The following is a 1,153,433-nucleotide window of genomic DNA, read 5'->3' on the forward strand; positions in this document are numbered from 1 at the left end:
GGAGTTGGAAAAAGATGCACATAATTAGCTGCCGGGCACCGTTACCATCAGGCTCCAGCACAACAGTGCTGCTGAGAGAGAGCGTGAGATGAAGACAGGAAAATGTGCATTGAATCTGACAACACGCAGGTCATTAGTGACATTAATCAGGGTCATGTTTGGACTACGGGAGCAGAAGCCAAATTGAAGTGGACAGAGTAGTGCAATAAATGTCAGAAAGGAAAGACAATATACAACTTTCCTGAAGAAATAGATTGTAGCTGGAGGGAGAAGAGGAGTCAAGATTAAAAAAAAAAAAATTAAAACTTAATGAAATTAAGATTTTTGCCCTAAGATACATTAAATAAGTATAAATGGCATGGATAGGATTTGAACCCAGGTTAGTTTGACCCAAATGCTTATGCTTTATTCAGAGCTTCCTGGACCATAGAGAAAAAAAATTTTATAAGCAATCTAAACACAGAATTATAGATGATTTTTCTTTTTATACTTTTTATATTTTTCTGGATTTTTCCATTAGAAGAATTTTAAAAAGAGAATAAATTACTTTCATAATCATAAAAATACTTATAAATATATAATAGATTTTATATTTCCCAAGTACCTACTGGGATACAGCAAAGTATATGAAAATCATTAACTAGTCTAGTTCAACATAAGTAGCATATTAGCAAACAGTGCCACCTAGTGCAAAGTTTATTTTGAGATAAATATTTAAACTTCCATTCTATTTTATAGCTTATAAATCAACACACATTTAAATACCTGTGAACTAAAATACCTAAAGGTGCTATCTTCAAAACTCATGATTTCATAGATTGTAACTCTTAGGTGGTTTCGCAACATTAGATACAGGAAGGGACCATGTCCTGTTTTGTGTGGTGCTAAGTACACTGTCACAGCTCAAAAGATAATAAATAGTTTTAGGAAACAGATAGTGGTGTAACTTTTCTATAAAAAAATCATTGGCTCTTGTATTGAAATTTAAATAAATTAGGGACTTAATTGGAGTTCATGAGGATGTTTTCCTTTGGCTTTGTAAGAAGACAGATCTCTGTGATAAGAATAAGCATTCTTAGTAGAATGGGTGGAGGTATGGGTGTAGATACAATAGATAATTGAGGTTCCATTTTTACATAATTCTATATTATATCATTTATGTGTAAATTCAATTTTAAGGTTATGGCTGTATCTTTGGATTGCAGTAATTAAACTATTATAATGATAATAGTTTTGTGTGAATACAAAATCTCATGCTCATGGAAATAGATTTTTTAAGAGCACAATACAATTAATATATTTTTCTTCTGCCTACGTTTAATAGAATTATATTTAGTTTTTTTAAGTATAAAAGAGAGATTCATCGCTGTTTTGAAAGAGAGAAAAGTACATTATTTGCAGATAGTTTAATTGTATACTAGAAAATTCAAGAATATTCATATTAACACTACTTGAACTGTAGAGTATGGTCTAAAACAAAAATAAACATACAAAAATCAATCTTACACATCAGAAGTAGTCTGTTAGAAAATATAGGGGAAAAATTCTACTTACATTATCATGAAAAGCTACAAAATTCTCAAAATAGCCCTAGAAGTATGAAGGCACCGTAGTCTACTAGAACTGGACCACATATGGGTTTCAATCCCTTTGATGATGAGTGTGGGAAAGATGAGGACTGAATTATATTTATTTTTGAGTACCTTAAAAACTATATTTTTGAGAACTTCATTTATCTATTTTTTTTAAAAAAGTCTTTTTAATAGACAGATAAATAATAAAGTATTAAACTTGGATTTGCCAAGCAGCTCCCATAAAATTACTTGATCACACTGCCACCTACAGGTGGTAAAAAAAAAAAGCGGGGTGGCACTAAAATGTATTTATCACCTACCATGTATCAGGCATTGTATTAAGAAAAATGCTAGGGTTGCCAGATAAAATACAAGATGCTCACTTAAATCTGATTTCAATTAACAACCAATACTTTTGTAGTATAAGTATGTCCAAAATATTGCATATGACATACCTATGCTAAAAAATGCTTTATTATTTATCTGAAATGCAAATTTAATCAGGTATCCTGCAGTTAAATTTGCTAAATCTGGCAACCCTTAAAAATGCAGATAATCATGTTGACCATACTCTGCTGCTTAAAACCTTTCAATGGTCTCTCACTGGCTTCAGGAGAACGTAGCAGCACCTTAACATGGCATCATAAGAACAATCACGTCTCTACTCCTGTCTTGCTCCTCCCTGCCTTAGCACCAGCTTCCCATCAATATCAGAATCTTCCCTTTGCTTAGACAGCTCGCTTGGCCTAGGATACAGAGGTTCCTGGTTTGTGTGTCTTTTAATATTGTTTATGATAATTTTATTATGTAGTTACATCTTACCTCTGGACTTAAGTGGAGGTAAAAATTATAATCGCAAATTATAATTAAATAATACATTACCTCAAGGAGAAAAGATGAGTGAGAACATTACTGTTGAAAGGCACATTGGAAAATACTTTATTTCCAGCAAATTTTGTGTTCTTATTTAAATGAAAGAAAAATTCTACTGAACTTAAATTGTATGTTTGTGTGTGCGTGTGTGTGTGTGTATCTGGCTATATCATTTGCAGGGCAGCGTGCATTACGAAAACGTGGAACTTCTTATTAAAAAAATTATTAAGAATTTCAAGATGGTAACAGCACAGCATTAACTCAAGCATGGGAAACTCTTAAGAACAGGGCACTGACTGCACAGATCACATGCCCTGTATATATGGTTTTTGTTTTTTGGCTTTTTCACCGACTGAATTGACTTAGAATTTAAATTTCTCTGAGGGGAGGTCCTTTTTGTTAAAAATAGGAGTAGGGGCTTCCCTGGTGGCGCAGTGGTTAAGAATCTGCCTGCCAATGCAGGGGACACGGGTTCGAGCCCTGGTCTGGGAAGATCCCACATGCCGCGGAGCAACTAAGCCCGTGAGCCACAACTACTGAGCCTGCGCGTCTGGAGCCTGTGCTCCGCAACAAGAGAGGCCGCGATAGTGAGAGGCCCGCGCACCGCGATGAAGAGTGGCCCCTGCTCGCCGCAGCTAGAGAAAGCCCTCGCACAGAAACGAAGACCCAACACAGCCATAAATAAATAAATAAATAAATAAATAAATTTTAAAAAAGAAAGGGTCCTACTTAGTGGACCCTAAACAATCAAGAAGGGAATCAAGCTTATAAGCATATGGACTTTGCAGCCAATTCAAGACCCGGCTTCATGGCTGCCTAAAGGGTTAATGGGTTGGCTTTAGGAATCCACAAACTCGCTCAAATTATAATCAAAATTGTGTGTGTGTGTGTGTGTGTGTGTGTGTGTGTGTATCTGAGTATGCATTTTTCAGAGGAGAGCTTTCACCTTATTCTCAGAGGGATCAATAACCCCAAAGGGCTTAAAACTACCATTCTATGTAACTATTTCTCCTTATTTTGACTTTATTTCTCTGTCCAGCCACGCTGTACTTAAAGAAGCCTCTGCTGGCAACTGGTTTAAAACTTTAAATACAAGGAGTTGTGAAGATTTTAAAAACAGTTTTATTTCAAAATATAGAAGAGAAAAGAAATAAGAAAAGAAATATGAGGAGAAAACAAGTACATAAGGATCCCAGTCAGAGAAATGAAATCTGAAAGGATCTACGTTAAACCCTAAAATCCTAGCTGCTACCATCAGAAAACTTGAGAGAGAGTAAAAGCTATTGTTAATGGCAATATTTCTTATGCAATGATATATAACATTTATTGAATACTTATCGTGTGTCAGGCGCTGTCCCAATAATCATTTACAACTATTACCTCACTCGATCCTCTTAACAACCCTATAATCCCCAGTGTAGAAATGAGAAATCAGAAGCAAGACTGAGAATCTTGCCCAAGGACACACAGGAATAGCAGAGACAGGTTTTGAATTGGCCACAAAGCCAAAATTCTTATAAGCTTTATTTTCTTCTTTTATTTAGTAGGTCCACTTAGTAAGATATTAATACTTCATAGAACTTTCATTTAACAGATATCAAGATTAAAGAAGTAGAAAACTGAAATTTTATCCCTCCAGAATATTTTCTCACTTGGCTCCCTGGACACCACCCTTTTGTGCGTCTCCTCCTACCTGCTACAGCTGCTCCTTCTGCCTTTTTCTGGGATTGTCCTCTTCTCCCTGTTAGGCCTTGAACCTCTTCTTCTCTCCATCTATATATATTACTTAGGTAAACCAATCTGGTCTCACGCTTTTAACTGCTATCCATACATTGATGACTTTCAAAGTTACATTTCCGGTTTGGAACGCTCCTTGGAAATCTAGATTCATCTATTCAGCTGCCTTTTCAACATCTCCATTTGGGGGTCAATTCAACATCTCAAACTACATGGCCAAAATGAACTCCTGATCCCCCTGCTTCAAGACTCCCTCAGTCTTCCCCATCTCAGTAAATGGCAACCCCCTTCTCCTGATACTCAGAACAAAAAACCTTGGAGGCATCTTTGTCTCTTCTCCCTCCCTCACACTCCATATCAAATCTACTGGCAAAAGAGGTCAACCTAACCTTCAGATATGTCCAGATGAATAGACAGCCTAAATCCATCTACTTCCTGAACCCAAGCCACCATGATCTCTCATACCTAGATTATGGCAAAAGTCTCCGTGATGGCCATCTGAGACCTCCCAGTCTGACTGATGGCCCCAGCTGCTGCACTCTGAAATCCATCAGTGTTCACCCTGAGGCCATGTTTCCCAAGGACTGCTTCTAGCTAATGACAGCATGGCAGAAACACAGGGGCAGCCCCACTCCTGGGAGATGAGGGACTTCTACGATGGGTGACTTTGACTCAAGGGCTCCTTATTGGCCTTGCCAAACTTTCACAGACCTGCACTGCAGTTTCAGACTCTTCCATCTAAACTTCCTGCCTCCTTGACCTGGGTCAGAACTGCATTGCATTCTGAAGGTTCTCAAAGCCTGTTCTGACACCCCCTCCCATTTCCCTTCACAGGTGTTCCCTTAATAAATCTCCTACACATCTAATCCCAACTCGGCTTCTCAGGGGACCTACACTAACAGAGTCTCCTAATTGGTCTTCCTGTTTCCACAATTACAATGATAATTCATACTATAGTCTCTTGACACAGCAGCCAGAAGTGATTACATTAAAAATCAAACTCTTCACTTTGGCCTGTGGACTTCACAAGTTCTGGCCCTTGCTTCCCCACGGATCTCATCTCCTCTTTGCTGACTCTGCTACGGCCAAACATGTCTCCTGGCCATTTCTTGACCCATTAGGTATGGTTTGCTTGCCTTTGCACCTGTGTTCGCCTCTGGAATGCTTTTGTCCCTAACAAATACATATCTTGATCCCTGTCCTCATCTAGGTCTATCACTTTCTATCCTCTTATCTTGCTTTATTTTTTCTTCATAGCATTTAATCACCATTTGACATATATCTATTTTGCTTATTTGCTCATTAGCTCTTCCCCCACTACAAAAACAAACATTCATATGTTTCAGTCACTCCCATATCCCCAACACAAATAAAAGTACCTGGCACATAATAGGTACTCAATAAATTTTGTTGAATGAGTTCTTACTAAAAACCGTGTATAAGATCATAAAAATCAAAGGAATTTACAAACATAAGTTTGATTAGGAACATCTGAGTTTTCTGAAGAACAAGAACACAACTAGAAAAATTAGTACCATCAGTGATTAAGGACACATATTTCTGTTTTCTTATTTTTGCTTATTATAAAAACAATGCTAAATTTTTACAAAATTCAAACTACACATTAATCACTAACCTATTTACTATAAAATATGAAATAGTATTTTTGCCCAAGCAAGCTGAAGCCACACTTAATTACCTGAATTGTAACCGGGAAAGTGCTAAAATGTCAAGGGAGTGAAAATTGTCTTTCTGTGACTCCCAAGAGAATAAGTGATTCTAGGAAATATTTGGCAAATCTATTTTTTTCAAGCACAGTAGAAAAAAACACAGGAAAACATTCAAGAATCTCCATAATGCTGAGAATATATGACAGCAAATTAACTTGCTGACTGTAATGAGGAGTAATTGGAAATACATCTGAATTTTTGTGAGATTTAATGAAATTGGAGCCTTGAACACACTTGAGATTATTTTGTTTTAAATCCATGTTCTAGTGAAACTCAAATCTAATTTTCTACTCTGTCCCCTTCTTTCCTAGCTATATTCTTAAGGAAGGAAAACATAAAGTAATTATATAATCATATTTTTGAAAACTGTCCCAAACTGTAAGTCAAATGGTCACACAAAATTTCTCTGACATAACAGTCCTGTGCATACAAATGGCAGACTCTATGGCATGGAAGTAGAAGCCACAAAGTGCCTTTTTGGCAATATGCCCTTCTATGAATATTACATTTAGAGACAACAAAGAAAAATGCAGACACTAGACCCTGTCACTGATTCACTGCACAGGAAGGGCAGAATTATTGAAGTATTTAAATGATATAACTAATACCGGTTACTCTATGTCATTCCTATCAAGTGGTTAAAAGAAGCCAAGGAGAAATTACATTTCTGGTTTTACCACTAAGCTATTGCACAAACTTTAATTAGTCCTTTCAATCTTTCCATGAATTATGGCAAAAAGATATAAGCATGCTTTGGAAATGCTTATGTGTTATACTCTATGTTGATGACAAAGAAAAATTTGCCTTACTGAATCTTATTCTGCATTCCATGAGTTTTTATTTTATTTTGCCTAAGAAGCAGCAGAACTATGATCCATTAAACATTTTTAGATAGGTATTAACCCCTCCCAAGTACATGTGTTTCAGTACAAAAAAAGCACAAGATACACCAGAATACAGCATGACCTAAAAGAACAATGAATTGAGAGTGAGAAGCCCTGTGTTCTCACTTTAAATTGGCCACTACCTAGCTTTGTGCCTTTGGGTAAGTTACCCAAATTCTCAGTATTATTTATCTCTCGCTGCTTGACAAATTATCCCAAACTTAGTGGCTTAAAACAACCAACATGTATTATCTCCCAGTTTCTGTAGGTTAGGGATTCAGGAGTGACTTAACTGGTTCTGGCTCAGGGATTTTTCATGAGGTCGTAATCAAGATGTCAGCTAGAGCTGCAGTCATCTAAGGCTTGATGGGGGCTAGAGGATTTGCTTCTAAGCTTGCTCACGTGGCTACCGGCAAGAGGTTTTGGTCCTCACCATATGGGTGTCTCCATAGGGTTGCTCATGATAGGGCAACTGGCTTCCCCCAAAGTGAGTGATCCAAGAGTGAGAGAGTAGTTAGACAGGGGCTGCAATATCCTTTCTAACCTAACCTCAGAAGCAATAAACCATCCCTTCTGCTGTATTGTACTGTTCATGTGCACTAACCTTGGTGCTCTGTGGGAAAGGACAACAGAAGGGTGTGAATACCAAAAGGTGGGGCTCATTGGGGAACATCTTGGAGGCTGACTACCACACACTCTGGCCTCAGTTTCCTTATCTATGGAATGAGATCTTTTAACTAGATGAGCTTTAAAGTCGATGACCTCCTCTTTCCTCAGTGCCTCCCAAGTGTCACCTCCAGACCTTGCTTTTCACTCTCATGTAGAAATGCCTACTCCTTTTAGCCTTAAGCCATATGGCTATACCAAGCTCCATCCCTCCACGTTGCTGTCATTTATAGACTTCCTGGTCACTGCCCCACCCCCCATCACTGTGACTTGGCACCCGGCTTACGGTTGTCCTTCTCACTCCAAGTCCTGCCATCATCACAAGATATCCATATCCTCATGGGTGACCCATCTGTCACCATGGCCTTCAGTTCCTTAACCTCCTCATCTCCAGTGTCCTTCCCATCCACCCCGATTCAGACCACACTCCACACCAACACCCCGGATTTGTCAACACCAAAACTGTTCAACTTTGTAAACAATAAATTCAATCATCTCCCTGTCTCACTGTAACTTTCTATTTTTCCAGTTCGTTAATCCGCGAGTCCTGAGATGGGTCCCCAGACCTGATTGGAACTTCCAGGAAACTGTCACATCTACTTTCTCTGTATCAGATCTCTCTTGTCTTCATTTCCACTTCAAATTAGATTTTAAAGTCCATCACTTGAACCCCTCTCTGCATAGATTCCTCACCTCCTTTGTCTCATAGGCTCTCATTCACATCTACCTGGAAGCGCCTTAGTTTTGACTGATTTCAACTGACAATCTTACACCTTTTCTACTACCTACGACAAGGTTAATGAAGGCTGCTGGAGAAAATCACACAACAGTATAGACCGGATACATGGTCATCACATTCACACTGGCTTCCAAAGTTGTTCAACAGTTCCACCATCAGTGTTTCCTTAGCCAGCTCTCTCTCTTCCCAGTCCCCACAGAGGCTATTTCAAATATTCTCCACTTTCCTCAAAACTTCAAATCCACCACCACTGCCGCCCTCCACCTCTCCCGTCATTCTCATTTGCTTTTTTAGTTCCCAAACGAAATAGAATCTATTAGCTGGGGACTCTTTGTGTCTGGACCCATACTCTCCTCCTTTCCTCTTGTTACGACGAAAGAGTTTTGCCTCTGATCTGAAGTCAGTCCCTCCACCTGTGCTTAAAATTTCATTCCCTCTCAACTTCTCAGCAACCCTGATATTTTTTAACCAGGTGCAATCTCACTCCCACCTTCCTGTCTTCCCTGAAGTAGTCACTTTCTTACTTTATTTTGTTAGCTTCTTCCTTTGTCTAAAACTGTGCTGCCGAACATGGTAGCCATTGGCCACATGTGGCTATTGAGCACTTGACATATATAGTCCCAACTGATAAATCTAGGTCTCAAAGACTTAGTATTTTTAAAAATGAAAATAAATTATCTAATTGATTACATGTTGAATGTATGACTTTCTTGGGGGAGGGATGTTGGAACAGGGTAATTAGATTGGCCTCTAATTCCTAAATATTCTGTCATCTGCCATTATGAAGTTATCTGGTCTACTTTATCTGAATGATACACACATTTCCCTCTGTATATATTCAAGGTTAAATTTCTCACATAGTTAAACCCATTATAAAAAATGCTATCTTTGGGACTTCCCTGGCGGTCCAGTGGTTAAGACTCCATGCTTCCACTGCAGGGGGCAGGGGTTTGATCCCTGGTTGGGGAACTAAGATCCCACATGCTGCATGGAGCGGCCAAAAAAAAAATTCCATCTTTATTTGTGAATAAAAGAAATGATTATCTTCTATTTCAATATTAACTGTGGTCATAAAGTAGGTAATTGTGTAATTACTATTGTTTAATCTGGGGAAATTAAATGTGACTATTTTCTCTTTTATACAATAATATACTCTCATATACTATACACTATAAATAATATGTATCATTAACAAATATCATAGTATGTATAGTATTTATAAATGAGATTAATAGTGCTGATGCTATTATTAACAATGTTATTCATATTTAAATATAGGGCTTTTTTAGATTTTAGCACAGTGAAACTCATTCCAGACCTCTGACCTTCAGTACTATAGGATAATCCATTTTTGTTGTTTTAAGCCACTAAATTTGTGGTACTTGTTACAGCAGCAATAGGAAACTTATATACCAGTTTTAGACTCTGAAGTCTTTTGACTCTTGCTGTTAGCTTGTACATGATATCTATTGCTGAACAGACATAGTTAATTTTGATATGATAACATCTCTCAATCTTTCCCTTTATAGTTTTCTTTTTGTGGTCTTATTTAAGAAAATCTTCCTACTCTATATTCTCCTACATTTTCTTTGATTATTGAAACTACAGATTTACCTTTCATGTTTATGACTTTAAACCATTTGTTGTTTGTTTTTATATAAATATGTTGTGATGGACAGATCTAGCATACTTTTTTTTTATAGCAATAGAGTTTTCCAAGAGCAGTCTGCATTGTTACATTGGTTTATTAGTCTCTCCCTCTATTATAACTGTGCTATTTTATTGCCCTGGCTTTACAACTGAGTTTTTTAAATTGAGGTGAAATTCACATAATATAAAATTAACCATTTTAAAGTGAATGATTCAGTAGCATTTAGTACATTCACAGTCTTATGCAAGCACTTCCTTTATCAAGTTTTATAACTGTACAGTTGGTTTTAATACTGAGTAGGATGTATTCCACTCTGCCTGAGTTTCCTCATCATTAAATAAAGACAACAACATAACCTACCTCATAGATTGGTTGTTTATTAAATTTTTTTTTTTTGGCCGTACCACATGGCTTGCAGGATCTCAGTTCCCCAGCTAGGGATTGAACCCAGGCCATGTCAGTGAAAGCCCAGAATCCTAGCCACTAGGCCAACAGGGAACTCCCAATATTTTTTTAAAGTAGTACATCTTAAGGGCTTAGAATAGTGCTTGGCACTAGCCATTATAATATTATTATACCATATTATTGCGTTATGGTCAAAAAACACAGTCCAGGATGATGTTAATTCCTTCACTGGCACCTCTGCCTCTTCCCAGACTCTGGAGCCTGGAGTAGCTCCGGCTCATGCCTTAAACCTCTTCTCTCCCCTACCTACATTCATCCCCTTGGTAACTGCATCTAGGTTCATGTATTTAAATTTTCATGTAAGCTCTGACTACTCCCTAATTTATACTTCTAGCCCTGATCTTCCCGCTGAGCTCTAGAGTGGTATATGCAACTGCCTATTCAGTGTCTCCACTTGGATGTCTTACAGACTGAAAACAGAACACTTGATTCCCCCCTCTGAAAAATCCACCCCTCCCCCCAAATTCTCCATATTTTAAAATGGCACATGGGCTTCCCTGGTGGCGCAGTGGTTGATAGTCTGCCTGCCAATGCAGGGGACACGGGTTCGAGCCCTGGTCTGGGAAGATCCCACATGCCGTGGAGCAACTGGGCCCGTGAGCCACAATTACTGAGCCTGCGCGTCTGGAGCCTGTGCTCTGCAACAAGAGAGGCCGGGATAGTGAGAGGCCTGTGCACTGCAATGAAGAGTGGCCCCCACTTGCCACAACTGGAGAAAGCCCTCGCACAGAAATGAAGACCCAACACAGCCATAAATAAATAAATAAATAAATAAATTTATTAAAAAAAAAAAAAAAAAGGCACAGCCATGCACAGTCAACTGGGCCCAAACCTTGGCATCATCCTTGGTCCTGCTCTTTCCCTCATTCATATCTAATTTTAAAGAAAATCCCATCTGCTATACCTTTGAAATATGTCCAGAATCCAACTACTTCTCACTGCTTTCTCCTTCTACTGGAATAATGTGAGCCTCCCACTGGACTCCTTGCTTCTATTCTTGCCTTCCTCACAGACTATTTTTCACATAGCAGCGGCCAGAGTGATCTTTTTAAAAATGTACATCAAATGTTTCCGTTCAAAACCCTCAAGAGGCTTCCAGGTTGACTCAGAATAAAATCCTGAATCCCTAAGCCCTAGCCCTATGGTAAGATCCCATGGCAGTCGGTCTTAATGGAGACAGTACTAGCATATCCTAGCAGATGTTTTGGAAATTAGTGGAGGACTGTGGAATTCAAGGAACGGTTCTAGACATCCTGCAATATACAGGCTATTCCCATAAAAGAAGGACTTTTGAATTTCTGGCTGGATATTCATGTAGATGAAAAACCTATTTACCGTTAGTTGAATATTTAGTATAAAATAAAATTTCCAGGAATGCACTAATTTGTAAATCAAGGGAGAGTGGTGCATTATTTTTTTTGGAACGTTACCAAAAGTTGCTCACCACGTTGAAGAATCACATTATTCTTGGCAACACCATTTGTTATTTGCATCACTAGTGTAACATGCCCGAATAGATTTAGAGCTGTCACCTTCGTGCTGATCCCGCATATGGATATAAACATCTATTTTATCATGTCCTCTCTGGAATTGAGTCTCTGCATTTATGTGTTAAAACACACATAATCCTATTAAATCAGGTCCAAATCCACCCTCCTAAACTCTGCTTTGTGGTCTGGGTCTAGGTCTGCAAACTAGTTTCTCTTTTGCCGGGTAACTGTTCAGTTCTGCCAGCAGGGGGTGCTGGAGGGAGAGTATGAGGTGGAAGAAAAGCAGCAGAACTGCCTCTTCCGGTTGTGTGCAGTTCCTGACATCGTTGCCTCCGCAGCAGCATTTCCCTCTGGCACCAGCAGTTACTTCCAGTCTTTAGCTTCTTTTGACACTTCCAAAATTAGCTTTATGGTGCCCCCTGTGAGGTACTGGTGCCAGCAGGGCAGCACCTCCTTCTCAGGGGTCTAAGTCCTAGCTCTGTGGGGCTCCTCTTCCAAGCCTCTGGTTTTTGAAAATACCAACTTTTTTCTTTTTAGTTAGTTATTTATGGCTGTGTTGGGTCTTCGTTGCGGTGCGCAGGCTTCTCATTGCGGTGGCTTCTCTTGCTGTGGAGCACAGGCTCTAGGCGCGCAGGCTACAGTAGTTGCAGTACGCAGGCTCAGTAGTTGTGGCGCATGGGCTTGGTTGCTCCACAGCATGTGGGATCTTCCCGGACCAGGGCTTGAACACGTGTCTCCTGCATTGGCAGGCGGATTCTTAACCACTGTGCCACCAGGGAAGCCCTGAAAATACCAGCTTCTTCCCTTTGTTCCAGTAGCAGGTCATTATCTCTGGGCCTCAATGTTTGCCCCATGTAACACATTTCTTACATTAAATTCTCTCTGCTGAAATGACTGGTGTGGTCTCTGTCTTCCTGACGGTACCCTAACAGGTACAGTACTCAGTGCCAGAGTGGTTCTGGGAAACAGACCCTCAAAGATGGGATTTGGGATTGTTTGGTTATGTGCTTAACTTTGAAAGCAGTGCTGAGATCTTTTGCTAATAGAAAATAGGAATCTAGTTGTACTGAAACAAGTGGCCTGGAGGACCAAGTGGCTGATGCACTGGGTTGCTATGATAATACTGAAGAGTATGAGAACTAGGGGGTCATTGGCTGCTTCTGACTGCACTGGAGAGCTTACAGAAAGAAAACGACAAGATCAAGGCTTTAAACTGTGATTTTAAACTTTGAGACATTTCAAGTCACAAAGAACTAGAGAGAGTCTATGGTGACCCTAAGATAGTTTGCAATTTCTTATAGCTGCAGGGTCAAACTCACTGAAAATCATACCCCAAATTTAGTTGCTTGGGTTGCAAAAAAACAACTTGAGTTGAATTCATAGACTTGGCCATGTCTCTTATGTTAAAGTTATGGCATTGAGAGGGAGTGAACCTGAGGCTTGGAATGGGGACCTCTGGTGGAATTGAACAAAGATGAGAACTTAACTCCAAGTCTCTCTGAGCCTCTCCTGCCAACACAGACAGCCTGTCCTCCTGTGTCCAAGAAGACTAGATTAAAGATCCTGTGTAAGATCACCTAGGGAAGTTGCCTTGCATATCTTTCTCGAGACCCATCCTGACCACCCGTAATGACTCTAGACTCAGATCTCAGCATACTCCTGAGAGAACAGTGTTTTCCTGAAGACTCAGTTACAACACCAGTTTGAATACAACATCCTGTCAAAAGAAAACTCAAAGACAAAAGCACTCAGAAAAGAAAAATAGCTTGCAAAGGAGATTTTTAGAAATAACATTAACAAAAAAATACAATAAGTTTTTTTAATCCCACAAAGTTACCAATGTTACTGAGTTTATATTTCATTTGTACATGATGGAAAATAGCAATTTTCTCATATTATTATCATATCCACAAAGACCATGACATTTTTTTCAGGCATCAGCACTACAAAAATCAAGGATGAAATTGGTTGTTTTTGTTAGGGAGCGAGAAATTTCCAGAAAAAAAACCACTTAAGGTTTCATTTATTTGGGGGACCAGAATTATATGGGGAGATTTTTTGTTTGCTTATTTATCTCAGACAACAAAGCATGTTCCCCTATATTATCGTAGCTTCTAACAGCCATTCTCCAATAAAAGGAACCAGGGTGAAATATTTGATTCCACGGCTAAGACAACGAAAGTACAAGACGAGCTAGGAACATCTTGTAGCAGAAAGCAAGAAAATGCTCAAAGAATGATGGTGACAAGTTAAAAAGACACAGAAACCAGCTTGGAGGGGCTCCTTCTGGCCAAAAACTAAGCATCAGATAATAATTTTTTAAAAGGAAAAGAATAAAATAGCAATGGAGTATAACCCATTGATTGAAATAGTCAACTGTGAGTCCATAGTGATATAATTAAATGGAAAGTTTGATGAAGAACAGGATCTCTACATACATGAGAAGAGTAATTTAACAGTAAAGTTTGGCATCACCACCTTAACCAAGAGGTCAAAGTAACATTGCTTGGTAATGGCATAAATTGAAAATATGTGCCACCTAATGGGATGTATGGGAAGAAAACATCACTCTGTGATGTTCCTTCGAAAAATGCATACCTAAATATAATCATGAGCAAACATCAGAAACCCAAATTGAGGGCCTGAATCTTCAAAATTGTCAAGTCATGAAAGTCAATGAAAGACCAAGGAACTCTTCCAGACTGAAGGAGGATAAAGAGGCAAGTAAATATACCACATGATTCTGAACTGGATTCTTTTACCATAAAGGACAGACAGACAGAGAAAGACAAATATCATATGATGTTGCTTATATGCAGAATCTAGAAAAAAAAAAAAGATACAAATGAACTCATTTACAAAACAGAAACAGACTCACAGACTTAGAAAACAAAGTTATGGTTACCAGGGGGGAAGGATGGGGAGAAGGGATAGATTGGGAATTTGGGATTGACATGTACACACTGCTATATTTAAAATAGATAACCAACAAGGACCTACTGTATAGCACAGGGAACTCTGCTCAATATTCTGTAATAACCTAAATGGGAAAAGAATTTGAAAAGAATAGATACATGTATATGTAAAACTGAATCACTTTGCTGTACACCTGAAACTAACACAACATTGTTAATCAACTATGCTCCAATATAAAATAAAGAGTTTTTAAAATAAATAAATAAATAGTTTAAAAAAAAAAACGACATGATTGAGACAACTGGTCAAATTTGGAATGGGGTCTGTGGATTAGATGATAGTAATGTGTTAGTTTCAATATCTAGATTTCTGGTCATTGTAGTGAGTTGAATGGTGGCTCCCCAAAAGATACACCCAGGCCCTAATTCCTGAAATCTGTGAACGTGACCTCATTTGAAAAAAGAGTCTTTGCAAATATAATTAAGTTAAGGATCTCAAGATAAGATCATCCAGATTAACTGGATGGGTCCTAAATCACATGTCCTTAGATAAGACGAACAGAGAAGAGAAGACACAAAGAGAAGAAGTTCATGTGAATATGGAAGCAGAAATTGGAGTGATGCAGCCACAAAACCAAGGAACTCCTGGAGCCACCAGAAGCTGTAAACGGCAATGGAGGATTCTCCCCTGGAGGCTCCAGAGGAAGCGCAGCTCTGCTGACACCTTGATTTCAGACTTTCGGCCTCCAGACTATGAGAAAATCAATTTCTGTTGTTTTAAGCCATCAAGTTTGTGGTAATTTGTTATGACAGGCCTAGGAAACGAATGCACTGTGTTGTGGTTATGCTGAAGAATGTTCTTGTTTGTAGGAAATACACACTAAAGTATTCGGCAGTGATGGGAATCATGTCAGCAACCTACCTCATATTTGAAAACCCTCAGGTTTTTTGGGACTGTACTTGAATCTTTACTGTAATTTTGAGATTGTTTCAAAATTTTTTGATTGTTAAAGTAAAAAATTTTCTAGAGCAGTTGACAGATCAGGGAGGCTAGCAGGATGGCAACTCCCAAGAAAAATTCAAGATGCCTTGGAGATGGCACAGATTCTGAAAGATATGGGAATTCAGAGTACTAATAATAAAGAGGCATAAATCAAATGTTGGAGTGTGCCTTCCAATATGTGCCTATAATTCTGGATGAAGCAAAATTTTATTCAAGCCATCCTAAGAAACCTACTCTTGAGGCAGATGTTATGACACTAGAAATCCAATGTTGTGAAGACTGGTCTCTTCCACAAGGTATTCTTCACTAGGTATTTCTTGTGGTAGGCAGTTCTCCATGGAGTTTCAACATACCTAGGGCTATCTGTTTGCATAGCATGGTGTCTCTCTCTCTCTAGGTCAGAGGGCAGATTTGTTTCCTCACCAGGAAAGCAGAGATAGAAAACCCCCAGAGACATTCCAGGACAGAAAAGTTCCCCCTCCCAGGAAAGATTTGTCTATATTCCAGGATAATAAAGATAGAGTCTCTTTCCAGAAAGGAGGATGGGCAGGTTTGCTGGCAGTCACCTTATGAGACTGAGGACTTAGCATTTCTCAGCTGTGACACAGACTTGTGTGTATGGTGTCTACCTGGGCCTGCTCCACATTGCCTCCCCGGGGGCTCAGGTGGCAAGGGGAGCCGAGGTAAACATGAAGCTTATGTTCCTGATGGGAACTCAGTAATAAGCTTTCTAAATCCAACTGGACTTGCTTCCTTCTCAGCCAAATCTATGGAAGCAAAACTATCAGCTTCCCACCACGCTGCTGCTTAGGAAATGCTTGACTGCTTGACAATATAGACTTTGAAATAAAGACTATTACAAGAGAAAAAGAAGGACACTACATAATGATCAAGGGATCAATCCAAGAAGAAGCTATAACAATGGTAAATATTTATGCACCCAACATAGGAGCACCTCTATACATAAGGCAAATGCTAACAGCAATAAAAGGGGAAATTGACAGTAACACAATCATAGTAGGGGACTTTAACACCCCACTTTCACCAATGGACAGATCAACCAAAATGAAAATAAATAAGGAAACACAAGCTTTAAATGATACATTAAACAAGATGGACTTAATTGATATTTATAGGACATTCCATCTAAAAACAACAGAATACACTTTCTTCCCAAGTGCTCATGGAACATTCTCCAGGATAGATCATATTTTGGGTCACAAATCAAGCCTTGGTAAATTTAAGAAAATTGAAATTGTATCAAGTATCTTTTCTGACCACAACACTATGAGACTAGATATCAATTACAAGAAAAAATCTGCAAGAAATACAAATACATGGAGGCTAAACAATATGCTACTAAATAACCAAGAGATCACTGAAGAAATCAAAGAGGAAATCAACAAATACCTAGAAGCAAATGACAGTGAAAACACGATGACCCAAAACCTATGGGATGCAGCAAAAGCAGTTATAAGAGGGAAGTTTATAGCAATACAATCCCACATCAAGAAACAAGAAACATCTCCAATAAACAACCTAACCTTACACCTAAAGCAATTAGAGAAAGAAGAACAAAAATACCCCAAAGTTAGCAGAAGGAAAGAAATATAAAGATCAGATCAGGAATAAATGAAAAAGAAAAGAAGAATACAATAGCAAATATCAATAAAACTAAAAGCTGGTTCTTTGAGAAAATAAAAAAAATTGATAACCATTAGCCAGACTCAACAAGAAAAAAAGGGAGAAGACTCAAATCAATAGAATTAGAAATGAAAAAGGAGAAGTAATAACTGACAGTGCAGAAATACAAAGGATCATGAGAGATTACTACAAGCAACTATATGCCAATAAAATGGACAACCTGGAAGAAATGGACAATTTCTTAGAAAAGCACAACCTCTCGAGACTGAACCAGGAAATAGAAAATATTAACAGACCAATCACAACCACTGAAATTGAAACTGTGACTAAAATCTTCCAACAAACGAAAGCCCAGGACCAGATGGATTCACAGGCAAATTCTGTCAAACATTTAGAGAAGAGCTAACACCTATCCTTCTCAAACTCTTCCAAAATATAGCAGAGGGAGGAACACTCCCAAACTCATCCTATGAGGCCACCGTCACCCTGATACCAAAACCAGACAAAGATGTTACAAAAAGAGAAAACTACAGGCCAATATCACTGATGAACATAGATGCAAAAATCCTCAACAAAATACTAGCAAACAGAATCCAGCAGCACATTAAAAGGATCATACACCATGATCAAGTTGGGTTTATCCCAGGAGTACAAGGATTCTTCAGTTTACAAAATCAATCAATGTGATACACCATATTAACAAATTGAAGGATAAAAACCATATGATAATCTCAACAGATGCAGAAAAACCTTTCAACAAAATTCAACACCCATTTATGATAAAAACTTTCCAGAAAGTAGGCATAGAGGGAACTTACCTCAACATAATAAAGGCCATATATGACAAACCCACAGCCAACATCATTATCAATGGTGAAAAACTGAAACCATGTCCACTAAGATCAGGAACAAGATAAGGTTTCCGACTTTCACCACTATTATTCAACATAGTTTTGGAACTCCTAGCCACGGCAATCAGAGATGAAAAAGACATAAAAGGAAACCAAATTGGAAAAGAAGAAGTAAAACTGTCAGTGCTTGCAGATGACATGATACAATACATAGAGAATCTTAAAGATGCTACCAGAAAACTACTAGAGCTAATCAATGAATTTGGTAATGTAGCAGGATACAAAATTAATGCACAGAAATCTTTTGCATTCCTATACACTAATGATGAAAAATCTGAAAGAAATGAAGGAAACTCTCCCATTTACCATTGCAACAAAAAGAATAAAATACCTAGGAATAAACCTACCTAAGGAGACAAAAGACCTGTATGCAGAAAACTATAAGTCACTGATAAAAGAAATCAAAGATGATACAAACAGGTGGAGAGATATACCATGTTCTTGGATTAGAAGAATCAACATTGTGAAAATGACTATACTACCCAAAGCAATCTACAGATTCAGTGCAATCCCTATCAAACTACCAATGGCATTTTTCACAGAACTAGAACAAAAATTTTCACAATTTGTATGGAAACACAAAAGACCCCGAATAGCCAAAGCAATCTTGAGAAAGAAAGAAAAACAGAGCTGGAGGAATCAGGCTCCCGGACTTCAGACTATACTACAAAGCTACAGTAATCAAGACAGTATGGTACTGGCACAAAAACAGAAGCATAGATCAATGGAACAGGATAGAAAGCCCAGAGATAAACCTATGCACATATGGTCACCTTATCTTTGATAAAGGAGGCAAGAATATACAGTGGAGAAGACAGCCTCTTCAATAAGTGGTGCTGGGAAAACTGGACAGCTACATATAAAAGAATGAAATTAGAACGCTCCCTAACATCATACACAAAAATAAACTCCAAATGGATTAAAGATCTAAATGTAAGGCCAGACACTATAAAACTCTTAGAGGAAAACACAGGCAGAACATTCTATGACATAAGCACAGCAAGATCCTTTTTGACCCACCTCCAAGAGAAATGGAAATTAAAAAAAAGTAAACAAATGAGACCTAATGAAACTTAAAAGCTTTTGCACAGCAAAGGAAACCATAAACAAGACAAAAAGACAACCCTCAGAATGGGAGAAAATATTTGCAAATGAAGCAACTGACAAAGGATTAATCTCCAAAATATACAAGCAGCTCATGCAGCTCAGTATTACAAAAGCAAACAACCCAATCCAAAAATGGGCAGAAGACCTAAACAGACATTTCTCCAAAGAAGATATATAGATTGCCAACAAACACATGAAAGGATGCTCAACATCACTAATCGTTAGAGAAATGCAAATCAAAACTACAATGAGGTATCACCTCACACCAGTCAATGTCCATCATCAAAAAATCTACAAACAATAAATGCTGGAGAGGGTGTGGAGAAAAGGGAACCCTCTTGCACTGTTGGTGGGAATGTAAATTGATACAGCCACTATGGAGAACAGTATAGAAGTTCCTCAAAAAACTAAAAATAGAACTACCATACGACCCAGCAATCCCACTACTGGGCATATACCCTGAGAAAACCATAATTCAAAAAGAGTTATATACCACAATGTTCATTGCAGCTCTATTTACAATAGCCAGGACATGGAAGCAACCTAAGTGTCCACTGACAGATGAATGGATAAAGAAGATGTGGCACATATATACAATGGAATATTACTCAGCCATAAAAAGAAACGAAAGTGAGTTATTTGTAGTGAGGGGGATGGACCTAGAGTCTGTCATACAGAGTGAAGTAAGTCAGAAAGAGAAAAACAAATACCATATGCTAACACATATATATGGAATCTAAGAGAAAAAAAATAAATGGTTCTGAAGAACCTAGAGGCAGGACAGGAATAAAGAATGGACTTGAGGACACGGGGAGGGGGAAGTGTAAGCTGGGACGAAGTGAGAGAGTCGCATTGACATATATACACTACCAAATGTAAAATAGATGGCTAGTGGGAAACAGCCACATAGCACAGGGAGATCAGCTTGATGCTTTGTGACCACCTAGAGTGGTGGGATAGGGAGGGCAGAAGGGAGGCTCAAGAGGAGGGGATATGGGGATATATGTATAGGCATAGCTGATTCACTTTGTTACACAGCAGAAACTAACACACCATTGTAAAGCAATTATACATCAATAAAGATGTTAAATAAATAAATAAATAAAAGTAATGCAGATGAAAAGCAAATTTTGGTAGTGAGAGGAGCCACTCCCATTTCCACCCTTAATTCCCAGACCCATGAAGTATGGCTACAGGAAAAACAGCAGCAAACATCGGTTGCTGATTTAGAGCATATACTGCCTCCTGGAACACATTGCTTCAGCATTGCAAGATGCTGCCACTTCACTGGCACTGTAACTGAGTTTCTAAAATGCCATACCACTGTTCTATCAAGTCAGCTGCTTCAGCATGATGGGAAACATGGTAAGCCCAGGAAATTCCACTAGCATGGACCCATTGCCACATTACGTTTGCTGTAACATAAGTTCCTTGATTAGAAGCAATACTATATGGAATTCAATGACAGCAAATGGATTTTTAAATTCATAAATGGTGGTTTCGGCTGAAGCATTGAGAGAAGAAAGGCAAATCCATATCCAGAGGAAGTGTCCCTTCTGATGAGAACAAAGTGCTGCCCCTTCCATGATGAAAGTAGTTCACTGGAATCAAGCTGCCACCAGAAGAGAGCTAATGCCCCTAGGAAATGATTCTGTATTGAGTGTGCAGTGTTCATCTCTGCTATTGGCTGGTTCGACCCTCAGCAGTGGTTTTGCCATATTGGTCTTGGTTAATGGAAATCCATGTTCCTTATCCATGCTCAACCTCCCATCCCTGCTGAGTTGGCTACTTTGGGAGCCCATTGGTCAGTGACAGGAGTGGATGGGGAAGTAGGCTGACTGACAGCCAAAAAATGGGTCACCCTGGGCTTCCCTGGTGGCGCAGTGGTTAAGAATCCACCTGCTAATGCAGGGGACATGGGTTCGAGCCCTGGTCCGGGAAGATCCCAGATTAAAAAAAAAAAAAAAAATGGGTCACCCATTTTACAGCTGATTAAAATTCTCCTCTACAGGGGTTGCCCTCTGAAGAGCATTCACATGGGATACAATTATCTTGAACCTCTGTTCCCATTCAGAGAGCTCTATCCACATATTTCTTCCCCCTACCTCCTGGTCACCAATCTTCCAACCATGTTCTTTCCAAGGTCCTGACCATCCCACCAAACAGCTAACCATGTCAGGAATCCGTATGGATCCACATCTCTGGACATCTCTACTTTCAGGAAAAATAAACAACCAGGTGCACTGTTCTGGGTTCTGCCCTCAGGAGGTTCTCCCTTCTCCACGGTTTTTCAGGGCCATCTTGGAGTGGGGCTGCAGTGCTCTAGCTCTCTACTTCTTTAATGCAGCCCCATTGGTAAACCAAACCAGAATTTTTTTCTTCCTTAGCCCACTGGTCAAAGACAACTCCTCATGAGGCCTTAAGTGATAACTGGGAGAAAAAAATAATGTTGTAGGAGTAGGGCTACTTATGCAACTCGCTTGTGTCTTCGGGATCTTCTTGAACCCCGTCTTGTATATGCCACTTGTATTTGCTAATGGAGTACTGCTGTGCATGCCCAACTTCACGGCTGACATTATGGGTCACATAACACCTAGTTCATGAAGGACAGCTCAGGTCTCACAGTAATTTTATGGTCCATTGTCAAGCATTCATTCTCTACCAAGGCCTCATAGCAAGCAAGCAACTGTTTTTGTTTGTTTTTTAAAGCATAGTTATACATAGAGTTTGACATGGCTTTGCTTCAATATCCTGAGAGTCTGTACTGTGATTCACATATAGCAGCCTGCCAAATGCTCCATACAGCATCCCTATCTGCCACTGACATTTCAGGCACCATTGGATCTGCTGGGTCATATGGCCAAGAGACAGAGCAGCTTAAGCTGCAGACCAGTCTTGTTCTGGGTCCCACTCAAAACTGGCAGCTTTGGAGGTCACTTCTTATATGGGACAGAGCAGCATGCAAAAATGAGGTATATATTGCCTCCAAATTCCAAAGAGGTTTACTAGGTATTGTACCTCTTTCTTAGTGGTAGTGGGGGCCAGATGGAGCCAATTATCCTTCACACAGGAGACATATCTTGACATGCCCCAGACCACTGAACTCCCTAGAAGTGTCACCAAAATGGCAAGCCTCTAAATTTTTGTGGGATTTATTTTGTACCTTCTGGCACATGTGCAGCAGGAAGAGTTATTACTTCCTGCTCAGCAATCAGCATAATGTCATCAATGTATCAGACTAGCATGATGTCATGTGGAATGGAAGGGTGATCGGTCTCTGCACACTGGATTATGGAATAGGGGTGAAGAGTTGATATGTCTCTCAGCTAGGACATTGAAGGTGTATTGTTGGCCTTGCCTGCTGAAAGAAGACTCCATGTGATGATATTTAATGATGCAAAAGGTCAGCAAACCATGGCCCGAAGGCCAATCTGGCCTCCCAGCTGTTTTTGTACATAAAGTTTTACTGGATCACAACCATGTCCGTTAATTTATGTATTGTCTATGGATGCTTTTGCACTACAATGTCAGAGTTGAGTAGTTGTGACAGGGACCTATGGCCCATAAATCCTAAAATATTTTCCATCCGGTCACTGACAAAAAAGTTTGCTGATCTCTGGTCTTTACTAACAGGTATAGAGGGGAAAAAAATCTCAAAATAGCTGCGAGCCAGTTGCAAGAGGATGTGTTGATTTGCTCCAGCAATGAAAGCACATCTGGAACAACAGCTGCAATAGGAGTCACCACCTGATTAAGTTTACAATAAACCAGTGTGGTTATGCAAGACACATCTGTCTTCTGCAAGGCTACATAGGCAAGTTGAATAGAGATGTGGTAGGAATCACCATCCCTGCATCTTTTCAATCCTTGATGGTGGTATTTATCTCTGCAATCCATCCATAAATATATTGTCTTACTATTTTCATAAACAGAGGCAATTCTAGTGGCTCCCACTTAGCCTTTCCTGACATAACAGTACTCACTCCATGAGTCAGGGAATCAATGTGGAGATTCTGCCAGTTGCTGAATATGTCTATTCCAGTTATGTATTACAGAACTGGGCAAATAACCGCAAGGTAGATTCAGATACCCCCTGGGACCACTATATAGGAACCTGTGACAAAACTTCATTGACCACCCGACTTTAATTTCCTAAGGCCCTACCCTCACTGTTGGACTACAGCAATATTTGGGGTCTCTAAGAATTAGTGTCAGAGCTAGTATTTAGTAATTCCTAAAATAGTCTGACTCTTTCTCTTTCCTCAGTACACAGTCACATTGGTAAATGATTACATGTCCTTGGGAGATGGCTAGAAAGAAGATTAACACTGTAAATATTTGGCAGTATGGCATGGTCCTTTCTCAAGGGGACCTGGTTTTCCTTCCATTCAAGGAACTCCAGGTTTGTGACATGACTCAAGCCTGGGAAATGATAGAGTAGCTGCTGAGGCTCTCTGTTTTGGTGATACAAGCCAGACTTCTGTTCATTAGAACTAGAGTAAGAGATTAAGTAAGACTTTAATAAGGATGCCCCATCTATTTCAATTCTAGGGATACCATAATCAATTAGCCAATGCCAAAGACCTCTGCAGGTTAGGCTATTCTAATTATCGCTTTGGCTCTGTTGTCCATTACAGTCATTATGTCCACCTTGACTTTGGTAATTAAGTGCTGCCACTTGGCCCCTGCTATCCTATAATCCCCATTTAATTTAGGGGTCCCAGTTCAATGGTAGCAGTTCCCAACTTCAATTACTTACTTAAAGAAGAGTCAGCACAGAACTCTTCAAGGATTCTGGGGATTCCCTCATCAATCTATTTCTCACTACTTTGATGAAAAGCGTATCCTGAGAACCCTCTTGGGGGATGTGGTGGGAGGGTGGATGAGCAGGTCTTACATGATAAATCCACTAATATTCCAGTTTCCTTAAACTTTACAATTTCCTAAATACCTTTCTCTACAACATGTGAAAGAAGTTCTGGCATTTCGACTTCATTTAATGGAAGCCACTTTTGGGTCCAGAATTTGGGTCAACCAAACAAGAAAACTATCAGATCTATTTCCATGCTCGTGGGCTAACATGCTGAATCTAGACTCTCTGATTAGTGAGCCATCATTGGCCTGATCGAACTTTATATTCCTTCCATCCCTAAGATTTGTTCCCACGCCTATTCTCTAGGTTTCTATCTATATAAATTGGGAAAATCATGATACATTACCCTCAAAAACACGATAAGACTGATAGATGACTTCTTTAAAAAAGTAATGGAAGCCAGAAAAATGGAATGATACCTTTAGGGTGCTAAAAGAAAAATAAGTTCCAACCAACAGTAAGAATATCTTTCAACACTGAGAGTGAAATAAGTGAATAAACTGATAAAGATGAAATAAAGATATTTTTAGGCAAACCCTCACTGCAAAACTAAAAGAAAAAACACAAAAACAAAAACCAATGATGAGAGTTCTTCAGGGCAGAAAGAAAGTAACCCTAGAGGGAAACCAGAGGGAATTGAAAGAAGAAATAAAGAACAGAACAAGTAAATATATGGTAAATACAAGTGGATATATACTGTTCAAATAATAATAGTAATGTTTTATGGAATAAAACAACCCAAAAGGGCAAAAGTTAATAAATAGAAATAAAGTATTTTAAGGTCCTAGCATTATTATGGAAGTTATGAAGGTAATAATTTGTGTTAAAATAGAATATGTCAAGGATATATGTTATAATTTCTAATCTATCAATATTAAAAGAAAAATAATGTCTAATAACAAATTTTGTTAAATTGTTATATAAATGTAACAATATTAAAATATTAATATTAATGGAAATAAAAAATCTTGATTAATTCAAGGAAGGTAAGATATGAATGAAAAGGAAACAAAAAACTGGTAAAATAGAAAATAAATAGTGAGATGGTAGACATAAACCCAAATTGTCAGCAACTATATTAAACAGAATAAAATTCCAAGTAAAGGACTAAGACTGTCTCAGTAGATGAAAGAAAAACCTATGTTGTCAACAGACAGATCTTATTTTTTAAGCACACAGAAAGTTTGAAAGTAAAAAGATGGAACTATATACTCAGTATGCAAACATTAACCAGCTATACTTATAATCAATCATAGTAGACTTTAAGGCAAGAAGCATTATTATCATAAAAGGGACTTGCATCAGGACAAAGAGGTCAATCCATCAGGAAGTGACTAAAAGTCAAAATCTGAATATACATATAACACAGCTTCAAAATATATAAAGCAAAATTGGCATAACTAAAAGTAGAAGAAGCCACAATCATAGTGGGAGACTTACATCTCTCAGAAGCTGACAGAACAAAGCAAATAATCACTATGGATATAGAAGATCAGAACCACAATATTAACAAGTTTGGCTTTTACAACACTGCACCCAACAGTGACAGAATACATGTTATATGATTCCACTTTATATATAGTTCAGAATGAGGCAAAACTAGTCCACGGTGTTAGAAGTCATAATAGTGGTAGCTCATGGCAAGGGTTAATGACTGGATGGGCATTCAGAGGCTTTGGAAGTAGTGGTAATGCTCACTTTCTTGATCTGCATACTGATTGCCCAGGTGGTTCACTATGTGAAAATTCATTAAGGTGTACACATATGACTTTTCCGTATTTGTAATACTTTCATTAACATTTTTCCATTAAGAAAAGGGGCCCTTTGAATTTGACAGCACTGAGAATTACTGCTTTCTGTGATCTGACTCCTGGCCACCTCCCTAATTGCATATTCAACTTTTTCTTTTTTTCTCCTCCAACACCTACCTATTCCAGCCACACTGGCCTTCCTCAGAGATGCCAAACTCTTTCTCATATCATAAGACATTTGCACATGATGTTTTCTCTGCCAGAACCACTCTTCTATTTGCATACCTAATTCCCTTGCTTCGTTCATATGACACCTCCACAGAAAAGACTTCCTGGGCCACTTTATTTAAAATAAGACTTCACCAAATCATCTTCTCTCCCCTTATTCCAGTATATTCTCTTCAAAGCTTTTACCACTACCTGAAATTTTATTATATATTTGTTTGTTATTAGTCTTTCCCATTAGGATATAACCTCTGTGTGTGTGTGTGTGTGTTGCTCAATAAATATTTGGTTAAAGAATGAATATTGAGTCTTTGGAATTTCCTTATGCTTCTTTTGTGGCTTGGTATGTAATCAAATTTTGTGGATGTTCCAGGTATGCTTGAAAGTATGATTTCTTTCATGGGTATACATTTCTATATAACTTTTAGCTTGAGCTTACTAATCATGTTATTCAAATACCCTATATCTTTGCTTATTTTCAGAGCTTGATCTATCTGCGTATGTGAGAGGTGAATTAAAACCTCTAAGTACAATAGTTTATCTCTTTCTGTAGTGCTGTGAGTTATTGTTTATATATTTTGTGTCTATACCATATTTTTTGTGTCAATATCAGGTATATTTATATTATTGGTCTATTATTATTTTACCAATATTGTTATATGTTTTAGCTCTTGTGACATTTTTCAACTTCAATTCTCTTGTCTGATACAATTGCTACTCTGTTTTTTTCTTTGATTCATATTTCCCTGGTATATCTTTTCTATTCCTTTATTTCAGCCTTTCTCTTCCCTTTTGTTTTAAATGTGCCTCTCCTAGAAAGTATGGTACTACAGTTGACCCTTTGACAATGTGGCGGTTTAGGGGTGCTAACCCTCTGAGCAGTGGAACATCTGTGTATAACTCTACAGTCATCCCTCTGTGTCTGCATTTCTGTACCCGTGAAGTCAACCAACTGTGGATCATGTAGTACTGTAGTGCATATTTATTGAAAAAAATCTGTGTATAAGTGGATCCTTGAAGTTCAAACCCATGTTGTTCAAGAGTCAATTATAAATATTTTTAAAAATCCAGTGTATGACTCTCTGGCTTTCAATTGGTGGGTTTAGCCCATTTACATTTATTATAATTAATAGACCTATTTTCAGTTTTCTATTTTTCATGCTTCTTTTTTTTAATTTTTTCTTTCCCACGTTTCATTGGATTGAGCAAACTTTTTGTACTGAATTTGAAAGTTATACTTTTTATTTTTCTGCTGGTTACTCTGAATTAAACACTACATTTCCCAACTTTCTTTCCCCAAAACTAGGTGTGGTTATGTAAGTTCTGGCCAATGAAATGTAAGAAGTGTGGAACTTTCAGAAAGAATTTGTTAAAAGGGAGGAGGTAATTGCTTTTCTCCTTGCTTCTTCCTCCTACTGCCCTCAAAAGGGTAACTGGAGCTCCAGCATCACTATAAGACCATGAATTGATCTTGAGTATGGCAGCACTGGATGGAGTGCGGAAAGTTAAGAGTCCTGACAGCCTACCAGGCAAACTTTTACTTGAGAGAAAGAAACTTTTTTAAGGAACTATTATTTGAAAAAAAAAAAATTTTTTTTTTTTTTTTTTGGTCATATGCAGCTGGACCTAATAGGCACTGATCATTTCTAGGAATTGCTTCCTTTGTTGTAATTCCCTAGCCTATGGGGTAAAGGTATATTTCCCTTAGTCTGGACCCAATCTGTGGCACTTGGTCTTCCCCTCCAGGCTTCTTCCACGCTAACTCCCACACACAGTGGGTTTCCTCAAAAGTAGACCCTGAGACAAAGACTTGACTGTAATTTACTTCAGATCACAGGAAATGAGGAAGTGGGGAGGATAAGAATGAAGAAGGAAAAGCATAAGAGGGCTACTGAGGTCACCACTCTGGTCAGTGGGTACTTGATCCCACCAGGACATCCTGAGAAGTGTGCAGAATACTTCCTAGAATTGCTTCCCAGAATCAGACCGGACACTGGAGTCTTTATCCACCAGTTTCCATCCCCCATTGGCTAAGAGTTGTCCCCACGGGTTCTAACTCCATCGCACATTTGGAAGGAGCAGGCTCTCCCACACAGAGATTTCAGGGGCAGAAGTTCTGAAGAGGGTTGAATGAGACTGAGGTGAGATGCTGTCACCATGAGGTGAGTCTGAGCTTGCACAGAACTGCAATCAGCTGCAGCTGCGATCAGAAGTGGACCAAAGGAACATGACACTGGACACTAGAGGTACCTGCTATACTTGCTAAGGAGTTTTCACAGTTTCTATATAAGTTTCTGGGATCTATCAGCTTCTCTCTTGTTTCTGTGGCAGCTGTAGGGTTGCGTCCAGGAGATGAAGCCTATGCTACTTTTATCTTGAACCAGCTTCCTAATTTCGAAACTCACTTCTTCCTGAACTTCATAATGTATTTTCCTATCCCTTTAACTGCTTTTTTCAGTGAATTCCTCTTCCATCTCCCAATCCTTAAATTCAGTGACTCCTGAAGTTTACACACATTCTGTCTTTTTTTTGTTCACTATACCATCTCACTGAACTACCGCATTTATTCTAGCATCTCATCTCTAAGAGATGACTCTCAGATCTTTACTTCCAGCCCAGATCTCTCTCTTGACTTTCTAATCCAAATTTATCATCCCGTAATCAACATCCTCACACAGATGTCATCATACAAGCAATCAAACTTAACATGTTAAAAAAAAAATCTATCTTTCTACATTCCCGTAGTCCCTATCTCAATTAATGGCATCTTCACCTAACTTCATCCAAGCTAGAAACTCTAGCAACATCTTTGACTACTTTTTCTTCCTCACTTTTTGTATTTAATCACTTGCACAATCTGGTTGATCTTACCTCATCTTTCAAGTCTACCATCTCCTTCCTATTTTCCACATATTAACCCTTATAATCTCTTGTCTGCACCAAAAATGGTTTCTTGCCTTTAGTTTCTCCCTTTGCCAAACAAACTTTGGTCATATCGGTTATACTAGCATACAGTTTGTCAAGAGGTTTTACAAAGTTTGTTATGAAAGCCCCTGTCCTTCCTCCAAAACTCCCCAATTTCCTGCTTCACAAAGGCAACCTCTTTCAATGCTTTGGGTGGGCTCTTTTGTTAACTACTTCCTTTCCTTAAATAATATGCTTATAGTGTTACTTCTTGATATTTTGGTTTTAAACAATACCTAATGTTTCCTGATGACAGATGATAAAGATTTAGCTTTCTTTCACACTCACACACACACACACAACCACCCCCACCCATCACACATCCATTCTTTCATCTTCCCTAAGTACAGCAGCAATACCATAATTTTAAATTAGATCAGTATTTACATTATTATGGTTATGTAAGCACTATTTACAGTTGAGCCATGTGTATACTATGATTACACATTTCTACACAATATTTTTCCTGGTGTTAACAATGATCTAGCTTTTTTTTTTTTTTTTCCCTTTGCTTAGTTTTCTTTGTATTTATCACTAATTCAATATCACTCTCCTCCTATCTGATAAATCTGCTCAAACACATAGATAGGCCATCCACCAGTTTCATCTTCTTGAGGAAATCTCTTCTTTTTTTTTTTAATTGAAGTATAGTTGATTCACAATATTTTATTAGTTTTTCATGTACAGTATAGTGATTCAGTATTTTTACAGATTATACTCCAATAAAAGTTATTATAAGATAATGGCTATAATTTCCTATGTCATACAATATACCTTTGTTGCTTATTTATTTTAGACATAGTAGTTTGTACCTCAATCCCACACTCCTACTTTGCCCCTTCCCCCTTCCCTCTCCCCTTTGGTAACCACTAGTTTGTCTTTTATATCAGCAAGTCTGTTTCTGTAGGGACTCTCTTCTGACTTGCTCCAATTTGGACTGGTTGTTTACTATCCCATCTTGATGCATAGCTGTCTTCCTGGGATTCTGCTTTACTATCATCCTAGGAATTTCCTTTACCTCCTTCTTATGGTGGATTCTGTTAGCTGATTCCTTTATCTTTTTTCCTTTGGTTTACTCCCTGAGTTGTGTTTTTTGTTTTTTGTTTTTTTTAATTTATTTATTTTTGGCTGCATTGGGTCTTTGTTGCTGTGCGTGGGCTTTCTCTAGTTGCGGCGAGCGGGGGCTACTCTTCGTTGCGGTGCGCAGGCTTCTCATTGCGGTGGCTTCTCTTGTTGTGGAGCACAGGCTCTAGGCACACGGGCTCAGTAGTTGTGGTGCACGGGCTTAGTTGCTCCGCAGCATGTAGGATCTTCCCAGACTAGGGCTCGAACCCGTATCCCCTGCATTGGCAGGCGGATTCCTAACCACTGCGGCACCAGGGAAGTCCCACTCCCTGAGTTTTGATGGAGCACATCTTCTGACAGCTTCCTGAGAAAGACTGCAAGTTAGGAAAAATTTTCAACACCTTGCACATCTGAAATGACTTATTTTACCCTTACACTTGATTGATAGTTTCTTAGTATAGAATTCTAGATTGAAATTATTTTACCTCAGAATTTTGAAGGCATTGCCCCAAAGCCTTCTGACATCCCATTTTGTTGTTGAAAAGTATGATGCCATTGTAATTTTTGATTCTTTGCATAAACTTGTTTTCTTTTTTTCCCTCATTGGAAGTTTTGTAGAGCTTTCTTTGAACCCACTGTTCTGAAATTTCACAATAATGCCCTCTAGAGTGAGTCTATTTTCATTCATTGTTCTGGTGTTTAATGAACCCTCTCAATTTGGAAACTCATGTCTTTCAGATCTATAAAATTATATCAAATTATTAATTAATGTATTCAATTATTTCCTCCCTCTATTCTCTCCAATTATTCAGATATTGGATCCATTGGACTGGCCTTCTAATTTAAAATAAATTTCCCTGCCATTTTCCATTCTTTTTTGCTCTAGTCTAAGCTTGCTAAATATTTTCAAGCTTATTTTCCACCCTTCTTATTTTTTAAAAAAATTTGTTATCATATCCTTGATTTCTAAGAGTCTCTTTTTTGTTTCCAAAATGCTGCTTTTTAAAAATACCATACCGGGCTTCCCTGGTGGCACAGTGGTTGAGAATCTGCCTGCCAATGCAGGGGACACGGGTTCGAGCCCTAGTCTGGGAGGATCCCACATGCCGCGGAGCAACTAGGCCCGTGAGCCACAATTACTGAGCCTGCGTGTCTGGAGCCTGTGCTCCGCAACAAGAGAGGCCGGGATAATGAGAGGCCCGTGCACCGTGATGAAGAGTGGCCCCCCACTTGCCACAACTAGAGAAAGCCCTCGCACAGAAACGAAGACCCAGCACAGCCATAAATAAATAAATAAATAAATAAACCCAAAAGTTAAAAAAAATAAAATAAAAATACCATACCATTCTTATTTTACAGATGCAACATCTTCTATCTCTCTGAGGATATTAATGAGGATATTAAAATAGCTGTTTTTTTAAGTTTTCTTCCCATCTTTCCCTATCTGTTCAATGTAAGCAACTCTGTTTCTTCCCAGTTTCTTTTTTGTCCTGTTTTTCCTTTGGGTTCTATCTTTAATGTAAGCTTTCCTCAAGTTGTTGATGACCCCGGGCTGTGTGATCCTATTTAAAAGAGGTGCATGAAGAAACTGAAGCTCTGAGCATGTGGACAGAGCTTGTCAACTGGGGGCTGCACTGAAGACTTGTCTGGGTTCCCTCTGCAGGACCTTTGGGTCTTTTCTCTTGGACTAAACGGATTCTCCAGAGAGGACCCTTCCTGTCTTCTACCTGGAAGGATCAGCCTGATGATTACATTTTGAGCCAAGTGCAGGATGAGGGTTGGGGACGTGTGTCTTCAACATTCACAAGGTTTATTTTCACTTTATCTTCTTCTCCTTCTCCTTCTTCTTTTTATCTTCTCTCAGTATGGAACCCCTCCCTTTCTGGGAAAAAGTCTCTAATGTTATTCCAGGGTGGGAAAGGGGAAGTCAGCCAATCTTGTGGAGTGGGGGGGATGCATCTATCCAGTTCTAAACAAACTTTCAATCCATCCTGCTATTTTCAGTCCCACTTTTACCTCCACTTCCAGAGGTACTTAATGCTACCAATTCCTGAGCCATTGAGAGGTTGTGAATGTACTGACATATCACTTTTGTTCTTGGTTTCCTTAACTGTTACCTTGGGATTCAGCTTTCTTATGTCAGTCATATCAGTTACCTCCTTTACAGTTACTTTCCAATTCTCAAAATTTTATTGCTATCTCTTAATTTATTTGTACTTTTTGGGTGTGTACTTTGAAAAATCTCTTTACTGTAATTTTTAGTGACATTTGGAAAGGGAATGTTGCTGAATTCTACATATAGAGGGAATATATATAGAAAATCTCCAGAAGTCTGCCAAATTTTGAAAGTGGGTATCCTCTAACTCTATTTCTTCTTCAACTCCATCCCAACTGAGCTTCAGTTTCATAGATTTTTCTGTGTCCTTGCCGATTAAACTTTATTCAGAAAAGAACTTAACAAATTCATTCACCCTCAGGTGTAATGAATGATAAGAGTTTAATGTGTTATCTCTTCCCAAAGTCTTTTAATTTAAGCAGGGACTAAATTTCTTATTCGCCTTAAGCCAAAGGAATGAAGGAATAAAGTTCTAATTGAGGAATTTCAGGCACCTATATCTAAGTGTTTTCGAGACCCAGGAAAGCCTTTGTTATGCTTTCTTAAGTCATAAGCTACTTTGTTGAGGTAGGTTCAACTCTGCCCATGCATAAGGCTGGTGATAATGTTAGTGTCATTCTAGGATGAGAATAAGTAAGAGTATCTGCTCTATTATAATTCTAGTCCAACTTGCATGTCTTAGAACCTACATATCGAATAGATGAATCATCATCCTAAATACTGATATTAATCTAGAGCAAAACATATATCTTATTGTGCTTATATTAAGTATACAAAAGACAGGCATTGTCAAATACAAACAACTCTAAGTAAGCCTGCTTTAAACAGACCTCCTCATACAATTAGTGGTTGTAAGGTATTATGAAAATACAAAACACCATATAAATGTATGACAATTAGGTCAGGAAAATAATTAGTTAATAATATGACTAACCATCTTAAACTGTTGAATAATAATAATGATAATAAACAGTATGTACTCTTGGTTGAAGCAGACACAGTTAGCTACAGTTTGATAAGGAGCACATTTCGATCTTTAGCAAATGACAGAATTTGCCTCCAGCATTCTGGGGGCTCCTATACAGGGAATTAAGGTCAAATTTACCTGCTATCCAAGGACAGAGGCAGCAAAAACAGGAGAGGAAAGAACACAAGACTAGTTAAAGTCTCCTCCTTAAATCTTGATTTCTGGCCCTATTATTTTGTTAAATACTACTATTACTAACAATAACAACAACAATAATAATAACAATTGTCCATGCATCGCTTACTATGGACTGGGCATGTTAAAGTATTTTACGTATATTAAGGAATTTACATACAACTTCATGAGGTAGGTGCTACCCCCATTTTACAGATGAAGAAACTAAAGCACAAAGAGGTTAAACAACTTGCTACAGTGAGTGGCAGAACTGGGATTTAAATCTAGGCTAACCGGCTCCAGAGACTGGCCCTAAACACCACTCTGCACTGATGCTACTTTTTCTGCCTTTTTCCTCTGTTCAACTAATTCAGTTACAAATACATATTTTCATCACCGGTTGTGCAACACTTACTCCACCCTCATCTTATCAAGAATTTAGTGGTTCTTTTGATAAAATGCCAATACAAGCAAAAACAAAGTTCTCCAGGATATGAACATTTTCATAATCTGTATCAACCCAACCTAAACTTTACCAGCCCGAATCTTGTTTCTTCAAGGCTTGACAAATATACTGTTGCACCGTATTTTAAGAAGCCTCCATCCGAGCGCTTACATTGTAGCTCCACTTATCTGTCCTATGCATTTTCTAGAACCCCTTCTGATTCTTTTCCCTCACTGATGTTTCCCAGTATCAACTGATAAGCTGAATAGAAAATGCTATACTGAATACATTTTCTAACTATCAAACATGTTACAAATTAATAACTGAATCATCTTACCATTTGTCCATCTGGGGCTTCCTGTTTTAATGTTGAATAAATAAATAACTAAATAAAATGATAATAACAACGACAACAACAATAAAAATAATAATGAAGTTTTACACTTAGCAAAGCCATTTCATCTGCATTAGTTGATTTGTTCTAATTCTTAGCACTTAAACCCAAGGTTCCTGTTTGCCTTGGGAATACTGTGCTTTTTCTTACCGGTCTTGCAAATCTGCCCTTAAAAGACGAACCTCTGAATTTTGTATACATACATGTCTACGTTTTCATACAAAATCGGCATGTTACTTCCATCGGAGAAACAAAGTGAGTGAGAACGGCTGAATTTTTAAAACGTAAGAATGACCGTGTCGCCGGAAGAGGGGGGCGGCTGCGCCCAGGCCCGACTCCCGCCCCAGGCAGGCCGCGGCCTCTCGGTGCCTCTCCCGCCCCCGCGGCGTGTGGCCCCCGCGGCGCAGGGCCGGCCTGGCCTGGCTGGACCCCACCCCCGGGCCGCGGCGGCGCCCCCTGCAGGCCGCGGCGGGCAGAGCGGGCGGAAGGAACCCGAGCCGAGCTGCCACCGTGTCCGAGCCGGAGGCACCGCCGCCGCCGCCGCCGCCGGAGTGTCGCGGGCCCTGAGTCCGCCTGGAACACCCTCCTCGCCGCCAGCCACGTTGCAGCGCCCGCCGGAGCCGCCTCGCCGCCCGCGCACACCCGAAGCGGCCGGGCCGGGCCCGCCTCGGCCCTCTGCTCGTCCTCCCCGCCCCGCACCGGCCTTCACTCTGGAGCGGCCCCGGCAGCCGCAGCAGGGGCGGCGGCGGCGGATCGAGGAGCTCTCCAGGTCGTCCCGGGAGAGGCTGCTGCAGTCCCGGGACAGGATGTTTTCCAAGTTCACCTCCATCCTGCAGCACGCCGTGGAGGCGGTAAGGCCTCGGGCTGCGGGCGCACGCCAGGTCGGGGATGGCGGCCGGCCTACGCTCCCGCGCCGGCCCCGGGAGAGCCCGGCGGCCTCGGCCCGGCCCTCGGCGTCCCCGGCCCCGCGGAGGGGCGAGGCCCGGGGCGGGCGCCGCGGGGTCGTGCGGGCGCCGGGGCCGCGGGCCTGGCTCCGAGTGGACCCCCTGCTCTCCTTCCTGCTCCGGGCCGGCGTGGAGCCCTTTCCTTCGCTCACGAGGGTGGGCGGGGGTCCCCGGCAGGACCGGCCCCCCGGCCCGGGTCGGGGGTCGCCCGATTCCTCCGGTGGGGACAGGGGAGTCGGGGAGCACCTGGCAGGGCCACTGGGCTCTCGCCCGGACTCCCTGGCCGTTACCTCAAGTGGTCAGCGTTGACCAAGACAAAAGAAACGGCCTAACACCGCTTGGGTTTGTTTTGTTTTGGGGGGTGGGGAGGCAGGAAGGGGTGCTCTTGGCCGGGGGCGCGGCTCTGGCGAGGAAGCAGCCCACCCGACCCGGTTTCGTAGTCTGGCCAGCTCTTGCTTTCACAGGCCTTGCGGCCGAACTCATTACTGATTGATGCGAAATAGGCGTTTGGAGGGTCTCGTCGAGGGCGCTCTAGACAGCTTCCAAGCCCTCACACAGCACCGGGACCATCTGTTTCCTTTCTTCTCTTCCTTTCCTGGACGCTCGTCGTTTTTCCTGCCATTGTACCCTCCTTTGAGGATTTTAGACACAAGCATAGGGAGACATTACTCAAATATCCGAACACTAATAAAAGAGAAGTAACTAACAGGAAAATGTCTTCCTGCTGTTTCAGTGAAAGGGGTCGAGTTGCTTTACTCCGGTTGTTTTGCTTTACGCTGGCAGAATTGCCCAAATTGAAAAATGCACCCTGTGAAGTTCATAACAAGTGCAGTTTTGCTAGACGTGTTACTTTGCTAGTTTTAAAAATGTCATTCTCTATGTTCAGTTTGAGTGATACAGCACATTCAAATCTACACAACTTTAAGGAAAAAAAAAACAACAAAACCCAATTGCAATAGAACAGTTTTTATGGCCAGATAAAAATAAAATGGATTTTTAAAACTCAGTAATGGAAACAAAACTTCAATACAATTTTTAAGTGCTGTGTGGGAAATGTTTAAGAGTCATTTTAGCTCTACTACAAGTTCTTGAGAAAATGAGTGTATCAAATCAAGCAAGACAGGGTTTTTCATAGATGAAGAGCAGTATTACTCATGAGGGAGACGACAGTTTTAGACTTTAAGGCAACTTTTAATTTTCCTTTCTTGGCTTATACACAATCAATCTACAGCACCTTATTTTAAGAATTTAACTGAAATTTATAAAAAACAGTGATATTTACATTTTATATTATTCCTTAACTTAAAGTACCAAGAATCATTTAATTTTTAACACTCAATACAGCTAAATACTGAGATAATTGGGAATAAAAATTTATTACATTATCTATATTCTTTACTAATTCAGGCTGATATTTACAGAAATAAGTAGTTAGAAAAAGAAAGATGGCTTTCATCCTCTCCCAGTAAAGACTCATTTTTGTCCAGAGACCTGTGTTCTCTGTCTGCGTTATCTTTTTATAATTGTATATGTTAGCATCTACCAGATTATCCATGTAAATTGTCTGACTCTGGCTCTGTAATATCCAGGTTCTCTACTTTGCTGAGGTTAGTGAGAAAAAGTTAAGAGTGGATTATATTCACCTGGTCCTAGGAGTTAATGCACTGCATTTAGAAAAGTAATGTTTTTATTTGCTTAGCATTAATGTTTTCAGCTGTGATACTTCCCAGTTTACCTTGATAAGAGGTTCAATCTTGTGAAAAATTTTTGGCATACTTTTTTTTTTTTCCTCTTTTAACATTCTCTTGGGAATAAACTCATACGTAATGCTGAATAAGCCATCTTTGTGGTATTTGAAGAATATTTTTTTTTCCTAGCCCAAGATTGGTTTACATTTATTCAGTTCTGTTTCTTTATTTCCTTGACATTTTTTTCTGTGTACTAATCTTACCATTCCTCAGTTTATTTCATTAGCTTTTCTCTGTACTCCTTTTAATTTGTATGCCCAATTAGCATTTTCTGATACAGTATTGCAATTATCAGAATTATCAGGATTCTACAGAGATGGGAGATAATCCTATAAGCAGATTCTGACATGACCTTTTTTCAGTTGTGTCATTGTGTGAATCTCTAATGTTTTCTCAACGGTTTTGGTATGATTATTTCCTAGGTTTCTTTCTTTTTTTTTTTTAATTAATTTATTTTTGGTTGCCGTGGGTCTTCGTTGCTGTGCATGGGCTTTCTCTAGTTGCAGCGAGCAGGGGCTACTCTTTGTTGTGGTTCTTGGGCTTCTCATTGCCGTGGCTTCTCTTGTTGCGGAGCACGGGCTCTAGGCACGCGGGCTTCAGTAGCTGTGGCACGCGGGCTTCAGTGGTTGTGGCTCGTGGGCTCTAGAGCGCGCAGCCTCAGTAGCTGTGGCACACGGGCTTAGTTGCTCCGAGGCATGTGGGGTCTTCCTGGACCAGGGATCGAACCCGTGTCTCCTGCATTGGCAGGAGGGTTCTTACCCACTGTGTCACCAGGGAAGTCCCTTCCTAGGTTTCTTGATTCAATCGGATCAGCCTTCAAATGGTTTTTTAGGGTCAACCAGATACATATTCATTTAAATGGGGTTTAAGTGTAGAGTTTTCCTTATTGTTTAATTAATGGTTTCTTCACATTTCCTGTTAACTACTTAACAAGGATGAAATACAACTAAGATGTTTTCAAAGATCAGTATTTGAAGATGTGTTATTAAGCTGATAGACTGCATTTTGAATTTAGGGGAGAAATTCACACCTTGATCAAAAACAAAAACTGTAACGTAACTCTTGCCTCCTGTTTCAGAAATGACAGTTTTCCCTCAGCATACAAATGATTGGCCGGTAAGAGTTATGAAATGAATCTATTCTTTTAGCCAGTTGCCACAAGTCACACGTCTGAAATCAGGCCTCCCATGTAGTTCTGAGGTGGATCATTTTAGTACAGCTTCTCCAAAGGATAAATAAAACACCTTCCATTTAGTACAATTCAACATTTGTTGAGGGCCTTTGTCTATGTGAGGTTATCTGCCAGGGACTAATATCTTTTAAATTCCGGTCAGTTCCATCCTTGAGGGCAGATTTATTCCAAGAGGATAAAGGGCAGTGTCAGGAAAGAAAGTTTCATCTACCTTAACTAATTAATTCAATGGATGTCATCTTTCAGAATTTGAATGCAACATTTTCTTTTTAAATTATAGTTGAGTTAATGATGATTGTTGGGACCAGCAATTCCTTAAAAATCTACTCTGCACTAGGAATTAAAACATCAGATGAAATATATGTAGTGTTTTCTTAAGTGTATTCTTTTCCAACAAGTGATCTTTAACTTTAGTCCTTTAGTCATTCAGTAAATATTTTATGAGCCCACCAAGAAAGCATGGCACAGTGGGAGTTCACAGTGAGAATGCATTGGGAGACAAAACAAAACACTGGTTGAAGTACAAGCAGTGCACAAGAGTGTGGCCTAGCCCCTAGAGCCCGTCAGAGCAGGGTTCCAGGCTTGCCTCTGCCCCTTGCTTTTTCACTAGACAAGTTACTTAGTCTTTGTACATTTCAATTCCTCATTGTAAAATGGAAATAATTGTACCTATCTGATAGAATTGTTGTGAAAATTAAGATGAGATTGTGTATATGAAGTGCTTAATGCAGTGCCTGGCACATAGTAAGTGCTTAATAAATGTTAATCATTATTATTATTATCTGGATGATTGTTCAGCCAGTGAGTTCTATAGGAGGAGGGGAGTAAACGCTTAGGGTTGGAGTAGTTGCAGAAGGCTCCCTGGAGGAAGTGAGACTTGAGCTGGACTTTGGAGAGGCAGAGAAGATAGGATGGGCGTCTGGAAAGTTGCAGCGGGGAAGAAGCATTTTAAAAGATCTGGGCATGGAATGTTCATGATACATGTGAGACTGCAGATGTGGCTTTGACAGCACTAGTTCTCATCTGAGTTATCAATGTAGGTAGGTCCTTTTGTGTGGTAGGCATTTTGGAGAAAGAGAGTCCGGGTTTCTAATTACAAGTAGTGTTTCCTTGGGCAGGTCAGTTAATGACTCAGGTGGTCTTAGAGTTTATTGTGAGAATTTAAGACCACATGGTAAGTGTAAACTTTGTAGCGCTGTGCCTGGCACATTACTACTCATTAAATGGTAGCAACTGCTGTTTATTCACTCAATAAACGTTACTGAATGCTTACTATTTGCCATCATTGACTTGGAAACTGGGGATTCAGTGATGAACAAGATGATATAATCTTTGTAAACTCATGGAGTTTACAATCTAGTGGAGAAGATGGATAACTCAACAATTACAGACATGGGATAAGGGCTGGGAGGGAGTGAGCAGTCAGGCAGGGAGCGGGTGCCGCAAATGTGTTTGGAAACGACTATAACCTCGGCAGGAAGTCTGGCAAGACTTCTCAGAGAAAGTGATATCCACGTTAGATATTCAGGTCAGTTTTTGGTTGAGATAGTGATCGATCGCATGAATTTTCAAAAATTTAATCTCTGTATTGTAAGAAGTTAACTCAAATTAGAATCTCCTCATGCTGATTCACACATCTTTTTTTTTTTTAACCCAGAGCGTAAATGTTTTTATGTAATGATAAAACATATGTCTGGCATGTTATAATTTGAAATGAAAGAGGCAAGTTTACTAGGAAGTTTTACCTAAATAAGAAAATTTATCCATGTTTGAACAAGATTGTTACTAAATTATTAGCAACTTAGAACTGTTTCACTGTCTCCGTAAATAGGTTTCTTATTTAAAGCAAATTTCTGCAAGAGATTCACAAGTAAGCAACACCATCCTGCTTTGAATTTGACTGTAACAGCAAAGGCCCCGACACAAATCATTTAAGACCTCTGATTTAGTAACTTTCCTTGTAAATAGAGTTAAATCCCGTGGGTGAAATAATCTGGAACAAGGATGCTGTAATTCCATATATGCCCTGGAAATTCCCTTGGAAAAATTTAACAAGTCATAATGTTTACACATAAGAAACTAGGTACATTTTTTGAAACACCAAATTTCATTTGGGTTTGTCCTAATTGTTAATACATAATTAATTAATAATAATTGTTAACACTACATAAAGTTGGTGTGTAAAAAACCAGGCCCAAAAAACAAGAGAAATTTTATGTGTTTTGAGGAAGATTCTAAAAATAAGTAGCTGATTAAAACAGAATTTTAATCTAAAAATTTCAGGAAGATTATTTTCCCAAGTTAATTCTTTCTTTCCTATTTTTCTTTTTAATTGTTTTCTCAATATCCTACAAGTTATTTCTTTCCCCATGTTCTTGAAGTATATAATCCCAAAGGTTTTAACTCCTTTGTTAAAGATATTAAAGTCTTTTAAAATTTTTCATAGCATTCTATTTGGAAATGAGATGAATATTTATATTTTCTTAATTCAGTACTATTCAGAGTGGTACGAATACGCACATATGAAAAAGCTAGCATTAAGATGTTGATGATTGCTGAAAATTTTGCAGGTCCATTTTTTTCCTAAGCACAGTTCATCTTCTGGATTGAAACACTTAAGATGTCATGACCAATGTTTATAATTTGCTCAAGAGTTTGGAAATTGTTTTGACAGGGTTTCGAACTTTGAGGTCCCTGCAGGAGACTCCAAGAAATCAAAATGGAACAAGTAGAAGTATAGGAGTAACATGACCTCTTAGGTCATCTGTTTAGATGAATATATGAAAATGGACGATTATGCTGCCATAGTTTAGGTTCCCAAAATAGAAACCTATTTGTTTTTTTTGTTTTTTTTATAAACTTATTTATTTTATTTATTTTATTTTTGGCTGTGTTGGGTCTTCTTTGCTGCACGTGGGCTTTCTCTAATTGCGGCAGGCGGGGGCTAATCTTCATTGCATTGCGCAGGCTTCTCGTTGTGGTGGCTTCTCTTGTTGCGGAGCACAGGCCCTAGACGCGTGGGCTTCAGTAGTTGTGGCACGCCGGCTTCAGTAGTTGTGGCTCGCAGGCTCTAGAGTGCAGGCTCAGTAGTTGTGGCTCCAGGGCTTAATTGCTCTGTGGCATGTGGGATCTTCCCGGACCAGGGCTCGAACCCGTGTCCCCTGCATTGGCAGGCGGATTCTTAACCACTGCGCCACCAGGAAAGCCCGAAACCTATTTGTTCTTAAGTAAACTGGGTCAACTCTGTACTTTCTGACCAAAATGTATTGATGCTACTAGGACGGAGAGAGAGTTCTCTCTCTCTTTCTCTCACTCTTTTTAAGGACAAGAAAATGTTTTAGAAGGTACATCCAAATCTTTTTCTATCCGTTTAACACCCATTTGAAATACTTGTAAATTTCCTATGAGATGGCTGAAGGGATATAATTTTGGGCTTAAAACTCCTGAAGTAAATTTCAAAATTAAAATGTAAAACATTTTTGACTTCGTGGAATTTAAATTGGTAGTGTCTTGTTCATGTAGTTATTTTGCTAAAAATATGCACTGTCTAATCTAGGCTTAAAAAGAAAAGATTCACTTCTGTATGTCATTGAAAATACGGAACAGTTTTAATCTGATTACAGGGTTGACTTTGGTGATGTGTAACTAATTACATAGCAGCCTTTTTACTGTCTTGCATTTCAAAGTCCTAGGTACAAAGATCCCTGGTTATCGATAATTCCACTTTACTGATACTTTAGTAATAGAATATTGTGTTTTCATGTAACGCTGTTACTTTTGAAGCCATATATATAGTAACTAGTGTCGGGGAGGGGAAAAAAACCCCAATACTATAATATAATAATAATGCTGATAAATGTGTTTGTCTTCTTTCTTAATAAATCATTTTTACTTTCTTGGATTTGACTCATTTTGTTTCTCTTTGATATTGACATAAAGAATCAAATTAAAGCTCACCCCTTATTCTTATGCTGCTTTTGCATCATTAGTAGACAAATACAGAGTTATACTTAATGGGAAACTCCTAATGCCATTTTCTTAATTGCTGTGGTCTTTTTGTTTGTGTTTGTGTAGCTTGCACCTTCTCTTCCTTTACAAGAAGATTTTGTTTATCACTGGAAGGCAATTACCCATTACTACATAGAGACTTCGGGTAAGAAACAATGCTAATATTAATTAAACAGAAAATTTGTGAAATGCTAAAGTACATTTCAAACTAGTTTTCAAAGTTATTTTACATTAAACTTATAAACAATTTATTTTACTTCTAATTCCTCTCGTAGATTCATTCAAGAGTATATCTGTTGAACACCTACCATGTGTAAGCGTTGTTCTAGGCACTGGGAAATATAACAATCAAACAGACAAAAATCTCTGTCCTAACAGAGTTTATGTATTGATTGGGAGGAAGCGAACAATAAATAGACAGGTATACATAGTGTGTCAGATGATAAGTGCTAAGGAGAAGATGAAGCAGGCTAAAAGGGATAGAGGTGTGTGTTGGGGAGTGGGGGTCAGGGGCAGATGGCTATTTAAGATTAGAGAAAGCCTTGTTGCCCCAGGTGACTTCTGAGCTGAAGTCTGAAGGAGGAGGAAGCAAGCCTGGGGGCACCTGGGGGAGAAGTTCCAGGAGAGCACCCAGCGCACAATCCCTGAGGCTGGAGCGTGCAGCACTTGGCTTATACTAGGAACCACAAAGAAGTGTGGCTAGAGCAAGTGAACAAGGAGGGAAATGGGAGGAGGTGACAAAAGACAGGTGAGGGTGCAGATTCACACAAGGCCTTGTAAGCCATTGTAAGGGTTTTGGCTTTTACTCTAAGATGGGAAGCCGTTAGAGGGTTTTGAGCAGAGGTGTAACATAATCTGTTTTAAAGGAATCACTTTGGCTTCTGTGAGAAAATGGGATTGAAAGTATGCAGAGGTGAAGCTGGCAGCACAGTTAGGGGACTATTGCAATGGTCTGAGAGATGACGGTGGCTCAGACTAGGGTGGAGGTGTAAGAAATGATTGTCCTCTGGGTATACTTTGAAGAAAGCTTTGTTGGTGGATTGAATATTGGATATGAGAGTAAGAGTCATGGATAACTCCAAATGTTGGGGCTTAGGCGGTTGGAAGAATAGAAGGGCCACTCACTGAGAATGGGGAGACTGCAGGAGAAGCAGGTTTGTGAGAGCATTGTGGACATGTTTAGTTTGAGACGCCCATTATATATGCAATTGGATATGTCAAGTAGACAGTAGGAAATAGGAATCTGGAATTTAGGGTAGAGGCCTAAACTAGACATATGGAATTGAGACTCATCAGCGTGTAAGTAGGATTTAAAGCCTTGAGACTGGGTGAGGTTATCTAGGGATAGCTAAGGATAGATGGAAGGGGGAAAGTGTTCAGGAACTAAGCCCCTGCACTCAATGTTTAGAGATTGGGAAAATGAGAAGGACAGCAAAGGAGATTTGGGCTTTTTTGCCAGTTCGGTAGCAGACAGCCAAGAGAGAATGGTGTCCTAGAAGCTGGAGGAGGAGAGAAGGATCCAAGTGTCAAATGATGTCAAAGCTGATGAAGGCTAGGAACCGATCATTGGATTCAGCCATGAGGAGCTCGTTAGTGGTCTTGATAAGAGCCCTTTTAATAGCAAGGAAGAGAGAGGAGACCTGATTGGAGGGAGTTTCAGAGCAAATGGACAGAGAGCGTATATAGACAGTGTGTGAAGACTGCTCTCTTGAGGAGTGTTAGTGGAAAGGGGGGCTGAGAAATGGAGCAACAGCCACAGGGGAGATGTGGCACTGAGGGGGTTTTACATTTTTTGTAAAGATGGAACATACTGCCATTTGTACTTCGGTGAGAATGATCGAGTGGGGAAGGAAAGGTGGGTACGAGAGTCACATGAGATCATTTCTGAGCCATATCCTTAAGTTGGCAAGTGGGGCATGGGATCCTAGTGCATTAGTGGAGGCTTAGCCTTCATAGACTTGTGGACAGTTCAGCCATAAAATTAAGGCAGAAAGAAGAACATATGGGTGTAGATTCAGGAGAAGGGGTAGACATGGTATAGGGAGTCTTTGGAAGTTATTTTCTGGTTGCTTCAGTTTTTCTTAGTGAGTAGGCTGAAGAGTGAATATGGGGAAATGTGAATAAATTAGGTCAAAGGTTGGCAAAATTTTTCTGCAAAGTGTCAAGATAGTAAATATTTTAGGCTTTGTAGGCCATACAGTCTCTGTTGCAGCTCTTCAATTCTGTTGTTATCGTGCAAAAGCAGCCATCAACAATAAGTAAAAGAATAGCATTCTTTTGTTCCAGTACAACTTTATTAAAACAGATGGCAAGCCTGGGTCTGTCCCATGAGCTGAAGTTTGGCAACCTCTGAAGTAAGGAAATAGAGTAGCCTTGCTACATAGCGCTATGGGCTCCCTTGAGGAATGTATAGGTAAACGCTAGTGGATGTGCAGATTGGGCACATGTTTTTTAACTGAAAGGAAACATGAAAAAAAAACAGGTGATCTGATAAGCTGATGGGGTCATAGATAATTCTTTAAAAGAAAGAAATTCTTCATATTTGTATAGTAAGTGAAAATCAGACTATCTATATCTGTGTATACACCTTTAGGTGTAAAATATAATTTCTACCTTAATTTGGATGTTTAGACAGCAGATCTACAGAAGACTTTTTTGAGAGGAGCTGCCTTTTCAAATGACTGTTCTTAGCCCTTGTGAATTTTTCACCCCTCCATGGTCTTAAGGAAATGCTTTACAGGAAAGCCTATGAGTTCTTGCTTTAAATGATTTTTTTGCAGTCTCGTAGCAGAAACAAGTGTGTACATTACAGTAAAGTATGGGACAAAAAGGTGCATCAGGCACAGAGAGAGAAGGAAGAAGGGAGAGATAGGAGGCAGTGTCTGACCTGGGCTTTAAAGGATGAGCAGTAGGTTTTGAGGTAGGTAAGGAGGGCAGAGGCATTTCAGATAGAAGGAATAGCTTATGCAAAGGCACAGGGATCTATAAACATGGTTTGAGATGAGAGTGGACGGCAGAAACTACATCTTCGTGAGAGCTAGGATTTTAATCCCGTCAAGTCGAATTTACAGTTCATTTATTTCTCAAAAAAAAAAGTCATTTTGATTATTTTTCTCCATAAATAAGTGTAATCAGACCATGCTTAAATATTCATTCTTTCCTGGAATGTTGATATAAAGTCTGCAGTAAAACGGGTGAAAAAACATTTTTAAAAAGCAAATTTCAAATAAAATTACACACTATTTTTTATTAGCCCTAGGCTACTCATTTTAGAAGAATATGAAGTAAGACATCATAAGTTAACATTTCTTGAATTCTTACAGTGTGCTAAGGCACTGGGCTTTACACAGAGTATTTCGTTGAAATCATACGATAGCACTTACTGGTGTTGATTAACTCCATTTTACAGATGTTGGTGCTGAGGCTTAAACAGTTTGCCCAGGTCATCCAGCTAAAAGTGACAGAGCCAAGATTTGAATTCAAGTTGCCCAACTCCAGGTCTCATGCTCTTAACAACTGTCCCATACTATATCAAATTTGATACATATATGTCCTCCTGGGAAACAAGAGTGACCCTTCTCTTTCCATTGTTTTCTCCATAAGGCTTTAGTATTATGGTTTAGTCTGTGTGTGTGTATATATAATACATACATGTGCATATGTACAGACAAAGCTTTAAATCATCAGATACATAGTATACCAGGATTGTGTAGTATAAACTGTAGCAGTGCTAAGTAAAGGAGAATAGAGACGTAAATAGAGACGTAAAAAAGAACTTGTCATTCCCTAATATATTTTGTATTTAGACATTCTATAAAACTTCACATTTTATTGAGAGTAATTTAACCCTTATGTAATAAAGATAGGTTAATAAAACCATGTGTTTTTGATATGTAAAAAGTATCCATGAATTTTTATTTTGAAAAATCAATATTTTATAAGAATTCTCCTGAGAAGCAGCTTTTACTTTGGGAGTAGGTATCTGCTAATGAGAGGAGAGGTCAGAAATTTTTAATAGAGGGATTTTCTTTGGGCTCCTCATGTTTTCAAATCTGGAGATGAACTGGGGACAGTAAGTGCATTGTTACAAAGCAGTGCAGCAGTGAGCAAAAACAGAACCTGTCCTCTCCTCATATCCTACGTTATTCAGGTTAACATTCACGGCCAACCTGTTTCTATATAAAGAGACCTAAAGTTTAGATCTTCTGAACTGGCTAATTGAAAAAAATTTTTTTTAATTATAAGTGGGTACAAAATTCTGATGTTACTTTTATTTTTTCTGATCGTGTTCCCATTCCCCATATAAATGGCTCCTTTTCTGAATTACTTTGCGTGAATATTAGCTTATAGACTATCTTTCAGAATATAGATTGTTTTTGAATAAGATATAAACCTCACTTAAGTGTGTGTGGTTCAGATTTTTCTGTTTGAATAGGAACAGGGAAATATAAAGAGTATTTTAGGTGCAAATGTGCAGATAAAAATGTTTGAAAATTTGATGAATGTTTTTATTGTTTAGATGATAAAGCCCCAGTGACAGATACAAATATTCCATCTCATCTGGAACAGATGTTGGTTATCTTGATACAAGAAGAAAGTGAACGGGAATTTGGAGAGACGGGGCCATGTATGGAGTATTTACTTCATCACAAGATCTTGGAAACATTATATACCTTAGGGAAAGCTGATGTAAGTTCCTAATCCACGTGACGTTCTTGGGCATGTAATATATGTATTCATGTCTTAGAGATAAAGAAGCTGCCAAGCACTAAATTTAATTGTAGAGTTGTGTATTAAGTATGGCAGGATTCAAGTCAGTATGTGGAAAAAAAAGAAAATGGTATGGCCTCTGTGAACGTGACTTTCGAAGCTCCCAAATGCTCTAGACAACAACTGGTACTTAGGCTGCTTAGAATTACAGTGTCAACATTTGTGAAAATAAACTCAAGTGCAGACGCTCAGAATCAAAGGAAATGAGTAGGAACCCAGTGAAAATTGGGTTACAAAAATAGGAAGTATTTTTCATAATCCTGAAAGAAAATATCACTGATTATTCTGACATTAACTCTACTGATGAGTGGAGCCAGTTTCAAGTAAGTCTCTTTGGTTAATCTTCCTCCTCTTTAAAAACTAGGAAGTGATCACCAAGGGGCCTCCCCCAGCTCTAAAAATCTGTGGTTCTGTTTTGTGAATTTCTATAATATATGATGTGAAAATCAAACTAGAAAAACCCCAAGCTAATAGACGTGTTTAGACACCAAATAGAATTATGAAGTAGTATTGAAGACAATTTCCTTTTAACTAAATCTGTAATACTCCATTTCATTTCTAGGTTAAATTCATTCTGTTTATATTTTCTAGGCAACATGTTTGCTCCCTAACACCCTCCGATTCATTCCCCTCCTCCCTTCTGTTTCCTGTTCCGTGGAGAGAGGGGTTATGCAACATTATATTAAACAAATATTAATTGACTTTTGAGCAAATATTAGTAATTATACTACTAGGAAATTTAGTTTGATATTGGTGATTATAAGTATTGTGTTTTACCTGAATAATTGAAGGTATTTGCTATCTTAAAATATTATTGTGCTTAAGATTATAGCTTATGCTATTTCCAGGTAACGTGTCTATGATGATGTTTTGGAAATACTTCTTTTGTGTCTATATTTTAAATCTGAGGCAGAATAAGCAGGTTAACTATAGAACATATAACCTTGTTAACTCATACTCTCTTAATCTACAACATGAGGAATCATCAGGTATACCTACTTTTCAGCAAATATTTAAAACAATTGGCATGTTATCAAAACTTATTTATTAAATATTCATTGCCTATAGTAATCATAATGTAAGTAATTTTGCAACTAATTTAGAACAGCATTGTTAGAATAAATCACAGCAGTTTATACATAGGATTCCTTTATTTACATAATATGTGTTAGAAGGCTTCATTTCTCCTACACGTGTATGATGGAAGGTTATTGATTACCTGTCAGTAGCGTAAGCGATAAGATTCTGCCTTTGCTTTGGCTGGGGAGTTTCCTGTTACCCTAGCATTTAGAATATAAACAGGTTGGCATTGCCTGAGCCAAACTCCAGTCTCCATGGCACATTATCACCAGGCTATTTGTAATTACATCAGCCTGTGGTCTCATACACTATATTATAGTCCCAGATGTAATTTTATTTATACAATACCAGTCAGTAATAATTTCATGGAGAATTTTATTCTGATAAAGTCATTAACTGGCTAATTGCATTGATTTTTGAAGGTGGAATATATTCACGTACATTGCCTCTCCTATTTTTTAAGCTTTTAAGTAAGTATGTTTGCGTTGTCTGTTTTTTTCTTGTTTGCTTTTCTTTTCTCCTACCCCTAGTGCCCTCCGGGGATGAAACAGCAGGTTTTGGTGTTCTATACCAAACTTCTGGGGAAAGTCCGGCAGCCACTACTTCCACATATTAACGTGCATAGGCCAGTGCAGGTATTTTGTTCCCTTTACACAAAACTTTTCAGTTTGCTTCTTTTCGTATAGAAATAATTTTATATGATTTTTCTAAAATAACATGCAAATTAGCAAATACTTGAGCTTTCTTTATGCATGACGATGTATTAAATGCATTTCATGTCTTTATATTTCTCTTTTAAAATTTTATACATTAATTTTACCATTTACTTATTTCCATGACATCTCAAGGAGAGTTTATTATATAACTCATTAATTTTTTAGAGTAACATATTTGAAAAACTTACTGCTAGCAAATTTATTTTGATATAGGTGATTGTAAATAGTGTTCTTTCTGAAAAATGCAAGGTATTTGCATTATTTGAAAATTTTAAATATCCTGAAGGTAAATGAATGGCTGTTTACATGTTTATAAAAAGTAACCTAAGTTTAAACATTTGTTTTAAATTTTTTGACAGAAATTAATTCGACTGTGTGGTGAAGTCCTTGCAACGCCAACAGAAAATGAAGAAATTCAGTTTCTCTGCATTGTGTGTGCAAAGCTGAAACAAGATCCCTACTTGGTTAATTTTTTTCTGGAGGTATGGTATACTTCCTGTCAACCTTCAAAGTATGTGTGTATTAAAATTATTATGAGAATTGAATTCTGTGAATAATATTAGAAGGAATTACTTCTTTGGGAATCAGATAGCTTGTTTTACTTCCCAGAATTTTCATTTAAGAGCACTGTTTTATTTTAACCTGAAATCTCCTGAGAAAAACGACTCTCAAAGAATGTGATTGAGCCAGATGTATGGGGCAGTATAGGGGCTGGACAAATACAAAGCCAAGGCTTAGAAGGAGTACAGCTTGAAGGGCAAATCAGGGAGAGAGAAGTCACGGGAATTTATAAGCTATCATATTTTCAGCCAGGCTTGCTCAAGTGCAGAGTGTGGGTAACTTGACCTGGGGTAAGGATGGTGTGTGCAGATTTGGACAAGATGCGAAGCATCATGAGTTACCTCCCCACCCTGGTGTAACAGTTGGAATTGCTCTGTTATCTTGTACTATCTTTTCATAGCTGTAGTCACCGAATCATAGTTTACTTAATTGATATTTGGATTTTATTTCCAGTTTTAAATTAGAAAATAACTTTTATGTATTTCCTGCTTTCATTTACTTTTTTTCAGCAGTGAAGTCATTTAGGAATATATTAGAAAAAATGTTGTTTTTTTTGTTAAAAAATGTTTTTTCTTCTTTTTTTTTTTTTTCAGATTGAGGTATAAGTTAGAGTACAACTCAGTCTTTCCGATCCACCATTCTATGAGTTTGACAAACACAGTCGTGTAACCACCAACACAATCAAGATATGCAGTAGCTCCATCACCTTACCATATGTCCTTTCCTGGTCATCCTGTTTCCACCTCTGCCCCAAGCAATCATTGATCTGTTTTCTGTCCCAAGTTTTCTCTTTTCCAGAAAGTCATAAAAATATAATCAGCCTTTTGAATCTGGCTTTTTTTTACTTCATATAATGCATTTGAGAGTCATCCATGAGTTTGGTCCTTTACATTGCTGAGTAGTATTCCACTGTATAGATGTACCACAGTTGTTTATCCATTCACCAGTTGAGGGACTTATGGGTTGTTTCCAGTTTGGGGCAATTATGGATGAGGCCACTGTAAACATTCACAGATTTTTGTATGGATTTAGATTTTCATTTCACTTGGGTAAATACCTCAGAGTAGGATTTCCGTATCATGTAGTAAGTGTATATTTGCAAAACTCTTCCCGAGTGGGTTTTTCATTTTGCATCCCATGGACACTGTATGAGAGTTCTGTTGTTCCATGTTCTTGTCAGAGTGGGTGTTGTCAAGTTTTTTTGTTTGGTTTTTAAAACTTTTAGCCGTTCTAATAGATGGGCTCATTTTTTATTCACTTTATTTAATAAGTAATTCAGGATCTTATTCTGCACTCTTACTGGAGGTAGGTAAACAATGAAGCTGCAAAATTGCATGAATTTAAATTTCTAGGTTAGTGTTAAGGGCTATGAATGCCTGATTTTCATGGTATGCATCATATTTTGAAAGTTTGCTTCAACATGGCTGGAATAGCCTTATGATATAAATGTATCAAATATCTCGATTTGACTAAGTATGAGATTTTTCTTCTCAAAGTTTTTTACTAAAGTTTTCTTAGATACCTAAGTTACTTTTTTTTTTTTTAATTTTTATTTATTTATACTTTGGCTGCATTGGGTCTTCATCACTGCACGCGGTCTTTCTCTAGTTGTGGCGAGCGGGGGCTACTCTTCGTTGTGGTGCGCAGGCTTCTCATCACGGTGGCTTCTCTTGTTGCGGAGCACAGGCTCTAGGCGTGCAGGTTTCAGTAGTTATGGCACGCGGGCCGTAGAGCACAGGCTCAATAGTTGTGGTGCACAGGCTTAGTTGCTCCCGCGGCATGTGGGATCTTCCCGGACCAGGGCTTAAACCCGTGTCCCCTGCATTGGCAGGCGGATTCTTAACCACTGAGCCACCAGGGAAGTCCCGATACCTAAGTTACTTTAGATGCAGTAGATTTTCTTCCAACCTTAAGCTTTAAGGAGTTTTTCTCAGAATCTCCGAAACTTGTTTCAGAAGTACACAGCCATAGATCAGAAGCAGAGAAAATTTGCAAGCATATGTATGCCTGCCTGTTTTCAGAGAAACATTTACATTTCGACCTCAATACCAAGAACACCTTTCTGAATTAGTGTCATGACTGCTGTAATGCAGCATGTTTATAGCACATACTTCTCCAAAGCCTGAGGTGCTAGGTATCTCCATTTTCTGAACTGATCGGACTACTTATACGCTTTTAATGTCAGTTATTACAAGCTCCCTAGCATTAGAGTTATTTATATGCATTTTATTTTTTCTTCCTGGTCAGTAAGCTCCTTGAGGACAAGGACTCTATCTCATTAATCTTTAGGTCCCCACAGCTTCTCTGGTATCTAGCACAATGCAGAGTAACTTTAATTAACTCTTATTGAATGAATGAATCTTTAGAGAAATGCAGCTTTATTACTGGTAAGTAACAGATAGTAATAGAAGTACTTTGCAGTTCTTGAGCATGTATCCCCTGAAATCTAATTTCTCTGTTCATTTATATCAGCTAATAGATACATCTGCTGTGAATTAAGTGCAGATAGTAGATGAGTTAGAAACATTTTTGCCCTAAAGGAGTTCGTAGTCTGGTGATGAGGGTAAGACTAATGTTCAGATACTGTAATCTAAGGTAGAGTAAGGTGAGTATCATAAGAAAGATACCCCCTAATGCCCCCTAAATGTTCATAGGATGAAGAGATTACATCGGCCCTGGTCATTAGGAAAGGCGGCATGGAAGAGGTTGTCTTTGAAATGAGCCTTGACAGATGTTTAGATAAGAAGGGGTGAGCATAAGTAAAGGAGTGAAGATATGAAAGTTTGTGGTGTGTTCACATAGTTTAACTAGGCCATGTGGTAAGAAAAGGGCCTAGACAGATAGGTTGGAATTGTCAAAGGCTTTGAATGGCAGGATGAAGAGTTTGTACTTGCTTGCAGAGCTTTTTCAAAATGCAGATTCCTTGGTTCCACCTCCAAATATTCTCATTCTGGAGGTCTAGGTGAGACCCAGGAATCTGCATTTTTATCAGGCCCCACAGAAGACCACAAGGCCAACAGTCCTGAGTCACACTTTGAGGAACACTAGTTTAGGGAGTGAGTGCTGTTCTAGGATTACTCTTCCTCTTGCCATTCTTATCCCAGGTGCCACGCCCAACAATAGTGTTAACATTTTAGATGGAATAAAATGTTCTACATTCATAAAGACTATGATATGCAATTGACTTTATAGGAAATAGGGAAGTTGTTTGGGATATTCATGTAGTTCCTCAGAATTGTTTTCTTTTAATATATGTGCTCTGAGCTCAATTTCTCAAGAAGATTGGTCTAAACTCTACTTTTAATAGTAATAAAGTGATTTCTAATAACTATCATATAACTTTGGAAGTAGAACTTTGAGTTCATTCAGCATTTAATGCACTTCTGTGATGGGTGAAACACTCTGATAGGCCCTGCAGAGAAGCGGGTTTATGATGAATTCTAACTTGTGTGAGTGATTTGACTTTTGCTCTTGTGTTTAAATGGAAAGCAAGATACTTTTACCTGGGAACTAAAGAGTTGCTTCAGTTTAGATTCTTTTTGTGTTTGGGTGTATGTGGTGGGGGGAAGGGTCACAATATTTCAAGCAAATCTTAGTTTTATCCTCAGAAACACAAGTAAGAATGCCCTCAGGATGTTGGTTTATATTTACAGAGCAGAAGTATAAGGAAAAAACAGAAAAATCATCTTAGAAAACTGGTTTTAGAAGAGTCAACATTGGGGCAATGTATTTTTAGTAGCCTAGTGATTAGAAAACAATTAACTGCAATTGAAACTTCCTGAATCTTTTTTTTCCTCACTAACATCAGTTGTTTTCAGTAGTAGTCAAATAGTTATCGCTAGTATTGTTCATTGTTTATAGTTGGTGTAAAACAGTTTGTAGATCGTGTTCTGGAGAGTATCATAAACGCCTATGTAATTTTTTTTTAACATCTTTATTGGGGTGTAATTGCTTTACACTGGTGTGTTAGTTTCTGCTGTACAACAAAGTGAGTCAGCTGTACATATACATATATCCCCATATCTCCTCCCTCTTGCATCTCCCTCCCACCCTCCCTATCCCACCCCTCTAGGTGGTCACAAAGCACCGAGCTGATCTCCCTGTGCTATGCGGCTGCTTCCCACTAGCTATCTATTTTACATTTGGTAGTGTATATATGTCCATGCCAGTCTCTCACTTCGTCCCAGTCTCACCTTCCCCCTCCCCACGTCCTCAAGTCCCTTCTCTACCTCCGAAACACCTGTGTAATTTTAAAATATCTAAAACACAGTTTGTTTAAGTCTGGGTATTTTCATTTGTCACAACATGTATCCATTGCTACAGTGGCTAGATATTGAATGTTAATTTTGGAAAAACCCAGTAAAATATGATTTCTATTACATAAGGATTTTGACGTGAATCTTACAAAACATGTATTCCTTTTCAGAACAAGTTTAAATCTCTGGCTTCTAAAGGAGCACCAAATGCAACTTCAGAAGATGTATTAAAAGGTCAAGATTCCTTGTCAACAGATACAGGACAGTCCTGTCGGCCAGAGGAACCGTCTGGTGCTTCTGGAATGGAGCACACCGAGTTAGAGGATGCGCCGCCTCCTCAGCCGGATGATCTGTCCACAGGCTTGGACAACCTCAGCATCGCTGCACTGCCAGAGGCCACAGTTGTTCGTCCAAACCAGGATTACAACTTAGTGAATTCTTTGTTAAATCTTACTAGAAGTCCTGTGAGTCATCTTCTTTACCTTTTTTTCCCTCTAACATAATCTCAGTTATTTGCACAGGGAAAAAAAATCTATTTTTACTTTGGTGTAAAACTTTAAATCCGTTTAAGTTGAATTTTTCCAAACAACCTGAGGTATGTCTAATTCCAGCATTGAAGAGGTTATGTGTCTCTCCCCTCAGGATGGCCGAATAGCTGTGAAAGCCTGCGAGGGCTTGATGCTGCTAGTGAGTCTGCCAGAGCCAGCGGCCGCCAAGTGCCTCACGCAGAGCACCTGCTTGTGCGAACTGCTCACAGACAGGCTCACCTCCCTGTACAAGGCCCTACCTCAGTCAGTGGACCCCTTAGATATTGAAACAGTGGAAGCAATTAACTGGGGGTAAGAGCTGCTATTTCTGTTTTCCCATAAGAGTGACTTCTTAAACCTACGCTTTTAAATCCATTTCCATTTTGCAATGATAGAAATCTTTAGTTTTGAAAAATATAACATTGCTAGTGATCATTAAACAGGATTGTGTTTTGAGGCTTGTTTTATAATTTGTTATCAGGAATGAATTGGCGTGGGAACGGTCCATCTGTTACATAGTTAAGCTATTTTCCCTCTGTCTGTTAATAGTGATCAATTACGACCTTAACTGTGTTAAGATCCATAACTTTATCTGACTATATTTTTTAAAAAACAAAAAACCCTGAGAGGAGGAATCTTCTCTTTTATAAATCAGCTCCACTGCCCCTGGGGCAGTCTAACAGTTCATGGCCTGCCTGTGTGGAACCTCGCCTCCTACCTCTTTGTTTCACCCCTTTCCCCCAGCTTTTAGGGCTCACCCCTTGATTCTCATATGAAAATACGATTATTGAGGAACATTTATAAGTTATTAAAAACTGTAAAGCAGCATAAGTAAAATTACCCATAATCCCACCACCTGTAAGCAGTCTAACATTTTGACATAATAACCTGTTATTGTTTCTCAGTGCATTTTTAACCCTGCTTTGGTTCTTACTTGTTTTTTTCCACCCTATATTGTCAACATCTGCCAGACCCACTTGTTAACTTTACTACTGGGTGGTGTTTTAAGGCAGGAAGAGAAGCAAACCAGTTATTTCCTCTTGCAGTCCCTTCTTTATGTTTCTTTCCTTCCATCCTAGTTGCTGAGAACCTCTGACTTTTCATTTCTGTCACTTGGTCAAATTTATGGTGGAAATATGAGGACCTATCTCAATGGTTTTTCTGCTGCAGCTCCATTCTGCTTCAGTCGCTCTCCACTTAATGAGTGAAAATTATTCACAACTTTCATTTAAAAGGTTTTCTCTTATCTTTGGCTTTTATTTATAAAACCCTCTTCTGATTGTCATCCAGCATCGCCTGTGTAAACGTATCATACTGTGTGTTCATTCACGTGCCTTCATCTCCCCTTTTGTACTGAATTGGATTAATGCTTTCGGATAACTTTGGACTTCAAATTTCTTCTGTGTCCTATAGCTTGGACTCATATAGTCATAAAGAAGATGCTTCTGCATTTCCAGGAAAACGAGCCTTAATTTCATTTCTCTCCTGGTTTGATTATTGTGATCAACTCATAAAGGAAGCACAAAAGGTTTGAATATTTCGTTGTTTTTTACTGATAACTTAAAACTGTAAATATCAACTAAGTAAAATTTGAATCCTCAATTTATATTTTTAAATATGTCTTAATTGTCTTAGGATAGCACAGTTAGTAGTTTATATCCCTAAGTATATCTTAATTGTCTTAGGATAGCACAGTTAAATAAATAAAATGAAATAAACCAAAAAAAAGTGTATATATACGTGGGTGTGTGCATGTGTGTGTGTATTACAGCTCTGGAATAAATCGAAGTTCAAGTTCTGCCCATATGTGTCTTTAAGTATTATAGCATAACCCTTCGCAAGGTAACATTGGCCTCCCTCCATTTCTCCTCTTTGGGGAGATGTTAATACAATAAGTGACTGGAATAATATTTTTATCCTGTTTGTCTTTGTTCTTGGAAATTTAGATAACATGTAAAGGACCCAATAGCTAATGTCTAATCTAGGTTTATATGCCATCAACAAGATGGTCAGTAGGCAAGTTTGTTTTTTCACATTAATTCAGATGGAGAGTGCAAACTGACTTACGGATGTTATAAATTAATCTCTTTCCCATTTTAAAAAAAGATAATGATACTTATACTATGTTCTAGACTGCTGCTGTTGCCCTTGCCAAAGCTGTTCATGAAAGATTTTTTATTGGTGTTATGGAACCTCAATTAATGCAAACGTGAGTGGCCTCTCTACTTAAAAAAAAAAAAAAAAATCACTGTGTTCATGTTATTTTTGCCCACTAATTACTTGTTTGTTTTGCCAGTTCTGAGATGGGTATCCTGACATCAACTGCTCTGCTTCATCGCATTGTTCGGCAAGTAACCTCTGACATTTTGCTTCAAGAAATGGTGTTCTTCATCCTTGGAGAACAGAGGGAACCAGAAACTCTGGCAGAAATCAGCAGACATCCTTTAAGACATAGGTTAATTGAACATTGTGATCACATATCTGATGAGGTAAGCTATGTAAGGATTTAGAATTGGACTTAGATTCTTTGACATACTGACTTTGATGTACTTGTGATGTTTTGAATATAGCCTCTTTTTTTATGTGGCTTTTTATTTTGAAAATTGAAAGCGTGAGGAATCGTTTATTTAAACTATTTTTCAGTTACCCTTTATCATTTTTGGTTTCAGATAAGCATAATGACATTAAGAATGTTTGAACATCTTTTGCAAAAACCGAATGAGCACATTCTTTACAACTTGGTCCTAAGAAATCTTGAAGAAAGAAACTATACAGAATATAAACCTGTGTGCCCAGAAGATAAAGACGTAGTGGAGAATGGATTAATAGCAGGAGCAGTGTAAGTTTCTATCCAACTCTGTGAGTTTAGCATTTCATATAGAATCATAATTTTCTCTCCTCTTATTTCCCTTCCTTATTCTTAAAAGAAATACCTCTAACAGTTTAAAAGTTTTTTAAAAATAAAATTTAGATGTCCTGATCTTATTGTCCCTTTAAATTACAAGTGGCAGTATATAGTCATTAAACGTAACAAAATCATTATAGCCTTGAGTTTGATGTTAGTATAAAATGTTAATTTCTCTAAAAAATATAAATACATTCATTATTCCTTAATTCTTTTATTAGCAAAATTATGTAATGTTTTCTAAGAACATAGCAGAGAATCTTTTGGTTTAGAAACTATAATAAAATTTTTTTTTATACATCATTGAATTAAACTTAGAGATCTGGAAGAAGATCCTTTGTTTACTGACATTTCACCAGATAACACTTTGTCAAACCAAGAGTGGCTTAGTTCTTCACCTCCTGCTTCTCCAGACCACCCCAAAAATGATGGGAAAACTGAAGTCCATAAAATTGTAAATAGGTGAGTTGCTATATTAATTTGACTTACATCTCTTTTACTTATTTTTTTTATTATTATTTATTTATTTTCATTTATTTATTTATGGCTGTGCTGGGTCTTCGTTTCTGTGCGTGGGCTTTCTCTAGTTGCGGCAAGCGGGGGCCACTCTTCATCGCGGTGTGCGGGCCTCTCACTATCGCGGCCTCTCTTGTTGCGGAGCACAGGCTCCAGACGCGCAGGCTCAGTAGTTGTGGCTCACGGGCCTAGTTGCTCCGCGGCATGTGGGATCTTCCCAGACCAGGGCTTGAACCCGTGTCCCCTGCATTGGCAGGCAGACTCTCAACCACTGCGCCACCAGGAAAGCCCTACTTATTTTTATAACATGTCATAGCTCTGCTCTTTGGTCATTATAGAGATATGTTATGAATTCAGTCTTCCCTTCTTTAGAGATTATGTCAGCTTTTTGAAATGCTTATGTAGCTAGTGACAGCCGAGGGGCAACGATCTGCACAAAAGAGGACAGCTCTGGAGTAGTAGTGGTTAAATAAATCTTCAAGGTCCTCTGCTTATTTTTAATGTAAAATGTTTTAAGTAATTCCCAGTTGGAACAACATTGAGAATTTCCAGTTTGACAAATTGAACTTATTGGCCGTGTACTCACATGTGTTAATAAGCAGAGGGCTATTCCTTTTTTTTTTCTTTTTTAGCGTTTTTATGTTGTTTTTTTTTTAAGTGCCCTTTCCCGGCAATTTTCTTCTTTTCCTTCCTTTGCAATCCTGTCGCTGATATGCCTGGTGCTGGGAGGTGACTTTAGAGAAGACTGCATGTGGTGTAAGATGCACAGTTAGGGTGCATGAAAATCGAAGGTTCAGTTACTTAAAAGCCAGGTTCCTGAGACTTAACAAATTTCACGGCAGTCGATCATTGTCCTGTAATGTAAAAAGAGTAGAGTCTTCTTCTGCTTGAGTCTACTTTAAGTGGAATGAGTAATTTTTAAGTAAAACTTTTAAAATAATGACAGAGTATTTAATCAGTGAATTGTAGTACTGATTCAAGATTAAGTACTTACGAATATACAATTTTACTTTTCAAGTTTCCATTTGCATTAATACTTGGCTAAACTGAAGATATTGCTAGGTATTTTAACACATATAGAGATGTTGAATTGTGAGAGTATTTGTATTATTGATTATGGCATTTTTTCATTTAAGTTTTCTCTGTCTGGTACCGGATGAAGCAAAATCATCCTACCATGTGGAGGGCACGGGATATGACACCTACCTCCGAGATGCTCATAGGCAGGTAAGAGAAGTAACTAGTTTTTGACACGCAATCTAATAAGAATGCACACACGTTGTCACATTGCCCACAGTCGTTTCTCCAAAGGTTTCCCTTTCTCTGCAAGACCTGAACTCCACTCTCACCACTTGAACTTTCTGCCAGTGACCTGACTTTGCATTTCACTAACTGTGTGTCTCTATCTCAAGATTTCTTTATGCTCCCTTCCCCACCCCCCACCTCCTTTTCTTCCCTTTCTTCCTGCCCTTGAAATTATATGTCCCCCCAAATCCTTTCCCCTGCTGATCTAAAACATGATTTTTAAATAATTCTACCCACCGCCCACCATTGCCCCCAGCCCACAGGCTATACCCTTTCCTCTTCACTGTTCTTACTCATCAGTAATTCACAAGTGCTGGCTCTTCATCCCCTGCATCCCAGCTTTCCACCTTACTGAAAGTACTTTCCCAAAGGTCTCCTCTTAGTTATTAAATTAAATGGTCTTCTCTCAGTCATCTTTCCCCTCTGTAACATTTTACATTTTTACCAAATTCCAAATTTTGAAATGTCTCAAGTCAGAAAAATATACATTTAATTTTCATTTAAATCCTTTGGGTTAAAGTGTGCTCTTATTGATAATTAACTTGCATGCGCTTATAGTTAATTCATGATGCTTTAAGCCTGAATTCAAGTCCGCATTACTATGTGAATAACTAGAGTAATGCAAATACATTCATGTAACAAGAAAATAGAGGCAATAAAAGTAGTACCAACCTCAGTAGTACTGACTGGATTTTTAAACTGCTTTGATTCTTTCTGTAAAGTTTCATTTCCATATTCTGATTACAGTTATGATTGTTTCAGAAATATTTGACAAGACACAAAAAGAATAGAAAAAATTTACACTATTACTTTCTAGCTCAGAATTTCAGAAGTGTTAATATAAAAATGCTTTATTACTGGACAGGTACATGTAAAAGTATGAAATTAGAACACTCCCTAACACCATACACAAAAATAAACTCAAAATGGATTAAAGACCTAAATGTAAGGCCAGACACCATCAAACTCTTAGAGGAAAACATAGGCAGAACACTCTATGACATAAATCACAGCAAGATCCTTTTTGACCCACCTCCTAGAGAAATGGAAATAAAAACAAAAATAAACAAATGGGACCTAATGAAACTTAAAAAGCTTTTGTACAGCAAAGGAAACCATAAACAAGACCAAAAGACAACCCTCAGAATGGGAGAAAATATTTGCAAATGAAGCAACTGACAGAGGATTAATCTCCAAAATTTACAAGCAGCTCATGCAGCTCAATAACAAAAAACAAACAACCCAATCCAAAAATGGGCAGAAGACCTAAATAGACATTTCTCCAAAGAAGATACACAGATGGCCAACAGACACATGAAAGAATGCTCAACATCATTAATCATTAGAGAAATGCAAATCAAAACTACAATGAGATATCATCTCACACTGGTCAGAATGGCCGTCATCAAAAAATCTAGAAACAGTAAATGCTGGAGAGGGTGTGGAGAAAAGTGAACACTTTTGCACTGTTGGTGGGAATGTAAATTGATACAGCCACTATGGAGAACAGTATGGAGGTTCCTTAAAAAACTAAAAGTAGAACTACCATACAACCCAGCAATCCCACTACTGGGCATATACCCTGAGAAAACCATAATTCAAAAAGAGTCATGTACCAAAATGTTCATTGCAGGTCTATTTACAATAGCCAGGACATGGAAGCAACCTAAGTGTCCATCGACAGATGAATGGATAAAGAAGATGTGGCACATATATGCAATGGAATATTACTCAGCCATAAAAAGAAACGAAATTGAGTTATTGTAGTGAGGTGGATGGACCTAGAGTCTGTCATACAGAGTGAAGTAAGTCAGAAAGAGAAAAACAGATACCGTATGTTAACATATATATGGAATCTAAGAAAAAAAAAAAAAAAGGTCATGAAGAACCTAGGGACAAGACAGGAATAAAGACACAGACCTACTAGAGAATGGACTTGAGGATATGGGGAGGGGGAAGGGTAAGCTGTGACAAAGTGAGAAAGTGGCATGGACATATATACACTACCAAACGTAAAATAGATAGCTAGTGGGAAGCAGCCGCATAGCACAGGGAGATCAGCTCAGTGCTTTGTGACCACCTACAGGGGTGGGATAGGGAGGGTGGGAGGGAGGGAGACACAAGAGGGAAGAGATATGGGAACATATATATATGTATAACTGATTCACTTTGTTATAAAGCAGAAACTAACCATTGTAAAGCAATTATGCTCCAATTAAGATGTTAAAAAAAATGCTTTATTAAATATTGGGGTGTGGTTTTATAAAGAAAATTTTCTATTGAAAGACAAATAGTTTAAAACTCACAAGATATTGAAGAAGTTGGTTTTTTAATCATTTTAAATGTTTTTCTTTTAAAAGTTGAAGTTAGTGCTTTGTGTAAGAATATGTTTTAATCTCAGTTAATTTGTAAACTAGAGATGATAAAGTAATTTTGCTCTATTGAATAAGGACAATCTGAAAAGGGAGAAAGAATATGGAAGAAAACTATGCTCTAAATTTCTTTTCTTTAAATTCAAGTAAATTACATATCCGGGAAGACTTTAAAATTTTCTTTTTATTATAAGAGATATTCTTGTGCTTATAAAAATCCATATTGTGTATCCTGCTGATAAACTGTGTAGTGAGGACCAGTTTCCACTTATTTCCAATCTGTCACTGACCAATGCTTTTGTAAAATATAAAAAAATGAAAAGAAAAAACACAAAATACAAGCCCTGATTATAGATTGAACAGATGTAAAATTTACTCAGTGAAATTGCAAGAGAAGTTTCTAAACTTGCTCTCAGGTTTTGTACTCGTCTCAGTGCAGTGGTAGTGAACAGTTTTCGGACCACACTTAGAGCAGCCCTGTTTCCTCCTGACAGTCATAGCAACGTGCCTGGGTAAACACATCGTAGGAAAGTCAAGTTTGCCTTCTCAGGTGCTGTGTATCTGTTCACCTATTTTATATATTGTATATATTTTAAAATAGATTTGAAAATGTGGCTAAGACTTGCTTTGCTTTTTAAATACTCGCTAAATCTGTGATGAGAATAAGTAAAAGGTTGAATTCCTCTAAAGGAAAGAGCATAAGCTCAGCAGTGAAAGGGGTACTTTGGTAAAGTTAAAATCTGCCTGCTTTCGCATCAACGTGCTGGGACTGGTGGTCGTGACCTGACCTTGTGCCTCTCTCCAGTCAGCGTGTTATCCGGCTCATCCCTCTCCCCTCTTACATGGCACCTCACAATTAGCAGACACTTAGCAGTCAAGTGGATTTCTATGCCTATTGGGGAAAATTATTTCTATTTAATCTCCATTTGTTTTTGTTCAGTTCTTCTTTAATGATCCAAATACTTTCTCCCTAGTTCCGGGACTACTGTGCTATCTGCTTAAGATGGGAGTGGCCTGGGTCTCCAAAAGCATTGGAAAAGTGCAATTTAGAAGCAGCTTTCTTTGAAGGTCATTTTTTGAAAGTTTTATTTGACAGAATGGGAAGAATTCTTGATCAGGTAACAAGTTTTAAAATATTAATTTCCATATTATTTTGTTGCCATTCACCATGAGTTCTACTCATATCTTAGTTTACATCTTCAGTAAAGTAGTTTTATTGTTTTCTTTTTCCACTAGATGACTTTTTCATAAAGCTAGATTGCCAACAACTGGTGGGTTTCTGATGCATTCATTATGTTAAAGCTTTTATTTGGCCTGACAGCTGTTACAGAGTTGTATGTTTACGTCTCATTGTAGGTTATTGTCTTAATAACCTTAACACCTTTCGGCAGTGCCTAGAGCGCTTTCTTCGAAAGCCTTTTAGTTAGTACAGTTAGTACAGATACAGGTAGAGTGAAACTTGTTAGGTTTAATTCAGAAGACCTTAAATGTCATTTCAAATCGAATCTTGAGAGCTCTGGTCTCGCTAAAATTAGGGAACAGTATCAGATGAACCTGCTTCTTCAGACAAAGAACTTGTGAATGATACTCATTTTCATATGGGGAGATGCAGTTTAAAAAAGGTTAATTTACTTATTCCAAGGTAGCTAAAAATCACCATCCGCCAGTATGTTTCTATGTCTCTCTCATTGATTGTCAGGAGAACTGAATTTGGGATTATATCAGTAGAATCCCTCTCTCCATCTCTCCTTGACATACAAAGTGACGATAGAGCTTTGAAATGTTTTACTCACTGGGATGGACACTTGAAATAAAACAATCTGGCATTAAACTTGCCTCAGCATGGAAACTGAGTTCGCCAATTTAGAATTAATTTAAAACTGTATATTGAAGTACTTGTTCATTTTAGCATTTTAGTTAAATATTTGTGTGACCATAGGGAGTTATAAAAGAAATTTACTCCACAAGCAGGCTGTCTTCAATAACCAGAAAGCCAAATAAAGAAATGATAATTAAGAAGTATTTCACTGGGTTGGACTTCAGTCAGCACTGTTTCTGATAGTAATCAATAAAGACACAGAGTAAAGTCCTTTTTTTTCTTTTAACCTCCTAACAACATGTGCTGAATTTCTAGTGTTTCATTGTTTGCTGATTTGTTGGTTGGTTTTTTTTCTAAATAAATAAATTTATTTATTTATTTATTTATTTATTTATTTATTTTTGGCTTTGTTGGGTCTTCGTTTCTGTGCGAGGGCTTTCTCTAGTTGCGGCGAGCGGGGGCCACTCTTCATCGCGGTGCGCGGGCCTCTCACTGTCGCGGCCTCTCTTGTTGCGGAGCACAGGCTCAGTAGTTGTGACTCACGGGCCCAGTTGCTCCGCGGCATGTGGGATCTTCCCAGACCAGGGCTTGAACCCGTGTCCCCTGCATTGGCAGGCAGATTCTCAACCACTGTGCCACCAGGAAAGCCCTGTTGGTTGGTTTTTAATACTTAACAACCAAAGTATTTAAATCCAGCTACTGAAGGTATTATGCTGTAATACATCATGGCTGTGTAAACCTCCCAGGTAGTGGGGCTCATCAGTATATTGTGTTTTTGTGCTGGTTCTCTTGGCTTAGTTTGGATCTGATTCAACTAACACAGAAGAGACGTTAACAATCAGTATTAAGTCAGTAATCTTTAGAAATTTTGACCAAAAGCACTCACAAGGAATCTAAATTTTAAAAAGTAGTTTCTGAATTGAGTGGAAAGATCCTCTCTGAATCCTCACCACACCTGAGCATTTTTCCCTTCAGTCTGTAGAGTGCTGACACAAAAGGATACCCTGGAGACAGAATATCCCGGAATGCTTACAGTTCTTTTCCGTTCACCAGATAGCTCTTCACAGTGCAGAAGCGATCATACACAGTGTCTAACTTACTCTTCCTGGAATCCTGAATGATAGGCAAGACAGTTCCTTGTATTATTGTATAAATGAGGAATCCTTAGTTTCAGTTCATGTGACTTAGTGAGCTGTGGCGCCTAGCCTCAACCCTTCTGTCTTTAAAACGCTTGATTTTCCAAGCCTTTTTGGAGAAGGACATTATAATCAGATCTCAAAGATAATCATGAGTCCTGGTGTGCCTAGCGTGCTTGGTTTAATTTCATTTTCTTTCTCTTCTAAATGTTTTTGCTGAAGGTGATGTTTGCTTGTATTTTCTTAGTACATATATACCCCTAATAGGATCAGGGTAACCAGGCTGGGATTAAACATTACTATGGATAATTAATAAAGTAGCTAATTTCTGCATGTATAATTGAGAAGTTATGGCATCAGGTATTCATGACACTATTGTGTTGTCACAATGTTAATTTTTGAAAAATATAGTGTGTTTAGTATTGTTTTTAACCGTTGTGATTTTAAAAAGATAGTAAAAATGAAAGTCCATAGCAGAATGTAAAGAATACCAGGAAAAATATAGGGAAGCCCAAGTTCTTGTCCCTGCTCTGACGGTGAAAAATCTGAACTTGGGCAACTAAACTTAGCTGTTTGTCACATTTTCTTATTGTTAAAGTGAAGTTGATATTACTTGATTTGCTTGTAAGAATTATATGAAAAAAGCAATTTAAAATACTTTAAAAAATATAAAATCTTGTTAAATGCAGGTGTTATAAGAAATTTCAGAGACTATCAAGTTGTTGAGATTTTTAAAAACTTGACTTATTTCTTATTATTTTGACCATCTACATACTTGGCCTTTAATAAAAGGGTTGCGACTGAGTTTGCACGTGACATCAGTATGCTTGCTTTTTTGGCTGCATTGGGTCTTCATTGCTGCGCGTGGGCTTTCTCTAGTTGTGGTGAGCGGGGGCTTCTCTTGTTGCGGAACACGGGCTCTAGGCACAGCCTCAGCAGTTGTGGCGCACGGGCTTAGTTGCTCCGTGGCATGTGGGATCTTCCCGGACCAGGGCTCGAACCCGTGTCCCCTGCGTTGGCAGGCGGATTCTTAACGACTGCGCCACCAGGGAAGTCCGACATCAATATGCTTTTAACTCAAAGTTTATTGTTCCAAAATTCAGACCTTGTATTTAGGGTGAGTTCAATCAAAAATGGGCCCAGTGCACTTAACGTGTCAGAAAAATCTGGTTAACTTTTATTTCAGGTGAATACTGTATAAAGTACAAATGGGAGGGATTCAAAATAATAGATACAAACAGTTGCTGTTAACTACCCTCTAAAAGGCCAGCTTGTTTTAAAGTTACTACTTTAAAGTAGAAGAAAGAGACCAGTGAAGCAGAGACCAGTTCAGAGTATGGTGGAACAGTTTCTATCTAGCTGAAATTTATCTTCATTTTCACAACATAAAAATATAATCTGGGACTTCCCTGGTGGTCCAGTGGTTAAGACTTTGCCTTCCAGCGCAGGGGGTGCTGGTTTGATCCCTGGTCAGGGAGCTAAGATCCCACATGCCTCCGTGCCAAAAAAACAAAACATAAAACAGAAGCAATATTGTAACAAATTCAATAAAGACTTTAAAAAAATTTTTTTAAATATAATCTGAGTCAGCCTTAAGTTTCTTAAACAGCCAAAGATATAGATTCTTGTTCAAAAAAAGCTTAAAACCAGACTAACACCATATAGAGAAAATACAGAGTTTAAGTGGCAATATATAGTTGTTTGAAGCCAAATTTTCTCAATTTATTTAAGTACCTGTAAATGGCAGAATTTAGTGACCTAAAACTCTGAACCACCTGAAATGAAGTCATGTACAATACTGTACTTAAGTTGTATTTTAAATGATTTTGTCCACATTTTACCAAATGCATTCTTCTTAAAGATTTTTTTAAATGTTTCCTTTGTGCCTAAAATACAATTTAATGTGAATTCATTGTTTGTTTTGAACTGAGTCTTGGAGAAGGCTATTCTGTTGCAAATATTATCTAGTAGGAAAAGATGCCCTTCAAACTATCTTTTAATGGGAATCGTATCTCCTTTCATTTATCTTGCTTAAGGCTAGATTTTGAATAAGAGTGACTTAGGGGTAGTTTTTCTTCTTTCAGAAAATCTGTGTTCATGTATCTAGTAGTAAGCAAAAAAGACTAAAATTGGACTTTAGCACAGGCCTTGAGTTTTTGTTCAAATAACAGTATCTTTGATATCTTCTGGCACATGCTCAAGCATTTGCTGTCCTTTAAATGTCAAATATTCACTTCTGGATTGGTATTCATTATGATCAAGGGCTTAAAAGCTGCTCAGTGAATGAGGGTAAAAGATTCAGATTCCGTTGTTATTATCAACTTGGTCCTGAATCACTTTTCCCTTGCTCCTGCTGCAACATCTGTTTCTCACTCATCCGGTCACCTAGGTTCTTTCCAACCTTCTCACTGAAGTCAGTTTTGTTTCAGCCACTCAGTTGCCTTTGGCTGCTTAGAAGAAGAAAACTGGAAGGGATGAGAGATTTCTGTTGAAAGTTCTAGGCACAATAATAGCAACTCTTTTTGTACATTATGCATTTCGCTTGGATTTTGACACATACTCTGTAAAGCACCTCCAAGCTGCTTCCTACGAAGAATAAACAGATTAAATATTAAAAAAAACAGAATTCAAGTAAAATTGTGACACTACATACAGAAAAGTATATGAGGAACTACACACAGATGTACACAGACATTGTTTTGGAAGAGTTAATGCTCTTGCACAGTAAAGGAGCCTGTCTTTAATCATGATTTTGAATCTTCTTGTTCACTTTTGAGGCATATGGTAGTTATTTCTACCCCCAAGTACCTTCATTCTGTTGACAAGGTTCTGTGATGTATATGACTTTGTTGTATACATGCTTTTGGTAATTGGCAGTAGTTGAATAAGAGACGAGGATTATCATTTCTAAAATTAGACTACTACAAAAGATTTTAATACCTTCCCTTCTATCTTTGGTCTTATATTTAATGTCTTCCACTGTTTGTAGTTAATATTACATATGACCCTTTGGTGGGTTTTGATGACCTCTTGAACTATTTTACTACATAAAACAACCTGCATAAAACAGAGACATTCTGACTTTGTTATATATTTATTTTTTTCTATATGTTTATGTGCATACCTTTTATTTTAAGTTTTAGGACTGTGATATATGCACTTTGACTAAGGTGGTGCAAGCTAGAGCTAATTTAGTTATAGATATTTTCATTGTAGAAGAGCATGTAGTGGGAGGAATGAGATGGTAGATTTTCCTTTTTCTTAAGAAGACAAATGGAAATGGTAAATTAAGTTGTCAGGTATATACATTATACATAATGTCAAATATCTTTTTGGTTTTTCCCTCTCCGTAGCCATATGATGTCAATTTACAAGTAACATCAGTGTTATCTAGACTTTCTCTCTTCCCTCATCCACACATACACGAGTACCTTTTGGACCCTTATGTGAACCTTGCTTCTGGCTGTAGATCTCTCTTCTCTGTAATCGTCAGGGTGAGTTATTAGTTTTGTTATGTTCTCTAGGATTGATAAACCCGACCAATTAACATCTTAATATCATTGTGTGTAATTAGTGTCACATAATAAAAAATATTATATATTTACTGTTTAGAAATAATTATTTTACTACAGAATGTGGAGAATAAAGATTCATTCTTTTAAGTGTTATGTATAACTTCTGTATTTTAAGGGATAGCTATGAGTCCTTTGTCGAAGATTGTTATGTGAATAGTGAAAAGTGACAGTCTTCATTTAGTAATAGGAAATGGAGTATTTTTTTATCCTGAAAATCCCCATGGAGGTGTTCAGGAACTGAGCTCCTTTTGTGCCTGTGACACAGGTTGTTGGAGACCTCATGGTTCGAATCCAGCGTATTCAAGATTTTACTCCCAAGCTTCTATTAGTCAGAAAACGATTACTTGGTCTGGAACCTGAAGGCCCTATGTAAGTCAGCATTTTACATGTTGTTTATCTAAAACTTTTGCCAAAACTTGATGATTTGCTAATACCAGCCTGCATCGATTGATTGATTGCCTGCTTTCCCTTCCCAGTATCGAGCACATCACGTTGCTGGAGGGTGTGATTGTGCTGGAAGAGTTCTGTAAGGAGCTGGCGGCCATCGCCTTTGTGAAATACCATGCTGCCTCCACACCATAAACAGCATCTTGCAAGTAACCAAGGGAACAGAACTGTTGTATGCATTTCATCAAAAAAGCCTCAGTTCCACCCAGCCACGAGAGGATAAAAAGCCTTTTTAAATGAAGCATTGCTGTAAACTGGACAGAACCATTCAGAACCCACTGAGTGGACACTCAGTACAATGTTGTGTGATGTTGACTTTATCATAATGGTTCTAGATATAAAGTTGCGCATCCTTGAGTCCAGGATACAATCAAAGGAACTTCAGGAAATAAGCATTTCTAATGCCTGTGTGAAAAGCTGCAAAATTTCTGATGTCATGACTTTGATGATATTTCTGTTAATTTAATATCCTTTTAGGTAGCAAGGCATTTTGACATTCTCTGGGACTCAAGTGCTTATATTCTTTTGGATTAATAAGTAGCAGAAAAAAAAACACCTAATTTTATAACTTTTTAAGGTCAGAGTTCTTATCAAACAAAATATTGAAAAAAACTGTAAGTGAGAAAAAAGTACAATTTAGGAACCATCAAATGAATTAATAATAGAAGATAAAAATGTGTAGAGCACCATTAACTTTCTTCAGCTTTTCTAAGAATAACAATTTAATATGATAAAGAAATTCTTGATTAATATATATATTTTTTAGAGAAACCTTCTTTTACTCTCTTGTGCACATAGCCACGTTAGTGATTGATTTTCATGTATGGGTCCCAGTTTATTTAAACTTTGTCATTTTTGCAACAATGTTGAATTTGTGCTCACTGTTGGTAGTGTTTACTAAAATAGTATTTTTTAAGCCAATTAACATGTATTGGGTTGAGACCCTTTTTTTTCTCTCTCTCCCTCCCTCTCTGAAAATTGCTTTATAATTTGATTTTCTTATTGAAATGCATGGTAGCGTGTAGGTGGCAGCAATCAAAATGCCAATGGCCTCCTGAATGTTTACATTTTTTTTTTTCCATTTTGTTCAGTCTTTTGTTTTAAATCGTTCTAAAGAGATTTTAAAACAAACCAGCAAGTTTGACCTGTTTACATATGAAAGAACTTGGGTAAATTGGTATATGTGTGAATGGGTACGTGTGTAGGAACATGTGGTGTGGGTAGTTGGCAAAGCTGCGCTGTGCACAGCATGCTGGTACTTGATTTACAAAATGGCGTTTGCTAATCCACTTTCTATCCTTCCTTTAAGTGATACTTATCACTCAAATATTGCTTTTAAGCTTCCTTGGCTTTTTGTTTTATTTTTTCAGTTGAAATGTTAAGCAGCAGCACTTTCCTCTTTACCTTTTCATTTACTGATATTTGGGGGAGCAGACTAGGCAAACCTTCCAGCCTGAAAGGAACTGTAGCTGCCCGTTCTAAGAAGTTGTTTTGTGTAGCATGTTTGTATCTATACATGGTGTAGCATGTGTATAGAAGCCTGTTTTACACCTACTGCTAATTTTGTTGTATTCGTTTTCTGATTTATTTTATAGTTAGTTTTTGCTATTTATTAACAACCAAATGTCAAAAATTATGAATATTCTTGGCTCTAGAATGCTTACCACTGTTAAAACAAACAAAAAAAAAAACTAAATTTCTAATTTAATGCAAATCTCTGTTAGCTCACTCTAGGAAATTTATTGAGCGAAACAATGAGAAAACAGGTGGGAGATAGTTACTTTGTGCATGATTTTCTTTAAATGATTTTTAACAATGGGAAAGCATTATTCTGTTTGCTGTATTTATTGATGAAGGAACGCTGCAACATCTTCATTTTTAGATGTAGTTGTAGTCTACTTTGATGTAGGTGTACTTAAAATAGAACATTAAGAGATATTAGATATTTCTTAATGTTTTTGTAGCATTCGATAGGTGTAATGGCAATGATGTTACCTCTCAAACCAAATACGATTTTTTCCTTGATTTCACAGTAGGACCTTTTGGCTAATCCATGAAACCAAGCTCAGAGAAGCTTTAATTCATATTTGTGTGTGTGTATGCTGCTTCTTAAAAGATAATTATTTTCCTAAGTTATTGTAATGAACTTTGATTTGTAATCAGCTAAAGCTTAAGGTATAATTTGTTTCTCTTCTAAGTTTGCTGCTGTCTTTCCTTCCTTTCTTCTTCGTGTTTAGTTCAGACCTAGAGCCAGCACAAGTTCTCACAGTGAGTTGGATTTGTTGGTGAAACATTGTCCTCCATGACTAGCCATTTGTGTACTGTCTTTCAGAAGCTGAGTATTTCTGTTCTTCAGTATTTGCAAAACAGTGACTGATATGCACTGTGTTGAGTGGGCAGTACCACCCTAGCAATCGATTGCCATGACAGATTCCAAACTGTACTTTAGCCTTGCTTCACATTGGTGTAAATGGGTATGCACATTCTTTTTTTTTAACTTTCTGTCTAACAGTATAGTCTTTGGGTTTATTTTTTTTAGTAATGAGCCACGTTCTTTACGTGATAGAACTCAAAATGTGTCCTTAGCCAGCCAATTATCACTGTAGTACTCACGTTGACTATGTAAGGTTCTCATAATGTATCTGTCTGTGCAATATATAAGCTATGAGTACATAGCTTTTTGGTTTAATTGTACATTATTGTGTGTGTATATGTGTGTATATATATGTGTATATATCTATAAGGACCAAAATCCTTAGCTTGCTTACACTGTTGCTAGTGTAAAGATTATTACACTTAATTTTACGGGGCACAAATTATGGAATTACTTCATAATTCATGGTAACATATTTCCATAAATTATTGCATTAATATACAATTACCATTTAATTATGAAGTTTATAGGTATTGACAGAAGTTACAGTGAAGTGCTAAAATCACAATTTATATGGTAATTATATTTTGGGTTGTACAATTAATCAAAATATGCATGTCATTGTGACATATGATGTGTTAAAACATGATAGATAATCATATTTCTGGGCCCTGTAAAATAGTGTTACTATAATACTCTGTTTTGCCTCCTGCCTTGTTTACATTAAACAAAGGATATTTGGTAAATTTTTCTATTGTACATTGTATAGGTTACTGACAGTGTTACCAAGGCCTGGAAATCTTGGGCCATCTATGAAGAAACTCTTCAGATGGTGGTTATGTACCTAATATCTCTTCAAAGGAGGTTGTGATCAAGTTCAACTTTTTGTGCTAACAATGCATGCAGGACTAAGAGGGATGATCTAAAAATAAATAACGTAATTTAAACAAAATGTTGTCTTATATTTTTGTAGAATTCGAATTGGAAACATTTCATTCCCTGATAAATCTAAAATAATAATTCACAACATACAAAAGGATATGACACACAGCAGTCAATGGTTCATTATAGCATTGATTCCAGAGAGAGAACAAAAAGGAATATATCAGAATATTTGTGGAGGGGGAATGTATAGCTTGAAAAATCTCTCTGGGTGAGCCTTATATATATATTGATATTTTCCACCCCACTCCTTAATAACCATTTCCCTAAAGGAAGGAATGGTTATATAAGTCTTAGAAATATAATTCACTGTAAGCATTATTTCTTTTTTTTAATATAAGTTTATTTATTTTATTTATTTATTTTTGGCTGCATTGGGTCTTCGTTGCTGTGCACGGGCTTTCTCTAGTTGCGGCGAGCGGGGGCTACTCTTCGTTGCGGTGCGCGGGCTTCTCATTGTGGTGGCTTCTCTTGTTGCAGAGCACGGGCTGTAGGCGTGCGCGCTTCAGTAGTTGTGGTTCACGGACTCTAGAGCGCAGGCTCAGTAGTTGTGGCACACGGACTTTGTTGCTTCGCGGTATGTGGGATCTTCCCAGACCAGGGCTCGAACCCATGTCCCCCGCATCGGCAGGCGTATTCCCAACCACTGCACCACCAGGGAAGCCCTAAGCATTATTTCTTAATAGATTTATAACATATAAAAACTTTTCTCTTTAACTGACATTTAAAACAATTTGACTCTAGGCTTATTCCATTCACTTGAGTATTTGCCAAAGTCCCTTAGTTGGAAACTGAAAGGAACATGTAATACATGGCACAACGAGAAAGAGAAAAATCTAGTTATTAATCCCTCCTACCCATGATTCTTTTCAGCCAGTGTTCCTCAAAATAGTTTTAGAAGGAAATAAAGAAGGTAACAGGTTTAAGGATGCAGGGGAGGTAAGGTTTAGGCATTGAAGAGTTAAAATTACCTCATCTTGAGCTCCTTCGAAAGAAAACTGCATTTTAGGAATGCATAATCAGATCCCCAGTCCAAAAACCTGGTTCAGAATTTTGCAGTGTTCCATCTAGAAAACTAGTTATCTCAAGGGAATTTAAAGAATAAACATAAAATTGTTAAGGTTGAAATTTTGTTAGAGTAAAATCTTTCAAGTAAAAGCTGTACCTCTTTATCAAAAAAAAGGCAAAAACACTGTGTGACAGCTTGATGCTGAAGTTTCCATGGAAGAAATAGAATAGGTTTTAGTTGGTCTAAAGCCAGTTAGGAAAGTTATTACCTATGGGTCTCGCCTCATAGGAGACTGGTTTTTAAATTTACTTGATCTACACCCTACTACCCACATTAGAGAGATTTCATCTAAGCCTGTTTCACACACTCTTATGGTTTGACTGTTGTGCGCATTAGGGGTTTTATTTGTGTTATAATAGCATTTCTAAAAATGTATCAGAAATAGGATACTAACATGTCATCTAAAACCAAACCAAAACAATAATTTGGTTTACTCAACAAATATTGGGAACTTCTTATGAACCAAGTTTTAAGATGCTAGGAAAACAAATAAGAAGAAGCTTTTCTGCCCTCACCAAGTCACAGTCTCGGTTCAGTGTGCTTACAAAAATAAGGTACACTACACACCGGAATACTGTTAGAGAAACAGCACCCAAGCGTTGTGAGAGCACAGGGAGAGGAAGTAGTATTGCAGATCATCAAAAGAGAAAATCTAAAACTCAGGTCTTGACTGAATTATATCCTTACTTGTGAGTGCAGATAGACCAGGTATTCTGAGAAGTCGTAATGATAAAGTCAACTCAGCAATAAATAGACAACGGTTCTGTATCCTGTTATATTTACCATGATTAACCGTTTCCTTTCACCTTCTTCATTCTGAGATTGGTATAAAGCACCAGCCTAAATAATTGTGCCTTTGGGCCCACATTTTCTCAATTGCTGAGAATAATTAGCTGTTGTGATGTAAATGATCTCTTTCTAGAACTATTATATAGAGAGAAGGCAAAAAGTCAATTGAAATATTAAAACCAAAAGATTTAACAAGGCTTAAAAAAATGATAGGAACATTAGGGTAAGATTTGGTTTAGTAAATTTGTAGAACCAAACCTTTCTCCCGGCTTGAACTCAATGCTCCTTTGACCACATTCTTTATTCTCTGCCGGATTGGGGCACAGGTCGCTGCATATCCAATTAAGAGAGAACGAAATGGGCTGATGGAGACAGAAAAGGTGAATTCGGAAGCCACATGCTGGATGTGTGTGAAGATGGAATGTGTAAACTTCCACTGTTTCTCATAACTCCAGCCGTTCCTGAAATTGAAGGCAGGGGTCAGGCTAGAAGGCAGGTAGACAGGCTGGGGGTCACACCTGCCAGGACAAGATGAGGAAACCTGACTTCTGTTTCCCTTCCTAACCTCAGCCTTCTTGAGGTAACCTCAAGGAATTACCTGATCTCCCAGGAGTGAGTCTGAGGAATTAAAGGAAATTCAGCATGCCTTATAATTTTATATTACCTTACTCTTCCCTCTAGATAGACTAGTCAGTATATGAAGGAATTAACGGAGATTCTCTTATAAAGGGCATTAAGGTATTGATTCTCTTAACTAAGTAGCCAAATCCTGACACGAATGTAGGACCCAGTAGGAGCGTCAGGAATTCAAATACTACCATGGGTTACTTTGCTCTCATTGCAAAGGTAAGGAGAAAAGACATCCTTTGAGTTTTGTAGCTTAGTTTCATAATGGTACCCATGTTATATACATTCATTTGCATGGTGATCATTCTATTAATTCTTAACAAAATATTTAATACCAATGATGTGCTAAAGTTTTCAGGGGAAATATTCAGGTTGGAAGATCTAAGTAAGCCAAGAACACATTCTGGGTCTAACAGATCAGTCTTTTTCAAAACACATTTTTTGGTTGAGTACTATAACCAGAATTGCAAGCTTGAGGAGCTATCTGTGGCTCAGAAAAAAAAAAAAAAGAAGAAAAAAAGAGCAAGTGACATGCGCAGCCTCTGAGACTAGAGGAGACAAAGCAAAAGCATCTCCAAGTCTGTTACTGCCTCAGTCCTGTAATTTATGAGTAAGGAATCATAAAATCAATTTCACTGTCATGCAGAAAGATGAGATGGCACCCAAATTCGCTATAGTCTGGGTAAAGTTATATTTCAAAGCCCTGAAGATGAGATTCATTTATGTAATAACATGAGAAATGTATTCCTCATTCCACTCATAAATAGAATAGCACGTAGGGTTTTAATTGATTAGACTTCCCAAGAGAACCATGTACAAGGAGATTTCTAGAGGGAAACAAATTGGCCATTCCTTAAACATTATTCTTCCATGTTTAAAATATGCTTTCCTTCTTAAATCTCTTTATCTTGTTGCTATTATCAACAGTGTAGCAAGTCACAGAGCATTTCATGGTTCTGTAATCTTTGTTGGCCGCTTCAATTATTTGGGTGTCCTGCGATCATTATTTCAGTTCCATTTTAGAAATGATTAGGAATGGAACATCTTTTTCTTAAGTTGAATTGCTGTTGGGCTCCAACAGAAATGGAAGTCGGGAAGGTAACGTCTACTATTAGGATATAAATATTATCCCAATAGTCTGTATACCTTGGACTCCTTGACAATAAATAGGTTCTATTTTACAAAGACCTGCATTTTCCTTAAAATGAGCCAGCGTGATGCAGCTTCAGGAAAGCCTTTCCCTGAAAATACTGTCGGCAAGAGCACATGACTCATTGGAGTCTGGGTTCAAAACCACATCCTAAAAAGAAAAGCTGTAAGTGAAAATGTGCATAGCAATTTCTGGGTGTTTTTCTTTGGAATTTGACATTGAAATAAAATTTGCACAGTTCTTAATGGTTGGAATCTTTGTATGCATAGCTCATAATATAATTGATATTCATTGAGTTCTGAGACTTTCAAAGAAAAAGCTGATATATATCTTGCCAAGTAGTGTTTTGCTCATTTATTATCATTTTTATTTCAAGAGAAAGAAAAAGACTAGGGAAGTGTAATTAATTTGACATAGATAATTCTGGGCTGAACATTTCAATATCAACACAATTTTAAGACCATGATGAAAAGTTCTTTGTCCTCATGATGCAGCTTGCCATTGCTATACTTTCTTTTTTTTTTAAATTTTTTTATTTTTTTATATTTATTTTTGGCTATGTTGGGTCTTCGTTTCTGTGCGAGGGCTTTCTCTAGTTGCGGCAAGCGGGGGCCACTCTTCATCGTGGTGCGCGGGCCTCTCAACTGTTGCGGCCTCTCCCGTTGCGGAGCACAGGCTCCAGACGCGCAGGCTCAGTAGTTGTGGCTCACGGGCCTAGTTGCTCCACGGCATGTGGGATCCTCCCAGACCAGGGCTCGAACCCGTGTCCCCTGCATTGGCAGGCAGATTCTCAACCACTGCGCCACCAGGGAAGCCCTTTTGCTATACTTTCTGATACAAGACTATTGTATTTTGGCCCTTCCTCCATTGAGCTGTGTGATCAATCACTCAACTGATGCCATAACGCCTTAAAACAGAAATCCTCACTATCAGCCTTTTTTGGATAAGAAAGATGTTGGGTAGATGTAAATGCAGAGTTTTTCTGCTGGTTCTAGGATTATATTTAGAAAGACCTTACAAGTTTCTCAGACCCTGCCTTACATTTTTTTAAATCTGCAAACTCTTCAGAAATCCCCACATCACCATGGAAGCTGAGCTGATCCCTGTCTCTTACAATGATTTAAAAAAAAAGAAAAAGGTATTTTACAGGAGTAGTTAAACTACTTTCAGCATCTCTGTGCATAAAGACCACTGACATCAAGAGGCTATGCCACTTATAAAAAAGGCAGGGCTCTGCTCTCCTGATGTGACTTTCCAAAATGATCCTGAATAGAGTGGATAAAAACTTTCTAGCTAAATACATAAAACACTATAATTGAGTTCTGTGTTCATAAATATTGAGATCCGAGATCCAAAATGGATTGTGCTGTGTCGCAGGATTATAGTAATATCATCCGTGATGCTCAACCCATATTTACTAAAACCCTGTCTGGCTATGGCAAGGGGAGGGGAGTCCAAGAAAGTGTGTGTCTTTGAGAGGTTTGCTTTTTAAAGTAGAGGGGATGAGGGGAGTTCCTTGCAGGTTATGAAGTTCTTGCCCTTCTGTTCCAAATCCACTCTTCTCTATTCTTTATGATGTGGGGCTGGGATTCCACACATTAGATTTCTCCTTTACTAGCTAGCTTTCTAGCTTTTGTCAATAAGGGGTTCCACAGGAGAAAAGGAACTTCTCTGAGTTTACTTGCTGTTCCTGACATACCAGCTCAGCAACGGGTTCTCAGCAGTTGGTTTTGGCCTCTGTATTACTTAAGCTCTCCCAGAAACAGCGTCAGGCCTTCCAGAGGCAGCAACAGCAGCATGCAGCACCCCCTGTCAGAGGCCTGAGCCCCAGCTTCCCAGGGCCCATCCTGGGTTATTACTTCTGGATGACCACAGAGAATGGTCCTCTTCCTCGCTCAGCCCTCCAACTAATTCCCACATTAAATTCCCTCTGCTGAAATCTCTACGATGCGGTTTCTATCGTCCTGACAGGACCCATCTCAATGGCAGCATCTTCCCCCATGAACCTCAGCCTAGGGAGCATAGCCCCACGGAACTTTCCGAGGATACTGATATATTTCTTCATACCTTGGTGAGGACATTGCCAAACAGATTCCACCCGGAGATACGGTTGGGTATTCATGGCCTACGTAAATCTACATTCCTGTCTCCCTAAGTCTTTGGATGAGTTTTCTGCATCACACTAGGAAGTTCTAGCATCTCACCTCATCGGATGTAGGCACCAATGAGTACACACATCATTAAATCAACCACGAAAACTGCTAGAGCCACGTCCAGCTGGGTGAGCTGACACATTAAATCTAGACTCAGATAAACACAGCCAAGTCCATACATTTGGCCCGGTTTAATATTATATTTTATCTTCCCTTGACTCCATTCCCACAATGAAGTTACTCCCCACCTCCTTCCACACTGCCCTCTTTGGAACCAAGTTGCAATGCATAGCCCACACTTAAGACCTGGGAGTTACATGCTATCTTGTTGAAGGTGGAGTATCTACATAAATTATTTGCAATTCTCCAAGGAAAATGTATGTCCCCCTCCCCCTTTATTTATTCAATCATTTGTATCAATATAGACTCATGGATATTTATTTTCTACTTTGGGTTATAAGCCAGTACTGCTTCCTTGATTTTACTGCTCAAATTACTCCAGCTTTGGCCACTGGGAGCTCTTTCAGTTGGTTCCTATGTCCTGTTGACAGTCCCATCAATGTAGGGGTTTCTTTTGGTTGGTTTTTGATCATTTCCTTACTTTCTGGCACTGCAAGATGCTCCAGGCTCATCTCCTGTATTTCCTACCCTAATCCTAGAATCAGCAGTTTCATCAAGGAGCACCAGGGCCATTTAAAACAAAACAAAAAAAAAAAGAGTTCTGCAGCAATGCATTGAGTTGGCATGCTGCTTTGGATTCAAATAGGCTAAGAAAGGCTGTTGGACTAAATATATGGTATTTATAAAGCCCTTCCAACTTGAGCATTCTTAAGACAGGCTAGAGGACGCTAATATATTAACAGAACGATTCAGAATGGGTGACAGGGTAGGAAGAGCGGTAGGACTTACTCAAAGACAAGAGTGTCCGTGTTAACAGAAGGGAAACCTCCACGGTCACCGATATCGTTAGCTTGAACATGGCCACGCAAAAGTTTTCAATTTTAGACTTTTTATGTTATTTCCAAAGGAATCATATACTGACAGGATTGAAAGAAGTTTTTCAACATACAGCTTTACCCCATGTCCTGTTACCTAAGGTGCACTATGAATTATTACTTTATACAGATCCAGTAATTAGCTTGTAACTAGAACAATTACACTGCATTATATCTTTTGTGTCAAAAATATTAACTTGCTAATGAAGCATTTACAATCCACTGCAATTTTTAAAACCCAATTTTGGCATTTTAAAAGTACTTGGGAGACTCAAAAAGTGGAGGGGACCTAGGCCTCTCTGGCCCACAGAGGCCCTTGGGCATATTGATTTTCCTTTCTTCTGACAGAACTGGTTTGCTTAAATCTGTACGGATGAGAACACAATTATTCTAAAATAGGAAAACCCACATTGGTTGTGTATACTTCTGTTTGCTCTGTAAAGGGCAGCATTTAGGTACCTTAAGCTGTATCTTGAAAGCTTTCCTGTCTCAGAAGCTCACTTGCATTAAACATGAGATGCTGCTGAGTGCCGTTGCCACAGGGAACTGCAGGCAGCTCTTCTCAGCCCCAGATGATCTCAGCTCTGTGGGAAGGCGCCACCGAGGAGGGCTTTGGGCCAGCTGAGGATGTACGCGCTGTGGGAAGAAGACGGGTGGGGATTTTGATTGCAAAGGGATCGGATTTTGATGTTTTCCTTTACTTAAGCAATTGATTGTTCTCTTTGACATCCTGTGAGAAGCATGTGACATGCTGGGAGGACACGCCTTGGATCTCTGAGGGAAGCTAAAAACCTTCCTCTAACGGGGAAGACAAGAAACAGGAAGAAAGGAGAAGTAAGAAAGGAACATGAAAAGATCCAGAGGAAGAAAGAAGCTCAAGGAGAAAGGACTGCAGGAGGGCAGGGGTGCAGAGGGGTCCCCAGCCCCCTCCTCAAGCGGACCAGTACTTGGTCTCCATCACACCACCTCCCCCTGTGCTTTCTGCAGCCTCTGGTCTGGCTGGTTTCTGGGCCCGGCCTCCTCTTCCTCTCTCTACCTTTTGTTCCTCCCTCCCTACATCCCTACCTCACCCCAAGATTTCCTTCACCACCGAGCATAGGTTTGGCACCATCCCAGCTCTGGGACCACACCTGTGGTCTGTCATATCTCTGGTCCCTGCTCTGACATTTGGCACCAGGCCTAGTAATGAAGGATTTGACTTGTTCTCGTGACTTGTTCCTGTGAGCAGCTCCCTGCCACCAACTCCCAGCTACCTGCCATTGCCATCCAGGCCCCATCACTGCCCAGCTGTGAGGCTTCAGGCACCTATCGCCACCTCCCTGAGCCTCAGTTTCCTCATCTGTAAAATGGGAAGAGTACCATCTACCTCAGAGAGTTGTTGTAAGGACTCGATAAGGAAATAATGCGGTCATGCTGTGCCTGGGACCAAGTAGGCACCAGACAAATGGTGGGCCCCTGCACTGCTTCTCAAGAGAGTTGTTGTAAGGACTCGATAAGGAAATAATGCGGTCATGCTGTGCCTGGGACCAAGTAGGCACCAGACAAATGGTGGGCCCCTGCACTGCTTCTCAAGAGAGTTGTTGTAAGGACTCGATAAGGAAATAATGCGGTCATGCTGTGCCTGGGACCAAGTAGGCACCAGACAAATGGTGGGCCCCTGCACTGCTTCTCAATCCCCTCAGATTCCTAGACCGATTGAATCAAACTGGTGGAAAAGGCCTTCACAGAAGCTTGCTGGACAAGCTTCCCACGCGGTTTTGATGTGCGATAAAGTTTTCTTCACCGGGATTAATCTTTCCCCCCAGGCCCGCTCCAGGACCTAGGTCGGCACTATGGCCCGTTGTCCCTGTTCACCCTGGTGACACTTCCTCTCCTCAACTGTCCCCCCAACCTGCCAGTGTACCCCACTGCCTTGGACTTCTGTCCCCCACACAAGGGACAGTGTTAAACTGAACCTTCTAAAGAGTTTGTTTTGCTAAACATTTACACTTTCCCTCTTTCCCAGACCCTATAACTGTTGATGTGATATTTTTTTTTCCCCCCAGTAAACTTACAGGAACAATTCTGGCTCAGTTTAGCATTCCCGGTGTCAATAAGCAACTCTGCAGCTCTTATTAGCAACTGTTACTCCTGACAATTAAGAACCAGTCTGGAAACTTTGTCCCAGGTTTATGGCTCCAAGTCTGCTGCTGACATGTCAGGAAAGGGAAAACATATTACTAATTCAAGGGAGCTTTCAAAGGGCAGGCCCACGCCCAGCCGGTCAGTGGCTGAAATGGAGGCAGACTCCATGGGAGGCTCTGTCAGACAAGGTTCAGAGCCCGCTTGGGACCGTTTCCAGAGAAACAAGGGGAAGAGTGAACCCAGGCCTGGCCAAACAGTTACCAAGTGTCGCCACAGGAGGGCGATGTCTCCAAACAGTCTCTCTGGCCACCCGGCATGGCAGTGCCTGGGGATGAGTTCCAGCCTGAATTTCCAATTCCCTCAATCAATAGGGCGTTTGGAAATTGTGAAGCTCTTTCTGAAATCCTAACAAATATGTATATATATAGCTTCAGACAACGAAATAAACGAATGTAGAATTTTGCATTCAACCAGATAGACTAGGTCAGTGGTTCTCAATTCTGCCTGAAGATTAGAATCACTTAAAGAGATTTAAAAACTATAGCTGTCTGGACCCCAGAAAAGACCAATTAAGTCAAAGTTTCTGGAAGATGGAGCAGTGGTATTTGCATATTTTTAAAGCTCCCCAGTGATTCTAATGTTCACTCTGTAAGATTCTAGTTGGAACATCAGTGGCAGGCATCAAAGGAAAATTTACGGGAGAGAATTTTAATTTTGGAAAATTCTATCATGTTTTCTCCTACAAACTGGGAAATCACTATTGATATTTGCTTTTAGAGGTAGAACTGCTTACCTCTCACAGAAGGGATCCTCTGGAAGGGATCCGTGGTTGAGAACTTCTGCATCCTGCCTATGGAAGTCCATTTTCAATAGCACCTTTCCAGAGCTAACACCTAGGTGCAAATGATTTCCTCCGAGATCAAAATATCTAGGATTCTGACAAAACTGAGGCCAGAGGAGCTTAATTTTTTAAAGAGAAGGGGGAAGAAAACTTACACTGGCTTTTCTTACCCCTGTATATAGACTTTTCTTGAAAAGTCAGAAAGTATTAAAAAATAAAATCATCTACAACCTCTCTATTGCTATTGATATTTTTATAATTTCCAGTATTTTATGAATATATGTATATTTTTTAATCTGTGAGGTCTACATAATTTTGTTTCATCCTTTTTACCTCAACATTATAATATGTACATTTCCCATGCTTTGAAACATTCTTTAGAAGCCTTATGAATAGCTGCCTAGAACAAACCTTATGAATATACTTCAAATCACGCAGTGACGGTGGAACGTGAGAGCATCTGTTTTATGCCCACACCCCACTGTAGGCCTTGGTATTATGCTTCTAGTAGAAAATAGCTGCTGCATATTGTTGTTGGTTTACATAGTCTGTTTCAAAGAGGCCTGGAGACACCTGCTGGAATCTCTTGGACCCAATTACAAATTCCCAGGAAAGAGACTCATTGGCCAAGCTTGGGTTGGGAGTCCTCACCTAATCCAATCAGTTGTGGCATAGGAGGAGTGGGGGTGAGTTCACACTGTTACAGAAGCTGCTGGGAGCTCACGGCTATAACCTTGTGGGTGGCGGGGTCAGGATAACCCTAGGAGAGTGGAGCCTGGGCTGGTAGCCCATGGGTGTTTTCCACAACCTGTGCTTCCTTAACCCTCTCTTGGCTTTTGCATATGAGACACTACAATAGGAGTTGTGTGGGAATCAAAGGACTGTCCTCAAAGGAGCTTAGAATCCAAATGAGGAAACACAGGAAGCATGAAATGAGAAATAACATAACAGTAATATTTGCTAGTTTTTACTGAGCAGATATTTTGTGCCATCTTGTATATGTTTATTATGTCATTTACTCTTCAGAATCATTCTGTGAGCAAGGTACCAATAGTCCAAATCTACAGGCTGAAAGGGATAAAGTAACAGTTATTAAAGGTAGACCGGGGCAGCCAAAGCCCTCACTATTTCCACAATGCCAGGCAATCTCGGGTAGCCCATAATTATGTAGTGACCTGATCTTAATGTAGGCTCAGACTACTGAAGGACTCTTATAAAGTTGGATATTGTTTTAAAATGTCTCAAAAAACCCTCCAGCAAGCCCTTTAATCCCCATTTTACCTCCTTCCCTTGGGACTTGGCTTAGGCAAGCCCCAAAATTGGATTAGAGAAAGGAACTGATCTCATATATAAAATGCAGAGTTATACCAGAGCCAGACTAAAGCACATGTGAATAAATCCATATGGAATGCTAACACACACACACACACACACACACACACACACGCACACACTGGGGCACTTTTTTTCAAGAAAGTCAGTGATACAGGAAAAATTGTCTCTGCAATAGAGCCTTTTAGAGCAGTTGCCAAATACCTGTGTGTATTCTCGCTATATCAGAATCACCAGAGGCACTCGTTTAAAATATAGGTATTTGAGCCCCGCATAAGATTTACTGAATCTCTGGGAAGGGGCCTTTCTTCTCCCCCAAATATCAGCAGATGGTTACTCAACTACCTTATAAGGAGAGGTGGGCATGGTTCACTGCAGGATTCTGGTTTTTCCTAGTAAACTTTTGTTTGTTTTTAAACAGTTTTCTTAAGATGTAATTCACATACCATACAATTTACTCATTTAAAGCGTACAGTTCAGCAGCTTTCAGTATGTTCACAGAGCTGTGCTTCCACCTCCCCAGTCAATTTTAGAACATTTTTGTTGACCCCCCAAAGAAACCCTCCTTCCCTTAGCCATCACCCCAACTCCCAGCCCTAGACAGCCACAAATCTGCTTCCTGGCTCTATGGATTTGTCTATTCTGGACATTTCGTGTAAGTGGAATCATATGGCATGTGGTTTCTGAGCAAAGTTGGCAAGTTTGCGGCAAGAGCAGATTCGCGGCAGGCAGCAGAGGATTCGTCCCCACTTAACACCAGGTGTCCCTCCTCTAAATAGGTGTCTCTCCTCTAAATAGGTGTCAAGTACACATTTAAAGAACATTGGCAGACTCCCCTGGTGGTGCAGTGGTTAAGAATCCACCTGCCAATGCAGGGGACACGGGTTCGAGCCCTGGTCCGGGAAGATCCCACATGCCGTGGGAGCAACTAAGCCCGTACGCCACAACTACTGAGCCTGCGCTCTAGAGCCCACGTGCCACAACTACTGAAGCCCACGCCTCTGCAACAAGAGAAGCCACCTCAATGAGAAGCCCAGGCACTGCAACAAAGAGCAGCCCCTGCCCGCCACAACTAGAGAAAGCCTGTGCGCAGCAACGAAGACCCAACGCAGCCAAAAATAAATAAATAAATAAATGTATTAAGAAAGAAAGAACGAACATTGGCTTGAAGGAGGTCAAAGAGTCAGTCTTCCCAGGACCTGTGCAGGGTCAGCCCTGAATCACAGCAAGCAGTCACCAGGGCCGTCCGTGCACTGAACGTGGAGGGAAAGCTTCTGCCCACTGTTTCTCGGGCCCAGCTGGGCAACTGAATCCCCTAAAGGGCTTGTTTAAAACACAGAATCCAGGACCCCTTCTCCGGAATTAGTGTGTTTTGCGTGAGGCCCAGGTACCTGTATTTTAAGGAAGTGCTCTGGTGATTCTGTATGGAGGGCATCAGACAGGCATTCAGGAATCACTCTAAAAGGCCCTGCTTCCTCTGCAGACAAAAGCTTCCTCTGCTCATACACCTCCTCTTTATCCATCTTCCTTTCTTTGCAGTAGCTGCAACAGGGACTTTGCTTCTGCACAAGGCCAGTTCAGTTATTATACGGAAATTCCATTCTTCCAGAGACCAGGGGAAATTTTCAAGTATAAAACTTTCAAGTATAAAAATAACTTCCAAGTAGAATTGTTTGCCTGGAGACAATTGCACACTGCTGACCTGCTGGACATTGCTGATCTGGAGGAGGATGGCTCCGGGACTTTAGACAATCACTGTGCCTGAACCAACGTGGGTGTTTAGTGAGGTAAACACGCCTGAAATCTCTCCTCAGCCTCCCAGTTCCCCTTCCTGGGCCTGAAACTCATTTTCTCAGTGAGCGGAAATACTGCCTTATCTGAGTCCCTCTTTGTAACTTTGATTTACAGAAGCTTCCCAGCAAATAAATACGAGTTGATTCCTAGGTCACAACCTCTGGAGAGCTTTCCAAAAGCCTTCCAAGGTAAGGCAGAGAAACTGGAACAATATTTGAAAAGGAATCCCTGTTGTTCGTTTATCATTTTACTAGGGGCTGAGACACTGCTTATGTCGTGCCTCCTAACCATCACCCTATGGGGTAGACAGGGATTTTGAAGCTTCTTTTTGCAGGTAAAGAGAGAAGATTCAGAGAAGTTAAGAGATTTGCCCAAGATTATCCAGCTGGCTTCCTTCTGGGCCTTCGTTGTAGATTTCCAAACCTCGGGGCTTACCATGTTGCCTCCCTGCCATAAATATTTTAGAGAAGACTGCCAGGATGTAAGAGACTTCAGAGATTTTTGTCCCAGCTGTTTAGCCACAGAGACTGGGTTTACAGAGCCGCTAATTCAGCCTGACAGTTCCTTGTTGTCTGCAAAGCCTCAGAAGAATGAGGAAGATCTGCACATTTCAAGGATGGCTAGCCCAGTACCCATTCTAGGGTATCTCAGAGCTCTGCTAGACACACACACACACACACACACACACACACACACACACACACACACACACACACACACACACACACACAGTGTCTATTTCTCTCCCTCCCTCCTGGAAAAACCGAACATGACCTGGTTTATTTGTAGCTTTACTTAGCCCAGGTGGCCAATCTATTTCAAAGACAGTCAAGACCTAGTCATTAAATCATATTTTTGAGCACAGGCATGTGCATGTGTGTGTGTCTGCATATGTAATTTGCTTATTTGTCATGTCTCTCCTTTAATGAGGCCGCGTACGGTTCTTCCTGTTTGGCCTGACGTGAGTGGTGGGCTCGGGCTTGCTGACCCGCACCAGCACTGTGTGCGGCCACGTGTACATGTCTGATCGCCAGGGAACAGGACAGATGCTCATGGGCTTTTTCTGAGCAGCCTCAGCCAGGCGGCAACTGCTCTTCACCTTCCAAGAGCCTGCAAACCTCCAGCAGGAACCTCAGGCAGGCACCTCTAAGTGAAGGATGAAGCAGAACCTGGCCCCTGGCATTTTGGTTTCTTTCACATGACAGGAAGAGCTCTAGTGGTTGAAGAACCTAGTCTGTGCCATGGGCTTTGCTGGCGTTAGCTCCATCCTCCTGACGGCCCCACATGGTGCATACCCCATCATGCAGATGAGGACACAGGCTCAGAGAGAGCAGACAGACATTAAATAAACTCCTACGAATACAGTAAGGACTACAAAGGACATCCCAGGAGAAGCTGTGGTGGTGTCAGGGTGTAGAAGGAAGATTTGGTCTGCAGGTCAGGAGACGCCTCCAAAGTCGTATTTAAGCTGGGTCCTGAAGGATAAAGGGGTGGTGAAGGTGTGAGGTGGGGATAAGATGAAAGAGCAGTCCAGGAGGGCTAGGTAGTGGGAAAGGCTCGTGACACAGTGGAGCATTGGAGGCACTTAAAGAAAGCCAGTGTCACACAGTTAGTGGACAAAGTAAGGAGAAGAGTTGAGAGACTGGGAAGGAGAGCAGGAGCCAGACTGGGAAAGGCCTTGGAGGCGAAGGATTTGGGGTCATTTTGTGATAGTACAGGGTTAAATAGTTTTTACAGATGACCCCTGGAATTGCAGGACCTTATATCACATTCTTCCTATGGGGAAATATTCCAGGTTTCACAAGTCAATTTTCCAAGGGACTTTAGGAACACATCCAACTAACTGATAAGATATGGTGGGGCTCTACTGATTGTTTTAATTCTCATTTTTTTCATATCTATGTATCTTCTTATCTACATCGTAAATTCCTTGAATTCAAAGATATCATGCTTTTTAGAACACCCGCACCCCAACACATACCCCTACAACCCTAATTATTTGCTGTTAGAAGAAACAACTTTTGATCCTGCCTTTATTTGAGAGTAAAAACAATTAAGAATCCGACTGGTTTGTACTGGAAGAACATAAATGCAATATTCCATCCCAGCTTAACATAGTACACAATAGATTTTCTTTTTTTTTTAATGTTTATTTTTTGTTATTTTGGGTAAACTTTTTTTTTTATTTTTATTTTTTTTCACACGCACACACTGTATTTTATTTTTACAAGATAGAAATAAGCTGACACCAAGCATTGTAAATGGATGACCACAACAAAAGCAACAATGATTGCAATTACCAAACACGAAACACACTCATACTATGTCATAATATTGACATTCAGTCCAGTAATCCTCCACTGTAACAGCTCCTTTACTTTGCAGTGCACAATAGATTTTCTTATACTACAGACCAAATCATGCTTCCCTCAGAAAAGGTGTGACTAGATAGTAAAGAGTCTGGTTGCCATCCTTCACACGCAAAGATCCATTTGATTTCAGTTACAACATGTACAGAGTAATACGTCCATCTCACTATGTAATCTGCCAAAAATGAATTAATGCCCTGCCATATCATTAAAATTGCAGTGGTGATTGAATTGGATACATTGGGTTGCGAGTGTCAGGCACTCAACTTGAATTAGCTTACAAAAGAAGCCGATTTATGGGAAGGGTCATGATACAATGAAGAGAGCCAAGTGAGTAGGATCTGAATAAAGATGGTACCTCCCACGCAAGTAGTATGATCCCTTCCCAGGAGAAAGTAGATATTTCCTGGACAAAAAGTTAATGTTAACAAAAGACATCTACTGTTTGAACTTTGAAACTTGTTCTATAATGTTATAAGAATACAGTTATTGTGGTAAAAACAAACAAAAAAAGAGCATGACTTTTTGGGGTCAGGAAAAACTGAATTGAACCACTAATCTGCAACTTATTAGTGCTGAGACGTTAGCAGATAACATAAACTCTCTGAACTTGTTTTTCTTCAGCTGAAAAAAATGACCATTTAAGGATTTAATGAGAATGTGTATAAAAGAACATAGCACAGTGCCAGACACTTAACGAAGCACTTAACAGATGGTAGACCTGTTCTCTCTCCATTCATTAGGGAATGAGGATTAACCACCTGCATTAAATGACCCAGTATGTGTAAAGTACTAGGACAGCACCTGATGCATAGCAAGAGCTCAGTAAATGTAGCTGCGATTATCATCATTTTGGTTATTGTTTCCATTTCCCTATAAGAATATCCCTAAATGAATCCAGTGGCTTCCCATACTGCTTACCTTCCTGGGGGAAATAAACATGAAAAGATAGTTACTTTTTTCTCTATGCTCTTTTTATCTTAATGCTAGCGATTGTTCTTGCTCTGCAGTACCCAACAGACTTTGGACACTTAGTCAATATTAATTCATGATGTTGGTGTTTGGTGTGCCAGCTCGTTGACACTAAAAATTTTTGTGCCAACAAAGCTAAGGTAGAATTAAGCAGCTGTGCTGCAAGCTTGTCTCAGATGTAATCACCATTTGCTTTGTTCATATTTCCCATGCTGTTTATGCCACTTAATTAGTCCAGTTTTGTTGGCTTTACTGATTGTATTGACGTAGCTTCAGAAGCCCCTTCAGGAATAATCCTCCTTCATTTTTCTCTTCTGTAGCTGTGGGTACTACAAGACCAGTCTCTCTCTCAGCTGGGGCCAGAATATAACCTGTGGCAGAGGGTATAGAGGAAGCACCAGGTTTTGCTATCATGCTGCATTAGGCATCTCAGAGTTTCGTCTGTCCTGATAGTTTACCTGTCATTATTTGTTGTTGAAGGAAGCCTTCCTAGCAACATAAAAGGATGGCATGGACATGGTTCCATGAAAGAGGCTTCTCGGGTTGAAGACCAGAGTCTTCTTGACGGCAGTGGCATTGTGTAAAGCTTCTTAGTATCTCTTCTAATGATCAAATAATAACAACAACGATAACAGAAGGAACAGCCAACACTTAGTAAGTGCTTATGGATGAGAGGCATTATTCTAAGCACTTCACACATTATCAGTTATTTAATTTTCAAAACGACTCAGAGGGATGGTTATTATTATTCTTCTCACTTTACAGATGAGGAAACTGAAACACAAAGAGGTTAAGTAACTCACTGATGGTAACCCAGCTATTACAGGGTGGTACTGGTTCTCAAACATCAGCAGAACACTTTAGAGTTTGTGATGGTAAATGCTCAGTAAACACTTACTGACTAATTACTTTTATTTTTTATTTTGTTTTTATCAGTAAAGTGTCCTTTAAAGTTTTCTCAGAAAGAAAAGAAACATTTATTGAATGTCTACAGTGTGCCAAATACAGCATTAGGTGCTATCACATGTATTATCTAATTCAATTTTCGAATAAACTTGCAAAGTAGATGCTATTTTCTCTGTTTTTACACGTGGGAACTCCAAGCATGAGAAAAGTAAAGAATTGTCTTAAGATTATACAGTTAGTAAGTGGGGAAGATGGGACTTGAGTCCTCATAAATCTGTCTGACCCAAAGGCCATAATTCCATGCATTTCCTATAGCTGCCAGCTTTGCACCACAGATGGAAACCATGGAGGCATTTTCTGTACATTTTCCCACTGCACTGTCCTTTTGAGGTATATTTAACAGATTAAGTAGAAACTTTTATATATGTGCACATTTGCCACGATTACTCTATTGTATGAATATTGTCCAAAAGACCCAGAGGTACCACAATACTAGAAAAGCAGCTCCTTTGCAAGAGGGACCACAACTGTAGCCGTAAATAACAAGACCAATAATTGCAATATTTTACACTTTTACATTAAAATTTCATTAATAATACGCACCTTACAATTTTATGATGCTTACTATGCATCTGATATTATTCTAAGCATTTCACATGTATAAAATTGTTTAATCCTCACCAAAACCCTATGAAGTAGGTCTGCTATTACTTCTGTTTTATAATGGGAAACTGAGGCACAGAAGGTCAAACCACTTGCCGAAAGTCACCCAGTTAGGAAGTGATGGAACCGGACCTAGACCTCGGTAGTGGGGCTTCGAAGTCTGGGCCCTCCCTCTCGTTAATTAATTATTTCAGAAATGGTAGTTCCATTCCTCTCTTCATACTTTAAGCAATGGGGTTAATAGGAGAATTAATCATGTGTATTGCATGACCTAATATGTGTGTTGAATTTGCTAAATATTTATTTATTGAGCATTTACATATATGAGCCATAGTACTAGGCCCTGAGAATGTAGCACCTGCCTCCAAGGAGTTGAAATAAACAAATCAGCAAATATACACTATGTGTTAAAGGACTACAATAGGACTATAGTAGCTGTTGTCCCATTTTCCATCTATTCTCTACACGACTCTGTCAAACCTGATGCCCAGGAGACTGATCCAGGCTTTCTTGCCCTTTGACTTCCGGTTAGGTAACGCCTCTGGGCAGACATTGGAATGAGGGAGGAAGGAGAGAGAAGTCAGGGTATTATTCGCCAGCCCCCCAGCCTTGCCTAGTCTCGGTTCTAGCAGAGGTTATGATTCTTCTATGGCTATAATTTCTGTCAGGTGACTCCTGTTCTGTTGCCGCAGCTCTTGCAAGGGTGTCTTAAACACCATTCCCTCCCTTTGTTTCTTTAGGTTTAGGAGCCGGAGTGGTCCCCAGATGCTTCCTCATCCCTTGTGGGTTCTCTTGACTCTTGAGTGTATGTTCGTTTCCTGCAGGGAGGCTGACTGATATAAGGTGTAAGCAGAGGAGGTTGTGAGAGGAGCGTCAGGAACGGTGTCTCACCTAGACTTGCAGGGACAGGGGAGGCTCCTCAAAGGAAGTGAAATCTAAGATGACTTCCAAAGGACGAGTAGGAATTATCCAGATTGGGAAAGGGGATATCGGGAGAATATTCTAGAAAGAAAAAATAGCAAGTGACAAGATAAGAAATCTAGAGCATAGAAACTTCTAAGAACCGCAAGTGCTACCAGATGCTGTTCAAGGTGGAGAGTAGTGAAGAGAGAGCCCAAGAAAGCAGATTCCAGAAGGCGGGGATTCTGATAAAGCTTTGCTGTGTAGTTTGTCATGTAACTTCCTTTCCATTTCCTTATGAAGCATTCAGCAAAATCTATGTGACTTACTAAAAGTTCTGAAAATGGGCTTTGGGGGAGCTGAGTGAGATGAAGTGCTGAGTCTGGTTTCAAGGAGAGCATGGGAGTGATCTGGCAGTAGAGTTTAGATTGCTCTGTCAGGTTTTGAAATTGATGAGGCCACACATACCATTGCTAATATGCAGCTGTGGTGGGGGGAGAATAGATGAGGCCAGCAAGGTTCGTTTAGGACAAGTAATTTGGTGGTGGAGAATCGGCAAGGGAAAGCTCAAAGGAAAACAGAGCAGCTAGTGCGAACATGCTATAAAAGAAAGCTTGCTCTCTGCCTCTGCTTGCATACTTCTTAGTAAAATACACCTGAATTAGTGGCAAATACTATTTTAAAAATTATGTACAAAACAAAAACAGACTCACAGACTTAGAGAACAAACTTATGGTCACCAGGGGGGAAGGGGGAAGAGGGATATTTAGGGAGTTTGGGATTGACATGTACTCGCTGCTATATTTAAAATGGATAGCTGATGTGATGAAAGCCAAAACTCTGTCTTCATATCCCCTGGATAGAGATACAAAACTTATGTTTCAATTTCAAAAAAATAAAATAAAATGTAAAATGGATAACGAACAAGGACCTACTGTATAGCACAGGGAACTCTGCTCAATATTCTGCAACAACCTAATTGGGAAAAGAATTTGAAAAAGAATAGATACATGTATATGTATAACTGAATCACTTTGTTGTACACCAGAAACTAATACAACATTGTTAATCAACTATACTCCAACATAAAATAAAAAGTTAAAAAAAATAAAATAAAATGCATAAAAAATAACACTCAATACTGATGAGCAGGGCTTCACTGGTGGCGCACTGGTTAAGAATCCGCCTGCCAATGCAGGGGACAAGGGTTCGAGCCCTGATCCGGGAAGATCCCACATGCCACGGAGCAACCAAGCCCATGTGCCACAACTACTGAGCCTGCACTCTAGAGCCCGCGAGCCACAACTACTGAGCCTGCGTGCCTAGAGCCCGTGCTCCGCAACAAGAGAAGCCACCGCAATGAGAAGCCCTCACACTGCAATGAAAGAGTAGCCCCCGCTCACCGCAACTAGAGAAAGCCCGCGCACAGCAACGAAGACCCAATGCAGCCATAAATAAATTTATAAAAAAAAAAAAAATACTGATGAGCAGCCATGAGACAGGCACTTTCTTATACTGTGTCTCTATTCCTGCCCCTTTTGTGGTTACAGATGTTAAGCACCACCCTTGCTGGCTTCCTGTCTATTTTGTACCAAGAGATGCCATTCTCTGTCTGTGATCTCCATATCTCCTTGTGGGTCAAGCCCCCTTTGCTGCCCCTTCTATAGTGCTAGTCATTACAGTAATTATGGCCTGGCTTCTTTGAGGACCCATCATCCCTATAGATATTAACGAGCCCCACTTTGAGACCATCTTTCGACCATCAGAGAAGGACCATCCCTGAACTTGCTAGCAATGCTGGCATCCTCTCACCAGCACATTCCTAAAGGCCTCGGTAAATGGCATGTCATTGGGCTCTCTGAGGACCAGAAAGTTCTGACAGGTCTTCCAACCTTATATGAAATATCCATTCCAGCATGCCTACTCCCCTTAGCCTCTGCCCCTTAGCAGTCCTTCCTCCAGCATCTGTCAGGGCCCCTCAGGCATTTCCACTTTCCTGAGAGTTGGCTGTTGCTTTTGCCAGGCTTCTGAGAGCCACCCTGGCAGTGATTTTGTTCTACTCCCTAAGGTTCTTGCTAGGTATTGCGGTCTTTGACTCTGGTTCTGGATATAGAGCTCTTAAATCTCTTGGAATTTCTGGGGTGATAGGAGCATCTTCTGTTCTAATGAGGTGATGCTTGGTGGGCCCCTGGATGGCTTCAGGTGGGTCCTGGTCATCAGAAAGATCAAGCCATGATTAGAAGCTTAGAACTTTCAGCCCTACCCCAATCTTCCAGGGAGGGCAGAAAGGCTGGAGATTGAGTTAATGATTGATCATGCCTACATGATGAAGCTTCCATAAAATCCCAAAAGCACTGGGTTCAAAGATCTTCCAGGTTGGTGAACACTTCTATGTTCCTGAAAGTTGGCATACCCCAACTCCACAGGGACAGAAGCTCCTACGCTCGGGATCCTTCCAGACCTAACGCTATGCATCTCTTCATCTGTCTGTTCATCTATATCCTTATCATCCTTTATTACATAATAAGCCAATAAATGTAAGTAAGTGTTTCCCTGAGTTCTGTGAGCCATTCTAGAAAATTACCAAACCCAAGGAGGGGATCCAGGGAACCTCAGTTTTTGCTCCATTGGGCAGAAGTACATGTGACAATCTGAGACTTGGTGATTGGTATCAGAAGAGAAGCAATTCTGAGGGACTGAGCCCTTAACTTGTGAGATCTGATGTTAACTCCAGCTAGATAGTGTTATAACTGAATTGAATCGTAGGACACCCAGTGGGTGTCACAGAATTGCTTTGTGTGGAAAACATACATATCTGGTGTCAAAAGTGTTGTGAGCATGTAATAGTATGAAAGGAAAGGAAAACAGAGTGGTTTCCTAGTAGAGGTGTTAAATCCTACCTCCTGAGAAAATGCCCCTAAACCAATGAATTCTTGTTTTTTCAGTCAAATATTTCTGTCCCTTTCATCAATCACCCTCAAAATTCATTTCTTTTACCAGGACATTTTTCCAAGTGAAATCTTTAGTAACTGAGCTGCCACCTGTGCAATAGACTGTCCATGCCCCACTTACCAGTGAGGATGACATTTTCTTTGCCTCCTGGGTGACTGTTTTCTCAGATCACTTCCATTAGCACTTGTGTTAGTACAGGTCCTCCAAGAAGTATATGCCAAAATGGGATTAGATATGCGAGTATTTATTAGGGGAAATGCCTATGAAGGAAAATGAGGAGAGAGCCAAGGGAAGCTGGAAGAGACATCAGGCCATGATGCAGGTCTCACGCTGGTGGAAGGAGAGCAGAAAGGAAGGAGGTTGGGTGAAAGAGCCTAAGACTGCAGTGCAGTTCTAAGGAAGTTTGACACGCCCAATGTAGTATCCAAAGTTGCCCATCAGAGGAGCCCCATGACTCTTAGGAACAGGCCTGCCTTTGGTATTCCTGCTGTACTCAATCATTGGCTGGAAGTAGACAGCCTATGGGGAAGGTGGCCTTGGCATGAACACACTGAAGACTGAGCAATCACACTTCCCACAGTCAAAGATGAGAAAGGCACATTTTCATGGCTGCATAACCACCTATGAAATATTATTGGCAAAGTAAAATTAAAATGGAATCCATTTTAGCCTTTAGACATAACTACAAATGTGTATGAAATATAGGGGACAGAAGAACATGTTAAAAGACACCACTGGGATGCGATCAGCAAACTTCTGATTGTAGGAAAATCTATAGGACAAATGACTCGACTTCTTGATTCTAATTATTTTGGTCACATAAAAAAAATCATCACAAAACTTGTTGCCATAAAATAACAATTTATAGTTGTCTCTCATGGTTCTGTAGGTTCACAGATCTCTTTGGGTACTTCTAAAGTGGGGTCTCTCCTGAATTTGCAGATGATGTGGCTGGGGATAGAATCATCTGAAATTTCAACTAGACTAGACAGTAAACCTTACACAGCTGGCAATTAATGCTGGCTTTGGCCTGGGAGCTTAGCTAGGCCTGCTGGCCAGAGTTCTTCCACACGGCTCGTCTATGTGGCTTGGGCTTCTCATAGCATCTAGTGTTTGGGTTTCAGGGGGAAGGTGTAAGGTTTAGGATGTAGCTTCAAAAGTCCTAGAATGGATGACACGTATGCCACATTCTCTTGGTCAAACTAGTCACTTAAGTCAGCCAAGACTCCGTCTCTTAATATAAGGAATAGCACAAAGAGGGAGGAAAGAAATTGATGGTGACTACCTCTGGAGACTCTTTGCCACATTCTTCTCCCAAAAAAATTGCAAGGAAAAGTGAGACAGAGGAGGAATATATAAATTAGAAGAGACTAGAGAGATGTATTAATCAATTGCAATGCATACATCTCTTTTGGATTCCAATTAAAACCAAAGAACTTGTAAAGCAACTACTTTGTGATCCATGCACTTTCTTTACCTGGGAGACTCTCAGGGAAAAAGAAAAGAATCAGGTTATTCAGTCTAATGTCCTTATCAACATGGCAACCAGACCTCCGGATGAAGAGACCAATGATATACACTAGGGGGAGGGTCTTTATCTATGGAATGTTCTTAACTCTCCCTAGTTAAGTATTGCTTATAGTAAATAAACCTAGAATCCGTGGATTTATGAGGTATGGCTTCCTGGACAATGTCATGTAAACTGAAAACGGATGTTTCATATTCTAAACACTCCCTGGAGTGCAAATCTTTATGCTTAGCTTTGAGACTTTGTTCTCTCTAGGCCAGAGATTGTGTCTATTCTAGGAGTGAAGGACCTAAGGAAGCTTCCGCTGCTGTCCCAGAGCTCTTCATATTTGTCTGAGTCTCTTGTAATTATTTGTGGAGTTTGAATACTGGGTAAGACCTTTGATTGTGTGAGTCTAACTTGACAATCCAAAGCTTTGTGGTGTTTCATATGCATACGTACATACATTCATATATATATATAGTGTTATTCATGTAAAATATGAATACTGACTGGATATTTTAAAATATTAAGGAAACACTGTAGTACTTTTTGATGTGATAGTGGTTTTGTTATGCTTTAAAATAAATAACACATACAGAAATATTTACAGATGAAATCATTTGATGTCTGGGATTCACTTTAAAATAATCAAGAGTTTGAGAGGGGGAATGGGGAGTATAGAAAACATAAAATGGACCATGACAATCATTGAAACTGAGTAGTGAGTTCATAGAAGTTCCTTATACTATTCTGTCTAGCGTTGAATACAGAATATGATAAATTTGAAATTTTCCATAATGAAGAGATTTTTAAAACACTAAAAACAAAATTTAAAGCAAATCATAAGACAGCTGAAATGCCACAAGGGTGGATATATTTTATATAAAGTATTCTATTGCTTATAATAGCATTTAAAATAATAAAATAATAATTATAATAAAATAATAAAAGGAAAAAGAAAGCAGGAAGCTAGGCGGGCAGGCAGGCAGGCATGAACAAAAAGAAGGAGGAAAGGAGACTTGAAGATCCAACAATAGAAAAAAGCTAAATAAATTGTATTATATGCAGATATAGACACACACATTATTATTCAGCCCTTAAATGACACTATATGATGACAGGGAAAGATATCCATAACAATTCATTAGGTGAAGAAAGCAAACTGAAAAAAAGTACTATCGATATTTCTTATTTGTGTTTATTTGTGTAGATCTAAACAAACACAGAAAATGGATGACAAAGATGAAGATTAAACAGTGATTATATGGTGGGGAGGACGGTGGCTTATAGATGATTTTAATTTTCTTCCTTTTATGCATCTATATTTCCTAAATGTTCTATAATGAACCTGTATTACTATTATAAGATTTTTTTGAATCCTCTGTTGAATCAACAATCCATTCTAGGAATCTTTTTTAAGTAAATAACCGGATATATGCTCAAAGACTGCTTAGGACAGTCACTGCAGCATTATTTATAATAGTAGGAAAATTGTAAATAATCCAATTATCCCACAGTAAGAGAATGATTAAATAAATTATGGTATTGAGATGACAAAAATTTCTCATATTCCTAGGAAAATGCTGATTGTTCTGTAATCATGGTAACAAGTACCACTATAACCTGGTTTTAAACCCTTTCTACCCATCAATGCAACTTGCTTTGGTGAACATGCTTTGGCAAACCAACCAGTAAGTGACAGTCTCTTACATCCCAAAGTCAGCCAATCAGGAACGAAGTTAGTCCAATAAATATGCTTCTCAATGCCAACCAATCAACAGAAGTCTCACTAGAATAACCACATTTCTAGAGTTGCTATCAACCTACTTTTGCCCTTGAAAGTCTGCCAATCCCTGAACTCCACACTCTCCCAAACTGTGCGTGCAATGATCAGTCTGTTCTGCTTGGTGAGATTGGTTGACCAGCATTCTGCTCCCTTACTACAATCACCAATACATTCAGCTTTGCTGTGAGCAGTATTTGTGTGTGTGTGTGTGTGTGTATCTGTGTACACACTGAGGGAGCACACATAAACACATATGTACAAACCTATTATGAAATATCATGCATTTATTAAAATTTTTATTTTCAAAGACTATATAATGGCAAGTAAGATGTTCAAAATACATAATGTGAGAAAGCTGAATACTGAACTGTGTATTATATAATCCTAATCAGAGAGACAGAAAGATAGAGAGAGGAAGGGGGGCCAAGAAAGACAGAGAAACTGGAAAGAAAATACACCAAAATGTTGAAAGTAGTTCCATCTGGATTTTGAGACGATGGGTGATTTTTATCTTCTTTATTTTGTTATTTTATTTTCAAAAAAACCTACAATGACCAGTTACCACTTTAATAATGATGGGGGAAGACTGTTTCTAAAAACAATCTTGATTTAGCATTATAGAACTAAACCAGTTAATTTTAAATGCTATCTGAGACCTCCTATGAATCTCATAAGATTCTTTCATTGATGAAGTAGGCCATGATATGAATCCAAAGGCCTACATTCAACACATATTTATTGTGTGCTTCTATGAACCAGACACCAAATTAGGTTCTCAGACAGGTATAAGAGAGTGGTCCCACTTTACTGATGTAACAATTCCCTGAAAACCAGGTGGAAAAGGACATTTTCATAAATTGCACTGAGCTTCTGAAGTTGTGCTTTTCCCTTCAAACACATTCACGTTCTTACGATTAGTGGGGACCATCAATATAGGAAGTAAAGGCAAGAAGCAAAGTATAGGTGTTCGTGGCAGGACTGTGAATAATGATCTATGAAATGCGGGACAATTAAAAAATAGAAGCAGCCAGGACTGGGTATTAGAGAGCGGAAAATAAATTTTACGTCTCCTACTATCTTTTTCTTTATTTTGGAGGGAGAGAAGCTTTAGCTTCTTCTTTTCTTAATAAAAGTTGTGTCATGTTCTAATTGCATTTAATTAAGCTGTATTTCTAGTGCTGAAAATATGGAAAGAAGCACTGGAGCCTGCTGGGTCTCCACTTCCTAATTCATGCAAGCAGCTCTTAAATGGGTAAGAAATGATGATTGAATATTGTGAACCGGCACAATAGTTAATCTTGTATGAATAGGCAGTAGGAGGGGAATGTGTTTGTCTTGGGTTTGTTAGGAAGGTTTTCATGATCAAACACTGAATGAGGATTTTCCCCATTTTCTGCCTGCTGACGGTGCATCGCTGATAGTTTGACTGAATGAGGTTCTTAGATTTAATAAAATAGAAAAAGGCAGTGAGGCATTTCCCAAAATGACTTGCAAGAAATATTTGGCAAAAATAATGGAGATTCAGAGATTACTGGTACAAAGAGCTCTATCAATTTCTTCCACCAGACTGTGCTCACTTGCTCTGTGTTTCCTGCTGATTTTAGAATTTACTCCATTTGCTGCCCAGATAGCAGCAACTCCCCTTAATAGAGACCTTTCTTCATAAACTATGAGGTGCTAAGGAATTAATCAAAATTTTCAGTGGGTAAGCAGTAAATGGAGAGTCTGTACAATCCTTAATAATGATACCTTCATGAAGTCTTCTGAGTTTACATAGTGCTTTCACAGACTGTGAACTCATTCAATTCTCGTTCTAATCCTGTGATTTGGGGACTATTATCCCAGCTTTACAGCTGAGAAAACTGAGGCTTAGAATAGTTAAGTGAGTTGCCCAAGGTCTCTCAGTGAGTAAATGCTAGAGTTCAGACCCAGGTCTGGGACTTGATCCAGTCTACCTGAACCACCACGTTTAAAAGAGCAGAAAGGAACATTCAGATCTGAGGTCTGAGTATCTGGGACACTGCCTCTTGTTAATAGGTGACATGAGGCACACCAATCAACCTCTCTGAACCATAGTTTTCTCATTGGAAAAGCAGAGATAATTATGCCAGTTATCAATTTATTATTATCTCTCAGCTTCAAATCCGCCCTTCACTGCCGTGATTTGTGATCCTGCAGCTTACTGGAAGATGAGACTGCCATCTGGCCATTTTGGGCTTCTTATGCCACTGAGTCAATAAGCAGATAAAGATGTTACACTAATGGCTAGGATGACTGATCCCAATCACCCAGGGGAAATTAAGTTCCTGCTACACATTAGAGGTAGGAAAGACTATGTCTGGAACACAGAGGATTCTCCAGAGTTCCTCTTAGTACTTTCCTGCCAATAGTAAAGGTTAATAGAAAACTATAGAAGCAAAAACACGAAAAGCAGGATGATGGAGGACTCAGAACCTTGGGGAATGAAAGTTTGGGTCATCTCACCAATGGTCAGCAGGGCAGCATTCCTTCTGGAGGCTCTAGGGGAGAATCTGCTTCCTTGTCTTTTCCAATTACTAAAAACTATGGGTATTCGTTGACTCATGGCCGCCTTCCAGAAATGTCATCGCTCCAACCTCTGCTTTCATCATCTATCATCTTTTTAGACACTGACTTTCCTCTTACAAGGACCTTTGTAATAACATTGTTCCCACCCAGATAATCCAAAATAATCTCCTCATCTCAAACTCCTTAGCTTAGTCACATCTGCAAAATCCCTTTCCCACATAAGGCAGCAAATTCACAGATTCCAGAGTTTAGGACATAGGCATCTTTAGGGAGGCCATTATTTAGCCTACAGTTGAACCAATGTATTCATTCATTAAAACAAAAAAACAAAAAAACCCAACCTGTGTTGCCCAAATAATATTGTAATAACAATAATGAGAATTTTGAAGTCACCCATTTAAAGGAAATGTTTGTCTTCTACGCAAAAGTATCTGTAATTCAGATGTTTGTCATCTGCTTTACCTTGGGTGAAGAACAGTGGGGTTTCAAGAACTCTTGCTTCCTCTGCAGAAATGATACTGCTCATAGTTTTCTTAAAATATACTCATTTTAATTTTTAAATGAGTATAATTTTAAATGAGTATAATTTTTAAATGAGAAAAATAAAGATGAGGAAAAGAAAAGAAAAAAAGGTTTGAGCAAGATGCAGAGTAGAAGGGAGACAAAAATTCAGAAGCAGCTTCTTAGCACCACTTCAGAAAGGGAGAAAAATAAAAGAAAGAAAAAAGCAAAGCATACCAGAAATATTTGCCATTCTCAGGAAATGGAACTCAAGTGAGAGGAAGTATAAACTCTGACTTGGAGGACGCTGAAGGCCGGGGGGAAATCTTCTTTCATTTGACCATACTTCAAAACAATACAGAGCAAGTGAGTGTCTCTTAGAGTAAATGGCAGAAGGGATTGATTTTTAAATTACTTTTAAATCATAAAATCCCACGATTGTAAAGCATTTTGGGTAGTCATCCGGCAGTATACCAGGAACTTTGTTGGAGAAGAAAATCGAGGAAGACATTTAATGAGAAGCACTAATAAATGCATGTCTCTGTTTTACTGAAGTTGTCTATTCTTCTTAGCAGTTGAGTTTTCATCCTAGAGAAGAATTATTTATGAAAGGTGAGCATTGGAACAGTCTGTCCTGAAAGTCTAGCAGAAAATATGACATTTTATAAGTTTCATAAAAATCGTATGTAAAGAGATGCCTGGCTGAGAGTGGGTTAAAATATTTTCTGCAACTTTGATGTTTGTAATCTTTAAAAAGTACCAATTCATTTCTCTAAGCAGGTTGTGTTTCTCTCAAAAGGTAGAGGCTTGAATTCAACATACATTTTCCACAGTTATGTCAGTGTTCTTTATTCTCTAATGGAAATTGAATCCCTTCTGGGTGAATTATCTGAAAATCAATTTGCCTAATGCCAGTTTACAGAAATTCAATTCATCCAGTGACAGTTTACCAAATGAACAAGTCTCCAAATTTATTGAATGTACTGATTTATTAAAAAAACTTTAAAAAATTTATTTTAATATTATTTCTGACTTTTCAAACATTAAAGAGTATCCCAAACAGATGAGAAGTACATTATACAATCCTGTCATGTATTAAACACTAAAAAATTTATTTCTAACCGGGAGAAATTCTATACATAGACTGTAGCAGTTTGCAGAAAGACTTAACGTGAAAAAGGGAAATTATTTCACTGAGTGGAAAGAATGCCTGGGAGGGGTTAGCATAATGTACTATAGGATTAATACTTCAAACTTAGGTTACCTTAACAATAAACATGAAATTGTAAAGGAAGAATTTTTTTAAAGTTTTAAAAATCCTTAAAAGTTTAAGTCAAGAAATGAACCAGAAAGTGACAAGGACGATCACATCACATAATAAATTCAAACTACAAATAGCTAAAAGTAACAAACATTGATTTGTTACTTGGAAAAATAAAGTGTCTTAAAAGTGCTAAAATATTAGAAAAACACAGGTAATTCCCTGGCCGTCCAGTGGTTAGGACTCTGAGATTTCACTGCTGAGGTCCGAGGTCGGGGAACTAGGATCCCACAAGCCGCAAGGCAGGCCAAAAAATAAAAAATAAAAATAAAATATTAGAAAAACAGAAAATAATACTTTTAAAATGACATTTAAAGAATTAGAAATCAATGTAAACATAAAAATTCCTAACTGAAATGTTAAGGTGTCAGTTACAGTTGAATTTTGATATAAAATATATACTTAGAAGACTAAACCACTTTATAATCCGGAGTGGTTGGCTACCTGATTGTCCCTTAAAGTGCTGTTATGGAGACAAAAGAGAACCAGTCAACTAAAACGTCACAGGAATATTCAAATGCTGTTAAAACTGTTGCATTCAATTCTAAGTAATCATAATGATTATATTCAATTTGAGGTGCTACAAAAATGGGCTGGTAAAATCCACTATGCATTGCTCTAAATAATCATAATGATTATAAATGATTATAAAAGCACGGTTTTTGTCAATGGGTAAATTTATTGAACAGGTCACCTTTCAGTTGGACCATGTGACACATAATTGAAATCCCAGATGGCTCCTCACTGTCTTACAAAAACCCAAACTCTTGACCTTAATGTACCAGGTCTCTCACAGTAAAGCTCCTGCCTACTTTTCTATTCTCATCTAACTTCAATTAGTCATGCTGGCTGCTTCTTGTTCTAAAATTCTACTTCTGCTCTTTCTGGCTTCGTGACCTTTGCTCTCAATAGTCTCTCTGCTTGGAAGACTCTTCTCATGACTGTCTCCTTCTCTTGTCTTTGCATGCTTATTATCTATCTTCCTCTCTAGCATGTAAACTCTATGAGAATTAAAGTTATACTTTAAACCAAGCATCTTTTCCTGACACACAGAGTAGGCACAATGTAAATGTTTGTTGAATAAATCAGAGGATAGATAAATTTATCTTTGAGAACACACCTCTTTTTTATTAAAAAAAGAAATCACTTGACTGGGTCTTTTAGCAATGTGAAAATAGAGCAAAGAACTTCTTTTGGAATGGAGACTTTTGAGACAATGAATCCTCTGCCAGTTATCCTTACCCCACGTCCACATAAATGGAAGCCTCCCTTTCCACTTGAGGACCATTTCCCCACCTAATGGGAAAGTGCTTGACTCCAGAATGTACTGACTTCAGGGATTTGGAAGGATCTAAAACTGTCTATGAAGAGTCCATGTAAGAATGACTCATCTTGTAAGAGCTGTCATTGAATATGATTCTGTGAAAGTGTAGGTGCATGGATCAGCCGAAGTCAACCAATGGCCCATGTGGGAATTGTATCTGCTTGTATATATTAATACCTTCTTTGGGAGGCTTGGTTCCAAAGCATGCTTTAAAGACAACAGTGTTAATTCCTGAAATTGCTTCAGAGGAAGAGATGAAAGAGTTGCATTACTTTTGTAACCTGTGGCCCCAGTCAACCTCTGTGATTTTTCACTTCCCACTGAACTCTTGTTATTGAAAAAAAGCTAATTAGAAGTCAGAGGAGGTTAAAGTTCCCCCAAAGACAGACTTTCAAAGAGAAAATTGGGGAAAGTTTTCCAAGCTTGATAATAAGAAGAGTTTTGATAGCTATTAAGGTGACCTCAAGTTCACCTTCAAGCAAAATTTTGAGGAAACTGGTATAAGCCTCAATCTATATTTACTCAGTGAACTGAAAGAAAAAGGGAAAGAATCTAGACATTGTCTTGCCTGTCCTAGGTAAATCAATAAGGAGGCTGCTCTTTTTTGAAGGCTTGTGTGGACTTAATGATCCTCAAATCCTGAGTTCAGAATTCAAAATTTATATGTATGTAATTATTGCAAATCTCACTCAGAAGCACAAGTTCAAAATAAAAGACTCAATGAAAATGCATGTGGAATGCTGACTACAAATTATCATACATATTGTCATCCTCTATTCAAATATTTATCTTTTCTGGGGACTCTATGCTCATGGGGATTGGTAATGAGATATTGAGCCTTTTGCTGTTAATATTCTGTTTCAAATTGAGCCCAGCTTTACAAGGGAAAAAACACTGTTGTCATCTTCGTTTTCACTGGCTGCTTTCTGTAAAGACATAGGAGGATACTGTCAGAACTGGCTCTGGGGGAAAATTGCAAAGTTGAGGTTGGCTTTCACTCTCATTTCCTCAGAGTCTTCCGTTTATTTCCTCCCCCCCACCCCCCATTCCTGAGAGTTTGCAGTGTATTGCCCTAACAAGGGAGCCCCTTTGCTGGGACCTCTATCTTCCTTCTCTCCCTCCTTCCATCAGAATATGCTCTCTCTGATTTTTTTTTTTTTTTTTTCTTAAATTGCTTATGGTCAACAGGAGAAACCAAGGCTTCGCAATGGGTGCCAGGCCACCTCTTAGCAACAAGAAGACATCTCGTAATACCAGGCCACCTGGATGTCAGGAGCTCCTAGCTAGCTAGCTATCATCTATTTGTCTATGGTCCTATCTACATCTGTCTATATATAATCGTAATTTGCATATATATAACATCTTAGATATATATGTATATAATCTTACACATATACATGTATGTGTGTTTTTTGGTATCTATGTTTTTATGATATATGATGTAGATATATGATATAGGTATAAATATGATATGGATATATGATTGATAGATAGATAGATAGATACAAAGTACCAGTGATTCCTAACTGGGGGTGATTCTGCCCCCACTCTCCCATTGGCCAGGGATGTTGCTAAATATCCTATAAGGCACATAATAAATCTATACAAAAAAAATTATCTGGTCCAAAAATGTCAAGCTCTGTTCTTTTTGAGAAAAGCAGAGAAACTGAAGAAAAACAAAATCTCTTCAATGTGGCTGTCACTGTGTTCCTCAAAACCTTGGATATGAAGCTGCCGTCTCAGAGTTAAACTAAATATGAATTCCTAATGGATGGGAGCAGAGATTACTAAGTACCTTAGTGGGACCAAATGGTTCCCAAGGCAGTAAGAATGGACATTAATCAGATTGAAACCAGTAATACACATCTAAATAATGAGGACAGGGGAGGGTTTGACCAGCCAAGGAGGTAGAAATCACTTGTCAGAGACAAGGCTAGCAGCGCCCATCTAAGCACTGGTAGCAGATGGGGGGCGCTTCCAGTTGTCTTCTTCCGGTGTTCCTGTGTGGATGCCATCAGATGTCCAAATTGCAAAACTCCTGCCTCCCACTCCTACACCTCCAGCTTATTCCATCCTTTCCAAACAAGTGTCTGATAAATTATTTCCCCACGTGGCTTGCCTACATGGAGAAAAAGCATTGATCTGGCTTACACAAATATTCAGCATGTCTAATGATTATTTTTCATATTAAAAATTATAAGCAGGGACCCTGATTATATGACAGTGCAGGGTGAGCTATCCAGGCGCATCACCTTGCGAACCCCATGAAGTTTCTGACGCTACCAGGCTAATATGGAAGGGATGCCCCAATGGGAACAGTCCACATGGTCACATGGTCTGGAGTTAAAAGAAATCCAGATTGCACACTGTTATGGGTTGAATTGTGTCCCCAAAAAAGATATGTTGAAGGCCTAGCCCCCCAGTACCTCAAAATGTGATCTTATTTGAAAGAGGGTCATTGCAGATGGAATTAAGTTAAAATGAGGACATTTAGGAATAGGGCTGGCCTTTAATCCAACATGACTGGAGGTAAGATTGGAGAGATGTTAACATAAGCCAATAAAACACCTGGGGCTCTCGGAAGCTGAAGAAGCAAGCAAGGATTCTCCCCCGGAGACTTTGGAGGGAACATGGCCCTTGATTTCAGATGTCTAGACTTCAGAACTGTGAGAGAATAAGTTTCTTTGTATGTAAAGCCACCCAGTTTGTGGTCACTTGTTATGGCAGCCCTAGGAAATAATACACCTGTTGAAGAGGGGAGGACACCTGATGGTCTCACAAGCCCGCGGTGCCAGAAGTAATGTGTTCAAGGAGGAAAGAGTCTATGAGACCTAGAGCTGGGTCCAAGAGGAAGTTTGAGAACAAGAGTGTTTGAGATAGAGAAGTGGGTGAAGTCCCCTCTTAGAAGTATAATCTCAAAGCATGGAATTCATCTGGGCTTCCATTTACCATGACTGAATACAAGAAGGGAACCAGGAATGGAAACTTTAGAAGTCCTTAATATCTGTCTATTTTCCCTATATGATTATCAGTAAAATCCTTAAGGGCTACAGAAGTAGCAAGAAAAGTAGAAGGAGGGGCTGTGGTCTTGAGAGTTAGGTAACTGGAAAGACGATTGCACCCTGTAGCCTGGTGTGGGGAGAAGAATTCCAAACGAAAGAGATCATGGAAATAGGAACAGAAAATCGGGTGTCGGTTTCACAGTCTCCCCCTTGACCAGCTTCCTTAGAGGGGGATCCTGGAAAACCACTCAGGAATCACCACTTCATTTGCCTCATAGGCAATCTTTCCTTTACTTCACAGATCTTACCCAGGCCTGTAAATTATGTAACTATTCCCTCCATTGCTCAGAAATCTAGGAGTCATCCTTGATTCTTCCCTTTTCTTCCCTCTCTCATCCCCATTTATCAGGAAATCCCAGAGAGTTTACCTCCAAACGTGTTTCCTTTACTTATCATCTGTCCTTTAATCACCATCTCCATAACCCCACCTTAGTCTAATTTTGTAACATCATTTGCCTGGACACCACGATGACCTTCTCCCCGTTTCTAGTCTTCCTCCTCTAATTCCTTCTGCACTCAGCAGCAAAAGCGATCTGCTTAAAACAAAAATCTGGTTATATAACTCCCCTGCTTAAAACCATCCATTTCACTGAGAATAAAATCCCACCTTTTTACAATGGATTACAAAGCATTTTACTATTGACTCCTGCCTCTCTATCCACTGTTCCCTTGGTTCTAGCTTACTGTTCTTTCTTCAGTTTCTCTGCCTGAAACTCTTTTCCACCCCAGGGCCTTTGCACACACAATTTCCTTTAGCTGGAATGTTCTACCACAGCAGCATGGCTAGCTACTCCCTATCCTCAGTTTTAGCTTAAATGTCTCCTTGGAGAGGCCTTCCTTGGTGATCACCCATGTCTATTGATCTTTATCTGTCTCAGCATCCCCTTTGTTCCTTCACAGTAGGTGTTATAACTTGTAATTACTTTCTCTCTCTCTCTCCTTCTCTCTCTCTTCTTTGTCTCTCTCAAAAAATGTAAACTCCATAAAATTAGGGCTTATGATTTTTTTTTTGTCCACCACTGTATTCCCATTGCCTAGCACAGAGCTATAGTAGGTGCTCAAGAACTGGAGGGTGAAAGTGAGGTGGGAGGGAGATGGTTAGAACCATTTGCTGGGAAGAGGATGTTTTTACAATGTGCATGTGATAATTAATTTTATGTGTCAATTTGACTGGATCAGAGAATGCCCAGATATCTGGTTAAATATTATTTCTGGGTGTGTTTATGAGGGTGTTTCTGGATGAGATTGGCATTTGAATCAGTAGACTGAGTCAAGCAGATGACCCTCCCCTGTGTGGCTGAGCGTCACCCATCCAATCTGTGGAAGACCTGAATAGAATAAAAGTTGAAGGAAAGAAGAATTTGTCCCTTTTTTCTGCCTCATTGCTTGAGCTAGAATCTCCTACCCTCAGACTGCAATTTACGTCACCAGCTCCCCTAGTTCTCAAGCCTTCAGACTCAGATTGAATTACTCCACTGGCTTTCCTGGGTCCAGCTTGCAGACGGCAGATCTTGGGACTTTTCAGCCTCCATTATTGCATGAGCCAATTCCTCTTAATAAATCTCCTTTACATTCTATCGGTTCTGTTCCTCTGGAGAACCCAGGCTAATAAAGTGCATGAAGTGTAATTTCACTCAATATGACAATAACTATATTTGCAGTCCAAAATTCTGGAAAAAAAATATTATACCTAAATATATTCATTGAGGCATTATTTATTATAGCAAAAAGTTAAATAGTCTCTTGGCTACATTGTAGAAAAGGGCATATTTACTAATAGTCACCATATGGAACTTTTAAAACTATCAAAGAAGATATATAGAAGCAAATCTCAGTGTGATCTTTATTTATGATATTAATTTGTCAAATAAAAGGTCAAGTTTTGTGGGGTTTTTAAAATATTTATAGCTTAATAGAATATAACAAATTTGCTGTTGGTTAACAACAATATTGTACATTAATCCTGATGAAACCTAAAGAGTGGACATGTCTCTCACAAAAAATACAAGTGCGTTCAGAAGTTTTCAAATGATACGGAGGCACAAAGTCATTACAACTGGTTTATAAGAGGGAGAGCCTCGTGGTTCTTTCTAAGATGGCCTAAAGCAGAGATTCTCAGAGTGGTCCCCAGACCAGCAGAAAGAGTAAATTGCCAGGCCCCCTTTCACACCAAAAACTCTAGGGGGCAGAGGCCAGAATTCTGGGTTTTAACATTCCCTCCAAGTCATTCTGATGCCTGCTAAAATGTGAGAACCACTGGTTAAGCATCAGTCTAATTACCAGTTCTCTGTTTACTGAGGTCTGACAAAGGAGTGAAGTTCTGTTCTTGAGCAAAGAACAGGCCAGTTTCCCTGTGGACCCTGGATGAGTAGAACAGCCCCAAGAGCCCTTCACCTTGGGCATGTCCCAAGTCCACCAAGAGTGGGAGGATTCTGTACCCCTTAAACCCCCTCTTTAGCCAGGGATCCACTTCTTTCATCCCCCCCTGGGTCTTAGGAGGATGAGACTTAGCAATAAAGCTAGCTTTGCTTTATCCTTGTTCTGCAAATCTGTGTCTCTGAGTAAAAGGCCACTTACTAAGGGGGAAAGTCTACTTTTAGCACCTCTTCTGGAATTAGAAAACAAGTTCTTAAGCTAACACATACCCTACACATGTACTTGGATTAAATTGAACAAAACCAGCTCTAGAGCTCCCCAGAGCTGAAACAGAGACTCAACACGCTCCCATTATGCTTCTTCTTTTTTTTTTTTTAATTAATTAATTAATTTATTTATTTTTGGCTGTGTTGGGTCTTCGTTTCTGTGCGAGGGCTTTCTCTAGTTGTGGCAAGCGGGGGCCACTCTTCATCGCGGTGCGCGGGCCTCTCACTATCGCGGCCTCTCTTGTTGCGGAGCACAGGCTCCAGACGCGCAGGCTCAGTAATTGTGGCTCACGGGCCCAGTTGCTCCGTGGCATGTGGGATCTTCCCAGACCAGGACTCGAACCCGTGTCCCCTGCATTGGCAGGCAGATTCTCAACCACTGCGCCACCAGGGAAGCCCCATTATGCTTCTTAACAAAGGAGGACGTGGAGACTCAGAGAGCCCAAGTTTCTGAGATCACACAGCTTCTAAGTGACAGACCTCAGACTAGCCCCTGGGGCTGCTGCTTCTAATTCAGTACCTTCATAGCTCTACTCAATCCAGTTCCCCTTCTATTTCCAGACTTGACACCTCAGGGCTTACTTTCTATGTCTGGGGAGCAGGGCCACTGTGAACATGCATACAGCTCTGTACTGATCCAGAAAGGCCCTGCAAAGGCCCTGGGAGCACAGCACAACCTGAGCCGAGCCCTGACCCCTGGCTTGAGGCTGCATCTGCCAGAAGGAAAGACCCTTTTACACATTTGGAGGCCTTGCTGGTGCCTCTTCACATACTGATGTCTGAGCCGCACCTTAGACCAGTTAGATCAAAACCTCTGGAAATGGAGACCACCAGTCACATATGTATTATTTAGAGCTCATCAGGTGATTCTAATGTGCAGCCAGAGTTGAGAACCACTGTCCAAAATGATTTCCAACTTCCTTTACCACACTATTGTTTAAGTGTCTAATCTTGACCTTGTCATCAAAGGCAAGAGACATTGGAGATTTACTCAATAAGTCAAGTTAGTATAATCTGGTCATGGCCACAAAAAAAGCACTGGTTGATGAAGTTAAATATTTCATGCAATCCTGTCTGAGCCATCACATCAATAGTGTATTTGCAAGGATCTTAAAAGTAAGGTCTGTTTTAAGCATAAGGACGGTGTCTATTTTTATACCTAAAGACTGACTACTGAATACTGAAAAATTAAGTCCCTTGTTTTGCAAAGCAATGAGACTTTTGGGTACGTGGGCTCATGTTCTCCTTCTCCCAGCTTCCCAGCCTTGACTGACAAAGTGGGAACTTCCAGGTTCTTGGAGTATTAGATAGAAGCTTCTGCCTTCCTTCTTTTGCTGGCTCCTTCCCACGGTGGGATTTCTAGAAGAGTACTGAGCTGTTGGCATCCATCTTTTCTCAATGAGCCTGTCTGCTGGACACACATGTTCTTCACTTCATATGGCAAGCATAAGGGCAAGCCCTACCCTGCAGAGAGCATCGGTTTGCATCTCAGGAAGGAAGACCAGGAAGTCTGGTTTTGTCATAGGTTCAAGCAGCTTATTCTAGTCCAGCTTTACTAGCAATAAATTTCATATTTTGATCTTCATTTGACTTCTGGGTCTACTGCTGAACTAACTCAGCAAAAGGATGTGACTAATTAGCTCCCTTGAATCCTAACAGTTTCATCTACATGACCAAAATGACCCGTTTGACAGCCTTATTTGTTGTGTTTCCACGAAAGCCATGCTGTGAAGTGGCACTGCAAAGCACTTGCTGCAACTTTATTACTCCAGCTTGCAGTCAAACCAGCTGGTTTTGGCTGAGAGAAATGATGGCTGGATTAGTAGAGGCTGGGAAGTATTGGTCACCCGCATTGTACTCCTGTGTTGATGACCTGAGGTTGATTAATTCAGTGGAATGTTTCTTTTGTAATGTTTTGTAATGATTCTAGACTGAATACATGAACACAGCCTGAATTGATTTATAGCTCCCACGAATTGACAGAATAGTTTGCTGTTGATTTTTTGGCATGGGGTAGTTAGGACTGGTAGAGTGAGGCTTATATGGGAGTCTTCATAACTTTTATGGTCTGACTTTCATTATTATTCTTGCTCTATTGGAAAGAAATAGCTGCTACCATTCTTAGAAAAGGGCTGGGATACAGAAATTTTAGGTTGACTGACTAGAACAACTAATTTAACCTTTTTTGTACTGAGATGTTTGCAACCGTAGAATAAACTTTTACTGGCCAAGTAATCTTATAATCATTGCTACCATGGGACTTACATTGCTCATAGCTGCAAAACTAGTAGGATATTAATAAAACTTTGTGCCCCAAATCCATAAGATGAGAATTTTAAAACAATATATAATAAACTTAGATGCTCTAGGTATAGAAACATATTGAATTGAAATTACTACCTGGATTCTAGAAGCCACAGATTGATATTTAAAATAACAATTCCCTTTCCTTTTTAAGAAACTGATGTGATTACAATGTTTCTTAATGGTAGGCTCAAGTTTGAATCTAACATTGAAGCTCAATTTCTCAGATTTTGAATTCTGAGGATTTCACTCTGGAGAAAATTGTATGTTTTCAGCCACAATAACTGATCAAAAGAAATTTCTGGGAAGAGAATATATTATAGAAATTATGTAGCCAAATATTTAGGTAAATTAATTGGCAAAAGACTCTTTAATGTCCCCAGCCTACATGATTAATAATTTAGAGCCAAATTTAGGGGCACTCCACCGGAAAGAATTACATTATCCAATATCTGTTATGTTACCCTGAAGTGTAAGCAGCAAGCTCATTAAAAATTAATGAAGTAATCAGACAAATTCTATGACTATGCGTGAGCTTCTCATTAATGTTTCACTAGACAGCATTAAGAAAGACTAAATAGACTGCACTAGATTTAGAAATAATAAATGAACTTCAAAAGCAAAGCAACTTAATGACCTTCCAGTAAACACAAAGACTTGAAACAGAAAGGATGAAGGATTTTAGAAACCTATCCACTATGCTTTCTGGCTGAATCTACAATGGAAAAAGGGAAATAGAGCGTGATCAATTACCTGCTTAATTTGATGAATCAAGAGGCCAGGTTTAAATATTATTTTGGAGCCTGAAATAACTGACTGGACTGTCATTAACAGTTTAAAGTGCCCAATTCTCCCTTCACTAAGTACTGTTTGACTAGAGCATGGTTCCTCAACAGCAACACAACTGACGTTTGGTCTGGATAATTCTTTGCCGTGAAGAGCTGTCCTGTGCATTGCAGGATGTTTAGCAGCGTCCTGGCTTCTATCCACTAGATGCCAATAACAACACCCGGATGTGATAACCAAAAATGTCTCCAGAGATTGCCAAATGTCCCCTGACATTTGTATTCCAGGCTGGTAAAGGGAGTACCTGTTAGAGGCTGAGAACTCTAAGAATACAAATACCACATTCCCAATCAGAGTGGGAGGACCTATACAGCATTAAATGAAAGGATTAACTTGCAATTATTTGGTCAATTTGGATTTCGCAGACAATTAAACTAGTTAATTCAGATCAAAATTTCTTCTTCCGGATCTGACTTATCAGGATTGGCATCTACATTAATTCAATTAGCGGACTAATGGCCAGGCATATTTTTTATTTGGGCTTCAGGTTTCAAGCTCAGTAATACTTCAAGTGCAACGATCAGGGCTAAAAAGCAAACAGAGCAGTACTCATCAGCATGATACTATTTCCTGGGCCTTGTAACTGCACACACATACACACATACCCCTCCAAGGGTTCCTCCCCCTGGCTTCTGGTCACCTGGTTCTTGCTCTGGTATTTGTACGGTCCCTCCCCAAACCCCACTCCTTCCTAACCTTGTCTATCCCAGCTTGATTTACCAAATAGCATGAAAATTGAAAGTATGTGCTTTAGAGCCAGACAAAACCGTGTTTGAATTCTGACTCCATGATTTATCAGTCCCTCATCAAGTAAAAACTGGGATCAGTCATAATAATACTTCCAAGGTTGTTGTGACAGTTACATAAATTGATTAGGAGGTCAATGCTTCTGCCAATAAGAGACCCGACTACAGTGTTAAAGCAGATAAGGGTTGTCATGCAGAATTCTGATGGAGGCAGCCTGAGATGGTATGGGTGCTCCAGGAAGTTACCAGGAACCAAGCTGCTTCCTGTATTTCTGCGCTGCAATCTTTAGTAACCTTCTGGGTTAAAAGATGGCTGTTGGATTTCCAGACATGATTTCTTCATTCCCGGAAGGAAGAAAGAAAACTCCAAAGAGCAAAGGAACTTCTTCAGAAGTGCTTCTCAACTTCTTTTTATTTTCATCAGCCACATACGAGTGAGAAAGACTAGGTAATGTATTTTTTTAAGGCAGGTACAGTTGCCTCCAATAACTTAGCAGTTTTGCTAGTGAGAAAGAATGCGTATTGGGTAGATGTGATCATACTGTGTCACTCAGAGACTCTCTCCCTCTCTCCACTGGATCATAAGAATCCAAGAACTTATTTGACTCTGGGAACACAAGCAGGGCCCTGATTTTATGATAATTGCCATCTTTCCTGATGCTTCTTTAACTACATTCTCTGCTACCAAGCACCAGTGTTTTGGGTGGAATCCAAGAATGCTGTCACAGAAATCCATTGGCCATAGGTTGTCCCCTAGACCACAGTACTAGACGTTCAGTCTCCATAGGGGCATCCATCAGATGACCAGTCACCCTCAGAGTGCTGGGTAGGAGTGGATGTCATACTTGTAGAGCTTGCCAAATGTCCTACCACCCTACTCAGTCTGACGGAATTTAACGCTCCCATGTAGGTTCACGTGTCTCTCCCTGAACCCCCAGAAACCCCTCTTTCCCCAATCCGGGATAATCTGTCTGAAACCCCTATCAGCTTAGGTTTTGAGAATTCAGCTTAGATTTTGAGAATCCAGGTCAAATATTTCTTCTTGAAGCTAAGGAAATTCAAATCTTCAACACAGAAGGCTTAATTGCTTTATTTGGGGCAAGAGAGGGAGGATTTTTACAATAGGGCATACAGATTTTATGATTGGGGGAAAAATAAAGGATAATTTTACATTGCCCCATTAATGTCCTTAGCAGTTTAAATGGAACATCCAATAAAAATGTATTTTCATCTATGTGGGAGAAATGCAAATCATTTTATGATTATTTGAATTTTAGAATAACTGGGATTTTTGGTCCTTTGTAATGTACGCCAATTGTAATGCTAAAAGTCTAACACTTAAAGAGTACTGATACTATTCATCAAAAGGTAACTATCCTTGGGCTTCCCCGCTGGCTCAGCGGTTAAGAATCCGCCTGCCAATGCAGGGGAAATGGGTTCGAGCCCTGGTCCAGGAAGATCCCACATGCCACGGAGCAACTAAGCCCGTGTACCCCAACTACTGAGCCTGTGCCCTAGAGCCCGTGAGCCACAACTTCTGAGCCCACATGCCACAACTACTGAAGCCCACGCACCTAGAGGCCGTGCTCTGCAACAAGAGAAGTCACCGCAATGAGAAGCCTGCGCACCGCAACAAAGAGCAGCCCCCACTCTCTTCAACTAGAGAAAGCCCATGCACAGCAACGAAGACCCAACGCAGCCAAAAAAGAAAAAAAGGTATCTATCCTTTAATTTTTCTACAGCTGTAGAAATAGAAATCTGTGTCTGTGTGTTAATGCTTGATGATTCAATGTCTGATCTCAGGCTTGTCTTTTGCCCTTTAGAAAGAAAATGCTATTTAAGTAATGAGTGAGGTATCATGGAATTTCCTAAGTGTTCACTACTCAGGAGAACAGTTGTAAATCACTGTGTTTTGTAAAACAGAAAAAAACCTTTATCTATCCAATAGCCGTTTTCCCCACTGCCTACCTCCTTTCTTCCTTGGTAGGGGAGCCCTGATCTTGTTCAGGTAAATACCTTCCCACACACTCAGCCCCAGGAGGGAATTGCTGATTCATCACTTTAAACCAACTGTTGTAATTCCATTACTCTTGCTAATGATTGGTTTAAGCATGGACACATGACAACCCATGAGTCAGTTGGGCGGTTTCTATCCTGAAGGGACACAAATGTGAATTTACCCTTCCAATGTTTGGATGTTGTAATGTGAAGGCATGATGCAGCCATCTTTTGAAGAAAAAGAAAGATACTGTTGATATATTATGAATGGCATAGCAGAAAGATGGAAGGTACCTGGGCCTTGACAACATCCTTGAGCTTCTCAACCACCCTGACTTAGTTTGTAGGATAAAATTTACTGTTTAAGCCACTTATTGTTAGATATTTTGTTATTTGTAGCCGCAAGCATAACTGTTAAATGACATAAGAGGCTATGCTGTGGAAGAGAGACTGCTAGCTGCCTGTATGGTATCTGGTGTCCATTTTTTTTCTTATTAAGAGACCCCTGATTATATTCTTAGTAACAACTGCACACATTTTCCAGCTTCTCTTGAGGGCTTAACTGAGAAGTCAACAAAAATTGATGGGTGTGTCTTTTGGGCTTGCTCCCTAAAGGGCACTAATTTGGCTAAGATGCTCTCTCTTTTCCCTTCTCTCTTTCTTCTCGTTACTTGCCTGGAATATAGATGTAAATCGTGGTACTCCAACAGCCATATTTGACTGTGGGTAGACTTTAAGGATGGAAGCCACTCACGAAGATGGTAGAGCAGAAGGAAAGAAGGAGCTTCAGTCTCTGATTGACCATGGAACCACCATGCCAGCACTGCACTATCTATCCCTTGACTTTCTCTTGTTTAAACCATCATTATTTGGCATTACTGATGCATGCAACCAAACCTAATTCTGACTGTTGCAGCTGCTGAATGGCATTAAAAGTGATACTTTTTGGAAGAAATAAAGTTAGGAGCAGAAGCCTTATTTCTTAGGAGACAGATTCTTTTAAAATTTAAATATTGTCATTGAGTTATTTTGAAAGAGCAAGGAGCTACTCAAATTCTATTTAATAATTCTATTTTGTATATTTTACACAATCATCTTAAAAAATTATCTTTTGAAGCTGATTGAGAAAGCAAGGAATAGAAATCATTATAATTTGTTACTATCTTTCCGTGAATGCCAAGAAAGGAGTCCAAAACTGGGTCTCTGAATTCATTCAGTCTGCACATATTTATTGAGAACATAAGATATTAGAGGCAGTATATGTTAGGCACCGTGCGTGTGTGCGTGTGTGTGTGTGAGAGAGAGAGAGAGGGAATATCAGATATAGATCCTACATTCATCAAACAAAATGACTGTTTCCTGGCAGGAAACAATATGAAAAAGATAAAGCCAATTTCATAGAAAGCAAAAATAGAAAAATACAAATAATTGCCTAAAGAATAGAAGGAAATAAGCTAAAATATTAAGTTTATATCTTATGAATATAGCTTTTTCTCCTTTATATATTTTTCATGTTTCCTGTAAAGAATATGCAGCTTTTAGTGAGAAAAAAAACTTTATTAAAAAATTTTATTGTTAAAAAAAGATGTAGTTGTTACAGGCAAGGAACTTGGAGGCAAAGCCCTCCACTCATTATGTCCTGGGAATTCTTGGCTTTCTGCAGTTCACTTCCACAGCTGCTTAAAATTCTTCAGCTGATCATAGTGACTTTAGCTGCAGGTTTTGAACCTATTAAAGGGAAGGTCCAATGGAAGGCCTGTTTTTCTTAATCAGGAATGCTTATGAGCTTTTACAAAATAAAAATTCCTGGTTCCCATTCCTAGTGATTCTGATTCACTAAGCCTGGAGTAGAACCAAACCACGTGAAACTTTACTTCCCATGTGATTCTGATGGGCACTCTGGGTTGAGAACCACTGCTTTAGGTTGTTATCTGTTATTTGAACCTTAGTATAAACGAGAATCCAAAGAAAAGTTTGATAGGGAATGAGGGGGCATAAAAGGATAGTAGCGCCTAAAACTGAGCGGATGTGAGGCAGTCAGCGTTGGGGAGAGCGCAAAAGCCTGCAACCTCACCATTCTCCCAGGACCCTGCATGCAGAGATTATAAAGGAACAAAATGTATGAAAATCTACCCTCTATGGTATTTCAGCTTATTGGAACAATGAAACTGCCAGGCTCAGAGAGGTAGGATGCAATAAAGAGAAAGAGGGAAACAGTTTGGATCTTCTGATGAACAATATGAAATCATCTCGACTGTGTCTCAGTTTTGAAAGCTTAAATCAGGACCAAAGGTCAGGAGAGGGTCACTGGAGACACATCGAGAGGGAGGGTGTGATCTGGGTATCTCCAGATATCACTAAAAATTGGGAGCTGATGTTTAACATAGGACACTGCTTCCTTAGGCTATTTAGGGGACCCAGCTGGGGTTCACCACAGTTTCAATACAGAGCGACATTCTGCTCCAAGGTTTTCGTAAATGACTCTTGCCATGACTGGTGTGTGTGCATGCCAGGATGGGTCCTAATCTTCATCTTTATTTATCACTGACAAAGGATGAAAACTATATAAATAATTTTTCTCTCATATCTTGCCAGAACAAAAGAAGATCCGTCATCGGCCCTAAATAACCAGTTGTTTATATTGATAATTTTTTGAAAGCTCTTAAAGCTCTATATTCCATTGTGTTACAGTAATTTCTTCCTCAACTCTTAATTAAAGTATTACTACTTGAAAAATGAGCATATCTTTATTGCAAGTAGAATGATCATAAATCTTATAAATTTAAACCAGGAATGAATGCCCCCCCTGAGTTAGGAGGAAATCAAAGGACTGTAAAATGTATTTCATTCATTTTTCCCTGAGTGGTCTGATTCTTCCAATGTCAGGATCTGCCTGCTATCTTTTCATAATAGGCTGAACTATGCAGATATTCAAGATGAGATATTACATTGTACATTACTAATTATACACATAGACCCTGACGCTCACAAATGTTTAATGCATTGAAAGGAAAAAGGCCTTTATTAAAGACTTTGCTGTTTATCAGCTTCTAGAGCTTATCATTTTGGATTTAGTTTGGAAGGATTTATCCAAGTGAAGAATTATTTTTTTAAAAATAAATTTAAAGGAAATTAAGAACTTTGTAAACTCAGTATGATGAAACTTAGAATTCCTTGTAGGAATGGAGACTGATTCCTTAGTGCCCTGGAAGGCCTACATATTTTCCTTTACTCATCCCTAGAAATAAAAGAGAATTATTTCAGAAAAAAGCAGCCATTATCAATTCTATCAGAGAAGTAATTACCATACTAAATATTCTCACAGCATAGAGCATTGCAGTATTACTGATAGGTGAATATTTTACTTTAGCCTCAGTAAAAACTAAAATCTTTCTCTTACCAGAAGTACCAAGTTAAGTACTGAATCACAGAAAAGCTTGTCTTGTATGTACAAGAAAAAGAACATTGTGTTATAGACTTCTAGGGAAATATTGAAAATGGTGACTCTTTCTTTGGAGGAACAAAATGTAGTTTCTCCAAAGGCAACTCTTCCCTACAAAAGAAGAAAGAAGAAAAGGCTGTGGTCTTAAAAGGAATCATTGAACACTAATACCCAGTTGCAGGTTTTATTACTGTAATCGCGGAAGGCCAAAGACCAATATCATTCCTATCACAGCTGAGGCCAGTTACAACATTTTAGAAAAGACCACGCTCCAAGAACACACACCAAAATAATTGACGTCATCTGCAAAAAGAAATAGTACTCTGCAGCTTCCATCAGCAGTGCTGAAACGGCGGCAGGTTATAAATAACCTCAGCCTACACTGCCACTTCTGTCTGTGAAGCAAACTCTGCTCCACTAGATAAACCTTCTGAATAATGATACCCAATTTCACTTACACATTAAAAACCACTGAGACACTTTATTTGTTCATAAAAAACTGCTAAATATGTCTCTTTTTGGAGCTATGGACAATTTCTAATTTTCAAGAAGCTATCAAGTTATGTAATCGTCCCCCCACCCCCAATTAAATAGGTGTGTCCCAAGGTCATCCAACCTCATGCTCTGTACGCCTAGCAGAATGCTGGGTACCTTGCTCAATAAATACCACTGACTGATGGATTGTTCCATGACTGCATGTGGATTAGCCCAAGTGGGTGTCCAATGCCAGATTAAAAATAGTGACCCTACTCTGAACCCTCATTGGCAGCTAACCAAGGAATTTATGTCTCATCCATTCCAATTTCTGCAAATTATAAGGGAACACTTTCTGAAACTCATTAAAGGAAGAAAATCTTTGATTTACCACTACTAGCATTCCCTTCCTCCTTTGCTTTCTTGTTTCTTCCCTTCCTTCTTTCCCTTGAGCTCACTTTCCTTTCCTTTCCCTTTCTATTCACACCCAGAAGCATTTATTGCTGGCTACCGAGCTAGGAGCTGTGCTTTTTCCTCCAACCTGCTTCAAAGGAGCTCCCAGTTTAGTGAGCAACCATTTATAATAATGATAGCTTCGTTTATTGCACATTTGCTTCCTTCCAGATGCATTTTATCCATTGTTTTATTTAATCTTTACAACGATCTCGAGAGGAAGTCATTTGCCCACCCCGTTTTACAGATAGAAAGGAAGCTTACAACGGTTAATTAATTTGCCAAAGCTCACACAGTTAGTAGATGATAGATTTGGGATTCAAACCCAGACCTATTTGGATCCAAAACCAATCTTTATTCCACAATAATATTCTGTTCCTAGAAAGGAAAAGATAAGCTCCACGTTGGAAGATATTTACCACTGCACTGAAGAGCGATTTCTACTCTTCTGAGGTTTCTCTGAAAACGCTTATGTCTCATTTGATTATAATTCATAAAGGCTCACACTTAAAACACATAAGGATATTTAAAGCACAAAGGCTATGATTTAGGTCAGTGATACTTCAAGCCTGATTTACAGACCGGTGCAAGCAGGTGATGTAAATATTATCAGTCTGTGATGAGCTAAATACAGAAATTGAAACTAAGCATTTAGGAACTTTTATAGCAATTTGACAGAGTAATTATATAATATAATAATACACAATAACATAATTATTATAATAAAAAATAATAGACCACATGGCATTATATTCTGGGGATTTTTTAAATTTAATTTTTCTAGTAGTTCATTTTTATTATATTTTACAAAAATATCAGTCCACATGGATTGGGCATTTAAAAAAAACTAGTCCACAAATAGTTTGAGAAGCACCGGTTTAGGTCATTCTGAATATGTAAAATTTAAGTCATGTTAGCTGGCTATCAATATGATTTTTCTGGAAACACCAGTAGGACACCCAGAAATAGATTTTTTCTCCTTCCTGCACTGATAGACTGACTGCTAACTGATTACTGGGTCTGTTTCTGGGGGATACGGGAGCACCGGGCCGCTTGAGGGAGCACATCTGCTCCGAACTTCTCTGGCTGGGTACCTGGAACAAAGGGAGTTTCGGGAGGTGCTTGATGCATGTTAAATGGAACAATCAGTGACCAGCGACCCATGAGGTAAAGTTTCGTCTGAGTTTGAATTCATAGTGCTTGGTGAAAAAAAGAATTAAGTTTGGATATGTCAGTGAACCTTCCAGTAATTTTGATCACAGGACTTAGGGACAGATGTGGACGATGCTTTTAAATGGTGCGATTTACAGACTGTGTTGATTGAGAGCAGTGCTCTTTACCCTACCTCGCTGGAGCATTTCAGTGAACAATACAAGGCTGTAAGATAAGCTCGGGGCTCTTCCGTGGGCAGAAGATAGACATATCATTTGGTACTTGGAAGAAACATCCTGGACAATTTATGTACCCAGGAATCAGAATTGGCTTATGTGTGACTTCCAAGGGAAGAGATGCATTTAAGGAACTGGTTATTGCAACTGGTGATAAAATGCTGCTGCTGGCGGAAAGTGTTATTTTATGAAAGCTTTTAAAAGGTATCTTCCCCACACCCTGAATGATCATATATTTAAGATTTCAATTGCATGTGTCGTTTCCTTATCTGCAGAGCTGTGTCCTGGCCATGAAAACATCTTCTGCTTACAGCGACACCTTAACTGAAGTTGATAGGGTTGATTTTTTGCTGGTTGGTGACAAGCATGAATCCTTCATGGAAAAATCTAAGGAATCGAGCTCTGTGGCTGGCTGTGCCCCCAGAGACCTGCTGTGAGAGCACAAGACTGCTCTTTTATCTGTGGCTGCAGAAGCTAACGGGATGACTGCGAGGCCAGGGGAAAACATGCTCTAGGGATTTCTCCTTTCAGACCCTAAAACGGGAGGAAGATTAATGGCTGGCAAAGTCACACTGCAGATTATAATTCTCTTCAGGCAGGTTATAAAGGTGCACCGACAAACTCTGTGAGGTGGGGGAGATGAGGGAAGGGGGAGGCTCACAGCTGCTTTCAAAGCCATTTATCAGGAAGGAAAGTATCTCTCAATAAAATGACACCATGTCTAAAACTTCTTGCCTGGCATCCCTATCTGTTATATGTTGCAGTGTGAACGAAATATGCCTTCATAGGGACTTCCCTGGTGGTCCAGTGGTTAAGGCTCCGCACTACCAAAGCAGGGGGTCCAGGTTCGATCCCTGGTGAGGGAACTAGATCCCACATGCATGCCGCAACTAAGAGTTTGCATGCCACAACAAAGGAGCCTGCGAGCCGCAACTAAGGAGCCTGCCTGCCGCAACTAAGATGCAGCGCAACCAAATAAATAAGTAAACTAAAAACAAAGTCTTTAAAAAAATATATTCCTTCATAGTAATAAGAAAATAGAATTTATGCACATGAAATACATAAATATTAGATACATATGTTTAATAAAACAAGCTGGCTTGTTCTAAACTCTGAAATGAATCAAGATTAAAATTTCATATATGGGTTTGCTCATCTATTTGATGAATTACACAGACTGGCAGCTTTATGAATACCGTAAGTGCCCCAGCTTTCTGATATAATATGGAATATTTATTTTGTAAGATAGATAGCAGGATCTCAATATTATTCTAAAAACTATATATATTAGAGAGAGAGAAAGAGAAAGATAGAGTGCTCACCTGGAAGAGTTATTTATTATCAAAGATAAATTTGTTGGGTGTAATGGGATTCAGGACATGCTACTCCAAAATATGCCCCCTTGGCATATTGAATATCTTAAGCTGAAGGAATTTGAGAAAACAGCAGAAGCAGGAAGGTCACTCTGACCTTCCTGCCTTGTTTTTCTTCCCTGAAAGCAGGAGATAAAATCTCCCAGGTGAAAAGTACCCTCCCTGTACCAGGAGGAAGGAAGACTTTCTTATCGCTAGAGCCTAGAATTTGGGGCCTAGAAATCTGTACAAAACAAACCTGGTTAAACTAACCCTTACTAGTTACCTCTTCACCATTTGCCACCCCAAGCCCAAATCCCTTTGTCTTGTCAATTCTTCATAAATTCATTGCTTCTTTGTCTGAAATGTATAAAAGCTTCCTGCTCTGGTCACTTCTTCAGGTCTTCACTCTCTTGTGAAGGTTCCCACATACATGTTAAAATTTAATAAAATTTGTACGCTTTTCTCCTGTTAATCTGTCTTTGTCAGTTGAATTTCCAGACCCAGCCAGGGAACCTAAGAAAGTGAAGAAAAACTTTTTCCTCCCCTACAGGTGAGATATAACCTTTAGCAAAATAGGCTAAAATAAGTCAGTTCGACCATTACCTGAGATGTCAGGGTTAATTGACAAACCATATATAAACTTGAAGTTCCCATCCTATAGTTTAAGAGACAGATCAAGGCCCAGCAACACTGAGTTTGAGTATGATCTTAACTAAACGGAGAGAAAATTCTTTTCTCCCCTTTTGTTACTGACCCTCCAGAGTCAGCCTCCAGCGACGGTCCTGCTGCCCGGTGTCGTTCAGCTCAGAACAAGACCAAGTAGTATCAGAAGCAAAGGAAAGTTTTATTCTTTGATCAAAAAATGGAGAGGTGCAAGCCCTAGTTGCAGAGCACACCCTCTCCCGGACAGGCCGTGGGTGGGGCTGCTTTATGGGGATCTCACCTGTGGAGTAAGGGACAGGGCACTTGTTGGTAGGTGCAGGTGTGTTGCTTAGGGCTCCAGATTGCAGCGCCAGGGGCAGCATGTCTGCACACCGCATGCTGTTGTCATGGTGAATTGAGGTGTCGGGTGCACCGCTTCTGCACACCAAGTCACGTGCCAGGTGCAGCGGTTCTGTGCTGAGAACGCTGATTCCACGTGTTAGGTGCAAGGCCTCTGCACATGCCCCCTGGAGGCAAGTGAAACTAGACTAAGCACAAAAGAAGAGGTTAGACCTTATCTTATAACCTAGATTCCATCTTATTCTCCACCCCAGTGGGCTTTGCCAGTGACACTTTCAGAAACTCTGTGAAGTAGACATTAATTTTATTTCTGGGGAAAATGACCAGAGTATTCATGGTGAATTAATGCTTATTCAAAGTGGGAGAGTAGAATAGAAAATAGAGAAAAGAAAAAAAAATTGTGTTCATTATGGATTTAGATGTGGGGCATGTCAGAACTTATTTTTGAGATCCCTATTATAAAGTCTGTAGGGTAATGTCAATGAAAAATTAATCAGTCGATCTTAGAAAGAAATGGAAAAAAATTTTTAGAAGTGCAAATTTTTCCAGTTTTATTGAGAAATAGTCGACTTACATCACTGTATAAGTTAAAGGCATACAGCATGATGGTTTGATTTATACATACTGTGAAATGATTACCACAATAGTTTCAGCTGGCATATATCTTCTCATATAGATACAATAAAAAAAAGAAGAAAAGAATAAAGAAAAGAATTTTCTCCTTGTGATAAGAGCTCTTAGAGTTTACTCTCTTTTATTTATTTTTATTGAAGTATAGTTGATTTACAATGTTGTGTTAGTTTCAGATGTACAGCAAAGTGATTCATATATATATATATATATATACATATATATATATATATATGAATATGTATATACTTTTTCAGATTCTTTTCCCATATAGGTTATTACAAAATATTAAGTATATTTCCCTGTGTTTCGCAGTAGGTCCTTGTTGGTTGTCTATTTTATATGCAATAGTGTATATATGTTACTCCCAAATTCCTAATTTATCCCTCCCCCCCCACCTTTTCCCTTTGGTAACCCTAAGTTTGTTTTCTATGTCTGTGAGTCTGTTTCTGTTTTGAAAATAAGTTCATGAAATGGAATATTTTATTTGAGCCAAATTGAGGATTATAACCCGGGAACAGCCTCTCAGAAAGTTCTGAGAACATTTCCACCGGTTAGGGGCCAAGGCACAGTTATATAAGTTTTTGAGACAGAGGGCTGTACATTAAATGACGTATTATTGACTGTTTACACAATCTAGTGAGTAGTGGGTCATGGGTCATCGTGGCCCCTTACGAGATCAAGAAGGAATGTTATCTTTTAAGGAGTTGCCTTGTTGATGCTAGGAAAATATTTCTCTTTATGGTTGAGCAGGTATTTTTGCTGATTGGAAGGTTTGGTCAATACATAATGCAGATACACAATGTACAATAGTGGGAAAAGAGGTCAAAAGGAAGAGAAAATTTTTTCATATTTAAATTTTTCTTGTCATAAAATATGAATTTTATTTCACAATAATAAACGTATAATATAATATATGTTATCCAACGTTAAGTAGTAAAAAGTAATTTTGGAATTTCATACTCAAGCTTTGCTTTTTCCAAAATAGCTTTTCATACTTAAGGCTAACCACAGAATCAGAAAGTTTTGGAGCCAAGGTATATCTACATAATCAAGAAACTAATGCAGATGTGCCTTGGCTCCAAAATATGAGAACATACTTTTATTTTCTAACTTAGCCAAAACATTCAGATGTTTTTTAGATTGTGGAATAGATAGCAAATCACAGATTAGAAGGAACACATCCAAACATTCTCCAGGCCAAAAAAAAAAAAATCAATCGTACATTTAAAAACCTGTAAAATATTCAAAAGGAAGATCATAATTTTCTAAATTCAATTAAGTAGTAATAGAAAAGGTTGAAGTCTTCAGGAGTTCTGAGATAACTAATGACCGGGCAAAGCTTTCTTCTTCTGCTAGCCTCTAGGCGTGGTCCATGCTAAGTAAGAAGCTTTTCATTCAACCTGGTAATGGGAAACATCCATCACCTCTGTCTCTGAGTCCTTCCTCAAGTGGAGAACATTATTAAACGTTTAAAGAAAACTGAAGTCACAGAACGACATTTCCCCAGCTTATGATAGCATAGATTAATCAATGAAGACAATTTGTACATTATCTTTGGGATGTGAATATAGAACGGTTTTAAATATTCCAAATCCTCAGAGCCTACTTAAAAACAGATACTGATAACACTTTCTCCAGGCTGTTTATAAATGACTTTATTTGCAGCAGTAGTCAATATGAAAGTTATTTCACGTGCCTATCACAGAGCATGTGCATAATAAATATTTGTTATACAAATGAATGCTAAATAAAATAAAAACAATCAGATCTACTGTGTCGCTTTGGCAGCATTAAAGACAACATTTGACCAATCACGGAGTAATCTGCTCTTTTGTACTTGTAATTTACCTAATATATATAATCACGTATATTTAGTTTATATTAAACTATCAATATTTATATTATTCATGCCATTTAATACAAATTTAATATTTATAATTGTGTATATTGATTTAATTTGAGAGTTTATTAAATGTCCTTAATGTATCTTGATAACATTGTGTACATTGTAGGGAATCAACTGTGCTCTTTGAATAAGCATTCTGAGAGCTCAGGAGTAATTACAGTCATCTCTTTATAGACCTAAAAACACAAAATGTCAAGCACTCTTATTTTATACATTGTAAAACGTCTGTATCGTTCCAGGTCTTTCTGCATTGTATCTCCTCTTTTCCATCTCTTTGCCCCTTAAAACTTTTCACATTTGTTTAACCTGAGCTACTACATTGGGCAAGGGAGGGCATACTGCTCCTTTTTGCTTATTACTGTGAAAATGTGCTTTTTTTAATAGAGAGGTCATGTGAGCCAGCTAATGCATTGGCATGTGAACTAGCTTTTACTGCCAAATGAGTCAGCTGAGATGGGAACATTAATTTATTTGAATGGGTATGAGTTGACAATGCCATAAAGAGATATTGGTACAACTTAATTGAACAAACTGTCAAGAAAGTGTAGGTTGGGTATGGTGTAATTTGGCAAGCATCTGAATGTTTCCGTGTTCGCAAGTATCTGCCTTTCCTGATCTGAAATGTTGTCTCTTGTCTCTTGGATTCCTCCACTAAAATGGAAATACCCTTAGAGAAATGACACGTAAAATTATTATCAGGTGTTAATATTAGATTGAAATTGCTGATATGCAAACATTTGGACCTACACAAGTAGTAGTTTTATTTGATTCAACATCATACCTTCATAGGGATAGTTTATCAGATTGCCTTGTTATTTTTTTTAAATTTATTTATTTATTTTTGGCTGCAATGGGTCTTCGTTGTTGCGCGCAGGCCTTCTCTAGTTGCGGCGAGTGGGGGCTACTCTTGGTTGCGGTGCGCGGGCTTCTCATTGCGGCGGCTTCTCTTGTTGCGGAGCACGGGCTCTAGGCGCGTGGGCTTCAGTAGTTGTGGCGCACAGGCTTAGTTGCGCCGTGTCAGATTGCCTTGTTATTGAACTGAGGGAAGAGAGGGCAAGAGATCTTTGCAATAGGGAAAGATTTGGAGTATGAAGTACTACCTAGAGTCAGCCATGTTATCAGGACCCAATAACACCTCCCTCATTCCAGACATAATACTTCTGTTATTGCTTCCAAGATTATATTAGTTGTTCTGGTGGCCATTTACTATTCATATAAAGTTTATAATGCACTCACGTAAGGCTAGATATAGACTGAAATCCCTCCAATTTTTTCATTTAGGTTGATTCTAAATCATGTTTTCTATGACTTGTCCTTGAAAATTGGTTTTTAGCATCTATATTCTAGGACTTAATGTTCATCTCTATAAAAGTTCATTTGGGGCTTCCCTGGTGGTGCAGTGGTTGAGAATCTGCCTGCCAATGCAGGGAACACAGGTTCGAGCCCTGGTCTGGGAAGATCCCACATGCCACGGAGCAACTAGGCCTGTGAGCCACAATTACTGAGCCTGCGCGTCTGGAGCCTGTGCTCCGCAACAAGAGAGGCCGCGATAGTGAGAGGCCCGCGCACCGCGATGAAGAGTGGCCCCCACTTGCCGCAACTAGAGAAAGCCCTCGCACAGAAATGAAGACCCCACACAGCCAAAAATAAATAAATAAACAAAGTAAACAATGCGTTTAAAAAAAAAAAAAAGATTTCTTAAAAAAACTCACAACTTCTTTCTAGTCACTGCCCTGACTCCTTAAGTAAGAATAGCTTGAAGAGACTGACATACAGCCATAACATTAGAAAAAAAAAAAAAAAAAAGTTCATTTGAATTCAGCTTATCTCTCTAGTCTGTCCATTCTGATTAGTAGTCACTGAGAAGTGGTTACGTTATGGATTTTGGAGTCAGGCAAAACTAAATTCTACTAAATCTAACTGCCACTTATTAGTTGTTGGACCTTCAGCAATCTGCTTGATCTTTTTGAGCCTCAATTTCCTCATCTTTACATGCAATAATACTTCTCAGGGTTGTCTGATGAGTTACATGTGGGTCAGTTATTGTGTCAATTCTGCACATTCCAAAGTAAAGACTAGTCTTTGACTGGCTACTGGGAGGTAACCTCTGAGCCCCTGGTATATCCTGCCTGATAAGGATGCTTCAGTGTGCCTGAGGCCTCGGGCTACACTCAATTAGCCTGACCTCTGGAAGGCTGGAGACTGAGTAGCTAAGGGTCAGTCATACAGGCACTGTATGTCTGCATAGTTGATCCCCAATAAAAACCCTGGAACCAAGGCTCAGGTGAGCTTCCCTGATGGGCAACACTTGACACAGTTTGTCACATTTCATTGATGGGAGAATTAAGAGCTGTCCTTGAGACTGCACTAAGAGAGGATAGCTGAAAACTTGCACCTGGTTTCTCCTGGGGCCTTCATCGCATGGGCCTTTTCCTTTTGCTTATTTTAACTGTATCCTTTTGCTATAATAAACCATAACCATGAGTTATTATAGCTGTTCTGAATTCTGTTAGTCCTTCTAGCAAGTCCAGTCTAAGTTTGGTCTTGGGGACCCCTGACACACCCACTTTATGTGAGCTATATACCCTCAATGAAATTATCTAACCTCACTTAGTTTCATTTTCCTCATCTGTAAAATAATAATAATAATAATACCTACCTCGTAGTGAAGTTCTGGCACCCAGCCTACACTTTATTTTCTCCACAAGCATAACTTGAGAGTTACTATAGAAATTCCAGGAAAATATAAAGTGCCAGAACATAACATATATATTCAACAAAAGTTGGTTCCCTTGAGTAATCTTGTTTGCAAGTTCTCATATCTTCCCTCTCCCCCCACCCCTAGATGTAACTTCTGGACTAGGAGATCTAACTTCAATTAGTGCAGAGATGTCCTTTTCCAATCTTTTTGCCCCTCATGGACATCCTCCTCCTCCTATCAACTGTTTACTCTTTTCATTTTCATCCAAAAATCATTCTCCTTGATGGAGAAGACAGGTAAAGTGGAAGCTTGGCTTGACCTGTATCAGTTATTTGCCTCAAGCAGTAAATATATCTCTTTCTTGATCTTCTTTAAAAGTTCCATTTTATTTTCTTGTCTCTGGTATTTTTTTCCTGTTCCCAATAAGACTTTTCTGGCCTTACTCTTACATATTTGTGATACTTTTTAGTATTTATCTTTTATTATCTGCCCTTTCTCTAAAAAAAATTCTTTGCCTAATTAAAAAAAATATTTTATTGCTACCTGTTTTTCCTAATTACAAAAGAAATGTATGGTCAAAATTAAAACTTTAAAATATTTATTTCTTACAAAGTAAAACTTTCTAGACATTCACCTCTAAAGAAACCACAATATATTTCCTTTATATACTTCAGCTCAGAGTGCCTTGTGCAACCAACTACTGGTTTCTTTAATTATCTTACCATTTTCCTCCCTATTAGGATAATTCTCAATGGCATAAACAGAAGACTTTTTTTTTGAGGGTTTTCCAGCTGTTTCAAATTTCATACAATGAAACATACCCATCTTTTCTCTAAACTTTAAAAATCTATGCTTTTATCAAGTCCATGGTATAGATTTGGGCTTTCTCTTCTTGGGTATCAGGAGCACATTTTAAAATGAGAGTCTCGGGCTATATGGTCTATAAGTCCTCATCAAGCACTATTTTTTAAAATAAATTTATTAATTTACTTTTTACTTTTGGCTGCGTTGGGTCTTTGTTGCTGTGCGCAGGCTTCTCATTGTGGTGGCTTCTCTTGTTGCGGAGCACGAGCTCTAGGTGCCTGGACTTCAGTAGTTGTGGCTCGCGGGCTCTAGAGCGCAGGCTCAGTAGTTGTGGCTTGCGGGCTCTAGAGCGCAGGCTCAATGGTTGTGGTGCACGGGCTTAGTTCCTCCGAGGCATGTGGGATCTTCCCAGACCAGCGCTTGAACCCGTGTTCCCTGCATTGGCAGGCAGATTCTTAACTACTGCGCCACCAGGGAAGTCCCCATCAAGCACTATTTTCTATGATTCTGTCACCTATAGAAAGTTGCACAGAGGAGCAACAGTTGGAGAAGCCTTTGTAAAGAGCAGCTCTCCCAGGCACACATCCCTATAGCAAGGACCAGAGAAGTGCCCCAGTGATACAACCATGGGGGAGCCAGTGACAGATTTGGAATAAAAGCTGAAAGTCTTATTAATTTTTGATTCCCATTAATTAACAATCCTTGGAGGCACATGGGTAGTTGAGGACAGCATGGAAGCTAGTCTAGAAAGCTGAAGTTTTACATAGCAGTAGGTAGTCTTATTTTTTCTTTGCTTCAGTTCCATACATATAAAATGGAGATAAAAACATCTGAGGCCACATGAGATAAGCTACACTGGGAATATACATATTTTACGTGTCCAGCACTCTACTTTTCCGGGAACTGGCGCTAATTCCCCTCTATCTACATGGTTTCTGCTGGAGCTGCCATGTTTATTCATTCCTTTATTCAACTACTATTTATTGAGTGCTATATCTGACACTATTCCAGGTCCTGGAGATATAGCAGCGACTAAAACACACAAAAGTTCCTCACAGAGCTTACATTCTGATGGAGGAAATAAGACATTAAGCAAAATAAATAAATATTTGGTATGTCAGATGAAACACGCTATGGAGAAAAATCAAGCAGGAAAATAATCAAGGAAAGTGCTGTGATTGAGGAATGAAATTAGTGAAGTGCTATGTTCAGTAGGTGGCCAGGAGTGGCTTCATCCAGGGTATTTTTGGAATTCGATCAAAACAGGATGGTCTAAACCAAGAATGTGGAGTAAGGAGTAGAAAAAAAGCCTGTTAGAAGCAAAAGAGAAGAACGAAAAAGACACAAGAGAGTAGCATGAAAGGAGGATGTGGGGAGAGAGGGAGAAAAAGAGAGAACTTCCCAGGTTCTGCAAAATATTCCAGTACACTTCTGATAAACCCTTTTTAAAAAGAATCCTTCTGATAAATTCTAAGCTGATATGAATCAGTTTCGGTCACTCCCAACCAAAGAACCCTAACTCACACATATATTAAGATAACTTATAAATGCAAGGCTTGCCCAATGTGGGAGATGTTGGTTACCTCAGAAAATTAGAACTTGATGCTTCTGATGCCAATAATACAGATTTGATAGCAGAGTTGAATTAATTTTGCTGTTCCCTAGCATCCAGGAAATAAAATGTACAAGAAATACTTATTTCTTTGTTTTCTATTAATCAAATGAGCTCTGATTCTGCACTGGGACTGTGGAAAATTCAAATGAAAGCGTTATTTTTTCACCCCTAGTTATGCCCTCCCTCCACTCCCCCCATCCGAGTCACAGCAGAATTAGGGAAGCTTACTGATGTCTAGACAACTGGGAAAAGGCTCTCTAATTTCCAAGTCATCACTGTTCAAGCCTGCTTTAAACTTTCTCTTAAAGTCCCTGGTTGTCTGCTTATATGCCAAGAGGAGAGCACAGAAATCTTACCGAGGTTAAAGGACGCTTTGCTCCCTAGGGTGTAGCCATCCCCTCTGAAGCTGAGCCACCTTCCTGGAGAAGGGAAAATCCTGAAGCAGCTTCAGGTATTCACTAATCATGGGACCTGTCAATCTTTCAGTTTCTCTCTCCTGATTCTCAAAACAATTCTCTTCTCTTCTGGCCTCCAAGGCATCCTGTGCATAATGTTTTCAGTTAGCTTGGGTTTTTATAATAGACCACAAGAGTAAGTAAACTGCTTCTAGGAATTTCAGCTGTCCACCCTACAAAAACTCTCCCTCCCTTTCCCACTCCTCCACAGATGCTGGGTTTTTTGTCTTTTGGGTTTTTTTTTTCTTTCTTTTTGTGGTATATTATACGTCACATAAAATTTCCCATTTTAACCATTTTAAAGTGTACAGTTCTGTGGCATTAAGTACATTTACATTGTTGTGCACCCCAAAGATTTAATAAGAGTCCGGTGATCTGACTGAGGCAGGGAAGGGTGGAAATATAGGAAGAAATAATTATTGTATTTAAAACGTTTTTTCGTTCTTCTTGAATGAATGGGGCAAGTTCAAATGGGATCCCATAATTGGCAATTCTGAGTAGCTAAGAGGCATCATTAGGATAATAGATATTAATGTGAAAAAGGATGATGAGGAGAAAGGGTGGTTGTAATGAAATTTGTAGGAACAATGAAGACAAACTTTATCCGTCTCACAACACTTGTTAATACCATTTAATATATCTGAAGCAGAAGTAAAATGCAGAATTTTTCTCCACTTTGCCTTCTGCCAGGATCAGAAGAGTGTTCCTGAATTTTGTTGGGGAGTGAATAACTTCTAGAGAGGTCTCAAATCTAAAGTAAAGTTTAATTTTATGAACTGCAATAATGCCTAAGCAATGTGTTACTAAAGGATGCAATCCACAGAAGAGTTAGTATTAAATATCTTAGAATTCTTAAGAATTACATGTGAGTTGTGGGGTTTGGGGGGTGGAAAGGAGTGCATGAAGGGCATCAAAATAAGCCCACGTGATTTAGCACTGGCTTGGCCTAGAGGTTTCTTTCAGGAATTTGAAGAACTCGTATCCATTTATCTGTTCCCAAATATTTAAGTGCCTACTATGTGTGAGGCACTGGAATACAGCAGTGAACAAGGTAAACATGTTCTTTGCTCTAAAAGAGATTACATTCAGGTGTATTTTAATTCTGAACCATGAATCCAAGAGCACAATAAATTGAATAAAGCAGTGAACCACGGGAGCCGTGGTTCTTCACAAGCTGCAGCAGAAGTCAGCATTTTTTTTTTTTTTTAGAAGTCAGCATTTTAAGTTTTCTATTCTTGGTTGCTGACTTCTGCTTAATTCTTGAAGGGGGCGGGGGGAGAGATGTGAAGAGATTTCTCGCCGAAAATATACACAGACTTGGTGTTTGGGTTCGGCAACCCCAAATTACACCTGCGGCACCGAACTAACCCCACCTAAGAAGCAGGCAGTATTATACGAGAAAAACTACTCCATCACAGCCCTCGGAAGACTCAGCGACTCTCGGCCAGCACGGGAAAGCCACGGACTACAATTCCCAGAAGCCCTTGCGATCCCACCCCGCCCGGGCAGCTTCGAAGCAAGGGGAAAGACTGGGGGTTGTCGGGCGCACTCCTTGTTGCGTCATTAGCGTGCGACTCCACGATACAAAAGAGGTCTGGGCTACAAAAGTATGGCAGCTGCTGAGGCGGCGGTGGTATCGTCGTCATCCTTGAAACCAGCCACAGCCCCAGTCCCCGAAAGTGCAGGAGTGGCTGCAGTCACGGCCGCCACATCCTCAGCGATGGCTGCAGCCGCGGCGGTTGCGTCCAGGACCGGATCCGAAGCCAGGGTCTCCAAGCCCGCGTTGGCAACTAAGCTGCTGTCCCTGAGCGGTGTGTTCGCCGTGCACAAGCCCAAAGGGCCCACTTCAGCCGAGCTGCTGAATCGGCTGAAGGAGAAGCTGCTGGCAGGTACTGCAGCCGGGTGGGGACCAGGCCGAGGCGAGGCGGTCGCCGTGAGAGCGGAAGCCGCACAGAGCACCCTGGGCTTTTCGCGCTCTCGTGGCTCAAGTGATAAGAGGAAGGGAAAGGGAGAACGGCCACAGTGTAAGCTCTGGACAGAAATCTGGGGCATCTCCGGCTTGGACTTGTCCTGACGAACTCCTGTAGCCTAGTTGGCAGTTGTCGTTCTCAAGGGAAAAAAAACAAAAACAAAAAGCAAAACCCACGCATCCACAAACAAACCTCTACTCTTGGGCCTGCAGACGAGTTTTCTACAATCTGATCCCTCAGAAGCCTTTTGTTTGGCTCAAGTAGATGAACTCTACACAACGGAATCACTGGCTCTTTACACCCCAAAGTTGCATTCTTAAAAATATGTTGGAAATGCGGATGTTACTTAGTTAACCAAGACTCAGCACAGTGGTTTTCATATAGTGGGCATAAGAATTATTTAGAGTCCCTTGTACAAATGCAGATTCCTAATCCTTGCCCCCCTCAGAGACTGTGATTCTGAGGATATGGGGTATTTTTAGGAAACTGCATTTTTAAACTGTTGCTCCGGGTAATTCTGGTGTAAGCAGTCAATGGACCACATTTTGACGAACACTAAATATAACTTGGTCACTTATAAGAGCATTCTTTTTGTTTGTTTGTTTGTTTCCTCATATACACTGGGAGAATATTAGAAAAGCCTGAAGGATCTCTCAGTTCATGAGTCCAGTAGATCATTTCAGACAATGGAATCAAGGAACCTTAGATTTTTTTGGACTCTTGCAATAAGCCAGACCTGTACTAGCCTATGGAGAGGTGAGGGTGAAAGACACTGTGTCTTGCTAAGCTCATAGCAGTAATTTCTGCAAACTTTGGTGATAAAACTATTTAACTGGGTTTTCAAGGCCCTCCAGAGTTTGGCCCTGGCTTATTTTTCTATGAAATCAGTACAGGAAATTTCTTCTTTGTTTAGTGTCCCCTGGCAAATGTTACCGCCTCCCCCGCCCTTTTTACTGCAAAAGCAAAATATTCTGGTAGGAATTTGTTAATTAAAACTGACACAGTACAGATTCAAATGTTTATTGGCAAAGGTACATTCCTGAAGATGTTTAATACCTGTGTTATATCTGCTTATTCTTTTGTTATACTTTCATTATACTTTTTTACCTGTAAGGATGGGTCATATACGGGATGCTGAAGGAAGGAATTACATCAAGGGCAAGCTTTGTGGTGTCATCATGGAGTTGTTTCCTTCATAGAATTGCTTTCATTTGGCCTGATTTGTTAGCTAAGCTAAGGCTTTTTTGATCCTCATGGTAATGATTATCATTCTTTCTTTCAGACAGGTTTCTGATAGGATTAAAGCCATACCCTGGCCTTCTGGTTAATCTGCCTATCAAGAACTGAAATTCCTCTTGAAACTTAGTTAAAATTGATTGTTTCAAGGCTGTTGCTGGACCATCTTCTGGAAGCCACTCACTCAGAAGTAGACATTCTCATTACTCTCCATTTCTATATTGCTTGTGATTGGCCTATTCTATATTTATGTTAGCCAGACCAGGGCTTCCCAAATGCCATTCTAACTGGCTGTCAGAATTGTCTGGGAAAGTTCTCTTAAAGATACACATTCCAGGGCAAGACATTCTAATGCCAGCCAGGTTTGACAACCGCTGATTTAGGCCACAGGCAATTGTCATGCTCTCCACTAACATTCCTTGCCTTTCCTTACATTGATTCATGTCGTACTAAAATCTCTGCTCTTCCGTCTTTTTGAATCCTTCAAGGACTAAAACATATCAGAATTTTATAGCTAGAAAAGATCTTAATAAATATTCATCCATGAATGGTACCAGTGGGGTGAACCAAATTCCAATATAGTAGAGACCGTGTGTCTTCAAACTTGAAAGAGGTAAATTTGGACACAAAGGGAAGACAGTAAATTTTAGGGCCTCCACACTCCAAGGACTGTCAAGTTAAAAATACAAAGAGTTCCCCAAAATATTTCGATGAATACAGTACAAGAGATCCATAATGGGTTGCAAGTGAAAGTGAAGGGTTTGAAGCCTAGGCCTGGCCTTACAGATTTATGTTAAAGCATATGGTCATGTCCTTCCAAGCAAGGTGATGTTGTAATCAGAGAGTGACAATAGGACTGAGTTCTGACTCAATAAGGTGGTAATTACAACCCAACTTATCCTTTGGGCCATTTAACCTGGCTTCTTCACTGTTACTCTGCCTTCCCTCCTTTCCCGTTTCTGTCCTCTTTTTTCATTTTCTTTTACTCTATTTTCCATCTTCTCTGTGTCAGTGGTAATAAGGAAGGTTTGATGGGTTTGGAGGGGTACAGATCAATAGAGCTCTTCCTGCTGTTCTCTCCTTTCTCATTTGAAGCCTAGTAGCCAATATTCTCTCAATATAATGTTATATGCCATGATGATGAGGATGATGATAATAGCATATTGTTATAGTGCTTTCAGTTTCCAAAGCACATTCAGATAGCATCATTTCATTTTAATTTTTACAATAGGAATATGAGATAGGCCAGGTTGGCATCTTTTTTTTTTTCTTTCTTTTTTTATATCTAAATGCTTTGGAGTATAAGTGGCAACTTAAACTGTTACCCTCTTCCCACATAACCTTTTGTTGAGATTAGTTTCTTTAAGGAATTGAGAGTTTTGATTAGGAGAGGAGGACAGACATACAGATAGTTTGGGGACTTAGTGTTCTCAGAAGTAACCCTGTATGAGATGTACTCCCAACATTTAGGTAGCTGGAGAGACCAGCAAAGAACACCAGGGAACAAAAGAGATTTTAGAAATGAAATTGAGGACTTTAAAAACTAGCTGCCTATGTAAAAACTAACTTCTTTTCATCATTCTCTATCTACCAGCCCACTACTACCAGGAATTTACTAGATCTTTGTGGGTTCGTGTGGATATTTACCCACTTAAAAAAAAATTTTTTTTTTCCTTGGAAAATGAATTCTAGTTTCTAGACAACTAATTTGGGAATACTATTTCTTTGTAATTTAGGGAGCGTCTTGCACATTTTAAAGTCTGTTCTTTGTTAGTAATATCGTCATAATCTTAATATATTAAGTTTGTACAGTACTTTTTGTTTTGAGTACTCCCTCCACACTGCCTCATCCCGTATTTATGGAGATTCTACTTCATTTGTCTCAGTAATTACCTTTTTTCGTCCCAATTACTCTTATAGAAGCTGGAATGCCTTCTCCAGAATGGACCAAGAGGAAAAAGCAGACTTTGAAAATCGGGCATGGAGGGACTCTAGACAGTGCAGCCCGAGGAGTCCTGGGTAAGAGATATGAATGGAAGTTTGATGTAACTGCCACTTACATCAGAAAGAAATATTGATTAAGAACAGATAAAATTAACTAAGGCCATGCCATTTTCAGTCCACTTTGGAAGATTTCAGATCTACTGGATTTATAGTGCCATCTTCTCAAGAAGCCCTTGTATCATTTGGCACAAGGTATAGAAGGCTGTTAGAAATAGCCCCTTTTATGTCTGGATGGACTTTGAGAAAGAGTTTGTATCTATGCAGAAAAGAGTTAACACAGCAGGCCTGAAATCACTATCTTCAGAAAGGCCTGCTTGCATCTGGGGACTTGGATTTGGCTGTGTTCCCACCCTTCTCCATCCGATAAGGATGGGTTTACTGTGCCTTGACTGTTGGTGTGAACAGTGTGGTTTATGCTAAACGCCTGCTTTCTGTCTTGGAATCTGGGATTTTGTCCCACCATGCAGGCAGACGGTGTCTGGGTGACCATTCCTCTCATCCCCTCCAATAAAAACTTTGAGTGCTGAGTTTCTAATGGGCTCCCTTGAGCAGGAACATTGTACACATGTTATTCCTTGTTGGATTGTTGGAGGAAGGAATGTGCTCAAGTGTCCCCCCTCATAAGAGGGTGAGAGAATAAAGAACCTGAGCATGGATTTTCTCCAGTGTCTTTACCCTTAGGATACAGCTGTGTAACCTTAGGATGTCACTGTAGGTAAATCTTAGCCATGGATGAATCTTCCAGGGTGGGATAGTCCTGGGGACTCCTGACAAGGTATATGGCTCTTTGTTCTGCTTATATCAAATCTAACTCTGACATTAGCTCTCTTGAGAAGGCGAACCTTATAGTTCTTCAGAGGAAGTCACTTTGTCTTGGGGACATTAGTTCAGTGTCTTATTGCATGTGGAGGAAAATTGATAGAATTGATTGAGGGGAGAAGAGTCATTTATCCTTTTTTCTTCCATCCTTTTTTTTTTTTTTTTTGCATCTAGTAGAGGTTCTAAAGTCTATCTTTATAGACTGCTAAAGTGTGTATCCACAGGACAGAGTATGTTCTTAGAAACTTTTTTGTAACTGTATCCACAATCGCAGAAATACATATGTTGGGATTCTCCCTATCTCCCCCTTCCCCACATACTAGAAAAAAACTTTTATGGAACAATACTTACCTTTTTACATGCCCTGGTGTTTTATATTTTATTGTATTCCAGTTTTTTTAAATGTTGGTCATAATCCAGTAAATTGATTTCATGCTGCCCTAATGGATTGTGACTCATGCTTTGAAAAATACTGTGCTACATGATCCAATCCATTTTATTAGAGCTAAAATTAGATACAAATAAAAACAAACCTGATCTAAGCTAGCCAAAGGAAATGAATGCTTACTTAGAAGAAAAGGATAAAATTGGTGAATAAAATTGTATTTTTCAAGAAAATTAGAAGCAGTTTATGATTTTGCATTTTCTGAAATTACAGATTTTATTTGATGCATGTTGACAAAAACATCTTTACCTGAGGTAAAATAGAAAAAAAACACATGGAAATTCATTTTCCTGAATTAGAGAACTTGAATGGGCAAATTCTGACACCTTAATTACCGTTTCTTACCATAACTAATAATAATCATTTATATTGAGCACTTATTGTATGTGAGGTCCGTCCCATAGTTAGTGGCAAGGTCAGGAGCTGAACCTGGACCTGCTCAGTTTTAAAGTCTCTGTCCTAACCTGGGATGGCAAATACCTGGCACTCCTGCCTTTGTTCCCTGCTCCCCATGTCCATAGCAGAAATTACCAATCAATCACAGCATTCTCTGCCATTGGTTCTAGAAGTGGCTTCAGGATTCTTATCAGTTCAGCTCTTGTAGAGTTGAAGCCTATTTGTTATAACCGTCTGTTTTCTAAGGCACAGCACCATAAATCCAAGAAGAAAGAGGATAAAATGTGCTGCTGTGATCGGCAGAATAATGGCCCCCCTAAAGATGTCCATGTCCTAATCTCCAGAACCTATGAATATGTTAGGTTATGTAACGAGGGGGCATTAAAGTTGCACATGGAATTAATGTTGTTCAGTAGTTGACTTTAAGAGATATGCTGGAATATCCTGGTGGATCCAGTGTAATCAGAAGGGTCTTTAAAAGTGGAAGAGGAGGCAGAGGAGTGTCAAAAAGATGTGGCAATGGAAGCAGAGTTTGTAGTGATGAGATTGCTGGCCTTGATGAAGAAGGGGGTTATGAACCAAGGAACATGAACAGCTTCTAGAAGCTGGAAAAGGCAAGAAAACTCCTCTAAGAAGGCTCCAGAGAAAGATTCTCCCCTAGGGCCTCCAGAAAAGAATGCATTTGTGCTGATACCTTGATTTTTACCATAGTAAAACCCACCTCAGACTTCTGACCTCTAGAACTGTAGGATAATAAGTTTGTTTTGTTTTAAACCACTATGTTGGTAATTTATTACAACAGCAATAGGAAACTAATATACCCATCTATTATAAATTGCTTAAAGTGGAAACTAAGTTTTTATACACCGTTTTAGAAGTTATTTTTTAACTTTAGAGGTTAGAAAATTACAGTGAAAAAATTTAGAAAATACAAAAAAAATAAAGTTGAAAATAAAACTTACACATTTTCTACCTTCCAGCAATAATCACTGTTAACATTTTTGTTATATTTCTTCCTAGCTTTTTGTCTATGCAGAATTTTTTAAGTTGAGCTGTTTTACTGTATATATGTACATTGTATCCTTTTTTTACTTAACATCATAACGTAGCATTTTTTCATGTTAATTAAAAATATTTGTAAACATGATTTTTTCTTTTTTTAGACTTTATTGAGGAATAATTGACCAATATAATTGTGTATGTTTAAAGTGTTGAAATCATATCAAGTATCTTCTCCTACCACAGTGGTATGAAACTAGAAATCTATTACAGGAGGAAAACGATATTAAATAACACACTTCTGAATAATCAGTGGGTCAAGGAAGAAATCAAAAGGGAAATCAAAAAGTATCTTGAGACAAATGAAATGCAAATACAACATATTAAAACTTATGGGATACGGCAAAAGCAGTTCTAAGAGGAAAATAAACATTATTTTTAATGGCAACATCATGTGATGTCATATTGATTTAACCATTTCCTTATTTGAGGTCATTGGAGGTTATTACCAGTTTTGTTAGTAGGACTGATTTTGTAAGGATCATCTTTATGAATAAAACTTCCTCTTTGTTTTGGATTATTAAGATAGATTCCTGGAAGTGGAAAGATACTGGTCTTTTAAGGTGGTTGCAAGGGTCTTGGAGAGTTAGATAAATGGCAGTAGAAACTTCCAACTGCAAAATGCTTTGGAATTACATGTGTAATAGACTTGCCGGCCCTAAAGTGACTCTCATCATAAATAAATTCAATGATTTGAGAATAGAGTATTAGGACATTTGTATAGGTTTGCAGATAGTGGCTTTTTTTTTTTAATAGAGAAACATCTGCGCACAGAAAATTTGGGAGATAGAGTAGTAATTGTGAGACAGTACTTGGAAAATCCTGGTTTTCATTCATTCTTCTAATTCTGCACACTTTTTCAAACTGTTGTGTATTTGCTTATGCTTTTCCTCTCAGATAAACTGCTCACCTCTGTCTTCTTTAGTTGTAGAAATCCTACTAACCTTTCCTGATTTGGTTAAAATGCTGTCTCCTACATGTGAAGCCTGCCCACTTGCTTTTTTGTATTGCTAATGTAAAACTTCACTGTATTCTTTGTTTTTGTTAACTCCCTGAGGGCTAAAACCAGGTCTTATTTATTTCTGTACCTATACAATAAAATTTTGAATGGTTGAGTGGGAAAAAGCTGAATACAAATTCTGTCCCATAAACTGTCCCTTGAATGAAAAGCTGCTGGTTGGCTAGGTCTCAACTCCAGTTAATTTTTCTGTATACCACTTCTGTATTAGACTTCCTAAAATTCCGCTTTCACTAATCACCTAACTTCGATGGGCCTTGGTCTTCTTGGATATAAAATGAGAGGGTTAAGCAGGGTAACTCTAAGATGCCATCTTGTTTCGTTCTGGATCACTGAACTAGCAGAGAAAGCATCGTCAGTCCAGCATTTAAACCATGACAGAATCAAACACATCAGCCAGCTCTTAAGACACCCTGCACTCTGGTTGAGAAACCCACTGTGCTCATCCTTGCATCTGAGAATTTGTCAGTTTGTTCCTTCTTTAGAACATGCTTCTCTCTTATCTGCATCTTCAAATCCTGTACATCCTTTAAGCGCTAACTCACGCTAAATGCTTGAATGAAGCATTCTGGCCTCTGGCCTCTGTAGCCATTTAGAGTGCTCCCTCCTTTGACCTCCTACAGCAGTTATTCTCTCTGTGTTCATTTTGACACAATCATATACTGTTGTATTGTTATTTAGAGTTATTCGCTCATTAATTCAGGCAACATTTTTTTGAGCACTTGCAGTTTCCCTTATCTGTATTGTATTTTTCCCACAAGATTATAAGCTCTTTCAAAGTCAGGAAATGTGCTGTTCCATTAAAAGTGTTCTTCTTGGGATTGAGTGCATGGGAGCTCCTTGCAAAATATTGATTGGGGATTCTTGAATGGAATAAAATTGAATTGAATCTTTTATTATTGTACAAAGTTTTTGCCTCAGCAGCAGCTGCTGTTATTTGAAGAGTGCTGTGCTCAACAGAGGATCCTGAAGGCAGACAGTTTTTATGTTGGTCCTTGAACCAATATGCCTGTCAGAGAAGCCGAGAGGGGTGGGGGTTTGGGATGGACTTTATGAAGGAGGTGGGATGTGAGCTGTGTTTCAAAGGATGGACTTTGAATACTTTACTAAGGAGTTGGTACTGTAGGCATTGGGACCCTATTGAGGATTGTTTGGGGGCTTTGTGCAGTATAGGTTTTCAGAAATGGTATGAATTGGAAGAGGAAGGGATAAGATGTAGAATAGCTAGGTTTACAGTATATAGGCTGATTTAGGCTGGTGGCAGTGGGAAGAATGCCTAGATGAGTAAGGTGGCAGGGGGGATGAGAGGAAGGGGGTCTGCTGTCAGTCTGGTTTGAACTTTAACTCCACCATTTACTAGTAGTGAGATGCTGGGCAAAGTTCTTAGTCTCTCCATGCCTCATTTTCCTCACCTATCAAATAGGGATAATTGTATTATCTTTCAGGGTTGTTATAAGGATTAAATGAGCTAATGAATGGAAAACATCTAGAGTAGAATTTGATTCATAGTAAAGTCAGTGAATCTGCTATAAATATTCATGATAATTCTTTTAGCTTGCCAGTCGTTTCTCCTTGTTGCTTATAATTCTGAATTGTGGTGGTTATATTGTGTTCTTTTACAAAATTGTATCCATTAATGAGAAATACTTCAATTCTTACAAAAATTTGCTTGCTATTAGGTGAAGAAATGATTATGTCCTCTCATCCTCGGCTGGTGAAATGTGTTGTCATAAGGATAATGTCTGAAATTGAGGAGACACGTGAGCCATTGTACTTTGTGTATGGCCTACGCGAACATACACTCTCCAGGCTCTCATTTTACCCTGTATTCTTTTTTGTGTTGGGTTGATTTGTTGTTTCTATTTTCTTGATTGTATAGTGCTGGGCACTAATCATCTTTAAATGGTTCATTAGTTATGATGATGGCTTTTGCTTTGTTTAATAATGAACTCTGTCAAATATTTTATCATACCAAGATTAATTGTACCATGTATTTTCACTGATGCCCATATAAAATTCCAGTGAGTCCTTTGAGGTTTTTCCAAAACTTTTTGTTATCTAATTGTCTGGATTGAGGTTTCTATTATGTTTCACACTTCGGAAAAGGAAAAAAAGTCTCCCACCCCCACTTCAGAATTTCTTACTTGCAGGACAAGTTCAACCGATTGGAGTAATAGGAACCCTCACATTATGCTAAATAAATGGTTTTCCAACTGTACATTACATATGCCAGGAAATTATGACCAGTGTATGTCATAAAACATTTTTAAAACCTAGTTTTCACAGTAGAGTGTCATGATATTTCTTTCTTTGATTTGTAGTGGTTGGAATTGGAAGGGGAACAAAACTGTTGACCAGTATGTTGTCAGGGTCCAAGGTAAGAATACTGGAATGGTTCTGTTTTTCTTCAGTGTTTCTTAATGACCTATGTGTTGGATTTTATCAGTTAAAAAATAAGCTGTATAAATTGCATGAATGAGTGTCAACACTGAGTATTAATCACAATGTCTATAATCATGATATCTGAGATTCAAAATATTGAGACTATAAATTCATGATTGAAAAACAAATTTGACTCATAGAAGCAAAACTTTTGTGATGCCCATAATTTAAACATACGTATTTAGGTTTTTTTGGTTTTGTATAATCGTGTTTCTTAAATGAAAGGGAACTTACAGATCATAAATTCTACCAGAAGATTTTTTTAAACCTTGGAATTTTTGTAGAAGCAATACCATTTTGTAAACCATGCAGTTTCCAGCAAAAGATATGCTTTGTTCAATGGCTATAAAATGTTTACTAAATAAAAGAATGGGGCCTCTTTAAGATGATGTTACATCATTCCTAGACTAAATCCGAAAGCATCTTTCGAGGCATTTGCTAGGAGAGGGAGGAGGGGTTAGGCAGAGGCAGGAGAGGCTCTAAACCTGTTGAGTGAGAACCCTCATCGAAATAGCAGGGGAGCCCTAAAACAAGTCTAGATGTCAGTGTTTGACCTCTCCGGGCCTCTCAATTTTTCCTTAGGAAAAATGGTTTTGATTCTCTCAAGGGTCTCTTCTAGCTTTAAAAGAGATAATAATATCTGTATTCTAATTAGCAACTAGGTGCTGGTTATGATAGCTGGGGCTAGGGGCCAGTGAAAATGCCTGTGGAAGGAAGATTAATATGCCACTAGTTAGGGAAGAATTTCAGCAATTTCCTGGACTAAACTTTTTATTTGTTTTAAAACCCTTGCTCCAAGCAGGATATAAATAGTTTGGATAAAGTGGTTTTGTCTAAAGTGTTTCTTTAAAAAAAAAAAAAAAATGTGGTCAAAGACCATTTAAAAAACTTCCCGTTTCATTGCAGACTGATTGATGACTTTTATAAAATACAATTAAAATGTTATGGCAATGTCAAATTGCTAAAGAAGTTTCTAAGCACCTTCATTTTCTGAACTTATCTCATGGTGGATACTGGCCCTTGGGCCGTACTCTGAGTGCCAGGGGTCTAAGTAAGCTTTTCTTAAAATAAAAAGCCCTGGAGAGCCTGTTGCCTTTGATATCCCATTTTAGTTATTAACTGGCATAAAAACCTGTGTCTTTCAGTTGGGGAGGATCTTAATACCTTAGATAAATGGAAAAATTTCCAGGCAGCTTGCTCTGCAGTCTTCAAAATATTGGTGTTGAAAAATCACAGAATATAAAAACTGTGTTAGAGTGGAGGAGTTTGACAGTTTTACAGTAAATTTGAACATTGTACTTAAATACTGACACATGGAGTTTAGAATCTGTTTCTGTTACAGGATTTGCCAGTTGCTTGATATATGTTTCTTAATTCTAAAATATAAACAACGGTTACCTTGATACAGGATTATGGATGATTTTATTTTCTTTTTTCACATTATTTGGTATTCTCCAAAATCTTTACAATGAAAAGTCACTTTTATAATAGCAAAAAGATATATTTATATTAAGGAATGTGTTTGTTTTCTTTTTCCCCCCAAGATAAAATACATGAAGTTCACTGGAATATTCATTATCCAGCCCTCCCCTCCAAAACCACAAGTACATGTAACACACTATGTGTTGTTGAAAGGTTTTACACTGTAAATTCCAGGCATATTTCCAGAAATATGATGACTGGAAATATAAATACATCATTGGCTCTGGCTTAAGTTTATTTATCACAAACCATTTTGGTATTCAGCTAGGAAAGCTGAATGTCATACAGTGAAATCACCGATCCTCAGATGACTGTAAAGTAAATAGAAAATCCCAGGTGCATCTTATTATAGAGACCTAGTTCTTGGGTGTTTCATGTTTCAAAAATAAGCGTTATTATCTTGTTAGCTATTTGTGTTTCTTATACTTTTAATTTTAGATTATGTACTTGTTGAAAAAATTAAATCTTTTAAATTTTACCTTTAAGTATGTTGGACATTACACTTTTATCAAAAGTAGTTAAAAGCTGTTAATGAATTTTTTAAAAATTTATTTATTTTATTTATTTATTTTTGGCTGTGTTGGGTTTTCGTTGCTGTGCGCGGGCTTTCTCTAGTTGTGGCACGCGGGGGCTACTCGTCGTTGCGGTGCACGGGCTTCTCACTGCGGTGGCCTCTCTTGTTGCGGAGCACGGGCTCTGGGCCTGCGGGCTTCAGTAGTTACAGCACATGGACTCAGTAGTTGTGGCTCACGAACTCTAGAGTGCAGGCTCAGTAGTTGTGGCACATGGGCTGAGTTGCTCCGCATGTGGGATTTCCTGGACCAGGGATCGAACCCGTGTCCCCTGCATTGGCTGGCAGATTCCCAACCACTGCGCCACCAGGGAAGCCCTGTTAATGAATTTTTAAAAATAGATTTTGTTTTTAGCACTGGCTGGAATCTTGGAGATCTTCTTATGCAGTGACTTCCAAAAATTTTTTGACGAAGACCCACAATAAGGATTTCATTTTAGACCATGACTCTATATTTCCATTCATGTATAAGAACCAAAAATTTTATCAAACAACTTTAACCCTATGTACAGTGTACTCTTGATATCTTTCTTTCATTTAAAAAATTGTCTGCAGCCTTCTAATGGGGCACAGACCTGCTGTTTGACCTAATGTTTCCTTTTTCCACTTTTACAGATGAATTTTTATTTGCATCACAGTGCTACTAGAAAAATTAGACTTTTAGTATGTGTAGAGTGGGGTTACCTCAAGAGTAGAAATATTTAGTTCTAGGATGGCAGGTATTCGCTGTTCATGTTATAGCCGTATCGTAGTACACCGTTGCCTCATTATCCAGTCCTAAGGAGAGACATTGCTGATTGAATGTGGCCTAACACTCTTTCCTGCTGAACCAAGAAATATCCTTAGAATCCTGTTAAGTGTAATAAATACCAGTTCATACAACACTATCAAGTAATGGGTGGAGTGCTGACCTTTACCTAAAATCTTTAGGCCATCAGATTAATTTGCCTCCATTTTGTGAAGACCACAGATTATTTAGACCACCCCACTCCTTTCATGCATTCCTTCCCAATCAGATTGGAGTAAGATTTAAGAAAAGAGCCCTTCCTTGTCTTCGTCATTAGCTTTCTCTCTTGTCGTATGGTAAGCCTTGCTCTGCCAACGATCAACTTTCTCTTGAGTCATTTTTTTTCTCACTGCATTCTCTTTTGGGATTATGAGTATAATGTGTACATAAAGCATATAGGTTTTCTGTACAGTGCTGGTTATACAAAAGTTGCTCAATAAATACTGTTATTACTATTCTCAAGTGTTTCACTATCCCCAAGTCTCTCTCTCCTGAGTTTCAGGCCTCTTGGGTCTCTCTGGCTACATGTTCCATAGACGTTAATTTTTTTCAAGCAATTTCTATTGGAAATCTTGAATACAGTTAATTTCGTTGCTTTTATTTCTATCTGTGATTTTTGGTGGCCTAGGCAAAAATACGACATTCATTAGAAAGAGAAAGCATGCCAGTTTTTTAAGGAAGAGACTTTACTCTGGGCATTATAGTCAGAAAGAAATTTCTTACAGTAGGGGATATTGAGTGACAGATAGTGGTTCTCAAAATAGTTTGCAACAGGTGAAGAAGTGGATCTGCATGAAATATAACTTTGGTAAAAGAATTCTAAGGGGGTTAGGCTGATACATCCCTTTGACCTAACTTGATCTAATTGTGGAATATAGATTACCTAGAAGAAGGCAATAGATGCATAGTCCCTTTACTCTCTTCCCTAAATTATAGTTTCTTTGAGCCAGTCATTCAGCAGACTCTGGATGGCAGATGTACTTTGAAGTAACAGACTTTGATGAGGTTTTGGAGTATTATCTTTATTAGCTTTCTATATTGCTAATTAAAAGTTGGTTACTTATATGTGCTTTTGAAACCAGTGAGCGATGGAAGGGTTGATGTTCTATTAGGAAATCACTGATGCCATATAAAGACTCTTAACTAGCATTTTCCAGGTATATAAGGTATATATATATATATGCAGAGATAAACCATAATAGTACCTGTAAGCAAAGCCAGCATTTCATTAGAAAGCAGCTTTGTATCCCCCCCCAACCCTTGAACAAGTGTTATCATTGGGATATACAAACTTTTCCCCCGGGATATGTTCAGAGGGCAGTAATTTCCCCCAGGTATACAGTAGCATTAACTGGTTAACATAGGTTAACCAGTCAATGTCAACTCTGAAGTGTGACTTGAATAATGTTCCTCTGAAACTTAGCAACTCTCGGAGATTAGAGCATCTCTAATCTACTTTCTCCAGAGGTAGTCTAATTTGTACCTTTTCTTTACACTCTATTAATATTCATACATGTCATAAGTACTATATTGAAAATTTTGAAGGACTTACATTTATGAACTGTATAGAGCTATTGCTTTTTAATGAAGATATTCAAAACCACATGTTTTCGGTGTGGTAGCATAATAAGCTTATCATTAATAAACATATTTCTGCAAAGTTCTCCAGCTTAAATTGCTCAGCGTAACTACAGATTCTTTTCAGTGGGAATTATATTCCTTGCATTTTTCTCACTACTTCATGTGAACCTCCAAATAAAATTTGAATTTGATCAAAAGAGAGGAATACAAAGAATATGTAGTATAAGTGTGGCCTGAGATGGGAAGCAGAACAATCCTCAGTTAACTCAGTGATCTACTTCTTCACTTGTGAATAATGAGCAGTTCTGAGAAGTGACTTTTATCCTTTCAGAGAGCTTAAGAAGTAGCAATTTCTCTTTATTAAGAAACACATATGTACATTACTTATGCTATACTAGTTTTGCCTTATTTTCCACATATTTAGCTTTTGTTTAAATGCATAAACAACTTACTAAGATTACTCTTGGTATTTCATGTAAGAAGTAATAAATTGATTAAAAATTAATTTTACTTTTAAGTATGGTAAAATCGTTGAATCTTGAGATGACTAGGTAGGGGATTATTGTACCGTTCTCTCTACTCATAGGTATATTTGAAAATTTTCCTTCAAAGTCAAAACTGCCCAGTAGAAAACTGGTTTAAAAAAATTTTTTTTTACAGTAACAGTATATATATAAGCCATGATTATCAATAAAATCAGGCTTTTCCTTGTCATGTTGGCTGGTATGGGAAGTTTGTGAATGTTCCTCAATCTATACAATACTTCCCACATATCAAAAACTAACAAAGCGGGGCTTCCCTGGTGGCGCAGTGGTTAAGAACCCACCTGCCAATGCAGGAGACACTGGTTTGACCCCTGGTCCGGGAAGATCCCACATGCCGCGGAGCCACTAAGCCCGTGCGCCACAACTACTGAGTCTGCGCTCTAGAGCCCGCGAGCCACAACTACTGAGCCCGTGTGCCACAACTACTGAAGCCCACCCTCCTAGAGCCCGTGCTCCCAACAAAAGAATCCACCACAATAAGCCCACGCACTGCAACTAGAGAAAAAAGCATGTACGAAGACCCAATGCAGCCAAAAATAAATAGATAAATAAATAAATTTATAAAAAAACTAACAAAGCAATTACAGTCTATTGATTTTTGTATCAGGTAGTATTAGTAAGGTTCTGTATAAACTTTAAGACATGCATAACAGTTCTTCTTTACCTTATGGCCTATATCTCTCCCTTGTTTCTCTTCCTCTAGAGGTATATTGCCACTGGCGAACTGGGGAAAGCTACTGACACGCTAGATTCTACAGGGAAAGTAACAGAAGAAAAACCTTACGGTATGAAGTTCATCTTAAGTAGTCCTTGTTTTTAATATTTAGAGAAAGTTTCTCTGAATTCAGAATTTAAAATAAATCTCATATTCCCAGTGATTTTAATTGTCAGTACATTTCTTTGGGTTAAGAAGGTTGGAAATGGTTTATCACATATTTGCTTATTTGGTATGTCTGTTAATAAAGATTTATAATAATTGCTTCTTTTCCTATAATCAGTTTTTCTTTAATGTGCAGAATTCTTCCAAATAACTCCCTTGCCAAAAACCATTTATAGCTAGGATTTAGGACATTTTTCCTAGTGAATGTGAAACAAAGCAGAGAAACTCTCTTGCTAGATTTTACCTGCATCTTGCCATTGTTGTTGTTTTGGTCTTGTTTTTTATAATTATCTCTTAGCTGTTGAAATAAATGTACTAGGTTTAGTACTTTAAAATTGATCATATTCCTGTGCTTTTGGAGTATGTAAAAAGCTAAGACAAAAGGAAAGCTGTTTCTCTAGCAATAAAGCAGAACTCATTGGGGCCCACCTTAATTTTTCTACCATTCCTTCTTGCACTACTTTAAGAAAGGATAGATAAATGAAATGGTTTCCTAGCAATTCTCATAGTGCTTATGCTATTTATAATGCAGCAGTTGTGGTTTTTGTACAGTCAGTTCACCTACATTATTGTGTCATCAGTTGTGAATTATTTGTACGCTTCCTGGGTTTCTTTTCTGCCTGGGCTTAATGTTATCTTTTTTTAATGTACCTATAGGCAGTCTAGCATCTGCTTCCCTATGTTTTTGTGTTGAGTGGTCTTAATATATATTACATATTACCCTAGTAGTTAGACCAACCTTCTTGTTCATAATAGCTTCACTTGTCCTGTTAACATTTATATGTGGCTTAGTATCTTGCATGATTAATCAAGCACCAAAATGAAAAGAAAAATCACGGATTTATTTTGAGTCCTTTAAAAAATAGATGTTGAATTAGCCTTGAAATGATTATTATTATGGAATAATAGCAGATGCTCACTTAATGGAAACCCAACTGTAATCTTCAGCCAGAATGCTTTTAAGATTAAAGCGGCCTGGGAGGATGTCAGCGATTTCCAGAGTATCCTACCGTATACGTCAGTACACATATAATTAGAAGAATGGTGAAAGTAAAGTTGGTGAGACTTGGTTGGATGGGGTAATGACAGAGACGAGGTTGTTAACCACGACCTAGGTTTCTGGGTTGTAAAACTGGTTACATGATGGTGCAGTTGGTTGAGTAGGTGATGTTAGAAGAGGACCAGGGTGATGGAACTACTTAGACATACTCTTCCTTCCTGCCCTTAAGCATTTTGGAATTTTTAAAAACTCCACTTTGTATTGTATCATTTATAACCTTATTTACTTACCTTAAAGAAAGCATATTAGTTTGTTAAAATCGTCTCATTGTAATCTTGAAAAGCAACTTTCTTTAGGCCCTGAAAAGGAGAGCTCTCTATAGTTTATTGAATAGTATTTGTAGTCCCAGAAAATGAGAGCTCAGAGAATTTTGCTGATTGACATGATTTTTCTGTATGATTTCTGTAAATCAGTAAATGTTTGTCATCTGTTTAAGCTGTACAGCAGGGTACCAGGGGGAAGATAAATATAAGACCTACCCTGTTTCCTTAAGGAACTTCTGTCATATAGAGAACTAGGACCTATGTTATCGGCCCTCTGTGAACTAATACTAAGACCTCTAACCTATATTTTCTAATGGCTTCTTTATTATCCTGAAATAAAAGTTAGAGGTATTCTCCGCTACCTACACGTTAAAAAAAAAAATCAATGTAATACAGTAAATGGACTATAAAGAAGAAATAAAGGTAATTTATAGTAAAATAGACACATCATTATGTAAATACACAGATATTACTACATGGAAAGTCTTCATGAAGTAGTCATATATATATTATATATAACAGATACTTATACATAAATCACTGTGAATGCCACAAGTCAAATGCGGACTGACAGGAATGTTGTGTTGATAACTCAGTACTGGAAAGTTCAGTATATGTAAGACTGTACAAAAAATTCTGCGTTTAAATGGGAAATGGAGTTATGTTCTAGCCTAAGGTAATTATAAACAGACTTTCACCCACATGAACATCTGGCAGACCTCCAGAAGTCATGCAAGGGCATAGGACAGTTCTTCACTGTGCTGTACCACTGCACATTGCAGGAAATCTAGCATCCCTGGTCCTCGCCTATTAAGTGCTGCTGATGTCGCCACCCTACCCAATCATTATAACAATCAAAAATACGGTTCTTAATTAACCTGTTGAGAACAACTGACATCTGTATAAAGTAAGGCAGTATGCAGTAAATGGCAAGTGAATGATCTTAGGTCATTTTATCCTATCTAGACAAATACTGTTTTTAGCCATAGAAAATGAGTCTGTAGCTCAGTAGACGCAACGTTCAAACCATATTAATAGGGCCCTTTCTTTTATTCTCTATCCTGACACCTTCTGTTATTTCTAAGTAGTGTTTTTCACCATTTATTAAGTATATATTTACATGTTAATTCCTAAACTGGGGCTGAGACCATGTCTCTTTTGGTTCTTGGTGTTTAGAACAATGTGTGGCATATAGAATAAACCATTTAGTGTATGAATAAACAAGGCTGGTGATAGAGGCGTTTGCAAAGATGACTGCAGGGAAGTCACAGGAAAAGCAAAGCATCTTCCTACCTTCTGCTGCTCTTTTCTCATCCACACCGAGGTATTAAGTCTCAGGTACAGTTGCTGGTGTCTCTGAGGACATGTGGCTTCAATGTGCTCATCTGCTCTTCAGGGAGCTCAGGACACTAAGGTTGTGGCTTCCCAGGCTGTCTTGGACACAGGCCAAGCTTCTGGAAAGCCCTAACTGCTCCTGTGATGGGAATAATTTTTTCTATACCTCCTGTGGCTTTTCTTTTGGGAGGCAAGAAATGTAAAATGAAAGTGGTATCTCTTGCTAATCCTCTGTTCTAAGCACGACCACCTCTTAGTCCCAAAATAGAAAGTGGCCAAGTCTTCTGGAATGGATGCAGCTAATGTTGTATCTAATGGGAGTGGCTCCTCTTGGATTGTGGTTCGGCTGCCCACGTTTCCTAGAGGAAGCTAAAAAGTTAAATTGGGTCTCAAATTGTCATTTAAACAAATAAGACACACACTATAGTAGGGCTAGTGAGTAACTGGGTATCAGTCATCCCATGGTGCCTTTTGTTTGTATTTAAACTTTTTTTATTATAAAGTATTTTTACAAATAAAGGAAAGTGGAGAAAATATAAATTTACAGCTTAATGAACTATCACAAAGCAAATATCCATGCAGCTACCAATCTAGTCAAGAAATAGAAAATTCCTAGAAACCCCCCTCATGCCCCATCCCGGTCACTATAACATCTCTCTTTTCCAAAGATAACTATTATTCTAACATCCAACACTATGCTGATAATTCTAGAACTATAGTATAGTTTTGCCCGTTTTGGACTTTTTTATTGCTGTGTAGTATGCCACTATGTGAAAAAAAATGTAGAGAGATGTGTGTGTATATGTATACATACACACACACTCTTCTGTCGTTAGATATTTGTGTTGACTCCAGTTTGGGGCTTTATGAATAAAGCTGCTCTGTGTATTTTATACTTGTCTTTTGGTAGACATGTGCAATAATTTCTCTTGAATATATACCCAAGTGGAATTGCTGGGTCGTAGGGTAAGTGAATATTTTACTGTACTAGAAATTGTCAGACAGTTTAAAGTGGTTGTATAACTTTGCATTTCTACCAGCAACGTGCAAGAGTTCCACTTGCTCCACATCCTTGGCAACACGTGGCAATTAGTAATGTTTTTAATTTTGGCCATTCTGGTAAGTGTGTCGTGGTATTTTATCGTGGTTTTGACTTCATTCCGAATGAGATTCAGCACTTTATCATATGTTTTTTGGCTACCAAGCCATCTTTGTGTATTGTCCAGATCTCTTGCCCAGTGCTTTGTTTTGTTTGTTCTTCCCCTATTGAGTCACCTTTTTTTTCTTTTTAAAGATTGATTTGTACGAGTTTTTCATATGCTGCGGATATGTGCTCTTCTTTTTGGTTGTACGTGTTTACAGATATTGTCTCCTTCTCTGTGGCTTGTCTTTTACCTCTCTTTGTTGTGTCTTTTGGAAAACAGAAGTTCTTGTTTTTAGTCTAATTTATCAAGTCTTTTCCTTCATGGTTAATTTTTTAGTGTCCTGTTTAAGAAAACTTTTCCTACTCCAAAAGCACTAAGATATTTTTCTATATTCTAGCAGCTTTATTGCTTTGCCTTTCACATTACATCTACAGTGCACCATTTTTTTCTATATGGATATCCAGTTGGCCCAGCACTTTTCCCCACTACCTTGTTTCCTGGATTACAAATCAAACATCTTATAAGCATGGGTTTGTTTGGAATCCATTTTGTTGCATTGGTCTGTTTGTCCTTGTGCTAATACCAAACTATCTTAATTGCTATCATTTTAGAATAAGTCTTGTTATCTGAAAGAGCAAGTTTTCCTACCTTTTCTATTTATTTATTTATGTATTTTTGGCTGCGTTGGGTCTTCATTGCTGCTCGCGGGCTTTCTCTAGTTGCGGCGAGTGGGCTCCTCATTGTGGTGGCTTCTCTTGTAACGGAGCACGGGCTCTAGGTGCTTGGGCTTCAGTAGTTGTGGGACACGGGCTCAGTAGCTGTGGCTCACGGGCTCTAGAGTGCAGGCTCAATAGTTGTGGCGTATGGGCTTAGTTGCTCTGCAGCATGTGGTATCTTCCCGGACCAAGGCTCTAACCCGTGTCCCCTGCATTGGCAGGTGGATTCTTAACCACTGTGCCCCAGGGAGGCCCTGCTACCTTACTTTTTTTTTTTTATAAATTTATTTATTTTTATTTTTGGCTGTGTTGGGTCTTCGTTGCTGCGCACAGGCTTTCTCTAGTTGTGGCGAGCAGGGGCTACTGTTCGTTGCGGTGCATGGGCTTCTCATTGCGGTGGCTTCTCTTGTTGTGGAGCACAGGCTCCAGGCACACGGGCTTCAGTAGTTGTGGCATGTGGGCTCAGTAGTTGTGGCACACGGGCTTAGTTGCTCCACGGCATGTGGGATCTTCCCAGACCAGGGCTTGAACCCGTGTCCCCTGCATTGGCAGGCGGATTCTTAACCACTGCACCACCAGGGAAGCCCCTACCTTACTTTTATAGATTTTCTTTTATAGGTTTTTTTATAGCTTTCTTATCAAAGTAAGGAAATTGTTTTCTCTTCCTAATTTGCCATTTGTTTGTTTTTTTAATCATGAGCAGCCATTGAATTTTATCAAATGTTTTTTGTATCTGTTGATTTTCCTCCTTAGTCAAATATTAAACTAACTTTACATTTCCAGAATAATCCCAACCTGATCATAATATGCTATCCTTTACATAAATTGTTGGATTTAGTTTGCTAATATTTAGTTTAGAATTTTTGCATTTTTGTCTATGAGTGAGATTACCCTGTATTTTTCCTTTCTCTTAATGTCCTTGACTGGTTTTGATATCAAGGTTATACCAACCTCATACAATGGCATGGGGAGTATTCTTTCTCTCTTTTTTTTATTCTCTGGAAGAATTTATGTGAGATTGGCATTATTTCTCTTTCTACTGTTTGGTAGAATTTACTGGTAGACATCTGATTCTGGAGTTTTCTTTATTAGGAAGCCTTTTAATCATGGATTAGATTCCTTTACTAGCTATCAGACTTAATATTTTTTATTTCTTGTGTCACTCTAGATAATTTTTCCCCTAGGAATTTGTCCATTGCATCTCAAATTTCCAAGTTATTGGTATAAAGTTGTTCATAGTATTCCTTTAAGATTTTTCTTTTTATTTTGAAATAATATCAAACTTAGAGAAAAGTTGCAAAAATAAAGCCATATTTTTATAGATTTCAATGTACAGATCTTTCACTTCTTTTGTATATGAAATCTCTAAGTTGTTTTTTTAACGCTATTATAAATTGGATTTTTAAAATATCAATTTCTGATAGTTCATTGCTAGATATACATAGATGGAGATGACTTTTGTGTATTAATCTTATGCCTTTCAGCCTTGCTAAACTCACTTATTAATTCTAGTCGCTTTTGTATAGATTCCTTGTTAGGATGGGTCTAAAGTAGACTTTTTTTTCAGGTCTGCATTAGCCCTACTCCAAAGGCATGGCTTTTCTTGGGTGTCTATCGAGTGCTGGGGTATTCAGCAAAGTTTCTTCATTCTGAGGGGTTGGAATTTGGACATCTTCCAGCCTTGTAAGAGGTTTGGTAGTAGCTCTTTTTTTAACTTTGTGAAGACTCACTATATATATGCGCAGCTTGGAATTTAGCCAGTTTCAAGTGGACCTCTATAGACATCACTTTCTCTGTGTAATGCTCTCAAATTCTAGCTGCCGCCGCCAAATTCTGATCTTTGCTCAGTGCTTTGTTTGTTATTCCCCTCCCTGCAGTACAGTTCAGAAAGCACCCCCAAGCAAAAGCAAGTGATTGTGGGCCTTACCTTGTTTTTTTTCCCTTATCTCAGGGATGATAGTCCTTGCTATGTGTTGTCTAATGTTTGAAAACAGTTGTTTGTTGTATTTTTTCCAGTTTAACAGCTGCTTTTGGTGACAAGGCTTGTCCAGTAACCATTTAACTCTATCCTGGTTGAATTTTTTTTTTTTTAAGTCTTTATTGAATTTGTTTACAGTATTGCTTCTGTTGTTTATGTTCTGGTGTTTTGGTCATGAGGCATGTGGGATCTCAGTTCCTCGACCAGGGATCGAACCCACACCCCCTGCATTGGGAGGCAAAGTCTCAACCACTGGACTGCCAGGGGAGTCTCTGAATATTGTTTTAAAATCCATCATCCTGCTTTTAACTCCATATTCAGTTAAGTACCAACTTTCATGTTGGAAGTTCACTGGAAGAGCCAATAAATTTTAAACAAATAATAACATGTAACATGGTCTTGTATATATTAATTTTATGGGAGTGACTTTTTAAAAAATTAATTTCAAATGAATACTATCACATTGATGATTTATTAATTTGCTAAACAAAGAATAATTACTCAAGTTCTATGGTACTTCTATCGTACCTATCATCTTCTACCAAAGGTCCTTCTTTTGGCCAGTTATTGGATGTACTTGCTTTAGAGATTTTATTCTTGATTTCTTTTTAAATCCTTTGGAGGTAGAGTCTTTATTCTTATAGGGACAATTATTATTTGGATCAGACTAGTATCATGTTTCAGATATAGCCAGCATGCTTCACTACATATTAAAAATATCTAAAATATTATATTTGCTTTTATTGTAAAATAACTTGCTGCATAGGCTTTCTGTCTGGTGATTCGAACATCAAATGAATGATTCCTTGGTGACTTTTAAATGCTCTTTTAACCTTGAGATTCTATTATTCATCAGCAAATTAAATTCAACAAGAATGTCTTTAGTACCATCTTAATTGTGTGCATTATGTAAGAGGAAAAGCTATCTTTGCCTTTAAGGAGATAAGAATTCCATTGGTGAGGTAATACCTACATATATATAGTAGGTAACAGTTAAAAATTGTGAATGATTAATTTCAGAATGAACAGCAAAACCATAAATGCCTAGGATGCATGGCAGAAGTAGAATGAGAAAGAGTACATCTTGTCACCTTGTGTGAGGGAATAATTAGTAAAAGAGAGCCACTGAAGCAGGACAAAGGAGCACGCATTGGCAGGAATGTCAGTAAAGAGACCAATTTGGTGGAAGTAGAAAGCTGTTTGGTCTTATTTTTAAAATGTGTGGCAGACTAGATTGTGAACTATAGCAATTTTATCAACAGTGGCATTTCTTTCAGCAATTGCCAGCATGGTGGTAATGTTGGCTGTCTAGATTTGGAAGTTTTGCATAACTAAGGTGCCACCAGTAATTATGTTTTAATGTTTCAGTAGAGTAAAAAATTTTCATGGAAAAATCCATTCATATCATGAGATACATCTGTTTGAAAAGCAGTTTGAACAGAATAGGCTTTTCAGATCTGCCTTTTTGGAGCTAGGTGTTAGAGAAATTCTTTTGAGTTCTGTAGCTCTCCTCTGAGTCTAGTAGATTCTGGTCTTTTGTTCATGTTTAGCTTGTAAGGATCAAGGTCACACTGAGGTTAAGACTCTCTTGCTGCATTGATATTGAAATCTGGACATGTTCCATGCTGTCTTTTAATTTTTATTCTGGTGTTCGAACAGTAATTCAGAGCACATTAGTTAGTTTTTGCTTAATATTGTTCAAATAAAATCAAATGTAACATGTATACACCAGAATAAAAAGTTTAAATAAATTTCCTGCAAAGTGAAAAAGAAGACTGTAATTTCTTTCCATTGCTATAACCTAAACAAGTTATAGAATATTTCTGTAACTTAGTTTATTACTGAATATGAAATATGGATAGTCATCTATCTATATGTGAAAATCCCAAATATTGAATTTCAGTGTGTTATAGTTTTCAGTTGTTAAAATTATAGAACAGTACTTTAATATTGCATCATTTTGTTTGAAAGAGTATCAAATAAAAGCTGAAAAGCTTTATCTGAGTAAGACAGATAAAATCTTTGCTATGTATATTCTCTTTTTGCACTGGCTTATTTTTGAGGCAAAAGTCAGACTCCTGACTGCAATTCCAAGAGCAGTGAAGGGAGGGAAGGAGACATAAATACAACTTTACTTGGGGACAAAGTTAATGTGAGTGTGGAAAATGTATACCATATACCATACAACAGTTTTGAAATCTATCAGGTAAAATTTTAAATGTGGTTAGTACTTGATAATCTTCAATAACTTATTCAGTTATTTATAATATTTGATGCCTGGAAAACCTTAGAAATGAACTTTACGGGTATTTTTCTACTTACTTTCTGATCACCACATTTTTGTTTTTGGTCACTGCAGGACCATTCCTATAGCTTTATGCAACATTTTTCTCAGGTCTTCTGAAGGCCATAGTAAGTATGTAGTAAATGCATATACGATGATTGGATCATTTTTAATGGAGAAAAAAATGAAGCAAACGAAATTAAATTTAGTCTTAATATTGGGCAATATAAGACTTTCCCCCTTTTATCTCATTAGCATGTATTTTATCCATCTCAACAAGGTAGAATTTGACCTGCAAAACGTACATTGTAATAAATGCTTTGTTGGAAATTTTTTTTTAATTTTCAGAGTTGTCAGTGCTGTAAAAATAGCACATGTACTTCTGTGGTTGTTTTAGTGTCACTTTTTGGTTCATTTTTGGCAGATAAAATAACACAGGAAGATATTGAAGGCATTCTACAGAAATTTACTGGGAATATAATGCAGGTACCTCCCCTGTAAGTTCAATTAATGAATTTGAATAAATGTTTAATTTTATCTTCCAGTGGCTAACATCACTTTAATGAAAAAAAAAAAGAAGAGGGGCTTCCTTTTACTATATGGTGAGGCAGGTTTTAAATCTGACAAATGATCAAGCAAGGTGAACAGACAGGATGCAGAGCTTCTGACACTCTCTAAGAGGTACTGGGATGTAGTCTCCTCTGTCTCTGGATATTGCCACAGCCTGACATCTGTGCTCTTCCAGGATTTATTGGTTCTTCTGATTCCATCTGTAGACATCAGGGCAGTTCTGGAGAGCAGAGATGTCACTTTTCCCAGAATTGCTGTCAAGGAACCAGTCCAGTTTGGTACAGGCATCAGAGCTGTGATTCAGCGTCCAATGGGCACTTCCTGTCAGGTGTTGGGACCATTCCTTTCGGGCCCAGAATCTTATACTTCACAATTCTCTGCAATAAATGAAACAGATGAGAATTATAACTTATTAAAAGTATAATGATATTGATTTACCATTTAGCCATATTTTTGTGCATGTTACCATTTCAAGCAAATTGCTGCTTCTTTTTTTTTTTTAATGGCTTATAGGATGTGTCAGGATATGTTACTAACAGTTCTTTTAGAATTTAGAATATATTTTGTGTTTTTGAAAAATCTTAAGTTTTTTCAAGAACACGGAAATATCTATGGAGAAATGTTTCTTCATAATTTTGCCTCAAATGTGAAGACTTAAAAATTGTACCAGGATCTGAATAAACATTATTTTGGATCATTATTGTTAAGATGTAGTAAACATTTATATTTATAAGAATCGTTTTAGAATTTTCTTCTCTGTGATTGTTCCAAGGATTTTGTGGTCTAGTAAAATTTAATCACACAAAGATAAGGTCTGTTATTTGCTCTTTGGAAACATTTTGGTAACTTATATGTGAAAATGAATATTATTATAATGGAAATATATTGTTTCAAGGAAATATAGCTGAGATCATTGTGACCGGAGACCCTTAACCCAGAATGAGGACTAGTGAAGACATGAATAGACCACCTCCAGGAAGATGGTTAAAGAGAAATATTGACAACATTGCTCACTGAGTGCCAGAATGAGCTGTATTAGCCTCAAAGATATTTAGGAACTCTATCTGTGACACCATTGTGAAGTAGATTAGAAGAAAAAATTAGTTCATTCTTAGAAGGATTTTCAGTTTAATCATCCTTTCTTTCCATGCTGTAATCTGGAGTTATTCTCTCTTTCTTTCTCAATCTCTCTCTACCTCCCTCCTTCTCTTCCTGTCTCCCTCTTGTACCTTGCAAGCTATTCTGCATTAAAGAAAGATGGACAGAGACTTTCAACTTTGATGAAGAGAGGTGAAGTAGTAGAAGCAAAACCTGCCAGGCCAGTTACCGTGTACAGTCTTTCCCTTCAAAAATTCCAGCCACCATTTTTCACATTAGGTAAGATGGAGAAATTTGAAAACATTTGTATTTACATGTGCCTTTATTTTATATTTGGCTACTTTTGTGTAATTTTAACGGATCCCTAGGATACTGGAGATTTTTAAAAATTTGAATTTAAAGAAGGTTAGAATTTGTTAATACCTTTTTGACAACACAAATAATGAGAATGCCTCTAGCTATATGAAGGTTCAGAAATGTCCTAAATAGTCTGAGTTTTTCATATATTATATTATCTTACTATAAAGTTGGAAGTAACATACTTTGGATCTCTATGGGGAAGAATAGGTGAGGAGTACATATTTTCAAAATTTTATATTTTGTATTTTATTATCTTATGGATACTTGTTCCCCATTTTGGCTACTACCTGATAGTTTACACTCAGTTTTTTATTGACGTTAATTTGTCCTTTGAAAACAATGCATTTTCAGTTTTTGGACAAGAAATTCTAAGGGTGGAGCGACCCCCCCCCCCCGCCCCCCCCCGCCCCCCCCCGCCCCGCTTTGTCACCAATAAATTACTGCTAAAGATCATGAAAATATAGGAGTAATGGGTAAGGCAGAAGTGTATTCCTAGACATGTGGTAAATTTTAACTCAAGTTATCAATTTGAATTTATCTAGAATCCATACTTGAAATAAATTTAAAACCCAAAAAGTTTTTTTCTATTGTTTGGAGATTTTATGATCTCCTAGCTAAAGCCCTGAACCTATAAGAGCTCTGGAGACTCAAAAGCTGTAGTTCTTATTAATCCTCAGGCTCCCTGAAATTGATCCTGCTCCTAATTTCGTGGTGCATACTGAATGGGATTCCTTTTAGACATAATTTCCCAAAACCTTTTCCCCTAAACGTCATTGCTTTTTTTCCCATTGACATTATTATTTAGTGTGTATTAAGTTCCTGTAGATGGTGGGTTTTTGTACAGTTTTCTTAAAAAGTCACTCCTTAAGTTTCCTGATTCTAAAATATTAGACAAACAATGAAACAAACATACTAAAAAATGTTTCACTCCATTCCATGAAAATGCGGCCGCTGTGTTGGCACAATAGATACTATCTATGAAAGTAAAAAAAAAAACCTCAAATTTTTCCAATTGCATTTGTTCACTGGAATTTGTAGTAGGCCAAATTTGACTCTTTTCACCAAAGTCAAATATAGTGCAAGAATGTAGAACACCTACATTTGTGTAGTGCTCATTTTTTTTATCTCAGCAGTGGCTCCCAACCTTGAGCTGATGGGGAAAAAAAGAAATTAAAATCCCCAGGTGGGGAGTTTTGATCAATTCCCTCAAATAGCTTTATTTGTATGCTAAGCTAGAAACAGAAAGTAGTCCTTTTGTGTGAAAATACAGTTCTTTTCAGGATGTCTTGTGGATGAATAAAAATAATCCAGAGCCCTGCTCTTAACCAATAAACTTGCATTATACTGCGTTAAGAAGATGTTTAGTTATGCATTCAATTCTGGTACATTGTGTAATTTTAAGTTATTTCATGATTTTTTCAGGAATATTTCCAAGAGAACATTTAAATATGCTGAGTTCTCCATGCAGTATATTACCCCAAACATAATTCCTGTCACTGAAAAGGGTTTTTTTGTTTGTTGTATTTTTTGAGTGTACAAATCTGAAAATATTTTAAAAATCTACAGCTCATGATAGCAACGCTGAGATATCTAACCATTTAAAGCCTATTAAATGAAAAAGATGTACAAATCTGAAAATAGTTTTTTAAATCTGCAGCTCATAATAGCAAAACTGAGATTTCTAACTATTTAAAATCTATTAAATGAACAAGGCTGAAGTATTGAAGTGGTATGACTTGCCATGTAATTGAAAATGTGTTCAAGAGTTTCTGCTGTTTGCTTTCTCCACACTCTGACTTTTCAGTCTCACAAACACATATGCTACTGGATGAATAATTTATATTTTAGCGCACAAATGTTTTATCACTCGATTGTTTGCATAGTGCATTTTTACATTTGTTTAGGGGCATCATTTCTATGTAAAGTGGATTTCATAGGCGGTTAGCAATTTACCATGTCACTGTTAACATTCCAGATGTTGAATGTGGAGGAGGTTTTTATATCAGAAGCTTGGTCAGTGACATTGGCAAAGGTAAGCATAAAGATGAATTATGAATTATCATTTAGAGAGTAATATTCCTTTTTGATGGGAAGAAGGAATTTTCCATTTTCCATGTCTCTGAGTACTGGCCTCAGGAACTGGATTCTTCCTGCCCTTCTGCCTTCGAAGCGTTATAGGTTTATGGAAGACAGTTAATCAGCATAAGCAGCTGCAGTGAAATGCTTGTAATGGGAGAGAGGAGAAAAAGAGGAATAAAAAATGGAGATGTGAATAATGAATCTAAGGACCAACATTTTTTTCAAGTATAAAATATTTTAACTCAAAGTAGGGATAAGAAGAAAAGATTAACCCTTCTAAAAGTTATTTTTATCGCTCCAAGTCAAATTTTTTAAAAAAACTGGAAGCCATAGTCTTACAAACAGCCAGGAAGTTGCAGTTCTGGCCCTGCCATTTTCTGGCAGTTGTGACACTGGACAGGTCACATTACCTCATCTGCCAAGTGAGACTAATAGTTACCTCATGGGGTTGTTTCATGGGTTAAATAAGAAAAGTGTGTGCAACTTCCTTGTAGACTTTAAAGCAGTTTATTAGGTGAGTTATTAAATGTTATTTTGCTCCTTAACCATTTCTTAATCTCAAGGCTCTTGGTTATTATATTGGATAATTACAGTTTTACATTTGAGGTGGTTTTGATAGGTTTGAATCAAGTTCTGTCATTTGAAAAATTAAAGACTATGAAATACTGAATTACTGAATCATTTATGTTGATTCAGTATTTGAATGAAATACTGAATCATTTATCTTGTGGTTTCTTTTCACCTTTTGTTGCCATAGAACTGTCTTCCTGTGCCAATGTGCTGGAGCTGACCCGAACCAAACAGGGACCCTTTACCCTGGAGGAGCATGCCCTTCCCGAAGACAGATGGACAATTGATGACATTGCACAGTCTCTCGAGCAGTGCTCATCCCTTCTCCCAGCAGAGATGGCACTTAAAAAGTCAAAACCTGAGGAGTCTAGTGAGCAAGTTTTGAGCTGTGAGTACATAACTCTAAGTGAGATAAAGGGAGAAGATGATGTAATTAAGACATTTTAAGTTTGGCTTGGGATTGTCTTCATTTCCTGGTTGACATTTGAATCCTGTGTGCAGAATGACAAGCTGTGTGCCAAGACAAACGATTCTTTTTTTTTTGCATGAAGAAAAATGTCCATCATTTATGGTTTCTACGGTGCACAATTTATGTGCTGTACATTATAAATAGCCTTGCAGTTGTTCAGTTCTTGCTGTACTATAGAATGTTCTTCTAGGATGTTATGTTGTTGTTAGATTGGATTCAGGAAAATCAACTTTCTGATTTCGATCTCTCATCAAAGTCTTTTCCTGTGAAAAAGTTGACCACATTTTCTAATCAGAGGAAAAAAAAATGAGCTAAATGTTTCTTTGGTGTGACAAAGTGGATGTATATTAGTTTCTTTGGCTTTATTTTGGCTTCCTCGTGACTCTGGTTATTGAAATTCCTTAACTATGTTGGAAAAAGCCATTATTTAACTCATGTTTTAGAGAGTTTATGATTATTAAGAACATTTCTTTGATAAGGCTGCACTCATCTTGGTAATAGCTGTGTTTGTTTAGATCTTAGAAGCTAATAAACTTCTATCGTAAATATTTGTAGATGAACCAAATTATTGCTGCTACCCACTAATGGAATGTAAATAGAAGACTAAATGTTTAATTAAATTCACCTCTACTCTCCCATTAGCAGGACAGCTCCTATGGCTTACGTTTTGGCAGCTATGAGATAGTTTCCTGGTAATTTAATCAATACAGTCGACCACCCTGTACCAATTTACTAAATAACCTAATTAAAAAAAATTAAGCTGAAGAATGCCTTCAATGAAAAACTTCTTTTCTTTATTCTTTAGTACTTATTTATACATCTTTATAGGGTATTAATCCCATGATATTTTGCTTTCAATTTGCTCTCTCAAGTGATGTTTATAGATGCTGAGATTGCTGCCCTGCATTTCCAGTTAATCCCTTCTGCTCTAAATGTTTAAAAACAGTTACTCTCAAACGTTTTCATTCAGGTAGCCTACTGAAAGTTCCCTGTCCCTCTTTACCATAGTTTTGAAAACAGTCACGTTCTGAAATAATAAATTTCATATGTAATGAGTGCTTCATATTTTTGTTATAGGAAAGCAATATATAATGCAGCATCTGTAGAAATTTTCAAATCCCACTGCATTTATCCAAATAAATAGTTTCAAAAGGAAGACTTGTTAAATTTTTCATCATATAAGAGTTTTTACATTTTTATGGATTGTCTTTCTTTTAAAGGTGGTTGCTTTGCAACCTCTAACTTATAAATTTTAAATATGTAAACAAACGTGATCTTATTTGTAGTTAACCTAATATAAACTCAGTATAAAAAGTTATATGCTTCAATAGAGCACTTTCAGCGTATTGGCAACATTTTTCAAGTGGAAATGGAAATATTAAAACATTCTTAGTATGACACAGAAAATTATAAAGAAGAGTTAATTATCATAATGCCTTAAATAAAACACCAAACACACAAAGTTGTAAATTGAAGCCTTTACAGTTTTATATATTCATATCTAGTGCCCTGCAGTTTGTGTAACCAAAGGTGGCAGTGGCTGCCTCTTTCTGTTGGAATGGCACAGGTTGCAGTATATCTTCATACACTGCCAGCTAAGGTCCAAGTAGAGGAATATAAAACAACTAGGGCCTCTCTGCTCTATTTCTTAACTTAAAATTTAACATGTATAATTTACTAATGGAGAAGAGTATAAATTTTTTGAAAAGACAAGTGACTTTTTAAAATGGTACCCAATCTTTTTCTTTTATTGAAAACATTGAAGAAAATGTTGCCAAATGAAAAAATTACCAAATCCTCACCATCCTGATACAGTGACTTCAGAACTTTAATTTCGTATTTTTCTTTTCCCTTCTTTTGTTCACATAATTACAGTCTGAAGACACCTATACTTTTTTATTGACTATTTTTTTAATTTCATCTTCTTTTACTATTTGTATTTAGTTTTGACAATGATTATTTTAATCATATTACTTCAGTTTGTTTAAACCATTTCTCTATTGCTGAATACTTAGGTTATTTTCAATTTTATTAGGGTAAGTTCCTGGGAGCAGGATTATTAAATGGAATAATATGAACAATTTAATTTTCCTTAATGAGTTTGCCTTATTGCTTTCCCAAAGAGTTGTAACATTTTACAGTGTCATCATTTGAGTATGTCAGTTCACTAAAAGTCTACAGCTTTGGGTGGGGGATTTATATGTCGTTGCTCATTTAGTAAGTTATACAGGTTCAGAGTTGCTCTGATTTGCCTTTGTGTGACTTTTTCACATACTTTGTTCACTTATGTAAATAAATGTCTTAATGGTTTCTTTATACATTTGTGTGAGTTATTTGTGCAGTAAATACTTGTAGAAGCATTTTCATGGGCTGTTTTTTTAATTTTAGTTTCATTTTCCATTTTTACTAACCACATTTGCTAACTAATATTAAGAATTCTTCCCCTTTTAGAGTCACCAGATATATGAGTATGAATAGTTAATATTTATTGAAAACTAAAGATATTATTCTTAACTTTCATAAGCAGCTGTAACTGATCAAGATTCTCTAAAAAGTTTAAGACTCATCCATAAACAAATTAGTTTTCTCTTGAGTCTGGTATTTGAATACCAACTGCTTTGTTTTTTTCATTTTAATCAAAATATTAAAGAAATATCTGTGCCTTATGTATTTCTAGGCCTAATTCTTCATGTAATAATAAAGTTGTTTTACTTGTAAGAAAAGATGTGTTAGAAATTTCTGAAAATGTTTCAACCTGGAACATACAAATGACTTCATTTTGACACTTAGTTTTTTATATTTCTGGAAAATATTGTTTTAAAAGTCATCAAAAGTGGTCATAGAATTATTTACAGTTTTAAGATCCATGAGCATTAAAATAATATAATTTTTTTCTTTGATAATTCAAAATTATAAAATTTGAATAAGGGCTAAACTCACATTTTCCTATACTGACTAGATCTTTTCTTCTTAAATACTTGAATTAATACAAGCTACTGATCCGTCATCAGAAATGATTCATTGTACTATATAAGAAAAGAATGCTTCAGTACGTTAAAAGGTCTTCAGTACATTTTATGCCTCTCTGATCAGTTTGAAATTTGTATCAGACTTACAATGAACATTTAGAGGTTTAATTAGTTGTATTTCAAAAGAAGAAAGTAATTTACCTCATATCATGATGTATATAATAGAAAAATTATAATTCAAAAAGCACTCTAAAATATTGGAACATTTAAATAGAGGAATATGATAAATATAAGCTTTATGGCTTGAAATGATTGTAATGGTCTTGTAATTAAATTGAAATAGACGACCTGTCTTGAAACTATTTCTTTAAGGTGTGTGTGGGCAGCTGTAGCCTGGCCTAATCATTTATTAAATGCCACTTGTTAAACACTTATTACATGGCACTTGAATCAGTAGTGCCTTCATAGTTTCAACTTGAGTTAAAATTCTCTCTTTGAACAGGAATATTGCTGTTCATATTGCTGTTCATATTCATATTGCTGTTTTACATAATCATACCAGTAGGAAAGTTGAAGTCAGAAACTATATTTTGCTCCTCTTATTCGTAACTCTTAAAATATGACATATTAAGATTATTTCCATCTCTACTAACAGTCAGCTTTTTGATCCAGGCAAATCACTTAATCTTTTCAGGCCTCAGCGTTCTTATCTTTAAAACAAAGGAGACAGACTAGTCTATCTCTAAGAACTTTTGCAGAACTAAAATAGGCTGGTGAGTGTAGGCAATTCGTATTTATTCTGTTCAGAGCTCGTTCTTTCTGAGCCTGAATTTTCATGTTGTTCATCAGTTTTGGAAAATTCTCATCCCTTATCTCTTTGAATATCACATCTTTTACATCTAGTACTCCTGTTAGATTTATGTCTTCTCCTTTTATTGTGTCTAATTACTCTTTCATATTTTCCAGTGCTTTATCTCAGTGCTTCTTCTTGGGGAATTTCTTTGAACCTTTTTCCCAGATATGAATTCATTCTTCTGCTATTTTAATTTACTGTTTACACATGTATTTGTTTCAGTGATTACTGTGGTTTTTAAAAGTTTATAGAACATCAACTTTTTTTTTCAAAATCCTTCTTTTTGTGTGTGTTGTCTTTCATCAGGGCTTTAGTTTAAATATATATCATATATTTATATAAGTATCAGTAAAAGTTTTATATGTGTGTGTATATAATTTTTACTGATATTTAATATCTATACAGAAAATTGCACATATCGTAAATGTATCACCTGATAAATTTTTACAAAGCAAACATGTGCAACCAACAACCAAATAAAAAAAAAATACAGAACATTACTAGTCCACTAGAGGCCCTCTAGAGGCTCCCCTCCAGTCACTAGCTCCCAACCCCACCCCACTGCCAAGGGTAACCATATCTAACATTATAGATTGTTAATTTTGTCTGGTTTTGTGCTTTATATAAATAAAGCATACAGTATACACTCTTTCATGTGTGGCTTCTTTTGCTCAAAATTATGTTAGTGAGGTTCTTCCATGTTGTTGCACACATTCACAGGCCATTCATTCTCATTATTGTTTAGTATTCCATTGTGTGAATATACCTACATTTATCCATTTTACTGAATGATGGGCACTTGATTAGCTTTCAGTTTTGAGTATTTTTGGCATTGTGTTACATCTTACTCATTATTTCTCACTATTGGCTTGTTAATGTTACCTCTTTAAAATTCTTTCTTACTGTTTTCTGTAGAATTTATGATACATGTCTTTAACTTATCACAGATTACCTTCAAATAGTACTGTACCACCTCATGTATATTGTAGAACTCTTACAAGAGTATATTTCCATATCTTCTATCGTTTGTGCTGTTTTCATACTTTTTACTTTTACATATATTATAAACTCTGTAATATATTGGGTTTTTTCTGTTGTTGATGATCTTTATTTTTACTTTATTGCTTTAGACCAGGGGTCAGCAAACTTTTTCATTGTTTCGTGAAAGTAGCCCTTGACAATACACATAAATGAGTGGATGTGGTTATGTTCCAATAAAACTGTATTTACCTTCATGTTGTAGCTTGCTGACCCCTGACTGTCAGTTATCTTCTAAAAAGATTTCTGAAACTTTTATATTTATGTATATTCTGCTGTTCTTCATTTTTTAATGTAGATCCAAACTTCTATCTGGTATCATACTCCTTTCTGAATAATGTCCTTTAACATTTCTTATAACACAAGTCTGAGAGCAATGAATTTTCTCAGCTTTTGTTTTTTGTTTGTCTGAAAAGTGTTTTTTTTTTTTAACCTTCGGTTTTTGAAAGATATTTTTGCTGGATATATAAATCTGGATTGGTTAACTTTTTTTTTTTTTCTTTCCATTCAGCACTTTAATGTTGTTAATTATCTTCTGGCTTGTTTAGTTTCTCTAGCTACCTTCAGGGTTTTATCTTTTGGTTCAAGGTTTTTATCTGTGGTTTTTGGCTGTTTGACTCTGATGTGTCTAGGTGTGTTTTCCTTTGTATTTATCCTTGTGAGGTCTTCTCAGTTTCTTGCATTTTCAGTTTATTTTCATCAATTTTGAAAAATTCTCAGCCGTTATCTTTTCAAATATTTATTCTACTCCTTGCTCTCTCTTTTCTCCTGAGACTCAAATTATTATGTTCAACCTTTCGATATTGGTGCATACCTCTTGGATGCGCTGCTCCTTTTTAAAAAACTCGTATTTCAGTTTGGACAATTTCTGTTGACCTGTCTTCAAGTTCACTGATTCTTTTCTCAGCCACATCTAGTGCGCTGATACACTGGCTAAAAAATTTCTTCATCTCTGATATCACGTTTTTTAATTCAGTGTTTTTTTCTGGTTTCCATCTCTCTACTGAAATTCCCTATTTCTTCTTGCATGTTGTCTACCTTTTCCACTATATAGGTCCATTATATTAATCGAAGTTATTTTAAAGTCTTTGATATTTCTGATACCTGGGTCATGCCTATTTCTGTTGATTGCTTTGTCACATACAGTCTTTTTTATTACTTATGTGTATGTTTCATATTTCTTGATTGAATGCCAAATATTGTATATAAATATACATTGAAATAAATTCAGAAATGGGCACACATCTTCTGTCGGGCCATTAGTGTAGGGATTGGGGCAGTCTAGTCAGTAGTTGAAAAAGGGTTGGGTTTATTGTTGTTATATTTACTGTCAGTGTACCAGACTTCCAATCACTGTAGGAGTAGTCTGCTGCTACTTTGTGTTTAGTGGGAGTCTGGATTGTGGAAGGATTTTTCTCAGTGTTCCTCTCCATGCTCAGATTTCAGCAAGTCCATCATACCTATGGAATGGAAGGAATCTGACCCATGCTTTTTCACCTCTCCCGGTGGTAAACTGCTATTGCTTGTTACATAGTGAGGTTCAAGGGGGTGTTTCTCAGTTCTCTCACTCCAGCCTCAGTCTTAGGCCCTGCAGCCCTGGACTTCAGGGGTGGAGTCTCTGAGCAATTCTGCCCCTTCCCCAGTGGTAGCAGATCACTGCTTTGTATCAGTGCAGGATCCTGAGCTGATCTTATTTTCTCCCCTTCCTCCAGTAGTGGGCAGTTTTTGCTTCTACCCTTTCACCAGAGGCAGTGCGTCTTTGCTTGGATCTCTCCTCTCCCCCAGCACTTATAGCTTTTGCTTCATATAAGAGAAAGGTTCATGTAGCAGGTGGGTTTCATGACTTGGTGCCACCTACAGGGTCTTTCTCAGGTCTCCTGTCCTGCCCCTAATCTTTCTTACGAGCAACTAGTGGAAACCCTTGGAAGAGAACTAGGAAGTGACTTCTTTTATGTGTGGGGCTCCCAAAGTTTCTAAACTGTCACTCTTGGCCTTTAAGAATTCATTTCAAATTTCAGCTGTTCTCGTCTTGCCTGCTTTTATGATGACTTGCTCTTCCTTCTGTACTATGCCCCAAGTGAAACAATTCATTTCCCATCTCTCCTCTGAGGAGTGTATCACCCGTTTGAACTCGTTTTACCTCCCAACCTTAGCTCCCTGGTGGGCTCAAGAAGTTAACGCAGTTTTTTCTTGCTGTCAGGGTGTGATTGACATTCTCTTAAAGCTTTTTATGTCTAAGTGAAAGCAGAACCTTAAAAATTGCTTATATATAATTTCCCCAGGATTTATAGTTGTGAGGATTTTGAGGTTATTTTATCTATTGTTTTTGCTAGAAATGAAACTCTCCATATCCAAAGAGCAATTAAGACAGATAAAGTTAATGACTTGCAACACCATTACATTGTAGTTAATTTTATATCCTTAGAAAATAATCTGTCAAGCCCTTGACTAATGGAAAAGCATTTAATAAGTTAGCATTCATCTATTCAGGGTGCTTTGAAATTATTTGACTTTTAGTTCTTCTATTATAGGTGAGAAAATTAGCACATAGAAAAGTAACTTTTCCCAACTCCAGATTAATGCATTAGTAAGGATAGGACTTAGAGGCCAGATATCTTGAGTCATGACTATTCTTTTGGCTTGCAGAATTGACTATATTATCTAAAGGTGTTGACTAGGTGATTTTATTCCATATTATTTAAATATATCAATAGTCAAACATTCACCAGTGCCTTTGCATGGGGAAACAATGTATAGCATACAAAAGAAGTCTTGAAGACATGGTTCAGGCCTTTAAGAAGGTTTCACTTTACTTCAAATAGGAACTCAAGAAATGTTCATATAAAAATGTAAGTAGCACCATAAGACAATGCATAAGTATCAGTGAGTGATATTGCCAAAAAATGCTATTGATGTTTAATGGAGCAATAATTTCTGCAAACATTTGTTGAGCTCCTACTGAGAACAGAGGCAGGAGAACATGGATGTTCAGTGATGAGTACAGCTCCATTGAGAAGGAGGACCTGAGCTGAGCCTTGAGCAATAGATACTATTGAAGGAGGAGAAAAGCCAGACAGAGGGGAGAACAGTTCCAGCAGAGACGGCAGTGTACAAGGCATATTCAGTCAGGAAAGAGGAGAATGGTCTGGGTGGAGAGGAGGATTTATGTTGATATGTGGTTGGAAAAGCAGATTGGCATTACATCGTTCGGAGCCTTGAAAGGCAGAATTGAGTAAAGCTTCAGAGGAGGGACTAGTTCATATGGAAGCTTTGTTTTATTTAAGGAGGTTAATCTGGCAGTGATGCATGGCAAGAACTAAAGAGGTGGGAACAGGAGGCAGAAAGTCCGGTTGGAACTGAGTCTGGTACAGTAATCCAGGACTGAGGTAATAAAAAAAACTCTGAACTAGAGTATTCTCAGATAATAGATCTTTGAATGGACAGTTTAAAGGAAAATAGATGCTATTCAGTGATTTATTAGTTAATTGACAGCCAGGGAATTGGAGGAAAAATGATTAGCAATAGTCATCCAATAGTTTTTCTTAAAAGAAACAAATCTGAGTTTTTGCATAGGAGTAAGCATTTTCTTAGGCATTGGATAGTTGGTACAGCTGCCTATGATAACGATGACCACTTGCTTATTCCTTTTTTAATAGCCATGTGTTCCGTGACCAAACAGTGAGCCTCCTGAAAAGAACTACGCCTTTTCACTTCTCCTCTAAGTGTCTGGCTTATAGTAGGTTTGTTGAATTTAATCTGTAATTAGGGGTTCCTAATTATTATGTGAAATATTATATAAATCATGCCCGTGGTTGAAAGCATGGGCTCTGGAATTGTTAGGTTTTCCAAGTTCTACTGCTTACGCAGCTATTAACCTTAAGAAAGTTAATTAACTTTCTTGAGCCCCAGTTTCCTCATATGTAAATTGGGGATATTAATAGCGACTACTTCATGAAATTATGAAGTCTAAATTAGGTCATTCAGGTAAAGTGGTTAGCATACTTCTTAGACCTCAGTAAATAGTAAACAGAAGCAAATGCCATATACCTGATTTACATTTAAGTGAAGGATAAATCTGAAATTCTCATGGCTTATGGATTCCAGGTATATATGTCTAAGAGGCTTTATAAGATATTGTTTTGGTGGGAAGAACTGAGCTGAAATAAAGAATTTCCTGACAGCAAAGATTATTAAATGGTACAATAGGCTATTGATGCAAGTAGAAAAATCTTTAGAGAACGTAGATGTTCACCTTTTGTATATTTAGTGTACTAATGTAGATATATACACACACACATATAAACATACATGCCATTAAAGTTAGTGAACCTTTTTCATTTACAGCACCTCGTTTGACCCTCCAACAATCCTGTGAGGTAGGAAGAATTAGTCTTTATCTGTTATTTAGGTGAAGGACTGAAAGTGGTTCTGAGTACTAGGTGACTTGCAGGGTCACATCGCCAGAGTGGCAGAGCTGGGTGTCTGTACTCTTTTGATTCCCAAATGCTGTCATATTACATCTGGAGAAAAGTGATCTGAAGCACAGATATTTAGTGGGAAGAATGAGACACATGCTGTAATGCCAAAAAATAACTGGGAATAAAAGCAGAAAACAAGACATTTGTTTCTGTTATAATGTGACAGAAAGCAAGGCTCTTGTGGTTTGGGATTGAGCATTCAGAGGAGAAATGGGGAACAGTTGAATTTGGGTGCGACTACTCTTGGAACACTGCATCTGGTTCTGGCCTACTCATCGCTGGGCTTTTGGAAACCAGCTGGACAAGGTTCAAAGCAAAGCACCAAAATGATTAGGAGCTGAGGGCACTGATGAGTAAGGGAAGATTAAAAGAATTAAATATGGGGGCTTCCCTGGTGGTGCAGTGGTTGAGAATCTGCCTGCCAATGCAGGGGACACGGGTTCGAGCCCTGGTCTGGGAAGATCCCACATGCCGCGGAGCGACTGGGCCCGTGGGCCACAACTACTGAGCCTGCGCGTCTGGAGCCTGTGCTCCGCAACAAGAGAGGCCGCGATAGTGAGAGGCCCGCACACCGCGATGAAGAGTGGCCCCCACTTGCCGCAACTAGAGAAAGCCCTGGCACAGAAGCGAAGACCCAACACAGCCAAAAATAAATAAATAAATAAAATTTTAAAAAAAGCATTAAATATGTATAGTTCAGGTAGGTACAGACTACGGAAAGAGAAGCTAACTATGTACAAATATCTGAAATGTGTAGACATTAAAAAGGTAGATTAATTATTTAGCGTGATACATGGGGGGTGTAATATGCAGTAATAGGATGTAAATTTAAGCTGAACGTAAGGAGAAATTTCCTGATAATCTAGGAAAGCGCTCCGTGGCATAGTCTTTCCCTAGAGAAGCAATAGAGCTTGCAAGCCTTCTGACTTCTAAAACTTTCCTGTGAACTAGGTATTAGACGATGTTAGAGACTTATTATTAACATGGTCAGGTGTGATAGTGATACTGTGTTTATATAAGAAAATGTCATGTTTTAGTGTTACTCTGAAATCTAGGGGTAGAACAACATGATGTAAAAGATTTGCTTAAAAATACTACTACACAAAAGAAAGGAGGGAGGAAGGAAGGAGAGAAAGAAAGGAAGGGAGGGAAAGAAAGAAAAAAGGAAGGGTAAAGAAGGAAGAGAGGGAGGGAGAAAGAAAAAAGGGACAGATGAAGCAAGAGTGATAGAATGTTGATAATGTTGAATCTGAAGGAAGGTCATATGTAAGTTCGTTTTACTCTTCTCTTACTTTTATGTCTATTTGAAAACTTTCATAATAAAAGATCTAAATTTTCCTGAACAAAACTCAGTAGTGTCTTATTACTCGCTGGCCTCCCTGAATAGAAAAGCCTTACGGCCCCACACACAGACTTCTGGTTGACCCAGGCCTCTGCTCACCGCCTTACTCTGGGAGATAGATGGGGCTGGGCTGAAGGACTCTTTTCTAAAACTGTAGAGGGAGATCCGAGGAAATTCTTAGAATTGTAGGCCTCTAGTGGTAGCTTCAGGAGGTTGAATTTCTAGTGAAAGAGCAGAGAGCAGGGTTGTTGAACCATTAACTGACCTCTCCTGCTCTCCTGTCCCTTGTTCATGGAAAGTACTGGCCATTAAGCAGAGAACCAGGTGCCTTCAGAGTGGCCATATCCTATTCTCTTGAATGAAGAAACATTGCCCCCTTGTTTGTAGAGTTTGTAAAGCAAGAAGCGGGGTAACTCACGAAGTGAATGATTTCAAAACCCAGCAAACGTCTATGAAGCTGAAGCTTTTAAAAACTTCTTAAAAAACCATCATCCCTCCTTTAGCCTCTCAGGGCAGATCTCACCTTACCTTGCAGGTGAATGTTTAGGGCAAGAGATTTAGGGAACATTTGAAATGTGTATCCCGACTCTGCTCTTTTGTTTGTTAGAGGAATATAAATATTTTGTCTGAATTTCACTAATGGCAATCAAGCATGAATACAGACCCAGCATTTGAGGACCTGTCATGTCTGAATTTCTCCAGAGTGCACCACTAGGCCAGCAAATGTGAGGCGGATTCCAGCTCAGTGTAAGAATGGATCCGGTAGCCACTGGAGCTGTCTGGAAATGTCGCAGATGCTGAATGGTGGACAAGTTTGTCTGAGTCTCTCTCGTGTCCAGACGTCCTTCCTCCAGCCCCAGCATCACTCGATTAGCTCAGGCCCTTATCATCTCTCACGTGGGCTATTGCAGTCGCCGTAATTAGACTTCCTCACCGCTAGCCCTTCCCTCTGCCGTCATCCTCCACTTTGCCTCCAGCGTGGCTGTTCTGCAACACAGCTGATCATGTCATGCCTCTGTTTAAACTCTTAGCACCTATACCCAGCGATTTTTCAAGACTCCCAAGTGTATAGTAATGAAATCTTTCATCATGGCTCAGTCAGAATCAATCCATCCTCATCTCAGTTGCCATGGTACCTCGTATACACGTTCATTACCATACTTAGCACCCCATTTTAAGCATATCTTTACTTGTCTTCCCCACCAGACTGAGAGCTCTTTGAGGGCAATTACTATGTTTTCATCTTATTTCCCCAGTGCCTGGCACGTTCTAGGCACTCCGTATCATCAGATAAGCCTTAGGAGCCATAGTATGCCAAGTATAGGAAGACAGTGGACACTCAACAATTTTAAGGGCGTGAATAAAGTATAAAATAAATACTTATTTATCTTATAAATAAAATACATTTTATTTTTTATATTTTAAAATAAATATAAAATATATTTAATTTTTTATATTTAATAAAATAAATATTAAAAAAATACATTTTTATAAATAAAAATGTCCTGAATAAAGGACATTCATTCAGCCCTTATTTATTGACCAGAGATCTAGCTGATCTCTCAGTTAACCTTTAGCCTATCAGTGGTCCTTGAAGGAGGAAGCATTTCCCCCCATTTCCGGTGTAGTTGGGACAGGAATATGAGTAATGCAGTGAATGATACAGTCTAGAAATATTTATTCCTCTACACTAAGCTGTCTTTCAACTTTCAGATTCTATGAAAGAAACAAGATGATACATAGCTTATTCTGATTTGTGGTAGCATTGTTTATTTGTTTCCTTTTTTAAAAAATTTATTTATTTATTTTTGGCTGCGTCGGGTCTTTGTTGCTCCGTGCGGGCTTTCTCTAGTTGCGGCGAGCGGGGGCTACTCTTGGTTGAGGTGTGTGGGCTTCTCATTGCGGTGGCTTCTCTTGTTGCAGAGCACGGGCTCTAGGCGCGTGGGCTTCAGTAGTTAAGTGCATGGGCTCAGTAGTTGTGGCTCGCGGGCTCTAGAGCGCAGACTCAGTAGTTGTGACGCACGGGCTTAGTTGCTCTGCAGCATGTGGGATCTTCCCGGATCAAGGCTCGAACCTGTGTCCCCTGCACTGGCAGGTGGATTCTTAACCACTGTGCCACCAGCAAAGTCCCTATTTGTTTCCTTTTTAAGGAGGAGGTGGAATTGGATTGTTTGTTTGGTTTCTTCTTCAGTAAGAAGCATCTTAATATAACTAGTCTGGACATCTGTACCATTTTCAAAAATTACAAGTTTCGATCATTGCTGAACTGTACAGATCCCAATCTGTCTGCTCTGCATATATTTGCATTTATAAAAACAGAAGCAGCCTAAAAGTTTTTCTAATGCAATCCCCTAAATGCATGAAGTATTAGATTGCTTTCCCCCATTGGTTCATGCATTGCTAAGGGCTTAAAAGGATCATTGATTTGAATTATTTAATGTGTACAGCAGGTTGAGTTTCTTTTTTTTTTTTTTTTTTTAAGGACCTTTGGGACATTACCTTAGTTTTTTTGTTTTTAAGTTAAATCTCATTTTTCTCTGAAAATAAGAAGTTAAAGCTGTATTCACATAAGCTCCCAAAGTGCCAGATTTTCATTGTGTTTTTAAACCATATAGGAAATGTTTGATTCTAACGTAACATTGCTGCTGAAAATTGGGCTGAAATTTCTAGGCTGAAAATATAGTTATAACTACATGTTATTCTAGTGTTGTTGTATTTTTCCTTTTTTTAAAAATTTATTTATTTATTTATGGCTGTGTCGGGTCTTCATTGCTGCATGCGGGTTTTCTCTAGTTGCAGCGAGTGGGGGCTACTCTTCGTTGCCGTGGGCGGGCTTCTCATTTTCTCATTGCGGTGGTTTCTCTTGTGGAGCACCAGCTCTAGGAGCACGGGCTTCAGTAGTTGTGGCTCGAGGGCTCTAGAGTGCAGCCTCAGTAGTTGTGGTGCACGGGCTTCATCGCTCCGCGGCATGTGGGATCTTGCCGGTCCAGGGCTCGAACCCGAGTCCCCTACATTGGCAGGCGGGTTCTTAACCGCTGCGCCATCAGGGTAGCCCTATTTTTCCTTTCTTGAAGTTGATGCAGAAGAAATAAAAGAGAGAGGGAGAGATCCTATCTATAATAAAAAGCCATCCTCGATTTTTGTTGTCTTGAAATTTAAGCTCGTTTTGACTTAAATTCAGTAAACATAGTCCTAGACTTTAGATGTTGAACATTTTTATTGTGTAATTTAAGTTTTAGTTCCTATTGTTTTTTGATGGTTTACTCTTTCCCTGTGGAAAGGCAGTTGTGCCGTGTCAGCACAATTTGTGATGGTAACATCTGGGTGAATGGATTTATTTCAGTTTGTGTTCTGTTCAGAAAGCTTGCCAAAAACAGAGACTTGTTTGTGATGTCTAGTGTGGCTTCCTAAAACAAAGCAAAGAGTCTTACTTAATTCATTTGTCAGGACACTACACAAATAAAAAAATGGAAGTCTCATTCGCATAAGGCAGTCATGTGATGTAAAAAGCTTAGGTAAGGGGATTGATAGGGTGACCATCTAATTTAGTATCTCAACCCCGATGCTTGTGAGAGTGAAATGGGAGTCCTAAAATAATTGAGACATTGTTGATCTACAGCAGGTCTAAACTGGGGTTATCCAGGACAACCAGATGCCATTGTCACCCTAACTACTTGCAACTACTATTTAAAGTCTCATTTACCACGGTATATAGCAAGTTCTTCTGGGAATTCTCGTAGGTCATTGATGTAGCTGTGTCAAGGAGTGATATGGTAGGAATTCTAATATATCAGGCAGTATAACACTTTCCTGGATTTCTAGTAGGTAAAAGGCGTGTTAGGGCAGAAGACAGAGCAACTGGGACTTGACAAAGGCTTTAACACGGCCTAATGATAAACCTGCTATAGCTGATGGTTAATTGTTATTGGCCAAACATCTTTCTTAGTAAATCAAATATATTTAGCATTTGTAGGAGGGCACAGAAATTGATAGCCTACAGGGGAAAGTTGAGATTTGGGTTGCCTGTGGCTTTGATTCCAGAATCAGAAACATTAGCCAAGGATGTCAGCAAATGAAATACGTTTTCCTTGTTACATGTCATGAGATGCAGCTACTGCCCTATTTTCACTTACAGTCTTCCTTCTGAATTAATATACCTTAAAAATAGCTACGGATTCTCAAATCTGTAAGAATAGTGTATGTTGCTTGCCACAAATTCTTTTTTCCTGAAGATCTCTTCAAGGTCTTTCAAGAATGCAGTTTAACTTAGCAAATATTAGGGGACCTACTCTGTGTGTTAGATACCTCTGAGATACAAAGAGAAGGGTGAGTCCCTGCCCTCAAGGCATTTTCTATAATACAAAAAAATAAAGTGAATGCATAGCAATACAATACTACAGAGGCACGTGCCATTAAAAAGCTACGTACGTTACAGCGGGGTGGTGGGTATAAGGATATTTATAACACAAGCCTATAATTTTCTGCATGTTTGAAATATCATTTAAAAACATTTTAAAGCTGTATATCGCTATATCTATATAGTACCAGGAGAATTCAGGGAACTGGGCAATTACATCCGGTTATGAGGATCTGTGTTGGGTTTATCTACCCTTTTCTGCAACATTCCATTTCCTTTAATTGTCACTTAGCTTCCCTAAAAACTCTCTCATGAAAAGAGTCTTCTTTCTCTCACACCTACTCAGTGGTAGGCAGCACAACACACATTTTTTCGGGTGCCCGGAACATCCCCCATGGTTTGCCGCTAAGAGTCCTTGATGTGAGGGTCACTCTGTCTTTCTCTTTTAACCTTGCCCATCTCACATACACTGCGTGTTGGCACCTGCCCCCAAGGCTGCCTCTCTCCTCATCCCATCCCTTGCCAAGGCAATCTGGTATATGCCCACTACTCACCTTCCCCAGAGCACAACTCCAATCCAAGCCACACACAGCTCTTGACAGGACTCTGCAGTGGGTTCCTTTCTCTCCCCGCACAGGTCTTGTTCTCTGAGCACCTGAAGGAGGTGAGACTGGGGGAGAAGCAGGTGTGGAAATCCAGAGGATATTGAGACGTGCCTGTGCTGGTTTGAGAAGTGTTATATTCAGGAGTTGCAGTTGGGTTGGTCTCAAAGGAGAGATGGAGGCTGAAGAGCTGAGATTCTTCAATGTGTGACGGATGTTCGTGGGCTAGGATCAGGTCATCCTTCTAGGGAGAGTGTAGATGGAGTCTGAAGAGCTGAGATTCTTCAATGTGTGACGGATGTTCGTGGGCTAGGATCAGGTCATCCTTCTAGGGAGAGTGTAGATGGAGAAGCTGAATGACTTCTGAGTCCTTAGTCATCCCAAATCAGGCCGATGTGGTAGGAGGAAGCCCGGGGAGAATGAAGGGGGTACTGGTCCGTGCTAATGAGGGAACTGGTCAGGTCAGAACCAGTGATCACCAAACCTGGAGAACTTGAGTTTGTCGGTAATCTTGAAAAGAGTAGGTTCAGAGACCATTTGAAATTATTTGTAATTGCATTATTCTGGGCCAAATGACCAGAAAAACAACCAATACTTACTGAGCAGTTACTGCATGCCCCACTCTGTATTATCCCCACTGAGGTCTCCCAGCAGCCCTCTAAGATAAGTACCATATCCCCATCTTACAGATGACAACACTGAGGCACAGAGAAATTAAGTAGTTTGCCTAAGGTTACACCAGCTGATTAGTGCAGAGCGAAGATTTGAACCCAGGCACTGTGACCCCAGAGCCCAAGCTCTTAATTACTAGGCTGATGCTCATAGAAGATTGTGGGGGGGGGGTAGGGGGAGAAGGGGAGAAGAGGGGAGGGGCGGGGAGAGGCGGGGAGTGGAGGGAGAAGAGGGGAGGGAAGGGGAGGGAGCACCTCTGGACTAGAGAATTAGGAGTTGTTTACACAGAAGTAAAAATTAAAGCTGTAGTTGTGAATGAGATCAGCGAGGAGAGTGAAATTAAGTGTGTGGAAGAGAGAGAGACCCAACAATCCCAGGGACAGTGAGCTGATCACCGGCTGAGGATTAGACCCTTGAAAATATCTACCGATAGACCCAGGTTTCTTAGACTCTGAAAAACTCACATCGCCTCTGATGAACACAAGAGCTTCATATCCTCCTGTAATGTTATTTATAATGCAAGTCACATTAAATATTGTGAAGGAAATCAAAGCAATGGACAAAATGCCACTTTGTTTTTGAACTCAACCCTTAATCCCAGATTCTGATATGTGTCTATACAGGGGCTGACAACGCACACACACACACACACAGGAGCAGCCCTGACTTGGCAGGTGGGAGGAGAAAGTGGAACAGAATGAGCCATTTGAGAGAGGGTCAGTCAGAGGCCAAGAGAGGAGACTGGGACAGGTTTTCGTAGTGAAGCCCAGGGGATGAGACCTCTCGTCTAAGAAGAGAATGGAGCGCTGCTGGATGCGCAGGACAGAGTTCCTTCGGGGGCTGCTGAGATCTGTTTACCTTGGTAATAACACTGGTGCATATGCAGTAGTGTAAGGAAATGGATATCGTGTTTACAAGCAGACAATGTGGTGGGAAAACATATTTTCAGACCTATGATGGATAATAGAACAACAAGCTGAAACCCCCCAATCCATTTTCTTGCTTTCCTGAGAGAACTGATCATTAGAATTGTGGGTAACCTTGAGGAAGGAAGAAAAAAAGCTCCACTGAAGCTGGGCTCCTTTTCAGCCGTCAGCGGAAAAATACAATCCCGTACCAGCCTCCAGCAAAGCTCTCAGTCTTGGCCGGCCAGTAGTTGTTTTCCAACTTCTCTCTGTTACCTTTAAAATCCAAACATTTTTCCATCCGTTCTTTTCTGCTGTGCCAGCACTGATCAAGCTAAGTGCGAGTGTTTGCAACATCAAGACACCAAGATTACTCACTATGTCACTGGACATGCAGATGGGGACGGCCCAGCTCCTGCAGCCGCTGGATCAGGCTGTGCTTTTTTTTTTTTTTGGTAGAAGTTCTTTACATATTTGCATTGTTAACCCCTTGTCAAATATATGGTTTGCAATTATTTTCTCCCATTCCATAGGCTGTCTTTTCTTTTATAAAAAAAATTGTTTTATTGAATTAATTCAACATGTAACATTGTGTAAGCTTAAGGTATACGGTATGTTACTTTGATACATTTATGTATTGTAATATTGTAGTATGATGTTTTAGCGATATTTATCACATTACATAATTATAGTACGATATTATTGTCTGTATTCATTATACTGTGCATTAGATCTCTATGGCTTATTTACTACTTGTTACAAATTTGTACCCTTAAACACCATAAATCTTATCCACACCCCATCTCCCTAGTCACCAGCATTTTTACTCTCTACTTTTTACAGGTTTGACTTTTTTAGATTCCATGTATAAGTGATATACAGTACTTGTCTTTGTCTGACTTATCTTGCTTAGCATAATATACTCAAAGACCATCCATGTTGTCACAAATGGCAGGATATCCTCCTTTCTCATGACTAAATAATATTCTGTTATGTATATGTACCATGTGTTTTTTTTTCCATTCATCTGTTGATGGGCATTTGAGTCGTTTCCATATTTTGGCTAATGTGAATATGCACTCCCATATTTACTGAAGCATTATTCACAGGCTGTGCTTTTGAAGGGATGTGGTAACAGCCACGTTCAGTCAATCTTGCCTTGAACTGATGGACGAAAAGAGGCAGCTGACCCTCCACTGTAAGGGATAGCAACACTATAAGAAATCTTTTTTTTTTTTCTGTGTCAGTTTCCTACCTTTCCCTAATTTCATAGATGAAATCACATGTGTAGAACCAACTTTGCAATTTAGCTCTGAAGTCCAGAATGGCTACATGGGAGTGCTGTGCCTTTTCAGATACTTATTCCCTGATGTGTTAAATCACCCAGAAAGCTGGAGGAAGATGCTTGAGCAGGTGCAAGAAGGATGCTATCTGAAGGATATTCCGACATTTTACAGTTGAAAGGATGTGGAAGGTCTGGGAGTATTAATAATAACTATTGTCTTTTTATTTTTTTTAATAAATTTATTTTTATTTGACTCAATTAAAAACTGACAGGAAGGAAAAAAGAAAAGAGAGAAGAGAGGACCAAAATAATAACCGGAATGACATATTTGTTAGAAAAATAACATCAGAGAAAGTAGATATTGTTTATACTCATGTGTATTTCTATAGAGTAAAATTTATAGAGATCATATCTGATCCTTTCTGAGTAAAGAGAGCTGCAGGTAGAATTAAGAAGAGATTCGAAGAAATGTAAAACCCTAGCACGTGCTGTGTCTACCTGGAATGGTTACTCACCTGCTCTAAACTATGAAGTGTTTAAGACTCAGCTTTAATGTAATTAAGATACATAAACTGTATTTACATGTAAGTTTGTACACTACGTAAATTGTAAAATGTAAATTGGTACAGCCTCTATGGAAAACAGTAGGGAGGTTCCTCAAAAAGTTAAAAATAGAACTGCCATATGATCCAGCAATCCCACTTTGGTGTGTATACCCAAAGGAAATTAAATCGCTATCTCAAAGAGATATCTGCACCCCTATGTTTACTGCAGCATTATTTACAATATTCAAGCCATGGAAACAACCCAAGTGTCCATCGATGGATGAATGGACACAGAAGATGTGGCATGTATACAAAGAAGTATTATTCAGCCATAAAAAGAAGGCAATCCTGTCATTTACAACAACATGGATGGGCTGTGAGAGCATTAGGCTAAGTGAAATAAGTCAGACCGAGAAAGACAAATACTGTATGACCTCACATATATGTGGAACCTGAAAAAACCGAATTCATACAAACAGAGAAAGGATTACTGGTTGCCAGAAGCAGGCGTGAAAGGCAGAAGAAATGGGTGAAGGTAATGAAAAGGTACGAAGTTCTAGTTAGAAGATAAATGAGTTCTGGGGATGTAATGTACAGCATGGTGACTGTAGTTAACAATACTGTACTGTATATTTGAATGTCACTGAGTAAATCTTAAAAGTTCTCATCACAAGAAGAAACATTTGTAACTGTGGGAGGCGATGGGTGTTAACTTACTGTTGTAATCATCTTGCAAAATACACAAATATCGAATCGTTCTGTTGTACACCTTAAATGAATACAATGTTAAATGTCGATTATATCTCCATAAAACGGAAAAAAAAGGAGACTATAAAGAGAGAGTGAGAGAACAAGGCAGCAGGCAGTTCACTGGGAGAACACTCAGGGTTTCTTACTACTCAGTCTCCAAAATCACAAGTGTCTTAGATGGAAAAGGAAAAAAGCGACTCTGTGAAAGAACAGCTTGGTGCTGTAAGAGGTTTAAAATGTACTCCTGACCCAAATCCACCATTGAAATCCTCCCCAGTGTTGCACAGCAAAGGATCCCAATCCTGGGAAGTGTTAAATTGCATTTCTGTAACATAAAATACAAAATATCAAAAAGTGCTGTGAAGCAACAGTTATTAAATCTGAACTGGTGCAGGAATAAATCAACAGATCAATGAGGCAGGTCAATCAACAGATCAATGAGGCAGAAATCAAGTCCGGGAATAGATTCAAATGCATAAAGTAATTTAATATAAAATAAAGGTAACATGGTGAACCAGTGGAAGAAAATTGATCACGCAATAATTGATATTGAGGTAATTGGCTTGTCACTGGGAGAGAAGTAAGCTTATTCCCTACTTCATTCCTTATACTAAATGAATTGGAGATGGATACAAGACATCTGTGTATGCTAAATACATTGAAATTATTTTTTTTAGAATATCTGCTGGAACCAACCATGCCACTGATCAAATAAAGATGCAGAACTGTAAAACAGACCCAGTTTATCAAAGCATTTTATTTTAAAAAATTTTTTACTTTTTAAAAAATGTATTGAGGTATAGTTGATTTACAATATTATATAGGTTTCAGGTATACAACATAGTAATTCACAATTTTTAAAGCTTATACTCCATTTATAGTTATTATAAAATATTAGCTATATTTTCTGTGCTGTACAATATATCCTTGTAGCTTATTTGTCTTATACATAGTAGATGTATCTCTTAATCCCCTACCCCTATCTTGCCTTTCCTCCCTTCCCTCTCCCTAAAAAGAATTTTATTTTTAACATTCTGCACTGACTCGCTGAATGAACATTAATATGGAAGTTGCCTTCTCAAATGATGAACTCAATCTTCCCATTCAATGTAGGAACCTCTCATATTTAAAAAATAAGTGGACCAGTTTTTTTAGGCCCAGTTAGAGCTAAACGTTATACCTGAAGGACCAGGAGATTAGTAGTTCTTTGCATAGGGGGTCAGAGTTCAAGTTGAGCTAATTCTGACATCTATTAACACCAAGCAAAATTAGTAGAGTATACCTGCTTGGACACTTTTATGGTTAAATTTGTTTATTGAACCAACAGATGCAGCTTATATTGGGAATTTTTAACATATCAAAATGATCTTGGCTTAGCCTAGCAAAATAATACATTTTGTTTATGTTAACTATTTTCCTCAACAGGCTGATTTTAGCTGCTTGAAAAAAAGACATACACACAAATACACACATTTAGAAATTATATAATATCAAAATTCAGTCCTAAATGTCAGGACACAGAACTTTATCCTAACAACAGAGATGCATATAAAATGTGTATTTTTGTGTTTCAAAAATTACTCATAGGAATTTGATAATGATTTCTTGGATATGATACCAAAGGCACAGGCAACAGAAGAAATAAGAAGGCAAGTAGGACTTCATAAAAATTTTTAAATTTTATGCAACAAGACACTTTCAACAGAATAAAAAGTCATCCCACAGAATGGGAAAGAATATTTGAAAATCATACACTTGATAGGGAATTAATATCCAGAATATATAAAGAACTCCTAAAACTCAACAACAACAAAAACAAATAACCCAATTCAAAAATGGGCAAAGGACTTGAATAGACATTTCTCCAAAGAAGACACACAAATGACCAATAAGTGCATGAAAAAGATGCTCAGCATCACTAATCATAAGGGAGATGCAAATCAGAACTACAATGAAATGCCATCTCATGCCCATTAGGATAGACACAATTAAAAAAAGCAAACAAACAAACAGAAAACAGCAAGTGTTGGCCAGGATATGGGGACATTGGATCCCTTGTGCACTGCTGGATGGGAATGTAAAATGTAAAATAGTACAGCTGCTGTGGAAAACACTGTGGTGATTCCTCAAAAGATTGAAAATAGAGCTACCATATGATCCAGCAATGCCACATCTAGGTATATACTCAAAAGAATTGAAAACAGAGTCTTGAAGAGATATCTGTATACCCATGTTCATAACAGCATTATTCACAATCATAGCTAAAACGTGGAAACAATCCAAGTGTCTGTTGACGGATGAATAGATAAGGAAAATGTGGTTATACGTACAATGGAACATTTTCAGGAAATAAAAAGTAAGGAAATTCTGATATATGCTACCACATGGATGAGCCTTGAGGACATTATGCTAAGTGAAATAAGCCAGTCACAAAATACAAGTACCATATGATTCCACTTATTTGAGGGACTTGGAGTAGTTGAAATCATAATAGAGACAGAAAGTAGAATGGTGGTCACCCGGGGCTGCAGGGAGGGGAAAAGGGGAAATTGTTGTTTAATGGGTACAGAGTTTCAGTTTTACAAGATGAAAAGAGTTCTGAAGATGGATGGTGGTAATGATTGCACAACATATGAATGTACTTAATACCATTGAACTGTACACTTAAAACCCATCAAGATAGTAAATTTTATGTTATGTGTATTTTACAATTTTTTAAATTATTTTTAAAAATTGCTAGTAAGAAAAATATCAATAGTTTCACAATCAACCCTCAATTACCTGAGGGAAAATTAACGTGGTTAAAGACTCAAAATGGCATAATGAAATATACCCAAAAGGATGGAAAAAAGGAATGAAGAGTAATAAATGAGGACATTGGGGCACAGGCACCATGAGGGCTGGGAAATGAACTTGCTTTTGAATGAAAGCAAAAGGTAAGACTAACACGGAAAAGTACCACAAACTGATAGCTGAGCTCTTATGATGTAACTCTTCTAATCACTTGACATACATTCACTCATTTCATCCACACAGCAGCCCTCTGAGGCAGACATGATCCTCCCCATTTTACAGATGAGGAACAGACCCAAAGAGACTGAGCGACTGGCCCAGTGTCATAGCTGACACGTGGTGGAGGTAGAATTTGAACCTGAAATTGACTCTGATCCGTGTTCTCAGTCGCTGCACGAAGTGAATATCAACGTTGGCAGAAGTGGGCCCCAAATCTACCTCTGTGTTTTCCAGTAGCCAAAACAGAAAGTGTGATCAGATCTCACTTTAATAAAAAAAAAAAAATCTCAAGGCAAAGAAATAGTGTCTTGATGAACACACCCTGCTAGTGTGTGTTTGTGTATACCAACCTCACTGATATTCTCCAGGTGGCCCATGCATTTATGCTCTAATGTCTTACAGAATAAAAATGGCCAGAGTTAAGGTGTGGTTTCTAGGCCCTGAGGTTTGGACTGAGCTTTTGTTTCTGTTTTTCCTTGTAGAGTTTATTTTTTAGAACAGTTTTGGATTACAGAAAAATTGAGAAAACAACACAGAGTTCCCATATACCCCACACCCAGAGTCCATGATTATTACCATTTTACATTAGTACGGTACATTTGTTACGATTGATGAACCAATACTAATACATTATTATTAACTCAGGTCTGTCCTTCATTCAGATTTCCTTACTTTTTACCTAATGTCCCTTTTTTCTTCCAGGAATCCACGTGACGTTTGATTTTCATGCCCCTTAGGCTCCTCTTGGCTAGGACTGAGTTTTAACCTGCCTTAGGCAGAAAATGATGACGTTAGCTTAGTTCCTTTGAAGCATCACAGCTCCATATTTTCAAGCGCTGTACAAACAGCCTAATGTTATGATGGCTCATAGCAGTGTTTCAAGGTAGTAAACATCCCTGTTTTCTGTGCCAACTGAAAAAACTGCTGCTTAGTCTCCTGCCAGATGACTAATTGGGTATGCAAGAGCATTTTTGCAGGTAAAGTATCTTTCCTGGGATTTCTTAAAATGCAGGCTTATATGCAATAATCGTCCAGTTACAAGACTTATGTTCACATTTCATCCATTCTATTTTCACTGACTGTATCTCCAACTCTGAAAAGTATGGTTTTAATCACTCAGAAAATATAACATGACTGTAATTTTTTTTTCGCCATCAGCTTCCCCTCCATCAACTCTTTCCCTTTTGCCAATTTGCTTATAAACACACTCAGGATTCCCCAAGCTTTAAAAAGCAAAGAAAAAGTTTCTTACTACCCGGTTACTGTCTGATTCCCTTGTTCCATTCATTGCTGGAATTCTTGAAAGTCTGGCCTGTATCATTATTTCTATTTCGTTCCCATCTTTTCATTCCTTAATCCAGGATAGTCAGGCCTCCTTCCTCGCTGCTTGAAACTTCTCCCTGAGGGTGACTCATAAGCTCCAAATCTAGTCACCTTTTCTTCCTTCTCTTCCTTCTTATGCTCTTAGAGCATCTGACTGTGTTGTTTATTTCCTCCTTTAAAGCGTCTCTCATTTGGTTTTCAGGACATGAAGTGATAAGGTTTTCTTTTCCCTTTCCAGCCATGCCGTTATCTTTTCAGCTTCCCTTCCCCTCTCGTGTCCTCGATGTCATTGTTTCCCAGGATCGGCCTCACCTCTCTGACTTCCCCAGGCCACGCTGTCCACACACATGTCTTTATGACATTGTTATATTTATGTCAGTAACTCCGGTCTTTCTCTAAAGCCCCAGGTTCCCATTTGCAAAAGTCCGTAGACATTTCCAATTGAATATCTCTCTAATGTATTTAACCTGCTGAATATCTAGCAGATAGTCTTTCCCACAAGATCAGTTCTGCTTCAGCTTTTCCTGTTTCCTCTTGGTGATACCACACTTCTCCCAGGAGCCCAGACTTGAAACCTTGAATTTTTTCACAACTTCCCTCTTGTCTCCCATAATTAATCAGCAACTGCTATCAATTTTTCCTTGATAAAATCTTTCTATACTTCCTTTCCTGCTATTATCATTCATTCGTTCATTCATTCAGCAAATATTTATTGAGTGCTTACTATACACCAAACATTTTTGTTTTGTTTTGTTTTCCTGTCTCTAGTTGGTCCCCTGCCAATTAATTCAAAAGTGCTGCCAGGTGTATATTCAGAATATTCTATTCTGATTATGTCATCTCCATGCTTAGAAGCATTTAACGGCTGCCCTTTGCCTACTGCAAAATACAGAAGCACTCTGCAGAGTCCTAAGGGTTCCGTGGAGCTCCTTAAAGGCACCAAAGTATATGAGTTTAATGGGAGGAAGCACTCCAGCCACAGCAGCTCTGTCTGCTCCCATTGAATAATTGTCTTTAAAAGCTAAAAAAATGTTTTCAACACTACTGTTTTAGCCTTAGCCTAATACTTAATGCCTTCTTCGATCAAACTCTAAATGACTTTCCAGACTAACATACGACTAACCAGCTACAGACAATCCACTTTTTAACCAAACTAGACTACTGGTTGTCACCTAGGGAAATCAAGTAGTCCACCACCCCTTCAAGCCTTCGCTCCACCATCACCTTTTCCTGGAACGTCCTGTGCTCATCTTCCCGTGTTGAATTCCATACCCTAACTTTTAAATGCTAGCTCAAATTCCAAGAAGAGTGTTCCTTTTTCTGAAAGCCTATGAACTTGGTTTCACAAATCGTTTTGGCACTTATTACAATACTTACTTGATTTTGTTATTTGTAAGTTCATTCCTTATATGCCCTTAGATGATCTCAAAGCGTTTTAGGCTCCTTGAAGGCAAAAGTGATACTCTAAATAACTTTCTATCTTCCATAGTAGCTAACATAGTGCCTCATCTATCAAAAGCAAGGGATAGACATTTGTTGAATGAACAAATCTGTTTCCCTATGGTCTTGCCATGAAAGATCCTGTCAAAAATAAAAAAAAAAATTTGTACGGTCAGTCTTTTGTGTGTATTCATGTAAAGGAGAGCAAGAGAAAAGAAAAAGAGGAACCATGAAAACGAGGGGCAAGTAAGAATAATATGTAGAAAAACCATACTTTCTTATTCAGGAGCATCCAAGAAGGTAAACTGGGTAAGCAATAATCTTTCTTCACTTTGTATTTAGTTCACTTTTTTTTCACCTTAGTTTTGATGAATTCACATAGGAGACATTAACTTATTAAAGTTTTCAGTATACCTGGAGATAAGAAGGGCTGCTATGTTCATTATATAGCTAGGTAAGCTCAAATTATCAGTGACTTAAACAAGGACACATGGCATAGAAACGAAGCATAAACCTCCAGGTGCGGGTTATAGAATTTGGATTCCCAGCTTGTGACTCTTCACCTTTTGTCTCTCTCCCCAAAGTTCTGATCTTTTCTTGTGCATAGGAAAATCATGTTTGTTTCTCACCATCCTTAGGATTATAACAGCCCCTTTAAAGCCTCCTTTATACATTCAATAACATCACCAGTCAGTGTTCTTTGAGCACTTACTGATTGTATATCATTATGTACACACAGGGTTCCCACTTTAACACAGAAAATCCACAGCACTGTACTCTCAGCAGGTCCTACCAAGACCCCACTGAAGCAGGTGGCATGAATAGCTAAGCACCGCCATGCTGATCTTGAGTGCTCAGGGGATGCAAATGATGTCTTTCATCACTTTTTGCTGGCTTATTTATTTTGCCCATGGAGGAGTGGCTACTGCATCCATGTTATATCCATGTAATGTTGGACGGTGAGCGTCACTTGGCTTTTTCCAAGCAGAACTTACAGCTGATGACAAGCTGTCGCTGAGAAAATGAAAATTTTTCTGAATTCAGTTCTGCATGGAAACAGTTGACCAATTTTCCTGGCTGCAATGTGGCTCTTTTGCTCTTGGTTGATTTTGAGTAATAGCTTCACTTCTGTAGAAAGGAGATTTTATTTGAAGTCCATTCAGAGATTTGGTTCAACAAACTGGGCTACAGGTTTCAGAAAATCTCCTTTGAACCTTCCAATAATAGACTTTTTCATCTATTATTCCTGGAACACTTTATCCTTCCCAGCCAAGCATGTGGACAGCTTTGTTGTTCACTGTGTTCTGTGTTTGCTATTATGACCTGCATTTTCAACTTGGGATAAAGAATAAAATTTCTTTTATTTTTCTGATTAATTACTTGAATTCCCACTTTCTTTCATCAGCAGGAAGCCCAAAATCTTCTTGAAAATTTCCTTTTCTCAGTTCAGGAACTTACTTGGTCTGTAAGGGGTCAGTCTTCTTTCTAAATATCAGAGAAAAAAAGAACTGTAGCTATTGTCGTCTGCAGAGTATCACTTTGGAAAACGGGTCCTCTGTAGATCTTTGGACCCTTGTCCGCTTGGTAATGGTACACTGGCTGGACCAGCTTCCTGTTCAGGCTGCAGTCGTGCTCCATGTTTAACTTGTAAGTTACAGCAGGTGCTGAGTAATCAACTATACGCAGCTGGTAGAGCAGTAGAGACTACCAGCTGGTTATTAGTCCTGGTAACAGTCCTTTTCAGCTCCTCCGCACATGGTCAGCCCTTTTCCACCAGAGAACTCCCACCGTGCTGAAGTGGCTGAATCTGGAGGTGCCTCCAGCCTGGACCACATGCTGTACTAGAACCAGCCCACCTCCAGAGCTGTGGAAGAGCTGGTTCACCATTCTTGACGCCCTCTTTCTTCAAGGTATTTTATTTCGGGGATATTTTTACTTTTATCAACCACAGGGATTATTTAGACTCTTGGGGCGCAGGAGTAGAGTTCCTTTACTTCCAGAATGCCCCCGTATTAGTGTCCTAGGGCTGCCATAACAAAGTACCACTGGGTGGCTTAAAACAACTGACATTTATTCTCTCACAGTTCTGGAGGCTAGAAGTCTAAAGTCAAGGTGTCGGCAGGGCCATGTTCCCTCTGAAACATGTAGAGGAGAATCCTTCCTGGCTTCTGGCAGTTTGCTGGCAATCCTTGGAATTTCTTGGTGTTCTCCCCTCCTGTGTCTCTGTGTCTCTCCTAAACTTCTTATAAGAACAAAAGTTAATTTGGATTAAGGGCCCCGCCTTACCGCCCCCACCCACCCCCACCCCCGCCCCGTATGACTTCATTTTAACTAATTCCATCTGCAATGACCCTATTTCCAAATAAGGTCACATTCTGAGGTACTGGAGTTAGGACTTCAGCATATCTTTTGGGGAGACACAATTCAACCCATAACAGCCCCTGTGCTATTTTGCAAATACATACACCTCCCCTTCCCAAAGTTCTTCATAGCTGAAAGCAACTCTTATACCAAGAAACAAAATACCATGTTATGTAAGCTTCACCTAGGATAATAGGTCCCTGCTTGCCTGCACTTTCATAAGCCTCAGAACCACCCAGGAAACTCAGTATTAAGACAAAGAAGGTCCTCTCCAAGGAGACTTTCTGTTACTGCCTGTCCAGTGAATTTCTCTTGGGAGAAAAAAATCAAAGTAAATTTTACCCCCGTATGTATCATATTAGACTTGGTTGGTCAAAGAAATTAGCTACATGAATGCAAGGACTCCCATACCAAATGGAAGCTTTCCTCTGCTTTTCTGCCCCAATAGAATCTAGGGAAATTGTCAGAACTCTTGTTTTAATTAAGAAAATTAAGATTCAGAGAAGTGAAGTGGCTGTCCAGGTCACTCAAATGGTAAGTGACAGAACTGTGATTAAGAATCTTCACATCTTCATAGCTCTGAACACCAGACCATGCTGAATTCCGTCCATCTTTTCCAAAACCCAGCTGAAGACCCTCAACTTTGAAGACAGTATTTTTTGCTTCCATTGATGGATCATTGATCTAGGAAAGTGAGGTTAGCATGAGATCATAAAAGGCTTGAATGAGAGGCGGAGGAGTTTAGATCTTATTTAGCAGGAAGTGAAGACTTTTTTAAAGAGAAAAATGACATGATTGGGATTGAAGTTTTGGAAGATTAATCTGTAGGGTATATTCAAGTATGATAGAGGAGAATCAAGGGGGCGCATTAGAAAACCAGTAAGAAAGTTCAGGAAAGAAGAAGTACACAATGAGATAAGGGTATTGGCAGAAGTCAAAGTTGGTTCCAAGGTTTGAGCCTTCAGGAGACAGAGCTTCTTGAAAAATAGGGAACACAAAAGTGGCTGACCTGGGAGGGAAGGTGGATTCAACACTGGGGATACAGGGCATGATGTCCTGATGATGTGCTCTAAAGAGATGTCCCATTGAAGGTATATGCCTTTTAAAATGAGGGGATAGAGATTCTAATTTTGGTCTTTCTTTAGTAGGCACATCCCACAGCCCATGTCCAAAGGCACATACACCCTTGTTGTTGTGCTGGGATCTCTTCACTCACCGAGTAGCAGTTCACCAACTATCATGTGCTATGATAGGAGCTGGGGATATGAAAATGACTGATACCATTCTAGGTCTCAAAGTTGAATAGATGATCTCATGGCATAAGGGCTCTGCTAGAGATGAACAGTGGGAGCTATGGAGATGGATAGAAGGTGTGGGACAAGGGTGTCCATAGAGGCTTCCAGGGAGGTGACCCTGAGCCAGATTGTAAAGGAGGACTCAGAGCTGTGTTGGAGGAGAAGTGAGTGAGGGTTTTCTACACTGAGGTCATAGCAAGAGCAAAAGCAGAGAGGGAGAGGGGATGGATACCTGGGAAACTGCAGGTGGGCCAGTGAAGGGATTGGGAGGGTACGAAGGCCAAGGTGAAGACTGGACCACAGTGAGAACAAAAATGGCTCCAGACCAAGTGAGGAAGTGGAAGACCAGGAAAGGAGAGAGGGGATCAAAAATAGAATTTCGATCTTAGAGAACATAAAGTTTTCATGCTTATAGGAACCATCAAAGGCCATTCTCCTCCAGCCACCTCAATTTACAGTTAAACAAATAAAGCCCAGAAAGCTTAGATGGTTTACTCAAGGTCACACAGATAAGCTAGGACTAAAGCTCCCAGATTAATGTCCGAGCTCCTGTCTCCTCAGTGAAGAAAACTAAGACTCAGAAAAGGAGAATGACTTGCTCCAGTCACCCAGTCCATTAGCAGCACTTCTGGGTTCCTAGCCCGGTGCCCTTTCCTCCACCCCGTAGCTCAGTGCTGTGGACTGAGTGCATCCCCCCAGTAAACCTAATCCTCCATGTGATGGCACTTGGAGGTTGGGCCTTTGGGAGATGATTAGGTCATGAGGCCACAGCCGTCATGAATGGATTTGTGCCTTTATAAGAGAGACCCCAGAGTGTTCCCTCACCCCTTCCGCCACATGAGGACTCAGTGAGGTCTTAGTCATCTATGAACCAGGGAACGGGCTCTCATCAGACACCAAATCTGCAGGCACTTTGATCTTAGACTTCTGAGCTTCCAGAACTGTGAGAAATAAATTTCTGTTGTTTATAAGCCTATGGTATCCTGTTATAGCAGCCCAAGCAGACTAACATAATCACAGAGGTGAAGCAGCTCTGAGAAGTCACGAGAACAATGCCACAGTCATGCCTGTGATGTGACTGAGAGGAGGCCAAGACAAAGGTGCTGAAAAATAAGAGTTTGATGAGCTATGAGCCCAGGGTGTGGGGAAAACGATTAGCAGGGATGTTGGAAAGTCTTCCAGAATAACAGCAGAGAAAAAGACCATGAACCATGTTCTAGAATCATCCAGGAAGCTGAGAAAGTGTTCCAGAGGTAGAAGAGAATGGAGAATGGGTGGAATATGCAAACAATGAGGGCTACCTAAGAGCAGCCGTTATTGCAAAACAGAGGTGGGAGGAGAGCCTGGAAGGGGTGGTGGGAAGCGAGGTCTCCTAAGGAGGTACTGACAAAGTGGTCATAGAGAGGAGTTAGAAACACAGAGAGGGAAAAACTCAGGGCATAGAGTATAAGCTTATAAGTTCTAACTAGGAGAGCATGAGGAAAGGTGCTGTTGAGCCCAAAAGGAAGGAGAATGTAGCTGGAGGGGGCAGGGGAGAGGGAGTTGAAGGTAGGATGGTACTTTTTTTTAAAAAATAAATTTATTTATTTATTTATTTTTGGCTGTGTTGGGTCTTCGTTTCTGTGCGAGGGCTTTCTCTAGTTGTGGCGAGCGGGGACCACTCTTCATTGCGGTGCGCGGGCCTCTCACTGTCGCGGCCTCTCCCGTTGCAGAGCACAGGCTCCAGACACGCAGACTCAGTAGTTGTGGCTCACGGGCTTAGTTGCTCCGCGGCATGTGGGATCTTCCCAGACCAGGGCCCGAACCCGTGTCCCCTGCATTAGCAGGCAGACTCCCAACCACTGCACCACCAGGGAAGCCCAGGATGGTACTTTTTTGAAAGCAGAGTAGAGGAAGGCAGAATTCGGGGAGTCACTGGATGCCTGTGCTTATGATCAGTGTGACATCGTTATTATGTGCCAGTTGCTGGGCTAAGTGCCTGAGATGCTTGTCTATTACCCCTTGCCAGATCCCTCTGAGGCAGGTACAGTAATCCTCATTTTTCAGATGAGGAAATTGAGGCACAGAGAGGTTAAATAACTCCCCCAATATTACAGAGCTCGTAAGAGATAAAGCCAGGATTTGAACTCCATTTGACTCCAGAGTCCAAGCTTGTGACTACAGTGCTTTACATCCTCTACAAAAGGGGTCAGCACAAGAAGAACTGAGGTGATGGCAATGACCAGCCCTAAAATTATGGTAGGGTGTTAAGTGTCTGTAAGACTTATTCCTTAGGATTGAAAGGATAGCAAGGGTTTGCATCCCGTCTCTGCTATTAGTAGCTTAGTGACAGGATAAATTACTTAACCTTACCGAACTGACCTTTGCTTTCTATAGAGATGCTGTAATGAAAGTAATAATCAAGTAATAATCAACCGGTTTTAGCAGAGCACCTGTAGCGTTTCTATTAAAACATAAATCACATCCTGTCATTGCTCTGCTCAAAACCATCCAGTAGCTTCTCAACTCAGAGTAAAAACTGGTCTTTACCATGCCCTGCAAGATCCTAGACTATCTGGTCTTTGACCTTACCTGCTGTTTCTAGTTCCCTCCCTTACTTGTTCCGGCCACATTTGGGTCTCCTTTGTGTTCCTTGAAGACACCACGTGCTTTCTTTGCCTGGGATACTTCCCCTCAGATATCTTAGTTCATTCCCTAACTCCCAATTCATTGATCAAATGTCTCAGTGAAGTCCTCTCTCTCACCCCTAAGTGAAAATGTACTCTATTCCTTTCTCCAGCACTCCAGTTATCTTTTGCCATGTAACAAGTCTCCCCCAAAATGTAGTGGGTTAAAATGTCAACAAACATTTTATTCTCATGGTTTCTGAGGGTCAGGAATTCCGGAAGGGCTCAGCTGGGAGGTTCTGGTTTTTGGATCTCTTATATAGTTGTAGTCAAATGGTGGCTAGAACTGGAACAAAGCAGGGTTCAAGTAGCTGGGGCCATCTGCATACGTCTGTCTCTGTCTCTCTCTCTTCATACAGACTCAGGGCCCCTCCATGCAGTCTCTCCACTTACGCTAGTTTGAACTACCTTGCAACATGGTAGCCTCAGGGCAGTGAGCTGTTTATACGGTGGCCGAGGCTTTGTAGGTGAGCATTCCAGCAAGTAAGGTGGGAGCTACATTGTCTCATGATCTAGCCTCTAGCCTTGGAATTCACATGGCATCACTGCCACTTATTCTGTTGGTTGAAAAGGTGCAAAACCCCATCCAGTTTCAAGGGGAGGAAACAAAGAACCCATCTCTTAATTGGAGAAGGGTCAAAGTCACATTGTAATCAGAGCCTGTAGGATGGGAGATATTGTTGACGCCACCTGTGAACAGTTCAACCAGCCACACCTCTTTTACTTTCTTTTTCTCACCTAACAGCTATTTAATTGACTTGTCTTCTATGTTGCCTGTCTTCCTACACTAAAATGCCAGCCTGTTTTGTTCACAGCTCTAGTCCCAGAGCCAAGTACAGAGCCTGGCACACAGTATTCAATAAGTGCTTATCGAATGAATGAATGATGTCTACCAGTCCTAACAATAGGTGTCTAAATTAGATGTTAATGCAACGATTTTACAGATGAGGAAAATGAAGCTCAGGCAGGTTCAGTAACTTATGCAGGATCACTCAGCTACAAAAGGGAAGAGCTGGCATTTAAATGATGTCTTGCTCTTTCCACTATTCCAGGCTGCCCATCACATAATGGCACCTCTTTGGACTCCCCTCCACCCTCTACCCCCACCCCTGCAGGGGACACACACGGCCACAGTCCACCACTGAAATTCAGTTTGTCCCCAGTTGGGTGCTCTCAAGGTGAGAGCAAAGCAATTGCACTTTAAATCCCCTTATAGCAGATATTTTGGAGCATGTTCGGGGTAACCAGCACATTTTGCGTTCAACTCCTATGTCTGGTTTGCTGCAAAAAGGCAATTAAATGAAAGGTTAGGAGCCTTTTTAAATGGCCAACTCAAACTTTTGGCTTATTTTTGCCTTGCTGTCTTTATAGGCATTTTACCAATATTTATCACTATTTCCCTTAGGGAGCCCTCAGATCTGTGATATTTGAGATAATAAAGGCTCTCCATTGGCCCTTTAAGAGGTTTGTGGTAAAACTGCACCATTAACATTCACAGTTCCTCATTTAGGAGGCCGAATTGCACTTATTTCCATATTCCTCACTGTTTCTCCAACAAGGATTTCACATAATAGTGTTCGAAGGCTAAAGACTTCAAAGCAAATTCTTTACCATTTTTGTCTTGAAAAATATTCAATAGTTGTATAAAGTCTTCTTAGAGAAAATGACAACTCAAATAATCTTAAATGTACCTCCAAGAAAGAAGCTGTCAAAATGACATTTAGCTGTACAGTCACGTTCTCTAAGGCCTTTGCTTCTCCTCCTGATTTCTTGTAATCTTTGAAGGTTATGTCATGGCTGACTTCAGATCACTTTCTAAATTATTATGACCTCCTTTCAGTGTGAGTTCTGAGGGTGAGGAGTTCTATATTCCCTTTGCTCCAGATTTTGTCTATTGCATTGCTTCCAAGCAGTTAAAACAAAAGCCAAAAACAAACAAAATCTTCCTCGGTCCCGATTTTCCCACTATCTAACCATCCTATTTCTCTTTTCCTTGGCACTAAAGGTTTTTAGCAAGTCTGTCTCCATTTCCTCATCTCCTAAATTATATGGCAAAGATTTGCCGATGACCTCCAATCTCATTGGCAAATTTAAAAGAATTTTTCAAGTTTTCTTTCTTTTTAAATTTTTTTTATTTTTTAACATCTTTATTGAGTATAATTGCTTTACAATGGTGTGTTAGTTTCTGCTGTATAACAAAGTGAATCAGCTATATGCATATATATATCCCCATATCCCCTCCCTCTTGCGTCTCCCTCCTACCCTCCCTTTCCCAACCCTCTAGGCGGTCACAAAGCACCGAGCTGATCTTCCTGTGCTATGCGGCTGCTTCCCACTAGCTATCAATTTTACTTTTGGTAGTGTATATATGTCCATGCCACTCTCTCACTTCGTCCCAGCTTACCCTTCCCCCTTCCCGTGTCCTCAAGTCCATTCTCTACAACTGCGTCTTTATTCCTGTCCTGCCCCTAGGTTCTTCAGAACCTTTTTTTTTTTTTTTTAGATTCCATATATATGTGTTAGCATACGGTATTTTTCTCTTTCTGACTTACTTCACTCTTTATGACACTACACCTATCCACCTCACTACAAATAACTCAATTTCATTTCTTTTCATGGCTGAGTAATATTCCATTGTATATATGTGCCACACCTTCTTTAACCATTCATCTGTCGATGGACATTTAGGTTGCGTCCATGTCCTGGCTCTTGCAAATAGAGCTGCAATGAACATTGTGGTACATGAATCTTTTTGAATTATGGTTTTCTCAGGGTATATGTATGCCCAGTAGTGGGATTGCTGGGTTGTATGGTACTTCTATTTTTTAAGGAACCTCCATACTGTTCTCCATAGTGGCTGTATCAATTTACATTCCCACCAACAGTGCAAGAGGGTTCCCTTTTCTCCACACCCTCTCCAGCATTTATTGTTTGTAGACTTTTTGAGGATGGCTATTCTGACCCGTGTGAGGTGATACCTCATTGTGGTTTTGATTTGCATTTATCTAATGATTAGTGATGTTGGGCATCCTTTCATGTGTTTGTTGGCAATCTGTACATCTTCTTTGGAGAAATGTCTGTTTCGGTCTTCTGCCCATTTTTGGATTGGGTTGTATGTTTTTTTGATGTTGAGCTGCATGAGCTGCTTGTAAATTTTGGAGATTAATCCTTTGTCAGTTGCTTTGTTTGCAAATATTTTCTCCCAGTCTGAGGCTTGTCTTTTCGTCTTGTTTATGGTTTCCTTTGCAAAAGCTTTCAAGTTTCATTAGGTTCCATTTGTTTATTTTTGTTTTTACTTCCATTTCTCTAGGAGGTGGGTCAAAAAGGATCTTGCTGTGATTTATGTCATGGAATGTTCTGTCTATGTTTTCCTCTAAGAGTTTTATAGTGTCTGGCCTTACATTTAGGTCTTTAATCCATTTTGAGTTCAAGTTTTCTTTTTTTCTTCTTTTTTTTTTATAAATTTATTTATGTATTTTTGGCTGTGTTGGGTCTTCGTTTCTGTACGAGGGCCTTCTCCAGTTGCGGCGAGTGGGGGCCACTCCTCATCGCGGTGCGCGGGCCTCTCACTGTCGCGGCCTCTCTTATTGCGGAGCACAGGCTCCAGACGCGCAGGCTCAGTAGTTGTGGCTCACGGGCCCAGTTGCTCCGTGGCATGTGGGATCTTCCCAGACCAGGGCTCGAACCCGTGTCCCCTGCATTGGCAGGCAGATTCTCAACCACTGCGCCACCAGGGAAGCCCTCAAGTTTTCTCTTGAATTGACTGTCCGCTGTCTACATTTCCAGGTTTTACTTCATGCTTCTCACTTTGCACTCTCCTCAGTGCTTGAGCATCCCCTCATCTAGGATGTCTTCAAATTAGTTGCACGGTTAGTATCGTAATGCGTGTATTCTTGTACACGGGCTTGCTAAGACATTGATGGAGAAGAGGAGGAAGCTGGAAGTAGGTCAAACCAAAGCTAGGGAAATTGACCCATCTCCAGGTGGGGGGATCTGGCAGCGTAACACTTGGTATTCAAAAGGGCTTGGAAAACTTGTGCTGGGCCTGGACCAGTACTAGTTCTTAGGGTCCAATCCAGTCAGTGTTCAGTAGGGATTTCCAGGCAATACCTCTATTCATTCAATGAAAATTTACCATGTGTCTATTCTGTATTAGGCATTGTGCTAGGCACAGGGGATGCTAGGATAAGTAAACACAGTAACTGTCCCAAAGTTGCTAACAGGGGAAGTAAAGAGACAGAAAAGTGAGCGGACAAGCGCAAAAAAATATACAGAAAAATATACATGGCCATGGAGGTAAATATTATTAGCTTTTTTTAATCAGATGCTCATTCAAGGGTTTGATGTGGGACTTGTTGAGTATTTTATTGGAGAAGTATGATATTTATTAACTGTTTTTCACAGTTAAACACATGAATAAATAAATTAAACGCATTGGTATTTTTATAAATAGCTGTTAAGAGCTACTAGAAACCTGGGAACTCAAAATCTTGCCACGCTACTTCCTCTAAGACCTTTTATTTTATTTTGCACATTTCTTTACCCATACAAATACCACTGTTGTCTTACTGCTTAGTCTTTTTAAACCTCACATCCTTCCATCATCTCTTAATTATTCATTCCCATCCATTAATTCTCCTGACCAGAATGAGACAAAAATGGCAGAATGTCTAATTAGGGAGAGTAGTTTTTTTTTTTAATTTATTTTAATTAATTAATTTATTTTGGTTGTGCTGGGTCTTAGTTGCAGCATGCATGCGGGTTCTAGTTCCCAGACCAGGGATCGAACCCGAGCCCCATGCATTGGGAGTTTGGAGTCTTACCCACTGGACCACCAGGAAAGTCCCGACAATAGATTTTTGATAGGCAGTATTCAGAAGTAGAAGGAAATAGTTAAGACATATGATGAACAACAACAAAAAGCTAATAATTTTGTAGTATAACAACTTCTAGCCATACATTTAAAAAAATTTTACGACATCAAGAGATGTGTCTGAAAAGGAAGAAATAAAAACTGTCATAAACAATTTAGAAAATATGGAGAACAGTGAATTTTTAAACTTATGGGGTGTGGTCAAAGCTGTGCTTATTGTCAAATTCATAATCTTAAATGCTTTTATAATGTAAAGCATAGGTGTTAGGCTTAGTTAGACCTGGATGCAAATCCCAATAATGTCATTTATTGAATGACCTCAAATGACTTTGCCTCTCTCAGCCTCTGTTTCTCCACATATGACAGAATAATAATGGCTTGCATTAAGGAATAAACTTATGAAGTGTCAAGAATAGTGTCTAATATGAAATAGGTACTTAACAAGTAGTAGCTGCTACTGAAGATTTATTTGCATTATAGTTTTGTACTACAAATTATTAAATAAAAATTTAAAAACTAAAACTCGTAAATATTCTTAATGATTCAAAAGCTTTGCTATGATCTAAATGTGTCATACCAGTCTTCATTTAAGAAATTCATCTTTGTTCATTTATTCTGACTTGATATGAGTGCTTCTGGCAGCTCTTAATTAAGCCCTCACAGATTTTATATCATTGGTTATGTGATAAACACATTATTTAATAAAATAATATTCTTGCTTCCTTCTGGGGCATTTCCTCCATTGAAACAGTTTGTACACAGCAACGTTAAGCATCAAATCTGATCGGCAACAGTTTCAGATGTTTTAAAAGGATTTTTAATTTGAGAAAGGGTCCATTTGGGTTATTTAGATTCTGAGAACTGAAACTGCTTTGTTAGTTCTGTTTTTCTGGCTTCTGGGAGAGGAGGAGATATGAATTCAATTAGCACCTTGGTGTTTTCTTTATCCTTCATTTCAATAGGAGAGATGCTTCACATGCACAGTGGTGTCAGGTTACATCAAAACAGGGGGGAACAGTTTCTTGGTTTTTAATTTTCTACCAAAAAGGAAAGGCACCCATTTTGTTCTGCTCTAATTAGTATGAGAGCTAGTGCATGACTTTTGAGAGCAGGCAGATGCTTTGAAGGCGGTGTGACACAGGTCTTTGTTAATCTCTGTGCAGGATTTTTGCTTCTAAACTGTGGAGACTGGAGGTAACAGCTCAGGAAGACAAGCAATCACAGAGCCTTAACCAACCCAAGCCAGGATTTATACAGAACAAGTCAAGAGGGTTAGAAAATAGAATTCTCATAATCTCCCACTTCCTTATACATCAGAAAGACAAAGTTGATTATTTTAATTGGAATTTAGAAATTTAAAAAAAACTATTTTAAAGTCACTAACAAGCTTAATTATAAAGACATTTACTGTGAAAGCACTGGGATTAACTCTAGTTCACCAACCCCTCTTCTGGAGGAAGCCAGAAATGGAATCATGTAGAATGTTCACTCCACCATCAAATCTTTGCTTCTCTAATGAGGAAACAGGCCCACAGTGGTAAACTGTGGATTAAATGACTAATTAGTGCTCTGGTTCTTTTATTAAGCACTGAAATCTTGGCTCAGTAATAAATTTGTCCAATGAAAGGCGCATCCCTAACATACTGGTTCTAACTGGTGTTCTCCAAAGGGCCTGCACATCCTATACACACATCTGGAGGGGACTTCACCTTCACTGCTGAGAGAGCAAAGCCTAAAACGTTGTGAGTGACATTCTGAGGCTCCTGTCCCAGCAGCACTCATGTGCTTGAGCTTCAGCAAGGCCACCTGGGGTCTGTCTCACTCAGATGTTCCATCCATCTAATTCACTGAGCACTTCATTCTAGTTACCTGAACACCTACTTTGTCTATAGGGCGCTATGGAGATTCATAAAGATTCATCCGAGATGAATGAAATTCTGATATTCCACCATATCCTATAAACCAACACTTTGGGAAATTTTTTAAATGTGCATAAGTTCCAGGGCTTCCTTTAGGCTAGAAGTCACAAACTCACACGCCTGCAGAGGCCCAGCTGACAACATAAGTGAATGATTTTGGCTGGATGTAAAACAATTATGGCCGAGTGGGTGGGAGCGAGGGCTGCTGCCAGCTGGAGAGCTCACACTTGTTTTAAAGGGGCAGCTGCTACTCATTTTCCAGCCAATTGTGTTCCCATGTAGAAATGCAGGCTGAGTATGGCCAGTACTGAAGCTTTCTCAGGAAAAGCCAGAAATCTCGATTTTTGTGTAAAATCTCTCAAATTTCCAAAAGGACTGTACAGGCCAAATGTACCCCGCTCAGTCTGCAGGCTCTCACTTAGCCACGTGCGTGACGGTCACAGAGAGCCGTGAGCAAAGCCCTTGTAATCGTTCTTTTTCCTTCCTCCTTCCTGCCTTCCCGTAGCCTTTCTTCTCCCTGCAGCCCCCTTGGGGCCCCAGGCCCAGGTGCAGTGAACATTCCAGAGAGGAACACTGGGTGTCCACTGCGGGTGCGGTAGAAACAGCGTTGAGATCCATTACTCTTGTGGTAAGCACCGTGCTGTAGATTTTTAATTTTATAAAGGGCAATATTGATGATTTGCTTCTTTCAGGGAAGAGCTCTATCAGTTTTGGTAAACACTTCGAGGCTGAGATGCATTGAGAGAGTTGTGCAGGGATGCACGGTAACGAATTCCATTTTGAAATGAGTGAAAAAAAGCATCAAATGTCACATGAAACTCACTGCCTGAAGGGTTACATTAGTATTAAAACTGAGTTTAAAAACTTCTAAAGGGACTGATGGGCCAGCCAGTAAAAGACCTGCATGTGACCTCTCTTCTCTCTCTCTCTCTCTCTCTCAGAGATAATGGGACTATGAGAACACATAAGTACATACAGACAGTTGTCTATCGTATTTAAAATACTGCCTACTATACAGGCATTAGGTGGTGACGGTTAAGAATACCCACTATGGGGAACACATTAGGAGTCAGTGAGAGATGGGTAACAGGAGGAATGAAAGGAATCAGAGGAAGAGAACGGTCTAGATGCCCAGAAACAGAGACTAGAAAAGTAGAATCAGCAGACCATCAAAGGGTATGGGATTGAAGGGTAGTGTTACATATATTATTGTGAGAGCTGACTTTGGGTACAAAATAGGAAGGTCAATGAAATCAATAGGGGATGATGGAGAATAGGTGTGAAGGGATTCTGGATTATAACGTAAACATATGTAAACACACACAGCGTTATACTGGAAGATGGTTAGCACCTGGCTCTCCTAGGCGTGAGGGAAGTCCTGACTTGTAGCATTTGCTTGTTTTGGCCGTGTGTATGTTCCCGCTATGACTGGTTTCAAGCTATCAACGTGAAGTTACTGAAAGCAGAGTTGGGAAGAGATGTGCACGACTGGTCCCCAGCCAAGGAGGAAAGTAAGGAATGTGAAATCAACAAGGTCAAAGAAAACTCGAGATCTTGAGGTGCCTCAGATGTGAGGGGTGGTAAGCCACTGAAGAGCGGCTGTACTGAGGGTGGCTGTAGGAGTGACTGCAGAGGTCACGAAGCTGAAGAGCTGGAAACAGAGGTTAGAAAGCACCCGAAATCTATGAGGGTGAGCATAGATGGGGTGGAGGATGGAGTTTTTGATCCGGGTCCAGAAGCCACAGAAGGAAGTGTGATATTGTGCTCGAGGCCAGCAGACATTGGAGTCAGATCTCATGTGATGTTGTGGGCCGTCATTCATCACCCATTATTGAGCCTCTTCTATGGGCCTGACACCGTGTGGATCATAAAGATGCAGAGGACAATAGTCCTGTCCATTTAGTAGGGAAATGAGGCCAGTACACCGGTATTATGGAGTGTCTTGAGACTGGTACAGATAAGGTATGCTATAGATTAAAAGATGAGGCTCTTCATATTAATGATAGATGCCACTTATCAGAGCCTTTAGAATGTGCCTAGCATTGTGTTAAGTTTCCCTGCATTCCATTTAATCTTTAGAACAACCCATTTCATAGATGAGGAAATTGAGTCCAAGGTCACATATTTTTGGCAAGTGGCAGAACCAAGCCTGGAACACAGGCCTTTCTAATGCCAAAAAGTCTGCCCCCCAACCACTGAGCATACTGCCCTTCCCCACCCTTAAAGATAAAACTCTGATGGAGAGGAAGGATGGTGTAATAGGAGACTTGGAGTTTCTTTTAAAAAAATTACTCAGCTTGCATATTCCTAAAGAGTTGATTCATGTTAAGAAATAATTTCCCTTGTGCTCGCATGTGACATGTATTTTTAGGATCTGCTGTGAGCAAGTGTATTTTTGTGTGATTGAGTGGGAGAGTGGGAAAAGTTTTGCAGAGCTGTTTAAGCCAGAATGCAGGGGGCACAGCAGACACTGTAAAATCCCTACCACCTAAGGTCTCGGAAAAATCAAGGAGAGACGTGTTCTCAATTTATTATTCTATGTACATCCCCAGATGAATGACTAGCTAAAGGTATTGTTAAAGCATTTTAAATGACCCACTTCCAGCAGTGAACAAAATCACTTACTGTGCCAAGCCAACTGGCGTTTCTGGGATTATAAAACCACAAAGTGGGGAAAACATTAAAACTGCTAAAGCAAAAATGATACACAATAGTGGAGAAGGATAAAAATTGAGCTCCATTGTCTGCATAGGCAGATGGCTGACCACTAGGTGGGCCTCGGTGTAATGTCCAGGGTAATTGGCTGCTGGGGTTTTTCTGGCAAGGGCGATTCAGACTTCAGCTTGGTGCACGGGTCCTGGCTCATTCTTTCCTACGTCTTGCCGCCTTCCTCCTCCCCACAACTAGATCTGATGGTTGATCCAAGCAGGCAATCGAAAACAGAAAGTGACCTTTACCTTAAAGTGCTTTTCTGGAAATAACGACATGAAAAGTAATTAAGGACCGGATTTCCTACCCGTCATTCTCTTCTGCATGTACAATTATCTGCAGATATAAAATTGCCTGCTTTGATAATTACACCCTCCAATTGAGGGGCAAGTGGCTAATTATGCCCACATGTGGCCGATTGCACTCTCCATTAGCCAATTATGGGCACCATTATTTGTGCACATAAATAATTGTACTCATGGAAAATAACGGCCCTCCTTTCAAATCCTCCTGCTTGGAAAGGCTGCTGGAGTAATCGTCACACTGAAAATGTACTTGGTGGGTAGTGAAAGAGTATCGGATCCCAGGAAACGCCTAAGTGACCAGAGCTTGCCGATGTGCGCTGAAACAAATGGCGTTAGGAGTCAAAGAGCAGGAAGGACCCCAGGACGGAACAGGGCCAGCCTGTGAGTTAGGAAACCTGCTTCTGAGGTTGGCTGAGCTTCTCACATGTGGTGATCTTGGGCTAGTCGTTAACATCCTTTAGTTCTTCCGATTCTGCACACACAATGAAGCCGATAATAAAGCCCAATTCCCAGCACTACTGTAGGACCGATCAGACAATCCAAAAGGATCTGCAATCTATTTTTGTGTAAATACACTACACAAATACGGGGCATTATCGTGTCAAATAAGCTCATTTCCAATTGCTACAGAAAGGTAAGGGTCCTCCATAGTAAAGCAGGGTCACTGGTTTGGAGGGGGTGAGGTTTGATAAGGACAGGAAGTGTTCCCTGGGCACTGATGTTTCTACTGATGAGATAATAGAAAGTGATACGTGGTCATACCAAATTCATGCATTCATTTAACAGACACCTATAGAACTCTTGCACTGTCCTGGGCATTTGAAAACATGATGTAAGCCTTGGTCCTGCCTTAGGAGGTCACTGTACGTTGGCCTGTGTCAGCCTTTTAGTAAATGCTGCTCTGATCAGTAAACGAGGGGGACTTTCACCTCACATCTGGAAATCTGGCGTGGATTTTCATGGTCTGATTGACAAGTAAACTCAATGCCAGTGAATCTTATTGGGTATGGTTACTTTTATTAACCTAAGAACTGTGGTTTTAATGCCAGTGCTAACAAGTGGTAGATGTCACAGTGTTACTGGAAGGGGGACACTAAAGTGGGCTCTTTAACACTTGGAAATGAATTGTCTGAGGAGACACAGATACTGACAAAGGAAAAGACTTTATTGGGAAGGGGCGCCCGGGTGGAGAGCAGCAGGGTAAGGGAACCCAGGAGGAGTGCTCTGCCATGTGGCTCACGGTCTAGGGTTTTATGGTAATGGGGTTAGTTTCTGGGTTGTCTCTGGACAATCATCTTGCTTGTGCCAATATCTGGTCCAATTCAAGGCCCTTCCTGGCAGCATGCGAAGCTCTCAGCCAAGATGGATTCCAGTGTGAGGGTTTCTGGCAGGTTGGCAGGACATATTATGGGCTGGCATCTCCCCCCTCCTTTTGGCCGCTCTCGAATTCTCCCAGTTAGTTTTCTGTGGCAGCACTGTACTCCTCATCAGGACCTTCTGTTGTGAGACAACTCATGCAAGTGGCTATTATCGTGCCCGGCCAAGGCAGGGGGTTTCGGTCAATGGTTCCCTAACAGCGGTGTCGGGGGGGGTGGGAGGGGAAGGCCAAGAGGCAAGACTGCAGCTTTGCCACTTGCCTGTGCCCCCATCTCTCCTCTCACACACAGTGAAAGGAGGCATTCTACTTCATGGGGCTAAGGAAAGTGTTCATGGAAGCAGGAATGCTAAGCTAGCCTTGAAAGAAGAGGTGTTTGCTAAATGAATGGGACATGGAGGCTGTGGTCACATTATAGAAAGCCAAGGTATGAAACAGTCTCATCTAGGATTAAGAGTGTGGACTCTGAAACCAGACTGTGCCTGGATTTGAATCCTGGCTGTGTGATATTGGGCAAGTTCCTTAACCTCTCTGTGCTTTTGTCCACTCTTCTATAAAATGGGGCTTATAAAATACTTGTGTCATAAAGTTGTTATAAGGGTCAGATTAGTAAATATATAAATAGAAGTATTTAGAATGATGACTAGCACAGAGTAAGCACTGATTGCCTTTATTTTTATTACTTGACTAAAAATAGACCAAAAAGTCCATCCAGAAAACAATACCAGTGGTTCTCAAACTTTAGCAAATCTAACAATCACACGGATAACACCTCAAATAAAGCAAATTCCTGCGTTCCATCCTGAGAGATTCTCATCCGCTAGGTTGGACTAGAGCCCAGGAATCTTCACTCTAAACAAGCATCTCCCCACCCCCACCCCGTGTGATTCTGAGCACCAGGCTTCGAGAAACAGAATTACACGGAAGCATCCCATTTCTTACCTGGCATATCTATAACCGGAGAGAAGGAGGTTCTAAGGCCTTTTGTCAAAGGTCTTCTTCTGTAATTTCTGCTCTTTTAGTTGGGCCTCTTCTGTGACAGGCAGTGAGAACCCTGAGATGCACCAGCAGTCTCCTCCGAGGCAGAGCTGGGTCTCACTGTCATGGTCAGATGTGGATCTTGTGTTGGCCACGCTTAGCAGCTTCCTTCTCCAACTCTTCTGTATTTTCAGGAGACGATTTTTTTTTCTAACACTAACATTTTTATTATGAGATGAATCCCATTTCACTAATTCTGAAAATAAGAAAAATTCTAAACACTGCACTTAGAGGAACAAATTACCAAAGCTGAACGTTTTCAGCTCCAGGTGATTCACAGTAGTGGAGCTGGAGGGGGACTGCAGTCACAGTGCAAAAATATTGATCAATTGTTGGATGCTCTGCATTTTCCAAAAAGAATTGGTTCTGCCTTTGTGCTTCAATGCTTAAGGGAGGTAGTTCTCCAAAACGCTAGATTTCTAAGCCTAGCTTCCTTAAGTAGGAACACTCTAATGGTGGCAAAAATAAAGACTGCACCTAGGTTAAAAAGGGACTCAGTGCATGAAGGTTGTCACACACCTTTCTCCTTAGATGATGAGGATGGTGAGTGGATGGATGGCCTCATGTATTTCATAATATCTCCCAGGGTCCAAATGATGAAGCAATTGCTGAAAAGGTACTGTGCGTACTTGACACTTTCGGAAGCATTTTGTTGGCATTAAAAGAAACATTGATCAGTTATAATAAAAACTGTCGTACTTACATACTATCAAAAAATGAAATTTGCTTTCCCCAGATCTACATCCTAAGTTTTCGTGAAGCCAAGTTCCCCCAAATACCCAGTAACACGAGAAAGTGTGCTATGCTTTGTAATGTATTCACACAGATCCCTTAAGCTCTCAGGAATAACAGAGATAGCAAAGCTCATCGACTCCCCATCTAAGGGGTATCCCCTACATCAAATTCCTAAGAATGGCTTCTAGCCACTGCTGGCAGGCAGGTTTAGCAGCCAGCTGGGGATGACCATGTCCTCAGCCTTATCCTAGTCAATTTTTAACCATGGTTTTCAAATGAGAACATTGGGGGCATAGTTATCTGAAAAGAGCTCCTCAGGCTGGAGGGGGGGATTGAATCTAATAAGATGATATGTGATATGGATAACAGTGAAACCAAACTCCAGACCCAAAAAAGCGAACATCATACTCTTGAGAACAGCAGAGCTGAGCTTTGGTTGATGGGAACTTCTCTTCCTGCTAAAGCAGCCCACTCCATTTGGACAGCTGGAGGTGTTGGAAAGTGCTTCACAAAGCACTCACCTGGAAAGTTCTTCACAAGGCACTTATCAGCCATCCATTCCTTTTTTTAAATTTTGGCTGCGTCAGGTCTTCGTTGAGGTGCGCGGGCTTCTCATTGCGGTGGCGTCTTGTTGCGGAGCACGGGCTCTAGGCGCGCGGCTTCAGTAGTTGTCGCTAGCGGGCCCTAGAGCACAGGCTCGGTAGTTGTGGCTCGCGGACCCTAGAGCGCAGGTTCAGTAGTTGTGGCGCACGGGCTTAGTTGCTCCGCGGCATTTGGGATCTTCCCGGGCCAGGGCTCGAACCCGTGTCCCCTGCATTGGCAGGCGGATTCTTAACCACTGCGCCACCAGGGAAGTCCCGTGCCATCCATTCTTGCCGTGGTCTGGAAGGCTTGCATGCCCTGCTCCTCTTTCTCTCCCTCCAAGTCTTAGTATGTGTTACCTTCATGTCTTACCTCCCTCCCCCTGGTCACTGCACGCCAGCCATACTGGGGCCTCTTCTCTGGTCCTTCACAGACCAAGCAGTTCCCTGCCTCCACTGCTGTCCCACCCCACTGCTGTCCCACCTCACTGCTGTCACACCTCCTCCCAAAGCTGCCTACCTCCCATCCCGCAGGACTCAGCTCAGATGTCTTCTCGCCCTGCCTCAGGTGACCCCCTTCCAGGCACTCTCCCTCTTTTTACCCTGTAAATCTCCTTCTAGCACCCACCATAACTTATATTTATTTTAACTTTTAAAGTATATTACTTGGTTATTTGTTTACTGACTCTCTGTCTTCCTTGTTCACCGTATGTCTTTGTAAGCCAGTAATTTAAAGTCAGTTAATATTTATCTGACATGTTCCTGCAAATAATTGTATATAATTTTTGGTCCATCCTGAGTTGATACATTTATTTTAATTGTATTATGGTATGAAGAGAGCAAGAGTATTTGTTCACCTATTCTTACCTCTTGATGTATCTAAATGATTCAAAGTAGACATTTGGGGGGCCTGATATGTGTGATGACCGGGCAGTCTGATATTCCTAAATATCCAACTCTGTGGCGCACACTACAGCCTGGGCATGTCAGGCGTGGGTCCTGTTCAGACTGTGTGGTCTCGGAAGCTGTGACTCTGCAGGGTTGGCCATGTGGATCAGGACTTGCCTGGTCACCTTTACTGCCCATTGCACAGTAGCCAGCTCAGTCCTGACTTGGTCAGTGGGCCGGAGCTGTCAGGAGCCCAAGGGGTGCGTAGCTGCTTCTGTGAACTCCTTTCACCAGGACTGCCAAGTAGCCATCAGACAGTGTTAGTGACTTTTGATTTAGGTTTGAACAGAGCTGCCCCCTGGGCCATTTACTGTGCTGCGTCATCCTTTTTGGAAAATGCTCTTCAAGTAACTGCCCAGCAGACTGAGGAAATGAAATGCTCACAGAGGAGAAAAACACAGAACGTCTAACTTCTCATGACACGGTATTTCAGTGTGGAACTGCATTGTGAAAAGATGCTTACGTTTTCTATATGCAGGGCAGGGAACGCACTTATCCCCTCCCTCCCCTCCCACCTGCCTGTCTCTGTCTCTCTGTCACACACACACTTACTTATTCACTGCCAACAGTAATAGAGTTGTTTCTCTACCTCTTGGAAAGAAACCTCATTCTGTTGAAAACTGTGCTGACTAACCTTGCTCTTAATCGAGGAAACAATGCTTTACACCCTTATCTTTGCACAGCTAAAAGGCCTGGTAGAAGCAGTCCTCTATATGATATAAAATAGAAAGATTGCTGCCAAGAGTTGGCAAAGCTGCAGTCCCCTACCCCCCACACTCATGGCTTCTGAAGCAGAGGGAATTTGGGCAAGGGTCACTCATGGGCAGGGCCACTGAAGAGAAGATGGGTGATGAAATGTGTGTGTAGGTCAGGCTGGCGGTGCTGACCATGAAATAAAGGATCTACCCCTCTAGTAACTTTATCACTTTGGTAACTGCTGTGAAATAACTTGGCAAAATTCACAAGGACCTATTGCAGCTATTAGAGGAACTTCTTAAGGCCGAGGTATTTATTCCTGCATAGACACACGGAACGTACCTTGTGTATTGGTCAACATTCTTGCTCTGACAATGGTGAAGGGAAGGACTGAAGGACATGGCTATCCTCCCAGAGTTATAATAGAAGGTTACATCTCCTGGGTGTTCATTGTGTGCCAACCGCCGTGCTAAGTGCTTTACTGTATAATCACATCTAGTCCTCACAGTTATCGGAAGGGAGTGGGCATGGAGCAAAAAGCAATCAGGAGGTTCTAGAATAGCTACCCTCTTCGGACTCCTGCAAACGTAGGAATAGGTATTCTCTTCTCCAAACCCCACCTATTGCTTCTATCTCTGAGGTATTCATTGTAGAATGGAGACTTAGAAAGTAATCATGTGTCAGGGTGTTAGTCAAGACAGTGATCAATTGATCAAACGTGGTGCTCATTGAAGTCTGGGCGAAAAGTTCCAGCTTCTCCATTATCCCAGAGTGCAGATTGCCTGACTCAAGGAAAAGCCAGGTAAGTGGCTATTCTTCGTTATATAAATGTTGGGTAAGCAGGCTTCAAGAAAAGCGTAAAGAGATCTTTGTACTCAGAAAGCTGCCTCACTCTTTGGGTGAAGTGGGGCCAGGTAACACTCGTCCAGGTAAAGGGGGCCCGTTACATCTGGTTCTGTGAAGTGGCAGACACTGACATGAGGTCCACACTTGGAGCCCGTAAGCCCCTGACTCTGAACTGTAAGAGCTAATCACGAGCAGCTGTAACTTTCAGAACGAGTGCGCACTTCGTTGGCTAAGGTGAGCCCTGGCAGAGAGGGCTGTCCTGCAGAGAACCTACATTTGTGCTTTCGTCTAGGCTAGAAAGGGCATGATCAGACTGGTAAAAAGACTAGTAAAGGGACTGTGACATCTTATAGAAGTGGTGTCCCAAAGAATCTCCATTTTCTTTTGGTGTTGGAAGAAGACTGACCCATCTTTGTGCTCAGCAAATCCCAACGATGCTTGGGAGAAGGAAGTCTATGAGGAATATATTGCATTCTCTGGGATGTTGGTGGTGGGAGAGAAAGGGTGAGTGCTGCTTCAGGATGTCATTCAGGAACCCAGGCTGACAGCAAACCTGCCATTTTTGACATTTGGTTTCAAGGTTACTCTGGTCATTGACGTCCCTACTGCAGCCCAGATGAAAGAGAAGATGGCTTGGAGGAGCATATGTGGGAATTTTTATGGGCCAGACTTGAAATGCACATACACTGTTCTGATCATCCCTAGCTGGGAGGGAAGCTTGGAAACGTAGTCCACAGAAGACGGATTTTGTGGACAGCTAGTAGTTACTGCTACCTGAGATATGGGAATCTCAAGCAATTAATCAGAAAAATATAATGAAAAATGGTGATAGCTAACATTTATTCAAAACTCACTATATGCAGTTGACCCTTGAACAAAATGGGTTTGAACCGCGCAGGTCTACTTACAGGCGGATTTTCTTCAATAGTAAATACTACATTACTACACGATCCAAGGTTGGTTGAATCCAACCGATGTGAATTCCGATGTGAATTGGGGATCATGGACGTGCAGGAGACGCGGATACAGAAGAACTGGACCAATGGACCATAAATTATAGGCAAATTTTTGATGGTGCAGAGGGTCTGCGCCCCTAACCTCCACGTTGTTCAAGGGTCATCTGTAACAGGCATGGATTAGCTCATTTAATCCTTACAACAAACCTATAAGGTCAGTGCTGTCATGATCCCCATTTTATAGATGAGGAAAATGAAGTGCAGAGAGGTTAGGAGAGAAAGGGCCATATTTGTACTCTCAGTTTTTGAGCAGTTCCTACAATATCATCTGGAATCTGGGGTGAGAAGTGCTCTAACAAGGTGTGAGCCAGAGGCTGAGGAGCACTAAGTTGGGCAGTTGGGGATGGATGGATGGATGGATTGGGCTTTTAAAGTTTGATGGACAAGCTGATGCTTGACTTTTGTGGGGCCTTGAAGAGTGAGAGGGACTTCACCACAGAAACTGGTGGGCAGCGGGGAGAGGGAGTGGAGGAGGCAAGGGGGCAGAGGAGACCATCCCACGACGGAGAGACTGAAGATACTAGAGCATGTTCAGGGGGTTAAAGGATACTTTTTAAAGGTCAAATCATGACCTCATACAAGTATAAAATGAACACATGCCAAAGATTTTATTTATTAATTTATTAATGAGGGAACCAGTAAGATGTTACAACCAGTTCAAAGGAGAATTCAAAGAACTATGCATATATAGGCAATGAGGAATGCTGAAATGGATGCACAGCAGGTTTATCCATAGAGCGATAATCAATTATTTTCCACCAGACATGACTCCGTTGCATTTCTATGGACAGGGATAGTTTGCATCATTATCAGTTTTCTACAACTGACAGAGGTGCGGAATAGCTCGAAACCAGTGAAAGGCTGAGATAACACAGAAGGGTATGCTAGACAGGACACCCACTATTTTTTTTCTCATTCCAAAGTCTTCCACAATTTTTCAGTTGCAGCAGTGATTTTGTGTGGCGGGAAGTAAGACTGGGAAAATCGTTAGGCCAAGTTTTAAGGAGAAAAAGCCACACAAAGTTTTGTGGACACTATCCTACAGGTCGGTGAGTCTCGAATTATTAATAGAGTGTATAAGAAACACCTGTTGAGCTTGTTATAAATTCAGATTCCCAGGCTCGACTCCCAAAGGGTCTGATACAGTACTTTTTAGGTGAAATGTGCAAGTCTGCAATTGTATAAAAAAGCAACCCAAACTGATTCTGATGCACTTTGAGAAACACTCAAAGTGTTAGAGAGACATTGAAGGTTTTTAAGCAGGGTGGAAACCAGAGGACATCCAGGTTGGAGCAGAGGAAATGCTAAGATGTGGGAGAAGCTGGGTGGTCTTAAAAGACTGGAAAGCAATAGCAACAACAGTTAACATTTGAGCACTTACGATGGGCCAGGGAATGAGCTAAGCGTTAGACACGGTGGAAGCCTGAACTAGTTCAGTGTCAGTGGGGTGAAAGGAGGGGCTGAACTGAGAGAGACTGAATCCTGACAACTCAGCCTCCTCCGAAATTCACACTCAGCGCTGTACCTATGGATGTGCTTCCAGGCTCTTTCTGGGCCTCCAGGGACTGGCCCAAGGCCCTAACAAATGGGGAGCCTTGCCAGCAGTGTAATGCCTGGGCTCTGGAACTCCCTGCATGTCGCTCATAAAAAGAATCCAAGTTCCTCAACTCATAAAGCCGCTTATCACTTGGAAGTGGTAAAGCACCTGCAATACAACGAACATCATTATTTTCAGTCATCCGTGAAGTGAACATTCTGGGGAGATACAGTAAGTTGCTGCATCACCCTCAAGCAGGGCAAAATGAGTACTCACCAGGAATACATGGTATTTTCAAAGGATGGCAAAGGGAGGAATAGTGGAGGCTAGGCAAACACTTTAAATAGGTTTCCCCCAATCATATATTGCAATTGAAGATAATTAAATTATAATTTTAATTAAGCACTCATGGAGCCCTTATTATTTGAAAATGAATTGCCTCCTAATTGTTCGTGTGCGAATCCGATACATTCTACTTAAGCTCTTTTAGTAAAGCATCAATTTTCAGAAGCTATACTAGGTTCTCCCAGGTCAGATTTGATAAGCCATAAAGAACAAATATCAACTCATATTTTTTCCATGATAATGGGAAACAAAGAGAAATGGGTAATTCAAACCAGTGGTTTAACTTTAGCCAGTAGCTTGACTCTCCACCTCTCCTGTCCTTCTTCCCTAAGCCATTGCCAAGTAACCACGCTGGCTGGCTCGAGTCTCACCTTTGTGTTCACAGTTTCCCGACCCTCCGGTGCAGAGGCTTGTCATCTGTTCAAGAATGGTTCTGTGAGTGGGCTCTCCTGAGTTGGGATTTCCAAGGCCTGGGTTCTGATTCGCCCTTTACTGCTAAGTCTGTGAATGACCTTCAGCAAGACACCTGAGGTGTGTGCAGAACTGCAGGCTTGTCATCTCTAAGATGGCATTGATAATTCTCTACCTATCTTGAGCCCACACTGAGAAAAAGATTACATGACTGTATGTAGTTATTTGAGAGCCTCATGGAAAGATGTCTTATAAATATTGTAATTAATGTTATCCTTAAGTGTTGCTTCAATGCAGATCTTCCAAGTATAAATATCAGCTGAGTAAGAAGTCAGTTTTCCCTGAAGCAAAAATGAAATTTGAAAATGCAAATTTGGGGAGCTCATCTTGCCTTATATGATTACAAGTGTTCTGCAACACATACGTAATTTTTTTCTACATGGACTATTTCCTTTTTTAACATCTTTATTGGAGTATAATTGCTTTACAATGTTGTGTTTCTGCTGTATAACAAAGTGAATGGGCCATATGTATACATATATCCCCATATCCCCTCCCTCTTGCGCCTCCCTCCCACCCTCCCTATCCCACTCCTCTAGGTGGTCACAAAGCACAGAGCTGATCTCCCTGTGCTATGCGGCTGCTTCCCACTAGGTATCTATTTTACATATGGTACTGTATATATGTCCATGCCACTCTCTCACTTCATCCCAGCTTACCCTTCCCCCACCCCGTGTCCTCAAGTCCGTTCTCTACATCTGCATCTTTATTCCTATCCTGCCCCTTGCAGGGCAAGGGGTCCATCAGAACCTTTTTTTTTTTTTTTTTTTCTTAGATTCCATATAAATGTGTTAGCATACAGTATTTGTTTTTCTCTTTCTGACTTACTTCACTCTGTATGACAGACTCTCGGTCCATCCACCTCACTACAAATAACTCAATTTCATTTCTTTTTATGGCTGAGTAATATTCCATTGTATATATGTACCACACCTTCTTTATCCATTCATGTGTCAATGGACATTTAGGTTGCTTCCATGTCCTGGCTATTGTAAATAGTGCTACAATAAACATTGTGGTACATGTCTCTTTTTGAATTATGGTTTTCTCAGGGTATATGCCCAGTAGAGGGATTGCTGGGTCATATGGTAGTTCTATTTTTAGTTTTCTAAGGAACCTCCATACTGTTCTCCATAGTGGCTGTATCAATTTACATTCCCACCAACAGTGCAAGGGGGTTCCCTTTTCTCTACACCCTCTCCAGCATTTATTGTTTATAGATTTTTTGATGATGGCCACGCTGACTGGTGTGAAGTGATACTTCATTGTGGTTTTGATTTGCATTTCTCTAATGATTAGTGATGTTGAGCATCCTTTCATGTGTTTGTTGGCAATCTGTACTCTACATGGACTATGGGCAACAACATTTGACTTAAAATGTTTTATTTCCAGGAATGTTCGGAACCTTAATAATAAACCCCAGTGAGAGGTTTTTAAAATGTTTTTATCTAACGGTTTTCATGACAATTAAATTTTCTATATAATATCAGTTCATACAAATGCTCAGAACCACCACGTTAGGTTGATTGATTAAATATATGTATATATTAATGAGAACATTAATTTATTATATGTAATAAATTTTTACAAATATATACACAATATCACCTTTTGTCTGGTCAGTTTAGAGGTCAGAATAAACTATTGCAATATACAGTGGACGTTATTGCAGTGGACAGAGTACAGAGCTAGAAGTCAGGACACCTGGGTTCCCAGGAATTAATAGGCTGCATGGTACACTTAGGGCTATTCAAAGAGTGGTGCTCAGACAAGCATCAGAGTCCCCCCAGGGAGCCTGTTAAAAATACAATTTCTTGGGTCTGACCCTAAACCCAGTGAATCAGAATCTCTAGGTGTGAGCCCTGAAATCTGTATTTTCGCAGGCTCTCCTGTGCTTCTGATGTGCATTAGAGTTTGAGAAGCACTGTGTAGTTGATCCTGACTTAGACACACCAGGGACATGATCTTGAAAAAGTTACATAATCACACTGAGTTCAGTTTCCTCATATTTAAAATTGGCCCAAGTATATTTATTTCATAGGATTGTTTTAAGGGTTAGCCAAGATGTTAATGTTTAGTCTACAGTTGACATTCAATAAATGGTAGTTTCCTTGTTTCTCTGCTCTGCCATATCCTAGTTGGTTAACTGTGAGCAAGTAATTTAGCTGTTCTCAGTTTAGTTTCTTCATCTGTAAATGAGGGAAATAGCTGTTACACTCCATGCATGAAATGGTTATAAAAATCAGTTGAAATTATATGCATGACAGATCTTTGTACACTATAAAAAGAAGGGATTAATGAGACCAGGTTGATGATTTTTAAGCTCAAGTGGGTAGTAAGATTGACCCTGTTCTATGTCCACATAGATACTCTAAAAAATATGCACATTTGAAACAGAGGGGCCATCTGGGGAAGGGGACCTGCTCACCCAAACTAGTCCATAAAAGTTTGTCCTCCAGTGGTGTGCTGGAGCCAGCTTGTAGCAGCTCACGAGAGCCAATTGCTAAATTTTCAGGAATTTTGTAAACTGACTGTTAAAAACAGTTACTATTTTAAATTAACATATAAATAAACTTACTATACTATTAAATAAAACAAATTAAAATAAAAACCAAGGCAATAACTATTGAGTAGTTGAGTATAACTCCATACTCTTCCCTTCATAATTATTTTACTATCTATGCCTCAAGATTATTTACATTTATTGTATACATATGGTGACAATACTTTATAATGAGGTACTCTCTTCCTAACTCCACGTAAACTGCCATTGGGCTAGTAGCTTGAAATTGGCCCTGGTGGAAATGCGAATATTTGCACCATGGAGACTGGTGCTTTTTTTTTTTTTTTTTTTTCTGGAGTGCTGTCTGTTAAAATTTGCCAACACACTGTTAGTGATTAACTCGTAATGGAATACAAAGGATTTTCCCTATTACAAGTATACATGTATTAGTAAAAATTTAACCCAATTTAGGAAAACGAAGTTCTAACCCTGACTCCAGGCCAGTAGTCACCTTTTCAGTCATTTCCAAGAAGGGACCACCCATTACGATCATTACCCCTGGTGATGGAGGTAGAAACACAGGAATGGAATTTGCTTTACATGAAATCTCAGTGTACACAGGTTGAAGTGCATAGGTTTTGCTATCATCTCTAAGAATAAAAAGAATAAACTTGTGAGTAGAGACTGGCACTTTATCAGAGGGAGAGTCATTCTAGCTCAGTGGTTGTTAACTAAGGGTGAATTTGTCTCCAGGGAACATTTGGCTATGTTTGGAGACATTTTTGGTTGTCACTGGGGGCTGCTACTGGCATCTAGTGGGTAGAGACCAGGGATGCTGTTAAACATCCTACATGCACAGGACAGTCTCACACAACAAAGAATTATCCAGCCCAAAATGTCAATAGTTCCTAAGTTAAGAAACCCTATTCTAGCTTCCTTTTCCCTTTTATCACATTCTAGTCAATTGTTTCAGCATTAGGATCCATCCAACAATCTCTTGCCCCAGCAGTTTCTGAAGAATTTTTAAAGGTCTGAATTATTTTAATATCACAAGAAAAGAATAAATTCACATGAAAGGATGGGTCATTTCGCTTAATGATGTTTTTGCCTTTCACACAGCAGGAGCTCAATAAGTATTTTTTAATTAAATGGATGAATAAATTAAAACGTTACTTTTATATGTATTTTAATAAATAACAGGAAGATGACTTCTTATATGTTTAACTTGTTCTTGTATTTGTCTTGAGTGGATCATTAAACGTAGGCTACATGCATTTCACTTTGAATGGATCCAATAATAATGCTCTTTAAAAAAGAAAGCCAAGTGGCTATTATTTGCTGAGAGTGTAACGTTAATAAAAGCCAGACGTGAATCCAACTCCCCAGATCTATTTAAAGAATTCAAAGAATGTCAGAAAAGCATGTGGCTTCAAGGTTAATTTGTAAGATTTACAGAAACTGGAAAAATCACTATGACTAAAAAGAAAGTATGATCTCTCCGCATGCCTTTAAATTAGAATGACAGCCAAAACCAGTTAATTATAAAAACAGCTAATTTAAAAGGTTTTTATATTTGCCTCCTGCCCTACCTAGCATTTAACCAATAAGCCTTAAAGAGAAATAATGAAGAAAGGGAAGCTCTGAACCAAATTTGCTTTATTGTGTACACTCAAAACATTGAGTTTTCCGTCTGCAAATTGGGTGCTTCCGTAGTTTAATAGTCACAAAGAAATGGGAATAGAGGCAGAGGTATAACTGCAGACTGGATTTAGTGATAGAGAATTACGACAGTCATGAGTGATTAGGGGGACTAGAAAAAGAAGTTAAAAGAAGCACCAGATAAAGGATCCTCGTCATTGTCATAACATAAAATCACGGACCCTTAGAAAAACAACTGATATGATTAGACATTTTAAAAACCCAACTTCTTTAGTTTTCAGCTGGGAAAACGGACGCCCAGAGAGGCTAAATAACTGGTCTAAGGACACAAAGCACAGATCACCCTACAATGCAAACCCCTTAACATAAACATGCAAGGCCTTTGATCTTCCCAGTCAGAATTAACTCATACTTGACAGGGTCTCATTTCTGCCTCGGTTTACCACAGTTGCCAGTCTGACTAATTTTGGAGTTGTTTAAATATCTATCCCCTCTACTATACTCTTCGCATTCATTTTCATTTTCCAATGCCTTGGCCTCAATAAATATTGGTTAAATCAAACTGAGTTGAGCCCAGGTTTCTTTTTTTCTTTTTTTTTTTTTTTTACCTGTTACAAACTGAAGTTGTTTTATTAATTTTAAAATGAGACTTTTATTTAAAATACCATAAATAATTAGACGCGGCAACAGGCTAATGAAAAATTGGCTGAGAAAAAGGGATTGGAACTGAAGAGCTCTGTAACTTAATGCCTGTGTTGGAAGGAGTCAGGTGCTCAGTCCTACAGAACACTAGGAGCCCAGGTTTCTTGATCATAGATCATAGTCTGGTGCACTGGGAACTAGGATCACATGTGATTTGTCCTTAAGCTTTTTTTTTTTTTTTGCTTTTTTTTTGCTTATATACTTTTTCCATGTATAGACGTTCTACAATTGTTATTAAAATCTGATACAATGCTACATTTAAACTCCCGTGGTTAGATTTCTTAAATGTATCATAGTGATCTCTACACATCAAGTTGTTTTAAATTTTAAAATGTAGCTGGGTGAGGCTTGGGGATGTGTAAGATACCGAAACATATTTTTGTTAATTTTTATTTTCCTTTTGTTCTTTTTAGATAACTTTTTATCTTATTATAAAAATAATTCCTGTTCATTGTGGAAACCTTAAAAATAGTAGATAAATAAAGGAATAAAATAAACATTACCCATAATTGTACCATACATTCTGATTTTTTTTAAGCCCTAAGTAAATGCTAGGAATACAGTGTAGCATTGAAGGTTGAAGTTTGGAGAAGCATATTTGACTTAAGAAATTATCCAGGCTAGTCATTTTCTTGCTGGGGTTATTTTGCAGATGATGTAACTGAGAGGGTAAGTGACTTGCCAACCTCACACAGCTAGTAAGGGACAGGGGAGAATACTGGAACACAGATTTCTAGTCTCCAAGAAATAGTCAAGAGTGAAGTGCTAAAAAGCTAACAATATCCCTCTGGATGGACATTTATTCTGTTAACTACAATAAGCCACATGGTAAGTCCTAAGGGGCATTTTATTCTTCTAATATGTCTCTACTGTATGTAGAATCTGATAATACCACTATTAGAATTCATCTCTTTAAGAATAAAAGGAACCGAAGAACTAAAAAGAGGGCTGGAATAATCCGTTAATTATATCCGTTAAGCTTCAGTTACAGCTAATAAGGAATATCACATGACCACAGTGTGTGTACTTGTTCTGAACAATAAAGAACAGGAGGAAAGATAAGAGGACTGAAATGTCCTTCAGCACTATATAGGTAGTGGTGATGAAAGTCATTAAAAGAAAAATTGATTGAGGTATTTTTAGTAAACAAAAGAATTCACTGCTTACCCATCAGGAAGTGTATTGTTAATATAGCGCTGTTCAGCCTACTGGAAGAAAATGTTTCTTTATGCTTCTCCCTTTAGCCTAATTCTTATCCTGTCACTTTTCAGAAGAAAAAAAAAAAAAAGATTGAAAACCATGGCCCTATTTTGTTTGCTTCAAAAGAAACAGTCTGTTGCATTGTGCTTGGAACAGTTTACTCTTGGCCTTGATGTAAGTGCCAAAGGAAGACCATGTAATTGACTAGGCTGTCTCTGGGGAGGCAGCAAATATAGTGTTAAGAATATGAACAGGCATGAAAACAATGGCTGTTTGATAAGAGTAAATAATTTCTGCAGCTAACATGTTCTCGACATACTTTCTTTGATACTGGACTTGCTTAATAGGACAATAGCAGAAGCAAACATAGCTTGTAGGCATCGCCTTTCTGATATTTTGCTATTGCATTACTGAATTTATAATCACTCACATTTATATTACCTTTGGGTTACACGGAGGATCTGTAACTTTTAGAAAAATCTGGAGCATCCAATCCCTGACATACATCTGCAGCCTCTGAAGTCTTAGGACTGAACTAGAACATTCTTGTGAACATCAATATCAGATATCAAAATGGAAGTTTTGTCTAAGACTGAACACAGTAAAAATACCAGATTCCAAAATGAACGCCAGACCACCATACAGAATTTTTTTTTTAAAGTGTGTTGGGGGTGGGGAGAGATGGCAGAAAATCAGTTTTACAGCTCCTAACTATTTCACCCTTGATAAGAGGATGCAAGGGTGGAAGCTGGAAATCAGGAAGTGAACATTTTTGGAGAGAGGTGTTGGTTTGCTGTGAATGAGTCCCACCCCCTCTCCCCTCATGGAGCTAGGATAGAGGAGGCCTGTCCTTCCCTTCCAGCACGGTTGGACAGGGCCCTCGACAGGGCCTCTTCAAGAACCTACTCTGGGGAAACTGTGGCTTAGGGAACAAAGTGCTCTGGTTTCTGACTCTCAGCAAAAGCGGGGGAGACGGATTGGCCAGTTGCTTTGATGGTAGAGTCAAGATCGCCCCCACTGGGGGGCGTCTGAAATGTTGCCTTGGGTCTTGTCCAAGAGATGGCCCTGGAGGAACCAGCACACAGCAGCAGAGAGAAGCTTGAGGTACCTTCAGTGCTGAAGGAAGAGTAAGCCACCAATGAGGACCTGAATTCATTCACCCTGTGGAGAGAGTGACATGGGAAAGACCCCTGGTAATGGGGAGTGGGAATACCTCTAACAATTACAACCCCTCACCACACACACACACACACACAGCCAGTTAACCAGTCAGTTGTAAACTCAGGCCAAGCCTTGAAAAACTCAGATACTAAATCACCAACAGGATACCTGGCAAGTAAGAACTTTGCTGTTCCCTTATCTCTTTCTCCTTTGTTTTCTCTAACTGGTAGGGTTAGCAAGAAGGGGAGAGGAGGAGGAGAAACCCTGGGTGGGAAAAAAACGTCAGAAGCTTTCCTCCTTCCTCAACTGCAGGATTCTCCCTTGCCACAGGTTTGGGCTGGGGGAGGGAAAGAAATGTTACTTTTAAAGTGAAAAACTTAATGTTATCATTTAATTTAAAAGCATTTTATAGCTTGACTATGGTGGGATTGGATATTTTAATTATTAAACCAAGACCATGTTTTGAAGCTTGTAGTGATAAAAGAGCATCCAGAAAAGTCAGGGTCCTGACTGAGTGTTCATGAAGGGGCAGGGGAAGAATGAGGTCCTAGAGCAGATTAAAAGGGCAGTGAGAGCCTCTGTAAACTCCATGAATGTAATGGTTACACATGCAGACTTGTGGACCATAGAAATAAACATTTTCTATCTGTCCTACTCCTTTTTAGAGAAGAAAGCTCAACTAGCATAAGCGTCCAATTCAAAACCCAACGGGTATATTTGCATATTTAAGTCTAAGACATACCATGTAAGCACTGAATTATGACATTCATTATTTCAAATGACAAGCTGTGGGGGGTTTTTCCCTTCTAATTTAACAAATTAATTTTCCTTGGAAACTTTAGTTCGGATTTTAAGGTTTTAAGCTTTCATCATGAAAAGAAGACAGCACTGAAGATTAAAGTGTGTGATTCTTCTCAAGATGTTCTCAACCGACACTGCAGAAATACAAAGGATCATGAGAGGTTACTACAAGCAACTATATGTCAATAAAATGGACAACCTGGAAGAAATGGACAAACTCTTAGAAATGCACAACCTTCCAAGACTGAACCAGGAAGAAATAGAAAATATGAACAGACCAATCACAAGCACTGAAATTGAAACTGTGATTAAAAATCTTCCAACAAACAAAAGCCCAGGACCAGATGGCTTCACAGGCGAATTCTATGAAACATTTAGAGAAGAGCTAACATCTATCCTTCTCAAACTCTTCCAAAATATAGCAGAAGGAGGAACACTCCCAAACTCATTCTGTGAGGCCACCATCACCCTGATACCAAAACCAGACAAAGGTGTCACAAAAAAAGAAAACTACAGGCCAATATCACTGATGAACATAGATACAAAAATCCTCAACAAAACACTAGCAAACAGAATCCAACAGCACATTAAAAGGATCATACACCGTGATCAAGTGGGGTTTATCCCGGGAATGCAAGGATTCTTCAATATATGCAAATCAATCAATGTGATACACTATATTAACAAATTGAAGGAGAAAAACCATATGATCATCTCAATAGATGCAGAGAAAGCTTTTGACAAAATTCAACACCCATTTATGATAAAAAGCCTCCAGAAAGTGGGCATAGAGGGAACTTACCTCAACATAATAAAGGCCATATATGACAAACCCACAGCCAACATCATTCTCAATGGTGAAAAACTGAAACCATTTCCTCTAAGATCAGGAACAAGACAAGGTTGTCCACTCTCACCACTATTATTCAACATAGTTTTGGAAGTTTTAGCCACAGCAATCAGAGAAGAAAAAGAAATAAAAGGAATCCAAATCGGAAAAGAAGAAGTAAAGCTGTCACTGTTTGCAGATGACATGATACTATACATAGAGAATCCTAATGATGCTACCAGAAAACTACTAGAGCTAATCAGTGAATCTGGTAAAGTAACAGAATACAAAATTAATGCACAGAAATCTCTTGCATTCCTATACACTAATGATGAAAAATCTGAAAGAGAAATTAAGAAAACATGCCCATTTACCATTGCAACAAAAAGAATAAAATATCTAGGAATAAACCTACCTATGGAGACAAAAGACCTGTATGCAGAAAATTATAAGACACTGATGAAAGAAATTAAAGATGATACAAATAGATGGAGAGGTATACCATGTTCTTGGATTGGAAGAATCAACATTGTGAAAATGACTCTACTACCCAAAGCAATCTACAGATTCAATGCAATCCCTCTCAAACTACCACTGGCATTTTTCACAGAACTAGAAAAAAAATTTCACAATGTGTATGGAAACACAAAAGACCCCGAATAGCCAAAGCAATCTTGAGGAAGAAAAACGGAGCTGGGGGAATCAGGCTCCCGGGCTTCAGACTATACTACAAAGCTACAGTAATCAAGACAATATGGTACTCGCACAAAAACAGAAATATAGATCAATGGAACAGGATAGAAAGCCCAGAGAGAAACCCACGCAGGTATGGTCACCTTACCTTTGATAAAGGAGGCAAGAATATAAAATGGAGAAAAGACAGCCTCTTCAATAAGTGGTGCTGGGAAAACTGGACAGCTACATGTAAAAGAATGAAATTAGAACACTCCCTAACACCATATACAAAAATAAACTCAAAATGGACTAAAGACTAAATGTAAGACCAGACACTATTAAACTCTTAGAGGAAAACATAGGCAGAACACTCCATGACATAAATCACAACAAGATCCTTTTTGACCCACCTCCTAGAGAAATGGAAATAAAAACAAAAATAAAAAATGGGACCTAATGAAACTTAAAGCTTTTGCACAACAAAGGAAACCATAAACAAGATGAAAAGGCAACCCTCAGAATGACAGAAAATATTTGTAAATGAAGCAACTGACAAAGGATTAATCTCTAAAATTTACAAGCAGCTCATGCAGCTCAATATCAAAAAGACAAACAACCCAATCCAAAAATGGGCAGAAGACCTACATAGACATTTCTCCAAAGAAGATATACAGATTGCCAACAAACACATGAAAGAATGCTCAACATCATTAATCATTAGAGAAATGCAAATCAAAACTACAATGAGATATCATCTCACACTGGTCAGAATGGCCATCATCAAAAAATCTAGAAACAATAAATTCTGGAGAGGGTGTGGAGAAAAGGGAACCCCCTTGCACTGTTGATGGGAATGTAAATTGATACAGCCACTATGGAGAACAGTATGGAGTTTCCTTAAAAAACTAAAAATAGAACTACCATACAACCCAGCAATCCCACTACTGCATATACCCTGAGAAAAGCATAGTTCAAAAAGAGTCATGTACCAAAATGTTCATTGCAGCTCTATTTACAATAGCCAGGACATGGAAGCAACCTAAGTGTCCATCAACAGATGAATGGATAAAGAAGATGTGGCACATATATACAATGGAATATTACTCAGCCATAAAAAGAAACGAAACTGAGTTATTTGTAGTGAGGTGGATGGACTTAGAGTCTGTCCTACAGAGTGAAGTAAGTCAGAAAGAGAAAAACAAATACCATATGCTAACACATATATATGGAATCTAAAAAAAAAAAAAAAAATGAAGAACCTAGGGGCAAGATGGGAATAAAGACACAGACCTACTAGAGAATGGACTTGAGGATATGGGGGGGGGGGAAAGGGTAAGCTGGGACAAAGTGAGAGAGTGAGAGTGGTATGGACATATATACACTACCAAATGTAAAATAGATAGCTAGTGGGAAGCAGCCGCATAGCCCAGGGAGATCAGCTCGGTGCTTTGTGACCACCTAGAGGGGTGGGATAGGGAGGGTGGGAGGGAGGGAGACGCAAGAGGGAGGAGATATGGGCATATATGTATATGTATAACTGATTCACTTTGTTATAAAACAGAAACTAGCACACCATTGTAAAGCAATTATACTCCAATAAAGATGTTTAAAAAAAGAAAAATCAAACCTGAAAAAAAAAAAAAAAGATGTTCTCCAACCCTGCAAAGGATTCTGTGCACATTCGATCTTCTTTCCTCTCTCTCATCACCTATGTTTCTCGATATTCTCTTTATATTCTGTAGGATTGTTTTTTGTTTTTTTTTTTTTAAATTTATTTATTTATTTTTGGCTGTGTTGGGTCTTCGTTTCTGTGCAAGGGCCTTCTCGAGTTGCGGCGAGCGGGGGCCACTCTTCATCGCTGTGCGCGGGCCTCTCACTATCGCAGCCTCTCTTGTTGCGGAGCACAGGCTCCAGATGCGCAGGCTCAGTAGTTGTGGCTCACGGGCCCAGTTGCTCCGTGGCATGTGGGATCTTCCCAGACCAGGGCTCGAACCCGTGTCCCCTGCATTGGCAGGCAGATTCTCAACCACTGCGCCACCAGGGAAGCCCGTAGGATTGTTTTTAAAAGAAAAAAATCTTCTGTGGTTGAAGGACATGTCAAAGAATAGAGGATACAGTTCTTTTCTTTCTATAAATTTATTTTATTTATTTATTTTTGGCTGCGTTGGGTCTTTGTTGCTGTGTGTGGGCTTTCTCTAGTTGCCAGGAGCAAGGGCTACTCTTCGTTGCAGTGCACGGGCTTCTCATTGTGGTGGCTTCTCTTGTTGCGGAGCATGGGCTCTAGGTGCACAGGCTTCAGTAGTTATGGCATGCAGGCTCAGTAGTTGTGGCTCGGTGGCTCTAGAGGGCAGGCTAAGTAGTTGTGGTACACAGGCTTAGTTGCTCCACGCCATGTGGGATCTTCGCAGACCAGGGCTCGAACCAGTGTCCCCTGCATTGGCAGGCGGATTCTTAATCACTGTACCATCAGGGAAGTCCTGAGGATACAGTTCTAGATCAAAAGAAGTTTCATGGTACGACTTTAGAAGCTCGTTTGACTTATGGCACATCTTTCCTCATGGAAGCATTAAATAGCTCTGTACAATAAGGCTGGCACTCTTTCTGTAAAATACAGGTATTTTTCCTCCTGTTTTAAAGAATGTGTATTTCAAAATGTGCATATCAGCAGTTAGAAAGCCATATATATATACACATATATGTATATAAAACTTCTTTTTCAATGTACTGAAAAACCTGTACCTAATCATGAATATATTTTTCTTCACAGATTGTTTTTTTCCCTTCCAGAAACTCAGATGTTTCTTGGCATGACACTGGGACCAATGTCCTTTTTTTTTTTTTAACCTAGAGATGAAAGAGGAGTGCCATATCCCCAACCAGGCATATGAAATTCTGAAGCCCCCTATTTTTTACTTTGTTTTGCAAAAAGGCCCTTCTCTTTGGGAAAGGTAATTTGTTATTCACAGTTTCCTTGTCTTCATATTATTAAGGGAAAAATTGTAGATATTTTAAAGAAAGCTCTAGGCAATGTTTTCATTCCTGAATCTTTGGGGAGTTATAAAAACAAACAGATTACTGAATCTACAAGAGAAACAATCGTGAAGTCATTACCTTTAAGCATAAGCAAAATTTCCTCTTGGATCATTAAGTTATAGAAGGATAGAAAGATTGCATTTTGAGATTCAGATAAAGCTAGGTAACGTAAGTCAAACAAGTAAATTTTTACATTTCAGGGGTATTAGCAGCAGTTGAGTTTAACAGACTTCTGACATTCTAAATTTAAAGCTTCCTTTACTGTGCTAATAGACGTCTGCCCTTAAGAAGAAAATAAATAGAATGAATGAACAATTTAAAACTATAATGTGTCTTTTTTTCATTCTCTTTATTTACATAAAAATTTTAAAACATCACAAAAAGTTTGAAAGAAGGAGGGAGCAAAAGATAACCCACTTTCTCTCTCCCCAACTATCTCCTTCAAGTCTAGGCCTTTTCCTCAGGCCACAGCCCCTATTTAGTGTGCAGCCCATGTCCCACAAGACGGATGTCTGGGCAACTCAGTCCTGATCAGACCAAAGCCACTGACCCTCCCATTTCCTCTCCTGCAACACGTTCTCAACAGTTGACTTTTGGCTTTTTTTCAGTTCAAGACCTAGGACCTGATTGGCTTACTGATGGTTAATGCTCCTCCTTCCCTCTGGTTGGTCTAGCCCTCTGCCTCTACCCTCTTCTGGTAACTAGGGACCACTCCTTCAGAACCAACGCTAAGCCCTAGACCTCCCTCTGGCTTTAGTCCATGAGGCAGGCATCCATTTTGGGTGGGCCTAAGTCAGACAGAAACACACCCATTCACAAGGATCTGTAGTGAATTTCCTTCTAGTCTTTTTCCAGTATCTTTCTTCCTTCATAGTTACAATAGTACACCCACACACATATCTGAATATCCTGTCTTTTTCTTTAAAGTTACATTATAAACATTTAATATCATCTACATAATGTCATTTTTAAGGTAAGAAATTACTCTCCAAATGATACATAATAATTTATTGGGTCATTCTGCCACACTAGTGAACATCTGTTGTTCTTTCTTCTCCGCATCTCTCTTTTCTTTCGGGAAATGCCTCTCCCCCTTTGCATGTGATCTGAATAAGATCGTTGATCACAATGTTTTCACTCCTCATTTTGCCTATAATCCTCTTAAGAGGATTATAGCAATTTACATTTTATAAGCAGGTAAGCAGATGACGCAAGCCAGGCCAGGCCAGTTAGATATGATCTGCAGATAGTCTTGAGCAAGGCATTACCCCACTCAAAGTTTGGTTGATGAGCAGCAGGTGACTGAAGTTGGGTCATTCTAACAGCAGTATCCCTAAGAAATACTGTCCATTATACTGAGATTCCTGGAGTTACCCTGGTTCCCATCCTTCCTGATGCCATTGATTTGAGGAACTACCCAAACTTTCCAATATATTTTTTTGTTGAAGATTGTTAGAGTTGTTTTCTGTTCTGTGCAACCAAGGAATTCCAAATGGTAAACTTGTTGCTAGGCATCTTTAGTTATTTTTACTATTTTGAATACTGTGATAAACATCTTTGTGTGTATGCTCATATGTATGTATAATGGCTTTTTATACATTTTAAATAATTTCCCAGAGGTGGAATTACTCAAAAGATATGAATATTTTTCTGATTCTTAATATAAATTACTCAAAGGTTTCTTAAGAGGATTATAACAATTTACATTTTATAATATATGTTACAGAAAGTACTATCGAAAAATACTACAAAAATTTGCTTCTCTGTTCAGAGGACCTTATAATAGATACTATGTTGAAAGTACTTGATGTAGGAATATAGAGTGCTTTCAGTTTAACTTTTAAACTATTTAATTGGGTTGTTTATGAGATCTTACACCATTTTGGCCAAACAGGCATTTATAGGTTGATCTATACCAAACATAGGATAATAAACAGATTGCTTGTTCAACAAACTTAAATCTGTAATAAAAAAGCTGACACTTACTGAATATTTGATGTACACTTTGCAAATGGCTTTGCATCATTCCATGAACTTCTCAAAATGACCCTGCTATTGTCCCTAACTTATAGGTAAGGGAAGGAAGACTTAGAGAACTTGATTAACTTTCCCACAGGTTGTACTGGGGCCAGAACCCAAATCCATGTGGCTTTTAACCCTACTATAAAACTGCATCTCAACCATCTCTTCCTGTAGAACCTGGGGTCAGAAAGTCAGGTTGGACTCCTGACTCCACCACATAGTTATTGGATAGCCTTGGGGAATTCACTCCACTTCTTTGAATCTTGGTTTTCTAATCTATAAAACTAAAACAATAATACCTACTCTACCTACCTCATAGGACTTTGTGAAACACATAGAGATAATGTGGGAAAGTGCTCTACAAATGTAAAGTATTAGCATGATTACTTAGGGTAGTGAACACCATGGAGAAATATCTCTGACCTCTGTGAGAGGTCATAAAGAATACTGGGGCCTTGGGATACCCACTCCTCTTTTTCTGCCTTGAGTTTTGAAGCAGTTGAGATACATACACAAGTCCAACAGATGAGAATGAGCTATCACTGGACTGGGATGGGGTTTAAGTGTGTGGCCACGACGGGCTTCCTAATACTTCATGACTGAATAAGGAGACAGATCGCTGACCTGCCACTGGCAGATCTGGACACTTTGTGTCTCTCCCACAGGGCAACCTCTTACTGCATGGCAATGGAGGAGAAAATTGGCTGAGGACAGCCTACTCCAAAAAGCAGAGCATGAACGGCACTGAGCCACAGCTGGTCAGGTCCTCCTTCCTGAGTAAACAATCACATCATTCATTCTGGACAAAGCCAGTGAGGTGGTGCAGAGACAGAGAGAGCAAGAGTTCCTCCCAAGTTTTACCAACCTGGGAATCTTTATGGGGATATGGAAATATGAGGTTTGGGAGAAGACAGTTTCCCTCTTAACAGTGAAGAATCACCATCCTTATTAGTAACAGGAAAACAAGGATCAGAGGGTGTCTTTCCTCAACTCTCTCTGCCTCCCATGTGCCTGAGCTGAAGGGAGCCACCTGCGGCTGCTGCATATGATTTTGTCAACTTTGTAATTCCACACCCACTGCTTAACTCCCCACCACGTGGCCTTCAAATTGTTCGTTTAAAAAATGAAATGTGTTTCCTCTCCTATGAAATACAGACCATTGTCAGAATGCTTGCATTGTTCGCTCTCTGATGTAACCCTTTCACAGCGTTTGGGCTGCTTTCTTTCTCTTTGGGGTCCCCTTCGGGTCCAAGTGTGTGCCAGCCGCATCTGGGCAGCAGAAGCCCCGTGGAAGGACACTAGGAGACAAGAGCTGATGGGAATTTTGTGATTAGCTGTCATGGTTGCCTGGTCCTGTCAATAGTACTCAATAAAGCCACAAGGCCAAGTGTTCCCTTCTGCATACTAATTTGCTGGATCAGATTTCTCAGTGCATTTCCCAGGCAGTCAGTTTTAGAACATTAGTCTTGGTTCTTAAGTGGTTAAAATCCCTAGCTGGTCTTTAATCTGGGTCTGGAGAATTCTTACTTATGGCTGAGATTCTGCTAAGATATTTTTGCCCTTAGTATACACAGATCTTTCCCCAGTTTCTTAACTCCCTGAATCAGTTATATCTGATCAACTGTCTCTTTTCAGTCTCCAAGAGTGTTAAGTGCATATTCTACCAGGTTTAGCGGACAGGAGAGCTTCGAAATGTCTTTCTCTTTGCTCCCTTTTCTTTCTTTCTGCCTCTCTGCCAGTCAGTCCCTTCTCTCCAACTACACCATCATGATGACCACTAAGGAGGTCTTCTAGGGCCACCCTAGTTCCTGTCCATCCAGAAGTCTGTTGTTCAACCTTTTTGCTGGTTCTATGAGCTGCCCCTTCACTATATTCCTATTTTGGCTTAAGTTAGCCAGAGCCTCCTTGCAACCGAACACCAGTTTGCAGCAAGCTATGTCACTGCTGAACTGATGCAGCTTTTCTTGTCAAATCTCTGTTTGTGTATGTTTGTGTGCGTGTCTTTTCTCCTCAGATAGAATGTGGTCTTCTCAAGGGTGCTGGACCACGTTCCATCCATCCGTAGATGTCATACAGCACCTGGCAGTGCCTTTCACAAAGGAAGTATACAACAGACATTTATTGATTGATTGTTCCACTTTCTCCTTTAGCTTCAGCAACTCTCCACTCATATCAAACATCTCCATGGAGTACCAGAGAAAGCACTTAGCTTTACCTGCAGCTATGGTTCCATCCCTACAGCAGCTAAATGATAACCAAGGAAGGCAAATATAATCCTGCCCTGGCATCAGGCCCTCGGTCTTCTGAGGCCCCATGGCAAATAGCAGAGCTTGTGGGATCTATTTTTGATCATCTCCTCTTCTGCTCACCCTGTGGACTCACTCTGGACTCTCTGTGGGGATTAAGTCCCTAGAGTAAAGGGGCCAGATATAGAGAAAATCATTATTTTATTTTATCATAGCAGTATAAATACTGAGTTCTCTGGTGTGTGTTTATGATAAGCCCATCTTTCTTTGATGAGAGAAACAGAAAAAGTGAAAACTAGACTGTCACGTAGTATTCAGAACTCTTTGATTGCGTGTGACATATACTCAGTTCAAACCAACCTGAGTCAAAAAGGAAAATATATTGGTTCATATAACCTTGTCACAGAGAGGTCAGAGTGGATAAGGCCTCAGGGACAAGGGAATGGGATACTAGGATTAATCCAGGGTGGGTTGACCAGAGGTGGAAGTGGTGAGAGTGGAGTCCTATTAGAGGAGTGGGTGTATGGTAGGGTGGTGGTAAGCACACAAGGACAAGGGCCACCAAACCATTTTTAAAAATGGTTTCTTTTGATGTCTTCTTAAATTTTGCAAATACTTCCAACAAAGTAGCACGCAGGGAAAAGAACACAAGGACTTTACTGGTGTGTGCTGTGCTTGTGTCATGAGCCTGGTGCTGGCCTTGAACAGCTCATTCACTGCCTTGCCTGAGGCTATCGGTTCCCTGTAAAAAGCTTCTACAAAGTTGTTCTCGAGCTGGGCTCCTCATATGGTTCTGTCCCTTCCCTGTTGATTCACACCGGTGAGCTCCTTCATTTCCTGACCCCTGGGACTGATGACTTGTTTGCATGAACTGCCTAACTTTGCTTTTGTTTTCATCCTGGAGGACAAAGTCTTCAGATTACCCTGAACCAAATAAACTATAGCCACTGGGCTACAGTCTCCCCCTGCTCCAACTGGGCCATGCTCCCAGCACCCTTCACCCTAGCTTAGGTCAAGCATTCCTGATTAGTGAAAAACCTAGTTCCCAGTAGACATTCCAGAATCTGATTGTTTTTGACATGCTGTGAAAGTTATCCATACTTTGGAACTAAAGCATTACCCCACTAAAAGCAATATCAACCAGGCTGCCCCTGAACTGTAGTGAGGACTAAATGTGGAATGTTCTAGAGAGCAGTATTTTGGGCACTTAACATGTTCTCCAAAAGGTGTGCTTAGGGCACAGCACTGAAATTAACACCACTTAAGTCTGTCATATTCATGGAGTTGGTCTCATGCAATGCAGCTTCAGAAGTGGAGCCAATCTCTTTTGTGTGGCCAGCCTTCCTTCCTTCAGAAGTCAGCTGTGTTTTCTGCTGACTCTCCATGGAAAGGCAGTGCCCGAATCCTCAAAACCGTCACCTGGAGTAGTAAGTACTCCTGACAGTACCAGAAAGCATCCACTGCTGGAGCTCCAAAGCCTGTGACAGATTATGGGAGTGAAATGAGAAAGCTGAGCTCTTCAGATAAACCTTGCTTTTTACAGGCCCCCTCATTTTATTGCATAATTATTCTGAATCCACTGATAATTTGTACAATTTTCACGTAAGTCATTCATACATAATTCTCTCTCATGCGATGCTTGGCTTTGCTAATACATATGTATTAATGAGAGCTACTTTTTAAATGTAAATGTTTTATATGTGTTATGGCTCTTGGCTTACATACAAAGGATATTGAGTACCATGACACCAAGCTCTTTTCTCTACATATGTAAAGAATTCATTGGATTGCTGAGGTAGACTGATTTGTCCATGTCTCTGCTCACTTGTAACAAAGGCATCATTAGCTCAGGAAAAAAAAAGGAAAATCCATGCAATTAAAAGAACAGACTGACTTTGCCTGATGTAAAAATAAGACAAAAGAAACTGCATGAAAGACAGTATTTCTTTAATCAGCTCATTGAGAGTCTATTAAAATATTTTTTTCTTTATGATGAGAACTATCTTGAATCAAGTGGTAAGAGATAACCTCTCTGGCCTTTTGTATTTACCTAGAATGGTGGTCTTGCCATAAAATCTCACCTAGCATGAGTACAGAGATAAGTGCCCTGGCTTGCTTTTAAAAGCACTCTGGATTATATTTTAGTCTTTCAGTGAATGAAAAAGAATAAACAAATCCCTCTGTGAGAACACCTCTTCCATCCTTGGGGAAGTCATTCTGCCAGAGTTCTATCTAGTAGTTACCTTTTCTAATTCATTAAATGTTGTCCCAGGCCTTGACACTGCTAATTTTTCTCTCATTTGTGATCAATTTAAACACAGGGAATTAAGTGTTCAACTTATTTTTTTTCTTTTCGTTATATAAGTTTCAGGTATAGAGCCTTATAGTTCAATATTTGTAAACAAAAGTTCAACTTGCCTTCCAGGATATACTCAGCCTTACTGCAAAGATCTGGGGAAGAAACTTAGATTTCTGCAGAATCTCCATCATCCCTTCCATTACTCAAACCCATTTAATTGTTTATTCTGTCCACAAGTTCTGGAAAACAGACAAGAAGAAAATGTCCCTATCCTGCTCCATTTTCTGTACTGGAAAAAGCATTTGTGGCAAAGCTGACCTTACAAAAGTGCATTAATGCTGGATGACACTGAGGACCTTCTATAGGTCCTTTCTTTAAAAAAAAAAAAAAAATACACACATGCACACACAGTATTGCTGCAAAACAATGGTGATGGCAGTTTACATACTGAACCAGCTGTTTCCCAAGAATGTTTTATCCAATATCCTCCATAGACAGTGAATGCAAAAGACTTAGGCTGGAAAAGTACATTAGCTTTTGATTAAAGATTGGGTGAGGGCCAGTTAAATTTTAAAATCTGAATGAGCTTGCTGACTCAGGCTCCTTAGCAGCATAATGGACAGTCCTCAAAGCTTTCACTAAAAAGGTTTCTGGTAGCTGATGTCTAGAGAAATATAATTCACTGAACTACTCAGCTTTCATCTGAAACAGAATATGTAATCTCAAAGAAGTCAACTGGTCTCTTGAAATTTTTAGGTGAAATTAAATTTAAAGAAGCTAGAGCTTAAGTATTTTGAAGAAAGGAAACCTCCAGTAGCTTTGTGATTATATCATTTTATCCTTTCCAATCCTGTATTTAATTCTGTTTATTGCATTTTAAGTGCAGCTAGAGTCACTGATCTGTTGATAACAAAGTCTGGAATCATTTGTGGGAGGTTCTCAGGATGTATCAAAGACTGATTTAATTTGAATTTTGTTTTTAATTTTGGGTTCTCTCTCAACTCTGCCTTCTCTTTTTATCCTCAGTAGTAGAAACAAACTGTGCCTTTGCAGAAATCTCCCCAGGAGCTTGGCTACAAAAAAGGCCACTGAAACTACCCTGAACTTGGAGGTGGTTTCATAAATCAGGACAATAATTCTCACCCCTTAGGCTACAGCCCGAGATCTGTCAGCTCTCCTTTGCAGTGATCCTAGAGGTGAAGGGGTTCTCGCTTCCGTTTCTCACAAAGGAATATAAGTGATATTAATAGTCTTCTTTCCCAGTCCTGTGATATCTTGCTAAATTTATGGGAATACAGCAGCACTTCTGGAGGGTGCAGCAACGATGGCTACTTTAGAAAATGGGGGAGTTCTTTGCAGTCAACTCTGAGTTGAGGGCTCCTTGTATAACTTGTCTTCCCAATTATGTTGTGAACTCCTTAAGAGGGCAGCTATATCCTTTACTCCTCCCGGATCTTCTCAGCCACTCCCATGCCACAGGATTTCAACAATCTGTTACCAAGCCATCTTAATCCTTTCTCTGAAGTGTGTCTTAGCTTCCTTTTATTTCGAATGTCTGCCAGTTTCCAAAGACCACTGTCTTCTCTTGAAATCAGCCTTACCAGCCATATTTGTACTATATGACTCTTTCAGAGGCAGTAGCTGATTGGAAAAGTGATGGACAATTGCCACAAACTGAACCAATCAAATTCTCCCTCTCTCTCTTGGATTTTGAATTGAGATTCAGAAACAGCCATTTAGTCTCTACATGTGGGTAGAACTGAAATATATGAACTCAGAGATGGAGGGATGCAGTATTCTAAGAAGTGGAGAGAGAAGCAGAGGAAGCCAGCCTGCAGAGAGAGAATGAAGTAGCAAAGAGAAGCAGACGTGAATTCAAAGAAGCCTGATACCTTTCTGGTTACGTGCTAGCCACTTCAGAGGCCCAGATGCGTTCCTGCTTGGGAGCATCATGATCTGCTTGCATAAATCTATAGTACATCCTTTCCCATCCCCTTTGCATGTCAAAGTTCTTTTGCTCTTGAAATCAAGAGTTCTAAATGATATAAAAATGTCTGTCATGCAGAAAGTAGAATGGCGGTTACTAGAGGCTGTGAGGAGGGAAAAATGGGGAGTTGATGGGTATAGTTTCTGTTCTGCAAGATGAAAAAGTTCTGGAGATGGGTTGCACAACAATGGGAATATACTTAAGACTACTGAACTGTATGCTTAAAAATGATTAGGAAGGTAAATTTTATGTTACGTGTATTTTTTTCACAATTTTTATTTATTTATTTATTTTTATTTATGGCCGTGTTGGGTCTTCGCTTCTGTGCGAGGGCTTTCTCCAGTTGCGGCGAGCGGGGGCCACTCTTCATCGCGGTGCGCGGGCCTCTCACTATCGCGGCCTCTCTTGCCGCGGAGCACAGGCTGCAGACGCTCAGGCTCAGTAATTGTGGCTCACGGGCCCAGTTGCTCCGCGGCATGTGGGATCTTCCCAGACCGGGGCTCGAACCCGTGTCCCCTGCATTGGCAGGCGGATTCTCAACCACTGCGCCACCAGGGAAGCCCTTTTTCACAATTTTTTAAAAAACAGTTTAAAAATAGATGTTATAGTCAGCTTCCTTTTCCTCCTCACTGCCGCAGTCCTATTCAGGTTCCACTGCCCCAGGTATGGACAAGGATAGTTACCAAATTAGTCTCCCCTACTCCACCCCCTTGAAGCTGATCCCCAGCAATGTACCCTGCTTGCATGGAGCAATTCATATTCCTAAACCTGCACTCAAATCGTGCCTTTCTCCAATATACAAACCTTCATGGCTACCCATTGAATTCAGGATCAAGTTTCACTCCCCAGCCTGGTACACAGGACCTATGGGACCTTTCCAACCTTCTGATCTACTGATCCCCAACAGGAAGCAAACGCTAGTCATGTTGTTCTACCTCATCCCCAGAATAGTACTTACTCAAGCCATTTCTCCACCCTGGATACCTTCTTTCTGCTGACCACATCTTATCCTCTTTCAAAGCCCAGTTCCAGGCCCACCTCTTCCATGAAACATTTTCTGACCACTCTATTTCCCCAAGGACATTTATTATTAGAATCACACTGCTTAGCACTTAGATACACACAGTTTCCTATGCATCTATCCTGTTCCTTTGTTAGTCTGCAAATTGTTTGATGATAGGGACTGAGTCTTAAATTGTTTGATTTTTTTCCTAAATTATCGACCAGGATGCCGTTCCCTTGGTAGGCTCTTAATAATGTTTGTTGAATGAAATCAGAAACAACGAAGGGCTGCTTTACCAGCTTGCCTCTTCAGGACAAACACCTGTAGAGAAGTAGCAGAAAAATTTATTGAATACTAAGTATTTGCCAGATACCACTCCAAGTGTCGCACATGGATTGTATATCTCATTTAATCATTCCAGCAACCCTATCCAATAGACATGATTATTATCTTCCTTTTACAAATGAAGAAATGCAGGCACATACAGTTAAATAACTTGCCCAAGATCATATCAGTAGGAGGCAGAGTAATGATTCTGAGCTAAATCTATTTGGCTCTTAAACCTAATGTTCTTTATACTCTATCACCACACACTTCATACTCTATTGTTATTGCTAGCTTTCTTGCCTGGTTTTCCTGTGAATTATAACTTCCCCAGAGGCAGGAATCTTGTCTTAGTATGTGGTAGAGGCTCACTAAAAATCTATTAAAGAAAGGAAAGACAAATTGCCTTTCTGTCTCAGGTAGGGAAGGAGGGAGAGAGGGAGGGAAGGAGAGAGGGAGGGAGAGAAGCAACTAGGGGAGAAGAAACTTTGGGGTAGAGCTTGTCCTGTTCCTAAACTTGGCAAGATTCAATCTTGCAGGGGGCTTGGCTAGAAAACTCCAGCTCATCTTTCTGAACCACATTCCCAATGTCATTGATCCCTTTCCTCTGGGGAGTTATTCAATCATGTGTTCACTGTGTGGGTGATAGTTGATAATAAATATTCTCTTGCCCTGGTCTCTTTGGCCAGGGTTCCTTGGCTTCCAGCCTGCACCCTGCCTGCTTTAAACAGACAGTACATGGCCTTCCTTTCTGCTGGCAAATGCAGAACTTTGGCCTCTCTTAGCCATCAAGTCTCCAAATCAAAAGAAAAAGATGGGGTTCCCTGCCCAGCCCTGCCCCTGTACCCCTGACCAGTTATCCATGGAAGCTGTAGAATATGGGTGGTGACATAGGTTTAAGGATGGTTAGGCAGATAACCCTAGCTACAGTCCCTGAAATTACACTGCTGGGGATTATTCCTTTGGGTTAAAAGGCTCCTCTCTCTCCCCTGCCACCCCCTCACATCTCCTAAGAGAGATAATATCAGGGTTGTTGTAAGTATTAAATGAGTTAATATATATATATGTGCTTCGCACAGTACCTGCCACTCAATAGATAGTAGCTATGGCTGTTGTTGCAGTTACTATTATTATCATTAGCAACAGTAGTATTAAGATGCGCCGTAACCTGGGAAAAGTAACACATTAAGCCAGGATTAGTCATGAGCTGCCCCAAGAAGATTAGTTTACTAGCCTTTTCATGCTGTTTCCCAAAAGGATGGTTCGTCAAGATGAGAAACAGGTAGAGATGACTTACTGCAGATTTGGAGTCTGGAAATGAGGAATGTTGTGTATCTAGGTACAGTGTGAGGAGACAGGAGAGATCTGGGCAGGACACAGCAGTGTCTAGTGAGAACCCTTTGGTTCCAAGTGACAGCTAATTCAGACCAGTTTAAGCCATAGAGAACCTCTCAGAAGGGTAACTGCAGGGACCAGGAAGCAGGTGTCCCCTCTCACTCCCAGTTCTCTTGAATTCTGCAAGGCTTTCTTCTCTCTTTCTGCAAATAGACTTTTATCCATGGTGGTGATGACAACCAACAATATATCTTTCCAGCTTTGTGACCAAAAATGCAAGGCTTCTTTCCTTCCGGCTTCAAATTTTGAAAAGAACCCCAGGGAAGAACATTTATTGACTCAGCCTGGTATACGTGTCCAACCCTGGCCTTTGAGTCGGGGAATTCAACCAGCATTGGTAGTTCCACAAGACTCACAAGAACAGAGCAAAGTAGGAACTAGTCAAACAGAAAACAACAGATCTCCACGGAGTTTATAGTACTTGGTTCTAGGAAAGCAGATATCCAGAGCCGAGGTGACCTAAACATTTTCTTTTAGGCAGATGAAAATCCACATTCTTCCAGCTAAAATGTTTCCATTCTCTTTGTGAGGAGTTTCCATGGAGAGGCTAGCTTCGTGGGAGAGTAGGAAGAAGACAACTCACGCTGTTTCTTATTGGGGCACATCCTACTGCTACGTTCGTCCTGTCCTTCCCACAGCTCACATGTCATTCCTCACTCTTGTGGCTTCTGGGCTTTTTCTCTTTTCTTGGCATACTGCTCATTTTCCCTTCCCTAAAAGTGACTCTATTAAGAGGGAGATTAGTCAAGTGGGCTGGTTTGAGTATGTGTTGATTTAACTCATAATCATATACCTGGAAAAGAAAATGTCAGACACACTTTAATAGCTCAGTATATAAAACATGGAGTACAAAGCAAACTGTAGACTTTCTCATTGCCAACAGACACATGAAACAGGCAAGGAAAGAACATAGTGAAGAACAGTATTTAACAGCAATTGTACCAATGTCCAATTTTGTCTGGGAAGACCATGGCAATGGGGGATAGAAGGGAATGACATCCAGTCTTTAGAACAGTGTTTATAGGTTTAGAGCAAAGGTTAAATAATGAGAGAAAAACAAATGAAGTACAATTTCATTGGCTATCTGATTGGGCCCAACATGAGCTGTGTCCGCGATGGTGCTGTTAATTTGGAGATGTTGGACACTGTCCTTTCCTATTTGGCAAGGGCCTGACTGAGATGAAGAGAAACCATCACATTTGTACAGTTTACAAAGCACTTTCCTAAAGAATATGCTAGTTTCATCTTCCCAACTAGTTTGAGGGGCAGTAATGTTATTCTCATTTCACAGAGGGGGAAACTTGGACTAGAGCCCTTGGCTAGTGAGTTTGGAAAGCTGAGCACCAGTGGTTCTTAATTTTAGTGCACAGAAGCACCTACAAATCTTCTAAAATGGATGTTCCTGTTCTCGACTTCCAGAGTGTCTGATTGAGTGTCTGTTTGGGAAGGGCTAAGGCCACTCAATTTTTATCATGTACCCTAGGTGATTTTAAAGCTTGTGGTCCACTGGATATACTTGTGAAACTTTGCCCTAGGCACTAGCTCAGGTGACTGTATGAGAAACTGAAGCACACAACTTATGTGACCAAGTTGTTTTTTTTTTTTTTTTTTTTAATTTATTTAATTTATTTATTTTTGGCTGCATTGGGTCTTCGTTGCTGCGCGTGGGCTTTCTCTAGTTGGGTGAGCGGGGGCTACTCTTTGTTGCAATGCGTGGGCGTCTCATTGCGGTGGCTTCTCTTGTTGCAGAGCACAGGCTCTAGGTGCACGCGCTTCAGTAGTTGTAGTGCATGGGCTCAGTAGTTGTGGCTCGCGGGCTCCAGAGCGCAGGCTCAGTAGTTGTGGCACACAAGCTTAGTTGCTCCGTGGCATGTGGGATCTTCCCGGACCAGGGCTCGAACCCGTGTCCCCTGCATAGGCAGGCGGATTCTTAACCACTGCGCCGCCAGAGAAGCCCTGTGACCAAGTTTTTTAACCTTTCTGAGCCTCAGTTTCTTCAACTGAAAAATGGTTAATGATAATAAAAATAGCTAGGCACGATGCTGAGTGACTTACACATGTCACTTCAATTAATCCTTTCTATAAACCTAGGAAGTTGGTGCTATTGTTGCCCCCATGTTATAGGACTTAAACCCAGGTCGTTTGTACTCACTTCTTCTTTGCAGAATTGCCAGGAAAATTAGAATTAATACATAGGGAGTATCTAGCACGTATTCCTGACAAATGAATGGCAGCAACTGTTACAACTAACTACTAAGGCTGACCATTCTGACAATGCAGCTACCGCTGAGATGCAAAAGTTGAACCAGATAATCTCTAAGGTCCCTTCCAGCCCTACAATGCTGTGATTTCAGCATATCAAGTAGTTTCTATTTAGAGGGGTTTCTAGAAAGAATGTGGCAGCAACTTAGCTCAACTCTGTGTGTGACCCAATTCTTCTTTAAAGAGAAATTATGTATTTTGTAAGAGTGAGCCTATAGACAGAGACTAGACAGATACAGATAAAAATGAGAAGAACTACTGTGCTTTGATAGTACGGTATGGGTGGTGCTTCTTATTTGAACAGTTTCTTTTTACATATGTTCATCCGGTTTCTAGAACTAATAAAAATTTGGCAGAAGAGCAGAATATCCAATTTGTCTTGTGCTGCCTATTTACAGTATATTTCTTAAATGTATTTTTTATTACAATCAGCAACTGAAAATCCTCTGTAAAAAAGAAAACAGTAAAAGAAAGGTATCAGAGCTAAAAGACTTCAGAGCTGATGGACCTAAACCTAATTTATACGCTCATTAGCCTTGGCTCATCTCAAAATATTGGAAGTAAACTATGATTCAATCTGCATCCCTTGCACAGTGTCGTGTCATTTAAATAGAAAGTTCTCAGAACAATCTGTACTATCATTGTAATACTTCACTCAGTTCTTGGGCATTAAATTTAATTTCCTGTTCCTGCCCCATGTCATTAAACAATGTTTTCAACTTCATTGCAAAGTCAACTATTGAGGCCTAATTCTGTACTTTTTACATCGGATGTGAAGCATAAACATTTACAGTTCTGAACCTGAGGTTTCCTTTTGTCTAGAGTAGATGGCCGGGGAACAAGAGTGGAGGTGGGAAGACAAGTTAGGAGCTATTACAGCATTCTAGGTGAGAGATGATGGTGGTTTAGGCTTGGATGAGAGCAGTAGAGGAGGTAGGAGCTGGATGATGGGCATGTCTAGCTCATTCACTCTTATACCCCTTATGTCTAGGCATAGTACCTGGCACATAGTAGGGACACAATAAATATTTGTTGAGTGAATGAATAAATGAGAGATGAATATGTGTAAAGGTAACTTCTCTAAAGCTCTGTTTCCTCACCCCTAAAATGGAGGTTGGGGGAAGGAGATAGTAATAGTAACTACCTTTGAGGGTTATTGTGGGGATTAAGTGAGATAATTCCCTTATCACATGACTGAAACATAAGAATGCTAAGATGTCTTTATGAAACACATAAATATAAAACATTTGGGGAAGTGTTTACCTTCGGAGAAATGGAGGAGGGCAGACTTTCACTCTTGACTTTATATTCTAAAAATAAAGGAAAGAAAAAAGTATTGGAATTATGAGTGATTTTTAACATCCTTTTTGTGCTTTGCACTACTTTTTGAAATTTTCCTATAATGAATGTGTGGAGTGAAGACAGAAATGAAAGGATAGGATCACTCAGAATTTCAGATTTTTAAAACTTCAGAAATGTAAGACTTTTTTCTGCTTCTTCCACGTGGCCCATTTCTCCGACTCTTTGAATGTGGATATTAATGCTTACCATTCTCCCCTCCTGCCTCTCTTTTTAGTTAAGAGTAAAGTGAGCTATTGAAGCTATTACAAAATAAGAACAATAACCTAGTTCATCCTTCATGGTTTGGAGTCTCTCATTCCTTCAGAAGAACAAGCACATCTATTTAGTGGTTAAGAGTCCCTTGAGCTGAAACCATTCATCATGGTAACTATACTCCATCTGTCTGAAATTTCACTTATCACTAAAGAAATGAGGCTCTTTGTTGGAGTTTACAAATTGAATATCCAAAGAAGGGTTCTGGTGCTCTTTAAATGGGGGCGCCAAAAGGTAACAGTAAGATGCTTGGTTGGAACCAGAGGAAAAGGCAGAGGTCACCAGGAGCCTTGGTTGTCAAGCCTAATCTTAGGGCCACATCAAGAAATGATTATGCTAGAATGAGCTCTGAGATGCCAGCACATCAGCATGGCTCTTCCTCCGCAAAAAGAGAGGTCCTCCCAGCAATTTCACTTACTCTCCTGGACTTCAGCGCTTTGTTTCTATCTGCCTTTCTGATGCTAGTGTGCTTGTTCCTAAGGTTTTCGCCCTGCTCGCATTCAGCTGTCCTTGCTAAGATCCAGCTGTCAGTGGTTCTCAACTCTGACTGTACATCAGCAAACTCCTGGGGAAATTTTTTTAAAAATGGGTGTCTGGGGCTTCCCTGGTGGCGCAGTGGTTGAGAGTCTGCCTGCCAATGCAGGGGACATGGGTTCGAGCCCTGGTCTGGGAAGATCCCACATGCTGCGGAGCAGCTGGGCCCATGAGCCACAATTACTGAGCCTGCGCGTCTGGAGCCTGTGCTCCGCGGCAAGAGAGGCCGCGATAGTGAGAGGCCCACGCACCGCGATGAAGAGTGGGCCCCCGCTTGCCGCAACTAGAGAAAGCCCTCGCACAGAAATGAAGACCCAGCACAAGCCATAAATAAATAAACAAATAAATACAAATTAAAAAAAAAAAAAAAAATGGGTGTCTGGGACCTACCCAAGACCTTTTAATTTAGAATCTCTTCCTGTGGATCCTGGGCGTTGCTTCCCCTCCCTCCCTCCCCCACCTCCCGCTACTTTCTAGGTGATTCTAATGTTCAGCCAGAGTTGAGAACCACACTGATAATTAAAGCTCAAGGGGTGGCCCTTCCCAGGGAGAGTTTGCTTTTCTTGGAGATTTGGAAGACCAGAGAACTGTTAACACCCAGGGGAATATAAAAACAATATTAACAATAACAGCAATAATAGTAATACTGTTATTAATATGAGTAACTAATATTCATTGACGTTAAAATGTGTCAGCCAATTTAATTTTCAACAACTCTATGAGATAGTTACTATTATTATTAATACACTCATTTTACAGGTGAGGAATCCAAAGCACCAAAAATTTAAATAATTTGCCAAGCAAGTGAGCGCTCAAGCTGGGATCCAAACCCAGTCTAGCATCAGTGCCCATACTTCACTACTGAGATCACAGAGAGTGGTGATCGTATTGCAGACACACTGCTGGCATTTTGTCTCCTCCTTGTTAGGCCAATCCATTCACACTCCAGTGGGCTACACTTTAAAAGCAGAATTGGCTAATATATATGCAACTTCTCTGATATAATTTGATCTAACCAAGAGACTCCATTCCCTGTTTTTAAAGCAATGTAAATTATTAACCAGCATTCTGAGATTCTTTTTGGAGTCTAATTCATGAAATAAATTCATGGCATAAGTTAGCATCATGCGTTTTCTATAAATTACTCATCAATCAGTATGTAATATAAGATAAAGCAGTAAGCATTTTCCTCCAAAGAATGGTCTTTCTGTTTGTGACAAATTATTCTTGGCAATGTAATTAGCCGGTTGGGTTATTGAAACAGATGGGAAATGTTTCTTCCAAAATTTTAGAACTGAAATGATTCTTATTCTGTCTTGTGATAAATGTCAATTTAAATAGTTTTCCCTTCATAGGAAAAATTAAGAAAAAAATAATTTAAGAAAGTATCAACTCTGATTGCCAGGGGAAATTTGTTTCCGCAGTAAAACAAGCAAAACAAATCAAATGTAGTCTGAAGTCAAGTTTACATCTGGAGATTTTTATAAAATTTATTGGAACAGTTCTGGTTACCTTTATTTCTATTTATTTATTTATTTATTTTTGGTTACCTTTATTTTTAGCAAAACAAAAGATTCTTATTCTTTGTTGAATTTGATCTAACATGTTACTTTTAGACAAGTCCTGACACAGCTCCTGCCATGGCTGGAAAATATTCTCTGTGTTGACAAAGAAGCAAAGATCTTAGATACTGAAGCCAAAATGGACCATCAATCAGCTGGGCACTCTTAAACATTCTTTCTAAATTATGTCTAATGCCCTTCACCACGGGTTTGATCAACAAGCAAAGAGCTGACAGCAAGTAGCAAAATTAAAGACTATCTGGTAAGTACACTGTGTCTATTAACGCTCTTCAAATACATGATCTTTAGTTGCATTTAAAGAATGCTACTTATTCTGGGAATTTTTGTCAAAAATATTCTTAACTATGGCATCAGATGATAGAAATCTAAATAGAATTTATTTAAAAGGACCCTGGAATGACTGAATTCTCATCCGTGCAAAATTCTAAGTTTAAATGATTGAAAGGTTCTTTCTAATTGCAAGATAACTGTTGGTCATATAGGAGTTTACATGCTAAATTTTTATTTTTTAAAAATTAATGAATATGGGTTAAAATCCATATTTCACAAGTAAATCGCTTTTTTCTTTTTTTAGAGAAAAGACAAGGAACCATCCCCATCCAGCCCCCTAAATCTAAGATTAATATATTGACATTTTGGCCAATATTGAAAACATTCACATTTTTTTCATAAAGAAGAAAAATTTTTCTTCATTATTCCTTTTTTCTTTAAATTTATTTTATTGAAGGATAGTTGATTTACAATGTCATGTTAATTTCTACTGTACAGCAAAGTGATTCAGTTATACATACATATACATTTTTTTCATATTCTTTTCCATTATGGTTTATCACAGGATATTGAATATAGTTCCCTGTGCTATACAGTAGGACCTTGTTGTTTATCCATTCTATATATACCAGTTTGCATCTGCTAATCCCAAACTCCTAATCCATCCTTTCCCAATCCCCCCAACCCTTGGCAACCACAAGACTGTTCTCTATGTCTGTGAGTCTGTTTCTGTTTCATAGATAAGTTCATTTGTGTCATATTTTAGATTCCACACATGAATGCTATCAATGACATTTGTCTTTCTCTTTTTGACTTACTTCACTTAGTAGGATAACCTCTAGGTCTATCAATGTTGCTGCAAATGGCGTAATTTCATTCTTTTTATGGCTGAGTAGTGTTCCATTGTATATATGTACCACATCTTCTTCTAAATGCTCTTCTGTCGATGAACATTTAGGCTCTTTCTATGTCTTGGCTATTGTTAATAGTGCTGCAATGAACATTGGGGTGCACGTATCTTTTTGAATTATCATTTTCTCCAGATATAAGCCCAGGAGTGGGATTGCCCGATCATATCTTCATTATTTCTTTGTGTGTGTGTGTGTGTGTGTGTTGCTTTTTTTTTTTTTTAAGTTTTTTTTTTCTTTTACAAATTTATTTATTTATTTTTGGCTGAGTTGGGTCTTTGCTGCTGTGCGCGGGCTTTCTCCAGTTGAGGCGAGTGGGGGCTACTCTTCGTTGCGGTGTGCGGGCTTCTCATTGCAGTGGCTTCTCTTGTTGTGGAGCACGGGCTCTAGGCGTGCGGGCTTCAGTAGTTGTGGCGCACGGGCTCAGTTGCTCCGCAGCATGTGGGATCTTCGCGGACCAGGGCTCGAACCCGTGTCCCCTGCATTGGCAGGCGGATTCTTAACCACTGCGCCACCAGGGAAGCCCCTTCATTATTTCTTATTCTCAGCATATAGCAGATTTTTATTTGTCTTTTAAAATAGGAAAAAATAGACAAACACAGTCTTAAATTATTATTATTATTTATTATTATTGTCATCAATAGTAAAAGTGAGACTAGGAGCCCTTTGGAGGACTAAAACCTGTTATCGCGAAGAGTTAGAGTTGGTATACAGAGGCACAGATGGAGGGAGCACTCAGAAAGCTGCCTGGGATAGACATTTAAATCTAGGCTCAAGAGCACAGGTCAATTTTCTTTGACAGAAAAATCTTTGCCACAGATCCTAGGTAGTTACATTGGTGGAACATTCCCAAGATGTTGGAATTTGTGGGATTTCGGGTTGAGAGGTAGGTAGGGTCTCAGCAAGCTCAGCTATACATGACCTTGGCACTGAATGTGAAATACAAATGTTCTGTGAGCCAACTGGACATTGCAGTTATCCCATGTATCAGGTGACCACAACTTAGGATGAGTTGGCTAAGTCTGGTTAGGTCTTATCTCAGCAGGACAAGATAGGTGGCACTTAAGCCCACCTAAATGCCAGAACCCAAAGATCACTGCTGGGACACTGCTTTTTAAATGAATTTATGTAACCTTCCTAGGCCAAGGATGAAGCTGCTCAAGCACTTTCTGTCTAGCATCCGGGGGCAGGGCTGAGTCCATGGCAGGGAAATTCAGGCCTAGAAGATGGATCGAGACATGGGGGCTACATAAATGATGAGTATATTCCATGAATGAAGGGTCATTGGAGTGGCTCCACATACAGGACATGTTTATAAATCATATTAAACTGTTTTGCTTTCTGGTAGCCCACTGAGGATGAAAACATAGACTCAGTGACTTTACAGAACAACAGAAAATTGAACCAGGTCTGAAAATGGCCCAGACAGCTCTGCACCAGTGCTGGGCACCACGGTGAGGACTCGATGTATTCTGCTTGCACAGAATGAAGACAGTTCAGTGCTTGGTGAGACAACCTTAGAAGGTGGCAAGATACCTGTCCTGGGAGTTGCAGCCTGGAAGTGGCCGGCAGGAGCAGGGGGGGCCAGCCCTCCCTCTGCTCCCTGCCAATGCTCACGGCATCATGGCCCTTGATGGGAGACTTTTCCTAAAAGAGTGCCTCAGAGCCTTCCTCACACCCTCCTCCCTGATTCTTGCACCTCTTTTTCTAGATTTTGTCACATTGGTATGTATCAGTAACGAGAAGTACTTATCAGACAAGCTGGCAGACCTGTATCTATTCACCTCCCTATTTTTCCTATAATTTTTTCACTTGTGCCCATCACTCCGCTCCTTCCCTCTTGTCTCTGGTGTCTGACCCTGGAGGCAAGTTGGAAATGGGGCTGCTCTAAGAATGAAGGACTAAAGGAATAGTAAGTCTTCTATTTACTAACAAGCTTTCCCTTTTATTTCTCGGTCAGTGTCTATGTAATAGGAATTACTAGAATGTTAAAGGAAAAGAATGAATACATATTAAGTGCCTACTGATAGATAGAGGTTAACACTAGTTTGATGACATTATGGCCTGGGATCCGGGAATGCTAAAATCCTACCTTAACCTACAGCCACCCCTCTGCCTTGAAGTTCCTGAGGTGCGATAGATACATGTACAAGGACTAACGGACAGTAGAAGATCAGAGCGCCACTTTGTTATTATCGGGGTTTGTGCCCCACGCATCAGTGCAGAACTTGCTGGTAAAATGGACTGGATTACAGGGCTTAGAGACAAGACCCAAGGGGGTGGCATGGGAAGTACAGAAGGAAATCTCTCTTTCCTTCTAAGCCCAAATCTAAATCTTACAGCCACTCCACTGAGATAAAAAATGAGAGAATCCAAGCACACTTGGTCAGAGAGGAGAGGGAGATGATGACCTCTTCTTCTTGTGGGGAGGAAGGAGGCCATCTTCCTGTTGCTCTAGCTACTTGAGCAGATGAAGCAGGAAAAAAAAAAAAAAAAAGACTGCCACATCCACATATGCAGTTTTTTTATACACACAGTGATCCTGAACACTAGCATAAATAATCCATCAGTGTCCTGGAATCTGACCAATCAGATTACAATTCCTGATGTTTTAAAAGGGAGTCGGGAAGTGTGTCGAATCCCCAGGAGTCTACACTTACTGTGTTCATATTCTACACGTATTATTTTCTATAATCTTTGGACCACTTCTCCATTTATTTTCACTCTTGGGTGATCTCATTCAGTGTCATCTTTTAAAAAACTTTAACTGTAAATACTATACTATATACTATACTGTATATGTATTTAATAATGGATATATACTATATCTCTATACTTATAGTTCTCAAAGGTATATCTTCATTCCTGATAATTCTCCTAAACTCCAGCCTCTAGTATCCAGCTGCCTGTTCAATAATCTTCACTTGGATATCTAATAGGCATCTCAAACTTGTCATGTCCAGAAGTGAAGTTCTACTCTTTCCTCCCAAACCTGCCTTTCCCACAGTTTTCCTCATCTCAGTAAATGGAAATTCCATCCTTCCAGGGTTGCTCAAAAACCTTGGAGTTACTCTTGACTCCTCTCTTTCTCGAGCCCCGCCTTCCATCCGTTAGCATATTGTGAGCCTCTAACTTCAAAACATATCCAGAATTTGGCCACTTTTCTCCACCTCTGCTGTCACCATTTTGGTCCATTATCTCTTACCTGGATTACTGTAATAGTCTCAATTTACCTTCCTTCTTCCATCCTTGTGCCCCCTACAGTATAATCTTCATGATGCAGGTTGAATGGCTGCCTAAAAAACTTTAAAATCCTAAACCAGGTCATGTTACAGGTTTATTAAAAACCTCCCAATGGCTTCTCATGAAAGTCAAAGTCCCTACATTTGGTCTATAAGACCCTATGTCATCATCTGCCCACACCCTCCACCCTCCTGATCTCATCTCCTGCTGTGCTGTCTCTCAACTCAATCTGCTCCAGGGACTCTGGCCTTCTCAAACATGCCACACGCAGTCCTGCCTCAGGGTGTTGTCATTTGCTGTTTTTTCATCTGGGACCCTCTTCTTCGAACTGTCTGCTTCAGTCACCCCTGCTCAAATGTCACTTTATCGGTGGGCACTTCCCTGACGACTCTATTTAAAATCACGATTCCCTCCTGCTCCTGCCCTCTCCGTTGTCCTTTCTTGACTTCTTTTTCTTGTTAGCACTCTGTTTATCTTACTTGTTTGTTATCTTCTCCCATTAGAGCAGAGAAGTAAGAGTGGAGAAAATTGAAGCTCAGATTCATTAACTTGGTCCGTTTATGTACCTAGGGGAACACAGGTCTTCTAATCCCAAATCTTTCCAATACACCATGCTATTGGCTATAAGGATTCATGCTGTTGAGCAAAACATACTCCATAAGGTTTACATACTAATATATGTAGTAAATCTACAAAACATACCAGCAAAGAGTACATTTCTAGGAAAGAGTATATTTTCAGCTTCCCAGGGCTCACTTTTCTCCTTTTATTGAGTTATAACATACATACAGTTTAGTGCTCAAATATTAAATATATATAGCTCAATGAACTTTGATATTTGTATGCTTCTGTGTAACCCCCACTCAGACCAAGTTATAGAATATTTTCAGCACTTGGTAATCCCTACCCTGAGGTTACAGTGATTTTGATGTCTGTATATACACGCATCAGTTTTGCCCATTCTTTAACTTTATTTAAAAGGAATAATACCTTATGTAGTTGGCTGTGCCTGGCTTCTTTTGCTCAATATCGTATCTGTGAGAGTCAGCCATGGTGTTTCATATATCTGTAGTTTTTTTTTTTATTGCTTTAAAATGTTCCATGACATGAATATATCATGATTAATAAATGTATGTATGTGTATATGTATGTATGCACGTAAGTAGGTAGGTATTTAAACTACTGTTGTATCACCTTACACTCTCATCAGCAATGTATGAAATTCTGGTTGCTCCACATCCTTGGAAATGTTTGATGTCATTGGTCTTTTTAATTTTAGCTATTTTGATCATTGTGTTGTGGTTTCTTATTGTGGTTTTAATTTGCATTTCACTGAGCACTATTGATGTTAGGCATTTTTTCATATATTTATTGGCCATTTGGACACTCTCATTTATGAACTATCTATTCAAGTTTTTGCCCACTTTTTAATTGGATTGTTTATGTTTTCAATGCTCACTTCTAAGTTTAATATATTTATTAATAATCTGGAGGTGAGAATAAATATTAAAGTATAGATTATAGAGTCATTCATTTATTCACTTAGTTTTACAGCTATTAATCAAGTACCAACTATTTTCCAGCACTGGAACAATGCAGTCTCTTCCTCCTGTAGGCTCATTGTCTAGAAAAGGAGACCATATAACATGAAATGATGTAGATGTTATCGCAGAGGTATGTAGAAGACATCATGGGAGTTCAGAGTGGGAGCACAAGGCAAGGACAGGTGACATAAACTGGACAAAGTACTTGTAATGGAAGGTGACTTGAGCTAAAATTTGGATCAGAGTGATACTCTGAGTTAGGCTCTTGGGATTTCTAGGTTAAGAAACTCACTCAAGCCAGCTCAAGTAATGGAGTTATTGGATAAATATGTATACAAGGTAGAATCTCATGAAAATCCATGAATGGGAGCCATGGAGATGGGAACTCAGTGGCCATTTTGAATCCAAGGCGGCTCTAGAATCCTCAGCAGCAGGAATTCATGGCTCATCGCTCTACTGCTTAGCTAGCAATACGATTCAACAACTCTCCACGTGTCTGATTCTTTGTCTAATTACTAATAGAGAAAAATCTCCTTATTGTCTACTTTATCATTTCTCTCTGTCAGAGTTGCTACTTATCTATAATTTCTTCTTTCTCATAATTTCTACCTTCTCATACCTTGAGTTACATCCTTTTTGCCCCTCCTCTACCCAAAGGTCTCTCTGCCTTTTTCTGCACAAATTTTCAACCTTAGTTGCTGCTCTTTATTACTTAATTCTTTCTATATTTCCTAATTCAAATTCTCAAATGTGAGAATTTGATTGATCCAGTTCATTTCTGTTTGATTAGCGCTTTTGTGTCAAGTTACCTTGTAAAACTACTGGTGAGCCTAAAGATTGGCTGCCCCCAGGTTGGCGCATGCGTCTGTGCTAATTATCAGTATTTAAGGAGAGCAGAATCATGTGTACAAAACATGGCTGCCTAAGTAGGCTTTATCAGTGGAGGATATGGGAAGGACAGTTTTCCTCAAAAGAAGTTGAGGGCTTATCTCTAATCATAATTATCTAGGGCAGATGGGAAAGGAATAGTGGATTACTCAAAACCCACAATCATGGAAATCTAGAAGTACCTAGACATTTTACTTAACTAAGTAGATGATCACACCAAAGATGGAAATTAACTTGAGATTCTTTGATTCTAATACATCTCAGAAAGGAATAATTTAAATAACATCCTCATGGGTATTGAATTTGTTCTAACCCTGTTGGAAAAGCATGCAGACATCATCAAGAATAGTTCAAAGAATACATTTTAAAGAGTAGTGGTAAGGACTTCCCTGGTGGTGCAGTGGTTAAGAATCTGCCTGCCAATGCAGGGGACATGGGTTCAAGCCCTGGTATGGGAAGATCCCACGTGCTGGGGAGCAACTAAGCCCATGCGCCACAACTACTGAGACTGCGCTCCAGAGCCTGCGAGCCACACCTACTGAGCCCGCGTGCTGCAACTACTGAAGCCCGGGCACCTAGAACCCGTGCTCCACAACAAATATTGTAATAAATTTATGTTCATTTTACAAAATGCACATCCTAATTTTGAATGGCCTGTTTCAGTTTCTCTTCTTTATCTCAAAAATGACTGAGCTAGATAAGAAATAAATTAGACAAGTTCAGCTAAAATAATTACAGCACATATAGCAAGACAGAACCCAGAGATGAATGGCTAGGACTTTTTAGTTGGGGGAAAAATGGTAGAACTCTGATAAGAGCTATAAAATGATAAATGTTAAAGAGAAGGATAATTGAACACTTTTATTTATATTTTCTAATAATTAAGAACTGAAAGGACACTTGATAAAATGAAAAAGCAGAAAAATTCTAAACTAATAAAAGAGTCTATTTTTAATTTAACAATTAACTTTAGGAATTTAATCATGGGATAATTGCTGCAGGTAGTTTGGGATGATTTAGAAAGATCAAGCGTTCATGTGAATGAGGATAGTGTTTGCAGCCACAGAGTTAGAATAAAAATAATGAGCACCAGCAAGTCCTGACGCTTTAGGGCATACACTGATCATAAGCCAGAGGAAATGTTCCACCTGATGTAATATTGTCCACCCACTGGGACTGTCGGGCATCTACAAGCCTTCCGAGCATGTGCTGGGGTGCTGGCACTGGCTTTTTCAGTGGTTTCCCTTGATTTATTGCACACTTAAAGGCATCATACCAACACAGTATTGCTTTGCTGTTTATTCCTACATATTTTTGGTGTCTGGCTAGCTCAGAATGCCCATATTTTTTTCTTATTAATGAGGTTGATTTTTTTTCTTATTTTGAGTGATCATTTCCAGTTTCATCCTTTCCAGTCTTTCTCTAATAAGTATTTCGTTTTGACTAGTCTGCATGTTTAAAAGAAGATCAGTTGAGCCAAGAATCTGTCGGCAATGATGTTATTATTTATGCAGAGGAGACTTGGGGTAATCTTAGAGATTGACATTTCCTTAAGCATCCTCCTAGCCGTTAAAAATAGTCAGGATTTTTGCTGATGATTCCTACCAGAATCGAGCTTGCGGAGGGTGTTTCCATGTGAATACCTAACCTCTTACTCTGATTCTTTCTTTAAATTCATTCATTGTGTAGTCAGAGATGCCAAAATCCTACTGCTGGTCCAATCTCCACCTAAAGTAGGTAGCTACTCACCATGAGGTACATGTCAAATTTTTCACCCAGGTGCCACTGTCTAAAATCCCACCATTACTATTTAATTCTTTTGTGTCTCTTCTCTTGTTGGACTTCTTTTATTATTATTATTATTATTATTATTGGCTCCACCACACAGCTTGTGGGATCTTAGTTCCCTGACCAGGGATCGAACTCGTGCCCCCTGCAATGGAAGTGTGGAGCCCTAACCACTGGACCACCAGCGAATTCCCTGGACTTCTTTTAAAACATAGAAACATTCCTTCCATTGACACCATATTATACTAAATCACTGAAGGGTGTTACTGGCATCTCAGATTCATTTTCTTTCGAACAGGCCAGGTAGTAGTCAAAGAATGTTCACATTACGTGTGTGCTGTGTGTTCTGGGTAGCGGGGAGGGGTAGATGGGGAGGTGATACATCTTTATACTTTTCTTATATTCCTTATCAAAACTATTCTCAGGAATAGGTACAAAGTCATTCATACTCAGATGTTATTGACTGGTACAAACTAAGCACATTAGCCCTTCGAAGGCGTTTGCAATAGAGCAAGCACCCCAAAAACTTTAAGCTAAAAGACAAAAGCATTGAACTTGAGTTCCAAGTTTTAGCTATAGTGTGGGGATAGTGTGTTTTGTTCTCTGGGCCTTTCTAGTGGTCACTGCAGTCACCCACACGTGTGGCTGCTTATCTGACCTCGGCATAAGGCAATGGGCTGGGCTGCTGCAACAGGGGATCAAGATGCTGAGGAATTACTGAGCTTGCTTCATGGCTCTTTAGTGTCACATGGCCCCAGTGGGTCCCAGTGCAGTGTTCTCCCAGAAAGAATAAAAGGAGGCACAAATAGGGCTTCACAGTTTTTCAAAAACTTTGACATTTTATCTCATTTGGAATTTTGATTCTCCCAATAACATTAAGGGAGGGCTAATATTTTTTGCTGTTTTACAAATGCAAGAACTGAGAGTGAGTGAGGCACATACTGTTTAGTTGTAGAGTTTGAGTCTCCTGGCTCTTTGTCTAGTCCTCTTGGCACTATCTTGTGCTACCTCCGTAAACTAAAGGACTGTGTCCAGTGATGAAGAACATGGCCATAAAGCATGTTCGGAAATGTCTGCTACCAAGTGGTTTAGATAATTTAATAAATACAACTCTTGCACATGCTTCCTAGTTGTGGATATAACATTTTTTCTGTTTACTGTAGAAGCAATTTTCTTAGAAAAATATACATCCTCTTCATGTGCAGAAAGACTTTCCGACTACATTCTAATTTAAAAATAGAAAACTTGGGGTTTTTGCTTAAAATCAGCAATGTTCATGTTGACCGTTTTTTTCATTTAATTTTAAATTTCACATCAGCTTTGCAGAGGGATACGGGTGAGGGACTTGCAATAAGAAGAATCATAAGGCTGGTTTTAATTTACTTGTGTACATTTTCAAAATTACTGTGCCTGGAGTCATCCAAGACTGATGTTTTTAATAAGTAGAATGTCATGTTATCAGGATTTGTGGGGCCTGGCTATCATTTGTCAGATATTTTTCTTTTTTTATATGTGTGCTGTTTTGTGGTTCTTCTCTGTGTCTGAGCTCTGTTCAAGGAAACCTCGCTGCACCCTGATGGCTTAGTCTCTCCTGATCAGAGAGTCCATAATTCTCTTTCATGTTCTTTTCCACTAAACATAAACATATTTTCCTAGGTCAGGACCCCAAGCAGCTTTCTAAAAGCTAGTATGTTATTGTTCATATGAATTGTTTATTTCGCTTGGGAGTTTTTGTTTTTTAAGTACTTCCTGTTTTTCTTACTGTGACTCACTTTTTCTTAAAACAGAGGGAACATGAAGCAAACCTCAACTCGACTAAGGTTTATAGAAATTCTACCTGATTTATCTACATATGGGCAGTGTCTTAAGAGTGTGTAGTAGTTATTGGGTTTTCTCACAACTAAAGCAATTCTTTCTATTGCTCAAAATTACAAGTCCCTTTGTGTTCAATGACATTCTTTTTTCAGTGTATGACCTTTCTTAAAGTTGGTTTATTTGGAAGTAAGGTGATACAGCATAATGCAGTGATAACTAATGAGTCATCTGGAGAAATTAGAATTATCTGTTGGGGAAAAATTATGACTTCTGGAAACAAGAGTATAACATTTCCTTTTTTGTTACCTGATTCAAATTGAAATTTTGTACATTTCTATTGATAGAACTGAATTTTTTTTAAAAAAGGGTTTTGTTCTCCTTTTGCAAGAAGGAAAGTACTAGCAAATGACATCCTGGGGATGGAATAGAGAAAAGGTCCCTGACATTTTTACCTCCCCCATGCCTTAATTCCTTTCAGCACTGTCCCAACAAGGAGAAGATAGGGAGGCTTATTAGATGTCTTGGAATACTTTGGCGATTTCTAAATTTAGTCACCCTTTCTTGACATTTTTTGTCAATCACTGGACCATGCCCTTTCCTCCTTGGTTTCCTTCTCTGTTTCTCCTTCTCCCATTCAGTAGGTCAAATTCTTTTTTTTTTAAAAATAAATTTATTATTATTTTTATTTTTGGCTGCGTTGGGTCTTCGTTGCTGTGTGCGGGCTTTCTCTAGTTGCGGCGAGCGGGGCTACTCTTCATAGTGGTGCACAGGCTTCTTGTTGTGGTGGCTTCTCTTGTTGCAGAGCATGGGCTCTAGGCGCTTGGGCTTCAGTAGTTGCGGCACGTGGGCTAAGTAGCTGTGGCTCATGGGCTTAGTTGCTGTGCGGCATGTGGGATTTCCCCAACCAGGGATCGAACCCATGTCCCCTGCATTGGCAGGCAGATTCTTAACCACTGCACCACCAAGGAAGTCCCCATTAAGTCAAATTCTTATACCTTCATTTTCAAGAGAAATTTTGTTGCTGACTTGGCTTATTCTAATTGCCTTTTTTTTTTTTTTAAAGTATGTCTGTTTCCTCTCTGCCTTTTCTCTCCATACTTAGGCAGGAACTTTAGTTAGCCAGTTAATTGATATTAATTGATAATCTGTATGTTGCAGACCCTGAGCTGGGCTTTCAATATCTGCCTCTAGCTCTGCTGGCAACTTTTCACTCCGTTCCAAGTGTTTGATACAGGGTTCATTCATTGACGGTCTGTCCTTTGGTTTAGTTTTGCCTCTGCTGTCGCTAACTTATTATGGATGTTGGGCAAGTCACTTAACTTTATTGAGCCTTGGAAGGCCTTTCTGGAGCTAGGTATGGATGACCAACCTGAAAATTTCTCCTATTAGCCTGAACTGTTAAGGTATAGGACAAAGAAAACTGGACTGCTTTTCAGGAGAACTAGGGTTTTAGACTTAGCTCTGCCACTGTGTGAGTTTGCATAAAACTTCACTTTTCTGGGCCCCAGCATCTCATCTGCAAAATGAAGATCTTGGACTAGATTCATCTTTAAAATAACACAGTTTTCTTATAGCTCTGCCTCATTCTTTGTGTTTTTGTATTGACCAAATCTCTTTCAATAATCCTTTCCATCACATGGGATTAGAATTAATTCTGTTCCTAAGAGTAATTTTTGAACATTAAATGTATTATTAATATATCTTAATATATTATAGTACAAAATATAGTATATACTATATTAATATACAGTATTAATTTGTATAGTAGTTTACCATTTAGTAGGCTCTTTCATATACTGTTCTGTTTGGTCCCTCATCTCAGCTCTGAAATAGGCATTGACAGGTAGTTTGATTATACCCATCTTATAGGTGAGAAAACTGAATCACAGAAGTTAATGGATCATGAAAGGGTAACCAACATATAGGTGGCAGAATTAGAAATCAAACTCGAGTGTCTATGAGTCTTAGGCCCCATGCCACCTTCTTTATTTTCTTAGGGACCTATATTTTTGTTTATTTATTTATTATTTCTGTATATTTTAGAAGTAATTTTTAATCAAAGAGTACTGAAAGCTTTATAATAAAATGCTGCATCTCCTGCTCCTCTTCCCTATCCCCTAAGAGAAAGCAGCTTTCAACTTTTCTTCAGTGTAGTATGCTTATACTGCTATTTCTGGATTTATCATTTTTGGACTTGCAATTACTTCTTATTAAGGAATTAAGATTTAGCACTATCCTTCTTTATCCCCCCCCCCATCTTTTTAATAGAGACATTTTATATATTTTTGGTTAAATAAATAGTTAGCATTTATTACGACTATGTAATTATTGTTTCCTGCTGAACAGTCTTGTATAGGTTTCCTTCCTTCCTTTCTTTCTTTCTCTTCCTCCCTCTCTCCCTCCCTCCCTCCCTTCCTCCCTTCCTTCCTTCCTTCCTTCCTTTCTTCCTTTCTTCTAGCCAACAATCACTTCCTTTTGTTCATTTACTTAGGTCTCTGTGGGCTTATTCCATTTTCTACCCAAATACTCCAAGATCTGTCACATATTGTTAATATTTTTTCCAAAAGCTCCAACAGTTTCAAGCACGCATATCCATTACTTTCCTGGATACCTCCCTCCCCAGCCTCTGTTTCCAGGTTGGACTGGCTGCTGGGGCACAGCTGTTCATCATCCTAGGATATCCCTTCACAGTTCTCTTATGTTCAGCCCCTTGTCCCTTTGTTTCATTCTCCAGGAGTTTCCTAAAGAAGGGTCCCTTAGGAGACAAAATTTATGAAGGTTTGTGTGTCTGAAAATGTCTTTATCCTCATACTTGAGGATACCATTGCACTTGCCTGTCTCCTTCCTCCCTCTCCTCCTGCCCCCAATATGTGAGTCTTGTTAAACTCAGTGTTTTAGGCATCTGGAGGCTCAGTCTAGTTCTGGGAAATATTCTTATGTTGAATAAATTGATCTAGACAATTTTTTTCTGCTCCTACATAGGAGTTGTGCATTAATGTACTATCACATTAATAAATGTACTCATATGATAAATGCTTAATTTATAATCATACATAATCTTAACAAAGCTTCTAATCTTCTTAGTTTTTCCCTTCTCCATAAGCGGAGACACCTTCTTTGTCTTGTATTCTAATTTCTAGATGATTTCCTAAACTTTACCTTCCAAACTTTCTATTGCATTTTAATTTTGGCTGTCCTGTGTTTCATTTTTCTGTTTTCTGAGTGTCCTTTTATATTTTTAAAGAGTATCCAGTACTTGTTTCATGGTTGTAAAACCTTCCCTTATTACTTTGACTATGTTTTCTCTAATTTCCTTTTCTCCGTTTTGGTTTCTGTATTTTATGTCTAATGAACTTTTGCTGTCTATATTTAAGAGGGAGTCATGAAAAAAATTATTGAGTGGGGCTTATTGACTAGCAGTCTTCATTGTAGGGTGATCATTTGGCTTCAGTCGTTGTAGGTTTGCCATTTTGTTGGGAGACCCTGAATGACAGTATCTTTTCTCTTGGACTATTCAGTTTTTGCAGATAGGTATCAGGTTTCTGCCTGGGGTTATTCAGTTGGCTATGGTGTTCTGGGAACAGGTAGGCAAAGGAGGCAGCAAAATGATACCATTCAATATATAGATTTTCACTTAATCTCTCCATTTTCAGCTGTGTACCTCACTCCCTCCTTCTGTAATCCCTGGTGCCCCAAGTCTGGAACCTCTCTGATTCAATTTCTCAAGAGATTTAACCTCCTGTCAGAGTTGGGTCTGGGTTAATTTTAGCTGCTTAGGGTGAGGAAGGGTACTGTGGTCCTTATATTGCCCTCATCCATTCCCCCGGTTTTCATCCTAAAGCCCCGTCTTTACCTTCCATGGTAACTCTTGCCTCTGAATCCTGAGGCTTTCCTGGGCTCTTCAGGAGAAACAGGCTTGTTCCTTATTATAATTCATCTTTGCAGGCATGTACCAGTTCTCCATTCACTTTCCTCCTTCCAATGAATCGACGCTTCCAAATACATTGATATCGTTCATCTACTAGTTGGTTATGTTCTCATTTTCTTTGTCATTGTGAGTTTATACCTTTAAAAATTAAAAAGCATTTTCTGCCATGTTGGTAGAGTTAAGAGCAGAGGTAAATACACATACTTAGTCCACTATGCTTAACAGGAAGTCCTAGCCCATAATTTTATTGAATTAAGTTTCACAAAAGACAAATTTTTGCAATTGACTGCTGCAATCAACTTTTTTTGGTAACAGGTCTGAATATTTAGGATAAAAAGTTTAGTTTTTAAATTTTATTTCCCAGTTAAAAAAAAATGTATTAGCCCAGCATAGTAAATTTAGAATCTTTGGCTTTATTCCCTTGGATTTACTTATGACAATATGTTTGAAATGTGCTAAGTTGAAAAATTGGCAGGATCAGACTGTACGTGTGTGTTTGCAAGTGTGACAGCAAGAGAAACTGATAGAAGAAAAGAATGAATCCAAGAGAAAGCAGAGTGTTAGATTTTGGTGGTACGGGGAGGGGGGTTTCAGGTCAAAGTCATATCAACATTTTCAATATGATCAATAATGTTTTAATGAGTACCTAAAGGTGATTTTTTTTTTTTTTTTTTTTACTGTCTAATCTCACAGACCATTAATGCTCTATCAGTGTCTTAAAAATACTGCCCCAATTGCACTAAGGGTCCGTTTGAATGAATGCATTTCTGGCTCTTGGGGCCAGGCTATCTACAGCTCTCATTACCTTAGCTGCTTTCAGAAGCCTCCTATGAGGCAAATGATGAATAATATCCAGAGTAGAGATCATTCTTCAGTCAAGCAACTGAGAAGGGGCTCCTTTGGTTCATTAGCCCAAATAGGATCTTTTACTTTTTGAATAGCAATCAACAGAGCAGTGGATCTATCATTTCTCTTGTTCTTCAAAAAAAAAAAAAAAATTTGCATTTCCTTCAAACAATTTGGCAACGTGAAGTCTTAGATTTTTGCCTTTTATAGTACCATTGTTAGGTGGTATGAATGGAAATGAAATACACTCCCCCAAATATCTAAAGGTCCTGACATAAGGCTAGTTGTTGAGAAAATATACTTATCTTTCCCCTTGGAGCAATTTTAATAGATAATTCCAATCTTAACAGTTTCATCCTACTTCAGTAAAACTGACTTTTTCCCTACTACCTCTTTTTCACCTTTCTGCTGGATTTATGACTGCTATTACCAATACTATGAATTATTGCAGTGTCGTGTAGCACAGCTAGGACGCTGACTCTTCTTCTTTGGAAAAAAGATAACATCATGTTGGAGTTTTAAAATTTCTTGATCAAAGAAAATACTGAAACATCAGTCAAGATTCTGGGCAAGCTTTATCACTGACTATTTTGTGTGACCATTGTAAATCATTTAAGTTTTCTGTGTCTACATTTGTAAAATATGTGCCACTCAGCTGTACAAGGAACTCCCAATCTAGTGAGCCTAATAAAAGATAAGCTTATCCAGGGGTAGAAATCATGTTTTATTCATCCTTGTTTTCTCCTGCTTAAATTCATAATAGTTACTCAGTAAATGCTGACTGAAAGAGTTTGAAAGAAAAACAGGATATAGGGCAAGTGCAAATCCTGTGAGATCCTTATGAGAATAATTTTATATAAATTTAATGTATTCAGCTTGATTCTAAAGGCAATGTTGAGAAGAGGCCTGTGGGGCTGCATGTTCTTCAGTGTAACCTAAAGTACTGAGCTGACTCTAGTGGTTAGAAGATTAAAAGATATATATTTTTAATGGGCAAACCCTTTGCTTAAATATAGCCTACCGTCAGTATGTGGCTGAGCAGTGATCTCTCTTGTTAAAGTGGCTCCTGTGTATCCTTTGAGTTACCTTCACACTCAGTGATGGTTTTAAGAGCTTGGCCACCTTCCACATGTGTGAAAGCAACTCTACATTAGATGTGAGAAAGATGTGGCTGACTTTAAACTTTGGTTGGCGTGAAAAGAATGGAGAAGGCAACAGGGATTGTTCATGCACAGTTAATACTAGAAAGAGTTCCGGATTTTACAGTCATGGAAATTAAAAGGTGTGATCCAGAACAATATCCTCCTTTTAATTATTTTTCCAAAATGTTCTCCTCTCCTTCTCCCCCATCCCAAGCAGCCTCTAAGGGGCATAATGATATCGAAAAGATGTGAAAAGAAGAAGGAGCTGTCCTAATTTTTAGGTTTGAGATTGACATTTCTGGTACTGATATTTTGGGGGAATTGTGATTTGTTTGTTCCATAAATGAAAATCATGATTTTCCTTTTTCTTTTTTACTTCCGAAGGAGCCACCTCTTTCTGGACCTTTTTTTCCTCCTTAAGTCATCGCCGAGGTGTTTGCAAACCAAGCCAACACTTACATTTTATTCACCAAACTAGAACAAAGCCAATAGAAACAGCCTAGTAAATAGTGGAAAAAGCACAGACTTGTGTTTAACACTCGGTTCATTGCTTTCTTCTCACCTGTCTGACAAATCTTTCAACCTTTTTGAGTCTTTCTGTCCTCATCTGCAAAATGGGGTTAATGGAGGATTTCATCTGCAAAGTGGGGATAACAGAGATTAAAAGAGATGACATGGGTACATTATGCCCCAAATATACATGAGTTGAATCTTAACAATATTATGACTGTGTGGTTACAACAAAACCTTTTTCTCCTTTTGCTGTCAGAAATGCTTTTGGTAGATTTCAAATTCTTTTTCATACTGCCTGCTCTTCTTTGGTGGGGATCCAATAATATTGCTGTGACTCGAGTGTACGAGGCTGCAATTTGTGTTTGGCTTCCTTTCTCAAGGGTTCAAACAGCCTGTTTAGCGAAGGGACAAAAGTACAAAGCAAAAATTTCAGCATATGCTATCAAATCTTGGAAAGTCATCTAAAGAAGGAAAGCTTGCTACCAAGGAAGGAAAAACGGCTCTTTTCTGGGCATCATTTCTGCTCTTCTGAAAAAAGCCCCGGTGTTGCAATATTTTTCAAGGCAGAATATTGTCCCAGATGGAGGAGGAAACACTGACAAGCAGAAAAGGAGATACCTGGGGTTCCGAGGCAGCGTCGGAGAGGGGCGGCGTGCCCGGGGCTCAGAACCTCGCAGCTCTTTGTTGGGGGCGGGGGAGTCACTATTTCCGCGCAAGAAATGGCTCCCCCTGGGAGCGGTCCCTCTGCGGAACCGGCCCCGCGACCCCCGCAGGCCCTAGCCCCCGCCCCTTTCCGTTCTTGCGGACCCCATAAAGTGGTCGGAGTGCGGTGCCTTTAAGACTTTTGCCTGCTGCACATGCTCAGCTCTTTGTGTGTTGTTGGAGTTTTTCTCTTTTCAGAAAAAAAGAAATAGGCTGGAGGATGGGACGGAGGAAGCGGGGAGCGCTGGGGGAAAAGTGCTGCACTTTTGCAGCTGTAGACAGCGGACGGGAAGGGCTTATTTTCTGCTGAAGCTGCGAAGCCGGTCCCGATCTGATCTTACGTTTGGGGGGGTTCAGGAGGCGCGCGGTGCGAGCAGGGCCGACTTCCCAGGCGCGCCGAGGGGAAGGGCACGGCGGGCCCGCGCGCCACACCTGGCGGGCCGCTCTCCCCTCATCCGGCGGGCCGGGCTGTGCGGACGCGCGGAGGAGTCCCTGGTCCCTGTCGGGGCGGGGCGAGACCACGCGCAGGGCCTGTGTGGGGAGGAGCGGAGGCACGCGCGAGAAGGGGAGGCGGCCCAGCACGCCGCGGGCTCTAAAGGCAGCACCGGCATCTGGCTAACGTTACCGGAGAGAAAATGGCTTCTGGGGGGCCGCCGGCGGCCGGCCGGGGCGGGCGAGGCTGAACCCCGCTTCCCGAGTCCCCCCTCCCGCGTTGGGCGCGCCCACCTCGGGGCTCCCGTGGCCCCCGCCCTCCCGGGCGCGCCGGGCTGGGAGCTGAGGAGGTTGGCGCGAGCCGTGGGCGAGGCGGGGCCGCGCGCTGGGTCCCCCTCCCCCTCCCGCAGGTCCCCTCCGGAGCGCCCCGCGCAGCCTGCATCTCCCGCTCCCCGCCTCCGGCCCGGCCCGGGGCGCCGTGGCGGTGGGCTCGGCCTGCTGCGGACAAGGTCAGGAGAAGGAGAGGCGATGCCCGAGTGCGACTGGAGGGAGCCGAGCGGAGGCGACAGCGGCTGGGATCTGTCCCTCCTGACCGGGGAGCGGGACTGGGGCAGGCGCCGGTGAGGAGGAGAAGCGGCGGCGGCAGCGGCGCGGTGTTCTCCTCTCCGGCCAGATTTCCCCTCTGAAGCATCCCTGTAGGCGCCCGAGAGCGCATCCCGGCCGGGCAGGGGCGCTGGGAAAGATGGAACCGGGGGGCCGGGCCCGCACTGGTCCCCCGCAGCCGGCGGCCCCGGGGCCGTGGAGAGCTCGGCCGGCGGGCGGCGGCGGCGGCGGCGGCGGCAGCGGCGGCGGCGCCTCCTTCTGGTTGCTGGACAGGAATAGCTGGCTGCTGTGCTATGGCTTCCTCTACCTGGCGCTCTACGCGCAGGTGTCCCAGTCCAAGCTCTGCGAGAGGACCGGCTCCTGCTTCTCGGGCCGCTGTGTCAACTCCACCTGCCTCTGCGACCCGGGCTGGGTGGGGGACCAGTGCCAGCACTGCCAGGGCAGGTTCAAGTAAGTGCCTTCGCCGGACCCCGAACCTCAGCCCTGCCCCGCACCCGTCGCGGCCTCCCCCCTTCTCTCGGCCCCGGGTCCCCCGGCTGGGAGCGACCCGCAGCGCTGCGGGAGCGGGGCCCGCGCTGTCCCCCTCCAGCCCTCGCGCCTCGGGGACTTTGGGCCCTGCGTCTCGCACCGACCGCCGTGGACGCGAAGCCTTTCCCCGATGGTCCACCTGTCCGCAGCGACTCTGGTCCCCTGATCGTCAAAATTTTCACACTCAGTTACGGTGGCAAACACCATTTTGTTAGGACACTATTTTTTAATCAAAAATTATGCACGTAACTCGTGAAATACTTGCGCATTGTGAAGCATTCAAACAATACGGAAGTTTAAAGGTTAAAAGTTCTGGTCTACCAGTACCTCCCTCTTCCCCATCCTACTCCCCTCTCTAGAGGTAAGCACTGCTAACATGTTAGTGTATTTAGTAATAGTGATCATAAGTAGAGTTTATGATGGCCTTACTATGTGCCAAACACTGTTCTGAGCCCGTTACGTGGGTTATCTTGTTTGTTTCTCACAACAACTCTGAGTTACTAGAATTACTTTACTGGTTTTACAGAGGGAAATCGAGGCAATCCAAATCAGCCAGCCTAACTCTAGAACGTTTACTTTAAGCCAATATACTATGTTGAATTTGCGAGGACAGTCTTGAATTGAGAAATGCAAGAGTGACTTTGGGTTAGATAAGAGGATGAAATACCGGGACTTTTTAATGTGGTGGAGATAAAAGATTTTTCTAACTGGTTCTTTGACTGTCAGCTGTTGTGTGGGAGCATCACTTTCGTTTTTTTGAAGCTCAAGGCCCTAAGGAGCTTGCTTTAGGACAGTAAAGATACTTTCCCCCATTGGTTGATGTTTATTGCGTTGCTGTCTGATAAGAAAAGAAATGGGTGAATGTGGGGGGAGCAGCAGATAAGATAGTTGAGGCCAATAGGGTGTCCATCTGACAACTTGCACATAACAGTCACTAAGTACGTCAACTTCTTGGTCTTCTAGATACTTCACATGAAGTTTGCTGGCTGGGTTAGTAGCTCTGAAATTGCACTATGTAGATTACTTGTTGTCAGGGTGATAGCAAAATCTAAGTGAACTGTCTCTTGGGCTCTAAGGCAAAGGTAGGAATATGGTTCACCTGCTAATAATGTATGACAGGAAAATTTCCTGGGAGTTTTAAACAGCATATTTTCCTTTTTTTGAAAAAAAACTTGCCAGTTAAGACAGTGCCCCTGAAAACTCATTGTAAAAATGTATTTTTAAAAATGGGACTTTTTAATTTAAGTAGATCTTACTATTTAAATTAATTGACAGGAAGTTTTTGGAAGTGAAATCTCAGAATGAAGTTTTATGAAAGTCATTTGTAGCAATAAGTTAAAATGTTTCCTAGCTTCATAATTTCACAAATTAGCATAGTACTGTAGTTTTATATTTAAACAAAATTCGGTGGAGGTACTAATTAAAAGTTTAAAGAAGTGTTTCAAGGTCTGCAAAGATATCTTATCGAATTGTGCTTGTTAGCAGTCTTTATAACTTAAATGCTCTTAAACTTTTGCTTTGATCATAACAGCCAGCCTCTTTACCTAGCAAGAGAGGATTTTGAACATATGAACTGGTAGTCAACAATGAAAAAAGCCACATCCATTTTTTAATATCCTTTGGTACATAAATAGGAAGATTGCCTGATTCATGTGTAAGTTAGGGACATTGGCCTTTGGGTGGGTGGAATTGCTCCATTTCTCTAAAGAGGACAGAAATTGCTGCAGTTCTAAGAAGCTTCTGTCTACATTTTATAGTAGTGGAATTGCTAATCAGCTAGATCAGCAGCCTGTAACCTCACTAGCAGAGGTTGTCTCAGTTAGTAGGAAAGATCACAGATCAAGTTAAAACCAGCTTAAATAATATAGAGAGATGGTTGGTGTTCGTGAAAGATACATTAGTGAGTAAAAGAGGACTAGTTGTTGTTGTTTTTTTATATAGATATAGGTAAATAACAATAAGCCCTGGACTAATCATTGAATATTCATTTCCTTGGAAGCTGTTTCCTATGATTCATTGTACGCTATTAGTAAGTACTTTTTCATTTCTCTGTGGAATACAAGCTATTAGTTAGAGTAAATATAACTGGTACAACTCTGTGTTTTGTTATGTATTCTCTTAGCATAAAGAAAAAAGTGGTATTTAATGTTAAAGGGAAGAATCAATTTAGAAGAAAAGATTTCTTCCTGGTAAAGTACATGCTAAGCTAAGAAAGGTTTATTTGAGGATGGTGGCTTGTTTTATCCAGCATTTGAAATAATAGCACAGTGGGAAAGACTTTAACTGGAAATTCTCACTTCATTAATTATCTTGAAAATCTTTTACTTAACTGAAGGATAGCCACCTAACAAACAGACATCAAAAATGATCAATCTTGGTAAGCAGGTGTCAAAATTAATTGGCTGGTTCCATGGTAACATAGCTTTTTTCCTACTGTAGGGATTTCACTAGGGAATGAGTATCCTTTAAATGCTTCTTTAGAACGGAAGATTGATGGTTGGGGGAGAAATGCAGAAGCAAATATGGTATCAAAAGTGGTACTTCAGTTCTCTTAGGATTGATTTCAGTCTTCTGTTTCCATTTGAAAAGAATATAACTCTCAGAATTACAAGCCCTTCCTCTCATAGGTAAAACAGAATGAACACTGATCTTCAGCTAAAGCTGGACTAAAAGACTTAGGACTGAGAATCAGAGAGGACAGTGCCAATTTGAAATATAATAATCAAGGATATATATGCAAATGTGAATTACATTTACTTGGGTAGCTTAGTATAACATTGGAGTAGAAAATGTTTTGCTATGAACTATTTGAATGAATAACATTCTCTATTAGAAGCCAGTTCTTTAGAATTATTTTTGTAGAGTAGTTGAGATTTATGTTTTTATAAATTAATAATTTGAGTTCAAACTTGGACATTTTCTTGCTTATGTGACTTAGGAACCTAAGACTTCTAATTTCTCTTAGGTAAACAAAATAACTGATATTAACATTCTGAGATTGGAAAATAACTCATTATATTGTGAATATTTTATAAATGTATATTTATTATTAAAACATATTTATTGAATATTTCTCTAAAATCATCTATTAAATCTTATTGTGTGTTTAATGTATATAGATATTTTTTAAACCTCTTAAGTCAGTCGAGTATGGATAATGAATTTCACACATTTATAATGGAAGTAGTCTATTTCTATTTTGACAGCAAAATGAAGATATAATATCAGGAGTGAGGTTGCTATTGTAAACAGAAAGTGGCAGGGTTAAATGTGTCAATATTTTCCCTAAGTTATTATTAAAAAACAAACCCCAACATATGTGTGTATACACACACACCCACACACACACACGTACATATTTGGAATCCTTTTTAATAATAATAGGGAAGCTATCAGTAACTATAAAGTTAAATTGAATATTCCCTGTCCCCAGCTCTTCTTTATTTCAAACTAAGATTATAATATGCAATTTATATCCATGGGTTCTTTTTACTTTATTAAACCATAAAATCACACAATAGATTTTAAAATAATTTAAATTGAGTGTTTCTAAGATCCTAAATTGATAAATTGCTTGTACTAGCATGGTTTTCAAGACCACGTGTCTACATAATTTGGTTCCTTTAGCAGATCAGACTCACCCTTCCTGTTTTCCTGCTTGGGTCTTTTAAAGTTCCTTGAAAGTGTCACATTCCTTTTGGACTCAGGGCATTTCACACATATGCATACATGTCTCTGAACCGTCTTTCCTATGTGGTCTTTGCTTGACTGATTACTAAGCATCCTTTGAATTTTAGCTTATACTAGTGTCTAAAGGAAGCTTTTCTGACTCCTCAGACTATGTGACCCCTCGTTATGTACTCTTATAGCACTATTTTTACTTTTTAGCACTTTCAAAATTATTTAATTACAATTGTAATTTTTTCTTAAAAAATTATTTTTAAGAGCTTTATTGGGGTGTAATTGACATGCAATAAAGTGTACAATTTTAAAAGTTTGGACATATGTATGTACCTGTTAAACTATCACCACAATCAAGATCATAAAAATATCAATCACACTCAAAAGTTCCATGTGCCCCTTTGTATTCCCTCCCTCTCCTTTCTGCTGCCTCTCCCTGTCCCCAGGCAACTAACTGAGCCGCTTTCCTTCACTATAGATTTCTAACAAAATGACAAAACTCTTTTTCAAAGTAGTTGTATCTTTTACATTCCCACCAGCAGGGTGTGAATGTTCTAGTTAATTTACACCCTCACCAACCCTTGGTATGGTCAGTCTTAAATTTTAGCGGTTCTAATAGGTGTGTAGTGGTATCTCATTGTGGTTTTATTTTGCATTTCCCTAATGACTAATGAGAGCATCTTATCATGTGCTTACTTGCCATCTGTAGATCTTCTTTGGTGAGGTATCTGTTCATATCTTTTGCACATTTTTAAAATTGTTTTTTCTTATTATTGATTTTTATGAGTTCTTTATATATTCTAGATACTAGTTCCTTATCAGATATATCATTGACAAATATTTTCTCCCATGTTGGGGCTTGTCTTTTCATTCTCTTAACAGTGCTTTCAAAGAACAGAAGTTTTAAATTTCAATTCCAGTTTATCATTTTTTTCCTTTTATGGATTGTGCTTTTGGCACAATATCTAAGAAGCCTTTGCCTAAACCAAAGATTTTCTTTGATTATTTATTTTTCCTAGAAGTTTTGTGGTTTTAGATTTTACAATTAGGTTTATAGTCCATTTTGAGTTAATTCCACATCTAGTGAGAGGTATGGATCTCAATTTTTTTTTTTTTTCATATAGATATCCAATTATTCTAGGACCATTTGTTGAAAAAAACTATCCTTTCTCTACTAAAGTGGCTTGGCAACTTTGTTGAAACCAGTTGATCGTATATTTGTGTGTCTGTTTCTGGACTCTGTTCCACTGATCTATTTGTATGTCAAGATTATTATAGCTTTATAAGTCTTGAATTCAGGGAGTTTAAGTCCTTCAATTTTGTTCTTTTTCAGTTATTTTGGCTATTCTATGTCCTTGGCATTTCCACATGAATTTCAGAATCAGCTTGTCAGTTTCTACAAAAAAGCCTGCTGGGGTTTTATTTGGGATTGTATTGAATCTATACATCAGTCTTGGGGACAGTTGACACCTTATCGATATTGAGTTTTCTCACCCGTGAACATGGTATATCTCTCCATTTATTTAGGTCTTCTTTAATCTCTCAAAAATATTTAAAAGTTTTCAGTGAACAGGTCTTACAACTCTTCTGTCAGATTTTCCTCTAAGTATTTAATATATTTTGCTGCTGTTGTAAATTATATATATGTGTGTGTGTGTGTTTATAAAATATGGAAATACAACTGGTTTTTGTATTTGGTCTCGTATCCTTCAATTTTGCTGACCTCACTTATTAGCTGTAGTAGTAGTTTTTGTAGATTCCTTATGACTTTCTACATAGATGATTATGTTGTCCTCAAGTAAAAATACTATAAGCCTTTTCTCTGCAATCTGGATGCCTTTCATTTCTTTTTTCTTGCCTTATTTCACTGGCTAGAACCTCCATTACAGTGATGTATACAGGTGATAAGAGTGGTTGGCTGTGTCTTGTTTTTGATTTAAAGGAAAAATATTCAATCTTTAACCATTAAGTATGATGTTATGTGTAAGATTTCTAAAACCTTTCTGATTTTCTGTTTCTGTCAGTTATTGAGAGGGGGTATTGAAATCTTCAATTATAATTTTGTAATTATCTGTTTCTCTGCAGTTGCATCTGTTTTTGCTTCATGTATTTTGAAGCTCTGTTATTAGGTGCATGAAATTTTGTATTATATCCTATTGGTAAATTGATCCTTTTTTCATTATGGAATGACTAGTTCTTGAAAAGACTATCCTTTTTTCATTGACATTTTTGCCCCTTTGTTGAAAATCAGGTGGACGTCTCTCTCTCTGTATCTATTTCTTGATTCTGTTCTGTTCTATTGATTCATGTGTCTGTCCTTTGGGAAATGCCTTTCTTTTGACTACTGGATCTTTATAGTAAGTCTTTTTCTTTTTTAAATTTATTTTTGGCCGTGTTGGGTCTTTGTTACTGCGTGAGGGCTTTCTCTAGTTGTGTCGAGTGGTTGCCTCTTCGTTGCGGTGTGCGGGCTTCTCATTGTGGTGGCTTCTCTTGTTGTGGAGCATGGACTCTAGGTGTGCAGGCTTCAGTAGTTGCGGCACATGAGCTCAGTAGTTGTGGCTCGCGGGCTCTAGAGCGCAGGCTCAGTAGTTGTGGCCCAGGGGCTTAGTTGCTTTGTGGCATGTGGGATCTTCCCGGACCAGGGCTTGAACCCGTGTCCCCTGCATTGGCAGGCAGGTTCTTAACCACTGTACCACCAGGAAAGTCCCTTTATAGTAAGACTTAAAATTAGATAGTGAGATTCCTCCAACTCTGCTTCTATTTTTGAAAATTCATTTGGTTTTTCTAGTTCATTTGCTTTTCCACATAAATTTTAGAATCAGTTTGTCAATTTCTTAAAAAAAAAAAGCTGGGATTTTGATTGAGATTGTGTTGATTCAAGAGATCATTTTGGGAAGAATTGACATCTAGACAATATTGAATTTTCTAGTCCATCAACGTGATATATTTCTTCATTTATTTGGGTTTTCATTGATTTCTTTTTTCAGGTACAGATACTGCATATATTTTGTTAGATTTATACCTAAATAGTTTATATTCTTTGATGCTATTGTAATTGATAGTTTCTTTTAATTTCAGTTTCTAATTGTTCTTTTTCATTATGTAGAAATGCAGTTGATTTTTGGATATTGACCTTGTATCCTGCAATGTTGCTAAACTCAGTTTCAGTAGCTTTTTTTTGTAGATTCTTTGGGGCTTTCTATACAGATGATCATAGCATCTGTTTTACTTCTTCCTTTCCCATTATATGCCCTTATTTTTCTTCTTGTTCTGTTGTACTCGCTAGGACCTTCAACCTGATGTTGAATATGAGTACAAGAGTGGATATCCTTGCCTTGTTTCCAATCTTAGGTGGAAAACATTCAGTCTTTAAACATGAAGTATCATGTTAGTTGCAGGCTTTTTAAAAATAAATGCCCTTTGTTAGGTTCAAGAAGTTCCCTACTATTCCTAATTTTGAGAGTTGAGATAACGGAAAAATGTATATTGGTCTCTGCCCCTGGTTCCTGGCATAGAGTTCCTAAAACCGTTATAATTTGCTAAGTGATAAGAACACTAGAAGCATCTCTTGTTCTAATGTTCGTCTTTTACCTTTGTTCCTAACACAGGGCTGCTGAAACCCTTGTAATTTCCCCAGTGATAGTAGTAGCTCCTGGATGGCTTCTGGATGAGGACTAGTTACCAGAAAGGCCAAGTCATGGTTTGAAGCTTGGAATCTTCAGCCCTGGGCCCTGTTCTGTTGAGAAGGGAGAATGGCTGAAAGTAGAGATACGATCAATCATGCGTACATGATAAAGCCTCCATAAAATCCCCAAAGTTCAGAGAGCTTCTAGTGAACACATGAAGGTGCTGGGAGAGTGATGCACCTTAACAGGACAGGGAAACACTGAACCGCTTTGCCCATGTATTACCCTATGTAGCTCTTCTATCTGGCTGTTCCTGAATTATATCCTTCTATAATAAACTAGTGATCTAGTAAATAAAATGTTTGTCTGAGTTCTGTGAGCCTCTCTAGCAAATTAATTAAACCCAAGGAAGGGGTCCTTGGATCCCCCAGTCTATGGCCAGTTGGTCAGAAGCATAGGTGGTATCTGGGCTTGCAACTGGTTTCTGAAGTGGGGCAGGGTTCGGTGGGGGGGCAGTCTTGTGGGACTGAAACCTTAACCTGTGGAATCTGATGCTGTTTCCTGTTAGATAGTGTCAGAATTGAGTTGAATTCTTGGACACTCTGCTGTTGCCTGTGAATTCCTTGGTGGTGGGGAAAAACCTCTGTACATCTGGTGACCGGAAGCGAAGGTTGTGTGAATAGTAAAGGAGACTTATGGGGAAGAAGCACACAGCAGAGAAGAACTGGATTTTTGCCTACACAGGAGGAAAAATGCTGAGAGTTTTTCCATTTACAGTCATGTATGGATGTTGAATTTTGTCACATGTTTCTTCTATATCTATTGAGACAGTCGTTTGGTTTTTCTTCTTTTGTTTGTTAATATTGGTGAATTAAATTGATTGATTTTAAAATGTTTAATCAGCCTTACATTCCTGGGGTAAACTCCACTTGGTCCCAATTTATTATACTTTTTATATATTGCTGGATTTAATTTGCTAATATTTCATTGAGGATTTTTGCTTCTGTGTTCATGAGAGATATTGTTCTGTAATTTTCTTTTCTTGAAATGTCTTTGGTTTCCTTATCATGGTGTATTGCTAACCTTATAAAATGAGTTAGGAAATGCTCCCTCTTATGTTTTCTGGAAGGATTTATGTAGACTTGGTATTACTTTTTTCTTAAATGTTTGGTAAATTCATCAGTGATGCCATTTGGGCCTGGAATTTCTTTGTGGAAGGCTTGCAGCTGTGAACTCAATTTTTTAAATAGATGCAGGCTATTCATTTTATCTATTTCTTGAGTGAGTTTTGGTAGATTGTATCTCACAGAGAATGGTTCCATTTCGTCTAAGTTTTCAAATTTATGGGCATAAAGTTGTTCATAATATTTCCTTATCATCCTTTTAAAGTCTGTGGGGTCTTTAGTGATATTTCTTCTTCCATTTCTGATATTGGTAGTTTATGTTTTCTTTCTTTTTTCTTGCTTAGTCTGGCTGGACATTAATGTTATCAATCTTTTCAAAGAATATGTGTTTGGTTTCATTGATTCCTGCTATTTTTTCTTTTGTTGTTTTTTCAGTTGCATTGATTGCTGCTTCCTTTTTTTATTTTATTTTATTTTATTTTTGCCATGCCACGCAGCTTGCAGGATCTTAGTTCCTGAGCAGGGATTGAACCCAGGCCCGTGGCAGTGAAAGCCCCGAGTCTTAACCACTGGATCGCCAGGGAATCCCTGCTTCCTTTGGTTTTAACTTGCTTTTTTTATTCTAGTTTCTTAAGATGAAAAGCTTAGATCATTAATTTGAGATGTTTCTTCCTTTTAATAAAAGCATTTGAATGCTATACATGTTCTTCTAAGCACTGCATTAGCTGAATCTCACATATTATGGTATGTAGTACTTTGATTTTCATTCAGTGTAATTGAACCAAATTATGATTTACCTTGAGACATTCTCTTTGGCTTATGTAGAACTGTTTTGTTTAATTTCCAAATATTTGGGAATTTACCAGAGCTTTTTTTATTTATTTCTAGTTAAATTCCATTATGTTCAAAGAACATACCTTTTATGATTCTAGTTTTTATAAATTTGTTAAGACTTGTTTTTTGGACAAAATATGGTCTATCGTGGTGAATGTTACATGTGCAGTTCAAAGAATATACATTCTGCTGTTGAATGGAGTGTTACAGAAATGTCAAGAAGGTCAGCTGGTTGTTTATATTATTTAGATCTCTTGTATCCCTAATGATATTCTATCTACTTGTTCTGTTGATTACTGAAAGAGGAATGTTGAAGTCTCCCACTGTATTTATGAATTTATCATTTGTTTCTTTTTATTTCTGTCAGTTTTGCTTCTTGTATTTTGAAGCTTTTTTTGAGATGCACATACAGTTAGAATTGTTACGTCTTTTTGGTGAACGGACCCATTCATCATAATATAATTTCCCATCTCTTTTTCTTTGGTAATTCTTTTTACTTTGAAATCTACTTTGATATTAATAGCCACACTAGCTTTCTTCTGCTTATTGTTTGCATGATGTATCTTTTTGACTTGGAAAGAATGATGTGTGTGTGTGTATGTATGTATGTGTATGGAAATATATATATATATATATATATATATATATATATATATATAAAATTCAGTCTAATAATCTCTGTCTTTATATTGGTTTGTTGAGACTCTTTACATTTAATGTATTTGGATATTTTTTAGCATTCCATTTTAATTTTATGTTGGCCCTTTTGGTATATGTCTTTGTATTATTTTTTAGTGGTAATGCTAGTGTGCTAGTGATTACACTATGCATAGCTAACTTTTTATAGTCTATTTAGAGTTAGTAATATATTACTTCAGGAAAATTAAGAAATTTTGGAACCATATAGGTCCATTTATCCTCACCTGCTGACCTTTGCTGTAATTTTCATATAATCACATCTACATGTAGGCAAATCTCATCTGATAAAGTTATAAATTTTGCTTTCAACAATCATACATACTTTAAAGAACCTAAGAGGAGGAAAATAGTCTTTTATATTTTCTCAGATATCTGCTCTTCCTTTTGCTCTTTGTTTATTTCTCAAGTTATAAATTAACTCTTAGTGTCATTTCCCTTTTGTCTGCATCACTTTCTTTTGGATTTCTTTTTGAGCACGACGGCTGCTGATGGACTTTCTTAGTTTTCCTTGTTTTGAGAATATTTTGCCTTTTTTACTGAAAGATATTTTCCCAAGTACAGAATTCTGGGTTGACAGTTCCTTTCTTTCAGTGTTTTGAAGATGTTGCTTGACTCTCTTCTGGCCTGCATAGTTTATGAAATCTGCAGGGAAATCTGCAGTCATTCTAATTATTTTTCCCCTGTATGTATAATTACATTTTTTTTCTAGCTACTTTCAAGCTTTTTATACAACTTTTGTTTTTAGCAGTTCAGATTCTGATGTATCTGTGTGTAGCTTTCTTTGAATTTACCCTGGTTAGGGTTTGCTGAGCATCTTGAATTTATATTTATGTCTTTCACAAATATAGGATTTTTCTAAAAACCGTTATTTCTTCAAATATATTTTTCTGCGCCAGTCTTTTCCCCTTCTCTTTCTGGGACTTCAGTGATACTAATGTTAGGCTTAAACAAAATTCTTAAGGCTCTGTTCTCTCTTTTTTTTTTTTAACTCTTTTTTTTCTTTCTTTAGATTGTACAGTTTCTGTTGAACTATCATCAACTTCACTGACTGTTGCCTCTGCAGTCTCCACTATGCTTTCAAACCCATCCAGTCATTTTCAAATTTAAGATATAGTTTTCAGTCCCCACATTTCTGTCGTGTTCTTTTTTATGATTTCTATTTCCCTGTTGAAAACTTCTCTCATTTCATTTAAGTGTCTTTACCTTTACCCCATGGAGTACAGTTTTAATACCTAACGTCTTTGTCTGATGATTCCAATTTCTGGATTTTCTCAGGATTGACATCTATTGATTATCTTTTCCATTGAGAATCTGTTACATATTCCTGGTTCTTTGTATGTTGAGTGATTTTGGATTTATTCTGGATGTTCTGAATGTTACGTAGGTTCTTGGTCCTGTTATTCCCTGGAGAATGCTGATTTATTTATTTACTTATTTACTTATTTTTATTTAGTAGGCAACTAACCAGTTAGGTACAAGTAGCAAATTCTCTATCTTGCTTTCTGAGGGCAGTGGTTCTAATCTTCGTTCCATTTTCCAAGCCTTTGGATCTAAATGCACACATGCCACTCAGGGATTAGTCTGAGACTTTGTGATGTTTTAAATTTTAATTCACTTCTCAGAGCCTGTGATAAGCTGCTTTTTGGTCTGTCCCACACATGAGCAGCTCAGATTGAGCTTGAGTCTTATGTGGGTTCATATACGGAATTAGGGTATCTCCATCTTCAGCTCCCTCTTCCTTAGGATTCCCCCCACACTCTTTGGCTTGAACGGGCACTTTTCCCCAGTTATTCTTGCTTTTGAAGAGACAGAATTTCTCTTAGGATTTGATCTGCATATGCATGTGCTGCTGCCGTTCTCTCAAGGTTTGCCATCCTTGCCATCTCTCCAGCTATCGTTTTTGTAAAGTCCTGAAGTTTTCTTTCTTGGGTTGTTGCAGTAGCCCTTTAATTGATCTCTCTGTTTCTGTTTTTTTCTCTTGCTAATCTGTCCTTTATTGCTGCCAGAGTTTGCTTGATAGAACACAAATTTGATCATATCTTCCTTTGCCTAAGAACTGGAGTATTTAAGGTAGTGAGTGGTGCCAAGGTTTCTGATGAGGGATGTGTTGTCATTCAAATTGTTGTTCTCCTCTAGGTAGTGTGTCATCTTCCTCTGTCTTTCTTTCTTTCTTTTTTTTTCTCTTAGGTTTTCAGAAATTTGGTTATGATGTGTCTGGGTGTGGAATTCTTTGTTTACCTTGTTTATTATTTGCTCAGCTTCTTGTTCTGTAAGTTTATATCTTTTTCAAAATTTGCAAAAATTTCTGTTATCATTTCTTCAGATATTTTTTTCAGCTCCACACTTTTTCCTCTCCTTCTGTGACTCCAATGAGACATATGTTAGATCTTTTGTTACTAACTTTTGAGTCACTAAAGCTCTGTTCATTTCCTTCAATCTGTTTTCTCTCTCTTCAGACTGGATGATTTTTATTTACGTATCTCTATATTCACTGATTCTTTCCTCTATCTTCTCTATTCTGCTCTTGGACACCTCTTGTGAGTTTTTATACAAAGTTTCATTTATTATATTTTTCCATTTTGTTCTTCTTTATGTCTTCTGTTTCTTTGCTGAAACTTATATTTTTGTATTTGTTCCAAAAGTGTCTGCAGCTGCTTGTTGGGCCATTTTTCTGAGAGCTGCTCTAAGATTCTTGACAGATAATTCCAGGATCTTTGTCATGTCAGTGCTGGTACCTGCTGATTATCTCTTCTCAAATGAGTTGAGATTTTGTATGGCAAGTAATTTTGGATTGTATCCTGGATATTTTGAGTATTATGTGTGAGACTCTTGTTCCTATTTAAACATTCTGTTCTAGGAGGCAGTCAACTCGTTTTGGCATGTATGACCTAGCTCACTTTTTAAAAGTACAGCTTTATTGAGTTATAATTTATATACCATAATATTCATACATGTCATAATACCATTTTAAAGTGTATGATTCAGTGGTCTTTAGTATATTCAGAGAGTGGTGCAACCATCACCACTCTCTAGTTTTAGAACTTTTTCATCACCCCATAAGGCAAACCCACACCGATTTGCAGTCACTTTCCATTTTCCCTACCCACCAATTCCACTAATCTAGGCAGCTGCTAATCTACTTTCTCTACGAGCTTGTTTATTATGGACATTTCATAGAAATGGAATCATATAATTATATGGTCTTTGTCACTGACTTCTTTCACTTAGCATGTTGTCAAGTTTCATTGTACTGGTATTCCACATTTGCTTTTCTCTTTATCAGCTGATGGACATTTGGGTTGTTTCTTCTACCTTTTGGCTACTGTGAATAATGCTGCTATGAATTTTTTGTGTACAGGTTTTGGCATGGACATATGCTTTAATTTCTCTTGGGGATATCCTAGGAGTGTGCTGGCTGTCTTTTGTGCTGAGATTCGACTGCCCACTTAGTTACAATTCAGTCGGTTTTGGCTGTGCTATTCTGCTCTGCCTCGCTTGTCTGCTACCCAGAGACCATTCTGAAACGCAGGTGGTATTCCATACCATAGTTCAGTACTAGAAGTTTCTGCTGTGTTGATTCTGATCAGTTTTACATATTGCACCCGAGGGCATGCCCAGGACTTCATACACAGATTTAAAGAATCCCCTTTTTCACCTTTTCACCTTCCTCATCTTTGTAATTTCTTTCCATTCTCTCGTTAGGAGGATAAGGGGAGCTGACTCTATTGTCATTTGCCTGGTTCAGGGCAGAGATGGTCCACCCCCCAGTCTCTGCAGCTGCTGCACCCCTAGTGGTGAGGGGCAAGGGTGCTGCCTTTTTGCTGGCATTTGCTTAGTACAGGGTAGGGATGGTTGAAGTGACTCCACCCACACATTCTCCCCCAGTGGGGAGGGAGAGATCCTTTTTTTTTTTTTTTTTGTAGGTAAAATGTAAGCATTTAAAAAATAAAAACACTGTGTAAATTAGGAATTTTCAAGTTGATTCTCTGTCTCATAAAAAAAATAGAAGATTTAAGATCATTTTTCACGTTTTGATGTATTAAGTTTTATGCCAGGCTTCATTTGTACTTTTATGACAGTATAATTATGCTAATAATGAATTTTTTCCAGAAAGTAGAATTTATTATTCTAACTATTTCATGTAAGACTAGTATTAATAGCATTAAAACTAACATTTCACATGTTAAATTATGAGTTTAGAGGAGAAATGATATTATGTGGTGGAAAAAGCTTTTACCTGTATTGCCTTTTTTATTGCTGATGAAAATCCTGTGAGGTAGATGTTGTTATTCTCATTTTACAGTGGGAATAGAGAGTGAAAGACCTGAAGCAATTATTTATGCAAAGTCTGATAGCTACTAAGCGATAGCTGAGTTGCCAAACATGTCTTTCTGGCTCTTTTTCCATAGCAAGCCATCTTCTACTCTTCAATAAGAAGTTTCTCCTCAGTTATAAATTCATAATCTTCTGGATTTCCAGATAGCATAGGGGTACTTAGGATCATGAGTTTTGATACCAAACTGACATGAGATTGAGATCTATTTCTGCCAATGTGCCATTAATGTTGCATGGATTTAGTTTGCTGCTTTACTGAACACTTGATAAGTTTTATGGCATTACGGTTTTAAAACAATCTTGTGAAATAAGCATTATTGTTATAACTATTTTGCACACAAGGAAACTTGAGGCTTAGGGAGTTTGAGTAACATACCCATTAGGTGACCAGGCTGAGATTCTTGTAGCTCTTCTAAAGTTTTGCCTGTTTCTTCTAGTTTCTCAGTCATGTCTTTTTTATTCTTCAGTGAAAAGAGAGTTTTGTTCTACAGAGTTCTTACGTGTCCTTTATGAAGTTAGTATGAATGAGTGCATTTTACAGTACACAGAGATACCATAAGAAAAGTCTAAGCTCATTAAATAATTCTCTATGATGTAGCAATATTTTATTTATCTCCAAGCTTGTTGATTATTTAAATGTATATTATAACAGGAACTTTTAATGTCACGTTCCTGGATAGGCTGTGAGTGGTTGGTGAATCCTCAGATTTGTATATAAAATATTATTTATACGAATTTTTCTAGGCAGGAGGTAATAGCTTTTACAAGATTCTCAAAAGTGATCTCAGATCTCAAAATGGTAAGAATCACTGTACTGTAGAAAAGGAACCCAAATAATGGTCACTGTGTATGTAGAATTAAAAACCATTTTTTTAACACATGGAATGATTTCAAAAGTAGTTTTTTAATTTATTTTTTCAAAAAGGCTTAGGAAGATTATACAACAAGGATAAAAAAATTTTCCTATTAATTGAAATATTACAGTATTCAAATAATCTGAATATCTGTATTACATGGAGGCACATATAGATACAATGAATATCTATATATATTTATATGTATACATATATGTGTGTGTATGTATCTACACACACGCACCTGACATATTTCTATAGATATCTATCTGCATGATGGGGAGTGCTCCATCATCCCCTCTATATGACATGTATCATGACTTTATATGCTCTACATTTATTTGCTATTTGTATATTGTCTTCCCTCTTTCTAGCACTAAGTTGTCCAGTGTGTCAGTCGCTATCCACATGTGGCTGTTAAAATTTATTAAAATTAAATTTTAAAAGTTCAGTTCATTTTTTTGCAGTGACCACATTTCAAGTGCTCAATAGCCACGTGTGCTTAGAGGCTACCGTACTGGACATGTATAGAACATTTCTATCATTGCAGGAAGTTCTGTTGGACAGCATTGTTCTGGAATGTAAGGTCCAGAAGGACAGAGACTTTTTTTACTTAGTTTTTCTTGTTTTTTATTTTAATAGCTTTATTGAGATGTAATTTACATAACATAAATCTCACCAGTTTAAAGTATACAATTTAATCGTTTTTAAGATGCACTTAGAGAGTTGTGCAACTATAACCATAATTTTAGAACATTTTATCATTCCGTAAAGTAAACCTTGTATTCAAGAGCATTCACTCTCCATTCTCTCCCTGCTCCCCAGGTTACTACTAATCTGCTTTCTAGAGACCTTCCATAATTCACAGTTTTATCTCCCATGCCAAGAATATTGCTTGCCATTTATTTTATGATGGCCCTCATGACCTTTGCCCGCTGGTGTTCCTCTCATGATTTTATGTTGTATGGCAAAAGGGAGATTATCTCAGTGATTTTCCACCACAAATCCTGGGAGGGTGAGGTATAATTAGCTCCTTCCTTTGATATTAGACTTGATAGCTAACTAAGCACGTACTGTTTGCTATCACTGAGGCCAGTCTGTAGACAGTTTAGTTCGTGTGCTGATGGCCAGTCCAACTGGTATAGCCAGCTTCGTTAGTGTACTTACATGGGGGAAAATATTAACTAATAAAGTCAGTACCTTTGTGGCCAGGATATGATTTGTACAAATTAGTGATCATTCAAAGTGGGATGATACCCAAGGTGACTTACTGGAGTGTGGGAAGAAAGCATTAGGACTTCTACTACTATTATTTTTAATTTTGATTTTTTTAAATTTATACTTTATAGTGCACAATATTTTGAATAGTATATATTTATTAACATGTAAAGATACATTTATTTGAGTTACATAATAAAAATTCTTACTGATAAGAGAGCATGATAATTAAGGTTTGGAGACTTCTGCTCTAGCAGACAAGGTCACCTAAATTTTATTAGGGATCAGGTGGACAGAGAATGCAGACTTTTGGGAGTGAGGGATGCAGAATGCACTATAAAGAAAACAAGAAGAAATGCAAGCTCAACACAGTGTAGTACAATAACGTATCATAGTGCAGAGAGGAAAAAAATACCCATAATATAATCTAGAGGTTCTCTTCATATTGTTTAAAAAGAAATCAATAAATATTAAATAATATTTTAAATAAAAACACTATTTAAAAAAAAGACTTGCATGTGAGGTTGGCTTCCAAAGGCAACTCTGTGTAAAGACTAGCCCTGAGTGGATCCGACTCTTCTTTGTAGAGTGGTTATGCTGGCAGTAAAACCAGATACTTTGATAAACAGGATTTATTGTTTCCTGTAATACTTTATAATGTTAAAACTATTGCATTTTTCTTATTTTTAAAATGTCTTAACCAAATTTTGTATTCATGGCCAGGATAGAGAATAACACTTTAATTGATTTAATTTTAGTTCTGTTTAATGTTTGTGCTGGTTTTCCTGCATTTAGTAGTGGCCACTCCTGTGTTATAAACAGCTCAGCATGCTTATTTGATTAAGGAGTCTGGATTGGGCAGTTTCAGCTAGATGAGACATTGGCAAGGCATATGGGCATGTGCAGGCATCTAGACAGGGATTGGCAAAACTTCTTCTGTAAAGGGCCAGATAGTAGATATTTTAGGCTTTGTACACCAGATGGTCTCTGTTGCCACTACTCAACTCTGTTCTTGTAGCATGTTAACAATCTTAGATATATGTAAACAAATGGGTGTAGCTGTGTTCCAATAAAACTTCATTTACACAAACTGGCAATAGGCCAGTAGTTTATGGAGCCCTGATCTAGATTAACCATGTCAATATGGTTCTCAATCCAAGAACATGATTGCTACAAATTAAAAATAAGTTAACTACTTGAAACTTAGAATGCATTGTAGAAACGGCATTAGAAATAGAAGAAGCCTGTTTTACCTTTTACGTAGCTGAATTATATGCTGCCTAATTCTTGAAAATCTCTACCCAGCTGGAATGTACAGGTGATGTTAAGAGTAAGAAGTGAAGAAATAGATTGGAAACTAGGTGTTTGTGGTCAGAGTGTAATCTTGGAGCATAAGACTTCTGAATTTTAGAAGAACAGTTCCAGGTGGTGAAGATGTCCAAAGTGTGTAATGGGAGTTCTTTGCTCAAGTGGCATGGAGGTGAACATTCTTCAAGCTGAAGAAGAGATCAGGAAACTACAAAGGGGGAATTGCTCCTTCCTTATTGTGGAAGTGGTAGGAATTTTCCCCCCTTACTCCTATCTCTTGATGGTGAGAAAGGATTTTCCATCCTTTTATCTTGGTTGGTGTCAGCCCCTCCATGTTTCTAGTAGAGTGAAAGTGGCAAAGAGGAAACCTCTTTGCAGTAAGTAGAGGCAAAGGTAGGCTCTTGGTAGGGGCTTTTGCTAGGAATGGGTGATGAAGGTACAGAAGGATTTCAGGGGCTGTGGTGAGTAGAGTTTTCTTTTAAGTCTGTGTAATTGTGCCTCTGAAGGTGAAGAGGATGGGACAGAGTGGGTGGTTTTCATGTACTCCTGTTGTGTAGCCTAGGTGGGGAAACATAACAGTTCTTTCACATCACCTCTTATAGGTGGGAGAGAAGGGTTATAGTTGTAGCTCCTAGAGTATATGTTTCTTTAGAGGAGGGGAGATATATTTTAAACTAAGGGTAAGGAATTTCCCAACATAGCACAGGACTGGGTCAGTTCGAGTAGGTGGGGTGGTAGAGAAATAGAGGGGTTTTGGGGAAAGAAATCCCCAGTAGCGTTAGATTTCCTCATACGCAGTTTGGGAGGTATATTCCTAACTAGGAAGATAGATTATATTGTAGGTGATAGTTGCAAAGCTGCCTGTTCTTAAATTTCCGGCCTTATTTTCTTATTAAAAGAGCTATATATTTCTTGACTATGTATTAAGGTACTTTTTGAATATGTTATACTTCTCTTCTTCCATTAGAGAAGAAATTGAAATAGAAGTGGTTGTGTAAGGTCATGGAACAAATTAGGATTTTCTTTAAAATTAAGTCTCTGAGGCTCTAGACTGTTATCATACAGGCTTAATTTATGTCTGATAATTTGTATCATTTGATTCAGCCCTGATTTGGGGTTTTTATAATTTAAATTATAGCAATATTTTGACTTTAAGTGTTTGTTACAACTGTCAGTTAGAAACTAGGGAGAAGGATTGTTTAGTGGACCCTATTGATGGATCTAAGCCTTGTTTAGATCAAGAGGAACTTTTATACAGAATTGATATGAGGTTGTGATCATAACATTTCTAAATCTTAATTGATATTTTCTATTTGTTGAGACATCATTTTCCTGGTTTCCTGTAGCTATTGTCCATGATTTCCTTTAGAATTTTTGAGTATATTTAAAACAGTTGATTTAAAGTGTTTGTCCAACAAGCGCAATTTCTGTGTTTCCTGAAAGACAGTATCTGTTAATTTCTCCTGTGAATGGGCTATACTTTCTTGTTTCTTTGTATGCTTTGTAATTTTTTTGTTGGAAACTGAGCATTTGATTATTGTAATGTGATAACTCTAGAAATCGAGTTCTTCCCCCTCTTCAGGGTTTGTTTTTCTTACATGTGGTTGTAGTTGTATATTTGTTTAATGACTTTTCTAAACTATTTTTTGTAATGACTGTATTCTTTGTTTTGTGTGGTTTCTAAAGTCTGTGTTCCTTTAGTTTATGGTAAGCTAGTGTTTTGACATAGATTTCCTCAAATGCCTGGAGTCAAGAAAAAATAAAGAGTTCTCCCAGTCTGTGCAGATTGACTCTGTTGGGACACTGCTTCAGTGCTTAGCCACATTGTTTATGACTCTGCCTTACCCTTCACTTCTTGCTCTGAGTCAGAAAATTAGCCAGAGGTGGAAGTGTAGAGTCTTCTCAGGTCTTTTCTGAGCTTGTAGTCTAAGAAAAGTCTCCCTGGGCATGCATGTGGCTTCTCAAATTCCCATATCAGAATAATTGATTTTCAACTTTTTAATATATACATTTAGAGCTATAAATTTCTCTCTAAACAATGGTTGAGCTTCATCTCATAAATTTTGATATGGTGTGGTTTTAGTGTTAACAATTAAAAATATTTTCTAATTGTCCTTGAGACTTATTAGTCTATTGCTTAATTGTCAAACTTTTGGGGATTTTAAGTTTATTCATTTTTGAATGGTCCCTGTATATGGGGCTGCCACTAATTACATGGCTTTTAAATACATGGTTCCTGTAGCCAGTTGTCATTGATTGATTACATTGATTTAATTCAATTCTGGTGTTACTGCTTGTTGTGGCTTAAGAACAAGTACAGGCAGACCTCAGAGATATTGCTGTTTCAGTTCCAGACCACCACAATAAAGCCAATATTGCAATAAAGCATCACATGAATTTTTTGGTTTTCCCAATTATATAGTTGCACAAAAGAGTTATGTTTACATTATATTGTAGTCTATTAAGTGTGCAATATAGCATTATGTCTACAAAAACAATGTACGTACCTTAATTAAAAAATACTCTACTGCTAAAAAATGCTGACTATCATCTGAGCCTTCAGCAAGTCTCAATCTTTTTGCTGGTGGAGGGTTTGAACTACTGTGAGAATTATCAAAATGTGACAAAGAGATACAAATTGAGCAAATGCTATTAGAAAAATGACACTGATAGACTTGCTCCATGAAGGGTTGCCGCAAACCTTCAATTTGTAAAAAATGCAATATCTGTGAAGCACAATAAAGTGGAGTACAAGAAAACAAGATACGCCTGTAGTCATTTAAAGAGGGTGAGAATTTATTTTTCTCACTGTCAGCCCTGGTTTCTAATAGACTTTTGCAGGCCCAAAGGGTTAAATAAATCTAGAGGTTGAAGGTTCTCAAGTACATCTACCAGGTGGCACCCTCCTAGGTATCTGGGCACTATCTTTAGCACTGAAGTCTTGCCAGGGCTGTGAACTAAACTTTTTCTGTAATCCTGCTCCTCTCATAATCTGGTCCTGGGCTGGTTTTCCAGTTAGGTCAACCTTCTGGCCTCAGAAATAGAGTCTCTTTAAATGTTACAGAGTCCCCTGGCATTTACACTGTATCTAAAATTGGTGGTTGGTGAATTGAGTCTTATAGGATCTTGGGGCAAGCTGCTTATGGGTCGGTGTCTTAGTACAGGCACTCTGCTGCAGTTTTCTGCCTTTAGCATATCAGTGGCTTTTAACATCAGTCAACTAATTCTACAGTCCTTGTAACTACCCTTGCTATTCTATTTCTCAAATATTAGAGATATCACATAAGTCGATTGCATTAGTCAGTGCATCACCTTCCTCTGGTATCCTCTCTCAATTCAGCAAAAGTGAAAGTCTTTGTCATTGTGAGCTATAGCATGCCACAGGTTATTGCCACTCTCTCTACCACCCGCAGTGTGACTCTTGTTGCCATCTGGCCAGTGAGTGATCCAGCCCCAGAGCCCATCTTGAAGTTCTGCTTCCTGGTACTGTTAGTTTGGTCACACTCCCCTCCACTACCTTGAAGCAGATCCTGAGATAAGAATTGAGCACATGTAGTATATTTGGGAGATTCAGGGACACTGACAGAAGTGAAAGAAGAGAAGGAGCCAGTAAGGGAGGTATGTTATCAAGTCAGGTACCACACTGGGTGACTGGAGCCAAATCCCACAAGGAAGTGCACTTCATTATTATTGCAGCAAAGAGATAAGCAAGTTTGGAGTTTTTCCAAATCATTCATTGGCTAAGGGCTGCCCTGGGAGGATGTTGATTCACAGGCACTTTCAGCCCACCACATGCATAGGAAGAGTGGGTTCTAGTAGATAGAGAGAGCCCTTCAACATTGATGCAGGTGCTGGCCCGAGGGAGTCAGGCTGGAGTGTATGGAAATGGTCAGAGGGTCTGAGAGGATATGGTGTAATGCTGACACTGTTGGCAACTGTCTGTTTTCAGCTATGCAAGATAATATGAGATTACTTTCTAAAGTTGTACTGATTTATCCTATGAGAATTATCTCCGCATCCTTGCCAATATTTGGTATTACTAATCTCTTTAATTTTAGCCATTCTGTTGGGTGCATAGTGGTACGCTATTGTGATTTTATTTTGCATATCCTTTATTGTTATTGGTTGGTTTGGGTCCAATCAGGAAAGAGAATCACACAGTAATTTTAATAGGAAAAGTTTAATGTAAAGGATTATTGACTGTAACACAGATTGGAACCGAGAAATTGGCTAGTAAGAAGTAAAGAGAACTCTGCAAAATATAGAAGTAGTAGATACAAGGAGCAGCCACTACTACTGTTATGGCTGAGACAGAACTCTTAAGTGAGAGTCCCTGTGACCTGGCCTGAGATCCAGACCTTGTTGGGAGAGCAGGCTGTGGCTTACTGAATGGCAGAAAAGTCACTGTAAAGCTGCACCTGCGGAACTTGCTTAACATCTGCCCTTTGGAACTTGCCATGGTTACTTATGGGATGCTGGGGAAAGCTGTTCACAGAGTGGTGTCTCACTGGAGGCCTCTGCTGCAGAACTGCCTGAGGGGAAGTGCTGGGGGAAACTGTTGGTGGCTGGGTGCTGGTGGCCATCAGGTACGTAGGAGCCTAGTACCTAGTGCTGCAGGAGCTTGTTGAGTGAGTACATTGGAACCAGGAAGCAAATCTGTTTCCTCCTGCAGTCTCTCCAGCGTGCTCTATTGACAAAGCCTGCAGGCTTAGCATCCTGCCATCTGGAAAAAAAAAATATTTAAAGGGCCCAGATCCATTTTCATAAAGTAGGCAAAAAGTCTGAATTTTGAGGTGGGAGGCAATGGATAACTGCCACAGTCTGCCCTTTAATTATTCAGCTTCTTCTGTATGCATCCTTCTAAACACACGTGAACTCCCCAGCAACCAACAAAGCTGTATTTCTACCTGAGAAGATACACTTTTTCCAAGTGAAGTTCTCATCCTTTGTCCAAAAGGAGGAAACACACGGTTTCGAGAGTCAGTGTATCTATCACTGGTTATGTTAATTGCTCTTCATATTCAGTCATAGTCACACTAAATAGTCCGTTATCTAAAATCTAAATTGTAAAGTTACAGCTTGTAAATAAAATAAAAATGTGAAAGAGAGAGGATATGTGAGTGTGTGTGTGTGTGTGTGTGTGTGTGTGTGTGTGTGTGTATCAAATAGAAACTTTGTAAAGTTGTTAGGATACTTACCTATTTAATTTGTTAAAAGACCATAACTGATGTGTATGATTCTGCTCTTCCACTCCCCATACCGTATTTCCCCTGCCCTCAGCTAGAATCTTGGCTCCTTGGAGTTTTACTTGGTGGAGTGACCCACACCCAATGGGTTGAACCCTCAATCATCCTGCTGTAGTTTGGATATTTTGTATGGACCTGTCTTCTAGATCTCTCATCCTCTTTTAGCTGTGTTTAATGTGTTGTTAAACCCGTCCATCGAATTCTTAATTTTGATTAATGTAGTTTTCAGTATTAGAATTTCCATTATTTTTTTCAAATATACTGTTACTTTTTACAGTTTTCAGTTAACTGCCGAAATTTTAAATCATGTCTTTTGTCTTTTTGAACTTAGTACGTCATATTTGTTTTATAGGGCACATCGGATAATCTCCACAATTGGAATATCTTCAGGTCTCTTCCTGAAGATATTCTGTTGGTTGTTGTTTTATTGTCTTCTCTCCTTATGTGTCTTATTATCTTTGATCATAGTAGATATCTTATTTGAAAAATTATTGGTAGAAATAATTTGAGGACTAGGATAATGTTACCTTTCTTCAGAGAATATTTTTGTATCTTCCGTTAGGAGCCTTGGCATAATAGTTCTAGTATCACCTTAAGCCAATGGTAGGTCTTGGGGTTTTCTGTCATCCTGATGACTTGTAGCTGGGCTGCAGTCCACGTAATGGCTGATTTCTGGTACACCTTTACCCTTATAGAAAATCTTTGTGTCCCAGTGTTGTTTGCCGTGTTGTTTATTTGAGCCCCTACCTTTTGTAGGTTATTGCCTCCAGCTTTTGTCCCCCTTCTTCCTTGAGGCTGTCAAAAGTACTCTCAGCCTTTTGGCAGTCTCTAATAAATAGATAAAATTCTCCATAACAGAAGTAGCTCTGGATGCCTGGTTCCTCTTTAAAGAATTTGCAACTTCTGGATCTTGGCTTAGTAGGTCTTACCATTTTGTTACTTATAAGATTTAAAAATTGTTCTTTAGCTTTTTAAGTTATCTTCAGTGGAGGTTTGTCTGAATTAGCTCATCTGGAGCTATTAATGGAAGTGAAAAATCAGGGCAAGCTATTTAACTTGTTACTTAAAATGTGCTTCAGTTTTCTCATCTGTAATATGGGGTTAATAATTACTATCTTGTGGGACTTTTGAGATTTTTAAGTGAGGTAACACATTATGAGCTTACAGTAATACCTGATACTATAAAATGCTCAATTTATTATTATATTACTTTGAGAACATTGGAATGTTTAAAAACTTTTCCAAGCATGAATTAGCCCTTTTTTAAACCCAAACTGATTTGCAGGGATTACGAAAGACTTTCAAATAACATTTACATTAATTGACCTTTCTGTTAACCCTGATTTAGGCAAGTGAAACTCTTTTCCTTTAATGTTTTTGAGACTCTACGCTACAAGGAAAATTTAATTTTGTCTAAAACTAGATAATTACCCTGATATCTGTGTATACATGTATGTATGTATGTATGTATGTATAAATATATGTGTGTGTATGTATATGGGGATATATAAAGACTGATAAGCCATTGTGTGTGTGTGCGTATGTGCATGTGCACGCATGCGTGTATGTGTGTGTGTGTATGTCTCCATAAATACATAAAGGCTAAATGGGAAGATATCTTAGTTATTTAAAATATTGTCTTTTGTTGATAAAATATAATTGGGCTGGAGCTAAGGAGAACAAAATGAAGTAGAATTGGGTTATTGTTTAAATATTTAAAATTCTGAAAATTTGAAGCTTTTCTAAATATCTTTTTCTTTTTTGTGTTTAAAATAGAGGATAATTACAAAACCCTTGATTTACCCTATTTTTAAAATTGTCTGAGTTCTTGGACTAGATATAAAGTTGACGAAAGAAAATGATTCTAAAAACAGGTAGCTGAACTCAATATATTAAGTCTGGTGACAGCTACTTTAGTCTTGCTGCATGAAAAGCAAACATAGCTAACAATGTAACCTCCAAAAGTGCTAGGTACATATACTATTTCTCTGTTCCATAGATCTGCATCTTTCAAAGTGCATTTGATCTTCTTTCTTTTGCATCCATCTAATTTTTGTGCAGAGGAAGTTTAACTTAATCTATTTTGCATCAGCGTTGAACCCATCTGTGTAGTGTTCAGTCTTTCAATGTGTTTTTCCACTTTGTAAAATGAAACAATCATAATACATAAAAATTTAAAGAAATTCAAAATAAGTTTCCTTTGAGATTTAGAGAGATGATATATGGCAATCTGAAAATTTTCTTAAGTTGTAAATAAATTCTCCTGTTTGGAAGTTTGGTTTGGTGTCTTTTTAAATTTTTTATGCTACTGTGTGTCTTAAAGTTACTTTAAGGTAATCATTTTCATGATTTTGTTTTCTAGGTTAACAGAACCTTCTGGATATTTAACAGATGGTCCAATTAACTATAAATATAAAACCAAATGTACATGGCTAATTGAAGGCTAGTAAGTATACAATTTGCATTACATTAATTTATTCTGAAATGATAAAGAAGGTGATTATATCAGTGTTAAAGCATTAAAATATAACAACTTCATAGTTATATAGTTTATTCTATTGTTTATTATTGGAAAACATTATTCATGATGTTTTAAAATGGGATTGATAAATTTTAGATATAATGTTTAATGTAAATTACAATACCCTTTTACTTGTGATAATAGTTTGATTTTTACATATATTTATTTTTAAGTTATGTTACTATGGCATTAAGTCAAGTATGCATTTTTGGCTTCTTTTAAATCGCTTGTTATGGAATTTGAAGACTGCATAGAAAGTGTAAAAATATTCCATGCTGAATTATGCCATTGGTTCATACTATTCAGCATTTTAGTTCTAAGGGTGTTAAAAAAAGAACATTTTGTAAAAGAGAGAGTTAATTGTCCTTTTAGAGGCATTTTTCAGTAATCAGTTCCTGAGACTGAATTTATCTATTTAAACATATTATGAATGGATCATAAATGATATGAGTTGTTTTTGAACTATTTTATGATTTTAAAGAGTGTATTTGGAAAACTGGGTTTTTATTTTTGTTACTTTAAAGGTTTTTTAAAACTTCAAGGTTATTAGTTCCCTGTGTACCTGTGGTCTCATATATTTGTTAACAAATAACAGTATATCGTATTGAGACCTTTTGACTAAAATTTGAAGACCTTATTAGTACCTCTAGTTAAGAGTTCATAGAAATAAGAACAGTCTTGATTGTTGAATTTAAACATCAACTTTATTCAAGTACAATTTGCATACAATGAAATACACCCATATTAAGTGTACAGTTCAATAAGGTTTCAGTAATGTATGCAATTTATGTACCTCCACCTTAGTCAAGGCATAGAACATTTCCTGTTGACTAAATTTTTATAAGACATAGAACATTTCCTCTTGACTAAATTTTTAGGAAAGGATGATATATACATATGGCTGGTTAATAGATTTTGGAGTTGTATATCAGTTTTACAAATTAGATATGACTGGTTATCAATCTTTTATACTGATGACTTATGGATTTATAGCTAAGTTATCTGTAAATAGGTTTTTAATAAAATACTCTAAGATTTCTTTAGACCGTACTTTACATATTACATATTAATTTTAAAATATTTTAATTTTTTTTCAGTCCAAATGCAGTGTTAAGATTAAGATTCAATCACTTTGCTACAGAATGTAGCTGGGATCATATGTATGTTTATGATGGAGATTCAATATATGCACCTTTAATAGCTGTACTTAGGTGAGTAGTCACGTTTAATTGATGAATTTATAGTCAGTTGTAGAAAAGTAACTGTATAATTTATAAATTTTAAATATATACTCATCTTTACTGCAAAAGTAAATTTAGCATAGGCGTTGATGGCTAAACTTCAAAGATGGTATAAGACTATGATGATACTGTGACTGTCAACTTAGGGGTATATATAATAATGTAAACATTGATATAACAGAGATAAGTAGTTACTGTTTCAGAAATGTAGATTTATTAATAAATACCCCTTATTCTTGCTGTACATAGTTCATTCTTTTAAAGTGAATTGAATCTGTTTTCAGAACTATCTGCATTTGGATAGATTAATGTGAGTTCTAGCTGACAAAGGAATTAATAGATATATATTTTATAGTTATCTTTTTATTTTAGAGAAATTATAAAATTTTAAATTCTGTAAAAAAAGGTTAAGTTATGCTTTATGTAGTGGTTTAATAAAGAAGGTGTTTCTATCAGTTCTCACGGTTTGGGAATTTTGGTTGTTTCCAAATATTTTATTGTTAGTAGTCAGGTAGTAAGATTTAATTTAAAAATTTTAAAATCACAGCATTTTCAGTATCAATTTAAAACTTTATTATGTATGTACAAATTATTATGAAATGTTTTATGAACAGGAGAGAATATATTAGATAGAAAAATTTTTGAGCATATAGTGTAGATTTAGTGTCCAATTTAACTAACATGATTGTTGACCAGAGTTATTCATTACATTATTCCTTACTTTTGTTACTTACACAGTATCTCTTATATGTCCTGTCATTGTTAAAAATTTGAATATGGGTAAAAGCTTATTGTTCCCTTCAACATTTTTTATTTTATTTTTCTTTTTACTATTTATGTTGTAAATATTCTGTTTTAACAGGAATGTAAACTATTATTTTTTTGGACAAACACGTAAGGGCTGTGTTTCCGAATGACTGTTTCAAAATGACTCCTTGAGAACTAAGTTGCTTATTCTGTGATATTGCTATTGCTCAAGATACTTGTAGAACTTAATTTTTGAGTTGTTTGAAAATTATAGAAAGGGTATTCCGGAGTAACCCTTCATCTAACACCAATAGATAGAAAATGGAGCAGAGCCTTGTGAATAATTACATTGTAAGATAATTTATTGCAACAATTAGATAAGATACTAGGTTTAAACATTTATTTTTAGCAATTTAGATATAACTGTTATCATTCCTCTATTTTTATGACATTATTGACTGACCATCATTTAGATGTGTGCCTTTTCATTTGTTTTTCTAGTAGTTGTGATGACTTCATTAATTAACAATGATTCATTAACACTCTTACCAGCCATTTCTTGATACTAAAGGAAGCTTTTGTAAGATAATTAGCAGGATGGGATTTAGTATATGACTGTGAAGGTGGAACCAGTGACTTTTCATCAGCAAGTATTCCTTTTAACTATCCTGAGAGAGATGGAAAACTCATGTTTATTGACTATCCACTTGATTCTAAACACTGTACTAGGCAGTTTAAATGTCATCAGTCCTTGTTAGGATATTGTGGAAGAAGTACTATTATCCCCCATTTATTGTTGAGAAAATTGAGACTCAGAGAAATAAAGTTTTACTTCTAATAGATGGTAGAGCCAGGATTAGGACTTGACAATCTCTGGACTTAAAAGCCTATACTGTTTGTACTTCATTTTACTAAGAATTCAGATTCTAAATGTTTGAATTATTCCAGCTGTATAAGAATTTATTATTCAACAAACATTTGATAACCTCCTCAATTCAAGAGACTGTCATAAGCCTGGAGGATGCAGTAAGGAGTAAGATACAGGCCATTGCAGACACCAGCTACCTGAAGTTGCGCCCAACTTTATAGGTTAAGTGCACAGTCCTTCACAAAACTGCCCTCACTTCAGATAACAGCTGCAAGTTCAGGGGTCTCCAGGCCATGTGCACTTCTGACCAGCTGGCTACAAATTTAGAGGTGCCTGTGACCCCCTCAAGTTCAATAATTTGCTAGAATGACTCACAGAACTCAGGAAAGCACTATACTTATGATTATAGTTTTATTATAAAGGATAAAAATCAGGACCAGTCAAATGAAGAGACACATAGGGTGAGATCTGGGAGCATATCAAAGCTGTGTCCTCAGGACACATGTTACCTCCCCAACATATCAGTGTGTATTGCCTCTTAGGTTGCTCACCTGATTTACAGGTGTAAAGAGTTTTTTGGGGTTTCCTTTTGTAGGCATTATTGATCTAATCATTGGCCATAAGGCTGAACGCAATCTTTAGCCCCATTCTGACTCTGGAAGTCAGATTGATTTCTTGTGGCTTAAAGCCCCAGCCAATCACATGGTTGGTTTTCTGGTGTGGCCAGCTCCCATCCGGAGTCACCTCATTAGCATAAACTCTGAGCCCACCATGAATAACAGAGACATTCCTATCACTTGGGAAATTCCAAGGATTTGGAGGCTACATCACCACACAGTAGTTGGGCACTGGTGGTGGTATGTAAACAGATTTTTTACACAGCACAATAAGTGTTATAATCAGGTTATGAAAAGAGTGCTATATGATTTCAGAAGTAATGAATTCGTCATGGTGAGTTTCATCATGAGTAGAAGAATGATAGACAGTGTGGGGGTCAGATAGGACATTCTAGGTAGAGAAAAACATACGTACAAAGGCGTGTACACACTAAAGAACATTATATTTTGCGACAGTAGTAAGTAGTTACAAGTAACTTGATCATAGGAAATGTGAAGGGATAGGTAGGTGCCAGATTACCCAATAAATGGTAATCAGTAACATCTACTGAATACTTACTATGTGAGGGGCAGTGTGCAAGAGTTCTTTATATATATCAAGTCATTTAATCCTCACAATAACCTTTTAGGTAGGTATTATTATTGCCATTTTGTAAATGGAGAATTAAGGCACAGAGAGATTCTGTGAGTGGCCCAAAGTTGCTTAACTGGTTGGTGATAGAGTCAGAATATGAGCCTGATTTTATAATGCTGTAATCACTGTAGTGTTGCTTTCTTGTTACCACACTAAAGAAATTGGACTTTATTCTGTAGGAAAGGCTTTTTAGAATATGGAGAATGGATTGGAATGGAGACGTGTTATTTTTTATTGTGTGCTAGACAATCATGTGCTGGACACCATGTTTGTAAAGTCATAGGTAGTGATAATTTGAGGCCTAGAAAGTTATTATATTCCCAAAGAGTGCCTGGGGACACTAGAAATCCACAATCAACTGAATTCTAATTCAGGTGTTGAGGTAATTCACACCAAACTGAAGTTCAGTCCCATGAAGGGCCTGTCTTCTACTAGTTCACTTTTACACCTAGTCTTTGGGGGTCTCAGGTCAAAGTGAGGGCCCTGTGTTCCACTTTCTGGTTTCCTAGCTATGTAAAACAGCCCAGTTTCTTAGCCCTTCAGACCTCACCTCCAACTTTGAAATCAGTGAATGCCCGTAAGGAGAAATGGCTCTAATTCTTGGGCTTATTACCCTTTTCTTAGTTCTCCCAGTACCTTCAGGCTGATTTTTTTTAACTGTCATTTTTTCTAGTTGACTTCAGTGGGAGGGTTGGTTGGTCCAAATTGGTATGTTATGTGAGAAGTGTGAGTCCTCTTTCATTTACTGCTTTCAAAACACTTATAAACAAACAACCAAGCAAACAAATCTGCTCTTTTCATCTGTTTCAGAGGGATTAATCATATCTGTTATAAACATCTGGGAATATTATTTTTAGTTATGTACTCATTTGATATAATCTCACTGCAATGAAAAATATATATGTGTAACTAAAACTGGTCTTACAGAATTTTAATTGTGTTGACAGACTCCTTTTAAAATCTTTTGTTCTTTCATAAACATAAGCTAGTCGATGTTATAATAATTATTACAACATCAAGCACTGATTACTTTTTAATTTGTTTGCTTTTCAAAATGTGTTTACAAAATAAATTATTTGACTATAATATTTCATTTTGTTCTGTCAAATATGATTTGAATTAGGGAATTCAGTTCCTGGTGGTGCCTAAACATACGTTTAACAGTGTCTAAAGGCATTGACTATTTTGAGTAATGTAATTTGTTGTTAGCAGCTTCTTTTCTTTCTCAGATTTTGTGCTTTCATAGATTTAGAGAGGATAGTATGTATAAATAAATGAAGATACATAGTTTTCCCCCATGAACAAGTAGGGTTGAAAAGGGAGAAGTACCAGTTATTAATTTAGAACTCCTGCTTTTATACATTTATATTTCTCCCCACAAACTTCATTTTCTTTTGTGTGTGTATGAGTAATATTGTCTTTTGGAATAATTATATATTAATGTAATTTGCATAAGTATGCAAAATTCTAAAGAAATATAAAAAGTGTGTATTTTAAGATGAACTAAAATACTTAGATTAGTGTATTGGAAATGTACAACTTTAATTAGAGTAGCATTGTAGTCACTTAGCTGATGTGGAATGTTCTATCTAGCTTCATGAGAATTTGCAACTAGTGGGGAAAAGTAAGGCTGTAAGGTCACTTGTTAGAGTACCAAGGTGGTTTTATTTTATTTTATTTATTTAATTGAAGTATAGTTGATTTACAATATTATAGTAGTTTCAGGTGTACCACATAGTGATTTGATATTTTTATATAGATTATACTCCATTTAAAGTTATTATGAAATATTGGCTATATTCTCTGTGCTGTAATTACATCCTTGTATCTTACTTATTTATACTCAGTACTTTGTACCTCTTGATCCTCTTCCCCTATCTTGTTCCCTCCGCCACCTCTCTCCCCACTGGTAGCCACTAGTTTGTTCCCTGTATCTGTGACTCTGTTTCTGTTTTGTTATATTCATTTGTTTGTTTTATTTTTTAGATTCCACATATAAGTGAAAACATATAGTATATGTCTTTCTCTGTCTGACTTAATTCACTAAGCGTAATACCCCCCAGGTCCATCCATGTTGCTGCACATGGCAAAATTTCATTCTTTTTATGGCTGAGTAATATTCCATTTGTGTGTGTGTGTGTGTGTGTGTGTGTGTACCATATCTTCTTTATCCATTCATTTCTTGGTGGACACTTAGGTTGCTTCCATATCTTGGCTTTGTAATAATGCTGCTAAGAACATTGGGGTGCATATATCTTTTTGAATTGGTATTTTCATTTTCTTTGGATATATACCCAGGAATAGAATTGCTAGATCACATGGTAGTTCTGTTTTTAATTTTTTGAGAAACCTCTGTACTGTTTTCCATAGTGGCTGCACCAATTTATATTCCCATCAAGAATGCACGAGGGTTCCCTTTTCTTCACATCCTCCCCAACATTCATTATGTTGTCTTTTTGATGACAGCCATTCTGACAGGTGGGGGGGTGATGTCTCATTGTGGTTTTGATTTGCATTTCCTTGATAATTAGTGATGTTGAGCATCTTTTCACATGCCTGTTGGCCATCTGTATGTCTTCTTTGGAAAAATGTCTATTCATGTCTTCTGCCCATTTTTTAAACAAGGTGTTTTTTGTTGTTGTTGTTGTTTTTGATGTTGAGTTGTATGAGCTCTGTATATATTTTGGACATTAACCCCTTATCAGACATATCACTTGCAAATATCTCCTCCCATACAGCAAGGTTGTCTTTTCATTTTGTTGATGGTTTCCTTTGCTGTGCCAAAGCTTTTAAGTTTGATTAGGTCCCATTTGTTTAGTTTTGCTTTTGTCTCCCTTGCTTGAGGAGACAAGATCCAAAAAATAATGCTACAACTTATGTCAAAGAGTGTTCTGCCTATGTTTTCTTCCAGGAGTTGTATGGTTTCTGGTCTTACATTTAGGTCTTTAATCCATTTTGAGTTTATTTTTGTATATGGTGTGAAGGCATGTTCTGATCTCATTGTTTTACATGGAGCTGTCCAGTTTTCTCAGCACCATTTGTTGAAGAGTCTAGCTGTTCTCCATTGTATATTCTTGCCTCCTTTGTCATAGATTAATTGACCATAAGTGCATGGGTTTATTTCTCAGTTCTCTATTCTATTCCATTGATCTATGTGTCTGTTTTTGTGCTAGTACTCTTACTGTTTTGATTACTGTAGCTTTGTAGTATAGTCTGAAGTCAGGGAGGGTGATACCTCCAGCTTTGTTCTTTTTTCTCAAGATTGCTTTGGCTATTCAGGGTCTTTTGTGGTTCCATACAAATTTTAGGATTATTTGTTCCAGTTCTGTGAAAAATGTCATGGGTATTTTGATAAGGGTTGCATTGAATCTGTAGATTGCTTTGGGTAGTATGGACATTTTAACTCTATTAATTCTTCTCCAAGGTGGCTTTAAATGAAGGTTTACATATGACTTAAGTTAATGATCACCCTATAGTATTGTGACAGGATGGATGGCAGGCCAAAAGGAAGAAATGGGATGTTGCAGTCCAAATGGTGAGAAGAGAAAAAGGAATATGGTGGCATGAGAGTAGATGTTAGTCTGTTGGCAACAGTAGCAGAGCTAATTGGTGAGAAATGGCTAGGAACTCATTTTAGATTTATTCTTCTAGTTGCCCATTCTAATGTAGATACTTAGTGATTCTGACAAGAATATTTTGAGTAAATTTTGTGTGATTAACTGTCATATGTACATTAATATACAGAGTGTTCAATTTTGCTCTCTTACAGTGGTTTGATAGTCCCTGAAATAAGGGGAAATGAAACTGTGCCTGAAGTTGTTACAACGTCTGGCTATGCACTGTTACATTTTTTTAGTGATGCTGCATATAATCTAACTGGCTTCAACATTTTTTACTCGTAAGTATTTTTTCAAAAAAATTCATATTGTAACGATTCTTATAATTTGACATAGAAGAGTTTATTGTTTGTTTTTATAAATGTCTTATATACCAGGAGCAGGCTAGTGTGTTAAATTCCAAAATATATAGCATCTCTTCCTAAGTGACATAAAATTTTAGTAATATATCCCAAAATACTGTCCAAGCTTGTATAGGATAGTTTCTAAGTCTCAGGACACTATAGTAACAAGTTAAGTTTGGTTAAAAATTAATTACAAAATTAAAAATTTTTGGAAAACGGTTAAGTAAATATATTATACAAACTTAGAGTAACTTTACTGGTAATAACAGATGTGTAGGATTGCAGGGAGCCCTCATCTGCCCTACTGTGCTCCAAGGTATTTTATAGCTAATTTGGAGAGTGAATGAGAGCTGAGTTTTCATAGTCCTTCTGTATTCCAAAGACTGTACTGGATGCTTTATATATATTATATTCTTTAATTCTCTTCTCATCAGTTCTGTCAAATGGGTATTTTTCCCATTTTACACATGAGGAAATTGAGGCTTAGGAGATAAGGTAAGTGGCTATATACCACTGTCTTCTCTAAAATTAGAAAATAGTATTTATTGAGCATCTATTGTGTAGACTCTATATACATTTTTATATCTGAAAGTCCAAGGGTGAAGTGAATTAGCCAGAGATGCTTTCAGTTGCTTTCATTAAGAATGGCCACAGAGGAACTTGATACATTTTTTTTTGGTTTATTTTCTTCAGGAACGTAGAGAATGATAACCAGAGAATTTTTCAAGAGGAATAAAATATTCTAAATATTCTTGAATCAGCAATTTATTATAGGATTTATTTATATCAAGAATTTACACAAGGGAGAATAAATATATAGTAGAATATAATCAGTTAGAGAGCCTTAAAATAAAACTTGGTAAATATCCTTTTACTTCCATAACAGTGTATAGGTGATAGCATGCTGTTTAAGTATTATATAACCAGTTTAAATCTTGGCTTCTTATATTGTTTCAGGTATTCATGAATTTAATTTTTTTCTGTGAAATATATATTCAAAGCAGTTGAGTGCTTAAGTCTTTACAAAACAGTGTGCTTGGAACTGTATAGATCCTGCAGATGTTGAGTATGTAGTCTTGGTAGCAGAGTAAACTCATTGAATGAACTGAGGCCAATTACAAATGTGTGTAACTGAATTGCTTTAGGGTTTAAAAGGTACAGAGTAAAGAATTGAAGTCGCATTGTAAAATTGCGTTAAATGAAGCACGTAGACACAACATAAAAATTATAAAGTTAACAAAATATTAGCCAAAGTTCTTTTTCAGTTATCTTGAATTTGAATATATATGAATTATATTTTACAGAATCAATTCTTGTCCTAACAATTGCTCTGGTCATGGGAAGTGTACAACTAGTGTCTCTGTTCCAAGTAGAGTATATTGTGAGTGTGATAAATACTGGAAGGGTGAAGCTTGTGACATTCCTTACTGTAAAGCCAATTGCGGCAGTCCAGATCATGGTTACTGTGACCTAACAGGAGAAAAGCTGTGCGTCTGCAATGATAGTTGGCAAGGTAAGTGGCTTTTGAAACATTGATTTATGTATCTAATATATTAATACAAATTCTACACTCATTTGTTTTGCTGTAGTTTACACACCCAAATCTCATGTGTTTGTTTTATTTTTAGAATTTCAGTAACAGTCAACTTCTTAATAGCTTGCTTCTTCACAAATAAAATCAGTAAAGATTTTTTCTACGTGCTATTTTGAGAATCAAGTGAAGTTGTATATGAAACTCTTTAAATTGTAGACGTGTGGTCATCATGATCTTCTTTAATTTTTTGTTGAGTTCCCAAAGATTTGGTGACGTGGCTGAAATTAACACGTGGTACATTCAAATTTGATTTATAATGGATAATATAAATAGTATATTGCAAAAATTGATGCTCATCTGGGAAGGTACTGGACTATGTCAAACTTGTTTCTTGGGAAAGACTGACCTCTTGTGGCTATGTTTTAAAAGAACATAGAGTATTTTTAAAAGTTTAGATGTTTTACAGCTGCTTATTGCAAAAGCAATGAGAAGAATTGGGGAAGAATTTCTAAACAATTTTTATAAATATATTATTAAAGATTAATTTTAGACTGCATTGAAGAGTTTTAGCTTATTACTTAAGTATTTGGGTATAAAATCGTAAATCTTGTCATTGTGGAATTTAATGAAGAGATAGGTCCTAGTTATCCATATACTTACCCACCCAGAACTTGCTTTGTGCAGGTTATATTTACGTATTGAGAGCTTACTTTGTGCCAGTGTATTAATCCTGTTGATGGGGGAACTTTGACTCAAGAAATACATAATCCAAAGTTACATGATCATGTGTTATTATAATACAGTGTAACAGTAGTAGCAATAGTTCCTACCAGAGCTGTCTAAAGTAAAAACCAAAGAGAATGGTTTCATATTCAACATTCTTGAGACAAGTTAGAAAAAATGTTACTGAGTGTGCTGAGTACTTATTTAGAGGAATTATTTTAGGCTTTCCATAAATTATGCCCATTTTAAACCCATGTTATTTCATTAAAAAATTAGTTGCTCCAACCATATGAAATACCAGTGATTTCTTATTGAATTGAATTTGATTTCCTACTATGATTATGACAGATACAAATTTCTCAGTGTTTTTAATTATATATATGAGGCATATATTTTGTTGAGTGGCTATTTTAATAAATCATGACCTTTCTTCCCTTAAAAAGTGCCTTGAGGTATCTTTTTGTTTCCGTTTCAGTCTTGAAACTAAAATAACGTCCTTTTCTATGGAGAGAATAGTACACCAAGAATATATTTAAATTAAGGCCTGAGAGATAGAAGTATAGCTTATACGCATGGCGTTTTTCTGACTGGTCTTCATCTGCTATTAGTCCCCATCTCATTCTAACAGTCTTGAAAGCAAAAGAGGGATATATTTGTATAATACTCTCTATGAGCAGCTCTGTCCTTTTTTGTTCTTTACTTCCTTTTAGTAGTTCTTCTTTAAAATGCTTTATTTTCTGGAGGTTTTGTAATATGTATCTGGTTGAAAATATTATCTTTTGTTTTTCTGGCTTTTGTTTATCAGCATTTCACATTTTATTATTCTTGTCAGGAGTGCCTGAAATCATAAAAATTCCTGGCTCTTAAATGTCTATAAGCAAATGAAAATGGGGAAGCAAATGCTGGGTTTGTTTACTTTTAAAGCAAAGTGATAATATGAATAAGTTTATATATATATATGTATTAACACATATATATGCATGTACACATATATTTAAAAAAATGAGAATAATGTTAAAGTGCTTTATTATAAAATATACAGAAATCAGATACATTTTTATACCACTATTAATTCTTTGTAATTAAATAATTCATCTCTGAATTGATATGAATGTTTTATGGGTAGTGTTTGGTGAAATGGATATTGTGCGTCTTTCAAGACAGATGATGTGCAGATTGGTTTCTTTGAGCCTCTAAACTGACTCCTGATTCTATATCTAAGGAAGCATAGCTTTTAAAGTAGGTGGGATTGTTGACTATATCACTAGGTTTTAATTTTAGATATATGGAATGGGAGAAATCATTGAGGGGAAATGGAGAGAGAGATTTGTTTCTAGGGCATCTGAGGAATGATCAAAGAACTGGAGATACTTGAAATGAGAGCTGAGGAGGCAATCTGTATGAGATTCAGAGTCTGGCAGTTTTTTTGTAATGTGTTATTTGGAACTGGATTCTTCGGGTTAAGAATAACAGATTGTTGCTACCTTCATTATATTTTATCCATTTATGTTGGTTAATTTTACTTACTCTGTTTGGTTCTGTGCTAGTATATAAAAAGAAAATAAATGTTGTTTTCTAGAAACTGAGATTTTATTGAGAGAATCCAGAGGAAAAGCCTAGATTTTTGTTAAGCCTTGAATCCCCTTCCTCGCATTTCTCTAGTGCTTGTCCCACCTAGGCTTCACATCTCCTTGTTTTCCAAATTTAGTTTTTCTATGTAACATCTCCTAAGAGTTTTGCTTAGCCATTACTATACTTTTTTCCCCCTTAACTTTCTCATCTAAGTGTTTCTTCCTTAACCATCTGCTTTCACCTTTTTACTGTTTTAGGCAATAGGAGTATATTTTAAGACTAGAGGGCACCATTAAAGTCAACCGTCCCCCTTTTTCTGTGGAGAGCACTTGTAACAACCAAAAGCTGAAATAGTAAAGAATATAGAAAATGCTAGTGCAACATTTTGAAAAGCACACAAGTTTATTGTATAATGTTTAATTTTGTTATAATGTATAGTTTTCAAAGACAATGATATATACATATCAAATAGATTACTTAAAGGGTAGAGACCTGTGTGGATTCATCTGCTTCTGTGACATCTTTCACTTAATAAAATTTAAGTCTTAATAAGTCACAGGAGGGAAAAAGACAACTTTGAAGAGCATTTTTTCTTTTAAGATGGCTTCCAAATGTTGGGATAGATGAGGATTTTTTTTTTTTTTGGCCACACCACGTGGCATGCAGGATCCTAGTTCCCCTATCAGGGATTGAACCTGTGTCCCCTCCAGTGGAAGCGCGGATTCTCAACTACTGGACCACCAGGGAAGTCCTGAGGAATTTTTAAAAGGCATGAAAATCAAGAGATAATAAATTGGATTTATGTTCATATGTAAATAATACAGTAGAACATTAATTTTCAAAGCAGACTCTCAGATACGGTGTGTTCCCACCCCCCGACCCCCGTCAACTCCCTAATCAGAGTGGCTCCAGGTTTCTCTCTTACATAACTTTAAAAAATTGGAACCACTAGAAGTCTTTGATTTGATTGTAAGCAACAGAAACAGTTCTGGCTTATCTGAGCCGAAAAGGCAGTTATTGGAAAGTATGTCAGGGACCACTATCTCCCAGCATTCATTCTTCCCTTCTTTTGATAGATATTGATAGAATATCAGTGATAGAATTGACTGAGTTTTTAGCTCAGCACATGGTCTTCAGCTACATACCACATTTTTCCGCCTTCCTTGTGTTTAGTATGGTTATTGTGCTAAGTTTAGGTAAGTAGGATGTGAGTGGAAGTGCTGTGTGGGAATTTTACATCATTGAGATCTTTTCCAATGGCTGGTAAATGGCAGTAACTGTAGTAAGCAGTAGCACTCGCCCATTTGCCTCTAGAATGTTTTATGAGAGAGGAATTAACTTTTAGTTTTTTTAAGCAACTTATTTTTTGTTCTCTAAACCTGTAATCCGACTAATACAAAAGGATATTGGGTAGCTCACAAAGGAGATGGGAAGGCTGGAAAAACCTTGGTTAGAAAGGGGTAGGTGTAACAGAAGGCTAGGTGGATTGGTTCCCAGCAAAGATGAAGCCACAGGAAAGTTTGATTAGGATATTCCTGTTACTGCCACTGGACCCTGGGGTACCACCACTGGTGTCTTTACTGTGGATACTGTATGCTACAGGCTTGGGTAGAAAAAATTCTAAATTCTCCCCACATCTTTGTATCACTTTTGAAGATTTGAAGGTCTGCTTAGTAAAATCTACTTGGCTAAACTTAGGTCTTATCCATACCTTGCTTGGCTGCCTTGAGATATAGAAATAGACAATTTAATTTTTCTGAATTGTGTAGTGGGAAAGGATTCTGTTTCTGAACAAAATTCACACAGTGAGAGATTTTCCCAAACTAGGAAGGGGGTTCAAATGATTGGAATCTTCTAAATAAATTAAAAAATCCAAATAAAGTATTTTAAAGTGTAGATTGTTGCCATAATTGACAAGGAATGGGCTGAATAGTTCTCTCATGCCTACTCAGAAAAACTTTGCAATGTGGAATAGATGGTAGGAGTAGACAGGTTGAAAAGATAAACGAGCAGACTTCAGGGTACAATTCTTTTCTTAATCTATTACAACAAAACATTTTCCGCCTGTTTTATAGAGATGAAAAACAGGTTACCAGGTTTTATATACAAGACCATTGCTTAGCCATTTAAAATTTGTCCCCGGTCCTTTCCTATTCCAGAATGCCCTGTTCAATCCTATCGTTCAGTCCTTTTACATGTCTTCAGGATATTCTTTATAGATATTCAGTGTTCCTTTTCAGTGCGGTTCAGACGCTGTTTTCATGTAAGGATTGAAGTTGGTTGTTTTCAGCCTTTAGATGATTGATTAAAAGACAGTATCTTAATATGTAAATCAGGTAATTTGATAGTTTTTCATAGTGTTTCCGATTCTTTATTGAAAGTTACACTTTGGATTTATCTCAGTTCCTTGAATGTTCTTTGTCCCTAAATATTTCAAGGCCTTTCTTATTTCTGCACTTCCCCCTACAACACCCTCACCCCTTAACATTCTAAGACTGGGTCACATCCCCCCACGTGCTTCCATAGGACCCTATCTTTTAAATTTATAGCTTTTATCACATTTATGTTTGTGTGATTCTTTATTATCTTTCCTACTGGAATACAAACTCCATGAAGTTAAGAATGACTATGTTTTGATCACCTTTATGCCCACAGCATCTTCTGTAGTGCCTGTTGTGTAGTAGGCGCTCAAATTTTGTTGTTGTTGTTGTTGAATGAATGAATTAGAAATGTATTAGTTGCTGGTTTAGTGATATGTGGACATTTAAGTATAGATGTTTTAGAAGACTAGTACTTCAATAACTTATGCAATTTACTTGATATATAAAGCATAATTTTAAATATTGAGGGAAACATTTGAATTTGAGCATCTGGTCAGTTATTTTCTTTCAGTCCTTTGGTTTTAGATTTTAGCATTTGCCATTGGGTGGCAGTATTGACTACCAGAGCACACACTTAGACTCCATGGCATTATTCAGGTTGTAAAAACTTGATGATTTTGTTTGTTTTAGAAAAATATAAAATCTTTTAGCTCAGATCCATGAATATTTTATCATACATTATTTTTTTTTCTGGGTTAGTCATATAACATATTAGGACAGAGTTAGTTACTTTAGGATAGTGTGTTTAAGTACACATGAGACTATAGGTTGCTTTAAAGAAATCCACAGCATAGCTTACGTTTTCCTTTAGAAATTTAATAATAATGAACGTGATCTCTCTATTTAACTCTGTGGAGAGACAAGCAACAGATAATGTGCTAGATTAAATTCTTCTCTTTTTGTTCATTTTCCCCACCTAGCAAAAACAGCAAATCCAACTTTTTGCAAGAGGCAATAAGTTTTTATTCCTCAGCTACTTGAAAAGTTGTTTAAAAATAAAAATAGTACTGAGGATGTATATATAACAAGCTTTATTTACTAATTCATTCATTTATTTTTGTTCATTTTATGTAACAAAAATTTTAGAGCTTCTTCCAAGTGCCTGTAGGTACTATTCTAGGACCTTTGAATACATCACGGAACAAAGAAAGTAAAGATCCTTGTGGATCTTACATTCAAGCTAAGAGAGACAGACCATAGATAATCAACATAACATATATATTATACATACAATATTTTAGAAAGGGATAAGTGTAATGGAAAAATAAGGTGGAGCTGAGAAGGAGGGGATAGATGGATCTAGGGATGGGAGTTAACAATTTTAAATAAAATGATCAGGTTAGGCCTTATTGAGAAGGTGACATTTGAGTAAAGACTTGAAGCAAGTGAGGGAGTTAGCTATATAGATATTTAGGAGAAGGGCATTTCAGGCAGAGGGAATAGCCATTGGCAAAGGCCCTAAGGCAGGAACATGCCTGGTGTGTGTGAGGGCCAGCAAAAGGCCAGTGTGCCTGGAATTGAATCACTGAGGGGCAGGTTGTCAGATGTGAGCTCAGAGAAGCTACAGAGCAAGGAGATGATCGGGGATATGGAGGTAAGGTGCTGGAGTGATGGAGGTTTGTGAGGAATGGAGCTAGATGAGCTAAGCCTTAGTGTTGTAGGCCATTGGAAGGATTTTGACTTTTACCCTAAGTGAAATGGGGAGCCATTGTAGAATTTTGAGCAGGTGATTGATATAATCTGACTTAGTTTTAAAAGGTTCCTGTTGACTTCTATATTGAGAATAGACTACGAAAGCAGAGTACGAGTTAAGAGACCACTACTATAATTATAATCTAGATGAGAAATGATAGTAGTGTGGGCAGGCAGCAAAGAAGGTAAGAATTGCTTAATACTGAATGTGATTTAAAAACAGGGTTAATAGGATTTGTTGATGCATTGGATATGGGGGATGGGAGAAAGAAAAGAGTCAAGGATGACTTGAAGATTTTTTTGACCTTAGGGTAAGATAGAGTTGTCATCAGTTGACATGAGGAAGATTTTAGGAGGAAGATCAGTTTGAATTTGGCATGTTACATTTGAGATGTCTTTTAGACATCTACGAGGAGATGTTGAAAAGGCAGTTGGAGTTTAGTGGAGAGAGGTCTGTACAGTTTGGGGCTGCTTGGCTTAAAAATGTTAAATTGGAAATGGTTGATGATACTTAAAGCCATGAGATCAGATGAGATCATGAGGGAAGGGAGTGTAGAGAGAGAGAATAGAACAAAGGGCTGAGCTGTGGGTTACAACAAAATTCACAGAATATCCTGTGCTAGACATAGGTTCCTTCCTTGCGGAAGGTTACCTAATGTTGAAATATTTACAACCACTTACTTTATTGCCTCTGACTTAGATAGGTGGGATAAACAAGTCCTGCTTTCAATCCCAGCTATCTCTGTATTTGTCATTTTCAACTAATCAGAACCAGTCTATAAAGCTTTGTTTTCAAGCCTTTCACAACTCAAAAATAATAATTGGAAAGCACTGATCTTTGCTAACAGAAGGGCAGTTCCTTTCCATACTGTAATCACATCATTGACCTAAACTGTGAGAACCAAGTATTCTTGGAACAGATCTGGTGTAGTGATTACCACTCACAAATTCATTGTTCTGTAAAATTAGGATATTGTCAGGACAGCTGTGGACATTTAAAATACACTAAAATTGATAACTGTCCTTTGGAGATTGGTTTTATGGGCCTAGAAAATGTTTAGAATACTTTGGATACTGAAACAAAATCAAAATTTTCTGATGAGGTTAGAAGATAGGACTCTTGCAATGATGTTGTCTCATTTTACCTTTTATTGTGGAGAACTTCAGATTCAATATGATCATAAGACTATTTCTGGAGTGATTACAGTAAGTTACATGTACCTCTCTTCAAATCTTCTTCTCAGCATACTTTTCCTTTCCTATTAGCAGTCCAGTTTCTTTGTGGGAAATTGCCTTTCACTCATTGAGAGTAGTCTTGATGGGATGATAAATCCAGATACCTGTCTGTTTTAAGCTTGGTTTTTCAGCCTCTTTTAAAAAATTCTTTGAATTTCCCCATGTTTTTTCAACAAATATCCATTTTTCCTTAACCTAGCCAAAAGTAGTTTCTGTGGCTTACAACAAAAGAAATCTAGCTGATACACTACACTAGAGGTACTATTCAGGGAATTGCTGTTAAACTCACTTGAAGACTTTAAATTTTTATCCTTCTTTATGGAAGAAAAGTTATTTTATAAAATTAATTTATATAAAGCAAATAAAAATTTTGTACTGATTTCCAGTATCAAAACAGAGATAGAGTCCCTTAGAAAAACTTTTCCAGTGCAAAATAGACTACTTTGGGAAGGAAGAAAGAATATAATTCAGTAGTTCTGGAATTGCTTTGGAGAAACTTTCAAAACTTTGTAGTACTTTCTTTATTCTAGGTTTTGTCCTTTGCAATTATTTCTCAATTGTATTTACCTCTGATTATAGAAATTTTTAGTTGTAATTTTACTGTTTTCTTTTGGCATGTATATTTACTATACCTAATAATGCTAGGCTTCATTAACATACTTTGCCTGTAGACTTAATTATACTTGGTTTCCTTGTATATTAAAATGAGAGGATGGACTTCATAATAGTAATAACATTACTATTATGAAGGTTTCATTATAGTATTTAATATTAAGTACAATCTCATTCAATCTTATTTTATTTTCACAGAATCCTATGTTCTTCTACGTATAATCTCCATGATTAAACTGAAGTTTAGAGAAGTTAATTCGTCCAAGGTTTCATAGCTAATATGTTGGAAAGCGAGGTGTGACTTCATAGCTCTTGCTCTTAATCTTTTATGGCTCCAAGGTTATTTTCTTTCATTCATTCATTCATTCATTCATTCATGCAGTAAGTGGATACTGAGGCCAGTCATGTAAGAGTTGTGGGCCATGTTAAGGATTTTTATTTTTAGTGTGGTGGGAAATCATTGAAAGATTTTGAGTAGGGAAATGATAAGAGTAGATTTATATTTTTAATCGTTCTGGTTGCATTGTGGAGAGTTGAATGTGATAGGAAGGGAGCAAGAATGGAAATAAGGAGACCAGTTTGGAGACTATTGCAATAGTCCAGGTGAGATTGGATGGTGGCTTGTACTAGGATGGTAGTTGGAAAGGAAAGGAACAGTGTTTAGAGCCTGGTAGAGGTGATCGAATTTAAAAATGTTTATAATTGGTAAGGTACAGACACTTAGACACCAACCAATCAAACCTGGTGCTGACTTTAGGACTGGGGCAGGATCCTGGATGAGCCATGCTGTGCCAGGCATTACCCCTTTAGTTGTCTTTTGCGGAGAGTCTGGATTATCTCAAGAGGGGCAAGGGGAACTGGGAAGGGGAAGGCCTGGTACCTGCAGCAGCATCTACTTAACAATCAGTGAAGCATTTCCATGTTTTAACAGTTGGAAAGGCTGTATTCCTGCATACGTAATGAATGTCAGTCCAGGATTTGTTGGATATGGGTGTGGGAGAAAAAGAGAACCCATGAATAGCTCCAAGATCTTTGCCCTGAGCAACTGGGTAAATGGAAGTGCCGTTTACTGAGATGGTAAACACTGGTGAAGGAGCAGATTTGGAAGGGAAAAAAAATCAAGATTTTAGTTTTGGACATGTTAAGTTTGAGATGATTACGAGACATCCAAGTGGAAATGTCATGTAGGTAGTTTCATTTTGAGTCTGGAATTCAAGAGAGATTGTGAGGATGGAGGTATAAATTTAAGAGGGATGAGTATAATTCCACTTTGGATTGTAGAACAATCTCAAAAATTTGTCTCGCAGTAGCCTGTCACTAATGCCGAAAGTTACATCATTAGAAATTCATTTATGCTCTTTGGATTAACCCATGGAAAAGGTAGCATATTAAATCTTTATGAAAACCCACTGTAATGTGAATTAGTTTATTACATCTTTTTCAAGACAGCTGTGATCTGCTTACCTTGAGGAGATTCCCATATTGATTGATAAAAGTTATGCAGGGAGAATTATGCAGAGATGTTCCATAACAGGACAGATAATCAAGTGGTAGATTTTTCATGGATGTGTTTTTATAAAAAGGGAATCTTGGATGGCTTTAAATGATATTTAATGGGTGGTGAAGCCTTTGTGTGTATAAAGTGTTCTCTATAGTTATTTGTGTTTTAAATTAATATTCAGTTTATAAATTTACATTTTTAATCATTTTAGTTATGAGTGCAGAAAACTACAAATTAAGATATCTAATTTTCCTTAAACTTTTAAGTCATATTCATAAATCTTTCATTCTGTTTATAAACTTATTAATTTAGAGTAAAATAAAGACAATCTGTAGAGTTTGGTTATAGACCATTCCTTCTAATAACTGCTAGAAGTTACATAAAATAAGGTAGTAACAAAGAGGAAGAATTTGACTGCTGGTTTGCATAGAAAAGTAGATATTTTAGATTATAGAGTAAAAATTAAAAAATCTCTAAAATCCAATTTCTTGTATTAAATAACAGTATTTATCTGAAGTTAATAAATAAAATAAATTTAGTTATTAGCATTAGTTTCCTATAATTGCTGTAACAAATTACCACAAACTTGGTGTCTTAACACACATTTATTAATCTCTTACCATTCTGGAGGTTAGAAGTCTGAAATATGTTTCACTGAGCCCAAATCAAGGTGTTTTCAGGGTCACACTCCTTCTGAGGCTTTAAGAAAGAATCTGCATCCTTGACTTTTCCAGTAATAGAGTTTCAATCCCTACATTCATTAGCTCTTTTCCCCTACTCCATCTCCGAAGCATGGAGCACAGCATCCTGCTTCAGTGGTAATATTGATTTCTCCTTCTGTAGTCAAATCTCTCTTACAAGGACACTTGTGATTACATGTAGAGCCCTGCGCTCTAGAGCCTGCGAGCCACAGCTACTGAGCCCGCATGCCACAACTATTGACGCCTGCGTGCCTAGAGCCCGTGCTCCGCAACAATGAGAAGCCCGCGCACTGCAACAAAGAGCAGCCCCCGCTCACCGCAACTAGAGAAAGCCTGTGCGCAGCAACGAAGGCCCAATGCAGCCAAAAATAATAAGTAAATAAAATAAATAAATTAAAAAAAAGAATAGATACCTAAAATAAAAAAAAATAGTACAAAGAATATACAAATGCCCTTTACCCAGATTAACCTATTTTTAACATTTTACCCTTTTTGCTTTATTATTCCTGATTTAAAATAAATCTACATTTTTCTTTTTAAGAAAACAAGATATAGCATTCAGACCAGTTAGGTATACCTCTTATGTGTAATGTCCGTATGATCTTATTTCTCTTCAGTTAAGTTAGAGGTTGGTAAACTTTTCTGTAGAAGGCCATATAGTAACTATTTTTGGCTTTGGGAATTGTATGATATCTGTTGCAACTACTCAACTCTGCTGAGTACTGCAAAAGTAGCCATAGATAATACTTAAATGAATGAGCATACTGTGTTCTTAAAAAACTTTATTACAAAAACAGGTAGTGGGTTGGATTTTGCTCATGGGCTGTTGTTGGCCAACCTGAGTTAAATGAGTTCTAAGTGGTTTAGAATTGTAGTTTAACTTTTTTAAACAAAAACCAGTGAGTTCCTTTAATTTCTTTGGTTACCAAGGAATAGTTCACAGTCTTTTCACTCAGAAGTTATAAAGTTTTCTATATTTGATTTAAAAGATTGTGTTGTTATCAAAGAGATAATCTAGGGTGCTATCTAATTTGTACCTGAAAAATACAGACTCATAGAATGTAAGCATTGAAAAGGACTTGGAAGATGAATGAATGAATGCATGGGTGAGTGAACAAATGAGAAAATAAAAACTGTAAAGGCTAATATTTCTGAAATTAGGGTCTGTTTGGAAGCTTTAAAATTTTGTGATTCAGTGATAATCCAGAACTTTTTGATATAAGCAAACTTAACATCAAGTGATTGATCTCATAATCGTGTAAAAATGCCACTTGATTGCAGTGCCGGCATTTGTGTTGACTATTTAGTTAGGACCAAGTAGTATCCTTATTGCAGGCTAAAAAGAATATTGAAGAGTACTGATACTTTTGTGATAAGTGAAGGTCAACAGATGTTATGGCATATTATATGGATAAAAAAGGTTTGTAAAAGATAATTGAAAGAAAAGTGCTGGGAGAATTATGTTGTCAAAATAATATAGGTATCTTAAAGTTGCATAAAAAAGGTGCTATGGAATTGATATCATTTTCCACTTAGTACCAATGATTTACTTTGAGCAGAACAACACCCTCCATCATTTTAAGCAAAAATTAATTTTAATGATTTTATAAGTTTGTTTATATACATAATTTATAAGTTTATGTTGGTTTTATATTTATAAAAGAACTTTAAACATAAGGACTTTATTTCTAGTTTTTGTTTAAGCATATTAGTTTCATTAGAATTAAATTAATCTGTGAGCCCTTAAATTTGATGAAAATACATTTCCTTTAGGAGCATTCCTTCCATAACTGAAGTTTGAGAAACACTGATCTAGCCTAGCCTGCTACATTTCACAGATGAGGAACCAAGACTCATGAGTAACATCATGAACGTGGATAGGAAAAGGCAGTGTTTTAAACTTGGAGTATTTACGTTATCCTGCACTGATTAATAGTTTTTATTTTATTATGCATAATAATTTTTTCTGTTTGAGAATAATAAGCCTCTCTACTGATGCCAATTTTGGTTGTTCTTAATAAGAATGATGCTAAGAAAAAATGTAATTTTATTTTTATATTTCTTTAATAGTTTACACTTTATGAATGCTTTAATTTCCACTGTCTTTAAGAAATTAAATATTTATAATAATCCTTAGGAGGTAGATTGTTATTTCTGTTTTATAGATGAAGGCTTGATGATGGCAAAGGTAAGCAGACTTTCCCAAGGTCACACTTTTAGTAAGAGACAGAAGTGGGATTTGAGTACATTGTTTTCTCTTCTAATATCCTATTAGCATACTGAAATAAATCTGAAATTTATATCATTTAAGTAATTCTTTCAGATTGTATTATTTATTTGAACGTATCCAAGTCTGATCTGAGTGTATAATTTTTTCCTCTGTAAGCATTACATTTGCTTTTAGAGTTTTCCTGTAAGTTATATTTCAGACCATTTATGTACATTATATTTATTAATACGATGAGCATTGGATTCTTAAATTCTCTTAATCCATGTATTCTATTTCCACAATCTAAGGTCTTTGTTTAACGCATTGTGTTGTTTGATTTTTTTAAATAGGTCCTGATTGTTCTTTGAATGTTCCTTCCACTGAGTCTTACTGGATTCTGCCAAATGTTAAACCCTTCAGTCCTTCTGTAGGTCGGGCTTCCCATAAAGCTGTTTTACATGGGAAATTTATGTGGGTGATTGGTGGATATACTTTTAACTACAGTTCTTTCCAAATGGTCCTGAAGTAAGTTTTCTTTTCTTTTTTTCAGACTTTCACAGTCTAATTTTTAAGCTGGATATTTTTGGGTAATAAGACTATCCTAAATGCCTTATGTTATTGATATACAAATTTATGAATGATTATTTTTGTAATAGTATCTGTTTGCCCCATAGGACTGATTTGAGAATATATAAACTCAGTGTATCAATAAGTTATTTGTCATTGGGCATATAGGTTTGTTCTATATAGATATTTCATTAACTTTCTAGAGTGCTTTTAATAAATTCTGAATAAGAAAAATATTAACTTTAAATAAGCCCAGACCAGGCCAAGCCTATATTGGGCATTCTGAATACTGCTACCTTTTATTTTTTCAGAATGAAGTATAATTGCTTATATAAAAGTACTTTCAGTTTTTCTGCAAATTTTAATTTACCTAAACTTTTACTTTGCATTTACTTTACAAGCTTTTGTTGGGAGAACAGTGCCAGTATTATAAGATAGGTTATGCATTTACTGTTGACTCAATAGAGATTGTCCTTTGCATGATTAGATGACAAGGAGAACTGCATGGATGCTAGCTTTATCTGATTTTTTTCAGCTGATAATTTTATTTTATGAACTATTCAATAACAGAATAAAAGAGAAAATAAGAATAATTTGATTATCAATGTTGTTTTCAGGGGTGATATTCGTAATATGTAATAACTGATGCAACTTGGGCATCAACCAGTTGGAACCGACCCTGGACAGTGTACCATAAAGGTGTATACCCAAAAGGGTTGCCATATTTAGTAGATAAATATACAGGACACACAGTTAAATTTGAATTTTAGATCAACAGTGAATAATTTTTTAGTATGCGTAGACCTCGTAATTTTATTTTATTTTTTGGTTTTGTCCCAAATATTGCATGGATCATACTTATACTACAAAATTGTTGTTTATCTGAGATTCAGGTTTAACTGGGCATTCTGTATTTTATCTGTAAACTCCAATTTCTGAAAATATTCGTCCTATTAATTTTGGGGATTAAAAAATTCTGTGTATAAGAGGAGATTGCTTTAAAACTATGATTGAATAAGACTGGAATTAAAGTACGAAATAAAATAAAATAAATTCTGGAGAGAGGGAGGAAGAATTTTAGGTAAATATTTAAGTGAACGATTAGAATTCTGTAACACAATAAATGAAGGATAAAATATAGTAGAAAGAATTGAAAGAGAGTTGGTAGGATTAAAATGAATTGTTAATATATGCAAAGAACCTGAGGAACCGAGAGTTAAATGTGGAAAAGAAAAGGAAATTAACTATGATTCATGAAAATGAAAAGGTTGTGAAAATAAAGTAGAACTTTGGATTAAATTGTGGTATTTGCGAAGTAGAGTTGTGAAGACAGAGTATGGTTGTCAAGGAAACATGGAGATCCTAAAAGTTTGTGTTCTGTACAAGTTAAATAGCATATTTTAAATTAAGTGATGAATTTTACTTGATATTCTCCTAAACATATATTTTCCATTTGAACCAGGTAGTTTAATTTTTTTTTTTTTTGTCTGAAACCTGGTTCTTTTGGTTACAGTGTTTATTTAGTTTTATAGTAAACTAGAGGTATCAGTTTAGAAGTAATCAGCAACTTTGTTGCTGTTTTCACAGGTTAGAGAATATTTTTTCATTTTTCTGAATGTGGTTTAGTTGTTAGGTAAGGATGTTTAAAAGCTTTTAGAAGTGATGGTGTCAGTCATAAGTTGATTTATCTTCTGTAGTAGAATTTAATTGAGGTGTAGATGTTATGCTTAAGACAAATTATTCAGTAAATAATATAAAAGTTTTGTATTAGTGTCTATTAAATTAGAGAGTATTTTACGGAACATTTATACATCGACATTAGATTTAATATGTATTCATGGGCATAGCAAATTGTTTTGAACACTTACTTTGTGCTTAGTACTTGGGATCTATCAGTGGACATAATGAATATCCCATCTTTGTGAAGTTAGTGAGGAAAGACAGGCAATTAGAAAAAAATGTAATTAGCATGATAAATATGAATATTATAAATAAATTATATATATGCACATATATTCATATATAGATATAGATAGATAGCAAGATAGGTAGCAGGGGTAAGCAAATCAGGAATGCCAAAGAGGAGGGAGTTGCAGTCACAAATGTAGTGGTGTAGGCTTCATGGGAAAGGTGAGAGCTGAGCAAAGACTTGAAGGGGTCAGACATTGGCAGCAAAGAAAGCAAGAAAAAAGCCTTACGGTAGGAGCTACAAGGAGGCCCAGGTGACTTTAAAAGTGTAGAGGAGCTCACTATTGTTTAGGTTAATCAGCTGGTTCAGAACAAATTAACTCTGGTAATAAATAGCCTAGTCAAGTTATTGTATATTATACATTCTGATGATTGAATCCTAATTTAGACTAGGTATATCTTGAATGAGTCTCTATTAGAAATTTCTAATATGGTATATGAAATTATGAGTTTATTCTAATTGTTTTTGAATTTAATGAATATTTAAATACAAGAAAGCATATGCAAATTACAAAACTGAAAATGAATCTTAGCTTATGAAGTTTTTTTTTTTCTTGTTTTTAGTTACAATTTAGAAAGCAGTATATGGAATGTAGGAACTGTATCAAGGGGACCTCTCCAGAGATATGGGCATTCTCTTGCTTTATATCAGGTATGAATCCTGCTTTACATTTTAATCTTTTTTTTTTTTTTAGACTTTACCTTAGAGGAAAAAATACTAAATCTCAGATTTATTTCAAACATTTAATAAGAACAGTAGATCATATGAATCACAATAACTTGAGATGTCAAAGACTTTTATACTATTTTAGTAAAAAAAAAGAGATTTTAATACAGTCCTCCACTGAACATGAGAAGAAATGAAGGTTGAGTTTTTGTCCATGATATACATTACAGAAATTTACCATTTTAACCATTTTTAAGAGTAGAATTCATTCAGTGGCATTCAGTATATTCAAGTTGTTGTACAGCCATTACTGTTATTTTCAGACCTCTTTCCATCTTGCAAAACTGAAACTCTATACCCATACAGTAACTCCTCATTTCCCCCTTTCCCCAGACCCTGCAAACTACCATTCTGCTTTCTGTCTCTGTGAATTTGACTATTCTAGGTACCTCATGTAAGTGAAATCATACAGTGTTTGTCCTTTAATGACTGGCTTATTTCACTTGGCATGGTGTCCTCAAGGTTCATCCATCTTGTAGCATGTGTCAGAATTTCCTTCCTTTTTACGTCTGAATAATGTTCTGTTGTATGTATATATTGCACTGCATTTTGTTTATCCATTCATCCATCAATAGATACTTGGGTTGCTTCCACCTTTTTGGTTATTATGAATAATGCTACTATGAACATGGGTATACAACTATCTTTTCAAGTCCCTGATTTCATTTCTTTTGGATAGATAGCCAGAAGTGGAATTGCTGGATTGTATGGTAATTCTATTTTTAATTTTTTGAGGAACTGCCATATTGTTTTCCACAGCAGCTGTAACCATTTTACATTCCTACCAGCAGTGCAGAAAGGTTTCAATCCCTCCATATCCTTGTCAACACTCGTTATTTTCCTCTTCCTTCCTTCCTTCCTAACTTCCTTCCTATATTAGCCATCCTGATGGATGTAAAGCAGTATCTCATTGTGGTTTTGATTTGTATTTCCTTAATGATTTGTGATATTTAACATCTTTTCAAGTGCTTATTGGATATTTGTATGCTTTCTCTGGAGAAACATATATTCAAGTCTTTTGCCCATTTTTAACTTTTTTTTTGGTGTTGAGTTGTAGGAGTTCTTTATATATTATGGATTTTATCTGCTAATTGGATATATGATTTGCAAATATCTTCTCTTATCCTGTGGGCTATCTTTTCACTCCATTGATAGTGTCCTTTGACGGGCAGGTTTTTAATTTTGAAACAGTCCAATTTATCTGTTTTTTCTTTTATTGCCAGTGCTTTTGGTGTCATATCCAAGAAGTCATTGCCAAATCCAATATTATGAAGCCTTTTCCCTATGTTTTCTTTTAAGAATTGTGAAGTTTTAGTTCTTAGGTCGTTAATCTATTTTGAGTTAATTTTTGTTTAGGGTATAAAGTAAAGGCCCAATTTTTTTCTCTTACATGTGGATATTCAGTTTTCCCAGCATTATTTGTTGAAAAGACTTTTTTCCCCATTAAATGGTCTTGGCACTCTTGTTGAAAGCATTTGATCATATATGCAAAGATTTATTTCTGAGCTCTCTAGTCCTTTGATCTAGGTCTGTGTTTATTCCAGTACCACACTGTTTTGATTAGTGTAGTTTTGTAGTAAGTTTTGAAATGAAGAGATGTGAGACCTCCAACTGCAGTCTTGTTTTTCAAGTTTGTTTTATCTATTCGGGGTCCCTTAAGATTCCATATTAATTTTAGGATGGATTTTTCTACTTATGCAAAATGTCATTGGGATTTTGATAGGGATTGCTTTGTAATCAGTTATTTTTATGTATTTGTGGGGTTCATGAATTTAGCATGATTAAAATCAGGCTACTTAACTGGTTTTTATTTTGAATCAACAAAAATTCATGTATTTTGTCGACTGTGACTACACTCTTCAAATCAGAACTTATATATTTTCTGTGCTTGTTTAAGAAAATTTGGAAAACACAGGAGCAATGTAAAGAATAAACTACCACTGTTTTTTGCTATGCATATACATGTTTAAGAAATTAAATAAAAATCTCTCTGTGTACATATGTATGTTTTAGTTTTTTGATTTATTTCATTTTCTTGTAACAGCTTTATTGAGATATAATTGGCATACGATACAATTCATGTGTTTAAAATGTACAATTGAATGCTTTTTAGTATCTTCAGAGTTGTGCAATTATCTCTTGCAGGTTTGTCAAAATTGCAGTGTTGGGTAATCAATTTTAGAATATTTTCATCTCCTTGTAAAGAAGTCCTGTACCCTTCAGCTGTCACCCCAAACCTTCTCATCCTCCCAGCTTTAAGCAATCATGAAGCTGTTTCCTTTCTCTGTAGATTTGTCTTTCATATAAATGAAATTGTTTACTATGTAGCTTATGACTGGCATGTTGCAGCATATATCAGTACTTAATTTTTATGGTTAAATAATATCTATTGTATGGATATTTTACATTTTGTTTATGCATTTATCAGTTGATGGGCACTTGGGTTGTTTCCCCTTTTGGCTATTATGAATAATGCTGCTATGAACATTCATGTATAAGTTTTTGTGTGGACATATTCTTTCATTTCTCTTGGGTATATATAGAGTTGAAGTTGCTGGATCATATGGTAACTGTTAACTTTTTCAGGAACTTCCTGACTGTTTTCCAATGTGGTTGCACCATTTTATAGTCCCGCCAACTTTGTATGAAGGTTCCAACGTGTACACATCCTCGCTAAGACTAGTTAATCTGTCTTTTCGATGATAGCCATCCTAATAGGTGTGAAGTGGTACCTCATGTTTGATTTGCATTTCCATGTTGACTAATGATGCTAGTCATGTGCTTTTTTGGGTATTTGTATTTTCTTTGGAGAAATGTCTATTTAAGTCCTTTGCCCATTTTTAAATTTTTGATATGTCAGAGTTCTTTATATATTCTAGATACAAGTCCCTTATCAGATACATGATTTGCAAATATTTATTCCACTTCTTTTACTTTCTTGATGGTGTCTTTTGAAGCGCAAAAGTTTTTAACTTTGATGAAATCCAGTATATCTTTTTTTTCCCTTTTGTTTCTTGTGATTTTGGTGTCATATCTAAGAATCTATTGTCAAATCTAAGGTCATGCATATTTAGCCCATGTTTTTTTTTTAAGTGTTTTATAGCTTTTTTGGCTCTTACGTTTAGGTCTTTTATCCACTTGAAGTTTTGTATGTCATGTGCAGTAAGGATTCAGGTTCACTCTTTTGCATGTGACTGTCCAGTTCTCTTAGCACTGTTTGTTGAAGAGACTATTCTTTCCCCATTGAATGGTCCTGGCACTTTTGCCAAATATCAATTAGCCATAGATATATGGATTTTTTTCTGGACTCTTAGTTCTGTTGATTTGTATGTTTCTCTTTTTGCCAGTAGCATACTTTCTTGATTACTTTTGCTTTGTAGTAAGTTTTAAAGTTGAGAAGTGCTAATCGTCCAATTTTATTTCCATATGCATTTTGGAATCAACTTGTCAATTTCTACAGAGAAGCCATTTGGAATTTTAATAGAGATTGCATTGAATCTGTAGATCAATTTGGAGAGTATTGCCATCTTAACAATATCAAGTCTTCTGATCCATGAACACAGGAGGTCTTTCCATTCATTTAGATCTTTCAGAATTTCTTTCAACAATGTTTTGTAGCTTTGAGTATAAGTTTGGAATTTCTTTTGTTAAATTTATTCCTAGTTATTTTATTCTTTTTGATGCTTTTGTAGATTGAATTGTTTACTTAGTTTCATTTTTGGATTGTTCATTGCAAGCTTATAGAAGTATAATTGATTTTTTGTACATTGATCTTTTATTCTGCAATGTTGCTGAAGTCATTTATTAACTCTAATTGGTTTTTTTTAGATTTTTTTTTAAACATCTTTATTGGAATATAATTGCTTTACAATGTTGTGTTAGTTTCTGCTGTATAACAAAGTGAATCAGCTATATGCATATATATATATCCCCATATCCCCTCCCTCTTGCGTCTCCCTCCTACCCTCCTTTTCCCACCCCTCTAAGTGGTCACAAAGCACCGAGCTGATCTCCCTGTGCTATGCGGCTGCTTCCCACTAGCTATCTGTTTTACATTTAGTAGTGTGTATATGTCAGTGCTACTCTCTCACTTCATCCCAGCTTACCCTTCCCCCTCCCTATGTCCTCAAGGCCATTCTCTATGTCTGCGTCTTTATTCCTGTCCTGCCCCTAGGTTCATCAGAACCATTCTTTTTAAGATTCCATATATATGTGTTGGCATACGGTATTTGTTTTTCTCTTTCTGACTTACTTCACTCTGTATGACAGACTTAGGTCCATCCACCTCATTATACAAATAACTCAATTTCGTTTCTTTCTATGGCTGAATAATATGCCACTGTATATAGGTGCAACATCTTCTTTATCCATTCATCTGTCGATGGACACTTAGGTTGCTTCCATGTCTTGTCTACTGCAGGACAATAGTGCTGCAGTGAACATTGTGGTACATGACTCTTTTTGAATTATGGTTTTCTCAGGGTACATGCCCAGTCGTGGGATTGCTGGGTCATATGGTAATTCTATTTTTAGTTTTTTAAGGAACCTTTGTACTGTTCTCCATAGTGGCTGTATCAGTTTACATTCGCACCAACAGTGCATCTCCATATCCTCTCCAGCATTTATTGTTTGTAGATTTATTGATGATGGCCATTCTAACTGGTGTGAGGTGATACCTGATTATAATTTTGATTTGCATCTCTCTAATGATTAGTGACGTTGAGCATCCTTTCATCAGTTTGTTGGCAGTCTGTATTTCTTCTTTGGAGAAATGTCTATTTAGGTCTTCTGCCCATTTTTGGATTGGGTTGTTTGTTTTTTTAATATTGAACTGCATGAGCTGCTTGTATATGTTGGAGATTAATCTTTTCTCAGTTGCTTCATTTGCAAATATGTTCTCCCATTCTGAGGGTTGTCTTTTCGTCTTGTTTATGGTTTCCTTTGCTGTGCAAAAGCTTTTAAGTTTCATTAGGTCCCATTTGTTTATTTTTGTTTTTATTTCCGTTTCTCTAGGAGGTGGGTCAAAAAGGATCTTGCTGTGATTTATGTCATGGAGTGTTCTGCCTATGTTTTCCTCTAAAAGGAAGCATATTTCCTTTATGCCTACTTTCTGGGGAGTTTTTATCATAAATGGGTGTTGAATTTTGTCGAAAGATTTTTCTGCATCTATTGAGATTATCATATGGTTTTTATCCTTCATTTTGTTAATATGGTGTATCACATTGATTGATTTGTGTATACTGAAGAATCCTTCCATTCCCGGGATAAACCCCACTTGATCATGGTGTATGATCCTTTTAATGTGCTGTTGGATTCTGTTTGCTAGTATTTTGTTGAGGATTTGTGCATCTATGTTCATCAGTGATATTGGCCTGTAGTTTTCTTTCTTTGTGACATCTTTGTCTGGTTTTGGTATCAGGGTGATGGTGGCCTCGTAGAATGAGTTTGGGAGTGTTCCTCCCTCTGCTATATTTTGGAAGAGTTTGAGAAGGATAGGTGTTAGTTCTTCCCTAAATGTTTGATAGAATTTGCCTCTGAAGCCATCTGGTCCTGGACTTTCGTTTGTTGGAAGATTTTTAATCACAGTTTCAATTTCAGTGCTTGTGATTGGTCTGTTTATATTTTCTATTTCTTCCTGGTTCAGTCTCGGAAGGTTGTGCTTTTCTAAGAATTTGTCCATTTCTTCCAGGTTGTCCATTTTATTGGCATATAGTTGCTTTTAGTAGTCTCTCATGATCCTTTGTATTTCTGCAGTGTCAGTTGTTATTTCTCCTTTTTCATTTCTAATTCTGTTGATTTGAGTCTTCTCCCTTTTTTTCTTGATGAGTCTGACTAATGGTTTATCAATTTTGTTTATCTTCTCAGAGAACCAGCTTTTAGTTTTATTGATCTTTGCTATTGTTTCCTTCATTTCTTTTTCATTTATTTCTGATCTGATCTTTATGATTTCTTTCTTTCTGCTAACTTTGGAGTTTTTTTGGTTCTTCTTTCTCTGATTGCTTTAGGTGTAAGGTTAGGTTGTTTATTTGAGGTTTTTCTTGTTTCTGGAAGTAGTATTGTATTGCTATAAACTTCCCTCTTAGAACTGCTTTTGCTGCATCCCATAGGTTTTGTTTGGGTCATCGTGTTTTCATTGTCATTTGTTTCTAAGTATTTTTTGATTTCCTCTTTGATATCTTCAGTGATCTCTTGGTTATTTCGTAGCGTATTGTTTAGCCTCCATGTGTTTGTATTTTTTACAGTTTTTTCCTGTAATTGATATCTAGTCTCATAGTGTTGTGGTCGGAAAAGATACTTGGTACAATTTCAATTTTCTTAAATTTACCAAAGCTTGATCTGTGACCCAAGATATGGTCTATCCTGGAGAATGTTCCATGAGCACTTGAGAAGAAAGTGTATTGTGTTGTTTTTGGATGGAATGTCCTATAAATATCAATTAAGTCCATTTTGTTTAATTTGTCATTTAAAACTTGTGTTTCCTTATTTATTTCATTTTGGATGATCTGTCCATTGGTGAAAGTGGGGTGTTAAAGTCCCCTACTATGATTGTGTTACTGTCGATTTCCCCTTTTATGGCTGTTAGCATTTGCCTTATGTACTGATGTGCTCCTATGTTGGGTGCATAAATATATACCATTGTTATATCTTCTTCTTGGATTGATCCCTTGATCATTCTGTAGTGTCCTTCTTTGTCTTTTGTAATAGCCTTTATTTTAAAGTCTATTTTGTCTGATATGAGAATTGCTACTCCAGCTTTCTTTTGATTTCCATTTGCATGGAATATCTTTTTCCATCCCCTCACTTTCAGTCTGTATGTGTCCCTAGGTCTGAAGTGGGTCTCTTGTGGACAGCATATATACAGGTCTTGTTTTTGTATCCATTCAGCCAGTCTGTGTCTTTTGGTGGGAGCATTTAATCCATTTACATTTAAGGTAATTATAGATATGTATGTTCCTATTACCATTTTCTTAATTGTTTTGTGTTTGTTTTTGTAGGTCTTTCCCGTATCTTGTGTTTCCTGCCTAGAGAAGTTTCTTTAGCATTTGTTGTAAAGCTGGTTTGGTGGTGCTGAATTCTCTTAGCTTTTGCTTGTCTGAAAAGCTTTTGACTTCTCCATCAAATCTGAATGAGATCCTTGCTGGGTAGAGTAATCTTGGTTGTAGGTTTTTCCCTTTCCTCACTTTAAATATGTCCTGCCACCCCCTTCTGGCTTTCAGAATTTCTGCTGAAAGATTAGCTGTTAACCTTATGGGGATTCCCTTGTATGTTATTTGTTGCTTTTCCCTTGCTGCTTTTAATATTTTTTCTTTGTATTTAATTTTTGATAGTTTGATTAATATGTGTCTCGGCATGTTTGTCTTTGGGTTTATCCTGTATGGGACACTCTGCGCTTCCAGGACTTCATTGACTATTTCCTTTCCCATGTTAGGGAAGTTTTCGACTGTAATCTCTTCAAATATTTTCTCAGACCCTTTCTTTTTCTTTTCTTCCTCTGGGACCCCTATAATTCGAATGTTGGTGTGTTTAATGTTGTCCCAGAGGTCTCTGAGACTGTCCTCAATTCTTTTCATTCTTTTTTCTTTTTTCTGCTCCCTGGCAGTTATTTCCACCATTTTATCTTCCAGCTTACTCATCCATTCTTCTGCCTTAGTTATTCTGCTATTGATTCCTTCTAGAGTATTTTTAATTTCAGTTATTGTGTTGTTCATCACTGTTTGCTATTTAGTTCTTCTAGATCCTTGTTAAATGTTTCTTGTATTTTCTCCATTCTGTTTCTGAGATTTTGGATCATCTGTACTATTACTACTCTGAATTCTTTTTCTGGTATGTTGCCTAGTTCATCTTCATTTATTTGGTCTTGTAGGTTTTTACCTTGCTTCTTCGTCTGTAATGTATTTTCTTGTCGTTTCTTTTTTTTTTGATGGTTGGGGCTGTATTCCTGTCTTACCGGTTGTTTGGCCTGAGGCGTCCAACACTGGAGTTTGCAGGCAGTTGGATAGAGCCGGGCCTTGGTGCTGAGAGGAGGACCTCTGGGAGGCCTCACTGTGATTAATTTTCCCTGGGGTGTGAGGTTCTCTGTTAATCCAGTGGTTTGGACTTGGAGCTCCCACCACAGGAGCTTGGGCCTGACCTCTGGCCTGGGAACCAAGCAAAAAAAAAAAAAAAAAAAAGAAAGAATGAAAGAAAAAAGGAGCAGTACAATATCAAAGAATAAAAAAACAAAAAGATTTGAAAGATAAAAAATATATTAGGAAAAGTAAAAATATAATTGCAACAACTGCAGGAAGGTAAAATAAAACCACAACAGAAAAAAGAAAAAAAAAGGTGGGGGGAACAAACCAAAAGGAGAGAACAATAACAAAGTATAAAGAATAAAATAAAATTAGAAAAATAAAAGATTTATTAGGAAAAATAAAAATATAAATGAATCAACAAGGTAAAACAGAACCCCAATCTAAAAGACGAAAAAGAAAAAGAAAATAAAAAGCCTTGGCTATGTGGGAGGAGTTTAGTTGGGGGTGGAACTTAGGCAGGGGTGGGGTTTAGGGTGGGACGGGACCTAGGCAGGTGGGGAGGTGTGACATTTGAGCATGGGGCGGGGCCTAGGCTCAGGACCCATGCAGCCAGAAAAGGCACTGGGGGCAGGGCGTGTGTGGGGCAACGTTCAAGCATGGGGCAGGGCCTCTGCTTAGGACCTGGCAGGAGGGGAGAGGCAGCAAGTGGAAAGGAGGGCCTCTGGAGTGTGGAGTTCCGGAGTTTGGAGGTAGGGCCCTGGGTGAGGGTGTGTTGGTGGGGTTTAGGCCCAGCCTGTTGGAGGGGGTCTCCATGTGTAGAGGTAGGGCCCTGGGTGGGAGTGCAGGGGCAGGGTTTGGGCTCTGCACGGCAGGAGGGAGGCTCCGAGGGCAGAGGATTAGGCCCGGGAGCCCAACAGTCTTCCCAGTGCCTACGTGGGCAGGGAAAGCGCTGGCCCCCTTCCCTTCCATTCTTTCACGTCCCTCCTGCACCGTCTCCCCCAGGGTCTCCCCCAACCCGTTGGATCCCTAACTATGGGTGGGCCCCACTGGGTGTAGGAACTCCTCCCCTCCCCCAGCTGCCCCTCAGGTGTGCTGGTTCTGGAGGTCCAGCCTTTGCTTTTGCTCCCCCTTCCCTCCCACTTCCTCAGGACCTGCATGGCTGGAGGGGGCCTCGGTGGGCAGAGGATCAGGCCTGGGATCTCAACAGGTTCCTGGGGGTCCAAGTGGGCAGGGGGAACCTGGCCATGCTCCCTTTTGATCCTCTGCCCTCCACGTGGTTCCTCAATTTCCCCCTTCCGGCCTGAGTTCCCTTCCCCTCCCCCAGCTGCCCTTCAGGGGCGCCAGTCCTGTCCCACCTCCACTTCTCCCCCTTCACTCCCCCAATGCCCCACGTCCTACCCAGTTGCTGGGGGGTCCTCCCATCCCCTTAGGTGTCCACGGTCCCCCACCGGTGCCTGGTAGCTGCCCTAGTTGTGCGGAGACACGAATTCTGCCTTCTCCTAGTCCGCCGTCTTGACTCCGCCCCCTCTAATTGTTTTTTTATTGCTTAGTATTCTCTGTATACAAGTTCATATCATGTACAAATAGAAATATTTTACTCTTCTTTTCCAATCCGCATACCTTTATTCAGTTTTTGCATATTTGCTCTGGCTAAACCCTTGAGTACAATGTTGAATGTAAGTGGCAAAAGCAGGCATCTCTATCTTATTACTGACCTTGGTGAAACATTCAGTCGTTTACCATTAAGTGTATGTAATATCAGCTTTCTGTTTTTTTAAAATGCTCTTTATTAGGTTGAAGAAATTCTTTTCTCTTTCTAGGTTGTTGAAATAGTAATGATTTATATATATCATTCATTTCAATCATATTGAAATTGTATCATTTATAAGTGCTATAAGGTATTTGCTCATAGCCATGAGAAGTGGTAATAAAAATGTACTCCACATAATATACACAAATGTGATCTACCTTTCCGGTGAACAATGATGAAAACAGTGAATGACTGAGACTAGCACAAAGCAGTACAAATAGATGGTAAAATTCAAATTTAACAACTAGGGACTCAACAACTAGGATAATTAAAAACATGGTTAATTGACTACATAACTTTTATTTATTTTTTTATTTTTTTATTTTTTTAAAATCTTTATTTTATTTTATTTATTTATTTTTTTTAAAACATCTTTATTGAAGTATAATTGCCTTACAATGGTGTGTTAGCTTCTGCTTTATAACAAAGTGAATCAGTTATACATATACAATATGTTCCCATTTCTCTTCCCTCTTGCATCTCCCTCCCTCCCCCCCTCCCCATCCCACCCCTCTAGGTGGTCACAAAGCACCGAGCTGATCTCCCTGTGCTATGCGGCTGCTTCCCACTAGCTATCTATTTTGCATTTGGTAGTGTATGTCCATGACACTCTCTTACCCTGTCACATCTCACCCCACCCCCTCCCCATATCCTCAAGTCCATTCTCTAGTAGGTCTGTGTCTTTATTCCCGTCTTGCCACTAGGTTCTTCATGGCCTTTTTTTTTTTTTTTTTCCTTAGATTCCATATATATGTGTTAGCATACTGTATTTGTTTTTCTCTTTCTGACTTACTTCACTCTGTATGACAGACTCTAACTCCATCCACCTCATTACAAATACCTCCATTTCATTTCTTTTTATGGCTGAGTAATATTCCATTGTATATATGTGCCACATCTTCTTTATCCATTCATCTGTCGATGGACATTTAGGTTGCTTCCATGTCCTGGCTATTGTAAATAGAGCTGCAATGAACATTTTGGTACATGACTCTTTTTGACCTATGGTTTTCTCAGGGTATATGCCCAGTAGTGGGATTGCTGGGTCGTATGGTAGCTCTATTTGACTACATAATTTTTAAATAAAATACCTTAAAGTAACTTTTTGTAAGTGTGGATTTTCCCCCTTCTTGTAAGTAAAAGAATTAATTATCATTACTCATGTGTTCCCATTTGACTTTTTACAAAGAAGCACTATGTCTTATGCATGTTGTGAGCAATTACTAAAATTTAATGTTTAAATTTAATCTTTATTTTTAATTAATATATCTTGCTAAGATACAAATATCTTTTTATTAACATATGTTTTTTTAATTTACAGGAAAACATCTTTATGTATGGAGGCAGAATTGAAACAAGTGATGGCAATGTCACAGATGAATTATGGGTTTTTAACATACATAGTCAGTCGTGGAGTACAAAAACTCCTACTGTGCTTGGACATGGTCAGCAGTATGCTGTGGAGGGACATTCAGCACATATTATGGAGTTGGATAGTAGAGATGTTGTCATGATCATAATATTTGGATATTCTGCAATATATGGTTATACAAGCAGCATACAGGAATACCATATCTGTGAGTTACTTTGAACATGTAACTATGCACTCTTCTTTATTGGTTGAGAATATTTTATCTATAATAAAATCTTCATATGAATTTAGTCAAAATGGTTAGCTGTTTGAAATTAGAATTATAAACCAAGAATTAATACTTTTTACTATAAACTTTTTTATTTTGTGTTAGATATTGTCCTTTAATATGTAAGTTATCTTCTTAGCCAAATGTGCAGAAATGTTACATACTAGACACATTTTCTAAGAATTGAGAATATGTATTTTAAATATCTGAAATTCCAATAGATGGTGCTATTTCTTTGGATTTTACTTAAGAACCGAAAGCTAAAACTACCCCAGTTTCTCTACTATGCATTCCATGATTTCAGGATTTTTCATTTTTCAAGGTTCTGTTTCTAATCTTATTGCAATATCTCTATGTATGTATTACTCTTCTAAAGTAAGCTTCCCAAAGACAGTCTTTTGGCTTCTATAAAAGATTATATCTGGTGTGCGAAGGTGACTGGGGCAATCTACATATGACTCTTAAATACTCGAATTTATTTTTCTGGTACTTTATTTCTTTGAATTCTTTATGACATTTTCAAACAGTTGTAAGCTTTTTTTTTTTTTTTTTAATTTGCCTACAAATGTATATACGCTATGTTTGCTATTTAGATTCAGGAGCATACTCCATTTCTGGTTCTGGCCAGGATTATGAACTCAAGTTTTTGGCCCTTTTGTGTATAGACAACTGTATTGAACTATTTAGAGTCCTTGTGTAGTCTTAATGAGAAAACTCATTTGCAGATCACCATTAGCAACAACAAGAGAGTGCTTGTGTGTCAGAGGAAGACTCCCTTCTAAATTCTCCGCTGTTTCCCCGTCAGTCCTTTTAAGTGATCTTTTCTTTTTCATATCCCCAGTACAGCTGGGCTGGAATTGGGATATGTATCCTCCTTACTTCTTACTGTCATTTCCACTCTATTTTTACTCCTTCCTCCTTTAAATCACTCAACTTTGAATCTTACATCATCAGACTATACCACCTACTACTTCTCCATCTTACACTCCTCTGTTGCTCCTTTGATCACTGTGCTTAATTCCTGGAAGAATATAGCTTCTGGCTCACTGTCTCTGTCCTACATATATTAGCCAGATATTTTTATGGATATTTTAGGATCCATTGAAATACTTCTGTCCTCTCAATTTTTTGATCTCTCTTACAAAGATCTTGTTTTCCATCCTGTTTGGGTCTTTCTCTTGCATTGCGGTACTCTTGACCTTGTGTACCTGCTACGAATCCCATAATTTCCATTTCAAGTATCTTACTCTTCAAGTGCTGATGATCTTTCCAGCTTACTCCTGAAGAGTGTCCAGACTCTGGGAATTCTTCAGCCTTACCAGAGCCTTTAGTCGGTTGAGCCTCCGGTCAGTGCTTCACTCTCTCTCACCCTCTCTTGTCCGTACTTCTCATTTACCGAGTTTTAAGTTCATAATCACCGATCTGTCTTACAGTTTTCCAAGATGACTGTTTCATATGTTTTCCTTTCTCTCTTCAAACTTCCAACACTTCACTCTTCATCATTACTCTCTTACTTCTTATTTTACTGAGAAAATAGAAGAAATCTAAAGAGAATTCTGGTGACTCTAAAATGTAGAGTGTAATGGTTAATAAATGCTGCATTAAATAAGCCTGTTTACATACATTATTGTCATAACAAACTCATGGTAGCAGTGAAGCAAATGTGGGTGAGTCATTCTCATTTTTCAGATGGGCCCAAGAGTTGTTTAAGCAAGAGTGACAAATTTTCTATGTAAAAAGGTTGTTTTCTTTTTTGATTTTGTTTTTAATTTTTGGTTTTATTATAGTGTTCAGGGAATGTTGTAGGTATTATTTCTACTTTTTGTAATTTATTGAGATTTTCTTTGGGGCCCAATTTTCATAAATGTTCTATAGACACTTGAAAAGGAGGTAAATCCTATAATATCAAAGTATAGCATTTGATACATATATATAAAATCTACTTTATTGATTATTCTGTTTAGGTCTTCTCTTCCTTACTTATGATAATTTTTAACTTGATCTGTCATGCTCCGAAAGTTAATAAAAGTCTAAATATGTTAGTTTATTTTTGCCTATTTTTTCTTGTGTATTCTGGAATTTATGCTTTATGGAAGTTGCTATTATGGATATTCATAACTGTTATATCTTTATTGCAAATTGTATCTTTTAATATTATAAAGTGCTTTGTTCAGTGTTTTTTGATCTGATTTCAACGTTGTCTATTATTAGTATTATGGCTCTTGGTTTTTTTTTTGGTGGGGAAGTCAGTCTTTTCCCGGTGTACCTTTGCCCATTCCTTTATTGTTAACCATTCAGAATCACTTTGTTTTAAATATATCTCTTGTATACAAGAGAAAGTTGGATTTTGCTTTGTGATCCCTCTGGTTTTTGTACATTTTATATACGTTTTATGTTTTTTTAAAGTTACTTTGTTGTCTTTTTTTGTTTTTAATTATAGCTCTTCTCATGATTAGGGAGAGTGAGGACCATTTTTTGTGGGAACAAGATAGGTAATGTTTGAGATCTGCCATTAGGCTTCTTCCACGTTCCTTGTTTCTTGTCTTCCTTTCTGCATTCTTGCAGCTTTCTCTATCTGATTCTCTTAGTTTCACTGGCTTTTTGCACGTTCGCACCTGATTTGGAGTTGGTGAGTTTTTTTCATTCCTAATTTCTCTGGAAATTTAATTTTCTTTTTCTTTCACTTTTCCTCCCCATGTTTTCCTTATTTTATATGTCTTCCCTGAGGAAAACGGGAAGATTCAGGATTAAACTATTACCATGCTTGTACTTGAACCATAGGTGATGACTTTTTAAGTTTTAAAATGAATACTTCAAGTCGACAGTTAACCAGTACTTTTACTCTTTGATCAACCTCCAATTTACAGGCTACTGTTTCTACTAATTTAATTCATATTGTTTTACTTTGAACACACTTGACGTTATTATAAGTACTTTATGCTAGGGGTCACAATCTTTTCTATAAAGGGACAGATAGTAACTATTTTAGGCTTTGTGGACCATGTGGTCTTTGTCAAAACTAATCAACTCTGCTGTTGTAACATGAAAGGAGCCCTAAACATAAACAGATGGGCATGGCTTTGTTCTAGATTTAGCCCTGGGTCTTAGTTTGCCTACCCCTGCTCTAGAGAGAGAGTGTGGACTTCTGTGGGCCTAGCAACGCAGGTCCAAATTAAGTTAAACTTTCGGCATGTGGTTTTTTTTTTTTTGAGTTTGTATGTAAGATGAATTTATGCCCCAAAATGACATTATGTTTAGTCTATGCCCAAACTCCTTTTTTCCTCTATGTAGAGCCAGAGCTGAAATAGATGTTTTCTGTCTGCCTCTGCAGAACAGATTTTTTTTTTTTTAATTTTATTTATTTATTTATTTATTTATGGCTGTGTTGGGTCTTCGTTTCTGTGCGAGGGCTTTCTCTAGTTGCGGCAAGTGGGGGCCACTCTTCATCGCGGTGCGCGGGCCTCTCACTATCGCGGCCTCTCTTGTTGCGGAGCACAGGTTCCAGACGCGCAGGCTCAGTAATTGTGGCTCACGGGCCTAGTTGCTCCGCGGCATGTGGGATCTTCCCAGACCAGGGCTCGAACCCGTGTCCCCTGCATTGGCAGGCAGATTCTCAACCACTGCGCCACCAGGGAAGCCCAGAACAGATTTTTAAAAACCTCACTTTTTCATTGATGGTATAACCCTTTAGGGATCCCGACTTTATATAGAAGTTCTTTGATGACATACCTGCATGGGTTTACCTGCAGTATTGGCCATTGAAACAAATCTATAGGCCACCTGATTGGTACATGCCTTCCCTACCCCATCTCCCTACTGGATATAGTTTACAGTTCACAGAATATATTTTACTTTTTTAATATTTCCCTTTATTGAAGGATAGTCTTATTCAGTCCTGAGACATGGTGGTGGTTATACTTTCCACGGATGGTTAGGAAGGCACAACAAATTTATTCTAATCTTCTCTGAATGGTAAATGTTGGTATGGATTGTTAACCAGTTAATTCATTGGTTGGTAGGTTTTCGGTTTTATTTGGAATAATTTGATTACAAAATGTCAAGTGTAGTTTTGGTAAATTTTAAAGTATTTCTACAGAGGGTTTTTTTTTTTTTTTTTTTTTGCCTTATTCTATAACCAAAATAGTATTTCTAAATAAATTTATCAACAGGGTATTTTTGGTTTGATTTTTGTCCTATTAATTGTATTATTTGTTAGATAGCTTTATGAATGTATATAAGGTGGAAATGGGAAGAATACATGATTTATGAGTTTTATAAGAATAGTAGGTGAATTATGAGTAGTTTTAAAATACTATAAATTATTTAAGTACAAAGTAAAACTCATCAATTTTTCTAAAATGATATCTTAATAATATAAAGTTAACATATTACTTGACTCCTAAAGCATTTTGAATTTGTCGCTTATTGTTAAAGTATGTGATGTCAAAAAAATAATCTGTAAGTACTTCCACTTTGGAAAGTACTTATGAAAGAATACAAAACAATAGGTATATCTAAAGATGTTGTCAGAGTAATTAAGTTGTGTATACCATAGACAAGTGCTACTTTAGGGAACGATACTATGTTAAGTAAGGCTGCTCTGAATATAAGTAATGGGATAATTTATCATCTTAGTTATAAGTGAATGCTTATCTCTGTGGAGAGAGTTAAAATTTTTTCCCTCTGTTCTTAGTGGGAATTACTACACTGTGATGTGAGTTTAGGCTCTTTTTCTAGACTGATTTTAATGGCATCAACTACCCAAGTGTAGATTGGATTTACTTTGATTAACCTTACATGTTTAAAGCTTCTAGGAAACTAAGAAAAAAAGTTTGTTTTTTTTTTTAATTAAACAAGAGGCTATCACTTTAACCAGCATTGCAGTGAGGGTAACTGAAAACAAAGCTGAAGTTACAGCATAGTAATTCATGAAAACCATATTTTACTAGATAAAAATTTACTCTGAAGTATACCCTAAGGATATTGATCTCACCATTATGTAGAAATTTTAAAAAGAGACAAAAACTTCCAATTAACATACTCCAAGTGACCACTTACTCAACTGCTAATAATATTGCAGATAATTCTTGGTACTGTGACTCTTCCCTGAGATTTTGATAATAATATGATTTAAAACAAAGGAACCATCTGGTTAACTTATCTTTAATCATTTAATTTGAACACTGTACATTAACATTTGAAAAAAAGTCTAAAATACTGCAGAATATTTTTTAGCTCTTGAAACTGTAGTTAAAAGTCTTAGGCACTGTCATTGCTCTTTATGAATTTTAGAGTATCTGTTGAGCCAAGGAGTACCTCCAAATATTGCGTTGACTTTGTAGCTTATAGGAGCACAGTTTTGGTTCCACTTGGTTCCAGAGATATGCAGTAACGCTTCTCAGCAAATGATGCATCAGGTATTTTTCCTTATCTTTGCAGAACTTATATCTAGCAGGGTGATACAGACAATAAATAATAAACATAATAGGTACGCTTATATATGATGTGTTAGAAGATAGTAATTTTTAGTAAAATAGAGCAAGGGAAGGGGATTAAGAATACTGTGAGGGTGGGAGGTAGTCACAAAATAGGGAGGCGGCCAGAGTAAGCCTCAATGAGACGATGAATTTTGATCAGAGTTGAATGAAGTGAAGGAGTTTGCTATGTGGATATCTGGGAGAAGAGTTCCCAGAAAGCAGGAACAGCTAGTGTAAAGGCAAGAATATGCAGGCATGTTCAAGGAACAGTAAGGAGTCTGGAAATGTTTTGTTAATGTTATTCTCTCCATAGAGAAAGAATAAACATTAACAAATGAAGTTAGAGAAGTAACAAGGAGCAAGAATATCAGATTTCTGCCGAGTGTTTGTATTTTACTTTGGGTGAAATGGAGAGACACTGCAAGATTTTGAGTAGAGCAATGACATAATTTTTAAATGAATCGTTTTGGTTGCTGTGTTGAAAATAAACTCTAGGGAGGAACGAACAGAAGCAAGGAGGCCAGTTAGGAAGTTGTTACAGTAATCTGGGCAATGATGGTGGCTTAGACCAGGGTGGTAGTATTGGAGATGATGAGAATCAGTCAGTTTGTTTTATATGTTTTTAAAGTAGAATAAATAGTATTTGCTGAGGGTTTGGAGGTAGCATCTGAGAAAAAATGAGGAGTCAAGGATGATTCCAGGGTTTTTGTCATGAGCCGCTGGAACAGTGAAGTTGCCATCAACTGACGTGTAGAAGACTCTGAAGCAGGTTTGAGGTGAAGGTGATTCGAAGGTCAGGAGTTCAGTTTGGACATGTTATACATGAGATATCCATTAGACATTAAAGTAAAAATGTCAGGTAGGCAGTTGGCTGTATAGATCTGGAGCTCTAGAGAGAGATCTGGGCTGGAGATGTAAATTTGGGACTTCTTGGGATATGGATGGCATTTAAAGCCGTGAGATTGGATCAGATCACTAAGGAAATGGGTGTAGGTAGAAAGGAGAAAAGGATTGAGCCCAATGATAAGAGGTAGGGGGGAAGAAGGAAATAAGCAAGGAAGAGTACAGTGAACTAGAAGCTAAGTGATGAAAGATTATTAAACAGAAGAGTAATCAACTGTGCCAAGTGCTGCTCTGCTGATGGGTCGAGTAAAATAATTACTAACAATTGACCGTTAAGTTTAGTACTGTGTAGATCTTTGGTGATCTTGACAAGGACAGTTTTTGTTTTTTTAATAAATTTATTTATTTTATTTTATTTATCTTTGGCTGCGTTGGGTCTTTATTGCCGCACGCGGGCTTTCTCTAGTTGCGGCGAGCGGGGGCTACTCTTCGTTGCGGTGCGCGGGCTTCTCATTGCGGTGGCTTCTCTTGTTGGGGAGCACGGGCTCTAGGTGTGCGGGCTTCAGTAGTTGTGGCACACGGGCTCAGTAGTTGTGGTGCACGGGCTTAGTTGCTCCGTGGCATGTGGGCTCTTCCCGGACCAGGGATCGAACCCGTGTCCACTGCATTGGCAGGCGGATTCTTAACCACTGCACCACCAGGGAAGTCCCAACAAGAACAGTTTTTGTGTAGTGTTGGGGTTAAAAGCCTGACTGGATTTAAGAGGGAGTTAGAGGAGTGGAATCTGGCACAATGGGCAAAGTCAGTTCTTTCAAGGAAATTTGCTTGTGAAGGGGAGCAAAGAAGTTAGTGGCAGGAAATATAGGATGTTTTTAAACCTGGGTTTTCACAGAAGCAGACCATGAAACAAGGATTCAAGTGAATCTCACTTGGAAAATGCAGGTAACAGTCTTAGGGGAGATGAGAAGTAATGCAGGCGTGAGAAGGCAGCCATTAAAGTGTCTGTTAATAAAGCATTTACCACAGTGGTGATGGAACTTAATTACCCAGGCATTAAATCAACACATAGTATTTGAGTCCTGTGGGCTGTCTCTCCAAAGTCAATCCATTCTTTAGCTGAAGATTTGTTTCCTTGAGTGTGGCTTGATTTATATGAAAATGTGTGTAGATGTATAACAATAGAATACTAGAGAAAATAGCTTCCGTGGAGCACACGTAAATAGATCTGGCAGAGAAATTTTTTATCAGGCACCCTAGAGTACAACTTCTAAAAGTGTATGGTTATTAAGTGGTCGGGAGTGACAGTAACCTGTAAGCTTCATGGAAAAAATTATTGGAAATGATCAGGAAAATTATCAGGGGAATGTATAATGGGAGATAAGCTTGCAGTAAAGGCTCTATAAACTTGTTTAAGTAACAAAGTGGAGGTGGCCTTTATAATTGTGTAATGATGAAAGACTCTGGGTGTTCCACAGCTATACTTTCTGCCTTTTTCATTTTCTGGAAGTGGTTTAATTATCCTCTAAATTCCTGTATCTCTTTGTTTATAAATGAATATGACACATATACGGCTTTTTATAGGTATTGTTTTTGTACTTGCATTTTTTTCCCAAGAAGTTAAGTTTAGAGAGGAATCCTGCTGTATACCTCTTTGTATGTCTACTTCTAGTAAAGTGCCATGTAGTAAGTGCTTGATAAATATTTGTTGGTGAATGAATAGGGTTTTCAGCAGTATTCTTTAAAAGTGAATCTATGTATTTCCTGAATGTTTTAAAAGTATATTAGCCAAATTATTTAAATTGTGTACTGTGCATATTATTCTTTTTCTAGTGGTGATGTGATTCATATGGTACTGTGTTTGATACTCTTCATTTGTCTCTCCAGATCTACCCTTCACCATTCCATTCTGCTCCCATGCCCTCCAGCTTTCATTTGGGATCAGCTGGTAGGAGGCACCATCAGTAGATCAGAAGGTGGGAGATGAGTGAGGTTAAGGTATTTTATTCCTCCAACTCCCTCCCTGCTGGATCTTCTTGGGTTAATTGGGTTGTCCTACTGAAGGCTTAACTTTCTGGTGTTCTTCCCCATACAGCTACTCTCTAGAGTTCTAGAAAACAGTCCCTCCTCTTGCTTATTTCATGACGCAGGATAGTAAAGGCTTTGTGCTCTGATAGTCCCAGGATATTACCCTAGCCATACTTTTGTAAACAGTCTTTTTATTAGACTCTTTACAGTTACTCATTTTGAGCATGTCTGATTGCACCTACTATTAGTTCTCGGAGATTCAAATATAACTTTTAACCTAAGTGGTCCTTCATGCGTACTTAGGTATTAGGATCCTGGAGGTTGGGAGAAAGAGGTGTTTTGTGAGAGGACTTCACACTTGTTTTTGGTTTTTTTTTTATTAAATAAGGTCTAACCTTTATTTAATTAATTTATTTATTTTTGGCCTCCCCGTGTGGCATGTGGGATCTTAGTTCGCTGACCAGGGAACTGGAATTTAAATAATTAGCACTCTTATTTGTCTATGTATTGCTTTCTAATTATTAAAGAAAAACCATTTGTTGATTATTCTTAAGTTTTTTTTAATAATTATGTTTACTCTAACTCAGCTTTATTTGGTTATTATGTCATCAATATAGAACTAATCATGTCTTACTAGCAAAGTCACCCCCAAAAGTATATCTGATGAGAGAATATTTATCTTAAAAAGATAACCATTTGTTGTGTTCCTTGAAGTTTTCTCTTTATAATAATTCATGTTCATAAAAAGTTTTATTTAAAAGAAAAGTTTTCTGCCTCTCCATTAGTCTGAAATCCAGAATTCCTTATTATGTATTTTTTTTTTTAAAGATAGCTTTATCACCTATACATGTATGCTTATATGGCATATTGTTTTGTTTACTTGTTTTTGAATTTTATGAGGAGGAAATAATATTTTATGCAGTTTTCTGAGGCTTTCATTTATTTCCTTCATCACTATATAACCAAGATTAATTCATGTTGTTATGTATTCCTACAGTTAACTTTTTTGCATTACTGTATTTCATTGTCTGACTCTACCATAATTTGCCTATCCATTCTCCTGTTTATGAGCTTCTGAGTTGGATACCTGGTAAAATTCACCCACAGCAGTAATTTTGAGACATCTTGATAAAAATACTATATTTTAAAAGATAAAGAAAAATAATTCCTAGGCTCTTCAGGCAGAAAGATGAAATATCTTACAAGGGCAAGAGATTATATCAGATTTCTCAAAAGCAACCTACAACTCATGGCAACTATGGAGCAAATTTTTCAAGAAACTCAAGGAAAGAAAATACAGGCTAAGGGTTTTTATTTCTTGGCAAACAGTCCTTCATGTGTCAAGGCTATAGAAAAAATAGTTTGAACGTGGCAAAACTCAGATAATTCTGTACATATGTGCCCTATTTCTTTTACAGTAGAAATGTGCAGACTTTTTTTGTAAAGATCTAGATAGTAAATATAATTTAGGCTTTGTAGGCCATACAGTGTGTGTTGTCACCACTCAAATCTGTCATTGAAGCTGTCCACAAGCAGCTGTAAAAAATGCATGAATTAATGAGTGGGCCTTGCTCCAATAAAACTCGATTTACAGAAACACTTGGTGAGCCGGATTTGGCCTGTGGGCTGCAATTTACCAACATCTCTCCTAGAGAATAAGCTCCATCTAATGAAGAGGTGAATGGGAACACTTCAGGTAAAAGACTGATCGAGAACATTTCATGTATTGAATTTCAGAGCTAAGACTGAAACAAGGGTGGTGGGGATGTCAGTAGATAACTGGTATGCAAATGTTTTATGTTCTGTCCAAGTAGAAATAATGCAACTAAAAATGGGAAGAGAAGGAAGAGAGAAAGAGGAAAGCAGAAAAAGCACATGGATTGTTGCATAGATAATAGATGGGAATCAAAGGATGCCATTTAATTCTTGGCATACCTAAGGGTCTGTTGGACCCAGTTTTAGTTTTTTAGTTTCTTTTTTGAGCAGGCCTAACTATCTCTGAAGACTGTTGTTTCATAAATTTCATTCTTTCTTAGAAGTCTTCCAAAGAACAAAGAGAACATTTACTTATTTAAAACATACGGAATAAAATATTCTATATGTAATTACCAAGATGGATCTGTTGGACCCTTTTACAAGTCTAAGATACATGGTGGGATCTTCGTGTTCTTATTTTTCCTATATTTTGAAATATTTTGTTATTTTATCATTCTAGGAAGTCATTGCACATCAGTTGTTCCCAACTATGCTAAAATATTAAATTACTAAGAAAATAAGCTGTTTAGAAGGGTGATGCCACAGTGAAATATATTGTCTATATTGTCATCTTTCAGTTTTCTTATTGCAGTGCCCAAATTATTTTATCAAGTTTAAAGAAGGCATAAGAGAAGACTGGAGGCATCATCACAGTAGCCCGTTTTTAGCTTTTATTGAACACAATTGAGAATTAAAAATTTTTCATTTATTCCTATAATGATGATAGTGGAATTGATCATTTACATTAAATCTCAAATTATGACTCTTCATAAGATGATATCCTAAATAATTTTTTCAAGCTCAAGAATCAATGAGTGAACAATATATTTTTATCTTTTAGTTTATTTATGCCCCAACATTTATTTGACACAAAGAGGTTTGCTATGTTTAAATTCTTACTGAAATTTGCAAAACATAGTTTTTCACTATCGTCTTAGTCTTCTATAAATTATTTATAACATGACTTGATAACATAAAACAAATAAAAGGAACAATTGAACCAAGACAGTGAATGTTGATTACTATTGTTCCTGGTATACCTAGGATTAAAACTGACATATAGATGTTAAAAATTAAGTAGGAAAGAAGAGAATTAAGGGCACTATGAAAGGTATAAACATCAAGGAAACCACTAGAACAAAAATATAAACTTTCTTAAATACCAAAAAGAAAAAAGAAAACATCAAATAGAAAAAAAAAAACCTCAGAAAAATATCGTAATTCACACAGTAATTATAAAATAATATGACAGAGTTGAGATCCAACATATATATTGTCAATAAACATGAATGAGATTAAGTTGCCTGTTTAAAGAAAACATTTTCAAATTGGTGCATAAAGCAAAATCCAACTCTGTGTTGCAAATAGAAGACACATCTGAAACACACTGATTCAGAAAGGCTAAAATGAAGGGATGAAGGAAGATTTACTAGGAAGATAGATACAATGAGAAAGCAGATGTTGTGATCCTTATGCCAGAGAAAGTAGAATTCAGGCCACCAAGACATTATATGAGATAAGAACACCTTATAATATAAAAAAACCCCACAATTCACCATAAAGATATAATATGTAATAGAAGAATATCAATGCACCAAATAGCCCAGCAACCACCTATATACAACTGAAATTATAGCTGATGCAAAGAGAAGTAGATAGCATCACTGTCAGTAGAAAACAGGTCAAGCATTACTCTCAGTACTTGACAGGACAAAAGAATATATATATATCAAACAATACAGCCTGATTGTAGACAATGTTATCTTCTCAAGTGCACACAGAAAACTCACAAAAAGTAAGTTGATCATATGTTAGGGTAAAAAGAAAACATCAGTAGTTTCCAGAAGGCGGAAATATTAAAATTAAATATCTGAATATTAAATAAAGCCTTTCTGTTGGGTGAAAAGGGAAGTAAATACTAGCTTAAATTACAAAATTGCCAAAAAATAGTAACACCTATAAGTAAAAACACCTATAAGAATCTATGAAATACTTTTAAAGCAGTTATCAGAGGAATATTTTTAGCATTAAACAGCTATATTAATATGATGAAACTAAATGAACCACATCCCCAACTCAAAAAGCAAGAAAAAGAACAACAAACTAAACAAAAAAAGTGCCAGAAAGGAAATAATAAAAATAAAAGCTTAAATTAATGTAAGAACAGAAAAAACAATAGATCAATTTATAGCTTACAACTTTTTAAAAAAATAATAAACAAAATAGGTAAGCCACTAGCTCATTTAATCAAGAAGCAAGGGAGAAACCACAAATATACAAAATAAGAAATGACAACGAGGAAATAATATTGATAGGAAATTAAAAAAAAATACGAGACTGCTTTGTATATCTATGCAAATAAATTTGAAAATTTTGAAGAAATGGATGATTTCTTAGAAAATAACAGTTTCCCAAAATTGAACCCAGTAGAGATAGAAAGTTTATATAGAGTAATTTCCATAGGAAAAAATAAAGAAAGCACCAAGCTTAGGTGATATTACAGGATAATTTTAGCAAAGTTAGTAACAAGATAGTCCCAATTCTCTTAAACTGTTTTAGAGAATAAAAAGGGAAGGAAAACTCACAAATTTCTTTTAGAAAGCAAGTATAACATTGCCACTTAAATCTCATACATTTAGCACAGAAAAAATTACATGTAAACGTGTAAGAATAGCTAGGAAAAGATTACAAAGGAAGAGCTATGAGGGGACTTGTCCTACTAGCTTTAAAGCACACTGCAAAGTCTCCATAATTAGAACAGTGCGACAGTGTGATAATGTGGCATGCATGTACAGAAGGACAATAGTATAGAATAAAAGTCCAGAAACATAGTCAACTAGATAAGGATGTCTATGATGGGCAGAGTATAGAACAGGTGGCTTCTCTCTGCTCTGTGATATCTGGGACCTCATCTGGGTAGACCTGAACAGGTGGGGTGACTTGAATGTGGCAGGGGGCTGGAATCATCTGCAGGCTTTTCACTCATATATATTGTGTCTCAATTGTGATGGCTGAAGGCTAATCTCAACTGGGACAGTTTTTAGGTAACTTACACGGTCTGCATGCAGTTTGGACTTATCAGCACGCCAGCTGAGTTTTAAAAGTGTGTCCTAAGAAGGAACATCAGAAGAACAAGCATTCCACAAAAACCAGGCAGAAGCTGCATAGCTTTTACGACCTAGCCTTAGAAATCACACAGCACACGTCTGTACTCTCTTGATTGAAGCAGTTACAAACCCTTTGATTCAAAGGGAGGGTTCATAGATCCCACTTATCAGTGGTAAGAGTTTAAGAGAATTTGGGCTATGTTTTAAAGCTGTTTACGTATCTAACAGAAATACGTATCAGTTCCATTCCAAGGAATTTATCCTGCAGATACATCTCCAGAAACACAAAAATACGTTTTTTTTTTTGTATGCACAAGGTTATTTATTGTAACATTATTTGGAAACTGCTTCAATGCTAAATGTAAGAGAGTGGTGGATAAACTCTGGTACACCCACATTAGTGGTCACGCATTTGTAGAAAATAATGATGAACTGTGAAATTAAATGGAGTGATTTACAGGATATGTTGTGATCAAGTATATAGTATATATAATGTACTACTTTTTGTACATTAGCGAAGTAAGGGAAATTAGAAAATATACTTATGCCTGCTTATATGAGCAAAAAACATCAGAAGGATGAACCAGACAGCAGTGATGTTGATTACTTACAAGGGGCAGTGGAGAATGGTGTGGAAAGGATAGGAAATGGAAAATGAAAATGTTTCCCTGAGTTTGTATTTTTTAAAAATAGTTTGGACTTTCAGAAGCGTATTGCCTTTAGAAACATATATTATCTATATATAAAAATTAAATCAACAAGGAAAGGAAGAAAAGAAAGCTCTAGAGTAATGCAAACTGAAACTAATGAACCCAACTGTGTTTCAAATGAATAATAGTCATGCTGAAAGGGGGAGAAAAGGACTAATCCAAGTGAGTTTTTAACATGGTGTTTGCCTTTAGTGTGTGTGTGGTTGTGGGGAAGAACTGCCAACAAGTCTTTTAGGTTTGTATTTTGAAGGTTTTGGTGAAACAATTCTGAAATTACTTTAGATGTATGGTTAGACTGAAAGAATGAGTAATGTGTTGATATTGTTGGGAACTAGAGTTCCCAATGTGGAAGACGGGAGATACAAATATGAAATGGAGAAGGCCAGGGAGAGTCCTGCCTGGATGGATTGGAATTGGAGGTATCAGCATGAGCTTATGATTAGAAGGTAGATGGTTACAGATACTTGTTGATTCTTCAGAAAGGGTCTAGGAGCAAAGATACTGCAGTAGTAGTGAACCTGTTGATTCCACATATTCCCAGATATAGTTTTTAATAAAATTCCTATGAAAAGAAACAGGGCTCCTTGGAGAAATGGCTGATTTTAGGGCTGTGGTAGGGAAAAATAAAGATGAGCCTGGTACATTTTGTTATGTTAAATATGGAAGTGCTCAAGAAAATTCTGGGTTATGTCAGAAGAACTTAAGGGTCAGCTTGAAGGGGGTTCCATTGTACAGTCTGGGATAATATGAGCATCAGAATAGGAAAGTAATAAACTACAAACCACTGGAAAAATAGGAATCCATGAGCTTACACAAACTGATAGGCACAAATAGAGGAGGAGAAGCCTCTTTCCTACACAGAATGCCGACTGGCATTGCTGGAGTTGAAGAATCATCACTTTGCAACAATCATAGTAAAAATTGATCTAGAAAAGAATCAACAATGGATGCTAAATCTAAGGGGTTGGGAATGAATTTTTGATGAGATGTGCATGATATTTAAGTGTCTTTCCCATGGATTGTTTATAGGGTTCAGGGGAAAAATAGTAACTATGTAGTGTAAAAATCGGTTAGAACCTTGTCCAGGTGATCAAAATTAACATTACAAACCACGGGAAACTGGACATTCTGTGCCTCCGGATATGGTACCTGCTAAAGGAAACATCACTTAGAGCAGAGTTCTGTAAACTTTTTCTGTAAAGACTTACACAGTAAATATTTTAGGCTTTGTAGATCATACAGTCTCTGATTTACTCAATTCTTCCATTGAAGTTTGAAAGCAAGCCATGGATGATATGTAAATGAATGAACATGCCAGTGTGCCAGTACGTCTTTGTTTACGAAAATGAGTGGCTGACTAGATCTGGCCCAAGAAGCATAGGTTACTGACCTCTGGCTTACAGTATTCTGACTGGGAATGTATACCTGAATCTAATCATGAAGCATATCATATAAACTTCAAATGAGGAACATTTTATTTAATAAGAGGGTGAGCTATATTCTTCAAGAATGTCAATGTCATGAGAGAGGAAGAAAGGCTGAAAAATTGTTCCAGATTAAAGAAGGCTAGAGAAATCTGACAGCTGAATGTGGTAAGTGATGTAAGACTGGATTCAACACTGGACACATTTCAATTCACAAAATGAAATACATATGTGTATTAAACAGTGTGTAAATGTTAAACTTCTTGACGTGGATAACTGTAATATTGTTTTGTAAAAACAAAGTCCTTGTTCTTAAGATATACACCAAAATACTTAGGGGTAATAGGAATGATCATTTCTATTGTGTGTTTGTGTGTGTGGTGTGTTCACACGTGCATGTATACGTGTGAAAGAAAGAGAGATGGAGAGAGGGGAAATAAACTAATGATAAAACAAACGGGACAGAATGTTAACAATTAGTGAATCAGAGTAATGGGTATATGGGAATCCTTTGACTGTTCTTGCAACCTGTTTGTATCTTTGAAATTATACCTAAAAGTGCTAAAATAGATTAGAGGAAAGAGATGTATGTTTTCTCATATTTGGTTATATAGGATATATATTTCAATAAGAATTCTTGTGAACTTAAGCTGGCAGTAAAGGAAATGTCAGTTTGTCTTTTTTGCTATACTTAGAATTATAGAATTTTTAGGGAATCTATAAATCTCAGAGGGGAATTTATGTGCATGGTTTTACTAACTTGGACCATAAAGCTCTTCTGGGTTAGTCCTGAGGGAAATTTGTTTCACTTTAGGTTAGCAATACCTCATAAACTTTCTAAGAATCTCAATGTGAATCTCAATGTTAGTATAATATTAATGTTTCACTGTACTATTTTTCATGCCTTTAGGATTTGGGAGGTATAGTTGGGAAGCCATTATTAATGTCATTTTATGTTAACTTTTTTCTTTTGATTTAAAAACCATTAGATATTGTATTTTTAGGAAGGTAATTTTTTTCTCTGTTAAGTGTAGTGATACTATATGGCTTTCTCTTCTCTTCAGTTCTTAACATCACATGTTTTTTCAAAATTCTGTGGTGAATTTCAAGTGTAAATTGGACATTGCTTTCAACCCACTAGTTATCTGGAAATACAGATTTACAGAACACAATGTTAGGTGGTGGGAATTAGGAATTTTTAATACATGGAATCTCTCCTTTAAAAATAATCATAGGAATCAGAACACAAACTTTAACCGTGCTTAAATTAGGTTTGGCATTTGTGGTGTAGTTTCATTTGTGAAGAACTTTCAGAACTAATTAGGTAAAGTGAAACAGTTGCAAAGTAATAAGTAAAATATTTTAATAAATTGCTGGGTTTGTGTGACAGAGGCCACTGTTAATATGGTATACATTTTTATATTTACTAAATGTTTCCAAAAATACCACAATAAAAATACTTTAGTTTTGGTAAGTGGAATTAAACCATTTGCTTTTAAAACTTTATAAGCTATGTAAATATTATACATATATTTGAAAATATGCATTGGTTATATTGAAAAATTTTAGTAGATGTGCATTCAGGATTCAGAAAATTCTGGTTTTCGGTCTGTGCTTAACATTCTTTCATTGATGGAAGTATCAGTCCCTTAAAAGGCAGCCATCCGATTATTTTACATATTTAAAAATTTTATTTATATTTAGAAGAAATACGCATTTCTTGTAATTTGCACTTGGTTTTTCATGACTATATAGAACTGTACATGTGCAATTTAATCACTCTTCCACATATTGGCCCTAAAATATTTTGAGATATCTTATTTTCAGCTTATCTTCCATTCTTTAGATAAGCATCTTAGTTCCTTCAGTCTTCACATAACAAGCTTTCCACTCACATCTTTTTAACAAGATGTTAATGATTTACCTTAACACAGATGTTAATGATTTAAAGAATATTTTCTAATAATAACAACAGGCCTTACTCTGTGCTATGTGGTGGTGTAAGCATTTCACAAGTATTAACTCATTTAGTCCTCAGCGTGAACATGCAAATTTGTGCTCTTTTTACCCCATTTTACAGATAAGGGAACTGAGGCACAGATGTCTCACATAACTGGCCAGTGATCACACAGCTAGTAAATGGCAAGATCAGGGTTATGTAAATATAAAATACACATTATCTTAGTTGACCCTTAGTCATCTTTATCACACTCCTATCACAGGACAGACTGTACTGTGATGATCTATTCAAACTTGTCAGAGCCTAACAGAGCAGGATGTGTTACCTAATGTGAAACCATTGCTTTCCCTTGTTCTGGGCATCTTTTATTAATATTTTTATTGCAACCTAAACTTATATTTTATACTAATATTATTATTTTGACTTATAGTTAGCTTACAGACAACAAAACTTCTTACTTAGTTCATTGGTTTTTGTTCTTTATATAACTGCTGGGTAGTAAGGTATACTTTATCCTGTACTTGTCAACTTAATGTTGTAATCTCAGTGACGGGCTTGACATATATTGTTAAAATAGTTTCAGCTCATCATTACTTTTGATTCATAATTCTGGTATCTAAAGATTTAATTAACTCCTCCTTTTATTAAGTCAGTGGTTGTTTAATAAGTACAACTTCTATGCCTTCATCCTAGGAATTGACAAAAAATGTTGAAGAGCAAACTACTGGCAATAAAAAAAATAAGGATGAGAATGTATAGGTTAAAAGAGATTCAATAGACAAATCAGGCAACTTCAATGTGTGGATCTCATTTAGATCCTGATTCCAACAAACTTCCAAAAAAAAAAGAAGCTTATAAGATAGTTAGAAATCTGAACACTAATTGGATACTTGCTGATATTAAAAATTATTAACTTTTTTTTTGGAGAATCACAATACAATCCTCTAGGGGTTTTGGAGTAAAGCCATAATCTCTTCTACAGATAACTTTTTGAGAAACAGTTTCTGTTTTGCTAGCCAGTATAATTCTTCCCACTGTCTGGAAGACTTTCATTTGTTACTGCTTTTCCTAGAAATGCTTGGTGTAAGTCATCTGGAGTTCTCTTTGTGGCAGGATTTTAAAATCACAGATTCAATTTATCTGATAGTTCTAAGACTACTCAAGTTTTTTCTCTCTTGTCAGATTTGGTAACTTGGTTTTATTTTCAGAATTTGTTCATTTTATCTAAATTTTCCAATGTATTGATCTAAAGTTCTTCATAATGTGCTTTTAGTGAAGTTTAAAATATTTTATAGCCCTATCCCCTTTTATATTCCTAATATTGGCTGCCTGGGTCTTCTTACTTTTTGTCTTGATCAGATTCTCCACAAGATTGTAAATCTTAATACTTTTCAAAGTACCAACTTTTGGGGTTATTGATTTTCTTAATATATTCATTTGTCTATTTTATTAATTCTTATTTTTATTATGACCTCATTTTAATATATTTTGATTTGTTACGCTTTTTTCCTTTTTATATTGATACTTAATTCATTATCTTTCAGGTTTTCTTCACTGAATTTTTAAAAATATATACATTTAAAGCTGTAACATAAACAATGTAAACATGGCTATAGTTGTATCCTACATGATTTGGTATGTAGTATTTTAATTGTTATTTAGCTCAAAATGTGTTTAAGATTCCATATTAATTTCTTCTTTCACTAATGGGTTATTTAGAAGTGCAGTTTAAAAATGTTCAAACATGGGGTTTTCTAGTTATTTATTTTTTATTATTAATATCTAGGTTATTGTATTATGGTCACAGAACATATCCTATAGGCTTCCTCCCTCAAAATTATTAGGAAATATTTCAAAAATACTTAAAGGTTGAAAGAATTGTGCAGTGAATTCTCATAGACATACTACTTACCTTCTACAATTAATCTTTTGCTTTTTCACTTACCAGTGTATGTATCTATTTCTCTATCCATCTATCTATTTTTTTGGTATATTTTAAAGACTTGCAAACATTAGTACACTTGACTTCTAAACATAATAGCATGCCTGTTGTTAACTAGAGTTCTGCACTCATGTTTTTAATGTAAAAGTTACATACAGTGGAATGCACAAATTTTGTGTACAATTCAATGAGTTTTGACAGAACATACATCTGTAACCCAAATTCATATCAAGTTACAGGACACTGACCATTACTTGAGAAAGTTCTCTCCTGATCCTTCCCAGTTGATACCTGCCCTGCTTCCTGATTTTTTTCATCATCAAATAGTTTTGCCTGTTTTGGAATTTCATGTAAAGGGAATCACACATCATGCACCCTTTTTAAAATAAGGCTTCTTTCACTCACCATGATGCTTTTGAAATTTATACATGTTGTGTTTATTAGTAATTTGTTCCTTTTTGTTGAGTGCTTTTTCAGTGTATGAATACATTGCAGTTTCTTTGTTCATTTTCTCATTGATGAACACCTGGGATGTTTCCAGTTTTGGACTGTTATGAATAAAATTTCAGTGAACATTCTTGTACAAGTCAACTAGTAGACATGTTTTTATTTCTCTTGTCTAAATACCTAAGGATGTTGGTTGGGTCAGGAGGAAGATATATCTTTAATTTTTTAAGAAAGTGCCAGACCTTTTTTCCAAAGTGACCTAATACATTTGTTTATTAAGTTTAGTTAATTACTTGTGTTGTTCAAATCTTTTAGATCTTTACTGATATTTTGACTGTTCTGTCAATTGCTGGAAAGGGTACATTAAGTTTTCCATGATGATGTTGATTTTGTAAATTTTTCCTTATAATTTTTTCAATTTTTGCTTTATATATTTTGAAGCTTTATTACTCTCTTGGAATATTGGTCTTTTAAAATTCATATGTAGTGATCTTTACCTTTAGTAATCTTTTTGCTGCTTTTCCCATAAAGACTACTATTGTATTCTGATATATTGTGGTCATCCCGCAGAAGGGAATCCCCAATATTTGCTTTGGATGTTGAGGCCGATGGTGCCAAGAGAGTATGAAACACGAATACCAAGAGAGTATGAAAGACTTATTATTCACAAAATGAGGCTTTCTGACGTGTGCAGGACAGGCTCCCAAGCAGGTCTGAAAATGGCTTGAGAGAGCAGGGAAAGGAGATTGGCTTGGTTATGTAATTTTACAGTGTGGGTAAAGTAAGGGAAACATTCATGCCAGCTGGGTCTTGCTTGGCTTAAATTTCCCCTTGACACCATAGCGGGGAGTAATAAAACAGTTGGTGCTTTATTTATAGTGATCCCAAGGTATCCTTGCCAGTCTATTTCACAAATCACTTAACAATTAACTTAATAAAAATCTTTTCTCCTGTATTACATACTTCCAGTGATCAGTCATTCACATGAATAATGATATTGTCTTGGAATAATGTGTTAGCAGGGAACGTGGTGAGGAGTTGTTGGATTCTAGATTTGTTTTGAAAGTGGTGACAACAGGAATCACTGAGAGGTCATGTAAAATGTGAGGAAAAGGAGTCAAGGATAGCTCTAAGATGTTTGGTTGAGCAACTAGAAGAATGGAGATGCCATATACTAAGTGAGGGAGGCTGAGAAAGGCAGATTTACTTGTCACCAGCACATCTGTGTGTGTGTATAAAAACTTCAGAGTGCAACTTGATAAGCTTTAACAAATCGATATAGTTGTTTAAGTGCTACCTCAATCAAGATATAGAACGTTTCTATTACTCCAGAAAGTTTACTTGTGACCCTGTGCAGTCAGTCTCTCATGATCCTCTAGCTCCAGGTAACCACTGATCCGTTTTCTGTCAATATAGTTTTGCCTTATTTCAAATTTCATATAAATGAAATCATGTGGTATGCGGTCTCATTGTATTGGCATAATAATTTTGAGGTTCATCTAAATTTTTGCTCGTGTCAGTAGTTGGCTTCTTTTTAATCTTTTTAATCTTGAATGGTATTTCATTGTATGGATAAGATATAATTTGTTTATGTGTTCACTAGTTAGTGGACATTTGGGTCCAGTTTTTAGGTCTTTTGAATAAAAGCTGTTGTGAATATTTGCATACAAGTCTTTGTTTAGGCATATGTTTTCCGTTCTCTTGTGTAAGTGCTGAAGAATGGGATTGCTGGGTTATTTGCAGTTATGACCCAGTGTTTCCTCGCATTTCCTGTGTCATGAGAACAATAGCAAATGATAATAAGAAACGTGTAGAAAAAGACATGATTTACAACATACTCAAATTGCTTAACACCAGTGACTTTTTCTCATTTTCCTCATTATCAACTGCTCTTTTTAATTAGTCAAGTAATAAATAACAATTACATAAAGGTCTGCAAATTCAAATAAGCAAAAAAAAAAAAAAAAAAAGAATTACAGTTTTCAATAGCTATGATAAGTATAGAAGAAAGGCAATGATTTTGTACATTTTTAAAATTGAGCCCCTGCAGTAAATTCACTCATTAATTATAATTTTAAAAAATAATGAATGATAATATTTATAAGGTGTAGCAGTAAATGGATGGAGCTTCTCACTTGAAAGTGACCAGCCTGGGTGCTTAAGGCCTGAGATTTTTTTAAGAAATAAATATACAGTTGTTCTTTGGTTGAAAGAGTTTCCTTTCCCCATTGAATTACCTTGGTACATGTGTTGAAGAGTCAACTGACCATTTATGTATGAGTCGACCTTTGGTCCATTAATGTATATTATGTTTAATACCACACACTATTGATTACTGTAGCTTTGTAAATCAGGCAGTGTCAGTCCTCCATCATTTGTTTTTGTTTGTTTTGTTTTCAAAAGTTTTGGACTCTTCTAGGTCCTTCACATTGCCATGTAAAATTTAGAATCAGCTTGTCAGTTTATTAAGAAAAAGCATGTAGGGATTTTAATTGGGGTTGCATTACATCTATAAAGGGGAAAATTGAGCCTTTAACAATATTGAGTCTTCTAACTCATGGGCATGGTATATTTCAGCATTTGGCACCCTACAACTTTGCTGAACACACTTACTATTCCTTGTAGCTTTTTGGTAGATTCTTATTTTCTATATAGATGATCATGTGTTATGCTCATGCTAATAAACATTCTTCTTCCTTTTCAATCTATATACCTTTTATTATTATACTGCTAGGATCTCTGGTACAATATTGAGTAGAGGTAGTGAGAGCAGACATTCCTGTCTTTTTTTCATATTTTAGGAGGGAAAGCTCCAGTCTTTTAATTACTGTAGTATTACATTAGCGGTATGTTTTTTTAATGCCTTTTATCAGGTGAAGGAAATTCGCTTTTATTCCTAGTTTGCTGAGTATTCTTCTTGAATAATGTTAAATTTTGTCAAATAATTTTCTGCATCTATTGGAAGATCATTTGTTCTTTTATTTTCTTTGATTTCTTAATATGGTGAATGACATTGACTTTCAGATGTTAAGCCACTATTGCATTCTTGGATAAATCCCACTTGGCCATAATGTATTACCCTTTTCATATACTGCTAGAATTGATTTCCAAAAATTTTGTTAAGGATTTTTATGTTTATACTCATAAGAGATATTGGACTATAGTTTACTTTTCTTGTAATGTCTTTGTCTGCTTTTACAGGCTGTAATGGTAAAATGATATGGGGAGTGATAAAATTTGCAGAGTGTTTCTATTCTATTTTCTGTAAGAGTTTGTGTAGAATTGGTATCATTTCTTTCTTAAATGTTTGGTAGAGTTCACCCGTGAAACTATCTGGCCCAGAAACTTTCTTTGTAGGAAAGATTTTGACTATGGCATTTATTTTCTTTAATAAATGTTAGCAAAATTCAAATTATCAAATTTCTTTTTGAATGAGATTTGGTAGTTTGTGTTTTCAAGTAATATATTCATATCATTTAAGATGTTAAACTTATTGGCATAAAGCTGTTCATTATATTCCCTTATACTTAATATTTGTGAAATCTGTAGTGATATCTCCTCTTATATCTGATATGAGTTATGTGTATCCTATTTTTCTTGTCTGTCTGACTAGAGATTAATAGGTTAATCAATTTTATTGACCTTTTCAAATAACCAGCTTTTGTTTCCTGTTTTCTATCATATTGATTAATGCTTTGTTACATTTCTTCTTTGAGTTTTATTTGCTCTTGTTTTACTGATTTCTTAAGATGGAAGAATAGATCATTGAAATGAGATTGAGACCTTTTTCTTCTTTTTAAAAATATCAGTATCGTTGTAAATTTCCTTCTAAGCCAGTAGTTCTCACACTTGATGCATAGGAATCACCTAGAAGGTTGTTAAAATAGATTGCTGTGCCCTAATCCCTGATTTTCTTATTGATTATGTCAGGATTGGTGCCAGGGAATTTGCATTTTTAAAAAGTTTCCAGGTAATGCCAATTGATGCTTCAGGGAACCACTGTTGAGAATGACTGCTTTAAGTACTGCTTTAGCTGTATCCCACACGTTTTGAAATGTTGCATTTTTTGTTTCCATTTAGTTCAAAATGTTTTCTATTTTTTTGTGTGTTTTTTTCCTTTGGCTCCTGGGTTGTTTAGTAGTATTTTGTTTGATTCAACTATTTGAAGATTTTTCCGATATCTTTCTTGCCATTGTTTCTTGTTTAATTCTATTATTGTCAAAGACTATGTTTTTTAAAGTTAAAATTTTTCTTGAGTCTTATTTTCTGGCCCAGAATATGGTCTACCTTGGTGAATGTTACATGTGAATTTGAAAAGATGTGCATTCTGCTGTAGTTGGTTGGGGTGTTCTATAAATGCCAATTATATTATGGCTGATGGAGTTATTCACGTCTTCTATATCTTTACTGATATTCTGTTCAGTATTTTTCTTAGTTCTTGAAAAACCAGTGTAGAAACCTCCAGTTATGATTGTGGATATATCTATTTCATTTTTAAGTTCTATTAGTTTTTGCTTCACTCATTTACTTATTTTTAATTTTTTAATATATAATTAAAATTAATTAATTTTAATTGAAGTATAGTTGATTTACAGTGTTGTGTTAGTTTCAGGGGTAGAGCAAAGAGATTCAGTTATGCATACATATATATCTGTTTTTTTCAGTTTCTTTTCCCTCATAGGTTCTTACAAAATATTGAGTATAGTTCCCTGTGCTATGCAGTAGGTCCTTGTTGGTTATCTATTTTACATATATGTTTCACTCATTTAAGATGTTCTGTTATTGGGTGTTACACAATTAGAATTGTTGGTTCTAATGATAAATTGTCCTCTTTCAGTCCCAGTTTCCTTCTGTTGTCTTTTCTGCCTGAAGAACTTATTTTAGTATTTCCTTTAGAGTAGGTCTGCTGGCCATGGATCAGCTTAATTTTTTTTACATCTGAGAATCTGTTCATTTTACGTTCATCACTAAAGGATATTTTTGCTAGATATAGAATCCTGAGTTATAGTTATTTTTATAGTTATAGTTATTTTTCAGCACTTCCTTCTGTCCTGCATGGTTTCTTAGGATAAAATCATAGTCATTAACTGTTGTTCCCCTATAGGTAATTTGTTATTTTTCTGTAGCTGCTTCTGAGATGTTTTCTGCACTTTTAGTTTTCAGCGATTTCATTGTGGTGTGAATTTCTTTGAATTTATCCTATTCGTGGTGTGCTCAGCTTCTTGAATCTGTAGGACTATTAATTTATTAACTACTTTTTAATTTTATTTTTGCAGAGGTTACTCTAGAGTTTACAATATGCTTATTTAGCTTTTCAGATTCTACCTTTAATTAATATTCTACCACTTCACATATAGTGTCAGAAACTCAGACTAGTATCCCTGCATTTCCCTCTTTTAATATCATATCTCATGTTATGAAGACCATAACAAATTGTTATAATTTTTGTTTTGGACACTTAATTATCATTTACTGGGAGGGAAGATGAGAAATGACACCTTTAATATTTACCCACGTATCAGATATTTCCTGTACTCCTCATTCATCTATATAAATCCAGATTCTGTCTGGTTTCAAGTATCATTTTCATTCAGCTTGAACTTTTTTACAGGGCAAGGCTGCAATAATATATTCTCTCTGTGGTTTTTTTTTTTTCCTTTATCTGAAAAAGGTTTTGTTTTACTGTCACTTTTGGAAAATATTTTGTGGGATATAGAATTCTACTTTGATAGTTATTTTTTGGTATAGAATGCTGGGTTAATGGGTTTTTCCCCCCTTCTCAGTAGTTTAAAAGTGTAACTTCACTGTCTTCTGACTTGCATGCTTTCTGTTGAGAAGTCAAGTGGCATTCTTATTTTTGTTCTGCTTGTTCATCTTAATCACTTCATGCTATTCCTTGGCGTGGGTTTCTTTATTTCTTTTTTTTTCTCCTGCTTGTATATCATTGATCTTCTTGGTTTTGTGGATTTATAGATTTCATTAAATTTGAGAAACTATTTTTTCAAACATCATTTCTGTCTACCTTACCACCACACTTCTTGGACTTCTATCATAGTAGATTAGACTACTTGATATTGTCATACAGGTCCCTGATATTCTGTTCATTTTTTTTCAGGGTTTTTGTTTGTTTTTTTCTGTGCTTCATTTTGGATAGTTTCTATTTCCATATTTTAAATTCATTGTTCTTTTCTCCCAGAGTATCTAATCTTGTGTTAATTCTATACAATGTATTTTTCATTTCCAGGAGTTCTGTTTGAGTCTTCTTTATCTTCCATTTTTCCCTTATCATGTTCATGTTTTCTGTAACATTATTGAACATATTTGAGTATATTTATAATAGCTTTTTAAACATTCTCTTCTTTTAATTCTGTCGTCTTTGTTATTTCTGTCTCTATTGATTGATCTTTCTTCTTGTTACGGGTCATGTTTTCTTTGCCCTCTGTGCCTGTTAATTTTTTAATGCATTTTGAACATTGTATGTTTTTACCTTGTTGGCTGCTGGACTTTGCGGTATTCCTTTAAAGAGTGTTGGACTTTGTACTAACATGGGGTTAAGCTTCCAGTGTAAGCATTTTGCAGGATTGCTTCCGAGGTCTGTTAGAGTGGATCCAGAGCAACTTTTAGTTTATGGCATCATTGTTTTTAAGAACAAATTGAAACCTAAATGAGTCACAGTGTAGAGTTACTTAAATAAGTTATGTATCATCAATACAATGGAATTTAGCTGATAAAAAATAAAAAACGGGACCTGAAAAGATGTCCCAGATGTTAAGTGAAAAAATAGTTGTAAAATAGCATGATTTTTTGGTACAGATATTTACAGGTATGTATGTACACGCAAGTCATATACATTTGTTTTGTGTATTGTAATAAAATATTCAGAATTATAGTTTGAAAATATTCTGAACATAACAATTTGTGCAAAATACCTCTAGATAGTGGGCTAGAGCAGAAGGTAACATTCACTTTTGCATTATACACCTCTTTATTGCTACAATATTTTTTGGTAAGAAGTATGTTTATCTTTTTTTGTTAAAAAGAGAATAAATAAAAACATGAAAACCTTCAGTTTGGCTATATATATATAGCTTTATATATATATATATATATATATATATATATATATATGGCTTTAATAAGTGTTTGAAGTATATTAAAGAAATTGTTCCTGATAAGTTATTATTAACTTCATTCTTTGGAAATTACCTCCAAAATGTAATGCCCATTAGTTACAAAAGTACTCTGAAATTTCTTCAAATATGTTTAGTTTTCTCTAAGTAAAATTGGCTTTAACAACCCTTTCTGATACTTCTTTTATGACTACTTTTATGACTGTTGAAGTATCACATTCTACACTACCTTAAAATTGTGTAAGTGTGAAGAATTTTTAAGTATCATCTCTATTTTCTGTTATTTGCTTTGAGTATTTTCAGTGAGTTGTCTAGTATGCCAAAGTTGATGTGAAAAGTTAGGGGGAAGACGGAAGTGTGGTCTGGGTGGATATTTAAAGACTAATAATAGATTTCTGTATAGTTGCTCTTTATAATCTAAATTTTTTAAGGCCAACGAGATGTGTATTTTCATCTTCATATTTTTAAAAATATGCCTTGCATATGATTGGGGCTTGTTTTAGTGAATTTGCCATAGAAATAAGAGTCCCTTCTAGATATATCAAGCAGAATGGGAACTTAATATAGGGAGTTAATTACAAAAATCCTAGAGACACCAAAATGAGGGTATCACCCAGAAATCTGGAGCTGCTACATACCCAGGCTGGAGCTTAGGGCCACATTTGTAATTGAGCTACTTACTATAGGTGCTACTGCTGCCACTGCGCAGGTGCTACCCCTGCTGCTGTTGCTATAAAACCACCACTGCCATTACCTACTGTAGTCACCTACCTGTTCCTTCTGTTAGAGAAGAAAGCAGAATCTTTCTTCCTTTTGCCTTCTAAGCTCTCCCCAGTACTTTCATTGGTGGAAACTGACAGTAACACATCTGTCAGCGAGTCTTGGAAATTTAATTTTTAGGTTTTTATCAATAATACAAAGGACTCTTAGAAGGGACAGTGGGACTCATAACCAAGAGATAAAAGACCAGCAGAGTGCTAAAAATTGTTAAGGGCAAGAGTCATATCTTAATTTTAGTCTTTGTAATATCAGTGACTAAACTCAGAGCCTGTGACATAATAGGCTCTCATAAACTATTTGTTAAGTCTTTTTTTTTCAGGTTTGTTTACAAGTACAGAAATGTATGTGAGAATAAAATTTTCATTTTCTCTCTCACATACAAAAATTAGATATTTTCAATATTTCAGAGTTTAATTAAAATTTGCAAAAAGACCAGTCTTACTTATCTTCAATCCCTAGCACCCAACATAGTAACTAGCACATACTTATTTATTTATTTAAAAAATAACTTTATTTATTTATTTGTTTATTTTGGCTGCGTTGGGTCTTTGTTGTGGTGCGCGGGCTTCTCATTGCGGCGGCTTCTCTTGTTGCAGAGCATGGGCTCTAGGCATGTGGGCTTCAGTAGTTGTGGCACATGGGCTCAATAGTTGTATCTCGTGGGCTCTAGAGTGCAGGCTCAGTAGTTGTGGCACATGGGCTTAGTTGATCCGTGGCATGTGGGATCTTCCCAGACCAGGGATTGAACCCGTGTTCCCTGCACTGGCAGGCGGATTCTTAACCACCTAGCACATATTTAATAATTTTTTTAATTAAATGATTATTAGGTATACTTTACTCATAAAATGTGGTATTAGAATGAACTTGTTGGTAGTTTGGTGGTATATTAGTTTTATTTCTAAATACTATTAGAGTTCATGATTTATATTCTTTCTCTTACAGCATCAAACACTTGGCTTGTTCCGGAAACTAAAGGAGCTATTGTTCAAGGTGGATATGGCCATACCAGTGTGTATGATGAAATAACAAAGTCCATTTATGTTCATGGAGGCTATAAAGCATTACCAGGCAACAAATATGGATTGGTAGATGACCTTTATAAGTATGAAGTTAACACTAAGACTTGGTGAGTAGATTGGGCAAAAGTACATTGTACATCTTGTACTGGTCATTTCACATATGCCAGAGTTTCTCTAGGGTACATAACTAAAAGTGAAATTGCTGTGTGTGAGGATATTCACATCCTTAACTTTACTACCTGTTGCCTAATTGCTTCTCAAGTCACTGTGATAATGTACACTTCCACCAGCAGGGTATAAGTGTCCTTGTTTCTTCGTAGTCTCACCAACACTTGGTAATTATGAGGATATTTTCCTTTTGCCAGTGCAGTGGATGTGAATGGTATCGTACTGATATTTTAATGTGCATACCCTGATCGCTATAGTGAATAAGCATATTTTTATGTGTTCATTTGCACTCATGTTTTCTATTTAGTGAATTGCTTATTGATTTTTCTAGGTATACAAGTTTTAAAATAGAATTTTTGTTTTACTCATTTTCTTTTGTAGGACCTGGGAAGTGACCCCCTTTTTGTTTTTAAACACTAAACATTCTTTCAAACTTATATGAAATTACTTTATGTGTTTAAATGAAATACAGTTTTCCACCAAATTGTGATTTGTTCTATCCTCTTCACTGTCACTTTCAAACATATATTCTAATTTACACTTTATTTGAAAAAAGGGAGATGAAATTGAAAAAATGAAGACTTTTCCTTTGGGTAATTTTCCTAATTTTCATTTTTTTAGTTTAATAAAATGCAGTATTATATTTTAGTAGATAGGCTACCTTGTTGAGCTATTAGTAAATGTGTGTTTAGAGAAATTCTTTTTCAATGGGGAAATGGATTATTCTGGACTACTATTTCCACTGAGAAAAATTAGGAATTACATCTTTTTAAGGCATCATAGGACTATAAAGACAGTCCTATTCGTTGGTCAAGATTAAGGAGAGATAGAATGAAAAGGGAGGTATGATTGGCATTTTGCACAACTTTTGTCCTTGAGACAATTATAAATCCTGAAAACTGCCTGAGAAACTGAGCAGAGCTTTCGTCAATCAATATGGAGGACCAAAATGGATTTCTAGGTGTGCCAAGGAATAGGGGTCTTGTTAGACACTTAACGATGTAGTCTGGTTCCTGAAGTTCTAAACCTATGAGTGAGTATAAACTTATCTTTGAATCATCATGGTCTTTCATTGGTTTTGGTGCTCTGCCCATAGTCTAACTTGTGGCAGAGCAAAAGTAAATCCTCTCTTGAGGAAGACAATATCATACAGAGCCTCAAATTATTTCATATACAATATCTGTTACAAAACAAAAAATAATAAGGCTTAGGAAAAGAAAAGCTATGAAGAAAACCCAGCCATTTGGAATATACCTATAGGATAATGGCATTTTCAGACAGAAACTTTAAAATAATTAGGATTTTATGATCAAGGAATTAAAATATAAAGTAGGAAAATATTAACAAACAACTGGAAACTTTTACTAAAGAATCAAATGGAAATTATAGAAATGGAAAGTAGATTAAATGAACTAAGAATTCTTTGGATATGTTTACAGCAGGTTAGACACAGCTGAGGGGGGATTAACGAAATGGAAGATGGGTCAGAAGGAAATACCCATGTTGAAATAAAGAAAGACAAAGAATGAAAAATAAAACAGGGAAAGAAATATAAAGGACTTGTGGAAATGTTCTAACATGCATGTAATTGAGGTCCAGAAGAAGAGGATTGAGAAGATAATGTGGAGCACTGTTTGAAGTCTTAAATGACTGAGAATTTTCAAAAGTGACAAAGGATAGCTAGCTACAAATTGAAGAAATTTCTTGAGTACCAAGGGGGTGAGTACAAAGAAACTTACGCTTAGAAATGTCACTGTAAAACTGATGAAAACCCAAATAGAATGAGAAAAGCAGCCAGAGGGGAAAAAAGGCATATTCTCTTTAAAGAAGCAACACTAAGACTGACAACTGGTTTTTTAACTGAAAAAACGGAATCTAGAAGACATGGTGTCTTCAGATGGCTGAAGGAAAATGTCATCAGTCCAAAGTTCTTCACCCAGTGAAAAACCCTTAAAAAATGAAAGGAAAACATGTACTTTTCAGAAAAACAAGATGAATTTGACAGCAGCAGACCTGCAATACAGCAAACACTAAATAAAGAAAATGCTAACTAGATCTTCAAAATATTGAAGTAGAAGAAAAATGATCCTAGATACTAGAAGGAATAGAGAAATGGAAAAGGGTATATCTAAGAGATTATTTATTATATAATACTATAATAGTAATAGAGGCTTAAATATATACAAAATTTAAATGCATGATAATAGCAGCACATAAATCAGGAAGAAGGGTAAACGGTGTTCAACATTACTAAGGTCCTTGTATCATATGGGAATTGATAAGAAACTAATTTATAGTAGACATTAATAGTTAAGGATTTATATTGTAATCATTAGGTAACAACAAAAAATAAAAGTAAAACACTGTATATCTAACAGGTGAATAGAGGGAAAAATGAGAATAGTACTTAATGCATTTGGAAGAAAACAAGAAAGGAATAGAAAGGAAACAAAGTAAAGTTGGGACAAATATAAAGGAAGATGGTATATTTAACTCCAAATATGTCATAAATACACTAAATGTGAGGAAGTAAATATTCCAGTTACACTGAATGTAGGAGACAAATATTCCAGTCAAAAGCTAAAGATTTTTGGACTGGGTATAAAAATAAAACCTAGCCCTATGCTGCTTAGAAAATATACAAAAAGTATAAAAGTATTTAAAACTTTTGAATCAAAATCAAGATGATTATGATGCTGCCAAGAGGGACATTTATAACTTTAAATGCATTTATTAGGAAAGATTTTAAAAAGCGTGAAAATCTGTCTAAGAAGTTAAAAAAGTTAAAAGAACAGCAGATTAATCCCAAAGAAGGGATAAAGTAAATAATGATAGGGAAAAGAAAGAGAATAGGAGATAAAGTACAAATTAGTGAAATAGAAAACAAACATATGGTAGAGATGATCATATAGCCACCAAAAATCAACAAAGTTGGTTGTTTGTGAAGAATAATAGGTAAATCCCCACCCAGATTTAGAAACAAAGATTACAGTTGGCCCTCTGCATCTGTGGATTCAACTAACCATGGATTGAAAATATTAAAAAGTATTCCAGAAAGTTCCAAAAAGCAAAGAAAACTTGAATTTGTCATGTGCCAGCAACTGTTTACATAGCATTTACATTGTATTTACAACTGTTTACATAGCATTTACATTTTATTGGGTATTATAAGTAACCTAGAAATGACTTAAAGTATACAGGAGGATGTGTGTAGGTTATATGGAAATACTATGCCATTTTATATAAGGGACTTGAGCATCTGTGGATTTTGGTATCCAGGAGGCTCCTGGAACCAATCTCTCACAGATACTGAGGGATGGAACCAATCTCTCGCAAATAACCCAAATCCAGAATGAAAAAGGACATTACAGACATTCAGACATAAGTTCTACAGACTTTAAAAGGTAATAAAAGCATATGATAAGCAGCTGTATGACAGTGAATTTAAAAAAAATCAAATGAACCATGTCAAATGTCTAGAAAAATGAAACCAGAATTGACACATGGAAAGATAGAAAATTGGAATAACATTATAGCAAAGAAATAGAATCTATACTTGAAACGTTCTTCCCTTAAAAAAGAAACACAAACAAAACAAGACAGAATAAAACCAAAAACTGTCCAGGCCCAGATCACTTTACTTTGGGTGAATTTGCCCAAATATTTAAGAAGTACATATTTAAGAAATGATACCAGTCCTTCACAAAATTTCAGAGAACAGAAATAATTATTTTGCAATTTATGGGGCTGGCAAAACTTTGATACAAAACTATGAAAAAGATATTACAGGTAAGTAATTATAGTGTTATATTTTTCATGAAAATAGATACAAAATATTAGGTGAAGCCAGCAATTTATGAAAGGTATAATACATCATTTGGGTTCACTCTAAGAATATAAGGTTAATTAAAAATTCATAAAATCAGAGTAATTAACACATTAAAAGAATAAAGAAGTGAAGGCATATAATCTCAAATGTTGCAAAGGAAAGTTTAGATAAAATTTAACAAGTATTCATGATAAAAAGTCAAATACAATAGGAATAGAAGCAAACTATTTGTGTGGTAAAAGGTACAAACCAATAGAAAAACTTTATTGCAAACATTATAGTGTAATGTTGAAAAATTTTCCTTTAAGGTTAGGAATGAATAAGAGTGGCTACTATCAGTGTTTCTATTCAACATTGTATTGGCATTTCCAGCCAGTGCAATAATACAATTAAAGTTAAAGGGAATAACAAAATATAAAAGATATATGGGTAATAGGTTGCTAGATATAAGGTCAATATAAAGAAAACCAATCCAATATAATTCTGTATACCAGGAACAATTAGAAAATGATGATTTGAAAGCAATACAATTTTAAATACAATTTAAAAGCAATACAATAAAAGCAATACAATTTATCATCAGAACATCAACAACCTGAGACGTAAATGTAATGACATATACACAGGATCCTTCCATAGAAAACTCAAAAACTGTGTGAGAAATTGAAGACCTAAATAAATGGAAGATACATAATGATAATTAATTGAAACAATATTGTAGAGATATCTATTCTGCCCAAATTGATCTTTAGATTTAATGTAATCCCAAAACAAAATTGCAGAAAGTATTTTTCTTTTAGAAATTGACATGCTTATTCAAAAATTTATATGAAAATGCAAAAAACCATTCATAGCAAAACCAAAACTTTCAGAAGAACAAAGCTGGAAGACTTCTAGATTTCATGAATTCGAAGCTACAGTAATTAAGTGTTGCTGCAAAGATAGGGACATAGATCATTGTAGCAAATAGGAATTCCCCAGACAGACCTACACATTTATTGGCACTTAGTGTAACAAAGTTGACACGACAGAGTCGTTTTTTCAATAAATTATTCTGGGCCAATTGGTATACAATTGAAAGAAATGAATTTGGGGCCCTGCTTCAAATCATACACAAAAATTAGTTTCAGATCAATTGTAAATCTAAGTATGGAATGTAAAATAATAAATATTGTAGAAGATAACGGGTAAATATCTTTGTTTTTATTGGCAAAGAAAGACTTTAAAAATAGTATTTAAATAGTACTCTTAATAAAGGAAAAAGGATAGACTGAACTATGTATGTCTAAAAAATATCACTAAGAAGGTGAAAAGGCAAGCTGCAGTGTAGGAGATATTTGCAACACATAAAGTCAACAAAGGTCTCTATTCCCGAATATGTGGAGAAGTACTACAGATCAACAAGAAAATGTCAGATGACTCAAGAGAAAATGGGCAAGTGACTTGAACAAAAGGATATCCAAATGACCAAAATGCATTTTAAAAGTTGCTCAACCTTATTAGCCACAGGGTAATTTAAATTAAGATAACATTCAGGTACCACTACACATCCACTTAAATGGTTAAAATTTACAAGATTGATAATCCAAGTGTGTATAAACCAGTAGAAGCATTGAAAAACCTTTTGACAGTTTCTCCTAAATTTGAATACATTCACACACCCATATGTAATGTGTGTATCCTATGAAATAGCTATTTTAGTTATATATTCAACAAATGCATATATGTATGCAATACAAATATAGTATACATATATACTATATTTCAGACACTCATTATGCAGAGAAATTGTCAAGGATAAACATCATGAATAGCATGTTCATCAGTATTTAGTAGAATATAAGTAACTAATAACATATTTATAAAATTGTCTTATATCATTTTCCAAAACCTCTGACAGCTACATTTTTAGGAAATCACAAAAACTTGATAGTTTAATAAACTAGCTTTGGATACTTTAATGTAAAACTAATTCTCATTATACCAAATTTAAGAAGCTAGAAGAAATCATTTCATGTAACCAGATTAGCGTTAATATGAAAACATATTTCAAGTATATGTGATTTCAAAGATTTTTTAAAGTACAGAATTAATATAGTACCACAGAAGCACTATCTAAAACATCCTGTATTTATAAGAATTCCAATTTCTCAAAAATGATTCCTTTTGTATTGTTAGGATGTTTTATTAATTAGTACTGTATTATCCTTTGCTAAGAGACTTTTAATTTGCTGTAATGATTTTGAGTACCAGGGCCATTATGGTCTTGATTTCTTAGCCTTGTTAGATGAGGTGTCTCATAACGTTTTTTGCACATATATGTTTGTAGAGCTTGTAGTAGGAGCCCACATCTTCATTTTTCTTCTATGTCAAGGCTTTTCTGTGATAGTAGAGACCTCAAATTTTCTTGTCCTATTGTTGAAGTCGTTTTCTCTATTATTGTGTTCCTTTAAAACACAATAATAAAAGCACAATATGTTTTAACACATAAGGAACATATTAAACATTATCATTTACAACTTGCAACTGTAATTATAAATTTGGTATTTTTTCCAGTTTTTTCCAGTTAAAAAAAGATTTCAACTATACTTCTAGAAATATTAAAAAAGAAAAGTGGTGAGTCTAATGTTTCCTCATGATTAGATTCAGGGTTTGCATTTTGGTAGATCACTAAAATGTGTTCTCTGAATTTTTTTTTTTTTTGGAAAAAAACTTTTACTGAAATAAAATTCATATAACATAAAATTCTCCATTGTGGCCATTTAAAGTGTACAATTCAGTGGTTTTTAGTATATTCATAGTGTTATGCAACCATCACTAATTCCAGAATATTTCCATCAGCCCCAAAAAGAAATCCTATACTTTCCTATACCCTTTCCCTCCATTTCCTGGAAACCACTAACCTACTTTCTGTTTCTATGGATTTGCCTATTCTCAATATTTCATATAAATGAAATGTACAGTGTGTGACATTTTGCATCTGGCTTCTTTCACTTAGCATAATTTTTCAGGGTTCATCCACGCTGTAGTATATTTCTGTACTTAATTCTTTTTTATGGCTGAATAATATTCCACTGTATGAGTATACCTCATATTGTTAATCCACTCATCAGTTGATGGACATTTGGGTTGTTTTCAATTTGGGCTATTTTGAATGAGGCTGCTATGAACTTTCATGCAGAGGTTAACTTTCATATCTTGGTTAAAGTAATGGTTAAAGTGTTTCCACGTTTCTCCACTGTAAAGATACAATTTTTCCTTTTTAAATTAATAAACACTGTGTGGAGATACTTTGAGACTATGTAAATATTTTGTTTCTCATTAAACTTTTACACACTAGTTTTAGCATCCATTGATCATTCTTGGTATCACTGTGATGGTTACCAAATGGGGATATTGTAATATTATTCCTTGTAAATATCCCAAGTTGTGTGTTCACTTATATCAGTATCAATTGATGGATTTTTATTTTAATCAATGTTCTATAATCAATTACTATTCTTTATTTTGGTGTTCAGAGTGTCCCAGATTTGGCCATCATGAGCTTCTTTCAGTAAGGCTCCTCTATTCTTTAGACATGTCCCCAGTCACTCTAGTGCATTTCTACACTTTCTGGCACAGATGCAAAAAAAAAAAAAAAAAAAAAAAAAATTCTGTTTACATCTTGTAGTTTCCCTGCTGGAGTAAGTCATTTCCCCCAAGAAACCTAGATTACTTTTAGTAGAGAATGGTATTTAAAAACCAAGATTAGGGGACTAGGTATGTTTATTACTTTTTTGATGTGTTTATAGACCCTATCAGAAGATGGAGCCAGAAAATTTAGAAAGACACAGATGTTTATACTTATTTATAGAAGTGGGTATATAGCTCTGTCTCTGTATATATGTCTGTCTGTCTAAACCCTGTCTGTCTAAACTGCATAATGATGTAATACAACATTACAGGATTTATTTTAGACTTCTGTCTTCCATATTTGTAAATTCCTTTTGAAAGTGAGAAACCCGGATCCCACTTTACAATTCATATATTTTAAAAAATTATCTGCTTACCAGGTACTAAGGGTTGGGTTTATTTATTGCAGTAAAGATATCATATCTGGAAAAGCAACTGCAGTTTTTATCACCACCATTTTATTTTGTTGTCCTTTAATTAATAGACTTTAGTTTTTAGAACTGTTTTAGGTTTAAAGAAAAGTGAGCAAAAGGTATGGAGATTTCCCCAATACTCCCACATCTTCACCACCCCAAGTCCCTCTATTATTAACATCTTGCATTAGTGTGGTACGTTTGTTACAATTGATGAGTCAATATTGATACATTATTATTAACTAAAGTCCATAGATTACATTAGGACTTACTTTTGTGTTGTTGGTCCAGTGGGTTTACACCATGTATAATGACATATTCCACTGCTACTGCATCATATAGAATAGTTTCAGTTGCCCTAGAAATCATGTGTGCTCACCTCCCTCTCTCCCTGCCCAACCTCTGGCAACCACTGATATTTTTACTGTCTTCATTGTTTTTGCCTTTACCAGAATGTTATATAGTTGGAATCATACAGTATATATCCTTTTTTAGATTGGCTTCTTTCACTTAGCAATTTGCATTTAAGGTTCCTCCAAGTCTTTTCATGGCTTAATAGCCCATTTCATTTATCACTGAACAATATTCTATTGTATGGACGTGGTACAGTCGTTTATCCATTCACCTACTGAAGAACATCTTGGTTGTTTCCAAGTTTTGACAGTTATGAATAAAGTTGCTATAAACATCCACTTGCAGTTTTTTGCGTGGACATAAAATTTCAACCAATGAGTGCAATTGTTGGATTGTGTGGTAAGGGTGTTTATTTTTATGAGTATGTTTAGTTCTGTAAGAGTGGTTGTACTATTTTTCATTCCCACCAGCAATGAATGTTGCTCTGCATCCTTGCTAGCATTTGGTGTCAGTGTTTTGTATTTTATCCATTCTAATAGGTAGTGGTATTTCATTGTTTTGATTTGTAATTCCCTAATGACCTATAATGAGCATTTTCCCATATGCTTGTTTTGCCATCTGTATGTCTTCTTTGGTATCTGTTCAGACCTTTTGCCAATTTTTAATTGGGTTGTTTGTTTTCTAATCGTTGAGTTTTAAGAGTTCTTTTTATATTTTGGATTCAGGTCCTTTATCAGATATTTGTTACAAATATTTTCTCCGAGTCTGTGGCTTACTGTTTCATTCTCTGAATGGTGTCTTTCACAGAGTCAAGGTTTTTAATTTTAATGAAACCCAACTTATTATTTTTTTCTTTTATGATTTGTGCTTTTGGTGCTGTATCTAAAAAGTCATCAGTAAACTCATGGTCACCCAGATTTTCTTCTCTATTATCTTCTAGGAGTTTTATAGTTTTGCATTTTACATTTAGGCCTATGATTCATTTTATGTTAATTTTTGTAGAAGGTGTAAGATCTGTCAAACTTCTTTTTTTTTTTTTTTTTTTGCATGTGGATGTCCAGTTATTTCAGCACCATTTATTGAAATGACTGTCCTCTCTCTCTTGAGTTGTTTTTGTTCTTTTGTCAGAAGTTAGTTGACTATTTGTGGGTCTATTTCTGGACTCATTATTCTGTTCCACTGATCTATGTGTCTGTTCTTTCCCCAGTACCACACTATTTTTATTATTGTAGCTTTATAGTAAGTCTTGAAGTCAAGTGGCATTAGTTCTCTGAATTTGTTCCTCTTTCTCAATATTGTGTTGGCTATTCTTGTGAGAATTTTGATGGGATTGCATTGAATATATAGACTAAGCTGGGAAGAACTGACATCTTGACAGTAGTGAATCATCCTATCCATGTATTATATATGGCCTATCCCTTTATTTACCTCTTTGATTTCTTTCATCAAAGTTTTGTAATTTTCCCAATATAGATCTTATACATATTTTGTTACATTTATACCTATTTCAGTTTTGTGGGGTGCTATATAAGTGTTGTGTCTTTATTTCAAGTATCCGTTGTTCATTGTTAATATGTAAGAAAGTGATTGACTTTCGCATATTAACCTTGTATCCTACAACCTTGCCATAATTACTTATTAGTTCCAGGAGTTTTTTGTTTTTTTGTTGTTGTTGTTGATTGTTTGGGATTTCTTACATAGGCAATCATGTCATGTGTGAAAAAAGACAGTTTTATTTATTCCTTCCCATTTTGTATATCTTTTATTCCCTTTTCCTGTCTTATTGCACTAACTAGGACTTACAGTAAAATGTTGAATAGGAGTGGTGAGAGAGTATATCTTGCCTTGCTCTTTCTTAGAAAGAAAACATCTTTCCATTTTCTTGCCATTAGTATAATTGTTTTTTTTAATAGATCTTTATTGGAGTATAATTGCTTCACAATACTGTGTTAGTTTATGTTGCACAACAAAACGAATCAGCCATATGCGTACACATGTCCCATATTACCTCACTCTTGAGCCTCCCTCCCATTCACCCTATCCCACCCTTCTAGGTCATCACAAAGCACTGAGCCGATCTCTCTGAGCTATGCTGCTGCTTCCACCAACCAACTATTTTACATTTGGTAGTGTATGCATGTCGATGCTACTCTCCCTTCGCCTCAGCTTTGCCCTCCCACCCCATGTCCTCAAGTCCATTTTCTATGTCTATCTCTTTTCCTGCCCTGAAACTAGGTTCATCAGTACAATTTTTTTTTTTTTTTACATTCCATATATATGTGTTAGCATATGGTATTTGTTTTTCTCTTTCTGACTTACTTCACTCTGTATGACAGACTCTAGGTCCATCCCCCTCACTACAAATAACTCAATTTCGTTTCTTTGTATGTCTGAGTAATATTCCATTGTATATATGTGCTACATCTTCTTTATCCATTCATCTGTCGATGGACATTTAGGTTGGATCCATGTCCTGGCTATTGTAAATAGTGCTGCAATGAACATTGTGGTACATGTCTCTTTTTTTATTATGGTTTTCTCAGGGTATATGCCCAGTAGTGGGATTGCTGGGTCGTATGGTAGTTCTATTTTTAGTTTTTTACAGAACGTCCATACTGTTCTCCATAGTGGCTGTATCAATTTACATTCCCACCAACAGTGCAAGAGGGTTCCCTTTTCTCCACACCCGCTCCAGCATTTGTTGTTTGTAGATTTTTTTCATGATGGCCATTCTGACTGGTGTGAGGTGATGCCTTGTTGTAGTTTTGATTTGCATTTCTCTAATAATTAGTGTTGTTGAGCATCTTTTCATGTGCCTCTTGGCCATCTGTATGTCTTCCTTGGTGAAATGTCTATTTAGGTATTCCACCCATTTTTTAACTGGATTGTTTGTTTTTTTGATATTGAACTTCATGAGCTGTTTGTATATTTTGGAGATCAATCCTTTGTCTGTTGTTTCATTTGCAAATATTTTCTCCCATTCTGAGGGTTATCTTTTGGTCTTGTTTATTGTTTCCTTTGCTGTGCAAAGGCTTTTAAGTTTAGTTAAGTCCCATTTGTTTATTTTTGTTTTTATTTCCATTACTCTAGGAGGTGGGTCAAAAAAGATCTTGCTGAGTTTTATGTCAAAGAGTGTTTTTCCTATGTTCTCCTCTAAGAGTTTCATAGTGTCTGGTCTTACATTTAAGTCTTTAATCCATTTTGAGTTTATTTTTGTGTATGGTGTTAGGTAGTGTTCTAATTTCATTCTTTTACGTGTAGCTGTCCAGTTTTCCCCGTACCACTTATTGAAGAGGCTGTCTTTTCTCCATTGTATGTTCTTGCCTCCTTTGTTGTAAATTAGGTGCCCATATGTGTGTGGGTTTATCTCTGGGCATTCTATCTTGTACCATTGATCTATATTTCTGTTTGTGTGCCAGTACCATACTGTCTTGATTATTGTAGCTTTGTGGTATAGTTTGAAGTCGGGGAGACTGATTCCTCCAAGTCTGTTTTTCTTTCTCAAGATTGTTTTGGCTATTTGGGGTCTTTTGTGTTTCCATACGAATTGTAAAATTTTTTGTTCTAATTCTGTGAAGAATGCCATTGGTAGTTTGATAGGGATTGCATTGAATCTGTAGATTGCTTTGGGTAATACAGTCATTTTCACAATATTGATTCTTCCAATCCAAGAACACGGTATATTTCTCCATCTGTTTTTGTCATCTTTGATGTCTTTCATCAGTGTTTTATAGTCTTCTGAGTACAAGTCTTTCACCTCCTTAGGCAGGTTTATTCCTAGGTATTACATTCTGTTTCTTGCAGTGGTAAATGGGAGTGTTTCCATAGTTTCTCTTTCTAATTTTTCGTTGTTGGTATATAGGAATGCCAGAGATTTCTGTGCATTAATTTTGTATCCTGCAACCTTACCAAATTCATTGATTAGTTCTAGTAGTTTTCTGGATTTTCTATGTATAGTATCGTGTTATCAGCAAACAGTGACAGTTTTACTTCTTCTTTTCCAATTTGTATTCCTTTTATTTCTTTTTTTTCTCTGATTGCTGTGGCTAGGACTTCCAAAACTATGTTGAATAAGAGTGGCGAGAGTGGACATCCTTGTCTTGTTCCTGATCTTAGTGGAAACGCTTTCAGTTTTTCACCATTGAGTATGATTCTTGCTGTGGGTTTGTCATATATGGCCTTTATTTTGTTGAGGTAGGTTCCCTCTGCCCATTTTCTGGAGAGTTTTTATCATAAATCGGTGTTGAATTTTGTCAAAAGCTTTCTCTGCATCTATTGAGATGATCATATGGTTTTTATTCCTTAATTTATTAATGTGGTGTATTACATTGATTGATTTGCATACATTGAAGAAACCTTGCATCCCTGGGGTAAATCCCACTTGATCCTTTTAATGTGCTGTTGGATTCTGCTTGTTAGTATTTTGTTCAGGATTTTTGCATCTGTGTTCATCAGTGATATTGGTCTATAATTTTCTTTTTTTGTGATATCTTTTTCTGGTTTTGGTATCAGGGTGATGGTGGCTTCGTAGAATGAATATGGGAGTGTTTCTCCCTCTGCAGTTTTTTGGAGGAGTTTGAGAAGGATCGGTGTTAGCTCTTCTCTAAGTGTTTGATAGAATTCGCCTGTGAAGCCATCTGGTCCTGGACTTTTGTTTGTTGGAAGATTTTTAATTATGGTTTCAATTTCATTACTTGTGATAGTTCTGTTTCTATTTTCTAATTCTTCCTGGTTCAGTCTTGGAAAATTATACCTTTCCAAGAATTTGTCCATTTCTTCATGGTTGTCCATTTTATTGGCATATAGTTGTTTGTGGTAGTCTCTTATAATCCTTTGTATTTCTGCAGTGTCAGTTGTGATTTCTCCTTTTTCATTTCTAATTTTATTGATTTGCATCCTCTCCCTTTTTTTCTTGATGAATCTGGCTAATGGTTTATCAATTTTGTTTATCTTCTCAAAGAACCAGCTTTTAGTTTTATTGATCTTTGCTATTGTTTCCTTCGTTTCTATTTCATTTAATTCTGCTCTGATCTTTGTGATTTCTTTCCTTCTACTGACTTCAGGTTTTCTTTGTTCATCTGTTTCTAGTTGTTGTAAGTGTGGGGTTAGATTGTTTATTTGAGATTTTTTCTTGTTTCTTGAGGTGAGATGGTATTGCTATAAACTTCCCTCTTAGAACTGCTTTTGCTGCATCCCATAGGTTTTGGGTCATTGTGTTTTCATTGTCATTTGCTTCTTGTATTGCTTCATTTCTTCTTTGATTTCTTCAGTGATCTGTTGGTTATTTAGTAGCATATTGTTTAACCTCCATGTATTTTTGTTTTTTACAGTTTTTTTCCTGTAATTGATTTCCAATCTCATAACGTTGTGGTCAGAAAAGATGCTTGATATGATTTCAATTTTCTTAAATTTTCTGAGGGTTGATTTGTGACCCAAGATATGATCTATCCTGGTGAATGTTCCATGTACACTTGAGAAGAAAGAGTATTCTGCCACTTTTGGGTGGAATGTTTTATAAATATCAATTAGATCTAGTTGGTCTATTGTGTCATTTAAAGCTTGTGTTTCCTTATTTATTTTCTATTTGGCTGATCTGTCCATTGGTGCAAGTGGGGTGTTAAAGTCCCCTACTACTATTGTGTCACTGTCGATTTCTCCTTTCATGGTTGTTAGCATTTGCCTCACGTATTGAGGTGCTCCTATGTTGGGTGCATAAACATTTATAATTGTTATATCTTCTTCTTGGATTGATCCTTTGATCATTATGTAGTGTCCCTCCTTATCTCTTGTAACAGTCTTTATTTTAAAGGCTGAATTATCTTATATGAGTATTGCTACTCCAGCTTTCTTTTGATTTCCATTTGCATGGAATATCTTTTTCCATCCCTTCACTTTCAGTCTGTATGTGTTCCTAGGTCTGAAGTGGGTCTCTTGTGTACAGCATATATATGGGTCTTGTTTTTGTATCCATTCAGCCAGTCTGTGTCTTTTGATTGAGGCAGTTAATCCATTTACATTCAAGGTTATTATCGATATGTATGTTCCTATTACCATTTTATTAATTGTTTTGGGTTTGTTTTTGTGGGTTTTTTTCTCTCTTGTGTTTCCGGCTTAGAGAAGTTTCTTTAGCATTTGTTGTAAAGCACGTTTGGTGGTGCTGAATTCTCTTAGCTTTTACGTGTCTGAAAAGCTTTTGACTTCTCCATTGAATCTGAATGAGATCTTTGCTGGGTAGAGTAATCTTGGTTGTAGGATTTTCTCTTTCATCACTTTAAGTATATCCTGCCACTCCCTTCTGGCCTGAAGAGTTTCCACTGAAAAATCAGTTGATAACCTTATGGGGATTCCTTTGTATGTTACTTTTTGTTTTTCCCTTGCTGCTTTTAGAAAATAAAAAAATAAATATTTTTTCTTTGAATTTAGTTTTTGTTAGTTTGATTAATATGTGTCTTGGTGTATTTTTCCTAAGGTTTATCCTGTATGGGACTCTCTGTGCTTCCTGGACTTGGGTGACTATTTTCTTTCCCATGTTAGGGAAGTTTTCAACTATAATCTCTTCAAATATTTTCTCAGACCCCTTCTTTTTATCTTCTTCTTCTGGGACCCCTAAAATTCGAATGTTGATGCGTTTATTGTTGTCCCAGAGGTCTCTGAGATTGTCTTCAATTCTTTTCATTCTTTTTTCTTTATTCTGCTCCTTGGCAGTTTTTCCACCATTTTGTCTTCCAGCTCACTTATTCATTCTTCTGACTCAGTTATTCTGTTAGTGATTCCTTCTAGTGTATTTTTCATTTCAGTTGTTATGTTGTTCATCTCTGTTTGTTTGTTCTTTAGTTCTTCTAGATCTTTGTTAAACACTTCTTGTATTTTCTCATTCTGTGCCTCCATTCTGTTTTGGAGATTCTGTATTCTCTTTACTATCATTACTCTGAATTCTTTTTCAGGTAGATTGCCTATTTCCTCTTCATTTAGTCTTGTAGGTTTTTACCTTGCTCCTTCATTTGTGACATATTTTTTTGCCATTTCTTTTTTTTTTTTATGAGTGGGATTGTGTTCCTGTCTTACTGGTTGTTTGGCCTGAGCTTTCCAGCTCTGGTCGGCTATTGGGTAGAGCTGGGTCTTGGTGCTGAGATGAGGAACTCCGTGACCTCACTCAGATGAATATTCCCTGGGGTCTGAGGTTCTCTGTTAGTCCAGTGGTTCGAACTTGGAACTCCCACCGCAGGAACTTTCACCCGAACCTGGGCTCGTGAACCAAGATCCTGCAAGCCACCTCTGGTGGCAAAAAAAAAAAACCCAAAAAAACCCAAGAACAATAACAAAGTAAAAAATAAAATTAGACTAGGAAACTAAGAGATATGTTAGGAAGAATATAAAAATAAAAATATAGATGAATCAACAACTGGGAGGTACAACAGTACCACAATAGTACAAAAGACAAGGAGGGGGAAAAGAAAAGGGTGTGGGGGAAGGCCTTGGCTGTGGAGGGTGGAGCCTAAGCAAGGGTGAGGTTTGGGCGGTGGGCGGGGCCAATGCTCAGGGCCCACAGGGCTGCAAAAGGCCCTAGGGAATGTGGGGCATGGGGCTTAGGCTCAAGGAACAGAAGGGGCTGAGGTGTGCCCCCCACCCCAGGTCGCAGAGGGCAGGGACCTCACCTGGGAGCCCAGCATTCTTCCTGGGCTTGAGTGGGCATGGCAAACACCCTCCTCTCCTCTCCTGCTCCTCCAGTCTGGGAGGGCCCCTCCCGCCTGCCTCTCCTGATCTCCCTGGCCTCCCTCCTATGCCCCCAAGGGCCCATGCAGCCTGGAGGGGGGTTTGGAGGGCAGGGGATCGGCCTGGGAGCTCAGCAGGCTCCCTGGCCCTGAGTGGGCGGGGCCATCACCCTCTGCTCCTCTCCCGCTCTTCCCGGAGAGTCCCTCCCACCTGCCTCTCCTGATCTTCCTGGCCTCAGGGGCACTGATCCTGTGTGGCCTCCACTTCTCCTCCCCCCTCAGTCCCCCTACATCCTACTTGTTCACTTTGGGGTTCCTCCCTTATCCTTGGGTGTCAGAGTCCCCCATTAGCGGCCAGCAGGCGCCCTAGTTGTGGGGAGATGCTAACCCCATGTCTTCCCACACTGCCATCTTGACTCAGCCTCTAATTTTTTTGATAATTTTTTTTATCAATGTAAGGAAATGCCCTTCTATTTCTAGAGTTATTATTCCTAGAGTTGAGAGGGTACTTTATATATTCTAGATATAAATCCTTTATCAGATATGTGATTTGCAAATATTTTCTCCCATTCTGTACATTGTTTTTCACTTTATTTTTAGTGTCCTTTGAAGCTCAGAAATGTTTAATTTTTAAGACCATTTTATCTGTTATATATTTTGTCACTTATGCTTTTGGTGTCATATCTAAGCATCCATTGCCTAACCCAAGGCAAGGAATATTTACTTCTATAGTTTCTTCTAAGAGTTTTATCACTTGTAGATCTTTAATTTAGGCCTTTTATCAATTTTTAGTTAATTTTTACATATATTGTAAGGGAAGGGTTCAGTTTCTCTCTTTTGTACCTAGATATCCAGTTGCCTCAGCACCATTTGTTGAAAAGAGTATTCTTCCCTTTCTTTGAGTTGGCTATTCTGGGCCCTTGAATTTCCACATGAATCACAGGATTAGTTTGTCAATGAGAAAAACATCCAGCTGGGATTTTATAGAGAGTGAGTTGAATCTGTAGATCAATTTGGAGAGTATGGTCATCTTAACAATATTTTGTTTTCCAATCCATGTAAATGGGATATCCTTTCATTTTTTTAGGCTATCTTTAATTTCTCTCTTCAATATTTTCTAGTTTTCATGGTATAAATTTTATACTTGTTTCATTAAATTTATTTTTAAATACTTTTTCTTTTTGATACTAATATAAATTGAATTGTTTTATTATTTTTATCTTAGGATTTTTCATTTCTGGTTTTATAAATACAATTTATTTTTATTTTATTTTAACCTCCAAACTTGCTAAACTCATTTATTAGTTCTAGCAGTTTTTTGTGGATTTCTTTGAACTTCTATGTATAAGATCATGTCATCTGCAAATAATGAGAGTTTTGCTTCTTCCTTTCCAATTTAGATGCATTTAATTTTATGGTCTCGCCCATTTTCCTTCTTATAATCTCTAATACAAAGTTGTATAAAAGTGACAAGAGCAAAAATCCTTGTCTTATTCCTGATCTTAGAGGGGGAACATTTAATCTTTTACCATTAAGTATGATGTTAGCTCTGTTTTTTTTTTTTGTTTGTTTTTCTTTTTTGTAGATATCCTTTGTATTAGGTTTCTATGGCTGCTGTAACAAATTACCACAAACTATGTAGCTTAAAACAATGGAAAGATATTCTCTCACAGGTCTGGAGGCCAGAAATCCAAAATTAAAGTGTGACCACGGCCATGCTCCCTCCAGAAATGCTAGGGGAAATTCCTTTCCTTGCCTCTTCCAGCTTTGGCTGTCAGTATTCCTGGAGTTGTGGCTGAATCATTCCAGTTGCCTCCACAGTTACATTACCTTCTCCTCTTTTCTGTGTGTCTCTTATAAGGACACTTGTCATTGGATTAGGTCCACTGGATAATCCAAGATGAGTTCCTCATCTCAAGATCCTTAATTTAATTACATCTGAAAAGACTCTTTTTCCAAATAAGGTAACATTCACAGGTTCTGGAGATTAGGACATGGATGCATCTTTTGTGGTGGTGCACTATTCAGCCATACCAGTTTGAGGAAGTTACCTTCTATCTCTATTTTGTTGGGTGCTTTTTATCATGAAAGGGTGTTGTATTTTTTCTAGGCTTTAGCTGCATCTATTGGATATATATGCAGAAGTGGGATTGCTGGATCATATTATAGTTCTTGGTAGTTCAATTTTTAATTTTTCCAGGAATGTTCATACTGTTTTCCAAGTTGACCATACCAATTTCCATTCCCATCAATAGTGTAGAAGGGTTCCCTTTTCTTCACATCCTTGCAAACACTTATCTTTTTAAAAATTAAATTAATTAATTATTTTAAATTGAAATATAACTGACATAAAACATTGTATTAGTTTTAGGTGTATAGCATAATGAATTGTTACATGTATATATTGTAAAATGATTACAACAGTTTAGTTAACATCCATCACATACATAGTTATGAATTATTTCTTTCTTGTAATGAGAACTTTTAAGTCCTTAACAACTTTCAAACATAATACAGTATTGTTAACTATAATCACTGTGCTGTACATTACATTCCCAGGACTTATTTGTCTTAAAACTGGAAGTTTATGCCTTTTGACCACATTTACTCATTTCACCCACCTTCTACCACCTGACTTTGGTGGCCACCAATCTATTCTCTGTATCTATAAGTTCATTTAAAAACATTTTTAGATTTTGCATATTTGTGAGGTCATACAGTATTTGCCTTTCTCTGTCTGACTTATTTCACTTAGTGTAATGCCCTCAAGGTCCATCTATGTTGTTGCAAATGGCAGGATTTCCTTTTTTTTTTAAAATGGCTGAATAATATTCCCCTTTGTATATATATCTTTATCCATTCATCCGTTGATGGACACTCAGGTTGTTTCCATGTCTTAGTTATTGTAAATAATGCTGCAATGAATATGGGGGTGCAGATATCTTTTTGAGATAGCTATTTTGTTTCCTTTGGATAAATACTCAGAGGTAGAATTGCTGGATAATTTGGTAGTTCTAAATTTGTAATTAGATTTGTAATTTGTGATTTGTAATTGTAATTCTAAATTGGTTTTTGAGGAACCTCCGTACTGTTTTCCACAGTGGTTGTACCAATTTATATTCCCATCAACAGTGCACAAGGGTTCCCTTTTCTCCACATCCTCACCAATACTTATTTCCTGTGTTTTTGATAATAGCCATTCCAACAGCTGCGTGTGTGCGCGTGAGGTGATACCTCATTGTGGTTTTGATTTGCATTTCCTTGTTGAGTGATGTTGAGCACTTTTTCATGTACCTGTTGGCCCTCTGTTTGTCTTCTTTGGAAAAATGTCTGTTCAGATCCTCTGCCCACTTTAAAATTAAATTCTTCTTTTTTTCTATTGAGTTATATGAGTTTTTAATATAGCGTGTAGATTGAATTTTCTCCATCACGCAAAGCCAGGCCTGATACTGAGAGTGTCTTATTTATTTTCCCCAGGGCAGTGCCTGAAGTGTTCAAGGTTATGCACATTCTGCCATGGCAACAGAGTTGAGCCGGTTATATGTGTGTGCTCATTCATGACCTGCAGAAGCTAAAGTGTGCTGTCTGCAGGGGTGTGTACGGGGTGCGGGCTACGTGGGGGAGGGATTTATGGATTGCTGGGAGCATGGGTGTGCAAGTTGAGGTGAATCTACACGCAATACACTCTATGAAGTTTATGGGTGGGCCTCTCGGTAGAGTCCATGAGGTAGTTAGTAGAAACCTTAACCCTGTTGGGTTTTTTACCATGACATTTTATCATGTTGCCATGAGCCCCCTTCTCCCTCCCCTGCCCATCCTGTCATTGTTTCGGATGGGGTGAGAAAGAAGTGGGCTTCTTGGGCATCATCCTGCTTGGCCACGGAAGCTAGGCACTTACTAGGTCCTCACTTTCCCCCATGGGAGAAAAAGCAGATTGAATGAGTTTCTCTTGGCAGTGAGCTGTTGCCTTAGGGGGTGGGGGTGATGTGGTAAAGTGAAACTGTTCTTCTTACCCTCTTCAGTCCTGTTCTTGGAATTTTTGCTCCAAGTGGTGCTAGGACTTCTCTGCTGAACTGCTGGGCACTTAACAAAGGTACTCCTGTCTCTGAGTAGTTGACAAAATCAGTGCTTCTGTGGGAGGATGAAGGCAGTGTCGACTGAAAAAAAAATGCACAACCTAAAAGTTGAGAGTTATGTTTTATTTGGTGGACAAATCTGAGGACTTAAGCCCGTGACATAGCATCTCGGATAACTGAGAGACTGCTCCAAAGAGGCAAGCGGGAGCCAGGTATATAGCGGTTTTTGCAACAAAGACCAGGTAGTCAGAACATCAAAAGATTGCTGTTAATTAAAGAAAACCAGATATCTCAAGTTCAGGAATTTAGCGCTTTTCTGTGTATGGAAAGATGCAAAGTCTAGGCTCATTGAGATCATTCCTTTGATATGCACCTCAGCTATCTGGGGCCAGTATCCTGTGCTTCTCATCCTGAGTCTCCTCAGGGTGGACTGTCCTGGGTGGCTGCAGTGGAGGGCATTCTGTTTCCATTCTGAGTTCTCTCAGGGCTCACTGTCATGGTTGCAGTGTGATGGCTCAATGGCTGCAACTTCATTTGTTTACCATATGGCAGGCAATATTTTTTATTCACAGTAGGAAACTTATTCCTACATCTTGCTGCTGTCTCTCCCTGTATCCTCGTATTCTGACTTTTTAAAAAATTCAACACTTTTCATATGCCATCCCATTACCTTCTGGCCTTTATTGTTTCTAATGAGAAGTCAGCTATTTATCTTATTGGGGTTCTCTTGTATGGGAAGAACCTTCTTTCTCCCCCTGCTTTAGAGATTTTACCCTTGGCCTTCAATATTTTTTTTTACTATTTTATGTCTGAGTGTGGCTCTTTCTGTATTTTTTCCTACTTGAAGTTTGTTGAGCTTCTTGGATGTGTATGCTAATGTTTTTCATCAAGTTTAGGAAGTTGTCAGCCGTTATTTCTTGAAAAGTCTTTTACCTCTTCCTCCTCTGCCCTAGTATTCCCAGTAAATGTATGTTGTTGCTGTTAATGGTGTTCTACATTTCGCATAGACTCTGTTCATTTTCCTCTCTGTTTTTTGAATTGCAGGATCTCTATTGATTTATCTACTAGTTCACTGACTTTTTTTCTTGCTGCTTGCTGAAATATACTGTTGAGCTTCTCTACTAAATTTTAAAATTTCAATATTACACTTTTCAACTCCAAATTTTCCTTTTTTTGTTATTTCTCTTTGTTAATGTTTTATATTTGATAGGGTGTTGTCATATTTTCCTTTACTTCTTTAAACATTGTATTCTTTAAGTCTTTGACTATATTTATAATAGCTGCTTTAAAGTCTTTTTTGTTTCATCTGACATCTGGGTTCTCTTAAAGGTAGTTTTGTTGCTTGCTTTTATTCCTGTGTATGGGTCACACTTTACTATTTCATTGCATGCCATAATTTTCCCTGAAAACCAGACATTTTAGATAATATATTGTAGCAACGCTGGATCCTGACTTTTCCTTCCTCTCTGGGGCTGTTGTAATTTTATTTGTTTAGTAACTTGGCTGAACTCTTTTAGAGAAGTCTGTTTCTTCTTCCAAATGCATCCTCTGATGTTCCTCCTCAGATGGTACAGCCTGGGTATGCACACAGTCACCCTGGGATGATAGTAATTTTAGCAGAGCTCTTTGACTTTTTCCTCTGAGCTCTTTGTTAAGCTTTCTGCCTCTGTTTGTATCACACTCACCTGGTAGCCTCCACTAATTGCCAACTGATAGTTCTATTATCTTCAACAATGCTCTGGGGGCATAAATTGCTCCACAGTCTGAATTCCATTTCAAACCTTTTTCAGGGGTAGTCTTTGAGGCCAGTCTTTGAGGTTCTGACCCCAGTAAGGCTCTTATTAGCTGTCTTTTCCCCTGGTTCTCTCTGATAAACTTCTAGCTTGCCTATGTTTTAGCTTATTGTTCTCATGTAGCTATCTCTTAATTGCTTACAACCACTACTTCCATTGTTTTTGAGTGCCCTTAAGGCTTGAAGTTTGCCACCTTGTACCAGATAACATCAAGTTCCCTTGAGACCTTTGGGGCTCTCCTTTTCTTAGGCTGCCTCTCCTTTTCTTAGGCTGTCTCTCCCTGTGGGAGAAAACCTCTATGCCCCTGCTTTGGAAATATAGGTGGGGTTTGTAACCTGTTCTTTCATTGACACCACTGTGTTATGTGCAGAGAACTGGATGGGTATGGTAGCCTTTGCTCTTCTCAGCTTGCCTCTTTTATCTTGGAACTGCTGCCCTATGAATTAGGGGTGAAGACTTTTTGGCCCTCTTGTTCTTAATCTGTGAGGCCTGGCGTATAGCTTCCACCCTGTGGGTGGTGGCTAGGTAGGGAATGAAGACTCGGACCTCGCATGCTTTCTCCTTGAATAGAGCTTCTGCCACTAAGAGTTAGGGGGCGTGAGAAGTATTGGCAGTCTGTTGCTCCTGGTTGTATATTAATGGCCTGGACTAGGAACTGAGGGATGGAGGAGCGTGCTGTGCTTGACTTTACCAGCCTGAGGTTGAACAGTCTTGCCTAACTGGTTATGTATGTGTGGGGAGGTGGCGGTGATGGGAAGAATGGGAGTTGGTAATGAGTCAAATATCATGGACTGTTGCTGTTCTTAATGAAATTTAGTAGATATTCTTGAGGAAATATTTCTTTATTTGTTGTTGCTCTTGGCAACATTTTTGAGATCCAAATTGTTTTTTTTTTTTTTTTTTTTAATTTTTACCAATTATAGTTCTTTCCCTGGGAAGATTGTTCATGGAACTCCTTATATTGACATTCTGCAAGTGAGTTCCGTATTCTTTAAGCATTAATTGGTATTATAGTCTATAGCTTTTGAGATACTGTATAAACCTTACTAACTATACTTATACATACTATGTTTACATGTTGATTCTTTGTACCAGGGATTTATTTATAGAGTATTTATAAAGTACTGATTCATATTGTCATGAACCTTTATTATATATATATCAGTGAATTCAGGTAAAATATAATTGTGAGCATATATTTGTAGTATTTCTCTCATAATTACACTTTAATTAAAAGAACATTTAATTTAATTTGAATGTTTCTCAAAAACGCACTGTGATTTTCAATTATACACAGTATGGGTATATCTCAAAAATAATCTTAAGCAACAGGACATACATACAAATTAATAAAAACTATGTGATTCCATTTTGTAAAGTACTACAAAGGCAGCAATAGAAATATTTGCTGTTAGACTCAGAATAGTGGTAATTTTTTATTTTTTGATCTTAGTACTGGTTACTTAGTTGTGTTCATCTTGTGAAAATTCATTGAGTGTTAGACTTATGATATGTGCACTTTCATGTATGTTATATTTAAAAACTTAGAAAGCATATTATGAGATCCATATGAGCCATGTAGTTTTAACTGAGTATTGTTCAGAGTAAATTTATTATATTTAACTTTATATTTACTTTGGTATTTAAAACTGATGATAATTTGGTCCTCTAGTTTAAAGGAGGCTTGTTTCCTACTTTTATAAATGAAAACAAAATTTCAAAATATAAATTATTATAAAATCATTAACAATTATGTTTAATATTGTGTTTCCTGAAAGCATTTTAAGGTACTATGAATCTCAAAATATTTTTTAAAAATATTGAAATTTAGAGGCCATTTATAAGTTGTTGAAAATAATAAAGCATGTTTTTTCACAATTCCAAGGAAAATTCTATATGCAAATTAGATCCTTTCTGTAATATATATAAAATCAGGGAGGTCTTTTTATCCTTTGTAATACATTTTTAAATTTTATCCTGTAGGACTATTTTGAAAGAAAGTGGGTTTGCCAGATACCTTCATTCAGCTGTTCTTATCAATGGAGCTATGCTTATTTTTGGAGGAAATACCCATAATGACACTTCCTTGAGTAACGGTGCAAAATGTTTTTCTGCCGATTTCCTGGCATATGACATAGGTATGTATCTGTTAGGACTGTACAAAGTAGGAAATACAAGAAAATTTTCATGTAGAGATTCTCAAATACATTACTTGATAGCATATGTATATGTCATTTTAGAGAGAGAAATTCAGTGACAGATTATGACTGGAATTCTCTCCAGTTTCAGCATAGTAGTAGTATAGGGCAGGAGAAGGGATGAACTGAGGTGAATCAGTGGTGGAGGCAGGGGAATTGAGAAATCTGGGTTTGAATGTCTTTTTGAAGGCTTTTATGTATTGTATACCTGCATGAGCACTTTATCAGTCTATTTTGTTTGACTATTACCATATTAGTTTTGATAATGGATAGATACGGAGCATTAGCAAGTTTACATCACAAAGAGTAGGAATGCAAGCATTTTAGACGTAGTGGGGATGGGCAAAGATGCATTTAAATTAAACTCATCAGATATATTTGCTCCACAGACGAAACTGATAGAATTAGAGAAAGGAATATAGAGATAGAAAAGCTAAATACATAATATTTTGGGACAAAATGGAAACCCAGAACATATCTAGGAATGGAAGTAACTAAAGAAGAATCTTTACCAGGGAACCTAGAAATACAATGCATCTATACAACTCAATTTTAATTATGTTATCTATAGTCCTATCAATTTCTGAATAGTAAATGAATGTATTTTTTGAAATACTAAATTTAGCTACGTGGTTGACCATTGTAGTGAAAACATTTCTTCTCTATATATCATGTTATAGATAGAACATAGCTGATATTTTAAATCTTTAGCAGTACTTAAGAGTACCTTTTATTGTGTAAAGTACAATAATAAACCAATTTTAAGCTATTAAGAAACATTTTGATAAATAAAAATAAAAGAGACCAAAGAATAACACGTTTAATAGATGTAAGAAGTATCCTTTCACTTTTAAACATCATAAAGGCACATAGTCTACTTTGGAAAATTATTTCAAGTGGCAGCATATAAAGAAAATTATGACTATTAATAAGCACTTTGATCTCTAAACTATTGTAAGCTTGTTTGGAAGGAAATTCCTAGTAATAAAGTTAGGCATGCTTTTTAAATTCTATGACTATCTGTCTGCGAGTAATCATTGAAAAGAATCCACTGTCTTCAGGATTTTTAGATCCTAAATAATTAAATATTTACCTTTTGAAATAATAATTTGAAGTTATGATTCATGATGAAAATGGGATTATCTTGGCTTTCAGAAGGCTTTTAAATCAGTGCCTGAGATCCAGAAAATCAGTTAAATGAAGTAGTGAATCTAGGCTGGCTTATTATGATCTTTCATTGCCAGGTTGGCACTGTCAACATATTATTTTGCTATGGTGATGAGACAGTATGCTTATTTCTCTGGAGGTGGATGAACGTTTTGATTTTTTTCTAGGAATAAAAATCGTAGGAAAAGTGTAGAATTTTGTTGTAATTGTTAAAAATCCATGAAGTGAGATTTTGAACTTTTGAAAAAGATTCTTCAAGGAGCTTCCACCCAATTTCTGTATTTTAACGAGGAAATTAATGTTGAGCTATTTTGTAGCTGACATATTGGGAATTTATTTTTATTTCTTCCATATTGTTCAGGATTACCATATTTTAGATTTTATGCATCCAGAAAGTTTACCAAGGTGAAAAACATTAGAGGTGTTAGTTTTTCAGAGAGAGAGAGAGAGAGAGAGAGAGAGAAAGGGCGAGCTCTCAGATTATCATTATTCTAATTGCTACCCTTTATTAAGTGTCTTCTAAGAGCTAGGTACTTTACTAAGAGCTTTATTTACAATATCTGTAACCTCTCTAATAACCTTGTAACAAGGTGTTAATAAACTCATTTTCAGATTATTAAGCACAAGAGTAAAAGGAATTTGCCCAAAGCCCTGCAGGTGGTAGATCAAGCTATTTTTAACTCCTAAAGTGGTAGTCTTTCCTCTTGACTACACTGTGCTGTTTAGTCGGGTCCATTGTATGCTCTTCATTTTCGCAACAAATTACCAGACACTTTATGTTTAGTAAGGTTTCTTAATGCTGTGGAAAGATAGAAGCAAATATCAGTTTCGTTTTTCAAACAAATTGTTCAAATTGGAAGAAGAATAACATAGTTTAAACAATGTTGTATTTTAACATAGGATTTTGTTTTCCCTGTGCTAACAACTAACAACAAAAACATACAGCAATACAACCAATGCAGGATAAAGGTGTTTTGTTTTACCTTATTTGATTGTTTCTATGCAGTTCCCAATAAAGCTCCCCCTCCCCCAATCTGTATTTATTCTCCTGGGTTTGTAGCATCAAATGCTGAAATATTTTCCAGGGAAAATTATTTTTCTTATTTCAGAAAATGTCTTCCAAAATAATTGCTTTCCTTATGAAGTATATTTTTGTGGAAATAAAATATAACCATTGTATATGAACCAACCTGAAAATAGATCCTCTTGGGGGAAAAAAAGTTGTGTTGCTAGTTTTTCTCTTTTGTACAGTACACTGGGACTTTTATGGCATATTTAACTGGAATGCACCTGAAGATTTAGCTGATTGTGTTCTATGATGTTTAAACGATAAAAATATGTATGCTAATACTAATTTTTCATTGCTCTAAAATGTACTATTTCAGCCCTACTGCCATAGTAAATTTTATATAGCCAATATCATTAATCTTTGAGGACATAACCTTGCCTTCTCAGTTCTCATTATACTATACATGATCGATGTAGAAGGCATATAATGGTGATTTTTCAAACATGGCTGTACCTTGGCATTCCCTTTGAAGGTTGAAGGGAGAAAAATCAGACCTCTATAACCTGATCCTCTTAGATTAGGCACTGGGTATTTATATTTTTAAAAAGTGACTCAAGTGCAACTGATAATAGAGCCAGGACTGGTGAATAAGACTGGATGGACTGTTACGTATACAATGATACGTTACTTAATGTTCTAGTTTGTAAATCTAGCTCGAAGACGTTTCAAACCTGAAAATTTTATTAATATATATTTTGTTACTGTTAGTGGTATCATTATTGCACCTGATTCAAGATTAAAGTGATCTTTCTGGTAAAGATAGCCTTCTAGTACATAATGAGACTAAAGATGCAGTGGAAAAGCATGTCTCACTGAGTTGATCTCAGGTTATTAGACATATTTATACTTTTAAACTATTTGGCTGTGGAAAGTAGTGTCATAAAAGTTAGTTTTCTAGGGTCAGTGGGAAAAAAGGAATCAAGTAGTCTGTATATTTTTCACATCTCTTTAGTAAACCACCCATCTTTTTGGTGGTTTGACTGAAGATATCAACATTTACAAATGAGAGATTTTCCTGAATTGAAACATACCTTAAAATTGAATTGAATCTTGAGACAGTATTTCAGAATCATCAAATTAATAGCTATTATAGAATTTTCAGTAGGCCTAACATATTATTATGATACTTTTAATTACAAATGGTAGTTATTCTTCTTCAATAAGAAAATTTACCTAAGGGTAAGAGAATGTACGAGATGAAAGATAACTCAGAGATACATTGATCATAATTTTTTTTCCTCAAAAATATAGTAGAGTCATGAAAATGTAATTTGTTGAGTTAGATTATTTCAGAATAGGATAGGGAGTCCGATTTATATCAGAAATATATCTTGCAGAAAGCAAAACACTTAACTAGTTTATGAAACATAGTATACATTTTTTTTTTTTTTTTTTTTAGTATACATGTTTTTGTACAACCCTGTAGAGTGATACGGGTGTGTGTGTGTGTGTGTGTGTGTGTGTGTGTACACACACACACACACACACACACAGAGTATAATGGATACAATTTTGTAAGGCACATAATTTCATTAAAAAATCATATTCAAATTAAAACATCTAATTATTTAATTTTTTTGAACAATCCAGCAAAACTATAAAAATTCAAGCTTGCTCGCTCTTCATGTTTATAATTATTTTTATTTTCTGGAGGTTATTTTATTGTCCCTCTCTTCGTTAATCAGTATTTCTCTCTGCGCTCTGTTAACTCCTTAGGGCTCTTCCTTGACAAAAGCAGCACCCCTTGCCCTGCCACCTGAAAGAACCCATTTGTTTCTTTGTCTGTAAGAAAAACTCTTAAAATCATCATACCCTTTTTTCAATGAATTTAGCCAACTGTTGACTGTTTTAAGTTTACTGTATCCTTTGCTCAAGGTTCTCTTTTTCTTTCTATAATAAACTATTGTGTAGAAGAAATAGTAGTTTCTTCTCTTTAAAAAAGAGGCCAGTAAGTAAGGGAAAAAGTGACCTTTCGTTTTGTGAAAAGGGAGAACTAACATTCGCCGAAAGCTTCCTGTAATGTTTTGCACTTTACATATGCTTTATGATGTAATTCTCATAACATCTGTGTAGCGTGTACTATTATATTCATTCATACAGGAAGAAACTGTGATTTAGCATGGTTAAACCCAAACTTGCATAGGTTGTAGGATGGTGTATTCAGAATTTGAACCCAAGTCTAAGTTCAAAGTTCTTTTGAGTCTACCACTGTACTATATATTGATGTTTTCCTGATTTAACAGGAAAAAAATTTGAAAGATCTTTAATTGGGAAAAAAGGCATATAATATTTGTTAATGTAGCATGACACTCAAGAAAATTAGTTTTATCAGTATATTTAATCAGTGACCTCAAGGTAGAGAATCAAGAAGAGTAACGAACAATGAATCTCTCTTAGTAGATCTATAAGCATTTTGAGAGATTGTTTTGAATACAAAAATTGCTAAATAAAGATTCTTGAAATAGAATATACACTGAAAGAAAAGTGTTTAAATGTCTCAACAAAACCTCTGGGGAAGAAGGCAGGGAAAACAGTCATGAATGTAGAATCAAACATCTAAAATAAAATATTAGCAAACAGAATTCAACAGTTTCAAAATTATAATAAACTATGACCAAGTAGGAATTATTCTAGTAGGATTTCAAGTATGATTCATTATCAGGGAATCTATAAATATAATTTATTACCTCAAGACTATTTACTGAAGCCAACAGGAAATAACACTGTATGTTAAAACATGATAAAATCATTTCATTTAAGATTGATTGTCAAATAGTGATGCCCACTTTGCCTGGCAGAGGGTAAGAAGCTAAATAAATATTTATGGAATGAATGCCAGAGGACAAAGTCCCGAGAGAAACTGTGGGTATGAAACTGTGGGTAGCAAAAGTGTGCACCTTTTAGAATAGTAAGATAAATTTTTACCTGGGGGAGGGAGACCCAGTGAAACATCAGCATCTCAGGGGAAGGCGGAGAAAGATTTTTGGCAGCATCCAGAAATTTGGTTTTCTATTACATAAGTATCCATATGGTTAATAAAAGTTTTTCTTTGTATTCATCTAGTTTTGAGTCTTAAACCTACAACATATGTGCTCTTTTTAGTGTATTTCAAATATGCTATTAAGACTGAGTTAAGAACTGGTGTTTCAAATGAAATATTAAAAGAATTTTTAAAATGTGTCTTTAAAGTATTATAGACGCATATTTTCATGGAAGAATATGAGTATTTGCAGAAAAATTAGCTAATGTATGTGCATTTTTCACCTGTACTATTTTATGCATAAGTGATAAAGTAAACCTGTCTCTGAATTTCAGCATATGTTTTTAATGTAATTATGTTGTCTCTCATGTGTGAATAGTCCTAACAGCACAGTATTCTGATTGCTGAGATTTGTGTTTGAGAGACTAGTAACTCTAATTTCTTGATCTTATGTTTATTGAGTGTATAAGGTTTTTAGATAAATATTTAGTGCCTTGTAGTACAGATTTTTTTAGAAGTCTATATTCTAGAGAGTATATTTTACTTTGGTCTTTATTGCTGTGTGGCTTTTCTGTCGGTATGGGATGGTATTTCTGTCAATTTTCATGATGTCAGTAACTTTGGAATTTGCTTTAGTTTGTCTAGTTTTGAACTGTTTGTGAAGTGATAATGACATGAGTGTTCTGGAAATATATTTTCTTCTTGGCAAAAAATACGATTATAGATTGCAGTCAGACATTATTAATATGAGACTTTATATTGTAAGAATGGAAAGAGACTATGTGTAAACAAATTATATTAATTTAATACTGAGCTTTAAGGCATTTGATACCTTCTACATTTTACAGGAAAACTAACCTGTGTTTTACAGAGAATCCTGATCAAGAATTTGAAAACTCAGCAATGGAATTTATCTAGCCCAACATTCTGTTTAGTCATTATTGAAAAAGCTGCAAGGGATAAGTGGAAAGTGTATTTGCTGCAACTGCTCCTATGTTTTTCTCTTCTCATTCATTTCTCATTGAAAAATCCTGGCAGGTGGGCAAATATCAGCAAGCATGAAATGTCCCTATAGTTGCAAAAGTTGCTTACCTCAACTAGCTTTTCATAAGCTTGCAAGTTAAATTCTCTTCTTCCTAAACAATTTTGTGAGTTGAAAACGATTTGCCAGCTATTTTAAGACACTGTAGAGGAATATTCACACTTACTGTGTTGTATCAGTCAGTACAGGTTATGTTAGACTGAGGTAACAAACAATCCTGTCACAGTTCTCTGAAAAGCAAACTCTGAGACAGAGTTTAGTGTTCAGGGTACTTATTAGGTCCTTGGATTGAACACCTGTAAAAGGGAAGGGAAGAAGCAGGATTGGGCGAAAGGTAAAAGTCAAGCAGACTTAACATCCTCAGCCAACTCCAGGACAGCTCTGGAGTTGAAATGCCCCTCAGAGTTGTCCCTCTTTCGGATAAAACAGGTCTTGGTCGGTCATTGTACGAGGGTCACTCCCAGGACCTTGGGTGCGGAAGCTCTCTGTAGCTAAGGCAGTCTCTGCAGGGGCTGGCGGCTGAATGGTGTCCACTGATAAGTCCTTCCCTGAAGGTGTATTTAGTCAGCGCCTTTCCATGTTCATCGCAATTCATTCTTTGGGCCACTCAGCCCGCTTCTTCAGATATATTTGTTAAACAGCTCCTCCAGGATTCCAGTGGGCCTTTCTCCCTGGTGGGAGCCTAGATTATTGCTCTGGCTTTTGTAGCTGGTCTCAGGGCTGCAACTGATATTCACCATGTCCCTCATCCATTATTTTTTCATGTCTCTTACCCTCAGCTAGCACTTCTTCTGGTCTCTGTGTCTTACCTGGTAGCATGACCCACTCCCTCCCCCTTAGGTATTTGAGCTCCTGATCATCGTATACCTTCTAGTCTGGGTTACTGTACTTGCCCATTTACCATCGCACTTGGCAAAGGGATACCAAGAAACACCTAAAGGGATCATCTGTGTACCAAATATATTCCCCTGCCCTTATTTGTGACAGCAGTCCCTCCCTTTGATGGTCGGGGCCAATTACCCCTGCCAAGATGCTACTCCTTTTTTGCCTGCTTGCTGGTCCCTTGACACAAGGAGCCTGAAGCACCCAAGTGGCAACTGTAGCTTACAGTTAAATGGTTAACTGCTACTTCTTCTGCCAGAATATTTTTCCCTTTGGGGAATAGGACCTCTAATCCTGCAGAACCCAGAATTGCAGGATGACGAGCACAGATTTCCCAATTGTGTAACTGAATATGAGGCCACAAGAAGTGGCTTTTACTCCTGGGTTTTTGGACCTATATATTCTTCCTACTGGGGACACAGCACTATTTAAAGGTCTTTAGTTCAGGTGTATCCTGCATCCTGGTGCTTCAGTTGTGCCTGTCAAAATCTCTGTCAGGTTGTGTGGTTTGGGATCCAGTGGATTTCATGGTCATAGGCCCATTTCTGTACCTCCTTTTCTGTGAAGTGTGTCTCCTGACTACATGGGATGCCATGCTGGTTAATCAAACATTTCATAATTTCTAAGATAGTTGTGCTGGTTAAGAGCCTGTGGGCAGAAAAAGCAAATGCATCCTCAAAATATGTATTCTTGTCATAATGAAATGTTGGCCCATCCAGAGTGGAAGGGGCCCAATGTAGTCAACTTGCCACCAAATGTCCAGTTAGTTTTCTTGGGGAATGGCCTTATCAGGGGATCAGGACTGATATCTTGCTGTCAGGTTGGACATTTAGTGGAAGAGTAACTCCATCATCAGCCTTTTTCAGAAGGAGCCCATGTTATTGCATTCCTGGATGGCCTCCATCTCTGCCATATGGCTACTTAGTTCATGTGCTCATTTCTTTGGCACCGAGGTGTCCTGCGATAGAGACTGACATTAGCTGTCTCAGTCAATTGTTTACTGGTTGTTTAGCGTCTCTTCCATGTTGGATGCTCTCTGATGGCCTTTAACTTGTATCACAAAGATCTTCACATTTCATGCTCGTTCAAATACATTCATCCACATGTCTCTACTCTAGGACCTCCTTGTCTCTGATCTTCAATATTTCTGCTTCTAGGCTCCTGATCAGCCAGCTAGGTCATTAACTACTGCTCCTGGGCCATTTCTCTTTCCACACGATGTACATGAGGCACACTTCTCAAAGGCCTGCCCAATTGGGAGGCTTTTTCCTTTTCTGCTGTTCTTCCAGGCCACCCCTGAGTGAAGCTGTCTTGTAAGTGATAACCATTTTTGAATTGTGGCCACGTACGAAGCTTACATATTTTCATTTCCCTCTTCTTGTTATCTGGGCACAAAGGATTCCTCATACGGCCATAGCTGTAAGATGTGGGATGGGTGCGGGGGCAGCTGGGGTAGATGGCACTAGGTCTGAGCTACCAGCTCATGCAGATTGCTTGTGCACTGTGCTCTTGCTCATGCTTCATCTTGGGTGCAGCTTCCACTTTATGTTCTCGTGGTTATTGATGACAGAGACAGCTCATGATAGAAAACTCTGAACACATGGTCACCTAATAACCCATGTCCAGCACTCCATCTCTGCCAGGGCTCAGTAGTGTGGTGGGAATAGAGGTATAAAATTTTTCAACTGCAGATGGCATGGCCTTTGACATGTGTGTTGGGTCTGCATTGGGATTCTTTCACAGGGGCTTTCGATATATTCCACATGCTTCATTTTCTAACAGTGACTCCTCCAATAACTATAGTATCTACTGGGTCATGTGGCCCTAGTTGCAGGGCTGTTTGCAGTGTGTCCTGGACCTATAGCAGAGCTATTTTCTGCCCTGGCGTGTACTCAGAGCCGGCAGCCTTTGATATTTTCCAGTATATGGGCTTGAACAGTATTCCCAGGAATGGAATATACAGCCTTCAGAACCCCAAAAGACCTATCAGATGTTCGCTTTCTTCCTTGCAATGGGAGTTGAAAGATGTAATAGTTGGTGTTTCAGTTCAGATGAGCTGTCTCAGAATGCTCTTGACCTCTAGACCCCTAAATAGCTTACTACATGGAAGGTCTCTGAATCTTTGTAGGTTTTATCTTCCACCGTTTGAAGCATATATGTCTTAACAAGGCCTCCACGGCATTAACTGTTCTTGTTCATCTGGCACTATTAGAATGATGCCATTAATGTAGTGGAAAAATGAAATGTTCTGCAAGATGTCCAATTGGGCCAAGTGTGTTCTGACAAAAGTTAACATAATCCCAAGGCAAAATTGTGAATGTATCCTATTCTATTCCATATGAATGCATACTGCTTTTGGTCCTCTTTTCTGGTAGGGTTAGCAAAGAACACAGTTGCCAAATCAGTGGCCATGTTAATCTGCTCTAACAAAGATACACATCTTGCGTGGTGCCTGCAGTTTGGGCTACTACTTGTTAGTGAGCTATTGTCATCTTCCAGGCCTTGTTTAGTTTACAGGGGCCAGGTTGGTAATTTAAACAATTTGAGGGGGTCCATTATCCAGCATTCTTTACATGCTTCAGGATAATACTAATTTATGCCATTTACTCCCTCTGAAATGAATGCAACATTATTTTAAAACTTATTATATTATCCAGGGGGTAACAGTTCCAGAGGCTTCAACTTGATCTTTTCCACTGTAACAGCCAAGGACCCAACGTTGGGGTGGTTCCATTTGCCAAGAATGTCTATTCCAATTATTAATCTAGGGACTTAGGACATGACCACTGCATAGGTCTGCAGACCCACTGGCTCATTTTGAGAAGAACCTTGGCCAGGATGCCATTAATTTCATCATTCCCATATTATCCCTGCTATAAAGAGAGGCCATGATGTGTCAGTGTCAATTCAGACCTTGTGTCCAGCAGTACTTGCAATGTTTGTGGTTGCTTTTTTCTCTAGGCTAGGGTTACCCAATGAAATGACTGTTGGTACCTTTGAGGAAAAATTAGGGACACTATTACCATGTATACTTGCTGTGGTATTACAGGGTCCTTCCTCCTGGGCCCCAGACTTTTCAATGTATCAGCTCTGGATTTAAAAAGTGGCTCAAATCCAGAAATTGAGCAATGAATTATGACTTTTTATTGCAGCATCTGCCATCAGCTTTCTGATTGTTTATCCTTGATTTCTTCTGATGATATAAGTTAGGTAGTACCCTTGTTGGCTGCCCATCTGTTTTGCTTCTAGAGATGCTGTGTTCTATTAAACATCTCTATAATTCTCAATAGGTCAGTCCTCTTGACTGACACTTCGATCTTGCTGCTTATTACAGTAATGGCTCTCTACTTGGATTGGATTCTGATGGTTAAGTGTCACCAGCTGGCCTCTATTTTCCTGTTGTCTCCATCTCTGAGCACAGTTCTGTTACAGTTTTTCATACCATCAGCTTTGGTCTATGAAGGAAAGCCACCGCTTTCTCAGTGATGCCAGTATCCCTCTCACCATCACATTCTTCATGGCTTCAGTAAATGACATACGTTCTGGCCCTGCTGTAGGTAAAACAACCTGGTGGGTTTTCTGATGTTATACAGTATATCATGATAGAAAACTCTGAGCACATGGTCACTTAATAATACATGTGAAGCACTCCATCTCTGCCAGGGCTCAATAACATGACAAGACTAGAGGTATAAAAATTTCCACTGCATATGGCATGGCCTTTGGCAGGTGTGTAGGGTCTGCATTGGGATTATTTCACAGGGGCTTTCTATGTATTCCACATGCTGCTTTTTCCAACAGTGACAGCACCACTTTCCTAGACTTAACGCCTGCTTTTAGTGTTTGCTATGACAATTCTGGCATTTAGACTATTTTTCCACGTTTCTAGGAGTCATCTTTTTTTCCCCCAGCTTTATTGAGGTGTAATTGATAAAATTGTAAGATATTTAAAGTGTACATTCTGATGATTTGATATAAATATACATTGTGAAAGGATCCCCCCACATCTAGTTCATTAGCACATCCATCATTACCTCACATATTCATCTTTTTTCTTTTTGGTGAAAACACTTACGTTCTACTCAGCAAATTTCAGTTGTACAATATTGGGTTAGCAACTGTTGTCACCAAGTATACATTAGATCCTCAGACCTTATTCATCTTATAGCTGAAAGTTTGTACCCTTTCCTCAACCTCTCCCTATTTCCCCCATACCTGGAAACCACTTTTCTACTCTGTGTTTCTGTGAGTTTGACTTTGTTTTTTTTTTTTAAGTTTTCACATGTAAGTGATACCATTTGTTATTTGTCTTTTTCTGTCTGGCTTATTTCTCTTAGCATAATACCCTCAAGCTCCATACATGTTGTCACAAACAGCAGGATTTCCTTCTTTTTTTTTTAAACTTTTTTTTTTTTTAATTTTATTTATTTATTTATTTATTTATTTATGGCTGTGTTGGGTCTTCGTTTCTGTGCGAGGGCTTTCTCTAGTTGTGGCAAGTGGGGGCCACTCTTCATCGCAGTGCGCGGGTCTCTCACTATCGCGACCTCTCTTGTTGCGGAGCACAGGCTCCAGACGCGCAGGCTCAGCAATTGTGGCTCACGGGCCTAGTCGCTCCGCGGCATGTGGGATCTTCCCAGACCAGGGCTCGAACCTGTGTCCCCTGCATTGGCAGGCAGATTCTCAACCACTGCGCCACCAGGGAAGGCCCAGGATTTCCTTCTTTCAAATGACTGAATAATATTCCATTGTATATATATACCACATCTTTTTCCATTCATTTATTGCCGGACACTTAGGTTGTTTCTGTATCTTGGCTATTGTGAATAATGCTGCAATGAACATGGGAGTGCAGATATCTCTTTGATATCCTGTTTACATTTCCTTTGGGTATATACCCAGAAGTGGGATTGGTGGATCATATGGCAGTTCGATTTTTAGATTTTTGAGGAACTTCCATATTGTTTTCCATAGTCGCTTTACCAATTTCCATTCCCACTGACAGTGCACCCGGGTTCCCTTTTCTCCACATCTTTGCTAACACTTGCCACCTCTGGCCTTTTTGGTGACATCCATTCTATGAGGTGTAAGGTGATATCTCATTGTGGTTTTGATTTGCATTTCCCTGATGATTAGGGATGCTGAGTACCTTTTCATGTACATGTTGCCCATTTGTGTGTCTTCTTTGGAAAAATATCTCTTCAATTCCTCTACCTGTTTTTTAATCATGTTGTTAGGGTATTTTTGCTATTGAGTTGTGTGATTTCTTTGTATATTTTGGATATTAACCCCTTATCAGATATATGATTTACAAATATTTTCTCCCATTCAGTAGTAGGTTACTTTTTCATTTTGTTGATGGTTTCCTTTGCTGTGTATAGGAGTCATCTTAATAGTGAGCTCACACCATCTCCCAGGGTTCTTATAAGGGGATAAATCCTAAATCCTGCATCTTGGAGAGTGCTTTTAAATAAATAAATAATTTTTTCCTAGTCCGATGTAAGGTTCTGACGCTTTTGATCAAACTCCCTTCAGAATCTAGAACCGTGTGTATTCCCCCCAACTTCTGCCATTATATGCTATCTAGGTCTTACAGATCCTTTGAGATGTAGTCCCTTTCTTTTCTTAGCAGTCCCAGAATGTAACAGGCTGCGTTATGCTGAGCCAAGTTATAGACCCAGTGACCAATAGGGAAGGTGTGAGCAGGTTCTGAGCTAGGGTACAGGTGTTACTGGAGGGAAGCTGCTGCACTGGGTTCAGAGCAAGGGTAGAGTACTGTCTCTCAGTAGAGTAGGGTAGACCACTTCTGCAGTCTCAGAAGATTCAGGAAAATTTGGGAATGCAAAATTCGGGGAGATTTTCAGGGCATCAACTCAGATGTTCCCATCCCATGTGTCAGGGTCTTATTCTTAACACCAATAAAAGGTTATTTTTCACCCATGATACATACATGTCTAGTGTTGGTGGGGAGGGCAGATTTGCTTACTGTCATCACTTAGGGACCAAGGCTAAATTGCATTTTCTTTCATTGGTAATTAAATGGTTCCATCCAGAAATACAATTATCACTTTAGCTTGCACTTCCTTGACTAAAACAAGTCATATTGTCACATCCAACTTCTAAGGAGTGTGGGAGTATCATTTTGCCTAGGCCTTAAGGACGACAACTGGAATATTTGTTGAGTAGCACCAAAGTCTACCACAAATATTGTGTGTAATTATTTTTGAACGTTTAGTATAATTGAAGGTTATGTCCTGGAGATAGTAATAAAGCCTTCACCTCCTATGACCACATATATTAAAAGGCAAAGAACTTCTTGAAGTAGAATTGGGTCGTATTATTATTTGTCTGAGTTAATTGCTCTTATGTATAATTTTTTTTTATTACTGTACTGTAATGTTTTTCTTCTGCAGGGACTTGTGTACTTTTTAAAAAAACTGTATTATCGTGTTTTTATTTTCAAGAAGTTAATGTTTATATCAAAAAGGATATTTTGATGGTGTGGTGAGGCAGTATAACGTAAAGAAGTTAAGGAGATCTGGTTTTGATTTGACTTTACTATTTAATGACTTTAAGGAAGTTACCTAACTTCTAAAGACTCTTTTCCTTATTCAAAACATGGTGACAAAAATATTTACTCCTCCGAGTTGTTTTGAGAGTTAAATATTTTATAGCATTGATAAGCAATTAGCATGTTATTTTTATTAGGTAAAGGTCATGGCTGCCACTTACTTTAGGAATCTTTACCCATTTAAAAAGACTATAAAAGGTTTGATGAATTCTTCAGTTAATTTTATATAATATTATAATAGTAATTAAAAATGTTTTTTAACTATTAGAAGCAACTATGTGCTTTTCAATTTCGGGCTTCCATAGCCCATAGATAGGGAGGAGGAGACTTTCCTGTGATGAGCCTTGTGGGATTATTTGCTTTTAAACTTTGCATATATATATCTTTAGTTAAAAACAAGTGGAATAAAAACAAACCACAGCAGTACAGAAGTCAAGTGAGACACAAATTAGTGGGTCAGGGATAAATGCTCAAAAAATGGTTCTGGGCAATTGGTATATGGAAATATACTGAGAAATATCTGGGAAATATTGTATATGGGGAAAATTAAGTTAGATCCATGCAACAAATGCAAAAACAGCTTCCAACTGGTTTGAAGATCAGAATAGTAAGAGCCAAACTGTACATCCTTTGAAGAAAATTAGGGATTACCTTTACAATCTTGAGTTAAGAATAAAAAGCACAAATCACAAGGAAAACAATAAATTTTTTTTAATAGATCTTTATTGGAGTATAATTGCTTCACAGTACTATGTTAGTTTCTGTTGCACAGCAAAGTGAATCAGCCATGTGCATACACATGTCCCCATATCCTGTCCCTCTTGAGCTTCCCTCCCACCCTCCCTATCCCACCCCTCTAGGTCATCGGAAAGCACCGAGACGATCTCCCTGTGCTATGCTGCTTCTTCCCAGCAGCCAACTATTTTTCATTCGGTAGTATATATATGTCGATGCTGCTGTCACTTTGTCCCAGCTTTGCCCTTCCACCCCATGTCCTCAAGTCCATTTTCTATGTCTACCTCTTTATTCCTGCCCTGCAACTAGGTTCATCAGTACCATTTTTTTTTTTTTTTTTAGATTCTGTATATACGCGTTAGCATACGGTATTTGTTTTTCTCTTTCTGACTTCACTCTGTGTGACAGACTCTAGGTCCATCCACCTCACTACAAATAACTCAATTTCATTTCTTTTTATAGCTGAGTAATATTCCATTGTATATATGTGCCACATCTTCTTTGTCCATTCATCTGTCAGACACTTAGGTTGGTTCCATGTCCAGGCTATTGTAAATAGTGCTACAATGAACATTGTGGTACATGTCTCTTTTTGAATTATGGTGGAAAACAATAAATTTTACCAAGTTAATGTACAGGCTTTTTGTTGAAGATATAGTTCTCCAAAGAAGATATACGAATATCCCAATAAGGACATAAAAAGACGCCCAACATCACTAATCATTAGGGAATTGCCAATCAAAACCACAGTGAGATACCACTTCACACCCATTAGGATGGCTATTATCAAGAAATAGAAAATAACAAGTGTTGACGAGGATGTGGAGAAATTGGAACCCTTGTGCACTGCTAGGGGGAATGTAAAATGGTGTGGCCACTATAGGACAGAGTATAGAGGTTCCTCAAAAAGTTAAACATAATTACCATATGATCCAGCAATTCTACTTCTGGGTATACACACAAGAGAATTGAAATCAGGGGCAGGAACAGATATCTGTACACCCATGTTCCTAGCAGCATTATTCACAATAGCCAAAATCTGGAAACAACCTACATATCCATATATGGATGAATGGATAAAGAAAGTGTCGTATATACATACAATGGAAATTATTCAGGGTTTAAAAAGGAAGGAAATTCTGACACATGCTACAGCACAGATGAACTTTGAATACATGCTTAGGGAAATAAGCCAGTCACAAAAGGACAAATACTGTATGAATTCATTCATTTGAGGTGCTTAGAATAGCCAAATTTATAGACAAAAAAGTAGAATAGTGGTTACCATGGGCTGGGGAAAGAGAGGAATGGGTAGTTATTATTTAATGGGTACAGAGCTTTAGTTTTGCAAGATGAAGAAAACCCTGGAGATAGATGGTGATGATGGTGCACAACAATGCGAATGTACTTAATGTCACTGAACTGTTCACTTAAAAATGGTTAAAAAACCAAAAAACAACTCAATAGGTTGAACAAAATAAGCAAGGTGGAGAAGAATCCATAGTTTGATACCATTTATATTGTTTTATAACCTACAAAAATACTCTATATAGATCATAAATATGGAAACATTGATAAACCAATATAAGATAGTGGTTGTGTCCAAAGACAGAAGACATAAAGCAGTTGAATTTGAGAGGGAGTACACAGGGAGCCTCGATCATATCTGTAATATTTTCTTTCTTTAGAAAGTCTGCAGTAAACGTGGTAAAATATTGGGTTTGATAGATCTGGATAGTGGTATATAGGTGTTTATAGTAACATTCTTTAGACTATTCTGTGTGCTTAAAAAATTTTCTTTTTCCCTAAAGAGAGTATAGAGTTACAAGAAATCTTCAAAAGGCCTAATTTTTAGTAAATGCTGGCCTTTATTCTCTCAGCTCTTTTTCCTGACTCACTTCTTAAATGGTTTTTCTGAGCATTTTCCCTGGTGCTCATCTTGGAAATCTGCTTTTCTTCCCTCCTTCTGCTGATTTGTTTTGGATACTGGGCCAAATTACTTATTCTTTAGTCCTGGATAGGCTCAGATTCTTGGGTCACATTCTTTTCTGGACTCCACATGTCCCAAAGATGATTCTTCTTTGGAGATTTTTATAATAAACTGGTTTCTGGAAGTCCTAATTTCTGGAAGTTCTACTCTTTCATCTGACTCTTTTCTGTTTCATTTCTTTGACGCACATTCAGGTTTCTAATTCTGTTGTTGGAACACACAATATTCAACACACAATTTATGAATCAGTGGCCATGTGGGGTGTGTGTGTGTGTGTGTGTGTGTGTGTGTGTGTTGGGTTTTGGTGGAATGATTAAAATCTGTCTGCCCTAACTCATTATCTGTCTCTAACATTTTCATCTCTTTCTTTGTCAAAGTCTGTGCCTTTTACAGGTCACCCCTTCTCTCCAAATGGGAATGATCTTTCAGAATCCATTCAATATACTTTTATAACATCAGGCATTCATAAACATAATTTATAGAAAAACAAAGGTAATCTAATGGGCCTTAAGGACATTGCTTAACTTCTCCTAGGTCTCATTTTTCATTTCTGGCATATGGTGGTACCTGCTCAATCAGCCTCACTGGATTCTTATACAGACTATTTTAAGTTACATAGATGAAAGCACTTTGGAAGTTTTATGTTACTGCATGCATATAAATGTACACTTAAGAAATATACATTTCTTAAGTGAACTCTAACGCATAAAATTGGTAGACTATGAATATTATGTGTAGGCCTTTATAATAGTAGTTCTCAAAATGTGATCTTCAGAGCCTTGGCTCCTGGGAATGTTAATAGGTGTTGTGTGAAAAGTGCTTCTATGGATAAAACATTGGGAAAACACTGGGTTTAGTAGAGTTAGGCTTCTATGCTTTTGTACTCTCTCTTTCGAGAGTATTTAATAGGTTCATGTACTTTGTGAACTGAAGAGAGAGATTATATCAACTAAGGAATACCCCTTTTGGGGGTGGATTTGTGAACCTCAGAATACACTGTGGGAGATATAACTCAAGATATATTTTATTGCTCTCAGTCTTCCAGTTTAATGTTCTAAACTATGGTTTTGGTTTTTGTGATTCCTTTGATCTTTACTAGTAATAATATTGAATTAAAGCCAAATTTATTATTTCATTTCGAGTGTAATAGACATGATTGCTTATATAAGAAAACAAGTAATTCATTACAACTAATTGTATTTGAGATTATTTTCTTGTTTCAGAAGGGCTTCTAAGTTACCAAAAAATGAAATAAATTTGTTTTAAACCTTGTGACATCTATGTGCTTGTATTAAATACCAAGGCCTGCTTTTAGATATGCCGTGTCTAAGAGGATAAAATCTGAAACACTGTCCTGAGAATGTTTCTAGTCACTGAATACTGAATTATTTGACATCTCAAAATCTCTATTAATATATGTGTCGATTCTGAGGCTATATTTAAATGATAAACAGTTTTCTTTAATCATTTTTCTTTCCATAGTCTTTATGTAGCTCATGAATTATTTAGGGTTTTTTTTTCATTTTTTTCTATTTTTTGCAACTAAAGCTCTTCTCCTTTACATAAAATGAAAACTATTCCTTTGAAATATTGAATCATTAAACTGATTTAAATATTTTATTTTGATGATTCCATTTTTAGGCATTCTTTCATTGAGTATTATATATTCCATTTAATTTTGCATGCATGCATGTAAAATTTGATTTAGTGATTTAACTTTCTGATAGGTTTGCCCAATATTGACATTCATGAATTTTACTATATGATTCTTGGTTTATTTAATAAAATATGTCATTGAAATTATCCTCCAATATAAAGTTCATCTGATTTTTTTCCTTTGATTTCTTTACTCTCATACATGTAAAATTATTTGTGAGAATTTTAGGCAGAAGTTATTTTTATTTAAGGAATAATGCTAGTTGAGTAACGATACTAAATTGTAGGTCATGGAAAATTAATGAAAGGCTTCCTAATTTTAAGTATTGTATCTTTATTTGGCCAATGATTATTTTGTAGTATTTGTCTTAAATAGTTCTTTTATTTCATTTTTTGTTTTGCTGTTTTCATTTTCCTAGCTTGTGATGAATGGAAAATATTACCGAAACCAAACCTTCATAGAGATGTCAACAGATTTGGACACTCTGCAGTTGTCATTAATGGGTAAAAGAAGCACGTTTATCAGTCATACTACCCACATATTTTGTTATTCTTTAAAAAAATTATTGTTTGTACTTAATGACTTTGGATTTTATATATCCCTGTAATACCGCGGAATGAATTTTGCTTCATTAACCATATCCTTCATTTCTTTTTTGTTTAAATTTATTTAAGGGGCAGGGGAGTATCAAAGGAAAGGTGCTGAGATAGAACTTCAGATACTCTTTTAAAAAGTCATCCTGCCTTCTTTCCTTTTTCCAGAGATCAGATCATGAATGACTTCCTTAAAAAAGATCAGACTGAAGTGATAGAAAGGCTAGCCACATATTTCTTTTGAGGAGAGCAAGGGAAGTGAGAAGAATTAGATTCTCATTTTGGTTCTGTCATAACTGAATGTGTGACTTTTGACAAGTCTCTTAACCTCTCTGGCCTTTAAGACTGTTATATCCACTGGGAATATGGACTGGATGATCATTAAGTTACCTTCATCCTTTATGAAGGATGATCTTGCTATTATGATCTTGCTATTTCTATAGCAAAAGTTCGTTAATGTGGACTTGTGACAGTAAACAATATGCTAGATCATTCATTAGCTTAAAATTTGTAATTCATGATGACATTTTTCATAAGTTCATTTTATTACTACCTTATTCAAATTATATAAAAATTCTCCAATATAATACTAAAAGTAGTCAGAACTTAATCACAATGAAGCTGTGTAACTGATATCAGTTAGCTTTTGAAACTGAAATAAATGAAATTCAGAGTGTAAACATAAAACCTCTGGGCGTCTCTGTTGAAAACTGCATTTTGGTTGATTTTTATTTTACTTTTTTTAAATAATAAAAGATATTCTTGAAGTATTTTCTGATCTTTTCCATTTATTGTGTTAATATTTTTAGAAACAAAAATTAGGCTGTTTTGAGGGCATGTCAAATTTTTTGGCATTGGTAGTATTAATTAATTCAGTAATCATCTCGGCTTTTCAAATTGAAACTTTGAAAATCTTTTTGATAATTTTACTCTTGGTCTTTTTATTTTATAGGAGAATAGTAAAACACTATATGAAGAACTCTATTATCTAATTTCTAAATTCTTTGTATTCAAAAATTATAATTCTATATAGCATTTCTAAAGTGTCTAAAGTGTATCTTATTATAGTATATCCAGCTACTATATATTTCTAAAAAATTGTTTCCTAACTAGATAAGATAATGTAAAATGTGTATTTAAATTTATTTTTAAAACTAACACATTAGACAGAGACTTTTCATAATATTGTTTCATTAAGATTCTTATTTTGTCTCTAATAGGTCCATGTATATATTTGGAGGATTTTCTAGTGTACTCCTTAATGATATACTTGTATACAAGCCTCCAAATTGCAAGGCTTTCAGAGATGAAGAACTTTGTAAAAATGCTGGTCCAGGGATAAAATGTATTTGGAATAAAAATCACTGTGAATCTTGGGAGTCTGGGAATACTAATAATATTCTTAGAGCAAAGTGCCCTCTGAAAACAGGTAAAAAATTTTTTTCTTTCTTATATTTGGAACAAAGCTTCTCTGTTTGGCTAGAAATGGAAATGCATTCTGCTTGTAAGAATTACCTTAGTAGCTTTCAGAAATTAAAAACTCATAATCCTCTAATTAGGAATTCTAATGTTTGAATTTAGCAGTGATTAATGTTTGAATTTAGCAGTGATTAGTAATTTAATACCTTTATTAGCTATTTTTAGTTTTTTTTTTGAATTCTGTATGTAATATTTATATATCAATTTGTATATGTAACATGGCCATATATATGAATTATTTTCATATGTAAGTAAAAAATGCTTTCACATACACCCTTTCTAAGATATACTGTATGCTTCAAAGAAATAAAATGAAGTAATTTATTCTGCATTTGGTAGTTTTTTTTCTTTCTGAATTATTGCCAAGGCAGACCATAAAGTTAAAAATTTTCTAGAATTTTGATGAGTTTTGTTATAATTTAATATTTCTTATAAAATATTGAATAAATAAATCAAACTTATGAATAATTACTAGTAAGTATTTATTTATGAAGAATGATTTGGATAAAAATTGTTCAATTTTCTTTAAATGAGTGGGGCCCTTATACATTTTTGGTGCTACAATTAACAAATCAAGTTTTGCTAATCTATAATAAGTCATGTCTCTAAATATCTTTATGAAGAATAATAAGCAATAAGTATTTGTTATAATGTTTTCTTTTAGATATATAGTAATACATTTTGTTTAGTAAAATACCTCTAAATCTTTTTCCCCCTCCATAATGTGTAAATTTTAATTAATTAATTAATTTATTTATTTTAATGTGTAAATTTTAAATAGCTGTAGGATCCTGGTAGACTGAATAAAGATGAGTCTAGGAGGTATCTAAATCCCTTTAAATCCAATTAAATTACAAAATTGAGCTCATATTGAAGAACTTATTTTGATATTGATGGTTATATTTATGGTTTAAAAATGTCTTAGTGATTCTTGACAGACGTTAAAAATATGTGAATTAAGACGTGTGACATTTTCTTTTTCATCCTGATGTGTTCTCCCATTTGTATCACAGCTGCTTCTGATGACAGATGTTACAGATATGCAGATTGTGCCAGCTGTACTGCCAATACAAATGGGTGCCAGTGGTGCGATGACAAGAAATGCATTTCATCAAACAGTAACTGCAGTATGGTTAGTATTTATGGGTAAATGATGTCGTAGCTAACATGCTACTTGATAATCATTAGCTTACCATTTAGTAGCACTGTACAAAATAGCACTTTCCGTATCAAGATATTTAGAATAGGGAAGGGGGAAGGGCAAAATAGGGGTATGAGATTAAGAGGTACAAACTACTATGTATAAAATTGATAAGCAACAAGGATATATTGTACAGCACAGGGAATTATAGCCATTGTTTTGTAATAATGTTAAATGGAGTATATAATCTTTAAAAATGTTGAATCACTATGTTGCACACCTGAAACTAATTCAATATGGTAAACCAACTATACTTAAAAAAAAAAAAAAGACATTTAGAAAATATGTAGGAAATCACCTACTTCTTGGTATGTTGTAAATTCAGCCTGTAGTTTCTTGCTCATATTTGTCAGTCTAGATTCCATTTTGAATCCGGAAACTTTTACTTCTTTTCATAAATAAGGTTGGGAAAATCCTTTCAAAAAATTTTTTTTAAAAAAGACTGTAGCTATAAACACTGTCTTCTGTGCTGATGAAAATAGGATTATATAAGGATTATATTATATAAGTAAGTCATTTCCGTGAGATTCTTGTCAGACATGCATTAATAGTGGTGTGGTTTAGGTTTTGTTTATACACTTCGTGTGCAAGTTTAATCTGAAGTATTGACAGTGGTAGTTTTCCTTTTATCTGTCTTTAGATCTTTGGTTCTCTTAGGCAATATTGTCCCCCGGAGGGACATTTGGCAATGTGTGTTTTTTGGGTTGTCACAACTGTGGGGCTGCTACTGGCCATCTACTATGGAGAAAGCCAGGGATGCTGGTAAACATCCTACAGTGAATGAACAGCCCTCCCACAAAAAATAATTATCTGGCTCAAAATTTCACTAGTGATGAGGTTGAGAACCCTATTATAGATAAGAGTATTGAAAAAATTATAAAATTAATATTGATGATAGATTAAAATGGATTAAGAGCAGCAAAAATTAACCTTTTAAGTGGGTAGCATCAAAATGTCCCATATATTTTAGAAGATGTCAACAAGTTGAAGGAAAAAAATTTTAAAGTATTAACAATTATGTTTAGTAGGGTCAAAGATTCTCTTATTGGCGTATAGCTTAAATAACTAAATAGTGTGCATACAGATTTTCAACTAAATGCATATTATTTTTTCTTTTTTCTGAATTTTTATTAATCAAGAAAACTATCCACTTGTTTTCCAAGATACCAGGCAGAAGTAAAAGGTAAAGAAAAGGGAATTTGAAAACTAAGTAGAAAGTTTTTATTTTATCATCTAAAATTTTTCTTTAGTAACCAGTCATATTTCAAAATACTTAGTTATATGATTCTATTCTAAAATAATATTTAAAACTTAAAATGAAGGAAAATTTTGAATTATTGACTCATCAAATTGAACCCTTTTGTTTTCATACATATTGTGTTGGTGTATACTTTTTAGTGATATGAATTGCTGTAATGATAATAGATAATTTTATTTGAGTTTTAATGTTAATATGACATGACTCACTTTGAAAATTTGAATTACTTTTTTATATTTGCATAATATTCATCTAATGGGAGTTATACTAGTGAATAATGTGGAAGTAGGAGCTAAGTAAAACAAAATATAGGAATAAGGGACTAAAATGGAGAATGTTATTAGATAAAAATTGCAAGCAGATTTTACTTAAAGCTTTGTTCGGTAACTGAGTTAATTTGTGTTTAGACATTTACACTATATGAAAATACACATATCTCAAAAATTGTATTATGCACATTGTTATCAAGTGTTTATTTTTAAAAGTGGCCTTTTGCTTTACAGTTTATTTTTGATAATGATGTGTTAACAAGGAAAGTACTGGGTGAGATAGTATAAGTGAGCAGATGGTACTCACTTGTAATTTAGACTTTGATGTAATGTGTCTTTTGGACGGTTTTATCAGAATATCTGATGATTAAGCTAAACCAAATGCTAATGGATACAGAAAGGTCTGAGATTTTAGTGTAAATGATGTCCACTGAGATTCTATTTCATTATTTAGTCATATTTACTGCAAGTTGCATATTTTGTGCTCTAATAGCTCCAATAAACTTACTTCTTACAGATTTTCATTTTAAATTTACATCTAAATATATTAGGATGAAGATGAGTAGAGTAATGGTTATGCTTCATAGTCTGTTTACTAATGTGCATCTGGTTCATTAGGACAAAAAATGCCAGCCATGTTTCAAAGTAACAGTCAGCTTTCTTCCATCATTGAATAAATTGGCCCTGTGTGTGACTGAAATATAATTTCATCTATTGTACTGTTTCAGTATCAATACATGATTATACTGTTCTTTTTTTTTTTTTTAAGAAATTTATTTTTGGCTACAGTGGGTCTTCGTTGCTGTGCACGGGCTTTCTCTAGTTGCGGCGAGCAGTGGCTACTCTTTGTTGTGCTGCGTGTGCTTCTCATTGCAGTGGCTTCTCTTGTTGCAGAGCACGGGCTCTGGGTGCACGGGCTTCAGTAGTTGTGGCATGCAGGCTTATTAGTTGTGGCTCACGGGCTAAGAGCGCAGGCTCGGTAGTTGTGGTGCACGGGCTTAGTTGCTCCGTGGCATGTGGGATCTTCCTGGACCAGAGCTTGAACCTGTGTCCCCTGCATTGGCAGGTGGATTCTTAACCACTGTGCCACCAGGGAAGTCCCGATTATACTGTTCTTAATGAAGAGCAGTTGAGTTATTTGGATGATGACTCTGATGTTACCATTGCTATTCTAAAGATTGGCATTGAGCTGTTATTCTTTCTCTTATTCTAACATGTTGTTTAGCCATTCTCTTGTCTTTTTTATAGGTTATTTTATTTATCAGATGATTCAAGTAAATTTATTTTCAGTTAGTTGACAGATGTTTGGAACTATAATAATTGTATAGAATACTACTAAGATTTATATGCTATATGAGAACAAAAAGCTATGAATCAGAAAAACAACATTAAGAAAATTTGTATGTTCTTAATGAAAACATGATGGTTGAATAAGAGTTGCAATGTAATTTGGGTTTTAAAAAAATGTATCTTCTGTGATTTTTTTAGGATGAATAACATAAACATTAGTATCTATGTACTTTTAATCTGTGACCTTATAGTATATGCAATTTGCTCTAAAGAAATTAACATATTTGAAATGGAGGTGACCGCAATGTATTTTATGTTGGAAAGTATAGTAGTTTATAAATAAATATTTGATGGGTGACATTTTAAAGTATGTATCTAAGAGGATAAAAATTGCTTCAACCATTTTTGTATATGGGCGAGTTATAAGCAAATTTTAACTGTCAAGTTTTTTGATTGAAAAGAACTATTTAACACCCTTACATGAGAAAGCCTGAGGTAAGTATATCTGCCTACTGAAATATAAGGGGCCTCAGGGTGCAGCATGTGTTTTTTTCCTTTTTGTTTTTTTTCTCAAAAAAGAGTAACAGGAAGAGTTGAGCCCAAAATTTTAGAATTTGATTTTCATTATCATAGATGCTAAAAATATTACGTGAAATATTGAACCTTGGTATATGCAGGGAGCTCACACCAAAGTTCCTATGTTGCCTTTTTTTTCTTTTTTAACCTTTAACCTCTTAGAGCTGGAATTAGTTGAAATATGATAGTTGTATAATAGGACTGATCAAAATGTAACTTTTGCAGGTTCTTTTCAACCTCCATTAAGGAAATGTGACAGATACATACAGGAGAAACATCAATTAACCAAAACCATTATTTAATGTCTGTAGAAGTAAAATTAGTTTGAGTTATTGAGAAAATAATTTATCTTTTTAGATTTTATTGGATTTTGATAAAGCATCTCTTTAAGTTTTCCTACTCATCATTTCTACTTCATTCTCAGGGGTCTGTATGATAGTTTTATTATGACTAGAATTCTTTCATGTGATCATTGAGAGAAATGACTTTGTGCATTGGCTTTATTTATTGAATTGGAAACCTGTTATCAAAGTCAAAAGAATAGGTTTTCATTACACGGTTTCTGTTTCAAATTGTGTAATTTGCACGCTTTTCCAGTAAGCACACATTCTAATTCGAAGAACTGATGTTTAAATAAAGAAATGAGTAAGAGAAATTCTGATTCAGTACAACTGGATTTGGTGTTAGAAATCTGTATTGTAAAGCTCACCAGGTGACTTATATATACACTGAAGTTTAAGAGTCATTGCTGTACAAAAGTGAAAAATAACATGCTTTATCTTTTAATTTTCTAGTCTGTGAAAAACTATACCAAATGTCATGTGAGAAATGAGCAGATTTGTAACAAACTTACCAGCTGTAAAAGCTGTTCACTACACTTGAATTGCCAGTGGGATCAGAGACAACAAGAGTGCCAGGCTTTACCAGGTAAAATTTTCAATTTGGTAAATGAGTTTTATAGTCCACAGATGAATGCCATTATAGTAAGGAACGTTTAGTAAGAACATTCCATTTTCTAAAATTAAATCAGTAGCAAATAAACAATAATATTGGAGTAATGATAGCAGTGTTTCTACAAGAAAAGTTTGTATATTCACTTCTAATTCTTTTAAGATGTTCAAGGTTTCTTGTATTTATTATGCTATTGACTTGATCAGAATACTGTTCAATTAAAAAATTATGTCTTAAAAACATAGAAAATAAAAAGTACTCAGACTAGTATCCAGATCTAGCAATGTTAACATTTTAGCATATTGGATTTATTTTTTAAGTGCCCTTTATTTTTTAAATTCCAGGAACTGTTTTTTACTGACTGCTTTTTTGTTACAAATTGAAACATTTATAATAATTGTTATATGATTTAATGAGAATCTAAGTTCTGCAAACCAGAGCAAAACTCATTTTATTTATTTTTTTAAAAATAATCAATTAATTAATTAATTAGGTTGTGCCAGGTCTTAGTTATGGCAGGCAGCCTCCTTAGTTGTGGCTCACCAGCTCCTTAGTTGCAGCATGTGTACTCCTTAGTTGTGGCTTGCCAGCTCCTTAGTTGTGGCATGTGAACTCTTAGTTGCGGCATGCATATGGGATCTAGTTCCCGGGCCCTCTGCATTGGAAGTGTGGGGTCTTAACAACTGTGCCACCAGGGAAGTCCCAAAACTCATTTTAAAAAGAAATTTCAATTTAATTTTTATAGCTAACACTCTTCTTAGTGGACCCTAAGTATTCTTTCTTTCAAATATGAAAGAGAAAATCAGAAAATCGAAAACTTGTATAGTTATTTAACCAGTTCCATTTTCTTGTTATACAGATAAGCTGAGACACACTGGTTATGTGACTTGCTTAAAAGTGCATGACTTGTAAATGGCAGAGGGGACTAGTAACTAGGAGTTCTATCTCTGTTCAGTTTTTTGCCTGTTTCTATACCATGATTTTTTTTTTTTTAATTCTTTCATAGAAAAATTTTCTGAACCTATGTAGTTCTAGAAAGTGTTGGAAAATTCCATCACAGGATTTAAGTCTTTCTTATATAAGTTCATGTAAGAAAATAAAAATTAGATTGCCTTTAAAAGTACCATTGAGGTTTTGGAATTTTCTCTATGTACTGACTTTTGAAGCTTTTAAATAGTGATATATGCATGTGTGTTCACTTTGAATAAATTAGAGAATATTAATGCAGTAGGCAGGATTTGAGAAGCATTAGTGATATGACACTAAACTTGAAAGTAATGATTTCTAAGTGTTAAAGTCTAAAAATAACATGTAGATCAGTAAAAATACTTATGAAGTCTCTTTAAAAAGACAAAGAAAATCCTAGACTAAAATAAGATTTGACTGAAGGAATATATATGTTTAAAGGAATATTACTCAATAAGAAGGGAATTCGATTACCAGTGGAACTTTAGAAAAATAATAGTGAAGTTATATTTGGTAGTACCCATCTATTCATTGCTTGGGAAAATATTTTGGTTTGGTATAAGGGTTCTACTTGACCAGGCTATTATTTTGGAGAATAATAAATACAATAAAATATTTCATTATGTACTAACTTACCTTGCCCTGTGTTCATATTTACTAAGAACCAGCTTGGTATATATATAGTTTGGTTTCCATTCAGCTTGTCTCAAGGAAGTGAATGCTCTAAATGGAGGGCCCAGCCTGTACAGTAGTTGCACTTTTCCACGAAAATTTGTGAATTGCATTTTTCCCATTGATCTCATATAAAATTGGCAATTTGGGGCTTCCCTGGTGGCGCAGTGGTTGAGAATCTGCCTGCCAATGCAGGGGACACGGGTTCGAGTCCTGGTCTGGGAAGATCCCACATGCCGCGGAGCAGCTAGACCCGTGAGCCACAACTACTGAGCCTGCGCGTCTGGAGCCTGTGCTCCGCAACAAGAGAGGCCGCGATAGTGAGAGGCCCCACTTGCCGCAACTAGAGAAAGCCCTCGCACAGAAACGAAGACCTAATACAGCCAATAAATTAAAAAAAAAAAAAAAAAAAATTGGCAATTTGAATTTGTCTAACTAAACTTACTGAAAAAATTAACTGCTATCCTTTTAACTCTAAAGCTGAGTTGATGCTCAATACTACAGAAGCCTAAAACATCAGAACATTTGGTTCAGGGCTATAATTTAGTTTAGCCTCAAAGGCCCATGCATTGTTTGCATTTGTATGATTTATCAACCAGGTATTTTTGATCTTATAAAAAAAGAGAGACAGCCAAAACTAATGTAAATCTTTCCTTGATTTAGTAAGGAAAGAAATAACCGAAATTTGACAAAAACTTTTGCACTCTTTCCTTAAAATGATTTGGTACTTTAGATTTCAGAAGACAAGGAAGATTGCTGTATGTGTAGCCCGAAAATGAAAACAGACGTGTTTGAAGCAGTCTTATTAAATGACTCCAGTTTATTGAGGGGTTACTGTGACCCCAAGCACTGTGTGTTATTCTCATTACCTAGTTAAACAGGACAGCAGTTATTAAAGAACCAGAGTACCCTGTAATACTAAGATATTATTTGCTTTTGTGATTCTCATTCTGTTATAGGTTTACTATGTAAATAGTTTTCCAAAGGCTACATAATATGTGATTCCAATAGATTGAATGTAGATGCAGATACGAGAATACAGTTATATTAAACCAATACTAAAGAGATTTGCAAAAATATTTATAAAGCAATGCCACACTTTTCACTATTTTGTTTTTTTTGGAGACTATAATTAAAAAATTAAATATGCTATTTATTTTAAGTTGTTATATTTTCCCCCAACATTTTATTATGAAAAATTTCAAACATATAGAAAAACGGAAAGAATTGTAGAGAGGATACCCAAGACCCTCACCCTAGATTCTACGATGCACATTTTGCTCTGCTTTATTCCTGATCTCGCTGCCTATCCATGCCCTATTCATTTAACAACCCATCTCAATTTTTTGATGCCAGGGACCTGATTTGAATTGTTCCTAAGGAGAAAATTTGATGGTACATCTTCTTCAAGCCTATAATAGCATAAAGGGACAAGACATCCCAGAAACTGGAAAAGTGTGTTTGTAATAAAAATTTAAATTATAATTTTAAATGAATAAGTATATTTTTAAAAGATCAGTTTTTATTTTTAATATGGTCAAACCCAATAGATATAAAATGCATAAGGGAAAAAATATGTGGAGTTCTCAATAATTTTTAAGAGTTAAAGGGGTCTTGAGACCAAAATATTTGAGAATTGCTGCTTTATAATAATTCCATAAAGATTGTATTAATGCATCCAAGACTGAAAGGGCAAGAGGCACTGATATATTTAGTGATGTGGAAGCTAAAATGTAGTGAAACTTCATAGGTCGGTGTGTTAATAAAACACTGCAATGTTAATTAATGCACACTAGACCATAACTTTATATTGTATTTATGAATCCATGTTTTAGAAAATAGGCACTGTTTTAAGTTCAGTTTGGACCCTAAGGATAAACCACTGTTACTGAGTGGTATGTTTAAACTTTCGAAAGACCTGAATGACTGCGTAAAAATAAATATTAGAAAGCAAAGCTTATAGCTTCTTTACTATACGTAAATGAAATGAGACTTCTCGCCCCACGGTTATAATTAAAGAATCAAAGAACCCAACGTATATCAAAATCGTACACCTGGGCTATGGAAATTAGATTTAGAGGACAATTAACTACACTTGTAGGATAACTTTGAAATTGCTTTTGTTATGTGCTGGTCATTTTTCTATTAAAGTGATCTTGTATTATATAAATTGCACTTTGGGACATAAGTGCAGTAGTGATTTTACTTGCTGAGAAACCATATGCCAGTACACTAGGTTTACACAGAAAACCTAACAGTCAACACATTTTAACAGATGTTATAGAGCCATAGCTTTTCTTATGTTTAAGAATTAAAGAAAAAATTAGGATCTTCTTATTCTTCATCGAACTATTAGACAAATTTAGTTTAGTATGTTATAGTGATATATTTAAATTTTTATTGTTAAAGTTATTTAAACAAATACTGAAGTTGTATTTAGAATTCTGAAATAATTGAAAAATACACATGCTTTTTGGTAATCTAAAAATAAGATATAATTTTTTTTTTTGACTAGCTCATCTTTGTGGAGAAGGATGGAATCATATTGGGGATGCTTGTCTTAGAATTAATTCCAGTAGAGAAAACTATGACAATGCAAAACTTTATTGCTATAATCTTAGTGGAAATCTTGCTTCATTAACAACCTCGAAAGAAGTAGAATTTGTACTGGATGAAATACAGAAGTATACGCAACAGGTAACAACTATACTTGTTTTTATTATGGAAATATGCTGATAATCCTGTAACCATTGGCAATGGTTCATTCTTTTTGTTTTTTAATACATTATTTTTACTAAATCGTCGAAGTAAAAGTAGAACTGATTTCTTTGGTAATAAGGTTTTCTAAATTACTCATCTCATGTTTTGCTCAGTAAACCATTGCATTATCTTACCAAGAAGACATCTCATATGAATAAATATACTTTAAGTATACTTTAAAACTTGTGCATATAATTTAAGAATTTGTTTTGAAGTGTAATAATTTTGGGATGTCCCTTATAATTAGAACACTAGACCAACACATTGGCTATATTTGTATATATGTATCTTTGTGTGTGTGTTCTGTGGGTTAGGTTTTTGAATTATGCTATTTTCCTAGGTATAGATTTGCTTGAAATAATATACAAATAGTTAGCAGGACTTAAACCGATTTTTAAAGTACATGGGAGATTTGGAACATACAGCATTTGGGAACAGTTTCAATTTCCTAGAGAGTTGGTCCATAGAAAATGGAATATTTCCTTGGAAATAATGTCAAATATCATTTTATAAGAAATTTTAAATAGGAATTCACAGTATTTTCTGTTCTTGGGATGTTAAAATACAGTCAACTCTTAAGAACAGATTAAGTTGGAGATTTGGAAATAATTTACTAAATATTGTTTTGAAATATCTTATTTAGATACTTACTTGAAATGTCTTGAGGACATTTTTAAAAATTGAGGTATAGTTGACATGTTGTTTCAGGTAGACAACATAATGATTTGATATTTGTAATATTGTGATATGTATTGTTTTTGAATTTTTTTTTAGGTTCCACATGTAAGTGAGATCATTTTCTTTCTCTGTCTGACTCATTTCACTTAGCATAATGCCCTCAAGAGCCATCCGTGTTGTCGCAAATGGCAAGATTTCAGTACCCTGTGATCTCACTTATGTGTTGAATTTAAAACAAAGAAACAAGCATACACACGAAAAAACAAAAAAACAAGCTCAAAGATACAAAGAACAGATTGGTAGTTGTCAGAGGCAAGGGTGGAGGGTGGGCAAAATGGGTGAAGGGGGTCAAAAGGTACAGACTTACAGTTATAAAATAAACAAGCCATAGGGCTGTAATTCATGGCATGGTGACTATAGGTAATAATACTGTATTATGTATTTGAAAGGTGCTAAGAGAGTGGATCTTAAAAATCCTCATCACAAGAAAACTGTGTATGGTGACAGATGTTAAGTAGACTTATGTGGTGATCATCCCATAATATATACAAATATTGAATCATTATTTTGTGTATCTGAAACTAATATAATGTTATATGTCAATTATACATCAATTAAAAAAAAGAAAAAATATACTCAACTCTTAAGTTGTAGGAGATTTAGAAATAATTTACTAAATCTAATTTAAGATACCTTATTTAGTTCGTGTCCATACTTGAAATACACTAAGATAATATAAACTGTCATAGCATCATTGAAGATTTTTGTATTTTGTGTCAAAATAAAATTAGAACTCAATATAGATGAGGTAAGTGATAAAGCTAAACAATAATAAATACCTCAGATCTGAGGTATGTACAAGATTTGGCCAATGTTTAAGATACATACACACACATGGACACCCTGTGGTAAATAATCCACAAAGTGGTATGATTTCTATACAAATAATGGAGATATGGCTATAATTCAACTCTTGCTTTGAAAACTATATTAGATCTCAATGACTTCTTTTGACCTTAGGGTATGGCTTTTATTGGACAAGGGTCTGTTGGTGCTACAGAACTCCACTCCGCAGTGCAGTGGATACGGTTTTGGCTTGAAAACTTTTCAGAGCAAAGATTACCAATTGCTTACTATTGAAACAGTTAAGTAATACTTCTTTGGTATAGCTGATTTTTAAGCAGCATCGAGGACAGCATATCAAAATGATGGAGAGCATGCAGTCTGGACATACTGCTTATCTCCACAGCTTAGTAGCAAGTTAACCTCCCCAGCCTTATGTTCCTCATCTATAAACTGGGATAGTAATCATAGCTATATTATATGTTTATTGTGAGAAATAAATGAGGTATTGTATGTGAAGAGCATAGATAAATTTTATTTCTTAGTGTTTACTAAAGTTATCATTATTATTGTTTGCATTTTAAAGATTATTTTTGTATGTCTGTTTCCACTACTGCTATAACTACTATTTCCAAGAATCATTAATGAGATAATGAATTCTTAAGTAACTAAATGAATTTATTCAATGAATAGTTAATAATATTGATATTGACTGTAGAAAAATATTTGCCCCAGACTAGTGTTTTAGTTTTTCCACTTTACAAAGCCTTCCTCCACTCACCCCCACTAATTATACTAGGACCTTTTTCCTTCTTAAGATCATTTCTGATTTATGCTAAAGAATAGGAATATATGTTAGTGATTTTCCTTTTGCTAATAACAGGGGAATAAGCATCTGATTTTTAAAAAGTGATATAAGAACAGTTTTGTATAAATGTTAAAAAATTAGAGGGACTTAAACACATACTCTTTTGAAATGTTTGTACGAACATTCAGTTATTACTGCCTGCCATAATTTTTGTGGTGGTATTAGTGTGTGTATTTCTCATGAGTATCGATACAGATAATTTAATTTCTAATGCCATTTTATATCTGTAGAGTCAAAGCCCTCCCCCCATTAATAAAATTGATAAATTTATTATACCCCCAGTTTTTATAAATATTCAAAAATTTTACATGGATATCACATTGTGATACTTGTCTGTCAAACATTTGTTATATGCTTGATATTAATAGGGTAAAGAAAAACTATAATAATTAAATTTGTATGAAAAATTGATCTGTAAAACCATTTTTGTGTGAACTGAAGCTATATTTCTGGGAAGGATGGGCTAATCTTCATTCATTTAGTACAAATTTATTGAGCACCTTCATTGTACTTGGCAGTCTACTGCTTGCTGAGAATATAGAGATTAAAAACAATCACTGTTGTTAAAGAGCTTATGGGGGAGAAATACAAACACAGTTATACCAAAGTGTGATAATTGCAATGATAGATGCACACAGGGTGATGTATGAAGATAGAGGATGGACACCTGACCAGTAACGTGGGCTTAAGGAGTTTCCTAGAGTAATGCTGTAGTTAATTATTGCAGGACCTCAAGTTGGCCAGTGCATGAAGATATTTGTAAGGAGGTCAGAGAAGTGCCTCTGTTTTTTCTCTTAATTCGCCTTGTTTGAGAGCTACCAGCCTTATGGTTGAGGATAAGATGCAAGTGGTGTCATCTAGGAGAGATCTATTGATTTTTTAAAAAATATTTTAGAAAATATTGACAGTATTATTTGTAAAGTTTTATTTTTAGTCATATGGAGCATACAACATAATTTAAGATCTATTTATATTCTTGTACTACCAAGAGCTTCATTTCTTTAATTACAAAATTGAGGTTCAGTTATCAATGAACATTTGGAAATTAGTTCTACTGAATATGTATAACTTATAAAGAGCGTCTTATTGGTAGATCCACATTCTTTGAGTTTTAGAAAGTACTAGTGTTTGGCATTCGAGCTCTATTGCTTTCTTCCTTGTTTAAAATATATTATTTTTAGTTTCTACATTTTAACCTTGTAATATGCTATTTTAGAAGTTTCATATTTCAAGATTTCTTATGTAAGTTGCTCATTTTTTCTTGCTTATGATTATACAGTAGGTCCTTATTAGTTATCTATTTTATATATAGTAGTGTGTATATGCTTATGATTATAAATCATAAAGATTAGACCAACAATTATTTCGGATGTATGATGGACTTAGATTCAGTAGTTTGTGGCATAGCCTGCCCTGTAAATGAAGAATGTTTCATTTCATTAGAAATATGAGCTTTAGCAAAATTTCAAAGGTGGAATTTTCTGCAAGGTGACATTCCGCTAAGCATATCTTTATATAAAATGAATTATATCCTGAGTCATTGCAGTTGTATAAACTTAAGGTAACCCTTCTGTAGCAAATAAAGATTGACAAATTCATGCACTTTAAATAGGTATCCTGGATCAAATGATCATTTACTTATCGGAAATGGCTAATGAAATGTTGCAATGATTTATGGTGTGCTGCAGTGAATTTTCATAATATAGTAATTTATCTTTCATTTTTCAACTGCCTGTCCAGTTCATTTACTGCGTAATAGTTACTTTAAATGTTTTATCAACTGCTTATTTTTCTGTTCCTCTCCTCTTCCTTGCAGATTCTTACCATGATGATTTAGAGAATAATATTTCATTTTAGATGACTTGTTTTTACTATAGATAGTTTGGAAATACAGGCAGAGTTGCTGTAATGTGAAGCACAGTCATTAATCTGAAATAGCTATGTTGGATTGATTCCTGCTGTTATTATCAAAAACTATAAAAATGTTATAGCTTTTTTGTTATCAAAATATCTTTGAGAATAAGTATGAAATATATGATGATCACAAGGCAAAGCAGCATGTGTATTTTTATAATTAGAAACATTATTTATTAAGCACTATCTCTGTCTCAGGAATTGGATGTTGGAAAATAAGCATCTCTGTACTCATGGCCTTGCTTAGCAAAATTTGTTGACTACCTACTGTGTGTACAGTACTCTACTAGGTGATGCGAGATCTACTGTTATAATGAATATTCATAATACTTTAATTTCATTTAAGAAATATTTGTTGAGTATTTTCTGTGTGAAAATTGTTATATTTATATACTATAAATTTCTAGGTCTACGGGTTCTTTATAAGCTCTCTAGGACCATTTGTACAACATATTTAGAATAAATACTAGATTTATATATCTTATTTCTATATTGTTAAAGACTCAGGTGGAGGGACATATTTTTCTCTATCCTGACAGTCGGTAATGTTAAAAAAAAAAAAAAAAGATGATGTGGAGTTTTGAAACTACTTCACATTATAATATTATTAGCTTGGTAACTGAGAACATAAATTATTAGTATGTATATTCAAGGTAGAAATGTTTAGGAATGATATCAGCAAGGTGATAGAATGGGAGTTTGCAGCACTCACTCCCTCACAGAAACATTGATTTGAACAATCATCCATATACAAAATACCTTTACAAAAGCTAAGGAGTCCAGGTAAGAGATTACAGCACCGGGTTGGGGACAGTGGGGGGAACACAGAAATAAGAAAACACTCATTGAAGATGGTAGAAAGGACAGTTTCACATTACCTGCATCATCCTTCCCCTAAGCCTGCACCGTACAGGAAGCACGGTGAGAAAGGGTGAGAAATACCCTCTGCAAAGGGGAAGGAGAATGAAATGAGCACCGATTTTGCTTTGGACCCTACTTCCAGGCCTGCTCTGGTGAACCCCGGTGCCTGGATGATCCCTGTGGACCCAGGCGCCAGGCGCATCCCACTGCCACACTGGCTCCTGTGGCCTCAGGCTGCAGGCTGGCACCCGCAGACTCAGCCTCCAGGCTAGTCCCCCATATGCCTAGGCTACAGGAGACCTAGGATCCACACCCTCCCCATTAGACCCCAGCACTGGGCTGGCCTCTGGAGACCCAGGGTCAGGCTCATCCCAGTGGACTCAGGCTTCAGGCCCTCCCCTATGATCCCAGGTACCAGGCCCACCCCCATGGACTCAGGCGTCAGACCTACCCCAAAGACTCAGGACCAGGCCTGCCCCAGCGGACCCTGGTACCAGGCTAGCCCCTGCAGCCTCATGACCATACTTGTTGGCCCAGGTGCCTGGCTTGCCCCAGCACCAGTCCATAGAATTCAGGCTCATGGCCTGATCCAGTGCCAGGTAAGCCCTGTGGATCCATGCTCCTGGGTGGCTCCCACAGTTCCAGGCTCCAAACTGGCCCATGGACCAGGCTGCAGGCCTGCCACTGTGGACCCGGTTCCAGGCTCACCACTTTGTACTCAGTTACCAGTCCTACCCCGGTGGATCCTTGTGCCAGACTGGCTCTTCAGACCTAGGATCCAGGCCTGCACCCACAGACTCAGGCTCCAGGCTTGCCCTCATGGAAAAGAGAAAGCGGCAGAAAGCTCATTTAAAGAAATAATTACAGGAAATTTCCCAAATATGGAGAGGGAAAAGAACATCCAGATCCATAAATCCCAAAGAACCTCGAATAGATTAAACGTAAAGAGACTTTCACCAAGACACATTATAATAGCCCCAAATAAATCCAAGCATTTATGATCAGTTGATGTTTGACAGAGGTGCCAAGAACACACGATGGGGAAAGGACAATCTCTTCAATGAATAATGCTGGATATCCTTATGCAGAAGAATGGAAGTAGATCCTTATCTCACACCATATAAAAAAGTCAATTCAAAATGGATTAAAGACTTACACATTAAGACTCGAAACTGTAAAACTACAAGAGGAAAACACGAGGAAAAATATCGACATTGGTCAGGGCAATGATTTTTTGGATGTGACACTAAAAGCACAGACAACAAGAGCAAATATAGATAAATGAGATTGTGTCAAACTAGTAAGATTCTGCATAGCAAAGGAGATAATCAAGAGTGAAGAGACAGGGCTTCCCTGGTGGCACAGTGGTTCAGAATCCGCCTGCCAATGCAGGGGACACGGGTTCGAGCCCTGGTCCGGGAAGATCCCACATGCCACGGAGCAACTAAGCCCATGCACCACAACTACTGAGCCTGCGCTCTAGAGCCCATGAGCCACAACTACTGAGCTCACGTACCACAACTACTGAAGCCCGCATGCCTAGAGTCCATGCTCCGCAGCAAGAGAAGCCACCGCAATGAGAAGCCCGCACACTGCAATGAAGAGTAGCCCCTGCTTGCTGCAGCTAGAGAAAGCCCGCTCACAGCAATGAAGACCCAACATAGCCAAAAATAAATTAAAAAAAAAAAATAAAAGAGTGAAGAGACAACCTATGGAATGGGAGAGAATGTTTGTAAACCATACATCTAATAAAGATTTAATGTCCAAAATATATAAAGAACTCAAACAATTCAACAGAAAATAAATAACCCAGTTAAAAAATGGGCAAAGGACATAGATATTTTTCAAAGAAGACATAAAAATGGCCAGCCAGATATATGATAAAAAGCTCAACAGCAGTAATCATCAGAAAAATGCAAATCAAAACCAATTGAGATATCACCTCACACCTGTTAGAATGGCTGTTATCAAAAAGATAAGAGGTAACATATATTGGCAAAGATGAGGAGAACAGGAACTCTTGTATACTGTTGGTGGGAATGTAAGCAGTATAGTCAATTTGGAAAATGGTATGGAGTTTCCTCCAAAAATGAAAACTATCATATGACCCAGCAGTCCCATGTCTAGGTATATATCCAAAGGAAATTAAGTCAGTATCTTGAAGAGATACCTGCACTTCTATGTTCATTGCAGCATTATTCACAATAGCCAAGCTATGGACACAACTTAAGTGTCCATCAATGGATACGTGGATGTATAAAGAAAATATGATATATATACATATGGGTATGTTAATTAGCTTGATTGTGGTAATCATTTCATAATGTGTACACATACCAAAAAAAAATCATACACCTTATATAGGTATAATTTTCATTTGTCAGTTATACCTCAAGAAAGCTAGAAAAAATGAAAAATAAAATCTCAAAAAGAAAAGCATAACTCTAAAGCAGAAACAAGGAAAGAAAAAGAGGTGTTCATAATCTAAAAAATTTTGTAAAGAGAGTACCTTGGACCAAGAATATATCATTATTTTTTCAGTCTCATTAGAATAACGTATTTTAAAATTGAGTAATGATTAAACTAAGGTATATAAATACAGCATATATTTTGTTTTTAAGCTACTTTTGAAATATTATTGAGAGCACTAAGAAAGTTTAGTTTGATGGCATTTGTCAACCTCTGTTAATTAAATTTTGGCATCAGGGTCAAAGATTTATTAGTTTTCTTGATCTCTTTAATAATGAAAGTAGATGACATTAATTTATCTAAAACTGCGCTAAAGCCCTTCCTTGTGTACTAGTAGAGGTCTGAACTAGGAGAGAGGCCCTTCTTCTTCCTAGTCCTTTGTGAACCTGTTGTGAAGTCTTCACTCAGCCTTTATATACTGTTCATTGATTTTGTTTTCTATTTTCTCACAGTGCATATAATGTCAATTTAGCTTTAGATTCTTAACTCCACAACTGATTAGATTGGTAGTAACAGTAGTAATAGTAGCTGCAGCAGAAGTAGCAGTAATAGTAGCAGCAACACAATATGTTAAGTTTTTTTACTGATCTTCCCTCATAAGATAGGTATTTATATCAGATATCACCATTTTATAGAAGAGGAAACTGAGGTTCACGAGGGCTAAAGAAATGACCCCAGTCATGTCACTAAACACAAAGTATGTTTTAAACATAGTGTTCTATTATACATCATTCTCCAAGATGTGCTGGAATTGTTAATTATCCTTAGTACTCGAAGTCCTTAGAAAGGCAGTTCTATATATTTTCAAATGTAATTTTTAATGATAATGAACTGTTTGCTAAGGAATATGATGCAGGATTTTTACATCTCACTTTTTAAAAATGTCCCTTTTGCTATTGTTTACAGAAAGTATCACCTTGGGTAGGCTTACGCAAGATCAATATATCCTACTGGGGATGGGAAGACATGTCGCCATTTACAAACACAACACTACAGTGGCTTCCTGGTGAACCCAATGATTCTGGGTTCTGTGCGTATCTAGAAAGGGCAGCAGTGGCAGGCTTAAAAGCTAATCCTTGTACCTCTATGGCAGATGGTCTTGTCTGTGAAAAACCTGTTGGTAAGTAGTCCAGTAAACTAGTATTCTTTAAAAATATGTTTTCAACCCTTCTTCCCACTACCCTCTTCCATGGTGTGATGCTATGTAGGCCTGAAGTAACTTTCACCATCTTTTTATGATGCTGATTTCAATGTATATTTTATCTTTATTCACATTCCCCACTTACTATTAGTGACCTCAGCCTTAACTTATGAAAATATCAAAATTGTATTGTTTTATACAATCTTTAGTTCTTGGTTAAAATAGTGAGATTATGAACATATGGTTGTAGTTACAGTATAGTAATAATCTGTTCTTAATATTTTAATGTGTTTTACTTTCATAATAATAGTCTTTGTAAGAAAGATTTATCATTAAGATCAACAACTAATTTAGAATCATTTTAATCTTACAGATCTTTTATTTCAGTTGGCAAATGAAGAGAAACATTGCTGTTCCATCTTTTGAAATGGGTTTTTGTTAAGTGAGAAAGGAATATTGAGTTCTTTTCTCTTTTTTTGAATACTATATTTTGTATTGCAGAAGAATATACGTAACATAAAATTTATAATTTTAACCATTTTTCCCTTCAGTGTTTTTGAGATATAATTGACTTTTTAAAACATTTTTTAAGTATAGAGTTCACTGTCATTAAGTATATCCACATTGTTGTTAATCTGTCAACACTATCCATCTCCAGAACTTTTTCATCTTCCCAAACTGAAACTCCATATCCATTACACAATAACTCCCCACTCATCCCTCCTCCAGCCCCTGACAGCCACCTTCTACTTCCTGTCTCTATGAGTTTGACTGCTCTAAGCATCTCATATAAGTGGAATCATAAGGTGTTTGTCCATTTTGTGACTGGCTTATTTCTCTTAGCATAATGTCTTCAAAGTTCACCCATGTTGTAACATATGTCAGAATTTTATTCCTGTTTAAACATGAATAATTATCCATTGTATGTATATACCACGTTTTGTTTATCCATTCATATCTTGGTGGACACTTGTTGCTTCCACCTACTGACTATTGTGAATAATGATGCTATGAACATGGTTGTACAAATATCTGTTCCAGTTCCAGCTTTCATGTCTTTTGGGTATGTAGCCAGAAGCGGAATTGCTGTATCATATGGTAATTCCGTGTTTAATTTTTTGAGGAATTGCCATACTGTTTGCTATGGAAGCTTCACCATTTTAACATTCCCACAAGTAGCGTACAGGCTTCCAATTTCTCCACATCCTTGCCAACATTTAAAAAAATAATCATCCTAATGGGTGTGATAAATATTATATTTTATATAAAAATTTTATAGTAAATTGTTTTATTTTTATTGTTTGTTGCTTTGATAAGGCGTGGAATGTTTATAGAATTATGGCTAGATAGAAAAGTAAATAATGTTAGTGTACATAATATTTAGCCAAAAGATAGAAAAACCTAGGTCATGTATTACATTTCTATTTAAAAATTTTACAATTTTATGTACTTTGTAAATGATTAAAAATTTCCAAGGTATTATAAATTTCAAATTAGGTAATAAATTTAAGAAGTATTGACATGTCATCTTCATTCTCAGTTACCTTATCATACAATTTTTACTCTAATTTTTATCCCACACTTGGCTTAGTTGAAACATTCCGTAAACAACAAAATGAACGAAACTCATATTCTTGTGTTAGAAAGCAGTTAACAAAGAAAATAATTATATTTGCTGATTTATTCCAGTTAGTCCAAATCAAAATGCAAGGCCTTGCAAAAAGCCGTGCTCTTTAAGGACATCGTGTTCCAACTGTACCAGCAACGGCATGGAGTGTATGTGGTGCAGCAGCACGAAGCGATGCGTTGACTCAAATGCTTACATAATCTCTTTTCCATATGGACAGTGTCTGGAGTGGCAGACTGCCACCTGCTCTCGTAAGTATTTCTCTAGAGTCCCTTTTTGTTTAACTGCAACATAAATCACTTTTCTGTGATGGACAGAGAAATTGAACATTTGAGAAAGTTTAAAAAAATGAGAAAAAATATTGTCACTAGTTACAATAAAAAATGGCTAGTTACAAGTAAAAGCTAGTTTTAAAACCTCTTAATGCTGTAAGCCCCTGATTTACATTATACCATCATTTTGAATTCCCCTAAGTATATTACCCTACTATGAGCATTTTGCTACATTTGTGTTCCCCTGAATTCTGAGCGTGTGTTGAAGACAGAGTAACACTTCATGAAAGTGCTCACTTCAGAAGGATCGCATTGCTTCGTTGTGCTTCTTTAGTGTCCTTTAATCTAGCACAGTTCCCGTGTCGTCTTTTTTATAACTGTGATTTTTTTTTTTTTAAAGAATCTACACCAGTTGTTTTGTAGGTTTCCCAACTTGGATTTGTCTAATTGTTTCCTCATGATTAGATTCAAGTTAAGTAATTTTTGGCAAGGATATATCAGTGGTGGTATATTTGCTACAAATGCAAGATGTATAATCTTGGCGTCACATGGGGAGTTGTGTCACCAGGCCAATACTGAACTTACTGTGGGTTGTGCTTCGGGGGAAGACCCTGCCCCTTGCTGGTCTCATGTTTTATAAGGACTATAGAATGAGGAAGCACCTGACAGTCTGTGTTACTGGGTCCTGTGTAGTTATGAGGCAGCATGGTCATCCAGTTATAAGCCCTTCTTGCTCAGATGAGTGCCCTCATTTAGAGGCAGCTGCTTAAGCCAATACAGATGGAGACTCACTGTCTCTTCCAGACCTTACATTACTCCCAGGGAGGATGTTTCCTTCCCCTAGGGACCCAACCAAATCCATATTTGTTCCATATTGGGCACCAATGTTGCTTGAAGAGCTAGGACAAAGTGGTAATTGCCATAGTATAGGCTAGAACTTGCAGGCTGTAGCTGTTGTGTGCATTTATACTTCCAGGCTCTTGGCGTCAAGTGGAGAGGTGTTCCTGGGATGGGTATGGCTCGACCTGTTATGGGTTGAGCTCCCTGTTGCTATCCCATTTTAGGAATTTTGATAAGGAATGGGGACGTACGTGATCAAGTGTGTGACAAGGGGGTGTTGCAGGCATAAAATGGTCTTGCTAGCACAGAAAACGTCTTATAACTAGGAGCCAGCTGCCGAGGAAGGTTGAAATACCAGTCCTGGAGACTTGTGGGGAGTTAAGACATTGCTCAGCTTCTCCTGCCTTTATTGTTGTGTTTGTTTCACAAAAGATTATATACGTATGACCCATTTAGATAAAGTTGAAAATAGGCAAAACTATGCTATATTGTTTAGGAATGAATTTTTTAGGTAGAACTGTAGGGTAAGGTAAAAAGTTATTCTTATAAGTGTCAGATAGTGGATGCTGCTGGAAAAGATTAGGGGTGCTGATTAGGAAAAGGGTACAAAGGAGGCAATGTTCTGCTTCTAGACTGCATGCAGGTACAGAGTATTCATTTAAAATAATTTATTAGTATCACATTTTTCTTTATGTACTTCTATGTATGTGTGTTATATTTCACAATGCAAAAAGGCTAAAAGGTAGGGAAAAAGGAATTTGGAAAGTCTCCAAGCTCTTAAACTGTTAAGAACTTTCTAAAAATTATTTAGAGTTAAGTCTAAGTTGTCTTCTCCATTCACAAATCTTTCTTATATTCCATTCTTTTCATTTGTTCATCTTCTGGAAAATAGTCTTCAGTAATTCTTTCCAAATAAATTTGTGGCTAGTAAACTTTTTGAGTCTTTGCACGTCTAAAAGTGCATTTTTCATGTTCACTTGAATGATAAAATGCCTGGGTGTGGAGTTCTAAATAAATCGTTTCCTTTGAAGTTCTAGCATTCAGTGTTGTGGATAAGAATTTTCATGCTTTTGTGGGATATCTTTTTTTCCCTTTCTTTGAGAGCTTTTAAGACTCTTCTCTTTATCCTTGGCATTCAAAATTTTGCAGTTTATTTGAATTCCGTTTTACAGTAGTTGATGTAGATTTCAAAAATGGATTCTCATTTGCTCTTAATCTGGAGAGTAGTTTTCCTTCATCTGCTAAAAATGTTCCTTAATGTCAAATTATTTGTTTTCTTCTATTTACTCTTATTGGAAATCTTAAAATAGTCATTGGAATTTTTGGATATATATCAGTATCTCTTGTTTTTGCCTTTTTTTATTGGAGTATAGTTGATTTACAATATTGTGTTAGTTTCAGGTATATAGCAAAGTGATTCAGTTATATATATATATACATATATATATTCTTTTTTCATATTATTTTCCATTATAGGTTATTATAAGATATTGAATATAGTTCCCTGTGCTGTATAGTAAATCCTTGTTGCTTATCTATTTTATGTATAGTAGTTTGTATCTGTTAATCCCATACTCCTAATTTATTCCTCCCCGCCCCCTCCTTTCCCTTTTGGTAACCGTAAGTTTGTTTTCTATGTCTGTGATTCTGTTTTGTATATAGATTCATTTTTTTTTTTTAGATTCTACATATAAGTGATATCATATAATATTTGTCTTTCTCTGTCTGACTTAATATGATAATCTCTAGGTCCATCCATGTTGCTGCATATGGCAATATTTCATTCTTTTTTTATGACACCACATCTTCTTAAGCCAGTAATCCAGTCGTCTCTTTATGGGCACTTGGATTTTTTCCATGTCTTAGCTATTGTAAGTAGTGTTGCTATGAACATTGGGATGCATGTATCTTTTCAAATTAGTATTTTTGTCTTTTCTGGATATATGCCCAGGAGTGGGATTGCTGGATCATATGGTAGCTCTGTTTTTAGTTTTTAAGGAACCACCATACTGTTTTCCATAGTGGCTGCACCAATTTACATTCCCATCAACAGTGTAGGAGGGTTTCCTTTTCTCCACTCCCTCTCCAGCATTTATTATTTGTAGACTTTTTGATGATAACCTTTCTGACCAGTGTGAGGTAATACCTCATTGTGGCTTTGATTTGCATTTCTCTGATGATTAGTGATGTTGAGTATCTTTTCATGTGCCTTTTGGCCATCTCTATGTCTTCTTTGGAGAGATGTCTATTTAGGTCGTATGCCCATTTTTTGATTGGGTTGTTTGTTTTTTTGTTATTGAGTTGTATGAGTTGTCTGTATATTTTAGATATTAACCCCTTGTTGGTCACATTGTTTGCACATATTTTCTCCCATTCCATAGGTTGTCTTTTTATTTTGTTGATGATTTCCTTTGCCGGGCAAAAGCTTTTAAGTTTGACTAGGTCCCATTTGTTTATTTTTGCTTTTAATTCTTTTGCGTTGGGGGACTGACCTAAGAAAACATTGATATGATTTATGTCAGAGAATGTTTTGCCTATGTTCTCTTCTAGAAGTTTTATGGTGTCATGTTTATCTTTAGGTTTTTAAACCATTTTGAGTTTATTTTTATATATGGTGTGAGGGATTTTTCTAATTTCATGGATTTATATGTAGCTGTTCAGCTTTCCCAGCACCACTTGTTGAAGGGACTGTCTTTTCTCCATTGTGTATTCTTGACTCCTTTGTCGTAGATTAATTGGCTGTAGGTGTGTGAGTTTATTTCTGGGCTCTCTATTCTGTTCCATTGATCCATATGTCTGTTTTTGTGCCAGCACCATGCTGTTTCGATTACTGTAGCTCTGTAGTATTGTCTGAAGTCTGAGAAGGTCATGCTTCCAGCTTTGTTCTTTTTCCTCAGGATTGCTTTGGCAATTCTGGATCTTTTGTGGTTCGATATAAATTTTAAGATTATTTGTTCTAGTTCTGTTAAAAATGCCATGCATATTTTGATAGGGATTGCATTAAATCTGTAGATTGGTTTGGGTAGTATGGTCATTTTAACAATATTAATTCTTCCAATCTAAGAGCATGGGCTATCTTTTCATTTCTTTGAATCATCTTCAGTTTCCTTTATCAGTGTTCTATAGTTTTCAGTGTATAGGTCTTTCACCTCCTTGGTTAAGTTTATTCCTAGGTATTTTAGTTTTTTGATGTGATTTTAAACAAGATTGTTTTTTCACTTTCACTTTCTGATATTTCATTGTTAGTGTAAAGAAATGCAACAATTTCTATATGTTAATCTTGTATCCTGCTTCCTTGCTGAATTCATTTATTAATTCTAATAGTCTTTGTATGGAGTCTTTAGGGTTCTCTATATATATAGTGTATACTGTCATCTGCAAATAATGACAGTTTTATGTCTTTCTTTCCAATTCTTGTCTGATTGCTGTGGCTAGGGCTTCCAATACTGCGTTGAGTAGAAGTGGTGAAAGTGAGCATACTTGTCTTGTTCCTGAATTTAGTGAGAAGGCTTTCAGCTTTTCAACATTGAATATTATTTTGGCTTTTGGTTTGTTGTAAATGGCTTTTATTATGTTGGGATAGGTTCTCTTTATACCCAGTTTAGTGAGAGTCTTTATCATGAACGGATGTTGAATTTTATCAAATGCTTTTTCTGCATGTATTGAAATGATCATGTGGTTTTTGTCTTTTCTTTTGTTGATCGGGTGTATCACATTGATTGACTTGTGTATGTTGAACCATCCTTGCAACCCTGGAATGAATCCAACTTGATCATGGTGTATGATTCATTTTATGTATTGTTGGATTCAGTTTGCTACTTTTTTGAGGATTTTTGCATCTATAGTCATCAAAGATATTGGCCTGTAATTTTCTTTTTTTGTAAGGTCTTCGTCTGGTTTTGGTATCAGAGTGATGGTGGCTTCATAGAATGACTTTGGGAGTGTCCCTTCCCTTCAGTCTTTTGGAATGGTTTGAGGAGGATGGGTATAAATTCTTCTTTCAATGTTTGGTAAACTTCCTCAGTGAAGCTGTCCGATCCTGGACTTTAGTTTGCAGGGAGTTTTTGTTTTGTTTTGTTTTGTTTTTACAGATTCTATTTTACTTCTAGTGATCAGTCTATTCAAATTATCTGTTTCTTCTTGGTTCAAATTTGGTAGGCTGTATATTTCTAGAAACTTTTCCATTTCATGTAGGTTGACCAGTTTTGGTGGCATATAACTTCATATTTTTATGCCTTTTTCTTTTATTCTCTTATGACTTTTTGTATTTCTGCAGTCAGTTGTTACTTCTCCTCTTTCACTTCTTATTTTGTTTATTTGGGTCCCCTCTCTTTTCTCCTGGTGAGCCTGGCTAGAGGTTTTCAATTTTATCTTTGTGAAAAAACAGCTGTTGGTTTTATTGATCTTTTCTATTGTTTTTTGATTTCTATTTTATTTATCTCCTCTCTGATCTTTATTTCCTTCCTTCTGCTGACTATAGGTTTTGTTTATTCTTCTTCTTCTAATTCTTTTAGGTGGTAGGTTAGGTTGTTTATTTGAGATTTTTCTTGTGTCTTGAGGAAGGCCTGTATTGCGATGAACTTCCCTCTTAGGACTGCTTTTGCTGCCTCTCATGGATTTTGTAAGGTTGTGTTTTTATTGTCATTTGTCTTGAGGTGTTTTCTGATTTCCTCTTTGATTTCATCATTGACCCATTGGTTTTTTTTAATAGCATGCGTTTTAGTCTTCGTGTGATCCTTTTTCCCCCATTTTCCTTTCTGCGGTTGATTTCTAGTTTCATACCATTGTGGTCAGAAAAGATGCTTGAAATAATTTCTATCCTGTTAAATTTGTTGAGGCTTGTTTTGTATACTAGTATGTGGTCTCTCCTAGAGAATGTTCTATGTGTGCTTGAAAAGAATGTGTATTTTGGTCTTTTTGGATGTAGTGTCCTGTACATATCAATTAAGGCCAACTGTTCTATTGTGTCATTTAGGGTCTCTGTTGCCTTATTGATTTTCTGTCTGGAAGATCTGTCCATTGATGTCAGTGGGGTGTTAAAAATCTCCTACTATCATTATTTTTCTCTTAATTTCTGACTTCATGTCTCTTAGTATTTGTTTTATGTACTTAGGTGCTTGTATATTGGGTGCATATATATATATTAATGAGTATGATGTCCTCTTCTTGTATTGATCCCTTTGTCATTATATAGTGTCCTTCTTTGTCTGTCTTTATGGACTTTCTTTTAAAGTATTTCTTGTCTGATATGAGCATTGCTACCCCCACTTTCTTGTTGTTTCCATTTGCATGAAATATTTTTTTCCATCCCCTCACTTTCAATCAGTATGTGTCTATATGCCGTAAAGTGAGTCTCTTGTAGGCAGCATATTGTAGGTTCTTGTTTTTTAATCCAATCTGCCATTCTGTGTCTGTTGATTGGAGTATTTATTCCATTGACATATAAGCTAATTATTGATAAATATGTATTTATTGCCATTTTAAACCTTGTTTTCTAGTTGATTTTATAGTTCTTCTATGTTCGTTTCTTCTTTTCATTTTTCCATTTATGATTTGATGGTTTCCTTTTGTATTATGTTGTTTCTTTTTCTTTTTTGTGAATCTACTGTATGTTTTTAATTTGTGATTATTCTGGTTTTGAAGTATGTTAACCCACAACTACATCTGTTTGCTTTAGACATAGTCATGTAAGTTCAAACACATTCTAAAAAATCTGTAGTTTTGTACTCCCCTCCCCACATTTTGTGATTTTGACGTTCTATCTTACATCTTCGTGTTTATCCTTTTGCTGTTAATTATAGTTATAATCACTTCTAAAAAATTTTTTTTGATTGTTTTTAAATTTATGTACTGGCTTATTTAAGTGATCAATCCTGTTACATTTTTGTCTTTCCTATTGTGATTTTCCCTTTCCTATAGATTCTTGCTTCTTTTCTATTTAGAGAAGACCTTTCAATATTTCTTTTAGGTTATGTTTAGTATTGCTGTATTCGTCTTGTTTTTGCTTGTCTGAGAAATTCTTTATCTCTTCTTTTATTCTAAATGATAAGCTTGCTGGGTAGAGTATCCTAGGTTGCTGGATTTTCCCTTGCAGGAAGTCCAGTGAGGTGGCAGCTGTCGGCACTGGTCTGTCTGCACAGATAGCTAGGAAGCCAGCAGGTGCATGCTCTTTCTGAGCAGAGTCCAGGCTCCTCCCAGCTTGCAGGGGGGCTTTTCAGGGCAAGGACCTGCCCGTGTGTACCCTCCCTCCTTCACAGATTCCTCCCACAGGCCTTGGATCTGTCCTGATGCCCTTTTTTTTTTTTTTTTTTCTGTCCTACCCAGTTACTTGGGGATCTTTCTTACAGCTTTGGTTGTATAAGAGATCTTCTGCCAGTTTCCAGTTAGTTTTCTGTGAAAACTGTTCCACCTGTAGATGTATTTTTGATGTGTTTGTGGGGGGGAGGTGAGCTCCACTTTGCCATCTTGATCCACCTACAAGCTTAATATCTCTTAAATTCACTTGTACTTTCCATCCCTTTGTTTGCTAAGTGAGATTCAGATATTTTTTCCTTTTTTATGGTTTTTAAAAATTTGGGGCTTTTTATCTATTCAGAATGAATTTTTGTGAGAACCCTCCACTGTAAAAATTGTAACTGCATATTTTGAAGGGTAAATTAAAAATGATTAACTCTTTGAACACAGGTATGAATTGCATTTTTACCACTGCTATGAATTGCATTTTTACCACTGCTGAACTAAATGATGATAACTGCTGCTGGTGGGATTGTCAGCTAGGCATGCACGGGTCACTTCTTCAGTCCTGCTTTGGCATCTCTTGTTTTTGATCTTTTGCTTCTTTTGTTTTCTTGATTGTTATAGAGGCTTATTTTCTACTTCTGCAGTTTGTTCCTTGAGCAGTTAGTCTAATCTGCTGGATTTTTCATTTCCATAGGTCTTTTCTTTCACTGTTATGTCTATTGTCACATTTGCCTTCCCTGTGGCTATATATATAGCTCATTTGAACTGATGATGTCTAATAGCAGTTATTTTTGTTCCATAGCTTTTAAAATTATATGCCCTGTGTATCCTTGTGGGGAAGAGGGGCATTTTACTTTGCCCCAAGGAGCCCTTGTGTTCTTTGGAGATAGTAGTTACCTGGCAGTGACCCACTCCTTATGGAAAACAAGCTCCTTCTCTATTACGTTTAATTCTTTTCCATGTTTTTAACCAACAAACATTGAAAGAAACTGCTGTAAATAGGCTTTTAGTAATGTAGTAGTAGGGTGTGCAGGAGGGGAAGTATTCTACAGTCCTATGATTACGTCTCATTCTTTTGGTGAGCCTGTGCCCCATACTCTTCTGTGAACTTCACTTCACTAGTGCTTCTCAGTCCTTTTTTCCACTCTTAGGTGGTACAGCATGGCTGGAGGGAGCTGGAGTTGTATACTTCTCTTCCCCCCACATGAAAGACTAGAGCAGGTTAGAGTTGGTTATTTCCCTTTAGCCAGGTCAGTTAGGCTCTGATAAAACCCCAGCAGTTTAGGCTCTGTTAAATTGTTTCTCCAGGCCTTGGTAAGAAAAACAAGTGCTCTGGCATATCTCAAAGTTGCTCCTTTTCCCCTCCCATGCTGGAAGCACAAAGGGGCTTTTCTTCAATATTCACCGTGAGGACCTGTTAGAATTAATCTTTCAAAGAGCCAAAAATAAATAAAATTAAGTTGAATAAAAATAATTGCTCTAATTACTTATAGTGCATACATAGTCTTCAGACTACCCATAACTTACTCAAAATAGCACAGCCTACAAAAGCGTTCCTATATTATTGTTTTCCGTAAGAAAAGAATAAATATTAGAGTCTTTCAGTTTTTTAGTCTCCATTACAAACTAAAGAATGAATATTCTGTTAATTTTTCAGCAATGCATGTTGCTCTCCACTCTTGAGCAATAGCTAAACCAACATTACCTTTTGTAATAGTTTCATACCTAAAATAAAACATAAGAGAATAGAACGTTGCTCTGAATATGACATTTTGTAACTCATTATTAAAGCCTAAAGTCTAATAGATAAAGACACCATTAATAGTTTGTCATTCAGTCAGTGTAAGAAAGGCAGGATTCTTTCATCTAAGATTTACCCAGTTGTTTGAAAAGCAATAACAGGTATGTTGTGTTTGAAAACAGTTTAGGTTTAATTGTACATTATGCTTCTTCAAGACATTTGATTGGTTATCTTTCCTTAAAAAGGTAATCCTAAAATAAATTTTATTTTCCTAGGAGATATCTATAGACTATAAACATAAAGCCTAGATTTATTTTGCGACCTAGTAAAGATTTACTTCAATTCATCACATGATAGTAAATAATTAGAATGTCAAGATAGCATACCTAATTTGATATTTTACATTGTTCCCCATTGATTTCATAGCAACCCAATATAATTTTGAAGACAATTAGAATAATCTAGTCAATGATACTGTGGGCTAGCTACAATCGCAGATAAAAGAGAAATATTTCACAGCAAAAAGTCTAAGGAGGAGTATGGTAATATATAAAATGTTCAGTTATCTAAGGATATTTTAAATGAAGTGCCATTTAACACCATTTACTGCTTAAAAATTTTTTCAAAAAGAAGTATGTTCATGTCACTGAATTATTTATCTACAGGGTTAACATTAATGACTTGTGTTCAATGACTCAAAGAATATTCTTCCTTTTAAATTTATTATTAAGGAAATATAGGAGATGGTACTCATTCTTCACTTTCTTGCATCCAGTCTGTGAAATGCTCAGCACTGAAAAAATTCATAACAACAAATCATACTGTAATTGATGAATTCTTTAATCCAGTATTGTATTATCCCTGCATAGCCTACTATATTGAGTGCCTGATATTCACTGAGAAGCTTGCACTATTCTTATTTGCAGCTTTCTGAGGAACATTTCTGTTTCCAGTAATATTAAAACACTGAGTGGCAGTTAAGTTATTACCACGATAAAAATGAAATTGAGACTGTCAGAAATCTACCGTTTTTTTTTTTTCCTTTGAGGTTTTTCTAGCATGCCATTAGAAGGCATCATTCATGGTACTTGGTACCTATGCATTATCTTATATGGGTAAACAATTCCCAAGACAGTGTACCTTTGCTAGCAAAACATCAGTGAAACTAATTTTAAAAAGTCTCAGCCTGATATAAGGTACTATTATTGTGAATTAAAAATATGAAACATCACATAGCAGCTATTATGACTATTATGGCAGACTGTAATATGTTCATCCTTGGAAAAGACATCACAGTATTCCCAGGCTTAGTTGAGGCTCATAGTCTATACATCAGTTAAACAAAAAAAGGTTGAGCTTCAGTGAGTGATTCTTGAGGTGATATTCTGAAAGTCAAGAGAGAGCCTGTCCTGCTGGTTGCCTGCTAAGGCAGAGTATCCAGTTTCCATATTCCCATTCAGTTTGGCTCTTCGAGTGAGATTGCTGTTAAACATCACATGGCAGGCAAATGCTAGTATCTTGGACCCTTGGGAAGAGCATTGTCCATGAGAGGCAGTCCAGCTGGGTTCAGCTATCCCAGGGAGTGGGTAAGCATGACTTACACTGGACATTCACAGGAAGATGAGGATTTTTTCCTTGAAGGCCCTCCCTAGGCACAACAAGAACAACTAACATTGCTCTGTATCATAGACAATGTTGTCTGTAGGCCCCTGGATCAGTTCCCAAAAGGTCTTAATACTGGCAAAGTTCTCAGGAGTGTTTAAATGCTGACTTTGTTTTTCTCCATGTCATGGTACCACACCTTTATTCACCCTCACGTCAATCCATTCATCTCCTCTTTGTTCATAATGTATGTTTTATTTGCTTTTGAAGTAATTACTGTCTCTTACTATTACATAAAATGTTTACGTTAACTATAGATGACTTTTTACTGTCTTTTTTCAGATCATATTTATTTTTCCATTAGCTTGCAATTCTATTTGAATATAAAGTCATATAACATACTTGTTAATGATGTTCCTGCCATGCAGCTCAAAACTGTTCTGGATTGAGAACCTGTGGACAATGTTTGGAACAGCCTGGGTGTGGCTGGTGCAACGATCCTAGTAATACAGGAAGAGGACACTGCATTGAAGGGTCTTCCCGGGGACCAATGAAGCTTGTTGGAATGCATAATAATGAGATGGTTCTTGACACCAGTGTTTGTCCTAAAGAGAAGAACTATGAGTGGTCCTTTATCCAGTGTCCAGGTAATAAAAATGTGATGAAAGCAATTTTAACTTCTGCTCAAGGACACCAAGAATTACTTTCCTTTCTTATAATAAAGATTTAGAGGAAAAAAAAACAATGAAAATGAGACTCAAATTTAAAGGATTAAAAAAATTCTTTCCTATATCCATGTTTGTTGTATAGGTGGTATTATGTTTGGAATCATTAAACAGGCTGACCAGATGCATGGTATATAATTGTTAGATTTGGTTTCATGTGAACTGTTAAAAGGAAAAGAAATATTGGTTTCATACCAAATTTCTATACTGTAGTGTAGTCTTTTATTGTTTATAATATTATACTATCTTAGAATTCAAAGGCAACTCAGAGGATCCAGTCAAGCTAAGTACGGGAATATTTTGTATAATATCCATGATAGAGTCATTTGACCCTTGGTATTTGGTCCCATTCAATTTTGAAGGTCAGTAAAGTTTTTAGAGTTTTTAAAATAGGCAGTCTATTCTTATATGGAATAAAATCAACCTTCTTGAAAAATTAATTTATTCAGTATATTTTTATTGAGTGCCTACTATGTGCAAAGAGTGTTTTACGTGCTAGAGACATAACAATGAAAAAAGTAGACTAAAATCACTGCATTAATTGAGCCGGTATTCGAATTGAAATTAATAAAATTGATTACACACACATACATATGTATATGAAGTTAGGTGGTGATAAGTGCTATTAAATAAAGCAAGGAAGGGGAATAAAGCTTGCAATTTAAAAGAGTGGTAAGAGAAGCTTGCACTTAGAAGTAATGGTTAATAAACACCTCAAGTAGATGAGGGAGTGAATCATGCGGCTGTCTGGGGAAAGAGTGTTCCAGAAGACACAAAGACTTGAGTGAGATAGTTTATTTACGAGATGAACCTAGGAAGCACAATTGAGGGAATAGGAGTTTCAAAGACGGGAGAAAAACCAATAATATGTACATGATTAGGCTGGCTACTATACTGGGAAATTTGAACTCAGACCCACTAGGGACCTATGAAGAGCTATGCAGAATGCTCCTCAGAGTTAACCCTCAGGGATTGGGGGTTGGGGGGGAATTTATCCACTAACTCTCTTCCACTGATGGTTGAGTGATGCCTCTGGGGGTATTGTACTTCTGAGCTGCACCAGCATGTCTGATTAATAGCTTATCATGATACCAGTGAACATTCTGAGGCAAAAGAGTGGGGAGATACTGCAGAACTTGCTTTAGGTGAGGCACTGACAGTGTATTGCACTGAAACCAGATGGACTAAGGGAATGTGGTACTTCTACGTAAACTTTGGAATATATGAAAACCAAGAAGAGGGACAAACTATTGATTCATACAACGACATGGCTGAATCTTAAATACCTTTTACTTAGTGAAAGAAGCCAGACCAAAAGGCTGCATATTGCACTATGGAGATGGAAGAGAGATCAGTTATTTGCCAGAAGTAGTAAAGGTAGGGATTGCCTTCAAGGGGACCTCATAATGGAATTTTTTGTGCTGTGGAACTGTTCTTTATGACACTGTGGTAGTTCATAATGACTCTATGCATTTGTCAAATCATACTGTATACCACAAAGAATGAACTTTCCTGACGGCAAATTAAAAAAAAAGTCAACCAGCATGTTAGGGGATCCCATAAGGGAATGCAAACGGTGACAAATAAATTTAACTGTATTACAAATGCCATAACCTCATCAAAATAATGAGCTGACCTAAGTAACCTTGGAAAACAGTGTTTTGGCTGGATACTATAAAACTAAAGAAAAAAACCTACATAAACATTATATTCTGATTGGTAAATTTGTTTCTCACATAGCACAGATTAACAATTCTAACAATACTTTATATGTTTAGTAGGTTTGGACAAATATATAAATTAACTGTGTTTAATGTGAGCCAGGTTTCCCACTGTCACAGAAAGACGTAGACATAGAGAATGGACTTGGGGACACGGGGTGGGAGGGGGAAGTTGAGGCAAAGTGAGAGTAGCATCGACATATATACACTGCCGCATGTAAAAGCGTTCGCTAGTGGGAAGCAGCCGCATAGCACAGGGAGATCAGCTCCGTGCTTTGTGGTGACCCATAAGGAGGATGAGAGGGAGGCTCGAGAGGGAGGGGATATGGGGATATATGTATGCATATGGCTGATTCACTTTGTTGTACAACAGAAGCTAACACAGTATTGTGAAGCAATTATACTCCAATGAAGATCTATTAAAAAAACATGCAAAGAGTGAAGACTGTAAAGAACCCTGTGGGGAATTCCCTGGCGGTCCAGTGGTTAGGACTCCGAGCTTCCACTGCAGGGGCCACGGATTCGATCCCTGGTTGGGGAACTAAGATGCCACATGCCGTGCGGCATGGCCAAAAGGAAAAAAAAAAAGAAAAGAAAGAAAAAAGAATCCTGTGGTATTGGTTTAGAGTATAAGCATGAATTCAAGTTTATTTTAATATTTAATATATATGCGCAGAGGTATATATACATATATTTTCTAGCTCAGTTCTCCAAGAGGGCCTGGAAACCATGATGCCCCAGTAGCAATGAGCACATTCAGTGCCCACAATCCTGGTTTCTGAATACCATTTTCCAATGAAAGGAACCAGGGCTCTCTGGAGTGACGGCTGGTTCTAGGGCTGGGGCAGGGAGAACACAAGGTGAACCTGAAGTATTGTTTAATGCCAGAAAGTAAGAAAGTGCTCAAAACAAAATAAAGGAGGATGGGAGCATGTCAAAGGGACACAGCCAACCAGAAAGAGTTCTTAATGGGTCAAATCTGGGCAAAAAATAGTGATTGTATTGGATTGTAACCCAAAGAACATAATACATATCCATGATTCTATAGTGATTTAAGTGATTGAATAGATAATAAATGGGTGAGAATGGATAAATATTCCTTACAGAAAATTCCAAATAATGAATGTATAATGAATGAGGGAAATAAAAAACTGCTGTTAGAACCCCACAGTAATAAGTGCCGTAAGAATAGTCTTCTTAAGAATGTTCAAATTAGTGTGTGAAACTTTAAGGAGAAAAAATATATTCGTGTAGCTTCCAAATATCTTCCTCAAAAATATTTATTAATTACTGTGGTGGTTTGAACATATGTCCACAAGTACCTTGACACCCATTTCCCTAGGAAGTGGAGCTTAATTTCTCTCCCCTTGAGTGTGAGTTGGACATGGTGACGCTTCTAATGAATAGAGTGTGGATGTGGAGAAACTGTAACTTTACAGTGGAGGATGTAAGGCGACATCACCATAAACAAGTGATCAAGGTTAACAACACCAGTAATAAGTCATGTTAATATCACATTACTCCCTGATACGATGTGGTGAGAAGGGCACCTCACTTCTGTGGTATTCTTCCCCCAAATCTATAACCCGGTTTAGTCATCAGAAAACATCAGACAAAACGACATTGAAGGACATTTTACAAAATACTTGACCAGCCCTCTAGAAAAGAATCTGCTTCCAAGCTCATTCACATGTTGGCACAATTCAGTGCCTTGCAACTGTAGGGCTGAGGTGACTGTTTTCTAGCTGGCTGTCAGCCAGTGACCACTTCGGCTCTGAAAGAATGCTCGCGTTCTCTCCCTCATCCCCCTTCCATCTCCAGAACTCGCATTGTCGAGTCTCGACAACCGAAATGGGATCAGTCACACTTCGAATCTCCTTCAAGTAGAGACTAATGCCTTTTAAGGGATCATCTGACTGAGTCCATCCAGGGTGATGTCCCTTTCTCAAAACCAACTGTGCCATGTAACAACCTAATCATCAGAATGACTATCCCATCATATGTTCAGGTCCCTACCACACTCAGGAGGAGGCCATTAGTGTTTGATTAAATACCTGAGGTACTATAACCCAGCTTCATCAACGCATAAGACTAACCATCATACCATACAGTTTACCCATTTATAGTGTATAACTGAATGGTTTTTAGTATATTCAGAGTTATACAACCATCACTACAGTCAGTTTAAAAACACTTTTTAACCACCCCCCACCCTTGTCAGCTATGGATTTACCTATCCTGAACATTTTATATAAATTGAGTCATATAGTTGTAGTCTTCTTCTACTGGCTTCTTTCACACTGCATAGTGTTTTCAAGGTTTATCCATGTTGTGGCATATAGCAGTGCTTCATTTCTTTTTATTACCAAATAATATTCCATTGTATGGCTATACTACATTTTGTTTATTCATTCATCATTTGATGAACATTTGAGTGTTTCTAATTTTTGGTTTTTAAAATAATGCATCTATGAATATGCATGTACAAGTTTATGTGTGGACATATTTTCGTTACCTTGGGAATGGAATACCTAGGTCATATGGTAACTATGTTTAACCTTTTGAGGAACTGCCTGACTGTTTCAAAGCTGCTGTGTTATTTTACATTTCCACCAACAGTGCATGAGGGTTACCATTACTCTACATCCTTGCCAACACTGCTTATTTCACATCGTTTTTTTTTTTTTTTAATAGATCTTTATTGGAGTATAATTGCTTCACAATACTGTGTTAGTTTCTGTTGCACCACAAAGCGAATCAGCCATATGCATATATATGTCCCCATATCCCCTCCCTCTCATCCTCCCTATTCCACCCCCCTAGGGTCATCACAAAGCACGGAGCTGATCTCCCTGTGCTATGCTGCTGCTTCCCACTAGCTAACTCTTTTACATTCGGTAGTGTATATATGTCGATGCTACTCTCACTTTGCCCCAGCTTCCCCCTCCCACCCCATGTCCTCAATTCCATTCTCTGTGTCTACATCTTTATTCACGCCCTGCAACTAGGTTCATCAGCGCCATTGTTTGTTTGGTTTTTTTAGATTCCATATATATACGTTAGCATACTGTATTTATTTTTTTCTTTCTGATTTACTTCACTCTCTGTGACAGACTCTAGGTCCATCCACCTCACTACAAGTAACTCAATTTTGTTTCTTTTTATCGCTGAGTAATATTCCATTCACATCGTTTTGATTGTAGTCATCCTTGTGGGTGTGAAGTAGTATCTCACTGTGGTTTTGGTTTGCAGTCATTTGGTGGCTAATGATGTTGAACATCTTTTCTTGTGTTTATTAGCTATTAGTATTTCTTCTTTTGAGAAATGTCTATAAGATTCTTTGCACATTGTTTAATTAGGGTATTTGTCTTTTTATTATTGAACTGTGAGGGTTCTTTATATATTCTGAGTATGTCCCTTACTAAAGATAGATTTGCAATTATTTTCACCCATTCTGTGGGTTGTCTTTCACTTTCTTGATAGTGCCCTTTGAAGCACAAAAGTTTTTTTTTTTTTAAAGAAATTTATTTATTTATTTATTTATTTTTGGCTGTGTTGGGTCTTCATTGCTGTGCGAGGGCTTTCTTTAGTTGTGGCGAGTGGGAGCTACTCTTCCTTGCGGTATGCGGGCTTCTCATTGCAGTGGCTTCTCTTGTTCAGGAGCATGGGCTCTAGGCGCGCAGGCTTCAGTAGTTGTGGCACGCGGGCTCAGTAGTTGTGGCTCGCAGACTCTAGGACGCAGGCTCACTAGTTGTGGCGCGTGGGCTTAGTTGCTCTGCGGCATGTGGTATCTTCCTGGACCAGGGATCGAACCCGTGTCTCCTGCATTGGCAGGTGGATTCTTAACCACTGTGCCATCAGGGAAGTCCCCACAAAAGTTTTAAATTTTCATGTTTTATCTGTTTTTTCTATTCTTTCTTGTGGTATTGGTTTCATGCCTGTGAAATCATGTATAATAAAAGATCCCAAAGGTTTTCACCTATGTTTTCTCTTCAGACTTTAGTAGTTTTAGCTCTTACATTTAGGTCTTTGATCTGTTTTGAGTTAATTTTTGTGTGTGGTGTGAGATAGGGATCCAGCTTAATTCTTTTGTTCATGGCTATAAGCACCATTTGTTGAAAAGATGATTTTTTCCTTATTAAATTTATTTTAAATTTTGTATATATTTTTTCATCATAGAAATTGAATTTTAGTCATTTTTATATTTTCCATTTCTCTCCTTCTTATGTTGATATTTTACTCTGTATTCTCGAGTATATGGGGCATACTTTTAATAGCTGTTTTAAAAATCCTTCTCTACTCATCCCAATTGGTATGCCATTTCTTTCTCTGTTTCTATTGGCGCGTGTATGTGTATATATATATATATGTGTGTGTGTGTGTGTATATATATTTTTTTTTAACTGATTATGGATCAAAATTTCCAGGTTGGCTATTTTTGGTGGTGTTATCCTGGACATTGTGATTTTTTTCTAGCTTATTCAATTTTGTTCTATTTCTTTAAGTGTGTTGGACTTTATTCTGGCATTCAGTTGTGTTACTTCAAAAACTGTTTTTAATATTTGTCATGGACTGTACATAGCAGCCCTAAGTTCAGTGCTAATTTATTTCCACTACTAAAATAGTGCCTTTCTGTGTTCTCTGTACAATGCTCTTTGTATTAAGAGGTCTCTCCACTTTGACTCTTGGGAGTATAAGCTATTCCCAGTCCTATGTGAGTTCCTGACATTGTTTTACTTACTTTTTTCTGATGGTTCTTTCTCCAGCTTCATAGAGTTTCACACTGTGTTCAATTCATTATTTAACCAAAGATTCAAGGGGACCTGTCTATAGATTGCTGTGTGCAACTCTCTCTTCTCTAGTATTTTGCCCCACAAAGTCTAACCACCATGGCCTCCCTGAACTTTGCTCTTTGTTTCCTCAACTAAACGAGGGTTTGGGTTTTCCTTCCTGGGCTGCATCCTCAAATTTGCCTCCAGATAGCAAGCCAGGGCAGTCATATTTTGTCTTCTTTTTCTCAGGGATGCCATTCCTGAGCTGCCTGTTATACTTGAAAGTAGTTGTTTCATATATTTTGTTCAGTTTTCTTACGTTTACACTAGAGGTCAGTTCTCACAGCAGTTAAACCTTCATGAGCAGAAGTGGAAATCTTCTGTCTATGTGTTTTTATTTACAGTGAATCTCTTGTAAGCAGCATAAATGTCTTGTTTTTTATTGTTGTTGTTGATGTGTTTTAAAAATCTATTCTGATAATCTCTGTCTTTTATCAAATTGTTTAGTCAATTTAGATTTAATATAATACTGGTAATATTGAATTTAGTCCTACCATCGTGGTATCGATTTTAAAATTTCCTTTATTTTTTTCTCTGTTGTTTGTTCCTCCTTTTGCCTTTTTTTAGATTAATTGAGTGTTTTTAAAGTCCACTTTTATCACTTTTATTGGATTTTTAGCTATACCTCTTTTGTGTTTTTTTTAGTGACTGCTGTAGTGATTGTAATAGTCATCTTTATCTTATCACAGTCTACCTTGAATCAATATTATACTACTTCATGTATAAGGTAAGAATATTACAAAAGTGTAATAATTCCGTTTGCTCTTTTCCTGTCCTTTGTGTGATTACTGCCATATATTTTACTTCTATATATGTTATTAACCACACATTACATTATTTTTTTTACTTTAAAAAGACAATTTTCTTATAAAGAAATCATAATAATAAAAAAATCTTTCTATTTACCCATGTATTGACCATTTTCTGTGATCTTCATTTTTCCCTATTGATCTGAATTTCCTTTTGCTATAACATTTCTTCAGCTTGATGAACATTATGTAACATTTTAAAGTAGTGTGTTTCTCAATTGGGCTATAAATTAGCTTTTATACATCTGAAAAAGTTTTTATTGTGTATGTGTGTGTCTTCATATTTGAAGGATATTTTTACTGATAATAGCATTCTAAGTTGACAGATATATTTTTTCAATAATTTGAAGATGTAATTTCCTTTTCTTCTGGCTTCTACTTTCTCTTAAGAATTCCTCTGTCAGTTTTATTGTTTCTCCTTTGAAAGTAATATGTCTTTTTCTTCCCTCCGACCTTTTAAAATATATTGTTTTCTTAGTTTTTGGATGTCAGCAATTTTAGTGTGATGTACCTAAGTATCATCTTTCTTTTTTTAATTGTGACATGTGTTTTTCATCATGTTTGTAAAGTTTTCTGCCATTATCTCTTCAAATATTGCATCTGTCCCACTGTGCCACTCTAGTCTGTATTTCTAAAAGTTTGATTCACTTATGTTAGGCTTTTTCACCATGTTCCTAAGTTTTCTTATTGTCTTGTCTGTATTTTATATCCTTGCACCTCCTCTGATCTATATTTTGTTTCACTAATTCTTTCTTTAAATGTTTCCAGTTTTCTCTTAAACCTATTTTTTAATTAGTTATTGTTTTTCAACATAGCATGTGAGGGTCACTGTATTAAAACAGTTTTACACATGATTCTGCATCATCTATTTTGCTGAATTCCACTAGGCAGTTCTTCTGCCAGTCTCTCCTGATTTTTCTCTTGTGGTTCCATTTATCTGGCAGCTTGACTGGTTTTGGATGATCTCAGAATTCTTTACTCACACGTCTGGTGGTTTGAGCTGATTGCTTGATCTAGGGGTCCTCAGGCTGCAAATGATTGTTCTCTGCTGTATTTGGCCTATCATCCTCTGGTGGTGTAGACTGGGATGCTATACATAGTATGTTTAGAATAGAATTCCAAGAAGGAGAGAGCAGAGTATATATGCCTCTTGAGGCCTAAGCTTAAAATTTCCATACCATTACTTCTGAATTCCACTGTTCTGAAAAAGTCTTCATACCAATGCATGTTCAAAAGGTGGGAAAAAATTATACTTTTTTGATGAGAGCAAGGATAAAGTAATATTATGAATTTTGTACATACAGAGATATGAAGAATTTGTGTAAATTATTTTTCAGCTCATCTAATTAGTTCTACCTACTTTGTTTATTGACGTATAACTCATATGACATAAAATCCTTCATTTTAAAGTGTACAATTCAGTGGTTTCTAGTATAGTCAGTAGGTATGCAACTATTACCATCATATAATTCCAGAACACTTTAATTACCCCAAGACAAAATTCCATACCCTTTAACAGTCACTACCTGTTCAGCCTTCCCTCTAACACCTGAAAACCACTAATCTACTTTCTTTCTCTGTGTATGTGTCTATTCTGGACATTTCATTTAAATGCAGTCATATAATGTGTCTTTTAGCGTCTGACTTCTTTCACTTAGCATACGTTTTTAAGGTTCATCCATATTGTAGCATATGTCAGTCCTTTACTTCTTTTTATGGCTGAAGAATATTAAATTGCATACCACATATTCATACTCATCAGTTGATGGATCTTCAGCTTATTTCCACTCTTTTGCTGTTATGAATAGTGCTGCTATGAACATTTGTATATACGTTTTTGTGTAAACATGTTTTAATTTCTGTTTGGTATGTATCTAGGAGTTGATTTCTTAGTCGTATGATAAATGTATATTTACCCTTTTAAGGAATTGCCAGATTTTTTCCAGAGCTACTGTACTATTTTACATTTCTACCAGCAGTGTATTCTAATTACTCTCCTCACCAATATGGGTTAATACATCATTTTCTTTATTATCCTCCTAGTTGATGTGAAGTGGTAGCTCTTTGTGGTTTTGTTTTGCATTTCCCTTATGACTTATGGTGTTCTTTTCATGTGCTTATTAGCTACTCATATACTTTCTATGGAAAATGTCTCTTCAAATCATTTGTCCAGTCTTAAATTGAGGGTTTTTTTTTTTTAAATGGTAGAATTGTAAGAGTTATTTGTGTTCTGGGTATGAGATCCTTATCAGACATATGATTCTCAAATATTTTCCACTGTTCTGTGGGTTGTCTCTTCACTTTCTTGACGGTGTCACTTGAGGCACGACATTTTTTTGATAATGTCCAGTATATCTTTTTTTTTCTGTTAGTTGCTTAAGCTTTAGGTGCCATATATAAGAAACTGTTGCCTAATCCAAAGTCATGAGGATTTACATCTATATATTCTTCTAACATTTTGGTAATTTTAGCTCTTACCTTTAGGTTTTTGATCCTTTTTTAGTTAATTTTTATATATGGTGTGAAGTATGGGTCCAGATTTATCCTTCTGCATGTGAATATCAAGCTATCCCAGCACCATTTGTTGAAAAGACTATTTCCCCAGTTAACCTTCTTGACACCCTTGTTGAATATCAGTTGACCATAGATGTATGGTATTATTTCTAGGCCTAATTCTATTCCATGGTCTATATGTCTATCCTTATGACAATGGCACATGGTTTGATTACTGTAACTTTGAAGTAGGTTTTGAAATTGGGAAGTTTCAGTACTCCAACTCTATTTTTCTTTATCAAGATTGTTTTGCCTAATCTGAGCCCTCTGTTTCTAAACATGGATTTTAGGATCTGCTTGTCTATTCCTATAAAAAAAGTCTTTTAGAATTTGATTGCATTGAATTTGCAGATCAGTTGGGATGAATTGCTATCTTAATATTAAGTCTTCCAATCCATGAATACAGATGCCTTTTCATTAATTCCTTTTAACAATGTTTTGTAGTTTTCAATGTACAAATCTTGCATTTCTTTGGTTAAATGTATTGTTAAATGTTTTATTCTTTCTGATGCTATCGTATTTGGTATTGTTTTCTTAATTTCACTTTCAAACTTTTCAGTTTGTAAGTGTATAAAAATACAATACAAAAGATTTTTCTACGATTGATCTGTAGCATTGTTGAAGACAATTATTAGATTAAATAATTTTTTTGGATTTCTTAGTTTTCTGTATGGAAGATTGTCATCTGAAAGTAAAGTTAGTTTTCTTCTTTTTCAATCTGGTTGCCTTTCATTTCTTTTTCTTGCTTAATTGCCCTGTCTAGAACGTCCAGTACAATACTGAATAGAAGTGACAAGTGAGGACAGTTTTGTCTTGTTCCAGACCTTAAAAAGAAAACTTTCAGTCTTTTACCATTAAATATGATGTTAGCTATGAAGTTTTTATACATGCCCTTTATGAGGTTAAGACAATTCCCTGCTATTCCTAGTTCGTTGAGTATTTTCCATCTGTTGAGATGATCTTGTGATCCACCCCCACCCTGCTTTATTTCTCTAATAGTATGTTGTATTGATTGATTTTCATATATTTAAATAATCTTGCATTCCTGGGGTAAATGCAACTTAGTCATGGTGTATAATCCTTTTATATTCTAGTGGATTCAGTTTGCTAGTATTTTGTTGAGAAGTTTTGCAGCTATAATCATAAGAGGTATTGGTCTGGCATCATTGTTTCTTGTGATAAGTTTGTCTTATCTTTGTATTAGGTTAATACTGGCCTCATAGAATGAGTTAGGAAGTCTTCCCTTTGCTTCTGTGTTTTGGAAATATTTGTGAATAATTGTTGTTAATTCTCCTTAGCTGTTTGGTAGAATTCATGAATTAAGCCAGTTGATCTTGGGCTATACTTTTTCTGGTACTTTGTTGATTACTAACTCAGTCTTTTTATTGTTATAGCCTGTGCCTATTTTCTGTTTCTCCTCTAGTAAGTCTTGGTAGTTAGTATCTTTCTAAGAATCTCCCCTATCATCTAGGTTATCTAATTTATTGGCATACAATTGTTCATAGTATTTCCCTATAGTCCTTTTCCCCAGTCTTTGTCAGTTGTATGTCTCATCTTTCATTCCTGATTTTAATAATTTGTGTCTTCGTATATTTCTTTGTTAGCCTAGCTAAAGCTTTGTTGATTTTGTTGCACATTACAAAGAACAGTTTGTATTTGGCCTTATTGATTTTCTTTATTGTTTTCCTACTCTGCATTTTATTTATTTTCACTCTAATCTTTATTATTTCCTTTCTTCTGCTTGCTTTGAGTTTAGTTTTCTATTAATTTTTTAGTTTATTAAGGTGCAAAGTTGGTTGATATGAGACCTTTTCTCTTTTTTAATGTAGGCTTTTACAGCCATAATTTTTTTTTCTGAGCAATGTTTTGCTGCATCCTGTAAGTTTTGGTATATTATGCTTTATTTTAATATACCTGAAAGTAATTTTTAATTTTCCTATGATTTGTTTTTTGATCCATTGGTTATTTAGGAATGTGTTGCTTAATTTCCACGATTTGTGATTTTCCCAAATTTTCTGTTATTGATTTCTGATTTTATTCAATTGTGGTTAGAGAACATACTTTATATGACTTCAGTCCTTTTAAATTTATTGAGGTTTGTTTTATGACCTAGTATATTATCTATCCTGAAGAGTTTTTTATGTGCACTTAAGAAGAATGTATATTCTGCTGCTGTTATGTGGATTTTTCTATTTATGTCTGTTTGGTCCAGTTGGTTTATAGTGTTGTCCAAGTCTTCTAATCCCTTGCAGATCATCTATCTAGTTGTTTGATTCATTATTGAAAGTGAGGTATTGACGTCTCCAACTATTTTTGTTGAATTCTTTATTTCTGTTTTAATTTCTGTCGGTGTTTGCTTCATGTAGTTTGAGGCTCTGTTAGATGCATGTATGTTTACAATTTTTATATCTTATCGATGCATTGTCCTTTTTATCATTATAAAATGTCCCTCTTCATCTTCAGTAACATTTTAAAAGTCTATCTGATATTTCTATAGCCATTCCATCTTTCTTGTGGTTGCTGTTTGTATGCTATATCTTTTTTCATCCATTCATCTTCAATCTCTTTGTGTATTTAGGTGTGTCTCCTATGAAGGGTACATAGTTAGATCTTTGTCTTTTATCTGGTCTGTCTTTTCTGCCTTTTGATTAAATCATTTGATGTATTCACATTTAATGTTATTTTTGATGCAGTTGGATTTATGTGTGTTATTTTATTTTTTCTCCTGTTTAGCATGAATTTTCTGTTCTTCCACTCTTCATTTGTTTATTTTTTTGCAGTAAGTGAATATTTTCTATTATAACATTTTAATTTTTAATGATTTTTCATTATATTTTATGAGTTATTTTCTTTCTCTTTTAAAATAAATTTATTTATTTATTTTTTAGCTGCATTGGGTCTTCATTGCTTTGTGTGGGCTTTCTCTAGTTGCGGCGAGCGGGGGCTACTCTTCATTGTGGTGTGCGGGCTTCTCATTATGGTGGCTTCTCTTGTTGCAGAGCATGGGCTCTAGGTGCGCGGGCTTCAGTAGTTGTGGCACTCGGACTCAGTAGTTGTGGCTCATGGGCTGTAGAGCGCAGGCTCAGTAGTTGTGGTGCACGGGCTTAGTTGCTCCGTGGCATGTGGGATCTTCCCGGACCAGGGCTTGAACCCATGTCCCCTGCATTGGCAGGCGGATTCTTAACCACTGCACCACCAGGGAAGTCCATGAGTTATTTTCTTAGTGGTTACTCCAGGGTTTACCATATATAGCTTATCTTATTAAAATATGCTTCAGATTTATACTAACTTAATTCCAGTGAGATGAAATAATGTTACTCATATAGGTCTAGTCTCTTTCTTCCCTTTTTGTGGTATTGTTATATGTATTACATCTGTATATGTTGCAAACCTAACAGTCCATTTTTATAGTTATTATTTATATAATTTTATGTCTTTTAAAGAATCTGAGGAAAAAAAGGAGGATGAGTATGTGCTTATAACTTTTGTTATATCAATCTTTGTATTAACCATTTTTGGTTTTCTTTGTTTGTTCCTGTGGATCTTTGTTTACCATCTAGTAATACCATGTCATATACTTAGCCCAATATAGATTTTCTCTGATACACTTCCTCTGTGGTGTTATTGGGGAATACATTACGTTTTATGTTTTATAGGCCCAACAATACTATTTTTTATATCATTTAAAATACAATCTTTAAAAATCATGTAAAAGAAGAAAGGAGACAAAAGGTATATTTTTACTGTCTTTTATAATGACAGTTCTGTTATTGGTGCTCTTTGTTTTATTTTGTGGAGTTAAATTACTATCTGGTGTCACATGCTTTCTTCTTGAAGAGCTTCCTTTAGTATTTCTTGTAAGGCATATCTGCTGACAGTGAATTCTCTCAATTTTTGTTTATCTGTGAATGTTTCACTTTAATTTTTGAAGAGCAGTCTCGATGGATAGAAAATTTTTGGTTGACAGTTTTATTTTCAGGACTTTGAATATATTATCCCACTGCCTACTGACCCCCATTTTTCCTGATTAAAAGCCAGTTATTAATCTTATTGGGATTTTTTTAGGTGAGGAGTCATAGTTTCTCTTGCTGCTTTCAAGATTTTCTACTTGTTTTTGGCTTTTATCGCTTTTATTATAATGTATTTATCGATCTCTTCATGTTTATTGTACTTAAATTTTGTTAAGCTTCTTGGATGTGTAGATTAACATTTTTATCAAATTTGGGGATTTTTCAGGAATATTTCTTCAAATAAATTTTAGCCTTCTTTCTCTCTCTCCTATCTTTGGAACACTCCCATTACACATAGGTTGGTGCACTTAATGGTGTCCTGCATTTAACTGAGGCTCTGTTTATTTTTCTTCGTTCTATTGTCTCTCTGTACTTCAGCTTCCATGGTCTCTACTGATCTTTCTTCAAATTTGCTAATTCTTCTGCCAGTTCAAATTTACTGTTGAATCTCTAGTGTATTTTTCATTTCAGTTTTTTAAAATGCTTTTATTTTATTTCTGTTAGTATGTGTAGAATTTTATCCCCCCTCCGCCCCGCTTTTTTTTGGCTGCACTGTGCAGCGTGCGGGATCTTAGTTTCCCGACCAGGGATTGAATCTGTGCACCCTGCAGTGGAAGTGCGGAGTCTTAACCACTGAACCGCCAGGGAGGTCCCTCATTTCAGTTATTTTACTGTTCTACTTTATAATTTCCATTTGTTCTTTTTTATAATTTCTGTGTTTTTATTGATACTCTCTTTTTTGTTGAGACATTGTCATCATACGTACCTTTAGTTCTTTAAGCATAATTTTCTCATTTTTTCTGCCTTTAATTATTTTGAATATTTTTATTGTCTTCTAATTGTCCTTTTACTCCAATTCTTGGGTTGTCAATTCTCATTTTTATTATCTCTCTCCCTTTTGCCTGACTCTTCTTTATGATGCTTTGTGATTTTTCATTTTGAGGTTTAATTCAGTAAGTGTTGTTGTTGTTGTTGTTTTCATTGTCTTTTATTTCTGTATCAAAGGCTTGCAAACGAAGGTGTGATGGCCAAACCTGGTTCACTGCCTATTTTTGTAAATGAAGTTTTATTGGATTATAGCTATTATCAATTGTTTGTGTATTGTGTATGGTTACTTTTGTACTGCAGTGGCAGCAGTGGTAGTTGTGAAGAGATTTTATGGTCTGCAAAGCCTAAAATACTTACTATCTTGCAGTTTGCAGAATCAAGATTTTCCAGTTTCTGTTCTGTGTGACCTGAGTTGAAGAAGTATTTCAAGGGTCCATTTATATCTACTTTTGCATGAGGCTTTTCTTGTTTACAGAACAGGTTTTAACACTATTGTTTGATGTTGGGGTTTCTCTACCATATGGAAAGTGTGAATTTCAACCCAACCCATATGATCGGTATAGGCTTTAAGTTCTCACAAGTGACTTTTGTCTTTCATACATTCGTACCCATGTTAAGGTTCCTTTCTGCTTCTTTGGGCTTGTGATGTATTTTAGTACCTTTTTCACAGATAGGGGCTACACTTGAAGGCTTTAAGCATTTTAAATGTGGTTCAGTTTAGCTCTCTGATTTGAGTATGCCAGAGATTATATCTCCTGGCCCTGCTGGGTTTTGAAACCGATACCTACTAGCTGTTGCTAGTCTATCCCCATGTATAGTAAAGTTCTGTCACTAGCTCACACTTCTCTTTCACATTCTTGTTTTGAATCCCTGTTTTATTTTTAGCAATGATAATTCCCTTTTCTTCTAAAGGGCTATGTTTTGAAAAAAGTTTTGGGTAAATTTTAGCCTTGATTTTCTGTGTATATTTTTTTTGGAATTTCGTTGAGAATGCCAAACAGATACTTTTTAATGCTTTACATCTGTTTTAGAGAGCACATATTTTTCAAAACGATGTACTTTATTTGCATCTCAAGTACTGTGTTTTTCATTACGTTTTATTTTCATTTTTTTCTGTTTGTGTGTACATAGATGAGAAGCCATCTGGGCTGGTTTTAAAATTTAAACAAAACAGTATGGATGACTTCTCTTTAGTTTCATTCATGTTCCAGAACCAGGTTGTTATTAGAACCTTTCAAGTAACAGTGTATCCTGGAAGAACTATTAGATACAAGCTTACATTACCTGTTGATCCAACCCCCTGATGGCAGTGGAGAATAAAACATCATCATAGGCTTTATAGTACAGCCTTTTCCTGTGTTTGATACAGCCATTATTACATCTGGGTCCTGCTTTCTATAACATGCCTTATCCTTTGCCATTGCTGCCATACTAGTTATAAGCTGCAACGATGACTATCCTTTTTCTGCTGGAAATTTTGCCAGCAGTTAGGTCTAAATTATACCAGCTTTCTGTATGATATATTCATTACTTGGAACATTAGACTTTTCTGTATCTCATTCTAGCAGCTGATATGCTTCTTGGTTGCACCATGGCCCAGAACTGCCTTCAGAAGTTGTCGCTTTCAGGAAAGTTACAGTTGAGTGGCATTATGCCAGGAGTCCTCTTTTAATTCCCAGAGGTATAGTAGGTTACTACCTTCTAGTTTTACATACGTAGTTGTCATCATACCCCAATTCTTGTTGTTGCTGGCAAGTTTTTTTATTATTACAGTGGTAATCTATGAGGAGGATATTAGATGAGATTGGTAAATCTAGTCATTTTATTCAGAAGTTAAGACATTTGTTTTTCTGATGAAAAAATGTAGCCAGGGTTTCATAAAAATGCTTATAGTAACCCATCTCTCATTTTGACTTTTTCAGATAATGCTTTGCATGTAGTGAGCACTCAATAAATTTTGTTTTTACCTGAGTGAATTAACCTTAGTGGTTTTACATAAAATTTTCTATGAAAGAATTACTTAAAATTTTAAGCACAGTGTTAAAAAATTAAAGTTCTTGTCATTATTTTTCCTTATTATAAAAGTAATATGAATTTATTTTAGAAAACTGATGATGCAGAAAAATCTTACTGAACTAAGGTAACCATCATTAACTTTTCCATGGGCATATTAATACATTTAAAAACAAAATTGTGATCATTCTAAATATATTATTTGAATCCTTATTTCACTCAATTTATTATGAATATTTTTCTTGTTATTAAATTTTCTCCTAGCTGTTTCATAATGTAATATAAAAATTGAAAACTATATTGTAATTTTCTCAGTTTCATAAAGAGGAAGATTACTTAGCATTTTCCCATGATGACTGCATGTCATTTCTATACTATGTTGCAATAGAGTTATGCCTCTGAAAATTTCTGTAAGATATAGGTATTTGTTTTTTACTTTTTTTTTTTCTTTACTCTTTGATGTTAACTCATGTTGATGACCTTATGCTAGTCTCTTGGGATTTCCCTCTTACTTTCAAGTTTTCTACGTATGATAGGCATGAGATTTAATGTCTGGTCTTTGATTCATACATCCTGTTTGTGCATTTGTTTCTGCCGTTCTTTAAATGTGTGACTTTGGGTAGTTGCTTAATCCAGGCCTCCTGATCTTAGAAAGAACCCTAAAAATAGTACCTTCCACACAGAATTGTTGTGAGGATTAAATTATATAATTCATGTATGCCACTTGGTTCACTGTCTAGCCATGGGGTAGTATTTACAATATTTTAAAAACTGATACAATATGTAAACTGACCAAGCAGAATATAGATTCCAGTGACAAACAACTGCAATCGACTAAACATTGGCTTTCTTGGCTTGAGCGAGAGAGAGCTCAATTAAATGCTATCTTAGTTGTAATAATGATGAAAATGATTATGAAAGTGACAGTGATGATGATGTTTCGACAAGACGTTACCAAACTTAAGTCAGTATTATGCCCCCAATAGACACTAAACATGAGCTTTCATATACGAACTTTATCTCTCATCTGAAATTTTTAAATTCTATTGTAATGTTAATATGAAAACATATTAGACCTCATATTAAGAAGACATAAAAAATTCTCGTGCTTTAAATCTGTTTCTGTTTAGTTCACGTTCAAATAGAATTTTAATTAAGCCTTGAAGCTTTTCTTGCCCAGAGAAGATAAACATTTATACAAAGTAATTTAAAAGTGCTATGTTTGCTAATTTTACACTAATGTATTTTCTTGAAGTAAGGTCTTATTACCACACAATTTTCTATATTTATTGATCCTTTTTAATTATATGTAAGTATAATTAAGATGCATTTTAACATTCTTTGTCAAAGCTCTTTTATTTATTCCTGTTAATAGACATAATTGTCACATGAATCTTTAAGGAATATGTTAAAAGATATTTCCTCCTTAGCTATAACTTTTATGTTTCACTTAAATTTCTAACCCCTGCATTTTACAGATCATAGGCAAAATTTCAACACAGAATTTATTGTATATAGTGTCCTATATTAATATTTTGAGATGCACATTAAAAAAAAACTTGGGAAATGCCCGTTGGACTCTGCTACCATTCAGATTTGTAAAATAAATTCTTTGTCTTGATGGCAGTTATACTTGATACTGTTAAGTAGATATTTTAAATTTTTTTTTTTTTTTTACTATTTTCCTTAGCTTGCCAGTGTAATGGACATAGCACTTGCATCAATAATAACGTGTGCGAACAGTGTAAAAATCTTACCACGGGAAAGCAGTGTCAAGACTGCATGCCAGGTTATTATGGAGATCCAACCAATGGAGGACAGTGTACAGGTAATTATTTTTTCTTTCACTTCAGTGTATTTTTACTACAGAAAAGAAAATTAAGAAAGATATGCCTCTTGTGGAAAATATATTTTATTAAAGAAGTTTTTTTCCATTAAGTCTCTATTTTTGGAAGGTAATATGTATTTATTAGGGACTATGAACTATAAAAATTCTGTGATATACTTGCTTTAAGAAAATCTTACTTTTTCTTATTTTAAAATGAATACATGATTACTATAGGAAATTTACCAAATGCAGATAAATTAAAATTAAAAATTACCTGTAATCTTACTATTCTAAAGTAATCACTGCTGATAATTTGTTTTTTAATAATAGTAAGTTATCATTTTACATTTTACTTTAGGAATAAGAAATAAAGGTTTTGTGTATGCCTTACATCATGTAAGTTTTTTTTTGTTTGTTTTTGACAAGGTGATAGTATAACATAAGGTTTAAGAGAATGGGTTTAGAATCAGTCCTTGGCTGAAATTCCAACTCTGTCACTGTTTAAATGTATGGCTTTAGTTAATTCACTTAGCATCTCAGTGCTTCATTTTTCTCATATGTAGAAGGAAGATGATAATACTTCATTGGATTATTGTAAAGATCAAATGAGATCACATGTAATAGAGCCACATATAATAGGAGTTGAAGCACGTTAAAAGAGCATTATAAGAGCTAACTATTATCATATCATTTTTCGATCATGAAACCCTTCTTTTCTCTATTTTCTTCTCTGTCCTGCTGCTTCTTTCTCCTACTTTTTTAAAAAGAAAATTTGGTCTTTCTTTAAAAAATTTCCTTTAAAAAAATTCTTTTTTTCACTAATCCTTCTTCATTTCTAGATTAGTCCTTGTTCCTTAAATCTTTAATCTACTTTTTCTAAATGGAATAGCCTGTAGAGCACTCACAGAAAAGCCTCAGTTGTTGGCTGTGATAAGATGAGAAATCTTTATAGAGAGAGTTGGGCCTGAGCCTGGTTTAGATAAAACTTTTGAACACTACCTGCATATTAAAGCCACCTGGAGAGCTTTTAAAAAATACGGATGTCTGGGTCAATCCCTAAAATAATTAAATCAGTCTCTTAGTTTATCGTAGGGTGATTCTTGGTTCTTTTCAAAGTCTTCCCAAATGATTCTAATATACACTCAGGGTTGAGAAACACAGAATTTTGTGCCTTAGAGTCAAAAGTTGTGCCTTAGAGTCAACAAAACTGCTCTGGTAATAGCAGGTTTGGTGCTGATTGAAATTTTGTGATATGGAAAGCTCTGCCCTGATTGAGGCTGTAATGCACAAATTGGTTGACGCTTGCATTTTCTGTGTTCTAGGCACTGTACTCATAGCTTATATTCATTATCTCATTTCAGCTGTACAACAACTGTATGGGAGGAATCACAATTATCTCCATTTTACATACAACCAAATACACAAAGAAGTTAAGTAAAATACCCAAATCATACTGCTAATAAGAGGAAGAAAGTGTCTGATTCTTAGGCCTAACTCTTAACTATTAATGCAGAAGTGGTGTTAATATGGACAGGGAGGATCCAGTAGCCCTTATTAGCCAAAAGCCACAGCTTAGTGCTGTGTTCATTGTATACAGAAGCAGCAGTAGAGATGTGTACAACGGAATCCACGAAGTTTAGACCTTACCTAGTGGAGTCATAGTATTTTGTAGCATTAGTTGTAGTATTTTGTAGTAATAGTCATAGTATTTTATGTTTATTAAGTAAAAAGGTAAGGATTTTGGAGCCATCCTGTTTTCCAAAAAGCTTTTTACTACTGAATTTTCTATAGCCAAGAATTTCATTGGACAAAAAGTGTATTTCAGATAGATTATTTATGTTATATATATAAATGTTTCCATAACTTTAAGAAGAAAACACTCCTGGGTTGTTTCTTTTCCACATTGCAATTTATATGTGTTTGCAACCTTTCATATATTTAATATATAATTGTTGTTTTAATTTACTTTTATGAAAATGATTTCATTTACAGTCTCCAAATTATTTTAATGCCTATATAATAGTCCATGGGGATTTTGTGAAGTAATTTACTTCATATACTTCTGTTATTTATATATTGCTTCCAACCATAACCCCATTTTTAGCATTTTTTAAATTTGAGGTCAAATTCACATAGCATAACACTAACCATTTTAGGTATACAATTCAGTGGCATTTACTACATTCATAATATTGTGCAACCATCACCTCTGTCAAGTTCCAGAAAATTTCCTTCCCTCCAAAAGAAAATGCCATACTTATGAAGCAGTCATCCCAGTCCCTGGCAGTCACTAATCTGCTCTCTTTCTTTATAAATTTACTTATTCTGGATATTTCATGTAAATTGGATCATAAAATATGTGACTTTGTGACTGGCTTCTTTTACTTAGCATAATGTTTTTAATGTTCACTCTTGTTGTAGCATCTATCAGTGCTTCATTCCTTTTTGTGGATGAATATTATTCCATTGTATGGATATATCACAATATTTTTACCCATTTATTCATTGATGGACATTGTGTTTTTTTCCCACCTTTTGGCTATTGTGAATAGTGCTGCTATGAACATTACTGCACAAGTTTTTTTTGAATACAAGTTTTTATTTCTTTTGTGTATAAACTGGGAGAGGAATTGCTGGGTCATATAGCAATTTTATGTTTAACTTTTCGAGGAACTGCCAAATTGTTCAAATTGTTTTCCATGGTGGTTGCACGATTTTACATTCTCACCAGCAACGTGGAGGATTCCAATTTCTTTACCTTCTTGCCAACAGTTGTTATTTTACATTTTCAAAAACTTTTAGCTATCCTAGTAGGTGTAAAACTACTTCTCATTGTAGTTTTGATTTGCATTTCCCTAATGACTAGTGATGAATTGTTGGCCATCATATGTTATTTTTGGAGAAATGTCTATTCAAGTTCTTGCCCATTTTAAAACAATTTTAAAAATTGTGGTAAAATGTACATAATATAAAATTAGCCATTTTAACCATTTTTAAGTGTGTAGCTCAGTTTCATTAAGTACATTCACATCGTTGTGCAACCATCATTACTATCCATCTCTAAAACTTTTTTCATCTTGCAAAGCTAAAACTGTATAACCATTAAATAATAACTCTTCATTCCCCAACACCGGCCCCTGGCAGCCACTATTTTACTTTTCGTCACTATGAATATGATTACTCTAGACACCTCAAATAAGTGGAATTATCCAGTATTTGTCCTTAATGATTGTTTTTTTTCAGTTAGCATAATGTCTTCAAGGTTCTTTCATATAGTAGCATGTGTCCTTCCTTTTTATTGCTGAATAATATTCTGTTGTATGTATATACCACATTTTTTAAATCCATGCATCCATTGATGGATGCTTGAGTTGCTTCCACCTTTTGACTATTGTAAATAATACTGCCATGAATATGGGTGTACAAATATTTGTTTGAGTCTTTTTGCCTTTTCATGTGCATATTGGCCACTTGTATATCTTCAGAGTAATGTCTTTTCGAGTCCTTTGTTCATTTTTTTAATTGGGTTATTTGGTTTTGTTGTTGTTGTTGAATTCTAAGAGTTCTTCGTATATTCTAGTTATGAGGTCCTTATCAGATAAATGATTTGCAAATATTCTCCCATTCTGTAGGTTGTCTTTTCACTGTCTAGACAGTGCCCTTCAAAGCACCAAAGTTTTAAATTTTGATGAAGTCTGGTCTATCTCTTTTTTCTTTTGTTGCTTGTGCTTTTGGTGCATATCTAAGAATCCATTGCCAAATGTAATGTCATGAAGATTACCAAAGTATTATTTTAATTTTTTGCCAACATAGGCAAAAGGAACGTTTGAATACATATATTAGCTAAAAACTGTTTTAAATTAAAATAGTAAGTTTTATCATTCCACCAGGCATAGTGCTTTTAGAAATATGTTTCCCTTTGGGGATGATATACTTCTCTGCTAGGTTTAAGACTACTTCAGTTATTTCATATTATTTTTGTTGCTGACATTATACATGTGGAAAGCTGAGGTACAATGCAATAGAAAACAAAAGAGAATGAAAGATAAATACCTTTCTTATTCACTGTTGCACATTCCCTGGTAGTTTATGAAGCTTTAAACAATTCCTTATAGTTTCCTTATTTCCTAAATTTGGCAAAATAGTATTTTTCTGTCTATGACTTTTCTACAGTGATGTGATGTATGAAATTCATTTTTATTTCTTAGGGCCACATTAGCAATCTAACTAAATAAACAATATGTCACATCTGGTGAATTATATTTAATGCGGCAATGGCTAAAATCAATCTATAAAATATGAGAAGTAAAAGTTTTCTACTATTTTTTCATTTTTAGTTCACCTTATTGAGAAAAGTTCATTTTTTCATTAGTAGTTGCACGTATTAAAATTCAAAGTCCATGGTGATGTTAAGGGAAATAAGGAAATAGATTTACATTTGAATGGTAAGGCTTTAAATGCACTGCAGATTTAGATATTTTTTTAAAAGTCGGCCTACTAAAGCCATTTAACTATGTTGTCAATATGTAAATGTACTTGTAGACGTCCTTCAGATTGTTTTTAAACTATGTTATATTTATAGTTATTCTGTTAGTACAATTATTGAAAGTGCTTTATTATTAAAATTATTTTATTTCTTATTAATGTTCAGGAAGATTCTCTGATACAAACTTGCTCTGGCATTGGTTATCTATCTATCTATCTATCCATCTGTCTTTGTAGCTATAAAAGAATGTAACATTGTTAAGAGTTTGGGCTTTGGAATTATACTGATTGGATCCATATTCTGGCAATGGCACTGTCACCTTGGATAATTATTTAACCTCTTAGTGTCTCACTTTCCTCACCTCCAAAATGCAGCTAATTTAATTTACTGTGAGGCTTAAATAAACATATGAAATAATATGTGTTTCCAGCAAATGTTAACTCCATAATGCAAACTGTTATCGCAAATTATTATTGTTACTATTTATAACATCATTAGGCTTAAGTATGTTAATATAAATGTATGAATCAGACTTTTGGGACAGTATTATTTTTGCCGTATTATCTCCAATTTAACATAAATTTTAGTAAAAGAAAATAAATGAAAGTTTCATTGAATAGAGTAACAGCTCAATGTGCTACAGCAGCTCAACACTCAATATACTGTACTACTTTGCGATGAAGGATTACCCTTGAATTCCACAGTTACCGACTACTTACTGTATGCAAAGTAGTGTGTTAGGACTTACTAAAATTTATTTACGGTTGACTTGAACAGCACAGATTTGAACTGCGCAGGTCTACTTATACACGGACTTTTAAAATAGTAAATACTATAGTACCACGCTATCCACGGTTTGTTGAATCTTGTGTATAGAAGATGCAGAACTGTGTATAGGAGGAACCTGGTATATGGAGGAACTGCATATATGGAGGGCCAACTATAAGTTATACAGGATTTTTCTATTGCACAGAGGGTTGGTGTCCCTAACCCCCTCCCTACTCAAGGGTCAACTGAACATTGTGTAGGTGCTGTAATAGTGTTATGTAGAAGTTGAACAATAGAATCAGGGACAAAGAGATTAATTTTAATGGGAGGATCTGGGTAGGCCCTTGAGAGTTGAGGCAATTTGCATGCTTCAATTTTCTGTAATTATCATTTGCTGCATGTTTTTCATTATAACTTGTTCTAAATGTAAGAAACTAAGCTATAATGTTATTAATCTTAAAAATATTTTAATATCTTTACATGTATTTGTTTTGTTTAATTACTCATAAAAAATGGACTCTAAGAAAAAAGCTCCCCATATGAGGTATACAGACATTTAAAAAATTGCAGTCTTGTATGACTAATAGTTTTCTTCATCTAGGTCTTACTGTTTTTAGTTACTTTATTGTGAGATGTCTAATGGGTTTGGTTGGTATTATGAATAAATTCTTTTCCTTTAACATTGCATTCATAACTGGTTTTAGTAAAATGTAATTTTGTATTTATTTATGACTTTTAGTTCATTTTATTATTCGTTTTCTAGGTTCTTAAATAGTATATGGTTTTCTTTCTATATTTTTTACTTTTAATAGTGATAAAGAAACTGTTAGTTTCCAGGTTGAGGAAAAAAAAGTTCTTTCAACATAGTAACAGTTCTGTTTTTACCTTTGTTTCTTATTAGCAAAACTTATGTTTTTCTTTTTGGCATATTATTAATATCTGTCCATAGCAGGCTTTTACAGAAATATTTGAAACTTTAATAAACACACTGGGCTATGACACAGATATTCTCTGAGACTTGAGGGTGGTAAAGAAGAAGATAAGTGAACTCTTCTTTCTCTCTACTAGAATGGGAGATTTTTTTCATTTTAAACCCTTCTTACATATTGCAGATTGTTCAGAGAAGCTGAAAGTTCATAACCAAATGAACTCGAGCATTTCTTAAAATAAATGTAAGAAGTTTAATTCTCTCAAAATGGAAGCATTGACCTGAATAATCTAAAAATGCAGATAAATGAAAATCACTTGATATGGAAATCTTGTTTTTATTAATTATTTTGACACAACAAAGTTGAAAGTTTGTATTTTCTGAGTACACAGTATCATCCTATGTGGCAGAGAAAAGCCAATCTGAGATTTTAAATATTTCAAAGAATGGCCCTTAAATGAATAATTATATAATTACATGTAGCTATTTAGTATATGATATAGTCATAAAGTTATACTTTGATCTAAAATTCTCTTCAGAATGACATTTTTATGTAAATTTAAGAAAACAAGAGAGCCTTTTAAAATCATATAGAACTGCCTGTTTCAACTGCATGATTAAAAAACAGTCTTTATTGCATAGCTTCTATAATACTTGTAGCTAGTTTCTCTTCTCTGTATACTAATTTTTTGAAACTCTTTGTTTTCCTTGTAGAAGTGTTGCTCTACGTCAGATTGCTCAGTAACCCTGTTTTCTTTATCTACTCCATCTTTTCAAACTCTTTTCATCCTTTTTGTTCTCAAAAGGAATGTTAAGGATAAGAAGAACTGCGTTTATGAAAACTGTTTGGCCCTGACATTGTCAGCTATTTTAGAATGACCTTTGATTTTGGGTTATTAGAAGATGCAGTTTACTACTCTTTTCTCTTAGATTCCTTTTGCAAGAACTGTCTGTGGGCTAAGTCTCATGAAACTGCTAGAGATGTTAGCCACTGAAGTTTTAAGTGCTGGGGAACTTTGCCATGCATGACTTACTTTGACACCTTTCTCAAGATCTCCTTTCCTACTTTTTATTTGCACAAAGTTTTACTTTCCACCTATCCTAACTTAAAATTTTACTTCGACTTTTGGCATTGGGTTAGTGGTTTTTAGCCTTCTAGACCTGATGTTACAGACTATCTCCGTCTCTGATTTATCAGTTTTGACCATGAAGTGTGTCATTTGAATGTTTTCTTTTCATTAGTAAGTTCACTAGTATATCTCTTACGGAATTAAAAAAAAACTATTCAATGGTTTTAGGTCTACAAGTACAATACTTACCTATTTGGGGCAAGAGAGAAACCATTATTTTATCTAAGTGTTCAATATTTCTCTTAAATTTCACTTGACGTGATGCTTATCATCATGTATTGCTTTAGGTTTTATGTTACAAGGATCTGGCACTATTGTTTTTTTTAATAAGTAAGGTAAGATAATTTAATTTAAAAATAAAAATGCCTCTTACCCTAATCTACAAAGGTTGAGGAATTCCTATTAGCTTCAAATGACAGGCCTAGGATGAAAAAAAGTAAGAGGTGAATTTAAAGTGGGGCGTACTTCTTGTATTCTAAAACATATAAAACATTTATTTAGTATGCTACAGAAAATTAGAGGTTAACTAAGAAACTCTAAGCATGTACTTACCTTGTCCTGATATTTAAAGATTTTTTAAAAACCAAAATCAAGCTAAATACCAATTTGCATACATACTTTTTCATATCTCAAAAACTACTTAGTGATGGTGGGGAAGTTAATTATATATTAGAAATGCCTAGAGCAGGTGTAAAAAAGCACCAGCATAAATATTCCCTTAAATATTTCATAAACATATTAAAATCCTCCTTAACATATTATTTAAGAAGAAATGCCTTTTCTTCAAATGTTCATTTTTATATATTAGGACATGAATGCAAATATTTGCCTTTCTCTTAATCACATATAATTTTTTATACCTTTTATCTTGCTTTTTCTTTAAAGGCCAATTTACTGATTTTATAATAATCGCAGTCTATACTTTTAGGCTTTAAAGCAAGTATATAAACATTTAATTGTATGTTTAGTGAATAGTGCAGCCTACTTTATTAAGCAATTTTAACTTATTTTTTAACTTCTTATTAAGCATTTCTGTACAGGCCACTATTATTCAAATCAATATTTATAAACTGAATTCAGTAACTTTATTATCTAAAAAATGTTCTCACTTCACCCGCATTTTGTTAATGGCAATACAATTCTTTTTGGGCTCAATTTCAATGACACCTTTGATTCCTTCCTTTTCTTCAGCCCTTGTATTCTGTCCCAGGCTGATTCTGACTCTGCACTGTCTCTGATACCTATCTCCGCCTTTGTATTCCATTACCTTTATTAGTTTAGGCCCCCATGATTCCTCTTCTCTTCCACTGCTGTTGGATGTTACAGATTACCTAAAATGGAATAAGTTCTTTTTAAGTATTTGTTGAATTAATGAATGATTACCCTCTGTATATGCAATCTCTCCATTTGTAATCCACCCTTGTATCTCCTTTATCAGAAGATAAAGACATAGTTTTCTTCCCCAAAACATTCAGTGATTTTTATGACCATTTCTAAAATCTTTCATTGCCTCCAAAGTGTCTGTGAAATAAATTAAAACCTCCTTGACAAGACGTTCAAGGCCTTTATGCTCTGACCCAGAGTGATTTTTCTGGTTTCATATCCTACCATGTTTCTCATATTCTACCACACCTTTACTTCTCTTTTTCTCTGTGTCCACATTTAAGTTAAGATATTAACATTTTCCTTGTCAGCCAAGCTCCAAGCATTATATTAAAAACATATATAACTAATATTTAATGGTATTTTATTTATACCAGGAACATTGCTAAGAACTTTGCCTAAATTTTTTCATTTTCTCCAAAGCATTTTGTCAAGTATATACTATTATGTCAATTTTACAGAGGAGTAAACCAAAGACATAGGCCTAAAGAGTCATGTTAAAGGTTAAGCCAGCAAGTGATGGAACCAGGATTCAAATGTGAACTACCAGACTCTTGTACTCCAAAGCAAGTGTGTGCTTACATCTTTGAATCTCACATATAATCAGTGGTCAGCTCTAATCCATTTCGAAGCCATAATATTGAACTGCCATTGTCTAGTTGTGTCTACCTTTACCTTAACTTAGCCCACTGTAGCAGTTTCTAAATAGATCAGCCTCACTTTCTTTTAGTTGATCCTTTATTCTGTATCTAGGACATTCACAATATTGTATTCCTTTTCACCTCATATCAAACCACTCCTTCATATAAACCCAACTCTTTACCCATTTTTCCTATTTTTTGCTTCCCTGGACACTACTGTGCCTCTGGACTCCATTACTCATTTTTCAAATCTGAACTCGGGAAATTTCAGCCTGAAAACTTGTAATGTCCCTCCTAACTTCAGGCAGTGTTGGTACCTCCATGGTGATAGCCATCAGTGTTTTTGTAAGTCATTGTTCACTTATCTTTCTAAGTAGGATGTGAACTTCTTGATGAGAAAAGCTTTGTCTTAGTTGGTTTTTTTTTTTAAATCATTTTTACATTATCTTTGTGACGCCTTTACATAGGTAGTAGTACTGTGCTTGGTATATAGTTAGCCCATTGCTATATTAATATTACTAAGAAAATATAATATTTGTGTCATATGTTTTACTCATTTTCATATGATCTAAGAGAAAATGTAATTCAGACTTTCTATCTAGGTGGGTTTCACGTTTCAACCAATATTTTCACTTTAGAGCAAGAGGTAAAAAGTAGCTTACTATTTTTCTCAGGTTGATTTTTCTTTCTTTTATTTTTTAGTAATAGAGGCAAAAGTGAAGCAATATTGGTTCCAAAGTCTATGTTTTATTTTGTTCTAAATGAGGATTAGTTTTAATAATTACCAATGGTGTTTCATTCTGTACTCACAACTTATTGAGCAATAATCCAATATTTTGTACATAAATTTTTCATTAAATACTGATGAGAAGTTATATGAAGTTTAGATAAGGAAGAAAAATGAAATTTATATAATTCCTTTCAGTTTCTAGTTCTTCTAGAGAAAATAAGTAGAATATTGGTATCTGACTTCTCAAAGCCTACCATCTACATTTCACTTCACTCTATTAATTTTGGGGTCATTTTAACAAAATGTGTTATCCTATAAATGTTTGTAGCTAACTTCAAAATATCTATTTCAGTATACCATATAATTTGTATTTTAAATGATTTTAAGGTATATTTTGTTTATTTTTCTATCTGCCAGCAGCTAATTCTTTCAAGTTTAAAGCTATATTGTGCTTATATGAATCCCATTGTTGGTAACTGTAGGCATTTGGGTAATTATTCACATAGGATGATTGGTTTTTCTTGAAAAGATAGAGACTAATGTTTTCTTGAGAAATGGAATCATTATTTTACATATTGTTAACAACATCCCTTCCAGTCAGAAGTATAGAAACTAAACCCTTAATAACATATGGGAAAAACAAAGAACTCTTCAAATAAAGTTGTTAACATAATGTTATTATTGACATACAAGTAAAAGACATAAAAGTATATTTTATTATCTATTTTTAAAGTGTAGAAATGTTTAATCTTTTCAAAATTGGAAAGGTCTGTTAATTTTGGGGGGGGGGGCATAATTTCACACAGAAAAGTTGTAAGGATATTCAATAAGTTCCCTCAGATTTCTTCTTTCTCTCCCTATCTCTCAATTAAGCATTGCAGACTTGATATCCCTCTATTCCTTAAAGATTTTAGGGTTTATTTTTTAAAAGTTGGGAAATCTCTTAACTACATTATAATTATAGAAATTAGGAAATTAACATTGATGCGTATTGTTATTAAACATAGACCTTACCAGTTGTCCCAACATTGTTCTTTAGAGCAAAAGAAAATTCAAGATTACTAGTTGCATTGATTTGTGTGTCTCTTTAGACTTTAATCTGGAACATTTCTTGAGTCTTTCTTTTTATGTAATGACATTGACATTTTTTAGGAATACAGGTATTCCCAGCTTTTCAGATGTTCATAAACATTTGGTTAAAGTGGTGTCTGCCAGATTTCTTCACTATAAAGTCACTATTTTACCCTTTAATGAAAAAATATCTCGTAGGAGATACTCTGAGACTATGTGAATATCATGTTACTTCTCAAACTTTTACTCACTAGTTTTGTGATTTTTACCAAATAGAGATTTTCTAATTCCATCATTCATTCTACAATAATTAGTTAGCTTTCTTCTACAATGAAAAGCTTTGTCTTCTCTAGTTTGTCTGTCTTTGAATCTTATCTGTGTATTCATCTGTGCATCTATGTATTTATCTATGTATCTATGCATCTGTCTGTGTTTCTATCTATTTATCTATCTATCATTCTTTGAGCATTTCCTTATGTTTTTGGCACTCATCTTGTACCTTTCCTGCCCTAACTGGAAGCTGGCATTTCTCAAGCATCCCTGGTTCCTTTATTGGTCTCTTTGCTACAGGGCCGTCATTGTTTATGGATCATCCTAGCAGACAGAACTGGAAAATAGATGTATGTATACATAACAGACACCAGTAAATTCTCATACATAAATATAAACACATCAGTACCCATTTCTGTATCTACCTGTACTCTATAGTAAAATCCATGAGTTCACACTAATACCTCTCATTTCCTGTCCTTTACTACAGGGTTCATTCTATCCTTCCTCCTTGCCAAATACTTACTTTCCTTCTCTGACAGCAAATAATCTAACTTTAGTTATTGACAATAAATGTATTTTAATTTATATCAATAAAAATATATTTATTTTTATATACGAAAGTTTCATATGTATTCAGTTCTATTTGTAGATCTTCTATTCTACTCCACTGATCTGTTTGCCTATTGATGTGCCAGTATCACAGTGTTTTAATTTTAGAGGGCTTATAAATGTTTGAATGTCTATTAGAACTAGTCCCCCACCCCCTTTTTTTAGCTTTTCATTTTTAGTGTTTTCCTGGCTATTCCTGAATGCATATTTTTCTATGTGATTATTATTATCAATTTATCAAGTTCCATTAAAAAATATTAGTATTTTTGCTGAGATTGGGTTAGATTTATAAACTAATTCAAATAGAACTGACATCTTTATGATATTGGGTTTTTTTTTTTTCAAGAACAATGTGTGTCTTTCCATATTTTTCACAACTACTTTTATGCCTCCTATGGGTTTTGCATATTTTTTGTTAAAATTTATTCCTAAGTATTTTATTCATTACAATTATAAATAAGATTTTATATCCTTTACCTGGTTATTGTCAGAGGGCTATTGATCTCTGTATATTAATTTTTAAAATTTATTACCCTACTGAATTCCTTATTGTTTTAATTTGTTTTAACACTGATTCTCTAGCGTTTCCAGACATACTATCATATCATTTACAAATAGAGGTAGTTTTACTTTTTTTCTAGTCCTTACACATCAATTAATTTTTCATGTATAATTACATTGGTTAATATCTCTAATACAGTTTTACGAGTAATAGATCTATTGGGGAATCTTGCCTTATTCCTGATCTTAGTGGAAGAAAAGCTTCCAGTGTTTTCTTATTAAGCAAGATACTGGCTACTATATATATGTGTGTGTGTATATATATATATATATATATATAGATATAGCTATATATATAAATATATACACACACATATACATATGTTTGTGTGTGTGTGTGTGTGTAATTATGCTAAGGAAGTATCCTTGAATTACTATTTTATTGAATGTTTTATCAGGAATGGGCATTGACTTTTGTCAAATACTTTTTAGCATCTGTGTAGATAATCATATTTTTTTATTTTTAGATTTGATAATATGGTGTATTAATGAATTTCTTAATAATGAATCAACCTTGCAATCTTAGTACTTATATTTAACGGTGTATTTACTGAATAGGTTATTATCATTGATGGTTTCAGGTTAGTTTCAGCTTTCAAACTGTTAAAAAAGTACATTATATGTTTGAAATTAAAAAGCATACATGGTCAAGAATGTTACATGTTATCTATATGTGCCATCCACACATATATATTGTCTATCAAGAAGTTGAAAGAATCTCAGGATATAATTCTTTACTACTTACTAGATGTATAAATGTGGACTTTTTTTTTTCCATTTCTTTGAGGCCATTCTATCAAATGAGTATAATACATATGGTGTAAAGATTGAATAGGTAACGTGTGTGAAAGTACTTTGGAAATAGTGCAGTCATATATGGTTGCAAAATATTGTTCTTGTCATTAACCTACTTGATGTTTTATATTTTTAACATAATGAATACTCAACGACTTTTTTCAGATGATTTGATTCATTGATTAATAACTATTCAAAACAACCTTTAAAAACAATCTCATTGAAAACAATGCAGATTTAAAAAGAGATGCAATAAAAATTCAATAAATTGGAATTTAAGAATTTGAACTTAAGGCAAGTAGTAATTTTTGGTGGTAGAACTGAATGTGGGAAAAAATGCCTGGTATTTCATTGGTATTGAGGTTTGGTTTGTGAATAGATTCTAATAATATGTGTCATTCTTGCCTCATCTGTAGCCCAAGGTATTAATATTTTGCCCTACTTTTTTAGATGAATGAAAACTTAAGATTAAAGAAATAAGTATAAGTAAAATTTAAAGGGTTTAAAAACTTGAATGGTAGTCATTAGGCGTGTTCAAGAAATTTATCTTGCTAGAGTTAGAAAATGAAATATGACTAAAGTTATTCTTTATCAAAGCTAAACACAAGGTATTAAAAATACAATTCCAGAAGAGTTGGGTTGAAATTTATTTTGGTCAAATATTTTCAGTGCTTATGCTTAACCCTCTTCTATCAAAAAAGAAAAAACCGAAACCTTGTTTGTTTTAAATGAGATTTGTGTTTTGAACATTCAGTCAGAATGAAGAACTGACAAGTTATGTGTTTCCAGGCTTTGTGGTTATAGGTCAGGGGTTGGCAATTTTTTTTTCTCTAAAGGATCAGGTAGTAAATATTTTATTTTTTGTGATCCAGGTACAGGTATGGTTGCTGCTTTGCTGCTGCCTCCTCTTGTTCCTACTCCTTTGCCTCCAGCTTCACCACCTTCTTATCCACAATCCTTTGAAAATGTAGAAACCATTCTCAGCTTATGGGCCATAAAAAATAGGAAGTGAGGACTTGCCCTCACGGGTATCGTTTACTGACCCTTAAAACAGATGGTTAGAGTTTCTCCTCATTTTTCAATATGTTAGATGGCTTTGAAATGTAAAATATGAATCTTAATAGCCCTCTTGGCACTTTATCACTTTCCAACCTGTAACTTAAATCCTTAAAACAGTACCATTTACTTGGCAGTTCCAGTCCTTAAGTGCTAGATTCTTGTTCACCATCATATTCTCAGACTAGTTCTAGAGCAGTGCTTTTCACCCAACAGCGTTCAACAAATACTGGAACAAGGACTGAATAACTGAGTTTCACTGTGCTTTATTTATTGGAGAAAGAATCATTTCTTAATTTCTCATTTACTCTTTATTTAGGCAAATACGGGTGCCCAATATCCTAAGTAAACAAAATAATCTCTGTAAGTCAAATGACATATTTTAAATTATGAGACTTGTCATCTTTCCAGGAGAAAACAAAATCATACTCTCAGCAACAGATTAATACATGGCAATAGTTATAATTTTTGAGTTTTTAGTGAGAAAAACCAGATTGCTAAGATATTATTGATATCAACATTTCATGTTTATTTATATCAAAGGGAAACAGCTATGTTCTGTTTTCCCTTTTTATAAGCCACACATGATGGATATTTGGGCTTAGAGCTGTAAATAAAAATATAAGTTTGAAGAATATAATTTTAAGTCATGTGGCTATTTGAACATTTGTCTTTGCCAGAATTCTTACTATATTTGAAAGCTAATGTAATATATCTACTAAATATCAAGTATAATTATGCTAGAAGTATATAAAGGAAATTAAGTGGACATGATCTCCTAACTCCCAGAAGCTGTTGTATATGTGTGTGACAAATAGCAATGACATAGCAATTAAAGGACCGAGGCACATAAACTGACTTTGAAACAAGTACTGCCCATGACTATTTTTTGATTTCCTTTTCTAAAGTATACTCTTTATATACAATTTATTTGAATAACTCTTATAGCATCTTTTTTTCTATCCTTATTGTTTAGTTTTAGTTACAAGTTTATATTGCAAATTTATATTATAGGGAAACATAAATACCGTGTGACCTCATAAGGTTCCTGTAATGTATAGCTAGGCTATAAAATCATCATCATATAAAATTTACCAAACAAAAGGCCACAGTATGATGATTTTATAGGTGCTTATTCAGCATAAAAAGATAACCTCAAACGCTGACAACAACAGAATGATGTCAGCACCGTCATGAAGTATAAATTTTAAACGATTGAATTTAAAATACATTTGTGCCATTTTAGCCTGAAGTGTAGCACCAGAAGGGAATTCTCTCAAAATGAGTTTTCACTAAAAGGTATTTTAACACAATATTTTTTCTGTCTCAGAAATTATTAAAGCTACTATGCAATGATAATTCTTTAAAGAAATGCTGCAAGTGTGACTATTATCTAGTTCTGCCATAAAGGGTAAATAAAAAGTTTACCCAAGTTTTAAAATATTAATGTGTATCATTTGTTTTTTAGTGAAGTTCTGAATACAAGATAGTATTAATGTGAAACGGCAAGTTAATATTAAAAGATACCATGGTATATTCACTATTTATGAAGTTACGTGTTATCAATATATGAGTCCCTTTTTTGCTCATGATAGTTTCCTTTATTCCTTGCACTTCTGCATCTTGTCATTCATTTCTAAAATTCTCACATGTTGTGTTTCCATAGTTAATTCTACAAACTTAAAGGAAGATTATACTGATCTATTTAAATAGTCTTTATAAAGGAAAACCCACACTTTTATGTAGAAGCCTCTTTTAGCAAAGAAAGCCTGGCTTCTTAATAATCTACCTAATACCAAAGTTTATTTTTTATGTGTGTGTAGGGTTGTATGTATTTACTTTATATTAATTATGTATTTTTTTCAAAGCAAATAATCATAAACAATAAGAAGCTTAGTGTTCTAAAATATTTTATATTTTGATCAAAATCAGTGACTCATTATCTTATTTTTAAATGTGTATGAAAATCAGGAATGAAATCATTATTTCATTTTTATCAATAGAATGGTTTAACTAGCTGGTGGTGTGCAGGAACACAGTAGTTCTCATTAAAGGTTTTTGAAAGAGCTAATGACATGATCAGCCTTATCTCTTGAGAATATGTCTCGGGATTGGAGAATGAGTTGTAGCCATACTGAAGGCAGAAATATCAGTTATGTAATGTATTGGTGTCAGTAAGAGAGCATGAGTGACAGGACTTGAATGATGTGTTACCACAGTGGAAAGGAGGAGGTCAGATACAAGAAAGATCCTGCATGTAGAAACTAAACCTGCCAGCTGATTGGATGTTGGGCACAATAAAGTGTGAGATTTGTGTCCTGAATAATTGGAATACTGATCTTTAACAAATGAATGCAAAGTAAGAAAATGAAATGAGTTCAGTATGAACCAAATTGACTATATGTAACCGTTATACTATGGAATGTTTCAGGTAGTATTCTGGAATACTGAAACTGAGAATGATCTCAGAAAAGGATGATTTTTGGGCAAATAAACAGATATGCTTTTTTATACAATATGTAAAATTATATTTTTTTATTGTTGGCAGTGGTAACAGTAGTGGAAGTAATAGTTGTATTTATTAAGTGCTTGATACGTGCTAGGAATTTAAAATACATTATCTCATTTAATTCTCACTAAGTCCTGAGAGCTCCTTTCTCCTTTTGAAGACGAAGAAACTAAGACTAGTGAGGTTACATAAATTGCCCAAGGTCACATAGCTAGTGATTATAGATGTACATTTTGAAGCTGAACTGTTTGACTCCAAAGATCTTATGCTCTTTGAAACTCATTTCATTAAGTAGATGTACCAAATTAGAAATGGAAAAAAGTCCAAAGAAGGATGAGATAAATACTTGGATCCACACTAGACTTCAGGATACCCCAAAGACTTTGAAGAGTTTCACAAAATTTTTAAATAAGTGAATTTACTTCCCCTTAATTAAAAATAACTTGTATGCTAACCCTAGTTTTTGGATGGCAAGAGGATAATTGATGGTTTACAAATAAGATAATACAACCTTCCCTGAAATGTGATGCACATGTTTTTGATGGGGAATATTCAATATCGTTTTGGTTTTGACTTACAGCTTGTACATGCAGTGGACATGCAAATATTTGTCATATGCACACAGGAAAATGTTTCTGCACAACTAAAGGAATAAAAGGTGATCAATGCCAATTGTAAGTAAAAACTATTTTCTAGAACTTTCATGGGTTGAATTTGTGCTGTAGAACTAATTGTTATAGGTTTTCCATTTTAAGTTTAGTGTTGTGTTAGTTAAGCAACCAGTATTGTTTTAAGCTATGTTTACTTGCATTTTATCAATTTTCATAAAAAATTAAGCCTTTAAAATGACAATTTTGTGGAGCCTTCAAAACAGAGCCCATAGAATATTTGTCTTTTGTATCTCTCTGATAAAAAGAAACATTCTTATTTTTTCTGGAAAAATATCTTATATATCAAACCTCCATTGCTATCTTTATAATTTTTCTCTATATCTTGTTAAATAACTGAAATCCAATGTTTCTATGCATTTCCTTCTCTTGAATCTTTTATTATTAATTCTGATCATTATAGTCTTCTGGGCCTTGCAAGTGGTTTCTTATACTCATCTTCTTTTTCTCTGTTATTTCATTAGACATGAACCCACTCTTGTTGTTACTCTGCTTTCAATAGTTTTATGAGTGGTTTTTGTCTTTTTATAATTTAGTTGTTATTCTCACCTACCTCCAAAAGGAGTAACTTTAAAAAGTAGTTGTTTCATGTTACTTAAATGTTTTTTCTTATTCATATTCTTCATATATTAAAATCATTTTTATAGTTTTGAGTTGTATATATGCACTTACGTTTATATTAGGTATAATATGCTGTATGACATAAACCATAAATTCCAATTATAATAATTATATAATTATTTTAAAAATTAATAAAAGATTCTCCAAAACTATATGTAAATATTTATATCCAAAGAGGTGTGTTAGCCATGGAAAATGATCTTTTTGTTTGTTTTTATTTAGAACAAATAACATTATTTACAATAGAATTATCCTAAACATTTCAAGTTAGATGGTCATGTCTTTGACGAGTCACTGAGGTATCATAGGTTTTCAAGAGAAGGTGAGCAGAACCAGTTTTTATTCCTTCTCCATAGTCTCTAAACTTAAAAATGAGGTCAAAGCATAAGATCTTAGGGAAATTCCTATTAAGGAAGGCTATTTTGTTCTCAGTACCAATGAGATTAAATCAGAGTCCTATGCTTTAAGTCAGAGAGATGCCTCCAGTATTCTGCAGTGCGACATACTGGTTGTCATAAGTAACACCAACTTCTTGGGTGTGTGACATGTGCATTTACACAGGGCCTCATGCTTAGAAGGGCATCATGCCTGATTGAATGTTCTTCTGTCGCCATATTAAAATTCTTAATAAATTTTTAACGAGAGCATTTTCATTTTGTACTGCGCCTTGCATCTCTCTTCCCCCAGTGAACTGTGTAGTAGCTCTTGGTCTTAAGCAACAAATACTTTATTTTTGTTGTGAGATTCCATCATCATTATAAACACTGACAATTTAAATTTGTACTTTACTTTTGCACAAATGGTATAACCATCCATAATAATTATCCGTTATGTGATGCAGTACGTTAGAAACATATTTTTGTTTCCAGGTAAGAGAGACAGTATTTTAATTCACTGAACTCATGGGCTTCTAAGCTTATATATACAGAGTTACAGGATTTGGCATATGTATGAAATATTAGAAAAATAAATTATATAGTTCTGAATGGTGAAATTACATTTTGCCCTAGTTATTATAAACAGGAAATTTTTTGTAAGCAGAGGAAAATTTGGAATACTAATTTGTAGAGAGTATTTTGTGGACAGTTTTTGTGGATAGAATTACATTCATTACTTTTTTGTTTTAGTTATTTATTTGTTTTATTTATTTATATAAGATTTATATTATATAATAATATATATCATATCTTATTTGTATACAAATATAAAATATATTTATAAAATAGAAATATATGTATATTATTTGCATATTTATATTAAATATATATTTATATTTGTATAAATATTTATTTGTTTTATTTATTTAATTTATTTATTTGAGTGTAGGGCAGTGATGACAATAGGGTCCTCATACTTAAAGCAATAATTTCCTGCAGTGTGCTTATACTGGAAAAAAAGCTCTCTTTAAGAAGCAAAGCTAGTCACGCAAGTCAGTAAACAATTATTAAATGAGTGGTTGCTACTCTTAATGAAGATGACTAACACAGGGTTTTTACTTAAAGCTTCTTTCAGGCTAGCAGTGGAGACACTAGCCAAAATATACTATATTAATTTATTATTGATACATTAGTGATTTGAGATGCTTATGAATGAACTCTTTCCTCTTCCCAGGATAATTTCTGTTTGGCTTTAAGTATGTAGTCAGACATCACATCTCATTTGTGTATTTTCCATAAACTCTCCAAATTGAAATTGGTTCTCTTCCTATTTACTAATTTTTTCCTTGCATTATCTATGTACTTGCCTGTATCCTTTATTAAGTGAACCTCTTTAGGGACCATTGCATCAGTACCACAGTGTAAGTGTTCAATAAATTTATTTAATGGAATAGAATGAAGAAAGTAGTGAAGGAGTCCTGAAAGGGAATGATTGATTTATCATGGAAGAATAAGGAAAGTTTGAGCAAAGCATATTTGAGATGGAACTTGAAGGAAGAGTTAACATTTTCTGGGTATAGAATGTAGTAAACAGAAAGGGAAACCACATCAGTAAAGCAAACAAGTAAAAATGAACGATAACATTTCCAGGTTTTGCTCGAGATGTAGAGAGCTGGAAAAAGCATTGTTCCCACCTTTACAATGAAAGAAAGAAAAGCTGGGCGAACTGCAAATTCATGAGTTTTCTTGAAAGTGTTGGAGAACTGAGATCACAGGGTAACCAAATGACCGAAACTCTAAAGAGAAACGAGAGCTTTCAGGGAGAAATGAGACCGGAACACTGGCTAACCTGGAGTGAAGCCAGTGGGAAGCTTAAAAGCAGAGTCCAGCTGAGGTGGCTGATAAATTGGTGCTCAAGTGCTCATCGTCAATAGTGTGAAGGTCCTGGGGCTGAGGAATTGGTGGGTCCACAACACTTTTTAGAGTTTTTTTTCATGAGCCGCACCAGTTGCTCATGGAAAAAATTGGAGATAATTTCTTGTGGTGTGTGCTGGGGGAAGGGAATAGTAGACACAGTGGGCAGGGCTTCAGTATGGGGTCAAAATATTCATTTAAAGGGACACCAAATTATTAATCTTGCCAAGGTAAAGTTCTCATTCTGGCCCTGGCCTAAACACAGTTGGAACTCAAAAATGGTAAGTTAAAAATTAATTTAATGGAAAAGTAAACTATAATATAAATATAAATATAAAATGAGTGAAGTGGTATTGTCTAGGAAAATTGTTTACTTTTGAGGAGCAACATGCAGACTTTAAAGAAAACACACATATTATTTTTGTAAAATTTCTCAATTTACAATGTGAAGGTGACCCATATTTGCATTTTGTAAAATATAATGTCTGTCATTTTCAGTGTATGTGTAATGAAGGTCAGTAGTATTTAATTGCTTTTTCCTTCAGCCTTCTAACAACCCTACTGATAGAAACTAATGTTCCTCAGTGGGAAATAAAGGGGAAATCAGATATAGGTGAAAGAAGTTTTGATAAAATGTTGTGGCAGATACTTAACGATACATCTTGCCAACTCTCATGGCTTTTAGGGTTTCATCAAGGCTGCAGTGGACAGTTTCCTGTACTTCCCAATATTCACATAAAGAATGAGAATCTTTGTTTCTCTTTTAGTTCCAAAGCTACTTATTTCTGCCCAGGTGCAACCAGGAAGTGTAAAGCAGTTGATGCCAGTATGGGTAATCCTTGGCCAACGAGAAATGGGAGTTTGTCCTCCATTTCCCACATTGTCACCAGTGCTTCCTGAGATAACTCTCCTTAGCAAGTAGCCACATCCAAGTCCTTATTTCAGCATCTGCTATTGAGGTTATTCTGACTAAACTGGTTGCTACTGGAAGCAGTTCTACATAATAGACCCTCAGCATAGGATTTTATAATTGGATGACTTATCAAATGGCAATAGCACTACAATGCTAATGGTGAGTGGGGTAGTGATTATCCTGGTGTGCTATAATAATTATTGAGAATATTAACTGTGTTTGATAGGATAAAGTATAGGTTGAGGGAGAAGTACTAGTTTATGTAGCAACTTTAGCACTTGAAAGTCATGGGGCGATGGTAATTATGCTTACAAACTTGGCTAGCGTTTGTTAATTGCCAAGAATGCGTAAAGAAGGAGGCTTCCATCAATTCAAGGCATAATGTGAACATCAGAGGCCCTCATGACAGCATTTAAAGACCCTCATCCTCTATAGCCAGAGAGCAGAGTATCTTGAAAATTATGCCCAGGATTTAATCATAAGGTTGGCAGACTGCAGATGAAACTGAAGGCTCAGTCATGACAATTTACCCATGCCAGAGTCGATGCCTGATGACAAGGAGTAAGCCTTTGAGGCCTACAGTGGGGACACTTATGAGTATGACCTTAGAACCCTGAATGCTAGATTCCCTTGAGCACTCCTGACTGGAAGAAGTAGCCCTCTGTCATTTGCTAGAGTAGAATAGCTTCCTTTTCTCTGGACACAGTGCAAAGATTTCACCTGAGGGTTATGCTTCCTAAAAAGATGTCCTCCTCCAGAGTGTCCCCTGCCTCTACTTATTGTGTTCAGATCAGTAAGAAGCATCAGGTCTCAGTGTAGCATGAATGGGAAAACACAGTCTCTGCTATGGGAAGAAGATAGCTTATTCACTCAAAAAGTTGCAGAGCCTGGTAAGTATGCAGAGGCAGGAATCAGGAGTGCACAGTGAGGGTGTTGGACCTGGGAACATGGGATATAAGACTGGAGAAGGGAGACTGTATTGATACAGCATCACTCTCCTGTATTTCAGGATTTCATATCTTAGTGAGTTTACCTGGAGTTGCTGATGGCTTTTTAAATTGTGGACATGATGCTTGCCTCTAGTTAATGAGGTGGGAGTTGCTGGAACTGTCTTGGGAAATTTTGAGCACTGGGGTCAGAAACTCAGGAAGTTGGATGTATTGGAATGCATGTATTACATAATATCAGACTGCCCATTAAGTGACTATATTTTCTTGGAGGTCTTCCAGAACACTTCCTTCACTAGGACAATAAGGAGTACAACAGTAAGGGGAGCCCTGGAATCTGTGGAACTCAGTGGTGGCTATTCCCTGTAGGTCCTGATAGACAGTAGAAAATGATTCCAGTCAGCTGGGCTCTCTAGTGACAATGTGTATGTCAGGATTCCAGAACAGTAGAAGCCAGGTGGTGACATTTAACTCTTAAATATAGATATAATTACCTTAATAATCAGCAAGACCAGATGACCAACGGGGTATTGGTTGGCAGGGATATGTGGAAATGCCTAAGTGAGTTCTGAGGGATGAGCTAAATTGGCAGCCAACTAGATTATTGTTGGACTTGTATCACCAGAAAAGATCATGAACCAATAAGCAGAAGGTTGTTGTCAGCTGCCTTAGTAGAAAATTGTGATCCTTCAGTCTTTTCATGATTCTGATTTGAATCTCTGATTCCCAGAGCCCATCAGTTAAAATAGTGGTTGGGTTCCTTTGAGGAACCACGCATGCCATCTCATCAATACACACAATACATTCTCCTCCATTCTATCCAATGGGACCTCAAGCCATTTAGTGCATAATTGGTCACTGGAAAATGACGCACACATAGTTATGAAGGGCTTTGGGATAAGGTGTTTGGCCTGGTATTGGTCACCAAAATAACATTAATATATTCACTTAAAAATCTGTTCAGTATTGTTACTGTGTATTTAAGGAGTTATATGAATATTTCAGAAGACACCATTGGGAAATTTTACCTTAACATTTATTGCATGTTTAAAAAAAACAAAAAGAAACAAAAACATGTTTCTGGATCGGCCCTGGATTAGACCTGTCTAATCTTTCTAATTACCAGAAAATATCTAAAAATCCTACAGAAAGTGTTGTTATATATTGTACACAGTTAACTATGAAGCTCAAAATATTTTGGTTGCACAAAGGAAAACATTAATTTATTAGGTGGTTCTCAATGGTGATGGAATAGCACCTTCTAGAACTTTATGGATTTTCATAATTAATTATCTTAAAAATTAAGGAGTGCTACTGGCATTTAGAGATGAAGAGTCATAGCCCCTTTATTAGAATGGGAACTTACCGGGACCAGGTAATAAATGGAATTTTGGTCCAAATCTGTTTAATTGAATACATTGGTCTATAAGCGCACCCTGTGGTCATTTTCCTGTCCCTAAGTGCATAATTGGAATGGATAAATGTAGCAGCTGGCAGACTCTTCAGGTTGATCTTCTGAGTTGTGGGAAAGGAGCCATTAGGTAGAAAGGGTCAAGTGGAAGGAGTCCCTTAAACTCCTTCCATTCACTCTGGACCCAGTGAAGATGGTAAATCAGAAATTAGAGATCTTATACCAAGACAAATAACAGGCTGTTGAAATGGAGAAAATGAGGAAGTATTATATTCTCAAATATTAGCTGGGTCTTATTTGTCTAGCTGGGCAAGATTATGATAAAATGTCACAGAAAATATACATTCTATCCTGAAACCATACCACATGTCAAGGCACACATTCAATTTCTGGTACTTGAAAAGACCTTGGAAACTATATCATTTCTTAGAAATAAGTAATAGAGGATAATTTGGAAAAAGATATAGTAATACCAGAGCCAGTAGAGTTGTTTGGGGCTTCTGGGAACATTGTCAGAGTTCCCAGCTGAAAAATAATTGGCAATCCCCAAATACATAGTTTTAATATGTGATTTTTGTCACATAGATTTTATATCATAGGGCTACAAATTTTTAAAAAATATATAGTATAGGAATAAAATAACAATTTTCATCACTTTATTAATGAAATCTAGTGCTATTCACAAGTCTATACTACTAATAAAATTTGGTTCTTAAAAGGAGTCTCAAATATTCTCTAGACACATGGCATACTCCAAGATGTGTGTTGTATATACCATGAACAGCATAGCTATTTTTGATGAGGTTTTCTAAAACGATGAACACATCTTAGTTAAATTCTGAATAAAATTATACATGGTCTATTTTCAAGTTACATGGTAATTGCATTCCTAGAAAATTCACTGTTTGTTATAAACATGCAAAACTATTCTGTGTTTATAGGTAAAATGGAATTAGGTTCAAGAGTCAAATAATGATGAACAAAAACTGTTGATCTGCTATTTTATCCAAAAGTTGTGTGGGATTTGGATCAATTTTTTGTTATGTGGAGTGGCCTTGTGCATTCAGGATATCTGTCATCCTTGGCCTCACTTTAAGCCATTGTAGTACATTCCATTAGAACTCCATAATTATAGAGGTAATTCATTGTTACCCACACATTCATCCCCACTGAGAACCACTGATCTAATTAATCAGTGTTTTCCTTTATCTAGCCAAAAAAACTCTTGTTGCTTTATTTATTGCATATAAGATCTTAGAGCAATTTAGTTCCTTCTGGAGAAAATTATACACATTCATGATATTGTTAGATATTATGTTGGTAGATTAATCAAAATTGGTGGGTTGATCCAGAATCATGTTTTAGTTTTTATCCACAGTAAGTTGAAGATAAAATTTCTCAAACATATTAGGAATTATAATTACTGAGATATATGGCACAATTAATAAGCAGGATCTTTTAAGTTTAGTAATTTAATTCATAATTGAATCTCCTTTTCTCTTCCTTATATCTTTCCTCTTTAGTGACCATAACTTCTTCATAGCTACTTATGTTAGGATTAAGACACTGGTTCTCAAAATTAAGGTAAAGAAGAATCTCCTGGAAAATGGTGACTTAAATTCTGTGATGGGGATCAAAATTTTGCTTTACTACAAGCATTACAAACAGCTGTGAGTTAATAGTTCTTGATACATACATAGTCCTTGCCATAGGAGAATCTTCTTCCTGAGCATTTTTTCCTCACTAGTTTGCCTTTAGACCAGCAATATCTAAGATTATTACCCATTTTAATCTATTTTGTTATATCTAGTCTCTCTCTCTCTCTCTTTTTTTGGTGGCAGGAGGCAGAGGATGATGCCAATAATGCCTTTTACATTTTTGGACAATCAAACTTGTGCCTTCCTTTCTAGACTAGTTTCTGGCACATAGTAAGGGCTTTATAAAACAAATATGAATTAATGTATTTTAGGACTTTGTTTTTCCTAATTACTCCCTTTTAAAATTTTATTTATTTATTTTTATTGGAGTATAGTTGTTTTACAATGATATGTTAGTTTCTACTGTACAGCAAAGTGGAGTTCCCTGTGCTATACAGGAGGTTCTCATTAGTTATCTATTTTATACATATTAGCGTATATATGTCAATCCCCATCTCCTAATTCATACCACCGCCCCCCCTTTCTGCCCTTGGTGTCCGTACATTGGACAGTGCCCCCTGGACGCCCAGGTCTCCATGAGTTCAACACCAACGGCATCAAAGTGGTCTACTTGCCCTCTAACAACATCTCTAATTCAGCCTGTAGATCAGGGCATCCATAAGGATCTTTAAGCCTCATTACGCACAGTACTCTATGCACAGGATTGTCAGTGCTATGGAAGGGAACCCGGATAGGGAGAACATCATGAAAGTCTGGAAGGATTTTGCCCTGGAAGATGCCGTTGTGTTATAGAAAAAGCTGTGAAAACTACAGAGCTTGAACCAATAAATTCCTGCTGGAGAAAACTGTCCAGATGATGAGCATGACTTCACAGGATTTATGACAGAGACAGGAAATCGTGGAAGAGATTGTGGATATAGCAAAAAAAAAAAAAAAAAAAAAGAGTGGGGGTTGAAGGGTTTCAAGATATGGATCTCGGAGAAATTCTAAAGCTGATAGATACCACACCATAGGAATCAACTAAGGATGGCTGATGGAATTGAGTGCTTCTGAACCAGTGCCAGACAGTAAGGAAGAAGATGTAGAGGAAGCAGAACTGTGTGAGACATTTTTGTGTCATCATCATCATCTAAGTAGTCATCATGTAGGTCATTGTGTGCAAGACATGTATTGAAATGGATAGTCTATCCTTACATAGGCATAAAGTGAGTGATATTAATATAAAATTAATGTGTTAGATTTCTTACTGTTTTATAACTTTGCGTTCAAAGAATTACCTTACTGTACAGTATGCCTCTCTCTCTTATAGTTGGAGAAACTGCATATCAGCCTATCATCACTGAGTGGTTTTTAAATGACAGTAACAATGTTTTCGATACTGTATTGTAAATATGACTGTAATACTGTATGCCATAAAGATTTTTTTAACGTCTTTATTGGAGTATAATTGCTTTACAATGGTGTGTTAGTTTCTGCTTTATAACAAAGTGAATCAGCTATACATATACATATATCCCCATATCTCCTCCCTCTTGCATCTCCCTCCCATCCTCCCTATCCCACCCCTCAAGGTGGTCACAAAGCACCGAGCTGATCTCCTTGTGCTATGCGGTTGCTTCCCACTAGCTATCTATTTTACATTTGGTAACGTACATATGTGCATGCCACTCTCTCACTTCGTCCCAGCTTACCCTTCCCCCTCCTCGTGTCCTCAAGTCCATTCTCTACGTCTGTGTCTTTATTCCTGACCTGCCCCTAGGTTCTTCAGAACCATTTTTTGTTTTCTTTTTTAGATTCCATATATATGTGTTAGCATACAGTATTTGTTTTTCTCTTTCTGACTTACTTCATTCTGTATGACAGACTCTAGGTCCATCCACCTCACTACAAATAACTCAATTTCGTTTCTTTTTATGGCCGAGTAATATTCCATTGTATATATATGTGCCACATCTTCTTTATCCATTCATCTGTTGATGGACACTTAGGTTGCTTCCATGTCCTGGCTATTGTAAATAGACCTGCAATGAACATTGTGGTACATGGCTCTTTTTGAATTATGGTTTTCTCAGGGTATATGCCCAGTAGTGGTATTGCTGGGTCTTATGGTAGTTCTATTTTTAGTTTTTTAAGGAACCTCCATACAGTTCTCCATAGTGGCTGTATCAATTTACATTCCCACCAACAGTGCAAGAGGGTTCCTTTTTCTCCACACCCTCTCCGGCATTTATTGTTTGTAGATTTTTAAAAATTTGATAATTACTCATTCATTAGTGTATAGGCTAAGCTACCGTGAAGCAACCCTATTGATTACACTACACTACCATAAAACAATCATATTGCTGATTTTTTGTTATCAAAGCATGAATTGCTATACTTGTAAATAAATATAAATTTCTTTTTCACATTTTTTCATTATTGATGTCTAGTATTAGTAATACATATAACATCTACAGTGCTTTGTACCATATAAGGCAACATTGATATAGGTACTGATAGATGATTCATCTTGTAAACAGATGACATAAACTTATGGTATTGATAAATTGGGTACAGTACTGTAAAATGTATTTTCTCTTCTTTATGATTTTCTTAATGACATTTTCTTTTTACTCTATTGTAAGAATACAGTTTATAATATATGTAACATACAAACTTTGTGTTTATTGACTGTTTATGTTATTGGTAAGGCTTCTGGTCAACAATAGGCTATTAGTAGTTAAGTTTGGGGGGGAGTCAAAATTTATACATGGATTTTTGACTGTGCAACGGGTTGGTGCCCCTAACCTCTGCATATTTTAATGGTCAATTGTACAAAAAAAAACCCACCACAGATAACACAAACATGTGGAGTCTAAACAACATGCTACTAAACAACCAATGGATCAATAAAGAAATCAAAGAGGAAATCAGAAAACACCTGCAGACAAATGAAAATGGAAACACAGTGGTCCAAATGGTCCAAAATCTATGGGATTCAGCAAAAGCACTTCTAAGAGGGAAGTTTATAGCGATACAAGCCTACCTCAGGAAACAATCTCAATCTAACCTTACACCTAAAGGAACTAGAAAAAGAAGAACAAACAAAACCTATAGTTAAAGTGAGAGAGTGGCATTGACATACATACACTACCAAATGTAAAATAGATAGCTAGTGGAAAGCAGCCGCATAGCACAGGGAGATCAGCTCGGTGCTTTGTGACCACCTAGAGGTGTGGGATAGGGAGGGTGGGAGGGAGACACAAGAGGGAGGGGATATGGGGATATATGTATACGTATAGCTGATTCACTTTGCTATACAGCAGAGACTAACACAACATTGTAAAGCAATTATACTGCAATAAAGATGTTAAAAAAAAAACCTATAGTTAACAGAGGTAAAGAAATAATAAAGATCAGAGCGTAAATAAGTAAAATAGAGGATAAAATAAACAATAGAAAAGGTCAAGGAAGCTAAGATCTGGTTCTTTGAGAAGATAAACAAAATTGGTAAACTTGTAGCCAGATTCATCAAGAAAAAAAGAGGGTGCAGATAAATAAAATCAGACATGAAAGTGAAAAAGTTACAACTGACACCAAAAAAATTCAAAGGATCATAAGAGATTAGTATGAACAATTATACACTAATAAAATGGGCAACTTAGAAGAAATGGATAAATTCCTAGAAATGTACAATCTCTCAAGACTCAATCTGGAAGAGGTAGAAAATATGAACAGACTAATTACCAGTAATGAAATTGAATCAGTAATCAAAAAACTTTCAACAGTCAAAAGTCCAGGACCAGACAGCTATACAGGTGCATTTTATAAGACATTTAAAGAAGAGTTAATTATCCTTAGACTCTTCCAAAAAATTGAAGAGGGAGGAACAGTTCCAAACTCTCTTCTGTAAGACCAGCATCTCCTTCATACCAAAACCAGACACACACGCGCGCACACACACACACACACACACACACACACACAGTTATTCGCTGTTTCAAATTAATCACTCATCAGTTTGTATTATTAATGTGAAATATTTTCTAAATTATCAGTAATTTCAATTTTTATTTTATTTTGATCCAGTAATTATTTTTAAATTGTTTCTTAATTTCAAAGACTTTAAATTGTTAATTAAAAAAATATCTTCATTGACTTGTTTTGTAAATCTGGATTTTTTAAATAGACTTTAATTTTATAGCAGTCGTAGGTTCACAGCAATATTGAACAGAAAGTACAGAAATATACCCCTACCCCATAGATGCATAGCTTCTCCCATTATGGGGGGGTTCTGTTTGAGACTTCCTTGTCTTCCCCTGTATTAGGTAATATCACCAAGGTGGCCAGATGGTTTTAGGTGATTCTTTGTGGACATGTTTTAATTACTTCTTTAAAATAAGATATAAACTATTGAATTTCTTTAAAAGTAATAAACTATTCAGATTTTTAATCTCATCCTAAGTCTCTTTTATTCTTTGGCTTTAAGAATTTTTTCTTTTTGTTTTATCAGTTTTACTATGATTGCTTAGTTATTATTATTATTTACTCATTTATCATGTTGAGCATTTCAGAAAGTTCAGCCAGTACTCTTCAAATGTTGCTTCTTCTCCATTCTCTCTGTCTTCTGCTTTTGGAGTCCAGTAACACCAGAACTTTTATGTCTTTTTCATATTTTTCCACTCTCTCCTGACCTATTTTTCAGTTTACTTTTCTTTTCCCACTGTGTATAATTTGCTGTTAATCTCATCCATTCAGTTCCTAATTTTGGTTACTGTATTTTCATTTTCTTGTTTTTATATTTTCCAGTTTTTCAGACTAAATTCTTATTCTTAATCTGTTATAGTTTCTAATTGTCTTTTATAGTTTCCAAAATTTAGACAAATTTTTAATCTTGCCTGTTACCTCCTCCAATATAATAGCTTTTTTAAAGCCTTTGGCTTTTCCTAGATAATATCTAAATTCCCATGGCTCTATTTCCATCAATCATCCTTTGTTTTTCCTGGTTCCTGTTCTTGTTTTCTTACCTATTTCCATGCTCAGTTATTTTTTTATTTTGTACTGATACCATATTTGCAAAATATATTTATAGAAAATTTGAGACCATGGATTAAATCTTAGGGGAATTTGATTCTGCTATGTGTCTGAGGGCACCTAGCATTAATCATTTTCAGGGATAAGGATGGTTCAAAGTAGATCTGCAGTCTCTGGAAGGCCTTTTTATGACCTTAAACCTAAGATTACACTTTGGGACTAAGCTCATGAACCTTTGATGGCCCTGGAGTCCAATCCTTTTCCTGTGAAATGCTGTTCCTATTCATAATTGGTGAAAAAGGGATCCCCGAAATGATTATACGTCCTGGGAGTCCATTCTTCTGTGCATCCTGGCCTGGTAGTTTTTCACTCTTTGCTCTCCAATACTTAAGCATTAAAAAAATAAAACCTACTGTTTTTAGTAGTCTTCAACTACCTAGTTACTTCTGTTTATTATTATCGGACTTTGAAATCCATAAACAGCCTTACAATTCTAGAACCTGTATCTCCTCAGGTTCTATTTCAGTATTTACCATACCTTCATGTCTGAATTTTTATTGTTTATTTAGGATACATTGTCTGAGAAGTGTGGTGTCAATATTAATACTCTTATAGTACTTAATATCATATTTTTGTTTATATTATATGGTATTATTTTTATGGGTTTCTTTAGAGGAAGAACAAAGCAAAAGCAAGGGTGTTTTACCTTATGTATGACTTTCATAATTTTTCATAAAAACACAAATTTATTTATCAGATTCTCAGCTGTTTTAAATAATCTGTTATGATATTTCAAAATTATAGCAACTAGATGTCCCTCTTTTTAGCTTCTGAGTAGAAAAATTATATCTTATGATAAAATATGTATATATATTTAAATATTTAAATCAATAGGGACAAAATGAAATGCTATATTTTAACATGTAGAAATGTAGAATTATTTTATATTCTGTTTTTTAGAAAGTGATACTTATCATGTAATGTGATCATTCACATAAATGGTAACCATTATTTAGGTGATATATAATGATAATATTTACCCTTTCAAAGTCCCTAATGAATATTTCAGCCTAAATCTGTTTTATAAAAAGGTCTGGCTGTTTGCTTAGTGGGAATAGGATGATTATCTCTTTGCTTAGACACAGAAATACTTTGAAGTTACGTTTTTAATTAAGCCATGCAGAAGACTTCTGAGGCTTTTAATGTTTGTATCTAATATTTATAGAGAAAGATGCTGAATTTTAAAAACATTACTTAGCTTACATATCAGAATTATTTTTAATGTAATTTATATAGTACAATATTAATTTGTTTAAAGAATAGTTATTTATATCTATACTTTTCCCTTCGTATTCTCTTTACCTCTTATAATCTGAGTTTGAATTTGATCAAATACTTTAACTTCTCAAATTATTTATGATATGAATTAGATTAGTACATATTCATATCTCAAATAATTGTATTGAAATATAATAAAAACTTTATGTATAACAAAAATATTATTGTGGACAAATCCTAAGGTGACTATTACTGATCTCTGCCTTCTGGTATTCACACATTATTGTATAATCCCCTTTCATTGAGTCTGGGCAGGACATGTGACTTGCTTCTAAACTAGAAAATTTAGCAAAGGTGATGGGATATCACTTCTATGGTTATGTTTAGTGTTTTGTGTGTGTGTATGGTGTGAGGATTGGGTCTAATCTTATATTTTTCCAAATGGCCATCCAGTTGTCTCAATACCATTTAAGACGATGAATGTCTTTACTCCAGTCATTCAGAACACTATGCTTATGTTATACTAGATTTTTAGTTTCTGGAATTTCTGGAATTTTGTTTCTGGAATTTCTCTTCTGTACCATTTATCTTTCTATTTATGTACTAATGCCATACTGTTTTAATTTTATAGATGTTGAGTATATTTTAATGTCTTTTCAGTCTAGCTCCCCTCAAAGCTCTTCCTTTTCATTGCTGTTTCTAGCTATTCTTGTATGTTTATTTCTGTATGTGAACATTAAGATCAACTTTTCTAGCTCCTTTAAAGCTCATTAGAATTTTTATTAGATCAAATTAACCATTATCTTTGAAATTAACTGACAACCTGATGATGTTGAGATAGCCTAATGAAAAATGAGGAATATCTTTCAGTTTATTTATATCTACTTTTGTGTTTTTCAGGCTGAATTTTATGCCTAAAATTTCATTATGTTTCCTTTGCAACTATTTATTTCCTCAGTTGTTTGTAAGCACTGGTGATTCTTTAAATAATACCTGAAATTTAAATACCAGAAATTGGTGTTTAAACTTAACTCATAATTATATATTTTGAAAATACTTTTGATACATTCAAGATTCTTTCAATAATTATTAATATAAAACCTTTTAGACAATGTATGTTTCTAATTTGCTTTCTTGAGTTTGAAAATATAAAAGAGAATGTCGTTTTTATATTGGACACCTTCAAGGACTCTATAAAGCCTCTGAGTTTAATTCTTAACAAGGTGGTGTTTATTCCTTATTTGTGTCAAAATTCTGAGCTTGAGTTATGAAAGCCAGCAGAAGTTACTTTCGAAACAAGAGCATATAATTTCATCCTTATGAGAAAATTTGTGTTTTGGAGAAAATATAATTTTAAGTATTCCTTTAAAAAATTATATTATGTTGAACGTAAACATGTTACAATAATTTCCAGTCCAATATATTATTATATAATTTGAATAAACTAATTATTAATAACAAAAATGAAAGCTTCATGTCTTCCGTATTGGAAAATAGGTTTGTATTGGAGCTCTTAAAGTCAACTCATAGATAAATTAAAAAGTACATGAAATCCCTTGTCATTTGTCAAAGTTATTCATCTTAGATTGCTATGTGAACTTGAAAGCCATCTATTTAGGCAGTAAGATATACAGGGAATACCATGCATAACACTGCAGGGAATATTATGTTGAATATTTTCCTATTCTAAAAATAGTATTGTGATACCCATTTGCAACAAGTCAAGTTAACTTTTTGTGAGAGAAAAAGGAATTATAACGGTATTGTAAATCAGTTCTTTATGTGTATACTTGGTACAAAGTGATAGGATTTAAGTAGGTGAGTCTAAAGGAAGGGACAATAGTATAGGAATAGTATAGATTCTGAAGTGCTTAACCTAGCAGTAATGAGTATGATCATTTTTGAAAGCTAGAAAACTACTATGTAACACACATTTTAAAAGTAACTTTTGGAGAAGTCACAGAAAACCTAAGTTTACCCCTAAGTTCCTTTCTTCCAGAGGATAAAGTTAGTGGTATAAAGGGCTATATATTTCTACTTTAATTTTGTAGTTACTGTAGAAAAGTATTTACTCTTCAACTCATTTTTTTTATGGATGCAAAAAATTATCAAGCACATGACTGAAAATTGCATTCAGAATGTAACTGATTATTTACTTTATTATCTCAACTGTTCGACCCTTCGTTAATTAAAATATGTATGTTATTAAAATTATTCCACAGTTCTAAGTAACTACTAAAACTAAAGACGTTTTTGGAAGAATTTTCTCACCTTTTAAAATTCTGCATATAATTTAAATATTGAGTCACTTTATACAACTACCCTTGTGTACATTTTATAATAATTAAATTTGGATGGCATTCCAAGAAGTAGCATTATGCAAAGCCAAGCTATATCTCTGTTAGTCACTAATTGTCATTTTAATTGAATTGTAGAAATAGGGATTGAAAAAGTATGGACTTCAGAAATTTTCAAAATACTTATGATTTTCTCCCACTGCTATAGTTAACCATAATTTTAAATAATTTAACTTAGAATTCATGAGTTTGAATGCTCATGTGTTCTTTCATTTTGTTATAATCTGCTTACATGAATTTAGAGTTTGAACTCCTGAATTTAGGACTGGATGATTTAGAGAAAACTTTCCTCCATTACACAATTGAGGAGGTCTTTTTAAAATACAGATTCATTGGTTTAGAAACTGGGGAAAAATATATTAATTTCAAAGAATACCAGAAGTAAGAAAAAGATGTGATTTCTGAATTCCCACAACTTTTTCCCCCTGCCTAAAAATGTCTTTAAATCTTTATCCAGACTTGAAAATTCTTCCTCATATTGTTAAGGGAGAATACATATCCCCCAAGCTTTTATCCCATCCCCTATATTCCTCTTGTGTATGTTTGTCTTTTCCACTTATTTCTTCTCTCACGCATTCCCGTATATAGGCTTTCTGCATTAATTCTTTTGAAGATTTGTTTTCAAAACTTCAATTAATAGTAGTTTTTAAGATGTTTTAATGTAGAGTTTAATTACTTTTTTGCTGGAAGGAAAAACATGAGGCTTTTGAATTTTGTTGCTTAATAGTAAATGAGTATTTTGTATTTCTACAGATGTGACTCTGAAAATCGCTATGTTGGTAATCCACTTAGAGGAACATGTTATTGTAAGTATTTGTATTTTTTATTTTAAATAGTTGGTTTGTTTTATTAGTTTCAGGTGATTTTGCAGGTAATACAATTCATATTGAATAACTGATGTTGTCATTAATATGTTACCATTTCTATTTTTAAATCTTTTAACTCCATGTATATTGCTAAGAAAGTCAATGTCTTCTTGCTATATTCTCTAATTATATTTGGTGCATTTTTTTCTACTCTGAAGAGTAAAACAGCAATAGATCTTATTCTGAACATGCAACAAAATATAGAACTTGAGTAAACTCAGGTGGATTTTGATGTAATCTTTTTCATTATGATTAAATTTTGAACAGATAGAATTTTGTGATAGATTTTTCCGGGAGGCAATTTTGGTTATTACTAAAAAGCTGCACTGATTTTGTACTGAAAGATCCTTTTATTGGGTAATGATCATATGGCAGATGTATGTTTAACTTTCAAGAAACAAGCAAACTATTTCCAAAATGGTTGTATTATTTTACATTTCCACTAGCAGTGTATGAGATTTTCAGTTCTTCAGAATCTCTCGGTAAAAAAACCTTTTGTAGGTTTCATCATATCTTTTTTTACGTAGACAATAATGTGTTCTGCAAATAATGGAATTTAATTACTTCATTTTCTCGCTGGATGCCTTTTTTTTTTTGGTCTTATTGCATTGGTACCTCTGGTATCATGTAAAAAGATATGATAAGCATGCAATTATTTTTGACTTGTTCCTGATCTTAGAGGGAAAGCACACAGTCTTTCACCATTAAGTATGTTGTAAGCTTTTCATATATGCCTTTATTAAGTTGAGGAAATTCCCTTCTATTCCTACTCTGCTGAGTATTTTTATCAAGAATGGATGATTTTTATGTCATACATTTTTTTCTACCTCAATTGAGATGACCATAAGGTGTTTCTATTTTACTTTGTTAGTATAGTCGTTTTAGTTTCAAAAATTAATGGGTGGTATAACATTATATGGATATATCACTGTTTTTTGGTCCATTTACCAGTTGATGGACATTGGGATTATTTCTAGGCTTTGGCTATTAGAAAAATGCTGACATTTAGATAGTCTATATATTTTCATTTTTGGGGGGTAGATTCCTAGGAGTGGAATTGGGAGGTTAGATGATATGCTTATGGTCAAGAAACTGTCAAATGATTTTATAGCATGGATATACTGTTTTACATTCCCACTAGCAATTTATATATGTTTCAGTTTTTCTACATTCTCATCAACACTTTATATTGTCTATCTTTTTGATTATAGCCATTCTAGAGTATTAGTAGTATCTTGTGGTTTAAATTTGCATTTCTATTATGACTAATAACTCTGAGTTCAATTTCATGTGTCCATGTCTTGAACATGTTTTGTTAGATATGTAAAATACTAATTTCCTAATACTTTTGTTGCTATTTCAAATAGTATCTTTTAAAACTACATTTTCTATTTGTTTGATATGGTAAAATGAACTTCATTTTAGTATACTGATCTGACATTCATAAAGGTCAGTGAACTGTTATTAATTCGAATGGTTTATAAATGTTTGATTTTTAAATGCAGTTAGTTATATTACATGCAAATAACTTTTATTCCTCACTTTTCCAATTTTTTATCCCATTACTGGGATGGTTGAGATCTCTCTTTCAGTGCTGAGTCAAAGTGATGGTAGTAGACATTACCATCAAGTTGAGAGTTTGCTATAATTTATAGAATATTCCCTGTATCAAGTTAAGAAAATTCCTGTCTATATTAGTGTGCTGCAAGATTTCATCATGAGTGACTTTTTCCTTTACCTTGTTATATGTGAAGCTGAATTAATAGATTTTCATTAATTAGACATCTTTTCATTCTGGGGTAAACCGAACATAGTTATGGTATATTATTATTGGGGATACTGCTAAATATTATTTGTTTACATTTTATTTAGGATTATTGTCAGTATAAATGAATGCAGACTATATTTTTACAGTATTTTTTCTGATGAATTCACCTTTGAGTTGTTTTTCTTTTCTAACTTCATATTGTGTAACTATGGTAATAACTTTTAAAGTTGAATTTGACAAGATTGCTGTTTTATTCTTTTATTTTTTTAACATCTTTATTGGAGTATAATTGCTTTACAATGGTGTGTTAGTTTCTGCTTTATAACAAAGTGAATCAGTTATACATATACATATATCCCCATATCTCCTACCTCTTGCGTCTCCCTCCCACCCTCCCTATCCCACCCCTCTAGGTGGTCACGAAGCACCGAGCTGATCTCCCTGTGCTATGTGGCTGCTTTCCACTAGCTATCTATTTTACATTTGGTAGTGTATATATTTTAAAACACGAATAGTTAAAAAATATCAAGGGAACTTCAAAGGTTAGCTAAATTCAACTGAGATCTCTGAGTCTCGTGCTTCTTTATTGGTAGTTTTTTGTTGTTGTTGTTCATCTTTTTTCCCCCCCATATTATAGCATTAGCTTTGGGTTTATTCATCCTTTCCACTGATTTTGTTTTCTAGTTCATCAATTTTAGGTTTTGTCTTTAGTAATGTCCTTCTCTTTTATAGTTTATAATTGTTGTTTTGCCTACATTTGATATGTTTTCTTATTAATATTATTTTCTACATAGTTTATGGTTCAATTTTTATCTTCTTTTTGTATTTTATGTAAGAATTTTCTTAATTTCAATTAAGTAAATCTTATTAAAACCATCTTTTAATTATGTTTTCTAATTTTCTTGAGAATGTGGCATAAAAAGATCCCAAAACTTACTAAGGTATTTTTGTAGCCTATGGGACATTTGACAGTGTTTGGAGGCATTTTTATGTATCACAAGTAGGTGTGGTGTGTGGGTCCTGTGGACTTCCAGTGGGTAGAGGGTGTTACATATTCTACAATGCACATGAGAGCTCCTTAGAACAAAGAATTATCGGACCCAAAATTTCAACATTGTGGGGGCTGAGAAATCCTGAATTAGAGGTTTGATCAGATCCAGATATGATTTTGGAGGAAACACTATTTCACAGGTGGGTTTGTGTTCTTCATGTAGCAGAAGCAAATAGTGCCTGCGAGTCTCTCTTTTTATGTTCTTAGCAGACACTGATGCTCAATGTTAGATTGTAGTTGATTAAGGGTTGTAAGCTGGTATTCTAACTCCTTTATTTCTTGATTGAAAAACTTCTGTAAAAACAAATTTCCTCATGCGAGGTATTTGCTTTCTTATTGGTACAGTCATATAGGAAAGGCATGATAAATGCTCTAATTTTTTATTTTTTAATTAGTGGTTTTCAAAATAAAGAACTGTTTGCTTAATATCTTTCCAAGGTGACAAGTAGGTTTGTTGTTTTTGTGTTGTAAACTTATGGACACAAACATATTTAATATGTTTCAATCCACTTGCAATTATTTTCCTTACTGATGTTTATATTATCTATTTTCTATGTCTTTTAATTGATCCTTGTTGTCTATATTTTCCACATTCATTTTGTTTTACTTCTCTCAAACATCCTGGATTTTATGGAGACGTATTTTTGTCTGATTTCTTAAAATTAGATATTCTTAATTGAGTCTTCTTGAATCTTTAGTGTTTCTTGTGTCCCAAAGGAGTAACTAGTTACAATTATGGACACAAGTAAATTACATTCCATTTTTTTAGGAATAATAAATACACTAATATTTAAGCCTTTTATATTTGAGACTAAGCTGATTTTTCTTTAGATCAGTGCTATCCAAAATAAATATAATGTAAGCCACATGTGTAATTAAAATTTTTCACTAGCTACATCACAAAAATTAAACAGGTGAAATCATTTTTAATAATATATTCTATTTAATTCAGCATACCTAAAATGTCATTTTAATATGTCACAGTATAAAAAATCATCAATGACCTATCTTTTTTTTTTAGTTTTTCATCTAACTGTTTGAAATACAGTTTGTGTGCTATACTAATGGCAGCCCCAATTCAAATCAGTCACACTTAAGTTACTCAGTAGGCACATGTGAATAGTGGCTACCATATTGGACAGCTCACCTATTATATAGGACTCTCACCCTCTTTTTTTTTTTTTTTTTTTTTAAACATCTTTATTGGAGTATAATTGCTTTACAATGGTGTGTTAGTTTCTGCTTTATAACAAAGTGAATCAGTTATACATATACATATGTTCCCATATCTCTTCCCTCTTGCATCTCCCTCCCTCCCACCCTCTCACCCTCTTTTAAAAATGTTAAAAGGATAGTCATGAAGCACTAGATGGCAGTCTTGTCATTTGTTATGAGACCTTTAAAGTTTAATAACATTTAAAAGAAATGGTGTTAAAAAAAAAAAAGAAAAGGTCAGTAGTTCTTGTAATAGTGTTAATGGAAACTATTCTGATTTTAAAGATTGGAGTGAAATTTAAAATGCAGGTCCACACTAACTTGAAGCAATTGAGTGCAATGTGGTGTTAATTTAATTGAAAGTAATACTTCAGCAGTTATATCCTATAGACAGTCTTAGTAGTTTTTTAAACTTCAATTTAAAACCCCAAACCAAATGTATTAGATAGTTATCATGCATCACATGGAATAAAAAGAGTTTCTAGCAATGATATCAAATTTGATTGACCCTTGTAAACATTGAAGTACTCAATTTATCTTGGCAAATATGAAAAGTAGTAGCCACAAAGTAGTATAGTTTCTTTTATTCTTATATGCTTTTTAAAAAATTATAACAACAATTATAATGAAGAAAACCTTAAACACAAGATGAAAGACTCGACTATGAAAATGTTATATAGAGGGTATATTTCAATGAGTAGAATCAGAGTATGGAAAGTCACTTACTGAAATCATCTACTTTTTGCTCCTACTATGTGTAATGTCCACACTGTCAATTGTATTTCGGTATATTTCCAAGTAATCTAACATATTTGGGTTTTTTTCTCCTGTTAACTCTGAAAAATTACTCTTTTACTTGATTTTCTCCTATTGCTGTGTAGAGTTCAGTGTGCAATTTTGTGATGAAAATAATACACTGCCTCTTTTAAGAGTAAGAAATTTAATTACTACTTTTATATTCAGTGTTCACCTCTACCACTCATCACATCTTACCTTAGATTATATTACTAAAAATCAAAATACTTATCTATTCATCTCACTGTAAGCCCTTTAATTATTATTGATTTATTGATGTTTGTCTTGGACTGAAAGACATTATTTATAAGCATATTATTTATTGAATTTGATTTTTTTCTTTTGTTTGATAAAAGATAATATTTCTAGTAAGTGTTATTATAGCTGTAAATTAAAATAACAAATATCAGTCTCAATTTTATTACTTAAAATGCTGTGTCATACAAAACAGTGAAAGCAATTAAAACTTGAATTAACCTTATATTTAGTTTAACTATTCTAAAAGGTTCTCCCCTTTTAAATGAAATATACTGTACTTTAATGGTTTATGTGACTTTTTAACTAATAAGTATAAATAGCAATTTAAATAGGGTCTGGCTGGTCCACCTGCAAATAGAGCAGAAGTGACCTTGATCAACACAGAAAGTCTAAATTCTTACATTTCACAAATTGAAGACACGATGGTTTGAAGATTATCTGACAAAACATAAATGAATCACATGGTTGACATTTTAATCTTATTCTTTGATTCATGTGTTCTTATTAAATTTTATGAAGCTTATATGCTAGTGTTTTAAAATGTTTATTTCAGAATTAAATATTTTAGCATATTACAAAATGAAGGACTATACAGCACAATTATAAAAAAGTTAAAAATAACTGAGAGAGGGACTTCCCTGGTGGTCCAGTGGTTAAGACTCTGCACTTCCACTGCAGGGGGCACAGGTTCAATCCCTGGTCTGGGAACTAAGCCAAAAAAAAAAAATAGCTGAGAGAAAAAAAATTGCTACTGAATTAATCTGGAAGAGAGAGATGAAAATTTATCTGACTGTATACTTGTATACTTATAATAAAAGTGTTATATTATTCTGGTTATGTAAATAACATAAACACACTGTAAAAATAATTAAATAAAGCAAAAGAAAGTTTAATGAGGAAAACAAAAATGTCTGCAAACCTCCCACCAGGGCTCCCGAGTGGAGCTGTGCTGCCTGTGCCCTCTGCAAAGGTGCCCAGCTGCGAGGCCGAGTGGCACCTCATCTCCTGAACTTCCTCTTCTCGCTTTATCTGTCTTGAGCAAGGGTTGATAGCTCCTTATTTGTATGAAGATGTTGAATGTGCTTTTCTTTTCTTTTTTTTTTTTTTTTGACTTGTGAATTTGTTTTTATTTTTATTGGGCTATAGGGGATGGGTTGGGAAATATCTCTGCAAGTTATGCCCTACTAGGGAAATGTCCATTCTAACCTCCCTGGGGCAGCTTTCGGAGCTTTTTCTTTTTCTTGGAGCTGCTGCTCTTGCTGGCAGCAGCCTCTTCAGGTCCACTGCTGAGTGGCTCCTCCTTGGAAGAGAATTTCCTCCTTTTCTTGGGAAATGCTGAATGCATGTCTTTCTAAATAAATTATGTCCTGAGAACGATTTTACATAAAAGAGGTAATAGCATATATAATATTCCTATTGTGAACAACTTTTTTCCACAGATATATAGCTCATTATTTAGGATCATTTATTAAATAAGACTGGAAAACCAACTGATTTTAAAATAATGATAATACTAGTTAAACTTTATTGAGCACTTACTGTGCCAGGCTATTTTAAGCTTTTTACATTTATTAGCTTGTTTAATCCTCAAATGAGAAGGGTATGGTTATTTTTTTTTCATCTTTATTGGAGTATAATTGCTTTACAATGTTGTGTTAGTTTCTGCTGTACAACAAAGTGAATCAGCTATATGTATACGTATATCCCCGTATCCCCTCCCTCTTGAGCCTCCCTCCCACCCTCCCTATCCCACCCCTCTAGGTGGTCATAAAGCACCGAGCTGATCTTCCTGTGCTATGCAGCTGCTTCCCACTAGCCATCCATTTTACATTCGGTAGCGTATATATGTCAATGCTACTCTCTCACTTCGTCCCAGCTTCCCTTCCCCCCACTCTGCATCCTCAAGTACGTTCTCTATGTCTGCGTCTTTATTCCTACCCCGCCACTAGGTTCATCCGTACCATTTTTTAGATTCCATATATATGCGTTAGCATACGGTATTTGTTTTTCTCTTTCTGACTTACTTCACTCTCTGTGACAGACGCCAGGTCCATCCACCTCATTTCAGATAACTCAATTTCATTCCTTTTTATGGCTGAGTAATATTCCATTGTATATGTGTGCCACATCTTCTTTATCCATTCATCTGTCAATGGACATTTAGGTGGCTTCCATGTCCTGGCTATTGTAAATAGTGCTGCAGTGAACATTGTGGTACATGACTCTTTTTGAATTATGGTTTTCTCAGGGTACCTGCCCAGGAGTGGGATTGCCGGGTCATATGGTAGTTCTATTTTTAGTTTTTTAAGGTATGCTTATTATTGCCGTTTTTTAATTTGAGGGAAAAGAGGCAGAGAAAGTTTAATTCATTTGTATAAGATCACACGGCTAGGAAATGTCAAAGCCAGTTTCAATCCAGGCAGCCTGGGTCTATACCCACCTCTGGATCTATACCACTCACTCTCAACCACAGGTAATAAAACTAGAGCAACAAAAATTCGCAGTATATTTAACCTAAGAGTTGTTTTTCTATGAATAAAGTAAAAACATTATGTTAAAGGAAATGAAAACAGGGCCTAAATAATTAAAAATTTAAACTATTTTCTCAAATGAAGTCTTCATATGAAAATATGCTTACCAAAATTGATATATAAATTTTATGCAGTTCTAATTAGAATTCATTCAGTTCAATATTTTGAAGGGTATGCATAGAATAAATTATCTTAAAGTTTATTTTATATGCTGCACTTTTAGAATATTCAGTAAAATTGTGAAAAGGAAGATTAGTGAGAAACTCCCACCTGACAGATATTCAGACATAGGGTAACTCTAACTGTACTGGTTCCTATTCAGGTATAGGAATCAATTGACAAAATAGAGGTCAGGATTAGATTCCTGAACATTTGGGAATTTATATGGCAGTCATTTTATTTTTATAAAAGTTCTTAATGACTTAATCTGCTTGTTCTAAAATATCCCAGACTTTACCTTAGATTGTGGCTTTTGTATTTACTATTTTTCTGCCTCAAATACTCCATCTCTAACTAATAGTCAACTCTTACCTAAAATAGACTCCCTTAGGTATTACAGTAACTTTTTTTTTCCATCCTAATACACTGAAATGAAATTATCTCACTTGTTTATTTGTTTACTTGAATGTGGGTTTTCTTTACTCATTAGAAAGAAAATCTGTGAACCCAAGACCTTCTGTTGTTGGAACCTATACTTAGAAAAGCCTGTGGCTCCTGGGAAGGCTTTCAGGAGATATATACTGGAGTACACATGTAAATTACTAACAAATGAATGAATACACATGTATTGTGGCTGTATGGGCAAGAATTTTTATTGATAGGGTGTTTGACCAAAAATGTTTGGAGATCATGTTATACGTTATCAAGTAAAAGTTGCTTTACATTATTTTTTAATTTATTTACATAAAGTAGTACAGCTTTAAGCACCAGCCATTGATTTAAATGCAAATGAGTTTCAATCTTTGTTTTTCTACTTAGCCTGTGGAATATTTGCTACAAATAAAATTTAAGCAGTTTTCCATATGTCATTGCAGAATAATGGAAAGTTTAGCTACTTGGAGATACTATGAAGCAAAGGAAGGTGGCTTCTGAAGAGATCATGGTATATTATATGAAAACCCGTAAATTAGAATCATTGACATAGAGGCATTGGTGGTCATGGTCCATCCTCTTTTATTCATTGATGAAAAAAGTAAGACTCCATGGGTTGAAGTGTTTATCCTAGGCCACACAATGAGTCATTCAGAGTGTGGTTAATAACAAAGGTTCTGTGCTCTTTCTGTGATATTATATCTAGCAAGTGTTCAACTTGCAAAATTCCTGCAACAGATTTTGCCTTTGCAATTATTCTAAATATTTCAAGTTCAATAGAAATTCTTAATTAATAATTGTAAGCATGGATAGTACTGTTCAGCAAGCAAGGAAATATTGTATTTATTGAATATTTATTTATATGTGAAACAATTTAATATTATTTCATTTAATATGCACAAGGATGACATATTTTTTCTCCTTAATTTTTACTTACTTAAGAGCTATACTGTTAGTGCTTGGAGAGACTGTCAGTTATTGGAATTGACTCACTTTTGTTTATTCACTCAACATATGTTTATTGACTAACTACTTTGTTGGACTCTGGGGATATTACAGAGAACAAAATGTGTTCTGCTCCATTGAAGCTTATAAGGTTGTAGGGAAGATAGATATTAAACTCGTTATATAGTTACCTAGATATGATTGTCATAAGAACTCTGAATGAGAATTATAGATGCTTTGGGAATATATTACAAGAGATTACAAGAGAGCTTGACCTAATTTGTGGACCCGGGAGTAGAAGTGGGTGAAGCAAGAGAATAATGGAGCTTTGATGTGAAAGATGACTTGGTAGCGTAGTGGTGATGGTGTGAGTATGGGAAGGAGTAGAATCAGCGGGGGCAGCTTGCACAAAGGTCAGTGGCTGGAAAGAACATGGCATATGATATACTAATACTTTAACACACACAACTAGGTGAAGGGGGTTAGGGGATGAGGTGTGTGAGATATGAAGGGTCAAATCATGTAGCGCTTTATAGGACATGTAAAGACTTAAGAAAAATCTTAAGAAAAATGAGAAGCCATTGAAGGATGTTAAGAGGAGAGTAAAATGTTAAATTTTAATTTTAAAATAATCAGGCTGCTTGCAGTATGTCAAACAGCTTGATGAGGGCAGTAGAGCATGAAAGGATCATTTTAGTTCATTTTCTGAGGCATTGTTCCTGCAGCTACATTTTAAATATGACTGTGATACATTTAGACTGTGAGTATACTTGAACTTATATTAACATAAGTTTTATCATTTAATAAACAATTGTCTAAGTTGGCAAATGCATGTACTTATACATATGCCATTGTTTAAAACATATTTGAATTCTTGATGTTGTTGTCAAAGTCTATATGCATCCTTTCACACCCCTCAGGATGGCTGAATACATGATCATGAACTCATATATTTATGAACAAATATAAAACTCTATATAAATACACATATGGGAATCTGTTTGACTTTTGAAATCTTTTAGAATTAATTCAGAGCCAATATAGTGAATAATGAAAGTGAAATAATATTTATTGAATGCCTTTATTTTGTGAGACGGTCAAGCCAAATACATACTAACACAATTATGTTTAACCCACAGAGCAATCCTATGAGGTAGGCAGTTTTATCCTCATTGTACCATTGAATCTCACTGAGGTTAGTTAACCTGCATATGATAACCCAGTTGGTAAATGGGAGATTACAGTTGAGTTCTCCTTAAATACTGTGCATAATGCTAAATTAAAAGTAAAATACAATATTCACTGGTAAAAAAGCAAATCATTAGGCCTTAGTTCCTTTCTCAAAATATTCAAATTAAGAATTTCTGAAATTTGTATGAACAGTGCATTGATACAGCATACACAAGTCAAGGTTGATTTCACTTGTGATCCTGGCATGTTTGCCTTCTTAGACCTCAGATATATAGATAGTTCCAATATGTTTGATGGTTTTTATCACTGGTTACTGTTTTCTTAAAAATACATTATTTTATATAGCTTTTGTTAAAAGAGTAAAACAAATATTCACCATTTGCTCTTCATCACCCCCATATGTAATGTACTCAGAAACTTTCTTCATAGTTCAAGTTCTCTTTCGAAATGTCTTTTTCTATGTATAAATTTTTAGTCATCACTTTGCAATTAATCATTAGTTTGCTGGAATATCTGACCTTTTAAAACATTTTGTGCATGTCAAAATCTTTTCTCTTGATGTTTTATTTGCTTAAACTCCTTTTAACATGCTGTCTGTGTCTTACTCATGAGCTTGATTTTGTATATAATTTGTTATTAATTCTTTGTGGTAAATAGCAGCCACTTTTTTTTCTTTTTTTTTCCTCCAGGACTGCTAGTCAAGTATTGACTGAACTACCTAAAAAAGTCTGCTGTTGCATATTGGAACTTCACCCTTGGTTTGCTCTAGCCAGAGAAGACTAGGCAGAGAGACTAATTATTTTACATGTTTTTATTTGTCTATACCTAAGAAATAAGTGAATTAGGAATTAGATATGCCTTTTCTGGAAAGATATACAACCATATAAATCTAATTTCTTAACATGTAAGTGTAAGTCATGTGAAAAAACAGTAAAGATAAAGGATCAAAAGAAAAAAGTTCTCTGAACACTTCTTTTAACAAATTTCCCCCTTTTTGGCCCCAGTTATGGAAGTAATGTGTGTTTCATTCTAGAAAAGAAATAGACAAAAAGACAAATTAAAAATCACTGAAATTCTTCTATCCAGAGAAAATTATTGGTAACATTGTATCAGATACTTTCCCAGTCTTTTATCTATGTAATGACACTGTGGTAGGCTGAATAATGGCCTCCCCCTCCAAAGAAGTCCACATCCTAATTCCTGAAACTTGTGAATATATTACCGTAAATGGTAAAAGGGGATTTGCAGATATGATTCAATTAGATTTTGAGATGAGATTTTCCTGGATTATTCTGGTGGACCCAGTGTGATTACATGTGTTCTTCTGAAAGGGTACAGAGGGAGATTTGACTACAGTAGTGGGGAACTGTGATGGTGGAAGGAAGAGGTTGGAAAGAGAGGAGGGAAGGGGTCATGAGCTAAAGAATGAGAGGTCTTCAGAAGCTGGAAGAGGCAGGAAGTGGATTCTTTTTGAATATCCTCCAGAAGGAACCACCCCTAACACTCTGGTTTTACCCTGTAAGACTCATTTGGACTTCAGACTTACAGAACTATAAGAGAATAAATTCATGTCGCTTTAAGCCACTAAGTTTCTGGTAATTTGTAACAGCAGCAATAAGAAGCTAATACACACTTTTAGTGTATTTATTTCTTTTCCAAACATGTCATGACAAAGGAAATATTTCTCAGAATTATTTTTCTTTAATTTGTCCTTAATATCTTTAGGTATGTCATCTGTTCTCTTGTAACTACCAGCATATCATACCTTTAAATTAATTTTATTCATTGTTTTTTCCATATTGGCAGTTTTAAAATCAAATAAAAATTATCTTATTTTTGACATGAAATCTACCCTCAACAAATTTTTATTCACCTTGCATAATTGCGACTTTATGTCTGTTGATTATCAACTCCTATTTTTCCCCTCCTCTCAGCCCATGGCAGCCATCTTGCTACTCTCTAATTTTATGGGCTTGACTATTTTAGTTACCTCATATAAGTAGAATTATGCAGTATTTGTCCTTCTGTGACTGTTTTATTTCACTTAGCTCCAGCAATATCATTCTGAGTGTTTATCCAAAAGAGTTGAAATCAGGATCTTGAAGAGATAATAGCATTACAGTGTTCATTGCCACACTGTTTAATAGAGTCAAGATATAGAAATAGCTTAAATGTTCACTGACGGTTGAATGGAAATCCTGTAATATATGACATGAATGAAACTTGAGGACATATAGGCAGCTTTTTTAAAAGTTCTTTTAAAATTTTCCATGTGAAATAATTTCAGATTTACAAAAAATGTGCACATTTTTTTTTATGACTTTGACCCTTGGAAAGTGTTGGACAGTTATTTTATAGAATATCCCTCAATTTGGTTTTGTCTGATGTTTTTTCGTGATGAAATTCAGGTTGTGCATTTTTAGTAAGGATACCACAAAAGTGATGTGTGTTTTTCTCAGTGCATCCTGTCGGGAAGCATATGATATCAATTTGTTGCGTTATTGGTGGTGGTGTCTTTGGTCACTTGTTAATGCACAATGTCTACCAGTTTTTCCACTCAAAAGTTACTGTTTTTATTGTATTTAGTGAGTGTATTATGGGGAAGTTCTTTGAAATTATGTAAATGTCCTATTTCTCACCATACTATCACCCACTATTTTTACCATACATTGATGTTCTTGCCAAATGGTGATTTTCTATTCTGTTATTTCTTCTGTTTCCTCTACATTTATTAACTATAAGGAAGAGCTGTCTCTTCTCCTTCATTTATTCGTTTATTCACTTATTTGTATTTATCAGTATGGACCCATGGAGATACACACACACACATACTGTGGCTTATGATAAATTACTATTATTATTTATTTTACAGCTGAAATTGCTCTAGATTTGGCCATTGGGAACTCCCTCAAATTGTCTCCTCTGTTGTTTTGGCAAGACTCTATCATTCTCTGAGTACTTCCTTATTTTCTGACACTATAAGAAATTTCAGACTCATGGTGTACTTTCCAGCCCTAGCCCTGTAATCAACCATTTTTCCAAGAAGCCATGGTTCCTTATATTGGAGAATGGTGTTTAGAAAGAACCTGGGAGCTAAGTATGCTCATTGGTTCTGGGGCATTCATCTTTCTTTCCTTTAAAAAATGTTATTATTTTTTAAATTAAACCACCAAGTATATTCTTACTCTCTTTTTGAAACTCTACTATCTTGCTTTAACAGAAACTTGTTGTATCCTGAAATGTGACTCTTCTCTAAGGGAAGTGTTGACTGTTTTTTCTTTCCCAGTGTCGACCCCTTAGAATCTAGACATAGAAATAGTATCAACCTTTCTTCCTTTGAGTTTGACAAATAACTGCTTTTCTTTACTCACTCAAAAATTTCATTTCCTTTGAAGCAATATTTTACCTCTCCTTGCTGCTGCCTTGCACTGAAATCCTGTGCACCCCATTTAATCTTCTATCTGTTTAATACTTTTTCGCCTGCCTGTTATCTCTCTTGACATCATTCTTGATTTCAATTTCCACATGTACTTTAATTATGCATTAATTACGTTGTGTTCAATTTCCAAGAAGGCTTATAGGACTTGAATACTCTGTACTCTCAGGATAGCTTTACTATAAGCAGAGGATATACACTGAAAGTGGTCTGGAGATCTTAGATATTAGGGCTGACTATATTGTTATAGCAATTAAGGTGGTGTGGTTTTTTTGTGTTAAAATAGCCCCCAAATAAGAACTGTAGGTATTTATATTTTTATATTATATCTGGCCACATACTGAAATTTTTTATTATTTTAGTAGCTTTTTAGTTGTGTTATATTTCTTTGTAAACAATCTGATTTTAGACATAAGAAGGTTAACTTTGTTTTCTTCTTTTATTCTAACTTGAAATCTGTCATCTGTTCACTGCCAGACCTTTTTGCTATGCTATTTCCATATCTGTATTTGTCTCTTAGTTGTAGTATTTGTATAAATAATTTTTTTTCAGGATGAGTATGTAGATCTTATATTTTAGGGCATTTGCTTATCTGGAATTATCATTATGTTGTTTTTCTACATAGACAGGATGGTTGAGTATGTATATTTCATAAAATATTGCTTCAGTTTCTGGTCTTTTGACATGTTGTTACTCAAGATCACCTAACATCTTGCCTAATCTTGCTTTCTAAATAACTAATTTGTTTGTATGAATATGTGTGTGTGTGTGTGTGTGTGTACATGTGTGCACATGCCCATATGGATAAGCCTGGATGTCTATTTTTTAAATAACAACTTTATTGAGATATAATTCATATACCTAAAGTCTCACCCTTTTAAAATATACATTCAGTGATTTTTTTAGTATTTTCACAAGGTTGTGCAGACATCACCACTATCTAATTTTATAACATTTTCCTCACTCCTAAGAGAAACCCAGTACACATTATCAGTCACTCCTCATTCTCCTTTCCCGTAGCCTTTGGCAACCTGTTTTCTCTCTTTAAAGATTTGTCTACTCTGAAATATCGTATAAATGATATTATGGAATATGTGGGTTTTGTGATGGCTTCTTTTATTTATCATAATGTTTTCAAGGTTCATCCATGTTATAGCAGGTATCAGTACTTCATTCTTCTTTATGGCCAAATAATATTCCATTGTATGGACATATCACATTTGTTTACCATTCACCAATGGATGGACATTTGGGTTGTTTTTACTTTGGGGCTATTATGAATAATACTGGATTCTTTTTATTTTTTATGCAGGGCAGGGCATTTCCTTTTAACATTTAGGTTTGAATCTTCAACAGATTTTTTATCATATATTTAACATATATGTGCTTCTTTTCAATTTGTTATGATTGTCTGCTTTTAACAACATTTTCCCTGCATATGTTGAAAATTTCTATGTCTAATATTCCTCTTGAGTGATTTTCATCTCTGTTCTATTCTGGGAGGCTTTTTCAGATTTGACCTACATGAACTGGTTCAGAATTATGTTTTAATTCCTTTATTTTCTGATCCATTATTATTTTTAATTTTGCCATATCATTACATTTTGTTTTTGTTTTGTTTCTTACACTTTTAACTTACCTAACTCTCTTTTTATTGTAGTCTTCAGTGTTATTATCTCATCTTTCATCTTTAATTATGTGGGGTTTTTTTAGATTTTCTTTTTCCTTTCATGTATACTGTATAGATATTTAAATGACTAAACACCTTACTCATATTAAATAATTATATATACTTACTCTATTATTGACAAAATATGTTCCTCTTTTCTCACTATGCAAGTCAAACTAACTTAACAATACAAAAGATGTTAATTTTTCCTTTCTCTTTATTTTCATGATTTTTTTTTTCATTTATACAATCAGAATTTGGAGCCAGACGTATGAACAGCCTCATATTAACCTTAAGGTCTACCAAGTTCATATAAAAAGTGAAAGAGGGACCTCCCTGGAGGTCCAGTGGTTAAGAGTCCGCCTTCCAATGCAGGAGACGCGGGTTCGATCCCTGGTCGGGGAACTAAGATCCCACATGCCTCAGGGCAACTAAGCCCACACACTGCAGCTGGAGAGAAGCCCGCAGGCCGCAGCTGAGACCTGATGCAGCCAAAAAATACAAATAAATAAATATTTTTTTTAAAAAAAGTGAAAGAGGTGTAAGGAAGAGTGGCTCTTCTTCATATCCCTTTACCCATATTTGTAGGCTTCATTTTTAGATCCAGTTGGGAAATTAATTGCCAGTGTCTAGTTTTCCTGGACATATCAGAGGTAGTTTGCTGATTGTTAGCCAGAATATTTAAGAGCCAGCTGTATCATTTACAGCTGTTCCAAACTTCAGGGCAGAGTCTATGAAATCAGAGGATTGATTTACATAGTGTTTATGGTTTTCTTCAAGCTTTGAAATATATCTTTGGTGTTTTTTCTATTCACAAAGTTTTCAAATAATTGTCTCTAGTCAGTAATATATTTAAAAATGCACAATGAAGTTTATCTTTTTTTTTGACTATGAAAGTTTAAAATATGCTGAAAAGTATAGTATATATATTTTCATATGTATAGTATATATACTTTTGTAGGACATAAAATTTTAAAATTATTTACCTACCAGTGAGTTTAATAAAGCTTAACACTTTGCTATGTTTCCTGCAGCAACATAGGCTCCACCTCTGCTAACCTTAGTGCAGGATGGGTGCAGTTTACAGGGCTCCACCCTGTAATCTCAGCAGCAGGATTTTCTTAAGACTTCCTTTTTTTTTTGGTATGAATTTGTTTGTGCTTCCAGATTACTGCTGGTCTAGCACGCAGGTGGGGAGAGATATACAGGAAGCAAAAACAAACAAATAAAACCCCTACAAACCCAGGGAACTTATGACTGGGTCATCCCTTGAGTTTTGAGGTCACTGCCTTTTACCTACCCAAGGACATTATTCTAAAATTTCTTCTCTCTCCTTTCTTATCAACTGTTTCTTTTCTACTAAATTTTATGTATGCCAAGCAGTATAAAAACATGCTCTTTCTCCCAATTTAAAAAGGAGCCTCTCTTCCCTCACTTTATCACACTTACTCCTGCTATTTTGTCATTTCTTTTTACTTGTCAATAATTCAGTAAATTTTTTGAGTTGATTTATAGTCAAACATGACTTTCTTTTTTTATACCATAATAAAGTGGTTCATTAAAGCAGTACAAAAACTTATTTTCAAATGACTCACATTTGCATAAACTTGGGTGTATTTAAAATTTTAATGTTTTATGTTTTGTACCCTACTTAGCTAAGAAGTTCAGAGTAAATTACAGCATTAAGGTACATGTTTTAAGTGCCAGTTAATTATTCATTTGCAAACCCCCTAAAATACAGCAACATGATATTTAAAATTAGGGAGAGAAATATATCTCCTGGTTAAGTGGAAAATTGTACAGTTGGCTTCTGGAAGACTTTAAGCAGGTTTAAAAGGAAACATTTTATGTAGAATTCTAAACTCTCTTCAATTTATAATATTACTTGAATTGAGTAATGCTCCTACTAATTTTGTTCCAGGATTCAGGCTTATATTCTAGGCCAAATGACATTTGGATTGATCATTACCATACATAATATACATTGTACTGACCTTGTACTTCCAACTCTAATAAATAACAATAGGGAAATCAAACTTGAACGCCTGGCCAAGAATTTGGTGACTGTGGCTGAGGGTGAGAGTCCATAAAGGCAAAAGAATGCCCATAGGCCTGGGACACTGCAGCCTCTACCCAGAGCTTCTCAGGTGTCCCAGGTCACCAGTCCCTACCTCCTAAAGGCCGTCGGCTCCTGACTTCTTCATGCTTAGTTTCAAGCTAGAAAAAAGTAAAGATAATTATTCAGACAAGCTTTGGCAAATAGATTTGAAATGTTTACTTTTTCTCAGTGGTATTTTCCCTTTATTCTGAATTGATGTTATCTTTCCTTAATATTGCAGCCGTACTTCTAAAACCTTCTCAGCTGCAATTGACCAAGGTGATCACTATTCTCTATTCTAAACACTGTATTTCTTTGGCTCCCTGGACACTAAATTCTGGTTTTCTTCCTGTCTCATAGGTTGCCCTCTCAGTCTCCTTTATAGGCTTCTTTTGAGGATCTGATTATTTAACAGTGGTTTGCCTCAGGGCTCATCTCTTGAACCTCTTCTCCATCTACAACTGGTGATTCCTTGGCTTCACGGCTTTAAATCCCATCAAAAATGCTGATGATTTCCAAATTGTTATCCATTAGACTCCTGAGCTCAACATATCCCTTATATATTCAATGAGTAACTCAGATGTAACATCTTCGAAACTAAGCTTCTAATTATTCCACACTCCCAACAAATAGAACCTATTCTTCTCACCCGTCTCAGTTAATACTGACGTTTTTGCTCCGTCTTGGGTCAAAAAAAGTTACCTTTCTTTCTGTAAAATGCTACATCTATTTATTTAGCTCACCCTGTTTGTTACACCTTCCAAGTACCTCCACTGCTCTTCCCATCTCTACCTTCACCTCTTGTTAGCATTCTTGCTGCAGCCTCTTCACAAGAATCTGTTAAGGCTCATTCTTTCGTTGAGGCATTTGTACTTGTTTCCTCTGCCTGGATTACGTTTTCTCTTGTAAACACCATGGTTTATTCTCTTACTACCTTTGATCTTTAAATGTTCCTTTTCAAAGTTGCAAGCCTACTCCTACCTGGACAGAAATTTCTCTCCTCTTCACTGGCTTATTACTCTTACACTTATTGTCATGTTATACTATATGCTCAAATTATTTATTAATTTTCAACGTCCATTTGATAGAATATACATTGCATAAGGACAGAAATCTGTATCTTTTATTGTTTTATATCTCCAGTGCCTAGAACAGCTCTGGCCCATTGAATTTGCCTTGCATTTTCTGGCAGTCAGATGAAATGTGACCTATTACATAGTTCTCATTATCACGGATAAGTATGCCTATAATAAATTCTTAGAAAGACAGAGTGTTGCCTTACACTAGATTATATAAGAAATATATAGGGTGGATCTTATAAAGTAAGCAACATAAAGAATGATGCTTTGATAATAAGTCCAGTGATATTGTTCCTATCTTTACTTTTAATTTTAATAGTGTTTAATGGCTGAGGGGATAACATGAAAGGTATGTATCCAAAAGATAGAAGTCATTTCTATTTAAATAATTGGAAATATTTTTTAAAAGGTGGCAGTTTAACATTATGAGTAATACTTCACCTTTGTATAACACGTGAAGCTATTCATGACCTATAACATTTAAATGTTTCACCTTGGTTTCAGTATTATTATACATGGACAAAATTTAAAAATGTTTACCACTGAATTCTTTTTACCAATTGTTAATAAGAGTCACTTTTGTAGAATGATGCTTATCACAGAGTCATTTAAAAACTGCTGAAAGTAAAAATTACTACAATAATAGATCCGAGTAAATGCATTATGGCATGTGATGAAATATTATTTAGCTATTAAAATTCATGTTTTCAAAGAATTTTGATTTTATGAAACTAGGATACCAAAATGTCTCCCTGTCTTTCTATCTACAGAATTATAACTGGAATAAAATGCACCAAAATGTTACCTGTATTTTTCTCTGATTGTAAGATTGTGGATGACTTTATTTTATTCTCTTGTGTAGTTTCCAGAATGGCTACAGTGTTTGTAGAACCTTTATAATAGCAAGAGAAGTAATAGAATTTTGAAGAGTTAGGACTACTTTCATATCTATATTTTGCTTTTTGTTGCTTGATAACAAAGATTTATATTTTGCCAGTCTTGAATAGGCCACTAATAATTAATGATAATAATTTTCAAATCTGATATGCAGTATATTTTCACCTAACTTTTGTTTGTCAAACAATTTTTAAAAGTACATATCCGGATTGTATTTTTTTTTTCCCTACAGACAGCCTTTTGATTGATTATCAGTTTACATTCAGCTTATTACAGGAAGATGATCGCCACCATACTGCCATAAACTTCATAGCAAACCCAGAACAGGTAAGAAGATAATTTAACTTTTAAAATATCAACGGATACAGCTTTTCATCATCTTTCATTGTAATTGTACCTCTTCTCAGAATTATCACACTGTAGGGCTTTTGTAGAAAGACTAATCCTGTTAATTTTTTCTTTTCGTAAGACCTAGTTACCTTTGTGATTCAGAGAATATGTGAGCTTGGTATTTCAGATTTTGTAAACAGTCCTACAATTTATGCATTATTTCTGTTATTTTTCAGGCTTACAACAGTGTTTATGCTTTTAATTATGTTCTGAAACTGGGAGTGGTCTTTTTGAAAATATAACCCAAAGCTTCAAAACACAGGCTATCTTATATATATTTTCTTTTTTTTTAAATATACTGTTACATAGTAGTAAGTTTTCATTATATTTTTTCTAAATCAACTGTTTTATCTGAGTTATATGAATGCTAGGTTTTAAAAAAATTATTTTTATTGAGATGTAATTGACATATTACATTGTGTAAGTTTAAACTGTATAATATGCTGATTTAATATGTGCATATATTACAATATGATTACAAACATAGCATGAGCTAACACCGCTGTCATGTCAAATAATTGTAATTTTGGGGGGCAATAATTAAAATCTAGTCTCTTAGCAACTTTGAAGTTTATGATACAGTATTTGTTGTCCATAATCACTATATTGTGCATTAGATCTCTAGGATTTACCTACTGTTTGCAAGTTTGTACCCTTTAACAACTTCTTCTGGGGGAGAAGTTCTCAGGGTTGTGCACCTTCTCCCAATCTCTCTGAGTCATGTTGGCTGTAGTGAGCCACCCACATTTTGTTTGTTTTCTCTTAGCTGATGTCAGATGTCCACACATGCTTGTTCTCTCAGTGCTCTCTGTCTTAGTGGAGACAGAAATAGGTTCTTTGGGCAGTACCATTAAAGGACAAGTATGTTGGATATATCCTACACTCTCTCTTTCCCCTGAGGGAGCAGTCATTGGCCAAGTTGATCTTTCTGATGTTGAGCTGCGCTGGCTTGGGGGAGGTGCTGACCTTGGTAAAGTGAAATTGTTCTTTTTACCCATTATAATGTGGCTATTCTCAGTTTGTATTCATTTTTTTGTACTGCAACTTCTTAACTGGATTTTGGTCCTGTCATAGAGGTGTTCTGGTCCATATATCATTGTTAAATTGTTTTCTTTTTGTCAGGGATGAGCGCTGGGACTTCCTATTCCACCACCCTACTGATGTCACTCTTTCTCAAATGCTGTATTCTTATTATACATTAATCCAGCTTACTAAATCTATATCATATATTTTAATAGTTTTTCAAATAGGTGAAACCTCAAAATGTATCCTGGCATTCACTAGCTTCTTTCCTCTAAAATATTTTACTGAACTTGCCAACAAATAGTATAATTTAAATTTTCAGTTTCCAGTAAAGTAAGAGCCCTCTTTCCCCAAAATAGGGAAATTCTCCTTATTCCTTAGATTTTACGGGATGCCTACATTCTTGGGACTACATTTAAAGTTTTGACTTTTAAATAAGGCTTTTTGAGGATGTCTTCGTACAAGTATAATACTCTCTTCACTGATGGTGTGTATTTTTATAAAGACATATTAATATGTCAGAAACTACATTTTCTGACATAATAAGTGCATTGTAAACACTGTAGACTTCTTTTTTACTGTGGTAAAACATACATAAAGTAAAATTTATCATTTTAACCATTTTTAGGTGTACAATTTGGTGGCATTTAAGTACATTTACAGTGTTATGCAACCATTACCACAATCCATCATCAAAATTTTTCATCAGTCCAAATAGAATATCTGTATCCATTAAGCAATAACTCCCTATTCCTCCCCTACCCCCAGCCTGTGGTAACCTTTATTCTACTTTCTGTCTCTATCAGTTTCTGTGTTCCAGGTACCTCATATGTGTAATCATACAACATTTGTACTTCCGTGTCTGGCTTATTTCACTTAGCCTAATGTTTCAGTGTTTCCAATGTTCATCCATGTTGCAGCATGTATCAGAATTTAGTCTTTACCTTTGGCTTCTTGAATGTTTAATGGTAATTCCAAACTTGTAGAGTTCATTGAGGATATAAGACATTTAATATAAGTGGGATATCTGACTCACAATGTGGATGTGAGTAATACGTCTCTCCAATATGATCCATAGTGTCATACACATGGGCTCAGATTAGATATAATTCTAGTTTGCTTCTCTCTTGGCTATCCTCTCCTCCTTCAATTTCCAGAAAAACTTGAATTCTTACAAATGTCACAGCTTTCAGTTTTACTTTCTGCTGTATTGTTCAGTTGAAGCCAAGAGCCCAGACACATGTTTTTGGAAACTGAAGGACACTAAACTATCATGAGAAGTGCCACCAAGGATGCTTGTAACTTCATTATAAATAATTTGTAATTAGATTTATACAATTTATAATTAAAGAGAAATTCAACTTGGAACAATTTCTGAAATTAAAATAGATTATTGGTCTGGGCCTCCTACTTATCCTACAAAAAAAATAAAAAAATAGGTACCTTCATTATTTATGCATTTATTATATTTTGAAAACAGATATAATTCTAACCCACTGTACATCATCTCCAGCCAATGCTTTCATGTGAACAATTTCTGGAGTAGTTTCTTGTATAATATCTTGCTGAACTTATCCACATCTAACAACAATGTTCTAAATGACTAATTTTGTCATTTACTGTGGTAGTCACAGTATTACCTCGTCCAGTCCAGTATATTTCCTTGACCTTAAATGTATTTTATAGGGCTTTAGTTATGGTACCACATATTTCAGTAATGCCTAAACTTGAGAGGATGAACTAAAAATTCAAGAAGAGTTCTATAGTTTCCTATATCAGTTGCAAATTTTGTGTGACCTTTCTAGCAATAATACCAGTTATTCTCACATTTCCCCGACCCAAAATAAGGCACACACAATAATGAAGATGTGACTTCAAGATAAAAATAATGATTTAAGTTTTCTTAGGGGTACACTGTTTCTACCATGTTTCCTTTTCGTAGAAAAGCAACTATTTTTGAACCACTCCATTAATAATAAAAAATCAACCCCTTCTCAGAAGTCAGCAATCATGTCTTCTTTCTGAGTCCCCTGGTAAGGAAGAAGATGAAGAATCTTATTTAATGTTCACAAGAAAGTCTTTAGGGAAGTCATGAAATCCCCATTTCAGAGATAAGGAAACTGATTTTCGGGAAGGAGAGGTAACCTTCCCTATATCAATCAGCATGTACATTAAAGAGCTAAGATTTGAACCCCCCAAGGTTGCCTGACTCAATGATGCATAGTCTTTATAAACTCATTTTGTTGCCTCATGAACATGATTTAATTAATACGAAGCCGCAATTGCTAAAATATTGAATTATAGCAGCCTCTGGCTTACATAGAGAAGGCCAGATTATAGTAGGGAAGATAAATGGGAACTTTAAATATACCTTTGAATTTATCACCTATATTTTTTCATTAAAAAAGTGTAATTGGCGTCTGCACTTTCTCACTCGAGTATTCACATGATGTTTACAGTGAGAAATATAGCATGGACATAATTAAAACAGTAAACATATCTATCTAGTATAATTTGATTTTTTTAACCACAGTATTTTTTTTTCTTGGTAGTCAAACAAAAATTTGGATATTTCAATAAATGCATCAAACAACTTTAATCTCAACATTACATGGTCAGTTGGTTCAACAGGTAAGAGAATTTTGTTGTCATGAGTCTTTCACTTCTGTTCCTATATGTAGGGTGTTCTAATATGACCTTTTATGTTAATTTAAATAATTGAAATTAAAAAATATTATATGACATATATATACTATATGCCATAATTGTGCATATAATAATACCTGCTGTTTCAGGTAAAAATAATAAGTAGCATTATTAATAAAGCTTCATTACTGTGTTAACTTTCTCCCTAATTCAATTAAAATTAGGTAGATAACAACATTTTACACTACTTAATTTTTTTTTATGACAGTGTTATGAATTCCTGTGATTTTAATTAAGATAGATTCCTTCTTTAATGACTAAAGAGGCTGAGATTTCAATTACTTGATTCACCATTGAAGCTATAAATTTAATTATTGACCTTAATATTGATATAAGACAGTGAATTTTTTCTGTGTATGCTTATAAATTACCAACTTATCTATTACTTTTAAGCTAACCCCTTACCTTTGTCAGCTTTGGTGCTGAGAGAGGGTAAAAAAACCCTGCACTTAATAGCTCTTCCATAATAAGGTTTATAAGTTGAAATTGTTAACTTTTAAGAAACATAACTAAGAAGAAGTACAAATCTGTATGCTGGATTATGAAAAAGTATTCTCACCGTTTTATATTTACGTTTTAGGAAATTATATTGCTTTCTACTTTCTGTGTAAAAGATACACTGTTGCATAAAAGTGCTGGAAGCTTTTTAAAGAAAATATATGGATCCTTAGAAATCCATATTTGATTTCTTAAAATTAAGTTATTATGCTATTTTAATATGTAGAATAATGGAAACAGAATTCAAAAGTGAAGAGGTCTTTGCAGTTCCAGATTTTATATTACATGTGTAAAAATGGAAAAGATTAGACAATTATGTAGATATTTTGTTCCAATTGTGCAAACATATAGTGAAATCTTGGCTCTGTGAGTTTCATTAATAAGAATTCATGATAACTTGTACTGTAAATTTGAAATTCTGCATAATAAACTGACTCTACAAGAGTTTTAAAATTTGTCAACAAAAATACATAAAACCTGTGTAATCACTTTAGAACAGTGGTTTTAATATGCAAGAGATCACTTGTAACTTTCAGATTCCCAGAACCAAATCTCAGAAATTTTGTTATCAGTTTGGAAGATGTCATCAGGAAATCTGCATTTTTAAAAAGCATCCAAGGTTATTTTAGAAGAAGTCATCAGTTAGAAATTAATTCAGTTGCTCAGTATCCTAATTATTTTTACTGTTAAGGCGGAGGGCTTGGTAAGATTGTTGGAAATTCTTTCTTCCATTTGGTTAATTTCAGTAAATATTTATTGAGTACTCAATATGTGTTTAACTAATTGAACGTTTAACTCATATTTTAAATTATATCCTCCCAATTTATTCAAAGTAGTGGTGGTTCAGTTTGTGGTAAACAAAAAAAATTTGATTTCTTTTCCGTTTTTAAATTGGATTGAGACATGTGAACTATGTCCTGATTTGTTTTGAAAGGCTCTGTGGAGAAGTAGATAAAACTCAGTTTCTGAAGCCTTATATACCTGAGTTCCAAAAAGGACTTTACTGTTCAGTAGCTATAAACTTAAGGCAAGTGTCTTAATCTTTCTGAGGCTCAGTTTTCAGTTTGAAAAACAGAGCTGGAATATCTCTGGGATAAATTTTTTTTTAGAATAGAATATAAAGTCTCTAAGCCAGTGCCTAGTACATAGCACTTCATCAGTGGTATCACTTTAAAAAATAATTTTTATACTAAATCTGTTTCCATTATATCAATATGTATGACAAATCTCATTTTCTTTTTTCTTTGTCAGTCTAAGTTGTAAAACATGACTTTATTTGGATAGTTATGTTCTTATAAGTATAGTTATAAAAATTAAGTAAATATCATATATATGTATATATTATGTTAATAAAGATAACTGTTTCCTAATATGAATTATTTAAATTTGTTATTATTATTTACATTTTAGCTGGAACAATATCTGGGGAGGAGACCCCTATAGTTTCCAAGACTAATATAAAAGAATACAGAGATAGTTTTTCCTATGAAAAATTTAACTTTAGAAGCAATCCAAACATTACGTTCTATGTGTACGTCAGCAACTTTTCATGGCCCATTAAAATACAGGTAAGTGTTAATAGTATTTAATCTAATGACCACTGAGTATTTTCATTACATAAAGAATGCTGTTTTTGTTCAAAGAAGTGATAAGGATTTCTATATTTTGAGCAATATGAAAACAAGTATTGACCCTCCATAAAAAGGATACAGTGAATGTCTGTGATGATGAATGTCTTCGTAAAAAATGTTTACACGAATAATATTGAATTAACTAAAGAATGTACTAATTTTTCAGTGAGATTATATTCTTTAAAAATGCATCAAAACTTGAAATAACTACATTGTTTGTATTTTCTGATTAATTTTATTCTTTGAGGGTTAGATACTCTTTTCTTACAATACAACTTGAAATCATTTGCTATGTTTAGTAATCTTTATTATATACTGAACATAATTCAAACCTTCATTAAAAATTTAGGATTAGCAGTACCTAATAGTTAATTCTTTAAGGCTCACTACCTTTCACTATTGATTTCTTTATCTACTCTATATATGTTGTATATTTTATTTTTATTGTGTTTAGTGATAGGCTGCTAAAGGCTTTTGATTTATTGCTAGGAACATTTAGGATGTTCTTTCTATGTTGAAAGAGTCAAGGTTTGTAGTCTTAATTTATGCTTTTATAAAAGAAAAAGTTTATATTTTTTAATGTTGGGATTTATTTATCATCCTTTTATGACTGTTTGATTAGAATGAATTCAAATTAGTTTACTAAATAGCTCACATGTGCCAAGCTCTGTGCTGAACCATTATGTTTTATAATCTTTAAAAAATTACAGATCATTTATTCTTCTTTTATATAGAAAAATTTGCATGTTTTATTTATATTAATTTCTATGTGATTTGTGGGAGGACTGAGTGATTTGTAAAAATCATTTGTTTGCTGGAAAAATTCTTATTGTAAGGTTGATTCCATGTCTAAGTTAAGGAAATTACTTACCTGTTCAAGAAATATTAGTACAAATTACTACTCAGTAAATAGTAATAAAAATTAATTTGATAAAGTTACTTCTTCATGGTGATTGAATTAGATGCTAATATAGTAAAAAAAAAATGCCAGAAATATTTCCTTGTAGTTTTTTAGAATTTTGACTTTGAGGATGCTGGATATATCATTTCATTTTCTAAGATTTATATAGAAATGTTAATCAGATTTCACTTGTTTTATTCAGATTATGATTGAAGGTGACAAAAGGGCTCATCCTTGAGCTTATTAAATAGTAATTAAAATTGAAAGAATTGTTACATTTTTTATTGTTTCCTGCCCTTTATTTCATGAATATTTAATGGTTAGAAATTAACTTTCTAAATTGGATTTTCTTTTGAGATCATACTAGTAATATGTTCTGGAAGCCAAACCAGAATTTGAATAATGAAGTTAAAATATCTCACTCTCCCAAAATAATAAAATGTGGAAAATAACCGTGATGGTCAAGATAGGTAGAGCCCAGTTCTTACTCTTTGAGTAAAATCATCACATTAGTCCTATGGGATATGTTATATTAAGGGGGATGAGTATGTGTGTTTGTTTAGAGAACTGTAATAAACTTTCCATTTTTAAACATAAAATAGTAAAATTATTTGAATTGAGATCTATTTGCTAATAGAATTGAATGACATTGATTTTTGAATGTTTAACCATCCTTGCTAATCAGGGGTAAGCTCCACTTAGTCATTTTGTATTATACCTTTAATATATTGTTGCATTTGATTTGTTAAAATTTTAAGAATTTCTGAACCTATGTTTATGAGGCATGTTAGTTTGTAGTTTTTTATTCTTATAATCTTGTTGACTTTGTAGCATGGTACTGCTGGCCTTATAAAATAAATTGGGAAGTTTTCCTTCCTGTGTAATTTTCTGAAAGAATTGATATAGAATCCATATTATTTCCTTCTTAAGTTTGTGGTAGAATTCAACATTGAATGAATTTGAACTTGTGATTTTCTTTATGGGAATGTTTTAACTACAACTTTAATTTCCTTAATAGATTGAGAGCTTTTCTGGTTATCTGTTTTTTCTTGAGCGAGCTCTGTCCGTTTGTGTCTCTCAGTTGTGTCTTTCCCATTTTACCTAATTTGTAGAATTAATTGGCAAAAGATTTTTAATAATATTCACATATCATCCACTGATGTCATCTAATTCCTGGTATTGGTAATTAGTTTCCCCTCTCTTTTTTTCTTTTCTTGGTCAGTCTGGTTAGAGAGTTATCAATTTCACTTGTTTTTCTATTTTTTATTTCATTAATTTCTTCTCTCTAATTATTCCCTTTCTTTTGCTTCATTGACATTAATTTGCTCTTCTTTTTCTGATGTCTTAAGGTGAATGCTTTCTAATTTCCTTTTTGATTTCCTCGTTGATCAGTGGGGTATTTAAAAGTGGGATAATTAATTTTCAACTATTTAGAGAATTTCTAGAAATGCTTCTGTCACTTACCTCTAATTTAATTCCAGTGTAGTTGCAGAATATATTTTGAATGATTTGAATTTTTTTTTGATTTGAATTTTAAAAAATTTATTGAGACTTATGGTCCAGTGTTTTTGGCAGAATAATGGCTCCACAAAGGCTACCACGTCCTAATCTCTGGTACCTGTGGATATATTATCTTAACATGGACAAAGAGGACTTTGAAGATGTGATTAACTTTAGGACATTAGGATGATTACTCTGAGTTACCGGGGTGGACCAACCTAACTACATGAATCTTAATGTAACCATTTTTGGCTGAGGTCAGGGTCAGAGGGTGATGTGCCTACAGAAGAATGGTCAGAGGGAACCAACATTGCTCGTTTTGAATATGGAGGAAGGGGGCTCGAGCCAAGGAATATAGACTCTAGAAGCTGCAAAAGTTGAGGAAACAGATTCTTCACTAGAACCTCTAAAAAGAAACGTATCCTTGCTAACACCTTGATTTTAGTCCACTGAAACCTCTATCAGATTTCTAACATACAGAACTATAAGACAGTAAATATGAATTGTCTTAAGCCACTAACACTGTGTTAACTGGTTACTACAGCAATAGAAAATGAATAAACCTAGTGTCTTAGTCCATTTGGGCTGCTATGAAAAAATACTATTGACTGGGTAGCTTATAAACAACAGGAATTCATTGTTTACCATTCTGGAGGCTGGGAAGTCCAAGGTCAAGGCACCAGAATGGTCAGGTTTTGGTGATGGCCCCTTTCCTGGTTTATAGCCTGTGCCCTCTTGCTGTGTCCTCACATGATGGAAGAGGATGGGGAGCTCTGTGGGACTGCTTTTATAGGAGCACTAGTCCCATTCATGAGCAATCTACCCTCATGACCTACCTAATCACCTTTCAAAGACCATAGCACCCAGATATGAATCTATTTTGGTAAATGTTCCTTGGACAGTTGCAAAAGAGGCGTGTTCTCCTCTTGTTGGGTGAAGTCTTGTACAAATGTCAATTAGGGCAGGTTGGTTGATAGCTTTTGCAAGTCGTCTAAGTGTCCACATTGATGCCCTGTCAATTTGAAAAATAAGCGTCCAAATCTCTGACTGTAACTGTAGGTTAGTTTATTTGTTCTTGTAGTTCTAGCAGTTTTTACGTCATGTATTTTGAAGCTCTCTTACTTAGATAGATAAATGTTTAGGGTTTTTATGTCTTCTTGATGAATTGGTGACTTGACCTCTTTATTGCTAGGAAATTACTTTCTATATTCCTGGTAATATTCTTTGCTTTAAAATTTATTTACAAGAAATTAAAATTTATTTTGCCAAATATTAATAGTAAAGGCATTCCAGCTTTTTAAAATTACTGCTAGAATGCTATGTTACTTTTCATCCTTCTACTTTAGCCTATTTGTGCTTTTATATTTAAAGTGGATCTATTTTAGGCGGCATATAATTGTCTTTTTCTCCAATCCTAAATCATGTACATGTAACGTATATATATTTACAGGCATACCTCATTTTATTGAGCTTTCCTTAATTGCAGTTTGCAGATACTGCGTTTCTTACAAATTGAAGGTTTGTGCCAACCCTGAGTTGAGCAGGTCTATAGGCACCATTTTTCCAAAACATTTGGTCACTTTGTCCCTGTGTCTCATTTTGGTAATTCTCATGATATTTCAAACTTCTTCGCTATTATTATATTTGTTTTGGTGATCTGTGATCAGTGATCTTTGATGTTACTACTAGGACTCAGTGAAGGCTCAGATGATGGTTAGCATTTTCAGCAATAAAGAATTTTTAAATTTCGGTGTGTATTGTGTTGGCCAAAAAGTTCATTTGGTTTTAAGTAAAAATAAAAGACACATTTTTTCATTTTCATCAAGAACTTTATCGAGCAACATATTCATTAACCAAATGAACTTTTTGGCCAACCCAATACATTTTTTTAGATATAACGCTATTGCACACTTAACAGACTATAGTATAGTACAAATATAATTTTTTTTTACAAATATAATTTTTTATACACTGGGAAACCAAAAACATTATGTGAAATGCTTTATTGCGTTATTTGCTTTATTGCAGTGGTCTGGAACTGAACCTACAGTATCTTTGAGGTATTACTGTATGTCTTTGGGTTTAAATCTAACATCTTGCTATTTGTTTTCTATTTTTCTTATTTGTTCATTGTTCATTCTTTTCTTTTTTCTGCCATATTTTTTGAATTCAGCATTTTTTATGATTTAATTTTATCCTTTTTTTTGGCTTATTAGCTACAACTCTGTTGTGTTATTTTAGTGATTATTTTATAGTTTATCATATACATCTTAAACTTTTCATTGTCTATAAGAGATATTACATCACTCATTTTTTGTATATTAACCTTAAAAAGTGTACTTTCATTTCCTTCCCCCGGCCTTTGTGCCATTGTTGAATATATTTTACTGCTTCATGTATTATAAAATTCACACTACACTTTTACTATTTTTGATGGTCAGTTTTATTTAAAGATATTAAAAATAAGAAAACATCTTCTCTTTTATCTACATATTTACTGTTTCCAGCATTCATCATTTCTTTTTCGTTTTTGTAAATCCAAATTTCTTTTTTCTTTAATTTTTATTTTATATTGGAGCATAGTTGATTAACAATGTTCTGTTAGTTTCAGGTCTACAGCAAAGTGATTCAGTTATACATATATATGTATCTATTCTTTTTCAAATTCTTTCCCCATTTAGGTATTACAGAATAACCTAGCGTTCCCCATGCTATACAGTAGGTCCTTGTGGGTTATCTGTTTTAAATATAGCAGTGTGTACTATGTAGTATCATTTTCCTACTGCCTAAGGGACGTCCTTTAACACTTTAGTGGAGATCTGCTGACAATGCATTATATCTGCCTGTATTTCTGAAAAAATCTTTATTTCACTTTTCTTGGGGTGGTGTTAAAGAATTTTAAATTGTAGCTTTTTCCTTTCATTATTTTAAAGATGTTTCTGTATATAGTCCTTTGGTTTCTATTGTTTCTAATGAGAAGTGTGTTTAATCTTGCTGTTCCTTTGTATGTAATGGCTCATTTTCCTCTTTCTGCATTAAAAATTTTTTTCTCTTTATCACTGATTTTGGCCAATTTGATTATGATGTGTATAGGTGTGGGTTTTTTTATGTTTCTTGTGCATGGGTTTTACTTCATAAATTCATAAAATTATAGTTTTCACGAAATTTAGAAAATGTTCAGCCATTATTTCTCAGTTTTTTTCCCACTTCTCTCTTCTTAAGGAATTCCAATTGTATGTATATTAAACTGCTTGAAATTGTTCCTTTGCCCACTAATGCTCTGTTCTTGGTTTTTATTCATTCTTTTCTTTTCTCTCTGTGTTTCACTTTGTATATTTTTGGTACTTATATCTTCAAGTTCATTAATCTTTTCTTCTATAGTATCCAATCTCATATTAATCCCATCCAGTGTATTTTTCATCTCAGACATTATATTTTTTATTTCTAGAATTTTGGTAAGGTTTTTAGAAAAAATGTTTCTACTTAACACGCTCCATCGATTTTCTGCCGTCTTGAACATATGGAATTACAGTTACTATAACTCTTTCAATGTCCTTGTCTGCACATTCTATCATTTGTGTCATTTCTGAGGTTTTTTTCCTATTGTTTTATTTTGCTTTTCCTTATGAGTCATATTTTGATTGGATGCCAGACATTCCTGAGTTTTACCTTTTTGGGTGCTAGATATTTATTAATTTTGATAGATAAGTTTTAGCTTTTTTCTGCAGTGGAGTTAATTTACTTGGAAAAATTTGATCTTTTCAAGGCATATTTTTGTGCTTTGATCGGCAGGAACAAAGCATAATTTAGTCTAGGGTTAATCTTTCCATTCCTGATGCACTGCCCTTCTGGGTACTCTACTTTGTGAGACATGAATTACAGGTTATCCACCTCTGACTGGTTGGACCATGAACTGTTCCCAACCCTATGTGAGTTTTGAGGATTCTTCTCTCTGCTTCTTTCATATGGTTCTTTCCCCAGCCTTGGATAGTTTCTTCACCAGTAAGTAGTATTCGCCTGAAGACTCACGGGGACTCTGGGCGGTTCTGTCTTCTCCAGTATACTGTCTTGTACACTGTAGCCACCTTGGCTTTTCCAGAATTCCCAGCTTCATTTCCTCAATTCAGGAAAATTTCTGGACTGCACCTGTGTTCACTCTCCTTTTGATCCAGTCTTAAAACCACAATCATCTGTGGCATTAGAAGGCTTACCTCATTTTTTCTCTACTCAGGGATCATTGTCCTGCACTGAACACCAGTGTTTCATACATTTTGTCTGCTTTACTAGTTGTTTTGGCAGGAAGATAAATCCATTCCCTGTCAGTCCATTTTGGAAGGAAGTAGAAATACTACATTTAATTTTTAGTCTGAATGGTAATTGGATTAATATGGTAGCCATAAATTTGTTCACTGAATGATGGGACTGTTACTATGTATGTGTTTTATGCTTTTACTTGTAAATTGTTTTAATTAATAGCTTGTATTTAAGTTTTCAAGTACTTTTCAGATAAATGGCAGTCAGTTTGTAGACATATGTGTATATATTTTAGATTTCCTCAGCACACACTATTGCAAATTCCAAGAAGCTGCAAGTTATGAGAAAGTTTACAATCCATAGATGAAATTGTTCATAAATATTTACAAACTACACTCTATGGAGGCAGTTATTTTGAAAAGTAGCTGAAATTAAAAAATAGAAAAAACCCAATTCCTGTTGAAAAATATCCATCAGACCATGAAGTACCAAGAATCCTCTGTCCAAAGATAAAAATCACTGTTTTCTTTTCACAAAGTTGTATCAGTGATGCTTCAAACAAGCAAAAATGGTTTCTGATAAAAATTAACATTTAACTTTTATGATCATTTTTACTTAATTTTTTAAAATATTTGCTTCAGTAGACTTGTTACACAGGGAGAGCACTTTGTGTGTACAGCTGAAAGAAAGCACTTCAAGTTATTTTAGAACTTTCTACTTGTAATTTAATTCTTTTTTATATGCTATAGCATAAAAAATGTATGAAGAGTTTAATATTTAATTATTTGTTGTTTGCATAACGAAACATCTTTGTATCATATCCTTTTTGTAAGCCAAACATTTCACATAGATTTTGCTTTAATTAATGTCAATAGTATTTTCATACTTTTATGTGGTACTTTTTCCTATTCAGTTCTTTTGACTACTTTCAGTTATAATGTTCCCATATATGTTTGGACAGATTTAACAGATCAATTTAAAAACTATTAGATGAATAAGGAGAAGTTTTTACTGATATGTAAGAAAGTAGAAAAATATTTCATTTGGCTTGATCCAATTTGGGTCTAATCTTGCTATTAATAGGATGAAACTTACTAGCATGATAATAGAACTTTATAAATTTCTGCAGGAAACTAACAAAATAAAAAGGAATGGTAATGATTGTTATTTACTTAGTATTTAATTCTGTATTTATTCAGTCAAAGGCTAATATAAAGTAGTGCTTCCTATGGAAATGGGGTGGATATTGAACATTTATATAAATTTTTGGCTACACTCTCCAGCAGATATTTCTTAAATTTCAGTCACACACAGGATACTTTGCTAGGGGATAAAATGGTACACAAAGTAGTTTCTGCCCTCAAGTAGCTCATAAAATATGTTAATCAGCATTCTTTCAGTTGTAGGTAAAGAAATCCAACTTTAAATTAGCTTTGAAGTAACACAAGGGATATTACAGGCTTGAAAAAACAGGGCATCCAAAGGAAATGTCTCTGGGAACTTCAGGAACTCAGTGTCTCCTCTTATGACCATCTTACCTAAAACTGCATCCCTTGACATTCTTTATACTGTGTTATGTAAATAATTTTTGAATTGGCTAATGTAATTATTCCCTCTCTGTTTGTGGGTTCTGTTTCACAAAGTATGTTGACTGTATTCTATTCTATTTTAGTTTGATTTATAGAATCCTAATTTAGTCATCCCGGACAGAAAAGGGAAAAGACTCTCTCCTAGAGCCTTTATATAAAATTTCAGGGACATATTTTGGTTTTGTTTCAGTCATAAAATGTTATCTGAGCTATTCACTGTGGCTAACATCAATGTGAATGGTATTTGTGAATTGGAGAGTCTAAATTGTATATCCACCTTTGTTAATGTTACAGAGGTGATATTGAAGCAGGGAAGCGTCTTGGAGAGAGTTATATTGAAGTAAGATTTTGAAGGATGAATAGGAGTTCATGGACCAGAGGTATGAGAGGGAATTCTAGGCAAGAGAGATGGGTTTTCAAAGTTTAATGAGAGAATTTTCATCAGGGAGCAAACAGATTTTTTTAATCACTGGAAACCAGATTGTATGATAGAAAAGTGGTGGTGTAAAATAATTGGGGTGGTGGTGTGGGATATAAGAGCCTTGGAAGATGGAGAAGAATTTAATGAGGCAGTAGTGCGGATATGCAAGTTTTGAGCCTAAAACATAAGAGGACTTGCATGTTTCCGTTTGCCTTCCTGCCATCGCTATGAGAATTTCACACTTAGACTAGCCTACTTGTCCCAGGACCAACAAGTGACTTCTCAATGGAAACCACTAGCGGGGAGAAAATGTGCTGACGGAAAATATCTGTCAACTATAAACAGCAAACACATTTTCCAAATCAAGGTCAAATAAGTACATTTTCCAACAGCAAAAAAATCTGAAGGATTTTACTGACATTAGATTGGAGCCAAAAGAAATACTACAGAGAGGACTTTAAGCAGAGGAAAGTTTTAAAATGATCTCAGATATAAACATTGAAACATGAGAGGAAACGAAGGATAACAGAATCAGTAAACTTAAATGAATACTGGATTAAAAAATAGCTCATGGAGTTTAAATTTCTGTAGAACAACAAATAGATGATGAAAGTAATGCAAAGAGCAATGGGGTAAATAGAGCTAAAGTAGTCTGAGGTGCTAGCAATATCAGTGAAATGGTAAAAGTAATAAATCTTAAGAGTCTCTAATTGTTATGACTTCTAGGGTAAATCTAAAGAAGAAGAAAGGAAAGAATGAAATAAGTTGATTGAGAAGTTGAATTGGCAAACAGAAATATTTTATGAGCTCACAGCAAGGTATGAAAAGAGAAAAATGGTGTATAACAAAGGTGGTTCAAATAAAAATTACATAGTAAGAAGTTAAGTATAACCTAGCTATATCAGTAATTACATTAAATTTAAGTAGACTAAATGCACCAAGTAAAAGCCTAAAACTGTCATACAGGATTGAATAAAACCTGATACTTAAAGGAGACAAACTTTAGATATAATGATTCAAAATGGTTGAAAGTAGAAGTATACCAAAAGTATGCTATACAAACCTAACCAAAAGAAAACTATTGATCACACAAAGTAAACTTTCAGGCAAGAGTCATTACTAGAGTTAAAGAGGTATGTTTCACAATGATAAAGAGGTAGCAGATCCACTAGAAAGATGGCACAATCCTGAATCTATATGTGCCCAAAATGTAGCTTCAAAATGTGTGAAGTTAATGAAAACAGATTGCTGTTTCACAATCCAATGGAATAATACTTAAATACATAGGGCTACATGAACTAATGAGAAAATTTTAAATGTGGATGGGAATTTGGGTGGGAATATTGTGGTATTATTTTTAATATTCTCTTTTCTGATAGATATACGATGAAGGCCTTTCTCTTTCTTCTTGATCTATGCTTATGCCAAATAAATAAAACACTCTGAATGATATCTTGCTCTCAGTGATCCTACGGAATTCAGGAATACATGCTTATATCAATGTGGTTATTTGCATAGTTTTAATACGTATGTGTCCTCATTTTTTCCAGAATATAATTGGACAACAGATTGTCCAATTAAAGCATTCCCTTGTGTGTTAAATTTGAGAATAACTTTAGTCAGATATAACAAGCCCACCGCTAAGGAAAAAGCGTTGTATTAATATGTGCAGTCATTACCTAAACAGCCTTCTAGAAGACTTGTCTGGTAATTGTTCTATGGCTTTTAGTGTCCCAGTCTTACATGCAGTTGTCAGGGTAATTTCCTGGAAGATCTGGATCCTTAGCAGATTTGGGGGACTTTGGAGGAAGAATAATTCACTAACTCGTTAGGCTCTGAAGACAGAATTGGTGGAGACAGATTGCTTAGATTTGGTTTCTAGCCTCAGAACAGAAGAAAAAGTAAGATCAGATAAAAAATCTTCGTGAAAATAGAAGCCATTGAATACCCAGTCCTAGATACCTTAAGGAACCTCAAGACAGAAATTAACTCTCTTGACTTAGTGGCTTAATACCAAGTGGCTTTAGATTTGTTGGCAAGCGTACAAGGAGATTGTATGTATGTTGATTAACAATTCCTGCTGTTGCTACACCCATGTGTATGAATTAGGTGAAAACACCATGAAATCACCTTCTTGGGGGGCTGAAGAATACTTTTTGAAGAGTATTTATGATTTGAAGGGAGGTGGTTTTAGAAAATTGTCTAAAATTTTGAATTAGGCAAAAGTGATTACCATCTAACTTAACAGTATTATGGTAGGTGCTGTTTAGCAATTCTCTGAGAGATTACCTGATTCTCTAGAAGTATGTACCTTTGATTGATTTGCTATTTTCTGCAGCCTCTCCTAAAAGTTCACGACAAATGTCCTTAGCAGCAGGCAGGATCAACTCTTCACCAGTAGTAAAGGGCTTCTTAGCTTTAGCAATGCGGTTAGCCGCTAAGAATGATGCTCTTAGTGCAGACACATTTGATGAAGTGGTGGCCTTCAATAATTGCTTCTGTTCTTTGTGTTCACATTTTTTTCTTTTGGAAAACTCCAAAGGCTTGTCTTTTAATGCAGGGTGCTTGGTCCATGTGGCGAAGCAGTTTTGAAGGTTTCATTGCTTCGTTGGATAGCCGGTCGCCACATATTTTACAAAGCAGGCTTGGAGAATGTCAGTCACCTGTTGCAGTGAACCCGTAATTTAAGTAGGACTCTTGGTATTTTCTTTTAAATGCAGCTTCCTTTTTGTTGGCAGCCAGAGTCTTCTGCTGTCTCATCATTGGGTCTTTCCCCCTTTTCAAAAAAGCTCTCCAGCGACGTTTGTTTTTTACTCAGTTTGGCTAGGGTTAGCTTGTGGGCTTACCAAAACTGTGACTGAGACAAGTGCACAGTGTGGGAAAGAGGCGCGGACGGAAGTGGTAAATAAAATAATGGGCGGGCTAGGAGCAGACTACAATAAGTATTGGATTCTGACTTAAAGCCTGACACCAGATGCAGCTGTGCAATTGAAGTACATCAACTCACTTGCCACTATAAAGCCTGACAACAGATGCAGCTAATTGTCAGTCACTGATAGGGTTTTGATATGAGTCTGCAAGCAATTGATTTATTACGGTCTTTGTGCAGTCAAACCTCTCTGCTGTTGTAATCTGTATTTGCAGCCGCTCCTCAGCGTTAACATCAGCATGTCAGCTCTGCCTCAGCTCATCGGGCATTAGATTATCATAAGGAGCGCGCAACCTAGATCCCTTGCATGTGCAGTTCACAGTAGGGTTCGTGCTCCTATGAGAATCTAATGCCGCCGCTGATCTGACAGGAGGCGGAGCTCAGACAGTAATGTGAGCGATGGGGAGCGGCTGTAAATACAGATGAAGCTTTGCTCCCCGCCGCTCACCTCCTGTTGTGCGGCCAGGTTCCTAACAGGCCACGGACCGATACTGGTCCATGGCCCCGGGGTTAGGGACCCCCCTGCTTTAACCCACTTTTAACTCTCATTTGCTAATAGAATAAGGAGGAATAAAATATCTTTGTATCACTAAAATAAAGGATGATCTATACAGCACAATAGACATAATTGTGTGTGTATATGCATGAGAGAAAGAGATAATATAGCATCCAACAATGACTGAATTGACATATTTCTGAAGTACACATGAACTTTTAATAAAAACTAATAAAAGACTATTTGTTGGACTAGTCCTTGGAAGCATTCCTATTCCACATAAGAGGTAAGATGGAGTAAACACATGTTGACCTTTCTCTCACTGAACACAACCAAAAAAAATCTGGACAGAATGCATGATATAGCAATTTGAGGTCTCTGAAAGTAATTATCAGGAGGCAGATTGGAAAAAAATACTAGAATTCAAAGTACCACTGAACTGGTAGTGAGATTAACATTTTTTCCCATTGAATTCGCTGGCCCCAGACCCAGCAGTGAGCACTGTGGTGCAGAAAGAGTGAGATGAAGAAACTCTCTACTTTTGGCCTAAAGAGTGGAAAAGGGAACTCCTAAAATTCAGGGAGGATGGGAAATACGCACCATTTTTTTTCCTCTCCTTTTTCTCCACTTTCCTGGGCCTCAGTAGTCAGGCAGTTCAATGGTCGTGTGGTGGTGGCTACAAAAGCCACTGGGAATGGGAAGCTGCAAAGTCCCAACTCTGAGGGCAGGGAGCCTTCTTCTCTGATAAAGACACAACTCCCAGAGGGTGGGGCCAAACCCCACTGTTTTATTTGCCCTCTTTTGTTTTCCTGCCACCATTGCACAATTGCAGAGGTGGACAGCTTATGGCCAGTGGACTATAAAGGAGGTTTCCAGGTGACCAGAAAGTATGAGGAAAGAGCAGAAGGTAAGAATTCAGATGATCGGTCCCATAAAGCTGCTTATTAACTGCTTGGTTCACCCCTGACCTGCTAGTGAATAGAACTGATCCTAATTAGGATACCAAAGTCTTTGAGAACTAGGATACCAAAGATACCTATTACAGGCTAGGTAGACATCTGCCCAGGTCTCATACTGCCAACTAGGCAGCACACATGTGGGACTGATCCGTATAACACTGCTAAGATTTTGAATACTGAACTAATATTGGGCCACTGCCATAACAACAAAAAAAGGATAATTTTAAGAAGAAATTGATGGCATCTTTGCCATTCACAGGAGCACAAATTCCTTTATATATACACATTTGTAGTGAAAGAGAGCAGAAAACAGACTGTAAGTACGGTTAGAAACCAATTCTAAAATTCCAGAAAATTTCCACCTTTTTCAATCGCTATAATGACAGGCTGCTACCATTTATTTGTCTTATGTCATGTATTTTGAAAATCAGACCGCTACTATGTAGCAAAACAGCTTTAAACTATACCTGTCAGTTTGTCAGTAATAATGTCCTAGTTACCATGCCAATGGATACTTGTTAATCCTAATGCTATTCAGTTCTTTGTAGCATTTCTCACCGATTTCTTTTTTTCATTCTGAACTACTTTTTCTCTGATTTCTGTTAAATCTGTCTGTCCCCCATTTGTGACCTCAGTTAAATTATTCCCTATCTTAGCTTTAGTTAACTCATCTATAAAATGAAGACAGTAGTGCTTACATTATAGGGTTATCATGATGATTAAATGACATAATTATGTAAAATAGAACCATGCCTATACAACAGTAAATATTGCAATAAGCAGTAGATAGGTGATCACCATTTTTCCCTCCTCAGCACCATTATCATCATTGGTATGTGAGAGTGTTTTTTATCTTCTTACATATATCTCACCTGTTTAAATCCTTCTATAATTTCCCATAACGTTTAAGATAAATGTTTTCTATTTTACTTATCTATATTAGGTTGATAACTTACAACAAAAAGTAGTACAAGAATTATACCTGCTTACATAACAGTTGAAAACAAAATATTTAGTTTAATTTAAATAATTTAGTTTAATTCACTTTTTTTTAGCTTCTTAAAGTGAGAGTTTAGATCACTGACTTTAGAATTTTCTTCTTTTCTTTTATATGCCTCTAAAGCTATAAATTACCCTCAATGCACTGCTTTAGGCACATTCCACAAATTTTGAAAAGTTTTATTTTCATTTTCATTCACACCTGAATATTTCCTTATTTCCCTTGAGATATGTTCTTTGACTCATGAGTCATTCAGAAGTGTCTTATTTAATTCTTAAATACTTGGGAATTTTCCAGGTGTCTTCCTTTCATTATTTCCTAATTTAATTTTCTCTGTGGCCAGAGAAAACTATGTATGATTTTAATCCTTTAAATTTATTGGTTTCAAGTTTTGTTTGTTTGCTTTTTGCCCAGAATATGGTTGCTTTTACTGAAAATCCATATGTGTTTAAAAAAACAAGTGTGCTTTGCAGTCGTTTGTTATTCGTTAAATGTTAATTGAATATTTGGTTGATAGTGTTGCTCAGTGTTCTGTATCCTTATTTTCTTTCTACTTTTTCTGTGAATTACTGAGAGTTTTTGAAATTTCCAACTATGTTTGGTGATTTGTTTGTTTCTTGTTTCAATACTGTAAGATTTTCTTCTTTTTTCTTTGCAGTTGCACTATTTTATACAATATTTACATTGGCTAATATTCCTGCTGTATTGACCCTTTTATTTTTATGAAATATTCTCTTTGTCTTTATTATCTCTACTTCTTGCCATACCAAATTACTTGTAGTTCCCCCAACATCTGTCTACTCTCATGTCTTTGTCTCTGTTGGGCATTTTTACATTCTGCATTTTTTCAATGACCTTTGTTGTCTTAACCTCCTGACTATTGCTTAGCCTTTGTCTCAGTGCAAATATAACCTCCCCTTATACATAACTCTCCTCTTAAACTGTTACATCCTTCAGCTTATCACATTTTGTTGTAATTATTGTTTCACTTCTTTATCCCCTATTAGCCTCAAAGCTCTGTTATAGTAGAAACTGTCCTCAGCACTTAGGTGAAGTAATTCAATGAATAGTTTTTAAATTAAGAGATGAGTAATGTATTTCTCCTGAGGGAGAAATGTATGGATAGTATATGCTTTCCTATAGTACTCTTTTGAAAAGTCTTAACATGTAATATAGATAGTTTATTAGTGCAACAAAGGATTTCCCCCATCTTTATAAATAGTCACAAGGCTTCTTGTAAAACAAAACAAAACAAAACATTTTTTTCTTCTCCAAAAATGAAATTGTATAGTAAATAGTTTTGTTAGTTAAGATTCTTTGTAAGGAACAGAAACTATCTCCGATAACAAATAGATGGAAAATGTATTATTAGTATAACATGCTGCTAACAGTGTGAAGGGGAGAATAAATAATCTGGTTTACAATAGGCAGAAAGCTGTTAGTCCCAGAAGTTTTCAGTTATGAAGTGCTTTACATTCTTACCTAAGCATGACTACTCTAGTGAATGAAGTCTCGTGGTTTTTTCAGTTCATCCATATTACTCAGTTAAGATCTGAAAATCATAGGTGAATGAACCTGACGGGCAAATTTAGATCACCTGTCTATCCCATTGTTGTACCAGAGGGTGGAAGACAAAAAAAATCTCCCAGAAAGAGCTTTTTTAGCTTCCATACTGGAAGATATAAGACTAGAGTGGACTACCCCAGTAAGAAAACAAGTATTTGAATAAAATAATTCCTTGTTGGGACAAGAGGTGTTTGCTAGTGACCAGAAATCAACAAATATATGCTATCATAGGTAACCTTGATAAAAGTATATCAGTATCTAGGGAATAAGAATATCTTTCTGAAATTGATATTTGCCTATATTAGGAAAATATTACAGATTTGACTGAGGAAATGATGCAGTTGTTATTTAAGTGAGAAAGGAGGCTTCGCTTCCTGTGTTTTTTTTTTTTTTTAATTAATTTATTTATTTAGTTTTGGCTGTGTTGGGTCTTCGTTTCTGTGCGAGGGCTTTCTCTAGTTGTGGCAAGCGGGGGCCACTCTTCATCGCGGTGTGCGGGCCTCTCACGATTGCGGCCTCTCTCGTTGCGGAGCACAGGCTCCAGACGCGCAGGCTCAGTAGTTGTGGCTCACGGGCCTAGTTGCTCCGCGGCATGTGGGATCTTCCCAGACCAGGGCTCGAACCCGTGTCCCCTGCATTAGCAGGCAGATTCTCAACCACTGCGCCACCAGGGAAGCCCCTGTGTTTTTAAAATACACAATTAATTAACCTGGTGCAAGGTAAATTATATACAATATTTTTCATCAGTGCCTATTCCGTGAATGTTTTTAATCTATGTCTTCAGGTGACAGTTGCTTGCTTTTCTGGTGGCTGTAAAGAGTAGGTATTAAGAACACAGATCCTAAATCAGACTACATCAGTTTTACATTCTCCATTTTCAAGTTGTAAGATTGGGAAGAAGTTTTTTTTGTGTGTGTGTGTGTGTCAGTACTTTAATTTCTTCACATACAAAACTGGAGATGATAATAGGGTCTACCTTTATTAGTTTCTCTTGCTAAGTAGCAATTTACCACAAATGTATCAGCTTAAAACAACATCCATTTATTATCTCACAGTTTTGGTGGGTCAGGAATCTGGACACAGATAGCTGGTTCCTCTGCTTAGCGTTTCACCAGGCTGCAATCATGGTGTCAGTCCGGCTCTCATCTGTGGCACAAGGACTTGGCTTCCAGGCTCACTGGTTTTTGGCAGAATTCAGTTCCTTGGGGTTGTGGGACTCAGGTCCCCACTTTTTTTTGCTGCTTTCAGTCGGGGTATGATCTCAGCCCCTAGAAGCTGGCTGCCATTCCCTGCCACCTGACCCTCTCCACATCATGGCATGGTGCTTCTTCAGTGCCAGCTGTAGAATCTCTTTTGTTTAAAATTTTTCTCTTCAGTCTACTGAAGTGGAGTCTGATGTAATGTAATAATCATGGGAGTGACTATTCCATCACCTTTTTCATATAATGTAACCTAATTAATGGAGTGACTTCCATCATTTTCACAGATTCAGGGGAAGGGATATACAGGGTGTGTACATCAAGGACTGGGAATCTTGGGGGCCATATTAGAATTTTACCTACCACTCTGTCTTAGGATACTTTTGCACGTTAAAAAGATAATACATGTCAAAACGTGTAGTAAGTGTTTAATCAGTGTTAAATATTATTTAAATGCAAGATTCTTGATTCTCACTAAAAGTAGTCATGTGAAACTGAAATGGCCTTCAAATGTGAAGAAGTTGTAAAGTAATTCTCAGCTGGTTTTATAAACTAGATATATATTTTATTGATAAAATATCAACTTAGATTTAAATTATAGAAATTAATGCCACATCACTGTATTTCTTATTATTTATGTGATACACTCTTTCTCTCTGAAACTTTCTCTTCTCTCCCTTAAGAATTTTTTGTTTTATATTTGATATTATTAAATTTTACTGTAACGTTTAGAGGTGAAGGATTTTTGTCATTTCTTTTTAATTCAAGGAAACATATCTCCATTATACCTTCAAATACTTCTTCCATTCCATTTTTCTTTGCTCTTTTGAGATTCTTATTGTTTGATGACATTTCTATTTCTATCTTGAATATCTTTTAGCTTTTTTTTTAAATTTTCTTTTTTCTCTCCCTCCTCCTCAATCTGTTCTTTCAGCATGCTAATTTGTTGTATTCATACATCCATTCATTCTACTTTTTATTTCATTTATTTTATTTTTCAAATGTTTTCTGATTCTCCTTTCACATTGTTCATATTTTCCCTTAATTTTTTAATATACTGTGGGGATAATTTGAAATTTGGGGGCCTAGGGATATTGGCTTCTCTGAAAAGTACTGCATATGGGGAAGGCTAGGTAGACCTCAGTCTGTGTCAGACCTAATGACTCAGGTGGTAGAAGGGATGTTGAAAATGTCTAAGATGGAAATCTTCAGGGCACTAGAAAACTGTTATTTAAAAATTTATACCTCAACCCAGTCCTGTTTTATAAACACTAGACTTCTTGCATATCTAGCTACCTTCTTGATATGCCCACTTGAATGTGTAATAGGCATTTCAAAGACTAACATGTCCAAAAATATAGTCTATGATCCCTTCTCAAAAACCAGCTTTATTCCATTGTATTATAAGCATATAGAGGATATCCAGTACTAGTTGCCACATATTCACAGGGACATTGACAAACTGGGGTACATCCAGAAGAGGTAAACTGTACATGGGAAATTATATCATATGAATAAGGTTTAATGAATTGGAACTTTTACATGGACTAGAATTTTAACTATTCCTATGGAACTGTAGAGATTGGAATTAAAATCAGTCAATAGATATTATAGAGAAATATAGTGCAAGTTAAAGCAAAATTTCTAATGAATAGAATTGTCCAAAAGAATGGTTTTCCAGCCTTAATAGTGAGCACTCCACTACCAAAATTAAGTAGAGGCTTTATTACCATCATAAATATTGTAGAGAAGGGGACTTCCATGGCAGTCCAGTGGTTAGGGCTTCACCTTACAATGCAGGGTGTGCAGGTTTGATCCCTGGTCAGGGAGCTGGGATCCCACATGCCTCTTGGCCAAAAAACCAAAACATAAAATAAAATAAGCGATATAGTAACAAATTCAGTAAAGACTTAAAAAAAAAATATTGTAGAGAAGATATATGTGGCCTTCTATCTATAGTACTTCATGATGCTATAAGTTTTAATCACAATGTAAGATTTTACATTTTAAATAGATGAGAAAAATTTTTTACCACTTAATTATTAGAATACTTATAGTAATTGTATGTCTTTGATTAATGAAAAGTTTCTCACTAGAGATTTTAAAGCTACTGTCACTTGCATATTTTGTTTTAGGTAGGCAGTAGATTTTCTGGAAAAGTCAGAGCTGCTGAAATACAAATAGTTTAAGTGCAATTTGAGTAGATAAAAGCAAACCATTTCAAATTTTTTTGGTAAATAGTGAACTATTATAAATATACATATGTCAATGAATATGGGATATTATATTTATCTAGGTAAAAATATGTGTGTGTATCTGTATACACCTATCTATCATGTCTGTCCATTGATCTTTAGATTTTGAGGTAAAAGTAAAAATAAATGGAAAGTTGTTTAAACTGGATTTTATTATAAAGTAAAGATCTTGACTGAATGTTAATATTTGTATTACATTTTCATTGAAATATTTGTAGTTTCTCTCTTCAATAATGTATATTTTATTACAAGTTGTATTATCAAATATGTTTTTGTTTTTTACCTATCTTTTGTCCCTTTCCTCAGTAACCCCGTTAATTTTTAAATTAGTTAATTAATTAATTAAAATTTTTTGGCTGTGTTGGGTCTTTGTTGCTGTGCGCGGGCTTTATCTAGCTGCAGCGAGCAGGGGCATTGCAGTGCGCGGGATTCTCATTGTCATGGCTTCTCTTGTTGTGGAGCACAGGCTCTAGGCATGCAGGCTTCAGTAGTTGTGGCTCACGGGGTCTAGAGCACAGGCTCAGTAGTTGTGGCGCACGGGTTTAGTTGCTCCGTGGAATGTGGGATCTTCCCAGACCAGGGATCGAACCCGTGTCCCCTGCATTGGCAGGTGGATTCTTATCCACTGCGCCAACAGCGAAGCCCCCCATTAAATTTTTAAATTTATTATTATTTTTTTTTATTATTCAATAGAATGTTTTAGTGTGAATTACATGACCAACTGCCCTTGTGTAATAAAGACTGCACATGGGTAGAGATTGTGATAATTGCTAAGTTAAAAGGCAGATTACGACATTCTAAAAGCATTATTGCTGCCAAAATACACTGGCTCCATGACTTGTGTTTTTTTTTTTTTTTTTAATATTCATGAAGATGTTTGAGGAATAAACATCTTTGTTAAGGATTTTATTATTTTTTTTGTAAGTATTATACCATTCTTTTTACTCTGTTATTGAGTTAAATGTATTGTAAAGGCTTAATTCTTATAGTGTCATAAATCTTATTCTTACTGTAGAATTCTAGAAATCAAGATAATGATTATTTTTTTCTGTCAGATACATAATATGTCTACCAGAGTAGGACGTTTTTAAGTAGGTGGCTATTTATACACCGTTAATCAGACTCTTTTGGCCATTGAGCCTCTGCCATTTTAACATATTGTTTGATCAATTTATATATTTAAGAAGGCTGTTTCCATTTAAAGTAAATCAATCTAGGGCTTCCCTGGTGGCGCAGTGGTTGGGAGTCCACCTGCCAATGCAGGGGACACGGGTTTGGGCCCTGGTCCAGGAGGAGCCTGCGTGCCGCAGAGCAACTGGGCCCGTGCAACGCAACTGCTGAGCCTGCGCTCTAGAGCCCGCCTGCCACAACTGCTGAGCCCACGTGCCACAACTGCTGAGGCCCAAGCGCCTGGAGCTTGTGCTCCGCAACGGCGGCGGGGCGGGGTAGGGGGGGGCCGTCGTGATGAGGATCCCGCGCACCGCACGAGGAGTGGCCCCTGCTCACTGCAGCTGGGGAGAGCCCGCGGGCAGCAACGAAGATCCAACGCAGCCAAAAATAAAATAAATAAATTAAAAAAAAAAGTAAATCGTTCTAATTTTAAACAAATTTTCTTCATTGTTTTTGATAGAGTATTTTATATTTTAGATTGCCAACCACTTTAGCATTCAGACATCCTTAAAACTTCTAATTGTGACTGTAAGACACGTAGCAGTGTTCTGTGATAAATATGCTAATAATGTAGTAATCAAACAGGAAAAATTTTTTTATTTTGTAATTTTAGGAATCATGCTGTTGAGTTGATTTGCATCAATTTCCAGAGTGAGATTTTATTTTGGTAACACATTCTTTATGACTTGTAATGCCATGCAATTGAATCTTGACAATAAGAAAAGAAAAAAGAAATTACTACTATAACTGCAATGCTAATAACTTGAAAAACAGAAAGAGTGCATATTGAACGTTAGTACTTTATATTGTCCTACAATAGTGCTGCTCATCAACACTTATACATCACCGTTTAAATTAAATTAAATTAGATTGAATCTAAATTACCTGTTTCTGAGTAAATGGGATTTGGTAATACACTGTTAAGTCAATCTGCAAATTGATGTCATAATTTAGATTTGATTTTTTTTTAATGAGAATGATGCTAGGAATCATTCTTCAATTTGCAAATCTAATTTCTAGTCTAGGTGATATCCTCTTACTAATAATGGTTAAGTTATACAGAACAAAATAGAGAAAGAACGGAATCCTAATGGTGATGTTTGTAAATTTTTATCACAAGTGTGTTAGTATTTTGAACATAGAAGATGAGTCATTTGAGCACAAAATAAGATACTAAGCTACTAGATAAACAGGCATTGAAGTAAACAGGAAGTTTTATCTTGTGTGTATGGTTTGAAAAGTAAGGGTTATAATATACATGTGCTGATAAAGATTTCCTTGTATAATTTTTTCCCAAATTAAATCAAAGGACACATTATAATAATTAATAATAATCATCATTATTATTATTATCTGCTGTTATTACTATCTTCCAAATTGTTGTAGGCTTGAGGAATTTGTCATATATATTTTCAAATACTTTTTCCTTTTAAGACTCTCTTTACATTAAACCTGTTAGCACAATTTCAAGAAATAGTATTGAAAATTGTTAATCAATTTGATCAGTTACTCAACTAATATATTAATTCTGCTTATCAGAAAATATAAATGTGAAGAATGTATAAAATATTTAAGACACGTATTCTTTTTTTTTTAACGTCTTTATTGGAGTATAATTTCTTTACAATGGTGTGTTAGTTTCTGCTTTATAACAAAGTGAATCAGCTATACATATACATATATCCCCATATCTCCTTCCTCTTGTGTCTCCCTCCCTCCTGCCCTCCCTATCCCACCCCTCTAGGTGGTCACAAAGCACCAACCTGATCTCCCTGTGCTATGCGGCTGCTTCCCACTAGCTATCGGTTTTACATTTGGTAGTATATATGAGCCCATGCCACTCTCTCACTTAGTCCCAGCCTACCCTTCCCCCTCCCCGTGCCCTCAAGTCCATTCTGTACGTCTGCGATAAGACACGTATTCTTATAGAGAGAAATGGTAAGTTTTTATGACAGCTACAAAATAAGATTGGTTATGATAGATACAGATGTTCTAGAGATTCAGAGAAGGAAGACATATCAAGTTTACACTATAATGTCAGAGTTGAGTAGTAAAAACGAGCCCATATTGCTCACAAAGCTGAAAATATTTACTATCTGGTTCTATACAGAAGTTTGTTGACTCCTTTTATAAAATATTACTACCAACGCTATTCTTTATAAGCAATAAAATTGAATTAGGTAAGATAGCTTAAGTGTAAAATATTTTTCTAAGAAAATGACTTATAAAGAACATTTTCAATCTTTTTATTTGTGAAATAAATCTAAGAAATTCTCCCACTTCTTTATAGTAGTAATTTTAAAAAGTCATTAATTTTCCTTTGAAATCTAAACTCTTAAAATTTCTAATGCATTGTCATTAAATATCCATATAACCTCATAGATATTTTTAGATATTTGCCATCATAATATAATTTGATGTTATAGACTGCCATGTTTTTATATAAAAGGGAGCAATTTTGTTTCTATGTAATCTTTGTTATTATTTTTAAAACGAAAATAATTTTTCATCAGATCATATGGTTTCATTGTGTATAGTTGGAAATTTGAAGCTTTTTTAAAAAATGCAGCAATAAATATTCTTTTTGTGCAGTTATATTTTATTTGCTAAATTATTTTGGGGAACTTACTCTGTTTCTTCCATGGAATCGGTTCTGTTTATGCTCTATATTTTTAAAGGGATTATTAAATTTTTGCATAGAAGTCTGAAAAGTAGTCTCTAGTCTCTTAATTTCTTCTCCTTCAATGGTGATTTCCCTGTTCTCGTTTCTTTTTTAGTATATTTTTGTTTTTTCCCTTGTTTTCTTGATCAATTTACCTAGTGGTTTTTCTATTTCGTTATGTTTTCAAAAATAAGATTTTGATTTAATTAGACCTCTTATTCTTCTCTTCTTGCATCATTAGTGTTTACTTTTACATTTAATATTCTTTATTATTTCCTTAGCTTGCTTTATTTTATAGCTCATTTTATACTTTTTAGAGCTGAGGATTTATTTCATTTATTTTAATTTTTTCATTTTTATTAAAGTGTTTGTGCTATGACTATACTTCTGATTACTGCTTTAAATATGTCTCATAGATCCCTTTATGTAGTGTTTTTCTTTTCATTATTTTTGAGAAATCATATAATTTTGATTTGCCTTTCCTCTTCTACCTTGGATTTGATGACTAGAAAGTTAAAAAAAATTCCATGTGGAAGGGCCCTTTTGTTTTGAGTATTCTTTTTTAGTTTCAAGTTTTATTATATTTTAATCAGATTCAATAGTATAGTGTGCTATATTGTTGTTGTATTAAAGTCTCTTTTAATTAGTGTGTTTCTGTTGCCTCTCCTCTCTTGTACTTTTGCTCCACACAATGTTTTCTGTGTTATTTGGTCCATCGGTGGTGGTGGAAGTAGGAGTGGTGGTAGTAGTATATTTTCAAATATTAGTATTATATTTTTGCTGTGAATTTTGGCTTTTAGCATTAAAAGTGCTCTTCTTTTCAAGTTTAGTGCTTTTTGGCTTGACTTACAATTTGTCTAATATCAGGATCTCTATCTTTGCTTTCTTTATTGTTTTCATGTGCCTGATAAACTTTTCTTTATCTCTTTATTTTTAGCTTTATTGAATCACTTTATTTTAGTTTTTTCTTTTTTTGCAGCATTTAGTCTGGTCTTGCTTTGTGAAACAATTTAAAATGTCTTTCTTAAAAAGATGAATTAATGCTATTTACACTTATTGTTATAATCAATAATTTGATATAAATTAGCCATTATATTTATCTAAGATGGCTTTGTAAAATTTTTATTCACTTTAAAAATTTGCTTATCAGTTTATTGTTCATTTCTTTAGGTTTTGACACATACAGCTGTGTAACCACCACCACAATCATGTTATAGAAAACTTACATCCCTCCCCAAATATCCCTTATAGGGTACATTTGTAGTCAACCCTTCTCCTCACTACCAATTTTGGCAGCCACTGATCTGTTTTCTTTTCTTGTAATTTTGTGTTGTTACTCTATTTAATTAACATTTGTTAAGTAGAGCTCTGGGAAGTTGGATGGTGGCTGTAGTTCAACAAAAGACCATAAGGAAATTGAAATTGAGAAGTTTATTACTAAAAAGTCCTAGGGGAGGTATATGGCATGCCTCCAGGGGCCATACAGGAAGGTCAAGGCAGGGTACAGGCAGAGGAAGCAACAGGACTTGGGGCTCATGCCTTTATTAGGGTTCATGTGTGGAGCACTTTGGGGTTACCAGGCTAAGGCTGGACTGGTCAATTCAAACCAGAAACACTGGGATTTTGTCAAGCTTCCCAAGGGTCTTATCTAAGGGTCACACAAGGGGAAAGCCCTGGGAGGTAGAGGAAGACTTTACCATGGTCACTGGCACAGTCATGTAGGGAACTTACATTTACCTGTGACTCTATGGGCTGCTATCTTGGGCATGCACTTGCATGGGGGGCTAATTTCAGTTTAAGACCCCGATAGGCTGCATGGCCTACACAAAATGGATGCTGAGGCAGCAGTACCATGGAGTAGTTCAGCTAACCTCTTGACATTCTGACTTTTCCAAAATGTCATGAAATTTGTACCATATAGTATATAGACTTGCAGTTTTGTTTCAGAAGTATTTTTAAAATTTTTACCTTTATTAAAATGTAATTTACACAAATCAAAAAAATATATAATTTACACAAATCAAATTTATCCATTTTGAGTGCACAGTTTTATGAATTTTGGCAATTACACACAATTATGTAACCTCCACTACAATCAAGATATAAAATCATTTCATCAACCAAAAAGTTCTTTGCATCCCTTTGCTATTAGTCATTCCTCCTTGACCCCAGGTCCTAGTAAAAATCTGATCTGCTTTCTATCACTATAGATTTGCCTTTCTATAATTATAGAGTGTGTATTTAGTTGGAAATTACCCTTGTATAAACATTTTATTCCTTTGTATTATTTAGTAGTATTCCATGGAATGGATATACAATAATTTGTTTATCTAATCACCAGTTGATGGATTTTTGGGCTGTTTACAGTTTGGGGCAATCATTAATAAATCCACTATAGATGTTAGCCTACAGGTTTTTGTGTAAGTGTTCTCAGTTATCTCGTGGAATATCTATGTGTGAGGCAGCTAGGTCCTACAGTAAGTGTATGTTTACCTTTGTAAGAAACTGCCGAACTACCAAAATGGTTGTACAATTTTGCATTTCCATTAGTAATGTATTAGAGTTCTAGTTTCTCTCATTGCCAATAGTACTTGATATTGTCAATGTTGTTGTTGTTTTGATTTTAGCTTTATAAGAGTATAAAGAGTATAAAGAGTATAAAGTATAAAGTATATGAGTAGTAATTTGTTGCTTTTAATTTGACTTTCCCTAAAGACTAATGATGTTAACCGTTTTTTCATGTGCTTATTTTGCATCCATATATTTTCTTTAGTGAACTGTCTGTTCAAACCTTCGCCCATTTCTTAATTTGGTTTTTATTGAGTTTTGAGAAGTCTTTATATATTTTCCTTACAAGTTTTTTTCTCAGACGTGTGTTGCAAACATTTTCTCCCACATTATGTCTTGTTTTATCATTTTCCTAACAGTCTTTCAAAGAACAGATGTTTATAATTTTAGCCAAATACAATAATTTTTTTTCGCAAATGGACATGTTTTTGATGTTATATTTAAGAAATCCTTGTCTAACCCAGATAATGAGGATTTTCTCCTTTGATTTCTTCTATAGGTTTTATAAATTTAAGTTTTACTTTAGGCCTATGGTTCATTTTGAGTTAACTTTTTATAAGTTTAAAGGTATGAGCTGATGTTTACGTTTTGCATTTGGATGTCTAATAGTTCTAGTGCCATTTATTAAACAGTGTATCCTTCCTTCATTGAATTACCATTGAACCTTTGTCACAATCAATTGATTCTGTTTTGTACACATATTTCTAGGTTCTCTATTGTGCTCCATTCACCTATGTGTCTGTTTGTTCATCGGTTCACACTGCCTTGATCACTAAATCTTTTTTTGTAATCTTAAATCAGTGCAAGTCTTCCAACTTTGTTTTTCTCTTCAAAAATTGTTTTGGCTATTCTAGTGCCTTTGCCTTCGCATATAAATTCTAGAATCTCCTTTTTAAAAAAAATCCTGCAAGAAATCCTTCTGGGATTTTGATTGTGATTGCATTGCATTTATGTATCAGTTTGGGGAGAATTGACATTGTAATCCTGTTGAGTCTTATAATTCATGACCACTGTACATCTCTTTATCATTCAGGTCTAATTTGATTTCTTTTATTAGGGTTTTGTAATATTCTATGTGTGTTTTGTATATATTTTATCAGACATATCTAAGCAATTTTATAGTTTTTTAATACTATATAATTGCATAGTTTTTTATTCTTATTTCTAGTTGTTCATTGTTAGTACAGATCTTCTTTGACTTACGATGGGGTTATGTCCCAATAAACCCATTGTAAGCTGAAAATATCATAAGTAAAAATGTGTATTTAATATACCTAACCTGCTGAACATCATAGCTTAGCCTAGCCTACCTTAAATGTGCTCAGAACACTTATATTAGCCTACAGTTGGGCAAAATCATCTAACATGAAGCCTATTTTATAATAAAGTGTTGAATACCTCATGTAATTTTTTGAAACTGTACTGAAAGTAAAAAACAAAATGGTTGTATGGGTACAAAATGTTTGTAAATATGTTGGTTGTTTACCCTTGTGATCGAGTGGTTGACTGGGAGTTGCGGCTCACTGCTGCTGCCCAGCATCACGAGAGAGTATCGTGCCATTTATCCCTAGCCTGGGAAAAGATCAAAATTCAGTATTTGAAGTACAGTTTCTACTGAATGCGTATTGCTTTCATGCCACTGTAAAGTTGAAAAATCGTAAGTCAAACCATTGTAAGTTGGGGAAATGCAATAGATTTTTGTAACTTTAATATGTATTCTGCAAACTTGCTAAATTCATTTAATATTTGTATTACTTTTGGGGATTAACAATCATTCTGTCCACAAATAGACATAGTTTTATTTCTTCTTTCCAATTCTTTCCAGATCTTTTTCTTGCTTTATTGCAGTGGAAAAGAGCTTCATTGTGGTATTGAGGAGAAGTGGTGAAAGCAGACATCGTTGCCTTGTTTCCAATCTTAAAGGGAAAATATTTCATCTTTTATTAAGTATTATGTTAGCTAAAGGTTTATCAAGAAGCTCTTTAGTTAGAGAAGCTCCTTTGTATATCTGTTCTACTGAGGGTTTTTTTTTTTTAAATCAAGTATTAGTGTTGAATTTTTTCAAATACTTTTTATGCATTTGTTGGGATGATTCTTTGGTAGTTCACTTTCAGTCTTTAAACTTGGTAAATTACAAGGATTAATTTTGCATGTTGAACCAGGTTTACATTTCTGAGATAAAACTATACTTAGTATTGATTTATTATCCTTTTTATACATTGTTGAGTTCAATTTGCTAATATTTATTGAGGATTTTTGCTTCTATATTAATGAAAGGTATTTCTCTTTAGATGTCTTTTTCTTATTATGTCTTTGTCTAGTTTTGTTATCAGAGTAGTGCTGATCTCATAAAATAAATGTTAATAAAAGTGTTATCTCCTTTTCTATTTTCTAAAAGAGGATATGTAGGATTGATATTATTTCTTACTTATAAATGTAGAATTTTCCAGTGAAGCCATCTGAGCCTATAGTTGATTATATATAGTTGATTGCAGTTGATTTGTTTTGTTGTTTTTGTTGTGTTGTTTGAAGGTTTTAAGCAAGAAATCTATTTTGTTTAATAGTTATAGTAGTATTTAGGTTATCTATTTCTTCTTAAGAGAGCTATGATATTTTGTGCATTTCAGTGAATTTGTCCATTCTAGGATATTGAATTTATGGATTAAACTTAAATATTATACTTACCAATGATTAAGAAAATAATACTTAAAGATTATATAATATTAAAATATAATATGGATAGTGTTGACCTATTTAATCTTTTTTTCAATCTCCTTTGCCCATTATTTTTTTCTGCCTAGTGCCCTGTGGGGTAAAGGGCATGCTGAAGACCAGAATTGAAAGGATTTCTAAAACTTACCAGAAAAACTCCTGTGATTATGTTATCTAACATCCCATAATTTTCAACTCTATTTTCTACTACATCAAATAACCATATGATTACTTCATGATTTTTTTTTTTTTATTGCAAAGTCATGACCCCTTAACTTGAGTTTTAAAGTTTTATGTTTTATTATAATGAAACCTAAGTTCTATGTTGCCATTGTTTTTCATGTAGTTTAAAACTGGAAATTATCCATATAGGAGCAAAAACATCAGAGCAATTGTGGGGACCTACTAAATCATCTTTAAAAGCACTTTCTTCTGGAAAGCACCTTACTCACTGCATTCTGGTCCATTAGTCTAGTCTAGGTTTAATGGAGAGAAGAGAACAGAGAATTAACCTTCAAAGTATCCAAAATCAGATGTGTATAGAAAATATTCTTTGTTTGAAATTTTATTGTTTTAGTTGTTTCCTTAGCAACTATTATATTAATGCCTTTTTGAATGCAGATGGTTTTATTACTTATTTTAGTAGGAGTACATATGTATGAAAAATTGACATTTGAATAGTACCACATGCCTTAACTAAGACCGTTGGCTACACTTGCTACTTTGAGGTTTTAGACATAAACCTGGTTTCTGAAGTTTTAGAGGTAGGACTGAATGATGTAGTTGGTCTAGTGAACATCACTCTATAAAAGGAAGCTCCCTTTTGGTCACTTAAATTATAGAGGAAAAACTAGATTGTGAAGAAAATTGTAATTTATAGAAAGTGGTGTTACAAGCATAAATTGCATATAGACTTCTATATTAGCCATTGCTCTTGCAGTTTTATATCTTGAATTAAAACCTGAGACTCTTCAAGAAACCTCATAAGTATGCTAATACTATAATGAAGAACAGGTAGCATTACAAATGCAAAGTTTTGTCTTTTCATTTTAAAGGTTTGATTTCATTTTTTAACACATAACAATACTGTTTTTGAAAAAATAATATCCTTTAACTTAAAGAAAATGTACTCTCTGGACATGTAGATTGAAAGCTCTATGTATTTTAACTGACATAATCTTGATGTAAAAGTAATTGTTTTCCTGTACAGCTTGACCTTTAGTAAAATGAAACTGTTTTAAGACTTTCTATTTAGAACATTAAGGTATACGTCTCCAGTAGTTACTGCAATTCATCCACTAAACACATATAAGTAAAAATGCTAGGTTCTTTGCTAGTTGCTAGGAATGTATAGCTCAACATTGTAATGCCTGACTTCAAATATCTTGAAATCAAATGGAAAGGGAAGATGGCTATGTTAATTATCACAGGGTACTGTGATTAATTGGTGGTGGGAAAGTGTAGAACTTAAGAACTAGATTCAGAATGCATTGATTTCCATTTTAGCTCCACTGCTTGTTGCCTGGGTAATCTATAAACCTTTAATTCCTCATCTATAAGATGAATATAATGACATTACCTATTTTATGGGGTTATTCTGAGGATTAAATAAATTAGTGTATGAAAAGCACTTAGCACAGCGCCTGGGCAATAGTAAGCACTTTAATAAATGTTAGCTCTTTTCAGTAGTACTGTGGTGAAAGTGTATGTATGGTAGGGGCAACAGGCAAACAACTGAGGGCCAAAAAACAGGATCTAGAACTGCCAGGAAGTGAATCATTTTGATAGACGTTACCCCAGAGAAGAAGGTGTTAGGGCAGGAGGGAACGGTTTATGCCCAACAAGGCACAGAGGTTGATAATGTATGCAGCAAGATCAGACTGCAGTGTCAATGCTCTGCGTAGAGCGAGAAGCAAGGGCCAAATTTTGAAGATCATTATTGCTATGTCAAGGAAGTTGGAGTCCAAGCTAAAAGTGGTGGAAAAACACTGAGGAAATTTAAGCGGAGGAATGAAGAATTTTGATGAGGGGAATTATGGGATACTCCTTCAGTTTTAAAAAAAGAGCATTTTGTCAGCTGGGTAAAGAATGACCAGAAAGGTTCAAAGGTTATGAGGTTGAAGACAGGGAGACCAGTTAAGTTTTTGCATTAAACCAGGAGGAAAGTGATGAGTGCCTTCATTAAGGCATTTATTTGCTCTAAAAAGAATTAAACACATTAAATTTTTATAGACAATATTCAAGGATTCATAATCAGAGTAATTTGTGTAGTATTTATGCAGAATTGGCCAGTATATTTGTTCCTCTTAGGTTTTATTGTCTTTTAAAAATCATCCATTTTCCATTTAACGGTATTTTTAAAAAATATTTATCAGGAATGATACAAATTATATTATCAATAAGCACTGTATTAATTATCTATAGGAAATTTATGTTTACCTTGAATAGATTATCATAGTTGATTTTATTCAGTAATAGTTAATTTAAGCCCCAGTCTGCTTTATTTTTAAAAATGAATAGATAAAGACCTAATACGATTTTGAATTGCTTGCCTGAAACATAGCCCAGTTGTCTTTGAGATGTGACTAGATGACTAACTTCCATTACTTAACTCTGCTTTTATGTCATCATTTTGAAGGACTATAATCCAAATAGCGGTTTGAAGAACCTCTCTTTTACTTTCAGTTTGTTAGATGAATTTGATCATTTTAGCACATCCCTTCATATTTTCACTTTTTTATATCTCAGTGTTATATCAGAGTTTATGGCAATCTGACATTTTGCACAAACACACCAATTTGTCCTTCATAATAAGAACATTTTTTTCTCTCTTACAAAATCTGACATTTTATGGTAAATATCAAGCTATTAATCTACTTCTCTATTCCAAGCACACTTAATGCAACTTTTTCATCAAATCATAAATTCAAAATGTTTATCATTATGTTAATGAAAAATATAGCACATCTTTAAATCAGGCTTTAGATTTTGGACGTGTTTTCAACATGAATTTGCGTTTAAGCTCAAATGGACAAAATATCACTGTTTCTATAGTTTCGGCTCACTCTGATTTTTAGCATGCTAGTTTATCGGTTATTTGGGGCACTTTAAAAACATGGGGAAAATGAGGATATTATGAAGCTTTAATTGGTTTCCTGATTTTGATTAATTTTCTTTAAATGATATTGGATAACTTGAATAAAATCATTAAAGAAAAGAGAATTTCAAAAGTGCATTTTTCTGGCTAAAGTTTTAAAACTAACTTTAAATTCGACTTAAGTAAACTTTTCATATTTTTCACCAGGATGTAAAGAGTCATGTTATAGCCATAGCACCAGCCAATAGAAATCTTTCTAATTAGACAATTAGAGATTTTAGAGTCAGAAATGTCCCGTATCCTCTAGAGATACACTCTCAGGGAAACTATGAATATAGGGTTGTTTTTGTTGTTATCGATTTGTCTCACTGTTTTCTAAATAAAATTAGCTAAATGATCAAGTGATCACTCTTTTAAAGCAATCTCATTTTTTTCCCCCATTGGTTAAAAAATAATGTTTCAGGTAATACCTTCTGTCTTGGACAGGAAGATTGTAGTCTGAACTAAGTCACCTTCTGAAAGAAATTCCAAGAAGCCAACATAGTTAAAAATGTTTATCATTGAAATTAAGAAATTGAGGTAAAAATACGTATTAAGAAACCATTTCTGATACCTTGATTTCAAATTATTTACATTGTAGGTAAAATTATAAATGGTAGATATTATAAAATTTTTTCTGTGATTATAAACAAATAAAAACATTTTATACAGAAATGCATATTTTTCATAACATCTGAACTCTATAATATATGTAAATTTTATAGGGGAAAATAGTATTTTATGATCTGAAATTAGAAGGTACTTATAGTCTATGTGATTATTGATTTATAAAAGAAATTCAAATAAATAAATAATTTTTTAATGTTTCTCAGAATAACATCTGTACCTCCTTCCTTTCATGGCTCTTAATAAGGATATATGAAGTCCTAAGAATACTCTTGTGCTGAATTTTGCTATTGTTATTCATTTATTCAGCAAATTTTTATTAAATGCTTACTATGTACTATGTGCCAAATACTGTTCTGGGTACTGGAATAGTGCCATGGACATTATGAACAAGGCTACTATTCTCAAGGAGTTTACGTTTTAGTGGGGAAAGATATTTTAACTAATGATGAACCAATAAATCAGATAATTTCAGACTGAAGTATAAAAGAAGTAGGTTTACACAAGAGTATAGAATAAGGGAGAGGGCAGCTACTTTATATGTGTCTTAGAGAAGTGTGATATTTGAGGTGAGCTCTAGATGATAGTGAGCCAGCCACATGAAGACCAGTTGCCCAGTATCACTTAGAATGCTCTCCCTTTGTCTATACTTACTCCTGTCTCTGTAGGTCTTTCACTTTCATTGGAAGGGGCCTGGAGTTGCTGGATGCTCTTCCTAGAGAGAGAAATGCTGAGAAAATAGTCAGATACATTTGCAACTAATGCTAGTATCATTTCTTCCTGCCACCCCTGCTTTTTTCTCCTGTCTGTTCTCAGTACTTCTGCATGTTTTTAGTTACCGAGGAGTGATTTCTTGTCCCACATATGTTAATATAGAAAATAGGATACTTTTAATGGTTTTTTTTCCCATTAGAATTACCAAGTTCTAAAACACTATATAATTTATAATTGTTATTACTGTTTCTGTCTACCCTGCCACAACCACTAAGAATCTTTTTTTCACTGATATATCCAAGAACCTGACATGGTGCCCAGAATATAATAGATATTCAGTGAAATATTTGATGGATGAATACCTTGACACTCCAGAGAGAGAATATTGAGAGGGAATCTGCTTGAGTTAGTGCTCGCTTGGTCTTGTTCACCAGTGCAACCAAATCTCCTTGTATCTGCCTTCCATTTTTATGCCTGTGCCTGACAATGAACTGTCTGACACAGTATGTTCCATAGGCTATCTCCTGTGGAACTTCCTATAGAAAGTCTCAGGTGGAGAAACATTTAAAAAGACTTGCACAACACATTGTACTGCTGACTTTCCATTTGAACAACCAATATCAAATGCTGTTTAGCTTGAGTCCCCAGAATCCAGACGGTATGCTAAGTATAGAGACTGCTTGTGCCATCTACATTTACTGCTGAGTACAATTATATTAACAGATCAGTTACAGATAGATAATATAATTAAAGTTTTAGAATGTTTTAGTGCTTTAGTTCATGATTGTAACTTGTAGATCCTTCACTTGACTGCTTTATTTACTCAGATATTCTTTGGAAAAATGCAGGACATTGTAGATATTTTCATTTGGGTCTATGTTTTGCTTACTCGCCTCAAAACATGACTTTTTTTTCCCAGTTACTTAGCTATATGGACCCAGAAAGGGCAAGCAAACCATAATAAAATTCGGCAGTACCAGCTTGAATCATGTAGTTTGCCAGTCTAAATTGATTTTAACACTGTTGGCTATTCCCACTGTTTATGCATAACTTATCTTGAAGGAATGCAAAACCCTTTATAGGTTAAAGAATCAGAGTGATGATAATGATTTGCATTGACAGTATGCGAAGGAATTAGTGGCAAGACCCATATTTGAATATAGATGTATTTTTTCCTCCCCCCAAAATGTATCACTTGGTTTTTAAAGATGTCTTGGCTCTGTTCCTCTCCCCAGTTGGAACTTTTTTCCTTTGTTTCCGTTTTCTCGCTCTGCTCAATTTTGATTTCACTTCCAACAGTTTTTCCTCAATATGGAGCCTGTCCTGGAATAGAGATTTGACTGGTTGCTTTTGAAAATTCATGTGGCCCAAGCTGTTCTAGCTCCTTTTGGAACTTCTCAAGGACCCTTTGCACTCATATGCTCTTGGACTAGGCAGACCACTTACATTTTTACCTTCTGTATTCAGTGGGCCTGCCTGGTTCCATTGAAGGCCTTTTGGATTTTCCTGTTGATTCCGTCTTCTTACTCCCTCGCAGACCCTGGTACCATATGTGTCTGGTGTTGTGGTTTATCCGTACCTGTTCATGTTTCGGCATTCAAGAGGAGGATAATTTTTCATTGAACTTTGTTGAAATTGTTTTCTATGTATTTTCTTTCTGCAGTTTACTTGCCATAGATAGGTAGGTAGGTAGATAGATAGATAGATATTGAGTTTTTTTTTTAATGTGGAAAATCAGGGATATTTTAAAACTATGTTACCACTGCCACTGTCCACCTAGAACTCGGCCTCACAGATTATATTTCTTAATTTCCAAATAGTTAACTTGTTTTGATTATATCCAAAATTATAGCTTTAATTTTGATTTTAATCAGATAACATAGTACATAAAATCACTACCATTCGGAATTTTTAAGTAGTTTCTCTGCATAATGTACACTGTCTACTTTTCTGAATGCTCTGTGGATTTAACAAAAGATTTGTTTTCCTATTTTACATGCTCCTGATTCTTTCTGCTCTGTTTTTAACAGACCTTTTTTGGAAGTTCAGTCTGTAGTTGCTGTCTGTACTGCCTCACATTACATACTCGTCTTATGTTCTCTGTTTAGATTAACATTCCCACCCCTTCATTGAAAGTGCATTTGTTTGTTACCCACAAAGTTGATGTTGTCAAATTTAATGGTCATAGTCCCATCCTCATCTTACTCAACCAACAAAGCCAGCCACTACTTTCCTCTTGCAAGATTCCTTTTCCTTGGCATCCTTGACACAATACTCTCCTGGTTTCCTCCTACTTAATTGTTCACTTTTTTGTTGTTGTTGTTAGCTCTAATAATGAGGTGGCCCTGAACATCCTCTTAGAAGTTTTAAATGAGTCATATCCAATGTTCACCAAGCCTTCTCACCTTTCACTCTAAATTATGTGCCCATCAACTTGGTTTTGCCTCCATGGCTACTACTCTTGTGCAAACGACTATCATGTCATAACTAGAAATCCAATATCCTTCTTTCTAATGTCCCTGCTTTCCTCTATCATCTCTTTCCCACCCAGCAGCCAGAATGATATTTTTCTTGAGAGTTAGATTATGTCATTACATGGCTCAGGTCTTATAATATGTTCCAAACTCTTTATCATGCCAAGGACCTAGGTGAATTAACCCCCGCTTGTCACTCTGAACTTATTTTTAACTTCTCTGCCCCTAGCTCACAATACTCCAGCTCTTGTGACTTCAGTTTCTCAAACATCTCTAGCCTAAGTGTACTATTCCCTAAGCCTGGAATCCTCCACTGACAGATCTTTGTGTGGCTTTACCATTCTTATTATTTGTATGTCCAGCTCATATATCATGTCTTCAGTGAGGCTGCCCCTAACTGCCTAATCTCAACTAGCTACATATCCTTCCACTGCATCACATCACCTTGTTTTTCTTCAGAACACTTACCATTGTCGAAAATTATGATAATCCACTTATGAGTCTACCTGGTTATTTTTTGCCTCCTGCTATTGGGATGCAAACTCCAAGAGACCAGGGACTTTGTCTTATTTACAAGGTTGTCACCAGCTCCTAGAACAGAGCTTGCTTAAGCAATATTTCTTTGAATATTTCTTCATGATTTGAATGACTGAATAAATTAATTTTTGTCTGCTTGATCAGATAGGTTATTAAAGAGATATACATATTAAAATTTATTCTGTAATTATGTTATCTAATTCTCCTTATAAGTCCAGACATTGTGTTTTCACTTATTTGGCCTGTGTTTTTGGTGCATATAGGTTTATTATTTTTATTCATTATTTGTGCCTTATACATTTTATTTGACCAGGTTTTGATTTTGAATTTCACTTTGCTATTGATATCATCCTTCATGCCTTCATTGTTGTTGTTTTTAAGAGCCAATTTTTTTTTTTCACAATCCTTTATATTTTGGATATAAGTGTGTCACTGCTATAGATGTGCTTTCTATAAAAAACATAAAGCTAAATTATGCTTTTTAATGTGCTATGGAAATCTCTCTCTTTTGATGAGGATTCAGTCTGTTCACATTTAGTGCAATTGCTTCTATATACTTTATCTTATTCCTTTATTTTTAAATTTATTTTATGTTACATGTATTATTTATTTATTTTTTTCTTTTCTCTTTTCCATACATTTGCTAATTATTGAAGTCCTTTTTCTTCTTTTTCATTTAGATGCTTCTCAACACGGTCTAAATTTACCTTCCTATTCCAATTTATCTTAAACCAATTTCATTGATTATGATTTCAAAATAATTATCCTTTTGAAGATTATCCAGTTCTCAATTGCTGTATTCAGAATCATCTTTCCATGGATTTAAGATACTGTTGACAATATTGTTTGATAAGCTCTGTTTCTAACATACTCTCATGAACAATACCTGGAGAGAAAATTCATCTGTATCTTCTCCATTTTAAAAGATTATTTTTTTCTTAAATCTTTTAAAACATTTTCACCTAGAACCAATCTCCTACAGCAATTGTCTTTCCTCAGTGTCTGTATAAATGCTCTGTAATTCTTCAAATGCTTAGAAGCTTTTTGGAAATGAATGTTATTATATTTAAGCTTTCATGTATATACCAAAAATTTAACCATTTTCTGGACTGGCTGTAATTCTTTATTTTATATAAGAAACAATGTTTCTTATTTTAGAATGCCATTTCAATTCCTTGCCCTGAAAGCTGGGATAATTGTGAGACTCATTTCCTTTCTTTTCCTTCACTCATGGATTATATCCTCCTCTGCGTTTTGTCTAACGTCTGAATATGGTTTTTCCGTACATTTTATATAGTTTTCTAGTTCTGTAAGACAAGAGAGAAATCTCATCCTTGTTAGTCCATTTTCACTGGAAGTGGAAATTGTATTACATGTTTTTGAAAATTTTTCATAAAAGATTATTAAAGGAGAAGATTTCAAGAACTTAATTGTTAGCTTCAGCTATCTGGGAAAATTCACTTATGTTGACCATCTCCTTTATACATGATGTAAAAGTATAATATTTACTGTATTATAGTTATACTATATACCAGATATTATGGCAATAATTTTATTTCTATTAATTGAGTTAGTCTTTTCTCTAACACTATGAGGTAGATGCTCTTATTATTGCCATTCACATATGGGACAAAAATAGGTTAAATAGTTTTCTAAAATATTTACATCTAGTAAGTGAAAAAGTTGGATTTTCTCTATTTCTCTATCTAAATAGATATTCTCTATTCAGATGCTGCATTATTGACTAGTACACTATATAATACTTCCTCAAGAAACGTGTTACAGTATGATCTCTATAATGTTAACAAAAGTGGAGAACAATTTTAGCTTATTGATTTATTTCTCCTCTCAAAATTCATTCACATGAAAATATAAACTGAGGTGGTGTATTTTATTCTTGCAGGGGTTTATAACAAAATAGTTGTATGCAGCTTCCCTAGACAAGAATATACAAGAAAAACTAGTTCCTTCAGTTTCCTTAATACAGTTGAAATTAAGTTTTTTGGCACACAAGCAATTATCAATTGTATTGATAGAAAAATGTAATAATTATTAGATGAAGAAACTCATTTGCATGTTTTAGTTAGACACATTTAATATGTCCTAGGATTTCACATGAAAGTCTTAGCATGCATTACTGAAGTAATTTTATAATAGTTTTCTTTTTTTTTTCCACATCTTTATTGGAGCATAATTGCTTTACAACGTTGTGTTAGTTTCTGCTGTACAACAAAGTGAATCAGCTGTATGTATACATATATCCCCGTATCCTCTCCCTTTTGAGCCTCCCTCCCACCCTCTTAATCCCACCCCTCTAGGTCGTCCAGAGCATGGAGTTGATCTCCCTGTGCTCTGCAGCAGCTTCCCACTAGCCATCCACTTTACACTTGGTAGTGTATACATGTCCGTGCTACTCTCTCGCTTCATCCCAGCTTCCCTCCCCGCTCCCCCCGCCACCCGTGTCCTCAAGTCCATTCTCTACGTCTGCGTCTTTATTCCTGCCCTGCCACTAGGTTCATCAGTACCGTTTTTTTAGACTCCATATATGATAGTTTTCTTAAGCCGTTTAATGTTATAGCCTGTGCACAGGTCATCAGTAGTTGGTTATATTAGGTGTTCTCCATGAAATTTTGATTCCAGCACATATGATTTATAATATGGTGATCCTAATTTCTTGATGATTTAAAAATATTGTATTTACAAATGCCATGAAACATCACCACTTTGAAGAAGAGCATAGATTCAGTAAGTTTCAAACTTTCTTTTATTTTGATTTTTCAGATTGCATTCTCACAACATAATACAATCATGGATCTTGTGCAGTTTTTTGTCACCTTCTTCAGGTAATTTGCTTTTACTGACTTTGAATTTGTTAAACCTATATTCTGATGTATGTTCTATAAATCTGTTAGGTAATTTATCAGTTCTTTACCCTTAAATATGATGCAGTGTATCTTGAATAGTTTTATATACTTAAATATATACCACAGAGCAGAAGAAACACACTTGACATATACTTTTGCAAGTTTATTTTGCTGTAGTACTATTTAATAGCTAATTGATTCAGTGGAAAGAGGACGATAACCCTGTGTTCCCCTGTCATATAAGTAATTAAAGCCTGTTTTAATTAATAAAATTAACAGTGCATTCACTGTATTGATTAGGTCCATCTCCTAGCATTAAAATCCATATCAATTCAGTTATTTCTTGGATTTCTTAGGTAATTATTATATGTGCTTAGCAATGTGATGAAATCTGTAGGGGATGAGAAAAAGTATGTATTTTCTGCCCTCAGAGAGCTTATAATCTGGAAATACTAAATATGACTTAGGATATAGCATATTTCCTAGAATATTAGTTATTTGAGATATTAACAGTAGGTTCATTAAAAAGTGTTCCATAATTAAATGCATTTGGAAAATGCTGTGTATACTGAAGTTAAATAGGGCTTTTTTGGTTTGTTTTTAACTGACATTACTTCTCAGGGTTTTTTTTTTCCTCACAGTTTTTAATATGTTAATTTGCAGTGTATCTTTCTAAAAGAGAGGGCGGAGTTTGTATCATTTCTCAAAACCTAAAAGCTCTCTTCATAGAACATCTATTTTCATTTCCATGGGATGTAAATAAAGAAACACTGGGCGAGGAGAAGCAGCTGAATTTTAGTGGTAGAATATCTGTGTGATGGCACCTGAGATCATCTGGATTAGAAAGAATGTTATTTTTGTTAACATGATTATGATGTGTACCGCTTATACTGGTCCACTAGGTGCCTTTGTGTAAATTAGACAATTGTGCCTCCTTCTGGCAGGCATAGCCCCACATCACAGCACGCAACTTTACAAACAGTGCATGTAATTTTGACCTTCACTCACCAAGTTGTCTGGGCTGCGTCGAACAGCGAAGAACCTGTTAAACCAAATCCTTGACACAGATGATATGCCAAGCACTTTCCTCAACACCAAAGTAACCATTATTGGTTATCTTATAACGACACCATACAATACTTGAATTCCTAATACCTTATCCACAGGAGTTAGCAAACATTTTCTGTAAAGAGCCAGTTAGTAAATATTTCAAGATTTGTGGGGTAGAAGGTCTCTGTTGCATCTAAACAACTCTGCTGTTGTGGTGCTAAAGCAGCCTCAGCCAGTATGGAAACAAATGGGAGTGGCTATGTTCCAGTAAACCTTTATTATAAAAACAGCTGCTAGGCTGAATTCTGCCTGTGGACATAATTTGCCCAACTCCTGATCTAACTTATGCCTGAATGCCTTTAATGACAGGAAACACACCATCTCTTGAGATACGATTTTCTATCTTCAGATAACTAATTGTTCTTTATAATTGAGATGAAATCTGCCTCCCTGTAATAGCTCTTCTCATTTACCCATATGGGCCCATACATAGCAAGTCTAATTAATCTCTTCGCATCTCCATTTGCAGCCCTCTAGTTTTCTACACTCTTTTCTCCAATTTACACATTCTCTGTTCGTTTATTCACTGCTTGTTGTCAAAATCCTTGCCATGTTGGTCACTTTGCTCTGAAAGCAATCATGTTTGTCTTTGTCCCTTAAAAAGTATTAATTTCCAGAATTTAATGCTAAATCATATATATCACTAACATGTGCAAAGTCTATTCATACTTTAAATTTGTCCCTTAAAAATGAAATTTGAGGAAACAACTTTTTTTAAAATTCATTTATTTTTTTGGCTGTGTTGGGTCTTCGTTGCTGCGCACGGGCTTTCTCTCTAGTTGCGGCAAGCAGGGGCTACTCTTCGCTGCGGTGTGCGGGCTGCTCATTGCAGTGGTTTCTCTTGTTGTGGAGCACAGGCTCTAGGTGCGCAGGCTTCAGTAGTTGTGGCACGTGGGCTCAGTAGTTGTGGCTCTGGGGCTCTAGAGCGCAGGCTCAGTAGTTGCGGTGCACGGGCTTAGTTGCTCTGCAGCATATGGGATCTTCCCACACCAGGGCTCGAACCCGTGTTCCCTGCATTGGCAGGCGGATTCTTAACCACTGCGCCACCAGGGAAGTTCCGAGGAAACATCTTAAATATATTTAACGTTCTCTGATTTTGTACTTCTGAATATTAAGGGATATTAAGCCTATTAATTAGGTTGCAATGTTTTTGGAAAAGTGTGAGAAGTTGTAATTGAATGAGCCTTATTTAATGCATAAAAATAAAAGTTTTTGACAGAATAATGTGGATGTTAGTATGCTAAAAAGTTTAGTTTTGTGTAAAAATTCACAAAGCTGAATATATATGTAAATTATTTAAATGTTTAGGGTTTTATTTTAAGCTTTTGAATTTGTGTGCATGTTTAAGTTCAATAACTCTTTTATTAAGTAAAAGAAAGCTAGTGTTAATGTGTACCATGTCTTAGAGATGATCCTATTTATTATGTTGTCATCATGGACAAAGTAATATAAAATACTCTAAGCATTGTGTGAGATAAAGTATATTTAATGGGTTTTTTATCATTTAAATTTTTCTCAGTATTAAAATGTAAATTAGACAGTTTTCTAATTGTCTCATTGTTAAGAAAAAAAATGCACAAATACTTCTAAGTTTATTATTTTTTTAAATAAAGCCACTGTTAAATTTTAAAAGAGAGTTTTAGACAGGTCGGCATTTATGGACATCCTTCAATCAGGCCACTACTACTGCTATTGCTGTTTCTGAGTTATTGAAGTAGCATAGGTGAATGTGTCAGCCTTTCAGTTTAGCCATGGTTTGATGGAGGCCAGTTCATAAGCTTTGTGTCAGTTTTTTACTTTTATATTGGGCATAGTTCTGGTGGTAAACATAATTGAGTCAGTACTAGGAAGATCACTTATAGGCATAGCCTGGCTCTGATCTTAGCTTTCTGTGCCATCTTAAGTAGGTCACCTAGCATCTTTAAATCTCAGTCCTTTCATATCTAGAATTAAAGGATGTTGTTGTTAGAGTGTGTACTATAATATAGTGAATGATTAGAAAACTGAAAGGAATTATTTTAAAAATAAATACTTTTTTCTGGTATGTAAAATGGAAAAGTAAGTCTGTGTGAATCTGAATTTTAAAAGGATAAGCCTGGTAAATTAAATGGAGCTATATCAGGGACCACTACCCCTATACCATTTAGATTTTTAATGGGGGTTCTAATTTTCACTGTCCCACTGGAATTACATAATGTTTTTGATTTACCATCTTGACCAGATGGCAGGTATTTTCAGAGGTTGCCACTTGGTCTTTCCCACTACGATAGATCTTACCCCACAGGCCAGAGATGCAATGTAGGGGTTACTCTAATCACCTTGTACATAAGTTCTAATTATACACTTGAGAAGTTAGGGAAATTATCACTGGGTGGATGCATAGACACAGTTGGCCCACTATGATCCAGAATTTAGCCAGAATTTCTTACCTGGACCCTGGAGATACCCCAAGTCTAACAAGGGTTCATGATGGTATTTTAGTCCTTGAGTATCTCTGTGATCTCTAACCCTGTGTCTTATAGTAATCAAAATATCTACTTACTCCTCTTGCACTGTGTACATACCCGTGTATATACCCAAATATACACAGGGCTCTTTGTAAAGGAATCATACACAGGTCCCTTTGGGGATCATTTTATACACTTTCCAAGATGTTTCAAAATGTCTTTTCTTCTATGGACTCAGCCACCTATTCAGTGGGTTCTGGATTTGTAAATTAACTCATCTGGGAACTGAGCAGAGGATCATGAGTTTCTCTTGGCAACAACCCTCAGCGTTTGTTCCTCCATTCCTACTTACAACAAAAGTAAATGTTAAATAGCACCGTTGTTGGCTGCCCATCTATTTTGCCTCTCGAGATAGATACATCCATTATTAATCATCCCACAGCTCGTTGTGGGCCAACACCCTTGGCTGCTCCTCCAGTCTTGTTGAACTTTATCCTCATTGTAGACCCTGGATTCTGTCAGTTAGGCACTGACCCTTGATCTTTTTTTACTCTGGGGCCCCATCACTTAACATCTGCCTTTGTCACTGCCTCTCCTGTTGTTAGCTCTGGTCTGCAGAAGAAAGCCACCAGTGAACTTCTTAGTGAAGCTGGTGCCCCTTTCACCAGCAAATTTCTCATGGCCTTGGTGACTGGTACGGTCCATAGAAAGTAATCTACCGGCCTTACATAATATATCCATTCTGGTACATTCCCTCCTGTCAGCATTTTTATTCTTTTCTCTTCCATCTTCTAGGGCAGCTCAGGCATTTCCATTTTACTTTACCTTGGCCAGTGCTTTTTCCAGGCTTATAAGAATCACTTCCTCATCAAGTTTTGCCCCATCCCCTGGAGTCCTCCATAGGGTATTATATCACTTGGTCCTGAGACTATGCACCAAAATTCATGAATTCTTGTTTATCCAGGCTTATATTCCATCCCCCTTGATCAAATACCACCAAAATCCAGTTCCTGACATGATCTCCTGGCTGCTGCCAGTACATGCTAGCCAATTCTTGCAGCTTTTTCAAGTATATAATCTTTTCCCTTTCTTTTCAGGCCAAGATGCATTATTCTGTCATTAAATTCAGTTATTAGTCTAGCGATCAGGAGAGGAGGTGGTGGCAGCCTTTAGGGGGGCGACCCTGTTGTCTCTATTACTAGAAACGGGAGTTGTAGAACCAACATCCTCAGAAACATCTATGTAGATAGTGCATTCTAGGTATTCCTATCCCATATTTCAAGAGCTCCAGTTTTCCAACAGTGGCCGTTGTCTTTGCATAAGAGGACTGCTTTGGCTGAGCAGTCTATCATCTCTGGAGCTCTGCAGTTGTAACAGTTAGATCGTCAGTCTACTGCTCATTCATATTGGCTCCTCCACTGTCAGAGGTAAGGGCCTGATTTAAAGCTATAAAAGAGACTCTCTAGCTCGTATATTTAGCCTGTAATGGTTATTAGTGGCCTTCAGCCTCTCATTATCCCTCTGTAGGGTCAATACAAACATAGCAGTAGTCAGCCAACTCCACTCTCTTTTGAAAGCATTTTCCCCAGGTCACCACTGGTGAAATATTTAGCAATTGAAGCCTTCTTCCAGGGACTCTCTGTCTCTCATCTAGCAACACGGATGGTTTCTTTTTAGCCTGCCAAGTAGTGAGTGAGCCAGTTTCAAATCCCCATTTTACCTCCTGATTGCTCAGACCACAAGTCCTCAGAGAAGTAGACCAAAATGGCGTTGGCCATGCAGTAAACGTATTAGGGGGAACTCCTGTGAGGGAGGGAGCAAGGGAGAATGTGAGAGATCTTTTAGACCACAGTGCCAATCTGACCTTTGTGAAGTAGAGCAGGAAGTAAGGAAAGTTGAATGAAAGAGCCTGAAAGTTTGACAAGACCAATGGCGAGTCCTTGAGCCAAACTCTGTATCCTAAAACTGTCAACTGCCATGCTCAGTCATTGACTGAGAACAGCTCTCAGGAAGTGTGGCCTCAGTGTGAATACAGTGATACATTGCCTTAATATTTATCCACTTTAATATTATGTTTTTAAGTACAAACAAGTTAGAATTTTCAATTTTTCTTATGAATTGTTGTGGTTTTCCCTTCAATTTTTTTATTGTGGTAAAATACAAATAATATAAAATTTGCCATCTTAACCATTTTTAAGTGAACAATTCAGTGATGTTAAGTACATTTACATTATTGTGCAGCTATTTACACTATCCATCTCCAGAACTCTTTTTATCTTGCAAAACTGCAACTCTATACACATTAAACAGTAACTCCCTATCTCCTCTTCCCCGGCCACTGACAACCACCATTCCTCTTTCTGTCTGCATGATCTTTACTACTCTAGGTATCTTATATAAGTGATATCATATAATGTTTGTCCTTTTGTGACTGGCTTATTTCACTTAGCATGATGTTCTCAAAGCTCATCCATGTTGTGATATATGTCAGAATTTCTCTTCTTTTAAGGCTGAGTAATATTCCATTGTATGTATATACCACATTTTGTTTATCCATTCGTCTGTTTATGGACACTTGAGTTGCTTCCATGTTTTAGCTATTGTAAGTAGTGCTTCTATGAACATGAGTGTACAAATATGTATTCAAGATTTTGCTTTCAATTCTTTTGGATATATTCCCAGAAGAGAAATTCCTAGGTCATATGGTAATTCTATTTTTAATTTTTTGAAGAACCTCCTTACTGTTTTCCATAGCAGTTGTACTGTTTGCATTCTCACCAGCAGTGCACAAGGATTCCAGTTTTTCCATATTCTCACCAACACTTGTGATTTTCTTTTTCTTTCTTTCTTTTCTTTGTCCTTTCTTTTTTTTTTTTTTGATTGTAGCCATCCCAGAGGGTGCAACTTTGTATCTCATTGTGGTTTTGATGTGCATTTCTTTAACAATTAGTGCTGATAAGCACTTTTTCACGTGCTTATTTGCCATTCATATATCTTCTTTGTAGAAATGTCTGTTTAAGTCTTTTGTCCATTTTTATGCCAGTATCACACTGTCTTGATTACTGTAGCTTTGTAGTAAATTTTGAAATCAAGAAGTGTGGGTCCTCCATCTTTGCTCTTTTTCAAGATGTTTTGGGCTACTTGGGGTCCCTTGAGGTACTAAAATTCATATGGATATGGAAGTAATCATGTGAGTTTTTCCCCTTCTTTTTGTTAATATGGAGTATTACATTTCCATATGTTAGACCATCCTTGCATTCCAAGAATAAATCCTACTTGGTCATAGTATATAATTCTTTTAATAATAATTTCCCCTTTTCTGCATCATTGTTCATAAAGGATATTAGTACTTTTCTTTTCTTGTGTCTTTGTCTGACTTTGGTATCAGGATAATGCTGGCCACATAGGATGACTTAGGGATTGTTTTCTACTCTTTAATGTTTGGAATAATTTGAGAAGGACTGGTATTAGTTCTTCTTGAAATGTTTAGAGGAATTAATCAGTGAAGCCATCAGGTCCCAGGCTTTTCTTTGTCAGGAGATTTTTGATTACTGATTCAATCTCCTTACTAGTCATAGTTCTATTCAATCCTTCTTTGTTTTCATGATTCAGTCTTGGTAGGTTTTGTGTTTCTAGGAATTTGTCCATTTCATCTAAGTTATACAATTTGTGTACAGTTGTTCATAGTACATTCTAATAAATCCCTTTTATTATCATAGGATCAGTAGTAGTATCTATACTATATTTATTTTTATTTATTTTTAGTAAGTTGAGTCTTCTCTCTTTCTTTTCCTTAGTAAATCTAGCCAAAGGTTTGCCAATTTTGTTGATTGGTTTGAAGAACCAACCGTTGGTTTTGTTGATTTTTCTCTATTATTTTACTATTTTCTATTTCATTTATCTGTTTTAGTCTTTATTACAATATTTCCTTCCTTCTGCTAACTTTGGATTTAGTTCTTTTTCTAGTTCCTTAAGTTTAAAGTTAGGTTGTTGATTTGAGATCTTTCTTGTTTTTCAATGTAAATAAACATTTATAGTTAAACATTTCCTCCTTAGCACTGCTTTTACTGCATCCCATCAGTTTTATTATGTTCTGTTTTCATTTTCATTTGTCTCTAAGTACTTTCTAATTTCCCTTGTGATTTCTTCTATGAGCTGTTGGTTGTTCAAGAGTGTTGTTTCATTTCCCCAAATTTGTGAGTTTTCCAGGTTTTCGTCTATTATTGATTTCTGACTTTATTCTGCTGTAAAGGAGATACTTTTCATGATACCTGTTTTTTTTAATTTATTGAGAAAATTTTTGACCTAAAATATGGTATATCCCAGACAATATCTCATGTGCACTTGAGAAGAATGTGTATCCTGTTGTTGGGAATAGTGTTTTACATATGTCCTTTGAATGTAGTTGGTTTATTGTGTTGTTCGAACCCTCTGTTTCCTTACTTATGTTTGTCTGGTGTTTCTATCCATTATTATGAGTGGAGTTGAATTGTTGTTTTAACCATTTTGAATTCTCTATGTCTTTATTGAAATTTTTGTCTTAATTTATAACTTGTTTTATATAAACTTAGATATAGTATCGTTTTGTTAGAATTTCAATGGTAAATCTATTTTCATTACTTTCAATATTTTTTATTTTACTAGATTTTAAATGTGTTTCATGTACACCACAAATATCTGGACATTGTTTATCCTGTTGTAATAATCTGAAAATCTCTGACATTTAAAGAAACAGATTTAGTGAATTTCTATTTATTGCAATTATTGTTGTATTTTAATTTTTTTCTCCATCTTTTCACTTTTTAAAATGCTTTCTCAAGCAACCTTTTTTTCTTCTTCCCTGCTTTCTATTAAATTGAATGTCCTTTTAATACTCTTTAGTTGTTTTTCCTTTTAGCAGTTTAGGAATTATACATTTCATATTTTTTCTTTAATGAATGCCCTTAAATTTTAACATGTATATTTTTCCTAACCAGTAATAATGTTAATCGGTGTCTTTTTTTACTCCTGAATCATATAAGAACACTAGAAAATTTGAAACTTTCACTTTTACATACAATTGTCTAATTTTAAATTCATTTTCTAATTTCTAATTTTATTTTTTAAAATAACCTTATTGAGATATAATTCATATATAGTATAACTCACCCATTTAAAGTGCACAATTCAGTGGCTCTGCAGCCATTATCACAGTCAATTTTAGAACATTTTCATCACCCCAAAAAGAAACTGTGTACCCATTTGCAGTCACTTCCCATCCCTCTCCCACACCCTAAGTTTTAGACAATCACTAATCTAGTTCCTGTATATAGATTTTCCTATTCTGAACATTTTCATATACTAATTAAAATCATACAATATTTTTGATTTTGTGACAAGCTTCTATCACTTATCACAGTGTTTACAGGGTTTATCCATGATGTTGTATGTATCAGTATATCATTGCTTTTTATTGTTAAATACCATTCCATTGTATGGATATGACACATTTTATTTCTCCTTTTTCAGTGATGGGCATTTGGGTTTTTTCCTCTTTTTGGCTCATGTGAATTATGCCACTATGAACATTTGTGTCCATGTTTTTGTGTGGTGATACGTTTTTATTTCTCTTGAGTATATACCTAGGAGTGGCATTGATGGGTCATATAGTAACTCTAGATTTAACATCGTGAGAAACTGGCAAACTATTTTCCAAAGAAGATGCACCATTTTACATTCTCACCAGGAATGTATGAGGGTTCCAATTTCTCTATATTCTCAGTAACACTTCTTTTTATCTCTTTTTTATTATAGCCATCTCAGTGCATATAAAGTACCAAAAGAGATGATGATGCTATTTTGGAGGATCCAGAAAGGATTTTAATTAATTAGAGGAATTTAAAGAATAGAAAAAGAAAGAAAAATTAGGAGTTAAGCAATTAAAAAACAAGAATAATCAAAGATGACCCTATAGAAGTGAGCATGTGAGTGGGAAGAATAATGCAAAATAAACACTGTGATCAAGATTTTGGGAAATGAAACAATGATGTTGTCCATGAAGATATTTCAAAAGAGAAAAAGGAAGGATGTAACTCCCTACAGGGAGAGAAGTAAACCGAAATCATTAGTAACAGAATGCCTACATCAAAGTGGCATATCCCAGAAGGAGTATGTGGTATAAAATTTTTTTTTAAATGGTGCAAGAACGAAGAACTCTGGGAAGAATGAAAAATAGAAGTCCTCCTTTTCAAAAGTGAGATTATGATAATGGATATGTTAATAGAAATGAGGCCTTAAGATACAGATTTCTCTAAGTAGAAACCATAAATTACATCTTATTATACTGGAGATTTCTTCAGGAATTCTCTCCCTGGCTTTGCTGTAGAAGAAAACAGATATTTAGATCCCAACTCTTCTTTTAAACCAAAATATCAAATATAGCTCGAGTAAAATAGTAATTGCCCAAAGTTTATTGCAACTTAGCTAAACCAGTGCTCCATGTCTAATTTTCAGTGCTGAGGTTTGGAACACTGTAGACTGAAACTTAGTTCTTTCACTAAAATATTGCCTAATACTTCAAAATCAACATGTCCTAAATTAAACTTGCTCTCTTGGCAAACAGCTCTTTTTTCCAGTATTCTCTAGCTCAGTTACGGTTACCACTATTAACCTAACTTCAATACCTGGGAATTAACTAAATACGTTTCTCTTTCCTTAATCCCCTACATGAACCCTGATTCTTCCTTCTGTCTATCAATCTATTGTATTCAAAACAACCAAAGTGATTTTTTAACATAAGTTGAATTATGAGAATCCATTGTTTAAAAGCTTCCTTTCACATTTATAATATAATTCAGACTAGACTTACAAGTTCCTCTGAAACCAGGCCTAATTATCTGCCTCCTCTCATATTATTCTCCACAAATTTGTTATATTGCAGTCGCTTTTTCTTCGGAGGTATTTGGTTTATTTCTTATTTGGTTTTGTTTTCTCTTTCATTCCTTTGTAAAGTGTTTTAAAATTTATGTGCAGTAAAATTCCATTTGGGGGGATACAGCCATATGAAATCTAAAATATGTATAGTTTCTCTTTTTTTTTAATTTTTATTGGAGTATAGTTGATTTATAATGCTGGGTTAGTTTCTGCTGTACAGCAAAGTGAATCAGTTATACATATACGTATATCCACTCTTTTTTAGATTCTTTTCCCATATAGGTCATTACAGAGTATTGAGTAGAGTTCCCTGTGCTATACAATAGGTCCTTATTAGTTATCTATTTTATATATAGTAATGTGTATATGTCAATCCCAACCTCCTAGTTTATCCCTCTCCCCCTTCCTGCCCAGTAACTGTAAGTTTGGTTTCTACATCTGTGACTCTTTATGCTTTGTAAATTAGTTCATTTGTACCTTTTTTTAGATTCCACATATAAACGATATCATATGATAATTGTCTTTCTCTGATTTACTTCACTTAGTGTGATAATATCTAGGTCCATCCATGTTGCTGCAAATGGCATTATTTCATTCTTTTTATGGCTAAGTAATATTCCATTGTATATATGTACCACATCTTCTTTATCCATTCCTCTGTTGATGGACACTTAGGTTGCTTCCATGTCCTGGCTATTGTAAATAGAGCTGCAATGAACATTTTGGTACGTGACTCTTTTTGAATTATGCTTTTCTCAGGGTGTATGCCCAGTAGTTGGGTTGCTGGGTCATATGGTAGTTCTATTTATAGTTTTTTAAGGAACCTCCATACTGTTCTCCATAGTGGCTGTATCAATTTACATTCCCACCAACAGTGCAAGAGGGTTCCCTTTTCTCCACACCCTCTCCAGCATTTATTGTTTGTAGATTTTTTGATGATGGCCATTCTGACTGGTGTGAGATGATACCTCATTGTAGTTTTGATTTGCATTTCTCTAATGATTAATGATGTTGAGCATTCTTTCATGTGTTTGTTGGCAATCTGTATATCTTCTTTGGAGAAATGTCTATGTAGGTTTTCTGCCTATTTTAGGATTGGGTTGTTTGTTTTTTTAATATTGAGCTGCATGAGTTGCTTGTATGTTTTGGAGATTAATCCTTTGTCAGTTGCTTCATTTGCAAATATTTTCTCCCATTCTGAGGGTTGTCTTTTCGTCTTGTTTATGGTTTCCTTTGCTGTGCAAAAGCTTTTAAGTTTCATTAGGTCCCATTTGTTTATTTTTGTTTTTATTTCCATTTCTCTAGGAGGTGGGTCAAAAAGGATCTTGCTGTGATTTATGTCATAGAGTGTTCTGCCTATGTTTTCCTCTAAGAGTTTGATGGTATCTGGCCTTACATTTAGGTCTTTAATCCATTTTGAGTTTCTTTTTGTGTATGGTGTTAGGGAGTGTTCTAATTTCATTCTTTTACATGGAGCTGTCCAGTTTCCCCAGCACCACTTATTGAAGACGCTGTCTTTTCTCCACTGTATATTCTTGCCTCCTTTATCAAAGATAAGGTGACCGTATGTGCGTGGGGTTATCTCTGGGCTTTCTATCCTGTTCCATTGATCTATATTTCTGTTTTTGTGCCAGTACCGTACTGTCTTGATTACCGTAGCTTTGTAGTATAGTCTGAAGCCAGGGAGCCTGATTCCTCCAGCTCCGTGTTTCTTTCTCAAGATTGCTTTGACTATTCAGGGTCTTTTGTGTTTCCATACAAATTGTGAAATATTTTGTTCTAGTTCTGTGAAAAATGCCAGTGGTAGTTTGATAGGGATTGCATTGAATCTGTAGATTGCTTTGGGTAGTAGAGTCATTTTCACAATGTTGATTCTTCCAATCTAAGAACATGGTATATCTCTCCATCTATTTGTATCATCTTTAATTTCTTTCATCAGTGTCTTATAATTTTCTGCATACAGGTCTTTTGTCTCCTTAGGTAGGTTTATTCCTAGATATTTTATTCTTTTTGTTGCAGTGGTAAATGGGAGTGTTTTCTTAATTTCACTTTCAGATTTTTCATCATTAGTGTATAGGAATGCAAGAGATTTCTGTGCATTAATTTTGTATCCTGCTACTTTACCAGATTCATTGATTAGCTCTAGTAGTTTTCTGGTGGTATCTTTAGGATTCTCTATGTATAGTATCATGTCATCTGCAAACAGTGACAGCTTTACTTCTTCTTTTCCAATTTGGATTCCTTTTATTTCTTTTTCTTCTCTGATTGCTGTGGCTAAAACTTCCAAAACTATGTTGAATAATGGTGGTGAGAGTGGGCAACCTTTTCTTGTTCCTGATCTTAGTGGAAATGGTTTCAGTTTTTCACCATTGAGGATGATGTTGGCTGTGGGTTTGTCATATATGGCCTTTATTATGTTGAGGAAAGTTCCCTCTATGCCTACTTTCTGGAGAGTTTTTATCATAAATGGGTGTTGAATTTTGTCGAAAACTTTCTCTGCATCTATTGAGATGATCATATGGTTTTTATTCTTCAATTTGTTAATATGGTGTATCACATTGATTGATTTGCGTATATTGAAGAATCCTTGCATTCCTGGGATAAACCCCACTTGATCATGGTGTATGATCCTTTTAATGTGCTGTTGGATTCTGTTTGCTAGTATTTTGTTGAGGATTTGTGCATCTATGTTCATCAGTGATATTGGCCTGTAGTTTTCTTTCTTTGTGACATCTTTGTCTGGTTTTGGTATCAGAGTGATGGTGGCCTCGTAGAATGAGTTTGGGAGTGTTCCTCCGTCTGCTATATTTTGGAAGAGTTTGAGAAGGATAGGTGTTAGCTCTTCTCTAAATGTTTGATAGAATTCGCCTGTGAAGCCATCTGGTCCTGGGCTTTTGTTTGTTGGAAGGTTTTTAATCACAGTTTCAATTTCAGTGCTTGTGATTGGTCTGTTCATATTTTCTATTTCTTCCTGGTTCAGTCTCGGAAGGTTGTGCATTTCTAAGAGTTTGTCCATTTCTTCCAGGTTGTCCATTTTATTGACATAGAGTTGCTTGTAGTAATCTCTCATGATCCTTTGTATTTCTGCAGTGTCAGTTGTTACTTCTCCTTTTTCATTTCTAATTCTATTGATTTCAGTCTTCTCCCTTTTTTTCTTGATAAGTCTGGCTAATGGTGTATCAATTTTGTTTATCTTCTCAAAGAACCAGCTTTTAGTTTTATTGATCTTTGCTATCATTTCCTTCATTTATTTCATTTATTTCTGATCTGATCTTTATGATTTCTTTCCTTCTGCTAACTTTGGGGTTTTTTTGTTCTTCTTTCTCTAATTGCTTTAGGTGTAAGGTTAGGTTGTTTATTTGAGATGTTTCTTAAGGTAGGCTTGTACAGCTATAAACGTCCCTCTTAGAACTGCTTTTGCTGCATCCCATAGGTTTTGTGTTGTTGTGTTTTCATTGTCATTTGTTTCTAGGTACTTTTTGATTTCCTCTTAGATTTCTTCAGTGATCTCTTGGTTATTAAGTAGTGTGTTGTATAGCCTCCATGTGTTTCTATTTCTTACAGATTTTTTCCTGTAATTGATATCTAGTCTCATAGCATTGTGGTCGGAAAAGATACTTGGTACAATTTCAATTTTCTTAAATTTACCAAGGCTTGATCTGTGACCCAAGATATGATCTATCCTGGAGAATGTTCCATGAGCACTTGAGAAGAATGTGTATTCTGTTGTTTTTGGATGGAATGTCCTATAAATATCAATTAAGTCCATCTTGTTTAATGTATCATTTAAAGCTTGTGTTTCCTTATTTATTTTCATTTTGGATGATCTGTCCATTGGTGAAAGTCGGGTGTTAAAGTCCCCTACTATGATTGTGTTACTGTCGATTTCCCCTTTTACGGCTGTTAGTATTTGCCTTATGTATTGAGGTGCTCCTATGTTGGGTGCATAAGTATTTACAATTGTTATATCTTCTTCTTGGATTGATCCCTTGATCATTATGTAGTGTCCTTCTTTGTCTCTTGTAATAGTCTTTGTTTTAAAGTCTATTTTGTCTGATATGAGAATTGCTACTCCAGCTTTCTTTTCATTTCCATTTGCATGGAATATCTTTTTCCATCCCCTCACTTTCAGTGTGTATGTGTCCCTAGGTCTGAAGTGGGTCTCTTGGAGACAGCATATATACGGGTCTTGTTTTTGTATCCATTCAGCCAGTCTATGTCTTTTGGTTAGAGCATTTAATCCATTTACATTTAAGGTAATTATCGATATGTATGTTCCTATTACAATTTTCTTAATTGTTTTGGGTTTATTATTGTAGGTCTTTTCCTTCTCTTGTGTTTCCTAGAGAAGGAAACTTCTAGAGAAGTTCCTTTAGCATTTGTTTTAAATCTGGTTTGGTACTGCTGAATTCTCTTAGCTTTTGCTTGTCTGTAAAGCTTTTAATTTCTCCATCAAATCTGAATGAGATCCTTGCTGGGTAGAGTAATCTTGGTTGTAGGTTTTTCTCTTTCATCACTTTAAATATGTCCTGCTACTCCCTTCTGGCTTGCAGAGCCTCTGCTGAAAGATCAGTTGTTAACCTTATGGGGATTCCCTTATGTGTTACTTGTTGTTTTTCCGTTGCTGCTTTTAATATTTTTTCTTTGTATTTAATTTTTGATCGTTTGATTAATATGTGTGTTGGCGTGTTTCTCCTTGGATTTATCCTGTATGGGACTCTCTGTGCTTCCTGGACTTGATTAACTATTTCCTTTCCCATATTAGGGAAGTTTTCAACTATAATCTCTTCTAATATTTTCTCAGTCCCTTTCTTTTTCTCTTCTTCTTCTGGGACCCCTATAATTCGAATGTTGGTACGTTTAATGTTGTCCCAGAGGTCTCTGAGACTGTCCTCAATTCTTTTCATTCTTTTTTCTTTATTCTGCTCTGCAGTAGTTATTTCCACTATTTTATCTTCCAGGTCACTTATCCGTTCTTCTGCCTCAGTTATTCTGCTATTGATCCCTTTTAGGGAGTTTTTAATTTCATATATTGTTTTGTTCACCTTTGTTCGTTTGCTCTTTAGTTCTTCTAGGTCCCTGTTAAACGCTTCTTGTATTTTCTCCATTCTATTTCCAAGATTTTGGATCATCTTTACTATCATTATTCTGAATTATTTTTCAGGTAGACTGCCTATTTCCTCTTCATTTGTTAGGTCTGGTGGGTTTTTGCCTTGCTCCTTCATCTGCTGTGTGTTTCTCTGTCTTCTCATTTTGCTTAACTTACTGTGTTTGGGGTCTCCTTTACGCAGGCTGCAGGTTCGTAGTTTCCGTTGTTTTTGGTGTCTGTCCCCAGTGGCTAAGGTTGGTTCAGTGGGTTGTGTAGGCTTCCTGGTGGAGGGGACTAGTGCCTGTGTTGTGGTGGATGAGGCTGGATCTTGTCTTTCTGGTGGGCAGGTCCATGTCTGGTGGTGTGTTTTGGGGTGTCTGTGACCTTATTATGATATTAGGCAGCCTCTCTGCTAATGGGTGGGGTTGTGTTCCTGTCTTGCTAGTTGTTTGGCATAGGGTGTCCTGCACTGTAGCTTGCTGGTCGTTGAGTGGAGCTGGGTCTTGGTGTTGAGATGGAGATCTCTGGGAGATTTTCACCGTTTGATAGTACGTGGAGCTGGGAGGTCTCTTGTGGACCGGTGTCCTGAACTTGGCTCTCCCACCTCAGTGGCACAGCCCTGACGCCTGGCTGGAGCACCAAAAGCCTGTCCTCCACACGGCTCAGAATAAAAGGGAGAAAAAAAAGAAAGAAAGAAAGAAGAAGATAAAATAAAATAAAGTAAAATAAAATAAAATAAAGTCATTAAAATAAAAAATCATTAAGAAAAAAAAATTTTTAAGTAATAAAAAAAAAAAAAGGACAGACAGAACCCTAGGACAAATGGTAAAAGCAAAGCTAGACAGACAAAATCACACACAGAAGCATACACATACACACTCACAAAAAGAGAAAAAGAGAAAAAATATATATATATATTGTTGCTCCCAAAGTCCACCTCCTCAATTTGGGATGATTCGTTGTCTGTTCAGGTAGTCCACAGATGTAGGTACATCAAATTGTTTGTGGAGCTTTAATCCGCTGCTTCTGAGGCTGCTGGGAGACATTTCCCTTTCTCCTCCTCGTTCGCACAGCTCCCGGGGTTCAGCTTTGGATTTGGACCCGCCTCTGCGTGTAGGTCACCTGAGGGCATCTGTTCTTCGCTCAGACAGGACGGGGTTAAAGGAGCAGCTGCTTCGGGGGCTCTGGCTCGCTCAGGCCCCGGGGGGGTGGGGGAGGGAGCGGTACGGAGGAGGCGGGGCGAGCCTGCGGCGACAGAGGCCTGCGTGACGTTGCAGCAGCCCGAGGCGCGCTGTTCGTTCTCGCGGGGAAGTTGTCCCCGGATCTCGGGACCCTGGCAGTGGCGGGCCGCACCGGCTCCCGGGAGGGGCGGTGTGGAGAGTGACCTGTGCTCGCATACAGGCTTCTTGGTGGCGGCAGCAGCAGCCTTAGCGTCTCCTGCCCGTCTCTGGGGTCCGCGCTGATCGCCGCGGCTCGCGCCCGTCTCTGGAGCTCCTTTAAGCAGCCCTCTGAATCCCCTCTCCTCGCGCACCAGGAAACAAAGAGGCAAGAAAAAGTCTCTTGCCTGTTCGGCAGCTGCAGACTTTTTCCCGGACTCCCTCCCGGCTAGCTGTGGTGCACTAACCCCTTCAGGCTGTGTTCACGCCGCCAACCCCAGTCCTCTCCCTGCGATCCGACCGAAGCCAGAGCCTCAGCTCCCAGCCCCCGCCTGCCCCGGCGGGTGAGCAGACAAGCCTCTTGGGCTGGTGAGTGCTGGTCAGCACTGATCCTCCATGCGGGAATCTCTCCGCTTTGCCCTCCGCACCCCTGTGGCTGCGCTCTCCTCCGTGGCTCCGAAGCTTCCCCCCTCTGCCACCTGCAGTCTCTGCCCGCGAAGGGGCTTCCTAGTGTGTGGAAACCTTTCCTCCTTCACGGCTCCCTCCCACTGGCGCAGGTCCCGTCCCTATTCTTTTTCCCTGTTTTTTCTTTTTTCTTTTGCCCTACCCAGGTACGTGGGGAGTTTTTTGCCTTTTGGGAGGTCTGAGGTCTTCTGCCAGCCTTCAGTAGGTGTTCTGTAGGAGTTGTTCCACATGTAGATGTATTTCTGATGTATTTGTGGGGAGGAAGGTGACCTCTGTGTCTTACTCTTCAGCCATCTTGAAGCTCTTCTGTATAGTTTCTTGTAATCATCAGCTCTATCAGGATATAGACCAGTTCCAGAATCTCAAAGAATCCTTCATAGGGCTTCCTTTACAATGAGGCTTTTTCCTCAGCCATAAGCCCTGGCAGCCACGGATTGGCACCCTGTCTCTATAGTTTTGCCTTTCCCAGAATGTCATACACGTGGACTCTTACAGTATGTAACCTCCGGAGACTGGTTTCTTTCCCTTAGCATGCTGCATCTGAGATTTATCCAAGCTGGTTTTTTCCATCAATAGTCCATTTCATTTTTGTTGTTAAGTGGTATTCCATTGTATGAATATACTCCAGTTTTTTTATCCATCCACCCTTTGATAGATATTAATTGTTATACTTTTCAGCAGCTATGAATAATGCTGCCGTGGACAAGATACATACTTGTATAGGTTTTGTGCAGACATAAGTTTTCACTTTAGGATAAATATCTGGAAGTGGGATTGCTGAATCATATAGCAAATGTATATTTATCTTTATAATAACTGCCACTATTTTTCAGAGTGACTGTATCATTTTGCCTTGCCACCAGCAAAGTATGAGGGTTTCAGCTGTTCCACATCCTCAGTGCTTGGTCTTGTTGGTATTTTTTATTATAGCCGTTCAAATAGGTGTGTGGTGGTATCTTATCATGATTTTAATCTGCATTCCCCTAATGGCTAATGACATTGAATATCTTTTCATGTGCTTATTAGCCATACTTTTATCTTCTTTGGTTAAGTGTCTTTGCAAATTTTTTGCCTATTTTTTATTGTTTGTTTTCTTATTCTTGGGTTTGAATATTCTTTACATATCTGGATGTAAATCTTCTGCCAGAAGTGTGATTTGATATAATTTTCTCCCAGTCTTTGACTTGTATTTTTATTCTTTTAACAGTGTCTTTTGTGGAGAAAAAAATGTTTTAACTTTGATAAAATCCAATGTATTTTTTTTTCTTTTATAAGTTATGCTTTTGGTGTCATATGAGAACTCTTTGCTTACTCAAGGTCACATAGATTTCCTTCTCAGAGTTTTATACTTTTACATTGTACATTTAAGTCTATGATCCATTTCAGATATCTTTTGTTTATGAGTCTATGGTCCATTTTAGTTATTGTTTATGATTGAGGTGTAGGTCAAGGTTCATTATTTTGCATATGGATATCCAATTTTTGCAGCCTTTGGAAAAGACTGGTCTTTCTCTTTTGAAATGCCTTTGCAGCTCTGTCAAAAATCCATTCACCGTCAGGCTTCCAGTTCCAGGAAACACTACGTAAACATACATCTCTCTTTATGTCCCATGGGTCTCAACTATAAAACCTGGATGATATGCACGGGCAACTATTTGGTAATTGTGAAAAGTAAGTATCATCAGGCAGATCAGGGAAGAACACCAGAATTCAGAGCACCCTGAAATATTTGGAAGTTAACCATTTTTTCCTCCAGTATCCCCTGCCTTGAGCCTCAATGAAGAAAACATCCTGGAAAAATACTCTAGTTCTGACTTGTCCTGTGGAAAAGGAAGCCCTTAAAGCTCAGAGAGTAGGGGAGATCCACCCCCCAATTTTTCCTCTCTTTTAAAATATTTACTTACCCCCATTCCAGACAGTCTTGAAGCAGGAACATTGGCTGCAGCAAAAATGGCCAGGAAGCTGCTAGAGCCAAATCTCCAAGGGTTGGGAATCTTCTACATAAGGCGGAACTATGGGTACAAGAGGGTCAATACAAATCCATTGCTTTTCCCTCTTCTCTGTCCTCCCAATGCAGAATGTGGCACAATCACAGAAACGGGTAGTTTCTGGCCAGAGGATGGAAGAGTGAAGCCCAGAGAACCAGAAAAAGTCTGGGAAATAACAGAGAGAGAAAAGCCATCCCATAAAGTTGAACTTCTGGGATCTTCCATGTGAGGCTCTTATCCTAATTAGCATACCAAAGAATTTGAGAAGTGGCTAATGGTTAGAACTCTGCCCAGGCCCCAGACTGAACCCACAGGGCAGACTCAAATAGCACTGAAAAAGCTTTGGGTACATTGTAAGCACAGCCTACAGATGTCTAAAGTAGAATATCTCTATAGAGAATATCGACATTTTCTATAAGATACAAATAAGACCTCAGTCCCTCTGTAAATTTGATACAGCAGAAAGGGCTGTGATGGAAGTCACCATTCTTCAGCTTGGTTAGCAAGTCAAGGACTGTCTGTCAATATTTATTTATAGCTTTAAGAAAAACTTTATCGGGTGTTGGATCTGTTAACCATCCATATGGAGAAGAGTAACATTTGACTCCTACCTCATACTAATAATAAAAATCAATACCAGGAGAAAAGGAAAAACATGAAGTATCATCTAGAAGGTAATATGGGAATTCTTCGTCACATCTTTAGAACTGGGAAAATTTCTTAAACAGACACACAAAGCACTTCAATAAAATTAGACTACAGTAAAACTAACAATTTTTGTCGTCAGAAGATGTCATTAACATTGTGAAAAGTCAAGCTATGCAGTAGTGTAAAATATTCACAACCTATATAAAGGATAAAGGCCTTATAGTCACAATATATAACTCATATAAATCAGTAAAAAGCAGTCTTAAAACTCAACTCCCCGCCCCCAAAATGGCAAGAGACTTGAATAAGCACTTCACAAAAAAGGATAAGTGGCTAACAAAATACAAAAATGTGCTCCATTTAATTTTTATCAGGGAATGCAAATTAAAACCACAATATAATACTATTTACTATTCACCCATTATAGTGGCTAAAAAGAACAAGATAGATGATATCAAATGTTGGAGTGGATGTGGAACTCTAGACACTTCTGGTGGTCTAGAAGTTGGTGCAACAACTTTGAAAACAATTTGACTGTATTCTAAAGTTGAGCTTGGGCTTGCCTGGTGGCGCAGTGGTTGGGGGTCTGCCTGCCAATGCAGGGGACGCGGGTTCGAGCCCTGGTCTGGGAAGATCCCACGTGCCGCGGAGCGGCTGGGCCCGTGAGCCACGGTTGCTGAGCCTGCGTGTCTGCAGCCTGTGCTCCGCAACGGGAGAGCCTGCGGTGGTGAGGGGCCCGCGCACCGCGACGAGTAGTGGCCCCCGCTTGCCACGGCTGGAGAGGGCCCTCGCACAGAGGCGAAGACCCAACACAGCCATAAATAAAAATAAATAAATAAATAAATAAATAAATAAATAAATAAATAAAGTTGAGCTTACCCATACTCTGTGATCCAGCAATTCCATTCCATCAAAGGTCATGCTAAACATATTTATAACAGTGTGTTTTAAATAACCAAAACCAAGACCAAAACCCAAATACCTAAAAATAATAGAATATGGGGCAATGAAAAGAACAAACTAATCCTAAAAGAACAATATGGATGGCATTCACTAACATAATTTTGAACAAAAGAAGCTAGAAACAAAAGAATGAATATTTTAGGAATCCATTTGTATAAAGTTCAGAAGTAGGCGGAAACACACTATGGTGTTAAAAATCATTATGCTAGTGACCTCTGATGAAGAGGGGATGGGCAAAGTACTATTTCTTTACTGGGGTGGTGGTTACATGGGTATATTTTCTTTGTGATAATTCATTGAGCTGTATACTTATGATTTCTGTATGTGTGTTATGCATTAGTGCTTTAGGAAAGCTTTTTAGGAAGAGCATTTACTAATTTAGAAATATTAGGGGAATTTTGTAATTGAAACTTTTATCCTGACTACGTGGTTTCAAAAGGTATGCTTTAAATAAAAGTTGAGTGTAGAAAAGAACACTGTATACATTGACCTTTATAATTTTTGGTGCAAGTTTGTGAGATTAAGGTTTTGTCCAGGTACATGATTTGTAACAGGAGTAGTTAACCAGGAAGGTCTTCCTTACTATATGTTGCTTGCCTTTTTAATACTTTGCCAAGGAGGCTTTAGAGCACTCTATTTTCTGTAAAATACTTCAGGAAAGGATTGAAGAGTTATCAAGTGTGCTCTTTAGATTTGTAAATCTGTTACTGGTTTTGGGGGGGTTCATTTAGGTGTTTTTCTATGAATTTTACATAAATGATATCAGAAGTAGATTTTATGGATTCTTTCCCAGCCTTCATTTAACTCCTTCCACGTGGCTATGCAGTGAGGTTTCAGTTTGGGAGGAATTTATCCCTCACCAGCTTCATGGGTGGGCTAAAGCCAGTAAGTGCATACCCTTCAATTCGCCAAGTGATTGGCGAAGAGTGGGCATGTATAATGGTATGTGATAGAAGTCTGGAACTGCGGCATTCGTTTTTGTATCTAAGAGAAAAACAAGCCTGAGAATAAAGCTGATGCACAACAGAGTGTATGGGTCAGAAAACAGAAAGAAATGTAGCCAGGGCCCTGACCAGAACAAACCTGGAAGTTATTCTTCCTTTTGACTTTGGGGAGTGTCTTAGTCTGCTCAGGCTTCCATAAACAACTAACACAGACTGAGTGACTTTAACAACAGAAAGTTTATAATCTCACAGTTTTGGAGACTGGGAAGTCTAAGATCTGAGTGCCAGCATGGTTGGCTTCTGGTGAGAGCTTTCTTCTTGGCCTATAGATGACCGCCTTCTTGGTGTGTGTTCACGTGGCCTTTTCTCGGTACAAGTGCTTGGGGAGAGAGCACAAGCTCTCTGGTGTTTCTTCTTATGAGGACACTAATTCTACTGGCTCAGGGCTCTGCCATTATGACCTCATTTAACTTTAGTTACATCCAAAAGTTGCTCTAAGTATAATCACATTGGGGTTTAGGGCTTCAACATACAACTTTTGGAGGAACATTTGTAGCATTCTGCCTCTAGCCCCCTAAATCGTGTCCTTATTGCATGCCAAGTACATTTATTCCATCCCAGCAATCCCAGAAGGCTTAATTCATTCCAGAATCGACACTAAAGTCTCATCTGAATATCATCTAAATCAGATATGGGTGAGATTTGGGGTCAAGTTAGCCCGAGGCAAAATTCCTCTCTAGTTGTGAGCCTGTGAAACCAGGCAAATTATTTGATTCCAAAATACCACGGTGGTATAGGCATAGAATAGATATTCCCATTTCAAAAGGAAGAAAAGTAAAGGAAGAAAGGGGTGATGGGTCCCAAGGAAGGCTAATCCCATCAGAACTTAAAGATTTGAGAATAACCCTCCTTGGCTCAGTGCCCTACCTCCAGGTCCCATAGCTCTGTGGTGCGGCCCTGCCACGTTAGCTTGGCAAGGTGGCCCTGATGCTGCAGCACTGTGCTGCAGCCTTGGCGCCAAGGCTCTTGGCAGGGGTATCCTGGTCCTGTAAAACCCAAGAGGCTCCACCCTTTGAAACTGAGGAGGATCCATCCTTGCCCCCTGGGCCTGTGGTGGGAGTGGGAGCCCTAAAGGTCTCTGATTCCCTTCTGGGTCATTCTTCCCTTTTCTTAAAGGATAAAGCCTGCTTCCAACTGAATAGCTCTATGTTCCCATCGCACAGAATCCAAGAAGCCTGAAAACCTTCTTTCATTACATCTTGTTTTCTCTGTACCCTTTAGTTTAAACTCTCGGTGTCTCTGCTGGTATAATCCCATATCTATTCCTATAATAGTATATTATTAGAAGAATATTTTCTTAAACTATTTATTGATTTTACCAATTTTTCATCAGCATGATCGCTCTTTACTTTTTATTACCAGCCTAATATGAATTAACATAGAAAGCATACAAACCCCTAAAGTGTGTATCTCCTCTTCTCAAGGAGGTAAAATCGTGAAAACTGAAAACGTTTATACTGGCTTCCTCTATCATTATAAAAGTGACACTCTTCACTTATGTCATGAAATTTAGATCAGAAAGAATTTAAGTTCCCTGTGGAGAAATTCAGCAAGTCTTCACTGTCCTAAACTGAATCTTGATCATGTAACTATTATGGCGGGAGGATATTGTGAATTACAAATTGTCAAATAAAAATACTTTTTGGTATTTAGGTTACACTTAATTATTAAATGTAAATGAATTTTGGTATGTGTACTATTGTCTACTACTGCAGACACTGTGAGAGAAACAGTTGACAGGATATGATGTCTGACTGAATATAAGGGATGATAAAATTGAATGTGTTTTTACAGTTTACCTGGAAAGTAATGGTGAGACAAGAAGTCAACAGGAAGGGGAGAACTTGCAATTTAAGACTTTTGTAACTTAGGCAATTTACGTAAACTCTCCATGACCTCAACTCTCATCTTTTAAATGAGTACATAACAGAATACACAGTATATCATGTGTGGTTGTGGTAATGAACTAATGCATGTAAAATATGTAACACAGTGCTTGGTACATATTACTCAATAGATGTTAGTTACTTTTATTATGAATGTTACTCAAGAGTACAGTTTGGACATGGTAGATTTGAGGTGATATTTATCTCTCTTGTTAAAATTCTTAAGGTATTATGGTAAGACTTAAATTCAGATAAATGGATCCTTGGACTATATATAAAGTATCAATTCTCACTACTATATTTCAACAGTTGCATTGTTAACCTGGATATAACAAGGGAAGTGTAACTGCTATGGCAGTAATTCAGACTAGAACAGGGTTTTGGCACTATTGGCAGGTTGGCTGGGAGAATCTTTGTTATGGGGAGGAGGACTGACCTCTATATTGTACCATATTTACCAGCATGCCACTTGATGTCCACCAAGTGGTGACAACCAAAAATGTCTCCAGCCACTGCTAAATGTCCCTGGAGGGCAAAACTCTCCTGATTGAGAACCAGTGGACTAGAAGGAATCATGTAAGAGTCTTCAAATATATAAAGAAGTGTTAGAATATAGAAGAAGGAAATGGCTGATTCAGTGTAACCCAGAGGCAGAAGCAGCACTGATTAATAAAAGTTAGAAAGACAGCTTAACAGAAAATTTTCATAGTTTGAGCTAGCTAAAAATAAAATGCACCAACTTATGAGCCAGCAGAAGCTACTATGTGTATTTAATTAGGGACCGGATCACTATCAGAGTTGTGCTGAGAATTTCTTTCCTGGGAGGGAGTCTGAACTAAATAATGTCATCGATATCTTCCAATGATAAGATGCTCTCATTTTGGCAGGTTAAATGACTTATATTTGGAAATGATTCCAAATGAGGTCATAGTTGAAGCTATGAGAATAACTGAGCTCTTTTTCTGAGAGCAAGAATAGATAATAGCATGGTCTTGTGAATGAATTTTCAGGAATGTCCATAATTTAAAACAAAGAATCGGGAATGCATTCTACTCTCATTGACTCCCTAGTGTGTCAAGAAGGATGAAGGAAGCCAAGAAAATAAAGTGTTCAGACGGGTTTTAAAGGATGGATGGTTGGTATTGTCAATTGAGAAGTAAAAGACAGTTGATAGAGAAAAGACTAGTTTATTTAATTTTGAGAAAGTCATGATGAGGAAGTACCCACTAAAATATTGCATAGTATATAAACATTAATTATTAATATTAACATTTTTATTAGTATACAAATTAGATACCAAATTATAAGACGTTAAATAAGACTAGGTTATGAGGAAATTGACATGGAAGTGGCTACATGGACCACTTGCTCAACAAACTAGAGGAAGTGACAGGGTTAATAAAATAGGGTTATTGTTTTTTACTTTTCAGGAGATGTGGGACTTCAGCACTTCTGAAAATTTAAATTTAGATGAAATAGAATGAGTTTATAAATACTAGAGGGAAAGATAATTATGTAAAAAGCAGAAAGGTACCTCAGTGGTTGATACTGGGGCATATGGAAAACAACTGTTATGACATAGTGTGCAAGCTCAGAGTTCAGAGTTCCCAACAGACGGGAAGGAAAGAGTCTGAGGCTTTCGTGGCTCGTTTTGAATTTTGGCTCTATCACTTCAACTCCCTGTGTGACTATAAGCAATCTACTTTGAACTTCTCTGAGCATTGGATTCTTCTTTTCTAAAATAAGAATAATATATCCTATCTGGAAATGTCCTTATAAAACTAAACCCAGTCATCAGTGTGATGTATCTAGCACAGTATCTGGAATGTGTTCAGCACTCAGTGGATGGGTGCTAGAATTATCAATGTCATTGTCAGCATCATTGAAAGATATTCTAAGATTTCTTTAAGTGAGGCAAGGAGAAAAAATATATTAAGGATTTGACAAGAGTAGAAAGTGTCAACATTTACACTGCTTATGAGTGAATCAATTGATGAGTACAAGGATTATCAGTTAAGGGTGAAGACCAGGTTTTTGGTAGTGGTCAGTGACCAGTGAATTTATAGTGGCACTGTCCTGCTCATTTCTGGGTCTTTTCATAGCATAATCTTTGACCACAGAGCAAAGGAAGGGAAAAGAAACAGTAATGCATGGTTGGGATTGGTTAACCAGATTCACATAAATCTGTTATTTTGAGATTTGTCAGTCTCAAATTACTGCTAAAAAAGTATCCTCTGTTACATAGTCTATCGCATATGGTACCTGATACATATTGACCACATGTATATATGTTGTAATTGAATTATTTCTTAATTTAAACATTAGCATATACAAGGGATTCTCAGCTTCTGTAGAACTGACATTTTGGACAGAATAATTCTTTGTCATTGGGGCCAGTCCTGTGCATTGCAGGATGTTTAGCAGCGTCGCTGGCTACACTCACTAGATGCAAGTTGCACTTCTCTCCCAGTGTGATAATCAGACCTGTATCTAGACATAGTCAAGTGTCCCAGTGGGGGGATGGGGGGGAGGGCTAAATCACCTTCAGTTGAGAACTACAGGAATATTCTCAGATATAAGATAGTTGCTAATAAAGGTAAAATGAATAAATGTGTGATATTTAAATTTATGAAATTGCCAGATTTTACGACTCAGTAGCAATTCTAAAAAAATTTATTGCTGTATAAAACCAACAGAATTATAAAGTTACATTCCCTCTGATGGAGAAAATCTGAAAGATAGACTATAATATATATTAAAGAATATAAATAATTTTTCTACCTGTGTACTTTGCTTTTACTTGAGAATGTTTTACAAACTTCTAATTTGTCTGTTTTGCTTGAATATTTACCAAGGCAAAGTGATTATTTCTATATATTTTTAAATCCTCTATATATTCTTTTATCATTTCATGACACATTGCAAGTGTTTTAAGCAAAAATTATTTGTTTTATTTTCTAGTTGTTTTTTATCCTTATTACTGGTGGCCGCTGTGGTGTGGAAGATCAAGCAAACATGTTGGGCTTCTCGACGGAGAGAGGTAACAGTAATATTACTTAATCTTTTGTTTAAAGATTCAAGCAAACATATGGATCTGTAGTCCTTAATTGACATCCTCCTTTCAAACAGAGATTTTCAAATCAGTTTCGTTTATTAAGATTGAGCAAGTCAGGCTTCCCTGGTGGCGCAGTGGTTGAGAATCTGCCTGCCAATGCAGGGGACACGGGTTCGAGCCCTGGTCTGGGAAGATCCCACATGCCACAGAGCGGCTAGGCCCGTGAGCCACGACTACTGAGCCTGAGCGTCTGGAGCCTGTGCTCCGCAACAAGAGAGGCCGCGATAGTGAGAGGCCCGCGCACCGCGATGAAGAGTGGCCCGCCACTCGCTGCAGCTAGGGAAAGCCCTCGCACGACCCAACACAGCTAAAAATAAATAAATAAATAAATTTAAAAAAAAAAAAGATTGAGCAAGTCAATCTAGTATTTTTTAAGCTTTAGATCAAAATTTGCCACTGTCATCTTAAATCAGTATCTGTAGAAGCATTGGTTAGTTGCAGAGTTTTTTTAAAATAGTGTTAGAATTTATAGTGGATACCAATATGAATTTTGTTGATTAAATAACCTGCAATCTCTTTAATTTAGGTAGTTATACTATAAAAACATTATTTTTATAACTTACAATTTAAAAGAATATTCTGAGCAATAAATATTAATTTGTGGTTTGTATCTTGTAGAATTCTTTTTTTTGGTAATCAGATCTTTTTCATGGGTATCTGATAATCCAAGTATGTTTGAATTACACCTCAATTTGATACATTTCTATATCAGAATTAATTATGTGTGTCCCTTATAATCTTAAAGTTGATAAAAACAGTAATACTCTTACAGAACAACAGCTGTTGATGTAAATGTATTATACAAATATAGTTTCCTAACTTTGTATGTATTAGTTAATTGAAAGGAACAAAGAAATATAATAATATGAGGATCCTAAATGTGCAGTAGATTTATTGTTCTGTACCTCATATAATGAAAAAGCGTTTCTGTTTTTATTAATATTATTATATTCTATTACTTTTTATTTTTTATAAATTTATTTATTTATTTATTTATTTTTGGCTGCATTGGGTCTTCGTTGCTGCGCACGGGCTGTCTCTAGTTGCGGCGAGAGGGGGCTACTCTTCGTTGCGGTGCGCGGGCTTCAGTAGTTGTGATGCGCGGGCTTCAGTAGTTGTGGCTCGCGGGTTCTAGAGTGCAGGCTCAGTAGTTGTGGTGCACGGGCTTAGTTGCTGTGCGACATGTGGGATCTTCCCGGACCAGGGCTCGAAGCCGTGTCCTCTGCATTGGCAGACGGACTCTTAACCACTGCGCCACCAAGGAAGTCCGTCTATTACTCTTAATATTAGTATTATTAGCATTCTATTTGCTGTTGCATTTCCCAGTATATTTTTATACGTTTAATTTTGTGAAACAATGTATAGCAGAGGTATAATTTCTTACCTTCTTGTTTTCCACATATAAGAAGATTATATTTAAAAACAATCCAGAATATTCCAAATTATAGAATTAGTAAATGACATGAGTTCTTCTTATTCTCCTATTTTCAAACATCCAGTGCCTACCTATAATATATTTGCAAACTTGACACCACTCCCCTGCAAATAAATTACTTACCCTAATTCTCTCCACCTCTCTGATTTTCTATACATGGGCGGTGCAACATCAGTGAGAATTTACTTGGTATGGTCCTATGATAAAATGTAATCCAATTTAAAAGGAATTTTAAAAATATTAATATATAAATATTTTGCAAAAAATGGAATTCTGTGTGGAGATAAACAATCTTCTACACATGCTAGACAATCTGTTAAGGTAAAAGTATGGATTCAGGAAGGAAAAAACAAGTGGTAGTCAGGCAGTCTGAAAACTTTCCATAATGGAATAGAGCAAGTGACTATTTATGCCTCTTATCATTAGAAAAGAAGTTAGGCTCAATCAGGGAGCCTGGGTTCTCACTTCATTATGACTAGCAATGTTTAAATATCTGATTTCTAAAGTTTATAAAATGTAACTGTATAAAGATAGAATTGTGAAAACATCGATGTACAACTCTGCCATTAACTAGGTGGGTAAGCAGTCTAATTGAATTCAGTTTCCTCTAAAGAGAGGCGTCGTACTATATAACTTATTCTCAGTTTGAGGTTCCTAGAGCTCTAGGAATGTTTATGTGTAATGACTAAAGCTTAGAAACTATTAAATATTTGATAAAAATAATGGGAATTGTTCATTTAACTATGAAACTTTCACACTTTTCAGAATGACAAATTGCTTTTGGTTAATATATCACCTCAGTATAGTATGTAGTTTATTGCATATTATCGGAAGCTCTGGCCAGCTGATATTACTTTAATTTTTAAAATACAAATATGAATTTATTTTTTGATTAGAAGTCAATATCTAAGTATGTGTTGCACATGTGAGAATGGAGGAAAAATAAGAAGGAAGGGAGAACTAGATTAGGGACCTCTGGGCCTGTTCTAATCTGTGGTTCTAAATGTTACTATGTCCTCTTGATAATCCTCAATTTAATGTCCTTCTTTCCAAGTCTTCCAGGTAATGAATCTTTGTTAAAGAATATAATAATATTTGCGTTTAATTTGCTACCTCTACCATAATACAAAATCTGTCCTGTTGAGAAGTCATGTCATGTTACAATATCATAGTTAAAAAATATTACGGGGAATTTTATCATTTTTAATTTTATTAAATCTTTTAAATACAAATTTCTAAATGTCTTAGAAACCATTCATATGTTGATGCCCAAAGTAATGATGATATTATTTTGATGACTACCAGGCATCTATAATTTTTATATTATTAAAAGATTGTCATTTTGGTTTTAGAGACCCAATGACTTTTAACTACACCGTTGTAGCTAATATGATAATCCCATTTATAGACTTTATGTAAATGGGGTAAAAATGTGTTTTTATCTCTCTTTATTCAGTTTTAACTATTAGATTAACACTAATATTCCCCAAAGGAAAATACCTCAATATTTTTTCTTTATACGGAGATGTTACCTTCTCCAAAGCATTAAGACATCAATTATTGTAAACCTCAGAGGACCCCTATGAGTAGTAGAATTACAGTTTATCTTTAACAGTAAATGAAGGTTATTTAAAGGATTCTTCCTTCTTGGTATTTCTGTAATTTTGTTATAGGAATTGTATTACTTGCTTTTCTAAATATAGGGACTGTTTTAAAATGAAAATAATCTTTAGACATTTTTAAAATATATTGTGTTAATTAAACCAGACATATTGCTTTTTTGTTTTTAACTATTCGAAGGTTTGGGTCTCATAAACACACACGTACATTTTTTGTGTTATAATTTTAATATCAGAAGCCCATTAATAATGTTATGCCTTTGAATAATACCCCTTGAATTCAGGGGCTCTTAAAAACACAAAAATGAAACTATAAAGGACCTTAATTTTAATGTTACCTCTTCATATGGGAGCTCGAAACTCATTTCTGTGATAACCCTATTAAAAATATGAAAGTTTCGTGTGCATGTGTGTGGAGGGGATGCTGTGCTAATTAATGGAAACAATAAGTGGACATTGATCGGTGGAAATATTATAAAATATAAGAAGGATGAGTTTATTTTTATAGCTTATGCTTGTTACAGAGGTCTTGAAAACCTTGAGGTTCAATGGCACCTTGAATTTTGGATAAATAGTCATTACATTACAAAAACATTTGTTAGGGCCAGGTATATGTTAAAAGGAGACTTTTTAAATAGCATCGTCATACTTAATAATTTTCATGTTTAAACTAAAATATGAGTTTTTAATAGGTATTAAAGGCACAAACCCATTAAAATTTTATAATTACTCCTTGCAATAAAGGTATTAATCTTATATTTGACTAATGTAAGTGGAAATATCATGCATATCTTAATAGTTATAAGAAGTTAATTTTTTCAGTTAACAACATTTATTCCCATATATTTTGGGTGGTTTAACTGTAGTATGCCTCCATTAAAATCTAACTGGAAAATCTATAGAATAATAGATCCCATAAGCAAAGGTAAGGTTATATTAACCAACTTCATATTACTAGTGGGTTTGTGTATTTGAATGATTACATTTCCTGTACCAGGAACTTTTATTTCTTTTATTCTCTTTACAGTTCTTTAAAGAATAAAAAGTATATTAATATAGATCGTTACCACATTATTTGCTTATACTTCATAGTATAGTATGCATCTCTAATGCTTAAAAATCAATAAGAACGATATTGTCTGGGATAAGTCAATGTCCAATGAGTAACTGATCTTGTGTTCATGATGCTCTATTTTCCTGCACATTTCACAGTCACGCAGCATAAAACCTAAATTTGAATTTAACATAATCAACCTGAAATTTGAGTTAAAAATAATAAACTAAAACCCATAAATAGTAGCTCTGGGTGACACACTACTTTTCTTAAGGCAAACACATTAACTCCTCTGTTTCATGGGCACAAAAAAACAGAAAAGAATTAATATCATTAAGTTATACTTTACTAAGGAAATGTCATGAGTCAACAATTTATGATAAAATCATCTCTGAGAGGCTAAATTTGTGGTAAATGGGTTCTCATCTAAATATTATTAATGTAATGCATCATTGTTTATGAAGTAAGTTACTGTGCCTCTTTAGAAATACGCCCAGCTTATTTAGAGAGAGGAGAGTGGGCACAGAGTGAAGAGAGTAATGAGAAAATGTTACTTTGGGTGGAAAAATTAAAATTAATTAATTTAGGTACTGTATGAAACTTCTTGTATAATTTCTTAGTAATTTAAGAATCTGTATTTTATTTTTAATGGTCAAACATTGCAATATCTAGATAAAGCTTTCCATAAAACATGTTCCTTTGTCAAAAAAGCAAGAAGTTTTAAAAATCATTATCAAATAATGAGCTCAAATAAATGTCTTATCTTGGCAGTTAATGGCCTTAGTATCAACTTATTTTTGCTTAACATTTTCTGTAATATTATGACACAAATCAATCATTTGATGTACCACTTAGAAAGAAAAAACAGTGCCAATTAACTATGGCTGTCTTGCCACTAAGAATATTTGTTTTATACTATTCAAAGGACTCATACAGAATTACTTAGGTATAGATTTTATTGTATATCAACATATATATACATTGAAAGGAAAGTAAAAGCAAAATAAATTGGGTAAGGCATTACCAAAACTTGTTCACGTTCATAGTCCAGTTTTTCATAAATCACTTTGACTCAGGAAAAAAACGTTTTGTTTATTTCACATAGTATCATTGGCTAGAGTAATCAAGTTTGTGTCTGTGCAGGCAATGACAACTATATCATAACTGCCATCTGGCCAGTAGTGATTGTACAATTTCATTGATTGTAAGACACATCAGACTTCAGAGATATTAAAATGTGAAAACAAAGTATGGCTTAGAATCTATAAAATATGGTAGGGCCTACTTTATAAGGTTTCTAGTACTAAATGAGTTAATATGTGCTAAATACCCCACTGCCTGTTACTTACCAGACTTCAACAAACGTTAGCAGTTATTGTTTGTTGATACGTAAAGTAAAGAATGATTAGCAATATATTATGCATTCATATTAGTAACAGCAACTCCTGTATATCTAGGATTCTTTTCCTCCTCCATATCCACTTTAACACAGTGGTTCTCAATCTAGCCGGTCCTTTAGAATCACCTGTAGATCTTAAAAAATGTATTTATATATCCCTGAGTGCCACTCCACTACTCGACCCCCATCAGACCTATAAATCAGAATTTCTTTGAGACTCAGCTTGATGTATCTATTTCTAAGCCCACAATTGATTGTAATATGCACCATTAGCATTGAAACTCTGCTTTGACTTCTACTCTCAGAGAGATGGAAAACCATTGAAGGGTTTTCCACAAAGGAGTTAAGTGATTTGAGCTAAAAGGATCTGCTTTTAAACTGATAATTCTGCTGCTGTGTTAAAACTAGATTATAGATAGACACCTGTAGACACAGGGAGACTAGTAAGTAGGTTATTACCATACCTGGTGAGAGATGATGATAGCTCAGATCAAGAGGTGGCAGTGGATATGGCAAGAAGTGATTGGATTATGAGTACGTATTGAAGATAATAACAGGATTAGATGGATAGGGTGGTGTGAGAAAGAAATAAACCAACCATAGAGCTCGCAGAAAATGGAGGAAATAATGGAGACTAGAGGAGAAATTAATGCAATAGAGAACAGAAAAACAGCATAGAAAATCAATGAACATAAGCTGGTTCTTTGAAAGATCAACAAAATTGACAAAATAGCTCAACTGACCAAGAATAAAAGAGAGAAGATTCAAATCACTAAAATCCGGAATGAAAGAGGCGATATTATTACTGATCTTCTCGAGATGAAAAGGCTTCTAAGGGTACACTATGAACATCTGTAGGCCAACAAACTGGATAATTCAGGTGAAATGGAAAACTCCTGGAAAGGGATAAACTGTCAAAACTGATTCAAGAGGAAATATAAAATCTGAGTTAGACCGTAACAAGCAGAAAGATTGCATTAGTAATTTAAAAATTTCACACTAGATGGATCAATGCCCTGTCTGCAACAAGCACATGTAGCGCCCAGATCTTGCTTTCTAATACAATTTTCCAATGAAAGGAACCAGGGATTTTTGGAGAATTGGCTGATTCTCGGACTGGGACGGGAAATACACAAACTGAGCCTGGAGTTTCTTGTAGTGCCAGAATGTAAGGAGTTGTTCAAATACACAAACACACATACACACACACACACACACACACACAAACACTACAATGATGAGAGTATGTCAAAGGGATACTAGAGCCACCAGAGGCAGCTCCCATGATCAAAACAGGAACAATTTGAGCAGTAAAATAAAGTAATATTTTATGATGAGCGGGTATATAAAATAAATATCAATGAACCCATACTGATATAAACAAGTTATTGAATAAATAAATAAATGGAGGAGAATTGATGTTCTCCCATGCAGAAGAATTCCAAATAATTTATGTAGGTAGTTTGCCCTTGAGTAGGTGGAGCATAGCTGCACACTCCTTAAGTGTGAGATGAACATGGTGACTTCCTTGCAAAGCACAGGGTATGGAATGGGGTAAAAAGAGTAAAACTGAGTCACTTTACAGTGCAGAAGTCTGGCAGACACACCCTTAGCCAGGTGATCAAGGTCAACATCAACAGAGATTAGTCATGGTGATAGTATGTATCTTTGATATGATGTGATAAGAATGGGACTTTATCTCTGCAGTCTTCCTCCCCAAAACCCATAACTCTAATCTAATTATGAGAAAAACATTAGCTCAGTCCTAGCTGAAGAACAATACCTGAATCTAAAAAATACTTCATCAGTACTCATCAGAACTGTCACGCTTTAGGAGACATGACTACTAAATGTAACGTAATATCCTAGAAAGAATCCTGGAACAGAATAAAAAATGGACTTTAGTTAATAATAATGTATCAATATTGGTTCACTAATTGTCACAAATATACCATACTAATGCAAAGTGATACTAATAGGAGAAACTGGGTATGCGACATACTGAAACTCTGAAATATCTTTGCAATTTTTCTATAAATCTAAAACTATTACAAAATGAAATTATTTTTAAGAATTTTCACAAAGAAAAGTCTAGGCTCAGATGGCTTGACTGGTGAATCCTACCGAACATTTAAAGAAGAATTAATCAGTCCTCACAAACTCTTCCAAAAAAATAGAAGAGGAAGGAGCGCTTTCCAACTCTTTCTGTGAGGCCAGTATTATCCTGATACCAAATACAGACTATGACATAAGCACAGACCAATATCCCTTATGAATACACACAAAAAAATCCTCAACAGAATACTAGCAAACTGAAACCAAAAACACATGATAGAATTATACACTATGGCCAAGGAGGATTTATCTCATGAATGTAAGACTGGTTCAACATATGAAAATAAGTCAATACAATACACCATATCAATAGAATAAAGGACACTAATCACATGAGAATCGCAATAGATGGTAAAAAAAAAAGCCAAACCCTTTCATTATAAAACACCCAACAAACTAAGAGCGAAAGCAAACTTAACCTGGTAAAGGGTGTCTACGAAAAACACATAGCTAGTTAACATCATATTTAAAGAATTCTTCCCTAAGGTCAGGAACAAATCAAGGATGTCCACTCTTAACTTTTCTGTTCAACATTGTACCCAGATGTTCAAGCCAGAGCAATTAGGCAAAGAAATGGGGTAACAGACATCCAGATTGGAAAGAAGTAAAACTATCTCTATTAGCAGATGACATGTTTTTTGTATAAAAATCCTCGGGAAACCACCAAAAGATTATTAGAACTAATAAATGATTTCATTAAACTTATAGAATATAAGATCAATATACAAAAATCAGTTACATTTCTATACACAAACAATGAACAATCTGAAAATAGAATTAAGAAAACAATTTGATTTAAAATAACATCAATACGAATAAATTACTTAGGAACAAATTTAAGAAGATAAGTATGAAACTTATACTCTGAGAACTACAAAACATTGTTGAAAGAAATTAAAAAGATTTAAATGAATGGTAAGATATTCCTAGTTGGTAGATTGGAAGGCTTTATATTGTTAAGATGGCAATGCTTCCCAACTGATACACAGATTCAGCATGATCCCTATCGAAACACCAACTGGCTTCTTAGTAAAAATTGACAAGAGAATCCTAAAATTCATGTAAAAATTCAGAGGACCCCGAATAGCTAAAACAATTTTGAAAAAGAGGACCAAAGCCGGAAGACTCACACTTCCTAAATTCAACTCACTGCAAAGCTACATTAATCAGTTTGGTGAGCTTACTGGCATAAGGATGGACGTATGATCAACAGAATAAAATTGAGAGTCCAGAAATAAACCCCCTTATATTTACAGTCAGTCGATTTTCTGCAAGGGTTTTAAGACAATTAAATTGGGGAAAGATTAGTCTTTCCAACAAATGATGTTGGGCACCTGGATAGCCACATGCAAACGAATGAAGTTGGACCGATACTTCACACCATCCACAAAATTGAGGGAACAATACACATAGATGTAAGAGCTAAAACTAAAAAATCCTTAGAAGAAAACACAGGAATAAATTTTCCTGACCTTGAAAAGTCCTCTTAGATATGACACCAAAACACAAGTGGCAAAAGAAAAAGTAGATAAAAGTAGATAAATTAAAAACTTTTGTGCTTCAAATAAAACCATCACGAAAGTGAAAAGACAACCTAAAGAATGAGAGTAAATGTTTGTAAATCATTTATCTAAGTGACTTGTATCTAAATATATAAAGAACTCTTACAACTCAGTAAAATAACAAATGATTCAATTAAAAATAGCCAAAAGATTATGACTGGGCGTTTCTCCAAATGAGATATTTAAATGGCCAATAAACATATGAAAAGATGCACAGCAACATTAGCCACCAGGAAAATAGAAATAAAACCCACAAAATACCACTTCACACCCACTAGGATGGTTATGATCAGCAATAATATGTTATTATTCACCAATAATTATCACCATTAACTACCAATATTCATCAATAAGTATCACCAATTATCACTAATAATAAATGATAATAATAAATTGAGGATGTGGAGAAATTTAATGCCTCATACATTGTTGCTGGGTGTGTAAAATGGTGCAGCCACTTTGTAATACAGTCTGTCAATTTCTCAAAAGGTTCAAGTCTCCTTATGACCCAGCAATGTCACCCCTAGGTATATACCGCAGAGAAATGACAACATAGATAAACAGAAAAACTTGTGCATAAATATTTTTAACAACATTATTCATAATAGCCATAAAGCAAAACATCCCAAATGTCCATCAGCAGATGAGTGAATAGTGTGATATGTTTGTAAATGGAATGTTACACTGTATTAGAAAAGAATGAAGTCCTGATAGACGCTGTAACAATGGATGAACCTTGACAGCATTAGGCAAATCTATAGAGACAGAAAATTCGTGGTTGTCTTGGGCTGTGGGATGCCTGGTGGGTGAGGAGTGAGGGGTGGCTGAATAGCAAGTGATTGCTAATAGGTACAGAGTTTCTTTTTGGGATATTGGAAATATTTAAACTTAGATTGTGTTGACTGTTGCACAGCTCTGTGAATATACTAAATACCATTTAATTTACACTTTAAATGGCTGAATTGTATTGTATATGAATATCTCAAAATAGCTGTTAAAAAATGAGAGAGAGAGAGGTTAGGAGGAGGAAGAGAGAACTTAAAGCATGAAGTGTAGATAACTCTTAAGAGGTTTTTTGCTTCAATGGGGCAGAGTGTATATACTTTACACTCCTGCCTTTTGTTGTAGAGGAATTTACTTTCAGTGCTTCAGTCTAAAACTAATCCTTCCACTTGTGCACTGGATGGTCCTCATTGAATCATGTAGATAAGGCAACCATATAGTTGATTGAACTTAAACAAAACAAGCACACACATTTAAACTGGTTATTTAATTTTGGTGTTTTGTAATGTAAATGGAATGTTCATTAATATAGTACAACAAAGCAAGTAAATTATATCTTATTCTTGAAGTCTAACATAGATGCTTCTCATTCACAGTCATTTATGTGGGTCGATATAAAAAGGAAACAGAATTAAAAATCTATTTTTTGTTTTATTTACAACTGCTAGATGACTAGGGACTAGTATGTTCTCTCTTACATCTAAAATACCTGATTAGTAAAAGAAGAATTTTGTCTTATCAGAAGTTGCATTGCTTTTGCTGAAATAATATGTTTTTTAAAGTAAAAGATATTATTTCAAGGTATATGATCTTTTGTATTGCATAAATTATTGTGGAATGATGGAAATAGAATTTCTCAGGATTGTATTAAGATCCAGGATTTGGCACATTAAAAGTTGAGTGTATGGGTGATAGTATTACCAGCATTCCAGATTAACATCGTTCATATTTTGTAAATTGTTGTTTAAAATAAAAGAATTGTCACATTTAAGAATATGCCATAATTTTCACATCTGTATTTGAGGGTCCCTCTGCCTACCTCCTACCTCCTTCCTACAGTGTCCTCCCCACCCCACGACTGCACACTTTTTTGCTAGCTGTATACTATTAATACTTGGACATTTATATATAATTTTTATTTTTATAAATTTATTTATTTATTTATTTTTGGCTGCGTTGGGTCTTCATTGCTGCGTGAGGGCTTTCTCTAGTTGCGGCGAGCGGGGTCTATTCTTTGTTGCAGTGCGTGGGCTTCTCATTGTGGTGGCTTCTCTTGTTGCGGAGCGCGGGCTCTAGGCGCGCAGGCTTCAGTAGTTGCGGCACACGGAGTCCAGAGCACAGGCTCAGTAGTTGTGGTGCACAGGGCTTAGTTGCTCCGTGGCATGTGGAATCTTCCCGGACCAAGGCTCGAACCCGTGTCCCCTGCATTGGCAGGCGGATTCGTAACCACTGCGCCACTAGGGAAGTCCCTGTATATACATTTAAGCCTAATACATAATTAAGCACTATGTATAATTTTATGAGCTAAAATTTCTTCTCTTTGTGAACTTTTAAGATACATTCTACTGATTCTAGATGGATAGAAAATCTGCTTCTAGCAATGTTTTAAAAATTATGACTGAACATGGTTACTGTAATGCATTCCTTATTAATTGTCCAAAATTAGTTTAGTTATCTAACAGTATATAGTTATCTCAATCATGTACTTAGTATTTTTATTTCAAAATAAAAATGCTTTTATTAATATCAGCATCCTGAAGAATTGATTTTCCCAATAATTCAACCACATTATAAGGAACATAAAAACAGTATTAAATTGAAACATCTAGATATTGTGCACCCTCCATCACTGGTAGTGGTTTACTGTAATAGGGATTCTCAATCAAAGAGGACATTTCAAAATAGTATAATTTGAAAAAGCCTCCTCTGGTTGATTTTGATGTCCCCTTTAGAGAGGCAATTCTCCTTTCTTTCTCATCCCCAAGAGTCACAGCTGTACTGGAAATAATGCTAAATTGGCATTTGACACATACTGTCATTATCAAGAAATTACCTGGTATTCTTGCTACATAGTATATTGCATTTATTTATTTTTAAAGTCTTTTAATATCTGCATAATTATGGTCTAATTTGGTTTGTTGTCATTCACTGAAATGATTCATATACTTTAATTGTAATATCTAGGAAAGCCACTATTAGAGTAGTATTGAATGAACATGGTATTCATAGAACATGAATGAATCTAATATTGAAAGTATTAGCTATTTTAGTATATTAATTAACTTGAGTCTGAAATCACTGTTATATTATAACCAATAGTTTGAACAAGGGCAGGCAATCACAGCTTGATTCTTTATTCCCGTAGCTCATGAAAACTCATTTCATGTGGCCAAATGGTTTCTGTTCCTTGAGTAGCTAAGGACAAGCACGATTTTTTTTCCCCTCCCTTTTTTTTCTAGACATGTTTTCCATTTCTTTGGTAATTTATTTCACAAAATTTTATTCTAATAGTGGAAGAGAATATTAAGTCAGTCTCTCTACTGGAAGTAAACATTGGGCACATTGCTAACAAATCAAACATCATTTTTATTACCTTGTTTGCATTTTTTAATATCTATTTTTAATAAGTGATATGTCTATGTTTCAAAATTCAAAATTTGCACCCCTGTTCCCTAATCACTCAATTCTCTCCTTCCCAGAGCCAATCAGTGTTACCAGGGTTTTTTGTTTTTGTATTCTTTTGAAGTTATTTAATGCATACACAAGTAACTGTGAACATACCTTTTTCCCTTTATTATTTACTCTAATGATAGCATACTATATACACCTGTTTGGAAGATTTTAACATTTAACTTTAAAATTCTGAATAATTCTTATAATTCTAAATTATTACTTTTTTAAAGGAATATTTCATATCTAATAATGAGGAGTCAAAAATGTAAAACTAGTATTTTCGTGGTGTATCACATTTTGACCATTTTTAATTTTTTTCTCTTTACTATTTATTTCTATCGTGAAGTAATGCACTTAGAATATTCTTTCAAAGAGATTTTTGGAAGAATTCCAGGATACCATTTTAGCTATTAATTCTGAGAAATAATTCTTTCTTAAAATTTTATTGAAGTATAGTTGATTTACAATGTTATGTTAATTTCTGCTGTGCAGCAAAGTGACTCAGTTACACGCATATATGTCCTTTTTCATATTCTTTTCCATTATGGTTTATCACAGGATATTGAATATAGTTCCCTGTGCTGTATAATAAGACCTTGTTGTTTATGCATCCTATATATAATAGTTTGCATCTGCTAATCCCAAACTCCCAATAATTCCCTCCCCAACCCCCTCTCCCCCTTGGCAACCACAAGTCTGTTCTCTATGTCTGTGAGTCTGTTTCTGTTTCAGAGGTGTGTTCATTTGTGTTGTATTTTAGATCCCACATATAAGTGATATCATATGGTATTTGTCTTTCTCTTTCTCACTTACTTCGCTTAGTATGATAATCTCTAGGTCCATCCATGTTGCTGCAAATGGCATTATTTCGTTCTTTTTTTATGGCTGAGTAGTATTCCATTATGTGTGTGTGTGTTTGTGTGTGTGTGTGTGTATCACATCTTCTTTATCCATTCATCTGTCGATGGACATTCAGATTGTTTCCATGTCTTCACTATTGTAAATGGTGCTGCTGTGAACATCAATGCACATGTATCTTTTCAAATTATAGTTTTGTTTGGGTATATGCCCAGGAGAGGAATTGCTGGATCATATGACAACTCTATTTTTAGTTTTTTGAGGAATCTCCATACTGTTATCCATAGTGGCTGAACCAATTCACATTCCCACCAACAGTGTAGGAAGGTTCCCTTTTCTTCACAGCTTCTCCAGCATTTATTATCCGTAGACTTTTAAATTATGGTCATTCTGACTGATGTGAGGTGGTACCTCATTGTAGTTTTGATTTGCATTTATCTAATAATTAGCAACGATGAGCACCTTTTCATGTGCCTATTGGCCATGTGTATGTTTTCTTTGGAGAAATGTCTATTTAGGTCTTCTGCGCCCTTTCGGTTGGGTTGTTTGTCTTTTTGTTATTGAATTGTATGAGCTGTTTGTATATTTTGGAAATTAAGCCCTTGTAGGCCACATCATTTGCAATTATTTTCTCCCAGGCCATAGGTTGTCTTTTCGTTTTGTTTATGGCTTCCCTTGCTGTGCAAAAGCTTATAAGCTTGATTAGGTCCCATTTGTTTATTTTGCTTTTATTTCTATTGTCTTGGAAGACTGACCTAAGAAAACATTGGTATGATTTATGTCAGAAAATGTTTTGCCTATGTTCTCTTCTAGGAGTTTTATAGTGTCTTGTCTTATATTTAAGTCTTTAAGTCATTTTGAGTTTGTTTTTGTGTACGTTGTGAGTGTGTGTTCTAACTTCATTGATTTACATGCAGCTGTCCAACTTTCCCAACACCACTTGCTGAAGAGACTGTCTTTTCCCCATTGTATATCCTTGCCGCCTTTGTCAAAGATTAATTGTCCATAGGTGTGCGGGTTTATTCCTAGGCTCTCTATTCTGTTCCATTGATCTGTATGTCTGTTTTTGTGCCAATACCATGCTGTTTTGATTACTCTAGCTTTGTAGTATCATCTGAAGTCTGGTAGGGTTGTGCCTCCTGCTTTGTTCTTTTTCCTCAGGATTGCTTTGGCAATTCTGTGTCTTTCATGGTTCCATATACATTTTAGGATTACTTGTTCTAGTTCTGTGAAAAATGTCATGGGTATTTTGATAGGGATCACATTAAATCTGCAGATTGCTTTGGGTAGTATAGCCATTTTAACAATATTAATTCCTCCAATACAAGAGCATGGGATATTCTTTCCATTTCTTTGAATCATCTTCAGTTTCCTTTATTAATGTTTTGTAGTTCTAAGCATATGTCTTTTACCTCCTTGGTGAGTTTTATTCCTAAATATTTTATTATTTTTTGAGGCAATTTTAAAGGGATTGTTTGTTTGCATTCTCATTCTGATACTGAGAAATGATTCTTAAAACCACACCCCAGTGGAGTACCTCTCAAAAACTCATTGCTCTTACTCCTTTATAATAATCATGTAAGGAAAATTACTAAGGATTTCAGTAAGAAATTTAAGGAACAGAAAGCTAAATTATAATCTTAGAGAGTTAAATTAAAATACTGGCAAACTGCTTTAGTCTATGTTGTAAATTCTTTGAAATATGAATAAATGGAAAATAATAAGAAAATTTGACTTCTGCTATTTTTCCTGCATTTAAATTAAAAAAATAATTATATGTAAATAGTTTTATGTTGGTGTAGAAAGACTATATAATTGTATAGTCATTATATCATGCAATTATAAGTTTGTACGATAGCATTGTGTTAAAGGGTGGTACAGACTTACGGCACTCATGTACTGGTCTTCCACCTAGTGCATTTAGAGCAGTTTGTATTTGCTTACCTTGCTTGGCCCTATTTCCTTGCTTTGGAAATTGACTTACAATGATTTTGAAACACAGACTCTCCAACTGCTAATAATTTGAAGTATGGTAACATCTAAATTTATTAGTATTATCACTTTTATTATTTTTTAGCTGCGTTGGGTCTTCATTGCTGCACGCTGGCTTTCTCTAGTAGGGTTGAGTGGGGGCTACTCTTCATTGTGGTGTTTGGGCTTCTCATTGTGGTGGATTCTCTAGTGGTATACGGGCTCTAGGCATACGGGCTTCAGTAGTTGCAGCACACAGGCTCAGTAGCTGCAGTGCCCAGGCTCTAGGGCACGCAGGCTCAGTAGTTGTGGTGCCTGGGCTTAGTTGCTCCATGGCATGTGAGATCTTCTTGGACCAGGGCTCAAACCTGTGTCACCTGAATTGGCAGGTGGAGTCTTTTTTTTTTTTTTTTTTTTAATTTTTTATTTATTTATTTATGGTTGGGTCTTCGTTTCTGTGCGAGGGCTTTCTCTAGTTGCGGCGAGCGGGGGCCACTCTTCATCGCGGTGCGCGGGCCTCTCACTATCGCGGCCTCTCTTATTGCGGAGCACAGGCTCCAGACGCGCAGGCTCAGTAGTTGTGGCTCACGGGCCCAGTTGCTCCGCGGCATGTGGGATCTTCCCAGACCAGGGCTCGAACCCGCGTCCCCCGCATTGGCAGGCAGATTCTCAACCACTGCACCACCAGGGAAGCCCTGGCAGGTGGATTCTTAACCACAGCGCCACCAGGGAAGTCCCAACATCTAAATTTAAAACCTATACATGGTCAGTATTTTTAAGTAAAGTATGTAAGATTGTAATTAAAAATCCAGAAGTCATCACTTGTGTATTGGAAATTTCCCTTTGACTATCTTTTTTCGGGGTGGGGGGACCATTGGTCTGCCTTCATCTTTAATATCCTATCTTTATTTTTATTTATTGCTTTCTATCAATTTTTCTACTTGTATAAAACTGTATTTTTCTTTAAAATTCCAAGTTATTACTGTAAAATAACATTAGTTTCTATAAAACACAGGTTAGCAAGATCCTATTTAGTCTGTTCCTTTTACAGTGCCTCACTAAAAATATTAACTTCTTATTTATTCTTATTACCTCCTGAAGTACTGACATTGTGGACTCCAGAAAGGTTTATAATTAGAACATCATCTTTGACTTTCAAAAACCATACATATTTGTTTAAACAATTCTATATGAAGCCCATAGTTTTGTAATCAAAATGAGAGAAATACACTATTCTTTTAGGCTGGTTTTGTATTATATCATTATAAATAGCTGTGGACAATTTATTGTTACTTTCAGAATAGTTATTTGCCTAACAGATGAGCTAACATGAATTAAACAGAAAATCAGTTTTACTTCCTTTAGATAATTAGTAATTTACATATAACCTTTGGCTATTCTTTTATCTTAGGGTATTGATATAAGTTGCATAAAATTGTTTTCTATATGGAAAATGCTTTGAAATGCAAAATCTAATTAAAATGCACTATTATTTTAGGACAGTTGTGTTGCTACATGATACTATAGAGACTATTATGAATATTTGAGGAATCTGAATGGAATGTGTAAGGAAGCTAAATTGTAACCTCTATGCACTACTGTAGGTTTTTTTATCAATCATTTGAAACAAGTGAAACTGTCAAAGTATTTAAAGTATTGCATTTTTTATATATACTATAGAAAGAGTACTAGAAATAGTGCTGTTGTTGCCATATTATGCTACCTGGCCTATTTCAAGTCAGGCACACATTAAAAGGATAAGTTTGTATGATACACTAGGTAAGAGGGAAGACTTATTGTGAATGTAGGCATCCTGCCCAGAGGCTCTGACACAGACCCCTGGAGGCTGCCCCAAAAGTGAGGGCATCAACACATTTACAGCCAATTAATTGCACATCAGTTGGTGAACCATACATCAATTACTGGCAGCTGAAATCCAGTTTTGGAGAAAACATGGTAAATGGTGTACCTGTCTGTCAGCTAGGTCATACGAAAAGTATTTGTCAAGAACATCTTATTTACTTAACACACATTGTTTAGCAACTGCTCAATATTGGGTAAACAATTGTTGCATTTCATTTTAAAACTCCAAAAAGTTCTTAGGCTTTTTAAAGATTGAAAGTAGAATCTTGTGCTGGCTGGAAACTTATGTGTCTATATTATTATTTTCCAGAATTTTAATATCTTGGATAATAGCTTAGTAATCTTAAATTTTTACAAATTAGAATTAATGCTTTTTTGGACTGCTGTTCCTTTTTTTTTCTTTAGTATTGTGGTAAAATGGACTACTGTTTTAATAATTCTTTGAGATGTATTTGGGTAATTTCTTTTCCACTGAAACATCTCATTTTGTTTCAGAGATTAATTAAAAATTGGGGTTTGCTAATTAAACCTGTTTTTCATTTAATTTTTTTAACATCTTTATTAGAGTATAATTGCTTTACATTGCTTTAGTTTCTGCTAACAAAGTGAATCAGCTATACGTATACATATAGCCCCATATCCCCTCCCTCTTGTGACTCTCTCCCACCCTCCCTATCCCACCCCTCTAGGTGGTCACAAAGCACTGAGCTGATCTCCCTGTGCTATGCGGCTGCTTCCCACTAGCTATCTATTTTACATTTGGTAGTGTATATATGTCCATGCCACTCTCTCACTTCGTCCCAGCTTACACTTCCCCCTCCTCATGTCCTCAAGTCCATTCTCTACGTCTGCATGTTTATTCCTGTCCTGCCCCTAGGTTCTTCAGAACCATTTTTTTTTTTAGATTCCATATATATGTGTGAGCATACGGCATTTGTTTTTCTCTTTCTGACTTACTTCATTCTGTTTGATGGATCTATTTTATCAAGAAAATATATATTAATTAAAAGTATGTATCGCGGAATTGGTCAGGGATGTCGTGCATGCCAACAGTCTATTAAAAGATCAAGAATTGTTAAGATTCATTTCACTTTGATGCCTCTGTTGATAGTTTTAGTCTATTTTTAATTGAAAAGTAAAATCATATACTTATTCAGTCTTTGTTAAGGTGTAATTTGAGATCAATGCAAGAACATATTTTTTCCTTATTTTGTTAAGACTTACTAATTTTTTACATCTCCTAATTAGCAAATTATCTGCTCATTAGTGAACAACTAGGAGGCATTTTAATAACAGTAAGTTTAATTAGGATGGTGAAAACCAAACAAATTCTCTAGGAAGTGCTTGCAAGGAGAATAATGCATAATAAGTTAACAATCACAATGTCTGTGAATTCCTTTCGTTTAACCTTTATAAAACCTTTATAGTCTTGCTACTTGATGAGTGAAATATTTGGTGGCAGCTTGAGTACTATCATCCTTTATCTAGTTGTTACTCTACTTAATATGCCTCATTATTGTGCTTAGAATTACTTTTTATTTTTCTTAAGATAAATGTTTGTTGGATTTCAAATGAAGGTGACTTTGACACTGAAAGCTGGCAGTTAACGATAACAGTGGAATAACTTTTTATGAGTGTGGGTGCATAGAATCATGTCTGGCAGAGGTTATTGTCATACACAGTAAGTGGCCAGCACACTTCGTGCAGGCTATTAAATCTTAGTGATATGTGTTATTTCAGTAGAGGAAAAAGGATATTATGGTGAGTCTTTTGTCAGTATTGAAGTTCACAAGAAATGGAACAAATTCTAATTGGCTTCATCTTTTTGTATGTCAAAAATTTAATATTGAAAGTGAGCTTAATAATCTGAGTACAGGAGCATTAAACAAAATAAAGCATAGCCATTGAAGACAGGATATCCATTTACTAAAGTCTGTTTTAGCTTTTTGTTGTAGTATTAAAGATTTTAAATTACAGCAGCAATACTTTGGTACCAATATTTTTAGTTAGTATTGACCATGAAGACATAGTGATAATGTCTATAGGAACTGGATGTTACCCCATAATTTTTTTTGCCAGAATTTAGATTCTAAATATAAAGCTCTCAGCAGGTTCTTAATGTTTGGCCAAAATTCACATTTTATCTTAGCAAGAATATGATGCGATGATTAAAAAGCAAATGTAGACTCTTTTGAACAATATTTTAAAATTGATTTTTCAGTGCATTTTTTTATTTTAATAAAATTTAATTTTTAAATAAGTAATACATTCACATAGTTCAAAAATAAGAAGAAAGTAAACATTTATAAATTGAGAAGTTTCACATCTAACTATAACTTTGTCCACCCCTTCAGCCCATGCTCCCATAGAGCACTGTTTATGTGTCCTTCCAAGATTTTTAATACAAATATCAACATATGCAAATATGTAATATTTTTTGCCTCATTTCTTACACAAAATAATATAGTTCTGTATTTCCTCAAACCTGAGACATCATGCAATATAATGTGCATTTTTATGTATCACCAAGGAAGAAAAATGCTGGCAATTAAACTGTGACATGACATTGATTATTAAGTGCATTACAATGTCAGAAATATTAAAATGTGAAAAAATTCACATCTTAGAATGAAGAAATGTAGTATGTATCCTCTGCTACACATAACTTTTGTCATTTAACAATATAACCTGAATATCTTTGCATTTCAGAGCTTCTTTATTCCTTTTTTTTTTTTTTTTACAGGTATAGAGTATTTCATAGAATGATTGTACCCTAGGTTGTTTAGACCATATAAATAACACTTGCTTTTATTTAGTCCTTGAAACTTTGTATATAGATTACTTTTTATGTGTTGAAGGTATAACTACAGTATAAATTCCAAATGGGATTACTGGCTTAATGGTAATCACATTTGTAATTTTTATAGCTTTTATCAGAAAGTACAGTTTTAGCGCAATGTTTTTCCAACTGCAGGAAGAGTGTGTTGTCAAACTTTGGATCATTGACATCTTGAATAAGAAAAGGTCAAGAATATTTTACTATGTTTAAGGGACATATGTTTCTCTTTTCCTGCACTCTTCGTGTTCTTTGCCTACTTTTCTATGAGATTGTTGATTTTTTTAATCTTTATTTCTAGAAATTCTTTATACTTAGGGAGATTAGCCTTCTTTTTCCTCTGGTATGAGTTGTAAATATGTCTTCCAGCTTGCTGTTGATTCTTCATTTATTTTTCTTTTAATATGAAGATGTTGTTTATGTTTAATGTAGTCAAATCTCTCAAATTTCTTTTATGGCTTCTGGAATTTGAGTTCAGAGTTAGAAAGACTGCCTACTCCAGATGTTGACACCCTGTGTATACCCTTTCTATCCTGACTCTCCAGTGAGGCTCTGATTACTTTGTCCAATCAAACATGGTTGGAGTGATGCTTTGCCAGTTTGCGGCCTAGTCCTTAATTAAGCTGGCAGTTATTCTTCCATCTTGGAAGCTCACTATGAAACACTCCTTGGAACCCAGCCACTGTGTATTAAAGCAGCCCCAGCTGAGAGGCCCATATCAGGGAGAACCAACACCACCAGACAATGGCTTCAACTGAGTTTCCAGTCATCTCCAGCTGAGGCAGAATATCTAGGTGGCTAGACCTTTCAGCCCAGGTGAGCTCTCAATTGAGCCTCCAGTTGATTGCAGCCATCCCAGCACACAGGCAACATCAAGTGGGGCAGAACTTTCTGGATAACAAACATAACTGTGAGAGATAATGCATTGTTACTTTAAGCCACTAAATTATTACACACCACCTCAAAAAACTTAGTGGCTTAAAATAAGAAAAATCATTTGTTTGCTTACAATTTGGGCAGCACTCATCAGGATGGCACATCTCTTCACTACATGGCATCAGCTGTAGCGGCTCCACTGGGGTTGGAGAATCCTCTTGAAAGAGGGCCAATGACAGGCTGGCCGTTGGCTAAGAGCTCAGTTGGCCGTTGGCTAAGGACTCAGTTTTCCTGCATGTGAGCCTATTCATGTGACTGCTAGTTTTTCTGATAGCATGGTAGATGAGTTTTTTTTTTTTAATTTTATTTATTTATTTATTTACGGCTGCATTGGGTCTTCATTGCTGCGCACAGGCTTTCTCTAGCTGTGGCGAGCGGGGGCTACTCTTCGTTGCCGCGTGTGGGCTTCTCATTGCGGTGGCTTCTCTTGTTGCGGAGCATGGGCTCTAGGTGCACAGGCTTCAGTAGTTGTAGCTCACGGGCTGTAGAGCGCAAGCTCAGTAGTTGTGGCGCACGGGCTTAGTTGCTCCGCGGCACGTGGGATCTTCCCGGAGCAGGGCTTGAACCCTTGTCCCCTGCATTGGCAGATGGAGTCTTAACCACTGCGCCACTAGGGAAGCCCGAGTTTTGAGAGGGAAGAAGTGGCAGCTGCAATTCCTCTTAAAGGCTTGGCCTATAATTTTCACAGTATCACCTCCCCTGTACTATATGGGCAATAGGAGTCACAGGACCAGCTCATATTCGAAGGTATGGAAAAATAGATTGTTTTCTTTATGGAAGAAGTGATTAAAATTTTTTGAATATCTTTAATCTACCACACATTTAAAAATATTTAATCCAATTTTATCTTTCTCTAGATGGCTCTTAGGTTATCCCAACACTATTTATTGATAAATTCTTTTAATATTTTGAGATGCTCTTATTACCACTTCTTAGCATTTATTCTGAATTCCCATGATTTCTTTGCTTTCTGCTTGCTTCCATTAGCCTGTCTGTCCATCCACCACCACCACATTGAGGCCTTATAATAGTTTCTCTCTGGTAGGCTAGCTACCTCTCATTCTTATGCTTCTATAATTTTATTGCATATTCTTACATAATTATTTTTATAAATAGATTTTATAGTCAGTTTGTCACATTCTGGAGAAAAATGACTATTGGTATGGTTATTGAGATTGAATTAAAATTATAAATTAATTTAGGTAGAACTGTTACTTTTATGATTTTGAGTCTTCCTGTTCAAGAACGTAGTATATCTTATCATCTGTTCTACTTTTGTGTCCTTAAGGAATGTTTTAAAGCTTTTTTCTAGTAGATTCTACATATTTTAAGTTCATAAACACAGACACACACAGATATGTGCAAATATAAAGATTATTGATTTATATTTATTAATTTAACATCTTTATGCTGTATTGAATTATCTTATTGTTTGTAATAGTGTTTCAGTCCATGCTTATGGGTTTCCAGGTGTACAGTCACATTAGCTGCAAATAGGTTTATTTTTTCTTTTCTAATATTTATACCTTCGATTTATTTCTTTTGCCTAATTATACTGGCTAACATCTGCAGTACAATGTTAATAGTGGTGGTGGTGATGGTGGACATCCTTGTCTTGTTCCTGACTTTGGTGGAAACCTCTTCAATTATTTCCCATTAAGTAATACGCTTTGTGGCTTTTGGGCTGATTCATTAATCTATCCATCCATGAAATTATATTAAATTATAGTTCTATTTTATTGAGTATTTTTATTAAGAATTTGTGTTGAATTTGTATCAAATGTCTTTAAGATCTGTGTAACTATGACATTTTCTTCTTAAATTAAGCAATATGTTACATTGTAATAACATACTTTCTAATAACTAACCATCCCTACAATCTTGTGATAAATCTCCATGATCATGATAAATTATTATTTTAATGTGTTACTGGATTCTGTGTGCTTGCTTAATTCAGAGTTTTTCATCAACACCTGTAAGTGATATTGGTCTATAGTTTTCTTTCTGTGCATGTAGTCTTTTTCAACCTTTAGCATTAATATTATACTCACTTCATCAATAAGATTTGGAAGTATTCCTTCTCGTGCTCTGCTCTGGAACGTCTAAATACTATTGGAATTTCTGTTATTTAAAGGTTTGGTAGAATTCCTCTGCGAAAATGTCTGGACTGTTGCCTTTTGGAGGGCTAACTCAGACAGTTTTTCTTCTTCTGTGGAAATTGTCAGTTTAGACTATCTGCAAGAATTATCTATTTTAACCAGATTATTAACCTTATTTTCATAAAAATCTGAATACATTTAAACTCATAAAGAGTTTGTTCATTTACCAAAGTGGTATTAAGCTAGAGCTAAATAACAAGAGTATAAATAGGAAAATTAAGCAATACATTCTAAATAACCCATGGGTCCTAGATAACGTTATAACAGAAATTAAATAGTGTTTTGGATTGACTGATAAATAAAATACTACATATCAAAATTTCGTGGCATGCAGCTGAGCAATGCTTACCAAGAAAGTGATAGTTTTGAATACTTTCATCATAAAAGATGGAAAGCTGAAAATCAGTGACATAAGTCTCCATATCAAAAAGTTAGGGAAATCACAAAATTAAAGTCAAATAAAATGGATGGAATAAAATAAAAATGTAAAAGTAGGAATTAATGAAATAGAAAATAAAATACAGTAAGAAGATCAGTGAATCCCTAAGTTGATTCTTTGAAAAAATCAACTTGATAAACTTCAAGGAAGACACAAGAAGTCCACAGGGTCTTCACACACATGGTTCTCTCCACCAAAAATGCTGACTTTACTCAGGGTTCTTTTCTGTTCATTAGTCAGTAGCTATTTATCTTTCAGATTATAGTTCAAACGTCACTTCCTTAACAAAGATTTACCTCGCCCTTCCGAATAATTTAGATTCTCCTCTTGAATTCATTCATCAGTAAATTTGGGTTCCATTTTAAGTAAGATAGGAAGCCATTCGATTTTATGCAGGAATTAAATGATATGATTTATATCTTTAAAAGATTGCTTTGTATTCCCCAAAGTGATCTGTAGATTCAACACAATCCATGTTAGAACAAATTGGCAAGATGATTCTAAAATTCATGTGAAAATGCAAAGGACCCAAAATAGCCAAATTAGTCTTGAAAAAGAACCAAGTGTGAGTACACGTGCTTCCTGATTTCAAAACTTACTACAAAGCTGCAGTAACCAAGATAGTGTCATACTGGCAAATGATAGACCTATAGATCACTGGAATAGGATTGAGGGTTGAGAAATTACTCTTAGACTTGTGATTGATTGCTTTTTGACAAAGTTGCTAAGACAATTCAATTGTGGAAAAATGGCTTTTCGACAAGTTGTGCTGGGACAACTGGATATCCAGATGCAAAAGGAAGAATTTGGATCCTTACCTCAACACCATATAAAAAATTTAACTCAAAATGGGTCATAGACAAAAATTATAAGAGCTAAAACTATAAAACTCTTAGAAGAAAACAGGAATAAATCTTGATTACCTTGAGTTAGGTAATGATTTTTTAGATATACCACCTAAAGCACAAGTAATAACAGAAAAAAGTAATACTTTGGACTCCATCAAAATGGAAAAATTTTGCACTTCAGAACACACCATCAAGAAAGTGAAAAGGCAGTCCACAAAACTGGAGGAAAATATGTGCAAGTCACATATCTGATAAGGGTATAATGACCAGAAAATATAAAGAATCTTTACAACTCAATGATAAGACAAATAATCCAGTTTAAAAATGGGCAAAGGCTTTGACTAGACATTTCTCCAAAAAATATATATGAATGGCCAATGAGCACATTAAAAATGCTCACCATCAAGGCCGTTTGGGAAATTCAAGTCAAAACCACAATGAGACTGGGGGGCATGGATCCCAGTGGCTACAGAGTTTCTGTTTGGGGTGATGAAAGATACTGGAAATACATAGAGATGATTGTCATACAACATTGTGAATGTAATTAATGCCATTGAATTTTATGCTCAAAGGGAGTTAAGATGGCAGATTTTGGTATGTATATTTTACCACAGTGAAAAAGTAGTAAACGTACACATATGCAATAAAATACCATTTCAGTCTCACTAGGATGGCTACAATGCAAAAGGCAGACAAAAACAAGTGTTAGCAAGGATGTGGAGAAATTGGACGTTTTTGATGGGAATTTAAATGGTACAACTATTTTGGAAAGCAGTTGTAAGTTTCTCGAAATGTTAAACATAGAGTTACTACATGACCCAGCAATTCCACTCCTCAGTATCTGTCCAAGGAAAATGAAAAAAATTATCCACACAAAGATGTATATGTGAATGTTCATAGCAGCCTTCTTCATAATAGCCAGAAAAGTGAAAACAATTCAATTACCCATCTACTAGTTAAGGAATAAAGAAAATGATAATGAATGAAGCCAGACACAAAATAAATATTGTATGCTTATGTTTACATGAAATGTGCAGAAAAGGCAAGTAGGTAGAGACTACCTAGGCCTAAATGTGAGAATGAAGAATGACTGAAAATGGGCAAGAGGTTGCTTTTTGGGTGATGGAAATGTTCTAATATTAGGTATTGTGGTGATGGTTGCACAACTCCCTAAATATATTAAAATTCATTGAATTGTACATTATGGGGAATTTTATGATATGTATATTACATTGCAGTAAAATTGTTAAAATAAAATAAAATCAGAAAGCTTTAGCTACTGAGTGGAGAATTGATTATAGGGGAATAAAAAGCAAAAATAGGGAGACCAATTTGTAGACTAGAGTAGTAGCCCATTTAAGAGATGATAGTGGTTTGGACTAAGTAGGTGGTAGTAGAGATGGAGAGACAGAGGTAAATTAAGGAGTTGTTTTAGAGGAAGAGTGTATAGTACTTGTTGAGAGAGTGAATGTAATGGGTGAGGGAAAGAGAAAGACTGGGTCTCACTATACCACCCACAGTTTTATCTTCAACAGCCGGGTATATGGTGGTACCATAACCTGAAATGATAAGAACTAGGAGAGAAAAAATTCAGAGAGGGGAGTTAGGCAGCAATCAAAAACATCATTTGGATTTGTTACATTTGATATGCCCAGTGGACGTTCAAGGGGAGAGGTCATATAGGCAGTTGGACATAAAGTCAGTTGGATGTATAGGTCTGGATTTCCAGAGAGAAAGGTCTGGGCTAAATATGTAAGTTTGCAAATTATTGCCATAAAAATGGTATTTAAGCCCTAGGACTGGGTGAATGTTAAATGTTGTTTACCAGGGGTTGTTATAAGAGCAGAGGTCAGAATGTCTTTGGGGAGCTAACTCACAGCTCAGTGAGCAAGTATTCTCAAACACAAAGAAGTGGGAATACACAAACTGTGCTAACTTTCACCACCAGATGGAGCATAGCTGGTTAGAAAAGGCCTCACCAAATAGGCGCCATCTGAGCTATCAAGAATGAGCAGGCGTTTGCTCAAGTGGAGAAATTGGTTAGGGTGTTATTCAATGTCAATATAGGTAGAGGAAATAGCATTGGAAAATACTGGAAGATGTAAAATACCCATTGTTTTAAAAATACTGAAACATCCAATGTGGAAGTGTGAGTTGAAAGATGAAGTGAAAAGATACTTCTGTGTCTGATTAAAGAAGTTATGACAGGCAGAACAAAAATTGGAAACAGAATCGGAAAAATCATTTAAGGCAGTATAGTCTTTGGAAAGTGGTTATCTCAATTATTCCTTATGAAATTATAATGCCATTTCTCCTGCTTTTTATAAGGATCTAACTAGAGCAAAATATCCATATATATATATAAAGCATCAGAGTAACATGCTTTTTTTCACTTTTCAAGAAAAATGCCTATAGTTGCCAATATTATTACATTGAAACAAGTTCTTTCAAATTTATTTTTCCTGTTTTTATGTACTTAAATCAAAAGATAGTAACTGGTCTATCATTAACTATCGAGAGTATTTTAATGACAAACCTACCTTCTCAACCTTTTATAATTTTTCTGCAACCTATGCTGAATATCTAGCTGAAATTCCTTGCTAAATGCACTATACCATTTTCTTTTACCCTAATTATGTTTAAACTCTATGTTCCTTGGATGCCAGATGTTTCTTAGTTGATTTCCATATGCAGATTTCCAGTAGCCCCAGAAACTGGTCATTGCTAGCATCAAAGCCAGTTAGAGTTTACTCAATCCTGTTCTTTACTAACGATTTTTCTACTCACAGGGTGCTAAGACAAAACTTTCCATCTCTTTCCTTGCATATTCATCTCAGACATAGCCTAATTTCTTTGTGTACACTTAGAAATATCTCTTAATTAAATAAAATTGCTAAAAAAGCAGTTATAAATCATTTTGAAGTGGCTGTAAGTTGTGGGAAATTATTGACATAGTATTTCAAACAATATACAGCTCTTTAGGTTTGGCTCAGTTTTAAAGAAAATAATTCAGTGTAACATACAGATAACATTTAAAAGAATTGTAATAAACATTGCTGCTTTTTTTCCTGAACCTGTTAAACTCATTGTTTTAATGGAAAGTGTTTAAATACTCTTTATGTCAAGAATATATAAATTACACTATTCTAGAACATCAGATTTTGGAAAGTGATTTAAGTAGAGCATGTAATACATATTCATCTTTCTCTACTTAATGTTGAGTTTAGAAAATGTATAATGCTAATGGGCTATCCACTTTCAAGTCATTTTGTTTACTAAGCTAGAACTGAGATCTGAGCAATTATGTGTGTAGTAAAACCTTTAAAACAGAATGCAGTGCATTAAAGAATGCTCATGTTCATTTGCAGTGAAGCAGACAATGGTGTCAGAATTTTGCCCTAACTAGGATCAAGTTGAGAAGCAAACTCTGTGTACATTGTTGCATTTATTATTATCTGAATGTCTGAAGGTTTAATGTTGTTGACATCTGGAGTGTTTTTCAACATTTTTATAATGTGGTTTACTCTCTTTTCATTGTCGATCACATAGCCATTTCCATTCCCACTAGTGTTTTCCAAGTGTTAGAAACCTTTTTCCTTTCTGCATGTTAATGACATCTGCTTGCCACAGCTATATTTTTTTGCAAACATCCTAGATGTAGAACTCAGGTAGATTTAAAACAACTGTAAGTTATTTCTTTACATGTGTAGCACTTTCCATGTAGAGCATTTTTACAGATGATTAGACCATTAATATTGAGTACTGAAGAAGTTATGACTCTATCCTTCCATCTGACATTAAATTGAACAGTAGAGAAATGGCGAGCAAAATAAGAAATAGAAGGAATGTACACATATCTATGAATTGTGATGGTGGATACTGGGAAAAATGAATAGTTTAGGATAAAATTATGCCATGACTATAACATAATACATTAAAATGCCTTAAAGATTATTAACATGCTTATGATCTATAAAGCATAAGCTAAATTCTGCCAATAATGTCAAGGAAATGTTTGCAATGGTTATTAGTTACGTGAAGCTTGAGGAATATTTAAATGATATATTTAAAATCAATTACTCTTTGAGCAGTAGTCTTGGGCAAAAAATCCTTATCTTTCAAAAGGGCTACCTAGATCAGTATGGAGGTTATCATATTTATTCACAGTCTTTTATCATTATATCCTTGCTTTGTCACTGGATTGTTATTTGCTTAATGAAGAAAACACATTGAATTGTCATAGGGACTATATTTTAATATCTGGCCCTTTGACAGTAACTGTGTAGGAGCTCCAGACCTCACACAGCTGGTCTCGAATTCTCGTTGTACAAAGATGACTTTCAAAAGGAAAAAGGAAGTTTAACTTTTCTTTGTTATTTGAGTGTTTAGGATAAAATATTTCCTGGGCCTAGATCATCTGTACACACTTGTGGCTATGTTTTTGGCAATAATTTTTGACAAAGATTTAACATCTGTTATCAATTTTGTTTTTAACTTGGAATGACATTGTTTAGAATTCAATTTGTTTATGTAACACATAATCTTTTCCCAAAGTCTTTTGAATCAAAAATGTCAGAGTGGCTATTGATGAGAGATGAAGCTGTTAACCTTCCAATAGAAAGGTCAGGAGTCCATGGTCAGTAATAGTCTTATCAGACAGCTCCGTTTGGCAATACGCCATCTCCGTTGCTGCTGTTTATCATTTTCTGTGTGAAACTAAATTATAGCTGACATAGCTTTGCTGGTTCTCTGTAAAAAAAAGAAAAAAGCTCTAATATAGCAGTTTACTCTAGCGATGTGAAATTCGCAGTATAGAATATATTGTACTATAGCAAAATAAATGACTTCATTGTTGTGTTAGTTAAATCGAAAGTATTGACTCCACTCGACTTAAGAATAAATCTGAATGGAAAGAGTCTGATTGTTAAATGACTACAATCATTTCCTGCCATAGGCCACAAAAATTTAAAAGGTCTAAGTGCTTCTTTTAGACAGAGACGCAGAGCCTAATTTTACATGAATGCATGTCCTAACAAGATTAGTAGGCTTATTCTGGCATATGAATTGTACCTTTCATTCATGTGGAAGAGGCATGTAACTTCAGTGTCGTCCTATTTTCATCATGATCTTAAGTTCTTTGCTTTAGTACTTTGCTAGAAGTGTATGCATTTGCTAAAAGGTGTGTATTAACCTTTAATTGCCTAATTATTGTTTTTTGGTAGATATTTAATATTTTTTGTTTGTGCTTTCCATTATTTATGTTATAAATCCATTGCTTGCCCAATAAGTAAGTAAATATAAAAAGAAAATATACTCCTTTCATGGAGTGGGGAAGGGAGAAGAGGGATATTTGTAAACAGTAGTAGAATCTACTACAGTCTGTTTTCTCAGATGTAAGATCTTCCCTTCCATTCGTATATAACCTACACTCATTGCCCAGCTCTCTACTCCAGGAGGAACCTTAAAAGTCTCATCTAATTGTTTAACAACCTTGAGGTAAAAATGCAAGGTATCTAGCCCCCTTTCCCTCCACATTCAACACTCAGTGGTGAAATGGGACAGGATAACCATAATAAACACTTCCATTGAAAAGGGAAGAACAGAGGGCATACAGCAGTCCCTGATCATAGCATTTCTGAACTCCTGTTGGTCAAATGTTTTATCATCTTCTTCCCTATGAGTCAGAAGTCTTCACTTAGGTTTTCTGGGAACAACTCCCTAGTCCGTTGCTCATGACTCTTGACTCTGCCCTCTGGGGAATCCTTCTGTTACCACCATCTTGCTTCGTCATATGTGAAGAGGGCATTATAGAACCTACCTTCTTTGGAGTCTAAGTGTTGAGTCTAAAACCATGAAGGGTTTGGTACATTACTATACTTACACAGATACACATATATGGAAACACATATAGTTTATATATATATATATATATATATATATATATATATATATATATATATATATATATGTCCACACATACCCACGTGTATATATAGGCCTTGTACATGTGCACACATAGACACACACATGTTAAAATAACAGACTCTGAGAACTCTGGTTCAGAGACAGACTGTTCGCTCACACAGTAGCTTGAGTCACTTGCCTGTGCCTCGTTTTCCCGTAGGGTGACACAGTGAGAACCAGATGTATTCTGCACATGCAATGCAGTTTGCACCACAGGAGGAACTGTGAATCTTGGAGCTTCTATAAGGTAGCTGATACATGTGCCCCTCCCTTCCAGATCCAGATACGGAGAGAGGGACCTTTGCTCTGGAATGTAAGCAAATATTTCTGGGGGAGATGCCCCTGAATCTTCTCGGAGGCCCTCGTCTTTACCTTACAAACTTTGTTTTGCTATTTAATCATCCTTTAACCCAAGTTGCCAGTAATTTTTTTTCATAAAGTCTTGACTGTGCTTTGAAAATATCCACGGAGCACTGTCTCATGGCATTGAGACGTTTACTCAGCCTGTCTCCTGCCTGGAAGTTTGGGTGTCCAAAGATGGTCCTTTTTTTATGACTGCTTTCTTTAAATATAATTCGTACACTGTACAATTCACCCATTGAAAGTGTACAGTGCAGTGGCTTTTATGTATTCACATAATTGTACAACTGTCACCACAATTTCAGAATATTTTTATCACCCTAATAAGAAACCCCATATCCATGAAAAGTCACTCTCCATTCTCTCCCACCAAGCCCTAGGCAGTCACCTGTATTTTCTGTCTCTATGGATTTCCTATTCTGGACATTTCATATAAATGAAATCATACCATACCAGTTCTGATGTCTTTCACCTAACATCATATTTTTGGCATTCCTCCATGTTGTAGCATGTATCAGTACTTCATCCCTGTTTATTGTTGAAGAATATTAAATATGGTCTTTTTATTTTTCCAGCAATCATCGTCTCTTTACATCCAGGATGGTGGCACTTTTGACAGCACAAAACCCTTGAAAACTTAGTTGTTTTTGTTGTTGTTACTCTCTGTTTACTTGATTGCGGTCAGCTACACATGTGCCTACTCGCAGTTCTTTACCGGAAAGCCAGTGTCTGTCTGATCTCTCTCTCTCTCTCTCTCTCTCTCTCTCTCTCTCTCTCTCTCTCTCTCTCTCTCTCTCTCTCTGTCTGCCCCTATCTAATTATAGATACTTTGGGCTTATCAGGCTTTTTGGTATATATTTTTTACCTATGTTCCCTGAGACATTTTGCCCAACTGAATGGATTTACTGGGGACCAACTTAATCTAACCACAGACTTCAACAAAAGGCATGCATGTCACAGAATTTCTGACCTCTCTGTTTTCTCTTTCATCTTTTCCTGAAAACATGACAATTCTTTTCTGAGCTTGCTTCTTTATCGTATTAGCTTATTATTTTTAGCAGTAATAACTAGTTCACATTAGTAATATTGTCCTTTGAGAACTGGTTGTCCACAATCACATGTTGATTGTACATTAAATGGTTTGTTATACATTAAAAAAAAATGTTATGGATTTACCAACTGTTTTGACACTATATAACAAGGGTTTCCTTTTTCCAGCCTCCAAGTATACTGCCCTCTTATCACCTAGCTTTGAAGACAATGCTAAATATTTTACTTTCCTGTAGCAAGCCAACTTTTAGGTACCATTTTTTTTTTTTTTTTCTTTTTTGGTTATCAGTTTTTTCTTTAGTAACAACCCCCAAATCATAGTAGTTAACAAAACCACTCATACTGGATGACGGCGGGGACAGTTAACTATGGCCCTGCTCCAGGCAGCAGATTGACTCTGAGTCTGTTCCATGGTCTTGTCATCCTAAGACTTTTAACCACAGGGGCAACCCCCCATCTGAGAGGACGTGCTGTTCTTATGGCAGAGGGCAAACTGTGTAATTGCATTTAAGGTTCTGTTAGGACATGGCATATATCATGTCTGCACACATTTCATTGACCAAGGCAAGTAACATGATCAAGTCCAAAATCAATAGGTTGGGAAGAATACTCCCAGGACACATGAGGGGGAAGATTGGGTGGCAAGAGGAGTATTTGTGATCAATAATTCTATCTGCTGTGGAAAGAAAGAAAATATGAGCCTTTTTTCTCTGTATCAGTGAGCAACTCCCAGTTTTTAAGATATTCTGTGTGGTTTATTGTTATATTTGAGAGTCTTAAAAGAAAAACAATTCCGTTATATAATGGAGTTAAAGATTTATTTCAAATGTGGGCTGATAATATTGATGATGCAGCACTGAAAATTGATTATGAGAATCTGGAAAATCAGTATTTTTGAAATTTGTTTTAGCTTCTAAATCAAGCACAGTATGATTCTGTTTCATAAAGTAATTTGTCTGACACCCATTAAAAAACAGTAGCTCATTTGCCATTTTAGAATATTACAAATGCTTGAATGTGTTCCATTCTGTAAACTTCATGGAGCAAAGAGTTTGGTATGGGGATACATAAGTGATCTGAATTCCATTTTTATTCCACAGTTTATCAGCAAATCAAGTGACAGATTACTAACAGGTTTCTTGTAGTAGTACATCTCTAAGTAGTAAACCATGTATCAGTGTTCCAATGTTTAAAGCTTTTCCTTTATGTTGAAAAATAATATGACCTTAAAGTAAAATTTGAAAATAACACAAAACAAATCATAATAGTCTCATCACTTTACCACAAATGTCTACTCACATATGTACCTAATATGTTGTTAGGATCATTGTATATATGGAAATTTACATTATTTCTTAATCAACATTATATCATAAACGTTTCCAACACATCTCTATTTTAATGACAGTGTTAACAATTATATCTAAAATTTACATTGAAAGAAAATTAGTATCAGCACTTTCTTGTAATCATTCTGAGATTATTGTAAAATGGGTAATTTTATCCTATAAAATAGATATTTTGCTCATACGTATTATCATTATTTTACAAAGAAGATTTAATTGATTGTCTTATCTTCCCCTCCCCAGGTAGTATGTGATTATTTTATTCAGAAATATATATATTTTATTTAATCTATTTAAATAACCCAAGAGAGATTGGTTTTCATACTGTGCTATGAAATAAACTCTAAAATGTATAATTTGGTCAGTAAGATTTCAAATATCTTTGTTTTTGCTGTATTTATATCAGCTGTACCATGATTCATATTTACTTTTATTGGTTCAGAATGAATAAAACTATACTTTCATATGACTGTGAGTGATTTATAATGCTTCCTGGAAGAGGAAGAAACAGCCCATCTTTAATATCTGAATGCAAAAAATGCCTCAAGATTCTAAATACTATATATAGTCATATATGAATTATATATCATAAATAAAATGTTACCTACTTCATATCCCCCCTTAAATATTACATATTATATAATTGATTTGCTTTTATTATAAACAAAAGCTAAGTGTTAGCTGATTTTTAGGCCCTTTTCTTGTTTTTCCTGGGGAAATTTCACTTTTGCTTCCATAAACTTTTAAGGATTCTGAAATTTTGAATTAGATGAAGAGTCTTAGGTAGTGTGAATCTGGATGTGTCTTAATTTGCATTTCCTCACCAGGAACCCTAGGATCAGAAAGTAATTCCTCCGTAATCCTATTTTCATGAAATCCCCTAGTTGCCCAAAGAGGTCACCAGGCGATTGATGGCTCCAAATCAAAGCAGAGTTCTTAGAAGTTAAATGTCATCGTTCTTGAGCCATCTTTCCTTTTCAAGTCTCTAATCGTGGATGCTTAGCAACTCTTTCTTTGATTAAAAAAATACAAATCTTTTCTTCATTAGTTATTTATTAAGTGAAGGACTATATCTGTTGAGGTTTAATCTGTAAAAATTAAACTTAAATTAATCTGTATAAATCAATCAATAAATCAGAAGTATGTAGCTTGATGCATTGTCACAGAATGAAGACTCCTGTGTAACCATCATCCATATACATTTTTAAAAAAATTTATTTATTTAATTTATTTATTTTTGGCTGCGTTGGGTCTTCGTTGCTGCGTGCGGGCTTTCTCTAGTTGCAGCAAGCGGGGACTACTCTTCGTTGCGGTGCGCGGGCTTCTCATTGCGGTGACTTCTCTTGTTGCGGAGCATGGGCTCTAGGCGCGCGGGCGTCAGTAGTTGTGGCTCGCGGGCTTTGTTGCTCCGTGGCATGTGGGGTCCTCCCGGACCAGGGATCAAGCCCGTGTCCCCTGCATTGGCAGGCGGATTCTTAACCGTTGTGCCACCGGGAAAGCCCCATCCATATACATTTACATAAAGAATTGTACCACAGAATGTCCACTCAGCCCCTTCCCAAGCACAGTCGTCTTCAAAATAATGACTATTCCAACATTTTAATTAAAATCATCTCTGGCTACTCTGGGCATTTGAAAAAAATTTCCCCTTCCTTCATCCCTCCTTTTTTTTTTTTTTTTTTTAATTTAAAATGGGTCAAATATGAGACACTGATATAATCTATGTAATATCATCCATTTCCAAATGGAAAATCTCAAGCATAAATGAAATGTTTTTACTTTGTCTAAATAGAGACCACCATGAGATTTGTAATATTATGTTTTATCTAGTAAAAATAGCTATTAAAAACTGCCGTACTACCTTTTTTTGGTACTCTATTCATTTTTAGATTTAAATTATTATTTGGTTAATATGTTAAGAAAATTATTAAAGCAAGAGTGAACAGCTCAATTTTTATGCAAAAAAACCAGGTTTTTTTTTCCATTTCCTTGAACACTTATACATCACACTCTTACTCATTTTATTTAGTAGGCAGAGCAATTTTTTATTTTCCTTTAAGATTCAGCTGTCACAATATTTGATTCATTTGCATCTTTCTTTAATTAATTTTTTTAAAAGAAATTTATTTATTTATTTTTGGCTGCGTTGGGTCTTCCTTGCAGAGCGCAGGCTTTCTCTAGTTGCGGCGAGCAGGGACTACTCTTCCGTTGTGGTGCGCAGGCTTCTCATTGCGGTGGCTTCTCTTGTTGCGGAGCACGGGCTCTAGGCGCACGGGCTTCAGTAGTTGTGGCACACGGGCTCTAGAGGGCAGGCTCAGTAGCTGTGGCACACGGGCTTAGTGGGATCTTCCCGGACCAGGGCTCGAACCCGTGTTCCCTGCATTGACAGGCGGATTCTTAACCACTCTACCACCAGGGAAGTCCTGAATCTTTTTAGACATGAAAAAAGCAATATGGCTGTTGAGATTTTTATATTTATGACTCAGCATTTTATGAATTGATTTATTGTTCACTTGAAATGTTACAATTTGCTCTCAATTTGAAAGGTTAGATTTAATTATAATGACGCATCAAGGATTGATAATTAGAATTTGAAATCAAAATGTCAGTATATTTATTGTGAAGCTACTTGAATGGGGTGAGAATTTCACTAGTATATCTGACAGTCAGTGATCATGAGTACTCCAGCACAGTTCTAGAGATAACACCGTCTTTAAGTTCTCCTTCAGTTTTTTTTCTCTCTGTGATCTCATAACTAGAAAACAGATATGAGTTATAAGTGCTATTAGGAACAGTGTTAATAGTTTATATTTACATTGTGCTTGTATTTGGAAAAGAGTCACACCTGAATTACCTATTATTCTAATTTGAGTTAATAGGCGTAGGTTACCATTTAAATATATGTCCAAATACTATTTTCAACACATAGTAAACACAAAGGCATTCATAAATAAATAAAAAGAGCAACAAATGGAAGGTATTTATGCTTTTTTCTGTCTTAATGATGTCACCTAACACTTTATAGTAGAGAAAATGGGCTAATATAAAGGAGTAGAAGGAACAGTCATATTCAGTGAGTGGGCAGATTTACTTGACTTGAATTGGGGAAAAGGTAGCACTAGGATAGTATTGGATACCTGTGAGTGTCATATGAATTGACGTTTAACATGATAGGCAATAGGAAATAAGATTGTATGTGAAAAATTTCTTTGTCAACCTTTAAGGTAGTATGAAGTAATTAGTTAATATTATTAATCCAGTTATTTTTTAGAATATTAGTTTAAATATTATTATTCTTAATATGTAATATTAAAAATAATACATCTCAGAGATCCACAAAGCCTGACAAGTGATTTCTTGAAGTTAGTTTCATTATGTAATCTGAAAATATAGCAGTGAAATTTTTGTACCCATGCATGATTTTATAGCATCATGCATTGGTCACTTGGAGAATACTGATTCACTGAGTTATGCAGGTCTTCTAAATATTGACCCATTTCATTTTATAATATCAAAAAATATCACCACCAATATACTAAAAATAGTCTTTAAGTGTTGGGAAGCTGTAAGTGTATGATATAATTTTCCCCAAATGATAAAATTTTCTTAAATCTCTTGTTTTATTATTGCCAACACATACAGTCAGTTATCTTCCTTTGAAGTGACAGGCAGACTTTTGTTCCTTTTTGGGAAAATGTCTACAAAATAGCCAGTCTGAATAGTTTGTCTTCAGTCATTCTTCAAGGAGAAATGGTGCTCCATGAGAAAGGCTGCTAGATCAGATTGCAACTCAGTCACACAGGTGCATTTCTGGGAGACCTTTCATTATGCAGCAGAAATGCTGTGTGCATACTTCCCATTTTATGCGCTCAAGAGTTGACATTTTAAAAAATTAATGATTTTTACTGTTACATCAAGGAAAATTTTAAGTGAACTTGTTTTTTTTTTTTTTTTCATTGCTCTGCAAGGGCTTGGCAGTGAAATTCCATGACTACTAGTAGTTTGGAGCCACTGTGATTTGTGCTAAGGTCCCAGCAGTTTTACCCACCATTGCTCTTGCACCGTCAGTGCAAATGTCCATACAGTGCAAAAGGCAAATGACATTCTAGAATTACTGTTAAAATAGTTCTGAGTTAGTGGTCGCCCAGAAGCGTTCTGTAGAACTTCCTGGAATCTGTAATCCACACTACTGTTGCTGTATATCAATTTGCTAATTGTGTTTGTTTGTTTTTGTTTTAAATGCTTTTTTATTTTATTTTTTTAATAGCTCTTTATTGGAGTATAATTGCTTCACAATACTGTTTCAGTTTCTGTTGCACAACAAAGCGAATCAGCCATATGCATACACATGTCCCCATATCCCCTCCTTCTTGAGCCTCCCATCCTCCCTATCCCACCCCTCTAGGTCATCGCAAAGCACTGAGCTGATCTCCCTGTGCTACGCTGCTGCTTCCCACCAGCCAACTATTTTACATTCGGTAGTGTATATATGTCAACGCTACTCTCACTTCGCCCCAGCTTCCCTCTCCCACCCCATGTCCTCAAGCCCATTCTCTATGTCTACCTCTTTATTCCTGCCCTGCAACTAGGTTCATCAGTACCAGTTTTTTTTTTTGTTTTGTTTTGTTTTTAGATTCCATATATGTGCGTTAGCATACAGTATTTGTTTTTCTCTTTCTGACTTACTGCACTCTGTATGACAGACTCTAGGTCCATCCACTTCACTACAAATAACTCAATTTCATTTCTTTTCATGGTTGAGTAATATTCCATTGTATATATGTGCCACATCTTCTTTATCCATTCATCTGTTGATGGACATTTAGGTTGGTTCCATATCCTGGCTATTGTAAATAGTGCTGCAGTGAACATTGTGGTACATGTCTCTTTTTGAATTATGGTTTTCTCAGGGTATATGCCCAGTAGTGGGATTGCTGGGTCGTATGGTAGTTCTAGTTTTAGTTTTTTAAGGAACCTCCATACTGTTCTCCATAGTGGTTGTATCAGTTCACATTCTCACCAACAGTACAGGAGGGTTCCCTTTTCACCACACCCTTTCCAGCATTTATTGTTTCTAGATTTTTTGTTAATGGCTATTCTGACCAGCATGAGGTGATACCTCATTGTAGTTTTGATTTGCATTTCTCTGATAATTAGTGATGTTGAGCATCTTTTCATGTGCCTCTTGGCCATCTGTATGTCTTCCTTGGTGAAATGTCTATTTAGGTCTTCTGCCCATTTTTTAATTGGATTGTTTGTTTTTTTTTTTGATATTGAGCTCCATGAGCTGTTTGTATATTTTGGAGATTAATCCTTTGTCTGTTGTTTCATTTGCAAATATTTTCTCCCATTCTGAGGGTTGTCTTTTTGTCTTGTTTATGGTTTCCTTTGCTGTGCAAAAGCTTTAAAAAAAGTCCCATTTGTTTATTTTTGTTTTTATTTCCATTACTCTAGGAGGTGGGTCAAAAAAAATCTTGCTGTGGTTTATGTAAAAGAGTGTTTTTCCTATGTTTTCCTCTAAGAGTTTTATAGTGTCTGGTCTTACATTTAAGTCTTTAATCCATTTGGAGTTTATTTTTGTGTACAGTGTTAGGTAGTGTTTTTAAAAATCAATTTTATTAAAATATAATTTATATACAATAAAGTACACCATTTTAGCTGCACAGTTTAGTGAATTTTAAGAAAGTGTGCGTTCATTTATCTGCCACCACAATAAAGATAAAAAATATTTTCATAACCTCAAAAGGTTCCCTTGTGCCTCTTCATAGTCTCTCCCCATTTCCATCTGCACCCCAAACCAGCACTGATGTGCTTTCTCTCACTATAAATTTTATTTTTCTTTCCTAGAGTTTCAGTAAATACAATCATACAGTACGTTTTCTTGTGGCTTCTTTCACCCAGCATAACAATCTTGAGATATATCAGTATTTTTGTATATGACACCCGTTCAGTCTCTTCTATTGCTGAATTGTATTTCAAAGCTGTTACGAATATTTGTTTACAATTTTTTTAGTGGACATTTGTTTTTATTACTCTTGCATAAATACCTAGGTGTGAAATTTCTGGATATTACTCTAAATGTCTGTTTTAACTTTATCAGAAGATGTCAAACTCTCTTCCAAAATGGCTGAACAATTTTATGTTCCACCAACAATACATGAGAACTCTAATTGTTCCACATCCTTGTCAACATGTAATACTGTCAGTCTTTTTAAGTTTAGTCATTATAGTGATTTTATAGTGGTTTTAATTTTCATTTTTGTTGGCTAATGATGTTGAACATCTTTTCACCTGTTTATCTACCATTTGTATAACTTCTTTGGTCAAGTTTGTCTTTAATCTGCTCATTAAATTATTTTTAATCTTATTGAGATGTAAGAGTTCTTCTTAATACATTCTATGCAAGTCTTTGTTAGGTTTATGCAATAAAAATATTTCTTCCAAGCCTAAAAGCTTGCTTTTTAATTTTCTTAGTGTCTTGCAAAATATATACAGTTTTTAATTTTGATGAGTTTTATGGATTTTTTTCTTTTATAGTTTGTGCTTTTTGTGTGTACCATTTAAGAAAACTTTGTTTATTCAAAGATCGCAAAAACATTTCTTCTATGTTTTTTTCTAGTTTATGGTTTTAGCTTTTATGTTTTGAGTCTGTGATCAGTTCAAGTTAATTTTGGAGTATGGTTTGACTATGCAAGGAAGAAAAAGGAAAGGCATTTTAAAATTTATTTATTTATTTATTTATTTATTTTTATTCTTATTTATTTATTTTTGGCTGTGTTGGGTCATTGTTGCTGCACGCGGGCTTTCTCTAGCTGTGACGAGCAGGGGCTACTCTTCATTGCGGTGCGCAGGCTCCTCATTGTGGTGGCTTCTCTTGTTGCAGAGCATGGGCTCTAGGCACACAGGCTTCAGTAGTTGTGGCAAGTGGGCTCAGTAGTTGTGGTTCGCGGGCTCTAGAGCGCAGGCTCAGTAGTTGTGGCGCACAGGCTTAGTTGCTCTGTGGCATGTGGGGTCTTCCTGGACCAGGGCTCAAACCTGTGTCCCCTGCATTGGCAGGCAGATTCTTATCCACTGTGCCACCAGGGAAGCCCCAGGAAAGGCATTTTTAAAGGGCTGAAAGTTCATAGTCTCGGATGAAAAAGATTAAGTTTACTGTCTGTCTTTCCTATGTTCATCTGCGCATAATATGTCATTTTCTTTGGATGTCTATGTTTGGGTATGTTTTTATTCACTGATTTATTTGTCCCTCATTTTGGGCAGTTTCCTGCTTCTTGGCCTGTCTAGTAAATTTGTATTTGATTCAAGATGTATATTTTACATTGTTAACTATCTGGGTTTTGTTTTTTTAATACATGATTTTTAAATAAGTGTTTAATAGGTGAGTTTTATTTTGGTAGGCAATTAAGTTACTTGTGCTTAGATTTAATTCTTTTGAGGCTTACTTTGAGCTTTATTAGAGCCGTCCAGAGTAGCCTGTTCTCTAGGATTCAGACCACTAAGGTATTGGCTTTCTGTGTTCTCTGCTGAGTACTCCGAGTTACTAGCAAAGACTCAGCACCCTGGCTGGTTGGAGCTCAAATGTCTTCCAGCCCTTTGTGAGTTCAGAAAACTGTGCAAGTCACTATTCTTTGGTCGTTCTTTGTCTGGCCTTATTCCTTATAGTAGTCAGTGGAAATTTAAAGATATTGACATTTGCAGCTCCTTTTCTGCATGCATCCCTGCTCTCCAGAATGAAGCCCTACAGCTGGCTACTTCAGCCTCCCTGAACTTAGGTCTTTTACTCCTGAAGTCGGCTCTCCTTTAGGATGTACTACTTCCTACTCCCCGGGCTGTGATATCCCACCAGACAGAGAACCAGGGCAATTGTTGGCTCACTTCATTTGTTTCTCTTCTCTGAGGAATCGTAGTACTGTTCTGCCTATTGTCCAATATCTAGAAGCAATTCTTTCATATATTCTGTCCACTTTTCTAATTGTTTCTGGCAGGAGGGTAAATCTGATCTCTGTAACTCAATCATAACCAGATGTGGAAATCTTAATTTGCTTTTAAATTTAAAAAATTGTTTTTCCAATTTGGTTTCTAAAATTGGTATCTAAAATATATATTATCAAAGATTTTTCTCTTCAATTGTGAGCTTTGTGCAGAAAGACTCTAAGTAATAAAGAATTGTAACATTTTGTAATATTTTTACATTTACCACAGTTGTCTCCTTATAATGCCTTGGATCACAGAGTTTTTCTAGATTCAATGCTGCTGTCTTGTTCACCAGGAAAAATAGCTCTGATCACTGGAAATAGAACAGGTTGTTAGTTTCCCTCTCCATTTGATGGTAGTAATTTGCCTTGCTTACTTGCAAATAACATGCTAGATCTTGATGATGGATTAGGCTTAACTCTAGAGGAATGTACAAACATAATTGCTAATAAGAGAAAGTTCTGTAGCTACACTTAGCAAATACATACATATATATAGAGAGAGAGAGAGAGAGAGAGAGAGAAAGAGAGAGAGAATATTTTAATGATACACCTTTACATAGATTAAATATTAACTCTCATCTTTATATTTCAAACATCTTTCATGGTAGAGCAGTGTCTTTCAGTATGTTATACAGAAATCCACAGGTAAAATATCAGTGGATCTCATTCATCAAAGTATTCAATTCCTTTATATTATGCTAACTTTTTCTAAATTTTTTTATCTTAATCTCTACAGACTGAGTTGCTATAAAACTTAGTTTTTCTAAATAAAAATTTGAGTGTCACGATCCTTACTACACTAGCAAGAAATTTACATACGTAATGGTTTGAATAAAAAATGGGAGGGAGACGCAAGAGGGAGGAGATATGGGGATATATGTAAATGTATAGCTCATTCACTATGTTATAAAGCAGAAACTAACACACGATTGTAATGCAGTTATACTCCAATAAAGATGTTAAAAAAAAATGGGAGGGAAAAACCATAAAACTAGGGTATTTTGACCTGAGTTTATCATATCCTCATGTGTTAAAAGTCCAAGATCCATTCTCTGACATTGGATGTTCTGGAATAAATTGAAATGTATTAGAGATGACAAGGATTGTCATTTTGCAAATGTACAATGTTGTGTTTTTCAGAAATATTTCTCACAGAGACTCTTTAATTGAGAGGCAAAAGTTCAGACAACAGTTATACACATTAGGCTTTGCATATTTGATTCTAGGAATGTGCATTTTCAGCATGGTACTCATAGAATCAGATGCACAGCTACCAAAACTGTTAATGAGAACTGCATGGTTAATTTAGTGCCACAATGAATATATATATATGTCCCTTCCTGCTCAATATTTTCAATTAAAAAAAAAAAACTGGTTAAGAAGTGTTCATATCTACTTTTCATTTTCAAAGTACAAGAGAATGTTATATTCTGTTAAAAATTAATGTTTAAGTAACAAATTTCAGAAATAAAATATTGACTTTTTGAAGTGCTTTTTGTGAAAATTTAACTTATGAAGAAGAAAACTCTTGGAATATGGTTGTAGCATTTCAAGCTTTTTTTTTCCTGCACTTGCAGTTATTATGCAAATATTATTGCTATTGCAAAAGACCTTTGTCATGAATTGCTTTGTAATGGAGCAAGGTTATTGAACACTCTTTTAAATAAATGTGTCTATGATAGTATTATACATAAGACCTGAAGATATATTGCTGGTGGTAAAAGACTAAACAAATGCACCCACCTTTTGTTGCCCTAAAGCACCAGAATTAAAGATGTTTATCCAAATGCTTTAAATCAATTTATTTTTATATTTTCTAGCCAGGCCTGTGGTAGTAAATATGAAACAATGATTGTACTCAGCTTTCTTCTTTAGCTGTCATGAAGATGGTGTCATAATGTTTAGAGATACGCTCTCTAACTGTCAGCATTTGTTATAGTTCAGTGATGCGTGAGAAAGTGTGAGGGACATTGTCTTCCTGCACTGCTAAGGGTATTAATGCAGGATGTTATTTCCCAATGACTTCTTTTCTATTTTTGTTTAATTTTATTCATTTATTTATTTATTTATTTATTTTTGGCTACGTTGGGTCTTTGTTGCTGTGCACAGGCTTTCTCCAGTTGTGGTGAGCGGGGGCTACTCTTTGTTGCGGTGCACGGGCTTCTCATTGTGGTGGCTTCTCTTGTTGTGGAGCACAGGCTCTAGGTGCGTGGGCTTCAGTAGGTGTGGCACGCAGGCTCAGTAGTTGTGGCGCACGGGCTTAGTTGTTATGCGACATGTGGGATCTTCCCGGACCAGGGCTCGAACCCGTGTCCCCTGCATTGGCAGGCGGATTCTTAACCACTGCGCCGCCAGGGAAGTGCCTCCCAATGACTTCTTACTCAAGGTCAGAATAATGAGAGATTCATCTGTATTTTTCATCAATTTGTTTATTAATCAATATGTTTTCCGTCTTAGCCTGTTTCCTTAAGTTTCTTAGGTACTCTTTAAATTTTAAGGCAAATATATATTGCAATTTAAAGAAGAACTCGTCATTTTTAACCTAGTTTTATTTTAAATAATCAACTATGGTTTCTCTATTTTTTAAATAAATAAAATGGCCTTTTTTTGTTCTTTTTGTTGCTACTTATGAAATATGACAGAGGTAGGATTCTAGATTTCTCTAATCTATTTAAATTCTCTTTCTGTTTGTGATTTCAATGAATAGGAAAAGTATTTTATAAAATAATAATCGTTATATGATAGCCAATCACTCATTCTATTTATTCAGTAATCATTTCTTATTTATATAGTGTTTTAAAGTTTAGAACTTGCTTTCACAGGCAATATGTATTTTCATCCTGATAACAATTCTGTGTGGTAGATATTTCAGAAAATGTTACCCCCATTTTACAGGTGAGGAAATTGAACTCAGGGATGTTAATACCCTAGGCTCAAACAGCTAGGCTTTTTGGCTCCAAATCCAGTATCTTTCCTTCTATTCCATTCATATTTGTTTATATTTATTGAGAATTTGAAGATTCCATAGCACTGTCATAAATACAACATTGTGTTTTTGTAGAATAACAAAGTTACCACTACTGGAATTAAATGTTTGTTGCTTCTGGATTAGTCTCTCTAAATCATCACCCTAAGTGGTGTCACCTCATTGCTCATGAAACTTCAGTGGCTCATTGCCAACCCTATTCCTCCTTCATATAACCATATGATATTTTCCAAGGGAAATATTTACTCAGATAAGAAATACCATTGTTTGTAGATTTTCATTTACTGTAGTTGATCTCATTTCACTGAGTAGAGTACATATTGATTACAAGTGTTGGCACAGGATAATTTCATTTTATTGGTTTAATAGAACCCAGCGTATGCTATTGGTTTAATGGCAACCATCTTTCCAGTTACAATCTACCTATCTGTCATAAATGGTCTTTAATTTTCCCCATAGCATTTTAGACTTTTTAAGGACATAATTTTCATTCAGAGTTATGCTATCCAACGGTATTATTCAAAGTAGGTTCTGTAAATCTTTTAAATTCTGTATTATTAGCAATGTCATATACATAAAGTAACTCCATTACTTATAACTACCCTTCTACAATGAAGCATCTAAAAGAGTAAAATGTATAATTTGGAAATCTGAACTCTGCTGTTTAAAAATCCTCAAGATCCATAAAGTAGCACCAAGAGGTAATTTGAAAACCGTACCTGAACTGTTAAGTTCTGTGTCAGAATTTTGATTTTGAAAGCTCCCTGTAGGCAAAAAAAAACAAGGATCATGAACACTACATGCTTATGTAGATACTTTTGGACAAAAGTTTATTATAACCATATATTGCAGTAGCTCATATGTGTGACAGTGAATTCAAAGTTATTACAAAAAATATGCATTCATAGCTTCAGCCATTTTAATTGTGATGTATGGGCAGTAACTAGATTTTTTTATTAATTAAAGATCTATAAAGTAAAGATGCATTGTATACCAATAATATATATTACTGTTACTAAGTAGAAGAATTTCCATTGTTGGAAGTTTGAAGTTTGGTTTTTTTTATTGTTTTGTTTTGTTTGTTTGTTTTTGGTTTTTTTTATGGAAACTTAAGTTCTTAAAAGGATTAGGTTCAGTGGAGTGCCCACAGGTTAAAGCTACACACTTTAGTTTTCTTAGCTTTTACTTTCAAAAAAATATGATTTGAACTTTTTGGAGGTAATGAATTCCTTAATAGTTTAAAATCTCAGTAGACAAAATTGAAAAAATTGCTCCAAACTTTCGTCTGATTTACTGTGTATAAATGGTAATAGTTACTGGGAATTATTTTTAAATTTTTAATTCTTTGGATAACATGAATTACAGATATGTATAAGTATATATAATTCCTTTACTATTAACATAAATACTTTATAGCGAACAGATACATTTAAAAATAGAAATTAAGTTGAAATGTTTATTTTAATGTTATAAAATGAAATAACACTAATTACTATGAGTAATGTTTGGTGAAAATTCTGAATTTTTAAAAATGGTATATAATTTTAGTAAGGCTATCAAGGCTTTTCTCTACCAAAATTATATAGCTTTCGCCACAAGCATCACTGCTTCTTTAGTTTCCCTGGTCGCTGTTGATATGATATGGAGCGCACTGAGTATCTGACAGTGGAGTAGCCAGGATGCGTGTAGTGAGCGCTGGTGCAGACCACAGTGAAATCCAGAGAAAGAAACTCTTCTCTGACCTGCCAGTAGTTGCATCCACGGGGTGGGACAATAGGGCATATGTATGCTGATCTTGTGAGATTGTTAAGAGTCTAATCAGGGGGACATAAGATAATTGACAAAAGTTATAAAATTACTTACCTTTTAATATGCTGGATTCTATGCTAAGCGCCTTCTTAAAAACCGTATTTTGCTTTTTTCCTTCACGGTTGGGAGGTAGATAAAATTATTATCCCCGTTTTATAAATCAAGCTTGTAGAGGCTGTGCAACTACTCAACATGACACAGCTATTAAGGGAGAAACCAGAATGCAAACCAGGGTGTCATTATTCCAGAAACTATGCTCTTAACTTCCCTTTCTGGTACATTATATTGTCTTTCCAAACTTGCAATAAAACCAAATTTGAATAGCAAATAGAATAAATTTAATAAACAAATGAAAGCAGTTGAATTCTATGAAAATTGTTTAGCACTATAAAATCTATTTGTCTACAAAAGACTTCCATTTTCTCTTGGTAGCTTTATTTCGATAGAAATAATGAGCCAAAGCCTCATCAAGAATTTTTCATTATTTTTCCTGAGGGCTTCTCAAAGTGATAGTTGTAACTTTTATAATTTTATTTTTATAAGTAAATTCATTTGGGGTACGATTAATCTTTAATAGAGAGAGTTAGAATAGTATGGCTGCTTAGAGCCAGTATGTCTGAACTCAAATCATGTTACTAAACTTGTCTGTGCTTCAGTTTTCTAATCTATGAATTAAGGAAAATAATAATACCTACATCATGGAGTTGTTGTGAACAATAAATTACTACATGTAAAGTTCTTAGAACAGTGCTTGTCTTGTCTAAACACTTAAGTTATTTAGTTAGCAATTTTGTTAGAGGATTGGATGTCAGAATTATGGAATCTGATGTTAATTCTATTTTTAACAGAGTAAAGCTAAATATCATCAATTTTGAGTACATACTTAAGCAGCACTCAAAATGATAGAATAAAGACTTTTTATTGTAACATTTTGAGTTAATGAAGATTATCATGAAAAGAAAATAACAAATATAATCACTTACCTTTGTTTCAAAATTTTGAATATATAGATGATGTATTACACAAATGTAGAGTTTCAAAATATAAATCCTCTCCAAACAGCACAGTAGTTTTCAAAGGACTTTTTTTTTTTTTTTTTTTTTTTTACTATATACTCCATGATACAATGAAATAGTGAAGGAAGAACTTAGTAAGGTGGAACTGATTGGATTGGACATTTGTATACCTCTGTGGTTATTGTTTAATTGTGCATGAGATTGAGTTGTTAAATAAGCAGATTATTATAACATAAAGAAAGAAAATAATAAGAATATTGGAAAAAAATGATTTCTAATGTACAATTATTAATAATAGGTGGCATTTTTGAGCTTGTAAAATATATACATTTCACTTGGAGAGAAATTTTATTTATATCAAGTTACTTAGATTCTATTTCACATATCATTTGTTGTATACTAACAAAATAAAGCATTTAAAGTTAAACAGAGGTAGACATATTAGAAACTATAAATTAATAGAATGGCTACTGTATACCCTTTTATGAATATATAATTCAATAGATTTAGTTTATGTCTTAAGTATATTCATGAAGCATTTCAGTCTACTGTCTTTCAGGTGTTTTTATTCTAATGCAAACTTTTATGTAATGAGGGAAGAAGTATCATATTTATAACATCCTTTTTATTGATTTCAAAAAGCACAATTTTAAATAGCTAAATGGTGTGATATATTTAATTAAATACCATCAGTTCTCATCTAATGCACATAGACACAAAGAGCTTTTGTTTAATATTAATTTGATTAATATTATTTAAATCATACTTTGTGACTTAGAATAATGTTTAATACAAAAAATCAGGACCAGTAATTTAGGGACTTCTATTGACAGAATAGGTTAATCAGACCAATCTTCCCACTGGGTTTTAAAGTACTAGATAATTGTTTTTTTAATTATTAAAAGCATCAGTGAGCTGAGTAGACAAGCATTGAGGAAGTTTTGCCCTATTGGCATTTGTCCATAGAAAATGCTCTCCGTTTTAAGGTGGTAGTTCAGAGGGATATGCACATTCAGGGTAAGGGTTAATTGGAAGTCAGTCTGTAACATTCCCACCATTTTCCACCCACAAACTATCCCTTAATTACCTGCATGATCCAAAAATATCTTGAACCATGAGTTTAGTTTAAAGCAGCTTCTGGAAGAAGAAGAAGGAAATCTTCTATAAAGGAGCACACCTTCATCCAAGCTTTAAAGAATCTGCCAACATATTTTTTTTTTTTAAGGAAAATAAGCAGCACACAGTCAAAAATTACCAAACACATAATAAATAAAGCACTATGAGCAAGAACTAGAATAAACGATAGATGAATAAAATAGACCTGAAGATTTAAAATATTGGAATCATAGAACGCATGTTACAAAGAGCCTTGCTTACGATTCTGAAAGAAATAACAAGAAGTTTGAAAAAATCTGGGAATAACAGAAAACTATAAAAAGTAACCTACCAGATTTGAAACATAGTGAAATAGAACTTGTAGAATTGAAAAATAAATTAATTTAAAACTCTATGCCCAGTGAAAATATCTTTCTAGAATAAACGCAAAATAGACATGTTTAAAGACTAAGAGAGTTTGACACCAACAGATTATTCACTAATTGAAACTCTAAAAGCTGTATACTTGAGGGGAGAGGAATGTCTGATATGCATGAAGAAATGTAATATGTGGATATTTCTGAAAAGTTACTAACCATTGTAATACATAGACATACCATGTGACCCTAGAGAAATGAAAACTTACATTCAAACGAAAACATGTTCAGAGATGTTTACAGGGGCTCTATTCATAATATCCCAAAACTGGAAGCAACACAAATATCTGTCAATAAATAAATGGTAAACAAACTGTGATACATCCAAACATGGAATATAACTCGGGGGGAAAAAATGAATTAACTATTGGTACATACAAGAAAGGCATTTATTATGAGTTAAAAAAAAAAAACAGCCTCAAGAAATTACATATTGTATAATTCCATTTATATGGAATTCTGTAAAAGTAAAAATTATAGGAATGGAGAACAGATCAATGTTTGTTGGGGGAAGTGTCAGGGGAGACTGTGATTACAAAGGTGCAGCACAAGGGAGTTTTTTCAGGTGATAGAACTGTTCTCTATTCTGATTGTTTTAAAACTATCTATACATATATTTTACATGTAATAAAATTCATAGAATCTGTACCTATGTTAAAACTCAGACATGCAAAATGAAAAATTAAAAAGTCTATTTTGGTAAATGCAAATTAAAATTAATTACTTAAAATATCTAAGATTTTAAAAATATTTTTGAAAAGATAGAGCTAAAATATTGGACAACAATAATGTGTATGTCAGGAGGGAGATCGATCCAAGGTAAAGAATTCTAAGGCCTTACAAAGTTCAGAAGGTGGGTAAAGAAATCCATTTAAATTAGACTTATGTATACATGTCAAAATATTTGGATTAGCCAATAAAATAATAAAATTTTCTCTACTGGTTTTCTTCTAAACCAGTAGAGAAAAACAAATGGAATCGTAGGGAGAATGGGGGAGGAATTCATTAATGTAAATGAGACAAAAAAGACGAACAAAACGGAACATAGAAAGTACATCCAGTTACAATAGTAGACAGGATAAATGTAAATGCTCCAAACTCAGTAGGTGACACACAAGGATTATCAGACTGGATAATAAAAGGAAAGTTTTTTACACTGAAACACCCCCAAAGCATAAAGAGATAGTACTGTTGAAAATAAGAGGCTGGAAAATGTTAAGCCAGATATGCAGGAGCCGTTTGGCTCTGGAGATCCATTCTCAACCTCTCTGTCTCACGCCACCACCTCCCACCCCAGCTCTGTGCATCCCGAGGTCCCCTTGCCTTCTGTCTTCTGATGGGCTCGACAAGTAGCAGACACCAGCAGGAGTTTAGACGGTTAAAGAGAGAAGGGTCAGCGTACTTGTTCTCCCAGCTTCCTTCCTGATGGACCATAGGTTGGCAGTTGCTGTGCCCCTCTACCAAAAGCTACAACTCCTGTAATATGGCCGTCTATAGCTACAGCTTATCTCTGGGTTCTAGTAACATCTAGAACCTTGCAGCTTAAGTTGCCCTTTTATTCCTCTCCTAAGATTACGATTCTCTTCGTCTTGCCCACTTTTCCTTAAACAATTCTTTCAGTAAACTCAGCCCACTACCTGACTGAGTGGGCAGCCTGTTTCCTGGCACAGCCCTTACTAATGTACCAAGCAAATTCTAAGCAAAAGAAAACTGATGTAGTATTAATATCATAAAATAAGGTTTACAACAGAAAGCATTTCAATTGATAAAGATAGAAAACCTCTACTATTAATGATTATCTTTATCAGAAGGGTATATTAGATGTAAATCTATAATCCTTTAACAGCATAGCCTCAGTGTATTAACAAAATGACAAAATTAGGGTCTACCATCAGTGAGAAATTTTAGCATCACTTATCTCAGCAGATAAAAATCATTAAGGAAAGAGAATATTCTGACGATACAGTGAGTCATCTTCATTTAATTGAGATATGTGGAACCTTGATTCCAAAAAAAAAAACAAACAGATTTTAAAGTACACATGATGCAACATTTATAAACACTAACTACATATGAAGCCAAAAAGTAAGTCTCAGGATGTTTTAAAGAGTCAGTTTCATACAAATCACATTCTATTACTCTAGTGCACAGAAGTTGGAAATTAACACTAAAAAAATCTAACTTAAAAATTACAGGAATTAGAAAAATTTTAAAAAGCGAACAGTGCCTAATGGGACAAAGAAGAAATTGATGTAGAAATCAGAAAATATGTGGAGTTGAATGATACTGAAGATGTTACTTATCAAAACTTGTGAGATATAGCAAAAGCAGTGCTTAGAGAAAAATCTGTAGGCTTAAATGTTTGTATTAAAAAAAAGCCTCACAGGGTAAAGATTAATGAGCTGTATATCTAATGCAAGAAATTTAAGAAGAACAAAATAAAGAGCCAAATAAGTAGAGGGAAGAAAATAATAAAGTTGGTAACAAAAGTTAAAAAAATTTCCCCTGGTAAACAGATCCAGTCAGTTTTTTTAAAAGACTAATAGATGAGAGAGATTAGCAAGGTGGTTAAAGAGAAAAAGGAGATGGCACAAATAATCAATAACAGGCTTGAAAAGGTAGATATAAAGGAATGCTATGCACTTTCTCTGATTCCTAGTAATTAAAAATAATTGATACTTATGTTTATAAGTATCATATCAATGTTTATAAATTTGCTACATTTCAACCAGAGTTAAGCTATCCACTGGGTACAGTAGGCACAGTGCCTAGGACTCAGAATATTTTTAAAGGCTCAAAAAACTGTTTTAATTTACTTTTTTACAAAATCAGGAAAGAAATAATCATAATGGATATATAAAAATGAATCCAGCCAGGATTATGTTTGCTTCTATATCAATACGGTCATAAAATACAATTTTTCCATTTCTCTGACTGAATTTCTTTCTTTTTTAAAATATATTTTTATGGAGGAAGTGACCCACAAAGGCAAAAATGCTCAGTACCCACGAAAGTCATAATAAGCGTAGGATAAAAAAATTTAAACACCTCAAGCCATGGAAAAGAGGATGTATATTAGGTAATTCTGTAAGAATATGAAATGCCTCCTAATATATTTTGCAACTACATATTTAAATTATGTTTCATAAGGTAGACAGCAAAATATTAAATAACATTTTATTAAGGTCCTTTTCAGAATCAATTTTTAAAAAATAAATTTATTTGTTTTTATTTTTGGCTGTGTTGGGTCTTCGTTGCTGAGCGCGGGCTTTCTCTAGTTGCGGCGAGCAGGGGCTACTCTTTGTTGCGGTGCGCGGGCTTCTCATTGCTGTGGCTTCTCTTGCTGCAGGGCACGGGCTCTAGGCACGCGGGCTTCAGTAGTTGTGACGCGCGGGCTTCAGTAGTTGTGATGCATGGGCTTAGTTGTTCTGCGGCACGTGGGATCTTCCTGGGCAGGGATCGAACCCGTGTCCCCTGCATTGGCAGGTGGATTCTTAACCACTGCACCACCATGGAAGCCCTCAATTTTTAATCTATTATTGCAAAGTAAATTGTTGCCAACAGACATGTATTTCATAGTTTTTAGAATACATGACTTGAATATTACTTGAATGACACATGTTTAGACATGTTATTAAGTAATTGATAAGCATAAGATATAAATGCAATGTGACAGTGGCCTGCAGGAGCTGGCTGGAGCTGATTTGTAGGAGATTGTGTCCACCTCTTCCTAACTCAGCGTTTAGTGATATCACTTTGTGAGCTTGAAATGGGCCATAGTAGGAGTATTTACACCACAAAATTATGCAAAACCTGCAAATCAGGGCTTCTCTCCCTCTCTTTTTGGAGAGCTGATTGTTAAACATTTACTGCCACACCACTGTGTGAAGCACACTATACATAAAAGTAGTTTCTGTGATACTGTTACATGAAATAATTGGGGGGGATAAAGAAGTTACCTTTGTGTGCATAATTCTACTTTTTCTCACAAGATGTATTTCCTTTTCATAAAGTCCCCACAGTTTCAAAGTGGCGTCTGCTGCATCTTTAGAATCTGTAACCAGAACTACTTCCTAATTCCCTTTAGAAGACTGCAGTATTTTCAGGGAATGGTTTTACTATTGTAATGTTACATTTCAAAACATATATCCTTTGAAATTCAGAGTGATCCTTTGTGAAGTGAGGGTTTGGGAAACAAGCTGTGTTGAATGACAGAAACAAAATCACATATTCCACCTAAGATCTGGGCAGAAATTCAATAAGATCATGAAGTTCATAATATCGGCATATATGGTACTTTACAGTTTTAATGGATGTTACATTTAATGAGAAAAGTATTAATATATTTGAAACAGTATGTGTTTTGTTCTTCAAGCCAAGTGCCTTCTGTAGGCACATACACTGATGATCAGAAGTTAGCTAGGTGCATATAGGCAATGGAATATTACTCAGCCCCAAAAAAGAATGAAATAGTGCCATTTGCAGCGACATGGATGGACCTAGAGATTGTCATACTGAGTGAAGTAAGTCAGACAGAGAAAGACAAATATCATATAATATTGCTTATATGTGGAACCAAAAAAACTGGTACAAATGACTTACTTAACAAAACAGAAATAGAATCACAGATGTAGAAAACAAATTTATGGTTACCAAGGGGGAAAGGGGCGGGGGGAGTGGTAAATTGGGAGATTGGGATTGACATATACACACTACTGTATATAAAATAGAAAACTAATAAGGACCTACTATATAGCACAGGGAACTCTACTCAATACTCTGTAATGACCTATATGGGAAAATAATCTAAAAAAGAGTAGATATATGTATATGTATAACTGATTCACTTTGCTGTACAACAGAAACTAACACAACATTCAACTATACTCCAATAAAAATTAATTCAAAGAAAGAATTTACCTAGAAGTTGTGTTTGTGTAGATAAATTTGAAACTAGGAGGAATGTCAGTGCAAATTTCTTGAGCTGATAGAAATTTGGGATTACCTGAATTTTTTTGTTTTGGAATATTTTTAAAATACAGTAAAAATACAAAGAAGGAAATAATAATCCATATTCTCACACCCAGAATAATATCTTGAAATATTTAATTGTGGTTTTTCTCCTTTTTAATTAAGAAAAATTGCTATTGCTGCTGAAAATTATTAAACATATTTATTGAAAGTATTCAAACAAAAAAGAAAAATGTAAGAATGAAAGAAAAAAGAATCCAAATATCTCTGTCTAGAAACCATCATCCATAACATTCTGGAAATCTTTCCAGGCATTTTTCCATCCATAAGTGTAGAAGAATGAGGGATGTAAGGAAGGAAGACCAACAGGCAGGCAGAAAGATTTATGGTAAACATGGATGCTACTTTGATGAAAATAATTTTATTTCATTTTACTTTAATTCAATAGAAGAAATGGAAACTAAAGTGAAAGTGAAATGATTCCTGAAATTCAAAAATTTTATTACCATGAGAGATATTAATTCCTAAAATATTCCTCTGAGATTAAAATAAGAAGTTATGAAAAATGTTAAGATTTTGGAATCAAATGAATTTCTTAACTTTATGATAGAGAATCTTTTGATTAGCTGCTTTGATAAAAGAGAATATTAGTGCTTTTATCTGCACTTCACATCTCCCCTCCCCCATCCTCCCAATTTTGATATTTGTATATTCTTTATATTGTATTGGTTTGTACGATTCACCTTCTGTTCTATGAATTCCTGTGGTTGGGTAGTATTGGTTATATATTTTGACGGATTTGATACACACTACCAGTCCTTTTACCACAGCTGACTCTTATTTTGATGTCTCTCTTAATTGACTGGGTTTTATTGCCAAGTATTTTTTTTAGATTTGTCTGTTTTAGGAAACTTTCGTGTGATATGAGCTATATTTTCCAAAGATAAGTTTCCAAAATTTTTTCAGTTCTAGTACCTTTAGAGTCTCAGTCACTGTTTCACAGTTCTCGTAAGCTAAAAGAAGTACCTGTTCTGTTCAGTAAATAGGTTCAAACAGCTTAACAGGTATCTCTAGTCTAATGACTTACCAGCTATTTTAAAAATACATGCAAAGTAAAAGAAAAAGTAATATTTTATTTCATTGTAAATAACTCCTGTCACTTACTAATGGGATGTATATGCCTGTTGGAGACTGCACAGCTTCACAAGCCTTGGAATCAGATTGTGCTATGCGAATGTCCTATTCCATATTGATTTTCATGTGATTCTTGCCTTTTATCATAGCAACTGCTGAAAATTCAGCATCACAATGATGTGACTATCGAAAGGAGTGTAACACAATCTAACGTTTAAACTGGGTACTGCTTTAAGCAATCATCCATGCAATGCGTCTGTAACTAATATCATTGTATATACGTTTAGTGTTTGACAAAAGTTTCCCCTATTGGATTGATAATGTCTAACAATCATCGTTTATTCTGCTATTTGTGGTACTTTCCAATTTGTGTCACCAAAAGTGAGGCTGGGAGGGTAATTGCTACATCCCTTAGTCTCCTGGACATTGTTCTTCTGAGACCAATTTGCTCAAGGATTTGGATGCTGAAGGTGAGGGATGACCCTGCATTCTTATATTTTTTATTTCAAGGAACAACCTCTTCTCTCTCCAGAGTAAACTTCGATGCCCGTAATCAAAGTCCCTCCAGCATCCCAACTTTCCCCTCTGTTAGTATAAACATTGTGCTCAACTATGCACCCTTAATTTACTGATTTCCACATTTTTCTCTCTCACCTCCTGAATTTGCCCCAGCCTGCCTTGCAGAGCAAATATCTTATTAATAATAATTCCTACTACATGGTATATCTTCGTGCCACCTGAGACTGGTACTGACCTGAAACAAGATATCCAACAGTAATGAACCCTTCTTAAATAGATTGGATATATATCAATCATCATTTACACAGACACATATACACACATATACTAGTTTTGTTAAGAATATATTGGTTATAATTAAAGAAAACTTAAACATGATGACATCTATAACCTATAAATTGTGGGATAAATAGTCTGTTTTCCTGTATCAATTGCTGTTTTGGGGAAGGATTAGGAATAATTATATTTTATAAATTGCCCAGTAGCCAAAGCACCATAGGTTCATTGGAAGCATCAGCTGTCCTGGTAATTACACTTAGAGTTAACAGTAATTTGGCTCAAATGATTTATTTTTGGTCTCTGTATTGCTTAAGCGTCTGTCCATGAATTAGTTTTTGTTATTTTTCAATATGTTCTGGTTCACGTTTGGCATATTTGGTTCTGTTATAATAATGAGATAAAACCATAGATTTTCTAATAGCCCTTGGAAAATTTTTACTAAGTTCCCTTAGACAGGCAGCAAATTAAATTTTTAAGTTCTTAATAAATCTGCTTTTCATCTTATTCATATTTGATATTAGTGATTCACTTGCAAATCAGTTTAGCAGAGTGCACAAACTAAATTGGGTCTAATTTGAAACAAAAATAAGTGAAATGTCACAGAGGGAGATATTTTATCACTGATTGATAGATAGAAATAATATAAAAATATATTTTTTCTAACTCAATTTATGACATTATTTTTAGCTTACATATGAATAAGGGAATCTGTGTTCTAGCACCTGAACAGGAGTCATTTCTACATGGAGAAATCATCAATAAATATGGCATGATCTTGATTAGCCACTTTTGAAAATTCTTGGCACATATGTATTTCCCAATTCTGATGTTTAACATGTTTCTTGCCTCCTTATAACCTCCGTATTTCATGCCTTGATGTTAGAAATATAATTAGGCAGATAAACGAGTCAATTAAAAATTTTTAATTCACAAAACTTAAAATTAGCCATTTTAAAGTAAACAACTCAGTGTCATTTAGAGCTTTCACAGTGATGTGCAACCACCACCTCTACCTAGTTTCAAAACTTTCTCATCACTGCAAAATAAGACCCTGTACCCATTAAGCAGTTGTTCCGATACACCTCTCCCTTGGCCAGATCCCTGGCAGCCACCAACCTGAATCATCTCTATGGATTTACCTATTATGAATAATTCATATAAATGGAATCACACATGTGGACTTTTGTGTCTGGTTTCTTTTACTTAGCACAGTGTTTTCAAAGTTCATTCATATTGTAGCATGATCAGTATTTCATTGTATGTGTATACCACAATTTTTTTTCCATTGATGGACATATCTGTATTGTTTCCAGCTTTTGGCTGTTGTGAATTGTGCTGCTATGAACATGAGTGTACGTGTATTTGAGTACCAGTTTTCCACTTTGGGGCTATATCCCTAGGAGTAGAATTTATGGTTAATATGATTATTTTATCTTTAACTTTTTGAGGAGTCACCAAAATGTTTTCCACAGTATAAAATGAACCATTTTATACCACCAGCAATGTATAAATGTTCCAATTTCTCCACATTTTTGTCAATATTTGTTATCTTCCATTTAAAAAATTACAGCTATCCTAGTGGGTGTGAAGTGGTATCTCACTGTGGTTTGGGTTTGCACCCCTAATGACTAATACTTTCGAGCATCTTTTCATGAGCTTTTTGGCCATTTGTGTATCTTTTCTGAAGAAATGTCTCCTTAAGTCCTTTGCCCATTTTCTTAATTTAGTTGTTTGTCTTTTTGTTATTGTAATATATTCTGGATACTAGGCTTTTATAAAATATATGATTTGCAATATTTTCTCCCATTCTGTAGGTTGTTTTTTTACTTTCTTGCAAATCTTGCTTGATGCACAAAAGTCTTAAATTTTGGTGAAGTCTGTTTTATATGTTTTCTCTTTTGTTGCTTATGCTTTTGGTGTCCTAGCTAAGAATTCATTGACAAATCTAAGATCATGAAGATTTACTCTTATGTTTTATTCTAAGAGTTCTATGGTCTTACCTCATATTTAGGTCCTTGATTCACTTTAATTTTTGTATTTCATGTGGGCTAGTGGCCTGACTTTTTCTCTTTTTTCTTTTTTTTTTGCATGTGGATATCCAGTTGTCCCAGTACCATTTCCTTATTTATTTATTTATTTATTTATTTATTTATTTATTTATTTATTTATTTATTTATTTAATTTTTGGCTGCATTGGGTCTGTGTTGCTGCAAAGGCTTTCTCTAGTTGTGGCGAGCGGGGGCTACTCTTCATGGCGGTGAGCGGGCTTTTCATTGCAGTGGCTTCTCTTGTTGTGGTGCGTGGGCTTCAGTAGTTGTGGCACATGGGCTCCGTAGTTGTGGCTCACAGGCTCTAGAGAACAGGCTCAGTAGTTGTGGCACACGGGCTTAGTTGCTCTGTGGCATGTGGGATCTTCCCGGACCAGGGATCGAACCCGTGTCCCCTGCATTGGCAGATGGATTCTTAACCACTGCGCCACCAGGGAAGTCCCCAGTACCATTTCTTGAAGACACTATTTTCCCCCACGGAATGGTCTTGGCCCCCAAATCAATTTGCCATAGATGTATGTGTTTATCTCTAGACTCTCGTTTATATTCCATTGGCTTATATGTTTAATCTTACAAATATTTTAAGCTAAATACAATAGAAATTGTGAATTATCTACACTCTTAAAATTATTAATCTATAATTTCCATTGAGTCACAGTTATATAGCTACTGTGTCATAGGCACTGTGCTAGGCAGAGGGAACGTAAAGTTGAACATGACGCTGTCCCTACCCTCATGAAAGAGCTTAATGTTCAGTGTGGAGCCACCATAAATAAATCAACAATTTAAGTTCCGTCTGATAAGTGCTAATATTGAGGTGGGCTCAGAATGCTATAGGAGTGTAGTGTATGTTCGCCAATGTCCATTCAACTCCAAGTGATTAGTCTAAATCAACCATGGGACCCTACCTCCTTTGCCAGGAATTTTTTTTTCAAGGATGGGTAAGCCTAAGTCACTTGAGGCCAGGAGAGGCCCCAGGAGAGGTTACTGAGGGGTTCTGGAAATGAAGTTTTATCACTCTAAAATGAAAGCCATAGAAAGTTGATCTCTTTCCAATGGAAATGAATTAGGAAATGTGTTCCCCAAATGGTACCAGCGGTCTTCTGTGAAGCACCGCTGAAGACTGCAGAATAGAGAGTCAAAACTGAACTGAGTCCTTAATGGCATCATTGAACGACTGGCTCAGCCAACCCTGAAGACTGAACTGCCTCATAAATTTCTTTACTATTTATGGTAGTCTGAACATGGAATTACGTTTCCTGAACTTGAAACGTCCTGATTATGGGGGGCATAGTGCCAGAGGTATATCTAAGTATGACTAAGGATCAGATACAGCTTCCCAGAAATAGAGATATTTGCACTGAATGTTAAAGAACAAATAGCACTGAACGAAGCAAAGAAGAAGGAAAGTGACATTGCAAGAAGGAGAATGAAATGAGGATTACAAAGAGTAAAGCATGAGCTCTGCTAACAAAGATTTTACAGCATAATTAGAATAATAGAATGTAGATCTACAAAGACAAAGTGAGTGTAAGGGATTAGGTAGGAGAGACACTCAGAAATGCCAGAACTCAACAGAAACATGATTGAATAAACAAATAATTGTTGAAGCCAGATGTGCTGATACCACATTGAAGTAATAACTTGCCTGAGGAGTTTTCAAAGCATCAAAGTCGTAATCAAGAGATCCTGTTAAGAGATCTAGTTAATGTCTGCCTATATATATAGTAATATATTAAATCTGTGGCATACAGAGCTGTTATCAAATCTAAGATGGTGACACCTTCTGACATGATCAAGATCATATTTTGAAAGGAGGAAAACACCTTGAGACCATTTTTAGTGGGTTTCTAGGACTGAGCGCTGGTTATTGATATCCTGACAAAATGGTGATCTAGTCTACTTAGCAACAGGGAGGAATGCCTCCAACTGTGGCAGAAACTTCATTTCTTCAGATGATAATGCTTACCACACTATATTTTCATTGTGATTTAATTTCCCAAATAGCATGGGTTCAACGAAAGAATCCCCTTTTCAGGCTGACAAAACTGCTGATTGTACCTGACAGTTTTTTCTCAATATAAATTAATGAATTTGAGTGTTATGTTATTTTTCAGTATTTTTTGAGGTGTGATTCTGATAACGCTGTATGGTGTATTTGTTAAGACTGCATGCTCTGGAACCAGACTGTCTGTCTGGGTTCAGATACCAGCTTAGTCACATACTAGCTGTGTTACCAAAAGCCACTTAAGTTCTGTGCCTCAGTTTCCGTATTTGTAATGAAGGGATAATAATTATAGAACCTTTCTTATTTAGTTGTTGTGGGAATTAAATGTTATCCATGTTAAGTTGCCTAGAACAGTACTTGGCATAAAGTTAGTAGTCAGTAAATGTTATTCTAATAGCTATTTTATTTCTATTCAGTTATTCCAGGACTGAGTCCTTCTACAACATTGATTAAAAACAACTTTTGGGGTTTATGAGACCAAGGGCCAGAAGTTGTTCTATATTAGGCCAGTTGAGGTATCCCTGCTAAAAGATATACTTGAGCAACTGGCCAGTATCCTTGGGCTACATCATTATCTTTCATCCATTGCAAGCGTGATATCATTTCATACCACAGTAGAGAGAGCAAGGTAGCCTCTAATAGAGGAAATGGACTCCTAGATTGAAAGTGATTTTCCCAGTGTCACAGAGCAAGTGCCTGTTGGGCTTGGGGCATGAACCCTGGTCATCTGACTCTATAATCCTGTAGTCATTTCATTGTATAATGAAAATATAAGATTTTCTAGCCCTTTTCTGCTTCTCTTGTTCTCAGATTAATAGGATTTATATAAGCAAGTACAGTTTGATGTTCTCCAAAGAGGTTCTGCTGGTTAAAAGCAGCACATTTCCTGAAAAATCATACCCCTTGCTGTGTGGATACTTCTCATTCTAGAGCGAGTTCTGCTAAAAGATGACGTGGGAAGGTCTCTTGGAAAACATAGCACTTAGGTAATCGTGCATTAGTTCCTCAAGAACAACTTTTTTATTCCACTCATTAACATAAGCATCATGTATGGTATAATTGTGTAACAGAATTATAGTAAACACATCTTAATTTCTCATAGCATACACATATAATTTATATTATTTGTATTATTTAGGGTACAGGCTGAATGCTGTAATGGAGACCCTTCAAAAAACAGGATGATAGAAATGTGTTTGTCTACTATAGTATCCCAGGGCTGGAGAGTGGTTCAGGGCAGGCAGGAAACTGTTCCGCAAGCTCATCCAGCAACTGGGGTCCATTCTCTCATTTTCTTCTGTGCTCTGGGGTGTTGGCCTCATGTACATGCTGCAGCTGGCTCTCAAGCACCACATCCTACCTTCCAGCCCATGTGACCATGAGAAATGAGAAATCAGAACTTTTTCGAATTAATTTTTAAGGAATATATATCAGTGTTTGTACCGATCAATTTGTTCACATTTCACTGCTCAAAATTTAAATACTAGTTGCAAAGCACTATGGAAAATATGGGCTTTTACTGTGCAGCCCTCTTCCTGCAGCGTATTCTAGTACTAAAAGGAAGAAGGGAAGAATTACTTCTGGAGAACAGTTAATAGTGTTATATAAATCCATGGGAATAAGTGATTTCTAGGGACTAGGTAGAGGCAAGGAGACCATATAAGTAGGTAGTCCAGTTTTCTGGTTATGAAGTAATAAATAATACTACAGGCTTATGAGGTTGGAAATGAATGCAATTGTGTGAATCCCATAAAGCTTACTGGGAAAGGAGTACCATATCTTTATGGCTGCGATAAAGAAAGAAAGAAAAAAAATCAATGCTAGATTATTTTTCTGTGATCTTCAGTGAATAAGCAAGTTGACTGTAAATAAGAACTCCTTATCAATTGTGTTCAAAGTAAAAATAGAGATGAGAAATAAGATGTTTCTTTAAATGAGCATTTTATAGTTTTTTAAGAATCAATTTGACATAGGACATCAACTGACTTTTTCGTATTTCACTCAACTATCTAGCTGATTTTATTTATATTAGCAAGCTACCTAATTTTACATGTTGTGATATTTTTGGTATTTCTTTAGTGTTCTCAAAAACCATTAATACAAAGGGAATATACATCTGGTGATGGAATATGTCCTATCATTTTTTTTTGTTATTTATCACACTAGAAAATCCTAGTAGGTATAGTGAGATTATCACATACACATACAGTTTTTTGATAAGCCACAGTACATGAATAATATAAAACTAAGTTTTAAAATCCTGAGTCAATATTATAAATACAAACCTTAGGCCTGAAAGCTAAAATTTCAAGAGACAATATTCTTGTCCATTATTCATTGCAAAAATGCACATATCTCTAATGGGAAAACCACTTCTATCGTGAAATACAGAAGATCTTTGAGTCTTAGTTCTGTCTATGCTAATGTAAGTATTTTTTAGCACTATAAATTTGTAGGTTGGGTTCTTTTGGGACTCATCTTGGACAGTTTCTTTCTGTGTGCTTGAATTTGGTCTATAGACATACACTGTAAGGAAACAAACATTCTTTTCTTCTATAGGCTTTAGAGTCATTTCAAAGGCATGAGTTGAAATGTTTTGGTAGCCAACTTATAGCCATGGGCTCTGATTGAAAAATAAATTCAGTCAGTAATGCTAACAAATGATTACTTGCATTTGTTTCTAATTGTTTCCAACATAAACAGAATGTGTGATAGCTTATTATTAGCATTGGGTGTGTGACATATGCATTTTAAAAGTTGTAGATACTGTAAACATGAGCTAATATGTTTTTTTCTCATTAATACTTTTAGTAACAAATTCTTTATACTCTAGAAATAATCAAACATAGATAGAGATCCTGAGGTACTTTGACACCAGGGATGCCTTAGAAAGAGCCTTTTCATATTTCCCATGGTGGGCATGAGAGAAGGTCTATATTTGGTATTAGCTGTGGGTAAAGATTTTTTATTGTAGAAGAGATTTACCTTTATTATCTTTATTTTTTATTATTCTAAAATCTGTCATCATTACTATAATAGAGAAAAGGGGGGGGGGGAAAGCAAGTGTTTTATATAATATCTTGATAATATAATATTAATGATACCAAGATCTGAAAATTAAAATTAGTATCAATGAAAGTCAGCCAAACTAATTTTATCCAATAAAACATCTTAGATCACTTCAAATTTTGATATATACAACACACCATGATTATTCTGTACTCTTATTATCTTTGCCAAATTATCCTTGCCATTTTATAAGTCACTACAATCAAACAGATTTTCCATTTCATGCTACACAGTAGCAATTCATCAGTGTCTATAATGGCACTTGAATTCAATCAACCATATTAAACCCTCACCTATTTCCAGGATGGTTCAAAGAATCATGATACATATACTTGGATTTTGATAGTCTTAGATTCTGGTAAAAGGAAACATATTTTATGGCTGATAGAATTCATACTGGAACAATGAGTTTAACTGACCACCAGACAGTAAGCAAATAAGGTGTCAAAAATTCGTGTAATTCAGTAGTCCATTAAACCTAGTGTAGCCGTATCCTACATATGCCAATGGATTTGAGTAAAATTGTATTTTGGAAAATCATCATCATCCTTTACTATCTGAATGAAATTTAGAAAAATGCTTAATCTAAAAGATTTTAAACTATTTAATCTTTCTACTGCATAGAAGTAAACATTATTCTCAGGCATTTAAATAGTAGATGCAATTGATCAATTCTAGACAGATTATACTTCTAAATATTTTAGATGTATTGTTAAAAACACATTACAAAATTTTGTGGAAACAAAATATTTATTACTTATTAAAATATATTTTCATGACCTTGTGGTAGGCAAATATTTCTTAAATAGGATATAAAAATCTTAACCATAAAAGAAAAAGTAATGAATTAGGTTATATTAAGATTAATAATTTCTCTTCATCAAAATACATGATTAAGATAGTGAAAAAATAAGCTACAGAGTGGGAGTAAATGTTTTCAATGCATATATCTGGCAAATGATTCATATTCAGAATATATAAAGAACTTTTTACGAATCAGTAAGAAGAGATGGATAACTCAGTAGAAAAGGGGGTAAAATTTGAACAGACACTTCACAAAAGAATATCCAAATACCCAATAAGCATATGTAAAAATTTTCAGTTTCATTAGTCATTACACAAATGCAAAATAAAACTACAATGAGATGACACTACACATCTACCAAATGGCTAAAATGAAAAGGTAGACAATACTGAGTTTGTCAAGAATGTGCTGCAAGTGAAACTCTTATCGTATAATCATATAAATTGATGCAGACAAAGCATTTCACAAAATTCAACATCCATTCATGATTAATTAAAAAAAAAATCAACAATTTAGGAATAGAGGAGCATCACCCTGAACTTAAACAAGAGCATCTACAAAAAACTATGGCTAATAATCATACTTAATGGTGAAAGACTGAATGCTTTCCCTCTAACATCAGGAGCAAGGCAAGAATTTCCTTCTCACCACTTAAGGTTTGGTTATTTTACCATAGGTCTTAGAATCTTTTTTCTTTTCTTTTCTTTTTTTTTTTTTTTTTTTAGTCTTTCACTCCTCTCCATCCCTTTATTTCTCTTCCTACTTTAAAAAAAAAAATTTATTGGAGTATAGTTGCTTTACAATGTTGTGTTAGTTTCTGCTGTACAGCAAAGTGAATCAGCTATACATACACATATATCCCCTCTTTTTTGGATTTCCTTCCCATTTAGGTTACCACAGAGCACTGAGTAGAGTTCTCTGTCTATACAGTAGTTCTCATTAGTTATCTATTTTATATATAGTATCAATAGTGTATATATGGCCTTAGAATTTAATTTGAACTACTTTTTCACTGACTACCTTTGTTGTTTCAGCATTGGCATGATTTGAAGCACACACATACAGTGTATATGATGAAATGCTAAAAAGTATGCTTTTTAAAGGTAGGAAAAAAATGAAGTTACTTACAGCCACTGATATTTTGCTTTGTTCTGGAAGATGAACCAATGTAACTAGATAAGAAACATATGTGTTAAAAATGGAATAGAATCTACTGAAAAGTTAGCATTAACAATAAGATAATTCATTATTGTAGATAATTACAAATCTATCTACAAATGCTTTTTAATTATTTGCCCATATAATAATTGCAGCCTCCTTTCAAAATCTGATTTCAACTTGATCACATATATAATCAGTTGATGAGCTATGAATGGTTTTCTGGGCTGGAATTTAAATGGAACTATCACCTTATTTAAGAAATTTGTCAACAGAATAGAGAGCCTAGAAATTAACCCACTCGTATATGGTCAATTAATCTTTGACAAGGGTGCCAAACACACAATGCAGAAAGAATGGTCTTCTCTTCAATAAATGATGTTGGGAAAACTAGATATCCACATGCAAAAAATAAAATTGGACCCCTGTCTTTCACCATTCACAAAAATTAACACAAAATAGATTAAAGACTTGAATATAAGACCTGAAACTCTACAACTTCTAGAAAAAAATATAGGGGAAAAGCTCCTCGACATTGGAGGAGCAATGATTTTTTGGATATGACACCAAAGCACAGATAATAAAAGCAAAAACAAACAAGTGAGACTGCATCAAACTAAAAAGTTTCTGCACAGCAATGCAAACAATCAACACATGAAAAAAATGTAAACCATGTGTATGATAAGGGTGAACATCTAAAATATGTAGGGAACTCTTACAACTTGATAGCAAAAATAACCAAATAATCTGACTGAAAAATAGGCAAAGGACCTGAATAGACATTTTTTTCCAAAGAAGACATCCAAACAGCCACAGGTATGTGAAAAGTTGCTCAGCATCATTAATCATCTAAGAATTGCAATGAGATATAACCTCACACCTGTTAGGATGGCTGTGGTCAAAAAGATGCGAGATAACAAGTGTTGTAGTTGTCGAGGATGTGGAGAAATGGGAACCCTCGTACTCTGTTGGCAAGAATGTAGAATGGTGCCACGTCTTTGGAACAATATAGAGGTTCCTCAAAAAATAAAAATAGAACTACCATATGATCCAATAATCCCACTTCTGATTATATATCTGAAGGAAATGAAATCAGTGTCTTAAAGAGATATATGCACTGCCATGTATATTGCAACATTATTCACCATATCCATGATATGGAAGCAACCCAGTGTCCATTGATGGCTGAATGGATAGAGAAAGTGCGGTATATGTACACAGTGGAATATTATTCATCCTTAAAAAGAAAGAAGAACCTGCTATTTGCAACAACATGAATGAAGCTAGAAAACATTATGCTAAGTGAAATAAGATAGTCACAGAAAGACAAATACTACATGGTTCCACTTATATGCTGAATCTAAAATAGTCAAACTCATAGAAGCAGAGAATGGAATGGTGGTTGCCAGAGCCTGGGCAGAGGAAGAAATGGGGAATTGTTTTTCAAAGAGTATAAAGTTCCTTTTGTGCAAGATAAATAATTTCCAGTGATGTGCTGTACAACATAGTATCTATATTTTAAAATGTGATATTTTACTTTAAAATATGTCAGCAGGATAGATCTGGATAGATGTCGAGTTAATTGTCCTTACCAAAACAGACACACACACACAAACACACACACACACAAGAACATAAGGAATATTTTAGAGATAATGGATGTTTTTAGTACCTTGGTTGTGGTGATGGTATCATGGATGTATCCATATGTCCCAACTCATCACGATATATACAATAAATGTGTGCACTTTTTTGTATATCAATTATAACTCAATAAAACTAAAAACAAGTACATTATGTGGCATAGTATTCAAAAGTTTCAAAAATCAGTGAGTTTAGCAAGGTCAGAGGATACAAGGCCAATCCATAAAATCAAGGGTATTTCTATATACTCTCAATGAACAATGAGAAACTGAAATAAATTTAAAAAGTGACATTTACAATATCTCCAAGAAACATGAAATATTTAGGTAATATTTAATGAAATATGTGCTGAAAATTACAAAACACTGATGAAGGAAATCAGACTTAAGTGAAGAAATCTGCTTTTGTTTCATGAATTGGAAGAATCAGTATTGTTAAGATTTCAATAGTCCTCAAATTGATCTATAGATTTAACATAATCCAAATCAAAATTCCAGTATATTTTTAATATGAATCAGTAAGCTTATTCTAAAATGTATCTGGAAATGTGAAGGAATTATAATACCCTAAACAATTTTGAGGAAGTACCAAGTTGGAGGATTCACAACACTTGATTTCAAAGCTATTCTAAAGCAATTTCTCTCAACAGGAGGCTGTTTTGCACCCCCAGGAAAAGGGAACATTTGGCAATGTCTGAGGACATTTTGGTTCTCATAACTGGGACCCTGCTACTGGCACTGAGTGGACAGAGCTAGAGATAATGTTAGACATTTACAATGCACAGTGTAGCCTCAAACAAAGAATTATGCAGCCCCAAATATCAATACTGGTGAGGTTGAGAAATCCCCCCTCTAAAGCTGCAGTAATCAACACCGTGCGGCATTTGTGAAAGGATAGATGCATAGATCAATGGAACATAAATATACCTGCATATATTCAGTCAATTGATTTTCAACCAAGATGAAAAGCGATTTCAATAGACAAAGGCTAGGCTAGACTCTTTATCAAACGTGTTGGAACAACTGGATATCAATATGCAAAACATAAATAAACCTCGACCCATCCTTCACATTCATAGGGAAAAATTAACTGAAAATTGATTATAAGCATAAATTTAAAACTTAAAATCATAAAATATCTAAAAGAAAACATTGGGCTTCCCTGATGGCACAATGGTTAAGAATCCGCCCGCCAATGCAGGGGACACGGGTTTGAGCCCTGCTCCGGGAAGATCCCACATGCCGCAGAGCAACTAAACCCGTGCGCCACAACTACTGATTCTGCGCTCTAGAGCCTGCGAACCACAACTGCTGAGCCCACGTGCCACGACTACTGAAGCCCGCGTGCCTAGAGCCCGTGCTCCGCAACAAGAGAAGCCACCGCAATGAGAAGCCCGCGCACAACAATGAAGGGTAGCCCCCGCTCACAGCAACTAGAGAAAGCTCACGTGCAGCAATGAAGACCCAACGCAGCCAAAAATAAATAAAATTTAAAAGGTAAATAAAAAAAGAAAACACTGAAGAAAAATCTTTGTGACCTAGGTCAGACAAAGGTTTTTAATTTTAATTTTATTTCTTTTGTGTGTGATCAGCTCTTTCATGTGCTCAGCATAGTTTTTTTCTAATTAATTTTTATTGGAGTATAGTCAATTTACAATGTTGTGTTAGTTTCTGCTGTACAGCAAAGTGAATCAGTTATACATATACATATATCCACTCTTTTTAAGATTATTTTCCTATATAGGTCATTACAGACTATTGAGTAGAGTTACCTGTGCTATACAGTAGGTCCCCATTATTTATCCATTTTATATATAGTAGTGTGTATGTCAATCCCAATCTCCCAATTTATAGATATGATATCAAAATCCTGATAAATTGGACTTACTAAATGAATATGGAAAACAAACCATAGACTGGCAGAAAATATTTGCAAAGCACATATCTGACAAAGAGCTTATATCTAAAACGTGTAAAGAATTCTCAAAGTGCAAGAAAACAAACAGTGCAATTTTTAAGATAAGCAAAAGACTTGAATGTACAATTCAGGGCTTCCCTGATGGCACAGTGGTTAAGAATCCGCCTGCCAATGCTCAGACACGGGTTTGAGCCCTGGTCCGGGAAGATCCTGTGTGCCGTGGAGCAACTAAGTCCATGCGCCACAACTACTTAGCCTGCGCTCTAGAGCCCTCAAGCCACAGCTCCTGAGCCCGCAAGCCACACCTACTGAAGACTGCATGTCCGGAGCCCGTGCCCTGCAACAAGAGAAGCCACCGCAATGAGAAGTCCAGGCACTGCAACAAGGAGTAGCCCCCGCTCTCCGCAACTAGAGAAGAGCCTGCCCGCAGCAACGAAGACCCAATGCAGCCAAAAATAAATAAATTTAAAAAAAATAAAAAGAGATCCCCTTTAAAAAAAAAAGAATATATATGTGTGCCCAATAAGCACGTGAAAAGATACTCAATATCATTAGTCTTGCATAATGTAAATTAAGACAATAATATAATACTACTGCTACTACTACCACTATTACTATATTACTATTTTACTATTATTATGTTACTATATTACTATTACTATATTATTATTACTACTACTACACACACAAAAACAAAAACCTTACAATACCAGAGAAGGATGCAGAACAACTAGGACTCCCGAACACTGCTGTTGGAAATGCAGAGTCACATGTTCACTTTGGAAAACAGGCAGTTTTTAATATACGTAAACAGGTACATACCACATGTCATAACAATCCCGTTTCTTCATATTTACCCCAAAGAAATAAGAACCTAAGTGCACACAAAAGCTATATATGAACACTTATAGTAACTTTATTCAAAACACTAAAACATGGAAACAATCCAATTGTTTATCACCTGATAAATATATGAACAAAATGGTGTATCCACATAATTGAATGCTAACTCAGTACTGAGAAAAAACAAAATTAGTGACACAACAGCACGGATGAGTCTCAGGTGCATTATGCTAAGTGAAAGAAGTGAAACTCAGTAAGCTCAAAGGGTGACATTTGATTCTATTTATATGAAATCTGGAGAACACAAAATTATAGGGGGAAAAAATAGATCACTATCTCATCATAAGGGGAGGGCTTAACTAAAAAAAAGGGCCATGAGAGAATATTTTGATGTGATAGAACTGTTCAATTTCTTGATTATGGTGGTGGTTGTACAATTGTATGCGTTTATCAAAACTCATAAAACTGTAATTTAAAGGGTGAATTTTACAGTGTGTAAGTTTTACCTCAAAAAATCCTGACCCCAAAATTTTAAAAAATAATAACAAATAAAACCTAGTGTCTTCTGTTTAATAAAAATAAAATTGAAATACATAAATAAATAATATGCCTGCTTGCTCTTCTTTCCAACTACATATGTGTGCACTTGGATTTTCTTCATATATTTCGACCAAAGCATTATGTCATAACACGTTGAAAGCAGAAGCATATATGACAATTTAGTCATCCTGCATTAAGCTAGACATTAAAGAGATTTGCAAACATATAAAACAATGCCACTCTTCTCACAAATTTTCATTTCGTTAAATAATTTTTTCATAAAAATGCATGACTTCTGCTCTTCTGAATGAATTAATATTTTTTCAAATGCTCAGTTTTTATTTCTAATATGGTAAATTTTGACAGCAATATTCCACAAAAACAAAAGTTTTGAGGGATCCTTAATATATTTTAAGAGGGAAGAGGAGTCCTCAGACCAAAAAGTTTGAGAACTGTTGCTTGAGAAAAGTGAAAGACCAACGACTTGGAAGGAAACCACAGGGGTCCCAAGTGACCACAGGAGCAGAGCCGCTAAGTGCTGTCAACCAACCACATTAGGATTGTTCTGTGATACTGAAGTAAACTCCTTTGTTCTTTAATCAGTCGGTTGCTGGATTTCTTTATTATAACAGCCAGCCTTACCTTAACTAGTGTAACAACCATGAGCCCCACTGTACTGTTCCATGCACTGCTACATTCTCACATTTCATTTCCACAACAATAACGTGTGTAGGCATTTTGAACACGTTTTTACATATGAAGAAAATGAGTCTCAAAGAGATGAAGTATCTTTGCTCAAGGTCATACAGCCGAAATTTTTCATATTCAGGCTTTATTCCAAAACCTTCATCACATAGTATACAGGCTTGGAGGCAGACAGACCTTGTCTACAGATATCCTTGTCTACCCGTTTACTACTTTTCAGAGTTGACGGCTATTAAGTGAAACTTCAGTAGTACCTATTTTGCAGTGTGTGAGAATTTTTTAAATGAATGGATGTAAAATGTAGTCCAGAGTAAATACCAAATAAATGTTACTTATTATTATGCCTCAGTGCCTTTCCTCATCTGTATGGAGCAGGATTTAGTGGTAATTAGAAAACTATGTGTGAGGTGCTTAGAAGCAACATTTCTGGCATGTTAGCAAACAATAGGTGGTAACTGTAATTATCATTCCTGCGTTTGTTGTACATGATTATTTGAGGAAACCTTTGTAATAGTAGGCTCATTCTTAAAATCATTTTAAGTGCCCAGCATTTTATCTAAAATTTCTGGTGAAACACTCACAGCTCTGAACTAGGTATTTGCAAGACAGAATCAGATATTATCACTTCATATTATTTCTCAGTTGAGTTTAAAAAATATATGATCAGGGACATTATCTGAGATATCAAGATTTTGCCTCATCACTCAAGCCTATAATGTACAGGCTGAATAGTTTATTCTTCCAAGAGACTCTATAAAACACTTAATAAGATTTGCATTGCTTATTATGTTTTCCATGTTCAGTAGCAGGAGGATATATATCCAGCTTGTCCATTCACGCTTCCGTGAGATTTTATAACATAGATGAGAAACAATATAACTTCTCTATTTAAACTTGTAACTTACTCATGAGGAAAAAAAATGTATTTTCTTAAATACACCGTCCCTCTTAGAGAAAGTCATCAAAAAAGTAATACTGTGAAAAATTTTCTTCATCCCTTGTTCCTCATCCTGCACAGTTCCCACCCCATTCCTAGTGGTTTCCACTATTATTAGTTCCATATATATATATATATATATATATATATATATATATATATATATATATATAAATCCTTCTCTGAGATTTTTCCTTTTTTGTGCACATACAAGAGCCACAGGATTTGCTAAGAATTTTGGCATGTAACCAAACTGGGTTCTTGCCACAAACATTAAGAAGAAAAGATCTGGGCTTCCCTGGTGGTGCAGTGGTTAAGAAGCTGCCTGCCAATGTAGGGGACACAGGTTTGAGCCCTGGTCCAGGAAGATCCCACATGCCATGGAGCAACTAAGCCTGCGAGCCACAGCTACTGAGCCCGCGTGCCCCAACTACTGAAGCCCGCGCACCTAGAGCCCGTGCTCTGCAACAAGAGAAGCCACCGAAATGAGAAGCCTGCGCACCGCAACAAAGAGTAGCCCCCGCTCGCTGCAACTAGAGAAAGCCCGTGCACAGCAACGAAGACCCAATGCAGCCAAAAATAAAAATAAATAAGTAAATAAATTAAAAAAAAAAAAAAAAGAAGAAGAGAAGATCTGTGTCATACCATGTGGATCCATAGTATGCCTGCTGGAAGACTTGATGAAGCAGACATTAGCAACACGCTCTGAATGTTTATCTAGTGGTTTTATTTCTTCCCTTTGTTTCTGGCAGTGATTCAGGGTGGAGTTAGCCTGAAGTTGTTACTGAGCTATTCTTGAAGTCCCGTTCATTTCGAGCCACCCCAACCCAGTTGTGTTGAAGTAGAAGCTGAAGAGTGAAGATGGTGAAGATGAACACAGACATGTTTTAGTCCTTGGCATCTCAAGGCAAAATTGGTGCTAGAAACCAGACTTCTGCCTTCAGATCCCATATTCTTTTTTCAGTACTATGCTCCAGCCCACGTTTTCTCTTTTGTGTATTTTAACTTTTAACTTGCGTGATATACACACTTAAGCCAAGGGAGTGTCAGAAGTTATGGAAGACATATAAAAGGGATAATTGTTTTGAAAAGGTCTTAAAGTCTTACTGATTTTAAGAAATAGGTAAAATTTTATTATAATGTTCCTTTGAAACTATATACTGATACCTTATAATAATGGCTGCTATAGCATGAAAATTAGTCTCCATCAGATCTGCTTTGGACCCTTTATTAATTAGATAATGTAGAAATGCTAAGTTTAGTAACCAAGGGAACTTATTTCTCTCTCATGGACCAGTTTAATGTCCATATAGTGAGTCTAGGACCCCTTTCTCTTCCATCTGTGGCTCCCTCATTCCCTCCATCTTCCAGTGGGCACAATAGTGAATATTTAGTGCAGAAGGCACAGCAGCTTCTTAAAAACTATGGTCTTGAAGTGATACACATCCACATCTGCTGCATTTCATTAATGAGAAATAGTAATAAACTACCTTAAAAGAGTAGTTTTATCCATTGATGGATAGCAGTCATCTCTGGCACAGACTCTTTTAAGGTATTTATTACTTGAGGTGTTGTCTCAGTATGTGGCCCTGTAATTTAGTACATTAGCAGGTTTTGTGAAATTTTGTTTTAATTCAGTGGAGCGGCAAAATAGCAACCACCGCACTTTGTGTAGAACATTTACATGTAAGTTCTCATAGTCAGTGCAAAGAATATTTCTAGAATGAGAATCAGGTCTGTGTTTGCCTCTAGTCTCTTCCCCTCTCTAGGTGTGTGACCTTGGGAAAATCATTTAATCTCTCTGAGCCTGTGTTTCCTCATCCATTGAGGAGTTGTTATGATTTCCAAAGGTCCTTTCAATGTTAAAATTCTGATATTTAAGTTATGCAAATTTTTAAAGTTTGTAGTGTCATTTTTTCACTTATTTATTTGTCACTTTAATTTAAATGAAATGTAATATCATTATCATTTTAAGTCAGTAGTCCTTCCTGAAAGAGTAAAATTTGGGTATTTGTATTTATTCATGCCTAGTTAAATTTTAACAGCAACATGAAATAAATGATTACCTGTTTGGATATAACTTCATAATAACGCCTCTGAAGGTCGTTTGGAATACGGCACTAATTAATGTTTTATTTCCAGCCTTCCTTAATTATTCTAGCCAGATGGTCCTTTATTTATGTTATTGCTAGAGGTTTCCAGCTGAGGTTGTTTGATTGTTGAAGAAAAATATGTGATGGCACCGTAAGATAACTGTAATTGAATTGTTAGGTATGTTACAGCATTTGTGCCTTCTGTCCCTGTGCTATCCACATCTGGGAAATAAGTTTGTTAACAAAGCACTTTGACACCTCATCTGACGCTTGAGTGAGATTCTGAACTGTGTAGAAGGAATTCAAATGGGAAAATGACTGCATTTTATTGTAAAAGGATGCACTTTGCAAATATCTCTCTGTGCAAAATTCATTTTCTGGATGATAAAAAAAAAACCTTTAAAGTAAGTACACTTTTAAGGACATGATCTGTTTTCCAATGTCCTAATAACTTCAGGAGTAAGCTGTTCCATTAAGGTCAAATTCAAAATTTGTGCAGATTAACCACCATTCAGGAAGCAGTTAAATGGAATTTTTATGGCATAGAACTTCAGAAGTCTAAATGAATTATCAGCTGAAAAGATAGTCCAATAAAAGAAACAGACTTAAAGTGGAGGATAAGAGTGATAAAGTGACAGTAAATTAGAGAATAGAACTAAAAGCCTCATTGTTATAAAGAACAACAATAGACCTCCTGAATTATCTATGTTCCTTTAGAAAGTATCTCTTCTCCTTCTTTCGCTTGTGAGTTTTAGAATTACTAAATAAATTAATAGCATTTGAGCCGGAAGCTTCTATCAGCCAAGTTAGGTAGGAAGCCTTATTAACATGGCCATTGGCAACTTAACACTGGACAATTTTCTTCCAAGGGAACGTGATTTCATTATTATAGTATTTAAGCTGTGCACATGCAGAATAAATCAGTTCAGTGACCTTCATCCCCGTATGTGCAAAGACTTTGAGGCCTTAGTGTATGCAGAGCGGATGTAATTGGACATTATTGTCCAACATGCTAGTAGTTCAGTCTGTATGCTATTTGTTCATATCATGGAGGGTTTGCATATCTTGTCTTTGCTTATCATGATTTATATAGAAATAAAATTTTATTGGTCAGAGACTTTTTTTCTTAAATCAAGTTACTGATTGAATGTAACATACTTAATAGATATTTATTGTTAATTATTGAAGAGGTATCAAATCTGGGAGGTAATTTGATATTTAATGACATGGCCAAAGCAAAACAAATAACTTCCAATAGAATATACATACATGCACACACGCACACACACATGTACCTGCTTGAATAGGAAAACTGACCATGTGTATTTTAAAAGATTTTTGAAGAAACCAAAGAGGAAAATAAAATGTAAGTGGATTGGATTGCTACTTTGTCTTCTTTTTTAACTTGTTCTATCATTTTGCTTTCTTTTGCCAATAAAAATTAAATGGCACACTTAAGTCAAACCATCTTAAAAGTACTAAATGCTGCTTCATAAGACAAAAAGCTTAATAGAGTGTTGTTCAGATTTGTTATTATTATTATAATTAACTTGTCCCCATTTCTGCCGTTTAGTTGGTTGATTATTCCAACCTGGATAATTTCTCTCTGTAGTAGTCTTTTCGGACCAGTCACTGAAGTAAATCTCCTAATTTATAACCCTGAACATATTTCAGTTTGACCATGTGGCACGTGTGCTGTCTAAGAATATCCACATGTGCTTCAGTGAATGTACTTAGTTCTAGGCAGAACAAGAGTCAGTTTGAGTGTTCTGTTGGCTTGCCATGGAGAGACATTTAACCACAACCCCTTACTGCAGCTATTGACCACCACATAGTTTATAAGCGGAAGATCAATGTTACCAAAGTTGGTACGAATTAAAAGAAAAGTTATGTCTGAAAAGCTGACCAAAGCATTCATGAAGGTCATACAGATTATGAGAAACTAGAGAGGGGGGCCCTTTACAGAAAGCATCTTGCTAGGAATTATTAAATGTGCTTCTATTGGGATTCATAAGGAGATGAAATGATACCTCTGACCAATTTGCTTTAATTATTTACTTTGAAGTTGACTTTTATAGTTCTTTTGTCATTTATCAATGGTTGGTTAGTGCTGAATTGGTCTCTCTTCTATATAGCAGCAATATATAAATGCTGTATATGCAACTTAAATTAGCCAACCAAATGATACTAGCAGGAAATATACACTAGGATGAACTCTTTAGTTATCTACCATTGTGATCATGAAGACAACTATAGTTTTCTTGATGAAAACCTTTATAAAATAAGTTATAGGAATTTATTTTTTCTATATACTCAGGGACCATCTTGTGAACTAATTTGTTATAGATTTTAATAAATTCATGCTACAAAGTGGTGTCCTAAACATTGTTAGTAAAGAATTACTTTGCAGTTTTAGCCTTTTGTATATTTTTTCATATTTACGTAGCTTTAAAGATAGCATTTCTCTTTTCGAAAGTACCTTCCAGAAATCATTGCTTTTTGTTTTACCGCTAGACTGATGTAGTCTAAGGAGAGTTAGAGACTTTCCTCTTTTGTATCTTTCTCATTATATATTTGAGGTGATAACATCATTCATCATTCTCAGTTACTAGAAAATAATTCACTAAATGTGATGTAAGCTAAAAACTAGATGCCTAGAAAATATTTGCACTGACCAACAATAATAGGTTCTTATGCATATTTTGCCTCTAGTACATCAATAACATACTTTTTTCCATCTATTTGTGAAATACACCTAGCCAGTGCAAGTGAACATGGCCAGATAACTTGTAGAATGGAAGAAACATTTAGGAGAACCAGAATAATGGAAACATTCCTGCTAATTGACAATAAAATGTCATTGATTTTTTAAGGACAAAACCTTAAAGAAGCAGCATACTCAAGGTCTCATATTGTCTCAAAGCATCAGAATGAGAGCATACTATCCTGCATACATCTTATTTTAAGAGATCTAGAGCACATAAAGATTAAATATTTGTTTGTAATGGTTACATTGTTATATTATAACTGACTATTCTATTACATTTTTTAAGCCAAAACATTAGATAAGAAATGTTTGCTACTTGTCTGAATTTTATTTTGACGAAGGTAGACTTTTTTCTGAGTTTATTTTCTAAATCATTACTGGTTATTTATTATAGATGCATTATTAGAAGTTTATAGTGAATGTAGATTTCCCTTCAATGTAGTGAAATGGAAAGTCTATTATTACCAATTTAAATATTATATAGTTTCTAGTGAAAAACTTAGAACTGAAGCTTTTGTAATAGTCACTTTTTAAATAATAGTTTATACTTGTCACTGCAAAAAATAATTATAACAGTAAAACTGTAAACACTAAATCAATAGGTAATCTAATAAATGCAAGCAACTAGAAGAACACATTTGGCTCATAAATAAAACCCTTCAGATTTATGACATTAAATTTAAAAGCTTTCTTATGCTTTTATTTATGAGCTCTGATACGTGACTTTTCAAAAATGTTATACTGGTTAATTACAAGTATGCTTTTATATATGTGGCTACGCATATGTAAGTATTCATCTGAAATTATCATGGTCATTTATTTCGTCCATTAGTGCCTCCTAGTGGCTTTCAGTATGAAATTCACACTCATCTGCACCAAATAAAAGGCACTAAGTCATATGATCATAGTTATCTCCCCCAGGCATACCTTTCAAAATGTCTTTCTGCCCCAGATTCTCCTCAAGACACACTGGTTTGCCCTGAATCTACCACGATATCTCTTTTTCAGATCTGTTCATAACCTTTGCCCCTCTGAATGTTTACTAAGTCCTCCACTATTCCAAACTGGCCTTCATTCTCAAACAACAATAACAACAATATCCTTGTAACGGACCTTCAGCTGTCAGGTTGTCATTGTCCTCTGGAGGGTCTTCCCTGGCATATCAACCCTCAGTCTGAGCTAAGTATTTCCCTTCTGTCCTACAGCAGCCCGCACTTACCCCTATCGTGGGACTTGTTATGCTGTTATAGAATTCTCTGCTTACTCATTTCTTTCACCAATTCTCTAAGCTCCTTGTTTGCAAAGATAGTGTCTTTTTTAATCTTTATATCTCCAAAGCAATACAGCACAGCGCCCTGGGACATAGCCGGCACTAAATAAATGTTTGTTTCCTTAATGTTTATCAAACAAAATTATTCATGAGGCTCACCTACACATGCAATATTTAACGTGCCTATGATCACATCTTTTAATGCATCATTTCTAAGTTTAGATAATGTGTCTTGAATGCTACTATTAAATATGATTATCTCTGGTTTCTCCTGTGAGACAGTGAAATGGCCCTCCATATTTGTCTCTGAAAATGTGTTTATCCTCAGATCCGAATGCAATATATGCAGTCGGAAACATTCTATGCATTATTGACATTTTGTCAAAATAGGGGATGTTTTCCAGTCTTTTGCACATGGGAGAGATTCGCATTGCTGTTGTAGAAAGAATGAAAATCTGTGGATTTGTAATAAATTTGTTTCTCACTCTTATCATTCTCATTTTCTCCTTGTCTAGTTTAAAATATTACCTTGAAAACTAGTTTTTTAACTGTTTATAGTTACATTTTCATTTTTTGAGTGAAATTTTAAATCCCTTGTAGTAAGAGACTGTGTTTTATATAGCTCTTAGCTTTACATGTAGCTGTTCATGTTTAGGTAGGTATGAGAATTAGACAGGAAATTGAATAATTTTCATTATTGCTTCAAACAAGATGTGTTGGATTTAAGATGACCACAAATCCTTTGGCATTACTCAAGAAGATAGGTGACATTATGTCACCCCCCCCCCCTTGAATCAGGGTGAGCTCTATGATGGCTTTGTCCCATTGTGCCCTGTGGAAATGTCACTGTGCTAGTTTCCAGGCCGATGCCTTATGAGATTGGCACCTTCTACTTCGTGTCTTTTAGAATACTTTCTCTTAGAATATTTACTCAGGGTAAGCCAGCTATCATGTCGGAAAGTCCGTCTTCCCTGAGACCACCATGCTGTGGATAGAAGGAGAGAGAAGGAGAGAGGGAAAAACAGAGAGAGAGAGAGAGAGGTGGGGAGAGAGAACTATACCCAGAAGCATCAAGATGCCAGATATATGACTGAAAAAGCCATCTCAGAAGTGGATTTTCCATTCCCAGCCTGCCCAGCTGACACAGTATGAATCAGAGATGAATCACCTCTCCAGTTCTTCCAAAATTCCTGACTCACAAAATTATGAATTAAGTATTTGTATGGTTTGTTAAGCTACAATAGATAATCAGAGCAAAGGCAATGACATGGAAGCTTAACATAGTTCAGTCTCTACTTCATGAATAATAAGTATAAAATATATTATTTTTCAAGGCCATTATTTTATTTTATTACAAGCTGTTAAGGGATGTTGAAAATGTCTTTATTATACAGCTTTAAAAAGAGCGGATCATGAGTTGTATCTTTATCATCCTTGGCAACTGTCACATGTTGCCAAACGTTTCTTTTTATATTTCTTATTAATAAATTATTCAAGTTATGTTTTTATTATTTAAATATTGGCATGTAAAAAGTTTTGGGGGCTGGAAAGAATAAAATTTTAGGGGATAAAGTAGAATCCAAGATGACTGTCTCATTCTATGAGAACTATCTCTTCTGAATTTTGTAAACACTTTCTTTGATTTGCATTTTTTGAGGCTTAATTTTGCACCTTTTGGGCAAGCCCAACCCACTTAGGTGGCAGCAAGATAAGGGCAACAAACTGTTGCAAATTGCTAGTAATCCACATTGACTTGACGTCTTTCCATATATTAATATTTAAAACGTAAAATGATGAGGCAATGTGAATTAATGAAACAGTTTATTTACCCTGACACATGTCAGTGAAAGGAGCAAGAACACTTTTAGCTGTTAGGCTTAGTATATTTTCTTTCATTTATAACTAAAATTCTTTGCCTTGTGATTTTATCCTTTATCTACTACAAAAATTCCTCCCCAAATTCCTCTTTAGACCATCCCCTAAGTGTGAAAATAAGCTGGACCATATGTACTGCTGCTGCTAAATACTATTTATTAGCACATGGGTTTTCTCATTATATTATTAGCTGGGAATAGCATGTCTACTGTTTGGTATTAGCCAGGCCTCCCGCTGTACTTGTTGATCTCCAACATTGTTATTGGCTATCACTTTTGTCCTTCCAAAAATCTGAATCAGTGATTCTCAACTTCATGCCATAATAACAAATATTTTGTAGTATCCCCTTTCTTAGCATGGAATGAAACTTATTACCAATATAACATACATCAACACATGATTTTAATAAGCAATAAAATGCCCTAATGTAAAAGAGATGTAAAAGGAAAGTAATTTATGAAGAAATTAATATGTATTTTAATATGTTTGTATCTATTAACGTTTGTATATATCTATGCTATAAGACATAATGAAGCTGTCAGATGCTTTCATCTGCTCATAGATTTACCACAAATGTGACAGCTACAGATGCTGACAGAGGTTTGTTTTATTGGTGACTCATCCATAAGAGCAGCATTGCAGTGTAGTGACATGATTTTTCTGAAAGGTTGAACAGCTCATGGTAAAGTTAGGAACCAAGCAAAGAACAGTTTTCTCTTAACATACATGGTAGTTGCATTCCTGAAAAATTCATTGCTCGTAACTAAGTATGTGCAAAACATACTTAGCGTTTGTATTAAGATGTAGTTAGGTGTTGGGCTTAGAAATTATAAACAAATGAATGGTTGGTAAGGCATTTGAATGTAGTGCAGGAATCAGGACAGTTAGAGGTGGGGAAGTATCTTGTGCATTGAAGGGCCTTTAGAATCTCTGGCTTCTGTCCATTAAATGCCAGCCCAGCTGTTTCTCCCATTCGGTGTAAGAGTTGTCACTCTGACACACACCTGACAAGTTTTCATTATACCCCTATGGATGGCACTTCCACCAATTAAGAACTTCTGCTTTGAACACTCTCCCATTTCTTTCTCATCTTCTCTGTTTATACCCCAGCATCTTGCTGACAGTACATGCTTCCTGAATTCTCTGAGGTAAGACATGTAATTTCTCCTAACTGAACATAACACAAAATGTTACCAAACTTATGCAATGACATAATTATAACTTTCTCTTTATGACATTTCTTACCAAATAAATTCTATATACATAAATCTTAACAAATTTCATAATTTTAATAGTATATCTTTTAACTAATATTACTTATAATATTTTATATTATAACCCCATTAATGCAAGTGCAAAATTTTATGGGTGAGATGAGGATTGGTAATATGGCTTTAGAAGTCGTCAATATAAGGTGGTCGTTGAAGTGAAGGAGATTAAGATAGAACAGCCACGTAGGCAGATCAGAAGAATATCTTTGTATTGTGTGCCAAGAAAAGGACATTTTAAGAATGCTTTGAGAAGGCCAAGTAAGGACTGAGATGGGCTCAGGGAAAGAAATGAACAAGTTGACAAAATCCTTGACTAAGGTAGTTTTGATGGAGAGGTGAGGATGGAAATCAGATTAGAGAAGTAAAATGTGAGAAAGTAAAGAGAGTGAGTATAGACAACTCTCTCAAGTATTTTTTCTTTGCAAGGAAGAAGATACAGCTGTAGTTTTGGTGGATATGGTGGTGGCTCAAGGACATGGATTGGATGTATGTATGTATGTACACATGTAAGGACACACGTAAATGTGCATTCAGGCATGTACATCAATGGAGGTGTCTTAAGGAGGTTTAAATGCTAATGGAAACAGGCAATAGGGAGTGTATTAAAGGTTCAGGAAAAGGAGAGTAATTGATAGATTTAGATTCATGAGAGGGTAGGAGAGGAACAGTATTGTTATTATCATTTTATATTGTTCTTTCCTACTAGCCTGAGCACTGAAAAGGCAGAAGTTACACATTTCTTTGTATCCTCAGCACTTAAAACATTACCTAGGGAATAGTAGGATCTTCTGTATTTTAGTTGATGGAAAGAGGAAACAACAGCCTGCTAAGAGTTAATTTCCCTCAGAACTCTTCCAAGATCCTGGGCCAATACTTTCATTATATCCCATCTTTAAAAATTGTCAAACATATGTTCCTTATGTATTTTATCTCTGGAAACATTTTTAAATTATCCATCTCAGACATTAGATAACAGTTTTAATAATTTTGAATTGGTATTAAAGTGTATAATTTCAGTGCTCTTCTAATATGCACTAAATGAAAAAAAAGTGATAAGTTTGAGAAATTAGTAAAACCAGTATGTTTAAATTTAATAAAATACAAATTGAAGAACCTATATTATTTCCACAGTAATATCAGTGAGATATGTGACAAAGACTTCCTTAATATATAGGTTCCACAATAAGAGTAAGATGATTACGTACAGACAGCGTTTGCTTTCTCGGCCCCATATCTCACCTGTTCCTTTTTATTGATTGATTCAATTTCAAGAGACTTAAGTCTGTTTACATTAGATTAAGACTGTATACCAGCCACATGGTTTTCTGTCATGCTAAACTTTAAAATTTAATAAATGGTCAGAAGTTATCTAGATTCTATAACAATAAATCATGATGTAGTTCATGGATCTTGGCTATGATGACTCAGTTAAAATGAAATTTCATCTAGTTATATTGGTGGTGGTGGGATGTTATTTTGGTGGGAGTGTGCTGTGTATTCTTTGCAGCCCATTGTCATACTTTCTTTTGAAGCGTATTGAGTAATCACATATTCTTAAAAATATATTATATTTTGAGGATTTTGTGGATTTTTGGTGATTTGGGGATACCATCTGATTTATGAGTTTAGATGCTATCCCTCATAATAGAATTTGAAAACACCAAAAAGTAGTTATTTTTTAAATGGTAGGAGAAGATAAATCCCAGCTACTGATCATTTCAAGGGTAGAATTATTAACTTGATGGTAACTTGATTTTCTTATATCATAAGAAATAATGTTCCAAATAAGACAAAAATAATTTTACTGAAAATCTTATTTATTTAAGGGAAATAGAAAACAGTTGACATATCCTTAACATTAGCTGATGGAAATTAGATTAATTTCTGTTAACATTTAAAGTAAATAATATAAACATGGAAACTGGTAAATGAAAAAATACATACTGTTATCGCTCCTGAAAAGTGATTAAAATTTTTATTATAATGCAAATTAAAATTTAGTACAATTTTTTTTAACTGGATGTCTCTTTGTTGCATTGTTAGTATATGTCAGGGTCTGTATCAAGTGCTTTACATACATAATCTCATTTAATCTATACAACAATTCTATTACTTATTATTATTCCCATTTTGCCAATGAGTAAACTGAGGTTCAGAGAGTTTGGATTAACTTGATACGGTCATAAGCTACTAACTAGGCAAAACAAGAATCAAATCCAGTTAGTCTGATTTGGAAGCCAATGCTCTTGACCACTGTGGTATGCTGTCTACACATATATATTATAACCTTGGCAATTTGTAACATTTGATTTATACTTTAATATTTATACAATCATAATATAATTGGGTATCATAGTTTATATTTTTAAATGTATTAAAAATATTTACGTAGTACCTATTATGATGCATAGAACAGCACTAGGCATTATGGATTTCAAAATGTATAATAAACTATCTACTCTCAAGGAATATTCAATCTAGCTAGAAAAGGATGACATATATAAATAAAACAATTAGTGAAGTGTATAGTCCAAATCATATGCTATATCATATTATATTAATGGTATAATATGCAAAAATGTTTGTAAATTATACAGGATTTTTAAAATAAAATTCTATAGGAGTTTTAAAAGAAGAGTTTGATGGCATATGTCATTAGGAGAGCTTTTTGGAGGAGATGACAACAAGCATTAATGGATGTAAAATACTTGAATTGATTTAGACACACAGAATGGACTTGCTGAGATTCATCTGCTTTAGGATTAAAGTTCCTCTAAAACTGAATGCACCTTTCATTTTCTGGTTCTGAAGGTACTTCTAACACAGTGGCTATATTATTGTGATGCAGCCAAGGCGTTTTACTTGGAATCTAAACACCTATCTTGGCTAATTGAGAGATTTCTCTGCTTGGTCCATACTATTTCCCAACAACTCCTGCCTTTCCTCAGTTTCATTCTGGAGGATGTGCTCCACCATATTCCCATTTAAAGGCAACCTTCTTACTGTAGCATCCTTCCCTGGTTTCTGTTCTCATTGAGCTTACCTTCCTGGTCCCTTTATCAATGTTCCCCATTAAAGGGGTTGCTAAGTGTTTGCCAGCTTCTGTGGCTAACTGCCTCAGCACCTGCTGACTCTCTGTACTAATCTGTAGTAAGCCTAACAGTCAGTCACTTGCTGTGATCTCCATAGCAGAGTCAAATGTCCTGAACTTGGTTTTAGTAGAGGGAACAGCTTCACCATGACAAAGGCATGGCAAACAAAGGCAGTGAATCATCACACCATTTTAAATCCCAAATGCCATTTTTCTCGCCATGCTATTAGATGCGAACAATGATAATTTACGAGGAAAATATGTAGGTTTTTGATAATTTCTGTTCTAATTTTCTATGAGAATACATGTATAGAAAGAAAATATTTTTGTTTAAGATAGTCATTATTTTACTTATTAACTTTTTATATCCTGCCATTGTGTATGAATAACCATACAGCTTTGAAACAATTTAATGTTTTGCAGTAAAAACAAATTCAGATGTAAAATAGTTGTGCATTTTCCAAGTTACTCTATTTTTATCTTCAAGGTTTACAATCACTTTCCAATACATGAAAATTTATCACATGGATAATTGGATACAAAATTTTGTTCTCTTCACATTTCAAGGTTTATTTTTAGATATAGAAAAGAAAATCAGATTATTTTCTCTTCCCTCCACTCCTAGAATCAGAATCCAAACCACTTGTAGAAATGTTTTTCTTACTGTGTACTTTTTTAATCTACCTCACAATGATTGTATCCAGTGGTGAACTGTACAGGATCAAGGGCACCTTGCTCTGTGTCAAGCTACTCCACTTCTTAACTGTTTCTGTATTTAAAAATGTATGTTATTAGACATTAAACTCTCAGTTTTTCTTTATTTACTTTTTTTTTTTTTTGGAGGTTCCTGGAAGTTTTTTGTTTTTTTTTTTTCAACATCTTTATTGGAGTATAATCGCTTTATAATGGTGTGTTACTTTCTGCTTTATAACAAAGTGAATCAGTTATACATATACATATGTCCCCATATCTCTTCCCTCTTGCATCTCCCTCCCTCCACCCTCCCTATCCCACCCCTCTAGGTGGTCACAAAGCACCGAGCTGATCTCCCTGTGCTGTGCGGTTGCTTCCCACACATATAACTAGGATTTTTAGATTGATACATATAACTAGGATTTTTAGATTGAACATTATCATTTCTCATCTCATTTCTCAGTTAAGATATGAGTTGGGAATGCTGAGTCAAATTCTATTGCACTATTTGGCTATTCTCTGAATGTTAGATACTTTCCGAGGAACTCATAAGGAAACAGTGTTGTTCTGTACAGCAGTAATTTACCTCCTGATACATTGCCATTGTGAAATCAGCAATATTTTTTGAAAACTAATTGTCTGTATTTCGTATATTACATATAATCACATTATATAATTATGTGATTATATAATTATATAATATGATTATATGTAATATCTTGCCTTACAGAAATGGTTCTCAGTGGGGGTAGGGGTGTGACTTTGACTTCTAAGGGATGCTTGATAATGTCTGGCTACAGGTTTTGTTGTCATAATGTATGCTGCTGGCACCTAGTAAATAGAAGCTAGAGATGGCGCTAAATATCCTACAATGCACAAGACAGATCCCCCCTGATATAGACCGAATGTTTGTGTCCCCTAAAATTCATAGGTTGAAACCTAATGCCCAATGCAATGGTATTAGGAAGTGGGGCCTTTAGGGAAGTACTTAGACCATGAGGGCTGAACCCTTATAAAAGGGGCCCCAGAGAGCTAACTCGTCCCTTCCATCCCCCATGTGGGGTTACAGGGAAAAGACATTCATCTAAGAAGCAGACATTTGTCTAGGAAGCAGACCTTCATGATACTCCAAGTCTGCCAAGTGCCTAGATCTTGAACTTCCCAGCCTCCAGACCTGTGAAATATAAATGTTGTTTATACGCTGCCCAGTTAATGGCATTTCGTTATAACAGCCTGAACAGACTAAGACAACCCCCACAGAAAATAAAGTATTATGTGGCCTGTAATGTCAACAGCGCCAAGGTTGAGAAACCTAGCATTAGGTGTATTAACTGCTTGACTGAGCAGTGGTAAGATAGGAATCAGTAAATGCATAACACAGTGCATGGCGTTCTAAAAGCATTCCAGTACTCAGTAGATATTGAGTTAAGACAGCACTGACTGTCACAACCACCACTCTCTTTTTAGCAACCTCAAGAGTTTTTAGACTGACAAAATAATAACACCTCACTTCATCTAAAAGTGGAAGATGAAAGCTAAAAGCGCAATGGTGTGCTTGTCAACTTGATATCACATAAAATGTAATAATATTAATTTTTAATAAACTTTTTGTTTTAGAATAATTTTAGATTTATAAAAAGTTACAAAGATAGTACAAAGAGTTCCCATGTATACCTCAACCCATTTCCTTATTGTTAATATTGTCTATAGCCATGTTACCCTTGTCAAAACTAAGAAACTGACATTGGTACATTACTGTTAACTAAACTCCAGACTTTATTTGGATTTCCTCAGTTTTTCCATTAATCTCCTCTTTTTGTTCCAGGATCCAATCCAAGGTACCACATTGTTGTCATGTCTCCTCAGCCTCCTCTTATCTGTGACAGTTTTCAGTTTTTCTATGTTTTTTCATGTGCATGACAGTCTTGAGGAGTACTGGCCAAGTATCCTATAGAATGTTCCGTCATCTATGTTTGTCTGATATATTTTCTCATGATTAGACTGGGATTATGACTTTTGGAAAGAATTCCAAAGAAGTGAAGTGGCCTTCTCATCACATCATTTAAGGGAGTACATCATATTATGGGGGCATATGTTAGGGGGTATATCAGATCCTAATGATGTTACACTTCATCATTTGGTTAAGCTATTATTTGCCAGGTTTCTACATTTTAAAGTCACTCTTTTTCTATTTCCCTACTTTATTCTTTAAAAAACAAGCCACTAAATGTAGCCCACTCTGGGGGAGGTGGGGAGGTAAGAAAGAGAGGAATAAGACAGGAATTAAGCCCACCTCCTGGATGGTATTTATATATATTTATATTATTTAGATATTATTTAGAATTCTTCTGTAAGGAAGATTTGTTTCTTCTCCCTCATTTATTTATTTATTCAGTCTTTAATTTATATCAGTATGGATACATGTGTATTTTATACTTTGAGTCCTAACCACAAACTATATTATTTTTTTTGTTTCTCAAATTGTTGCAGCTTTGGACATTGGGAGTGCTTTGTGTCCTGTGTCCCTTTGACATACCCCCATCCTTTTGCTTTTTGAACACTTCCTTACTTTCTGGAGCTACAAAATTCTGCAGGCTTATTTTGTATTTTTCCTGCCTCAGCCCAGGAATGTAATTTTCCTGCCTCATTTCACCAAATGTTCCTTTAATTGAGAATGGTAATTAGAAACCAACATCTGGATGCTAGGTGTTTTCTTTGCTACTGGGGTGTCATTGTTTCTAGGCCCTCTCAGCAGACAGAGGTAGGCAATAAATATATGTTTACTAACTCATGTACACATACATATCTATAATTATTTCTGTATCTGTCCATTGTGTGCGTGTGTTTTGTGTGTGCGTATTAAGTTAAACATGAGTTCATAGTGATATCTCTGACTCTACCCAGTACCGTGGGGCTCATCTGAACTTTCCTTTCTTGTTTTTTCTGTGACTTTCCTCTCTTACAGTGAAAAACCTGACTCCCACCATCCGTCATCTATGTACTTAATTGTTCAACTCCAGTATACATGTACAGCAGTTTCAGAATGATTAGCATTTACTCCTATTAGAAACGAATTTGCCAACTGGAGTTACTGGAGTTTTGTAGTCTTGTTTTTTTGTCTGTCCTTTCAATTTCAAGTCAAAACATTGTTTTCCATACTTACTTAAGTTCCTCTTATTGTCATTACATACATAAAAGTTCACTCTTTCTGATGTACAGTTCTCTGGGTTTTTACCAATGCATAATTTCACATATGCACCACCCCAGTAATGCAGAGAACCGTTCCTTCTTCTTAAGAGTTCCTTTGTATGGCTTCTTTGTAGTCAGTCACTGTTCAACCCCTCAACTCTGACAACCATTAATCTGTTTTCCATCCCTACATTTTTATCTTTTCTGGAATGTTATATTAATGGAATCATACAATATGTAACCTTTGGGTCCAGCTTCTTAAAACTCATTTAAATTTTATTCATGATGTTGTGTAAATCAATGTCTCATTTCTTTTATCATTGAAAAATATTCCACCGTATGGATGTACCACACTTTCTTATTTACTCCCCTGTTGAACCACATTTGGAAGCTTCCAGTTTTTAGTGATTATGGATAAAGCTGCTATAAACATTTGTGTATAGGCTTTTGTATGAATGTGTGTTTTTTTTTTAAATATAAATTTATTTATTTATTTTTGGCTGTGTTGGGTCTTCGTTTCTGTACGAGGGCTTTCTCTAGTTGTGGCGAGTGGGGGCCACTCTTCATCGCGGTGCGCGGGCCTCTCACTGTTGCGGCCTCTCTTGTTGCGGAGCACAGGCTCCAGGCGCACAGGCTCAGTAGTTGTGGCTCACGGGCTCAGTTGCTCCGCGGCATGTGGGATCTTCCCAGACCAGGGCTTGAACCCGTGTCCCCTGCATTGGCAGGCAGATTCTCTCAACCACTGCGCCACCAGGGAAGCCCCTTGAATGTGTGTTTTTAAATCACTCAGTAAATACCTAATAGTATAATTGTTGGGCCACATTTTATATATATATATATGTATATCTATATATATACACACATACATACACACACACACACATATATGTATTTACATTATAATGAAAGTTTTATTTTTATTTTTCCTTAGTCTTCATGCATTTTGATGTTTAAACAATGTTTTGACTCTCATCAAATCAGTCAAGTTGAAAACTGTATCAATAGAGGCAGTTGGTCTTGATAATTCAAACCAAAAAGACCTTTTCTCAAGGGATTTCCTCTCCCTGGTTTATTGTGTTGAATAATTTCTCCCCCCCACACACAATTTTATTGAGATATAATAACAAATAAAATTGTATATATTTATGGAGAAAAGGGAACCCTCTTGTACTGTTGGTGGGAATATAAATTGATACAGCCACTATGAAGAACAATATGGAGGTTCCTTAAACAACTAAAAATAGAACTGCTATATGACCCAGCAGTTCCACTCCTGGGCATATACCCAGAGGAAACCATAATTCAAAAAGACACAGGCACCCCAGTGTTCATTGCAGCACTGTTTACAATAGCCAGGACATGGAAGCGACCTAAACCTCCATCAACAGAGGAATGGATAAAGAAGATATGTACATATATATAATGGAATATTACTCAGCCATAAAAAGGAACGAAATTAGGTCATTTGTAGAGATGTGGATGGACCTAGAGACAGTCATACTGAGTGAAGTAAGTCAGAAAGAGACAAACAAATATCATATATTAATGCATATATGTAGAATCTAGAAAAATGGTATAGATGATCTTATTTGCAAAGCAGAAATAGAGACACAGACGTAGAGAACAAACGTATGTATACCAAGAGAGAAGGGGAGGGATTAATTGGGAGATCAGGATTGACATATATACACTATTGATACTATGTATAAAATAAAGAACTAATGAGAACCTACGGTATAGCACAGGGAACTCTACTCAGTGCTCTGTGGTGACCTAAACGGGAAGGAAATCCAGAAAAGGGGATATATGTATATGTATAGCTGATTCACTTTGCTGTAGAGTAGAAACTAACACATTTTAAAGCAACTATACTCCAATAAAAATTAATTTAAAAAAAGACTGAAAAAAATTGTACATATTTAAAGTACATAATGTGATGACTTCATATATTGTGAAATTATTACCATAATCAACTTAGTTGCACATCTATCACTTCACATAGTTACCTTGTTTTTTTATGGTGAGAACACTTAAAATCCACTCTCTTAGCAAATTTCAAGTATACAGTACAGTATTATTAACTATAGTCACCATGGTGTATATTAGATCCCCAGAACTTACTCATCTTAAACTAAAACTTCATACCCTTTGACCAGCATCTTCCTATTTCCCCCACCCACTAGCCCCTAGCAATCATCATTCTACTCTCTGCTTTTGTGAGTTCGACTTGTTTTCTTTTAGATTCCACATATAAGAGAGATCATATAGTATTTGTTTTTCTCTATCTGGCTTATTTAACTTAGCATAAAGCCCTCCAGGTACATCCATGTTGTGGTTAATGGAAGGATTTCCTTCTTTTTTGTGACTGAATACTATTACATTGTGTATACACACAACACATTTTCTTTTTCATTCATCTGTCAGTGGACATCTAAGTTAAAATTCACTGTTGACTTTTAACGGTGTTTTGGTGAAGTCTTTAGGGTTTTCTATAATTAAGAGCATGCCAGCTGCACACAGAGACAATTTATTTCTTCCTATCCATATATATGCCTTTTATTTATTTCTCTCACCTAATAGTTCTGGCTATTCCAGTACTTTATTAAATAGAAGTGACAAAAGTGGGCACCCTCATCTTGTTCCTGATCTCAGAGGAAAAGCTTTCATCTTTTCACTGCTAAGTATGATGTTAGCTCTGGATCTGTTATATGTGGCCCTAATTATGTTAAAGTACATTCATATTATATCATTGAAAGTCTGAATTTTTGTTTTGTTTCTTATTCATATTGCCAGTAGAACTTAATAGTTTTCTGGAGAATATAGGATGTTTATAAATGGGGATGTAGCAGATATACATGAGAATTGGAGTGTATCTAGATATGGAAACTCTACATTTCCTTTTTTTGAGTTCACAACAAGGTGGTATTTCATTGCAGCTGTTAGAAATTTTAGAAATTTATGACTTATCGTAAGGTAAATGCTAACTTTGCAACATGTATCACTTTTGTAACTGACATTCTATGTTCAGGTTCATTGTGTTTCTGACATATTCCCATCATCTCCTTTCATGAGAGAATCTCTTCCTTGTGAACTACAGTGACTTTTTTATTGACATAATACAAGTGCAAAAGCTTTCCAGCAAAGCATTACTTTGTAACAATAGGCCAGAAACATTCTGCCAAGCAATAAGTCATCTATATATTCACTGGAGCACAAAAATATTTCAGTGATATACCAGGTAAAATTTTGATTAAATGCACTTTCTTCTGCAGCTTTGGTAAAATTTCAGGTATTTAATTCTTATATATAATTATGTTTCTGAACTTCATATATACATTGTTATGTTTTTCAACTGAATTCCCAGCTGAATATAAAAACTGAACAAGGAGAGGTGTTGTTACTTTAGAGGTGTTTTTAACAGTTCTTCAATTTCATAACTTGTCATTTCCTTCTTCTTTGATTTAGAAATGTGTTATACTCCTAGAAGTTTTCATATTTGCTGTATAAAAAATAGAATAATTTGAGAAGGATTGTACTAGCACAGTGGTTAAGAACTCAGACTATGAAGCCAGACATCCTGAGTTTGTAATCTCAGCTCTGCCCCTTACTTGCTTTTAGCTTTGTGCACATTACTTACCCTCTCAATACTTCAGCTTCTTCATCTTTAAAAATGGAAATTATATTCATCTAAATGGGAGCAATAGCTCTTAGGGTTATTATGAAGCTTGAGTTAATATATATCAGTGATTAATATTGTGAATATCATATAGTAAATTCTCTATGTTTGTTATCATTATTGCTATCAAAGGAAAATGAAAATACATTTGCTTCAGTCATTGTGCATAACTAGTTCCAATCATTGCTGTTAATTTCTTTCATTTCAATTTTCCTACAGTGAAGAAGAGTGCAATGGATTCCTTTGCCATTATTTGATATTTTAAGTTGTATTTTTAATATTTATATATAACATATCCCATAATGTTTCGCTGTATATTAGATATTGGGAATTTAACAATAATATGTGTTGTCTCCATTCCCAGAGACTCTAACACCATCCTAACTAGGGAAAACAAATTATTATACTAACTACTAAGCAAGTAGTCTCTTTAAAATCATCTTATTTTTGGGGTGCTGTATACATGTTATTCTTTAAGCATTTAATGATTGATACTTTTTTGTTTCTCACCTTGATTAAAAATTAAGACCTTCTTTTGAATATAAAAGATATCTTTCTTTATGAAGGAGAAGGAAAGAATACCACTGTGTTTCTTTTTTTTCTTTTTTCCAGTTTTCTGAGAAATAATTGATATACATATATGTTTAAATTGTACAGCGCGATGGTTTGGTTTGTATATATAATGAAGTGATTACCACGGTACATTTAGTTATCATCATCTCATATAGATACAATAAAAAGAAAAAATTTCTCCATGTGATGAGAACTTACAGAATCTACTCTGTTAACAATTTTCCTGTATATCATACGGCAGTGTTAGCTGTAGTCATCATGTTGTACGTCGTATCCCTAGTACTTATTTATCTTATAACTTGAAGTTTGTACCTTTTGACCGTCTTCCTCCAGTTTCCCTTCCCTCTGCGTCTCTGATAGTCACAAATCTGATCTCTTTTTCTATGAGCTTGGTGAGGTTTGTTTGTTTGTTTTTAGATTCCACATATAAGTGAGATCGTACAGTATTTGTCTCTTTCTGTGAGACTTATTTCATTCAGCGTAATGCCTTCAAGATCCATCCATGTTGTCACAAATGATAAGATTTCCCCCTTTTTAATGGCTGAATAGTACTCCATTTTATATATGTACCACAACTTTTCCATGTGTTTCTTGAGTGAGGCAATGAGATATGGTAAAATGAGCAGTGGAGTAGAAGGCAGAACACCTGAGTTCTGGCCCTGACACTGCCATTTACTTGCTGTATGATCCTGAGTTGACCTTTGTGATTTACAGTTTCTTTGTTACCTAACTCTGTAATTATTGTAAAAATCAAATATGAGAATTAGTGCAAAAACACTTTGGATACTGAAAATACCATACAAATCAAAAGCAATATTACTGTTAATTTTGATTAGAAGCAACTCTACCTTTACCTTGCTGAAGAGGTTAAGGATTAAACTGGTTTTTAATGTGCATTGTAGAGAAGTGAGGTTGAGGTACTGCAGAACATGCTGATGTTCATGCTTAGGAAAGGGATGGTGATGATTTCCAGCCAATTCTTAGAGTGGGACGGTGACTCTCAGAATCGTGTGATGGTAAAGCACAGGCTGCATTTGGCAGAAGTGGCAGTTTCTTAATCCCTGATTCAAACTAGAGGGCAGATCAGTGGTGTCCAAAAGATGATTTAGAAGCTTTATTTTTATTTAAAATCTTTTGAGAAATCTCCTATCAAAGGTTTTCCTAAGGATTTTTAATAAATGACAGAATGAACACATTTCAATTCTTTCTCCTTTTCATCTTTACTCAGGGTGGAGGTGCTAAGTGCTCTAGATTATAGCCAGAAGGAAAACAATAATAATGATGATGAGGATGAGGATGATGATGATGGTGGACACAATTGATGCTCATAATAGAAAACAATTACCAATTCACTGAGTGCTGCATAAGAAAAAGGAAAAATATTTACATTATTTTAACAAATATTTATTGTGCTACACATTTCAAGAGAGTTGCAAAGATGATCCTTGGCCTCAAGATCCTTCTAGTTTGATTGAAGAAAGACATATATCAAGCAGAGTATCTATAATCCTCCTTCCCAAGCTACCTAAAAGAGATCCGTTGTTTTCCTAAAAGGATGTTGAGTAAAGGCAAAGATGAGGACGTGGGTAATTGGGTGTGGGGAGGGGAGAACACAGACAGACAGACTACTGGCTCAACAGGGAGGGAGGGAGCAACTGGGGAAACTTTGAAAGGAAGTGGTACTTTGGGGCATGAGGTTTAAAGAAGATTGTTTCTGAAGTTTGTTTGCAAGTAATGTAACCCTCTCTTCTTGTACCAGAAAATCATAACTGAAATTTTATATTTCACTTAAAGGCTTTTGAGTTGGATTGTGCATACTTGGAGTTAATTTTGAATATGATATTATGCCGAGACTGGCGATAAAATGAGAAAAAATGTTGCCTAATAAATTTCACATACAGATTTATTCAAAAAATACAGAGATAATACCACTAGATTTTTGCATAATGTTCACTTTAAGTACAATTTTTAAAATGGTAAATATTTTGGTCATAGCCTCAAAATAAGTCAATAAAAACAATATGACTATATGTATTACATTATCCTTTTGATAATAAAAACTACTGCCATATATGAGCACCACAACCAGGAATTATTCTAGGTGTTTTAATATGATCTAATCCTAACAATAACTTGAAACGTTGTAAATGTTGAAATCCTTATTTTAAAGATGGGAATAAGGAAGCACAGTTGTTAAGGTGATATATGCCCCAGATGACACAGCTAGAAAATTTCAGGGCTGGAATTTCACTTGAGGTTGACTCCAAAAGCCTATTCTCTTTCCAAGTTATTATGTTCCATTGGAAAGAACACAATTTATTTTAGCAATTACTTATAGAAGGATCTCCATTAATTCTATATTTATAATCTCATATATCAAATCTTAAATTACAGCATTTTGGAAATAGTATATTAAAAAATGGAACATATTTGGATTGGTACAAAGAAAATGATTAAGAGGATAAAAATAACCCAAAGCAATAAGTATTAATTTAAGCAAATTTAAGCTGAACATTGAGAAGTTAAGAATATAAGCTGCTTAGATTTTCAAAGCAATAACCTTTCCTGTGGCAGAAAACATTCATTTTATGTAAACACTGATTACTATAAAAAAAGACTAGTCACATGTTGTTAGTGTCTCCAACTCCCTTACTGAATTAGTTATGTTGGATAATTTTTATATTTATTAACTCGTTGTTGATCCATTGTGTGTTCATAGTAAATTAAATAGTCTTACTTGTTCAGTTTGTGATGCTTTAGTAGTTTTTCCCCACTCCCACCACACTTTGTTGCAGCAACTTAGTTCACTGACAAATCTTGCCACTTCTCACTTTATTTATTCCTGTGTCTGATCCAGTTAATATTTTATTTTACTGATTTTGAGAAAACAATGTGTTTGGTCTCCTTATTTGCTAAGAGGTGCCCCAAAAACGTGTGTTTTCGCCAAGGGTTGAGTAAAGCATGTGGTTATTGAAGTGTCATGGGGATGGATTCTGATGGAGAAACCCAGCAGGTGTTTAGAATGATACAAGTGAAGTCAGAGCTTAGGATAAGTGGTTTCAAATTTGTGGGATGTAACACTCACCGTTAAAGGAAATTTTGAAAAAAGAACTTGTATCATCCTTATGGTTGACTTTGTTTTATTTTTATTCTCTTACTTCTATGTATATAAATATTAAATGAGGTATAATAAATTCCTGCCCTTATAAAGCTATAAAACCAAAATTAAAATATCTTTAAAATTTTGAACAAAATGAAAATCCCAAAATTCAAAAACCCTAATGAAGAATTTGATGACCTTCTCTACTCCTCATTTCCCTGTCACAATCTGTCTATACCTTAGGATGTGAATATAATGCTACCTCTTCCAAGGAGTCTTTCGTAATCATCCCAAATATAGTAAGTAATCCCTCTCCCCTATACCTCTATGAAAATCACACATCTTTCTCTTGTGGTAATTATCATGTAATATTTATGGGTATAATATTACCCTATTCAATCATATATTCCTTGAGGACAAGAACCGTGTCTTATTTATCTCTGCACACCATAAGCCTTGAATGGTATCTTTTTCACATAGTTACTTATTCCTGATGTAAAAATAATACATGTTCATTTTTGAAAATTTAGAAAACAGAACTGTTTAAAGAGGAAATCTTAATCACCCATAGCTCTAGAGATAGCCACTACTAAGATTTTAGAGCATATCTCTCCATTCCTTCATGCTAATCATCACAAAACTGAATTAATAACTTAGTTATTTTAAAGGGTAAGTGTGTAAGGATATGTATGTATATATGTATCGTTTTATTCATTCAGCCAATGCTTTGGGTGATACTACTATATACCAGGGTTTTTTTTTTAAGAATATTAGTATCATGCTATCTGTATGATTTAGTATTGTGCTATTTTTAGTTATTATTATGACTATTTCCCCATATAATTAAATATTCTTCAAGTATATGTTTTATGACTAAATACAATTATAAATGAATCTTAAGTTCTCTATTTTAACAACTATGCAATGTACCATAACCTTATTCTGTTTTTATATACATATGTTTTATGTAGATTAGTATCTTTCACATAAATATTTGTTGAATAAATAACCTAATGTGTTATTTTATAAGGCTATATGTCTGTGTAAGAATATATACATATGTTTGCATTGTTATTATCGTTCAGCCAGTACTTTTGGAGATATGATTATATGCCAGTCATTGCATACGTCTGGAAAAACAGAATTAAATACAATTTCTGCACTAAAAAGGCTTAGGTCTTTTAGAAAGACAAATGAGCCAACAACTACAGTACTGTTAACAATGAGCCCAGGATAGGGCTAATTCACTGATGAAAACTTACAATAATGATGTTTTCAATTTCCTTTCTAACTTGCATAAGGCTAATTAAATTAAGCATTCAACACCAGGCACTTAAAACTGAGGCACTTAGAACTAAGGGTTGCAAAACCCACAGTAGAAAACATCATATATTTCATGTCTTTCTCTTTCTCCCTACCCAGCTTAGATCTCAGCTTTTGGTTCTAGGGATAGAAAGCTTTTTGTGATAGAGCTTCATAGGTTTGTGGAATGAGCTCTTTTTGAATTGTCAGATGCCTTATTCCTTATTTCCACCTCCACTTTCACCTCCATACAAATGCCCTTGACTTTAATTTCTCTTACAGTGACCTAGGGATTAATTTTTGTTCTTTTCTCATGCACATTTATCATTATGTATTCTCACGTGAGATATTTTATGATTTTAATTAATAAAAAATAAATGTAAGATACAACTGTTCTAAGCAATAAAGAACATTAAAAGATTGAAACTTTCCCTCAAATCATTGAAAACCCACTGCAGATACAGAACATTACATATAATAAGTGCAGTGATTCATTCATTTACTGTAATGCATATCTTTTGAGAACTATTACATACCAAACTTTGAGCTAGGTCCTAGTAATATAGCAATGAACAAAAGACAAATTTCCTGTGCTTATAGAAGTTATATTTTAGTGGATGATAGAATTATACAGAAGATGCCAAGTGTTCATTTATAACTTAGTGTTTAAATTTGTAACGGATTTTTCTAAGATAATATTTATAAATGGAGTTATGTTTATAAAAACATCTTTAAGTAATTTATATTAAATAAAAAATTATAGTGCTAATGACTCAGTAGAATCCAAGGACTACTGGAAAAATATATATCAAGGTTCAAGTTCAAATGTATATGACATTTATTTCCTTATGGAATGAATAGTGGGAACTAGACCACTGTTGCTACTCCCTTATCAATCGGTAGAATCTTATTCTTCTCCCTTTGAATGTGAACTGGCCTTAGCAACTCACTTACAACAGAAGTGTTGTGTATCTCTTCTAAGGCTGGGTCAGAAAAAGCCTTGCAGCTTCTTCCTTATTGTTCTGGTCTCTTGAAACACTTGCTATCTGGGTCTTCCTTTCAGGATGCTTCCTTTTGGGAGTTGCCAAACTGTTAGAAGTCTAGGCCACATGAAGAGGTCACATGCAGGCACTCAGTTGACACACCCAACTGGGCCCAGCCTCCAAGTCCTCTCAACCCAGGTCTCAGACCTGTGAGTGAAGTTCTGTATGTGCAAAGAAGAAAGCAAAGAGATATTTGGTGATGAGTATCATAGTAAGAGTGATGCATTGTGGCAGAGACACTAATGCTCACCAAATAGTCCATGTGTTCTTCCAAATTTCTTAGGCACCTTGCAGTTAATTAAAGCCTAAAGAATAGGCTGTGAGCAGCAGTGGTATATGTCACTTCCAGGCCGTAGCAGAGAAGGCCGGTTATGAATAAGCAATGACATATCAGTTGATATTTAGGTAGCCTAGATCCTTAAGTCACTATGTGGAGCAGAAAAGTCTAGATTGTTGTTGAGTAATATACTCTCTAAATTCTTCATTTTTTCATTTTTCTTAATCACTCATTCATGACATGAACTCCTACCATATGCCAGCTGCATGCTAGAAATATAAAGATGAGTAAGATGTAGTCCCAGTTCTTAAGGAGCTCAGAGTCTTGTGGTGAACTTTCCTAAATACTTAATTGTTTTCTTGCCACTTACAGACTTTCTCCAGAAGAGATCTTTGAAAGACTGTAAGTTCCTTGAAAACAAAGGCTACTTATTTTTTTGTCTATAGCCTATATACCGCCTAGAATGAAATATTCCACACAGTAAGCATTCAACAAATATGTATTGAATTACACTGAGTTGGACACAGTGCCTTGAATTGCACCTGCATCATTTGTTCATGAATGCATCATGGATTTCAAAAGTATAAGACAAATTTGAAATAGTATGAATATACGAAAATGGGGTTCCAGTTACTATCCTTTGACATTATTTTTATAAAATGAAGGCTGCCATATCAAAACCGTTGAGGAGGAGAAAAAAGACCTGAAATGTGAACTATAATACGAACACAACAATCCTATAAAATATAACATCCATGAATCTAAACTTGATGTATAAAGTTGATCATTTTTTAATGACTTAATATTGAGTGCTTTTAAATTAACAAATTTCACCTCTAGGTATAGATTTTTGTATAGTGAAGAGAAAGATGCACTAAACTACAGGGATGATCAACTCTGACTTCAAAATCCAATAAAACTCAGAAATTAAAATATATTAACATTTGGAGTGAACCAAAGACAATGTAACGTTCATTAGTTTCTGACTGGAAATCTTGTTTTCTGTCCTGGGCCACATTATTTATTTGCTTAAGCCAAACGGACTCTTTAGGAGCTTCTGTCTTGCCTTATGTTCCTGTTCCCCTGGAAATACATAGTAAGGTATGTGGTGAAGGTCCTTTTACCAGATGTTCCTCTAGACATATTAAATTCCAAGGTTCACTGTTGATTTTATTCACCACAGATATTTTTATTACAGCAAATAAGAATGGGAAAATGCGGGCTTCCCAGGTGGCGCAGTGGTTGAGAATCTGCCTGCCAATGCAGAGGACATGGGTTCGAGCCCTGGTCTGGGAAGATCCCACATGCCGCGGAGCGGCTAGGCCTGTGAGCCACAACTACTGAGCCTGCGCATCTGGAGCCTGTGCTCCGCAGCCAGAGAGGCCGCGATAGTGAGAGGCCCGCGCACCGCGATGAAGAGTGGCCCCCACTTGCCGCAACTAGAGAAAGCCCTCGCACAGAAACGAAGACCCAACACAGCAAAAATAAATAAATAAATAAATAAATAAATAAATAAATAAATAAAAAATTAAAAAAAAAAAAAAAGAATGGGAAAATGCAAAAGATCAAGGGACTTCTGTGTTGTACCTGCTGTGGTTGTATACCTGGCTCATGTCACTAATAACACTGTCATAACTAACTTTTATTGAGTGCTCACTATGTGCCGGTTAGTCTTGTAAGTGCTTTACATCTATTGTTCAATTTAATTCTCATAACAACCTTATGAGCTGGGTTATTACTATTCCCATCTCATAGATGAAGAAAATCTGGCATGGAAAAATTAAATAACCTTATTAAAAGGTAAAAAACAAAAACAAAGAAGCAAACAGACAAAAAAGCTTAGGAAGCTAATGAACAGAGAGTCAGGGAGTCAAGATCACCCTGGGACCCCAGGGTTCTGTCTCCAGAGCACCCATGGCACCCGTGGCAGTGTGATAAGCAAGGAAGGAAATTCTAAAACCTGAGTAGTTGTTCCTAAATAAATTTCAGCGATTAGTAACCCAGAACAAAAAGCTAACAGTGCATTTGATTACAGTTTCCAAAGGGTAATTCTTAACTTAGATGAAATTTATCCTAGCATGTGAAACCACCCACAGTGACGAGAAGGAAAGGATGTTGTGATGTACTATTGTTACAAAAACTAAAGAAAGCAAGTTTTCCAAGTAATCGTGTCTGGAACAAAAAGCCATTGTAAAGCTATTGTACATTTTGCTGAGCATAGAACACGGGTTGGCCTATTAAAGAATATAGTCAAAAATATTTCTGAGCAAAAAATATTTATTGAGCAAATGTTTGGCTTAACAGTTAATGCAAAATTCAGTAGAATTATTTACTCAGTTAACTAAGTAATCCTAATTCTTCTGCAGCTTCACTTTGCAGATGAGAAAAGAATGGCAGGTTAATTATATATGGCCTGGAATGAGTGACTGAGACCTCTATTTCTCTATGTCTGTATTTCCACTTATCTATAGTTCAGTATGCATGAAGTTGAGAACATAACCCTGAATGTTCTAACTTATAATGTGCCAGTTTATATCATGTCAAATATATTTTTTAAAAGAAAGGTGTTACGATGTGTCAATGTAGGTTCAACAGTTGTAATAAATGTACCACTCTGGTGGGAGATGTTGATTATGGGTGAGGCTATGCATATTTGGGGACAGAGAGTGTATGGGAAATCTCTGTACTACCCCCTCAATTTTTAAAACTAAAAGTTTTAGTGAGCCTAAAACTGCTCTAAACAAATTAAGTCTTTTTTTTTTAAAGTCTTAAAAGAAAGGTAGAGAAAAGGCAAACATGAGTCAAGGGAAAAGGAGCATATAGAGGAGGGGGAAAGAATTAAGATAAAGGATAACAATGGGGAAAGGGAGGGTGTGTCAAATTACTTAAGCACCTGCTGAATGGAGGTACCCACAAGGAACATCCATGTCAGATATGTGTAAATACTGAACTCTTTTCTGGGTTCCTGTTTTTTTTCTACAAAAACCGTGACCGACATTTCAGTTAAGATAGAAACAAAAGATAACTGAACTTTTATAGTTCCTGTTACCTATCTTTTCTACAGTACTTATTTCACTGCTATCATTACTTGTTTTTGTATCTGGTTGCTTACTAGAATGTATAAGCGTCCATGAGAATTGATTATGCTCTTTTTATCTTCATTTTCTCAGTACCCAGCATAGTGTCTTAACTATAGTAGGCATTTGGTTAATATCTGTTGAATAAATGCCTGTGTTCATGAATGAACAAAAGAAAACAAGCTGATAAAGGGTCATTGATATGCATAATTAGTCTCCTGGCTCTACGAATGTAAGTGTGTAGGGGAGTTGAGGGATTTCGGGGCCGGTTAGTGAAAAATATACGACCACAGGTGGCATCGGCACACACAAGTTTTATTTGGGTGACACTCTGACAAGTCCTTCACAGCAGGAGACTGTCTAGAAGCTACCATGAGGGGCCACCATCCAGAAGGGGAAGATGAAAAGGAAACTTTCAGGGAGAAGAGGAAAAGAGAGGGAGCTTACATGTCTAGGTGATGTTGTTCAGCAACACCTGGGGAGTCTCTGGGTCAGGTCAGAGAGCTCCAATGGGCATCAGTGGTTTGGGTCTTTATAGCCCAGGGCTTACCAATAACCTGGGACTAGCATATGTAGGGCAGTTTCCTGGGGTGTGCAAAGCAGGCAGGCTCTAGCTAAAAATCTTCTTATCTGCGCTATGTTTAAAACAATAGGATGTGTAAAAATTTGAGTTTGGTGCTGGTGGGCTTTTGAGCTAATGGATCTCATCCTGCTATGAAGAAATGAACAACGTAAAGTGCCAATACACAGAGACCATCTCTGGCTCATTTATATAACAGTTAATTAAGCAGGATATAAAAGATAATAATTCAAGAAAGAGAGGAAGTGATTCTATTGGCTTTTACCAAGCATTATTTCATATACTTAATTTTTTCAGGCACATCAAGCTAAAAGATTATATATCATGCTAAGAAACAAATTTATACCACTGCACACATACTCATATGAAAAGCACAACTGAACAATAAATACCAACCTCTATAGATTAAGAAATAAGCTACGAAGTTTTTATAAAAATTGATTTTGAAATAAACTTTCACTTTTATTAATATAAAAAAGGAATATTATGTGGAGAATTCATTATGGGAGAATGAATTAAACCCTCTGAAGTAAAATGAATCATAATTATATTTTTATTACCACTCTACTTTTGTATTAGGAAAACTCAGTCTAGCTTCTCTTTCAAGAGAGAGATTGTTTGTAATTGTTTAATATCATTTGAGTACCTATAATATAATAAATATTTGAGTTAACATTTTCTTGTATTATCTGTCTCCTCCCCAAAGGAACTTATATCTTAAGTCAAATGCTTTGGATGCATTTATTTCACAGATATCACTAAGGATGTCATATGTCACAGATGCCAGCAAGGGGAACAACCCAAAAGTCCTATCCAATCACTGCCTCTAGCTCAGGTCCAGATATCTGGTGATAACAGGTAGTCTCCACATTAGGTCTGGACTTGGCTTTCTTGGTCCTGACCTATGAACTACAAAGATAATGTCTCTGTTCACTCCATACTCAGTGGATAGTGTAGAAGAGGGACGGGATAAACATAGCAAACACTTCCATTCAAAAATGGGAGGAATGGAAGATATGCAGCAGGTCCTTGTCTCTAAGCATTTTGAAAGCTCACTGTGCAGTGACTGTGAGGGTGAGGAATCCCAATTGAATTCCAATTGTTTCTCTTAGTCCTTAGCTGTACTCTCCGGAAGGAACTTCCTTTCTATTATCCTTCTTGGCCACATCTGAAGTAGGTGTTGTGGAATATACCTTACTTGGAATCTGTGAAGCTTTCTCTTTCCACTTCCTGCTTAAAGAAAGGTGGTAGCCTAAGGGTAATTTTACGTCTTGAATGGTAACATTTTTTTTATTACAGATTTGTGGTTCCTTTGGCAGTACAAACCTCTCAGAAACTCATGGGGCTTTTTCTCTATTTGATTACAGTGAGTTCCATGTACCAGTAACCCTGCCCACGGTTCTTTTAGAGACATAATTCTCAGATCTGCTACTTGCTTTCTCTCCCCATACCTCACTCTCTGGAAATAATGGGGGCTGCACTGAGGCTATCTGACTTCTGTGCAAAGGCTGAGCTTTCAATCTTATCTTTGCTCTAAGCTATTTTATCCCATTGAAATATCTTTAGGGTGCATCACCCCTATATCCTATTTGCCCTGTGGCATCATAATCAGATCAGCAACTTTTAAAATGGGCATAAGGCTATAACTTTAATGTGATCTTTGACACAATATTAAATTTTAATGGGCCTTTGTCACTCAAAGTCTTTCTCAGCTGTATTTCTTACCGTTTGGGGTCTATAGCAGTTAGCTTTCTCACTATTTCAAGGCCTCAAATTTTTGGACTCTCTCTTTTCCTTCATGTCTCTTTGGAAACTGACTAATTATTTCGTGACCAAAGGTCTTTCCTTAATACCTTGACAGATGCAAGTTAACACCCTCTAATAGTGCTCCGTTTTCCAATCTCTTCCCCTAAAGCTTGAATATACTCAGTACATGATCTGTTTCCCAAGTTATCAAAGACAGAATGTAACCAAATTTTTTTTCCATTGGATAAAGTGGATTGCTATCTATTCACTTCCAATATGAATTTTCTTATAACCTAACCACTAAATCAATGCCACATAGCTTAGGTTTTTGTTACAGCAGTGCCCTACTCCAAGTACCAATTTATGGATTAGTCAAGATATGCTTTGCAATGCTCTGATAATGAATTAACATTGAAATCTCAAGCTTTATACAGCAGTGGTTGATTTCTTACCCCATAACATGTCTAAAGGAAGTTAGCCAGGGGCCTCTCTTCTATGTAGCACTCAGAGACCTAGACTAACAGAAGATCAACATCTAGATTCTCACTGGTCAATTTTTATTGGTCAACCAAGGCAGCTGTAGAGAGTTCACAGAGAACTTACATCTCTGCTTTGGCCCAGAAGTGATAGATGTCAGTTCCACTCACAGCTCATTAGACATGTATATACATTCCATAAAATGTTCTGTATACATTTTAGGATTATTTGTTCTAGTTCTGTGAAAAATGTCATGGGTATTTTGATAGGGATTGCATTTAATCTGTACATTGCTTTGGGTATTGTGGACATTTTAGCAATATTAATTCTTCTAATACAGAACATGAGATATCTTCCCATTTCTTTGTATCATATTCAGTTTCCTTCATCAGTGTCTTATAGTTTACAGAGTATAGGTCTTTCACCACCTTGGTTAATTTTATTCCCATGTATTTTATTCTTTTGTGTGTGTGTGTGTGATTTTAAACAGGATTGTTTTCTTGCTTTCACTTACTAATAGTTCATTATTAGTGTGTAGAAAATCAAGATATTTCCATATATTAATCATGTATCCTGCACCTTTACGACATTCATTTTTTAGTTCTAATAGGTTTTGGTAGAGACTTTAGGGTTTTCTATATATGGCATCACATCATCTGCAAATAGTGACAATTTTACTTCTTCCAATTTGGATGCCTTTTATTTCTTTTGCTTGTCTGATGGCTGTGGCCAGGACTTCCAATACTATGAAGTAGCAAAATAGAAGTGGCGAAAGTGGGCATTCTTGACTTGTTCCCGATTTTAAAGGAAAATCTTTCAGCTTTTCACTATTGAGTATGATGTTAGCGGTGAGTTTGTCATAAATGGCCTTCATTATATTGAGATATGTTCCCTCTAAACCAACTTTGATGAGAGTTTTATCACGAATGGATGTTGAATTTTGCTAAATGCTTTTTCTGCATCTGTTGAGATTATCATGTGATTTTTATCCTTTTATCCTTCCTTTTGTTGATGTGGTGTATCACATTGATTGATTTGCAGATATTGAACCATCCTTGCATCCCTGGAATAAATCCCACTTGATCATGGTGTGTGGTCTCTTTTATAAATTGTTGAATTTGGTTTGCCAGTATTTTGTTGAGGATTTTTACATTTATATTCATCAGAGATATTGACCTGTAATTTCATTTTTTTGTAGTGTCTTTGTATGGTTTTGGTATCAGGGTAATGTTGGCTTATAGAATGAATTTCAGACTTTTCCCTCCTCTATAGTTTTTTGGAGTAGTTTGAGAATAGGCATTAGCTCTTCTTTATATATTTGGTAGAATTCCCCTGTGAAGCTGTCAGCTCCTAGACTTTTATTTGCTAGGTTTTTTGCTTTTGTTTTTTTTGATTACTAATTCAGTTTCACTAAGAGTGATCAGTCTGTTTAGATTGCTTATTTCTTCCTGATTCAGTCTTGAAAGATTGTATGTTTCTAGAAATTTATCCATTTCTTCTAAGTTATCTAATTTTTTGGCACATAATTGTTTTTTGTATTCTCTTATGATTTTTTTATCTTTGTGATATTGGTTTTAATTTCTCCTGTTTCATTTCTTATTTTATTTATTTTGGTTCTCTCTCTTTTTTCCTTAATGTGCTTGGCTAAAGACTTGTAAATTTTGTTTATCTTTTTTAAAAAACTAGCTTTTGGTTTCATTGATCTCTTCCATTGGGTTTTTTTTTTTTTTTTGGTCTCTATTTTATTTATTTCCTCTCTGATATTTATTATTTCCTCCCTTCTTCTGACTTCAGGCTTTTTGTTTTGTTTTTCTTTTTCTAATTCCTTTAGATTGTATGTTAAGTTATTTGAGATTTTTCTTAATTCTTGAGGTAGGCCTGTACCTCTATAAACTTCCCTCTCAGAATTGCTTTTGCTGTGTCCTGTAGATTTTGGAAAATTGTGTTTTTATTTTCATTTGTCTTCAGGTATTTTCTGATTTCCTCTTTGATCCCCTCATTGACCCATTTGTTTTTCAGTGACATGTTGTTTAGTCTCCACATCTCTGTGTTTTTCCTGTTTTTCTTCCTGTAAGTGATTTCTAGTTTCATACCATGTGGTCAGAAAAACACTTGGTATAATTTCTCTCACCTTAAATTTGTAGAGACTTGTTTTGTGGCCTAGCATGTGATCTCTCCTGGAGAGCGTTCCATGTGCATTGGAAAAGAATGTGTATTCTGCTATTTTTTTGATAGAATGTCCTGTTGATATCTAATAAGTCTAGCTGACCTAATATGTGATTTAAGACCACTGTTTCCTTATTGATTTTTTTGTCTGGATGACCTACCCATTGATCTAAGTAGGGTGTTAAAGTTCCCTACTATTATTTTGTTATCATAAGTTTCTCCTTTTATGTCTGTTAATGTTTGCTTTATATATTGGCTTAGCCAAAAAGTTCGTTCGGGTCTTTCCTTAAGCTGCTATGAAAACCCACATGAACTTTTTGGCCAGCCCAATATTTAGGTGTCCCTATATTAGGTGCATATATGTTAGCAAATGTTATACCCAGCGTCAGACCCCAGGGCCAGGGTGCCCAATATGTGTTTCAAAGAGCTCACTTCCAGGGTGAGTATTTCCCCTTCCTCTTCTGTGTCCTCTTCTAGGGACATGGGTCCTGACCTGATCACCTCTCCTCCCTTCCTATCCAACTCCATGTGGATCTTTCTTCACAGCCTTGGTTATGGAAGAGTCTTTCTGCCAGTCTCCAGTGTGTTTTCAGTGAGAACTGCTTTACACGTAGATGTATTTTTTATGTGTTTATGCAGGGAGGTGAGCTCAGCATCCTCCTACTCCACCATCCTGATCTCCTCCTCTGTCTGATTATGTAAAACTCCTCACCTCATTGCAGTTACCATGTCATAGTCAACTAAGGGGAATTTTTCAGGTTTCACAGATATTTTTTCTACTCTTTTCCCCTATCCTCGTTGTCACCCATTCCCATATGTTTACTTAGTGACTGTATCTTTAAGAAACACTGTCATTTTTTTTTTTTTTTACATGCACCTTCCCACCTACCACCTCCCTTGCGACCCACTCCTCCAGTTTATGTTGGTAATTACTTTTGCTGTGTAAGGGGAAAGGTAACATGTAAAAGAAATGCAGGGTGCTTTGTGACCACCTAGAGGGGTGGGATGGGGAGGGTGGGAGGGAGGGAGATGCAAGAGGGAAGAGAAATGGGAACATATTGTATATGTATAACTGATTCACTTTGTTATAAAGCAGAAGCTAACACACCATTGTAAGGCAATTATACTTCAATAAAGATGTTTAAAAAAAAAAAAAAAAAAAAAAGAAATGCAGGTATTTCTGGTCTCAGGCAGGCTTACCGTTTCTGGTCCTGAAATGTACTCCAGTGGTTGAGCATGAAGGATTCATGATCAAACAAGGAGTGAACTATGTGTGCAGCCTTTCATTGTTGTAATAATATTTTTCAGACTAAGCCTTTATGTTTAACACTGTTCTTACTCCAGCTGTGAGAATATAAGTCTCTTGGGTTTTTCTTTCTGTTACCTTTGATGGCTAGATGGATAAATGAAATATAGGGCCTAGGTCCTAGCTCCATACCTTAATCACTGTGTGAACTCAGGCAAGTTACTTTATGATTCTGTGCTTTTGTTTCCTAATCTGTTAAATAGAAAAATAAGAATATGTACTTCCTATGTTGTTGTGAGAATCAAATGAGTGACTACTTGTAAGTAAACTGCTTAGAAATGTGCCTCTTATACAGTAAGCACTCAATATATAATAATGGATGTGGTGGTGAAGATTATTATGTGAGAGGAGCTAGCTAATTCGCTACCTTTATGTTCTTATGCCATTGCCTGTGGAAATCTCCCACCAACAGGGCAAAACAGTTGGCCGCTGATAGCTCCAAGTGGCTTTATACTTCTAAGTCATACTGTTTCTTACAAGAATGTATAGAATAGGAACTACAGTTTTCTTTAAATATCACAACAGAGGCACTATTAGAAAAGAGATTAAAAGCACAGAATCTGCAATGAGATTACTTGGATTTGAATCCTGACTCTGGCTTTTACTAGCTATGTAACCTTTCACAAGTTATTTACCTTCTCAGGAGACACAGTTTCCTCTTCTGTAAAAACGGGATGAGGGAACAATCATAGTCCTTTTCTCATAGGACTCTTTTCTCTTATTAAGTACATATTAGAATCACTTAAGTGTTTCTAAAGTAAATGAATAAAATTTTAAACGCACTTTACCAACACACGTATTGTTCCAGACTAAGATATCTTTTCTATTGTGCAATTCTGGACCAATGATGGTGTAAATATTAAACTTTAGATTTGACTCTGAGCTAGAAGACCAGGCAAAAAGTAAGAGACTCACTTATATAATCATTATTATGAATAAGAAAGAAGCTTTTTGCTAGTATTTAATTTGTTGTCACTTAAACTCTCTGAGACTTAATTTCATTATCTGTTAGGAAATGATCATTTCTAACCTATATACCTGCAGAATTTTTGTGAAGATCCTCTGACATAAGGAACAGAAAGAAAGTGCTTTCTTTATTGAAAGGAATCATATAAAGAAGCAAGGTGTCTGGAAGAAGAAGAGGGCGAGCAGTTTTTCACATGCCTGACATATTCAACACCTTTTGATATTTTCACTCATTTAACCCCACAACAGCCCCACTAGTTAGATTATTTAACAATGAAAATACTTGACTAAAATTTGTAATAAATAAGTTGTAATGCTCCAGATTTACCTCCAAAACTCAAAAAGTGCACATAATTAAAATTCAGATGAATCATACAGAATTGTACAACCTAGTAACCAAATTTCTGGGTTGAAATTTGTATAAACATCAATATTTTTAAAAGATTTTCTATAAGTTTCATAAACATTGATAAAGTATACAAACATAGATATAGTATATAATAATCCTGCTCAAGAAAATTTTCATTGACCTTATGTGTTTTAGCCTAATTAGATTCTGGGCTAGTATTCTAGATATTTGATATATACAGTTTTATCTAATAATGTGTCATGAGCTCTTCTAGTATCAGTATACCGTTCATGATAATTGTTTCCATATTTAGATATTCTTGTTAACCTATATTAATAATTATATAGTAGTTTAATTGAAAGGAAAGTTTTATTAGAAACCTAGTAATTTCTGTAAAACAGATTTTTATTAGCTGAAGGTTTTTAATTTAAACTTGCTACTATTTGACAATATATTGTTTCCTTAGTATGTTTTACATAATATTTATGTACTTAATAAGATTTTTCTAAGAAACTAATTTTTCTTGGGCCCTCCAAAATCAGTTCATTTGAAAGATGTATTAAAACTTTAATATGAAGCATAGCAGGGAACATTCACAGTCACCATCACTGGTCTGTGAATCCAAAATGCTGGGAGCCATCCATTTAGTAATTCATCGTATGCCAAAATCACCTTTAAAGTAAAGAAATCTTATATTTGCAGATGATATAATACCTTAAAGTCAGAGATAGTCTTTGTAGACATTGAGATTGTGATTGAATATGAAAGTATTTTACAAAATATCCCTATTTTCTGCAATAAATTGAATATTATCATTGAACACCATCCATACATTATTTGGGGATTTTTAAAGTCCTGTCTTTATTTTTATATTAGATTAGGTTTTGATGCTTTTGTTAATAAGCCCAAGAAAACAATTTATGACTACATTATATATTTTGCATCTAAATTATTAAAATTTTCCTTTCTTAAGTCTTCCACATCTCTTTTTTTTTTTTTTTTTTTTTTTTGGCTGCATTGGGTCTTCGTTGCTGCACGCGGGTTTTCTCTAGTTGTGGCAAGTGGGGGCTACTCTTTGTTGTGGTGCGCGGGCTTCTCATTGCGATGGCTTGGGCTAGAGCATGGGCTCTAGGCATATGGGCTTCTGTAGTTGCAGCACGTGGGCTCAGTAGTTGTGGCTCGCGAGCTCTAGAGCGCAGGCTCAGTAGTTGTGGTACACGGGTTTAGTTGCTCCGCAGCATGTGGGATCTTCCCGGACCAGGGATCGAACCCGTGTCCCCTGCATTGGCAGGCGGATTCTTAACCACTGCACCACCAAGGAAGTCCCTCCACATTTCTTAAAGCAAGGACTTTCTATATACCAACTACACAACGATGGAGACCTACATAGTTTTATTGTAAATAAAAATAAATAATTACCAAATATGAGGTATAATTTTTAATTCTTTACATTGAGTTGCTTATATAATTTATTTCTAGAAGTTTAGGAAAATTAGAGTGGTGTTTGTAATTTATTCTTTCTGCTATTCTTGTAAGGCATCACAAGGTGAAAGACAATAATTAGATAACTTTCTAATAAAAAGCTTAGCATTTCCTTTAATTTGAATAGCATTTGTTCTGTTTTCTCAGGAGGAAGTGCTATTGTGTTAATTTTGAATTTTTAATGGCATGCCACACCATGGGGGAAAAAAACCGACAACCACATATTTGAATGGTTGAAGGCAAAGCATAGCCTTTTAGGGAAGAAAACAATGCAGCACTGCAAATGGTTCCTTTATAGCAAAAGGCATTTCTCCCTTACAGGCTTTGTTTTAGAGCATTCTAGTCTGACCCTTTTTTGAGATATTTTCATTTAGAAACCTCAGTCACATTTTTCCTAAATATGAAACTGTTGCCCTTTGTCCTCAAGACAGAGAATGGGAAGGTCTGGCAGAAGCTGCCCTAAACCCTTATTAATCTGCATTTTTGCGGCAACAACAAAGTTCTGTTTCTGGAATGTAAGGTCTGAGTGCCCGGGACGCTTCACTTTTCATCTCTAGCACCTAGTGTGATGCTTGCTTGGCACACTAGTGGGTACTCAGTGAGCATTTGAAGATGAATAGATTGCAAGCCAATGGACCAAACCCGCACATGTCAAACATATGATTAATTTTAAAGTCACTGTCAAGTAAGTCATTTAATTCAAGTTTTGTACTCATGGCTTGATATCCGAATTTCTTCTTCCAGTTTTCTCTGGACGTGTTTGTCAAGAAGTGATAGAAACCATGACTACTACATTTGGAACACAAGTTGGCCCAGTACTCTATAGAGTAATGAGTATAAATATTGAGTGATGAGTATAAAATTCTGAACTTCACCAATGAAGCATTTTTAATATTTAATGTTCTGATCTTCTTCTTTAGAGTGGAATAAAATAATATAATTTGAATTCCTAACTCCTGAACAATTGAAGAAAACAGTATTCCCCTCAACTACTGTAAATCAAAGTTTTGTCTATTAACGGATAGCTGAACTCTTGTTAATAATGTGTGAAGCTGATAGGCGTCTGATGGGGCCTCATTGCTTTAAGGACCTCATTGCACCCAGAATTGTTTTTCCATTACTAGACTTTTGAGGCAGGAGTTCAGGAATAATTGTCAGTAAGCAAAACAGTGCAGGAACTTGCAGAAGAAATTGCCATATGGTGCTGGCAGCGTACAAAGTTGCGGTCAGGAGCCATGAACCCTAAGCACATGTTGTACTAGATATGTTACAGGTGAAGACCACTCTATTACGTTTATGAGCCAATGGGCCCTGGAAGACTTTATTTGACAACAGATGTTAGATTGTTAAAGCACTTTTTAAAAATAGCCCTGTAAGAAATTTGTAGAATAAGTTTTCTAACCTACTGAGATCCAACATAAATATGTAGAAAATAGTTTTAAAACCAAATAGTAGTTGTAGAAAATGTTGATATTTTAGAAAATAATATTTTGACTCATTGTTAAGTGTATGCCTAGGCCATTATCATTTGACTATATAATCTATGGGTAAGGGAGAGGATTTGTTTTTCCATAGCCTCTTTTAAATGCAGTATACCTCTTTATATATCGGCATTATTGCTTCCAAGTTGCCACATTCTTAAAAAAGCACTTAGCAAAACCATTGAAATTTGATACATTTAGGTACTGAGGAGCAATTTCTGTGCAAAGTTCTTTCCTAAATTAGTTGGATTTTTAATATGTAATAGAATAAAAAGGGGAGGTTTTATTCAAATAAGGGTAATCGCCAACCTTTGTTTTTATGATTCATAGCAATACTCTGGTAATGCTATACTTAAATAGCAGAAAGGTGACTACTTATTTCAAAATGTTTTTATACTCATTTCTTTTTTTAATGTCCTATTGTGGGCAGAAATGAAACTGTACTTAAATTCAGGTTATTACCATTACTCTAATAGCTATAAATGCATCACTATTTCATGTGAGCAAACATGGGCTGAGATTTAGCAAAGCTATTGGACCAGAAAAATCTTTTTATCCGGTGGCTAGTTTATAGTTTTCAACAGAACATTGGTTTCCACATTTTTTGATTAACTTCAGTACCCTTCATCTGAACCAAAATTACTTACAATTCTAAATGTAAAATAAATACAAGAAGAATTGCTGTATTTGACAGGGGTCGGGGGCAGAAGGGACCAGAGCCTTGCCAGCTTTTATCCTCCTATGTCCCTAGCCCCATGTCTTTACCACCAAAGTACATTTGGTGGTAAAAAGGATATTTGAATGGAAAATCAAATAACATGTAAATTAAATGACTATTGGTATTTCTGATAAACTAATTATAAATCCTACATCAGTCATAATACTGTTTTCTGATCTAACCTCTTTTTTATATTTGCCACTTTTCTTTTTCTAGACACCACTTTCCTACTTCTCACTTCCACCCCTGTAACCACCTCCACTCCCACAGTCTACACAGATACACACGCACAGACACACGCATACGTACACACATCCCACTCTTGATCAGTGTCAACTTCTTAAATACATCCTACGGTGGCCAAAGATCAGATCAAAAGTAAAATTTTAAAGTAGGTGAAGAAGATCTTCATTCCATCACTAATCTCTTTCCTCTCTCAGTAATCTTTCACTAACAGAACGTGGCCATTACCTCCTTTCTGGGTGGCACCTATTCGTTCAACTTTCTCAACTGTTTGCTTTCAATCAGAGTCAGTCTGTTCTAGGCTCGGGTTCATTCTCTCAAAGTCCTGATAATTGACATACATCCATTAAACAGATAGCTAATATATTGATGTTAGTAATACGTAATGAATTAGTTTCCCTTCCCTCATCATGGTTAACACCCCACTAGTTATATTCAGTTGCATACTACAAAGACTTAAGTTTTATGGAACTCTAGTAATAGGACTGGTTAAATAAATATTTTTATGAATACCATACAGCTGGGTGACCACCTAATAAAGATGATATCTTAGATTTGTATATTAATAATGATATCTTAGATTTTTATAGTGCCTATAATCTAGGTTCTTGAAGTAAGTCAGTGAGTGTTTCCCAAAATATGAGAACCAGGCTATCACTGATGTGGAATGTGCTAAGGCAGTTTTAGGCAATATGTAAACACTTGGAATTAAATAACGCTGAATTATATGTTCTTTTGTAAATTATCTTTTTATCTTTTGAAATCCCAAAGAGAAAGCCTCATTTCAGTGCTAGTTTTATTTTGAAATAAATTATCTCAGTAAAAAGGTGAGTACATTTAAATTAAAAGGTTACATAAATAATAGCACAGGAGGAAATGACAAAATTTAGTAAGGCAGTTCTGGAAGTATTTAAACGTGAGAAACTGCACTAGCTCACTTGCTCTTCATAAAAAACTCTTAGGTGGGTGATGCAGCTATTCTATCCCCATTTGTCAGCTAAAGAAACCAAGGCTGAAAGGGTTAGTGATTTTTTTTGTTTTTTGGATTCTGAAGTTTAACGATTAAGCAACAAATAAAATGAATTTTTACTTCATTGAGTCGGTAGTAAACATAAAATTCACTACTAGAAAGGTCAGGCAGGAAACATAATTGAATTATAAAAAGGTCAAAATAGCTATTATGAAATTATACAAACTACATAAGAACTTGGGAAAATATGATGTTATAATTTTAAAAAGAAAAAACAGAATTAAACATAAATGCTTATTACAAATACAGTAATATAAAAATATGGAAGCTTGGGACAAAAGATAGAGGGACTTACAAAAGGGTTAGTGATTTGTCATGTCATGTCTACATAACAAATGTAGATGTTTGTTATGTTCTAAACTTGTGGAACTTTGGATGTTCTAAACTTGTGGAACTAATCTGGGTACGTTCTTAGGAAGGAAATAGTAGACAGATATCTTGCTTAAAGTAGAATGCAGGTAACACTGTGATATGAAGAAGCATGACTTTTAAATTTACCTATAAAATGTATTTCCAAAGAAATTGATACAGTTATATCCACTTTGTATGCATTTAACACCATTTCTGACATTCTTTTTAAGCTCTTGATAGTAAATAAATAATATTTGGGGGAGTAGTAAAACTTACTTAAACGTGATTTGATTTTCAACACAACTAACAAAGTTGTGAGTGGAACACAAAGATACTATAAAAGAGGCTACATTTGGAAAAGAATTTCCCGAGATGGGAATAAGGCTTTTGTTATGATTAGGCTAAATATTAGATTCACTTTTCCTTTCTTCATTTGGGAGGGCAGAGGATGGTAGAAATGCAGTTTCAAGGGATTGAGTTCTGTTTTTCCAGCCATTTACAAATGTTATAAAATGCCACACACACACAAACACTGAAGATCTCTATCTATTTATAAGACTCCGTGGAGATAAAAGAGGTTGTGAAACATGTTTTGGATTTAGCTAATATGTCCTAAATATCAAAAGCATACTGATTTTGATGAAATAAAAGTGATACTTTCAAAAATATGCTTTGGGAAAGATCAACTAACTAACAAATTAAAAAAGGAAATTTTTAAAAATTAAAAAGGAAAATCCCAGACACTCTCTTAGTCTAGAAACAGACAGATGTCAGCAGGTTGACATCTTCCAAATCTGACTTTAGCAATGCTAATCTGAAGCAGAACCTTCTATGATCATCAGGTCTAAACTCAAGGGACCATTATCAAAACCAAGAATTTAAACTGCACCTGAAATTCAATACTGTGAAAATATAGCTTATTTCTGTGACAGTTTCATTTTGAAAAGTGTGAAGTATTTACAAATATATGTAATACTTAAACATTCTTTTTTAAAAAGGATGGAAGATGAAATTGGTAAACAGTGAGTATTTGAATCTACCAGCATTCAGTCCAGGCTCTCGGTATTTTGAACCTAGCATAATGTCATTCTAAAACCCACAGAGCTCCTTGACATTTGGCCTAGGCAATGATTTTTTTTGAAGTTAATCCCAAAAGCATAGACAACAAAAGCAAAAATAAGCAAGTGGATTACATCAAACTAAAAAGTCTCTACACAGCACAAGAAACAGTCAACAAAATTGAAAGGAAACCTACTTAATGGGAGAAAATATTTGGAAACCATGTATCTTATAAGGGGTTAGTATCCAAAATATATAAGGAACTCATACAACTCAATAGCAAAACAAACAAACACCACCACCAACATCAGCAACAACAAATAATAATATAATTTAAAAATGGGCAAATGACATGAAGACAGTTTTCCAAAGAAGACGTACAAATGACCAGCAGGTACATGAAAGGATCACTCAACATCACTAATCGTCAGGGAAATGCAAATCAAAACCACATTGATATTATCACCTCATACCTGTTGGGATGGCTATTTTCAGAGTCAAAATATAAGTGTTGGCAAGGATATGGAGAAAGGGGAACCCTTGTGCACTTTTGTTGGGAATGTAAATTGGTGTAGTCATAATGGAAAACATTTTGAGGTTCTTCAAAAAATTAAAAATAGAACTACCATATGACCTAGCAATCCTACTTCTAGGTATATATCCAAAGGAAATAAAGTCACTATCTCAAAGAGATATCTGCACTCCCAAGTTCATTGCAGCATTAGTCATAGTAGCCAATATATGGAAGCAACTTAAGTGGCTTGTCAACAGATGAACGGATACACACACATGCGCGTGCGCGCGCGCACACACACACACACACACTGGAATATTCAGCCATAAAAAGAAGGAAAATCTGCTATTTGTGACAACATGGATGAACCTATAGAGTGTTATGTTAAGTGAAATAAACCAGACACAAAGACAAACATTGCATGATCTTATTCATATGTGGAATCTAGAAACAAGTTGAACTCATAGTAACACAGAGTAGAATGGTGGTTACCAGAGAGACTGGGAAGTGGGGGAAAAAGGAAAGATAATGATCAAAGGGTACAAACTTTCAGTTATAAGACGAATACGTTCTGAAGACCTAATGTGTCAGCATAGTGACTGTAGTTAATGATAACGTGTACTTGAAATTTGCTGACAGCAGATCCCAAGTGTTCTCACTATTAAAAAAAAAAAAGATAACCTTGTGAAGTGATGGATATGTTAATTAGCTTGTGGTCATCATTTTGCAATGTATACATATATCAAAGCATTATATTGTATTACTTAAATATATAATATATAATTTTAATTTGCCAATCATACTTCAATAAAGTTGGAACAAAGAAAAGTCCAACACCAACAAAATTTTTTTTTAAATAAAACCACAAAGAGTAAATGTGATTTGTATTTTAATCTACATTCTGTAGAGTACACATTCATGGTGTTAATAACCCTATATATATTAGAGCTATATCATAATCCTTTGTAACATAAAGAAAATATTAATAATATTGTTAAATAAAAATTTTAAACATTTACATATTCATCTGTAGGTAGTGAGGAAAATCATAAAATAATAAGAAATTAGTTGACTAAATATTTCCAGTTATCTAGTAGTAACACAATAATAGTTGAAGAGTGAATGTTACAACAGATTTTTTCAAAATTTTTAAAAGGCAGAAATTGTGTATTATTCACCCTTTTAGCTCCAGCACCTAGCACAGTACGAGGCATCTAATAGGCATCTAATAGGATGTTCAACTAATGTTTGTTAAATCAATATAATATTTTTAAATATGCAAAGGCTTATCATCTTACAGTCTTTCTAAGATTGTACTTATCTTTTCCTTGAATCTTCTTGTTTTCTACTAAGTGAAGTATAAAGATATGTCTTTCTATACCCTGTATTCTATTTCTTTGCCTCTAGGAATTGTCAGTTAACGTGATCAAGTCCTCCCTATTTATCTGCCTTTATTATTCAACTGCAAAGCCAAGAACTGCTTTACAAATCAGCACAACCTGCCTTGGCTGTTGTTTACATTTGCCTTGATTTCAGTTAACTGAATTTAAAAAGTTTTAAGTCTTCTTGTTTGGTGTCATGGGTAGGCTGATACTTCACCCAATAATGTTTGTAAAATACTGTTTTATTTATATGAGAAATATGTATGTCTGAAGGAACAGAATGGTGAGTAGTGTAGAGAACTGGTTGCATTCTGCCTAATTAACAGAATATCACAGTTGGAATTTATAATACAAGCATATCATCTATTTTTTACTTAATGAAAAAAGTAAAAAATTTTACTTTTAGTGTTAGATATAGAAATCCATTATAATCAATTTTTATGATTGTAAATATTATGGGCTATGCCGTATTTTATGCTATTTAGAAACTTCCTTTGAGTTAGAGGTTTTTACTTTAATGCTATCTTAATGGTACCCAAGCAAAGCACTTTTTATAACTAAGAAGACAGAGCCTCCCTTTGACCGTGTCATTGCTGCTCTCCTGTACTTGGCTGTCCTTTTTGTTGTAAATTAAAATAGATGAAGGCTGTTGAGCCAAGTCAATGATGGAGGCTAATTTAATGTGATATAATTGATGAAGTCTAAATTGTCCCACTTTTCCTTTCTGAAACACATTGAGTAGAGCTTAAAATTCCAGACAGAGTATTTTGATTTATGCTCTTTGTCACATGGATATTGAACAACACATTGTAGTGGTAGAGAAATAGGAGTTAACTCTTTATGGATACTTTCATAGTTTCTTTATATTTGACTGTACAACAGTCAGCTTAAATATACTGCTAGAGTAACCATTAAAAAAAAAAAAAGAAAAGAAAAGAAATGCTACCTGAGAGAGGAGGCATGTAGAGGTTACCAACTTAATATTAATGCAGTTAAATGCTGTGAAACAGACTATTCTAAAAGAGAGAAAAGTCAAGTAAAAAAAATCCAAGTAAAATACTGGACATGTGTCACTATGATTTTTGTGAATTTTGGTGAATCTGAATGCCCTTGAACCTGAATTTACAAGAGGAGAGCTATTATAGGCATCTCAGCATGATGAAACTTCCTTGCATATGGCACACTGTTAAAGTTCAGTAGAATTTGAAAGATGCTATAGTTGTCACTAGTATCCAGAAGCAATGTAAGAAAGCAGCTATCCAGAAATTACCATTACTATCAATATTCTGTTCAGTGCTTTTTCCATTAGGTTATGTCAAAAAGACCATCAACAGTGCACATCAACAGAATTGTGCTCTCTGCTCACACAATCTGTGTAGGATAGCTCACACAGAGGAACAAAAAGATAATGAAGACTTTTTTGAATAATATTCTCACACCTTTTACTATCTGGCAGAAATGTTAAGGGCTATGCACTAAGGCTGCCAATCGTTAACTTTGGTAGTTCATAGCCACTGAATTGAGATATTGGAGCTCTTCTTTACTCATATGATCAATCAGTAACATTGTTATGTTACAAATAGACTGAAGCATACTCAGAAAGTGACAAGTTATAAAATAAGATTTTAATCAAAAACAAAAACTTTACACAGCTGCCCAATGTGAATAGAACTGCAAATCCAAACCACGGTCTCATTTGTGCAGTATCTGCTTTTTTTTTTTTTTGGTTGTTGTTTGCTTATTTTATTTTGTTTTGAGGACTTATAATGGTACTAAATCACATGGGCAACAAGGAGAGTTCTTTAGAGTAAGGACCGTCTAGAGCTATTGATAGGCTGAGAAGTGCATCTCGTAAGAAGTAGTCAGCTACAACCTACAGAAATTTTAGTTCCCTGTTTGTGAAAAATTATTATCAGGAGAAGAGAGCCAGAGTCTTCCTCTTAAACTTCTAAGTGATGAGGAGCACAGAACAGTTTAGGGCCAAGAAAATTAAATGCCCAATGAAATTATGAATGAATTATGAATGAATTATGTAGTAAAGTCAGTCCTTTAGAAATGGAAACCTGTTGCCAAACTAAGTTCAAAAACACTGGTGCATGAACTCAGTAAAGCAGATGAATTTTTTTTTTAAGTGTTGCTAGTGTCAGGACAATATCAAGAGGAATTAGAAGCAATGATTGAATCACACAGGCTGTTAGAGGTTAGAGACAAAAATCGGGAATATGGTATGTCTTCTACCTTTGAACACTCCTACTGTTTGAAGTTCTCTCTTCCTTTAGCATCTGTAACTTTATGCAGTTTTGGTTATTTAACCACCTCTATGATTATTCCTTCTCATTATTTGCCTATTTCCTAACTTCCGAATATTGGTGTTTATCATATTTATAGAAAAAATCCTATGGTCATCTCAATAGATACAAAAAATTCAACATTATTCATGATTTAAAACAATAATCTTAGCAAACTAGGAATACAAACAAATTTCCCTTAACTGATAAAAAGTATCTGTGGAAGTCCAACATACAGCAAATACGGAACTCAGTGGAGAAATGTACAAAGCACACCTTTAAAAATTGTAAACAGCGGAAGGATACCCTCTATCCCATTTCTGTTTAAAATTGTACTGGTGAATGTAGCCAGTGCAGTAAGTCAAGAAAAAATTAAAACTTATGCAGATCACAATCAAATAAATAAATCTTGCATTGTTTACAGATTATGTAATTGTCTACATAGAAAATCGAAATGAATCTATGGAAAAATTATTAGAAATATTAAAAAGTTAGAAAGTAACCAAAAATAAACTAAATACACGAAAGAAAATTTCATATTTATATACACAAGCAACAAATAGTAAATGCAATTTTTAAAGAATTATAGTAACAACAAAAATATAAGCTATTTAGGAACATGTCTAACAAATGTGCAACATTTTTATGTATAAATTATAAAGTTTTTAAAGCTTTATTGAGAAACATTAATAAAGATCCAACTAAGTGGGAAGAAATATCTTCATGCCTAGGAAGATTTAATGTAGTAAAGATATGAATTCTACTCAAATTGATCTGTAGAAATAATGAAATTACCATTGCAACAGGGTTTTATAGAACATGAAAGATAATTTTAAGATATACATGGAAGAGCAAAGTATTGAGAATATCCAAGGCACTCGTGACAAAGAAGAATAAGATTAGATAACTTGCCTTTCAAGATATCCAGGCTTAATATAAAGCCAAAGTAATTGAGAAAGCATCATGTTTTTGCACAGGGATAGACAGAACAAGAGAACAGAATAAAAAAGCCAGCAAAAACCCATTTGGAAACTTGATATATGTCAGTGAAAAATCACTGGGGATAAAATAAATTGTAGCCTCATACAACAACATGGATAAATGTTAGAAACATAAGCTTAAATGAAAAAAAACAAGTTGTAAAGGACTATTCACAGCTAGAGAACATTTTAATAAACATCAGAAAGCTCCAGAACTATTGACAATAGTGGTTACCTTTGGAGTGGGGAAGCAGGGGAATGAAATAGGAAAGGAACACACAGGTGGCTGGAAGTTTTAGTAACATTATAATTCTTGAGTTGGGTGATGGATTTATGGTGTTCATTTTGTTATGCTTTTAACTGGATATATGCAACATATGCATTAACTTATATTTATATACATTAAAATATAATCATTTGTATATATCTAAACATTTTAAAATAAACTAATACTAAATAAATAAAAAAAGAAAATCAAGATATTTTAGAAATAGATGAAAAGGTTTGGAGGAATTGCCTCTTCTGATGTCAAAATTTACTGTGGTGCTTGCATAAAGATAGATCACTCATGGAATTGAATAGAAAGTCCAGAAATAGACCCCACATGAATAAAAGTCCAGAAATAGACCCCACATGAATATATCAAAATATGTGGAAATTTGATCTATGTCTTGATTTGCATATTGGTGGGAAAAGGATAGAATATTTAATAAATTATGGTGGGATAATGGATTATCCATATGGAAAAAATGAAATAGGATCTTAACTTGCACAAAAGTTAATCTCAGATAGAGTAAAATTAATAAAATTTTATTTAAAATAAAAAGCAAAAATTTTCAATTAAAAAAAATTACAGGAACGATATCTTAGTAAAGTTCAAGATACACATGAATTCCTGGGTGAATAGCCTAAAGAAGCTTGCGCTTGTGCTCCAGGAGGCATGTACAAAGTTTTCTTGGCAATATTGTTTGTGACAGCAAAAACTGGAACTAACACAGATGTCCATGTATAAATAAATTGTGCTGTATTCATATAGTGAAACATTGTGAGAGAAAAAAAAATTACCTACACAGATAGGCATCAACATGAATAAATCTCAAAATCATAGTACTAATGTACAAGAAGAGCAAATTGCAGGATATATACAACATGTAAGGAATGAAAAGTGCATATCTAAGCCATATATTGTTCAGCAATACACATATATATGGAAAACTATTAAAAGAGACCAGTTAACACAATATTCAGGATATAGGTATCTGGAAGGAGAGAGATACAATCTGGGAAGGGAACATGGGAACTTCAAAGATACTGATCCTTCTCTTTCTTAAGCAGCTGTGGGTACATGGATAATCATTATATACTGTACTGGTTTCCTAGGGCTGCTGCAACAAAGTACCACAAACTTGGTGGTTTGAAAACAAATATTTATTTTCTCACAGTTCGAGAGGCTATAAGTCAAAGATCAAGATGTTAGCAGGATTGGTTCCTTTTAAGGCCATGAAGGAGGGTCCGTTCCACACCTCTCTCTTAGCTTCTGGTGGTTTGCTGGCAACCTTTGACATTCTTTGGCTTGTAGATGCATCACCTCGATCGTTTTCACATGACATTCTCTTTATGTCTCTGTCTCTTCACATTACGTTCTTTTATACAGATACCAGTTGCAGTGTATTAGGGTGTCCACCCTACTTCAGTATGACCTCATCTTAACTAATTACATCTGCAACAATCCTATTTTCACATAAGGTTACATTCTGAGGTACTAGGGGTTAGGACGTCACCATATCTTTTGGGGAGGGGGCACAAGTCAACCCATAATAATAATCTTCAAATTGTGTACATGAGTTATATGTACTATTTTCAAGATACATTTCATAATTTAAATTTTAAGAAAGAAATGTTACCCAGGATACATTTTTAAACAAATATAACTTATGAGCAATAAAGATTTTGTGTCTTGCACTAAAATTTTAAAATAAAAAATGAAAGCTAACATACCTAGATTTCTCATCTCCTGCAGAACACTTTTAGTGATACGGACTGTGAGTGCTTGCCTACCTGTCTACTTTCATTTCCACTACATTCCTTTATGTTCTAAGGAAAGCAAAATATTGATTCTTCCATTGTAATTTATAACTCCTTGCCTTTACATTTTCTATTCTAGTCCTTTTTCTTATTGTATTCTTATCTTTCTTCTCTCTCTCTTTCCCCTCCCTACTTCTCCCCCTTAACCCGCCTTTCTCTGCTTTTCTTCTCCTCCTAGATAACTCCTTCTTCTTCAGATTCTTCTGGAAGCCTTCCTAGCCCACTGACCAATCACTCCCAGTATGAGTTAAATGACCCTTTCCTTTTGCTCCCACAGCTGGTGTGGATTTCTCTTTCGTGGAATATTTAAATTGTTTGTTCAGGAAATAGAGAGTCATGTCTTTCTATTCTCAGTGTTTAGCACAGTTCCCAGAATCTGATCTGTACTCAGTAAATGTTTGTTGAACTAAATAAGGATCTTAAATATCTGCAGTTTATGTTTCTCTTGTACCTGGCCATGACCTTGACCATCAGATTACCTGTTTCCCTCTGAATCCTGAAAACTAAAATCTAAGTCCGTACACTTCTATTTTTCAAGCATAAGTACACATTACAGTGACTCAAATACTAATACAGATTTTTAACATTACATGTAGAAATTTTCTTCTTCATTTCCCAGAAAACAGGATTGGTTAAAATCATAGAGGTATTGGTAAAAATAATAAAGGGGAGGAATATGCTGCACATTACTTCTCACACCAGTGATATCTTTTCATTTTGTTGAACTTAACTGAATTTTATCTCAAGCTTCACTTTACTCTAAATCTGTCCTCCACTACAGGCTAGCTCCTCACTTTGGTTAATATTTAACATTCACTATACATTGCTGAGTGAAATATGAGTATACTTTTAAGATGTTTGCCACACTTTACGGAAGAGCCCCTAAACACTTGAGTGAAATACATTCATTATTCCATTCCTCTAAATTACCTACTCGGATCACAGGGATTATGACAGAAAAGAGTTTGTATGTGCTTTCAGTTTGGTTACTTCCTGAAGAATTTGACGACTTTTTCAGGCTTGAAAAAAATTAATTTGGGTGACATACATTACTTATTGACAGTCATGGTCATATTTAGGATCAATCAGTGGAAAGAGTTAATTTTCCACACCTCTTCTTATAGCACTGAGATCATCCAGTCTCAGCTTCTGTCCCACTTGTATTAGTTTCCTATGGCTACTGCAACAAATAACCATAGTGCACTTCAAACAACACACACTTATCCTCTTACAGTCCGGAGGTCAGTAGTCTGAAATCAGTTTTACTGACCTGAAATCAAGGGGTTAGGGCACACCCCCTCCAGAAATTCTAGGAGAGAATCCATTTTATTGCCTTTTCCAGCTTCCAAAGCTACATTCCTTGGCTTCTGGCCCCTTTCCCTATCTTCAAAGCCTGGAGTGTCACATCTTGCTCTAGTGGTCACATTGCCCTTGCTTCTTCTTTTGTAGTCAGAGCTTCCTCTGCCTCCTTTATAAAGACACTATGATTACATTTAGGGTCCATCCAGCTAATCCAGGCTAATCTCCCCATCTCAAAATCCTTAATTTAATCACACCTGCAAAATCCATTTTGCCATATAAAATGGCTTTCACAGGCTCCAGGGATTAGGACCTGGATATCTTTGGGGGCCATTATTCAGCCTACCACAGCTGTTATGTGACCAAATCACACAATACACTTTTCTTTGCTGTGGCTTTAATTTTATCCATGAATTTATTTAGTACCAATATTGTCTTCACATTTTTAGACCCAGTTCAAAATCTGACACAGAAACATAATACGTCAAGACATCTGATTTGTATCACACTGGCCACCAGATGGCAAACTTTGTTACTGCATTCTTAATCCTAATCTAAACTAAATCTGCAGTCTAAATTCAATAGTTAAATATGCTAATTTAAAGTCAGTTATAGTGCCATGCAGCTTGGGATCTATTGAATTTTTATCATACTAGATCATTTTTGATGAGAATAACTACACACAATCAGATTTTTTAAATTGTCCTCTGAGCTACTTTAATGGCCTCCAAAACAGATAATTACTTAATCTAGTTCTAACATCAGCATTTAACAAAAGATTCTTCCAGTAATGCATTCACTTATTTTTCCAGAAACTACTTATACATTTCCTAAATTTCATTGACTATATATAAATAATTGCAGTTAAGATAAATAATTGACTATTGACTAATATTTATTTTAATTGTAACTATTATTTATCATAATGGTAACTGTTTATATACAGGATTTCTTCTAAAACTTGTTTTATTAATACTTTTATCTCAGGCAAGTACTAATCCTTGCCACTTTTATCCTGTAGTATCACATAATATATAATATAAATAATGTGCAAAATATGCCAGCTTTCTACCATACCAAAAGTTATTACTTTATTATGCTACTATTTTTGTTTTCCAGGTCATACATCCTCATGATAACAGTTCAGACAATTCAGAGGCATCAAAATAATGGCTAATATTCCCCTTCTTTCTCTGTTATAGAAACTGCTGTATAAAAGTTGTAGAAAAATATAAATTTAAATGAATTAAAGTTCATGTTCTAAAGATAGGACTTCCTTCTGTTTCCTCCCAGGCATAGAGATATAGGTATAGATGTAGATATAGATAATATAACTATAGATGTATAATTGGGATCATTCTTTACAGTGATCTTTTTTCTTTTTACTTCATGCAAAATATCATATTAATTGTACTGGTCCTCCCCCATTCCATCTCCCTTCATCCCCCAACCTGAAGTAAACATCATTCCAAATCATATTTTTATTTTACATATATATATAATTTTATATGATTTGTGTATTTTTGTATACATATTATCCTTTTCATGTAAAGTTATATCCTTGATATTTTCCAATGTCATTAAAAATTTTTTGAAAACAATTTTTTTTTATGATTTAATACTTGTATATATTGTAAAATGATCATCACAATAAGACTAGTTAACATCTGTCAACATAGTTACATAATTTTTTTTTTTTTTTCTGACAGGAACTTTTCAGATCTACTCTCTTAGCAACTGAAAACATAATTTTAATGGTCATAAATATTTAACCTTTTTGGTACTCCAGTTTGTATAACCAAATTGTCCCCAATTTTTCACTATTATAAACTATACTTTGGCAGGAATTTATAAATCTTGCTTGTGTCTCTGATTACTTCATTAATACAGAGTCGTAAAGTGGAATTACTGAGTCAAAGGATGTATGCACTTATGATGTTCTTGATATCTATTAGCAAATAGCTTTTCAAAAAGGCCAAACCAATTGCATTCTCTTAATACAATTACTGAAGCTCCTCATTAATTTAATTTTTGCTAATTAGATTTAAATAGTCTTTGATGTCTTTTTGTTACCAATTTATCTTATGAATCTCTTTCCTTTTAAATTATTGAAATTACATATTTAATAAAATTGATATAAAAATCATCATTATCCAGCCTACTGTACTAATGTTGGGAGGATAAATATAATTTCTAAAGATGTCAGGAATTATAAGCTGAAACAGAGAATGCTCTTTACCTAATAAGCGTAGGGTTCTCTAGCTTCTTATTTCGAGTAGATCAGAGTTGTCAGTACTGCAGTAGAAAAACAAGAGAATAAAAGTAGATCTTAACTAGACTTTAGCAAGTCCCATATATACTTTGTGAGTTACTGTTCCCTGAGAAAATTGGAGCCTAGCCTCACAAGGTTCTTGTGAAGACTCAATCACTTTCAAAGTGTGATATTCCTAAAGGAATGGCTGTATTAATGAAAAGGTATATCAGTAGATAATAATTAAGACTACATTTGAAAATTCACAAAGTCTTGATCCCTTTTTAATACTATTTATTTGAAAAGGTTAAGAGATCTCTTTATAAAAAGAGGGTACTATTTCCAACAACATTATGCTGTGTCTTCCCCTCCTTTTGTTTGCACTAAAGAAAATCTAGCCAGATCTGATACATTATTCTCTGAAGGTAGGTTCACATCATTTCCAATTAAATGTTTTAAGTCAGCAGAATACGGTAAATTATCATAAATGTTATTGTAAGTTCAAACTGAAATGTTAGTAAGAGAATTGCTAAAGAGTAGCGTTTGACTCTTACTGGCTTTGTGTATTTGCTAACATCTGTGGTATATATTCCTTAGACTGATGAGCTTACAGTAGCTTCTAACTTGAATTAAATTATGGTTTTGGTCTCTCTCTGTCTCTTTTTATTTTGAGGTCAATACAACATTTAAATTAGAGGAATATTTGCTTTGTTAGTCATCTCACTTTTTTTGTTGCAAGTAGGCAGTAGTTTGGGAAAATAAATTATAATTGTTTACTTAGGATTCTTAGAAAGGAAACATGCATGTGTTTTGTTAAAAACTATGGCATTCAGTGGATTGAGTAATAATTTATGCTATAGTCTTTACTTTAATTACTGATGTAGAGAAGAGCTTTTTGAAAAGTAGCAGAGGTCCATTATATTTTCACATCTATTTTAATAGTATTTATAAAAATCATTCACTTTCCAATAGTCTATATATTTCTTTGAAATTTTATCTACTTGGCTTTCAAATCGCTGATGAACAGAATGTGGTTTCTTAATTAACAAAGCGTAAAACATACAATACAGTGGCAGAATTCTTTTGGTATTTGTTAGCGTGTCACCCACTCAAATACCATGCATGTCCAATTCCTATATATTGCGATGTTTGGTGATTAAAGCTTATGTCAAAGGAATGATTGATACAAATGTAGTTATGTTTTTCAAATCCTGGATCACAAAATAATTCCAGTGTGTTTGAAGGGTAAAAACTTATTTCCTGTGGTTACTGTAACTAAAAAAGATTAGAAAAGTCAGGGTGAAAAAAAATGTGTGATTCAGAGGTGAGATAGTTTGAGAGATTCTAAGAGAAAGAAGGCCTGAAAGAAAACAAGATGTAGTGTTTGACATATTACAAGGGATAAACATACAGAAATTTGTAGTATGTAGAAGAAGAAGAAAGGTCTCCATTTATTCTCAAAACACAGAATTGTGAAATAAAATAATTATTCTGACCCAAATTATTATTTAAATATCATAATATGGCTCATTCAAATCCTATGCATCCTTTAAGTGTCAGCTTTGTCTCACAGAACTCTTAAGGCCTTTAGTACCAGTCCAGCCTACAGAGATATTATCTTGTTCTGAGATCTTAGCATTTGTTTATGTCACTCACTTGACGACTGATCACACATTTGCATTTCTGACTTGTTTTGTCATTAACATATTCTACGGTAAGTTAACATTTCATGCTTTAAATCTCAATTTTCTAAGTAGAGTATAAATCTGGAAGACAAGCACTCTGCCCTATTTCTTGTCTCCACAGCCTTAGCAAAGCATCTTGCATTATGGAGGACTCTCAATTTTCTAATGATTGATTGAGTATAATATATACCAGTGTTCACCAAATAAAGTAACTCACCCTATATTAAGAGAAAAAGAGGGACTTCCCTGGTGGCACAGTGGATAAGACTCTGCGCTCCCAATGTAGGGGGCCCGGGTTCAATCCCTGGTCAAGGAACTAGATCCCACGTGCATGCTGCAACTAAGAGTTCGCATGCCACAATAAGGAGCCCATGAACCACAACTAAGGAGCCCACCTGCAGCAACTAAGACCCAGTGCAACCAAATAAATAAATAAATATTTTTTTAAAAAAAGAGATAAAGATAAAATAGCATTGAAAGCATGCAGAGACGTGGGTGAAATTTAAAAGTTTTGAAACATGTAGTTTATCAGTAAGTTATTTTCATCATGCAATAGCCCTGAGATGGAGGATCTCAATATAAAGGGTGTAATAAATGGAAAAGGGGTACATGAATCAGATTATTTACATTTTAGGGATGGTGGTTCTAATGAGTACTGCATTTGAATTAATTCCAAAATATATCTCTTGAGCTGAATGTGTGCAGTCATAATTGCATGACTTCTGATAAATTGTCTTTGTCCCAAGACAGATTATAAAACTGGCACTGAATGACGACAGTAATTGTAGGGGAATAGAAACCGTCTCGTAGAAGGCACATTCCACTGAAAGCTGAAGATAGGATCAATTCTTACCTCGCTTTGCTGACAGCTTCCACTCTCTGCAGGTAGAGAGAATAGTGGCAGTCCAGGCTGGAGGAGTCGAAGTCCTGAGAGAGGGGAAGTTGATCATGTCATTTTAGATTATATAAAAGTAAGGAAAAGGAATACTGGAGATAAGCATATACATACACCAGATTTTAGCAGGATAGATTTCAAAATGTTTACAGAAAAGCTGTTTGATCAAATGGCAAGAGATGCTAAAATAAAGTATCTTAATTAATCATTTATTCATTCCTTAATTTATCAAGTAAAAGCAATGGTGTTAGAAAGTCTAAAGCAACAAGTAGGTTAAGACTTCAAAACTGAACTTTTGACTTTTTTGTTAGGATTACTTGTCCGATACAGCAAAGATATGCTGCAGATACAATGTATCAATTCAGCAAGGGACTTCAGCAAGGGATTTAACAATATCTGGTATTCTTCTGAAATAGAAAAATTGTAATACTGTAGTTATTGTTGGTGGTTTCGGGGGGTGGGGGGGGCAATAATTAGCACTCTCTTCTCTGCCTAGATTCTAAGCAAACATGAACTAAACAATTAAATGGCCTTGGGTATATAAACCTAATGAACTCCAGAATTAGGCAGATTTAGTCACCTGCCATGGGTAATGCTAGAATAGGGCATGACTTCCATGTGGTGATCTTTCCAGGTAAGAAGTTATGAGATGGATGATCACAGTAGAATCCACAGATTTCTCCTAAGGGGAAGAGAGGCAGACCTGAGTTGAACACACCCCAATTCATCAACAGAATAAGTCACTTCACCTCCTACTGTCAACCATGAGAGTGGCTATACACCCTGGGGGAAGAGATCAGCGACTTGTCAAGACAACTCTGTTCCCAGCTTCAGGACAGAGGGTGCCAATTCCAATCACTGCTTCTCCGGAAATTCTTCTGGTACCCATAGTGGTCAGTTTTTATTTTACATTCAGAAAGCTCTAAAATGGGTTAGAACAGTACGTTTATCAAATCAACTCGAATGACACTCTGAACCTAAAGCTGGAACTTTATCCCCAGTCTATTCCCCACCTCAAATTATGTCTCACTGTTTATATGGCCACATTAAATACCTCATTAAAACCTAAATACTAAATTAAACACTAAATTGCATTAAATACTAAAATTCATCAAGACACATCAATAATAAAATTTCGGCAACATAGAAATGCCTGGAATTGAATAAAGTCTCTTCACTTTATCAAATTTCCAGGAAAAAATTATTCAAGTTTAAAATATTATATTTAAGTTAAAATCATAAGTAAAGTCCAAAATTAAATTATTTTGCCTTCGTGAGTTAAAAATTCTTCAAATAAATTCCAGAAACTATCCTTTAAAATTTCTTTTTTTTTTTAAATTAATTTATTTATTTTTGGTTGCGTTGGGTCTTCGTTGCTGCGCGCAGGCTCTCTCTAGTTGCGGGAAGCAGGGGCTACTCTTTGTTGCGGTGCGCAGGCTTCTCACTGTGGTGGCTTCTCTTGTTGCGGAGCACGGGCTCTAGGCGCGTGGACTTCAGTATTTGTGACACACGGGCTTAGTTGCTCCGTGGCATGTGGGATCTTCCCGGATCAGGGCTCGAACCCGTGTCCCCTGCATTGGCAGGTGGATTCTTAACCACTGCACCACCAGGGAAGCCCCTAATATTTCTTTTTCTTTTTAGTTTCAGTCAGAAGCATTCTCTATTCACAGGTAGAGTTGGGATTGTCTGTTTCTCATCGGAATGCATGAAAGTTCCTTCAGGGTCAACACAGTAGTTCAGTGTCAAGCTTTTCATAGGCCTTATTTTTAAAGAGTACAAATCATTACTAATACACAGAACATTTTCACAGCACTGGCCCGGAAATCACCAAGTTTAGAAAATAGCCCAATCTTAAGCCTCTATAAGAGTTATCTCAAGCAAAATTATGTTCCCTAAACCTAGGTCTTAGTGTTGCCAAACACTATAGCAGAGACTCAGTAGTATCTGAAGTAAACAGGTCTGTACAAATTGTCCAAAATCGAAGACCTATGAGTTTAAGTCCAAGTGAGGGAAATCTCTAAGTAAAAGGTTAATTTTGGTCTTAACGCATACTTATCCCTCAGAGAGACAGTGTGGCCCTTGCAAAGGTTAGAAATTTGTAGTGGTATCAGCCCCAAGCACATCTTACTCAGATGCCTTTTTTTCCCCCAGACCTATGTTCAAAATCTCTTTGTTTCCACTCACCCTCAATACTAAATTCACAGTAACTGTATTTGGCAGGTAGCACCCACACTAAGCAGACAGAGCAGGCACTTCCATCTTACTTTACTGTGGCTGTTGTCACCGCATATCTTTATGACATTGCTTCCAGGGAAAAGTTTGGCTCTCGTGTTATTAGCCAATTCAGAAACGACCTGAGACGGCACAGTGGAGCGTAACCTTGAGCCTGCATTCCAACCACATGATTGTAAGGTTCATCCAGAGGTCCCTCCTTGGTCCAGAATTAATTCTTTAATTCAACAAATATTTACTGAGCATCTGAGATGTACTTGATACTTTCTACATGCTGAGATTTTAACATAGATTAAAAATATATTGTATTCTCAATGGGGAGAAAGACTATAAACAAACAATAAACAAAATAGCATGGCAGATGGTAAAGAATGCTATGGAGAAAAACAAAGCAGGGAAGAGGGGTAGTGGCAGTGCGTGTGTGTGTGTGTGTGTGTGTGTGTCTGTGTAGATGTGAGACGGTGATTGACATTTCGAGTGAGGTTGTTAGGAAGGAAGTACAGGATGGAATTTTAGGCGGAGTAGCTAGTGCTGGCTACCTAGGGCTAACAGTACCCATTTAAAGCTCACTCAGGTTCTGTTTTTATATATATATATATATATATATATATATATGGAACCTGACTTCTTTGTTGTTTAATAAGAGCAAATAATATTCTGCCCAACAATATCTAAAGACTTTTCTTTTCCATAGAATTAAATCACTGTCTCAGCTTACCTGCTTAAGAAAACTTGCACCTGCATGGTAAGTTGCATCTTAAGGCCTTGGCCCTAGCTGAAGCCCATTGATCTGCATCTTCATTCGTTAGGTTGCCCCATCAATTGTTCTAGCCTTAAGGAAGTGGAGGGAATAAAGATGATATTATGTCCTTTATCTTCACCTTTAAATTTTCAACTTGTTCAGAATTCCAAGTAGATAAGACGGGGCTTATTGGAAACCTTAACAGAGACCCCAACAATTCAAAAGATTAATTGTTGATTGCTAAATAAGTCTCCACTTCTAGAGAAAGGGCTCTAATAAGATAATAAAGGGTTCATTTATCGTCCTTAATCCATTTAAAATTTTCATCAACCAGGAAATAAATGGCTTGATTATAAAATTTTGAGATTTATGGGAAAACTGGTAGAGGGGACATATATTGTATTAGAATAAAGGGGATTTATAGCTTAAGTTTTTTAAGTGCTAAGTATATAGAGTATATTTGGTAAGAGTTAAAATATATTTGGTGTAGGGAAAACAATTATATAGTTAGATACATTTTATTAGTATGAATATACCATAAGCCAGTGAATTCAGGAGAACATATACCAGTCCATAGGTGAAGCAGATAAGATACATAGGAAGAAATATAAAGTTCTTGGGAGCATTCTTGGATCAGGATATTGAATGAGCCAGGAAAGCTGTTTAGTCATCACTGGTGAGGTACTGGCTAGGACTGAAGTGTGCCAGGACCTTTCTCAGTTACCCCAAGTTTGGGACCCACTCCTCGTATTAATACAATGTACAAAAATTATGATTCAACGATATATGATCCAAAAAGCTGCACTTCAGGCGAAGGTCTAGGGAGGATATGTTTTGGAAAAATTTTTGCAGTGGACAATGGATGATTTCACAAGGTTTGAAAATAAAAGAGTGTTCCTAGTCTGCTAGCTGGGGAATTTCTTAGGTACCATAGATCTATTTTCTCCCAGTGTAGATATGTGGATACAGGCTGTAAAAATAAACCAGATGTTTCTTATTTGGTCTATCTTTCTACATCACTATATAGAGGAAATGCTGGAGTAGAAAAAGCAAAAGTCATTCTCTTGATTGATTCTCTTGGTCATGCTCTTGATTTACCTTGTATTGCTAGCAAGTAAGGCAATTCACTGTCTTATTGTTATCTTTGCCATCAAATGGTGTTGACCTGGTCAAGGGAATGGAATAGGGGCTCAACACAAATGACAATATGGGGAAGGATAACTGTTAGTTACATTGGAAGTTCAAAGGATCAAAGAGGATTCTGCACTGAAGGAAAAATAGGTTAAAACAGTAGCAACAACAATAAAATATGAAAAATTAGACAAATACAATGTGAAGTTTTGAATTTAGATCAAAAAATTCACTCATATTAAGTAGGGCACACTTGTTTTGATCAAAGTTCATGTGAGAAAGACCTGAAATTGTTGACTGATTCCAACAACAGTGTGATTCTAAAAATAAAACAAACAAAAAAACATTTTAAAAAAGAGGATAAAAAGGCATGTTAATTTAGAATACATTGAGGGAGACTTCTACCATATTCTACAGTAGTCAGATCACATCTAGAATCTTGTGTTCACTCTACATTTTAAGAAGGGCGTTGAAAAACTAAATGTTGAAAACCACGTTACATGAGAAAGTTTTTCCTATTTATGAGACTATGGGTAAACTCCTTGAGGACAGGACTATGTTTCATATTTCTTAAACACAAGAGCCTGACCCTCTTCCCAGAACATTGGAGTATTCCTTAAATGTCTGTTGCATAAATAATGAAAAATTTACAATATTGGAATTGTTTATTTGAATATGTGAGAAAAGTTTCAAATGTATAATATGTATTTAAAGGAATTTTAGTAAATGAGATTAGAAGTATATTTAATGGTCCAAAAAGATCCCAAGAATATAAATTTTTTGTTCAGTATAATGAACTTTCTAATGTTATAAAGCTTTGGGGAAAAAATACCATCTGGATAAAAAGTGGTTCTTTGCTAGATATATTCGAGGGTGCTAGATAACCATCCGTCAGAAAAGTCATAGCACTTTTGATCCCGCTTTAATGGGAAATTTGGACCAGGTAACATTTAGGATTCCTTCCAGCTCTGATAATGAGTTATTCCAATGAATCTGTTATGACCACTGATTTTCTTACATTCTGATATTTGTGGTTTAACACACCATTCCACATGCGTAGGAAAGCCAGTTTATACCAGTCGTGAGTCATCTATGCTGCATCAAACTGCCCTTTGCATTTAAAAAATTCAAATGATTGAAATTAGTTTTTAAAAAATATTTCTATCATATATACTTTCACAAAAATTGAAAACAAATAATACTGCATATTAATATATCACACTGATTAGTCATTGAGCATCATAGGTATCTTCCAATAGAGACTTAAAAAATTATAGTAAGTAGATGTCTTATTTCACAAAGAAATATATTACAAAAGAACCATTTTTAGAGTTTCTCAATATGGAACTGAAAATGACTCCATTAGCTAATAGCAAAATAATCACATTTTCCTTAAAGGAAAAAAATATTTTAAAAATAATGATTAAGAGGAAAATGCCAGTGTTTGAGTCATTTATGTCTCAAGGAAGATTTAAGTACCTCTTGAAAAACTTCAAAATTATTGTCACAAACTACTTAAATGTTCAACATGAACTCCTTATACACTAAGTGAAAAAGCTAACTGGATTCTGTTGCACTTAAAATTTCTTAACCTAGAAGCGAGCATGTTGGGTTTGAGAATTGAATCTTGAGCTTTGTATTGATTCCCAGAATCAGGGAGAAAAAAATCTTTCTTTACTAAATTAATTCTTAAGGGGGGGAAAAAGCTACTGAAGGATTGCTCTGAGCTTTATTGTAACAAGAGCCTCCAGTCATAAATTACTGGCACACAAGCAAGAGTCGATGTGTCATTTCTATTGTAATCAGCTGCTTTTATATTTCCACCGGGCAAGGCTGATTTGATCATGCTGTGCACCTCTTGGATGTCAAAGTCATTCATTTGCTCTTCTTCACAAGAGTAGGGTAGGTATTTCTCTTTCAACTTAGGCCTCTAACTTGGGGAAATAATATATTCAACAATATGACTATGGGGATATTCTATGTGAGAAAATTTTTTAAGTGCAAGTTCAAAATTTGAAATTATTTAGCTTCCCATTTTTGCTCTTTGAGGAGTAATATGTATTAAACATCCATTCTGCAGATCTAGCTTTTAAATGACCTTTTCAGTACTCATCCTTTGCTCATTTTGATTTGCTCAGATAAATTACAACCACCTGGCCTTTGTATTAAAGAAGGTTACATACAAAATTGACCTTTTGATACTTATTGGGAGAGCTAGTTTCATTGTATTTGAGATTAACTGCTGTTGCTGTTTTCTGGTTATATCTTAAATAACTTTATTTGAGGATGGTAAAGCCTATTACTTTTGCCTGTTTGTTCCAAGCTACTTCTAATACCATAAGAATGAACTCAGAGCAATACAAAGAGAAATTGTGTTTAAAAAAAAATAATGAATCTGATTTATTTGGATCCTGTTATGCCTGATGATATATATGTGTTATTTCAATTTCTCTTAACCTTGATAAAGCCAAAATTATCCTTTGAACATCTGCTCCTTGCCACCTTGCTTAATAAAACTCAGCCCTCTTTCTTTTTCTTGAACACTAAGCTCAGACTTATAAGCCTGAGGAACTCCAGAACTTTGCACTTGCTCGTCCCTCTGCCTGAAATATTCTTTTCTGGCTTTATTTGTTCTTGTTCCATTCACCTAATATTCCACTTTTTCCCCTACATTTTGTGGTCTCTTTTTAGTTAGGGTGGGTTCTGTGACTATTTATGGAAAATGGTATACATCACTTCTGGTGTGAGACATTGAAAAGTCCATGCAGGATTCACTAGTCTCTTTTCTGCCTTTACACTTAAGGAATCTCTGAGTTGAAATGGTAGAGCCTCAAGACTGGAGCAGTCTATATTGCTGAGTTACCAGATGGGAAGTTACCTGGACCTATAGAAAATTTTGTGTGAGCAAGAAATACACTTTTCTGTGTTAAACTGAGTTTTGAGAAGGCATACCTACTCTGACTGAATATTCAAGGTTTCAGGTCAAACATCATTTCCTAGGAGACCTTCTGTAATCCCCCTATCTAAAGCACTTTCTTTCTCCACTATCTCTCTTTCTCCCAACCCTTATATGTTTTCTGTAGTGATTTTTTTCTTTAATTTGTTCTTTTTTTACGTATGTATATGTTGAACAAACAAGACTTCTATATGCTGTTAATTATGCTTTTAAGTGCCCAGAGTAATCTTTAAAATTGTCAATAAGCATTTCATTCTTTGACTTTTTGTTTTAATGTCAAAAAGTGCAAACAAAACAAAATACTGCAGCACAAAGCTCTGTTGAATTTTCCATTGCTCGTTAGAAAGGATGGTCGTGTATCAAGCAATAACTGAATTTTTGACTCTTCTAGATGAATCCATTCTGCATGATTTCTTTCATCCAGAAGTGAGATCATCTTTGGCAAAGTCTAAATCCGTGATGCCATCTCTGTCAACAAAGAAAGAATTAAGAATCCAAATTTCAATTTTAAAATCGCCTGAAGTAACCTTCAAAAATTTTTCCAATATTTTTACATATCTTCAGGTTTTAGCCCACTAAGAAATAGATAAGGATTTGTTGCTTTCAAATCCAGGCTACTTAAGTAATTCCTCCAAATCAGAATGTTCCCCCAGTTGTCTACCTCCAGTCTCCTGGTAGATGGTCCAGAAGAGTCCCTGATATTTTTTTAATAGCATGGAAATGCTTGCTAAATAGAAACAAGAGTCACCTCATATATTCATTCCTAGAAAAGTGTCTGGAGCACAGTAGGAGCTCAGTAAAAATTTTTCCAATGAATGAATGATCACAGCCAAACTTAGGCACTAAGTAAGTCAAGAACTCCCTATTGAATTGTTCTAAGAATAGGAATTTATTTGTTTATTTATTTAGAGTGAAAGAAAGGGAAGGGGAGAGGAGGGAAGGGAAGAGGAAAGAAGAAATGAAAAATCTGCCTAGAATTTTGGTCTAAACTCTTCAAGATTCACTCTTTGGAATGCCAAGTAAAGAAGAATTTCAGCATCTGCTTCTGTTCCTTAGTTAAATTTCTTGACAGGACAGTGACACTTGACTGAGAATTGTTTTCTTATTGCTAATGCATGAAGAGATGTACCACATTATGTAACAGTCAAGCTTGTTTTCTCATTAGTGAATTAAATATGTTGCCAAATATAAGATAAAAACAAGTATACACAAGTATATCATTTGTAAAATCAAAGTTTTGCATGGAAAATCAACTATTTACTATTATTAAGATACAAATGATTTTCTTTTGAAAAAATGTTCACAAGATGAAATTCTCCATTAATGCAGTCAACAGGCACACAGTGGATGAAAACCAGTAATTGACTATGCTGGGGCATGTTAGTATTTCATTTAGACTAAAGGGAAATGCTAAAACTGTGCATTAAGTGCATTCTTTCTTAATTTACTTAAAAATATTAAGAGAAATGTTGGCAAATGTTAGCCATTTCTGGAGTGGATGTGGTAATTTGGTAGGGATATTGTTTTACTTTTCTTTGTTTGCTACATATCACAAACCAGCTTGATATCTCCAAAGTGGTTTGACCGAGATCTATCCAATGATATGAAGCTTAACTTATTGATAAGCAACCTTGTAGGATGCTGCAAGATACAGCTTTTTGTATTAAGAAAAATTCAGATTTTGCAAAGTTCCATCCTTTTAAAATTAAACCTACTTTCCAGGAAGACTTATAGTGATTGATAGGTATAGACAGTTGCCAGATGTTCTTTCCATTTTCTTGGCTTCAAACTTGAACTGGGAAGACTTATGCCATGTAAGAAGTATGGTTTTGGCTTCCATGATGTTCAATTAATAATGCATAACCATGAATACATGAGGATAAGGAAGATCTGTCATACTTTCTTTTCTTTGACATTGCCTAAATTAACCTAAACAAAGACAGCCCATACTTAAAATGCCCATACTTATAAGTTGGATATATCTTCCCTAATTCCTGTCAGTAGAAAGCTTTTAAGACCTTATTGTATGCAAATGGTGGCGATACTGTTTGGCCATATGGTTTGTGCCACTCTCCTCTTGATAATATTAACAATTTTTAGAGTTCCCTGAGACTTATTTTACAGGGACGTTATGATCTAATATCAGTATGAAAGGCTGATATCTTGTAGACACAAAATAATTCAGTCTAGGGTATAGGTGACGTTGCACATACAACTGCATAAACCCCAAAGTTTGAGAAACACTGAGCTAGACAAAGGGAAGAAATAAAAGGAAACTTTAGAAATATATGTTTGAGCTTCAAAACCATTCTGCCTTTGAGATAATTTTCAAGTTCTTATGTAGCAAATAGGGATGTGGAGGGAATTCTAAAATAGCCTTGCTTGCTTTTAGAATTTACTCAATTCCTTTTTATTTTTAAGCATGAATATATGCTGATAGATTTTTTTGTTAAAAGAATTTAATAGTGGAGTCACATTTTGGTTCTGAATGAGGACCAATTAGCTTCTAAAGGCAGTACTAAGTTAAATTACTGAATCCACTGAAATTGAAAAAAAATTTGTTTTGAAGAAAAGCATCATCTATTAGTGCCAGATTCATAGATTTTTCTAGTGCTCGTCTGTTTACTCTTTATAGGTCTGTGATCTACAGGTTGAAGAATCTCTGGCCTAGAGGATCTATAAGTCCCTTCCGCATCTAAGAATCTGTGAAGGCTATGTCTTAGTCATATCAGTAATATGCTCAGTGTTATCCAAATGACAACAAAGACCTTCATTTGCTGGCATTATTTAATCCTTATCTTGGCCTATTATATAAGATTTTTAGTTTTAATTTGAGTTTGAGTTACTTTGAATTATGTATAATTTTAGGAATATTCATATATACACTTTCACACATACATTGACATGAGTATGGGTTTTTTTTAAATTTTATTTATTTTTTTATACAGCAGGTTCTTATTAGATATCCATTTTATACACATCAGTGTATACATGTCAATCCCAATCGCCCAATTCATCACACCACCCCCCCACCCCCCTGCCGCTTTCCCCCCTTGGTGTCCATACGTTTGTTCTCTACATCTGTGTCTCAATTTCTACCCTGCAAACCAGTTCATCTGTACCATTTTTCTAGGTTTCACATATATGTGTTAATAAACGATATTTGTTTTTCTCTTTCTGACTTACTTCACTCTGTATGACAGTCTCTAGATCCATCCACGTATCTACAAATGACCCAATTTCGTTCCTTTTTATGGCTGAGTAATATTCCATTGTATATATGTGCCACATCTTCTTTATCCATTTGTCTGTCGATGGACATTTAGGTTGCTTCCATGACCTGGCTATTGTAAATAGTGCTGCAATGAACATTGGGGTGCATGTGTCTTTTTGAATTATGGTTTTCTCTGGGTATAGGCCCAGTAGTGGGATTGCTGGGTCATATGGTAATTCTATTTTTAGTTTTTTAAGGAACCTCCATACTGGCTGTATCAATTTATATTCCCCCCAACAGTGCAAGAGGGTTCCCTTTTCTCCACACCCTATCCAGCATTTGTTTGTAGATTTTCTGGTGATGCCCATTCTAACTGGTGTGAGGTGATAACCTCATTGTAGTTCTGATTTGCATTTCTCTAATAATTAGTGATGTTGAGCAGCTTTTCATGTACTTCTTGGCCATCTGTAGGTCTTCTTTGGAGAAATGTCTATTTAGGTCTTCTGCCCATTCTTTGATTGGGTTATTTGGTTTTTTTAATATTGAGCTGCATGAACTGTTTATATATTTTGGAGATTAATCCTTTGTCCGTTGATTCGTTTGCAAATATCTTCTCCCATTCTGAGGGTTGTCTTTTCGTCTTGTTTACTGTTTCCTTTGCTGTGCAAAAGCTTTTAACTTTCATTAGGTCCCATTTGTTTATTTTTGTTTTTATTTCCATTACTCTAGGAGGTGGATCAGAAAAGATCTTGCTGTGATTTGTGTCAAAGAGTGTTCTTCCTATGTTTTCCTCTAAGAGTTTTATAGTGTCCAGTCTTATATTTAGGTCTCTAATCCATTTTCAGTTTATTTTTGTGTATGGTGTTAGGGAGTGTCCTAATTTCATTCTTTTATATGTAGCTGTCCAGTTATCCCAGCACCACTTATTGAAGGGACTGTCTTTTCTCCATTGTATATCTTTGCCTCCTTTGTCATAGATTAGTTGACCATAGGTGCGTGGGTTTATCTCTGGGCTTTCTATCCTGTTCCATTGATCTATGTTTCTGTTTTTGTGCCGGTACCATACTGTCTTGATTACTTTAGCTTTGTAGTATAGTCTGAAGTCTGGGAGCCTGATTCCTCCACCTCCATTTTTCTTTCTCAAGACTGCTTTGGCTATTCGGGGTCTTTTGTGTCTCCATGCAAATGTTAAGATATTTTGTTCTAGTTCTGTAAAAAATGCCATTGGTAATTTGATAGGGATTGCATTGAATCTGTAGATTGCTTTGGGTAGTATAGTCATTTTCACAATATTGGGTCTTCCAGTCCAAGAACATGGTATATCTCTCCATCTGTTTGTATCATCTTTAATTTCTTTCATCAGTGTCTTATAGTTTTCTGCATACAGGTCTTTTGTCTCCCTAGGCAGGTTTATTCCTAGGTATTTTATTCTTTTTGTTGCAAAGGTAAATGGGAGTGTTTCCTTAATTTCTCTTCCAGATTCTTCATCATTAGTGTATAGGAAAGCAAGAGATTTCTGTGCATTAATTTTGTATCCTGCAACTTTACCAGATTCATTGATTAGCTCTAGTAGTGGCATCTTTAGGATTCTCTATGTATAGTATCATGTAATCTGCAAACAGTGACAGTTTTACCTCTTCTTTTCCAATTTGTATGCCTTTTATTTCTTTTTCTTCTCTGATTGCTGTGGCTAGGACTTCCTAAACTATGTTGAATAATAGTGGCGAGAGTGGACATCCTTGTCTTGTTCCTGATCTTAGAGGACATGCTTTCAGTTTTTCACCATCGAAAATGATGTTTGCTGTGGGTTTGTCATACATGGCCTTTATTATGTTGAGGTAGGATCCCTCTATGCCAACTTTCTGGAGAGTTTTTATCATAAATAGGTCTTGAATTTTGTCAAAAGCTTTTTCTGCATCTATTGAGATGATCATATAGTTTTCATTTTTCAATTGGTTACTATGGTGTATTACATTGATTGATTTGCATATATTGAAGAATCCTTGCATCCCTGGGATAAATGCCACTTGATCATGGTGTATGATCCTTTTAATGTGTTGCTGGATTCTGTTTGCTAGTATTTTGTTGAGGATTTTTGAATCTATATTCATCAGTGATATAGGTCTGTAATATTCTTTTTTTGTAGTATCTTTGTCTGGTTTTGGTATCAGGCTGATGGTGGCCTCATAGAATGAGTTCGAGAGTGTGCCTTCCTCTGCAATTTTTGGGAAGAGTTTGAGAAGGATGGGTGTTAGCTCTTCTCTAAATGTTTGATAGAATTCACCTGTGAAGCCATCTGGTCCTGGACTTTTTTTGTTGGAAGATTTTTAATCACAGTTTCAATTTTATTACTTGTGATTGGTCTGTTTATATTTGCTATTTCTTCCTGGTTCTGTCTTGGAAGGTTATACCTTTCTAAGAATTTGTCCATTTCTTCCAGGTTGTCCATTTTATTGGCATAGAGTAGCTTGTAGTACTCTCTTAGGATGCTTTGTATTTCTGTGGTGTCTGTTGTAACTTCTCCTTTTTCATTTCTAATTTTATTGATTTGAGTCCTCTCCCTCTTTTTCTTGATGAGTCTGGCTAATGGTTTATCAATTTTATCTTCTCAAAGAAGCAGCTTTTAGTTTTATTGATCTTTGCTATTGTTTTCTTTGTTTCTATTTCATTTATTTCTGCTCTGATCTTTGTGATTTCTTTCCTTCTGCTAACTTTGGGTTTTGTTTGTTCTTCTTTCTTTAGTTCCTTTAGGTGTAAGGTTAGATTGTTTATTTGAAATTTTTCTTGTTTCTTGAGGTAGGCTTGTATTGCTATAAACTTCCCTCTTAGAACTGCTTTTGCTGCATCCCATAGGTTTTGGGTTGTCGTGTTTTCATTATCATTTGTCTCTAGGTATTTTTTTATTTCCTCTTTGATTTCTTCAGTGATCTCTTGGTTATTTAGTAACGTATTGTTTAGCCTCCATGTGTTTGTCTTTTTTACAGATTTTTTCCTGTGATTGATATCTAGTCTCATAGCATTTGTGGTCAGAAAAGGTACTTGATACGATTTCAATTTTCTTAAATTTACCAAGGCTTGATTTGTGACCCAAGATATGATCTATCCTGGAAAATGTTTCATGAGCACTGGAGAAGAAAGTGTAATCTGCTGTTTTTGGATGGAATGTCCTATACATATCAATTAAATCTATCTGGTCTATTGTGTCATTTAAAGCTTGTGTTCCCTTATTAATTTTCTGTTTGGATGATCTGTCCATTGGTGTAAGTGAGGTGTTAAAGTCCCCCACTATTATTTTGTTACTGTTGATTTCCTCTTTTAGAGCTGTTAGCAGTTGCCTTATGTATTGAGGTGCTCCTATGTTGGGTGCATATATATTTATAATTGTTATATCTTCTTCTCAGATTGATCCCTTGATCATTATGTAGTGTCCTTCCTTGTCTCTTGTAACATTCTTTATTTTAAAGTCTATTTAATCTGATATGAGTATTGCTACTCCAGCTTTCTTTTGATTTCCATTTGCATGGAATATCTTTTTCCATCCCCTCACTTTCAGTCTGTATGTGTCCCTAGGTCTGAAGTGGGTCTCTTGTAGACCGCATACGTATGGGTCTTGTTTTTGTATCCATTCAGCAAGCCTGTGTCTTTTGGTTGGAGCATTTAATCCATTCACGTTTAAGGTAATTATCGATATGTATGTTCCTATGACCATTTTCTTAATTGTTATGGGTTTATTTTTGTAGGTCCTTTTCTTCTCTCGTGTTTCCCACTTAGAGAAGTTCCTTTAGCATTTGTTTTAGAGCTGGTTTGGTGGTGCTGAATTCTCTGAGCTTTTGCTTGTCTGTAAAGCTTTTGATTTCTCCATTGAATCTGAATGAGATCCTTGCCGGGTAGAGTAATCTTGGTTGTAGGTTCTTCCCTTTCATCACTTTAAATATATCATGCCACTCCCTTCTGGCTTGTAGAGTTTCTGCTGAGAAGTCAGCTGTTACCCTTATGGGCGTTCCCTTGTGTGTTATTTGTCGTTTTTCCCTTGTTGCTTTCAATAATTTTTCTTTGTCTTTAATTTTTGTCAATTTGATTAGTATGTGTCTCGGTGTGTTTCTCCTTGGGTTTATCCTGCCTGGGACTCTATGTGCTTCCTGGACTTGCGTGGCTATTTCCTTTCCCATGTTAGGGAAGTTTTCATCTATAATCTCTTCAAATATTCTCTCGGGTCCTTTCTCTCTTCTCCTTCTGGGACCCCTATAATGCGAATGTTGTTATGTTTAATGTTGTCCCAGAGGTCTCTTAGGCTGTCTTCATTGCTTTTCATTCTTTTTTCTTTATTCTGCTCTGCGGCAGTGAATTCCACCATTCTGTCTTCCAGGTCACTTATCCATTCTTCTGCCTCAGTTATTCTGCTATTGATTCCTTCTAGTGAATTTTTCAGTTCAGTTATTGTATCGTTCATCTCTGTTTGTTTGTTCTTTAATTCTTCTAGGTGTCTGTTCTTTAATTCTTCTAGGTCTTTTTTAAACATTTCTTGCATCTTCTCGATCTTTGCCTCCATTTTTTTCTGAGGTCCTGGATCATCTTCACTATCATTATTCTGAATTCTTTTTCTGGAAGGTTGCCTATCTCCACTCCATTTAGTTGTTTTTCTGGGGTTTTATCTTGTTCCTTCATCTGGTACATAGCCCTCTGCCTTTTCATCTTTTCTATCTTTCTGTGAATGTGGTTTTTGTTCCACAGGCTGCAGGATTGTAGTTCTTCCTGCTTTTGCTGTCTGCCTTCTGGTGGACATGAGTAGGTTTTATACTGTTATAATCTCTTAGCATTTAGAGGGAATATAGTACTTTATATTTTGGAAGATTTAGAAAAATTTTCCATTATTCCTCTTTTCTTCCTCTGTCTGGTATCAGGCTCGATGAGAGGAAAGGTAGGTTTTGTTTTTGACACATTACTGCTCAAACAACAACCTTGCATACCTGAACAACCTGCCTTGAAAATCTGCTGTGGCCGTTTGACAATTGAGGACACTTTGCTTTCAAACAATGAAGAAAAACTGAGTAAGCTTGTGCCTTGCAGATTTAGTTATAAAATGATAGAATATCATGCTTTCCTAATTCACTGATGCAAAGAGATGTTGCCACTTCTCTTTATTTCCTCACACCATCCTACCACCAAAAACCCAAAGTTGGTTTTTTACTTATATTCCTCTATGTTAAATGTGTTTGTGTTAATAATAGAAATAGTCTCATGAAATGTTACTTAATCACTAATTCAAACTCCTTGTTAATTTTATTATGTTAGCTCAGGAATAATGACTAAATCATTTTGATTGCTCCTTTTATACCTTTCAAAAATCTTAGGAATAATTGCTATTAAAATATGAATGCATTATGATGAGTTTATGGCAGTTTTCTTCATAATATTTACAGTATTGCAATAAAGTGGATGAAGAGAAATAAAAAACCTGATAGTGATTTCTTGGGTCCACAAAATTGCCCATTCTAAAAAAATGAATATCCAGTTAGATTTGAGCATAAGACATAAATTCTAGAATATCAGAGGACATATATTTTTAAAGGTTTTTTCACAATTAAAATAAGTTTTATCAAAACTTGCCTTCAGTCACATTCAGATGATACAGATTTCTGTACTTTAAGTCAGTCATTCATTGTTCATTCATCAAATACTCTTGACTACAAACTAAGTGCTGTGGGGAATAAAAAAACAAATAAAAAGTAGATTTTTGCCTTAAAGATTTCAAAAGAGCATGAAGATTTAAAGAGATAGTGCCACACTAACATCATAAATAATTTGTAGGTGAGATGATCACTTCAAACTTGGATGGAGTAGAAGGACATTTGGAGGTGTGGGGGGAGGACAGATAGAACCTGGACACAGGAGGAAAGACATAGGAAGACAACTGGAAACAGAGGTAGTTACTGTTTTCTTTAGTGTGCGTGTTTTTAAGGATTATTATCTGAAATCCATTAGAGTTGTAGCCTTCGCAGTGGTCGGAAAGGTGATTAATATGAACTTTTGGGGAACGATACGATATTCGAAGTAGTAGTATTGCATGGAAGCATTTCATATACACATTTGATAGAATCAATGACCGTTCCCGGTTGCCAAATTTAAGCATGGATTTTCATATTATTTTCAATTTCATGGTTTGTTTTGTAAGAGATTTTGAATAATAAAACAATTATTATAGATAACAAACATGACACTAAGAACATCCATAGTTTTAAAATGTTCTGCACAACAATGTTTATGGCAACATGATTATTATCTGTTGTATTATGATCAATTTGTTCTTTTGGCCTTTTCTTTCTCCTGAAAAATTGGCAACTGCAGGCTAGTTATAAAATAAATCATCTGTTATATGGCTTCTTATCTATATATAAAATGTCAAACTTCATTTTATATAAAAATCACAATCACAAAGTAAGTTAATCAATTTTTGGAAGTTCTTAAGGAAGTACCCTATATTTCCCCATAAGTTTTAGGTTGAGTTTTTATCATTCTTAGTCACAAACGGCAGAAAGCAGTTCAAAATCTAAATTCATTTTACCACAATCGTGACATTTTCCAACTGTCTCATAAATTTGCAACATTTGTTAAAAGGGAGACTAATAGAGCAAAATGTGTCACTAGTGCTGAAGAAAATGGGCCTGTGGTAATTAGCGTGCCATCTTTAAAGACAAAATTAGTGCTTGAAATTTAACATAATAATTGTACCAATGAACCGTTACTGAGTTCTCACAATGTGCTAGATTCTGTGTTGAGCAGTGCAAGTGCATTATCTTGTTAGTCCCAATCTTCTGATATTATTGCTATTCCCGTTTTATAGAGAGGGAAAAAAAGCCTTAGAAAAGTCTACGGAATTTGATGATGGTACAATAGGTAATGGGTGGAGAAGCTGGGATTCAAAACAAGTCCTCTGAGGTCTAGGTGTAGGCACTATTAATAGCCCAACTTTGCGATGAGAATATTTGAGGCGTTGAGAGGTCTAAATAATTTGGTTAAGGTCAAACAGCTACAAAGTGGAAAAACTGGTATTCAAACACAGGTCCTAATTCCAGAGTCTACGTATTTTGCCTGTCAATATTTCCACTAAATTTTGAAGAATTTAAGTTGTAAGCATATAGTTTATACCTCTTTTGTTCTGACATAGAAGGGGCAAAATTCAGGAAGTAATGCATGTAGATGTTAACTGGCAAGAGAAAGGGCAATTGTTAAGGATATGGCTAAGAGCCAGGGACTTAGTAGCAAAGAGAATCTCACTTGTTCCATTTTATTATTTTAGGGCCATCATATCAAAGCAAGAGTGTTTTTGGATAAAATTACTTACCCTCCCTAATTTTCCCAGTCAGAACGTTTGCATTAGTTTCCCAAAGTCAGAATGTCAGCCAAAGTCCTCGAACTAGACCTCTGCTAAGTGACCCGGAATGAATTCATTTGGCTAATTCCCTGTTTGTATCCTTTACTGCACACTATCTTGTGCTCTTATTATTTTTATTTCGCCATGTCTTATTTTACAAACTACAGTGTTATGGTCCTGGACAAGAACAACATTTTTCTTCTTTACAAAGAGTACTGTAATAAGCATTCAATTCTTAAAAAGTGATGAAAACTCAAAGCTCAGAAGACAAACTGGAATCTTTTAAAATGCCTTTCTATCCTATAGTACATTTTTTTAAATGAATAAAAGTATCAGTCACTGATTTTTCTTTATTATGAGTGGTGGGGGTCACAATAATACATTATTTTCCAGAGGAATCTATTCTTTATCAAAGATAGTGACTGTAGAATATTTGTAGACTTATATTACAATTTGTGGTATTGAGTATTCATTAATTATATGTTGTAGACCTTTTACTTTTAGGTGTAGGGAAAAGGTAAGATGAGGAAAGAGAAAGTGTTCATTTTTTTAAAATAATCGATTCTATGAGATGCCATTTATAAGCTAAGGAAAACTAGTACAAATGAAGAAACTTTAATACAGATGTTAGAAAATCATGTTAAGATCCAAACTAGAATTTACAGTTTTCTCAAGGGAATTTTTATATTACGGTAGCAAAGGCAGTTTGTATATTTGTATGTGTGTGTGTTTATGTTTTTACCAGATAAAAAGAGCATTGTGTCTTCTACACTTAGCATCCCTTGGTATTTGGAGTAACATTATGTTTGCATTTTGCATAGACACGGTATTCAGATCAATTGGCCACTCCTATTGAGAGAGACACAAACAAGATTCTGTTTGCCAGCAGCTGTATTTTTAATAGTACAAATCTGAGTTTATATTAAATTGAATAATTCGGTTGTTTAAATCACATTTACTTTTTACTCTGAATATGTTTTTAGCATGTCTTCATTACTCCTAAAAATACATATAATTTAAGAATTTAAACTACTACTGAGTAATAGTTGTAATATTTCTGTCCCGTATTAGCAAGTAGATGTTCTCTCTTTAATAATAAAAGCAAGGCCTTAAATTATATTTTAGATGCTCATTACATGAACACTGTTACTGCTGTGTCACAAGCGTTAAAATTAAAATGTTAAATAATAAACTGCCATCAAGCGTTGGCTTTTGTTCCTTCATCATCTGAAAGGGAATTTTATGAATGATGCATCACAGTGCTACATACATTTACATTCAAAGACCAGTTGTTGATGTTTTAAGTTACTTCCAGTGAATCTTTAAAAATCTGTGTGAATAATGAAGCCATTCATTGTGTTCAAGGATTTTGCCTTTCTTCAATGATATGATTTTCTTCTCATTTGAAGGAGTATTTAATTGCATTGCTCATCCACTTTTAATATTTAATAATAATTTTATTAGCTGTGCAGAATGAGAAGGGCAAGATTTGCAATATCTAGTGCTGGTCATCAGTTTTTGCTTATCATGACTTAATGAGTATTATAATTACAAGGAGAGGCAGAAATATAAATTAGCTGGGTACTTGGTTGGGACTTGCTGGTTTATTGGTTTTAGTTTGAGCAAAGCCCAGAAGAGACACAAATAGAAAGAAACAAATATCCGGAAATGTTTTAGAAGCCCTGGCACACATGTTTTGCAACCTACTAATCATTCCTCATTTAAGTAATGAACAGAGGCTTTGAATAAAGTTGAAAACACTGACAATAAAATTCCTGTAATTGTCAGGGGATCTTGATGACTTACAAGGCTTAGTCTTGGCAGGTATATGTTCCTTTAATCTCTATTAATGCATTTTGACAAATTTTGATTATCTTTTCTTAAACATTTCTACTGTCACTTGCTTTCAGCTAAGACAAAAGCATGAGTTACTCTGAGTGGGAAAACTTGGCATAGCCATCATCATAATAGCACTTTTTACTTAAGTAGCAGCTCTCATCTGAAGTTTTCAAAGTGCTTTTGAGTACATTTCATTAGGCTTGTGGGGTGGAGGTCAAGGGAAATGTTCTTTGGAGGCACCATACATTTAAAGCCTCTATGGAAATATAACCCAGGCCATGGGGAGAAAATAATTTTCATTTTTAATGATCTAGATATGAGTATGTGTATTAGATGACGTCTCAATTTTGAATGCCATTTTGTTCAAAATGGAACTAGATATCGTTGAATTTAACATGTTTTAAAACAAGTGATTTTTAACCCCCTCCAGCAACTGCTTCGAGAACGACAGCAGATGGCCAGCCGTCCCTTTGCTTCTGTTGATGTAGCCCTGGAAGTGGGAGCTGAACAAACAGACTTTCTGCGAGGGTCATTAGAGGTAGGAACAGTGGTGCTGAAAGGGGACCGCTGTGATTTGCATATGTATATTACTTCTCTAAGCTGCATCTGCTTGTGAAGCCAAACAGAGTCTGATTATCTAGACTTGACAAGATTCAGCTACATACGTTATGCCATTTTCAAGGCACATAGTTTTAATAGGATGACATGAGCTGTAACAAAAGCCACTGGAGAACCTATTAGTCTAGGCAGGAGTGACAGACTGCTCACCTGGCAGCCCTTCCCTGATAAATAGGAGCTGAAGGAATTCAAGATATAGGTATGATGGAAGAAACATAGTGTCTGTATTTAGTCCTTGGAGTGCTCAGTGCCCCTCAGTTAACAATTCACATCATTCTTTATTAACAAAGTTGGCTATAAAAGGTGGGTGGAGATGAGTTGTATTTTAATTACATAGTTTCACTTCTTGAACATTGAGAATTGTAGGATATAGTGAATATTTTTATATGATGGCTGTATTAGTATATGCTTTTATTGCAAATGCAGAAATAGAGTATGGTGAAAGAGAAATGATTATGTGCAAGTAAATGTGATATTAGAATCCTGAAGTAATGCATGAAATGTCTGAAAATAATAACCCCCAAAGAGGAAAAATCCACAGATTGTGATTAACATCTAATCAAAGCATTTTGAGGCATAGTAATTTTATTGTATGCTTACCTTTTTAATTTATATTTCATATGTGGTAAGATGTTTAAGCGGGAAGATTAAAAAATACTATATAATTGAAATATTTTATTCGCTTTTTAAAAAGTACCCTTTTGTGATTAACTTCATGTTGCTATTTTTAGACTTTGCTTTTCTTTGAGGAACGCAAGGAATATAAAAATAGACTCCTCCAAATATCGGATACAAATATAATTGATTTTGTCCATAGAATTTTTGGTCATTCTGAAAAAAATAAAGTCAGACCTCATGGATGCTATACAAAGGACCAGATTTTAGAGGGCATTTCTCTATGAAACTTTTTTATTAATAGCTTTTGTGTACTTGATTTTTTACTACTCTAGATCACAGGTTGCCATGGAAGCTTAGAACATTAGAAAATGTATGGGTATATCTTCCATTACTTAGGGAGAAGTGCTCTAATTTCTAATTTTACAGTAAGTGCTCTGATTTCATTTTGGCCCTTAGTTTCAAAGAACTTTAGTATAAACCTTTAACAAATAGAAAACCAGAACTGTTTGAATCTGACTTCCTTTTTCTCCTCACTTGTTTAAAACATTCTCAAATGCTGCTAAAACTCAAGTGACAAGAGACAAACGAATATAAACCGTACGTAGGCCAAGGTAGAAAAGGAATAATCAAAAGAACCAGAAAACTCATAAACTTAAGAAACAAATGTAATAACTATGTATCATCATAGCTGGTCAGTTGCTGCTTAATGGTGTTCAAGAAAGTATTCCCAGGTTTTTTTTAACCTTAAATTTATTTTGTAGAGTTTAGAAAGTTCTACCTCTACTTTCTTTTCCCCCATATTTGCCTGGTAGTCCTTCTTTTATTCCTTTATTCCCAACTTCTCTGTACCCTTCTGTTTTACACCTATCCCTTGTAGAAAAGACTGTTAGCTTTTTATTTTCCCGGTCACTCTGTGTTTCTGTCTTTTGACTGGTAAATTTAATCTGTTTACGTTGACAATAATTGCTGGTCTACCAAGGCTCATTTTAGCTACTCTGGGTGTGTGTGTGTGTGTGTGTGTGTGTGTGTGTGTGTGTGTGTGTGTGTGTGTGTGTGTGTGTGTGTGTGTGTGTGTGTGTGTGTGTGTGTGTGTGTGTGTGTGTGTGTGTGTGTGTGTGTGTTGGTCGTTGTTGGTGTTTTTGGCCTTGCTTCTTTTTGGTTCTTTTTCACAGCTTCTTTTGGATAAATTGATTTTCTTCTACTAAACTGAGTATTAAATACTCTATTCCTATGTTTCTGGTAGTTATCCCTTACTTACCAAGATTCATAGAAATGACTATTTTTCCCTATCGGTGTCTAAAGCTTATTAATACAAATTCCTGCCCTGCCCATCTCAAACACAGTTATTACTTTAGCATGCTTTCAGCTCTCTCTGTTTCTCCCACCCTGCGTTAATACTGCCTGGAATTTTTGACCCAGATATTATAGGTGCACTTTTTCTGCATCACAGCATATTTAAATAACGATGAACCACCTTTACCCTCCTTTACTTTTTGTGTCTAGTTGCTTGCTCATGCATTTCTTTCACTTGTCACTAAAGTAAATCCTCAAAATATTTTCTTCAAAGAGAAACTTTATGTATTTGAGACCTGAAATACCTATATACCAATATATTGATTTTGTCCTCACATGTAAATAATAGTTTAATTAGATACAAATTTTTGTTTCAAAGTTGTCTTCAAAACTTTAAAGATATTACTTCATTGTCTCAAGTCTGGTGTCAGTTTGATTCTTTGTCCCTTACTAATGAGCTCCATTTTCTTTTTGGAATCTTTCAGAATTTTCTCTTGTTTTTCAGGGTTCTTAACTTTCTCTCTGATGTGTAAATATGATCCTATTTGGCACTCTATGTACCCTTTAAATCTGCAGACCTGTAACTTTGTATAGTTCCGGCTAATCTTTTTTACTATTTCTTTAAATATTTATTACTCTATTCTCTCTCCTTCTGGAATTCCTATTAGATACTCTTGATACTTCTTTTACCATCTATATTTCATAGCTTTTCTCTTATTATTTCCACTTTTTTAATCTCTTCCTGATGCCTCTGGGAACACTCCTCAACCTGGTATTCCAGTATACAATTTTTTTCTTAGATTGTATCTTTTCTGCTGTTTAACCCATTCATTGACTTCATTTCAACAATTAAATATTTTGTTGTTAATACTTGCAAGTGATTTTTCTTCATAACTGCTTGTTTATGATTCATATTTCTAATACCCTCCCTTACTTTTCTGAAACCATTTATTATATTTAATTTAAATATTGTTTCATATTTGCCATCCTTTAGTGTAGACTGTTTCATTTTTCTATTTCTTTCATGGTGCTTACAGTCTTTTTTTCACTCTTATGTTATTCTATTAACAGGTATTTTGTCATTAAGATCTACTTAAAAATAGGCATAATATCCTTGACTCTAGATAGTGCTCTTATAGGTAATTTAGAGGTTGGAGGTGAGGAAGCTGCTCATAATGAATAATCTGGGCTCAAGCACTACCGCTCATTTGCCACGGGTGTCCCTTTCACTGCAGAGAACTTTCTATCTAGTACTTCTTTCCCAAGCATTATTATCAGAGGGTAGCCTCCCTCTGGTATAATTGCCAGGTCAGCAGTTGAAGTGGGGAGAAGTGAATGCTTAGGAGTTGCCCAGCCTCCTGCTAGTGTGGCTGTAGGATCCCTCGCCCTAGCAGAGCTCTAGAACTCCTCTGTCATTAGTTTGCAGCCTTGGGCTGGCACTGGCCTGGTTCTGATGCTTTTCTGCCCCACAGCAGGCAGGGTAGACATCAGTCCACCCAGGACAACGGGGACTCCAGTCCTCTTCTAATACAGGTCACCATTTACTCCCTGCAAGAGTCCCAATCACTTTCAGTCTTTCCTAGTATTTCTTCAAGACTTTGTATTAACCTCTGAGTGTGTCCTGAGAGTCATCAACCTTCTGATTTCTTATACGTTATCTCTATGTTTGAACTCAGGGGAGGGACAAGTGACTCATTCTGGCTTGTCATTTTTTGGCTGCAGGACCGTATGTGCAAGTGCTTTGTACTCCATAAAGCTTTATGTTAATGTTGGTATTATTATTTTCTCTTTTATTATTATTCAGTTATATGAATAACTGGTGTGCCTCTATTTCTTTTGTATCACTTGTTTTCTAAAACTTAAATTCAAAACCTCAAAGAAGAAAAATACGTACCTGCATACTCCCATTTAGAAAGCCCTTTTTAGCTGGGGATCAGGTTCTACTTATCAATGTATAGTCTTGTTGGTTTTTTGGAAACAGCTTTATTAAAATGTAATTCATATACCATACAATTCACCCATTTAAATTGTAAAATTTGATGGGTTTTAGTATATATACAGTTGTGTAACCATCACCAGAAATCAATTTTAGAACATTTTCAAAAATTGAATTCATCTCGAAAAGAAACCCCATTCCCTTTAGCAGTCACCACCCGCTCCCTTTTTCCCCAAGCCTCTCTCTTAGCCCTAATGTACTTTTTGTCCTTATGAGTTTTCCTCTAGTATATTTTCATTCCACTTCATATAAATGGAATCATGCAATACGTAGTCTTTTGTGACTAGCTTCTTTTACTTAGCATTATAGTTTCAAGTTTCATCCATGTTGTGGCATGTATCAGTACTTCATTCCTTTTTCTTGCCAAATAATATTCGGTTTTATCGATATAGCATATTCTGTTTTTGCACTCATCAGTTGATGGACATCTGAGTTGTTTCTACTTTTTGGATATTTTGAAAAATGCTACTGTGAATATTTGTGTACAAGTTTTGTTTCTTTTGGGTATGTAACGAAGAATGGAATTTCTGGGTAATATGGTAATTTTTCATTCCTTGTTGAAAAGACTTTCTTTCTCCATTGCATGATCTTGGGAATCTCATTGAAAATCAATTGATCATAAAAGTGAGAATTTATTTCTGTAATCTCAATACTATTCCATTAATCTATAGGTCTATCATATGACAGTACAGCACTATTTTGATTACTATAGTTTCGTAGTAAGTCTTGGGATTAGAAAATGTAAGTCCTCCAACTTTCTTCTTTTTGAAGATTGTTTGGCTCTTCTGGGTCCTTTGAATTTTCACATGACTTTTAGGATAAGTTTGTCAGTTTCTGCAAAGAAGCCTGTTAGTACTTTGATAGGGATTGTGTTGAATCTGTAGATCAATTTAGGGGAACATACAGTATTTTAACATTCGCTTTATTAAGGTGGTAGTTTTGTTAATTGAGTGCCTTTATCCTCCATCCTCAAAGCCCTAAGTTCAGTGCCAGGTTTCCTTCATCTTGATAAATAATTATGATCTCTGATATTTAAAGTTCCCTATATTCGCATGTCTAATCATCTCAAGTAAGTTGACCACTTAGAAATTTTTTTTGCATTCGGGTTGAAAATACTGTTGTTCAGTAGATTGTTTTTAGATCTTAAATTGTTTACTTCTTCCTGGAAAAGTTAAGCATCAGAAGTAAATATCAGCAGCTAATGCTGATTTCTTTCTTTGACATACTTTAGAAAATAATAGAGGTAGAAGCATAACGTTTAAAATTATATTTTGTTTTCTCCTCTTCTAAGCGTTTTGTAGTAATTACTACTAAGTAGAAGTTATCTATCTGCTGTATATACACACACATATGTGTACATATACGTTTATATGTGAGATTTATTTTCCATTGTCACAGTACACTGGAAGCTGCTCCAAATTGCTCTTTTTTATACATAACTTAGTATGATGTGGTTTATTGATCTGCCGACAGAGCAAATTCTGAAGCCTAGGCCTATCCCGAAATCACATTAAGGACTTCATTTAAACCCAGAAAGTCAAAGTAATTGTAAAGTCCCTCTGCTGGGCTTTTCTTAAAATTCAGTGATTAAATTCAACACAAAGCCATAAGTAAGCTGGCTATTACTATCCTGTAAATATTCATTGAGTCTTCCTAATGTGGTAATTTAAGGAATGGATTCCTTTTAAATTAAATTGGACTCATGTGCCACCCTGAGTTCCAAATCTGTACAGTCAGAGGGAGAATGTAAGGTATAATATGAAATTAATCACCCTTGATACATCTGTAGGTAATGGTACTATACACCAAAATGTCCTGTTCTATGAAGCAGACGTGTTCCTGAAAATTTTATGTGTAAGCTAATTACAATTTTTAATGAATGAGGAGTATTCAGTCTTCACAAGAACTTTGTATAAACCCTAGCTGTAAAACTCTTTGTGAGTAAAAAAAAATATATATATATAGTATGAATAATCCCCCCCTAAATTATCCGTTAAAATATCTGAATCATTGTATTTTTCTAAATTACAGTGACAAAATACATTATTAAAATTTAATAAATGCACTTAGAATGTAAACTTGTATATAAACACAATTTATTAGTTGGCTTTAAACTTATTTTTAAAAGAGGGTTATTTTTAGGACTTCACCGGAGGTCCAGTGGTTAAGACTCCATGCTTCCACTGCAAGGGGCATTGGGCTCTATCCCTGGTCAAGGAACTAAGGTCCCGCATACTGCGCAGCACGGCAGAAAAAAAAAAAAGGGGGGAAAAAAAAGGGGGTTATTTTTGTGGTGACCTTGTGACCCATATAGTATATATTTTATCAGTTTTCTTCCGCCAAGTAATAGCATGATAATTCGTGGTAATTGTTTAACAGATTTTTATGGAATGCTCCATATACGTCAGGCACTGTTCTAATAAGCACTTGAGAAACATCAGGGAACACAGCAAAGAACCCTGTCCTCATGGAGTTTATATTCTAACAAGAAAGTAAGTTATTTAATATGTTAGGAGGTGGTAAGTACAATGGAACAGGAAAAAATAAAGCAGGATAAGGGTTTTGGGAGTGCTTTGTGGAGGTGGGGAGAGTGTGCTGTATCGAATAGGGTGGTGGTCAGGGTGACCTCATTGAGAAGATGAGAGTTGAGCAAGGCTTGAAAGAGGTGAAGGAGTTAAACAGGCAGCAGATTCCTAGGGAAAAGTGTTCCAGGCTAAGGCAATTGCTAGAGCAGGGGCCCTAAGGTGGGGATGCTGGGCAAGTTCATGAAACAGCAAGCATAGGGTGGGGGCAGGTGAAGGAGAAGGCAGATGATATAGGGCCTTGTAGACCTTTGTAAGGATCTTGACATTCAATCCTAAGTGAAAGGGAGAGAACCAATTGCAGGCTTTTGAGAGAGGACTGACATAATCTGTTTCTAGAAAGATCACTCTGCCTTTTGGGTTGAGAATAGTTTGAAAGGTGATATTGTATAGTTTCCTGAGAAGCAGACAGCAAGACAAGGAAGAATCATTTGAAGAATATGCTGGTAGGGACATGGAGCCATGAGAAAGGGAATGGAGAGCAGTCAGTACCACTATGGACAACTTAGGGCTTAATCCCATCGGGGAAACTCTGGGAGTCAGGGTAAAATGCACGTCAGACTACAGACACCAGGACAATTCCTCACCTCCCTCCAATCACTGGTTGAGGGCCACTTCCCAGAAGGCCAGAGGAAGCCCTCAGGCAAAGAAATTAAGGCTTTGGCATTGGAAGTTAGCGGAAAACTGACGTGGTAACTGGTGGCGGTGGGGGGGGGAGTGTAAATCAACCCAAAGTTTCTGCTACTAGGGCAAGAATAGAGGGAGAGAAACTTGTTCCAAGGCTACTGTAGGAATCCAGGCAAGGGATAATGGTGGCGAGAGGCGAGACCAAGGTCATAGCAGTAAAAGAGATGAGAAGTGGTCAGATTCTGGACTTTGCTTTTAAAGTCATTATGAGTATAACGTTCTCATTTTGAAAGCCTTTCTAGAGACTTTGTGTTTGTAAAATCCAAATAGAAAATAAGACAGGATTTTCGCTCTTTAACTGGCACTGTAATAGCTCTAAAACTTCTGAGGCTGTTGTACTTACTCATTGAGAGGACTAGTCACATTCTCTCTTAGTATACCCTCTCAAACAACAAAATATATGCTTTTCCTAGGTAACTGATAGAAACCATGAGAAAATGAGGTACAAGAACCTAGAGCCCCTTAAGTGACTTAGATTGACTAGGCTTGTTAGATCTGGTGTCACATGAAAAGTATAGCATACAGTTTGATCACAGACAAGTTAATTTATAGCCCCTTAGGTTGAAATGATGATGTTGTTAAGAATGTACATTCCCTGTTCATGGTTATTTGGGGGAAGAGTAGTGGTAGGAAGGAAGGAGGGAGGGAGTTGGCAGTTTTATAAACTGATATGAGTCCTCAATTGTCATTGACAGTTTTTGCTGGGATATTATTCTTTGTTTCTATTTTTATTTTTAATTTTTTTAACCAATTATTCTTCTACCTCTAATATTGAAAAACTGGAAACCACTTTAATGGCCAAAACTAAAGGATTTGTTAGTTAATTTATTATATTTTACAAAACGGTATATACATTGTGATCTAATTTTTGATAAACATTGAAAAGGATCTGGTCTAATAAATTCTTAATAATAGTTGTATCTAGGTGGGTAGTATATATGGGCTATTCTTTTTGCATATCTGTATTGTCCTTTCTGTAATAGCATGCATGGCTTTTTTTTAACAGGAAAAAATAAAACCAACAATAGGGTGAAAATATAAAATGTGAAGGTTTTTTCCCTTAAGTTTTAGCCCCTTATATTGACTGCATATTTGGGGGCTTGAAATTTTGCCAGGTATTTAACATGAATGTTTTCAATCATCATTTCTGTTTTAGGGAACAAAAACTCTTATGCATATTGTACATATTCTGGACTGCCCTGTTAACCTGTTTACTCATCATAATTAATTTATCCACATTTCAATGTTTGAAAATGTAGATGACCATTGGGTTATATTCTACAAAATTAGTGCTTAGGTGTTCACCAAGTATGCACTAGAGAGTGCTTTCCAAACAATAGAGAAGAGGATTTATATGCCAAGGTAAGGAGCTTGAACTTGAGCTTCGTAGGTCATGGGAACAAGTGAAGTGCTTAAATTGAGTTTAAGATACTATTTTTCAAAATTTATTTACATATACTGTCTCAATCTCATGTGAGCCTAGGTCAATCTTATAAAACCCGAAGCAGATTTTGTCTGTTCTGTTTACTATTGAAGAAACTGAGGCTCTCTGAGCTTAAGACGCTTGGTGAAGATCACAGTTTACTCACCAGTAGAGTAAGAGCAGGGTTTGTATCTCAGATTGGCCCAAGAAATTTCTTTTTCACAGCATTCTTAAAATATTCTGATTTTAGTTCAAATTGAGAATACATTTTAGGCCCCAACGTATCTCTGGAATATTTTTTCTTGTAAAGCTATTTATAAGCATAGAATTACCTAACATTTATGTAGATGCTCGTACAGTCATGAGTAATTGCGACAGTTCAGCCTAGTACACTACGTAAGAAAAAAGGCGACGGGCACATTGTTTAAATCAAGGCCAGACGCAGTGAGCATCTCTCATGTTAAGAGCATTGTTGGCTTTGCTCCCAGAGCAGCGTGAGCCCAGTTCTCTCTCTGCTGATGGGTACAGCCAGTGGCCCCTCTGGCATTTCATTCCTGGCCTGGCATCTTCATGGACAGTAGTTTCAGTGGTTGGACTGAGGATTTCCTGGGTTTCTTATTTTTCAGAGATTTATAGCTGTCTTGTGATACTTAACATTTTAATTATTTTATTAACATTTATTATCAGTGTTCTGATTATAAAAATAATAAATCCTCATTGTAGAAAAAAATGCAGAAATAATCAAAATTAAAGTATTCCATTCATAAATATCTATTGCCAGAACTTTTATTTCCTTCCTGCAGTATTTTCCTCTTGCATATATGTATTTTTACAGAATTGGAAGTATATTCTATATGTGATTTTGCATTCTGTTTTTCTCACCAAGTAGTATAATAAGAACATTTTGCACTTCTAAGTTTGATTTTAAAATGCCATGTTGTTTTGTAGTATAACATAATTTATTTGGCTGTTTTATTTTCAATTAGTTTGATTCTAATTTCACACTAGTATAAATAAGGCTTTAATTAATGCTTGTACATAACTCTTGATCCTAACCTATAAAAGGTAAACTGCTAGATCAAAAATTATGACCTTTCATGGATCTTGAGATATATTGCTTACTTACTTTCCAGAAATGTTCTTTTTCAAACTACCTTTAACAAAGAATGAGAATTCCTGTTTTCCTGCATCTTTGTCAAAAATGATTTTTAAAGCATTTAAAAAACAATTTTGGTAATTTGAAATATGAAATGTTATATTCTCTTTCAGATTTCTTATTATTAGCAACATCAAATATTTTCATATTGTCTTTAACCATCTGTATTTCTCCTAGTTCATTTTATTGGCCATTATTCCCATGTCCTCTTCTATTTAATAGCATTTACTGATAGTAATCTGATTACACAAGAAATTCTATATTAGTCACAGAAAATTTGGAAATGATTCATAGCTTATTCAGTATATTTCTTCATCCTTCTATTGGAACATTTTTTGCTTCTTATTTATAAATCACATCTATTAAATGTTTGTAATTTTCTGTTACAGATATTTCCCTTCTGGATATGGCTATTAAAATGTTATATTTTCTCTATTTTTTTCTACTAATCAAACTGGTTTAGTAATATTTTCAGACATTACTTTTGCTTTCGATTTATCCTGAATTTTTAATTATTTTTCCTTCTTTGCTGGCCTTCTCTTGAATTGAAGATTTTTAAAAATCAATATTTCCTTTTCTCCTCAACTGATATTCATGTTATACACTCTTTCTCCTCTTTTGGTGATTACTCTTAAAACTTTAGCAGGCATAGTTTCAGTCTGAAACTAATGAGCTCTTCCCAAACAATAAAAGGTCCTAAAAACAATTTAAATCTTGTTTTCATCTTATATGTCACAGTTATCTTATTTGTAGTTCTATGAGTTTTGTCACCCCTTGAATTAAACATTATTATTGTTGCTGTGTTACCTGATCAATATGTGTTTAAATTTTCCTATATAGTCACTATTTTCTTCGCTCCCTGTTCTTTGCATTCAGAGCTTCCTTCTGAAATGTTTCCATCTTCCTATTATTTATCTTTAGGAATTGCTTTGGCACATGTCTTCTGATAATAAACTCTTAGCTTGTGTCTCCCTGCCTGCCTCTTCAGGTTCACTGAAGCCTTGGAGCATCCCCATTGCTTGAAGTCTAAGAAATGTTTTGGAAATACACATTATCAAGCATCCAGTTTCTTTGCAGTAGGAGTGCCATACTCAAACATTTTGTTTATATGAAAATGGTTCTGGCTTTTGGCTTCCATTGTTGCAGCTGAGAAATCTTCTGACAGTATAATTGTCATCCTTCTGTAGCAAATCTAGCTTTTCTTACCAATGACTTTTAAAATCTCTTTGTCTTTGGTGTTCTGCAGTTTTACCATGATTTTCCTAAGCATAAATTTATTTGTATTTATCCTTCTTGGAAGATTTTGTGTTCTCTAGGTCTGAGGATTCAAAGTCTTTGTTTACTACTAAAAGTTCTCAGTTATTATCCCTTTGAGTTTTACTCTCCTCCATTTTCTGTGTTCTCCTAAGATTCTGATTAGATGGATGTCAGATCTTCTCATTCTACCTTCAAAATCTCTTAATCTCGCAGTTTAGTGTCTTCCATCTCCTCTCTCTGTGTTTCTTCTGGCTTATTTCTTCAGAGCCTCGTTACAGTTCGCTACTTCTTTGTTCAGTAGTATATAATCTGCTGTCTACCCTAGCCACGATATCTTTCAACACATATTTTTTTCATTTTTAAAAGTTCTGTTTGGTTCTTTTCAAATCTGCTTAGCAGTTTTCAAAAGTCTCTTCTTGCTTGCTAGTTTTTATTCCCTCACATTTTATTCCAAACATATTTTTTTAAATTTTATATCCAATCATTTTAATACCTGAAATCCTTGGAAATCTAAATCTATCAGTTTCTTTCTGTGGGCTTTCATTCACTGTGGCTTGTTTCCTGGTGTGTTTAGTGATCCTTATGAGCTCCCATTTGTTTTGATCTTAATCTGTGGTTTTCTAGAGGCCTAAATATCCAGTGCTTTTCTCCAAAGAGGATTGCTTCTGCTAGAAACCAAGACCTGCCATTATTCTTTAACCATTTTTTCCAAGGTCCCTGGCAAAGTGCAGGGATCTCAAGTTCAGCTTTCTTGCCTTGTAAGTTACTTATATCAGCTTTTATCCTCAGGGCAGCTCTGCTTTCATGTTTGCTTGCTGCTCCCTGCTCCCCTTTCCAGTTTTAGCTGGTTGCCTTGGAACATTCCCTAACTGCAATGCCTTAAAAAGAATTTGGTTATTTTGTAGTGAGAGGACCCTACTTAAATTATAGTTTGTCTTCAATAACAGCTCAGTTTTCCTGGGTGCAGGTTCTCTTCTTTTTGGATTGATGTTCTTCTCCTGGCATTAGCTTGTTGTATTCGTTATCACCACTTTGAGAGTCCAGTATTGGCAACCTCTGAGGGGGTGGAAGGCAACAGGGGTGGGAGGGTTCTCTCTACTTGTAAATGGTTAGTGGTATAGAAACAGTCAAGCCACCAATTTCCTACTGATCTTTTTGTACTCCCTAAGGCTCAAGAACAAGGAGGACTCGAAATACCTATTATGTTTTTTCTTAGCCTCTTAGGGACCAGAGAGCCCAAGGATACTCTGTTAGGGATTATACTGACCTTCCTCTTGGTATTTACAGAGCTCTCTAGACCATGTCTCTGTAAAATTCATACCCTGGGTCTTGATGCTAATTTCTGTGCACTTCCCCAGTCCAAAGAGGGTAGCGTTCGGCAGGAGTTCCCTCAACCAGAGCTTTTACAGGACCCAAGCCCTGTTTGCACATAACTACCCATAGGCCACAGGAGCCGTTTGCCTCAAAGAAGATGATTTTCAGTTGGTAGTAGAGAGAAGTAGACTGTTAAGGTCACATCTTCTCACATTTCTCATAACAAATGCTTTAGAAGACAAAAGGCTTTCTTATTTTAAGAAAATTATTTAGAAAAAATTGGAGATTTTTATAGGCACATTTTTGGTTCTTGAAGTAGGGAAGGATATGGATTCCCCAGGTGCATTTAGAATTTTCTTTATCTTTCTTTTAAAATTATAAAAAGACTTCTCTTCACCAAGACCGTTTAGCAGAAAATGTTTTCAAAAAATTTTTTAGAAATACAAGATTTGGAATTATAACAGAATTATAATGGATTTCATGATTGAATGGAGCATGAATTAAGAATTAAAGATGATTGATTCTTCGGAATTAACATGATAAGAATAGGACCCATTAACATGGGATGAATATAATATAATACTTAAATTACTGGAATCTGCCTGGTTCTAAATTGATATAAGCAGAAGTCACAATATGTTTAGGCATGAGAAAAGTCATCTGTTTATATTCTTAATACCTTGCTTTATAAATGCCTTAGGTTAACTGTACTTGTAAGTGAAGTACTGCTAACATCTTTCATTCAGAATTCACTGAGTTCAAAGCTAAAGATATGTATTTATATTTTTTATGCACTTTCAAAATTAAAATTTTATAAATGGAAGTTTTCATTGAGCTATTAAAACTTTATGGTTATCATCTTAAATCACTTAAAATGAATATAAACTATGATGCAGAAGAATATAAAGGAAAATAAACGACAACGAAAACGTAAGCCCAGTTTCACCTCACGGTGTCTGACGTGATAAACAGAAACATTTACAAATACAAAAGGCTCATAACCCTGGTCACCTATATTCATATTGGCTGTCATTCAGCAGAATGATACTTTACTTAAGGATACTGTCATATCATAGTTGAAGCAATGCTAGCATAAATTATTTTTATATAGCAGTCTTGCAGATAAGAAGTGGCTGTGTAAAGTAGGCTACAAACAATATCATTTGTTGGAAAGTCATAAATACACTTTAGTAATTCTTGAGTGCAGTGTTCCAGCTCTGAGTAAAAAAGACTGAATTTCCAGCCCCACTCCCCATCCTTATCCTTTACCTACTCTCAGGTAAAACAGATAGTATATTGGACCCATCCAAAAAAAACTGTGGGCAGATTATATCTGCTGCAACCAAGAACACACAGTATTCAAGGGTATTTTTGAATACTGTCAAACACTTTCAGCACTCATTCCTTGTATATATGTTAAAATATTAATGTTTTTTTTTTTTTTTTTTATTTTTTTTTTTTTTTTTTTTTTTTTATTTTACTTTTTTTTTTTTTTTTTTTATTTTTTTTTATTTTTTTATTTTTTTTTTTTTTTTTTTTTTTTATTTTTTTTTCTTTTTTTTCTATATTTTTTTTTTTTTTTTTTTTTTTTTTTTTTTTTTTTTTTTTTTTTATTTTTTTTTTTTTTTTTTTTTTTTTTTTTTAATCTAAATTTATGCCTCTGTTTAATATATTTTCTGCTTACATTTCATGTACAATCAGTTACTAATTTAACTTATATTTCTTCTTTCTTTCCATTACATGCATTAGTAGATAATCTGATCAAGTTCATATCCTCAGTGGAATAACTGACTGTAAGAATTCTATAAAATGCTGTTACATCAAATAGAAATCTTATAAGTATAATCCCAGATATTGGAAGTGTAGTGCTAGATATTTTATATGTAGAATCTAAGAAACCAATAATGTTATACTTTAGCTAAGTAAACATTTTCATACGTTCTCATACTTTGCTTTCTTAGAAAATAAAAGAGCAACCAGGTCAAAATTTAGGGTATTAAATCTGAAAATTTACCTTAAATCTTAATATACATTTTCTTTTTAATCAAGGATTACAGTTTTACATTTTTCATACCAGAGATCTTTGTTCATATTTATATCTTATAATTTTGTTCATATTTATTTTAAGTCTCATTTAATTTTTGGCTCATGAAGAAAGGCACAGGATTAACCATTAATGGCATATAAAAATAGAGTAGACTTCAAATAGATAGTTTATATGCAATTTTTCATGGAGAAAGGGTCGTTATTTCTTAAGGACTTTCTCATCTCTAACACATTTTAAGGAAACAAAAGCAAAAATAACCCAATTTTATTTTTCCATGTCTCATAATAGAAAGTCAATCTTAGAAAGAAATTCTATACTATAATAAATTTATTCAACAAATATTTACCAAAATTACTATGTGCAACTCAGTACAGATGGATATGGAAAAGATACTGTCTCTACCTTCCAGGAATTTATACACTAATGGGAAAGATAAGATGCAGAAGTACCTCTTATATGTTATATATATGTACATATATATGTATATACAATGTGATTAATGCTAAAAGGACAAAAAACAGTTTCTGCTGTATAGCAAAGTGAACCAGCTATACATATACATATATCCCCTCTTTTTTGGATTTCCTTCCCATTTAGGTCATCACAGAGCACCGAGTAGAGTTCCCTGTGCTATACAGTAGGTTCTCATTAGTTATCTGTTTTGTACATAGTAGAGTATATATGTCAATCGGAATCCGCCAGTTCATGCCACCCTCCCTTACCCCCTTGGTATCCATAAGTTTGTTCTCTATATCTGTGTCTCTATTTCTGCTTTGCAAATAAGTTAATCTGTACCATTTTCTGGATTCCGCATATAAGTGATATTATACAATATTTGTTTTTCTCTTTCTGACTCACTTCACTCTGTAGGACAGTCTCTACGTCCATCCACGTCTCTGCAAATGACACAATTTTGTTCCTTTTTACGGCTAATATTCCATTGTATGTATGTACCACATCTTGTTTATCAATTCCTCTGTTGATGGACATTTAGGTTGCTTCCATGACCTGGCTATTGTAAATAGTGCTGTACAGCAGAAACTGGCCCAACAGTGTAAAGCAACCATACTCCAATAAAAAAAAAATTGTAGAATACATAGAAAAGAATAACAAAAATACTACATACTGCACCTCAAAACTCATGCAGTTTTGAGTTTTATGCTCAGGGTGGCTAAGGGACAGTAATGCATTATTTTATATTTTGTGAACTTTGAATTAAGTGAATGGATTATGTAGTCAACAAAAATTTCAAACTTTGGTTTTTAAGAAATATGAATATTTTTCTATACCTAGAATAAAAAGCTTTCCATAAAAAAGGGACAAAAAACACAAAGGAGAGAAAAAAATTTAAAACTCAGTATATTGTTGTATGTTTCATGAAAAACTATAGTAGTTCTTGGCCTTTAAAGATAGATGAAATGTCAATGGGTAGAGGAAGGAGTAGAGTTGAGATAGGGGAAGAGTAAAGAGACGTGCCAAGTTGAGGGAGCAGTATGAGTAAAAGACAAGAGACAGAAAAGAGTGTTGTACGTGTGTGAAATGGTAAAAAGGCAGGATTAGCTGAATGAGGAAGAAATTGTGGGGTTCAAGGTAGATGTTGGAACATATTATGGAAGTCAATTTTAACGAGATGCTAAGGACCACACAGAAATTTTTTGAGCAGAATTTTGTGATTGGTTTTAGAAAATGTCTACTTGGCAGCATTCGGTATCATTAATCATTTTGAGGAATAATTGAGATGGAGAAACAAGCTGGCCACTTAAGCGCTGAACTAGTGGCTGTCAAAACGTTAAGGAGCAAACATATTGAAAACTAGGAAGAGGCACAATTTACAGAACGAAATAGCTGATTAAATATGGAAATGGAGTCTGGGGCACAGAGAGGGAAGGACCAGAATGCTGCGAGTTCCTCATACATGCTATAAGTCATGGGTGTGAGAAGAGAAAAGAGAAACAAAGACAGAATCTCTGGAAATTGCTACAATTAAAATGTTGGAGGCATAGTGGAGGAAAGAAAGTATCAAATGACAGAATGGGAAAGAAGCAAATTGAGTTGTTTAGGACCATTAGAATTTAGAAAAAGAAGGCATGCCAAAAAGGATGAAGTGACAAACAATGCCATCCATTTCATAAGCAGTCAGTGAAGCTGAGAACTAGGGAGAGGAGATGGAATTTGGTAATTGTGTAGTCATTGGCGACTTTTGAGGAAGTAGTTTCTATTGAAGGGCAGAAACAAGACCATAAAGACTGGGTTGAAGATGAGAACATGGGTGCAACAAGGTGGACTGCTGTTTTGAAATTGATAATGTCCTAAGGAAGGAAGGAAATGAGACACTGGTTTAAGAAACTGTCAGATTCAAGAGAAGTTCCTCTGGGAGAAGAATTACTGATGTGGAAAAAAATGTAGGTTAGGATAGAGGAGAGGGAAAAGCAGAGAGAGGACCAAGGAGACAAGTATAAGGATTAATTTTGGAAAGATAAGAGAGGATAAGAAAATGAGTAAAGATTAAAGGGAATTTTGAGCAGTTCCATGTGATAGTTTACCTTTGATGTTCTTATTTTCTATGGTACTATTAGAAGTAAGGTTACCTGACTAGCGTGAGCTGAGGGTGTAAGGTGGAGGCTTAAGAATAATAGAAGAGATGTAGAACACTTGTTGGAAAGGCTATGATAGCTGGTTAAGACAGGAAACTGGGAGTTATCCAAGATTTCTCCTTCTACTCTGTTCTCCGTTTTCTATCAGTCATTGAGCCCTGTCAGTTCTACAATGTAAATATAAAATTCATCGTCACTACTACTTTTCTGATTTCAAGCCTCAAGGTCTTTTCTTCCTGATCTTACTATATTACCCTCCTTACTGGTCTCCCTGCCTCTATCTACCTTCCTCCTCCAGGCTTTTTTCCACTTTGCTACCAAAGTGATCTGTCTAGGGCGCAGATATGTGTGTATCACCCTTCTCAAAATTCCCCAATGGATCCTCATCTCTTACAGTGAAAATTCAAATTCCTCTGCATACTGTACCGTATCCTACAGCACTTTCCTTTCTTATTCCATCTTTTCTTGCCCTCTCACCCCAGTAACCTGATCCCTACCCAACATCCCTTGCCTCTATCCTTGTTTCTGCTGTTCACTTGTCCTAGAAGAAGTTGCCTATCTGGTAGAATTCAACAAATTCTTCTGGTCTGAAAAAAAAAGAAAGAACGTTTGAATAAAAGAAGAGATGAATGAAAAACCTTATCTTAAGGTGACAGAAAGGATTGCTAAGCAGCAATGAAAACCCAAAGGAACTTAGCATGAATTTTAGTAAGGACGAGGACTTTGTCTTAAAACTGGGATCAGAAATGAGGAAAGCACCTAGTAGGGTTCACTCAGATACTGGCAAGGTGAATAAAGATAATCAAGTTAATGAGAGATGCTGGGATACCAATATGAGAGCCTCTTTTAAATTTGCTGGGGGTGGGAGCGAGGAGTTCGATAGGGAAGGCAGGTAAAGGGCTGTGGCTGACATTATAGATGCTCAAGGGATAGAGAGTTGAGATTAATTAGTTAACTCATTATTTATTTACTAATCTAACATTTATTGCGTACTTCCTTTATGTCAAGCATTGAGAATACAGAAATTAATATAGGAGCACAGTCCGTACTCTTGTGAATAACAATTAATTAGGAGTGAGGTGGAAATTCAGTGCTCAAGATCTTAAAGAGATTTGAGTTACTAGGGCTGCCTGGTTTTGCCTTTTTATTGATCATTAACAATTAAGTAGATATGTGTTCTAATCATCCAATATTACAACTTCCTTACTTCACTTTAATGCACTAAAACACACACACAATGGCCCAGAATTAAAAAACAAAAAACGAAAAACAACTTTGTTTAGAGAAGATGGTGATTTTGAGTGAACAGACAAAATCTTTTGGTGACCAAATTGGAAAATGGTATTTAAAGACTATGTTGTCCACGTGCACACATGTATCTTCACACAGGGGAAAAGTAAGTGTAAATGATTTATGTACTCTATGTGAGTAAATGTGAGTAAATATTGAGTATTACTAAGCCTACGTACCTTTTTTCAAGATTTTACTTTTTTAGAGCACTTTTAGGTTCACAGCAAAATTAAGAAGGTACAGAGATTTCTCATATGCCTGCCCACTGCTCTCACACATACCCTACCTAAGTTTTTTGCCTATAACTTCTTGTTAGAATATTCACTTTCAAAATTATATGAATTTTTGAAGTGTGTATTGTATATGTGGCCCTTGAATCTCTCTTTGAAATGATACATTATGACTTCTGTGCGTATGTTTTGGGGAACTTTTAGGAAGTACATTCTCGAAATAGAGTAATTTTACTTTATATAAATTGAATTTCAAGAAGTTCCATAGAACATTTTATTAAAAGTACATCACCTTTTGATGATCCCATCTATTTGGAAAGAAAATAACAAGAAAACGTGCCATGCGCTACAGTAGGCACTCCAGACAACACAAAGGTGTTTCTGATACAATCAGTGCTCTAGACTATCTTAGAACCTGCTGTGGAGAATGACATCAGTTTCCCCACCCCTTTTGTTATCCCCTTCTCCTCTGCCCCTGCTGCTCCTTTCTTTCTCTCCCAGATTAGTTCTGTTACTCCACATGCTCTCATGCATTATAATAGCTCACGCACATGATAATAAACCTGAAGCACAATGAGATCCCATAATACTTTTGATTCATTAAAGAAAGTTTAATTTTAGTATAATTAGTAATAAAAGAAATTTTATTGTAATGAGATTAATATAAGATCACCCTTTCCATCATAACATTTGATTAACTGCATACCTCCAGTCTCCCGCTGTATTGAATGAAGTGTAAGTGTATGAGTACATAAATGCATGTATAAATGCGTATGCACAGTTTTTATTAAGTACTGAGAGAAAATGTGGTTGACTTAATGACATACTATTTAACTGTTTTTCTATGTATTCTTGAATTATCAAGGCAATACAGACGTCATACCATCAGTTATTAATTTTATATAATGTTAGTTTCTCTCTCTGATTAGAAAATTAAAACATTCTAATTATAGAAACTTTGGAAAATACAAGAAAGTATATTATAAACCTAAGCCTCATCCATACTCTGTAAGTTCTAGCAAATGTACACAGTCATGTAGTGACCACCTCAGTCTAGATAGAGAATGAGTTCCCTCATGCCCTTCTGCAGTCAATTCCATCCCTCTTCCCTAAACCCCTGGCAACAACTGATCTGATTGTTTCCTTATAGTTTTGCCTTTTCTGGAAGGTCAAATAAATGGAACCACATACCATGTAGCCTTTGATGTCTGACTTCTTTCACTTGGCATAATGCTTTCAAGATCCATCTATGTCATTGTAGGTGTCAGTAGTTTGTTCTGTTGCTGAATAGCATTCCATTGTATGGATGCACACAATTTATTTGTCCAGTCACCAGGTGACGGACATCTGGATTATTTCCAGTCTGGAACTATTGTGAATAAAGCTGCCATTAACACTTTCATATAGGTCTTGATATGGAAATATGTTTTTATTTCTCCTGGGTAAATATCTATCAGTAAAATTGTTGGGTCATAACATAAAAGTATATTTAACTTTAACAGTTTTCCAAAGTGGCTGTACCACTTTGTATTCCCATCAACAACATCTAAAAGTTTCAGTTGCTTTGCATCCTTACTAGGTATTGTTGACTTTTTGAATTTTGTTTTGTTACTCTAATATGTGTATGGTGGTATACCATTGTTGTATTTGGTTTTGAGGATACCTAAACTTCTTTTCAATATAGATAGAGCCTGCCTATCCATTTATAGGTATCCATATCCTCAAATATTAATTTTTTCCATAGATATATATGCGTAGACATCAACTAAGGGATATTCTAAAATAAAAGACTGGGAGTAGGGGATATCTAATATACGCCTATAAAATAAGAATCCAGAAATGTAACTTTGGAAAACTATTTTCATAATACCATTGTATTTTTCCAGCTTCCTATGAGGCCCTCTTTAGTGACGTAACACCATTAAATAAGAAATAAAATATTAATATCAAAGATTAATTTTTAACTTTTATAATGAAAAAATTTAAGCATATGTAGAAATAGAAAAATGAATTCTATTCCCCAGCTTTAGCAGTTGGTGGCTCATGGCCAATCTTGTTTCATCTCTATCCCCCTTTTCCCCCAGCTCCACAAGTGGTTATTTTGAAGCAAATCCCAGGCACCAAAGATTAAATTTTAATTGAATCTCAGTGCTCTTGAGTTATCATATTAGTATCAAAAATAACTCTTTTTAAATGTTTAAATTTTTAAAATTAATTTCTAGTATTTATCTCTAAGGTTTTATCAGTCTTTTGGTTTGACCTATTTATATGTAAAGTGTAAAGTATTTGCTAGGTATATTATTCCAAGCATTTATTCAATAAGCTATGGGAAATCATCACAGCTGAATGGGAATAAAAACTCATTAAGTGAGATTGTTTTACTTTATTAGCATATTGTATATATAGTTTCTTTGGTAGTACTGTATAGACATTAAATTATAAGAATTGCAGGTCTGCTTAATGGAAGGTGCTACTTAAGTTAACAATATAGGTCATTTTATCTACTTTTTTATTTACTGCATTATAATTTTTAAATTATACATTGACTATAATCCTAGGAGTACTTTCTTTTTTGTTTGTTTGTTTGTTTGTTTGTTTGTTTATACTGCAGGTTCTTATTAGGCATCAATTTTATACACATCAGTGTATACATGTCAATCCCAATCGCCCAATTCAGCACACCACCATCCCCACCTCACCGCAGTTTTCCCCCCTTGGTGTCCATATGTCCATTCTCTACATCTGTGTCTCAACTTCTGCCCTGCAAACTGGCTCATCTGTACCATTTTTCTAGGTTCCACATACATGCATTAATAGACGATATTTGTTTTTCTCTTTCTGACTTACTTCACTCTGTATGACAGTCTCTAGATCCATCCACGTCTCAACAAATGACTCAGTTTCGTTCCTTTTTATGGCTGAGTAATATTCCATTGTATATATGTACCACAACTTCTTTATCCATTCGTCTGCTGATGGGCATTTAGGTTGCTTCCATGACCTGGCTATTGTAAATAGTGCTGCAATGAACATTCGGGTGCATGTGTCTTTTTGAATTACGGTTTTCTCTGGGTATATGCCCAGTAGTGGGATTGCTGGGTCATATGGTAATTCTATTTTTAGTTTTTTAAGGAACCTCCATATTGTTCTCCATAGTGGCTGTATCAATTTACATTCCCACCAACAGTGCAAGAGGGTTCCCTTTTCTCCACACCCTCTCCAGCATTTGTTGTTTGTAGATTTTCTGATGATGCCCATTCTAACAGGAGTGAGGTGATACCTCATTGTAGTTTTGATTTGCATTTCTCTAATAACTAGTGATGTTGAGCATCTTTTCATGTGCTTCGTGGCCGTCTGTATGTCTTCTTTGGAGAAATGTCTGTTTAGGTCTTCTGCCCATTTTTGGATTGGGGTGTTTGTTTCTTTGATATTGAGCTGAATGAGCTGTTTATATATTTTGGAGATTAATCCTTTGTCCGTTGATTCGTTTGCAAATATTTTCTCCCATCCTGAGGGTTGTCTTTTCGTCTTGTTTATGGTTTCCTTTGCTGTGCAAAAGCTTTGAAGTTTCATTAGGTCCCACTTGTTTATTTTTGTTTTAATTTCCATTACTCTAGGAGGTGGATCAAAAAAGATCTTACTGTGATTTATGTCAAAGGGTGTTCTTCCTATGTTTTCCTCTAAGAGTTTTATAGTGTCCAGTCTTACATTTAGGTCTCGAATCCATTTTGAGTTTATTTTTGTGTATGGTGTTAGGGAGTATTCTAATTTCATTCTTTTCCATGTAGCTGTCCAGTTTTCCCAGCACCACTTATTGAAGAGACTGTCTTTTCTCCATTGTATATCTTTGCCTCCTTTGTCATAGATTAGTTGACCATAGGTGCGTGGGTTAATCTCTGGGCTTTCTATCTTGTTCCACTGATCTATGTTTCTGTTTTTGTGCCAGTACCATACTGTCTTGATTACTGTAGCTTTGTAGTATAGTCTGAAGTCAGGGAGTCTGATTCCTCCAGCTCCATTTTTTTGCCTCAAGACTGCTTTGGCTATTCGGGGTCTTTTGCGTCTCCATACAAATTTTAAGATGATTTGTTCTAGCTCCGTAAAAAATGCCATTGGTAATTTGATATGGATTGCATTGAATCTGTAGATTGCTTTGGGTAGTATGGTCATTTTCACAATGTTGATTCTTCCAATCCAAGAACATGGTATATCTCTCCATCTGTTGGTATCATCTTTAATTTCGTTCATGAGTGTCTTATAGTTTTCTGCATACAGGTCTCTTGTCTCCCTAGGTAGGTTTATTCCTAAGTATTTTATTCTTTTTGTTGCAATGGTAAATGGGAGTGTTTCCATAATTTCTCTTTCAGATTTTTCATCATTAGTGTATAGGAATGCAAGAGATTTCTGTGCATTAATTTTGTATCCTGCAACTTTACCATATTCATTAATTAGCTCTAGCAGTTTTCTGGTGGCAGTTTTAGGATTCTCTATGTATAGTATCATGTCATCTGCAAACAGTGACAGTTTTACTTCTTCTTTTCCAATTTGTATTCCTTTTATTTCTTTTTCTTCTCTGATTGCCGTGGCTAGGACTTCCAGAACTATGTTGAATAATAGTGGTGAGAGTGGACATCCTTGTCTCGTTCCTGATCTTAGAGGAAATGCTTTCAGTTTTTCACCATTGAGAATGATGTTTGCTGTGGGTTCGTCATATATGGCCTTTATTATGTTGAGGTAGGTTCCCTCTATGCCCACTTTCTGGAGAGTTTTTATCAGAAATGGGTGTTGAATTTTGTCAAAAGCTTTTTCTGCATCTGTTGAGATGATCATATGGTTTTTATTCTTCAATTTGTTAATATGGTGTATCACATTGATTGATTTGCGTATATTGAAGAATCCTTGCATCCCTGGGATAAATCCCACTTGATCGTGGTGTATGATCCTTTTAATGTGTTGTTGGATTCTGTTTGCTAGTATTTTGTTGAGAATTTTTGCATCTATATTCATCAGTGATATTGGTCTGTAATTTTCTTTTTTTGCAGTGTCTTTGTCTGGTTTTGGTATCAGGGTGATGGTGGCCTCATAGAATGAGTTTGGGAGTGTTCCTTCCTCTGCAATCTTTTGGAAGTGTTTGAGAAGGATGGGTGTTAGCTCTTCTCTAAATGTTTGATAGAATTCACCTGTGAAGCCATCTGGTCCTGGACTTTTGTTTGTTGGAAGATTTTTAATCACAGTTTCAATTTCATTGCTTGTGATTGGTCTGTTCATATTTTCTGTTTCTTCCTGGTTCAGTCTTGGAAGGTTATACCTTTCTAAGAATTTGTCCATTTCTTCCAGGTTGTCCATTTTATTGGCATAAAGTTGCTTGTAGTAGTCTCTTAGGATGCTTTGTATTTCTGCAGTGTCTGTTGTAACTTCTCCTTTTTCATTTCTGATTTTATTGATTTGAGTCCTCTCCCTCTTTTTCTTGATGAGTCTGGCTAATGGCTTATCAATTTTGTTTATCTTCTCAAAGAACCAACTTTTAGTTTTATTGATCTTTGCTATTGTTTTCTTTGTTTCTATTTCATTTATTTCTGCTCTGATCTTTATGATTTCTTTCCTTCTGCTAACTTTGGGTTTTGTTTGTTCTTCTTTCTCTAGTTTCTTTAGGTGTAAGGTCAGATTGTTTACTTGAGATTTTTCTTGTTTCTTTAGGTAGGCTTGCATAGCTATAAACTTCCCTCTTAGAACTGCTTTTGCTGCATCCCATAGGTTTTGGGTCGTCGTGTTTTCATTGTCATTTGTCTCTAGGTATTTTTTTATTTCCTCTTTGATTTCTTCAGTGATCTCTTGGTTATTTTGTAACGTATTGTTTAGCCTCCATGTGTTTGTCTTTTTTACGTTTTTTTCCCTGTAATTCATTTCTAATCTCATCGCGTTGTGGTCAGAAAAGATGCTTGATATGGTTTCAATTTTCTTAAATTTACTGAGGCTTGATTTGTGACCCAAGATGTGATCTATCCTGGAGAATGTTCCGTGCGCACTTGAGAAGAACGTGTAATCTGCTGTTTTTGGATGGAATGTCCTATAAATATCAATGAAATCTATCTGGTCTATTGTGTCATTTAAAGCTTCTGTTTCCTTATTTATTTTCATTTTGGATGATCTGTCCATTGGTGTAAGTGAAGTGTTAAAGTCCCCCACTATTATTGTGTTACTGTCGATTTCCTCTTTTATAGCTGTTAGCAGTTGCCTTATGTATTGAGGTGCTCCTATGTTGGGTGCATATATATTTATAATTGTTATATCTTCTTCTTGGATTGATCCCTGGATCATTATGTAGTGTCCTTCCTTGTCTCTTGTAACATTCTTTATTTTAAAGTCTATTTTATCTGATATGAGTATAGCTACTCCAGCTTTCTTTTGATTTCCATTTGCATGGAATATCTTTTTCCATCCCCTCACTTTCAGTCTGTATGTGTCCCTAGGTCTAAAGTGGGTCTCTTGTAGACAGCATATATATGGGTCTTGTTTTTGCATCCATTCAGCCAGTCTATGTCTTTTGGTTGGGGCATTTAATCCATTCACGTTTAAGGTAATTATCGATATGTATGTTCCTATGACCATTTTCTTAATTGTTTTGGGTTTGTTTTTGTAGGTCCTTTTCTTCTCTTGTGTTTCCCACTTAGAGAAGTTCCTTTAGCATTTGTTGCAGAGCTGGTTTGGTGGTGCTGAATTCTCTTAGCTTTTGCTTGTCTGTAAAGCTTTTGATTTCTCCATCAAATCTAAATGAGATCCTTGCCGGGTAGAGTCATCTTGGTTGTAGGTTCTTCCCTTTCATCACTTTAAGTATATCATGCCACTCCCTTCTGGCTTGCAGAGTTTCTGCTGAGAAATCAGCTGTTAACCTTATGGGAGTTCCCTTGTATGTTATTTGTGGTTTTTCCCTTGCTGCTTTCAATAATTTTTCTTTGTCTTTAATTTTTGCCACTTTGATTACTATGTGTCTCGGCGTGTTTCTCCTTGGGTTTAGTCTGTATGGGACTCTCTGCGCTTCCTGGACTTGGGTGGCTATTTCCGTTCCCATGTTAGGGAAGTTTTCGACTATAATCTCTTCAAATATTTTCTCTGGTCCTTTCTCTCTCTCTTCTCCTTCTGGGACCCCTATAATGCGAATGTTGTTGCGTTTAATGTTGTCCCAGAGGTCTCTTAGGCTGTCTTCATTGCTTTTCATTCTTTTTTCTTTAGTCTGTTCCGCAGCAGTGAATTCCACCATTCTGTCTTCCAGGTCACTTATCCGTTCTTCTGCCTCAGTTATTCTGCTATTGATTCCTTCTAGTGTAGTTTTCATTTCAGTTATTGTATTGGTCATCTCTGTTTGTTTGTTCTTTAATTCTTCGAGGTCTTTGTTAATCATTTCTTGCATCTTCTAAATCTTTGCCTCCATTCTTATTCCGAGGTCCTGGATCATCTTCACTATCATTATTCTGAATTCTTTTTCTGGAAGGTTGCCTATCTCCACTTCATTTAGTTGTTTTTCTGGGGTTTTTTCTTGTTCCTTCATCTGGTGCATAGCCCTCTGCCTTTTCATCTTCTCTATCTTTCTGTAACTCTAGGAGTACTTTCTTAATTCTTATTATAATACTGATCTAATTTTTCTCACTGGGAAGCTCAACTGAAGTACATAACCGGTTTTAATTAAGAATGAAAAAAAAAGAAAAAGAAACTTCACATCAGTAGGAATTCTTATTTTTGCCACTCTAACAAAAAAGACCATAAGCAATATGAGATTAATCAGATGTGAGAAATGATAACCAACCATTTTAAGGGCCACCTATGATAAACTATAATAATTGGGGAAGTAACCTTGACATATTTCAGTCCAAGTATGCGTATCCAGAGTTTATTATATTCCAGACTGTATCCGTTACCAAAGATGTAGGGCCAAATTAACTTTAATGCTGCAGTCTTCACAAGACATTCCATAGCTAGCAATAACATTAAGATAATACTGTTAAAATAAGAATTTCAATTATAAGGCAGATGAGACTGTGAAAAACATGACAGCCTTAATGAGCAGTAGGAGTTGGTATTCACTTTGATAAGGAACATCGTTATCATAGATAGAAAGGAAACGAAGTACAACCTTCAGCCTTTCATATTGTGTCATGTCACCTGCTATTGATGACAGCTTTGGGTTCAAATTCATGTCTGTTCATTCTCACAGACTGGCGCTAGGATGATGGTCCGGTGGATCTTTCAGTTGCAGCTAGAACACCTTCATTTCTGTAGTGTTTCATTTTTCCAAATAGCTGAAAGCATTTGTTCTTATCACATCTTTGTTAAGAAAGGGGATCGAGGTATTGGCCCCTTCTTGCAGGTTGGAAAGCTGGATTAGTAAATCAGTGGTCACATTGGGAATAGATTCAAATTACTTGAAAGTTCACCAAATGCTTATTAAGGGTACTGATTTTAACCAAAGCATGTGTAATGAGTATGACCCAAGTACAGCGTCATTCTTTGTGTTATATTAGACATGTCCTCGTTTTTTAACTTTACAGTCGTAGGGAGAGAAGGAACTAGTGAAGATCACTGGTGGGGTTCAGTAAGATCAGAGGAGAAAAAGGCTGCTATTGACAGCAGTCTCTTCTTTGTAGCCCTTAAGCAGAAGCCACTCCTACAGTGGCTGTCCCTACTAGCTTTGTTAGTCAAGCTGGTGAATGTGTACAGTCATTGTCTTCCTGGTGTGATTTAACACAGAAATCTACCCCTAGGGCAGCTGGCAATGTGGAAGCACACTCTTACGGGTCCTGAAGTTTCAATGCTGTTTTATACAGTTAAGAAAGGCTAAGAGGCCATCCTGCTCATCTGATCTATAAATCATTTGCTTAGTGTTAGTGATCAGTTGCATCATTTTTGCCGCTCTGTTGTGAATTTTTAGGGTTTAAAGTTTCTTCTTGTTCACTTTGGATTTTTCCATGCATGTGCAAATGGAGATTTTTCTTTGCATAAAGAATAAACCTATATGATACCTTTGGCTATTTTTAAAAGTCTGGAGCTCCTTTCTGCTTCTGGAATAGCCTAAAGACTGTTTTGGTTTTAATTTACCCTATATGTCACTATTTATTCACCACTTATATAATATAATCATTTTCCTCAATTTCTTTATGAATACATTGCTCTTAAAACACTTCCATCCATATTGCTTGCTCTAGAGCATGACAAATTTTCATAGTCTTTACTACAATATGCTGTATAATACCCATAATGTTTGTGCTGTCTACTCTCATATATACTTAATCTGTCATCGAAGGGAGCATGGCCGCTGCCTTTAAGTGAACCAATCGATTATACAGCATTATGCTTAGCTTCCACAAGCAGAAATTTTGTTTTCTCCCTTAGGAACCTTAATTCTGGAAATGAGCATCCCATCTAGATTCAGAATGTTCATTTATTAAATGCAAATGTATTTTAGCTTACATAATACATATTTAAATGATAGATCTATAAGTAACAGTTAAAATGTATATGGCAATTTATTAGTGTCTATGATGATTTTAAATAGAATCACAATGAAACTGATTTAAATTACAAATATTACAGTAAATCATTCAAGAAGAACCAGAGAGTTCAGATGCAAAATTTATGTTCTTAAATTAATCAGTTAATATATAGTCTAAAAATCTAAAATATAATACCATATTATTGGAGCAGCTTTGCTAAACACAACTTATACTTTTTAAATGTGAGAACATGGTGGATTTCAACTACATTGTTATAATAATTTAGTATGTTTTTTGTCCTATCTATTTTATTTTCTTTCCTCCTATATCACTGGAAACAATGAACCAAGAATCCCAAAATAAGGAAAACTCACTATATTTCTTCTCATTCATTCTTTTTTGTCCTGTTAATTGTACTTAGAAACTCAGCAATGTCATTCCCTGGGCTTCTTTTATGTATAGCCTTGTGGTGTATCTGAACATACAGATTTATATATAAATTTTAAAAATTAATAAAAAAATAGTCTTCATAATCTTTTAGTAAAAAATAAAGTATAAAAATAGTAAAAGACATTTAAACACTAAAATGTTGAACAAAAAGTACTTTTATTGTTTAGTATCACCTTTAAACATGTAATTAATATTAACACCCTCAGAACAACGTTTAAAACTGATCATTTGAAAATGTTATTTTGGCTGTCATGCATTCCTTTTGGTGGAGAATAATTGGTTCATTTCATTGTAATCAGGTTTAGATCTTAGTAACATGTACATCTCTTGGAGGACTGTTGTTTTAGAATTGTAAGAGAAATAAAGAGGAATGAAATCAAGGGCAAGAGTGTATTCTCTAATGCAAAGAACATTAAATTTGAAGTCAGAAGACTTAATTCCAGTTCCAGTTCTACTTTTTGCTTTGTGACCTTGAGAAGGTAACTTAAGCTTTTCTGACTCATTTATAAAGTAGTGGTAAGAAATACCTTGTATGCCTAGCACTCAGAGTCCTCACTGGATCAAATAAGGCCTGCTACATTTAGATAGCAAACACATCATTGCTAGCTAAACATAAAGTATTCTAGCAGAGATTTACTATCCAACATTTTCATTTATACATTTTTAATAATGATTTATTGATTATCCTTGATGTACAAGGAACACTGCTAGAGACCAGGGAAATAAAAGTGGATAATATAATACCCAACCACCTCAAATTCTAGTGGGGAAAAGCATAGGAACGCATAATAAATACTTTCATTTCAGTCATTGACTTTAATGTTGTTGGTTGAATGTTTTCCAGGAACAAGTAATTCTTATATTAATAAGAGACATTATGAAAGTTTAAAAGAAAATATCTGAAATGAAACAGAATTAAAAATCTAGATATAGATCAAATTATGTGTGGAAATTTAGTATATGAAAAAAGAGGCATATGCATCAGTGGGGAAAATATGGGCTTCTCAGTAAGTGGCATTGGGATAACTGAATATCTATATAGAAAAAGGGAAAACAGAATCTGTTCCAAATTGAAAAGCATCAAATTCTACAAAGATCCAAAGATTTTTAAAGGGAAGCAAAGAGACCAGCTATAAAAATAGGCAAGCGATTATAAACAGTTCACAGGAAAAGAAATGCAAAGAGCACAGAATATAGAAAACCATGTTCAAATTCACTCACAATAAAAAAGTTAATTAAAATTAATTGAGATTACTTTTATTATCAATAAGATTGTCAAAAATCCAAAAGATTGGTAGCATGTTTGTAGCAGGCAGAATAATAGCCCTCAAAGATATCTTCATCCTAATCCCCAGAAGTTTGCATGGGGAAAGGTACTTTGCAGGTATGATTTAAACTAAGTATTGTGAGACATGGAGATTATCCCGGATTATCCAGATAGGCTTAATGTTATTATCACAAAGGTCCTTACCAATGAAGAGGAGAGACAGGAGAGTCAATCAGAGGAGAAGATGTGACAATCAAAGCAGAGGTCAGAGTGATGCGGTTGTTGGCTTTGAGGACAAGAGGGGGCCACAAGCCAAGGAATGTGGGTTGCCTCTAGAACAGAGAAGCGGCAAGGAAACAGTTTCTGCCCTAGAGCCTCCAGAAGGAAAACACCTGCTGACACCTTCATTTTAGCCCAGGGAGACCTATTATTTTGACTTTTGATTTCCAGAACTGTAAGGGAATAAATTTGTATTGCTTTAATCTACTAAATTTGTTGTAATTTGTTACATAGCAGTAGACAACTAATTCAATACTCTAAGAGAAAGGTTGTGGGAAAACAGACACTTTCATATCTTGTTGTGAATGCAAATTGTACAACTGCTATGGAGGAGAATTTTACTATGTTTACTTATACACTTACTCTTAGATCCTGCAAACCCATCTCTACCACGCTGACAAATATGAAAAGATATGCAGAAGGCTATTGCATTGCTACTTGTAATAGTAAAAAAGACTGGCAACAACTCAAATATCTATCAATAGTGGACTGGTTAAATGAAGTGCGGTAAAATGTTGTACCATGTAGTTATTTTTTTTAATTTCTATATTTTGCTGTGGAATGATCTCAGGCAATATTGTTAAGTGAAAGTAGCAAGGTGGAAAAAAAGTAAATAATATATGTCACTATTTAGCTAAGAAGGGGGAGAATGTAAATATAAATAAATACTGCATATTTTCTTTTAAAAGTGAAAGGATAAATTAAGCCTTTTTTGTGTTGTTGTTGTGGTTTAGTGGTTATTCATAGGGATGAAAAGGGAATAGCATGAAAGGAACAAGGATGGACAGACCTCTTTAAGTGTACTTTATATTGGAAGTCTGACCCTGGAATCATATAAATGTGTTACAATTACAAAGCAAAACTAAATAAAAATGGAAAAGGGAGCAAAAACTCAATGTCTGAATCAACAAATTAACCTAAATTGGGACTGAGTCAGTGGCAAAACCATGCAGAGAGAACCTATTTCAAGTGATTTTAAATACACAGTATTTGACCGTATACCTTAGTGGGATATACCCTTAAGACATTAAAACTACAAATAAATCTGTTTTTATTAATTGTATTGTCAGATGTAATATATAATATTATGTTAAATTGTATTATAGCGTAAAAGCAATTATCAATACTGTTAGGTATCAAGATTTTTGATGTAAGAGAAAAGAGATACAAAAGTAAAACAACTTAACTCTGAGTTGGCAATATCACTATGGATTCATGATATATTTTTCCTCTTTAAAAAAATTCTGAGGGAGTATAAAGGCCTGGCTCTCTTGGCCCAACTTGATTGTTGAAAGATTATTCTAGCTCCAGATGTCCTCTAGATATCTTAACCCTTTCCCTCTGTCCAGTTAGACTTTGTTCCTCTCCCCTTCCACATTTTCTTTTAGTCCATAGGAACTTCTGCTTGCTAACTCCATCTTCCAGAGGGTCTGCTTCCTTGAGAGTTCAAGGAATTTATGACAGTGAGTTCTGTTGCCCAAAACTTCCTAGAACAGTGACCAACCCAGTAGCAATATATACCTCTTGTGTCCAGAATGAGGTCTCTAAATACCATTTGCCGGAAAGGGTCCTTAGAGAAATGTTTGATTCCAGGTCTGGAATAGGCAAAAGACAAGAAAGCTATCAATGACTATTTTGCTCACATCAGAAAAATTCAGGAACCAGTTTGAAGAAGTTCTTGTTATTCAGAGATAGTACAATTTGAACAATTAACAAAAGTATATTAACAAAAATAATAACTACTATTAATTGAAACACATCAGAAATGTTAAAATTTATGAATTTATAATTATAATTAAAATTGTCATGTTTGGAGAATGCTAGCAAGTAATTATTTTGAAAATTGATAAATATAGGGATATAATCAAGTATTTATCTTACTTTTCCTATAAAAACTATATAAAATTCTCAGTAAACTAGGAATAGAGGATAACTGCCTCAACTTGATAAGGAATATTTACAAAAAACCAACAGCTAACATCATACTTAATGGTGATAAACTCAAAGCTTTCCCACTAATATCAGGTACAAAACAAGAAAACTGAGACCAACCAATTAAAATAAAAAATATAGAGAGAGTGTTATCAGAAAGTAAGAAGAGTAAAGACCAGGGGAAGGTCCGGTGGGGAGGAGGAGAAGACAAAGAAGAGGAAGAGGAGGAGGAAAGGGGAGGGAAAAGGAGGGAAGAGGAGTGGTTGAATCCAGATTGTTTCATAGGAGAATCTGACTAAGCTTTCAGGGAACAAATGGTGTCAATGCTATCTAAACTCTTCTAGAGTATAGAAAGAGAAATACATCCAAAAGAGGAGTGTGATTGGATTTCAGAAAAAGGAGAGAGTACTTTCACCTAGGAGACTAGTAAAACTTTGGATTCATTTAGTTGGTTAGATATTCAGCAGATGCTTACTGAGCACCTACTATGGGCTAAACTTTGTTGTAGGCACTGTGATTCAGCAATTATTGAAACAGTCAAAACTGCTGCCCTCACATAGCTTACGAAGATAGACAAACTTAAATACTGTTTGACAAATCATTAGATAAGGGAACATTTGCTGAGAGGATTCATAAATTACAGCTTGTCTAGTTATCAAAGAGCAATCTATGTCTTAGAACCTTAAAATAATTCCAATCATAGATTTTATAACCTTAAAAATAATTTGTCATAAATTTTAAGTGTATTAATAACATTTAATTATGTAAGTGATATGTGTGAATAATTAGTCGGTCCTGTGTACCTTTTAGATTTATAACTCAAGATTTCACTGTAAAGAGAAAAGAATTCAATTTGATTTTCTCCTCTGGAGATTCTTTAACTACATAGTGGCATTACTTTATTAATGACAATAAAAGGAAAAAATAACGATATTGAATTAAAATACAATTATCAAAGACTGTAATAAAATTAACAATGTTTTCAAAAGTTAATTTGCTTTTTAATTATCCCACTATAAGTACATACATTTGAAAAGCAATAATATATAAGCAAGATACATTATTTTTTTAATATGTAGATGATGTTTGAAATATAAAAAAATTCCTATAATGTAAATATTATTAATTATATAAATATTTTATAAATATAAATATCATTATAATAATATAATTATAATATTAATTATATAAATATATATTTATTATATATTTATCAATAATATTAATATTATTTATTATCATAATATAATAATATTATAATACTATATTATTTATTATTAATATTAATAATTATATATAATATAATTATAATATTAATTATATAAATATAAATAGTATTAATTATATAAATATAAAAGACTCTTCCCCATAACTCCATAGTCCCCTACTCCATGGGTCCTTGGCCTATAGATTGGGAGGCTTTACTGGAAAGAGAGCGTTCTTTTCAACAAAATGTATGGTGGTCATCCGTTTCATTTAATTTGCTTTACCAATGAAATCCCATAGAAACAAAATGTTTCCAATACTTTGATAAATTGAGTTGTCCAGAGAGAGAACTGTCATGTTTGAGTTTGGCCAAGGACTAAGGACAAACCTGGGAGACTCCCTCCTTCCGCTTAATGTTGTGTGATACTAGGTGAATTAGCTTACCAATGGCACCATTTCTTCATCTAGAAGACAGGGATAATAATGCCTGCCTTCATATGTTGTGAACGTGAAATGAGATAGACAGATGGAGTTGCTGATATTATTAATGCCGTATCATTATCAATGATAAAAAATTTTCAGGTTAACTTAATTATCAACCCTTTTAAATAGAGACACAGATGTAGAGAACAAACGTATGGACAGCAAGGGGGGAAAGTGGCGGGAGGGTGGTGGTGGTGGTGTGATGAATTGGGAGATTGGGATTGACATGTATACACTGATATGTATAAAATAGGTAACTAATAAGAACCTGCTGTATAAAAAAATAAATAAAATAAAATTTTAAAAAAGTATTCAAAAAATATATATATATTTCAATTCTCATAGGTTAAGCATAAATATATGAAAAAATAAGTTAGTTCTTTCCCCACCTTTTTAAGTAGAATACATGTAACAAAATCAATTATTTGTATGAGAACCTTTTTGTTATTGTATTAATATCAATAACAAACTATTTGTATTACCGTTTAAAAATACTCTGTTCAGTCTTCACAGCAGTCCACTGAGATAGGCATTTTTACTGTCCCCATCTCAGAGATTTAAAAAGTGAGCTCAGACACACCATTATGAAAATTAGCCCTCATTATCCTGTATTGTTTATGCAGATGCAGAAGTTCTGAGTAGTTAGACTGAATGTGTCCTGTCTTGAGGAAATAGGCATTTTAAAATACTTTTTGTTTTGATTTACCTTTATCTTTAAACCAGGGTTTCTCAACTTGGCACTATCAACATATTGGGCTGGTGATTCTTTGCTGTGGGGCTGTTTTGTGAATTGTAGGATGTTTAGCAGCATCTCTGGTCTCTACCCACTAGATGCCAGTAGCACCCCTGTTGCAGTTGTGACAACCAAAAACATCTCCAAACATTGTCAGATGTCCCCTTGGGGGTAACTAGGGGACATTTGTGAGAACAAATGAGTGAGAGCAAGTGAGAAACAGTGAGAACCACTGCTTTAAACTTCAGCATAGCAAAGTTTTAATTATTAGGTTCTGATTAATATGTCTTGTTTTTAGTAGAAAGTGAAGATAATGATATTTAAGGTATTTTATGATGATACAGTCCCTAAATGTTTGAGTAAATGGAATTTTATAATTGTGTACCTATGAAATTATTCTGATAAAAATTTACAGAAATAAAAATGTGAATTTTAGTCAAAATAAAGAGAAATTGCACATAGATGTATATATATTTCTTTCCATATACTTTATTGCATACAATTTATTCAATTAATGCTTCCCACAAGACAATGCTCATTACCTTACTCTCTTTACAAAAAAAAAGTGACTAAATTTGTACTAAATGTATTTGTGTTTTTAGTTTTCATTGGTTTTGTTTTTGATTTTACAAATACTAATTAAATTTGAGGAGGGAAGAAGTTGGTTTATTTATTTATTCATTTATTTATTCATTTATTTATTTATTTTTGTTCTAGTACGTGTATCATTCCAAAGATTTTTTTCCAAAAGTACACGTCATTTTCCTCCTTCTAAAAAACAATATATAAATGAAAAATGTATTTTAATATTTTAAACTGTTACTGAATTTTTAATTAAAATAATTCATAATTTTAAACACTCCTAAATAATATGTCTAGAAGACATTAAAATGTTGAATAAAGCAATTTGTAATCTAATTAGATTACTTATCAGGGTGTATCATTTCCTATTATCCTATTATCCTTGATTGAAAGAAAGATAAATATTAATGTTGGGTTATCATTAGTGTAATTAAGCCATTGAATTTTAAACACCTTTTATTTTGAAACAAAGCATGTATTTAATATATGTAGCATCACAATTTCTTATTAGCTATGAGTAAAGGAAATACAGATAACAAAAACAGAAAGAAGATAGTAGGCAAACTTTTGTTCTAGTTGCCTGAAAGATTATCAAGTAGTAAGTAATGCCAGCTGAGCATGAAAATGACCAGTAATTCAAGAATAGATCGGACAAGGTAGAGTTTGTTGTATTTTTAACTACAGAAGGCTGGTCAATAGCTGTACTCAATTTGCCGTTGTTTCCCCATGGAAAGCTCAGTTTGTTAGCTTTAGGATAGGCTCAGTCAATGAACTCTTTTTTACTAAGCGAAATGATCCATGGGAGGTCCCCCGAGGAGTAAAGTCATGAGAAAACGCAGGCAGCCTTTCATGCTATACGGCACAACCAGGGGAGTAAGACTCTGACCTATTTGAGGTAGCTTTTCAGAGACTGTGCTGTGGGAGCTCTTTTTAAAAAAATCAATTCGCGTTATCAATAGAAAACTGGAGATGATAGCAAAAAGCTGTTTTTATTAGAAAAATTTTTCTTCTATTATAATAATACATTATTTGAAGTGCTTGAAATTGGCCTCAGGTAATATTAACACATATTAAAGATGACAGTAATCACACTTTGTAAGTTCGCCTCTTTGTAGGTACCCTTTGTTGTCTACTAGTAGGACGATTTGAGAGGTGGGGAAGACACCCATACTTGGGTGAGATAAGCAAAAACACACATTCATTAATAGTATGTGACCCGATTTCAAAAGAAAGATGCAGCACCTCATGATCCATATATGTGTTGATGAGACACAAAAACCATAAATAATTTTCCCTCGTTATATATTGCCTACAGTTAAAGTCTCCATTTGGGCAAATAATACTGAAGGGCAATGTCCTATTGACAGCATTAGGATTTTTTCCCCATTTTTATATTCCCTCTTATTTCCAAAAGAGAATTGAGGTGACTTACAGTGAACGGGACAGACAAAATAAAAGCACAGCTTTTGTTGTTGGTGGTGGTTTTTGTTGTTTGTTTTTTAGTAAATAGTGGCATGTAAGGATAAACTTTGGAGTCAAACGGGCTTGGATATAAATCCTAGCTTTTTCTCTTATTTGTCTTGGGGAGGTTAATTCAGTTCTTTGAACTGTTTCCTTAAAGCAGGCACAATAATGACTACGTAAGGATTTTTGCAAGTATTAAATTTGCTAAAGTAGGTAAAATACCTAGCATAACGCCTGGATCAAAGTGGGGCTCAATAATGAACATTTCTTTCCCCCCGCTTTTCCCTTCCCTAAGAATATGGAGGTTCCAAGGAAGCTTGCCCAGAAGGGCTCTTTTCTCCCTCTTCCATCAAAGCATTTTTTTCTTTAATTGAAGTATATAGTTGATTTACAATGTTGTGTTAGTTTCAGGTGTACAGCAAAGTGATTCAGTTTATATATATATATATATATATATATATATATATATATATATATATATATATTCAGTTATATATTTGTGTGTGTGTGTATATATATATATTCTTTTTTCAGATACTTTTCCATTATACGTTCAAATCATTATTTTTTAAGAATCCAGGATCACAATAATGAAAGAGTATCCAAGTTACATATGTATGAATTTGTCCATTGGCAGCATTCATTTACTCATCAAACTTTTTTTGAGCATCTACTCTGTGTAACACACCTAGATATGAACTATGGAGGACATGAGAAACAGTTGTAATGCCCCAGCCCCAACAAGAACCTTTTTGATCCTTGGAAAAAGGAATTAGAAGAAACCTCAATTTCCTTCTTCCTTCCTGTTTTGAAAACTCTTAGTAGATATGTCGGTAAGCCTGGGAGCTGTATTCCTCCTGGCTCAGACTGCAGTGATGACTTCTTCAAAAAGCCTGCCTTTTCTTTTGGCAGATTGGCTAGGATTTGTATGATCTCATCCATGATGGTTGGAAATACACAGAGAAGACAGATTAATTGAACGCATAAAATCTAACACTTCCTAGCTAATAATGAAAAGTTCAGCATTAAGGATTCATTGATAGGATAGTCACTTAATATGAGAAGAAACAGTGCAGTGGTATAGAACTCAATAGCTGAAAAAAAAAATCAGAACTTAGGGGATTGATACCTTCATGTAATTTCTTTTGATTGTAACATGAGTTGGGGAAGAAGAGTGCTTTTACAGCCCATCTAAAGCTAAGCCTCTCAAAAAAATACTATATAAATACTCTATAAAAGTATAATAATAAAAAAATTACTCCATACTTTAAAAATAACTATCAATAACTTATATTGACAGATTCTAACTATAGAAAAATTTTAAAGTTAAACAGTTAATGATTAAAATAATCATTCTCTAACAAGTTTACTTTTGAATTTCTCCAGTGGCTTACAAAATGGCAGCTTATAGTTTTTAAATTGTGTTTAAATATATTTGCCCACTTTTGTTTAAATTATTGAAATATTCCTTTTCAACTTAAAAATTAGGTCTGTAGAAACACTAATACTTAAAATATAAAGGCATTACATTATCTTAAAATATGCTCTTCACTTTTTTATAGCATTTGTATAATATTGGATTACATCTCAGTTAGATTGTGAACATTTAAATAATCTGTACAGGTTGTCATAAAAATTATAATGCAATAAATATAATGTACTGACATTCTTATCAATGAGGTCTTCTTATGTTTTGCATATACATTTTAATCCTATTACTGTATACAATTTGTATCAAAGGTTAGGATTTATTCGTAAATTAATGCACTTATTGAACAACTATCATAGGTCTGGCATTATGCTAAGCTGCATATGAAAAGATTAATGAAACTTGGGCCTTGCCCCTGAGGCACTCAGAGTCTGTTGAGGGAGAGGAGAGACACTTGACTGTGTGACATAACAATAAAAGATGTACATATTCTCTAGGAACAGAGAGAAAGGAGGAACAGTTATGATCAGAGAGGAAGTGGAGTCATTGTTTCAGTGAAAGGGCAATATATAAGCAGAATCCTGTGGGGAAAAAGTAAGAGTTCCCCTAGAGAAGAGAGGGCATTACACAAAGCTAGCCAAGAGGGAGCATGGTACGGTTGGCCAAGATTCAATATGGTCCACGGGAAAATGGTGAGAGGCAAGGAAGGGGAGTAGTGGATGGTCACAAAGTCTGAATCCTGTAGGCCCCAGGGAACTGGAGAAGATTTTAAAGCACAATCCATCTGTATTCTGGATAAATCCTTCTGGTGGTATTATGGGGAATAAATTGGAAGAAAAAGACTGAAGGCAGAAAAAGATGTTAGGAGGCTATCTGGTCAGAAAAGAAACAGGAGTAAACTAAGTCTATTCATTCATTCGTTTATTTAACAAATACCTGATTTCCAACTATGTGTCAGGCATTGTTCTAGGCACTAGAGATTCAGCATTGAAAAAACAGACAAAATTCCTATGCTTCTGAATTTTATATCCTAGGCAGGAAAGGTTTCGGGCACCCTTTTCCCAACCCCAGCCGAGTTGTTCATCCAGGACAAGGGTGATTTCTAGGTAATCCTTTGTTTTATGTTGTATTTTTAATAACTTAAGAAAGTGTGTGCATGTTTGGTGTATGCATGTATGTATATGTAGATAGGTAGGTAGATAGATAGATAGATAACATATGCATGCATATATATACATCCATATATGTATATATACGTAAGTATGTGTATTTTTTAAATCTTGTATAGCATGAAGATACTTTTAGAAAAATACTGAATTGTTTCAATAGGTATTAAATGCCTGTTATATAGCATTCGTATTCAAAAATCAAAAGATACAAAAAGAAGATACAGTGAAAGTGAAAGTGAAACCATTCTCCCACTTAGATCTCCTAGCCACCTACTCATCTTCCTAGAGGTATCTGCTATTTTCAGAATTTTTGTGTTTCTTTACAGAGATATTTTATACTGGTGCTAGTATTAGTGTTCTCTTCTTTACAGATGCAGTGTTCTTCACCTTGCTAGATAACTACATGTTAGCACTTAGGGAACTACCTTTTCAATGGCTGCATAGTGCTCTATAGTACTATAATTTAACTAGTCACCCTCTGATGTACAATTAGACTTTCCAAGCTTTAGCTATTTCAAACAGTCTTACAGTGAATATTCTTGTCCATCTCTCCTTATTACCCTTCCCCCCCACCCCAGCCTAAAGCCTAAAGCATCATCTAATACTGGTGTTTCATCATTTGTTTTATTGTCAATCCCCACTCCCACCCTGCACTAGCATGTTAGCTCCAAAAGGCAGAGATTTTTCTGTGATTTTTTTCCCTGCTGTGTTCCTAGCTCCTAGAATAAATAGTCAATGAATATTTATTGCATAAAAATTTTGCACATGTATAACTTTATCTGGGAAGACATGGTAGAAGTAGAATTACTAGTTTCAGAGGAATATGCATTTGTAATTTTGACAAATATTGCCAAATTGACCTTTATAGAGCAAGAGACCTCAGCCTCGGTACTATAGACATTTTGGACCCGATAATTCTTCGCTGTGGAGTGCTGTGCATTGTACACTGTTCAGCAGCCTCCCTGGCCTCTAACCACTAGACGCTACTAATATCCCCCTGTTGCGAGCAACCAGAAATGTCTCCAGATTTTACAAATGGCCCCTGTTAAGAAGCACTGCTATAGATGTTATGCTATCTTAAGAGTCCCACCAACAGTCATGACAATGGCGGTTTCCTACAGCCTTGCCAGTATCGAGTTTTAGCGAACATTTTGCACTTGGAAATCTGATGATGAAAACTGTTATCTCATAGTTTTAATTTGCACATGAAGTCACATTTTAATAAGACTTTGGTGTAATGAATCCCTGGCATTGTACTCTGTAGTGATGAAGGTAAGTTTGTTTTTCCACTGTAGAGGGAAGGGGATAGACTGAATATATGAAATCTAGAATCATCTGGAAAACAATGCTACTTGCTCGTATTTTTCTTTGTTAAAATATCTAAGTTTTACAGATCCTTTCTTATCTGCAGACTATTATGACTTCATGGACTGAATCTTCTCTAGAATTAGAGAAGTTGGCCTTAATTAATGAACAAAATTTGAATTCAAAAGACTTGGATTTGAATGCAGGTTTTCCTAATTATTAGCTATGTTACCTTGGGGAAGTCACATAAACTCTGAGCTGTAATTTACTCATATGGAAATTGTGGAGAATAACATTCGCTCTGTCTACATCACTGAGTTATTGTAAGAATTCTTTTTTTTAGAGTGTGAAGCCTTTCACAATTGCAAGAGCTTAGGATAATTATATGAAGTTTTTATGACCCACTGCTTTATCTTATGACTCTTAGTGTCCCAAGAGTTTATCTCTTCTCAGTGCTTCAGTAACCCTTTCAAACGGTTCTCACTCATTTATTTATTCAACATTGGCATTTCATACCCTTACCATACCTTTGCTCTAACTCTGTGGCCTTAAGTCATTACAGTGCAGTGTTCCTTATAACTGAGCAAGTCCCTGAGAGACTTAACCATTCATACATTCATCCATTTAATGTACATTAAATAAACACTATTATCTTTCCCTAAACTGGCTTTCCTTTCCAACAGCTCCATTTTAAGCAATGCCATTGTTAGTCTAGCCTTGAGGGTAGGAACTTTGCAGTCATCTACCTTGTGCTCCCTGTCCTGTAGCTCCTGAGTGCCCTGACCAGACTTATTATGATAGAGTACCTTTTTCAGTTCCCTCCCTCTTTATAAACTTGTCTCCTGTTGGCTGCCACCTCAAATCCAAAGTATTTCTTATTAACACTTCTCATTACCCTCACCAACTCAATATCCTAACTACTTTTCCTTTCTTTGTCCCAGGCTCATTCGTGCACCTATGGTTTTGTTCATAGTAGTCTCTGCCCTAGAATTCTCTTCATCTGTTCTTTCTCCTGTCAACCAGCACCATCTTTCAAGACCTAATCATTCCCACTGCTGTGTGTTCTCCTTCTCTCCATGTTTCAGCTTACTTTGATCTCTTTATTGCTTAACTCATTCTTCTTGGCTAGTTTCCCTTAATGTCTCATAGAGGGTCTCAATCCTGGCTGCACATCAGAATCACCTTAGGAAGGTTTTGTTTGTTATTGTGATACCTAATCCCAGGACCACTCTTGTAGACTCTAGTTCTGGGTAGAGCTTAGTCGTTATAGTTTTGACACAGTGGTTTGAACATTCTCGTGGTCATATTAAGTGTTTCATTTTTCTTTTCCTAACCAAGGATTTATAAGTACCTTGGTGGTGAGAATGGTGACGATTCATGGTCAGTAATTGATCATTTGACTGATAGTTTGAATTTTCACTTTTCTTACTCATTTTTAGGTTCTTCTTAATTTTCTTATTCATTTTGTGCAAAACCTGTTTTTTGCATCCTACCTCTCCCAATTTCTCACTCCATGACTTTGTATAAATTACCTATGAACTTTTAGCCTCATGTATCTCCATAGGTAGAAAGATAATAATAACATCTATGTTTCTAAGTGTGATGAGTAGAGCTAAGATATAAATCATCTGTCACAGCTAAATAGTTGATAAATGGTGGCCTCTTTTATTAGTAGAGTTGGACATGCTGTTCACTTCTCCTGACACTGTCAAGTAGAAGATTTTTATTTGTTAATTTAGCTCACTTTTATTTTACAGTTTATAGTTGTTCGATTTAATTTTAAAATTAAGGGATTAATAAGATTATTCTATTAAATTGAGATTCATAATATTGATCATGTTCTTGTGAGAATTGCACGAAAATATAAAGCACTTTGTTTTCCACAGGGAAAAAAAAGTTGTTACCTAAATTACCTTTGTTAACTGAGTTCTATCTTAAATGAGTCATTTCTCATATTTTTCTTTTCTTACTAATGAAAAAATTGAAATTTCATTTTTAAAGTATAGACATAGGAAAAAATAATATTAGTTCATGACTTGTCTCCATTAGATGAAAACAATAACTAAGGAATTAACCATAGTGGCACATTGTCAACCATAAGACAGGAGAAAATGTCCAGAGCAATTAAATGAAGGATATTATTTCTTCAACCATGGTCATTTATACTGGGTTTCCAGGTTCAAAGGTGTAAAAGTAATATATGGAGGCCATCCCCTCCTGCACTAGAACTAGAAACTGTACAGGTGAGTTTGGAATGCCCTTTAATCATGCAAGCTATTCCCATAAATAGTAAAACCTAAGGAAACAGCATGGCTAAATAGTGCACATTTTCGGTTCCCATAATATTTATAGCTGAAAGTTACACAGATGTCAACAATACTGAGGGCTCAGAGTTAAAATGAAAGCACTTGAAAAATTTTGTGAATTACCCTCCTTACAGTGGATTTATGGGGTCAGACAAATATATGTTTGATTCTCATCTCACCTGTTACATGAATATATTGGTACGTCATCAAATTATCAGAAGGATTGAATTCGCATAGTATGAGGCCTGCCACATAGTTAGTTCATTGCAGTAATGGAACGTGCTGTTCTGAGAAGATGGTGTGGTGAGAGGAGTAGCCTTGACTGCAGTCATTCTCAAGAGGCTTTATTTTTTTACTTGTGTGTTATTATGGGCCTCAAATGAGATTTCTAAGGGGAAAAAAAGAAAAAAAAAAGGAGTTCCTTAGTTAGATCAGTCTTGAATATCACTGACTTCAAATTTAGCCACACCTGGTTTTATATTCCAGATCTGTCACCTGATAGCTGGCTGATTGGGGCCAAATTACTTAACTTCTCTGAACTCAGTTTCCTTGTCAATAAAATAAAAATAAATAGCAGCCTCATAGGGTGGTCCTGAGGATTTAATGAAGTCGTCCATGTAAAGGGCTTTCCGGTGCCTGGTACACATTATTAGACTCAATAAGTAGTAGCTGTTATTACTCTTATTCTTACTACTAAATACAGTGTTTCAGGTTCTGCATGTCTTCGAACAATATGGAAGAGGCAAACACCTACTGCCCAGAAGTGGATTTTGACTTTGAAGCTGATGAACCTTAAGCCTAAAGGCTCCTCGTTTGCACAGGCCCCTTCCAAAGACTTGTACTTACTACTGTATTCTCAATTTTATATTCTTTTTCTTAAAGAGGGCCTCCAAAACTCCAAGACTCCAGCAAAACCTGGATCTAGGTTTTGCTACCCTGAAGGTTTTGTTGTTGTTCTTGCTTTTTAACTGACAAATTTGAAGGAAAGTCTTTAAAAGGAAGTCCAAAAATTTATCCCACCTAATGAACACATTAGTTTATATTAAATTACTATTTTAAACCCAAATACCATAAATTCTGTGTTGTACATTCAACTCCAAAATGATGCTGCAAGTAAAAATGGCATGCTAAGAAATGAAAACTAGAGGTAACTTGAGTGTGGCAGTAAAACTCTAAACAAATGTAATCAGTGATACAGAATTGTCTGATTTTTTATACTCAGTGCTTTCTAAGCTCTTTTTCTTAAAGAAAGGAAAATAGTTTTAACAGATCAGTGAGGAAGTTAACTGATTAAACTTATTCAAAATAAGTATCAGTCCCTCTTCAAGTTAGAGTGTGTCAAAAGCACATTGAAGCACAGATCTTCCAACAAATTATAAATTGTCTATTACACACGCAATAATTGAAGCTGAGAAAATTACATATTTGAAATCAATGAAACAAACCCTGGTATTACAAAAATAAGCTGCAGTCCACAGAAAATATATTCTTATTTTAAATGGTTAGCTTCAAAGCTTTGGGAGAAAATGATTTGAGGTCTTTCTGGTGATATCAGTTAGTGAGTTTGAATAAAGCCTTAATAAAATTACTGTAAATGCCTTGTAATTTATATTGTTAATCTTGGTCTTTAAAAGAACTTATTGATGGATTTTCTTATACCTACATGTTCAGTAGGTGTGACATATGAAAAATATAATGTAAAGCAGTTCAGAAAAATACTCTTGATTTACAAGGCAGGTTTTTAAAAAATATGTACCCCCCCCCCTTTTAAAAGAGTATATCTACTTCAAGGTAAATAAAGTGTATTAAAAATGTTTCACCTAAAAAATACAAAATTTTAATCTTAATGAACAGATGATATTAACTTTTTAGGAAGCCAGATTTTATGGAAATTGAAGCACACTTAGTAACAGAAAAAATCTATTATCTATCAAATATGTTACCCTAACATTGTGATACAAAACACCATTCCCATTTTAAAGAGAAAGAAATATAAGAATAACCAGGATTAAATAATTTCCCCAAGGTTACTGATGCAACCAGAACAAGCATTCATAGGATTCTTGCTTCCAGTCTGTTTCTTAATCTTGTTAGTTCACATCATCTCTCAGCATTTTTAGAAAATGCATTTTTTATTATGTCTTCAGCAGATTGTGAATCTAATATACCAGCTTTCCTCTTTTCTATGCTTTCCTTCCTTGAGAACACTTTCAGGAGAGAAATCAGTTATAGTTTTCCATCTTTTCCAAATCGTTAAAAATATAAAAGATCATAGTGCAGTAAATCAGTTTAGAAGCTCGATGACTTGATTGGGATGCTCAATTTTACTATAATAGCCTAATCTGAAATGTTATCTGAAATGCTTACTCCTTCATAATTCTTTTCTACACTACAAAAATTGTTCATAACAAGAACAATCTTGGAGAAAAAAATAAGGTGAGATGTTTCAGACAGCTTAATGGGGCTGCCACTGTACTAGATAACCATTGTTTAGAGGAGTCTTGGATTTAACCGAAAGCTGGTATAGACTGAACGTATTGAACAATGTCTTAAGTTGCACTTTAAAAGTCAGGATAGACAGTCCTCATAAGAAATGAAAGCTCCTTTGACCATTATAGGTGTTCTGTGGCTAGAGATGAGGTGCCATACTAACAGAACAGAGCTTGCAATTTGTGGAATTGGACTCCAAGGTGAAAAAGAAGGTTAACAATTTTTTGTAAAAATTCTTCTTTCCTAACAGCAGAAATTCCAAAATTATTGAATACAATATTCACAAAGACAATTTTATACTATGCCTGGTGCTTATAAGTAGGAGTTAGAGAAATATCATATTGCTCAATATTTTGGCAACTAATTACAAAAGTCTCCCTAACCAAGTCTAACTGAATCGCTCCCCTACAAAAATTTCAACCTTATTAAGTATCTTACTCATTGACATGGTCCATTTGAAGAAGCAATTTATTAGTCTAATGGTTAATACCTGTTAGATGAAGCTGAGAAATGAAAAGATTTTAATTGAAAGCAAATGCAGTAAATTCGGGCTCTTCTTTTTTCTAGTCTCATGAAAGATTGATACACACACATCCACACACACAATCTCCTTTTCCCTGGACAATTTTAATACATTTTCATGTATTAAATAAAAGCCATAATTATCCCCACAGATATTTTTTTGCAAGTGAAATTGCTTTTCATTTGGCAAAAACTAAACCTGTGATTCACAGCAGCTTAGAGCACTCAAGGTCAAAGAGTACATCTTGCCTGCTTTGACTGACATTTTTGCAGGCTAAATCAGACCTGCATGATTCAGCTGCATTGAGATTCATTATGCTGCAAGAGGAGAGATTTGGGGGTGATGTAAAAGAGCATAAAGGGAATTGTCTTGGAAATTGTGGCTTGTGACTGAGGTAAAAATCAACCATAGCCAATAGGCAGTGTCAATTGGTATTTGATTGGGGACACAATGTTTTCCTGCTACCCCCTTTATACAAGGAGCCAGCAAAGAACATTAGGGAAGATTTAGTAAAGAAAGTTCTTGCTGGGAAGTAGGAAAAGAGGGACTCTCCTTTGCTGCGAGAAGTGATGTCAAGGTAGGGAGCAAGAGCAGGGTAAATGGCTATTTTTAATAGTTCTCAGCTCGGGCATTGAAAGTAAATCAAGTGTGTATGTTTTATAAAAGGAAAGGAAAATCCATCACCAAAACACTTCCCCTAAACGTCCAGCATTAGCAATTCATTCCTTTTAGATTTCTTCATCATGTTTGTTCATCAGTTCCCTTTAAAACTCATATTCCCAGAAGGAGTTAAAATATTTCTGCATCAGGTAGGACTTGCACAAGGAGAACACAAGAAAATTGCTTTGGGAGGATGGGGCATCAGAAGAGTGGAGTGTTTTAAAAAGATTGCTATATGACTTAACCTCACCAGCACCCCATTTTTGCTTAATATTTGGTTTATTGTCTCTCACAATTGGTATATAACCTAGTCATAGTGGATCATATTCTGGACCAACTACATAATCTACAGTACAAAATAAAAATACTCATTTTGTTTAAAAATTATTAAAAATTTCAAGAAGGAGAATTTCGAGAATTTCAAGAATTTTAGCAGAGCATTTACCCAGGCTTGGGACCCTTCTAAGCGTAGGGCTCTGTGCAACTGCACAGGCCAAATGCCAATGAAGTCCGCCTTCATTTTAGTCATTATAATGGTAGAAACGGCGAACTCCCACCTGGGTTAATGAACGTGTTTCATTAAAGATATCTAAACATTTTGACTTGTGAATTCTCAACACTAATACCAAAAATTTGAACCCAAATTCTTTTTAGGTTAATGTGGGGCTTTAGAAGTCACTAAATGTAACTTTTTTTTTTTTCTTTCTATCCAACTGATCTATCTTATTTGCCTATCCATCTTTCCTTATTTGCCTGACTTCTGTGGGAATACATAGGATTCATGAGTTCCTATCTTATCATTGCAGGTTTGGACCGCATGCCCTCATCACTAAACCTGAGTTTCAAAAGCCTTGTCCCCACTCGCCATTTCTAACTCATGAGCCATCCAGGTGCAAAACCCCAAGGATTGCTCCCTCTAGCCTCCCCAAGCCAAGACTCATCCTAGAATAAACAACCAGCCATTTTCCCAGCCCCAGGTTTGAGGTTAGCATGCGTGTGGATGATACCTGGCTATGCCAAATCCTAGAATTAAATTAATGAGAGCTAGGAGTTTTTTAGGGTAAGGATCTCTGAGGTCCCAGGTAATAGGAAAATTAAGCCTACAAGAGTCTTCGTCACCTAAGCTATAAAAAGCACCTCTGGGTAGAATAGATTTCACATTCCTATTCAAAATTGAGTAAACTGCTATGTAAACCATTATTCATTTCTTTGCTAACATATTTTGACTTCAGTCTGACAGTAGCATGCTTTTTGATCCCTCTATTAAATTCTCTACTCATCTTTTGTTGACATGTCACTGTAATTATTATTACATTAATCCCATGACAGACAAAATGCCCCAGGACTTCTTTTCTTATTTTATTTTTTAAGATTAGGTATCGCTGATAACACTTTTTTTTTTTTTTTTTTTTGCCATGTGGCTCGGCTTGGGGGATCTTAGTTCACAGACCAGGGATCGAACCCTCGCCCCCTGTTGTGGAAGCACAGAGTCCTAACCACTGGACTGCCAGGGAACTCCCTTTTAAAAAAAAAAAAAAAAAAAAGGCTGATAATACTTCTGACCTTCTAATCTTTCACTCAGTTCTGTTTGGAGTAAATGAGGTCATTCTTTTGATTTAAGGCTGTCATTTCTTTCTCCCAGCCTCATCCCACAGGCATCAAGAAAAGTTAAATGAAACAATGGCATTTTTTATAATGTTGATGAATAGTCATAAGACATTAGCTGAGAAATGAACAGCATTGAATTTTTGAACAATCAACTGTTAATTTTTAATGTTACACTTAGAATATAATGATAAATCCTGCCTTTGATCAGAGTTGACCATTAAAAACTCTATTTTTAAGTAATGTATAGTAACTACATTAAGTCTACGTTACATTAAGTCTAGTGTAATTCTAAGTACATACTTCTAAAATACTTACCTCCAAATTTTTCCTTCTAAAACATATATAACCATAGCTTGTCAAATTCATAGCAAGTGAATGTGAATAGTTTGGTTAAAAAATGTTGAATCATCCTGGTAATATCTGGCTGGATTTTTAAAATAGTATAATCATTTTATCTTTTTAAAAGAAAATACCTAAATAAAATAGTACTCTTTTTAAATTCAATGTATTGTATTCTAAGTATTGCATTATCAATAGGATACTTTGACTTTAGGAAACAGTATTAATAGTATATTCTCTTCAAACAAAAAGTGTTTACCCACTAAGTATCATTTTATGGTGTTGGATTATTCTTCTGAACTGGATCTTTTTAAAATTTAATAGGCTTCCAGTTATAATCCAATATAACAAAATAAACATGAACTCAAGTCTCTAGAACAAGATATGAAAAGTTACCATGTTTGAACTTAAAAAGACAAATGTAGTATATGGACTTCATAATATGTAAGAAAACCAGAGGGGTCAGTACAATAATTTTTAAGGTGGAATGTTTAGGAGAAAGTAATCTACAGAAAAGTCAAATACTCTTTTTTTTTTTTTTTAACATCTTTATTGGAGTATAACTGCTTTACAATGATGTGTTAGTTTCTGCTTTATAACAAAGTGAATCAGCTATACATATACATATATCCCCATATCTCTTCCCTCTTGCGTCTCCCTCCCTCCCACCCTCCCTATCCCACCCCTCTAGGTGGTCACAAAGCACTGAGCTGATCTCCCTGTGCTATGCGGTTGCTTCCCACTAGCTATCTATTTTACGTTTGGTAGTGTATATATGTCCATGCCACTCTCTCACTTTGTCCCAGCTTACCCTTCCCCCTCCCCATATCCTCAAGTCCATTCTCTAGTAGGTCTGTGTCTCTATTCCCGTCTTGCCCCTAGGTTCTTCATGACCTTTTTTTTTTTTTCCCCTTAGATTCCATATATATGTGTTAGCATACTGTACTTGTTTTTCTCTTTCTGACTTACTTCACTCTGTATGACAGACTCTTAACTCCATCCACCTCACTACAAATAACTCCATTTCATTTCTTTTTATGGCTGAGTAATATTCCATTGTATGTATGTGCCACATCTTCTTTACCCATTCATCCGATGATGGACATTTAGGTTGCTTCCATGTCCTGGCTATTGTAAATAGAGCTGCAATGAACATTTTGGTACATGACTCTTTTTGAATTATGGTTTTCTCAATCCCACTATATGCCCAGTAGTGGGATTGCTGGGTCGTATGGTAGTTCTGTTTTTAGTTTTTTAAGGAACTTCCGTACTGTTCTCCATAGTGGCTGTATCAATTTCCATTCCCACCAACAGTGCAAGAGGGTTTCCTTTTCTCCACACCCTCTCCAGCATTTATTGTTTGTAGATTTTTTGATGATGGCCATTCTGACCGGTGTGAGATGATACCTCATTGTAGTTTTGATTTGCATTTCTCTAATGATTAATGATGTTGAGCATTCTTTCATGTGTTTGTTGGCAATCTGTATATCTTCTTTGGAGAAATGTCTGTTTAGGTCTTCTGCCCATTTTTGGATTGGGTTGTTTGTTTTTTTGTTATTGAGCTGCATGAGCTGCTTGTAAGTCTTGGAGATTAATCCTTTGTCAGTTGCTTCATTTGCAAATATTTTCCCCCATTCTGAGGGTTGTCTTTTGGTCTTGTTTATGGTTTCCTTTGCTGTGCAAAAGCTTTTAAGTTTCATTAGGTCCCATTTGTTTATTTTTGTTTTTATTTCCATTTCTCTAGGAGCTGGGTCAAAAAGGATCTTGCTGTGATTTATGTCATAGAGTGTTCTGCCTATGTTTTCCTCTGAGAGTTTTATAGTGTCTGGCCTTACATTTAGGTCTTTAATCCATTTTGAGTTTATTTTTGTGTATGGTGTTAGGGAGTGTTCTAATTTCATACTTTTGCATGTACCTGTCCAGTTTTCCCAGCACCACTTATTGAAGAGGCTGTCTTTTCTCCATTGTATACTCTTGCCTCCTTTATCAAAGATAAGGTGACCATATGTGCGTGAGTTTATCTCTGGGCTTTCCATCCTGTTCTCAAATACTCTTTATTGAAGGAATTTCAGTGTGCTAGAGGTAACATTTAAGCAGTGTTATAGGCTTTTTTTTTTTTTTTTTTATTGTTATAGGCTTTATGCTTTCTTGATGGCATAGCAAATTAGTCTATGATCTAGTGGATTACCAAGCTTAATCACATATGCAAGATAACACATCTTTAAAATAAATGAGATACTCCAAGAGTCAATAGTGTGTTATCTAGAAAGTATGTGCAGTACCAAAATCAGTCTCCAAGACCTTACTCCAAATTAGACTTTTGCCTCCAATCATATAAAGCATATGTCAGTCCTGACATGGAGTATCTGTAGCAAGGTGTTACATATCATTACGCAAGTTCCGTTTGGCCTCCTTGGAAGAATATGAACTGGTGAAGGGTAAAGAAGCTTTTCATAATAATGAACAGGATATGGAAGCTTCCAGCCTCTTAAAGCATGAACCCCGAAACTGGAAAGCTTCACTTCCACGATACCTTCACTTTTGTTATCTCAACACCATCACAAAACTCCAAGAAAACTGTCAGGAGGCCTTAGGAGGCCAGTAGCAGCTTAAATATGACTCACTGACAATTATCACCAAGCAAACAAGTTATCACAGTAGCATGTAGTGGGTACAAAGGGTAAGGTGCCTATGTGCATAATTGTCAGAGAGATAGGAAATCTTTAGAACACATGAATTGTTTTATTATTGGGGCTCTTGGATTATAAGTGTCACAGAAAATACCATGACATCACTGGCTTTTTTCTTCTATGCATGTGTATCAAAGAAACTGGACAAATACAACCTGAAGGGACTGTCATTTTCAGACTTGGGCCTACCAGCTTGACACTGACTTTGGGTGTAGAATGCTCGCCTCATTTAAAGAAATACAAGAACCAGCACTTTCATATCACATTCCATATGATCCAGATATATTCTTTGAAAGATATGGTAGAGAAAGTTTGAAGATTTGAATTGCCACATAGAGAAAAATGTTTCTAAAGAATTTTTGAAAGTCTGTGTGCTCGACAAAGTGCCACCTGATCAAATTAAGATTCTCTCCAGAACAAATAAGCTTGAACATCGATTAGAAATACATCCTGAAAGCTTTAGCAATGAAATGTATTGATGTCTGCAACTTATTGTTGAAATGTCTCCAAAACAATGGATTGAGAAAATGGACAAATGGATAGATCTGTGATAAAGCTATGATAAAGCAAATATAGAAAATTGTTAAGATTTATAGATTTGGGGTGACAGGTATATGGTGGTTACTATACAGTTCTTCTAACTTTTCTGCATGCTTGAAGACTTTCATAATGACATGTTGTTGGGAAATGCATTTATCAGTAGAAAAGGGGAACAATCATTTCTCTGACTGGGAAGGCAGTCAACCTACACACTTGAACACAGAATTTATAGGGAAGGCAGTCAACCTACACACTTGAACACAGAATTTATAGGCAGACAGGCCAAGATGAGACTCCTTATTCTTCCACATAGTGTCTGTGTGACCCTGGCCAAGTTAATTTAATAACTAAGCTCTTATTTTATCGTCTATAAAAGGAGTGTAATAATTCCCGCTGTATAGTGTAGATGTAAGAATTAAAAATATATGAAGTATCTGACATTGAGTAAACATTGAAAAAGTACAAGTTATTGTTTTTTCAAATTTTTACTACTTTTTATGTCTGCTAGTAACTGAATAGAATAAAATGATTTATACATCTTAATTTCCTTTAAAAATGTTTCTAAATTTAAAAGATTAATTTCACTACTGGAATTGTGACTTTAATTGTTATGTCAAGAAATGTAAAGTTCTTCCTAAGGAAATAATATATTTCCTATAATATCCAAATTGAGCAATAATTCTGTAGCATTAAGGAAAAGTAATTGACATAAATTCCGATATTTGATGTATTTTAAGATTAGATTTACCAAATTTAAATGTAACTCTAGTTTACTAACAAGAAAGAAAGAGATATCTAGTATAAAACTCTAGCCAACACATTGTTTTCAACAAAACAATTCATTCAACAAAAAATAGCCCAGTGTTAGATGCTAGGGGAGAGAAAATGGAGCCTAATACAAGACTTTCACCCATAAAAGGCTCTCAGTGTGGTTAGGAAGAAATATCCAGCCCTTGGGAAAAAAGAACAATGCATAAGTTAAAAATATAAGACAAGTAACAAAGAAGTACATGATTAAGAACCGAATGAATAATATAGATAATATGTGCTGAGAGTTCAGAAGAGGAAAAAAATCATTATGGCCTTGAAGTGAAAGGTTTGGGGCTTCCTTGCCTCTGTAAGTCCTTTGAAATATGAAAGAATCTTATTGAGAACATGTGGTTTTGGAGGAACACAAAACACAATTGAATAGATAGTAATGTTGGGGGCAGGCCTTTCCTTGAGAATTATGAACAGGAGGGAAGAATGAGAACAGAATATGTAACAACAATCACAAGATTAGTAGCTGAATGTTATACCCTTCCTTCATTTCAAGAGGTATTTACTTACTGTCTAGTTCGTATAAAGAATTGGGATATGTGCCGAGGGCTAACATGAATGAGATTTGGCCCTAACTTCAAGGAGTTTATGAGTGACATTAAACAGCATTAGCTATTAAATGCCAAGTATATGGCAGGCTAGTCGAAGTTTACAGTCTATTAGAAGAGCTAAGAAAAAAAATCTGTGATAATACAGAGTATAAAAGAGCAAATGCAGTAAAAAAGATCCGACAAAATGCTAGGTGAATTTAAAGAAGAAAGTTTTCTTACATTTGACATATAAGGGAGATATTCATGCAGGAGATAATACTGAGTTGGTCTTTGAAGAGGAATGAGTAGAATGTGGACAGAGAGGCAGTAAGAGTAAGGTAATTGATAAGAATGAACCAAGGCATAGAAGTAAAGCCTATATACGAAATAAAGTACATGGTTCTTTCTGGAGACTGTAGGGAGAGAAGGGTGGTTGAAAGGGAGATTAAGCCAGACCACCAGGGCCTTGAATACCAAGCTAAGTGCTTTGAACTTTATTCTGTTGGCAGTAGGAAGCTATTAAAGGATTATGAGCTGAGGAATGAAATGTTCAGAACTTTTTTATTTGTTTTTAATCTGGCAGGTTGTGTAGGGTGAATTGGAAGAAGAAAAGTCTAGGTGCAAAATGACCATAAAGCAATGAGAGCCTGAACCAGGGACACCGGAGGAGCTATTTCAGAGAAAAAGGACATAACCTAGTTCAACATCAAGGGCCGGGGGACAGCAGAATGTACCAAAGTAGAGTGTGGTGGGAGATTGACATTGTTTAGAATTGCCAATAAATGGCGATAATAAAAAGACAACCGGTTTTTAGCCACTTTTATTATTCTTTAATTCTCTACAGACAAAGCCCCCTTCATTGCCTGCACCCAGGGAAGATTGCTCCCACCACCTCCCACCTTTGTATGCCACTGCACAGGAGTGGAAGCAGTTAAAGAAGTCTTTCAGATTTAAGTTTAACACCTGGGCGTTTGAGGGAGCTTTTAATAGAAAAATAAATTAGGAAGATAAAAGAGCAGATTTGAGACTGAGTTCAATTTTGTACATGTTAAATATGAGTTACCGCTAGAATAGCCAAGTGATAATATCCTACATTGGAAATGTGGGAGTGGGTGTAGCTCGGCTGAGAAGTTAGAGCAGACATCTAGATTGGGGAGTCATCTGTTTAGAGGTGGGGACAGCTAAAGCAGGTGGAATGTGTCTAGCTTTGAGGGCTGTGATATTTATAATTGGGTATCTATAATATCACCCACTTATCTGGTCTCTAAAGCATATGGATCATAAGTCAAATAATACTCAGGATATGTACAGTCGGGGCCACTTGCCAGAAAGCTCCATCTTGAATTGCCTTCCTTTCAGTTCCTGCCAGTACTACAGTTGAAATCATTGATACTTGAAAGCTAAGTATAAGAAGGATTTTAAGTAGATTCCTTTTATTTTTTTCTAAATTCTATCACTGCAACTTAGTTGATTGACTAATTATTTATACCTAAATAAATTTAGAAAATTATAGTATGGACTTGACGACACGGGCGGTGGGAAAGGGTAAGCTGGGACAAAGTGAGAGAGTGGCATGGACATGTATACACTACCAAATGTAAAATAGATAGCTAGTGGGAAGCAGCCACATAGCACAGGGAGATCAGCTCGGTGCTGTGTGACCACCTAGAGGGGTGGGATAGGGAGGGTGGGAGGGAGGGAGACGCAAGAGGGAAGAGATATGGGGATATATGTATATGTATAGCTGATTCACTTTGTTATAAAGCAGAAACTAACACACACACACAAAAAGAAAATTATAGAATTTAGTTTAGATTGACTACGTTAGAACTTAACTGCCTAAAGAAATGCTTTCAATGATTTACAGGGTAATATTCTGCCTTGACATTCCTCCAGGGTTGGTAAAAAAACATAAAATGTCAAAGTAGTCTGCGAAACTAGCATTAAACACATTGTCTGTTATACACACTAGACTTGTGCCTTTTATAATTTGGTTCCTGGCAAATGATTCTCTTTTCGCAATAATTGTTATGCTCCCTCTTGTCTGGCAGTGAAGATCCCTTTTGATCTTGACTGTTAGGAATTTTAGAACTATATTTAATGATAAAGTGCATTAACCATTTTATCTTAAACAGCTGGTAGAACAGTCTCCCTAGTTCATCTAAATGGGTATGGACTTCTCTTTTAGGCTTTATTCTTAGTTGCCTTGGTATACATATGAGTTTTACTGTTAGCTATGCCAAATATTTTAGAAGATAAGTCAGGTTATAAATTATGCATAATAATAATAAATAGTTGAAAGCATGATGCTAAACAATATTTTTTATTTATTTATTTTTATTTTTTATCTTTTCTTGTGATGAGAACTTTTAAGATCTACCCTCTTAGCAACTTTCAAATATAACAGCACAGTATTATTAACTATAGTCACGATGCTGTACATTGCAGCCCCATGACTTATTTATTTTGAAATAGTGATTTTTTTTCATTTTCACAAACATTTCTTTTCTTTCTTTTTTTTTTTTTTTAATAAATTTATTTATTTTTGTCTGCATTGGGTCTTCATTGCTGCGTGCAGCCTTTCTCTAGTTGCAGTGAGCGGGGGCTACTCTTCGTTGCGGTGCGCGGGCCTCCCATTGCGGTGGCCTCTCCCGTTGCAGAGCACAGGCTCTAGGCACGTGGGCTTCAGTAGTTGTGGCATGCAGGCTCAGTAGTTGTGGCTCGTGGGCTCTAGAGCGCAGGCTCAGTAGTTGTGGTGCACGGGCTTAGTTGCTCCATGGCATGTGGGATCTTCCCAGACGTGGGCTCGAACCCGTGTCCCCTGCATTAGCAGGCAGATTCTTAACCACTGCACCACCAGGGAAGTCCCTAAACAATATTTTTTAAAAGTTTGGTTGGGGAGGTAGCCAAAAAGGAAGAACCAGAAAGAATAACACAGTATATTGGGGAAAAAAGTACTACTCCTATAATTTAAATAACAACAACAGCTGCCATTTTTTTTATACGTATATGGTGTTAGGTAGTTTACATAATTATATCTAGTAACCAGAATATCACCATATTATAGGGGAGAAAGTTAAGGCTCAGAGAGCCAGTGACTTTTTCTAGTGGTGAAGCTGGCGACTGAACAAAGATCTCACTAACTTCCACAACATGTGTTTTACCCACTCATCAAGGCTCTATTCTTAGAATATATATCCAAAATATGTTTTTGTCATTTGCTAGCTATTTTTTCTGGGTCTGTAAGGAACATTTTAAGCTTAATTTTCTATGATTTTAGAATGAAACTGAGATAGCAGACAACCAACACAATATAAAATTTAAAATTTTTACTGTTTAAAATAACATCAAAAGTTTTAAATACCTAGGAATAAATATAACATGAGAAATGTGTAAAGCCTCTACAATGAAAACTGAAAACATTATTGAAAACCAAAAATGTCATAGTAAATGGAGTGATATACCATGCTCAAGAATCAGAAGACTCAATATTATAGTGATGTCAGTTCTCCCCAAACTGGGAATAGACTCAGTGTTATCCCAGTCAAAATCCTAGAGATACTTTTTTTGGAAATTGGCAAACTGATTCTAAAATATTTGTAGAAATTGAATGGCAAAGAACATCCAAAGAAAAAAACTGTGTGCTACTAGATATCAAGACCTATTATAAAGCTTTATTAATTAAGACAATTTGGAGTTGGTGCAAGGATAGCCAGATAGACCAATGGGTAGTGTTGTATGAATATGACAAAGGTGATGTTGCATCGTATTAGAAAAAGAATCACCTTTTCAATAAATCATGATAGGTTAATTGGATATACATATAGGAAAAAATTATTGGGACTCCCATCTCACACCATACACAAAAATCAAATTCAAATGGATCACAGACCTAAAGTGTGAAAAATAGAGCAATAAAGTTTTTAAAGGAAAACAAGAGAACATCTTCATGACCTGGCAATGTTTAATGATTTCTTAAACAGGACACAAAAGTGGTAGCCATAATGGAAAATGTGATGTATTAAACTATACTAAGGCCCTTTTTTTTTTAATCAAAAGATACCATTAAGAGAGTGCAAATGTAACCCATGGAATGGGACAAGGTATTTACTACAGAAATATCTAACAAAGGACTCATGCCTCATTATATATAAAAAACTCCTTCAAATTAACAAGAAAAGATGCAGTCAAAGCAATAGAGAAAAAGAACAAAGCACTTGAGCAAGTACTATTCATGATAGCCATATGTCAATCAAGATTAGAATGATAAGCTGGGCTCCTTTGTTGTAAATTAATTGACCATATAGGCATGGGTTTATTTCTGGGCTCACTATTCTGTTCCATTGATTTATGTGTCAGTTTTTATGCCAATACCATACTATTTTGATTACTATAGCCTTGTAATATAGTTTGAAACCGGGAAATGTGATGCCTCAAGCTTTGTTCTTTCTCAAGATTGCTTTAGCTATTCAGGGTCTTTTGTAGTTCCATACAAATTTTAGTATTGTTTTTTCGATTTCTGTTCAAAATACCATTGGAATTCTGATAAGGATTGCATTGCATCCATAGATTGCTTTGGGTAATATGGACACTGTAACAATATTAATTCTTCCAATCCATGAGCACAGAATATCTTTCCATTTATTTGTGTCTTCTTCAGTTTCTTTCATCAATGTCCTGGTTTTCAGTGTACATTTCCCCCCCTTGGTTAAATTTATTCCTAGATATTTTATTCTTTTTTTATGTAATTGTAAATGGGTTGTTAAACGGTAGTCTCTTCAATACATGATATTGGGAAAACTGGACAGCCACATGAAAAAGAATGAAATTGGATCCCTATCTTATACCATACACAAAAATCGACTAAAAATGGATTAAAGACTTAAATGTAAGACCTGAAATCATAAAACTAGAAGAAAACATAGGGGTAAGATCCTTGACATCAGTTTCGAGAATGATTTTTTGGATTTGACACCAAAACCAAAGGCAACAAAAGCAGAAATAAACAAGTGGGACTACTTCAAACTAAAATGCTCTGAACAGCAAAGGAAACCATCAACAGAATGAAAAGGCCGCCTACCAAATGGGAGAAAATATTTGCAAGTTATATATCTAATAAGAGGTTAATATCCAAATTATATAAAGAACTCACACAGCAAAATAACCCTCCCCCCACCAAGAGAAAACAATCTGATTAAAAATAGCCAACAGGTACTCAACATCACTAATCATCAGGGAAATGCAAATCAAAACCACAGTGAGATATCAGCTCACATCTGTTGGAATGGCCGTCCTCAAAAAGACAAGAAGTAACGTGTTGATGGAGATGTGGAGAAGAGGGAATTCTTGTGCACTGTTGGGGGGGATGTGTTTGGTGAGGCCACTTTCAAAAACAGTATGGCGGTTCCTCACAAAATTAAAAATAGAGCTACCATATGACCCAGTAATTTCACTTCTGGATATTTATCCAAAGGAAATGAAACACCAAGTCAAAAAGACATGTACACACGCATGTTCATTGAAGCATTAGTCACAGTAGCCAAGAAACAACCTAAGTGTACTTAAGTGGATGAATGTATAAAGAGAATATGTGGCTGGGCGGGTGGTGAGGGAAATAGAGAGAGGTGGGTAAAAGGGTACTAACTTTCAGCTATAAGATGAGTAAGTTCTGAGAATCTAATGTAAAACATGGTGATTATACTTGATAACACTGCATTGTATAATTGAAATTTGCTAAGAGAGTAGAACTTAAATATTCTCACCCAAAAAAGAGATAAAAATAGATAAATTGTAGTATATACAATTCACCTCAGCAGACTCATTTTGAAAAAGGCCAATAATTCCTAAGTTCTGACTATTAGATATGATAATAAATGTTAAAATATGTATAAATTGTAAAGTACCTGCAAATGCAGATATTATTAAAATATTAATATTTTTATTCATAGTTAGTTACTTGCTCAAGTTGAAAATACCAAGCGTTCTTTAAATGGTTCCGTGAATTGATATTTAGTACATGGTCTGCCATGGTTACCCAGCCTGGGATTTGTTACTTTAACATGTCAATGGCAAAGTCAATGTGTAAGTTGCTAGTGATTTTGAAAGTGTCTTTGTATTCAGCAGTCTTGTACTTTGTTTGTAATTGAAGGTCATTCTTTAAGAAAAGAATGATATCCAAGACCGCAAATTCATTGTACTTTCTAAGCCCTTGAGAGTAGAGATTTGCAACATCAATGTGTGGTTGAGCTTTTCCTATTCAGGTTACTCAGGCTGATGCTCACAGCTTTATTCTTTTCATATGATGCAGATAATTCCAAGAATATTATTCTTTACTTGATTGATTCTTAGAAAATGTATATCTATGTTATCATTTGAAAGCTATGAAACAATATCCTTTTTTGCTTTAGGGAAGCCCCTTCTCTCACCAATACACTTACTAGATTTTACTTGTCTTATCTTCATAGCAATCCATGTACTAGGGATATTATATTTAGAAATTATACCTCATACTAGCTATAGGCTGGGGTGTTGTCTCTTGAAGTTCTTGATGAAAACATGCTCCAAGCACCTATTTCATTTAGGTATTATTGTAGGCTAAAACTCTCCCCGCTCCAAAAAATCCCAGCTTTCCCCTGAAACCTGTGAATGATACCTTATTTGGGAAAAGGGACTTTCCGTGATTAGGTTAAGGATCTAGAGATGAGAGATTATCCTGAGTTATCCAGGTGGGCCCTAAATGCAATCGCTAGTGTTTTTTAAAAAAAAATTTTTTTTTTTTTTTTTGGCTGCATTGGATCTTCGTTGCTGCGCACGGGCTTTCTCTAGCTGCAGAGAGCGGGGGCTACTCTTCATTGTGGTGCGCGGGCTTCGCATTGAGATGGCTTCTCTTGTTGCAGACCATGGGCTGTAGGCGCGCGGGCTCAGTAGTTGTGGCTCACGGGCTTAGTTGCTCCGCGGCATGTGGGATATTCCCGGACCAGGGCTCGAACCCGTGTCCCCCGCATTGGCAGGTGGATTCTTAACCACGGTGCCACCAGGGAAGCCCCAGTGTTACAAGACAGAGGAAGGGGGAGATTTGACAACAGAAGAGAAAAGGCAATGTGACCACAGAGGCAGAGATTGGGGTAATGCAGACAGAAACCAAGGAAGGCCAGAAGCAGGAAGAGGCAAGGAACAAATTCCCGCCTAAAGTCTCTAGAGAGAATGTAGCCCTTCCAACACCTTGATTTTGGTCCAATGAAACTGATTTCGAAATTCTGGCCTCCAGACCTGTGAGAGAATAAATTCTGTTGCTTTAAGCCATCAAATTTGGGTTGTTACAACAGCTTTAGGAAACTAATACAGGTGTATAACATTTTCTGTTAGAAGATGTGAGATACACCATACCCTACCAAAAGCATACTGGATTTATATATAATAATTATGTTTCTTAGCAGTTCTATGGAGTAAGAACCTCCTGTGAGTTTTGAGTAACATCTCTCCCCTTTGACCTTAGGAGTAATACCTAACCTGGCTATCAAAATTAACTCTGAAATTTCCTACAGAATTGGGAGACTATTTCAGGGATGTCTTTTCAAAAGAGGCACATCTTTCTCTACCTGAATAGTATATTTCAGATTTCCTCCTGCTGTAAACATTCATATTCCTTTATAAGGGCTCAAATTCTGTTCAGTTTTCATTCCACCATTATAAATTACAAATTAAACCAAGCTTCCTTCCTTTATGGGTGCCAAATTGATGGTACAACTAATTGTTCTGTCCAATGGCTAATTATATTTCTAGTTGCCTACTTGAAGGTCTAATTAGCCAATTGCATATGCTTATGTTGGGGCAAGGAGATAATTGGCATTCTCAGGCAGGTAAGTAGAAAAGCAATTAGTAGTGCCCATACCTAATTACAAGAATGAAAACTGTACCCACCAAAATGGTACCAATGTCTACTGGGCAGAAAAACCAGTCTCTGGAAAGTGATAGGAGACTTAGTGCATCTGGCAATATCATAATGAGAAGCTGTAAAACAAACTACAAACTAGACCTACCTGGATCTATATGCAACCTTCTCTGAAGGGGCTGTCAGAGCCTTTCTACCTCTGGCAAAGGACTGCAGTTGGGACAGTTTCTCTATTGATGATAATAACCTGCCAAAAAATTTGCACCTAAACTTAGATCCATGTCAGGAGCATTATGACCTTCAAAGTTCTTTCATTTCTGGGACTAACACACTGTGAAATCCATTCTGGAGTAGCGATTTTTGGTGGTGGTGTGTTATCAGCATCCATTTTTCACATGTTGTAAAATAAAGGGTCCTGTGAGGAACATCATTTTGGTTTTGGTTGCTTTTCCACTGTACCCGACCAGCTCTTCAAGTTCACAGAATTTCAGTCAAATGTTTCAGCAAATTCACCTTTAGCAGAAAGCTTCCTGTGGTTAGCAGGTTTTGTTGTTGAAATCCCCGCAGGTTTTATGCCCGATTAAGCTTCTGATTGTGCTGTTTGTTCTTTGTTACCCGATCAGAAACCAGTGACTCCATGGAAATGAGAAGGGGTAGAAATAGGGAAGTTTGTTTTTATCTGACAGCAAGTCAAACAGTTTCTCTCTCAAGTAACAAGAAAATAAAACTCGATGAGAAAGTTGGTGCTCTAAATACCTGAAAGTACTAAATCTACTGTCAAGAAAAATGCAAAAGCCTGAATCACCACCTCTCCTGACACATTTCAGAATGGGTGCACACAACACAAATTATAGTGTGCTCAACGGTAATGGCACTGGTGGTAATGCTGGTGGTAATGGCACTGCAGAGCTCTGCCCACAGCACCAAGTCTTACCGCTAAAAAGGTTCAACTGTGTGGGTTGGGCACAGATAGTTGCCTGGAAGAGCTCAGGAGGGGTAAGGTCAGAGTTTGCAAAAATAGAAGAAATATGCCAGACGAATTAATGATTAAACTGGGAAAAATGCGCTTTTTTCCCTATTTTTAAATTTCTTTGCTCTGTATCCTATTTGCCCATCATGCCTCTTGCCCCGTCTTAGTCATTTACTTCAGTCAGGACCTCCTGCCTAGCAAACCAGGGCAAAATGTCTAAGACTATGGAAAAAATTTACCTTGAAGTAAAAGTCAAAACAAATGCAAATCTGCTATTATGGTTGAGCAGCTTAATGTTGCAGCACAATTAAGGATTAAAATCTGGAAAACGTATTTAAAATAAACACACCATCAAGAGGTTATTTTTTAAATTAGCAATGATTGAAGGATATACCACAGAGGAAGGATTAAAAACAGGACAAATAAAGAATAAGCAGACTTTGCTTCAAATGTAGTTTAAAACAATATTACTGACCAGAGAATAAAGATATTTTCATGCCACTAAACATTTTTTTTTTTTGCTTTCGTTTTCCAAAAACACATTTTATTTGTGTGTTTGTGTGTATTTGTATATTTTCCAGATCAGTTTTGGGGCCATAGAATATGTGGTCTGAGATACCATCTACTGAGAGAAGGACAATCTGGCAAGTAGTCAGCCAGCCTCTTCCTAATGGTGAACCCAGTGACTCCCAAAGCAGCCTTATTAGTTTCAAAAAAAAAATTCTCATTGTTTGAAGGAGCTTCCTTATTTGAATTGACACCCTCATTGTAACTTCTGCCCACTGGTCCTGTCCTATTTCTATACCCCAAAGCTGCCACAGCTTCTCATTTTGTTTAACTTGCTGTGTTTGGGCTCTCCTTTTCACAGGCTGCAGGTTCGTAGTTCCCGTTCTTTTTGGTGTCTTCCCCCAGTGGGTGAGGTAGGTTCAGTGGCTTGTATAGGCTTCCTCGTGGAGAGGACTGGTGCCTGTGTTCTGTTGGGTGAAGCTGTTTCTTGTCCTTCTGGTGGGCAGGGCTGCGTCCAGTGGTGTGTTTTGGAGTGTCTGTGAACTTAGCATGACTTTAGGCAGCCTCTCTGCTCATGGGTGGGGTTGTGTTCCTGTCTTGCTAGTTGTTTGGCATGGGGTGTCCAGCACTGGAGGTTGCTGGCCATTGGGTGGAGCTGGGTCTTAGCATTGAGACAAAGATCTCTGGGAGAGCTCTCGCCGATTGATGTTACATGGGGCCGTGAGGTTTCTGGTGTCCAATGTCCTGGACTCAGCCCTCCCACCTCAGAGGCTCAGGCCCAACACCCGGCCAGAGCACCAAGACCCTGCCAGCCACACGGCTCAGAAGAAGAAGGAAGGAAGGAAGGAAGGAAGGAAGGAAGGAAGGAAGGAAGGAAGGAAGGAAGGAAGGAAGGAAGGAAGGAAGGAAGGAAGGAAGGAAGGAAGGAAGGAAGGAAGGAAGGAAGGAAGGAAGGAAGGAAGGAAGGAAGGGAGGAAAAAAGAAAACAAACAAAAAAACGAACAGACAGAACCCTAGGACTAATGGTAAAAGCAAACCTAAACAGACAAAATCACACAGAGAAGCATACACATACACACTCACAAAAAGAGAAAAAGGAAAAAACATTTTTAAAAATAAAAGTAATAAAAAATTAAATAATAATAAAAAAATTAAAAATAAAAATAAGAAAAGATTAAAAAATTTTTAAAAGGAAGAGAGTAACCAAACCAATAAACGAATCCACCAATGATAATAAGCACTAAAAACTAAACCAAGATAAACATAAAACCAGAAACAAATTAGACACAGAAAGCAAACCCCAAGTCTACAGTTGCTTCCAAAGTCCCTGCCTCAATTTTGGGAACGTTCGTTGTCTATTCAGGTTTTCTTCAGATGCAGGGTTTATCAAGTTGATTGTGGAGATTTAATCTGCCGCTCCTGAGCTGCACGAAGAAATTTCCCTTTCTCTTCTTTGTTCTCACAGCTCCTGGGGTTCAGCTTTGGTTTTGGCCCCGCCTCTGCTTGTAGGCCACCCTCAGGAGTCTGTTCCCTGCCTAGGCAGGAGGGGGTTAAAGCAGCAGCTGATTAGGGCTCTCTTGCTCACTCAGGCCTGCGAGAGGGAGTAGTATGGTAGTCATAATTGGAATGCAGGACAAGCCTGTGGCGGCAGAGGCCGGCATGACATTGCAACAGCCTGAGGCGCACCGTGTGTTCTCCTGGGGAAGTTGTCCCTGGATCTCGGGACCCTGGCAGTGGCGGGCTGCACAGGCTCCCAGAGGGTATGGGTAGTGACCTGTGCTTGCACACAGGATTCTTGGTGGCAGCAGCAGCAGCATTAGCGGTTCACGCCCGTCTCTGGGGTCCAAGCCAGTAGCCACAGCTCGCGCCCATCTCTGGAGCTCACTTTGGCGGTGCTCTGCCTTCTGGGGGCACACAGGGAAGGGAATCCCCTTTCCGCACGCACCCTGGAACGATGGCCTCTTGCCTGTTTGGCAGGTCCAGTCCTTTTCCCTGACCCCCTCCCAGCTAGCTGTGGCACACTAGCCCCCTTCAGGCTGTCTTCACACAGCCAACCCCAGTCCTCTCCCTGGGATCTGACCTCCGAAGCCCAAGCCTCAGCTCCCAGCCCCCACACGCCCTGGGTGAGCAGACAAACGTCTCAAGTTGGTGAGTGCTGGTCAGCACCGATCCTTTGTGTGGGAATCTCTCCGCTTTGCCCTCTACACCCCTGTTGCTGCGCTCTCCTCCGTGGCTCCGAAACCCCTCCCCCCTGCCCACTCCCTGTCTTCGCCAGTGAAGGGGTTTCCTAGTGTGTGGAAACTTTTCCTCCTTCCCAGCTCCCTCCCAGAGGTGTGGGTCCCATCCCTATTCTTTTGTCTCTGTTTTTTCTTTTTTCTTTTGCCCTACCCGCATACATGGGGACTTTCTTGCCTTTTGGAAAGTCTGAGGTCTTCTGCCAGCGTTCAGTAGGTGTTCTGTAGGAGTTGTTCCACATGTAGATGTATTTCTGATGTATTTGTGGGGAGGAAGGTGATCTCCACGTCTTACTCCTCCGCCATCTTGAAGGTCTCCCTCCTAGCTGTCTGTTCTTAAACAATAGCAAGACAATAGCTTAATTAAACTTACATTCAACCAGAGGTACACTATTCAAATTGGGATGAGGCTAGAAAGAGGGAGGGAAAATGAAATACTCTGCCTCGGTTAGCTATAAAAACTTGTAGCTTGACTTTTTAAAAAAAAATTTTAACTGAATATGTTGGTTTCGGAGAGACCTAGCCTGGATATGTTTTTAGAATGTCCATGCTTAAGGTAATATTTCATTTACTTTTCTAGCTATATTCTCTATCTTCTACTACTTTATTTTAATAAACTTAAAGTAGAAGAAAATTAAAAGACATCTATTTTCTTTACTCTCAGTTCCTCACTTCACATATATTTCATGCTTCGTGTAGAAATGTCATTAGTATTAAAGAAAGGAATGTTAGGGAGTTTTGAACAAACACATTTTCTCTTATTCTGCCATCTCCCAACCGAATGCAGTTTCTATGTGATTCACACAAAGCAACCCAAAGGAGTCAGAGACATGAGTGAAGCTAAGAATCTGTCAGGCAACTACTAGTAACCATGGTAATTTTAAGAAAAATATATTATGACATGTTCCTGTCTCAGGGCCTTTTAACTTCCTGTTACCTCTTCGTGGGCATCTTTTCCCCCCAGAGATCGACCCACATAGCTTAATCCCTCACCTGCCTCCAGTCTTTGCTCAGATGTCACCATTTCAGCGAGGCCTTGCCAAGTCTGCCTATTTAAAATTGTGTTTCCCCTTTCCCCATGTCCACACACTCTAAGTCACCTCCCCTCTCTGCCTTACTTTTCTCCATAACACCCATCAGCATCTTACATATGCTTTTTCTCATTTTATTTGTGAAAGGTATCGTTCATACAGGAGAGTGTATAAAACATGTATGTACAATTTAGAGCAAACACCTGGGTAAACAAATACCTGTGTAACCGCCATCCAGGATAGGAAATACGAATCTTCCCATGTTCTTCCCAGAGGTAACCACGATCTCAACTTTTCTGATAATCATTCCCTTACATTTCTTTATTGTTTTATCATCTGCGTAGGTATATATTAATAATAATACATAATTTACTTATTTATTATAGTTAAAACAGTAGACCAAAATATCTGGCATTCATTGTACAAATGAAGTTCTAGACCTATTCTAGAGCACCCCAAAACCCATTCTTAGTCCAACTAACTTACCTCTTCCTTCACCAGCTATGTCAGCTATATCTATTCTACCTCCAATCTCCCACTTCCTCCCAAGTTTTATTCCCTAGCTTGGCATTTATTCAATCTCTGATATTTACTGTTGTTGGATTTTCAGATTCTTTCCCAGTTCTCTTAACAGGACAATCTTCACTGTTGACTTAGGTCAGAATCAACTGACCAAGGGTAATCTAATTTTACTGAAAATTATTCACCCCTCAGAATCCAAAGTACCTATTGGGCAAATGGCAGGTATTTCTTTTATTTCTTTAATTCCCGAAACAAACTTCAGGGGTTATAGAGTTTCTGATATTTGCTACCCATTCTCGTAGCAGGGAAGCTCAGGCTTGTGTTGACAGCCAAACTATCTGTTCTCTGGTCCAGTCCTCAGAGTGACTTTGCTTTGCTGAGGGTTATCGCGTGAACAAGTCACCATTTCCCTTTCCATTTATCCCAAAGTTTCTAGGAAGCATACTGCTTCACAGGTGATCTCATTTTGTTTTGATAGTGTGCTCAATCATTTCATATACAATCAAAATGTGTAATCAGAGGTTATGCAAATGAAACTTTTTCATCATTGGGACCTCTGCCTATTTGCAAGTGTCCTTCATCCTTATCTAGTTGAAGTTAGCTATTATTCTCTTCTACAGAGTTTCAGTTGAACAATGTCCACTTTTCTTTTGTACACTATGGAGTCCAGAGAACTGTGCTCATTTTCTTTTTATGTTGTTAGGATTAGATGTATCATTCATCCATAATCTGAGTTCTACAATAGCTGCAATCACTGTGTCACTGGCCCCTGAAATGAATTTTTAGATTCAGCAATCACTACACTATCAACATATGTTAGGTGTAGCATTTAAATCTTCTATTTAGAATATTGCCATTTTACCTATCCAAAGCAGTATGCAGTAAGGGTGACAGTATGTATCTAAATTAACTTCCCTTGTAGCATTTATCATTATTTTACCTTTTCTCTACATTGATTGCATTTTACTAGAAACAAAAGTCATGGAGCAATAGAGTATCTAGACATAGTCTGGGAATTACTTTGGTAAAGGAGAAATACTGAAAGTTCTGTAAAAATGTAATTTTTTGGCTTAGTTCTCTTCTTCAATAATGTTAGTATTTTTGCGTTCCTTTCTTCATTCAAAGAACAGATTTCAAGTAATGGTTGAGATTATTATATCCTCTGCTTAATAAATTGAAGTTTAAATAGGCTAAAGCACACAAAAAAACTGTACTTCAAAACATATAATTGAAGTATCTATTTTCAGTTTGAGAAATTTATAACAAAAGTCATTCTTTCTAGAGATAGTACCTATTTTCTGTGGCAAATTAAACCAGTTCTTTGAGAGACTTATTATTGCTAAACATTTAAAAATAACTAGTATTTGGAAGAATACAATTATACAAGTGATTGTATCCATGTAAGTACTAAACTTTTAAGGAGATACTTTAAAGTGGAGGCTTAAACATTTTTTCACCATTACCACAAAATAATAATTTGATCATTTTTGAGGTTGTTCATTGAATTGCTCTTGAAAAGAAGGTCTCAGTGACAGTCTTAAATAAAAAGAAAATGTGGTTTATAAAAAAGGTAATTTATGGTTATGCATAATCTGTGCTCACTCTACTTTTTTTTCATAAGGTTATGTCGGAAGAAATATCTTCTTTTATGTGTTTGTCTCCAGCTCAATCATGTAATAAAGTTATCCTGCATTTGAAGAAGTTTGTTTAGTCTGTCATCATAGAAATTGATGGTAGGTTGCCAGTGTGGCAAACATTGCAAGTTCAAATATGCTGATTATTATCATCTATGTTAGAGTGACCTCAACACTTTCCAAAACGTATTGATGGAACAGTAGCTCATCATCCATATTTTATTAGACCATAATAAAGATAATACTACTACCATGGCTTTATAAAATAACTTTCAAGAAACTGAAAGCTTCATTTATTTTCATACAAGATGCTTGAGAACCGCTTTTTTAAAAAATGAAAATACGGAAAGTAGCAGATGGGAAACACCCATAAAGATGCCAGTCATAAATAGCTGTAATATCAGTCAGTTGGCAGTGCATTCATTCATCAAATATTTATTGACCACCTCCTATGTGCCACCACATCCTGAACCAGTAGAAAATTAAATAAGTTTTAAAAATAAAATTAATAAGGATGGAAATGAGGACTGTCTGCTAGTGGGTGTGAGATTTTGGGGTGAGGTGATAAAAATGTTCTAAAATTAGATTGCAACGATGGTTGCACACCTTTGAATATAATAAAAACCGAACTACGTACATGCACTTTAAATGGGTGGATGTTATGGTATGTGAATTATATTTCAATAAAGCTATTTAGAAACAAAGCTTTATTGATGGAAGACAAAAACATCCATCACAATGAGAGTATAATATTGGCTTCAAGCCAGTGTTGACCAACGAGGCAAGTGTGCATCAAATAGTTTAGAAGGCAGTCCTGAAGAAGGTAGACCACTTGGATTTGGGATTAGTGGTCGCTCTACTCTGGATGTGCAAGGAAGCTCAGGCCTAGCAACACATTATGCTTTTTTTTAAACAATCACAAATTTACAGAAAATTTACGTCAACTTCTTTCTTTTACCATTTGAGAGTAAGTTGCTGCCTGAAACCCCCTTATCTCCCAATACTTCTGTGTATATTCCTAAAATAGGAACATTCTTCTCCATACCTACAATATAGCCATCAAAATGGAGAAATTAACATTAATATATGACTGCTATCTAATCTTCAAGCCCCACTCAAGTTTCCTCAGTTGTCTCAGTCATTTATAGCAAAATTATAGCAAAAAAAAATCCAGTTTAGACCCATGCATTGCATTTAGTCTTCCTCCATCTGGAATAGTTTCTCAGTCCTTCCTTGACTTCCAGGAGCTTGACACTTCTGAAGAACTATTTTATAATGGATTTAGAATGTTCCTCAATTTGGGTTTTCCCACGTTTCCTAATGACTACATTCAGGTAATATAATCTTCAGCAGCTGTATTGCAGAAGGGATCCTATGTTCTTCTCATTGCATCCTACCAAAATGTGCACAATTTCAGTTTGTCCCATTACTGATGATGTTCACTTTAATCATTTGATTAAGGTGGTCTCTGCAGGGCTTCTCCAATATAAAAGTTATTCTTTCTCTTTTTATAATTAATAATATTATGTGAAAGGTGTGTTGAAACTATATAAATTTCACATTCTCCATCAAACTTTCAATTTATTATTCACTTATTTATATAACAGTTTTTCCTGTTTTATTCACTGAACAATAAATATTTTGGCTGCTCAAATTGTTCAAGATCTGGGCATTGAGAGCTTCATTAAGATGGCTTCCGTGTCCTTTGGATAAGTCTCCATATTCTTTGAGCACTTCCTTGCTTTCTGGACAAGATGTTCCCAGTCTCATCTTGTTCTTCCTCTGCTGCAGTCATTTCTCCAAGAAGTCCTCGTTCCTTTTGGTGAGAATGGCATGTAGAAGTCATGGTCTGGCATTAGGTGTTCTCTTGCTAATTGAGGTGTTGCCGCTCCCAGGCCTCTTGGTGGACAGAACTAGAAAATATGTGCATGTGTATATACACTTGCATGTGTATTTATTTATTTATCTATATATTGATAATCATGAGTTCATACTAACAGCTATAATTTCAATCCAGTATCACAGGGTTCACTTCTCCCTTTTCCACATTAATAACTCCTTTCCCTAACCAGCTGATGAACCTGGTTTCCATTACCCTTAAAATATTTACTTCAAAAAAAAAAGATCCCTTTTATGTAACCAGTCTCCCATCTTAGCAGTCATCCCCTCCCCAGTGCAGAATCCCTTCTCCCCCTACTCAGTCTCTAACACCCCGTACTGGGCTGGTCCCTGTCCCACTTGGATGCCCTCCTCACCCTGCCAAGGCTCTCCCACTGCATGCCAGACCATGCCTGCATCTGGACTCCCTCCTCATTCCGCTTGTACACCAGGTCTCCAAATCCCAAATCCCTGCGGGGGGATCCCTTCTCACCCCACTCGGGCTCTGAATCCCCACACTGGCCACACCCTCCCCAGCCTGCTGGGGCTCTGACCCCTCATGCTTGGCTGCTTCTCTGTAGAGGTGCCTTCATCACTCAGCTTGGGACAGCTTTGCACCAGGCCACCAGGGCTGTGACACCCTGTTCTGGCACACTGTGACTTCCTTTTTTCCCCTGGCATGGACCCCTCCCTCACTCTGCCCCACCTAATGGCTGTAGACTGAATTATTCAGAAAGGGAAGTGAAGGGAAGCAAAAGGGAAGGGGAGGGGGAAAAGGTCACATGATACTTTAACTGGCCATGTCTTCCTCACCTACTAGACTGAAGTCTGTGGGGAAAGGGACCACATTTTTTACATCTTTTATTTCTCAGCTCTTAACACAGTATGTGACACACAGAGACAGTTACTCAATAAATGCTTGTTAAATTAACCTTACCCAAGTTGAAAGCTGAGAACTTACCTAATTCCAGTCTTTCGCTGTTATCAATGATCTCAGTAAAATCTTCTGGGCACTATTATAGAGAGGAAAGTGAATCTTAAGCAGTTTTTTGCCGGTTGTACTCCAAAGAGGGTAGTTCTAGAAGAGTACAACAAAATGAACTTATTTTTTCACAGGACTGAGCCTTCTATATACAATCTGTGATAATTTGAACCAAATCTATGATTTATTTTGAAGTCATAAATTTAATAACAGCAATGTTAGATGCACAGCTTTTATTCTTATTTAGTAGCAAAAATCATAGGTGATTAGAATTATGCATTATTTCCTCAATTTTTATAATACAGATAAATGGATTAGCTTCTATATATGCTCAGTCTTAATAGCTAATCCAAGAAACATAATACATTGAAAGGAAATTAAAGTAAATGATGTTTGGAATTAAGCAATACATAGGAATACAAAAAAAATGAGGGTTTATTCTGAAGTATAAGGCCTAGACCTTTAGTTCCAGTCATTGGCAGGAACAAGTTTTATTTGTTTGTATCATTCCTGGGAAACTTGTTCATTCATTCAAAATGTAATTATTGAACAACTAAGGGCCACCTACATAATTTGTAGGGACCAGTGCAAAATGAAAATGCAGGGTCCCTTGGTCAAAAAGTAGGAAAAAGATACTCTTAAAAGCACTAAAATAAAACTTTTTCCTTTCTTGGTCTCTCTCTTGACCTGTATGGTGTTTTTGTTTGCTATTTAATCTTACCCTTCCTCAGGCACTGGGATACTCGCCAGACAAGTGTGTATCTTTACAGGCACTGGGAGCTGCACCTGGGGCAGGAGTGGGTGGGAGCTGCAGACGCACAAGGCCACCTCACGTAGGGTTTCTCCTCCTGCCAGTGGCTGGACTGACATGGGGATACAGCAGTGAACGAAACAGGCAAATTTTGTCTCTGCATCACAAAACTTATGTTCCAGCAGAAGACACAATAAAAAGTGTGTGTGTGTAGTATCTGTTAGACAGTGATAAGTTTTGTGACACTAAATAAACAGAACAGAAATGAGGGGTTTGCTCAGCGTAGGGGATAGAGTAGGGTTGCAATTTAAAATAGGGAGATGAGGAAAGCCTTCACTAAGAAGGTGACACTCAAGCAAAGACCCAAGTGTGACAGAGGCGGCCTTGTGGATATCTGGGGCAAGAATGTTGCAGGCAGAGGCCAGAGCGAATGCAAACTCTCTTCAGTAAATGCCTCAAAGATTCCAATTTAGAAAGTCTGTTTTTCTCAGAGTCAGCTTTGACTTTTCCCCCTCATTCTGTCCCTTCTTCCACATCACTAATCTTGTTTCTGGAATCTATTCCATTTTCTCCTTTCTCAATTTACTTCTCCCAGTTGAGATTTCTGTCATCTCTCACTTATTACATGAGGCTTCTAACTCCCTGCTTCAAATCTCTCTGCCCCCTCCCCCTTTTGCTGCCCATCTTCCTTACACAGCTGACCGTGTCCTCTCACTCAGAAAACCAGTCATGTGGCTTTCACACATCCAACCAAAATATGGAAGTGCTGGACCATTGTTATTCCCAAAATGCCATAAGAAGATTTGCCCCATATTCTAACCAAACTGATTATTTCTTATTATGGAGTATCACCTGTACATTTATACGTCCCTGCCTTTTCTCCTTCTGGAATAACTTCTTTCAGTCTCACAATTGTTGAAAACTTACTCATAATTCTAATCTCAGTTCCAATGCCACCTTCTCCCTGAAATGTTTCCTGTTCCATACAGTTACAATGAACTACTCACCTGGCTTCAGTTTTATTTAAATATTACTCTGTCCACTAGACAATAAGCTTTTCTTAAGTCAGAGATCCTATCTTATTTATCTTTACATTCATAATGCCTATCTGTTTGCTTTGCATATAATATGTACTTAGTGCAAGTTTGTTGAATTTAATATTATTGATACAATTAATATTATTAGTTGTGAAGTGATAAATCCTGTATAGTGTACCTGGCAATAATGCAAACTAGAATAACTTGAATTCAAACATAGAATAATTGGCAAGTGATTCCTGTCCTCTACCTGATCTCTTTACTCAAAGTTCCTCAGGAAAAAGAGGGGGAAACATGGAGGATTGGGTGGTGCTGGACAGGGAAAATTCAGGCAATCCTATCTCAGGAAACAGGGAGGTGGGGAGTAGGTCCCCAGTATTCTCCCAACTCAGTCTCTCTGGATCAGGCTAATAAAATGTCTATCAACTAACCAGAAGGTTCCTGGAATCACAGCTGCTGTCCAAGAGGTCCCAGCAGGTTCCAGAATTGTCCCCATCAATTTTAAGCTAGAGTGATCACCACTAGGTGGCACCAAACTTCAAACCAGAGTAGGTGGAGTTTGGATCAGATGGAGGCTGCACTCCCAGGTGGCCTGCTGCCCAGGCTCAGCTTGGTCATTTTGTTAATCTTGTAATATCACAACTTCACATTTCACACAGCTAAATTTTTTGAATACTGTCTTAGTCCATTTGAGCTGGAATAACAGAATGTCATAGATTAATTTATAAACATCAGAAGTTTATTTCTCACAGTTCTGGTGGCTGCAAAGTCCAAGGTCAAGGTGTGGGCAGATTCGATGTGTTGTGAGGGCCCATTTCCTGTTTCACTGAGAGGCGTCAGCTCTCTGGGACCTCTTTTATAAGGCACTAATCCCATTCATGAGGGCTCTACCCTCATGCCCTAATTACCTACCAAAGTCCTCATCTTCTAACACCTAGGACCATCACAGTGGGAGTTAAGATCTCAGCATATGAATTGCAGGGGGGACACAAACATTGTCTATAACAGACACCACTGATTGCATTATGGCAGGGCTCTACTTTTATACCATTTTCTAAGATCTTACTGTATACCAGATACTGTGCCAGCCAGTTTACATGCTTTATTTCTAATCCTTACAGTAGCCTACAAGGAGGTAGGTACAGATATCTTTATTCCGTTGGTAAAAAATCTGATGCTAAGAAAAGAAAAGTCCCTGGCCTAAGATTGTACAGCTAAGTAACTGGCAGACCTAAGTAAGAATTGGATTTAAGCCTGACTCTCATGTCATACTCTTCATAATTCCACTCGTAAAAGAAGGAAGGAGATCAGGAAAAAGTAGTGGAGAAAGAAAGGTAGAGAAAGGCACTTTTGAAACAGGAGAAAAATAACTGAAGTATGTTGCCTTCTCTGTTTTCTTTACCCCAGAGGTCGATTCTGCCCAGGAAAAAAGAAGCTTCTAACTTTATCCATTATTTTTGTTCCTTTCCTGCTTATCTCCCACACCAGAGACTCCCACCAAGACTCTTATGGACTAAATGTTCATGTTTCCTGAAGGTTGAAGCTGTAACCCCTAATGTGATGGTACTAGTAGGTGTGGCCTTTCGGAGATAATTAGGTTTAGATGAGGTCATGAGGGTGGGGTCCTCGTGATGGGATTAATGCCCTTATAGGGAGAGACCTGAGAGTTGAGAGCTAACCACTTCACAACCCATGTGAGGATTCAGCAAGAAAGCAGCCTCCTGCAAGCCAGGAAGAGAGTCCTCACCAGAACCTGCCCATGATGGCACCCTCATCTCAGATTGCCCAGCCTCCAGAACTGGGATAAGTAAATGCCTGTTTAAGCCATCTAATCTTTTGTTATATTTTGTTATAGCATCTGAGCTGACTGAGACAATGACTTTGCATTTTCTTTAAACATTCAAGTGAAAGGCCTTTTGCCCAAGCAGACCCATCTCAGAGGCAGGTTCACATTCCCATTTCCCAGCTCTTGATGGAGATGGCAGACTTTTTGTCTTTGTGGTCGTTTTCTGCACCTGAACCCAAGGTTTTCCCAGCCATCTAGATCTAGTCTGGTCCTTATCTCTGGTAAGGGTAAACCCTTCCTCTCTTGCTTTAATGCCCTGTATTTTCCATCATTTGGGGACTCAAACCTCTGGTAAAGGTGGCTAGTTAACCCTTTGTCTTGTCTGACCTTAAATGATTGCCTGTTTTGACCTTGAGGAAATGAGTCCTCTAGGAAATATAATCTTTATGGCCACTTGGAAAACTTTACGGTGGAGTAGGGTACTTTGCCATGGAGGAAAGAAAGAGGAGAGAAAGAGAGCAAAGATCAGTAAGAGGAAAAGAGAAATAAAACTTCGGTGCAGAAGGTTCTGAAATTTCAGTGAATTGTTATGCTTCCAATTGTGTTTAATAAACCATTTTCCCCTTTATTTGCAATAAGCATGTGTTGGAATATTATCTTTGAAATGCAAATTATGTGGTTAACCATTTTTCACTTTCTAAACTCTTTGATCATTTAACTTGTGGATAGGGGTATTGTTCATGGACTACACCCAAATGATCTCTACCCACACAGCTTAGTGTCTGCATTACTGCGACTTTATTTTTCAGTTGTCTTCATTAACATGACATGACTTCACTGTTCTACCATCTTCATCAGCATGATTTTACCATTCCAAGAAACTCTTGCTCAGGAAGATAAAAATTGCAAATAACTTTCTTGTTCTTTTTAGGAACTTTTGGAAAACCTATTTAAAGGAATATTAAACTACTCAACTTTCAATAGATGGAATCAAATAACTGATTAATCGCTAAGATCGACTTTGAAACTTTCACCTTGTGTGTCCAACAATCCTAAATTATTATATTGTAATCCTTAGCCAATCTCAGTCAAGCCCTGCCCTAGTGAAAGACCTGCCTTAAACCAGAATGTCCACCCTCAACTCCCTCCCAGAAAACTCCTTAAATATCCAGACTTTGCCCTCCTGCTTCTGAAAGACCTCTAAAACTGTGCCTAGGAAGCTGTCTCCCTCTTGCTGGTAAGCAGTGAACTCAGCTTATTGACAGGCTTGAAAAAGCCTATTTTGATGATATTTTGAGGGAGCCAATATTCAACATGGAGGTGATTGAAACCATTTCCTCTCAGGCTTAGGAAATTAAATTAAAGGTCTAATTCTTTAGGAATTAGAGGAAAGAGAAGCCTCTCATCTTTATCCTGTAGAATCTGTAAACTCATCACATTTTTCTTTGGGGAGAAAGTATACCAACTGTCAAAAGCTTACAGTAGTAAGCGTGGAGATGGAAAAAAGAATTAATCATCTTTGTCAGAGGAAACTAAGTGGAAAAAAATACAAAATCACTTTAAAAACAATTCATTTGAAGTTACATTTTGAGATTACATTATTTTCTCCCTGGCATTCAGACACCTGAAATTCACTTTAAAATATGTTGGTGAACAATTCTTATTCTCCAGAAGTACATTTTTAAAACAGCAATATTTCATAATAACAGTATAAAATGAAAACAATTGACTCTCTTGCCTTGTGGCACTTGGTTTTTAATCTAAATAGATATGAAACATACTGACATTCATCTATATGAGACATTTGTAGACATAAGAGAAATTAGGTCACAAGCCTGTAAGACTAGTTCATAAATCAGCCAATCAGAAAATTGATAAAACTTTTCCAGAACACTATCCAGGGACTCCTTATTCCTTTGCAATTCGTTACCTGTTTTATATGTCCTTTTAGGAAGGGTTCCTCTCCCATTGAATGCTTGGCAAAAGGAATGCATACGATAGAATTTACAAGAGCTTACAACATTTATGTCATTTTTGATTTAACAATTTTGGAAGACTTGTTCAAAAATTACTCCTGATTTTAGTTTTCTTTGGAGTTTTCTAAAATGCTACTGCTATCAGGGCATAAAGGCCATGCAGCCAGTAGTAGAAATGCCCTCATGTAACCATTAAGACTGCACTAAAAGGCAAAATGTTGCAGCTAAGAGTATTTTTAATGACTTGAAATTGCTTGGAGTGCTTTCTGGAAGTAAAAGGATGCTGATTTATTTACCTAGTATACTTATCTAAATTAATTTGTCAGGATTACTTTGGACCTAATCCGCTTACAATGAAATTTATATGTTAATATTTTTAAATGGTGCATCATTCTTTTCTTGAATGATATAATATATTGCAATGACATGAATCTACCAACAGTCATTAAAGAAAGAAGTAAATTAACCCATTGCTGAAACAGGAGCAAGGACTACGTTTTTACATAGACTACATTTATGATTTTATGTGACCTTGCAAATAAAACATCACTATTTAAACTGTTAATGAGAACAAATAGAATCACATTCCATTTCTTGTTTCCCCTCATGGACACTTTCCACTAGAAATATGGAAGGGGCTTTACTCTGGCATAATTTTTTGTCATAGTGGTTTTTTTTTTTACATTTTAAATGATTGGACATTTTGTATACCTTTCTTATTAAGCACAATCTTTATTGCAGGTTGAATACTAATGAGATTCTCAGTATAGAGCATTTTTGTGTATTTGTTGCCTTTTTATGGAACTAGTAACCATAATTACTAACATATAAATAGACTCTTCCAAGAGCAAAGTCAGAACAGGTGTACTTTGTGATGTAAATATTCACTTATTCCAGTTTTATATCTTGTGTTTTTCTCCAGTGATGAACATCTCCTTGGTCCTTAGGGTCATGGCCTTGCCAATAAGTATAAATATCATGAGATGCTTATGAACTATGAAATACATTTTTGATAATTAATAATTGATGTGCATTTTAAATGAATGTGTAAGGTTCGTATAGCTGACATTTAATTCATTTTTACTATGTGCCAGGTACCGTGGTGAGATGTTGAAACCCTAATCCCCAGTGTGATGATATTTGAAAGTGGGGCCTTTGGGAGCTAATTAGGTCATGAGGGTGGAGTGAATGGGATTAGTGTCCTTAAAGGAAGAGACATGAAAGAGAAGATCTCTCTCTCTCTGCCCCGTGAAGCACAGGGAAAAACTGGCTCTCTATACAAGAAGGAGAGTCCTGAGCACACTGGTTCTCAGACTTCCAGCCTCCAGAACTGTGAGAGATCAATGTCTATTGTTTAAGCCATCCAGTCTACGGTATTCTGTTATAGCAGCCTGAAATGACTAAGATGGCACATCACATAACTGTCTTCTAAATTTCTTACAAGAACTATTGTAGCATTACTTTAGAAAGGAACAAAATTAAGGTGGTAGAGGTTAAATAGCTTGTCCAAGACACACAGTAACTAAAAGTTGTCCAGGATTTGAATCTAGGTTTGTCTACACTCCCTAGATAGATAGAGCTCTTAACTAATGGATTGGCCAAAAACTTCATTCAGGTTTTTCTGTAAGATGTTATGGAAAAGCCCAAACGAACTTCTGGGCCAACCCAATACTTTCATGCACTGCTTTTCAAATTTACTTGTCTTGATTGACCCTAACATATCCCCAGGACACACAAAAATACTTGAATCCATGCATACCACAAAGAACAAAGGCACAGGAACCTTAAAATGAAAGCCATGACTTTTTGTTGTGACGTTATGCAGTAGAGGTAGATTTCCTACCTCCTACACATTTCCCAAGTGGGAACACATTAAATTATAGGGGAGTCAACTTGAAAATAGTATTAAATATGCAAAGTATTTTCTACAACTCCTTGGAAATATATATCAATTTATTTTAAAGACTGTAGGTTAGTTTAGAGGTTAGTCTAACAAAGTATAGGTTAAATCAAAAGAATAATTTGCAAACTGTGTATATGTTATGTGTGTGTGTTAGATGGGCAGAGATGGAGTTCAGAGCAGTATGCCCACTAGGAAAATATGTGAAAATATGGAGATATTTTTCAAGGGGGTACACATCCCACACCCAAACATTCCCCATCTCCCTACGAATGGTAGAAAAGGATGCTCCTTCGTTATTCAGCCTAAAAATCCAGTATGGCCTTATCTACAATCCTATTAGTCTATCCTATTCCCTTGACTATAGGAAGTTCTGCCAGTCCCAGAAGAGGACATTCTAAGGTTGTTCTTGCATGCCTCACTCTCCCGTGAAAGCATATTGTGTTGGTTTCAAGATGCTGCATTATTTGTTTAACAGTGTCATGATTCTTTCTTCTCTTTACATCTGGTAGTTATCTACTTCCACAGATCCATTCTCTCTCTGTTCACCATTTAAGATTCTGTAATTTTCATAAATACGTGAAACAGTGGTTAGATAATTCAGAAATTCATACCACTCATGTTTTAGCTGTTCTAAATCAAACATTTACTGCTCACTATTTCTTTCCAGCTATTTCATTCCACTGCTGCATCACCTACTTGCCTCTGCTTGGCTAGAGGTGTGTTGAGAGAGTGCCAGGGAGTTTAGTTCTATGTACTAAGGCAGAACCAAAAATCAACTTTAACTTGACAGGATCCTGTTTTCTCCAGCCGCAGGATGGGGGAGGATACTTACACACACAGGCAGTCTGTGGCTTGAAGACATAGCCGGCAGTTTGTCCGTTAGTGACTTTTACAGACCTAGATTCTAAAAATCATCCCAATAATAACCTTATATTATGTAAGAAAAATCTACAATGGAATAGATTTTCACATTCAGAAATTATGTTCATTTTCCCAGCATGATATCCACTTACCTAACACTTTATGCTACATAAAATGATAAATTATCCAGTGTGATCTAAAACCATCAGAAACGTTTAAAAGTTTTATAGTACAGTATTTTAAAGTTTACTAACCATTATATAAAATTAATAAGATAGTTTATATAGTTTCTTGCTTTATTGATTGTGAGTAATAACCTGTAGATGGGAATATAGTAGAATGATGTGACTAACTGCCTTTAAAAGAAACATTTAAACTTGAGTCATTTTTTTCGGTGTTTTCTCGGATTCTTTTCACTTCTGAAATCTTAGAGAGAAATGGTCAGATATTGAGTTGCTTTATTCACTAAAAATTTTCTGGAGAATTTCTTTAAGGGACGATGTGGATTTTAATGCATAAATTTTTTAGACAGACTATTGAAGTTGAAATTTCATTTCAAGAGGCAGTCAGCTTTGTTTATATTTTTAGGATCCAAAGTTACTGAACCAGACTTTGCTTTAATTAATAACTATAGGATGTGAGGCAGTTCCACTGCTGCTTTTTCTATTAACTTGCAATTTCCTGTAGGAAATTAATAAAATGAAAGAGGGGGGTGGCCAGCAAGAATAAATACATGCTACAGCTGCAAGTCACTAAAATTCATCAGAATAAATTAAGCTACACAGTTTTGTTTTTAATTCTATGAAGTTTCTTAATTCTTAAGGCAAATTTGACAAAGGAACAAAAGTGACAAATAATCCAAAAGTGTTCAAATTTAATATAAAATGTATTATTTAATTAACTGGTTAAGATGTAGAAATTTGCTAAGTAGTGTAGCTCAATGGTTAAGAAAATAGATTCTAGAAATAAACTCCCTGAATTCTGCCTCTGCCATTCACTAGCAGTGGCAATTTGGGCAATTTATAACACTTAACCTTCTATACCTCTTTACATTTATGTTTAAAATCAGAACCAAAATAACACCTATCTCATAGGGTTGATGTGAAAATTCAGTGAGTTAATATGTATAGTACCTGGAACACAGTAAGTGCTACACTTGACTGCACTTAGCATTTGTTTTTTCTTCAATATTATTTTTCGAGTATCTTTTCATTAAGCTATCCCTTCCCATAACCACTGGAACCAAATCTTTGGAAGAGAAATTGAATTTTTAAAAACACTCCCAAATTCTGTTTTGTTTTTCTGAGTCTTTCACCATTTATTTGCTTACTTTTTAAGTGATTTGCCTGGGAATCCAATGGGTGCCCTTGGTTGTACGTACATACTTTTAAGTCAATATTATGAGTACTAAATCCAAGTGTCTGATATTTTTTTTGAGTAAAAAGATTCCTCTTGCTGAGATTCTAGAAAATTCTTGAAAAAATATTTGGAAGAATACTGCCAATTGACCAGGATACTTAAAGAAACACAGGGACTTTTAATTACCAGCATCTAGATATGCAACTCAACTGCACTGGTAAGGGCAGCCGGCTCTTCAGAGTGTGGTTGCCTTTTCATAGCTATGCCTATGCTCATTCTACAATCGATATGTATCGCGATTTAAATAAAGACATAATACAATGTAGAATTAAGGCGTATGCTGCTTTGACTGTATTGTTTATCTACATAGCACTAACAAATTTTAGTTGTGGCTTCCTTTGAATTCCTTTGAAATGCCTAGTCAGTGATATACCTGAGATAGCTTCTTGTTCTTTTTTATTACGTGCTTATGTGCTCACCTGGTTGTGTCTTGTTACTAGGATTGCCTTTTAAAATTGCTTTTAATTTCCCAAGTTAATTAAAGGTTTCTCTTACATTTACAGGCTCCCTAGTTTTGAGAGTTTTTTTTTGTTTTTCCTGAGACGGGGAGAGGTTGGAGGAGTAGTACCTTTTCTCATTCCATTTAATATGATTTATCTTTGCTATATGAATTATTAAGCTATTATGTTTTATTAAGTAAGAATAATGAGTGACTAAAACAAATGTTAATAAAATGACTAAAATATACATGCTAACACATTCATTGGTGTGGTTTCTTTTTTCTTCCTAGCACTGGTTTAAGTGGACTATACTTGAGAAGGTTATTGTTTGGAAAATGTTGCTTATTTGTTGTTTTTCATGCTTAAGATGACATTTGCAACATTTTCAAAGTGATGTCTTTTTCAGTGTAGCACACTTAAACTAGTGCTAGGAGGAAATTTTTCCTTTTTACTGAAGGTAAATAGAATTCCTTAGTATGAACATTTCATAATTTGTTTATCTTTTCATCAGTTTATAGACTTTCATCTTGTTTCCAGTTAGAAGCTATCATGAGTAAAGCTGGTGTGAACATTTATGAACAGATCTTTTTTTGTGGACACATGTTTTTATTTCTCTTGGTTAAATACCTAGGAGTGTACTGTACTGGTAGACTGTGTGATAGATAGATGTCTTACTTTATGAGAAACTGACAAACTGTTTTCAAAGGGGCTACACTGCTACACATTCTCACCAGAAATCTATGAAAGTTCCAGTTGCTCCACATCCCAACGCTTGGTATAGTCAGACTTTTCAATTCTAGACATTCTATAGGATATCTTATCGTGGTTTAATTTTTCAGCTCCCTGATGACTACTGATGTTGAGCATCTTTTCATTTGCTTATTGGCCGTTTATTATATAACTTGCTTGGTGAAGTCTCTGCTCAAATTTTTTTTTTTTTTTTTTTTTGCCCACTTTTAATTGGGTTGTTTGTCTTGCTATTAAGTTGCAAGAATTGTGAGATTTTTAAAAATACATTTTGGATACAAGTCTTTTATCATATATGTGTTTTGCAAATATTTCCTCCCAGCTTGCCCTTTCCTTTTCTTAAGGTTATCTTTTGAAGAACGAATGTTCTTTTGTTAATGTTCAAATTATTGAATTTTTTTTTTTATGAATTATGCTTTTGGTGTCAAATTTAAGAAATCTTTGCCTAAGTCAAGGTCACATAGGTTTTCTTGTTTCCTTCTAGAAGTTTTATGCTTTATCTCTTACATTCAGATCTATATTGCACTTTGAGATTTTGTTTTGTTGGTTTTTCTTGTTTGCTTTTTGCTTGATATAGTGTGAAGTATGGGCTTAAGTTCTTCTTATTAATATGGATATCTAATTGGTCCAGTACTTTCCTTGCCCCCATTGTATTACCTCAGCTGTTTCATTGCAAATCAATTGACTATATATGTGTGTTTCTATTTATTGACTCTATTCTGTTCTATTGATGTATATGTCTATCCTTATGCCAATCCCACAATGTCTTGATTATTGTGATTTTATAGTAAAGACTTAAAACAAAGTAGTGTGAATCCTACAATATGTGCTTCTCTTTCAGATATGTTTTGGCTATTCTAGGTTTTTTGAAATTCCATGTAAATTTTAGAATCAACTTTTCAATTTCTAAACAAACAACAACAACAACAACAAAAACCCAGCTGATTATTGATTGGAGTTGGGTTAAATCTATGGATCAATATGGGGAAAACTGATATCATAACAGTCTTGTGTCTTCTAATCTATAAACGTGATAGTACCTCTCCATTTATTTAGGTTCTCTTTACCTTCTCTCAGCAATGTTTTGTGGTGAAGTATTTTGCTAAATTTGTATTTATTTCACTTTTTTATGCTATTGTAAATGGCACTTTTTTCATTTTAATTTCTAATTTTTGTGGCCATTGAATACTGAAATACAGTTAATTTTTCATATTGATCCTTTATCTTGTGATCTTTCTAAACTCAAGTTATTAATTTTAATAGTTTTTTTTGTAGATTTTTTAAGGTTTTCTACATAGAAAATCATGTCCTCTGCAAATAAACAGTTTTAATTCTTCCTTTTCCATTCGTATGCCTGTTATTTCTTTTACTTGCCTTATTGCATTGGTTAGGACTTCTAATACACTATTGTATTAAGGTGTTGCCAGCCAACATCTTTGCTTTATTGCTATATTAGGAAGAAAACATTCAGTCTTTCACCATTAAATATGATGTTAAATTTAGGGTTTTTTAAAATGTTCTTTATCAGGTTTAAGAAATTTCCTTCTTAGTTTGCTGAGAATTCTTGTCAGGGTTCACTGCTGACTTTTGACAGTGTTTTTCTGCATTTTTAAAGATAATCTCATGGTTTTACTTTTTTAGTTTGTTGGTATGGTAATTTAAGTTGATTGATTTTCCAATGTCAAATTGACAGTGTCTTTTTGGTATTAACCTCACTTAGTCATGATGTATTATCTTCCTTATATATGGCTAAATTCAATTTGCTATTTTTAAAGGTTTTTATTTTACCTCTATGTTCATTAGGTACATTGGTCTGTAATTTTGATTATTTGCCATGTCTTTGTGCAACTTTGGTATCTTAAGTAATGCTGGCTTCATAAAATGGGTGGGAACATGTTCCCTCCTCATCTGTTTTCTTGAAGAGCTTGTATAGAATTGGTATTATATCACGCTTAGTGTTTGCTAGAAATTATTAAGTAAAGCCACCTGGTCTCTGTGTTTGTGGGGGTGGGGCATGGGAGAGGGGGATAGTTCTTTACAAATTCTTTAGTAGATTATCTTTCTTTGATAGTTATGAGATATTCCAGTTATATAGTTCTTTCTGAGTACATTTTGGTGTTTGTGTTTTTCCAGGAATTAGTCATTTTATCTAAATTGTCAAATCAATTGGCATTCCTTTATTATCTTTTTAATGTTCCCTTATTATTTTTTAATGCTTGTAGAATCTACAGTGATGTTTTCTCTTTTATTTCTGATCTATGTCTTCTCTTTTTCTCAATCAGTCTGGCTAGAGATTTATCCAATTTATTGATATTTTTCCATGAAATAGCTTTTGGCTTTATGGATTTTTTTTCTTTTGTTATTATTTTGTATGTAATTGATACTTGTATCTTTATTTCTTTCTATCTGTTTGGGTTTAATTTACTATTTATTTCCTGGTGTCTTAAAAGGGGAGCTTGGATTATTGATTTGAGACCTTTCTTCTTTCTTAGTATAAGCATTTGAAGTTATAAATTTCCCCCTAAACACTCTTCAGCTACATTGCACAAATTTTGGTATGTTGTTTTTTCATTTTCATTCAGTTCAAAACACTTTCCAATTTTCATTATGAATTCCTCTTTGATTCTTGGGTTATTTAAAGACACATTGTTTAATTTTTAAATATTTGGGAATTTTCCAGATATCTTTCTGTGATTTATTTCTAGTTTAATACTGTTTTGGTCAGAGAATATTCTTGTATGTTTTCCCTACAAAACTACCTTTTAAATTTGTTGAGGCTCAGAATATGATCTGTTTTGGTGAAAGATCCATGTACTCTTGAAGAGAATATATATTCTGCTCTTGTGCAGAGTTCTAGAATTGCCGATGAGGTCAATTTTGTTGATAATATTATTCATGTTTCCTGTATCCTTAGTTTTGCATTCTTACTGATCTGTCATTAGTTTTATGGTCTTATTAAAAGAGAAGTGTTAAAATATCTAACTATAGTTGTGGTCTTATTGATTTCTTCTTTAAATTCTATCAGTTTTTGCTCCATGTATTTCAAAGCTCTTTTATTAAGCATGTACACATTTAGGATTATTACCTTGTGTTGATGAATTGACTTCTTTATCATTATATAATGTCCTTCCCTTTTCCTGATAATTTTATGTTTGGTTTGATATTTACTTTTCCTGCTATTTATGTATCCACTCCAGCTTTCTTTTAATTGGTGCTTGCATGGAATATCTTTTTTTCATCTTTTTACTTTTCACCTATCTGTGTATCTATATTTAAAATGGGTTTCTTGTAGACAGCTATAGTTAGGTTTTGCTTTTTTGTCCAATATGACAATTCTGTCTTTTAATTTATATATTTAGATCACTTACTTTTAATGAAATTATCAGTATGGCTGGGTTAAAATCTATTATCTTATTATTTGTTTACAAGGTCCTTGTTTGGGCCTTGCCCTGTCTCTATAGTCTCATACATGTTTCACAACATTTCTTTTCTCCTACTCTACATGTAGACATTATAAGCTTATTCTAATTCCTTCAATGGGCCACATTTTGACAGCCTCCTGATATTTTCACAAGCTCTTCTCTCTGCCTAATTCTCTCTGCTCTGTCTTCCCCTGTTTCTCAACCTCACTTGACTAATTTTTGCTCATCCTTTATACCACAATAATAATTGTATTCCACTAAGAAGCTTTTCTTATAGTTCAAGTCTGGGGTAAGTGCCTTTCCCTACCTTTGGTTCACCTACACTAGAGTTTGTCATATTAGCATTGATTGCTTAATTTAAGCTCTGTATAGAAGGAATAGGCTAGAGAATGAATGAAGATGCCTTTCTCTTCAAAAGGAGAACCCCTCAGACAGATTGCCATGAGAGTCTGACACTCTGCCACACTCTTGGAATCTCCTTTTGAAGTGACACTATGAGTTCTCTTACCCATCCTGCCTGAGATCATCTCAGTAAAAATAATGAGAGTCCCCTGACATCCCTGCAGAGATGTATTTTCCGTACATGTAGTCTGTTTCACCACAGTGTAGTTAGGCATTTTTGTTTCGTTATTTTTTAGAGAGTGAGGCCCAAAGGAGGCTCTCTTTCAGATAATTTCTGTTTTTGTCAAACTAAAGAAGCATGTGTATATGTTTAGAAAACTGAAGCTGAGTTGTTGAAAATTCAGTGCTGTTGTTTTTCACTAATAGTAATCTGAACTGTATCACTGGCAGAGTATCAAAATCTGACTTTATGCTATTGCAATAGTATAGCTGCTGATTGTGCTTGGTACCCTTAAATTATCACAAAAAATTTAAATAACTTTTTCTAAATTGATTTTTTAAATTTCCACAACAAAATTCATTACCATTAGTATATCAAGACAGCAGCAATTGTAAGTGGTACTAAATAATAGATAGACGTCTAAAGAACAATATGTAGTGTTTAAAAAAATCCTTACCAGACAAATTACAGTAATAGGTATTGATGAGAAATGTGGTTTATCTATTTATAGAAAACAATTATAGCAGACATTTTCAAGTATATTTTTTCTTACTCCCTTAATTAACTTTAATCAGACATTCTTAGAACATCTTGTACCTACAAAAAATGTTCTTTGACAACCAAGTGCAAGCTGAAGAGAAGAATCTTGTAAGAGTTATTTATTGTTTTCATTTGACCCATAATGGTGAATATCATTTTCATTATGCTGGTGGTAGGAAGCTACAGTTATGTATTGTTTTTGGAAAGAGGAGAAAATGATATCCTATTTTTAAAAACCTTAATAAAATAGGTCAAAACCCAGTTCAATCCCTGAGCATCACATAAATGTAAGATCAAGTAACTGAATGATCTAATTCAGCCTTCTAAATATTCCTGTACCTTAATTTAGGGAGCAAATATGAAAGTATAATTTGTAAATCAGTTAATACTTTTAAAGATCCTACTTGAGTCATCATAATATCAGCCATATTGGGAAAATATCAAGATGTTGATTTGGTCAGCAATGGTAGTTTGCCTTCCCCGAAATATATATATATATATATATATATATATATATATATATATATTTTTTTTTTTTTTTTTAATTAAAGAAATTACTTCCAAAGCGATTTTTCAGAACTAGTCATTGACTGAAGATCGGGATACTGTAGTGGTCCCTTTTTTAATAAAAAGGTTATATGCTTATTTTTATCATTTTGATTATTTTAATCTACCCAATACATCTTATTAAAATCAAAATATAGAGTTTAATTCTTGAAAATAAGTTCCTAATTTGCAGGAAGCATTCCAGGTATAGAGACGTATGCAGCCCTGAGCTACTAGCTATGTAGAGACAGAAGCGTTAAAAAGAGCAATTGGCCAGCTGGACCAGGCAGTCTGAATGTTGTCTTCCTTCAGTGTGATTGTTTAGAGTGTTCTTCAACATGTCTTTGAATTACTAGAGAGCATTAACCATCAGGGTTCAAGAAGGGCTTTAGCCAAGAGGGTAAGGCAGTAAGAAGAGGAGGAGGCGGTTCTGGTGTGTTTATAGGTGAAAGCACTCTTAATTTTCACAGCGCCGATCTTACCGTCTAGCTTGTCAGAAAGCACACAGGAAGTAGTCATGAGACCTGGGTGTGAGTTCAACCTCTATATACCTATTAGGTGTAAAATCTGAGGCAAGTTATCAAGCCTCTGTGGGCCTCAGTTTCTTCATCTATTAAAAATATGATAGTAGTATCTACCTCACAGAATTATTGCGTTATCTAAATTCCATAGTCATGTGGGAATAAAAACCTTTCTCAAATGGCAAAGCATGGTACATTTATTAATCACAGCTCACATACATAATCAGGTTAGGAGCACATTTCCAGAATTACATCCCTATGTTATGCTGGTATGAATAGGTGGTAGCCATTAAGCAAACCGACAAACAAACACCAAAAATTCAGTCCCTAGCTTGTCCCTGTAGTAGTATGAAATCCAGTCTATTTCTACACTTCTTTCAGGCTTATCTTATTCTCACTTCAAATTGAGAATAATAAAGACTCAGAAGCTGAGACTGGGTGCGAAGAACGTGCTCTAAATTGTGAGAACCCTGCACTGTAGAAAAATACAGTTTTATTATTTGAAAGTAATAAAATTACTCTGTTCATGTATTTGAATTTTATTTCAAGTACCTAAAAATGAAGTTGCTATTAAGTTACACCACCACAGATCCAGTTTTTTTTCTTAATTATGTTTTCTTCAGTGCTTTTCTTAAATCACAAATTGAGTGAAGCTTGACAAATATCCAAAGAGACTTACTAACCTAGCAACAAATTAGCCTCCCATCTTTAAGTCAGTGTTAGTGGACTATCTTTAAGTGGAGGTTGACTTAAGAACAGAGATTTTTTTCTTTAACTTTCTCTCCTTATCAGGTAGGATTTAACAGAACAGAAATATGTGTATACATAAGTAAAAATGTGTGCACAGAATCAGTGGAAGTAGCGGGAGAAGCCTCTAGACCCACATCTATGTTATAAAGGCTAGAAAATGAGAAAGTGGTGGGACTCTGAATAGATGTTGTACATTTTATCTTCTCAGTGATTTCCTGCCTTAAAATTCTTCTAAAAATTATATTTCAATCTCAAATTGCTGGATAAGAGGGAGGATATGCAGTATGGGAGGATAAGAGGGAGGATATGCAGTATATGCAGTATGGGGCTAATTATGTTCTGTGGGAACACTCTCTAGAAACAGATTCAGTGAGTTACAGTCTTGGGGCTGAACAAGATATTTTAAGTGAAAAGAAATCCCTCTTCAGTGTGACAGTAGAAAACAAGAAACATTCACATTATCACTGAACTTCAATCAGTGAGCGCAGACTTTAATCACTTAAATCTAGCTCTACCTGCTAAACTGCTGGGATTCGTTGCGTCTGTGATCACACGACATGATCTGCCAACTGCAGCTTCTCACAATCTGCCAGTTTGTCTGCAAGGGACCCCTGGCTGCCATGTGTCACTGAGTTCTTTTGGCTGTTGCCCCACATGAGTGATACTGAACAATGGGAAATCCAGTTGACCATGGCAGGAGGTTAAGAATGAGATGTACCAACTTGTGTTTTTGTGTTTGTTTACATCTTTTAATTCCTGAGTGGAATTCCACTGTGTGGATATACTATAGATTTTTTATCCATTCAGTTGGGATGCATCCAGTTTGGGGATGTTACAACAGATACTTTGAAAATGTATATACAAGTTTGTGTGTGAATATAAGTTTTCATTCTCTAGGATAAATCCCAACAGAGGGATTGCTGAATCCTATGTTAAGTATACGTTTAACTTTTTAAGAAGTTGGCAAACTGCCTTCCAAAGTGACTGTTCCATTTTATACAGCAACCAGCAATGTAGGAGAGACCCATTTGCTTCACATCTCTGCCAGCACATTGTATTGGTAATATTTTGCCAAATCTATTATAATAAACATATAGTGGTTAAAAAAAAAAAAGAATGAGATGTATTATAAGTCATTCACTCAACAAATACTTAGTGAACATCTACTGCGTGCCAGACACTTGGGCACACATCGTAAGAACTTTTATTTGGAATCTAAAACGTCAAATACATAGAAGCAGAGAGTCAGATGGTGGTTACCAGGAGTGGGGAGATAGGGAAAATTGAGTAGCAGGGATGATGGTCAAAGGTACAAAGCTGCAGTTACGTAGCATGAGTAAGCCTAGAGATCTAATATACAACATGATGGATATAGTTAATAACGTTGTATTGAATACTGGAAGTTTGCTAAGAGAATAGATTTCAGGTGTTCTTATCACACACTAAAAATGGTCATTGTGTGGAGATGATAATTAGCTTGACTGCAGTAATCATTTCACTATGTATAAGTATATCAAATCATCATGTTGTACACCTTAAATACATATAGTTTTATTTAAAATAAACAAGTAAATAAACAAATAAATATTTCAAATCCAGATATTTCTGGCTGTAATGCCTTAATGCCTGTCCCCTTTCATCTATATCATAGACCCTCACTATGGGGGAAGAAAGTTAGTAGCTCTGATCCATCATGTACCCCTCAACTCTCTTTCAACAATTAGAATAAAATCATGTCTAGAGTTGCATGTGGGTTATGGCAGGTACTCCGCAAATCATATTTGTCTGTTATGTAAAATAGAAACTCTTTTCTTCGCCTAACTGTTCCTTTTCCTACTGAGCTGTTGGATAATTTGCAAGGAAATTGCCTCTCTAAACACAAATCCCAGGCCAGATTGAAAATAAAGAGCTCGTAGTCCGTGTTTGGGTATTATGTATCACCCCACTTCCCCTTCGGAATCCCCACGCTTCCACCTGCATGTTTACTTGTCCAGATTTGGCCCCAGAGCCAGTGGAACACAGGAGGCCTCTGAGGACACCTTTAAAGCCAAGAATTTAAGCTCCACCTCCTGGTCTACTTTAAATAACCAAGAACATAAGGTTTTTCTCTTGACCTTTGAATTGGGGAGCAAATATGATTATGCTGGCCTACTATGATTTTTTTAATTTCAGAAAAAAATTATGAAATTATTTATGAGGTAATAATAAATGTGATTTAGATTCCTAGTATGGATTTCATGAGACTAAAGTATCGGAGGGCTTCAAGCACCTGAAAGATCATCGTGGGTTTATTTAAGCAATGTTTACAAACATTAAGTATAAAATAAAATGTTCAGGCAAAAATGAAGGCGACACAGCTTTTGACCTTAAAGTTATATACAATCTAATAAAGAGAGACATGTGCATATATGATAGAAGAATATAAAAAAAGAGTGAGCCACATGCGTGCACCCAATCATAAATACTTACGAGTGACTGTGTTGAGGTCAACCTTATTCATCTTAGTTTTCCTTCTTATACCTTTTGTGTTTAGCTAGGAAAATAAAACCACCTCGTATACAAGAAGGAAAAGAAAAGAAAAAAGAAAACTGTCAAGATGGTTCATGAGCTGAATTAGCACTTAGCATTAAGTATCTAAGCTAAACCATAAAAAGTGGGTTTTTTGTTTTGTTTTGCTTTTTAATCGAGAGCTATTTAGCCCTGTAACATAGGATACTTCCCCAAATACAAAATTTTAGTATATGGCTTTGATTTTATGTTGTATTGTTTTCTGTTTCAATGTGCAGTCACACAAACTTGAAGTTATCATGGCACCAACAGAAAATCCTAGATGTCATTAGCCAGTGGTTCATCATGAGGGAAAGACTTGTTTTACAGCGAAATTCCAAAACGAAACTTTTCCGCTATTACGCAGTTCCCATTCTCCACTCCTCTTTTAGCTGCTCCGTTAGTCTGTGCAAATTGCCTTTCATTTTATTGCTTTCCAGGGCTTCTAAGTGCTTGCTTAGAAACAAATTTTCTTAAGTCCAAGCTGAAGTCCAAGATTTATTTGATTTAATTTTTTGGCAATCAGCCAACCCTTTACTCAATAATTTCAGTTTCTGTGAATAAGAGCCAGAACATGGAGTTGCTGAAGCTTTACAGATTTGGAGTCCATTTGGTCCATGAAGCCACACCATAAGCTGGTCTAACAGTTCCTGAACTGTTTCTGGTTAAGCAGAAACAGAAACCTGAAGTTTTTTGCTTCAGGATTTTAAAATGATTATTCAGGATTTTAAAGTAATTTGGCATTATATTGATGGATGAATGCCATTTTTAAAATTTGTAATACTTTTATGATAACTATTTTATTCTGTATTATATTTTCATATCAGTCTAGCAATCAGCAAGCAATTAATGTAATGCAACTCCATTTTAGTTAAAGAAACTGTTGTCAAAGAAAGGCTTATTGTCTATAAACTATGTGTTTACTCTGCCCTCCCTAACAGTTGTTTACACATCTAATAGTTTAAAAGCCAGTGGTATTTATTATGGGTCTTTCCGTCCAGTTACTTAAATTGTTCTTTCCTCACACGGCCAGGAACCTCCTAATTGGTGAACCCAGTAGATGCTCTCCAGTCCTTGTCTTACTTGACTTGGCTGTAGCATGTTTTACGGCTGGTTTGTCCTCTCTTAAGTCTTTCAGAAATACGTGTTAACTACCGTGCTAGTCACTGGGAAGACAAGGCGAACAAGGTAGCAGTGGTCACTGCCCACACGGAGGTTACTGTCCAATGAAGAATTCAAAGAAAACAGGCAATTACAGGAAACAAAACTCTCTCCCCTTTATTTTTATGACTTCATTCAATCCAGAGTTTATTTCCTTTCTCAATCATTTCCATCACGATATCTTTTGCTGGAAGCTCTTTCTTTGTGTTAACTATTGCTGTTACTCAGGCTTCCTTTCTAGGCCCTCTCTTTGCTCTACCTGTTCCCTGCAGGTGATCTCATCAGACTTCATCCGCCTTCGACGTGCCCATGATGCCAGTTCTCTTTTTTTTTTTTTTTTAAACATCTTTATTGGAGTACAATTGCCCCACAATGGTGCGTTAGTTTCCGCTTTATAACAAAGTGAATCAGTTATACATATACATATGTTCCCATCTCTCTTCCCTCTTGTATCTCCCTCCCTCCCACCCTCCCTATCCCACTCCTCTAGGTGGTCACAAAGCACCGAGCTGATCTCCCTGTACTATGCGGCTGCTTCCCACTAGCTATCTATTTTACATTTGGTAGTGTATATATGTCCTTGCCAGTCTCTCACCCTGTCACATCTCACCCCTCCCCCCTCCCCATATCCTCAAGTCCATTCTCTAGTAGGTGCCAGTTCTCTTGATCTGAAAACCCGTTAGCCAGCAGCTTGCTAGACATCGCCACCTGAGGGGCCCTTTGGCTCTTCAAACTCAGCATGTTGAAAGTCGAACGCATTAGCTTTAATATCTCTTCTTCAGACCTTTATTTCCCCTCCACTTATACTTTTTCTTAGCTAATAGCATCTCTCTCTACCTAGAATGTTTTCACTACTGTTTTCTATGAGCACAGAGAACCTTTCTGCCCAGGTCTGGGTCTCTAGTTCTTAATAAACTTAGGTATGAAAAGCATGTGTTGAGTAGAGTAGAGGTTTTCTTGAATCTTCTGTCTCCCACACCATTAATAACATTGGTTCAAGGGATTCTTTAGTCCTGAAAATCGTACCACTAAAACCTCTCTGGAATTCATCCCCTCGTCATTATTGTCACAACATTCTACCTAGTTTAAGCCTTTTCTTTTATAATGTTAAGACACTCTTTTTGTCTCTGTATCTGTCTCTATCTCTATCTCTCTCAATAGGACCCCACACCCATTCAATTTTATTTTATAAAATACCTAGTACAGATGCAGCTCCTTGAGACATGCAGAGTCTATCGTGTTCTTTCACCCCAAGTCACTGGCCCTTGCCACTAAACTCCAAATTAAACGTCACCATTGCCTCATCTCATAAGCAGCTCTCTTTACTGCCCTCTTCTTTCATTTGGGAGGTAGAATTCCACTTCCAGGAAACACATCCTTTTTAAATCCTAACACCTTTTAAAGTGAGGAATAGGCCTAGGTGGGGGAGGCAGCAGTAAGGCTGTTCAGTAGGAGATGAAGCTAGAATATGCCCTGACGCCACTCTGCCACTACAGCCCCAAACCCGCATGTAGAAATGGTCTCCAGAGGTAGCCCAATACGAGGCTGCTGTCCTGTTGTCATTTATGTAAATCCCTTTTTAAGGTATGGGTGACATACACCTCTTTCTCTGATCCTCACTCTGAAAATCACTGTGGTTTTAACACTGGCAGAAATTCCATAAATTATCAGAACATAATATTCATCTTCCTCTCCATCATTCCATTCTGTCACACGTAAGTAAAAGTCATCTTCCTGCCCATCGCATTCACTCTGGGACTGATTAGTAAGGTTTTGTCACAGCAGAATATCTTGATTTGGCTCCTCTCCTCCGGCTCTGTGCGTCTTTACCTTTGCACAGTGGTTTTTGCAGGGGGCCCCATTACCTGAGTGCCCCAGAACTATAATGCTTCCTTCATCGGGATCCAGAAAGGAGATAGAGCTGTCTTTGAGGAAAATCACTAAGTGCTTTCTGCAGTACATGTCAAGGCCTTGGATTTTCACAAGTTAACAACTGACCTCTGAAATTATTTTTTTCTTATTGAAGGCAGATAGGCCTGAACTATATATCACACCAAGTTACTATAGTCTGTCAGAGGCAAACGGTTCTGGCCCCAATGTTTTCTGGGTCCAGCTCACTCTTCACAGTCTCCAGACCTCCTCTTCCTCTGGATCCTTATCTGAGAGGCTGGTCAGAGTCGCGGTAAAGAGTGTGCACTCCGCAGTTAACTGTTCTGACTGCGTTATGTGTTAGCTCTGTCACCTCTGTCTCACCTCTCTGTGCCCCAATTTCCTGGTTTACTAAAGGGATGATAAAAGCTCCTACCTCGTAGGTAATCATAAAGAATAAATATGTTTATACATGTGATGTACTTAGAAAAGCATCTAGCATGTCGTAACCTTCCTATATATGTTGGGCATTATTAACATGCTACACCTTTAAAACCTTCCTAGCCCTACCGCCTGCCCAACCATGGCTTCCTATTACCTAAAAGATATTTGAAGTTTTAAATCCTTGGCCTTTAAATCCTTGGCATAGACGTCCCTTTGAGACCTGTCCACACTCTGGCTTTCTAGCCTTATCTCTTGCCTTTTCCCTATTCCCGACCCCTGTTTTTAATCATGTCAAGCTGCATACCAGGTTCTCTCAGGACCTCACACACACACTAATAAATGCTAGTCCTTTAAGACCAGCTCTCAGGCCAAATACTGTCTTCTCTGGGAAGGTCCCTGGCCCCAGCATTTAGTCCTTGACCAGGCAGTCAAGTTGTATAAGCTTGCACAGCCCATGTTTGCAGTGTCATGACGCTTTGCTTCCTTAGGTGTCTTTCCCACTGTAACTACTCCACCTGGGGAACTTGGTGCTCAGTGTCTAGCACATAAATGGTGCTCAGTTAAGTCTGCTGAATAAGTGAGCACTGTAAACAGAAATTACTATATATGCACATGAGATTTTAACTTTTATTGATTTAGCTTTTGGTCATTTATTGTTAAACATCTTGAAACCTTTTGCCAGGTTGAACTCACATGAAATATACACATTTGATGAAAACTGGCTTCTTGAGAACTGTTTCCTGGCGAAACCATAGATGGTCACACTAGCCGTGATTGTAACCCCATTGCGCTTTCAGAAATGGATCAACCGAAACACTATCCCAGTTTTTTCAGATCTCTTTGTCTCAATTTCTCTCGAGTTGTTGGCATCCTATGTTCAGGTATCACACATCAAGGAGCTACACTTTATTGAACTGGACAGCCCCACAGAGAGATTCATTTGTTAAACTGAGTGGAGGTGAACATCGTGGCTGCCCCGCTCTTGGCATGCATGATAGGACGTTAAAATGCCGAAGTCAGAGCTCCACAAGACAGTGTCCCTGCCTTAGAGGGTCCCCGGAAGCCTGAAATCTGATGGCATGACTCCAAGTCACTGCCTTATTAAAGGTGTAAACAACTAAACCCATGAGGGAAGAGCCAAAGTATTGCAGCTCAGCCTACCAATTTTATAGGCTTACATTCCTATAAACTGCTTCAGGATAGAAAAAGCATAACATCGGCCCATGCTCTGGGATTTCACAATTTAAAAGATACTCGATTAGTGCCTGCAATTAATGTGTTATCTAAGCATTCACATACCAGTTGAGCAAAGAATGCTGGCAGGCTTCAAGCTGTCTCAGAGATTGTGTTTCCCATGTTTGTTGCATCAGTCTGAAGCCCTCTGAGGTCAGAGGCAGGGTATCAGTTGATGTTAATGTTGATGATTCTCCAAAGGAATAAGCACATCATGAACCTATTGCAGAATGTGGTGTGGGTTTCACTTTTCTTGCGGGCAGAAGAATTCCGAAAACATCCTAACAGCTGTACAAAACCGCTGCCTAGGATAGATTTTAAATCAGAGAAGGGATGAGAGCTCCCTTGTCAACAGGATGGCTTCCATGTGCCACATGTTGGCATAGGCAAGAGATGACATAAGAGCAAAGACAGTTGTCAAATACTGACACAAGGGAACGACCCTGAACTCCGTGAGCATGCAAGTGGTCAAATATGAAACCCAGACTACCCTTAAACAGTGGTCACAGTGAAATCATGGCTAAAGAATGTTCCCAGAGGGCTGCCTCTGAAGGCACTGCCACCAGAGCTAATTCTCGCTCAGCACCCGAGAGAAGTGGCCCTTAGAGAACTGTGGCCGCCCGGACGGAGGGCGGGCAGAGACGTCAACAAGGGCCCTAACACACGCGGACTGACATGCATGCTTCAGGAAGCACGAAGCCTGGCATGAGGCTCAGGAGAGCCGACTGCATGCAGCTGTTGAGGCTGTGTGGGAGGGCGCTGTGGAAAATAGAAATCAAGGAAATAAAGCGGAGATTCTTCATGGCTTGTCAATTATTTTACTCTAAAGGACATCTCAGTTGCAGTGGAAGGTTGGAACAGCTGGACAGCTGCAGTTGCAATGTTTGCTTCTCCCTGGGACGCATAGCACATAGCATGGTGGCAGCTGTCTACCTGTTTCTCTCGCTGGAGCTGTTGTCTAATTTCTCAGGGTTTTATTAATGTTTTACATTTCTGTATTCTTTGGACAAGCTCAAAGGGTAGTCATTATAGTTACCTCCCTAAATTTCATCACTATCTCACCAGTCTGTTTGTGGGGGTTAGTTGCTAACCTAACCTTCGCAGTAGTCTATGCAGGTCCAGGTTTCTCTTCAGTCCAGTCTGTGCAAATAGTGAAAGATGTATGCATTTGTCAGCCTCTGTAGGGCACACCTAAGAGTTTTCAAATAAATTTAAGAGTGTTACTAAATTCCTGTTTGAAAAAATGCAGTGTCACATTATTAGCCCTCTGCAAATTCCTGATGTTATTAGAAACTCCAAGATCTAGGTATGTTGACAGCATTTTCAGGCGAGAGGACCTTGGATTAAAGATAAAGAGTTCTAACTTCTACAGATGGGCATTATTCTATATCATCCTTTTTCTTCCCCCAGTCTTCCTATCTGTGGAATTTCCCTCCATAAATATCACCTGAGGACCAGAAGCAACAGGTAATGGTTTATAAACGGTTTCGAGCACGAGGTGGATGTGCCACATAGCATTTGAGGGGAAAAAATGCAGAGAATGACCAGACCCGCAGCAAGATGGTCCTCTATCCCTACGAATGTTCCCTACTCTAGGATAAAAAGGAAAACTGTTGGCAGACGAGAGTTGAGGGCATCAGAGGCGTCAGGAGGAGGAGCAGAGTGTGGATAGGAGACAGCCCGGGTGGGGTTCATAGGGAAGAACAAAGAGAGAGTTGCAGGCGAGACACAACCCTAAATAGGGAGGACTTTTAGGAAAGCTTATTCTGTGTTATATGATCAAGTTTATGTTGATTTCCACTTTGCAGTCTCTTCTTCAGGATATTTCCACAGGCTTCCTTTCTACACTCTTTTCAGAAAATCTTTTTAGAAAGTAAAGTACTGCTGCTTGTAACAAGGGCTGAGCAGCACAGGGCTCCCTGGTATAGATTATGCCTTTCCTCTCCGGATTATCGTATTATTTTAAGAAAAAAAAAAAAAAAAAAAGAAGAAGAAGGGATATCCTTGCCCAAGATTCTGTATCTTATGCCACCAGGGAATTCCAATTCAATAGTTGCAGGGATGGGGGATGGGTTTGTTTTTGTTTTCTTTTGTTTTGCTTTGTTTTCTTTCTGGTTGTGGGGACTCCCTAAGAGCTAAAGCAGGAAAAAAGTCAACACTAGATGGCCCTAGAAGATATATTCTTAATGGTTCAGCCTCTTGTCTGATTAACCTGGGGATGGTTCCATAGGCGTTTACCAACACACAGTGATGCCACCCTAGCCCCACTTTTTCTGGACTTTACATGATTAACGCTCCGTAATTTTACTTACATGATAGGAATTCGTCTTGGTCTATGCTGTGTGAAACACTTCATATAAGGACTCACCCTATTCTACAGGAAGTGCAATACAGGTTACCCACTATTACTTAATCAGTAGACCTGCAACAAGACAATCCTTTGTTAGTGCAAAATTCTCCTGCCCACAACTGCCGAAGGCCTGCAGCTCTAGCTGCATGTGTGCAGTGCCCAGTGCATTGTAGGTTCTCAATAAATACTTGGTGTGTGGATATGTACAAAAGGTTTTTTTAGCAAAAACTAATTCATCTGGCCAATTGAGCTAAGAATATGTAGACATAGAGTTACAAACAGAATAAGTTCTTTTCTCCTTACGCTGTTGGAAGTGGTTGAGGTAAGATTTGAGGCATCTCTCGTTTGGAATTCAGCAAGACCAGCCTTCTCATTATGTGGAGCAGTACACTGAGTAATAAGAAATCTAGCATGGCTATAGTATCTTGCACATAGGCTATGCTCAATAAACATTTATTGAATGACTGTCTTGTTACCAAGACTTTACAGCAATAAGCTTTAGAGGGTTTAGTCTGACCATCTGCTTGAGTGGGATGAGTTGTGATGATGATAGTTCAAATCAGGTTTGTGTTCACAAATTCCTAAAATTCAAGTGAGATAGATGCAGACCCTCTGTCAGAAGATATTGCAGTATCTGGAAATCTATTGCTTTTCAAATAAAAGGCACAGAGGTGGGACTATTTTACACTGATGGCCGTAGATGGGACCAGGAGCACTTGGAAACATATTGAAGAAGCTTTACAATTGAATTTTGCTCGTTGGGGAACCTTGGCCACAGCTTCCTGGTCATTTTTCATGGCAAATGAGATGCTTTTGGCCAGTGGTGCTAAGATGGCTTCTTGATAGCCCTTCCCCTGTCAGCTAATTTCTGTTCATCCGTCCTCACTATGACTGCCCGAGTGACTTTTCTCTAGTTCATATGAAAATCTGCAGTGGGAAAACCGAAACATAGATCAGGATTCAACCTTATTCCATGGCTGTGGGCTAACACTTAGCCATGCCATCCTGGTTATTGTTTCCTTCTCTTCATATTCCTGAAAGGATTTCCCGTATGCATATTTTGTGAAAAATATCAAGAAAAGCCATCTTCTTCAATAATACCTTCCCTTTGTTCACCAAGAAACACACCCAGGTTTGTTTGTTTGTTGATGTTTGCTTGTTTCCCTTTTCTTTGTGGTTCAGTAGCCCCAGGGAAGTTTCCCTGAGTGCCACTACTGACTGTTTGCAGCTGGGAGAGAAGAGAGTGAGGACAGAGGACTGAAGGATGCTTGTTTGTGGTTCTCTCCTTTCCTGGCACTTCTTGTCCTCCTTCTTCCTTTTGCGTGTCTCCCTTCAACCTCTCGATCTTATGTCTCCATATTTACAATAGTGTATGGAATTGTCAGAGGAGAGAGAACTGGAGATCTAGAATTTTTTTTCAACAAATTATATTTCTTTAATAAACAGGAAAAAGCATCTCATAGATGAGTACAAATGGATGAACTTGATAAAGCCCACGGTATCTCATAAGAAAAGTCTCCGACGGCAAAGGTATTGGGGTGAGGGTGGAGCAGGGTATGGAAGGCAAACCAGAAGGTGTGAATCTGTACTATGAAGAGCCCAGGAGTCGGTACTTAGATGTTCACATCTTGCACCTGCCAACAGAGTACAGCAACTTTGTGTCTTCATGACTCAACACCCAGAGCCCCAGCTTTATTCGTAAAGTTTAGATAGTAAGTAGCTATGAGGGTCATGGGAGGTTTGTTTTTTTTTTTTCAAGTGAGATTTTGAAGAATTTTGTCAACTCTTCAGTGCTGAAAAAAACAAAAAGTCAGTAGAGATTGCTATTACTGAAAGAGACTTTAAAATTACTGTAGCTGCTTGCTATTAGCTACTGGCATTAAGCAACTTTTACAACCAACAAGAAGAAAAATAATATGATTAAATTCTCTGACAAATAGTAATTTCATCTTATGCAAATAGTCTTCTTCTGAGGTGATCTCCAAAAATACAGAGCTATTTACAGAGATTAATAGGTCCTAACTTCCCTTTTATGAGATAAATAAAAGAAAAAAGCTAAGGTCATGAAAAATTTGAGGCCTCGTGGTTGCGAGAAATGGAGAAATTAATTTGTATTTCTGTTTTTAAAAATAATCTAAGTTCTGTGGAAAGGGGGCATGTTCCTTTTTAAAATAAAACTGTAGTCTAGGTCAGAGAGCTGTCTGGGAGCCAGGGTAAAATAAAGAAGCATGTAGGATTTCCTCACAACTGGTTTGTTCTGATGGTGTCTGCCCTGTGAGCTTCACCTTGGTCAGGAGCTGTTAGTCATCTCTTGCCTCCACCAACCCCGTGGGGAAATTGGCTCCTATCACCAAGAACCAGAAGACAGTGCTGAAGGAGGGAGAGAGTTTGGAGGGTCGTTCTACGTTTCCTCTAACTTGATATTCTTTTTGCTCTTGTCTCCTTCCTTCAAATCTCACAGAATCTCTGGGTTCTGAGCCTTGGACTTTGAATGTGTCTGCCTGCCTCCTGTGATATCTCATAACTTCTAGATGCTAGTCTGGAGGGAGGGAAAGAGCCAGGCATTAGAATCATGACAGGCCTGGGTTCAAGTCCTGACTCTTCCACTTGCCTTGCACAGGCAAGGGAAATATTAGGTACCCAAAAATGTCTATTATAATTACGTATATCACTTCTAAATCCACAGCTGACTTTATCCACTCTCTCTCTTTACTTATGCTGTCCCTGCTTGCTTCAAATCCATCCCTTCTTGATGCTTCATCTCTCCCTCTCTTCTGGCCACTGACACCTGACTGCCCCTGCCCCAGCGCTGACAATAACATGAATTATAGTTTCAATGTGCAAAGATCTATGGTTGAGAGTTGCAGTTAAGTAGCAAGGTAATTCCCTTCTAAACGGAAAATGACCATCACAAGTATTTTCATGACGCAGTATTTCATTTTAGTGATTTTTTTTTTAAATTCTTTCAGGACATGTGAGAAAGGAGAAAAGAGGAAATTGAAATAGCAAACTAGAAATTTATGGTATTCAATTATAATAAGCAGGCAAGTTAAAGGTATCTCCAATCAAGGAGAAAAAAGGGCTAAATAATTACATGGCTGCCATTTATTGAATGCCATACATTATACCAAGTACTTTACATAAATTATCTAGTTTACTCATTGAAAAACCCTATGAGTTTTTGGCACTATTATTATTCCCGTTTTACAGCTGAAGAGACTTGGGCCTAGAAATATTGTCTCATTGCCTAGTTACATGCTCTATAAGTGGCAGAGCCAGGATTCAAACTCAGTTTTGCTTTTCATAGTACAGTGTGCTGAATCTAGAACCTGCTTGCAAAGGCTCCTCAGAATTTGTGTCTTACCAGAGCCACATATAAGTGCCTAAGATGTTCCATCATAAATTAGAAGATTTAAAGCTAAATTATAAGTTATTCCTATAGTAAAAGTGTATGGTGAATTAAACAGACCATTAAAGAATAACAAATCAAAATAGCAATACCTAATATTTATTGAACACTTGGCTTATGCCAGGCAGTATCCTAAACACTTTAAACGTATCAACTTATTTTATCCTCACAACAACCCAATGAAGTAAATATTATCATTATTGTCATTTTACAGATGAGGAGACTGAGTACAGAGAGTTAAGAAATGTGCCAAGGTTCACATAGTAAGTGGTAGAGTTAAGAACTGAATCCAGGTAGCATTGTATCAGAAGCTATATTTGTAACCTCTATCCTATATCAACTGCCTACTTAATTTTACTCCTTTATTTTCATTTCTTTGAATTCTTTTATACAATGTATTGTCTTTGAAAGCTGTAGTGAAAAGGTCTCTCTTATAAGCAGCAGTGACCTTCACCAGCTGTATTTAATATCTGGATGTTCTCTGTGAGGGAGGCTAGGGCGCAAATACTTCTCACGGAGTGATTCCCCACGGCTGTGCCCTGCCCAGCCTCTGGGGCACTTCACTCGTACACCAGAATGGACTTGCCTGTAACCGACCATTTTTCTACCTAGAGTTAAAATATTTGCTGTTACTTTACTCTCAGGAGCCAGCTGTCTATCACATCCCTCTGTCCCTACATCCTTGGTGCACTCATAGAACTTGCTCCGCCTGTTGAGTCTGAGGTTGCATACTCTAGCTTACCTTACTGCCATCCATTAGAAACACAAAATTCCTTTTTTTTATCCTTTTTATCGTGTTTTAAATGACATTTTAAACCTTCCTGTGTCTTGAGCCGTATTTTAGATTCTTCTTATGAAGGGGAAGATCCTGTCTGTCTTGCTCAGCGCTCTGTGCCTGATGCCTGGAACAGTCCTACTCAAAGTATGTGCTTGAAAAGTATCTGTGGGATAATGCTTTTGCCCAGTATTTAAATTCTAAAAGAGCATGGTCACACTCTTAAAAGTTCTTACCATTCCTGTTAAGTTCTCTGTGGTTTAGAACCAGACCAGAATATCAGCTTCTCTATTCTTTTAGCCTGAGAAATGAATCTGTCTCTTAGTTAAGTTAGGTAATAGGACCAGTTTCTCCTTGAATTGAACAGAATGGGATTGACAGGAGACGTAGCTAGTGTTCGGTTCAGAATCGGTATTAAGAAAGCATCATCCTTGTTTATTCTCCAGTTGGATGTCTGCATTGTAGTACTGCACTTTTGTTACCTCATACGTCACTCTAGTGCCTTTTATTCCTCCTCAAGTTTATGTATTCTACCCTGGTGTGTATCATCTTGCCTTACTGTGATAGGAGCCGATCTTTATCTTAAAGGTATTGATGGAAACATTCTCCCCAAAGGGTTCAGTTTGTTTCCAGCAGTAGTTTTTGTTTTTTTTTTTAAACAACCAAGTATGACTTACATATGCTCTGCGTTCAAAAAATTTTTAAATCTTGCTACTACTTGGAGCATATATTAGTATTTAGCACAGTGTCCAGTAACTGCTTTTTATTCCAGCTACTCCCTCTGCCTAAGGGAGTGCTCAATAAATAATAAGTGCTCAGTGAATAGTAGTTGCCATTATTATTGTTGGAGAAAAGCCATATAAATTTGCAGTTTACCAGAAGAGAATATGACTTAGCAGGCAAAAAGAAGAAATTGGTATCTTCTCTGCCATTCCTTCTGATGCCTTATAAAACTTCACTGATATTAATTATCTCATCTTCCACTGTGCCTGCATGCAAAATAAGGGTGACCTCTTTCTCTAGAAGCTTCATGACTTAACGAAGACTAAGATACATTGAGTCATTTGCAAAATAAATGTGAAGGGTAAGCAATGCTTACTCAGTTTTTTAGACTATTGACCTAGCCATGGAATTAGCACTGAGATCATAATTTTGCCCTTTTTTGAAGAGAGAAGTAGCTCTCAGAGTTGCTAGCCAAGGTAGGAAAATTAAAGAGGGAAATCATGGCTCCGAAGAGCAAGCATTCTTCTGGGAAGATTAGTGATGGCAATAATACAGCAGCTCCACCCTGTAAGGAACGAAAGTGTACATGTCCAATAACCTTCTCTATGCCATAACGTATCTTGTATGGGTCTGGCCCAAGTCACTTGCTTAGCTAACAAGGACAGTTGTTTATTTGAATTATGAATATTATGGTGGGGCTGGGATATGTTGCCCAGATCCTCCTTCAGGACTGAGCCTCCTATTTCACAGCCCACAGCTGAGTTGCCCTCTGCTGAAAGAAGCTGCTTCACTCAATGTTATGCCACCTCCCTGGCGACAGCCTACACCCACTGGGAGGTTCAAAGGCTTGGCCTCTTGCCTCAATTTGCTGCAACTCTAAAGGACCACCCTCTGCTCCCCAGAGGCCTCTGTTGCAAATGCATCACAGATGCACTTCTCCCTCTGCCCCTCTCTGCCTCCAAAACCCCGCGCAGATGTTACTCCTGAGGGTGCTTCCCAATAAACTTCATGCACACAAATCTTGGAGTCTCAGAATCTGTTTCCTAGGAAACCTGGACATACAACATATACTATGTGTATATTCTAAGGAACAATTATTATCACTATTTCCAATTTTATGAATGTCATCAATTTTATGATGATCACAAAACTCCCATAACCTAGTGAATTTTCCCACTGACATTTGCCATGCTGTGTGCTATGTAGCTTATTTCTCAAATGAATGTAGCTTAAACGACCTCAAATAGAGGAAATGCCCTGAGGGACTAGTATTAGTCATAGTTTCAGTATTATACGTCATGATCATTTCCAAAACAATGGGGGGAAAGGGTGGCAGCCAATCAGTACTCTCTGGCCATTCAATTAGGGGTCAGATTGTGACTAGGGAGACTGTATTCGTTTCCTGGGGCTGCCATAACAAATTACCACAAACTTGGTGACTTAATACAACAGAAATGTATCCTCGCACAGCTGTGGAGGCCAGAAGTGTGACATGAAGGTTTTGGCAAGGTTGGTTCCTTCAGGAGGCCCTGAGGCAGAATTTGTTCCCTGCCTCTCTCCTAGCTTCTGGTAATTGCCAACAAACCTTGGCATTTCTTGGCTTGTAGATACATTACTCCAGTCTCTGCCTCTGTCTCCATATGGAATTTTCTTCCCTATGTCGTCTCTATATGGCCTCCCCTCTTTTCATAAGGACACCAGGCCCACCCTAATCCAGCGTGTCTTTGTCTTAGCTAATTATATCTGCAAAGGCCCTATTTCCAAATAAAGTCACATTCTGAGGTTCTGTGTAGGCATGAACTTTTGGGGGATACTATTCAGCCCACTTCAGAGACCAAGTCAGGAAGCAAACAAGATTTGCTTCCCTGTTGGTAGCTTTATTTGTGCTGTGAATCTTTTAATTAACCCTGCTGTTCTTTTTGAAGAAAATACAGTGAGACAGTTGTGTGCAGTGGGCCACACCCAGTGACAGAAGGCTCCTCAAAGGCTTAATCAATTAGATAATTAGTAGGACCAGGAGGGAATTGGTAAAGCAGCAGGGGTAAAACCGGAGGAAGGATCATTACACAGACTCTGACCATTAACTTTTAGTTATACTGAAAAAGGAGCTTTGGGGGAAAGAAAAAAAACCAAAACAGGTTTGGAGAGAGTTTTTTTCACTTTTACATACTTCTTTTTCCAAAGCAAGCTCTGATGAGGTAGTTGAGTTCACACAATCAAATCATTTGAGGAAAAAGCCAAAAGGAATGCAAATATATTTAGTTTGGTCACTCAAGGGACCCACACATCTCAGATCATAAGTGGGGCAGCAAGCCTATCCTGTGAGTTCCAGAGACCCTGGGAATGACCAAGATGACTGCATGAGGACCCCATGGTCCTGCTAAAAGCATCTACTGCCTACTATCCACTTTCCTCTCATTTTTTCCCTCTTAGCCCTCTTGATTATAAAACTAAGGCAATTTTAATCTAGCAAATAATGGTGAGAGGGCTAGTAGGCAAAGAGGCTTCCCAGGCTACACAGAGACACATAAAAGCACACTTAGTAACCATTTCTACATATGCCCATAAGATAGGTTTCTCTTTGCGGTTTAGGCAGAAAGGTTTCAGGGAATCTTTATCTTTTTTATGGGTATTTTCCCTCTGAACTTTTCACCACTTTCATTGATCAATTATCATCTCTAAAAAACTTGGAGCTTGGTTCCACCTTTAACGCACAGACACTTGTATTACTGGTCCCTTACTCAGAACCAAGTCTTAGTGAAAATCTCAGGAGGGAAAGATAAAAAAAGAGATCTGGATATAGAAACCTCCTTTACTGCCCTACCATGTATCACCAAAACAAAGGGGAAGGGAAGTATTAAGGTGGACCCCGATAAAAATGGCTGATATTCGATTGGTTTTAATTAACAAAAATTGCATTTGCAAATGATTTGACGTAATATGAAAATTTAAACATCTACTTTTTGTCAGGCACTATGTTAAGTGCCTTACTCATATATTATCTTTTATAATCCTCAGAGAAACCTTGCAGGATTGGCGTTATAAACTCTAATTTCTATTGACGAAGCTGAGGGAAAATTAAATAATTTGCCCAGGGGTCCCGTAAGATTTGAACCCAAGTCTGCTTCACATTTAGTAAAGTCATTTGGGCCTGATGAAGTACTTCAAGACTTTATGATAAGATTATTCCCAAACACTATGGTCAAAATTCTTGGAATCAGAAAGACTGCTGTGCCCAGAAACTTCAAGTGACGTACGAGGATTGTTATAAACTGTCAAGAAGATGTCTGTGGTCCATGGGATTGGTGATGTAGTCACTGCTTTGAATGATGCCAACAGGTCACAGCACACTGATAGCAACAGGTAAAAAGATACTGGGGAGGATGTGAAAACCCCTTGAGAGGAAGATCACTTTAATTTTTGCATTATTGACGGGTTTTACAGAAAAGCGGCCATGTTACTCACTGGCAGCTGTGCAATTTGCCTTTATATAAAGAGGCAGACAAAAAGCAAGCTCTGCATTGGTAACTTCTTAGAAAGAAAAGAAAAGAAATTCCTAGGGCTATAGCTATAATGTGCATATTCAATATTATTTTAGTTTCAGGTGTATAACATAGATTTAATATTTTTACAAATTATATTCCATTTAAAGTTATTACAAAATAATGGCTGTATTTCCCAGTGCTGTACAATATATTCTTGTGGCTCATCTGCTTTATACATGCAGTTTGTATCTCTTAGTCTCTATCTTGCCCCTCCCCCTTCCCACTCCCCACTGGTAACTACTAGTTTGTTCTCTATATCTGGTGGGTCTGTTTCTGTTTTGTTATATACATTTGTTTGTTTTATTTTTTAGATTCCACATATAAGTGATAACATAGAGTGTTTTTCTTTCTCTGTCTGACTCATTTCACTAAGCATAACACCCTCTACATCCATCCACATTGTTGCAAATGACAGAATTTATTCTTTTTTATGGTTGAGTAATATTCGTTGTATACATATACCACATCTTCTTTATCCATTCGTCTGTTGGTGGACACTTAGGTTGCTTCCATATCTTGGCTATTGTAAATAATGCTGCTATGAACATTGGGGTGCATGTACCATTTCACCTCAGTGTTTTGTTTTCTTCAGATATATACCCAGCAGCAGAATTGCTGGATCATATGGTAGTTCTATTTTTAGCTTTTTGAGCATCCTCCATACTGTTCTCCATAGTGGCTGGACCAATTTACAATTCCACTAACAGTATATTAGGGTTCCCTTTTCTTTACATTCTTGCCAACATTTGTTATTTGTAGACTTTTTGATGATAGCCATTTTGACAGGTGTGAAGTGATATTTCATGGTGGTTTTGATTTGCATTTTTCTGATGATTAGTGATGAACATTTTTTCATATGCCTATTGGCCATCTGTATATCTTCTCTGGAAAAATGTCTACTCAGGTCTTTTGCCCATTTTTTAATCAGATTTTTTTTTTGTATTGAGTTGTATGAGCTGTTTATATATTTTGGATATTAACCCCTTATTGGTCATATCATTTGCAAATATTTTCTCCCATTCAGTTGATTGTCTTTTCATTTTGTCAGTGGTTTCCTTTGCTGTGCAAAAGCTTTTAAGTTTAATTAGGTCCCATTTATTTATTTTTCCTTTTGTTTCTTTTGCCTTAGGAGACAGATCCAAAAAAAATATTGCTATGATTTATGTCAAAGAGTGCTCTACCTGTGTTCTCGTTCAGGAGATTTATGGTTTCAGGTCTTTAATCCATATAACGTACATATTCATACATACATTTGAAATTCCATGTGTCTTCAGTATATTATGGAAGTTGATATTCCATAAGGGCGATCACTGGACATGGAGACAATGCTAGATTACCTTTAGTATACTAGAGTTTGGTTGAGAAGCAGAGAAGTGGGTATTGAAAGAGATTTCACACTTACTAAAAAATATACCTTAAAATAGCAAAGTCTTTATAGGGTTAATGTTCAACTTTCTGGAAAAACTCTGTCATCCAGAATGACTCATTCCCTTAGACATCTAGGTAGGTTTTACTGTATTTTAATTATATACATATTTTTGTAACCAGTCAGATAAGATCTTTCATTCAGAGTTTTGTCCATGCTTTCGTTACTTATAATAGGCTGTGATTGGCATAGTAATCATACCAGAAAGTCATTTATTATGCTGGATCCATTAACATTTGATTCCTCATTAAGAATATTGCCATGTCTGCACTTGTATTTTTTCTGCTGACAGTTTTCACAGAGTTTCTTGATTTAGTTTTATGATTGAAGTTTCAGAAATAAATGTTTTAATTTAATGTTCACTTGGTATAACAGATTTGAACAATAGTTTAATTAAAAAGCGCTGTGAGTTCCTGATAAAGAAAAGTTTGTTGATGTCCATTTGGGATGATTTGCAGCATGTCTTGGTGAAGGTTGAACAGAGGCCCACTGTGTTCTGCACTTGTCAGGTTCCATCTGAGCAGCTATAACTTTCTAAGCAGGTATTGATAATGTCAGTCATGACCAGGAAGAATGAGAAGGGGATGATGAGAGCCCTGTTTCACAGAGGACCTCAGCCTCCTCTCTGACCTCTTCTCATCCCTGTCTAGTCAACATTTCTGAGGCTCTATCCCCAATGAACTTCTAGCAATTTCCTAAACAAGCTATGTGCCTTTATGCCTCTGGGTCCATGCTTTTCCTGCTACCAGAACTCTCCATCCTTCATTCTCCTAGTCACCCTCTGCAAGGTAACGTCCTTCCCTATGAGAACTACTCGTCCCTCCTCCTGCTTCCGCTCCCACCCCCAGGGCTCTGTGCATAACTCTGTGAGCACATTTAGCTCTGACATAGTCTTAGTTGCCCTCAGCCTGACTGCCCTGAAGGAAGCTTTACCAGGGCAGGCACTGTGCCTGTGTAGCGCTCTACCCCCAGTTGCCAGCAGGGGGCCTAACACATTTATATTTTAAATTGAATTGATCTATCAGCGGCATGACTAAGGTCACATTTTGCATTTACGACATAATGTGTTTTGGAAGGGGCCAACATGGAGGGTAATACCAAGATCCTGATTTTCTAACTTTCCTGCTGGTTTATATCCATCTGCTATAGACGAAGCTTCTCTTTATAACTTTTTGTCACAACATGTAGAGATTTACCTTGTGCACAATTTGGAAAAGAAAAATCAAATGCTCATTTATCCATGAAATACTTATTGAACACACAGCTTAGATGCCAGGAAAAGTTTACTCTATGTAGCGCATAATGCTCACCGTCGGATCAGACTCTTTGATAAAAGCAGAGAACAAAAATGAGAAAAATTGGCACTGAGATCAGATTTTTCCCACCCTATAAGCCGTCAATAAAATTCTCCCTTGGAGGCTTAATTTCTTAATTAATTAATTTCAAACCATTAACAGAGCTTTTAAAAATATGGTACCTACCTTCAAATAGCTTACTTTTGAGTTGAGCATATTCTTTAGTGGAACAGAAAATAATTCTAAAGCAAAGTGGGAACTGGGAAGAATAGCATAATAATAATAATAGCTGACCTTTACCAAGTACTGTGATATATATATACCTATGTGGGTATGTGTGTATATATACATACATACAGATACATAAAATACATATATTCTATAAGTATATTATATCTGTGTATAATATACATCCTATATGTATATAATATATAACATTTAATCCTCATAACAACACTATGAGGAAGGTATTGTTAGCTCCATTTTACAGCTGAGAAACTTGAGGTACAGAGAGGTTATGTGATTTGAACCCAGGCAGTGGTTGCTAAAGGTTGTTCTCTTAATCACTACATTACACTTCCTCTCAATGGTTACAACAGGAAAAATAACTTACTCCTGATTATTGAGATAGAATAAAGTGAGGAGGTCCTGGAGTGGCCTAGGACGACCTGGGATGGCTTCTTGCCGACTGAGAGTTTTGAGCTGGATCTTGCAGAAATGGTAGACATTGGCAAGTAGTCTAGGTGGCTGAAATGACCAAGAGCACAGGGTGGCTGAAGCAAGATGGGAAGTCAGTTGATTTGGGAGGCACGTTTGTCTCTCATACTTAGCAGTATTTTTTGAGGTCAAAAAGGACAGTCCCAATTTTGAAATTAGTATATGAAGTATAATGGTTAGGTTGCTTTTTGCACAGAGCTATGGAGAAAATTACAGGTTGTAAAAAATCTAATTATGGCAATTATTTGATAGATAATCTATTTCAGATTTTTGAAAAATACTATCAGGAATCAACTTTTAAAGATAATCTGTTCAAAGTCATCTCCTATTAACATGCATATGTATTGACCAACTCAGGGGCAGAGCATGATTATATAATATCTCGAAAAGAGATAATATCCTCATTTTCTGGGACCTAAATACCTGTGAAAAAATAGGTGGCAAAGTAACTGCTATCACAATCCAACCTCTTCACTCCCCAAATCACTCCCCAAATTACTATATATTTTACTATGGATATAAACCTTAAATATGTGTGTACATGAGTGTGTGTGTGCGTGTGTGTGTGCGTGTGTGTGCATATGTGTGTAGTGAGAGATTTTGAACAGAGATTGAAAGTAGAGACATTTCAACAAAGGAAAAAATATTTGGTACGATATGAAAATTAAGTTTACGATAGAAATACCTTTGAAACTACAGGAGCAGCATACTAATTCTGTGAATATTATGTTTTATTCCTTTACCTGTTCCCACATGTAATACTTTATTCTCTTTGAATTTTCTTCTCATGCAGTTTAACCCTGGTTTTGAGAGTGTCCATCAGCTTAATTTCTTTTACTAATATGAATTATTCTCCTAGCGAGTAAAGCTAGCTAATGTGTTTTTCCCTTTATCGTTTCATGCAAATGGTAAATAAGGAGAGAATATGATTTTCACTTCTGGTTTTTTCCCAAGTCTAAACAACGAAATCAGAGAATCTGTTTCTGAGATCTGGAGTCTTGGTATTTGTTGATCCTATAGAATCAACACAGTTCATCAGCTGTGAGCCAAATCATCAGGCTGACTTAATTCAATGTTCAGTAAATTAATTCTGTTATACTAATGTGACTAAAAACTAAATTTTATATCAATATAAACAGTCATTAAACTGCAAATACCAACTTGTGCAAGCTGTTGAAAAAGACTCATTTTTAATTATAAATGGATTCTGATAAGAATAGCATTAAAAGTGTTCTAATAGGGAAATGTTAGAGTGATTAATGTGCAGTTGTTTGCATTTTTAATATTTCACTCATATATCAGATTAGTATTTGTGCACACTGTCAGACTTTATTCTGTCCTTGTCAAAACACTTATTACTGCTGACAGGTATAACATATCCACATTAATCCTTAATTCCTTGATTCAATTTTCTAATTGCTTTTTTGGCGTGCAATGGTGGCCATTTAGTATTATGTGATGTATTCATCATATGGTATAATAATGTGCTTTAAAAATTAGATGTGTCATTTAAAGTACTTGAACAGGAAAAAAAATTACTCAGGATTGGAAATTTCAAATTTCACTGTACTTAGACTAAGTGTTAGATATTGTTATGTCACACATTCTGGAGGTTGTCCATAAATCAGAGTCACAGAATGTTGAAGAGATCCTAAAATCATCCAGCCTACTTGTTCATTTTCCAGTTGGGAAAACTGATTCAGTAATATGCCCAGGATCACACAACTAGATACTGGCAGAACTGGTCCTAGAACTCAAGTGTTCTGAACCCTGCTCAGAAATGGGGCAAGTATACGCATATATAATTTTTATATTCCTCCTATTAATAGTCAAGCTGAGAGAATGAGAGACTCCTTGGCTTCTTAAGCTATATTTTTTAGCAGTGTTGTATAGTGGTTAAGAATAAAGATACTAGAATCAAACAGACCTGGGTTCCAATCCTGGATCTGCCACTCACTAGCTGTGTTACCCAGAGAATATTATCTGACGTCTCTGAATTTCAATTCCCTCATCTGTATAAAATAGAAAATAACACAATAATGCATATAAAGTGCTTAGCACAGCTCCTGGTTCCTAGTAAGTACTCAATAAATGTTAGCTGATATTATTTTTCAGTGTTTTATTTTATCCCTTTAATATCCATAATTTAATTTAATTCAGTTTCTACCCACTCATATGTTTGATGAGTGTGTAGAAACTGAGTCATACCTCCCAGTTATCTCACCATGTGACAATTGCATTTATTCTTTCATTTATTCATTCACTTACCATGTGTAAAATGCACTCCATTAGCTGCTATAGGTAAGGCAAAAAGGAATCCAATATGATACCTGCCTTGGAAGAGTAGGAATCTGATAGATTCCTATGTTGTAATCTAATACAACAATTACATCAATACCTGTAGTAAAAGATTGGGAAACATCAGTCCCCAAAAGGTAACACAGGTGCCATGCTTAGGCTTTTCAAAGAGAGGAAGTAAGTACAGGGCCAATAGACGTGAATAATAAACTGGACCTGCCCTCAAGGAGCTTGTTCCAGTGGGAAGACAGGACAGTTGCCCAAGTGTCATTCAAGGTGGAAAATGAAAAGGGCCGTAACAATTAAAGAACTAAGGAGAGAGAGACTAAATACCTCAGACCAGGGAAAGCTTCATGGGTGAGTTGGCTTTGAGGGATATATAATTTTAGGAAAGTTAGAGGCCTATAGGAAGGATCTCCTGGACAGTAGGAATATTACGAATGAAGGAAGGAACAGATTCTGGAAACCCTGGGCACAGACGTTAAAGAGTGAGCACTTACATCGACTAAAACATGGAGCTTGTGCAGAATAAAAGATGAAGTTTGTGGGGAGACACAAGAGCCTGGCAACCCTGAAATGACATCTTGGACTCCATTTTACAAAGTGACAGCTCTCAGCCCGTTTTGACACATAGGCATGTTTTTTTGGCAGCAAAATTTTTGAGATTTAATGTTTTAAATAAATCTTGTACTTTTCAGCTCACTGTGGTGCCGACTGCTTTTTATTGTCTTATTCTGCAAGTTAAGGCAGTCTTCTTACCTATTATAGACAGTATGCATAACGGTTAGGCATACAAGCTCAGAAAATAGACTGTAGTTTTCCAAATCCTGGTTTGGTCACCTATTAGGTCTGCAAACTTAGTTATGTTATTTAAACTCTTTGAGCTTCAGTTTCACAAATTATGAAATGGGAATAGCCCCTACCTCTTGTGGTAGAATTAAACCCATGTAAGCATTTGGCATAGCATAAGGCATATTTTAAGCACTTAAGAAATGTTAGCTGTTCCTTGAAGAGATTTGAGTTTGCAAGCCCTACTGAGGCAGTACTGAAAGTTTTGCTTTTGTTTTCTATTTCATTTTATTTTTTAATGAAGTATAGTTGATTTACAAAGTTTCAGGTGTAAAGTAAAATGATTCAGTTATATATGTGTGTGTGTGTGTGTGTGTGTGTGTGTGTGTGTATACTGTTTTTCAGATTCTTTTCCATAGTACTGAAAGTTTTTTGAGAAGGGAAATACCATCCTTCTAATGTTTGGAGTTCTAGAGCATTGAACTAAAACCCTACTTAAATTGCAATGACTGGTCCAAGGACATCAGATAATTCTCTTAAATCCTTAGCTGCTGGGGTTAGTTTCCAGTGTCACCCACCTACTCCTTCACTCACTCTTTGAGAAGGCCACTGGAGGAAGGAGCAAGTAGCCAGCTTTGCCTGCTGGTATCTTCTAAACATCCAGTGATTCTTATAGCAGCAGTTTCCCAGGCTGGATCCCAGGTTCAGATGGTGGCCTTCCTTTTTTAGGACATGTTATTATGAGTTTTAAGAACTGTAATCTTGAAAATCCTTATGATTCCAGGAGCTTCTCTGGTAATTTGCTTGTCTTTAATAGCTGAAAAATGAAAAGAGTTTAACATAGAATTGTTGCTCCAAAAAAAACAAGAACTTGAAGATATGAGTACAATAGTTTGAAAAACACTAGTGTGAACAAAACAAGTCTTTTGTAAAAGCTCCGTGTGCTTAATAAACAGGGACTGCTAATTACATAACTGTCAGTGATATTTTCTGGCACGGTCTAACGCCAGCTTCTTTCGGTACAACAAATACGAAAATGCCTAAAAGTGAATCACATTTGCTGAGTGCCGTGGGCAAACAAACCCATGCCTTATCTCTTTCAAAGGCAGCCATGGAAAATACATGATAAATTGCACAGTTCAGTGAACATGTTATGTCATTGTGAAATGATTTTGATTCATGGTTACATATTTATTGCTAAACAACTGACAAACCTCAAGGTATCAGAAATATCATTCATGGGGTTTTGCTATTTTCTCTTGCAAAATTCAAGTGCTATAAAGTGCTTTTCTTTTTTATTTAAAATACTTTATTGAAAGTGATATTTGCCACAGTCTTTGGAAATAATTTTTTAAATTATATGAATTTCTGCCAGCAGTGTCAAAGAGCTGTGCTAGTCACTAATATTTTTATCATAATGAATAATTCATATTTTTGCTAATATCCTTTTATGAAAATTTTATAGCTAAAAATAGACAAAGTTGTAAGCCAATTTGATTTCAGAATAGGATTATAATCTCCTTTCATAGAGCTTATCAATATAATGAAATTTTTGAATGTTTTCTGTGCAATAGCAGTAGAATTAAGAGTGAGAGAATTATATTAAAGAAGATTTTACGGAAGTGGCTTTTATGCAAACATAATTCCTTTCCCATGGTCAACATATCTTACTATACTCTGTCCGTTGCTGACTCTCTTCAGTTTAAAGTATTAAATAATTAAGCCATTTTCTACTTGAAACTTGCAGTTATTTTTCACTAATTTTTCTCTCAATTGGTGCTTTTCATGTCAGCATTTGATGTTTAAAACCTTTTCTTCTAGTGTTAAAAGCATCAGGAAAGGTAGCCTGACAACACACAATATGCACAAGGCATATTGTAAGCACTTAATAAATGTTAGCTATTCATCAACTGATGTACTCTCAAATTGTGTCTTGTTTTTCTAAATCTCGTAAACCAAGAACCACTGTTTCTCAACTGGTGGTTTTGTTTTGTTTGTTTTGTTTTGTTTTGTTTTGTTGTAATCATGAAATTCTTTTCTGAGTTTTATAATCAAGTATTTTAATGTGGCTTTGGATATTTTGAGTAGTGCCGTTGAGCGCTTACGAATAAAATGACAAAGAAAACCTTGCCTGATGGTAGAAATGATAAATTATTTCTTAGGTATATTAAAAGGGATTTGGGTATTTCTAATATATCGCCATCATTTAAACCTGAATTCATTTTATTTTCCTTTAGTATATTTTAACCAATTGACCTTTACATATACTTTGCATTTATTAAATTAGGATAAATTTTAGTAGCCTAGAAATACGATTCAAAACATTCATAGTGTTTTTCTTTTAGCCTTGGAATATGACAAGCCTATTCTCTAAATATTTACATCATTGGAGAATATCTATGTACTTATGCTGATTTTGGCTTAACATTTTCAAAAATAAGTCTGTTAAATTAAATGTAAGCTTTAAAGGGGAAAACCATAGATCTTGTAACTTGATACAAGTATTGCAACATTGCTTACAGCATTTTCTTGGAAGATTTTTATGCCCTTTACTTCTACTACCATGGCCACTTTCACCTTTATATTGAAAATTCCCAAAATGTATCTGTATGAGGATAATTTTAAAACATGAGATTTATGCCGCTATAAAGGAGAAATCCTTTATAACCACATAAAACCGTTGTCACCAGAAATTTCAGTCTAAGTTTTACATGAAAGGGAACATATTTTATCTTTAATGCCTTATTAAACTTTCTGGAAACGGCAATATTCTAAAATATTCTAGGTGGATGACTACATATGTCTGTATTCCTTCTGAAAAATTCAAATATCAGTAAAAAAAAAAAAAAACAAGACTAAACAAATCATTTGTTCTAATAATTAAAGTAGTGGTATTTTTTCTTCCATTTAATTTTGCCTTTATGTATAGATGTTACTTTGATTAAGTCAACCATGTCTCACCTGTACTTTTTGAGTGAAATAGCCAAAACCACCATTCCTCAGCCAAATGATGTTCCTATTGTTTCAAAGGTGATGTTGTATTTAAACCTAAATTCTCTGTGTGTTTTTGTTCACATGTGTATGCCTGGATTGTGTATGTTCACACACATGTGCTTGCACATGTGTTTATGTTTGTGTGTGTGGGTGCATGATTTTTTTGTACATTCACAATATGATAAACTGCATTGTGTTGCTAAGAACATGGACTCAGGAAGCAGCCTACCTGAGTATAAATCCCAGCCCTGCTACTTCCTAGTTGTGTGAATTTGAGCAAGTTTTTTTAACTTCTTGCTTTCATGTTCTCATCCTACAGGGTTGTTGTAAGATTTAAGTAAGTTAATATATGTAAAGCATTTTGAACACCTAATCCATAGTAAGTATTTAATAACATACTAGCATTACCGTTACAATCATTATCATATATTCATTTACTCTATTTTATTTCTAAAGTCATATTATTTATACAAATGCATTGGTGGGTGATTATTACATATGTATTTCACTGAAATGATATTAAAGATATGCCTTGCTGTATGTCAATTATAGCTCAATAAAACTGGAAAAAAATTTTTAAAAGATACGTCAACAGAATATTTTGGATTGTGATAATTTGAGGAGCTAAACTGTTATCGTTGGTGAGAGGAAACAGTTGCGAAAAAGCAACAGAAATTGCATAACTTTGTGGCTCACAGACGACATATCAAATATCAAATATACTAAAATGCATTCAGGGACTTCCCCTGGCGGTCCAGTGGTTAAGACTTCGCCTTCCAATGCAGGGCGTGTGGGTTCCATCCCTGGTCAAGGAGCTAAGATCCCACATGCCTCGTGGCCAAAAAACCAAAACAGTTTCATTGTAACAAATTCAATAAAGACTTTAAAAATGGTCCATATCTAAAAAAATCCTTAAAAAATTGCATTCATTTATTCAAATGTAGGCCTGTTGCACATCTACAATGTGCCAGGATTTAGTGTTAAAATGACACATGGTACCATATGATCCAGCAGCAATCATTCTCCTTAATATTTACCCAAAGGAGTTGGGAATTCATGTCCATGCAAAAACTTGTACATGGATGTCTATAGCAGCTTTATTCATCATTGCCAAAATTTGGAAGCAATCAAGATGTCCTTCAGTAGCTGAATGGATAAATAAACTATGGTACATCCAGATAATGGAATATTATGGAGCACTAAAAATAAATGAGCTATCAAACAATGAAAAGACACGGAGGAACATGAAATGCATATTTTTAAGTGAAATAAGTCAACCTGAAAAAGCTGAGTACAATGTGATTTCAACTATATGACGTTCTGGAAAAGGCAAAACTACAGGGACAGTAAAACGATAGTACAGATGAACCTATTTGCAGGGCAGGAATAGAAACGCAGACGTAGAGAACGGACTTGGGGACACGGGAGGAAGGGGAGGGTGGGATGAATTGGGAGATTAGGTTTGACATAAACACATTACCATGTGTAAAATAGATGGCTAGTAGGAACATGCTGTATAGCACAGGGAGCTCAGCTCGGTGCTCTGTGATGACCTAGATGGGTGGGACGGGGGTAGGGGGAGGGAGGTCCGAGGGAAGGAAGGGATATATGTATGCATAGAGCTGATTCACCTCATTGTGCAGCAGAAACTAACACAACATCGTAAAGCAATTATACTCCAATAAAAAAAGACATGGAGGAACATTAAATGCATATTTTTAAGTGAAATAAGTCAATCTGAAAAAGCTAAATACTATATGATTTCAACTATATGACATTCTGGAAAAAGCAAAGCTATGGGGACAGTAAAAAGATCAGTGGTTTCCAGGGGTTGGGGGTGGAGTGAGGGATGAATAGGCAGAACAGAAAGGATTTTTAGGGCAGGAAAGCTGCTCTGTGTATGATACTATGATGAAAAATACATGTCATTATACATTTGACAAGCCCATAGAATGTACAACACCAGGAGTGAACTCTAATGTAAACTATGTATTCCGGGTGGTAGAGATGTGTCAGTGTTGGTTCCTCAGCTTGTACACATGTGCTACTCTGGGGGGGGATGTTAATGATAGGGGAGGCTGTACATGCATGGGGGCAGTGGGTTTATGGAAAATCTCCGTAGCTTCCTCTTAATTTTGCTGTAAACCTAAGACTTCTTTAAAAAATAAAATCTATTAGAGAAAAAAAAACAAGATAAAAATAGAACAAAGCAATGAGTACTTTTCAAAAATTGCAAAAATATGTGCTAATATATAATGCCCCAAGAAAAATGTCTTCTAACTGTAAACGACCACCATTACAAAAAAACTACATATTACTACAATAAAATATTCAATTGAACTATTAAAAAATGAGAAATGGTGTGCCTTCAACCACTAGGAATAAACATTTTAGCTGCCTGAAGCATAGTAGGAAAGAAGTAAAATAGCAGTGTCATGTAAACTATGCAAATTTAGAATGGGTTTTCTTTTTCAGGGAGCACCCAAACCAATAGCCATTGAACCATGTGCTGGGAACAGAGCGGCAGTTCTGACTGTGTTTCTTTGTCTACCACGAGGATCATCAGGTGCCCCTCCCCCAGGGCAGTCAGGTAAGATGAATGAGGCACCATCAGCAGTTAAGCAAAACATGTAGACTGAACAGAAGAAATAAACAATACTACCAGATAGCACAATAAAGATATTTACAAGGTTCTAATTTACAGCATGGTAAAATTTTATTAGAATACAAACTTCTACCCAAATATCTAGATATCTGCCTTGCTATAAATTCAGATTTGCAAGTGTTTCTCTTAAAAAATACGTGTTGAATATGTGTGTATTTGTGTATAACATAACACATGTATGTACGTACGGACACACTTCAATTTGCTGTTGTCATTACAATGAGTAATCTCACTAGCAGGGCAAAGTGACCCTTTTGGGCAGCTTCTTTTCTCCCAGTATGTGTGTCATATGGGATGCCAAATTATAAATATGATTAGAAGCTTGTTTCATAAATATGGAATCTAATTAGGGAACTTACTTACATGTTTGGAATGTTTTATGGCATCAAAGGGTAAAAGCTTGGTGCAACCATCCTGGAATATTGAAGATAAGTTCTTGCTGTCAGCACTGGACAGGTGGGGTTCATGGACCCAGGGACCCTCTCCTTCACTTGAGCACAGCCAGCCTTTTCCTCTGATTCTCCTTTTCCTGCATAAAAAGTATATTTTGAATTCGAGGTAACTCTGTGTATCCTCTTAGAGATCTTCTCATTGCTTCCACGTTGTCCACATTGTAAGCATGCCCAGTGTTGAGTATAACTTGTAACTAAATCACAAACCACGCTTATTTCTCTCTTTGTGCGTATCCTCTTCCATCTGCTTACAATTTCTGATTATTCTTTCTCCCGATTGTTTTCTTTAAATTACTCTCAGTGAAATGGATGCTTTTTTAGGGTTAGGGTGATTTCAAATCTTTCTCTTCAGTTCCCCTTAAGGATAAAATAAAGTGCCAGACATCTGGCAGGTTCTCAACAGTAGTTGATGATGAACTCAGCTCCCTGCTTATTTTTCTTTCCTTAGTTCCCTAGTTAGCTTTGACCTTGCTCCTCACTTTGTTGATTTGTGTCCAACGAGACACAAAAATGGAAGCTACACTACTTTATACCTTATAAATTTTAAGATATTTATGTAACGGAATTTTTCCCATACAGGGACAGAGGAATTCCATCACCTTTAGGCTTGTCATTTATGGTACCTGATGATATCTTGTTGCAGGAGTTTCTACCCAAAGTTCATTTGTGGATGTTTATTCAATGAAACAAACCTTCTCATATGTTGAGCCAATGCCTCACTTTTCTCCTTTCAGAACAACCAAGGTAAATGGGATGCAGTAAATAGAATAGCTTGGCACTGGGCAGATAAGATGGATAATTGTAGGTACTGTGCCCAGCTAATGGAAGTATTGTTTCAAAGCTGGGATGATTTCCAAAACAAACACTTTACTAATGAAAACAAGTCTATGTGATATACACCAAGGTTCTTCTAGACCCTTGACAAGATGATGTACTGATGGGCAGAGTGAAGGCAACCGCCAATACGCTGTCCCTTTAACCTTTGAAATCTTTTTGACTGATTTGAAAAAGCCAAATAACAGTGTGGACCATTACCTCAGCTGTGTTTTATTACAGATGTATTGCAATTACTAATGGTAATGCTAAATTAGATGTGCATAGTGTTTTACTCTTTACAAAATATTTTCCTGTTTTTCACATTTGATCCTTATGACAAGCCTGTGCCATAGGTATTATAAAACTCACTTTATAAATGAGAGACTTGGTGTATATAAATCTCTGTATTTCTATACTCAAGGAATAATTGGAAAAATATTAGAGTACAGAGCAAAACAACAACAAAAAATACTTATTACTAACATTCCAGGTAATTTTTCCTGATGATCTATAGCAGAGAGCTTATTTCTCTATAATCTACAGCCCATGTCTTCACAAAGCCAAACATTTGGAGGAGTACTGAAAATGTCCCCAGGGTTAACACAAGTAGACAAAACCTTGAGTTAATTCACAACACTTTTTACAGTGACTGTAGATTGAACTATGTTGAATAATCTGTGTGAATAATTCAGGATGAGTTTGTTCTTTGTTTAAAAAAACTAACAAAATTTCTCTAGCTAACTTTATAGGAGTAGGAAGAGGAAGAGTCATTGATTCTACTCCTTCAAAATAAAGCATTGTCTTCTGTCTGCAGTCTACTTTGAAATGCGTCAAAGACATAATGTTACTGATGGATGGATAGTAGGATGAGTAGATGAACAGATATGTCATAAAGCAAGTAAAGCAAATGTTAATGGTAGAATCTAGGTGATGGGAATACTGGAGTCCATTGTAAAATTCTTTCCACTTTGCTGTATGTTTGAAATTTTTTATGGTAAGATGTGGGAAACAAAATTTTTTGAAACTCTTGACTTTACTGGGGGGAAGTAAAGGCAGTGCCTATAGAGAGAAATTTTCTAATGTTCACATCCATGTTTTCCCTAAACAAGGCAAATGCTGACACCAGTATACAAACGAAATGACTTATTTTTTCACTTTCCATCAAGATATTTGGTGTGTACCCAGTCAATTAAAACTTAACACAGTCTCATCCAATATTTGAGAGGAAATGCCTTCCAGTGATAGTTTGGGAACCATATTGGCTCTCGGGAGGGAAATGTTGACATTGGTTATCTCATTGCTAGAGTTTGGCTTATCTCATATCTTTACAGGAAGTCCATCTGTGTGCCTAGGCTTATCACAGTGCCCTATGTTTAGAGAGCAGTTCATAAATGTTCTTGATGATTATGATAATGATAGGAGACCTGGGAAACATGACCTTGAGCAACCACTTCTGTCTATGAGACTCAGTGAACAACAATAAAATGAGCAATTGAACTAGAATCCATTCATTGATTCTCAAATTGCACAGCTAGGAGCCTTACGTGCTGAAGCGCCTCCTCCAGCATTGGTGCAGCGTTAGAGGTTAGGGGAGTTAAGAAGGAGGTAGAGGAGTAGCTTCATGGACAGACTCCTGACCCCATCCCCACTGTGTGAAGGACAGGGCACCCAGAGTCTTCTCTTGGCTCTTGGGCTGTTTATGTCTCCTAATGTGAGTGTATCTATTCAATGAGGAAGAAGCATTAATTATTAGATTAAAAGTCCTCTTGCAGTACTTTGCACAATTTCTAATTTTTTTTTATCAGGCCCTTTATTGAAATGTAGCTTCCTGAATGTCGAGTGATGCTTTTCATAATGCACTCTTCATTACTATGAATAAAAGCATTTAAGAGAAGGACGAGTTTGGGGGTATGGAGAAGGTGGAAGCATCCTATGGGCATGGTGGTTTTCTCTCAGAACCTGAATGTCAGCACTAACAAATAAGTGATTCGGAAAGAAGCAGGGGCTAGTTCTGGCCATCTCTTTTAAGTAGCAAGTAGTGGTTTGTTTTTTTTTTTTACTTCAAAATATGGCATTGTCTTTGGACTTTATTCTCTTTCTACCAGCATATATTTCGGTAATATTTAGCAAGTAATAATTAGCCATGGCCCTTTAATGTCTGTCTAAAATGTGTGAAGTCCCTTCCATGGCTCTCATCTTAACAGAGGTCAAAAGAGAAACTGCAGATTCATCCTTTAGATTACCCCATGCAGTAATCTTTTCCTTCTTCTTCTTTTTTTTTTTTTCCATGTAATGAATTTAGACGTTTATGAGCAATTCTCCCTCTAGGTGGCTTAGAAGAGTAAAAGCAAAAAATATTAAATAGGCTTTTTGGCACTCCTGGAGCTGGGCTAATTAGGTTCCCTGTTCCCCAGCCCTGTAAACCTGCTGCTTCATTCCTGTATTTTCTGTGAGCAACCACTGCCAACAGTGCCAGACTCTCTTGGGCTAAAGTGGGATTTCTGCTGTTGACATATGTACACAGCCACTTTCTCTTCTGCCTCAAAGTGGTTGGAAGACTGATGTCCCTGTAAAAACAGGGCATATCAAGTAACCCTAATGCATGTCTCCAATCACCTTGGACAGCAAAGTCCCCAAGCATTTTAGAGTCACATTAAGATGAAATGTGGACAAAGTAAATAGAGCTCTTCAAAAGCATAAATTGAAAATGATCATGATTGTGTCACTTTGTGATGAAGGATTATGGATTTCATACTTTATGGATTCTTAGTAATATGAAGCAGATTAACTTTTCTCACTGGATTAAAAATCCGGTGGCCCAAATGTCCACTGCCAAAAGGGAGCTAAGTGCTTCACCTAAATGTAGAATTTTGCCCTAATCTTGCCTTATGTTTGGCAAAAAAACAAAACAAAACAAACAGAAACTGCTGGAAAGTCTAAGGTTTTGAAACTTTTTTCTTTAGGCTTAGAAGTTTTGGCAGGATGACCGGATTATTTTGAAAAATCTAGAAATATTGTACGATGTTTAAAAACGATAGTCTACCCACAGTGTCATGGGTAATAATGACAGAAAGAGAACTTTGGTTTAGTCCAATGAAAAGAGGAGAACAAGAACTAGTAATTCTGAGCACTGAAGCAGGTTCTTTACATACACTAATTCTTGTAACCCTCGTAATGAACCTGAAAAGTAGCTATTATTATCCCACTTTGACAGATTAAAAAAAAATCTGGAAACTCAAGAGAGATTAAATGACTTGTCCGAGGGCCAATACAGCCAGTGAGTGAGTGAACCAGAATTCAAATTCAGGGCCATCTAGATCTTCAGGCTGTGAGACTCTACCTCCTCACTGTGCTTCTCTGGATAAAGATACAGGGGTACTCGGGATAGCCCATATTCCAGAAAAAGCTTTATATTCAGATCAAAGAGGAAGGACCTGGAGGGTTCTGCTAAGCATTGGACTTAAGGGGGCAAGAAGGATATATTTACCTTTCCTGGTGATTTAACTCCAGAAATTTGGTAAAATGCAATGGTGCACGTGCCATGACACATCTGCTAATGAAAGTATGACTCCATTGTGTAATAACAATTTGGGGCATGTATTTATAGGAAAAGAACTTCGGCTTGTATGTGTGAGTTATGGACTTGGGAGTCACAAGTCCCAAGATGTAGATCCAGCTCTGCCACCAGCTAACTGTTTGGCCAAGTCTTTTCATCTCTGGGTCATGGTTTCTCATGTATAAAATGACTGGATTGGGCTAGGAAATCCTAAGAAGGATTTCACTCTACTCCTGTTGTACAGTTCTACTACAGATTATGCTAAGTCACACCAGTTTGGGGTAGGAAGAGCAAATAACTTGTTTCTAAGTAGTACCTTATCTTTCCAGCGGCTCAGGACCAGTTAAGAAGCTATATTCCTATGTATATTGCTTGTTAGTGAATAAAAATAATTAGCATCAATCCTTAATTTTTTTTAATAATTTTAGTCCATTTCTTTTTTTTTAATTAATTTATTTTATTTATTTATTTTTTGGCTGCTTTGGGTCTTCGTTGCTGCGCGCGGGCTTTCTCTGGTTGGGGCGAGCGGGGGCTACTCTTAGTTGCAGTTCAGGGGCTTCTCATTGCGGTGGCTTTTCTTGTTGCGGAGCATGGGCTCTAGGCACGCGGGCTTCAATAGTTGTGGAACATGGGCTCAGTAGTTGTGGCTTGTGGGCTCTAGAGCGCAGGCTCAGTAGTTGTGGCGCACGGGCTTAGTTGCTCCGCAGCATGTGGGATCTTCCAGGACCAGGGCTCGAACCCGTGTCCCCTGCATTGGCAGGAGGATTCTTAACCACTGCACCACCAGGGAAGTCCCGGATCCTTAAATTTAAAAAAAATTCTTAATAATTTTATTAATAAAGGCTAGTTCTCAATCTTCTCAGCATGTTTAGAAGATGTAGATCGTTCATATTGCCCCACTTTAGAAATAAGTAAAAGAAATCTCATAGCACCAATGAGAGGTAGAGGGTCTCTACAATCTCAGAGATGAATTGGGAGCAGACTCCAGGTCTGCTGCCTCTCAGTGCAGTACTCATGCATCTGAAGCCAGTTTTTTAAAGCTAATTTGCATTTTCCAGAAGCTTCTGGAGTTTCCTGTCCTTTAGGACTCTGTTTTCCTTCCATAACTCTGCCACAATATCTTCACACTTGTAGAAACACACCTGTTGATCTAATCTTAGCACTCTCTTTGTTTGAGGTGGCTGGAATAAGAAATAAAACTACTGAATTGTATCAAAACTTCATTCTAAAAATCTGTCATGTTAGTGACCTTTTAAGCGCAAATTCAAATATTGTTTACATCCAACATATGGGTCTTCATAAAAAGAAAGAAAAAGTGGGCACTCATGGCAGAACAAACTACAAAATTAGGAAAGAGAGCCCAGGGAATGACAGAGATAAGAACAAATGTCTGAGATTATTGTTAATAATACGACTTTGTGTCAAATAAAAAAAAAAACAACCCTGATATTAAAAGTAAACAAAATCAACAGTAGGAACTAATTTTATCTTCTATCCAAAATATAGTTATTATGAATCTTCATTTGTTACCTTTATTCATTCAAGAAATATTTAAAAGTATCTGCTACGTGTCAGGCACTGGATATATGGTGGTGAACAAAACAGAATTCCTGCCCCCACAGATTTTAGAGCCTACATGGAGATAAACATGAACAAATAATCATGCAAATAAACCCGTAATTATAAAATATGTTATTTTATGAGTAAAGAGTAGACAGTGTTATGAGAAAGAGGTGAAATAAAACTGATGTACAATTGCTAAGCTTTAATATCTTTCCATAGTAGTAACAAAATGGTAAACGTAGTCATTAAAATGACCTGTCCTCAGTTCTCACTTGTCATCACGTCTCTGTAGTGTTTGTTGAATATTCCCCATCATGCCTCTCCAACTTCTGGAAACTCCCTCTGGTGTTCTTTACCTCAGTCTATCACAGGTGCCTACTTAGAATTTACTTAGAGATAATGGATGTAGAGCACCGCACCTCTGTTCGTTACCTACTTCTTCTGCCCTCTGAGTACCGATAGGCATTCCCTGAGGATTAGTCCGTAGTCCACTTCTCTTCCTTTTCCACTCTCTCCCTTTAGGGTGATGCTCTCTTTGCTCATTTAGGGGGCTTTTCAGATGATAACTCCCAACTGCATGGGTCTCCAGCCAACATTGGATTTGATAGTGTTTCAGTATAAAGTCACTCTTCCTTCCCCCTCTCTCCTGTTACTGTCCCTGCTCCCCAGACTAGCTCTTCTACCCCGACTTTACTGCTTTTGTAAAGTCCATTTCAGAGTGACTCAAGTTTGAAACTTTGGAGTTAGCTTTTATTCTTCTCTCTTTCTCCTCTTTGACCTCCAAGTAACCACGAAGCTCTTTAGATTTTACCCCTGAGGCAGATAGAACAGACTTCCTTCTGCCATTCTTACTCCCTCCATGTTTTGCTCAGACCCTGGTTGCCTCTCACCTGGACTTCTGCCAAAGGAAAGCACAGTTCGAATCATACCGCTCCTTTCCTCATAGACCTTTGCTGACTTTTCATTGCCTGATGAAATAAGTCCAGACATTTACGCTGGGCTGTAAGGTCCTCCTTGACCTCTCTCCAACCTTCTTTCAGGTTTAGCAGGCACAGAGTCCTTGCCAGTGCCCACCTGCACAGCACCTCTGGCTAGTTTGGGGCCCTTGTGCAATTATTTTAACCTCTTGAACCCTCAGTTTCCTCGTCTGTAAGGTAAGGAAGATGACTGGGTAGAATGTCTTTATGATTGCTGTTAGGCCTGTAACTCCGCATGTGTATCTCTCCCTGTGATTCCATGAGTGTGTATGTGTTCTTGTCACGTTCACTATTGTTCCCTGTTCCTGAAATGCCCTCTCCCTCTCAGCTGCCTGTGCTCAAAGCCCAGTTCAAATGCCACTTCTTCTTCCATGAAGCCTTTTCAGTTTCCTCCATACAAATGTGACCTCATTCTCCTTGAAATCCTATAGAATTTGCTGGGTCACTTCTTTACTGCTTTCTAACATATATCAAAGTCACTGTGTACTTTTCTTAACTTTCTTCCGAGGTAGTAAGCTCTCTGAGGGCAGTGGTTGTATCTTAGTTTATCTCTGAATCCCTAGTAGCTAACAAGTTCTTGGTACTTAGTAGTTGCTTGATAAGTATTTAATTAATGAATAAAGTTAATTATCCTTAAATGATAGAACTTCTTCACCAAAAAAATATGTAGGAAATATGTAGATATATACTACACAACTGTAAACTTTACTAGGTAAAATTTCACTTCAGGCCCATACTCTTTGATAGAATGGATTTTATGTTTTCATGATTCATGTAGGAGTCAAGCTACATTTCTTAGGGACTAAAATCAAGCCCAACACTGAACCTTTGATAAAAAATATCTATAAAACTTACTTGCTCAGATTTAAGGTTCAATGAAAATCAGAATATTAGTGAAAGATGACACAAAATAATAAAGCAAATTATATTTCCAATGTAATGTATACTAAACCTATCATAAAGTTATTCTGTTTTTATAATTTGGACTTTGTTTTCTTGGATAATAATTTTTACAAAACCATTTAATTTAAATTTGAAAAAGCACAACTCAGTTCCACCCTTTATGATCAGAAAAATAATATTGAACCTTGTGGAATAAATGTCCACATATTACTTATACACAGGACAAATAATGTCACAAGATACACCTGGCAAATAAAAAGTATCAATTGCTCTTGTAGCTGTTACCATTAACATACTCCATTAACACAGTCTATTCTATGCTCATTACTATTCTTTGAATTATCACTGCCCTATGAGGTATATATTATCACTTTTATTTCACAGATGAGGAAAATTAATTCATGGAGCTTATTACTTGCCTACATAGTAAATAAGTGATGGAGCCAAAATTTAAAACCAGAGAATTTCACACCATGGTGCTCTTTCCATATCTTTTTTTGGGGATGCGGGGGGTGGATTTTTTGGGATAGCACAGACTCATGAGCTTTTTCTTTTACTGACAGTGTCACTGTGAAGTAGCATGGCCATCGTTCTCTCATTTGAGATGTTAAAGTTTATCTCTGTGCTATTGTCAATTGAGAGAAATTGATGAATGTGTAAATGAAACAAAGAAGAAAATAAAGACAGCAAACTTGAAGAATAGTGAACATGGCTAATTGAACATGCTGCAGAAGTGAGTGAAATACCCTAAAAGTTAACCCACTCAAATACTTTCAAGATAGAACAATTAGAAACAAACTCACATAAAAAGTCAGAATTTATGGACATGAAAAATGAGACCACCAGCACTGAAAGCATGGCCAACACATTTTTCTTTTCTTTTTCTTCTCCCCACGTGCCACCCCTTTCAGGTATTTCTAGAATTGACTGGTAAATAATTACTGTGGTCAAAGAGAAAAATAGGAAAAAGTAAGCAACTCAACAAATCAACTTACAAAGCCAAAGGGGAAAAATCAAGATTTGTTTGGAATAAGCAAGCTGCCCTTGAAGCCACAAAACAACAAAATAAGAATTTTGTGGGTATGAATAAAATTTAAAGGCTAAATCACCCCCTGCCCCTGTATTTCTTTTGATAGGTAACACCATGGTCTATATATAAAACTGCCAATTAGTAAAACATTTTACTTTTAATTGATCATGAATTAAGTAGTCCTGCATTACATAGGTTTAGGGGAATTTAGCAGAAGGCTACCTCCTGCATTTAACAAGGATAGACGGGTCATCCTGAGTGTCAGAGAATTTTAGAATTTTTGGAGCTTTAGAAATGGCCTTAGAAATCACTTAGTTCTATCCCACATTTTGCAGAGGAAACCTGAAGAGCCAGAGGTTGGGAGGGACTTGTCTCAGGTCAATGCTGAGCAGGGACTACAGCCAGGGTCTCTGGATCCCTCATGCAGGAATGGACTTTACCCCACCCTCGTGTGTATTATGCCAGGTTGCAAAATATAACCAGAAAAAATTAATAACAATCCACTTCTTACTAGAAGGCAGTACCACATATGTTCTGCCACCAGGGCAGAAATGGCAGACAGAAAGGAACTCCCTAGATCCAAAAAGGGAAATTAAGTAACTTGAGAAAATATGTCTCCTTATCAGCAAACTGACAAAATGCTAAGAAAATGTGGGTCAAGGGCCCTGGGAGTTCCTTCTTCTCACGTAAACATTTTTCTGGGGACCACTTCAAAGGGCCGGTGGTCCCTTAGCAAATCCGGTGGGAGTACACTCAAGTTTTCATAAAAATTCTATGTTACACTGTTAGCTGATTTAGTCTCAGATCCTACTTTTCCTGTAAAATGGTGCCGTATCTACCAAAGGCATTTTCGAGTTTTGATATGCCTTTATTCTTAATGAAAGGTCCAGTGGAAGAACAAGCACCAGTAGTAGTAATGTTGAATTCTAAAGAAAGGTAAATGTTGATTATAATTACATTAACTCCTTAAGACCAGAAGGCTTAAGGGCTTTCAGGGAAAGAGTTAATGGCCTTCTGAAAAGTGAGTGACTTACCTCCTTAAATTCACCTAATTATTTGCAAATTAGCATAACCCATCTAAATTGGGCCAATCTCCCTAACTGATGGGCAACAAGTTCAGGTAAAGCACTGGCAGAACTTAAGAGAGAGCTCATCCTCTTCCTTAAGAGCTGGGAGGCTAAATGGGTCCACAGGACTCCCAGGAGGTGGTTTGAAGAGTCTGCATGGTCCCTGGGATCGTCATTTAGAAGCCTTAGAGGAATAAGTGGATTTCTGCCCCGTGAACCTGCTGTCTGACATAATTTGAACTGAACCTTGAAGGCCCTAGAAGTCTGGATGCAGTGACCATACACTGAGTTCCATTTATTCAGCGAGCCAGGCAAGGATCATCAAATCAATAACATGACTATGCCATCTGCTTCCATCATAATGAAAAATGACTCCTTAAGTTTTCTGTGAGGCAATTAGCTCTGACGGTAGAGCTGCAATGGCGAGGGGCCAAGTCACATTTGTATTCAAAACTCCACCAGTAAAATAGAAAGGAACTGTTGTCCATATTAATAGATACACAAAATGTATAAATAGGGTACTTTGGTATTACTGTATTGATGGATATAATTATACCACTGCAGAAACACAGAGATAGGAAGGGCACTGAAATGACATCTGGCTCATCCAACTGCTTGCATCCACAGCTGGTGACCCTGTCCAGAATCATCTCGGACAGACAGACTGTTTCTGAAGACTTTCCCAAAAGACATACCCATAACTTCCGGGACTAATTCATTCTGTTATTTAACAGTCTTCACTGCAATTTGATTCCATTTTCTTTTGTTCTCTTTCTTCTTGTTCTCATCTTTCCAGAAATAGAGAACAGCTGAGTTTGTTCCTTATAATTATCTGTCACTTGGGTGCTGGAAGGCAGTTTTGAAATCACCTCCTAGCCTTCAGTTCAGGTTCAGTACAGGACTCCAGGTCCTTCCATCCCTGCCTTCGGACTTGCAGCTTAGGTCACCTCGTGACGCTCAGAATGCTCTTTGACCTTCCCAGATATCTCTGGCTTAAGAACCATGAAACAGAAAGGGATTCTAGAGGTAGTTCTGTCCCTTTGTTTGACAGATGAGGATACCGAGGTTCACCTGAACAGACTTCCTTAGAGTCCGATATTTAGTACATGGCAGGACCAATGCTAGAACCCAAGGGGCTCTCTCTGGCTTTATTCTCACTGTTTGTTTTTCAGTGCCTAACCTCTCTTGTAAAATGAACTGCCCTGCCTCGCTGGTTACTTTCCCACTTACAGTTCAGTGGGACTCCTCTGTAGGAGGAGTCCTAACCTTTTCCGCCATTCCGCATTTTGTATTTATGCTTACTACTTTTCTTGCACAAGAAAAGGGAGCAGTGAGTTTCAGTTCATTTCTCTGATGTTTCAAGGTCATGTTTGAAGTCTAATCCTATCATTCCAAATGCCAGTCTTGTGCCCTGTCCCTATTTGTGTTATTTGCAAATATGATGATTTCAGGGAGATATTAAATGCCTCACACTGCTGGATTCCAACGTGACTTTTAAAATACCACTTGTTATGAATACACCATGCCTCTGTCCCTTTGCAAGTACTAGTCCTTCTGCCTGGACTGTCCTCCAATACACACACCTACCCTTTCCCCCAAGAGGCTTTCTAATTCAAGGGTCACCTCCTCTGTGGGGCTTGTCCCCATCTCTGCCCAACCATACTTTTTTTTTTTTAATTTATTACTATAAAAATTTGATTACACTATGACTACTCTACCCAGACAAGCTAAGGGCAGGGATTTCCCCATTGTTTACCCTTATATCTCCAGGGGCTAAGTGGTGCCTAGAGCATAATAGAAACGCAATATATTTGCCTAATTATTTTCCTTCTTTCTCCTACTCACCTGTCTTTATCGGTGATAACTTCCCAGAGTCCAACTCTTAAGCTTCCTGTGAATTCATACTTTTGACTGCATTTTATCCATGTACTTATTATTTGTACCTTAATGTAAATTAATTCTAAATACTTCTTAGGTTTAAAAAAAAACCCTCCTTAATCTCTGGTCTAAATTTTGGCTTATGAAGTAGAATTGAAAACTTTACTGAAGTTAAAATGACTGATTCCTCACTACTGACCAGGGCTGTTATTCAGCCTCATTCTGGAGACCTATTTGTCATGGGTCATGTTAATTCATTTTGCAATATGATTTTTTTCTATGCTTATTAACAGATTTCTTTGGGTGTTTTGTTATTTTTTCCACATATAAAAATTTCACTTTGATGGTTTGGTCATTCTTAAGATCATTGTTTGATCATTTCTAAGACCATTCTTTTTTCCTATTCTTAAAAATGAATGTTTCCTAGGCTCTTCTTCATTCTTGGTGCTTTAAGCGGTATCAGAGTCCCTACCAGGGACTTGGTGGCCTAGATGGGTCACCAGACCCTGCTTCTGCTACTTGGACCATGGATATTCAGCATCTTCTAATTCTTGCTGGGCTATGTGGCTTTTACATCTCTTGTTGCTGGTATTCAGATCACAGTTGTTCTTAAGACTGAGATTTTTCTAGCACTTTGAGTCTGTTTTAAGCATAATTTTTATTAACCTTTTCTCTTGCATGTAAAAACAAGTCTGTCTCTTTAAACCTAGCTTATGCTTGGTGTACAACAGATAATGTTCTGTTTCCCTTTATATCTCCAGTGGGTCACTTCAGTCTTTACATTAATGCTTTTCACTTTCTTCAGTGCTTCAGAAACATCATCTTTTCCTAGGCTCCTTAGGTGACTTTTAGTCTTGTTAGGACACTCCTAAGTTCCATTTTATCTCTTTGTGAAGGTCTTGCCTGTTCATCTGAGCTTCCCTTCAACTTCCTTTGTCCATCTGCATTAGAAGTATTTCTAAGAAATTCAAATTAAAACAATACTGAGATACCATTTCTCACCTATCATGTTGGTGAAAATTTTAAAGTATGACAACACATTGCTGGTTCGAATGCAAACTAGTACAGCCCTCCTGGAGGAGAATTTGGCAATACCTAAAAAAACTATACTTGTACTCTTTTGACCCAGCAATCCCACTTCTAGGAATGTACCCTAAAATACACCTGCAGCAGTCTGAAAATACACAACCATTGGTTATTTATTTCAGCATTGTTTGTAATCACATAATATTGGGAATGAACTAAATGACCATACATAGGAAAGTAGTAAAATAAATTATGATACATTCACAAATGGAGTATAATGCATCAGTAGAAAAGAATTAGGAAGATCTCTATGAACTGATATGAGGTTGTTTCCATGATATATTATTAAGTGAAAAATGTAAAGTGCAAAATAATACCTAGAGCATGCAATCCTTTATGCAAGAAATAAAGAAATTTAAGCAAATATGCAGATAACTACTAAATTTTGCAAAAGATTATAAGAAAGATAAATCAAAAACTGATGATATTGGTTACCTACAGGAAATGAAGTGGGACTGGAGTATAAAATGGGGAAATAAGAGAGGGAGTTTTAGGGATGAGGAGGAAGTGACACTTCTTTGAGTGGACCTTTTTAAAAATCTCTGACTCTTAGAAACACTGGAATGTTTCACATACCTAATAAATAAATGAATAAAATTGGGATGTGAAGAACCCAAAATGGAATACAAACGGTGAAACATGAACTTAAATGCATTACAAATGAATAACATAACTACACTGAGGAGATAGGAAAGAAAAGAGCAACCTAAGTAATTTTGGAAAATAGTATTTTGCCTGTATAGTGTAAGGCTAAAAGCAAAGGGAACCACACACAAACATCGTACTATGGTTAGTACATTTGTTTCTTCTGGAAACAGGGGCATGTGTTAGCAATTCTGACATTACTATGTGCGAGGATACAGGTAGATAAATAGAGAAATATAGAAATACAGATGTGTGTAAGTGCGTTAGTATACATATGCATGTTTCCTAGCTGTGTCCACTGAGAGGGCCTGGAAGCAATGATAACTCAGTAGCAGTGAACACACCTAGCACCCATATCTTGGTTTCTTAACACCATTTTCCAATAAAAGGAACCAGGGCTTTTCGGGGAAATAGTTTACTCCAAGGCTAGGAAGGGAAAATGCAAGTTGAAACGGAACATCTGGTTCCAGAAAGTAAGTGTTCAAAAAATTATGAAGACATGTTGAAAAGATACAGAAGCCCACCTGAAGGAGCACCCAATCGCCAAAGCTGGAACAACTTGAACAAAAAATAAATAAGTATACTATTGGATTATAGCTCAAAGAATAAATTAAATACCTATAAGTCTACACTAACATAGATATATAATTGAATAAATAAATAAATGAGAGAGAAGGGGCAGCTCTTCCTTACAGTAGAATTCCAGTTAATGAATGAAAATAAGGAAAATAAGGAAAACAGAAAAATCACCATTAGGTAAATTCTAGAGTAGTACTTATTGCAGGCAAGAACCATTGATGAAACCTAAAATTAGTGGGAGAAAATATAATATAAATAGTACATTTGCATAGCCTCCAAGTATCTTCCCACAAGACATTTGTTAATTACAAAGGGGAAAATAATTAGTTTATGGTAGAAAAATGTAGCAGACATGACCGTATCCAAATGATCAAAGTTAATATCACCAGTAATAAGACATAAAAATCGTATACCCCTGATATGTTGCACTGAAAAGAAGCAAAACATCACTTCTGCGGTATTCTTGTTAAATGCATAATGCCAATGTAATCATGAGAAAAGATCAGACAAATCCAAGTTGAAGAACAGTCTATAAAACAAACTGACCAGAACTCTTCAAAAGTGTCAAGATCATGAAAGACAAAGAAAGACTGAGGAATTAACACTGATTAGAGACTAATGAGATTACATGCAGTGAGATCTTGAATTAAATCCTGGAACAGAAACCAAACATTAGTGTGAAAACTGGTGAAATTCAAATAAGGTCTACAGATTACTCAACAGTATTATATCAATGTTCATTTTCTGATTCTGACAGTTATACTGTGATTATGTAAAATGTTGTCATTAGGAGAAGCTGGGTGAAGGGCAAATGAAAACTCTTAATTCTTTGTACCTTTTCTGTAAGTCTAAAGTTATTTCAAAGTGAAAAGTTAATAAAGAGTATTTCTCAGGCCTCTTCTCCAAGTGGGTCATATTCCAAAACTTAATCTATAGTCCGTGTTGGTGGTATAGTGGTGAGCATAGCTGCCTTCCAAAAGTTAATCTATAGATTACAGGCTATATTTTCTCATAGAAATTATATTTCCCTGGTTATATGGTTCCTGGACTAGCACTCAAGAGCTCACTTAGCCTAGAATTTTTGTATGTTTGTGTGTCTCTACTTATTTATTAACTATCCTCACTGTATTCTAGAAAGTAAACAATTTACTCTGGCCATGTTCCTTAGGGTTTTAAGAGGAACAATAGATTAAGAATAGATAATACATATTGAGGGTCCCTATGCATGTGAGGTCACACACACACACACATACACACATACACCTTTGAACACTGGGGACACAGATTTCTCTAATTCTAAATTCTGAAAATGGTCCTGCACAGGATCTAGCAAAGTAGGGACTGGTGCAGAATGAGAAAATAGCATACCAAGAAGCTCTGGGAGAAGAGAGAGAAGAGATGGTCACAATGATCATTTTCATGATTGCTCCCTGGCCCCTCCTGTGTTTCTAGAAAGAATGATTGATCATCATCAGGAGTATTGCTGCTTCTCACTGTAGAAAATGCTACACAGAGTTGCCCAGATGAGAAGCAGCCTAATCACAAACCTGCTCTTGTTCTTGCAACTCAATTGGGAGTATCTGTCCGTGTGACTTTCAGTTTGGGGCTCAAATATTTAAAGCTCTGCTGTCTGTGCCCATGATCTTTCCCAGTCAGCAGGCACGTGAGCTTTTTGTGCCTCAGTTTCAGCTGTTCAAGCGAATGGGTATCACAGTCTTTGAAGCTCCTCCTCAGAATTTCCAAAGTGAATCTTGTATAAACCACACAGTGTATATTAAGCCAGGCCATCCCAAACATACCTCCAAATTTGGTGAAAGTCTATCTAGCCATTATGTGATGTGTTAAAATATAAATGAAAACTTAATTTATAGTAACTAAATAACATTAGATTTACTGAGTACCTGCCATGTACAGTCACTATCCCGGGGGGGGGGTGTGTGTGTGTGCGCACACGTGCGTGCACATACGTATAAAATCATCTCATTTTCCTACTACAGCCCATAGGGGAATTTATGCCTATTTTACAGCTAAAGAAACCAAGCTTCAGAAAGGTTTTATACTTGCCAAAAATGTTTTATTTGCCAAAGATGTTAGAGCAAGCAAGTTGTAGAGCTGATTTTAGAGCCAGGTCTATGTGACCTGTATGCTGAGCTGCCCCATTGTTGAAGTCTCTGAGGCCCCATCTGCCAATCCAGTTGCTCACGTATTGGAGACATTGAAAATCTTATGGATGCCTCTGTGCTATCCCATTGAATCGTTCCCTGATCCTTGAACTACATGTTCATTTCTTATTTTGTCCATTAGAATGCCTTACTCTTAAAATATTAACTTTAAGTAGTTTATGGATTTTTTCTTCCTCCCGTCTTTAAATCATATTTGATGGGTAAATCAGAAAGTGTAGAACTTCTCATGCAGCAGGAGGAGCAAGGTTAATAAAAGCTTAAAGCAAGATGATACTCATTTACTGAATTATTTGTATTGATACTTACAACGTGTTACCATATTTTTGGTTAAAATTTTGAAAATGTTTGAAATAATTAGGCATCTCAAGACCATGTTGAGACTAAGAAGCTCTTCCTATTAAAAATATTCTTAAATTATGTTGACATAGACATGTTGTACTGAACAATTATAGAGGGTGAGGCTTCTAATGCAAATGCCATTTCTATTATGGACCCTTCTCAATTTAAAAAATATATTCGGTAGGCTACATTAATGTCCAAATTGAGCAGACACACACACAACCAAAAAAAATCTACCATTTATTGGGTACTTACTATGAGTCAGTTGCTATAACAATTGTTTTCTTATATTTTCTCATTTAATCTTGTAATAATCCTATAACTTAGATACTGCTACTTGTATTTTACAAGTTAGGAAAATTGAGGTTCAAATACTTGCCAATTGTCTAGAGAGCTAATAACTGACAGAATCAAGATTTCAACCTAGATTTTTTTCTGACTCTAAAGTTTATGCCGTTAATCCCTATACTCTAATGCTTCCCTGGCAGGAAAGTATTAAATACAGCATAGAAAATTAAGAAGGAAAAAAGGCATTTACATGAAATATATTAAGCTTACATTTAATTTGCTCTATTTTATTATTTTTTTAAAAAAAGAGCCAAAAGAAAGGAGGGATTTTAAAGAGTGATTGAGAGATCAAACATTATTTTATCTTTTGTCCCAGAGCACTTCAGATTCAAACCCAAGGCTTCACCGCTGCTGATGTACATCAATCTCTGTCTTGTAATTGGTAAATTTACATCATGTGTGTCACCAGCAGCTTAAGAAAGGCACAGATGTCAGTTTCAGGAAATCTTGGGAATTTCAGGCTTGCTCAGGCTAATTGTTCCAATCAATAAAATGCTAATGAAAAAGTAAATCCAACCCTTTACCATAGTAACTCTGAATTCTGACCACAAAGATTAATGTTACTGCCTTTCTGAAATCCCTATATTTTCATACAGTAAAAAAAAAAAAAAAATTTCCCTTAAAAAATAGACACATTTGCGTTTTAAAAAAAATTATTAGCATTAAAGTGGTAATGTAAGGATTACCAGAAATTCTAACTGCAAATATTAGCTGTTTTATAAAATTAAATTCCACTGTTGCATTTTCTTAGAACAATAGAATTCCATGTTGTCACTTGTTGCCTTTAATGTCAGCTTGATAATACATCTAGGAATTTTAAGCAACTAACTGCTTAAGCATTAACATCTCTCTAATGTCATATAATCAGAGGAAGCTTCCATTTATTTACACCATCTTTAGTAACAAAAGAATGGTAGAGACAAGATCAAGGCCTGCTTACTGGAAGCAGCAGCCTGGCAGGCGGCTTAGGGTTCCTGGTATGCTTTTTCCTCCCTGAACTGGCCCTCCTTCCTCCCTTCCTGTCTCAGGATTGTTAGCATAACAGGATCAGACAACTAGAGTTCATTTTGTTCAGCCCCCTGTCTTGCGCAGCTCCCATCTCATATTTTTAAACATATCCACGGATTGAGACAATACAGGTTCTCACTGCAATAATTTCCAGATCTTAATTTCCTTTTAGTATTTGGAATGTGGCCACTGCATGATTGATTTTCATACAAACATACTAGAGCTTATGCATTGAATTTGTTGCTGCCCCCTTCAAGGCTAACCCTTGAAGTTAACAAGGCTGACCCTTGGTTGCTGCTAACCCTTCAAGGCTGTTACCTTGGAAGGTTAAATATACCTATCGGAGTGATATGACTCTTAGCATTTTAGAAATGCAGAGGACTTAAACTCACTGTAGCTCTTGCCCCTTCCTTCTTGTTAATCTTCTTCTCAGCCAAACTTCATACTCAGTGTCTATTATCACCATCTTCATTTATTCCCCCCCCATCCCACGGTAATCTATTCAGCAGCCACTTCTCTATTAAATCTCTCCTACTGAGGTCACCAGTGACCCCCATCTCTCTTAATGGGGGCAATTTGGTGACCTCTCACTCTCCCGGACCCACCCATTGCACTGAAAGCTTCCTTACCTAGACTGTGAGCTCCATGCAAGCAAGGACCATCTTCCTTTATCACAGTGTCCTGTGTGTCCAGTACAGCGCCTGACACAACAAGTCCTCAACACTTAGCTGAATGAAAGAATGAATGAATACATTCACAGATTCTGTCCCTCTAATTTTACGTATACAAAGACAGAAGCCCTAAAGAAGGCGTACAATTTGCCCAAGGCAGAAGAGCTTATTATTGGCAGAACCAGCATATGACCCTTGTTCTTCTAACTCCCAGGCCAGTTGGTTTCATACCCTACTGCCATTGCTCAAAATAAGTTTTGGCTTACTCGTTTGAACTGCTCTCAAAGCCCGCAATGTAGTCTCTTGAATCTTTATATTCTCTTGATTGGTGGATTTTATATTTGGCATCAGAAGGTTACCAGAAGCCTCTGTGATCTGGCCTTTAGCCACCTTTCTCCACTACTCCCACGTGCAGATCTGTCATTCCGCAGAAGCAGGATCCTCACTGTTTCTCATACAGAGCCCGGTGTTCCCAGCTCTAGGCCTTTGCTTATGATGTTCCTTCTGCCAGGAATGTCTTTCCTCTCTCACTCCTCAAATGCCCAAATCCTACTCATCTTCATTCATATTCTTTCCAAAAAAAGGATTTAACCTGTAAAGACAGAGGGAGGAAGGAAATGAGCACTGATTGAGCTAGTGTCTTCACGTATCTTATATTATTTTAGCTCACTAAATGGAAGTTAGAAGATGCACAGGAACTTGGTATTCAGCAAAACGATGAAGTGCCAATGAGTATCACAACCCATGATGCATTACAAAAATCTGTGAAGGTGTGTGTGAAAGGACTATTTTACCCTAAAGAATTTAAGGCCCCATTGTGGGAGCATTATCAGAGCCAGGCTTCAGAGTAGTTTGCTTAAAAATATGCGTTGAGATGAGTTAGCTTTGTTTATATTTGTAGTCGCCAGAAATCCTCAACTTTTGTAGGAAATAGCTACACGAGATTGGTGATCAGGTGTTTGTACATGTGTATGTACAGGTGAACACACATCTCACACACACAGCTGCTGAGGACTGGGCAGGTGGAGGAGGATGAAGAGGCACTGGGACATTTCTTCTGGAAAACGAGGCCTCATTTCTCTTCTGCAGCTCACCTCCACTGCCTCCCACCACCAAAGCCAACAACACCATCACCACCACCACCAACACCACCGTCACTGCCACCACCACCAACACCATCACCATCACCACCAACACCGACACCACCAGCAACAACACCATCACCACCAACACCATCACTGCCACTAACACCACCATCATCGCCACCACCACCGCCACCACCACCACCATCACCGTCACCACCAACACCACCACCAACACCATCACTGCCACCAACACCACCATCATCGCCACCAACACCACCGCTGCCACCACCACCACCAACACCATCACTGCCACCAACACCAACATCACCACCAACATCACCACTGCCGCCACCATCACCATCACCGCCACCACCAACACTATCACCACCAACACCAACGCCGCCACCACAACCAACAACAACACCATCACCACCAACACCGCTGCCACCACCACCAACACCATCACTGCCACAACCACCACCACCATCACCACCAACACCATCACCGCCACCAACACCATCACCGCCACCATCACCACCACCACCACCATCATCGCCACCAACATCACCACCACGAACACCAACACCAACACCACTACCACCACTGCAACCATCACGACCAACAACATCACCACCATCACCACCACCAACAACAACATTGCCACCACCACCAACAACAACAACACCATCACCACCACCACCACCATGACCACCAACACTGCCATCACCACCACCACCATCACCACCTCCACCAGCAACAACACCGACACCATCACCGCCACCAACACCAACACCACCACCGCACAAATACCTGCCAGTTCCTCCCCCTGTAGCTCATGGGTATTTATGTTTTATTGGTTGGTTTTCTGATTTTAAAATTAGTATCTTTTCATTTTAGAAAATTTAGAAAAGAGAAATCAAAATCTTACAACTCAGAGATAATGAACAAAAGATATATTTCCTCTCAGGACTTTAGACATACTTAGATTTCTTTTCTTTTTTATAAGTGCATCGTTTCTTATGAAGTTCTGTATTCTGACTTTTTACTGAATGTTATATAATGAGTATTTCTCTGTGTCATTAACAATTCTTCAAAAACAATTTTAATGACTGTATAATACTGCATTTATGGATGTATCATAAACATCTTAATTATTCTCCTCTTCTTGGCTATTTATGTTGTCCCCAGGCAGCTGCTGCTTCTTTTTGGGGGGGGGGAATGGGGGAGGATGGGGTATTGTAAATAATGCCGTGATAAAGATTCTCATGTAAAACTTTTGTCCACATCTCTGATTGTTTCCTAAGGATACAAGATTAGTTCTGAAACTGGTAGGTATGAACCTTTTTTGGGGGGCGGTTTCCAAGAAATATTGTTAAGTTGCTTTTCAGGAAAATTTCACCAATTTATGTTCAGCCAACTGAGGCATTTTGAGTGTCATGAAAACTATTGTTGTGAATTATGGCCACATCCCCTCCCTAATGAAAATGCCCATGGGACACAGGGAGACAGATTCCACAATGAAAAGATTAATTGCAACTGACTAGTGACAGGCCCCTGCATTCATCAAACCAGAGCCTCTGCAGAGGCCTAGGAGAGGAAGAGTACAGTAGAAGTCATCTGAAACTGAGACAAGGCCACACATTAGCATATGAAGAAGCTGGTAGTAAAGTTTATCAATATATATCTATACATTTGGTAGTATATGCTTTATTATTTACACCCCACCGGCATCCTAAAAGCATTTGAAGTGAGCCCTGGCCGTCTGAGACTGTTCCTGCTGGAGTGTTCCCTGAGCTCCCCCACCTGTATAACTCAGTAACCAGATTCCAAAGCAGAGATTATTATCGCCATGTTCAGTGGGACCTAATCAATCCATCTCTACTTGATTACTGATAACATCATGAATATCTTTATACATCAGTCAAGAAAGGCAGTAAAATATGTAAATGGTTAAGAGCATAGACTCTGGAGCCAGACTGCCTGAGGTTTAATTCCTAGCTCTACCATTTAATAGCTGTGTGATCTTGGCAGGTTACTCAATATATCTGTGCCTTAGTTTGCTCATCTATAGACTGAGGATAAGAGTAGTTCTTTCCTTTAGAATTGTCATGAAGAGTAAATGGGTTAATATATCTAAAATACTAGGAATTTAGCATATGTATTCAGGCCCATGGTAATGCTATATGTGAATCTCCTATTTTTATTTTTTCAAATCCCTAAGAATTAACTTCAACAGACAAACAATATTAGAAAATAAAAATATTTTAAAGCAATTGCTTGGATTCTGTGGATAAAAGGAAGACTATTTTTCAAATAGGTTCCCAAGAATATTCTTGTTCTGTCCTTGAAAAGGATAGATAGGTAGGTAGGTAGGTAGGTAGATGATAGATAGGTAGATAGATAGATAGATAGATAGATAGATAGATAGATAGATAGATAGATAGATAGATAGATGATAGATAGATAGATACAGGAAGAAAGAAAGAAAGAAAGAGAGGGAAAGAAAGAAAAGAAAGGAAGGAAGGGAGGGAGGGAGGAAGGGAGAAAGCTTTTGGTTACAACTAAGTAAATTTTTGCATCTCTCAGAAATATTTGAAAACTATATCTTCTATGAGAGACAAAGACCATTAGCATTACCATCCCATTTGATACTTTTCCCTCTAATATAAAAAAAAATGATACACTTTAGCATCAAACATCTTTAAAAAAAATCTAGCCCTCTCTTCTGTTTAAGGCAAGGAATTTCCTAAATTAACACTTAAAAACCATAAAACTTTCCCATAATCTCACTACCCAGATATAAGAATGGTAATGAGAACAAACAACCTTTTTCCTTTCAGAACTGTTTTAGCCACATCCTTTCTCTTGGATTCATTTGGACAATCTCGCTAAGGTTATCCGTGTGTGTTTAGAATTTGACAGTTCCGTCCCTGGAAAGGCTTGATCAGATTTTTCATATATATATTGAACTTCCGACAATGAACTGTTTGAAATCTAATTCCACTGAATGATCGTGGTGAAAAAATGAGCTAAATGAGAAAGCATCCAAGTAAAGGAACTGTTCAAAGAATCAGGAACTGCTTGAGCAGCAGAAACTGGGCCATGGACTTGAGAGTCTATAAACTCTGGGCCATCACAGATAATTGAAAGTCATAATCTTCCAAAGGGCTTTAATTGAATATTTGGAAATCTGTATAAAAATAAGCTGAGTCAACTAAATAAGAATAAACACAGCTAATAAACTAAATAGTATAAATCTTCAAAAGAAGAACCCTAATTAAAAAGATATACTGCTCTTCCTGAACTTTGCCATTCTGGTTGTTTTCAATATTATGCCCCTGGGAAAATACAACTGTTTCTAATCGAATAATCTAAACTCCCATGCTGGGGCTTAAGGGTGGGTTCTCCCATTTTGCTCTTGCTACTTGTTTGGGGGATAAAGCAGTGCAAATTATTCAGACACCAATCAGATTTATCATCCTGTGCCTTTTGATGACATCCATCTGTTTATCTAAGAAGCCATTAAAGACATATTGAGTTACAGTGCTATGGAGAAAATTGGGTTATCATCTATGGTTAAATCCAATTCTTGCATCTGCCATCTTTTCAGCTTATGTGGTATATTCTGAAATTACCCTGACTTGCAGACCTGTACCACAAGAATACATTTGCTTCGTAGCTTTTTTTATGTCATTTCTAGAGAATTTCTAATGCATGAGCAATTTGTGGTTCAGGAAAATGTTGACAGAAAGATGTCAGTGCTTTCTCTTGTTAAAAGTTCAAAAGCCTGATAGAGACTGTGCCAGCTTAAAAGTCTTATTCAGAAGTGGGTACTGTTCATTTCCGAGGTTTGTGTTTAGATGAGCCTATTCAAAGAAAAATTTGACTCTAGGTCACAAAGGTAGAATTGTGTTAATCGGAAGATAAAGATAAATTAATATCAAGTCAGAATTCAAATGGACAAAAAAAAAAAGTGAGAGCTCATCATAAATGGTGTTAAATAAATACCAGCAGGTAAACTGATAAGACACAAAGGACCCAGTCTTCCTAGGGAATGACGAGGTAGGAGTTCAGTGCTTATCTCACAAGTCAAGCAGCTTAAGCAATACTAAAAGTCAGGTTTTCTGAGATGGCTGAAGAGGCAGTGGACTGTGTGGAGAAAACTAATTGAAATAAAGTGAATATTTGCAGTTTCCTGGAGATACTGTTATATTCTGACTGCAGGAGCTCCAGAGAAAGAGCAACTGTAAATTAGGCAGATGCTTCAGTTTGCCAATTTTTCTACCGTTTGTCAGAGAAATAATGAAGAATCCATGAGTAAAACATTTTCTTGATTTGTTTATGTAAATCAGGCCAGAATTCTGGGAAGCCTAGATTTTCTGGGAATCTTCAAAGATTACAGCATAGCTGCTCTTCCTTAAAATCAAGCTGTACACACTATTTATTGGCCATTTAAGAAGATCCTTCTGATCATATTTCACAGAGTCCTTTCATTGTTTTCCTCATTGTGAGGTAAGTACCCTGAAATGGGAGACAATAGCTATGTAACAAATGAGCATAATCAATTGAGACCCACATGCCGGATATGGCTGGCTTGAGAAAGATATCCCTTTATCTACCTGTTTGCTTGTCTGTGACCTTCATACAGCTCTGTCTGTGCCGTCAGCAGAGAAGCTGTTTTTGTGAGTCACTGGTGATGCCACAATGAGAAAGAGAGCTATTGCCAAAGCAAGGATGACCAGGAGCTAGGACCTAGACACCAGAGATGCAAATATGAGACAGAGGAGTCTTCTGGGTATATTTCACATCCTCCTAAATTCATCCAAAAGGCGAATCTGAGTAGGACCAAAAAAGCTCCTGTTCAGAGTGAGAAGTTGCATACTTTATGATTTTAAGAACTGTGGCCTTTCTCTCTTCACCACTCTAGTCCATCCATAAAATACTTCCCCCTGACTTGCTCAGGTCTGAAATTCTATGCCTTAAAGAAGTATTTCCTGGGGAAAGGGAGGAGTGAGGGCCCTTTGGACCAGAAGGAGAAAACACTTTGTTGCTCCAAAGTTTTTTCTGGGATCTACTCTGTTGATTGTCTATTAGATAAACATTTTTACTTTCAACCAAAATGACGGAGGAAAATAGACTTTTCATTCGTTGTTCAAAGACTAATATCAGAACACCTATGGACGATTTCACAACATTTTAATGAATAACAATTTTAGTGTGCAGGTAGGAAAAATGATACTGAGAATTCTCTTTTTTTGTCTTTTTTTTAAATAAATTTATTTTATTTATTTATTTTTGGCTGCATTGGGTCTTCATTACTGTGCGCGGGCTTTCTCTAGTTGTGGCGAGGGGGGGCTACTCTTCGTTGCAGTGCGCGGGCTTCTCATTTCAGTGGCTTCTCTTGTTGCGGAGCATGGTCTCTAGGCAAGCGAGCTGCAGTAGTTGTGGCACATGGGCTCAGTAGTTGTGGCTTGTGGGCTCTAGAGCACAGGCTCAATAGTTGTGGTTCACGGGCTTAGCTGCTCTGCAGCATGTGGGATCTTCCCGGACCAGGGCTTGAACCCGTGTCCCCTGCATTGGCAGGCGGATTCTTAACCACTGTGCCACCAGGGAAGTCCCTTATTTTTGTCTTTTTAAATTGAGGTTTAGTTGTATTAGTTTCAGGTGTACAACATAGTGATTTAAAAGTTTTATAGGTTATGTACATTTAAAGCTATTATAAAATATTGCCTATATTCCCTGTGCTGTACAGTATATCCTTGTAGCTTATTTATTTTATACATAGTAGTTCGTGACTCTTAACCACCTACCCCTATCTTCCCCTTCCCCTCTTCCCCCTCCCCACTGGTAACCACTAGTTTGGTCTCTATATCTACGAGTCTGTTTGTTTTGTTATAGTCGTTTGTTTTAATTCTTTAGATTCCACATATAAGTGATAACATACAGTATTTGTCTTTCTCTGTCTGACTTATTTCACTAAGCATAATACCCTCTAGGTCCATCTACGTTGTTGCAAATGGTAAAATTTCATTCTTTTTTATGGCTGAGTAGTATTCCATTGTATATGTGTGTGTATATATATATATATATATATATATATATATATATATACCACATCTTCTTTATCCATTCATCTGTTGATAGATGCTTAGGTTGCTTCCATACCTTGGTGGTTGTAAATAATGCTGCTATGAGCATTGGAGTGCATGCATCTTTTTGAATTTGTGTTTTCATTTTCTTTGGATATATACCCAAGAGTGGAATTGCTGGATCATACCGTGGTTTTATTTTTAGTTTTTTGAAGAAATATATTGAGAATTCTTTAAGAAGGTTTTAAGTAATTCCATTGATTGATCAGGCAGGGATATTAACCCAAATACAAATAACTGCTGAAATGGCTAAAAGCCAGGTTCTGAAAATGTAGTGGGAATTGCTAGGGGTAATAGGTCTAATAGAACCACACTGAGACAGCACAGTAATGCCCAGAGGTGGTACCACCACTCTTTTCTCTTTCGTCTTTCCCGTCCCCTTATTTCCTGCACAGCTCTCCATGCTTCTCAACTCGGGGGCAGAGTGATTGCTGTTGCTGTCTCTCTGACGGCCTGCTGGAGAAAATCTGTTGCCTTTTCTGCCTGTCAGTGACATATGCCTCCACATCTTGGCTACACCACATGGCTTCCTTAGAATACAGAGTCCAAGGCCAGACGTGCCTTGTACTTGCTGGGCTGAGTTCCTCCACCTTGAAGATTACCTCCCTCATTGCCCTACCTCTCAACTGAAGTTTCCATTCTCACACTGACCAGTACTGATTGAAGCAGATTGAATCACCTACTGGAATCAGGTTCCTGCCTTATTTTAGATTGCCCTCCATTTCTGACTTGGGGAAACATGTTGTTTACCTTTACAGGTGCTTCTTGAGAATCTGTTTCTCAAGTGCTGAGCATTATTGAAGAAAGAAATTAATGTTAATTATGTACAAACTTTAGGAATAGAAAAGAAAATTTGGATAATTATTTTTCTAAAGGAGACTGTAATCTCCTCAGACAGATGATAAGTATGTGAAAGTTAACATTTCTACAAAAGATAAAAATGCGGAGAGGGCTACCCTGGTGGCTCAGTGGTTAAGAATCCACCTGCCAATGCAGGGGACACGGGTTCAAGCCCTGGTCCAGGAAGATCCCACATGCCATGGAGCAACTAAGCCCATGAGCACAACTGCTGAGCCCGCGAGCCACAACTACTGAAGCCTGCACACCTAGAGCCCGTGCTCTGCAACAAGAGAAGCCACCGCAATGAGAAACCCACGCACCGCAACAAAGAGTAGCCCCCGCTCGTCGCAATTAGAGAAAGCCCGCGCACAGCAATGAAGACCCAACGCAGCCAAAAATAAATAAATAAGATAAATTTATATTTAAAAAATGAGGAGAAAAAACACTTACTGCATGTTATGGACTGAACTGTATTCCTCCGACTTCATACATTGCCGCGCTAACCCACAATGTGGAGATAGGGCCTTTAAAAAAGTAATTAAGGTTAAATGAGGTCACAGGGTAGGGCCCAATTCTATTGGACTGGGGTCCCTATAAGAACAAGAAGAGACACTAGGGGTGTGTGCACATAGAGAAAAGGCCATGTGAAGATACAGAGTGATGGCAGCCATCTGCAAGCCAAGGAGAGAGGCCTCAGGAGAAACTAAATCTGCCAACACCTTGATCTTGGTGTTCTGTTGTTTAAGCCACTCAGCCTGTGATACTTTGTTATGGCAGCCCCAGCAGACTAATACATTAAAAGTTAAATGGAGTCAGTAGAACTTGAGATTTTCAAGTGATGGGCAGGACATGGGCAGACAGTATAGAAGGAAAAGGTCAATCTAAGCCAAGGGACTCATGAATAAAGAAGAGTCAGAAGTCAGGGTGACTTGTAAGTGGGGAGTTGCTAAGGCAGATAGAAGGTGAGAGGAAGGCCCTTACTCCCAGGATGCATTTGAATTTGATCTGGTGGGTATTAGGAAACCATTATGGGTTGCTGAGCAGGGAAAGGCCTAAAACACAGGGTTTTAAGAAAATTAGCTTTGCTGCAGTACACAAATTCAATTGTACAAGATTGAGTAGAAGTGGAAGACTACTTAGGAAAAAATTACAGTAATCCAGGCAGGTAAGGGTCCAGATGGCGATAGGAAAGGAGAGTATCTGATGAATCTGGAAGTTACTGCAAAGTAGGAATTGATAGCATTTGGTGACAAAATTGAATTAAATTCACTAATATATCATGTATTCTTTTGTGCATCTCGGCATTATATATCTCTACCAGTGAACTCGTTAAAGATATTTTTATGTTAACAGCAAAGTTCTTAAAGTAAGCTGATTTGAGAGCTCCTTGCCAGTTGAATAAATTTGTTAGACTATCGGAATTACCCTAAAGATCTTAGTAAGCAAGACATCATCAAAAATTAGGTAATCTATCTAAATAAAACATTGAGACAATTGAAACTTAATGTCATTACCCAGTTTTAGGAGGAGAGTGACTAGCCAGTCAGAAAGTACTTTCAGGTTAGATATCCTGAGGGACAAGTGGAAGAAAAAGTTCAGGATTGATTTTTCTAAGAATAGCCAGGAAAGGGACTCCAAAACAAATCCCTCTAAACCAAGGTATCAGTCCCTGAGACAAAACGGAACATTGAATGAGGTTAAAGAGCCAAGGATCTAAGTAGAGTTTATTCATTCATGCAGTAATATTCCTAATGTCTAGTGAGCACCTATTTTGTGCTAAGGGCTTTACATAGACTGTTTTATTTATGTGCATTGAGCACCTACTAGATGTGAGCTCAGGGTGAACAAAGCAGGAACGGTCCCTGACCTTCTGGAGTTTACTGTCTGGTGTGGGAGACAGGCATCAAACAAATAATCACATGAATACGTATCTAATTACAAATTGTGGTCATTGCAGTGAAGAGTATAGCAAGGGTTCTTCATTTGGATTTGACAGTCAGAAATGGCCTCCCTGAGTAAATGACATTGCAGTGCAAACTTTGAATTTGATAACTTTGATAACCAGGAATTAGTCAGGCAAAGACTAGAAGAAAGAGATTCGGGGCACAAATGAAGCCAGTGATTTGCAGGGGGCCAGAGGGCTAGCTGTTAGCATTCCAAAGATGTGGCAGCAGGGGCTGAGATCTAGTCATCGAGAGACTTGAGTTCATGTTCAGAGAGCTTAATCCCTGAGTCAAACCAACCATTAAAGACCAGAGCGAGGTTTGAGGCAGCGTTCAGTCATAGGGGCATTGAAAGGCAAATTAAGAAACCAAATACTGAGAATCTTGGAGACAGAGTGAAAATGGGACAGAAGTAAACATAAGCTGGTGAACTACTGTCTGTGCGGTTCCCATGTTATCCTTCCCAGAACCTGTAGGCACAAGCTAAATGGAAAAAGCAGTGTGGCTTACTGGTCAGAGCGTTGGATTTGCAGTCAGATGCATGTGGACACTTGCTAGGTGTTTAGGTGTTTTATCGGAGAAGACACTTTTGGCCTTTCTTACCTTTAGTTTTTTATTCTGTAAAATGGGGAAAATACTACCTGTCTCTGAGGAATAATGTAAGGCTCAAAAGAGATAATGCCTATAACATGCTTAATTCAGTGCCTGACAGACAAATAGGCTCTGCCTTCACATGTCACCAATCCTTTTGCTATTCTATTCGGTTCATGTTTGTTTGGGTAATAACATGAAGATATCTATATACACAGTAAAATGCATGAACTTTATAACTGACATTTTCTTTGCTGCTCAGAAACTTGTCTGAGTCCTTTCCACCATTTTCTCGACTTCTAATTGTGTTTCATACTTTTGAGGCTCTCTGAAATGAAATCTTCAGATCAGAGGAGGGTGAAGAGATTAGCATGTAAATATAGTCACTTAGACATAGGATTCAGTGTGTGCTCAATTAAGATTTGATGAATGAATGATTACTGTATAATTACAGAGACTTGATAGCAATAAGAGTAGTTAATTAATTGCTAAGTTAGTGTATATTAAAGAATAATTTTAAAACATCTTTATGTATTTTGTGTTGTGAAGTGATTGGTAAACTGAATTCTAACCTCTTGATCTCTGAATATTCTCTTAGCTATACGCCTACCATGTTTTAATTAGATAACTGTTCTGACAGTTCCAGGAAAGGAAACATTTTTTCTGTTAAAACATTTCTAGCATTTCAGCTAAACAATTTATCTACAATGATTTTCCCTTTTAAAAGAATAGCAGACAATTAGAAGCATAGTACAGTAAATTTTCTGCCTTATGGATCCCAGCCAAAAACCATACAACTTTTGTGCTTTATAAGCAATTGCAAACTAAAATGAGTAACTGGTATATTGTAATAGAGCTGCTTTGAGCTGCTGTTACCATAGAATACTTATCCAGCTTTCTTAGAAGCATGAGAACAAAATTGAGAAGAAGGAATCTATCTGATTGAAGCTAGGATGTTACTTGCCTTGTACTTCACTTTAGGCAGAATGGCAGTCATTTTATTTGCTATTAATGTGAATAGAGAGATCACTCCTTTTCAGAATGTAGCCTGCAAAACAGATCTGTAGCCAATACACATGGTTAGAAATGAAGCTGCCTGTGTAGACTTAGGCATCCCTGAATCTGGTCAGACCCGAGGAGACCATTATGGAAATCACAGTGGGAAGATTATTATAGATTTGCTCAAATCAAGAATGTCTGCAGGGAGTTACTGAAAACTCCCCTTAGCTCTTCCTTCAGAATATAGCAGTGCAGATAGACCCAATCCAGAGAGTCCCTATTCATATAAACGGTTGGGTCAGGAATAGGTTAGTGACAAATCAATAAGGTACACTGATGTTCAAATATTTCTTCTGTGATAATACCTGGATAAGATTATTTTATTTGGATTTTGGGGACAAAAGCATGACTTGAGAATATGAAAATCCTAGTAAATACAACCAATAAACAAAATTTACACAATTAACTTCAAATATTTCAGCCAACCACATATCTACATAAATGCTATGTTCGTTTAACCTCACTAGGAACTTGACGGTATTTTTCCCTTAACAAGTAGATTTGACATATATTTACTCATTTATTCAAAATTATTTACGAGTACAGGCAAAATCCTAAGCACTGAGTATACAACACTGGGTATACGGTAAACACCGACTCCTGCCCTTCTGGACCCTTACAGTCTAGTGCAGGAGACAGGAATCAAATGGTACCACAAGATCTTTTCTGCAAATGACATCTTTGGAGGACTCCCAAGAGATAAAAATGGAGCAGCTCTGGCAGAAGTGGAACAGGGCAAGAAACCTGCCATTCCTCTTCCCTTCACTGCCCTCTGGTCAACCTCTTTAGGGCTCTGAGAACCTAGTTTGAAAACCACTTTACATGTGGTCTGATGTATAGAAAGATGGGGAAACCTCTGCTCTTCAGGACACCATCCTGGCTAAATCTATTTCAGATCTTGCTGGCCAGCCTACCCACTCTGGCCACACACCAAGGGCACAGAACTTCATTCCAACCAACCTAATGCTCCACAATTTGCTCTTTGCGATGAGGGGCAAATCTTATTTGTCACCATGGTTTAGGCAGGAGAGAGTACCACTAGGAAGACTCTTCTCCTAGGAAATGGGTACCTGTAAGAAAGAAATAGATATGGATAACTTGAAAGAAACCTCAGTATACCTAAACACACACACACACACACACACACACACAAACCTGCATGTCAGCCAAATGCTTTGAAACTGCCAAAAGGATCTAAACTTGTAGAGTATCATATTCAATAAAATTCAATCACTGTGTCTCCAGTCTTGGTAGATAAATGGGGCAGGGGCCATATACCCTATCGGAGTTTTCTTTTGCTCATTCCCTATTCAAGAGGGACCTGGAGATGTGCTTCAATTATAATGAGAGTAAGAAGGTACAACTTGACATTGTGTTATGACCCTATAGTTTCAAGATCCCGTGTTCTCTGCTGTATAACGTATATGTTTTGTTAATACCGTTACCATTCAATGCTAGTGCCCCTGACACTGCGCATGCAGAGTAGCACAAGTAGCCTCTTGGGCCGGCGGCGACATGGCCTGTACATGTAGAAGACTTGACCTCCTAACCCCTCAAATATTAACTGTTTGATTGAAGGATTGGTCGATTCCAGTGGTGGAATGAAGAAAGGTGAAAATGTGGGATTTTAGGCATAATAATAGTATAAGAGAAAAATTATAATGGCTATCACATGTATGTCGCATATTCTAACCCAGATACTATCAATATTAAAATGATATATGTGCGTGCATTCACGTACTCACTTAAACATTACAAAAGCCTCATAGATAAACATACGTACTGCTGAAATTTCATTGATAGGGAGGCCAAGGTAAAACACCTTGCCCAGGATCACATGACTAATAAGTGACAGTCAGGATTTGAATCCAGACAGTGCAGCTGTCCAGTCAATGCTTTCAGCACAATGCTATGCAGCCACAGGGCTAGTTAAGCCCTCTGCAGGGTATGTAGGTAGAGGGCAGATTTCTTTATAAGCCTAAAGGAGAGTGTGAACTCAATGAAGCTGTTTAATAAGGTAAAGGAAATTGTGAGGAAAGAAATTAGGAACTTTGAAAGGAATCAAGAAAAAGGTTGACTGGGGAAGACCTTGACTATGATGATTAAATAAAAATAATAAAAATAAAAATAGTAGTCGCTTAGCTGCTGTAAATTCTTTCTAAGAAACAGATAGTGGATAAATTATAAATAAATAATAATCACCAAGAGTTTTTTTAAAGAAGTAATGAGAGATTCTGGTCAAATTGCGGTTCAAGTAGCTGCAAGGAAATTCAAATTACGGCTGTAAGGAAAACATTTTCAACCTGAAACTAAGGTTGCACTCACTCGTGGGCACCAGTAAATCAAAACCAAGATGAAGCTATGGATGATGGATGGGAACTAGATGAAATAACAGTATGAAGGAGCCTGGAGTCACAATGGAGCAGTAAAAGCTGAATTCAGGAGCCAAGAAAATTTTCAGAAGCTAGAAATCAAAATTCACCAGCTGGTAAAAGCTGACACAGCAAAGTTGATGCCAAAAAGTATCTGGAAATGAAGCAAAGATTGCCTCAGACATGAAGCATCTTGTATGCCGGACCAGAATTATTTCAGGATAAAGTCACCTTGCTCAAGCCCTCATGTAGAGTGCTTTACCTAGACTGCCAGGTGCTGCCAGCCCAGGACGTAGATCTGTAGCTCAGACTGAAAAGCTTACTTTTTGAAGGACCCAGCGATCTGAGACAGTGGGTTCAACCTGAGCCTGGCCATGGGAGAGGGTGGACTTAGGAGAAAAGCGAGGGAATTCCTGCCTCTGGCTAGAGAAGAAGACCTGTTATAATTAGAAAAGGAGTGGAACTGAAAGGGCCTAGAAGAATGTAATTAATGTTATGAAACACCTAGACCATCTGCGTCTCTGTCATTTGCCTAATTAGGATTGAATTTTTATCCTGACTCTTTTGTGCACTTCAGTGTAGTTAAGCCCTTTGCGCTCTTAAGTATTTACTGTGTATGTAGTGAATGAGGGTGAAAGGACTGCCTTAGAAGAGATGGGGGAGGCAGTGAATCCCAAGAGAAAGGTTTTCTTTCCCCATGAGAAACCAAAACAAACAAGCTCTGGTTGGATAGTTATGAGGCCCCTTCCCACTTTGACATATCCTAAATCTCTGAATCACATGATCCCCCTAGAGTAAAAATTACTCAGAGATATGGGGTACCCATGTGTTTGTGGAGCTGCACTGGTACACATGTCATGTCCCCAGAGCCTGACCTGTGTTTTCAGGGGCAGGGGGCTCCCTCTCCCGAGGGCTTTCTCAGTTTTGTGCTTGGGCAATGCCTGGCTGGTGTGAGTGGGAGCTTTCCCATCTCTGAGTACTCCTCTGGAGGCCAGGCTGCCCACCCTGCTCACTGCTCAGTTAGAGTTGGGGGTCTTGTATTGCCAAGGCCGCCACTAGCTCATGTATTGCCTTTGAGCCAATGCAGTTCCACCCCAGCGTTCGTGGATTGGCACCCAGAGTGTGAGCTGCACGTCGGGCCACACTCGCCCCTTCCCCAGGCATTCTTGCACAGTGGTGAGCTCGCACAGCCGCTCAGAGCACCCCTGAGGATTGCTTCTGTTCCTGCCTGGATGGTAATGTACGGGCAACTCAGACGCACCAAGGCCGTAACTGAACCCAGTAGCTTTCCCCCACAACTCCTTATCCTCTGTGCTTGCTTTAATCAGAATATTAAAATCACTTTTCACTCCTCCCTCAACCTCTCCGTGCAGTGGAACACTAGTGCTGATCCCAACTCTGATTTCTGAAAGACTATTTCTGTAGTTCAAAGAGCTAGGAACTGTGTATCTTTTATCTTTCTCATCCATTATGTCCACTTGATAAGTGCGGAAACTCATGCTTAGACGATTTAAGTATCTCGACTCCAAATGAGCCTGCGTGACTGCAAATCCCACGCACTTTTCCACTGCATCACACTGTCCTCATCACTTGCTCCAGGGCCTCTAAATGGCTTCCCTCCCTCACTCTCACCTCCCCAGGCCATCTTCCACCCACACAGGAGCTAGAGGTAAAGACCTCAAACACATTCAGTCTATTCTTTCAAAGATCGTTGAGGGCTAGCCGTTTCTGACACGGAAAATTCAAACCCCACAGCATGGCAGCCCTCACTTATATTTTCAGTCCAATTTTCTAACACGCAGGACTCATCTCCAACACTGCCAGACTGAGACCAGCACAACCAAGGTGCTGGGCACAAATGGTAACTGGGGGACCCTCAGGCTCAGCGATCAGCCTTCACACGGAGGTGTTGTCTCTGGCAAAGGGATTTGGGGGTGGGGAATCTGAGCCACAAAAGGCCTTGAATAAAAACTGAGAGCTGAGCAAGTAACCACATACACTGTGATGCCCTCAGGGTGCCCAGATGACTGGACGTGTGGTGAGTGTCAGGAGAAAACTAGTGGCCAGGTTCACCCCACCCAGTGCTGTTGGGGCAATTTTTACTGAACAGCCTAAATAAGTGGCCTTAAAAGCACCACCCAGCCTCTGACACTCACATTCTGCTTTCTAATCATACTGAGCTATTCATGGTTTCCTGAAGGTGCCCTGTATGTTCATACATCCATTCCTTTACCCATGATATCCCTTCAGCCTATAAAGGCATTTTGTCACCTGGAAAAATCCTGTCACTCCCTGGGGTCAAACATCATTGTCTCCTCTGTGAAGCCTTCCAGACTCTTTCTAGGCTGGGTTAAAAGTGTTCTCTGTGGTTTTGTAACAGAGGGGTAGACAGAAACTTTGGGGAGGAAGGGGTCTGAGTTTGAGGAGTGAGAAGCAGAGAGGGGAATGGAATGGCATCTATTCATTACTGGCTCTTGGGTATTTGCTCATCATACTGCTGTAGCATTAACCACTTTGTGTATTGGCCAGTTTTATAATTAGCTGGATGTCTGCAGATACCTCCACCCTTGCCAGACAGTGAGCCTTTAGTCCTCCCTGCCTCCCAATGGGCTGCTAGTTATTCCTGGAAGTCTCCAAAGAAATGAATCACTGTTGCCATGTGACTTCAGCTCTGTTTGAACCCTCTGGCTCGAGCTGTCCCTTGTCCATGTCCCCTGCACACAAAGCCTTTAGATGCCTCCACTCCCTTGGCCTATCAGGGGAACAGATGCCAGTAGCTGTCCAAGGCTGCAGCCTCTTTATAATCCCAAATTCCTACTTTCTACTTTCTTGGTTCAGCTTTGCACAGGATAGTGGGAGTGAACCATCTGGTCTACCTCACTTCATACCCATCCCAACCTGTAGGCACCTCTTTACCCCTCCTTCACAGGGAAATTACATCCAGTCCACAAGCCCCAGTGGGAAAATAGATGCCATTTCTTTCTATACTTCTCACTCCAACTCAGACCCATTCCTCAACAAAACTCTCTGTTATGAGTTAGTGAGTTACAGCTGTTAGGAGTCTGCAGTGCAATTGTATCTTTAGGAATAAGCCCAACAGAAATGGGTAGATATGTATACAAAAGGATTTGAACAGGAATGTTCATAGCAGCATAATGGAATAGCTAAAAGTTAGAAACAAGCCAAACAGCCATCAAGCAGTAGAATGGATATCTAAAGTGTAGTATTCACAGGAATAGCCTGTAACAGTGGAATAAAACTATGGCTACCTGCAGCAAGGCAGATGAGCCTCACATGAGGCTGAGCAAAAGAAGCCAGCCACAAAAGAGTATGTACTGTATGATCCCATTTATATAGAGTTTTTTTAAGCAACAATTAATCAGTGGTGATAGGAGTCAGTTTAGTGGTTACCTTTGGAGAGGGGAGAGCAGAGCGAGCCTTCTAGGGTTTTGGTGTAGAGAGAACTGTGACTTTGGGGAGTGAATGTTCTGACTAAGTTTGACCTTCTGCTGGGGTAAAGATCTCTGACCCGTTCAAAAGTTGCCTGGATCTTTTTGTACTCTTTACTTGACATCCTGTGGTGGGGCATGTGAGGTGGACGTGGGGAATGACATTTTTCAGTAGCTTGTCCACTCTGCTCATAGGAAGAAACCTAGTGGTAGATTCTGTAAATAAAATTCCAGGGAAAACAGTGTGCATTTAGATGTGGGCTCTGGTAGCAGCAGTGCTACAGCTGAGGAAAAAGGGAACCAGCTGTCATAACAAGGCAAAAGAAAATAGCAATTCCCATCTGGACCTTACCTTTCCGTGGCTGTTTTAGCCATCATCATTCCAAAATGGATTTGAACTTGTATCTTATTTCTCTTTATATCTGGTTCAGTATTTCTTTTGGTAATCCATGCTTATAAAGCACTTATAAACAGAATTCTGGCCTATTTTCAAGGATGCGACATATGACACACCAATTAACTATAGAAAGGTTTGGATTTAGGATGGTTTTATTTCACCATGCAGAATGTTTAAGCCGTTTCTCAACATAGCCAGCTACTGCAAACCCCAGTATCAGAATCATATTATTCCCAGAATGGATCCCTTGGCTGTCAGGAGATTCTCAGCAAACAACAAAAACAACAAAAAGCATTAAGCCGCTTCTTCCTAATTATGGCTTTCTCTAAATATCTAATTATCATTGAGAACAAATTGCATGTTACAGAGATAATATTATGGGGAATCGTTAATCTGTTGGGCTTCTGCTTCTGAATTCCTGAGTCGGTACGGCAGCTGCTGGAGCAAAAAATTTTGCCACCTGGACACTTCATTACGGCTTCAGAGTTAAATACAAAAACTGCTGATGGACTTGGCTTCTTTTGGCATTTTGTACTTAGATATGCGCCGCATGTACAGCTTTTCCAAATTTCCCAGGTAGCTGGGAATATTGAATAATTGAGCATTTAGAGGGACAGAATTACAGGGAAGCAATGGGAATATAGTAATACCAATAAAGTGGCAGTGGAATTAACTTCTCTAATTATTCTTTCTTTTTATCAATGCACAAAGGTCTGCAGCTTTTTATGACATTTCCTCAGTAACTTCATAGGATTTCCTTAATAAATGCTGATCCAAAAAGTACACATTCTCAAAGATTACCTGATAATTGCACCTACTGTAATATGCTTAAAGCTAATTAACATTCCATCTTCACTTTAGAGAATAGAAATTACCAGGTACTTATCCCATAATTACATCTTTGTGCACTTGCTATTGTAATCCGTGGCATTAGCTGTATAATTAATTGATGAACAGTGCCTGTGTAAGTAGAGAGTACTTATGTAAAATGTGTGCCTTATTCAAAAATAAATAAATAAATAAACAGTTTCAAAGAACCACGTCTCATTGTAAATTACATTGTTCTCAAGGAGATTGTATACCATGTCAAGAATTAATAATAATACTGTCAGCTCCTTGGAGGTGGGAAGATGGCAGTACTGCCCCACCGTCAGGAAGATGTCCATTGTGATTCATCTCACCATGAGGGATGAGTTGCACCAAGCAGTGCTCACTCTTTTCTCTGGGTGTACATCAAAACCCAAATACTTAGAAGTTGTCTTACTAAATATGGCCTGTCTCTAAGCTATTAAATCCAATAGTTTTGTGTCAGATGCTTTGTGTAAGAATTCTTTTCAAATATAACATTTTTATCTGATTATAATGCTAATATGTATTCTCTGTAGCAAGTTTGTAAAATATTGAAAAACACCGAAGAAAATAGAAATCACTTATAATGCCATATTGTGTTAACTTTTTGTTTTATATGCTTTCAGTCTCTTTTCTCTTTTTTAAAAATTTATTTTATTGAGGTATAGTTGATTTACAGTGTTGTGTTAATTTCTGCTGTACAGCAAAGTAATTCAGTTATATATATATATATATATGTATATATATATAATTTTTCATGTTCTATTCCATTATGGTTTATCACAGGACATTGAATATAGTTCTCTGTGCTATACAGTAGGACCTTGTTGTTATCCATTCTATATATAGTAGTTTGCATCTGCTAACCCTGAACTCCCAATTCTTCCCTCCCCCACCCCCTCCTCCCCCTTGACAACCACAAGTCTGTTCTCTATTTCTGTGAGTCTGTTTCTGTTTTGTAAATAAGTTCTCTTGTGTCATATTTTAGATTCCACATATAAGTGATATCATATGGTATCTGTCTTTCTCTTTCTGACTTACTTCACCTAGTATAAAAATCTCTAGGTCCATCCATGTTGCTGCAAATGGCATTATTTCGTTCCTTTTTAAGGCTGAGTAGTATTCCAGTGTGTATATATACCACATCTTCTTTATCCATTCATCTGTCAGTGGACATTTAGGTTGTTTCCATGCCTTGGCTATTGTGAATAGTGCTGCTATGAACATAGGGGCGCGTGTATCTTTTTGAATTGTTTTTCTCGGGATATATGCCCAGGAGTGGGATTGCTGGATCATATAGCAACTCTATTTTAGTGTTTTGAGGAAACTCCATACTGTTTTCCATAGTGGCTGTACCAATTTACATTCTCACCAACAGTGTAGGAGGGTTTCTTTTCTCCACACTCTCTCCAACATTTGTTATTCGTAGACTTTTTTTTTTAACATCTTTATTGGAGTATAATTGCTTTACAATGGTGTGTTAGTTTCTGCTTTATAACAAAGTGAATCAGCTATACATATACGTATATCCCCATAACTCTTCCCTCTTGCGTCTCCCTCCCTCCTACCCTCCCTATCCCACCCCTCTAGGTGGTCACAAAGCACCGAGCTGATCTCCCTGTGCTATGTGGCTGCTTTCCACTAGCTATCGGTTTTACATGTGATAGTGTACATATGTCCATGCCACTCTCTCACTTTGTCCCAGCTTACCCTTCCCCCTCCCCATGTCCTCAAGTCCATTCTCTAGTAGATCTGAGTCTTTATTCCTGTCTTGCCCCTAGGTTCTTCATGACCTTTTTTTTTTTTTTTTTTTTTTTGGATTCCATATATATGTGTTAGCATATGGTATTTGTTTTTCTCTTTCTGACTTGCTTCACTCTGTATGACAGACTCTAGGTCCATTCATCTCATTACAAATAACTCAGTTTTGTTTCTTTTTAATGGTTGAGTAATATTCCATTGTATATATGTACCACATCTTCTTTATCCATTCATCTGTCGATGGACACTTAGGTTGCTTCCATGTCCTGGCTATTGTAAATAGAGCTGCAATGAACATTGTGGTACATGACTCTTTTTGAATTATGGTTTTCTCAGGGTATGTGGCCAATAGCGGGATTCATGGGTCGTATGGTAGTTCTATTTTTAGTTTTTTAAGGAACCTCCATACTGTTCTCCATAGTGGCTGTATCAATTTCCATTCCCACCAACAGTGCAAGACGGTTCCCTTTTCTCCACACCCTCTCCAGCATTTATTGTTTGTAGACTTTTTAATGATGGCCATTCTGACTGGTGTGAGGTGGTACCTCATTGTAGTTTTGATTTACATTTCTCTAATAATTAGTGATGTTGAGCATCTTTTCATTTGCCTGTTGGCCATCTGTATGTCTTTTTTTTTGGAGAAATGTCTATTTAGGTCTTCTGCCCGTTTTTCTATTGGGTTGTTTGTTTTTTTCTTATTAAGTTGTATGGATTGTTTGTATATTTTGGAAATTAAGCCCTTGTCAGTCGCATCAGTTGCAAGTATTTTCTCCCAGTCCATAGGTTGTCTTTTCATTTTGTTTATGGTTTCCTTTGCTGTACAAAAGCTTGTACGTTTGATTAGGTCCCATTTGTTTATTTTTGCTTATATTTCTATTGCCTTGGGAGACTGACCTAAGAAAACATTGGTACGATTTATGTCAGAGAATCTTTTGCCTGCATTCTATTCTAGGAATTTTATGGTGTCATGTCTTATATTTCAGTTTTTAAGCCATTTTGAGTTTATTTTTGTGTATGGTGTGAGGGTGTGTTCTAACTTAATTGATTTACATGCGGCTGTCCAACTTTCCCAACAGCACTTGCTGAGGAGTTTCAGTCTCTTTTTTAAATGAATCAGTCTCTCTCTCTCTGTGTATGTGTGTATATGTATATATATATATATATATGTATACATATATGTATATAAATGTGTGTATACATATATATATAAAACATTGCAACCTGCTTTTTTAAAGCAGTGTATTAGGAACCTTCTAATAAAGTATGATTTCTCATCATATTTCCCATGATCCTGTAATATACTGTAATACTGATAGTCCCGAAATTATTTAACCATTTTAATGGACATTTACGTTATTTCCCGTTTTTCACCATTAATCATTATTATTTTGCTCTTCACTGTTTGAGGATTCTCTAAGAGAAGTTTTAAATATTATATTTCCATGAAAGCATATTCTAGGTTCTTCATCCTAAATAATTACCTTGTGACAGTTCCAGTGCCTGAGTTTTCATCTGTATTTGCAGTGTACTGGAGCTCCGGTGTGTCCCTTTCATTGTCATGGACTAATGAGAAATGGCAGAGGTTGACTTAAGCAAATGCTGGTATACTTCGTACCACCAAACGAAACCAAAAGACTTCATAGTGTTCAGGACAAATGGAAGTTAAAATAAAGAAAAGTGGTGGCAGGATTGAGTCATCACATGGCAGGAGTGCAGATACAAAGGAAGAAGATACCAAGATACCAAGATACCCAAGAAGTTGATACCATATTCACATAGCAAACAGTAATCAAGTTTCAAATAAATATCATTAGTCACCCTAAATTAATTCTGTTGGTTTGAATTATGTTTGTAAATACTGTATTTAATTTGTAGATTTGTATTAAATTTGGGTTGTATAAGAACTGTAATCACAAAGAGTTACTATGTAATTTCATATTTTTGCACATTTAAGTAACACAGTAAAAATAATTTAGGTTAACATTGAGGGGTCTGCCACTTTAGACCTAGGGACACATACAGACTGAAAGTGAAGGGATGGAAAAAGATATTCCATGCAAATGGAAATCAAAAAAAAGCTGGAGGAGCTATACTCATATCAGATAAAATAGACTTTAAAATAAAGAATGTTACAAGAGACAAGGAAGGACACTACATAATGATCAAGGGATCAATCCAAGAAGAAGATGTAACAATTATAACTATATATGCACCCAACATAGGAGCACCTCAATACATAAGGCAACTGCTAACAGCTCTAAAAGAGGAAATCGAAAGTAACACAATAATAGTGGGGGACTTTAATACCTCACTTTCACCAATGGACAGATCATCCAAACAGAAAAGTAATAAGGAAACACAAGCTTTAAATAACACAATAGACCAGATAGATTTAATTGATATTTATAGGACATTCCATCCAAAAACAGCAGATTGCACTTTCTTCTCAAGTGCGCACGGAACATTCTCCAGGATAGATCACATCTTGGGTCACAAATCAAGCCTCAGTAAATTTAAGAAAATTGAAATCATATCAAGCATCTTTTCTGACCACAACACTATGAGATTAGAAATGAATTACACGGAAAAAAACGTAAAAGCACAAACACATGGAGGCTAAACAATACATTACTAAATAACCAAGAGATCACTGAAGAAATCAAAGAGGAAATTAAAAAATACCTAGAGACAAATGACAATGAAAACACGACGATCCAAAACCTATGGGATGCAGCAAAAGCAGTTCTAAGAGGGAAGTTTATAGCTATACAAGCCTACCTAAAGAAACAAGAAAAATCTCAAACAATCTAACCCTACACCTAAAGAAACTAGAGAAAGAAGAAGAAACAAAACCCAAAGTTAGCAGAAGGAAAGAAATCATAAAGATCAGAGCGGAAATAAATGAAATAGAAACAAAGAAAGCAATAGCAAAGATCAATAAAACTAAAAGCTGCTTGTTTGAGAAGATAAACAAAATTGATAAGCCATTAGCCAGACTCATCAAGAAAAAGAGGGAGAGGACTCAAATCAATAAAATCAGAAATGAAAAAGGAGAAGTTACAACAGACACCGCAGAAATACAAAGCATCCTAAGAGACTACTACAAGCAACTCTATGCCAATAAAATGGACAAGCTGGAAGAAATGGACAAATTCTTAGCAAGGTATAAACTTCCAAGACTGAACCAGGAAGAAACAGAAAATATGAACAGACCAATCACAAGCAATGAAATTGAAACTGTGATTAAAAATCTTCCAACAAACAAAAGTCCAGGACCAGATGGCTTCACAGGTGAATTCTATCAAACATTTAGAAAAGAGCTAACACCCATCCTTCTCAAACTCTTCCAAAAAATTGCAGAGGAAGGAACACTCCCAAACTCATTCTATGAGGCCACCATCACCCTGATACCAAAACCAGACAAAGACACTACAAAAAAAGAAAATTACAGACCAATATCACTGATGAATATAGATGCAAAAATCCTCAACAAACTACTAGCAAACAGAATCCAACAACACATTAAAAGGATCATACACCATGATCAAGTGGGATTTATCCCAGGGATGCAAGGATTCTTCAATATATGCAGAACAATCAATGTGATACACCATACTAAGAAATTGAAGAATAAAAACCATATGATCATCTCAATAGATGCAGAAAAAGCTTTTGACAAAATTCAACACCCATTTATGATAAAAACTCTCCGGAAAGTGGGCTTAGAGGGAACCTACCTCAACATAATAAAGGCCATATATGACAAACCCACAGCAAACATCATTCTCAATGGTGAAAAACTGAAAGCATTTCCTCTAAGATCAGGAACGAGACAAGGATGTCCACTCTCACCACTGTTATTCAACATAGTTTTGGAAGTCCTAGCCATGGCAATCAGAGAAGAAAAAGAAATAAAAGGAATACAAATTGGAAAAGAAGAGGTAAAACTGTCACTGTTTGCGGATGACATGATACTATACATAGAGAATCCTAAAACTGCCACCAAAAAACTACTAGAGTGGGCTTCCCTGTTGGCACAGTGGTTGGGAGTCTGCCTGCCGGTGCAGGGGACGCGGGTTTGAGCCCTGGTCTGGGAGGATCCCACATGCCGTGGAGCGACTAGGCCCGTGAGCCACAATTGCTGAGCCTGCATGTCTGGAGCCTGTGCTCCGCAACAACAGAGGCTGCAATAGTAAGAGGCCCGCGCACCGCGATGAAGAGTGGCCCCCACTTGCCGCAACTAGAGAGAGCCCTCACACAGAAACGAAGACCCAACACAGCCATAAATAGATAAATAAATAAAAATTAAAAAAAAAAAACTACTAGAGCTAATTAATGAATTTTGTAAAGTTGCAGGATACAAAATTAATGCACAGAAATCTCTTGCATTCCTATACACTAATGATGAAAAATCTGAAAGAGAAATTATGGAAACACTCCCATTTACCATTGCAACAAAAAGAGTAAAATACCTAGGAATAAACCTACCTAGGGAGACAAAAGACCTGTATGCAGAAAACTATAAGACACTGCTGAAAGAAATTAAAGATGATACAAACAGATGGAGAGATATACCACGTTTTGGATTGGAAATCTCAATATTGTGAAAATGACTATACTACCCAAAGCAATCTACAGATTCAATGCAATCCCTATCAAATTACCAATGGCATTTTTTACGGAACTAGAACAAATCATCTTAAAATTTGTATGGAGACACAAAAGACCCCGAATAGCCAAAGCAGTCTTGAGGGAAAAAAATGGAGCTGGAGGAATCAGACTCCCTGACTTCAGACTATACTACAAAGCTACAATAATCAAGACAATATGGTACTGGCACAAAAACAGAAACATAGATCAATGGAACAAGATAGAAAGCCCAGAGATAAACCCACGCACCTATGGTCAACTAATCTATGACAAAGGAGGCAAAGATATACAATGGAGAAAAGACAGTCTCTTCAATAAGTGGTGCTGGGAAAACTGGACAGCTACATGGAAAAGAATGAAATTAGAATACTCCCTAACACCATACACAAAAATAAACTCAAAATGGATTCGAGACCTAAATGTAAGACTGGACACTATAAAACTCTTAGAGGAAAACATAGGAAGAACACTCTTTGACATAAATCACAGCAAGATCTTTTTTGGTCCACCTCCTAGAGTAATGGAAATAAAAACAAAAATAAACAAATGGGACCTAATGAAACTTCAAAGTTTTTGCACAGCAAAGGAAACCATAAACAAGACGAAAAGACGACCCTCAGAATGGGAGAAAATATTTGCAAAGGAATCAACGGACAAAGGATTAATCTCCAAAATATATAAGCAGCTCATTCAGCTCAATATTAAAGAAACAAACAACCCAATCCAAAAATGGGCAGAAGACCTAAATAGACATTTCTCCAAAGAAGACATACAGACGGCCACAAAGCACATGAAAAGATGCTCAACATCACTAATTATTAGAGAAATGCAAATCAAAACTACAATGAGGTATCACCTCACACCAGTTAGAATGGGCATCATCAGAAAATCTACAAACAACAAATGCTGGAGAGGGTGTGGAGAAAAGGGAACCCTCCTGCACTGTTGGTGGGAATGTAAATTGATACAGCCACTATGGAGAACAGTATGGAGGTTCCTTAAAAAACTAAAAATAGAATTACCATATGACCCAGCAATCCCACTATTGGGCATATACCCACAGAAAACCGTAATTCAAAAAGACACATGCACCCCAATGTTCATTGCAGCAGTATTTACAATAGCCAGGTCATGGAAGCAACCTAAATGCCCATCGACAGACGAATAAGGAAGATGTGGTACATATATACAATGGAATACTACTCAGCCATAAAAAGGAACAAAATTGAGTCATTTGTTGAGAGTGGATGGATCTAGAGACTGTCATACAGAGTGAAGTAAGTCAGAAAGAGAAAAACAAATATCGTATATTATCGCATGTATGTGGAACCTAGAAAAATGGTACAGATGAACCGGGTTGCAGGGCAGAAGTTGAGACACAGATATAGAGAACAAATGTATGGACACCAAGGGGGGAAAACTGCGGTGGGGTGGGGATGGTGGTGTGTTGAATTGGGAGATTGGGATTGACATGTATACAGTGATGTGTATAAAATTGATGACTGATTAAAAAAAAAACAAAAAAACATTGAGGGGTCTGTAAGAAGCTTTTTTTTAAAGTGGATCTATACTTTTTCTCAATTTGGGTTGCATTGTTCTCATAGCTACATCTTTATGCATATTCTTAGAATAAAGTATTTCCTTGGGAAAATTTCCTAGACATAAAATTATTGTCAAATGTTGTAAACATTCTAAGGCTTTTGATGTTTTTGTCAAATGTGAGTTCAGAGTCTTGAAGTTACTTTTTCTTCCTTTAGTTTCACCTTCATTTTTAATATTTTCTGCAATAATTCATTCACTTCAGTTTGCAAATATTTATTGAGTGTTGACCACACACAGGCATCATGCTTGTCACTGGGCCTTCAAAGACTCAGTCTCTGCCCTGGAGCCCACCCACTCACAGGGAGGTGATGGCTTAAGACAGCAGTTCTCAAACATTTGTTTTCACTTTTAAAAATGATTGAGGACCCCAAACAGCTTTTGGGGGTGTGAGTTATGTCTTGATATTTACTGTATTAGAAAACAGATAAATTTTTTAAATGCCATGATTCTTACTTTCACTTTAAAGCTTATATTTTATCATTGGACACATATACTGTTACTTGTTTTCCTTGAAATGACAGACTTACTTTTTTCATTTTTGAGAAAATGTCTGCCATATACCCAAATCTGAATAAGCATACTTTGTCAGTCAATGTGGATGAATGACCCCAGAGTGAGGGACAGCTGCCACCACCTCTCCAGGGGACTCCAAGACGAGTAGCCATGTGGCTGACAGGGTCTTCGTGCTCCAGCCGGGTGTCAGGCCTGAGCCTCTGAGGTGGGAGAGCCGAGTTCAGGACATTGGACCACCAGAGACCTCCCAGCCCCACATATATCAATTGGTGAGAGCTCTCCCAGAGATCTCCATCTCAATGCTAAGACCTAGCTCCACTCAACGACCAGCAAGCTCCAGTGCTGGACACCCCATGCCAAACAACTAGCAAAACAGGAAAACAACCCCACCCATCAGCAGAGAGGTGGCCTAAAATCATAGTAAGTTCAGAGAAACCCCAAAACACACCACCGGATGTGGTCCTGCTCACCAGAAGGACAAGATCCAGCCTCACCCACCAGAACACAGGCACCAGTCCCCTCCACCAGGAAGCCTACACAACCCACTGAACCAACCTTACCCGCTGGGGGCAGACACCAAAAAGAACAGAAACTACGAAGCTGCAGCCTGCGAAAAGGAGACCCCAAACACAGTAAGTTAAGCAAAATGAGAAGACAGAGAAATACACAGCAGATGAAGGAGCAAAGTAAAAACCCACCAGACCAACCAAATGAAGAGGAAATAAACAGTCTACCTGAAAAAGAATTCAGAGTAATGACAGTAAAGATGATCCAAAATCTTGGAAACAGAATGGAGAAAATACAAGAAACGTTTAACAAGGACCTAGAAGAACTAAAGAGCAAACAAACAATGATGAACAACACAATAAATGAAATTAAAAATTCTCTAGAAGGAATCAATAGCAGAATAACTGAGGCAGAAGAACGGATAAGTGACCTGGAAGATAAAATAGTGGAAATAACTGCCACAGATCAGAATAAAGAAAAAAGAATGAGAAGAATTGAGGACAGTCTCAGAGACCTCTGGGACAACATTAAATGCACCAACATTCAAATTATAGGGGTCCCAGAAAAAGAAGAGAAAAAGAAAGGGACTGAGAAAATATATGAAGATATTATAGTTGAAATTTTCCCTAATATGTGAAAGGAAAGAGTCAGTCAAGTCCAGGAAGTGCAGAGAGTCCCATACAGGATAAATCCAAGGAGAAACACACCAAGACACATATTAATCAAACTATCAAAAATTAAATACAAAGAAAAAATATTAAAAGCAGCAAGGGAAAAGCAACAAATAACATACAAGGGAATCCCCATAAGGTTAACAGCTGATCTTTCAGCATAAACTCTGCAAGCCAGAAGGGAGTGACAGGACATACTTAAAGTGATGAAAGGGAAAAACCTGCAACCAAGATTACTCTGCCCAGCAAGGATCTCATTCAGATTCAACGGAGAAATTAAAACCTTTACAGACAAGCAAAAGTTAAGAGAATTCAGCACCACCAAACCAGCTCTACAACAAATGCTAAAGGAACTTCTCTAGGTAGGAAACACAAGAGAAGGAAAAGACCTACAATAACAAACCCAAAACAATTAAGAAAACGGTAATAGGAAATACATATCGATAATTACCTTAAATGTAAATGGATTAAATGCTCCAACCAAAAGACATAGACTGGCTGAATGAATACAAAAATGAGACCCGTATATACACTGTCTACAAGAGACCCACTGCAGACCTAGGGACACATACGGACTGAAAGTGAAGGGATGGAAAAAGATGTTCCATGTAAATGGAAATCAAAAGAAAGCTGGAGTAGCAATTCTCATATCAGACAAAATAGATTTTAAAATAAAAGACTGTTACAAGAGACAAAGAAGGACACTACATAATGATCAAGGGATCAATCCAAGAAGAAGATATAACAATTGTTAATGTTTATCCACCCAGCATAGGAGCACCTCAGTGCATAAGGCAAATGCTAACAGCCCTAAAAGGAGAAATCGACAGTAACACAATAATAGTAGGGGACTTTAACACCCCACTTTCACCAATGGACAGATCATCCAAAATGAAAATAAATAAGCAAACACAAGCTTTAAAAGACACATTAGACCAGATAGACTTAATTGATATTTATAGGACATTCCATCCCAAAACAACAGAATACACTTTCTTCTCAAGTGCTCATGGAACATTCTCCAGGATAGATCATATCTTGGGTCACAAATCAAGCCTTGGTAAATTTAAGAAAACTGATACCGTATCAAGTATCTTTTCCAGCCACAACGCTATGAGACTAGATATCAATTACAGGAAACAAACTGTAAAAAATACAAACACATGGAGGCTAAACAGTATGCTACTAAATAACCAAGAGATGACTGAAGAAATCAAAGAGGAAATCAAAAATACCTAGAAACAAATGACAATGAAAATACGATGACACAAAACCTATAGGATGCAGCAAAAGCAGTTCTAAGAGGGAATTTTATAGCAATACAATCCTACCTCAGGAAACAAGAAAAATCTCAAACAAACAACCTAACCTTACACCTAAAGCAATTAGAGAAAGAAGAACAAAAAAAACCCCAAAATTAGCAGAAGGAAGAAAATCATAAAGATCAGATCAGAAATAAATGAAAAAGAAATGAAGGAAACAGGAGCAAAGATCAATAAAACTAAAAGCTGGTTCTTTGAGAAGATAAACAAAATTGATAAACCATTAGCCAGACTCATCAAGAAAAAGGGAGAAGACTCAAATCAACAGAATTAGAAGTGAAAAAGGAGAAGTTGCAACAGACACTGCAGAAATACAAAGCATCCTAAGAGACTACTACAAGCAACTCTATGCCAATAAAATGGACAACCTGAAAGAAATGGACACATTCTTAGAAAGGTATATCCTTCCAAGACTGAACCAGGAAGAAACAGAAAATGTGACCAGACCAATCACAAGTAATGAAATGGAAACTGTGATTAAAAATCTTCCAACAAACAAAAGTCCAGGACCAGATGGACAAATGAATAGCCAAAGCAATCTTGAGAAAGAAAAACAGAGCTGGAGGAATCAGGCTCCCTGACTTCAGACTATACTACAAAGCTACAGTAATCAAGACAGTATGGTACTGGCACAAAAACAGAAATATAGATCAGTGGAACAGGATAGAAAGCCCAGAGATAAACCCACGCACCTATGGTCAACTAATCTATGACAAAGGAGGCAAAGATATACAATGGAGAAAAGACAGCCTCTTCAATAAGTGGCGCTAGGAAAACTGGACAGTGACATGTAAAAGAATGAAATTAGAACACTCCCTAACACCATACACAAAAATAAACTCAAAATGGATTAGAGACCTAAATGTAAAGCCATTTACTATAAAACTCTTAGAGGAAAACATAGGCAGAACACTCTATGACATAAATCACAGCAAGATCCTTTTTGACCCACCTCCTAGAGACATGGAAATAAAAACAAAAATAAACAAATGGGACCTAATGAGACTTGAAAGCTTTTGCATAGCAAAGGAAACCATAAACAAGACGAAAAGACAGCCCTTGGAATGGGAGAAAATATTTGCAAATGAAGCAACTGACAAAGGATTCATCTCCAAAATATACAAGCAGCTCATGCAGCTCAACAGAAAAAGAACAAGCAAGCCAATCCAAAAATAGGCAGAAGACCTAAATAGTGGAGTATAATCTTCCAAAGAAGATATACAGATTGCCAACAAACACATGAAAGGATGCTCAACATCACTAATCATTAGAGAAATGCAAATCAAAACTACAATGAGGTATCATCTCACACCAGTCAGAATGGCCATCATCAAAAAATCTACAAACAATAAATGCTGGAGAGGGTGTGGAGAAAAGGGGACTGTCTTGCACTGTTGGTGGTAATGTAAATGGATACAGCCACTATGGAGAACAGTATGGAGGTTCCTTAAAAAACTAAAAATAGAACTACCATACGACCCAGCAATCTCTCTACTGGCCATATACCCTGAGAAAACCATATATCAAAAAGAGTCATGTACCACAGTGTTCATTGCAGCACTATTTACAATAGCCAGGACGTGGAAGCAACCTAAGTGTTCATCAACAGATGAATGGATAAAGAAGATGTGGCACATATATACAATGGAATATTACTCAGCCATAAAAAGAAATGAAATTGAGTTATTTGTAGTGAGGTGGATGGACCCAGAGCCTGTCCTACAGAGTGAAGTAAGTCAGAAAGAGAAAAACAGATACCATATGCTAACACATATATATGGAATCTGAAAAAAAATAATGGTTCTGAAAAACCTAGCGGCAGGACCGGAATAAAGATGCAGTCGCAGAGAATGGACTTGAGGATGCGGGGAGGGGGAAGGGTAAGCTGGGACGAAGTGAGAGAGTGGCATGGACATATATACACTACCAAATGTAAAATAGATAGCTAGTGGGAAGCAGCCGCATAGCACAGGGAGATCAGCTCGGTGCTTTGTGATGACCTAGAGGGGTAGGATAGGGAGGGTGGGAGGGAGACGCAAGAGGGAGGGGATATGGGGATATATGTATACATATAGCTGATTTACTTGTTATACAGCAGAAACTAACACCATTGTAAAGCAATTATACTCCACTAAAAATGTTAAAAAGAAAAATTTGTCAGTCATTCATTTAAGAAAGAAATGGTGTCCAGTAAAAGAAAAAAACTACAGCTAGTTCAGCCGGCAATTCAGTCACATAAGTGCTTTCGTGAGACAACTTTGGTATGCAGCGGAAGTGCTTCATGTGTAATTGGTATTATTTATTTATTTATTTTGCCATGAGTATGTGGCAGATGAAGAATACCTGACTGCGCTTACAGCTTGTTGCCACAGTCTTGATTCACACCAAAGCTCCAGCAGTTTTACCCAACATATCACTTGCATCATCAGTACAAATATATCTACACAATGAAAAAGGCAAATAATATCTTATTTTGGTAAGTGATGTCTTTGTATTATGAAAATGGTTTTGACCTCATTACCCTCCTAAAGGGGCCTCAAGGACCCCTAAGGGTCTGGAGACCACACTTTGAGAACCACTGCTCTGAAGTATGATTATTATGTGATGGATGGCTGCACCGTGCCCTGTGACAGAATAAGAGAAAGAGCGCTTCAGTCTGCGTGGAAGTCAGGAAAGGGTTCACAGCTAAGTAATGATTAAACTGAAACTCAAAGATTAGGGAATTTGCTTAAGGATATATCAATAAAAACAAAAAGTCCAGAAGCCCACATTTGCCTCCCACTACTACTTCATCTCTCTAATCTTCTTCACATCAAACTTCTTTGAAGAATTTTCCATGTGCACTGACGGCATCTCTTCATTTCCACTCCAGGCTACATTCTGGCCCCTCATACACCAAAACAGTCTTGCTCCCTCTTTCTTAAAATACTCCCCTGTCTTGACTTCACTTGTACAGTATTCTCCTGGTTTTCCTCCTTTCTTTCTATCTATCCCTTTTCTGCTTTCCTACAGGTTTATATGCCTCTCTCCAGCCACATTCAAAGTTAGTGGTACTTATGGCTCAATTCTAGACCATCATCTCTTACTACTCTGTACTCCCTCTAAAGCACTCCCACCCACACCCAAGGCTTTCATTTTAGTTTCCCATAAATTTTAGCTCCAACCAAACTTGTCCTCCAAACCCTTGCTACTTAGGTCTGTAGACCAGCAGCATTGGCATCACCTGTGAGCATGTTAAAAATGCAGAATCATGGACCCACCCCAGGCCTACTGAGTCAGAATATGCATTTTATCAAGACCCCCAAGTGATCTGTGGCATATTCAAGTTTAAGATGCACTGTTTTAAGAACCAGACCCAGAGGTAGAACTGCTTCCCTAGCATTTCTTCTTGGCTGTCTCAAAGGAACCTCAAACTCAACATATTCAAAGTAGAACTTGTATTTTTTTCACCACAGCTAGTTCTTTTTCCGGGCTACCTTATCTCAATGAGTGATGTAGTCATCCACTCTGCCACGCACATGGAAACCTTGCTCTGTTTTATCCCCCATATATAATGTATCACCAAGTTCACGATCTCACACATCCTTCCTGTTCTGTCCATTGCCCTCTCCACTGCCACCAACCTTGTCTGAGCTACCATTGTCTATTACCTGGACATTTTGCAGTAGCTACCCAACTGGTTCCCCTGCTTCGATTCTTACCCGCTCCAATTTATTTTGATTTTCCACAATAAATTTTGGAAAAGAGTAATCTTTTGGATACACATTTAGATCATATCACCACCTTGCTTAGAACATCCCAATGACCTTCTTTTGTTCTCATGATAAAGATGAAAATCTGTAATGTGGTCATGGGAGATCTGCCCTCTGCCTGCCTCTCCAGACTTGTTCCATGCCATGTCCTCTAAGGTTTCAGTCATCTCACACCTTGCTCTCTTACCCACCATGACAATTTATCTAGTAAATTCCCATTTTTCCTTAGACCTTAGATCAATCATTTCTTCCTCAGAGAACCTTCTCTGGCCTCTGTAATTACATCCCTTCCTCTTCTTCTGTGATCTCATCCATTCCACTTATTCTCCTGCATAGCTTTCACAGTTGTAACTCAACATTCATTTCTTTCGTTAATATCTTTGGTAAATCTTTGGTTAATATTTAACTTCCCCATGAGACTGCATGCTCCATTAAGGCAGGGACCACACATCATTTTTTCCACTATTGTAACCTAGCTCAGGGCCTGGCAGATAATAGGCAAAGTCCTGCAAGTTCTTACCTCTCTGCCTTTGTCCGTGAGTAGTTCTTCCATGTTGAATTCCTTTCTCCCCCATTGTCAGATAGCAAATAATACCTGTCTTTCAAGATTGAGTGCCTGCATATGGTCTTCCCAGCTGAAGTCCTCTTCAAAACCTCTTATATGGTACTTACGACCTTCTACAATAATTACTTTATATATTTTTTCTCTCTGTGTGTTAATTGGTGTAAGTAACCCCTACTAGCTAAAAAATAAACAAAGGTTTAATTTTCATCACACCCAGTGCAATGGGCTGAGTGAAGCAGTCCTCCATCCAGTGACTCAGTGGTTATGTTCCCTTCATCTTGTTGTGCCGTTTTCCCAGCATGTGGCTTCCAAGGGTGTCACAGAGCATGGAGATGCCTGACAGTCTATTAAATGTCCTAGCCCAGAAGTGGCATGTCATTTCTACTAAACTAGTAATCTGACCCCTCCTAAATGGATGGGACAATGGAGTATAATCTTCCCATATGCCTTGGAATGTGCACAGAACCAGATATGAGTGAAAACTAGTATTCTCTTCCAAGCCATGAACTCCTGAAAGAGGACAAGGTCAAAATCTGAGTCACCTTTACAAGAACACTGAAGTATTCGAACTTTCACATGTTTGGCAATTAATACAAATTCCTGGTTTAATGAATAATTGAAGATTTCAGAAGGTAAAAACTGAGAGGGAGACAAAACCAGAGAGAAACAGATAGGCAGATACAAAACAAGACTAGCAGACATTTCTTTCATAACCCATTGCTGCTTCCTGTACTGACGTACATTTGGGTAATGCTAACTAACCTGGTCAACAGCCTGAGTCTCACCTCCCCTCAAAAAAGTCAGGTTTTGTTGTAATATTATGGCTTCCTATACTGTGATGAAATTAACAAAAATTTTCACAATACAGGCATACCTCAGAGATATTGCAGGTTCAGTCCAGACCATGCAATAAAGTGAATATCTCGATAAAGCAAGTCACATGAATTTTTTTTTCCCAGTGCACATAAACGTTATTTTACACTATACTGTAGTCTGTTAAGTGTGCAATAATAGCATTATGTCCAAAAACACAATGTACATACTTCAATTTAAAAATACTTTATTGCTAAGAAATGCTAACCATCATATGACAGTGCAGGGTTGCCACAAATTTTTAATTGTAAAAAAAAAAATGTCTGCAAAATGCAATTGTGAAGTGCAATAAAACAAGAATGAGGTATGCTGTAGTGTTTATGTGCTGGACAGTGTGCAAGGTAGTCTATATGCACTGCCATACAGTCATTCTGTCAACAATTCTGCGGTCTAGTCATTTTTATCTCAGAGCTTGTGTGTCTTGTTCCAGAACACAGAGGTCACAATTAGCTGCCTCAGGATGTGGGTCAGATCTGCCTGACTCCAAAACCCATGTATTTAGCCACGATGCCACACTGAAGAGTTTGTTAAACATCTGAATATTTATCAACCTTGAGAACGAGTACATACAAGTAGTGTAATTAATCTACCCATTGTAATCCCCATGACCTACCTTAGGTAATCGACTCTGAGGGATCACTTGTAGAATTTTGCCAAGACTGTAGGCAAATTCCAAAGAATGTAAGTACCTGTATTTAACTGAGTTATGTATTCTAAAGCCAAGGTGATATTCCCACAATTGGTCAGTGTTGTTTTGGTTGTGTTTCTTGTGGGGGAGGGAGGTTTCCAGCTGAGACAATGGCCACAAAGTGCCTTGTCCTTTTTTTATTTGATGTATATACTCTTCTACATTTGCATAAGTCAGACTAGCCGTGGCTTTATGTTTAGCTTTACATACAGTCAAAGCATTAAATCGTGAAAGTGTTCATCACAGGAAAGCCAGAGAAGCCCTCGTAAGCCCTTTCATCATTGTCTCTGCACCCACATCGCTGTGGGTGGTGGTCATGAAAGCACACTGGGAGGAGTGGCAGCCTGTGTGGTGTTAAGAATGTGCAACCTATTAGCACAGATTGAGAAGTTGAAGGATTCCATTTTTTTCACAAGCTCTAGTATGGTTAATTTTTAAAGCTGTTTATTGAACATAAAGACATTTGATTGAGCACTTGGTAGTATGAATCTTTCTCTACCACTCTCATTCATCACCTGTTTTCATTGTATCTTTGTTAAGATTTGCAGTAATGGTGCTGTATAAAGGGACTTTATGTGGCTCATCATGCCTATAAAATAAGATTTTTTTTCTCAGATCATCTTTTGAAAATTGTCGTTCTCGTTATTTCACATTACTTTTTTCGAAGTGCACTAAGTTTGCCTGCTACAGGAAAAGATTGCTTAGAGAAACGTACACTTTCTATTTCCCTTAATAGCTTGTGTTATGATATGTTTGGCAGTTCATGAAGGACACTGTCAGGTTTGAAGAAGGAGCCAATAAACTTTAGGTACTAAGAAATACAGCCCCATAATGATGCCTGCTCATATGCAGAGATATTTTATCAGTTTAAGAATACCTTTTTGTATCTGACACGTTTGGTTTACATGTTTGCTCAATGGCCTGTTTGCCTCTGTGCCAAATTAGTGTTGAGGGAGTTTTCTGATGAGAAGAATATTCAGTTTGAATGTTAAGAGTTATGGTCATCGAGTTGTAGGTGGTCAGCCTGGTTTATCTCTAACGGTACCTTTTACTGCTGATGCAGCCTGGGGACTCATGACATGCCAAAGAAACTCTTGGTTGACTTTAAAGGAGCAAGTCAAGGTGTGTGGTATGTAAGGGCACCTCCAGCCCACAGCATTAATGGGAACTTTTTTAAAAATGTGTTCTATCTTCCCTGGGTAAAAATTTAAAAAAAAATCATATGTTTATCTTATGTTAAACGTATTCTTTTTTTTGATTTTTAAAAAATTTTTATTGGAGTATAGTTGATTTACACTGTTGTGTTAGTTTCTGCTGTACAGCAAAGTGAATCAGTTATACATTACATATACAGTTATACATTACATCCACTCTTTTTTAGATTCTTTTCCCATATAGGTCATTACAGAATATTGAGTAGAGTTCCCTAAAACATATTCTTTTAATGATAAATGAAAGCTTGCAATATATGAAATAGGATCCATTGTTATATTTAAAACATGGGTAGCCAGAGAAGAAAATTGAGAGTGAGGACATTTATGGAAGGAGAAATTCAGGTCAGGAAGCAGAGAATGTAAGGTATAGACTCCTGGAAGTCCCGAGGAAGTGGGAAGGCCAGATTTTAGCCCTAAACTGCCTAAGCCTATTAACCTCATCCAAGAGCAGACTTGGGAGTGGACTTGTTGGCTTTGCCCTTCTCTTTTGAAATGTGGAGTTTGGCAAATAAATGGAGGAATACTTAATTATTTCCAAGCGAAAAGTTCATGTGGACAATATATCAAATTAAATTGTACCTAGAATTATGCCATGTTTGGAACAGTGATTCAGCTTCAAGGTGAATTATCATAGATTTCCTATCAGTTATTTCTCTACCCTTGGATCCATTCATTAGATATTTATTCCGTAATTTCTTCTGTTTCAAAATGTGTCATCTCCAAACACTGTACTGTAAGATCATTTAGTTCTTTGTTGTAGAGAGTTTGTCTCCTCAAAATGGATAAGAACTTTCAAATGTCCCAAGAAATGATAGCTTTAGTTTTCTTTTGTTCTGGCAATTAGGTTATCTGACTGAGATTCATTTAACGTAGTCCAGTAAGTTAGTGAAAGTTTGTTTTTCTTTAATAAAACTTATAGTGTTTTGCTATGTTGATCAGATAATTTTACATATGGGAAATAGTCTACAGTTTAAATAGGACATTATTAGTTCAATTCATCAGTTCATTACAAATGTGTGATACAAATGCTCACCCATTTACTTACTGAATGATAGGATGCAGGGTAAGAGAAAAAAACAGCTTCATCCTTATGTGGATGAGAGTAAAATTTGTGAACTAAGACTGAATGTGAATAGGGATAATAAGAGTCTATTAAGACTGCTGAAACCCTATCAAATAGTTTGGGGAATTTTTTCTCCTAGAAAAAAAAAAGTTTATTCTGGAGTCAGGTCACATGAGTCTTTTTTTCTTTCCTCTCAGAACAATATTTCTGAAATTTCAAGACATTACAAAGGTGGATTTCATTAAAGCAAAATGTGATGGCTTTTGTTTCAGAAACCTGCTAGACAGTACAAACACAACCAGTTACTATTCCATGTTGAAGGAGTATGGTAAAGTTTTGTGTAAGAGACCATTTACCAAATAAGGGGGAATTTACAGTTTCCAAAAGCGTAATGTAAAAGCTAGCCAATTTCTCCTTGTAATTTATGCATCTGGTAATACATTTTCTGTCCTATTTAACCACCAGTAATTTCAGTATCTCCAGTAAATCGTAAAAACTTGTATGTGACACAGCGTCATTCAGAGTGATACCACTTTTCTTATTGCCTTTTACTAAGAATAATGGATTCTAGGCTAGCACTGTTTCATGCTGATAATATGTATCTTGTAAGACTATGAATTCTTTGAAAGCAGGCATAGCAAGTATATCATTTATACCATCCTATATACTTACTGGGGGAGGAAGCAAATGGAGATTACAGAAGACCTAAAGCCCCCTCAAGCCACCCATATTAATAAGTCATAGCACTGCATATTGTACAATGGATTTGAATTCTGATAGAAATCTTTCATGATCAGAGAGTATATTTAGAAAGAGGAAATTCAGACAACTGGGAAAAGAAGAGGGACTGAGTTCTTTCACAAGCCTGTTTATGCACCTGCATTTGTAATTTTAACTCTAATTATATTTGTACTGTATTATAATTAAGTGTTCAAATTATATATTCTGTAAACTAGTAAAATGTTAGCTCAAAAATTGTTTCAATTAAAATTAATGCTTTAGAATTACTTAATCAAGACAAGTTGCTTTTAAAAAATTGCTGTTGAATTATACGTGTTCATGTATGTCATGGAAACTTAGGGAGGAAAGGGTTTCAAGAAGGAGTCAAATTCTTGTGTCAAATGCCTCAAGAATAGGAGGAGAATAAAGAATATGAAAAGACCATGGATTTGTCAACTCAGAAGCCACTGCTGACCGGCCAGGTTAAAGTTTCATTAAATGTGTGAGAGCAAAAGCTGAATTTCAAGATATTAAGCTTGAGGTGGAGGGAGATAGGTGTAGGATATGGAGACCTTGACTATGTGGATCATTCAGCAGCCAGGTGAAGTGGTGAGAAAGGAGAAGTTATAGAGAAGATGATCATCTACACCTGGGAGGGACTTTAGTAAAGAGGATGATGCAGAGCAAAAGAACAAGGCTATGGATTTGCAAACTATGTGACTTTTGGCAATGTATTTTAACTCCTTGAGTATCTATCCATTACTTCTATAAAATTAAAATAATGATAACCTAAACCAAAAGATTGTTGGGTGAATGTAACATCAAAAACATAAAACATTGTTGTGGGGAGAGTAAAAATGTAGAATTTTAGAATGTGTTGTTCAAAGTTAAGATGTTAGCAACTTAAAATAGATTGTTATAAATATAAGTTGTTATATGTAACTCTCATGGCATCCACAAAGCAAAAACCTATAGTATATGCACAAAAGTTAATGAGAAAGGAATCTAAGCATACCACTAAAAAAAGTCATCAAACAGCAAAGGAAGAGAGCAAGAGAAGAAGAAAGTAGTAGAGGAATTACTAAACAGCCAAAAAAGCAATTAACAAAATGGCAATAAGTACCTACCTATCAATAATTACTTTAGCGCTTCCCTGGTGGCACAGTGGTTAAGAATCCGCCTGCCGATGCAGGGGACACAGGTTCGAACCCTGGTCCGGGGAGATCCCACATGCCGTGGAGCAACTAAGCCCATGCGCCACAACTACTGAGCCTGCGCTCTAGAGCCCATGAGCCACAACTGCTGTAGCTCACATGCCACAACTTCTGAAGCCTGTGTGCCTAGAGCCTGTGCTCCGCAACAAGAGAAGCCATCGCAGTGAGAAGCCCTCGCACCTCAACAAAGAGTAGCCCCTGCTCGCCGCAACTAGAGAAAGCCCACGCACAGCAACAAAGACCCAACGCAGCCAATAAATAAATAAATAAATTATTAAAAAAAATAATTACTTTAAATGTAAATGGACTAAATTCTTCAATCTAAAGACATAGAGTGGCTGAATGGATTTAAAAAATACCCAACTATATATTGCCTATAAAAGACTCACCTCAGAGGTATGGACAAGAGAAAAAAGAGAGAGAGAGAGAGGACTCAGATAAAATCAGAAGTGAAAGAGGAGACTTTACAACTGATTCCAAAGAAATATAAATGATCATAAAAGACTACTACGAACAATTAAACACCAATAAATTGGACAACCTAGAAGAAATGGATAAATTCCTGGAAATGTACAACTTATCAAGACTAAATCATGAAGAAATAGAAAATCTGAACAGACTAATTACTAGTAAGGAGGTTGAATCAGTAATCAAAAACCTCCCAACAGACAGCTACACTGGTGGATTCTACCAAATATTCAAATAAGAAATAAAATTAATTCTTCTCAAACTCTTCCAAAAAATAAAAGAGGAGAGAACACTTCCAAACTCATCTTATAAGGCCAGCATTATCCTGATACCAAAACCAGACAAGGACACCACAAGAAAAGAAAATTACAGGCCAATATCCCGGATGAACATGGATGCAAAAATCTTCAATCATTCATTAACAAACCAAATTCCACAATACGTTAAAAGGACCATACTCCATGATTCAGTGGGATTTATTCCAGGGATGCAAGGATGGTTCAACACCTGCAAGTCAACCAATGTGATACACCACATTAACAAAATGAAGAGTAAAAATTGTATGATCATCTCAAGGGATACAGAAAAAGCATTTTACAAAATTCAACATCCATTTACAATAAAAATTCTTGACAAAGTGGGTATAGAGGGAATGTACCTCAAAATAATAAAGGCCATATATGACAAGCCCACAGCTATCATCATACTCCATGGTAAGAAACTGAAAGGTTTTCCTCTAAGACTAGGAATAAGACATTGATTCCCGCTATTGCCACTTTTGTTGAATATGGTGTTAGAAGTCCTAGCCAGAGCAGTTAGACAAGAAAAGAAAATTAAAAGCATCCAAATTGGAAAGGAAGAAGTAAAACTGTCACCATTTGTAGATATGTTATTATATATAGAAAACCCTAAAGATGCCACCAACAAACTGTTAGAACTAATAAATGAATTCAGTAAAGTTGCAGGGTACAAAATCAATATACAGAAATCTGTTTTGTTTTTGTACATAACAATGAATTATCAGAAAGAGAAATTTAAAAAGCAATCCCATTTACAATTGCATCAGAAAGAATAAAATACCTAGCAATAAATTTAACCAAGGAGGTGAAAGACCTGTACTCTGAAAACTGTAAGACATTGATGAAAGCAATTGAAGAAGACACAAATAAATGGAAAGATATTCTGCATTCATGGGTTGGAAGAATTAATATTGTTAAAATATTCATACTACCCAAAGCAATCTACAGGTTCAGTACAATACCTTTCAAAATTCCAATGGCTTTTTTTTTCACAGAAATATAACAAGCAATTCTAAAATTTGTATGGAAACACAAAAAACCCCAAATAGCCAAAGCAATCTTGAGAAAGAAGAACAAATTTGTAGGCATCATGGTCCTTGACTATATTACAAAGCTATAGCAGTCAAAACAGTATGGTATTGGCATAAAAAGAGACACATAGTTCAGTGGAACAGAATAGAGAGACCAGAAATAAGTAAATAAATAAATATATATAGATATATATGAATGACACCAAAAGCACAAGCAGCAAAAGTGAAAATAAACAGGTGGAACTACGTCAAACTAATAAGCTTCTGCACAACAAAGGAAACCTCCAACAAAATAAAAAGGCAGCCTACAGAATGGGAGAAAATACTTGTAAGTCATATATTTGATAAGGGGTTAACACCCCAAGTATATAACTCATACAACTCAATAGCAAAAACAAACAAGCAATCTGATTTAAAAATGGGCAGAGGAACTGAACAGACATTTTTCCAAAGAAGAATAGCCACTAGGTACTTAAAAAGATGCTCAACGTCACTAATCATCATGGAAATTCAAATCAAAACCACAATGAGATATCACCTCACACCTGTTAGGATGGCTACTTTCAAAAAGACAAGAAATAATAAATGTCGGCAAGGATGTGGAGAAAAGAAAACCCTTGTGCATTTTTAGAGGAAATGTAAACTGGTACAGCCACTATGGAAAACAGTATGGAAGCTCCTCAAAAATATTAAAAATAGAGTCACCATATGATTCAGCAATTTCATTTCTGGCTATTTATCTGAAGAAAACAAAAATACCAATTTGAAAAGATATGCACTCCAGTTTTCACTGCAGCATCATTTACAATAGCCAAGATATGGAAACGACCTAAGTGTCCATCAATGGATGAATGGATAAAAAGATGGGGTATATATATACAACGGAATACTACTCAGCCATAAAAAATAATGAAATCTTGCCATTTATGACAACCTGGAAGGATCCTGAGGGCATTATGCTAAGTGAAATAAGTCAGAGAAAGACAACACTGTATGATCTTGCTTATATGTGGAATCTAAAAAAAAAACAAAAAAACAGAAAACCGAGCTCATTGTTACAGAAAACAGATCGGTGGTTCTCAGAGGTGGGGAGAGGAGGGGTGGACAACAGGTGAAGGGAGTCAAAAGGTATAAACTTCCAGTTATAAAATAAATAAGTCATCAGGATGTAATGTACAGCATGGCGACTATAGTTAATAATACTGTATTACATATTTGAAAGTTGCTAAGAGTAGACCTTAAAAGTTCTCATCACAAGAAAAAAATTCTATTTGTGGTGACCAATGTTAACTAGACTTCCTGTGATCATTTCTCAAGATCTACAAATATTGTATCATTATGTTATATACCTGAAACTAATGGAATGTTGTGTGTTAATTAAACTTCAATTTTTTTAAAAAAGATAGCTGGGGGGATAAAATTAAATGTAGATTATATAGCAGACTTTTTTTTCTTATTTATATTTCACCTTTCTTCTAAGAAGGGTGAGTCCTGTCCAATTGGAAGACTTTGTGCTGTGCTGAGCACACTGATGGATTTAGCAGAAACACTTTGGGAGCAGGTCTGAGGAGAGCTGAGTTGCTCTACATTTAGAGCACAGAGATCTGGCTGCTCCCAGAGGTGATTTAGGGGGCAGGGGCTGGGCAGCAGGGATGGCAGTCGGGAGTGGAAGGCCAGCAAATGGGACAGACAGCTGACATAGAATGAAATGTGACTTTTTCCTAGGAACCCCCTCCAAAAATAATTTTTGTAATGTCTGCTGAACTCACAAATGCTCAGTATGGATATTTTTATGATGTAAAGCAAATAAGGATCTTTATTACATACCTGAGTCAACATGACAAAGGAAAGTTTCCCAAGGAAGCCAGAATTCAAGGAAATTTTAAAAGACCACTATAATCTCATCTTAAAGAATGAACAAAAATCTTTGGAAGTACTTTATGCTTCCACAGGATGAGGAAAGAGGCAAGAGGAATGTAGGGAAATTTTAATGAGACTTCAGGGGACAAGGAAGCCCTGAGCTAGCTCCTATGCTGCATATAAAGCCTGGTTTCTTAAACATAATTGATATTGAATCAATGATCTAATTGGCATAACTTTGGATTGGAGATGCACCAGAGAGGATTGTTGACGGCCCACTGTCCAGCAAGTGGTTGGAGGAATGGGACTGAGGTGATGGTTATATTTTTCTGCTTTATAGGCTATGAAATTAATGACTGGAACAGAACTTTGGCATCGTGTTGCTTTCCCTTAACTTTGCTGTTCTTTAGGAAGTCACATTGAGCTTTGTTCAGGAACTTGCTGGCCTCGTCACTATTTATCCAGTAAGCAGTACTTTAGACTCACCTCCACAAAAATATTAGAGCTTTGAAATTGGCTATAGACAGGTGCAATGTACGTAAGGCAGTAAAACCTAAGGGAATTTTATTCCTTCTTTATAATTTCAAAGACATTTACCAGGCCTCTGCAAAATACTGGAGTTGTAATATAAATATTCTGGCAATCTCCAAAAACTCCCAAAGAAAATTAGTTGTTTTTTTTTTTTTGAAGAAAATTAGTTTTTGAGGTAGCTACCAAGACATTAATCATTGTTGCATTATTATAATGGTCAAGAGTATGTTCTTACAAAAGAAATCTTTATCCTGTTTGTTTAAGATAACAGCAAAACCATGTGGTGTCCGGATGCCACCACATAATACTCCTGGACAGTGAGAGTGGCAATAGCATTTCTTCTAAAATCTACCACAAATATCTACCTCCTTCTGTTCATACAAAGGCAACCATAATGACTTTTGCTTCTGGCAGACTGAGACAACACGGGGGCCTGTGTAGAAACACTTGTAGTCTACAAAATGAGCTTTTAGTTTATCCCTGGTGGTTGATTACTATACCTCTAGGTCAATTAAATGGCTCCTAATCGCTCAGTTGTAACTGTGGTTTTACTCATAAGCTGTGTGTGGTCATTCTAGTTTACTTGTTTTCTTAAGTAAAACTCAAACTGCCGTGTGCATGAGATCCAGAATAGTGATCAAAACTGAAGTACGCCAAAGTGGGCTATGTAATTAAAGCAATTTCATCAAAAGCTTCTTATTTTAAATTGCTGTTATACAGTTAATGTTCTCTTAGTTCCTCCACAGATCATTTCTAAAAAAGCAATAAAATAAAAGGAGCAATTTACCTTCATAACTTTAGCACAAATATTCAGAGATTTGCATGATCTGAAATGAAACAAGAGGTACAAAGTCCAAGGTGGCTGTGTGTATTGAAGGAACAAATCCACGCTGGTCCACGGGGGACACAGCTGAATTCAAGACACCGCTAAACACCAGGCAGGTAAAAGGTGAATAAGAACCGACCCTGTGCTCAAAGATGTTAATGTCCTATGAAGGAAACAGACTTTAGACAATTAGGTTATCCCTCTCCTTTTTGCTCATGGCATTTTGTTCTGTGGGCGTCATGTAAAGGTGATGTGCAGAAGAGGATTCATGGAAACCTTCCCACTGGAGCTAGTCCTTGAACTGGGTCTAGAAAGATGTGAGGAGTTCCGTCAGGTGGATCAAATAGAAAGCAGAGACGTTACCAGACAGAGGAAAGAGCACATGTGAAGGCAGAAAGGATGGCTTTATATTTGCTAATTTGATCAGCCAGATGGATAAGGATGCCATAAACCAAGAAAGGGACCCGTAAAAGGAGGAAATGGGATGCATGTTGGAAGCCCAGTTAACTTTCTCTGTGTTATTGTCACTGTTATTCTCATCACCATCATCATCCTCAAACTGGATTTCTCTAATCCATTCCCCTAATGTAGTCAGCAGATGGATAAAAAAGCCGTATTGCCCATTCTCTATGGATCCAATGGTATGTTGTCTTCCTAATGTATAACATGTACTCTTGGATTATTTTTCTGCCTGTGCTGTACTATTAATATAAAGAAACTCATGACCCACAAGTCAGAAAACTTAAATTGACCAGTAATCACAAAATAATTTTAGAAAGCTATTTTAAACATACGCTCTAAATAGTGCTAGATCCACATGATTTTATAAGCAAATAGTTTTAAACCTTTAAGAAAAAAATAATTCAAATGCTAATTAAACTATTTCAGAGCATAGAGGACTAAGTCAACTCTTTCTGAAGCAAGTATAACTATAACGCAAAACCTGACAAAGAAAGCACGGTGAAAGGATATCTTGACAAAATGGTTATACAGTTTACTTAAAACAATAAAGGTATAAAAATATCTAGTAAAAGCCTGGAAAACTAATAATGAGAAAAGAATAATTATTCTAGATATTAAAATATAAAGCTATAGAAATTAAAACACTGTGGGGCTTAGACTAAAGCACAGATCAATAAAATAAAGAGTACAGAAATGTGCACAAATATATATGGTAACTCAAGGCAATAATAATATCAAATAAGTAAAAGAAGGATGATTTTTCAATAATAGTATCAGGACAGTTGCCTTATACTATTAAAACATATGAATTCATATATCACTCCTTACTTTCATATAAGTTCCAGATGGATAAAATAGCACTATAAAAAGATACACATAAATATGTTAAATCAAAATATGAGTAAACATTTTTATAACTTTTAATTGGGAAGACCCACAAAGAAAAAGACTAATGGCTGTGACTGCAATACTGACACATAACTTCCACAACCAAAGCCACAGTGAAAGATTAAAACCCAGCCGACAAACGATTTACATTTATAGCAGAGTCAATATTCCTAACATAAAGTATCCTGATTAATTAATTTTTAAAAATAAATGTGCCAATAGGAAACTAGGCAAAGGAAGTGAACAGGAATTGACAAACATACATACTAAACAAAGAAATAGGAATGGCCTATCAGAATACGAAAATGTATTAAACTTTGCTAATAATTGAAGAAATGCAAGTTGTGACTCTAATATATGACCTTTAATGACCTATTAGATAAGCAAAAAAGAAACAATTTCATAATATCCATGTTAGCAGTGTTTGAAGAAAGGGCCATCCATCCATGCTCATGCACTGTTGAAGGGATAGTTTGGCAACATTTATCAAAATGTGGAGTGGACTTTATCAGTCTCTCTTAGGAACTAACAATATTTGAACGAGTATTCAAGGGTATATTCAAGGCTATCGATTTCAGCATTTTGTATAATAATGAAGTTAGAAATGCCCTAAATGTTAGTCAGAAGGAGATACAGTTTATCTAGACAGATATAAAAAGCTTAAATGCCGAGATGGATTATGATGAGAGTGAACTGAGGGAAGTGGGTCAGCTGTGCGACAGTAGGGAGTGATGGGGACTGGAGAGAATGGGAGGACAGTTACTTTCTCAAGGGGACGGCCACCACTCTCAGCTCCAGCTACTTCTTGCTGTGAGATAACGCTGAGCCAGGCTGCCAGGTTTTCCAGTTTTCTGGAAAAGAAGCTGGAAATTGGATTCTGAAACCTAATGATAAAAGAAAACACCATGTGGGTTTTATTTACATATATATGTCAAATTTGACTCACAAAACACCGATTTGTGCCATCTGACTTATACAGTGATCTATAACCATCATTGATGGGAAAAATTGAGAATGAATTTATTTATTTATTTATCTATTTATTTATGTACCTATTTATTTATTTATTTTTTTGGCTGCATTGGGTCTTCGTTGCTGCGTGCGGGCTTTCTCTAGTTGCCGTGAGCGGGGGCTACTCTTCGTTGCGGTGCGCGGGCTTCTCATTGTGATGGCTTCTCTTGTTGTGGAGCACGGGCTCTAGGCCCCCGGGCTTCAGTAGTTGTGGCTTTCGGGCTCTAGAGCACAGGCTCAGTAGTTGTGGCGCACGGGCTTAGTTGCTCCGAGGCATGTGGGAGCTTCCCGGAGCAGGGCTCGAACCCACGTCCCCTGCATTGGCAGGCGGATTCTTAACCACTGCACCACCAGGGAAGCCCAAGTCTATTTTAATTAAGTGTCTGGTACATATCTGAGTGAAAAAAAATTTGTTAACTTGTTCTTGAGTCTATTTAAGAAGGATTTTTATACCAGTTTGGAGGGGTTGACAAACCAAAATTATAACTGTTAATTGATTGCAGGGTTTTAGGCTGCGTTTTATTCATCATTTAATCTGGTGCCCTTTGCCTCATTTCTCACTATTCCTTGTATGATATTTATCTTAAAATAGTGAATCAGTAAGAGAAGTGTCAGAAGATTACAGCTCAGTTCATCTCAAACCACTGCATATCTTTACACTGGCCTGCAAATGAGTCTCAGTGATGTTATTATAAAAAGGCCAGAAAAGAAAAGAATTTAAGAAAAAAAAAGCCTTCCTCTTCTAGAAAGTTTCCTAACATCAGTGCTAAAAATCATCATGCTTTGAACTATCATAGTTTGTAGTGATTAAGAAAAAACAAAAACCGCCCCTCTAAACCTCGGTCCAGTCCTGCAGAATTAAGTCCCCGAGGTGGCACCTGTTCAGTTTGTTTGAGGTATTGATCTGTGAAACATCCCAATGTTATCAGCAGCTTATGGGGCCCAAAGTATAATATTAGGGTAAATTATGTTTTCTTTTTCACCGCTGCACGCTGAGATTGTTTTGGAGATCTTTCAACTTTACTCATTATAATCAAGTTTACCAGCCTTTGTTTTAATAAGATTCTAATCTCGAGGTCTATCCTTTGCATCAATGACTTTACACTGTTAATTGCTTTCTTGTCCTCCATTAAATTGCGGTTGCAATTGCTTCATCTTAACAGGCGATTTGTGCTTTGTATTCTGCCTCATGCTCTGCAGACACACTTAGTAACATCACCTTCCTAAAGAACGAAATTACCTATTATCCCTTTAATTTTGATGTACTTTTTTATGTATTTGGTTTCTAGCTAGTATCCAACCAGGAAGCTACATATTATCTTCTTTTTTAAAAAAACATGTTTTTTTTTTTTTAAAGCAGCATAGTACTGATGGCCAGAATCTATTTCTAGATAGAACTCACATAGTGCATTCATTTATTGTTTTATAGGACCAATTAAAAAGACAAAGGGGTCTAGTCTCCCCTTGATACACAAGAGTGACTTCCATTAACATTAATGGAAGGGAAACACTTGCATGGAGATGAGTGGAGCCATCATATTAGAAAGTGGAAAAGAAAAAAAAAAAGCAGAATCTGGAATGAACATCTCCATGTTTTTCTCTAGAGAAGCTGCACCAAGAGCAAACAAGCTCAATTCACAAATGTGTTTTCCCCCTACGCTTTCTGTTGTTTGTATATTAAAGAAAATCGGTGAATAATTTTGAGGCACTTCCTTCCTCCACAAGTCAATCGGATGTGAATTTGTTATTGTAACACAAATGACACAACTTACAGAAGGAATTCAGTAATGAAAAGCAGTTGGGGGATTTGACAGGTTATAGCTGAAGCAGAGTCCTGTGAGACCTGCTTTTGGAGGCGGAGGTGAAAGTAGAAATTGGTTACCTGAAGAACTCTGTACACAGAAGCTTCATTTTCAGGGGAGACAGGCTGTCTATGTCAAGCTTACCTTTTGACACATCTTGCCTGAAATCTATCAAAATCTGGAAACTGCTTCTGACTTTACAGTGTAGCCTCTGAATCTGTGATCCTCTTGGCCCTCTTGCGTACCTTATGAAAGTTTTAAATTTTAGACAAATATCTGACACAAATTGGGGAAGTTTCTCGCTTATTTTATTTTTTGGTTAATTGCCTGGGAGTTAAATTATTTAAAGTGTGACTAGGTCCCCATGCCATCATCTTTTCTTTAAAAATATTGACACATTCATTTTGCATCTGGTGAATGTTGCATTCAAATTAGATTTTAACCTTTGAACACGTGCTTCAAGGGTAGAAGCAGTCTTCTGAATAGCAGCCCTCCCCTTGGTATCTTTCAGTCTGCCCTGCATTTCCTTAGCCTGGACGGGCTCAGCAGTATCATTTTCTGCCTCCAGTCTCTCCCTTCCAATGACTGCTTAGCACTATCTCTGGAATGTTGTTACTATTCATACTGACCCGGAAAATGCTTCTGAGATGTTTCCTACTTTAATTCCTTCCTTTCTTAACTGTGACAAATGCCGTGCCTCAGGGCATTACCTGCAGCTTTCTTTGGAGCCAAAAGAAATTCAACTCCTGTAACCAGCATTCTTTTTTTAGCTTAAAATGTGACCATATCCCTGTCCTTTATTTATCACCTTTAATATCCTCTCTTTTGTCTTGGGATCCAATTCAACCTTGATCTGCTCTGGTCCGAATTCCCTAAAGAATCATCCTTTTTTCCCCTCACAACAAAACCGTGTTTTTTTCCATCCTTGGTATTGTGAAGTGGTTTGAGCAATGTATCCAGTGAAAACTGGTGTTGGGGTAAGTGGGGATGACAATAAGGAGGCCCCATAGGCATTTCATTTTAACTTTATGTTTCTAAAGTACTTTGATTTCCCCTAACGTTCCCCAGTGTGGAACGTTCAGGTCCCCTAAGAAGCTGATACCAAGATGATATTAGATGTACAATAGCTTTATTAGGGGAAATGCCTGTGAAGGATACAGGGAGGAAGCATGATACAGAGAGCCTCAGACCTGGATGTACATCTGACACCTCTGAAAGGAGAGGGGGGAGGAAGGATGATGGGGTACGTGTGGCGCCATTCTCAGAAAGCTTTGGTCAGGCCGGTGGGGAAGTCCTCAAGCCAGTCAGCTGCGAGAGAAGTCCCTCATCAGGCAGGAACGGGGCTGCACTAGTACCCCCACCGTGCTCAGCACTGGCTGGGAACCACCTGGGAGAAGCCTGGCCTCAGGGACCCGAGGGGTGACAGTTAGGGCTGTCAGGCCACTGCGTAGGAGATCTGACCGGCACCTTTGTAGGCCGCCACACCCAGCTATTTGTTTTCCCACTTGCAGTGCGGTTATTGCCCTCAGGGTAAGATATCAGCAAACCGTGAGAGCAATCTGTTCCTTCTGGCCAATCTCCCAGTACCAACTACTGCTCCTTTGGGAATCATTATGGGATCACTGATGGGCGATGCAGATTGTTCCCTCCCCCCGAAAACTCGGAAATTGATGAAAATCATACATCAGTTAAATTAGCTCCAAGGCAGTGCTGTAGCCAAGGCTGAAAATCCATTTACTGTTCCCCATTCCAAATTATGTATAACCATGTTTCTAATAGAGCACGTAACAGGTTATAGAGCTCAAACACCATTAAGACACTTCAATAATAGACTGCCAACGCGAAGATGCCCTAAGTTTGAATATGAACCTATTCCCATGTTCAAATTCCTGGAGAAAAATTTAAGTCCAAATATTTAATTACTTTACAAATCGAAGTTCAAAGAAAATAAAGTCTGCAATCAGGTTCTCTTGCCCCTCTTGCCCTACTGAATTAAAAAAAAAATTTAAATCTAGAGTGCACTCTCTCCAATTGTTTATGTTGTTCAGTGCCAGCTACTGGGGTTCTTGATACCTACGGGAAGTTAGGGTTTCCGTAGCAGCTTCATCCTGGACTGTCCAGAAATAGGATGGATGTAGTTCCTTCAGTACTTCATAAATTGCAGCATAATTTTGAAAGAGTCCAAAAAGTTCATAGGGACCTTGAGATTATTACAACCCTGACCTCATACTTATCCACAGGAGAAACGGAGCTTGTCCCCAGCCCCGAAAGTAATTATCCCACCCCCCCGGGTTACCAAAACCACAGCAGGGATTCAGTGGTAAGTGAGTGAAGGAGGATAGATGGAGAAAATCTTGGTTTTAGTCTCCCAAGGATTCCAGTCAGCCTATGCCTGATGCCCAGAATCCATGACCTGTGAGAATAAATTCAACTGGGAAAAATCTTTCCATAAGAGGTTAATTAGACCCCATACATTTATATCTATGGGGAAAAATCCATCTGTGTAAATGTTCCACTCCAGTGAATTTTCTTGACCCAGTACTTCTCCTTTCAAAGCACTTATCCTGAGGCCAAGAACTACGTCTGTCATGTGCACCATGGAGTTTCTGGCATCCAGCACTGTGCCTAACATATAGAAGGGGGTTGATAAATAATTGTTGTAATAAAGTAGAATTTAATAGAATTTAATTCCTACTCATGTCATTCAAGCTTCTATATGACTTTAATTGAAGAACAGCCTGGTTTACAAGGTGACCTGTTAAAAATCTGTTATAATTTACAACTATGTGATGCAGGATTTTCTAAATACTATGCAAATAACAGAAAAGCAGAAATAAGTCAGGCTGTGAGACCAGTATAACTGTGAGTGTCATCTATAACCTCTGATTTCAAATTCGTCACTATAGCCATTATTTTCATTGACTGACTTTATGACAAATGTTTACTGTTATAACTAACTGTTTAAAAGGCTATAAACAGAATTTATATTTACACTAGTAAAATAATTCATTTAACAAAGTATGATTTTTTTAAAGCTAGTTTTCTGCTAATAAAGTTTGAAAATCACTGATTCAGCAACAGTAAAATTAGCTTTAAGCCAGAGAGTTTTATCTGGATTCAAATTCTTCTCTGCCTTAACATATTTGAGACTCAGGTAACTTTTTTGTAAAATGAGAGTGATTATACATAACTCAAAGTTTGTTGCAAGATTGAGAGAGTTAAATAAAATTTTTAAAGCCCCTGGCACAGAGCAGCTCTTTATGTGCCTTTACACAAAGCAGTCACAGTGGACCATACAGGACAGCAAGCAAAATAGGTACTTAATAAATGTTTTGATTAATTTTATTTTCAATATTTGGAGATACTTTAATTATTTTAAACAATTTCAACTATAACTGGGTAAAGTGGTTTTTATTATTAAAATGAAACACTTTCCAGTGTTTTATATTACTTTGTTGACACCTCTGCTCCAGCACATACCTCCCATTAGACTTTCAGGGCCCTGAGGACAGGGATTGTACCCTAGTCTTCATCTTCACAATGGGGGCCATGTAGTCAAACTCAGTAACTTCTGAATAAATACTATTTTTTAATTCAGGAAACACATATAGAACACTTATATGTACCAGTCTCTGTTGTAAGTGCTTTGTAAATATCAACCCACTTCATCCTCTTGATCCTCTGAGACAGCTACTCTCATTACCCCCATTTTATAGATGGGGAATCTGAGGCATAGTAAGCTTAAGTGACCCAACCAAAGTCATATGGCTAAGAAAGTGGTAGAGCCAGAATGGAGCTCAGCGTTGCCTGGCTTTGAAGTCCGTTCTCTTGATCCTTGCACTGTGCTGCCTCCCATTAATGAAAATGATGATCATATCACTGAAGAGGGAGTTGCAAAAGCAAGCGGATTGAATTTGCAATCATTCAGTGCTAGATTTTGTGTTATGGTTTCCATAGTAACCTTAACTCTTCCGTCGTGGGATGTGTACATTATAAAAGAAGCGCTGGTGTAGTTGAGCTCCGTGCGTTGTGGCCGTGGTGTTGGTACACGGGACCGTCTTGTCTAGCAGCATTGTGGGCACAGTGCCTTGGGCGTAGAAAATGTTTAAGAACAGAAACAAAAATTCTACTCTAAAATAAGAAAACAATGAACCTTAAATTAAGGAATATCTACCCAATGTAATATAACGCCAACTGTATTAATTGTTCAATTTAGCATTCATAAACATGTCAGTACACTTGCAGACAATCTAGGTTTAATTTGCCTACTTCATTAGAATTCCTCAGTAGGCAGGATCATCACTGAATAATCATAATCAATCATGTGTTCTATGAGATATTATAGTAAATATTTTTAAATAAAATTATAAAAAGCTTTTCAAATACTGTATAATAAATATTTCATGTCAGTACATTTTACTGTGTTTGGTATGACATATAGAAGGGTTTATGAAGGTCTTAAAGGAGCCTTGTTACGACTCACTTCACTTCAATCCTTAACAAACTGCACAGCAAACAGCCTGCTTCCCTGTACTTGTAGCAGAAGCCATGCTGAATGAAGCAAAGAACAAAGTGTACATTGTCTGATTTATGAGTTTCATAAGTAACCAATTTTTAAAAATCAATAGGTATTTTTCCTAAGTACTGCCATGCGAATACTTGAATTATTCCTCCTCCATTTTCTGACTTGGTAATTCTGAGAAATACTTCCTGTAAGAAGCAGCAGTAAACAGCAGTATCAGGAAGAGGGAAAAGAGAGGGGAGGAGAGGGAGTGATGGATGAACTAGGGGAGGGGAGGGGAGGGCTGGAAGTGACGGATGAACTAGGGGAGGGGAGGGGAGGGCTGGAAGTGACGGATGAATGACACATCTGGGGCCCAGAAAACTTGGATTCTATGAAGACATAAAACCAGAGCCCTTGGCCCATTTGCATGATTTTGAATATCCCATGACTCCCTCTCAGCACCTCTTACAGTTCTGAGCATGTCGGAGGCTCTTTGGTTTCCTAACGCTGCTGTAACAAATTACCACAAACCAGGTGGCTTGCAAGGCAAATTTATTATCTTACAGTTTTGGAGGCCAGAAATCTAAAACAGGTCTGAAGAGCTGCATTTCTTCTGGAGGCTCCAGGGGGAGAACCTGCTTCCTCACCTCTTCTAGCCTCTAGAGGCTGCTGGCAGTTGACCCCCCACCCCCACCCCTCCCCTCTCTTCCACCTTCAAAGCCAGCAGTGTCTGGTGGGGTCTTTCTCACACTGCATCACTCTGACCAGCCCTTCCCTCTTCTCTTCCACTTTTCAGGACCTTGTGATTATATGCCCCCCGCCAGATAATCCAGGATTGTCTCCCCATCTCAAAATCTTTCGTTTGATCACATCAGTCCCTTTTGCCATGTAAAATAGATTCCAGAGATGAGGACGTGGAGTGGGCATCTTTAGAGAGCTGGCATCGTTGTGCCCACCGCGGAGGCACTTGGCAAAGTCGAGGCGAGTAGACTCCTTGGGGCTCTGAGTGATCTCCAGAGGCAAGTTCGCCTCCTCTTGCTGTGTTCCCCCTAAGGCTCCCCGAACGTACCTTACGTTCTGCCTCTAAAGCTGACGCTGCCACCTCTTCCTACTCATTACTTTACCCTTAAACCTAATGATAGGGAAGTTGTATGATTCACTGTGTTTCTTTATTCTCTTGATAATAATACCCCGTAGGAGAGACCCTTAATGGGAGCGACAGCTATGTTCGCAGATACGTGTGTGAGGTGTCTGCACATCCATACTGATATTTTTCTATCCCATATTTGTTTCTGTTTTCTCTACTTTTTATTCAGAAAAAAATTTTAAGAAAATTGCCACAGGCAAGGAATCCTTTCAGGACGTCATGTGATTTGCTAATGGACGTGGCTAATAATGACCCTGTTCTCCCTCTCCCTGTGCCGGTCCCCACGTCTCTTCTTCCTTGTTCCTTGTCATTGAAAAGAATCGAAGGCAGCAGGGAAGTAAAGCTGTCGGAGTCAGATCTGCCGTGTAGCTGTGAGTCCTCTGCAAATTTCTGATTCTCTCTGTGCCTCAGTTTCCTCACACAGAAAATGTGAGTGGCGGTAGCTTTTCTGCTTCATACTGCACTCAGCAACCAGTGTTTCACTTTTCTCTTTTATTGAAACACGTTTGATTTCCAAAATAGCCGTCAAGCCTGCCTACAAGATAGAGGCCAGACTCTTCAGTAGAGGCTCTTCAGAATCTGATTCTACCCTAACTCTCCAGCTTTGTCTTCCATTGCTTCCACTGCACGCAGCCTTCCAACAAAACCCTTCTTCTTTCCTGGCCCCAAACATGCCAAAGAGAGGAGATGACTTAAGGTTCTCTCTGTGTGGTTTTTTTTTTTTCACTTTGATAAATGGGAAAAAATGGGGCTGGGGAAGAGCAAGTGTCACCCATGGTTCGAGAGATTTTTTTAAAATATTAGAATGATTATCTTGCCTTGGAAGAGGAGAGGAAATATGGTGTGTTTAAATTCACGTAAAATGTATGCTTCAGTTAAAACTTACAGCTAATCAGACGTAACATTGTAGTGGTTAGTGATACCAAGCCAGAAGGATGTTTTAAGCATTATTAATTAAGCCTTACCTTCCCTAAATAAAGTAGATGGGAGAGTTAAGAATAAATGAGTTTCTACTTCACTCAGTGGACGTTAAGAGTAAGCAAATAAATGGAAAATCATCTTCTACTTGGGATGTTGCAACCTGATTTGGGAAGGGTTGGGCATGGAGAAGTCTCACCTCTAAAGGGTCCCTCTTTTGAGTCACCTGATCTCTTAGCACCAGTTACCTGGTGAAAAGCAACCAAAAACAATTCAAGGGTCATTAACACATCCTCCTCAGGTCACTTTCCTATGAGAAAGGATGCCTAAACCACAAGAATATTGTGCTGAGGGATCAGGGCTGTGATAACAGAGGAAAGAAATTGTTGTTCCTACATTCTCAGCTTCATTCTTTGTCCTTATACCCTTTACCCAGACCTCATTTACTTTTTAAGAGCTGTGTTAAGGGTGCTCAGTTTGATTGTTCTGGGTGGATGAATTTTTGACAGGTTGTTTTCCCCAGCACCCATCTCCACCTCTCAGAGAAGCCATCCAGGACCCACGCCATGCTCCTTCACACCTCGAGACCTTTGTACGTGCTCTTCCAGTAACCGAACCACCCTTTTACCCTCCCCACCTGCACACCAGGCAATTCCTGCTCGTTGTCAGTACCCAGCATCATATCTGTGAAGCTCTGCCTGATGACCAGCACACCCCATCGCACAAAGCAAGGGCAGGTCATTAATCAATAGTGCATGCTAACCTTTAATGTATTATACAGAATGTATGTGTGTATAACAGAATTTTCCTGCAGACTTTTCATAATTTTGTTCAGCAGGCTGTGCTGGCCACCATAGGAAGTGAAGTTGAATGACTACAAAGCCTGTGTTTTAGGGACATTTAGATGTATATCACAGGTCAGGGGCAAGAGGGAGAGGGAGAATGAAAAGAAACCAGACTAATCATCTGAGAAAAACCATGGCTTCTTATCCTGCTTGACGATGAATTTTTCCTTTAAGATAGTAAATAACAACAGCACAACTTCCATGAAAATGCATGACTTATATTTTCTTTTGCCCTTATAGTTCACAGGTTGTTTTCATATCATTATCTCACTGGATCTTGGCAACAACCCTGTTCAGTAACCATTTTACCAAATGGTGAAATTGAGACCCAAAAAGGGCAATTGACTTGTCTAAAGTAACAGAGCCAGTGGGTGGCAGTCAGGAGAGGAGGGTGTGGTCATCCATCTACCCATCCTCCAGCAAGCCCTTAGCAGATAGCTGACATGTCCTGGGCATATTAACAGCACAAGGAGACACAGATAAACAAGCTATAGTTTCTCCTCTCAAGGAGTTGCTGCCTTGCTTTCCCCATACACCATCCTGTGTTTCTCCCCCTTACTCCTTATTTGAGCTACTTATTATTTGAGTAACTTGGTCCATGCTCAGTTGGAGAGTTTGAAATCTGGAAAGTCATAATTTGTGATTCATGTCCTACGTCTGCATACCTTAACAGAGCTCCGTAGGGTGTGCTTCCTTGATACACTGTTTTTCTTACCACCACACCATGTGCTAACAAAAGACTATAAAATGATTTAATAGTCATGCTTCTGACTTAAATAGCTTCCATCCATCGGGGTGACAGGAAGAACTTGGTTGGAAGAACCACAGGAGGCAGTGGCACCCCAATCCTGAAGGTCCTTATTGATAGTGAAGACACCAAGCAGCAACCACAGCAAGAGGAGGGACAAATCCAGGGAACTGTCACCAACAAATCCAGTAGAATGTTGATTGTTTTTATTATAGGGAAAGCTCGTACAAATAAGGGAAACCTAACATATCAGTGCAGAAAGGGACAAAATACACAAGGAAGCAATTGATAAATAGACTAATGACCAAAAGAAAATATTAAAAGCCTATAGTCTAACTAGTAGTCAATAAAAGAGATATGAAAACAGTGATCCTCGTCTGTCAAATTAGTGAAAAATTAAATATATATTATACATATACATGATGAAACAGGCATACTTTAAACACTGCTGGTAGAGGTATAAGTCTCTGTAAAATAAATTGGGACTGTGTATCAAAAGCTTCAAAATAGTTCATATTCTTACACTTAGTAATTTAATTTTTAGGAATATACTTGAAGGAAATGATCAGAAGTTTGGTCAAATAATCGAAGGCAGAGATGGTCAACCCAACATTATTTATAATAGTATAAAATTGAAAACTTAGGTAAACAATGGTAAGAAAAATTTACATGAATTATATAGCTTTGTCTTATATAATAATAATGAAAAGAATATTTAACGACATGGAGATATGTCAAGTTGTTAAATGCCAAAATTCATTCACCTAAAATCTTGGAAGAATGTAATTGCTCTTCATATGGTGGGAACAGTGAAGTAAGAAGAGAGCATATAAGGCAGGGAGGGGACACTGGGCTGAGGACCAGATGCCCTGGCCGCTTCCACTTACTAACCATGTGGCCTTGGCAAAGCCACTAGACTACCCAGATCTCCCAATTCCTCCCGATGCCCCCTGCTTCTACCTCAGCAGGAGAATTGTGAGATGAAGTGTATAAAACTGCCTTGTGGTGAGAAAGCTGGCTGCTGTTAGCACAGAATGCAGGCACTAGAGAGAGAAAAGTATTAGTAGGATGGAGAATAAACTGTGAAAGTACTTTATAAACTAATTTGTAGTATATGTATAAGATGATATTTTAACTGATTCCTAATTATCATTTTTTTCCCACATAGAGAGCATTCATCTCCCCGGCTGTCATCAGTATCTTAAACATAATCATGATTGCCTGATTATGTGATGACCTCCACAAACAGTCTTGGGTCCTTTGATCACGCCCACCTACACCAGCACCCAAAGATGGCTTCAGCCTCACCCAGAGGGTAGCGATGTGGTTAAGATGACCAGCTCTGGGGTCAGGACACCTGGTTCAAATACCAGTTTTATCACAGTACCTGTTGCAAAACCTAAGTCGGCATGCTTATACTGCTGTAAAGCCACAGTTCCTTCAACTATGGGTATGTGGAGATAGGAACCTCTACCTCATTGGGACAGTGGGAGGATTAAATGAAATAATCCAGGTAAGGGCTTGGCTAGTGCAACACCTGGCACAGAGTCAACGACCAATGGTAGGATTTATTATTATTACTACTGCCCCAAACTCCTAGATAACTTTCAGTTTTCAGTTACAGAGCAGTGCTTGTGCCCTTCCCAGCATTCCCATCACGGTCTGGTTAAGGAGCCCAGGACATGTCAGTCAGTGCAGAAAACATAGATGATGTTACAGAACATGGTGGAACTGTGAACCCGAAACTGTGGACCCCTACCTTGATGTATGTTTTGAGTATAAGTGCAAACTGGGAATGGTTAGCATTTGAAAACACTTCACGGAGAGATTGGGAGGGATAGTGTGTCGGGGGAAACAGAACACTGGGGAAAGATATGCATGGAGAGGAAGAAATCCGGTGTGATCCATAAAGCATGTGGCAATGATGGAATCCTGGAGTAGTGTGACCAGAGAGCAGGGATTTGGGGGTCAGAAATAGGCCACAAATGAGTCAAAGCAGATGGAAATATGCTTGTGTCACACACGTACCCAGCTAGAGTCGTCAGGTCCTCAGCAAGCCAGCGAGCGAGGGGTTCAGCGTTCCAGATGCCTTGTGGACTTCTGCTGGGCAGCCAATCCCGGGCCTTTTCCTTTTTGTCACCTTACGTCCCTCCAGCTTGTCTGTACGCCTGCTCAGTACTTCTCTAGGCTGATGGCTCTGTAATCATCATCCTTTCTTATGAGGCACAGGTTGAGACCCTCTCCAATTTATAAATGTGTTTCCTTTCCTTATTTTTCGAACGTTAAGCAGTGAAATAATGGGAGATAAGCCTGGGCTTTGGAGTCAGAAGAAGATTCAGACCTCAGCTCTGCTACTTCCTAATTCTGTGCCCTTGGGAAAGTTATTTAATTTCTCTAAGCCTCCATTTCTTATTTGTAACATAAATATAAAAATACTACATCCCACCCCACTATTGTGAGAATTCAGTGAAAAAGAAATACTTGTAGAGAAACAGCATATAGTAGACAGTAAATATCTTCTTTCTCTTCAGTGGAGAAATGTTTAAATGCAGATATTGCATTTTATACATTTGCAATATTTAAAGGCCAGTGTTGTTCTTGTGGCTTTAGGAATATCTCATCAAACATGCTCGTAGTGTTTTGAAGATTAAAAATATTTGACAGTTACAAACAGGTTAAGGGCTAAGGCTGTAATGATAAATAAGACAAAGTTTTTGCCAGTTAGAACTTTCTTTCTAGTTGGGAGAGACAGCAGATAATTAATATGCATACAAATGATGCATAGACAGATATTTTTATAGAAAAATGAGATATTTACACGTGTTTAGTTTGCATGACTTTTTTTTTTTAAGATTTATTTATTTTATTGATTGATTGCTATGTTGGGTCTTAGTTTCTGTGTTAGGGCTTTCTCTAGTTGCGGCAAGCGGGGGCCACTCTTCATCGCGGTGCGCGGGCCTCTCACTATCGCGGCCTCTCTTGTTGCGGAGCACAGGCTCCAGACGCGCAGGCTCAGTAGTTGTGGCTCACAGGCCCAGTCGCTCCGCAGCATGTGGGATCTTCCCAGACCAGGGCTCGAACCCGTGTCCCCTGCATTAGCAGGCAGATTCTCAACCACTGCGCCACCAGGGAAGCCCCTGAATGACTTTTAAATGGAGATTTTGCTGATTGACTGATTGATGATCTTAGCTGGTGATAAGGGCAAGTGAATAAAATCCCAGACTCCAAGCTATCAGGTCCTAAAGAGATTAGAGTGAGGAGGTAGATTTTGAGCTGAGAAGGCTCATGTGTTGATGTTTAAACGCATGCATTCTATAAATTGTGACACCTCTGAAAACTCGGCTAGCTTTCCTAGGCCAACAAATTGCTGGTGACCCTAGAGAACTGTGTGAGCCCACAATTTAATTGCACAAGCTTTAAGAGATCTGCAGTCCTTTATCCCATTAATTCAACCTGCAACTTTGTTCTCTCATCCTTCTGAATATGCAGTTCTCATTGATTTCAATGGGAGTTACAGACACAGAAAAAGGGAAGAATTGGGCTAATTATCTGTTCAAAGCAGCATCATTTAAAGTACAATTTTAAAGTGTTTTCAGGCACATTAGTGAGTCAGCTCCTTCTCACTCGTTTGTCCAGAAGGCTTTCCAGCTTGAATGGAGCGTTTTAAAAGGCAGTCTCTTTCCCTAAAATCTCCGTGTCATACTCATGCACCAGTAACTTGATGATGACTGCTGGGAGGCAATGACCTCACATTTTAGTCTCGATTTTACTGCTGAATTGTTTCAGACTGAAGCTGTAGCCTAATCATAATTACCAACCCCAAATAACATACATTATAAATTCATAGAATGCCTATCAGGCTCTGACCGGTGTCCCACATTTGCAAGTTAAGTCAACATAGCCTTGACCCTCAGAGACCCTTTGTTTGAAATAGTCTCCGTCCGTCAGTCCCGCAACAACATAGTGCAAAGAGGGAAAATGGTTGTAACTATAACATTTAAAGCAACTGAACTTACACAGCCAGTGAGCACAGCATTGTGATTTCAGCTTTCCCTCACCTTATGGACTATGTGTTATAGCATTTGGCTACATGGTAAATTTCTGTAAAGCAAATCCTATTTTTCTACTGACTTCCACTCTATAATTCCACGTGCATTAGAATTCACGAAAGTCTTATTTGAAAACTTCTGTGGGGAGAGATCCAGATGATGTGAACTGCCAGACACCGCAGCTCCGCAGCTCCCCTGGGTCTGCAGGGCACTTCTTGATGTTGAAACGAGTTGCAGCCCTGGGAGCTCAGGATCTCTCTTCACTGGGCACTCTTTCTCTGACCCTTAGAAAGTTATTTCTCCCACACTGAAATACCCTGCCTTCATGTTCCAACACCCCTCCTTTTCCTTTTGTCCCAGTATTTGTAATGCTTAATAGGACCAGGCTTAGGATTGGTCTCGATCAGAAGTCCTCTCTAGGTGGGGCACAAAATTGAGTTCAGAGTATTCCCTTTTGCAATGCAAATGAAGAGGGCTGCCATATACAGCCCTGCAGGTCCAGCCCACTCACATAGGGAAACACTGCAAATGGTACCATCTTGCAGCATGATGAAGGGAATATTGTAGGGGTTTTGGGATGGGTTCTAATTCTGCCTTCAACTTTAGTAGCTGTGAGACCTTGGGCAATCTCTGCGATTCTGATCTCTGGGATTCAATCTATGGCCTTTGTAAGATGAGGCCATAATATCCACCTTCTAGAGTAATTGTGTGGACTAGACATATTAAAGTATGCCAAAAGCCCACTCAGTATGTAGTGGTTTTCTGTTTTCTGTTTGGTTTTGTTTTGAATGAGAAGGGTTATTTAAATGTTATAGACTTTCTAGGGTTTAAAAAGTCCATATGTGATTAATATTTTAAAGAAAAAAACTCTTGTTTATTTTTCTCAAATGCTATTTCATAAAAGGAAAACAAAGACTCTGTGAAATAAGCTCACCAAATAGTTACGATAACTATATTTTGCTCATAATAATGCTTGAACGAAAATTTTCTGCAGGGCTTGATTATTAATATTTCAGGTCAGCTCGGTTCTTACTCACCTGATATTCTCCATGTAAACAAGCAACAACAAAATAAGTGGGAACAACAGAAATCCCTGCTATTATAATTATGATACACAAGTATTCTTTGATTGGTTGACTTTTCTTATATGAAATCCTATTTCTATTAATTGTTAAAATTGTAAATAATAGGTACCGGAAATAATGATTACTATCATCTTAAAATCCTTTTAAAAGTGTTTCTTGCCTTGCTATAAATGAAGCATCTGAGACTTGAGTGATATGTGTTCTAGCTTACAGCAATTTATTTTCCAGTGTCTTCTTTTTGCCTTCTGAGTGGTTATATAGATGAACAAATAATGCTAGCTTACATGCCTTGTAGAATATAGGGTTAAGAAATTCTCAGGAAAAGTTTAAATAATTTTATGACAATTAGTTCAGTAATTAGGAAATAATTAGATTTTTAAAAACATTAGCAAATGAGTGTTTCTATAGTAGAGGTTTAGTGGGATTAGGGATTTGAGGATCCTCTTCAGTCTTAGCTGATAAAACAATAAACAATAAAAACCACGAAGAGTTGAATTATGTAATGCAGGCTTCAGGTACTAAAGAAGTTCAGGAGAGAAATTTTAGTGCAGTCTTTGGTCATCAGAAGAGCTTGCTGGAGAAGTCAGATCTTAGCCTGGGTCTTGAAGAATAGATGAACAGAATTTGGATATGTAGAGGCAGCATATTCCTTCAGTGTTTTGCACTTCTGATCTGTAGTGGGAGTCTGTGAATTCTTTCACATTATTGAGTGTATAAAACATTTCTAGATAATTAGCAAACGTAAGAACTTGACTATGAATGGCTGAAGTGATGGGCCCTTACTCAGCAGTAAAACCTCACAGAGATGAGCCATGGGAAGAGGGAATACGCCCACTGAGGCCCACTGTTCCAGTTGGCATGCAGTATTGCCCTGAGTTTTTCCATGCAGATCTTCAAAGGATAAAGGGTCAACAGATTATGTTTATGCAAATGAGATGTTGGAATTCTACTTGGGAGCACAAGTAAATAGTAAACAAGAGAACCTGAAAGTTAGCTAAGTTGGAAAGCTGGCTGAAATACTAAATAGAAAATACTTGATAAGAAATGATGGGTTCATTCAGCCCGGAGGAAGTGTAGCAGGATGGAGAATGTTTTCTAATACAGCTCTACTCGTTACGACCTCAGCAACTCCAGTGGTGGGTGCAGAAGGCATATGGAAGCTCTCCACGTGTCTAATTATTTCCTGCTAAGTCTGTCATCAACAAATGCAAACATTTAAGAATCACAGTGAATTTTATCTTCTTCAGATAAAATGATGATGAAGGTATTAGAATTCTGTACTATAGATGATATATGTAAATATAAGTATAGTTCTAGATATATATAGACGATACATAAAATGAAACTTATAGTTGTCTTAAGAGTCTGCTCACTTGCCCGTGTCATGCCCCCCAGCATCCTCTTCTCACCTCTCTCCAATCCCATCCTTCCTAACTCATCTCAAAACCTAGACCCACTGATAGCCGTTCTTCTCACACTCTTTCCCATTACGCCATGCCCATGTTATATTACGTTTGTGGGAATCCTGTTAATTCTCTAGGTCTTTTGTATTCCAAACAGGGACAGCTTGTCCCTGGCTTTGATGACTTTGGTGGTTTTAAAATATGTCAACAAATTTTTTGATACTCCCTCCTTCAAAAAATGGGGCCTAATTCTCCTCCTCCCGAACATAGGCTGGACTCAGTGATTCCCTTCTAACACATAGAATGAGGCAAAGGTTACAGTGTGCAACTTTTGATGCTGGGTTATAAAAGGCTTTTAAGCTTCTCCTCGTTCTCTCTCTCTGCCGGGTCATGAGGACACAAAGTATGGAGAGGCCCCTGTGGTGAGGAACTGAGGCATCTGGTCAGCAGCCAGGAAGGAACTGAGGCCTCCTGCTGACAGCCATGCCAGTGGGCTTCAAAGTGGATCCTCAGATACTAATCAAGCCTTCAGAAGACTGTAGCCATGGCCAACATCTTACTTGCGACCTCATGAGAGGCCTTAGGCCAGAGCCACTCAGCTAAGCTGCTCCCCAATTTTGACTCACAGTAACTGTGAGGTTAATAAATGCTTGTTATTTGAAGCATCTACCTTTGGGGGTAATTTGTTATATTATTGTGACCTAATACAATGACCTAGCAGTGTGATGTGTTGTCCTGAAGTAAAAGAAAAAAACAAAAAAACAAAAAACGTACAAGGAGTTAGGTGAGAATTCCTCATTTTTTGAATAAGCCTTGGTCCACCACTACTATTTTTCACATCTTAGCCAAAGGAACACATTGACAGCAGTGATTCCCAGTGGGGGCAATACTGCCCCCTAAAGTTTTTTTCAGAAATCTGTAGGACTCTGGGTTTTCGTAATGATTGGGGCCACTATAAAGGCAGTTAGCAGCAGGGCACAGGGGTCCTAGATGCCCGGTAGAACATGGACAGTAGCACACAATAAAGAGTCATCCTAACTCCCTCACCAGTTTAGAGTGACCTGCTGGACATTCTTGAAGGTAAAAACAAAAACTGTAATAAATTGTCTGAACTTGGATCTTCTTTTTTATATTAAACTCAATTTCAAATGGTTTTAATATATACTGAGTTTTCCCAGAAATAGAACCACTATGTAGGTTGATAGCAGATTATACTTTTATTGGCTTATAATCTTTCTAGAGTTGTTCAAGCCTCACCAATAAGACACTGGTAACGATCTGAATTTGTACCTGAAGAATTCTTGCTGATTCTACAAATAAGTAAAAGTATATGACTACTTAGAGCCATATCCAAGCATTCCGTATTGAGAACCATTGCTCTCAGTCATTACAGATGTGTTGAGAGGCGAAGTAGAGTGACAGAGAGACCCAGATTCAAATTCTGGTTCTACCATTTACTGTGAGTTAGCAGCTTTTACCTCTTTCCGGGTTAAGTTTTCTCATCTGTAAAATAAGGTAATAACAACTACCTTGCAGATTTTTGGTAGGGTTAGAGTTAATGTTTTAAGTGTTCAGAGTAGTGCATGGCCCACTGTGGGTTTGTAACAGTGATTCATATCTTGGTAAGTAATAGTACCTGTTTTGATCCATTCTGTAATAGGCAAATCAGTGTGCTTATTCCTCCCAGGTGTGCCAGGTAGGATGCCAGCTTGATTCTGAAACCTAACAATAGTTACGCTTAAAAATAAAAATAGAGAAACCCAATGAGATATAAGGTATCATCTAGCTGAAGAGTAAAGAGAGCTTCAGTCAGTTGAGAGCTTGAAAGTAACGCATTAAAATGATTAGCAAACTAAGGTATCTCTGATTTTTTCCAATATGGAATAACATTTTCAGTTATATTTCTGATGCAGAGAATAACTGTCACCCATGCCATACAAAGTGTTGTACCGAAGCTTCAATAAAACACAATGAATTTGGGATCTACGCTTCTCCCATAGTCACCATGGACCCCGGCCTTCCACATCCCTCCTCTCATGAGGACACGATGACTTGGATGTCAGTACTGAGAGTTGGTGTGTTCTTAATTTTATTCATTTATTTATTTATTGGCTGTGTTGGGTCTTTGTTGCTGCGCGCAGGCTTTCTGTAGTTGTGGTGAGCGGGGGCTGCTCTTCGTTGCTGTGCACGGGCTTCTCATTGCGGTGGCTTCTCTTGTTGCAGAGCACGGGCTCTAGGCCCGCGGGCTTCAGTAGTTGTGGCACTCGGGCTCAGTAGTTGTGGCTCACGGGCTCTAGAGCGCAGGCTCAGTAGTTTTGGCGCACGGGCTTAGTTGCTCCGCGGCATGTGGGATCTTCCCGGACCATGGATCAAACCGATGTCCCCTGCATTGGCAGGCGGATTCTTAACCACTGCGCCACCGGGGAAGTCCGAGAGTTGGTGTGTTCTGATGCATGCTGTCCTCTGATCTCTCCTCTGGGCTCATTGGTGGATAGAACCTCTTTCTGACGCTAGCACATATGAGGAGTTGTGCTAAAACGTATTTTTGTCCTCGTCTCAGTCCCCACTGCTGCTACTCATGGAACTCAAACCAGCAAAAGCTAAAGTTATCACAAGCACTTCCAAAGAAATGGCAGAAGCCAGACTGTGGGCAAGAAGGGGTAATATTAAGACAGTAATTCTGAGATTCAACTATCTCTGCTGGGGAGGAATCTGATTGTTTATCTGTATTACAGACACCCAGAGTCTGAGGGGGGCACAAGACCCCAGGTAGCCAGATCTGGCATGAGACTCATTTGGTAGAGATGCTCAAGGGGAACTCCTAGAAGGGGCAGAGCAGCCCCAAAGTGTAAAGGATGGATTTAAGCTGTCCCTTAAAGTGACCTTGCACTATTAACCAAAATCTGGATTCACTTCCCTCGTGCTTTTTTTGTCTTTTTCTTTTGGTCACGCCACTTGTGGGATCTTAGTTCCCCCGCCAGGGATCAAACCTGGGCCCATGGCAGTGAAAGCACTGAGTCCTAACTACTGGACCACTAAGGAACTCCCTCCATTGAGCCTTTTGAAAAAATCACCTTCATAACCTTAGTTGGAAACATTAGTAAATGAGGGAGCTCTTCTAGTCAGTATACATAAAATGAAGTCATCTAAACTCAATGTTTTATAGATACTGGTACTAAAATTGCAAAAAAACTTTTTAGACAAAAATGAAGATGTTAAGAATTATCAAAATATCAGTACTTCTTTCTATTACTGATGTATATATAGAAGATACTTAAATATAAATTGTCTGTGAACCAAAATGAGAAGTTAAAAGCAGCACAATAACAGAAATGGTTATTGAAACCATCTGAAATTTCCTCTAAGTTTCACAGTATCAAATACTGATATGACAGTCTAAGTTGCTCACAGAAGGAGAGAGCACTAGAGAAATTATAGTAGACAGTTTTGTAGTTTCACAAAAGGAGGTCCCTGAAAACTAGAAGATGGCTCAGATAATGCAGTTATTTAATCAAGAATGTCAAATCCCAGCCATCGTACCACCTGCTTTTTAAAGTAAAAGAAGCTAGGAACTAAAGGGAGTGTTTTAAAAAGAGGCAGAGGATGAATAAATGACAAAAGGAAGCGAAAAAAATAATTGCATACAATCTAAAAGATATGGGTGTAGCTCTGCAGTATTTTTTCCTCAAAAGTTTATGTATGAATTAATATGTGTTAAAAGATAAGAAATAAAATTGTAGAAATTAGCACCTTTTTGTAAGAAAAGGATGAGGTGAGAGGCTCAAACCACAATACCTTTTAACGTTAAGGTCCTTTCATTCTTGTATACCTCCTGCCTCCTTGCTTCCAGTCTGTACTGCGCTGCAGTTTGAGAATACATTCCCCATTTACCTGCTAGCTGCAGCTGTTCTCCATGGTCTTAAGGGGATCGCGCAGGTGTTGAGAACAGCAAGTAGCAGGTGCCACACGAGTGTACCTACCACCGGTACCAGAAGAAGTATAACGTGAATTAACCTCACTTCGTGCAGTCGTTGATTTTCTAAGAAGCACATCAGTATAAAATATTGGTGAATCCCCTCATACTGAAGTGAAATGTATCTTAAATTTAATAACCATTTTATAACTCTGCATTTTTAAATATTGTCAAATAAAAACAGATTAACTGAATATCGTGGATAATTCAGGGTTAACCAAAACTTTCTGTTTCAAACTTATGAGTGAAAGTGTTTCTTAACCACTGGTGGGCTCCCTGTCTCGGCGATTTTGACCCACCTGGAGTAGCAGGCTAAGGCTTGCTTGGCTGAGTGAGGCTGCTGTCAGCCTTATTAACCTGTCGGGTAATTACCCTGTCGGGCTGTAGGTGAGATGGTGCAGGACCAGGGCCTGAAACTTCTCTGAACCTGGTCCCACATCCCCACCAAATATTTTGGCACTAAGATTTACCTGAAGTGAACAACTCTGTGGATATACATAGGCAGTTGGCATTCCCTGAGCTTGGGAGGATATCTTTACTTTAATTCTTATCTTTTAGGAGAAACAGTACATTTTGTCAACTGGGATTTGTATGTTTTGTTAAAGAAGACAGAATGAAGAATGGTTTGTCCGTAATCATTTGGTTAGAGTTGAGTATCAGTAATATTTCCTGAAGATAAATAGCCCATCAAAATTAAGTATAATTTTTAAAAAATAACGTGACCCTTCTACATATATAAATAAGTAACCAGGATAATATTCTTTCTCAGAAGTCAGTAGGATTATCTCTAGCAAAAAATACTCTTTTCCATGCTGACATATGTGGTAGTATAAGAACAGATTTTAAAATTTTAAAACTAATAAGAAGTAAGGCAAGCTCTTTTATACAGTGAATAACATAGAGAGAAAATAGTTGTAGGCTTAGAGAAGAAGAAATTAAATTTATTTCTATAGAAACAAAGAACCAATGGAGTAAAAATAATTTAGAATCTTTAGCACAAGGAAAACACAACCCAAGTGTAGTAAGTTTGGCACATGGGTTATTTTCTTCTTTTCCTTAAGATACTAGTGTTTCTTTGCCCCACAGTAGAGGGAGAATATAAATTATTTCCATGATTCAACATAATGTGTGAACCACAAAAAGCTCTTTGATTCTTTATTAAGATCATTCTGTAGGCATTTACAGTATTCTCTTGTCCAAAGCCTTTACTGGAGGATTGAAAGGTTTCTAATGATGGTGAAGTGACTCTGATGAAATGGTCCCATGATTTAAATTTTTATACCAAAATCTTCATGTAACTCAGTAATTAATGTATATGTATGTTTATATATATATATATATATATATATATATATACAGGTATGTAATATGTAGGTAGTGCATCAAAAACACAATTACATTTCATTTAAAAGTGATTTTAAAAATTTGAACATTTGCTTAGAATATTGTGATTACTGTTGCTTTCAGTAATTTTTGTATTTTGTTTAATAGCAAAATTTAAATGTAAAAAAGCAATAGAAGACAACATAGGAATACCTTGTGATGGTCTAAGTAGGAGAGGCTTTTCCAAGCAGCATATAAACCTAGGAGTCATAAAGATGATCTGTGACTTGCACTACATCTGAAAACAAAAGTCTGATGCTAAGAGAAAGAAAAATAAAACAAAGTAAAAAGACAAATAGCAAAATTAGAGAAATATTTGCAGTACAACATATTGTTGTTGAATATCTTTACCCAAATCTTTTCACAGTATACAAACTTGTAAATGTATTTGACAATATCTAATTGACTTGTCAAAAGAATCAGTGCACAGTGTAGATGTCGGGAACAGTTTTAGTGCTGATTTCATGCTATTTTTAAAAAATCTAAATTCTGCAATAGGTGTTTCATGTTATGATTCAGCATCATCTCTGAGCTCAGACTATACTCTCAGAACCTTAGGGACAAGAAGTAGCATGGTTCAGGAGGAACCAAAGTCATTTAAAAGCCAAATTAGTCAGCCCTTGAATAATTCTAACTTCTGTGCTGATTTCCAGTGGAGAAAATGAGAAGACTCCTTCTTCACTACTCTGCTCCGTGGACAGTTTGGGAGACGGAATTGTTCTTTCCGCATTTGTTAAATCAGGGAATTTCTAAGATTCCTTCCAGCTCTAAAATTCTCTAGTTCTATGAATATCTCCATTATTATCATTACACCTCATTTTGCTTAAAGAATGTTAAATCAGCAGTCTCTTATCTTAGATCTATCTTTGTGAGAAAGAGTAAAGAAAAGTGAATTCGGTTTCTTCATGATTAATGCATCTGTCAAATTCTTTCCAAGTAGCAAATTAATTTATTGTGTTTTTTCATGAATGCAAATCAAAGCCGTGCAAACTATTGTGGTAAAACTTAGCAGTCCTTTTTCATAAATTAAAGCTAACTGATTTGATGTTAATGAAAGGAACTATATTCAAATACGAATTTTAATAACTTGGGTGGAAAGAAAATTTTAGACTTTATAAGCTTTTCCTTACATAAAATTCATGTAACTTGAACAGAAAGTCATTAAAATGTAGTTTTCTATAGTGAAGCCTGTATTAATTACCTTGTATGAAACTCTGAAGAGTTCCTTAATAAATGTCTGGTCCTGTGTGTCCCTGAGAAGAATTGTCTATTGATTAGTTAATTATCTCAAACCAAGGGCCCCAGATTTAGTTTTTGATGATCACTGTCTTACCTTTTTCCTTGTTTGAATATTCTCATCAAAACCAGAAATAAAAGGTTTTTTTCTTTTTCTTTTTCTTTTTTTACATAGGGAGTATTTTGCTTCTGTTCGTATTGATAGTACAAAGAGAACCAGTATAAATTTAATAGAATATTTTGTGAGTTCTTGGTTCTTAGGACTTAATCTAAAACTCCATGCATATACGTATGTGTTTATATGTGTGAAAAGCATCTTTTTTAGTAGAATAAGATTTTAAGAATGATTTTAGAAACGCGTCCTGTGAGCTTGATTCCCTCATACTTTTAAGATTATTAAATTCATTTCAATAAGATTGTAAGAAATAAAGGCATCTCCAAACTCACTGAGGTAACTATCCCACAAACCTCATTTTCTAGAATACTTATCCTGAAGAACATGAGACAATCAAAGTCAGTATTTTCTTTTGCATTTGTATTATAACTGCATTTAATGCTTGTTTTGTTCACTCAGTTCAACTGGGAGAAATTTCAACTTTTTATATTGACTAAATAAACAAACTATTGGAGCTAATTTATGCTTATGTTTTTTAAAAGGAAAAATGTGCAGATGCTAAGTTGGGTTGCAAATATTTCGTACTGGGATTTAGGAATTTTTGTATAATAATAAAAGTACCTGTTTTTTTAAATATTAAAATTTGCAATATTCACTAAATTCAAAAGGTAGTGCCAGCTTAGATTTAATCTTCACTTAATTCTAGGGCTAATTATTTGAATTGAGAAAGGGAAACCGTTGACACACCCTATCTTATTTTTATGTCATACTTAAAATCATAAAAATCGATAGAACGATGAAATTAAAACTGAAATACATCCAAAATCTTTTTGTCTCATCATCTAAGAACCAGAGGAGTGCCAAGTATGAAGGAGCTCATGCTTGAGAAGGTCAGAGGGCCCAATTAGTTTACCTTGACTCCAGGGTTTTAGTTTAAGAAAAAAATGAACTCATTGAGGAGCACTATAGGCTTCCTGTGATGAACATATGTAATATTTTTCACCCACTTTTTAGTTTATCTTGGCTGCCTTAGTATCTTCTTTCAAAATGTCAGCAGTGATTAGACTACATTATCGATAATTAACGTGAACTTTTATCTCAAAGCTAATTTTGAGTAATGCTAGAACAAAACACATGTCAATATATTAAAGATTGAAAGTTGAACAGATTGCTTTTGTATATAAAATATATTTTTTTCTCTTTTCAGTTCACCTTTCTTTTCAAATATCAATCCAACGTAAATGTTTGAGAAAGGTTAAATAACCTGTGAGAGAAGCACCTCTTGAAGTTTGGTGGTATAGTTCCTAAAATTTTTTCAAAGATTGTGCTAGAGATCCTTGCATATTAAAATATTGGCCATTGCGGGAAGTTTAGGAAATATTTCCTCATTACCTGGTCTAAGGTGGTGTGGCTATGGTTGATACGCTATGTTTAATTCACATTTTAATGCCAATGCTCCCTATTTTAAAGTTATCTTCATGTGGCATCATGTGTCCTGTTTCCTTCTTCTAAACAGGCTTTTCCCGAAATTAAAACTTAGTCATTTAAAATTACTAAATAACATATTTCAGCCCACAGGAACACTAGAGATTTATTAGACGTTTGCCCCGAACATCGCTTCTGCCATGTTTGATTACACATCTAAATAAAGGCCATGCTCAGAATTGGAGTGTAACAACTCTTCATGTTGGATAATAAGCTTCAGAATATGATCTAGTCATACACAAAGGGCACCATAACTGGATACTGATATGAACAGTTGAAACAGCCAGGTAATTCAGTCACCTACAATTCAATTGCTTTTATTTGAATTAAAATTAAATTTTGAATATAACTGGTTTAGCTGTTGATTCAGCTGGGACAGTTCTGGCCAAGCAAGTAGGTTCTTTTTTACAAAGACAGTCATACTTCATCTCAGGTAGCTCACCCAACATTTGTTACAGATCACGTTGTCTATAATCCCCTTCAAAGAGTGCTCTAAGCTTGCAGCTAAGAGTCCTGCTGATAGACGGTGGACATCTAAGTCATGAGCATTAGGATCTGCTTTTCTGTAACACTGACTTTCCATCCTTTGCAAATTATTCTAACTCTGTAGAAATAATGGGTAGCCCTTTGGCACTGTGGCTCATTAGCTCAAGATCAATATTTTTGCTTCTCTGTTTTCTTCTCTCAATTCTCTGTTGACCAAAGAAACACAAACAACTGGTTGACTATTTGCAACTCTAGAAAGTGAAATGAGAATGATATATGATTAATTAAAATATGCAGTTATTCATAGAGGACTTGCTTTTGTTTTGATTATCATGATCCCAGTTTGTCAAAATGCTTTTAAAAAGGTAGTTTTACACACACACACACACACACACACACACACACACACAGACACACACACACAAAGCAGGGAAGACTCAACATACTTAGTCAATTATAAATAAGCCATTTATAGTGTGTCCTTTCAAAATCCCCTTTTATGTTTTTTTTAGGGCAAGTCATAAACACCTTTGCGAATAATAATTATAATCTGCATTTCTCCAACTTTAGTAAGTGTTTGGAGTAAGGAATATGAAACCAAATCTGACAAAATATATGTACTTTTTAAAACCTGATAGTACCATGCTTCTGCTGTACTCTACTTTCTTAGATTCAATGCCTCTAAAATATAAGTTTCTTTTCCTTATTTAAAAAATTTTTTTCCTCTAATTATGGGAACTCATCATGGACCACTGGGCTGAAAGTCAGCGGCGGCTGGGTGGTGAACTGGCCCCTTGCCCAGATCTCAGAGTAAGACTACTTTGAAAACCCTTTACAAAATGCAGGCCAGAGCCTCCCGCTTAGAAGATCCTGCTCTAATCAACCATTGATCATAAGAGATTTTCTTTATTGACCTGAAAGCAAGTTTTTTCATCTTTCTGCTAGCTGAGGCACTTACTGAAAGTAAGTGGATAACATCTAAAGTGAATATGCCAGATAAAGAGGGCAAAGTCCTCCATCCCTCCCCACAAGTGACATTCTGACTGTGTCCAGCAGGCCTTCTGTAATCACATGTGCTCGTAAGAATTTCTGTCTCCATCCGTCATCTCTTGACCCACTTCATTGCTACCTGTGAGGAACCTATGGTCAGCAAGATGTCCCTTCTACAGATACACTTGGCAACTCACTTAGGAAACTGTAGTCCAGGCTTGTGGAACAATGTGTGAGAATTCTCTTTGTGTCTGGAGATAACTTGGAGTGAATGCAGAGCAATGTTTATCCCCCTGGATATAACATGAGAAAGTTCCAGGTGACTCTGAAGTCTGCTCCCTCTATGATTTACTTGCCTGTAGGGTTTGAAAGGTTTCCACTAGTGCTGACTCTTTGTGACACTTCTCAATTTACAGTAGCTCAGAGGCCACTTTCATTCCTCCCAAAGACAAAGTGGGGCAAACTGATACTTTTTTCACTCAGAAGGGTCAGCATTTATGGGATGTACTCAGTCAGATTCTCAAAATTGCATCAGAGAATGAAGGTTTCTTTTATACTATCCTCTGTGAGATTAAAGGAGGTCATTTAAACAAACTACTTCCCCAAAGTCCCTGTTTTGAATTACTGGAGAGAATATGTACTATCTGGGGTCCTGGATCACTTAGCAAACATCAGAGGAATGGTTTGAAGTCCATTTTGAGAAATATAGTGTCCAACTATACTGCCTTTTCCTTCAGCAAAAGAGATTTATCAAGGATCAATTTGGCCACAGACACATCTGTTTTTGTTAAAATGCCTTTGGCCATTAAGTTATCCGTAATAACTTTTGGTAAGGTCTAAGAAATTTATAATAATATTAATGGAAAAATCATGATTCTGTATAGCATTTTCTCATCCATTTTATCTAAATGGCCAGAGGTGAGGATTTGCATAATTTTATCTGTTTTATCCCTCCCATTTTTGTAATGATCTGAGTTTTTATATAGAAGGCATAAATTTGCTTTACCATTGGAGTTTGTTAAAATTGTATTTTGACTTTGCAGAGATAGTTGTATGTTTTCAACTTCTTTTAATGTTGAAATATCTTTTAAAATATTGACTGTTATGAACTTAGAGGAGCAGAAACATCACCTTGGATGATACTAAAATTCATTTTTTTGGTTGATAGCTTGTTTTTTAATATTCAGTGGAGTTTATCTGTGTAGAGTATATAAGCCCTGTAACTGTCTCCTATACTCTCCTGTAAATGCAAGCAATGATTGGAAAGCAATGATTCACATCACCACCCAACACTGTTTAACCTTGATTTAAAATTGTAATCTAGTTTCTTTAAAAAAAAATCATTTGTGTTTTTGTGTTGGCTCTAACTTTGACCAATCTCCAGGGAGATCTCAGAACATGAAAGGTAAACTGATTTTTCCTTTTGGGAAGTGGTCCATCCAGGAACGAGGGAAGCTTATGGTCGAACTACCAAAGTTGATTTAAAATACTAAAAGTCTCTGCAAAGACATTCAGGGAGAGTTAAATTGCTAATGCTTTGATGCCAAGCAAGTGTGGCAGCTGTTTCAGTTTTTCATCAATATTGTACACACAGCCACGCATATTAAAACCTGTTTAGGGACAGTGTTGACCAAAATACCAAGCCCGATGCTCACGAGTGTAGCTCTCACACTCGGGAGGTGAGCACGCCCAGTTCTCAGGAAGGGGCTGGACACTTCTGCAGCACAGTGGCATCATGCAGGTAACTCTCCCCTGGGTCACCTTCTTGGACAGTAGATTAACGATAGCCACACTGGTGCTGTGGTGTCCTTCCCCCGCCCTGCCTGATTCCCACCCTCCTCTCAGTAACTTCTCTGCAACTAAGTACAAGGATTAGAGAAACGAGGAGGAGGCCAGACTATATTTCCAAATACCTTTAAGGTAAAGTAACATTGAGACTTGTAATCTAATTCTAATCAGAATTCACCTCCTTAGAAGCACACAGCATCGTAATACATCATTTAATTGTCATTCCAGTAATGTTTATTGACCACCCATCATAGACTAAGCATTGGGATAAAAGGTGAACGAAAACATAATCCCCACTTTCAAGGTGCTCCCAATCATGAGGGGTAGGCAGAGTTATAAAGACAGAATTGTAATATAATCTGAAAAATTAGAAAACTAAACTTAAAAAAATGTCTATTAGGTTGTTCTCAGATTGCTAGATGTAAGATCAAGTCCCAGGCTGGTCTTTGACGCTGCCCAGTCTCTTCACTTTTCCAATTTGAGACTTAGAGCCAGTTTCTTTACCCGTGTTATTGGCATCATAAAAACCACACCTAACAAACAGTAAGTACAACCCACGCCTCCTGCTACCAGTGTGGTTCTCACTGGGGTAGAAGTATGTCCATTCCTTCCCAGCTAGCAAAAGCGAATGCAGATCTCTAACAAGGAAATTCTTGAACGCAGCCAGTCCCCTGACTTCACAGTGATGCTTGTGGCAGCCACGTGAGAGCATGTGTGAGAGAGGAGGCCAGCAATGATGCTGGGTCCTCGCTGCTGGCCTGCTGAAGAAGGGCAGCTGCAGTCATAAATTCGTCAAGCCAGAAGTGACCTTAGCAGCCACCTACGCCAACTTCCTTCCAAGAGAAATCTCTCAAGGGACGTTCTGAATTTCAAATCAAGAAAAGCTTGGAAGCCACAAACTCAGCTGGCTTACAGTTGTCATGGAATTTGGGGGCTATTTGTTGCAAACAGAAACAGGATCCGCAGGTCATGGCCAGCCACTGCCTAGCCTTACAGAGTCTGTGGACTATCTCAGTCCTGGCTTTCTTCTACCTCTCTGGGTGTTCGGATCTTCTCATGGGCTCTGCTCCTCCATTACCAGCCCTCTTCTTGGTCGTTCTCTCTGTCTTACTCTCTTTCTACCAAACCTTACCCACTCCAGTGGCAGAGACTGCTGGCTCTCCACCCAAGACTTCTGCTTCCCTCCCCTGGTGGAGACTTGTTTCTGGGAAGTAGTACCCGCTAATGGCATTGAAACAGAGTGTCTTGAGCTTTTCTGGTCCACGGTGGTTTAGAAGGGGTTGAACCTTTTTTACCCTCTCATCTCCCACCTGCCACCTAGACATCAGCGCTCAAGGCAGCCCTGGAAACCCCAGATCGAAGATGGCAGAAGCATCATCAGTCTGGGTCCCCGAATAACTACATAAAGCAGGTGCCGTGCTTCTTTCCTCTTCCCCCACACATGTCCTGACACCAATCAGGACTCCTACCTCAGACGTTATACAGTGAGAAATGAACCTCTCTTTTGCTAAGCCACTGAGATTGCAGGGTTTAACTATTGTAGCAACTAGCATTACCCATCCGTACAATTACAGTCTTCAGACTCAATTCATGCAGATCACCACAACTCTACCTCTCTGGGCTAGACTTATTCCTGGGCTTCACACCTGCATATGCAACTAGCCATCTCCACTACGACGCCCCGCAGGTCATCAAACTCAGGATGTCCAGAACTAAAGAAGTGATCCACCACCTTCCACATACCCTGACTCTTCCTGTTCCTCCTTCATATGGTAGTAAGTAGCATTTGTATGCATCCAGCCACCCAAGGCGTACCAAGCTGTACGTGGGAGTCATACTAGGCTTCTCCCTATTTTTAATCTCCCGTATTAATCTTTCCTAAATATCTGTCCTGTTCATCCCTTTTCTCTCTCCTTATTGTCGCTTTCTTATCTGGTTTTAATAATCATAGCCTCACCTACCACTCCAGTCTGTCAGTGCTACCGGTAGAGGTGTCTCTTTGAAATAAAAATCTGATTGTGCCTCTCCACTCCTAAAAATCATGTGACCCCCTTCTGCTTACCTCTCTTTCTTCCCTCTCATCATTCTCCCATTTGCACCTGTGTTCCACCCATAGCAAATGTCCTGAAGTTTCCCAAATATCCTTTCTCTCCATGCTGTTGAAGTTTTAGTTCCCTCTACCCAGAACATACCACACCCCTCATGCCAGTGTTCTTTATCTGACAACTTCCGTCTCCTCTTTCAAACCTCAGCTCAGAGATCATCTCCCCTGGGAATCTTTGATCTCCACACCCACCTTGCAGATCTCACCTTTATCTTTCTTTCCCTCTTGCCTTGTGCCAACTTCATAGAATTTGTCTCTGTGTGATTGTTAGCGAATCTAGGAGCTCTTGCATCGTTGTCCTCGCTTGATGCTATTTGGTAATGACTCTGACAACAACCAGCCTCAACCACGCTGCCTGCAATATGCCCTCAATGCATGTTTATGGGTTTACCCTGTATTATCACCCGCTCCTATCTGCATAAACGGATAAAATAATGCATGTAAAGTGCGGAGGGCAATGCCTGGCATATCGTGTCGATGTTAACAGAATAGTTATTGTTTATATTATTATTGTTGTTTTTATAACATCAACATTAATTAATGCCTTTGACCATAACTGATTTTACATCCCTACCAATTTTTGCTTTTCTTTTTCTTTTGGTTCACAATCGCGTGTTAGTCATTTGCACCAAATCAGCAGTTTCCTTCTAACGGCTATAGAGTGAGCAGAGTGCAAGTCAAAGGATCTGGAGTCCTGGGTTCAGGTCCCCCCCCATGACCACCAGCTGTGCAAGCCTGAACTAGTCATTTAATCACTCTGTGCCTCGTTCTGGCCATCGGTGAAGCAAGGACAAAAATAGCTTCCTGACCCACTTCAACAGAACCTAGATAATTAACGTAAAAGCATTTTTAAACTCTAAAAAATGGATGAAAGTTAATTATTAGTGGTATCTCTAATAGTACAAGTAATATTCATACAGTGTTTTCTCTGTTGAATATTGTCATTCATCTGTTTTGCCATTATCGCTTTCAATTATTTTTACATTCCGTAATGAGCAGGTAACACGCACGAGTCATCCATACGTTCGTGAGCAAGTTCTCAATTTTATTATCCAAAACATCAGAATAATCCTGGCTTGAGTTCTATACACAGTTATCACCTCACAGACGGTGTTGCTCTAAACCGATACTGTCTGTGAGTCTTTGAATCCATCTTTCTATCAAATTTTGTCCCTTATTAGGCATTCCACATGATAGTCATACTGGGTTTTCAATACATTATTGAATGAATGAGTGATCCTAAAGAATAGAGGCAAAATCTTGAGTGCCCAATGTTTTATCAATTTCCAATTTGACTTCAAACTTCCCACTTGCTGTTAATGATGATGATGATTGACATTTTTGAGCTTTTATGTGCCAGACACTTCTCTAAGCCCTTTGCATTCAGTCCTCACAATAACTTGGTCAAAAGAATATATGAGCTTGATCCACTATAATGTAATAAGCACCATGAGGTACAGAATCTTTTATGTCTTGTCTGTCTTATTCACTGCTTAACCCTTAGGGACCAGAGCAGTGCCTGGCATATAGTAGGCACTCGAGAAGTAATAATTGAATGAAGTGATTTGCTGTTTAAACAATTTTTTGACCCTTAGGACTTTGGAGTTTTCTGAATATTTGTAATTTGATTGTGATTTCTTATTATTAATGGTAGTAACTTATTCTGTTATTGAAATTATTAACTCACTTTGTATAATACTCTATAGTTTGTAAATACTTTCACATATAATCCCTTTTAATCTAAAGCAAACAATGACATGGTACTACTAGAAATGCTAAAATATGATGTCTCTACCTAATGGAAATTAAAATATTGCTATTTTTACAAAACTGCTATGGTTCAATTTCTTCAATGAACAGTAAGCTCTTCAATTAAATTAAGGATAATTTTTTAAAATAAGGGATTATCATATATCAGATTTGTTTAATTGAAGGAAGGAAATACTAGGAAATATTTTCCCAGTTGCCTTGGAAACAGGAAATTCTCAACTGGAAATTTATTTAAAAACATGGTAGCTGCAGAGCTGGTTCTTATAATGTTTGTGGCTCTAAAAAAAGAATCACAAAATATTTTAAATGAATCAATAAAATTTCCTAGTATATAATTAAAATCAAAACTGAGAACGATCTAAAAGAAGCTTTACTCGTGAAGAACCGTGAGGATTTGCAGTAAACAATGACTTGAGACAGTAATGGCCATGATTTGTTCAGCTCATTCTAACTACTGAGGGAAGAGTTCACATAAAATTCAGGGAGTGCTCAGCACTGTGGTGCTAGAGTTCTACATTTTGTAGAACTTTTACTGTGTGTCTAAATTAAACTTTAAAATGTTATGATGTGTTGGGAATCCCCTGGCAGTCCAGTGGTTAGGACTCTGAGCTTTCACTGCCGAGGGCCCGCCAGGGTTCAATCCCTGGTCAGGGAACTAAGATCCCACAAGCCGCGCAGCACAGGAAAGAAAAAAAAAAAAAAAAAGGATGTGTTAAAGGCCAAACAAAATTTTATAACCAGAATACAATTATCATTTGTATTTAAACATTGACATCTGTAGCTGTCACTGGTTTCTAGTAGGTGAAGGGAAACATTTCTTTAAACTCTCAGACAAATACGGTCCATTTGTCATTCCGGTGTCTTCAGCACTTGAAGTATTTCAATTTTTGTCCAACAGTGTAACCTTTGGAGTTTTGCCTAATAATGACTTCAGTTGTGCTGGCCTTCCAACAGATAAATTAAAGTGGAAATGCAGATTTTCTAATTATGCATCCAGCCCTAGTTGCATATTGGCAACGGTGGCCACACTGAATGTTAAATTAAGTCTGCACAACAGCTAGAGTCTATGCAACATCAAAGTTTCCCAAAGTCACTTTCTTAATTGTGTGAAGGATAGCCAGGGCTCTGATCAGTAGTATGTAGCTATATACAATCAGAGGGAAAACATTTAAACATCCCAGCATGGTATTTCCATTTAAATCTGATTACAGTGAAGTAAAACTGTAGCCATTAAAGGTTTAGAAGAACTACAAATATAAGCCGTAAAAGAAGACATAGTAAATGAGGTAGTAAAAACATTTCAGCAGGGCAAACAGTTAACAGCGCTCATTCAAGTCTTCCTGAAGCAGGTTGTGCAATTCACTACAGACCCTGAACCATTCCCTGAGCTCCACTTACACCCGCAATTAACCTTTCACACCTAATGAAGCTGTTTTCTTGGGAAATTAAAATATATAGTGGTGCCTGCTCTTACACGGACTTGGGAGGAGAGCATTTCAAAATGAATGACTTATCTGAGGCTTTGTTCAAATGTAAAATGGAAGTGCTATGTTTGTATATAAAATGAGGCAATTTCATTTGATATGCAGTATTTTATTACTGTACTTATTAATTGTTCTGCATAATTGTAAAAAAAAACACACATCAGTAATTTTATGATTAGATTGTTACTGCTGGCATCTACTAATACCGTTTCACTTCCATTAGGAAAAGCTAGAGTTTTACTAAAGATACCTAAATTCCTGATGTTTCTCCTTGGTGGTTTTGCAAATTTAGTGGTTTTAGAAAGATATATTTACGATTTAAATATTTAGCTGTTACTCATTTCCGTCGCTTCCTCTTTAGGGCATGCCTGCACATGCTTATTGAGAAACGTAGTTCTTAAATTTAGGAGAAAAATATTGTTTTTATCCAAGGTCCTGGGTAAAGGCCTGATCTGGGTGCGTCTTCTACTTTTACTAAATATCTCTGGTAGCTCTTAGCATCCAAACCAGTAACAACTAAACTGTGCCCATGTTCGGAAAGAAATCTGCATGGTCCCAAAGAAGTCTGCTTCCTTCCCAGCTTGTCCTGCCCTGGGCGAACCAGAGCAGCCACTGGTGATGTTCCCCATTATCGAGCACCAGTTCAAAATGCCAAGAGGCCATGGGAAATGGAAGAGGAAATAGAAGATGGCACTTTCTTTCTTATGAGGTTTATAATTCATATTTAAATAATCTAAATGTCATAGTGTCTGGTATTTAAGAACTAAAAGTGCAAAAAAGGTAAAGCTTATAATAAATATTTAAACCCCAGCATTTTGATTGAATCTGCTGACATATTTTGATGTAAATTTTGCTAGCCTGCAGTGTCTGTGCGTCATCTTGACACGGTAAATGAAATTCCTTTAGAACACCAGTCTAAAATAATGAATTGTTCCCCCAGTTAATTGTATTGCTTTGATAACAAGGAACTATGCTAGGCCTAGAGAACACAATAAGTGGATTTCACCAGATGATTTGTGTGACTTGTTGAAAAATGATCTTCTGGACTGACCCTATTTTAATGGAACTCTAATGGCACGGGGGTGTGCCACTGTGCGGCCTCCTACCAGGAGGAAACACCTTCTCCTAGGGCACGGAGAGTGTGGGGTCATCGGCAGAAAACCTCTCACTGGGAAAAAGCTCCTCGGGAAATCTCAACCGGGAGAGAGCGTTTGCGTCAAAGGGCGATATGGAGAACTTACTTCTAAGTTGCTTTTATTTTATTGATACGTATTTTTTTTTTAAATCCAGGGAAGATCTCAAGCTACCTTTATTTCTTCACTGTCATTGTGAAAATGAACCAAGACCAACCCAATTACAAGCAAAGATTCTTTATTCAGAACTTGCCATATAGCAAGGGAGTCATCCACCATCGCTTGCTTGCACTGTGGCAGAGACTTAACGACAGGCAAATGTGTGGGAACATTTTAAAATGGAAAAAAGAGAAAGCTTCAAATATATGCTTATTGGAGGCTGTTGGCGCCAGAAGGCTGGAAAGCTTGGCGGCAGGCTAACTAGAAGCGGGGCATTCTCTGTGGTTGGTGAGGGGTGCATATCTCCCTGTCTCTGGCTGGTCCTAAGTTGGAAGCAGGGACAAACATTAGGGAAGCTGTCAGTTATTAATCAAGTCCTGGCTGTTTGGGGCCCATTGTTATGGGGTAATTGTTTGACTCCCTGGGTTGTTACTAGAGATGGCAGTCTGACTCCTACAAGCCTGACATAGCAGGCTGGCTTCTTGGGCTGGTTATTATAGATAAGAGACTGGTTTCCTGTGCAGGTTGCTACAGCCTGTGGGCCAGAGTTCTGTTTTTATATATGGTCTGGCCATTGTCTATTTGTATCCTCGGTCTCTCACCAGCATATAACTGTTACATTTTGGGGGAGAAGGGGAGCAATATTGTCTTTCTTTAAAGAGCTACTGACTTGACTTTTCTTTTTCTCAATTAAGAAAATTAGATTCCTTAGCTGAAAGGTAATGATAGAAATTAATTTCTCTCTTTTTTCATGAGTCTTCCACACACTAGACAATTTAAGAAGACAGGGTTCTTGTCTCTCCTGTTTACTCTTGTGTCCGGGGCCTCTTACAGGTTGAAGGAGGACCTAGCAATTTCTGGGTTGTTGTTGCTGTGTTTTAAGGTTCTAAAATATGAAGAAATTCAAGCATAGTAATAAAAACTTACACTTAACAATTTGACACAAGGCGTGCACACACACACACACAGAGTTATTATGATTATTGTGCTGTTTGTAATTAAATTACAGGATTTAAAATGCAGAAGAACTCATGGTGTGCCACCAGCTGTGTGGTCCAGGGAAGGACTCAAGCTTAAATTTGAATGAAAGCATCATTTGGCCCATTAAGACGATAAGACCTGGGCAAGTGGCCCTCTGGGCGTCCTCTGTGAGTACACGTGGTGGACACTCAAATATCACTGCATGGAGGAAAGCAGGGTTTCCCACATACATATTGCCATTTATACAGAATCTGAAAATTCAGTTGATTGTTCAGTTTTCATAGGAAAGGACAAAAAGCTGTCAAATTAAAAATAAGCATGCTTTGTAATTTTAGTCTTAAATTAAGGACTGAAATATGGTTTATGATTGATTACTTTCAACTGAATGTGTTTCTAAGCTTACAGATCATTAGTAAACCCAGACTTCACATTCACATACCCCAAAATACAAAGATACAGTGACAGTTTAGGATTAGCATAGAATTTCCTGTTTTGGCCACTTAAACTGTTTACTTCTCTCTTGGCTCTGTATCTTCTGTATGGAAAACAATGTTTGCAGCCACATGTAAGTGGGAAAGTGTTGTTTCTCAGGGCTCCTTTGGACGAGGTCATGCCATAGTTTAATGAATAACATGATTTCATATTTGGATGCTGTGATCACTGGAATTAGTGTAAGTGATCTCTGTTCACATTAAAAGAGATGTATATTATTTGTCATATTTGGCTGTCTCTGGATAAGATGGTACCAAAGATGAAATAACAAAAGGTTGTAAATTTTGCCAGAAGTGTGCCAGGAGGTCTGTGGAAACTTAAGGTCTGTCTGTACTGAACTTTCACTTAGCACGACCACGGTCTCATTTTTTGTAAATAATGTGCTTCAGCTCCCTCCCTTAACAGAAATAACAAACTAATTATTTCTCACAGCATTAATAAGTGGTTAAAACATCTATTTTGGACACTTCAGAAGTTCATCTGTGCTCTTCAAAGGTCAAGAAAGTAAATTTTACTTCAATTTGAACCTTTGAACTTATGTTGTCTCTAAGAAACTCAGGATAATTATTAATAGCCTGAAAGAGTAGGTTACTTAACATCAACCCTTAAAAGGTAAATATGTAAGATTATCAGCCTAGCCAGTGATGACTGTAACTTTTTAATCCCTTCCCTCTCTAACACCATTAATTTCTCCTTCTCCATAAATACCTTCTCTTCTGTTTTCAAATGCACTTGAAACTCCTTTTATCTTTAAAAAAAATATATGTACCCAGATAATCGTATGCATTCACGTACATCTCATCTGACCCTGCTGCTTCCCCTACGTACCAGCTTACTTACCTCTTTCCATCGACAAACATCTTGCACATGAGACTTATGCCTGTTGGCCACACTCCCTCTCACTCCATTCCCTGCTTAACTGTCAGGCTTCCATCCTCAGTTAAGTATGGAAATGACTCAAGGATCACCAGAATCTTCCTTGAGGAAATCCAAAGGCCTCTTTGGCAAGCCTCACGTGCTGGCCCCTTAGGTACTTTTTGCAGATGCCTTGACCTCTCTCCTCCCTTGACTTCCACAGCACTGCACTAGGCTAGTCGAACTTCCTCTTACAGTGTCCATTTCCCCCCACTGGCATTTCCTTCTGTTCATGAATCTCTGGAGGTCCGTTCTTGCCGGGTCATATTTGAGACTTACCTGGAAATAAATTATCCCACAGGAATGAAATAATTCAATGACACCTTATATAGGATGAGATCCAAAAGTGAGGCCTTCCTCTAAGAGCAGCACATGGAGAAGATGTCTGTGAGAGCTCAGGGACTGGTTCAGCTCAATTCACAGTCAAGCCTCCAAGACCTTAGGGAAGGGAAACTGGTGACCTCTTCTCAAAGCAAGCAGTCTGGTCTCGTGGTTTAGTATGGGGATTTGGCACATTTTATTTTACTCAAAAACCAAAACTAGATAAAATGATTCCTATGTAGCTGTGATAAACCAGGGTATCTGGTTGAGCCATTTCTTGTATAAATTTAGAAAAGGCTTTACTATTCCTGAACATCTTACCAAATGTTCCTGTCAATCAATGGACAAAACAATGTAACAAAACAATATTCTTTCAATTACTTATGATAACTAGAGATCCACTTTTGTGTAGATATTCTATTGATAATACTAATGGTCTTTTTCTTATACTTAAGACATCAGCTAAATTTCTACAAGTCGTCCTTCTTCTATGTGCATCCACAACTCTATCCCTGGGATACTTTCTTACTTCTTAAAAGCAATTTAAGAGAATGAAAAGACAGACTACAGACTGGGAGAAAATATTTTCCAAACATATACAGTGTCTCCTACATACGAACCTTCAAGTTGTGAACTGTCAAAGATGTGAACGTGCGTTCACATGTCCAATCACGTAATTAGTTTACATGTCTGGTGTACATTGTCATGTGCTTGCATCCGCTACAAGTGGTTGTGCTTTCGTGCACTTTACTGTACAGTACTGTATAGAGTACAGTAGTACATTATCTTTATTTCAAGCCCAGGATGTCAGGAAGCAAACATAAAAGCAGTGACGTTGTAGCTGTACTACTGTACTTTTCAAGGTACTGTACTGTAAGATTGAAAATGTTTTCTTTATTTTTTGTGTTTGTTTTTTGTGTATTATTTGTGTGAAAAGTATTTTAAATCTATTACAGTACAGTACTTATATAGCCAATTGTGTTAGTTGGGTACCTAGGCTAACTTTGTTGGACTTACAAACACTCTCTCAGAATGAAACTCATTCATATGTAAGGAACTTACAGTATCTGAAAAAGGACTGGTATCCAAAATGTAAAAGAAATCTCTTAAAAGTTAACAATAAGAAAACAAACAAGAAAATTAAAAATGGGCAAAAGATCTGAACGGATACCTCACCTAAGAAGATTTACATATGACAAATAAGCATATGAAAAGATGCTCAACATCATATGTTATTAGGGAATTACAAATTAAAACAACCATGAGATACAGCCACATGGCTAAAATCCAGAACCTGACAACACCAAATGCTGACAGAGATGTGGTGCAACAGGAACTCTCATTCATTGCTGGTGGGAATACAAAATAGCACAGCCACTTTGGAAGACAGTTTGACACTTTCTTACAAAGCTAAGACATTGAGTTACATGTGATCCAACAATTGTGCTCCTAGATATTTGGGAATTGAAAATTTATGTCCACACAAAAACTTGCACATGGGTGTTTATGGCAGCTTTATTCATAATTGCCAAAAATTGGAAGCAATCAAGATGTCCTTCAATAGGGGAATGGATAGACAAACTGTAGTACATCGATACAATGGAATATTATTTAGCAATAAAAAGGAATGAGCCACCGAGCCAAAAAAAAGATATGGTGGAACTTAAAGGCATATTGCTAAGTGAAATAAGACAATCTGAAAAGGCTACATACTGTATGATTCCAACCATATGACATTCTGGAAAAGGCAAAACTATAGAGATATTAAAAAATGATCAGTGATAACCAGAGGCTCAGGAGAAGGGGAGGGATAAATTGGTAAAGCACAGGGGATTTTTAGGGCAGTGAAACTATTCTGTATGATACTTTCATGGTGAGTATATGACAATATGCTTTTGTTAAAACCTATAGAACTTGTGTACAGCACAAAGTGTGAACCCTAATGTAAACTACGGACCTTACTTAATAATCATGTATCAATATTGGTTCAATTTTTCTGTAAACCTAAAGCTGCTCTAATTTTTTAAAAAAAATCTTAATATACTGACTTTTGTTACACACACATACACACACACACACACACACACACACACACAAAACTGAAAATTCTTTATACTTTTAGAACAAATGTGTGTTCAGACATAGAAACAAAGGTGTGGAGTCATATCCACAACTGATTGTGATGTTTTGTCACACACTGATTTGATTGTCCAATGTCAGTCTGTTAATTTTGTTAGATCCTTGCTCTTCTTCATGTGTACAGTTCGTATGTCCAAGGTAAGAAATTTTTTTTTAAAAAAAAGAATATATTATATGTGTATAACTGAATCACTTTGCTGTACAGCAGTAATTAACACAACATTGTAAATCAGCTATACTTCAATTTAAAAAAATATTTTAAGTAAAAGGTAAACTACTTCCAATAAGCAGCTAAATGTTTGATTGCTGAATGTAAAACAATGCTAGGCCACCACTGTTGCCATCACAGAAATATGTAACCAAACATTTAAGTGTTTTTTTCCTGTTTTTCCAGGCCTTGCAATTGCCAGTGCCCTAATAGATATTTCACAACAGAAACCTTCAGATAGCAAAGACAAGACTTCAGGAGTCCGAAATCGAAAACACCACCTCTCAACACGTCAAGGAACGTGTGTCTGAGAAGCAGAAACTGCTCCTGGAGGTTCTGTAATGTTTGACTTTGTAAATGGCTTCCATTAAGGCTGGTCTGTGGCCTCGATTTTTATGGAGGCAAATCTCTGTATGGTCCCAGGGCCCAGATACAGTTCGCTGCAAATGGGCAATGACCCGAGTGGCCAAAGAATGTTCATGAGTTTTATCAAAGTAACAGTATTGATGGTCACAGGTGATAAAGTTAGTTTTTAAGACTATCTTAGGCTTATCACAGATAACATTACTCTGGAAAAAAATGTATATTGTTTCTTAATGGAGATAAAAAATATGTAATTCATATAAACCAAACTGTTTATATCCCAAGACTTTAAAGAAAGACATTTTATAATGCCTGAATGATGAGAATTGTACAGTTTTTGCCTCATAAGCAAACTTAAGTCACTTGTATATGAGCAGGAAATGAACAAATTGCAATGGCTTTAGATGCTGTTTTATCTCATGTAAACGTAAAAGCAGGATTTTGATTTAGTAGGATGTAAGCAGTGTATTTAAATATTTCACAGGACCATATCATGTCCAAACTCGGTTTTCAAATGTGACTATTTTCCACCTAACTGGAATGCAGACCAAAATGAGTCCATTTGGATGGATGGTATATGCAGCTTCACAGGAGGTTTATTAGAATTCTGAGTGAAGAGGACATTGCTGTCGTCCATGCCAACTGCCTAACTCATTATCAGAGCTGATAGAGCATGGAAAAGCCTGTCCAGCAATCAATTTTTGCCCTCCTTCCCAAACCAGCCTCCAATACCACAAACCTAAAGAGAGCTGAAATAGTTATTTTACAGTGTGCAAGCTTCTGCTCTAATATGGTAATTTTTTAATTGCCTAGGAATCATTGGATCAGACCTAAATGATCCATCTGCATTTTTATAAGAACAGATCATGTTCTTTTGGCCTTCCTCTCCTAGCGGCTAGATTTTATCTACTTTTTACAAACATTATGAAAAGTATTTTAGAGACAGCGCCTCCTCCAAGTCATAAAATGACCCAGGTTCCTTCCTGCCAACTATTTCACTTAGAACACAAGTAGAGAAGAGCATTTGCTGGCAAGCATCTACAGTATTCCTGTTTCTAACGCAAGCACATTGGTGTCGTGAGAGAGTCTCCAGTTTAAGAAATAAAATAAGTTCATTGTTGCCCACATTTAGCATATTGTTAATGATTCAAAAATCTGAATTACGGCAGAAAGGAAAAATGATAGAAGACAGCTTTCACATTGGAACATAGAATCATTTGTGTCCTAATTTTGACAACAGTTCACTAGAACTCAGTAGATTAACAGATCTTGTTTGGAATTGCAGTTTCTTAACTTCCAGGGAACTACAAAATATATGTAGAGAGCAGTGACAGAAATATCTAAAACTGCTTTATACAATATAGTTTTGTTCAATATGAAAGTCATTTAACTATAATTGATGTTTAGTACTATCTATGTACTTATCATGTTCTTTGGATTTCTGGAAGGTAATAACACTTTACTGTTTACAGCTAATGCATAGTTACTTGCATGCTATGGTTGTGCAGTAGCAGAATATGACCCTATTGTGATATTAAATGTTTATTTCACAATGCCATTTAGACATAGCCAGCTTAATTTGATGGGAACGAATGTAATATATAACAGGAATGATCATACACTATGTAGTTGCATCATATATAAGATTGCTAGGTTGCATCTAACCATGACTATGTCATTGTTTTGGTAATTAGGCATTTATGAATTATAGTATATATTCCTTATGTTGGCATGATAATTTTGCTATTTTCCATGCGTTAAAAATAAGACTAATTCTTAGATCAATTTAATCTATAGCCTATGGGGTTTTTGGGGGGCTAGGGAGTAGAGCTGGTTGTTTTTACCTCCCTATGATATTTTCTCTCTCTCTCAAAAAGAAAAGAAAATTGAGCGAAGTTTGTAAATGTCTCCTGAAAACCATCAAGCAATTTTATTAGTTTTTTGGGGGGCCCTTTAAATGTTGATTTTTTTCTCCTGGAAAAATAAATTGACAAAACTGGTGAATACAAAAATATAATCATTTAAAAATAAAATGATTGCCCAATTTGTTTAATACTCTGTAACAATTGTCATGAGAGAAAGCATATATAACAAAAATACGGAAACATACAGAGTTGTCCGTAAAATCTATTTCAGCTATATTTTTAGAGAGGCTAAGCAAACAGAATTACTGTGAAAGAATTGTCAAGCCTCATTCACCTCGAATCCCATCAGGTTCTTAAAATTCAGAAATTTGAATTTCAGACAATTACGGGACATAATGCAATGTTAAGTTAAAGTCATACTAAACCCTTCTGGGCCAAATATTGCTAACTCTGTGACTAATTATGCAATATCTTCTCGACTTTCCAAAGCTTTTTACTGGCAATAAAACTCTTCACCCTCAGGTGAAGTGGATTGAAAAGACCTTAGGGATAATCACTTTGAATCTGTGTCATGTTCTTTTTTTCCCCACATCCCAAACACTTTTAATTTGGAAGCTTTTTTTTTTTTTTTTTTTTTTTTTTAAATCAAACCACAAGTATATGCAGATACTCTTCAAGAAGTTAGGCATTAAATGACTGATTCTCTTGAAAACTCATCTTAATGGAATTGTGTACATTTCAGTTTAGAATGACTTTGAAAAATTCTTTAGATTTTAGGGTTTCTTATTCTTCCAAATATGAAAAACTTTGGTTAAGTGGAATGGAGTTTTAAAAATTAACCTGGGGACACTATTTGGACAGTTAGAGAATTCTCATTGAAAAAAGATGCACATGCTTACAGATCAATTTAATACATTTTAAGAGGATTGGGATTTTCGTCATTGCTTTTAAATGAAAATTTATTTAGTGATACACATAGAAGGAAAAGGTATGCCATATACTACTGTGTTATGTTCAATAGGAAAACTTCAAGTAGAATATATTTCAACCTGTAATCGATACTTGCTATGCTTCTCAATATCTCATTTTCTCTGAGTTCCAGTAAGACAGCAGTGACTGCCTGGCTTTGTGTTGCTGCAGGATCATTTAGAGTGCAGACTGGTGGCTGGACCTGAGAACAGATGTTGCAACCAGCTTTGAGCTGTGTGGTGCTGGCACGTTTTAACCTTTTGAAGCCTCAGACTTTCCATCTGTGGGGGAAGGTACTGGTGCCCACCTTGCAGAGCTGTTGTGAGCCTAGAAGATAATAGACATAGAGCTTCCACGACGGGCCCTCAGTGCAGTGTAGCTGGTATTAACAATCATGGGACCACCAGGCCGCTCTTTTTCTACCGATTGTTTTATGAATTCGTCTATTAATTTTTCATTCATTCTCTTCACCATAGGTAAAAGCCAAGTAGGTTTTTGCAAATGAAGATTTCATAAAAACTTAAGTTCCTGTATTTCTAGGATATAGAGATTTCTAAAAAACCACTTGGATATTTTGGTCGATAGCGGCTCTACCTCGTTCAAAATATATACAGTTTTGGTAAAGCATTTTTTAAATGACTGCTTGGTGACATTTAGACAGAAACATCAATTGTCACTTTCTCGTCAAAATTTGGCAAGAAGGATCGATCCTTACGTTTGGTTGTCATACATAATACATCTTTTTTTCATTGAACATAAAACTATGATTTGAAAAGTGTTTCATGTAAAAAGTTTTAAAAAATTAAAACTGATCAAATGAACTAATTCTACCCGCATAGACTTAAAAAAAATATCAGCTTCCAAAGACCATTTGCTATTTTACTAAGGTGAGTTTGGAACTTACTTGATCGTAAGACTACCTGGGTCAGTGCAGATTCCTACCTTTGCCTCTAGAGATTAAGATACGGAAGGACTTGATGAACCCTGGAGATTCATATGCTTAATAAGCACCTCGGTGAGTCTTATGATTAGGCAAATTAAGGAGCCATTGCACTGGGCCAAAGAGCTGCCTTTATTTACAGTTAGAAGAATTTCTTTAAATAACGAAATTATCGAAGTCAAAATGCTTTAAATAATTTTCTGAGGAATACAAGCCATCTGGTTGGTGTTACAACAGTGTTTTCATTACAGTGTACATTTAACATTTTAGTTTTATCAAATTTTTTAAGTGAATGAGAACCATCTCAGTATATATGTATGTAGGTGTGCATGCCAGTGTTAAAACAGATTGTGTGAAAGTTCAAACCGGCTTTAAAAAGCCAACATTTTATGATATAGTATGCTGTTGATCAGGAGTTTAATTACTGAAATAAAAACATTGGATCTTCCAACCCCCATTGCCAAATGAAGTTTTGTTATATATATTTTTTACCCTCCCAAGATCATCCAGGAAAAAGCATTCAACCGCGGGAAAAGCCCATCTGCCATCTAAGACTTGGTTATAAAATTTGGTTATGGAATTCCACATTCAAAATCCATTTTTCTCTCTTCACCTGATTTTTCTTGGCCTTTTCTACGTGTTCTCTTTGAATTACATGCTGAACACTTTGACTGTTCCTGAGAATGGAAGCAAAACTCACAAGAGCCTAAGTGGCCAGGATTCCAGCCAAAACTGAGGGTCTCTGCCCTGACCATGTGTTTACGTAAGTTGTTCTTACTTACAATGGAAGTCCTCTTTCCAGGACTGGTGCAGCCATGGCACAGCTGAGGAGTTTTCTAAGAAAGGTCTGCTTGTTCCTTGGCAAGCTTTGGGTTTAGTCCCCACATTGCCCTCTGGGTCCTGGCCTATGTCAGTGCTACTGACTGCTCTTCTGGGCCTCAGTCCAGTGTTACTGAGGCAGAGCAGCCAAGAGGATCCAAACGCCTCTCTTCTCTCCAACCCCACAGGAGGACCAAGCACCTCCTGTGCTCAGGGCCTGACCTGAGGCCTAACCCTGAGGGTGGTCCTGCCTGTGCTCTGGGGGATAAAACGGCAGACCCCTTCTCCTGGGCAGCCCTACACCACACCTCCCAGAGGTCAGGCCAGGGAAGAGGACCACTCTGCCCTGAGAAACTTGCCCAGCCTGGCTAGCATGCCCCAGAAGCATTAGAGAAGGGAGAAGAGTTTTGGGGAGGAGCCCAGATGAAGATGTGTCTGAAGCAGGGAGGGCTCGGAGTTGAATCCTGGAGCGCCTTTCCCTTAAAACAGAAAGCAGCAGCTTAGGGCTTCCCTGGTGGCGCAGTGGTTGAGAATCCGCCTGCCAATGCAGGGGACACGGGTTCGAGCCCTGGTCTGGGAAGATCCCACATGCCGTGGAGCAGCTGGACCCGTGAGCCACAACTACTGAGCCTGCGCGTCTGGAGCCTGTGCTCCGCAACAAGAGAGGCCACGATAGTGAGAGGCCCGCGCACCGCGATGAAGAGTGGCCCCTGCTGGCCGCAACTGGAGAAAGCCCTCGCACAGAAATGAAGACCCAACAGAGCCAAAAATAAATTAATTAATTAATTAATAAAAAAAAATTAAGAAGCTGCAGCTTCTCTGAACATCTGAGCCTGGCACATGCGCCTCTTCAGCTTCTTGATGGTGGATCAATGGTTATCAAGGGATTTGAAGATTTCAACTCAAAATTTATTTTTCTTTGCCCTGAAGAGGTTTCCTTAGAGAAGTCACCTGTGAGTGGCTGAAGTGAGGGGCCAGCATTCTTTCAGGTCTAACCCACAGCCCTTTCTGATAAACATGCAACTCCCTCTCCAATTTCCAACAGGCTCCTCTGCTTGTTTAGCATTAGGGTGCCTGGCACAGCCATAACAGCCAAGAAATTTTGTTGAGCTTTACTTTCTCCGGCCGTTCAAGTGAGAACAGCAAGTATTATTTTGCTTTCTAAATACGAGACCACATTGTATTTTGGATGAGCTTCTGGAAACTGCGCCCCCCTCCCCCGTTCTGACCTGTCTGCCTTCCAGGGCTCCCACCCTTTGTTGAGGAAATAATTCTGCCCTGTTCAAGGACTGGTTGTGGAGCAGCCCTAAGTGAACAAGAAACCGAACCCCTCAAAGATCCCTGCAGAAACACTGTATTCTCCTCACCATCAAAAGGTTTGACCATTTTTATTTTGGGCAGAAGTGAAATTTTCACTCAGGTGAGATAGCTGTTTAAGCACAAGCCTCTTTAAACCAGCTGTGTGCGTGGTCAGATAGGAGATCCTACTCTAGAAAATCCACCTAAGAAAATGGCATTAGTGAGCAAATTCTTCTAACAGTTCTTTGTGCCTCTGTCGCCCCTATTGCTGAAAGATATCTTAAACGGTGCGCTTTTCAGTTATGTATAAGTTATCTTGGAATAGGTCCTGTGTGGGACACACTTGAGGTTTAATGTGAACTCAAATGCCAACTTTTTTTAATGCCTTGGAACAGTTGTCTAAACTATTTCTAAGTAACCTGGGATAAAAATGCTCACCTACCTTACTTAGGTGTTATGATGGGTTTATGTTGTTGAAATAGGAAGTAGATTAGAGTTAAATGTTTTATCCTTACACTGTGAAAAGATTTAAGGTTAAATTCGGGGAATCATGAGCAACGATTCTTCTCTTGATTATTTTTGGTAACGCTAAAGGGCATATATGTGCCAAAGTTCCCAAATAATTAAATTGCAGTAGAAACCACTGATATATGTTACCTGGTAATTCAGAGTGGTGCTTTTCAGGATTTTTACAGTGTCTATTACATTTTGCAAATATTACCTTCCTCAACTTTAAATGGTAATTTTACAGCAAATACCACCAGATTGTTTTAGATTTTCTTTCCCATCATCACACATCTTTCCTGACCCTTCATCGATTAGTCAGCTTATTTCCCCCAGCAGCAGACTAGTGCTCTCAAACCTCTATCAATGCTTTAAAAATAAATAAATAACACAAAATAGGTCTTGCACATCTTTGTTCCCTTGTGACAACGCACATTGGCAGCAGTAATCTTTTCCTTTAGATCAGCTTGTTTGAAATACGATGGTACTTAAAAGGAAGGCCGGCTCGAAGGACACCAATAAAAATACCAGCTCAGCTTAAAACAATTTGATTTCAACCCAAAATGAATTACCTTGCAACACAAATAGATAATGGCAAATGGGACATTCTACTTATCAGGACTATTCCCTGCTGAGAGTTAGAACTCCAGGTTCATTTGAAGCTCATTGCCCTGGGAGTATAAAAAAATATGGTCTCCTGAACATTTATGTGCAGATGAACTAGTTGGAAGAGGAAACAAAGACTGAACATACAACATCCACTCCTTGCTGATTTCTGAAGTGACAGCTCCAGTTTGACCTTCCAGTGCAGAAATTCAAGATGTTGGCTGTTAAAGGAAACAGCTTTTCTGTAAGGGAAAAATACCAAATAGCATCATTTTGTTTCTCAGGAAGCAGTTGTCCATGATGAGCTTTACAAACTAGAAGTGTGTAAGGATATGTAACGATGTTTTGTTTGTGTTTTCATACATAATATGCAATGTTTTAGTGACAAGATTTTCCTTTGCTAAACCATACTTAGAAGATGGTTATGTGGTAGACTTTTCAGTAGTAATTCTTACTTTGATAGCACATATGAACCACATGGGTTTTGCACATTAGTGAATTGAGAATTACTTTGTCCTAAAGTGGAATGGCCAAAGAAAGAATATACCTTCATGGGAATCCCTTGAGAAAAAAATAACAATTTTTCTACTGTTTCAGTGTGTCATAAGATTCTTATATCCTTTCACACTGCATAAATGCAATTAATGATATCTCTCTCTCTCTCTCTGGTGCAAATTACTTTGTGTACATATTCTTGATGTAGTCTTGATAATTGCCCTTGCAGTGTAGTCTCTAAGAGATTATTTACAATATTTGCAAAGATTATGGCAACGTCAAATATATCATCTTGGTGGAGCAGAAAACAAAGAATAATAATTAGTCATTTCTACAAGTTTGGAATCTACTGTGACTGTTGGTATAAAGTTTAATTCCACTTATAAAACAAGTCACTTCGTGTCACTAAAATTAAAGCAAATTTCCAGAATCGGGTCTTAACCACGTTAATATCAATTCGAAATGGCAGCATTGTTTGGATGTTTTGTGCTTTATATTATATGAACCAGTCTGTAAACTATACATGAACCAAAAATATCCAAGGAAGCAGAGGCGGTTGAATCAATTCCATCAATTTTTTCAAAGGCTGTTGACTCATGATCTAGTGGTTAAAATGGAGACCCGGGAAAACTAGAATAAAACCAAGATTCTATCCTCAGCTGAATGACAAGTCTCACACACCATGCTTCCTTCCTTCCAGGGTGCTTATGAGAACTAGAGAGTTTTCAGAACCTCAGATCCAGTCCCATATGACTGTTGTTATCAGAAGGCTGTCCAGATGGCACTGTGTGTAAGCCTTTGGTAATATTCTTTACATTGTCATAACACCTACAACAATTTCATTTCCTAATGCTTTTCCCATGGGTTAGTATTCAGTGTCTTCTAGATTTTGAAGGTAGAGGGATGCATCATATCTCACTGACCTACAGAAGCGCTTGTAACTATTGTATCGATAGATAAAGGAATAAATGACTCAGGTGCAACATCATGATTTGCATTTCCATTTGTAAGCTGGATTTGGTGAAGTTTGACACTGGTGCTTTCTGTTCCACTGTTAAGTGACAAAGTTACTCATCTGTACATAAGCATCTGAAATTTTAGCAGGTAATTACGTAAATGAAGTATTTTACACAAAGCATTAAAATTTGTATCAGAAAGAACAGCTCACATTATTTCTCAAACACTATTGGCACATGTAAAACACTTTTAAAGCTCTCAACAAGATAATAAACTAAAACATTTTTCCCTCCTCCTTCTTAGTCGTTATCTAGATATTTTTCTTTTAGATAAACAATCGGCATTGTGTTTACTGAAGCTCGCATTGATATTCCCCAATAGTGTTTGCAACTTGAGCTTTATTCCAGCAGCTACATGAAATGAGTCCACAGTGCAGAGCAGGAGGTCCCTCTGGAACCTGAGATTATTTGTTCTCTCACTGTTCTAAAGGTAATTAAGGAGCATTGCATGTTTCTCAATTAATGATTTCTCATTCAACAGGGGATCTTTGATGCTAATTTGTTTTAATCAGGGCAGAGGCTGCTCAAAAACTCTAAACAATTCAGTGAAGAGGAACTAGGAATTTTTAATCAAGTGGAAGAGATTTAAATGCTATGAGGGATGCATCCATCATGCACTTTCAATTCCTGTTCATTTAACTTTGTTCTTTTGAGTTTTATAAACCAACGTGAGAATTATTAAATAGAGTATATTGTATTACATAATATGGTTTTCCTCATATATTCGTGTGTATATTTCATGGACTTCTTCTCCCATTTAAAGCCTATTTATTTACAAACATTTCTCTCTCTGCATAGGATGTATTTATACATACATCTCATACCCTTATTTATTATATACACTTGTAAATGTAGAACATGTTTATGTAAAAGTATATTCACATATATGTTACAAATGAATAACAGAAGTTGAGTCATAAATGAGCATTAGGTTTAAAAAATTCTTTTCACCCCTTGGACAATGTCCTGAATGGCTATTCACAATCTGGGCTGCTGAGTCACATTGCATTATGTACATGGAAACACTCATAATCTATGTAGAAGTTGCACCTTGAAGAGGCATTACAGTATGATTAGACCATAGTTTTTGTAAAAAATGACTTCACCAGGTGACTATGGCTTATGAACGTAAATACTCAAAGTAATGAAATTAAAATACTGCCTTTCTTTTCTAACGATCAGGTTTTGATCATCTCATTTTGATGTCCTCAAATCAAGACCACTTTGCAGGAATGTCAATCATGTGAAATGAGGTGGGTTTTTTTTTTTCCTTCCTCTAACCAAATATAGAAAAATCTCAAGAAATGCTTGAGAGGCCTAACTAGTTAAATACTTAACTGGTTCACTGTATTGAAATAAGTGAGAAAGAAAAAAATTTTTTTAGCCAGTGGTTCTCAGACTTTTAGAGTACATCAGGATCACCTGGAGGGCTTATTAAAATAGATTTCTGGGGCCCAATCCTAGAGTTTCTGATTCAAAAGTTCTGGGATGCAGCTCGAGATTTTTATTTCTAACAAGTTCTTGGGTGATGCTGAGGCAGGAGCTGATGACCCCACTTTGAGAACTCCTGTTGTAAACAAATCAATCAGAATGAGGCAGCCATGGTTTGAGTGCAGCACTGAGCAATGAGTCCATGTCCCTCATACATTCCAGTGTGTTTTCAGAGATTGTCTACCAGAAAGCAGTGGGCCTTGTGTGTCTCTGAGGTGAACTCTGGGTGAATTTCTGGACCAGATGGGCAGGGGCTAAGTGGGGAATTTGGGCAGAGAGATGACATCAGTGCCTACATTTTAATTCATGGAGATTCCCTGAGGGCTTTGCTGGAATTACAAACATTTGAAAACAAACTTTTGAATGGAAATAACAATCTAGCACACCTGTGCTAATGGGCAATGCCAGAAGCCAGACTGGCTTGTAAAGAGCTGGACCAGGCTGATGTTTTCCAGCCCTGGTGATGATAGGAATGATCTGGGGCTCTGTCGGGTATCTATGTTTTTAATAAGGGCTCCAATTAATTCAACAGTCAAGTTTGGGGAACTCTACTTAAGGGCCCAGTTCTTTTTCCTTTCTCGTAGTGGTGCTAAAATTGCCGATATAGAGCTTCGGAGGGAAGCCCATTCATAAAGCCTCTGTCTGGGCAACTGCCCACCCACTGCACAGGCTGACCTCGTTTGCTCAGCTTTCCTTGACATGCGGCATAATTATGTCTGTGGGTCATGAATTGGCCTAGTGTGTCCCTCAGCTGTATAATTATCCCACGTAATGTGATAAGTTCAATTGTGATTTGCTTTGGTTCCATCAGTGCTGTAGGGTTTTTCTTACTCCCGTATCATAAGGCAGTTTGGGGGTTGGGGAGACTAGGTTCTCATGTATACGTATGAATGGTAATTTAATTGCATTTACATTTGCCCTTGAAATCAATCAGTGGGTATGGAACAAGCTTCTTGAAGATGATTCTGTTTTGACATGTATCTCCTAAAAGTTCAAATATTTAATAGCACCTACTATGTGCCAGGCACTTTGCATGTTATTTAATCCTCTTACAACCAATAAGAAAGGAATATTAGAATCCCTATTTTACAGATGAGAAAACTAAGGCTTAGCGTATTAAGCTTCCCAAGTGCAAGTGGCAGATATGGGAAAGAATCTATCACAGTGTGCTGCTTCCCCTGAACCTGGTGGTGATTAATTAACACAAAACCTTCAGACAATGGCAAGAAAAATGATGTCAGAAACTCCAGCCATCATTCCCTTACTATAATATCTAATGACTGAAACATTTTTAATCGAAGGGATATTTTCCCCTTTCTAGTGAGCAATCTCATCTTTTGGAGCTATCATGAAAATGAGCTCTAACTCTCCCCAGCTCCAGGCGGTCTCAGACTTTCAGCTGCCTGTGACTCACCGTGCCCATTAGTCGGCCTAGTTAATCACACAATCATCGTGCATGTTCATGGGCTGGCTTCAGACCTAATCATGTCATATCACTGGGTCACAAAAGTGCCAGTGATCTAATCGAATGTGACTTTGCAATTACAAGTTACATCTTGATGTGATCATACTGTCAGTATTCCACTTTGTTGGGACTGACAAATCTCTAGACTGTAGTTGGAATGTTCATTGAAGCTCAGTGCTAAAGGTCATCAGAAAGGCGGTCAGGGCCCTCACAGGGACTCACTTGTTCATCGTTACTACTCCGTTTGGATAACGTTCAGCACACCACCCTCCTCTACTCTCTCCTCACCCTTTACTGAACAATCCTCCCTTTGCTGGATTCTGTCTTGCACCATCGCTTACCCAGCTCTTCCCAGGGTTCTGAGCTCTCAGAGAATAAAGCACAGGTTATAATGGGTGCCCTAAATTTGTATCAGTTCAAATCGCATTACAAGTTGCTATGAGAAGCATTACAGTTCTTTCCTAGAACTCTCGTGTTACTATCATAAATGCCAGCTACATTTGGAAGATTTTTCTTTACACAGATCCCACAATAATAGGAATTGACGCACAGCACTTTTCAATTAAAGTGTGATCATGGAACTAGTCAGGGTCCTTCACTTTTTCTCAGTCTCAGTTTTCTCATCCGTCTCGCGAAGGTCCATCTCAGGACATACTGGCTGGTTGTCTCTGAATTCTTACCGGCTGACGATGCTATTGTGCTTTCCTGGGTTCCTGTTCCTTAGATTTTTATGACATCAGCTGTGAGAAGGCTGTGTTAGAACCCATCAGGTTAGTTCAGCCTCACAAGGAATACATGTCCTTAAAATGGCACACAAATCTTCACAGGGGTGGCATTTACAAGGTCAAAGTTTTTATTCTGATTTTGGCCCGCTTGGGTTACATTTCGGATTGGCATGGTATCACACTGAAAGAAATGGGTATTGCAGGCTTCTCACACATTTTTTTATCTTTTATAGCAGAAAGCCTTTGAGGTACACATATTTCAAATATTCTTTATTCACCACCACCAAAATACTCAATTCTTATTTTATTTCTCAATGAAGCTTAATTTCTACCCAAAGGACAGCATATTGTGACTTCATTGTTTCAGCTGTGTGTCGAACCTTCATTGCCTCTAAAGGGACATTCTTTCTACTCAGAAGATAAAATGAGATGTGCAGAATTACTAAATCATTTGGGCTTCAAAAGATTCTTCTATATAAAGAACTGCTAGTTAACAGAAACAGGAATGTTAATGTCCTTTAGTCTCCAAAAGAGATGGTTGGAAATATTTTTGTGGTGGCCAACTTTCAGAAGAAACATCCCAGTTACTTTATGATTATATCACGGAGAAACAATTATTCTCCATTCGGGGCCAAAATAAACAGCAATTCTCCAACAAGCATGGCTCTAACAGTTCAGAAACATGCAAATACTGGGTAACTAGCTGGTGTGTTTATATGCAACATGCAGATGTATGACCTAGATACATCCCTAAAAATTAATTTAACGGCGCTGCACTGGGCTCGGCTAATACTCTAACAAGTTTTTTTTTTTTTTTCTTTAATGATGAGCATAAGCCCTGAGGGCATTGTGTTTGATAGAAGTGACAGCTCTGCAAGATGCAGGCTCCTCTAAGGGTGAGTGTGCTGACTCAGAAAATAGAAGGATAGCGCTGGATGGGAGGGGAGTTGTCAGACATAATTTAACCTCCTCGATTAAAAGTTATGTAGCTAATCAGTGCTACAGGCATGCTATAACCATATCCCAAAGGCAATGGTGACGTCCTTAAGATTTACTCCTTAAAAGAAAAATCAGTGTAGAACCTAGAACCTGCACTATGAAATGTCACAGGTCTTTCTCCTTTGATTGTTTGACATATTTTGAATTCCATATCATCTGAATAAAGGAAGTTATTTTTTCCTTCTTTCTTTATTCCCCACTCCCTCTACCCCAAGCCTCAAGAAGGTTCATCATGTTCCTGAAACCACACAGGACATTGAAATCTTTGTCATTCAAACGTGCTCAGAAATAACCGCAGATGTTTGTGTATTTCTACGATATTGCATAATTAAGTCTGATCTCAATGAGGGAATGAGAGGGAATTCGAACAAACAATTCAGCAAGAAAAATAGGTATTTATGTCTATTTGCCTGGGATTTTCTTTAAAGCAGCTTAAGTTACACTGAGGATTAATCAATCCTGTGACTGATTGCTGTGATGCATGGAGCTGAGGAGCATCTGGCTGATGTGGGAAGTGTGTGCATGAGATGTGGTACCCCGGCTGAAATAAACATACTGAAAAGGACATGCACGAACTATCTAACATGGAGGGGTTTTAGATATCTTAGATAAAAGGGGAAGTGTGTGACTTAAAGGGTTTAGCAGTTCAGTGTCAACATCAGAATCCTAATTGTTGTAGGTAGGATTTACCCAATTGTGACTTATTAAGATGAGTAAAGGGTTCTTGAGACCCTGTTACAAACTCAGGAACAAGAACCAAAGGCACACTTACCATATAGTAACTGCATAAAGCCTCATAGTAATGATTGGGTGCCATGCAGTGAGGTTCATACAGCAATTTAAAGTCGCGCCTCACTATGAAGAATTGGTGGGTCTTTAATCTTCTTCTGGTGGTCGTATCTGGACTCCAATTCTCTGTGCCTTTCCTTGTTCTGTAGGTTCCTTCTGAGGTTAGGTGTATCCAGCTACAAACAATAGCAACCTGAGCAACCATGGATTAAACCATATGGGGTTTATATATTACTTAACAAGAAAATCTGGCAGTAGGAGTCCTGGGATTTTGATGGCTCAGAGATGTTCCCCTCATTTCCCTCCTCAGTGAATGGGCTTTTCTCCTCAAGTATGTGCGTCTTGGTGACAAGATAGCTGCCATAGCTCAAGGCCTCATGTCCTCAGATGACATTGCACAAAGCAGGAAGGGAAGGGTGAGGGCAATATTGTTTTCTCTTTAGAATTCTCTTGTCTTTCATCAGGAAGAAAATCTCTCTCAGAAGTCCACCCTGACCTTCAGCTCATCTTCTTGTAGCTTTCATTGGCTAAGACTGAGTCACATGCTCACCCTGGACTAGTCCCCGGCAAGGGGCAATGTGATTGCTGTGATTGGCTTAGATCCTCTCTACTCGAGGTGTGGTCCAAGGAGAAGCACATCCACTTCACCAGGGAGCCTGTTAGAATCGCAGGGTCTTAGACCCACCTCAGACCTACTGAGTCTGCATCTGCATTTAACAAGAGGCCCCATGGTGACCAGGTGGGCATGAAACTGTGACCAATGATGATTCATCCCCTGGGGCTGGGCATGTTCAGTTTGGGAAAATCAGAATTATGCCTGCAATAAAGATGGGAAGGGCCTTGGGGTGGGCAACCAGCAGTGTCTGCCACAATCTTCGAATCTCTCATCACTTGGAATTATCACTTGTTTTGGTGACTATGATTTTCTCTCCAAAACATCTCTGCAAAATGATGTCTGCTTATGGTATGTGCTAACCCAGGGAATACTTTTGGTCCACCTGAGTGGCCCTGCAGCAATGTCCCTCATCTACCGGCACTTGGATCATGCTGATGATCTCCCTGAGTGCTGAGGCAAAGGGCACAGGTGCCATCCACTCCCTTTGGCTAGAAGGATCCCTTCCTGCGTAGGGCCCAAGCTGAAAATGGTCTCCCTGTCTTGGTAGGCTGAATAATGGCCCCCAGAGATATCCATGTCCTAATCCCTGAAACCTGTACAAGTTACTGCAAAAGAGACTTTACAGATATGATTAAGGTAAGGATTTTGAGATGGATAGATTATCCTGGATTATCCAGTTAGGCCCTAATTGTAATCATAAGTGTCCTTATAAGAATAAAGCAGAGGGAGGTTTGACTTCAGCTAAAGAGAAGACAATGTGACATCGGAAGCCAAGATTGGAGTGATGCAGCTGCAAGCTAAGGAATGCCACTGGCCACCAGAAGCTGGAAGGGGCAAGGAAGAGATTCTCTCCTAGAGCCTCCAGGGGAAAGCAGCACTGCCAAATGCTTGGTTTTAGCCCCATAAGACTCATTTCAGCCTACTGGCCTCGAGAGCTGTAAAAAAATACATTTCTGTTGTTTTAAGCCACTAGGTTTGTGGTAAATTGTTACAGCAGCCCCAGGAAGGTAATACACCCGTCTTTCAGTCCCTACAATTCCCTGTGGCACAATTTTTAATCCAGCAATGTTGCATTTTCATTATTTTAATATAGTTCGCAGATGGAATTATAGATTCATTTTTATAAGACATTCAAACACTGTCAAAATAAGATCCTCTTTGGGTTAGGATAAGAAATTAGACCTAGGAAGCCTAGGGAGGCAATCACCTGTGCGTGATCACTGCAGGTCCCTGGTCACCGTCATCATCTTGCCCCAACCAGATGCAGAAAGGGCATGTGGGGGAAAGGAGAGAAGGAGGAGGGAGGCATGAGGTTAGCACCGCCCTCAACACACACACCGCTGAGCCTGACTTCAGCAGCTCAGACTAAAGAAGTACAATTAGAAAACCGACTTTACCTGTGCTTTCCAGTGCCAGGTAAATTGCACTTTTCTCCACCAAAACCATTTGACAGGATGATAAAGACTATGAAAGGTCAAAAGCAGAAGCTTGGAGGGGACTAAACATGCCACTGAAATGAATAAAGGGTGGTGGTCATGAGCAGCCATGGAGAGACACAAGAGGGGTCCAGAAAAGACTTAGTGGGGATGAGAAGGTCTCATGCAAAGCAGGGGCTGCCGCGGGTGGGCAGAGGCCACAGCTCCCGTCTCGGGGGCGGTAATTCTGCAGACGGTGGGGCCTGACCTCCAGCAGGGAGAAGGAGCCACTCCTGGCGTTGGCACGTTTGTGCTAAGTGAGGCTTTTAAAGAAGCTCTTCGGACAGTGTTCATCACAGGCCATTCGGATAGAGATGGATGAGGATCTGAAGTGAGACAGACTAATGTGAAGAATCGTTGTTTGCACTGCTGGGAAGGAGGGGGAAGAAGCTGTCACAATCTTGCAAGCCCAGCTTCTTCTCAGAAGTAAGCTCTCAGCCTTGATGTCTGCTCCTAAACGCCCTGTGCTGCTAAATGATGCTAGTAACCGCCCATCCCACCGCCGGGGAGTCGGGGCGCTCCGGAGCCGGCTTCTCACCTCCAGTTCTGCGGGGCACAGAGCCTCGCCCCTGGTCCTGACTCCTTTGTTTGGAAAGAGCCAGCTTACCTTTCACTGCTCAGCTCTCTGGCCACCATTGCTGTGCCTTGCATCACAAACTTTTGCCCGTGGAGAGGGCTGATATGTGACGTTTATTGGGTGGGCTTCTGTTTTTATTTTTGTTTTTTGTTTTTTGGACTTTGTCCTTTCATTTTTTTTTTGTTTACATCATCTTAGTGGTACACCTCCCACAAATAAAGCAGATGGTCAAGCAAAGCAGATCCGGCTCCTTATTCCCTGAGAAAGAATGACCAAGTAAAATATAAAAAGAAAGAAAATACATTAACATTCAGTTCTGGATTTTGAGATCCTGAGGTCCAAGGCTTAGCACGAGCAAGAGGTATGACAGGATGTTTAGCCAATGGGCTTCTGCCTTCAGACATCCTCAGCCATGGAAATGGGCTGAGGATGCCTACATGGGCAACAGGGGGAATCTAGAGAAGAAGAGAAAGCTGGATGAAGAGTTGAAGCCCTTGTCCCTCTCTTTGCTCTAAGACCACAGGGCATGGGAGAGCACACATGCACACCTGTGCACATCGGGGCCGTAAGGTCTCGGCTGTTGGCAACAGCCTGTGGATCGCCCAAGTCCAAGGCCAGTGGAGGACCAGCTGCCTCGGCAGATACCAACGGGGATGCTGATAGGCAGAGCAACACAGGGTGGTGGCCATCACCAGAGATGCCACCATGAACGGAAGGTGGCAGGGGACAAAGCATCTTCCCCATTGACATGGGACATACCCTGCTTCCCATCACCCTGCCCACAAGAGGGTAGATGTGCCTTGAGGGACTGATAATGACTGGAAACCTTAGGAGAGACTTTCAAGTAGCTGAGTTTCCTTAACTTGCCTCAAATTCTGCCACAGTTGGAATAGAAGCTTTAGGGAAAAAAATAGTTTGAGTAGCGGGGAATAGTTATCCTTTTTACACACCTGAGTTAAGTGGCTTATGAAGTATTATACCCAATATGACAACTTTATTTCACCCACCATGAACAAAAAATTTACTTTAAGCTCTAGATTTCAGCTCACTGTTTGGAGAGAGTTTGGGTGGGCGTTTTATCCACTTTCACTGCCTTCCCAGCAGAGCTGATCTGAACAGATGATGGCTTCCTCTGGGTGGTCTCATTCACCCCGTGAACTCATCGAATGTGATTCGTACATGAACTAAAAATATCCACGATACAAGCAAAGAGCCATCCAAAGGGGACTAACACTTATTAATACTTGTTGTGACGCCACTGTTCTAAGAATATGATCTCTCGCTCCATTCAGTCCACACCAGTCACCTGTGACGCGGCTCCTGTTACTCTCCCCTTACAGAGGGAGAAGCAGAGTTTTGGTGGTCTACGCAAGGAGGCGGGACTCACACTGAGCTGCCTGCCAAGCAAACTCAGAAGTACACTGAACATAAGATCCACAGGAGACCTAAGAGGTAGAAGGGAGGAAATGCCGACTTTGAACAAATCAGACCCCTTAGGGGACTAGAGATGCCTCAACCCAGGGCACTCCCGCTCCAGAGGCTGGGGTTCAGTCTGGTGGATGGTAGTTGAGGAAATAATTTGAGATGAGGCATAATCAGTAAACAGTGGGTTGCAGGACACCAAAGGGTCTGATTAAATGGACATCACATGGAAAATCATAAGCCCACAGAAGTCAAAGAGTAAGATGCATAGCAGAATATAGTATAACCATGGCATCCGACACAGAACCTAGAAATCCAAGAGATGCCATCTGCAAGTGAAAGAGCTAGGCATGGCCCAAGTGTCACTGGCTGTCACCTCTCCTACCCACATCAGTAGTGAGGTGGGGAGGGGTTGAGGTCTAGAGAAATATTTTGGTGCAGGAATGCCTTGCATCATCTCCTCAAATGACCGTCCTCTCCGTCTGGTGGCCATCATTCACACACACAAGCTGGCCCTGGCATGGTCCTCAGGGTGCCAGCAGCTAGCTCTGTGGTCACGGATCAGTTTCTTCTGCTGAGCAAGTAGCTTGCATGATGAGGGATCAGTTACCTCTTCTCTTTTTTTTTTTTTTTTAACATCGTTGTTGGAGTATAATTGCTTTACAATGGTGTGTTAGTTTCTGCTTTACAACAAAGTGAATCAGCTATACATATACATATAGCCCCATATCTCCTCCCTCTTGCGTCTCCCTCCCACCCTCCCTATCCCACCCCTCTAGGGGGACACAAAGCACCGAGCTGATCTCCCTGTGCTATGCGGCTGCTTCCCACTAGCTATCTGTTTTACCTTTGGTAGTGTATATATGTCCATGCCACTCTCTCACTTCATCCCAGCTTACCCTTCCCCCTCCCCGTGTCCTCAAGTCTGTTCTCTACGTCTGCGTGTTTATTCCTGTCCTGCCCCTAGGTTCTTCAGAACCACAGTTACCTCTTCTCTTACATTCTCCTCTGCAAGATGAGAGCGCTGGGGAGAGCTGAGGCCACTCCCACTTCCAACACGCTGTGATTCTCTCACTGTAGTAAAGTGGGTTTAGCCCCGATGTCGTCATCCATTCAGGCTGCTATAACAAAATGCCATAAACTGAGTGGTTTATAAACAACAGAAATTTATTTCTCTTAGTGCTGGAGGCAGGGAAGTCCAAGATCGCGACGTCAGTAGATTCAGTGTCTGCCGAGCCTGTTTCCCAGACAGTGATTTTTTTTTTTTAACTCATTTTAATTGTTTATTTATTTATTTTTGCTGTGTTGGGTCTTCGTTTCTGTGCGAGGGCTTTCTCTAGTTGTGGCGAGCGGGGGCCACTCTTCATCGCGGTGCACGGGCCTCTCACTATCGCGGCCTCTCTTGTTGCGGAGCACAGGCTCCAGACGCGCAGGCTCAGTAGTTGTGGCTCACGGGCCTAATTGCTCCGTGGCATGTGGGATCTTCCCAGACCAGGGCTCGAACCCGTGTCCCCTGCATTGGCAGGCAGATTATCAACCACTGCGCCACCAGGGAAGCCCCTGGACAGTGATTTTTTACTGTGTCCTCACAGGGCAGAATGGACCAGCCAGCTGTCTGGAATATCTTTTATAAGGACACTAATCTCATCATGAAGGCTCAACCGTCAATACCTAATCACCTGCCAAAGGCCGCACCTCCTATCACCATCACCTTTTGGGTTGGGATTTCAACATATGAATTTGGGGGGCGGGGCACGAGCATTCAGACAACAGCACCTGACAAGGAGAAAATCCTGACTTCAGCCTTGAGTAAATGCAATCAGTCCAAAGTGTTTATTAAATGGTTTTCTTCCCAGAGAAAGAAAACCATGGTCATGGTGATGTGACTGCCATTCAAAGTTACAAAGGTTTGCTTATAAGATTCTTTGCTGCTGTCTCAAAGGAACTGACTTACAACTTTGTCCATGTGTAGCTTGTTTTCTGAACATTTTTTAAGCAACCAAAAGTTCACCGTTGTCTAAAATGCTTGACCCTTTATAAGGCTCCAGTGATTTTCCTCTGGCAAGCTTCCTCCTTCACATGTACTAACATTTCACTTTGCCGTCTTTACGGTTGAGTCTCCAACTCCCTCTTCGTGTTCCTCACAAGAATTCGTGTCTGCAGGCATCCAGCGTGAAAACTGGGGAGCAATCTCTCCTGAGCTCCCACCCCTCCAAAAGGTCCCGGGCACTGGTTCATTTCTCTCCACCTATGATCTTATGAGAAAATGTCCCCACTCTTTGCAGATCTTCAATTTCACATAATTTTCTGGGTTCCTCTGAATTTATTGAGAGCTTAGACAGCACTTGATTTTATTTTTCCACCCCAATAACTTTCTGTCTTTTGCTATGTTAACAGAACTCTTTTGAACCCATAGAAAATTTCTCTTTCACATAATACAAGATCTCTTTTCCTTCCAAGTGAACAAGGTTACATACACCTGCTTAACCCAATCAATAAACAAATGGATTATCAAGTATCCTTCAGATAAATAGCCAATACCCCTTGACTGCCAACGCCAGTGACATCTTTGAAATAAATCTAATAGAGAAAGACTGGAGTAACTGATTCCTGTGTGTGTGTTTTTTTCTTTCTTGAGATGAGATGAAACTTGAGCCTACAGACAACCCTGTCATTGATTTTTAGTCTTTTATCCTCCATGAAAGAAGCTCCCTTGTTCCAGCTTTAGCAAAATAGCAAATAGCCTTTGCCTGTATTTCAGGTCCTGCGTGCTGCCTCTCTCTCACCTCCTTGGATTAGGGGACCACGTGGTCCGTGGTGATGCTGGATTCATTAAGAAAGGCCTCTGAACTGCCTCGTGCACTGGGCCCCTTGAACCTGTTAGAAGGCAGTGGGCCTGTGGTGACTGCAAGTTGGTAGGAGTGCTCACAGCTTCTGCTGAGAACAGGCGTAATGCAAAAGGCCGTAGAAGAGCAGTGAACTGTGGCATTAATGGGATTTAAACACATATATAAGATGCGCCAAAAGATGGGGAAATATTCAATTATTAAAGACCAATGACATGAGCTTCCGACTAATGAGCTCACAGCATACTCAGTGGAACCATCGGAGGAGTAGCCCAGGGGGTTATCCTGCAGGTAGATGTTTTATTCAAGTCTGCATCTCATAAACCATCTCTTCTCTCCAGACCTTCCTAGGACTCGGCTTCTCCCCGGGACCCCTTGCAAAGGAGCAGCTAGTGATTACACTTGACACTTGAGAGGAGAGCCTCCAGTCAGTCAGCCAGGCTGCCTGCCTTCTCTGTCGCCTCCCCGTGGAGTCCTCCATTATTCAGATGTCTGCTGGCACCTACTAGGAAGTCAGGACTGTGCCGGGGGTGTAGAGCGGAGAAAACCATGGCTTTAAGCTTTCTGGTTTTATGGGGGTAGCCACTGTCTGCACCGCAGTGTGATAACTTCTGTGAGACTGTAATCATTTGAGTGTCCCCCACCACAGTTAAGTGATTCCCGTACATTATGTCAGTCGTTAAATGCCCACAAGGGCCTGAAAGATGGTGCTGTTACACCCATTTTATAGGTGTGGAAACTGAGGTGTCTAATCTTAAGGAATTGCTGGAGGTTTGCAGCCTTGTCTGCAGGAGTCCAGGGCCAGAGGTCTCACCATTGCAGAGCCAGAGGGAACAGGAGGGGTTTTTGAGGGCGCCCTGGGAACTTTCTAGCTGACTTTCACAGACCCATGGGGGTAGAGCCAGGTCTGAAGGAGAAGCGGGTTAAATTCAGCGGGGGAGGAGGAGAGTCATTTCAAACAAACAAACAAAAAAAAAACAACATGGCCCACGGACACAAGGCTGATCTGATGCCTGTGACCCCATGGAGGTCATGACTGGGGTGGGGATGGGAGACAGGGCAGCAGATGAGGCCAGAGTGAGGTGCCTTTGTTTGCTGGTAAATGCTGTCGTCCCAGCCTGACCTCTACTGGCGCCCTCTTGTTCAGAAGTGTCCTGGTTTGGATGGTAAATTGCATGGTTACCTTGGGCGAGAAGGAGAAGCCAGGAGGGGCTTCTTGCTAAGGAACAAGACTTTCACCCCACAGGTGTTTATAAGGAAGGCGCATCTTCAGTCTAACACTCTCTCAACTGAGCTATTTTGGTGAGGATTGTAAGGAAGACTCTGACAGCAAGTGGAAATTTTGGAAAAGTTAGCATGGGTGGAGGGGTTGGAGAAAAATGAGGGACTTAGCAGGAGGTCATGGCCGGGGTCCAGAATGTGGGCCTGAGCCCAGGCAATGGCTGTGACCATGACAGGAAGGGGACAGTTTGACCAGAGGTGCCCAAGAGGGTAATTGCCACGTCTCTGGAGCTTGTCATTGAAGACTGGGGACAGATGGGAGTTCCAGCGTGGGCGGCTGGGGATGCCCTGCGCATTCAGAGGGCACAGAGCAAAGACTCGCGTTTCGAACTCTTGAACTTGAGTTGCCAAAGAACTTCCCACAGTCAGAAGGAAACATGGGGCAGCAGATGGGAAAGGAATAGGATTCAGAAGGTAGATTCGGGAGTAGCCAAAGGAGAGTCGGACACTGAAATGGAAGAGATACATGAAACGACAGAGGCGAGGGGAGCAGGGCCAGAGGCCAAGGCCAGGCTGTCAGAGAAGAATGAGGGGACAAGAGGAGCCCAAGGATGGGAGACAGGATGCATGCAGGGGCGGCCTGCGGGGCCTCGGGCTGGACACCGATGGCTATGTCTTGGGAGAACGGTGGCAGGAGGTGGAGGTGGAGACCTGGCGACAGTGGGGTGGAGACTTCCTTCAGGGCCCTCCAAGGATTGAGGTTGGTGAAGGCAGAGCCTGGGATCCAGAGCAAGATCCCTGAGGGAGAGGGGTCTCCCACCTCCCTGGCCTCCCTGGCCTTTGCTCTGGCTGTGCCCAATGCCCGGCCCGCCCTACCTGGCTTACCACTTAACTCACTCCAGACCCTCCTCTTCTCATATTTTCTCACCACCCACAGAGAACCAATCAGCAAAATCCTGTCTCAACCACCCCGAGTGCCCCAAATCCAGATCGGAGGACCACCCCTCACGTCACCACCATCACCTGCCTGGTCCGAGCCATCACCACCCGTTACCACCTCACCAGCCCCCTGCTCCATCCTCCATGCTACATCCAGGGTAAGCCTTTTAATGTATAAGTCACATCATGTCACTCATCAAACCCTCTGATGCCCACCAGCCAACTTAAAATCTAACGTGCTTGCTGGGATTTAGGGCTGCAGCTCTAATGTCCTCTCTCACTCTCCAGCCAACTGTTCCTGAAACCCTCCCTGCGGCACAGGCCTCAGGCCCCTGCACTATGTCCCTTGGTCTGGAACATTCTCCCCTAGACATTCACATGCCCCACTTCCCCCATTCACTCTCTGCTCAAATGTCACTTCCCCTACCTTCCCTGACCACCCATCTAAAATGCATCCCCTTAGCTCACTCTTTCTCTCCCCTAGCCTGATTTATTTTTCTTCATAATAGTTATAACTTCCCATTATATTTTTTCCATTTTTCCGATACAATCTATATACAGTAAAATTCACCCCTTTTAATGCACAGTTCTCTGAACATTGACAAAAAACTTACAGCCCTTTAATCATCACCACAATCAAGATATACAGCAGTTCCATCACTCCCCAAATTCACTCGTGCCCCCTTGGGGTCAAGCCCTCCACACCTGGTCCTCAGCAATCTGTTTTCTGTCCTTACAGTTTTGCCTTTTCCAGACATCACATAAATGATGGAGTCATACAGTAGGTGGTGTTTTGCGTCTGTCTTCCTTCCTTAGTGTAATGCGTTTGGGGTTCATTCACGATGTTGGATATGGCAGTTCATTCCTTTTTATTGCTGTGTAGTATTCCATTGTGTGGGTGACCATAGGCTGTTTATCTATTCCCTACTGAGGATATTTGAGTTGTATTCAGTTTTGAGTGAACATGATTACAGCTGCTACAGCAGCTTGTGATCAAGTTCTTGTGAACACATAAGGTCTCATTTTTTCTTGAGTAAATACCTAGAAGTTGAATTGCTGGGCCGTACGGTAACTGTGTGTTTAACTTTACAAGAATCTGGCAGTCCTTTGCCAGAGTGGCTGTACCGTCTTACATTTCCACCAGCAAGAGATGGCAGCTGCAGTTGGTCTGCATCCTCACCAGCACTTGGTGTTGCTGGTTTTTTGGTTTGTTTTTTGTTTCACCATTCTAACCAGTGTACAGTGGTATCTCGTCATGGTCCCGTCATTACGTGTTGATTTGTGAGAGACTAAATATACAAAAGGACAGTGGCTAGAGCACATATGGCAATAAACTACAACCCACCACTTCTGCAGCGGCCAGCCCAGAACGGTCCAGACTGAGTCAGAGAGTGCCAGCTCCCTCTAATTTTTGCCCCCCCCTTCCAACTCAGGACCTACCCAAGAGAGCCAAATATGTTCCCCTAACGAAGCACGTAGGATGCCCTATTAACCCCTCTCTAGCTTCCTGAGGCCAGCAACCTCCAGTCAGGGCACACCTGAAGTCTTTCCCTTATGTCCACCTTAAAGGTGTCCCAATTCCCTGCCTGCCTTTGACTCTGCCTAACACCAGTGACAGTGGCTGACTCACTGCTCTGGGAAGCTCTGAATAAATAGCCTCCGCTTGTTCTCCTTTGGGTGGTCTTCCTTTATCTTCCAAGTTTGTGTATTCACTGTCTTCTTCCATCAGGAGAGGGTATCTGTGCGCCTCTGGATCCTCACTGCCTGGAACAGTGTCTGGCATTCTAATAGATGCTCCAAAAAAGCTGTTGATGGACTTCAGGAAACTCTGGGCTTCAGTTTGAGCCCTTGGCTTATTTCCTTTGAGTGGGGACAGAAACTGTAGCCCAGGAAGTTGCCCCTGCTAGTGGGGCTCTAGCAGGTCCCTTGGCCTCTGCTAGGGTTGGGGTGGGCCCAGCTCGGCTCCTTCTCCAGACCCACCCCGTCTCCTGGTTGGCAGCTTCCTGCCCCATCCGAGCAGCCTCTCTCTGCTTCCACGGGGAGATGTAGAGGGTTTGGGCCAGCACAGGAGTGCAGCGAGAAGGCCTTGCAGTTCTTTCTAAGGATCTTGTCTGCTGTGGAAGAATGCTGCGAAGCCCCGGGAAAGAAAGCCTACAGCAGGCTCTTTCGGAGGCAGCCAGAATCTTCTCTACTTTTGGAAACTGCCTCGTGGGAAGGGAGGCCTGTTAGACTAAACATCTCATTGTCCCAAATTGCACCAATTTTGGAAATGCTCCCCGAGCTATGTATCTCCCTGGGAAAAGGGATTTATAAACCCTTAGTCTGAAGCAGCTCTGCATGCATCTCAGCTCAAGGGCTTTCAAAAGGCCCTTCTAGAAGTCAACTTCAGAAATTGGACTTGCTGTAGCAAAAAAACAGATGCCCTAGACCCGGGTATGGTGCGCCTCAGCCCTGATCTCCGCGGGTCCCACCTCAGGAAGGCCGATGCGGGGATGGGATTAGTGCTACAGGGGGACCTCAGAGCCCTGGAGGCACCCACACTAAATCAAACAATAAAAACAAACAGCAGAATACGGCTTTCAATGACTGCATCTCCATATGTGAGGATTTTTAATATTTTTTGTTGCTATGGTGTCAAATTTATTTTCTTAAATATGTCTAATTGTTCCTTAATCAGCAGTTATTTAAAACACCTCGGCTTCATCTCAGATTAAGTATTTAATGATCTGCAAAGGAAGATTTGAAGACGCTACTTAACAGGGCTCTGATCCTTTTGCAATGTGATCCATTTCACCTGCTATGTTAGAAAACCAGCTGCTTGGTGCTGTTGTTAAGAATGAGTTAGGTGACGCAGGGAGAGAAGGGGAGACTCCATCCCCACCCTGAGCCTTGACCCCATAAGATGCCTCAACTTGAGGAATCCTGAGCTTTTGAGGGATGCCTGTGGAAGGGGCTGTGGATTTGGGCTCTGGACTCGCTAGCTGTGGGTGAGGCAGCCAATCTTCACATTTGTGCTCTCAGCAACCACAGGGAGACTCATGGAGTCTGGGTTCCATAGCTCTGGCAGCACTCAACAAACAGGAGCATTTATCACTACACACACCAACACAGATAGTTCAGACACACAAAAACAGGTTGACGTTTGGGAAGCACTGGGCAGAAGTGTGATGTTTGAAGCAACTACACCTATTGCCCAAGACTCTTGGTTGTGTTTTGGGAGAGAGAGTTTTGTACAAGATTTGTTTCATGTCTATTGGGTTAGTTTGCTATTTAACGAAACTTTTTTAACCTGGCAATTCTGTGTAGGGCACACTCCAGGTTTATTGCCGGGGGAGAAATCAGAGCCATCAAATTACTGACAATGAATGAATGGATGGATGAATTGCTGGGCACTGGATTGCTGGAAGATGCAGGTGTTGGGCCAAGGGACTTTACATTTTCTCTTTTCATCTGCCCAGCAAAGACTTCTTGTGAAGCATCTTAACAGGCCAGGAAGCAGACTCTCTCAGTATCAACTGAGAGGCAAAGATGGAGTCTGATCCCAGCTGAAAGGGCTCTTGGGGACGTGAGCCCCTGGACTTGGGTAGAACCAGCGACTTCAGTGATCACGAGCCTCAGTGATACTTGCCCTCCCCTTGTCCTGATCTGGGGAAAGGAGCCCTCGCACAGCACGGGTGCTGCAGTGGGGAGGGGGAGAGGGGCCTGCAGAGGAAGGGATCCCACACCATCCTTCCCTCTGGCTGAGTTTTTCCCCCTGAAGCTTCCAAGTGATATTCTGATCCCTGACACCCTCCATCTCCTGCATCGGTAATGACCGGCCTCCTGGGCCCTCCGCTGCTTCTCTTCTGTTTCCCTGATCCAGCGCTTTTTCCTCAGTGCATTATTTTCCCCCAGATTTTCAAATTCCCTGTGGACGATAATCAGACAGCAAGCTGCACACACTTGGCAAGTTTTGAGTTTTAATAAAAAATCGTGTTTATTCCTATGAAGACTTTCTTTTTCTCCATGAATTCTCCTAACAAATGCAGTTTTTGCTCGACTCGGGCTTTTTCTTTTTTTTTTTTTTTTTTAATTTTTTTAACATCTTTATTGGAGTATAATTGCTTGACAATGGTGTGTTAGTTTCTGCTTTATAACAAAGTGAATCAGCTATATGTATACATATATCCCCATATCTCCTCCCTCTTGTGTCTCCCTCCCACACTCCCTATCCCACCCCTCTAGGTGAGGGGGCTTTTTCTTGAGTTGGGTTTTTTAAAGCTGACTCTATTCCCAGGTTAGCTCTGATCTCAAGAGCTGGGATCCTGAACCATGGCTCCGAGAGTCCCAGGTCCTGGGGAAGACTTGCGTTAGCCCCTTTCTGGCTTTTCCTCCTAGTGTGTCCAAAGCAATTTAGAATATCAAAGGTAAAGGGGAAAAAGAAAGAAGAAGTGATCCCTGCCTGCACGAGGACGTAAAAGTCATTCTGATATTACGAGGAATAAAGCAATGGCACCTTACATCTTAGTCAAGAGCTATGGGGACAGCAGGCCATCTGATGTGTCTGTGGCCTCCAGTTCTGTCCTGGGCGCCACCTCAGCAGGGGCCACTCTCTGATGTTACGTCACGGACGTGGAGAAGGTGACGTTCACAGAGGATGGTGGCCCCGTCAACCCAGCCCTTCCCCGTCCACGTCACGGCAAGTAGCTGAATTCGGTTTCTTCCTTCCATCCCTGTCTTAACTCCCAACATGGGAGGTGACTGTCAGTGCGTCAGTGAAAAAAGTGACGATGAAGAAGAAGTAGCAAGAAGGAGTAAAAGACCTTGCATTGCCTCAGTTTGTATATCTGGACAACAGAAGAACTAGACTAGATTGTTGTCTGGCAGAACGACCTGGAGAGCTTTCTAACACCACACCTGCCTGGTCCCGACCTATTTGATAGTCTCCGAGGAAGGGGCAGCCTGTGTATTTTGATGTGCGTTCCTTGGTTGATACGAATTGGTGAAAATGATGACTGTCAGGGTCCCTCCCCATCCAGATGCTCCGTCAGTGCACCTCTCCTGCCGGAGACTGTAAACTCCTGGGAGATTGTTTCTTTCTTCCCAAAGGGAGGCATTTTTCTCATCAAAACATAGTAGGCACTCAGGAAACATTTCTGGAATCAAATAGATGAAGTTATCTTCTTCTTATGTCTCATTTTCTTATTTCTGCTGCTTATGAAAATACACTGGTGGGAACAAACAATTGTGTAACCTCTAAACTGTGTGGATTTGATCCATTTATAACACAAAGTGAGTCTAGCTCAAGTTAATCACCCTGAAGCTATTAGCCATTTGGAATCTCTCTCTGATGGGACGAGAGGTCATGCATTTACAACGTGTGGGTTTTGTGAATAATTGTTTCCTCTTCCATGCTGAGCTTGTGTTTTCTTGATGAAAAATCCATGATTTTTTCCCACCTGATCTGAGGGTCCTCTCACCCTTGGAGACTTCTCAGCCCTTGCTTTAATAACTCTGGCTTTTTTGACCTTGCATCTCAGCTTTCCTATGTATGCCCCTAGACGTGGTAGAAAAATCCAGAGTGTGTGTCCAGCAAATGGCCTCAAGGGGGGCCTGGCTTGTGGGCTCACTGACTGCGTTTTCTAGTGCTTTCGCGTTTTAAGTGCTCCTAAACCAACAGCCGGCAGCACTGGTCATTAGGGAAGCCGTGGACGCTGAGTCGGTGCGTCAGTCCAATTACTGGGGCATGTCTGGCAGCCTTTCCGCTGTGGGTCGGGGCCCACGGCACTGCAAGTGTCATTGGTGCTCTGGCAGCCTAAGCATTTGTTTTAGGCTTAATTGGCCTGAGGCTGGTACATGGACCCTGGCTTTGTCCTCTAAAGCAATGCACGTGGCACTGCAGTCGGAAAGTGGGGGGAGCTGCTTTGGCAAGGCCTTTCACCAGAAGAATAAAGCCTCGGTGTCTCCACATCAAAGGCAGGTGGCAGCGACCACCGGCTACAGCTCCGCTCACCTCGGGCTTGCTGGGTAGTGTGGCATGCAGCATACCTGAAATGACATAAAGCACTTTTCTTTTTAATTCTCAGCTCCAACCAAATGCTTTCCCATGATGTTTTTCTCCCATAAATCAGCCTTGAGAATAAAGCATGCGTACACAAACATTTCTTACCAGTCAGCACTTTCTTTACTGCTTTGTAGGAAAATAGGTGACAGTGTTTTTCCCACCCCACTGTCCGGCTAGTGGGTGTAAGGAGCGCTGGGTGGGAAATCAGATGACAGGCTGTAGCTCTGGCTCTGCCACAGTGTACTTGTGACCTTGGAATTGACATTTAACCTCTTCCAGCCTCAGTTTACCCAAGGGAAAAATGAGAATACTAATACCTATCCTGTCTATCTCACTGGTAATTATAATAACTGAGTGAAAGCAATCTCTGAGAAGTGCAGATTATCCAAATGCAAGGTACTGTTAATTTCCACTACTTGAACTGGCGTCTTGTTTTCTTTTTCCCTTTGGATCTGTGTTGTGGACTGTTTTTCATCAGCCACAGATAAGTGTCTTCAGAGCTGGTGTCTCTGGCAGCAGAAGAGCCGCTCACCTTCCTCATCTATCACTGTTTGTCACATTTCCTAAAGAAGATCTCCGTAGATCATGCGCCAGTTTGTTGGGGGCAGCTATCCATCAAGGTGGAACCTGGGTCATTCATCTTTGCACCTGGCAGCTGCCACCGACACAAAGCAGACGCTGCCCCGAAGGGCTAAGAAGTGACAGGCACCGCTCCTCTGGGAGGGAGCCAAAACCACCCCCCGACTCGTAATGTGTGTATTTGGGGGAGAAATTCCAAAGAGAGGATGTGTGTTTGAAATTATTGCCCTCCCAAACCCCAATCCTGTTTCATGTGCTTCTTGCCCAAATCTAACACCCAGGAAGGAAGGAATGGTCTCAGGAGACTCTGGATCCATTTCCAGGTATCTTAATGTTGACATTACGATTAGTATTCAGTTCACAGAATGTATGGAAAGCTCAGGTGAGGCCTTTGTGAACACTCACACTTTGAGGAATTAGACATTATTTGTGCAGTGAGTATCTGAGCTTGCGCTCTGCTCCAGGAGTACAATTGTGAACAAGCCAGATGGAGTCTTTGTTCCCGAGATCTGACATTCCGGGGGAGGACAGGATGACAGGTAACAGGCAGTCACTGTGTAATGTGACATGGAGATGTATGGGGGCTCGAGGGGCATCTGGGGAGGCAACTCTCTGGACATGGAGCCTCAGGGAAGCTGCATAGGTGTTAACCAGGTTGGGTGGGAGCTGTGGGGGCAGAATAGGGTTCAGGGCAATGGGAGAGCAGGTGTAAGGCCCAGCGTGGAGGGGAGGCTGCACTAGAGCAGCAGTCCACGACCAGCATCACGAGCATCACCTGGGAACTTGTTAGAGATGTGAAGTCTTGGGCCCCATCAAAGGCCTACATAATCAGAAACTCTTTGGGCGGGGCCCAGAAGTCCATTTTAATAAGTTCTCAGTGATCCTGATGCACATCCTAGTCTGAGAATCACCATGTTAGAGGAACTGTAAAGTGTTTAGACCAGAATTTAGCCCAACTGAGCGTCTTTCCTTCTGGAAGAGACATTACCTCCATCTTTGGCAGTATGGTGGGGCCTCTCCTGGCACCCTGCTCTCCTGTAGACTCTCAAGCCACTGCCCTTCCCTGACATGGTCAACTATGGGGTTTTATTCTCAGCTTCTGGTGGGAGTGGTACTCAACCTTCTGACCTCCACATCCCTCTCCCCCAAAGAACTACAGAGAGAAATAGAGACATCCACAGTTACAGTTAGAGATTTCATCAGCCATCTCTCAATAACTGAAAGAAGAAGAAAAAACAGAAAATCAATAAGGATGTAAAAGACTTGTACAACAATATCACCCTGCTTGACCTAGTTGACTTTTATAAAACATTCATTTCCCCCAAACAGGAAAATACACATTTTTTTTTTCAAGTATGCAAGGAACATTTACCGAGACAGACTACATTCTGAGTTACAAAACAAGCCTCAATAAATGCAAAAGGATTTAAGTCACACAAAGTTATTTCTCTGACCACAGTGAAATTAAATTAGAAATCAGTCAATATCTGGAAAATTCCAAAATATTTGGAAACTAAATAATACACATCTAAATATCATACGACCAAAGAAGAAATCAAAAGGAAAATTAGAAAATACTTTGAAGGAAAATGAAAACACAATGTACCAAAACTTGTGGAATACAGCTAAAGCGGTATTTAAAATGACATTTTTAGCATGAAACGCCTATATATGAGAAGAAAAAAAATCTAAAATAAGTGACCTTAGTTTCCACCCTAAGAAACTAGAAAAAGAAAATCAAATTAAACCAAAAATAAGCAAAAGAAATGAAATAAAGACCAAAGTGAAAATCAGTGAGGTAGGAAACAAACAAAATAGAAAGACTGGAATGAAGCCAAAATCTAGTTCTTTGAGAACGTCAGTAAAATTAATAAGCTTCAGGCCAGATTAATCAGGAAAAGAGAAAGAGAGAGAAAAGACACAAATTACTAACATCAGGAATGAGAGAGGTAATTTTACCACAGATTCTACAGATATTGCAAGAATAGCAGGGTATAATATGAACAAATTCATGCCAATAAATGGAACACGTTTATGCCAATAAATGTAAAATCTTGGATGAATGGACACATTTCTTGAAAGACACAAACTACAAAAGCTCAGTCAAGAAGAAATAGGTAACCTGCATAACCTTATAGCTTTAAATAAACTGAATTCATTTAAATTTTAAATAAATTTAAAACATACCCATAAAACAAAACCAAACAAAACTCCAGACCAAGATGGCTTCACTGGTGAATTACAACTGAACATTTAAGGAAAAAATGATATCAATTTTACACAAACTCTTCCAGATAATGGAAGTGGATGGAATACTCCCCAAGTCTTTCTGTGAGAGCAGCATTACTCTGATACCAAAACTAGACACACATTGCAAGGAAACTACAGACCAATATCCCTCATGAACATATATGTAAAAATTCTTAACAAAATTTTAGCAAATAGAATTAAACAGTATATCAAAAGAAAAATACACCATAACAAGTGGGGTTTATACTAGGAGTGCAAGACTGGTTTAACATTCAAAAATCAATCAATTTATTTCATGTTAACAGAATAAAAGAGAAAATTGATACAGTCCTCTCAATAGATGCAAAAAGAGAGAGAGAAAGAAAGAAAGAAAGGAAAGAAGGAAAGAAGGAAGAAAGGAAAGGAAAGGAAGGAAGGAAGGAAGAAAAAAAAGTATTTGACAAAATCAGTATCTATTCCTAGTAGAAGATGTTGGCAAACTAGGTAGAGAAAGACATCTGAAAAACACAGCTCTTGGTGTTCTGAGACTCAATTTCAGCATTGGGGTGGGGTAGATTTCCCCACACATACAACAAACAATTCTTAGATACTAGTAGGGTATCCTAGAATGAAACTAAATTCTGACACTGTCTACCAGGAGACAGCATCAGATTCCATAGGTTAAGGGTTCAGTCCTACAAGACTGCTGCCCCAGACCCCCACCCACTTCAGAAGCTAGTTGGAGGCCCAGGCTGTTATCTGTGCTTCTGACCAACTGGCTATAGATCAGGGGTTCCCATGACCCCCTCCTCAGGTCTGATTAACTTGTTAGAGTGGCTCACAGACTCAGAGAAACATTATACTTCCTAGATCTCCATTTTATTATAAAAGGCTATGACTCAGGGATGGCCAGATGGAAGAACTACATAGGGCAAGGCATGAGGGAGGGGCTTGGAGCTCCCATGGCCTCTCTGGGTGCATCACTCTCCCAGCACCTCCAAGTGATCACCAACCTGGAAGCTCTTCAAACCCTCTCCTTTGGGGTTTTTATGGAGGCCTCATTACATAGGCATGATTGATTAAACCATTGGCCATTGGTGATTGAACTCAATCTCCAGCCCCTCTCCCCTCCCCAGAGGTCTGGGGCGTGGGACTGGACGTTTCAATTCTCTAATCACATGGTTGGCTCCTCTGACAATCAGCCCTTTTCCTTTGGTTATACCTATGGCTTTCCAAAACTCACTTCACTAACACAACAAAAGACACCTCTATAGCTCTCTTCATCAAGGAAATCCCAAGGGTTTTGGAATTCTGTGCCAGAAAAGGGGAGGAAGATCAAACGTATATTTCTTATTATACATCAGAATATCACAACAGTTAACATCATGTAAAACGGTGACAGATTGCTTTGCACCTAACATCTGAACAAGGCAAAGATTTCTGCTCTCAGCACTTCTACTCAAAACTGGGAGATGCTAGCCAGTGCAATAATGCAAGAAAAAAGTATAAAAGACATCCAGATTGGAAATAAAGAAGTGAAACACTCTTTATTCACAGTCAATGTCATTGTCTGCATAAGAAATCTACCAAAACAAAAACAAAGCTGAAAATCTATAAGAACCAATAAGTTACTATAGCAAGGTTGCAGAAGGCAAGATCAATGTAAAAATATCAGTTTTATTTTTAATTACCAGAAACAAACAATTGAAAATTGAAACAAAAATATCACTTAAAATAGCATCACAAAATATGAAACATAGGGATTGATCTAACAGAAAGATAGCTGTTCTTGGGGCAACTGGTGAAAGATTAAGTGGGCCTGTGGACTGGATTATAATGTGGAAACCATAATTCCTCATTGGGAGGTTATGTGCTGGTTCCCTGGAATAGTGTCCCTGTTTTGGGTATAACACTCTGGAGTATTTTGTGTGAAGTGGCAGGCACAATCAAGCAAAGACGTGTGCACTGAAAATCCAGACATTGCTAAGAGAAATTAAAGAAATCCTAAGGAAAAGGAGAGGTTCTCTGTTGCTTTCCTGGGGCCACGAACTGACTGTTAGCCTAGAACACTAGCTCCTCACGGTTCTGGATGCCAGAAGTCCGAAGTGGAGGTGTCAGCAGGGTCATACTCCCTCTGAAGGTTCTAGGGGAGGGTCCTTCCATGCCCATTCTAGCTGCTGGTGCTTGCCAGCAATCCTTGGTGTCCCCTAGCTTGTGGTAGCACAATTCCCAGTTCCTGCCTCCTTCCCCTGGCTGCCGTCCATCTGTGTGTGTCTGTGTCTCCATATAGCTTTTTTATGAGAACACCAGTCATTGGATCAGGGTCCACTCTAATCCAGTATGACTTTGTCTTAATGAATTACATCTGCAAAGACTCTATTTTCAAATAAGGTCACATTCTGATGTTCTGGAAAGAAGCGAATTTGGGGTGTGGGGACACTAACCTGTCCGGGCTCTGTGAAGGATGCATCAAAGAAATGAGAGTATAGCAAGTGATAAAGCTGGGATTTTAATTTAGTGCTCAATCATGCAGATTTATGAAGAAAGTTTTGGAATTATTCTAAAGGCAATGGGTTGGCTTTCAATGATTCTGGACAGGAGATAGAGGGGGGTCAGAACACTGCCTTTAGACACTGTGTGGTATCCACATAGTAGATAATTTCAGAGGGAAGAGCTTATACAAAGCATCCTAAATCCAGGGCTATTATAATTTTTCTCGTTATCTGTAAAGAGAAGAGCCCACAGAGAGGGGCAGGAGCGTGACTGAATTATGGGGAAGGGCACTGGTTGGATGCGGTAGAATAAAGGAAAAGAAGAATTGCAGGGGAACATGAGGGTTTCAGCCTGGAAAGAAGGAAACCTTTACAGAAGGAATTACAGAACCCTGACAGGAGGAATAGTGACAACATTAACCAACAGAGATGACAGAGGAGCAGCTAGTTGTTTTAGGGGCCATGGGCTCAGAAGGTGGGAGTCGAGTTTGGTTGTAAAAATGGAATCCTAGCATGAGTCATGTGGATCAACCCAATAGATGAACAGTTTCAGAAGGGTTAGGAGACAACACTTCTCCTGAATGCCAGCCCATGGCTTTTCCGGAAGCACCCAGCTGGGACTTCTATAAGCAGCTGGAAACAGGGATGGGGTGCCTAGGAGAGACGTGGTGACTGAAAATGTAGCAGGGATGTCTTCTTTCACCAGGGTGGAGACTTGGACACTTCTGCTAAACGGAGGAAGGAAAGTGCTTCTTCCTAAGGTTTCTCTTTCCCTCAGATTGTGTTGGCTTGGATTGGGCTGCAAGCCTATGCCTAAATCAGTCAACAGCAAGGGGAACGGAATCAGCTGTCTTGAACCCATCATTCTGAGTGGGGGAGAAGGGTTGGAATAAGTGTCTAGATGTCAACCAATCCACCCAGAGCGTGTAAGCACTAATAGGGCTGGTGGGTCTCCAAGAGAAGGCACATACTTCCCCACTCTGATTTAAACACAGAACCATTTTTGTACATCCAGTTTGAGGAAGGCTGTCCTACAGAGCAGCAGTAGAAGAGTCTCCACATAAAGACTGAGCAGGAATAGCCAGACAGGTAGGAGGAGAACAGGCACCCAAGGCATCAGGCACATCAGGCCCGGAGGAGTTTCTAGAAGGTAAACACTTTCTCTAAAGATTATCTTAACCTTCATCCAAAAGGTAGTTTGCATGTGTTGGCCTCAGGTAATAAACATCCATGTTTTGAAAAACCCTCTTCCACTTCTCGTCCCCCATCTCCCACCTATGCCCCATCTGTTCTGCTTTAACAGATTCCACAAGCCAAGAGATTCCGCTCAGCGTGTTGTCAAGATGGAGAGCAGCTCCCATGGTCCAGAGCAGCAAATGTCCAGCGACCGATGACCCGTAATCTGAAGCAGGACTGTGTGCATGTGTGTGCTTCCCATCACAGATGTCATTCTTCCGCAGAAAAGGAGAGAGTAAAAATTTCCAACCAGAAAGTTAATGGCCAAGGCCGTGCTATTCCCCCTCCCCACCGCACACACAGACGCTGCCAGAGTTCAGCGAGTTCACAGATGGAGCCCACTCAAGGAAAATGGCACCTCTTAAAAACCACTATGGCATCCACGTGAAATGCCAGTGCAGGAGTGGTGGGTGTTACACAGCAGAAGGGATCCATGGCCTCTTGACTGAATGAAAGCTGCTTCTGGTCTGTCCTGCTCCACTCCACTATAGACACATGCCGAGGAGGAAGGTGCTCCCTGGGGCGGGCATTCAGCATCAAGTCCTCGGGCCTGATGCACCCTGTCTATTGCTCGCTGACCCTGGTGGCCCAGTTACACAGGCTCATTTGTGTGCTCACCCAGCTGTCTCGGTTTCGAAATGTGAGGGAGTTCATGATGGGAAAATGAACTTGGTGCATGCACTTCTGATAGGTGTGGTGTCTGCTGCCTGCAGATACACGAGCTGCATTGTTGCTAGCTGGGTTTTCTCCCAATGAGACAGAGATTAATTACAGGAGGTGAGCGAAGACTCCCATTCATGAATATGGGACGGTGCAGCAGTAAAGACAGAGACAAATTAGGAGTGCCTGCACCCATGGCGCCTGTCAGAGGAGGGCTCCAACAGATGGGCTGTAGATACATGTACTTCAGAGGATTGTTTCTTCCTTCATGGCAGCAAAAGCTTTCTAAGGAGGGTATCCGGATACAGAACAATGATGTCCGCCATCTGCATTTCAAAATCAGTGCAGACATGCAGATGATGGCTCAGGGATGGAAAGAGAAGTTTGAATAACTATCTCACGGACGTCACTTTTAATCATTGCTCTTGGAGGCTGGCTCATCAGTCAAAGCAACAACTGCTGCTGACAAGCAGCTTTCATACATCTGATACTAAAGTGTAGCCAAGAGACCCCAATCGCTTTGAATTCTCTTCAGCCCATTAAGCTACTCCCAGTGAGTCGGAACTGGTGACCTTGAATGGAGAAAATGATGAGTCTAATAAAAGATCTGCAGTGAACTTGTCAAAGTGGGGCATTGGAACAGTGGTGGGGCTGTGACTTTCTGAGAGAAGTTTCCTCCCTGATAGGTAGGTGTGTGTTGACAAAGCTCTACTCCTTCCCAAGGCATCTATCTCTGAAGAATGCTGGGATTGTGGAGTCTGAGGTTCCTGTTCTCTCCGACTCTCACAGCAAGATGATGGGGGGGGGCCAAAGGGCTGAGCACATCCCCTGTGCCCTCTCGGGTCGGGGGCTTAGCTCTCGGGTCAGGGGCTTAGCTCCTGAAGGCTCCTATGGGCCACCTGAGCCAAGTCCAGCCCTTCTCTGGGGAGGAAGTTCCTATAGTAAGACTAGGTGGGGTGAGGGATAGAGTCATGCAGGGTGAGTGGGAAAGGGGAAAGCAGCCACGCTTTAAAATACTTTCTTTCCAATAGATCTTAAATTCTGCATCTGGTTTGTTTGTCACTCTTTCCCCGGCACCCAGAGCAGAGACTGGCTCATAGTAGGTTGTTTCATGAACACTCTTGCTTATCTCCGAAAAGTCTTTCCACGTGACGCAGGAGATAGATGGGTCCCAGGCTGAGCAGCTGGAGTTCATCCCCTGTGGACAGATCCTCCAAAATAACAGGAGGGAGGAGAAGCCAAGCCCTGCCCAGACAAGAGACCACATGTATCTCATTCTTGAGGTCAAGGAGGCCTTCCTGACTACGCACGTGCAGAAAGGCTCCTTGAAGGTCAAAAGGGGGGGGGGGGCGCCACCCCATAGTAGGTGATGTCAACCTACTCATAAACCTCTTCACTAGGATCCATTTTGGCTAAGAGATGCACGTGCACACAGGGGAGAACCCTGAGATATACCGAATATGGACTCAGAACCAGGCAAAGCAAGATGATTGGCCACAGGAAACCCATGTGTCTAGCCACACGTAGCCTTTTTCCTCCCAATAAACACTTGACTTGTTTCACTACTTTCCGTCTCTATGTGGAAATTCATTTCTGCACAGCTGATGGGCCAGGGCCCTGTCGCTGGTCATTGGTCCCTAGTGGCCTAGTGGCTGGGATTCAGCGCTCTCACTGCTGCTGCCTGACTTCCATCTCTGGCTGGAAAGCGAAATCCTGCTTCAAGCCACTGTAGGCTGAGGCCGCCCGAGATCACACAGAGGGGCGGGTCTTAAAATTTAGTGCTGATTTTATGGACCTTACTGCCAACCTACTGGATTGGAATCTGAGGGTGGGGTTGGGATGGGATGAAAATCTGCATTTGCACAAATTCCAAGCCCCACAGGGTGGTGTGCATTGTGTAGGATCTTGAAAGACAGCCTTTGCTTGTGGAATTCAAATGTAACGAGGCACTTGGGAGCCGGGACCTTCACACAGTCCTGCAAGCAGAGCATCTTTTTCTTGGTTTTGATCTGTCTCATCCATAAGCCAGTCAGTCATTATTTACTCATCAAAACAGACAGTTAGAAGGAAGGGAGGCATTAAGCTGTCTCTGTCTTGTACTGTGAATAAGCTCTTGTATATTCTATTTTTGACTGTAATTGAAATTAATCAAAGACAGGACGTCCTGTTTGATTAGAGAGGCCTTCCTTGAATGCGATCTCTTGTACGAAACATTGATTCCAAGCAGTGCTGTGCTCTGGCCAGCTCACCGCGGCCGATGGTGCACATCTCTTCCCAATCCCTGTTCAGAAGTCATATTGGTAGCTTAAAATTAAACATGGAGGGAGCCCACCGACTCTGGGCCAGCCAGTCATATCCATTCCGAAGATACAAAATCTTACTTTTGAATTCAAGGGAGTGTGAAAGAAGGAACACCTGCCAGCATGAGAGCCACACGTAGCCCTACAGGATGCCACACTGGGAGGGCCAATGTGACCCTCTGGGCTATACTGCAGAGCCCTCTGGGCACCCCTTCCCCACACCCTTCTGCCTACAATGGTTCTCTGCTCTGACCCCACCCGCACTTGTCTTCTTGTTTATCCTGCTGGTCAGTAACACTAAACAACATGCATTTCCTGAACATTTAATGAGACTCTCCCTGTGCCTGGCACTGAGGGGCACGCAGAGGTGTTTGAGGCCCCGCCCCTGAAGAAATTAGGATGGAAGAGGGGCTGTGGAAGAGAGGTAGAACCTGTGAACACATTCATGAATGACGAAGTGAAAAGCCGGCAGTGAACTGAAGTTCAGGAACTACAGAAATGGGGGTGTGCTGGGGGCTTCCGAATGAGGTCCTAGCTTCCCTGTGATCCTGCAGGTAACTGTGTCTAGGGAGGCACAGCTCGTGCTGTGACCTCACTGCATTTGAATGCCTGCTCACACCTGTCTTCCCTGCCCCCCGCCCTTGGGTGCCCCGCAGGACACGGCTGTGGTCTGCTGTCTTTATAGCCGGGCTGTACCTGGCAGTGCCCAGCAGATGCCTGACACTCAGCAAGCGATAGTGGGTGGATGGACTTGAACCTGAAGAATGGGCGGGGCTCGAAATCTAGGGGTTGTTGAGATTCCAGGCAGGGGTGCAGCATACACAAAACACCTGAAAAAGACTTAACCAGGGGCCCTGAGATATCAGCCGCCCTGAGGATGGAAGTGCCCACCATCACCATCGTAGGAGCAAAGGGAATGAGGTTGAAGGGGAAAGTGAAATGCATGTGAGCTCGGCCCTGACTGAGTAGGTCAGAGGTTTTCTAATTATGTTCTTCCAAGAAACCCCAAGGCAAGCAGAGGTGCTCTTGGAGCTCTGAAAATAATTTAAATTTAATTTTCCAAACTACATATTTTAAACAGTAATACAATTACATCGGCACACACAAATTTGGTTTACACTAAATTTTAACACGTTGTTGACCTCCAGTCAATTAACTTATGCTACTGACCAATTCTCTGAATAAAATTCTGGCCATTGCTATTTAATTGAAGATTATTCTGAGATTGCCATGTGCTATTAAGCTGTAAAGGGTGTCGGTTTTCTGACGCGAATCAAGATTTTCTTCATTTTATGCAACTTAAATCACATACAGAAATAAATTACATGCTGAGGCTGATATAAGATTACTGTTTTCTTCCATAAACCCAGATTTCAAATTTCTATGTTGCTCAAAACAGTTTCATTATTCTCATTGAGTGACTTCATTGTATTCACAAATGTTTAATCATTTGGACTTATGAAATAAATTTATATTAATGTTGTAGGGTACCTAAGCAAAGAAGTAGACCCTAAGATTTTTGAAATCTTATTGAGCAGAAGCTAAAAAAAGCAACCAAGAAAACCCAACCTGCCTTTTAACAAACTAAAACTGATCATCTTATAAGAAGTGGTGATGTCAGACCTCCTTTGGGGTAAATGGTTTCTTTGTTTTGAGAAAAACATCCAACTGAGTTTTTTAATTATGGAAATGTAGAAAAGACCCTTTTCTGAAAGAGAGGTATTTGAGATTCAAGGCATAGCTTTAAGAAGCTAAAAACTGCTGTGGGAGTGGGGAGGGAAGTTAGCTAATGTTGAGGGACAGAAGCAAAGATGATGGGTTGAACTGTGTCCCCAAAAAAGGGTGTGTTGGGTTCCTAACCTACAGTAATTCAGAATGTAGGTTACAGAATGTAGGGGCCACATTATTAAATTTGGTGACAGGGTTTTGGCAGAGGTAATCAAGTTCAGATGAGTTTATTAGGGTGGGCCCTAATCCAATATGACTGGTGTCCTTACAAAAAAAGGGAAATTATGGTCACAGAGACAGGCTCCCACACAGGGAGAATGCCATGTCACCACAAGCCAGAGAACTACAGAAGCTAGGAGAGAGGCCTGGAACAGAACATTCTCTACGAGCCTTCAGAGGGACCATGGCCCTGCAGCACCTTGATCTCAGACTGCTAGCTTCCAGAGCTGTGAGAGAATACGTTTCTATTGTTTAAGCCACTCAGTTTGTGGTACTTGTTATGGCAGCCCTAGGAAACTGTACAGCAGGCTAGGGCTTCTCTTGGAGAAGATGATGGAGTATATCATGGCATCTGCTGCTCACCTACCCCCTATAGGAGTTGAGCCCCTGTGGCTAAAAGGAGAAAGACGGTCAGCACCTGTGGGGACCTTCTGAAGAACATAGCGCAAGGCCGATACCTCAGGGACCAATTCCATCATATACTGGGATTCAACATGAAGCCGTTTGAAAAGGGAATTCTGGTATTGAAAAGAATTCATGTGGTAGACCATAGGGAAAATTTGAGCTCAGGGTGGCAAAACAAAAGAGGTATTTTAGGAAATCTATGTATTGGTGTTATTCAATGTCATTTAACAGCTGCAGCCCCCCAGGACATGGGGAGACATTCCGGGCAGCTCAAGTCTCCCAACCCAGACCGGGGTGGGGACACCCCCAGTCACTTGGGGCCTGCCCTTGCTCAGAGCACAAAGTCGCCTGGAAAAGTGATTGGACTCCAAGCAGGAGCTCTCAGGAGCCACGGGTTATCGTCCAGCGTCAAGTCTGAACCTTTTTCTGAGTTCTTGCACACTCACTAGTGAGGGGATGGGAGGTGGTGACCAGACAGGGCTTCTGACCAGGGCTAGTCAGGCTTTCTACACCAGCTTCTCTCTGGCTGTTGACCTGGTCAATGGGAAACCATACTGCTCTGAGTACCTCGTTCCTGACTTAGTCTGTTCCCTTTAATCTACAAATTGAGAGGGCAGGGGCAAGGAAGGCAGAGCAGGGCAGGCTGGACATCTGGTCTGAAGAGGTAGGTTGCTCTAGTGGCCTTTGGAAGACCTCTCCCCAAGCATCTGGGTCCCCCTGGGCCTCTGGTGATGGTTCAGAGAGTCACCCTTTAACAAGTTCACCCACCCTCAGGTATGAGGTCACCTGACTCCTCATCAGGGCTGCTGCCTGGGCAGGTGGCCATGTGATACCCTGTGGCATCATTGCACACCATTTAATGAGTTGAGTTTAACTTGGTTGCTTTGCTTGATTTGAGCATTTGGTTCCTTCACGTTCTCCTGGTCTTTGTAGTTGATTGCTGGTGAGGCACTATTGTTTGTTCAGAAGTTGTAAAATTCAAGAGACCCCCCCCCCCCAAAGAAGGAAAGTGATGCTTAAGCTGCTAGATATGGGGCAGGATGAATGCCTACCTGATGGCCTACCAGGGCCGCTCAGAGTAGCAGACCATGGGACGGGATTGGAGTGTCTTCCTGACCCCAAACATCTCACCCACAGACCTATGCTAGAGCCAAAATTCCCATTAATGTGGTGAGCTTGGGTTAATTAGTGGGCTGTGACTTTTGTAGAGAGGGCTCACCCTGCTGAGGGCAAATATATTTTCTTATACCTGGGGTAGCTGCCGAAGTCATTGGTCCTTCAAACTACGCTGCCAAGGACGCGACCCAGCATGGGCCTGGGACAGGTGAGTCTTGGTCAAAGGAGAGAGGATGGCAAGGGGCCCCCAACACAAGTAGCTTTTCCCTGCCTCTCCCCACAAACCTCAGAGGTGAAATTTCCGGGAATCCTGCAGCCCTACCTGATCCCACCCTCTACTGGCTACAGCCCTCTGCTTTGACCAAGTGCTTAATTAGAGGCTGATTGTTTCATGTGTAAAGAATGTTGGCCTTGGGCTCTCTTTCCTCCCTTAAATAAGTCCCTTCCCTTCTCCAGCTCTATTTTTTTTGTCTTTAATAGAAATTTCCACGGTACTTTAACTCTATCATCCAATAGTCTGAAAGTTTCTTGCAGGAAGGGATGGCAGATTTTCCTGGCATGGATACACTTTGCCCTGTAAGACCCAGCTGGGGGCGAAGCACATCAGGGGAGCCTTGTAAGTCCCGGCAGGCTGACTTCTGGGTGGGTGGGCTTCACCTTGTCTCAGTGCAGCCAGAATCACAAAGGAAGAAAGTCTTGACTCCACTGGCCACATTTCCCTGAGTAGATGTGTTAATGACATCATAGTGACCAGCATTTATTGACCGCTCTCTATGTGTCTGGGCTTGTGTTGGCTTATTTAACTCCCAGAGCCCCACTGTCCTGCATGTATGACTACTGAGCTCTTGAAAAGTGGCCAGTCTGAGCTGAATGGGCTGTAAGTATAAAATGCACACTGGATTTAACAGACTTAGTGTGACAAAAAGATTATAAAACATCTCATTAACACCATTAATATTTTATATTGATTATATGTTGAAAAGCTACTATTTCAGATCTACTAGGTTAAATAAAAAATAGTTAAAATTCATTCCACCTGTTTTCTTTTTACTTATTTTTTAAGTAGCTACTAGAAAGTTTTGGATCATATCCATGGCTTGTATCTGTGGCTCTCAGTATATTTCTGCTGGACAGCACTGCTTCAGAGCCAAAATCACAAGGGCTATTATTTTCATTTTACAGGTGAGGACAGTAGGGCTCAGAAAGGTTAATAAATGACTCAAGGTCACATGGGCAGTAATTGAAGGAGCTGGGATTTGACCCCAGGTCTGTCTGGCTTTAAACACTGTATACGTGACCATTTCATTTTACTGTCTCCCAAATTTATGACTCACTAAGTGTGTTTTGATTCTCAGTAAGAGACTAAAGCCCACCCATGGGCTAATGAAAGAGGGAGTGTTTATGTGTTTTGCACACCAGCATCACGTATGATTAAAGTCTCATCACTCCTTGGACCATTCTAAGCTGGGAGCCCATGGTGTTCAAGTTCAACCACTGAGCCCCAGCCTGCACGCTCTCCGGAACTTGGCTGGCTTGTTCAGTGTTGTCTTTTAGGAACATGGCATAGTCCTAACTCTACATGGGTTTGTTGATTGATGAAGGAGTAGGCGGAGTGAATTTTGCTCTGATATAATCTTGAGGTCAGACAGAGGTTGGAGTGACAACTGTCCTGGGCAGACAGAACAACAAAACCAGGGACACACTCGGATTTGTGAATCCTATCCAGACCTTCCGACCTGTCACTCTGCTCTATCAGCATTTAATAAAAGGCATTTCCTTCTCCCTGACGGCTAGAAGAGTAATATTATATATCTGTGGTTTGGGATCTGACGGGAAATTAGAATTTACCCAGGGAGGCTGGGCAGGGGGAGGGGAGAGAGAACCAGAGCAGCACCTGGAATTCGTGAGCGTTTTCTAGGAGTTTTTTTCAAGAACACTTTGATTTCAAGAAAAGGCAAGAACAAAGCAGCCTTTAAAGACAGAGCTTTTATTTCTCATCTCAAAAAATATCCAGACTCAGTGGGGTTGTACAAGTGTCACAAAAGAAATTAGGTTTCTCCTTTGTCCTGCAAGAACAAATGTTTATGTGTGTGTCACTTGCTGGGTCTCACGGTAAGGAACATAAATAAACGATTTTGCTTTGCTTTCCAATCAGAGCAAAAGCAAGTGAAAATTGTGAGCGTGTGTGTTTTGGGGGTTGGGACCTGGGGGCTGGAAGTAGCTTACAGGAGAAGATTTTTTTTAAAAAAGGCAAAAAAGTTCTCCCTTTCCCCTTTTGTCTGCCCAGCTAAAATCCCAATTAAAACTTTCCTGTCCATTTGTGGGGCTGCTACAGGAGGTTCCATGTCCCTGAACTTCGGCTGCTGTCCTGCTCCCACAGAAACAATGTGAGATTTCTAAGCTGGCCTCAGTGTTAATCAGGGCCACGGGGGATAAAGCTGTAGAGACTGCTAGGGGCTCTGATCCAGTGTGTTCATTCATTTATCTTGCTTTTCCCTGACATGTTTGCTGTCAGCTGCAGAGCTAAATACTGAGGCATTCTGAGGTGGTTAACTTCTGCTGAAGCTGAGAAAATAGCTTTCAGAGCCCTTTATCACCAAATCAATCTATCTGGTAAACCCCTGAAACTAAAATAATATGTTTTCGCAAATTTTCTTCTGGTGTTTGACAGCCCGAGAAGTTATTTTTTTCAATTTAATTTAATTTCTCTCTCTCTCTCTCCCTCTCTCTCTTATATTTTTGCGAATTGAGTTTTTATTTCCCCCGCTCATTATTTAAAACTCCTTTGGAGGCAAAGTTCGTAAGAGCCTCACGTGGATTTTTCTGGGTTTTAACCCAATGCTGCCCTGCCCCTGGCTCCCCTCTGGTCCTGTGTGCTGACTGGGAAACAGCGAAGCCAAGTGTGCCTGGAGGCTGACCCCGGAGGGCACTTCTGGGCATCTCCCTGGCTCTAGGGACCTGTCACCTGGCAGTCTGTACCCTTGAGCTCCCAAGGGAGGGGGTGGCCTAAGTCAGAGCTGTCCAGCTGAAAAATAACATGAGCCACCTATGAAATGATACATTTTTTTTAAGAGCTACATGAAAAAAAGTAAAAAAGAAATAGATGAAATTATTTTAATAATATATTTTATTTAACTTGACATATTCAAAATGTTATTTCAACGTGGAATAAATATAAACAAATTATTCATGGATCATTTTCAGTGCTAAGGCTGGGAAATCCCGTGTACCTGACACAGCACACCTCAGTTCAGCCAGGCCGCATCTCAAGTGCTCAATAGCCACATGTGGCTGGTGGTACCATAATGGGCAGCTCAGGTCTAAGTTAACAGGCTCCGCTCTCTCAGTGCCTGCCAGCTGTTTGGGAACAGCCATGTGATGATTTACGGAAGACTGTGCCAAGTCAGCCTGGGAAGTGGGCACCATGTCCCTGCACTGAATTACTAGGAAGAAATGAATGGGGGTGGGGGACGGGGACTGGAATCTCCAAGAAAGCTTTCTAGAGGAGGCAGGACACAGAAGGTGCCATGGTGCCAAGGACAGAGGAACCTGTAAGCTGGGCTGAGAGCATATTGCATCTCCAGAGGCAGAGACGCTGAGGCAGGACTTTTCCCTTCCCTCTCCCAAACCCCCTTCCCTGAGTCAACCTCCTGGCAGCCCAGGGACACATGGTCAGAGGGCAGCCTCTCCATTCGCAGTGTTGCAGAGGACATGGCCCCTATGGCAACGGCCCTCAGAGACACTCCCCGTACACAGCACAGCAAGGTGGATCAAGCAGGGGCTTCCATGCCAGCCATCCTGGCTTTGTCACTTAGCAGCCGTGGGCTTTGGGCAAATGGTTTATCCTCTCTGAGTCTGTTCACCTCATCTGGAAGATGAGAACAACAGGAGCACCTACTTTATAGGGTAGTTGACAGAGTTAAATGGAGTCCTTGGCTCAGGGGCTGGTACCCCCAATGGTAGCTCTTCTGTGTTGTTCACAACTGTAAAAAGTTGGTCAAGTGTGGGTTTCTGTTACAAGCAGCATCAGCAGGTACCATGTGTGTCTGGTCACTTGTCATGAGCTTTCAAGACTGGAATGGTAGGAGAGAAGGAGGAGGCCAGGTTCCGGGTGGCTCCATTGCTTCCTGTTGGCCGTTTGCATGTACTAACGCTCTACCTGGTACGTTAAGCTGAGACATGACTTTCTTCCTTTCAAACTCCAACATGTTGTACCACATTTTTGATCGCTTGAGTTCTGATCAGGAAGTCCATTTGTCACATTGCCCTCTTCAAAAATCGATAGCCCAACTAGAGGAAATGTATTTCCTCTTTTTGGAAGGGGAAAGGGGTGTTGGGAATGATCATTCTGGTATGATCAGTGTACATGTGTATGCATGTGTGCATGTGTGTGTATGTGTGTGTGTTTGACTCTAAAACAAGAGCCCACCTCTAGGGGGCCTGATGTTTTCCACAACACTCATGTTTCTTTTGTATTTCTTTGAATTAATTTTCCATGTGTGTGTGTGGCCTCTGACTGCACTGCAAGCTTGATCTGGCCTCATGTCTCCACCTGCAACATCACCTACTCCCAGTCCCTGGGTGGGAAGAGGATTGGGGCAGGTCCCGTCTCCTCTGGATCTTCTTTCCATGGCTTGGCCGCTGCTCCCAGGACTGTGGCCCAATGTCCATGAGGCAGGCTTGGCAAAACCCCTCAGAGTCAGGGTCTACTTCTCCAGAGCCATAGGCCAAAAAGGCCCTTACCACTCCATTGCCAAGTCCCTGGAAGCTTCACTGTCATTGTCATCTCCACCATTTATTAAGCTTTTATTATGCTCCAAGCAGTTACATGCATTTTCTCTAATCCTCAGAATAGTTGTGGAAGGTGGGGAGAGTTAAGCCCTTTACCCACATCTTGGACACAAGACCAACTCATCATCCTCCGGGGCCACTTGCTTCTAAGCCTTTGAGTTACACTTACCCCAAGAGAAATAAGTTTTGTTAAGACACAGTTCTGTAGGGGAATTGACTGCTTCCATGCTTTTATCTGCTCTGGGCACTATAATTTTGACTGCAAAGTCAGGCAGGGTGTGCTCAGTTAAGATACTTATCTGTAAGGGCACATCACATTGTTCTTTCACTCGGGGACTTTATAAAGACAGCCAACAAATTAGTTGAGAACAACTGAAAACACAGTGTGGAGGGAAAACTATATACATTTTACCATAGTCAACTGGGTTATTTACTTCAACTACTATTCTTAATTTCTCCTTTTTCTCCACCTTATTACTATTAGTAGTAGTAGCAGTAGTAGTAGTTAGTATTTAGCGAGGTTCTGATTCATTTCTAGTTCTTTTTTTTTTTTTTTTTACTAAACAACTAGTAAACCTTTCAGTAAAAATGGGTAAGAAGAGGAGAGACTTCGTGGTCAAAGAGTGATACGGCTTTTCAGGCATTGTCCAAATCATCAGATTCTCTCTATGCACGTCACCCTGCCCTTATGTTTTCCTACCTGGCACTCAGATTTTTCTTCATCACACTAAGCACCTTTCGCTCAGTCTGTGCTTTTGGACTTGCTCATATTTAAGCACAGACCTATCAATTCCATTGCACAAGAGACTGTGTTTTCTTCTAAACACCCACCAAAATGCTTCTGCCTGCTTTTCTCAGTAGCCCAAGCCCAGCTTCTCACTCTCTTGGCTTGATGCACAAATCTGAGTCCTCTTGGGTTGCAGTTTTGTTTACATGCAGTACAATGCCATGATTGGTGGGGTATATTAAACAATCTTTGGGGTTTAAACTGAAAAGGAAACCACCCATGGGACAAAAATATAAAGACCATATGTGACACTAGTCACCATTTTTCCCTCTAGATATAGAAGCTCAGGGAAGTCTTCTCATCTTAACATTTCATGCTCATTTACACATCGTCGTGGTCGGTGTGAATTGAAGTGTGAGCATATGGTCTCACTGTGGTCGTCTGTTCACTGCGCAGCTGTCCCATAACTGTACTCTGAGTGCGGATTATGAGTAAGGCATTGGAAGAGCTGGAGGTGGGGGAAAAGGAGTAGGACAAAGTGTTTTAATCAAGATTTCACAATCTAGAAGGTTAGAGGGAGTCTAGATGAACCCAGAGGACACCATTTCTTCAAGAGCAGAGCTTCACTAAGCACCAGAGTGAGCGCTACAGGTGAAGTCTTCTGGGACCCGAGCAAGGGAGAGAGCACTGTTGACTGGACCAATAGTAAAACTCCTGGGAGAAAGTGGGACGGAGGTTGGACCTGGAGTGATGGGTGGGCTTTGATAAGTAGAGGAGTGTAGGAAGGGCAGTCAGAGCAAAGGATGAAAATCTTCAGTGACATAACCCATTCAAAAGAGACCAGCCTGGCTGGGGGAAAAAAAGTTCATGTTGGGGACAAGCAGGAGAAGTGGTAGGAAGGAAAGACCAGCGTTCAACAGATGGTCTAGGACTGTGCTGTCCACTACGCTTGTCAGTAGCCATGTGTGGCTACTTAAATTTAAGTCTAAGTTAATTAAAGTGAAATACATTAAAAATGAAGTTCCTTGGTTGCACTGGTCACATTGCAAATGCTCGATAGTCACATATGTCTAGTGGCTACTGTATTGGACAGTGCAATTATAGAACAGCGATTTCCATCCCTATAGAAAGTTCTAATGGACATTCGAGGATACTAAATACGAAGCTGAAGAATACAGACTCTTTCATGAGGGCATCGGGGAATCATTTATGGTATTTAAGCAGGTTACATGAGGGTAAAGTAGCTTAATTTTTTAAAAATAAACACGTGTTGAAGATCTTATTTAACTCATTAATTAATGAGGGAACCAGTAAGATGTTACAACATCTTAAAAAGTTCAGTAATTGAATTTTTTTTAATTGAGGCGAAATTCACATAGCATAAAATGAACCATTTTAAAGTGAGTACCTTAATTTCTAGTTGTGGTTGGGAAAGAGCTTTTTAAATATTAATGTGGTGGCCGTATGAAGGATGTATTAGTAGGGCAAGAGATAGGAGACCGGGAGGCCAGTTGGAAGTCTGGGCAGGGCACTGGGTTTGAGGAGCAGAGGCTTGTAGCAGGGAATCGGGGGTGGAGAGAGTGGGTGAGGAAGAGGAAGCAACATTTACAGGCAGAGCTGGTCAGATTGCTGACCAGATAAATAGATGAGAATTAACAATACACAATTCCTGAAAAGTGGAGAGGTTACTGGCTTGGAGGAGCAGATAAGTTCAGACCAGCTCTTACTCTGAACTGAAGAGCCATCCAAGGAATGGCTTCTACAAAGCACTGGAGGTGGAGCTGTAGAGGGACCAACATGCGGGGCCGGCACATCATTGGTTACGTTGGGGAAAGGTGTGCAGATGTCTTGCCATAGAGAAGGGCAGAAGGGCAAAGCCTGAGCACTGAGGAACACCCACAGTGACGGACATTCTGCAGAAGAAACGGGGCAGGTGGTTAAGTAGGAGGCGGAAGGAGGGCTCGGTTCTTTTAGCAAATATTCATTGAGCACCTGCTGTATGCAAAGCTTCTTGCTGACGCTGAGGGTGTTGTGGTGACGATGATTCTCCAAACCCAAACGTCTCCCAGACTCATGGGACATACGGTCCAGTGAGAGATGAAGCAGACAGAAGTTCAGAAACAGGGACATGGTCATTGCCGTGTGCTGCCAAGAAGTCAGTGAGGGAAGGGAGCCCTGGATAACGCTTTTGGGTTTGGCGAGAAGGCAGCTGTCGCCGGGGGCTTGGAGAGACAGCAATTATGGGAGATGGAGAGAGCGGAAGCCAGATTGCAGGAGACTGGGGAGTGAGTGGCAGGTGAGGAAGTGGAGACGGCAGCCATCACCACCACTTCGGGAAGCTTGTCAGTGAGAGGAAGACGAGAAAACCCAGCGCTAGAGGAGGGAGCAGGTCTGAGTAGAGGCTTTTGTGGGGAACGGTGCTCTTCTGAGCGCAGATGACAAGAAGCTGGTGCGGAGCAAGCTGGGGAAATTGCTAGAGGGAGGTGCTAAGTGTGGGAAGCAAGCTCCTCAGGAGCTGCGAAAGTATGAAATCTAGAGTGCAGGTGACAATTTCTTTTAATTAACTCTTCTTAAATGAAAAAGCTATGCATGCTCACGGTAAAAATTCAGAGAATGAAAAGGTGTCTCTCCCACCCTTCCCAGAGGTAACCGGTACCAGTTCCTTATGTATCCTTCCAGATAATGTTTCCACATGCAACTATGTGTGTGTGTCCAAGTTTGCGTGTAAAATCCCAGCCCCTCTGTTTAATTTATATAATTGGGAGGGAGCACACACTGTTTTCTTGAGTTTTTCCCTTTTACAAGGAAGGTCTGGAGATCATCTTCTATCCCATAGAGAGCCATCTAATTACTTTATTTATTTATTTATTTATTTATTTATTTATGGCTGTGTTGGGTCTTTGTTTCTGTGCGAGGGCTTTCTCTAGTTGTGGCAAGCGGGGGCCACTCTTCATCGCGGTGCGCAGGCCTCTCATTATCGCGGCCTCTCTTGTTGCGGAGCACAGGCTCCAGATGCGCAGGCTCAGTAATTGTGGCTCACGGGCCCAGCTGCTCCGCGGCATGTGGGATCTTCCCAGACCAGGGCTCGAACCCGTGTCCCCTGCATTAGCAGGCAGATTCTCAACCACTGCGCCACGAGGGAAGCCCCATCTAATTACTTTTAATGGCTACATTTTCTTAAATGTGCTTTTTTTTTTTTGGACCAGCTCCCAATTCACAGGCACTTAGGTTGTTGCTGGTATTTTGCTATTATACACAACATTGCAGGGACTATCTTATACTAACATTTTTTTCAATTTTTATTATGATAAAATATATGTAAAATAAAAATTTTAAATGTGCAGTTCAGTGGTATTAAGTACATTCACATTGTTGTGCAAATATCATCATCATCCATCTCCAAAACTTTTTATCTTATAAAGCTAAAATTCCATACCCATTAAACAATAATTTCCTTTTCTCTGCCCCAGTCCCACCACCCTACACCCTTGCCTCCTCCTATCCTCTGACAACCACCATTCTATTGATACTTTTGGTCTCTATGAATTTAACTACTCTAGGTATCTCATATAAGTGGAATCAGACAGTATTTGTCCTTTTTGTGACTGGCTTATTTCACTTAGCCTAATGTCCTCAAGGCTCATCCATGTTGTGGCATGTGTCAGAATTTCCTTCCTTTTTAGGGTTGAATAATATTCCACTGTATGTATACATACCACATTTTGTTTATCCGTTCATCCATCAGTGGACATTTGGGTTGCTTCTACCTTTTGGCTATTGTGAGTAATGCTGCTGTGAACATGAGTGTACAAATATCTGTTTGAGTCCTTGCTTTTCGTTCTTTTAGGTATATATCCAGAAATGGAATTGCTGGATCGTACAGTAATTCTATGTTTAGTTTTTTGAGGAACTGCCATACTATTTTCCAGGGACTGTACCATTTTACATTCTCATCAGCAATGAACAAGGGTTCTAATTTCTCCATATCCTTGCCAACACTTGTTATTTTCTTGTTTTTTGTTCTGTTTTGGTTTGGTTTTTTTCATAATAGCCATCCCAGTGGGAGTGAAATAGTATCTTATTATAGTTTTGATTTGCATTTTCCTAATCTTGAGTGATGTGGAGCTTCTTTTCATGTGCTAATTGGCCGTCTGTATATCTTCTTTGGATAGATAACTATTTAAGTCCTTTGCCCATTTTTTAATTAGGTTGTTTGTATACTAATATCTTATAGATATTTATAAGATAAATTCATATTTGTAGAGTTGTCAGATTAAAGGGTAGGTGCATTTGAATACTTTTACATATTGCAAGTTGCTGTCCAAAGAGGTGGTATGGATTGAATGTGGTGGTGGTATGCAGGCATTCTCAAGAATTTAAAATGCATAGAATCATACAGTATGCACTCTTGATTTTCTGTCTCCTTTCGCTCAGCATAACTATTCTGAGATTCATCTATGTTGTATGCATCAATACTTCATTCCTTTTTATTAATGGTAGTATCCCATTGGATAGCTATACCACAATTTGATGGACATTTGGTTTATTTCCAGTTTTGGGCTATTACAAATAAAGCTGCCATAAACATTAATTTACAGGTCTGTATGTAAACACATGCTTACATTTCTCTTGGATAAATACCTAGGAGTGGAATGACTGGGTCATGTGGTAGCTGTACACTTTAATTTTAAAGAAAGTGTCACACTATTCTCCAAGGTGGTTGCACTATTTTACATTCCAGAGAGCAGCATATCTGAGTTCCAGTTGCTCCCCATCCTGGCCAATACTTGCTTTGGTCAGGCTTTGTAATTTTAATCATTCCAGTTAGTGTATAATGGTATATCAATGTGGTTTTAATTTGTGTTTCCTAATAACTAATAATGTCGAGCATCTTTCCATGAGCTTATTTGCCGTCTGTATATATTCTCTGATGAAGTAGCTTGCTTGTATTCTTATTATTGTGTTGTAAGAGTTTTTTATATAATCTATTGACGAGTCTTTTTTAGGATATATGTTTTACAAATATTCTCTACCATGCTGTGGTTTGCATTTCTGTATTCATAATAGTGCCTTTTAAATACAGTTTAGATGCGATAAAGCCCAATTTATTGATTTTGTTTCTTTTGTACTTTGTGTCCTATTTAATAAATCTCTGTGAAATCCGAGATGGATTAGATTTTTTCCCCTATATTTTCCGCTAAAAGTCTTATAGTTTTAACATTTACATTTAAGTCTATGATCTATTCTGAGTTAATTTTTGTGTATCCCATGAGGTAAGCGTTGAGGTACTTTTTCTTCTTTCAATCCAATTATTCTTTTTGACTTTATTTAGTTATTTATTTATTGGCTATTCAGTTATTCCAGCACCGTTTGTTTAAAAGATTGTACAGTTTTCATTGAATTGCTTTGGCACCTTTGTCATAATCAAAAAGACCAAAGTAGGGCTATGTGTGGACTCTATCCTGTTACAATGATACATATGTTTCCCTTGCACCAATGCCATACTGTCGTAACCACTGTAACTTTGTAATATCATGAAATCATTTAGTGCAAGCCCTCCAAATTTGTTCTTTTTGTTCATGTTTGTTTTGGCTTTCTAGGTTCTTTGCTTTTCCATATGAATTTTAGAGATAGCGTGTCAATTTTGGACAAAGAAAAACATGCTGGGATTTTTACTGGGATTGTGTTGTGTCAAACCTATAGGTCAACTTGAGGAGAATTGACAGTTGTCTTTCCAAGCTTATTTCCTCAACTTCAAAAGTAGAAAACAGGGCTTCCCTGGTGGCACAGTGGTTATGAATCCGCCTGCCAATGCAGGGGACATGGGTTCAAGCCCTGGCTCGGGAAGATCCCACATGCTGTGGAGCAACTAAGCCCGTGCACCACAACTACTGAGCCTGTGCTCTAGAGCCCACGAGCCACAACTACTGAGCCCATGTGCCACAACTACTGAAGCCCGCGTGCCTAGAGCCCGTGCTCCGCAACAAGAGAAGCCACCACAATGAGAAGCCCACGCACTGCAACGAAGAGTAGCCCCTGCTCGCCGCAACTAGAGAAAGCCCACATGCAGTAACGAAGACCCAACACAGCCAAAAATAAATAAATAAATTAATTTATTTATTAAAAAAAAAAAAAAGTAGAAAGCAGTTGTGAAGCCAGAAAATGTAAGATGATGAGCTGACTTAGCTTCTCATCTTCATTTTTGGGAGATACTTTTGCTGGCTATAGAATTCTAGGTTGAGAGCCTAAACCCTCCCCCACAAAAAACCCCCAAAGCCAAAAACCAAACAAGCAAAAAACCCTTTGACAATGTCACACCACTATCTTCTAGCTTGCATTACTTCTGAGAAGAAATTTCCTGTCATTCTTATCTTTATTCCTCTGTACATAATGTACTATTCTTCCTCTGCCTGGTTTTAAGGGTTTTCTTTTTGTTACTTGTTTTAAACAACCTGATTATGATGTATCTTGGTGTAGTTTATATATGTATTTCTTGTGCTTGAGGTTCCTTGAGATTCTTTGGTCTGTGGATTTATAGTTTTCATCAAATTTGGGGAAAATTTAGCTATTATTTTAAAAATATTTTATCTGCCCCTTCCTCCCCATCAAGAGGACTTGATGTTGGCTCACGGATCACTGTTTTTTGTTTTGTTTCCTTTTTAGTCTTTTTTCTCCCCTCTCTGTGCTTCATTCTGCGTATTTTTTATTGCTCTGTCTTCATGTTCAATTTTCTTATGTATTGTCTTATATGCTGTTAATACTATCCAGTGTATTTTCCATCTCTTTTCATTTTCATCTCTAGAAGCTTGGTTTGAGTCCTTTTTAATATCTTCCATGTCATGGAATATAGTCATAAATGTCTTTGCCTACTAATTCTAGCATCTGTGTCATTTCTTGGTCTGTTTCTATTATTGATTTTTCTCCTCTTCATGGGTTGTTTCTTCCTGGTTCTTTACATGCCTGATAATTTTTGATTAGATACCAAACATTGCGAATTTTACATTGTCTGGTGCTGGCTATTTTGTGCACCTTCCACAGCATCCTAGTCTTTACCCTCTATGGCACCCATCGTGGTTATAACTGCTTGTTTGATGGTCATGGCTATGCCCGCTGCTGAGCTGGAGGCTCCAAGGGTTCAGAAATCGGGCTAGGTTCAGAAATTGCTCAGTGTCACTTCCACAGCCTTCTTCTGGCTAAGCAGCCACAGGACCAGCCCCGATGCAGGCAAAGAAATTGAACTTCACCTTCTGATGCAGCACCTTAAATGCACCTGCTCCATGAAGAGGTCCTAATGTCACATGTTCTTTTCCTCTGACTTAGATTTAGCTACGGCCTCAGTGGGAAGGCCAGGAGGGCCTCTGGTCTCAGTTCTTTCTCCTCTGAGACCCTTACCTGCTGGAGGAATGTCCTCAGGGATGGCTTCAGATCTAGACACAGAGCTGCAGGTCAACATATCAGCCTAGTCCTGAGCTTATCTAGTATTCTAAGTGGAGTGCGGGTTTACTGCAAACCCGGGACAGTGATTTGTTTTCATACCACCACTTTTTGTTTTTTTTTCCATGCCACTACTTTTAGAACTCCTAATATTCGGAACTAATTTCTTTCTTTCTTCTTTGAACTTTCATTTGGCTCTTGAATTTGCCTTGGATCTGGAATAGTTTTCATTTTTGCCAAAAATGGCCTTTTCTTCCTGACTAGTGTTTGCTTCTTAAATCCTCACATGATTTGGATAGTAAGCCAATTGATAAAAAAGTGGTAAGGATCGGTCTTGTAGGATTGGAAGAGTCTTGGAAAAAGTCTTTCCCTCGCTCTTTGCCAAATCTTAATTCAAGGAAAACTAAACTCCAGTGAAAACCTCAGTAGGTGTTTTTCTAACACTATAATCACCAAGAGGGCAGGAATGAAAGCCATGAAGTTCTGTTTTCACAGCACCTCCTTCCATAGGCATTTAAGAACTTGAGACATGCTTGTCAGAGCTGATGTTAAACAGAGGCTTGACAACTTCCAGGAGTTTTGATTCTTTGGTTTTATTTCCTCATTGGCTGCCCCTGAAGATCACAGTCTCCTCAGACCCAGATGTTATGATGATCCTTACCCACTGCCTTTCTCTCTGAGGTCACCAGAAGTTCAGCTGAACTGAAAATCACACATTTCCAAGTTTTAGATTCCACAGCAGACATTCTTATAAAGAGCTGGACTTTTCAAGTTGTATTTCTCTACCTGGAACTTCTGACTCCCTCCGTCAGCCATGGAAATGCATGTTTATTTTCCACTAGGAGAAAGGAGAAAAGCTGCTTGCTCCCGTGCACAGAATTGTACACCATCAGTCAAGCCCTCTTCCCTGGAGATTATCTGATGAATAAATTAGCCTTCTATAAATATACTTTGCAAGCACTCTTGTACCATTCATAACCATGATTGTAATTCATCAAAGCAAATCTATAAATGGGACAACTACATCCAGGAGGGAAGAACTAGAACATAAGGATTTACCCATATTTTTGAGCAGATCTGTGACTTCAATTTGGTACCCACATTACTTGCACCTTACCGATGTCCTTGGAAAACAAGCAGCCCCATACCTGGCCACCTTCCCACTCTTTTGACCTTTTCACTTGGGATACAGCACATTGCATACGATGTCTGATATTTTCTGCTAGATAATACTTTGGGCTATTTTTTAAACCAAGCACTTGAGCTGATAAGAGTCATATTTTTCCCATCTGTATTTCCAACATATTGCCAGAGGTTCTGGGCAATAGATAATGTTTTTGAGTAAATAGAATACTAAATCGAAGCAATGGATCATAAGTTTAAGGCAACAAGGCTCTCCCTTCACCATCCAATAAAAAAGGTCACTAGACAATGAGAAAGAAAGGGAATGATGGGAGATAGAAAGTTTTAATAATGCTGTCATCAGAAAGATCAGTCAAGCTTTTCTTCCTCTTCCTGGACCTAAGAAGATAAAGTCCTCATCAGAGCACAGGAAACACGCCTGTCTTCCATCCCAAAGATGGGTGGTTCTGGGGAATCGATCACAGAAGTCCCTGCTCTAATCTCCGGAAAATTCATCAAACTTGTCTCTCCTGGGTTTGGGGCTGAGTCATTGCCCTGAGGAGGTAGAGGGAGGCGCTCATTTATTGGCCTTTTGTGTGATTTTTAAAAGAAACAGGAGCCACTTCATCTCTCCCAGGCAGGCTGAGCTTTCTTTCGGTTTTGAGACCTTTACTTCTAAGTGCTCTCTTGCCATTGGTGGAAGTGGGAGCAGAACAGGGTAAAAGAAGTGCCCTCTCCTTTAGCGGCTGCTTAGCTGAAAGTGTGTGTGTAGAAATTAGAGGCTAGAAAACCTCTCGCCTCACTTCCATCCAAGCCCACGCCAAAGCCTTTGGTATGGTGCGTATTTAGACTGCCCTGAAGAGCAGGAGGGGTAACGGGTTAGTGGGGGATGAAAGGATAAAGCTGATACCTGGTGTTCTCTACTCTCTACATTTCCCTCTTTGAGGAGCCATTATCACCCCATCTCAAAGGCTTGAAATGCTGAACCTTGGCCCTGTTCTCTCAGAAGAAGTTGACAAAAGGAGTTGATTTTTATTTTAATTTTTAATAAATTCAGCAACAGTGCCAAGTGATGGTTGATTGTGAATTACCTCTTGCAGAGCAGCTGCTGCTGTTGGAGAGTTCTGCTGATCACATAAACAAATCACTTTCTCCTATAATCGTTCCTAGCTCTATGGTGGCTCAATTGCTTGTGTTGTTTATGCATTGTTTTAGAAGCAATAGGCCGTCATACGGTGTCTTGGGAAGGGAGCTTCTGTCCTGGGTTTAACTGGCATCTGTGACTCTGCTAAATTTTTTCAAACTTTTTTTTCTCTCTCCTACTTCTTCTAAGCTGTATGTGATGTTTTATTTAACATGGCATGCAAGATATTGGTCTTCAGTCCAAACTGCAATTTCACATCAAAACCGATTCTCCTGACAATTGGATGTGGATGGTCCATTTCTGAAGTTAGCATGTGCCCTGATTCTTGAGGGAAAAATAGAACAGTTCATCTAGCCTGAGACTTTGTCCACAATAAAACAAAGATTCCCTCACCCCCCTCAGCCAGCGTGATGTAATTTACTAGTCTCCTTCAAGTGCTTTGGTGCAATAAGGGATCGTGGTAAAATACTGCAGCCATTTCCCAAGAAACAGGTCCATCAGCACTTTAAATCTACACTGGCATGCACCTCTAACATTAGCAAGAATCTGGGGTTACTGAGGCAATTATCTATGAATTTTTGAGTTTCTCCTTCACAAGATCTGGGCACTGCCTGGCCTTCCATCTCTTTGTGGAACGTACAACGTGATCACAAGCTTTTATAGGCCAATCTTGTTAATGACAGTTGGGCCAAAGCCACTGAAAGAAAAACTTTAAACTCATGTGCTGAATATTTTTCAGTTCTAGTAGCCTAGACAATGCATTCAAAATGGTTGCCTATGAAAAATAAGATTGCAATTTACACAGTACATTAATAATTGTTCTTAAGGTTGAGATGAGCAGAAATGCCCTAATTCTCTACCGAATGCTGTAGGGTGGCATTCAGCTCTCTCTAAAGAACGACCCCAATTAGCCTCCGTGTTTTATCTCCCACTGCTTCCCTGTTTGGTGATTACTTTATTCAGTCTGTGCAACCAATGTTCATGGAGTATCTTCTATGTGCCAGGCACCGTACTTGTGCTAAATAAACCTGGCCCCTTTTTCTCTAGACCTATAGGACTCCTGCAATCCTTCAAGGTCAAAGAACGTTTCCACTTCCTCCTATACCTTCTCAGGTGCTCCCAGGCCACAGGGATCTCTCCTGACTCCTTTACATTCTCCTTTAGCTCATTTTGCATTATTTTCTCTTGTTTCCCCCAGGAATTCTTCCATGATTCTGTGTGCTGAGTCGCCAGTGGGTGTGTTTCCTCCTTCAAGGCTGGGATTGCTTCTTGGTGTTTCTCCCTTGGCCACACAGCTCACAGGAGGTGCTCAGCATGTGTTTGAGTGAGTGAGTGGTCATAGGGTCCCACTGTCCTGCCTTCTCTAACCGCAGCCCTGCCGTCCTTCTCTGATGTTCCTCCGAGCGCACTGCGGCTCAGAGGCTTGGCGCTCACTGTTCCCAACTGTCTGGAGCACGCTGCTCCCCGTTATCTGCCTGACTTCCTCCCTCACTCCCTCCAGGTCTTTGCTCAGTGTCTCCTCCTCAGAGAGGACCTCCCTGACCACTTTGTATGAAATACCACCACCCCCCCACTCGACTTTGTTTTTTGTTATCACTAACCACTGGCCATATTCTTTGCTCATTGGTCTGTCTCTCACTTCCTCACTAGAATATAAGCTTCTTGGCTTAATGGAATTTCCTCTTTTTTTTTTCACTGCTATATCTTGAGTATCCAGAGCAGTGTCTAGTTCGTGGGAGATGCTCGTATCTTTATGGAGATAATGAATGGAAAAGTATGTTTTTCAGGGCAACCCTGCCCTTGGGGTGGGTCCCTCCTGAAGGATGTGTACAGCACAGCGGTGGGTGTCAGGACCACACTCAGGAGCCCAACTTCAGGTAGATTTGAACTAACCAGGATTGACAATATGAGCTCTGGGGTTTACTACCCTGCCGGAGTCTCAAGCCTGGTCTACCTATGTGCTTCCTGGCAAGGTAAACTCTCTCCTCCTTGGTTTCTTCACCTGTAAAATGGGAATCTTTACTGTTGTAAAGAAAAACTACCTTCATTCAGCAAAGTTGCTAGCACAGTGCCTGGCACAGTAAGAGACTGGGCAATGTCAGTTATCACTGAACTGGATAGGATGGCTTTGGTCAGCTCCCTTAAGTGTTAGCCACGAGAAAGGCAGTGTAGACAATGACGTTAGTGTGGGCTCTACGAATGTCCTTAATTCATGAAATTTTGAGAATGCAGATGTCAGTGGCTGTTGCTGCTCTGAATGGGGATGGGCTTTCTTTTTTTTTTTTTTTTTGGCTGTGCCACCCGGCTTACAGGATCTTGGTTCCCCAACCAGGGACTGAACCTGGGCCCTTGGCAGTGAAAGTGCAGAGTCCTAACCACTGGACCGCCAGGGAATTCTCGGGAATGGGCTTTTCCATGACAGGTCTAGAGGGTGTTAGTCAGCTGCCCTGATGAGAAGCACTGAGGCCATAAACTTGGCTGTGCCCTTCACTGAAGCCCCTCCATCTGGTTGCCCCACAGAATCCAGGCTCTAAGTGAGGGTGGTGGATCTGGTTTTGCCGTTGGTTGGTACTGGTCTGACCTAGAGATAATAGAAGAAAAGAAAGAAGAAAATGGGAGAGAATTCTGATGTCAAAACCTAGGTGAATCTTGACTGATTGGCTTTGGGGAGTTCTCTCCAAGCTGTTTTAAATTCACAGACAGTTTGACTTTTTTTTTTTAAGTGTTCCTTTCATACCTTTGTTCAGATGAGGGGAAGGAGATAAGAGCTTCTAGATGGCTTTTTGTCTTGTTCCCCTGGTAAGCACAAGTGTGTTTCTTGCAGCCTAATGTAACAGGTTTATTGTAACCTGAAAATACCCCAGGGCTTTGGTCTAGCACCTTCCCCGCGTGTGTGTCAGAAACTTGGCCTTGACCATCATCAGTGCCAAAGCAGAACTAACTCATAGCCCACTGCCTACCCATCTCAAACGGTGTGTGTGTATCTTCACATAGTGCATATTTTTCTTAGTGCCTAAGTTTAGCATTTGGTGAATTCTCGTAACTCGAAAAAGGGACCGGAGTTCTGTTTCTATTACCTATCATTAGGATGCCTAAGAGTAATTTTCCTTCAGTGATCCTAAATATTCTTCAAAGGCTAATTTGACCTTGAGAAGAAGAGTCATTTTCATAGGCAATTTGACAGCAGAGTTGAAAAATTACCTCTATGCACCCTAACAGGCGCTCTTTTTGGGAAAAGCCACGGAAAGCTGAGAAATGATGTGTAGGTGCTCTTCAATCATGTTTTCTCAAAAGGCATATCCGATCCTGAAATGATGGAGTCTGGGAGAGAAGATCAAGTTTAAAAAAAAAAAAAAAAGGAAAGAAAAACTAAAGGTGTTTCATTTTCCTGATAAAGCTGAGACATAGTGGTCAGACTTTTCTCCATCCTGCTACCACAATTTAAAATTTCTTACTTACCATAAATTTAAACACAAAGAAAGAAAATAATTACCTATCAGTTTCTTGCAAGCATCACCTTTTACTGACAGCACCTCTACTCTTTTCTTGAAAAATGCTGATCAGCCAAGACCACAGCCTTGAGGAGAAGGGACAGACAATTGGTTGAATAGGTTATGCTTCAGCAACCTCCATGTTCTTGGCTCAGGAGGTCTGGACTTGGGTCTCACTGTGAATTTCACATTTCAGAGCACCTGATGAGGGGAGAGCACTGAGTGATAGAAAATGTGAGGCATTTATAACACTTGTGATGGTTACCAGGGCAGGTTCTGGACCTGGGTTCACATCCAGGTTCTTCCACGTACAAGGGGTTAACTCTCTGTGCCTCAGCTTCTCCATCTTTTAAAAGGGACTAACAACCCCGCCCTGGGAGTGATGGCGGCTGGGATGAGATAATTCCGGTTAAGGACCTAGAGCAGGGCCTGCCCCCGTACAGCTCAGACGTTGTTGCTGCTGCTGCAGGTCTCAGTGTTTCTATAATAGATTGAGTCTCTGCATCCGGGAGGTTAAGATTTCCTGGAAGCAGGGCTTGGGAGACTTTTAAGGCATAGAATTCAAAGACGCACACATTGTTTTGCTTCTGCTTTTCCCATTTCGATGCCAGAATTGAAGTCTGGATTGTAATTTTGAGGACCACGTGTTGACAACCCTGGCAACGCGAACAGGTGTTGTTTTTAAGCCCACTAGAGACCACTGACATATCTGAATTCAGAAGGCCTAACATGGCATCATTTTAATTCACCGTGTGTAGGTTTGGTATGTATGGCTATTTAATTTTTAGCCTAAGAATTTCACCAGTTGTAAAATTCCCTGATGTCTGTTTATGGGATTATCTTTGCAGAATCATAATTCAGCAAACATTTATCACCAATGAGATTTGTAGAACCTGCCCAGAATCTTATAGAATTTATTCTGCTAAGTGTCACCCTACTCCACTTTCATGTCTGTTGCAAGTGATCTGCTTACCAACATATTAAGAAATTCCCCTTAGGAAACAGCAGTGGTCTCAGGCCAACACACATAGGCCAGCTACTGCTGGAACACGCTTTGTTCCTACCTACTTGCACACCATTGTCTGAGATTGCTGCAGCCATCCTTGTGTTTAGTTACTGTGGCACTTCTCTCCTCAAGCTTTATGAAAACCTTCACTTATTCTTCCTTGAATGACAGGTCTGTCTTGTCTGTCATGGGAACAGTTCTGCCAATTCAAATGTGACTATGGTAATAAACAGTAAAATGATTTAAAAAAAAAGTGTTGAGTGTCCAAAAGTTGAGTGTTGGACACATGCAATCTAAACACCCTCCCACCATCCCAGCTCTGTCTCCCAGGGAAAGGAGTCAGGACTTCTGTGTTGTCTGTCTGGGAAGAAACAAAGTTTCACAGCAGTGGTTTCCAAACCTCAGTCATTCTCCAACCATCTTCATGTCTCCTGCCATGTCTAAGTAATACCTGTCTTATAATTTACTTATTGTTATTTGCATTTACCTAAACATACTGACTTTTGTTACTTTGCCTCATTCTAAGTAATCCTACCTCTGAAATTACATTTGGGTGTGCTGATTGTACTTTCAATAATACACAGGAAAGTGACTACATAGATATTAAAATGAAATCTACATCTGTCTCACATAAAATGATTTCATCCACCAACTTTGGAACACAAAGCATCCTTTGGGGGATACAGCCCCAAGAATCTGGTGGGAGAGTGAGTTTCTAAGGAAGGAATATTTATTTGAGGCAGAACCATGACCAAAGGCCCCTGCAAAACTGTGGCCCTGGGCCCTCAATGGCTTGCTCAACTGTCAGCCCAAAGCTGAGGACTCCAGAAGGACAGACACAGAGGAGCCATTTTCTGTCAGTGACAAGGGAATATGTCTCAGACAGCTGTCACTGAACAATTAATCTTCAAAATGAGATCTCAATTACCAAACACGTGTCCTCATGAGCAAAGCCCTCGTCTCATCATCCGAAGCCGCTATTAGACACAAATAATATATATTTTTTCCATTCATAATTATCTCCTCTTACCGCAGTCGTGATGATTATGATGTATGTTGTAACTGGTTGACTCCTCGCTGTTGGAATTGTTAACATATTGTGAAAATATGCACAAAATCATTCTTTCCAAGCTGACTTTTGCTGTTAAAATTAGAAAGACCAATATGAGTTTGAACAGCATGAAGAGGAAGAGTAGGTGATCAATTCTTGTGCTTGGAAATGCAATTGCCGCTCTGGAGCCAGGATTTCTTGCTTTTGCATCTTATTTCTTCTTGTGCTGACTATAATAAAGACAATAAAGTAAAGGGAAGGGGGTGGAAGCTGAGAGGGAATAATGGGATATTTTAGTATAAAGTGATTTTGATTTTCATATTTTTCTATTTGTATTAACAGATAGACTTAGCTATTAGAATTTCGACACAAATAAAATGCACTTGGTTTTTCGAGGGGTTTTGCAGTGAATTTTTTATTCTAATATCTCTTGATTTGCTGTTCATCCAGAAGAGAGAAAAAGTATTGAAAATTAGAAGGAAAAATCCAGATAATAAACATATTTTTAAAAAATTTGTCACTAAAATTACACACACATCTATTGAACTGACAAAAACCAAGCCGATTTATTCAGATCTGAAATGGCAATGGTGTCTCCAAAGAGAACAATGAATCCTTTGATTTTTAATGGCAATTACGATTTTTGTTTTATCAGTCATAACTGGATGAAAAATACTTTCTTGCTCCATCAGGAAAATAACTTTCCATTCTTTCTTCCATCCCCTTTGGGAATCTCACTGGTTTCCTGCCCAGGATTGGTTTTCTTTCTGCCAATGTTCCATGGGTGTTTTGTTCCATGAAACCATTGGGAGAAACAGGTCAGTCACTCACGGAAGCTGAAGTTAATTGTGTTTTTGGCCTTTCATTCCAGAAACATTCTGTGAGCTGCAAGTCCCAGAACTGAGGTCCAAAAGCCACTCCCCAACCCCACCCTGTCACCAAAACAACTGTGTCATTTTTCCCTGACCCTACAAAGACCTTCCCTTACTCTGGGTCACAACAGTGCCATCTTCCCTGGGGGGAGACTCCAGCCTGTGTAGGAGAGCACCTTGTCCTGGGCGTCTAATGGGTCTGACATCTAGAAACTAGAAGCCTGCCTTGGTGAACCCCCCAAACTTGTTTTGAAATATCAACACTTTCCCTGTTTTGAATAGTAAGCAAAGATTTGTTCAGCAAAGAGCTGTCTGTCCCTCCTGCCTCAAAGGATTATTTCAAAACTTGAGTATTTTCCTCACACCCAGCACTAATGAGAAGTGGAGGGTGATGGGAAGAGAGTAAGTTCTTATAGACACATATTATGAAAAATTAATGTCATCCCAAAGCAGACCACCCAGACAGAAAACACATCTCCTGTACAAAATGAGGGGTGAGGGACACACTTCTAATTAAAGTTTCAGTCTTCATCCAGTTCTGTGTTAAAGCACAGAGTAATTTTTTTGCAATGTTTGGTTTCACTATGGATAGTTTGCAAAGACAACATGAGATTTAGCTTAGCACCAGAATCTCAATTAATATTTATTTCCACATAGTCTGTGTTCAGGGCCTAGATCTCTTTGTGGGAAAGGAGCTACCAAAATCCCAGCTACAACGTTCTCTTTGGATAACGTTTTAAATTGTACATAAAAGTTTATTATTTAAAATTGCACAGGGTGCTTTAAGGGAGCATACTTTCAAAGTTAGGATAACCTGATAATAAACATTTGCAAAATAGCACATATGTTTTAAGGAAACATACCTTCGAAGTTAGGATGACCTGGTTATAAACATCTGTCTCCGTGTTTTATCAGAAATCTCTGGAGCTTCAAATTTTAGGGAGTGAGAGAAGTGAAGGTCTGCAACATTCTTGAGAGAGCCTTGGTTGAGTTGATGGGTAAGTCATCTTTGCTTAAGCATTTCCCTTGGTGGGGTATTGATCAGAGACTGCATATATGGTTTTACTTGATGTCCTGACCGTTCCAATAGATTAAATGTATTTCAAATAGATAAGCTAGGAGACGGGTTTAAATATGCAGAACAACAGAGCAGGAAGTCCATATGGCACGGAATAAAGACACATACACTTCTGAAAACTTAAAAGTCTGTCATCTGCTAAGCCTGCCCGTAATAGCCACTCTCAAAGATAATTGCCACCCATGTGTCCTTGATGAAAAGTGCATCATACTACTCAGGAAACTGGCTTAAACTGCAACAAGAAAGATGTAGATTAGCTGAGGCAGGACTTCCTGCCTGAGCAACCCTGGGTTATGAGAATAAAGGGCTGGGAGTGGACCCTGAGATGGGCCTTTATGTCCTCGGACTTCCATCCCATCTCCTTCTCTTTGGACCTTGAACTGCTCCCTGAGCTGCCGAGTAGACAGGTTGTAAGTGTCTCCAGCATAATTGGAAATGTGGGAAAGTGAATTTTAAGAAACTTAGCTTGTTTCCTCACTTCCCATGTGTGCAACTGTGATGGATTCTGATGGAGCTAACCTACGAAGGATGACTGAGACCAGCTTGATGATCTTGGGCACTGTTCTGGGTGCTGGGTGGCTGCCTTCAACATCTTATCATCTGGCCAATGAGGCAAGCCATGGGCACTCAGCAACCTCACCCACAGGCAGAGCTGCAGGAAAGTGAGAAAGGAGAAAGGGCAGGGAGTGGGGACCATCCAGGAAACGGTTTCACCCCACAGAGTAAGACAACTTCAAAGACGGTAGGCAGGGGAACCCAGGGGAAGCTGGGGCAGTGGATCAGTGGGAGAACAGCCAGACTTGAATTCATGAGTTCCCAATCCAAGGCTGCATGGATGGGGAATGGCGACAGGAAAAGTCAAAGAGGGAAACAGCCCACGTGTGAGAGCGCACATCCTGAGCATGGTGGGATGTGCCACTAGCATGGCAGAGCCACGGGCTTACCAGGGAAACCAGGGATTTGTATTCCATTCGAGGTCGAAGCTTTTGAGTCTTAAGTTTTCTTGAATCTCTTGCAACTGTGAAAGTCAAGAACATGCTGGCCACCAATGGGTTTGCGCTTCTGTACACAGTTAATTAAACCTATTGTGGGATCCCTTGAACATATGAAAGGACAGACCAAATGCTGGTGACTTGTTGATGCCTCCGAGTCCATGTCTATGGGGTCACTTCTGACTCTAGAGCACTTTCATCCTGGGAGCACTGTCATCTGTCCCGGCAGCTCACAGAGGCCCGAGAGGGGCTGCTGGGGCCGGGAGGGGGTGGCCGGCACTGGCACGTGCAGGTCTGGAACGGACAGAGTAGCGCGTCTCCTCTCATGAACCACAGGGTCTTCTCACGCTGCATGTTCCTCGGTGCCTGCCCACGTCTTCTGTGGCGGGCAGGAGGCGGGGACAGCCCCGGCATCTGCTCCTCCCTGGCCCTGCTTCCTTTCAGAACCCCACACGCGCAGGCAGGGAATGCAGACGGAACCCGGGCAAGACTCCTGCCGTCCAGGCATCAGGAGTCAGGCCCTACACCCGCCTGCGCCTGTGTGCCAGGCTCGGGTACATCTGGTTAGTCCTGGAAATGCCCCTGAGCTGCTTAATTTGTACTCCTGCTTCAGAGACTGAGTACTAGAGAGAATTACAAACACTCTTTTCTTTGGATTCCAGGTTATTTTGCCTATTTTGGGGTAATAATTCTCATTATGCTTTGTGGTCCTTTTTAATAAAAATGACATTCCCCTTATCTTTAAAGGTTGAAATCTCAGCCTAATGTATGACCCACACCATCCTTGGAGAGTTACAAAAATTAGATGATATACCCTCACATTTCCTGATAATGAACATGGTAATGCTCTGGCCCAATGAGAGGGAGACAAGAGATGGGGATTTATGCTTTAATAATCCTGCTTAGATTGGTGTGTATGGCTGTAGGCAGTGGGCCGCTGTAGGGCGCAGCAGGCACGCAGCTTTCCTGGCCAGCAGGGCAATATTTTTATGGCAGTCAATCTCTCTCGAGTGAGGGCTTTGTATACTGTACCAGGGGACGGCTCTGGCAGTGGCTTAGTCTATGCAATTGCTCTGAAAATAAGACTATTCTTATCATCTAGAAAAATACTACTTAGAACCGTTGCTCTTTGGTTCTTAATGTGTAGATGCCGCTCTGGGCACCCGCTGCTGCCAGGCGTGATGCTGGCTGCCACACATACCATTTTCCCATTTATTCTTCACGCTCTTCCTATGAGGTAGGCAGTGAGAATGGCCCTGCTTCACACCGTGACCTTTCTGAGGGCAGGGACCATGTCTTCATTTCCGTACCCGCAGTGCCTGTGGCAGTTCATAAGAGGTAGGTAGTCAGTGTTGCTAAATAAGGAATGACAAACCTGTGATAGTTAATTTTATGTGTCAACTGTGCCAGGCCACTGTACTGAGATATCTGATTCAACATTATTCTAGATGTTTCTGTGAAGGTATTGTTTTGGATGAGATTAATGTTTATATTGGTAGACTCTGAGTCAAGCAGATTATCCGCTATAATGTTGGTGGGCCTCATCCAATCAGTTGAAGGCCTTAATAGAAAAAGCCTGATCTCCCCAAACAAAAGAAATTCTGCCAGCAGACGGCCTTTGGGCTAGAACTGCAACTCTTCCCTGGGCCTCCAGCCTGCTGGCTTAACCTGCAGATGGTGGATTTGCCAAGCCTCTGCAATCATGGGAGCCAATTCTTTAAAATAAATCTCTCGGACGTATGAACGTCAAGGGGGGAAAGTGGCGGGGGGTGGGGAGGTGGTGGGATGAATTGGGAGATTGGGATTGACATGTATACACTAATATGTATAAAATGGATAACTAATAAGAACCTGCTGTATAAACAATAAATTAAATTAAATGTAAAAATTAATAAATCTCTTGGATAGATAGACAGACATCTGACTATATCTATTATCTATCTCTATCTCTGTCTCTGTCTCTATCTATATATCTCCTGTTGGTTATGTTTCTCTGGAGAACCTTAACTAATACAAGACCCAACAGATTTTCAAACACGAACCTCATGAGAAGCCTTAGGGACTTTTAAAAAATACTGATTTCCTGGGCCCCATCATCAGATATTCTGATTTAATTGGTCAGGGTATAGATAGGAAATCAGTATTTTTTTAAAAGCTCCCCAGGTAGCAATCAGAGAAATGAAAATCAATGAGACAGTTTGCTTACACTAAGATGGCTGTAATCTAAAAGACAGATGATAACAAGTATTGTCGAAGATATGGAAAAATTGAAACCCTCATCCGTTGCTGGTGGGAATGTAAAATGTGCAACGACCTTGGAAAACAGCCTGAAAATTCCAAAAATGTTAAATGTAGAATTACCACATGACCCAGCTATTCCACGGCTAAGCATAAACACAAGAGAAATGAAAGCATACATTCACTTAAAAACTTGTACGTGAGTATTCATAGCAACAGTATACACAATAGCCAATCGTAGAAACAACACAAATGCATATCAGCTGATGAAGGGATAAATAAAATGTGGTATATCCTGCAATGGACTATCATTTGGCAACAAAAAGAAATGAAGTATCAATATATGCTACAACATGGCTGACCTTTAGAAACGTTATGCTTAGAAGCCAGACACAAAGGACACACATTGTATGATTCCATTTATGTGAAATGCCCAGAAGAGGAAAATCTAGAGAGGCAGAAAGTAGATTAGTGGTTGTCTAGAGAGGCAGAAAGTAGATTAGTGGTGCTCGGGGGAGATGGGGGAGAACTGAGAGGTGACTATTTAATGGATATGGGGGTTCTTTTTGGTAAGATGAAAATGTTCTAAGATCAATTAGGTGTTGGTTGCATAACACTGTGAATATCACAAAACCACTGAATTGTACACTTGAAATGGGTGAATTGTGTAGTGTGTGAATTACGGCTCAACATGTTTAAAAAATTCCCCAGGTGATTCTCCTGTGGCCTCGATTGGAGAAACACATGCCACTTGAAGAGTGGTCCACAGAGAGGCAACACGGGTCTCACCTGGAGCTTCTTAGAAGTACAGATCCTCAGCCACGCCCCCAGACCTGCTGGGTCAGAGGCTGCATTTTGACGAGCGTCATTGGCTTCCTGTGCACATTCAAGTTAGAGAAGCAGCTGCTGTAATAGACCTCCGCAGGCCTCTGGAGTCACCCACAGCCTCTGACCTCTCTGAGAGCCTCATCCTGCAGCTTCCTGGGTCTGTTGGGAAGGTTCTCCAAGACCGAAGTCTCTGTAGCATCTTCCCTGGAGTATCCTTTGCAGGAAATATTTATATTGTACTTGGGCAGTTTTCATTTACAAAAAGTGATGACCCTTCTGCCAGTTTTCAAGTTTTGAGTGCATGAACAGTGAGGGAACAAAGGCAAAAGACAGAGAAGGAGGTCCCCCCCGCCCCCAACGAGGGCTCCATCTGTTCTTCCTGCTCCGGGAGCAAGGACAGCTCAGGCTTGAATTTACAGGATGGCCTTCCTTGGGGCTCGCTGAGGCGTAGGAGCTCTTCATAAATCAGCTGCTCTGTAACTCATTTATTCATTCATTCGTTCACTCAGGGGAGTCCTTCAGGAGCAGGAACCACACCTGATGCGCCCCCCAACTCTGGCCCTCAGCGGATGCCCGGTGGGTATTCGAGCACTGAAAATGACAGCTGCTCTCACAGACGGTGAGTCTCCTCTGTGCCAGGCCCTGTGCTGAGCACGTGCCCTCAGTTGTCCTGTTCAGTCCTCACCTCAGCCCCAGGGGGTGGAGGGAGTGCCGTCTTCAGATCCATGGGGCAGATGAGGAAAACAGAAGAGTAACTTGCCCGGTGTCACTCGGCTAATATCTGGCAGGGCCAGGATTCAAAGCCAGTGTGTCTGACTCCAGTGGAGGGGCTGGTATCTGGTACATTTGGTTGATTGGGGGTTCTTGGTGTCTGGGAGTGGGGTGCTGTTACGATGGAGGGAAGCCCCATGGGGCTGGCTGTCCACGAGGGATTCGGGGAGCTGGGAAGCTGAGGCTGGTACCCATGGAAGGTTAGCTAACCCCACTCGCCATACCTCCAGCCCCAGCAGCCACTGGCTGGGGACAAGCGAGGAACCTGGGGGAGGGTCTTTCCACCTGCTCGTCAGGGCTGTACCTGTTCACCACCTCGCCCTGTAACTCCTGACTGACCCGGCCTACTGCCTGCACTACATCATAAATACATTGCAAGTGCAACTCCATGCCAATTCTTCTCTTTTGTAATCCCTTTTGTTGGAACGCTGGGCCCCTGAGAAGAGAGGCCAGTGGCAACAGATGGCACTTTAGAAGAGCACCTGCAAAGGGCAGACCTCCTTCTCGATCCGGCTGATTGTTAGTAGCGCATTTCCATTTCACTAATTGCAGGAAAAGTGTCCCCAAGTGAGTGGCTGGCGGTGCCCCCAGCTCTCTGCAGGCGCTTAGTGAAGACACTTTGCAGGCCCTTTGCCCAGGGTTTGGATCTGATCTGAGTCTGTGGCCAGGGGGTCAAGTCTGAGTCGGCTGCCTCTGGCACATCTGGAAAACCTGCCCACCCCCCTCTGGGGACCCCATCCATATCGTCCCCTGTTTCCTGTGCCAAGTACTCTTATTTCCTGAGCATTACAGACCGGCATGAGAGCTGGGTCTGTGTATCTCGGAGAGGCCCTCAGCTCCTCCAAGTCCCTCCAGTTGGAAGAAAAGTGCCCCTGACCCTGCTCTTCCCTGCACCTCCGCAGGGCTGGGTGCCCAGCCTCTCTCAGGTCTGTGCCTGACCTGCTTGCCTTCAGCCTGGCCCAGGCTTCCCGGCCGCTGCTGCACTTACCCACTTCCCAGCCTGGTTCACCGCTAACCCAATTGGATAGCTCTTGCTGTGTTACAATCCGCTCCACAGTCGTAGCTGAAAACAACCACAATTTACTGATCTTCCTCGACTTATGACGGGGATAAGCCCATCGTTAAGTTGAAATTATCATGTCAATAATGCCTTTAATACACTTAACCTACTGAACATCATTGTTTAGCCTCACCCACCTTAAATATCCTCAGAACAGTTACATGAGCCCGCAGTTGCGCAAAATCATCTAACACAAAGCCTATTTTATAATAAAGTGTTGAAGGTCTAGTGTAATTTATGGAGTACTGTTCGGAAAATGAAAAACAGCACGGTTGCCTGGGAACAGAATGGCTGTCAGTGTACGGGTTGTTTGCCCTCGTGATTGCAGGGCTGACTGGGAGCTGGGGCTTCTGCCCAGCGTCACGAGAGAGCATCACAGGGAATCTTACTAGCCCAGGAAAAGATTAAAATTCGAAATCTGAAGTTTGGTTTCTACTGAGCCCGTAGAGCTTTCACACCATTGTAAAGTCGAAAAGTCCCAAGTCAGACCACGGTAAGTTGGAGGCCATCTGGATACGGGTCACAACTCTAGGAGTTGATCATTTGGGCTGGTCGGAACCATGTGGTTCTGGTCTTGGCTGGGCTCACCCATGCGGTGAGCTGCCGGGCCGGCTGGGGCCTCGCTGGTCTAAGGGGTCCTCAGCTGGGGCGACTGGGCTCTGCTCGCACGGTGTCTCACCCGCCATCTGGCCAGCTGAGCTCACTTACGGGGTGGTGCCAGGGTTCTGGGACAGCGGAAGGGCTCAAGGCCTCTAGAAACCTGGGCTCAGAACTGGCCTCACTGGTCGATCACTTCCACTGTGCTCTGCTGGGCAAAGCAGGTCACAAGCCAGTCCCGATTCACGGGTGGAGAAATAGATGCCATTCCTTGAGGGAGGAGATGCAAAGGCACCTTACAAAGGGCATAGGTACAGGGAGCCATGGAAAATTGGGGCCATTCCTGAAATCAATCTATGCCACTAAACCCCATCCCTGCGCTGGCCCTACCCTTAACCTTCAAAGCTCAAAACTGATACAGCCCTTATAAATTTTGTCTACACCCCAAAAGAAAGAATTTTACACCCACTCTCTGGCTCAATCCACTTCAAGATGCCACTAACTGTGCCAGGGCTCCTTGCTACACTGGACCTGGCCATCTGGGAGTGACAGGGTCCTGGAGTGGTGGAAAGCAAACCTAAATAGGTACCAATTTAATATTAGTCTTTAAGAATATCTCTAAGTTGTCTTAAAAAGAAAAAACAAACAAACAAAAAAACACCCCAGGGGTAGGGATCTGAAAACACATTCTGGAATAGTAAAATTTCAGGCATAGTGTAGAACTCAATAGCACGAGCTCTAGAGTCAGCGTGTCTGGATTCAGATGCCACGTTCACCACTTCTTAGCCACGAGCACATTACTTCACCTCTCTGTGCCTCAGCTTCCACACGTGTAGATAGTTACAAGAATAGTATCCAGCTCCTAGGGCTGTTTTAACGATTGCATGAGTTAGTATTTGTAAATTGCTTCGGACAGTTTGGGGCACATAGCACATTCTCAAATGGGAGCTAGGGTTAGGCATAGGGTAGGGGAGTTCTTAGGGAAGGACGATGGAAGGAGGGGCAGTTTCCCCAGGAATCCTCAAATCTGACCCTGCACTGCGCTCACATGGTAATTATTTCAACTGGCCATGGTGAGAGACTCATCAGTAAAGGCACAAACCTGCCCAATGGGACCTTCTCTCACAGGAGGATCAGAAGCCTCCTGAAAAGTACCCTATGTGGCGGCCCCATCCTTCGTGCCGGTGTGCTGAGATCAGGGGAAGGAGACTTCTGGACTCTCTGGCTGGTCATGTGCTGGCGGTTTGTCCCTGCAGACTGTGTGGTTTGTTCTGCTCTGGCCCAGCTCCCACCTCACTCACATGCCCCCAGGATCCAGACGGAGGTTAAGCAGGTTCTTTCTTTAAGTCCCTGAAGGTGGTGGAGATTCTGAAGAACTAGGTTTGCAGCCTGGGGCTTTATTTAGCCCTCCACCACCAGCCCGCTCTGCTCTGGCTACAATGACCATCCCTCTGTGTCATGAGCACACCAAGGCCCGGCTTTGGGTCTCGGCACAAGTTGTTCTCCCTGCCTGGGATGCCCTTCCTCCAGAACTTCTTGTCACTCAGGTCTCGGCTCAAATGTCACCTCCTCAGGGAAGTCATCCAAGCCAAAGTAGTCCTCCAGTTTCCCTAGCACTGCTCCCTATTTTAAGATTCTACATAGCACTTATCATAATCTTATTTCTCTTTTTTTTTTGTTGCTTGTTTATTCATGTATCTGTTTGTTTGCATATCTACCACTTTTCCCACTCTGCCATTGGAATGTCAGTATCAAGATGACAGGGACATTTTCTTGTTCACTACTGTATTCCTAGTGCCTAGTTTGATTAGCATAGTAGGTGCTTAATAAATATCTTTTGGGTGGATAGACGGATAGAAGGATGGGTGGATGGATGGATGGATGGATGGATGGATGGATGGATGGATGGCTAACCCAGAGTATTTGTTAGCAGGGCAAGGCATCCTGGTTTCTTGTTTTTGAAACCAGGATGAGGAGATGCATCTTTTATTATTTAAAAAATCACTCTGACTGCAACACTGTTATCAGCTTTACTTCCACATAACACACACTGTCCTTAGCAATTTATTTGACTTCAAAGTCCACATGGCCTATTGCAAAAGAGTAATGTATAATGTGCAAAAAATAATAACCATAGCTTCATTTTCTAGAGAGGTGCCTCTCCAACTTACCTTTACCAACCTCACAGGTGATACACCTTATTGTTTCTCTCATTTGCTGATTCCTTCTTCTCTGGTTCCATTCTACGGTTGAGCCCTTCTAATGAATTTCTAATTTTGGTTATTGAATTTTCACCTTCAGAATTTCCATTTGCTTCTTTTTATAAATTGTTATTTCTTTATTGATATTCTCTATTTGATGTAATAGTGTCATCCTTTACTTCCTTAAGCATGGCTTCCTTCAGTTTTTTTAATGTATTTATACTGGTTATTTTGAAATCTTTTCTCTGTTATATATGACATCTGGTCACCTCCATGAGTATTTTTTGTTGCCTAATTTTTTTACCCTTAGTCTATGGGCCATTCTTTCCTGTATCTATGTATGTCTCATAAATTTTGTTGGAAAGTAGACATTTTAGATAATATACCTCAGCCACTCTGGTTATTGGCCCCTCCCTAAGACTCGTTATTGTTATTTGTTTCTTTATTTGTTTACTGATGGGCTGGATCATTTTAGTAACTCTATTCATCCCTTACCTCCCCTCCCCATAATGTGAAGCTGCCAGTGTTAATTGTCAGAGGGCATGGCTTTGAGTAAGCCCACAATCACCCAGGGATGACAATAGTTTTGGCAGGGTTGTTTTTGAACATCTCTCTCCCTGACCATACTCAGCTGTTAAATTCCACTAATTGCCATCTGATTATTCTATTTTTGTCAACGTTGCACTGAAGGCACAAATTGATAAACAATCAAATCCAGGCTCCTCTGACGGGGTAGTTCCCAGAGTCCAGGTTTTAGATTTGTTCTGACCCTAGGAAGGCTCCTCCCAGATGTCTCTTTCCCTTGTTCTCTCCAGCAAACTAACTGGTCTACAATTTAACCTATATCTCCGAGGAATCTACCAATCTCCTCTCAAAATGCCTTTTACCACAACTTCCACTGTTTTTCAGGGTGGAAACTTGAACTTAGAGTTGAACTTCTCCACACTCCATTGCCAATCGAGTCAGTTACCTTGAAAAGAGATTAGGAGTTCTCTGTTTTGTAACCTGCTTCTCTCCCCACGCCCCACCTTCCCACCCCCCAGGCAATGTCTCTGCACTACAGCTGCGGAGCTGGGTGTAGGGACAATGGTGTGACTCTCTCTGAGTGACAACCCTACTTTTAGGAGCTGAGCACTTGGTGTGGGTGGGGAGACAGTAGACTCAGAACTTCTCAACTTGCTGCTCCTGACATGGAACCACCACCACCTTGTGAGCCAGGACAAGGGTGATTAGGACCCAGTATTCTTACTTGCCTTGATCAAGGTAGAGATTTCATCCTTTGAGTGGAGGCTGGGTGGAAGGAGAAAGCCCCTACCTCTTAGTTACACTAGTTATTGATTTCCAACCTAATTATATTATAGAGTGAACATGCTTTGCATGATAACAGTTATTTGGAATTTTTTGAGACTTGCCTTATGGCTAGGATGATCATATAATTCAACGTTCACAGAGGGACAATTTTGTCTGGAATAAATGTTAAACCGCATAGATGTTAAGACAAGAAGTATGAACTGGTACTGTCCTAGAAACCAGAATGTGTGTTACCTATTTACGGCTGAGTATGTGATGAAATTTTTAAATGTTTCACGTGCATTTGAAAAGAGTAAGTATTTGTCTGGTGCAGGCTTCTATGCATGTCCATTAGACCAGACTTGATTATTATCAAACATTCTTTATTTTTACTGAATTTTTGCTTGTTTAATCTCTCAGTTGCTGGAAGATGGGTGAAAATATTCCAAATGATTTATGTCTATTCATCCTTGTAGTCTGTCAATATTTGTATCACGTTTTGAAGATATATTACTTTAAAATCTGTATAAGTTTCTTTGTGTTTTACGTTTATCATTTTAAAGATCTTAATCTCTACTAATGCTTTTTTCTCAAAATCTATTTGATCTGCTACAAATATGACATTATCAACTTTCTTCCAGCAGAAATTTGGTTAGAATTTAACCCTCAAGACATTACTATTATTATTAGTAGTAATATTATCATCATCATCATTCTGGACAATCAATGCTTCAATTTAAACACATTCTTTCCTCTATTCCTTCTTTAATCTCAGATCTTACATGTGGAAAATTTCAAAGAATACAGAACAGTATAATGAAGTCTAATATACTCTGGCTTTTTAAATATTTACTCTTTCTCTTTGGTGTATTAAAGTTTCATATGTGTGTATTTCTTTTTATATATTTGGGAGGGGGGAATCATTGTGATTTATTTCTTTTACCTCTTCAAATATTGCTTTTGCTCCATTCCTTTTAACTCGAATTCTGGAACTTAATGTAGACCCAGATTTCTCAACTTCAGCACTATTGCCACAATTCTTTGTGCACAGGGCTGTCCAAAATATTGTAGGCTGTTTACCTGCATCCATGACCTCTAGCTACTAGATGCTAATAGCACATACCCTCTACCCTCTACCAGTTGTTACAACCGAGAATGTTTCCTGGAGGGCAAAACTGCCCCTGGTTGAGAATTACTTCCTTAGACATATATTAAACCTTTTAATTTATCTTTCCTGTTTCTTAATGTCTCATTCATATATTCTAAATCTTTATTTCTGGACTGTAATTTGGATAATTTCTTTACTACTTCTTTCTTCAGCTATCTTAGTCATTTTTTATAGTTTCCTTATCTACGCTTATGTTCAATATTATCTTTTATTTCTATAAACAAAATTCTCCTAGGTTCTGTCTCTGATAATTTCAGTATTCAAAGTCATTGTTACTGATTTTTGTTTTTGCCAATACTTACTTTTGTTCCCTCCTTTCCTTGTGTGCTCAGATGAGTTGCTCATTTTCCTTGGAAGTTTATATGTGGAATTCTTCATCTGTGGAATGAAGGTGGCTTTTTTCAGGGAGGATTTAATTTAGCTTCTGCTGGATGCCTGGAATCACTACTAATCTAGGACCACTTAAATTGTGGGTTTGAGGGTTTTCAGACTCCAGGTCATAAGAATTCTGGCTGCAGACCTGAGTGCAGACTAACTTGTTGGTATCTATTCTCAGGGATTCTTTGCTCCAAAGTTCAAGGTAACATTTCCAGGAATCCCACTGGTAGTAAGGAGGTAGCAGAGTTATTTCTAATTCATCCTTACACAGAAGGTTTGGCTCCTGGAATCTTGGTTTTATTAGTTAGGATTTCCTATTCTACTCCCATCCTCCTAGGTGGACCCTGCATTCTGTCTTTTGTGCCCTGTGAAGCTGTGAAAATCTAAGCTCAATATACCTAGCTCTGCAAATGCCCCAGGGTGAATGAAAGCGGTTCAGTTTTCTCCTTACCTCTTGGGTTCATACTTTACTTTGTGTTTTGCCTTTGTTCTCCTTATTTTCTTGCCAGCTCACCAATGCACTTCAGAAGGTGTTTACAATTTTTTTGCCAAGGTTTTTAGCTATTTTCAATGGGAAAATTGGTCAGGGTACCTCGTTTGTTACTTTGCTGGAAATGAATATCGAGTTCCCTTTTTTTCCTTTCCCTAGTTACAGACCAATTAGCTTATTGAGCATGTCATTTATAACTAAACATGTTTTATCCATAGTGCACAGCTAGCCTGAATTTCTCAGGTCAGTGTTTTACAGGAGGTGCAGATGGAAAAATAAGTCAGGAGCACTATTAGATGGCTGTTTTCAAGAACTTTCCTTCCTTGTTGACTCCCTGGCTGCAACCAATTATAGGCCAACACGTGTGAACTTAACAGATTCTCGTTATTAAGGCTCTCCCAGACCACACACTGGGACACCACTGAGCAAATCACTGTCTCAGCCCAAATGGTTGCCGAACTGACCAGTGAATAATTTCCAGCATTGAGGAAACAATTTCTGGCATCCGCATCTTTTTAACTTGTTCCTCAGTGATTGGTGCCACTTTTTTGAATGAGCTTGGAGAGTGCCCACCTGCAATGAAGAATAGAAAAATATGCCAGGGAGATAGCTTGCTGTTACTGCTTGGGAATGGCCATTAACAATTATGAGTAAGAGGATGACGGCAGTGGTGTTTACTCTGTACCACTCACCATACTTGGGACTTACCTGGATTAATCAATCCAGATGATCTCATCTAATTAATCTCAAGAACAACTGGCCTTGTTGTTTAATTATTGCCAGAATCAAAACTGATCAAGAACTGCTGTATGGCTAATAAACCACCTCAGCCACTCACCTCATTTACTCATCTTGGCGTTAATTTTGGCAACTCGCTCAAGTAGGTGGGTGGAACTATCAGCATTGCACACCATAGATGTTTCAATGGTGTATTGTTTTTCTTTTGGCTGCGCCATACGGCATGTGGAATCTTAGTTCCCTCACCAGGGATCGAACCCGTGCCCCTGCCGTGGAAGCGTGGAGTGTTAACCACTGGACCGCCAGGGAAGTCCCTCAGTGGTGTACTCTTATGGATGAGGTAGGTATTTAGTTTTCCAATTTAGTATTCCTATTTTATCCTAAGATAAAATTTTTACAGTTACAATATATGACATGAAACAGTTAGGCATTGATCCCTATTTGTAATAGATATTTTGGGATGTGCGCTATGGAAAATCTTGGCTCTGTCTGCAGGTGCATCTTTCATCATGGCCAAGTGGAGATGGAGTGGCTTCCTCTTCTCGTTCAGGACCTCGATATGCAGCCCATCCATTCTGTATGCCAGTGACTTCCAAACTTTGTGTGAAACAATCTCAAACCTACCAAAAAATTTGACAAGAGTGCTACAAATAACTTTTTGTCCTGAAGTAGTTGAGAGTGAGTTGCTGAATTGCAGATTATCAACTCATTATTTTTCTTTCTGTGTTGGCACTATCTTGTGTTCAAGTCACTTATCAGTTTTGCATCCCGCGTGGGTAAAGTTTGAGAAAAACTTTGAAGTGAAGACCAGATGACACCAGTCTTGCCAAGAATAAGGGAGAGGACCCTATTTGTGAAGAACACGGGCAGCAGCATTTGCCAGCTGGGGTTTGGTTCTCACGCTGTTCTTGGCAAACCTGGATGAGGCTCCAGGCGGGTATCTGAAGGGCAGGGATCCCGTGCCCAGGTTGTGAGGTCTGAGACTTTTTAGTGAGGAACTCAACAGAAAATTCTTGTAAGACTCATGGCTTCACAATGACATATGTAATGGTTAAGGGGAAAGAATCAGTTCCTAGGCAAGTGATCCAGTGCAATAAAGTATTTGGTGGTAATAGGAAACATCGTGCCCATTTTCTGCGAGATTTTGCATCCCTTCCCAGGACTTCTGGTCTCCAGACACTCTTCACTTATTCTTGTATTTAGACAGCCTAACTCTCCTTGCAGGAGGGGTGATTCCAAGATGGGTTGGGCTTTGGGACGTGCCTGAACGGCCCAGCTATGTTGTTGTAAATTAGCATTACTGGCAGGGCCCATCTGTCCAGTTTACATTGTGTAACTGATGCTGTTCTTCTTTCGTTGGTAAATTTTTAAGATGGTTCAAGTCTTATCCATGTCACCATGTGTGGAGAGGAAAGAACATGCGCTTTGGAATCTCACTTCCCAATGTGCTTGCTTAGGAGTGAGATGCATTTATTAGTCTCATCTGTAAAATGGGAGAAATAATCATGTCTTCCTTATGGGCTGCCCCGAGGAGTTAATGAGATGAAACGTAAAGTGCTTTGCCAGTGCCTGACACATGGTGGGTGCTGCGTGAGGGTAGCTGAGATGCCAATGGTGTTACTGAACTCAGTGAGCCTTTCCTACCAAGTGGGCAGGGCAACAGTACGGAGCTCCCAGGGCAGGAGACGGGTGTTTAGCGTCCCTGGCACTGGGATCCTTCTCAGCCTCACTCTGAGTTGAACTGGTTGGCTACACTACCTTCCAGAGGAATCACTGGCCACAGGTGATTACAAAACAAGCATCAAGTCTCCCACCTCCTAACTGCCAACTCATCTCCTGACCTCCAGGTGGACTTTCCCACCAACACTCTGCCAGCGGAGTGGCCCCGGCATCCTACGCAATCTCACCTCCCACCTCACACCTCTGCCTGGTCGCAAACCTGGAAGCATCTCTGAACCTACACTTGCATCCACTGCCTCTTTGCTTGCTTTCCCCAAGATAGGGACTTTCAAACATTTTGTTACATGGCAGCATTCCTCGGTAGCTGATATACAAATGAGAATGGAAAGTGTGAAGTGGAGGGCAATAGGATGAGGACCACCACCTAACCCTCCCCCTCAGCACTGACCCTGGGGCTCACCCCAAAGCCTCCAGGGCTCTGGGGAGCAGTTTGAAAGCCACTGCCTTGGACAACTGAAACTGCCTTCCAAAGGGCCCCCAACGCCTGCTGCATGCCACTGTCACTGCAGGAATCTTCGTTACCCTCTGGCTGTGTTCTTCCCCTGCCTAAACTGTCTACAGCTAATAGAACCGACTTCTCAGCTTGGCATGGCTGGCTCTGTGACATTGGGTAAGTTACTTAGTCTCTCTGTGTCTCAGCTTCCACACCTGTAAATTGGAATGGGGCGAATGAAGTCAGATCCAATTATGCATATAAAATACTCAGCTCTGTGGTTGGCACATTACAAATAAGTGTTCAGGAAATCTTAGATGATGATATATTTGTTATTTACATACATATCATACCTTTCTTATTCAATTGTAAACTTAACCCAGAAAATTTATAAGCTAGTGCTTATTATGGGGCCTGACACATAAGTGTTTGCTCAGTGAGAATTTTGACTCCCTATATAGTTTTACAGAACTGTGGCTTTGGGCTTCTAGATCATTATTTCCTAAAGTGTGGGTCAGAGACCATCTGTATCAGAATAATCGTGAGTGTATGCAGATGCCTAGACCTTATTTCAGACTTACTGTGGGGCAGAGCCCAGGAATCTGCATTTCAACATAATCATCTAGGGATTCTTATGAGCCCTGCAGAGAACTGCTGTTGTGGGTGTTGAATGCTTGCCTCTGGTTCTATCTTAGGCTCACCGGACCTCTCTCAGCTTTGAGACAGTAATCCTTTGATCCCATTTCCATCAATCCATGTGTATCAACATTTAATTTTATTTCAGAATCCTCCTCCTGCCCCATACTGTCATATAATCAGCCCCATGCCAGAAATATTGACGTCAACGCAAGAAATTCTTGCAAAGTTATTTCTCCTCTGGCTTAAGTCAAGATATTATTCTGGGGGGATTGGGTCTTTTTGAGTGGCTAGGTCCCACTGTTTAACAATTCACTAATGACAGCAGAAGGCTCTTCATTTTTCATTCATTTACTTCTATGGTAAAGACTTATTTTGGTTTCATGGAGGCAACTAATTAATTACTTAACGTTCTTTTTCATTTTTACCAACATTAGGCCAAATTGACATCGTGGAACAAGCCCATCCATACAATATGTGTCATAATTACTGTTTTGCAATTTCACAGCAGCAAAAATTTATTAAAACTTCACGACTCATTAATAGTAAGCCATCATAATTGCTTAATAGAAAAGGAAACTGTGCTAATGATGACGGCTTTGATTAACATATTTGACCTTAAGTCATGAAGTCAAGTGAAATTAATATCGCTGAGTGTTGAACATAAGGTTTTTTTTACAGTGTGCATCATTTCAATCACCATAAAAGGCAAATAAACTAGTTTTGAGTTTGACTAGATTTGAAACTCTTTTAACTCTTCACAAAAGATTAAGGGAACATCAATGAACTCCTATACAATGTCGATTAAGTGACAGGAGATCAGTAGATGCATAAGTGGCTCTTTTCTATCAAGTCCTGGAGCAATGCCATCCAACTGGCTGGGTAAACGTGCAGACACGTCACTAGGGTAGGACCCTGTCTCAGAAGAATCTAGCGTATGGTAGGAAAGGACTCAGATGTCCTTTGAAGACTTCACCCTCTCCTAGCAAGATAAATGGAGGGGGTATATGAGGCATTGTAACCCAGAAGACTCTAAATCCCATTAATAAGAACCAGCTGTCCTGTTGGATGTCCTAGACTCTGTTGTGTGTTCCAAATGTAGATCTGATGGAATGGTCTCCCTGGTGTGAACCAGGCTCTCTCCTGCCTCTGTGAAGTCTGCATGCTTCAGGACAGGACAGAGGGAAGAAAGAAAAGAACCTAAACACCCAAGAGGGGAGGGATTATATTTCTTTGTTTCCCAAAGATAGTGTCCACCACATGGCAGGCTTCCAGTGAATTTGATAAGGGTGGGAAGGAAGGAGCCTGGGGGAAACTCAGTTCATACATCCTTTCAAGACCAAGTCTACATGGGCTCAGATCCCTACTATGTGCCTAGCCTGGGTCCCAGTGTCACCTTCATTTTTGACTGTCAGTGTCATCACTAATTTTTGTTGTCATTATCTTTATGGCAGGAGCCACTGCCAACACGGGAACTTGACAGCAACCCCCTGAGGTAGGTTCTATTATTTATCCCACTTGACAACTGGGGAAACCAAGGCTCAGAGAGGTCAAGAACTTTATTTCTAGAGTTTATACTCTTCAGCACCCATTCGTGATACAAGAGGAGCCTATCCTCACTTTTGGGGGGTGTTCAAAGCCTTGCTGGGGAGGGGAGGTTCATGTCCACAGAACTAAGAGACAATGCAAGGTCACATGTGAGCACAGGAGTGAGTGAGGTGGGCTGTGAGAGCTGTGGGCGCCCCAAAGGTGGAGAACTCCTTGTAAATTGGAGTGACTTGGAAGGCTTCCCGGGGGAGTGGCAGGGTGGGTAAGAGGCAGCGGTAGGTGAAGGTGGGAGGTGGATGGATAGAAGGCAGTGAGGGGGCTCTGCTCATTCAGGACAGCAGGGGAGAAAATTGAGAGGTAGATGGAGCCAGAGGCAGGTTACAGTGGAGTTTCGGAGAAACGGTCCAGGCTGCACAGGGAACAGCTGGAGGCTCAAGGCAAGTGAGATCCTTCCCCCTGGGGGGATGGGGGGGTGGGTTGGGGGGTGGGAGGCAGCAGGAACGGAACAGCAGGGTGGACAAAGGGAAGGCAAAGCCGGGCTGGCCAATCAGCTATGGAGCCCGGCGGGGAAGGAGAGGGACAGCCATCACCGAGAGTGCTGGGGTTTGAGGCCAGTCACTGGTCGGGGTTGTGCAGGCACCACACATAACAGGAGAAGTTTGGATGCCTTTCTCCCCACCCTCTGGGAACCTGTGACTCCCTCACATGTCCTCTGCAAAGGGGCCACCATTCACCCCACTGCTTCAGGCCAACCTGGGAGCTATGCTTGTTCACCTTTCACTGTAAGCATCGAGTCCCATCACTCCTACCTCCCAATTCCTTCCGCCCCTCCTACCCACTGAACGTGCCCCACCCTCTCTTGCACAGGCCCTGTACCAGCCCTGACTGTTCTCTCTGTCCCTTTGCTGGCCGCGTGGGTATGGGGAGCCCTCCTGCCTACAGCGCTGTGCCCTCTCCTGGTGCCTGGGGTCCCTACCCCTCTCCAGCCTCCTCATCTCTCCACAGTCCCTCCACGCCAGCCTCCAGCCTCCCTGGACTGACTGGTTTTTTTTTAAAATAAATTTATTTATTTATTTTTGGCTGTGTTGGGTCTTCGTTTCTGTGCGAGGGCTTTCTCTAGTTGCGGAAAGCGGGGGCCACTCTTCATCGCGGTGCGCGGGCCTCTCACTGTCGCGGCCTCTCTTGTTGCGGAGCACAGGCTCCAGACGCGCAGGCTCAGTAGTTGTGGCTCACGGGCTTAGTTGCTCCGTGGCATGTGGGATCTTCCCAGACCAGGGCTCGAACCCGTGTCCCCTGCATTGGCAGGCAGATTCTCAACCACTGCGCCACCAGGGAAGCCCTGGACTGACTTTTCTTTCTTGAATGAATGCACCACATTCATCCCCGCCTCCCGACCTTGACACCGCTGTTCCCCTGCCTGGAGCACTCCTTCCCCACTTCTGGTGCCTTCTTAACATTTAGGCTTTATATCTGAGGACACCTCCTCAAAGAGCCATCCTCTGGTGTCCCGGTCCCTTTCCTCATCACACCCTATTTATTTCAAAGTAATAACCACTTCCCATGTATTTAGTGCTTTACTGCGTGCCCACACCATGGGCACCTTGCCTGAATTAGCTCACATAATCCTCACACCCTGTGACGTACGTGCCATTATCATCCTTATTTTACAGATGAGGAGACCGAGACCACTGGCCAGCTCACATTTTGTTTACCGTCATAAATTCTCCTCCCACGACTGTGTAAGCCCAGTGAGAAGAAAGGCGTGACCTCTCCCATCCTCCACCCCATCCCTCCTGCCGGGAAGGATGCTCGGCACGGAGTAAGTGCTGACCTATGTTAGGAAAGCCAGTGGGTCAGAGGAGGTGGAGGGAGGAGGACTCCTTTGCGGGCAGGCTGGTTCGAGGAGGGGGCTGGTTCTTCCCAGGGAGGTGGGAAATACTGGAAGCGAGTGGGGATGTAGGGAAGACAGCCCTGGCTCGTCACTCCAGGTGGCAACTGAAGCCCAGCAATGAAGGAGCTCTCCAAAGAGGGCAGGGCAGCAAGAAAGAGCAGAGGGACAGAGACCGAGCCTTCCCGGGCAGGGGAGCCGCTTGTGAAGATACACAGGCAATTTGGAGTCAGAACTCATGAAAATGTCACCATTTCACTCATTGCCTAAAAGACATTCTGTTTCATTGTCAGTAAATCCCAAATTAAGACAAAAAATCCAAACACATACATTGATTTTTCACATTACAAGAGGATCACCAATTTAAAACCTCAGGTTTCCTTAAAGACCTAATCCCTCTGTGGCTTTGCAAAATGATGTGATTTGCAGGAAGCCACTTCTGGAGCCAGGCGGTTGCAGGATAACACCTGGGTTATAAGGCAGACCCTCGGGCTGAGCTGCTGGGGTTTGAATTCTGGGGTCTCCCGGACCTAGGGCACTTTGCCAAGCTACCTAACCCCTAAGTTGATTTCCTCATCGGCAAAACTGGGACAGCAGCACCTGTCTCAGTGCTGCTGCAAAGATCCAAAGGGATGGTCAGCATTACCTAGAAGAGTAAGTACTCAGTGAATGAAGGATGCAGGGAAATACAGGTCTTCTACTGGAGATGTGCAAAGGCAAGGGGCAAACAGGGACCAAACTAGAAATGGAGTCGATATGGTGGGTGGTGCTTGGGTAGTGGGGTCCTGTGGCAGACCTGGAGGTCCCGGTTGGCGCCTGAGCAATCTGGACTTCGCGGGTTTTGTGTGAGCGCTGAGTTCTTAGGGTGAGGCCATGCTGAACGCAGGGGCTCCCTGCAGGGTGGGGCAAGGCCAGCTCATCAGTACCTAGAGGTAACCGGGTCCACCAGAGGGCAGCACGGGCACTGCCCTCGTCACACACACACCCCCACAAACACACCTTGGTCTTGGTGTGCAACCTTGAGGCAATTTATTGAGGTTGCCACCATCCCCAGCCCGGAAGCCACCATCCCCTGCCTCAGCAGCACAGAGAAAGATCGCCTAGCAGGCGGACGCTAAGGATCTGGATTTGGCTATCCCTAGATTACAGAAGGGGTTATTCAAAGAACACTTAATACCCTCTAAAAACTGCCTTGAAAAACTCAGTGGAATTAAAAAAAAAAAAAAGACACTCTAGATGTGCTCGGCAAAAGCTGAGAGTCCATTAAAATAGTTTGCAATTCCCCAGTGAGCAGCAAGATGCCGGCAAAGAGACAGGAAGCTAAGGAGAAGGTCACATGGTGGGGGGGATGAGTGAGAGCTGCCGAGCTGCAGGGGCTCCTCTGCCACTCACCGGATAAGGGCCTTTCTGGGCCTCCATTTCCACATCCATAAAATGGGGGTGATCAACTAGTTCCCCACCCACCAGCGGGAGAATGGAAGCAGAACGTGTGTGAAGGAGCTTGGCAAACTGTAAAGCCCTTGCAAGTTAAGGAGATATTGTCTGACTACCCTAGGGATCTTCCAGGGACAGAAATGTTTTGGAAGAATGAAAACAAAGGGGCTTTGCATCAGAGTGCGGTCGTTTTCCTGTTCTGATGCTAGTACCCACAGACAGAGGGAGGGGGTCAGGGATTTATTCTCAATGGACTGGAAGGGAAGCAAACTTAGATAAGGAACACGCATTGCAGGAACCACCTTTTTCTTTCTGCCTGTTTTCCATTTTCTTCTCCATTTGGTAACATCTTCTTTCTGAAGATCCTTTCCTGGAGTTTGGAATGAAATCCTGACAAATCAAGGAATAAAACCCACTTTCCATCACCGATCTTGGTCTGTCCACTTCAGAAGTAGTTGCCCCGGTCCTGAGATAAGATGAGAGCAACTGTGTGATAGAAGTTCTCCAGGTGAGGGCTGCCAAAGCGATGTGCTCTCTTCCCATACATCTTCCAGCTGTCGGGCAGAAGTGGGAGAGGTCAACATTCAGGGCAAGATGGCTACGAAAGACTAAATGGTTTTCCTGAGCCAACCCCCCCTGCCAGGGGTCTGCTTCCTGCCCTCACCACGTCCCCAGTGGCAAGGGTTCCGGTTCTCTGGGGCCACCATCACTGTACTGAAGACAGAGGAGGCCCAGGAGTGACAGCTGCCGGGGCGGGGGGAGGTTCTGAAGAGGGTGACTGGACGCCCCTCAGAGTTGGAGCTGAGTCAAGTGCTTCCAAAGTTGCACAGTAACAGGCCAGCCATGTTTTTCTGGGCACAGTCTGTGGGTAAATTAGATCTTTAAAGCCGTTAGGCAGGCTTTTGTCACTTGGTGTTAACTGCGTATGTTGCAACGACTTTAATTGGTTTCATGTCTAGAGTGAGGGACCGAGATGGAAGTGGGACTCTCAGGGGAGCGGTCCTGGCACTCAGATGGCTTGTCACATTTCTTTTTTAATCTGCTGTTCTTTTCCTTAAGGCGAGGGAGGTAATGTAATTATCTTTTGAAGACAAACGCATGCTGCAATATGTCAGCTTGGGCTGCTCTCATAACACGGCCCCAAGTGTGGGTAGAGGGAAACGAAGTGGGGATGCGGGTGGGTCTGTGAGCTTTCCAACTCAGAAGCCAGGAGAGTTTTCCCCACAAGGCTGCAGGGCAGAGTATGAATGGGCACTGGCATCGAAAAACTGAATTCCTGTCCCGCTCTGCCGCCCTTAGCTGTATGACTTTGCATCAGTCACTTGCCCTCTCTGAGCCTCAGTTGCTTTCGTTGCAAAATTAGATTAATTCTACCTGGGAGTTGTTGTGAGGGCTGAATGAGATCATGTACGCAGAGCCCATCCATCCTGGTGTGGGGGGCGTGTGGTGAGCACTCAGTACCACCAGCTGTTATTGTCATGAGTGTTCTGAGGGCACTATCCGCAGGGTGGGCTAACCCTTGACACACCTGCCACCAAAGGAGCCGACCCAGTCTCCCCTTGGGCTGTGTGGGCCCTGCGTAGAGAGGACTCATCCTGTGTCACCAACCACGGAGTAAGCAATTATTTAAAAATCCTCCTATGCACACCGTGTACACAGAGCCCATGAGGTGCTTCTTCCCCAAATTGCAGCAATTAATCTCTGAAGAGGTTCTGCGGGGCAGACACTCACTCTGCGGGGCTTTGCTGGACTCAGTAGGAAACTTCAGTCCTGAGCATGCACTGAGCCACGGCCGCATCTGCCTCTTTCTTCCAAAGAGCAGGGGCCAAACCCTGAGCTGGGTTCCAGCCATTGCACAGTTCAGCTTACTTTATTCTTTAAAATGATTGGTAAAAAAAAATCCAGACATGGTAAAAATGCTGTATCTAGATAGTATCTATCCATCCATTCATCTTTCATCCAATCATTGTCTGTCTATCCACACATCTATATCTCCTATCTATCTATCATCTATATATCTATCTACATCTATCATCTATGTTTTTAAAATGTGTACAAGTAGGACTATACTTTTCATTTTTCTGTACCTTGCCTTTTCACTTAGTATACCACAGACCACTTTCTGTTTCAGTGGATGTACATCTACTTTTTAAAATAGTTGCATAATATTCCCTTATCCAGATGCATCATGAGTTCTTTCACCAGTTCACTGTGGATGGACATTCAAGTTGTTTCAAGTGTTTTGCTATTGCAAACTATTCTGCCACGAAAACCCTTTTGCATGGATCTTGCCACGCCGTGTAAGAATGCAGGGTAAATTCCTTACAGTGGAATTGTTGGCTCAAAAGGGATGAAGATTTAAAATTATGATACATATTGTCAAACAGTTTTCTAAAAAAGATTGCCCTTTTTAATGTACCCACCCAAGGTTTTCTCAGGCCAAGCGCTCACTTTATCTTTGAAAAATGGTGAATTCTTTGTCTACCAGCCTGGATGGGAGAACTCTTCACGAGGATAAAAGCCATCCGTGCAGCCAGCACTGCCAGTTTATGTGACTTTTATGGATACTCCTGCTCGTATCTTTCACATCATTGTGTTTTCGTTTATGCTTTATTTATATCACCAAACACAAGCAGTCTTGGATCTGGTTTCTGTCACAGTTTTTATTCACTTTCTCGGCATTTCTCTCAGGGTTTTATTAGTCATTTCTTGTTGCAGCTCCTAAAATTTCGATCACCTGCATGCTGAGATTTGGTTGTGTTAGGGAGATGATCAGAATACTAAAGACTGTGGGAGGAAACTCCAGGTCCCCAGAGTACTACTGCCCCCCCCTTTCTGTCTGATGGTTCAGGGGACATCAGAGTCCTTCCCTTCCCGGGGCCAGCCCACTGCTGCTGGCATGAGAGGTTCACTTCCCTGCAACTGAGCTTAGAGATTTCTGCTCAGGCTGTCCTGAGCAACCCAGAGCCGGGTAAGATGTTGGGATCTAGGGTTTTGTCGTACCTTTGAAATACCAAGCCCAGCTCCAAAGGCTCACAAACTTTGGATCCAAGCTGTGGAGTTTGGCGGAAGTCATCCTAAACTTGGTCAACTGAAAGCAGCTCAGAAAGCAAGGGAGTAGGAAAACCTAGTTGAATGAAAAAAATCACAAAGAACAAAAATGTTCTACAGAATCTCAAGTGAAACACAGGCTTCTGTCCTACAAACAGCAAGGTCTTCTTGGGGTCAAGTGGGCTGCAATTTTCAGACTGAAGCAAACGACAATGGTGAAGTTAATTACTGTGATTTGGGTTTTAATAATTCGCCTTAAAAAATCCTGGTGGTGATAAGGTGCCAGAAATGATAACTTCCCCAGGGAAGTGGGGGAGTCATATTTTGAGCAACCATGATCATGATGCTAATTCTAAAAGAGAAAATCTGGCCTCACGTGATACAAAGTGATTCTTCCTTGCCAGGCACTGAGCTGGATGCTGGAAATAAGAAAATGGCTCACTCTGTCTTTACTTTTTATCAAAACACTTACTATTTCTAAGTTTATACAAATAATTCAATACACATATGATAGTAACTAGAGAACCCACCCACTCTATCCTCTCAATATAAAACTGCATGTTGAAGACATGAGATAAATATCAGCCGTGGCCCTACACTAGAACCTAGCTCCTTTTGGTATTGCACATACGAGCTGTTAGGCTGGGTCTAAAACAGTGGCTTCAACAAGGCGGGCCTTGTTGCTTCCTCCCCCTCCTAGGGATTTGACATTGTCTTTGGCAGAGGGGAGAAGTTGCCACTGGCATCTGGTGGGTAGAGACCAGACATGCTTCTAAACATCCTACACCCACAGGACCAGACACCCCTCAATGTCTTGACACTGGGGATTTCTAGTATTTGGAGATTTCAATATCACTTTCCAGTGAATTAAGATAAAAGAAGAAGACACAATAATCATTTTTTTTAAGAAAGAAGACAATGTTTATTAGGATATTCTGGGGTGGGGGAGATGGCTGAAGGGACTACGTATGTACATTCTGTAATGCTTGAGCAATATGCTAACAGAAAATTTAAACATCACAAAACTACTTCCAAAGTCCAAAGAACAAAACGCGTACTTCTGCATGGAGATGGTCTTCCGTGGGTGACGGCAATAAAGCACGTTGCAAAACAGCTGTGTGAGGAAGCCGTGAGGGAAGGACCCCAGGAGAGCGTCCAGGTTCCTCAGGAAGCAGATACACGAGACGATGAAATAAACGCGTTATCTTCTACATGTGGAAAACTCAGGAAACACACAATATAAAATGGCGACCGGAAAGAAAGCTGCTCATCGGTATCCTCTCCTAACTGGGGGCTTCAGCGGGGCTCACTCCACCCCTCACCCCAGCTCTGGCGAGGCTGAGGGTCTGAACCCCTCTCCCAGGACAGAATTCTAAAATGACCCTAAACACCACAATCCTTCTTCTCTTCCACCTGTATTGTTAACTTGCATGAAACAGAACAGAACTGAGACATACCCTCGGGTTAAGAGTAAGAATGCAACACTGTCCAAAAGACACAGCAAAACAACCCCACTTCCTACAGCTCACACAGCTTCTCAGCAGGAGCTGGATTAAACAAGAGAAAATAATTTCAATATCAAGGGAAAATGCACAGAGGATGAGAAAACTCTTTAAAGCAAACTCTGGTAAAAAGCATTTCCCCACCTCCCTTGGGGGAGAGAAGGGAGAAAAAGAGAAAAGACAGATAATTAGGAGAACTATAAGGCCCTGCATTTCAGGTTTCTGAAACCATTTCTTCAACCCTCTGAGGACAATCAGCTATTTCTGAATCCAGAAAAGCACATCAGAAGTGTCTGATTACTAGAAGACCACAACCAAATAAGGCAGGGCAATCTGTGATTTGGTTCTATGGCTTCCATTCTCCTTTCCCCCCACCCCATTTCAGAAATGCCCTCAGCTAAAGCTAAAAAATAAAAAAAACAAATTCCGGATCAAGCATGCTTTGCATGGCAGGAAGATAAAGCTGGACCATACAGCCCTGTAGCAGTTGCGACACAGAAAGAGAGAGGGAGCTTTATCAAGTGCCACTGGTGCCAGGAAAGATGAGTACCTTCCCCCGGACCTGCAGACGCCCGGCCGGCTTGCCGACAAGACGACAGGCCTTTACCGACTTCTAACAGCCTGCGTTTCCTACACCCGGGGCATCTACTGGGTGTTCCAATTCCTCATCCTACTTTACTCTGGTTCTAAGATCTGTGTTATGTTTGGCGGACAGCTCTGGTGTCTCCCATTCCCACCAGCACCATGGCTGGTCCCTGACAGCTGGGACTTCCACTGGCCTACGGGCCTGGCCGTGCTCACGGCCCTCTGAGGATCAGAGGGGTGACCCCACTGGGTTCCCCATGGTGGCCTTGCGGGCACAGGCTGAGGGTGGGTATATCTGCCTGCTTCACGATGGGTGGGCTGGGTGGGTTGTATGCGTATGGGCTGGGACTTACCTCTTCGAGACTGAGTCTGAAAAACAGCTTCACGGACTATTTATACAGAGATTTTAGATTCTCTGAAAGATATCCAAGTGAAGGATTCTGCCCATCTGGAAACGACGGTTGTTCCCCTAAGCTGCTGTCAAAGGGCCCTATATTCTCAAGTTACTCGTGGGGGAGCTTCGGCTCCAAATGAAGCTTCATTCAAGTACAGTAGATGTTCCATAAATGTGCTGAATTGTTAAGCACCTGAGTTCACTTCTCAGGATGCTGGCGGAGGCTGCATCCCTGGGGTTGGTCAGGACTGGTAGGGTGGTCCATCTTTCTTGCCAGCATCCTGCACTTGAGGCAGATTAAAACGTCAGCAGACTCACTGGCTAATTTTCCACAAAGTCTACCCCATGTGGGGTCCTGTCCTTTCTGGTGGATGCCGTGAGCCTGCTGGGATTGGCTGGTCACGCTCAGCTCTTCTGGGGACAAATGCTAGTTTTCCATCTCTCGGCAGGGAATGCATCAGACAAAGCCGCTTTGATCCTAACACTTTTTTTCACCCTTTCTCCCAGGTCACCCTCAATAACCTCAGGAGGACACCTTCAGCATCGATGCATAACAGCTCAGTGCCATAAGATGATGCAAATGGGCCAGTCCTTGCTACTGTATTTCAGAATGAAACCCTTCAATGTCCTAAAGTTTTTCATTCACCCAGCAGTGTTTAATTTCCTACTACGGGTCATGCTTTCTGCTAGGGAAGCTGTTAGGGTGAGTGGGAAGAGAGGTGCAAAAGAAGAAAGGGACTGATGGTCTCTGGCCAGTCTCTTGGCACGTCCTGCAAAACGAAAAGTGGGGATTGGTAAGACAGCCGGACCTGGGATGAAGAGAAGAAAATCAGAGAAAACCTTCTATTGATGCTGGTGCTGGGTTTGGCAGCTGCCCTTGAACAAAAATAAACTCCCTGTGGCAGTGGAACAAGATGCTGCTATGGGCACCTGCCAGAGGCAGACCGCCGAAGTCGCAGCTGCGCTGGTCAAATGAGCCTGGAGACCTCAGGGGGCTGGGAGCTCGATGACTGTTACAGGCTGCGGTTCTCTGCAGGCAGTTTATTGAAACAGGGCTGGCGTGCCTTCCCCACCCCTCTGGGCTGGGTCTCAGAACAATCAGAAGTGCAGGTGGTGCATCCCGCTGAAAGACCCAGGCTGTCTCCGGGAGGGAGGAGAAGCTCATCAGAGAGCTCTGGGAACTACAAAGGGATGCTTGGCGAGGATGCAGGAGACAAGACAATCCCAGAGCTAAGAAGGGGGAGCTCAGGGGAGGGCTGGATGGATGAACTTTCTACTCCGGGATTAGCATCATCTTCAGATCGCCTGGCTCCTCAGAGAGACTTCTCCGTCTTCAAAAAGCCAGGGTTACCGTGTAGGATGGTTATCTGACAGAACAAGAATTAATTTGGGTAGGACTAAATTTAGAATGATTACGACGAAGAATTGATGGGAAGGGATTCTGTTAACTACTTGGGCAATAAGAAACAAGGGTGGGGACTGGGGTTATCAATAATCGATATGTGACAGAAGGGAATCCGCCAATGTCTTAAGATAACGACCCTTGGGAAATGAAATGTCCCACTGAATACATCCCAGGATGGAGGCAGTGGCAAAACCCACAGATTTAAGGCCTCTGCAATGAGAATATATTTCAGAGGTACAGTGGTCTTGAAGAATTCTAGACAACAGAGTTCAAATAAATGGTCACTTGAGACTAAAGGCTGTGTCAAAGTCAAGAGGTATCAGATCTACACACGAGATGCTTATCTCAGGGATGAGAGAAAAACATAGCTTGTAAGGATATCTAACCAAATTCCCAGCTGTTTTGCTGTTTTAGAATTTCTAAAAAGAAATTCCTTCCTCTGCCCTCCAGATATTAGCTCTGGTGTGCTTCCTACCAAGGCACTGGTGTCTAATTCAAAGAACTCTGGATGTTTTGTCGGGACAAGTTTTCTGTTTGGATCAGACTGCATGCTCCGTTCACCAATGGCACATGGTCTCTTGTGGTACCTTGATTTTGCTTCATCTCTTCAAACTCCCCAAACTCAGTGCAGGCAGGCACTTTGGCCCACATCATGTTCAGGCCATGGGTAATTGACTCTTGTGTGTTGTCATTGCTTTTTGGTCTCTCTTGCAACGATGGGTCTGACATGGTCTCATTTGTTTTATCAAAGAGCAGAAACAACAAAGATCGTGGGGGTATGAATCCAAGAGCTCAAGAACAGCTTGAAAGAGAATGAGAAAATGTGCATTCATTTAAGCAGGTCATTTTCTGGCCCCCAGTTTATTGACTCAAATAAGTCGTGCGTGCCTGACTACATGAATGAAAACTTATTTTCCAAAAGACAGCTCCTCTGAGGCCGCTGTTTTGTAAATAAGAACAACAGAAATACATTTTTGCTGGATTCTAAGAACAGAATTTGCTAATTATATAAACTCTCACTGCTCTTACATGTCTTTTCCCAAGCACTTAACACTGATTCAGAAATGCTTCCTCTCTCCCACTTTCCTAGCTCAGCAGATGGAGTGTTTGGGAGTGTCTGATTCAGAGTACAAAGAGGCAGGTGGGAAATGGGGATGCAGCTGGAGACAACCCATCCTCGGAGCATGTGCAAGATAGAAACAATCTTAATATAGACTAGATCAAAGGCCACAGCAGCTCTGGAGGAGCCCTGTCCTATAGTTGTTTTTCTTGAAGAAGTAGCTTCTAAAACATTTTTTACTACAGGATAAAGAATTGTTTAAAAGAAATTTTTTTTAATGGAAACCACACTCCTTTCACACTTTGGATACAGTTTGCTATACTTAATGAAAAATAACCTATGTCATTCTCAACTTACACTTTTTTTTACTAGAGGCTTGAAAAAAACCAGATATGGAAAAATATATTCAGGTGGCATTCTGAATTCCCTCTCTTTACTGTGCCCTTCTTCCTTCATGTGCTCTATTTAAAAAGATACTCAAACACCTCTCGGTCAAAGATATTCAACATCAAGGGGACTGAATGTGCTTCTAATCGGTTTGGCAGTCTTGCCTTTTTTTCTCTGAAATGAGTAGGGCATAGCTAGACTTGATTTGGGAGCCATGGTCTCCATGGATGTAAGTTACTGTTTTTGTTTGTCAAAATCAACTACAATGAGATGTCTTCTCCAACAGGCCCAAACCTCAGCAGACAGCCCTTGTATTTTGGTGGCACCTTCCATGCAGGGCCTGCAGGACAGGAAGTAGTGAATCATTTTTTGCTTTTAGCACTGCCCGAGGAAGCTGGATAGGTAAAAGGTTTTGCCTGCTCCAGTACTGGGGCAAATGATGGTGTTTCTGGGGCACCGTGTTAAACTGAGATCACCCTGAACGGCAGAAACACTTGCTTGGTATGATTTTATAAGACTCTCTCTAACAAGTTGTCATGGAACATCCTTCCCGCTGTTTACTTAAGCAGTAATTTATTTTCAAATTGACGATTTGGTAACTCTCATATGCTTCTATCTCTGAAGAAAAATGAGATCTGTGTTGGTGAAAGATGAGGCTTTTCAAAATTTAATTTATGTGCTGCACATCCATGTGTTCTTCACTGAAGGCCACTCTTGTTAGCTCTGATAACTCCTATTTCCTCTTTGGTCATCTGAAGCTAATTAGAGCTGCTGTTTATTACAGAAGTAATCAATAGCTTTCTACAGTAGATTACATAGGATCAGACCTCTGTGCAATTAGTCCAATGTAGATACACAGAGATACCTTACTTAAAACAAAATATGCTCTGTAAGAGATATGCTTTCACAGGTGACTGGAATTCCAAGTATTTCGACATGTTTAATGTGTTTATTCAAAGGAAGAGTCTTTACGAAATCTTTCACTAATTGAATTTGTTTGATGAGTTCCCCTTGAAAACATTTTGAAGTGAAAAAACTCGGTACTTAGTATATACATTTATGTTTATTAACATTTGGATATAAATGTACTTTAAACACCAATAGAGCTAAAAGGCTATGCCTTCTTCTTGGGTTTAATAGATTTCCCACCCTAGTAATTTGATTAATTCTTACAAGGCAAACATCCGTGGGCAAAGGGAATCAGGATGAAATGTGCACTGTGGGTCTGCCCCCTCCACCCCTCTACTGATATGGGAAGAAAGCGAACGCTTCCAATACTCTACTGGGTGGAATCTCCTCGCCTCTACTCAGTTTCAAAGAAACATGGCTACTAGCACTCGATCCTTGTAGATATCGAATCTCACCATTTCAACCAGACTTCAAAAGTGCACTTTTGAGTCTATTCGTTTAAGGAAAAGAACGATAGAAGAGGACGTGCAGTTAACAAGCCAAATGCCTTATATCCAGAGTCCTGTTTTGTTCTGTGTCTCTGTGCCAATCAACTCAGCTCCACAGACCTAATGGTGACCCTCTGGATCCACAAACCTTTTATCTTTTTTGCAGAGTCAGTCACAGTCTGTCACGGAGGACACAGAACACGGTGCAAGCAGACCCCCCATGACCTTCAGACCAAACTGCTCTACACAGCAGCCAAGCCATGACAGTTGGGAGTCAAGACAATCGTTAGGAAAAGAACTGTGTACCCTGGCATGGATCTGCTTCAGAAGAAAGGGCAGCACATCCCAACCCCCCGTCCCAGTCAAGGCTGCCTTTGTCAAGTAACAGGAACACCAAGGTACTGGTCTGTGTCAACTGGCAAGGGTGCCATTGGACACTGTAGAACACTTACGAGTGGCTGCTGGTTTCCTCACAGGTATGCACGCTTGCGTTTCAAGAAATGATAAAAGACAATGCTTGGCTGCTCTATTTCCTTCTGCCTGTCCACAGTAACGTGATGCAGAGCTTTCTGCTAAAGCACGAGGCTCCTCAGAGTCTGCTTTCGAAGAGCTGTCTTCATGAACATCGGAGCTAACACTACTTATGAGAGGAAAACAAGCTCCGTGTATTTTGTATTAAACCACCAGTAAAAAAACGAAGACAATGTCATTACTTTCAAAATATAGAAAGCCAGTAGTTGAAATCATTTAGTAGTACAATTTTTTTTTCTACATATAACCTCATACGTGTAAAGAGTATTGGAATGATGCTTCAGCTATATTTGACTCTTGTTAGTTTAAGGGCTTCTCACTCAGGTAAGGCTTAGGAAAATGTCTCAATGATCAAGGTTCTGTGAAGTCTCACGCCCACTCTCACTCTCTATTTTGACTAGAAGACAGACACTACAGTGGAATGTGACGGGTATTTTTTGTTTTTGTAGGAGAGTGCAGAACTGTTTAGAGTACATAAACGCAGCGCAGAAAATACTAGTACGTATAGAAAAGTGAACATTGGTACAAGCTTGTTTGCACAAAGTCCATCAAGATTGTCTTGATGAGGATCTTCACTTTGTGACAAAAAAAAACTTGGCATCCATGTACCGCTGCAGTCATGTCATCAGAAATAAAACCTATTATGTGAGATATGGAAGATTCTTTAGAAATACTAACTCCTTCTCTAGCTAGTGAAGGCCAGAGTTAAATTGTTAAAATCACCATCCTCATCGTCCTCTTGAAAAACATGGCCCCAGTTTGCCTTACAGCCAAATCAACAAACTGTCCCTTTACAATACAGCGTGCCCCAAAGCCTTCTGAGTTTGGAATGTAGCACTGTATCGGGGATCCCATAAAAGCCCTAAGGATCACAAGAAGCTTTCTTAGAAAAAAAAAAGAAAGAAAAAAGTTCCAGTTGGATGAAACTGTTTTAGCAGTGTCTCAACTGAGCTCCTAAAACTGGAATTTCAGATATACAAGAGGACAGGAAACAGATAACTTGGTTTTTGTCTTTTTACATGTCCATATTGTTTTTTAAATGCAGCTACGATGTGTCAGCCAAAGATAAAGATAATAGGGTGGACAGGGCAGTTACCACCAGGACCAGCAGTGGGCTCAGACTGCAGCTTGGAGGAGCAGCCATTGATTTTGTGGTTATGTGGCTGGAAGCCCCAGCAAGACCATCCTTTTCGTAATCACGCTGTAAGAAAGAATGTTTTCATTATCACCCACTGCATGTGTTCGTTCAATCAAGGCATATTTTAACCGCACTCTTTCTCTCTCACTGCTCACCAAAGCTGACCCGAGATTTTACCCCCACTCCCAAGGTCCCCCAGCAACTGTGCAACATGGAACCATTCTCCTTCTGGGTACCAATGACTGAGGAAGGATGCTTGCTGTCTCTCTCCATCATGAAGGAGGGCAGGAAGAATCATCTTGGGAAACTTGCCCAAGCAAGTATGGGTTCATGTAGAGATGGGTCACAAATCGCATTGGAGACTGGCAGAGAAGGCAGTAGCCTTTCCCTCCATTGGCTGGTTCAACCATGGACTTCATAGATGAAGGGTCTTGCCCTGCTTGTCAGAGAGTCCTGACCAAAACCCAGGCTCCCAAATTCCCAGTCAGCACAGCTGTCCTTCCCCAGGATTGACTCCCTCATCCCCATCCCTAGCACCTGCTCAATCCCATAATGCCACATCCCGCCACAATGAGCTATGATTGTGACAGAACCATCCACCCTCTCACTTGTAGATTGGGGAGTGTAATGTGGCCCACCTTGGCTACTTCTGGGTTGCTGTGGAGGTCAAAGGACATCTGGTAAGGAGCAAGAGTTGTTATGTATCTTCTCTGTGCCAGATTTTTATGTGACTGTGACCAGAGATTATCATGGTACTGGGGCAATGGTATTTGTGCTGGTCCAGTTCTGAGATGAGGATCCTGGGGTCCACACTTGGTTCTCACTTTGGGCACTAGGATCTGAAGACTGCACCTGGCTCAAAGGGCAGAGGGACACTGAGGGTAACTTAGATTTTTTTCTGGACCTGAAACCTTGTTGTCTTTGAGCCCTTCACATCATTTCCTGTTCCAGGGTCCCAAAGGCTCTGTTCCTATAAATGTAGGGAGACTCAGAAAGAAACAACTTACATCAGAAAGACAGAGGTGTGGACTGCCCGACATATTGGATTTCAGCTTCTGTGCCTGGAAAGAGACAAAAACGCACACACACAAAATCACTCATACATACTATGGAAGAGTAATTACTGATGATCAACTGTCTAGGGCTGTGCCATTTACAGAAATATGTGAGCCACAGCTGCGAGCCCATATACAATTTAAATTTTTCTCCTAACCACGTAAGAGATAACAGGTGAAGAAAATTTTAATAACATTTTCTTTAACTCAATATATTACCATTTCAACATGTAATCAATATAAAAGATGATTAATGAGATACTTTACATTCTTTTATTTTCATCCTAAGTCTTCCAGATTTGGTGTGTTTGACATAGTACATCTCAGTTTGTACCCACCTCATTTCAAAGTCACTGCACAGGTTACAAGAGAAAAAATTTTGAAGTCATTTACATCTTGAACTCATTTATAGTTCTGAAAGTTAATGTTTAGGAACTGCCTTCTAGGTAAAAATGGTGCAATAAAAATCCACATTTATTAGTAACATAAAGATAGGTCTTCCTGAAGCTTGTGTGTTTGTTCATTTGTTTATTACTTGTTTCAGTCCACAAACACTTAACCAAGCTATTTTCCAGTGCTGGGCATGCGGTGATATGACAAAAAAGGATGTGGTCCTGGGCTCATGTGGCTGCCCTCTAGTGGGAAAACCACTCAGCGCTCGGGGGCTAAGGCACAGGGCAAGGACTCTTTCAGACAGGTCCCCTTCAGGAATCGTGAAGGGCATTACGGACCCCAGATCCATCCATCTTAAAACTGCTTTAGGTGGTCACAAAGCACCGAGCTGATCTCCCTGTGCTATGCGGCTGCTTCGCACTAGCTAGCTATTTTACGTTTGGTAGTGTATATATGTCCATGCCACTCTCTCACTTTGTTCCAGCTTACCCTTCCCCCTCCCCGTATCCTCAAGTCCATTCTCTAGTAGGTCTGTGCCTTTATTCCCGTCTCCCGTCTTGCCCCTAGGTTCTTCATGACCTTTTTTTTTTTTTTTTTTTTTTTTTAGAATCCATATATATGTGTTAGCATACTGTATTTGTTTTTCTCTTTCTGACTTACTTCACTCTGTAGGACAGACTCTAGGTCCATCTACCTAACTACAAATAACTCAATTTCGTTTCTTTTTATGGCTGAGTAATACTCCACTGTATATATGTGCCATAACTTCTTTATCCATTCATCTGTTGAGGGACACTTAGGTTGCTTCCGTGTCCTGGCTATTGTAAATAGAGCTGCAATGAACATTTTGGTGCATGATTCTTTTTGAATTATGGTTTTCTCAGGATATATGCCCAGTAGTGGGATTGCTGGGTCGTATGGTAGTTCTATTTTTAGTTTTTTAAGGAACCTCCATACTGTTCACCTAGAGGGGTGGGATAGGGAGGGTGGGAGGGAGGGAGACACAAGAGGGAAGAGATACGGGGACATATGTATATGTATAACTGATTCACTTTGTTATAAAGCAGAAACTAACACACCACTGTAAAGCAATTATACTCCAATAAAGATGTTTAAAAAAAAATACATGTACATTACCTATGCAATACAAATAAATACATATTTTATTGAAAACTGCTTTAGGGCAGTTACAAGTTCCTGAGCTGTGAGGGCTTTAAGCTCCCTATTTCCTCACAAATGAAGCAAGTTTCCACTGGGTTTCTACCTGAGAACTGAGGTGGAGGGAAGGTTCCATTGCTCAAACAATTACAATAAAAACTGCTAACCCAGTACAACTCTCTTGTTTTGGAAAGGAAAACAAATTAGAGTTCAGAGAAGTTAAGTGACTTATCCAAGAGCACACAGTGAACTACTTTAGAGTCGAGATTTAGATAAGTCTCTGAAACTCCTGAATGGAACTGTGCTCTTTCCTGCTTTACAGTGTTTCTCCCAGGCAACCCTGGCATGCTTGACTTTTCACGTTCCACCTGCCCCCAAAATCCACACAAAGAATCCCTCCCATAACCCCCTCCCCCTGAAACTAGGAGCCCTTTGGCATTGAAAGACCGAGAACTCATTTGTCGACAGGATGGCCCTGGATAAGCAAAACACCTGAATCTAGGAGTATCTGGGCAACCAGCTCTGTGGGAATGCCCTGGCAGGCTGCCTACTGCAGGACAACGTTTGCAACTTGTTGAAGACGTGCTAGCCTGAAATGATAGCATGTTCTCCCAAGGAGTAATTTATTGACCATAATGCTACGTGGCAGGTGTCATAACCTTTACCTCTATTTGCATATGCCAGCTGTGAATATGAAATAGAAACCTTTAAACAGGCGTCAAGAAAAAGACACTGTGAAGCATCCCTGGGCTGTTCAAAGGTCACTAAATGTTATGTATAAGAAGATCAGAGGGCAAATCAGAAGAGGAATTGAGCCTTACTCAAAAGCCTACTTTTAATCTATATTAATAGCAAATCTGGTCCATTGCATTGTAACCTGTAGAGAATAACATGTAGAACTTTGCACGTTTTATTTCTGTTCAAGGTTGGAATTGTGCCAGGCACCAAAATGCCCCTAAAACATCACATTCTGTCTTTTCTAGGCGGCAATCTACAAAAGACAACCCTCATTAAGGGTCTTTGCATAACTAAGAAGTTCACTAAAACATGCAGAGAAGGCAGCCTGACTTCAGGTCTGGGACACATTATTTCTCCAAGTTGTTTCCGTGCTGTGGTCACAGCTAAGCTCCACCTCAGTGTCCTAGACTGCAGTGCCCTCTAAGAGATCCAAGGGCTGGTAGGCCTCCTCCTACTTTGTTCTATATGATTAGCACCAGCATGCAGTGTGTCACTCATCATCTATACCATCTGAGAGGCTCACTAGCTACACTTAGTCACTTCAGGAACCTGTTAACGTACTAGTAAAACGCCCATCTATTACATGATTGTAAAGGGGGCTTCCACCAACGGACTAGAAAAGGTCTCTCTATCTTAACCAATTTTCTTAAGTGGACTCTACATCAACATAGGTAGATTCTGGTCCTCAGTGGTCACTGAGAGTTCAACTTTGTACAGGATTAGAGTCATACCACCAGGTAGACATGCTCTTGCCTCCCATCTGAGAATGGCTGGGATGACTGTTCGAACGACACAAGAAAATACATTGAGACCAGCTCCAAGTCTGTGAAGGCTCCGGGCTCTTCTTCCCCCAAAGCAGGCATCTTGTTGGCCTCTATCTAAAGCAAATAATCAACCTCTGGCTTTGTCTCCCTGTGTCCCCACTGGCTTTACTTAAGGTGGAGGCAGCAGCTCCAAGCTCATCTGGCCTTGAGAACCAGTCTGGTGGGCAGAACTGGATGAACTGCTGAGTGAACGTAGCCATACACCACCAGGACTCTGCAAAGGCTCTGAGAAAATGTCTTCTCTCCTGTCAGACCTTTTCCTAACCCAGCAGAAGCACCTAGCACTCCAGAGGCTTAGCGGTCCACGCACACTGGCCTCAAAAGCCTCTGCTTGCATAGCGTATTAACACTGCTTCCCATTGAGAGGTCTGGGGGGCCGGGAAACCCCCCAGAACTGCAGAGGCAAAGAAGAGCAGCCCCCCAGTTCTGCCAGAACTTTGCATGAACCAAACTAACACCTGTGAGTGTGATTAGAAGGCAAAGAACAGATGTTATTGGTTGTTGGAAGGGCAGGCAGCACCTGGGTAAAAGAATCGAAGGGTTGCACACAGACATGAGATCTTTTAAAATCCCACACCAAACCTGGGGTATATATTACAAAATGAGGGCCAGTGGGTCTGCTGCTTGGACTGAGTGGCATCAACTGGGTGTCCAGTGACTCTAAGGGTTCGTAAGCTGCAGAGGGAGGGGCAGAGCCTGGGGATTCAGACCTACGTATGTCTAGCTGGTGGCATGCTTATAAGTCCTGTATTCAGTCTGAACCCCTCGGGTGACCGCCGAGGGTCAGAAATCTACCTATGCAGATCCAAAGTCCACTTAGGAAAATCTGGCTCTTAAAGCCCCTTGTAGAAGTCTGAGCAACCTGCTGTTTCCACATTTTAAAGGCTTTTATCATGAACGTTTTTTAAAACATCAAGCTATCGCTGTCTTGCTAGTCAGGTCTGATAAACGCAAGAAGATAAAATTATAGGGCATCCCTCACCTTCAACTATTGCAAAGAGTATTTATGTATTTTAAACATTGCCTCCGTTGATGAAAATTGGGACTGTCCCAGGAAAATTAAAAAAACAAAAAGAAAACAAAAACTTCTGAGACCTTGCAAGGTATAAGGCAAGTTAGAAACTGGAAGAGCACCATTGCCGAGCCCTGAACGGGTAAAACCAGGGGTGTAATAATGGAACAAGTCCTGTCTGCAAGCTCTACAGCCCTGCTCATTAAGAGGATAGGCAGGGGCCCAACATAGAGCCTGGCCAGCCCAGACCTATCTAGGCACCAAACCTTACAGTTTGTGGCTTTAAAATATGGTATCTCTTTAAAAGGAGAGAGGAATAAAGAAGAAGAGAAGAGAATGGATTTCAATTTTTCTAAAAGTAAATTTTAACCGTTGTTACAGCATGTTGAAAAACGAATTATTTAATCCCTTTTATGAAAGCGGGTTTCATAACAGCTAACCCATAGTTATGCGGTTATGGGAGAAGCTGCCTGACTCCGAGCTGGGGAAAACAACACCACCAAAACACAGTACCACAAGGTTTTCATCTTGAGAAGGTGAAGAGGATACTGGAGAAACCATCCACAAACCAGTAGCTTTGTTGTCATTCTGGAAAACTAGGGAACTTGTTCTTTAGGCTCTTCATAAGCCTTGTCCCTGCAGCAGTCTTATAAAACTGTCACTGGCAGTAATCCCCAAGTCCAGGCATGTCGCATAATAGAATTTCCATGGCACTGTAATTGTGGCCAGACCTCCCCAGTCCCTGGCACTAAAGGGTTAATAAATGCATTAGATGCCATTAACCTCTGTTACTCCCTTGCTTTTTACCCCTGTGATTAGCATTTGGAAAGCCTGCCTGGTGCCGACTGCTCTCCGGTACAGAATGCCCAGGCACACGTACAGTTCATAGCTCTCAGTCAAGCCAACTCATCGGGCACCGTGTACACAACGCATTCCGCCTGCGGTGGGTTCTCCCCGAGCCTCGGGTCAGATCAGGCTTTGGAGCTGCACACTTGCTCTGTTTATGGAATTGGAGACTTAACAGCATACCCACTTGCAGTCTGGCCTTTGCTGCCCCGGGACTCCATTTCTGTAGAGAAGCCAGTGTTTAATCTTGGGTTTTTAGGCAGCTGTCAGCCAGCAGGGCATGCAACATTTCTCTACTCTCCTCCATGTATAAGAAAAGCCAGTTTCTGCTCTACCTCCAGAAAATAAAACCAGAGGAAGTTGCTCAATCCAACAGCAACAGATTGTCCAGGCCGCAGCCAAATGGTCATAATTAACGATGCTTCTGCTTCTCTTCTCCCTTGCTTTACTGATTAGAGAGATTTGCTATATTAAGAACCTGTTTGCTTAATGACAGAATACAAGCAATAAACAGAAATACACAGACTGTAAAACGCAATCAACTTTGCTCTCCAGTACTAAGAGTACCGAGCTGCATCTATCACACTTGTCAATATCAGTTTAATCAGCATACAAGCCTCTTCTGCAGCATAAATTGGACCTTTGCTAGGGAAAACCATTGCATGAGTTCTTTCCAAAACAGTTCAGAACTCAAAGCCATTTCTCAATTTAAATCTACGCATCTTACATTTTCTCGTAAGGCAAAACATAAGAAGGCTGTGTATCTAATTTGAAGGATAACTGAGCAGAGTAATCCGTTATTACTTTCTCATTTTTCACTTTGCATTTTAATAAAATGGATTCACCAGATTATAGACTTCTACGGGTAGAACTTACTATATAACAATTCTATTGTGCACTAGACACATATTTGCCCAAATTAATTTCTACGCACACAAAAAAGACAAAAAAAAGAAGTTGCCTGCTTAGTGAATCCTAGCTAAGGAATAGTCATGTGCTCAGTGCGCTGTAGTCTTATACTCTTTTCAGCTTTTTGGATTTTGCCTGTTGGATTTGGGAGAGCCAGGGGAGGTTTTATTTCCGGTCTGGTCACAAGCAATTGGCCAGTCTTTCTAAAATCCTTGCCACTGTCTATTTTGAAACTCACCTTCCCGGTGAGTTTTGCTTTTCCTATGAACTTGGTAACAACCACTGGTCTGAGTAATGTGTAGTCAAGTCAGTGCTTAAAAGAAGTGGACACATAAATAAGGTCTACTCTGAGCCCCTGGGCGTGGGTGTTTGTCTCTCAGAGCCTGTGTTCGGCTCTGTTTCCTCAAAGCCGATTTCTGCCAGCCCCACGGGCTCTGGCACAGGCTGGGGAGGGGCTGAGGGGCCATGAGGAGGGACAGAGTGACATGTGGGTGGTGATCATTCTTGGGCAGCTTTCCTACCATGTCTCATCTACCTTCTCCCTCCAAGACACTGTGTCTACATATTACCTGAACCTCAGCCAAAAGGCTTTCATTACATTAAGCTCTAAGAAGACCTTGTAAAGATGTTTCACCCTGCACAGGTTTAGGAAGGCCCACTGGGTACCAAGTTTAGTTAGTCTGGCAGGCTCTGGGCAGGTCGAGCCTGGTCATAAAAAGGGGTGGGGAGAGGACTGGAGGCCTGAAGTCATGCTTCCTTAGCCCAAGGAAGCACAGGCTCAGATCCCAGATGGGTTGTTTAGACAAGGCCTCCATGAAGTGAGGCCAGATTGTGTGTGTGTGTGTGGTGGTCGTAGCCTTAAAGGTGATATGGATTCCTGTTCTAGAGTCTAGAAGGTCTTGGATTCCTGGCACCTGTGAGTTGTTCCAAGTTTAACAGTGCAATTTAGGTTGAGCTTAGGGCCAAGCCTAGAGTAGAAACTTTTTTACCTGATAGCACTGGGGGCTGGGCCCTTAGGTCATTGGTCAATTGAGAAATGACGTTAAAGAGCAAAATCATTAAATCACTTAAAAATTACACATTTGTATCCCATGTTTTAATTTAGAAGCTTCTTTTTTTAATTATTGTGGTAAGAACACTTAACATGAGGTCTACCTGCTTAAATTTTTAAGTGTACAACACAGCACTATTATCTACAGGCACAATGTTGTACAGCAGATCTAGAACTTACTCATCTTGCATAACTGAACCTACATACCTGTTGAACAGCAACTCCTCGTGTCCCCCTCCCCCAGCCCCTGGAAACCAAAATTCTATTCTTTGCTTCCATGAGTTTGACTATTTTAAACACCTCATATGAATGGAATCATGCAGTGTTTGTCCTTGTGACTGGATTATTTCACTAAACATAATGTCCTCCAGATTCATTCATGTTGTTGCATATTACAGGATTTTCTCCTTTTCAAGGTGAATAATATTCCACTGTATGTATTGCATCAAACATTTTAATTTATAATTTGAATGTCATTCACTGACTGATTTTTGGATACATGATCAAGGCCACTTTCTTAAAAAGGTTTTTTAAAGAAAGAGTTTGCCGATTGGAATTCCCTGGCTTATGTTCTGCGCAAGCTACACCTATCATTTACAATCTACAATTTCCAGTTTTTGTTTCATTAAAACAGGAATGGCATTTGTCTGACACCCACTGAGGAATCTCAGTGCAGAATCTTTCTACATTTTTACAATTTTTCTCAGTCTTTTAGAGTTGTCTGGGCCACACCTAATCAAAGGTATTTTTTTAAAGGAATTTGAACTTTTCTAATGTATTCAACCTAGTTTTCATTGAAACAACTTTTTTTTGTGCTCCTACTTCAATCATTCATGTAATATTTAATTAAATTATGTAAGCAAAATACCAAACACAACAGCACCCAGAGGTTTGAGAACAAATGCTCCTGAATCTTTTAAACCTGTGCCTCCACTGGAGAGAGCAAGGGGCCCAGGTGAGCAGGAGAGAGCCCACTAGCTTGGGGCATTCAGCCTGCCTTGGGCATTGGATGTTTACAGGGGAATGGCAGAGAGGCTGGCTTCTGTGGTGAGCTGGTGAAATGAGGGTCCGTTAAGAGAACTTCTACTATGATTTAGAACTTGCTCTTGGAACCAGACTGACTGATAGGTATGCTAAAAAGACCACAGGTTAGGAAGGTCCTGGTCCTAGCTTTTCGACCATCACCTATAATTATAATAACCCCCGCCCTACTACTGCCTACCTCACAGAGTTGTGCGAATCAAACGTGATACTCGGGCTTCCCTGGTGGCGCAGTGGTTGAGAAGCTGCCTGCCAATGCAGGGGACACGGGTTCGAGCCCTGGTCTGGGAAGATCCCACATGCTGCGGAGCAACTAGGCCCGTGAGCCACAATTACTGAGCCTGCGCGTCTGGAGCCTGTGCTCCGCAACAAGAGAGGCCGTGATGATGAGAGGCCCGCACGCCGTGATGAAAAGTGGCCCCCGCTTGCCGCAACTAGAGAAAGCCCTCGCACAGAAACGAAGACCCAACACAGCCATAAATAAATAAATAAATAAATAAATAACCCAAAAAGTTAAAAAAAAAAAAAAAAAAAAAGAAGTTCCCCAAAGAAAGGCTTCTGATAAAAAAAAAACAAAAACAAAAACGTGATACTCGGGGTGGAAGTCCTTTTAAAATCCAAGTTGCTGTTGATGATCTCTTAGCCTCTCTGTGGTCCCTATACTGGATGTTCTTGGATTCAGGCAGGGGTGTGAAAAATACAAAAGATTAAGCTAATTTGGCTTGTGAATGTGATACTGAATACAACTGGCTCATGATCTTCTTTCCTTGGATTTAAAAATGAACGCAATGAAAGAGATACAGTCCTGTAAGATATATCAACAGTCCTCCATTAGCTAAGCAGTCCCTCGGGCTTGCCTGTCAGTCTCCCGCACACCATAAAAGGATGTCTGCAGCCCTGCGTTTGTAATTTAACACTAATGGCAGGGACGGCAAGTAGCGCTGTGTGCAGACACTGTCTACAGCAGGGAGCTTAACACGGCGCTTGGGCTGGCCTTTCTTCTTCCCCTAACTCCACAGGGTCATCTTACATCTATTTTGCTTTTCCCCAAGTTGGGGCGAACACAGGTTGCCAACTACATTAGAGAACTGTGTGTTTTCGTTCATGGCTAACTTGCTTGATTAGTAAACTATTCAGACAAGAAGCAATTATGAGCTGCATTTTAGAAAATTATGCCCAATTAACAATAAGATTATGCCAAACACTATGTGAAAGATGTTTTAGTTTGGGGTGGGGGAGGGGTTTTGTAGAGCAAACATTCAGTGATCATGGTGTAATGGTAACTAGGGGGATGGCCCTAAAAGGAAACATTTGTTTTCTCAAAATGTGCATTTGGAAACGCAAGTGTGCAGAGAGCAGCAGAAAAGATTCATCGTGGTCCCTGACGAGAAGTGCACAAAGCCTATCTCATCAGACACGCGCCCTCATCACCATCAGATAATATTTATTAAGCCTCTCATTCTCTTGTGCATTTATGTGCAGCTGAGAGCAGCCCTGTAATGGCTCTGTGACTTATGCTGGTAACTAAGGTTTGATATAAAACGCCAGGTCTGGAGACAGCACGGACCCAGGGCTTTTGTTCACTCTCTGGGTGGGAAGATGGAGCACTTGTGGTGCTGCCAGAAACAAGGTGAAAGCAAAAAATTTAAAAACTTTAAAAAAAATGTACTTTTAGTAGACAGAGGAAAATATTCAAGAAAATAGAGGAGGGGCTTCCCTGGTGGCGCAGCGGTTGAGAGTCTGCCTGCCAATGCAGGGGACACGGGTTCGAGCCCTGGTCTGGGAAGATCCCACATGCCGTGGAGCAACCGGGCCCGTGAGCCACAACTACTGAGCCTGCGCGTCTGGAGCCTGTGCTCCGCAACAAGACAGGCCACGATAGTGAGAGGCCCGCGCACCGTGATGAAGAGTGGCCCCCACTTGCCGCAACTGGAGAAAGTCCTCGCACAGAAACGAAGACCCAACACAGCCAAAAATAAATAAATAAATAATTAATTAATTTAAAAAAAAGAAAATAGAGGAAGACCAAATAGACTAATAGTGATAATGACTGTGTTGATTACTCTTAAGGATAGCCTCCACTGGTAATGATCCCATCCGCATTTTACTGAATACTCCCCAAGGACTCACATGACTTTCTGAGGGGGGTACTCCCCTTTTGTACAGATCAGGAAGCAGGGGTTTCAGAGAGGTCGGGACCTGCCCAAGTTTCCACAGCCCAGAGTGGCTACGCTGAGATTTGAATCTCTTTGACTTCAGTCTCTTCGACTCTAAAGCCCACGCATACTGACTCTGCCAGATACGGTACCATTATCTCTCATAATCCTTAGAGCAACCCTTAGAATAATAAGGGTAATAAGTCTGGGGTCACACAGCCAGCATGGACAAAGCCAGCCGAGGCAACCTAGAATCAACCCAAGGAGTCAGAGGTCAAGCCAGGGCTGGTGATTTTCACTCCCCCGAGAGCCTCCACAGATGAGCACCCCGCATGTCATATCTGAGGTCCCTGCAGCCCTCAGGGTGGCAGGGGACAGCCACCCTGGGGAAAACTCCCGCAATGTCTTCTCAGTGCCCACCATCCTACGCTTCCTCTCTAGCCTTGTCCATGATGTGACTCCTCTTGGGCCTCAAATCTGAGGAGCACAGGGGAGGGGAGCCCTGCATTGAACCTCACCCCCAAGAGAACCAGAGCCATTTTCCTCCCACAAGTGTGCTGCATGGCTCAAGTGCACGGCAGAGTCTATTATTCAGGGAAGCACAGTTGGTTAGAAGTCCTAAGGATAAAAGGTCAGTAGGGGATACAAGAAATTGGATTTATTTATAGTATGTGATCTAAGTGCGCTCAGAGGTATTCTCGTAGGTTGCCCAGAACAAGAGAGCATATTTATAGCCAAGATGGTACAGACGTCCTATTCCTTTTTATTAAGCATGTTTATTATGCACCAATTGGGTTAAGCAATTGTCCAACTGCTGAATTACTATCCCTCTGATGGGCCAGCCTCACTACCCTCTGGACCACAGGGGCGGGTGGCCTAATGGCTTTTCCTGAAATGCACTGAGGGGGCCTAGTCTTCCCGTCCCCATCCTTAAGTGGTTATTCTCACTTTCTGAGAAAAGTAGCAGAAAAAAAAAAAAAAAAAGTTTAGGAGAAGACATCATAAAAGGGTGATCATAAAAATTGTTTCAACCACAGGGTCCACACCCTATACAACGCCCAAGTTCATTTTCCAGATGAATTTTGGGATAAAAGTCACCAAATTGTCCCTCAGTACTCAGGCTCCTTCTGTCTCATGGTCAGCAGAGACGAACCAGGAGGATAAACTAATGATAAAAAGCTACTGTGCTGGAGGCTCAGTTCCTATGGTGAAGAATTTTAATTTGTTTAATTATCACAACCCTCCCAGGTGGTTGTGCCCATTAGTCCCACATTACAGACAACAAACCCAAGGATTAAGGAGATGAAACTACTCTCCATTGTAGTCCACAGGAAGGCTTGATTTTATTGTAGCGAGAAGTCTGGTCCTTCAGTATTTTCTACTCTTAAGCACAACAGCCTTTTTCTTGAAAAAGCAACTTTGAGAAACAACCATGCCACTGTTTGCCTACTGTCTGCATGATCCCTTGTCAAGCATCGGAACAGCAAGGCTTGAGTTATATTACCTGAAAGTGAGCTTGGTTTTGGAGTAAAACAAATGATGGCACTGCCTTGACTCTCCAAAGGAACTCGGAATCACTAAGTGCTACCCTCACCCTGATATAACGTAGCGGGTGCCGTGTGCTGGGGCCGGGAATAGGTGCAGACAACAGCTGACGCCTGGAGCAAATGCCTGTCCCTGGGCAGCAAGAATACCCTCCAGCTGTGGCCTCACTGCTGAGACGACCGTGACCTGGCAAAAGCTACCCAAATGCTGTTGGGATGGACAGCCTTATGTTGTTCTCAAGCAACACCAAACTTCAACTAGAAATTCTCTGGAGCTGACTAAGAAGGGTGAGGCAACTAGAACACTGAGTGGGAGACAGAGAAGGAGGGAAGCTCGTGTCATTTCGGGGTGATGCAGGAGACGGGTTGCAGCCACTGCCGGTGGCCTCTCCCGTGCCTTCTTCTCAGGTGGGCAGCTCAGAGCCAGCCTCCCCGCCATCCACATCACAGACACAGCTGCATAGAACACAAAGTAGAAACGGACTGTGGGCCCCAAGTCCCTGGACTGCACCTTAAAGAGGAAGGAGCCCAGCCACGTGGGACTTCCTCTGACTGTTGCCATTTCTCTGTAACAGAAACAGGGCTCTGAGCCAGAGTTGGTCGGCTCAAGAATCTCACTGCACCCAAGGATCCTGGGACTGCATCCCCAAGGTATGCCCCATATGTTCCATGGTTACTGTGTTTGTGTACCTGGCTCAGGGCCTCCTATTTATTGACTTTAGTGGTCTGAAAATACACCCCGGAAAATCCCAGAAATATAATAACGTGAATTACAATTCCAGCGACAATATGACACAGTGCCTTTTCCCTGATGCTATATGCCAACACTTTTATTAAGCGTAATGTTAGTGTACAATTATATGATAATGTAGGCCTCCCCATTTTGCCACTTACTTCACAGAATGGTGAAGTAGGGGTTATTTGGAGGCATAGATAAGAGACCTGATTAGAGTTAAGAGTCGGGGTTGAAGTGGTGAGATCAAGGGGCCATTTGTAAAATAAAGAACCTTCTTAAGAGAAAACCAATTCACTCCCTGTTCCTACTGAAGCTCTTCTGGTCTGGCTGCAGTTCGCCCGGTGGGGGCAATAGGCTTATTCCAGCTCTAGGAGATGAGGGATAAAAGAGGGAAAAAGAAAAGTTATAACTCAGAGATACTGCACTCTACGTGCTTAATTTGCAGGGCTTTGTGGTTGAGAAAAATAGATGCAGCGATCTGCCTTTGTTGAAAAGGTGACATTTGGGTTCATTAAAGGTATACAATAGATTTTCATAAAGGCTATTTTTCTAAGTCATTAAATTGGTTTTTAGGAACCTTACACTCTCCTTCATTTGAACAATTATTAAACTATAAAATAGAATTGTACAATTGATAAAACCGTAATCTAAAATTTTACAGCCAGGTATAAAATGCTATATTATTAAACTATAATGAAGATGCTCAAACCCATTACAACTTTTTAAATGAATTATAAAACCCTTTGCTGCTGATAAAATATCTTAAATTACAGTATTGTGTATTCTAACAATATGTTGAACCAAAGTTTGCTACAATGCAAATATGCCACTCACAAAGAAACCGTTACTTGAATTAAGTTTGCAGAAGCCCGAAATCTGATAGCATCTGATTCAGCAAGGCAGACAACACCTGATATTTGCAGGCTGGGTGAGATAGCTGGTCCCCTGAGGGAGGTGCCTTTCCCCACATTCCTTCGACCACAGAACCAGCCAATAGTCAGAGCCTCTCATAATCAAAGGCTGTACAGGTGACACTTAGCAGGGCCGTGGGGATTGAGGAAATGCTTGTGGTAATAGCAATCTTCTCCCCTTAAAGTCACCCCATAGGTGAGATTTTTTAAATGTCAGATGTTTAGTTGCTGAGTACCTGCCACTTACGTGTATGTTACGGGCTGTATGGTGTCCCTCAAAAATTCATATGTTGAAGTCCTAACCTTTAGTACCTCAGGATGTGACTGACTATGGATGGAGACAGGGTCTTTAAAGAGGTGATTAAGTTATAATGAGGTCATTAGGGCAGGCCCTCAGCCAATCTGACTGGTATCCTTATACAGAGAGGAAATTTGGACACACAGGCACCAGGGTGCACACACACAGAAGAAAGGCCATGTGAGGACACAGCAAGAAGGCAGCCATCTGCAAGCCAAGGAGAGAGGCCTCAGGAGAAACCAAACCTGTTGACACCTTGACCTTGGACTTCCAGCCTCCAAAACTGTGAGAAATACATTTCTGTTGTTTTAGCCACCCAGTCTACGGTACTTTGTTATGGCAGCCCCAGCAAACGAATACAATGTATGACACTGCACTCTGTGATATAGGGTGATATGTATATGTACCTACTAGGAAGCCTGGCCTCCGAGATGAAATTTCTGTTTTTTGGTACCAGTTATACCCTGCAAGTTTCCGTTTCCAATAGGGTTTGAATACACAGCTGAAAATGCCTTTTGGCATCCTGGATTGTATGGCAGCCTTAACAGAGTAATACGCAATTCTGAGCTCTGAATTCAAGCACTCTCCTGGATGAAGGGCTTTGAAAACGCTCTATAAGCAGTTATTTCAAAAAGTGTTTTTACAACAGCCTATTTCCTCCCAGCGCTAACATGGGTGGATTCTGGGATGTAGCTTCCCTCTGAGCTCATCTGCTGGCACCTAAAGCCAGGAAGATTAAATCCCAGGAGGCCACTGTCAGTCTCTCCATGCTGTGAGTAGCCGGGCCCATCACACAGGGCCCCAGGGCCACTTGGCAGTCTGGTCCTGAGCTCCGTCAGGAGGCTGCCAGGGGAGCCCAGAAGCAGCCTGGGTGGTGTGCCCTGTGGCTTCACACTTCTGCTAAGGTAAGACCCTCCCACAGCTCATTTCTCCTAGGACTTAAACTCGCTCTAAGCAGGAGAGCATCATGCGAAGGAAATGCTAGGTATAGCCAAGATTTGGAATTATTTTTATGAAACGAAAACAACAGTGGGTGCTAGAAAACACTGTGTATTACACAGAAATGATGGCAACCTCACAAAAACCATAAACCAAATGCCATAAAAAACATGCTGCACCAAGACCGTTTTCTTAAACAAAAGGCCCAGGAAATGGCATCTAGAAGCCACACTCATTTAGATCCAGACAGTGACCTGTCTGGTCAGCAGTCAATCTCAGCCCCTCCTAAAACTCCCCCATCCTCAAAGTCCATGCATGAGAAACCCAGCTGTGGTTTGGTATAAGCACTTCCATCTACTGTGGTCGTCCAGCAAAAGTCTCCTTTGACATGTCACCTGCAGGGTACTCATCTGGGATGCTGGATGGGGGAAAACATCACTCAGATAGGGTGAGGGTGGGAGGCCCCGAAGGCCGTGGACTCCTGCGGGCCCCTGGATGATGAGAACCAGGTCAAGAGTCTCGGTTAACACCACGTATGAGTCTACCCCGGGTGTCACTCTGAGGGGAGTGTTGCCTCAGGGACATTAATTTAAGTGTCCCAAATTGGGCATCTCGTGGTCACCAGAGCCCCGCTTCATTGTTCTTGCCGGTGCGGATTAGGAAAGATCTGGTCCAATGCACCTGTCTGCTCTTCAATATCCTGAAGCTCCTCACCACACAAGGAGAAGGAAACCTGAAAAGACTCTTACATGCCTCCATTTTCCATGTTAGCAGAAAGAAAAGGGGGTTTTTGAGGCAGCCCTCGTTTCCCAGGCAGTGGTCCTCAACCAGGGGCGATTTTGTCCTGCAGGGGACGTTTGCTGTGTGGCGGGACATTTCTGGTTATCACAATCGGGGAAAGGGGCTCCTGGCATCTAGAGGGCAGAGGCCGGGGTGCTGCTCAACATCCTACAAGGCACAGGGCAGCCCCACAACAAAGAATTACCAGGCCAAAGGTCAATGGGGCTGAGACTGAGTAAGCCTGACCTGGAGAACCGTTCAGTTCATAGCCAAGAAGTCAGTAAACAACCTTTATTGAAGTTTCCACGATTGGTAGTGAGGTGTGTAGCCCATCTTCAGCAAAGATGCCAGGGAAGCAGGTGGCTTCCCCTGGAGAGGCATCTGACACTAAACTATATTTCAAAACCGTCACTGTGACAAGGCCTCACATGTTCTCATTTACTCTACAGGTGCAAAGCCCCATAGGCCACCAATATCAAAAAAAGCCATTGGAAAACAGGACCCACAAGCAATGCATAGTTTAGCCCGGCCCCTTGGAGCACTTCTCTGTTACTAAAGGTGGGACAAAGGGGGCCAGTGATAACCAAGTGCTAAAAGCCCTTTGAAGCTTACAGCTAATAAAAACTTCCTTAGGGCGGAGCACTGCCCTGAGAACGCATGACAAGTAGGATCACATTTAATCCTCATAACACCCGAGGAGGCACTCTGGCTGCCATCCTCATTTCACAGGCGATAAGACTGAGGCAGAGAGGGTAAGTAATTTGCCCAAGGTTTCATGGCTGGTAAGTGGTGAAGTGAGCCCATGCTCAAAATTTCAACTCCAGCTTCCTTGTGAGAAGTTTCACAGTGTGTCCCTAGAATTAAAATGAAAATTCCGCTAACTTTTATTCCCGGTTCCTAGGAGATAAGTTCTAAATCTTGGAAGTTCATGAAGGATAGGAGTGTTTTGATTATGGTTATGGTTATGTTTAGACCAACCGTGGGTCAAGGGGTTGGGGCTTTGAGCCACATGAGGTCAGCCCGATCTCCTGACCTCCAGGGAGCAAAGAGGAATCAAATATTGTGTTCAATCACGTGCCCAATGGATCAATCAACCACGCCTATATGATGAACCCCAATAAAAACTGGTCACTGAGGCCCAGGGGAGCATCCTGGTTGACGAACACACTGATGTGCTGGGAGGGTGGCATGCCTGAACGCCACAGGAGTTTCACAGGCAGAGGGCATGGAAGCTCTCCTCCCAGGCTTCAGCTGAAGTGTCTCTTCATTTGGCTTATCCTGATTTGTATCCTTTAAAATAAAACTGTACTTGTAAGTATAGTGCTTTCCTGAGTTCTGAGTCATTCTAGTGAATTGAACCTCAGGGCATCATGGGAACACCTAAATTTGTAGCCAGTTCGTCAGAAGAGCCTGGGGACTCCGGAAGTATGGCTGGCATCTGAAGTGGGCAGTCTTGTTGGGGACCGTGCCCTTAACCTGCGGTGTCTGTGCTAGCTCAGGGGGCCAGCGTCAGGAGTGAGTTGTACTGCAGGATACCAGTTGGTGTTAGAACAGGCATCGTTAGCTTCCTTTATGCTCGTTTATGAACCGGTCTGGCACCTCAATCTGCCAGATGTTCGACAAGAATTTAGGGACTGATTTAATCTCTATTGAATGAATAATGTTATCCAGAAACAAAAAGGTAAAATGCTCGGATTTAGGTATTACAGTGTAGCCAGTTAAAATGCATAGAGGAGAAACATGCTGCTGTTCTACTTCTCTTCTGATCAAGCCTCTCTGTGTCGCAGGTCTATTGTCAGAGAAATGGGAATAATAATAGTACTGACCTCATGAAGTTACTGTCAAAATTAGTTTATATATATACGTATATATGCACACATACATATATATATGTATTTATATAATGTGCTTGACCCATGGAAAGTACTATTTGCATATTTGCTTTATTAATACAAAACCACAAAAAGCAGAGGTGATGCAAGTTACCGAAGAAAATAGCTCTAGGATCTGTCATACGATTAGATCGTTTGTAATGTTTCCCAAAGTGGGGTTTGGGAACCAGTGGTGTATATGACTTTATTTAGGTGGCATAAAAACATTTTTATTGCTTTCATTTTAATATTTATATAATGACTTTTTAATATAGAGAGAGCTATTGCATTGATTCACGTTTCACAAATGTTATTAACAGTATATTTCGATACTGAGTTTAAAGATGAATATTAAGCAAACAATAGCACTGGTGGAAAGCAATATGGGAAAGCCTGCAAATTCCTGGTCTTTGAGGCTAAGAGGCAGGGCTAGCTCTCAAATACCATCTTTTCTGCAAATAAGAGTGTTTCCTATTTACAGTTGTGTCACCTCTTCCCACTGTCAGCACTAGTTAAAGAGATATGGCAATGGCCTCTGGCAGGTGGTCACACTCTGACACCCAGGCTGGACCAAGACCTGACTACTGTCACAGCTCCAAGTTCACAGCACCAAGAATCTGATTGTTAGGAGGATCTCTTGAGAGACTCCTGGGCAGGGAGACATGGAATCTGAAGCAGTTCTAAGCCCAGTTCAAGACCTGATCCTTTCTTTATTGTCTTGTGGTTTCCTTTTCTTCTTGGCCTGGTGTCCATAGCATATCCCACCCCTTCCCCTCCTTCCTTGGGACTTTCTACAATGACCGCATCATAGAACCAGCAGGATATCACTCGGTTCAAAGCCTTCTTACAAATTAAGGAAGCAAAACCTAAAGAGCTCCATCTTTTTCCATCCATGTGCCCCTACCCCCACCCCAACCCCTGGGAACAACCTTCCTATATGGCCCTAGGGTCCACAGTTAAAGCTCTAACATGTGTCACCAACCACGATAACAGTGGTGTCCACTTCCAAGTGCAGAGGGTTGGCCTGTCGTGCTAGGCCCTCTGCATACTGGCACTAGTTCTTTAATCCTCACAGCAAACCCCAGAGGTGGGTGATAGCTTAAAGGAGACATTCAGAGACGGTAAGAAACATGACCCAGGTCACAGAGCAATAGGAAGTGAGCTGGGAACCTCACTCAAGTTCAACCAACTCCAAAGTTCATGCTCTGACCCCAGCAAAGCAACTCCTAGGCTGTCAGCCACAGGGTGAAATGGAGGTACCGGAGGGTGGCTTTAACCACTGGCAAGGGTGGCGTGAGTACAGGGGATGAGTATCCCCGCAGTAGGGGCCTGGTGTGGAAATAAGCGCCTCTCCCCATCTCCTTCCAGCTTCCCACCTTCCCACCAGTCAGCCTGTGCAAAATCCCACCACCCTGGCCTTGCTCTCAAGTACTCTTCTCCAGAAGATTAACAGGACACCAAAGCTCCCCATTGCTCTGCTAGCATAAATTGCAAGAAAAACATTTAGAATATTGATTAAGTGCTTCATGCTAGAAGATTTAAATTTACCTCCTGTATTTCCAGGATTAGCTGACAAATGGGGTCAGCCTGCTGGCACAAATGATTTACAAAACACCCATTGGCAGCTTTCCTTTTAAAACTCAACACTTAAAATTTTCACTTGGTCACAGCCAGTGGAGTCCTGGGTATTGAGCAGGTTTGGATAATCACCTTCTTGCCACATTGAGACTTGTGGGGTTTGGCCCTAGGAAGAGCTTCAAAATCATTTCCAGTCTGGTCTGGCCCTATCCAGTACAGAAGGACTCCTGTTTAGGTCTGATGAGGTACCGGGGCAGGGAGGGGGTAACACATGCTGTTCCTCCAGGATGGAAGAAGGTCTTGTTTCAGATAGAGATTTTTGCAGTATTCTAATATTCAGTGTTCTAATCCAATATTCAAATATTCTTCATATGTAGGAGTTAAACAGGTTATAAGCAGGTGTTAAAGAGCCAAAGTGCATCTGCCCCCTGCCCCTACTACCAATCTGTAAACGTTGTGCTACAACATACAAGTGCCCAGTGCATTTCTATAAGCTTCAGACTGTGCTTGGCCAAGAGAGGGATTGTACTGAGGCTTTCCTGGGAGGCCAGGGAGGTGCAGACCTAGACTGAAATCCACTGAACCCAGGTTCTCTGCTCCAGGAAAGACGCCCACCTCAAGGCCTTTGCCCCCATGGCCCACAGATGGCCAGCACTGTTCCTCTTAGGGTTAGCATAGTCTGACTGCCAAAGTACATGACATGATTGTTACGGGGGGTAAAGGGACAGGGAGCCTTTGCATTGCTAACTTTAGCAGTAAGCATTCTTGCAAAAGCTATTCATTTGGACCTTGCTCACATCTCTTTTATGACTGAGAAAGCTGCTTTGCGAATTCAGAACGCTGCTGAAAAGTCCCATTAAGATGAGGGAGGGAGGAGACTTAAACTTGAGATCCACGATTGCTGTACCTGCATGTCTCACTCACAGATCTGTTTTATTTGGTTTACAAAAAAACTGACTTTGGATGTGGCTAGCCCTGTTCCCTGGAGCCCCCAGTAAGTGTTCACAGCTACCTACGCCCTTCTGCCAGCCCTGCTCTGGGTGTGCGCCCCCATCCAGCAGACTTTCTCCTCTAAGTCACACGTCGCATCTCTTCCTGGGGAAAAGGACAGAGACAGTGAAAATTTCTCAGGGGTCCTCAGCCTTAGTCCCAAGGCTGTATTCCCCAAGTTTCTACAACCCTATTTGACCATGGAAATCAAGGGCCTATAAAGTCCACTTTAAGAGGTCTTCACTTTAAGCCACCAGAGTTAAGTGATGTATAATAATGCAAAACAGAGATTTTTGCAACACCTACACTTCCCAAATTTACTTTAAATAAGTGACAAGTACAGTCCATTTGATTTAAATATTCTGAGCTTTTTCCAGCTACCAGACCGCTCAAGTGCACAGAAGATGAAATAATTGGTAGGATTTTTAATGTTTCTTTGTCATGTGACCACTTTGTGCAAGTCAAAGGGATATGCCAGCAATAGCACAGCCTGTGCCATGCTTGTTACTAATATGCCTGCCAATTAATCCTGACATGGGAGCTTGGCTGGTTACCCAAAACCTGGTATTTTATCATCTCAGGGGGTTAGCTCTTGGACTTTTCTATGACATTTTATACTAATCAACCAACTTTCCTTTTTTTAAAGCTGAGCCTTTCATAGGAACTGCAGATGGGTCCTATATACACCACACGCAAGGCCACTCATTTTCCCCAAACAGAATTGTGTTTGGTTTGTTGATAATTACACTCTGAAGTCGCTTTTTGAAAATGTTTATTCTTGTTTCTTCCCTTCCAAGGGGAAATCTATCTCAAATGTTAAGACAGAAACCCAAGTCCCTCAGAGTTTTCTCATATTATTGTATATTTAAAAATATTACAAGAGGGTGCTTCTCGAGGGTAGTGAACTTTAGAGCTGCCAAAGATAGTTGACTTGCTCCAAATCTGTTACCAATGGATCCCAAGCTGGTTTAAGTCAGTTCTATTCTGAGTAATGACACATACGGCTGGGACAAACGCCACTCTAAGATATTTCTAGGACCCCCTGGCAAATGGTAATTTATCTGAAGATAGCCAGGCAGGCGAAGAAAGGACAGATGGGAAGAATAAGTCTCCTGGGAGCCCTACGTTGAAGCAAGAGTCCTAAATCAACGCCAGGGACCACGTTCTCATAGGCTAAGTCCCCTCTCATCACTCACCCAACTCACCCCCAATCCTCTGGCTTCCAATGATTCTTTCAACCATTCTTAGTATAGGTCATTCTAAAGAGATAATCAAGCTGCAAAAAGTTTTAGTGGCAAACTTTCAGTCTTTCCCCTATACCCTGTCTGCTGGGATTTCAGCATGAAGCATCCCAGCCTACAAGCTTTCTGTTTTTCCCATCAATCGAAGCACCGCCTTCAGGAAGCACTGGGACATATGGGTCTCTCAAATCCAGCTTCTCCCTTCCTCTTTTACTATTCTTCCTCGCCCCCAGATTTACTGAGGTATAATTGACAAATAAAAGTTGTACTTACTTAAGGCATACAACTTGATGTTTTGATATATGTATACATTGTGAAAGGTTTACCGCAATCAAGCTAATTAACATATTCATCACCTCACATAGTTACCATTTTGGGGGGTGGGGTAAGAACAACTAAGATGTACTCTCTTGGCGAATTTCAAGTATATAATATGGTACTGCTAACTATAGTCACCGTGCTATATGTATCCAGATCTTGTTCAGCTTGCATGTCTGAAAGTTTGTACCCTATAACCAACATCTCCTCATTTCCCCACCCCCAGCCACTGGTAACCACCATTCTAGTCTCTGCTTTAAAAAGTTCAACTTTTTTAGAATCCACATATAAATAAGATCACGAACCTGGAGGACATTATACAAAGTGAAATAAGCCAGACACAGAAAGACAAATACTGCATGACCTCCTTTACTATTTTTTTACTTCTTACTCTCTGTCCATTCCTACTTCAAAGAAAGAGCCCAGGGCTTCCCTGTTGGTGCAGTGGTTGAGAATCCACCTGCCAATGCAGGGGACACAGGTTCGAGCCCTGGTCCGGGAAGATCCCACATGCCGCGGAGCAACTAGGCCCGTGAGCCACAACTACTGAGCCTGCATATCTGGAGCCTGTGCTCCGCAACAAGAGAGGCCGCGATAGTGAGAGGCCCGTGCACCGCAATGAAGAGTTGACCCCCGCTCGCCGCAACTGGAGAAAGCCCTTGCACAGAAACGAAGACCCAACACAGCCAAAAATAAATAAATGAATGAATGAATGAATGAATGAATGAATGAATAAATAAATAAATAAATAAATAAATAAATAAGAAAGAAAGAAAGAAAGAGCCCAGGTTGTCCAAGGTCACGGAACAAGGCAAAAGTACACTGGCCTCAGAGTCAGAAATCTTAGTCCCGGGCTTCCCTGGTGGTGCAGTGGTTGAGAATCTGCCTACCAATGCAGGGTACATGGGTTTGAGCCCTGGTCCGGGAAGATCCCACATGCCGCGGAGCAACTAGGCCCGTGAGCCACAACTACTGAGCCTGCGCGTCTGGAGCCTGTGCTCCGCAACAAGAGAGGCCGCGACAGTGAGAGGCTCGCGCACCGCGATGAAAAGTGGCCCCCGCTTGCCGCAACTAGAGAAAGCCCTCACACAGAAATGAAGACCCAACACAGCCAAAAATAAATACATAAATAAAATTTAAAAAAAAAAAAAAAAAAAGAAGAAATCGTAGCCCCACTACGGAATTACTGTGTGATCTCAGTTATGTTCCTAGCCTGTCCCTGCCTCACTTGCCTCATCTGTAAAAGAGAAGGATGTTTATCATACCTGACTCATGGGCTGCAGTGAGGACTAAAGGGCACAATGCATGTGAAATGTTTTGCAAAATGAAACACACTATATACCTGTTAGTGCAACTCACACCAATGTTCCCTAGTGTAACACCCCAAGCAAGGCACAACGCCACCATCCATCTCTTGCAAAGGGCCAAATGGCCAACTGACTTGAGATTAAGCATCGCATGTGACATTCTGGAGCATTCACTCTGCCCCAAGCACTGAAATATTACCCCCATTTAATCCTCTTAATCTAGCAGCTAGGCAGTCGTAACATTTTGTAGATGACGAAGCGGAGGCTTGGAGAGGTCATGATACTGGTAAGGACGAGAGCCTGGGTCTGCACACAGGCTTGGCTGCAAAACCCAAGCCCTCACCCCCTGCCTCATGTGTACAAAAAATGGGCTCAGACAGGCAGTCGTCTTAGGAGGTAAGGTGAGGTTTTGTGGAACCCTTAAGAGCTCCCTAGAAGTAAAATGCTGTTTAGCTCCAAGATGTGTGGATTGTGTGTGTGTCATCGGGGAGAGAGGTGTGGCCGCCCCCTCCTTCCTTGGTGTTCCCACGTCACCATTTCCCCTTCTGCTGAGAAGTTAAATGGCAGCCCTGAGAGAAACATCATGCTTTAATTTTACTTTGCCCCTCTGTTTATGAGGCAGAGTTCCTATCACTAATACAGGGGAAGGAAAGGCTGTTTCTTGGGAAAAGAGCTCATGTCTCCCCTGACATTGCCAGGGTGACCCTGCAGTGGCACAGAGTCCCCCTGACAGGGAGGGGTGGTCGGGCAGATCTTGTTGGAGGTAAATACCATGTGGCCAAGCCAAGCACTGTACCCCGAGAAGCAGAAGCCAGGTGATCTGGTGGGCCGGGGGGCAGGGAGATGGGGAGAACACCTCTGCATGGCTGTCACACTCCTCTCTCATGGGGGAAACTAATTTCAGGGAGTTTCCAGTGATGAGTATTCTTCTGAGATGCCATCTATTAACTTAGTCTGACCTTCCAAAAATGCTGACAAGCTGCGTCTTGCCCACTATTTGTATGTTCACTGAGGAAAGAATTTTTTTTGAATGCCCATCTCCATGATGTTTGCAGAACACAAAAGGAGCTTAATAAACCCGGTGAACACTGCCTCTGCCGTCATGCTCTGTGAACTTAGACATGAGCAGAGAAGAACCCGGTTTTGCTGCAGCCAAAGCTTGCCTCTTCTTGTGGTCAGGAACCACCTCTGGCCACTGTCATCACCTCATCCTAACAGGGTCCTACCCTCATCTGGCCACCTGTCTTTACAGTTGCTGGAAGCTGAGCGGACCCGAAAAGAACAGAACGCTGACCTAAGAGGAAGCAGGACGCTGAGGCCTGGCCAAAGATAAAAAAAAACTGTGCTCTGTGGTGCTATGTCTGCCTCTAGACCCACCTCTAACCAGCTGGGGGACTTAGTGCAAGTCACTTCCCCTCCCTGAACCGCAGGGCTGTACTGCAGGATGGGGCAGTTACATGCCATAATATTCCCCAAGCCTCCTCCTAGTTCTGGCATTTCCTGCACAGTGCACTGGACATGCGAAGGGCTCAGGAAACACTTTAGAAGTATGAAGAACATCTGGTTGACCTTAGCTTGTGTCTTCCCTACCCGCCTTCTCCTCAGGCTTGTGTGTGTGTGTATATAATGGTGTGTGTTGGTGGGGACCCAGGAGGACGAAGACAGAGACTAAAGCTCAGCTGAATGGCAGGTAGGATATCTAAGAAAAAGAGGGGAGTGTTGGGGGTGAGAAGATACCAAGCAAATCACAAGTGGAAAAACTGCCCCAATACTTTCTAGGACACAGACTGGGTTGTGAGTCAAGAAGGTATTTGGCAGAGAAGTTTCTGGTGAGTGTTCTGGTGAGGCTGATCCTTGGCGGGGCCTGGGCCGGGGGTGGTGGGGAGATGGGAGGATGGATTCCACTGACAAGTGTGAAGTGACAGCACGGTGCCTGGCACATGTCCCCTCCCCTGGCATGGCAGGAGGCAGAAGTCACCATGTGGTCACTGTTGCCTCTCAAATCCAGGAAGAACCGTGGAAAGAACACAAGCCTCTAGATTCCAGGGCTGGTTCTGTGACTTGCTAGCTCTGCAGGCTCAAGCCAAAGTGTCCCCTCCTGAGCCCCACGTCCTCCAAGGCTGCAGTAACAACACAATCATAGCATCTCTCGAGCAGCTGTCAGGAGGGTAACATCCAAAGAGGTGAGGTGTGTGAAAATACTTGGTGAGTGTATGAAGATGTTCCAAAATAGCTGAATACTCATTATGATGAAAAAAATCAACAAAAAGGCAGAATCAACACTCTGCTTTGACTAAAGTTAGGAAAGGACTGTTTGTATGTCATTGTGCTTCTTTCCCTTGGAGATCTGAATCAACTCCAAAGAAGTCTTTGGGCCGTTCTCACTGGACTCTATTCACACGAGGGGTTTTCAGTGCAGGTGACTTACAGCTCCTCAAACCATGAAAGAGCATCTCCTTCTGCTTCCTGAAGAATGAACCCGAGTAGGACTCTACATTTGCATTAACACTTGGATAGTAACACTGTCTCTGGCTTATCTTTAGATAGAGTTAAATATTCCACATTGAGCCTAAATGGCAATGATGTTGACAAAGCCAAGAGCCCCCAAGACAACCCACTGAATGGGAGAAAATGTTTGCAAATGATATGACTGATAGGGAGTAATATCCAACATATATAAACAGCTCATACAACTCAACATCAAAGAAACCAACAACTGATTAAAAAATGGGCAGAAGAGGGAGATTGGTTCGAGATGGCGGAGTAGAAGGACGTGCTCTCACTCCCTCTTGAAAGAACACCAGAATCACAACTAACTGCTGAATAATCATCGACAGGAAGACACTGGAATTCACCAAAAAAGATACCCCACATACAAAGACAAAGGAGAAGCCGCAATGAGACGGTAGGAGGGGTGCAATCACAATAAAATCAATCCCGTAACTGCTGGGTGGGTGACTCACAAACTTGAGAACACTTATAACACAGAAGTCCACCCACTGGAGTGAAGGTTCTCAGCCCCACGTCAGGCTTCCCAATCTGGGGGTCCAGCAACAGGAGGAGGAATTCCTAGAGAATCAGACTTTGAAGGCTAGCGGGATTTGATTGCAGGACTTTGACAGGACTGGGGGAAACAGAGACTCCACTCTTGCAGGGCACACACAAAGTAGTGTGCGCATTGGGACCCAGGGGAAGGAGCAGTGACCCCATAGGAGACTGAAGCAGACCTACCTGCTAGTGTTGGAGGGTCTCCTGCAGAGGCAGGGGGTAGCTGTGTCTCACCGTGAGGACAAGGACACTGGCAGCAAAAGTTCTGGGAAGTACTCCTTGGCGTGACATCTTCCAGAGTCCACCATTAGCCCCACCAAAGAGCCCGGGTAGGCTCCAGTGTTGGGTCGTCTCAGGGCAAACAACCAACAAGGAGGGAAACCAGCGCCACCCATCAGCAGACAAGCGGATTAAAGTTTTACTGAGCTCTGCCCACCAAAGCAACAGCCAGCTCTACCCACCACCAGTCTCTCCCATCAGGAAATTTCCACAAGCCTCTTAGATAGCCTCATCCACCAGACGGCAAAAAGCAGAAGCAAGAACTACAATCCTGCAGCCTGTGGAACAAAAACCACATTCACAGAAAGAGAGACAAGATGAAAAGGCAGAGGGCTATGTACCAGATGAAGGAACAAGATAAAACCCCAATAAAACAACTAAATGAAGTGGAGATAGGCAACCTTCCAGAAAAATAATTCAGAATAATGATAGTGAAAATGATCCAGGACCCCGGAAAAATAATGGAAGCAAAGATCGAGAAGATGCAAGAAATGTTTAACAAAAAGATCTAGAAGAATTAAAGAACAAACAAACACAGATGAACAACACAATAACTGAAATGAAAAATGCACTAAAAGGAATCAATAGCAGAATAACTGAGGAAGAAGAACAGATAAGAGACCTGGAAGACAAAATGGTGGAATTCACTGCCGCCGAACAGAATAAAGAAAAAAGAATGAAAAGAAATGAAGACAGCTTAAGAGACCTCTGGGACAATATTAAACACAACAACATTCGCATTATAAGGGTCCCAGAAGGAGACGAGAGAGAGAAAGGACCCGAGAAAATATTTGAAGAGATTATAGTCGAAAACTTCCCTAACATGGAAAAGGAAGTAGCCACCCAAGTCCAGGAAGCACAGAGAGTCCCATACAGGATAAACCCAAGGAGAAACACGCTGAGACACATAGTAATCAAATTGGCAAAAATTAAAGACAAAGAAAAATCATTGAAAGCAGCAAGGGAAAATGACAAATAACATACAAGGGAACTCCCATAAGGTTAACAGCTGATTTCTCAGCAGGAACTCTACAAGCCAGAAGGGAGTGGCATGATATACTTAAAGTGATGAAAGGGAAGAACCTACAACCAAATTACTCTACCCAACAAGGATCTCATTCAGATTCGATGGAGAAATCAAAAGCTTTACAGAGAAGCAAAAGCTAAGAGAATTCAGCACCACCAAACCAGCTCTACAACAAATGCTAAAGGAACTTCTCTAAGTGGGCAACACAAGAGAAGAAAAGGACCTACAGAAACAAACCCAAAACAATTAAGAAAATGGTAACAGGAACATACATATCGATAATTACCTTAAACGTGAATGGATTAAATGCTCCAACCACAAGACACAGGCTTGCTGAATGGATACAAAAACAAGACCCACATATATGCTGTCTACAAGAGACCCACCTCAGACCTAGGGACACATACAGACTGAAAGTGAGGGGATGGAAAAAGATATTCCATGCAAATGGAAATCAAAAGAAAGCTGGAGTAGCAATACTCGTATCAGATAAAATAGACTTTAAAATAAAGAATGTTACAAGAGACAAGGAAGGACACTACATAATGATCAAGGGATCAATCCAAGAAGAAGATATAACAATTATAAATATATATGCACCCAACATAGGAGCACCTCAATACATAAGGCAACTGCTAACAGCTCTAAAAGAGGAAATCGACAGTAACACAATAATAGTGGGGGACTTTAATACCTCACTTTCACCAATGGACAAATCATCCAAACAGAAAAGTAATAAGGAAACACAACCTTTAAATGACACAATAGACCAGATAGATTTAATTGATATTTATAGGACATTCCATCCAAAAACAACAGATTACACTTTCTTCTCAAGAGCTCACGGAACATTCTCCAGGACAGATCACATCCTGGGTCATAAATCAAGCCTCAGTAAATTTAAGAAAATTGAAATCATATCAAGCATCTTTTCTGACCACAATGCTATGAGATTAGAAATCAATTACTGGGAAAAAAAATGTAACAAACACAAACAAATGGAGACTAAACAATACGTTACTAAATAACCAAGAGATCACTGAAGAAATCAAAGAGGAAATCAAAAAATACCTAGAGACTAATGATAATGAAAACACGACGATCCAAAACCTATGGGATGCAGGAAAAGCAGTTCTAAGAGGGAAGTTTATAGATATTCAAGCCTACCTCAAGAAACAAGAAAAATCTCAAATAAACAATCTAACGTTACACCTAAAGGAACTAGAGAAAGACGAACAAACAAAACCCAAAGTTAGCAGGAGGAAAGAAATCATCAAGATCAGAGCAGAAATAAATGAAACAGAATCAAAGATAACAATAGCAAAGATCAATAAAACTAAAAGCTGCTTCTTTGAGAAGATAAACAAAATTGATAAACCATTAGCCAAACTCATCAAGAAAAAGAGGGAGAGGACTCAAATCAATAAAATTAGAAATGAAAAAGGAGAAGTTACAACAGACACCGCAGAAATGCAAAGCATTCTAAGAAACTACTACAAGGAACTCTATGCCAATAAAATGGACAAGCTGGAAGAAATGGACAAATTCTTATAAAGGTATAACCTTCCAAGACTGAACCAGGAAGAAATAGAAAATATGAACAGATCAATCACAAGTAATGAAATTGAAACTGTGATTAAAAAGTTTCCAACAAACAAAAGTCCAGGACCAGATGGCTTCACAGGTGAATTCTATCAAACATTCAGAGAAGAGCTAACACCCATCCTTCTCAAACTCTTCCCAAAAATTGCAGAGGAAGGAACACTCCCAAACTCATTCAATGAGGCCACCATCACCCTGATACCAAAACCAGACAAAGATACTACAAAAAAAGAAAATTACAGACCAATATCACTGATGAATATATATGCAAAAATCCTCAACAAACTACTAGCAAACAGAATCCAACAACACATTAAAAGGACCACACAATGATCAAGTGGGATTTATCCCAGGGATGCAAGGATTCTTCAATATACGCAAAACAATCAATGTGATACACCATATTAAGAAATTGAAGAATAAAAACCATATGATCATGTCAATAGATGCAGAAAAAGCTTTTGACAAAATTCAACACCCATTTATGATAAAAACTCTCCAGAAAGTGGGCATAGAGGGAACCTACCTCAACATAATAAAGGCCATATATGACAAACCCACAGCAAACATCATTCTCAATGGGGAAAAACTGAAAGCATTTCCTCGAAGATCAGGAACAAGACAAGGATGTCCACTCTTGCCACTGTTATTCAACATAGTTTTGGAAGCCCTAGCCACGGCAATCAGAGAAGAAAAAGAAATAAAAGGAATACAGACTGGAAAAGAAGAAGTAAAACTGTCACTGTTTGCAGATGACATGATACTATACATAGAGAATCCTAAAGATGCCACCAGAAAAGTTCTAGAGCTAATCAATGAATTTGGTAAAGTTGCAGGATACAAAATTAATGCACAGAAATCTCTTGCATTCCTATACACTAATGATGAAAAATCTGAAAGAGAAATTAAGGAAACACTCCCATTTACCATTGCAACAAAAAGAAGAAAATACCTAGGAATAAACCTACCTAGGGAGACAAAAGACCTGTACTCAGAAAACTATAAGACACTGATGAAAGAAATCAAAGATGACACAAACAGATGGAGAGATATACCATGTTCTTGGATTGGAAGAATCAATATTGTGAAAATGACTATACTACCCAAAGCAATCTACAGATTCAATGCAATCCCTATCAAATTACCAATGGCATTTTTTTTACAGAACTAGAACAAAAAAATCTTAAAATTTGTATGGAGACACAAAAGACCCCGAATAGCCAAAGCAGTCTTGAGGGAAAAAAACGGAGGTGGAAGAATCAGACTCCCTGACTTCAGACAATACTACAGAGTTACAGTAAGCAAGACAATATGGTACTGGCACAAAAACAGAAATATAGATCAATGCAACAGGATAGAAAGCCCAGAGATAAACCCACACATATATGGTCAACTGATCTATGACAAAGGAGGCAAGGATATACAATGGAGAAAAGACAGTCTCTTCAATAAGCGGTGCTGGGAAAACTGGACAGCTACATGGAAAAGAATGAAATTAGAACACTCCCTATCACTACACAGAAAAATAAACTCAAAATGGATTAGAGACCTAAATGTAAGACTGGACACTATAAAACTCTTAGAGGAAAACATAGGAAGAACACTCTTTGACATAACTCACAGCAAGATCTTCTTTGATCCACCGCCTAGAGTAATGGAAATAAAAACAAAAATAAACAAATGGGACCTAATGAAACTTAAAAGCTTTTGCCAAGCAAAGGAAACCATAAACAAGATAAAAGGACAACACTCAGAATGGGAGAAAATATTTGCAAATGAATCAATGGACAAAGGATTAATCTCCAAAATATATAAACAGCTCATGCAGCTCAATATTTAAAAAAAAAATAACCCAATCAAAAATGGGCAGAAGGCCTAAATAGACATTTCTCCAAAGAAGACATACAGATGGCCAAGAAGCACATGAAAAGCTGCTCAACATCACTAATTATTAGAGAAATGCAAATCAGATAAAACTACAATGAGGTATCACCTCACACCAGTTAGAATGGGCATCATCAGAAAATCTACAAACAACAAATGCTGGAGAGGGTGTGGAGAAAAGGGAACCCTCTTGCACTGTTGGTAGGAATGTAAATTGATACAGCCACTATGGGGAACAGTATGGAGGTTCCTTAAAAAACTAAAAATAGAATTACCATATGACCCAGCAATCCCACTACTGGGCATATACCCAGAGAAAACCGTAATTCAAAAAGACACATGCACCCCAATGTTCACTGCAGCACTATTTACAATAGCCAGGTCATGGAAGCAACCTAAATGCTCATCGACAGACGAATGGATAAAGAAGATGTGGTATATACATACAATGGAATATCACTCAGCCATAAAAAGGAGCAAAATTGGGTCATTTGTTGATACGTGGATGAATCTAGAGACTGTCACACAGAGTGAAGTAAGTCAGAAAGAGAAAAACAAATATCACATATTAACGCATATATTTGGAATCTAGAAATATGGTACAGATGAACCGGTTTGCAGGGCAGAAATTGAGACCCAGATGTAGAGAACAAAGTATGGACACCAAGGGGGGAAAGCAGCAGTGGGCAGGGGTGGTGGTGTGATGAACTGGGAAATTGGGATTGACATGTATCCACTGATGTGTATAAAGTGGATGACTAATAAGATACTGCTGCAGAAAAAAATAAAATAAAATTCAAAAAGTAAAAAAAAAATGGGCGGAAGAACTGAATACACATTTTTCCAAACTAGAAATGCATATGGCCAACAGGCACATGAAAAGATGCTCAACATCACTAGTCATCAAGGAAATGCAAATCAAACCCACAATGAGGTATCACCTCACACCTGTCAGAATGTCTATCGTCATCGAGAACACAGATAACAAATGTTTTTGAGGATGTGGAGAAAAGGGAATTCTTGTACACTGTTGGTGGGAATGTAAATTGGCGCAGCCACTGTGGAAAACATTATGGAGGTTTCTCAAAAAAACGAAAAATAGAACTACACATGACTCTGCAATTCCACTCCTGGGTATATATATATGAGAAAAACAAAGACACTAATTTGAAAAGATACGTGCACCCCAATGTTCATAGCAGCATTATTTACAATTGCCAAGATGTGGAAATAACCTAAGTGTCCATCAACAGATGAATGGATAAAGAAGATGTATATATATGTACAATGGAATACTACTCAGCCATAAAATAGAATGAAATTTTGCCATTTGCAGCAACATGGATGGTCTTGGAGGGTATTATGCTAAGTGAAATAAGTCAGACAGAGAAAGAAAAATACTGTATGATATCAGTTATATGTGTAATCTAAGAAGTACAGCAAACTAGTGAACGTAACAAAAAAGAAGCAGACTCACAGATATGGAGAACAAGCTAGTGGTTACCAGTGGGGAGAAGGAAGCGGGGAGGAGCAATACAGGGATGGCGGAGCAGCAGGTGCAAACTATTGGGTGTAAGATGGTCTCAAGGATGTATTGTACAACACAGAGAATATAGTCAATATTTTGTAATAACTGTAAATGGAAAGTAACCTTTACAAATTGCATGCAAATCTTTTTTTAATTTAAAAATTAAAAACAAAAATCCAAGAGCTCCTTCCTTTTCTGTACACTGCTGCTTTGTACAGAACACTGAAAAAGCATAATAAATAAATAAATAAATAGCTAACTCAACTCCACCACCCTGTAAACAGAAAGCTTAAGGATTCATCTGCCCAGACCCCTCATTTTATAGGTGAAGACACCAAGGCCAATACAAGTACCTTGACCAAAGCCCCAGCCCTCGTCAATGGCAGAGTCAGTTCCAGAGCCCATCCTTCTCTCCACTCTAGAGAACATCACGGTCTCCATCTCTCATGGTTAAAATGCACTTTTGAGACTCAAACCTGAGCAGCATTCCAAGATGGAGATCCTCCATCTCTAAATGCATTTCAGAAAATGAATCTGTGTTCCCCTCAGAAGTAAGCACCGACAGGGAGTTCAGGCCCCTGCTCTTACCTGTAAATTTGCACAAGGTGGTAAAACATGAGTGGGGATTTCATTCTCAGAGCCTGCTGGCCCCAGGGGCTTGTTCTTGACCCGGAAGGCTGTGGTGGTGGTGGCAGTGGTGGTCTGAACTGGGAGGGCTGGCTGCCACACGGTCACATCTGAGCCATTGCCAAAGGCTTGAATTGCATTTTCTGCAGTAAAACAGGAGGAAATTCAATTTCAAAGTCAAGCAGCAAATGTAACAGACAGGATACATGAAGGCATAGAGGCACACTAGAAATTCTGATGAGAGCACTGGACTTCTCTGAACAAAACCCATCCATCCATCCACCCTCCACATGCTGAAAGCCAGCCATGGGTCAGGTGCTCAAAACTTAGTTCATTCATTAAACCCTGAGCTGGACACTTAGCTCTGCTCTAAGTACAACAAATATGTATTGTGTCCCTATTCACGTACCAGGTGTGGAGCAAAATCCTTGCCCTGAAACACCCATCAGTCGAGCCTTTTGAAAGCCAGCCTCAGACCTGTTATTTGGGATCACAGTCACTGGTCCATCTTCCAAGAAAATGCTTGTGTCAAAATTCTATACTAAAAGCAAACCATTTAGTGTTTTTTTGTTTGTTTTTTGTTTTTTTCTTTTTTTAATTTAATTTTATTTATTTTTTTATACAGCAGGTTATTACTCATCCATTTTATACACATCAGTGTATACATGTCAATCCCAATCTCCCAATTCAGTCCACCACCACCCCATCCCCGCCGCTTTCGCCCCTTGGTGCCCATACATTTTTTTCTCTACTTCTGTGTCTCAATTTCTGCTCTGCAAACCGGTTCATCTGTACCATTTTCTAGGTTCCACATATATGCGTTAGTATACGATATTTGTTTTCCTCTTTCTGACTTACTTCACTCTGTATGACAGTCTCTATATGCATCCACGTCTCTACAAATGACCCGATTTCGTTCCTTTTTATGGCTGAGTAATATTCCATTGTATATATGTACCACATCTTCTTTATCCATTTGTCTGTTGACGAGCATTTAGGTTGCTTCCATGACCTGGCTATTGTAAATAGTGCTGCAGTGAACATTGGGGTGCATGTGTCTTTTTGAATTACGGTTTTCTCTGGGTATATGCCCAGTAGTGGGATTGCTGGGTCATATGGTAATTCTATTTTTAGTTTTTTAAGGAACCTCCATACTGTTCTCCATAGTGGCTGTATCAATTTACATTCCTACCAACAGTGCAAGAGGGTTCCCTTTTCTCCACACCCTCTCCAGCATTTGTTGTTTGTAGATTTTCTGATGATGCCCATTCTAACTGGTGTGAGGTGATACCTCATTGTAGTTTTATCTGATTTGCATTTCTCTAATAATTAGTGATGTTGAGCAGCTTTTCATGTGCTTCTTGGCCATCTGTATGTCTTCTTTGGAGAAATGTCTATTTAGGACTTCTGCTCATTTTTGGATTGGGTTGTTTGTTTTTTTAATATTGAGCTGCATGAGCTGTTTATATATTTTGGAGATTAATCCTTTGTCCATTGATTCCTTTGCAAATATTTTCTCCCATTCTGAGGGTTGTCCTTTAGTCTTGTTTACGGTTTCCTTTGCTGTGCAAAAGCTTTTAAATTTCAATAGGTCCCATTTGTTTATTTTTGTTTTTATTTCCATTACTCTAGGAGGTGGGTCAAAAAAGACCTTGCTGTGATTTATGACAAAGAGTGTTCTTCCTATGTTTTCCTCTAAGAGTTTTATAGTGCCTGGTCTTACATTTAGGTCTCTAATCCATTTTGAGTTTATTTTTCTGTATGGTGTTAGGGAGTGTTCTAATTTCATTCTTTTCCATGTAGCTGTCCAGTTTTCCCAGCACCACTTATTGAAGAGACTGTCTTTTCTCCATTGTATATCCTTGCCTCCTTTGTCATAGATTAGTTGACCATAGGTGCATGGGTTTATCTCTGGGCTTTCTATCCTGTTGCATTGATCTATATTTCTGTTTTTGTGCCAGTATCATATTGTCTTGATTACTGTAGATTTGTAGTATAGTCTGAAGTCAGGGAGCCTGATTCCTCCACCTCCGTTTTTTTCCCTCAAGACTGCTTTGGCTATTCGGGGTCTTTTGTGTCTCCATACAAATTTTAAGATTTTTTGTTCTAGTTCTGTAAAAAATGCCATTGGTAATTTGATAGGGATTGCATTGAATCTGTAGATTGCTTTGGGTAGTATACTCATTTTCACAATATTGACTCTTCCAATCCAAGAACATGATATATCTCTCTCTGTTGGTATCATCTTTAATTTCTTTCATCAGTGTCTTATAGTTTTCTGAGTACAGGTCTTTTGTCTCCCTAGGTAGGTTTATTCCTAGATATTTTCTTCTTTTTGTTGCAATGGTAAATGGGAGTGTTTCCTTAATTTCTCTTTCAGATTTTTCATCATTAGTGTATAGGAATGCAAGAGATTTCTGTGCATTAATTTTGTATCCTGCAACTTTACCAAATTCATTGATTAGCTCTAGTAGTTTTCTGGTGGTATCTTTAGGATTCTCTATGTATAGCATCATGTCATCTGCAAACAGTGACAGTTTTACTTCTTTTCCAATCTGTATTCCTTTTATTTCTTTTTTTTCTCTGATTGCTGTGGCTAGGACTTCCAAAACTATGTTGAATAACAGTGGTGAGAGTGGACATCCTTGTCTTGTTCCTGATCTTCGAGGAAATGCTTTCAGTTTTTCCCCATTGAGAATGATGTTTGCTGTGGGTTTGTCATATATGGCCTTTATTATGTTGAGGTAGGTTCCCTCTATGCCCACTTTCTGGAGAGTTTTTATCATAAATGGGTGTTGAATTTTGTCAAAAGCTTTTTCTGCTTCTATTGAGATGATCATATGGTTTTTATTTTTCAATTTGTTAATATGGTGTATCACATTGATTGTTTTGCGTATATTGAAGAATCCTTGCATCCCTGGGATAAATCCCACTTGATCATTGTGTGGTCCTTTTAATGTGTTGTTGGATTCTGTTTGCTAGTAGTTTGTTGAGGATTTTTGCATATATATTCATCAGTGATATTGGTCTGTAATTTTCTTTTTTTGTAGTATCTTTGTCTGGTTTTGGTATCAGGGTGATGGTGGCCTCATTGAATGAGTTTGGGAGTGTTCCTTCCTCTGCAATTTTTGGGAAGAGTTTGAGAAGGATGGGTGTTAGCTCTTCTCTGAATGTTTGATAGAATTCACCTGTGAAGCCATCTGGTCCTGGACTTTTGTTTGTTGGAAGATTTTTAATCACAGTTTCAATTTCATTACTTGTGATTGGTCTGTTCATATTTTCTATTTCTTCCTGGTTCAGTCTTGGAAGGTTATACCTTTATAAGAATTTGTCCATTTCTTCCAGCTTGTCCATTTTATTGGCATAGAGTTCCTTGTAGTAGTTTCTTAGAATGCTTTGCATTTCTGCGGTGTCTGTTGTAACTTCTCCTTTTTCATTTCTAATTTTATTGATTTGAGTCCTCTCCCTCTTTTTCTTGATGAGTTTGGCTAATGGTTTATCAATTTTGTTTATCTTCTCAAAGAAGCAGCTTTTAGTTTTATTGATCTTTGCTATTGTTATCTTTGATTCTGTTTCATTTATTTCTGCTCTGATCTTGATGATTTCTTTCCTCCTGCTAACTTTGGGTTTTGTTTGTTCGTCTTTCTCTAGTTCCTTTAGGTGTAACGTTAGATTGTTTATTTGAGATTTTTCTTGTTTCTTGAGGTAGGCTTGAATATCTATAAACTTCCCTCTTAGAACTGCTTTTCCTGCATCCCATAGGTTTTGGATCGTCGTGTTTTCATTATCATTAGTCTCTAGGTATTTTTTGATTTCCTCTTTGATTTCTTCAGTGATCTCTTGGTTATTTAGTAACGTATTGTTTAGTCTCCATTTGTTTGTGTTTGTTACATTTTTTTTCCCAGTAATTGATTTCTAATCTCATAGCATTGTGGTCAGAAAAGATGCTTGATATGATTTCAATTTTCTTAAATTTACTGAGGCTTGATTTATGACCCAGGATGTGATCTGTCCTGGAGAATGTTCCGTGAGCTCTTGAGAAGAAAGTGTAATCTGTTGTTTTTGGATGGAATGTCCTATAAATATCAATTAAATCTATCTGGTCTATTGTGTCATTTAAAGGTTGTGTTTCCTTATTACTTTTCTGTTTGGATGATTTGTCCATTGGTGAAAGTGAGGTATTAAAGTCCCCCACTATTATTGTGTTACTGTCGATTTCCTCTTTTAGAGCTGTTAGCAGTTGCCTTATGTATTGAGGTGCTCCTATGTTGGGTGCATATATATTTATAATTGTTATATCTTCTTCTTGGATTGATCCCTTGATCATTATGTAGTGTCCTTCCTTGTCTCTTGTAACATTCTTTATTTTAAAGTCTATTTTATCTGATACGAGTATTGCTACTCCAGCTTTCTTTTGATTTCCATTTGCATGGAATATCTTTTTCCATCCCCTCACTTTCAGTCTGTATGTGTCCCTAGGTCTGAGGTGGGTCTCTTGTAGACAGCATATATGTGGGTCTTGTTTTTGTATCCATTCAGCAAGCCTGTGTCTTGTGGTTGGAGCATTTAATCCATTCACGTTTAAGGTAATTATCGATATGTATGTTCCTGTTACCATTTTCTTAATTGTTTTGGGTTTGTTTCTGTAGGTCCTTTTCTTCTCTTGTGTTGCCCACTTAGAGAAGTTCCTTTAGCATTTGTTGTAGAGCTGGTTTGGTGGTGCTGAATTCTCTTAGCTTTTGCTTCTCTGTAAAGCTTTTGATTTCTCCATAGAATCTGAATGAGATCCTTGTTGGGTAGAGTAATTTGGTTGTAGGTTCTTCCCTTTCATCACTTTAAGTATATCATGCCACTCCCTTCTGGCTTGTGGAGTTTCTGCTGTGAAATCAGCCGTTAACTTTATGGGAGTTCCCTTGTATGTTATTTGTCATTTTTCCCTTGCTGCTTTCAATGATTTTTCTTTGTCTTTAATTTTTGCCAATTTGATTACTATGTGTCTCGGCATGTTTCTCCTTGGGTTTATCCTGTATGGGACTCTCTGTGCTTCCTGGACTTGGGTGGCTACTTCCTTTTCCATGTTAGGGAAGTTTTCGACTATAATCTCTTCAAATATTTTCTCGGGTCCTTTCTCTCTCTCGTCTCCTTCTGGGACCCTTATAATGCGAATGTTGTTGTGTTTAATGTTGTCCCAGAGGTCTGTTAGGCTGTCTTCATTTCTTTTCATTCTTTTTTCTTTATTCTGTTCGGCGGCAGTGAATTCCACCATTCTGTCTTCCAGGTCACTTATCCGTTCTTCTTCCTCAGTTATTCTGCTACTGACTCCTTCTAGTGTATTTTTCATTTCAGTTATTGTATTGTTCATCTCTGTTTGTTTGTTCTTTAATTCTTCTTGATGTTTGTTAAACATTTCTTGCATCTTCTAGTTCTTTGCTTCCATTGTTTTTTCTGAGGTCCTGGGTCATCTTAACTATCATTGTTCTGAATTCTCTTTCTGGAAGATTGCCTATCTCCACTTCATTTAGTTGTTTTTCTGGGGTTTTAACTTGTTTCTTCATCTGGTACATAGCCCTCTGCCTTTTCATCTTGTCTCTCTTTCTGTGAATGTGGTTTTTATTCCATAGGCTGCAGGATTGTAGTTCTTCCTGCTCTGCTTTTTGCCCTCTGGTGGATGAGGCTATCGGAGAGGCTTGTGGAAGCTTCCTGATGGGAGGGACTGGTGGTGGGTAGAGCTGGCTGTTGCTTTGGTGGGCAGAGCTCAGTAAAACTTAATCCACTTGTCTGCTGATGGGTGGGGCTGGGCTCTCTCCCTGTTGGTTGTTTGGCCTGAGGCGACCCAACACTGGAGCCTACCCCGGCTCTTTGGTGGGGCTAATGGTGGACTCTGGGAGGGCTCATGCCAAGGAATACTTCCCAGAACTTCTGCTGCCAGCGTCCTTGTCCTCACAGTGAGGCACAGCCACCCCCCGCCTCTGCAGGAGACCCTCCAACACTAGCAGGTAGGTCTGCTTCAGTCTCCTATGGGGTCACTGCTCCTTCCCCTGTGTCCCAATGCACACACTACTTTGTGTTTGCCCTCCAAGAGTGGAGTCTGTTTCCCCCGGTCCTGTCGAAGTTCTGAAATCAAAGCCCACTAGCCTTCAAAGTCTGATTCTCTAGGAATTCCTCGTCCCGTTTCCTGACCCCCAGGGTTGGAAGCCTGACGTGGGGCTGAGAACCTTCACTCCAGTGGGTGGACTTCTGTGGTATAAGTGTTCTCCAGTTTGTGAGTCATCCAGCCAGCAGTTATGGGATTTGATTTTATCGTGATTGCACCCCTCCTACCGTCTCATTGCGGATTCTCCTTTGTCTTTGCATGTGGGGTATTTTTTTTGGTGAGTTCCAGTGTCTTTGTGTCGATGATTGTTAAGCAGTTAGTTGTGATTCCGGTGTTCTCAAAAGAGGGAGTCTATTTACTGTTTTTTTAAAGTACCACATCCCTAATTATGATACTGGGGTAACTCAGTGGCATTCATAGAAATTTGGCAGCCAGTAAAATCAAACAGCAAAAAAGTGTGATTCGCTACAACAGAGCACCTACTATGAGCCCAGCATTGCTCAAAGTACAAACGCAACCCGTTTCTTTAAAAGAAAAATCTATCCCAAACCTCATCAATAATATACAGTGAAAATTTAAGAAAGATTATTTTTTTTCCCTTTTTGTTCCCAGTGGTCCAAACAAAATCTGCATAATTAGGAAGGAGCAGCTCTGTTAAATGAAAAGTTTAAAATGTAAAACTTTAAAATCCTATTATAATTTCATGGGATTAGATTGTTTTTATGGCACAAGTAAATTGGTTGTGTGTTGTTCTCCCCCACAAGATGAATAAAAAACAGTTTATAATCAGGTCCTCGGGGATTTGGCATGGATTTAGGAATTTTTTATTTCATATTCATTGTATAAGAAATGAAACTCTTCCATTTGGGACCTGAATGTGTAAATTTTTAATATATGACTCTTAGCTGGCATTTTTCAATATACAAGACAGAATAATTTAAGCCTAATCTTCATCTTAGAAGGGACATTTTGTTCTAAAATTGTTATCCTTTAAGTTCAGCAAATTGTAAGCTTGTTTTCTAAAACTACATTTTTTAGGCTGTAAGAAACCGCTTCAAGTTAATATCAATGCTTCTAATGCTCCCATCCATGTTACATGGCTTAACTGGTGGGAGGAACGTAAAGAAAGAGGTACTTGGGGGACCAGTTTCCTTAAATGACCCAGGATAACAACAAGAAAGCAGCAAAACCTTCCTTTTTCTTGTTAAGGCATGTAGATTCAGGAAACCCATGTCATTTGTTGAAACTGTCTGTGATTTCCAACGTGTTTGCCTTGCCATTTGGGGAGACTGTTTGTCTACTTGCTCATTCATTCGTTCAAGTGTCAATGGAACATCTATTGAGCGCCAGTCACTGCTCTGTGCTGGGAATCGGCAGGGGACAACAATGACAGCAACAAGAGACAAAAGTCCCTGTCCTCGTGGAGGTCACATTCTGGTTGGGGAGGCAAATAAGTAAAGTATATAATACATTAGGTGGTGAGAAATCCTTGGAGGAAGATGACGCAGAGGTGGGGTTCAGGGAGCACCAGGATGGGAACGGGGAACTGGAGTTTCGATGCAGTGGTCCAGGGAGGCGAAGGTGGCACTTGAGAAAAGACTTGAGTGACAGTAACTGATGTCTCATCTCTGCCCCGAGACCATTCTGCTCTCTTCCCTTCACCTCGGCCATGTACTTTGACTTGAAAATAACTGTCTCCTCCCCAATTACCAGAAGTAAACAACAGGCTGGAGTCATGCTCACGATAGGGGAATTGGAGGGTGTTGGTTTATTTGAAGGGAGCAGAATTGGGTTATTGCGTTTGGGCTGGAATCTACAAATTCTAATTCTTTCTACTCTAGGGCCTGTTGCAAGAGACTGAATTTACAGCCCTGTGTTCCATCTAATCAAAGTATAAATGGAATGACTATGAAAAATTCTGCCTGGCTTTGGTCACCGGTGAAGACCAAACGCATTTATTTTTATTGAAAAGTCATTAGCAATAAGATACCATTATCCCCTTCACCAAAATACTATTAAGCAGGGACAACTTTAATTTCTCTATGAGGCAGTGGTTTTCCAGCCCAAGTGAGTATAATCTTTTTTCTCACACTAACCTCTATTGTCATTGCTTTATCTTCATTAAAACTTGGATTCTGCCAGAAGAGTGTGCAGGATGTGAAAAAGAGGATATGTGTGTGTGTGTGTGTGTGTGTGTGTTTATATATATTTCTTTTTTTTTTAGTCAAGACCAAATAAAAGGCTTAAGGTGTAGTTCCTCGGTGTGCCCAATGTCTTGGCAAATGTCTCCATACTTTAGACTAGTTTTATGGGTTTAAATTTCACTTAAGTGTCCAAAAGCTTGTTTTAGTTTTAAGATGATCAAAGCATTTGGTTATAGCCAAGTACCTACTGAGCAAATCACTAAGATTTGTCTTTTCAACAAAAGAAACAGTTGAGGAGGTTTTAGAAGTAACACTTAAAAGCTTTCCCATGTGCGTGCAGTAAATAGTTTGCTAATTCTTTAGAAATCACTCAGAGCACCATGGAGAAATTGTCACCTGAGGGCACAGTGCTCAGAGGGGTAGGTGAACCTTGGTCCACACTTCCCACTGGGAAGTCATACCTGGTCCCCGACGTGCAGGCACGTGTTCTTGTCCATCAGGCCCTTCAATATCAGGCCTGACACAGAAGCCCTCAGGGCACAGGGGGCTTTGGATCCTATCTCTGGCACGACTGGTTTAGGTGAATACCAGCTGTTTATTCAACTGTGAAGTGGAGATAACACCTGCATCTCCTAGGTGCACGTTACAGTCAGTGCGACAATGTACACGGTACACTTCTCACAGACTGAATTTGCACATAGAGCAGGCACCCGATAAATTAATGGTGGCGGCCACCGCAAACTGTGAGTAAGGTGTTCAAGCATCTCAGCTGGTTCATCGCCTAGAGCGTGCACACCTCGGTGGACAGAAGGGAGACCTGGCACAGTGCTTACAGAGTTCATCTGATGAGGCCCATCGCTCAGACCCGTACATTTCTCTCTATCCCTCTCCCTCTGGGAAACATGTTTCCAAGTTGCCTAAAGGACCCTGCAATAATAACCAGTACTGTTCCCAAGCAGAGCCCACCGCCCGCCCCCCAGCCCCGGCTCAGCTCATCTCCGGAGATAACCGACCTCCTGAAGCTCCTGGCTGCATCGCCAGCCGATCTCACTCAAGCACCGTTACTTCTCCTCGGAGCCAACCCTGAACATCCAGGGGGCTATTGATGTTAACATTCTAATTTTTCTCAGAGAACCCTTGGAGGCCTACCCCCATCTAACTTGTCTGAGCGTCTCACATTGTATATTCTGACCAGGTTTTAAGAACTGCTGGAACTGACTTGGGGTTGGTTGCCAAGATCAAAATCTCATCTGTGGGTAGGAATGTTCTTTCCCACACAATGTACCCTCGGTTATTTGCATCTCTCACTCTCCTGGGCCTCTGGACTCGCCATCTTAGCAGCACCCAGTTCATCACTTGCTCCGGCCGCTCTGCATTACATAGTGTGGCCAAAAGGAGCTGGATTCACCGGCAGCGATCAGGAAAAAAAGGGACAGAGAGAGAGAGAGAGAGAAGGCAGACACAAGAAACACAAAGGGACAGCTTGAACTTAGAGGGGAAAACATGTTTGTGTGTTTGTTGCCTGTTGTTTTTCAAACTCACTAAGACATGTGTTGTCCTTGAAGAAATTCAGAAATTTCAAGCACTCCTCCAGGTCGTTTCCACTGTTGTTGCAGTCACACCAGGGGGCCACGCTGAGGCTACTGGAGTCTATGTAGTTGGGGGTCATGACTGTACCTAGAAGAGTAAAAAACAAGGCGTTTTATTCTTGTGTGATGGTATAAACTTTCCTAGAGCCTAAAAAGAAACAAATGTTCCTCTGACAGCGGATGCACCGTGGATAATTACAAACATTGTGTTTGCTGAGTGGAAAATTAGGTTAAGCAGTGCATTTTCTTGGCAATTTATCTTGAGCACATAAAATAATTTACACATTTACTTAAAAAGTTCTAACAGAACTCCTTGAGCTGCACTTAGGGTGTTTTTCGCTGCACAAATGGTATGGATGTCATGGAGTAGGAGAGAATTAACTTAGAATGCATGAGTTGCCAAATCCCTTGCATTTTCTTGAAAATGTCATTAATCTTCAAAAACAGATAGAGCTGGTTTTACACATCTTAAAAAATCCTTTTAGGACGCTGCCTCTACTTCCCTCGGAAGCAACGGGCTCCTTCAGAGTAACCCAGAGAAGCTTAGAAGCTATCCTTATGGGTTACCCCAACGTTCTGGATGTATACAAGGAGGCTCTCAACTGATTTAGCGTTCCGAGTTGTGATGGAATTGGAAATAAACAATGGAAATTCTCTAAGCCAATGGCTCCTGGAGTATTGTCTTAAGAGTCCTCAAAAGTCCTCAAAGAAATGCTGGGTGGCCGCTCTTGCCTACATCTTCCTGTGTATTCATTGTTCTTCTGATGAGTTCTGTACTGGCACAAATAAACAATGCGTTTATACTTAACACGACCCAAATGTCTCCTCCTGGGTGGCTCACACCAGGCAATGCCTACTCGTGCCAAGAAGTCTTCTGTTTTTATACAGTTTGTGGAATTAAGAAGTAACAGGCAGTCCAGTGAGCCACGGGATATATTTGGTTCAGAAACAGAAAAAAATATTCTTTTTAAGCTCTTCTGGGTCAAGGGCATAACTTCTTTGCCCTACATTACTTACTGACTTGAACTAAATAATGTCCCATTATACCTTGGGATGAAAATGTCAACCCACAGCAGAGAGAGAAGCTTCTAACTTTGGGTGAGAAAGGAACGGGCACCCCCAAACGCTGAGTGAAGAGGTTAGAGTATGCCTACTAAGCACCCACTGTATGCCTGGCACCAGAATGGATCCCTGACACTTGGAAGAAGTAGGAACAAGCTCTGTCCTGAGAGAAGTTAGAACCCAATGACCAGAGTGGAGGGAAAGAGCTGGACCCAAGAGAGAAATAAATTTTGGTGCATAGAATGCATTGTCTCAACCAGTTATTCCCTTAAATAATGAGGATTTCATCATCCTCAGGCCAGAAACACCTGGCAGTCCTGAGGCTTGGCCCCGTATGGAGTATTTAATGAGCATGTGTACTTAGAAGGTACAGACTGAGCTGTAAACAGTGATTATATCCTGGAGCGGGGCTGTAGATCTTTAACACTGTCTCCTTTGGGTTCTCTGTATTTTTTTTAAAAAAAACTCTTTACAATGAGCACTCCTTACTTAATTCAGTTTTTTCTTAAACTTGTAATTCCATAGTTGATAAATAATCCTACTAGGGACTACTTTATTTAAGAAAAGGAGAGAGTGAATGCAAATTTGGAGGGCTGACTTAAGGGAGATAAGCTCATGGGACCTATCCATGAGAATGGTCAATAGCTGGTAAATGGTATTACCCAAGAGAGCACAGGTATCCTTGCAAAAAAATAGTTGGGATGAGTGTGCAGGTGCCTGCAATATCCCTGCATTAAAAGTACAGTCAGTGATTTTCCCAGTGGCTCTTGCTGAAGACACTCTGGTGACAAAGAATTTGGTCTGGGCTGTCACTCTTGGTGGGACTTTCTTTCTGCCTGGTGACTTGTGTGATCCTGGCAGGCGCTCACACCCTGGCTGAGCCATCAGGCTTCTGACAACCGTGATTTCCCTCATCCTTCCCTAGCCTTCATTACGTGTTCCTTCTCAAACGACAATCGTGAGCGAGCCCTGCCACCAAGGCTGCTGCAGCCCTGGCACCCCAGAGCCCTTCCTTTCCTCCTGCTGCCCCCGTTTATCCTTGGGTACAGATCTGCCTCTTTCTGTCCCTCTTCCGACTCGCACTGGTGCCTTGTTTATTTGCACTGCTCCCCGGAATGCCAAGAACCTGGTTCCTCTAACGCCTTAGGTCTTGAAAGACCAAAAACACTATTTCTGCTATGTCTGTTCTCAGGTGAAAAAATTAGGGGAAACACCCCCTACCCACCAGGAGCTGAATCACCCAGAATACTAATGGCGAGCAGGACCCCCAGTACTCAGGGATTTTCTTTCCAAAGGGCCATTTCTGGAAAACAGCCTTTCTGACTTCCCCAGACTGAATGACTTCCAAGTTCCCTCTCTCCAAAGTTCCCTAATTCAATTAACTTGGTTTGACTTGCTCTCCTCTTCCATAACCACGCTTTCCCCCCTACTTTTGTTCTGTGCGGTCAGTTCTCCAACTGAGACGCTTCCCAGGTCTTCACACTTGCTGCCTTCCCGTTCTTTAATAATCCCTGCTTCCTGCCTTTGCGCATCCATTGCCCTCCTTTTTTTCCCCCCCTTCTTCAGAGGCGAGTCCTAAAGGACCCAACATCAAAACACCAGCACAGAGCATTCCTAGGAGATTTTTACATCCACAGGGAGCTACAGGCTACAATGGAAGGAGTCTGAGTATTTGTAAACCAGCATTTTCTCCCATCCCATGTCTCCCCAGTCTTACCAATAAGCCCCGAGTAGGCGAGGAGGCAGTCAGCGTAGTTTTCCTTTAGACAGCTGCTGACAGACCTTGACTCCGGCTGGCAGTTGGTAAAAAAATCCGCCAGGCGAGATCTGCAACAGGAAGAAAGTAGGGGGTGGGGAATATGCTTTAAAATAGCCTAAGCTTCTGGACAGACATAACTTTTCTTTACTCCTTTCTTGATAGGCCTTTTTCCACACCAAAAAATACAGAGAACGTGAACTCTTAAAATATTAGCATCCTCTCTTACACGTGCCCCTAACCGTCCCCTCGCCCACCTGTGTGGGGGTCTTGCAGAGAAGTCTTCAGGGCCTATAACTGGAGAAATCTAGCTGCTTTGAAGTTTCCATTCAATATTTATTTCTGACTAGACTTATTTGCATCTTTAGGAAATATGCTTCTCCACACACTCACCGGAGATCCACACTGGGAAAATATTTACTTAATACAGAAACATGTCCCTGGCATCAAAAGAGGATGCTATAGCCCAACTGCTCCTGTAATTACTAGTGGCTTTAAAAATACGTGTTATCTGTCATCTAAGTTATCTCTCATCCACCACCCCAGGGAGGGGGCAGTGGTTTATTCCAGCCAAGTGATACTGAGGAGGAGCTCGCCTTTCCAGAACTGAAGGGAAAGGCAAAAGGGACGGGGTGACGCTGGCTCGGGTGCAATTTCACTGTCTGACCGGGTGGAGGGGGTCCACTGATCAAAGCGAAGCATCTGTCTGCAGTTTGCTAAGCCTCCAGGGGCCAGCTCAGTCCACCCAGAAGCCCTGGGTGGTGGTGAAGGTGCAGAAGTGAAGACGGGGCCGTAGACAACACCGGTCTGGGGAGGAAAAGGGCTCTTTGTGGCCAACTGGCTGTTTTTCAGTCTAAAGACGATATTGTTGGAGAAATCCTGAATGAGAGCTGGGGCACCCCTGAGGTCATCCGAGCAGACCACAGCTCTATGTGAAGAACACAATGGACTTCAAGAGAATTTAAATTATCTGGCAATTATGGGAGACAACTGACGTTTGTCTTAGCTTTCTTCCCTTTAGCTCACCCGAGTTGCCAGCCAACATACCCAGGGCTGTTTTTACTTCTATCCACCCAAGAAACTGTATTTACTTAGCATACTTAATGATATAAACAAGCTTGCCTGGGTGGAGCTGAGCAAGGTAGGATGTCTGGAGAACACGGAGGTTTGTAAAAGGCCTGTAGGATGCACATTCTGTGTCCCTTTCCTACAACTTTAACTGGAAGGGGATTAAAAGGCCTGATGGGGTTTCCCTGGTGGCGCAGTGGTTGAGAATCTGCCTGCTAATGCAGGGGACACGGGTTCGAGCCCTGGTCTGGGAAGATCCCACATGCCGCGGAGCAACTAGGCCCGTGAGCCACAACTGCTGAGCCTGCGCGTCTGGAGCCTGTGCCCCGCAACGGGAGGGGCCGCGATAGTGAAAGGCCCGTGCACCGCGATGAAGAGCGGTCCCCGCACCGCGATGAAGAGTGGCCCCCACTTGCCACAACTAGAGAAAGCCCTCGCACGAACCGAAGACCCAACACAGTCAAAAAAATAAAACAAATAAATAAATAAAGTAGCTATAAAAGGCCTGATGAAATTATCTAAGTTCACAGCACATTGAAAAGGATGGTTCGTATGGGATTGGTCTCTCCTTGAACCCTTGTAAACAAGGCGTGTCTGAGCTTCCCTACTTGTGCCAATCTGTACATCCCGTATGTCATGTGCCTGGTTCCATGACTGTGACCCCCCGGGGCAGGTGTTGAAGCTCTGCTTTATTTTCTTTGCACAGCACCTGACACGCCTCAGACAGGCCCTTTAGAACGCTTCCCAAGCAGGGCCATGTGCTGAAGCTAAGTGGCTTGGCAAAATCCTCCAAATGAGGCTCGTGCGTATGCCTGTGTACGTGCCTGGATCTCTCCCACGGTCTAAGCCTAGTTGGTGTTTTCTGACTCTAACTGAACACACTGAAAGGCATAAAACCTGGCCATTTTCTGTAGCCTGGTTAAAGGATTTATCTTTCAGAGGAAATCCCTAAAGGTGACTCAGGCTTACTCAACTGGCACCAATGGCATCCAGCTTGGATTGAGTGTTAATTTCAGAAGAGTTTCCCTGGTCATGAAAGTTAATGATCTCATGGCATTGGGCTACTAACTCTGCAAAGGCCAACTGTGGTTCAGGCAGCTGCGACTCCAGTTCTGCACACAACCCGATCAGCTCTCCAACCTGGCAGCCCCGCGCTCCCAGCTGCCCTGCGGAGACGGTCGAAAGGTCGCGCTGTCTCCGAGTCTCCTGTTTCTCGTAGCCTCTTGAGCAGACTATTAACTGAACAGCACCGTGATGCGGATTACTATCCTCCAGCGCGAGGCTAATGCCACCAGATTCATTTTACTTAACAACCTCAGAACTGACTCACAATTGGACTCTGGGATGAAAGGCTAATTGAGTCCGTCTGCTGCAGAGAACGTAACCCTGAGTGGGAGGCTAAAACTAGATATACTGCTCTGAGCATCACCCCAGACAGGCTGGTTCTGGAGAGAGGATTGTCAGCACAGATCCCGGTCCTAAGACAAAACCAAGCCAGTGGACGGCAAGAGCTTCAAAATAATCGTGAGCACATGCAGCGTAGCTAAAGCACTAACATTTCCCTGGTTCCTTCATTTTTGACCCACCTCCCCCTGCCGTTTATACTTGGAGACAGGATGGCCACTTTCTGTGATTCACATTTTACAGATAGAAAAACTGACGTCAGAGGAAGTTTATACAGTGGTTCCTGGAGCCGGCTCATTACGGGCAGACTGGCACCTTTTCACGAATTTTGCGAGTTGGTTAACATCACAGTGGTAGCTTGAAAGTGGCCTTGGTGGGAGTATTTACACAATGGTAATCAGCAAGCGCTACACATCAGGGTCTTGTGCTGTTCTTGGAGAACCAGTTGTTACATATTTACTGGCACAGTGCTCTTTAAAAACCAGCATGATGTAGTCAATCCCAGAGATGAAGGATGTGTCGGGTCTTGGGAGTTGAGTCCCAGCTCTTCCAGGACAGGCTTCCTCTCCCTTTGTGTCAAATGGCATGTGAAATGGTGTCGTAAATTAACCTCCAGTCTCCAGTATCTTCCAAAGAGAGAAAACAGTCCTCCCCAAAGATCCTCACATCCCAGCAGCACAGTCCTCTGAAATCTCTCAAAGCAACGTGTGCAAATGATTACATGTATTGACAAAGCCTCTGACTTCCTGCCCGTTCCATTCACTGAATGATGGGTCAAGTGCTTGTGATAATAACGATGAATAAGTTCCCTGTCCCTGAGCTCAAATAACCTGTCATCTAGAAGCTGAGAGAAACAAGTAAAAAGATTATAATACTACAGTGGCTAGCTCTTGATAAAAGGTAAGGAAAGCTGCTAATAAAAATAACACAACGTGAATGAAGTGTTTAGTATATATTAGGTATGCCTTCATACACTTTATATTTTTTCCTGACAACTCTAATAAGGTAAGGACTATTACTTTGTTATCCTAATTTTACAGAGGGGGAAACCACAGCTTGAGAGGCTGTAATATTGAGACTGAGACTTGGAGGACGGCTAGGATCCTTCAGGAAAAGGTGGAAGAGGGTACTCCGGGCAGAAGGAAGCAGTATGTGATAAAGTAACCATATTCTTAATAATCCCAGGGTAACAATTATGGAGTGTTTGTACCTGCCAGGCACTGATCTAAGTGTCTGGCATGTATTCACATATTTAATTTTCACAACGACCTTAGTAGGTGATACTATCAGCCCCATTTAACAGATGGAGACACTGAGGGAAAGAGAGGTTAAGTAACTCCTTCCAGGTTGTAGAGCTCTGTGCTGGAGCTGGAATGTGACCACATTCTGTGGGACTCCAGAGCTGGAGGACATTCTCAACCACTACACCTAACACGTGCATCATCCAGAAAACTGTCAGTCGATCACTTGAGATGGTGGGACCACGGGAGGCAAATGGCTGAGTGACAGAGATGGTGCTGGCAAGATCACCAAGGGTCTTGAATGACCTAAGAGTTTGGATTTTATCCTGAAAGCAGTGGGAGTCACAGAAGGATTTTAAACAGAGAAGTAACATGAGCAGATCTGCAGAGCAGGAAGACTCTTGGGTGTCTCAGTTATTAAGCAAAGATTTGCTTGAGACCTCTTCTGTGTCCCCCCTGCTCTAACAGCGATGAGAAGAGCAGGACACTGGCCAAAGGCAGGAGGGACAATGGTGTTGGAGGCTGCAGCCAGCGGAGAATTGAGGGCCAGAAGGGGAGGAGGGAAGGAAGATGCCCTGAACGGTGGGTGTTGCTAGAATGAAAGTCAAGACTGCCAAAAGGTGGGGGCAGAATCAGGGTGTGAACAGCCATGGAATGTGGAGGGGGATCCGGGAGAGGACAGTCTGCAAGGAAGATAGTGAGGTGGCCTGTGGGTGTGCTAAGGTCATGGCGCCTTGGGAGTCAAGCGCCTAGTAGGTTGTGCGAGTCCCGGACCTTCATCTGTCCAGTTGCCAAGCAGCCCCAGCATCCCAGGACCGCCCCCTGCACACGACCTCCTGCCCACCCTGGGTTAAGAATCACGCCGTAACCTTTTTCAGTGGCTTCCTCCGCCTGGGCTGCAGTGATGCAAACAAGAGAGCTTACATGGCCAGTGTGGGATTAACAAAGAAATTCCACAACTGCATTTCTTCTGGAGACATGAAATCTCCATGACGACAGCAGTGATGAACCTGATTGTTTTTCTCTAAGAAAATGAATAGGCACTAAAGTAGAAATGTATCTCCCTGCGAAAGAGAAATTTCCCACCCTTAAAGAGAAGAAAAAGGCCGGCAAATGCCAAGTTGGCCTTAGGAAATCTGCTGAAGAGAAAACACTGGTTTATGCAGAAAATATCATATTAAAGGAAGCATGTGGCTAACTGGAAATAGAAAAATGATTATAATGATAAAATCTAGGAGCGTCTTAAACAGCAGATGGCCTTTTGACCGTGGGGGGAAAATCATTTACCTACTTTTTCTGTTACCATTTTAAGGAAAATAGTGTTATGGCAAACAGGTAAAAAACATACTAGTAATGCCCAGTTTCACTCATCGTGGATTATTCTAATCCTTTAAATGTTTTTTTTTTTTCCAGGGCAAATCCCATACTTGGACACGAGCTGTGTGCTTGCTGGAATGGAGACCTGGACAAAGAATTGTGAGATCCTGAAAGAGATCCAGGCTCTGACACTAATAAACCAGAGTTCCTGAACACGATGCTTGACTACTTAGCTCTTGGATTTCCCTTCCACTTCAGAAAGACAGTCTATTGGACACTTGAAGCTACTTGGAAAAAAAAATCCACTTGTTTTTGAAGCATTCTTATTATTTTCATCCATGATCCCATTCCACCATTACACATGATTTAGTGCCAAGGCATTTGGTTTCCTTTGAGTATAGAGACCAGATCTTTCTAGTGGATCCCCTCGTCTCACATGCGAGAAAGCTGAGGGCCAAAGAGGTTAAGGTCCTGCTCACTGGCACATGGTAAGTGGTGGCAGAGGGGCCTTCACTGGAAGAGGAATCGCCAACTGCCTGTAACAGCCCTGGAAGGAGCGAGTGAGGAGGGTGCTGGACTTTAATTACCCTGGGATTGAATTAAAGTCGTCAAGTGTCTAATTGCTCTGTGCCTCCCACCATCTGACCAGCTTTTCTTCAGAGCCTTCTACCTAAGGTTCCCCTGATTTCACAGCCTCAGCGAGTGCTTTGCCTGCAATGCTGGGGCTCAGGAGGGGCCAGAGGGTGCAGACAGACTCTGCCCAAGAGGGTGGTGAGTTTGTCAATGAGTGAGGCTCCCCTTTATTAAGGAGTCTTTGGGACAACACCGCTGCCCATACAAGACTTGCCGATCCACCAGCAACTCAAACTCGGAACAGGATCCATTTATTCATCTGCTCAGGTAAGAAATCACTGGCATTTTTCTCTGAATCCAACGTGAATGTTAGGGCTTTCAAGTCTTGGTTTTCAACTCAAGCCATTTAGTTTCTGAAAGCTTTCTCAATGGGTCAGTTAGAGGAGCCCCAAAATGACAGGCCTGGGAGTGACACGCATCTGTTTCTAATCCCAGCCCTACCTTCCATGGTTAAATACCTTAGTAAGGTATTTAACATCTCCAATCCTCAGTTTTTTCACCTGGAAAATGGGGCCAATGGTATCTAGCGTTGCCTTAAATGGTTGCTGTGACACCTAAGTGACAATTATATAAAGCACCTCGCTCAGAACCTGGAATACACGTTGCCCAATACATTTTTACTTCACATCCCTTCATCTTTTCTCCCCAATTTCTGGTCCATTCTAATGGGAAGCCCTTGCAACAAAAACATAAAGCAAGCTCAACACAGAGAAACATACATTTTTATCTTCTGCTGGCCCTTATATTACATACAGGCAGACCTCAGAGACATTGCGGGTTCAGTTCCAGATCACTGCAATAAAGTGGATATTGCTTTAAAGCAAGTCACACGAATTTTTTGGTTTCCTAGAGCGTATAAAAGTTATGCTTCACTAAACCACAATCCATTAAGTGAGCAATAGCATTATGCCTAAAAAAATGTATGTACCTTAATTAAAAATACCTTATTGTTAAAAATGCCAAAACAACTGCAATAACAACATCAAAGATCACTGATCACAGATCACCATAACAAATACAGCAATAATTTAAAAGTTTTAAATATTACAAGGATTACCAAAATGTGACACAGAGACACAAAGTGAGCAAATACTGTTGGAAAAATGGTGCTGATAGACTTGCTCAACGCAGGGTTGTCTCAAACCTTCAATTTGTACAAAACACAGTTTCTGCAAAGTGCAATAAAATGAAGTAAGTATTTAGAACAGGTTAATCTGTGTAACTGAGGGCGGTAAGTCTGACCAAAACAAATTTGACGAGTCCGAAGCCAGGAATCCTGAGGTGTTACTTAAAACCTCAGTCATATGAGCTTATAGAATAAAAGCATTTTAAGAAAAGCTACTTTTTCCCATGCATTTAGGGGGAAAAGACATATTTTTTTAAATGACTAAATATCAGTAAGTTTGTTAATACTGCTAATGTTTTTTGCAGAATAAAATCAATTAGAAAAACATGCTGCCCAAATCAGCCCTGGGATGACAAAGCAAGAGCACTGGAATGGTAATTTTCTGGAACAGTGACACAAAACAGATTTTTCCTCTTTCTGTTTTTAGAAAATTACCTTAGCCCTTCTTCTCCGGCAGCCTACTGGAGAGCACATCTGGAAAGCATCCTTCAGCAAATCAGAGCCTATGTTAAACATATTTTGCAGGGGGTGTATTCTTGCTTTGCTGTTTCCCACTTTGGACTGTACATTCTGGCTTCCCGAAGCAGAGGCCCAGTGTTTGCCAGGGGCAGGCTGTGAAGCTGGGGGGCTCGGGCTGCTCTTCAGAGAGATCAGGTCCTCCCGCTGCCTGGGAGCCAATGTGACCTCTCTGGAGCAACGGCCCTGGGGCAGGTTTGCACGCCCCAGGCACAGATGCTCAAAGCTCCACTGTGTTCCTCAGCCCCTTAATGTGGGTCCCCACTCCTGGCGGGATGATGAAAGCCTCAGCCAACGATGTGCTTCTTGGTGACTTAGCCAGATCGCGGCCACATGTTGTTGGGAAATAGAGCCATGAGGTCCAAGAAGCTCTCAAGACTTGCCTAATGCTTTATTTTCCTGGGACAGGAAGGCCCCTGTGACCAAGTCGAAATCAATGCCTGTTGCCCCCAAATCCCTGCTCAGCCTCATCCAGATTCTTAGGGAGGTTTCAGCCCATTTAACCAAATGTCCCACACCTGTGCCCCTCACCCTGGGAAGTCCCTGCTCATCTGGCTCCTTGGCAGCTCCCGGCCTAGCACATGGGTCACAGGAGGCTGAGGTCACTGCCCTCTGAGCTTGACCCACAGGAAGATGGAATGCAGGTGGAGCCACGCATCATTTTAGCCCATGTGTCCTGCTTGGGGTCTATCTCTAAGGGTGAGGGCTCAGTGAAAGCAGGCTGCAGGGCAGAGATGCGATGCCTCCTTAGCCTTTCTGATCACATCAAACTGCAGCAGCCCTGCCCCACCCCCCCCACCAAGGGAAGCCCAGGTCAGCATCAGATCAATCTCGGCATCCCTCAGGAAGTCACCTTGCATGAACACTGACAGCCATCAATCAACATCTGCAGAGCGGCTGACACAGCTTGACAACTAATCTCTACGTGGCAAATCTGGAAAGCAAGCTATGGTAGTTGGCAGCGGAATCCATCCCAACCCAGAAGAGGCTCTCTGCAGCCCCTGATTGGGGCCCAGAGCTGCCCTTCAGCTGGGACTCCTCCCTTCCCCTCCCTCAGCAAATTTCTCCAATGCACACACTGATGGCCACTCTCTAAGCAGACTGTACGTCATCATGGGAGCACAGACACATTGCGAACAACCCTATGCTTTGTGGCCAAGTCAAATAAGTTGTTTTATATTATCCATGCTACAGCACGTCTCTAGCGCAGAAAATGTAGCTTTGGTGGTACTTGCTTTTACAGGAAGAAACTGAGGGAGAAAAGGAATTGGGGGTTTTTCTGGATGATGAAATTATCATTAATCTCTCAGGTATCCAACAGCTGTCTGTGACAAAGATGCTAAAACTCTTTGAGTAAGTCGTATCCATTAAGTTTTCTATATTTCTGCAGGGACTCTTTAGTAATCAGTTTTGTGACTTTTGGCCACGAGGAGAAAAAGAAATAGAAATCTAGATGTTCAACCGATCTTTCGCCAGTAGAACCATACCTTAAAACTCCAGACCAACACGTTGTGAATTTACTTCATGTAGAACTGTGCAGGTACCTCCACCTTCAGGAGTGAATTACAGAAGTTGCCTTACATTCATCCTGAAATCTAAGAAGCTCTAAGTCAACTGCTCAGGTACCCAGGGCAGCAAAGGTCACCCACCATGCTTCCATTTACTTATGCCCACTCTTGCTTCAGAAAAAATTTTGAGATGAATTTGAACGTAGCTTTGATGCAACAGAATAAATGTAAAAATTAGCAAGGGTATTTGGGGCCAAAGAAAGATAAGACAGAGGTAGAGGTGCAGTCAGTACAAAATGCACACATACACCTGGCTAGATGAAAGCTAAGTACTTGGCTCTGTGCTTTCTAGAAACCACTGGGAAGAGGGGGGAAGTAACTAGTTCCACAATTCGTGATATACCGAAAATCAGAAACAAGACAGATGCTCAGAAGAAAATCTACTGTGGGGGGCCGAACAATGACCCATGAAGATGTGTACACTCTAGGCCCTGGAACCTGAGACCTAAGGCTATGTCACCTGACATGGTAATAGCACCTTTGCAATGTGATGAAAGTTGTGGGCCTTGAGGGGGGTAGATTATCCTGCACTATCCAGGTGGGCCCAGTGTAATCCCAAAGGTCCTTAAAAGTGGAAGAGGGAGACAGATAAGGAGGTGAGAGTAATACAATGGGAGAAAGACTGGACCAGCCTTTGCTGATTTGGAAGATGGAGGGAGGGGCCGTGAGCCAAGGAATGAGGGCAAAAGACAATAAAGTATATTCGCCCCTAAAGCTTCTGGAAGGAACTCAGCCCTGCGGATGCCTTGAGTTCAGCTCAGTGGGATCAGGGCAGTACTCCTGACCTTCAGAACCGGAAGAGACTACGTCTGTGTGACTTAAAGCCACCGCGTTTGTAGTAATTTGTTACAGCAGCAACAGAAAATGAAAACACTATGAAACGGCAGTAAAGGTTTTGCAGATGGAATCTGAAAATGGGCCAGGACTTAAATTTCAATTCAACCACTTACTAACCATGACATTTTGGGCACGTACCTTAACTTTTCTGAAGCTTAATTTACTCTGGTAGAATGACAGGAAGTCCTTCCAAGAGTTCCTGAAGGATTACGTACGTGTACCTGGCACCTAGCACCTGTTTACAACTGTTCCAGATTCCTAGATGAGGACAGGGCTCATAGCACTGTTGCTTCCTGCTCTGCTCTGACCTTGAGACCTCTATGAAGCCCCAGGGTAGAGATGACCGCACTGGTATTTCCCTTAGAATCCATCTGCTAATAACTTGGCAGATGAAATGCTTTGTCCTGAGGTCACTAATTCACCTATTCAAGGTCTGTATGTGCTCGATAATCTCACGATTAACATCGGGCTTACACCTTCCATTAGGACCGAAGAGAGATTTCTCCTGTGAGTCCTCTACGTCTTCAAGCAGAGAAATGAGTTTTACAGGACAATGGACTCAAACCCACGGAAAAACAGGTCAAGGCAATTCTACAGGTCACTACATATGATCCCTATACGATGTCCTCTGCTGGCCTGGTTGGCAGCAGGCCTGTGTCAATTTAAGGAGGTGCTGTCTGCAGCCTCAGAAGCAAATGTCAAACCATGGTGTTTATAGCTAGAGAAACTGAACTCTAATGACTTCAGGGAAACACAGGTAAATTCTAGAAATTATCCCAAATGCTGCCTGGCCTCCTTCAGTCAAACCTTGCTTCTTCAAGGGTTCCCAGAAGATGAAAAATTAAAATTACACAGGCTCTCTTGATTTTACTAATTTGCAAAACTCCCCCCTTGTCCCTACCCCCAAAGGACAGCCCTGTGGTACCTGAGCCCCAAGCTTCAAGCTCTGCTCAGCCAAATATTAATTTATCTTCCACACATTGAAGGAGCCTAGTTGCTGTGCCCTGGGAGTGGGTGTGGGGACGGCGGAAGACACATGGATGTCTGAATGGTAACAGCCTGCACTTGCACAAACAGACTTTAAGCAGAAACATATGAAAAGAAGATCTCCTATTAATCCTTAATAGGGTTTCAGACTTCCTAAGGAAAATTATGTTCAACAGTAAATACACACTAGGTCATTTTTCTTCCAGGCAAGTTGTTTTAAGGTCAACAGAGACTTTGAGCTCAGCAAACAACTAGGCCCTAATATCTTCCTTCCTAGATGGGGCATTGCTCGGGAGACAGAATTGTGGTGTTACATGTCAAAAGAATAAATCACTTATTCCACTGCCATCAGATGATAATTCTCCCCTTTTTTCAGAAAATCCATACTCTTGGTAGTGATCCATTCTCACGTTTAACATCCTCTTGTCAACAGCACCCTTCCACCCCGCTCCATACCCCACTGCACCCCGCCACCCCAGTTTCTACATTTTACCTAAAGCTCTCAGCTGAATTTAAAACTACATTCCTCCTTTTTTTTCCCTGTAGGGCAGAGCAGCTGTTTTCCATGGTTTGCATAAGCGATTTTCTAATAAACTGTCCCCTCAACCACTCCACCCAAACAGGGCTTATTTTGACCCATTCACAGTGAACTCAAGGGTCTCCTCTGAGCCCTCCCACCAATCCCCTCCCTGGCTCTGAGCCCCATGGAGGGCGTGGCTTTGGCCTTTCGGCCCACACCTCCCCTCCATCACTCTCTTTTTCACATCTTCACTTTGATGATACACTGCTTGCACCATGAGAAGATAAGCACCTGGGATTATGCCTGGCATAAAGCAGATGTTCAGAAAATATGTGTTAAATGAGTGAGTGAATAAATGAATGAATGAATCCAAGTGCGACACACTATGGCTCCAATCACCTAGAGACCAATACTCATCATGGACATCTTGGCGTTACAGTTGGGCACAGATGAGGAGAAACAGCAGCCCACGTCTAACTACTCCAGACACTGCACTAACAGCTATGTTCGTCTAGAGCCGGTCACTGTGCCTGATGCGTCATAAGCCTGGGTCACTTAATACCCGATAACCTGACCAGCCAGGTTAGTCTTATTTTACAGTGGAGGACCCTGGGGTTCAGAAAGGCCACCAGCCGGCCACAATCACGGAGCTGGTAAGAGTTAGAGCCAGATTTTGAAAGGAAGACCACAGACTCTCCAGCTCACACTCACCCCCACAGCAATGAAAGAATTGATGTTCCATCTTTTCATTTTAGTTCTTGGACATTTGCCGCCACTTTGCTGTGATCTGTGCACACAAGAAGCCGAAATCTGATTTAGGGGGATGTAAGTGATCTTTACTAGGCCCAATAAAGTGTAATGACAGAATCAGTGGGCATTCTTTTGGTTTAATAGTGCTTGCAGTTTAAAAACATAAAAAAAATAATATCTGTTGTTACTGTTCAGTAAGGCCCAAATGCAATCCTACGACACAGCCGTGTTCATCTTGGCCCAGGCTGTCCCTCACTGAGCATCCCACCTCCCCAGGCTGTGTACACCATCACCCCTCATCAAGAAGTGAGGGGGGCAAAAAGTGGGGCTCCCCAGACCCACAGGGAGAAGCCAACAGCCCCTCAAGCACCCTTTCCTGGCTGCAGGGACCACTCCTAAGGCTGGGAACAGGAGGCACCAGGCAGGGGCTGGCCTGGCCGGGATCATCTCCTCGGGTGCCTTCCCACTGTGCCCGGCACCCATCGGCTCCGGGAAGGGCAGACATGCATGTGGGCCCCTTCCTGGAGCTGATGGGTGCCGGGCACAGTGGGAAAGGGAGTGAGCCCTGAAGTCAGACCGTGGGTTCCAATCCCAAGAGCCCCCGCTGCTGCTTCAGCTCTGCATTTCCCCAAGTATGAAACACAAGCACCAAGAGCAGGGCTGTGGGAGGATTAAGGCCCAGAACCCAGTGCCTGGCACAGAGTTCAGTGCTCAATGAAGGGCCGATATGAGTGCTGCCATTACTACTCTCAGGGTGCTTTCAATGCCGGTCCTATCTCTCCAATCACAGCCTTGTGAGGCAGGTAATGGGGCAGGTAATGTCTCTCCTCCTTCACACGAAGGGACAGGTGTACGGGAAGCAAGTGCATTCTCCAGGACCCTCAGCCAAGGAGGGTCACAGCTTCAGCTGGGTTCTGGAGGCACCTGAGGCCAGCACACCCTGCCCCAGTGCGGACAAGGACACTAAGCCTGGCTCCCTCAAGAGGGCGCTCTCCCACGCAGCTTGGAATAGAGTCCCGTGGACAGGCAGTATTTAGTGGCACCTCTTGTATACCCAGAAAACACCGCTTCCTGCTCTCTCTGAGCCTAGGGATGGTGGGGAGCAGCCCAGAGAGAGCCCCGGGCCTGAGGCTTGTGGAGTGGACTCGTAGAGGCGCCTCGGCATCCAGTCGCCCAGGACCAAGGGTGCTGATCTCCAACTCGGTCATCTAGCACCTAGCACAGTGTCTGGCGCACTGGGTTCAACAAGGACACCAACCTTCCAAGGACCAGGGTCACTAAGCACCTACAATGCAAGATGCTGTGTGTGAAGCAGTGGCTGTAGTGGGGCAAGGATGAAGATGGAGATACAGCCCCGTTGGGACACTGCATCTGACCTCCCACCAGCTGCACCCATCACCTGCCCTCTCCTGTGACCAGCAATGAGCTAGGTGTGAAACAGCCTGCATATTTATTTGTGCAGGTCAAGGCTCACGGTGATCTTGGCTCATAGGATCATAGCACTTTTGAATCTTGAACATCCGTGTGTGGTTGAGTAACCCGTGTCATAGCCCCACCATAGGCGCTGCCCATCCCACGCTCCCTCCTGAGAACCAAAGATGCTTCCACTTGGAAAAAGTGACAAGAAAAGTAGAGTAAAGCATGTCAGCTTTCCTTATTTGAATAGCTCAGGTCAAAGATTGCTCCAAAGGTCATTTTAGAAGGAGGATTTCTATTCAAATAATTGCTCTAAAACACTGTTTTGCTTTGCATTTTTTTCCAGCATAACTCAGACAAATGAATTCCAATCTCAGGCCAAACTCAGCCTATGGATGACAGGCTGTCTACTTCCTCTGCACACTGAGGGCAAGGTTCTGCCCTGCAGTGGGGCCGCTAAATAGATACATGTTGGCCATGGCTCAGCAGCCTCTGTTTCTGAGGAGCTATCACCTGGGCAGACCTTCGAGTCCTTCACAGTGAATCCCACAGCCCTCCAAATAGAGCCCAACCTTAGTGCAGCCGAGAAACTGCCCAGGTGTTTTCTCCTCCCCTTCCCCAACCTGGGCTAACAGTCACCTCAGTCACAGTGGTGAGGCCTCTCCGAGGTCCTCTGCTAAGTCTCAATGCCCCATAGGGCCCATCTGGCTGCTCACTCCTTCCCATCCTCAGCTTGCAGACCCCTAGAGCAGAGTGAGGCCCATCAGCCTAGGTCATCACCTGGTCAACACACCTTAAGGCAGCGGGTTTCCAAGTGTGGACCCCAGACCAGCAGCAGCAGCACTGGGAATGATCTAGAAATGCAAATTATCCAGTCCCACCCCGGACCTCATAGATCAGAAACTGATCTTGACTACCAGCTGAAGTTGGAGAACCACCGCCCTGGAGCAACGGCACCTGGGAGAAGTCCGGGACCCCCTCTTGCAGGGGGTGTGCGCATACACTCCATGTGGACGCCCTGGGCCCTGCAAAGCACCCTGCACTCCAGTCCTGCTGAGCCAGTGAATGAACCAACCACCCACCAGAACGCTGAGCAGAAAACTTTCTCAAACCATATCTGTAGCTAAAAATGTTTCTACTCGAATTTTTGAACTTGGAACATGGAAGAAGCATTTCCCATTTGCTTTGGTCTACTTCCACAGAAAGGTTTTCTAGCATGACAATATCAAGATCCTCTGCTGGAGTGAACATCCACAGAGAGGTGACATTCTCTCTCCCCAGCCCCCATCCTAAGAAGTTTAAGGCTGTTAGATGGAGCCAGCTAACCCTCCAATAGGAATTCCAACTGCTGGGTGCTCACAGAACTCTCCAACTGCCAGCTTCCCGGCATTTCCGATTCTAAGGGCTATCCCAGGCCCAAGGTCATTACAATCCTTTAGTTTCTGCCATGGCAAATGATGATGGAGTGGGGAGAGCAGAGAGGGGCTGCACCTGAGATGGCTCACATTCCAAGGACCAGACATTTACCTGTGACACTCTGACCAAGCCCCTACCACCGAGTCTTGGGCACAAAGTGCTTTTACAAGTCATTACAGAGTTCCGCCTGACTGAGCTGAATACGAGGCTGAAATGCTTTGTCGAGCTAGAAACCAGAAGGAAGGTGTTGTCAGGAGGGGATCTCTCAGGGCAGGAAACCAAGCTGAGCCAGATCCCCTTGCCACACAGGCCCAGAGTGACAGCCGATGGGAAGCTCAGCAGCTTTCTGGTTACTGGTACCCATTTCCAACTGGAAGGGCCATGGCCCCGGCTCCCATCCCCACCTCCCCCAGCCTCACCATCCTGACACACTGGAGTGAACACGTGGGCACGAGGCAGCCACACACACACCCAGACTGTCTTAGTTCCAGGAGACCACGGAGACACTTGTGCACACACGTCTTCTAGACCAAGATGACTCTGGTCCTAGTGCAGCAGTTCTCAAAGAGAGGTCTGGGGACCCTGGCAATCTCAGAGAGCCTTTTAGGGTTCTTGAAGTCAAAACTATCTTCCCAGCCATACTAAGTTCTGATTTATCTTTCTAACTCTCAGGCTCTCAAGAGAGTACCGTGGAGTTTTTCCAGAGGCCACGTGACGTGGGATACTGCAAAAGTCTGAATGCCGAAGCAGATAGAAGAATCAAGGCGTCATCTGGTCCGACATTAGATTTGTAAAAGTGTAAAATGATGCCACGCTTCTCCCTAAACTTTTTTGTTCTGGAAAAGGTAATGATTTTTTAAAATAAAACTATGTTCTGTTATTTATGGTAACATGTAACGGGCATCTCGGTGTTATTTTTAAATGAAGTGATAAATACGTAAGCACTTCTTCAGCTTTGATTCCCAATATGGTAAGTATTGATAGACTTAGGCCACAGATGCAAAAGCCCTTTGGGATCCTCAGTAATTTTAACAATATAAAGGAGTTCTGAAACTGAAAGGTTTGAAAACTACTGTTCTAACGAGAAGTGAAATACTTTTGATGAGGGGCACTTAAGTCTTACTTTGACAAGATCCAAAGTCCTCTTACTTACAATTTTTGTTTTAAAATGAATAAATAAAGAGTTAAAAACAAAATCACCTCCAGTCTCCAATTCCACACACTCTGAGGAAGGTGATGTGGGTGGTTTTCAAGAGACGCACACATTCCACCCGAAGCAGGGGCACAGCGGACAGAAGCCAGGCTCTGCAGCCCTGCAGACCCTCCGGGCGTTCATTCCAGTGGCACCACGTGGGTGACTGCAGAAGTTGCTCAAGATTGCACCTCCTCATCCGTGAGCCGGGGACGAGGACGGCCCTCACTTCCGGGGTCGTTGTGAAGTGCTTAGCACAGTACCCGGCGCACTGCAAATGTCACATAAATGTTACCCTCTTCGTCATCATCTTCATCACCATCATTGTCATCCACAGCTTCCTGCAATAATGTCCCTGGCTCTGCAGATTCTGGGCCCCCGAGTCCTGTACAACGAGCCACCCTGCCCCCCCCCCCACCTTGTGGCTTGCTTCCTAACAGGATGATCGGATGATTCATGGCACAGAACCACCCAGACGAGAGGAAGGTTCAGACTCAGTGGCACTGAGTCAGTGACTGCCCTTTGCTGGATGGCTCACATCACTGACTCAGACACAAGCACCTCTAAGGACCCTTTATTCACAGTTACTCTGGGTCACTGAAGCAGCACGTGTCCCATGAGGCTGCCAGGGGTGCCCCCACTGCCTATTCAGTTTAAACAATAGTGAATCTAGGACTCCAGGCCCAACAAACTCGTGGCCAGCTCCATCCACGTCTCAGTGGGTATCTTTGTATGCTGATAATTGTTTATTCTAGACAGAAATGCTCTTGAGATGACACGTGGTCCAAACACCTCTGGACTTTGTCTACCACCGCCTCTGCCCTCCACTTTTCCCTAATGGTACCAACTGAAAAGATGGTGATGCACAAAGCTTAGCAACACAGCTTCACATAATGGAGTTGGAATTTCCACGTGCCGCTTAATGCTGTGGGTGCATAAAAGTGTAAAGCAGTAAAAATCTACCCCTTCCACCCACAAATCCTGCTTTAAAGGTCTCTGTCTGCTACTGGAGCAGGGATGGCGGGGGGATGCTGTATTTGGAATCATAAGCTTTCTTTGTCCTCTGTGATCAAAAGTTGTGGAAAGTGTGAGGGAGAAAGAAAAACATATTTATTGAGTCTTTGCTTTGTTACGTGGCAGGCACTGTGCTGATGCCTTGCAGAGATATCGCATTTAATCCTCACGGCTGCCCTGTGAAGATGGAGTCGTTACCTCCCTTTGTAGATGCAAAACTGAGGCCACGAGCTGCCCATGTTCTAGAACTATCATAACCAGGATGCAAGCCCAGGGTCGCCTCACTCACAAACACATTGACAGTTACTGGGGAAGGAAAAAAAAAGTCCCAACTCCAGCTTGGTGTGGTACTTTTCACATTGATGGTTCTTTTAGATTCTTGTTTTTCTTGGATGCAAAATTTTCTGCGTAATTAATTGCTTTTGGAAATCACAGAGCAATTTCCCATTCACTGAGTTGGAAATGCCCCGTAGAAATGTAAGTGCCAACGTGACTGCAGGATATCTAACTTGGGGTGGTGCCTGAGTGGGGGTCTGGGGTTTCCTTGGGTGCAGCAGGACTCCAAGCCTGGCTGTGAGACCCGGGCTCTAATCATACACGACAGCCACGCGGTGAGGGGGGGCAGATTTCCCTGCACAAAAATGAGACAGCTCTGGGTCACAGGCTATGGGAACTTATGTCAACTGCAAACCATGCATGATCAAAAGAAGTCTTGTGTCCTGTGGAGGCCGGGACAGGGAGGTAACAGCCTCAGCTTAAGGGGCCAGCATGCCAGTCAGCATGGGATGCCCTTGGAACCCAAAGGATGTTGGTCTGGATAAGGGGGCAGCCCTCTAGGAATACTGGGGTCTCCCTTTCCCCACTCTTTGCTCCGTGGATAAAGCACATTTGAAAAAGAGAACGATATAAAATGGAGGCATCCCCTTCCCTTGAAAGAAAAAAAAAAGAGACTGTAAAATCTGTATGGTTGGGTTTCGGTCTAGACTTGAGCAGGGAGCTAGTTTACCCTGCCTAGGAACTTCATGGGTCCTAGTACGTGAAATGCTCACTGGGCAGAGCAGAAGGGTCCCCTTTGAAGAGGAACAAGCTGCACAAAGCAGCAGAGGGGATCAACTGGGGTCTTAAAGTGGCCTGAAATCTGGGTTCCAGAAACTCCCTTCAAGTCCCCACCCACTCCTACTTCAGCACATCTGGGAACAATTCCAGGCTTCTCACCCCCACCCCCCACCCCCACCGCACGTTTTATCAGCACTGCATTCAAGATGCAATCCACAGAATGGAAGTTTTCCTATGATTAATGAAATGGCCAGAGGGCAAGGAGAAGGTAGGAAGGCAAACACCTGGATGACCCCACCCTGGTGACATAACCATGGGTTGTTAGAGCTGGTTGTCGCTCTGTGACAGCAGAGAATTCATCTCCCGTGAGATACACAGCCAGGTCCCTGGTATCTGCTGCCTGGGGGGACGTGAGGGTCAAGGACTCTAAACTCCAGTGACACTTCAGCAGGGAGTTACGGAGTCCAAGCAACCAGGTTCGTGGGAGCTCCCGGGTAACGGTCACATGACTTAAACACCTAGGACCCTCGGGTCAGACTGTGCTCAGTGAATGTGCCTGAATAAATGACTGAGTTAATAAGAAGAAGAAAACCAGTGTGGTCTGGAAAGATTTTTTTCCTGTTTGTAGAAATGACTCTTGCAATCAGTAAGCTGTCACAGAGAAACCACTCTATAAAAAGCAACGAATGCTCAAAAGGAAATTAAAGTAAGAACTTAATGACCACATATTACCTGAGTAGCTTTTTTTCTTTTTGAATGTTTTAAGTGATGCTAGGAGGCTGTGATGGACATTATGTCCTAACGCTCTGTGAAAACTATCTTTAAAACTGATGCTGTCTTAGTTACTGAGCCATAAAGAGCGTCTAGACCCGAGGCTGGACGGGATTATCATTCTGCCTGTCTGGAACTAAAGGTAGTAAGGCTGAACGGTGTTAAGAACATTGTATTCTTGTCATGAAAGACAATCATTTGGAAAGAATGACAGAAACCAGATTTTGGAGTTAGCAAGATCAGGCTGGTTCCTAGCTCCTCCACGTGGGCTGAGATCATGGGGCTCAGTGCCTCTCATCATTAAAACCCAGTAAACGGGTTGCTGCTCCCACATCTTCCTCAAATCCGCAGCCCCGGGCCTCTGTCCCGTTTCTACCCCTGGTGGTCTCTCCCATGCCTCTCGTCCTTTCAGCCCAGCTCAGATGACAGCTTCTCCAGGAAGCCTTGCTGACCCTCCAGGCCAAGGCCAAGTTGGCTGCTCTTATCTCTGTCCTCCTGCAGCACTTTGTACCTTCCTGACCACAGACTCCCACACCAGGCTGTAATGACCATATGTGCACCTGCCTTCTCTTCTGCATGGCCGGTGAGGAGCCAGGTCTTTACTCCTGGCACAGTAACTGCAGACCAGCTGGTTGGATGGATGGATGGATGGATGGGTGGGTGGGTGGCTGGGTGGATGGATGAATGGATAGATTGGATGGTGGGTGGGTGGCTGGGTGGATGGATGAATGGATAGATTTCCTATGCGCTAACTCTATTCTCCTGGTCACCCCTCATCTGGTCCACTTCAAGCACGTCCTATCTGGCCTCCTGGCCTCTCCCCACCCCAATCCTTGCCCCACACTGCCACCTGGGCACTCTCTGAGGTCCAGCTGATCATATCTCACTTCCCCCGCCCCTTGTAGGGTAAAATCCAACACTTCAACATGGCACCGGAGGCCCTCAACCTCTTGCCTTTATATCACACTAATTTTTCTCCCTCTGCCTCCAAGACAGACCCCAGACCCACACCTCCCACTCCCTTCACTATGTCCTCCCAAAACTGAGTGCCTTCTTTTCTGCTTGATGTTCGCTACTTCTCACCTGCTGAGGCCCAGTCTGAATATGGGTCTTGAGACCCTCCACTATGACACCTCCTCCCCCAAAGAAATATGGGGCTCTCTTTGGGCTTTCTGGGTGGATACAATTCCATTCCTTTTCCCTCCGCTTTCACACTCAAAGGCAGTAAAAGACAGTTCTGCTGTCAAGACTCCATCTGTCCACGTGGTTCTAATAACTGGCAGAATGTATAAATGTAAAGGAGTGTCTGAATCTCTCTGTCTCAGGGCCAAGAGTGGCCAGTGTGACTCTGGGGAGGACGTGGGCAGGTGAGGGAAGGGGTGAGGGGAAGGAAGCGGAGCGCCTGAGCTTGGGCAGCACCGGGAGGGGCTGGCTGGGGAGAGTGGGAACGCTGAGTAAATCTGGACAGGCGTTTTTTAGCAACAGGCTCCAGCGGGAACAGACAAATGGCTTCACACCTGTCCCTGCCAAAGGAGAGATAAGGAAAGAGATAGGAGGCAACAAGATAGAGCAAGTTGCAGCGGGTTCCCGCCTGATTCACAGCTCAGGTTACCCCTCTTAGCCAGGGACGCGGTGAGCTCAGACCCTGCTTAGCTGGTGCTGAGTGGATGCACAGGCTGGGGGTGGAGGTTTGGAAGATCCACCGGGAGGTGCGTTCCTCCCCCCATCCAGCACGTGCTGGAGGACGTCCGTGCTTTTTGCTTAATGAATCACCGTACACACACAGGAGCCCCCCACCTCACCAGGAGTCCAGGGGGCCTCCAGCCAAGAGATGCAGGGGGCCGGGGTGGGGCAGGCAGCTCGCGCAGGTGGGGCGCATTAAAAAACGAGCGATTTGGCACTCTGCATCGCTAAAGACACCCATGTAATCATTTGAAATGAAAACTGCTCAAATGAACTGGAAAATGTTCTACTTGTATTTTCTCATATTCCCAAACCTTTCTTTCCACGGTTCAGAAGTTTGCATTGTCTAATTGCTGATTTCCATTTGTGAATGAATCAGCGTAAAGTAAAATTGAGTGCCAAATTAATCTACCCTTCCAGTTTTAGGCATTAATTATCCTCTGAGCCATTTTCTCCTGCACTTTGCCACACGTCAAGACAGGCCCGGATACAGTGATGTAGAATCCAGTTTTCAACTCAGGAATGTAGCCCAAACACTAGAGGATGTCCCAGATCTCTAAGAGCCACAGTTTACTGTGCAAAAGAGGACTGATTCCAAGCAAAGGAAATACATTCCTCACCTTTTAAAGGTGCACTAACACTGTCAGACCAAGTAAGTTACTGGAGAAGAAATTTGCTGCATGGTCTTGTGACATGTTTCCCCAGTTGCCCCAGTTAACAAATTAACAACAACATATTTCCTCTAAGTATAATAGGGTCAGCCTCAGTGTGGAAAATGCGGTGCTGGCTAGGGCAGAATTTTGAAAATTACATATGCTGTTCTTCTGGAGCTATACCAAGGGAGATCTTCTTGGCTGTGCTAAAAAAAAAACCACCCCAAAAAACCAAACAAACAAACAAAAAAGAAAACCAAAAAGACCCACCACCACCACCACCAAAAACAACAAAAAAACCAGGTCTCCAGGATACAATTATAGGATCCTTAGTCCCTGGGGAAAGGTAGAACCATATGTACTTGGTCACTTGGTCAAAGCTACCACTCTTGGAAACAATGAGGATACACAGCCTGGGCACCGGGAAGAGCAAGTAAATCTTGGTGGAGGGGGGGCCTGGGCAAAAAAGCCTTGGAGACAGAGGGCACAGAGGCCCTGATCCCTTCCGTTTTGAGGTTCAGCATTATCAGAATCTTTCCAAAAGGTATGAGGTACCCTTGACCAAGCACTGTTGAAGCCTTAAAAAAGCAATATGGAACAACATGGACTGACCTGAAGGACATTATGTTAAGTGAAATAAAACAGTCACAGAAGGACAAATACTGCATGATTCCACTTTACATGAGGTATCTAAAATCATCAACCTCGTGGAAGCAAAGAACAGAATTGTAGCTGCCAGGAACTAGGGGGAGGGGTAAGCAAGTAGTTTCTTTTTTTTTTTTAATTTTTATTGGAGTAGAGTTGATTTACAATAGTGTGTTAGTTTCAGGTGTACAGCAAATGAATCAGTTATACATGTACATATGTCTACTGTTTTTTAGATTCTTTTCTCATACAGGCCATTACAGAGTATTGAGTAGAGTTCCCTGTGCTATACGGCAGGTTCTTATTAATTATCTATTTTATATATAGTAGTATGCATATGTCAGTCCCAATCTCCCAATTTATTCCTCCCCCACCCCTTATCCCCTTGTAAGGTAGTTTCTGATGAGTGGGAATAAAACTTCAGTTATACAAGATGAATAAGTTCTAGAGGTCTACTGTACAATATTGTGCCTATAGATAATACCATATTGTGCACTTAAAAACCTGTCAAAAGAGTAGATTTCACGTTGTGTTCTTACCACAATAAAACAAGAAAAGAGAGAAAATGCAAATACAACACTCAAATCCATCTAGCACACACTGCCAGGAAAGGGAGAGTCTGAGATACTGTGTGCTCAAGTTGGAGGGCTGGCTCTGGCGGGAACCCCTTAGGACCCAGCCCCCAGGGCAAAATGTCACGCTTTGGGAAACGCTGGCTGCATGCTGAGTATGAACTAAGAGTTGTTACTCTGCACCCAAGATGCAGCACCTCTGCTGCAGGTGCAGAACGACCAAGAAGGGCACAGTCACCAAACCACAAAGCAACCTCTGGGCTGTCCACAACAGCGACACTGTGTGGCAGCAGTTAAACCCACAGGTCAGGCAGGCTGGCCAGTAGCTTCGAGCTCCCTCTTTTCCTGGCACTGGAAGCAGAACAGGTTTTGGAAAATAACTATAATTCTTAGATGAAAACAGGAGGGGGCATGCTCAAGAGGAAGATGCCAGCCCTTTTGGTAATGAAGAACAGCAGAGGCGCCTGAGTGATTAATTAGAAAAATTAAAGAGCTATGAACATATTTGTAGCATCCTGAGCCAGAGCCCAAGTGCTGAGCTTAGTGTGGATGTCAGAATTTGAGGGAAAGGAGGAGAGGCACAAGTTTAAATTTTGTATATATAACCACTTGCATCGGGAATAAAGGAATATGCTTCCTTTAGGACCAAACCCCATCCTGACATCCTTCCAGGCACTAAGGAAAGCAACCGGAGGACAACTAGCATGGGAGACACTGTGCTTCAGGGGAAGAACTGGAGGCTCTGAATTTCATCACAGCCTTCTAATAACACCTCCGCGTTTGCTTTTCTGCAGACGAGCTTGGAGGCCTAAACAGTCAAGCTCTCGCCTCTCCCCAACCACCCCAAGAGGAAAGAAACCTGTCAGCTTCCCTAAAAGGGAAAAGGAGGAAAGAAAACAAAGTCAAAAGGAAAAGCTAAAGTTGCATCTCCTCTGTTTGAAGGCACAATGCAGGAGAGACAGGTTTTGCACAGAGGCACCGCTGGACTCTGGGGAAGGAAACCTGTGTGCTTAGAGCTGGAAAACATTAAGTGCAGGGAGGTTTTATTGAGCTGCAGCAGCTCTTTGACAGTCCCTGATGTTGAGATGGCAATGGAGCATTTGAAATGTGAGCTTTCAAAGAATATGCTTTTTAGGAAGCGATTTTCCCTCTTGCTATCCCTTCGCTTTGGGGATATTCAAATTGGGCCTTTAGTCATCCCATTGGGGGTACCTCCATTCCTCCAAATGGGTCTGGGTCAGAGCAGCTTTAACACGAAACCCTGCCGAAGCCCCAGCTGCTGCTCTACGTAGTAGCAACTACAAGGGCTTCACCGAGACGGATTGAGAAGAGATGCAATAAAAGGCATAAAATTAAAGACAAGATTAATAAAACCTGATGTAAGAGAACACCGCTAGCCTACCTAGCAGCTTAAATTACATTTACCACATCTGACAGGGAGGGGGTAATCATGAGTAATAAGTTCAGCCTCTGGAAAGAAATTGCGGGATAAATAACTTAAGGACAGGTAACACCAGGGGAAGTCACCGATTCACCTTCCCAGAGAAGACTCGAGACGGTATAAAACCCACCAATCACACGGAAGCAAATTTCACTTGGGAGGGCCCTAGAGAGTCTAGGATCTGGATTCCCAAACATCCCAGAGCCAGGAATCTGGCAGCAGCACAGAGACTGCTTCTGGTTGCAGCTTCCAGCCCAGCCCGACCTCACCCCACCGCCTGGTGGCCGCTGTCACCACAGCCCGACCCTGGTGTGTCCAGGCGCAGTCAGTCATTAGGTGAGGGCTGTCCTATTGTCCCCTGTTCCTTTCTGCCCCATCAGCTGGGGCCACGCTATGCTACTTGGGCTGCCTCAACACAACCAGTTCCTGGAACCAGTCTGGTCCCCAAACAGGACCCAAACCATCCCATTATCTGCAGATTCCTCCTGCCACCTCCTCGGAACACCCCAAGTTCCCAAACTTCCAGCTATTTCTCACCACAGCTTAGCAGGGAAGCAATCTGATTCGACTAATTCACACCAACTCTCCAAGGATTCTCTCTTTTTAGAGGGCAGGCAGGTAATGCAAATGGACCCCTCATGGTGGGCTTGGAGCCTGCACAGGAGGTGTCAGGAGCCTCCTCTGGACCTCACGTGCAAGACAGACCTCGTGAGAACAGCAGGAAAGGCTCCATCGCCACGCTCTCTCCGCCTGCCAGCCATGGACCAGCGGACGGAGGGCTCACGCACTGCTCCATTCCCTCCCCTGACAGCAGCCTCCCATCTCCAGGCTTCCTGGCTTGGACCCATCAGCAAACAGGATAATGTCTCCTGTAGAGACAGGGAGGGGCTGTCTGGCTTCAAGCCAAGGAAGACCCTGGAAAGTCCTGCTTTTAGCAGAGGGATTCCTCTGCTCAAAGACTAAAGGGGCAGAGGAACTTGGGGTCTTCAGAGGACAGGTCTTCAGATTCTCTGTTCCCTGACATCCTAACGCCAGGCTAAGCTCCCACAGCTTCTCCCTTGGTCCTGTCCTCACCACATTCATCTCGAGCAGGGGGTTCTTAGAGTTCCCTGGCTGATTGGCTTCCCCCGGTTATAGCTGCGAGGAGGTCCTGCCTCTTCCTCAGGATCCTTAGAGCACAGTGATCCCTGATCCTAGCCCTCAGTTAAGAGGGTCTCAGTGGAAGAGGGGCATGAAGGTGAGGAAGAGTCTTTGGAGAAGTTGCATTGCCTGAGCACCTGACTCCTCCCAAGACAAGCTCGGCCATCTGAGTTCTTCCTCAGATAGCTTCCAACTTGGAAAAAAATGGAGGGATATTACTCCCAGAAAGTCTTCAGCATGAGGGAGTTCTACAGATAACAAGGACTTTTATTTTTCTTTGGTCACTATTAGAGCTAGTCTAAGGAAAGAATGGGACTCCATTCTATCAGAATAAAACTTAAACTGACAAAACTCAGCTTACCAGAATCCTCAAACTATCAGACAGTTTTTTCCCTGCCCTCTGCTCTTTAGAAACGGGAAACTTACAAGAAAACAAACACAAAGTCACACCCTCACCTACTTGCCCACCCGTGAACATTTATCAAGTGCATAGGATTTTGTCAGCGATGGCATTTGAAGATTCCTGGCTCTATCCTGGGGGCAAAGTACAGGTGTTGTCCGATGATGCCCTGCCTGCATCTCTAACTCAACATCCATCCCGTGCTCTGAATGCAGCACCAGCTTTGCCTCCGGCTGCAAAGAGTCAAGTCTCTGCTTACCAAAATCTACTTGCTTCGATCAGCAATGAATTCAACCCAAAGTTCTGGAAGGACTCACATCAAATTGTTGACAGTGATGGTTGGGAGCAAGTAGAAGCAGAGAGAAGCGGAACCTTCCTTTTCCCTCTACTAATTCTATATTGCTTTTTTGCTTTTTTTTTTTTAAAAAAAGAAACACATTGAATATATTCATGGAGTCCTTCAAACATTAAAATAAATTAATAAATGGCCAAAAAGGAAAAGGAAGTGACTCTTTTCAACAACACAGCCAGGTTTCGATGGGGGCTGAGATCCGGAAGCATGGAAGGCATCTACTCTCAGCCACGTCGTCGACTGAATGGCCCAGAACAGACCCAGGCATTCTGGAAGTTCTCCTCTTTGGGGCTGGACACGGCTCCATCCCTCCCTCTCACTGCTCTCTTCCAGTTTTCTGACCTTGATGACAAGAGCTCCCGTATTTCCAGCACCTGCTAACCCACTTACTTAATGCTTTTGACCCCTGGCAGCTCTCAGGTCTAACAGAGGGGCACATGCCTTCAAGCTCCCCTGGGCTCAGGTGACCCTCTGCGCTTACGAAGTCCTATTGACCTCATTCCAGCACCTCTCAAAGCTTTCCTCAGGTTAAAGACGGGAACCTTCCTCAGCACAAAACGCTGATCAGCTGCTGAAGAACCTCGTGCTGGAGGCAGAGGTCAGGTTTTGGCCCATCCATCCCAATGACTCTCCTCCGCCACCCCCCTGCAGAAATTCAGAAGATAGAAGCCTGGCCACTGAAGCAGCATAAAGGTTCTCTCCACCACCTCCTTAATCACCAGGCTGCCGGCACGCGCTTACCTGCAGATGTAATTCGTCTTGCAGGAGTCCTGCAAATTCAAGCAGTTGGGCTTCTCCCTCTCCTCGTAGGAGCACACCGGCACGATGGTCTGCCGTCTCCGCTCGGTGCAGGCGATGTCCCGGCAGGAGCAGAAGAGCATCCCGTAGCTGTGCTTGGCCGGGACCTTGTCGAAGAACTGCCGGAGGGCCTTGTGGCACTTGCGCCGGTTGCAGACATCGTTGGACATGCTGGTGGTGCACGGTGTGATGTAGGCAGACCTGTACTTCTTACAGGTGTCGTCCAGGTTGCAGGCCTTGGCGGCGTCCAGGCAATTGTTCCCTTTCGGGATATGCTCCACTGCAAAAGGAGAGAAAGGCAGCGTGATCACAGGGCTGGGTGCTGGGGCTGCTCTGCTTTCACTGGGATCTGGCCATTCACCTGGCAGTGCTGGCAGCTCTGATCAACTCTGTGTCTTGAAGCTAATAACTTAATGAGCTCACGACAATGAGAAAGTATCAGGGGCACAAAGGCTGGGAGCCCACGGCAGCACACAAGCTCCTAGCGTTGTCTCAGATGTATAATTAGGAGGTATTGAGTAAGGCCAAAGGAGCTCAGGCACCTGCCCGACTACATATAAACAAGGCAACAGGAGAACAAGTTTCCAGCTCCTGGTTGGTAAATTGAAATTAGGATAAAAGAAAAAAGCAACAAATTATATACTTGTTTATTATATAATATATAAAATGATATGCTGAATGTAAGTATGATTGCCATGCAATCCTCCAGGAATATAATTATGTAATAAATGCACATAGTACATGTTAATTACTATATGATTACAGAGTAATTGCATGGTTATTTGAGCCCAGAAGACAAAATATTATGCTAGTTCTCTAAACAGGAAGAAGCAACTACATCGAAGCTGTATTTAAGTTCTAGCTCACAGGCCACTGGAAGAAAACCAGAATAAATTATATAAAAATTTGCAAACCTCAATTACCATTTAACTTACCGCATAGAAAATTTGGGATCTATGAGTACTGAGGTTGCAGATTAGAAAAATTCAGTTAGTAATTTGGATAGAATTTCAATGGGCTTACAAACCATACGCCTTAGGAATCTCACAAAACATATGTTGCCTTCTGTCCAAGCCCTCTGTGCTCATGCTGTCAGAGAAACCAGTGCTGTCCACTGCCAGGCTGCCCGCTGAGAGGCCTGGAGAGAAAGCACGGAAGAGGCAGGGCTCACTGGGGTGGCTGGGTGGGCTGGCAGGGCCAAGTCTAATGGGCAAAGTTAAAAGATGAATGGACAAGGGAAATTAAGCTCATTTCCCATAATATAGGTCTTACCAAGGGAGGCAAAGTGATGGAAAAACCTCCTAGAGCCAAGTTATGAGATGGCCCATGGAAAATTGATAATTAGGTGTAGCAGGGACCCTCCGGAGACAGCAAGAAGGCAGCAGACAAGCACCACACAATCGTGGGATTCAATCCCCAGCAAGTTCCTGCTCAGGCCTCAGCCCCTTCATGGGTTCTGCAACCCCCTTTCATTCTCTTTATGCGCCCAGTTGATGGGGACCATGAAGGCATTTGAGAATTAGCAAGAGAGGAGACAGAGTCTAGCTGGGTTGGGTGGGACCAAAAGACAGGGCAGTGCATTTAGTATCTAAAAGGCACATGGGATATTCAGCCTTAAATAAAAGAAGGAGACCTGCCATGGGCAACAACATGGATGAGCCTTGAGGACATTATGCTAAGTGAGATAAGCCAGTCCCAGTAGGACAAATACTGTATGGTTCCACGTATATGAGGTATCTAAAACTCTCAAACTCACAGAAGCAGAGAGTTGAATGGTAGTTGCCAGAGGCTGAGGTGAGGGGGAAACGGGGAGTTGTTATTCAAGAGGTATAAAGTTTCAGTGATGCAAGATGAATAAGTTCGAGAGATGGGCTGTACAACATCACACCTACACTTAACAATACTGTATTGTGCACTTAAAAATCTGTTAAGTGGCATTATTTCACTCTTTTGGATGGCTGAGTCATATTCCATTGTATATATAAACCACATCTTCTTTATCCATTAATCTGTCGATGGACATTTAGGTTGTTTCCACGTCTTGGCTATTGTAAACAGTGCTGCTACGAAAATAGGGGTGCATGTATCTGTTCGAATTATAGTTCTGTCTGGGTATATGCCCAGGAGTGGGATCGCTGGATCATACAGTAGTTCTATTTTTAGTTTTTTGAGGAACCTCCATACTGTTCTCCATAGTGGCTGCACCAATTTACATTCCCACCAACAGGTGTAAGAGGCTTCCCTTTTCTCCACACCCTCTCCAGCATTTGTTATTCATAGACTTTTTAACGATGGCCATTCTGTCTGGTATGAGGCGGTACCTCATTGTATAGTTCTGATTTGCATTTCTCTAATAATTAGCCATGTTGAGCATCTTTTTATGTGCCTCTTGGCCATCTGTATGTCTTCTTTGGAGAAATGCCTATTTAGGTCTTCTGCCCATTGGGACCTAGAGATTATCATACTAAGCGAACTAAGTCAGAAAGAGAAAGACAAATACCATATGATATCACTTATATGTGGAATCTAAAATATAATGCAAATCAACATATCTACAAAACAAAATCAGACTCACAGATATAGAGAACAGATTTGTGGTTGCCAAGGGGGAGCGGGGGTAGGGGAGAGAAGAAATGGGAGTTTGGGATTAGCAGATGCAAACTATTATCATATAGGATGGATAAACAACAAGGTCCTACTGTACAGCACAGGGAACTATATTCAGTATCCTGTGACAAACCATGGTGGAGAAGAATATGGAAAAGAATGTATATATGTGTAAGGCTGAGTCACTTTTCCATACAGAGGAAATTGACACAACATTGTAAATCAACTATACTTCAATAAAATTAAAAAAGAAACCTGTTAAGAATGTAGATCTCATGTTAAATGTTCTACTAAAATAAAATAAAATTTTATACAAGAAAAGAAGAACAGATACAACAAGTTCAACATTTCAGGAAATGAAAAACTCTCCTTGGTCTACTGATGGTATGCCTTGCTTTAAGAAAACCCAATATGCTGGAATCACAAAGATATACCCTGGCACCGTAAGCAGTATTTTATGATGCCCCAGGTGTGTGTTTCTGCCTGTGACATCTGAATTCAACAATTTAATGGGGAAGGCAATAAACAAGACATTCAGCCCTTCTTAGGTGAGCAGTGCAGGAAGCCAGCAGCTGCACGTACATCCTGCTGGCTTAACAAGCACCCCTGGTGCATTTCCTCCATCATGATTTTCCCAAAGTGGCTTCTCTCTTGCTCCTCTGTTTTCACACTCAGGCACTTCAGGACTCAAGGAGTAAAATATTCACCATGTGCCCTGACAGATCACCAGGGCCTCCACCAGGTTTTGGTGACACTTCTAGCATTTTCCTCTTTTGAGACTTTCTAATGATGTGCTGTTGGGCCCACTGGCAACAGTGATTGAGATTCCTGAAGGTCTACAGCTAGCTAGGAGATTTCTAAATTACGCATTTTGGGATGATAATCTAAAAGAAATTAATATGACCAAATTCTGGATCATCTGGATTAGGCCCTTAAGACTGGATATCGGAACACAATTTCACTTGCATTGGTGTTCAATGGTACTTTATGATCTCTGGCTAAAAAGAAAAGAATAGAGGCACACAGGTTGACTTAATACTTAAATGACGTAGCCAGGGATATATGAACAAACGGTTCATGTAAGTTCAAATGGAGAAAAATGACAGAAAAATTAAGTCATCACATGGCACCCAGTAATGTAGGCCTGTCAAACTCAAAAGAACTCATGCTGAAACAGAGAACTACATCCTGATTGTAAGCACCAACTTAGTTTCAGCAAAACAATATCATTCCTCATATTAAATTTATGTTATTAATTTGTATTTCATTGTTTTAAATGTTTTGTTCATATCTAATTGGTGTGTGTTGCCTTTATAATTGTATAAAAGCAAAGAAGAATAGCTGATAGTTTTATGTTTATAAACTTCAAATAAAATTATAATAAAAATAAACTTAACACATGAGGTCCAGAAAATTTATTTCTCTCTGAAAGTTCTCCATATAATACACAAGTTTTAAAAAATTGGCCTGGAAAAAAGCTCCTTGACATGGGTCTTGGCAATGATTTTTTTGGATATGACACAAGCAATAACAACAAAAAATAAACAAGTAGAATTACGTCAAACTAGAAAGCTTCTGCACAGCAAAGCAAACCATCAACAGAATGAAAAGGTGACTTACGGAATGGAAGAAAATATTTGCAAATCATGTTCTGATAAGGGGTTTATTTCCAAAATATATAAAGAACTCATACAATTCAATAGTAAAAGTAGCAGTAATAATAATAACCTAAGTAAAAAAATGGGCAAAGGACCTGAAGAGACATTTTACCAAAGAAGGTATATGAAAGGCCAACAGGTACATGAAAAGATGCTGATCGGTAGGGAAATGCAAATCAAACCACAATGAGATATCATTTCAGGCCTGTTAGAACAATTGTCATCCAAAGAGATAATAAATGCTGGTGAGATGGTGGAGAAAAGGGAATCCTTGTGCACAGCTGCTGGGATTGTAAATTGGTACAGTCACTACAGAAAACAATATGGAGGTTCCTCAAAAAATTAAAAACAGAGCTACCATATGATCCAGCAATTCCACTCCTGGGTATATATACAAAGGAAACAAAATCACTTTATCAAAGAAATATCTGCACTCCCACGTTCATTAAAGTATTATTTACAATAGCCAAGTATTCACCAAGGAATAAAGCAGACAAAGAAAATGTGGTATATATTTTTCAATGGAACACTATTCAGCCATAAAAGGAAGGAAATACTGACATTTGCAACAACATGGATGGACTCGGAGGGCATTACGCTAAGTAAAGTAAGTCAGACAGAGAAAGACAAATACTGTATGATCTTACTTATATGTGAAACCCAAAAAAACAAAAATAAAAAACAAACTCATAGAAAAAAAGGCTCATATTTGTGGTTATCGGAGGCAAGGGGAGAGGGTGGGGGAACTGGATGAAGGTAGTTAAAAGGTACAAACTTCCAGTTATAAGATAATTAAGTACTAGGGATGTAATGTACAACATATAACTATAGTTAACACTGCTGTATGATATATTTGAAAATTGCTGAGAGAGTAAACCCTAAAAGTTCTCATCACAAGGAAAAAGACATTTTTTCTTCTTTTTTTGTATCTATATAAGATGATGGATGTAAACTTATCGTGGTAATCATTTCAAAATATATGTAAGTCAAGTCATTATGCTGTATGCCTTAAACTTATACAGTGCTATATGTCAATTATATCTCAAGAAAACTGGAAGAAAAAAAATTGGCCTAGTGTATGCCTGCTTTGTTAAATAATGTTTACTTCCTTTCAAAGTTGTTAAAACTACATAAAATACTAATTAATTGTTTTCCTCTTGGTATTATCAAAAAAGAAAAGCAACATTTCAAAGGAAAAGTTTTGCATGAAGTGGGAATAGGGTGAACGATTTAATGTCCAAACCAATTGCTCAGAGTTCACTCCATTTGGCACCTGGTGTGCCTCAGCCTCACTTTGAGCTGATTCTGTTTTCATCAATAAATGACACTGCCAGAGCACCATCTCTTTATCATTATTTCAGAGCCTGTGACAAATTCCAGAATGCACAACCTGGCACATTCAGAGAGGCAAGAAACTACTAACTGATTTCCAGATTACAGGTAAATGTGTGACTTCCTTTTTGCTTATGATTCTCACTCACACAAAACATTCTCATAACCCTTCCCAACTTGATATACGAGGCCAGTATTACCCAAATAGCAGAATATGATTAAGAAAAAAGAAGAAAATTACAGACTAATATTCCTTACAAATATAGATCCAAAAAGTTTAGTAAATAGGATTTAGCAATATGTTAAAAGGATAATGTACCACGACCAATTAACGTTTATCCCAAAATGCAAGGTTGGTTTAATATTTAAAAATCAATGTAGTTCACCATATTAACAGGAAGAGAACCATATGACTATTTTAACAGACAAAGAAAAAGTATTCAACAAGTTTCAACACTCATTCCGTAATAAAAAAAATGCTTAGCAATCTAAGAATAGTAGAGAACCTTCTTAATCTGATAAAGAGAACCTATGAAAAATGTATAGCTAAAACCATATTTAACAGTGAAATACTGATTCTTTCCTGCCTAAAATCAGGAACAAAGAAAGGATGCCTATTCTTATCACCTATAGTCAACACTGTACTGGAGGTTGTAGCCATTGCAATAAAGCAATGTAAAAGGTATTGGAAAGGAAGGCATCTCTACTTATAAATGACTCAGAAAATCCTAAAGAATCTACAAAATAACTACTAGAACTAAGAAGTGAATTTATCAAAATCAAAGGACATAAAGTTAATATACAAAAATCAATTGTATTTTTATAAGCTATCGGCAAAAGTACTAGAAAACAAAATTAAAAGCATAATTCCATTTATAACAGCACCAAAAAAGGGGCACTTAGCAACGAGTTTAACACAATATTTGCAAGATCTCTACACTGAAAACTAGAAAGAACTGCTGAGAAAATTAAAGAAGATGTAAGTAAATGGAAATATATACCATGTTCACAGATCAGAGGACTCAGTATTGTTAACATGTCAATTATCTCCAAATCATAATGTGTTCTGGAATTGGCAAGCAGATCCTAAAATTTATATGGAGGAGATCCTAAAATTTATATGGAAGTGCAAAGGACACAGCATAGTCAAAGCAACTGAAAATGAATAACAAAATTGAAGGACTTTACACTGACCTCAAGATTTACCATAAAGCTAGTTATCAAGACAGTGTGGTACAGCATAGGCACAGACAAGTGAGATAATGGAACAGAAAACAGAACTCAGATTAAATATACCCACATATCTGATTTTTTTACAAAGTCACTAAAGAAATACAACACAGAAAGAAATCTTTTCAACAAATGGTTCTAGAATAATTGAAAATCAATGTAAAAAACAAAAAACACTTCAATCCCTACTTCACACCATGTATAAAAAGTAATACAAGATGGATCACAGACTTAAACATAAAAGCTGAAATCACAAAGTTTTCAGAGGAAAACAAGATAATCTTAGAAGCAGGCAAAGGTTTCTTAGAGAGGACCACAGAAAGCAACAACATTAAAAAAAATGGTAAGTTAGATTTCATCAAAGCTAAAAACTCATCAAAAAACAATTTCTTAAGAAATGAAGAAAAACAGACAAAACACAGATGAGAAGAAAATATTTGTAAAACATGTATCTGACAAAGAACAAGTATCTAAAATATATTTAGAATGCCTAAAACTCAAGCATAATAAACAGCCCAATTGAAAAATGGGTCAAATATTTAAACAGACACGTCACAGAAGAAGATATATGAATGGTCAGTAAGCACATGAAAAGTGTTCAACATCATTAGTTATCAGGGAAACGCAAATTAAAACCATGATGAGATACACTATAAACTGGTGGTTAAAATTAAAGTATGAAAACCCCAAATGTTTACAAAGACATGGAGCTCCTGGAATCTCATATATTCCAATGGGAATGTAAAATGGTCCATCCACTTGTGAAAATTTGGGGCAGATTTTTATAAAACTACACATATACCTACCCTATGATCCAGCATTTCCACTTCTAGGTATTCATCCAAGAGAAATGAGAACATATGTCCATAAAAAGATTTGGACAAGAGTATGATAGCGCTATGTTGATAATAACGAAAAACTAGAAACAGCTCATGTATCCATCAGTAGGAATGGCAAGCAAACTGTGGTCTATCCACCTAATGGAATACTACTCAGAAATAAGAACAGATGAACTATTTATACACACGATAGCATGGATGAATCTCAACAACACAGTTCTGAGTGGAAAAAAAAAAAAGCTTTACACAAAAAGTACGCATTGAATAATTCTATTTATGTGAAGTTCTAGAAGAGGTGAAACTAATTTACGATGAAAAAAATCAGAAGAGAAGAGTGGTTGCTTCCAGGGGATGGAGGTGGGGATTGGCTGGGAAGAGGCAAGAGGGAACTTTCTGGATCGATGTTAATGTTCTCTAAATAGAAGTCTGGGTCAAAACTCAGAGAATGGTACACTTAAGGTTTGTACATATAGAAATTTCACCTCAAAAGGAAAAGAAATAAACAAATATTAAAAACTTGTTAACAGTATATATGCTGAAGCACTTAGGGCAAGTATATTGATATCTGCATTTTTAAAACTCTGATGAATTGACAGATGGACAGAAGGATGGGTAGATGCATACTTACAGAGCCAACTACATTCAAATGTAATAGTAGACTCTAGATGGTAGGTTGATGTAAAATTTTTTCCACTTGTTCGTGTGTTTGAAAACGTTCAAACAAAATATTGAAAAAACTTGATTCATGTATACCCTATTCTTAAAAAAAAAAAGTCTCACATGCACAGAATATGTAAAACAACTCTTAGCCCCAATTTCACCTCCCTTCTTAGTGTCCTCACAAATTCACCTCCAACTCTCTCTCAGGTATCCTGCTGTAATGAAGTTCAAAATAAACACTCCTGAAATCACAGGACATTTAAATTAGAGTTGAGTTTTTACTTGGTAAGAAGATTGATCCCCTGTTTGTATTAAATGCGTCCGCCAGTGCACAAAACTGCTCCCTCAGTGACTTAAGGGCAGAGGGAGGAATGGGCGGAAGGATTCAATTTAGGCCACTGATTCACACCTAACTCCCCATAAACTCACACACGGCATGGAGGAGGAGCAGGCATGCTCCTGGTTTACGGTCTGGGCACACACGCCTTCTGGCCTGCGTAGGAAGGCTTCTGAACAGCTTTACTGTAACTCTGAGTGCCAACCTCACCACAGCTCGTTTTAGAGCTCAGCATTAAAATGTTACCCCACCACCACCTCCTCCACCTCTAATCTCTCCCTCCATCTGCTCTTATTCATTCTTTAACTCGGTAGAATGTCTGGGATGCTGTCTGAAAGGGAAGCATTCTCAGAATGAAGGCTGTTTACTAGAAATTCTTTCTTCTGGGGGAGGGCGTATGCGTGTGGGTTTTGAGGGCTAATGAACTCCCTCCGGCACCCGCCCAGCACTGTGGGATGGAGAAGGCCGTTTACCCAGCTTTTCCTTTCAAAGTTACACATAACCGTGCTGTTCCTTTTCAGGTTACATATTGCTTTCTCTATCATCATTCTAAGCCTCTCTGGCTGTGATCACATCTAATGTGACTTGTTTCCTGTTTTCTTGGGCATGGGAGGTATAACTTTCACAGCGACTGGAGGGCCAGCTCCCAGATCATGCAATAAAAAAGGGTCAGGTGCAATGAATTAGGGGGCAGGGGGTTTAAACGTGGTCCAATTATCTGAGTGTCTTTCCTTCGGTGGGCCTCAGTTTCCCCATTTGTAAGATGATATATCTAAGGTCCGTTTAAGCCTCAAGGTTTTTGATTTGATGATTACAATGTAAACTGCCTTTTCTGATTATAAAATCAAGTATTATTTAGGATAAAACTTGATCGGGGACAGAATGTAAAAAACAAAAAGCAAAAACAACCCAGCGCTCGATGGCGCTGACCTCTCAGCTGTCTGCTGCTCCAAAGAGTATACATGGACCAACGATTTCAACCCTGACCTACAGGCAGAGCAAATGTAAAACGTCCCTCCAACGACAGGGAGACGTGGAGGTGTCAAGGATGAATTATGCACTAGGAGAAGCTTTCACATTCTAAATTCCTCTGGAGCGAGGAACTGCCTTTATCCCAAGTACAATCCTCACATTGTCCCAAATCAAAGAGGCTATCGCTGTGGCTGGCAGCCCCTCATTACTTACACTTAGAAAACGCCACTGTTATTGGCGAATGCCGGGGCCAGCTAACCAGTCAAAATGATTTAGGATGAAACACAGATGCAAGGATCTAGAAATCCATTTCTATAGATTAGGAGGTAGAATAGAACTGTAACTATATTAAAATTTGCATGGCCTGCATGAAGGTGTGCTTTATTAAGCAGAAAGTTCACAAGAGACAGTGAGAGACCATTGTTTACAAATGCTTGCCAATTTCCGGATATCTTTCTGTCTTTCTTTTTAGGGCTGCAGAATTGAGTTCACAACCCATTTTCCCTTTCTTTCTGACTTGATTAATTGCCATGTTAACATAACTACTGTTCTTCTCCTAATAGGCTCCCTCTAACGTGTTATCCTAGCAAATAAAAAATGGGTAAAAAGCTCCAAGATCTTCACAGGGGGTAGGTAGGGCAAGCTTTTCTGGAAGCTCACATTTACAGTCTGGTCTCCTGCTATCCACGTGGATCAGATGGCAAATTTGATCATACAGGTTGTGACCCTTGTAATCGATCCTTCAAGAGCTTGGCCTTTTCCAGCTGGGGTGCTAAAAATTACATTTAAAAGGCACATGTTGGCTCTTTGGAGCCCATTTTGTCATTCATACACCATTTCAGACACATCGTATTACACGATGATGAATTTCCTCCTCACCGTTTTTTTCATACCTTCCACAACTACATTAAGCCTCAAGCCATACCCAAGTTTTCTCTGGGGTTCACAGTGACTGAATTATTCTGAATACCTGTGAATTTGGAAATAATTCTTCTGTCTGGTGAAGACAGTGTCCAGTGTTCACCACAAGTCATGGGCTCACCCCATGCTCACTCACCCCAAGTTCACCCATGAGAGCTTCCGTTTCCATAAAGTACACACTGTGGCCCTCCCACCCCTCCCACCATCCATATCTTAAAAAATTAGATGCCTCCTATAAGTGGTAAGTCACATGCTTGCTGCTGCAAAATGATTAATAGTGCTGTCTCAGCAAATGGGATCATTACATTTTTAATTAACCTTTCCAACCTCCTCCACCTTTTCCTTTTGTTATACATTGGATCTCTGAAGTTTCCTACTTGTTTATGTTCAACTAGGTTTGAAACAAAGGCATGAAAAATGATAGCAGGTGATGCAGGAGCTGGTGCCCAGGTGAGATGCCTGGTGAGGTGCGGTACCTCACTGTACACGGGATAAAGGGACAGGCGCTCGGAACTCGATGGCTGGGTTCCCACCTAATTTTTGTCTTGGGAGCTTAGCGTTATTTAATGGCCTTGGCTACCAGGAACCTGGCTTTTTAAAATCTCTTTCAACCTAATTATAATTACTGTGTATAAATCATACAATGATCAATTATAAAAATCTCGGGTTCATAAATATTTAACTTAGCATTTAAATCCACACTGCAGGAGTGCATGAAATTTCCAAGCTCATCTCTTTGCAAACAACTGCTTTATTACAGTTCCAGTGCCAGTTACTGAGAACTGAACCAAGTTTGTCTTGCCGCACACTCGGGCACATATTTGAGCATAATGCCTTTCTGTGTATTAAGATGGCACAATTTAGTTATTTCTAAAATAGGCATGCCTCTCATTAAAAAGATATTTTGCAAAGTCTTCTATCGCCATCTTTTAATTCCTCAAGTATGGAGAGGCACAATTACAATATCAGACATAAAAACACTCATTAAAATATATTTTATCTAATGTAAGATTGATTCAAGATAATTGAGGTCAGATTTGTATGGAAAATATATTGTGACATGTGCTAATGGTGATGCAAAGAGGAAATGATCTTCTACGAAGACTCAAGCAAAACAGCTAAATATTTTCCAGCAAAATCATAAAGCCATAATTGGATTTCAATTTAGTAATATTCAGCCTAAGACAGGCCATTTTTAATAATCTAATTATGTGTTCGGGGGCCTACCCCAGAACTCAACCACTGCTTCAGAACTATTAATTGTACTCCATGCTGTTGCATCTTCAACCGTGAAATTTGCTATTACATGTAGGACTGACTCTCATTTATGAGTATTTTTTTCCCAATCTCAGATCATCTTTATAACATCCCCAAATGCCTACTCCTTTAATTTTCCAAAAGCGAAATCTTTTAATGACTTTCTCTGGACCAGAACACTTGATCCCAACTAGCTCAGATTTGTGGTCCTCCTACAGACAAAAGTTACAATGAGATAGATCTACAAACTATCTTTATGAAGACACAAAGAGCAGCCCTTGCTTTTGTCTGATTTTCATTAATTAAAGGTATTTAATTACTAACATCTCATTAGCAATAAAATAAATGAGTACTTCAACTACAGGAAAAGATCTGCATGATCATGTAAACCTAGTTCATTTTATGGGGTACAAACTAATCCACTAATATTTAGCCTGTGTAAGCGTCACTGATATTTAGCCATTTCAACAGTAATGTGCTAAACACATCTTCAAAACTGATGCTCCTTCTTCCCAGAGAAAACAATAAATGTGGGTCAACCAAGTAACCAAGAACCTAAGTTCCCTGTCACTTTTCCACCAACATATCACCAACTGGAAGGGAAATATGGAGTGGTTTGTTTTTAACAGTTTTCTAAGTTACCATAAAAATAAAAAGGTAGCTTTAAAATAATGTGCCTGAACTTTTAAACTAGCATACCTAAATTTAGCAGTTTCTAAGTGTGTGCCATGCAAAGTCATTGCTCTGAGAAGCTGGACACTTATCCCAAAGAGGCTGCCAACACTCCAGACATTTCATGGAACTCTTCCCTAGAAGCCCAAGGCATGTTCTTTGGAATACTCTGAACAGCAGCAAACCTCTGTATCAGGGATGGATTTTCAAAGTCAAATGTCATTTAGCACTAAGTGTGGTCATGAAAAAGGCAATGATGTTGGGCAATGTTTAGGGGTAGAAAATAAGTGATGAATATATATGAGGATTTTTTCATATGGGGCACCTACAAATTGGCCCTGAAAATAACCAATGAAGTGGTTCTCCTAAAGAGGTTTTGAGCCAATGATATCTCTGGAACAAGTGTTTTGCTTCTCAAGGTGACTACTTTGAAGGACAATATGCATTTGGATGTATGTGTTCTTGGTAGTCTTATTATCCATACTCATACTGTTCATGTGCTGTGTTTCTCCAATGAGCCAGAGCACAAGGATGGTACCAGAAGGTAGGATACAGGCTGAAATGTCACCTCCACTATACAGTCTACAAAAATTGTTCTGACCCATGATATATATACAGAGAAGAAAAAGTGTGCATTCTAAAGCCAAAGAATCGGCTGAAACAATGAAAAATGAAGAGGTTGAAGATCCTATTAAGTAGCCTGGATGATGCTGAGATAATAATGAATCATTGATGATGTTGACGGTTGTCAGGGTCCTCACAGTGCAGGATTTCAGCAAAGATAAGCTAAATATCAGGCCTTTATTTTTAGTTAAAGAGCATAAAATTCAATGCCTTTCTCCCCACGAGCCTATTTACATACCTGCTGTGCTACCTATTTGCCTTCACCTGCTTCCCAATTAATACCCCATTAAGCCGCTCCACCTGCAGTGGCTTTTACCTTCGCCACAGCCCTGCAACCATCACTCATCTGCTACAGCTCAATTGTTTCTTTTGGGAAGATAAACAAAAGCTGCATGAATAATAATGGCAGGGCTTTGTATTTACAGGGTGTGAATTCTCAAAAGACAGTAGCCAGAGCTGAGACAGATTTCAGGGAGAGAAAGCCACTAGCTGGGCAGAATGTCTAGAATGAGTGTAGCCACATTCCAGAAGATGATGGGGAGAAGGAATGTGCATCTTAATTAGTCAGATTTGTGAATCTGGATTTTATATATATGTATATAATTTTTAAATGACGTTTTTGCTTCATTCAAGAAGGTATTTCATATCAAGTTGGGTTAATAAAATTTTGTTTGGTTAAAGGTTCTTAGGTGACCTATTTTAATGAAGATTAGCACATTATTTCTCTTTTTTTGCAAACAGTTTTATTTTTTTAACATCTTTATTTGAGTATAATTACTTTACAATGGTGTGTTAGTTTCTGCTTTGTAACAAAGTGAATCAGCTATACATACACATATATCCCCATATCTCCTCCCTCTTGCGTCTCCCTCCCACCCTCCCTATCCCAGCCCTCTAGGTGGTCACAAAGCACCGAGCTGATCTCCCTGTGCTATGTGGATTGCAAACAGGTTTTAAGTGTTTGAAAAGTTGGTTCCTTCAAGGACTGACCAAACCCAGGGGGCATCAGAATCCCTTGGAGAACAAAGTTTAAAAAAGTAAGTAAAAACCCAAAACACACAGATTCCTGGGTTCTTTCTGTCCTACCCTCGGAGAATCTGTATTTTTACAAAGCTCCCAGGTACTACCAATGATCAGACTTGGAATTCCCTGGTCTTCAGTCAGTTAAGTCATTCTTTTTACTATCTACCTGCATACCCACTTATTTTCCTGATAAATCTAGGCTTTCTGGTCACATTTTCTGGAGTGCAGTCCCTAAGAGGTGCCTTCTAGTGGGTGGTTCATTCAGGCCTCACTCCATGAAGATCTTGCTGAGGAGAAGACTTTCTTCGCCTGTGTTCCCAGTGCAACTTCATAATTAAGCCCAGACTAGATTTGCCAGGTAGTCCCAGCCCAGGTTCTTCTAAGGCGGGCTAAGACAAAGCCCCCCCCCGCCCGCCCCATCAACCCACCATGGCCTCCTGTGAGCTGCAGAGGAAGCAGACGGCAGGACAGGCGTGTGTGCGCCCATCTATGTGCACCTCAGTGAACCTCTGGGTTTTATTTTAATGGTGTGTTGGCAAGTGTCCCTGCTCATTTTATTTCTAGCTTTAAGTTGGTTCCAAATGCATTCACACATTTACCCTTCTGAGCCCCAGTATAACTCTAGTTAGATCCCCATTTAAAGGACTACACCAGTTAGCTCAAGGATTAAGTTTAAAACCCCAGAATCTTTACATTAAAATTCCTTAGCCAGGACCTCCATGTCTGTGCAACTTAATCTGCGGCTCTGTCTCCGGCAGGATTTGCAGAGTAAATACAGCCATCTCCGCATGGTGTTCCGTGGGCACCAAGCCACATCTCCTCCCCAAGGCGTCCTCCCACCTGGCTCCTGTCCACGGGATGCTCTAAGGCTGCTGAAGTAGGCTGAGGCAGTGGGTAACCCAGCACTCTGCAGACTGCTTCTGGAATGTTTCTTTCCTCAGTTTCTCACAGGAGCATATCAGCTACAAAGTGGTTGTGTCACTGATGTACGTGGTGTGTCCCTGAAGTACACATAAATTAAGAACCCTGGGCTAAATGAGAACAATCCCAGCTCCTAGAGCCTGATATTTCCACTTAGCTATTTGCTTAGTAAAAACAGGTATAGTTTAGGCAAAATGTATGTGTTCTGCCCCAAAACTTCTTCAAACTTCAAAGAGTGCCTTTTCTGATAGAGATCTGGACTTGGACATTAGCTAGATTCTTTGAGAAGTGGCCACTTGAACGGTTACATTAAACCATTGGCTGAAGCTGGATATGAGTGTTGGGGGGGTCAAGATGATTCCATCAGCTTTATGCCTAGCGAGATCAGAATGACATTCAGCACAAGTGCCAGGGCGCAGGCCAGCTGCTAATGCTACTCTCAGCACCCCTGGACATGCCAGAGGTACAGAGTCACCCTTTTGCTAGGGCATTCAGGGACGACAGAAGTGAGGAAGCTAGCCTCAGAATGGCCAGCCATGCTGCCCTTGGGTGGGGAAGGGATGGAGGGAAAAAAAGCAGCTATGAATTTCTGCCCTGCAGGAAGAAGACCTGGGTCCCCAAACCCCCCTGCATTCATGGAAGAGGCTCTATGTTGCAGAAAATCCTATTTCAAGACACAGCAAGAACCACAAAAAGCCAGACCTTATGTCTCTGTGATTTAGCCTTCTTACCATGATATTGTCAAACACAGGTATTAGCCTTTGACCCTTTGGGCTTAAAAAATGAATAATGAACAGCTCCTAAGAATTTCCCTTGATGTGTCTAGAGCTGCCTCTCTTACCAGGAAAGACTGGATGGTCTCCTCTCTGTGGTGTTAGCTAATGAAAGGCCCCAGAGAGTTGAGAACGTTCCTAAGGCAAAAAATATGGTAGAACTGTAGTTCCTAGAGTAGAAATGGGGACTGCTTTGACTCAGTGAGAAAGCTGGCATCCCCAGGACCATAGGGTACCCTCCAAGAAGCTCTTGAAACAAAACAAAACAAAATGGAAGCTCACTTGGCCGTATGCTGGGGAACAAGGTTCTCCCAGTTTCTACTTTATTTATTGCATGGGATGGATGACCTTCAATGTTAGATTTAAGAGCTATTAGTTTTAACTGAAAGGAGACCCATAGCCTAGAGTCTTCTATGAGCTCTTCAAGGATTTCACAAAAGAAGTTCTGTTCAATATTAAAAGTGGGAACATATTTAGTGATGTTTGAGGGTTACAATGGTGGCTTATGCAGTTCAGAGATTTGACTTAGAAATACATTTTTAAAAAGAAAAGCAAAAATTAAACGTGGCTTTAAGAAAGATAGGTCAGATTTTTTTTCCTTAATGAGTAAGGAAATAAATTGCAGTCAAAGAAATGAACTCTTGACCACAGTCGGGATTAACCAAGATGGTGGAGTAGAAGGACGTGCTCTCACTCCCTCTTGCGAGAGCACCAGAATCACAACTGGCTGCTGGACAATCATCGACAGGAAGACACTGGAACTCACCAAGGAGGATACCCCACATCCAAGGACAGGGGAGAAGCCACAGTGAGACGATAGGAGGGGCGCAATCAGAGTACAATCAAATCCCATAACTGCTGGGTGGGTGACTCACAGACTGGCGAACACTTATACCACAGAAGTCCACCCACTGGAGTGAAGCTTCTGAGCCCCACGTCAGGCTTCCCAACCTGGGGGTCCGGCAACGGGAGGAGGAATTCCTAGAGAATCAGACTTTGAAGCCTAGTGGGAATTGATTGCAGGACTTTGACAGGACTGGGGGAAAGAGAGACCCCACTCTTGGAGGGCACACACAAAGTAGTGTGCGCATCGGGACCCAGGGGAAGGAGCAGTGACCCTGGGGGAGACTGAACCAGACCTACCTGCTGGTGTTGGGGGGTCTCCTGCAGAGGCGGGATGGCTCTGTTTCACCGTGGGGACAAGGACACTGGCAGCGGAGGTTCTGGGAAGTGCTCCTTGGCATGAGCCCTCCCAGAGTCTGCCATTAACCCCATCAAAGAGCCCAGGTAGGCTCCAGTGTTGAGTTGCCTCAGGCAAAACAACCAACAGGGAGGGAACCCAGCCCCACCCATCAACAGTCAAGTGGATTAAAGTGTTACAGAGCTCTGTCCGCCACAGCAACAGTCAGCTCTACCCACCAACAGAGCCTCCCATCAAGCCTCTTAGATAGCCTCAACCACCAGAGGGCAGACAGCAGAAGCAAGAAAAACTACAATCCTGCAGCCTGTGGACCAAAACCCACAGTTACAGAAAGATAGACAAGATGAAAAGGCAGAGGGCTATATATCAGATGAAGGAACAAGAAAAAACCCCAGAAAAACAACTAAATGAAGTGGAGATAGGCAACCTTCCAGAAAAAGAATTCAGAATAATGATAGTGAAGATGATCCAGGACCTCGGAAAAAGAATGGAGGCAAAGATTGAGAAGATGCAAGAAATGATTAACAAAGACCTAGAAGAATTAAAGAACAAACAAACAGAGATGACCAATACAATAACTGAAATGAAAACTACACTAGAAGGAATCAATAGCAGAATAACTCAGGCAGAAGAACGGATAAGTGACCTGGAAGACAGAATGGTGGAATTCACTGTTGCGGAACAGACTAAAGAAAAAAGAATGAAAAGAAATGAAGACAGCCTAAGAGACCTCTGGGACAACAGTAAACGCAACAACATTCGCATTATAGGGGTCCCAGAAGGAGAAGAGAGAGAGAAAGGGCCAGAGAAAATATTTGAAGAGATTATAGTCGAAAACTTCCCTAACATGGGAAAGGAAATAGCCACCCAAGTCCAGGAAGCGCAGAGAGTCCCATACAGGATAAACCCAAGGAGAAACACGCGGAGACACATAGTAATCAAAGTGGCAAAAATTAAAGACAAAGAAAAATTATTGAAAGCAGCAAGGGAAAAACGACAAATAACATACAAGGGAACTCCCATAAGGTTAACAGCTGATTTCTCAGCAGAAACTCTACAAGCCAGAAGGGAGTGGCATGATATACTTAAAGTGATGAAAGGGAAGAACCTACAACCAAGATGACTCTACCCGGCAAGGATCTCATTTAGATTTGATGGAGAAATCAAAAGCTTTACAGACAAGCAAAAGCTAAGAGAATTCAGCACCACCAAACCAGCTCTACAACAAATGCTAAAGGAACTTCTCTAAGTGGGAAACACAAGAGAAGAAAAGGACCTACAAAAACAAACCCAAAACAATTAAGAAAATGGTCATAGGAACATACATATCGATAATTACCTTAAACGTGAATGGATTAAATGCTCCAACCACAAGGCACAGGCTTGCTGAATGGATACAAAAACAAGACCCATATATATGCTGTCTACAAGAGACCCACTTTAGACCTAGGGACACATACAGACTGAAAGTGAGGGGATGGAAAAAGATATTCCATGCAAATGGAAATCAAAAGAAAGCTGGAGTAGCTATACTCATATCAGATAAAATAGACTTTAAAGTAAAGAATGTTACAAGAGACAAAGAAGGACACTACATAATGATCAAGGGATCAATCCAAGAAGAAGATATAACAATTATAAATATATATGCACCCAACATAGGAGCACCTCAATACATAAGGCAACTGCTAACAGCCATAAAAGAGGAAATTGACAGTAACACAATAATAGTGGGGGACTTTAACACCTCACTTACACCAATGGACAGATCATCCAAAATGAAAATAAATAAGGAAACAGAAGCTTTAAATGACACAATAGACCAGATAGATTTCATTGATATTTATAGGACATTCCATCCAAAAACAGCAGATTACACATTCTTCTCAAGTGCGCATGGAACATTCTCCAGGATAGATCACATCTTGGGTCACAAATCAAGCCTCAGTAAATTTAAGAAAATTGAAATCATATCAAGCATCTTTTCTGACCACAATGCTATGAGATTAGAAATGAATTACAGGGAAAAAAACGTAAAAAAGACAAACACATGGAGGCTAAACAATACGTTACTAAATAACCAAGAGATCACTGAAGAAATCAAAGAAGAAATAAAAAAATACCTAGAGACAAATGACAATGAAAACACGACGACCCAAAACCTATGGGATGCAGCAAAAGCAGTTCTAAGAGGGAAGTTTATAGCTATACAAGCCTACCTAAAGAAACAAGAAAAATCTCAAGTAAACAATCTAACCTTACACCTAAAGAAACTAGAGAAAGACGAACAAACAAAACCCAAAGTTAGCAGAAGGAAAGAAATCATAAAGATCAGAGCAGAAATAAATGAAATAGAAACAAAGAAAACAATAGCAAAGATCAATAAAACTAAAAGCTGGTTCTTTGAGAAGATAAACAAAATCGATAAGCCATTAGCCAGACTCATCAAGAAAAAGAGGGAGAGGACTCAAATCAATAAAATCAGAAATGAAAAAGGAGAAGTTACAACAGACACTGCAGACATACAAAGCATCCTAAGAGACTACTACAAGCAACTTTATGCCAATAAAATGGACAACCTGGAAGAAATGGACAAATTCTTAGACAGGTATAACCTTCCAAGACTGAACCAGGAAGAAACAGAAAATATGAACAGACCAATCACAAGCAATGAAATTGAAACTGTGATTAAAAATCTTCCAACAAACAAAAGTCCAGGACCAGATGGCTTCACAGGTCAATTCTATCAAACATTTAGAGAAGAGCTAACACCTATCCTTCTCAAACTCTTCCAAAAAATTGCAGAGGAAGGAACACTCCCAAACTCATTCTATGAGGCCACCATCACCCTGATACCAAAACCGGACAAAGACACTACAAAGAAAGAAAATTACAGACCGATATCACTGATGAATATAGATGCAAAAATCCTCAACAAAATACTAGCAAACAGAATCCAACAACACATTAAAAGGATCATACACCACGATCAAGTGGGATTTATCCCAGGGATGCAAGGATTCTTCAATATACGCAAATCAATCAATGTGATACACCATATTAACAAACTGAAGAAGAAAAACCATATGATCATCTCAATAGATGCAGAAAAAGCTTTTGACAAAATTCAACACCCATTTATGATAAAAACTCTCCAGAAAGTGGGCATAGAGGGAACCTACCTCAACATAATAAAGGCCATATATGACAAACCCACAGCAAACATCATTCTCAATGGTGAAAAACTGAAAGCATTTCCTCTAAGATCAGGAATGAGACAAGGATGTCCACTCTCACCACTATTATTCAACATAGTTCTGGAAGTCTTAGCCACGGCAATCAGAGAAGAAAAAGAAATAAAAGGAATACAAATTGGAAAAGAAGAAGTAAAACTGTCACTGTTTGCGGATGACATGATATTATACATAGAGAATCCTAAAACTGCCACCAGAAATCTGCTAGAGCTAATTAATGAATATGGTAAAGTTGCAGGATACAAAATTAATGCACAGAAATCTCTTGCATTCCTATACACTAATGATGAAAAATCTGAAAGAGAAATTATGGAAACACTCCCATTTACCATTGCAACAAAAAGAATAAAATACCTAGGAATAAACCTACCTAGGGAGACAAAAGACCTGTATGCAGAAAACTATAAGACACTGATGAAAGAAATTAAAGATGATACCAACAGATGGAGAGATATACCATGTTCTTGGATTGGAAGAATCAACATTGTGAAAATGACTATACTACCCAAAGCAATCTACAGATTCAATGCAATCCCTATCAAATTACCAATGGCATTTTTTACGGAACTAGAACAAATCATCTTAAAATTTGTATGGAGACACAAAAGACCCCGAATAGCCAAAGCAGTCTTGAGGGAAAAAAACGGAGCTGGAGGAATCAGACTCCCTGACTTCAGACTATACTACAAAGCTACAGTAATCAAGACAATATGGTACTGGCACAAAAACAGAAACATAGATCAATGGAACAAGATAGAAAGCCCAGAGATAAACCCACGCACCTATGGTCAACTAATCTATGACAAAGGAGGCAAAGATATACAGTGGAGAAAAGACATTCTCTTCAATAAGTGGTGCTGGGAAAACTGGACAGCTACATGGAAAAGAATGAAATTAGAACACTCCCTAACACCATACACAAAAATAAACTCAAAATGGATTCGAGACCTAAATGTAAGACTGGACACTATAAAACTCTTAGAGGAAAACATAGGAAGAACACTCTTTGACATAAATCACAGCAAGATCTTTTTTGATCCACCTCCTAGAGTAATGGAGATAAAAACAAAAATAAACAAATGGGACCTAATGAAACTTCAAAGCTTTTGCACAGCAAAGGAAACCATAAACAAGACGAAAAGACAACCCTCAGAATGGGAGAAAATATTTGCAAACGAATCAACGGACAAAGGATTAATCTCCAAAATATATAAACAGCTCATTCAGCTCAATATTAAAGAAACAAACAACCCAATCCAAAAATGGGCAGAAGACCTAAATAGACATTTCTCCAAAGAAGACATACAGACGGCCACGAAGCACATGAAGATGCTCAACATCACTAGTTATTAGAGAAATGCAAATCAAAACTACAATGAGGTATCACCTCACACCAGTTAGAATGGGCATCATCAGAAAATCTACAAACAACAAATGCTGGAGAGGGTGTGGAGAAAAGGGAACCCTCTTGCACTGTTGGTGGGAATGTAAATTGATACAGCCACTATGGAGAACAATATGCAGGTTCCTTAAAAAACTAAAAATAGAATTACCATATGACCCAGCAATCCCACTACTGGGCATATACCCAGAGAAAACCGTAATTCAAAAAGACACATGCACCCGAATGTTCATTGCAGCACTATTTACAATAGCCAGGTCATGGAAGCAACCTAAATGCCCATCAACAGACGAATGGATAAAGAAGATGTGGTACATATATACAATGGAATATTACTCAGCCATAAAAAGGAAGGAAATTGAGTCATTTGTTGAGACGTGGATGGATCTAGAGACTGTCATACAGAGTGAAGTAAGTCAGAAAGAGAAAAACAAATATCGTATATTAACGCATGTATGTGGAACCTAGAAAAACGGTACAGATGAGCCAGTTTGCAGGGCAGAGGTTGAGACACAGATGTAGAGAACGGACATATGGACACCAAGGGGGGAAAACTGTGGTGGGGTGGGTATGGTGTTGTGCTGAATTGGGCGATTGGGATTGACATGTATACACTGATGTGTATAAAATTGATGCCTAATAAGAACCTGCAGTGTAAAAAAACAAACAAACAAAACAACTAATACTAAACTTTCATTGGGTTGTTTGTATGGAAATATGTTAATATAAATGTTTCAGACATTACATGAAATTTCTAAAAATCTTATATATTCTGGTATAATGTTATAAGTCATAATCCTAGTTATTACCTTAAAATGTATATCTCAGAAATAACTAATTTTCTTGTCAACTGCATTATTATGAACTTTCATCAAATTTTTAACTGTGGTCATTTTTAAGTCTTTTGTCATTTACAGACAGTTCTGTGTGTACTCTGATGATTTTGCAAATATGTTCCTATAAAAGGGTTTCATCTTTAAGAAATTCATGGAAAAGACTCTGACAAGTACAGGTTTCTGGTAACTGACTGTACTGCTGAACTGAATGAATAAGCATTTTCAGAACTCTAATGAAAAACTGATGAACTCATAAAAGTGCTAACAAAAGATCAAGATGAAAAAAAAAATTTAATTACATGGGACTGAGTGAACTGATGAGGATGAGTATAATTTTTGTGACTTTCTGTCTGAATTAAAAAAAAAAAAATCCAACAAGGACTCAGAGGCAAAGAATATACAAATCAATTTTCACTGCAAAGTAAAGGAGCTGTTACAGTGGAGGATTACTGGACTGAATGTCAATATCACGACATAGTATGAGTGTGTTTCATGTTTGGTAATTGCAATCATTGTTGCTTTTGTTGTGGTCATCTATGTACAATGCTTGGTGTCAGTCTATTTATCTCTTGTAAAAATAAAATACAGTGTGTGTGTGTGAAAAAAAAAAAAAAAAGAAAGATAGGTCAAATAGCATAATAACAGAGAATCAAAGTTTTGGAAGTCTAACCTATACCCTGAAATTGGGGATTAATTTCTAGTATGGTGCCTGCATACTAGAAGTTAAAAAAAAGCAGTTGTCCACATCTATTTCTGGACACCAATGAGAGAGGTCCTCTTAGTGTGGTGAAGACTTTTTTAAAGTACCAATAACTCAGGAGTGCTTCTCACTGGAGAGAGAATAGAAAGGAAATTATAAATGTGATTACAAACCCCACACAGTCTTCTAAGGAAAGCAATCACAATCGTCTGCTAAAACTGAACATCACAGAGGGGAAAAGGTATCCACAAGAGATGTGTGTGTCAGTAAATACATAAAGTACAGAAGTCTCACATATTTGACATTTGAAGAACAAAGCTACCCATCAATGTCCTGGCACAGATCGATCACACAGAATGCTACTGCTGAAAACCTAATCGTATGATGGTAATAATGTAGCCATAAAACCTCTGGTCTATAATTGACTGCTTCCACTTGAAGCTAACATGTCTAAAGCAGTGACTAATGTTCAACTAAAGATTTCACTTGCACTGAATGACAATCAGTTACACCTGACACTAGTCTGGTGGATGACTTGTGCTGGATAATGGCCCAGGGACACACGCCAAGGGGCGGGGGGAGAGCATATCCCCAAACAAGCGATGCAGGTACGTGATGCTTAAATGTGGATCTCGTGTCTAAATGCCGCCTCCTTTAGATCTGATGAGGCTCCCACTTTCTGACAAAGTCATTAGAAATGTACGAGGCTGTACAATCCAGTACCATTATAGCAAGTTCCTCAGGGCGTCCAGGTCTTAGCTGTTGAGTTTTGGTTAGTGAGCATATTACTGTAAATCCCATTCCTGGACCATAAGGGCTTATGTATGCTCTGTCTCTCTCCTTGAAATAAGTAACCAGATGCACGGAACCCAAGTGTGGGGGGCTGAGGGAGGGCGGACGGCATTCACATTTGGCCTTCTCTTTTTCTTTAAGCTCCTGGACCTTCTGTGATTCTGGGGTCGGTCTGGTAAATAGTTTGGTTAAATGAGTCTTCTCAGGTGAGAGATGTGGCTGGGCTGTTGGCAGTGAGAACTGAAGTTTGAAGGGAAAGCTTATTGCTATTGCTGGATGACAAAACAAAAGATTATTTACCTCTCAGCACAAATTCAGAGCCTTCCATTAGTACAAATAGCTACTGAAGGGGCAGAGACCATACAGTGGGGATCATTCCTTGTGGGCTTTTACCACAACCAGATTGATCAAGTTCAACGATGCCCAGCCACACAGCAGGATCAGAAAGGGCTGTATTAGACACATCTTAGTGTTCTGTTTTGTCTTTGACCTCCAGTGAAGTTCTTCCTGCACCACTACCACTTTGGTAACGCTTAATTTCAAATTATGAGAATCCCTCCCTTCCCTTCAACACACACACACAGGAGAGAAGCCTGCATCTTTCCATTCACAGTCCTGAGTAATAGCCCTTTATATGTTGGATTCAAGTAAAACAAAGTCATCCCCGACTTTATTTTCAAAAATCCCCAAGACGCTCCCACGCCCCCACATAGATTTGCAAGCTTCAGCTTTTCAGTTAGCCTGTAACTATTTGTTACCCAAAGCAGAAAATTTTATGCACGCTGTAAAGTTCATTGTAACTAGAAATTTCAATTAATATGTCTGGTAACTTCTAATGGACTTTTAGTATACGTCAGATTGCTTTGTGCCCTTTGATATATACTTAAAGGTAATTGGGTAGTCCTACTGATGTATTTTTAAACAGCAAACTATTGATTAATAATGTTTCAGTATTAATATAACCACTTTGTGTGGATCAAGAAACGTCAATGGTAGAAAACCCATATTTATCTACAAATAAACAAGTCTATATAGATCTGTTACTTTAAGCTAAATGGGGTGCATCCACTCATTACACTCCAACAGGGACTAGCCTCCTCATAATAAAGATTAAAGCTGAAGTTGGCCTTATTTTCCCACTGCATGAAATGAATGCTTTTCACCACTTCATGCCCTGGTGCAGCTGAAGAATAGCTGCAGTAAAGCACGGGTCCGCTGCCCCCTCTGACAGGCCGATATTTTTAATGCCTGACTTGATGAAAACATTTCATACTTTGGGAGCTTTAATTGCCACCACTGCCGAGCAGAATGACATAAAAAATGATTGTACCATTCAGGATGGAGGTGGGGATGATCCCAGCTTTATCTCTGCTTAAAACCAGTTGTACGGTTCATATACTCCGAGTGTATGTTCATTCAAACTGAATTACTGCAAAGAGAAAAAGCTGGAGTATTCTGGAGACTTGTGATGAACCAGTTCCTGAGGCTGGGTTTTAGGACACTGGGCAAAGCACTTCTCAAACAAACAGGAACTGTCAGTTCTCTTTTATTTATTCTTTTAATACCTAGAAGTCCTAATGACTCTACTAAAAAGGTTGGTTTGAATACAATTCTTCAGTTGTCTTTAGCATAGCATGATGGGTCCACTAACCCTCAGGCAGTCTGTGTAAACAATTGTTTGAGTGGCCGACAACCTACAAATGGCAGTGATGGCAGTTTCCAGGCTGGGACCCCAAGCCAAATTTCAGAAAGGGTCACTTTGCTCTAAGCTGATGACAAAATATCCATACATTGCAACTGCTACCTGAATGCTATTTAGATTTAGGGGGAGAGAACAAGATAGCAGCTGGCAGGGCTTCTGGTCCTGGTTTAATTCTCTCTCTCTCCCCTACAACGAACATGGCCAATTTAATTGTACCTCTCCAACAAGCAGGAAGAGCCACAGATGGGGAAATTAATACACAGGGAACTAAAAACATGCACGAGGAGGTCACATGAACTCCAAAGAAGCCTGGAATATGGGACTCTAGGATCCAATCCCAGGCCAATGTTTTCTCCCCTCTAATGTGTTTTGACCTGCAAGTGTGATGGCTTTGCTAAAAGAGGTGAGGCAGCCTAAATGACACTGCTCTGTTGGGTACAACATCTGAATAGGGGCTCTGAATGACATTTCATTAAACCGGTGACTCTTAAATTTTGTTGAGCCTAAGAATCTCCTGGAGAGCTCAGATCCCACTCCCATAGTGTCTGATTCAGTGGATCTGGGGTAAGATCCAGGAATCTGCATTTTAATACACTTCCCATGTGATTCTGCTAGACCACATTTTGAGAAATACCGCTCTGCTAAAAGAAAATGGCTTCCTAGAAAGCTAAATCCATTAATGAGATCAATTTCCTGCATCCTAAAGTACAAGATAAGCCAGTAATAATCTAAGCTATAACAAGTATCCTTTAATAATTCTATCACATAACTCATTCATCAATTCATTCATTCATTCATTCATATTTTAAAATTAAGATTTATAGTGTTTACTATGAGGCTAAGCCATATAAATTTTGCCCCTATCATTCCCTATCACATTCAGGTCAAGTTAGCGAATATTAACTAAACAAGTTGCGTGGGTATAACTGTAGTGCTGGTTACCAGTGAGGAATACAAAATAATGTAAGCTAAGCAAAAAAAGGCCCTTCTTGTTGAAAATCTCAAGGAACAAGTACACGCAAGGAATAAAATAGAGCTAGATATATATAGGAATCTGGCAGAAACTATCAGCTGGCAAAGGATGAACTACTTAAAAACAGTCCTATGACAACTGGGTATTCCCTTGGAAAAAAGAGTAGATTTCTAAGACATCCATACACAAAAATGAATTCTAAACAAATGAAAGAATTAAATACGAAAACAAAACTTTAAAACCTTTGGAAGAAAACGTAGGAGATTATCTTTCCGACTTTAAGATAAGAAGACACACAAACCCCCAAGCCATAAAGGAAATATTAATAAATTGACTGCATTAAAATTAAAAACCTAGTACAACAAAAAACATCCAAAAACACAGAACAAAGATAAGCCACAACTAGTAAAAGATACTTAAACTCACAAAACAATAAGAGCACGATATCCAGAAGTCACTTAGAACTCCTCTGAATCAGTAGGAGAGAAATTTGATGAGATTATCAATAAAAGACTGTCAAGCGTAAAAATATATTGCATTAAGATAAAATTCTAAGAATGGAAAAGAACATAATTTCAAGTTCAGAGGGCAAAGGGAGTAATATAAACTATCTAACTATTAAGGAATATCTTAGTAGTATATTATTTAAATGGATGCCAGTGAGAGTCAGATCATTACACTATTTTCATTTCACTGAATTCTTTTTCAATCTTCAGTTTTATATTTAAATATCTATATTACAATATATGCAGATTAAATCCTTTCCAACTACATAAACTTGGGTTGAAATAGTTTAGATGCCAATTAAAGAATGTATGAAGATGTACACAGTTTTTCAAAATTCTTTTAGGGAATACCTAAGCAAAAAGAGTTTGCAGACCACGGCTATAAAGAATCTCTCACTCAGATGAATAAGATTTTCACTGTATGCTGTTTACTTCCATTTAGTCATTAATATAACCCAGTGCCCATTGACAGAAGATAGGACAAATAAATTATGGTATAGTCCCACCATGAAATACTATAAATGGCAATGAAAATGAATAAACAAGAGCTATATGTATCAAAATGGATAAATCTCAAAACAACGTCTGAAAATAAGGAAAGTTGTAGAAGTATACGTACTGAATTAACAACATTTATATAAAGAATAGCTAGAAAACAAGTGTATACACACACACACACACATACACACACACACACACACGGTAAAAACAACATGCAAGAGAATGAGAAACACCAAATCAAGAGGGGAACAGAATCCAATATCTAAGCAGGCCCCAGGTTTGTGGGGTCACAGCATACACAATAGGAGGCGCTCTTTGAAACATGAACACAGAGTTTTGAACAGAAAATACAATGTGTTTATCACTGCACATGCTACATTATCAAGTATATTCCTAATAGGAGAGCACTTCCAATTTGAGTAGGGGCTGATAAGAGTAGAATAAATTGCTTATAATTTTACTTGTTGAATGACGTGACATTTTTTCCATAGACTAGTTTCTGGCTCTATACCTTTCAAACTGTTTCTCCTCTACCACCCACAGACATCACGTGTGGGCACCACAGGACACATCCATGTTACTCCATGACCTCCGGTCCTGTGCCTGTGTGTCATGTTGCTGGTGAGCGGGCACAGTGGTCGGGGAGGGTGTTCCTGGAAGCTGTGCCTCCACTGGGACGTCTAGCTGTAACTTAAAAATACAGTGAAGTAACTGGGAGCCATGTAAATATATCCTGCTAAACCCAACCTAAACGCATGCCCAATGTCAGCCTCCCCATATCCAGATGCTCGAGTATCTGAGAACAGTCCAATCCTCTGGACACAGGCGGGAACGTGTGATGGAAGAAAGGTCAGAGTGGAAAGAGATGGTGATTTCACCAATTGCAGCTAAAATCTCTTACTTTTGCGAATTTTACAAATTTTTAGCAAAACACATAATCATGGAAACACTTTGCTAGGGCCTGTCCTAGGGATTGTGGAAGGAAGGGACCAACATCTTAAGTTTCATTAGCTTCACAGTAAATCCATCCCGGGGGAACTGGGAATGATGAGGGGATCTGCAATGATTTATTTATCTGTGTGTGTGTGTGTGTGTGTGTGTGAGAGAGAGAGAGAGAGAGAGAGAGAGTGAGAGAGACAGAGACAGAGATCAGATGCAAATACGGCAAAATGTTAAGATTTGATCAAGTTGGGTTGGTGGGTGCTTGTATGTACATTTATGTTACTGTTTACATTTGTTCGTCTATTCGAAATGTTCCATTAAGAGATAGAGACAGGGAACACAGAACCCGCTGAGTGTGCCTGCATCCTCAAGTCTCCTGGGAAACAGCGGTGGAGAGTTCTGCAGAAATGGTTGTGAGACAGCTGCTTGGCTGCAGGGGCAGGGACAGCCCGACAGATTCTGTGACAGCTGTCAGTCACCAAAGGTCAAGCTCACGTGCACAACTGGCTGGAGGTGGTGGTTCACACCACACCTTTGCCTCTAAAAACGCATGTGGTGACACATCCTTTTTTCCAGAAGAGGCCAGCCCATGCCCCCCACTGCTGACTCTCCACAGAAAGGCTACCTGTTTTATCAACACAAAAGAAAGCGCTAGCCCCAAGCGTGACTCTGTCACCACATGTCACTTCACATCGGCTGGCACATGTCAAAGAGTGACACAAGAAGCTGCCACGTGCCATCCTCTCACAGAGCACATCGAACCTCCTTTTGTAAAACACGTCAACAGCAACCAAGAGAAAATTTCCTTTATGAACCACGATGCCACGTCGGTGAATGAGAACGAGGTGAAATCTCATTTCCTACAACTGGAGACAACAGAGGAGGAAGCAACTCTACAAAAGGTCTCAAGTTAAAAATAGACCCTCCACTCTCCCCCCCCCCGACGAACGTTCCTCCCCCAGATACCCGTTTCCTGGGGACCACCGTGGAGGTGTCAAAAAGCCACACAGAGCCTTTTTTGGAATATGAGTGGTAACCATTTCTTCATGAAACGATGGATATTATTGGATGTGACTGTTGGAATTCTCTCCACTGTGCTGTCATCGAGTGTGATAACAATGGAAATTATTTGGTGGGAGGAGGGACGGAAGATGTTTTGAGAATTTTGCCTTTTGTCTGCTGGCTTAAACTTCAAACACTTTATTACAATTACCAAAAATTATAAAACTTTAGGGCTAAATGTGAACTCAGAGATGATCTAGTCCAATATTCTAATTAAAAGGTGAGAAAAAGCCACATAGCTAAGCTATGAGCATTCAATCTTCCCACAGCAAGTACATGAGCGGCTACGGGCACAGACCCTCAAACCAGACCCCTACAGTCATGGGACTTTGGACACATTACTTAACCTCTATTCTTCCACTTCTTCATCTGTTAAATGGGGATATGGTATCATAGTAGGAATCTCATAGAGTTGTTATGAGGATTAAATGAGATAAGATATGCCTCACACATAGACGGGCCAACAGTGTTGGTTGTTTTAGTTTTATGATTAACCGGTTCACTTACTTCTTCCATATTGCCATGATTCCACTATCACAGGCCTTGTTCCAGAAAGAGCTTTACTGGGGGTTCCTACTGACAGCCTAATAAACAGAAAATGAGCATTTCCATACGGTGACTTTTGTAAAATAATTGGCTTTGATCTTAAGAAAAAAATATTAAGCACGAGGAGGTAGCTTATTCAGGACATGGAGAAAAGAGAAGGATGAGAGAACGAGGAGTTGGGTGAACTAGAAATGAGACACGTGAGAAAAATGCATCTGTATATTCTCATGGGGTCAATTTTTAGCTTGATTCAAATTAAATCTCAAACACAGTATTTTTGTAAAGGAAAGAAATCGCTCTAATAACAAGAGCACACCGGGTCTAAGAGTGGCTACACACATCTGGACAAGGGACTGGCCGGGCACTGTCACCACGCAAGCTCCCCACAAGCCTGGGGGGGGTCACCAGTAAATTATATGGATTATCTCCAACGTTATGTGTATCTTTAAAACATGCTTCCAGGATGTTCCTGGAAAACAGTCACTGTCATGTTGGAGAAGTTATAGCAAATTAATAAGGATCTCGACATGCTTGAGAATACTTGGGGTATAACAATGAAGTCATTACTCTTTATCTCCTTGAATTCCAAGAAAGCAAGAAATAGCAGCACAATAAAAAATCTTCCGTAACGGTTGATTAGAAAATGTGGCCTGCGGATAATCAGGCTCTTGTCGCACATTAAAAATCCAAATATGCTAGAGAAACTGGGATTTTTAACCCCGCACAGCTTTAATACAAAGGATCACATTAATAAGATACAATTTAGATTTGCATTTTTTAATAAGCCCGGGATCAAAGGGAACGCATAGCTGAAGGGGTATTAAGCTGTGTGCACACAAACTGCCTACTACACATTGGGGGAAGAAAACACGTTTCCCCCCTGCAGGAAGGCACCTATAATTTGAGAGGTAGAAGATGTATTCTTTCTCTGGTACATGATTACTGCTTAACAATTTCCAAGCACTTCGTATCGTTCCAGTAGAGTCACCTGCCAATCCACTTAAAGGACTCAGTCCGTCTTAATGCTGCACCTTCCAGCACCTTCATTGAGGACATCAAAGGAGGAACTGATTTAGGACTTTTCCTCTTATGTACATTTCCAGTGATGTAAATATAAGAATCAGTCCCTTAATTCCTCAGGGTGGGTCAGATATGAGTGTGGTTTACTATTTATCAAACCATTCTTCATTATCATTAAAAATAAAGCCACTACCATTTTAAAGCTTGAAATCAGAGTCCCAGGGTCCAAGAGAGATTCACACAGAAACCCTCCTTCTTAACATGTTCCAAGTACTCCAGGAATGACCCCACTGGGGGCAGAGGCAGTCACAGCCTTCTAAAGATTACTGGTTATATTTTTAATAGTTAATATTTATTGAGGGTTTACTATATGTCTAGCATGGCGCCAACTAAGTGCTTTACCCACATTATCTTACTCTGTCCTCCCCATTTTAAAGCTGAGGAAATGGAAGCCCAGAAAGGCTAAGTGGCGGGGCTGGGATTTGAATTCAGGCAGATGCCTGACCTCTGGGTCCACTGCACTCCTGAAGGCCTATTGTTCCTCCTCTCTCCCCGACTCGCTCTCCCCACCCCAGGCCACCACGTTCCAAGTCCTCCTCCTCCCTCCACCCTGGTGAACAAGATTACTCTAACCTTCTTAGCTATCCCACTGCTCTTCATTAAAGAAAAACCCTGGCCATACTGCATTTCCTCCAAGAAGCTTCCCAGATTGGGGCTGATCAGCCTTTCCTGACGTGTGATCTCCTAGGCAAGGGACAGGGAAATGTCTCTGAGGGGTTCCAGAGTAGGGGTCCCCTGGGTGTCTGCACAGTCCACATCTCCACAAGAACTGTCCTTACATTCAAAAAGCATCCCCCTGGAAGTTCCCCACCCTGACCACATCTGATTGAACCGGAGGTCACCACCTGGATCAATCAAAGAGTGTCTCCCAGAAATCTGGTGCTGGTGCTCTCTGCTGACCTCTTAAACCACGAAAGAATATCAAGGTAAGGCCCCTTATAAGCCCCTATGCTTTCGGCGCCTAGGTTTCCATAAGACACATCTGAGTTCTTATTTCCCTCTATGAATTAAAGCAGGTTGAGTTGGTTTCTGTTATCCCCAATCAAGAGACCACTGACTGAGAAACATTCCAAAGGGGAGCCGAGATAGTTTATGCTACTGAGGAGGAAGTCCCTCCCCAGGCAGGGATGCTATGAACACCCACACCTGCCACAAGGCCATGGGAGGGGGGGGGGGAGGCACCCATTACGTCAAAACCACTAACTCTTCAGGGGAAGGTAGCCGATGATCATTAACAGGGGATTGGAGCAGTAACTTGTCACTGGATAAAATGGGATTTAAGAATATACTTGAATGGAACCGATGAATCTGCTAGGCAGGTGAGAGGTTGCAAGCTCCTATGGCAAGATGGAAGGAAAAGGGCCCGTCTGGAATCTGTTCATGACACTGAAGGGGGAAGAGAGCAGGCCTGGTGGTTGGTGAGGGGAGCATGCAGGAACATAAATATATGATGAAGACCTGGCAGGCTGGTGTGGTGGTCTTAAAATCCAGGATGTGGAGAGGCTGGTAACAAATGGTCATTCATTTATTTATTTGATTATTGAGCATCTACTGTGTTCCAGAAGTGAACCACAGCTTAGATTCCAGTGAGGGAGAGAAGCAAGAAAAATAAACAAATAAATAAACAAGATACGTATTATGGAGGGGATAATATCATGGTTAAGATGAAGAGTCAATTCTACCACCCACTTTTAGGGGGAGAAGTCAAGGAAGAGCTTTCCCAGAAGTTGAGGACTGAGCCAAGCCTGGTGATTTGGAGACACCAGGAAAGAGACCATTGTGTCTAGAACACAACGTGAGAGGGAGAAGTGGTAGGAAATAAGACAGAAAAGCTGGCAAGGGTCAGGTATGCACCGATTCATAAGCATGGAGAAACCTGTGGATATTATCCTAAGTGCAATGAGAAATCACTGAAGGGTTCTCAGCAGGGAAGTGACAAGACCCAATTCATGTCTGCTGGGTGGACAGTGGATGGGCATGGTGGTGTCAGGTGGACCAGAGAGGAAGCAGGAATACCAGTCTGGAGGCTGTTGCAATAATTCAGCACCCCACGCTGTGTAATATCACAACATCATCTTCATGACCACCATTTAAAAATCACCCAAAGGACCTCTCTAATAGCATATTCACCTACTCAGTAGCAGTCAGGTACACTCCAATTTAAACACTTTAAGGCAGTGTCTTTTATGTATTTATTTTTTTGGATATTATTTCAAAATCACACACATTTGCTACAATGATCATATGGCAAAGCTGCACTGTGGACTTAACATAATTTAAACTTATTTTAGTGTCTGCTGCACTAGATTAGCTAAGCTGATGACATTTTACTATTTAGCAAATAATTATTGCTGAAGTTAGGCAGGGAGTGGAAGACAAGTCCTTTTATTGAGTGCTGAAATGTGTGTCAACACTGGACTGAGTACTTTATAAACCTAGTCTTATTTAATGGACAGCACAATCGATCAACCAACCATCCATCCAACAAATAAATACTCTAAGTGGTCCCAATTTTACAAATCAAGAAACAGACTCAGGACAGTTAAGTGATTTGTTTAACACTACAAAGCCAGCAATCTATAGAGTTCCTGATCCAGGAGAGCTGGTTAGAAGGTGGACACAAGGATTTTCAAAGGATGCAGAGACAGGGTGAGGAAGGGGAGTTCTGAAAAGAGGATGAAGCCTTTCTCAGAGCCCCCAGGGCTACCATTTCACCATACCCCCTCCCTTTATACATCTTTCTGGAACTTCTAGAGCAGGAGCAGGTTACTACATAGGAGGACTAGGATATTTGTGAAAAGTGAGCAATCTCCTATGACTACCTGGTCAGGTTCAGGCCCTTCGTGGAGCAACAGGGCTTTGTCAAATCCATCCCACCTAAACAATGCTAGAGTTCCTGCCAAGTTGGGTGTTACCTGCTGCTTTGGAAATTCAACAGCCATCACCTTAAGACATCACTTTGGATAGCTTCCTATTATTTGAGAGTTCTTTAAAAAGTAGCGACTCTACTAACTGTGAAAGTAAAAAAACTTCTAGAAAATAGGAAAATATATTAATGACTTGAGACAGGCAAAGATTTCTTAAACAAACACAAAGAGCATTTACCATAGAGAAAACTATGTTGGACTACATTAAATAAATAAACTTCTATTCATCAAACGATACCATTTCAAAAATGAAAGGCAACCTACAGTGTGGACTGCAATATATTTATCTGACAAAGGGCTGGTGTCAGGATTTTATAAGCACTCTACAAATGAATCACAAAATGACAACCTAGTAGAAAAATGGGCAAAGCACTCAAACATGCATTCACAAAAGAGAATATTCAAGTGGCCAAAAAAAAATATGGAAAGTGCTCAACATCATAAGTCATCAGGGAAATGCAAAATAAAACCATAATGAGATCACACTACACACCCACCAAGATGACTAAAATGAAGGGAAAAAATTTAAGAAAAATACACGAGGGAGAATATGGAATTTCTAGTACTCTTATAGTCTGCTGGTGGGAGTGTCAATTGGTACAACCACTTTGGAAAAATAAACTGGTAGTGTTAAGCTGAATATAAGCATTCTCTTACGACCTAACAATTTTACTCAGCAGAAATGTACATACGTGTTCACCAAAAGAAACGTACAAGAATTTTCATTGGAGAATTATCTGTAGCCCCAAACTGGATATGACCAAATGTCTAACAACTATAGAGCAGATAAACTGTGATACAGTCACAGGATGGAATACTATACAGCAATGAAAATGAACAGACTGTCACTCCATGCAGCACCATGGATAAATCTCGTGAACATAATAAACTTGTGCAAAAGAAAGCAGCCTCAAAAAGTGCATACCACTTCCATTTATGAAACGTGCAAATGGGCAAACCTAATCCATGCTGACGGGATGCAGAACGGGGTGGCTACCTCTGGGGGGGAGAGTGACGAGGAGGGGGAAGGAGGGTGTTCCTGGATCCTGGCAACGCCCTGTTTCTCCATCGGGTGGTGCTTCCATGGCTGTGTTCACTCTGTAAAGCTGCATCTAGCTGTCGAGTTATGGTTCATTCACTCCTCCGCTAACTTCAATAAAAAGTTAACTTCAAAAATACTGACTCCTGACACCTGCATCGCAAACACTTATTAAGCACCTACAATATACGAGGTCCTGGCCTGAGGCAGAGGGGAGAGGGGATCTGCCCACGCATAAGACCAGGTTCCCACCCAAGTGGCCCTCCAGCTTTGAAGTCCCTGGGCCCCTCCCCCTCCCCCTGGCTGCTGCTGACTAATCAGTAGAGACTATTAAATCCATAGATTATTAAACAGACACTCATCAGGGGAGGCCCTATAGAAAGTCACTCTACCAGTTCTTCAGAAAATGGAATCACCTTGAGTAACACAATCAACAGCGCAGGCAGGACCTTACCTGTGTTCTGGGTGGGGATTTATATACCAGATAGAGTCATGCTGAAAATACTTGTTATTTTCAGCCTCCTCTTAAAGTTATACTATTGTAAGAGCTTCTCAGAACGCTTACATGTCAAGAACTTGATGTCATTTAATCCTCACAGTAATCCTATGAGGTATATCTTACTATTCCCATATTTAAAATACAGAAATGGACTTAAAGCAGGTTAAGTAACTTGCCCCAGGTCACAAAGCTGGGGACTGGAAGAGCAAAACGAATTAAATGCAGGTTCTTATGTTTCCACACCCTTTAAGAACTGGTGGTGCTGTTCCCAGCACAGTGACACACTCTCCCTCTAAATCCTCCACCCTCTAGTGGAGGGAGGGAAGAGGTAAACAGCAGAGGCCACCTGTCACCTGCCTGTCACTCACGGCGTGCAGACAGGCAGCCCCAAGATGAGAGTGATTTGCTCCGAGTCACCTGCAAACATCTAGAGAAGGCCCCGATGAAAACAAAGGCCTTTCTTCCAGAGCCCAGAAATTGATAAAACATTAATGGAATACAAAATAATAAAATATGATTATATTTCACCCCCAGATTCACTGATTTGCTGGGAAATTTTTATCAACAGTCAGATTCAAGGAAACAAGGTTAACAAAGGCAAGCTCTGAAAGCAATGTGCTGGGGAAAATGCGGAAAGGCACAATTAGTCCTCTAGCACCTAATGAAAAATTGAAGGTTTGGCTATCAGGGTGTAAACAGCCCTGCTTCTGTGCCACCAAATCATCACGCTAGATGCATGCTGGAGTCGCGGGCAGTGCCAGCGCCATAGAGCTTTATGGACTTCGTAAAAAATAGATGGTGGTAAAGACCAACTCTGGGTTATGAATCTGGCCAGGTAGAAAGGGAGAAGCCCTCTGTTAGAACAGGCTCTGCAGCACGCCTGCTGAAAGAAAATGCTAGAAAACCAAGAAGGCCACCATTCCATGCAGGCCTGGGTGGCCCAGGCAAATCGGTTTCTCGTGAAGCAGGTACTGAATGAGACTATTTCCACCTACAAATGGGTCTCTTTTAGTCACCCAAGGAAGCAATGGAGGGCTCCACATCAAACCAAGCCAAAGTGTGGGGTGGAAACATAGCTTTCTGAACTGTTCCTGGTTGGAGGATTTAGATGGTAGATGGGCAAGGACAAGAAAAGAATATTCCTTTTAATGAGAATAATCTATCACCACTACATCAATCGGATTAATGTAATGGGACCATTTCAAAGGAGGAAATTACAGGTCATTAGGAGTAATTTCAAATTAAGTTACGGGTTTAAATGATTTTCTTCGGTTTTCTGAAGAATTTACCAAAAATTTTATTTTGCTTGTTTCATTCAGAAGACAAATAATATTTACATGATTTTACAAACCTTTCATGTGCAAAGAACCATGTGGAGGCCTGAATGCTGAAATACAACCAAAACTGTTTCAAACATCTGTCTTGCTCCCACCCACCTCCCATGCAGTGTTTTCCTGGTTCAATCGATCATGCATTCCATCTCAACCTATTCTTTATTTATTTTATTCAGTGATAAAACAAACACCTCAATTTCAGGTTGTTTACAAAACGGTTTGATAACCTGCTTCCAATTAAACAGCTAAGAAATACAATAAGAACAAAAATATAAATCATGTTAACCATCTGTCTTTGGCTGACAAAGGTGGCAAATGGAAAGGTTATGTTGATACTGTGCATTTAATCTGTGCTATTGTGGAAGGAAACCCCAATTAGGGATGATATTTCATTGCAGGCTTTACACTGTTTCCCTTTTGTTCTTTAATTTGAGTTGTGCCAATTGTGTTACCAAACTAGGAGAGGGTTCATTATCTCCTCCTCCAACGTGTTGCACTGGGGTGCCCTCATTTATAAATTTAATGTTGCCAATGCCGGCTAATTAGAACCAGCGACACTCAACCGCCAAATGACTCCTTGGCAGAGTTTAGCAGCAGGACTGTCTTCAAACCATCAGACAACAACAGACTCGATTGCAACCCGCGTTGCTCTCCCAGGTAGAATGAATAAGGCGGGAACTCAATGAAAAGGTGCTTTCAAAGATTACAAATTTAAGGGGAAGATTAATCCAAACATTTCCCCTGGTGTTAGCTCTCTGGGCGCCATTTGTGAGTGGACAGGGAAATCTGGAGGTGGAACATTCCGAAGTATTTTATCAAGGAAATCCTGCTGGCTGACCTGAATGCAAACTGCTCCCCCTGTGGATTCCAAAGTAGGGTTTTAGTGACTTCTTCTGAGGGCCCGATACTCAAAAGCTGCGAGATCGGGGTGTCAAATGCCCAGCAGGGGCAGAGATGCTGTTTCTTGCATGTTTCTGAACTAGCCACCCGGGGAATACCCAGCACACCAGCATCTGGTCACTAACGGCAACGGGAGGCGCCATCCGAGTCACCACTCTCCCTAGAATCTAGAGTTCTGCTCGGCCAAGCCTGCATTCTTCTGAACACACTGCCCCTATGCCTTGAGCATCTC

The 1,153,433-nt window shown here is 37.8% G+C and overlaps 4 protein-coding genes across 5 annotated transcripts in view; 3 read left to right on the forward strand and 1 right to left on the reverse strand.

Annotated features, from left to right (window-relative positions):
- The first annotated feature begins 34,851 nt into the window (after nucleotides 1-34,851).
- On the forward strand, nucleotides 34,852-71,547 carry FHIP2A (FHF complex subunit HOOK interacting protein 2A). Its single transcript, XM_068548620.1, has 17 exons — nucleotides 34,852-35,214; nucleotides 42,322-42,400; nucleotides 46,775-46,944; nucleotides 48,636-48,740; nucleotides 49,181-49,303; nucleotides 53,809-54,102; nucleotides 54,281-54,477; nucleotides 55,579-55,693; nucleotides 56,298-56,374; nucleotides 56,462-56,654; nucleotides 56,835-57,004; nucleotides 57,389-57,532; nucleotides 58,723-58,813; nucleotides 62,238-62,381; nucleotides 67,572-67,712; nucleotides 68,059-68,162; nucleotides 68,270-71,547. The coding sequence occupies exons 1-17, from the start codon at nucleotides 35,170-35,172 to the stop codon at nucleotides 68,373-68,375; spliced, it is 2,298 nt and encodes a 765-aa protein (XP_068404721.1). The 5' UTR covers nucleotides 34,852-35,169; the 3' UTR covers nucleotides 68,376-71,547.
- A 60,049-nt stretch (nucleotides 71,548-131,596) lies between these two features.
- On the forward strand, nucleotides 131,597-162,319 carry TRUB1 (TruB pseudouridine synthase family member 1). Its single transcript, XM_068548621.1, has 8 exons — nucleotides 131,597-131,896; nucleotides 135,134-135,232; nucleotides 141,276-141,331; nucleotides 147,066-147,147; nucleotides 156,448-156,520; nucleotides 157,831-157,970; nucleotides 160,027-160,083; nucleotides 160,888-162,319. The coding sequence occupies exons 1-8, from the start codon at nucleotides 131,617-131,619 to the stop codon at nucleotides 161,145-161,147; spliced, it is 1,047 nt and encodes a 348-aa protein (XP_068404722.1). The 5' UTR covers nucleotides 131,597-131,616; the 3' UTR covers nucleotides 161,148-162,319.
- A 98,730-nt stretch (nucleotides 162,320-261,049) lies between these two features.
- Nucleotides 261,050-945,836, forward strand: ATRNL1 (attractin like 1). 2 transcript variants are annotated; one of them, XM_068549055.1, is made up of 29 exons: nucleotides 261,050-261,360; nucleotides 286,726-286,809; nucleotides 287,982-288,095; nucleotides 294,761-294,889; nucleotides 296,257-296,465; nucleotides 309,464-309,638; nucleotides 312,213-312,300; nucleotides 323,522-323,777; nucleotides 352,383-352,566; nucleotides 376,460-376,614; nucleotides 395,186-395,270; nucleotides 396,581-396,789; nucleotides 397,853-397,971; nucleotides 402,228-402,360; nucleotides 406,538-406,719; nucleotides 415,322-415,535; nucleotides 417,246-417,434; nucleotides 428,307-428,525; nucleotides 447,060-447,197; nucleotides 464,718-464,811; nucleotides 482,048-482,100; nucleotides 501,917-502,011; nucleotides 505,650-505,728; nucleotides 507,712-507,869; nucleotides 546,383-546,444; nucleotides 573,315-573,393; nucleotides 721,181-721,288; nucleotides 839,105-839,219; nucleotides 945,470-945,836. In XM_068549055.1, exons 1-29 carry the CDS (start codon nucleotides 261,050-261,052, stop codon nucleotides 945,592-945,594), a joined length of 4,161 nt encoding a protein of 1,386 aa, XP_068405156.1. In that variant the 3' UTR covers nucleotides 945,595-945,836. The 2 variants fall into 2 exon arrangements, with proteins under 2 accessions (XP_068405156.1, XP_068405157.1); XM_068549056.1 differs by lacking the exons at nucleotides 261,050-261,360; nucleotides 721,181-721,288; nucleotides 839,105-839,219; nucleotides 945,470-945,836 and adding exons at nucleotides 604,143-604,229; nucleotides 604,918-605,051 and having other exon boundaries at nucleotides 286,759-286,809.
- Nucleotides 945,837-1,040,395: 94,559 nt separating this feature from the next.
- Nucleotides 1,040,396-1,153,433, reverse strand: part of GFRA1 (GDNF family receptor alpha 1) — a 227,997-nt gene continuing 114,959 nt past the window's right edge. Inside the window, exons 5-10 of the mRNA XM_068549057.1 lie at nucleotides 1,115,123-1,115,459; nucleotides 1,088,625-1,088,734; nucleotides 1,085,799-1,085,933; nucleotides 1,075,980-1,076,161; nucleotides 1,043,335-1,043,388; nucleotides 1,040,396-1,042,390 (exon numbers count right to left, since the gene is read on the reverse strand). Coding sequence (XP_068405158.1) covers nucleotides 1,042,235-1,042,390; nucleotides 1,043,335-1,043,388; nucleotides 1,075,980-1,076,161; nucleotides 1,085,799-1,085,933; nucleotides 1,088,625-1,088,734; nucleotides 1,115,123-1,115,459 — 974 coding nt within the window. The 3' untranslated portion in view covers nucleotides 1,040,396-1,042,234. The remainder of the gene's footprint in view (nucleotides 1,042,391-1,043,334; nucleotides 1,043,389-1,075,979; nucleotides 1,076,162-1,085,798; nucleotides 1,085,934-1,088,624; nucleotides 1,088,735-1,115,122; nucleotides 1,115,460-1,153,433) is intronic.

This window comes from Eschrichtius robustus, chromosome 7, assembly GCF_028021215.1.
Source record: "Eschrichtius robustus isolate mEscRob2 chromosome 7, mEscRob2.pri, whole genome shotgun sequence".
Classification (NCBI taxonomy): Eukaryota; Metazoa; Chordata; class Mammalia; order Artiodactyla; family Eschrichtiidae; genus Eschrichtius; species Eschrichtius robustus.

Coding starts and splice junctions, on each gene's coding strand:
- TRUB1 (XM_068548621.1), top strand. CDS start 131,617: ATGGCAGCTGCTGAGGCGGCGGTGGTATCGTCGTCATCCTTGAAACCA. Junction 135,233..141,275: donor TGCAGCCCGAGGAGTCCTGG/GTAAGAGATATG, acceptor TTTGATTTGTAG/TGGTTGGAATTGGAAGGGGA. Junction 147,148..156,447: donor AACAGAAGAAAAACCTTACG/GTATGAAGTTCA, acceptor CATTTTTGGCAG/ATAAAATAACACAGGAAGAT.
- ATRNL1 (XM_068549055.1), top strand. CDS start 261,050: ATGGAACCGGGGGGCCGGGCCCGCACTGGTCCCCCGCAGCCGGCGGCC. Junction 288,096..294,760: donor CCTTTAATAGCTGTACTTAG/GTGAGTAGTCAC, acceptor GCTCTCTTACAG/TGGTTTGATAGTCCCTGAAA. Junction 546,445..573,314: donor TTTTTTGTCACCTTCTTCAG/GTAATTTGCTTT, acceptor TTTATTTTCTAG/TTGTTTTTTATCCTTATTAC.
- FHIP2A (XM_068548620.1), top strand. CDS start 35,170: ATGTTTTCCAAGTTCACCTCCATCCTGCAGCACGCCGTGGAGGCG. Junction 58,814..62,237: donor TCCGAGATGCTCATAGGCAG/GTAAGAGAAGTA, acceptor CTTTCTCCCTAG/TTCCGGGACTACTGTGCTAT. Junction 67,713..68,058: donor TCTTCTCTGTAATCGTCAGG/GTGAGTTATTAG, acceptor CCTGTGACACAG/GTTGTTGGAGACCTCATGGT.